We start from the raw sequence: 1,084,880 nt of genomic DNA, 5'->3' as shown, positions 1-1,084,880 counted from the left end.
AAGGGTTTGATCTCTGGCTATTTATAAGCAGTGTGGCTTTCTACAAGTGCCTGCTAGTTTCAGTCTGATCTGAAGTACACTGCCCTCTGCAGTGTCCTGTTTGTTCCTGTGGGTGTTTGCTTAAGCCCCCAGCAAATGTTCTTTTTGGCTATTTGTGCTTTTTCCAGGGAGTTGTAGCTGATCATGTGGTGAATCTGGAGCCTGAGTTACTTAGAAACGACAATGATTCTTTAATGAAATGCCCCCACCTCATCAAAAGTTGCCAGGGTTGCTGAGGTCCTGTGTCTCCTTCCACTCTCTGCTGAGCCTGCCAGCATAGATCAGCAAGGGTCACCTACAGTAGGAGGCCTGGTAATGCAGAAATCTGCAAGTTGGGAGCCACACTGATTTTCCTGGCAGTGGCTTGCTGGCATATGTACAGGAGCTTTTGTTAGCTGTCAGCCTGAATGGAATGTCAATCATTCCCTTGGAGCCTGATCTTCAGATCACTGCAGTCTGAGAGGGCTTTTGCCTTCATCTTCATACAGTAGTAACTCAGGTCTGTGGAAGCTGGAACCCTTATTTTTTGTTAAGAAGCCTTTGTGATATTTAGTCCCCATGTGATTTTCTTTTTCTAACTCTACAGAAAAGTTTGAACCCTTTGCAACTGATATGCTACTGGGTTTTTTAGGGGACAGTTTGGATCACTTACCATGCTCTGGGTCATCTGTCACTTTTGCTGGCCGTTGCCAGATTTCCAGAGTTGCTAGGGGATGTCTTGTGCTCTATATAATTTCTGTATTCACTGATGTGCAACAGATTTATCTGTGTAGTTCAAGGCCTCTCTCTACCAGATGAGCTTGTACTGAAATCTCAGACCATCCCACACGTTCTCCTGGAGAAGACGCTAAGATTATTGGTATTCTTTTTAAAATAGTCTTCTTCTTCATCAGCTAATGCTGATTTTCTTCCCCTCAGCATCAAAGAACAATTGCTAACTACATCTCTTTCTTGCAGAAATTTCAAAGCAGTGTTGCACAGCATGATTCAGGCATGCACACATGGTAGAACTAGATAGAATTAAAGACATTTGTGTTTATCCAGTTAAACTACTGGTTCCTTTTCCTTTGACTGTTTTTTAATATACTGGCCACTCATTTTCTCTAACCCTGCCATGCAGCCCTCCTTATCATCATCATGCTCAAGCTGCTGAGCCTTTTCTTCTCTTCTCTTAAGCCTCTCACTAAATTCTAGTTTTCCTTCTACTGTAAGGAGATGCCCTGGGCCTTGGTTCCTACCTGTGCAAGCAAGTAAAGCTGATGTGAAGCAGAAATGCAATGCAATGCAATGCAATGCAATGCAATGCAATGCAGTGCAATGCAATGCAATGCAATGCAATGCAATAAAATAAAATAAAATAAAATAAAATAAAATAAAATAAAATAAAATAAAATAAAATAAAATAAAATAAAATAAAATAAAATAAAATAAAATAAAATAAAATAAAATAAAATAAATTCACCCTGTAGACTGGAAAGGAGGCTAGAATCCAGCTTTCCCAACATCTCTCTGCTTCTTAGTGTTCCTAACACACCAGTGTATGCTCTATTCCTAACCAACCTTAGTAAAGTTTGCTTATCTGGTCCCTTTCCATTATGGACAGTTGTTTTCCTCTGTGGCAGCCTCTTCCTGATGCTCTTGTACAGTGTTTCCAGCTCCCCCTCCATCTCTCTCTGTGATTACCTCAAATACACGCTCTGCAGTAACCAAGTCCATAGGTGACCTCAGCCTTGATGTTATTTATAGCAGAGGTAGACACTGTCCTGCAGTGCAGCTGCTCATTGTCAGAGCTAAAGATCCTGAGTTATAGAGCTCTCTGGGAGCTTATGGTGGCAGCAGTATTCCCACATCAAGTGAGATCCAGGTTAGATATTGAAAGGTTTCCTTGGCAGTTAGGCTCTGCTCTTGTGTCACTATCCTATCTAGGCTGTCCTGAGCGATCCCTAGTAAAGGTGAGGGTATAGCCCTCTCACACAAATGCCTTCAAGAGCAGCACAGGGCTAGAAATCATCCCTTCAGTCAGAGATGTGACATAGTTGACCTCTCCAGGGTATAGAAATACCTGTTTCACACAGATTCTCTTCTTGCTGGCAGTTACCCCTTTCCTTATTACAGAACTTTCCCACACTGAAGCCATAAAGTCGACCACAGCATCTTGGGGTTTTTGTCTGCAGTTTGGTCATCCCCTTTCCTCTGCTGTTTCTCCATCAGTGAAGGTGAAAAGCAGAAGAGGACCTGCAGTCACTTGCATCTTGCAGGACTGGTGCAGGTCCATTTCATGTTTCTAGGTAACATTTCAGGCAAATGTTCGTGAGCTCAGCAGTGGTGTGACTCTGTGTGTGTGTGTGTGTGTGTGTGTATGTGTGTATTTGCAAATCACTCAGATACTCTCTGAGGGTTTTCAGGGGGCCAACACTAAAGATTTCAGAAGTCAGACCTCTTGCAAGATTCCTAAGCTGAGATGCCCAAAGCAACATATTGCAAATTTCTTCTCTGGTTTCAGATTCACAACTTTGTGTTTCCCACTTTCAGTCAGCAGACTTCAGTTGGGGAAATACTGAGGTTAACGTACGAAAACACTGATCACAAATGTTACATGAATCCAAGTGATTGATGGAATTTCAGCCATTGACCATCATAGCTTGTGTTAATCTCCAGATATTGTATTAACACTGAGCGATTTCCCAGTTCTCATTGGCAATATGCTTTCATGGGAGTAGGTGTTAGCTGTGTTTTCCCTTCAGTGAGCTGTTTAATCATTGGAGCTTACTAGCAGTGGGATCTGGGGGACTTAGGTGATCACAAAGTGAATTTAGAGTAAAACAATGCCCTGCCTCTGGCTTCTCTGGGATGGTGCACAGGGGAGGGAATGGGTTCAGAGCTGCTCCATTTCCCCTTTTAAGTGTCTCTGGTGTGCTCCAGTGAGGACTAAGCAGGAAGCTGCTGCCTTCTTAGCCAAGATCTTCCTGGTTTTCAGGAGCACACTCAGACCAGCTCTCCTGCAGGTCAGCACATGCCAGTGAACTTGTTGTATCATGTTTAGTTGCACGTTCTGGTTGGCTTACTGAGGTCTGATCCAAAGCCTACTGCACATACAGGGAAGATTCACATACTTCTTCAGTGGCCTTTGGTCTACTCTGTGGAGGCAAAAATACAACTGTGATAGATACATGGGTGAGTGAACCCTACATTACCACCACATTTCACTCTGAGGAGATGGCAAAAGGGATTCTGCAGCCCAACATTGTGCATCCCAGAGCAGTAAAAGCAACATGAATCCTGTTGCATCCTGGAGTTTGGGTTTAGATTAGGGTTTTTAATTTATGTTAAAATAAGTCAAGTTCTGTAATCCCGCGGACCCCCCATGTTGTTTCCCCCCCGCGGTTTCTGGCCCCATGCTGCCTGCTGCCAGATCTTCCCCCTGTAACCACCCCGCCGTCCGGCCCCGGGAAACCCCATGCCGGCCACCCCAAGCCACATGATCCCACTCAGCCCGAGGCTCGGTGCCCGCCCCTGCGGGGTTCTCTGGTTGGTCGCTGTTGCTGGCGTCACCGCCACAGCAGCCGCCCCTATTGGACGGCAGGCCGTGGATCCTCTCGCCCTGCCTCTCCATAAAATCCTACCCCGCCGGCGCCCAGGCGCCATTTTCTCCCATGCGAGTGCTGGGAGCGGTCGCGTCTTTCCATCGAACCGCGCCACGTGACCAATAAACCGTTCCTGCCAAGCACAGAGTAAATGGACAAATTCCTTACCTCTTTACCGGATCCCTAGCGCACGGTAACAGAGGCTAGCCAGCCCACGCACCCGAGACACGGAGCCGTGTCCGGGAACCCGCGGCAGCAAACCCCAGCAGCACGTGGAAGCTATGCCACAGCCGGGCTCCCAAGAGCCGCGTGCAGCCGGGGAGAGCGAAAACCCACGCCGCAGAATCCTACTTAATAAGTAATTCAAAAGCACTTTCTGGTTTGTGAATCATCTGCATCCCAGACTTTCTGAGGCTCTTGGGTAATGAGACAAGAACAGTGCAGCCTTCTGTAATCATTTCTACCTGCTCATGGGGCTGCTAGCCTGCTCTGGCCCTAATTTTGAGCTGTTCTTTTAAACTGCTCTCTGCCACTAAGCAATTCTCATCTAGAGATCTCAGACATTAAGTAATCCTCCCAGCTTTTCTATTAAAAAAGCAAACTACCATTAAACCTGTTTTACAGGTGGGTAGGCTGAGCTCCAATCTGCCTGAGATCACAAAGTGTTATTTAGGGCCAAACTGCCTGATCTGACACATTCCTGCAGCAGGGATGACCGCTTTTCTTAGAGGAAAACAGTGCCCAGGCAGAGGGAGGGCTGGCCTCTGTTTATGTACGTGCTTTACACTTGACTGTGAAGCATATAAACCTCTCTGGCTGCATGGCTGGAATTCCAGGTGTCCCTCGGATGAAGATGCACGTGTAGCATAAACTCAAATGCTGTGCTGTGCTCTGTGTGCTGAGCCATCCGGCAGGTGGGAATGCACAACTCTGCCTGGTTGCTTGTGCCTGAGTCACCTCCTTCAGCATTTGCCACTGCCTAGCATGTTAGCATGCTGCCTGCTGGATAATAAATGACTTCATCTGCTGCAGCAGTGAGGATACTATTAAAAATTAACTCTGGGAAATGCTCCTGCATATTTTTTTCATTCAGACCTAGACAAGGGGGAAGAGAAGAGGAATGCTGCTGAAATGGGATTTGCAGAAAAGGCAAGTGGAGAGTTTTTAGTAATGGAGATGGTTCAGGCTTCAGTTTAATCACTGCAGTTGTTGGCAATGATCAAAATTCAGAGGGCTTAAGGCACTTGATAAAGTTAAAAGCAGTGCAGGTAGAAAAGACTCAGTAGGCATATTGCAGAGGAGGTCAAAGAATGGGATAAACGGGGATTACTGTGCTGACATATCATTTATTACCTGTTTGCAGAAATATATGAATTTATCATGTGGATGATATTACCACTTGTAAGGAATGATGCCTGTAGATGAAACATTCTCAGTTTTGGTTTATGTATTGCATGCTTTTCTCATAGTATCACACTTAGAACCACACCTTACCTATAGCAGCATGCAGAGTGTATTTACAGAAGTGAAGGATTTGTATTAAATATCTTAGGAAACAGAGCAACTGATAAACATATATTTCATTTTCTTGGCTTCTCTTGCCTCCAGCACCCACACAGTATCCATCAAATTGTCTGGAGTCAAATCCTCAAAGGCTGCATTTGAGGCTTGGGCAAGGAGCCAGCCTGGTTTAGAGAGCAAAGTCCTGTCTGTCCACACGCACTTCCCACTGTCTGTGTGCTGCAGTCTGGAGCAGGGGAGCTCAGCCTTAGGTTCAACAAAAAAATACCCGTTTAACTCCCTTTGCATTGTTCCAAGAAAGGGATTTGGTCTGAAGCCTGCAGATGCATGTATTAATGATTCCATTGTTGACACAAAAGTTGCACCTTGTTCTGAGACGTCATTCAGCTGGCTTTGGTACAGCAGCAAGCAGCATGTCCCATCCTGAGGGATGTCCCAGCTCCTTGAGCTGTTCCCTTCATAGATGGTTGGTACCTATAGATGGTCTGGATTGCAACACAGGCTGTAATGCCAGGTGCACTGACTGCACAAGTAGATTTGCCCTCTGGCTGGCATGCTTTTTCCAGAAGCATACTGGGGCTGTTGATTTCACAAATGTACTGTGATATGACAGCACCTATCCAAGGGCCAAGATGAGGTCTGCATGTTTGTCCTCAGTCACCTGCTCCTCTCCATATGGTAGAGGTATTTTAAAATGTTTGTCTTAAGCAACATTTCCTGCTGCAGCAGGAAAAATTATATAAAGTTCCTTCATAAACAGTGTTATAAATTTGCTGGATGAAAAGTACTCAGATATTGCTATATCCAAATTGGAGACAATTCCTATTCTAAGATCTCTCCTTACCTGTGATATTTACGGAACCATGGTTGAAATATCCCTCAGGCTAATTCCTTTATTTATTGTCTCTCCTTTCTCTCTCCATCCAGACAGAGCTTTGTCATTAGCCCTAGTCCCTGCTACCTACATACAGCTCTTGCTGCAGCCAAGCACACTGCTGGAGCAAGGATCTTATTTGAATGATTACTGACCAGGAGTTATCACAATGGTTGTCATCAACACAACACCAATTTATAAACATGGTCTTTGTGGGGGGTTTGGAAAGCCCAATAGCTTAGAGTGAGTTTGGCACCTTTTTGCAGAGTAGATGGTGCATGTTGAAATCACTTCCTTTAACTTCAACAGATTTGAGCTCGCACCCATGGTGGGGTTATTTATTTCCCTCCCCTTCACCCCCACGCCCCCCACGTCTCTGTATTTCACTCTCCAGGTTGCCAAGGGCTGTATGTGTTACTCATGTGCTGTGAGGCAAGTATCTTAAAGAAGAAAGAAGTGACCTGTGCAAACAGCTGTAGGCATATGTCCAGCCGCCCAGTTCTCTAGAAAAGGAAACTGTGATCTATGCCTGGAAAATCTTCTTCCACAAGCCAGGAGTTAACCAGTAAACATTGAATATATAGTTGTGCTCTAGACACTTGTGTTTCCACTGGCTTTTAAGGAGAATGAGAAGGAAATGTATTTTTAACAGCAGCTCAACTTGTAACTTGATCTGCTACTGCAGGGAGAAATCAACTGATAATTTAGATATTAGCCAGCTGCCAGTGTTTGTACACAAGATTACGTGGAATGGTCTGTGTTAGTACATCCACAGCATGGCATAGGAAGTGGCCATTGTAGGGCAGGACAGGGGAAGCTTGTGTGTATTCCAAGGAAGATAGGTTCTGCAAGTGGTGATGTGTCAGGAGTTGTTGGGGGGATTTCACACATTTCACTATGTCAAAAGTCCATCTCCGTTTCTAACAGTGGGAAAGTCTGGGAATGAAAGGTCTCTGCTCAGACTGTGAATGAAGTGAATGAAGGTGAGTCACAGTACTACAGGAGCTTCATGGCTCCTACAAATAACAGTTGTTTGTGGACATAGGAGGATTCCCATTCTCTGGGAATTTCTGTCTTCTTCTGAAGGGAAATGCTCAGCCATATGCCCACCACCCAGCTCAGGCACTAGGAGTTTCTGTTCAACCAAAATAAGGGTTAATCTGGGCTCTCTTCTAAGGTGTTTCAAGAAAAGAGGATAGAGTGCTCAGACAAAAGTGCAGGCATTCAGGCCAAAGAGCAGTGATAAAGTGCAGGTTTTCATGGCCAAAGAGCTGGCCTACAAACATGACTGGAGTCCCCTGTGGAAAACAGCATGCCATGTCCACTGCCATGTACTGTCACCAGACAGTGGGGCTGCTGACAGATCCAGCCTTGAAAAGGCTGTTAAGCAAGGCTTTTGAGGTAGCTGTGAGGTTTCTGTGGACTGGGATGTGTTTTATGGTTTTCCATAATTGGAAACACTACCTGAACATCTGTCTGAGTCTCAGCCAGCCTGCTGAGTTAGGTAATGAAGCTGAATTTTTACTGAAACTTTCAGACAGTGCATAACACATACAGAGGCATACCAATAATACATCTTTTCTCATCAGTAATCTAACTTAACTGCTGGAATGTAAGTACACAGTCCTTTTTCTAAGCACACATTATGCAGAATCAGAGCTAAGGCTGTATAGAGAATGCCTGGAAATCAGGTCTCTCCTGTCATTTTGGGGACACGGAAACATTCTTCATTCAATATGAGGATGGGATTCCTTCTAGTAGTCTAGAGGAAGTTACACATGGCAGTAACTCAAATATAGGTGAATCCCAAGGCTTTCCAAAGAGGCTATCCATGGAAAAGGCAACCTGAACTGCTTAAATTCTAGGGAAAATCACAGTATGGTATAGTGGTGTGTTGCATCACTTTTCATTCCTGTATAATATTTGCTGAACTCCAGGCTGCCTGCAGCAGAAGCAGATGTGTAGGGTCAAAGGTTCCTTTGACAGAGCAGAGAGCACCATTTTTGCCTTCGCTCAGTTCATTCACTGATGCTGAGCCAGAGCTGCTGTCCGTAGCATGGCTCACAGCGGTGCTGTTGCTGTGATGGCTGAAAGCCCTGGTGTACATGAGTTGCATTCAGAGTAAGCTCTGAACTGTGCAAAGTACATGCAAAGTAGTGGTGTAATGGCATGCAAACTGGTGCTTTGACCTGATTAAATTTTTTAAAAGCCCCAATTTCTCCACTGCTTCACATCATATGTTGTCACACTGATGGGAAGTGAAAATAGCAAACCCTTTCTAATTCGGTAACATTTTATGGTGGCTTTGCATTGGCACAAAAAGCAAGTACACATTGGAAAGCTGCTGTTTTCCCTGTCTGAAGACAGCTAGATGAATTTCACAGCTAAATCCTGCTTGGAAAGACAAACCTAAAAAGCACAGTGAGGCCACAGGTTCCTTTACACTGCAGCAAGTGAGGAAAAAGAACAAATGTTGCTCCTGAAAAACTGTGGAGAAAGAGTCACTGACTGTAACTCCTTTCCAACATCAATTCATTTTCCCCTTTGTTTAAGGTTGAAAACAAAGTTGTAATTCAATCATTGTCCATGGAATTCATCCCAGAAGAAATGCAAGGACCACCAACAATGTGGTCCAGGTGTGGATTATAAATATCATCAAGAAGAGACATTCTGTGTCTTGGGGGCGTTAATCTTGCAGCCAGTGCTCTTCCGTTTATATTTTGATTTTAAGCCTGCCATTTTTAAGGCTTCTCAGCAAGACTTTCTCTTGCAGAGGATTCCTACCACAACAAGCACAGTGATACACACCTAAACTGAATGAAGCCCTATTGTGGTACTACAGTTGTAACACTGGGTTTTATACCTACCCATTCTTTGATAAAAATGACCATCTGGCAGCTGCAGAGAAGCTTTGGACTTGTCCCATACCGTGGGACAGGATACCATACACTGGAAAAGCACATGCATGTAGACAGCATCCTTGAGTTTTCCAAAACCAGGAAATAGTTTGATCCAAAAGAAACTGAGAAAGGTAGAGGGCCTTGAACAGAGGAACAAACCAATAATAATTTATACCCAGGCATTTCAAGTTACCATTTATTCATCTGGAGTCAAGAATTATATAAACAAGGGAGTATAAGTATACTTTTCTGGCTCTCAGTATTTTTTTCAGATAAGAAGAAGCTTTTGTTTCCTTTTTCCTGTAAAAATGTAAAGGGAGAAAAATATTACATTTACAAATGTATTTATTTACAACTATTCATTTTAATTAAGGCAGAAATAGGAAACAGCCCTTCTGGAATTAGGCAGTCCTGGCTCAGTGGCTCAAATATTAATACATCGTCCTATCTCACCTTTGCTACCCCATGTCTTTCATCCCAATCAATCATCTTGACTGCACAGTAATGCAACTATTTCTGAGTATAATCTCTTGGTCATGAACCAGAATCTGCTTTCCTAAAGCAATAGTACAAAGGAAGGAAAGATTCCTCTAGTGTGGCATCTGCACTGGGTATTGCTTTAAAGTAAGTGGGATTCCTCCAGAGTTTTTCCCTCCCAGCAGAGCTGAGTCAGGATTTAAGCTAAAGAGATATCCCAACACAATTGAAGCCTGTCTTAAGCTTACCTTTTCCCTAAGAGACTCTACACCATGACAAGGTACCATTTGCTGTTTTTATTGCCTTCTAGTACGCCAAAAATTTACCATGCCAAGGAGGGTGTTCACTTTCCTTGAGCAAGCATGCAGCAGTGAGAGGAGACAGGTTCTGTCATGCTGTGCAACTTTGGTGACATCAGTAGTTTTGTTCACTTGTTTATAAAACCAAGGGCAACATAAAACTATGAATGCCCATCTTTCAGTCTGAGTTAAAATACTCTATGAAAACTGTTATCAAAAGTTTTTCCAGGTCTAGTGGTCCTGGCTTTTGAGATAAGCATATATTCTATTTGCCATCTGTTGGAGCTGGGGCAGGTATCTTCTCTTAAATTGGGCAGTTTTCTTATCTCTTCCAAGAACAATGTCTCCCTCCGGGGAGATATCTTCTGTTAATGGGCCATTGAATGGCTCACTGCATGACTGATAAGTGACATCATCCCATTGTGAGATGCTCCACCCAGAGGGAGGAGCCAAGCATCCCTACCTGCATAAAATCAGCATTTTTTGAGACATCAGATCAGCCTCTTCACTGGATTCCCAGAGGAAGACCAGGCCCATCTACTCTATCACCAGACCTTCAGAGAAAACTACACCCTTCTACGGGATCACCGCTTCAGCTGCATTTCATCTGCCACTCCAGGAGAAGCAGCCACCATTTAACTGGACTATCACCAACACCCTGACTCCTCAGGGTGTCAGGTTTCTGACTCTATCAGTAGTTTTGTTTGTACTAATTACATTTTTTTATTACTATTATTTAGTTTTTTTCCTAATAAAGAACTGTTATTCCCATTCCCATATCTTTGCCTGAGAGCCTTTTTATTTTGAAATTGTGGTAGTTCGGAGGGAGGGGGTTTACCTTTTCCATTTCACGGGAGGCCCTTGCCTTCCTTCACAGACTCCTGTCTTTTCAAACCAAGACACTAGCTCAGAATGAAAAGATACAGCTTTGTACAAAATGCCAAATGTTTTCTGACAAAGCTTTCTTTTCTGATTGCAGTTTATGAATTCACATAAGCCTGTGAAAAGGAGCAAAAACAAATGCCCAGATTAATTGAATCAGAGATGCTTTATTAACTGGATTCTCTTATCGCCCTTTCTTTTAATGCCAGGTGCAGTAACAGAAAAATAAATTCAATTTGCAGACTCTTGTCATCCTCCAGATCTTTTGATCAGTCTCTCAGCCTCATTCATTGCTTCTGATTATGAACTTCTAAGCACCTGCTGTGGTCGAAACTGTTCTTACATCATCTCCTGAACACAGTGACTTCAATCACATGAAATCATGAGGTTAATGCCACAGTCGAGACTTCAAAGCTGTTTCTGCAGACCTGAGCTGATTTTTTTTTTTTGAAAATGCTACAGTAGCTCTTAGTTCTTAACCAATAGAAGAATTACCAAAGTTGTCAGTGTTCTGCTTATTGTGCAATACAAGAAGATGGGAAAAATTTCTAGCAGAACTGCAGTCTGGGTGGGGGTGGCAGTACTGTAGGATGAGTTCTCCACTTAATCTCAGATTAGTTTTGATTTTTGTCTTTTTGTATAAAGTGGAGATAAGTATTCTTGTTCTGTATTACCCACTTAAACCAGATGACCTTTAAAAGTTCCCTTCCAACCCAAACTATTCTATGAAATTGTTAGTTGCGCTAGAAAAGGGATTCTCACGAGAAAAAAGGTGATCACAGGGCTTACTAATGAGCGTAAGAGATCAGGCTGCAAGGGGAACTACCTTCAGAGAGACACTTAGAACAATCTTTCATAAGGGGGGAGACACTGATACATATCTAAATGAGTCTGATGGGTTATGTGCAATAGCAGAAAACTTTCCTCTGACCAGAAAGTCCCCTCTGGTTCTGTGTTTCTGAGTTGTAGGACAATCAAATCTTAAATGTTAATTATGCAAGTAGCAACAGTGATTATCTATTGATCAATAATATTAATTATAGACTGGGTTGATTGGATGGTGCTTGTGACTGAATAAAACCAGAAGAACAGAAAAATCTCTTCTTGTAAAATAAGATTCCCAAAGGAAAAGTATGTTTATCTAGGCTTGGCTTTCAGAGGAGGCTTCACCCAATTACTGTTCATTTGGGTAGCACCAATGGAATTAATCCAGAGTAACATATTTTGTGGAGTTCCTGTGAAGGTGAGATCAAAATCAGGCCCACTGTCTCCAGGTAGGTCCCAGGTACTCTAATTGTCAATACTAAGATTCTAAAACTTTCTTGGATAAACTGAAACATAACTTTTCTTTCCTATAAAGCTTTGTGAATGTACAGCATGGTTCCTGGATAGACATCACATCAGCTCCACAGTTATTAATTTAAGGATTTCTCACTGACCTTAGCTTAGCTCTGGGAATGGTGCCAGCACAATTACAGTAACTTTGAATAAAGAGACATAAAGCTTCTGTATCTACCCTGAAATTGTGCCAGAATTTTCTCTTCCTCAGTGATGGAAAGATACATTTCTTCGATTGGTTTCAAATAGTTCAGACTGCATTGGCCATCAGTAGATTATTTCCAGCAAAATAAGGAAAAGAAGAAAATTACCATGCAGATATGTGCATACACAATACATATCTGCTCCACAGATAACCTTTGGAAAGTGTGTCCCAAGAAGGTGTATGTTGGGAAACTGAGTCAAGGTGATCTGAGCTAGTTATCTGGGGAAAAAAAACGGCAGAGTTGGGAATAAAATTCCAGGGGCAGATGCTTGATTCAGTATTGTTTTTGCTGAATCACACTACCTTCCTGGAGCATGTCAAGGCCCATTGCCTTCCTTCCTGTGAAGATGGGCAGCTGGATTGCAATGACACCATGTGGAGCTCAGTGTGCTCATCACCTTGGAAAATCAGGTCCCTGGTGATTCTCTCTGATGTTAATTGACCATCAGACCCTAGAAGAGGGGAGTCAACACATTTCCTGACCCATGGTCTAAGTGTTTTCCAAACCCTAGAGTAAATTTGATGGAGTTCTAGAGGAAATGCTGATGCAATCCACCAGCAGCTGCTGCTCTCCCACATCCTCACAAAGATGGGGTGAGCTGCATGCAAGTAGTGTAGTCAAAACCCCAGCTGCTTCTACATGGCAGGCAGGACTCTGTGCCTTCCCTACAGACCTCTTGCCTTCCTGCCTTTGAGAGAAACACTGCTAAGGGCTGTTCCCAAGAAAATGCTGGGATCATCCTGAATGTAAACGCCTGAAAAAGCAGGCTTTTCATGTGGGACCACTGATCACCTAGGAGGATGTGATAGGAATCACATCTTCCTAGGTGCCTGATTTACAAATCCTATATTGAAATGTGGAAATGTAGATATCTTCTGTGAGTGAGCATGGTAAGAGCTGGACTAGAGCTGCACTCTTGCACTGAGATGTTTGATGATGTCACCAACAAAAGTTGAATCACATCTGTTGGATCCAGGTTATTACAAACTTCATTCTTAGATGTCTAATCTTTTGACAATTCTGGTCTGGAAATTTATTCTTTGAATCTGTTTGTGTTTTAGTTGGTTAGTTTGGGTGTTTTGTTTGTTTGCTTTTGTTTGGTTTTGTTTTGGTTTTTTTTAAATGCAAAATCATTTGGTGAAACCAGCCTTGTTATCTGCCACAAGCTGCATTTTTTGCACACACTGCAGGCGTGTGAGATCACCTTTGTGCATGATAATGTCGTTAGTTTTTCATCGGCCGGCAAAGGTTTTGGATGTGGTGTGGAACAGAGATGTCCCCAACCTCTCCTTCAGCCGTGTGAGCACCTGTCACCCAAATCCCACAGAGGGTCCTGCTGCCTTTCCCGTCCCATTCCTGTCCTCAATTCCGTGCCCACCCCTGCTCCCCCAGTTTGCTCCCGCTGTTTGCCTTGCCGCTTTTTCCACTGCAAGCACGCTGCTCTGCCACTCCGAGTCGTGAACCCTTCCTGCCTCGGGAGGCTCTCCAGCCTCTCCTCCTCCTCCTCCCGGCGCGGGCAGCGGGCGGGGCCGCTGCGATGGGAGGATGGATGGATGGATGGATGGATGAATGCGTGGGCGGGCCCGGGGGCCGCTCCAGGTGCCGGGGCCGCGGCCGCGGCGTTGCCGGGCGACGGGCGGCCGCTGTCGCTCCCGCCCCGCTGCTCTCCCGTTCTCCCCGCGGCCCCGGCACGGCCGGCAGGTACGAACAGGAACCGTCCCATGGGGAGAGAGGGTGGGAGCTCGGAGCTGTCTGTGTGTGTGTTTGGGGGCGGGCGTGGGGCTGGCACCCCTCCTTTCCCAGGGCTTGTGCACAGAGGTTAAGGGGCGTTGAAAAAGGCCGTTGTGGGGGCCACGGTGTCGGGGTGGGACACACTGCCCGGGGTGGAACACCTCCAATGCTTCCCAGAGTTTGAAGACCCCACCAAAGCATGTGCATCACTGTAGCAATCCAGCCTATGTGCAGGTGGAAAGCACCTGAGGTCTGAGACTGAAAGTCTTTGGTTATGTTCTGGTAGATGTAACAGTGTATTTAATTTTTATGTTTTGGTGGAGCGCTGAGGAGAACAAAGTTAATGAATAAAAAGTCCTGGGCTGGTGTAAGTTGTAGAAGTATTCCCAGGTGTTTCACACTGAGAGGATGTGCTCCTCCATGGTGCCTCCTCAGCTTCTCTTGAAGGGCTGAAGAGACTTGCTGGTGCCAAACTTAAGCTTCCTTCAGCTTCTTGAAGAAGGGGCTCAGGTGTGGTCCCTGCCCATGACCCCTCTGTGGTGTGGAAAATGTTTTCTGTCAGCAAGAAACTCTTCACCCCTCATAGTTTTTAGCAGTCAGTAATTAGTTAATTGGACACCTTCAGCTCTCCCTTTGTCTTGTCTGTGAGGCCTGTGCTCTCCCGGCTCTGCACCTGTCTTCTATAGCTATTGATTCCTGATATAAATGTTCCTGCTCACCTATTATTTTCCATTTTGACTGCTTTTACGTGGCAACGTTTTCTGACAACTGGTACAGTGAAAGTATGCTAAATATTGACATTAACCTTTTATGCCATGCTACCCCAATGGCAATGCTTTCTCTAACAAAGAATCAACTTATTCCTAGGAATAAGGAATATCAGTGTTCCTTTTGTTCAGTAAAAAACTTCTTTTTCCCCAACTATGTAGATCCTTCTCTAACAAGTCCTTCACATTCTCACGGTCTCTTTGGGAACTCTAATGAGTTACACTTTCATTAAGCTCTTCTAGGCTCTACTGCTTCATGTCCTATTCCACTTTTAAGCCCTATTAGCATGGACTTCTGCTGCTACAGTGAATAAAGTACTTCTCTTTATTAATTGCTAAGTGCTTAGAATCTCTTGGGTTTGTTTTGTTGTTTTGTTTTTTGTTCTCTTGAAGATTGTGTTCTTACTGTTGTTTTAGCAGGACGTGGTACAATTAAATAACACTATGAGCACCTGTCAGTCAAGATAAATGAAGATAAACAGCTGTGACTACTAAATTAAAATCTCTGTAGGAGAGGAATGGGAAATGATGCAGAACAGCAGTGACATTGGAAGAAAAGGTAAAGTAATGTCAAATGTACAAATTACTGAAAATGTTTCAGAACCTTTTAAAATTACTCTCCCATTTAATGGTATTACTTTTCTTCATGTTATTTTGTCTGGTTTCAACTTGCCTAAAATCATGGATTAAATGTACAGTGTTCAGGCATGTCAGATCTCAGAGCTGCTGGCATTAACAGGTTTCATTGTGAAGGTTGTGGTGATTTTTTTTTGGGCTTTGTGTTCTCTCTCTTGGCTTTAACACTGACAATGACTATGCTCCTGTAGGTCTGACCTCTCAGGGGGTTGATATATGGATACATCTACCTGTGGGCAGCTCAGTTTGTTAGTTGTACACTGCTCTCAGTAAAAGAAACGGCTCTGCCCATGGCCTGGGATGCCATCAGCCTGTTCTTACACAATTCAAAGGACCTGATCCCATATAAAGCAGGATACAGATTCCATGTGAAACCAGATGTGAGTTTAGCATTGGACTGGAATGGTGTTATTGATGATAATGCAGGTGCTTCTCTAACTGTATTTCCTTAGGGAACACCATTAAAGAAATCATGTTTATCCTCAGTGTTTGAAGTAGTATAAAAGTGCTGCAAAATAGTAACATTATATAAAATATCATAAATTTGGGCTTGCTACATTTGTCAGTAATGGGAATGGATTAATATTATTAATGAGGAACTATGAAGAGGTTATTTTTTTAAATAGGAAAATTAATAAGCTTTTCACAGAAATTTAGAGATAGCTGCATAATTTTAGTTTACTATTCTAATGGTTGGTGTTTTTATACCTTCTATGGAGTTACAGGTGGGCTTGAAAAAAAATTAGAAGCAAAACCTATTTTATATCAGTAGGGTCACAGGTACTTGCTCTAATACAAATCAGAAGACCAGATTTGCCATGGCAGATGCAGTAAATACTAACATGTCTGTATTAAAAGGAAAGACTGTGGACTCTGGCTAGTTCAAAGAAACATTATCTGATATTAAAAAAAAAAATTAGAGAGCACATGTTTCTTTGACTACAGCTTCTCACATCTGGAAGCAATATTCAAAGTATAGCAAGCTGGCTGGTTATCTTGCATATTTTACATCTTTAGTTTTAAATTATGTTTTAGAATGGAGTTCTAAAACTTTTTTCTAAAAAGTTTATTTTTTTCTTAAAACTGGTTTTCTTTTCTTTCTTTTTTTTTTTTTTTTTCAATGTTCCTAACATATGTGGTGATTGGACATGGTTTTGCTTTATTTTAATGTAGTATCCACCCACGTTCAAAGTGGGGAAAAGAAACATATTTAGAATGAAGTAGCTTAAGTAAATTATTGATACTTATGAAAGAGCATTCAGAAATTTTGCTTGTTATGTGAAAATATAATCTTGCACCTGGTCAAACAGACAAACAGTGTTAAAAACTTCTGAGAATAGGGGTTGAAAACAGTGGAGGTTCATGTACTGTCCTTATGGTCATATATTGTATTTTATGTGCAAAGCTGATCATCCTGGAGGGTAAATGGCAGAATTGAAATTCTTTCCATGAAATGCTTCAGAGAGAAGAGGAGATGAAATGACATGATGCAAAAGAAAGCTATAATTTAATGAATGGTGTGGACAGTTAGATGTATCCTCCATAATTCTAACTGCTGTTGACCTAATTTCTAATCTTGCCTCCAAGCAACCTATGCCTGTCTTCCACAATTTAAATAAATACAATGCAAGAATATACTTTCTCAGTTTTTAAAACTGCTTCCTGATGAATTTTCTGTGTCTTCTTTAGTCATTGGATGGCTATTTGTGATGTCCTGAGACATGACAAATAATTGCTTCCCTGTACACCTTCCCAGCTGTTGAACACAGCTCACCTTTTGGACTGGGAAGATGTTGATTGCCAGAAATTACAGCAGCACACCAGGGAAAGGATCACTTTGGACTATCTCTGCTTCTGATAGTGTTTTTAAAGGATCTGTTTCTGACTACAGTAGTAGCCTTGGTCCAGCAGGACAGTTGTAATGCCACCTTATCAGTAGCCCAAACTGATTTCTCAAGGTTTCATTTCACTGTCTTCTGCCCTTGCTAAAATTTTGGCAATGTCTGTTACTAAATTATCTCCTGTGGCATCATCCACTGTTCAGTGTTTCTCTACAAGTTCATCTAGAATCTATCTCTTTTTATACAATCTGTCCCATGTGAGCAACACATTGGAAATCAGAAACTTACCAGCCACTCTTCAAACAGCTTTGCAGGCCAGGAAGGAATCTCTTGCTTTAAATAGTTTAATTACCAAAAAAAAAAAAAAAAAAAAAGACTGAAAATTGTTTGAGGGCAGCCAGAGTATGTTGAAATTCAGAAATACCATATGTGATGCCTTTTCATCCTGTACAGAAGTTTGTGTTTCAAAGGGCTTATAAAAGCAATGCAGTAGTAGCTGGGGAAAAAAAAAATGTCTGTTTTTATTGTCCTTTTCTCAGCTGGAATCTGGAAATTCTTCTAATTGGTGGTTACTTAAAACTGCTGTGAAGACCAAAACCATAGAGTTTTTCTTCTCTGCAGCTTTGGACTGTCACTCAGTTCTGAGTCCATGGATTAAAATGAATCTTGAAATAAATCTTGAAAAAGTACTGATTCTGCAAAACCTTGCTTTGCTTTTGCTTTGCTTTTGCTTTGCTTTTGCTTTGCTTTTGCTTTGCTTTTGCTTTGCTTTTGCTTTGCTTTTGCTTTTGCTTTGCTTTTGCTTTGCTTTTGCTTTTGCTTTGCTTTTGCTTTTGCTTTGCTTTTGCTTTGCTGATGTCCTTTTTTAAGTATGTCTAACAACATGCCTAGCATCTGAATTTTTAAGTAATTGCTGTATTATGCCTTTTAAATGCAAGGAAGGTAAATACATCTTCTAGTGACATCTATATTTAAGGCAGAATCTGTGTGTGTGACAAGCACAGATATGTTGATTCCTGTGTACCTTGTAATTAGCTATCCATGAAATAAGGAAAAGAGGATTTTAACTAGACCAGCCTCATTTCTCCCTTATTTAACATCTGGACACTATTGGATAAAAGTTTGTGGCCATAAAGGGTCAAATTTGGTTTCCTGATCCTGGCTACCTTGATAGAATGGTGAGAGACTTACTGTTATCTAGTCCACTGAAACAATTTCAGTGCATTTGACAACCTTCTGAGAGTGAAGGCATTGGTACCTTGGAGCTCTGTTTTTCACCAGCTATCCCTACATCCTGCTCTCTGCTTTGCTTTTCTAGGGCTCATTGTGGGGACAGATAGCAGAAGAGAGTCCTGAGACATTTTTTTTGCAGCAGGAAGTTCACTTATAAATGAAAAAAACCCTCAATCTGTAGCTTCGTGCAGTATCTAAGGATTTACATAATCCATACTCATCCATAGCCACTGTCTGGAGACTTGCAGTACAGAGAGAATCAATAAACATTTGTAGGCAGACAGAAATTACCACTGACCACCTTCCTCCACAGGACTCGAAAAACTAAAACCAATTGATTAGACTTAGGTTTATTTTTTCTTTGAAATGTAGTCAAACATATAATAGAGGGTGATCTGCTTTTCTATCCTGCTATGAGGATGTTTTGTTGAGCAATACACTTAGAGCAGGTACTGGGTGTGCAACTGCAGTGGGAGCTGCAGGTTGTGCTTGGGTGGGAGCCCCAGGCAAGGGGCTGTGACCTGGTGCTGACCTTTCAGACAGCAAAAGGGCACAGGGACCTGTGGTGGCCAGATGACCGGACACTGGGACACAGCAGGAGCCAAGGGCTCATCAGGAAGACCCCAGACCATCACAGGCATGGAGGGTACAAAACCTGGGGATTCCTTTGTTGGGGTTCCCTCCCCAGAGGCACCAGCTCAAGCTGTTTCTGTGTTACTGCACCACAATTAATCGCTTTAGGATTCCAGACATCTGGGACTCTGCCATGGGAAACCCAGGGCTGAGCCAGTGAGGAAACCCTGTCTGGCTGTGTGACTGTGGGGTGTGCAGGGAGCCAAGAGGGACACCCCTGGGGTAACTGGAGCCATCTGTTGGGAAGGGACTTTGGTCCCAGCAGTGGAAGTTTAGGGTGGTGGGAACGTGAATGCCAGAGTGACTTCTGGATACTCGTACATGGAAGTTGCCTTAAAAATTTGGCAAGCTAGCTCCAGAATTATGTAATATGGGGGTATTGCCAGCTCATATGATAAAACATTTCATATCACCCTGCTCAGCGGGATCTCAGGGAAAAAAGTATTATATATGCAATTGTAATGATGAAATTATTTTTAATATATCTACATGGAATCTGTAGGTATATAAATGAGAAATTGGTAACTTTAAAGGCATTGCCTTTTTATTATTACTTACTTTTTAAAGACTATTAGACATCTTTTATCTCAACTGTGTCTGGGTTGTAGCATGCATTTTCTTCTCTGGGATCAGTGCTGCTTTGAGTGACAGCACAGTTTGAACTCGGCTCCATGCATGGGGGTGTTACAACGTCCACAAAGCTCCCAAGAGCTCTCCCTGAGGAGTCTGTGGGACACAGATCCCGAGGCTTACCTGCCATGGTTGTGGTAAGTGCGGAGCAGGATTTTTATTTAATAGCAAAGAACTATCAGAACACTCATATAGCTTTTAAAGCCATAAATAAGGAAGGTAAATAAATTAGATAAATCAGTACACTTGCTTTATATGCACATTTGGATGCTTGAACCAAGACCTCAAATTAACTGAACAGTTACACAAAAATATCATTCAACATTTGAGTCATCCAGTGTCATTAAAGTCAGTGAATTTTTAATTATATTAAATGGGATATTGTTATCTTAATATTTCATCTTTCCCTTAAAAGCTTTTTTTCTTTAATGGGGCACAGAAGGGGAATATTTATGAATGCTCTTTATAGTGTTTGCATGATCCCTTGATATTAAAGTAGCATTACTGAAGTAGTCATTACCTTGTTCTGCTTAACAAAACCAGAAGGTTTAAATCAAATTGTTTAGTCATACACAAAAAAACCCCCTCATATTAATAAAAAGCCTGATGTCTTATTTTTCAGCTATTTAGAAGCAGCACCTGCTAAAATAGACTGATGTGTTGCAGGATGCTTTATATTACATGAATGTTGCAGGGACTGTTTTTGCCATTATGGGTGGATTATTGTAACAGTAGTTTCCTGATGACATCATAGTAAATTCCAGCTGCCCAAATAGTTATTTTCCAGAAGAGGTTATCTGCAGTGCACTTGTGCAAAATTACACTTTAAAAGGGAACTCATAGTTCTCTTGGGACTTGTAAACCAAAAGTTTTGTCAAATCCGTAATACAGAATATATATATATAAATATATATATAAATACAGAATTCTTTGTTTTCATTCTGTGTCAGTGGCAACAGTATGGGCACTACTCTAATTTGTGATTCTGAATTATACAGACAAAAATTATATTATGCAAGACAAGAGAAATGGAAGTCTGCAGTGCAAACTTCCTGTCGTGAAGGGATAGATAGCACAATGGTTCTCAAATGGGTGTTTTTCCTAGAGAATGTTTTGGCTGGTGACCAAAAAATATAGATAAGGGCCCAGAGACTGCAGTGCCCCCACTGCAATGGCACACTTCGTGTCCAGTGAAGGCATGAGTAGCCACAGAGCAGGAGAGAATGCTGGTTGAAAAACTGGCCTGAGGCAGTAAAGATTCCTTTTTATATGGGATGTTAATACGCAGAGGTATATGCCTTTCCTAGAGTGAGTTTCGATTAATTACCATTGTTGGGGGTGTTTTGTTTTTAAAAAGTAACTGAATTGCTTGGACAAGCTGTTTAGGTAATGTCATGAAGGCTGCATTAGAACTTATCATGCCTAGTCACACAATTTAGAGCTTCCTTCCCAGTCTTAAGAAGCCGTAATTAATATTGAGTCAGACATTTCTGGCAATTGCTGAATTTTAAATGTGTATTAATATATATTTAATGAAGAATACACCATCTTATTGCTGACTCTTCGATAAATCTTATAGCAGGAAAATAAAATCTTGGAGTCTTACCAGATTGTCAGACCCTAAGAACATCAAATAACTATTCTCTGCCAATTTCTTTCTAGCAAATTACAGTATTCTGAGGGGATTTTAAATAATGTGTTGTTCCAAGGATCATTTAATTTTAATAATGGTTTTTATTACTGGTATTTATATATGTTGAAAATGTCCTGCAGTTTTTAATGAACTGTCACAACATGTCTGTGAATTGAATAACTTACCATGATTACACTTGCTCACTTGGGTAAGGAGAGGGGCAGTAGTAGAGAAGGTTGGCAGATTAACTCTTTGTAGAATTCAAAATCTTCCATCTCACTGCTCTGGTCATTGATTTCTCCTGCACTCAATGACTATTTGCTTCTAGTTATCCACACAAGTCACAACCTGCCAATTTAAGACTTTTGATGCAAATCCTGCAAAAACTAATTTATTGGTTTCTTTCAATCTTTTATTCTTCTTAGTGTTCACATGAAGTATAAAACCTCATTATTTTCCAGCCATTTGCTCTTCCCCGACACACTCATGTGCTTACCAGTACTGCTCTGCTGTCCCACTGGATTCACTGCAGGTTTGTGCTAGGTGCAGTTAGCTTCCATCCTTGTGTGTCCCACAAAGCACTGTGGGAATGGCTCTGTTCAGCACATGGATCCAACATACATCCAGTGCAACCACCTTGTCTGAGAAGGAAATCTTCAGGTTTGTGGCTTTTCAGACCTCTTTAGTGACAGCAGAAGTCTTTGCAGTCCCTGTAAACTGTCCCACTGAGGCTAACACTAGTTTGGGTCAGTGTTGGCTTGTCCTGTGTGTTTGGCAGAGCTGTAGGTTCATCAGATGGACCTGATGAAAACGAGCAATGTGACTCCTGTGTCTCTAGGAGAACAAATGTTGTGCCCCCTTCTTGCTGCTACACCGTGCTGGAGATTTCAGATGTTCATGGATTTTATGAAATATTGGCACCTCACCACTAGGATTTCTGCACTCTTAATTTTTCTACAATCTTATTTTGAGCGTGTTATTTTGATCCATGTTCAGAAGGAGATTCTTTTGTCTCTGGAGAAAGCTTTGAAATGATAGAAACATGTAAAAAATTAGTTTTGCTTGCTGATAATAATTCAACTTGATCACAAACAATTTATAACGAAAATACTTCTCACTAATCCAATGTTACAATAATTATAAGAGCAGATCAATAGCAGGAAGTATAAAACAAAGTATTACTTCAAATATTAAGCCACAAATTGATCTCCTTCTTGTCAAGCCTAAAGTAAATGCTGTACCAACATGTTTCAAAGATTTGAAGATGTTCTGAAATGTGATGGTGATGGCCCAACAGAGAGAGAACAGTAATTTGTTTTATGTGTGTGTGTTAACTCTTTGCAGCCTGCTGTTACCTCATTTTGCACTCACATATTACATCAGTGTTCTCTGACTACTGCTGCACTTGGCTCTGATAGCATACAAGATTATCTCTGGATAATAACAATCCTCATTTGAATTAGAAAGAGCCACCAGTACTCGCACACAATCCAACACAAGTCTTGTGCAATTGGCAAAGGATTCTAGAATTTATGTGACAAGAATATTCTACTTCAAATCAGTTATTGACCAAAATAGTTCCTTCTTAGGAAAATAATGACAACACCAGAAGGTGTTGTCACAGAACACCTTCATAGAAGATTGTTTAATTTTCTTGGACAACTGATGACTCTTACAAATCTGTTCTGACTAAATCATACTGACCTGTTCTAAAGAAAGTAGAGGATAAAAAGTCTGAGAAATTCCAGAATTCTTTAGAAAAAAAACAGATAATAGATATTTATGTATTGTAACTTTTCTTCTAAAATGCAAGACACAGTGATTTTGAGGTCTCCTAATCAACTGATGTATGAAAGTTGTCCTTACACTACTGTAGGCATACTGAGGTTTTAGAAGCTGCAAATATCACTTCTCAAGTCACTTCATGGTGGTTATTTTATAAGCCAGAAAGAAAGATTGAAAGAGGTTCTGTGACTCTGAAGAATTTGTTCCTGAACATGTTTTTAGACATTGAATATTGCTGTGGCTTAGCTGTAGCACATTTCAGCAGTCAGCTTCTCTTGTAGGAGTGCTTGCCACGTAGGTTCAGTGACCTGGAAAAAATAAGGTTTGCTTTCTCTGGACTTCTTCTGCCCTGATGAGTGTACAGAAGGAACACTTAGGAATAGGAAGGTTTGGCTCCTCCCTTCATAGTGTAGTAGATTCTGCAGGGAGAGGCTTGGTGTATCATCACTTTTTGTTTGAATAAGGGCTGCTGTTTTTTTTCTGACAGTACAGAGTCTTTTGATTTTTTTTTTTTTTTCTTGTGCAAGTGAAGAATTTTGACTGGACTTGAGTAGTCAAAAGAAGTCGTCTGTTTGATCCAAAGCTTGTACCAAGTCAGCCCTGTCGAGTAGAGATGATCAACTGAGCATTCAGAACTCCTATTTGTCCTAACAGAAGTTACTCCTGTGTTTAACTGTTTATTAGTATGAGGAGGAAGGAAAGTCGTAATTCTCAGGTCTTGGCCACCACTGATGCTTTGTCAGCCAGTTATGATTAGCTTGATCATTTAATTACTTTTCCAGCACTAATAATAAATATTGCTTTGCAGCGGAGAACAGAACAAAACGGCAGGTGTCCCTTCAGCAGAGCAAGACAGCTTTTCTCTAGTCTAGTCTTTGGTTGTTACAGCAGCATTTCCAGCTGTGATACTTCCTTGTTGCCAAGTAGTAGTAAATAGCTGTATAAATCACAGTAATGCTTGTACCATTTGGGTACAGCTGGTTGCTTTTTTACTCTAACGGGTGTACATATGCTTACTCTCATATTTCAAAGATAATTGTTAATATTTCTGTGAAAGTGATATCTTTGGGAATTGAAGAATGACCACATGTGAAATGCTTAATCTTCAAACTTTGTATTAATTTTTCACTTGAAGCAAACACAATTTTATTTAAATTGTGTTTTTAATTTATTTTCTCCGAGACTTTCTTTAGAACTAGAAATCAGTAGCCATTGCCTGCCTAACCTAGAGTCAATAACAGTGCTGGGATGTTTGATTTAGGCAGCAAACACAGACAGGTTTTGTCCATGCTACCTGCAGGCAGAGATCAAAATGCTTGAGAGGTTCTGTTGTGCCTTGGTTCTGGCACTTGCAGTCTGGAGTCCAGCAGAGTTTTGCTGGGTGTTGTTCATGTTTCTCAAGAGGAAATGGGTAAGTAGGGAGCCTGTGTGGATGGGAAGCTCACTAACACTGGAGAAGGATGAATGGAGTAGTGAGAAGGCTGGAAAGATGTCCTGAGTTGTTTGTTCTTAGCTTCCTTCTTTGTACAGAGCTGTAGGCATGCCTGGCTTCTTTCATAGCAAAGAATAGTTTGCTATGAAAGCTTACACTCAAAGCTGAATGAGGTGTGGGACTCTTCACTCTTGAGGGTGAAGAAAAGGAAAAACCTGTTACGTAATGCACAGCTTTAGGTTTGTGCTGATTAAAGAAACCTGTATCTCTATAGGCATTTTCTGTCTTGCAATGGGAGTCAAAATAGATTTTGCTGACAGGAAAATAATAAATACGGGTAGAAAAATCAGACTGCTTGTTATCCTTTTGTTCAAAGCATGTTGAAATGGACCTGAAGTGGAATCCTGACAGAGTTTCTCATCCAGGCTCATCTGAAGATCAGGAAACTGATTTGAATTGGCAAGGCAACCGAAATCCCAGTCTGCTGATTAAAGGTGACGGAGAGCTGCTTATGGATGAACATCTTTCCCCCAGGAAACTGGTGAGTAGACATCCAACTTTTTAATGAAGTGGAAGAGGCAAACTGGCACATACAGAGCTGTATTAACCTTCCAGCTGCTGTTGTAGTGATTGTGGATTGTTGCCTCTCTGACATTTAGATTTCTGCGTAAAGTAGATTCTGTCTTATGAAAGTATATCAAATGTTTGTCCTCCTTTCACCTCGTTTCATATCAAAAGTATTCCCAGCATGATTGTAGATGTGTTTATTGCCAGGGTTCTTGAAGCAGCGTGAAGAAAAGTACAGGTAGAATAATTATAGTCTACACAGATCTCATTAATGCCATCTGGAGTACCTTGAATCTTAGCATTAGAAAAGGAATTTACATTAATCTTGTTCTAGAGATTAGGAGTGTGACTTTAAAACACAAGTTTTTTTCCTCCAAGTTAGTGAAATCCTCTGTCCTGCTAAGAAGCCAATTAAAATATTCTGCAAATGATAGAAGTACTTTCTATACATGTCAAAGTGGGAGGAATTTCAAAGCATATTTGAAAGCCATGTTCCCTTTTAGGCTGGGGGAAATGATTTTGCTATGTAGCCTGTTGAAAGAGAGTCACATGCTGAAATCTTCATGAAGGAATTCGCTTTGTGAAAGAATACTTGGTTGCACACTGAATTGTACTTGCTCAGGACTAATTAAGGGTGAAATCTTGTGGGGTGTGTAGGATCTGACCAAACAACATCACTTTTCCATGCTAAAGTAAGGGAGAATTGAGAGCAGAGCTTGAGGAGAGAGGCTTTCTGTATTGCAGACCTATAGAAGAATCTCTCTTCTGCTGGGGAGCATTTGTGAAAGACAGATGGGGCTACCAAGGCTGTGGTTCAGGTGCTCCCAACAGCTAGGGTGGTGATTGCAAGCATCCACAATCCCCTGTGTATCCACTGCACCAGTGGAGAGACAAGAGCTTCCAGAGGAGCATATTCCAGCTGTGGGTTTACACCACTCCCCAGCCACATACCAGCCACCATTCTGACCACGTGCTGTAGATTAGGCAGAACTATTGTTCCCTAATTAGCCAAGTCTTTTAGTGTTTATAAAATGGTTGAAGGTGAAAAAACTCCTTTCTGCAGAGTGGATATTTTAAGCATTCTGGAGAAGAATTGCTGCATGGTTGTATGATCTGTGCCATTCACTTTCCTTGGGCTTGTGAGAACCTCTGACTACTTCTTGGTCTTTTTTTAAAACCTGGCATAGAATTGGACCAGTCTAATATGTTTGTGGCCTACAACAGCCTGTATAAATCTGATGGGAACCTCTTAGATTAGTCTGTATTGTTAGGGCACGAACCAAAGCCCATTAGAGTAACCAAAACAACTGTCCTCTGATTCAATCAATTCTGAATGAAACCCTCTGGAAGTTCTTTCATTGTCATGAAGTTCTCTTTCTGAACCTCTGCTGCTTTTAATTTACAGCAAACTGTATGCAGAAAAGTGTATGTAAGGCAATGTTACCTACATGCCATGAAGGTGCTGTTTATTGCTCTGTAACTTTTAAAAATGTAGATAAGAAGTTAAATAATTGAGTTTTGCATTTTTTGAGATTGTGGGTTTTAACATTTGTAAGGTATCTCATTTTAAAGATTCTTTTAAATGAAGTACACCGTCCTGCTAATTTTTCTGAACACAGTTATTTCCTGTCCTGGAACTCAACATTTGTGTTGGCCTAGCTAGGATACTTCCTGCTCAGAGGAAAAACTACATGACATTGTCAAGGAAACATTCACAGTGTTTATAGCTTGTTTTAATAACATACCTCATCTATCTATTCTCTGACCCTTATGTTGATCAAATGGAAACCACTGCTGCCATAAATTTACTTTCTCTGGATTTGCAAATGTTCAGAATGTTCAAACATTTAATACAAAACTAGTTTTCACATGCATAATTCTTTAAGGACCCACATGCCATTGACAGTCAAATGGTTTGAAAGGTTGTCTTGCTTAAATCAATACAATTGCAGTATCTTTTTGATTGTTTTATTTATGTGAATATTTTAGGAGTTATTGATTGTATCCACTGAAGTGCTTTGAGAAGGAAATGAATAGACTTTTAAAATACAGGCTCATTAAAGTAAAATTGTTTTACATTCAAATAAAGGCATGGGCCACACTTCTGTAGTGTTGTGTAGGCAAATTTTTGAACACATTATGGATGTTCCTGAGGAAGGTTTTTTCCCTGAGACACATACTCAGCTTTACTTCTTGTCCTCACAATGGTCTGTTGTGCATCAGTTTGGTTTGAGTTTCGGGAAGCTGCAAAGTCTAAATGTGCAGATTCTGTGTAGATTTGGCACCTTGAACTGCAGCCTGCAACCTGATTTCCGCCAGCACATTTGAGTCATTATGCCCTTTTTCCAGAGGGATGGCTGTCTATTTTGTAGTGAAACCATTAGCAGTCTGCATTATTAAGAACTCTCTAAAACTTGTGACACTTGTGTTCCTTCACTTTTTATCCACTTGCTACATTGTTTTCCTCCAAAGCCAGGAAAGTTTGGCTTAGACTGCTTTTTTTTTTTTTTCCCCCTTTCCTTTTTTTGCCTTCTTGGACCATGTAGAACAAAAGACAACTTCTACAAAACCACTGGACTGTTGCCCATTTTCTTCATCTCCATTGTTGATTCTATCACTTAGAGTTTATGCTTATTTACCACAGTTTCTGTACAGTCTTCTGTAGCCTTGTTTCAGCATAATGTTCACGTCAAAACCTGTATGATTCCATATTTCCATTATGTTAACCACATCTTCTAGTTTCTTCTTGCTGCCAGCTCTCTTGCTGCACTGTTGTGTAACATCTTTTTATATTTGAATGTCCTTCATCCAAGATACAGGTCAAAAGCTTTTGATGCAAGGGTTGGTATCATTAGATGTCATTTTTATTAGATGTAATTTTTATTCTTTCTGCTAGTATCAATATCAATTTTCTGGTGTACTCTTTAATCTTCCTCTATATTAATAGGCATTCTTGCTTTTACATTTGTACTTGTCCTATTAATATTTTCAGCTCTATATTTTCCTAGTTATTTTCTTATTAATATTTCCCTGCTCTGTCCATCCTTATGCATGGTTGTCAGATATTGTAGAATACCAGGGTGAACAAATTCTCACTTTGTTCTGAAAACTGGCTAACAATGGGCAATTAATTTTTAATTCTATTAGGGCTGTGACACAGATTTTTCATTAAATGTGGAGAAACTGAAATTAAGGGCGCCACCTGTCTTTAATCATATTTTTATTTTGTTCTCTCCCTGCTGTTTGCAAAGGATCTTTTCCTGACTTCCACTAAAAGCATTCCACTTCTCAGAAGATACTCATTTTACAAGGTCAAATGATCTTCCAGACATTGTCACATTATAAAACCCAATCACATTTGTGTGTGATCTTTAGAGAAGAAAGGAAGTATTCTCTAATTTTGCTTTTTATTGATCCTGTTCCAACTAATCGTGTTTTCCAAACTTAGGAACACGTGTTCGGATGTGGTGTTTAGTTTTGTTGCTCAGGAGGTTAGGGTGTATTTCATATGGTATGCACTCATCCTCATGGGAAAAAGAAAATGCTGGAGGGTCCTGGAACAACAGATTGGATTCTTGCTGAAGTGGCTCAATTGTTTCCTTTTTTCTTTTGCAGAAAGTTTTCCTCACAGTTGTAAGATAATTGGATTTGAGGAAAAAACTGGACATCAGGAAAGTGCAGAATCTTGATAAATTAGGAAGAGTAAGGGAATGGAAGTAACTGAATTTGACTGAATTTGGATCTGCTGCATCCTTCATTAGAAACGTATAATAATTTTTTGGGGGGTCCTCTGGAGGTCTGCAAGTTTGATCTTCTGCTCCAAGCATAGCTAGTTTCAAAGTTAGATCAGATTCCTCAAGGCAGCAGATAGTAGAGGTAATACTGTGAACTGGGAAAAAAATATTACAAAGCCTCCTTCAGTTTCAGAGCTTTCCTTTCATAAGTTCCTCTCCTAACACTAATACCTTTACAGTACTGAAGGCTTGTAGTTGTTATATTAGTGTTCAGCCTTCTACTTGGGCATCTCATGTTTTACATTCAAATTTTCACTTCAGGAATCTTTATATTTATATGCATGCACACACATATGCATGCTTTTATATGAAAAAACTCAGATAGTCATTTACTTATAGCCACCAGTGCCTAACATAAAATGACATTACAGTCTTGACTTTTCCATGTTCAGTAACACAATGTTGAACAATGATTGTAGCTGCTGTCTGTGTACCTAATTCCTAGATAGGAAAAATAATTAATGTTTCAGTATGACTTTTTTTATATCTCTGTGAAGGAAAGTAAATCCTTACAACAAATCTAAGCAAAAACTGTGGTAAGAATGTCTATCGACTTGCCTGTTAATTCAGCACATAGTTGAAACAGTTTTTATCCTCTTACAGAAGTCACACAGGCTTTTTCTGGGAGATCAGCAAACCTCCCATCTTGTGGTGCCCTTCATGCCTGCTGAAGTTTGCAATAGTTAGATTTCCCAGCAACTTGCCACATCAGATCTTTAGTACTGGTTAAAAAAAGGTGTCAGAACTGTGACTCCCCAGCATGAGTCAGTGAGGAGCTGAGCTGTAGATAGCAAGACAAGGCAAGGGCCTATCCATGTGGGTCTGCTGGCATGACTTGGGTCTTCAGCACAAGAATAAAGACCTCTTTACTAATGCATCCACCACTACTTAAATTTCGCATTTACTGCCCTCTTGTACACTTCCCATATAAGCCAAGAAAATCTTTTTGTAGCACCTAGCTAATCTCTTCATCTGAGCTGAGAGAAGAATGTATTTATGTGTATATGCAGGAAGTAGTGAAATACAGCTAAATATTTTAGTTTTGGGCATCTGCAGCATTTATCCCTTTTGAAAGGAAGTTTGCATGTGGGGCCACAGAGAAGTTCTGTTCCCTTGCATTGCATCACTTAAGGCCTTCTTAGAAGAAATATTTTGTCATACTTTTAGCACCTTTTTTTTTTTTTTTTTTTTTTTGGGAAGGAGAGATTATACTTGAGTTGGGAATTTGAAAAAAAAAGGCAATAAACACATGAATGGACATGAATTTAGTATTTGCATACAGGTGTAGTATTCAAAGAGAACAAGCTCACCACTCTGGAATTCCTGTCTTAGCCAAATTAACCAGGATCAGCAAAATACATGCACAGCTGGAAATATTTCTCTGACAGCTGCATGCAACTTGTTCTTCAGCAACATGCCTACTTTTCTTAGAGTATGTGAAAAATCTAGGGAAGAGAGAAGACATCAGTTGTGTATGTCAGTTTTGACTGAACAGATATTATTTGTCATTAAGGAATTTACAGATAGCTGCAAGTGGGATTTGAACTGGATTTCCCACCATCCCCAGGTGACTGCTCCACCAATTGGGAAGATCTGCAAGCACAGAAGTATTTCTCACTTGCAATTTTTTGCAGAATACTTACTGGCTTTTCTTGTCAGTCAGAAAAGAAGCTTTCCAAACCAGTGTGTAGTCTCCAGTTAGCTAGACATTTTGTTTGGTGGGAATGGTTTGTGAAACATCGTGGACCTGCTTCTTAAAATAATGGCTAAATTATTTACTAATAGATTCTTCATGAAAAATAGTTTTAATCCTATTTTAAAGAAGGCGGAAAAATGTAAAGTGAGCTTTATTCATCTTTGTTTTACTTACCCTGTATTCAAAGCATATTCAAAGACTTGTGCGGTGCTTTACCATGGAAATGTGTCCTTTTAAATAAACAAATTTACAGTGGAGTGTCAAACTGCTGCTCAGGATCAACCTTTCAGGCCACCTTCTTGAACATGACGTGCCAGAAAGATTTTGATGTTTGATTATTTTTTTTTTCAGAAAACATCTCTGTCTAACTGATACCTACCCTGCAGGGCTGCAGATGGGTGGCAAGCAGAGTCCTCTCTGAACACCAACACTCAGCTTAGGATTATATTGGTTTTTTCAAAGTATCTTTTTGATCCAAAATAGCTGTGAATATATCCCACTCTTTGCCTAGAACAGATCCTTGGTCCCTTTCTGTTTGCTCTACCTGGAGGCTAAGCAGCTGGAAACAGCCAAAGAAACACCTAGATGGCACATCACCTTCATGTCTGTAAGCATTCCTGGGGCACAGGCAGAGACATTCTGTCCCTGGCTGTCAGAACATCCCATTAAGCTAGGGGCAGGCAGTCAGTACCTGAAACCTCAGTGGGACACCTCTGAATTAGGGCAGGAGCCTCTCCTAGACCTAGGATGGCCCTAGGAATGAAGAGAGACAGAGCACTGAGCATCACTTCTATCCACATGATGTCAGACATCTCTCTGTCCAAGCTGATGACCCCTTCAGTATGTTGGGTCATGATTTTTTTTTTTTCTCTTGCAGCAAAATTCATCCAAAATATCCCTCCTCTCAAGTTTTGATGGAGGTTCCCATGCTTTGACATTAAACAACAGCACAAATAGAAGATCCTGCTAAATAGGTTTCATCTTTGCTTAAATGTTTCCCCATCCTTCCCTAAATGGCCCCCATTCCTGGTGTCAGAATTTTAGCTGTGACATGAGAAGTATCACACTTGCAGGTACACCAGCATGCCAAGAATGGTGTCTGGAGAATAGCAATGTCCTAACAATCTTCTACAGGAGCCATTCCCCATGTATCCTCCTCTTGAACTGCCACCCTGGACTTAGCTTGCTGACTCGCTTACAATCAACATCTGGGGTCTCAATGCTTTAGTGCCTTTAAATGAGCTCATGTCCTCCACCCAAGAGCATTTCCCATTTCCTTCATGTACTACACTAACTTGTGCATCCCACAGCAAACTGGTTTCAAGCTGTCCCAGCATCTCCTCACCATCAGCAGATGGAAGGGCAAAGATTGTCATAGAGACTCTTGGAAATGCAGAACAGGGAGGTGGGCACTGAGAATATATGGAGTTTGTCTCATCTGATTAGCACATGTTTCAAGGCAGCTATCTATAGTTCAAAGAGCTGGTGATGACAGCCAATAATCCTTTCCAGCACTGGAGTCAAAGTTCTGCCTATTGGAGTATAAAATACTGGTGCACTAAGCAGCTCATTTCTCAGGCAGTGGAAAAGGTACAAATAATGCATCAGGAAGAGGAAAAGGAGGGCAGGGAATGACACTGGTAATCCCTGGTATGAGAAAAAGGAATAGGGAACCCTAGACAAGGAGAGAATATAACTTCATGCAAATTTTATACTTGGATTTTGAAAAAAAAAAAGATCAGGGAGCAGAACTGTGAAGGGAGGCGGTCTGGAATACAGCAGGTGAAGGACAGCATGCGGGGAACTTGCAGACAGCAAAGGAGAAAAGAACAAAAAAAAGAGCAAAGACTCCTTGGGGTATCAGGCCCTTTTGCTACTTAACTGACAAAGTGTGTGACCCTAAGCTTATTACTTATTCTGAGACTTCTTCCTGTTCTGATGTAGGCTCTTAAAACTATTTTGATGGCGGGCAGGGAGGTATTTTTCAGAAGCTTCTTCCTTTAATGACAGTGAGCTTGTATCCAATTCCAGCTGTCTGAGTGCATGGTTTTATGCCAGGATATCAGCTAGCTCTCATTTCACACATAATCTCGTGCTACGTGACAGATAGTGTCATCTGCTGAAAAGGGTTACTGCAAAATGTGTCTTGCCATGAGAGATCTTGTGTTCACTTGGAGGGAGAAAGCTGTCTGTAGCTGTTAAGTTTGCTGCCTTTGCAAGAGCAAAACAAATTTTGTGGTGGCTGCATGTGGGGATAGTGTCTTAGAAGTTTTCTTATGTTCAGGCTCTTTAAAATCACAGTTTTAAAAAAAAAGATTAAAAATAAGATTAAAAAACAATTTTAAACATAATGCTTTAAAAATAGTTCAAAAGCAGTTGAAGATATTGGATAATTCTGTTTCTTAGGAGTGCAAGTCAAGACCTTATAAAGGGGGACAGCTTTTCAAGAAGGAATGCTCAGCTTTTTCTGGAAACCATGTGCTTTTGGATTGCCATCTCAGTTACATTCAGACTGGTTTAAGTCCTTTGCAAGAGGATGTGGAACATCAGCAGAAGTCGCAGTCACTTGTGCACAATAAAAATGTTACCTAATGAGCAGGAATGTTGTAACCACCATTTTTTCCTTGCAAAATTAACTGGATATTCTTGTGGGTTTTTTTCTTCCCAAAATTCATAAGCAGAGGTCGTCCTACACATTCCCTTCTAATGAATAAGTTCTCCCTTATTAAAAAAACCTAAAGAATGTTGTAGCTTTTTAATAATGAGAAAATTTGTCTCCTCTCTGTGGTGGTTACTGAATGGCTTTCTGCCTTCACCTTAAGTAAAGGCCCAAAAGGTTGGTGACAATATTTTCAACCCCTGCTCTTAGTTGCATCATTGAGGAGGAAACTGAATGCTAGGGTCAGACATTTCTTTGAACTGGACATGTTCAGCCCCACACCCTAGCTCCTTTGACATAGAAAGGTGAAAATTTAGAAGTTTCATCACTACGTATAGCATCAGCAATTTCAGGTAGTTAGCGTGACAAATAAACCTTGCTTCTCATTTCTCAAGGATTGTTTCAGACTCCTCCATGAACCATTAACCCATGAAGAACAAAGGATATGGTTCTTCTGGTCTGCTTTGTTGAATTCATGCAGCTAGGCTGATGCAAAGGAGGTGGTGGGATATGCACTGTGAATGAGGAAAAATGGGGAGAGTGAAGCTGGATCTTAGCAGGAAGAAAGAGGGGATGAGAGCAATGGTAATGCGAGATTGCTTCAGCTCCTTGTGGAGTTGCAGCTTGGCATCTTAGGATTTCACAGCCTTGCTGTGTGTTTCACTGGTAGTCTTAGCTTCCCTCTCTCCTCTGTCTATAGCTTCTGCTTGTTTTGTTCCTCCTGCTTACCTCTGCCATGACAAAATGTACATGTATGTATCAACACAGACTTTAAGCTGTTAGGGAAGATTAGGAAAGAGTCTGCATTCACATACACATCCTTGCATATATAAGTTTTGGAAGACTAGAATATTTTGGGGCTACGAGGAAGAAAGGGCTTTGAATACTACATTCATTTCAATGTGATTGCACATCTAGCCATGTTGACCTGAAATATATGTTGACAAAACACTGAAAAATCTTTCTACACCTTTTTGCTGCTGTGACATCTGGTTTATTGCATGAGAGTACACATATATTTCTGCTTATCTTTACAGAAAATTTTGGCAGGGGTAGATGATCTGCAGCAAGTGAAGGCCCTAGAGATGCAAGTGGACACCAGAGAGATCAGCTTGGGGAACTTTGGTAAGAAAACACTTTTTTTTCTGCTCATCATATTGAATTTTCCTTCATGGTGTCTTGACTGGGGATTCACTAACTAACAGCCAGTGAAAAGTATTGCCCTTCTCACGAGTTCTTGAAACAGGATCTCCTTGTACCTCACACTCTTTGATCTCTGTCTTCTTGTGTGAGGCTCTGAATAGGACTGGAAACTCTGGCAATGGAATGAGTGACATGACTTCTGTCTAAAGCAAATTAGTTTGGACAATTTTTTCTTGTATGATATGCTGGGCCCTAAATGAGCATTTACTCTTGTCTTTAGTGAAACAGGAGCCAAAGGTGAGCTTCTCTCCACTGTGAGATTTCCCTGTGACTGGGGAATTGCTAGTGGTATCAGGTGGCTTATGCTTCCAGCAGCTTGTCTTGGCACCCGGTCTCACTGAGCTGTGCTGGAAAATGAGCTGGAGGCAGGTCCTGTAGAGACATCATTTTGATAAAACCAAGCAGCCCTAACACTTGTCATTCTTTTTATGTCATCATCACTGAACCAGGGAAGTGAGAAGTACCAAAGGAATTCCCTCTGTAGCAGAGTTAACACTGAGAATGTAAAGCCTTAGTTTTTTTTTCCAGTACTAGCAGTCATTTTCTGTCATGCGGATTCCTACCACACCCAAGTCTGTCTTCTGCTACATTGAAACTGAGTAACTACTGCAGGGTAATATTTTCTGTGCTGAAAAGGAGTCATATCCCCAAAACTGTGTACTGGTGCTTTCAGACAAGCAGTTAATTTTTCATATGCAAATGACTACTGTAACAGCCGACTAGCTTTAATGGGTCGTTTGATGTCTGTTTGTCAAGAATGGTTGAGCAAGAATAGTGAAAGGGGCTTTTGTTTTTGTATATGTAGCCCCTTTGTATTGGTTATTCTGTTTATTTCATAAATAAGTCTCTTTCTCATAGGCACTTGATAATTTAAGGTAAGTTACATCCATTTCTTTCAGAGATCATAATCTATTCAATCATGTTTCAACTAATCCAGTTGATAAGGAAATCTCATTATGCCATTTCTATAATGCTCAAAAGTGGTGCTCCCATTCCTATGCCATTTTACATTAGCTGTGATAGGCTAGTAAAATGTTTCACCTTCATTACTCTCTACTTCCCTTTCCTTTCCATTACTGGAATAAATCCTTACTCCTACCCATGGTTAGGCTTTTGCAGCCTTTACAGAATACAGAACATTATGTCCATGATGCAAATAATTTCCATCTTGTTTATCTCCCACTGTTCACACCAAGAGTTGGCCCTTGAGGGCCGTAAAAACCAGCACCTGCAAGTCCCCACTGCTTTTGAGAATAACAGAACATTAAGACCATTCTGAATTTCCTTCTGTTCTTTAAGGTGCATGTCTGAGTTTTCTTCCTGTGAAAATCTCTTTGCAAATGTCAGCAGGTGGCTAGGGCAGAAAGTTTACTTTAGTTTCTTTCCATTTTTTTTCACATGGCAGATGATTTTTAGGCACATGGACTAAGGCCTAAATGTTTAGAAGTTTTGCAGAGCAGTTTGCACCTCCACTGTAAATGCTGCAAGCAAGACTGCTGTTGAACCTGTTGGGCTCATTGCTTGCTCCCTGCTGGCTGTCTGCCCCTGGAACTGTGCTGCTGACCTGGTCTGTGGTCACAGGGGTCTGGAGAAATAGCCTGAGGAAAACAGTAGGGTAAGAAGCAGACCAGCTGGAATGACAAATATTCTAGTGTGACAGGATGTAAAGTTTTCCCCCATTAGGATAGTTAAGCAATAGAGTATCCAGAGAGGTTTGGAGACTTCATCCTGGTATGTTTTCAAGTGGGTGAAGACCTGAGCACCCTGATCTCACAGACAACCTGGCTCTGAGCAGGATGCTGGGCTTGAGACCTCCAACTGATCCCACCAGCCTGGACTACTCTGTAATTTGGTGTTGCTTTTGCATTTCAAACCTGTCTAATAAGCTTTCTTTATACGCATATTAAACCACTTCACCTTGCTCTCACTGTATTCCTTAGTTGTGAAAGGTGGGTAAGAGCATCTTTATCATCAGTAAACTGTTTGAATGATCAGTCCACACTCAGTAAACAATGTTTTTTCGACTGGTTTTATGTGTAAAGATAAAATAGGCCAGGCAAGGTCTTAAGTGCCCAGGTGAAAATGTTAAAAGCTACGAGACTGCACATAACTCTGAGTCACCTGGAACTTGCAGCACTCAAATCCCAAATTTACACCACAGTTTTCACTTGAGAAACATTTCAAGGTTTACAGCCTGTGTAACAGACTGTAACACAAACACTCAGGGCCTAAAGATTTCCAGAGTGATTTAAAACTTGTTGCTTTATGTTTTTCTCGAGACCATTCCACTTTGGGATGTGCTGAACTTTAAAGCACCATCCTGTTAACCTTGGCCAGTTTGTCAGGTCTGCCTCTACAAAATGGCATGACATGGTGGGGAGGAAGAGTTACTTTTCTTAGGGACAAGGTGTGGACTAAAACATGAAAAGACTGATACTGAAATATTTTCATGTGATCAGTTTTAAAATTAAGGAAAGGCTTCATGCCAGAGCTTAAATCTGAATATTTGCAGGGCTTGGGGTAATTGCTGAATTCTCTAGCTGTTTTCAGTGCACCTTGCTGAGTGACAGATGAAACACTGAATGCCTTGGCAAGTCTTGTATCCAGCTTTGCATATCTTGGAGTTGATTTTTGTGCTCCTCAGCTGCATGTAAACCTCAATTTATGTTCAGAGGGACCATTTCCTTTTCATTAGCTTATCCCTTCAGTTTTGATTGCTGACAGGTATGGAATTGCATTTATGACGATCTCATAGAAATTCCTGTTGAAAATAATGGTGGGATAGAGTCATTTAAGACACTACATAGTCCTCTTATTTCTAAGTAATTTTAATAGCTCCAAATCAAGTTACCCACAGTGCTGTTCACTGGTCCTTATTGAATTGTTGCCTGCTGGTGGCCAGACTAAGTTGATTACATGTCTGGAGATTGCCACTTCCCTTGCAGGCATTTTATCAAGGCAAAGCTCTGCCAAGGGTTCAGAAGTAGCCATGTGCTATTTCTCACACAGGTTCATCATCTCTCTTTCCTCTTGCCCTGCTTGTTGGTACTCTGGCTGCAGAGCTGGGACACCTTTGCTGGCAGCCAGCATGGCAGCAGCAGGTGCTTGCATGGCCAGGGAGCAGCACAGAGGCTGGAGGAGCAAGTCTGGCGCAGGTGTTGCTGCCCAGGACACTCTTGGCTTAGCTGGTGCTGACAAACTCGCTGAGCAAGGCTTGGACAAGCCCCACAGCAGGGCTTGGACAGAGTCTCCAGGAGTCGCAAGTCAGTACTGGGACAGCGTGCTTATGTGAAGCCCTGCACTGATGTGTTTCCTGTGAGATCCCCATGTCAGGTAGCTTGACTGCAGCTGCCTTGGGTTTGCCTGAAAGGGCTGTGGTCTCACCTCCAGTTGTACTGCCCAGTTCATCCCAGAAATGTGCAAAATAATGCATGTGTAGAAACAGGATCAAAGTGATGTATCCTACTTGATCAAACACAGCTCAAATGAACTAAATAGACTCTTTAATTTGCATATCAGGTTGCTCTTGCTGGAAGAGTACAGCCTGTTTTCATATGCCTGTTTTGTGTTGTAGGATCAACAAAGCACAATGGTTGCCTGATGCCAATGCAAGCATTTGTCAGTAATTTCTTTTGTTTGTTTTTTCACTAGTCCATATTCCGAAACACACAAGTCAAACCATGATGACTTTTTGTTAATAATAGAAAAACAGAGATATATTATGCTACTTAAAGAATACTTCATACTGTAAACAGCAAGTGTTAGAAGTGTTGTAACTTGTAGAATATCATAAAACTGGCATTTGGGCTGCTTCCTCTTTGCTCCTACTCAGTTTTCTGAATGTCACCAGCTGTATCAAGGCACCTTGGAAAGACATCTACACTGCTACCCTGCCTGTGAAGCGCAGTACTTCAGGCAGTGTTGTTGAGTGTATGTGTCTATCACTTGTATTCACGCAATTTGCACTTTGATTTCTTTCTGCCCTTTCATTTAGTTTTGTTCCACTGCTAGAGTAGAATAGTTTAACACTAGTACATTGTTGGTGGTTAGTAATTTCAGAGCCATGTAATAAAACCGGTCTTTAGTGAAAGGGAATCGTAGACAGATGAGATAACACTGCTCGTCATTCTGAATTCTCAGCCTTGTCCTGCAATCATTAGCATTTCTGTAGACCATTCTTGTTTTTAAAAATCAAAATTACACAAAGGAAGGCAGTTTCAGGATAAGGAATCTACCACTTGTACTTCTAAAATTAATATTAGAAATTAATAGTGTTGTACTTCAGAGTATTTTTATATGTTAGTATCATGTGCCTTTGTTCTGAGGAAATATGCCATGAGGGTTAGAATTAAGAAAATTAGAAATACACTGTTACATTTGGATAAGTATCTTGTCCACCTTCATTTTATAATTTTCTCTTCCTAATTTAAACTTCTGGCCTCTAATCTATTTATAAGGATAAATAAAAACCAGCACAATCAATGGAACAATGAATTCTTAGCACCAAAGAACAATTACATATTGATATAAAACTTACAGGAGGGAAGAACCTGCAGACTTGCAGGAATACATTGCAGAATCTTGCACCACCTCACATTGTATACTTCTATTTCAAGCCAGTAAACCACACATTAAAGTGCAACACTGTACAACTTCCCAGGGATAGATTGCGCCAAAGTGCAAAAAAAATCTGAGATGGAGGATCAAGTTACAATAATGAATTAACCAGATGTGAAAATTGTATTATCAGCCTGTCACTTGGCCTCTTCAGATCGTTTAATAGTTGCTTCTTTCCTGAGCCAACCCTAAATGCATTCAGTGAAAAGCTTTTTCTTGAGCAAGTATCTCCATTTCTCTTGACTCCGCATTCAAATCTTGTGTTTAACACTAGTCCTTAAAACTCCTTTGCTTTGCAATGCTTTGCAATACCTTTTGCTTGGTAACCCTTTTACATCTCTGACTGAATCCCTGGCACTATCACTCCATTTTGAGCTGGGACTGGGGAGGCTACTGAATCCCTTTCATTTTTTCCTTTAACACTTCAGGGCATGACATTTAATCTCTCTATCCCTGTCAGAAAGAGGACAGAAATTTTTTAGAGTCTAGATTTTTTTTTGGGTGGGGGGGAGGAATTTCTTAGGCCATGATTTATATATTTATATCTGAGGGAGTCTTTGCTCAGTAGCTAGTGTGACTGCTGTGAGTAATTAACAGAGATCCTAATATTTCCTCTGTCAGGACTCCAAATTATTTTGTTGCCATATATACATATAAACATATAAAACTTTTTTGACATGAGAAAACATATCCTGCAGGACAAGGATTGCGTGTTCTAATTTGTTCTTAATTTTTGTGGATTGTGGAAAGTGCTTGAAAAAGAAGGTTAAAAAAATTCACAATGTGTTTTGAATTTTTTGTATATTCAAAAGTGCTTTGAAGAGACATGAACTTAAATACTTGCAGTACATAATGAAGATCAATATGTGCATTATGATCACTCCAAAATAACATGAGATGTAGATAATGCTTCTGTTAAAACATGATTTATTAAAATGTTTTTGATATAAATGCTCTTGTTCTCTTTGGGGAATGAGCAATATTACCTCCTTTCTTTGCTTTTGAACTCCCACTCCCCTTTCTATTTTTTTTATCATTTGCAAAGGACTCGACTGGTATCCTTCTGGACATTGGTAAATCACCCTTGCCAGACAGTGATTACTCAGAGAACTCATAAAAATATTTGCTGAGAACACATTTTAATGTTTCAGCAATCATGCAAATTGTCTAAAATTGATATTACTTCTACATGATTGCATGTTATACTGGAGGATGCTCACCAGTCTTGAATAAACTCAGCTAGTGGGAATAGGTAAACATTTGCTACTGTCCATAAGAAATGGTTACTGAGACTTGAGCTTGTGTCTAAATTATTCTGCAGCTCGGAGGGACTTGGTGTATGATTTTGGTTCAGAGATACCTTTAGAGTGAATCAAAAAGGCAAATGTCTCTCAGGGACACAAAAAAAAAAAGCATTAATTAAAGTAACAACAACAGAATACTGAGAGTTTTATAGGTATGAAACTCGTACAATTCAATGGTAAACAATTGTATCCAGAAAATTAAAAGAAGAAAGCAATGCTTTGCAAAATGTAGCATATGGGGGACCTGTGAAACATAAAAGAGGTTGTTGTGACAATGGATCATTATGTGTTTGCTGTTTGATTCAAAGTTATATTTTGAAGCAGTGTTTCTTGGCTATGTATCCAGTAAGTCCATCAGTACTTGCCATTAAACAGGTCATGGAATGCTATACTCTAAAGTATCCCTTAGCTCTGCAGAGTATCATTCAGTTAAAAGTCCATCAGGATGGAAATCAGACCAAAGAAAACAGTCACACATCAAGCCAGTTTATTTTGCTGTCTGTCTGGCAAGGTGCCATATCAGAATTTCTAGTGAGGGGTTCAAAAATTGTAATTGGGTAGTCATGCAGACAATACATATATGCTTCAAAAATGCAAAGGATGAAATAGTTTTTGAGTGAAATAATCTCATTGATTTTCTTAGAAGTCCAGCACAGGCCTGCTAGAAACAGCTAAGGAATACTTGTAAAACTAGATGCTTCAACTTGTAATTGTCAGAATTTTTCTTTACTCTAATCCCAGGTCCGCAAAGTGATTCTTTATTCTGTTCCCACAGGTGTGCATCTGCCTAATCTGAGAGAACTGAAGTTGAACAATAGCTCGCTTGTATCTGTGAGGTAAGAAATGAATGATTCTATGAAATAAATATCAAGAATAACAGCCCTCAATTTTAAGTGATAAAATCTTCATTTGTGCTGCTTTCATTCCTTCCATTTCTCTATGCTGTGATAATGGATTAGGTCATTAATATATGCTCCACTACCACAGAAGTTTAAGGATGGGACCTGATCTGGAATAAATCAATGTAGCTGAAATGGTGCCAATGAATTAGCCCTAGTTTGCCACCAGGGAAGTTCCTGCTGTGCTGAAGTCCACGGAAATTTGTTGCATATTTGAAAGGAGCTAAAAGTTCCCCTCTTATCTATGTCTAGGTGCTTGGATTTCAGTGTTTCAGCCTTTGGGCTTTTACTGTGCACAGTAGCCCGTTCTGTACAGGTCAGACCAGTTCCTCAGCTGATGAAAATCACTTTGGCTTTACTGAAGTCAATGCAATCAGGTTTATGAGAGCTGCTGTGAAGCCTGCATGTCCCTGGCTTGCTGAGCTCCATGAAAACATCATGTTTTCTCCCAGATAACTGGGGATAGTTGGTTGGTTGGAAAGGCAGAAGTGAAACCATCACATTGAGGAGGCAGAGCTGTCTTCTCTCTCCTGTGCTGATATCTGTATGACCCTTGCTAATTAATGCAAAGTAGAAAAATAGAGTTCATATCAGAAAAGGGCTGTGTAAAAGTCCCTGTTTTAAATAGGACTGCTCTCTGGCTTTGTATGGGTATCTCCTAAACTCATGGGGCAAAAAGTAGTGGGTTTGCCAGTTCTTTTTAAGAGAACATGTTCCATCTTAAGAAATGGCAATAAATTCTTCTTAGTCTCTCTAAAGTGTCTAATGAACACTTTCACTTTGATTTTATTTACCCTTGTTCTGGTGATGAGATGAAGTATCTGCAGTCTAAATTTTATTTTTCTTGCCTTCTAATCCTTAACATGTAAAACTGGTGACTCTACATTGCTGCAATTATTTTAATAGCAACCGACAGTTGTCATAAGCATTAAATTGCTCAATTATTGCAATGGAGGAGTAACTAGTGGGTGAAAAAAATTTAGATTTTGACAACATTAAGAGACATTAGATTAAAAAGAAAAAATATAAAAAGTGGTTTTGGGCTTGATCAAAACTCCATATTCTCTTAAAATGTGTCAGCAGAAAACCTTTTGATCAGCTCTATTGGTGCTGAATATGAGAATGCTGTTCAGGAAAACTAAACTGCTTGACTCATGGTTGTAGCAGTATTTTGCACCTCTGTATTCTGAGACTCTAATTTCTGTCATGAAAACCATTTTCTTTGACCTGACACCCTGGTGGACCTTGACGCAGGTAATGCTTGGTCTCAAGTTGAGTTTTGATTTGATCTACTCTAATGTAAATATGTTTGGGCTTGGATATCAAGTCTAATATTGTGATGATTCCCAGGCACTCCAGCCCTAGGAGAAGCTACCTGCTGCTCCTTCTGTGTGGCAGTTAAATGCAATTGTCAGGGAATAGGTAAAGGAGGAAGAAGATTTTTATTGGCTCTTCCAATTCAGTCTGTATAGTTACAGCAGTAGCTTTGCTTTATTAATTCCCATCTTTGACAATCTGTCATTCATAAACACAGATCATTTAAGGGCACATCCCATGCAAGCACAACCTTGAACTTGAACTTTATTTTTGGATGTCTGCATCATGTCAATTTAATGCCCATTAGAGCAGCATTGCTGCCACAGCAGCAGTGATGCCTGCTATACCTATTGTAACACAGCTGCTCCCATTCCAGAGGCTGCTGCCATTTACTCCAAAATTCAGAATCTTATTTCTGAATTAATCTTGTTGATATTTGAATTCTTCCAAAAAGTGATTATTTTGTTTTATTCAACCAAATCCTTGTAAATGGGGTTTTTGAGGATGACAGAAAAAAATGTTCTTCCTTCTTACTGGAAATAATTCCCTCAGATTTTGCCATCCATAAGGTCAGAATCATTATGGTTGTAATTTGAAAATGGGCAGCAGATAAAAGGAAATCTCTTGTGAGGACCAACTGGAAGGTTGGTTTTATTTACTGAAAAGAAGGCAAGGACAGAAAAGCAGAAAAAAGATAGAAGGTGTTTTGTATATACTTAGGATGCTAAAAGCAGACATTATTTTAATTCTATTTTATGCTATAAAAGCATATTCTCATGAATCATTATGAAGAAAAGGCTGTCAGTGTGCATACATGAGTGGGTAATAAGATGGGAGACTTTGTGTTTTGTCACTTTGTTTTTGTTTCATCTTGTATTGCAGAGTAGGATTACATTATTATTTTGGGATGAAATGGAATTAAAACTTTTTTTTCTTTTTTTCATTTTGAAAATGGAAGAAGATTTGGCTTGGTAGATGTCAAAATGAAGGTTTATCATCCTGACTTTAGTTACTGATTTTTTTTTTTTTTTTTTTTTTTTGAGGCATTTATTCCTGCCAACCTCACATAGGAACTTAAGATGTGAGGATGCTGAGGTGTGCACTGCCATGCACTGTTCAGTGGAAATCAAAGGAGTCCCATTCTGGCAGTGAGGAATCAAAGTGTTCTTCTATCACACTTTTCTATGGGAGTGCAAGGCTTGCTAGGTCAGTGAGTTTGGATATTGGCTTTTCCTGGTAGTTCCTCAAGACGTTGTGATTCCTTTGATAGAGAATGTGTTTGAGCTACCTTACTTGTAATTCATGGTCCTTCTCCAGTCCTCCTAAAGCTTGCATTACTTTTGAATACTTGAAACTTTGAAAGGATACCATTATCAACTATTTAATTTAATCCAAAAGGAAAATATATTCAAGTTTATTTGCACATTATTGATCTCAGTGGTTGAAGGGGAATTTCTTTCTTGGCTGTTTCTGGGTTTTGGTTTTCTACTGACCCTTTTCTAAAGGGAATGGCTCTGGAAAATCCAGTGTACTCTGAAAAGAAAATAATTCATATTGTTGTTAATTTTCTAAATCACAATAACTTAGTTATGTCTTTGGTGACCTTCACACACTTGCTAGCAACTGAGAAATTCTAGATTTATGAACTGATAATTGAGGATGAAAAGTCAAGCCTATTCTGAAGAGTGCCTGCTCAAATTTGCTGGTTTTAGGGGATTTTTTTTGGTTGTTTTTTCTGGTGGTTTTTGTTTGTTTGTTTGTCTTGGGTTTTGTTTTGTTTGGGTTTGGGAGTTTTTTTTGTTTGTTTGTGGTTTTTTTGTGATGGCCATGGTCCTCATTTTTGAAATGCTTCCAGTAGAAGAACTATATTCCAAGGCCCATGAATTACTACTTCTGCTTTGGCATGTAGCCTGTGTATTTTTTTTTTTTTAAATCAGATTGCTTTTATTCTCAATTCAGGGATGAATGAAAAGATCTGTTTAAAAATGTTTAGATAGATATCTTTATGAAAGGGCTTTTAAATCAGATAGAGGAATCTTGGGACCTGGTTCCCATAAGTTTCCAGAAGAAGCTGTTTCAGCAGCTGAAGTTCATTTCCTCCCATTCAGCACCAGACATTGTCACCAGCAGGAGAGTGACCTACTCTCAGGACTTCTCAAGCATGTGCTTCTAACAGAGAGAAGCTGTCATATTTTAAGTGAGATGAAATGCAGAGACTGCAAAGTGTGGGGACAAAAGTGGGTATGGAGGATATAGGGAAAGGAAAGCAGATTCTCTTCATCCAGATTGAGTTAAGATTTCATTGCTGCAGTTCTCCAACTGGTCTTGCATTATTATTGCAGAAGCACCCCCCAGAACGAGAGGGGAATAATCCTGGTCTGTTTCAGTCAGTAAAATCCTCAGGAGGTTCAAATGAACAAGGTGCAGAGTACATTCAAAGTCAACAATTCTTATGCTTTTATGAGCCTTAGGCTTTTGGTTTGTTTTTTAACCAGCTCCCAGAGACAAGACTAGCAATACAGGAGTCTCTGTATTCACATTTTGAAATGTTTTGAGCCCTCTTGGCTGTGGAAAAAAAGTAGCTGTAAATATGAGCCAAGTGATTTGAGTAAAGATTTTGCTGATCATTTTATGACTTTAAGAAACCACAATCAAACTAATTCTGTCTTAATTCAGGGTAAGGGCTCCAAAGTAATGTTCAAAAATATTTTTTGAGACCTCAGTCAGGATCTTTAGGTATTTTAACTTAGCAATAATCCTACTTTTACCCAAGAAAGAGTTTAAGGAAATAAAATATCTCGTGTTTTTAAAGCCACAAGAAGTTTGCCTTCAGTGGCATTGCTCACAAGCTAAAAACTAAACATTGGTCCAATTGCTTTGCTGGATCTGGATCAAGTTACACTATCTTGTATAAGACTGAGCCATGACACTGATCACCCCAAAATCTGATGTACTGTTGATAATGTGTCTAGGCACCAACTATTTTCTGGATAATTTTCACTCAAACAAGAGGAACATGGGGGCATCATTCCCCTAAATTTGCCTTTTTTCCTTGTCACTTTTACTTATTCTTTTCCTGTCTTTTTTTTTTTTTTTTAATCCTTGGTTTTTTCCCTCCTTTTTCTTTTGCTTGTCATTTCTAATCTTTGGCAATTACTGGATTACTATGTTTATTGTATAGTAATGTGTACAGAGGTACATAGATATCACATGTAAAAGCAACGGGGTTTGTGCAACAAGAATCAGCATTGCTGTTATGATATTTAAAATCTCCAAACCGTTTCTAAAATCAATTCAGTTTGCATTGCAGGTGCAAATGTTTGTCAACAGATGATGTATTTGTGTTATAGCAGTTTCTTACTGTGTTTAGTGAGGAATCAGGGTGCCCTTGCTTTAGGTTACTCTTACACATGCAGTCAGAGAACCACTGCTCTGATTTGGTCAGGATGAATCCCTTCATAGCCTTGTTCCAGCACCCAGAGCATCACTGTTTCCTTTCATATTCACATTTCAGGATGGGAAAAGCATTTCATTTCAGATGCGGGCTAGTTTCTGTGGGAAGTGTTCCTGTTAATTCTTTTGTGTAGCTGGACTGAAAGTCCTTCAGCAGTTAAAGCTGCTATGAAGTCTATCTTAAGAACATGTTCTTTGAGGACTTTTGAGTACTTTCCAGGAGCTAGGAAAGCATTTAAATGGAATCTTAATCTCTGTATTAATGAGTCTTCTCTGTATTACTGCCTGCAGATCCCTGGGAGTATTTACAAACCTGGGCAAAATTGCTGTGACCTCAAATTTTATTTAGCATTGATGGTTTTAATGATATTCATGTTGTTGATAAAAAGTAATGATTTTGGGACAGAAATATGGCATATTTTAGTTGAGTGGATTATTTTCAGAAAAGCACAATCAGCCTGTCTGCCTTTGGCCCTAGGGAAATCTGATTGCTTTGACCACTTATCTGTCCTTGGTAGACCTCTGGTTTAATTTCACCTGCTCAGGTGCCCAAAGAAGAAAATGTGTCTTTATGACCTTAGATATGAGGGAATCTGACAGGCTGATTCCCCAGCAAGGGAAGCTGAACTCTTTCTGTACAAATGCACAGATGGAGCTTGGGCTCCATTCTGCAGCAAGCACAGAGGACACCAAAACAAATTTGTGGCCTTGCAGTGACTTTCCATGGTTCTCAGTATCAGCACCTCATTTTCTGAAGCCTTCCCCAGCTGAAATTCCCCTGCCTTCTGTTTCAGACTGCCAGGGACAGGGTATACCTGTAAGGAAGGGGATGATGAGGCAGGGCCAGCCCTTGCTGCTCCAGGTTGGAGTCTCCTGCGTGTGGCAGGGTTGGTGAGGAGAGTGCAGTGCATCTCTCTTATAGAGCAGAGGATCTGCTCTCATTGTCATCTGAGCAGTTCCATGGCAGCAGGTTTCTTCCCTCAGGACACCTCTATCATGTTTCTATTTTGTGACTGCCATAAAATGCAGGGCATAAAAGCTATCAGAGGATCACCTAGATCACAGCAACACTTTTTGCATCGTGAGCATGGCTAGTGAAAAAGCAAAGTAAATAAGTAATAGCTAATGTGTGCAGGAAGGCTGCCAGTAAACTCCTGCAAGGTAAGACAAGCCCATTACATAATTGTGCTCCTTCTCTGCCCACTATCTGAATAGGCAGTCCACTTTGAGTTTATTTGGTAAAAAGTGGCCTTTCCTTTCAGGATGTTTTCTCATACCTTGCACCTATCCAGTTGAACCAGGTCTTAAAAAGAAATACAGCTCAGCTCCTGGGTTAGCTGTTGTTTCTATGGCATCCTGGGTTAGCTGTATAAATATGCCATATTTTCCATCTCAGTTGCTTATTTTATCCCAGGCAGACAGTCTTCTGAATGAGTTGTGTATAAGGCTTTGCCTAATGGTATCATGATCTTGCTTATATGCTCTGGATGGATATGATAAATAAGACTGTCAGTAATAACTAGTTGATTTCTGCCAGCAAATAAGTATTTACGTGCCTGGCTATTAGGCAGTTTGCAGCTGCTCTGTTTCAGCTGTCAGTGTCAGGGTTCATATATGAAAATTTACACCTAAATATTCATTTTAGGCAGTGATGAGAAAAAAATTGTTATAATCATGGTGTGACAAACACCAAAGAACAGGGCTGGGAAGCAACAGTAACTAGCCCATCAGTAATTAGCCCATTGCCAGTGGAACTGTTAGAGAAGCTTTCCTGTCTCACCACCCAGGAGCCACTCTGGCAGAAACACACCACCCGAGATTTTCACTGCTGGCACTGAAGCCCCTTCAGAGTGAGAGGTTCCAGTGACCCCAGGGGTATCCCTCTTGGCTCCCTGCACACCCCACACTCACACAGTCAGACAGGGTCTCCTTACTCGCTCAGACCTGGGTTTCCCACAGCAGAGTCCCAGATGTTTGGATCTGTAGAGGAATTCAATTGTGGCACAATAACACAAAAACAGCTCAAGCTGGGTGCCTCCTTCCTGAGTAGTATCCAGCTGTGAAAAGATTGTCTTTGTGGAAATAAGAAAATAATCAGCATTAGTTTAATGGGTTTGTAAGTTGTTCTGATTCTCTCCTACAAGGGAATTGCTTCTCTGCAGCTTGTTTGATATATTTTTTTTTGAAAATAATTATGTTCAGTGGGAAAATATGTTCTTGGAATGCAAGGTAAATGCTGATTTAAAAAAAAGGAAGGAATCAGGTTGGAGGGGAAATTATGCTAACGGTTGTATTTGTCAGTTGTAACTGCCAAATGAGAGGAATAAAAATGAATAAATAGATAGAGTTTCAGTGTACAATCAGTTTCATTATTTAATTTCTATAGGACATTCTCCACAAAGGAGTTGATATTGTTCTTATTTTCTGTAGACACACTGCTGCACCCAAAAGGCCTGTTGCTTTTTTTCCCTTAAAATACACGCACACTTCTTTTTCTCTAGCTATGTTCCTCATTTTCTGTGTGGCAAAATTTTATCCTTTTATCATGAGATGTTTAAAGGATGTATCAGATCTCTCAGATGCATCAATAGCTGCAAGAAATAAATACTGAAATGCCTTTGTGTTTTAGGAGGTGAAGTGATTTCATCAGCAGGTGTAATGCATGCACATTCTTCACCCTTTGCCATAAGCTGCACTGTGTGCTCTTCTTGTGGGGATAAGAACCTGAACACAAAGGTCTGATAATGAAACCTTCCACCTGCACTTTTGGTAACAGAAGTTCTATGAAAGATGATGTGTTTGAAAGACCATTTGCGGCATCTCCTGGTTTGAACTTCATCAACCTCTCAATCCTACCACTCCACTTTCTACTCTTTCATCTCATAGGCAAGAATTTAGGGAGGTTTGGTTTCCTTTGCTTAGTGTTGCAGCTACAGTTGCCTTAAGAGCAAGGTCAAGATGATCTACATCCAAATAACACACCTGCACCAGATTTGGGATGTCTACTGGTGCGCTTTGAAGGAAATGCTGAGGCTCTGTCTTGTAGTAACACCCTCAGTAGGGAAATCTATAAGGTCCTGTCTGTCTCAGTAATCCTGTGATGGACTTTGAGGTCCCCCAGGCTTCTCTTCTGCATCTTGTTTGTTTGTTGTAAAAGAACATCTGGAGGCCAGTACAAGTGCAGAAAATCTCACTTGAAGCTCATGTTTAAGGAAGAAGTCTTGACTCAGGACATATGGAGGCAAGTCTGTCAAGATCTGTAGTGAATATTAGAGGCTTAGAGAGGAAAGAAATTTGGAGGAAATCAACTGCTATTCACAGGTCCAAGTTGTACCTATATTTGTTTCTTGCAAGCTTCTTTATTTTTTGTTTTCTCATTAGAGGTATACACAGATAATAAAAAGAAAGAAAGGAAAAGTTACAAAGAAGAAATGGCCGTCAGCCTCAGAAGGAAGTTGTTAGTGTCACACAAACATGCTTGATCTAAAGAATTTCAAGAACCTGCATTTCCACCATTGTATATTCAGACTGAATCACTTTGAATTACATTTTCTCTATAGCCATTTCCATTACAAAAATTGAATAGCTACTCCAAGTTAATCCAATTCTCTAGTTGTATGTGGTCAGTTAACCTAGAATTCCAGTTTTTCTGATACACAGAAAAAGATGTTTCAGTCAGGGACTTTTTTTTTTTTCTTTTTTTTTTTTCTTTTTTTTTTTTTTTTTTTGGTGGTATGTGTCTTAACACCACTGAATCTGCCAGATGATTTGGATCTTTTACAGAATTACAGACTATTCCTTTTGCTTACCCTGAAGCATTAGAAGTTTTAACTGTTGATTTTGAAGGATGAGCTCTATATTAAAGCAAAGCTGGAATATATCTGTCTTACTTTGCCAAAGTTCAGACCTGGAACATACTGTGAAACAGGCACACAACATGTGGGAGACTGAAAAGTTATTTATGCAGGAAATTTCAAAGCACTGTGGGATTCAATTCTTCAATGTAAGTAACTCATTCTGTAACCACAGTTTCATTATCCTTTATTTTTTTATATGTAAGCTTTCAACAGTGAGAATGAACAATTGCCAAAATTATAGGAACTGTCAGTAGCTCTGGGGTTAAACTGAAGGGCAATGGATCTGTGGGTGTGAGAGTTTTATTTACTGTGTGTCTCAACTTGTTCCTATTTGAAAATCCATTTGGTCTTGTGGAAAATGAAGTGCACCCATTACAATGCAGTGTGCTGGGTCTCTACAGTTTGTCTGGGGTGCAGCTTTATGCAAGGATGGGAGCTGAAGTAGGGTGGAAAAATGAAGTCAAGGGCAAGACTTGTTCGACAGGACCACACCTTGGCAATCTCTATTCCTGTCAGATTGTGGGAGCTGAGTTAAAGCAACTGTTCTTTCATTGTGAGAATGCTACAGCAGTAACTAAGTTGGCAAGCAGTTTTAAGGATCAAAAGGAAATTGACACAAAATTACATTATCCTTCCCACACATGTTGTATATTCGTGTGTTAAGGAATTGCTGTTCCTGATTCCGTCAGTGTTGATCAAGCCCATTATTCTGCTCTAGGTTTTTGTTGGTTTTTTTTGGTTTGTTTTTTTTTTTTTTTTTTTTTTTTTTTTTTGACAGCAACTAAAAATGAGAGCACTGGAAATTAAAGCTACATTTCATGTGTATTAACTTTAACAGAAGTAAGCATCTCGGTTACCTTAGGCACAACTATGGTGAGTTACAAAAGTGGATGTATCAGCACTACCACTTATAAATATCTTTCTCCTGTTGGTCTCACAAAGCACTTTTTGTTTAAATGAGGTATAATCTGATATGGAAAATAAAGTTCTTGCAAGTAATATAGTGTTTGATGTAATATTGCAGTTGCTACAATGGTTTCAATGAGGCAATGAGAAGCAACAATGACAAGTGCAAAAGTTATAAATCAGGAATAGCCCGGAGATGTATATCATTAGGTTTGGGTTTTTCATCTGTTGTCATCTCCTGTATCCAGATGCCATCCTTGCCTGGCAGCAGTGGAGGGGGAGGCAGGGAGTGGTGGGCACTGGTGTTAATGCAACACGGATTTCTGTGCAGTGTCTCTGATTGAAGCATGGCCACAGATGTGTCCACGGCAGAGCTCAAGTACTCTTATCAGGATCATCAGAGTGTTCGTTGGCTCCTGTCCTGGAAAACAGCCAAACTGCCTTGGATAGTTTGTGGTTTTGGCTGCTATAGCCAGGTAGTCTCTTGTCCTTGTTTTCAGGTTTTTGCTTCAGTGAAAGTGCTGGCCAAAAGCACATGGCTCCTTTGTAATTGTAATTTTTCTTAGTAGGCCCACAAAAGCTGTGGCAGGTGTCTCTCCCTTTGGCATAACAAAGATGAAAAGGCAGAATCACAGGCTAGATGAAGTGTGACACCTTGAATGTTCTCCCTGATCTATTTACCCCTGGTGCAGCACCAGGCAGTTGCATTTCCTCCCAGACACCCATTTCACTGTCAGTGAAGTGTTCAGCAGAGATCCACAGCTAAAAAAAGCAATACACGAGATCTTTGCCCCTTTCCAAACTTGGAACTTAACACACAAGTAACCAACAAACAAAAGAAACCCCCACAACCCTAGAATAAAACAGTGAAATTTGTTGGGAGAAATATTGCCAGGGGCATTAGCACTGCAGCCCATTTTGAAAACAGCTTCTTAGTCGTAGTAAGGTTGCCTCAAAAATTTGGGACAGCAGAGACATGCTATTGCAAAGGCCTTTGGCAACGATAACTTTTTGTTCATTCAGAAATTCTTCATTGGCGTGTAAAAGGGAGTTATGAAAACAGAATTTCACAGACGCAATTTTTATTTAAGAAGACATTTGGTAAATGCGTGCTTACATTCAGCCTAAAACAAGCTAGCCTTCCTCTGATGTATTTAAAAATTGCCTGGCAAACTCACTTTTTGCTTAGTTTTTGAAGTCTCCAACAACATGTCTCAACAGGATTAGGAACTCTTTCTGTTGAAAATTTGCACAGATCAGAAGGCAGAATGAGACCAGATTATTGGGTGCTACATTTCCATGGTATTTCAGCCTAAAAGTGGCCTTCTGGCTGCAAAAGATGAGACCTGATCCCTTGTTATCTTGCACCTTGTGCCGTGGTTCACTCTGGCACAAAGGAGTAGAAGATGCTAAAGGCAACCTGTGTGTCATGGCGATGTAAGATGTGGGACAGAGGAGAACCAAGCCAACAGTTCTCAGCATATTGCTACTTGAATTTTGAAGAGTGAATACAAAACCAGTAAAGACTGCAATACTGCAAAGCAAGGCAGGTCATCACATTCACATGATATTTGTTCAACTGTAAAAGGACACTGCAGGGACAATAAGGATGTGGCCTTAGCACTGCTTGCAGAGCTGGGGGCTGTGTCATGGATTTGATCAAGTATGAGGAACACATGCATACAATCAGTTTTACAATTCTGAATACAGCTATTTGTGAACACAATGAAGTTTTTATGAAACCTTCCTATTAGAGCATATGTTACTGATTTAAATAACATTCAGGCTTTAAAAGTTTTTGTTTCAGATGTCATAATTATCTGTACAACTAAACCATTGTGTGCTGACATTGACCATATAGATGTTATCACAGTGAAGCTTGATAAATTCCACTTGATTTCTGTAGATCAGAGATGGGATTTTTTTATTCCTTTATTTTGTAAGACTGTAACTTGGTCACTCTCTTACAATCTAAATTTCTCTATTTACCAGTTCATTCATTTTCAGAGTGATCTTTAAAATAAAGAAAATCTGCATCAGTGGCTATTTTAGAAGTATTGCTTCTGAAGATTTATTCAGCAGATGCAGGTGTGCTTTGAGATACTTCTTGCAAGCTCCATGGATTTAGTGCTTTATTTCTAGGTAAATTATTCAAAACTGACTTCAAAAACAAACAATGGGGTTCAAACTGATGAATGTATTCAGGGTTTTGCTGTTGTGTTTACTGGGTAGCTTGAGCTCAGTGGAGCAATTCAGGATTTATTGTCGTGAAACCAAGAGTAGGATTTGGCTCTCTAGATCTGATATTCATCCAGTAAAAATTTGGCTAGAACAAATCAGTCCCTGAAGAACAAAAATGTTGGATTAATGGAAGAACACATTATTTCTCAAACTTGTTATTAGATACTGTGAGCCAAATTGTTCATTGCCCCTCTGCTCTCTCCCCAGCCTGTGGGAGTGATGACAAGATGGGAGCATCAGATTTCATGGGAAAAAATACTAAATGGTTGTGCACAAGTGGGGAGGGTGTTGCCAAGACCCTCACAGAAGCACTGGGCTGTTTGATGAGTTCCCATCCCTGCAGAAGTTATTTTGAGATTGTTGGAACCCAGGCTTCAAATCCTTTGGTTTATTAATATTATTTCCTCAAAAATCAATTATAAATGCAAATTTTGGGGTTAAAAGTGAAACTAGGGGAGTCTATGTTGATTTCTTGGTACTTTGGGATATTAAAAACATGATCTGATATTCAGTGTATGTTTTGCAGGCAAGCGTGTGTGCAGGAGCACGTGTGGAATAATTACTCAGGACGACTCTGGTTTGGCAGCTTCAGGGGCTGTAATCCTCTGTTTATCACAATCAAAGATTATCATATATACATCCCCACCCCATACTCCATCTCTGTGCCTCAAGCCTGTCTTGAATGAACCATGGCAGGAGTGAGCAGGATATATAATGTCTTTGGTTATTAATTCTTTGCCTTTCCTGTAAAGTTCCGAGCTTCCACGTCACTTGGGACAGGATGCTTTTCCACTGGATTGGGATTATTCATTGTATTAATGGGAGCTATGTTTCCTCTACAGTGTCTTCTCTTTCCTTTTATAAACTCTTTGTTGTTTGCACATCACTGGAGCACTCCTGTGCTGCATCTTATGACCATCTGCCATCAGCCTCGTATCGACTCTCATCTTTTTCCTTTGAGCCATCAAACTTTTCAATCCTACTTTCTGTTTTTGGGATAGGTGCTGTAATTTTCTGTATGTTTTTATCATGCCCAATACAGGGGAATCCTCTTCTCTGAGATGTGTCTCATTAATTTCAGCTTTGGTCAATGATTATTTTGGGGGGAGTGTTTTGTTACACTGCATGTATAAGTATAGTGGATTTTCTCTCTTACTACCCTGATAAATTGTTCAGGGTTTATTATTACATTAAAATAGTCTACCCGAGTAAATCATTATCAGAGTGCAGATTCCCATTAATTCCATTTCAATAAAAGTCAATAGTTGCATCTTCCCAGTTTGGGCTGATGTCACACTCTGCTCTTAGCATAAATGAAAACATGCCTGTGTGTACACTTGCACGCCCATGGTGGTCATGTGTGCTGAAACAACTCCTCACTTTGCTCTCACCCCCTCCAAGGTGGTGTGCCAGATGCTCTAGAGCTGATCCCAGAGGAGACACTCCCATCTCTTGCAAGCTCTTAAGTTCTCGTCTCATCAGCCAAAATATTTCAGAAGAATTTTCAGAAATGCAGGTGCGTGCAGTTGTGAGGAGCAGCTTGCTTTGAGCTACATGGCTGTTTCACCTTACAGCAGCCATGTTCTCAAGGGCAATTATCTCTATAGTAATTAACAAAGGAATTTTCTCTGATGCTGTAGCATGAGTCTTGCATCTTCCAAAAGATTCATTTGTTAGTTACTGAATAAAATGTTTGCAGATGTACTTTGCTATGATAACATCTTTGACTGGGGATGACTCATTACAGATGCAGGAGCAAAGACCTGCAGGGCCAAAATGTGACTGCATGATCCAGAATTTTAGGCTCCTCTAGCAGCTAGCATGACCCCAGTGTCAGCAAGAGGAATTTGGTTCTGCAGTAGAGCCCAAAGGGGAAAAAGTCCTTTTGCCTCTTCTCACTGCATTTTATTAGCAGGGAAGGAGAGGTGCCAGTCCTTTGCTCTTCATAAGAGCTGGAGTGCCTTTCTTGAGGGGCAGGAGAAGAGGTATCTTGGGCTGCTAAGTCTCTTCCCTGAAACAAGACAGTAAAACTGGGCCAAGTCATACCAAACAGTGCAACAAAGTTCATGCTTTCTTAGTATTTTGTTTCTTGAGTTAAAGATGAGCTTTGGGACAGCCAACTTCTGCCTTGTAAGAAACCACTTCCCCATTAGCTTCCATATTTTTTCTATTCTGAAGTGTTTGATCAAGCTTTTTTTTTTTTAATAACAAGACCCTGTTATCAAACACTGGGTTGCATCGCAAACATGCAGTGGCCTTCTGCAAGTACCCAAGACATGGGATGTACAACCTAATTCCTTTGTCTGGAATACAAATACTCATCAACTTTGATTAGTATGAACCTTGGAAGTGCTACTCCTGACTTGTGCCAGTTAGCTGTAGGAGAGTCAGAGCTGCAACCCGTGAATGAAACTGGAATGGGTTTGAGACTAAACTTAGCAGCACAAATTGTGAAGAGTAAGGTAAATAGGCTTTAGAAGTCATTTCAGTTAGGGTCTTCTGATGGTGTGCACAGCAGGAAAATGCTTTAAGGACTTGTTAGCTAATAATTCCTAGTGAGTGTGCGCCATGCCTGAACTAGCAGATAGTGTGAGTAGGGACTGACCCTGTCTTTGTGCACTGGGTTTAACCACAGCCAGCTCTGGAACAGAAAACTGTGACAAACAAAAAGAAATAGGACTTAACTCTGGAAGTCCTAGACTTCTGAGTGTGAGCAAGGAACTACTTCCACAAATGCATGGAGTGATCAAGGACTAGAGGGAATAACTGTTTGTTCTCGGGGCCCTGTGTAAAAATTGCGTGGGAGTTAATCCTCTGCTTTGCTTTGGCATTCTTTATATTGACAGAGAAACATTAGGAACAAGCATATTACTGCAATCTCCTTCTGTGGCAAAAACCCTTCAGTTAAAAATTCAAGACAAATTAAAAATGGAAATAAAGTCCATTCACCATATCTTACTCTACCATATGTAGAGTAATCAGGTTAGGATTGTCTTCAGTTTTGCTGGGCTAGTAAACACAGCATCTATCAGAAGCACTGTTTCAATGACACAAAAATGAGAGTGACTACTTCCCTTTATCTCTGTTCAGTAGTTTACAGAAGAGAAAATTCTGCACTAAAGTTAGCCCAAAATTTGAAAATCTCACCAGTGCTTGAAGAGGGTCATGAAATGAGCAGTGCAATCCCTTCACATTCTTCCTAATGCCATATTTGTGTTTATGGATGTGTTGGCCTTGCTTCATGGTAGCTTCTGTTTTTGTAATTTAATTTAATTTCTTTCTTATTATAGGCATGCAGCTTGCAAATCTAATAATAAATTTTCAGTAAATATTACTTTGGGAGGCATCTCTTCCTTAAGGAAGCCTTAGAACCAGTTTTTTTTTTTATTTAGAAAATATATACAATATAAATAGACCCTGGAAGATCTTGTGCAAGGCCAGGGATGTAGTGATATGAATTTGGCTTTCTTTATCCTTGTGTCACTAGAGGCAAGCTTCCTGGATGCACAAAATTCACTGCAGGTGTTGTGGTTCATATCAGTTGAGAATTTTCTCTTCAAGGGAAGAGTAGCCTTAGATGGAAAGAGATGTTCAATGAGACTGAGATTTTTCTTTTTTGCTTAGTTCTGGCCATTGAGTCAGCTGCACTCTGTACCTCAAAAGCTGTAAAATGTTACATAAAGACTTGGTGTGGTGTATCCATTGTGAGCTTATTTAAATGGGCAGCATCCAGGGAAGGAGTAATTAGATACACCAAGTGCCTGTGGCCCCTGCAGTGGTAGAGGATGGATGAAGTCGGATAGGTCTGGGTGATGCCCATGGACATACCAGTCCCTAAGAGGCAGAGGGCTGAAAACCCGCAATTACACCTAGAAATTTCCATTCAACCCTGTATTTGGCCCCTCACAGAAGAGAGGCACCTGGGGATATTTTTCCTTGTATTTATCCTTTATTCAGGCTTATGCAGGCTCCTTTCTCCTGACAAGGCCCTTCCCAAGTATTCAGATGGTAGAGAAACAACAAAAAATACAGATGAGAACATGTCTATCCCCACTTATAAAAGCACTCCTTCCTGACCTCTGGGACTGGCTGGATGCCCAGTATCCCTGAGGCAGGCAGCTTGACTACAGGGAATTGCTGCAAAGCTGTACCAAAGCTGCATGAGGCTCTCAGAGGGCAATGCAAAGCTAGTTTCATTCCTTGTCACCCACAGAGAGAAGACATGAGTACAACTGTTACCTTGATATTTCAAGATTACAAGGGCCCCCATTACTTCTATCTTCTGCAATTTTCTGTAGAAAACTTACTACTCTCTGTATTATAAGAATGAATATTGTGAGAGATGGCTAATCCAAAATATTGAGATCCAGTAATCTCTATTTAAGAACTATTTTAGCTTTTTATGTTGTCCTGAGAAACTTGCTTAGCTTGAGTATGGCTGTTGGACAAGATGACCTTCCGTCCAACTCAGCCATTACTGTGTTTCTGTGAACTCCATGCTAGTCTCTACTTCCTCTGATAAACTGTCTTTGAATTTAGTTACTCACTGTTTAGTTCTTTAGTATTCAGATACTCTGTTATCATGGCTACAGTCAAAACTTCTGAGCTTTGGTTGGTTTGGGATTTGATAAAGTCTTGTATTTTGTTTATGTTACACTACTGACTTTATGCAACTTAATGTTACCAAAGATGGCAGGTGATTATGCCCCCAGTTTGATTTGCCACCCTTTTTATGTTATCTTTGTATTGTGCAGCACTGTAATGGTCAGGGAGATATTACATGTGTGTGGACTTCAGCAGGTCAGTGTGTGATTTTCTGGGTTATGACCAGAAAGTTTAAAGTTCATATAAATGATCCCTTATTGATATTTTGCTACACCCAAACAGTGGGAAAAGGATGGAAAGGATTATGATTTTCTGCTAATTCAAAAAATGCTTTTGACAAAAGTTATTCCTTTCAACTGCAAAATCAGAAGAGAAGTAACTCTCTGTAAGAGGGGCAGAATGAGACTGACCATGCAGTCAGCTCAGATATGTTAATTTGGGTTAATTATATGTACAGCCAATGATGCCAGTGTAAGAAAACCCCACTTAATTCTTAGCAATTGCCTGTGATTTATGGCAGAATTTCCATGATGTAGCTCTTGGAATAATCCTAATCAAACAGGACTGGGGTGACATGTTGTCATACAAGAACAAAGCTGACAGTGGGATAAGTAAAGAGGAGTATACTTTTACTCCCCACTTTCAAGGGTGAACCTTTTTAATGGAATATCTTGTAAACAATGTGAGATTTGAAGGAGGTAGCAATGGCCTAGTCTTAGAAAAAAGAAAGCAAGTCTTGAATTTTTTTACTCATTCAAATAGAGCTTGAATTGTTTTTTATAAGGGATCTTGGAACCTCATTGTCCCATCTCTGTGTCCTGTGGATGGCTCGGTGTGGGCTCTCAGATTTAGACGGGATCTCTTCCTGCAGCTCTCTGAAAGTAAGTATAGATGTGCCCTGCCAAATGACAATCTCAGATCTACCTTCACTTGATATTCTTTACTTTTAGTCTTCATTCTCCTAACCCTTTGCTTTTCTTGCTGGCTTTGGTTTGATGCCTTGAATTGCGTGAGTTAGTTTAAAAGATGCTACAATATAACTTTTTAAAATGAGTAGTAGCATTCAGGTCTGATCCTGAGTATGCCAAAAGCAGTATGTAGCTAAATTAACACTTGTTATTTAAGGCTGCAACAGCCACACTTTATAAGATGTTCACTACCTAGCTAGTTTCATCTTGTGACATTTAGTATTTCAAGTATTAGAAAAGATTTTGCAAAGCTTTGGCGTTACTTGTGCAAGCCCATGGTTTACATGTTTATTCTGTTTACTTCTGCTGAGGAACTCTACATTGCTTACAACAATATCTCTGACCTGAGCCAGCTGACCTGGCTAGATCACCTTGAGGTTTTGGACCTGGAAGGGAACAATATTGAGGACATCAACCAGGTGCAGTACCTGCGACTTTGTTGCAAGCTAAGCCACCTGACAGTGGAAGGCAACCTTATTTGCCTGAAGCCAAATGCAGAATCTGCAGAGGTGAGGACTTGGTTTGCACATCTTGTGGGGTTTTGTTTTGGTTTTTTTTTCAGTACTTTTTAACTGTGAGTTGGAAATGAGAAATGTTTCTGCATCTTCCTATTGCATCATTCTAAATGATGACATGGGATGCATTTCCCATGTTGATTTTGTGGTCTCATCAGTATGGTCTCCAAGACGACCACAAGTGAAATACAAGACTGCTAGTAAAGACTCGGGCCTATTTCCCAGCAATATGAGGAAAAACTTCTTCTCTTGGAGTATGAGCACTGGAACAGGTGTCCCAGAGAGGCTGTGGAGTCTCCTTCCCTGGAGATACTCAAAACCCATCTGGATGTGATCCTATGCAACCTGCTCCAGGTGAACCTGCTTTAGCAGAGAGGCTGGACTAAGTGATCTTAAGAAGTCATTTCCAACCCCAACCATTCAGTGATTCTGTGGTGATCCAGTTTTTGAGGGTTTTGCATTTCTTTTGGAGGCTCTCCAGTCCAAAAGCAAGTCCTCCAATGCCACCATGCTCAGATGTTGAGCCCTCAGAAAAACAGTGCTTGAGGTAACTAGGAGAAGCTATAATGTTGGAACTGCTTGTTACCCCTACTGCTTGTTACCCCTGAAAGCTTAAAATCAAATGATCAAGAAGACCTTCAGAAAAAGCTGAAGATACAAAATAGAGTGATTCACCTCTTACATACTAAAATAATAGAATAATTTCTGTTGGGGTATTTTCTTGAAGGCATGAAAGAGCCTTTTGTCACAAAGATGAGAACACAGTAATACATGATCTGATATGGGTTTCAGGGCACTCAACAAGCAAAGCAAGGGAGATCTAATTCTACATGAACAGCCTCAGAGCTGTATTACTCTCTTTGACTTTCTCCTGCTTCATAAAAAAACATTGCTGGGATATTAAAACACCAACATATTGCCGTCCAGGTCTTTTGGAAGGTCTGTGGGCACACACAGAGTTATGTAAAACACAGGTCTCACTAAGGATGGTGCAATTCCCAATGGCACCACAAACAGCTGATAATGCAGGTCCAAAATCAGAGCTGATGCTGTTATCCCACTGTGACATATTCCATAGCTTTCCTGTGTATTTTAAAGAAGTCATGCCGATGCTGTTAATTTGCCTAAAAGGTTGAATTTGATATTTTTTCCTGGACTTAGACTTGAAAACAGATGCTAACACTAAAACTCAGTCATGCATAAGACATATATTTTAAATCTTGGCACTTATATATATTAGTTAATAGTTTTTCAGATGTAATTGTTGGCTTGATCTTATTGTTCAGTAAAAGGGGCCATGGATGGTAGCACTTTAGCTTTCATAATTTTCCTCTCTGGAATTAAAAAGAAAATATTATATACTTGCCTTTCTAGTTTGAACTGGTGGAATTATCCGTAAGGGACCACACTGTAACTGCTTGTAACCAAAAGAATTTCTCCATTTTGAAACATTTCTCCCTTATGGAAGATGCAATCATGAGAGGAAAAACATATTCCTGCAGTAAGGAAGCACTGCCTGCCTGTGATGGACAAGGCATGCCTGCTTACTCTTTCTACTCCCAGGGAGATAAATACAGCTACTGAGACTTCATATCATAGCTTCATCCTATGGAAATGGTGCAGTGTATCCTAACAAGGCAGAAGGTCTAATTCTACTCCCTTGTCTTTCCTGCTCAGTGAAAGTGGGATTTTTGGAGGATTTGGCATCTTCAGTCTTTAAGTGTACTTGTAATGGAGAAATGTCAGATTTCCCTTGGCTTGTTCAGGTGAAATGAGTCCTTGGGATGCTCTGCATGTTGTCCTGTAATGGAAGTACAAAGAGCCGTGGCATGTGGTGGTGTGCCCTCCTGCTCTTCTCCATGCAGAATGGCTGTCTCTACTCCTGTCCAAGTAGGTGCTAAGATCTGATCACTGAGAGATGCTTCTGCCTGAATTAAGGTGCAAACCTTATGCCAAAGTCAGTGATACAGATTTTATTGAACAGTAAATGTGAGGTAGCGAAATAAAAAGAAATAGAAAAGAGAGGAGAGAGAAGAATATTGTCACCACCTATGGATCCAGTGGCATCCCTGCTGATCATTCTTCAGCCTGGACTTCTTGGTGGTAGGGTCTCAGTGTAATTCAAAATTTTTCATTCTTTATAAATTTTATCAAACAAAGGAATTAATGCTCATTGGCTACACAGTTCTCTTTTGCTGTTGGTTAAATTGTTATCTCTTGCCTCTAATGCTAATTAGTCTACATGCTTAGTCTTTCTTTTCTTTTGAGCTGATGATCACAATCTTCCCCTGTTAAAATTACCTTTTACCCAGTGGGAACTGATTTCAGCAGAGTTGCTGATTTGTCTTTCCTTGTGGCCTGTACATTCTACTTTTTTTTTTTTGTTTGTTTGTTTCCATTATCAGTGATACATTCTTCCTGGCTTTGTTAACCTCCCCCTAAGAGTGAGATAACATCCAGACAATAGTACCACCTTTATCTTATCTACAGTCCAAGTTCCAGGTATCCACAGAAGAATATCTGGGAGAGCTTCAGTGACCATTGGTGGTCGCAGATGCAAAGTTGTCCAGGGAATCAGCACAATGGTGTATTTTACACTGAGTTGTAGCAGAGGCAGACTGTAAGTTCACTGTAGTCTCCTACCCAGTGTCTGTGTTGAGAAGATGCTTTGCTCTCAGGTGGTTACAAAGTGGGGCTTGCCCTTTGCTGCTGAGAGCTTCTCCATGGACTTTGTTGCTTTCTTGATTTCAATAGATGTTTGCATTTTTTTGGTGTATAGAAAAGCCATATGTGGGCTTACTTTGGTGTGCCCTTGATGGCCAATTCTAATTCCTCAAACTCCTTCTTGTAGTCTGGCCCTTGCTAAAGGTCTGCAAAAGCTCTCCTATTTATTTACTTTTAATCTACAGAATGGTCCAGCTAAATTTACTGCTCTTTCTTCAGATGGCCTGTTTGCTCCCTGTAATTTGATTTTCAGATGAGCTCATCTTCCCCTGTTATCTAAACCAAGAACAACAACTTGATGATAAATTCTGCAGCCTCTGTAGCTGTAACGTGAGTGTAACATGATTCTTCTCTCCAACAGGACATGGCTGGGAATTGTAGAAGATCTCAATTTCTAAATTAAGATTAAAGACTTAGTTTGAGAAAATTAGTGTCTGCCTCTTAACAACAACTAACACATTTTGTTTAGTGAGTTCCCTCTGCCAATGTCAGTGCTGCATCATGCAGAGAGAGGGAGCATCCAAGCAGCCAGGCCCCACAGAAAGATTACTGTTTATGACCACTCTTTATTGAATGAGGATTTGGCTTTGTGGGGGTTTCTAATATTTCATGCAATGTCCTGAAAAGCATAAGATTTGCCTGGGTGAAGCAATTGATTGGTGGGTAGCTGTCCATTTGTATTCTGCCACTATCAGTGCACTCTTGCTGTATACTTTTTTTCACTGTGTGCCTAAAAACACAGTCCATGGGAGTGCTCTTTCTTTCTCCATCAACAGGTGTAGCAACACTCAAAACATGTTTTCAAGCCTTTCTATCACCTGATTATTGAGAAGAAATACACCAGAGAATCACAAAAAGCAGGGAGACAGATTGGCTGAATGCTGAGGGAGTCCAGGCTTTCCGTGGACATCAGTGGCCTTCTATGCTTTTGCACATTACACATAATATAACAAAGACAAATGGCAAAGTCATCAGTGGGTAAACAACAAAGGAGCCTTTGGGTGAAGGCCATGTCTTTGCAGTCCTCAGGACATTTTCACGATCAATTCAAGTAGAAATCATGTGAGGAGCATTTCAAATTGTACGGCAGTCATACAAATTGAACAGTATTGTGCTACTGGAAGTCCACAGACTGTTAAATAAACTGACCACTTTCTCCATTTTCCAGGACCCAGACTATAATTACAGAGCAGAAGTTAAAAAACTCATTCCCCACTTGAAGTATTTGGACAGAATACCAGCAAGCCAGACTACTCTCCTTCTTCCCAGAAAGATGCATGAGGATTCTCTAATCATCAAGGAATCCATCAAGGAAGGTGGTTTATCCAAAGACATTTCATGGTTAGGTATGACAGGTTTCCTGTTGGGGTTCATTTTTCAAGTTATGATGTCTTAAAAAAGAAAAAGAGCAAGGTGACCTCTTCAAAACCGATCTTTACTTATAGAGAAAGGACAAAGGATGTTGTCTTTTTCACCTGGGAAGTAAGAAAGCTGGAATTCAGCAGATAACAGTGCAGATTTAAATGGAAGTTGTCCTAAACTGGGCATCAAGATCAAAAAATGCAGACAACTTCTAAAGCATCAAGCAAATATAGCAGTAGCTGGGAGTCTGTACTTAGGGTTTGTTCTGCATGACGGGAAGAAGCAAAGCTTGGAAAGGAATGTTTCAACAACAGCTGCTCACAGCTCTTTTCATGGTAACAGTCAGTCCATGTAGCATGGATGTAGTAGGATTTCCTATTCCAGTTTAATAATAGGAAAGTCAATCTGGTTACCACCCTTCAGTGGTAACACCCTTCCTGCAACATCACAGGAAGATTGCATGGTCTTTTAAGAAATCTGTTCCACTTTCTTTGTTACTAGATTAAGTTCATTACATTCATTAGCAGAGAATAAGTGGTTTGAAAGTAAATCTGTTGACCCCTTGCCTGCAGCTTTGGTAATAAGTTCAGATGTCCATGCTTTTACATGTCATGCTACATGCACTTTATCACATACTATTAAATATTGCAAAGTATTTCCTATAACTGCTCATGTTGCTTCCCATTAGTGTGGGCAATGCAGTTGGCTTCCCAGCCCCCTCCCCAGGTTGTGGTTTGCCTGCCAACTGCACTCCATTAAAAATTTAGTTTGTTTTGGAATAAGTGCATACATTTATCATTTATTGAATCCCTATGGGTCCAAATCATTAGTTGTAATAGTAGTCATGGTAGGGAAAAAATCCATTAAAATCTGATCCCTCAGTGATTGTGTTTTGGCAACATCACCTGAGGTTCAGAAAACTAGTTAACAAAGTTTGCTGACAGAAGTAGTAGGGGCAGAACACAAAATTGTGAATTCATGTCATTTTCTAGTGCAACCAGACTTATATTCTTGCTGGCAGCTCTAAACCAGTAAGTTCATGTGGTCAGGTTCAGACATCCCAGTACTTTTTTCTTTCCAGTAGCAATGTTGATTTGGGTACTTTTCACATAGAGTGTATTTCGTGGGTTCATATTAACAGCTGTGCCCAAGATATATTAAAAGTCCCTAACACTCAACTCTTAAGGAAATGGCCATATCATCACAGAGCTGATGCCTCACTTTGGAGCTGGTAGATGCTCAACACTTTAAAAAGCACATTATTCATCTGGGCACTGGAATGAAATTCTCTCTCCCATGGGTTGTTGGCTGCATATGCTGCTCTTAGAGCTATGCTGTGCTCCCAGGACAGGCAGCAGCTGGGCAGGTAGGAGAACAAGGCTGTCTGCCTTTGCTACTTTTTGTATAATCCTTTCTGTGCTGTAGCATTACAAAAACAGTTTTCACCTTTCTTTCTGTGGTAGAGAATTCTGTCTCTGAGGCAGTACTGGAAAAATCTATCACTGCCATTCCCAGGTTTCTGTAACTCCTAGTACAGTTTCCCCTGTTTGACTGGTGGCTCTGGTAAGGTGTCCATCACTATCTGCATTGTGCCAGGGCATTTAAACAATGTATTTTAGGACTGGGGCCTAGGTTGTGCCTGCAGCAAGTCTGTGGGCAGGTGGGCAGCAAATGAGAGGCAGCTTACAGTTATCCTGGGCAAGCAGGCAGGGAAAGTAGCAGAGCCCTGGATGTGTCCAGGCTCACCTGTGGGGCAGCCAGAGGTGGGTGGTGAGCAAAGAGCAGTTCCTGACCCATAACCCCAGCAGTCTGTCTCTGGTGCCCAGGAGCAGAAGAAGGGTGGGAAAGGATATCAGTTTAGTTAGGGATCCCGAGATTCTGCCATGAGTGTGCAGCACTGGAAGACCTCTTTCATATTTTTATATCCTCTATAGCTCCAGGTATGCAGCAGCAGTCACCATATTGGCAAGGCACAGTGATGGTGTGGTTTGAAGCCTTGTATAACTGTGCTTACACTAATGAAATCTCTCTTCTAGATCCGTATCTTGGGGAAGTAGCAAAGCAGTCTGGATGCAGCCCAAAACCCCCAGTGACTTCCAGACCTGGAGATGCACAGTGTTCTGCTAATGTAGGGACGTGTACTGATGCCAGCCTCTTGTCCAGTAGCTGTCCTCTTCCAGATCCCACTGTTTTTCCTGATAAGCTGTTCACAAAAGATGACTCCAGTGATTTGACACATGGTAATGTATGTTTTTTTTATCCCGTTCTTTCCCACACCTCCACCTCCTTCTGAATGTTATTGCTGATGAAAGCCAGGGTGCTTTGAATACCACCCACCCATGCCACTGCTAATCAGGTTTAGCATATGTTGTCTTCCATGAGACTCACCTGCTCTAGCGTATGCTTTCCTTTATTTCCCCCTGCAGCAGAAGGTGTAAGTCACCTGGGCTGCCCACTCTCAGCCCCCCACCCCCATGCACCATGTGCTGCTGTCCCTTTTCACAGCCCCATACCAGCTGTCCTGCTTGAGTAACATCAGGCCACGTCCTGTTCAGCCATGGGAACATGCTCCAAGGTAGTCCTCTAGAGAGGTGTGGTAATGCACATTCACTCGCCACTGGATCATGGGCTCGGACTGTGTGTACTGCAGTCTCATACTGCTGGCAATGAATACTTGGTTTTGGGTTTCCAGAAGCTGGTCCCTCAGCACGAGGAGTCAGTTCCTTGACTTCACATCCTGATCTATAGGCTAGCCCAAAACAGTGCCCTTCTTGCCCTAGTCACTTGGAAATACACCTATCCTTCCCTGACTCCTGGAAACACCGTGACAGTGTAACTCTACCAGCCCATGGACTGCAGATTAGATGGCATTTGTTTCCAGGCATTGTGGGCTGCTTTTCTCGGATGCCAGTCTCTCCTCAGTTCCCTGCCTATGGGTAGGACTCAGGATGATGGATTAATTGAAGCAATGCAGAGTCAACATATAGTTGACAGAGTGCACATTTGGAAATGTACATGGAAACCAAGTACAGCTCATCAGGGAATGAGACCATAATTCTACACACACTCTTAGGCAGCTAACACTACTGATAGAGACAGGTTCACTCAATGTTCACTGCTTCTTCTGACCCTTTGTTGCCTTATCTTTTTTTTAACCTGATTTTGATCAAGATCCAGCTGAAAAATAATCCAGCAGAACAAACAAAAAAGACCCTCAAAAATAATATTTTTTTTTTTAAATCTGAATTTGTTCCCTGATCTGACTGACCATGTGTCCACACAAATATTTGCACCAGCACAACTGGAAGCAGGGCAGGGTCAGAAGAAGACAGATTCTGGTGGAAGCAGAGAACCTGCCTCTTAGCATCAGTGTCAGGCCATGCCAGCTGATCCTGTGAACCTACACCATGAAATATTATAACTTCCTGTTTATGGGAAATTATATTGACTGACTTCAACAAAAGCACTGTTTGTTAGATGCTGGAGTAAAATGTTTTCTATTTTCCTGTTTTTCTTAGGATTCCGTCAGGTTATATGTGGGAACCCCGCCAAGGCCCTCCATGTGAGGAGGCAAAAGCTAGGTGTATGTTTTTCTTGTGTATTTCATGTTCTTGCATGCTGACCCCCATAACTTCTGGGATAAACTGAACTCCCACTGTGGCTTGTAGCAGCTCACTCTCTTCTGTAGCCCAAGAACCCCCAAGATGCAGTTGCTTTGAGGAGGACAGAGGGTCCCCTGCCATGATGTTGCATGTGCCCATGTGTTAACAGCAGTGGACCATCAGCTGCAAGGGAGCACATGAAAATCACGTAGCAGCTGCTGGGGGCAGACTTCCCATCCTCCTGCAATGACCAAAGTACAAGGCAGGATTGCAAAATTTGATGGTATTTCTACAACAGCTATTAAGAAAAAGACTTTTTTCAGCAGTATTTCTTTGGTGTTGGTGTAAACAGTCAGCTTGCTAATATGGCAAGGCCATTCCTATTGACTAAACAAACACAAAGCTGAAGTTTGTTCCTCTTGGCAGTGGGGTGGTGCCCCTGCCCTGCAGATCAGCCTGCTCCTTTTGGCAGTAATTCAGTGAGAGGGTACCCATGTGTGTAAAGGGGAGCAGCCTGGTTTATCATGGTCAGCTTTTGTTGGCCCTGAGGTTCAACACAGCACAGCTGCACGTGAGTAGATTTAAATAGGCTGGGGTAAATCAGGGAAATGCACAGGACACAGACTTAATGCTCACAACAGATGTTAAAGAACTGCAAGAAAAAGATATGTACTGCCCATATCTTTCTGCTACCGCAGCCTCAGCATAGGAAGCTTTTCTGAAACAGATTTGAACATTTTAGTGAATTATTGTGTGCTAAGAACTGGGATGTGGAATCGAAATGTGGTCATATACTGAGTGATGCAGTTTCTGTGGTACTGGTCTTAATATGCTTATTGGTATAGGTGCTATAGGCTTATATCCAGTGAAATAGAAACCAAAAAATTTGTAACTGCTACCCTGGGTTCCTCAGGCTGTAATAGTACATGACTGGGAAAGTGGGACTTCTTAAAACTGAGGAGTTAGAAAATGATAAGGGATGATCTAAAAACTCAGAAGCAACAGTGGGCTTTGATGTATTCTAAAATCCACATCTAGAAACGGAGCTGGGAAGAGTTCCCATGGATATCTAGATAACTTCTGCAATTTCCACAGCCACCTGCTGTGAGCCCTTTGAAATTGTCTGGTCTGACGACAGAAAACGTTTCTGTCTCTGGAGGAGGAAGAGATCTGCACCCAGAAAAGGTGTCCTCTGACCTGGGAGCATGGATGGAGCAGCACAAGGGGTGAGACCACCGGGGAAATCTTGCCATGCAATAAACTCTGCATTCATTTTCTGCTGCAAAAATAAAATCAGCTCTTTGGCCATCTGGTGGTGGTTTCGAGGGACAGTCTCGGTCTCTTGCCTTTCTGTCCCTGCGTTGGGCGGCTGTCCTCCCGCCTGGAGCCTCTGCGGGATGGCAAGGAAGAAGAATCCTCTTCCTTCTCTCTGGAGCACAGGCAGGATGGGCTTGCTTCCTTAGTAAGAGCAAAGAAATGACTTTTCATAACTGGTGAGCCGTTCTTGGCCCTGACAGTGTCTAGTAAAAGAACTGAAAGGGGATGAGCTTTTCTGCAAGGAAACAAAAGGCTGAAAGACAAATACCACCTTGCTGAGATCTCATAGATCTCACAGACAGGTAATGGTTATTTTGGAACTAAAAATGGTTTTATTTCTCTGAGATTACTTCACTGGGTAGTATTTTAAATCTGCCCCACTTCACCTGATTAACTTTAAGATGCTTGAGATAATCAGACACAGGCATCTTAGATGGCTGATCCAATTAAAATGATTTTTCATATCTCCTGGAAGGTGTGAAGTAACAGTGGGTAACTAAATCCACTGCCAGGGTGTTGCCTGAGTGGCTGCATTTGACCAGCTGCATAAACACACTCAAAAGCTAATTAAAGGTGTGATACTTGATGTTGTCCAGGTGCCTGCAAACAGGTCAGCAAGAACAAGCCAGCCAAGCACTGAAGGTGAATAAAGGTGAAGACTGGAGCCTGACTGACAGCTTAGAAAATGAGTTGAGGGAGGCCTGTGATGAGGACCTCATTGAAAGGATTTCACTTGACCCTTCTTCCCACTCCTCTGGTACTGGACCTAAACCCCTGGGGAAGGGTTGGCATTGGGCCAGACACGTGCTGTTTGTAGATAGGTGCATGGGTAACCCCAGTGTTTTATGGGATCTGGCATCTGCGCTCCAGAGCAGCAATTGGAAAATGCCATTGCAGAGCCAGACACTAAGCAATCCATTCCAGGTTTTAAGCAGGACATTGTGACCAGCTGTGTTGACCATCAGTTAATATATTTCAGCATGAATATGTAGAATTAAGAGGAGCAAAGATGATCTCACACTAGCTTAGCATCAAATGTTGTAGAAGGACAGGTTTCTGTCTTTTACCTTGTGTCATTCATTTATGACAGTGCCAGGTGAGTCTAAAATATTGTCATTCCTACTGAGCTGTACTTGAACCCAGTTGGCACTGATTAAATAATGACTGAGCTAATGATTAAGGTTTAACTGAGCAACTGGAAATTCTGGGAAGATATGCAACCAAAAGGATGCATTCAATAAAAGGTTTAGAACTGGAACATGCTCTTCTACTCAGGAATAAAGCCAAAGGCTTCTCTGAAATTGCATTTACATGAATGAAAGCACAATTCCCAGTCTTCACTACTTGTTGAATATTGTTTTTAAGAATATTAAAAACATTAATAATGGTTATTCCAAACACATATCAAATAGAGGACCATACATAATTACAACTTCGATCTTTTTTCTGTTGTTAATAAGAACAACTCTTATTTTCTCTATAAGTAAAAGCATGTGACTTTTCATTTTACATTTCTCTCAAAGGCAAAAATGGATCTACTAAAATTTAGAAAAATATAGTATATTTTGAAAAAAAAAAAAAACCCTGGAAATATCATTAAATTATTCAAATCCTCTATGTGTATTAACAGTACTATAAACAGTATCTCCCTAACAAGAATAAAAGCTGTTTGGAAAAATCTAAAGGAATGGCCTATTGTCCAGTGGCCACAGAAGTCTTAGATTATGATCTCATGGTCTTTTTAGATTTAATTTGATCTTTTTCAGATTTTATATGATTTCTTTACATTGAGTATGATGGTCTCATCATCCTTCTAGATTGACAAGACAACATCACAGACATCTCACAGTGTACCAGTGCCATGCCCTATTGCACTGTGAGAGTGAATGGTTGAGCATGGATCTGTCCATCTTCTAACTAAATCTGCTGGATGATGATGGAGTGGTTTGAAATGTAGAATTGTCTGAGGTGGTGGGGGGACTGACCAGGATCCTAATGACACGCAGAAGTGTGTCGGTCCAGTGTGAGTTTCTCACAGAAGAACGTGTTGCTGGAAGCAATCCTTCTGACCAGAAAAGGACAAGTCATCTGAGCAAAGCCACTCTTACACAAAAATGTTTGCAGCTTCAGATCCATATAAACTGCATTTTTTGGAAGGCGTTGAATGTTATTTCAGGCTGTTGAGTCAGACATACCAGTCTCTCAGAGTGGCTATACTTAAAAACAAATATGAAGTTTAGACATTTTAAAAGCATATTGTATGATACAAAGTGTTCCATGAAAACTTTTTATCAGCTTTACCTAGGCAGTAAAATACATCCCCATCAACTGGGAGCCACAGAGATGAACTTTCTGGGTCTGAGTTTTGGTGGCACATTCTTTAGATTACGTTCCTGCCCTGGACCCTGCACATCAGGCACTTAGGTACAGTTGGTTCTTTTAATAGACAAGAGCAATTGGATCCCTGCTATTTATAGAATGGTTGGTTCTTACAATAGACAAGTGCAATCAGATCCCTGCTATATTTAGAATGGTTCTGAGCATGTGTGCGTGCTGGTTATATTTATAAGTCAGCAACAAGTTTTTTCTTCTCCATGTGTTGCACATATTGCATGGAGAGAATTACGTGGCTGAAACACAAACAGCCAGAAAGTAGCCCTGCATGCAGTGTAATATTTTCCCCAGCAGTCAGGCACTTATTGTGAGATTCCATCACCTCTGCCTCTGATTTAAAAAGTGGATCCACTCATCTGTGATTATTCCTCTGCCTTGCACTTCAGATCACTGGAAGGAGTCCTAAGGTATTTAGAACAAGTCAGTGCAAACACTGGCAGGGAATGATGCAGGTGTGATCCTGCCTGAGAACAGGAGGGCAGGTGAGCTCATGTGTGCCCCGTGAGCTCTGCCTGTGAGCTGTTCCATGCTTGGCATGTCGCCAGCAGTGCTGACTGTGAACCAAACCGACTGTCAGAGAAGGCAATTCAACATGGCAAACATCAAGACACATCTGCCCACCCAGCTCCATCACACAGCATCTCCAAAACCTTTCACTCCCTGGGTTAGTCATTTAGCAGTCAGATGAACTGGTAAATCACTGTGCTTTCCACTTTGTTTCAGGTTCGTCACAGGCTCAGGAGGGTGCAGTGTTCTCCAACACAAAACATTATCTAATTCCATCTCCTCCAAAAAACCCTTCACCTGCCTCTGCAGTGGATGTTGCAGCAAAACCTTGGAAAACAAGGAACCACAGGGGCATAAAAATACCCAGCCAAGAGGAGGACAGACATTGTACACAGAAATATCAGTCAAAGGCTCATCAAGAGAATTCAGCCCAGCCTCTGGACAAAGAACCCGCTCTCCTGGGCCTGTACAGCACAATGGCTGCCTCTGGATCCCAAAGGCAGCGCCAGCCTGTGGCCTGCACCAGCCAGCCAAGGCCCTTTCCTGGACCAGCAGCTGTTGGGTTACCAAGGATCAGGTATGTGCACTGGAATGTGCCTGGGGAAAATGGAAGGGACTTCACAGCAGGAAAAGGCAGATTCCTCTGTTGTCTCTGGGGTCTCCTGCTTCTTCTGTAAAGAGAATTCCTTTTATTTGTGCTGACATTTACCTTTGACTGTCTAAAGCTAAGGAAACATTTTCCCATGTTCCTTATAGCTTGAGTATTGTAAATTTTGTGTTTTCTTGAATAATAGCCCAGAATTTTGCTGTGTTCTTACTGCTCTATTCTCATGTTCCCACCCAGAGCCAATGCTGTGTCTGTTGCAAAGATCTTGTGGCACTTGTTCAAAACTCTTCTCCAGTACACTCCAGGAAGGGTTCCTGACATCCCACTTGGGTTTTTTTTCCCTGACACAAATTCGTATTAGAATGAGCTCTGGAAAATAAAGTAGGCATTACAGAAGTGTCACATGTACCAAAACATGTTTATTTCTGAACCTGTTTGCTGTAAATTTACCATAATGTTGTTGCTTCTTTGAAGAAATACAACAGAGGACTTGTGACATGACAGCTTGGGTTTGGATTAATGTAGTCACTTTGGAGTCAGCATAGGCAGAGAGCATGTGCCTTGTGTGGGAAGCTCATGTGCCTGGGGCTTCTCCCAGGCCTGGCAGCTTTTGGTTCAGTTTTCAGAGCTGATGAGGAGAATGCAGATATTCAAATCCAGAGTGCAGTCTCACCACAGAGTTTTCCTCTTTTCCTCAGGCCTATCATGGATGAGAGCCCTTCTAAAGAGATCAACCACCAGCATCCAGCTGCCTGCTCATCCCCAAAAGCCTCGCAGAGGTTTAGGCCAATGAATTCTGCTTGGCCCCTGACTCCCAGGTCCATTCTGCAGTCATTGCCACACAAATCCACTGCCACAAAAACATCTCAGAACAGAACTCCTCGGTCCTAGAAGGTACCCAGTTGCCAGCATGTGTTGGAGCCATGTACACAGTGCAGCCGTGAAGGATCAATGCTATCTTGCAGCTTCTTCTGCAAGCTAAACACAGAGCAGTTCAAACATTTAATGTGATTTGCCTCAATTCCGGATACAGCTGGTCCAGAAATATTTTAAGAGCAACTACTGATCAACCAATGAGCTAATGAACGTCTTATTACAGAAAAATATGGTTATTTTTGCAGCCTATACATACTAAAACAGAACAAATTCTATCATACTTCCTCTCATCCACACCACGCCCAGCTCTGTGAGTCAGGCAGGGACACCAAACAAAGCAGATCATGGAGCCTACTGTCTGTGGGGTGGGCTGGAGGAGGTGACCTACCAGCAGCCAGCAATGTGTCTTTTGCAGTCCTGGATGTTAAATATGCAAGGGCCAAAACCAAGGGCTTGAGAGAAGTGTTGACCAGAGCAGGTTCTAAGAGAGGGGTGTGTTGCCTGAGGAAAAGCCCAGAAAGGCTGGATGGTTTCAGAGTTTATGCCCCCACAGGAGCTCACCCTATTCACAGGTGTTGGAGGTTCTTGTAGGATGCATTGCTATGGAAGCAAATGCTAAACAAGTGGCTTATCCCAATATTAACATGTTTGTTTGCTCCATAGCTACCTGGAAGGATTTGTCTCACTTCCTTTGCATAGACATTGCATTCCAGAATTTCTCTAGCAGAGCTGACTTCTGTCACCAGGTGTCAGAGCATCTTCTGCATCTGCCTTTCACCTCCATCCCCTTTTCTAATGTTCTCAGATCAAACAGACTTTCCAATTTATTATAATTTGATAATTTTAAGTGATGGTGCCGCAAAGCAGGGAAGTAAGGGAATAATCTCTTTTTTTTTCCAATAGGGCGTTTGCTCCATGTTTGGGTAAGGTCCAAAACATCTGTTTTAGTGACTGCAGCCTGTGCAATGCTGTTCCAAATGACTGTGCCTTTCAACTTTATTGATGTTGCAGTCTGAAACCAAGCATCATCACATTTTTTCCAGTTTAAATTACTATGTTAGATTACATTTTTAAAATCAGTTTATAAAACAGTAATTACACGATGAGGTAAGGAATTGGTTTATGCTTCCTTTCTGCTGGCCATCTTAACTTAGAGAAGCAGAATAGACAAAGCCTTGCACCACTTTATCTTACAAAACAGTCTGGAGCTTTAAGTAGGTTTGCCCAGTTCTGGTGTGTCCTAGCAGAAATCATCTATCAAAAATCATTTAAAACTATGTGGTAAGTGATTTTATGCAATACTATGGATGCAGGCAGGATTTCACCCAGCAACAGTGCCTGTATCCTTAAATAGGCTCCTAAATCTGACTTTTTGCCAGTGTCACTGATGATACCATCGCACACAAAAAAAAAAGCTGGCCTTGTAAAAGAAAGAAGACAGCACTGACCCTTCTCTATATCCAGGGTTGTACCGGGGGGGATGGATAGAACTGTCTTCTCCAGATATTCAGAGCCTCCCTCTCAATTGACATCTTTCATTTCAAAGAAGTGGAGGGGAAAAAAATCAATGGGTGTGTAAATGGGGCCTGGACTTGAGCATCTGCAGAGACAAAACTCTTGGTACAGATCTCTCAAAAGCATCTGTGGTCTCATGTCACAGCAAACTCCATGTGGCTCTGCATGTGCACAGAGCAAGAAGCTTCTCTGAGCTGGCAGAGAGGATGTGGAGCAATGCTCAGAAAAAAACAGCTCTGCCGTCGTGGGTGGGAAATCAGTGCCTGAGGGCTTCATCACAACCATTTTACTCAGGGTTTCCTGTTGTACCTTCCCATCAGGCACCCCAGTGATAACTCTCAGGGCTGCAGGCTGTGTGTGACCTTCAGAACAGCCACCCCACCCATCATTAAACAGCTCTGCCCCACTGGTGGCCTAACCAAGGCAGTCACATGCTGCATGGTGCTGTGATGTGTTCACAGGGGCAGGAGGAGGTGCTCAGTCTACCTATTGATCACTGCATCAGCTGGTGGCCCATCACCTGCTCAGGTGCATATCGGTAGGGATGGACATGTATGACAGGCTGGGTGCCATCTGCTCTTGTGTCTCTGGGGATTAGTCCAGAACTGAGTGGCCAGCCTGTCATGCATGGAACAGCAGAGAGGCTTGCTAAGAGAGCAAGTAAGTGATCACAGCCCAGTCTGATGGGGAAGAGGGGCTGGTAGCCTCCTCTCTTCTCTCTGCCAGTAGTTGGTGCACCTCATTTCCCAGGGCTACCACTCTGTTGTCTGTTGTAGTTTCCAGGACAAGGAAAATAAACAGGGCCATTGCTGTCTGGACAGCTATAACAGATCCACAGGGAAAATTATTGCCCTGGCTTAGCCTCTGCTTGTTCATCTTCCACCTTTTTCATTTAGAAAATGGAAAAGCCAGCCAGGTCTTTAATAGGCTAATTAGGAAATGTAAGGCGTGATGGGCTATTTGTGAATTCAGTTCTCTTGGCCCAAAAGGCAAAAGGGGGAGTTTCATTGTATAGGCTTTTTGTCACCGCTTCCTTTGTTAAAATCCCACATTGGTCCCTTGAATATAGACAAAGTCCTTTAATGAATGAGCTTATTCCCATCCCTGCCTCTGCAGACTCTTAATATTTGTCTCAGTAGGATCCTTGCTTCCAGTTGGATGTGACCAGTTTCAGATGTACATTACCGGAGTCCACCCCCTCATTCTTGTAATGGGCCAGGAGCTGCTGATGCCTTTAAGTATCTCACTGCCTTAATGGGATTTGCTGCTGGCTGCCAAATTGATATCTAGTGTGTAAGCTGGAGAGAGGGGTGAGAACTGCTCCTCTCACCTATTAATAAATCAGCACTGCAGGGAAGAGTTTTCTGCTGGGAGCCAAGTCTCACCAGTACATGCTGCTAAGGGAGGGGGTAGTTAGATGGGAACAGCTGCCCTGCAGGGAGCTGGGCTCAGAACAAAGAGATTTGGCCCAAAGTGACAATGCTGCAGCATTAGCAGAAGCATGATCTGTCCAGGGAGCCTCTCAGCATCACTTAACTGGTGTCCCACAAAGAGCCCTGCTAGAGTGACTGGTGCTGCCCTGCATACTGAAAGGCTCCATTCAGCTGGGACTTAAAAAAAAAAAAAAAACCAAAAACATGGGAGAAAGAAGTAGGGAGCTGTGTGCCAGCCAGTTATTTCAGTGACTAAGTATCATCCCTCCCCTTGAAGGGGAGCATGTCTGGGACAGCATCCCACCCAGACAAATGGGCCCTGACAAGCAAAGGTGGCTCCTGCTCAGTCTTGGATTGGGTTCTGCACCTCTCAGCTCTGCAGAGCCCAGCCCATTGTGGACACCTTAGCATCCCATTTAGGAACAGGCCAAAGGGGATACTCACCCTGTCCTGTGTCCCCATGGCAGCTGTGTGCACAGCCCCAGGGCTCATGGCTGTTGTGCTTGTTGCCAAGGCCATTACTCTCATTGAAGGCCTGGGATTGCTTTGCACTTGGAACAAATCTTCATTAAAGGATGAATAGAAGATGTTTTCTTTGGCTGTCAAGGAGGAGAAAACACAGGAGATGTTCAGGAAGGAAAATGTCATACGTGTCCTTTCAAATATACACAAATGGCAGGCCAACACGGGATCATTTCCTACCCGGTTCCTTGGCTTGCTCAGAGCCTGACAGGCTTGTCTCCTTGCCATGGGCAGTATCTGCACCCATAGTAGAACACAGGTACTTCTGGGGTATGATGAGTCAGATGGCTCATGCTCCAGTAGTGATAAAACAGGGTTTGTGATGGCTTAGATGTCTACTTGGTACCATCTGTTGCCAGGTGAGATGAATCCTGCTCTGCAATGGCTTTGTCATTACACCAGAGAATCCTGGCCCTGTTTTTATTGTTTTGTTCCTCTAAAATTACCCCAGGAGAGCTGCAAGTGTCCTGACTGAGACAAAGGGTCAGTCTTGGAGAGTGGAGACAGCGTGTGAGAGCTGGGACAGCATACCTCAGTGCTTGTGGCTCTTTGAGCCAGTCTGGGAAGCTTTTGTACCTTTCAGAGAGGCATAGGTGGGGCAGGACAGCTGCAGGACACCAAGGAGGGCTTGTCCAGGACTGAATTCAAGGTGCCAGAGCAGACCGTGAAGTGGTGGAGAGTTGGCCTGGTGCAGGTGCATCTGGGAGGGTGGATCTGCTGCCTGTCCCCAGAAAAGGAGGAGGTCTCTTCTCAAAGTGGAGGATTATGGCTGCACTTTTGGAAACCAGTTCAGCCAGCTGGGAGGTGATGCAGGTGACCTTCCTACCCTGGAGGTCTCTTGCTGTCACCAGAAATAAAACAACCTTTCAGGGACAGCCTTGATCCAGCCTTAGGGGCACTACAGTAATTTCTAATCTCTGCCCTGTTTTCCTACAGCCCAAGAAGAAATTATGTGATCTGAGAGGAAGTGTAGCATGATCTTACACAGGCAACAAGTGCAGGGGCTCACTCTGACCCATCCCTCAACAAGGTGTCCTCTCCACACTGCCATCAGAAACCTCATGGCTGTGTGTCCCCAACTGGAGTTCAGAGTGATCATGCTAAAATTAAGATAGTAATTGAGATATTTTTTTTAAGCTGCCAAGAGACAACAGCCTTGCAACAGAATCCTCCTGCATGGCACAGCGTAAACCAGAAAAAGAAAACGCCGGATTACTGGGTGGAGAGTTGTAGTATCATTTATAGATATAAAACCTGTGCCTGAGGAACCGAGTGAGTGCAAATGCAGCCAGGCAGGGGCCGCTTTTGCTGGGTTTGGAGAGCAGGAGGAATGCCTGGGAATGGACGCTAGAGGGAAGAAGAGAGTCTCACAAGTGCAACTTTCAAAAGCAAACCCAAGCAGCTCCAGGGCGCTCAGGAGGCGTTTGGCACTCAGTGGGCTCAACATTTCCTTTTGACCTATCCAGCATCCACTGTGCTGGCCTCGCGTGGTGCCCCAAATGCACTATGCTGGTAGTGGCTTGCTGTATCACACACCACTTTGATGTATTTGGAAATACTTTCTTAGGAAACCTGCAATGCCCACAAATTGTACTGGAGAACATCCCAGATCCACTTTGGTACTGGAAAGTTGAGGTGCTTTTGGGGTGTTATAGGGCATGTCCATATGATAATGCTGTATGTAACTCCAGTATGTCTTAAAGATTTGATCTTTGTCACAGCCTATAGCTACGAGCTGCAAACAGGCTCAGCAGGGATCTTGGCCCTCTTCCTGATGTCAGGATAGCACTGGAAGACCCTGGCAGATCACAAGAGCTAGTCCCAAGGCCTCAACATCTGCAACCACCCAGCCCACGTAGTTTCAATCCCAGCCCTTTCCCCATGTGGAAGCTGTCAAAAATCAACACCCACATTCTTACTGCTGCTTTGTGGGCAGGGTCAGACCCTTCTTCCCCAACGGACAGCACCAGCCCAGTCCCTTCTCCATCCCTGGGCCACTTTGCTGCTGCAGGCTCCTGTCACCTGCATCATCCACACCCCAGGGGACACTTAGAGCCATGACAGGGACCTGAAGGTGAGTACCACAGCAGTTGCTCTCTCTTCTGCAGCCAAACCCATCAGCCCTGGCCGTGCTGCCTGCAGGGACAGTGCTGAGCGTGTGCTGCGTCCTGGTCACACCCTGGACGGATCAAGGCTGCCCAGACCAGGGCTGTGCTGGGCATGTGCTGACCGAGAGTACAGCAAACATGGCTGTGGCGTCTGCCATGTAAAGGACACTCAGAGATGTCAGGTTCAGGGGAGAAAGAAGAGGTGGAAGCCTTTGGGAGGTGTGTCCCAGCAGGAAGGCACTTGGCAAGCAGCAGGGGAAGCATGCTTCAGGGGAGCACAGGGGAGATGGACACACCAGCAGCTGGGGTCAGGCTGGGAACACCAGCAGTCCCGTCACAGCAGGAGAGGTTTGTTCTGCTGCATCAGAGGTGGGGGCAGTAACCAAGCTAGGGTGATGCCTCCCCCTCCAGCCCCCTCAGGAGTGGAGGGATTAGAGCAGATCATGGTGAGCCCAGACCACCCAAATGACTGCTATGTCTTGCCAGGGCAAGCACCTTTCAGGGCCTGGGTATGGACCTGTCAGCCCTTACCAGAAAAATGCTGCACACCAGGAACAACAGTCAGGATCAGGACAGGTCATCTTGCCCAAGAGAAGGGGATTTCCTGGGATTAGTCACCAAATCTTCCCTCTTCAGAAGCTCAGCCCCAAAAGCTGCTAGGGTCTTCCAAGGAATGTTTCCTGCTACCTTCCCAGGTGGGGCTTCACAGTGACAGCAAGGGATTAAAAATATTTAGAGGTCTTGTAGGGTCAAAGCAAAAAGTACTTTTTTCCCATGGATGATCACTAACAAAATTAGTTTCTAAGTAAGGAAAGAAACCATCTCAAACCCTATATTTTCTCTGATTTCTCCTATCTCTTTTATCTAGTGACAATTTTGGTAGTTTTGAAGAAGAAAAAGAGAGGTATTACTTTTCCCTTTCAACTGCTGCTGCCCAATCCCTTTTTTTGTTTGTTTGTTTTGTTTTGTTTTTTGTTTTGTTTTTTTTTGTTTTGGTTTTTTTGGTTTTGTTTTGGTTTGGTTTTTTGTTTTGTTTTGGTTTTGGTGGCTTTTTTGGGGGGGGTTGTTTGTTTGTTTTGGGGTTTTTTGTTTGTTTGTGGTTTTGTTTTTGTTTGGTTTTTTGGGGTTTTTTTGGTGGTTTTTGGGGGTTTTTTGGGTTTTTTGGGGGGTTTTGTTTGTTTGTTTGTTTTTGTTGTTTTTTGTTTTTGTTTTTTTGTTAACAGTCCAGGGGAAGCAGGAATCCAAAGACAAACCTGTGGATTAGATTAGTGGCATGCAAAAACAAATGAGAGGCCCTTGCTGCTGTGAGAAAAGCAATTACATTAAGATCAAGCAACTTTGCAAGTGATGTACAGAAGAAAGGAAAGAGATGGACAGGGCTGCCATGTCATGCTGGCATTTGGGAAGGTGGCCAAAAATGCAAGAGGGAGATTGTGTGTGTGCAGCTCTGTGTGGGTGGGTGGGTGGATGGCTCTGGCATCACTGTCACCCTGGCCTAAGACCAGGGCAGAGGGCATGGGAGTTCAAACGAGAGCTGCAGGATTAGTTTGGGATGCAGGAGTGTTGCAGGCAGAATGGAAGTTTCAGACAAGGCTTGTTATGGATACCCTCCCATTGAGTCACAAGGGTCAGAAAGGATCCCCTTGATTTCTAAACTCCTTCTCAGAGAGGAGTCTGGATCCAATCCTTGGTCAATGGTTTATGTCTAAAGAATTAAATAGGTGCCTTTGTACAACTTTGTGCTACAGATTTAAGGATGACTAACCAAATATATTTATAAGAATTAAATAAGTGATTTATTTCAATTGATGATGATAATGGCTAGACTAAAAAAAACTTTAATCAGACTTGTTTACTACACAGTAGGTTTAACTACTAGTATAGTGCACCATTTTTTATAAATATTGAAGCAATTATATTGAAGTTGGCAAAATAATTATTAAGTAGAGATTGATGTTACCCATTTCAATGACCGTGGGCAAATCTCTTTTGCTCAGCATTGAGGGGTCTCTCCACTCAAGAGAGGAATCTGCACACAGACCCAAAAAGGGTAGTAGAGGACCCTGCCATTAAAAGGGAGGACTGGGTTTTTATAGTATGACATGATTGACTGTCAGCCATATGTTTGTAGGCCACCTGTGTCAGCTCTGCAGGCTTTAGCTCAGCACCATTAGGTAAGTCATCAGTACTAGCACTTGTTGGTTTCTTTATCAGAAGTTTTGTCTGCCACCTCCTCACCAGTGCCAGTTTCTGTCAGGAAACATTGTTCTTCACATCCTCAGAATGTTTAACTTTGGGCTTGATGAGTCAGCCTCCTCTCAGCATAATTCAGCACCAAAAAGCAGCCTGACCCCTCCACCTCCATTTGCCACTGATAGCCTGATAACTTGTGCAAAAAGTCTGAGCTGTTTAACCCCCACCTAGGCAGAGCATCCTGCTACAAGGAGGGCTTAGCCCCCAGAACCCTGATGGGGTCTGTAGCTCAACCACTGCCAATCCAGGGCGAGTGTGGAGATAGCAATGAACTGCAAACACACTCCTTCTTCATTTGCAGCTCTTGGCAGGCTTTTTGTCTCCTCCTGGATGCTTGAGCCAATACAGTCTCCCAGTGAGTCTCTGGCACAAAGACTGTGAGAATCCTTTTATTCTAGATCACAGAATGGTTTATGTTGGAAGGGACTTTAAGGATCACCTAATTCTAACCCCATGCCATGGGCAGGGATGCCCCAAGCTGTGTCCTACCCCAAGGCACATTCCCCATCTGCCCTGTCACTGCCCTTCCCTGGCCCAGGTCACTGCAGACAGAGGACACGAGGCCCAAGCAGCTCTGTAAATCTCAGCATTTCTGTTTCCCTCTGTTCTGAGGTGTTGGTGCAGTGGGGAACACCTCCAGGTTCAGTTGTGTGGTGGGGTCACCCCACACATGTGCAGTCAAGCAGCATTTCAGCCTCATGACAAAGGCAGCAGAAGTCCTTTTCTGCTCGCCATGGAGGTGTCACCCAGGCGAGCACTTGAGCAGCAGCACGGGTGCATGGGGCAGGGTCAGACCTTCTGGCAGGGCCAGTGGTTTATAAAGCATCAGGGCAGATTTCCATCTGGTGCAAACGGGTGTTGCCTCCCTGATTTTCACCCAGGCTAGCTTGCTTATGTGTGCTAGCTGCAGAGCTGGTCCTTCAATCTCCAAGCCTGTCTTGGTGAGGATCCTGGGGTGCTGGCAGGGTTTGGCTGGTTTATTTAATGGGTGCTGGGGCTGTTGTTTGCCACATGCAATTCACTCCTGTTCTGGATCACAGAGTTTGAACCATCTCCTGTTTCCAATGCTTCTGTCACAGCTTTGTTTGCAGTAGCATTGCCATTCAGCAGCTGCCTGTGCTACATGGCCAAGTGGGCTACCAGAACTTAAGGGCGTCTCCCAGGTTGCCATGAGACCAGCAGGCGCTCAGCACCCATCTGTATCTGTGTCCTGCTGACCTCTGGGAGGCACTGCTCCAAGCTCGTGGCTTAGGTCTGGGAGTGGCATGCTTTGGTCCTGACACATCAGCCCAGTGTGTCCAGGGTTCCCCATCTCCTGCTTGGACATATATTGGTGCTTTTCACTGGAGCCACAAGCTCTTCACAATGGGATCATTGGTTGGCTTGGGATGAGAGACCCAAGGATGAGCTAGAGTTCACTGAGGTGAATAGGCAGGTGCCAATTCACCTGCTCTGAGTAAATTAATGATGCTGCCAGGGAGAAGGCAGTAGCAGATAAATAAATATAGCTGAAAAGCAGGAGAGATGTGGGTATAAGAGAATATAAAAATATCTCTGTTAGAGTATATTCTAACCCCTTAACCCTTTGTCTGGTCCTGCATCATTTCCAATTGTAGCCACTAGCAGATGCCCAGAGAAAAGCCATCAGAGCATAGGAACAAACAGGACAAGTTAACGTCTCTTCCTCATTTTGCCTCACCTCTGTGGCTACATGCCTGTTGCACAGGACAAATAAACATCAAAATGGGCCCAAATGCTCTTTGGCTCTCAGGAAAATCTATAGCTCAGTGGCTGTAAATTTCATCAGTGAACTTAATTCTTTCCATTTAATACACAGCAGATATGGTTAGATTATTCTCCATTAAGTCTCCCAAGCTTTTTCCAGGGGTGTGAGCAGGGATGGCATCCCCTCAACAGTCCTTGTCCCTATACTGAGATGCAGCTGGTGAAACTGCTAATAGCTCCACATTTCCAAGGATTTATTGACATTTTTCTTTCTAATATTGAAAGCCCAGAATAACAACTGCTGTGAGGAGATACAATGTTTATTTTGCAAGTAGAGTAGAATTTAAGAGAGACTGTCACTGCTGCTCATTCACAGACTGTTACCAAAATTTCTCTATTCTCCCTCATGCTGCTGCACATCACCTCTTCCTTGCTCCATGTATTTCCAGGACCAGGCTCTCCCATGCAGGTCTTGTCTCTGAGGCTTTCCCCTTTGGTTACTGGAGCACTTTGTGCTCCAGCATTATCACTTGCTGTACATGGCCCTGCATCCTTCAAATTACAGAGCAAGCAGTAGGATTGTGCATGGAGAAAGGAGAGGGGGAGCATGCCAGGCTCCATTCCTCTGTCACACCCCGGCCACTGTCATCCTCTCCTCAGCATACCCATGCCCCTGAGTGGGCAGTGGGCACCCTGGGAGATGGGTGAGCCCCTGGCACTGCAGGTGCAAATATTTACACCCAAATTCCTGCCGGGGCTGTGGAGAGGAAGAGCTGTCCCCCGATGCCCTTGCCCACCTGCTGGGGACCCACCGCAGTGCTGCATGTCACTCTTCCCGTGGCTGAGCCCTGTGGCAGCCTGCCTTCTCCTTATTTGTTTTTCTCCCTTTGAGAGCTATTCTTTCCTTTCCATATGCTGTAATAATTACAAGTGATAACTTAACAGCTGCTCTGCTATTCCGGGCTCAGCAGAGCCATGCGCCTCCACCTTCCCTCCCTCCCATGGCTCTGGGTCAATGTCTTGGCTCCAGCAATCAGGGATTCCTGCAATTTTTGCCACTCAGGAAGATCTGGACTCTTTTCCTCTCCATTGCCATCTGTTTCCCACCCGCCCACCCCAGCATCATGAAGGGGGATGGGACTGTGACATCTATCTGTTACCATGGAGAAAGCTGAGCCAGTGAAGGGACGCACCCTGCATCCTGGGTGAAGGCCAGCGGGGAGGGGGTGAAAGGGATTTTCTTGTCTATTTGTTTTATTATCACGTGTCTGCTGTCACTCGTGGGGTCTGCTGCAGGTGACAACCACTACCCTTGGTCACGACAGACCTTAGGAACCCCCTAAGCCCTCTTGCTGGAGAAGGTGGTGGCCTTAGGCCTGGTGTGGCAGATGCCACCATCTGAGATGGTGGACCAAGTGCACATCGCTAAAATGAACCGTTTGCCATCCTTCCTCCTGTGCAAGAGTGGTGGTGGCTCCCAAGGAGATGATAGACCCCCAACAGCAGCCCTGGGGCCCAGGGCAGCACCCAGGCTTCCCGTTTTGGGTGTGAAAGGGTTTTTTCTCCTTTTACAAGAGAATTTTGCCTCCAGTTTATCTCATTGCTGAAAGCCCAGCATTAAAAAAGTCAGGATGAGGTGTTTCTGCCTGCTCCCTGCAAAGGAGATGCTGCATTTCTGAGCATTCCAGTCCTTCCCCAGTCAGCAAGGCTACCCAGGCCAGAAGTGCCTCTCCGGCACAGATGTTGATTCCCAGAAATGTGTGAAGACAGCCTGATCTCTGTTGATGGTAGCAAGAGACACACAAGTTTGTGTTGGGCAGTGTCATCCATCCAGCCTGCAAAAGGCTGCATTCTGCTTCCCAAGCACTGGAAATCTGACACCTGCCTGCTTGTTCCTGTGCAGTCCCATACTGGTCACTTCCCATATTCCAAAGGCAGCAGTCCCAGTACTTCTGGTTGCAGCAGACTCAAAATTGTAGTAGAGCCCCACACAGCAATCTGAGGCAAGTGTCTGCAGCATGGCCAGCACCTGAATTCATATTTAGCAATCTGCAGTGCAGGCAGGGTTTCTGTGCTTCCTCCCTTATGTGTGCTGGCCTTTATTGAAATAGTAAAATGCTGGGAATTCAAGACAGGATTTTGCCTAAGGATGGGATTTGCCAGAGCCATCAGCCCAGTGGTCTTGGCTCTCCTCACCCTGCACAAACGTGTCATCTGCACGTCTCATACATATCACAGCAGGTGACATATTCCCCTGCTACCTGCCAGCTGTCCTTGTAGGCAGTAGATCCCACAGGATGCCTAGGGCAGGTCTTTCTAAGGGACAGTCGTGGATAACCTTCCCTGTGGTCCTCCCAAAGTTATAAGTGGGAATAAAAATTGAGAGTGTGCAAGAAGGTTGGCCTTCCCAGGAATTTCACTTCCCAGGCTGGGAATTCTGCTGCTGGCACCACTTCAAAGCAGTGGTGGGCAAGGTCAGGGTCCATGGACAGGGGTTTTGTGCATGCAGATAATTTTCACACATCAGGGTGATCACAGAAATTGCAACCCTTGGCTTTTGGGTCACCAGCTGCAATGCTATGCCTTGAATTGTGTCCCACCCAGAGAGCCTTTGGAAGAGGTGATGTGGTGCTTATCTGAGCTGGCTTTGATGCTTGTCAGCTGTGAGGACCACCAAGCAAAGGGTTCAGTGCCTGCACTGGGGCACGCTGGAGGAAAGCACACCAGGGGAAGCAACACGTGCCTCACTTGCACCTCCCACACAGGAGTAGGCAGCCCCAGGAAGAGGCGGCTTGGAAAGCCTGTGCCATCTCATAGGGAGAGCTGGCAGCTCCATCTGGCTCTGCTTCAGAGGAGCTCTCTGAGGAGCTGTTGAGGGTGGCCAGAGCGGGACCTGTGGGTGGTGTGCCAGGAGCAGGAGAGGAGGAGGAGAAAGAGAAGGAGGAGGAATGGGTGGGATACATGTGCCCCACACTGCCAAGTTTCCCTTGCAGGGAGGTAATCCTTCGTTAAAGCAACTGCTCTGGTCCAGGAGAAGGGTGGTGCATTTAGGGGCTTATGTGTGGTGTGATGCTGGTGGTCAGGTGCAGGGGAGGTGCTACTGCACAGTGACCCCACAGCGACCTGGGGACACATAGGGCTTTGTGTGCAGGAACTTCAGCCCACAAGTGCTTGAAGCCACCACGTGCATTTGCCGCATGGCAAAGTCTCCTTGCAGCTCTGCTCATTTTCACGGGTCTCGCACCTTCCTTTTACTCTCCAGAAAGGCAGAATTTTTTTTCTTGATGCTAGCAATGTGCTAACAGAGTTCTCATTGAAACAGGGCAGCAGGGTATTTGTTAGGATAAAAACACATGGGGTTAGCACTGTGTTCCTCACTTCTCTGAGCCCAGGCTATTGCGCAGCAAAATTACAGTCCTTATCTGCACCAGGTTTTGCAGCAGTGTAACTGCAGCCATTTGGTTTTTAGTTTCTTCATTTCAATCTCTTTGATCATGTGCCACAATTAATCTGATCTCTATGAGGCGGGATGAGTAGGAGTCACAAGAAAAATTGTAATCATCTGTGCCTTTGGCATGTGGGAATGGAATAATTTTGTAGTCTCATCTCCACACTGGTAGCTCTAGGAAAAGCCTCCATCCCTTCATCAGCTAGCAACACCATGCAAGGCTAAGGGATACTGATCTAAATGGAAATATTCAGAGCTAGGTACCATCACCATTCCTGGTTCCCTAATTTTTCAGGCTGCAGTATCTCCATGATACAAACCACATGGTCAGTGACTGAAACACAGCTGGCTCCAACACATGAGCTCCAAACACAAAGATAAATTCATGATAAGCTCCTTGCTGTTGTTTGCTCTCACCTGCCTTGTCATGACACCAGGCAGCTAATTCCCTGTGTTGTTTCCTTGCCTGAGTCAAATGAAACATGAGGTTTTGTTGGGCTGGGAGGAAGGGAGCAAGGGGAAAGGGCATGGGGAGGTGATATCATGCTACCCAGCCCTGTCCTGTCTCTCCTAACAGTTTTTCCTTGCCAGTTCCCACCACCAGTGCAGCACTGGCACTGGTTTTTACATAGAGGTGTTTTCCCCCTCCTAGCCCAGAGTGCCCTTGTCCCCACTGCAGAGCATTGCTTTAATTCTGTCTGCACCAACCCTGGTGTCCATCACAGCCCTTTCTGTTTTGAAAGCCCTCCCTTTCCTAGGCAAAATGATCCAAATTCCTTTACCAGCACACCTCATCATTTTACTCCCCATCTGATTGTGTAACTCTCTTTGAGCATTGCTTACTTTTATTGAAAAGCATTACCAGCACAGAGCAGAGATAACCATGTAAGGGACTTGTTTTAAACTGTCCAACAAGGCATCTTTTCTATAGAAATTCTTCTTCTTGTCCAATGGACTATTCCATCAAAAACAACTCATTCTGTCCTCTACTTGCCCAAATGATTATCCCATGTCATGTCACCTGTACTTCTGTTGAATTCTGTTTTGCATTGGGTTTTTTTTCCCCTCCCCACACACCCTTAGGAAGTGAGCTTTCTTAAGCTCCATCAGAGGTCAACAGGTGCTAGCCATTTTTCTGCTCAAGTGCATCTGTCCACAGCACCAGGTTTAAAGAAAAGGCCTGAATGGGTTATCACTGTCCCCAAGTCCCCTGACAGATCCTGAGGGCTCCTTGGCTGCCCAGAGAGAAACTTTCAGGTGCTTTTGTTCTGGTGTAATTATGACAGGCAATTTAAAATCACCCAAGAGCTGTATTGACAGTGTCATTTGGAACATAATGGACCAATAGTCCATTCTATTTAATTAAGGATTTTTTTTCAAAGAATTACAAATTAACCTGAATTAAGATGAGAATATATACAGAAGGACTTAATGTGGTTCCACTAATTTAGGTTTGCAGTCTTAATTATTTGGATTAATTTTCCAAGAGGACACACAACATTTTTATGGGTGTAAAGACCCATAAGAAATGTAGCAGGTGTTTTGAAAGTGAAATACTTTTGCCTTTTCAGGGGTGCAACTCTTGGTAACACATCTTTTAAGAATCTGTATTAGTACCTCCTTCCCAGTCAAGAATAAGCTATGGCAATGTAAAAGATCATGCTTCAATTTTACAGGGGGGTGTGTGTGTGTCTATATATATATAGATATATATATATACACATATATATACATGGGGGTGGGTGGGTGTGTCTGTCTATGTGAAAAAACAATTACTTAGAAAGTTGTTCCATTTTGATTACTCCAACAGCTTTAAATCAATGTAAGATCTGAATGGTAGTAAGGCTTGAAGCAGTGGCCAGAAGGTGGTGACAGAATCATCTGTGGTGGTTTATGATTTGTTTTTCCTCCTGTTTCTTCCCATCTTCCTCCTTTCCAAGGTACTCAGTACTCTCTGGCTGCTCAGGATTGATGTGTCCACAGCAGAGGCAGTGGGAAGCATTGGGAAACTTCTTCTCATCCCCATGGCACACTTGACTGGGTTTAGCTTGGACAGCCATGGTTCTGAAGTTCCCTCACTGCCCAGCTGGATCCCTTTAGGAAAAAAAAAAAAAAAACAAATCACTTCTCTTTGCAGGAGAAACTGGAGCCCCGCATCCAGTTCAGCTGTTGGAACACTGCTCCAAAAGGTGTGTAGTAATTGAGTCATCCAACTGTGCCTTGCAAAAAGATCCTTAAGGTACCATATTTTGCTCTGCTGTCCTTAACGCCATTGATGAGAATGGGTGGTTTTGGGAGCAGGCCAGGGCAGCCTCCAGCCCTCTGCACAGCAAGATGGGGGGAAAGAAGCCACTCGTGGTGCTTGAGTTGTGGTACCACCCAGACGATCAAACAGAAACCACCGCTCCTTTGGGAATGCCACTATCTCAGCATACACCAGAGGATGATCAGGGGAGGGTGAAAACCTTGGCTTTGGAGAAGAGACACCAGAGCCATGACCTCGGTTACGCTTCCACAATACAAGGAAATCCAAGGGTGGCTGAGTCAGGCTGTGAGCAACACACCTGGCATCTCCCAGGAGATCAGCTGCAGAGTCAGGAGCTGAAACCTGCTTTTCTGCACACGGCTCAGGTGCCTGCAGACTCTTGCAGGTGCGTAGGAGTGAGCTCATCCTGGGAAAGGGAGACCAGTGGACTTCAGATGGGAGAAGAGCCATGCCTTGCCATTCCTCCCAAATCCTGAAAAAGGATGCTCATGGAAAAGCAGCATCCAGTCTGTCTTTCAAACTCAGGGCAGTTTCCTTGCAAGAAACGGAAAGAGACAGGGAAGAAAGGAGAATTGCCTTTTTAAAAATGTTTGCTTTAGGTTACCTTCCCACTTTGGGATCTCAGGACTGAAAGGCAGGAAAAAAGAGCTTGTTGACCTGAAGTTAACCTTCAGCAGTCAGCCATTCAGCTCCATGATCCTCACATGCCGCTGCTTAATCCAGGAGGAAAAAAAGCACAAAGCCTGCCCAGAGCCTGCGCCATCTCATTAACATTTGACTTAGGCAAGATTTCTATCCTCCACAGGGAGTGCAGCAGCTCCAGTTCAAACAGCTCTCCTCTGCTGTGTCCAGAGACAGAGGTTGGTCACAGCTTCTTGCAGTGCTGTACTTTGGGGTCGGGGTCCTTGAGCTGACAAAATATAATTCAGGCAGAGACGCTGGCACTTTTTGGCTTATTGAGAACTTGAACAGATGTCTCCATGAGGTCCTCCTCTGTGCCAGAATGAGGTGGTTCCCAACAGGCACAAGACACAGACCCAACATAGGTTTGGCTGGTACCTGGCACCTCTTCTTGGCGTTGGGGATCCCACAAGGCCATAAAAGCCAGACTGCAGCTTCTGGTTTGACATCACATCCCACATCCCCATCATGTGTACTCAGAGGAAGGTCATAGGGATGGTTGAGGAAGAAATAATATGGGAGGGACAAGGAGCACATGGGCATCTTGACCTACAGCCAGACATCTACTGCCGGCAGGTCCTTGCAGCTTTCACTTGATTAAACATGAAAGCTCTGTGGTTGCCTGAGCTGGCAAACATGGTTCAGCACACCTGAAGTTGGCAGGGAGTCCTGCTGCCCTGGGGTTGGCATGGGGCTGGCAAAGGTTTCCTCTTCCCATCTGGGAGCTGGCAAGAGTGTGTTCCCATCTGACAAGCAGGTGGGAGGAGGAAGGGGGGTGGCTTTATGCTGACTGATGTGAGCAGTGTGCTTTTGATGGTGGAGGAACACGGCCATAGCCATGGGCTGAGTGGGATCCCATGAGATTGAAGATGGAGCTTGAATCGTGTGAGAGATAGATGATTCTTTGAAGACATGGTGGGATTCTTCAGTGGGAGGACCTCTGTTCTAAGTATAACAAGTCACACTTTAGAAATAAGTTGGTTGAAGCTATGGCTGAGTTTCTTTGATGTAGGCTGAGGACACATACTGCAGGGAGAAATCACTCAGTGTTCTGCTTTCCTGTTGAGAAACAGCAGGACAGCTCTGATCCTGGAACAAAGCTGTGATCCATGGGACTGATTAGCCATGAGGAAGTAGAAACTCCTGCACTAAGCCAAAACAAGGGTCTGAATTGCTGAGCATCCTTAGGCTTCAGGGAGCAGTAGGTGCTCCCAGGGGCATGTTGATTAGCACTCCCTCGATTCTCACCCCTTGTCACTGCCTCCAGGAGTGAGGTCTACATGGGCAGAGTGTGGCCCATATGGCCCCTCACCATTTGCTACTAACACAGGTCAAGAGCACAGTCCCACAGGCTTTGTAAACAGCATTTGTCTGTGTTTATTAATCCAGATTATGTTTTCTCCATCTACTGGTTTAATCTTCTCTTGAACTCATGCAAATACTCACAGCTGAACAGCATCCTTGGGCAAGGAGTTCCCCAGGTGTGACCCTCACCACACAAGGACCTACATGCTATGAATTAGCTCCAGTTTTTGCACTGGGAAGAGGCAGCCAGGCCAATCCCTGTCAGCCTTTTTTGGGCCACTTTGTAGCCCTCTGCCATAACCTCTCCAGCCATGTCTTTTCCAGATTGAGAAGTCCTGGTGTGCACAAGTCCTTGCTTGCAGGAGGGCTCCTCCAGACCTTTGATCCTCTTTCATCCCCTTCTCCATGTTGCCCTATTACATTTTGTATTTGAGGCTTCAAAGAGGTGCCTTTTGGGGCACAGGTCAGCACAGTGGCTTGGCAGGCATGCCTGCCCCACAGCCCTGCTCTCTCCAGATGCTGCTGTTTCTTGGCCACAGGCTGTGCCAGCTCCTGTGATCCCATTTGCGTAAGTAATTGGCAGTGCATACCAGGCATAACCAGCTCTGAGTTTGTGTTGGGGTTTTTTTGATCCAGGACTCTTTCTCTCCTGGAAGGGTAGAGATGTCATCTGGGTGTTTCTACTAGTGTTGGGTCTCTCTCCTGACTGCAAATCCATCCTCTCACCATGAAATCTGCTTGGTTCTCCTGCAGAGGCCCATGGTGTGTAGGGGACTGAAGGTGAGAGCCTGGCATTGTCTGAGACTGGAAGGGAACATTTTCAGGGCTGTTCCGGCTCCTTTCCTTTGCTTTTATCCCAGGTAAAATGTATTTACATGATAACATAGAAAAGCATAATAAGCAACCAAACCTCACTGTGGTCAATTCACTCCCAGCCTATTTCATGTTGATAAGACCATGATGGACTCAAATTGTAACTTCAAACTTCTTTGAAGGCATTCAGCCAATTGCAAAGGTGAGAACCAGCTGCACGGTTTGGATCTTGAGATGAACTTTGCTGTAGGTGAGGCTGTAACATGAATCTGTCATGTGAATCTGTCTTGAGGAATAATAACTCTTCATTTTTTTTTTATTGTGTTTTTTTTTGGGGGGGGGGGGGTTGGGTTTTTTTGTTTGTTTGTTTGTTTGTTTTGTTTTGTTTTGTTTTTGTTACAAGTTTTCATTCCTCCTGGTCCCACCACAAATCTGCTCTCACTCTAATCTTTTCTTTGGCAGCTAAAACTATTATCTTTATTGTTTCAGGGCTTGGCTTCCTCCTGTTAGATCTCCTAATTGGATTTTCACTCTCCGATCCATTTAGTCTCTCCTGTGCTTTCACTAAAACCCTTTAACACTTTGGCACCAGCTTTGCTAACCAGTTACCCAGGAAGGTGCTCCTCTCCATGATTTGCACAGGAACAGCTTTCCTAAGCCATGGGTGTCACCTCCATTGCCACTGTCTGTACAGAGTGTCATCACATCTCCTTCACTCTGCAGACTGCAAAGGCTCGCTGGATTTTAACCAAGAATAATCAAAACAATCCACATCAGCCTTTAAAAGGAAGTCTGATGTCACCATAGAGCCAAAATCACCCAAAAATTATAACATTTCAGCTGTGGCTAGGAAAAGTCTGCAGCTTTGTCCAGATTCACCTCCCACCCAGACCAGGTGCCAGTCCTGTGTTCCTGGCTGTGTCTTAAACTGTATTAGCATCTACAAGAGAGTGAAACAGCAGTGGGGCTGTGACCACTTCTGACACTGGGGTCACTTAACCCTTGCTCTCCTCTTCATCCTCTTTGGAAAATGCTGTTCACAAAACATGCTTTCTTCCACCTCCCATCGATTTTGTTCCTTTGGCCTGCAAGCTCTGCTGGACAGGGCCTTGCCCATGCAGAGCCTTTCATAACAGTGCCAGAGTCTTCACTGAAGGCTTTGAGTGTGCCAGGAGTTACCTGATTGCATTGCAGGTGCTTTCTCTACAGCTGGAAGGACCTCTGTGCTCCACACCAGCAATGGTCTCTGTCCTCTCCATGAGTAAATCAGTGCTTTGGTTTCTCCAGTTGGCAGGTACAATCCAAGCTGTCCTAGGAGCACAGCAAGATGGTGATGGAATCTGGCATGGAGGGGGCTTGGGTACCCCATATCCCAAGAAGGGGCTGCTGGTTTCATGGCTTAAGCCAAGCAGCTTCTCTTACAGGAGGAGGGTGGAGCTGAGACAATGGCATCTTACCATGGATCTGTTTTTTCCATCAAACCATGCAGTAATGCATGTGTGATTTTTCAGGGAGCCAAGATCTTCACTTGTAACGCTTCTTTGTAACAACTCAGAGCACAAGGAAGGATGCTCCTCTCCAGGTCAGTCAAGCCCAGTGTGGGCAGAGGTGATGGAATAAGACCTCCACGTAGTACGATGTTAAGTACAAAAGGAGGTGTAAATACAAAAGGAGGAAAAATAGGGAGAAGAGGTACCAACCCTACTAACTGGCTGCTCAACCCTTAACAGGGTATCCAGCTGCCTGGCCCTTAACAGGCCTCAATGGACCCAGTCCCTCTCCTCCTTTCGTTCTTTTTTCCAGCCTTTTTACAACCTCAGTGCCTTTGTGTTTATGTTGCTGGAGTGCGTTGCCATGGTTAAAGTTGTTATTTTCAGCAGGGTTTGCATCTTACCTGTGAGACAGATAGATACGGAGATGGAGACGTACATGAATATGTGTGTTTACCTTCATTTCAGTTCCCACTGGCCATGTGGAAAAACAAATCTGATGGGAAAGGAGAACCCTTCAGAGGGAATGAGGAGAGAGGGAGAATACCACCTCAGAGGAGTTTCTCCAAGGAATACATAGGCTAAGCCAAAAACATGGGATAGAAGAGATGATCACTTGAGAACAGGGGAGGGCAGAGATGGACATAGGTTTGTTAAAGGTGTTACTGGACTGTGGAAAACACACAACTTCAAGTCAAGCCTATTGTAAGGGTGCAGTGTACATGTGGAAAGGTGGGGATCACAGTTCCCTCCCTGCACACTGTTCCCACACTGGCAGTGCAAACACAAACTTCCTCCTTAGCCTTTTCATTTTCCTTGGCTCTGGCTGCTCCAAGTGCTAAAAGGGGTTTGCAAGTGTTAATTTTTAATTATTATTATTATTGAATGTGCTTATCAGATATATATTTACTAAATTTTACTTTATTCCTCTTCTTTTTTTATAATATTATTTATTTGAGGTACAGGGAAGGTGGGGAACTGATTCTCTGGTACATTCCCATAGGTATTCTTGTCCAGAGGAAAACGATAACAAAACCTTTGGCTTTTCAACTTTTAGAATTTTTGGCTTTGGTGTATCAGGCCATGATAATTTTATTGTTGCTTCTCAGGGAACGATTCAGAATAATAGATCTGCTAGGAAAGATGGACCAAGTTCCTGAGTTTTTTGCCTAATGTTATTATGCAAGTCTGAATTGATGGAACTGTTCTGAATTGCTTCACTCAAACATGCATTGAATGAAGAATTGAATCAATATTTGCTGGGCCCTCTTCCAGCCCCTCCAGCTCACTTACACGATCCACCAGTGCTGCCCATGCCTGGACAAAATGTGTGGGGCTGGTCAGGGGTGGCTCCCAGCCAAGAAGTGAAGCCCAGGCCCTCTGGAGTATTTTGGTATCTCACATCCTTTGGTTCTGCCTGGAGGCAGGACTCCTCTCCCATCTAACATGAGGCACTTGACTATGCCTGGCTATACCTGGCTCCTGCCGAAGCAGAGGAGGAAGATGGCACCTCCAGGGGCTGAGTCAGTTGCCTGAGAGAGAAATCACTCTCAAGTAGGATTTTTCCATTGGCTGAGAATCTCCCCAGGTTACTGAGGCCCAAGATAGGCCTGCATTAAAGCCTGAGATAAGAGATGGTGAACTGGGGGGCTGGAAGTTCACTCCTGTCTCAGGTGAGGACCAAATGGGTTGGGGATAAAGGGGAGTACTTCTAAATCATGTGCAAGTTCAGAAATGGCTTTTTCTCCATGGGAGGAATGTTGGTAACAACCCCAGCTCAGTATTTCTGACAGCCTTATCCCCAAGCCCCACTACTGGCCAAGGCTGCTATTTGCCCTTCTCATGGGTGTTGCTACACCATGGCAGTGCCCAGTCAGCCAGGTCTTATTGCCTTGTTCAGCCCTTGTAACCTGCTGTTAAAAGCACTGACAGCACTGATAGGGATGTCCTTTCATATCTACCGGGCTCCATGCTGACACACACCTGATCTCCTGCCATTTTATCTGTTCCCTTTGGGAAGGCTGCCAGAAATGTCAATGTTTTCACCCTCCTGCTCTGTATGGCAGCAGAGCTGCAGCCCTGACTGACAGCTGACATCCTCCCCAAGCTTTGTAATTAGGGTGATGGAGCTAATGAGGGGGTGAAATCCATCCCATCACTTTCTGTGATTGTCATTCGCCTTCTCCTCCCTCATCAAGTCAATGGAGAAATCTGGTATCTGAGCCAAACAAGGGACATCTGTAACCATGGCCTAACCAGCACTGCTGGAGGCTTGGTCCTGAGGATGAGCAGAGCAACCTCAGAGCCACATGGACACCTCCCTGTGCGCTTGTCTGCTCTATAGTCACCACAAATTAACTGCAGGTGTGTCCTGAAAAATTAACGAGTTCAAGACCTTTACAGCCTCACACAGGCCATCTTCTGCAGAAATAATGTCCTTAATTAAATCATACCTCCTTCACGAGGAGCTGTATTGAGCCCAAAGACAAGGAAGGCAGTCAGGCTGCCTGGTGCTGTACTGGCAAGATGTGGGTGCACTGGGAAAAGGCAGCAGCAGCTCATCCACATCCTCCTGCAGGGCAGAGTGGGGTGAGGAGCCAGCCTGGATTCATTAATTGCTGCCGTGGGGTGGCAAGGAAACCAGCCCAAGTGGTCAGGAGTGGATAGCACCTCAGCAGCCTAGTTAATTAATGGAGTGAAATGGGTGTTTGTACGGTATAATGGGGAAGTGAGTCAGGCACAGCACCACATGTAGATCTATGGTTCCACCCTCCAGCATGCTCAGACCTCTCTTCAGGTCATCTTCTCTTGTGAGCTGGCAAAACTTCAGTGGTCTTCTTCTGGGGAGAATAAATGACATGGAGCAGGGTTAGCAGAAGCCAAATACACTTATCCCAGAGGGTCAGCATGGTTTGGGTGTGGAGGATGTTGTCCTACAACTATTTCCCGAGCAGGAAGGAGATCCACATAGATGCCTGGGTTGGAGGGTCTAGGGAGCTCAAGGGGAGAAGCTCTGCCAGAAGTCCTAGGTTGTGGTTATCTATCCCTCTACCATCATCACCAAGGTGATGTGGAGATCTCTCTTCAGAATCTACCCAGGCACCTGTACCTTGGGAAGGAGCCTGGTGGGTTGTGAAGAACCTTCTCCGGCTTTGGGGAGTCAAGATGCACCAGTTCCCACCTCCGGCACCGCAGGAAACAAGGTGATGGCTGCATCTTTCAGGTGTGCACCTTGGCAGCAGCTGCACATGTTTGAGCAGAGAAGCCAGCACCAAGGCGTTAAGGAAATTTTCCTGTCTGACCATTTGGGAGCGTGATGGCCAGAGTGCTTCCTGAATGGTCAGATAGGAAAGTTTCCCTAACAAAGGATGGACTGTTTGCATTGTGCACTTGAGTCCCCTGTGCTCATGAGGGAATTAAGGCTCCAGTTCTGGGCTCTATAAAAAACATCTTGCAGGAGCTGGGAGAAAAACATCTTGCATTTTTGCTGGGAGAAAAAAATGCCCCTGCGACTGCAGCCAAGCCTGAAAGCATCCCTGGAGGCATGGGTCTGCGGGGCCAGACCCACGCTGCACCCTCTGGGGCAGAGCTAGGCAGGTGGCAGCGGCGGCACTGGGGCACAAGGAGCACACTGCCGGTACTGGGGAAGTTCCTTCGCTCCGGGGCAGAGGTGACCTGGGCTCAGGCTCTCACTGGGAAGGTGACCAGCGGGATATGGGCTGGAGCCGGGACGAGGAAAAAGGGGACATGCAGAAGAACCCAGACTTGCTAACGCAGTCCTGGCAGTTGGGGAGAAGTACTCTTTTCCCTTCCCTTCCTCACGTCTCTTTTGTTTTCCGCAGTCCGACAGAAGAGGCTTCCAGTAAGCGGCAGGGGTGGGGGCAGAGCCCACCCGCACAAAGGCAGCTCCCCACGGGCTCTGTGACCGCTGTCACGCTTTTTCGCTCAAATAAACGCCAGCAGTGGATGACGTGGGGCTGGTGCTCCCCAGCCCCAGGGCTGATTGGTCCCAGCTCAGGTTTGAACGCCAAGGTGTCCTGGCAACGAGAAGCAGAGGAGCCAGACTTTCCCGTCCCCACTCGGCTCCGGGAGCACGGCGGGTGCAGGAAACGACAGGCATCGCGGCGAGGAGCAGCGCGCAGCGCCCCTGGCCCTCCTCCAGGTACCCTCTGTGCCCTCGGGCCGTGCCCCAGCCCATGCCCGGAGCCGGGATGAGTTCCACCCCGTGAGTGTCAGGTGGCCGCCGGCAGTGACTCCGCACGGTGGCTCGGGCGGCAGCTGTGCTCCCGCACAGACACGACAGCGGAGCTGGATTCGGCTGGGACTAGGGATGGGGAAATCACTGGTGTTTGGGGGGCCTTGAAAGTGACCGTTCAGTGGCTTTGGGGAGGGATGCCTGGGGAGAAGATGTGCAGGCACGGGGGAGTCAAGGAGCCTTCCAACAGTTGTGTGGTCAGCTCTTCTGCCCCAAGAGAACAGAGCAAGTGATTTTGGCTAGTTTTGGGTTCTCCTGATTAATCAAACTCACAAAAGCCCTGCAGGGCACCCGGGACTCTGAGACGTGCTAGAAGATGGCTTTACATTGAAATGAAGCAGCTTTTCCTGCTGATAGAGAGCTGCTCTGCTTTTGCCTCAGCGTAACCCTTCTGCATGTCCATCCCTCTGGAGCTTGGGGGTGAGGAGGGAAGGGCGCCTCAGGGCTCAGCTGTGTGCGGGAAAGCAAAGAGCATTGCAGGGGCATGCTGTAAAGAAAAGGCTTTTTCCTCCATCAGGAAGATGTGAGCAGAGATGCGAGGAGCTGGCTGGGGGAAGATGTTTGCCAGCACGGGGAGGCAGCACTCAGCACAGCCCGTTTTACACCTGTCAAAACTAGTAGAGACATACCCATGAAAAATGTGCCAGCCATTAATGACAGGGCACATCCAAGCTGTCCAAAGGTGGAGAAACCATCTCCACAAGGTAACAGCCATCTGAGAGGAGCTTCCTGGCTCAGTGGCAGGTGGTAAGCTTGTGGAAGGGCTGGTGTCCTTCCACTGCATGGATTCAGTGGCACACGTTGAAAAGCAGTGCCATGACTCAGGTCTCACTGCTGCAAGTGGGGGATGGAGAGGGATAACAATGCCAAGACCTTTTGGAGCACAGCTTGGGTTATTTATTAGAGCACAGGGCTAAGACCTGCCTGAACAATTCTTTCTTATAAGACCCAAAGGCATGATGAGACCTGGGGATCCCTCCTAGTATCATGCTCATAGTAGAATGGCAGTTCCTCAGCATCCCAGTGGCAGGGAAAGGCAGAGGGACATCACAAAATGAGCAGGGAATGTTCTGCTGGCAGCATTATTGCTGACCTGGATTCGTACTGATGACTTGGAGGGGCAAGATTAGCACAGTCAGCATGTCCCAGGGCTGTGGGGGGATTAGAGAGGGAAAGGGTCATGCCTGTTACAGACATCATTTTTCTCTGTTTAAGTGGGAATATGTAGCACAAGTTGTCAGTTAAAAAAAAAATATCCTGCATACTGAAATGTTGCCAAAGTTTACAATCTCAGAGTGGTGGGCTTACAGCAGTAGAGACTCTGCCTACAAAACCTAATTACTAGATCTGTGAGAATCAGTGATGCTTTTTGTATCTAAATGAAAGTTAAGAACAAATATCTGTCCCAAGTTGTAAGAGAAGGTTTGACCTAGATGAACCTGAAAACAAATAAACATGAAAATTCACTAAAGGTCAATTAAACAAACTGGATATTTTAATTATTTTTTCAACAGTCATGTTTTAAAATTGAGCAGCTTGGGACTGGATGATGTTCCTACTTGAACCAACAGCTCTCCCTGCTCCAATTAGTTCAAGTAAGACTTGTTTCTCTGAAGGGTTAAGGCCAGTACATTCTTCAGGCTTTATTAAACCCATGAACAATAATGTCAGTCTGAAACCCAAGAGAAGGGAAAACATACCCACACATTGCAGGCCATAAACAGGAACAAATTCAGCTCACTTTGTACCTCCCCAACAATTCAGCCAAGGCAGTTTATGAACTGGGAACATTAGCTCCAGTGAAGCAGGACTTTCCCAGATTAAATAACATGTCACTCATTGAATAACTCATCTTTCCTGGTATTTTATGGAATAAACAGTGTCTGTTGCTTGCTAATAGTGTCTGCTTTTATTTGAGTGGGATTGTATTTTATAACAATCCTTCTGTTCAGTTTGCATATTTGCAGTGACCCCAGCAAGCAAACACTCCAGAGCTGATAGTAAATTCACTCCCAGAGGTTTAATGATGGTATATACTGTAGGAGCTACCAGTTTTAAGGCTGTAGTGATTAGGGTGGGTTGATGGGACACAGGGCAGTTGGATAATTGCTAGTGATGAGCCAGTGAACTCCCAGGTAATTGCACCTTACCTGGAGAGGTGTGCTGGCATGAGCGGTGTTTTAAAGCTGTGAGGAGGATAAAGGACAGTCATTGTCTCCACATGACAGCGCTGAATCATGAACAGGAAATTATCCCTTCTCCTCAGCAAGAAAAAAAAAGCTTGGTCTGTTTTCTTTCCTGTTGCTTTCTTAAAGAAAAGACAGAACTCGTGTGCCTGTCAAGTCTGTGCCCCTTTCTTCCCTTCATACCATTTAAACACTGTTGAGAAGTAGAGATGCTCTACTTGAGGACATCTTCAAGTGTTGTGAAAATGGGTTTTGAGGGAAGGAAAGACAGACATAGTCACTGACTGACCCTGGGAAGGCCTGGCATAGACCAAACCTCAGACACCAGAGAGGCCTGGTAACAGAAGGACCCTGGCAAAGCTCACTCACCAGAAGACTTCAGCATAAGCTCAGATTTCCTCTATAGATGTGAGGTCTAAGCAATCCTGGTTCCTAGGACAGCAGACATCATTAATAATGTTATTAAAGGGAGACAGTAATTTTACTTTTAATGAATGTGGGATCTACATAAGTTGGTGCGGTCACTCACTAGAGCCCCACTGGCCCCTGGGCAAGATTTCTCAAGTCCCAGCCATTTCCATGTATGTTTGGGCTCCTCAGGACATTACTCAGCCTGCATGTATGTGGATTTGGTAGTCCATAAATGGCTACCAGTGTTTGAGGCTGTCTACAGTGCTGCTCCAGTGCTGCTTCAGGCTCCCCAACGCCTGCGGTCTCCAGGCTTGGCACTTTGTGTTTGTTTGCCCTGCATACTCAGCAGTGGAGAAGCCAAAATTGCTTTGCCCTCCCTCCTCATGAAGCAGAGGGCTGGAGACTTGATCCCTGTAATTGCCAGCCTCTCCTACCCCAGAAAGGAGTAATCCCCAAAGCAATGGTGACATTAGAGTCCTCTAATGCTTCTTGAGTCTTCAGCAGCAGGTCCTGGAGGGCTTTGGGAAAGATGCCATAGGCCTCACGTCTATTTTAGATCTGGGAGGGTTGAAGCAAAGCAAGGGGCAGAGACTTGACACACAATGACAGGAGTAGAGCAAATGGCAGGTTTAGGCAGGGGCAAAGGGTCTGACAGTGGTGCTCTCACCTCACCCCAGAGAGGTGCTTTTTGGTGGGTCTGGGACCAAGAAAGCTCTGGTTAGGTGGCTCTTTATCTGCTAGAACCTTTTCATTTTGCCTCATGATTAAAAGACAAAGATGGGGAGTGTGTCTTTTCTCTCTGTGTTAATGAACTTTCCTCTCCCTCTGTAGCAAGAGAGAAAGATTGCAGCAAAACCAGCAAAACAAACTCCATTACAAGACTGTTCCACTGACTGGGAGAAAATAAGTAGCTTGTGCACCCAGAACCTCCCAGGAGAGGGGCTGCTCTTGGTCCAGCAATGATTTAAGGGGCTTATCAAGTCAGAAGTGCTGACAATAAAGCTGTGGCAGGGTTATCAATACATTAAGAATTTTGGGCAATTGGACCAGGTGTTTCCAAGTACAGACTGATAGAAATGATAGTGCTGGTCCAGACTCCTGAAGCTCCATTGACATGCCTGGAGCTACTCTACTGTTATGGCTAGCAATGGGAAAAGGAGTTTAAGCTGTTCTCATTCCGCAGCCTGATCCAAGCATTCGCTGCGCCACCTTCTTTGCTGGCACGTACATTTCTCCAACTGCTTGATGCAGAGGCATTGGTCTGGCAGAAAAAAAAAATCAAACATTTTCTCCCCTGGGATTTTCTAGAGCTGGACAGTCCTTGATCAAGTCCTACTCACTGCACCAAGAGTAGTGCAGGTACAATGAAGAGGGGAGTGCAGGCTGTCAGTCCACCACTGCCTGCTTTAACCAGGCCAATATACAGCTTGGGTGAATGGAGGAATCCTTTCCTTCTCTTACATGTGGTGCTCTTAAGGGAAAGATGTGCTGATCATGGGTTTTCAAACCACTGCCAGATGTTTGAAATTACGTAGTTTAATTGTTGGTGCAGGACCACTCAGTCCAGTGGGTGTGACCTGAAGGAAATCCCTTGAAACCTACTGTCTGGTACGAAGATGAGCACCAGGCTTCACAATACTAGTTTTGAACCTGAAGGTAGTGAGGTACCAGCAAAGATCAGAGCATGAGATTCAGAGGCAGGAACTGCTGAGTGTTGATCCTGGATTTATTGCCAGCTCTTTCTGCTCTGAGGCAAATTATTTAGCTTTCCTTTCCCCTGATCCCCTTCCATCCCTTGTCCAAATCCTTTGTCACATGAGAGTTGGAAAGAAGCTTGCAAAACACCTGCTGAAGTGCTTTGAAGACAGAAAGCAGAATGCACAAATGGTAAGTTGTATGGGCAATATAAACAAACCTTGCTATATGTTTCCCAAGCTAAATGAGGAAGGAGGAGGGGTTAACTGGTGGGTGGCACCCATGTCCTATTTACAAGGTTTGTCTCTGGATCCCTTCGTGTGAAGCAGCCTCTTGGCTGAAAAACAGCTGATAAAGTCACACCTGAGCAGAGGTAGGGGAGGAAAAACTTGTCACAGGAGTGAACTAGGGTGGGTGGAAATTTCCTTTGGCAGGAAGCGGGTAAGTGGTGGTACCAGCAGTGGGTTGGAGATGACCTTCTGGACCACCTCCGGACTTACTGGTCCTGCTGTACCTCCTCTTTCTTGTCTGGTGCATTTTTCCAGGTGGTTGCTATATGGTCTTGAGGGTCCTATGAGATCCAGGAAAGTTCTTCCTGTAGTTGCCATTATCCTCTCTGACACCTTATTCAGGGGGATAACTTCTGGCATTTTAGTAGTCTCTTTGTCCCACACCAGTTTGCCAACGCAAAAAGCAGCACAGCCCCAAGGTTTAAGATTTAATAAGTAAATTGCAAGTGTGCTTTACTTTCTGAACCTTTCCAGCATTTCAGGGTCACATCTCTAACATGTCTTTGCAACAGTGGGAGTTCAAACCTGATGGTGCATGTGTGTGGGCTAAGAAAAGTGAGATATCCACACAAACAGCTACTGTTGAGGAGACAAGGAACACAGCAGATGCCATGAGGGCTGATAGACCTTCCAGGCTTAGCCCCAGACAGGTGTCTTGGGCCTCTTCCACAACACCTGCGGTTCCCTCCTTACTGCTGCTTTTTGCATTTCACTTGTGCTTATGACCTTGCCCTACATCTAGGTTATTCTTGCAGGTGTAACACACTCTGAAGAGCACCTGGAATAGGCTTGCATGTCTGGCCCCTTGTTTTGGCCAAGTGATTTATTCACGATCAGGGAAGTGCAGGTTTAGCAGCCTGGGACCAGGAAAATTCACGCTTTTGAAGCTTTGTAGCTTGGGCAAAAATCGGTCCAGTCGGGATCAGTTGCATAAGGACATATAAGTGCCTGAAGATGCAGGTTGATATCTGCATGCTGTGTATTTTACATTTAAGCTGCATCTGGGATTTTTGTTTCCTGTTTGGGAAATAGGAAGAAGTATTTTTTGTCTCTCCTTTTATTACTGTTTTCCAGCCTGAAAGCTGCTGGGGTTGAAATGTCCCCATATGTGTGCAAGTGTGTGCTGCAGGCCCTGATCTCAGCAGGAGGCTTGTGTTGAACTACACTAAGCCAGCCCTGGAGCTGAGATGCTCTCTAAGCTCTGCAGAGCTGCATGTAGGGGAGGGTATATTTTTCCCCAATGAGCATTTGATTCTCTGCAGTACTATGGGAAAAGGGACGTATCTGTGCCACCTGGGTGTTCCTCCATCGCTTGCTGGGGCCGAGCAGCACCTGCTTACAACCAGTGCTTTGCCTTGGAAGCCCCTGAGGGCTGCTGAATGTATCTGCTGTCTGGTTTATCCCTTAGTTAGTCTGCATGTGACAGCCTGGGAGATTATTGCCCCCACCATGCAGCTTGCCAGACAGATGTTAGAGATGGTGATGGATATATCTGCTCTCAGATTAAAAAACAGTTTAAAATGCATCCCCTGCCAGCTGTGGCCCCCTGCCCTGTTAGCTTTCAAGTGCTCTCTGGAAGAAATCCTTCCCTTTTTTTTTTTTTTTAACTCAGCCCTACCCTTTCCTGCAGCCTTCTTGTGCTGTTCTCTGCCTGGCAAAGCCCCAGCAGCAACCCCCGGGCAATGTGGCACGTGTAGTGGAAATGACTTTGGCTGACTGGGATGGTTTTGCAGGGAGTCCAGGTGCTGTACACAGTACAGTGGGGAGGAGAAGACGCCTCCGGATGGAAGTTAGAGATCTCTTCCTCCCTTTTTTCTCCCGAACCCAGCAATTCAGTGGTTGTGTCAGCATAACTTGATAGCATGGGGATAGAGAGAACCTGGAGCCTCCACAGCACAAAGCAAAAGCCTCAATTTGCTCTCATTGCCTGTTTCAGGAAACTGTCTCCTGGTGATAAAGGGAGAAAAAGAACTGCATGGGGAGGACACCACAGAACAACTCCTTCAGGGGGAGAGTGAACACTTTCTTCTCTGTGTTGGACATTTGTATACTAACTTGTCCTGCCCTGATGTCTCTACATGGGCAATCTTGCCCTTAGCATGGGTTTTCCCGACTTTTCTCAGGGACCTTGAGAGCTAGTCATCCCCATGCTGCCTTTCCAGGGCTTCTCATCATGCCAGAGCCTGTAACAGCAGGCTGTGCTGCAGGTTTAATTCCTTTCCTCAGTTTGCCCTGCAACAGTGGCAGGATGTGCTAGTCACCACAGTCAGATTAAAGGCGGTAAACTGCCCTTTTGCTGAAGTAGATGTAAAGGTCTAAGGGCAGCAATGCTGAAAAAAAAATACCTCCTCTCTTGGTAGGAAATGTGGGTGAAAAATTCTGTCTTGATGTTGATGCTGTTGGGACAGGGATGCTGGGATGGCAGCCTTAGTGGGAGATGGCTCTGCCTGCATTAGTCATGGTGGTGGAGGGGAAACCTGTAACATAAAAATATAAATTATATGTGTTCAATAGACAGATAAACATTACTTCTACCAGCACTGTAAATCAGGCCTATCTCCCTACCTCCTCCCAGATTTTACCAGACTAATATGGAATTTTCTGCGCAATACTTATTTATCATTACTACGTCTTGAAGGAATTGCATTTTCAAGCAGCCAGTGACTTCTTTTTGTCTAAAAACTGTTTTCCCCTGAAGTCAGCTCAGAGCACCTGTCTCTTGGAAAACCAGGCCCCTTTAAGATGTCTCAGGCTGCTTTGAATCACTAATTGCTTCTGAATAGGCAGGCCAAATGTTTTATCACTTCAAACTCCCATAGCAATGCAAATCTATACAGCTGAGAAGCCTCTTTCCATGCACGGGGGTGATGGGTAAAGATAAGGATTAAAAATAGAAACAAATTCAGCCCGGGGGTCCTCTTTGTTCCTCCCTGCCCTCGGTGGGGTTGCCAGGGCTACATTTGTTCCCCTGCATCGTTTTTGGATGAGATCCAGTGCCCCTTGAATGCAAAACTGAGAGGTACAGTGGCAGGAGAGGGCTGGATGAAGTCCTAGGTACATACATATTTCATTGCCCATGCCAGGCTCTGTGTTGTTTTCTCTCTCTGGTTTCACAAAGGTGGTGTTTTCTAAAACTCCCACTTGTTGAGGGCGACACAGTCCAGGCTTCATCCCGTCTAAAGTTTCTGGCTTTTCAGTTGTTTCCCACTCTGCATGGCAGCCAGGCATATTTCCCATGCCTGGGGGGAAAAGGGGGATGCTTGGTAGGTAAACAGGACTCGCCAGAGTGCTGTTTGGAGGGAACTACATGTGCTGTGACATGTCCCCCTCGGGGTTGCTGTGTGTGTTTTGGGCTGTGCTGGCTCACACACGCTGCAGGAGATGAGCAGCCCTTTGCAAAGCCTCACTGGCATAGGGGCTGGTGTGACTTCTTTAAGTAACCCACAGCCTGAAGGCAAATATTGACTATTAAGAGGTGGAAGATCTCAGTAATCAAGGGCAGTCTTAATCCCCCTTTTTGCTTAGGTCGCCTGTTATTAGAGCTGCCTGCTGTGTGCTGAGTACAGCTATGCTCAAAAATTGCCAAGAGCTCAGCATTATGGAAGCAAAAGCCAATTTACCGACTTTCCAATAGAAAGGAAGATACATGCTGAATGTGCATCTGTTGGATGATATTTCTGTTTCAGGCATGCCACTAACATACAAATGGAAAAGCGACTTTGCATGATTTATGTAGTTACTAGGAAAATCTGAGTTAAGTGATACTTTGTAGAGTATTGGGTACTATTTATTCTTAGCAGACTAGGTTTTAAAATCTATTTTCTATTTATCTCCCCAAATGAATTCCAGTTGACATTGCCTATCCTACTTGAGTACTCTGGACATGAAGAGCAGATAAATATCCTGACAAAAACATCTTCATGTAAAATCAATAGCTAATAAGAAATCAGTCCCTTGAAGATTATAGCAATTTATCTTTAAAATTAAAATAAAGACTGCAAAATTTTGTCAAAGATGAAAACAAAACAAAATAATTTCTGCTCTTCTTTGTTTAGGTATTATTTGTGTGTTTCAGGTACATATAGGACCCAGTTAGGACTTGATCAACTAAAGATAACTATTGTTATCTTCATTGTACTTTTAAAAGAGACAGCTGCTTTCCCACCAGACTGGGATTTCCAGGGAGGCACAGAGGAACTGGAATGGTTTTAGGCCTTCAATCCTGTTCTCCAAAGACCTTTAACTCAACAGGACTGAAACTCAGGCTTAAATCCTGCAGGGGTTTAAGTCTCCAGTGTTGGGTTCCAGCTCAGTTACTGAACTGGGGTCTTCATACATAACCCTGGTCTTCCTGGCAGGGAAAAAATATTTTAAAAGAAAGGTTTTTAATATAAAAGGACAATTAGAAACTAGAAAGTTTGCTTGTACTTTACGAACTTAAGTGTAGAGGTGGTCTTAGATGTCCAAGTCAGTACCAAAAGCAATCCAGGCTTTGGACTCTCTTTATTTCTGCCCAAGGTCCCCACTTGGGTACCAGCAAGGCACAGAGCTGGTGCAAGACTGTGCTCTGCTCTGACGCCTGGCACCAGCAAAGCAAGGTGTGGGAGAGGACCTCCAGTGCTGTGAAAGGGCTGTGAGGCTGAAGATGTGGGGCTGGCTGTGTAATGGGGGGGATTCTGAGAGCACAGCCTGGCAGGTGGCTTCTGAGGCATGGTGTTGGAAAAGCAATTAGAGGCCAAATGGGAATGGCACAGGTAGAGAGCAGGAAAGGGTGTCCTAAAGGGTGGAAGCTGTGCCAGGCTCAGGTGCCCTTCCAGCTCGAAACTGGGAGCCCAGGCAGGGAAGGAGGGGAAATAGCTGGAGCAAGAACCAGAAAAACCTGCTCACACCAGCCTGGGATTCACATTACTCATACTGCTTTAAAACAGGTCAGGTTTGCTTTGGTTTCCAGGTAAAAATGGCCAAACTGCCTAAGGACTGTTTTCAGCTCAGCTTAGAGCAGTTCTGAGCTCCCGTGTGCCTGCTCACCGTGTCACTGCTCCCATGCCCTCCTACCCATCACCACTGCAAGGCCTTTCCTGGGATTTAAGCCTTTCTAAGCAAAGGCTGGGCTACAGGCATGCACAAGGACATTTCTCAGCTCACCTGAGGGGTGGTAACCCTGAGTGGTGGGATCACATCTAGGCACTCTCGCCTCCTCACCTGCCACAAACTTTGGAGCTCACACAGCAAGTTTGCTGCTTGAATCTGGAGATGCTCCCCATTGCAAAGGAAGAGTGGTCTGCCTCCCCCAGATGCTATCAGATGTGAGTAGCTCTTGGCAGTTGTGTGAGCTGTCCTGCTGCAGGTCTCATCCACAGCACTAGGGTCAGCCTCACATGATTTATCAGGTGATTATAGTCAACTTCAACTAGGTGTGAGTAGCAAAGATGAAACCACATTTTTGTTGGGAAGGAGGGGAAAAGGAGCTAACAGAGTTAGAAATCAGATTGTCAGAGGCTAATGGCTGTGCCTGTTTATTAGGCAACAATAACAGTAATTTACCTCTGAATCGCAATAATTCATCATAACGCTTCCCACCTACCTCATGAACCCTTGCTGCATATCTCACCCCTCTTGTTCAGGGATCTGAAAGCATTTCATAAACATTAATTAATTATTCCTCCACACCCCTGGAAGCAAAGTAAACATTATGCAAATTTTGCAGCTCGAGAAGCTGAGCTCACCTAAAGAGATAATAACTGAGCAGGGGTGCAGGAGCCCAGAGTGCAAGCCCCTATCCCAGCTTCGACCAGAAGCACCTTTCTGCAGAGTGCTCTGCAACGTGGGCAGGCACTAGGGGCATGATCCAGGGTAGTTCAGTCCTTCATCCGTGCACGTTCCTGTGCTTGCCACCATTTTCAGATGGCAGGAGAGCTGTAAAATGGGTGAGTGCTGCTGCTGCCTTGGAGATGTCTCACACTCATCACTATCTCATCACCTTCAAGCCTCCACCACAGGGACCAGGCACCTGCCAGTGTGTGAAGCACCTGCCATTATTCACAGTAGGACTCTCCCTTTTTTTAATGACTACGTTAATGACCCTAATCTGTCGGTATGAATGTGGTTAATCCCACAGCTCTAGGGACGAGTAGTTCAGAGACGTTTCCTCTCCTGCCTTCCCTCACCTCACTTTGCATCCTAACCTAATGCTTCAGCACTGAGATGAGCTAGTGAGACCTGTGCTAAAGCAGAAGCCACTGCCCCTGAACTGGCTTGAAAATCAGGTTGCTGTGAGTAAATATCGAGGATACAACAGTTACAAATCTGGCCATCTCTCTCCAGTGTCTCAGCTAAGGGATGTGACATGTGAGAGACATCCTGAAACAAGATGCTTGACGTTAAACCTGTGCTCAAGTGCCTTGATGGATCTTGGCCCTTGAGGAGCCTGTCACCCTGGATGTGGTGACAAAGATGTAAATTAAGGGAAGGATGTCCCCTGCAAATAATGAGCCTTGGCACTGGAGGGAAGGATGAGACACCAAAGGTCCATGCCAGGCCAGCCTGTTGGGAAGGGGAATTTCTTTCTTCCCCTGAAAGCAGTTGACTTTTGGAAGCTAAATGGGTTCCAGCATGAGAGCAGGAGGAGGGTCATGTTTCATAGACAAGTCATGGTGGATTAAATGTAAATGAATCTGCAGTGTGATGGACAAATGGGATCAGTGCCGGGAACCCCAGCTCCTGGTGGGGGATGGATTAGTAATGGGTACTGGTGCATTTGCACGCAGGGAGGGAGTGAATGGCAAGGCAGAGAGGTTTCCAGCATTGCCCTGCCTGTAGCACTGAACGAAAGAGACATCTCTGGGCTCAAAGAAGAGAGGTCAAGCCTAGATAAACACCAGCTTGGTCCCCCATCAGAGAATCACTGAGGCATGAAGAAAAACTTTAACAGCTGCAATGCTGCTTTTGAACCTCCTAGTAAAAGGGAGGGTCAGGAGGTCAAAACTTTCAATGCCTCTGGAAAGAAGAGGACTTTTCTCCACAAGCCTTTGAAAAACCGAACTAAATTAGCATGACCACACTGCTAAATGCTTGGGAAACCTGAACTGCTCGGGTCACAGGCTACCCGAGCAGCAGAATGGCAAAGAGCTGTTGCATTCCCATACTCAACAGCCATAATTAATGAGGCTATTTCCTTGGTGAAAAGCAGGTCTTCTGCCCAGCACCTGGATGGGAAACAAAACCTTTCGGGATGTGCCCTGGGCATCTTTTCTTCTCCTGATACTGTTGCCTTTTCCCCTTTCTGTTTCTCCCATCCATTTTCTCTCTCTCACTTCCATCCACCATTGTTTCAGTTGTTTTTTCCTCCCCTGCTCCCAATGTCACACAGCTCAACTCACTGTTTGAAGTGGGGAATAGCAATGAAGTTGTAATGATCTAGCCGTGCTCTCCCCTGGGGTTGCTGAATGGGAATGCAGGAGCTCCAACCTAACTAGATCACATTTTTTTCCTACTTTTTATTGCAAAAGGGATATGTAAGAGCCCTCTTTCTCATTGTGAGTTATTCACTTCCACTTTGAAGGTAGATTTTGCATTTTTGGACCTTTTGCAGGAGCCATTTTAGCAAAGACCAGGCAATGCAGACTTCTGGAGGATGTAGAGACCTGGAATTTTTGTCTCTGACTCTATCATGGGTTTTATATTCATCTTGTACTGTGAGTGGGCTGGGCACCACTTTTCAGGAGACCCTTTGCAGGTCTCCCTTTACAGCTCCCACCACCAGAGGTATGGAAAGCAGAGAGGCATGTGCAGACATTGCAGTGGCTGTCAGTGCTTTTGGGAAAGGGCTGTCTGCCTACACAGGGCAATCCAAAGACATCAGACCAGTGCAGCCAAAAAGTTTACTGATTTGGACTGCAATCCTGCAGGCTGCTGGTGGGCATCCCCATTCCTTGCAGCCACAGGAGACAAGTGCCCAGCAACTTTTCCAGGCTTGCTGCAGAAGCAGAAAGAACACTCCCTTGAATAAAGCAGGAGAACAGGAAATACATCACATTTCAGAGGCCAGAAGGCCTGCTCTTGAAGGACAAGAGCTCATCTACCCACCAGACCAAGGTCTCTCCTTCCTGCAAGCCTGAGCCCAAGCAGGGTTGTGGGTGGAAATGAGGGAGTACAGTCTGTAGTACACTGGCAGTCAGCTGCAGGGCTCTGCAGTGCCAAGCCCCAATTTGGCTTTCCTGTGATGCTGCAGGATCTTTTCTTTCTTATGTCTCTTGTTGTCCTAGAAACAGAGGAAAAAATTCTTCCAGAGAAGTCCTTTTTGTTACACTTGAAGCAGCATCTTCTGTCTCTCACTAAAACAGTGTATGGTCACAAAATAAAACCCTTGCCAGAAAATATATAGCAAGTTCAAAATCTTCCTAAGAAACCTGGAAAAACTTAATACCCTCCAAACTTTCCCAAAGCCCTAAAAGTATAGCAAGGGTCAATGGGCAGTTTGTAACACTGCAACAAATGTATGTTGAGCAACAGAAGGCAGTACTCTTGTGTGTATATATATACATACATATATTTTTTTTAATAGATGTAATTATATGTATTATTTATACATATTGTTGAGAGAGAGAGAGAGGTCCTCACTTCTAGCTTTGGATTACAGCTTTTCAAGTAGAGGGTGTTTGCTGGAAGCGAAAGTCAACATGCCCTATGGTACTGGCCACTTTTCTCTCCTGGGGCCAGGGCTTTCCTGGAAATGCTGGGATTTTGGGGGCTATTGTCTTTATTTGAGAGAGAAGCTCATCTTCTGGGGAAAACCTGCCCTTCTGGGTGCTCAGCCAGACAAGAGATGCACTAGGTAATTTCTCTGAGGCACATGAAATGTTGTAGCTGTGTCAGGAAAGGATAGTGACTGACAAATTTCCTGAGGCTTGCAGGATCTGGAGGCACACTCCCAAGGCCTCAAGGAGTCCATGGCAAGGGGAGAAGGAGAGGAAAGCAGGCAAGAAGGTTTGACAGCCATGATGCTGACCCCATCCAGCTCCTGGGGGAGCAGAGGATGTGGGGCACCTCTGAAAATCTGGCTTCCCATTCTTTCCTTTTAGAAATGGGCCTGAAAAAGAAACTTTCCTCTACTTTCACCCCCACCAACCACAGCTCAGAGGGTTTTGGGTTTGTGCCAAAAGCCAAAACCCAACAGCTCTGCAGATTCGAGTGCCTCAAATACCCATTTTGCTCTCATGCCCCACACTGACCAGGGACCGTAGCACCAACTAACACTGCTGGGCTTGGGTGGCTGTTCCCGGGAAGATGTGCTCTGCTAAGAGAGGCTATAGCTGCTGACCTGCTGCTCACCCACAGTACATTTGTGCTCAGGAGGGGGTTTTTGTGCAAACATATTCTGTATCTTAAGAAGCCTCAGAACCAGGACACTTCTTGTTGTGCTCCTGAGCACAGCAGTGAGACAGCATCATCTTCTTTGGGGAAACTCAGATAGGATTACTATCTCATCTACTGCTGGAGAGACCAAAGGACCTGCTTGGTTATGATTCAACTGCTCAGGATGCTGAGACAGCACTGCTCTCCTCCCTAAAGCAGCCTGACTGCTCAGTGTACAATGAGGACATGACTTTTCAAAACTCTAAGGTAGAAATCCCTGCAAGGAACCAGTGGGCAAAAACCCAGAAATCAGCTCAGTCATTATTCCTGGTCAGTCCCTGAACATGGCCTCAGCATCACAGGAGCTTTAAGAATAAATCTGAGACAGAGCTATGGCTGGAGAAGATGGTCCATGAGCCAGTCTGGCAAAGCTCACCAGTGTGAAACTAAATGTTGGACATTTTTATCCATCTTAATTGATGAAAGGTGTGGAGAACTCTTCAAAGGGTGAGGAACCAAGAGACCGTGCAGACATGAGAGACAGAGTTAGTTTATTTCTTTTTCACGGTAATAATTTTACACAAGAAAAGAGATTTCTGAACTTTTTACAACCTACTAAAGGTAGAAAGATTTAAAACTCAAAATCTTTTCTTAAAAGAAAGGCAACCATCCTTGCTAGTGGCAAATGAGCCTCTGCTCAGCTTGTATCTGATTGGGATCTCAGAAGACTGTCCAACCTATTAAATAAGATATGTATCTCCTGAGAACAGGCTTTGTTGTTTTCTTTTATTGATCTTTGTTCCTCCTGTGCTGTAAGGTCTCCAGGGCATGGCCTGTGTTACGGAGCACCAGATGTACTATCTGATTTTAGGAGATCATAATTATGAGGAATATGTCAGAACAACAGAAAACTTCATTTAAAAACCCAATTAAAGCTGCCGAGTGACAGCTACGGACTTGTGTGTTGCATCACCTCCTAATCCCAGCAGCTTCCATGTGGAGAAGGGAGTAGTTAAAGATGTCATAAATCCTAGATAAGGATATAATAAGGTCTGCATGAGATGGGGATTTTTCCAACCATAAGTTAAAATTAGCACACATTTTGTGGTGGAGCAGCAAACCTAAGATTTGTTTTGGAGCAGTCACCTCGGGATCCAGGGTCTGATGGGTGGGTTATCCTTTCTTGTGAGTGGTGGGACATTTCACAAGACATTCTGCATAAAGAAATATAAAGGTAACTGCGTGTCTGGCACGGGTTGCACCAGCACAGGCTTTGCTGGAGCACCTTCACCAGTAGAGACCTTGAGGATGGGATTCTGATGCCACCACAGCCATCCCTGTTGCTTGGGGGACCATGGAGGAAGGACACTGGCATGCAGGGTGGGGGGAGCTTTCAGGTTGGTTTTTTGAGAGTTAGGATGGGAAAAGGTGACGGAGAGAGGAGGTGAGAAGTTTCCAAAGCCTCCAGCATGGCAACAGACACCTGCTTCTTCCAAAACTGGCTGAACCTGTCTCCCTGCCGTCATCTCTCTGCAGGTTTAGGGCGTTCTAAGCCCCCCGCTGGCTGAAGGGCACGGGGCTCGAGGGCTGCACCCTCCTCGTGCACCAGGCCAAGCTCTTCTCTCCAAAAAGGGGTTGTTTTCTCTGTTCTACTCAGGGACCTGCTGGGGCAGGTGGAGGTCTGGGCCCTGCTGTCGGACAGGCTGAGCACTTCCAGGCAGGAATGAGCCCGCACATGTGGCCCCACAGAGCCAGGAGTCAGGGATAGGGAAGTACAGGGTGGTTTTGCTTGGTTTCTTTTTAGGAAAGGAGATTTTAAGTCTTCTTTAAAAAGATTATAATGTTTTCAGATTTTTTAAAAGATAAATTAATAACCTTTTTAATTAAAAGGAGAATCAATACTTTTAAAAAGTTTTTTTTAAATATTTTTATTTTTATTGGAGAATTTAAGACTTTAGGGGGAAAATGTAGAATTTATGAGTTCTTAAGAAAACAACCAAAAAGGAGAATTTAAGGCTTTATTTTAAAATGAGAATTTTAATATCTTGGGTTTTTAGAGCAATTGTATGACTTTTTTTCAAATAGAAGATTTTAAGGTTGTTGGGGGAGGTTTTAAAATAATTTAAGATTTTTTTTTTTTTTTAAGGAGAATTTCAGACTTTTTTTGAACAGCCGAGGTGATGCAGGGGAGTTTCGTGTGTGGGGCGGGGCTTACCTGGTGGGGGCGGCGCACACCTGGCGGGGCGGGGCGGGGCTGGCGGCGCGCGGAGGGCGGGGCTGAGGCCGGCGCGGCTCCGCGGTGCGGAGCGGAACGGCCACTGCCGCCGCCCAGGAGAGGAGCCGGAGCCGCAGCTGCGCTGCCGTGGCCGGGCTGGCGGCAGGTGAGTGCGCACGGGCGCGGTACGGCAGGGCAGGGCCGCGCCCAGTGCTGCAAAGCAGCGGCAGTCGCAGCCGGACCGGTACCACCGGGAGCGGCCCCGAGCTCGGGGGCTGCGGCTGAGGCGGGGCCGCTGGCCGCGGGTGTCCGCGGAGAGAGCCGTCCCCGGGGCAGCCGGCGCCTCATCCGCCTGACAGGGCCCACCGGGGCGGGGGGCAGCCCCACGGAGCTGCAAAGTGGGGCAGGGGCGGCGAGCAGCTGGCTTGGGGCAGGGCGCCGCAGTAATCCCGGATCCCGTAAGGAGAGCCCGGGCTGGGGTGACTGGGAGCGGCGTTCGGCACTAGCGAGACTCCGAGCCCCGCTGCCACCTGCCCGGTGACGCCCCTGTCGCTCCCCGGTCGGTCGAGCAACCGGGTGGCTTTGCCTCCCGCCTGCCCGAGGCACCCCCAGCAGCACCGGCCACCAGCACGGTGCGGCCGGGCCCCGCTGGCAGGAGCAGCACCACGGCCCCACCGGCGTGGCAAACACTGTCCAGAGACCCCAGCGGAGGAGCCGAGGCGGCGTGGGGGTCTCAGGTGCCCGTGCCAGGAGCCTCCTCCCCTCGCATCCGTGGGGCAAAACCGCACGTCCTTTCTCCCTTCTGAGACGTCTCCGTCTCCCCGAGGAGAGGAGTTAAATTCCTCGATAAGAGCCAGGCTCCAGCCGCATACTTCTGATGCCTTCCGTGAACTCTGCCGGCAGGTTGGCAGGTTGTTTCGTAACTCCACTTGTGGCCTGCTGCGGGGAGGAGGAGGCGGGGGGAACGGGACACCAAGCTCCTCTCCTGGCTTTTTTTTCCCTGCCCTGCAACAGCACTTTGTAATTGCAGGTTAAAAACCCAAACGTGCGTTCACGGGTACCGTACAGAAGAAAGGGTCACAGCCGTGCACCTCTCACTCCGAGTGGCTGCCTCAGGCACAGCCCATGGCACTCCCCTTGGAATGGCTGATTTCAGGAGAAATTAGGCGGAAACTAGTGAGAAATGGTCGAAAGAGGTGAGACGGGATCTTTGGGTGCTCCTCGCCGTGAGCCGGGGCCAGCTCCCCGGGATGCCGGTGCTAACGGCGCGGGCCCGGGCCCCGCGCTCTGCCGGGACTTGCCAGGCAGGCACGGGCCCCGGGAGCGTGTGGGAGCACGAAAGAGCTCTGCTGTCAAATGCTGGGGCCCTGGTGCCTGCCGGAATTGAGCAGCAGTGCTGCACACACACCTGTCAGCTCACCTCGAAGGGCAGCTCTGTGGGGAGCTGCATTCCTCGTGAGGCAGGAATTGCAGCTCTTCTTATGGAGAAGAGAGCAAACCGTGAGCACATGCTGTATCTGCAGTGGGTAGGAGTGGGAATGCTGCTTGTTTTCCTTATCAGGCAGTACCAGTGGTGTCTTTTCAGGAAGGGGCTGTGGGGAAGGGGGGATGTTCTTACCTTCTGTTGATGCTGTTGGAATGCCTGGAATCCTCCCACATCCCTGTTATCTGCTGGGGGAGCCTGAGCACGATGCCTGGACTCCCTCTCCACATATCTCTTCTGGCTTCCCTATGCCCTCTTGAAAGAAATGGCATGGAAATCCAGAAGCTGCCACAAGTGCACACATCTTCCTGAAGCCTTTCTTCCACCCTGTCATACAAAGTTGTGAGGCCAGGGAGTGCTGCTTGCAGCACCTGCGGGTGCCCAGCACTCAAAGCATTGAGTACTGCAGTTCCCAGGATCCTGTACTATTTCCTAGCAAGGGCATGCCAGTTGCTCTGAAATACAAAACTCTTTGCAAATGAGTGTGAGAGGAACATGGAAATTAGTTTTACCCAGGTCTTAAAGAGGCAGACCTGAGCACTAATCTGGCAGCATGTGTGTGTTGTCTGCCTCCATAGTGGAGATGTGTCCTGTGGTTGCCTTCACTGTTGCCACGTGCTGCAGGGAAATATTGCTTGAGTGCATCTGCATGGTCCACACTGGATAATCCTTTCCATGTTTTTCAGCATTTCTCTGTCCTGTCTTGTTCATGTCATCTTCAATAGGAAAAACCTCCAGTGGTGGCACAGAATTGACCTTCACCCATGTTCTGTTGTTTCTCCATGTGCTGGGGAGGGAATGCTTTGGGAGCAATTCCAGACAAAGAGTTAATCCTTTCTGGCTGGGAGGCAGTGATGTGTGTGCCAAGGCTTCAGAGCAGAGTATTTTCTGGAGTCATGCGAGGTTGGGTGCTGTGGTGAGCTACGGAGAAATCCAGGTGCTGTTTGACAGTGGGTAGCTCTGTGCCCCAGATTAAACAAAGGCATGAGAACACTTTAGGTGTCAGCTCTGTGTGTATGCATTGTTTTCAAGAGCATCTTTTTAAAGGATGTTCTTCCATCTGCTCCAACTTGTCTATGCCCTTGCAAACCCGTGTATTCAAATTAAAGCTTAAGCGTGGCCCCACTGAAGGTTTTTAACAGAATCCTGTTGTTGTAAAGGACTGCTAACATTTTTGTCCTTCCATTTTTTTCGATGCCAAGTTCAGGAGCTCCTAAAAGTGGCTGATTGTCTGGCTTTTTGTGGGCTGGAGTCAGCACTTTCTTGAGGGTTGGGGTGCTTCCAGCTGCCCCAGGCTAGTCATCTAGAATAACTTGTTGCCTTAAAAAGAAAAAAAAAGGGGGGGGGTACGGTACAGGGGAGAAATAACCTGAAACACTTCTTAACCAAACACATAGGTGGAAACTTCAGGACAATTGAGCCATGAAGGCTTCTTTTGCTGCTACTTCCTAACCCTGCTACAGCACACAGAACCTGCTGGAGCTCATCTCTGGAGCCTCATGCTCAACCCTTCTTGTGTCCCCTCAGGTGCTTCCTGCATGACAGTGGCATGTCACAGTGCTCTCAACAGCCCTTTGGGGTCCAGAGCCTCCCATGGATGTCCTCCGTAGTGTTAGACCTAGCATTGCACTCCTGAACACAGCGGGGACTTTGGAGGCACCTAGAGCATCCTGCAGGAGAGTAGCTGTGTTGGCAGGGAAGCCCAGTGCGTGGCAGCCTCCCCTTTGCTCCCTGTTATTCCTGCCAGCCCGGGTAAACCATTGGCACCCAGGTGGTGTTGTGAAGCTGTCTGACAGGGAGAGCACTTGTAGGGTTCTTGCTGGTTTAATGGTTCCTGCTGTGAACAATACTTTCCCCAGGAAATATGAGTGTGCAGCAGGGAGCTGGTCTCTGCCTCTGGACGCTTGCCTGAGGCAGCTGGTGGTGTGCAGCAGGTTGGATAAACACCATAGGCATCTCTTCATAAGAATAAAGATGGGTTGTGTTGGGTTTTTTTGAGGCTTTGTGGTTGCTTTTTTCACTTGCCAGTTTTTATTTTCTTTTCCAAGTTCTGGCAACGTTTGGAGGTGTCAGCACTCCTTTCTGCTAAGAGCCAAACATACGTGCAGTGTGAATGCTGTGTGGACCTCTTTGCATGTTGTGATCAGTGCTGGCTGGTTCCTGCAACACAAACACATACACACTCTTCTCTGAGAACAGCTTAATTGTCAGAAAGCAGCTCGTGGTCTCCCTGGACTCTTGACCAGTATGCCCAGGTCTTTGCTTGATGGTTTGTGCCTACAGAAAGTTAGGTGTTTCCCAGGCTTGCTCTGAGGTCATCTCTCCTTCCTCTTCTCCCTGCCCTGATTCCTCTGGGAGGGGACTTTCTCAGGGCAGCTTGTCAAGTCCTTAGGGTCCCATCCCAAAGGAGTGCCTCTGCAAGGCTTTCCCAGGGCTAACCCAGCCTGGGCACAAGGTTGTACCACATCATACGTGATCCAAGGTATTTGGATCTCCCAGTCTGGGAGGGAAGCATCATTGGGACTCAGGAGTGGAGGTGCTAGAAACATGGCTTTGAATCTTTGAGATGCTGCATGCTGACAACTAGCTGTCCCTCAAAACTCCTTCTCAAGTATTTTTTTGACTGCCTTAATGCAGTTTGAGGATTGCCTAGACTGAGACATTGGATTTGGTATTGTCCTCTTTGAATTCATTAGGCTTTTTAACAACCTGCTGAGAGTATAAAGAAGTTGGGCTAGGAAGTTTAAAAGTACGTTATTTCCCCAAAGCGACCCCATGTGAGCATTAGCTGCATGAGGATTAAGTACCTAAATGCTTCAGGAGAAACAATGTATTTTTATTGAGTCTCCCACTCTGTGCAGGCAGAAATGCTGGTCCAGTCCCCAGCTCATGTTCCAATCCCATTTTGATCCTTCAGGTATCAGTAAGGGTTGGCCCTATATATGGAGCAAGAGATGGAGCCCTTTGCTGGCATCAAAACCCCTTCAGCCTAAAGTCCAGCAAGGCAGTTTGGGGGAGTGGAGTTGGTCATGCAGCTGTGATTTCCTTCACTTGTTGTAGGACTCTGATTTGTACCCCTGGATTGATGTCCCAGATGCACTTGCCTCTCCAGAGATATGCTGTGATTTTACTGCTTTAAAGAGCTTATTGTCTCTAGGTGGGTTCAGGCAGTGATTGATAGCACCTCCACCTAATTAGTCATGTGCCAGGTAGTGTGAAAGCAGAGACTTCTAAAATACCCAAGGGTCTTATCAAAGGTTTCAGCCAGGATTCATTCTGAGTCCCTTGTTTATTTGTCTTTGTGTCTGAGCATGTGAGAGAAATGAACCTATTCAGCTCTCTGCAAAGCGTCATTAAAATCCTTTTTAATCCTACAAAGTTATAAATAAATATCCATGACAGCATGTACCTGCATATTCATCTGTGCATCCTCTACTCTGGACACCCAGCAGTGTGTCCTTGACACATGGCTGCTTTCTGAAGCAGGGTAGGAAACTGCAAGTTATTCTGGAAATGGAGAATAAAATCTGGAAGGTTTATCCCTAGTTGTGCATTTGTGAATTTGTTAATTACCCTCTCCTGTAGGAGGAGAATTGGAATGGAAAGAGGATTGCTGGTGGCTGACACCAGCACTTCTAAAGGAGGCTGAAAGGCAGGTTGGAGGGACAATATTTGTAGGTCATTTGGCTTTTTTTATGTCCCTGGTCCTAGTTGCAGAGCCTGAATTTTCCTGTAATCCTATGGGGATGAAATTCTTGATTACTTCAACAGGAGACAGGGAGCATATCTGTCTCTGCTTGTATTCTAGGTGGTCAAGGCTCATCTCATCCTCTGGGCTGGACGGGGCAAGCATCTCAAGGAAGCTGCTCTTTGAGGCTTCTTTCTGGCTCTTCTGGAGGCATTGGGAGAGAGACGTCATTGGTTGGGTTTTCCCTGTTTTGGTTTTGCCCTTGAAGGTGGTGGGGAGTGGGGGGGAATGGAAGTTCTCTTCTTTGGCTGGGGAAGAGTATGTCCAAGGCTTGAGCAGGCTCTTGCCTCTCAAGATTCCCTTTTGTGTTCTGTGTGGTGAGAAATACAAGCTGTGTTCTGACGTGGGGGATGGACTATGTGTCATAACAGGGGAATACTCACAAATTGCATCGTGCTTTTGCTGATGACCGACTGCTGTGGAAGATGAACACAGCAGAAATTCTGGACCTGCTGGCATATTAGTGCCATGTTTGTGTTTGTGTGGATGCTTGGGTAAGTACTCCTCAGAGCTTGCCTTTTAGGAGCTGGATTGTGAGTCATGCCCTAAAGATGATGAACCTAATCTAGATCAGCCTAGAGCCCCAAGATGTGTAGACCTAGTCTTGCCCCTGGACTGGGGGCAGAGCTAGGTCCATCCTGGTCATGGCATCAGGGTGCACTCAATTGCAAAAGAAAGAAAAGAGCATGGCAGTGCAAAAGCCTTTCCTCTTTCCCCTCTAATCTACACACTGTTGCTAATTTTGCTTCTCCCCCTTGGGAAGAACCTACAGATTTATTTCCAGCTGCACATGTGATGTCACTCTTCACATGTGGGACCGGGGGTGATGGTCATGGTTACAAGAATAGCAGGTGCTGCTAATGGTTCCCTTGCAAACCTTCATGTTTAGGGCAGACTTTTTCCTAGCCTGTCCTGCCAGCTCTCTCCCCGTGAACAGTAGTCATTAGTGCTGCAAGGGAGAAACACGATGTGTGAAGGTGCGAAAGATGATCCTTCCGCTTCCAGGCTGAAACGCTGTAATGTGAGTGTGTGCAGTAGGTGGAGGGGTGTTTTTGCTGCTTTTAATTTATAATGAACTTTTGGTTGGTGGCTCATCTGTGGGGTGGACTGACTAGTAATCATCCCTAAAATGTCACTGGCTGTGATTCTTCATGTTTTCATATGACTCTCAGTGCTGACCTGGCACGGCCACAAATCTTAATCTTATCTAAGAGGGAGAAAAGGTCTCCCAGTTTCTTCACAGTGCTGTTTCCGTGTGGGTCTGATGCTGTAGCAGACCAAAAAGCTTGGGTTGAAAAGCAGAAATCCTGGCAGGTGAGGGTGGCATGGAGTGAGTGTCTTTGACATCAGCCATGATGTGAGCCTCCCTCCCCTAAATCCCTGCCAAAGGCCATCACCCTGAGGACTGTCCCCATTCTGCGTCACAGCTCTCGGCAAGATTTGTCCCTGACTCTTCCTGCCCTGCTCAACATTGGCCAGCCTCCCCAGGCATGTTAGCATGGGTCTGTAATTTTTGGGAGGAAGTGGAGCAGAAAATCTCTAAGCCTCTATTTTTCTCGTAATGGGAGGTTGCTGGTGGTGCTTATGGCTCTCCAGAAATGTCTCTTTGGACAGTTCCTGCAAGATTGCAAGATCCTTGTGTGGGACATGTGCCCTTTTGGATTGCTAGAGGATTTTCATGGTGGTCTGTGATTTCTGGCTCAAATAATGCTTTAGCTCTTGAGCATGCAAATGCCACAAGACATAGTTTTCCTTTGATCTCCTTTAGTGCAAAAAGCCCTTGAAACATGGATGTAACTTTTGCTGATGCCAAGTGTGTATTGTGTGCTGTAGGATGCCCCCAGCAGAAGCTGCTTGCTATTGAAAGGCAGCAGACCCTTGGGAGGTGTTTGGGCTCAGATCCATCCACACATCTCTGGTAAAAGTGCACCTTCAGGTTAAATTACCGATTTTGGTCATTTGCCAATTTTTAGGGCTTTCTGTCAGGCACAACATATCAGAGTAGGGAGGTGGATGAGGGATGATGGGTGAACTGAGGCTATGGTGCTATTATGGCCACCCCTAAATAAGTTGCCTGGGTGTGAATTAGAACCCCATCCTGGCTGCTTCCTTGCTCCTGGGTACTTGTGGCTGCCTTGTGTAAGGGCTGCTGGCTTTCCTAGGCCTGGGGTGTGAGGCACACCCTCCCTGTGATGGTGGAAGGATGAAGAGCTGCCTCTCTGGGCTGTGACCACTCTGGTAGGACTTGTTTGTCACCTCTTGAGCTTGTTTAACCCCTGTCAACTCTTTGTGCCAGGAGGAAGTAACCCATGTGCTGCTCCAGTTTGGAGCTCTGTGTGAGTGTCCCAGCTGCACACTGATGGCCCCCATGCTAAAGGACAGGACACTGCTGTCTTTGGTAGGTGACCCTCTTGGCTGCCTTGTACCAGGCCAGAGGATGTGTTCCTTCAGGATCCTGGAGCTGGCATTCCTGAGGACAAGCTGGAATAGTGGAAAGGTCATGCAGCAAGTGGCTGGGGCTTTGCCTGGTGCTCCCAGCTGTGGTGGCAGTGACCATGAGTGGTTGCCAGACTCTGCTGCATGGACAGCTTGTTCAGAGATGTGGATGGACATCTCTGCCCAGCAAGGGAGCTGGCAGCCTGGGATGTGCCACAACATCAAACCTTGCCATAGCTGATACACGCTTAGCGTTGGACTGGCCAGCAATCAACCCTGACCACGACATTGCCTTCTGTCCTGGGATGGACATGGCATGGAAAGCCCAGCAGAACTGCTCAGTTCCTGTAACAGCTCAGCCAAGGGCAGGTGATGTCACTCCAAAAGAGGGTCCCAAGGCAGGAAGACGCAATTTGTGGTCTGGAGGGAAACCTGGACCATGTCCCATCCCCTCCAACCTGCTGCAGGTGTTGTCAGGAGGCTTCAGTTATTTATGGATCTTCTTGGTGTTGGTCACCAGAGTAATAGGAAGGCTTCTGCCCCACCAGAGCTTTCAGTAGGTGGGCAAATACCATCTCTCCCCTTTGGTGCAGGAGCTGGCCCCAGTGCTTAGAGCAGGGAGAGACTTGAGGAAGTATTAAATAGCTTCTGGATGTAAGATCACTACAGCAGGGCAGTGAGTCACAACCAGCCTGCCAGCGCCCCAGCACAGACGATGGCAGCACAGGGCCACCCCTTTCCCTTCCCACTTGCTGCTTACTCATGTATTGGGTTGGGTTTTTTTTATTGGTGTGTCTGCACATGGCTGGGATAAGCATCCCCCAGCATTGGTTGGGAGAGGAGCCAGAGGGTCAGGTTCAAAGTAGAAATAAAACAACTGAGAGTACCCCAGCATTATCCTGGACTGCATCCAAAGGGATGCAAAGCTGCTGGTCCCTATGGACATCTTGGTGCTTCATGGATTGCAGGCTCATCACAGCCTGCTCTCAAGAACTAATGCAGTTTCTTAACTATGGGTCTTTATGACCCTACCCTCAGCCCAAACCCTGACACAAAAGGCTGGTCTTCTGGATTCCTTTCACTTTTAAGTACACTTTCTTGGAAGCCTTCCCTGTGGCACTCCTCTCCTGCCACCCGGCCCTGTACCCAGCTCCCTTCCAGGGGGTGGACATAGTGAGGGAGGTGAGTAAACCTGCAAAAATGGGTGAAGCCTTAGTGCTGGCAGGTTGCCCATCAAAATCTTTATGCTGGTCCCAGATGTCCTTTTTAGGAGCTGTGGTAGAGATGTTTGGGGTGCTTTGGTATTTGGGTTGCTAGGCCTTGCTGTTGGATGTAAAATGGGTGATTTTTTTCTGAAATGGATTTTAATTTTTTTTAATTATTATTATTGTGTGTGTCAAAACATAGTAGACTCTTGCAAAGTCCTTGCAGTCCTTGGCTAGAAGGTGCTTTCTCAGCTTCTGAGAGACTCTGTAGGGGACATGGCAGGTGGCCTCACAAATCAGGAGTGGGCCTCACTTCTGTGAGGAGGGTGACTGGCCAATTTTCTATTATTTCAAGTCTGTGGAGGTCACCAAACCCTTGTGAGTCCCAGTAGGCATCAGAATGGCAGTTTGCAGGAGCAAGAAATGAATCCTCCTGCACGTGCAGAAATACTCCTTAATCTCCACTCCCTTTAGCCTGACAGTTTCAGAGAGGCTGGGAGACAGCAGTGCCAGGAATCAAAATAAGGCTGAAGGATTTAAGATTTTTAATTTAAAAAAAAAAATTTTTTTTTTAGTGTCAGCATTTGAAAGTCTTATTTTCAGTCAGGAAATCTGTTGAAGTCATGGTATGAATCATCCCTCACCTCAATTTTAGGACCCATCACATGGGGAAAGGGAACAGAAAATTAGTAATTTTGTTAACCTGCTTCCAATAAAAATTATTTAGAAATCCATAGTGGGGAGGGTTAAGAATAAAATGAGCGGCCTTTGGGAGCAGCAATCATGTATCCTGGCACCCATAGTCACCTGCTGGCTTCCCTGGTGCTGTTTTGGGGCAGGGGCAGGGCCTGGCAGCTGCCTGCACTTCTGGTTCATGATCAAAGCAGCCTCCTGGGGCAAATACAAACAGAGGCAGCTGGAAACCTGCCTTCTGCTGAGAAGCTGCTCTTTCCCAGGAAAAGCAATTCTTGCCCAAAAAAAAGCCCATTATTTCTCCTACCTGGTGGTGTAATGAAGGCACCCACTATTAATGCAGGGGGTCAGCAGAGAACTCCATTAAGAGAGGGGTCTATTTGCAAGTGGGGCAATGAGACTCACCCCCAGCTGTGGTTTTGAGTGATGGTAAAGAACTGAGTGGGTTACAGCAAAGGCGATGCTTGGGGCAAGGTGAATGCTTTAAGGTTGATTGCCTGATGGGGTTTTAGGGTGTGTTTTTTTTTTTAACTGGAGTGATGCTGTCATGGTAGAGTATTGGGGATGAGATGCTGAGTTCAGCCTGTGATGTCCCTTCCTAGCAGGAACAGAGGGGATCAGGGAGCATTGCAGGTCCCCTCAGATAAGGATGAACCTTCATCCTGTCAGCTCCCTTGTGAAGCCAGGGATCTGGAGGAAGAGGGGCAGTGAGGCTGGTTTTGAGTGGGAGCTGATCCTCCCCAGAAGGCAGGGGGAGGACAGGCAGAGAAGGGAGCAGTCCTCTTCGAGGGAACAGATAACATCCTGTATTTGGCAGCAAGCTGGAGACAATTCCCAAAACCCCCAGAGGTTACAGCAAGGACCCCCTGTGCTTGCAAGGATCTAAGGAAGCAATAAAATCCATTGTATTTTGGGTTGCTGGAGAATGGGGTGGGGATTATGCCCTGGCTGCTTTTTGGGGGGTTTCTCTTGCTTGAGGAGCAAAGCTGGCTGCCCCTCTCCCAGGTTTTTGGCAGTGCTGTGCCACATGCTGGGCTGCTGGTAAATGATTGCCTGGAACGCCGGCCAGGGCGGGGCCAGAGGTTGGTGCCTGGTTTGAACCCGGACAGGTGCCCGGGACCCGTGTGTGGGCAGCCATCCTGCTCCCACAGAACTCGGCAGCCCCTAGATTTTGCCAGCAAGGTGAGACTGTTTGGTGTGACTGAACGAGCTGGGTTATTTTTCTTGTTTATTCTTAAGCTCCTGGCCCCCTTACTGGGTCGTGCCACAAGAAACCGGCTTTGAGACTAGCTTGGTCCCTGGTCAGGGAAGGAGGAGGGTACAGGGAGTGCTCTGTGGATTTGTTGCACTCCAGTTTTGGTGTTAGGGTGCTGCTGAGGGGGAGGTTGGGGGGTGGTGAACAACAGTGGTTTCAGGGTGATTTGGGTGGTGCCGCAGTGGCACCTGGACTTTGCTCCGTGCCGGGGGACAGTTGCAGCCTTGAATACACAGGATTGAGAAGTGGTGCCAAAACACAGCTTGAAATTTATATCTTGCAAATTTGAGTGGTTTGGGGCTCACAGGGAGGTGGGCCAAACCCAAGGTGTCCTTCAGCCCCACAGTTTTCCCCGGTCGGTCAGCCAAGGCAAACATGAGCTCAGCGCTGAGGTATTTGTGACGGCTGCTCTGTGCCCATGTTTTGGAGGTGGGCAGGGAGGTGGCACCAGCAGGACCCGGCACCTGCGCAGAATGTCCTCAAGAAGCCATGCCTTCCTTGGTTTCTCCTTGCCTTTCTCACACCATGATTAAAATTCCTCATCACTGGAGACAGGACCCTTCAAGCCCTCCCTTTGATTACTCAAGTAGGCAACAAAAATATGAAGCAGTGGAGTTTAACCTAAGGTCAAGCTTTCTCACAGCCTGGCTACAAACTTGGGATAGCTGGAGCGGGTTGGGGGGGGCGGGGGGGCTATGACCAGCCAGGTGAAGCTGGGAAAGCAGTTTGTGATCCCCCTGGATAGAGGGCCTGAAAATTTAGTGTATGTTGCTCCATCCAGGGCTTTCAGACAAGACTGATACTGTCAAAACCACTGTTATAGCAGGGAAAATAGATAGATCTTTGCACGGTGTTTGAAAACACTGTAAGCTCAAAAATTTGAGTTCTTTACAGCTTGTGCTTAATTTTTTTTTTTTTCTTTAATTTATGCCAGTTGCAGTTGTTGAGCTGCTGGAAGAGATAGGAGTTGGGTGTGCCCAGGTTAACAGGTGTTGTTTTATGGTAGTAGTACCCATGGATGGGAATTGAGCTGGGCCCAGTTTTGGTCAGAGCCTGGGCTTTGTCATGGGTGTTTGTGCCTGGCTACCCCTCCCAAACCCTACCTTTGGTCATGCTTTTGTTCAGAAGGAGGCATTATTTTAATTTCTTAATCTCTCTCTGATAAACTGAGATGGATGTAAATATGAAAAGATTAAAATGTGCATTATCTGAATCTTCCCTCTATATCATTGCAAAAGTGGGCAGCCAGCAGTTCATTTGCCTTTTCCAACATTGTTTAGAACATCCCTCAGTGCCACTCTGTCAAATTTTCAGAGAAATTGCAGTGAAAGTGCAGCAAACCCATTAAAAGTCTGTGCTTGCAGCAGAAATAACCTGGGCATCTTTTGAGCACCACACAGACACACAGACCTCATCATTTCCCACTACAGGAAGATTTGGACACACTGTCCAGACATGATGAAAAAAAAAATATTATTTGCCAATGAATATCAGCGTTTAGTAACATCAGCAAAAGTGCAATCTGTGCACAGGGTGGCAGCAAACAACTTCTTGGTCTGGGATTCACCCCATGGGATGATGATTTAATGACACTGTTTTTAAAGTGTCTTGTATTCCTTGTTAGTGGTGTGGGATGGAAACCTGGTTTCTTTTCTCCCCACAGGCAGCCCATCCTGCAATGACCTAGAGCACCTGAGGCTGGCAGCTGTGGGGATGGAGCTGAAGGTCTGGGTGGATGGGATCCAGAGGGTCGTGTGTGGAGTCTCGGAGCAAACCACCTGCCAAGAAGTGGTCATTGCCCTGGCGCGGGCCATTGGTGAGTTCTTTCTGGGAAGAGGAGTCCTTGGGTGGGTGGACATCTTGCTCTGTGGTGGTGGGGATGCTACCAGCACTGCCTATGGGGCAGCAGCCTCAGCACACCCCTGCTGGCCTCTGCTTTCCCAATCTGATGTGTGTGTTCACCTCCTCCTGGCAGGTCAGACGGGCCGCTATGTGCTGGTGCAGAAGCTGCGGGAGAAGGAGCGGCAGCTGCTGCCGCTGGAGTGTCCCTTGGAGTCTCTGGCCAAGTGTGGGCAGTATGCCAACGATGTGCAGTTCATCCTGCGGCGGACAGGCCCCAGCATGGCCGAGCGGCCCTCCTCAGAGGGTGCTCCCCAAGCTCCCGAGAGGATGTTCATCCGGGCCAGCTTGCCCATCAAGCCCAGGCTCACCAGCATAGATGGACCCCGTTCCAGGGAGCCAAAAAAATCCATGACCTTCAGCCTGGGTCCTACAGGCTCCAGTGACCTGTTTACCATGGGCCGGTGGAGGCACCAAACACGAGATGGGCTAGACTTGGAGGGTGGTGGTGTTGTCCAGCCCTCCAAGGAGGAGCTCTTTAGGAGAGTGCTGCAGCAGCAGGAGCAGCTGCATTCCTTGGAGGCCCATGGGGATACCCTAGAAATGGACCTACGGCTCTGGGAGCGCAGCCAGCTTGCTGGCCAGGAGAATGAAATCCTCTATCTGGAGCAAGTGGTGCGGAGGAATGAGATGGAGCTGGGTGAGGAGGAGTTTTGGCAGAGTGAGCTCCAGCTGGAAAAGGAGTATGAGCGGGAGCGACAGGAACGGGTTAGGAGCCTGCGGGCCAGCCTGGAGGAGTACACCCAGAGGATCTATGAACTAAGTGTCCGGACTGAAGCCCTGCAGGAGGAGATCCAATGGGAGATGGCCGAGAGGGCCAAGAGAGGGAAGGAGATCTCTATGCCCAGCCCCATAGAGCTGGAGGACATGGCCACCAAAATGAAAAGGGACCTGGAGGCCAAGGTCAAGCAAGGCACCCAGCTGGAGAGCAACCTGGCCAGTGTGGAGAAGGCCCTGGAGGAAGCTGAAAAGAACCTGCAGGTAGATAGGATTGGGTTGAGCCACCCCATGGGATGGTAAGACCTTCAGGAGAAGGTGGGACCAGCTTTCCAGACACATTAGATCAGTGGGTTGACTGGGGTTGGTTACTCCACCTGCCCAGTGAACTTGGGACTGGGTGCGCAACTCTCAGCAGCAGTGATCACTAACAGAGGGACACCACCACTCTTGCCCCACTGGCATAGGGTCCCACACCCATTGCGCTCTGTGCAAGCTACATCTGGACTAATGCTCCTTCTGACTGGTGCACCAGGAGCACAGCATCACCTCACTCCAGCACAGACAATGGTGCTGGAGCGAGTGGTCCGCATGTGGGGTTGGTGGCATTGGCACAAGGGTCGATGTCCTCTTGGATGAAGGAGTCACAAAGGGCATAGGCACAGGTCCCCACGGTGCCTGTGCACGAAGTCTTTTTGCCATGCAGGGCTTGGGCTCATGGTGGGGGGCTGCACAGTGTGGAGATAGCAGCTCTGGGGATGAGCTGTGATGCCCCCCCAGCTTGCCTGTTGCAGCCTACCAGCATCAGGGGTCAAGGGGCTGCGTGACTCCTGCCTCTTACCCACCATGTCCCCTTTGGAGCAAAATGGGAAAGCTTTTATCCAGCTAGGCCTTCCCCAGACTGCCCATGCTTTCAGCATCTTTCCTTGAGCATCTCATTCACATTTGGCATCTCCCAGCACGGCTGCAGCCACTGTTTGATGGCTGCTCGCACCCTCTTGTGGAGATGCAGCAGAGCAGGGCTGTTCCCAAACCAGCGTCTTCCTCGTCCCCATTGCCTCCCTTCCTGCAGGCCCTCAGAGAGGGGCAGCTGAGCCGCAGTACCCCTGAGGTTCCCTCTGCTGGCACCGGCAGGGTGAGCCCCAGCCCAGGAGTAGCCCCAGTGGATGATTGCCATCTGGCTTGGGGCATGGGGGGAACATGCGGCTCACCCTGTCCCCCCCTTGGTGTGTGTTTTGCAGGCCCAGACCCAAGAGCTGGAGGAGTTAAATAAGGAGCTGAGGCAGTGTAATTTGCAGCAGTTTATTCAGCAGACGGGGGCCACGGTGACCGTCCTGCAGGCCAGGTCGGAGGAGGACGCCCAGCCGGAGCCAAGCCCGTGCGAGCTGCCAGCCTACTGGAGAAACGGAGGTCAGCACGCTGCTGCTGGCTCAGCCACGGGTGCTGCTCCGCGGGACCCCTGCCCACTCCCTGCCTCCTTCTCCGAGGGGTCAGCCCCAAAGCTGACCAGTTCTCCCCTGGGCACTGAGATTAGGCAGGTGGGGGTTTGTGTGCTGACATGGCAGTCGCTGAGCACTCCATGGGGTTTCAGAGATTTGTCACTCCTGGGGCTCCTTCCTCCTCCCCACTGAAGCCTGGGGGCTGCTCGTAAACATGCATGGGAGTCGGATCCTGCATTGCTGCTTTCAGGGCCAAGGTGGCTGCAGGGAGCTTTCCTTCACAGCCTTGCTCATGTCACCACAGCAGCTGCAGCAAAAGGCAGGTGGCCAAAGGCCAGTGTCAGTCCCCAGGGGCTGTGGGCTGGTGGGGACATGCCATGGCCACAAATGACCTTTTTGTGTTTGGCGAGGGAAGGGTGGTGCCCAGGGCCTTGTCTGCATCCTCACAGGCATGAGAGGAGGTGGTGGGAGGTTCTCATGGAAAGGAACCTGGTCATTTCTCCTCTGGAGCACCCGGAGCAGGTGATGTGACTGCCCTGCAGCACTGCAGTGGCTGTGCCCAGAAAGCATGGGAGGCTCGAGCCCTGCCTGAGCTGGATGTTTTTCCCCATCCTGTAGGTTTTTCTCCCACCGCTGGTACAGACTTGCCTCCCCAGGTCAGCACCAAGCAGCTCCTCGGCCATCCCAGGACCCTGCCGGAGCCCCTGGTGTCCAGCCTGAACCCCGAGGGTGCGTATGTCCCAGTTGGGGCCCTGGGAGCGTGAGCTGCTCTGCAGAGGATGGGTGGGAAGAGGGGAGAGGCTTTTGCTGCCCAAAATGGGCTGCAGAGAGTTAGCGTGTGCTGGTGGTGGGAGGCCAGAGCTATTTATAGATGCCATTAGGAAGCGCAAAGCTCACACTCCAGCAGTCTCTGCTCTGCTGCCAGGGGCTCACACACTGTCAGCCTGGCTCTCTGCCCTGCCAGGAGCTGTGGAGAATGGTTCTCATCCCCTCTCCTGCCACTCTGTATCCCCCAGGGTTAAGACCTTGCTCAGTTAGGATGAGGAGAACTTGTCTCCTGTCTTTTACAGAAGCTACTTTTGTTCCATCGTAGTGACCAGTTCATCCCAAAACCCTTTCTATCTTCTGTGACTCTTTTGTCACCTTGCACCTGTTTTTTGGGTGCAGCAAAAGAGAGCTGTTGTAGGGACACCTACCTGCTGTGGTGATGCTGCCTCCACCCTGGCATTCTACTCCCATCCATGCCACCTTTGCTTCAGCAAAACCCTATTGCCATCCTCCACACAGCCCATACATCCACCCCCATCCTTCAGGACACTGCAGCAAACACATTCCCATCTCCCTGTCCAGGCTTTGTGTTCACGTAGATCCTGTTTTCCTTTTTACAAATGCTCACCCACCATGGTGGGATTGCTCAGGTGTTTTTTTCTCTTGTCTTGCAGTTGTATCAACCAGGCAGAGCATCTGGAGGTAGAAGGGCCCAGGCAGTGGAGGATCAATTGCCTTCAAAGTATAACTGTATAAATAAACCATATTTTATATATATATATATACACATATATATTTTATATTTTTTTTACTGCTTTATATTGTGAATGGATGTGGATGGCCAGACAGAATATTTTTACAGACTGTAAAGTAAAACTAGAGACTGATGTCACAAAGCAACCCTCTTCCCCTGAGGATGAAAGCAAGTCCCTTCTATTTTTTTTAAGCAGTTTCTATATTGAACAGAAGACAGCAGTGCACCCATTCTGCATAGCCTCCTCAAAAGATCTATCGTGCATTTGGAAAAGTCATTGTTCCTTTGACTAGGGAAGCCAAGCTGCAGTGGAGACCCTTGTGGAGGCTCACCTGGATGGAGCAAGTTAACAGATTTTACAGCAACTCGTCACTGCAAGTAGGGCCATGACAAACAGCCTCTTCACTGATGGCAGGGGAAGGCCCAAAAGCAAGTTTAAAACAAATTTCTGGCCCATCTTTTTTTAATGTATATTATAAGAAACCTGTAGGAGAAACTACTTTCTATGGTGCCACAGACCATGCTTCAAGGAAGCACACAGCAGGAGTTGTTTTTCTTAAATTAATTTCATCTTTTTAAAGTAAAAAATTGCAGAATGAGCCCTTCTCCGTGGTGGTGTGAGTGGAGAAAAGGACCAAAATACTCTTGGTGACACTTCCCTGATATTTTTAATTTTTTTTTTTAACTCGATGGCCAGTAGTTACCATTCTGTTCATCTGTTGCGGTGGGTTGCCTTGTATTTTAATTGCAAAACCGAAGTGGTTTGGGGAGGGGATGAGTTTGTCTGGGAGATTCCCTAAGCTTGTTTTCACCATGTCGTATGTGAAAAATGTGACTTGGGCACAGCGTTCCCGGTAAAACCCTGCTTCCCCCGTGCGAATGTAAATCCTGTGTGCCGCAGATCCAGTTTTCAATAAATCTTTGGGAAAGGATTTGAACAAAGTGGGTGTGAGTGTGCTGTTGTGGCCAGGGTGAGCCGTCCCTGCCAGTGCCTGACGGACACATCAGAGCGGTTTGCGCACTCCACAGCTGCTTTTTCCATTTCCCAGCTATCTCTTTCTATTTGCTGAATTAAAGCTGTGAGTATTTTATAACCAACTGACTCTTATGCACACAGTGCTCTTTTCTTTTTTTCCTTTTTTTTTTTTTTTTTAAATCGTGAAGTGCTTTACAACCAGGGGATGCAGCTTTTCTCCGGTGAGATGTGGCCATCTCTGGGATGAAACATGGCAACATTTTAATAATGTACAGCAGCAGCTCAGAGCATTTTAGGACAGGAGGCAAAGGGAGTGGCGCTCAGCTGCAGACAGGAGCAGGAAAGAGGAAATTTCCCATTTGCTTCCAAGCCCCTTTGTCTGCACCTGGATAACAGCAGCCAGGAATGTCAGCTCTTGCTGTCTATCACCATCTCCCCTGAGCTTCTGCTGGGCTCTTGTCCCTGTGGACATCTTCCCCTCTCAAAGCTGATTTTCAAGGTGCCACCACAGCCCAGCAGGCAAATCAAGTAATATTAAAGGATTAAAGTTTGCTTTTTTGGGAGATCCACTGGTACTGCTGTGTCTTAGGTTATGAGTGGAGAGCTGCCACAGTGGGGACATACAGTTTCAAAGTTGCCTTTTTTGAACTGGGGCTTTTGGGTTTTTTTGGGTGGGTTGCTTTTCAAGCTCCTCCTCACACTCCTCCTTAAATCATGTATCTCAAGGAAAATTGGTAAAAATGTGTTCGTTCCATGCAGCTGCATTTGGTTTCTCCCCTGCTTGTTTGCTTTTTGGGCTTCATGTGCTTTTTTTTTTTTTTTTTTTTTTTTTTTTGTACTCTTGCTTTTCTTCCTTTTAAAAATTCTGCCTTGCTAAGAAGTGGGTGATGGACGTTGTAAACAGCATTTCAGTGCTGCTTGGGGAGGGGTGGGAAAAGGAGGTTTAGAAAACCCACTTGCCTTGGATGTGGCCAAATTTTAATGTGTCACGGAACATCCTTTGCATATCCCAAAATACTGACCTCTGCAGGTTTAAAACTGGATCTTTCATTTTTTGGATTACATTTGTAGCTTTGCCTTCTGCAAAATAGACAGGAATAAAGAGAAAAGGGTCATCACCTATGGTACTTCCAAATGGGGGTAGAAAATTAATTTGAATGTCTGGGGGATTTTTTCTCCTCTGTTGCGATTATGTATTATTTATTGGCTTTGTAGGTTCAATCATAATCATAACAGGCCAAACCAGCACCAGTCTTTCCTAGAAGGAGGTGTGGGAGGGTGTGGAAAATAAGGATTTAAAATACATATATCACAGCAGATTTGGCCCTTCAGCTGATGCCCCTTGGCTGGCGTGCAGGATTTGGAACTATTGCATGGGTGGGAGACAGAGTAAATCAACTGCGTCCCCCACTGATAACCAGGCATGGGGCTAGCAAGAGGGCTGTGACCAGGGGCTAACTCTTTTCAGCTCGACTGTGTGTCTTTGCAGATTTTCTTCATTTTATGTCCTACCCACCATCACTCAGCTGCTGCCTAGGCCAGCAGTGTTTCAGGAGGTAATAAGTTACTTTGATTAACATCTCTATCGCTGCTGTGGTGCACGTGGGGGAGAGGTGGTAATCAAACTCATGTGTTACCTCGGGAGCTCCCCAGCCGAGGGTGACCTATATTCCTGTGGGCTTGGGGAGCCTGTGCTGGCCAGGAGAACGTGCGCATCCCGCCTGTTATTTAATGCAGTGAGGCTCAATACCCACTCCCCCGCCTTCCCGCTTTTAGCTGCTCTAAAGTCTGTGTCAATAATACATTTCTGCCATTGAATATTTTATTGATGGTTTGACTTTTTTGCTGCTCGCAATTCCCATTTCAAGGCTGCGTGATTGTTCCTAATTAAAATTTTATGCTCTGGGACAAGCCTTCTTGCTACAGTGGAGATGATGCTGTCCTTTTCTAGGCCACTACAGAGTGGTAGGAAGAAATTACCATTACCCATTGTTGTGAGATTAAAACAAAGCAAATAAATTATTGTTTTTTCCCTTAAAAAACAAACCAAAAGCCCTGCGTACGGTGTGTACTGGAGAGGGAACAACTGGCTCGCAGGCAAGGCAGGGATCCAAGCATGCAGGGTCGCTTGAGGATGCTGTGCCTGGCTGGGCAGGGACTCGTGTCCCCATGTCCCTCAGGCAGCTTCTTCCTTCCCTGGAGTGGGTGGGAATGGACTTCAGAGTTTCTCTCTCCTCAGATGCTTCTCTTGGCTAGCTCCAGTGCCACCCAAAAGTCACAAAATGAAAGACATACCTGTTTTTCACTGGTGAGCAGCCCTGCTTTTTTGTTGTGTTTTTTTTTTTTTTAATAAATCTGCAGGTTCTGCCAGCACAAGGCACCATTCAGAAGAGTATTTAAGCCACCTCCAGCCTCCCTGGCACCCTTTTCCTGGCTGCACTACCTGATTTTTTTTAGGATTTTTTTTTAATATTGCATAAGAAAATGGCCCCCAGCTCCTCGCCCCTCTATCCTGGACAGTCAGCTCCTCACCATCCTCATCAGATGGTGGTCTGGGTGCCAGCACTGCCCCAGGCCACTGCAGTTTCTTCAGAGCAACACTGCTGCAGATACTTGAACCATCCCCAAGTTGCAGTTATGTATTTGTACGAGTTCCTGGGTGTTTGGGTTTGGGTTTTTTTCCCCCCTCAATTTCATCTAGAGTGCTAGAAGCATTTCTGCTGCCTCCCAGCCCCTGGATTTGGCAAGGAGCTTTTAAAGCACACACTTCAGTACCAGTTACATAAGGAAAGGTGTGAATGTCTGGAGGAGAAAATGCCTGTTGGTTTTGCTCCCCAAGTGGTGTACAGATGCTCTGCTGCTTGCTCCTGGCTGCACAGCTTCTACCAGCATAGTTCACTGCAAGTGAAGAAGAGCTGCTTGAACCGGTGTGCGTGTCCATGTAGGGAGCATTGTCTGCTCTCCTATGATGATTTTTCTTTCTCCATCTCAGAGTGCAGACTGACTGCATTCTACCTTACCCTGGAAAAAAAAAAACAAACAAACAAACCATAAAGCACTAGAGGAGGCTGGGAAATTTTCTTGTTTATGGATGAGCAAGTTTCTCTCCCAATGGAACCTCCTGCCAGCAGAAATATTTTTTTTTCAGGATGTATTATATAAGTCTTTGCTTGCATTCAACTAACTGACTTCCTCTTAAACAATTAATGTACTCCTTCTATTCCTCACAGAGCAGCTTTCTCCTTCGGTGAGCTCACCTGACACTGGGACATGTTATGGACAGAACACAACAGGCGCTTCTTAGTGTGGTGCTTGAAGGGTAAAGCCTGTTCCCTTCCCTCCATGAAGAGCTAAAACAAGAACAAAATCTTTGAAGAGCACAAGGAGTGCCTTCAGCTCAACAGGCCTGAAATTCACCATCTTCCCCTCCTGTAAGGCACTCCCTTGCCTCTCACCAAAACTCTTACAGTTCTGAGCAAAAGCACACAACTACTCTTCTGATCAAGCTAAGTACCATCTTACAAATCTGTTTATTAGCTACTGAAAAACATGAAATCAAGGGGCATCACAGCCCTGGTGTATTTTCTCATCACTAAGGAGCACCCTCCAGCTAGGCCAGGACAGAAGGGCTCAGCTGGGCTTTCTGCTTGAGGGACAACCATGTCACACCCTTCTGCTCTCCTTTTCAAGCCACCTTCACTGGCCACAGAGGCAAAATAAGAGATGGGTGGAACCAGGCATGCAGTGCAATCAGACACATCACTGAGAAGGCACAGCTTTCCTCTTCACCTGGTCTGATGCCCTGGATTACAGTAATCAGCACTCAAACACTGGTTTTGCAGATTTATTGAAGACTTCGGGTGACAGCACAGCAGGTTAGTTTTGAATCATGCCAGACGAATATTAAAAACAGGAACTGAGCTGGATGTTCCCTCCACTTACTGGAGAAACACACAAAAAAGGCAAAACCAAACAAATTTCACTTCAACCCCTTCCTTTTGCTTACTGGAGCTGAACAGGATGGTTCCATTGGTAGCAGGAAGTTGGAAGCATTCATACCATAATGCTGCTCATGGGAAGTGGGACAGGTCTTGCCAGGAGATCTGCAGAGCTGCTTCTGCCAGCGGCATCTCCCCGGGTTAAGTCATCAGCCAGCACAGTCCCAAATGCAGGGCTGTTTATTCAAAGAGAAACAAAGCACCTTTATTTTCAGACACAGGTTAGTTATATGCATGGTCACCTATAAAATGGGGTGGCAGAGGGTCTGTGGCCTTCAGTTTCAGCTCTCAGACACACTTATACACGGATGGATTTTGCACCAGGTTTCCCTCTCTCTGTGTGGCTACACTGTGCTCCTGCCTGCTCAGGACCAGCAGTGGGAAGATGCTGTAGGTGCAGCTAGGGAAGAAAAAAACAATCTGGGGCTGAAACAGCTGCAAACTTGTCTGCCCCTCAACCCTGTCCCCCATTAAAAAAAAATAAAAAGGCCCATTTGGCTTCTGAACAAACATGAAAGCATCTTGGGTAACTTTGGTTGGTTTTCCCATCTTCCCAGGCTGTTTGAGTGCTACGGAAACACAGAGCACAGAAGGAGCTGAGTTTTCTTGTGAAGAGCAGATGTTCCTCTGGGACCCACAGGCAGAAATGATAAGAGCATGAAGGAGAGATAGGGACAGGCAAAACTTGTCAGAGAGACACTTTACCAACAGAGGACCTTGCTCTGCCTTGTGTGCAATTAACTACTTATTGACCAGAGCTGCCAATTCCTTCAGATCATGCCTTTACAACAGTCCAGGGCTACATGAGAGCAGCCCCAGGAGTAAGGGGAATACTTGAGCCCTTCCAGGGAACCTCAGCAGCTGTGGTGAATCCTAGCTGGTAATTAGGAACTTCAGCTGACAATGAAGCTGTGCTGCTTTTCAGAAAATACATTTTTCAACTACCCAGCTTCTTCACCGAAAAATCACAAGAGATAACTATGTAGGAAAAGCCAACTGCTTCATCACTTCCTCTGTTTTTAGTGACAGCCATCGTGGGTGGCTGGAAAAGTCCCTGCCTGGCTCGTCTTCCTGTTCCTCAGGGCCATGAAGTCAGAGTCCCCAGCGTGACATCATAGCACATTGGGCAAGGCAGCTCTGGAAATGCCCAGCCACGGCCGGGGCGCCAATAGAGCCCTGGCACAAGATGAAGAAAACAGCGAGCAAAGGTGAGGGGTGGGATGGAAAAAAAAACCAGCAACAAAAAAGGAAAGTGAGGCTCGTTTCTGCTTTTCCTTTAACAGACTAGAGAGTCTCTCTTTAAATGTGACTCATCCAGGGCAATACTAGGCAGAGTTTCTTCTATTAACACACCCTTGGCAATAGCAGTTCAGTTAGTCACTGACCGGGTCTCAAGATGTCACCGGCCGGGATGATGCGTCTCTAACTTGGTACGGAGTCCGCTAGCACTTATTTACTTTGGAAAAGAGCAAGAGGACAGGGGGCGCATGCCATACCTCCTGAACAACTTTACCACCAACTATTCGCACCCACATGCCGACACGTTCCCTCCATCTCCGCTCCCGCCGGACACACCGAGCCCCGCTGCAGGAGTGTTGAATCTTTTCGCGCTCCCCTGTGCAAGGGCATCCGATCCTGGGGCACTCCCGGCAGCGCATCGGGGGTCCGCAGAGCCGAGCATGGGGAACCGCCGCAGGCAGGACAGTGGCGACGGATGGGGAGCCGACTCCTTGGCACGCCGGAGCCCCTCACCTGGCTGGCCGAGGGGGCAGGAGGGCGTCGAGGCTTCGAGGCGCGGATCCGGGGAAGCGAGGCGGCCGCACAGTGATGTCCGAGGAGCAGGTTAGCCGCTGTCACACGCACAGTGGAGTCACCGAGAGCACAATGTGCGTTAGTCAGTGGCTCACCTGCTCCTGGAGGGTGATGGGGGGGCGGCGGGGCCCGTCTGCAGCAAAGGCGACACCGGGCAGCGCGAAGGATGGGGCGCGGGAGGGGGGAGCCGCGCCGTGCCCGGACTCCGCGGCGCGTGGAGCTGCAGCTCCGTTCTCCCACCCCCAGGACAGGCTGGCCCGTGCGGCCCCGGGGCCAGCGGCGCCCCGCAGCTCCGGAACGGAGGATCCCTCCCTGGCGCGGCCGCCCTCACCTGCGCTCCCGTCGCCGCCGCCGCCGCCGCCAACTTCTCGCTCTGCCCCGGCCCGGCCCACGCCGCGCGCCGCGGGCCCTCGCCCCGCCCCCCGCGCTGCTCCAGCCAATAGCGACGCCGCGCGCCCGCCCGCCGGCCCCGCCCCCGCACCGCTCCAGCCAATAGCGGCTCCGACACCGCCCGCCGACGGCCGCGGCGGGGCGAGGTCGGGCGGGCAGGCGGCCCCCCCCCCCCGCCCCCGGCGGTGACAGCGGCGGGCGCGGCGCGTTCGCTTCTGCACGTCGCTGCTGCTGCGGGGAGGAACCATTTGTACCTGTTGAGCCGCCGCCCGCCTCCCGCTCACCCCGCCCCGCCGACCCCCGCCCTCGCCGCCTCGCTCGGGCCGGCGGCGGCCGGGGGCGACCCCCTGCCCTGCCGCCGCCGCCGCCCGCGAGGAGCCCCCTCCCCATTGGACCCCCATGGCCCCGCCACTCGTCTCCCCCTTTCCCCTCCGTCCCCTTTCCGCCCCCGCCGGAGCCCGGCCCATGGTACGGCCCGCCGGGGCCGTGCCATCAGGGCAGTGGCGGGGCGCACGTAGGCGGTGCGGGAGGGACGGGGCGGGGGGAGAGTCGGGGTGTCCCCGGCCGCCCCTGCCACTGCCGCCTCTCCCTTCGCTGCATCAAATGTCACGGTGTCACATTAATTTTTTGTATGTTTTCCCCCCTCCGTTGTTCTCTCGCTGGGCCTGTGGCGAACCCGAGTGCCCCTCGCAGTGCCAGGGGGTGGAGATGGTCCCTCGGCCCCGGGAGTCTACTTCCAGCAACTTCCCCCCAAAAAAGGGACGTGCAGTTGGAGGTTTTCTGTACGTCCTCAGTATAACAGCGCTCACCTTCTGACGGGGCGAGCTCGCTCCCGCCCATCACCCTACAAGCCGCAGCCAAGCAAACAGCTGGAATGCTGAAAATTTTAGAGCACCTCAAGGAGGATTTGCCAAGCACCAGAGACAGAGCTTTACGGATGGGCGCAGCGCTGTCCCGTGGTGGGAAAAGTCTTGTCTGGAGACTCAGAGAGCCAGGCGTCGAGTCTTGCAGGCTGGCTCGCATCTGCCCGAAGTCACACATACGCCCTCCTCTAGCAGATCGGAACCAGAGCGCGTCTGGAGGAGCGGGCACGTTTGTTGTGACACCCCGGTTCATTCAGACTGCTGTCGGGCAAGAAAAAATACTTCGGGTGCAGATGTGGCCACTGACCAAACAGCAGCCGCACGCCTCATCCCTGGTGAACTGCTAATGCATGCTGTCCGGCAAAAGGCACGAGCTCTGCATCCCTTGTGAAAACTCCCTCGGCATTAGCTGCCCCGGTTCCGACGGGTGTTTTGCAACCTGGAGCAAGATTTGGAAGCAAAACCCAGCACGGGCTCCCTGATAGCTGGTGGCAATTCCACATCGAAAGGATTTCCTTGCATCTTTTGCTGGAGTGCTTCAACACTCATCCATGGCTCTGCTCTCCCATTGCCAGTGTGGAGGGGGGATGGGGGGACAGCCCCTCTTCTGCGTGACAGCCTGCACAATGACAGGCTGTCTCTGTTGTAATTTTGTGTGCATGCTATGTGGGGTTTTTTTGTTTTCACCCAGCAGCCTTAGTGGAAAAGTCACGTATTTTACATCTTCCCCAGCACAGGGATGGTGCCTGGATTGGAGAGAAATCGTCTGCAGAGCACACCGACCCCTACACCCTCCGGGCATGAGCCAACACAAAAGAAGGCACAGCCATGGAAAATACTCTTTTTTATAAAATAGGTATTTTAGTGGGAAGTAACATGGCTGGGTAGTGCCCTGACACCTCCCTACCAGCACTGCTGCTTCTGCCAGCTGCTCTACAGGGTACAGGACACACATGCTTGTTGGCTCCTCTGCTCCACCAAGTCCCTCTTCTTCCAGGCAGTACTATACATTCCAGGTTTTACTTAAAAAAAAAAAAAATCCTTCAATCCTTCTCCTGACTGTAAGCACAAAGGGATGGAGGGTGTTTTGAAGCGGTGCTTGCACAGCTGGCTGCCAAGCTCTGGATGTTGCTCGGACGTCCCTGACCGCTGTGTTAAACCATCCAGCATGGAGCAGGGCCGGCGCAGAGCCAGCTGAGCGCAGGGTGGGCAGAGGATGCGCTGCTGCGGCAGGCGAAGCACTCTCCTGCAGCCCAGGCCCTCGCGGCAGAGGTGCCAGCGTCCGAATCTCTAAAGGAACGGCAAGACTGCCTGGCTCATAGGATAATTACTATTGCCCTGGCAAGGCCCTGGGCCCAGGGGCTTCGCTACAGCACTGGTGGGTTTGCCCTCAGCCCCCGCTCCCCCTTCAGCTCCAAACAAGTTTGTGGCTCAGCCCTTAATCTCTGGGATGAAATGTCCTGCTGACACGGCCGGTACTGTCCCCGGGAGAGCTCCCGCTTATCCCAGCCCTGCAGCTCTTCCCTTTGTTCCCAGCTGGCTTCCAGTCCCCATGGCGGTGCCAGAGCCACGATGTGTGCAGTGACAGGGAAGTGCATTCGCGGATGGCGGGAGAGCATCACGGGCTGCTCTCCGTGCTCGCCTCGGTGCGGTGCCACTGCCGCTGTGCTGCACCCACGGACTCGGGGAGGAATCCAAACAGGGGAACATGCCCCCAGTCTTATCCCTGGAGGCTGGCAAACCCCGCATGGACTAAGGTGCAAATAAGAAGTTGCCTCTCTGCAGCGCAGATCTTGCCGTTTCTAATACGAGGCAGTGCGTGCTCACTGGCTGGGGCTTTGCCCTGGTCCTTCCCGCTTCGCCCCTCTTTCAGGCCTCGAGCAGGCAGACAGCAGCAAGGCTGGCACGGGTTTTGTCCCGCTCTGTGTTCTCTGGAAAAGGGCCATACTTTTCTCCCCGGTACCCGCCTGATTCCTGACAATGTCCCGTACGTTAGCTCTGGGTCACGTCCGCCTGCAAGCAGAGCCTGGGCTGCGCTCCTCTTGCCGGCGGACAGCCGAGGACAGCCCGGGCAAAGCCCCACGGCCGATGGAACAGTGCGAAACCAGCCCTTCCTTCTCTACGTGCGTGCGCTCAGCCAGAGCCACGGGAACATGTGGGTCGGGCCCAGCCGAGAGTAGTTAGAGGGGAAAAAAACCGCAGCGGTCTGCCAGCGGTATTTAGCACTGATCCGTGTCCTCACGGACCGCACGGGCCGGACCGGGCTGCGCGAGGATGCTCCCAGCCCCGAGAGACGGCGCCCGACGGAGCGGAACGGATCATCCCGCGAGCGCAGCCCCACGCTGGCCTCGCAGCACGGTGGCCTTTGCGCCCCGCTTTCCCCCCCACAAAGCTTGGAGACACCGGTGGAGGGATGCCGGTCACCCCTGCCAAGCCTGTTTCCATGGAGCAACCGGAAGCGGCCGGAGCGGGACCGGCGCTGCCCGCGGGGACCGAGCGGTGCGGCCCTGTCCTCCCGCGGCCCCGCAGTGGTACAGCCCGCGCGCCCCCTCCGCAATGGTTCATCCCCGCGGCCGCTTTCCCCCCCGTCACCCGAATGGTTCGCCCCGCCCCTCCCCCCGCCGCAGGCGCGGTGGTTCCGCCCGCTGCCGCCCCGTGACCCGCCAGTGTTTCCACAGCGCTTCCGGGGGCGCGGCGGCCGTGGGGTCCTGGATGTGAGCGAGCGCCGGGTGGCTCCGGACCGCGATGTGAGCGCGGGGGCTGATCCTCGGTGAGTGCCCGGGGCAGGCGGGGCCTGCGCGGGCGGGTGGGGGCCGAGCCGTGGGAGTTGGCGGAGCGGCCGACCCCCGCCCCGGCGGGGAACTGCCCCGGTCGCTCCTTTAGTGTCGCTCCTATAAACAGCAACGACGACAGCACGTTTATTGCGTTATTTTCCGATGGGAGACGCCTCCGCGGGAGGGCAGCCCCGTTTCGGGCTGTCCCCGGGTGCTCCCCGGATTCCTATGGGATGCAGAAAGGCCGATTGGGCTCGGGAGCACCTCGGCTTGGTAGCCATCCAGCTGCCCTTGCTGCGGCAAAGACCGAAAGAAATGTACCAAGCGCATGTATAAATATGGTCAGGGTACTAAACAAAACCCCGAATGGTTCCGGCGTGTTGTGTCCGCGCCTCTCCCTTTCCCCCGTCCCTTCCTCCCTCTTCCCACTCTTTGTGGAGCACACACGGCTGTCGGAGAAGTTATCAACTGTTTCAGCCAGCTCGGCTGACAAGTTCAAATAAGGAGCTGCGTGCAAACTTTTTTTTTTTTTTTTTTTAATCGTGTACTAGCTTATCACAAGGCCACGTTTAGTCTTAAAAACTTTGCCTTGAGGAACCTGTGCTTACGGAGAAGTTCTAAGTTGTGTCACTGGTGCCTTCCCTTGGCCACCCCACGTTTGGTGCCAGTGGATTTTTGTCGTTTCATTTACTGTTCTTCCTGCAGGTTGTTCCCACGTAGTGTGTTGCTGGTGTGTTTCAGGGGTGTCTTTTGTGTTATTTCTTTTCCTGTAGGTCGGTGGGTCTTTCTCCATAGGCCTGTGCACAGAATATAAAAGTGTGTGACCTTTTTGTTTGGGTTTTCTTGTTTGTTTGGGTTTGTTGGTTTTTGTTGTGGTTTTTTCTTTTCCCACAGTCATTCCCACAAACAGCAAGGGAAGCTGTAGCTAAAGATGGGACTGGTGTGAAAGGCTGATGCTGAAAGGGAACTCGCCAGTAAGAGTGACTCTTCCTAAGGAACGAAGCCTGTTAAAAAGAGGACGTGCAGAGTTGGAGGGCAGTTAATTTGTCGCTGGGAAGCACAGGCAGTGGCTGTAAGGAATTGGAGGCTGGGAATTCCATAGAGCTTGGCTGCTGCTTTGAATATAGAGGTACAAAATGCTTAGCTTCTCCTCTGAGTAAGATTCTGTACTTTCAAAATGCTTTTGCAAAGCCTGTGTGTTGCTTTGTTTGCATTACAAACTCCCTAAAGAGTCTAGTGTCAACTCCTGGGGAAGCTTTGGTGGACATTTTTCATCCTGGAATTGAGGGTGGCTAAATTTAGGGCAGGGCTAGGATGGGTAGCAGATAAGCATTTCCTTACTTACCTCAGGATTAATTTTCTGTGACTTATCTATTAGGTTCTCATGTGCTTCCACTTAAATTATTGCACAGGCAGTTCTGATTATTGTGGGGTTTTTTTTTTTTTTTGGTTTTTTTTTTGGTTTTTTTTTTTTTGTTTTGTTTTTGTTTTGTTTTGGTTTTTTTTGGTTTTTTTTGGGAATTTAAATAAGGATTTAAATTTAGATTTAGGGGACTTTTTTTAAAGTTCCCTGTGCATGCTAGATTGGCAGTGCACAACTCTGGGCTGTAGGAGTGTCTTGTTAATAAGAATTATTTCCCTGCCAAGTTGTCTTAATTTACCTTTGGAATGTGGCGATGGCAGATAGTAGTCACACCATAACCAGATTTTTTCCAGCTGGGTGCAACAATGATTTTGACAGCTCTTTCTTTTTGTTGAATGTAGCATATGAAATTGGAAACAAAGTTAAATGATTTCTGATGTGTGAAATTGCTTTTCCGGAGAGAACTGAATTATTTAGTTGACTGGGAAAAAAAAAAAACCAAAACACAAAACCAAGAAAAAGCACAACGAAAACCCCTCCCCCAACAAACCAATAAAGCAGATGTGCCAATGAGAACTGAAAGTCCATATGTTTGAAAATTTAGTAGGCTTAAATCTAGTTATAAGTGGTCTTTAGAACATGATGGCTCACTAGTGGCCCATGTAATTAGATCAGCATTCAAAACCACCCTGTGAGAAAATTCTGTGAGAAACTTTTCTTCACCTGTGAATAATTCTGAGTGTTACCCAAGCAGGTGAAAGTAAGTACTGTCTGTAGTAGCTTTTCTGTTTCTAAAAAATGTAGAAACTATATAAGAAGTTGGTGGAGGAGGAGATGGGCTTGTGCTAGGAGGGAAAGTACCGGTGGCACTCGCTGTTGTAGTGCCTTTGTGGGCTTTGTGTCGGGGGAGGTGGAGCTGCAGTGTCCTTTGCAGGCTGTGCCTCCTCTTGATGGCTGGAAACCTGCACTTGCCTTCTTGCTGGAACATACTCAAAGTACATTAAAATACTGATTTGTGGTAATGCATAAGGACTTCAGTTCAAAAGTTAAATGAAGTGCTTGTTGATAAACACTTGTTCTGGAGGAAGCACTTAATCTTCTCTGTTGTTGAAGCCAACAGAAAGCCCTGTTGCTAATACAGCTTGAAGAAGGTATTAGTAATTGCTCTTTGACTGTACTATTAAAATTACTTAAGGCATCTCTGTGTAAAAATGTAATCTGTCTTAACGGCAAAGCCTGGGCTTACAGCATGTCCTGCAGCAGAGCCTGTGCTGCCCTAGGGACACAGCACTGCGAGCAAACCTGGCTGGGCCTTACTGAGGCTGAGTCTTGGGGAAGGAAACCTAAGGCGGTGGAGAGCGCTGGTGCAAGTAAAGTGATCAAACACCTGCCATGCACTCGTTGCTTCTGTGGTTTAATATTTGTTTAGGGTACTCTAAATGAGAATTTGAGAACAAGGGGATGTTAGGAGGAGGACAGTGCCTGCCTTCAGCCAATCTTGTGTGCAAACTGTAATCCGGACCCTGGATTGATACGCCGTGTGAGTGGGTGAGGCACCTGCCCAAGGAACTGAAGTGGGGTTTGCTGTAAGCATCAGTGGTATCGAGTACAAGACAAGGGATCTCTGGCCAGATTACCCTGCATCTGTGTTCCATCCTAAATTCTTCTGAACAGACTTACTAAGTGGAATGCAGAAGGGAGGATTGGTGCATGTGACAGCTGCTGGCAGCTGAAGTGCAAGTGCTGTATGGAGAGTACTGCACACCATGGGATTTTCCAAGTGACCTAGTAGCAAGGATTGGGTGCCATGAGGGCATGTGCTTCACACCCCAAAACTAAAAGCTGCTCTAGTTGCCTGAGTCAAATGGCCGTCAGGGATAACTGGTTGCTTTTTAGCAGTCTGGCCTTTTGTGTTACAGAAGTGCAGAGTTAAGGTTTGCCTTGGAGGAATGACTGCCATCCCCTCCTTAACCAAACTTCTTGGTTAACATAATAATAAAAATGCTTTCCATCTATTTTGTACTTGTTAGTTCTGGCTCAGGGGGGTTAGAAAAATTCTGATCTGGTAAGTGCTGGAGAAAACAGGGCTTTTGTACCGGTGGGTGAACTCTCTGAAGTGTATCATGAATCTGTTTGTATTTCATAGTGGCAATTTGTTTGAAATGTCTCCCATAAAAAAACTCAACAACTTGGAAATGCTGCTTCTTGTTCTTAAAAAAAAGAAGGAGCCCTATGTATAAGGTATATAGTCAATGATTATTTCCTTTTTTTTTTTTTCTTAAGAGCAGCTGCCCAGTTTGGAAAACGTTGTTTGTAAAGCAATATTTGTGATGTGCTTGGAAATCTCAAATTCACTTCATCTCTTCATCACTTGGTTTCTCCTTGTCATTTTCCAGCTAGCCACAAACCAGACTTTTTTTACTGACAGGATTTGAAGACTTGATTGTTTGCTGCAATACTAGATTTTCTTTAACTCAGAGTTTTGCCTCTGAGCAAAGTACAAGCGTGCATTTGAGCATGAATATGTCCATTTAGATTGTCAAGTCACAAGTGCTGATTTGTTCGCCTCTGTGCCTAAAGGATAGCTTTCCATGGGGTAGCAAGGCAAAAATAACACGGGTAGTGGTTTTATTCCACTACAGTGAAGAAATGCATGCTGTTTGGAAATGTAGCTAGGTGTATGTTGGTCAGAACTGTGGCTTGTAGGAATCACTTTTTGAAACAACGATCTTTTCTGCCCTGTGCTTATTGGTTTGCTTTAAGGAAGACTGGAGAGCAGGGAAACGAAGGTAATAGCCATAGTTAAGTAGAGGCTTATCTGTGTTTTTTACTTGCCGTGGCTGTGCTTGGCCTTGGTCCTCCTCAGTGGCTCAGGAGTGCCGTGGCTGGCTGGGTGTGGCAGTGACAGGTAAACAGGAACCTGCTCTGTTCCTACAAGGTACCCATGGAGAAATAGCCCAGGTTCTGCACAGCGTCCAAGTACATGGGTGGAACACGTGCTTGCCACTGCCCTGCTGGGGGACTGGTGTTGCCAGTCCTTCCCTTTTTGTGTCCTGCCTGTGACATCACCACAAATTTTGCATTGCTGAAGCTGAGCTTTTGGGAGGATATTATATAATTGAGTTTCATTTGAATAATTCATACATACACACTGGTGAAACTTGAAAAATTCTGTATTTTTTTCAGTTACATCATGGAGTGACTGGCTTTTGATGAGTCTGTGTATTTTCAGCCAACATAAATTGTTTTTTAAACAGTTTTTTAAACACTCATGTTAACAACCACAAATTTAGCTAAAAATGTAAACCTGTCTTTAGGCAAGATTCTTACTGAAGTTAGGAGAAATCTTTACAGGAGCTTAGTTGTGTTGAAGCTCAGTGTTCTTTCTGTTGAATTTGTTGGATTTTTTTCCCTGAGCACTGAAGACTCACTTTTTAGTTTCGTCTAATTTAGTAGAACCTACATTTTTAAGGCTCTCTGGTGCAGAGCTATGCTGTGTGGCTTAAAGAGGGAGTGTGCAAAGGTATGGATTAAGAGCACTTGAATAAAACATAGTGTTTTGTTTCAAAAAATCTTTTAATATGCAAAATGTGTAATGGGGAGCAGGGAGAGTGGGAGAAGAGCACTTGATTGAAACTTCTTTACCACTCTTATAAAATAATTCTTTTTTTTTCATATTGAGATATGACACCCAGCTTTAAGCGTCTGTTAATTATATATTTTCATTACTTGCTTATAGAAGTTTGCCAGGGTCTGTCTGCCTTAATGCTTTGTAGCATTATGTGTTAAAAGCTCTGATTTAAATGTCATTATGAATTTGGATCATGCAACATCTCCCAGTATCTGTCAGTTTTACTGCCAGTGCACAGCAATTAATGTGATTGCATTAATATGCACTAAATCAGGTTTTATCTCTTCCATGGAATAATGGTTGTGGGGTCTTCAACTTCTCTGTTTCATGATGGAGCTGTGCAAAGGCCTTTTTTTTTTTTATAAAGTATCTAAACTACATAATCTTTATTCTTCTTTTCAATCAGACAAGATGGAGTATTTAGATTTAAAACACATATTGTCATCCTGTTAGGCTTTGTTCAAAGGGCCTCTAGTCCCTTCAGTTTTGCAGTGAATTGCTGGCCCATGGGATGGTTTTAGCGTTTGTAGGTTTTCTATTGCTATTTTCAGTGGAGAGTTCTGGTTATACCTTTTGCTGTCATCCAGGAGCCCAAGATAAAGCTGAATCTCTCACCTGCACTGATTTTCACAAGCAGCTGGTTTCATCCAGCTCAGCAGGGCTGTGAAACCTCATGGAGCAATAGCTGCTTACCTGTAGCCCCCTCTGAATTGAGGCTGGGAAAATGCTCAGTGGCATAGGAGAGCCATGTCCCTTCTTGCACTCAGGTCTCTGCGGATGCGCCACATGCTCTGTGCCGGCCTGGTGCCTGCCCTGCCGCTGTAGGTGCTGCACTACCGCCCTGCCTGTGCCGCCCTGCAGGGGTTCTGATGTCCCGCCATGGATGATGACAGCCAGGATGAGCTGATCAACAAGAACGCTGCTCTGGGAAAGGGCAAGAGGCAATGTCCCGTGCTCCTCAGCGAAACAGGTAAAAGCAGCCTCTCTGCATGTGCAGAGAAGTTCCAGGTTGCAGATTTACCCTCAGAAGGCTGGTAAAGATGTATTTGTGACCATTTGTCACCTTTTCCCTGACAATTTTTTTTGTTTTGCTTCACTTCGTTTCTTGTGTGTGTGTATCAGACCGCTGCTATGCTTCCCTGGAGCTGCCCTGCCAATGGGCAGCTTTGATACCACTGCGGAAATCTGGGAGTTCATTTTATCCATAATGGCCTTATTAGGGGCTCTGGTACCTGTTGTGCCTCTCTGTCCGCATCAAATAGTTATTTCCTCTCCTCTTTTTAAGAAAGCAATGGTGGAAATAGCTGGGATTCAGAAGATGATACTGGTAGTGAAGAGGAAGATAATGACACTGAGGAAGAGGGAGGTGGGGAGGATAAGGAAGAAAGTGAAGATGAAGAAACAGAAGGTAAGGTCTGTTCATGTGCCTTAACAGGCATTTTTTAATAAGTGAGGGAGAGCGAGATGAAGGCTGTTCTCCAGCAACTAACAATGAAATGTAAATCCACAGATGCTGCTCTGTCAGGCCGATGCCAAAATCCTACAGTAATAAGCAAACAAGCAAAAGTGCCCAATTTTTAAGCTTTTAAAGCATTTGCATGTTTAAAGACTATCTGCTGCTCAAAGTAGTGGAATTGTATTCAGCAGGAGTGAACTCTGCCCCAGCATGAGGAGGGAAAAAAGTCAAAGTTGCAGCAATGGCTCATGCTATTTTTTCACTTATGAAAAGCATGTTTGTTAGTTTGCTTTGGCATGGGGCTCTAAAGTGAATGCTGTGATGGAGAATTCTGGAAATAAATTATTATTGCTGTAATACCTAGGGAGGGTGGAAGAAGACATGACTAATTTTTCTTTGAAAAAGGAGTGTGAATATTATTTGAATTTGTTAATTTTACTGAAAACATACTCTGGAGATAAATGTACTTCTGAAACTGCTACACTCAAATTAATATTTGCATAGACAAAAATAGATTTTATTGGATCTAAAGCTCGTTGAGGTGGCAAGAGCACAGTTTTCCATGTTACTAGTTAGACTGATTTAAACACAGACTAAAAAATTGATGCCAGGTGCCAAAAAGCTTTATTAATCCATCATTCAGAGTATTGTCTGTTATGTCCAGACATAACAGAGAATTCAGTAGAATTCAGTGGAAAAGACAAAAGTCCCATTCTTATTTAAAAAAAAAAAAAAAAAAAGCAGCCCAACAACAACCATCCCCAGTCCTCACTCAAAGTAGGATTTTAGGTACTTTTCGTTGCTTCTTGAAAACATCAGCTTAATTCACAGGTTTTAAGGAAAGACTAACACATCTTTGTATTTGGTACTAAAAATAAAAATACCTTTCAACAATGTGTGCTGAGTGTTTAATTTTACTCAAAATCAAGTTTCTTTAAGCGGACTCTAAGGCACTTAGATCCCTTGGCTCACAAAATCATATTTTACTGGTGAAATCTTTCATTTGCTGTTCTGCAGTAGAGTGTGTTGCTGCTGCTTTTCCTCTGAAATATCTCTTAAACTAAAGTTGGGTACATGGTAACTTTATTTTAACTTTATTTTTTAACTTAATTTTTCAGTACTAGCCTGGCATATCTTAACTGTCTTGTTTAGATAATATTTTGTTTTTCTGGTGTCTGTGCTTTTAATCTCTTGCAAGACTACTTACATTATCAGGCTTTATTTTCCCCCAGAGTAATCCATTGCTTTTTAGTGAAGGGATTTAGGAAGCAAGAAAACAGCAAAAATTATTGCCTTAAACTGAGGAAACTCTGCTTGACCCCTGCAGCCTCATAAAATAAGCTTATTTGGAATTTTCTGTGAACTGGAACCCTGTCCTGCCCACCCCCTCTGTCCCTATTGCTGAAGCCCTGCAGCACACACAAGCTGTTTTTTATCTCTTGCTTCTTAAGATTGCGAAGATGATGAGGAGGAGGGAGAAGAGGAGGAAGAAAGTGAGGCCACTATGGAAGGAATGACTGATTCTTTGAAATCAGAGTCACACTTGAATGGAGTGAGCATCTCCTCTGATGAGGATGGTGAAAACTGCCCCATTTGCCTCAACACATTTAGGGATCAGGCTGTTGGGACTCCTGAGAACTGCTCCCATTACTTCTGCTTGGACTGCATCGTGGAGTGGTCTAAGGTGAGCTGTTTTGTCTGTGATGTCCTGTGGCCTTCTGGTGTGTTCTGCTCTATCCCCTGTGATCATGCTGTTGTGCTGTAATGAGAACAAAACACTGTAATATTGGTATTTCTTTTCTTAAGCTTTTTTTAAACAGGCTTGGGTTACTGCTCTGTTTGGTAGGATTCATATTTAAGTTTGGATCTGTTTTTCTTGTACCCATGCTGATTTGTTCTGTTGTCTACAAGCTGTAAGATCACAAGCAAGTGTGCTTGTAGGCATCTACAGTTCTTTTGTTTTTTTCAAGTTGAGATAGTAATTTTTCTTTATGCTTGGCTATATTTATATTTCTCTGTATATCTGTCTTTATATTTTCTTGAATTCTGTATTGTGACCATTGGATTGGGATCTGTTGCAACCCTGAACATATAAGCATAGAAAAGATGTAAAAGAATACTGACAATCAACTTGCTCTGAATTCAGCTTTAAGTCAGTTCCTTGCCACCTGTCTAGCTACCATAGTCATAATCCACGGTGAGAATTACAACAAACTTACAGAGCATGCAGCAGTAGCAGTGGTGATTACATTTTTTAAAAAGCAAATAAATTGCTCTCACTGAATATATTTGTAAACCATTTCTAGTTGCTCCTTTGTCCAAAGGAAAGTAAATGCCTTAAAACATGAGCACTATTTCCAGGCAATGTTTGGAAGAACTTTGATGTTGCTTTGGCAATTGAATAATAATTAAGTTGCTTCAGTAAAATAAATGCTTCTCTAAAAATGCATGTTTAATAGAACATGTTGTTTGTAAAACAGATAAGTCAGTTTTAAGTACTTAAAATGTCAAGATCAATAGCTGTTAAAATGACTACTACATTAATTTAATGCTTATTACATCAATAATTTAAGATTATTTTTTAAGAATTGAATAAATTGATGCACTTATTAACTGTATTGGGAACCTTTTTTTTTTCCTAGAATGCAAACTCCTGTCCAGTGGATCGAATCCTCTTTAATTACATTAACATTTGGGCGCGTTTTGGTGGTAAAATCTTAAAAAAGGTAAGCCTTTTACTGTAGCAAACCACCAGGCCATTTGGCACATCAGTGTTATTCAGAGGTTTACCCTGCTAGGGTGTTTATGTAATACTTGCCATCTGAATGAATTTTTTTCTTTTTCTTATTTTGAATTTGCCTTTTAAGGAGCTCTGATCATTTTTCTTCCTCCTTCACCTTACTTCCTGCAATATCGTGTTGTGGCATCATTCGTGGTGGCAGAAAAGGGGTGTTTTTTGTAACTGCCTGTTTTGTATAATGGACATTTGACTGAAATCTGTTCTGCGTGGATAAGCCTGTCTGCATGTGGAGAGTGTGGACATGTACTTCAAGTGCTGTTATAGGATGAATAGGAATAATCTAGACTATCCACGATCTCTTCCTTATGTCCTGCTGCCAGCAATGCTGTGTAGCAGTTGGGTCTGTAAGGGGAGAGAGGCACAAGGCAGTGGGAGAACCCTGAAAGGCACTGGTTGAGTGTGCCAGTAGTTGCTCACAAAAGAACATTAAAGAGTTGTCATTGCTCTTTATTGATATCAGAAAAGTGCTGATTTCCAGGGGACACTTCAGGGTTTGATGCTTTGTTTTCATAAACTGATGGTTTATTATTGTTTGCATTTTACAGAAGTGAGAGTTAACATTGAAGTAATATGGGAGGCAGCAGAGTTTGCTCTCTTCTTTAGTCTCGTTTTTGGCATCTTTTTGTTCGTTTGACTACTTTTCATCTTATTTGTGAATTCTTGTTTTGCCTATTCTTAAAATGCAGTTTTCTATAGTCATTGGTGCCTGACAGTAGACAAGTTAAGTAAATGTTGTCAGGCATTTGATCATGCCCTAGGTGTGCTGAAAGAGCTAAGTGAAGGTTAGTAACAGCCTGTATGTAACAGCCATTTGGGTTCCTTCACTTTTAGATTTTGCTGCAGGTACTACCATTAGCATGACAGTGGGTTTTGAAAAGTGCCACGTTCTGCATAAACTGAATCCCTGCTTTATTTAGATTCCTGTTGAGAACACGAAAACTCAAGGCACTGATGGAGAGGATGATCCAACCTTCTGTGAGGTGTGTGGCAGAAGTGACCGTGAGGATCGCCTGCTGCTCTGTGATGGCTGTGATGCAGGGTAAGAGGCTGAAATGAATGGAGCCCCTGCATGATTGCACATGGCCAGAGTTTGGTCCACAGGCACTGTCTGGTATGCAGGCTGCCCCTTGATGCTCTCTTCAGGCTCGCCATGTGGCCAGCCATGTATCCATGTGTTCTAGTGCAGACATCCATCCCCATGATGTGATGGATCCTTTTCTGGTCATTTAGCAATGTATGTGTGGAGAGTCCTTCACACATCAAGGCTGCGGGGCACCAAAACAGTTGGCCACACCTTCAAGTGATGAAGGTATTTGTGCTCATCCATGCAACATCTGTGTGTGTGAAGGGTAGAACCTTATATCCTATATGTCTCCTTGAGGAGAGGACGCATGACTTGTCCCAAGTGACTGGGCATTAGCGCTGTGCGGAAATACTTAAGATTTATGAAATGTTGAGGATTTTCTTTACAGCCACAGCTCTTAATTATTCTCTTACTCTTGCTTATTTCTGTTTCTGCCCCCTCCTTGATTAATAAAATGAATGTTTAAGTAGAGTCATGAATATACTTGAACACAACTTTGGCCCTACAGTTTTCTGCTAGAATTTAAAGCCCTTGGGTTGTTTAATCAGTCTTCCAGCATTGTCAGTTTGAAGATGTCAGAAGTTACCCACTGAACAAAGAGAGATGCTAGCAATGAGTATGTAAAATAACTTGTCAAAAATTACTTCTAGCAAGCTAACTAGACATCTGATAAGTCTAGTTTTTCCTTTGTGTTCTGTGTCCATACACACTGATACACTGTCCATATACACATATACACTGATTCATCTTCTGGGAAAAAGACAAAATCAGGAACACTAAAGATTGTTAAGACTATCATCAGAACACTGAGTTTAAAACATTAAGCCAAAACAGTGTTTCATAGATCTTATCTGAAGTCTCATATTTAAGTTCTTTCTGAATTTCCATAAGCCTGTCTCAATTCAGGGTATTGCTTCAGATTTTACATCATGATCTCCCAACAGTTACTATAATTTTTAAAATATGTTGTTACTTCTAGTTTGATACAATTGTTTGATTTTTGTTTCCTTTTCCTAAAGTAAGTTCCTTGCATATGCTTGATTTCTAGAGTTAGCACTTACAGAAGCACTTCCTGATAAAAAGAGCTTGCAGTCTTTACTAGCTCTCCATGGCTGAGATTAACTCTAGAAAAATGTAGAATATTTGCTTCAAATGCTCATAAGTACAAGTACTGTTAATACTGTGTTGGTTCTCAGGAAGCTGATGTTTTTTCTTGGTTGCCTGTCTTCCCAGCACCTCTATACTTCTCTTGCCACCATCAGTTTTGGCTCTGCCCATTTCTTGCAGCTCAGGTTCAAATGGCAAGTGATTAATTACACAGTGAGGGGAAAATGCTCAGTTTTCTGAGAATTTTTTGAGCCTAAAGTGATGATAATACCATCTAGAACTGAAGCCGCTTGTATAGCTATCAGGTAGCATCATTTCTCTGCAGATTGGTAGAAGTGGTTGCATGAATCATAGTTTCAGGCTTAAGAAAATGAGTCTGCCTTATGTAGCACTGGATAGAGATAAAATGCTGTCTTCCCTTGGTAAGGAGGACACTGTTTGAGTTTCTTTTTTTTTTTTTTTCCCTCGAGGTATCACATGGAATGCCTTAATCCTCCTCTGAGTGAAGTCCCTGTAGATGAATGGTTCTGCCCCGCCTGTGCCCCCATGGGTGCCAATGGTGCTGCAGGTAAGGGTTTCATGGTAGCCAGTCAAAGTAAATATTTTTCTCCCAAGTTAGATAATGTGAATCATGTGGTGTTCTGAAGACATGTTTAACCTCCTGGCTTTATCTGTTTCAAATAATTGTTTTGATAAGCATTCTCTCTTGAACCTTAAGATTAGACTTGAACTGTTGACTGGTAAGAGGATCTTGTTTATGAAGATTTTCATCTGCAGTTACAACCTGTGGAGCTGCTTCTTATAAGCATCCTTTAACCTTTCCAAGGCAATCCCAGCACCGTAGTGTTACACCGTAGTGTAACACAGCACTGCACTGTGTTACATTGGAAAGAATTTATTAGTGTCCTGACCTCAGATTGCCAAGGTAGCAGCAATTTCTGTTACCTAGAAAAGTGTTATACTGTGTAACAGTCGGAAGCAGTGGTATCTGTGCTAATTTTCTTTCGAGAGGGTAATGGCTGCCTGCAGAGGTGATTGGTTTAAGAAAGAGAATGCTGATTTTTTGTTTTGTCTGAAATTCTTTAAATTATTTCACCTGTAGAAAGACAAGTAATCTTAGCCTATTCTCGTTCAAGATGCAGATCATGTCAGTGAGGAGGAGGTGGCTGCTCTCATGGCTGATGTTGTCCCCACCACCAGTAGGCTCCGCCCTCACGTCCGAACCCGGGCCATAGCAAGGACTCGGCAGAGTGAGCGCGTCCGGGCCACAGTGAACAGGAACCGCATAACAACAGCGCAGCAAATTCAGGTATCCAGGGGGATTTCTGAGGGAGCCTCTGCAAGAACCCTGGGGAAGAGTTACTGAAATAAGCCCCCTTTCAGTAGCTCTGCTGTCTGTGTTGACTATCCATAGCACAGTGGTTAGTAGCTGTGGAGCTCTTTTAATCTGAGACATACAACATGTGCAAATGGAGTACAGCACATGACCAAGATGCTGTATTTTGAAATGCTGCAGGAACTTCCTCTCTTAACCTGCATTTTTATCACCTCCTGGTGTGAGCAAAATTATTTTTTTATTCCTACTGGCTATTAATACAAAGTCTGTGCACCACTTCTGTTTTTTTAGTATGTTTGTTTGACAGTCGTTTCTTTTCCTTTGCCCTCCTACCTCCTTGCCCATAGGAATAGAACATGTTGAGTGCCTTCAGCCCAATTGAAGAGAAAAATTTTGTATATTTAAGGTTTCTGTCTTTGTGAAAATCAGTCCCTTGTTGGAAGAGGAAAAAAACAGATGTTAGTGTCCTCAATAATGTGGCCGCATGAGTACTAACATATTAACAGTACCAGAGAATCTCTGCAGGACAGTATCCCAAATACACAGGGTCCCTGTCTTACTGTATTAAATATGTTTGAGATAGCTGTCATGAATGACAATCCAGCTCACCTTAAGTTTTTATCACATTTTCCCTTGATTTAAGGACTTCCCAGAATGCTTTAGCAGTTGTTAAATTCATTATGTCCTCCATAATGGAGATGATCTTATTTGACTGCCAAACCCCACTGTCTCCAAACCCAGATGTTTCAATTTTAACTTCAGAAGAATTAATAAAATAGGAGAAGTTGATTAATTATTCGATTCATTGTTGTTAGCAATTACAGCTGAGTAGTCAGGGCTATATGTTGAAAAAAAAAAGAGGAAAGTGTTTAAGTGAAAGACTCTGCAAGGTAACTGGTGTTATTTTTCTTTTTTTCCCTACTTGTTGTTTTAGAAGTAGTGTGGAGTCATCTCCTGTGGGTGAGAGGGGTGGTGCTGGGGGACTTTGCTATTCCATGGTACTGTAATCCTGGGAACCCAGCACTTCCCATTCAAGAGATAGTTCCACTTCAGGTTCCTAGCTCCACTTCTCAGTGTGCAGGAATGATTACAAACTATACATAAAGGCACTGTTATTTATTGCCTTTGTCTCTGAACAAAAGTGCATCTTATTTTGGCTCATACCTTGAGTTGACTGAAGTGTAGTTCCCCTGGTTGAGGGAGTGTAAGTTGTCCTCCAAGCACAGTGAGAAGCTGGGAGCATGCATGTAACTCTGAAGGAGGCTGAAGGACAAGGTCCTTAATATGCCAGTCAGTAGATTAAAAAAGTGACATAATTGCTTAACTGGCAGCTTGGTGATGTCACGGGTTCCCTCATTTGAATCTCAAATCCATTTTTTATCAAATGCTTTTATAAGTCAATGTTGCTGAGCTTTAGGTACCTGTATGGTGTAACTTCTAATCGTCCCCACAGCACGTGCCAGGGTACCTCATGTCCTCTCTTCTGGATGAAACAATTGAGGCAGTCGTAGCAGGCCTGAACACAGCGATCTACCAGCGTCCTCTGGCACCACGTGCTCCTACCAGGCAGAAGAGGAAAACTGGTAAGGACATCAGGCACCTTAGGGGAGCCTGGATCCTACAAAATACTCTACATCAGCTGTGTGCTGCCACACCTGCACAGCTGTGGAGGTATTCCATGTACATTTTCTTCTTTCCCTCTACCACCTCTGCCCAGAAGTGTCATGAAGGTTGTTTTTAAGTGAATCCTGATGATGTCATTTTTTCTGCGTGCTGCTGGTGGCATGCTGTATGTCTCTTTTAGCTACTTTGTGTATCGTGGGGGGATGAGAAGGGGAGTACAGTGTAAAATACAGTGCCAGCACTTAGCCAGATGATTGGTTTTTGTCCCATCAGGAAGGCGGAAGAAAGTAGGAGGCAAAAAAAGAACTCAGAAAAAGTCTGCTGCTGGGAAGAAGAGTTCAGGGGCACAGCTGAAGAGACGCAAGCGTCTGACAAAGAAGAGAAGGGGGAAAAAGATGAGAGTAAGATCACATGTGAGTGAGTTTCTGCCAGTCAGTGTCTGCCAGGCTGTTTTCAGCCTTCTGTAAAAGCACGATAACATGGGATTCAGCTGGAAGAAATGCCACCTTTCAATCATAGCAGGCACCTTTCTTTCTGGTGGGAGTCTGTGCAGGATGTGTCCAGGGTACTCCAGAAAGATGCTGTATGTGGAAGTGAATTGCAGCTTCCAGACAGGCTTGCTGGCTATGCTGACATATCCTGTTACCTGGACAGTAGGGATCAGATTGTAAAGCATGTCCTGCAGGCTTTGTGTCCTGCCTTGCCATTCATCTGTAGTGTTTACTTGGTACTGGTGCAAGCTCAGTTAAAATTGCCAGCACCTATTCTTTCTAATAGGCTGTGGGTGTTTGTGGCTGTGTTGTTGCAAACCCAGCTTACCAGCTGTAAGAGCTCTCAAACTCCCTTTCAGTTGTGGGTAGTGTTCTGTTGTAAATTACTTTGCAGAATACTCTGCACCAGCTTGATTCTTTTTGTCAGATACTTTAACTAGAGTCTACATCTTAGAGCCAGAACTCCAGCATTTAATAAGGGACCAACAATTTTGAATTGACATTATTAAAGATTTTTAGAAGCTTAATTTATCTGGTCACTTGCATCTGATACGTGCAGTCTGTGTTTGAAGTGACATACGGGCCATAGTTACAATTTTCATAAATGTATTAAACATAGACAATAAATGCACACTACTTGTGCTGCTGATGGTAGTAACCTGATGACTGTACACAGCTTAAGTGAAGAATCTGGGGCTTTAAACACGAATTTACCTGCCCTAACATAAAAATAACCCAATCTCTTTGGCTATGCAGGGAAAAAATGAGGCTACTACTCGCTCCCGTATTGCAAGAACCCTTGGTCTCAGTAAACCTGTGCGTGGGGCCTCCCTTCCTTCCATGTACAAACCAACAGAGCCCTCGCTTGGGCTGATGAGAGCAGATATTGGTGCAGCTTCTCTCTCTGTGTTTGGAGATCCATATGAGTTGGATCCTTATGAAAGGTGAGAGATGTCTGGATTATGATCAGGGACCTGATAATTTAAAAGCTGTTGGGTTGTTTGTACATATGTCTCCATGTAGAGTGTGAATCTCATGTCTGAAGGCAGCTTTGGGTACACAACCCATGATAATACACAGTGGCCTGTTCTTTCTTTCCTTCTAGGCTGAGTTGATAAACTTGTAAGGAATCAGCCTCCTCTAAAGGGCTTTTCTGAAATAATCAACCCCCTGAAAACTTGCAGTAAGATCTATGGGGTTCTTGAAACGTTAGAATCTGAAGGAGTCTGGTCCTAATCCATTGCTTTTTATTTATTTATTTTAAGTGAAGACAGCTGACATATTTGGTATACAGTAAACACAAAATTAAATGGACTTCTGGAACCTTCCATGTTTCTCCTTTCCTTCACTTTTCCAGACACTTCAAATTCAGGAGAAATCTTACTATGCTATAGTTCATATCACTCATAAACTTTGAATTTTTGGGGGGGGGCATCTGAAATTATTGTTGGTGAAATTTAGTTTTCCACTGAACACAATTTTTTGATCCTTTCATAAAAGAAAATTGTCCATTTAACATTTTAGATATGAAAATATACACTTGAGTCTCTGCTGTTTGAATCAAGCTGTTCTATTTAGGCAGAATAGAAAATAAGTATATTGCAAATATTACAAATATTTTTTAATATATCATAATAAAACACGCAGTGCTCTCTAACTCTATCTGTCGTAGCGGTGTCATCTCTTTGATGTGAAAAACATTTCAGACGATTTCAGGGTTCATGTTTTATCACAGTAATGAAGAGGTTCCAGCAAATCCAGATTCGCCAGTGAGTGCCAAAAGGAGAGTTCTCTCCCAGTCAGCCCTGAGGTCTCACCGTCCTGTAGCTAGACCCATTTCTGTGGGACTTCCCAGGTAAAAGTCCATTGTTTTTTTATTATTCTTAGTTGTATAATGACCCTGTCAGAAGAATAAACCTAGTGATCCTCTTTGTTTAACCCTTTTCTTACCCTTTGTTCTAAAGAGTGCATATGTGTGTGTACATGCATGCCTGCACAAGTGTAGATAAATAACTACATCAATTTGTGCAAGAATTATTTTTATGTTCAGCACATACACTCTTTCATCATGCCTTTAATGTTTCCATTGAAATTTAAAGTTGGTGTTTTCACCCTAATCTGACTCTTCTTACTTTCTGTTTTGTGACTATTTATTAACCCCATAAGTATGTTTTAAACTCCAGTGTCATTAACCTTTAAAAAACCACTTGCTTCTTTGAGAGGCCTGGGGAATCCAATTGCACATCCTGAGGAGGTGAGGGCTGTTCCCACCTCACCCAGCATCTGCTGCTGTTTGTTTGAGTTCAGAAAATTGAGGAGATCCTGTAGTTTAACAGTTGCTTTGCTCTGTGTGTGTGTGTTGCCAGCCTGCCAAGGCCAGGGAGCCCTGACCGCCCCCCACTGGCAGCCACAGTGAATTTTCAGGGCTGATAGGTATGACACAGGGAATTGGGAGCATGATGAGAAGAAAAGGGATGAGGAAAGTCACTGAGGCAGGTACCAGTAGAGTCACAGAAAACTGCAAGGCTGAGGAAGCTGAAGAGAAATTAAGGGAGCTCAGCTTAAGTGGTTAAAGATGTGAAAGGGTTACATAGCTGTCCTCTAATGCATCTGACTCATGGTGAAGGTTGGTTTCTCAGGATTAAGGTAGTCTATTTCTATGATAACTTGGATTTGTCTACCTTTCCCATTTCAATCCTGAAGGGAGCCTTTCAGGAAGCTTTCCATGTCCTCAGAGTTATTTGAGTAGCATGTTGATTAGAAGATAGAACTGTTTAGCTGATACTCAGCTCTTCTAAAGGCTCCATTGGCCTGGGCTACACTGAGTTTCCTGGTCTGGTCTTAGCAGCTGATTCCTTTAGTGTTCCCATTTTTTTCTCTCTGTTGTATGTTACTACAGGTGTTTTAGTGTACATTATGTCAATGAAGTTTCCTTTGTTGTCATACAGAAATGAAATCTAGCTCCCTCAAAGAGAGCTGTGTCCCTTTGGAAGTTTGTTTTCTAGCAAACTCAAACAAAACAACCCCCCAAATCCCATCAACACAAAAGCAAAGAGAGAAAAACTGAAACACCCAACAGCAGAAACACCTTATCAGTCCATATTTCAAGAACTGAGAACTTAAACAATCTTCGTAAGATCAAGCAAAGCATAAAGGGGAATGTGCTGTCCCACATGTGGGAGTATTGCAGCTATTTTTCAGTGTAATTTCTCTATGCCATGCCCTTAGCTACCTCTACCAGTGGCACCTTGTGGTTAAACACTGGTTCAAGCTCTGTCATTTTTTTTAGATAGAAGTGTAGGCCTGAGGAATACATTTGTGTTTGTGATTTGCTGGGGGCAAGAGAGGCAGCTAGGATAGAAATATCTCTGAAGTGGTAATTAGTGCTTTATCCTCCAAAAATGCATTTAAAATGCACTGGAAATTTAATCTTGATATACAACACAGTGAGCACCAGTATTTGCTAACCAAAAGTCTAAGGTATGATTACTTTCTTATCTTGTGTTATTCCTGTGGGAAGTCAGTAAAAGCTTCACCTTCTGTTTGTCAGAGAAAGATGGGGACTGAATGACTCTGGTGAAGCCAAAACTACAAGTGAACTTCCCTGGCTGATCTCTGTTTATGCCCTTGACTTTGGTTTCTTTTTAATGTAATGTGTGTGTATAGAACAAGTGCTGTAAGAGTAAAGGAAATGTAATCCTTCTGAAACATGCAGAAGCAGTGTGCCTGCCTTGAGTCCTGATCAAGAAGCAGAAGCTGCTCCTGTGCCTGATCTGTTGGGAAGTATCCTGTCTGGACAGAGCCTTCTCATGATGAGCAGTTCAGATGTGGTCATCAACAGAGATGGTTCACTGACAGCAAAAAAGGAAGGTAAGGACTTGGCACCTCATAGTGTTATTTGCCTCTTTGTTTCATCCACATCTGCCCTGATCCTACAGGCTGCATAGCTTTAAGCTTAGGGATACTCTTACTGAGCCTTGGAATATATAGGATAGATTCAGTAGCTGCCAACAGTAGTCCGTTTTATAAGATGGATGTTCTGAAATAGTGTTGCTTGTCTGTGTTTAAATGCAGACCTGAAATGATACTGGAGGATTTTAGTTTTAATACATAGTTTTCTTCTTTCAGAAGAACTGCACTGTGATTTCATTATTTGCTTTGTTATAAAAAATGTAAGACTGGATAGGCCAGAGTTAGCTTAGTACCCAATTTTTCTGGCATGTGTCATGCATTGCTGCCATGCCTGTGATCTGTACTTTAGTTGGAAAAGCAGGATGAAGGACCTTAGCAAGAAATTTCTTTGCAAAAGTAGAGTTCTAAATATGTGCTATCATCTCCAGCTGTGTCTTCCCTTGGCATGGCATTACTAGAAAAGAATCTGTTCAAATTGAAACTTAGAGCTTTATTCTTAAAATAAGTACCTCTAACGTCCTCTGTTACAGTCATTTCTGTCAATCCAGAACAGAATCATTTCTTTCCTAAACGTTAGTGTTTGCCTCAAAGATGTGGTTGTCTGGCACTAAACTGTGAGTATCTGGCCAAAAGAACTGTTGGACTTCCCTATTACTGTGTGGCATGTCTGCAAACCACAGTGGAACTTAAAATAATTAGCTTAGTACTTTTGTTAACATTGGCAGAAAATGTCCGGATATGTCCTGAAAAGCTGAATTGTCTGTTTGTGTGCCATAGCTCCATTTCACAGAAAATCAGCCAGTGACTCGAGAGTGGAGGATGGTTCAGGGCATAACATCCACCCAAGTACAGTGCTCTCAGGGACCACAGCAAGCAGCTCCACGGCCAGACCTTCCGTTTCCTCGGGACTGAGTACTCACTCCAGACCCTTGTTCTCATCACCTCCACCGTCATTGAGCAGGAGCGAGTCTGCAGCAAGCCCTGCACAGACTGCACCAGAAAAGGCAACTGTAAAATCAGAATATTCAATGACACCTAGGTCTGTCCAGACTCAGAATACAGCGACTTTGAGCAGGCATGGCTCAAAGTTAGATGAAATACCCAGATTTAATGGAAAATCTAAAAACTTTGTACCCACTGATTCGTCTTCAAAGCCCCTGGGCTGTAATTTGAATTCTGGCTCAAAAGCTGTAACTGTAAGGCAGCCAGTAAAACCACCTTCCCAGAGAATTGACATCTTTGAGCTTCCCAGGATACCAAAGATTAAAAAAGAAACCAGCAGCAAGCAGGTGGAGCCAGAACCTGCAGGAAGCCAAAGCTGTAATATCCCCAGCTCCTGTATAACCCAGCTGACTGGCAAGGAGAGCACTAATCAGCCAGGAAAGGGTAGCAGGGTGGAAAGTCAGAAGTCAAATTCCAAGGAACCACAGCAACAGATGCATCCAAGCGGATTGTCTTTATCCACCCATCGCAGCGGTTCTAGCGGTTCATCGCTGCTGGGCACTTCGAGGGGCAAAGGCCCAGGCTCTTTTGAGAGCTTTAAAATCAATATTCCTGGGAACACAGGACATCCCAGCAGGCTGTCTAACCCAGGATTTTGTAATACCTTCCACCCTGTGGACGATGAAGTGCAGCAGAAGGGGAGTCCTGCACCACTTTTCTCAGTAAAGAAGAAGCAGGTTAAAAGTGAAATCTATGATCCCTTTGAGCCTACAGGATCAGACTCGAGTTCAGCAAACAGCAGTCCTGAAAGGCTTGGCTCAGGGATCCCACTAACTAATATCACCAGGACTATTTCCATTGAAAATCCAAAAGTTCAAACATTTCAAACTGTCCGTCGTTTCACCCCTTATAGGGTAGAAAATATATTTGGATCTGGGACTGACTCTGATGTGCCATCTAGTAACACAGAGTCTTGTGATGACGTGACAGTAGCAAGCAGGATTGTAGAACAGATCTCTGATACAGAGGAACGAGACAATGTGGATGAGGAAGATGTCCTAAGCAGTCCTTGCACTTCATCTGCTGTTAAGGAAATTTCTAATACAAAGTGTTTAAAGGAGGAAAGCAGAGAAGGACCTAATGTATTCTTTAATGCTGAGGAATTGATTAGACCTAGTATTAATGTGAAAATAGCACCAGATAGTCCCTCAAAGAGTGATGAGCAGCAGAAAGTCCAAAAGGTAGAACAAGCAGAGAGGCGATCACATTCTAGATCCTGTTCAAACTCCAGCTCCCGAAGCAAGAAGAAGATGAAAAGGAAAAAAACACTTGTCAAAGAGCATAAGAGATCACGTTCAGAGTCAAGAGATAGAGCACACTCAAGGGACCGAAGCTCCAGATCTACCTCTTGGTCAGGTGGGGAAGAGCACAGCAAAACACACACGTTAAAATCCAAGAGCAGGAGGTCTTCTACTGACCGTTCTAGCAGTCACGAACGATCTAAAAAAAAGAAAACAAAGGATAAAATGGCAAAAACTTCTTGGTCTAGGGACAGAAGGAAATCTAGGTCACATTCGGGTAGTCCTGGAAGTACTTCTGATTTTTATGAAAATAGGAAAAAGAAAAGACGGTCTCGCTCAAGATCAAGGCGGAGGGACCGCTCCCGGTCGAACAGCGCTGAGAGGACTAAAAGGCGGAAGCACAGGAGGGACAAAAGCTATGAGAGGTATGATAAAGAAAGTAGTTTGAAGTCAAGGGACAGAAAGAGATCAAGATCCAGATCTCGGGAGAGGAGAAAGTGGAGATCTCGGTCTCGGTCTGCATCTCGATCTTGGGAGCACAAAAGTAGCAAATCAAAGGAAAAAAGAGTGCGATCCCGATCATGTTCCAAAGAAAGGAAACACAGATCAAAAGAGACCTTGCTTCCTCCTGCGCCAGAAAAGGATCAAAAGCTTCCAGCTGAAAATGTGATCAGGTGTCTGGAGCAACCCCATTCTCTGAAACAAGAGCCGAAAGAGGAGCTAGTAGTGGAAGGGCTTTCCATAACCATCCAACCAAATGTCAAACTCGAGGAAATACAGACTGAGACCCCAGTTCACCTGAGAGAGGTCCAAGAAACTGTAAAGGTAGAGCCCATCTGTCAGGAAGTGAGCAGTGAAACTGCATTCCCTGCGCCAGAGATCACGAACATTTGTGTCCCAATTGGTGATGTGGATTCTTTTGCTGAAACAGACCTAATGAATTGTACTGATGCAGCAGTGCTCGGTAACTGTAGCAATACAAACCTAGAGATTACAGTTAAAATAGAAAATACTGCATTATGTCCATCTCTGATGGAACAACCCCCAAAGAAGGAAGTTATCATGCACGTTCCAGCTGAGGCTGCACCGATTCAAAGCTCATCCAAAAGCAAAGTCGCAGATTGTGTGAGGGAGGTTAAGGACGAGTGCCTTGTCTCAAATGAAAATACAAGTAATTTCAGTAAGCCTGAACTGGAAGTGTTACCTCAGGGTCCTGCCTTGAAATCAAAAGCACTAGTAAAAAGAGTTACCTGGAATCTTCAAGAGAAGGAAAGTGGTACATTGTCTGCTGGAAAAGCTCCAAGTAAGTCTCTTTTGGAAAATAAACAGCAGTTGAAACAAGCTGTGTAAGGCTTAGGGTTTTGGTACCTGGCCAAACGTGGTTGTAGTGTAAGAGCTCTGTCATCTGAGCTGGGATGATGCTGTGGTTTGCAATCCTGAGAGCTGGCATTTTGCACTGGTTGAAATCACAAGGTGAGTTGTGTTAATGAATTGGAGAGGACGTGCTGTCAGCACAGCTCAGCCAGTGGCAGCTTATTTGCTTGTGAAGCGTGTGCAGCAACCCCATCTCTGTGCTGGCAGCCCATGTCCCACCCTTTCTGCACTTAACTAGAATGCTTGCTTTGCCTTTGGAATTTATAAATGTTTCTCAAAATCAAGGAGCATGACAAGTCTCTGTAGCTCACTTCTGTGAATGCTGCTAAACCAAAGCTGCCAGAAACAGTTTGGCTTGGGAACCTGTGCTGCTTGTGTTGACAGAGTTGCCTGTGTTGTTGGTTACTCTCAACAGATAAACCCAGTAGAAAGCAATTGCTCAAGGGGATGAGAAGTTCTCTATTATCAGAAGCTTTAAAACATGAATACTAAAAAAATCCTTTTATAGCTAGTTCTTTTGTTTGATGCTTTTTATTTTAATTCTTAAAATAGAATTGGGTTTGAATCTTTGACCGATTATTTTGTTCTTAAGATGTTTTCTTTTCCTTCTCTTGGGATACCTAGGGATGCCATTTTACAAACTGCAGCGAGCAAAAGAAGGGGCCTGGAAAGCAGAGGACTTGAACCAAATGTTAAATCAGGTGCAGTTAAATGAGCCTCCTCCAACCAATTATATGATTCCCGAGCCTATGTTTCCTGATCTAGATTCCTCTCAGGTTGGTTCCTATTCCAGCTCCCAAGTGTCATGGAAGGCATCCCATCTCATCTGTGCCCTTGTTGTGCAACACCCTCCTTTCATGGCAGTTTGCCTTCCTCTGCGTGTGGTACATTTCATGTAGCCTATACACCTCAGCAATCCTCCGATCATTTAATCTCTAAGGTGCTCCTTAAAATTGAAGAAACATATTATCTTTTAATTCTGCTCTGTACCTGCAGCTTCTGCTTTCATCACTAGCTTGCAGAAAGATGGTGCTGCCTGAGAAGCTGTGAGCTTCTTCCTGACTGTGATCAGGCTGTAAATGTTGGCTTGGTAGCCTTGGTCTGAGCCATCAGTCTGTGCTGTTCACCAGTTAAAAGGGGGTTGGAGCTGGTGGTAGCTCGTGGTGGATGAAGGTGCTCTGAACATCCTGCTCTGATGTTGTGTCTTGTCAGCACAAGCGTTGACAGAGTGGTGTCTGTTTCACAGGTGTACTGTCAGAACATCCCTCTGGCGCCGACTCTGCCCTCCAGCCTGCCCCCCTATGCCCCAGTGAGCCAGCCCACGGTTCAGTTCATCATGCAGGGCAGTCTTCCAGCTTTGGGCTGCGTGGCAGGACAGAGCCTCACCCCAGAGCCGGGCAGCCTGGCTACAGCTTCTGAGCCAGGAAACCAAGCTGCTTCTGTTGGAAGTGCGGAGGAAAAGATCAAAGCACCCAAACCTCCAGTGGATAAAAAAAAAAACGAGGAAGTGAGTGACTGCATAAAATTAAAGAGCTGTTTATTTGAACGTTTTCATTTGGGGGATATTTAAACTTGTATTGTACTGTACTGTATTTTCCCAGTCCTGCTGGTTTTGGTGACTGACTGTGCTAACCCAGGAGCAGCAGACCCAAATGAATTCTCTTTGAATTCATTTGGGTCTGCTGCTCCTGGGTTAGCACAGTCAGTGCTAACTGACTAATGAATTCTCTTTGAATTCATTTGGGATTTATTTCATTTGAGGGTTCTACTTTCTATTGGTTCATCACAATAGGACAGAGAGGGATTATAACATCTGAAATACATTCTTAAACTTCTGAAACTTTCTTGCATGAATGTTTGGAAGGGATTTTCCAGAAATCACAATGACCAAGTTTCTCTAAACACCTGTTTTTTTCATTTCCCCTCCAGCTTTGTAATTAATGTCAATTCTCATAACAGTCCTATAGATAGGTAGGACTGTATTTTGTTCCTTATCAGCACTGAAAATGCAAAGATAATAAAACACTTCGGAGATGTTTCAGTGCAAGTCTCTTGCTGCTGAGTTTTGGGTTTGCTGCACAGACCATCTGCTCTAGGCACAGTGGATGCTAACACAAGAATGAAAACAACTTAGCCCATTATTTTGCTTTATACCATAAAACCAAACCAAAAGGTGCATTTCCCACTGAGCCTCCATTTATGAGCAACAGTTTTTATAAACTTGTTTCGGTGGCACCTGTAATCATTACTTCTTAGGCAACTCTGCAGTTTTCAGATTGTCTTTAGAGCTATCTGAAGCCTCATATTCACAGTTGTGGTTTGCTGCTTTTAGAATCTGATGCCTTTTGTTGGGTGTGTGTTTACTTCAGAGCTGTTGGAAGGAAAGGAGGAGACCAAAATCAGGAAGTGTATGTTGTAGTCACTTGCTTAAAACACATTCTTTAAGATACATAATACATGTTCCATAAAGCAAGGGCTCCTCATAGTGAAAACTGATACTTGTTCCAAGACAGTAATTGACAGTAAAGGAAATAACTTTGAGGTGATTTGAGGTTGTTGAAATTGTGAAATGAGAATTTTCGTTATTTGAGCGTTTCTAAGAAAAACAGATGCAGAAACCATTCCCAAGACAGCACAAGGTAATGAAGTTCTCTTTCCTGTGCAGTACATGAAGAAGCTTCACATGCAAGAAAGGGCTGTAGAAGAAGTGAAACTTGCCATCAAACCTTTTTACCAGAAGAGGGAGATTACAAAGGAGGAGTACAAGAGCATCCTTCGGAAAGCAGTGCAAAAGGTGAGGGCCCAGTGAAAGGAAGTGGAGAGGAGGAGCTGGGCAAGTCATTACACAAGTGGCAGTACTTTAGACTGCATTTGCCATTTCAGCAATTACATGCCATAACTGGGCTAGCAGGTCTTTGGACCCTGACTCATATTCTGCAGTCCTGTGGTGAAGCAGTAGTTGCTTTAAGCCAGACTCTTTGGTGCCATTAATGAGAGCTGTCAGTCTGTTCCTTTTATGAGGTCATGTTTTCAGTGGACAAGAACATTGCTAAGCTTCAGTTGAGTGAGCTGAAATGTTACATGGTATCTGCCTGGGTGAGAATGGTCAGATCCCCCTCACTAGGACCTTCAGCCAGAATTCTGTTTCTGATAAAGTGAGAAAATACTTTGTGCATTAGGTCCTTGAGCATCTGTGGTGTCCCTGAACCTTGGAAGAGGGCCTTGCAATTTTGCTGATACTAACTTTTGTCTCAAATCTTAGTGCTGAGTAGATCATGGCTATGAAAGACGCAGTCAGCAAGTAAATGTTGTCTTGTGAGGGGAAGTAATGCTCCCGTGGTCAAGGCAGTTAATTGAGATAACTTGGAGAACTAATTTCTCCCTGCTCTGTATTCTTGCTATCACTGCGAAATTCCATCATAAATAAAAATCCCCACGGTAATGGCTGCAATTTCACATCTTCTGTGTGAGCCATATGTTTGCAAGAGAGCTGAGCAGTGCCAGTTGCTACTGAAGTCATTCTGAACTCCTCTCTGAAGAGAGATAGTAACTTGTGTAGGGTCTGTTCTTTCTCCCCTGTCTCAAAATGTGTTCTCAAAACTGCCAAATTCTTTTAATCTGAGCATTGCTTCCTCAAAAACATCCCAAAACTGGGATATCAGCGCTTCCTTGGTTACCACGTGTTGTGTAAAACTGGATGGATGGGTGGAAATCCTGTAGTAAAAATGAGTAATTTTGCTTTGAGATGCCTCTGCCTTCAGTTGGTGCTCTGAGATAAGCTCTGGGCCATTCCTGGAATGCTTGAAGGAAATACTGCTCTTGTCTTTGTTTTCTGCTTTATGTATCCTGCTATGAGCCTTGGGGGTCTGTGCAGGAATTGCCTTCCCTGGACAGCTTAGGGCCTCTCTGCCACTTGCAGAGCTGCTGTCATTGACCAAGTGCCCTTTCTGATCCCCTGCAGATCTGCCACAGCAAAAGTGGAGAGATCAACCCTATGAAGGTGGCTAACCTGGTGAAGGCATATGTGGAAAAATACAAACATATGAGGAAACATAAGAAAACTGATGGTGAAGACACACGTAAAGTGGAAAACTGAGAGCAAGCCACAGCCAGCATGACTTGGACTGAGCTTGTCCTAGCTGTGGACACTATGGGAATAACAGACCTGCAGTTGCATCCCATTGTAGGCAGAGTGCAGAGAAACAAGATGATAATAGACTTTATCTATGGAACCTTCTCTTGAATTGTTTCCATATGGGAATGAATTTAGGATTTTTTTGGATTTCTACAGCTGTAGAACTAAATAACAATCAAATGCCTCAGAACAGCAGAGTAATTTGAGGGGAAACACAGAAGAGATTCATGTTTGGAACTCACGGATTGCTGCAGTTTTCAGGGTTACTTGATCACATTTTTGGGCTGTGCACTTGTCTTGCTAAAGTTTGAAACTGGACACCACTTTTCATACAGTATATTGAGAGCTGTATACTGTTTCCTTTGTGTTTGTTTATCTAAATATGGATCGTCTTTAGAAACTTCTGATTTAATACTTGAAATGTTGTATTTTTAGCCCATTGGATGGTGAGCGAAGCTTTACTCGCCCTGACATTTGGGGATTGCAGAAATGAGCTAAGCTTTATAAACTGACTTCAGAAACACTGCTCAAGCTGTGGTGTTTATTTACATGCTGTTGGAAGTACCTTGTTAGTGAAAAAAATTAATTTGGGGGTGGGAGATTGTGTTGCACTTGTGTAAATAATGCACTGATGGCTGGTTTTGTGTCTGTGTTTCAGGAAAAAGCGAAACAAAAAGCAAGCATTGTCAATTTTCCGTAACAAGCCCGCAGGATAAGGTTGAACTGATGTACAAAGCAGAAATGTGACAGAGTTTATAAAGTTATTTTGAATGGTTTTTGTCCTGTAGCAGGTGTCATTTGTCTTGCATGTGCCTCTTGGCCTGGCTGTTCCGTGTAAACCTGCACACGTGGCTCTCGCGTAAGGAATACTGTGTTTGTGAAGAGGATTGGAGTTGGATTAGTAATTGTCCCTCCTTCTCTGCAGGAGAACTGCAGGTTCCTATCAAGAATCAAACCAGTCCAGCACACATTCTGTTTTCATCTTGATGGCTTTAGCAGACCTCCTTGCGTGCAGGTACTGCAGAGCAGCAGGTCTTTTAAGTGATTGTCTGAAATACAGGCCCTTAAATGATACAGCACCCTTAAACCTGACTTGAATCATTCCACATCAAATCCTGCTAGGGAGGAAATGTTTCACAGAGAAATTGAAGAGAAAACCAGTAAGTTACAACTCAGAAACCGGCTTTCCCTTCATGGGAACTGGTTTGGAGAGTTTATTTTTTTACTATTTAAACAAAACAAGCCTATATACCAGTAGTATATGGACTGGCACAATGCTTCACTCCCATCACTCACTGTGCTAGAGGAGTGTTTATGGATGAATCCTGAGCATTTTGGAGTTAATCTTCCTTGGTTCTGTATGCTTCCTCTATGGAAGTGCAGCCTGGATGGACCATTAGGAAGTGATAACTTTGGAGTTGCTTTGTAGATTTTTGAAAAAGACACAGTACTGACTGCAGAACAGCTGTCAGAGTAGTTACAGTTTTCAAGCTAAACTTGGAGCTAGAATACATACATGGAACATGGGTGTGGGGTTTTAAATACAAACACAGCTGATAGATTACAAAATAAAAATTCAGAAACTTTAATGGCACTGTTAGCACAAGAATGAGAGAATGTGATCTAGTTGTGCATACATTTAGGCTGGAAATTGGACACCTCTGAATGTCTCAGAGGTGCAGTTCTGCCATAACATGTCTGTAGACAGAATGAAAAAGGGTCGGTGGTATGAAAAATAAGGCTTGACCAAATAATAGAAGCAACTACACTATTTACCAAGAAGACAGTGTCAGCCTATTTCATTCCTCAGGCTGTTTCACTGCTTTAAATTATTGTTTAATGTTACCCTTGAACTGGCAGTATAGATAACAGCCTGTTGCAGGATGCATTAGGAATGCCTGCACTGTAAGGTCTGTTAAATTTGTTACCTCTGCAACTGTCATTGCCTAAGGAGTGCTGAGACTAACCTTCTGCATGAGCTTTCTGCTGGAGTTACATGAATAAGAATACTGGTTCTTTCATTCTGTCTGCCATTAAAATAAAATTATCAAATTGTAAGCTGCTTCCTGGGAGAGGCAATGAGAAACATACCTAAAAATACCTCTTTTGGTGTGTTCTAGAACAGTAGTTCTAGTATACTGTGTATACTAATTGCTTTTTTTCTTTTTCCCCTTTCTGGCTGGCCCTCTCAGATCAGATGCTGTTACCTGTTTAAGGGAAGAAATCTTATTTATGCAGTAGTTTGGTAACAGTATAACCTCTTTTTATTGTCCTTTCATTCCTGTGCAAGAGTGGTGGTGCCAAAAGCTTGTTCAGCACAGGCAGGGAGGGATGCTGCACCAGGCATTTGACTTGGGACCTACTCTGCCACCATGGTTGTCTCATAGATGACCTCCAGTACTGCTTTTGGGACATAACCCTGGCCCTGCCATCTGGCCAGAAATGTTCAGGTTCTTGAGAGCTGCTCTGAGGTTGGATGGAGAAAGAGAGGGTGGGGTTCTCTGGCGGAGCTTGGGGAGGCGGGAGCGGCACAAGAGGAGGAAATGAAAGGGGGAGGTGAGTGCCTGGAGGATCCAGCTGGTGCCATGCTGCAGGGTCATGGCCCAGCCCAGAGCCTGTGAGAGGCTGCCCTGGCTCTTCACTGCTCCGGCTCAGTGGTGGTGGGAGTTCTTTGGGTTGTCCCTGAGGGAGAGACTGGGCATTTGGGAGAGGGTGTGAAGGCTCGCTTTCCTGCCGGGCTTAGAGCATATCCCACGTTTCAGTGGTGATGCTGAGAAATGATGAGTCAGTCCTGAGCTGGGTGCATTGCATAAGGGGATGCTGTGCTTGGCGTCATGGGAGGAAGTGAAACAAGGGAGTGGAAAGCAAACGTAACCATGTTTTGCTCTGGTATCGTGTGATGCCCATCCCATTGATGCTCTCCTCACCTGCAAATCTCTCTTCTCTAAACACCCTCTGGGGACATTCTCAGCCGTCACTGAGTCCCTTCCTGTCTACCCGGTCCTTTGGGAAACCCCATCGTCCCTGCGTTATTTCCCCAGTTTCCCAGGGCTGGGAGCATCCCTGCCGGGAATCACAGCATCATCTGGAGGGAGGAGGATGTGAGAGAGGAAGTGTCTGAACTCGCTGGCCCTGGCCTCAGTGCATCCCCGTAGCTGTGGTCAAGAGCTGTGAGTGGGCTGGGTGAGTTATTTGGGGAGCAGCTGTCCTGGGGTGGGCTCTGCCCCCACAGCCCACTGCTGGGATTAGAAAGTTTTGGGGTAGATGCATCTGTGGCTGGAGCTCTTGCAGGGCTCAAAGCATGAGAGCAAATTTGTTAACGTGACACTTGGGCTGCAGGTCAACGTCTGATGGGAACTGTTCCTACATCTTCAGTCCCAGCCAAGATCCTCAGCTTCAGTTCCTCTCTTGAGAGGACACATGAGCTGTTCAAGCAGAAATTGTGGTTGCACTGTTCAACCAGCTCCTCTGCAATTCCAAAGGGTCAAAGTCTCTTTTAACCACCTTCCCTGTCCCATGTGTCCAGGTCAGGAGCAGGAGGACAGATTGTGTGAAGTGAATCTCTCTACCCAGAGGCTGCGTGTGCTCCCTCTCACAGTCCTGAGCAATTCCATGCTGGAGAGCCTTGACCTCGACAGGAACAAGCTCAGGAGGATCACTGGCATTTCTAAGCTTTGCAACCTCAAGAGGCTGCTACTGTCCAAGAATGAGTTTGTGGAGTTTCCCAATGAAATCCAGAGTCTGGTCTGTTTGGAGAGGCTTGAGCTGAATCAGAACCAAATCCGGATCATCCCAGAGGGGGTTTTCTCCCATCTCCCCTGGCTTAAGCACCTGCAGCTGAACAACAGCCGTCTCTGTGCCCTCCCCAGGGACCTGGCAGCTTGTCGAGGCAGCCTCCAGTACCTCAACATCTCCAACAACCTGTTCTGCACCTTCCCGCAGCCCGTCCTGCAGCTGGCACGTTTACAGGAGTTCCATGTGCAGAATAATGCCCTTCGCCAGCTCCCCAGGGAGCTCTTCCAGGGACAATCCCTGGAAATGTTTAAGGCCAGTGGGAACCCCCTCCAGGAGCCGTCCAGTGAAGTGTGTGCTGGTGGCATTCAGCAGATCCGGAATTACTTCAACCAACTTCAGCATGGTTTGGGGCAGGAGGACAAGAGGGTCAAGACCATGTTCCTGGGGGCCTTGCTGGCAGGGAAGTCCACCATCTGCAGAAGCCTGAAGCAAGGGCAATCCAAACTGGTGCCCAAGGAAGAGCGAACGGTTGGGATAGAGATTAGTGAGTTCCAGATCGAGGACTTCACATTTCTCTTCTGGAACTTTGCTGGCCAGCTGGAATACTACATGACTCACCATGTGTTCATCACCCCACAGGCTCTCGTCATCCTCGTCATCAATCTTCACATGTAAGTGCTGAGCTGGTTTGGATTCCAGGTAGAGTGGGGGAACCAAAAAATGCTGGGGAAACAGCGCTGCACAAATTCACACCATTTCCATTGGACCTTGAGGCCTGGTCTTCTCGCCATTGGCATAGTTGGCTCTCCCTCTAGCCCTTTTTGCAGATCAACCTTTTAATCCATCAGCTCTGTCATCACCTTGCCAAAGGCCTCTGTTTGGAAGGGTTTAAATAAGTATCAACTCCTTATGTGACAACTGAACCCCATCTAAGTGGACTTGCTTTCTGCAAGAAGCAAATCCCTGTGATCCCTCCTGTATCCTGTGGTGTTCCCTGAACATGGAGGGAGCATCAGGCTTGGGTTTGGTGCTACAGAGGGATGCTCTTGTCCACAGCAGGGTTTGACTCTGCTATACCCCATAGCATAAGGATGGGGAACTGAAGTATGAACTTGGATAGAACCCATGTCAGTGGGCTGTATCTCAGATTCTGAGATCTGAGCTCTTGTCCAGTGAGCTCCTGGGACAGCACAGAGTGTGTGGTCAAGCCTGTACTGGTAGAAGTTGGCTGGAGATCTAGAGAGTGAGATGTGAATTTGGGATTTTCTTTTTCTCCCTCCCCAGGTACCAAACTAATGACAAAACTTTCAAGGAGCTTGTTGGTTTCTGGATCAACAACCTGTCCATGCGAGTCTCAAACTCAGTGGTGCTTCCTGTGGGAACCCATGTGGACTGCTGCCAGGAGCAGGAGGTAGCAGAGAAGACACATGACATCACGGCCAGGATCACAGCCATGCTGGCAGAGAGAAAAAGCAACCTTGCTCACTTCATCGACAACCTGGAGGGCAGTGAGGAGCCCAAGTTTTACGTGGACCAGTGGGAGAGGCTGAAAGAGATGGAGAGCTGCACGTTAACCGTAGGGCTGAGATTATCCTGGGTTCTGGCTGGCTTAGGTCACCCTGTCTGGCAGCCCAATGTGCTACTGGCTAAAGTGACCTGGTGCAAATGCATCAGGCCACTGCTGGAGCCCCTCCCCAGGCTGGGGTGGATGTGGTAATTCCTGGCTGTGACCTGCAGCGTGCTTGCCCCTAGTAGGTGATGGGCATCTCCTCCTGTGGCTTGTAACTAGTGCCTGAGGAGGAGTGTGAGGGGTCATTTACCATCACCAGGTGATTTTCAGGAAGTGGTGTAGAATAGAGGTGTCAAGGAAGTGCCTCTGTAGCTGAGCCAGTGGCATGTCTCACCCTGAGTGACCTCATGGGCATTAGGTCCTTCCTTTACCTCACAGGCTAAAAAACTCCTCTGGATGTGCTTTTGTCAGGTATGTGCTTCCTCTTTTCTAGATCTTAAACTTAGTTGCTGTCAACTGCATGGATCACCATGACATCAGAAAGGTCAAGGCCATTTATTTTGAAGCATGTGAAGAACGAGGAGCTCTTCCCTGAGGTTGTCCGAGTGCTGCCACCCATCTACAGGCAGGTGGAAGCTGCCATCGTGGATATTGCACAGAGCGAGGGAATGGCAGACCATGGTGAGTGCTCTGTCACCTCTGCTACACCTTTCTGAGAGGAGCTTCTCTCCTGTGCCTGGGATAGGCTCTCTCCAGGGCTTTCCTGAATTGGGGATGGGCTCTCCAGTGCTTGCTGCACACTCTGGTCCTGTTTGTGTGGCAGTGGAGTCACTGCTGAAGACCTTGCAGTGTTAATGCTGAAGCATGCCTGAGCAGACCACATCTGGTTTCTTGCTTTCCAGTGATGTTTTTTGTTCTCTTCTCTTCCCTGTATAAGCAATTAAAAACATCTTGCAGGAAGGAGCTCCACAGCTTTAATGCAACTATATGGTTTTCAAATCTACATCCTGCTAATCTTATTTAATGGCCCCTACCTTTCCCTAGACCCTTTTTCCATGTGTCCTGTGACTTAGCAGAACCAGCAGGCAGCTCCAGCCCCTTGCTTGTATACCTAAAGCAGGTATGAATTCCACCAGTTCCCAGTGACATCTCTGGCCCCTCTGGCCAGTGTAGGATTAGAGAACAAGGAGCAAATGCTTTTCTTTTGTGGAGATAAGCCAGATCTTGTTGCCTGTCTCTCTACATTGCTGAACAGCAGTCTGAGGTTTAACTGGCAATCTGAGGTTTTCTGGCTGGAAACAAACCTGCTTCCTCAAACAATAATTAAAAAAAACCCAGCATTAGCCTTGTTTTTCAGAAAGTCCTGGCAAGCTGTTCCCACTGCTGAGGCAAGGCAAAGCTGTGGGGGCTTCAGGGTGGCAGTTGGACATCTGAGGAGAGGCAGAACATTTTTGGTCACAGTCACTGAGCACTCTGATCCCAGCTACTTCCCCAGGGATGGCATAGGTGACGTGGGTGTTTGCTGGCTCTCTGAAGCATCTGCCTTGAAATGCTGTGTCTGATAGATGCATGCTGAGCTCCTGCATCTCCCTCTAGGCATGATGGACCTCCAGTACCTACTCAGCAAACTCTCCCAGCGCAAGCATCTGGCCAGCCTGGACAGAGAGCTCCTCCAGGACATCTTGTGGTACCTCCACCGCATTGGGCTCGTCGTGTGGTATGAGGAAATCAAGCACTTGGAAAGCACCGTCTTCCTCCAGCCTACGTTTTTAATAACGATGTTCAAGGTGAGTGTGGGGATCAGGACCATCTCTGTAGAGCCCAAGTTCTGCAGCTTTGCTGGGCTCCTCTCACTGCCACCTCATCTCTCCCTCTCTTCCCATGCAGTTCCTGCAGCGGCACCACCTCGTTCAGCAGCTTGAGAGCATCTCTGTGGAGACGCTGATCGGGGAACATGCCACCATCAGAGACAGGGCCAACTGGGTGTGGACCTTCAAGTCAAAGGCAATGCTGTGCCACCAGGCTGTGCGTTCCTTGGTGAAGCACCAGCTCTTTTCGGAAGGGAGGTGGGATGTCTTTGAGGAAATCATGGGACACAGGCCTCACAGAGAGAGAGGGAAGCTCTTCAGCCTCCTGGAGTACTTTGAGCTCTGCCTGGAGTTGAAGCACACTGAAGCACTCAACCCGCAGGCCAGGGAGTTTTTGCCTGGGAAGCCGTGGGAGACAACACGGAATAAAGGCAAGTCCGGGTACTTGTTCCCAATCTATCTGAACCAGACAGAGGAAGTGACTGAGTTCTGGGGAGATCACCCTGAGGACCTCCACATCTGTGCCTACTTCTCACCCGAAATACCTGAGGGCTTCTTCCAGAGGTAAGCACTGGTTTCCAGCAGTCAGTGAGGTTTGAGTTTGTTCAGTGCAGTGCCAGGATGACTCTCAGCAAGCCCTTGGCTCTTAAGACTGTGTCTGCTGAGGCCTGAGGCTGGGAGTCAAGATACCAGGGTGGCTTCTCAGCTGCGCCACACACATGTAGGGCCCTGGGTGAACTCCTTGTGATGTTCACTGCCTGGATGTGAGCAAAGGCCACGCTCCTTCTGGTTCACCTTTCATCTGGAGGGGGTGTTTGGATAATCTGTGTCCATCCAGACAGGCAGAGGTGTCACAGTCTCACCCAAGAATGTTCTAGTTTCTATGGGTGTTGGAACTATACCCAACTATCCAGTTTTTGGAACTTCTCCTGGTTTTCTGGACTTGTGTCTAGAGTTTTATCTGATGGTGTTATGGTTAAACCCTAACCAGCAACCAAACACCACAGAGCCACTTGCTCACTCTCCCCAGCTGGATTGGGGAGAGAATCAGAAAAGGGAGAAAACTCATGGGTTGAGATAACGACAGTTTAATAGTTGAAATAAATTATAATAATAACAGTAATAGAGATAATAATATTGTAATGAAAAGGAAATCAGCAGAGACAGAAATAAAACTGAAGAACAGGTGTTACAAAAAAAAACCCAGTTCCTCAGCACTAACCAACTCATGCCCAGCCTGTTCCCAAGCAATGGTCCCCCAGCCAGCTCTCCCCCAGGTTTATATGCTGAGCATGATGCCACTGTGTATGGGATAACCCTTTGGTCATTTGGGGTCAGCTGTCCTGGCTGTCCCCTCCCAGCCCCCTCGCTGGCAGGGCAGCCTGAGAACCTGAAAATCCTTGACTTGAGGTAAGCCCTGCTCAGCAGCAACTAAAACATCAGTGCGCTATCCACATCATTCTCATCCTAAATCCAAAGCACAGCACTGTACCAGCTACTAGGAAGAAAATTAACTCCATCCCAGACAAAACCAGGACAAAATGGCCAACTCTGGAAGGATCTCTTGGTTTAAGAGGCTGCTCCTGGTGCTTGAGCTTTCAGTAGGGGAAGGTACTCATTTGGTGTCTGTTCTTACTGAAACTTGGTTCATATTTTCAACTTCATCCAGTTTCTCCAGCACTAGGGATAAGCCAGGGGCAATCTCCTTGCAGGTTGCTGGTGAAAGCTTGCTCCTTTTATTCCACGCACTGGGTGGCCAAGGTGACCTGCCTGCTTGTATGCAATGGCAAACCTCTGCTCATCAAAGAGAATAACCAGAGGGCCTACAGCTACCTGGAGCTCCGCAGCAGAAAGCCATCAGAAAGGACAGGTAAGATCCCTGATCCATATTTCATGACTCCCAACCCCATGTCTCTCCTTAGCTCTGCTCCTGCCACTTCCAACCCTATGGGAAGTGTCCCAAGAAGCCTTTGCCACATGGCCTGGGTCCACCAGCAGTCCACTTAAAGGTTTCCCATTTCTCCATGGAATTATGTTCAGGACTCCTCTAGAGGTATCACATGAATGTGGAAAGCCAAGTTTTCATTCTCATCATGAAACAAATGGGTCATCCTTCCCCAGAAGGCCCCAGCAGAGAACAGTCTAAAGCTGGGTCTTCAAGTGATAAGTAAAAGAGCCACCCAAGTTGGGGAGCTCTTCCAACATATTAAATTCCTTACGGAAGTTTGGTTAACTGTGGACGGAGCTGGTCTGACAGTTGAGGCTGTGTGCTGGAAATGATCTGCGGGTCACAACAGAATCTCCTGGGCTGCTGTGGCTGGAGGCTGTAAGAAAGAGACCTTCTCCTTTTGCCTGGAAGGGTTCCAGTTTGCCTGGGACTTCCTCGTGGCAGTTGTGCTCATCATCCAGAAGCTCGCTGAGGAGTGGCCGGGGCTGCACGTGTGTGTGAAGACTCCCTGCCGAACGTCTGGCTGTCCTGCAGAGCTCCTCTGGCCAGACATGGACGGCACAGGTGGCATGTATGTACACACTGTGCCCTCCAAGCAAGGGTGGCCACTGCTGCAATGCTCGTGCAGCTGGCTTCTAAAAGCCTCGTGAAATTAGTCATGAAACTCCCGACCATAGCAGCTCGTATCCCAAGTGGTGTTAACACTGGTGTGGGAAATTGGAGCATGGAGGGAAAGGTGAAGAAGCTGAGACTCTGGGGCTCAGGCACATAATGTTCTCTCTGGACATGTGCCCACATGTCCCTGTTTCATGAAGAGCTGAAAGTGCTCAGGCACCTGGGAGGGCAGCGGCTGTCCCACCAACAGCTGCACCTCAGGTCAGGGTGGGAAGAGCAAGCCTCTTCCATGGCCTCAGCATCATATTCCAAGGGAATTGCTGAGAGCAGCTCCTGCTCCTTCTTTCCTGGGCTTTTTCCTCCACAAGACAAAGGAAGACATTAAAACCTGCGGGACGTGTGGGCACTGTTTTGGTGCAGAGCTGCTCCTGCCCAAAGGTGAGCCCGATGTCCCAAGTTTGTGCCGCAGCTGTGCTCAGGGGAAGGAGGGCTGAGGGTTTCATGGAGTAGAGGGGCTAAGGGCGTCCCATTCCCACAGTACCCAGACCACTGGAGGAGCCCCCGGCACAGCCCTCTGCTCACTATTACGTGACAAGCTACGGGACCACCACCTTTGGGCCCAGCAGCATCCATGTCACTCGGCAGGTAAGGACACTGCTACCTCCCCTTGCCCAGGGACCAACAGTGATGGTCAGGCTCCTGAAATGAGGGGGTGCAGTTGCTTGCAGCCTGGGGAGAGCACACCCCATCTTCAGGCAGCCCTCTGGTTTCCACACTCCCCCCTGAGATACCACCCCTTCTGCACCTCTGAGCTGGTGCTCTGGGTGTTTCGTGTTGTACTTACTGCCTTATTTTTCCAGAACATCTCCAATGAGTAACTGGGCAGTGCTCAACGAAGAATTACTTTTGTTTAGCCCAAGCCAAGCTGTCCTCAACACATTCTGCTTGCGAGTCATGTTTGCAGCCTTAATGCATGGAAATAAATGCATTGATAAATGCATCCCTTCACACTGAGAAGTCACCTCACCCACTCAAATTTAAGGGGAAGAAGGTGCTGATAAAGCTCTCTGATACCAGCCCACCCCTGCCAGCAGGGACTTTGCTGAGACAAGGCTGGGCACGGATCCCCGTGGTTTTGTGGGTAGAAAGGGGTGGTAAAGATTTCAGACTGATAGAAGAGGCAGATATCCAGGCAAGAGAGAACTATGTTCCTATATATATATATATTTTAACTTGGAAAAATTAAGAAAATAAATCTGTAAATGACCACCCTCCACAAAAACACACAGTAGAAGCTGACAGAAAGGAAAAGCACAAGACGAAAAGCAGTGTGAGCTCTAGGACTGGTCAATTAAATTGTCCTCGGGTTGGGGGGTGCTGGTTTGCAGAGCCTGGGATGCCCAGTGGTCCTGCTGTCTGTGCCGGGGCCATGGGGAGCAGGGCAGGGGGGCTCAGCCCAGCTGCATGTTGTACTGCTCGATGAGCTCCATGAGGTCAAAGGAGTTGGAGAGCTGCAGGCTGATGGTGTGGCTGTCCAGGGAGGAGGCTCCCTCCTGCAGCACCTGCTCGTAGTAGTACTCACAGAACTTGGGCACTAGCTGCAGCAGCAAAACATCAGGGTTAGGGGCTGCTGCTTGATATAGCTGCAACAACCTGCATGGCCCTGTCCTCCTGGAATGCAGGGAGGAGATATCTGGGGTACCCTTTGTCTCCCCCAACCCCTGAGAGTCCCTGTCCCTGGGCATCTGCCTTCCATACCATCCCACCCAGACCCCTAGTGTTCTCTGGCCCATTTTCAACCCATGTTTTCCCTGGTCCCCAAGGGTTCCCTCCCTGGTCATGCAGCCCCCCCTGTCACCAAGGGTCCCCCTTCCTGTCACTCAATTCCCCCACCTCTCTCAGCCCACAAGGTACCCCCTCCTTGGGTATCCAGATATCCATCTGCCCCAGATCACCATCTCCACTGCACACTGAGGGCTTCCTTCCTTGTGCACCCAAGCACTCACCTCCCCAGCCCCTGAGGCTCCCCCTGCCCAGTCCCAGAGGAAACTCCATCTCCTATCCATCACCTAGAAGTTCCTATCCCTGGGCACTCAGAATCCAACCTGCCTCAGTCCCCAAGGGTCCTTCTTCCGGGCACCCAGACCCTCCATCTCCCACCCAACTCGACCTCAAGAGTCCCCCTCCTCAGGCACCCAGAGTCCCAGCTCCCCTGGCCTCCAAGAGTCTCTCCCCTTCCCTGGGCAGCAATGGGATAGTGGTGGGTTTTGGATACTGCACCTTGACCAGGATGAGCTTGGACTCCTTAGGTTTGGCCTTGGAGAAGGCCTGCCCAAAGCAGAGGTAGATGGTGAAGTCAGGGGATCGCTGCCTTTGACCGTTGCGGAAGTCCCTCAGCTCTGTGAGGCAAAACAGGGCTCAGTTTTGGGGTGAGCCTGGGGGCACAGAGGGGCTGAGAGGGTTTGGATGCTTGTAACATCCTGGAGCTGGCTCCCATGAGCCCCAAACCAGGCTGGGCAGGAAACAACACATGGGGAACTACATGACACCCCTTCCCACCTGTGCAAAACTCATGGAAGTCGAAGATGGGCGTTTCCTGGTCTCGGCAGAGCAGGTTGGGTGGGGGCTCCTCAACCCCCTCAAGCTGCTGGGACAAGGCCCAGAACACCTTGCACTTCTCCCGGCGGGTGGCAAAGACCTTGTAGGCGCGTTGCTCCAGCTGCAGCCCCGCGATTCCCAGCAGCTCCTCGGTGATGCGCCGTTGCTTGCCGTCAGCCAGGCTGGCGGGGCTGGGGAAGTGTACCACATGCCAGGGGCACGGGGCCCCCAGCAGACTGGGGGGCTGGTACGTCAGCAGGCAGTGGCTGCCCCCAACCACCTCGCGGTGGAACTCCTTCCCCCGGTAGTAGATGGTGACATCCAGGATGGAGACAATGCCATCTGCACCAGGAAGTGATCAGCAGCTGCATCCTCCAAACCGAAACATTCCCCCTCCCCAAAGCACCCCCCAAGCATATTTACTGTTAATAATTGTAATAATAATAATTTATAGCTATTAATAATTAATAACCCTCACCTGTGTTATCCAGCAGCAGCCGTGGCTGTGGCACGGGGCTGGCAGAGGGCACGAACAACGTCGCGCCCGGCACATACTGCACGGGGACTGTGCCCTCCGTCAGGTGGCACGGCGGTGGCATGGCCCCTGCAGCGGGAGATGAGCAGCATTGTATCACCATTCCAGATGCCACCCTGGCCTCTTCCCACCCCATTATGGCATTTCCACAGCCAGGGCCAGATCCTGTCCCATGGCACCCACCTGTCTCCTCTGGTGGCATGAGGCCCGTTGGCAGGTGGGTGTCCAAGGTGGGCTGCTCCACCGTGGGCACCCATTGTGGAAATGTCGTGAGAGGAAAGCAGCTGTTTTGGCTGGTGTCTGAGAAAGGCTGGAACAGGGGCTCCTGGTGAGGCTGGAGTACAATGTCCTGGTGGGAAGTGTCACTGGCAGGGAAACCATCTGTGGGAAGGTTCCAGGGTCACTCACCCAGGTAGTCACCAACTCTGCATCCCGCGAGCAGACCAACTCTCACCTGCGGGTACCCAGGATGGGGCCAGCGAGCCAAGGTTGCCAGAAGAGATGTCACACTGCTGCAGCAGCTCCTCCAGAAGCTCTGTGGGGTCTGTGCTTCCTAAGGGGGAGCACAGTGGGTATTATGTCTCATAGCCAAAAAATTACTCCCAGTTGAGCCTAGTGGGTATCCTCCCCCAAAAAAAAAAGATTGTGGGACTAGTGCTTACCTGGGACAGCAATGGCTGAGGCCATGTCTTGGGGGTGGAGCTCCAGCTGGAAAGGGAAGGAGAATGGGATCTTACTGCTGTGGTTGCCAGGCACCCAGCCTCCCTCAGCCCAACTTTTGGCCAGGTGCTGGGCTGCAGCTTGGGAGCAATACTTGTGGAGTGGCAGCAGGGAGCCCCCCTGGCCTGCTGTGCCCACCCAGCTACCTGCAGCTGCTGTTGTGCTGCCTGCTGGTCCACCACAGGGTTGGGGATGCTGGAATTTCCCTCTTTGCTGTCCTGGAGGGTGGCTGAAAGGAGAGCACCAGGAATGGGAGGCCCTGAGATTGCCCACCCCATCCAACACAGCCCCTCCATGGGGCAAGGCTCACCTGAGACAATGGAGAAGACCTTGTGGGGGTCATCACCACGCTTGGAATGGTCCTGTTCCAGCTTGAACAAGCGGGTGCTGCTCAGGGCACAGCGGAAGTTGGTCTTCCACTTGGCCGGGTCCTCGGAGCCTTCCTCATACCGCCCACTGACCTTTGCCCAGGCCTGGGGGTACAGGGAAGTGAACATGGGCTCCCTGGCTCCATGAGAATGGAGGTTTCCAGGGATGACTGGTCTTCCCCAACTCCCCAGCTCCCACCTTGAAGACCTCAGCTTGCTGCTGGTCACCATCCTATCCCACACACCTTGAAGATCCTGAAGCTGCTGCTGGCGACCCCCCACCCCGCCCACCTTGAGGATCTCCGCGTCGCTGCTGACGACACTCATCCCACCCACCTTGAAGACCTCCAGGTCACTGCTGGTGATGTCCTTCCTGGCGTTGTGCTTCCAGGGGACGCGGAAGATGGTGTGGGCAGAGTCGATCCAGCGCAGCCCCCGATAGCTCCCGCTGTTGATGGCGTCCAGCAGCCACTGTCCGAACCGCAGCTTCTGGGCTTCCCTGCGGGCGGGGAACGTCACCGGGGGGGACCGGGACCACCCGGAGACGGCGACCCGGGGCGGGCCGGGGGTGCTGGGCGCACTTACCCTTCCTTCTCCGGTGCTGCCATGGTGCCGGGTCCGCAGAGCCGCCGTGCCGTGCTGTGCCGTGCTGTGCCGTGCCGTGCCCTCGGCGCGGAGGCGACTGCCTCCTTCCCGATCCTTTATCCGGCCCTCTCGTTTTCCTGGAAATCACGTGTCCCTTCTGAAAGTGAAAGTGCCGCCGCTCCCGCGGCGGGGCGGTGTCGCCGCTCCCGGGGCTGCCCGCGAGATGCTCTGGCCCCGGCGACGCCGCTGCGCAGCCCCGCGCACACCCCTCCCCAGACTATCCGTAATTAAAATGAATAAACCGGACCTAAAGCTGAGCGTGGGAATCCCGGAGCGCAGGGGGTCAGCCACACCCGCTCCAGCTGGGGCTTCCCGCGGCTGGAAACCCCCGGGCCACGTCCAGATGTTTATTTTAATCCTTCTTCTCCCGGCTGCCTTGGCTTGCACGCCAAGGCCGTGCTGCCAAAAATGACAAACCAGTAAAGTGCGGCGGGCAGCGCTCGGCACCGAGGCAGAGGCGAACCAGCCCATGCCCCCGACAGGAGACGGGTCAAGGGCAGCAACAGTGACCACCCGGCTCTTCCCTGAGCCCTTTGATTTCTGTGGGGAGCAGTAAAAACAACCCAAACTCCCTGAGAGGTTTTTCGAGTTCCTTACCCAAGGACCAGGAAGGGGTGGGAGGGGTCAGTGAGACTGAAGCATGGGACTGCAGCCTTTTTCCCAATGTGCAGCTTGTTTTTGAGGAAATTTCTTCTTTGCAGGAACTGCCTACTAGGCACTCTACACGTTTTTTCAGAATACTGCCTGTTGTTTCCCAGGAAATTCCCCACTTCCTTCCTAAAAAAATCCCCCGTTGCTCTCCAGGAAATTTCCCAGTCACTTTACAGGCTATTTCCTCCTGGTTTCCTGGTAAATGTCTTTGTTGCTTTCTCGAGCCCTCCATCCCTGTCTATGATTTTTCCCTCTGCTTAGAGGATCTCCATTGCTTTCCTGGGAAATTTCCCCATGACTGTAACTCCCTGGTGAGAGGAAAGCTCATGTGTTTACAAACAATTTGCTGGGTGAAGGTGTGGGTGTTAAGGTCTTTGAAATGGGTCCCAGTGTCTCTACTGACTTTGGGCAGTGGGTTTGCTGCAGAGCCCAAGCAGTTCTGCTCCTGAAACAGCTGCTCTGCACAGCCTGAGTTTCTGAATTTTAGGGTAAAATAGTAGGTTCAAAGTGGGATATGTGGTAGGCAGTTCCGGAAGGCTGAACCTTCCTAGTGCCTCAGCCAATGGGGAAAGGAAGAGGGCAACATGCGGCCTGGAGTTTACGATAAAAGGAGGGTGCCCCCTCTGAAACTTCGAGAGAGAAAACGCCACAGGTGTCTGCCCTGGTGGACTTTCTCACTTTATTTGATTCTCACTTTATTTAAATAAAGTTGAAGAATTCCTCTGCCTCCTTTTTGGACATAAACCTCTGGCGTTTGTGGATCTTCCTCACACTGGGAAGCAACAAATTATTTCCCAAGAAGTACCATTCATCCCCTCCAGGCAATTCCCCTTTTGCTATTCACCAATTCCTCCTTTGCATTCTGGAAAATTTCCCCTCTTGGAAATATCACTGTTACTTTCTTAAACAGTGTCACTTCTGCTTTTCAGGAATTTACCAGGTAATTGAGGCAATTTTCTCCTTGCTTTCTAGAAATTCCCTGAATATTTCCCCCTTTGTTTTCAAGGACTTGCCCCTAGTTCTCACATGGAAATTCCTACATTGTCTTACAGAAATTGTCTTGTCCCCTTTGTTATCCAGGATATTCAGCTTTCCAGGATGGTTTCCTTTTGTGTTCCAGGAATTTTCCTCTTGGCTGCCAGGATTTTTCCTTTTGTTTTGCAGGAATTTCCCCCCAGTATTTTAGGAATTTTAATCCTTCTATTCCAGAAAACTCCACAAAGCCAAAACTGGCTGGAGCACCTGAACCCAGGACAGGGACATTCAGCAGATCCAGCAAAATGTATTTAAGGGCAGTGAACACCATGAAACTCAAAGAGGAGCCTGGAGAGCCAGGTCAGGTTGAGAGCAAGGGACAAGGCTGACATGGACAAGGTAAGGCTGGAAAGAGTGGAGGGAAGAAGAAGGAGTGGTGCTGGCTGCTGGCTCCTGCCCCAGGGACAAGCAACACCTGCAGGGAGGAGAGCAGAGGAGTGTTTATTTACTTTCATTCCTCAATGCTGCAATCAAATGCAGAGTGGTTTCAGTTAATAGGTGATTAATTAAATTGATGGGAATTCTCCCTTTTTTTTTTTTTTTCAAGCAGGACCCTACCTGCCTGGAGACGGGGTACCTGTCCTGCACAGCCACAGCTGTTATCCCCTGCCACCTCCCCAGGTCCTGCTGGCTCAGGGACATGTCCAGGAAGCTAAAAATCAGCCTCATTTACATCACCAGCTCCTGCACAGTGGAAGAAGAGCTGGAGATTTCAGGAGAAAGAGTCTGTTTTACAAAGAAGTTTTTTAAAGCATCCTGAAGGACAAGGAGAGCTTTCCCTGAACCTCAGGCCTTCACTGCACCAAATTTTCTTCCAAACTTAACCCCACCATACCAACTTGCACCCCACACACATCCCCACAGCCACAAGTCACCCAGTTTCTGGGGATGATCCTTGCAGGAAGAAAGGCAAGCTGAAACCCCACAAGTTTTATCAGCAAGGTCTCTTTTGGGGACCCTCCCTGTAAATCAAAAAGCAGCAAGGAATGGGGCACCTTAAAGAAAAAAATTAAAATAAACCTTTCTTTTTTAATTCACCCAAGGAAAATCCAGAGCAAGAGCAGCATCACAGCACTACACACAGCACAGACATCTATCATTGCCTTTGCACAGATTCCTTTCCAGATACATGGAGAAGTCATTAAGAAAAAAGAAAATTATTCACATATGCAAAGTGACAAGTAACAAATCAGCCACAGAACAACTCTTTCAAAGAGAAAAAGGATGCATCAAGGAAGAAGGCCCTCAACATACAGGTTTCATGAAAACCTAACCAAAGAACAGTGAAACAGAGGTGGTTTTCTTTTAAACATTAAAAACAAGGATATTTTAAAATTTAATTTAAATACACATTCAAAACACAAACACCAGGCAGGCACCTGGAGAATAAAGCAAAAAGAAGGAATGAAAATTGAATTCAACCAGTTTAATTTCAAGACCAAAGTTGGGTGGATCGCACCAAATGGAATAAATAACGGAGAAGATCACACTGGGTTGGCAGATCTCACACTTAAGATCATTTAAACTAGAATTAATTACACAGCCCAAGATAGTACTGAATGAGGAATTCCTCTGACAAGTGATATTAGCTGGGACAGTGTCCCTTTGACAGAGCAGGTTGTAGGTGTGAATTTGCCCCCTGCCACCCACCACCGATCCCCACCCAGGGAGCAAACAGGATTTTCTTGTGATGCACAGGACTCACCCCCTCAAGTGATGGACACACAGACAGCTCCCTGCTCAGAGAATGTGAACCCTCTGCCTCTTCCACACCCACTGGCTCCAGTCACACCTAAGGCAAACATCAGAACACAACCAGACCTTGTGTTCTCACCTGGCAGGGTGAGCCCACAGGTGCAGCATTTCTGCTGCAGATCCACGAGGTTGGGCAGTGCCAGAACTGGAGCCAGTGCCTCCTTCCATACACCTGGGATCAGGCTGGGAAAAAATCAGATCAGCTGATCTACACCTGCAGCCACAGCTTTATCACTCTAGGGGTGGGCAGGCTGAAGGAATGTAAGTGGGTTCTTTTTGTTTGGGTTTTCCTCCCCACAACCCTGAATAAAAAAACAAACAAACAAACCAACCAAAAAACAAAAACAAAAACAAAAAAAAAACCAGGAAAAAAAAATAGAACTAAAGAAAATCCCCACAAAAAAACCCAAAAAACCCCAAAAAACCAACACCCCCCAACAAACTAATAAAACAAAAACAAACCCCCCAAAAAAACCCCAGAAAAACTCACCCCAAAACAAAAATAACTTGATCCCAAGTTCCTCTCTGTTCCGTGCCTGTAGCCAAGCAGGGAAATACCTTTGGACATTCATGTGATCCCACAGACATGTTCCCTACAGAACAGACACCTTATTTCTGCACCTCACCCGGATGTGCCTGTGACACCTAGTTAGGAGGGACATCCCTTTGCTTTAAAACAAAAATAATTACAAAATCAATAGGAACAGTCAGAATTCATTTAAGTCCAACTAGTTTTCAAAAAGGGAGAAGGAAGGACTGAAGGTTTCCAGGCTAAGGAACTTGCCAGAGCCAGCATCCCCCCACCCCTGCCTCCAGCAGCAATGAGATAAGTCCCCTTTGTGCAGCTTTCACTTCTTGACCCGAGGTCAGCAGAGCCAAGGAGGTACTGAGGGGACACAGCTGCCCCTCCAGCTCCTCCTCAGATGGCTGGCAGCTCCAGGTAGAAAGGGAAACTGAGGTGGATGAGGGTTGAAGTTACTTCTTTCCCATCTCTCCTCCTCCGCAAGACTGAGAGAAGACTTCTGGGTCCGCAAGCCCAGTCTGTGCTTACCAGTGTCCTTAAGAATGACAATTTAAAACCAAAAAAATGGGAAATTAAAAGGAAAGAGATAGAGAGAGGAATAATTAAGTATTGTCCATGGAAGGAGCGGGAGGGGGCAGGTTCCAGACGTCGGCAGAGAAGGGACTCTCCCTCCCCACGTCTACCCATCTGGGCACCAGGTCCCTTCACGTCCCTGCGTGAACCCTTTGTGCTGTTGCTCTGACATCGATCGACACGGATGGCGAACACGGGGATGAATCCAGTGCTGCAGAGGGCGGGAGGGCACACGCAGCCACTCCAGGGCTAGGCCTGGTGCTTGGGGAGCATGTCCAGCAGGAATTCCGCAATGCCGACGAAGTAGACAACTTGTGCAATGCCGAAGAGAGGAGCAATGACCAGGGCTCGGCAGTAGGCCCCTTTGAAGAAGGCCGTGGGCCCTTCCTTCTGCCAGATCTTCCTGGGGAGAAATTGGGCAGACGGGTAAGTGTCCATCCCACCCCTCCACCGTGCCAGGAGAGCCCCTGGCCATGACCTGCCTTTCTGCCTCACTCCAGAGACTAAACCCAGGCAAGCACTGTTGCCTGGCACAGCCTCCACGGCAAATCACCCATCACTGCCCAAGTGCTCTGTAAGTGGCCACGCAGAAACTTGCCCCATCCCTGCATCTGGCTAGGTGCAGGAGTGGCTGCCTGTGTCCAGAAGTACAGCTAAGACAACCCCATGCTTGCAGCAAGAGGTCCTCCTACTCAAAAGCTCCCTCAGCATGGTACAGAGCCACATGGCAACAGATTCTGCTACCACTGAAATACAAAAGCATAGAAATCCCTTTGTGTTTTGAAGCAGCCAGACCATAGTTTAGCAAAGGATCAGAGGGTGATGAAGCTGGGGACAGCACACTCTGGCAGTGCTCCTGCAGACACTATGCAGAGCAGTCCCAGGAGGGATATGAGACTCAATACTGTAGGATTTTCCAGCAGTGGGGCCTCGGGAGAGAATACAACATCGCCTCCCTTTGCAGAAATAAAATCTCAGTGTTATGACTACTGGGATTTGGACAGAAGTATTTAAATATAAATGCTATATTTTTCTTGCTCAATATGGGAAGAAGTTCTCTTTTATAAAACTATATATATACATCTGCTCATATAGATCTCCAGACAGACAGATAGATTGATAAAAGCACAGGGATAGAGGGAACATGAAGCACAGCTGCTGGTTGGGTCCAGAAGCTGCACTGCCTGCCTGGCAGCAGGTAGAAGCAGCTGCCAAACACCTGATGTGGTGCCTCTGTCATGAGGAGTCTTACTTGGTGCAGTCCAGGATCCCCAAGTAGGTGTCCTCATTCACTCCTCTCTGCAAGGACTGCAGCCGTGTTTTGATCACTGGGGGAGGGAAAGAGAGGGGAGACACCGGTGAGCACTGGAGGCATAGCAGGCAGGAGCCACCCTAAGAGTAACATCTATTAAATGGTCAAAACAAAATTACCAAGAATACAGACCATTTTCATACATTTATCAGGGAAAACAAACCCATTTACAAATGGATAAAAGAAACACAAAGCCACCCAAAACCCAACCCCTCCCTCCCTCACTGTGATCAAGGTTTCAAAAGCTGACTTAAGTTTTAAACCTTCCAAATTCAGATATCTCTCTGCAAAGTGGGAACTTATTTTCAGCTGCTCATCTCCTTCAGGAAAAGGTATCTAAAATACACAATTCTGCTCACCACAATTTCTTCACACCTTGGAGTATGTGCAGTGTTGGGGAGGGAGCAGTTACTTTCTGGTGTTTTTCACAGCAGAGAAACCAAGGTGGTATTTAAGGCAGATGCTGTGGAGCAGGAGAAAAGGCCACAGATCTGAGGCTTCCCCTGTTTGTCCCAGACAATTTTAAGTCCACTTGGTCGGCATATTATCGCTCCACATGGAAATATGCCTTTCCTGCCAGGACTAACTGAAATGAATAACACTCTCTTCCTGATATACCTAGTAAGTACTGCAAACCTCTGTGTAAGCTGTGGCCAAAGTTGTAACTCAGCTGAATTCACACCATCAGAGCTGGAGGCAGCAGAGCTGTCCCTTTCTGTGTGCTCATGCTGCAAAAAGGCTGGCACAGTCACCCACCTCCTCACCTGCCCAGCCTGGGCCTCTGAGTCCTGTCACTTGGCACCAGGCCACCAGCACAGGCTGCTCAGGACTCACCATCACAAGGATTGACAGCCACTGCAGCCGTACTGCCGGCCACACATCCAGAGAGGAAGGACACGTAGAACGGAGCCTTGACATTGGGGTCTTTTTGGCCCAGCTTGTTCAGGTTTGCAAACAGCGGGAAGTAAACAATGGAGAATGGGACATCCCTGCAGTGGGACGGGAAGAAAAGGAAGAAAGAACAAGGATGAGCAAAGTCAGTATGGGACACCAACAAACGGAGCAAAGGAGGGGCTGCAAGCATCACACATTGTCAGCACAGCCATGAGTGCAATGCAGATATCCTGGCTCTGTGATTGCAGTACAGACAGAAGCTGAAACTCAGTAGGGCAAAAGTGACTGCACAAAGGACAACAGGCCCATGGGAGGCATGCAGCCCTGCAGAATCATTGGGCTCCCCCTTTTTTTTCAACACTCAAACCATGGACACCAGCACATTCAGAGGTCAATTGTTTTGACCACTTTTGTTAATTACGAGAGGTTCCATCCTGCCCTCCATCCCCGTGGGTGCTGCTTTAGCTCTACCTTTGTTAAAGCTAGAGGAGAGTCACACTGTGAAAGCCCAGGCAAAGAGTGTCAGAGCAGGCATTGGTCCTTGCATCCAACATGCTCTGTGGCTCAGCTCCCATTGCACACCCTGGGGTCTCAGGCTGATGGTTTTACTTTGCCAGCTCACAAGGACTTCTGCACAGTGTGAAAATACAGACTGTGGGGCAGACAAAAACCTTTCACAGAAAGCAGCAGAATTAAATCTTCCAGGAACAAAAAGATACCCTCCCTCACTTCTCTGACCATCCCTTCTTTAATGTACAAAACCTGTGCATGGAAAATGAACTAAACCAAGCCCACATCCACTGAAGCCAGCACCTCCTTTGCAGGCTCATCCCTGGGATGGGTGGTGCCTTAGGTCCAAGACTGGGAACGCCAGCCAAAGCCCTGTGCTCAAGCCCATGCCACCCTACCTTAGCAGCGTGGCTCCCAGGCCCTTGTAGAGTCCTGCGATGCCTTTGCTCCGCAGCAGCTCCCTGGTTATCTGGGTTGCTGTGGGGCGCCTTTCCACAGCCGGCTCGGCCGCCGCCGCATGGGAGGAGGAGAGCTGGGCCTGCGCCGCCATGAGCTTCTTCTGTGCCGCTGGGGAGCAGAGTGTAGCACCGGTCTGCAGGTGCCCCACAGCAGCTCCTGCTGCCCCGTGCTGCGGGACATGGAGCGAAAGGGGCAACGCAACTTGCAGACCAAGGCCAGGCAGGTGCCCTGCAAGCTTTTCCCCCCGTCTGCCCATCTCCCTCAGCCTGTCCCAGTCTCTGACAGTGCTGCCACACCAGAACACTGTCAGCTGCGCTCTCCCCCCATCTCGTTTGCCCAAGCCTGTCACACACCATCTCTGCAGTGCAGAGAACAGGAGCTGCTGTGAGCAGGCAGGGGACAGTCCCTGCTTCCAGGTGTGTCTCTGAGCTGCCAGTGTAACAAACAAGATGTTCATAAATGAGACAGTTTCCCCAAGTTCTGTTCTTTGCCTCCCTCCCCTGAAATCAAACATTAACCTGGGGAGTTTGTCTCAGTCACATTTATAAACACATCCTGGTTTCTCCCACTTTTCCAACTGATGCACTTCGGCCCTTTGGCCAGAAGATGGAGAGCACTGCACTCTGTAAGTAATCCCTGGCACACCACAGCTCTCCTGCCACACAGAGAACAGGCTGTTCACAGATCGAAAACCTCTCCTGAACCCACAGACCACGGCTTAAATCCTTCCAACATTTTAAAATAATACGCACAAAGAGGATAAAGTCTGCAGTAAAACCAGTGAAGAGAGAAAAGAAAATAAATCTGTGATTATTCAGGAATGCCACATCAAATGAGAGATTAAAGGACAAACTGGCCCATTTTCCAGGAAGAGCCATAAACATGGTATCTAACAGTGTCATGCAGGGCTCCGGGGAAGTGAGGCTGTAGTCCAGACTGACCTCTGGAAGAGACTAAGGAAAGAGCAAACAGCTTTTCCCCCCGGAGTCTCCATGCCAGACTCTGGTCTCTGTTCTCACCAGAAACACTCCACAGTGCTTCAGCCAAAAGGCTCACACTCCCTCCTGCCTCTGCCTGCCAGCTCACACCCACAGTCCCAAGAGCCTGATCCCAAATCTCATTCAAATCCAGTGCAGTGGGAGAATTTTATTTACTGTTTCAACCAAGACAACTGCTGTTTTTGTCAGAGAGGAAAAAAGAGTACAAGGGGAGACAAGTCATCTGGAAATAACACATCCCCTTGGGAAGCTGTTAGGGAGGTGCTACAGGGGGGTAGAAGAGAGAAAAAACAGACATCAGAAAACATGGAGATGGAGGAAGCAGCACAGGAAAGGCACTGGAGGATGTTAATCCCTTCTTGGGTGCACAGGATCTACCAGGTTTGAATCACCCACAAGCTGACCACCCAGTCATCTCTCCTGTCTCTCCATTCATCAACAGCATTTGCTGTTTTGCTTGCCAAGCCTACTGCTTTGAGCAAAAAACCCACCACCTTTTGTAACTGCAAGGGCCTCTGCAAAGCCAGCTGAGCCAAGTGTGGGGGGAAGTAAGCCGGGAAGAGGAGGAGAAACTTCTGCTATATCTGTGGTATCTCTGACATGGGAGAGCAGGGAGAGGGAAAAGGGTTTTCTCCACTCATTCTCTCAGCTCCGCCTTAGAAGCCCAGTCCCAGCTCCTTCCCCTCTCCCAGCTCAGGGCACAGGGAAGAAAAGCGCACGTACCAATGCGTCCTGCGTCCTGCAGCTGGATTTTGAGCATCTCCATGGGAGTGGTGACAATCACCTGGCAGGTACCTGCACCACAGCCTGCCAGCATCTCCCTCAGCAGTGTCAGCTTTTTCCTGCCCAAAGAAAAGAGAGAAAGAGTCCATCAGAGGAGGTGGCCAGCAATAACACTTGGGCAGCTGGGTGCAAGGCTCAGGGCACATCTCTGACCTTGGGGGTTAGAGGAAAGGCAGCCAAGGGGACAGCAGAACCTGCTAGGCCTGACAGTTCAGCACAACCCAGGCTTGGCATCTCTGCCAGCACCATCTGACCTGGAGAACAGACTCATTTTGTCCCCAGAAACAGAACATTCAGAAAAGCCACAAGCCCCATCAGAACAGCCCCAGACAGGAGCACACAGCCCCCTCCACCCATAGCCAGAGCACTGCAGCTCTCTTCCAGCCTGATGGTGCCCCTGGTCAGGGCACAGCTTTCAGAAAGGGTATCGCTTCAGAGGGCAGCAGAGGACCTGAGCATTAAGGGGAATAAGCAGCTTTCCTCCTGCCAGCCTAGTCCTTTAAAAATTGTCAACAAACACAAACCACAGGACAAGGAGCAAGGAGGGAAAGTATTCCACTAGCTGCTTTGGAGTTCTCTGAGAAAAGCAAAGTAAATAGTGAATATGAATCAGGGATGCAGTTACTCTGTGGTTAGGAACTGTTTCATGTTGCCAGGTTTTCCAAACCTGAACAATTAGCCTTTGCATTAAACTGGTCCTCCCTGAGAGACAAGGAATGGGATGGACCTCCAGCAATGAAGATTTGTGCATTCTCTGCACTACAGAGCAGGGACTATCAGCAACATGTTCTCATGCAGCAAAATGCAGCATTTCCTTATTCCCTCCATTCCAAATCTATGAAAGAGCCCAGCTAAGGCTAAAAAGAGGAATTCAGGATGCAAAACCTCATAAAATTTTCAGAAAGTGATATGTTTTTGCCCTGTAAAAAAACCTCACGCCTTGGCACCAGAAAACACAGACTTGATTAAAAAGTACACCTGACCTGCTCTTTTCTAAAAGGCTTTTAAAAGGAAGTCTATATAAATCACACAGCCAGAGAGAAACAGCCTCCTTTTTTATGTTTTAAATGCAAGTACCATTTTTACCTCCCCCAGCCCCGCTCTGCAGCAATACCTCATCTTAACCTGCTCAAGGCACATCCCCACACTGTGGAAGAAGGAGTCCCACAATGATATTCCCCATTTCCTTGCACAGCCCAGGCACACTCCTCTGCCAGTGGTTTCACAAGCATACATACAGCACAGCTGTGGGGCAGTGGGCCAGTAAAGCAGTTTCACTGCCAACCCTAGAGGAAAGGGAGGGCAGATGCACTGTAATCCTGCTAGCCCAGCACATAAGCTGCACTGATTTCCCCACCTCTCATCTTCTCCAGGGAGGATATGAGAGCAGGGGATTAAAGGCACAGAGCCACCACAGAGATTACCAGTGACTAAACATAGAGCTCTCCTATAAGGCTGAAAGAAAGAATATTTCAGTTTCCTCTTTCTGAATTTCCCCACAGCTGCAAAGAACAATCCCTCCCATGGAGTTACCCACACGGGTGCTGAAGTGTCCACAACAGACTTTCCTGGAGGTGTGGGGGAACTAGGGTGTGCAAATCCAGAGGTTTCCACTGCCACTTGTAGGTGGCCAACTTGTGCCTTTTGGGTGGCCTGAAGCACAGCACCAGTCTCTGAGTGGCTCGATACAGTCAGCAACAAGGCTGCACAATCCCCAGCCTGGCTGTGGGAGGAAGCACACCACCCAAAGGAGCTGGCTGTCAGAATCTCTCTTTGGCACAGCAGAGCATCTCCCACTTTAGCAAGAGCCCTGGAGCATCCCTGGTGTACATATCTTCTGGCTTTCATCCAGGGTGACTGCTTTGATAACCAGTTCAAAAGATCAGGAAGATTTGGCCTACATATTCATCTTGGACCATTATCCCAGCCAACTAAAGTCAGCCATGATTTGACTGAACTCCATGGAGTTATGCCAGTATGACCCAAGGAAGGATTTACACATGTGGGTGTATTTTAGAGACGTCAAACAAGTACATCAAAAGCATCTAGAACAAGGGCTTTCAGCTTTTGGTTTGCACATCCTGGGAACTGGGGCAAGTCCAAGAAAAAGAGTAGCTTAAGAGAAGCAAATCTTTTGACAGGAGGTTTAAAAGCTGCCACACAGGGGTCAAACTGCCTTTGCAAAACCTCACCAGTCTGCACATAAAAGGAAAGTTTGAAAACTGTTCCTCTCTATACAACAAAGGAGTTTAAATACTTAAGGCAGCACTGGCCTTATCCTCAGTGGTTTAAAAACTGGCACATCTCAACTAACTTCAAAAGCTGCAACACCAGCAGAGATCTGATCCTACAAATGCAGAAACCATCTTTTATCACAGCAAGAGAGTGTTAAATATAAAATATACACAATAGCCTCAAATTCTGCACTGGCAGAAATCAGTTGTTCTACATTTTTTACTGACATGCTATTAATTTGTGACAAATCAAAAATGTCAAATGGGAAGGGGAGGAGATTCATGCTTGATTTAAATTAGAGTTTCAAAGTAGAGCTGAAAATAAAGTAAAAAAACAGGAACTAGAGGTTTATGGAAGGCTTTTTGGGAGCAATCAGGATTTCTGACAGCATTGATATATTGATGTCACATGGGAGCAGTGTAGGATTTTTCCAAGTTTCTCAGAATCTTGACCATGTGGGAATTTACTGTGTTTGGGCAGGGACCAGAATCAGCATTCTGGAATCAGGATTACAACATTTCCAAAGAGAAAATCTCTGAGCTAAAGAAACATTCATACAAAGCAATCCATTTCTATCTCCTACCCAAAAGGCTACTGTCCCCATCTTGGACATCACCTTCGTCACTCATAAAATAACCTCTGCCTCTGTCTGTCAGCCCAAGAAGTTGCAGAAAGCTCCCCAGGAGTTTCAAAGCACACAAAGCTAGTTCCTTTCAAACAATTTAAATAGTGAGTCTTTGATATGGCTTAGAAGACCAGCACACAGGAGTTGTCCTTCAAAGGAAGAGCACACTCTCTGCCACAGTCACAGGGGGATGTGCACACAAACTACCAGTCACTCCCTTTAATCCAACCCCTGATTTTCCAAGAGGGAACAAGCTACTGCAACTGCACTTCAGAAATGCTGGAGCTATGATGCTGGAAATGTAAAAGCAATATAGTTCCCACTACAAGCTCCCTCTCACTTCTAGTGCCAGCTCAAAAATGCCTCAGACAAGCCAAATAAAGTACTGATGTGGAACAGATACATCTCAAAGTAACACTGCCAGATTAAATGTTGATCTGGAAGTCATTATTCCAGGTATGTGTTCTGTGGAGTTCTGTGTTGCATGTTTGGACTAAGTCAAGAGGAGGCTGACTCTGTACCTGCATTAGGTTTGCCCTGGCAGCAAATCTCAAGTGTTTTGTTCCAATGTGAACATTTGTGGAAGTGAACAATGGACAGGGTAACACGACTGAGCATGTTGAACACAGACACAACCCACGTTTCATCCCAAGACATGTGCCTGGAATGATGACAAGGACAATGCTCCTCCCATGGGTGCATTCTGTGATTAAACAGCATATCTCTATCTCCCTCCAGATTAACAGTTGAAAGTGCATTTACTTTTTGGCTGACCTTTGATGTCAACAGCTTCAACCCACTGCAACTGCCTGGCCTCTGTGTGCTAAATAAAAGAGCTCTCCCCAGACAGCTGTTCCTGAATTGGCACAGTGACACTACCAGCTCCTGTCTCCTTCTCAAGGGGAAGGGAGAGATTTCTCCACTTCCAAGTCTCAGTGAGTTGGATGAGGGCTACCTACATTAGAGAAGTGTCTGAGTATCCAGGGGATAACTGCAGGAGAGGCTGCCTGGGCACAAAAGTGCCAAAGAAAGACCAAGCACTGTGCTCAGGGTGATACAGCAGCTCAACATCAGGACTAGCAGCAGCACTCCTTCTTCCTAAATTGAGAGCCTCACTTTACAGCCTGACTAAGTGTGTTCTGCAGCTCAAGGCTCACCGAAGCCATGCAATTGATACTTAAACTCATGCCACAGAAGAGATGGTCCAAGTATTTTAGGAGAGCCTGAAAGAGCAGATGAAGGAAAAAGCCCTGGGAAGACATATTAGCTGGGAAGGCAATGGACAACAAGCTCCAGTCTCGACATCTGCATAAGACTGAAGGAAAAATACCTTGCTTGTCCCAGGATTACCAGTTGGCTATTTCTCTTCCCTGTGCAAAGGATACAAGACAAGAGGAAGCAGAATGGAAGAAAATTTGCTAGCATCAGCAGAAGCAGAATTAAGTCAGTCAAGCTGGTCTTCCTAGGAATTAAAGCTGCTAAGACAGCAGATTGCCAGCCTTTGCTTCAGAACAGCAAACAAAATAAAGGTCAAGATTAAAGAGGACAGGATAAACAAGGGATTAACACCTTGGAGAAGAGCAGCAGGAAACTCATCCAGGGACACTGGAAGGTTTTTATGAGCAACAAATTGCTTATGTAAGAAGGCATGAGACACTTTTTACTGCAGCCAAGGCAGAATATTTAAGCATGAACCTGAAAAATGAACAAAACCTGGCAAACGCATGCCCAAAAAAACAGCTATCTGGCACTCCACACTTTGGGAGATAAACACAAAACCTTATAGGATACTTTAAAGGAACTGATTTTTTAAAGTGTTTAACATCTAGATTCAAAGAGGATATAAAAAGCAGGTAATATTTAAATCAGAGAGACCTTGCACACTGAGCACCCAATAATCAATGATGTACTTTAAATGCTGGTGTACTATCAATCTAAGTTGCCTTCTCAGCCTCACACCCAAATGCTTCATAGTCAAGCACTTCACTTAGCCCTGGTGACTCCTCACGTCCTCTGTTCTGGACAATGAAGCCACTCCTATTTTAACAGCAGCCATGAGACTGAGTCTCTCAACACATGCAGCTTCAAAAAGCCAGAGTTTAAAAAAATCCCATCTGTTTCCAGCAGCCTGAGGACCTGGGGATTCCCCTCTCTCCACCTTCTGCCTTCCCCAGCCTAGTGAATGACACAGGATGACACAGAATGACACAGCAACAAAGACCTGCCTGGAGACTCTTCTTTGGGCCACCTTCTTCTTCTGGGAATTGCAGAGGTCAAAATCTCCTGGGATTCTTAGGTCAAAATCATCACAGGGAATAACGTGACCCTTATCGCCTTTGTCAGTCATGGCCATGGGGTGCCCTTCAGGCAGTATCTTGGTCTCTCTCCTCTCCTCTCCTCCATGGCATAGCAAGCATGTTTTAAGCACACACACAACTCACTCAGGCCTCCCTCATTCCTAAATGACCAGGACAGCTTGGAAGGACCAACTCAGTTTTGGTTTTGTTTGTTGAGAAAAAAAAAAAAAGCTGTAGCTGTAGGCTGTCATAATGGCCTTGACATCAAAATAGAAACTGGCAAAGAGGCAGAAATGACCTCCCCCAGCCTGTAAGCACACATGCTGCCTGCACCAAAAGGAGGGAAAAAGCATGGTATGGGCAGGAGTGCCTCCCTGAGTTAGTCTCAGCGTGGAGAGGGCTGCAGGAACACACACCTGCACACTCAGGGAGAGAGCTGCACCAACAAGAGCATGAGATCCCTTGTGAGGACCTGCTGCCCCAATGCTCTACTCCAGCAGTGTCCAAGAGCAGAGTCAGGGAAAAGGGAGTCTAGCACAAACCTGTAGTGATAACATCCCTAAAATACTCTTACAGCAATGCGCAGTCAGGAGCTTCCTACACTGCAGGTGCTGTTTTCAGTCTGGCCTTTCAAAAACAGGCTTTACGCCACTTTTTTATCCTAGCAGTTTAAAAGCAATTTCAACACTAAGTTTTTCAAAGGATAAAAATAAATACATTAATGCACACTGAAAGCTGTTTAACTTGAGGCTACTTTGAGTCATGGTAGATTTGTCATACTCTCTCTGGTCCACACATGCTTCCTCCTCTTGCACACTGAGGTCTATTTTAATACCACATATTTTAATCAGCAAATACTGGTAGAACATGCATATTTTATAAAAAAAGGATTACCAATATGTGCAACATATTTCAAGCAAGCGAAGTGCTAGATGCATAGCACAAAGGCATTCAATGTAAACAGGTCTAGAAGACTTCTGCAGCTTTGAGTCAGAGCATCCTTTGGGATACTGACCTAAGGGCACAGCATCTATGAATATACACAGCAGGCAAACTGGCTTGTGCAAAAAGGACTTTGATGGAGCTGAACCAAGATCTTGCTGATCAACCCTTACATTGATCCTAACCCCCCCCACTGTGCTTTGCCCAACATAACACCTTGACTTATGCAATTACATATCAAGAAATGAAATCACATTCATGTGCCAGGCAGGTCCAGGCTTCACCTTTCTAACCCCAAGCTATTTTGTTGTCCATATCTAGGCTTTGGCTGGAATTGTGAAATAGGTGGCTCAGTCTTGTGATGTGCTAGCATGTATGCACCCTGTTGGGCCCTGGGTAGGAGAGGCCTTTAAATTTCAGCACTGCTAATCCTGCTCCATCTTATGAAGGCAACTGGGGAGGATGGGACAGAAGCATGCCAAGGGAGAAAAGTGCCAGATCCCACATTCATAGCCTATACCAGCTACAGCAAACCTGTATGGCATTTTTCTTCCCATCATATTTTGGGGTGACATTTCTAGGTAGAAATACCTCAGATCATCTACCACAGTAGTATCAAGGCTCTGCCTCTCTGTCCAGCTCACAATGGCTACCCTCAAGAGCACAGCTGACCAGATTTCACTCATCCAAGCTCCCCATGGTGGTTAAATGAGATTAGTGACTCTGACTCCACATGCTGCCTAGCTCTTATCACCTAACTGTGGTCCAACATCTCTTTTCTCTAAAGGAACTAAAATGCTCTGTGTTGAGACACAAAGACCTCCCACTACCTGGGTGGTATGCTTCTGTTCTAGGTCACTGTAGTGCCAGACCCATCAGTGTGTAAGATTTAGGAGAACAGCTAGAATTCTCTAGCTCCTTTATTCTGAATTAAGTGCAGCATATCACCTTTGTCATATGTGCACCAGCCAGTGACCCAAAACTCAAACTGGAAGAGGTCTGAGTGAAAACTTCAGCTGTTCGTGTAAACAGCTGCATCCCACTTACCCAAAGACTTGTTCAAAGCTGGACTCAGCACTGAGGCAGACACACACACTTATCCTCTGAGGAAGCCTTTACCTCTCATGGTGCAGGACATCGACTGACAGGCATATCCCCTTTTAATGGCAGAAACATCACAGCAGTGATTGCTCTCCCAGAATGCCAAATATGTTGCAATGCTAGTCTGAACTGTCTAGAACTGTTCCTTTAGTGGCAGTACAAGATGTGGCAGCCTGGCACCCTGTAGGGCCTGTACAAGCTACTAAGCCCCCACTTTGTAGGTGGTGGCAAAGAGCTGTGCTGCTGTTTACTGCAGTACACCAAGGTGTGCTGGGCTGTCTGCTGCAGGGATGAGACACATCACTTGGTAGAGGACATCATTACCTCCCACTGTCTGAACAGAGCAGAGAAGAGACACTACTCAAAGACTTGAGTCAGAAAATCACGAAGAGCTGTGAGCCGATGAGTCATACGGACATATGTTAGCTGCTACTTAAAGGACTCCAGAACAAAAGAAAAAAAAAAAAAAAGAAAAGGTACAGGAAAAAAAATGGATTCTCAATCTGTGTCAGTCCACAATCTCCACTGAAGTTGTTGATACACTGATCTGCAGCAGCCAAGACTGACGTGATATGTTTTGGGAAGTTGTTAAGCCCAGTAATTGTGCTGGCGCTTTGCATTTTCACTGAGGTCCCACCCCATAATTGTTGATGGGAATTGCTGGGATCGTATCCCAAGCAGGCTGTCATTTTAGCTACTGTCACTGAGGACTGGAGACAATACCCTTGGTCTGCCTCTGGGGAAAGGCCTCTCTCTGATGGGAGACACAACTATTTCCCATGCAATTTGGAAAACATCTTGGGGAAAGCAGCATTAAATATTCATGACCCAGCTCCTCTCAACTGCTCCAGCTTATGCCTTTTACTCACATTTAATTCACATGAACCAAACTCCACTTGAAAGCTGAACAGGTAATTTTATTTCTTTAGCATTTATTTGAAGGTCAGCTGCTGCAAGTGCCCTTAGTCAATTCAGATTTACCACCTCTCCAAAACTATTTTCAAGGTGCAGAAGAAGAAGAGGGGTGCTAAGTTTGGTATCTACAGAACTTGATACCTTTTTGAGCCACAAGGAGCATAAGAGGATCCAATAGGATGCTGAGGACAAGAGTCTGCCCAGCAGCTGTTTGAGCAATGATCAGTGACATTGGGTTCCTCTCGAATACTTAGACTACACATTCTGGATCTGCTAACCTTGACTTAAATCTGGGACTATTTTTAGAAGCTTGAATAAAGAGCAGTCATCTAGTGGAGTGCTTTACGCTTCCCATTTTAGACATTGCATCCTTAGCCTGAACGTAATCACCAGCTGAGCTGTTCAAGGTCAACTCATATTTCAGTCATTGCACTATCCCATTCCACCTTTTCCTGATGTCTCACCAGACGTGTCGCAAAAGTCGGTGTCTTTTAAGTTGACTGCAGAAGGTCATTTCCCTACTCACCCGTCTTTGGAGAGGTGATGCCGGAAGAAGTCATTGGCTGCCAATTTGATAGCCTTTTCTGGTGTCACTAGAGTCAGGTTCACTGCAGCCCCTGGGCAAGGAAAAGAGAAAAAAGGCCATTGGATAATGAGAATCACGGAATTGTTAACTGGATCTTTCAGGAATGTATTGTAACTTCTGCACAAAATCACAGACAGAAGCAGGAGAGCTCCCAGTGCAACAAAGGGATTTAGAAAAACAAAACACCACTGAAAATTAACAAGTGTTTCTGCTTCCCAGCACCTTGAGTTTGTGTAAACATCCCCAGATGTGTTTCTACTCCATTTGCCATATGTATTTTGTAATTTCTTCAGCTTCACTACTACCTCCTACCATGTATACATACATCCTTGTCTCTCATCCAAGGATGCACCCCTATGAATTCAGAAGGATGTAGATCAAAACTTCAGAAAAGGAGTACAAGATGGTTTAACAACCAATCCCAACTCCTTTGCAAATATTTTGTGATACTGAGAAGCAAAAGACCCCCTGCCCTGCCTTCTCAATGGATCCCTTCCCTACTTCCTCCCCAAAAAACACCTGAGCAGCTTGAATTCTAAGCAGCTCAGAAAAGGCAGAGCCATTGAAAGACCTGGAGGCTGGCTGAAGTCACCTGGCTCATCTGCACAGAATCAGCTCTAGACCAGCCCTTAGAGCAAAGTGGTTTCCCCTGTGTGTCACCACTGTGTGTCACCCCCAGAACAGCCACCGCTGAAGTGCCTTTTTGCCCACCACAAGCTGCAGCACACAGAAATTCCCCTCTGAGCTCCATGGCAAGGCTTGGTGGGGGACCTGGGGTGTAAACAAGCCTTGGCTCCCTGCATCTCCCACCCGCTGGAGTGCTCTTTTGTCAGGAGCAACAAACAGCAAATCCATGTATTGTGCCTATCACAACGAAAGGCCTGCATGGTCCATCTGGCTGCTGTGGGCCTGAACACCGGTATTAGTGCAACATTAGTGCAACACAGTGGCTGGGAGCAGCTTTCAAGCTGCCCTGGGAGAATTGGGGTGAGGGAAAGGCTAGTCCCTTCCCAGCAAAGTGGGGTTTGCACCATTAGATTAACACTCCAGAACTTTCTCCTCCATTTAAATCCCAAGGCTTAAAGTCCTCCAGTGGATAGCCTCAAGCTCTCCCTACCTGCACTGAAATATATTGAGCTCCAAGCCCTCTAAAGGAGCTACACTTGAGACTAGTTAATAGCCTAGAACACCTTTGTAAGAACAAACACAAATACAGACATTTATGCTTGTCTTTGAGATTTAAACAATTTATCCCAAAGATTCATATTCCAAAGGGAACCAGCCAGAGAAGCCTGCACCCCCACTAGGCTCCAAAGACCTGGTGGGGTTCATTTTCAGGACTTTGAATCCAAGCTGACAGTAGCTATAAGGGCTAAACACACCTAGAGAAAGTCAGCTCAATCCTTTATTCCTTGGGATGGACTCTCCTCCCTTCAAAAATTGAAAGACATAGGTTTAAGGGGACTTTCCTCAGATTAGGAAGCAAAGTCACAATGTGATGGACTTCTGGGACCACTACAACGAGGAGTGGGACACAGGAATCCTTGGTTCCACATTCTCTACTCAGAAGACACACCTCCACCATTCAGAAAATTGCAGCAAGAAAAGACAGCCTTTGCGGCACAGGCAGCCCAACACATCTTCCCCCTTTCAACTCCCATATTCAGATTTTGCAGAAAATACAGAGTAGTGCTGCCTTGTAGCAAGCCAAAACAATGCTTCATTCCACACTGGCCATGACATCCAACAAATGCCATCTTCTTTCACAGTACACAAATCAACTAGCAGGGAGCAGGGCAGGCCTCTCACACTTCTGGTTCTTTGCAAACTTTTAAGGGCACCAGTGATTGTGCTGCTTCAGTTTGATATTCTTCCTGCACATCATGTCCCCTCTGCCATGGCTCCTGCACACAAAGAGAAGCCACACAGAAATGACCTTCATGCTCCACATCCACCTTTTAATGCCAATCATATCAGGATCTACAAAGCAAATCCACACATCCTAATTTTAAGTGGAAGTGGCTACCTATGAAGTGTCTCCTCAAACGCCAAGTTGACGACAACTTCAACGACACTCCCAATGGCTGTGAAGTGTAACACCTGTACACTGACACAGCATGAATAACCCTTTCCTTGGAAAAACAAGAAAAAGGAAAAAAGCATAAACCTGCTACTCTTAACACTAGTGCAAAGGGTTCACTGAAAGAAAGCAAACAAACTCCAAACTATCAAGCAAGAGAGGTACACAAGAAGTACACTTCCACACTCTGACCTCCCTCAGGAACCAAGAGGCTTTCACAAAGTTTCTCTTCAATTGCAAATAAAACAGAGGGTAAAACCACACAACATACAGGAAAAAAGTTAATGAACCTGAGTTTTCTCCTGCATCTTTGATATTTTCAGTAAAGCTGCTTAGCAGAGAATGGATAATCCCTGTCCTGAATAATCCATAACAGCTTCAGTTTACTGGAGGAGGAGAAATTAGATACTCCAGCTGCTGGCTGTATGCTTTCCACAGCATCTTCTTCTTTTTGTAAAATCTCCTCAATTCTGTCCACACCAATGGGTATTTCCCTAACTAAAACTAACCTTGGCCTACAGGCAATGCTACATGTACCACAAGCAAAGACAGACAAACAGAATGGAAAAATAAATAGGAATCATTAAAAAACAAAGCTTTTTGAAAATAAGTAAGGAAGCACTACAAAGAACAAAATCAACCAGAGCAAAACTAGCTGTTTGCCAACTAAACTTGTAGGTGCCCTCTTCTCACCAAGCCCTGTTTTTTTATTAAAACACATTTCTCACAGAAGTCCTTATACACCACCAGCAACCTACATAACAGGGAGATTGAGTCATCCCCAGTGCAGCACTGGGAGATATTATTAGCAGAGGCCAGGGAAGGCTGCCACACTACTGCAGCTGAAATGCAGCTACCCTCCAAACGTCACCAACAGCAAAGGGAACTTCCTCAGCCTGATCTGGGCCTTTGGTTCCTGCCAGCTTGGCTAAATGCTTGGTCTGCAAACAGCAGTGGGGTTGCTCAGAACATGTGCTGGTATCTTTTGGTGGCTTCTGGCTGGGCTGCATTAGGAAGCTGAGAGAGCATCTCTCCAAGGTCCCCTATCACTGATGCCCATGGGTACCAGGAGCCCACAGGCACTATGGATTTATTCACTTGGCATCATATTTTAAGGCTGCACACCATCACTTCCTTGAGCACAGACAGGGCTAGACAGCACCATCCAGCATCGAGGCACTGCTGTTATACAGATGTTATGGGAAAAAACACAAGAACTCCTCTTCTTCCTGTCCCAAACAAATCCAAAAATCCCTGTAACATTTGGGGAAGAACTTGAGAGAAATGTTGGGATTGCCTTATACATCACACAATTTGCTATGGGCTACTCATACAAAGCAAAGACTGTTTGCCCACACAAATATCTTAAGAGGTGATTTGCAGAAAAGCATCCTACAAACACAAGCCACTCTCCCGTCTGCACTGAGGAGATTTGCTTCACCCATGAAGAAGCCCTGAAGTCACACAGCAGGAATGTCTATGCCCAAACAAACTCCTTCTCTCCTCTGACAGAGGCCAAGGGATTTGCAGGGACAACTGACGTGCTTGTGACTCCTCCATGGGGAGCAGCAGCTGCTACTTTAGCACATTAACATATAATCCTCCCAATTTCAGCTTAAAGCCTGCAAATAAGAGCTTGTGAGTCATTCAGCAAATTCTGCTGGGGAACTAGGACAGCTGGAGGGAGCAGAAACAAATCCCACCATCTGATTTCCATCTTTCTCAGTCAGCAAGGCTCAGGCATCTCTTCACCTTCTTTCCAGAAAAGTACTCACACAATCTTCATGGACCTTGGATGTATTTTACCCATCAACCCTCTCCCTGAGAGGGAGGGAAGGGCTGCTCATGTCAGCTCACAGAACTGAGGCACACAGACCAGGATTGCTGCTCTTGGGAGTACTCACGTTGGCACCATGGCCATGCTGAAGTATCTATAATTTTCTGGAAGGAGCTGGAGCTATTCAAAAAAAGGCCTCTCCAACCCAGCTCCCGATTTAATAGTCAGAAATAATTTCAAGCAACTATCAGCACCTTGAATAGAGTTAGGGACATGGACCAAGTTGACCAGACTTGGGAAAGGTTGGGAAAAGAAAGAGGTATGCAAAACCCTCTGCACGCTTCTGCTTGGGGATGCAAAGTGGCCTGGAAATTCACATCCTCTCTACCATTCTAAGCCTTAAAGGACTAAGCTGTCTCTCCCAAAAGTCTTGATTCTCACAAAAACTCTTGATCCTATAGTCTCCCCTGTAAGTTTCCCCAAACAGCTTCTTCCTTCTGCCTCCTGCCAAGCAGCCTGCCAGGGCACATTCACAGCCAAAGTTAACACAAGCTCAAAATCCTGGCTAGGAACACAGAAGCAGTCAGATTCTGGAAAAAATCAAAGGGGAACACGTCACTGCTAGCATCAAAGATGGAGCTTGACAGGGTTCCTTGAGGTTATTTGTCTTGTTGCCTGCTCCCAGGAAAGCTGATGCAAAGCCCCAATCCATCCCTGCCATCCACCACACTCCCCTGAAACGCCTACCAGGAAGTTGGGTAAGAGACACTGCCTGAACATCCAGTGCCTGCTCCTGGGCGGCCAGCCACAATGCCTGTGTTTCCTTAGGAGCAGGGAAGAAGCAGCAAAAGACACTACACATGCCAAGAGCAAGGTACCAGCATCTCTGGACTTCCACTTGAAAAAACAAAGAGCAAGGACTCAACTTAATGATAGAAGCATAACTTTAATCAGGCTTTATCAGGGATTGAGTGCCACCAAGAACACTATCTGAGCACCCCAGATAAAAACTGCATATGCAGGCAAGTGACTATCAGGACACAAAATGAACCAGAGCTCAGGGTCAATGAAGCCAGTTGGAGCGTGCTGCAAGCCAAGGAGATATTCCACGTTTTCCTCTGCTACAAGTAAAGTCATGATTTGGCCTGCTGGCCTCTTCTCCTAAAAATCTTTAAAAACTTACAGGGATTTTGTGTTTAAACTATAAAAGGTATAATGTCAGCTGAGGAACTCACTGCTATAATAGACAGCCTGAGCCAAGGAGCCAAGAGATTTCTAGCAGGTCAGCACACAACAACCAAACAGCTCCACTCTGAGCCAACCTCTGATCTTCTTACCATCCCAAGGGAGTTTTTTTGGAGGGTAGGTTATTTTAATTATTTTTTTAATTGCAGCTTGTCTTAATGCTTGAACAAGGCACTTGGGCATGCTTGAGACAGCAGGCCTGACCAAGCTGGTGGAAGATTTTGACATAAATTCAATCATTAACCACAGAACTTTAAGAGCTGGTTTGCTACTGCCCCTCTGTCAAAAGTTACCATGCCCAAGCTGGGAAACATAATATACAGTCCTGAAACAAAGTCCAGCAGCTTCACTTAAACTGCTAGTAAAGATGAAGTTCACTAAGTGGTGAGTTTTAACACCAAAACAGTCATGAAGAGGACTCAAGTCCTCAGTGGTAGGTATCTGAATAGACATCTGCATTGAAGAGTTTATTTTAGAAACAGCTGCACTGTTCAACCTCCTAGGATATTGGTAGGTTATTGCTTTATATGCCAGAGAACAGAGCTTTTCCTCCTACTTACGCACCAGTGCTTCCAACGCAAAAGCTGTGCTGTGCCTGAGTCAGCTGTACTCACCTCTGTACATGCCAAAGTAGCCTTCCGACCGAATTGTTTTAATGAGGCAGTCAGACCTGCAAACAGAACAGAGGGAGATGAACCACAGGACCTCAAAGGTGGGTGAGTGCAGAGAAAAACAAAGCAAATTTCTTGGAGTGGTTTCCATTTACGTTCTGTCAGCGAAACCCTCAGCTGAGATGGGAACTGAGTCAGCCACTGAATGTGCCATTGTTGAGGCCTGAGTCCAAATTCAACGCCTAACTCACTGGGGCTTTGAAACCCCTGGCTCACCCTGCACAAGCTGTCTGCTTTCTAGAAACACAAAAGGGAGAAGTGTCACTGAAAGGCTGTTTATCCAGGATCCCCTGTGGCAAATGCACTTGAGATGCTCTAACAAGCAGATGCCCGTGTACGCATTTTTAAATCCAGCTCCGGAAGGTAAATGAAGGGAGCCAAACCCTCCATGCTGACTTGTTTGTCTTACTCTGTGAAATTTGACACAAGGCACACAAACATGAGATGACCTGAACAGTCAGTCATCTGTGGCCTCTCACGCAGATTAAAGCTAGCACTTTTAACACATCAAGTCCCACAGCAGGCAGCAAGCACTCAGGCTCTTGCCCTGAGGAGAGTGCGGCAGGGTGCCGTGCTCCAAGGGGAAAACTGTGCTCCAAAGGGAAAACTGTCACCTTCCTTATTGCAAACACATTTACTACAAATGGGAAAACCCTGCAGAGCACTGGAATGGCTCAAAGGCTTTGGAAGGCACAGACACACACACACAGAGCAAATCCAAAGTCACGGCTCAGGAAGGTGGCACAGATTCCCTGGCAGGGTTTCCCTCTCTGGACTACAGCTGCATGAAGCTGGGATGCTGCCTTTAGGATCTTTGGGAAGAGACAGGTACTTCCTCTAGCCATAGAGGAATGGAGAGGTGCACATGCATGAATGTGTACATAATTTAAGGAATAAAAGGCTCTTTTAAGCAGTAGTAAGAGAAGTGCAGCTGATGAAAACAGGAATACATTCTTAAGAGATTGGGCAACACAAGGAGTAAACTTCTTCTCAGTTCTGCAGTAGTGCTGAGGTGGAAGAGAAGGAAATAGAGAGCTCCCTTGAGGGCTTTATAGCCATACCTGGGCAAAGACTGTTCTAAAGTTATTTGCGAAGAGCCCATCCTGCATTGCTACCAGTCATGGCAACGAGTTTCCCCTCTGCCGGGACTCCCTGAATCCTTTGGCATCTCATCTTTCACACATTCCACCCCAGCCCCTGCAACTTGCACATACTTACCTCCTTCCAAGCAGCCCCTCCAACATATCTGCAAGCCCCAGAAATCTCAGTGCACCTTTCCCCTGTCCCTTCCATCAAGTTCTCACACTGCAGTGCTGGAGGCAACACATTTTTCCTGAGCCAGTGATGCTGCTTTGAACAAGTCGCAGCAGGGAGAGGAGTGAGAAGAGCTGCTCCCCACCATATTCATACAGCCCTGCTGCATCAGGATAGAGCTTGCATGTCACTTAAAGCCCCTCAAGCTGCAGCAGAATAAGATGCAGCCAAGGCCACATCAAACTTTCTTCTCTCCCTGGAAAAAGGGAGCCAACAGCCAACTAAAATGATACTAAAATTAAACCTCCACAATAACATAACTGGCCCAAAAGCCAAGGTCCCTCCATCCCTCAGAAGTCCTCCAGTGTCTTTGTCTTTTTCAAGTGAAAGGCTCCCCTGATGCCAAAGATCTCTTGAGCCAAGCAGAAGTAAGGCATTTTATCTTACAGTAAGAGAACCAACATTTTAAAGGAACTTGCTGCCTTTCCTGGGTGTTCAGCAGACACCAGGTAATTGGCGTAATCAGGAAATGTAGTATTGATGGGCACACAGCACTTCCAGAAAAATAAGCCTCCGTAACAGGGGAAACTTTCGTAGGAAAGCTCAGCCCTTCCTGTTCTTAGAAGCAGCCAGTTCAAATATACAGGGTAAATCTTATGTATTCCTTAACAGCTCCTCATATCACAGCAATTCCTGGCTATGGAGCTGACTTGCACTTGACTGCTGGAGGTTAAAAGCCTCTCTCCTACCAAGCTCCATTCCAGGCATGAGACATCCTGGCATGCAGCCCCAAGGGGTGCCTACAATTTCTTCAACCTGCCCAAACTCTCCTGCTGGCAGATCACAAGGATAAGTGATCCTCAGGGAGGTGAAGCAATCTACAGCAGGAGCAGGACACAACAAAAGGGAATGCAAAGCAATATGGGTGGCCACATCCTGCCAACAAGCCAGGGCACAATGACAGTGCAGGAAGCAGAAAGCACAGGAACTATCAAGGGAAGCACCACAGCCTAAGTTCGTGTCATCACCTAGAGCAAGGAGGCACAGAGACTAAAGCCATCAGCATAGAGAGCATTTCCTTCCTATTCCCACTCTGTTTCAAATTCTCCTGGGCAGGAAAGAGGAAAAGATGGTGTGGAGGAGCAGGGATCAGGTTACACTAGTTCTAAACAAAGTGGTAGGAGGATAGGACATACCTCATCAGGCCCAGTCCCTTCTTCTGCTCAATACCACGAGTTCTTTTGGAAAACTAAGGCCTGCCTCTGGTTCCCAGAACAAAGCATCTTGTGCTAAGTGTGGTACAGATTCCCACAGCAGATATGCAGCCCTAAGCACTCACACAACCTCCAAGTGAATTTGGTGGGCTGGATACACTCGTGCCTTCTTTTCCTACAGGTGCAGTACCTGAGGCTTTTCTGGACACTGGATGGCTGGTCTAACTATAGCATGTGTCAGCCTGTGATCCTTCAAAAGGCCCACATGCAATGCTCTAGACTGGGAATGAGCAACTGCTTCCTCTTTTTAAAACTAACACAGCAAAGGAAGGATCTCCAATATCAGAGCAGAGGAAAAAACTCCCTCAGGCACCTGACTAGCTCAGCAGACTCCTTGTGTTTGGGATCAGGTGATTTGGATTCCTTCTGTTTTGGTTCTGAGCCCTGGCAGTAGTGAACATGCAGCTCCCAAGCAAGGGATGCAAACAGATGTGCCCTCTGCAGAGGTCTCCTCTGCTTGGCTCAGCAGCCTCAATAGCTGCTTTATTTGCTTCATCTGCTCTAGCACAGCTTGGCTCCAGACTGTCCCCTGGCTTTCCTGAGGACAGTCCAGTTCCTAGAGATGCTGAGCTCACCTGAAAGAGGTAACAAAGTGGAAGGACTCCCCGTGGAAAGCCCCAAGGGATGGTGCCCGTGTGGGCAGTACTCACAGGCTGGTGTACATTCGTTGACCATTCTGCTGGTTCTGCAGGCGAGTTTTTGCCAGGTCAATTGGAAATACACAGGTGACCCCGATCAGCCCAGCTATCCCTCCATTGATCAGCTTGGCAGGTAAACTGTAAGGGGATGAAAGACAGAGAGAAACAAATGTCTTAGCACTGGGTAATATCAGGGAAGGGAAAGAGTAAAAAGCTGAGCTCTTTTGCATGACTAGAGTTAATGCATCACTGTGAGACAAAGCTGTCCCCTCCAGCACAAAGGAAGCTCTTCCACAAAGCAAAGCCTGGTTCCTGCTGTGTATATGGGGAGGCAGAGAAAGCAGCACATACCATCAGCACAAACCACTGATGAGTGGAGTGGAGCCAAACACCTAACCCACACATCACCAGGAGCAGGAAAAAATCCTATTGCCCAGGACCTGGGGATTTCTGTTGTCCCTAGACGAGAAAAGACTGAGTGCTGGACCATCTACCACGTGGACAGCCTTCAGTTAGGGCCTGATGGCATCCGAGCCAGTAGGTTTACTGACAAACGCTTTCCTGCGCCAACATCAGATCTGCAGCTAATGAGAGGTTCATGATACATCAGCTGCTACCGTCATGTGGAAATGGGCTGAGCAGAAGCACCCAGCTGGCAGCCACAGAGCAGATGGCCGCAGCCACGGGAAACTGCTTCCAGACCCATCTCCCAGGGCCAGCGGAACACACACAAAGCAGCAGCCCGGCAAAACCACCAGGCTGGCAGCCTGCATGGCCGCAGATGCGGAGACGTGGGCTCGTACCTCTGGGGGAAATCAAAACCTGGCTCACTGCACGTGCTTCCGAAGCATGGGGCTTTTTCCACTCCCCTTTGTGTTCCCACAGAGAATTCTTGCAAGTGGCACTGAGTAAAAGCCACATCAGCTAAACATGGGTTCCCAGAAAATTCAATTAAGAAAAATGTCCGGCACTTACATGCTCAATAAACCACTGCACACAGAGACAAAGAAAGCCTGTTTGAGTCAGCTCCCTCCAATAAAGCACAGGATATGGCTCCCTGAACACAGGATGTGTCAGATATTAAGCTGGTGGCTGACAGCAGCCCTAGACTGCAGCTGGGTGAGCCTGCAAGGCCTATCCTCCCACCGGGGGAACTGGTCCACTGCCTTTCATGGCGGTGACTTGCTGTTCTGGATGGGGGGACAGACTGCATTACCCTTTGGAAGCAGCAGTGCTGAGGCTGGCCGAGGCATGGTGGGGTGAAGCCCTGCAAACATCTTCCCCTCAACAGCACTCCAGAGCACTCTGCATCAAGGGGCAAATGCAGAGAGGATCAATAAGCAGCCATGCTTGAGGGAAAGGCAGGATATGGAGACTCAAGGTTTCAACTTGAAGGGTCCCTGAGGGAAGCAAACAAATGAGGGCTGGAAAAAATATAAAAGACTTTGTCCACAAGGGCTAAGCATGATCTTGACACCTCAGGACTCACATACTGACATACCTTGACACACTCATTTCAGTCTCTGCTGTCCTGCACCTTAAGCTCCTTCCTCCTCAACACCTGCCAATACAACACACACACAGCCCCAGGGCTGGCAGAGCTGGAAGAAGAGGTGCCAAGGACAGGAAGACAGATCTGAGCTCAGCCTACAGCTCCAAACTCGACAGTGCTGAGATTAAATCAGCCCAGTACTTCAGGAAGGCAGGCCCAAATCAGTGCACAAGCTCAGTGCAGAGCCAGGCTTTCAGACCTCACCAGTCCAGACTGTTGCCTCAGGGATCTTTGTGCCACAGTCTGAGAACAGAATAGATTTGCCTGCAAACTCCTACACTCAGCTTGTTCTCAGGACATGAGAAAATTTCAAACAGTAAGCTTCACATCATTGTGTTCTCTTTATTTAATCCAGTCACTCCTCACTGAAGGAGGAGGTTAGAGACCAGATAAAAGTGTGCCAAGATGGAGACACCACGGAGAAGGAAGATGTTGAAGACAGGATCACCTCAGCCTCCCCAAATTCAGTTCTGAAGTCACTGTTGGCAGGTCACAGACTGTGAGGCACCACCAGTGCCCCCTTCCAGCCTCAGCACTGTTATCGCTTCTCTAAGTGTCCCTGAAACACCTAGGACAAGCAAACACTTGCCTTTCTCAACCTGTTCCAACAGTGAAATCATGACAGGGTTTATATCAGGTGGGACTGAGACACAGACACAAAGGTCCTGCCTGCTGCTACTGTAAGTGCAAGAGATTCCCCAATTTCAGCCCAGACCCCAGCAGTAAAGGGGAATCATCTGATGTGCCTGGGCAAGCCAAAAATTTGGCTCTCCCCACAGCCTCTCCCTCTGCCTGTGGGGGAGAAACCCTTGCTCAATACTCCCACCACACCTGAATCTAACCATCCAGATCTCCCCATGAACACTGCAGGGGGACACTAGTAGGGATGGGCACGGGCCAGTATCCAGCAAGACACTGAGATTAAGTTCCACATGCACTGCTGCAGAAATGCAGTGCCCTGGATCTCACCATGCAGCAAAGCACTGCTGTTGATTTTAATCCTTTGCTATCAGTTTTGTTCTACTAAGGGGTGACAGAAACAAATCCCCTTGGCTTGGCTGCCTGTGACCACTGCAGACACATGGTCCCATCAACTGGAGAGATGAACAAAGCAGGAGAGGTGAGGGATTTGAGGCACAGAGAAGAACATGAGACAAAGACCATTACACCTGAATCAAAAGCTTTTTCCCCTGTGACTGAGTCATCCCACTTCACACATCAGTGCTTTCTGCTCTCTCAAGGGATAAGAATCCACTGTGCCTGGTCTCTCTGTCCTATTTAGCTTCTGCACAGCTACTGCCTCTTGCTACCTACGCGTGCAGGGCTTAGTGAAATGAGGACAACACTGGCTAGCATGCAAATAAAGCCATTTGCTCAAGAATGGATACAAACACATCCCAGTTCTCCTCTTCTAGTGCTCCTCCTCAGTCCTTTTAACTAGTCCCTGTAGCCACCAAGCTCCTGCTTACACTGCCAAGAGCACACTGGAGGAGCCAGGGCACATCTTGTAGGACACATCTCCTCTTGTAGGACATGTCTCCACTTCCTTCAAAATACCAAGCTTCAGTCACAGACGTCTGATCCTTTTGCTTTGCTGAGGTTATCGGGAGCATAGACCTGCCAGACTCCATGGAGGTGAATCTCAGCATGCCCTTCATGGGTGTGTTGGAAGAATTCCAAGTGTTCTCCAAACTGGGTAGTGAATGATGGCCAAATCTAGGCACACAAACACTCCACAATGCTGTATTTTTATCAGCACAGTTCAGGATTGTTTACATTTGCAGAAGACAGGCTTACAGGAAGATATCCTAATCATGGCAAATGCTAAGAAGGGGCAGCCCTCTTGCTTGCAGCATTCGGGCACTGCCAAGTCCTGTCTCTCTGTCTCTATGTTTCATTCACCCACTCACCCCACCTGTTCTGAGCTTGTAACCTGGAAAAGTAGATGTTAGAAAAGCAATGTGAAAAACCCCACAGGAATCCCACAGCATGCAGGAGTCATTTAGCTGGAGCAACTTCACAAGCAGCAAAAAGTTAAACCCACGTGGAGGACTGTGCAGATCCACAGTTCTTAGGAAGCAAAGGGCAGAACTGTGTCATTCCAGGAAATTAATCCCAGTTCATTTCCAGGGAAGACTCAAATGCAGCCTTCACCAAAACCAATACTCCTAAGTTTCCACTGTGCACATAAGTGTCCTTAATCATTGCTGGTACTTCATGTTCCTGCTATCACTCAAGCCTTGACTGTCTGTAGAGTAAGGGCACAAGGCTGCACAAGGCTATGTGGACTTTGTCATTACAAGTACTGCATCCTTGGCTATTCAAGGACCTGGCTTTGCTCCCTTGATGCCAGCAGCTGAAGTCAGCAGGTCAGGGTGACCTTTGAAAGAAGAAACAAAAAGGAACCAGACACATGCAGGGTAGAAAGCAGAGGGTAGAAAGAAAAAGGCAATGAGAAAAAAGAACTGAAGAAAGCAGAGATGTGACAACATGGCAGAGACACAAAATAAGAGAAGGTTCAAAAAAAGCAGGTAAGAAAGGAGAAGAGAAAGAATCAAAACTTTTAAGGATGGAAGAGATGATCAGGTGATTTCCTCCAACCTCCTGGATCCCAAATGGAAATAAGTTTGAAAGATTTTAAAAGAAAAACCTAAAGCACAATTTAAAAAAAAAAAAGTTACCTGATCTGTTTATCAGCCATTTAATTCAAACTTGATCTTGTTAAGAAATGAATCTGTTCCTTCCAATTGTTCTTTTTCAGTCACGTCTTTCGCACTTCAGTTTCTTCCTGGGAAAGGACACAAGGACACCAAGAACACAAAGTTGAGACACTTATGCTCTTCTTAAATCTCAGGGGCTACTTGGCAGGCAGGCTGTAGGGTTAGGACAGCTGAGGCACAAGTGACTTAAGGGAGCACCTGATCTCCTCAAACAGGAGACTGAGCTCCAGAGGGAGCCTTATAAATGTATGTGTGTAAATATAAATATACAAGGACATATGGAGGAAAGAGTTGCCAGGGTCATCAGGTTCTTGCAGCATACGAGGAAGGGCAGCAGCAGCCAGGCGGGGCACAAGCTCTGCCCAGAAGCCAGGACAGCCATGTCTGTCACTTCTCTCCAACTTCAGAGAGCATTTCACACCATGCCATGTGCATCCCCAACCCTCTGCAGGTCCACCCAGACAGCCCAAGAGAGTCAAGTGTCATCACAAGACTCTTTTAGCACTTCCCTTCAACACACACATGCTGTGTCCAAAGGACAGCCTTTGAAACACTGCTCTTCCAGAGGTTACTATCTTTCCCCTATTCCCAAGCTTAAATAGACAGCCCCTGTTCAATCTTATGCCAACATTGCTTTTTAAGCAATGCCTCTCCCTCCCCAAGTTAATGATGCCACTTTGCCCTTTGAACCGCTCCTTTCAGCTCAGTGCCAGACTGCAGGAATCAGTTCTCTCTAAGACTCTTAATTGTTACTGTTTAATGAGAGCTGTTAGAAGTCACCACACAAAGAAATCTGGACACCAGAGAAAATTTCAGAAGCAGCCACAACTTTCAGCTTTCTGGAGATGCCTTCATCTCCTCACCACCAGCCTGGGAACCAGATGCCCTCTGCTTTCTGCAGGTGTCTCAGCCATATTCAACCAACTTCCTCCCTCTTCCCTTTCACTTGCCACCTGGATGCTGAGCCAGAAGCAAAGTACCTTTGCCCTTTCCCTCTGGAATGAAATTTGCTCCTTTACTGCAGATTTCCTAAGCCACACAGAATCCAGAATCTCGCATCCAACAGAGGGGCTTACAGGCCGGCAGTTCTGCTCTGGAGATAACTCTGGCTCTCAGTGCATTCCTGAAAATAGAAGGTCCCTGAAAGTGTGAAGAGCTAGTGATGGTGCAAACAGGTATGGGAAGGAGTTCAGGTCCCCTCCTGTTATATCAAGTGCCAAGGATAGGAGAGCATGAAACCATTTGTACAGTCTCACTCTTGGACAACATGAGACTGAAACTGCCTTTTCTGCAGCCCCACATTCAGCTAGAGCTGGGAGAGACCAGCACATGGAGCTCCCTAAGGAAAGGCACTCCCCCTCAAAACACTGCACACAAACCTCACCCACTGCACTATGCTGTTATCCCTTCTGTGACTCCTCTTCAGACAGTTTACCTAATCCCAAATGATCTGTGGCTGCAGACCTTAAAAAGCTCCAGATCAGCTAAGTCTGCACTTTCCAAGTAAAAATCACTTATACATTCTTTCTAATTTTCTATCAAATTAACCAGAATAAGACAAAAATATTAAAATATAGGAAGACCAGTAGCTGAAAGCCTGTAACCCTGTCATAAACAAGTCCTAAATCGTGAAAACTCACTTGATAATGTCTACACCCTCAATAAACTTGTGTTATTGAGCCAGGCCTGACAAAATACATGCACCAAGTGGTTCTGATAGCCTGCTCCAAGTTCTGGCAAAACACCCGCCTTGTTGCCTCTGCTGCACCCTTCCATGCAGAGGAGCATTCAGGAGGACAGGCATCCACCACAAAGGGCAACAGCAAGAAAAGACAGCAAGTCTGCCAATATTCACCACAGGCAGGTAGCCAAAAGAGTGCGAGACCAAGATGGACATACAAATACATCATAGGGCTGTTTCTTACCTGCTGACACAAGTAGGGCAATGGAGTCTCTCTGCACCAAGAGGGACTTGGGACAGCTGAGTTTAGTTCTCTCTGATCTTTTTTTCTTTCGACTTTTGGCTTCAGCTCCCCGCCTGCCCAGTAACTACAGAGTCCTCCACAGCTGTCTGATCCAGCTGGAAAACTGCTGTTGCTTCCCAACAGGGAACAGACACTCCTGCTGCAGCTACACTGCAAGATAAGGTAAAAACAACCTTCTTGGGTTTAAAACTGGGCAAAGTTACAGGTTTCCGTGGTGCCAGCTGTACAGCCAGCAAATACCAGGACTAGTATCATCTCCCCTAACAAAAGCCACTCAACTCACGGATGAGCGACGGGAAGCGAACAATGTGATCATTTTACAGCAGACACCAGCACTCGATAACTGTTTAAACAGCACCTGGCACTGCGGAGGCCTGAATGTCTGTGGCCAGGGGATTTTAATGAATTAAGGGATTTTAATGCAATGAAGTGAAAAGCTTATTTGAGCTCTGTTTGTTTAAACAGAGCTCCAACGAATGATCATTTGCAAAACAAACCCTAAGTCACCCCAAGCTCTATCTGACCACTTTTCTGTAATCTACAGAACTCCCTGAGTCCCTTGAAAGAGGGTGAATGATGAAGGCTCTAGTGGCCTGGTCAGGGAGTTTCTGAGCTGAGTCAGACCCTAGTCACTTCCAGGGCAGGAAAATAGCTGCTACAGTTCAGCAGTCTAAGAGAGGGGGAAACTTGCTGTGAAGAGAATGCTGGGAATTTTATAGGACATTTAAAAAACAAATCCAGGACAACATTATACATTTAACCTAGAAATGAAAGAGATTAAATAAAGACCTAAGTATATCTTCCCAGGAACACAGTGCTCTCAGGAGCCAAAAACTGCGCATAAAAGCAGGCAAGCATCTGCAGCCAAGCAGGGTGTAGCTCCAAGGCTTCCTGTGGAAGTGTCAGGGAGCAGGGTTTGCATCTTCCTAGGAAATCTGCCATCAGGACCTGCATTGGGGCAGCAGACAAGCCAGCAGCACCGAAGAAATCCTATGCCTCAGAAAGTCTTTGTATGGTTCTACATCAGGACAATGGCACTGCTGGAACTGGGAACCTGCATGGTAAAAGGAGTTGAGGAACTGGGAAGAAACTGGTTTAAGAAGTGAAATAAGAATCACCAGAGAGACACCTGAAAGCCAAAGAGGCCTTGTGGAAGGGGCTCCTAAATTGAACATCCCATAATTAAGAGAGTGAGAACAGCATGGGAGTATTTCCTTCCTAGAGTGCTGTTAACACAGTTAAGGCATGGATTAATGCCCCATTACTTGCACACCAGGACATCCCTCTTCAATTTATTAAAGTGATCAGGCAAATTAGTTTCAGAGCCACATGCACACCGAAGCAGTGCAAATGGCCCGAAGCTCATGCTGACACATAAATGGCCCAGGAGCCTCCTCAATCCTGCCTTTCCCTTTTCTCACCTCCCAAAAGTCAGCTCCAGACAGTGACAGAACAGCCACACTAGAAGTACCACAATGCAATCTTGGATGTATCTGGTCCTCACAGCCTATGTCACCAGCAAAGTGGCGCTATTTTTCTCCTCTGCCTTGCCACACATCTCAGACAGTGAGGCTTTCTCCAGGAAGGCCAACCTTTGTATCTGCTCTCCTCATCCCATGGGGCTGAACTTTTAACCTTCAGTTTTTGCCTTATCACTTGAAGGAAAAGTGTTTACTAGAGAATCACAGCCCAGCTTGAGGCATGGAGGGGAGCACACAGACCTCATCATGTCTCATTAATGCATCACACCAGTAAGCTTGGACTGGAGATACAGGCACCCAACATCTCCACAAGCCAGGACATCACAAGAGAAGAAACAGGTTAAACTTACCCACACATCTCTGACTTTGCTTATTGTATTTAGTGCCACCACACTGCCCTATAGCTGTGGGCTGCCACCTCTGCTCCAAGATGCCACTGCTCTACCCCCAGTCTGAGCCGAGTACAGCACCCTCCTTCTCCCACTCTTCCCCTGCCAGGCTGCCAAAGCCACAGCTGCCATCTTCCAAGCCAGCTGCGGGCTCCCAGTCCACCAGCTCCCCCAATCCTGCCAGCAGCACTCCCACATCTCCCAGAGGCCAGCTCTTCACTTCTGCCCTCTGCCAGTATTCCCATTTCTAGATCCCCTCCCCAGCAGCCCCAGTGCAGCTGAGCACATCCTCTCAAGCTCAGACTGCTGCACAGGCTGATTTATCTGAGCACACACAGGCTGCTGGTTTGACAGAAAATCTTTAGCAAATGTCAGCTGGTGCTGTGGCCGAAGAAAGCAAACCTGTCTTCCCCCTATACCCAAACATGTCCCCATCCCTGATTTCATGCACAAGTATTTGTGCCAGGCAGTCGGACAGGAATGAGACAGAACTGGAGGCCAGCACATGCTGGAGCTGTCACTAAAAGCCAACTTCTAAACTACAACCTTGACTTAAGAATAAACAGCAGAATGGGAAGGCAGGACTCCCTTCCACATACTTCTATCTGTCTTGAGAGCAGACAAACTCAAGAGCAGGCTTTGAGTTTGACATCAGGAGAGAAGCTGATGTCAAGAAATAGGGCTCAGAAGGTGAGCAGAGGAAACAAAGCTGTGCCAGCATCCACTGTGTCAAGAGGACACTGCCATGCAACCATTCACAGTCAGGGATGGCAAGGGGAAGGAATCAGCAACGAGTACCTGCTGGGACAAGAGAAACCCTCTGGGATCAGCACACCTTCCTTCATAGCACAAATGCATCTGAAGGTGCAGACACTGCCAAATTTTGTTAATGACAGGAGCAAAGCTGTCATCACAATAAGGTTTAAGGAGTGCAAAATAAAACTGCAAATATTTCCTGAGAGAAGCTGCTTTCTAGATGCATGACACGCAAAACGTGTACAAGGGAGTTGGCACGAGGTAATGTCACCTGGGGAGAAGCTGTTAATTTGGCTCTTGCCTGTTCAGAACAGTTTGGGACAGAGAGTTTAGAGAAAATAAGAGGCAGTTTAATCTGCTGCCTTCTTGCCTTTAGGCCCTTGAAAGCAGGGACTGCCATGAATTTCCTTGCAGGACCTGGAAAGGCCTTAGTCCTCAGGAAAACAAAGCAGCTTTCAAACACATTGGTGAATGCTCTCCACCCTCACAGAGAGTCACCTCTCCAGCTGCACAAGGGACAGCACGGCCCCTTCACACCATTCTGCCACCAGACAGAAGCCTTGGGGCTGCACATGCAAACTCACCGGCCTCGTGGTCAGCAGCCAGTTGTACCTGTAGCACACTGGGCTGTGAAAGCACCAAGCCAAAGGCAGTCTTCCCCCTTGCCTCAGGTGATAAAAGGCCAAAGTACTAGTGCGGAGGTGCCATCCCAGCCGCCTGCACCATTGGCTGCTCACACTCCGGGGACAGGCTCAGTGGTACAGCGCTCACTCAGCTGGCAAGGCACTGGATGCAGAGCCTCAGCAGGCAGGGCACTCCTCCCTAATAGCCCCTGCAAGGACTCTCAGCTCCAGCAGTCCCTTCCCATCCTCCACAAGTGACCTCTGTCTCGTGCAGCTTCCCTCAGGCTGGTCGGCATGGGTGCCCCCCCACCCCCTCCTACGACTGTGAGAACAGTCAGGCTGACACCCTTGCAAAACTGCAGGCAAACTCTGCCCCATGTCCAGCCTCCACTCTCCCTGCGCACTGGGGAGCCTTAACGTCATGCTGAGAGACGCCGTGATGAGAGAACGCCTTGGAACATCTCCCATGTGCCACAAAGGAACAGCCAGTTCCCTGGCTGGGGGCGTGCTGTAGAAGTGTTTGGCTTTGCAACTGCAGCTGGTGCAGTACAGATTTACCTCAACGCCCACAGAGGGGAAAAAGAGGAACAAAACTCTCGATTAGCAATGAGGACTCCTGAGCTCGCATTCCAGCTTTATCACTGACTTGCCCTTCACCTACAGGATTTCAAACCACAGTTGGCAGCCTGAGGAACACCCCGTGTCTATGACAACATTCCAGCTTAGGAAAAAAACAAGCTTCGAACAAAAACAGTCCAACATCTTAGCAGACATACTTACTCACCACATCCCAACCAGTGCAGTCTCCCATAATGCTGCAACAGAAGAGAATTTGCAACAGGGCCATGTTGGAAGTGTCCCAGGGGACAATCCCGCAAGCCCCTGGGACTACAGCAATATCCTGCATTCTGATACTGCATGCACACTGTTGCAACTATCCTCTCCACCAGGATTCACTTGCGACTACAGGAGATTCACACAACAGTAGTCAAGATTTGCCTGCTGCCCTTAGTCACCAGGGTCACCTCCTTGCAATGCAAAAGAGTTACCAAAGACATCAGGCAAAGCCTGGAGTACTCCTGGCAGTTGCCATTCTGTCTGCCTGGTCTCAGGCACCCTAGGAAAAGCCAGCATAGCTACTGACTCCAAAGCAAGGATCAAAGTGAGTGGAGCAGCAGGTATCACTGGAAAGCAAGGGGACTAAACAGCAGGGAAGCAGGTGGGGAATTTCCTGCCTCCAGGCAGTAAGAGTAGGAGTAACACACCCAGTTTTCCTACTCCCTCCCCTTTGGGCTCTCCATCCTGCTGGAAGCAGAGGTCGGGCCCCCACTCCCAGTACAGCAGCATCATGCAACTTCGCCTGCTTTGTTGAGAAATCTTTTGCAGTAAGTAAAGACAAGAAGACAACAAGCACCTGCTGTTACCTCTATGAGCACTAAAGCTTGGAGCAAGGCCTCCAAAAGGCACTGTGAGCAGTAAGAGAAGTGCCTTCCTGACATGGAGAGCTTCTCCAGGCCAAAAAACCAGCAATTTACTTAGATTAGAGCAGAAGCCATTTGCCCTACTGCTTTAAAAAAGGAGTCCCATGGAGGCCTCTTCTTGCATCAGCATGGTCCCTTTAATGCTGAGATGCCAAGCCATCTGCCAAGACAGAAAGACTTGAGGAACAGGCCTGCACTGGTCTGGAAGAAACACCAGAAACATCCTTCAAATCTGCATGTCTTGTAACTGCCCTGGATCAAGAGACAGAAAGCTAACGCTCATCTTGAAGCTGGGCATGGTTATCAGTACTACAGCACACCAAAAGGCCCCATCACCTACCTGGGATCTGTCATTTTAGGGACTGCTCTGACCTTCAGTCAAAGAAAGTCCCTGTCCTGGAGATTTTGCAACTGAGCTGCAAGATAAAATGAGTAAGGACAGCCTTTAGGAAAAGTGACTCACGCAGGGCTCACGTGGCAAGTCTTGGTATCAAAGACATTGGAGATGATAAGTTGAAGGAACCGGAGGGAAGGTTTCAGCAGGACAAATGAGCTTGCAGTCATCTTATTGAGAACACACTGCTCCACTGAAGGACAAGACATTAAAACACTCTTAAGGCAGTATCTTCCCTCACAGGAGAGAGACAACAGGTCTAAAAGTGCTCACAGCCTCCCTGGCAAGATAGAGGGGAGCAAAGAAAACCCATGGGAGCTGCTGGCGCTCTTCCCATCTCAACCTGCCTCCTCTCAAAGTTCTCAAAAAGGCAATTGGGTCAAGTCTCAAAAGACCTGGCTCTTCTGCTCTGCACAAATGCCACATCTGCTGCCCTGTCACTCCTCTGAACACTTACAACACAAGTACCAAGCCTCTAAATTTAGGACAACTACTCATGCTCAAAGCAAACTGTCTTGGAGTAGGTGCCAGAGGGCTGAAAACCCTTTCCATGCATCTCATAAAATCTTCAGTGATGTGGTCATACGAGGCCAGGGCATGGCCATAGCAAAAATTCAGGCCCAGTACTTGCTTGAAAATAGTGCTGGATTCCAACCTTTGGTCTGTAGAAACCTGCAAGTCCCTCCACTAATTCAAAAGGATCTGTAAGAGGTAGCCACAGAACAGGTAATCCATATGCAAATACAATGAACTATACGTATACATACATACATACATACATATATATATATATGTATATATATATAATGTAGCAACTTTTACATAAAATGGTTATTTAAATTAAGATTATAATGGGCTAGGTTATTCTGCAGCTGCAGAGCCAGCAGTAGAAACACAAGCTAACTGACAGACAGTAAAATGGTCTGCACATGATCATACAAGCAAGTGCACCTTGGATGTTACTGGACAAACATTAAGTGGGTGCTTATTGCCAGTAATGCTCCTTTCCAAGTGCCACCTAAGAAATCATGTAGTCACATGCTGAATTGATGTAATTCTAAGTATTTTTAAATCCACCTTCCTCTGGATCTGTTCTTTATACCAGGTTTTATGAAATTATAGCTTCAGAGAACTGCAGCATTAGCTGGAGAGAGAAGACAACTTTGCTGAGCTTTTGGGAGTCTGGCAGATGGGAGAGAGAGCAAGGAGAACAATTAAGAACTTACATACAGCACTCCTTTTCAATAACCTGTGGGGGTCAACAAAAAGGCAGAGCCAGCTGACAGTGACAGACCGACCAACCCTTTGAATTGGGAGGACATACCATGGAGCAACTTGGTGCAAATCCTTCTCTTGGGTGCTCTGCCAAGAGGCTGAGTAGAAAGGAGTTCCCCCTCCCAGTTTAGAAAATAACCACCATGTACAAAGCAACCAATTATTAATTAAAGACAACCAACCAAGAAGTCCAAGGGAAAGATAAGGGTTGGATTCTGTTTCACTCAGTAGGAATGAGGTAGAGCACTGAGCTGAAGTCCTGGGGCCTGAAAGGGACCATTCATTCTCCACCAGCAATGAAACCAGAGCTATTGGCTTTCAGCTTTCTCTGCTGAAAGAAATGGGTGCCAGTGACCCTGCTGTGAGGAACAAGCATCTTTTCAGGCCAAATTGCAGCAGTACCTCACCAGAGCAACACTCAACCAACCACAGAGCTGTTCCTGTTGGATGTCTTAAAGTGTGTAGCCCTGTGATGGTGCTGGTTCACTGTGGCCAAACCAGAGGCTGCAGAGGGGAAGGACTGACAGCTCAGGTCACTGCTGTGCCCACAGTGGACTCCCAGCAGCCCTGCCCTGGGGCTAGCATGGCTAGCTTGGTGAGCAGCTCTGCCAGCTCCACCAGCGCCCTTGCCACTGACTACTTCCTCCTGGATTGCTGGGGATTTTTTCTGCTCTCCTCGATTGCAGGGGATCTTTTGCGCTCTCTGTCCCTGTCTACCAGCAAAGGGTGACAGCTGCCCTAAGTATATTCAGTTTTATTGGTAAAGACTGAGAAAAAGAAGGCATTAAGCACCCCAGTCTTTTCCTCAGCCTTTGTTGCAGTTTCCTCTGCATCCAATAAAGGATGGGGATTCTTTTTGGCTTTCTTTTCTGTTTTTAGTGTATTTATGAAAACACTTTTTACTACTTTTCACAGCACTGGCAAGATTGAGCTCTAGCTGAGCTTTTGCCTTTCTAATCTTCTCTCTATGTGACCTAACAATGTCCTTGTTAGGACAAGGACTAACAATGACTCTTCCTGAGTCACCTGCCCCTTCTTTCCTTCTTTTTTTACCGCCCTTGGTTCCTGCAAAAGCTCCCTGTTCTACTAGGCTGGTCTTTTCCCCTGCTGGCTCATTTTTTGGCACATAGGGACATCCTGCACCTCTAAAATTTCCTTCTTAATGTAAGTTTAGCCTTCCTGGACCCCCTTTGCTGACCTCCTTCCTTACTGTATCAAGAATTGAAAACTGTAATTTCATGGTCACTGTGCCCCAGACTGCCTCCAACAGTGATGACACCACCACATCTCCCACGGGCCCTTCTCTGCTTGTAAACAGCAGGTCTGGGAGGCAGCACCCCTGCTGGGCTCTCTGACTAGCTGTGTCAGAAGTTACCTTCCACACAGCCCAGGAATCTCCTAGACTGCCTTCTCTCTGCTGCGTCGAGCTTCCAGCAGACATCCAGCAAGTCTCCCACAAGAACAAGGGCTGGCAATCACAAAGCAGTTGCTCATAGAATAATTCACTGTCTCTTCATACTGGTTGGGTGGTCTGTAACATATTCCCCCCAGGTTGTCTGCCTTGTTAGCCTTCCCCCTGATTCTCACCCACAGGCACTCTCAACCTTATCAACACTACCCTTCAGCTCTCAACAGTCAAAACACTCCCTAATAGACAGTCACTGCCTCTCCTTCCTTGACTGTCCCTTCTGAAGAGCATACAGTCATCCACTGGAGCACTCGAGTCATGGCAGTCATCCCACCATGATTCCACCATGGTGCCTACATCATAGCTTTCCTGCTGCCACGCTCCCTCACAGCCTCTTGTGCACCTCCTCGCTGGCAGAGCATGGGAAACTGAAAAGTCCTTGATTTAGAGTGAGCAGTACTTAGCAGCAACTAAGATATCAGCGAGTTATCAACATTGTTCTCATACTAAATTCAAAACAGAGCACAGTACCAGCTGCTAGGAAGAAGATTAATTCTATCCCAGACAAAGCCACAACACTGGCTAAAAAAGCTGTCCTGGAAAAAGCCTCCTGTCTTGGTATGTACTAAGCATTCCACAACTTTGAGCCAGCATGAGCCAAGCAGTGTCCCTTCCTGCTCCTGAAACAAAGGAAAAAGGAGGAGGGGAGGGAAATCACCATCTCTGGGTACCATTGGAGGTACCCCAGCAGGTATTTATCTACCCCCAGACTTTCTTTGGTGTTTTTTCTCCCCCCTGCAATATACCTGTTAGGAACCACACATGGGCACCCCTGCAGATCACTCACGCACCACTCACAGAGCCTTCATTAAAACATTTAGCTCTCCTAAGAACAGGCTCTAAGAAAGTAAAAATTAAATTTATCTACTTCAATCTGCTGCAGCAAGACTTGTGTGCATCCCTGGTAACTCCATGGAGATCTCAGATTTGTTTTCCTTCTGTGCCTCCCAGGAAGTCCAGGTTTTCAGTAGAGATGCAAGCCAGAAGAACTCACCATCTCTGCTGGAGCCTGGGGACTTGGTCCCCTGCCAGATGAAACAAGAGGACACATTATTACAAGTACATACACACTTTGATCCCGTTTCATGGGGGTTTTGTTGCCCCTTTGACTGTAAGAACATCTTCTCAGTGATGCTCCTGCACAGGCTCATGATGGCCAAGAACAGTTCAGGCCTTGCAAGCCCAAGCTTATTAGGCAGAAACAGCAAACAGGTAAAATAAAAAGAGGGAGAAGGAGCAGGCAGGACACCTGCATCTCACCCTAATTTTTACTTGTAGGAAATCTGACCAAAACAGCACAAGCACATTTGCAAACAAAGCAAACACAAACAGCTTTCCAGTACCATTCTTCCTGCTCCTCCTCCCAGCTTATGCTCACCACAAAGAGCACAACCTGTGATTACTGAAGAAGGGGGAAGAAGAGAAGAAATGCAGGAAGTCTCCTGTGCATGCATGGTGGTCTTGGCTGAAAAAAGCCCCCCAAATGCTTAACTCACTAGTTTTAGAATCAGTGCAGGACTTTACTATCCCACATGCAGAACTACTGGAACAGAGATACATATAACCATCCTGGACTCAGTCTGCATCATTCCAGAGTGGTGGAGCACAAACCATAACCTGCAGCTTCTGTGAAAAAAGGAAGAAAAAAACCCAAAAACAACCAAACAACAAAACCAAAACAAACCCCCCAAACATCTGGTAGCAAGCATCTTGGAAGCATTTCATGGGACCTAGCTAAGTGCTGTGCATGGCAAGACCCAGAACAGTAAAAGGAACCAAGGACCACAGTGCTACAGTAAATGAAATTAGTTGCAACTATTTTTGTCCTTTTACAAGAACCTTGCTCTTTCGCAGTCTCAAACACGAGCAGCACCAGAATATACTAGCCACTTCCTCTGCCTCAAAATCACCAAGGGGAAATAGGGTAGACAATGAAGCAAAATTACTATCAGTACCTAGCATATAACCTGATTGGAGCAGAGCTCAAGCGTGGGTTGCTAAAGTTTATTTCTGTAAATTTCTGCCTCCCAGTTTGTGTCATATTTCGCTGATTCATTCTACAGATCCTTTTCTACCAACAGTGTAGAGCACAGGAAATAGACAGGGCTGGTTGTTTAGTAAACCTGCACTGAAAGTTCCCTTCCATCTACTGCGCCTGCTGCTAATTTCCTCACAGCTCTTCTCATTAATAAAAATACAACACAATAAAAGAGAACCACACACATACACACCTCGCCCAAATTTCCTCCATACTGGCTGGTCCTGAGTCACCACCAGTGACTAACTGTTGCCATGCACTAAGGAGGACACAGTTATTAAATTAATAGCAGCTGCTTAACCTGGCTACAAATACACACGAGTTCTTTGTGCCATAGTGAGCTAATAAGGCATGTGCTAATTATATTAATTCAAACAAGCCCAGCATGCCCCGAGGGCAAAGGGAGAGAAGGGTGCAGCAAAGCAGGCTTCTTCATAATAGCTGTGAGACACTGGAGAGTACTTGCCTTGTCACAGCTTTTGGAGAGGCACAGGACCGCTGCGGCTGGCACCCTACAGCTCACTCAGCCCAGCTGCTGCCTGGCTAATCCCTGCTCATTCACCCAGCCCTCGGTGCAATGACAGACAGAGGATGCTCTCTCCAAAGGGCCAGCCAGCTTGTCTGTTCCTATCTCTGTGGCCCAGAGCACATCACAAGCCTTGGGATGACACCCTGCTGCTTTGGGACTGTGAGCCTGGGACCCTGATGGCAGCCCCCTTCCCAAAGTACCACATGGTAGCAGCAGCCTCAAGCCCTGGAGCAGCACCAAGGGCTGCAAGTCACCCATCATCCAGCCATGTAATGCTCCTCATACAGCCCCATCTCCTCCCCAACCCCAAAGTCAGCCATGACAGCTCAGCGAGACAGGTGGCATGCAGAGCCTGCAGTGGGACTTTAACCAAGTTAGGTAACCCCAACACACTCCCTAAACCTATCTGGCAATGGAGGCAGGCAGAAGGGAGAGTTGCACCTCCCATGTCAAAATGGCAACAGAGCCTTCAGAAACAGGACAGGCTGCAGCAGGGAGAAGCAATAGGACAGCAGGAGAGAGACATACAATCCCAGCAAGGTTCAGATATGCTCAGAGAGAGGCCTCCCATCTCTCCAGCCCAAGGGTAAGCAGATCCCTTAACTCTGTCACCCCTGGAGAAGAAGGCACAGCATCAGCTATGTTTACACTGTGGTGTCTGCTAGGAACTGTCACCACTTCCTGGCATGCAAGAGAAGGAAAGGAAGACGAGAGGAAGTTGGTCATATTTCTTGGCACCTCCAAGGACACATGCTCACCAAGCACTTTCTGAAGGATGTGCTTTTCCTGTAAGCACTAGGGACTCTGCTAGAGCAAAGCAAAGGTCATGGGTTTTTCTTCCCTGTCTCTTATCACTTCTTCCTGTACTGGATGCATCTGGCAGCACATCTTAGGGCCATTCCTAACAGGTGTGAAAAGCCACCACCTTTCTCTGGCTGCTATGCTATGTGAATTTCAAGTGTTATAAATGCATGATGCTGTCTCTCCACAACAAAGAGAGAATCTACAACCAGGCACCAGGTGAGAGCCAGTGCCATGGAAGGGTACCACAACACAATTTTTTCTGCACAAAGAGGCATTGGTACAGGCTTGGTGCAGTCTTGACGGTGTGTTGGCGGAGAAGGTGCAAAGATTTTCATGAAGGGAACAGTATCAGGGATTTTTAGCTCCTGGAAAATGCCACATTATTTACTTTCCTAGCAGAGACTGTGGTTACTCAAACACTTGTCCAGCATAACTTCAGACTACTGCTCTTCCTTTCCCCAGCAACTCAAAGAACTCATTTTGGACCAGGCCTATTCCCAGGTCACGCACAGCTATGAACACACAAATGCTTGTGTTGACATAAGCAGAGAGAGGCAAGAGTAGAAGCAGGGCTGTTCCTCTTGGCAGCGGCCTGCAGCAGCTTGCTGAGTGCACCGATAGAGTAAACTAATATACAACAATAAAACAGAACAAGAATCCCTCCAGAGAAACCTGGGATATAAGGGCTTCTGGGCCCTTAACAAAATTATTTAAAAGGCCTATTAACCCAGAGCCCTGTGGGTCTGTATGTCAACTGATTGATAGCTGTCACTCAAGCATCCCAAAGATCCCAGCAGTTCTTTGGCTGGAACTGCAAAGCATCCCACAAACCCCGCATCCTGTCCCTGTAGCAAAGCCACAGTGCACTGAGAGCATCAGCCATGGGCATGGGAACCAACACTAAAATATCACAGGTGAATGAAGCAGGACCTCAGGGCATGAAAGGATGGATCCTTCCTGCATGACCCTTTGGACTTAGGAGCTAGGTTCCACCTAAGGCAAAGTGACAGAGAAGCATCAAGCAGGAGCCACCACGTAAGCATGCCCACAGTGGTGTACAGGCTGCAAGCTCAGCTGCCTACTAGAGCCAAGGTCTTTTGTACAAGGGACCAGACATGGAGAATTGACAGGATAACAAAAGGACATTTCCCAGCCTTCCAAACACTTTGCAACAGCAGATAGAAACCGCTCTGAAGAACAAAGCTTATTACTTCTCAGCACCAAAGGCAGAATTTCACTAGTGCTCCCAGTGCACTAGAAGAAATGCCACTATTCCTTGCCTCTCAGCCACAAGACACTGCTGCTGCCAGTCCCTTTGCTGTAGGGGTACGTGAACACAACTGCTCCTCTCCTGCATTGCCAACAGCCCTTCTCGCCTCCCACCTCAGCTGCTTTGCTTACGCCAAAAATGTTCAGATCACTGCAAAATGGTTCCTTGCTAGAACACACATCAGCAGCCCCACATGGGTCATGCTGCTTCTGAAGAGGTTAGCAGCTCCTACAGGGAAACTCATACACACTCTGTGACAAGCAGAAGAATTGTTAAGGGGACTGCAACCACCATCTGATGGCTCAGGAGTCTGTGGCATAATCCATTCACCAGCTCCCTGCTCACCCAGAGTGCTGTGAATCAGCAGGCTGCAAGGCAGGCAAGGCATTCCCAGCAGGAAGACAATGTATTTTGGAGGCTACAGACAAATGAAAACACATCTAGTCCTGCTCACCTAACAGAGTGCAGGGAGATGAGTAACACAAGAAAGGGAAAAGATGAAAAAGTGAAGTATATTAAACTTGGAAAGTCATTCTCTGAATATCAGATGTCTCATCTGGCTACTCCACATGCACAGGGCAGTGCTGCTACGTGACACATGCATCCAAAAGGATTTATCTGACATATCCTCAGGGAAGCAATTCATCTTGCACTGCTTGAGAATTAGACCTGTTTTCAAGAAGTTTCCAAATGAAAAACACTCCTGAAGGGTATCTCACAACTCTGCTCTAATTACCAACTCTGTCTCACAAAAAGCACATGGCAGCAACAGCAGGCAGCAGTAGACACACAGAATTGTCATGCCAGTGAGCAGTGGAACAGGCACCCTGTCTTGGAAGACTAGCAACAGTTTGGCAATGCAGGAATTAGACACACTGTTCTGCTCCAGAGGTCCTTGGACAAGGACTTCTGGGCTCCAATCCAAAACCCAACTGGAGTCAGCTGTGACAAGTGACATGGGAACCTGCATGCCCTAGCGCATAGCCCACTCAAGACGTGATGCAGCACTCTGGGGGAAACACGTTCTCCCTCCCCTTCAAGAGCAGTAATCTCATTGCAGAGAGGAAGAGGGGAGGCTGGCCACAGTAGCCAGCTCTGCCAGAGTTCATTAGGGTTCCCAGCCATGACATTTAAACCCTTTCCTATGCTCTTTCAAGCTGCCAGCAAGTTTGCCAGCTCACATGTATGCACAGGTGTGTCCAAACAGCACATGCCCTTTACCACAGCTGATCCATTTGTTTTCAGCTCCACACCACCTCAATTTGCATTGACACAGGTCCAGGACACTGCAGCAGCACTAGGGACAACCCAGTGTCAGATGACCCTACAGCCTTCCTACAATCTCAGCCGTGTGCCAAGCAAGATCTCACAAGCTGCACAGCAGTTATGCAGCTTCTCTCCCACAAGCTGACTCCGTGTGTCTGCAAACTGCCCATGGCTCACCTCCACCAGACCAGCCTGACGAGTGGGCACAGCTGAGCCTCACCATAGGGAAAACGGGACCTAGCTCTGCACGGCCCCGGCGGAGCCACAGAGACTGGGCAGCGATGTGCAGGTGCCTCTGAGCGCAGGGGGCCCTGTGAGCAGCCGGCTCAGCCTCCCCGAGCGTGCTGGCAGGGAACGCGCTGCACGGCGCATGCACGCACGCGCCCACATGCAGCTCAGCAGCGACCTAGCATTTCTTCCCCCTTTCCAAAGCCAAATTCAGACCATCTGTTGAAGTATTTCTGCAAATCATCCCTCTTTTGGGAAGGGCCGGGGGCTGAGTTTAGTTGTTTATATAGTGTCTGGCATTTCTGCAGTGCTTATCACTTCAGTATCCAAGCTACTTCCTTCAAGCTCTCCATTACTTTTGAAGAACCAGTGTGAGGCACCACAGAATCTACATTTTAAGTTCTGCAAAAAATAAAAAAGGGGCATCAAAAAGACAACAGCTGCTCAGGTCATGCACACATTTAGCTGCTAATAAAGCAAGTGGGATAGTTAAGGAGAAAGGGGAAGGGCCAACACAATGAATTTTATGTCCTTTAAAAAAACTACTATACTTACAAAATAGTCTTCGTAAACAACAAGTGCTTCTGTTGCCTTACAGAGAAGAGCTTGGCTTGCCCAGGGCATGGAAAAGGAAGCTAGTACTGCTATCCTTGAGAAAGACAACACAAACTGAAAAAGGGAGGTGAAATACCCAGAAGAAGAGACCATTTACTAGATCAGGTCATACTTTCTGCAACAGCTGCCATGGCAATTGTAAGTGGCAAACTCCTGGAGTGCTGCTGTTCCCATTGCATTGTAAGGGAAAGGATCAGAGACTTATTGCTTACCCCAGGTCACGCTCTAAATCTGTAGCAAAGGAGAAAGTAGGACCCAAATTCACAGTAAGCCCCCCACACAGCCTGTCCCTAAAACACAATTTCTTCTTTTTTATAAATCCCTATCACAGAGCAAAGAGAACAGCACTGAACAGGGCACCAAACATGTTCCAAATCCGCACATGGTGTTGAAGAAGGTGTTTCCATCCCACCAGACCCATCAGGCAACAGGGAACTGCCCTTTTCTCCACACCCATTAAGGGCAGCAAGGTGTCAGACGCCACAGTGACAAGAACAGAGATGCAGCAGCAGCAAAATGAAGATGGTCTGGCCAGACTAAGCACACCATATGCTACAGCTTCATTCCAGGCACTTATCCACACAGAAGCCAGCACTCGTCCGGCCTGGAGATCTCACAGCCCCTGGTCAAAGCAAAAAGGGTTCACTGAAATCTGCAGCTGAATTCAGAAAATAAGGATCATGGCTACTGGACTTCTTTCTGGCTTGATCCAAACCAATTGCTCACTTGCACAGCACCTCTTTCCTACTAATATAATTTGCTGGAAGTCCCCTATCCTTGTGCTCTAATTAAGAAAGAAAAGCACATAACTCTTCCCAAACACCTCCTCCAAGCCAGTTATTCACCCAGTGCAGAAGCATTGCTGTCATATATAAGAGGGGAATATTTCCTTCTCCTTCCCTCTCCCCACCCTGTCCACAAAGCTCCTCATAGCTGGGACAGCTTTTAAATTGAGAGTATGAGCCCCAAACATAAAGTCAAAACTCCAGGTGGGGCAGGCACAGTCTTTGATGTGACTTAGTCATCTCCAGCTCTTCAAATTCATATTATATGGGGAAACTTAGCTGGGTCAAAACCAGCCTCTCTCCTGCTGGCTTCTGGATAAATGCCTCAGACACAGGAAATTAAAAAAAATCCAGACAGCACTCCTGATATGCCATACACCAGCATCAGTGCCAAAGGAAGGAGCAGGGCACAGGAAGGTTTGACAAGATAAAGTCACCCACCCACAACAGGACTACCAAAATGAGAACAAGTAACAGTTACGAAAAGGTTTAACAAAATAGAATAAGAATGCATTCCTGTGAGCAGCTCACCACAGGCTGTACTAAATTATGATCAACAGAGATCCCATAAATTAAATAAACAGTAAGCCATCAATTCCTTCTGATACAGAACAAGCATTGCTGCCTGGGTGCCTCTCCCTTCCCCAAGCATATAATCTCCACGTAGACAGCCCACCTAAGACAGAAAATATTCAAAGTTTTTAAATTTGCAGATATGTAAGAGGAAACTGCCAGACAGAAATCCAAACCACCCAGAGTGACAAGGTCTTTTCATTAGGTTTGTCTGGGATTTTGCCTTGTTTTCTATAGCTTTTGTACCTCCTGTTACTTTATCTTCACAATAACTCAAGCTACCAGGCAATCAATACTGCAAGGTTAAAGCAACATCCAAGTTTGGCATTGGACAGCTCAATCCAACTCCTCCTTCCTGCTATCTCTGTGCTGGAAGGCAAATAAAAGAGGACAGGTAAAAATATTTATCTGCTTTAGGATTAGCTGGAGCAACACAGTGCTAGCTCTAGCAAGCTGCCACTGTTAGCTGGATATGGCCAAGTGACAGTCCCCAAACCAAGCAGGTACAGCCAGAGGATTCAGCCTTGTTGAAGGAGGATGGCTTCATTAGATCACGGTGCCAGAGAAGCTAAAACACACTGCCCTGTTAGACCTCAGACACCTCTCTGGCAGAGAACAGGCACTTGCAGTCACATTCCTGTTGTCTCACTGTAGACAGACAAGCCAACTGTCTCCAGCAAGGCTGGAGTCCATGCAGCCATTTATGAGGAATGCACCATGGAACACAGGCATGGTGTTCAACATGTTCAAGAGCAACAAATAAAAACAATGCACTGCCTACAACAGGCAGCATTTCCAGCTCATTTCCCATGATAACTAATTGACAATTCCATATTTCCCAACCTGTAGTACTGCAGATGTTCGGTCACTTCTAAGAGAGCCTGAATATACAAACACGGGCATTAAAGCAGGCTTTTGCATTTCCTGAAAACACAGTTAAGGATTTAGGAGAATGCATCGTGGATGTAAAAGGAATAATTACCAATCCTTATGTACCTGCAGTAGCAGAAGGCAGAATGCTATGACCAGGCAGATTCTTCCCCATTCTGCACCGTTGCTGTAGAAGGAGCAGTACAGACATTTGTCCTACACAGCACTGCAGATTTTAGCAGGACAGCAGAGGCAGCTGGGAGAAAGACAGGTCCAACTGGAAGCCTAACAGGACATTAACAAACTTGTAAGTGACAGGCTAAACAGGCTGTGGGACCAGACTCTTCCTGTTGCTCGAGGGCTCCCACATGATGCTCAAGCTCAGCTGGTGCAAACTAAATTTGCTCCACTGTCTGCCAGAGCTGTATCAACTTACTCCAGTAAAGGGTGAAGGTTCTCAGCTCTGGGACACCACTGATGGGCCATTGGGACACCACTGATGGGCCATCAGCTGTGTAGAAATTTCATTCTAGGGAAAAACAATGAAATAAAGCAAAAAAACCCAAACCAGACCAAAAAAACCAAATAAATTAAAACCCCAAACCAACAACAACAAAAACCAAAACAAACAAAACAAACAAACAACAAACACACAACAAAACAACAGGGAAAAAAACACTGTGAAAAAGGATGGCCAGGAAGAAGTCAGGCTTAGGAAGAAATATCTCTCTGTTCTGAAACAGCCTAGAAAAGGGGAAAATGTAGAAACTCCCTTCACAGTGCATTAGCATCCTATGATAACACACATGAACTGCAGCACTCAGGATCATTTGTCCCAGCCATTCCAAACCTGGTTTGGTTACATCAATTCCGCAGCCCAGGCTCTCCTAACAACAGAACAAAAATATTTTGCATTTTTCCAACCCTTTTCCAACCCTTTTCTTTTCCCCTTGGGGCCTAGATCAAATATCTTTTATGTCATTCTGACAGCACAATATGATTTTAGGCAGATAAACCCAGCTCATTAAGAGATACACTCTGTGCAAGACATCTTGCTGGCACTGGAAAGTTGGCAGTGCAAAAGATTTGCAGTTCCCTGCCTGCAAGTGAGACCAGCGATCAAGTGACAAAAGCAAGCATGTTGTGGAACAAGGCAGACCTGCTGCTAGTCAGCACCAGGGGACATGAGTCCCTCTGCAGTTATGGTCAATGATGCTAAACTTTTCTTCCCACCACAGAGTCCTTTCATCCCTCAGACTTCACAAGGACACCCCAACTTCCAGTAGCTACTGTGAATCTGGCAATTACCCTCCAGGAGCATTTTATTTCCACAGTGGGGTGAGAGTCCAGAGGCTTGCCAGCACCTGTAAAACAAGTAACTGCCAGCCCAGCAGCAAACACAAGGCCTGACCCTTTGGAGGATCGAAGATGGAGACCATGCATCCTTACTCCACACCCAGGTACTCCTTTCTGAGAATGAAGGAATAACTCATTGATCACCCATCTTACAGCCTACTGGCTGCAGATTATTCAGACATAACCCAGAATGTGTTAAAGAAACTCTCCTCTCTGACCACCCAGGAGCCACTCTGTCAGTCACACTCCCCCCATTCCAAGACTTTCACTGCTGGGACCAAAGTCCCTTCACAGCAGATGGCTCCAGTGACCCCATGGGTGGCCCTTTTGGCTCCCTGCACACCACACTCACAGTCAGACAGGGTTTCCTTACTGGCTCAGCCCTGGGTTTCCCACAGCAGTCTCAGATGTCTGGATCCTCTAAGTAATTTAATCGTGGTGCAGTGACACAAAACCAGCTTGACCTGGTGCCTCTGGGGAGGGACCCCTAACAAAAGCATTCCTGGGTTTTTATACTCTTACAGTTTGTGCACCCAGACAGTCTGTGGTCTTCTTGCTGAGTCATCAGCTCCTGCTGTATCCCTGTGCCCTTTGCTGTCCAAAGGGTCAGCACCAGGTCACAGCCCCTTTCCTGGCACTCCTGACATTTCCCCCATCCAGGGGACAAACTGTAGTTCACACTGCAGCTGCACATCCAGCTATCAACACTGGGTATATTCCTCAAGAAGTGCCAAAGATATTTAACTATTTTCACAGCATTGCATGATCATCACACACCCTCCAACAACGATGTTCCCTAGATTGGGCTTTAACCTTCAAGGAAAAGCTGTTCTCACGGGAATCTGTAGAATTGGGCCCTTGCTCAGGGATGTTGGCTCTACACAGAGATTTTATTCTAGCTAAACACAGCACAACATTTACATTTTGTGTTCACCTGGAAACACAACTGCCCTACTCTGGGAAATTTCTCCCTCCTAATATTTCACAATTCTCAGGATGACAACAGTTAGGCAAGAACAGCTGTATAGGAATATGAAATGCTTACAGCTTCTAAGCAAGACTTTCCCCAAATTTCCCTTATCAGACAGCTCCAAATCCTATGGCTCCCAGATTTCAAGGCACACCAACCACTAGTCACCGTGCCTCCATCACATCTTTGCCCTGGCAGAAACCTACAAGAAAAAACATGACACACAAGTGAGCAGGGAGCTGCTTCCACATGTTGCTGTCACCTTGGCCAGCCAGGTAGGTATTTCCCCCATCTTGCCCACTAATTTAAATCTTGGCAGTAAAAGGGGAGCAAACAGCCTTGACAGGCTGTCAGTGGCTTCTACCTTTTAGTAACTTAATACAGCACACTACTCCTTCCTAAAATGGCAGCAGGAAGATGCTCAATGGCTCTGGCATCCTAGTAAGATATTAACAAGATTGCTGGGCACCAAACAGGACTGCAGACTTTCCTTTAGAGCAGAGCAGGGCTTTAGTTTACAACACAGATTTGAGCCCTTTTCCATCTCAGCCATCCATCTGTGCCACAATCGCCAACACCCCCAAAACATAATGCTTCTTACTACGACAGGCACCCAGTGAACAGATGAGCCGAAGGGCACAGCACCAGGAGAAAAACTGCACCTGTATGAACAAGTACAAGTAGCGGCATGCAGTTAAAAATCCTACAGGCAAGACATTCAAAAGGGTAAACCCTCATTAAATCCCAGTGTTTATTTTCTGAGGAAAAGGTTAGAGGAACTCCTCTTATTAAACCTTGCCTACTCCTTTGTTTATAACAGTCTGCAAAGCAAAACAGAAGTAGAGGACAAGAAGACAACCACCACCCAAGTCCCACAGGATACATCCTTATCAGTACCACTCTAGTTCAGCTGCCTTTTGCTTGGCACTGCCAAGAAGCAAGTCTTTGAGAAGCAAAGCCACAGTTACTTGCAGTAATCAAAATCACTGCAGATATCATCCCAACAGCAGCAGCACCACAAAGTCAGACCCTAACAGCAGCGAGACTCTCAGAGATTAACATATTATGGTAAAAATAGCCACTATTTAACTGTAAACATCTAATAGCTAAAACACATCAGGCCAAAAAAATATAGCTGGGATCCTGCCCTGACACCTGGCAAGGTATATAAACTAAAAGCTAAGAAGCCTTGCAGGGAAAAGGCTGGGGCACTGGAAAATCCGATTTCCACAACTTCACCCTCACCCAACAGCTGCAGAGGGTGCAGCAAGAGAGAAGATGCTTGGGGTCCAATTCCCAGGGTGACCTTGAGGAAATCCCACAGTCTTTCCACATGTCCACTTTCCCCACCCACTGCGTGAAGAGCACAATAACCTTGACCTACCTCAAAGAGGCAGGGATCTGGCTTAGGAGAGTCTGGAAGGAGCTCAGAGGGGCTTAGATGCAGGACCCGCGCTGCCACCGGGGCGGTCAGGGAATCCTACGAATCGCCCCAGAATCAGAAGCCCGGAGAAACTGGGAAATCGCTTTCAATATAAAAAGCTGCAGCTCCGGGGCACTAAAGGGCTCGGTGGAGCCGCACACGTGTCACCCGCAATGTCCCTGGCGCGGGCAGGGGAGAGGAAGGCGCACCGCGGCTGCAACCCCCACGCCCGGCAGGGCAAGCCCCGCACCACGGCGAGCGGGGACGATCAGCCCCGGGACCCCCACGCAGGCACAGGGAGCCAGCCCGGGGAGGAGGGGAGGGGCTGGGAAGACCTAAAACCCCCAGGGTGAGGAGGGGAAGTGGCGGCGGGCAAGGGGAGCCCACAACTCCGGGGAGGGGTTGGGTACATGGGGAGCCTGCAGACCCCGGGGCGAGGAGACGCCCCTCCAGGGCCCGGGGGCGCAGGAAGGGCGGCCGGCACACCTCTGAGATGAGGGGCCGCGGTAAGCGGCGGCGAGGCCGGTGCAGCAGGAGCCAGGCCGGGGTGCATGGCCGAGCTGCATGCCGGCGGCAGGAGGGGTGTCGGGACCCCCGGCGGCGCCTCCGGAGGGCTTGGGAAGGGCCGTGCCCACGCTTACCGGGCGGCGGCGGCGGCGGCTCCCGCCGGGACCGGGGACGGTGCGGCGCGGCGCGGGGTGCGGAGCTCCTGCGCGGCGCGGCCCGGCCCGACTCGACTCAGCTCAGCTCTGCCCCCTACGGCCGCGTTGGGCGCAGGTACCGCCGTCGCCTGTCCCTCCCCGCCGGGGCGGCCGCCGCGTCCTCATGGCAACGCGGGCCGGGGCGCCCGGGGATCGCCACCGCCTCCCCCGGCCGGGCGCGGGATGCCGGGACTGCCCCGCCGTGCCCCGAGCAGCCCCGGGCCGCGCCCACAGCCGTCTTGCGAGGCGGCACACGGTACGACACGGGGCGAGCGACAGCTAAGAAGTCAGTCTGTACCCGAGTGAACGGCCTGAAGTTGTGTCAGGGAAGGTTTAGGTTGGGTATTAGAAAAAGGTTCTTCACCCATTGGGTGTTTGGGCCCTGGAACAGGATCCCCAGGGAAGCAGTTACAGCACCAAGCCTGACAGAGCACAAGAAGCGTTTGGACAATATTCTCGGGTACATGGTGTGACTCCTGGGGATGGTGCTGTGCAGGGACGGGAGTTGGATTTGATGATCCGTATGGGTCCTTTCCAACTCAGCATATTCTGTGATTCTGTTATTCTCTTCAGGATACCAGCCAGGCCCATTGTGCCCATTGGATCATCATGCTGTGCTGCCTGCTACCCCTCAGGAAAGCCACAATACCACTGGCAGGCATTGATTTTTGGGGTTGGCAGGCTCCACTGTGGACCTAGAGTTCTCAGGAACATTATGGGATCTGAATGCTTGCTGGCACAAAACATCCACAGAGATTGTTTCATCAGGCCTTAGAAATTAAGCATGAAGGCAAGGAGGACAGGAGCAGCCAAACAGATCTCTGTGCCTCTTGGGATGACCAAGTTATTTGTGGTGAGGGTGGAGAGGCACTGGAACAGGTTTCCCAGAGAAGCTGTGGATGTCCCATCCCCAGCAGTATTCAAGGCCAGGCTGGATGGGGCTCTGACTATCCTGGTCTAGTGGAAGGCGTTCACTAGAGGAGGATAGAGTGAGATGATCTTTAAGGTCTCTTCCAACCCAAACCATTCTGTGATTCTGTAACATCCACAGGTGTGATACCACCGGGGAAAGAGGTGAAGATCTCCAGGGGAATACATCTCTAAGAGCCTCCCTCATTGCTCACATACACCACACCCTGTGAGTGTGGGATTTCCAGCTCTGTACCAAGGGCCCATGGAAGCTGGCAGAGTACCAGTGCACAGTTGGAGGTGACTAGAAAAGAGTGCCTACAAGGATGCTCCCAGGAGCATGTAGAGCTAATGAGTACATTGTGTACCCAGGAGAAGTGACAATTATATTGAGTCGTGATGAACAGCCCAGAAACCTCACAGTTCTTCACACACATGAAAACAAGAGGAGCTTGTTATCACAGTCAGGGTGAACCCAAGGTGAGATGTAAACCAGAGGCCAGTGAAGCATCAGAAATCAATGGTAGTGAGTTGGATATAGGTGAAAAGGGGATCAGCTTTTCTCACGTGCTGTTCAACCTGGGCTGAGCAAAGCATGAGAAGATACAGCACTGGAGCTGGAAAGCTCCCTCCAGAAGGGTGGTGCCTGACCAAGGAAGGAGACCTGTGTGCTATGGCCATTTTATGGGCATATATTGGATGAGCATCCAGCACAAGAGAAAAATGCAAGTGTAGTGGGCAGGGACATGCCAGAGTAGTCTATCCAACCCCACAATCTTATCTCCACCATGTCCTTGGAAAAACAGGCAGCAAGGCTTGGGTTGCAGGCAGGCTGCTGTGGTGGGCACTGCTGCGGGAATTCCCAGGTTGGGGAACAGTGTGGGGGAGTTGAGGTCTTCTCACTCCCCAGCTGCAAAACTGCTTCTCCCCCCTTTCCTTCTTGGTGGCATATCCCCACTCTGCCCTGTTTTGTAAAGGCATCAGTGGGTTTCACTGTGCTGAATCCTCTCAGTCAAAAGCTGAACTAACTCAGTGTGGCTTGAGGTATAGATGTTACTGTTTATCACAGTGTAGATGTGCTGGCAGGACGTTACCATCCCCTGGCAAAGAAGAGGTTAACACTGTCCATCTTTGTGTTGCATCTCAGGAGGGCTGCAATCACACATTTTTATTTTTGGTTCTGCTGCATAAGAACAACTGCTCTTTGTAACCTGCATGGCACAAAGGACACGTTTCTTCCGGCAGCATTTAAGAGAGGGCATAAAAAAAGGAAGCAGAGGAAGAAAGTTCGTATTCAGTGAGTGCCAGGTTGTCAAGGTTTCCTCTGCTTTCAGACATAGTTTTTTTCTGCTGACAGACACAAAAGGGATTTAAAACTGTTTGGTGCAAAACAGAGCTTCAAAAGCAGCACTGTCTGTGTCTGACAGAAGGTGAAGAGCGCAGCTCGGGACCTCCTGTACAAGGCAACATTGTTATCGTGGTGTACACAGGAGCAGTAGACCAGGTCTGTGCTCGGCTTGTCACAAAGCTTGTCCTGTGTGAGTCTCGAAATCCTGCACTGCTTTCAGCCCACCTCCCAGAGGGGCTGTGGGCTGGTTCAACCCTACAAGGACATGGGTCAAGTTCAGTCTGCTGCAAAGAAAGAGGCTTTAATGAGGTCTTGCTTTTCAGTTTCCTTCCCCATTTGTATTGTTTTCTGTTTTAATAAATTGTGAACTGCCAGTGAAATCCCCAAGTGCCTGCTGCGTGTGGTTATTAAACCAACGCTTAAAAAAGTAAAATTGGGCAAGCTTGGTCACTGCTCCCTTGGCCTGGACATGATTCTCAGAGCACTGGTAGACAATTCAACTGATAAATATTGAAGAGGCAGTAATGTAATTAGCACCAGTCAACACTGTTTTCTGGAAAAATCAATCCCAACCAAGCCTGATCTTGTTCTCCATTGAGACCACAGGATGTGTTGCCAAAGGTAACAGCACAGAGGTGTTAGGGGAGGCATCCAGGGTATAGTCAAACAGAATGAGTAAAATGAACAGATTCACAGTTGGCTGTCGGCTGGGATGGCAGGAAGCACACAGAAATCACTGGTCTGGTTTAATTTTCTGTGCAGATACTCGACAGTATAGAAGCAAGAGAGGATGTGGATGCAGCTGGAGAGTGCAAGGGGACAGCTTAACCCCAAACCCAGCTCTGTTGTTCCCAAAAGCTCAAGCTGCAAGACCACACTGGTGAACCCAGTGTATGTGGTCTGTCTATTCTCTCTGCCTATTACTCCTTGAAAAGAGGCTGCAGACATCTTCTTAGTAGCTATTTGATTCAAATGCTGAACAATTACTGGGAATAAAGTCCCTGATGCTCAAAGCACACAAGTGTGTGTAAAAAAAAAATGGAGTAGAATTTTCTTCCTTTTTAAAGTGACTTTTAGAGTAGCTGGGTTGACCCTGGCATTCAAATGAGTAACATGTCATGAGCTGGCTTTAACAATGGCCCAGCTCCTGCAACACATCCTGCAGGGCTGGCAGCCTCCAGTAAGCACCAGCATCTCACAGTGCCCAGTACCCGTGAGGCTCCAGCCTCGGGGCTGCCTGACAGCAGCCCTGTTCCCTGCCTGTCCACAGCATGTGCCACAGCAGCAGTGCCTCAGCTCCTTTGGCAGCCAACACAGGCTCCCACGCTCAGCACAGACAACACAAGGGAAAGCAATCTCACGCCCGCCATGCTTATCTCCTGGATAAAACAGTGAGGCACTTTTGTTTATTGAGTGCCGATGAATGGTGCTGTCTTGGCTGTGAGATCGGCCTCCAGATCCCACTCTGGGCACAGCTGCTGGCAGGGAGCCTGCAGCTGCAGCCACCTATTGCCCTGGGAGCCTTTCAGCAGGGCATTCCCCCTCAACCCAGGAAGAAAACGACCAACAGCTTCCCACCATATGCATCTGTCCCCATGCAGAGGTGGCGTCAGATTTATGGGGCACTGATCACTCTTTTCCCCTGCAAGTATGGCCCAAGAGCACACATGGATGCCAAAGAATGCAGTTTGCTCCAGAATTTTTCAGTATTTCTAACCTTCCACAGCTCATTTGTTCATCTCCCCTTTCAGCAGCTGACAAACAACTGTGAGGAATCTGCATTGGCAGTAACCTGCATGGCTGTTTCTTGGGGGCCAGAAAGGTGAGATGGCTTTCTGGTGCCAGGATGAAGTCGATGCTGAGGACACTGTCACCCTGCCACGGGTGAAACAGCTGGACCTCATGGAGAGTTACAGGTCACAGGCTTGCCATCCCACCAAGAGCTGCAGCCAGCTCCTCCAGGGCCATGGTCTTTTAGGACCCCAAAAAGCTGATGGATCCATTTGTGACTGCCTCTGCCTTCCAGCCATCATTCCTGCACAGCCATTGTCACAAAATAGCCTGTTTAAGCAGCAGGATTTTCTTTACTCTGCCCAGACTGCAAAGAAATCATCTCTTCTAAGGGACTTCTGAGGAGGAGACACCATGTGTTCTTGCTCCTTTCAATGCATCAAGATGAAAGCCTCACCAAATCATCTGTTGTGGGGATTTTTGAGGGGGAGGCACAGTGTTTTCTTGCTCCTTTCAATGCACCAGGATGAAAGCCTCACCAGGACTTTCACTCAGCCTGATGCTCCTGCAACACATGAAGGCTGTGCAGACACCAGGACACAGAAACTTGCAATGTTGAGAGGGAGCAGCTGCAATCAATATCACAAGCCATGCTTGCTCTCAGCTCTGGCCTTGAGGAGATGCTAAGAATCACAATGATTTCCATTCTTCTCCAATCTGGAGGGAAAAAACCCAAAAACATTTGTCCTGAACCATTGCTGCTTCCAGAGGAAGTAAAATCTTCCAAGGACATGCCTGAAGAAGCAGCAAGGTGAAGGTTCATACCTAAGCTCATGTCCTCCCCTGGCTATCCTATTACTACCTCCCTCATTCAGCTTTCCTATCCTACTTCTTACTGTAATCTAAAGCTTCTCTCCATCAGCCCAACAAAGCAGAATTACAAGCCTAACCAGCCAGGCTCATCAGCCAGGTCTCTTCTTCATACAACAGGGAGAGATGGGTGACTCCATAGGGGCTGCAGCCACCCTCTGCCAAAGCCCACTCTCTTCGGGACATGCAGATTTGCTGTTTCTAAACCTGGTGATGCTAAACACCACCAGAAGACCAGGTCTGGCCTGTGGCAGAAACCTGGCAGAGACAGCATGGCTGGGACACATCTGGAGTTACTCAGATCACTGTGTGATCCTGTTCACACCCAAAGCTTTAAGTTCTTTCTGCTGCCTTGGAACTGTCCACAGGTGAGCCTGCCACACTCTGGTACCTCTTTTGATCAGGAAAAAGGTTTCCTGCATTAGGATGGAAAACTCAAATAATTTCTTAAGCTATTTGAGGGGTCTTTGAGAAATTCCAAGGTTTACCCTTGCTGCTTCAAGCAGAGGGCTGGCAGGGTGGTAGAAACACAGAAACTTAGCACAGCTTGGCAGCTAAGAGATGACGAATATTATCTTGCTGTTTTCCCAAGTCACTTACTAAATGTCTGCAGACAGCATCCCTTAAGCTCTCATGTCCTGTTAGCTTAATCAAAACTGCCCAACTTCATGGAATCACACAATGGGTTGGAAGGGACTTTAAAGATCCAACTCATCCGCCATGGGCAGGAGCACCTTCCAGGTGACTGTTCTGGGTTGTCTCTCTTCTCAGTCTCTTTTCCCTGGACTCCTTCAACCCAGCAGCTGATGATCATGCAGGGCCTGCCCCAAGATGTGGCCCCACCAGGTGACCCAGCACATGGGACTTTGTGTACTCAGCCTGTGAAAACAGAGCAGAGCAGATGTTTTCAAGCTTGACATGTCCAGAGTAGAAATCCTGTCTGCCCCTTTGAGCAGTGCTACCTGGTTTGCTTTGGGTCACCACCTGGAATTCTCAGTCCAGGAGTGAAGCTCAGCCACATGGCTTTGAGGACAGGTTCAAGCAACAGCCACCTCCTCCGACCCTTGCAAGTGTGATCTCCTCTTATCCACAGTGCCTCAGCAGAAACAAAATTTGCAGCCATCCTGCTTTTCTAGAGAAAGCAAGTAGAGATGCCTGATCAGCTTCCTCTGCCTGCTTTGTTTCTCCACATGCTCTGTTGCTGCTGTCTGATCCAACTCTTGCCTGAGATAGGCAGCCCCAAATCTCTTGCTCCTTCCACATGGGAATGTATTCAGCTTTGTGTATTGTTTGCTTTTTACAGGCTTTGTTTCCCCACCAATTTAATCAATCACTTTATGAACACAGCATTTATGTTTTGGCCTCAAACTTTCCACAGCAAGGAGTCAGCATTAGAACTACGCAGAGTGGGGAAAAAAAAGTACCCACTTTTGCTAATTTGCAGGTGATGCTGGACTATTTCGTTTGGTGCCACCTAGTTGAGAAACAGTGGATGGCAACCACGTATTCACAGTCTTCATCTCTTCCCAGGAGATGCAATACTTTGCTGTAAGAAGAGTTAAAAATGCTCTGTAGTACTCATCTCTGAGCACCCCTCCTGCCCCTCGCACATTTTCCTGTTCCACCATCTCCTGTCTGGAAAAGATAAGAACTGTACTGGTGTTCAATGACCAAACCAAGCAGAAGGATCTTAGCTCCAGCCCCCCAAAACAAACTTCTGGATGGGTTCAATCTAGAGACCTACTGTGAGATAAGGAGAATAAAGGCATGGTCATATTGCCTACCTGGTTTCTATATTTCCCAGTCACCGAATTCTTTCAAGGTACCTGGAAACTGGAACAAGGGTCAAACACCCTTCATGGATTTTCAAGACCCAGATGTACAGAAAATGGTGCTTTAAGAACACAGAGTTTATGTCTATGAAGTTCAGGAAATGAACACACACTTAAATGCAATGAATGCTGTTTTCTTCATTTTAACAGTACCAACTGATAAGCATGGTGAGCTCACTTTGATGCAGCCCTGGGCTGGGGTTCTGATGCACCAGTGACTGAAAGCCAGCCCCACTCCCTTTCCCAGTGAAAGCTAATCTTGCTTTAAGGGCTGAAAACATGGGGTGATCCTCCCTTGGGAGGAAAATAGTGAATTTAAGGACCATCAGATTTCATTTCCCTTTTAAAAAACCCAGAAGTATGACACTGTCAAGTATGGACATGAGTATGTACCAAGTAGAAGGAAATCTTATAGACTGGGTATCTTCTGATGCTCTTTTAGTTTTGGCATCAAGCTCAGTAGGTTCATGGTTGAACCATCAATTCCTCAGTGTAACACAGAGATCTCCTTTCCTTTTGTAGAGCAATCCTATGGATGTGCTGAGTTTTACAGCATTGCTGCCTGCCCCCAGTAAACAGAGAAACTGAACACAGCACCTGTGGGCTCACTCTCAATTTCGTATTTCAGTCAGGTCTTTTACTGGGAATTATACAGCATTATACTGACAGGACTCTGTAAACAGTTTAACCCCCTGCAGAACATAATCAGGCTTTCCCTTGTATTTTTTATGGAATTGATAAACTGATTTCAGCTTTGCCTGAGCTTTCATTTCTTTTTTTTTTTTTTTTCTTTTTTTTTTTTTTTTTTTTTTTTTTTTTAAATTAATATCTGTAGGAGCTGGAAGCATCTTACCTGGATCTGTCTCCTGGCAGCTAGAGGACTGTCATGGTTAGAAGAAACTTGAAGTGGCGTGTGGGAAACACCCAGGTCATTTTGCTGGAGATCTGCAAGTTTATGAAGTAGAAAAGGGTTTAATTATGACAGTTAAAGAGCTATAAATATTACAGCCAAAAAAGGAGAAAAAATGTTCCTACTCCCGAACAATTTCTTGCTTTACTTTTAAAAATTTTTATAAGTAGGCTTTTCCTGGTAAAAGTTTATTTGGGAGAATTTTGGACATATCAGGATCATGCACAGTAAAAACCATACAATCTCCTACATCATCTGTAGGACACTGTAAGGTGCATATTAGGCACCAGGAAAAGCCAGATAGCTGGAAAGGGAACGATACTACTCCAGTATGTGATGAATTCATGACAGAAGTCAGAAAGAATACTATATTTTGATTCAAAAGATAAATGCCAGGTTAGTTATTTCTTTTGCTGTTTCAACCATCCACTGCAACTGTTATCAGTCATAGCAGTTATAGGCTTATGAAAGACTTACTGTGCCTTAAAGAGATTATTGATAAAGATAACACACCTCAAAAGAATGTTTTCCATTGACTTTCTTCCCGGTCAAATATTTGCTGCCAAGTCAGCTGAGGAAAGAGGAGTTGAACAGTTGCTCTGATTTCCTGCCAGCACCTTGGTGTCCTCAGCTGGGTGCTTGCTTTGGTGTCACTCCAAGGAGAAAGCCAGATGCATGCAAGGAGGCCCAGCCCAGCAGCTATGTCTCAGCAGGAAGGACCGGAGATAATAATCCTTCTCTGGGGTACAGTACTTACCTTTCCTTAAGCTGTCAGCCCAAATCCTGGAGAACTGTTCTACTGATGGAACTGTCTAGGGTTTGGTATCTGCTGTCGCCTGGCCTGGCTGCAGCCCACTATGGGAGTAACCTGAACACCTGGCACTCTTCTCCTTCCTCTCTCTTGGCACCAAGCTGTTTTCCAGAAGAGCTGTAGCTCTGCTGATGCCTGGATGAGTCCTCCACAGAGTCCAGTCTACCTATCCTTTATTCCAGCATTGCCTAACTCAGCTCTGGTCTGACTATCACAAATGGAAAGCTAAGTGCAGCCAAGCTTCATTCTGTTGTAGCTGTGGATGCTACCTGTCGTGGGGACAGGACATTTCCCCTAATTTGTCCTAAACCAGGACACTACCTTGTGCTTCCTGTAGACTTCTCCTGCACCTTAACCAGAGGACAGGCTTATCCTACACACTGTCCCTTCTCAATTAGCATTGTTGCTCTCTAGACCTGCTCCACCTGAGCCTCAGCTCATTCCCTGAACATTGTGTTTCTTGATTTAGTCCCACTGCAGAAAAGCCACCCTCCAGGGACACCATAAACGCAGATGCAGTCTGTCTTGTGCTTTGCAACCAGCAGTATCCAAACAGGAGCTCTTCTCCCATTTTTGCACAGCACAGCCAAGCTCACCTGTGTTCTCCTGCCAGCAGGTTTAAAGGGACCAGTCTCCATCTAACCCAAGGCATTTAAGGAATAGCAGACCATGCTGTGGAAGAGTTAAATGCTGATTTTATTCCCAGTGAGAGCAATATGCTCAAATGCATCTCTCCAAAACTGGAGGAAAGAATACCTTGTTGGTAGCTATGAAAATTACAAACAATAACATATGACAGAGAATACAAGAGAAAATATACATTCAAAAGAGCACTGCTGACTTGAACCCAGCATGAGACTTGGGGCAGTACAACCTAAGAAACCAGATCTGTGGAAGTCCCTAGGCCCAAGGTGCCAACTCAAATCTGCAAGTCCTTGTCCAGTGCTCTGGACTGGACAGTAAGCACTCTGTAGCCTCAGATTTTAGAACAGCCTTAAATGAGAGAAAAAGCAGAATGATTTTATGCCTCTTTTTCAATAATCTTGGTGGCAGGTCTGAAGCAGCATCAGGGAAGCCACTGATGATTCTTCAGGAGGGGAAGAAAACGCCAGGATTTATCCAACCTGTGACAGCACATTGACTTTGGGTGGTGCAACCTGGCATTTTGAAACACAATTTTGTTTTTTCAGACTAAGAACAGCCCTTTAAGTAATGTTTAAAGAGTTATGCTGAATTCAAACCTGTCTTGAAAGACTTGAATTTACTTAAATGACAGTAGTCTTTCAAAAAGCTTGCATGTAATTTTCCACTGTCATTAGTGGGTCTTTAACTGAGGGCCATTATGAGATGGGGAAGAGGAAGAGAAGGCCACCTCAGTAATAAATCATTGAGCAGCTAAAAAGCAGCAAATGCTTCCAGCCTTATACAAGATATTCAGGCTGAAAAACTGGGAAGTTAGCTCAGCATTGTTCATACCAAACACACAACAGTGCCTTATTTCACAGCTGGTCAGACCAGTTTTTAAAATGCAAATTAAAGTCATGCTTTTCACCAAACTTCAGGAAGGGTCACACCTTCACCACTACACAGTCACATTTCACTGGGAAGATGTGACGACTACCCCTTGGAAACTGCAAGGGAAAATTTTAATTTCACTTAAATCAGTCTCCCAGAACAGGTCATGGATTTTGACTTTTTTTTTTTAATAAAATAAACCTGGAACTTTGTCAAAGACCAGCAGTATGTAGGTGTCATCTAAAAAGGTGCTTGCAGGTGCAGCAGGCTATTTGTTTCATGATAGCTTTTGGAGCAAAACCAAAAAAAAAGAGTAATTTTTCTAGAAATCAGTTTCTTCTTTCTTCCCCATAAATACTTAGGTTTTGTTTGGACTTAAGGGAACTGGAAGAGATTAGGAAAAAATAGAAAACATTTTGATGGGGAATACAGATCACATTTTCATGTGAGCAGAACACATCATTAAGAGAAATGGTTGAACAGTCCCCACCACATCACAGGCCTTCATAACATGACTGTGCCTTCACTCTCCTATCTGGAGTGGCACTGGAGCACAAATGGACCAAAATGCTCACACCCAGTGTTTCCAGTTTCAGGAATAAGTTATAAATAAATACATGTAACATGAGTGTTAACTCATCAAACACTACTTAAGCCACTACTCAGCTGACAGACAGACACTTCAGTCTCTAAATTTCTCCACATTTCTGAAAGCTAAAGTTCAAAGTTGCAAAGTGGAAGTAGAAAAAATGTTCATAAATGCACTCTAAACTTCCTGGGATTGGCAGAAGTGGCATGTGAATACAGACCCGAGAGAATCAATGCCCAGCTCCTCAGGAAGATGCTGGCCTTTAGGGAGGGAGCAGTCCCCAGGCACCATCACTCTGGGTACACAGAGGGGTTCCATTCAAACTCCATTTTTCTCTGCTAGGTGTTAAATCATAGCTATTGCAGAGTCCTCAGTGCTGCTCTCTTGCTCCAGGCCCAGCCGGCGGATGGACTCACTGTATTTCTGCTGCCCCAGCTCAATGATGGCTTCAACCTCATCAGCAATGTCCTGGCGGCCACTCTCTTTCATGGCTGTAATCAGCTTGCTCACACAGTCAGGATCCTCTGAGTTCTGCTGAGCCCATGAGAAAAGCATGTCCAGGATCTGCTTATTGAGGTCCTCTCTGAAGAAAGGACAAAAGACAGAAGTAACCAACATGCTCTCCTGAGTAGCAAACCAAAGAGACCTTACCTAAGTCCCAGCCATGGCTAGAGTCTTAAAGAAGCCATCCAAACACACAAAGCACTCAGTGGGCCTCCCTCTTTCCTACCCAGCATAGAGGAGTTGCATGAATGCTTCTCTATAAAATATTTTCCTAATAGAAGTATCAAATTAAGGCATTCTGCTCTTGAATATAATTTCCTCACAGGAACACCAGTTTGATCATAACAAGTCTAATTCTCTCCTACTGCTTTGGCTTTTTGGTCAGGCTGCATATCCCGTGATGTACCACAAGCTCTTTCTGAATAACAATGATATTCACTATTAAAGCCATAGATCATTTCTCTTTGTAAGAGATGGAGTCTGGCCAGGAATCCGATCACAGAACAAAACAGGAATGCAACTCAGCTGAACTACAAAGCTCATCAGGTTTGCTATTTCCCGATTTTGATTTTCAAACAAAAAACTTTATTTCATAATGGCAAGAGAACATAATCAGTTTCCCATTATAAAAGGTATTATTTTCAGAAGAACCATTAGTCAACCCATTTATAATCCAGTGAAACAATTACAGTGGAAGAACTTTCAACCAGCCAAGCACTGATTAATACTATTACACTGCAGATAGATGGACAGACATATATAATGCATCACTGTTGATTACTGTGTCCTATTCTCACCTGTTATTGTATCCTATGCGCTCAATCTGCTGGTAGGTCAGGCCCAGGTTGAGGCCGATGCTCTGCCAGTCAGCTCCCACACGCCTAGCAATGCTCAGCAGGTTTGCCTGTGTCAGGTACCCAGTCTCAGCATTGCCCAGGTTTAAGGGAGGGAAGGAGAAGCCATACAGGGGACCAGGGTTCTCATCCCGGAGTTTCAGTTGCTGTGTCACAAAGAAGAGAGAGAAAGAATATTCTTTCTTTACATAGAGGACAGTGTTTGGCCACTCAGTCTCCACAGTGAAATCTCCTTCCTTCTGCTGGGGAGAAAGGAAGTACTTGGGGCTGAAGGGTCAGGCTGTTTGAAGCAAGGAAGACTTACACTAGCAGCGACCAGCAGTGCTCACTGCCTCAGGAAAATATCAAATTGTAATGCTCACAGTCGTAGGTCACATCGGAAATTTCCTTTCCTGCATTTACAGAGCCATTTAAAATAAGCCACATCCCTGAAGCATATTTGCCTCAGCAGTAAGAGAGCACTTAGTCTAGGTTTGTAGTTGAGGCTGCGTGTATCAGAAAGGGTTGTGAGATCATCACACATGATCGGAAGGAAGTATTCAGCCTACCAAGGTATTTATTGTTTTAGGCTTCTCAAATATCACTTAAATTCCGTAAGCAAAAGTTGCATTTCTCACTGTAACATAGAGCCCAGCCTTTAAAGCTCACAGCAGAATACCTACACTCAGTGTCTATGTTCAAATCCAGCATAACTACCTCATTCTATTCCTTTCTTTTTTCCTGCTGCATGAGCTGTGTGACTAAGAAATTTATAAACAAAACAGACACTTCCCTTAATTACAGCAAGCTTCCTTGCGTACTACATTCTCATTTATTCACAGGATCCACCCTCTCTGACTCTCTGACTGCCCATCCAACAAGCCTGTGCTTGACAGGCAAGATGAGCAGGAGAGCTGAGACCACTCCCAGCTCTTCCTGTTCTCGTTTCAGAAGAGCACGCTCACAGGGAGTGCAAAATCTCCACCATGACATAGCTGGGCAGCTATTTCTTGTGGTCATTCATTGCATGCCTTCTCATGGAGGACACAATATTAGCTGAGCAGAAATGCCATGCTCTTGCCCCATCTAGATTAATTTTTCTGTAGGAGACAACTCACAGGCAGTTTGATGGGCAGAGTAGCAAGCCAGAGGGAGTCTGGACCTTTTCTCCTCTTGTTGGCATCTTCAGGGATGCTCTCTGGAATTGCCCCTCGGTAGAAAGAGACCTTTGCAAAGAGAAAGCATGCAGTAAGGCTCTGATTCAAACACAGTGGCCCAGCCTATTGGCACCATGTCTTTTCCATTTGGGAAAGAATGAATTCAGCATTCCCACTGAGGTTCTGCCACAAAGGCTGGACTTTCTGCCAGCACCCCAAAAATTAATGGCAGGAATGTAAGTCAGACAGTTAAGTGATGAGTGATCCTTCAAGATTACACTTCTTGATTATTCAGAGTTTAGTCAGTGAAATGCAAAGCCAGAGAAAGAGGGTAGGAAAAGAGTTATGTCTAGCACTCAGAGATTATTATGAGTATTGTAAAAGCAATGATGAAGGAGGAAACAAGAAGTCAGTGTAACTGGTTGTTCACCTGGCCTTTTACAGCTTGGCCTTTTCTGTCCACAGAGGAGGTCACATAGATTTCCTTCATGTTCTTCAAGTGGGAGTAAAAAATAAATGAGAGACGTCCATCCACGCAGTCAGGGCGATCTGTGCAGAGAAGGCAGGAAGCATTCAGCTTGTGGAGAAAAGTGTGCAGAAGCAGATCAGTCATAAAAATAAACCCACCTGGCTATTGCCCTCTGCAGATTTACAAGAGTATGAGAAGAAATGAAAGTCTGCAAACAGCACTTTCATAAGGAAAAGTAGACAGAAAGGTTATGTGACCAGAGAATGTGACAAGTTTAATGTCCAGGGGCTGGCTACTGTGAGTAGTGGGCGAGCTGGAGACAGAGGAATGCCATGGAGGAGTACAAACCACAGCAGAAACACATCTAGGGCCAGAGCAGGACAAGAGGGAGGTTGGTAGGAGCAGAATGAGCCCAGGACTGCCATACCCATATCAATGCTGATGCCTCGCTCAAAAGCTGCAAAAAATTGCTCTCCCTCAAACATCTCCACCATGTCAGATGGCTCAGGTCCTCGATAGCGGTCCTGCAGCTTCTTCAGCACTGGGTCAACCTGACAAGGAAGACAGTGTTTGGTCAGAAGCACATCTGACCAACCCATGTTTCTATACCCGTGATGTTGCTCTCACCTTTAACAGGGAAGACTATTTTACATGAAAAGGACGTAAACAAATGAACAAAGACCCATTAAAAAAGCATTTTTCAGCACTGTCTCTATCTTTTAAACAGGTCTTTTCAACATCAAAGACAAGGAGGGATTTACTTGCTACCATATCCCACTCACTGTTCAAATACATTTTCACTGCAAAAAGACACATGCTACAGCAGCACACAGCTGAGGACACCAGAAAGCTCATTTTGGATTTGTAGCCTGTGATCACAGTGGCAGTGCAAGAGTCAGGTTAGATTCTTCTTTCTATTTGTAACAGTAAACCTCTCTCACTCCATGACCGTTCTCAGCAGGATTACAGACAGACCCAAACCACCATCTCACTCTGAGTGTCATTGATGCCTCATCTGGAGTCAGTTTTAGCCCAGAACCCAATATAAAAAATCCTTGCAGATGTTTGTGTCCACAGGTCACTTCAATACAGGAGCACAGGTAAAGAGAAGGAGCAACCAGGGTAGAGAATTATGCAGAGCTGGATATGCAGCCCAGTAATGGCAGTCTGATAAAATAACCCTCACCTCACCAAGCTGCATTGCCTGCCAAGGGACACATTCTCCACAGCTGCATACTCATACTCACACTAATCTGAAACAACACTGCTGAGGGCTGATACGCCTAGGAAGAGGCAGCAGAAAAGAATGTGTGAGGACTTCCCATCTCCTCCTTGACAAAGTCAGCCAGAATAGCTCACACTTATCACATAAACTCACAGTGCTTGAACTGAGAACAGCAAGAACATAAGGAAAATTACCATTTCTAACCACTCCAGCTGCAAACAAAGCACTGCTGCTGCCTACACCACTAGCCCATGTCAGACAAGTGACGTGTGAACTTTGACTTAAATTTAAGGCAACATGTTTTACCTCCTGTTTGCTGGATTATAATAGCATATACATGGCCAGTATCTGTGGTTCAGCTGATTTTAGCAGCCCAGTCCTCAGGGTTTGCAGGGGAAGAAATCAATGCATAGCATTTACCACTGCTAGAATGAGTTTTTTTCTTCCCCGAGCTCCCTGTGAGTCAGTATCACAGCACCAACAGTGTGGTGACAGCATACCCCAGCCATGACTCTGGGGCGGTGAACAGGACTGTTTGGTGCACTGCTGCCTTTACATCCTACAAAGGGAAGTCTGGGAAGCTCAGGAAAAGGCAGTGCAACCCAGATCAGACCTTGTGCTTGGGGACACACTGTAGCAGGACTTGCTCGGGATCCCTCTTCTTCTGCAGCGCTATGAAGTTCACCTGGTACAGACGCAGCCGCTCATAGACCTTCTTGGCAATGCCTCCAATGTAGGTCTTGGTGGTGTACCACAGCCAGTACCTGGAGACAAGGAATTAAAAAAAAAAGGAGGGACACTACCCAGAGAAAGGTGGCAGTGTCATGCCCACATGATTGGAAAGAATGACAGGTAGAGACAAAGTGCTACAATGGGCCTGACTTGCAAAAGGAAAAGGGAACAGATAGAGTTAATGTCACGGGCTCTGGTCAGAGTGTTGGAAAAGCAAGGCAGAGGAACATCCCATCTTTTCCTCAGGACTAATCTTGCACTTACCAGGAGAAGTGAGTGACTTCAAACACTGCATAAAGATGGGTGAATTCCAGCACCACCTCACTGGTGATGTCATTCCAGATTTGGCCCTCCAGGTCACCATGGAGTATATGCAGCCTTGACCGATCCAAATTTAGCCCTAAGGAGACCAATGATCAAGAGATGCTATATGCAGCAGAAACCTTTATTCATGGCTTTATAAACCCAGCCACAGGTTTGGGTGATTTACTTTTTAAAGCCACCAAATAAAGGTTCACAGCCTTCTCTTCAGCATCCAGGACTGAACTTTGGTCAAAGAAGAGCAGCAATAAAAGGACCAAGCTATCCCATTGCTTTTGGGATATTCTGGCAAAATATTCAGAGTTAAAATGATAGTGTGCTCATTCCCACCAACAGATTCATTAGATAATTCTCATCACTAAAATCTAGGGTTATTAATTAAGTTCTACCTCTTTCTAATGTACATGTCACAGACTTTTCAATCCTGATGCACTTCAGGCATACAAATACCAGGTGATATAATAATGTAGGCCATGTATTTCTTCACAAGAAAACCGGGAGAGGTCTAAGAAAATATGAATAAGGAGACTGAGGGTACTCAGCAAACAGAGGAATCCCTGGCATGACTGAGGCTGTTTTTAGCAGTTTTCAGAGTGGGATGTGGCTCAGCATACAATCATACATTTTTAAATGCAGTGGCTCAGCAGCTGATTCCTGTGCAAGGAAAAGAGAAAGCAGACCCCTGGAGCAGCATGTTCATTTCCTGCTTCAAGCTATTCCCAATCATGAATCAAAGCCCTTTTACAATGCATCTCCTCAGTGCCTCTCCAATCCACCATAGTAAAACCAGCAGTTAAAATACACATGTCGTTTGGCAGAGAAATCCTTTTGCCAAGACCATTCTCCCAGCTTGTCTGATCTGATGGACCTGAACTACCTTCAGCTCCCACTGCTCTACACCACCACACAGTCAGCAGACACACCTTGCTGTTCCTGCAGGAAAAGCAGCAAGCTTTATTAACAACAGGAGAGGCAAATAAAATTCTCTCTTCCCCTTTGTGATTTTCCAAATATGGCATTTCCCTTTGTCAGTTTTGGGAATAAGCTGACCTGTGACCCTGGGTGGAAGAGGCAGTTGAATTCTCACTGGCTTGAGAAAATCCACCGTGGAGTCCTGGGAGAGGTAGAGCAGGGGACTGGCTCTACACCCTGCATGGGCTGTGATTTCCTCTATCTCTTCTGCAGAGACTGGCAGCACCTGGATGTGGCAGACAGCACAAAGAGCAGAGCAGTCAGGCACCAAATTCCCACACTGCTCACTCAGTTCCTCTTTTGCTGCAGGGCCCAGCAAGATTTATTTGCTGAGAAATAAAGCACAGTGAACCTTGGCTGAAGTCTGGCAACCTGTTGGGCTGGACTTAAAGTATTACAAGAGCATCTAGCAGCTCTACAGAACAATTCATTTTAGTGGGGTGATTTTAGAATTAGATCCACATTAGATTCCCTCACCACACCAAATTCTCATTGAGCTGTTTTCCTAGGGTTAGTTTTGCAAGGGAAAAAGAGGCAAAATCTTTTTGTGTTCCCTTCAACAGCTGGTCTGCTGGAGATCCCTTTCCCACACAGGGCAGCACAGAGCAAGGCCCACGTTGCAGGGAAGTGAAGAGAGAAGGTGATCTGAGATGGGTGAGTCCATGAAGCAACCACATCTAGACATGATTTACCCTAGGGCAGACATCTCTGCTTGGTTCTGTACTGAACACAAGAAAACAGCTGCACCAGAGCTCACCAAAAAGCATGCATACCTGCAGCTTGACACTACGAGGCTCTTTGGTGACTCCAGGAGGAAAGATCACTTTGATGTTTGGATCCACACTGGAAAAGAGCAATGTCCCCTCTGCTGGCACTTTGCATTCATTTTGCACAAGTCGAGACACAACAAGGAACCAAGAGAAGTGAAGGACACAACAGTGGGCCACACACTTCTATGACAGAGGACAAAGAAGAAAACATATAGGCACATAACTTAATACAATAAAGGCAGGAAAATGAGTACCAGCCAAGCAGAAGAAAGTACTAGATCAGAGATGAAGCATGGCAGGATGCAACTCATCAACTTCAGGAGACACACCTCCATGAGAGAGGAAACTTGGAGCTGAAATCCACTACATTTTATTGCAGCTGGTCAAAACACAACTCATGAGATATTTCAAATAGGTTCACTCTTGGCTGGACACAACCAAAGAGGGGAACAGGAGCAAAGTGTGTCACTGGTAATTTCAATCTGCTCACCTCTGATTTTCTCTTCTGCTTCACTCTTGCTTTCAGATCAGTCCAGCTCTGCCCACTGAAGGTCCGAACTACAACCTCATGCTGGTGAGGGGTTTGAGGTGAGACATATGGCATCCAGATCTGCACCTCCTGGCAAAAAAGCATTCCTGTGAGACACCAACTGAAAGGATAAAACCAAGGTCAGCTCTGCATTGTGGCTTCCTATGCAGACGAGGGAGGGCAGAGCATGGCCTGTATGCAGGGAATCAAAGAACCTGCTCTGCCCTGCAGTCTCTGGGGAGCCGACAGGAAATGTCAGGTCTGCTATGGACTGTGATGGCAGGAAAGGTTCAGCAGCTTCTGAGCACAAAAGGGCAAAGCAACTTTTGCAGTGAGCTACTGTCAGCCATGATGGAGCTGGTAGGTGGTGTGACTACTCCCCAGCTTGAATGCAAACCACACAATCAGACTTTTAGAGAAGGATGCAAACCATTCTCTTTTCAGGCTAAGGCCAGATGCTAGACTTATCCTCTGGTAGAGCAGAGGGGATGTGAGTGAGAAAGGTTATAGCTCAGCTCCATCAGGAGCAGTGGGGAAGGCAAAGGTGCCAGATCAGCACAGTATCAGAGGCTGTATCCTTTCTCTCTGCAGCAGTGCTTCTATGAGAGGCAGTCCTGCAGCTACTTAAAAGCACCAGGCATGGGGGTAACTGTCTCACAGGTCCCAAAAGGCGCTCTCAGAAGAATCTACTGAGCTACTGCAAAGGCAGATTCATCAGGAGGTGACCTGGGTGTATCCTCACCTGCTGGAATTGGACCCCATGAGGCTGCAGCTCCAGGACTCTACTGAGCAGGACATCATGGTGTCTCAGCTTTACCCACTGCGGATCTGGCGTGAAGGATCGGAAGTGGATCCGCAGAGGATCAGAGGCAGCCCCCGGCGGAAAGTAGAAATGGATGCCACAGGCCAGGACCACTCTGCAGCCTTCAGAGGTGACAGTAAAGCTTCCAGAAGACATGCATGAATTTATGACACTATGCAGTGACTTCTGCCCTCCAAAAATCAACAGAAGAATCTCATACTTGTGTTTTACTGGCCTACTGAGGCTATAGATTCCTATACATTCCTGCAATACCCACCATGCACCTTGTCTGTAATACAAATTCTTAATAACAGAGGCTTACCTGCCCTCTCCTGATGCAAGGAAGAATCTTTTTAGCCTTCCAGTACTGGATTTATCTGTGGCAATAAGAAGATTTGGGTAGGAGAAGGAGACAGACCTTACTTACCTTACTTAAACCAAGGTAGACAAAGAAAGGTTGAACAGTTTTGGCTTAATCCTAATCTGACAGAAGTCACTAATGGAATCCTGGTCACACTGCATTGGGCCCCAGAACACACTGCAGCAAGAGGATGGCATGTGGCCTCGAGGTCCCAGGACATACTGAAAATGCTGGCTCTCCCCCAGGGAAACTCAAAAGCAGAGGGAATTCGAAAATATTTCAGTTTTCCTCTGCAGCTCTCAGGGCCATGTTTGATTGCCTGGGGCCATCCTGGGAATCAGTGCTTGCTCTTGTGAACATGAGCACCACTGGGAAACCCTGCTCAGATTCCTGTTCATTTCATCACCTTCATCTTGGACAAAGAGCTGCTCCTCTGCAGCCTGTGAACCTCAGGAAAGCAGGAGGTGACTGCACAGCAGAATGACCTCTTGCTGTTCTCTGAGGTTCTAGCATGAGCCACCAAAGCCTTAGGGCCAAACAGCAAGTCCAGGAACTGGTGCTCACCTCTGCTAAAAAGGCTGGACCCCTTTAGGGACCTCTCCTGATCTGTTTCCTGTGAGTCCCATTTTCACTTCCACTGTGAAACCCTACCAGGAAATCCCAATTCCAGGGACCTCTGAGCCCTTCAGAATGGTATAGGCCTCATAAAACCATAACTAATACTGTCTGTATCCTTACAACTTAATAATTATTCCAGAGAAATAAATGCTGAACTGATTCCCCCCCTGCTTGTCTTCTCTAATCCAAACCCATCTACACCCTGCTGCGCTGAGTGAGGAAACAGCTGTGCAGAACACACAGCAGCAGAAGCCTTGCAATTACCAGCCTGCGGGGATGGTTCAGTTTCTCCCAAGGGATTGCCTCGGACATGCACAAACGGCAGGGTCTGGATCTCAGCAGGGATGGCACGGAGGCAGTTGTTCTGCAGATCAAGTCTGGACAAGTTGGGCAGGCTGGCAAGAGAGGCAGGGACTGTCACCAGGAGATTGCTGTGGAGATGCAGCCGACGCAGAGACTTCAAATTGGCTGCAGGTTGGAACAAGAAGTGACCCCCCATCCGTGCTGTTAATTGCACTGCATATCAGCTCTAACCCTCCCTCCCTCCTCAGCCCATGTAAACACACACATAATGAGGGAAAAGCACAAAAGCTTAACATCCCTTTAGCTCACAAAATAAAGGAGTGCAAGGAATTAGCTGAGAGGCAACACAGACTCCTCTGTCCTCTCCTTTTCAGCTTACTTGTGTAAGACACTTCTGTAACAGCATCAAAAACAGCCTCGGTCACAAAGTAATACAGGACCCAGGAAGCTGGGCAGTAGAAGTCAGAGCCCAGTTCTGTGGACTGGTCCACACTGAACAGTGTGATTTCAAGCCCAGATTCTCATCCCATCAAACCTCAACTCTTCTGCTACCCAAAACAAGCCAGGCCAGATCCTCAGTCATTGTAAATTGTAATGAAATCTCAGCAGTGTCGCTGATTCACAGAAACAGTTAAGTGTGATCCAGAGTTGTTAATGCTCAAAGGCACTGACTGAACCAAGCATGATCCTTCTGGATACCCCTTCCATTTGGCTCCAATATAAAATGGTTTATGCTAACAACTCTGGGGATAGAGACCAAGGGTCTCAGAGGTTGTACCAAAAGCTTGGCAAGCCCATGTCCTTCTCTTCCCCAGTAAAATACATACCTAGGGATTCTGGGATGCTTAATAAGCGATTCCCAGAGAGATCCAGCTCTGTGCAGTTGTGCAGATTCCCAACTTCTTCAGGGAGCAATTCCAAAGCATTTTCCGAAAGATCCAGATCCTGCAGCATTGACAGCTCCCCAATGCTCTGAGGTAAGTCTTTCAGCTGATTTTTCATTGCAGAGAAGAAAGTCAGTTTACTCAGACAGCCAAAGTCCTCAGGAAGTGTCACCAGGCTGTTGTGGCTCACCAGGAGCACACGGAGGCTGGGGAGGTGGAGAATGCAGCTCGGCAAGGTGGAGAGTCTATTGAAGCTGAGATCCAGATGGGTGAGACACCTGAGGTTCCCAAAGTCTGGTGGCAAGCTTGTCAGGGAGCCATGCTGATAGGAACCAAACTCATCTCTAGCAAGGCCACCTGGGTGGAGGGAAATGGAGGAGGTCAGTATGCTACCAGGAGAGCTCACCAGCCTCATGTGAGACTCAGCACAGAGATCCACAAGATTGGGAGTTACTGATAACAATGAGCAGCACTAATCACAAAGTACTCAGAGAAGTGACTTTTCTGCTCCATGCCTCAGTTTCCTGATCAGTGAAAGGGGTGTAACAGTGAAGAGCTGTTATGAAATCAGGAGATGCCACAGTGAACCAGTACAGCTCTGCTAAACACATCTGGAGTCAAAGCTCAGAATGAGCCAGGCCACCCCACGCATTTACCACACTTCAGCAGGGTGGCCCATATACCTCCAAGCCTCCCACTCTCCTTCCTCACTTCTTCCTCACTACCAGTGGCCAACACACATGGCTTTCTGGATCAAGGAAACAGTCCTTGCCCTCAAGGATTTATCCATTCTGTTGAGAAGCAAACAGCCCTGAGGACTGAAATCTGCCCTTGCAAGAGTGGAGGGCACATCTGAGGAAAGAGCAGTGAAAATGCGGGAGGAAAAAGTAGGTAATTCAGTATTTTCTAGGCAGACAGGAGAAAAGCAGTGAAAATGTGGGGAGAAAGGTAGGTAATTCAATATTTTGTAGGGCAGACAGCACAGAGAGCGAAGAATGAAAGTTCCGTATCCCAGCTTGTGACACTCAAATTAGAGAAGGGCTGCACCCCTGGAAAATAACTTGAGCAAACAAAAGGAAACTTCCAAACTTTTCCACTTGTTCATTGTTTCATATTCCTCCTCCTCTACTGTTTTCTATTTATATCCATATACAGCAGAGGGCACCAAACATTTTTTTATGCTGCATAATGGTACAAAATGAGAACAACCAAATAGGCACATTGCACTTTGTACATAAGATCTTACTGAACTACATTATGGCACTTCAGAATGCTCAGGGTGTGTGTACATCTCACAAAACAAGACTGATAAAAGGTACTGCTGTTATTGCCACCTTACTAAAGGGGGAAAAGACAAATCATTCACATGAGAAATTTATGACAGATATAGAAACAAACCTCAGACTTTTCAGTTTTCAGGTGAAACCCTGAATTCTGCCCTGAAACTCCCCCTTTTTGTTCTCAAATATTTATTTTTAAAATTCTACCTTCCAAAGAGCAAATCATTCAGTCTGATACAGAAACTATACTAATTGTATTGAGATCCTACCAAAATAAATAGATGAGACAGTCAAAGAATGATCTAATATTTATAGCTCTAACAGTTATTACACTTTGCCAAATTACATGCACACCCTGTGTCCTACTTTAGATAAAATGTTGAACAGCGTTTTCTGGTCTGTCTTGAACTTTGCTAAACCTACAGTCACCGACAGTAAGGAAGGATTAAGCACATATTGACTCAGACAGAAACACAACAAAGACAGCTTATTATACTTTCAAAAACTAAATAGGGGCTGAACATTCACCAAAAGATTCAACACCTTTCAATCCCCCTCTTCTTGCATAACTGCAAAAATGCTCTTCTAGAGAATGGCTATAGAAAATGCTGCAGCATCAACCCAACAAGACTCCAAAAACCCAGTCCCCAGGCAGCTGTAAAAACAAAGAGAGGAAATATGAATCCAGAGGCTGCATCATGTTGAAATCTGCATTCAGCTCTGAGCAAGGCTGAGCCAAAGCTGAGGTAAGCGGCACTGGAACAAAACACTTCCAAGGGCAGTTTGTCCTGCAGATATGGAGAGAAGGATTAACAAAAAATCTGAACCTAGAAAAGCTGGATGGTGATGGACCCCAGAATTTACCTTTAAGCACCAGGGATTTCAGGTGCTTCAGATGAGGAAGGCTGCCCAGTGTGGTGTCAAGGAGGCAATCATTGCTGCTGAGCCGGAGGAACTCAACCTGGACCACCTCTCCCTGTTGCTCCTTGAATAGCTGGAGGAAACGGTGGCAGCCGTCAGGATAAACATCCAGGTTCAGTCTGTTGTCAGCAAGGCAGGAGCCAGCGAGAGCAGGAGCCCCCACAGTCCCCTCCTCGCACTCATCCCTGAGCCCCAGCAGCTCTGCCATTTTCTGCATCTCATCCTCAGGGTCTAGACATGCTCTGACTTGCCAGGCAGGCAGGCACTGGCAGCACCACCAGGCAGCTGGGACAAGGAGAGGAGCAAAGATGGCTCTGAAAAAGAACACAGGTGCACAATGAAGGCTCCTGCCCCAGTCCAGAGTGGCTGGAAACAGTTCATACTCACAGCAAGATGGCAGGAAAGATTACATGCATGCTACTGAAAGCTTTAGAGGCAAAGAGCATGGAAATGCAGCATGACAGATGTCACAGGGGCTTCTCCTCTAGAGAAAACCTCTGAATTTTTCCAGCCAACATCTCAGCAGGGAATGGAGCAATTATGCACCATCAGAATAAGACCAATATTAACTTTAAAAGACATAAATGTAAATGCCTATGCCTAATGCAGATTTCAAGATGCCTTAGTAGGAAGCTTTACAAGTAAAGAAGAAAACTGGGGCAGGGAGAGCTGAGCCAGAAGCAGAGCCCAGAGGTGACTAACAGATTGTGACAGGTCCTCATCGAACCCGGTTGTGAAACCAGTGTCAATGGGATAAAAGCAAATGGACAAAGGGCAGAGAAAGCAGAGAAAACATGTCAGGGCCAGCAACAGGGTTAGAAAAGGCATGTTGGTGGTGCAGGAGTAACACCTCCTGAGCTTGGCAATTAAACTAGCTCATGGTGTGAATATCAGGAGCTCTTTGTTAACCCTGCCATGGATCGAACTGGTAAATAGAAGTTTCCTTTGAGTGATGCAGAATTAGAACAAACTTGGCTCTAAAGTCCGAGGCCAGCAGAAAGAAGATAATGCCCCAGCAACACCCTGAGGAGCAGTGCTTTTACTGTTAGCCTGTGGGACATGGCAGCACTGATGTTCCCAAGGCACAGTCTGGGGGAGGTGTCATCCCCTGAAAGGGCAGAAATGCTTCACTCTGAAAGGACATAAATGTAAAGGCAAGAAGAGGAAGCACAGCCCAGAGGCAGCTCACAAGTTGTACTGGGTCCTCGTTGAACCTGGTTTGTGAAACTGAGTGCCAATGGGATAAAATGAAACTACTGCTTTAGTATAAAGGTGAGCATTTCTTACAAAGACATTGTGCACAACATGTACACAGCCCCCTTACAGACACATATAAGAATAAAGTCCATCAGCTATAGCTTTGTAAAACTGTCAGTGGTGAAGGAACCAGAGGGCACCTCCAGAAGCCACAGAGGCAGCCTCAGAGGCAACAGACATGGATAGACATGGTGCCACAGACACTCTGAAACACACACCTTCACATGGACACACAGCGCTTCACACGGACACACACACAGACCTTCACATGGACACACACACAGACCTTCACATGGACACACAGCCCTGCACATGGACACACACACAACCCTTCACATGGACACACAGAGCTCCGTGCATGGACACACGCACCCCTGCACATGGACACACACACAGCCCTTCACACGGACACAGAGAGCTCCGTGCATGGACACACACAGCCCTTCACATGGACACACACATACCCCTGCACATGGACATACACCTCCGCACATGGACACACAGCCCCGCACATGGATATACACTCCTTCACATGGACACGCACCCCGCGCATGGACACACACACACCCCGCGCATGGGCACACACAGCCGGGCCGGGCTGTCCGCGGCACTCTGTGCCCCTGGCCCCGTCACCCCACGCCCGCTGTCCAGGCCCCGGCAGCAGCCGCAGCCGCAGCCGCGCCCCTTGCCCGGCTGAGCACGGCCCCGCTTGTCTCACCCCACCGCACCGGCCCCGGGCACTCGGCAGTCGCGGCTGGGCTGGGCCCGCCACTTCCTGAAAAGTTCTCGGGAGCTGCGCCGCGATCCGGGGCGGGACGGCACGGGGGAGGTGCCAGAGGCAGCGGGACATGGGCCGGATGCTATGGGGAACCTTATCCAGGCCTCCTGCTACCACAGCAAGGGCATGAAAGGAGATTTTCCCGACACGGCCACGGCCCCGGCACCGCAGCCCGTCCCGTTTCGGCTCCCCTAGGCTCCAAGGGAGCGCGAGGCACGAGCAGCTTCGGGTGTTGTGCTCATTCCATACAAATCCAGGGAGAGAAATGGAGCAGGGGCTACGAGCCTAAGAGGGCGCAGGGCTGGGGCTGCCCTGAAAGGAAGTTTGTAGCCAGGTGGGGTTCAGCCTCTTCTCCCAGGCAACAAGTGACAGGACAAGAGAACATGCTCTCCAGCTCGTGTCCAGGTTCAGACTGGACATCAGGAAGAATTTTTTCATATAAAGGGTGCTCAAACATTAAAATGAGATGCCCAGGGAAGTGATGGAGTCACCGTCTCTGGAAGTATTTAAGGAAAGACTGGACGTGGCACTTAGTGCCATGGTCTAGTTGACAGGGAGGTGTTTGGTCACAGGTTGGACTTGATGATCTCAGAAGACCTTCCCAACTGAATTCATTCTGGGACTCTGGATGCAAGCTGCACACGGCTGAGGGAAATTCTTCTTCCTACACATAGTAGACAGTAACCACTGACTACTGCTCCAAGCTCTGGCTCAGTTGTAACACTCTTAGCCTGGTTGTTTTCTGAGAGCACCTGAACTACCACAGAAGCCCCAACACTGGGGATCTTTGGGGCACCCCCAGGGCAGCAAGGAAGGGACAGCCACAGCCCACATGCAGCTCTGCTGCTGAACCAGCACTCCTGGTTTGTTTGGGTCGAATGGTTTTCAGCACAGTGTTAACTTTTACTTCTATTCATTTCCTCAGTGCAGGAAATCAAGTGAACAAGCACAGGTGGTGACCCCCATAATCCCATGGTGAGACCTTGCCACAGGATTACCACCTCCCAGCCTCCCAGCACAGGACAGCAGCCCTTTCCCTCCTGTGGAGTGCCTTGCCTCAGTGCGCTGTCCCACAAGTGGGTTCTGTCACCCAGTGTGCAAGAAGCCGATCCACATGGAGCTGAGGTATTTCACAGAACCACAAAGTCATTCAGATTGGAAAAGACCTCCAAGGGCATTCAGTCCAACCCATGACCAAACACCACCATGTCAACTAGACCATGGCACTAAGTAACACGTCCAGTCTTTCCTTAAACACCTCTAGGGAGAGTGACTCCACCATTGCCCTGGGCAGTCCATTCCAATGTCTAATCACCCCTTCTGTGAAGAAATTCTTCCAAATGTATAAGCTGAACCTTATGTGTAGCCTGACACAGTTGGAGGCTATATCCTCTTGCCCTGTTGCTAATTGCCTGGGAGAAGAGGTTAACCCCTGCCTTTCTAAAACCTCCTTTCAGGTGGCTCTACAGAGTGCTAGAGGTCATCCCTGAACCTCCTTTTCTCCAGGCTAAACAACCCCAGCTCCCTCAGCTACTCCTCACAAGACTTGTGCTCCAGACCCTTCACCAGCTCCATTGTCCTCCTCCAGACACATTCCAGTACCTCAATGTCTGTATTGAAGTGAGGGGCTCAGACCTGGACACAGGGCTTGAGGTGTGGCCTCACTTGTGCCAAGTACAGAGGGATGACCACATCCCTAATCATTAAGTTCCACCACTGACCAAACACCACCATGACAACTAGACCAAAGCTAACTGGTATGTCCAGTTGTTCCCAGAACACCTCCAGGGATAATGGCTCCACCACCTCCCTGGGGAGTTTTTTCCAATGCCTGACCACCCTTTCCATGAAGAAATGTGCAGAGCCAGGCACTGGCTCTCTGGATTCATCACCCACTGCCCATCTCTGCGAAATAAACAAATATGAGGACTCTGTGTGTGGATCTGCCTGACGTGCACCTGGTGGCAGAACCTAACTCATGGGACAAATGGAGGGGATTGTGCTGACCCTACCAGGCCAGGCCAGGCCAGGGCAGGATTCCAGAGTTGGAGGACAGTATTAAGATGTGCCAGGGGAGGTTTAGGTTGAACATCAGGAGTAGTTTCTCCATAGAAAGAGTGGTCAGTCATGGGAACAGGCTGCCCGGGGCTGGTGGTGCAGTCACCGTTCCTGGAGGTGTCCAAGGAAAGACTGAATGTGGCACTCAGTGCCATGTTCTAGTTGACAGAATGGTATTCGGTCAGAGGCTGTGAAGCGATACGCGGAATAAATAAATAGACTCCACAACCTGGGGTAGTTATGAAGTGGGTATGTATGTCAGCGCCCAGCACAAGTGAGATAGTTCTCCAAAACTTGTGCCCCGAGCCTCAGTCTGACCCACACTTTTATTCTCAAAGATGTTCCATATGCAATACATTGCACAACTTTTTCATGCATATTCAACCCCTGGCCCCGCCTGTCCTCGCCTCTCATGCTAAGTAAGTCCACGCCCTTCTGGGCACGCGTGGTTTGCTGTGGTGGTCGTACGGGGGTCTCTTGGTGGTCCTGAGGCTGAAGATTGTGGTCTTCCTCATGATTGAACTTTTGAACTTTTCCTCTCTGCGCGTGCGCTTTTGGTCCTTTGGTGCTTATCTGAGTACGTCTGTCAGTCTTGATAGGCTTGGAGACAGAGGAGCTTCTTTATCTGGGTTCTTTGCCTCTTCTAATATTGTTCTTTATGCAAGAAGCTTCAGAAATTTGCATTTTCCTATGCCCTTTGTACCAGGCAGAGGTTTCTTAAGTAAAAGGTTAAAATTCAACACATAACTCTACAAGCTAAATTATAAATGCTTAATTCATTTTGTTAACTTAACTCTAAAAATCTCTGTTTCAGCTGGACTCGATGATCGCAGAGGTGTTTTCCAATCTCATTCACTCTGTGACTCCGTGATTTTGGGGAACCACAACCAACGCCGCACAACACGCCCAGGACGGGCAGCCACGCTCTGCGCATGCGCCACCGGCCGCGCCGGCGGCGGCCGCACCCGCGGCTCCCCATTGGCCTGCGCGCTGCCCGCCGCTCCGATCCAATGGTAGCGCTCGATGTTGAGGGGTGGCAGGAAGAAGGCGTTGCCGAGGCCCCGCCCATTCCTTTTGCCGCCGCTCTGCCCTCGCGCGCGCACGTCCCAGGCCGCTGTCCCGCGCCGCCGCCGCCGCCCAGGTAAGCGCGCCGCGCGCCCCCCTCCGCGGCAGCAGTGCCGCCCGGCCCCCCCGCGCCAGCCCGCCGCCGCCGCGGGGCCCGGGCGAGATCACTCGGGGCGGGGGGTAGGAGCGGAGAACGGCGGCCATGTGCTCTCGCGGCCTGCGCCTGGCCGGGACTAGCGGAGGGACGGGACGGGCTGAGGCGGACACCAGGGGGACAACGCCGCCTTGCCGCTTCGTTCTCTCTTCGGGAGAGGTGTGCGGTGCCGGCGCGGGCCGGAACGTGTGCGGGGCGCCGCGTGCCGGCCCCGTGCGGGCACAGTCTGCGGAGCGCGGACTCGCGGGCCGCGGGTCCTCTGGGAGTGGAGCGAAAGGATTGTGGCCCGGAGGGAGAAGGGATGAGCTCCGAGCATACGGAACTCGGCCATGCCGAAACTCTACTCTCCTGTCTTGCAGGATGCGTTACGTCGCAGCTTATCTGCTCGCCGTGCTCGGGGGCAACGAGTCCCCCACGTCCAAGGACTTGAAAAAGATCCTCGACAGCGTCGGCATCGAGACGGACGATGAACGGATGAACAAGGTGGCGTTGCCTCTTAATTCCAGATGTCCCAGCCAGTGCCAGACATTGGAGCTGTTTCCTTGGCTTCAGTGTTCCTGTTGCCTCCTATTGGTCTACGCCTATGCTATTCAGACATTTCCTGACCCTTACCAGTGTGATTTGTAATCGCTGCTGAGCCAATCATAAGTTTTTACAACTTTTGTTGAAAGTCTGACTTTCTTATTCAATACCTCGGCAAAGATGGTGAATGTGTTCAATACCTATGCAAAGGTCTCTGTCAGTTCTTGCTGACTTCTGGTAGTTCAGTCTAATCATCCTCATTGAGATGGTGGCTGCATATAAGGATGCACTGAAAATGGTTCACTTCTTATTTTCGATCAGTATTGATTCAGAGCTAACACTTTTGAAGGTCTTATGCTCAGTAATACATTCTTATTTAGTGTACTGCAAAGGAGCGTTTGTTTCCTCACCAAGAAACACAGGCTAATCCTAACATGGAGATTAAAAGTATCTGAGGATAATGCATAGGAAGATTTTGGAAATTAATATGAAAGTGGTTGTGTTGAAAAACAGATTTCTAAAGATTATCTTATTTATAATGTTTCTTGTGATATAATAGATCTTCAGCATTGTGGACCTAAAAATAATTGGTGATGGGGAAAAAAAACCAAGAACCAATAAAATGATCTTATCACTTGTCACATACTCCTATGTGAAGTGTTTCCAGAGAGGTAAAGGTAAAAAGAAAGTATTTTCCCAGTATTTTACCATAAACCCAAGGAGACTGGGTTGGATGAGCTGACAGCATCCTTACTATGATTTGGAATGTTGGTTTGAACTCGGGGTGCTCCTGTTTAAATGCCAGGTCATTTGGTTTTGGCTCCTTTAGGTTTAATACCTTAATAAATGAATTGCTTTCTCTGATCCTCCAATATTTGGAAAGCTGTTCTGGAATCTGTTTTGGTTGTAATTAATTTTTGGATTGTATCTTAAGCCTGTATAAATGTAGTGAAGTCTTAGAAGCACCTTTCTCCTGGATGGAGCAGTCATGCAGGCACATAGTTTCACACATTCCATGCTCTGTATAAGCAGAAGCCTGTTAAAAAGCTCTTGGCTAAAGTCCTTTAGCTTTGGTCATTGACTCCTGATATTTGGGACTCACCAGTAAGGTCTGGAGCATTGTTTTTAAGTGCTTGCTTTAGCAGTTTTGGGGTTTGTGTTTTGCTTTTGTCATCCCTGGTTATACAACAATGGTCCTAAAATTAAACTTGGAGCTCTGTGTTCCAGGGCAAGGATACAATAGCTTGGCTTTTAACATTTGGTAGAGCAAGGAATGGGACCTTGTGGTTTTGGGTCCAGAACCCAGTGCTTCAGAGCCTCCCAGGGGACGTTGAGCAAGAAATGTAAACAGTCCCTCAGTGACTTACACTCTTGGTGGGGCTTCCTAATTGGTTGCACAGCTCTGTATCCTTTTTTTCAAGGTCATTGGATTAATTATGAATTCAGTAACAGATTTCATGAAAGTGCTTAAAGTATTAAAGATTTGGCTGAAGTTTTCATGTCAATGTTCTGTTCCTGGCACTGAGAAGTAAGGAAATTTGGGGCTAGATAAGCAGCAGGATGGAGGTACTGCATATGATGATTTATCACTACTCGTTTAAATGTAGTTTATTCTTATGCTGTTCGGAAACTCTAACATTCTAAACTTAACTTACAGGTTATTAGTGAGCTGAATGGAAAAAATATTGAAGATGTAATTGCCCAGGGTAAGTAGAGTCTCCGAGTGACCCAGGTAGTTGCCTCTGTTACTTTGATAGCCTAGACCTGAGAGTATGAAATTGCTACCAAGTCACAGACTCTTTGTTCAGCATCGTGGATCACAGCTGAATTGAGTGGAATCAGGTCCATTCTAATTCCCTGCAGGTCAGTGCTAGTACCTGCTGGGTTTCGCTTGTGGACCACATTAAACCGGAGAACTGAAGCATGTGTGAGCTTACTGGTAGTCTGCTCATGATGTAGTTTTCTGGACATCTTGATAAGAGACTGAGCTGTCCTTCGGGGTCTCTAGGAGATGTTTTGTGTTTTACCCACTTGTGTGTACCAGCAATGTAAAGCAAGAGGAACAGGCAGTTGGCATTGGGGTGCAGCTCCACCTCTGCAATGAGCACAAGCCTCTCCAGTGCACATCTCTTGTAGAGCTCTCAGAGTCCAGCATTTCCTTTTCCCTGAGACAGAACTCTGAGGGCTGATTTCCATAGAAATTTGTGCTCTTACTGAGGCTGGAACTTATTACATTAATTGATTGGGTCATAGGGCTGAAGTAAAGCAGAGCTGGGGTAGTGCAAAGGTTTCTGATTAATGAATGTAAGTGTATAGGCACAAGGGAATTTGCAGGCATGTTTTTGTTTAAAGGTAGCCAGGACTTTGCCTGGCCTTGCTGTCAGAGGTAGGCACTGGACACTTCTATCTATGTGGTTTGAAAGACCTAAGAGAGCTATTATACTCGTGGTTACAACACACTTACACTAAGAGAGCTATTATACTCGTGGTTACAACACACTTAACGCTGTCTCTTTCTGTAATACTTTAAATAAATTGTCTCTTAGAACATACATGCATATGAAACATGTTTGTTTACTTTACTAGTTTAATTAGATCTTGAAGTAACTGGGAATTATTTAGAAACTGATTCCCAGAAACTGGAATACAGGCAAACATAGTGTGTACGTGACCTTTGAATGCCAAGGGAGCCTTGGTATGTGAAAGACAAGAGGCCAGAGAACTAGCTGGCTTTCCAAATACGAGCAGAAATCAGAAATCTCAAAGGAGATGCAATAGGGTTCATAGGGTGCTGAGGAATTTGTTTAAAATACTGTACTCTTTGCCATAAATAAATCAGTCTTTTCCTTTATCTCCTTTAAGTGTGATCCAGTTATGCCCTCAGAGTTCTCTTTATCCTTAAAGGGGGGAAAAAAAAGGAGCAGGGGAAGCCAGTGCTGCCAATGTGTTACTTTTGAGGTACATTGTCACTGGGCTGCTGTGCTGCATTCAGAGAACAATGTGGATGTGTGAAATTGGATGTGTTTGCTGCTATTTTTATGACAGCTTTTGGAAAAAAGACTTTGTGAACAGAAGAAAACTTACTAATAATATGCTGCCAGTGTTCTTGGGATAAGCCTTTGTGAATCTTAAAATTCCTGAGTGTTTTTCACAGAACAGTTTATAGTTATCATGGATGCAGCCTCTTGTTCCTTTCAGCAGATAGTGACCGCTTCAGTCCATGAGACAGGATCTGTTTTTTTCCTGCACTCTTCCATTTCCCCTAACTTCTGTGCTTGGGATGAGCATGTAAATAAATACCTTCTCTTGTGTCCCATTCAGGTAATGGAAAACTTGCCAGCATGCCGGCTGGGGGAGCCGTGGCAGTCTCTGCTGGAGGGGGCTCTGCTGCTCCTGCCGCAGCTGCTGCCCCTGCTGCCGGTGAGTGTGGGTGGAGAGGCGTGGCTCCAAGGCAACTCCTTTTGTCTCTGGTAACAGCTTAACAACTGAATCAACATATTAGGGCTTCTCCACTTCAGCAGTTCAGTAGGTGATGGAAATGTCAACTGAACAGTTACTTTTCCTTTGGACAGTCAGAAGCATTTGCTCTTTGTCTGCCTTAGATTGGTCTTGCTAAAAACAGAATTAAAGAGACTTGGTGGTATAAAGCACATTCCTGCCACAATAGTGTCTGTATTTGTTCAGTGTTACTTGGTTGCTGAAAGGGAATGAGATTTTTTGGAACCTGCCTATTGGATTATTGGAGCCTGGAGGCTCCAATACCAGTAGGCAGGGGAGCTGAGACCACCAAAACTTGTATCTTGAAAATCTGTGGTGCAATGTTAATACTGACTATTCACTTGGTCTTTTTTGTTCTTCAGCTGAGGAGAAGAAAGAAGAGAAGAAGGAGGAATCAGAAGAATCTGATGATGACATGGGATTCGGCCTCTTTGATTAATTATTTGTTATAGAGAAGTTATTAAAATTCTTTGTTTTAAATGTTTTTGTGTTTATTATTATTACCATGCAAGTGCTCTTGGATTCAGCTATTCTTGAAATGGCTCTGACACAGCTTTGATTTTTATCTCTGCAATAGGTGTGTGAATTTCTGACAGACTATAGGACTCAGCTCTGTGAGTACTGAGGAAATGGCAAAGCTTGTGTGAACCTGGATGCTTGTTTTGACACTGCTGTTTCTTAAACAGTGTGTGGAAACTGAATCTCCCTGATGTTAGCCTTCTCCATTCTATTTTGCTCTCAGTTACTCAGTGAAGTGGCTTGCTCATCTATTCAGCAATAAGAGGACTTGGTTTTCCAGGATCTGTTTATTCAATTCCAAAATGTGAAACTGAATGAACAGCAGGCCTGAATTAGCCAGAAATATAATTTCAGAGCTAATTATAGTAATTTGGTTTTTAAATATTTAAAAGCACTGATTTCATTACTGTCAGATTTCCAAGATCTAGGGACAACACTGATAAAATGGTTGACTAGGATTTCCTGTAATATCCATATGCTTAACAGTCTTAACCAGAAAAAAAAAAAAACCCTAACTGCATTCTGCTGTCATAGGACACAGATCAATGCAGAGGTGCCCTTCATGTGGAATGGCTGTTCTGGGCTATCAGGACATAAATCTTACCTTCATCTGAGCAAAGGAACATGAGAATGGTGTTTCCGGAGAACTGAAACATCTCTGGCATGCCAAGAAGAACGTATCAGCTTGAGAGGAAGGTAAATTTTGCTTTATTTATAAAGCGTCTACTGCTAGAAGATGGTTTTGGCAGGCAACTTAACATGGCTTCTTGTGGAAATCCTCATCTGTCAGTGTAGGTAGGTAGAGTACAAATTGCATGTGTGATGATCTTCCCGTGATAAAGTCTGCACAGGTAGAGTTGAAAAGATACCCTGCAGCGTGTATAGGAGCTTTTCTAGTGCAGTTTTTGTAGAAAAGCAATCGCTGATACAGCTGTGTTCATATGAGTCATTGGACAAAGCATGGCAAGTACTTCTGGGAGTAGAGATGGGTGAAATCCAAGTAGGAAAAACTTATCTCTCTGATGTACTGAGAGAAAACCCAATATTTCACAGCAAAGCAAAAGAGCAGTTGGAAGTTAGAGCCTCAAAATGGCCATGATTTAAGCAACTAACCCTTACTGGCCTTCTCTCCTTGGTGCCAGAAAATGTACAGGAAGTAACAGTGCCAATACCTTTCATCTGTTTTGTCTCTTTAAGTGCCAGCCTGGTGCTCTGCTAGTAATGGAAACCATTCATTGTTCACGGTAGTTCTCTGTCAGACCTGTAATGACAGTGGTTCAGCCCTGGGAGCAGGGGGACTATTGCTTTTTTCTTGGTGATTTCTCCATTTCAGGTCACTGAAAAAGAGTGGGTTTTGGATGTTGTTTTACTGAGAGGTGCCTCCCCCCTCCCCAGTAGTGCCTTGCTTTGCTGCTTCAAGAGCACCGTCAGTGTTTACACAGGAAGGGATTGCCCTGGCACACCACTTAGTAGGGTTTTTCCATGCACAAAGGAATTTATTTGAACGGCACTGAGCTATTCGATGAGTTTGCTGTGCCCAGGCTCGTGGGACGAAACAAACCTGTGGTGCCAGTTGCTGCCTACTGTGATGAGGGTAGGAGTATAACCACATCTAGACTAACTTTTTTTTTCACCCTGGTTTTCCCTATCTTCATATGACCTTTTAACCTTGAATTGTGGGCCTGATCCTGCAGTGAGTATCCTCTTACAAACCTTTAAATTCCTTTGCGAAAGTGCATGATTTTCATGAAAACTGTCAGTTAACCTGCTCTGAGAACAAGGACAGCTCACTGGTAAACTGTTCTGAGAAGAAACTTCTAGGGGCAGCTGTCAGGGAAAGCACTGAAAATTGAGCTCTCACTACAGTGCCACAAGGAGTCAATGTAACATTACCACCTCGTAGGTTTTTCTTGAGAAAGTCAGGGCATGGCTTGGCTCTGCTCCAAGATTTCACACGCATTTTGCAGAATTTGCTAAAGCCTCTGCATAGTGACCATTCATTCTGAATACAAAATCAAACTTATTAAGTTTACTTTCCCCTTACCTATTTATGAAAATGTTGCCACCTGATGGCTTTGTACATGAGCAGTGATGTGCCTGGAAGTCTATTGCACACTTGTTTGGTGCTCTGCATGGAGTTCACTCTGTTCTTCTGATTTCAATGAGCTTCAGCTGTGAAGGAGATGGGATCCCTGCTTCTGCTCTGGAGTCACTGTTCTGAATTTTCAAGTCTCAGTGATGCCCTTTCAGACTTATTAAAGATAAGGGTACTGGTGGGGTGGGTGCATTGTATTCCATGATTCTCTCAGAGGAGACTAGTGCCTGCTAATACTTGCACTCGTGGCCTAGTTGTCCCCCTTACAGAATCAATTTTAGCTAGAGAAGATTTTTCCTGAATTTTTCATGAAAGATGGGCTCAAGGGCATTGAAGAGAAAGGGAGGGATAGTCTTGTGCCTGGAGATTACACTAGTAACTGATCATTACCAAATTGACAGCAGGGGAGAGTGATTTAGTCATAGGCTTGACATTGAAATGTGCAGGCTTTCCTCACTGGTACACAAATGCTGTGCTGTCTCAAATCAGCTCTCACTGAAAATCATTCCTTACAAACACCAGGGACCAGGGGGAGGGACGAGGCGCCTCCACTACTTGGAAAGCAGGGAGAATGTCCTGGACACTACTGTAAAGCAATAAGCAATGGCTCCCTGGGGCCACTCTCCACTGGTTTCACTCTTACTACCAAGGCCCAGTTTTGCAAGCTGCTATATGCAGGCTGGCCTGCTGAACTCAGTAGGTTTGACTTACATAGGTGCAGAGATGGCTGTAGTACCTTTCCTAGAAGAAAAATTCAGTCCCAAAAGAGCAGGACCGCTCCTCTGCCTCAGGATATGCTCCTATGAAGCAAGTGCCAAGAGTCTGCCATGGAATGACCTGATGTACAAAAACATCACAGTAAAGAAAAAGACATTTAACTCTGGCTTTCCTAGGATGTTGAGAGCACTAGGGTTGAGCTTCGTGACTGGTGTGCTTTTCTTGCTGACTACTGACAACAATACTAAAGTAACATTCTGAAGTCAACATTGTAACAGGCTGCCTTTGGTCTTCCCTTGAATTCCCAATGGCTGGCAAAAACACAAGGTCTTGCCTGAAAAAGCAGAGATTGTTAGCCTGTATGTTATTATCTAGTAGGTACTAACAGCTCACCATTCATTAGACTAGAAAATAAACACAACAACAAGAGATTGCATGTGAAGCTGTCTCCGTGGCATCTCAACTCGTAGGGGCACGAGTGGATTTGAAGAGTTTCAGTGGGAGTTTGACACACAGGAAAAGCTGCCTTGTAAATCTTGCTGATCTGGCTTATTGCTGCATCGTGAGCAATAGCAGAACTGTAGTACTTTCTAACTGGGGGGAAAGAGATTAGTTTTGAGGGTTAATTTATTTTTGAGAAAAGCACACTTGTTTGTCAGCTTGCTAGTGCCAGTGCCCAGGCAGCACTTCACAAGAGATTAGTGTTCACATGGCTCATTTCATCGACCTGTTTCAACAGGGCAGCATTAACCTCCTGAAATAAGTAACCTTGAGGGCCAAGGCAGAGTGATGTAAACAACTCAGGATAAGATTGCTGTTGGGAAATCAAGTGAAACTAACTCCAGCATTGTCGCAGCATTGTTGTTTCTATTTTCCAGACACGCTAGGAACATTAAGGCTTGTGAAATGCTGGAAAAAGAGGGAGCAATGCTGGCTCCAGAATGAAGATGTTCTTGTGGTTACAAGTGTTTGGGAGGTATCGGCAGACAAGGTTCAGCGATCAGTTTTGCCACAGACTTCTGCTCATGTCACAGCCCAGTGACCAGTTCTTCTGCAGAACAATCCCTGTTCTGGAAAAGGGGAGACACAATGTTTCCTTTGGGGTTGACTACATGAAAATACCTTTCTGTGTCACCAGAAGCACGGGGTGGAAACTCCATGATGGCCTTGGTGTTAAGGACCTGTAAGAGAGTCATGGCTCAGGTGTGCCAGGGCTCACGTCTCCAGGTGGAGATGAGGACTGACAAGGGTTACGTAACTACATCAAATGCAAGGGAGGAAGGAAGATACAAAAGCAACTAGGGGTATGAGAGGAAGGGCAAGAAGGTTATAGAGAGAGGATTAAGGTAAGCAGGGTTAATTCTTTATGTACTCCAGGATGTTAATATGTATAAAGGGAAGTTCCTGGCAGCTAGGTGAAGTGGTGGGCTTGGGGGCAGGACCTGAAAGAAAGATAAAGCTGTACACTTGCCTGTCTGATGAAAGCAAAGGGCAAGAGTGCTCTGTCTGTAGAGGCTGGAGTATGATGTCTAACTTGAACTCAAATATTGGACTTATGCAAGGGTTACCTGCTGAATTTAGTTTCCATCACGTGACTGTGAGACAGTAGACTGAGGCATTAAACAGCTGTTCTTGCAACCTGATGGCCACTCTTTAGGGAGGGTATTAGCTTCCCTCGTATCATTTGAAAGGATGTTTCAAGTGGAAGGAACAGGAAGAGGGGCTACTTGGATGACCTCCACTAGCATAAATGGTGAAAGAGTTGTTAAGTACACGTTTAACACTATCCCAAGTGAGAAACTTCTGACCAGTAATAAGAAAATTAATTCAAATTGCTTTATGCCACAATTAAAGAAGTAGTTTTTTAAACTTTGGTAGAAAGTACTTTTTGCCCTATGTTGGTTCCATTAAAAATGTATGCTTTTTGTTTTGGATCCCCCAAACCTCCCTCCTGCTGATTTTGCTTCCTAGCTTTGAGTAGAGCAGCTCATTCTCTTGCTATGCTGATCTTTTTGATGTCTCTGTAAATTTTCATACTTACCTAACGATTTGGATGACTGTAGTCTGTATTGTTTATGGTAAGGGGATCTTTACAGCTTCTGAAATCTATTTTGATGATCAACTAGCACTGGCCTCTCACCCAGTGCTGCTCTGTGGTGACCTTGTGCAGAAGTACTGCTGAAAATCACAGTTGCCCTGACTAAATTTTGTAAGCATTTTGGTGAGCTTAGAGGCATGTGGAGAAAAAAAATGTTGAGAAAAGGTAAGCAAAGGTAAGCAACTTTGTGTGTTTTGTTGATTAGTATACAACAGTTTACAACTTCCTCGTGAAGGGATGAGGCAGACACTGATCTCTTCTCTCCGGTGACCAGTGACAGGACTGGAGGGAATGGCCTGAAACTGTGTCAGGGCAGGTTTAGGTCAGATATTAGAAAAAGGTTCTTCCCCTAGAGGGTGGTTGAGGACTGGAACAGGTTCCCCAGGGAAGTGGTCACAACACAAGCCCTAACAAGAGTTTAAGAAGTGTTTGGACAATAGTCTTGGGCACATGGTGTACACTCCTGGGGATGTCCTGTGCAGGTCCAGGAGCTGGACTTGATGATTCTTGTGGGTCCCTTCCAATGATTCTATTAGTTTTGAAGGGGGACAAGGGGATTACCTCTTTCTCAGTTCTTGCCCTGTTGCTGTGACAAGACTTGCCTCCTGACTCCTCAGCTTTTTGTGAAAGGGGAAAGCATTTCCTGTTCTCTCACGTTTCTTGCCCGATCCCTGAAAAACAAAGGAAACCCCGAGGACTTGGAGTAGATGCTAAGAATCAGGATGTTCCGTGAGGGAAGGACAGCCTGCTGTCCCGGGACAGGGAGGAGCAGCCTTCTCCCTCCGAGAAGCTGGCTCGGCCCTTGCCGCTTCAGGGCGGCGCTGGCACGGCTGCCCTGGCTGGGCGGCCGGCGAGTGCCCGCAATGCCCCCGGGCCGGGAGAGGGGTTCACCGGAGGAAGGGTTGGCAGGAGGGGCCGGGCGATCGCGCCCGAGCTGGGGCTGCCGAGGGGCGGTGGCCATGTCGGGGGCGGGCCCGAGGGCCGGGCCGCCGCGTATAAAACTGGCAGCCGGCGTCGCTCTCCCAGCGGCAGACCCTGCCGTGTTCTGTGATCACTCCCTCAGCGGCAGCACTTCCCGGCTGTCCCGCCCGTCCCGAGGCGGTGCGGGAAGAGACCCGCGGCTTCACTTCTCCGCCGCGGCTGCTGCTGCTTCCCCGCAGTACCCTCCGCCTCCAGCGGGGCGCGGAGGCCATGTTCCCGCTGGACTCCACCTGGAATATCTCCTTCGCCGGCTGCGGCTTCCTGGGGGTCTACCACGTCGGCGTGGCCAGCTGTCTGCAGGAACATGCCCCGTTCCTGGTCGCCAACGCCAAGAAGGTGTACGGCGCCTCGGCCGGGGCGCTCACCGCCACCGCCCTCGTCAGCGGCGCCTGCCTCGGTAAGCGCGGGCCGAGCCCGGCGCTCCTTCGCCTCTTCCCTTCGTTACTGCTAATTTGTTAATTAGAGCAACAGCGAGGGGATGTGGGTGTATATATGTATGTGCGTGTAAATAGCGCTGCGCCCGCCTCCTCCCGAAGGGCGAGCGGCGCTTTGTTTTTAAGGCCTTTCCCCCCGCCCCGGTCCCTGACGGGTGGCTGAGGTCAGGGAGGTCAGCACAGGGATCCTGGTTCTGACACCCACCCACCCAGACGTGTATAGCGTGGACTTGTTGTGCTCCGTTTGTGGGTTTACCTTGCTAGGGTGTAGGTCTGCTGGGGCTCTGGATGAGGAGAGGAGCCTCTCGCCGTGTGGGCACTGGCCTTTGGGGGCTGTGAACGGGAGGTGAAGCGGCTGGAGATGGAGACGTGGAGTTTGTGTGTGCAGATGGGAGCCGGGCAGCATCTCTGAGTAGCACAGCCTTCAGTCTGCATGTTTATTTCTGGAAGAGTGTTATTCCTTGGGATCTTGGGCATTGAGGAATTCTCTTGCCCTTTGCATGAGCTAGATCTCCAGTTATTTAGATTTTATCTCTGTTTTCAAGTTATAGAATAACCTTAAAATGCTATCTCTGAAGCAAGCACACAGTGTAGGTTGTATGTCCCTATGCCTGGGGAACAGCTGAAGAAAATGGTCTGTGGTGCCTCCTGGATTTTTTTTTTAATTTTACATATGGGAGGGAGCTAACAAGCACGTGTTAAAGTCTGTACTTGTAAGCTTTTATGTTGAGAATAACAAATGCAGTAAAGTTTCTTAAGCTTGAAAGGGGATTGTGGTGTGAGACAATCAGGTGTATTTAGTCTCAGAGCTTCTCCTAGAGCTAAGGGCAGCCAGAGCTGTTTATTGCTTGAAGTTCTCTCACCTTGACAGGTGTTTTTCCATGGCACTCCATTTTGAGAAGTAGCCCTCATGCAGCAAAAGTTAGCATTTTCTGTGTAGTTAGGTTTGAAGTTTCCCTTCCTGAGCATTTTGTTTACAGAAATGCCCAGTGAAATGCAACCGTAACTTCTGGAACTCTTAACAGCTGTTCAGACCCCAGTCTGAGATCTCAAAGCCTGTAGTGATGCCTTGGTGCCAACTTTTACTGTTGCCAAGGAATAATAGTCCCTAATCCCTTCTTGTCTAGGGATCCATTTGCAGGTAGCTGCCAGGGATTTAGTTGTTTAATTTCTGTTACTTCTGTTGAAGAGGTGACTCCCCAATTAGTTCCCTAACTGGGTGATCCCTCTGCCACTTGCAGGTGTAGCACAACTGTGAGACAGGCTGATGGTAGTGCCCAAATTCTTTGCCTTGCTCAGATGCCATCCTGAGTGCTGAGCAATCCTGTTACCATGTTTACTTTGTCCTGGCTATTTATATGACCAGAGCATCCATGGTGTGCCAGGCACTGCCGTGAGGGAGGCATCCAGACTGGTAGAGCTTTCTGTGAATCAGAATAGGTTTTCCCACTCCCTGTGAGGTACAGGGGGAGTGTAAGAGGGTTAGGGGCCACCTTCTGGGAAGTATTCACCTACCCCGTGAAGGAGGGTAAACCATGCTCTTCAAAGCTAACCAAGACTTGGGTCTTGGGTGTTCCAGTTCTGTTTTCTGTTTGACTTCTCTGGAATTGTTTTCTTCTGACTCACCTGCATGACTGACATGTATCTTGGGTAGAGAGCAGCTCTAAAGCAACAGAGTTGACTTCTGAAAGTAAAAGCACATGGGGTGCATGGCTGTGCTGTGGTATCGCTGTACCTTGTCCGTGTCATAAACCCTTCTGACAGTGCAGCTTCCAGGCAGAGCTCCAGAGGTTAGAATGAAATCATGGGGGTAAAAGAGGACAGGGCAGAAGGTACAGCTAAGCCTGAACTAGGAGAGCAGTTCATTCTTATACAGGCTCTTATAGGGTCCTGAGTATCTATGTTTGCTGTGCTGCTGAGAGCAGGTGGTAGCCCATGGGCTTTGAACCCTATGGCAGCTGCTGCTCTGCATTGTCAGTTGCCCTGTCCATGACACTAGAATGCTAAATAGTGTCTCTTGATGAATGATGAATGGGGGAATTTTGCAGAAGCCTTGCTTATTTGACTGTGGGTAGATAGTGTCCTCAAGCCTGTGAACTCAAGAAGACTGTACTGTGCAGAGACAAATACTTGCAGGGGAGTGGAAAAACCTCTTCCTTTGGGGTTTTTCTTTGAGTCCAATCTTTTGAGACCCTGATCAGAGAGAGCAGAAATCTTCCTTGACTTCAGAGAATAAGATCCCATTTAATGGTTTCTTTTCCAGTTTTTTCCCTCTGGCCTTTGCATTTGTTCAGCTTGCCTGTGAACTCATTCTGCCTTCTCCTTCAGTTAAGACCTTACTGTCATCATTTGTGTAGGACAGGAAGGCTTTGCTATGGGGTGACACTGAACTGAAAGCCCTGACCAAGTGATCTGCAGCCTTTAGAGCACACTGTGGGCTTCAAAGGCATGCTTGAGAATACCAAAGAAAACACCATTGGTGCATATTACTTAGGCAGGGCACCTTATATTTATATAAGAGATCAGGAGGTATTTGCAGTCTGATATGACCTTGCCTAGCTCTGGTTAAGCACTTTACCATTAAGTTGTAGGGATCTTGGATTTGTTGTTCAAGGTTACAGCAGTGATGTTGCCCTGCATCTGAAGTGCTCTCTCCCCAGTTTTGAGGTTCTTCTGTTTGCTGGCATGAAAAAGCAGTGCAGTTTTTCCACTAGAATAATCTGTATGGCTATCAAGGTGCATTGGGCAGTCTCCTGTGTTTACAAGTTACTTGATAGTGCAGTTCTGTGGCATGAATAGCTTCTTGCCCCAAGGGTATTCTGGAAAATAGCCTCTGTAATGCCTGTACCATCTCTTGGGGCTCTTGGAGTCCAGCATGCCAGGAAATGCACCTTTATGTGCCAAGTGAAAAGTTCTCATACTGGCATTGCACTCTCCTCTTTGTGTTTATCTCCAAACCTGCAGCTTTTCACAAATTCTAGGTGTGGAGCCTTGAGGATGGTCACCTGGTATAAATCTGAAAGTCACCGGCCTGGATGAAAAAAACTGGCTTATGTGACATGGTGAGACCATCCTTTTTCAGTCAGGAGGAATGCTAAAGTGCAGCTACTGCAGGATTCTTTCATCCCTAATACTGAGTAGGGAGTGTATTTTTTGTAAGGTCTGGAATCATCTCACTTTGGTGAGCTGTATGGGGTTTGTTGTGCCCGCTTTGGGGGCATAGCAGGCTGAATAAATTATGGGATGTGAAGCTGTAATCACTGAAAAGCTGTCTTTGAGCTGGTACTAAGGGCCCTCTGACTCATAGTTAACCAACAGCATCTCAATTGTCTGTGTGGCATGTTAATATTGTCCTAGACAGCCCTGTCTGAGGGTGGGTTGGAACTGCTGAATTGCTTCTATTTTGGGGGGAAGGGGTGGATTCTGCTGTCAAATGCAAAGCTGGCTATCAAACCCCATCTGTTGAAGTTAGCTGTTCTCCTACAGCATGACAAGGTCAACAGAAAATGAAGAAACAAGCTGATGAGATGCTTTAGTACTAAGAATACAGAAAGGAAGCTGTGTGTTGCTAGATTGAGTAGCGTTGTTTGGGATGCTCTTTGGAGACCACTTCCTGGGTTGTTTACAGCATTTTAAAATTTAATTATTTTAAATTGTTATCTTAATCAGGGCTCTGTCTCAGGCTTGACGTGAGATGAAATAACAGTTATTTGACATTTGAATTTGCTTGTCAGCTGTCACCATGTGATCATAAGCAAATGTGCTGCTGAACTGTAGAGACGTTTTCCATTGGATAGCAGGAGAAAAAAAAAAGCCCAATGAACAAAACCTTTTGAAAGTGAGATAATTAGCAATATCAGCATCTTAAATGTTGTGCTTCTGCAATTTGATTATGTGCATGCAAAGGCTTAAGAACTGGTCATATGTTGTGCAAGCACAGTTATAGAGATTTATTTTCTCTGTGTTTGTGTAATCTTAACACCAAATCCGAGATTGACAGAGAGAAATAAACCAGTTTGGAGTCTGTGGAATCCTCAGAGCAATGCCAGTTTATGCTGGCCAAAGCATGAATCAGGATGCTTATCCTAGGGGAAGTATATGTGATGCTGTCTTTTTTGGTTGTGTGAAGAGAACTATGGATCTACACAGGGACATGAAAGAAAGTTTTGTAGCATCTGTGGTGTCTCAGTAGTCAGGTCCCTCTTTGTACTTGTACTTTCTGCAGAGGCACTCTCTGGAGAAAAAGTTCTTGAGGTCAATAGCCCCAGCCCAGGAAGGAGAGACACCTTTATGTACTTACATGGAAATACTGATATAATTAATGGGGAACCTTCTGGTGCTTCTTGGAAATGGTAAAGTTTTTTTCTGTGGTGGAAATAGAGGTGGAGGGGAGGGAGATGTTCTTTGCTGACATAAACGTAAATGTTCACTGGCGTGGTGGAGAAGCTGCTGAGCCTGGATCAGTGCCCTCAGCAGTCACAAGGCTGTGGGATCAGGTGTCCAGAGAAGTAAGCTGGCAGTCAGAGCACCCTGCAGGACCTCTTGATGGGGCGGAAGGAGCTTGTTCCTGCTGTCTGCCTGGCTCTAATAAGGAAGCTTCTGTAAGGAAAAGTGCTCTTGCAGGCATCTCGTTGGTGAGTGTAAGGGAAGCAAAGGAGCCACTTCTAGCAAAAACCAGTCCTAGCAAGGCATGTGTTTATTTTTTTGGCACCCCACGTAGACAGCAGGTGTGCAGAGCAGCTCGGTGCCCAGCCTTGCTGTTGGCCATGGCAGCAGCTGTGCAGTGTCACTGGCAACAGCACAAGAGGTCTTTGGTCATTCTTCTGACACGTAGGTTCAGCACATCTCTTGAACTTGCAGCATGTCTGAGCTGTTCCACTTCTTTCTGCCTCTTAGCTTCCCAAACTCTTCAAGGCAACTGCAAGTCCTCTGTGTAAAATAGGAGAAGCTGTTGTATGTTCTTCAGGGTCCTATGTCCACTTACTGATTGTGTTTGGAAGCTTAGTACTGATAAATCAAAAGGCCTTCCTCAAATTTCTTGCTGTGTTGTTCAGTTCCAAACTCCTGCTGCTGCAATGGTTACAGCACAGCTCTGCCTGCATGTCCAGTAGCTGGTGGTACTTGTTTCCTGTCTGTTGGGGGCGCTGTGTTACCTTCCAGTGCAGTGAGTTTGGAATTGTACTCAGATGTTGGGCCCCTGCTCACTGTGTTTCTTCATGTTTCTCTCTGTGTCCTCCATGAAGCACAGATTAAATGCTCCCTGGCTTGACTGGAGTGGATTTCCACCTCTTCTGTGCTTAGTTTCCACTGAACTTGAAGAGGACCATGGAAGGGCTGGAAATGGTAATTAGTCAGCATTCCTTCTTTCTGGAGATGGGAATGGGTGGGCCTTCTAATTACAGGACCTTTGCAAAAGCTCAGGAATCTTACTCCAAGGAGCAGTGTGAGTGGGTGACTCCTGTTCACCTTGCTCTTTGCAATATAAACCCTACTCGTGGCTGAATTCCAAAGTGGCCGCCACTTTTCCATTGAATTCTCTGCACTTCTACACTTTGTTGCCCAGCTCTAATACTTGTTCTGTTCCTTTCTGCTAAGTGTTCTTGGGACTGGAGGTGAAAGTCAGAATGTGTCTTCAGTTATGTGAGAGTCAGCAGAGCCTGTGTATATGTCTGTGCCTTGTCAAGAAAGCAGAGTGAGAGCTAGTGAAAAGGAGGGGTAGAGGAAATGATTCCATGTGGAAGGCCCTAAATAAGTCCATGTCCCTGGGAAAAGGCAAAATGTGTCCTTGAAGTGGTAAAGTCTGAGGCAGTAGAAAATCCCTTACAAGGAGCACATAGGAGAGAGGCAATTAGTGAGCCTGGGAGTGTAGAAATGTTGCTGGAGATTTTGTAGCCCTGCCATTTGTAGCCACAAAGGCCAGAGGATTGGAGGAGAGAGTTTTTGTCACTTGTGATACAGCTGCTTGTGGCAGGCCTGATTCTGTCCCTGAGGTTGTGCTGATCTGCAGTGCAGTGTGTTACATCAGGTGTGGGAGCTGGTAGCTTTATTTGAACCCAGGGCTTTGTGCTGCCCTCTGGCACTCTCCCAGAACTGAGCTGGTCGTGCTTTCTGGTACAGATAAAGCCAAATCCCTAATGATGACTTCTGCCTGAAAAGACCTTTGGAATCTGCAAGCTTCATGAAGTGTCTTCTGCCATTGTTTCCCAGGCTTTTAGCTATGCTGTGCCTGGAGGATTTCTTCTGAGAATAAACCATGCTCTTCCTCTTCATACACTAACGTTTGTTTGGATGGATATTGGTTTTGGAGGCCTTTTTTAGGCTTAGGATTTAAAGGATTGAATATCATTGTAGCATTGGAGGTTCTGGCAATCTCTGAGTTTGCCAGTCCTGTGGATTGTCTAGTTTAGCATCCTGAAATAGAGGAGGTGAACATCTGAGGGTGTAAATGAATCAGGAATTCCTTTACATATGTTAATTATAAGGACCAGTCTTGCTGGCTGCATTGAATGCAACTGATTCTGTGCTGGGCCTGTCAAAAAAAAAAAAAAAAAAAAAAAAAAAAAAAAAAAAAAAAAATTCCAGTGTATTATGGAGGCAGAGTGTGGATCCATGCCATAGTTATGCCATGCATGGAAAAACTTGGAGTCCTGTTTCAGAGTGGGCTGTCAGCACAAATTCAGAGATTTACATTGATTTATCTATCCTAGTGTTCTTACATAGCAGGATTGGTAAAATAATGTTTAAGGGAAGCATTTAACTACTAGCCATATTCTTGCACACAGAAGAGGTCGTGTCAAATGTTCATCTGAACATCCGTCTCTTGCTATTCCTGTGTGCTCAGCTCTGCAAGAAGGGTTGAGCAGAGGCTTTTCCCCTGCCAGGGTCCTTGCAACCCTCTGTGAGCAGCTCCTGTCCTGCTCACGCAGCTGTTTTCAGAACCTCAGTCATGTTTTGGCTGGGGGTCCCCTGCTGGTGTCTCTGGGAGAAAGGTAGCATCAGTTTCTAGATTTTCTTGCCTAACCTTGTGATCTGCCTGATGGTGCTCCAACAAAAGGAGAATCATTCTAGAGCAAAATGCCAACACCCCTTGCCAGAGGACTGCTTTGGAAACACAGCTGTTGATTCTCACTTCCCTGCTGGAGTCTGCCGTGCTTATGCCAGGGCCAGTGTGGAAGAGTTTGGGATGTAAGGTGACACTTGACCTGCCTGAGAAGGGAGCACAAAGCGGGCCCAGCAGGCAGTGCGCTCACAAGTGCACAGGGAGGGGCTTGGCGTGGATTGGAGCTGTTGATGAGTCTTGTGAGCATGAGAGCTGGCATGCAGGCTGAGAGCCAGTGGAGGGTGTCAGGGCTGTTCCTCTCATCTGTATTAGGGTTTTAACAGTCACACAAGTGTACAGTGGAAAGGACAGGGAGAAAGGCTGCTGTGCAACAGAGCATGTCTCTGGTATTGTCTCTGAGCATGAAACAATTGCCACCTGGAAGCCCACAGGAAAGCTTTCTGCAGGGCTTAGGCTGATAGCTACCAAAAGCCACCACTTCTGCCTCTGTTCAGACCAGAGAAGAAAGGTAATTTCTCATTACAACATGGGTTTTGGTCTGTTTCTCCCCTCCACTAGCTTTCTCTGGATGAGTACTTGTTTTTGAAAAAATTGCTTCAAACTCAGTATTACCTGGTCCAAAGTGAGCAGCAAGGATGTGAGCTGCACCTTGTTTAGTCTGTGAATACCCTTTTCATGTCATCCCATGCTGCCTGAATTGCACTATAGCATTGATGGGGATTGATGCATGGATGAAGATGGACCATGGCTTTCAGTTCAGCTTGCCTGGGGTCCTGAGCAGCTTTTCCTTTTCATGCACTGTAATGTAATTTAATTTCTCTAATGCTATGAACAGAAATGCAGCATTAAGCCTCATATTAGGGCATTACAGCGGAGAAAGATTAGGCTGGTGGGTATTGCTGTTGTGGTTGTGACAGAGCAATCCTGGCTGGCTGCTGAGCTGCCTCCTGGCCTTCCTACTGATTGTTTCACAGCGGCAGCTGTGCTGTTTTCGAGTTTGTGTTGCAAAAATAAGCGCTCCTGTCCTGACTGCAGAAACAAAGCAAGTCTCAGCTTGCAGAAGAGCAGTTCTAGTGAGGCTTTGGTGTGCCAGCACTTCATCAAGTCCAGTGCAAAAGTTTAGCTAGAGACATCATCAAGCCTGTGAGTTCTTATGCCTGCTCTCCCTGTTTGCTTCTGTAAAAAGCAGAACAATGGGCCTTAAGGTGAGGTATGAGTGGTGCATCTGCACATGGGCTTGCAGGAGGGTCCTACCCTGCAGGTACCAGCTGATGGATGGTCATGTGGCAGTCACTGTGGCTGCCTCGTGAGCTGCTCTGTGCAAGAGGTAAAAACCCTGGCAACTTAAAAGCAGATCTTCATCTTATGTTCCTCATATTTAGCATGTGGCAATAGTTCTGGTTCATCTGTTAACTGGTATCTGGAGCACACTAACCATATCTTTTGGCTCAAATGGGAAAAATGTCTCCTTTTGGTTTGGCTTTATTTAAACAGATAATATGATTGACAGCTTTTTCTTTTTTTCCCCAAGTTGAAATAGAAAAGCAAACATCTTGGGACAAACATGTTAAGAGGGAGGCTTCTGGTTCTGAAGCAATTGCATATGATCTGAATTTACGTAGCCCTCCTGCTGCACAATCTGTCTTGGGCCAAACATTTTGTGTATGGTCTAAGCAATGCTGAGCGTGAAGAATCTGAACCAGAAGGTAGTGTGGGCTGAGACCTTCTTTTAGCATCTGCCTCTGGCTGCAAGAGCTGGCCTTACTTGAAAAGCTGTCTCTTTCTCTTGGTGTTTGCACTTGCCCTACCTGTGAGGTCAGAATAGGTGTTGCTGACTCTAGTCTAACAGGGATCCCTAGGAGTTGCTCCAGTAGGGTGTCAGTGCCTCTTATTCCAGAGCAAAGGGGAAGAAACACCATTATGTACAGCTGGTGGCCAAGCTTTCCAAGAACTCAGCTTTACAAAATTGTTTGTTTGTTGAGCTCTGAGGTTAAATCCCTGCACAGAGCCCCTGATCTTGCCACAGGGAACAGCTGGTCAAGCAGTAGGACTGTCTGCAAACTGAGTGGGTGTGGTTGTGAGGGGAGTTGTGTTTACTTCCTAGGTATCACCAAAAATAAAAAGAAAAGTTTCCTTCCCGTATCTCTTATCTGGAGCCAAGTGAGCTGAACTGTTTCTTACCTGTTAGCAAAATAGTTGGAGAGGAGGATTGAGTGAAGACCTTAAATAAAATTAAAAATATACATCAGAATAACAAAAATTAGGGAAGTCGCAGAGAAACAGCTTGTTTTGGTACATGGTGTTTCTCAATCAAATGGGCTTACAGGAAGATGTGCACAGATGAGAAAAGAGTTGGTGCTTTTGAAGACTTCACTGCTAGCAGCCATCCCCTAGCCTTAAATGTTTGAAAATGGGTGTTTTTTATTTGTGTCAAATAGCAGCAGTTTTACAACTTCTGGCCAGTGAGGGATATGCTTTCCACAGCCAGTGCTTTTAGGTGTCTGTCCAGGATTTCAGATGGAAATTAAAGAGCTGTCACCAGTAATGGGGTACAGCTATCATCTGAACATGTCTAATAAGGGCCGGTTGTAAAACATCACTCTTTATTTCCTGCTGACATGGATTTGTCTTTGGAGCCCCCTTTGACATGTCTTCAGGCCTCTCAGATGGACCCTCAGGGAACATCTTGGGTTAAGTTCCCATTCAGGACAAGTTGGCCTTTGTTTAGCTTGGCTGAAATGTTGGTTGGTTTTTGCTCTCTTGGGAAAATAAGTGGAAATGAGGTTGCTTCAGCACGAGTGTGGAAAGTGGAACAGAAGTCTACCCAAGCAGTGGAATCTTTCACAAACTGAGGTCATTGCCCACAAGAATTGGGGCTGTTCTTGGGTCACTGGCACATTGCTGTGCACTGCTCCTTGGGATGAACAAACGGGTGTTTTATGATGATCTGAGCTACCCATGAGGAAACATCCAATAATGTTCTCTGTTAATTATTTTCTAGATGTCAGTTTGAAAACTTTTGTTTTGGTCCCTCTTGTTTATAGCTTTGTGGGTTTCTTTTGGGCTGGTGACAGGAGTGTGTTGCAATTAGGACTATATCATCTCCTGGGAGAGGCCAGGCAGGAAAACATGTGCATTGCTTATTCTCAGTACTTAGAAAAGAAGCAAGTACAGGAGCTGTGCATGCTGAGCTCGAGCAGCTTAAGGATTTGTGCCCTGGGAAGAACATGGAACAGCTCTCCTGAAACCTCTGCTCATTGTCAGAGACTGACTTTTAGCTCTTCCACATATGTGGCACAGAACAGCTGAAATAGCAAGAGACGGGCAACCGAGATAAATTAATGTTGGGGAAGATCATGCTAATAAATTCCTTATGACTCATCCTATTCCTAAATTTTCTTCCAGACTGGGATCTACCAGTAGGTTAATGACAATTCCAGCAGTGTTCAGCAACCAGCTGCATTGAAAACAAAGTGTGAAAATTTTAGCTGGGGACTCTTAAAAGGGACATCTGTGCTGAATATCACACAAACAGAGAACAGAGAGCTGAGCAGAACTTAAGAAGTTCTGGAATGAGGTCCCTGGTTATAGTACACAGGGCTGGCAGGACTCCTGTACTGAAAATCTTACATCAGAATAGCTTGGTCATGTGATCCCAAACTAACAAGGCATAGGGCTGTCCAGGGCCTGGGGGAATAGCAAAAGTACCTGTGCTTCCTTCTGATAGTTGGCTTCCTTTCAAAGCTGTTGGTGTGTTGGGCCAGTTGGAGCCTTAGCTGTGTAATGGCAATGAGGGAGGAGAGTTGCTGATGTGTAGGAAGGAGTCAATTTATTGGTGTTGAATGAGAAGCAGGTTTAGTGAGGATCTGCATTTTCCTGCCTGCCCCACTAGTCCAGGCAAGTTATGGCATCTGCACTCTGGGGTGTGACCTCTCTGTGCTTCCTGCCAGCAGGGACAGAGTGCTGCCCCTACATCCACAGCTTTCTGTGCTGTCCTTTGCTCTCCATCCCTGCTGGAGAACTTTTCCTTTAAGTTTCCATCCTATTTACTGTTGCACTAGGCATGGAGAGAGTGGGAATGTCCCTGGCACAGGTGATCTTTGTGCTGACACAGAGCTCTTCCAGAGGGACCTGCAGTGTCATGGGTGAGCTGCAGGCTTGAATATTCAGAATGCCCTTTCCCCTATTTAGCTTGCTCTGCTCCTATTTTTGTCTGTGTCTTAGGCACTTTTTTCCATTTTAAATACTTCATGGGTCATCTGTGATTTTACTGGCTGGCAAATAGATACCGATGTGGTCTAACAGGAGACCATCATGGCACCCTTGGTGCCAAAGCCCTGCTGCTGCAGATGTGGGTCTGAAGAAACTCTTCTTCTCCGCTTGTCACCCATCCTGTCGTGCAGTGTTTAAGCTTTGCGATGGTCCTCGTCCTCATGCACTGCACAGGTTTGGAGTAGCTTTTCTGTTTCACCCCAGAGCCCTTAGGAGCAGTTAAGGGTTTTCCCAACTGCCTGGCTAACAGTTTTAGGTGATCCATCTTCAGCTCTGCTGTCCCAGAGGCAGAGTAACAGCAGGCTGCTCTGCTGGGGTGTTTGTTATAAATAGCACATGCTGCTTGAATGCTTTTCAGGTTAGAGTTTATGGGATGCCAGGCACTACAGACTCAGTTACTGGGTTATTTTGGAGTTGAGCATGACTGATAGAGATGAAAGTCAGTTGTTAAAGGGAACACTCTAACCCTGTGTCAATAAGCTAATGTGAAGCTGGATTGATATAGCTTAAAAATGAAGTGTGAGCTAGCAGCTGCCTTCAGGCTTTTCCCATGGGTGCCACTACCTTGCCCCTTGTAGCCACTGTAGATGACAAATCAGCAGAGTAGGGAGCAGATGACCTCTCTTTTCTGGCAAGAGACATGTTAGGGTGTTTCAGGACGCAACTGTGTGATGCTCCTTTACGTCATCACAGCCGAAATTTAGATAAGGACAATAGCCCTGCAGTACTTGGGTTTATGTATAACAACACCCAGTGGGGCAATGATAGGGGTGAGGGTAAAGGGGAATGTTGGTTTTCCAATGAAAATGAAATATTCTGCATATATTAATACAACATTTTTGAGGAATATTGGCTTAGTAAATCTGTATAGGGAAAGGTGTTGAATTAATTGGTGTAAGAATGAAATGTTTTCACAGCAAATACTGCTAACTATTAGGGATTGCTTCTGCCCCGTGGTATGTACTTCAATAAGGAAATATAAATTTAATTCACCTTTTTCACATGACTCTGTGTTCTGTATCACTAGATCCATAAAAACAATGAGAAGCTTTCCTAAGGGCTGCATTTGGCACTGGACTAGTCCTAGAAATAATAAAGAGCTGTTGGCTGACGCCTGTAGGAGTTGTCTCTCTTGACCGCCTCTAATTCAGCTGCTTCCTCTGATGGACTGCAAACAGAATTTGAGCCGGTTTTCCTGGAATAGCACTTCTGGTAGTAACAGGATTAAAACACTGTCACTTCTTTTCTCTCCTCCCAAATATATTTCCAAGAGGACTTGCCATCTGTCATGGATCTTGCTACATAAATGTGGCTTCTTTGGCTGACCCCTCAGCAGGCCTTATTTCCCAGAAAGCTGCAGGTCACCCTGTGCCCATGCCTTCCCACAGAGCAATTCCACATCCAGCTTTGGTGCAAGTGATTCAGTGAGTCCAACAGAATCACAGATATCTTTAAACACAACTGCCTCAAAGCTCCTGTGTGTACGCACACGTGTATAAAAGGAACCCAAAACAAAACAGAACAGGCAGCTGCAGCTCGGGGTTCCCCTCAAGTGCTGTTTCCTGGCATAGTCAGGACTTTGCTCTCCTATTTTTCTTAAAAAAAAAAACTCAAACCCCTTCCAGCTCACATTTTTGTTCAAACAGTCATAAGCTCCATTTGGTTGCAGTTGTTTTCAGTATTGCTGTCACATCTTTCTGCAAACTGAGATGCCAAGCCTGAAAGCATCGTTCCCTAAGCAAGCACCATCTGGATAATCCACACTCTCCTTAGCACAGCTTTTGCATACAGGGGTCTCCCCTCAGCTGCATGCTCAACACTCATCCCCACAATGGGGGTTTCAACCAAGTCAACAATTCCCTGCAAGGCATTCAGTGCAGAGGATTTTCCTTTATGGGGCCATGTGACTAAGGTGCTGGGCTGGGATTCCTAAAGTTTTTGCTTGATTGCAGTTTCTTTCAGTGTTTTTCCTCCCCTTGACAGACATGAAGGTGTCTTAGGGAGTGTTTTGAGTGCTAATGTCTCAGTGATTATAAAGTGTTTCTCTGTGGGGCTGACTTCTTCCACGTTGGGAAAGATGTTGAACCATGTGGCTACTATCTGAAACAAGCTGGGCTCAATGGCTTACTGCTAATTGAGTAAGATCAGAATTAGACTGCTAAACATTGCTCTAGGACAGAAGACTGGGATTACAGGGCTAAAAATTGCTTCAGAGGGAGAACTTTGGCTTTTCTGCTAAGTTGCTGCCTCACAGTGCCTAAAATCCTGACCTCAGCATCTCTGGCCATGTTCAGGGGTCCAGTTCTCTGCATGCTTGAGCTACTGGTGTTGGTGGGTTTCCTAAGCCTAGAATCACGTTTCCAGGCTGCATTGATGGAAAACATGTTGCTGGCACACGTGTATTGCAAAAGATTGGGATGTGTCAACATAGCATTGAGGGTTGTTGCTCTTATCTCCATTGTATTTATTAACCTGGGTCTAACTTGAGTTCTTTCATTCTACTGCCTTGTTTTTGCAATTGAGAAACTGAGTGGGAGAGCAAAATGAGGGGACTTCCAGTTGGCTTGAACAGGTAGTCTTTCGTCCTTTTCCAGGAAATGACCTTTAGTTTGATTGGAGAGGAGTTTTCATTTGTAAAAGCATGTATGTTCCTGACACTCCTTGGAATGCAGTGATTAGCTAGTACTTAGAGGAAATATTGTATCTCATCATGGCTGGATGTCTGTGGAGGCAGCAGTCAGTCAGTGTAAAGGGCAACATGCTGGATGCTGTAGTTTTGTATTTTTGTTTCCTTCCATCCTTTTTTCTTATTGGAGAGCTCTGATGTGCTTGCCAGATGGAACTCCTAGTGACTGAGATAATGGGCTTAGCAGATACCTTCCTTTTTGTGCAGCTGGGATGTCTCCTCTTCTCAAACCCAGCTGGGTCACTGTGTGAAAGGGTAAAGCAAGCATTCCTTCACTAGTCCTGCTTGCCATCAGGGCCTAGTTTAGTGCTGTGGAATTGGATATGGAAGGGATGGGATGCCAGAGGCTCTGCAGGAGGAACTAAGTCTCTGATTCCCTAATAGAGCATTAGTCCCTCTTGCTCACTTGAGATGTGGCTGACATTCACAGCAGAGTTGAGATCACTTAGCTGAAAAGCACCAGCTTTCCTGTTCTGACACTTCTGCTTACTGGCTGACAATTAATTTCCCTGTCAGGAAAGAGATGCTTACTAGAAAAGTTTTAGTGTAATATGTTTTGAAGTAGATTTATCCATAAGCTCAAACTGTTGAAGTATCAGCCTTGTTTTCTTTCTCAGTCTGTTTTCACCAGCCCTGCATTGGCCAATGCAGCAGGATCTAAAAAACAGTGTGAGGCCTTAGTCAGATGCACATGATCTTCCTTGACTTCATAAAACATAAATAAGAGGAGGGTGGTTCTTTGTGATGGGGGTGTGTGAGGACCAAGACAGCAAACTTCCATGATGTCTATAACATGCCCTCTAAATAACCTCTTGGGTTGAGCTGTGGATTAGCCAGTGGGGAGAAACCTCTGAAGAAACTGGGAATGAGGCTTTTCTGTGCCTAGTTTTGTAAAGGAGAAGACTGGTTTTGGTAGCATTTAATGGTGCATTTGTCTTGTTGCAGGTGAGGCCGGCGCCAGCATTATTCGGGTATCAAAAGAAGCCCGGAAGAGGTTCTTGGGCCCTCTCCACCCCTCTTTCAACTTGGTGAAAACCATTCGGATGTCCCTGTCCAAGGTGGTGCCAGAGAATGGGCATGAGGTTGCAGCAGGACGTTTGGGTATTTCCCTGACACGGGTCTCTGATGGAGAAAATGTGATACTGTCAGACTTCAATTCCAAGGAGGAACTGATCCAGGTGAATGGACTCTTACTGCAGAGGGCTGGGCAGGAACTACACGCAGTTCTGTTTTGCCTTGGTCTCCAAATGTCCTTAGTACTGGAGTATAATTGTCAGCACATGCCAGCATGGTGTTCTGAGAACAGTAATAGTTTCAGTAGGCTTTGATCTGATTCTTAGATTCTGGATCTCTTTCTCCTTCAGGCCTGTATCTGCAGTACCTTTATCCCTGTCTACTGTGGGCTGATACCTCCAACCTTGCGTGGAGTGGTAAGTAAGATTCTAAGATGGTCCTTCATTAAATTACATACTAATGAGTAAGTTTTGACAATGTTATTGCATGCCTGCTGGCAGCATTTATCTGAAGAGACACAAGAAATTCCCAAATAAACAACTTCCAGCAGTGGATAGGCCTTCCTTCCACTGCTGCTCACAGTTGCCTATAAATATCCCGAAGACCAGTGGATTTAACATATAGTAATACATACAGTCTGGGGAAGGGCTGGCTGACTTAGAGTGTTCTCATGGCTGCATGGTACAACACTTTCCATCACTGAGGCTCCAGCTGTCTGCATGTGGAAAGAAGTTCGGCTCAGGATAAAAGTGATGAGTGTAGTCCCTCTCCCATGTGCCTGACACTTTCTGCAGGGTTTTAACTAGTGGTGTGGATACTGGCCTTCTTTTCCATGGAGTTCTTCCTGTACTTTCTCTGACAATAATGCTCTGCTGCACACCAGAGCTTTCTTTAAATTGTGTCCAAGAGCAATTATCCCTCTGTGTTGGCATGTTAGAAATGAAAGCTGTGCAGAGCTGCAGCATTTCTGGATATTGCAGTCATGCTTTAAGGGTCTCCTGGTTGAGCTTGGCCTCCCTTGTGCTACACAGGTTAATGAACACATTAAAAGACAGGGGTTTTGCAAACTACACAGTCAAAAGTGAGAGGAAGAACTGTTATAAAATATGTGCCCTGATTTACCATAAGTGATCTGTCCAAAGTGCCTCTGTCTGTCAGAGCACAGCATCAAATCTGCTCTGATTACTACCTGTGTCCTAAAAGTGAGGTCAGTTTTGCTCCTACATAATACACACCTGGGCTGGTTTTGTCTTGTGCAAGCATGTTGGTCAGGGAAATGACCTGGAGGAGATGTCCAGTGTTATCCAGCCCTTCAGAGAAGTGACAGAATCAGTAATGGTTTGGTATTTGCTCAGCAGCTGCAGCCAGGGCTTTTTCCCTTCAGCTGGTGGGACCATAGCAGTGGCTCTTGCCTTATACCTCTTTAGGGCTAATTAAGGTCAGTGTGCATCAGGAAAAAATCTCACAATTCCAAAACTGTGTACAACATCAGGGTTTCTGGAATGTGCAGCTGCCCTGGCACACTGAGGGATAACTTCTCATGGGAAAAGGTGGGGAAGAAATATGAGATGAGGAAATTTAATTCCTACCTCTTCCCCAGAAAAGCATGGCTCTGAAGGGGGATTGCAGATGAGGTAAGAGGTTAAATTGGGTTGGGTATGAGCTTGGGAAATGGTTTTGAAAATGAATGCATGCTTCCTAGCATGCCTGTGGTGACTGTATTTGCCACAGAATAAACTGACAGGCCTGGCACAAGGCAATGTCTTTTCAAGGCAATGTTTCTGTGTGCAAGGTGCAAAATCTATCTTTTGCCTTCCTCCTAAATTTTTTCCAGTGTTCACTTCTCTGAGATCTGGTAGTCTCATGGAGTGGATGATGGAGATGGGCAGGGGAATTTAAAAAACCCTAAACACTTAAACATTGAGAAATCAAAAAGTTGGTAACTGACCTGGCAACACAGACAATAGTTGTGAATTGTCTGCAGCATGTGGGTGAGATGAATCCCTGGCAAAGGTCACAAAGCTGATTGTCAAATCATGGTTGTGAGGGACCCTGTGCACAGGAGAACATGATAAAGGAGTGGAAGTGGTCACCCCAGTCTGAGCCATCCCCTAAAGTTGCTGCTGCTTGTGCCTGCAGGCAGCTGGTGGTTCCAGCCTGTGGCTTTGGGCTGTTCTGGGCTTTGCAGGAGGCTGGAGAGCGGTTACACTTAGGTTACTGGAGATTCAAGCAAATCCAAAGAAGTGGCAGCTGAGCTTTACTGAGGAATGTTAATCAGCATTGCTTGGAAGCAGTAGACCAGAGAGTGGGGTGTGCAGGTGTACTCCTGGATTTCTATGGAGTCAGAAGGCTTTGCCTGTCATCTCTGTTGCAGTTGAGCCTTTTTTTTTTAATGGCATTTGTGCAGTCATGCTGCCACCCTCAGGGAAATGTGTCTTCTGCATCCTTACTGCAAAACTAGTGTTGTCCAGTGCTAAAGCTTACCTCCTTTTTTTTTTTAAACAAAGTGCATGCTGCCTGCTTTGCTCTTCTGGTCCCACTCAGCATTCTGGAATCTCATCCTTGCAAAAGGAGTCAGGCAGATGTCTCCAACTCTAGCTGTGCCTAGTCTGGCTCTCAGTGGAGTAGCTTTGGGAAGAGGATGACAATGGCATTTTGCTGTGGTTGCTTTAGGCTTAGGGAACACTGATGCCCACTTTAAATGGGAGAGAGGGTTCCATTGATTGTTGGCATCTCTGTTATCAGAAAACATCTTGTGAGCAAGATGAGTTACTGATCTGAGAGGATGTACTTACCCTTGAGTTTAATCTATCCTGTCCTTACACTTCCTTCACTATCCAAATTCAGGTGGTGTAGGAGTCTCTAAGTGCCTCTCTTGACACAGTGTTTGGCGAGCAAGGGATGCCATGAGGGTAAAATGTCCTGTGCTCTGAGTTTGGGCTGCTGTACCTACAACTGTAATCACAAGCTGTCTCCTGTGAAGCTGTAGGCTCTATGCAAAGGTAGCCCTGAGGTTTAGTTCGCCTCCCAAGAAGGGAATGTGCAGTCCATGCTGACCCTGTTGCATCAATGGCATCTGGCTTGCTATAGCTGAATTCAATTTTTTTCAGCCCATGAACTGTTCAGGCTCAGAAAAGCTGCTTGAGGTCTCTCTCTTGTCTGTCATCCAGAGCAAGAGAGAACAAAGTGCAAAGCACCCTCCAGGCAACACATCCGATGTTTTCCTAGGCATTGTGCAACAAAAGAGCAATGGTGGCGGTCAGTCTGCCTGTGAGACAAGACAAAGCAAGATGCAGAATGGAGCACCTTCTCCTTCAATCAGTGTTTCTGTGCTCTGCCTCAGGGTTTAGCCTCTACTGGCTCAGCTTCTCACCCAGCAGAGCTCTGAAAGATGTTTAGAGCTGCTACTTGTGGGGCTGCATAGCCCCTGAATCATGATTTGTGTTCGGGTAGGAAGGAAACAGATCCAGGCTTGCAGGATCAACCCTGATATGAAACCAGCAGAATTCTTCTTTAACTGAGGTTCACAAGAGCTGGAATTGTTGTTCTGCAAAGACCCCCAGCTTCCTTCTCTTTTGGCATGACCGACATCCTTTTCCTGTTATCTTTTGCATGTTGCTTACTCTGCCAAAACCTGTGATAAGGGATTGTCTTGCTCAGCTCCTTATGCAATTACAGTATCCAGTGAATGTTTTGAGAACATATTATTGGGGTTGCCCTTCCTGCAAGGGTAAAAAATGTGTTTATGGTACAGAAGTACAGAACATTCTCTGATAAGAGGGTGCCTGTTAAGAGCAAAACCAGAAGTCCCTTGTGCTCTGTTATCACACCAGAGCAAGTGGATTCCCAATGTGTATGCATGTGTTGGGATTGCTGCTTGGTAAGCCCACTAGCGACAAATCAGCTGGTTTTACTCATAGGTAACAAACCTTCTGCCAGTGGGGACTTGTGTCTGAGCTTATTCATTTTGAACACAAGTGAAAAATGGCACAATGTCACAGTGTGACAGCTTAGATCAGTGCTAATTTACACTGCATGTGGTTGTTGGTGTGTATTACTGTTTAATTGGACAGCAGTCAGACTGCATAGGAGATGTCAGTCAGCAGTCACACAAGTGAATGTGCCTTTCTTACTGAACATTTGTAAGCAGCACACTCAAGCAATAAAAAACACATAGCAAAAGGAGTTGTTATAAACAACATAGCTGCACTATTACTGGATTTTATTCCTCCAATGCTGGGGTGCTGGGGTATGTGTTCCATTCTCTTCCCAAGTTGTTGGCACAAACAGGAAGAGGGACATGGAGTAAAATAGCTCCTTGATCAGTTGTGAGAATGAAGATTGCTGCATTTGTCTTGATTTCAGAGATATGTTGATGGAGGGATTTCTGACAATTTGCCCCAATATGAGCTGAAGAACACAATCACAGTGTCTCCTTTCTCGGGAGAGAGTGATATCTGCCCACGGGACAGTTCCACAAATATGCACGAGCTGAGAGTCACCAATACGAGCATCCAGTTCAACCTCCGCAACCTCTACCGCCTCTCAAAGGCCCTGTTTCCTCCGGAGCCACAGGTGAGTTTCCTGGTCACACCAAACTTGGGGACCACAGATCTTGGGCACTGGCTATACTGTGTGCACTTTGGCAGGAGAAGATTGCAGACACTGTTAGTTTTGTATCTCGTGCTTTGTCTTGAATCTTGACATTATCAGCCCAGTGAGTTGCTAAACCTTGAGCACCTGCACAAGGGTTTGTCTTCATTTTCTACTTGAATATCTGGAATTCAGGTGGTAGCAGTTGCTTGGACAGCATTCCTATGGTGCTCTCTCTAGAGTAGTCTTTGCCTGGAAATTAGGCTCACTGTAAACAAAGATGTATTGACCATCAGAACCAATGCGCACTTCAGTGTGTTAAGGTAAGGATGGAGCTGCCAGTATGAAGCCTTTCTACTATATCAGTGTAGCAAGTGACACTGCAAACGTTGTGTACTTCTGAGAAGATGCAAGTGCCAGATAGCCCTGACATTTGGACGTAATAAGCATGCATTCATGTGCTGAATGAGTTGGGCAAGTTTTTTCCCACCCCCTCTCTAGTCTTAGCTGGCTATATCTGCAAACACAATGGCCCTTCCTGGCACCTGCAGGGAAGTATTCTGGGCTGCTTGTCAGAGTGACTGCCTGAAGGATGCCCACAGCAGCATCAGCTGTTGTTGGGGCAGTGAGGTAGCTGCAACTCTGTGCCCCCACTTAAGTAGGATTCTAGGTGTCCCTTCCAATCTAAATTGTCCTGTGATTCCCATAGCCAATGTATTAATGCTATACCTCCCATTCCTGCTCAAAGCCTGAGCAAGGCTAGCAAGAATGAAACTTGTTCTTGGGATAGCTCAGGAGTCAGGAGAATTCCTCTGAAGCCAACATTGTGGTAGGTATTTGCTCAGCCAGTTTCACATGAAACTTTCCTTCCTCTGCCCACAGGTGCTGCGGGATATGTGCAAGCAGGGCTATCGAGATGCATTGCACTTCCTGAAGAAGAATGGTAAGGCACTGGCTATTTCTACGGTGCACTGATTTGTCTGTTCTGTGCCACAGTTGGTGCCTTGGCTTTGAGAGTAGTTGATGGTGCATATGAAAGGAGGAAAGGAAGAACTGAACTGTCCCTCATATACTAGGGTATGGAATAATCTTCAATGAGTCTTGCCCTTCAGGAAGGAGAGGTGGAGTGGTGACCTTTGCAGTTACCAACACAGTTGCTGGGCAGCAGTGCCATTTGGACCTCCTACAGACACCCTGCTGCTCTCCGTGCGCAGCTGAGTCTGTGTGGTGCTGCCCTCAGGGCCCCAGTGCCAGACACTTGGGCGCTGCTCTCCTGCGTCCAGCGGCTGCAGCGCTGGGTGTGCGCTTGCTGCCACCTCGTGTCCGGGATAACTGGGATTGCACCGCAGGTGGGAAATCTTGCCTGCAAGATGGGTGACTGGCAGATTATAGCAACAAAACTCTGCAAAACAGCAGCCTGCGGAACTTAAAAGGGACCTGAGGGGAGTTAGGCTGAAGCAAGGACTGACACTCTAAAGGCAGGGCAGCTGGTTCGTGTCATCCTTACAGTATAACTTCTCTTCTCAGGTCTCCTTCATCGTCCAAGTCCTGCCCGTCCTCTCCTTGCCATAGAAGCACCTCCAGGAGAGAAGAAAGAGGAAGAAACAGAAGCTGAGGACCAACTAGAGGACAACACTGCCCTTGCTGTTGTTGAAGAGCATATCTTTGAACACTTGCCTCCCAGACTGAACCAAGGTATGATTCAAAGGGAGAGATCAGAGGTAATCTTCCTGTGCTGCCTGGTCTGCCTCAGAAGATTACTGGGATGTGTGGTTATTGTGTATAGCTGGGGTTGGTCATGCCCAGGGACTGAAATGACACCTGCTGAAGGTTAGATGGATTGGAGGTCTCAGATAAAGTTGTGGCTCATACTGGACTGAGAGAAGTTGATTCATTTGACAGTGTTCTACGTGGTAAGGAGAGGGTCTTGCTGCTCACTCCTTTAGAGTCTGATAAAGGTGAAAGCTGCTGGTTTTAGCTGTGCTCAGGGAATTACTAACCTGAGCAAGATTTTCTTAGAAGTGGGGGGTAGCAGCCTCAGGCTGAGTAACTTCTGAAGTATGACAAGAAAAGAGTGTCCCACTGGGGATATTCAGCCATGTTTTCTTCTGCCTTCAGCTCTCCTGGAGGCTTGTGCTGAAAGAAGAAGTTTCTTGACTGGCCTGAGCAACATGCTGCCTGTGCGTGTGGCCATGGCCATGATGGTCCCATACATGCTGCCTCTGGAGTCTGCAGTTTCCTTCACTGTCAGGTGAGCCTTGGGCTGGTCCCTCAATGGTGCTCTTCCCAGTGCAGACAAGTATTTCATGTAGCTGTAGTGTTTGGCCAGAGTGGGATTCTCTCTAATTCTGCACTGCTGGTGTTCTGGGGAAGAAGCTCTTGACATTTACCAGATATGACTAAAACAACCAACCAAACCCCCACAAAACCAGAACCCCAAAACAAAACAAAAACAAAGAACCCCAAACTTTTCCTATCTTCCTATGTCATTTAGTTACAGCCACTACTTCCAGCTTGAAGGAAGATTGCTGTGTGCTAGAACTTGCCCCAGAATATGGTGATAAATTTTTGAGCCTTAGGAGAGACTTTGGAGCTGGTGCTCTTTTAATCATATTCCTTTGCGTGGCCCAGCTAATGGTTGTCTCCTGTCTCTTTACAGGTTGCTAGAATGGCTCCCAGATATCCCTGAGGATATAAGATGGATGAGGGAGCAGATGACAGAAATCTGCAACTATCTAGTGAAGAAAGCCAAGAAGAAACTGGGCAGCCATCTTTCAGCCAGGTATGGCTGCTTTTCTTTGCAGCACTGTTCTGGAGGGGCCCTTCATTTCCCCTTACATCTTTGAATTCTAGAGACTCTATTCCACTGGAGCAGAGCAAATAAGGCACAAATTGACCAGAAGGATTTAGCACTTAGGCTGAAATGCAAATCTGGTCCTTGGTTGCTTGGCTTCTTTAATTGTCAGATAGACTCCCATTATAGGAGACAAAGTCTAATTTTCCCCTGTTATGTCTGATTAAAACAGTATGCCAGCTTATTTCATGCTCCTCTACAAGACAGAGGTGCTTGTCTTTGTGACATTTGCTGGCCCAGAATCCCCTGAAAGTCCCTTCTGATCAAATGACCTCTTCTACCTCAATATCTCAGCCTGTTTTTGTGGGGAGGGAATATGGTGGCCAGGGAACACAAAAGAGTTTCCAAATGAGACTGAGTGCTTTGGACCTGTGTGTGTGCCTGTGCTTCTGGACTGAACTCCTGCAATAGTCCCTGGCTTGAGGCTGTGGCAAGACTGTTGTGTGGATGAGGGTAGGAAACTCTCACAGTAGATGTCAGGGGGCCCCAGGTGTGATTTGATCCTAATACAAAGGTATGATTCTTAACCAAAAGAGTTCATGGTCTGAATAACTGAGAGATGTGAGGGGGAAAAATGGGTACACAGAGACTTCTCACTAAAATCATGTAGTCAGTTTAGTACAAAACAGGACTGTGGTACTGGAGCTCTCTAGTCTGGTGGCCTGCTCAAGTCTTCCCATGTACTGAGTCTTTGAATGTGTTTACGTTTCAGGCTTTACTACCACCTCGAGCTCGGAGGGCCCCAGAAGCTGCCAATTTCTCCCCCGGCACCTTGTGGTGAAGCACTGCCCATGTGGATGAGGAGCAACCGCTCGGTTTCTGATGTCATGATGAAGTGGGAGGAGTACCAGCGCCAGCTCATGCTGGGCTTGCTCTGCATCAACGTGGACATGCAAGCCTCCCTCTTCCCTCGGGAAGGGTTTCAGTTAAAGCTTCCACCTCTAGACTGTGCAAAAGAGTGCCTGCCACTCTTCTGAGCCTGCTGCTGTTGAGGGGATGAGAGTGGGTGGGAAGGAGAATGGACATAGGGTAGGACCAGTCTCATCCCTCAGCAGTGGGCTGCCCCATGCTCCGAGTATGTTGCAAAGCGGAGACTGGTGGAATTGACTGTAGCCATTTGTTGCCCACTGGGCCAAGCAAGGGACCTTTGTGTTCACAGCCACACACAGGCTGATTCCTTGCTCTAGACTTGTGGTGAGGCCTGGCCATTGCCTGTGGCCAGGCTGATGCTGACCCAGCTGGGCTCTCCCAGATAGTGCACTTTGAATTGCCACTGGCTTTTTGCCACCAAATAACCAGGATGTAGATGACGCTCTCAAGTTCATACAGCTTTTATCACCTTTGGTTTTTCAGAGCACGTGTCTTGATTTCTCTCCTTAAATCACATTAGTTCTTCGTGCTACTGAAAGATGAAGTAGCCTCTTGCCAAACAAATTTTTCTCATGGCTTTCAAATCTCCTCCAGACTTTCTTCTTTGCTGAAACCATGTCCTTTCCTCTCTCCCTTAATTGCATCCACACCAGAAGCTGGAGCTGGTCCTGCAGAAGACTACACTGGAACTGCAGAAGTGTAGAATCAGTTTTCCCTGATTCATGTTGTCCTCATCTCTCCCTTTTTGATTGGGGTCCTCAGGGAACTACTGTGACTTGAACTCTGAGTGTTAAGTGATTGAGCTTATTTAAAGAAGTAATTTTGACTTTTTTTTTTTTTCAGGGAAACATGTTGAATTTGAGGCCCTGTTCCTGATTCTGTGAATGGAATTAGTGTGGGGTTGCCCTGAAAAAAGCTCAGCCTGGCTATCTCAGGATCAACTTAGCAGCTGAAGCAATATGAAGTGATTGTAGAAAGATGAGAATTGTGCGGGGCATGTTATTTTTGGGAGGCTTGTGGTGGAGTGTCACAGCAAGTGCTGGGGAAGTGGCTGCCTCTGACGGGGTCAGTTGGGCTTTGCTCCTTCTTAAGGGGCTGTACAACTGAGGCAAATTCCAAGTGGGTGATACAGAATGGATCTCCTGCCAAACTGAGACTTCTATCTCTCTTTTGCTCAGAAAGTTTGGTTGTTGAGGCTTTGGAGTGAGAAGGATTTAGGCTTGTAGCTACACCAGCATCACAGCCTGCCTGACTCGTATTGTGGCTCAGAGGTCCTGCTCTACAGCTAGCAATAGCAGGAGCATGAGAAGTGAAGACTGTTGATGCAGATGCAGCCACTTGGAACTGGCTCCTCTTTGTCTTGCCCCTTAAAAGACCAGAGCTGTAGCAGAGCAGGACTCTTGAGGCACTGCCTTCTCCACAGTGGTCTGGTTGTGGCTTGTGTGAGAAGTATGAACTCCCTGCTCTAAACAGGGTGAGATGTGGCTTCCTGTGGGGATTGCATGGACTTAAACTTAGGTCTTCACACTCTGACAAACCCAGCTCCTGGTATCTTTTTCTGCTGCTTGTCTTGCTACATGAGGCGTCTTCTGCCTCTCCTAGCACAAACAGTGTGCAATGGCCAAAGCAAACATATGCTGTCTTTGCTGGAGAGCAGGACAGGGTATTGGAAGCTGATTATGTAGCCTATACACAGAATAGTAATTTTTAATAGACTCTGTTTTGTACCTTAGATTTAGAGAGGGAAAATAAACCCAGAAGTTGTGCTAATCGCTGGAGAAAGTAGTAGATCTTTCATGAGCAGTGTGGGTGACAGGGTGGGTGCTGTTTCCTATGAGCACAGTTGTGCACTGGGCATGGGTTTGGTGTTTGTGTGGAGATGGATAAGCATCAGGCCTTTCCTGCAGTGGCTGTGCCAAGCTGGGAGGCAATAGAGTGGGCCTCTGCCCAGAAGGCAGTGCAAGAATGAACTTGTGACTTAGATTGTCACCTCACTGCCCTTGCTGGACGAAACTATGTAACACAAGGGCCTGTGTAGTTTACAAAGCAGGCCTGCACTTATGCAGTCAGATTTAGTCTTAAGCTTTGCATAATTAAGTCAGTTAGGGAACAGGGAAGTCACTACAGGAAGAGAAAAAAATGGAGGATTCTGAAATCATGATAGAACATTCAATTACCAAACAAGTCAATCTTGTGATTGTTTAAAGCCCACAGAAAAAAATGCTAGATGCTAGTGGAAGTGAACCAGCAACAAGCTACTGTGACTTAGTGGGAGCAAGATGAATTTGATGAAAACTGGAACTGAGAAAAGGTGTTCATTTTGTGGTTTGGTATGGGATTTCTTTTCTTTCACTGTTTTGGACTACCTTCTTGGGGGAATGGCACACACACAGCTACTTAGATTGCTACGTGCATATCTCTTGTCCCTAGTGCACACAGAGCAATTGGCAAGAACATAGAGATATTTAGTGGCAAGAAATTAAGGCATTTTGTCCAGAAACAAAACATCAGAGAGGGGCAAAACTGCATAAGAAAAATCTTGTGTTTAGGATGTTTAGGAGCTGCTGCCCTTTTGACTTTTTGAGTTAATAGATGGGTGGAGAAAATGATGCAAGTATTTTTTTATCCCTTCTTCCTGGACTGGTAAAACCACTGAGTGATTATGTAAACCACTAAACTATGAAATAAAATACTCTTGGCAACAGAGTGTGCTAAGAAGTTGCAGCTTGGCACCTTTATCCCTTGCCTTTTGCATCAGAACTGACTGGGCTGTTGCCACTGTCTTCCAGTGCTCTGATCCAGAAGGCTTGGGGATTTTGGTTCATACATTTCAAGAGACTACCAGCTGTGCCTGGTAAAAGGCCTGAGTTTTGTTCTGTGTTTCACCTCATCTGTAGTTTAAGTTAATATAATAACTTCTCCACAAGAAACTTTTGTACACTTCAAACTATAACCACAAATCAAAGACTGGCTTTAAAAATAAAGGTCTAACTCTTCACAAGGAAATTCCTGTTCTCCCTATGCTAATTTGCAGAGTGTGAAGGATACTGGGAAAGTACCACTCTGTATTAACCCTTTCTTTGCCTGTTTTTATTCCCTAAGTGTTACAATGGCTATTATAGGCTTTATAGATTTGAGCTCTGATAAAGGAATAGCAGATCTGTTAAAAATACCTGAAACTAGCCTCATTTTCCTTTTAAAAAGTTTTACCCATTTGCTTGAAATTCTTGCTGCTTGTCCATCACAGATTGCAAAGGATGAAGGAATTAGGGAAGATAACCTTTCCCACTGATGTAGAAAAAGGGCTGTGTCAGCTTGTGAATAGCTTTTTGTTATGCAGTGCTGCCTTGTCTAGATGAGACCCCACTCTTTTTGAAATCTCTGGAAACCTTGTGATAGGCTCTGGATTGGATATGGAGGGGTTTATTACAACAGTGCTCACTGGAACTGTTCAGCCCCTTGTTCTGTGTGTACCTCGTGGTGTGCAAAGTTGTCTTCTGGGCAGCCATTGGTGATTAACCCTCACTTGCCAAGTCTTTAGGAGCAAGGTCATCTGTGGCAGTCAGTCCTTTCTGCTCCAGATTGTGTCGCTGGGTGGCCCAGCCAGGCTCTCCAGTGTATGGTGAGTGAGAGGTCAGGTTCTTGGACAAAAATTCATCTTGTAGTCCACGTCCAGTGGTCCTTATAGCATTCACTAGATTCCTGCAGGAGTCCCAACTCTTGCCCTTTCCACTGTTTCACATAAAGGGTCTGTGCATTGAGGAATCCACTATTTTTTCCTCCTTCCTGTGTTAGTAATTGCTGCTTTTAACAAGTCTAATGGTGACTTTGTTGTGCATCTAACCAGCCCCTAACCTGTACAACACTGTAGAGTTGTTTTGTGTACAACAGTCCATGCCTATGGCATGCTCTGTAACCCACAAGTAGTGTGTAGTGTAATTGGTTTGGTTTGCTGCCTGCCCTACTGCTAATACTGTTGCAAGCTGATTTTCAAGGGGTAGGAGAAAATACTGACCACTATATATAGGACCTAGGAATTGTCCTCTCATGGCTTCTTGGAAGGCTGTGTACCTGCAACACTCAGAGGATAAAAGAGAATCTGCTGTCTGCCAGCACTGGTGTGTCTCTAGTACTTTTATATTCCCCAGTGGTTTTATTAATTTATAAAAATTATCTAGTAATTCACTACTTCCTTGAAGAAAAGAGCTCTCACTTCTGCCAAAGTGGTTGTGGGAGAAATACATGAAGCTCCCTGTGTTTATTCTTTATGGGAATAAAACAATAGTAAATTTCTAGTAAATATATGCCAGATGTGGTGGGTGGCAGGGCCGCCAAAGTCAGAGGGCCTTGCCAACACTTTTCTCAAGCTTTGTTTCTGTCTTCTCCTTAAATCAGTGAGAGAATGGACCACCTCACCTGGCTGCCATGTCAGCCAGATTGTTTGTGCCAAACACACACTGTGCCTTTACAGTGGGCCTCCTGTCCCTCTGGTGTCTGCCTTTCTGAGTGCAGCAGGACTCACTCCCCTCTCCTTTCCCTCCTTCCCCTTGCCTACTGGTGGGACATTGCTCCTTTTCCAACCTGCAGGCAGCTCCACTACGACAGCCCCTAACTGCATCCACCTCACTCTTTGGATCCACATCAGCCCTCCTGCACAGGGAGGATGAAACTCTAGTTCCAAACAGAGGACTTGGAAATGTAACTTTGAAATAAATACCTCTCACTTCTGGGGTTTTCTCTTGTTCTTGAAAACAGCATCTAAACCAGCTCTTTGAGCTTTGTGTGTCCTGGGACTCCACTGCTGCTACTGAGTTTGAGAAGACCCTTAAGCATGCAACATATGTGGAGGTCCTGTGGAAATTACTGGTGTCAGAGCAGCAACTAGACCAGCAATAGCATAACAAGTTATGTATTTATGTGACAATGTCACTAAATAGTGTTCACAGTCACTTTAAAAGTTCAGTATTAAATTGTTGATGCTTTTTTTTTTTCCTTCCTGTTTCTATTTTCTAATGTTTTGCTGAAGAAAATGTAACTATTTATTTTGGCAGAAATATATCTTCTAATAAAAACTTTCTCAATATATTTACTTGGCTCTGGTAGGCTGCTTCTCTGTTAAAGTTTTATTAAATATTTTTTGGATGTACTGTATGATGTGGGTTTGTTTTGCTGAGCCCAAGCCCATTCAAGTTCCTCTTGGGGTCAATATTTATCAGTACACAAAAAGGGGGCCTTGATCTAGAGGTGCATTTTGGTCCAGTTCTGATTTACTCAAGCCTAAATGCCCCAAGTGCTGTTAGCCTCTGTTGATTTGAGCTCTGTGGCAGACCCGGGTTTCCAGGAGGAATTAACCACCCTCTTGTGGGAATAGCAGGTGTTTGGCACCTATGAAAGGGTTAGTAAAACGTTATTCACAAATCTGAAACTTCTCAATTACGGGACCACCTCTTGAGGAAACTGACCCGTCTTTCTAGAGAGTCTGTTTCCTCGCTGGTGAAATAGATGGTACTGTCTGTTGTGTGTCTGCCTGTTATGACAGATACCGAGGTCTGCTCCGGTTACTTACTCTACAGCTGGAGTGCATGGAAACCACCTGCCCTTGGCTTGTGGGATGGTCGGGGCTTTCCTTGGTGCCAGCCCAGGGGTCTGGGCACAGCCGGGCTGCGCAGCTGGGGTCGCCCGGAGCAGGGACAAGAGCCTCGCACAGGCTGGGGCTTGGCGCTGCGCGGGTCTGCTGGACGCTGCAGGGCTCGGGCTCCTCTTTGTCCAGGCTTTTGACAGCCGGAAACTTTAGGAAGAGACTTTGTTATGTACTGTCACGTGACGAGGACAAGTGCTGTAATTAGCATTATAGGATACACCTGGTAAAGCAAACAGCTTTCCTAACTTCCAATGACTGCAAAATAACAAGGCCCCCAGCCCGGTGCTGTTAATCAGTGAAATGGATAAAGCCGTAAAGCCGCCCGGGCGCTGCCTGCGGCTCCGCCGGGGGATTGGCTGCGAGCGGGGCTGGCTGCGCGGCTGTCCTGGCCCTCAGGGGTGCTGGCTCTCGGGGTGGGGCCTGTGCCGCTTGTCCCGAGGGGGCCGGTCCGGCTCCCGCTGCCGCCTGCCCGCCGGGTTCGGCCCGGCCGCCCTCCCGCGGCCTCGCTCATTTCCGGCCGGGGCCGCCCCGGCGCCAGCGGCGGCTCCGCTCCCGCCAGGGCGGTCGCAGGTGCCGCTCGCTCCCGCCGGGCCGGGCCAGGTAAGCGCCGTGCGGGCAGTCCGGGGCGGCAGCGGCACCGGCGGCAGCGGGGCGGGGGTGCAGTGCTCCGGGGCCGGGCCTCTCCCCGGGGCAGCTACCAGCTGTGCCCGGCCGGGACCCGCAAACGAGCTGTTGGGGAGCGGCTGCCCCAGAGAAAGGCCCCGCCGGCGCCTTCACCCTCGCCTCGCCGGCGCCTTCACCCTCGCCTCGCCGGCCTCCCCGCGGCTCTCCTGCGGCTGTGGGGAGAGGACAGCGGAGGGCTGGGGGCTCTGCATGCTGCGGGGTCCTCGCCTGGCCACAGCCACACACCTGCCCCGTCCCCAGCTGTCGGAGGTCCCTCGCCGGTGACGGACGGGTACGGAGCATCCACGTTCCTGTGCAACGCTGCCTTCTCCCGCACACAGCGCTCCTGAGGCGGAGCTGCGGCCGTGCCACGGGATGGGGAGCGCTGCCCTGGTGGGGTCCGGCATGGGGAGCTGCTGCCTCTTTTGCCTTCTCTCCTCTTCTGTCGCTGTGAAGCCTGCAGGCTCCTTTGATAAGCGGTCACGGAGCTTTGGTCTTTCTTGTTGAACCTGAATGGAGACCTTGTTATTTTCTCTTTTTCGATTATCCTTTGTTCATGGAATATTCTTTCTTGCCATGGTCCAGATGCTGCAGGTTCCTACAGCAGCTGTGTTTGTGCTGCTTCTCCTTTTCTGGAAGGAAAAAAGTACCACAGCTTTCCCTCTCCTAAGACTGCGGTGTCTTTCTCTTTAATATCTTGCACTCATGGGATGCACTTCAGTGAATTTGTGTGTTGAACCCAAGTCCTTCCTGTAGGACTTCCTGAAAATAGCTGAGGGGAAAAGAGCCTCAGACACAGGGAGATGGCTGTGCTCAGGAATTATCCTGAGGAGGCAGGATAATCCAAACACAGCTTACTTGTTTAGTTGTGACTTGCTGAGTTCTTGCTTATTCTGATGGTTGTTCTGCATCAGAGGGGGCTCAGAATATCTTAATTTCTAGCTTTGCCTTTTGCAGGTTCAGAAGCAGTTGTATCTTATTTTTCATGCTCTAAAGCTACATTTATTTCTGAGGATCATCTAACCAGCTATATGTAGATGAATATATATACACATATACATCTCCTGAGGGCTATGGAAATTGCTTTTCTTGACCAAACAGATAATCAGTTTGGTCTGTCCTTTCAGTGTTCAGTTCAGGTGGTCCAGAGGAGGTTCTGAAAAGCTGCAGTGAGCTGGGGTGTCTCTTTGCCAGGACACCCTGCTCCACAGAGAGTGATGTGAGGCCTGAGATACAAAACTTTAGAATCCTTCATAAGAGGGTATAAAATGTCTTTGAAGCTACCTTGCTGGGCAAAAATTATTTTCATTCCCTGGAGCATCACTCTTCTCTTGGCCTCCTGTGGCAAGCTACAGTGGGAATATCAACTATACTCTGGAAAGTCTGCTTGGTTGTTTTGTCACCATCAGATAGGAAAATTTCTCCCCCACACTCCAATTTGATGCATCTGATGAATCAAGAGCCTCCTGTCTGCTCACCTGAAGGTGGTGCTGCAAAGGAGAGCTCCAAGTGGGGCTGTCTTTAGCAGCACACAGACAGTGCTGGGGAACTGCTGTTCCTCATGACTTTGCCAGGCAGCCTCAGAAAATGAACTAATGGGACGAGGACAATCGACAGCAACAGAAATCACATGGGCTCAGCTCTGTGCACAATGCTCTTCATGGTCAGAGAGCTTTAAGGAAATTGATTCCTATGTACAGCAAACTAGGTTTGGTTTCCATAATGCAGCTGCTCACTGTCTAAATATTTTTGATTTCATAAGGCTGCCCTGGGGACTGAATTATCCCTCCTCTCCTCCCCTGCTTGCAGGAGATTGTCTTGGATTTAAGGACAGTGATGAGAAACTTCATCTGTAGCAAATGTGTCATCTTCCACTGAGTGGAGCAGCATCTCCCTCCTTCCTGCCAGATGCCTTGGCTTGTCCTTGTAAAGTCTGGGGTGGAAAGACTTGGTTTACTTTGTACATCTGAATCTTTCATGATTCATTTGCTGTCCTTCCAGAACAGCAGAATTGCAACAATTAGCAAGAGCTTCTGTCCTTTGTCACTGTGTATCCTTGGAGGTACCCCGTAGCCCAGCAACTTGAAAGGGAGGTGCTGTGGATGTCCTGATTTACCGTCCTAATATTTTCCTAGCAATGTTCTCTTTTCCTCATCCTTCATCCCTAGCCTTTAATTTCTTGGCTGATGCTGAGAAGGATTTCCCTCTGCATGGCTCTAATGCACATTTTGCTAAGCAAACCTGAGCTCTGCAGCTGTGCAAGGAGCACTGGGGTGGATCTACTAAGTATTCCCATGGGCTTCTGCTGTGGCAAGGAGCACCAGGTGCTCCCCTCTGGCCACATGATCAAAAGATTTGCCAACCCTAAGCTTTTATATACCACCAGCCACACATTAAAAAAACCAAACCATAAAATGACATTTTTTTTCCTTTTAAATCCCGTTCTTAATTTGCTTTTTCCTGCTTATTTCTGATTGTCTTGAAGATTTCTGGGTGTCTGTATAAGCTGCCAGGAATGCTTGAATCTCTGTATTTCACTTGACTGCAGGACCTAGGTGCCTCAAGCGGAATAATAAATATTGTGAGCTTTGGGAGAAGACAACACCCAAACTAGAGCTGGGCTGTGGTACTGTGGACTTTCAAATGAAGGCTGGAGCCATGCTGGGCTTTCCTGTGCTTAGTTCAGGTTGGAGTAACATGGCTGGGAAGCCCTGTGGACTTTTTAACAAAATGTTTTTTGCTTAACCTTGTGTAACAGAGCACTAAAGCAGCAACAAATACTGTCTTGTGCTCTCAGAGACTGTGGCTTTAATCTAATCATAGGTTTGTTTTGGAGGAAATGAGATTTGGTGCAATGCTTTGGAAGATTACAGTGTTCTTATCTGCTTGGCATAACTAGGGGAAAATCTGTCAAGTAAAAAGAGTGAGAGCAAGGAGGCTTGTAACATCCCTGCTTTCTATCCAGTGAAGTGTGTGATTGCAGTTAATTTAGCAGAGATGTCATCTGAAGGAGGAGCTCTTGCCTCTGCTTCTGTACCTTCAGTCTCTGCTGGTACAAGACTTTGTATCACTGTTCCGCACCAGTTACTGCCCCATCTCTGTGGAGGAGACTGCTGGGTTCAGAAGGATTGTCTGAGGATTGAAAGCCCTGCAGGAAAGACTTGTGTTGTTCTGGGGATGGCAGGAGGGCTCTGAAAATGTGCCTCGGAGCCGTGAGCCTCCTAAGATTTGCTGTGGTGCTCCAGCACTGTGTGGGCTTGGGGCTGGCTTGAGTTTGTGTTGTTGGTAAGATCCTGGCAGGTGTAAAGGTGTCCCTGCTCACAGCAGGTGAGGTATCCTGGGCTGAGGCAACCTGTGTTTCTGGAGAGATGAGACTGTGAATAAGGGGAAAGCTATGAAGACCTATCCTACAGCTTTTTGAAAGAATTAGCCTTTAGCACATGTGCTGGATGAAAGTAAAGCAGTACAGTAAGGGCTTGAAAAAAAGCCTAATTTTTGTAACTGTGCAATAAAGGTAACAGATCTATCTGTTTATTGCTTCCTACTTCAAGCTCTTCCAATGAATAGCAGGCAGGATATCTGCAGACCTCTGGAGGAGTAGCTGTGTGGTGTTAAAAATAAAATTGCGGAATGTCTAAATATGTCATTTAGGCTATGGAAAGCAAACCTTGTGGGAAAACTTCAGCTATGTTTGGATATAGCTAGGTGTGTCAAGCCTCTGGAAAAGGAGACAGCAAACTTGCAGGCTAGCTGTAAACCCTTGGCTGAGCATGGTGGGAGCTGGGCAGAGGTTCAAGTGCAGGGAGGCAGATCTAACACATCCCACAGGAACTTGGTGGCCCTCACTGTTGCAGTAGCTGAATTCCTCTCCACTTTGTTCAGCGTAACATCTGTGAGTAAGAGTAATGCTTTTATCTGCCTCATTTTCCCCTCTTCTTCCCTCTGGAAAATGAAGAGGAGGAAACCAAGCTCATCTCCAGCTGGGAATTGAAGTGGTAGGTGACCTATAGGTTGACAGCATAACAGATGTTGAAGTCTTACCTCCAGACAAAACTTCTGCCTTCCTGTAAGCACTGCTTTGTCTCCTGGCAAGGAAATAGTGGGGCTGTATTGTGTCTAGGGAAGGTGAGCTGTGTGCCTGTGCCAGCACCTGAGCTGAAGGTGGGGCAAGAAGTGTACGTATTGCTGAGCCTTATTTTCCCCCCAGTCTCCAGTTTGTGGACTGAATGCCCATTTTTTGTGGGGTGGGACAGGCAGGCCAGTAGAGCCATCTGCTTTGGGGTGAATTGCTGCAGGCTGAAGCTCCTGCCCAGCTCCCCTCCTCAGCAGGTGCTGAGCTACTGAGCTTTGCCCAAGAAGAAAGACAAGTGCCATCATTGCTTAGATAAGATAAAACATGACCAAATCCCTTGGCAGGTGTGGCTAGATGCTGACTGGAATTTGTGCAGCTCAGAGGAATAGCCAGGCTCTTCAGCTGCAGGAAGGGTAGCAAAGCCTCTTTAAAACATGGAGACTTGATGCTGGAGCCCAACAGGGAAGGTGAGTGCAAGGGTGTGAGTGAAGGAGCAGCCACCCAGTGGCCCTGTGGGCAGAAGGACATCTGCTGTGTGTGCCTGTGCAGACTCTGGTGTGGATGTTGCTTCGTGGCAGCCCCATCAGCTTGGTGCCCTCCAAGCAGGTCTGTGTGGGTGACCTGGTGCCTAGTAGGGCTGAGAACTTCAGCAACAGTGTGTCTCTCTCTTCTCCTTTGGCTTTTGAAGTTTTGATATCTGTTGTCCTAAATGTCTGAAATCATGGAAACTCAGAAAAAAGTTCAGATTTATTGTAGGGAGAAAGGACATGTGGGCACTCTCACAAATGTCCATGTTTCTTCTGTTGCACACTTTGCTCCTGTGCTTGAGAGCTGCCTTCCTTCTTCCTTATCCTCTTTTCTTCTTTAAGGAGTTTGCAAGATGCCCGATCTACCTTTCCTTTCTCCCAGACATGTAGCCAGAGGGATAATCCTCTGCTCGGTAGAGGTGCTCAAACCCCTTTGATTTAATGGATTTCCTATGGCGCAAAGTCTTTCGCTTCCTATGCAAATCAGATAGCTCAGTCAAAGCCGCTAAATGCTAATGGACCACTTGTAGCTGTTCCCTCTCGAAGAGTGGTGTGGGCTTTATGCAAAGCATGGAGATGAGCCCTCGGGAGCTGGGAGAGCAGAGCAATACATGAATTTGTGCTGGAGAAAGGTCAGCATGGCTGTAGCTCACCTGTTCCTGGACTTGAGGTGGGATACCAGGCAGGATATTTCAGGCTGTCGGCATCAAAAAAGTGAGTGTTTGTAGGAATGGATTAACACCTGCTAGCTATGGGTGTGGGGGGCTTGGTTGGTTGTTGTCTCCCCTCTCTCCTTACCAAGTCCCTGCTGCATCGCAGTGCAGAATCTGTGCCGACTGTGATTTGATGACTCAAGCCACTCTGATGCCTGGATCCCTTTCCTGTATTCAGGTTGGGCAAATAATGTTCAGTCTGTAATCATGCTTGAGAGCTCTTGCTATTGCCCTAGATATGGGGAGCTGGAGTGATGCTTAGATTGGCTTAATCCAATTCAATCTGAAAATCCACTGCTCTGAACAATAAATGTTGCGTGTGGGGGGTAGTATTCAAGTGTCTTTACTAAATCAAAAACCTTTTAAGCATTGGTAGATGAAGCATTTTTCTTTTCAATGTGTACCACTAAATACACAGGATGTGCAGGATGGTTGAATTAGCATTACTATGGGAACCATAACTTTTTGTATTTCCTGGCCCTTATCCGTGTAACACTAAGGATTCATTAATGTGCCTCCAAAGTGTGGGGTTTGGGTTTTTTTGTGTGTGTTTTATAAGCTTTTTTGTTGTGGTCAGTACTTAGAGAATGTTTATAAAGAACCCCAGAAGGAGATTAGAGATAGGACAGGGTGCAAGGTGCAGGAAAGCAGTTTGCTCCCTTTTTTGTGCTGTTCTAGCAGCATCCCAGCCAAAACCATGGGTCACTGTCAAGCAGGACTTCTGCAGCAATGGTGAGTAAACTCTGCTGCTTGGAGGCAGATACCTCACTTCGTATGGGTTTGTTTGGTTTTATTGTTTTTTTTGCCACAGCTGCTCTGTTAGAGCCTGCCCCAGGGGATTTGGGGTCCTGTAGGTGAGGCAAAGCTGAGCCTGTGAGGAATGGAAAGGTGATCATGCCCTCTGCTAGCACAGATTCCTCCCAGATGACTCAGGGGAGCGCTCTGGCCCTGTTAAAACTCTAGTAAAGACAATTGTGGTTGTTTGTAGTAGGCTTCATGTCCATTTTTTAGTCTGGACTTTGAAAAAACCATCTTAAATTAAGAGGGAAGGACCAGTCTTTGCCTTCTGCAGGTCCTATTTGCTTGCTGCTGGGAGAATGGGGCTGTTTGGAGCTCCTCTCTTTGCAGATTGATGAGGTCTCTGCTGTTCAGATACCAGCTGGAGTCTTCTCAGTGGAAATTTGGTGGAAGTGGGGGTTTTCCTCTCTGTAGAGGGTAGGCTTGCTGCTCATGATTTGTACAGCAATGCTTGTTTCCTGGGCAAAAGAGGCATTTGGGGTAGGGGTGAGAAAAGGGCACAAAACTTTAACGCTTTCCTTTTTGTCTTTCCTTTGTCACCTTTCCTGAAAAGACCTCAGGCTTAACCAGTAGGACCTGACAGTCTTCGTGCTGCCTGGAGACTCTGGAGCTGCCACTGAGCGACAAATCCCCATGAGTATCTCCAGCTGTCAGCAGGCAGGGATGGCTTTGCTTCCTTTTGGGGATGTTGTGGGATAGAGTGGTGCTCTGTCAGTGGCAGGACAGAGGGTGTCATTTCTGGCTGCTTTTAGTGAGACAGTCCTGGGATGTGCACCCCACCCCTGGTGTGTGTTTTATGATGCTTTGGAAACGTGCTCCTTGTCCTGTCATTTTATGCTTTGCGTCTCTCTTTTCCTGAGTTCTCTGTGCTTCTCTTTGTGAAACAGGTTGCCAGCCTCGTAAAACTGGAGTTAAACTTGAGGCAGGATTCACAGGGGTAGTTTCCAGCTCTTGCCTGGTGGAAATTGGTTGGGGGCAAGGCAGCAAGCTAAGTAGAAACACAGCTAGAGTTTCTCAGGGAAGGTAAGTTCAATGAGAGATGAGGGATCATCTGCTTTCTTACCCCTTCTTGCCCTCTTGCCTAAGGCAGCCCAGAAAGCTCTTCTCCCTCGCAACTGTGCATAAGATGGGATTACAAGGAATTTACCTTGGAAGCTCAAGGGCAGGTTTTCTTGTGCTGCCCTCTGAACCGAGGACTACGAGGCTGTGTTGGAAAGGGGCTGAGATGCGTAGGGAGCGGTGCAGACCACACCTCCTGGCTTGGACGGGCTCTGATCCTCTATTTACAGTGGCAGTGTTCCTTCCCTGCTAGCTTTTTGTTGTGGAACATACTGCTGCTTCCAAGTAAGGGGAGCAACACTGTCCTGCTGCTCCAGGTATTTGGGGACACCTGCAGAGAGACAAAATGGGGTGCAGGGGAGGGAAGAACGTCTCTCATTTGGGCAAAGAATTGTTTTAGCAGGATGTCTGGACGAGTTTGTGAGTAGCTCTGTCTCAGCAGAGTTTCTCCCTAGGAATTTTCTGTTCTGACTTCCTGCTTTTGCTTTAAAGCAGCAGAGTGGAGCTCACTGAGTGCAGTGGCATTGTATGTCACTGCAAAAACCAGTTGTTAGTCCCGTGACAGAGGAAGGAAAATTTATTGATTGGTTTTCAAGAGCTGGAGGTGCTTAATTAATTAATGCTTCGGTTTGGATCACTTGAGGTCTTTGCAAATGTCGCATTGAAGAAACTTGCTCTCAGTTCTGATGTGGTTCTGAGAGATGCTTAACTGATTCTAGTGACTTACTGATTTGGGAAACTGCTGATTTGGAGTAATAGCTGAATATTAGAATGTGTGAGATTGTGGTATTTTTTAAAATTTTTTTTTTTAAAGAAATTGATATCTTGAGCTGGTCTGACTAAGGTTTTTCCACTGCATGCTTTGTGAAGACAACTAGAAATTTTTCTTTAAAAGCATTTGGCAGGAAATTTCCCACTATCTCTCATAAACATAGCTATTCCCCTATTCTCCTCCACCCTCTTTTGTAATACCACGTCATTGTTCCTACTGTGGGCTTCTGACTCAGTGACAGATTTTGTCAGACAGGAATATCCCCCCAACCCCACAGTGATTTTACTTTTTCTAGAACAGTTGTACATGCTGAACAAAAGCACCTCTCAAACAGCATCTGCTTCCAACTTTGTTACAAATGCTGTTGCTTGCTTTGATTGCTCTTTCCACTAGCTGTGCCTGGTATGCCAGGAACAGGTGCCCTTCATGTGCCAGTATTATCCTGCTTTGTGGAGGAGAAGCTCAAGGCTTGTGGCTGCTCAAAACATTCTCTAGTTTTCTGTCTTGTAAAAATCTGAGGCTTTTAGTATTTGTTGTGATTGTCCCCTCTGAATGAGAAAAGGAGAGGATATTTCTGGTATCTTGTACTAGATCCTGGAATTCTTGCACATTCAGACCCATCCTTTCTTCTTTTGGGAGGGGGACTGGTGGTATTTGGATTCAAGACTTTACCTGTGCTCCCCTCAGTGATCTGAGAGCCAGGCAGTGTCTCTACTCAGGGCATGGACTTCACCCTTTTCCAGTGCATAGGTTACACTGGTATTTCAGGAAAGGTGTTTTGCACAGCATAGCCAACACCTCCTGAGCTCACAGGAAGGAGTGAATTTTTACCTTTACCTTACTCTTGACAAGAGGTGAGAGGTAACCAAGTGTCACACACATGTGCATAGGGCAGTTTTCCTCTCTGGGAGGCAGAGAATGGGTTAATCATCTTCTTGGAAATTGGCTTCACCCACCTGCCTCAGCTCTGTTTGTTGTTCTAGCAACATTTGCAGAAAGGTCAAACTGTCCATGCATCCCTCCTGGGCAAAACCAATACGGCATCAGCTAGAGAGATACTTGTACAGGGAGCTGTGGTGCCTAGAAATCCTATCCATACTCATTCCTACTTGTTAATGTTTGCAAACCTTTTTTGTTTTTTAAGTGCATCTTGCAAGTTCAGAACAGTGAGGTAAAGTTTTTCCTGCTGATCCCATCGCTAACATGTAGCCTAGAAAATATTATGGGGGTGAGATAGTGGTGTCCAGCTATCAAAATATTGGACGAGAACTTCTTGGGATGAGGAAAGTATACTTGAATTTCTTGCATCCCCCCAGCAGTTGTATCCAGCCCTCTGGGTAAGGAGGTTTCAGGTTCTGCAGAGAACTTGCTGGCTCAGCTGGAAAAGAAATTACTGTTTACCACATGTATTCAGTAAACAATGTGAATGTTTTACCAAAAAGTTGTTTTTCCTTTGAAAGGGGAAAGGAGAAGAGGATTGGGCAGTCTGATGTTGTGGTTTGATATTGTATCTCTGCATGCTGGGGGAGCAATCTGAGGACAACATAAGGCTATGAATTTTTCTTTGTCTGAGGCTGGTTTCAAGACAAAGGATCTTGATCAACAAAGGTGAGGCTCTTGCGCACTTCTCTGAGCTCACACTGTGGTACTCCAGGTGAGATGGCATTGTCTCAGGATTTTTATCCTTTGTACAAAGAGGGCACTGAAGTGGCTGAGGAAAACTTGCAGCTGGCCAGGAGGGACCTGTGCTCAAGTCAGTTGGGGGCTGTTGAGAAATTTAACGAAGAAGTGGCAAAACAAAATTGGGAATCACCTGGAGGAAGCCATGAACACTTTTCTTGTTCAGCATCCTGAGGCTGGGTGGCAGAAAGCTCATCCTCCATGAATAAAACCAAATGTTTCTCTCTCTTACAACAGAGGTGAAAACTACTCAAAAGAAGCCTAGAAGAGTGTGACTGACTTAAACAGTGACTCTGCTGGGTGAGGGTGCATATGTAACAGCAGCCCAGGAGGGATCCTGCTGAGGCCAGACCAGGTGTGAGGTTGTCATGGAGAGATTCAGTTTCTTATTGAAAAGGAAAATCTTTGTTCTGGTATGACACAGGCAGCTAGAATCTGAGGACTCAAAGGAAGAGCCGAGTGGATTTCTGTACCCATGGTGGCCATGACAGTTGTGGGGAGAAGCCTGGCCTTTGGCTGTTGAAGTACCAAGTTCAGTTCATTAGACTTTTTGCTGGTGAAAATGCAGCAAATGCTGTGGTCCTTTGGGTCAAAGATTCCATGTACTTTGAGTGGGGTTTGTGCAGATGTGAGAGCAGCCTCTATTCATGCTGAGGAACAGGCTGAACCAGCCCTATGTCTCCTGCAGCAGCTAATGGCTGATACTTTTATCTTCCCAGCATAAAAATGGGATGATACTGTCCTAGGACACTCTTTTAGCTATTTGTGGAAAATAAAATTTTCCCCAAACCAGCTATTTTTTGTAATAGTCCTTCACAGACAAACTCAGAGCAGAACAAAATAGCCGCTTCTGCAGCTCATGAAATGCCTGTGACATACTCATCGTCTCATGTCAGTGAGATGACACACTCAAAGGCTTTGTAGAGAAGTGATTCCTCCTGTTTGATGTGCAAGTGCCATCACCAGCTTAATCTGAGGCTCCTGGATTCTCTTCTTAAAGGAAACAGTGACTGGATTTTTCACCATCTCTGCCATTCAGGAATTGGTTACATACACAACTCCACAATGCCCAAATTTTAGCATTTGAAGCTTTGTGTATCCTTTAGAATCTTTTATCCATTTATTAAACAAAAGGCTGTTTCTGCATATTTTTGCCTTAGACAACTTCAAGAACACTGATGAAATGTGTCTGGCCCTCCAGCAGCAGAGGACTGAGCTGTGCCTACTTTCATCCTGAATTTTTGTCTGCAGGACACCAGGTGTGGTTGCATTCCTGAGGGCTGCGGAAGAGCCTCATGTACCTGGTGCCTCTGCTGATTGCAGGGTGTGAAAGGAGTCTCCTCAGCAGCCTTTTTCCTGATGTGTCCCTGCTGAGCTGCCTACCTGTCTGGTCTGTAAGTATCCCCCACAGAGCACATATTCTGATTGCTGAACTCCAAGCAGCATCTACCTCCAACTTCACAGCACTGTTAGTGGTGTTCAGCTAATGCTGCAGTATATAAGATGAATCCTTATGTGATGTAATGATTTGTTCTGTCTCTTTAGAGAAAAGTTTCAGGAAACCTGTTAGTCTTTATAAGGTAAAGGAAGCTGTTGTTATTTGTCATGTCTTATTGCCAGCATGCTCTTTATTTTCTGAGAAATCAGCTGTGTGCTAGTTACACTGACAGATCCAAGACCATTAGCTGTTTATGGAAAAAATGTGGTTTGGATTTTGTTTTTAATTGCTGAGAATTAACTCTTGGCCCAAATATTATTAGAGGAAAAAATGATGCTTTCTCTCTCCATTCCCAAAACAAAACAACCCAGCAAAGCCAAAAGCCCAATTAGTAGGAGAGGTTCCAGTGCAAACACTCTCCCTCACTGTTTGCTGTACCAATGCTGTGCCAGTGTGAGGGAGCTGCAAAATGCCACTAGCTGGCGGTGCCAAAGCTAGGGAGCAGCACAAGGGTGTGATGGAGGATTTGTGGCAATTTCTGGGGTGAAGGGTGTTGTTTTGGGATGTTGTAGATACCTCTCTGTATTCCAGACTGCTTATGTTGATAGTTGTTGGCACAGTCGGTGGTTTCTGTTGTGCTGTGGAATCGGGAAGCATGAGTGAATGCAGATTTAACAAGTTTATTTGTTCACCTCTTGAAATGGAAAAAGAGAACCATTACCACTCTCAGGTTGCTTGGTGATAAGACATAGAGTTTGAATCAAACAACTTTCCCCATGGCAAGATTTTTTTAGCAAAGATCAAGAAGTTGATAATGAAGTTGATAATTGCTCTTTGGTGAGCTTTGGTAAGGGAAATAGTGAATTGCAGTAGAACCTCTTTTTAAGTTGCTCTTCACAATGATGAAGGCTCTTGAACCTGTCGGTGTTTCTGGGATATACCTCGGTATCCTATTGGCATATCCCACGATGAAGTCATCCAAGATATGGCAGCAGGGGTTAGATCAGGGCTATCAGGCTGGGCTAATCCCCTGCTGAATAAACAACACAAAGGTTCCTGGATTTGTTCCTGTTTCCTTAAAGGGATACAGTCAAGTGCAGGCAATTAAAAGAGAGAGAGTAAAGTGTAGCTCTAGGTATGAACACCTGATTTCAGGCTTTCTGCCCAGGGTGTGTATGGATTTCTTAGTTTTTTTATAAAGAAAAAAACTTTAACAAAACAATTGGTGTTTTTCTCATTTTTCTGCATATTTCTTTTCCTGCTATTCCCTTTGGGAAGGGAGAACCCAACAACCACCCAAACAAATTCCAAACAAGGGAAACAAATTTCCTAGAGAAGGGAAAGAGCAAAATTAATTTTGAACAAAGTACACTAGAGAAATAACTACTTTTTTTTTGCCCTTCTCCCAGCCTTTTCAGGCTGTGCCTTGGCAGAGCCTTTCAACAAGTGAGTACCCAGGTCCTTTGAGCAGCTTTTGGAAATTCAGCATCTGTGGAAGCCGGTTTGTCACAGCACTCAGTGTCTTTCCCTGGCAAGATCTCTGCTCTGCCTTCACCTAGTCAGTGTTGTATGGCTGGGATTTTTGTCAGTGCATATGTGCTTTTTGCCTGCAACTAGGACAATAACTGTAAATGCCTATATTTGATCACTGAATCTCACAATGCTGTAAAATCTGGGATTTGTAGATGTGACTGTGACCTACAATAAGCACTTTTTATAGCAATTGCTAGCTTTCAAAACCTTGGGAGCAAAAGGTAGGTAGAAGAAACAGAGCAAGTGGCATATGTTTCATATAAAATGGTATAAGGACCTGTAAAGTTTTTATTGCCCTTTGTAAAACTTACCAGTTGCTCACCTGCTCCTGAGTGATGCTTCCGTTCCATGACCAAGCAACAAATGCATGGCTGCATCTTGGCCTGCTTTTGTTGTGCATTTGTAATGTGCAGGAGCAACAGCCTTCTGCTGCAGTGATCCCTTATCCAGCCCTTCATCTCCTCTTTGTGTAGTATCTTCTCATGTATGGGATCAAACCTGTCTTGTCCAGCGTATGCACTAGGAGTGTGATCACTGTGCACCTAAACACCTGGTGAATTCCTTCCTTTGAAACTGTAAGACTTATTTTTCTGCATCAGGAGTAGAAAGGAAAGGGTGTGTGTTCTGGTTTGTTTAAATAAATGGCTTAAATATTTAGCTTTAGGATGGGGATGGTTTTGTTGTTTCTAATAATATTGTCTTAGGCCGCAATACAGGAGGATGTCTTTTGGGAAATCTCCCAGCAAGTAACTGAGCACTTTAGTTTGTGGTACATCTATAACGATTCTTCTTTGATTTTTCCCTTCTACCACTCTGTCACTCAAAAAATGAGTGGTACAGGAAAGCTTTCCCTTATAGGTTCCCTCTACAGGACCCAAACACTGGCCTCATTCAGTAATCCTGGGTAAGCCACTCAGCCAGTTGTGTTTAGTTTTTCCCTCCTTCATTAACTGTTGTTTTGTTGTCTTGCACTGGGGAGACTGCTAGGAATGCAGTGTAGTCAGTGCATGCACAATGCATTGCAGTGACTAGGGTCATCTAAGGACCAGCTGTGGAAATTTGGCTGTACTCCTCACTTTCCTCCTTCTCATCGGGCTGTGGAAAAAACAAAAAAAACCCAACGCCTGAAAGTTGTCATGTGCACATGGTGGTCAGGGTCACCAAGATAAGGGCTTGGCTGTTAATAGCATTTTATCCATTACTTTCCTGTACCTCTTTAACACTGCTTACAGCTACAAGAAGAGAAGTTTTTTGATGCAATAAATTGGGAATTATGACCTTGTAATGCTACCTTGAAAGCAGTATCTCTCTTTTCCAGGAAAAGCAGCTTGTGTCTGTTCTTTCTGTTTGTTGAAATTTGCAGTTTCTGTGTTCTAGTTTTTCATTCTTCAGCTTTGAGGCTTTGAAACTATTTGGATGCTTGAGTTTCATGTGTAATTCTCAGTCTTCAGATATTGAATCTTAAAGTGCCTGCTGTCACAAGCATCAGGAAACAAACTGGAGAAGCTGACAGTCTATAGGCATAGGCAGGTGATGTGACTTACCCACGGCCACATGGCCAGCTGAGTCAGGATTAAAATTCAAGTCTTATGATTTTTCCTAAACAATGCCAAGCCCATGGGAGCCAGCTAACTTTCTGCTACAGCTTTGCAGAGGACAAACCTCAGTTTATGCCTTAGGTAGTTAAAATAGTCATGTAAGACTGGTCTGAGTTTCCTCAGTGTAGAAATACAGGAGCTGGTGCATGCTGTCTTTATGACAGGCAATTTCCTCTTCTGTGCTGTGTCTGAGAAGACTTGTGTTTGCTTTCCAGGCTCTGGGAAAGTCGTCTTGCAGGAGCAAGTGAATTTTAGCTTGCTAAGCCCCAGCATATACTAAGGCAGGAGTTACCTGGTATAATCCAAAACTCTGGATCAGGTGTTGGACACTGCCCAAACCTGGACTGTGCAGTATCAGAGCTGACCTTGAGCATAGGCAGACAAACCCGTGGGGTGGGGGAAGACAGGGCTCAAGAAGAACATTGCTGACTAGGGCAATTGGAGCCTTCTGGATCCCTGGCACTCCCATCTTCCCATTATATCTCCCAGGTCCTGTGAGAAGAGTTTTTGGTCTCCAACACAGTTCCCAGAGGTTAAGGGCTGGTTTGAAGTTAGGACTCCATCTCTCATGGAGTTGATGCTGGTTGAACTGTGTACCCAGAAAACTGGCATAGTCCCATGAAGCTTTGTCAGCACCCACTGGCTGCAGCAGGCACCCCATTTCTATCAGCACATTCATGGCAACAGTGAATGCTTTCATACAGTTTCAAAGGGAGGCTGGACAAGTGTCTTGGAAGATAAGGAAGGGACCATGTGGCTCAGGAACTGCCCCAGGCCAACAGTGGCTATTAGTTGGCAGATGTCTTCAGGGAAGTCTTCTCTTTGCTTCCCTGCTGTAACTCTTCCTTCACCAGCCATTCACAGCTACTGTTGAAGGCAGGATGCTGGGCTAGACCAACTCTGCTGTGACCCATTGCACACCTTTTTATGATGGAAATCAACAGCTCAAGATGCAGAGATTGTTCTGGCTCCAGGTTAGGTGTGGAAATTGATTCTTCCTGGTGCTGACCTTTTCCTGCCAGAAGGGACCTGGAAAAACTAATCCTGATAAGTTTTGGTAACAACCACTGGCTTTGTCACTGGAGGTGGCTTGACTTCATCTCTCTGGCAGAGCCTGGCAGGTTTGCCTTCCCAAAAGCATTAGCTGCCTGTACATATCTTCTCTGCCTTTGCCCCTTGTGTTAGGAAAAAATGGTTCTTCCCAAGCTGATCTTTCTGCACTTAAGCCAGCTCTGCTTGCCTCACTTTTGGATACCAGTCCACAGTTCTGGTACTCCAATGACCTCAGTCTCTTTCAAAGTGGTTCTTCTGTGATGTTGTGCATCATGCTGATGAATCTGCTGCCCCAGTCCTTTGCAGTGATGATCTGTAACTAGGGAATGTATGACAGAACTTGTTAAACTGAGATCTGCTTTGTGCCCCACCTGCACCATGCAATACCCTTACAAACAGGGACAGAGAGGAAGAATTTCTCAGTCACAGCTTCTGGGAGAGAAGTCCATCAGGACTGCAACGCATTTTGCTTCCTGGGGCTCTCTCTTATTTGCTGCTTTGTTCCTCTGCAAGTGCTGTGTCACCATTGAAAAAGCCACATCTGGCTTGAAGCCACTTGAAGCAGGTTGGACAAGAGACTTCCTGCTCTGAACACTGAATTAATGGGCTTGGTCTTTTGCATGAGTGAAATCCTTTCAGACTTTTGTCCATGTCAGGCTCCCATGTCAGCTCTTCTAATTAAGAGGCTTTTAACTCAGCTTAACACTGAGCTACAGTGGGAGTACACTGAGTACTGGGAGCTACAGTGCAGCTGGGCTTTTGATAAAATGAGGAAATGCTAGAGGTAGGGATATAATGGGTTGGATTTCAGCTTAAAAAAAATGTCTCTGAGAGAGAACAGAACATCCTCCTTGCACCATCTTTTGTTTGCTGCAGCAAAGCTGGGGAGATGTCAACTGTGTGGGCTGCTCTAGAACTGATGAAGCTGATATTAAGAAAGTAAGGTCATCTTTACTTCTGGGGTCCTCAGTGTCTTTTAGGCAGCAAGAGGGATGTTTTAGAAAACTTTGCTTAGTTGTGCCTTTTCTTATTCTGGCTATTTTCTACAATCCTGTCACTGCTCTTGTTTTGAAATCCCTTTTGCTTTCTACCCCTGCTGTTGTCTGGAACAGGATGCTGCTTGTGCTGAGGCTGTATTTTTACAAAAGGAATGGGTCTGGAAAAAACCTTCAGGAAGGTGGCCTGTAGAAGCCAATAATTATCATTCACCAGTGTGGCTGTTATTCCTCACCATAATCACCTCTAAAATCTAGGAAGCATAAGATATTTGGGTCCTTTTTGTTTTTCTTTCAAGGCCAGCTTTACCACTTTTACTTGCCCATGAAAAGTAAGCTGGTGTTCTTTCTGACTTCTTTACTACTTACACACACAGATGTGCCATCACAAGCAAGCTGACTGTCCAGCTAATGTATAGAATCTAATTTTAGTCTCCAAATTTTGCTCTGTTGGCTCCACAAGACAAAAAAAAATGTTTGCTAGGAGGGTTTGTTCAAGAAAGAGCAAAAGAGAAAGATATGGTCTGCCTCCTTATTTTTTATGCTTTCTCCCTTTCCTTCCTCGGCTGTGTTCCCCAAAGCCTGGGTCCAACTCTGTGTCCATTGCTTGCCAAGAATGTTTATTTGACTAGAAACATATAATAGTACCCATTTATAGGTAGTCTTCTGCAGAGTTTAGTGTCACTTGAGCAGATATTTATTTGAAACAGAGGTACCCTGGAAAAACACCGATTTGAAAGGGGGAATGAAGCGTTCTGCTTGTTCTGTGAAGCAGAACCACCCGCTAGCTCAGGGACCAGCAGTAATAAACGGAGTCAAAGAGCGTGGGGTGTAATTGCCTTCTCCTTTTGTGTCAGCTTCATATCGTTCTTGCATGTGACATTCTTCCTGGCCATCATGCTCTTTATCCTCCCATTGTACCAAGAGTGCAAACAGAATTAGTTTGTTTGTTATCGTGGCATCTATACATGGCTTTTAATTTCTTGGAGGTTAAAAAAAAAACGCAAGCAACCCAACCCCCAAGCCCTCTTTGTCCAGCACTGTTTAAATCTGCTCTCAGCCTGCTTGCACAGCTCACTTCTGCCCTGCAATGCAGAAAACAAGTCTGCAGACAGAGAAATCTAAAGCAATCAGTGCAACAGGGCTTCAAAACTGTGGTGATGTTGCTGAAGAGGGGCTGTCTGGAGAAGGTGTCTGATTCCATGAGATCAGTAAGTCAGAAGGTGGCTTGGTGTAGGGATGCATTGTAGGCATTTTTACAGTCACAGTGCTAAGCTTAAATGGGTGGTCCCCTTCCTTTTTGCTTTAGGCACTTGTAAGTGATAGGAACTATTTTCTTTGGCCTCTGAAATGTCTCCATACTTTTGTGGTTTCCTTCCTATAAAGGTGAACGTTTCAGATTAAAATGCTGTTTGGCAGCTCATGAGTTCTCAAAACAGAAGCTTGAAGGCAAGAGGTCAGGAGTGCCCAGCTTATTAAATTTTTCCCAGTGTAGGAATTGTCTGACCTTTCTTTGTACTGTAATAGCATTAAAAAAAAAAATAAAAAAGATGGAGCTACTATTTGGAAAGTGTTAACAAGAAAATGTCAGAGGGGGAAGGCCAGACAGAGGGCCTGGCTGGGGAGAGGGCTGGGAGTGACATTCTTCTCTTTCTTCTGTCACTTGCACAGATCGTCCTCCTATCTGCTCTCATCCTCCTCTGGGTTTTTGCAGTTTTAATGCAGGTTTGGTGCTCGAAGGTGTAGTGCAGAAAAGCAACAAGAGAAGGAAAAGTACATGTTATTGCCAGAGGAACCAAGACCACAGAGGAGCATTTGAGCCCCATCTTAGCTGATGTGGGACTATCACTGTGCTCCCATACAGATTTACCTGTGTGCTTTAATGTTCCCACCCTCTTGTCTCCACTGAAACCTTCCCTTGGCAACTGGCTTTCACCAGCAAAGAACTCGGACTGCACTGTGGGTCTGAGGCAAAGGAGGAGTGATGACAACAGAGCAGCCCTGCTGGGTGCAAGGTGGAGGGTTACACATGTGCGGAAAGCTTACCACACCCATGTTGTGTACAGGGTTTACCTGCATGTGGTGTGTGCCTCAGTGTGGTGTGTCTCTGACACAAACTCCTTTCCTCCCTCTGCTCAGTTCATAGAACCATGGACTATTTTGGGTTGGAGGGGACTTCAAAGGTTATTTTGTCCAGATATGGATGCTGAATGTTGTTCTTTCAACCATCGAGGCATTTAACTATATCATGTGTGGGTTGGAAGTGGAGGGTCATGTTCGACTGGGTTGTCTCTGTTTCCTGCCCCACAGCTCTTCTGTTTGGCCCTGCCTGGGGGAAGAAGACTTTGAGAAGATGGAGAACCAGAGTGGAGTGCTCTTGGGATACGTCTGCTGGGAAGGAAAAGAGGAAGAGGGTGAGGAGGATGGGATGGCTCCTCGTGTTTCTCCTCCCAGCCAAATGAGCAGACTGGAAGATGTGCAGGTGGAGATGCTTGAGAAGGCAAGGGAGCTCTTCCAGCTGTGTGACAAGGATGAGAAGGGTTTTATCACCAAGGTGGACATGCAGGTGAGGAAAAAAAATTCTTCCTCTGTCCTGGGAGGATCTGTAAAGTCATGGGCAGTAAAACAGGGGACAATGTGGCACGCCTCGAGTCTTGGCAAGTGTAGGTGTGCAGTGGCCTCTGTCTTATTCAGATTTCTAGGAACCACACTCTGGCACAGCCAGCTGCTAGGAATTAAAGCTCCCAGGAGGGCCTCACACCTCCAGGGAATTCCTAAGACAAGTGGGCCAGCAATTCAAAATTTTTAAGGAATGCATAAAATAAAAAAAGTTATGACTGTTCTTCCAAACATCAAGCATGCAGTGTATGGGAAATCTGGAGGGGAAAAAAAATCTTTGTTCAAATTTAAAAAAAAACCCAAAACAAGCTGCCCAAAAAACCTATACAATGAACAATCCATCAACCTCTCAAAAAAAAGTTGAGACAACAAAGTTATACAATCACAGCTAAAGTCTAATCCAAAAATTCGCCTTAGAACTGAACTATAACTTTGCTCTACAATTATGTATTTTACTGCTTTCTGTTACAAAAGGACTTGTTAACAAATTCCCTGTAGTCCTTAGTGATTTTTGTTTTAAAGGTTTATCAGAAAGGTTACATGTGGGTTGTTTTTCTCCTGCCCCATCTGTCCCCACATCTGTAAATAACACTTGACAGGTTCATGCCACTTTAATATTGACTCACTTTGCTTTAGGTTGTGTGATGCTTAATTTTTATAAAATTTTATTAAGTTTTTATCTAAAGCTGCATGTTTAATGGACAGTTGTGAGGTTTTAGCCTACGCCCTTTTGTTATTTGTTTCTTTGGCTGCCCCTCCACACTAGGTGCTCTGGATGTGCATTATGAAGGGGAATTCTTTTGCTCCTTGTCCATGGGAGTAGTGATACAGTCCCAGCAGGCAGAAGGTGACAGAGGAAAGCTAACTCACTGTTATGGACTGAACATTTCCTTTAGGATCTGCAAGAGCTTGGAACTGAATCCAGATACCCACAAGTCTGACTTCCCTCCCTGGCCAAAGAGATGGAGCTGGTACCTGCTGTGCCCAGAGCTCTCCTGGGAGCAGCAGTGGTCACAGGAGGCTGGCAGTGCCACCTCTGAGCAGGAATGGACAGAGGCAGGCAGTGAGCTAGAGGCAGTGGTTCTGTAGTGGGAGAAGGGAGCAGGTTGAGCTTTCTGCAAACAAAATAACCTGAAATTCCCTCTCTGAAGTCCTGGTTGAATCATCCAGTAATAGAAACAATCAATGTATCAATGACTCCAGACAGGTGCTTGTGTCATCACTCAGCTCTACTGGCAGACTGTCGAACCCTGGGCAGGATGCAGTGCTGGAAGGGCACATTGCTGTGGGCCAGAGCTGAGGATGGCAGGGACAGTCACAAGGAAGACTTGAGCTATGCCTCAAGTTTGTTCGTTCTTTTGTCTTTGCAGCGGCTCCAGAGTGAACTCCCCTTAACCCCTGAGCAGCTGGAGACTGTTTTTGACAGCTTGGAACAGAATAATAAAGGATACCTGACACCTGTGGAGTTCAGCATGGGTCTAGGTAAGGACTGCACAGAGGCAGAGGAAGGAAAAAGCTCACCTGTGACAGGATTTTTTTTGTTGGTAAGAAAGAAAGTGCAGTGGTTCTGCTGAAGCTGCACCAGCTATGCAGGACAATGCCTGGTGCTCATGTGAGCATCATTGGAAAGGGTGGGTTTGTGCTGCCTGGAGGCTTTGTGCTGCCTTCTCTCACAGCTGTTACCTGCCTACCTGGTAGAGCCAGGCACAGAACATCTCCTGCTGGAGAGGGTACATGCTGAAAACTGTGCCTGGCTATCTGATTGGAAACTTGTTCATCTGCATGGAAATATGCTTCTTGGCAACTGTCGCCAGCTGGTAGCAGTGCTGGTCAAGGGCATTAGTAGGAGTCTTGATGGTAGGCTAGAACACTGGTAAATAAGCCTTTGTTGCCTTCTTACTGCTTTTCTTTTCCAAACACTAGAAGAATGCTAATCCTTGACCACAGTCCTCACCCAGCAGCACAGGTGCTCATCTGCTTTGTCATGTCAGAAAATCTGCACGTCTCAGTGCCTTCCTTGGAACATGCAGATGTGTTTAGTGGATCAGGTCAAAGCAGTGTACATAGGTAGTTCAGGCTTTTCAGAAGTGATAGAAGAGGCTCCTGAATTTTGCTGTCCTGATTGCTCAGATTGTGTTTGCTCCTGGCTTTCTCACAACTTGGGAGGGAGGGCTTTTTAATGCTGCAATTTGAATGCTCAGAAACAGCCACTGTGAGAGGAGAAGTTGCAAAGATTTCCTTTAAATAAACCCAGTAACCTGTGTCTTGAGCCAGCCTGTACAGGGACAGTTTTATTCCACTGAGTGCCTGCTGACTACACTTGTTCCTGCCCTTTGCCTCTGTCCTTCTTGTCTGGTTCCACTTCTTTGGCAGAAACAAGAGTCCTGTCAGGAGTGGGGGCTTTCCAGTCCAGCACTATATGTAGCAGGTGAATAGGCACCATTTGGGCACAATGGCATCCACAGTGTCCTCTGTGTTATGACTTGCTTACTCCCAAATCTGACATTGTATGAGGCATTTTTCTCATGGGCATCATGAGGGCATCTGCCTCAGTGCCATTGCTGGGAGAGGTAGGCAAGTTTTCTCTTTCTGTCAGGTACCACCCTGTGTTGGCAGCCTGGCTCCATGGCACTTGCTCCAGTCTAGGCAAAGCACTTAATTTCTGCATTTCTTTTCTTTATGGTTATTCTTTGTGTCTGGCATCACTGAAATCCTTTTCAGACTTTGCTCCTAACTCAAGAGTTTGGCCTGGCTGAATTTCTTATAGAGCGTGCAGGGGCAAATCAAGGGAAAGCAGTTCAAGCTGCAGTCAAGTCTGCTTCTTGAGAGGGCTCCTTGTTCCTTCTAGGATATTAAAAAAATCTTCAGATAATTTTCTACCTCAATTTTCCCATCTCCATCTCAATTTTCCCATCTGTAAAAGAGAAATAATGAGACATAATGATTCTTTCTCAAAAGCAGGCATCAAAAGTGCCTAATCTAAACTATTCTCCTTAATTAACTGTCTGATCATCAGGTTTTAACTAAATAGGGCCTGGATCTCCACATTGCAAGTTTTTTTTTTTACAGCACTTTTTTAAGAGTGGGAGAGAAGCAGCTAAATTCTGGATTTATGGAGGCAAGAAGAGGTAAAGTTGAGTCCTTGAAGTATAATGATGGATATTTTTCGCTTAGAGTAGCTTGATGTTCTCATCTGTGCTCTGTGAACATCCTTGACTCCTGGTCTTGTAGTTGGGATGTCATTGTTGCCTTTTGAATAAAGCAGATGTATTTTGGAAAGGAAGAGTAGCTTCTGCTGAAGGCCTGATCTCTGTATACAGATGAGGGGCTGTGTTTTGGATAGGATTGCTTGGTTTGTTTCTTTGAGAAGGATTTGTTCCTAGCACCCGTATTTGTCACATGCCTTGCATAGCAGGAGGTTCTCGTGGCATTCTCAGCACGAAACAGAATCCCGATTGCTGGAAGCCCATCTGGACGTGGGACGGGGCAGGAGGAGGTGCTTAGAGGGCGAGTTTCTTCTGCTCTACACAAACCTAGCAAGAGGCAGTCCTTGTTGTGCAGCGCTGGACTCAGATCAGAGGTAGCACATGAGGAGGGAGGGCTAATGAGCCCCTCCTCTCCTGTTTTTAAGCTGAGGAGCTGCAGCATGGTGCAGTTCGGGGCCGGGCACGCAGTCCGGAGAGCCGTGTGGTACCGCTGGCGGCTGAGCCCGGGGCGCCGCTCTGCGGAGCGCAGGGAGCTGAAGCCACGCTTCCCCTGCTGGCAGCCCAAGGCCGTGGGTTGTGGCTCATCTGCACACAGACGTGAACGGAGCCCTGGCAGCCTGGGCTGGGCTGGCAGCCACTTTCAGTCCCAGCACTGCAGAACTGCGGACACTGGCATCACTCGGGACGTCAGAACGGAGGCACTTCACTGACTGGGAGCTGTAACCTGCACCAGCAGCATGCACGAGGCTTCTCGTGGAGCTCTGTCAGGCTGCCATGTAAATAGCAGCTTATTCAATGACATCCAATTTGACTTCATTTATTCTTCTTCTCTTCACCTTCCGCCAGGAAAGTTAATAGGGATTGAATTGTGTCAAGGGGCTGGGAGAATGGATCACTCCAGACATGAGGAGACCTTCGAGTCAGGCTGGTCAGATGACTTGGACCCTGCAGATGATGATGAAGAGAAACGATTCTGTTCCATGATGGAGCAGCTTGGAGCAGCCCAGTTGTTTGAGGAGTAAGTAGGGGAGTTATGTGGAATTGCTTCTACCCTGTTTTGATCTTGCAGTACCAAAATGTCAAAGTACCAGAAAAGACCAAAGAGGTGAACTGAGCTGCTTGCTCTCTGAAGCACTGCTTGGGCTCTCTGCACTGCTGCCTTGGGTTTTCATATGCTTGGTAGCAAATGCAGTGCAGTGTGGGTTTTCTCATCGGGTACCAATTACTTTTAGCTCAGTGCTTTTCACAGTTTCCCAAATTCAAGTTCATAACACAGCTGTAAAATGGAACAGCTGGTGGCATACAAGTCCAGCACAGGCAGCAAATGAAAAGAAGCATGTGAGGGTTAGATGAGGTAAGGAGGATGAGTGTGCTCTCTGTTCCAAAATGGTGTGTGACTGTTCACATTTTCAGACAAATCAGTTCTAAGAGTCTCTGTGAAGGATCTGTGCTCAAGGAGCTGCTTGGGACTGTGCTGATCTTGAAGAGTGTGAAAGTCTAAACTGGGCAAAGGGGTGCTCCTGTGAGCCTTGGAGCTTAGTACTAATGCCCTTGCATGTAGCCCCAGTAGAGTCTGCAGGCCCTGGTATCATCCAGCCTTTTTTTTGGCTTTTCAACATGAGGCATTATGCATTAACTGGTTCTTACTGATGCACATCTGCAGGGCCTTGCGTGCCCAACTGCATCTGTGGCTGTCCTTCTTTTCAGGCTTTGTACTCCAACTGTGTTGTCATTTTGCAAGAAGCAGGCCAGGCTAAGGAAGGAGGTGGACAGGATTGGAGACAGAAGATGAAAGGGATGGAGTTTGCTGCTTTCAGAGGCACATCTGTCACAAAACAGACTCTTCCTTATTTTCATTGTTATGCAAAGCACCTGCGTGTTTTAGTGATAAACAACTTCTGTCTGGAAAAAAATCTGGAAAGCTGTTAGGCTTCAAACAACAGGATGACACTGTGAAAGGCCATATGTTCTCTCTGTTGTGGGAAAACAGTCTCTACTGTTTGTAACTCTGCTTTGAGAAGCAGAAGTCCAAAGTGGAATTACCTTGTGTTTTATTTTGACCATTTACTGGCAGTTTTTTGCAACGAGTTTAGTAGCTACTACATGTCACATCTTTGTGCCAAACCAGCTGTTGTAATGGAGTAATATCAAACAGAAGCTAATTGGGGTGAGAGCAGGAATCAGAAAAAAATTCACTGCTTTCTCTAGAAAGAAATAGTTTCATTTCCTAACAGGACTCAATATGTTCTTTTCTTTCAAATATTAAGATCTGATGAAGTGCTATAACTTTTTAAACTTCAGACAGAAAAAGAAGGCTGTCATGCAGTACTGGCAGAGGAAATCAAAAACTTTTTGGTTGGTTTGTTTTGCTTGTGTGTTTCCCCAAAGAATACTAAGGGAGACAAATACATAGGCAAAGAAAAATAACTATTTGGATAGTGACTATAGGTACATTATTCTGTATCTTTCAAGGCAGTGTTTCATGATTAAAAAAAAAAAATTAGAAAAGCTTTTCCCTAAAAAGAAAGATGAAGTGATGTCTGCAGGCTTACAAGGCACTGGGAATGAAGTTTGGAAGTGCTATGTTCAAGTTGTAATGAATTAAATGTCAAAACAGTGTAATTGTTATTGCAGGTTCAGAAAAAGACATCTTTGGTTTGCCAGGGCTTCCTCCGTTGTTATCCTGATGGGGCACTTGAGCAAATTTGCAACTTTTTTGTGTCTCGGTTTCCAAACCTGTAAAAAAAAATGAAGAGGACTGTAGCAGCCACCAGTACAGTCTGAGTGTAAGAAAAACACCAGTGATGTGTGCTATAACAGTTTGACCATAACACACAGCAAATCTGCTGAATATTTATTTCTCCAAGTCTTGATGTAGACACCAAATATGTTATCAATGAATACTTGGAAAAGCAATCATTCCATGTTTGCTTCCTAGATTCTTCTTCTTTCCTTCTTTCAGATGACTTCCTTTATTTTGACCTCACAATAGATCCCACTCCACATGCATGCTCTGTCACTGTCCAGTTTCCCTCTCTGCTGTAATGGTGTAACAAGAGATCATCACAGGAGAATGGCAGTCTGTCCTGAGTGCATGTTGGAGCTGGAATAACAGTCCATAAGAGGACACAGTAACTCTTTTGCTTTCCTTCTCTCCTGTATGCTTGCTCCAGCCCCCGTGAGATTCGGGAACTCTGGGCTCGCCTACGAAAGGAGCGTCCAGAGCTATTATCCAATTTTGAAGAGTTTCTGTTGCGTGTTTCATCATACATAAAGGAGGTGAATCATGAGAAGGAGTCTATGGAACAAGCATTGAAGAGGTAAGGAAAACATCATGCTGCCAGGAGCCAGCTGATGCTTGGATCCTGCCTCAGATGCAAGGAGAGAGAGGATGCTCTTGATGTAATAAAATGACTCTATCTTGGTCTGTTCCCATGGGTTTTCTCTGCAGCAATGCTCGCCCATAACATTCAGTCTGGTTAAAATCCCACTCAGTGCCACACAGCTGTTAGTAGGAATCTGTTTCCACCCTCCTCTTTCCTTTCTGTACTCTTTTTCTCTCCTGACCTGCAGTCACCTGTGTTTTGTAGGAAGGAATCAGATCATGATCGAGAAGTCAGGTGCCTTTACGAAGAAATGGAGCAACAGATCAAAGCAGAAAGGGAGAGGCTGGTCTGCCAGGTACTTTATCTGTCTCTTGGCTTGAAGGCAACCTTCCTTTGTTCTGAAGTAGAGGTGGTGGCTGGTCTGGCCGAGGAACAGCTCTGTGCTGGGTGTTGTGCACAGCTGTGTCTTTACCTCTGCAGGAAGCGCTGAGGCATGACAGGAGTAACCTGCTCCAGAAGGAACTGTACAACAAAGAGCAGGAGCTGGAGAAAATCCTCTACTGCCAGAAGAAGGTAATGGGATCCAAATCCTTAATAACAAAGCACACCCCCCTTTGCTGTCTCTCTTCTCAGGTGTTTTCTGATGGAAAATGGTGTTCAGCTGCTGAGGGTTTGACACTAAATAATTTGGCTGTAGCAAGTGAAGTCCTCTCCTGTCTCTGAAGGTGTTGAGATGGTTTGTCAATTAATTGGTTCATCTTCAGCTGTAATGCTGTTCTGTGAATGTTTTGTTCATGCATTTTCTTATCTGCTTTGTGTTTTCTTGGCACAATCTTCCTATCAATTGTACAATGCTGGCCAGGAAGATGGGGTAAAATTTTGAAAGCTGTGAGTTTGAAGCTTTTTGTGGTGTGTAAGGATGTGTATGGACATAAAAGAGCCAGATGTATAACTACATCTGGCTACTCCAAAATGACCTGGAGTGAGCAGTTCTGTGACACTTGGAGAGGTACATATTGTATACTTGCATTTGGGCACTTGATGACATTCTGATTAATCAGTCATATAAAAGATCAAAGCACAAGCTTCCCTTTAGCCTGCCATCCCTGGTATGGACATTTGTATGGGATGGTCCATTCCAGGTGTCTTTTTCCTTGGTGTCTCAAGAACTAAGATGTGACCCCCACAGAAACAAGTCATGGCAGGTACCTGCAAGATGCTGGAGACTGAGGGTATCTCAGTTGGATACCCAGCTGTGATGTGGATGAAACAGCACTTCTCTGAAATCACCAGCTCATTGTCCAGCAGCTGGAAAAGCCAGCACAACTGAGGTGCCATCAGGAAGGATATTGAGAATAAGATAGAGGATGTGGTTTTCCTGCTGCTCACATCTTTGATGTGCCTCAGTGTGTGCAGTTCTGGTCTCCTCTAACTCCACTGTGTCCTTCTCAAGTATGAAGATACAGAGTGATAATATTATTAAGAAAATGGAAAAGTTGCCTTAGGAAGAGAAATGAGAAAGTCTAGACTTTTAGGTTTTGGAGAGAAGGAGACTGAGGGAAGATAAACGTGAGCTTTATGAACTCAGAAAAGTGATGGATAAGGTCAATACAATACTGCTATTCCCCAAGTTCTGCAACTGCAAAGGTGAGGGACACTCAATGAGACTGGTATGAATTTGATTTAGAAGAACACACTTTATACAGAGATCAGTGCTGGACTTTTCGCCCCAAGAGGCAGGCAATATCAACAGTTCAAAAATGAATTGGACAAACAAATAGGCTTGTAAATATTCATTGAAAGGAACAATAGTCAGACATGTGGCCTCTAGCATCCCTAGTCCAGGATGGGGTGTGTAATGGGAATGGACCATAGCTAGGAACTCAGGCATGCTCTTCCTGGGTAGCATCTGCTCTTGCTGAGGGTCAGAGCAGAACACTTGGACTGCATGGACACTTATTCAAATGGTCAGTTTTGGTGCTCTTAACTGAGGCTTGTACTGAGATGTGTGGATAATCGGGTCCCTCTTGTGGCCGAAGACCAGTATTGTGATGGTGCTATTCCACAGCATCACTTCCAAGGACAGACCACATAAACGGGAGAGTTGAGCGTGATGGAGGCTTTTTAGGGAGGGGCGGGTGTGCTTTATTTAAAGCTGATTCCTTGGCTTATTGAAAGATCCGAAGGCTGTAAGCAGAGGTTGCTGGTTTTCAGTCTGAACTCCACTGCTCAGCGCATATAGTCTTGCTGAAATATTCCCCAGTGTCCATAGGACTGGAGGACTCCAGGCAAAGCTGGATGTGGCCTCAGTGAGGAGAGAGGTGAGGCTTGTGTTTCAAGGAACCTAGGAAATGTCAGATCTGTTCATTCCTGCTCTTGACAGTTGTACATGTGTGCTGGCAGAGAGGAGGGTAGTAAGAAAAAAAGCATTTTATCTTCTGCCATGGTGTGCTGCTTTATTTTTCTTTTGAGAGCGGGAGAAAGTAGGCTGAGAGAAAAGGCAAGCTGAAGGTGTAAATGTGGAGGCTGACTCTGCTACCTGCTACCCTGATCAGACCTGATTCCTGGTGTTTCTCTCTAGTTATAAACATGGATTGCATGCTTTTATTTTGGGCTGTAAGTTCTCAGATGGATACTGGAGTTTCTGTGTAGCAGCAGCTTCAGCAGAGGGCCCTGGTTAGCTGGTGTAGCTGCCTGGATACTGCAGTGTCACTATCATCCCTCTTGGAATGCCGTCCTTGTCATCTGAGATGGGCAGCTTTGGCTGCTAGATCTGTCTGTCTCTTTTCCAGACTATGCCAGCCATTTGTAAGGAATTGAGTCACTGGCTGAGTACATGGCAGCAGGCTTTGAACGTCCCAAATCAGGCTTGTTGGTTGTGCTGGGGGCTTGTGCTGCCTAGAGTGCAGCTGTGCCCCGGTGGCATTTAAATTACATCTCTAGCCCAAGGTCCTGTCTCTAGCAGGCCACCCAATCACTTCACTTTCCAGGTATAGTGTGAAATGCCCATAGCACCTCAATATATCCTCCTTTCAGCTGCCATGGGCTCAAGAAGCCCCTAAACTAGAGGATGCACTTCAACAACTCTGCTTAATAAGTCCCGACAGACACAACCCTGCTTCCACCCAAATTTTTCCAGTCCTCCTTTGACCCCCATTTGCACTCTGAGTCCTACAATGCCTGAAGCACTTCCTCAGCTGTGCCTAATTGCATTGCTTGGTTCCCCAGTGCTGACATGATGAGAGAGAATTCCTTACAGTTCACCTTCTCGATGCCACTGGTGGCTCTGTAGACTTAGGTTTTTTTTACCTCCTTCTGCCTCATTGTTTACATCTGCTTTTTCAGCTTGTTTTTACAGTTGTGATTGTAGCACAAAATACAGCCCTTCCTCTGTGTTTAACCCCTCCTCCTCCTCCCCCACTGCAGCTGGAACATCAGCTACAGTCACTGAACTCGGAGCAGCTGGAGACTCGTGTGCAGAACGAAAGGCTCCGGCACCTGAATGAAAACCTGCTGGAAGAGCTGGAGAAAAGCAAATGGGAACTAGAGGCAGTGAAGGGGCAATTACAGAAGCTCCAGAAAGAGGCTCAGATTGAGCAAGAGCAGAAGGACAGGTGGGAAAAAACAGGAAAGGGGGGGGGGGTGTTAGGGCAAAGACATGGACAGAGAAGGAAAGGTGGGCAAGCAGTTAAAGAATAAGTATCCCTAGTTAGGAGCCTTGGTCTCATTAGAAGGTTGCCTGTCAGTTTTGAGAAAGAGAAGAAACATCCCAATAGTCTTATGGGCCTAAATAGAGAGTGATATTGCTAACTCTTGCCTACCTTTTGTGGGAAACTAATATGTTCTAGGGAATCAGTACAAAAATACAGATGTTCCTCAGCCTAAAGGAGGCTTCGGTATGCATTTTCCAGTTTACTATCCCCTCTATAATATTCTCATTAAAGATCCTCTTCTAATCAATTCTGTTCCCATTTCTGAGTTAAATCTAGTAATATCTATATAAAACATTGAGAGGTTTCAGATTCAGATGGCAGGGAGCATCCTTCCCATTTCCAGCAGCTGAGGAGAGGATGAGTTGCCTGCTGTCATGTTGGAGGAGAGCAGAGAGCTCGGGTACAACCCAACCATCCCAGCTCCCAGAACAGTACTGCTTCCTCTGAATTCCCCTAAGCATAAGGCACACCCTTGTCTTTGAGAATACCATGAGTGCCCAAGAGAGGGATTTGTATTTTCTCTCCCATTAATTTCTTTCCCCTTATTTTAAAATGCCTTTTGCCCAGGGATGTGTTTAGGGTCTCCAAGAACATGCAGAAAGAGAAACAAAGCCTCCTTCGGCAGCTGGAGCTCCTCAGGTGAGAACTGGTGAAGGCTGGCGGGAAATGCTGAGCTCTTGTGCCTGTAAGGGGCTGAGGTTTCAGCACTGTGCTCATTTCTCCCATGGAAAGCTACAGGATTACATTCAAGCAGTGTTTAGACTCTGCTTGTTTTTCTAGGTCTAGACAGAGTTATGCAATTTGGCCAGCTCTGGCACATTACAGGCTATGTTATTTCACAAGGTAATCCCTCCTCTGGAGGAATTTAGTCTTTCCTGCTGGCTAAGGCAACATGTAGAGCCCATGACCTTGGCTGGGATACATGGAAATCCCAACATATCTGGCTATAAAAAACCTCTTTATCTCTTTTCCCAGAAAGCTTTCTTTCTGTTCTCACTTTCAAATGTTGGGGTTGACTTAATTTTTGACGAGCATCTCATTATGTCTTTCCTGTGTCTTCCTTTGGAGCAGAGAAATGAACAAGAAACTTCGAGATGAGCGAGATGCTTTTGAAGCCAAGAAGCCGGTTAGTCTAAGAAAGAAAACCTTCATTCCCAACCACCCTTCTCTCATCTGCTGCTGTTGCTGTCACCATTCAGGGGCCTGTCACTTCCACGGGGGACAATGACAAGAGCTCTTGGGGCCTGGTGTTGTGCTTAATACAGACTTTGCAGTGCCTCTGTGTCCGTGCTGGAGGCAAGCTCTGCTGGTTGCTGCTGCCAAACGGTCTGGGTTTAACCCAAGGCACGTTGGCTGGGGACTGTCACACAGCCCTGTGCAAGGCTGCAGTGGGTGCTGCCTGCTGCATGTGTGGGCTCTGTGTGTTGTGCCAGGCACTGGGCACATGCAAGGAGGGGAGAGAAGCTGGATGCATCCTGGAGCTGGGTGGTGAGGAAGAAGATGGATTCTCAGATGTGCTGCTGGCTGACTGGGTGTGGAATGGTACAGGAGGGTTTTGGAGTTTTTCTGACCCCCTGAGTTTGTAGCAGATGTTTTCAGAAGTTCCTCTGGGAAGCTTCCCATTCCTGTGAACTCTGCTGGGTGCAGCATGAGCCTTGTGTCAGAGAACTAGGAGAAAGCAGGATCTCTCTCTCATCTGGAACTGTCAATCTCTGGCTTTTCCCAGGCACCAAGATAAGCACAGATATCTGGTCTATTTTTAATTTTTTTTTTTTCTCATTAAAAAGCTTTTGTGTTCCCAAATGTTGCTTGCACAGCTGCTCTTCCCTCTTGGACCCATCCCTGCCACCATGTCTTTGCCTGCTCTGCCATCATGGCCCACCTGAAGATGTGGAAGTAGGTGACTTGCAGGGAGTGCAGTGATAGGCTACAAGAGCCTTTCTGACTGCTGGAAGAACTCTGGAAGGAAACACAGGGACTGTGCCCATATGGGAGACAAAATGCCCTACTCGATCCAGAGGTTGGAGTTCTCCAGGTGAAGAGCTGTATAAAATAATGTCAATAACAATTTTGGATAGAGGTGAGGTATGTGTGTTTCTAAAATGTGGAATTTTTTTTTTCTTCAATCTTCATTTTTAAAGCTGCTAACTATGTGGATGCATACCGGAGCTTCCTGCTCCCTCTTGGAAAAGCCATAAACGCAGTCACTCTGTAGCAGGATACAGTGCAAGCAGGCAAAGAAAATGGTTTCTTCTCCTCTTTCCATGTGTTGTACTTCATTAGCTTGTGGGTTCCTATGGGTGGGTGGGTGGCCTGTGGAGACCACAGCTCACGTCTGTACCACTGTGTGCAAAGCTTGTCTGTTTCTCCTCTGTTCTCTTCTCCTGCTCCCCTGCTAAGACCTGCTGCTGTAGGTGTACCCAAGAGAGAGTCACAGCACAGAGGGGCTGCTTTCTCCCTTCTCCCAGCACTGGCAATAGGGAATGAAGCACAGGGTGAACTCCACTGCTCATCTGGCAAGGGTCTGTCTTGCTGGGCAGTTGAAGCCTGTACTGGAATAAGGTTTTTTCCTTTGGCTGCTCTCTTGTTTCCACAGGGAAGCAGGGCTTCCTGCTTCCACAGGAAGCAGTCCACAGGGAAGCAGGGCTCCAAGGGCTTGCAGAGATGCTGCTGTCATCATATACCTGCAGAAGGTCTGCTCCCCAGCCTGTCTTACAGTAAGGGGGAGAAAACGGCAATTCTTCCCTGCAGAAGCAAAAAGGAGAGTCCAGCCTTCTGATGGGGATTCCTAGTGTGCAACACACTCTCTGCTAGAGACTATCAGTGCTTTTACAGACTAAAAAGAAACCCAAAGCCTTAATACCCTCTTTTAGTGCTGGGAAGAGTTATTTCTGTGAAATGAAGGTGTGATGAACAGAGGTTCTTTCATAGCAAAGATTTTGGTTGGAATGAGGAGTTGGGCTGTATGTGGCTGATAGCAACCCAGTCACTGCCTCTTTGCTCTTCTCAGTTCCCAGCTTAATACCTTGCTCTTCATATGAGTTTCTTGCCTTGCCAGGGTGGGCAGACCCTGGCCCTAGTGCACTGTGGGGCACTCTCTTGTCCCAGGCAAGAGAGGCTGGGTCACAGATAACAATATGTGGCTATTTCTGTTGATGTGCAAACCACTGATGGGTGTTTTTAAGACCCAGGGGTTGCAGGTTCAATTTCACACCCATGACCCATCTGGCTATGGAGTTATGCTTGTATGCTTTATGTTGACGGAGCAAAGTTCATGTCTGTTCATCATGAAGAGTGTTTTGGTACTTTGACTACTTTTGACATGTATTTTTATTTCACTGGTAAACCAGAATCTTTCCCATCCAAAGTGCTTGTACATGTGCTGTTGTGGAATCTTTGTTATCATGTATTACACAGCTGTGATGTTGCATCTGTTCCTTTATCATCCTGATGAAAAGCCAAATGTTACACAAACCTGGCAGGCCAATAAAGCATGGCAGAATCAACAGCATAACATGCCCCATTGTTCCTCCTTTCTTACCCAAGTCCGTGCTCTGCAGGCTGTTCCCTCTCCAGGTAAGGTGGCAGAGCAGATTGTGTTGGGAGTCCTTTTCCTCCATAGGTGACTTGAAGGTTGTGACTCAGTTCCAGTGGCCTGTAACACTATTTCCTCCTTCTGTGTGGCTAGAGGGTGCCGTCGAGTGAAGCTGCTCAAACACTGAAAACTTCCCCTCTGTCCGTGCTGGAGAACCACTGGTTCTCTGTACCACAGCCTGGCTGTGTTGACTGGAGTGTTGTAATGCACTTGGGGGTCATTTGCTTTGGAAGATTTGTGCTCCACAGTTGTGAGCCTCTCAGTACTGGATTGTTTCTGTGGCTGGAGGTTCTGTTGAACATCAGTTTTATATGTAAAAGATGTTTTGTTCTTTCCCTGCAAAGCTCCTAGTTGGGTCAAGCCCTCTGTGGAGTCTGGAGTGTCTCCCTTTGTTAGACTGCATTGCAGTGTTCTGGGAGTTCTGACCAACAGAACAGCTTCTTAATTTTTTTGCCTTTAAAAATAAGCCTTCAGTAAGGATTATTGAAGAAATTATCTTTGTAGTCCTCCAGGATGTGGGAAGCATGAAGGAAGGCCCGTCCAGAGCTGCCTGCAGGTGTTTGGTCAGCTCAAAACTGCTGAGAGAGGCAGATCTGGCAGACTGCAAACCCTTCTTCCTCCACCTTTCCCCCAGAAATAACTAGTAAGGACGTGTTAAAAATCTTCAGATTCAGAGACTGAATACCTCTCCATTTCCCTTAGTGCCCATGTTACAGGCGCTTTTCCACGCTGTCTCTCACTTCACATTTTGTATGTGTGGCCAGAGCAGTGACTCTGCTGGGAATGGCAAAGCTGCTGTATGGCGGGGAAGAGGGTTGGGGAGAGGTTGTCCTGCTTTCTCCTTCTTTGAGGAGCTGGTAAATACTGGCTGTAGGAACTGTTCATTCTGTGGTAAGTAGGAGGAAAGCATGGAGAGGGATGTTGGTGTAAGGCAGAGCACGTACATCACCCTTTGTAAAGCTGCCTTCCTTTCCTGCGGTTCACGTGCAGCTCTAGGTGAGTACAGGTCAAGGAAGGGTACTAGTGTCTTCTGAGGAAAGAGCAATTGGTCTGCCCCACAAAACATCAGCATAAGAAAGAGGTAGATGGGGAAAGAGAGATTCAGCTGTGAGACCAAGTGGAGAACAAGCCACAGAAATAAAAACTGTGCTGGCTAGAGGAAGAATTCAGTTTGGGACATCATCACTTTGATGGATTTTCAAGTGAAGGAGAAAGCAGCAACAGTGATGGCTTCTTGCAGGAATTAAATTATTTTAACTGAGAAGAGCAAGCCCTGTGCTCACCTCTTTCAGCCTTCCAGTGAGGCATTACCACTGCATGGTGTGGGGCTGCCAGGGCTCCAGCCTTGCCTCCCCAAAGTGCCCTACAGAGGTGGGGAGTGGTTGAACAGGGGCTGTAATCACATTCTTCATTCCTTCTCTTTTCAACTTCCAGGTGCCTCAGAACAAAAATCCCCTGTTGAAGAAAGGGTCAGTGCTAGGCAGTTACCTGCTGGAGGACAAGCCTGTCAAACGGTTAGATGGGTGTCTGTGTCGTGTCCATGGTGTCAGTCCGTGCCCACTGCAGTACCCTGTCAGTCAAGCTGTGTCCTGGGTCTGGTTCTCTCACCTTGGTGCTGGCTGGTTTTGGGAGCATGGTGGGGTGCAGCTTTTCTGTGGCTTTAGCTGTTTCTTGGCATCAGGTGGTGTTGGCTCAGCATGAAGCTGAGGATACTGTTCACTAATTTCCACAGGGAGGTGGCCCTGCTGCTGCTTATGCCTGCAGCAATGGGGGAGCAAATCTAAATATCACCAGAAGGTCTGGGACTGTTAATGGGATGGGAGTCTCAAAGGCTGCCTCTTTCTGAGTCAGACAGCTCTGTTGAAATGACTGGACCAACTCCCAAGTGTGCCAGTTTGTCCTCAGGCACAAATCCTGTCCACTGGTACCTCATGCCAGCGTCCATATCCCTGGAGCATGGGAGAGGGCAGAAATTGCACAAGGGTTGGGTTCTTTCTGGCAGCTGAAAGCCTCAAGGAGAGGGTCTGGCTCCAGGTGGGTTCATCCTGCTCATCTCCCTCTGCATCTATGCAGATGCTCACCTGGCACACCAGGCCTCCCTTCAGCCAGGGCAGGCAATTTATCTGTGTGGCCAAGGCCTTTTCTTTTTTTTTTCCCACTCTACATGTAGAATATACAATGACCTGGCTTGGAGCTGGATCTTGCCTGCAACTGCTGGCCCCAAAGAAGTTTTAAAGGCAGTGTGCTCCCCTGTTTCTTACCAGGTCTCTGCAGAAAGTTCCATTTCTCCCCAGTTTCTCCTGGTGCCAGCCAGAGACACAGGTCTAGGCTTAGTTTCTTCCCGCTTCAACTCACCTTTAATGCTTACAATTCTGGTAGTGGCATTTAAGGATTTAGCTCAAGGCTCCTTGGCTCATGGACTTACGGAAAACCAGGTAGACTCTGGAGAGGGCTGATTCTTGGGCTCAGGGTGGGAGGTTGCCTGGTGAGGTCTGAGGCAGAGCTCCTCCATGGTTGTATGACTGGCACATTCTATCCATTGGATCAGATAACCAAGTTCTCCCATCTTCCTCCCCAGTTATTTCTTGCAAAGATCCTTCTAGCTGCTACTGGAATAAACCTCCTGGAAAGGCTTAACAGCTGGAGAAGTTTGGCAGTGAAGATGATGAGAGAAAGGGAGAAGTAGTTGTTGGCCTTGTCTCTGTCCCAGTGCACCACATTGCTTGAGAAACATGAAAAGAAATCCATTAGATCTGAGGTCACTATTCAGAATTTTGTACTTGTCCCTTTACTCCCACTAAAGAGGGTCTTGAGACCCCTCATTGTGTGATTTTGCCAGCCCTGGGAGATAGACACCATTCCTCAGAGCCTGAGACTTTGTGTCCATTTTCAAGAGGGAGGCATTCCAGCTGACCTGGTTCTGGACTGGCATTTGGGGCAAATGCAGGGAGGGCAACCAGGAATGTGAGCTCTGTTTCATAGAAAAAAGTGTAGTGTTACGGTTTGATGCTGGCGCAATGCCAGCGCTCCTATGAAAATACTTTTTTAAATAAGTGCTGTGAGATGTGATTAGGAACAGAGCAGAGTAGGTTTAAGCTTAATAGAAAAAGCTAGTTTTTGGAAGACAGAAGACATCACTACACTTTCTTCTTCCTAAAGATAGAGGGCATCACCACACCCTCTTCAGCTTTTCTCTGTTCTCTCCATTCCTGTGCTGGTAGTTGCTAAAGCAGGTCACTTGGCTCACTATTGCTTCCCCTTAAAAATGCAGTCTCTGTTGCAGGAGAATCCGGTTCAGTCTATGGCTAGCAAGAAAAGTCTAGCTAAAAGCTACTCTATCATCTCCTCCCCACTTAAAAATTTCTTCTTCTAACATCTCAGGTCTCGGACTGTCTCTCTTCTACTTCAAATTGAGGAGGAGTAATATTTTACAAGGCCTTAATTTCCCAAGAAAAAGTTAAAAGTTCAAACTCCCCAGACGACTGAAATCTCTGCCCAAAACTCCAACTCCCATAGTTAAGCACCTCCCCCACCTTCTCCTTCTCCTCTGCCAGCAAATTCCAAGTGCCGTCAAACTCTCTGTCTCTTTCCCTCTAGGGGGGGAGAACCAGAAGCATCTCCGTTTCTCTCCACCCTTCCATCCGGAAGAACTAGCCCAATTCCAGACCCTTCACTCCTAGCCTACCTCAACTAAGCTACATGGCTTCCCCTCCCCCACCCAGCCTGTGGCTGGACAAGAGGGAGTCTACACTCTCTAACGACCAGAACTAAACAGACAGTTCTCCTAAAAGTTCTTACTTTTAACCCCCTGTGTTCTCAAAAGCGTGTCTATACTTTCAGTAATCAGTCCAAACACTAATATCCAACCCCGACCACTAATTAGTTTGATTACCAACTTCCTAGAAAAATTCACTTCCATGTCAAACCATAACATGTAGACATGGCAGCAGGTGGATTTTGCAACCCAGATGAAGTGTATTTGCTGGAGTGAGAAAGAATTGTCTGCACTAATAGAAAGAGAAAAATGTTGCAGAGCAGGGTGGGATGTCCTGGCTCTGAAGAGACTGACTGTAGTATGCTGTGGTCACTCTAATTTCCTTCCAAATTTAATCTGCTGGACAGTGAAAGCAACGGAGACATCTGTGGTGCATAAAATATCTTCAGCTCAATTCTAGGTCTTCTCATTCCTTGCCTAGTTCTTTAGCCATAGAAAACCAGTGATGTTGCCTTGCTCCTCAGTAGTGATTCCAGTAGTTTAAATTGGTTATTTTAGGTGTTCTTTTGAAGGTTGTTCCCCCAACTACCACATCAGCTCTACTTCCAGTGCATCAGCCTGCTCTTGTGTGGGTACATTCTGTTATTTCTTTTTGTATGGTATTTCGTAACAAAAATACAGGGGTAATTATTGTTGGGTTTTTTTTGTTGTTGTTGTTGTTTTGGTTTTTGTTTGTTTGTTTGTTTGTTTAAAGATACTTTCATTTTGTATGTTTTGCCTCATTTTTTCACTGCTGGGGGAAGAGATAGGCAAAGAATTCTTGAAAAATCCGAAGTGGCAATTTTTCTTAAAATTAATGAAATATTTGTCAGCACATGAGTGTACAGCACAGCTCTGGTGAGCTGTCTCTCTTTCCCTAGGGGAGCCACTAATGCCTTGGTCACAGGGAGTGTGGGGAGTGAGTATATAGAGTTCCTTTGAGAGCTTCATATACACTAATTAGATTGCATTGGTTTGTTGGGAATTTGCAACCTCCTTTCCCTATCTCCTCCCCCCCCCACACCCTATCTGTGCTGCCTGTGGGTTTTAATACAGACAACTGGCCTCTGCGGACCTTCCCTTCATCTTCCTAGTGGATGTGGCAGTGGAAGAACCCAACAGAAAGAACTGTAAATACTTCCCAGGCAGTGGGGTATGGATGAAGACAGAAGGAGGCAGCACAAACTTTGGAGAAAACAGCAGAGATGAGGAGAGATGGCCCTCGGCAGCAGATCCTAAGTGGTTTAAGATGACTTTGAAGGGTGACTCTGACTGCAGAAAAAATGCAGATGGCCTAGATGCTGCTCCGCTGCCTCCCCGAGCCCAGCCCGTTGGAACTGAAAGCAGGGTGAGTGCAGTTACCTGGCGTTATTCCTCAAACACCTGCTACCTGCTGGGGACTTGAGGGTGTCTGACTCTCTTCCCATCAAACTCCAGCTCCGCAGATTTACAGTGCAGGCATCCAATCCCAAAATCAAAGCACTGCTTCCAGCTGGGCTTTTCAAAACCTCATGCCTTTTTTCCATTGTAGCTCCAAGTACTGGAAGCAGCCAGCTGTTCCCCAGATCGCATCTTTAAAGTGGTGTTTGTTGGGAATTCCGGTGTTGGGAAGAGTTCCTTCATCCACCGCTTCTGCTATGACAGGTTCTTGGCTGAGCTCAATGCAACCATTGGTAAGTAATAGGGTGCCTGGCTCATCTGGATAAGGAAGGTAGGAAAGGCAGCCTGGGAAAATGCTTTTTTGCCTGTATTATAGCCCAGCTAGAGGGTAAAGATGGTCTCTCTCTCTCTCCCAGTATTGAATCAATCTTGCAATTTCCCTGAACTAAATGGAGTTTGTCTGGCCATTGTAATGGCAAGCTGTTCTCTCCCCATCCTACCTCATAATCATTGTCACCTTCCTGACAGGTATTGATTACCAGGTGAAGAGTCTAATGGTGGATAACACCCAGGTTGCCTTGCAGCTGTGGGATACAGCTGGACAAGAGAGGTAAGTGATTTCTGCCAGGTTCAGTGGAGGAAAGGGAAAGAGTACATACAGCTGGTTTCTGTTCCTGGGAAAACTATCAGCTTCAGAAGGACCGGACAGGTCATGACAGCTATTCCAGTGCTGAACCTGCAGCAAAGATCTGTTCCAGAGATTTCTAGAAGCTGTGACTGTGAAGCGGGGCCTGGGAAGATCACTCTGAGGGTTGACAGAAAAGTGGTTTTCCATGTGTCTGACCTGCATGCTTATGGCTCCAAGCAGTCTGTCCATAGATGTATGTCATGGGGTTCAAAGGGTGGAAAGGACTGTGACCCTTTCCAGATCTGATTTAGCTGTGAAAGCCAGCTGAATTAGCATGACCTGTGGGGAAGGTGATTTGAACTACCCTGATGGACTCTGTCAGTGAGGTTATTGGCCCCTTTCACTGTCCCTTCTGCTGACAGACTTGTGGAAGTGATAATCCTTGGTAGAGAGATTGTGCAGCTTTCTGTGACAGTGAACACTTGTTCCCCATTTGAAGCCCTCTAGTTTCAAAAGCATGGGATATCTCTAGATGTTACCAGCAGTGTTGGTGAGGACCAGAATAGTAGAGGACACATTTGACCCTCATCGGCTACTAGAGATGAAGGCCCACCACTGGCTCCATGTAAATTACATTTTATGTAGCATATAATTTGAAGCTTAAGATGAGAAGCTATTTCAAGAGGACCATGAACCTCAAGGGCCTGACAAAAATAAGCACTAGGTACTTTGAGCTAAATATGTTATAGGGGCAGGCCTTCAGGGGGCAGCCAAGGTCATGGGAATACTCTAATCCTAAACTGTGCCTGTGATGCTGTCTGTCTCAGTCAGCTAGACCATGCAGAGCTGGTGGGAATGTACTAAGTAGGAGTATCTACAGAAAAGCAACTCTCTCTTCCAAAATTAGGCTTCATGCTGAAGAAATAATTATTTCTGAGGGAACTCCTGTGGTTATTTTGATACTGAAACTGAGCAATAAGGGCAGCTGCTATGACAAAAAATGTGACATTTTATTGAGGCCAGATTGCAGCAGAGGCCAAATTCAAGATATTGTCTCTGCAGAAGGACCTTTACCACAGGCCCCTCCAGCACTAGTAGGTCTTGGATGTGTGCCCACAAGAGAGAGCTTGGCTCAGTGCTGATACCAAATAGGAGACCTGGGAAGAAGAAAAAGCCTTTTCTACTTCTGGAGGAATATTCATTACTTCTAACTAGAGTGTTCAACTGTAAATATCTAAGGAGGAGATGGAAGAACCCCTTGGAGCACGCAAGGAGAACTCCTTAGTGACTTCCCTGAGACTTATGCATGCTACCTTTGATGGTTCTTCTGGAGCATCTTGCCTGGCTGGCAGCTCCAGAGGTGCACCTTGATTGCCAAAGATACAGTCTGTGCTTTCTCAGTTGGGTAGGTGCCAGAATATTGTAGTGAGAAAGAACAGGCTTCAGGCAACTATCTGAAGAGTGCAGGAGGGTAACAGCTGTAGGTTTTCTTGGCTCATAAGAGGAGAATTTGTTATCCTGTGCAGGGCTGAAATACACAGCTCTCTAGTGAGATCTCAGGACTTTTGTTACATTTATTAATTCCCAAATTACATTGCTAATTCCCATCATAGTGGTTATATCATGGCTCTGTCACAAAGTGCTTACAGATTCTAAGGTTTGGGTTTGTTGTTTTGGTTGTTTGGTTTGGTTTGCTTTGGTTGGAATTTATTCACAAAATACAAGCCTGTGGTTTTAAGTGGTACAGACAACAAAAAGTAGATGTCTGGCAGGAGTTTTTCCTGGAAATGGTGTCTAGCATCTGATTTTTTTATGTATAGTGCCATTGGTTTATAGATTCAATAGTGGAAACAGACTGATGCTGAGTTCTTAATTGCTGTTTTGGCAGCCTTGGGGCAGGCATTATGCATGCCTAGTTTGTACTGTGGTACAACTTAGTCTGCAGATTCTTCCAGACTATAGAGAAAGATCATGTTTTCTCCACCAGTTTCTCTTTTAATAGGAAACTGCCTTTTCCTATCCCACCCAAATAGATTCTTCTGCTTCTTTCTTCCTGACCTGCAATGGTCCTCTTTCTTGCTTTCTCAGCACCATGCATTTGGCAAGATTCCTGCTTACCCATGGCTGCCTGGCCTGTCTCCAAGGTGCAGGGATCTGTCACCTGTGTGTAGACACCAGCCCTGAGGGACACATCATGCATGGGTGCTGCCAGGCCTTGCAGAGAGCATGCACTCGCAGACAGACAATCCCACTCCGTTACTTCCTGTGGCACAGCTGTGGTTCTGAGGGTGCCTTTGGTTTTTTCTGGGCTCAGGTTTCAGAGCATCACCAAGCAGTACTTCCGGAAGGCAGACGGGATCCTGGTGATGTATGACATCACGGCCGAGTGCTCCTTCCTGGCGGTGCGGAACTGGATGAGCAGCGTCCAGGTGAGAGCGGGACCTGGGCTCCAGTGCTGCTGGTGCTCCCTTGCTCCAACAGTCTGCCTGGAAGTGACATTTTTCAGTGCCCCAGGAAGTCCTACTGACCTTGTGAAGCTGAATTATCACAGCAGATGCCTGTGCTGGTCAGTTTGGAACCACAGGCTGTGTGTCGAAGGTAACAAAGCCAGTGGTAGCAAATTAAATCGGGGAGGGCTGTTTCTGTGGCAGAACGTGGTGGGATCTCCCAAAACAGTAGTGTTGGTTTGTAAGCAGCCCATGTGCAGTGGCTACATCTCCTAAACGTGGTCACATCTCGCCTGTGCTCAGGCAGGGAGATTTCCTGGTGTCTGGCCTATGCACAGGAAAGGGAGGTGGTTCTTTTTATTTCCTTTTTAAATTTAAAATTTGGTAGCAATGTATTAATACTGTTGGGTTTCCCCCATCTTTTATTTCCAAACACTCACTAAAAGCATTTATTTGTGGCTTATATCTTCTTGGAGATACAAAAATATCTCTCTGTATAATTTAAATTAGTTGTGCGTAGTTGATCAAGAGGTGAAGAGAAATTTTCAAGGGTGGTTTTGTTTTGATTATGCTGAGTCACAAAAAACCAAGATCTCAGTGGGATGAGTAAGTATAGATTGGAGAATTCTAGTATTTTTCATTTCCACAAGCCTGTTGGGGAAATAAAAACAAAAAAACACTTATGTCTTTGGACTCTAAAAGATCAAATGTTAAGATCTTCAAAACTAGCCAGCCTCTGAAAATCAGGTTCCTTTCGGGAGGAAGGTTAAACTGAGCACACAGAAAATCTGTGTATTTTAATCTCTGTCTTCTTTTCCTCTCCCCATCTTTGTATTTATTTCGTTTTGAAGCTGTTCAGGTTCTGTATGTCATCCAGAGCACTTGAGTGTGGAAATAACTTTGAGCCCTGTTCTTTCTCTGACCATGTTCTAGTGAGCCAGTGGAACTATAGACAGTTTGACCAGAGGTAAGGGGCTCCAGGAATTGCCTAGGAATAACAGTTCCTACAGAGACAATTCACAAGGGGTGAACTTGCTCAGCCAGAGGATTTTCAGCAAGGGATTGTTGAGTTTAGGACAGCACATTAGACACACTACTGCACATACAAAAATTACTGAGCTTATTAAGAAGAGCTGCCAGATCACAAATTCCAAAATGCCTATGGGGAAAGCTGTTTTTCTTTAGGCTTCTTATTTTCCTGAAAGGCACTTATGTCCTGTCTCCCCTCTGTCACCGTCCCAGCTCAACATACCAAACATTTGGAATGTTTCCCTGGTTCAAGCTTCCTTTCACAAATCCCTGGGGCTAGTGAAGGAATGGTCCTTTAATGGTCTAATGGGCCTGATCCTGCTGCCACTGAAGGTCTCATTTGCTTGAGCTGGAAGGATCTGCGCTGAGTGGCTAGGTCTCAAGGGGTCTTTATTTCTTTTGCAGGAAGGTATAGAGGATGGAGCTGTGGTCTTTCTGCTTGGAAATAAATTGGATGCTGTGCAGAGAGAGACCCGGAAAGTGCCCAAGGTGGAGGGGGAAAGGCTAGCAAAGGTGTGACTCGGTGCTCTGCTGTTTGACTTGCTCTGTAGCCACCCTGAGCAGGGCAGTCTGGCTGGCAGAAAGCCCTTCTTGGAGCCATTTTCCAGTATGGTACCTCCCACCCCCCGTTTCTTCAATGTGGACAGGTACCCAGGTCCCTCTGATACAAGGGAGGATGAGGTGGTAGCCTTTATGTGGCAGGCAATGGCCCTTGAGCAGGCTCGTGTATTTCTCGTGGGGCTTGATGCCTCATTTCAGTCTTTCTGAGGGGAATATGCATGTCTGATTTCCCATTTGAGAGCTCCCTAATGCAGCATCATCCTGCCTCTTTCCTCACTCCCTTGTCTGCCTGCCTGCTAGCACCTTGGCCCCTGGGTGGGGGGAGACAGGGTTTCAAAGGTGTTTCCTGCCTTCTGGACCTGCAACAAAAAGGTAAGGGAATCAAAGTACTCTGAACAGATGTTTTCTCTTCCCAAACAACTACCCCAGTGTTCCCTTTTGGACACTCTGGCTTGGCCCCCAATGCTGAAAAAGCATCTCCTCCTTCTGGGTTGGTGAGCAGGGTGTGCACCCCAGCAGGGTAGCAGCCACCCTCCTGGCTCCAGTGGCTCTTGGCAGGGTTCCTGGGGATGAGGGTGGGCCAGCTCCCAAGGCTGTGTGATGGTGGAGAGCTGGCAGTCACCGTGGGTGCTTGCTGTGCTCTCTGGCAGGAGTACAAGGCTGTGTTCTACGAGTGCAGTGCCATGACTGGCCACAACATCATGGAGCCCATGCTGCACATGGCCAGGTCAGTGAACAGGAGCAGTCACCCTGGGACACTTCCCCAGCTGGAGGTGATTGGTGTGGGCTCTCCTGGGGAATAGGCAAGAAGAGGGGGGTGTCAGAGACTGACTCTATGTCAAATCCCAAAAGAGTCCTGACTCCAGGTCCTTGTCTTTTGTGCCTGGAGAGCACCAAGTGTAGACTGGACTCTTTGCACACAAAGCTTCACCTGGTAGAACTGGCTGTTGCAACATTAGGAGTTCAATTTGAATATTTCATCACAAAAACCTTGCATGCTGTCCCAGATTTTAAGCTGGTGTTTTCAGTTTGAAGTCTTCATGCAGCTCTAAGGGTTCTTTCTCCCCTATCTTAATAAATACCATATAGACTGAGCTATTTCAGTGGCAATCATTTTAAAAGGAGGTAAGATACTGTTCAGCTGAAAGAAATTTGCTCCAAAATTTTTAGTTTAGAAAAGGGTAGTTTTTGGAAAAAAAAGTGTTTAAAATCTCACAAGAAAACTATCCTTTTGTTTTCTTTCATCTCTTCACCTCCTCCTGCATAATCTCTGTTAAAGCCACAGCAGGACTTAGCTGTTCATTAACTGGGCGGATTTACTTATCAGCTAGGTGAATCACATCTCCCATAGCACGTGCCTTCAGCATGCTTTATTACCATGGTGCTGCCCAAGATGGCCCAGCCTGGCAGAGCATACAACCCAGGATTCTGACATCCATGGGGGATCTTGGGAATAAGGCACAGGCCACTCACACTGGTGTTCAGATTACTAAGTCATGGTACCCCCTCTTGTATGTGTCCAGTTTCTTTCCCTGTTCCCTGGAAATTCATTCTCTGTGTGTGATTTATCTAGCCCAACTTCCAGAGAAGTCCAGTCTTTGGGCCTGTCATTTATTGCAATCTTAAATGTAATTCCTAAATGGCTGGTGGAGAGCAAAGGGCAGAGGCAAATGCCTTGGCAGGAAGACCTCAGTAACCAGGTTGTGTTCTTGATCTATGCTACTCTTTCCAGGTTGCTGACAGCACAAGAAGACAGGCAGAGGGAGAATGCCCTGCAGCTGGAGGATATCACCAGGAGGAAAGGATGTTGCACATAAAACACACCAATGTGTCAGCATGAGACATGTGTCAATGCTGTATCATGAAGCTGGGGGTTCCTTTCAAGCAAGCTGAATTTGATGGTATCAGCTCTCTAGAGACCTGGGGAAGGTGCAGCTTTTCCCAGACTGTGAATTTTGAGGCACAATTCAGGCCAAAATGTACATATTATCTTCACTGTACTACTTCCCAAGTCTGCATGCAGCCCTGGTCTCTAGAGACCTCTGCTTCTTTGGGAGCATTTGCATAGTCTTAGCTAGGTAGCACAGACTGGGCCTTCTGTCTGGAGAGGTTTGTTCCCTGCAAAGGGATGAAGTCTTGTTCCTGTTCTTTCTGCCAAAGAAGTGGCCTAGCAGCAGAGAGCAGAGGACACAGTGGGTCTGTATTAAATAGAATTTCCGTGTAAGAGAGAAAGAAAATATTTTAAATTTAGGCTAGCTCTAAGTAGTGATCCATCTGTCTCAGAGAGAAGCATCTCCTCTTGGTTCTGCAGCAGCAGTGCTCAGCTGAGAGCCCATTGTGGTGGGAACACTTCCACCACTTCCTTCAAGATCTGGATTGGGCCCTGGATTTTCTGCACGATTTGGTTGGACTTGTCAATATTGTAGTTAACAGATTCCATATGTGATTATAGTATGAACTGATAGGATGAGTCATCCCAATGGCTTTAATTGCTTTGTCACCCTTATGGACCTCTTCACTGTCCTAGTGTACGTTTACAGAACACAGAGCAGCTGCCCTGGGACCCGAAGGCACTGGCATGTGCTGCTGATTCATAGCCCTTTGAGGAGGGGCCCTTTGTGTTGTACAAACCAGGGGAGCCATATATAGCCTGTTTTAAGGCTGAACGCTGCCTGTTTCCTCCCATTCTCTTATCCTTTCCTGAAGAATCTCCAGAAACTTGGAACTGCCTTATCCTCTGTCCTGAAAGATCCCACTAGAGTGCTTTCAAATGCACCTGGGCTGGAAGCACGAGGCAGCTGCCTGTGTGAAATGTACCTTTTTCTCTTGCAGGGACCTTGAGCAATAGCCTCACTTTACTGGTGAAGGGCCTGAGAAATGAGCTGGACTGAATCTATTCCCATTGGGAAGGGGCCTTCTTGTCACTAAGGGTCTGGGCAAAGCAGGGCAGAGGTAGAAACTGTCCCCAGAAGTGCTCCTGTGGGCAAAGCTGCTGCAGTGCCTGGGAATGGAGCATCTGGGGTGTGATGCTTTCTGGTTTGCAGCTCAGCTCTCAAAGCCTTGGGATTAAGTGAGATTTTTGTTAGTGCCCTTTCCCCTTTTGTCTTTGAGGCTGTTTCTGTATGTGACTCTGACATTTTAGGCACAAGATGTGATACTGCAGCTGTGATGCAGCCCCCAAACCTTGTAGTATAGGGAAGGCCAGTACTTGTCCATGGTCTTTCCTCTCTTGGGATGAGGTGGGTGCTCTGAATGCCTATTTATTGCACAAATTTTGCTGGGAATATCCCAGGCAGGAAAAGTGCTCTGAGTCACCTACAGACATCAGTATTACAAAGAATTTCTGTGGTTCCTCTTGCTGCCATTTACTTCTGATAGGAAAGAGGAAGTTTTTCTCTCGATGAGCAGGATTTCTGAGTAAAAGGAAGAGCTAAAAGTAGTAAGATCCTGCTCAGTCCTTACTGTTGGCTAGCTGTGGCTCACACTGATTAACTGCATTAACACCTTCCAGAGACTGGGAATCGGAAAGTGACGAGAGGCCCTGAAGGAACCAGAGTAGCTGGTGTGGAGCCTGGAGTAAGACCTACAGTGCTTCCAGGGGAACCACTCATGTTTGCAAGGAGCGATTTTTGGGAAGGGGAATCCATGCTAATGTGTGCCTCCCATGCTCTGTACACTGCACACCCAAGACAAAGGTGTGAAACACGGCTGACACACAAATATGGGCCAGTTCTGTGTATTACCTTTATCAGTGCTGTCATACTGCAATGGCAAGAGCCAGCAGGTTCTTTCAATGTACAACCTTAAGTATGTTTTCTTAGTATGCAAACAGTACAGGCAATAAAGAAATGCTGTCTTAAAAGTGGTTGTGTTGAGAGATTTTTTTTCAGGTGCTGCAGGAGATTCAGCCTCCCATCTTCAATCACTGATCTTAGTGTGACCTTCCCTTCTCTCTGCTCAGGAAGTGGCCTGTCCCCATGGTGGTACAAGCAGGGAGAGAGTTAACCAGGAACCCATGTCTTGGGGGCAGCTCAGGAGAAACGAATCTCCAGTCTTTTTTTACCTCCTTTAAGCAGCCAGAGTCCATCCAGCTGATTAGGGAAGGCAGAGCACAGAGGAGAAAAAGGGGAGACACTTCCCCAATGTCTGGGGGTATAGTGCTTTCAGAGAGGGACTGGTTCTCACCTTGTCACCTGTACTCATAGAACTAAAACTTTATTAATGTCCCATGCATCCTTTTCACTAGAGTTAGGAATTTGGTTGCTTTTAATGTGCCCTGGCATGGCTCCAGCTGGATGTTCATGCATTACAGAACTAATCACTCTGCAGTTTTGACCAAACAAATTATTACTCATTTCCCCTGCTATAAACCGATAGCACAAGTAGTTCATTGTAACATATTTTTTTTGTAAGCAGGAAAGGGTGGATTTTTGTTTCAAGGATGACAAAATGGCACAGAATTTGAGCAGGCTGAGCTTGGACAACGGTAAGCAGCAGGGTGGGGTTTATTACTGTAAGGTCCTTTGTTGTCTCTCAGCACAAAGATTAAATGTCCTGTTGGAAGACCCAGCCACTTACAGTCTAAAGGGGTATGTTGCTAGTTTTTAAACCTGTCTGATATCAGACCTAAAGGAGACCAGAAGTTCCAAAAAGTTCGTCATTTTAATACATCCCCCTTTTTTGTCAGAATCTCTCCTGCCTCTAAATGGAAGCTCTGGGAGCAGCCACCCTTTGTAAGTGACTGCTGGAAACTGTAGCATAAATGCAAATAATGAGATATCCTGAGGGGGCATGAGATGAGGGGGGATGCAAAATAAGGCTGCCTGGGGACTTACACATTCACCATATTGGCTCCAGGCTCTTAGTGAACAAGTGACTTTTTGCACATAATCTGTAAGGTATTTTGGAATCATATTGCAAGAAAGACTCTTCTTGCAGCCTGGGAAGCCTTATCCTGGCACATGCAACAGTGCACCTGTGTACACAATCAAGTGTGGGGCAAAAGCAAAAAAGCCAGCTGCTCTGATAAGTAGCCATGGCCCCACAAGGGACCTCGCTCTGCTTTGCTTTCACTTATCTGTTTCATGTCAATATGCTAAGGGTAAGCATAGGAGGATTAGGTTGACAGCATCTCTTTGAAAAGCCAAAACAGGGCTGAAAAGAGAGCATTAAGCCACCGTGTTAAGTTTGAAGCTTTTCCACAGGATAAATGCAGAAATCGCAAATGTTTGATATGTTGTTTTCTAGTACCTTCTTTATTCCAGGTCCAAGGGACCTTTTCCATTTACATACAGTTAATGAGTTCCTGCTATGGGGATCATGCAGTCACTCACACATTATTTTATCCTGTCACCTTCTCTTTGTGTCTTTTCATGATCTTTTTACTTGTTGATTGCTTAGACTATAAACATATATATTTGTTGCATTAATAAGTAGACAGGACTCAGTTGCTTCATGCAGAAAAGTCAGTTCTTTATTCACAAAGCTCATATTGATAGGAGATATCAGAAGGCACTGTTAGACCTAATTGGCTAATAAAACACTGACACTCAGTTATTGGTCAGTAAAATGGCTAGGGTGTACGTCTGTCAAATTCGGTTAGTTTACATATTTTGTTCACTGATTCCTATGGGACAGATTTCTTGTTTATTACAGGTGCAACTTTTTTTTCTCTCTAATAATAGGCTGTTATGCAAACAGATTCTCATTCTCAAGATTTCTTCACCTGGTAACTTAGCTAGCTGTACTTAGGAGAAGTAACAGTCCAGCTGGTAATTCAGCAGAGCAAGGCCTGATTTCATAAGGCCTTTATTTTGTAATATCTTTACCTGTATGTAACATACATTGACCAAGTACTTAATCTCCAATTATAAATGTATCTCACAGCCCATTATTCACCTTCAAATGCTCTGTTTGGCAATCTCCCGTTCACTGCCAATAGACCCGGGGCCCTGCAGTTCAGAGCTTTGTTAGGAGGTGCTCATTACTAAACTGGCTGTTGACGAGTCACACGGAAATTTTGGTTGGGTGGCTACAATAACCCGGCTCCAGTCTCTGCAGCCTGCAGGGCATGTTTATATATGTATATATACGATGCTGCAGACACAAGTGTAGCTGTGTGCTACTTCTGAAAATACTAGTCCACAGGAGACCTGACCAAGTAAAATTAGTCTCCTCAAGGTAAACAAGTATCTGCAGTAAAAAAAAAAATATATATCTATTAATCCAGCAGTAAACTGAGGACGGGGAGGTGGGGGTCCTATGGTGTATCTCGCCTTTGCCTGCAGGCTCTCCCAAGCACAAAGAAGCACTTGTGCCTGGTCACGCTCATTTGCTGACCCAAATCTGCTGGGCTGGGGGGGGTTGTGTGGTTTCCTCTTTGGGCATGAAATCCCTGGACATGGCAAGAAGGCAGTGGCCCAGTGTGGCGGCTACCCAGGGCTCCACCAAGGAGGGCCAGGACCTGGGCAGGGGCCGGTGTCTCTTGTGGTTTCCAGGTTCTGCCACGTATCCCTTGTAACAAATCTGTCAGTGTGCAAGCAAGCTGACCCCCCAAGGCTCTATTTGATCACTTGGTTCTCCAGCAGCTCTGAGCTAAAGTGAGTTTACTCCTTGGGAAGGATGAAGTGATTTCTGAGTTGGGCACATGGAGAAATTAAAGCAAGAACCCAAGAGGTTCTAAACTGGCCTCTCCCTTCCCTGCCCAGATCTCCTCTCTTCATCCCACTCCTGAAAAACCATGAGAGGCCACTCAGCCGTGGAGAGGGCGCGGGTGTTTTCCTGGGAGCATCCCTCGAACAGGGCTTAGCACAGAAGTATGCGGGCTGTGGCTCAAGTGAGGTAATGGGAGGATGAGGCAATGTGCTAGTCAGGGCTTGATCTTGATTTACAGGGTTTCATGGGGAACACTTTTAACAAGCAGGTCTGACGCTTTAAAAAAAAAAATCAAAAAAAGCCGCTCATTCTGGAGTTCGCTGTACAGTGTTGCCTGCGGCAATGGAAACGGCAACGTGAGGCGCAGGAGCCGAGAGCCGGCGTTGCGGACGGCGCCGCAGAGCACGGGCAGCCAGCCCCGGCCGGAGGGCCGAGCCGCCCGAGAGCGGCCGGGTGGCGGGGGAGGTGGTCCGGGCTGCAGTGGGCCGGGCGGGCCGCGCCTCCCTCCCGCCCTCCCGAGGGTGTCTCCTGTCCCTCCCCGCCTGCCTCCCTCCCGCGCAGCGCGGCAGGTCGGGGCGTGCGGCGGCGCGGAGCGGCGGCCGACGGTGAGGCGGAGCGCCTGAAATGGCGGCACCGGTGGGACGGGGGAGGCGGGGGGCGCGGCGGCCCCGGGGGAGCGGGGCCGGGGCGGCAGCACGGGAGAGACGGGCAGAGCGCGGCCCCCGGCCCCCGTGTGCGGCAGCGGGACCCGGCGCTCCATCCGTCCCTGCCGGCACCCCGCGCCCGTGGGGACCTTGCCGCGGCCGCCCGACACCGGCTCTATCGCAGCACTGCTTTGCTTCCTCTCCAGCGCCCTGTGGCATTGCACAGCTTTGCAGGGGCTTGGCCCTTGTATGCTTCGTTGGGTTTTTTTTTTTTTGTGTGGGTTTTTTTTTTTTTTTTTTCCCTTAGAAAAGTGTATTAACCTGTTGCGGGTGATGTCATAAACTTTGCACAGCCCGCGGAACTAGTGAAGGTGTTCTGAATGTTGCTGTAAATCTTTTGAAACGATTATTACCCCCTTCCGCCTTTTGTTCAGTCAAATTTCCCTGTTGTACAAATAAAGAGTTGGCCTTTATACTGGGCTTGTAGGACCCTGGTAGGCGGAGGAGGGAGATAACGAGCACTTTACCACACAGTCCAGGCGATGTTCTGTTCCCTTCTTTTTCTGGGAACTGCATCAGATGGGGAGCTGATGGCAATGGGTTATTTCTGCACCGTGGTGTTGCTTGCCATGAGGAATCTTTACCAGTAGCTTCTTCTTCCTGTCCTCTCATGAAGAACGTGAACTGCGGTAATTTTTTTTAAAGTCTGACTTTTCCTGAGGGCTTTTGTAATCAACTTGTTGCAGTATCCTGTTGAATTTTAGCAGTGACACATATCTTTATTTCAGGCTACTCTATAGCATCCCTTAAATTCTGCACTGCTTCACTTCCTTTGTCCTCCTACAGCTCTTCCTGGCTTTCTCTGAGGGTTCATGAAAAAGGGTTGGCTGAAATAGCATCACCCATCAGAGGCCGTTTGTTCAAACAGTTTTGAAAGACGTCCCTTTTGAGAAAACACATTTCCTTTGCAACATTTATGTCCAATGCCAAGGTTCTTAGGGAAGCTTTTGGTGTGATGAGTGGTCTTACCAGCTGGTATTGTGGAGGCTGAAGAGACTCTTTTAACATCCCACCAGTAAGACAAAGGTCGGTCCCAGTCCTCCTGGTTGACTGTCATTGCTGCCAAAGGACTGTCTGTGGTGAAGGGAGCAGAGGGCCTGTCTTGGCTGAGCTGTGGCTGAGCTCATGGTAACTAGAAAAGTCAGTGCAAAAGTTTCAGTGCATTTATATTCTCTGAAGCATTTTGTGTGCGTAGGACAGGCAGTTCCCAGTCTGTGGATTGTTGGAAGCTGGGGTAGCATCACTTATGCTTTATATGATGCATCTGGTGACAGGTCCCTGTCAAAGGCACAGCACTGGCTTGCACAGGTGGGCCGGCTACAGCTGCTCTGTGTGCCAGCACTTCTGCGTCACATGCCCATGCTGGAAGCTTGAGCTGCGAGCTGGAGGAGGTGGCAGCTTTTCAGCTCCTCCATGTAATTCACCTCAGATCACATCCTTGCTCTACAGTTTGCTGTTGATGTCTTTGAGTTCTTGGCCTGTATTTACTTCTGGTCATATGCTGTATTTCTGCAAAAAGTGTGTTTCATTCCAAACTCTTGCTCGTGTTCATTGTCCTGTGGCTTCTGCAGTGGAGGAGAATGACTCCCCCAGTTGTCTGGTAAAAGTCTTGGCACTCCCTGCTGTATGCTGGCTTCAGGGACAAATAAGAAAACATCTTTTCTGAGTGCTTGAAATAATGTCCCATGTGTGACACTTCATTTTACTCTGGAGTCTGAGGTGGTTAATCTCCCTTGTACATTTTGTGAGAGTTTAACCAGTTTTATTTCTGCTGACTCAAAGCAGATGCATTAAAGGGGTTTTATTTGCTACTTGCAGCGCAGCGTCAGAAAGTTTCTCTCTTTGGGTGTGATGCATTCTTCAGTAAGGGGGTGGAAGAAAGCTGCTGGTATTCCCTTGTCAAGCAAAAATGCTCAGTGGGAGTAGCTGTGAAGGGCTCTCTTTCCCCTTAGGAACTTCCCAGCAGGCCTATCATTCCCAGCAAATAAAAGTTGTATCATGACTTGAACTGTTTCCTTCACACATGCAGACAAAGCAACAACTCCCTTGCTCTTGAGACAGCCCTGAGGAACAGGGTTGATTAGAGAGCTGTGTCTCTTCTAGCCAGGTTATCCCACAGGCAAATTCACTTGTTCCTTCTCCATAGTTTGGCTTCTTCGCTCAGGAATGCAGTGAACTATTGGCGGTGGATGGAAGGAAAATGTGTATTTACATGTGTTTGTTTGTGTAATATCTCTTATCACCATGTGTTCCCTCTTGTGGCAGACTATCCTGTCTGGCATTTCCAGGTAATTTGGTCGTTTATAAAGCAATCATACTGTCCCTCTGTTCTTCTTGTGCCTTCTAAGACAGAAGCTTAGAAAGAAAAAAATTGACAGCCTCTGAAAAACAAAAAGGGTAACTGTGCTTTTTCATGTCCCAGTTTACCATTACTATCCTCAGTGGCCTCATCGGCCTTGTTCCTTAAGCCTTGTGAGAGGATGTTCTGCCCCTCAACTCTACTGTATTCTGCTCTTGAGCTCAACACTGGGTCATCTCCAGCTCTCCCTGGGCATGTGCACTGACAGCTGAGGTCATGGAAAGTCTGAGGGAGGGGTGCTCCTAGAAGTGACAGCTCATCTCAGCTTCTCTGGCTTGGAGGAACAGAAGCCTTAGTCTCCCTGGTTGTTTAAAAACCTTCAGGATCCTAAGGATATAGACCAAGTCTCCTGTCTCACTCACTCATCCTGCCTTTCAGACCCTGAATGTCGTTTTTCTTTTGCCACAGCAAAGCTGAAATGAAATTAACAGTGTCACTGTAAAACCATCCCATTTCCCCATCCTTTTTTGTACATGCATTTTGACAGTGCTTTTCCCCAGGATGGTAACCATCCTCCTAGTCTGTGAGAAGTGTGCTTTTCCCTTCTACCCTGTGTCTGAAGCCAGGGTGTGGAGGGAGAAATGATGAATGGTAGGTGTGTGGAATGGAGATGAGGTCCCCACAGCACAGAAGCTGTTGGCTGCCAGGCCCTCTTGGCAGGGAGCTGGCCTGTAGTAGCAGCACTGCTGATGGGCATCTCTCTTCAGTGCTCCTTTCTGTCCTGCCAGCCATACTCCTCTGGTTGTGATCTCAACACCCTGGGATCTAGGGGAATGGATTCAGGGAGTCCTACTAAGTCCTGTGTCCTGGTTGCTGGCTGTAATAAAACTCTTGGCAAAATCAGCAGGAGGGTGATGACTATTTTCCACTCCTGCAATTTCATGGCTGAGTAAGAGATATGTTTTGGGGACTGGGCATTTGGGTGTGACCAGATTGTTCAGTGTTTCTAGCCTGAGTTTCTTGTGCTGGTCAGGTGGTTATGACCCCAATCCAAGCTGCTATGCAGCTCTGTATGGCCAGAGTGTAATAAGATCAACATGGGACTGAAAGTGTGTCCAGCTCCTTAGAAGGATGCAAGCAGGAACTGATGCCATGACGTGCCAGCTGGGCTTTTCATGGAGTTACGTGTGTGTGTGTGTGTTTATTTCATGCATGCTTTTGATCGCAGTAGTGGTGGACATTATTGAAGGCAGGATACTGGTTTAGTTGGATAAAGAAGGACATCAGGAATTCTGTTCTGCAGCAGCTGAGGGAGGGTCCTTGGCAGCTGTTTAAATTCATTTGGGTGCTGGTCTACAGGCACTGTCTGCAGGGTGCAGCCAAGCAAATGCACACTGTGCAGCTCTGATGGATGTTACATTGCCTGCTGCCATGGAGCTGCTTCTCTTGCCTGCTGAGGTGAGTGCATCCCAGAGAGGGAGCATGGAGGATGTGGGGTGTGGCATGGCCTCTTAAGAGAGGTGGAAGTGAGATGTGTGGGAGGTGCAGGAGAGGATGTTGCGCAGACCCACAGGTTGTTCCTGGCAGCAGTAATGAGGCTTCATAAAGAAAAGCTGAGGCAGAAGTCGGTGACATAAAATATTTGGCATTGAGCATTGTTTCTTCTCTGTGGCTGGTGCCAGACCTGAATACAAAAGGAGCAAAGTTCACTTGTTCAGCCCAGGTTTTCTTTACTGTTATAGGAAAGAAAGCTGCAGTGGGGAGCTGGGGCAGTGGAAGGGTTGTAAGGGTGAGTGCCTATGCTTTGGTGAAGTCTGTCCTTGTAGCTGTGATGTGGAAGATGGACACTATAGTAAAAAATGCGGTGCCCCGACTCAGGGAAGAAATGATGATGTCTCCAGATCAGAAGGCTGAAGGATCTGCTTTATTAAAACTATACTATATTACATTAATATACTATTTAAAGAGATAATATACTATTCTACATACTTACTTCTTTCTTACCTAACTAACAAAACCCGTGACTCTCTGCTGAGTCTGAGACGCAGCTGGATCCAATTGGTCATTGAACCCAAACAACCTTCACTAGAATCCAATCAAGCAACCACTTCAGGTAAACAATCTCTATACCACATTCCACATGGAGAAAACAAAGGAGCAAAGATAAAGATCCTCTCCTCTCCTCTCCTCTCCTCTCCTCTCCTCTCCTCTCCTCTCCTCTCCTCTCCGTGCTTTTCCTGAGAGACAGAATGATGTCTCTCTATCCAGTGAATGTGAATACCACAGGACACTCTTGAGACACGGTGGAATTGGGCTGAAATCTGCAGCATTTTTCCCAGATGTCTTTGCCACTGTAGGAGAGGGGTAGGTTTAAAGGAAGAAATACCTTTGGAGATGCTGTGGGAGAAAGATCTGCTGTGCTGTACAAATGGACGAGGTGAAAGCGTGTCTGATACCTCACCCTGAAATACTTCTGCTCCTTTGGACAGTGGAAGTGGACAAGAGAAGGATCAAGCAGATGATTACTGTTTTGCACTATTGGCATTGCATGGCAGAATAACAGGTGTGTTTTGGAGTCTGGGCTGCATTTGGATCTTGCTGGACTGTCCAGTCCCAGCCAGAAAAGTGCTGTACAACTCAGTAGGTACATCTCAGACAGGAGTGCAATCAGTTCAACACAGACTGAAAGTAGTCCTTGGCAGCTCTTTCAGTACAAGCATATGACTTAACAGCATAGCTGGAGGATGAACAATAGATTAATTGGCTCATTCACTAATGAAATTCAGTTAAAACTGGGACCAAGAGTGGTTTGAGGTAGGAATTACTGTGGGAGAGGTTTCTGTTTCATCTGGAGTGAGTCGCTGACCTGTTATCTGCTAGAGTAGCAGCCACAATTCCTCTGTGGTTTTTCGGGAGTACTCTGACCCTCATTGTCCACCAAGGTGCAACAATAAAGAAAATAAGGAGGAAGGATGGTTTTGATTAAATTTATCTACTATCAGAGCCAACTGGCAGATGGCAGCCATGCTGACGTTTCTGACATGGCAGCCAGTGAGCAGGACTTGTAGTGTCTGACAAGGCAGCTGTGAGTCATGGCTTGTGAATGTCAGTATTTCTTCTTAGCTTTGGTGGAATCCAGAAGGGAGGAATTCATATCCTACATCGCACCCTCACACTGCCCTGGGAACAAAGATGGTTGGCTCCTTTTCTCCATGGTCACTGCAGGCTGCATGCAGAGCTCGCAGGGGGGTGGTGGGGAGCTGTGTGTGCCATCCCAGGGGTATACAGTGAGTGTAGAAGCCAGGCACATGGACATGCGGGAGCAGGAGAGAGTCTCATGGTTCTGTTGGGTTCTGTGTGGATGGGAAAGCATTGGTCTTCGTGCTTGTGGTTTTGGCTGATGAAGCATAGAAAGGGTGGGTCCAGTCCTGTGTGGAAGTACCACTTGCTGAGGAATTGACCTGTGGTTGGTTGCTGGTTCCCCCTTGCTATGTGGAGTAGCCCTCTTCTGTATTTGCTGGGAGATTTGGCTAAAGGCAAGAGGTCTGCTGGACGTGAGGAGACATTTGGTATGGTCTCCAATGTGCCTTGTCCACTTGGAGGGTTTTTAAAAGGACATATTTCTTGTTACTGGGAGGACCTCTTCCTGTATTTGGGGTGGAAGAACTGTCAGGCTGGTTCCTGCACCTTTGAGTCCCAGTTGTCTGGGTTTTTTCCTTCTCCTGAGCAGGGAAAAGAGTGTAAGTGTCTGGCTGAGCTCATGTTTGAGGAATGAGGCTGTGCTCAGCCTCAGAAATGGGCTCTGGAGAGCCAAACAAAAGCCTTTTCTGTCCATTGTGCACTCCCCAGGGCTTACCTCTGGTGTATGCAGTGTGTTGGAGACAGGAAGAAAAAAGGGAATGTAAACCAGGACAAGATCGTGGTTGCTGACTTCACTGGGCTGTTTGCCCTCAGGCACTGTGGAACCGTGCATCCTGACTCACAGGTGTGCTGCTAGAAGCCTGGGAGGAGGGAAAAGCAGACAGTTGCAGAGAAAAACCTGTGCTTTCACTGGTGTCATGAACTTTACTTTGGCTGCAACTGTCTCCATGTGGAAGAGAACCCTCTTGTAGAAAAAAGGGTTTTATTGTTTGCTACTTCATTGAGAATTTTCACAATCTTTTAAGAAAAAAAGAAGGGAGGGGGAAGCCAACTTAGAGAGCAGTGAGAGCAGCCAAAACAAATTATTGTAGTTACATCAATGTGATTTTTATCAATAACACATTTATAAGGGGATAAGTGGGAAGCTGATTTCCCTGTGTATGAGGGCACAACTGGTGTGGATCATCAGTATCCTCATAATTTTTGACACTGATAACCACGTGTGGCCAGCTCTGGTCCCCTCTCCCTGCATTATCCTGCCCTGGTCAGAGCTAGAACACTCTTTTGGCTGAGGTGAGTAATAGGAGGAATATTTTCTGTGCTAGAATTGACCTGGTTATTTCCAGCATGGATTTCAGGGTTTTTCTAAATTCTTAAAAAGCAAGAGAGTAAGTTTTGTTTTCTGGGTTCCTCTATCCTAGAGGAACCTCATTTTCACAGTGAGCATTTAGTATTGAAGATAGTGACTGGGTTTCTTCAGAAACTGTTGACTGTGGTGTTCTTGCATTTTCTCTTGGGTATGTTTTGCTTTTAATACTAAAGGACTTAATGAGAGTCTTAACCTACAAGTGAGCTGTGCTGTGGACTGCTTTTCCCCTCCTGCTCACTAATAGCATTGGATTAATTTAAAGATGGATAATGAGTCTGTCCAGCAATGGAGAGCAAAGTGCTCTGCTGCTTTCTGCTGAGCTCAAAGAAGTCTGGATGCTGGGGATGTGCCAGTTGTGTTTTTAGAAGCTCCTGAGGGAACAAAGTATGCTTTCTCCCATCTCAGGATGTGTTCTTGAGCCTTGGTATTTGAGGGTTATTCCAGGCTAGAATGTGCTACTGTAGAATATAGAGTGGACTGCTTCTAGTCTTTAAATGTTAAGCTTTAAAATAACAGAGATCAGATGACATGATAATGGTTCCTCCTGACTTGAAAATTGACCTCTGAGGTGGATGGGGTGGTTGCGGGGAGGATGAAGTTTCAAAGTCATTTTAGCCTTTCCTTTATTGAAGCTTCTTCATAGAGTCCTAAGTTAGCAGGAGGGTGGTTTGGTGGAGAAATCCCCTTCAGCATTTTCCTGCTTCCTTTGAAGTCCAGCTGTTTTGTGCTGGCATCTGTTGGAACCCTTTCCCACTTTCTTTTCCTTGCCAGCTCTAAATGAAGTGGATGATTAGACTGTCATGGTTTAACCCCAGCCAGCAATTAGGTACCATGCAGCCACCCCTCACTTATGCCCCTGCTCTGGTGAAATGGGGTGAAGAATCAGTAAAATAATATAATTAAAAGTTATGGATTGTGATAAGAGCAATTTATCAATTGAACCAATGTAAAGTATAATGATAATAGTAATAATTTTAATAATAACAGTAGTAGTAATGAAAAGGAGAGCGAGAGGGGAATAAACCCCAAGAAACACAAATGATACACAACTCTGTAGCCTGTCCCCCAGCAGCTTCAGGCCAACTCCCCTCAGTTTATATCCTGAGCCTGACATTCTATGGCATGGAACATCCCTTTGGCCAGTTTGGATCAGCTGTCCTGGCCATGGTCCTTCCCTTCTTGTGCACCTCCTTAAAGGCAGAGCATGGGAAACGGACAAGTCCTTGATCTAGAGTAAGCACTGCTTAGCAACTACCAAAACATGTTTGTTATCAACATTGTTCTCATACTAAACCCAAACCACAGCACTGCACCAGCAACTAAAGGGAACACTGACTCTGTGCCAGCCAAAACCAGGACATACATTGAGACAGACTTGCCAAAGTTGCTCTACTGATTATGGCTCTGTACCCTTCATGGAGAGCTGCCCTTTGCCTGTGCCTTTGCTTGTAGCTGCAGAGAGGAACATAGCAAGCCCAACTCCCCGTGCCACTGGTGGATCCAGGTGTTTCAGGGAAGCCGTTGTTGGCATGGGGCTGGGGGGTTTCTTTGGAGCTTAGCAGTGCGGTGCGTGCTGTGGAACCAGGGACTTTCTTTGTATCTTGTGTACTGCTGCCAGCCTTGGTGAATGGCCAGCAAGTAATTGCCTGGAGGCAGCCCTTGCCTCCGGGTTGTTTATTCACACGCTGGTGCCTCCCAGTCAAGTTTACAGGCTGCTCCAAAAACAGCTACGTAAATGGTTTTGGTGGAGTCATTAAAACGTGCTACAGAAGGGCAGGGCTGAATGGGGAGGAATGTTTTATTTTTGGCTGGGACTTGTTTAATTTTACTGGAAGAACGATCCTTTTCAAGGCAGCCTTATGCAGCATGGATTGAGCATTGTTTCCAGCACTGCTCCTATAGCAACAGGAGTGAGACAGCTCCTATAAACTTCTACTTACAGCTCTGGGAAATTAAATGTCATTTAACTGCCCTTAACTGTGCTTGATATTTGATCTGACTCTAATAAAGTGATTTTAGCTGTGGAGAGGAATATAACTCCTCAAATCATTCAGTGACCACTTCAGAACATCTCCAGAGACAATGTTACTGGGGATATATATAAGGACTGATGGTCAGAAGAGATTTCTTGACCATTCCTGGTGCTGCTGTTAGGAACGTGGGTATTTCCAGATGTGAGTGCTCCCACAAGAGGATATTCTGTGTAGAAAGGGAGGCTCCTGAAGTTGTCACTGGCATCTGTGACTGCCATGATGAGGTGAGAGCTGCTGTTGCCCCGTTCTGTGTCTGCATGATGTTCCCTTTTCTGTCTGTGTGCCAGGGCACTGCAAAGTGCATCACCCCATTCCTGGTACTGTAGGTACCTGCTCCGCTGCTGGCACGCTCAGAGGTTTTATCTGGCATGGCTGGCACCGGTCCTGAGCTAATCAGCAACAGGTCTGAAGCAGTAAGAATGTCAACCTTGGTTTCCCCTGCCAAATCCCTTGTCAACTGCTTTTAAAATACGATTTTAGTGGCGTTCACATTGAGGCGGGCTGCCTGGGAAAGATGTGTGGGATGGCTCCAGAGACTTGCTTTCCTTGTTTGCACCACAGAAAGTGAAAACAGGAGCAACTCACTCAAAACAAAACAAGTTTTGTACAAAAGCTAAAGCTGGTGTGGGTTTTTGTGCACCTCTTGCTTTGTGCTGTTTGCAGTCAGATGTCTTGGGCACAGGCAAGGCAGTGACTGCTAACAAGTAAGGTGAAAACTTTGTGGTTTATAGCTTTGTGTTCTGCATTGGTCTTCCAGAAGACCAGACAGCTTGGCTGCTGGAGGACAGATGCTGAGGAGAGCAAATTCACTCCTCCTCTCTGCTGGGAGAGGCACTTAATCTCTCTGTGCTCCTGTTACAACCTGCTCTCTTTTTTCTTTATTGGGGTGCTTTGAGGAGGCAGAAGATCTTTCAGGCAGTGAGATTATAGAACACTGTGTGATTGAGAGGCTAGAAATGTACCTTGTGGTGGCACACAAATTGCCTGCCCTCTCTTCCAAGTACTGCTGCATAAGTTTTTAACAGTGGGATTTTAAGCCCCATGATTTGTTTGTGAGTTTGGTGCAGTGAAGATGACAGTTTGCCATGGGATATGCACCTGAAACTGTGGGGAGGTAGAAAATCTACTGGCTTTCAGCCGAGGACCTTTTCAATGTACAGATTTGTAAGGAACAAAACTGCACTGAGACTGCAGCCAAATTTTGAGTGACTGTGTAGTAGCTACAAGGCAGCACGTGTTCTTTGGTTAGTCTTTGCCCTCAGCTCAAACCACTGTGTAAAAACCCAGCTTTTAGCAGAGAGTGAAAAAATGGTTATCACTGCTACATTATTTGGAGAGTGCTTTGAATTCGTGTAGAGGGTTGCCTGAATAGGCTTTGTGAAGGCTGGGAGGATTTCTATCTTCCCAGGACTTTTAGTGCTTGTTGACTTGGTTCTAGTACTGGCATGGCTACAGGGCAGGGAGGCTTTGTGAGCACTCTCTGAAAACACTGAGAACCCAGTGGCTTTGCTTCTGAGCGCTGGGCTCAAAATGAATGGGATGAATAGGAAGATAATGAATAGGAAGGGATCAGGCAGAAAGCTGATTCGGCACAAAATGTTTTGTTTAGAAATGTGGTTTAATGCTACTGGTAAATTCTCCAGTGCAGACAAAGCCCTGCTTAAAAATTAAAAAAAAGGAAAAGAAAACGCCAAACAAAAAGAACCCCACAATGCCCATGAACAGAGTTGGGAAAATAGAATTTAAAATACCAATAGTAGGCTGCAGTGAAGAGTTTGCCTTGTCTGTTGGCTGACCCTGACCTATCTGAACTATTGCTCCTTGTTGTGTCAAACCCTCATTGCTGTGAGCTCTCTGCAAACACAGCCAGGCACTGATTTCTGCTGCTTCCAGTGAGAGAAAAGAGAAGGTTATTGTTCCTCTCCTCAGCTCAATGACTAGTGAAGTGGTTCCTGTGTATAAATAGCGTGAAGTGCTTTGGGATCCTTCAGGATAAAGGAGGCCTTATGGGATACAAGAGGAGGTTGTTTGAAGCAGAAGGAGTTTCCCTTGGTCACACAGTGGGTGCTGGTCTCTGCCTGCCTTCCAGCTCCCGATGGGGACTAGGTGCTTGGAGGGGCTGCTTGTTTCCCTGCTTAGCCACCTCTGGGAGCAGGAGACATGGGCTTTCTGCTCTCAGGTTGAGGTTGACTGTGAATGTTTTTTCAGGGAAGGGCTTTTTGTTTGCTTTGTAGTGAAACAGTGCTAGGGTACAGACACACATTCCCAGGCATGCTCAATCACTCTTATCTTTCTCTCATACGCTTTCTTCTCTTAATGGTTGTAAAATTTGTTTTATGCCAAGGTCCTTGTTATCCTCAAGGATCCTGCGGCCAGGCATTGCCTCACCCAGTTTGGCTAACCCACTCATAAAACACTTAATTTGCAGGTATGTGGGTGATGCTGAACATGTAAATCCTTGCTGAGTTTGAAATTTATGCTTATTGTTATTTATGCTTCAGTAAGCCTCTCCTCTGGGGAGTAAACAGTCTTGAAAATATGAGTGGAAGGTCTGAGTGCTCTTCTCTGGAGAGATAGTCTTGTCTCAAAGAGCAGGTGACTGCTCAGGTGTATTAGGCATGCAGCTGCTCTCCGGATACCTTATCAAAATTAGCAGGAGTCTGGGGGCTACAGCTCTCTTGAGGGGTCTATTTGAAATGTTGTAATTAATAAAAGGGCCAGGAGACCTTGTGCTCCTTTCTCGGTAAGGCCTTTATTTAAAAGATAGCCTAAGGGGGCGGGGGTACGGGGTTTGCGACGCCGCCGCTACTCCCAGGTGAGTCGACGTCTCAGAGGAGGGGTAGACAATCCTGTCGATTCCGGCAGGATCAGAGTCTCCACCCTCGGAGGATACGTCCAGAGACTCAATTATGGCTCGTTGGTCTAAGGTGGTGACTCCGTTCGGACCTTTCTCAAGTCACGGCGACTGGCTCCAGGGATGTTGAAGGCTTTCTCCGATTCTTTGAGACTTCTCTGTCTTGTAGATGTGGATTGTTGAGCAGTTCTTTGGTTTGTGGTTTGAGTTCAGTTTTAGTCCTCTGCTGGGGTCCGGCAATCAATATGCAGCACGCGCTAGGCCTCCTGGGAATCAGGAAGTCACCTCAGGGAGCAGCGGCTGAGTTACCCGACGCCATGAAGGGGACAAAGAGGGTTTAACTTACTAGGTAAAAGGGTTCTAACACTAGGGAAATATACTAAAACTTAGGGGAATACAACCGGAGTGTGAACCGGGGATAAGGGCAAATGCATCAGGTAGGGAAAATACAAACAGGGGTGGAATCAGTGAATGCACTCAAGTGAACTTTCAAACTGTGGAATAAACAGACAAAAGGTTAAATATACAAACAAATGATTAGACCTTAAATTTATTCATAACAATCCCCCCTCTCTTACTTTGACCGGGCGTGAGCCCGCATCAATTAGCAGTTTTTGGCTCCTGATAGTAGAACTTCCTCAGTCTTTGGTATTTGTCGTACACTTCCTTGGCTGTCATTCTTTCTGTGCCCTCTAGCCTCATTATTTTTGTTTTCTTTTTCCCTCTCTCTGAGGAGATTTCTAGAGAAGTGGGAATCATACTGCCTGATCGAATTGCAGATATAATTATCTTAATTACGCATGGTATAAGGCAGGGAAGGAATAGCAGTCCAGCTAACCCCGCTACTGCAATAAATGCTACCTTTTTCCACCAACTACTCTTCCATGACCAAAAATTATCCCACCAGTCTGTGTTAACAAGTGGAGTTCACTCTTGGGTTCCAACATAAGCAATTTTCCTAATTTCTTTAGATATGTTACGGATTACTTCACTTCTATCGTCTATCTCAAGGCAACACTCTGTGGTGTTAAACTTACCACATATTCCTCCTTCATCCACTAGCAGGTAGTCAACAGCTAGTCTTATCTGATATACAACAGTGCGGGTTTGGGAAAGTTGTTCACTAACGTGGTCTAGGGCTAAGGCAGTTCTATTTGAGATGGTTTCTATTACTGCTTGGAGTCTAATTATACGGTTTAACATGTATATAGGGGTCCGGTACTCCTACGAGCTATCTTGCGCCCAGGTGGCAGGTCCATAAGTCTTAATGATCTCCTCAGGAGTCCACCTTTTTCCTTTCCATTTCTGAGTTCCTCCCAATTCTACCAGGCTCCTTTTTTCCCTTTTTGAAGATGTTTTCAGATTATCATATAAAGGAACTCCTAACCCTGGACCTGCTTCTTTGGGAAGTAGGAAAAAGGATGGCTTTATGATCCCTATTGTGCAACTGCCTGCCCAATCCCCTGGTAGATGCGTGTAAGCGGCTTTCCCACAAATCCAAAAGAGATCTCCCGGAGCCTTCCAGAACCCTTCCCCAGTTTCATGTGGGAATTCCCAAAACTTTGATATGGACCTCGTTCCCCAAAAGGGGTTAATTCCTTTATCTGCACACTCAAACAAGTTGTAACCCTCATTGTATACACACCCGCTTTCTTTTTTACTCATACTCCAATACTGGTTGGGTTCCTGGGGATCCCAATGCATGATGAATGGTGTTCCTTTCATTATTAAATATCGTTTACAAGCCATCTTCCCCACTGGGGTGTGGAACTTGTTTCCTGTTTGTAAAATGCATTCCTCTCCAATCACACTGTTCTTTAATTCCCACCTCTCCTTTCTCCTATACTCTGGTGTCACTTGTCCCTCCTCTATTTGTTTGATTTCCAAAATTTCTCTTGGTTTGAGGCTTATGCCTTCCCAAGGCCACACATCTGACATTTGTGTGCTCCCACAAACCCAGCATCTGGTGATGTTTAACTCTTTGCTAATCTTTTCTACCAAATCAATGAATAGGTTCTTCCCACCTAGATCTTCCCATTCTTTGTTACTAGTTTCCATATTCACTTTCTTTTCCTTAATTATATCCACTCCCCCTTCATTTATATCTTTTTTCTCAAAGCATAACCAGTTCTCTTTCATGGGACAGTCCCCTAGGAGTCTTTGCCTAAAAGAGGCCGTATTCTTCGTGATCCAGTAGACCTTCCCTCCCTCTTTACAAGTTTCCAATTGGGACTGATTGTAACAGGAAGGACTCAAATTGGTATATACTCTTACTAAAGACTCCAAGTTCTCCCCGTCATACAAGGGGTGGTAACACTTGATACAGGAGTCTATTCCTCCTGTACTAGAGAGACCCATAACCATGATTATCATCACTTTTATAAAGGGTCAACTCATTTTCCTCAGGAGTCCGGTAGGCGTCATTCTCCCTTGACCTCCCCCGGTCTTGCCTCCTGGGATTATCTTTCGTGTCTTCACTGCACAGGGGAACTGAGTCTTAAGGTCTTTAAACCTTATCCTTCCTATCTCCCTCCCTTCTTCCCTGTTTTGGAATTTGTTATTCCTGAGGGGCAGTTGTCCAAGGAAAGATAGGTCTTTTAAGGAAGTGCAGCTATCCTTTAAGGGGGTTTGAGGTAACTGTTTCAATACATTCAGAAGACTTAAAACTTATCCACTTGTAATGGTTACAGCGTACAGAAGCTATGCAGACAACAAAACTGTTACTGGTGCAGTTTAACAACTGTATCAGTTCTTGGGAATTTTCTTTAATTTCACCTTTAAGGCTCCAGTGGGTATAGCAGTCCAGGCTGGGGTACTGTCTGTTGGCTCAGCCTCTTCCCTTGGGGGTTCTACAGGTCCTTTTACTCTTGAAATGTGCATCCACCCTTTTTCCCTGGTCCTGATGGCTGTGTGTGTAGTAAGTAGGACTTGAAATGGTCCTTCAAATTGTGGGGTAAGAGATGCAGTAGTCCAAGATCTAATTAGAACCCAATCTCCGGGACTGATGTTATGGGTGTTTATTTCTAACGGAGGAGTCTGGGGGAGATATCCCTTTTTCCTGAGTTCCCCTAGTGTTTTTATGATGGTTTCTAGGTATTTTCGGGATGCTTCCTCTCCCTCTACATATTGCGCAGTACTGTAAGGGGAGATTAGAAATGGAAGACCAAACAACATCTCATAAGGAGACACCCCCAGGTCTGCTCTGGGTTGAGTTCTGATCTGAAGTAATGCAAGGGGGAGACATTTCACCCAGTCCAAACCTGTTTCTAGAATGAATTTTGTGAGTGCTGTCTTGATGGTCTTGTTCATCTTCTCTACCCTGCCAGAGCTTTGGGGATGCCATGGAGTATGTAACTTCCATTTTATTCCCAGGGCTTCAGTGGTGTCATGCAGAATATGAGCTGTGAAATGGGGGCCCTGATCAGAATCAATATTATTGATTAGCCCATACCGGGGGATAACATTTTCTAATAAAATTTTTACTACTGTCCCTGAGGTCTCATTTCAGGTGGGGAAAGCTTCCGGCCAATGCGTTAGGTGATCTACGATCACCAGGAGATATTTATATCCCCTTGCCGGGGGCATTTCTGTGAAGTCAATTTGCACATTTTGGAATGGTCGCTCGGCCAATTTTCTTCCTCCCGGTATAGGTTTCCTCATCACCTTTTGGTTTACCGTCTGACATGTTATACAACCTTGTGTTATCGCCCTTGCTATGTCGTATATTCCCACACAGACGTAATCCCTCAAAAATTGATCACACAGTCCTTGTGTCCCCCAATGAGTAAGCTGATGTATCTCGGCTAGAACTCTCCGTGCTAGAGCTTTGCATATAAACTTTCTCCCATCTTGGAGAATCCACTCCCCTTGGGGTCCTGGTTGCAGTTTTAGTTCTTGTATAACTTTTTGTTCTCGTTCTGAGAATACCATGTGTTCCCTTAAGGTATCCTCTCCCCCATTTATGCTAGTAGCATCCATTAACTTTAGGACTCTGACAGGTTCTTTTGGGTCTTGGGCTGCTTCTTTCGCAACTAAATCAGCTGCCTGGTTCCCCCTTACTGGTATTACATTTTTGGTGCCCCCTCACATGTACTACTGCAATTTCTTCAGGTTTCAGTAATGCCTCCAAGATGGACTTAATCATTTCCCTATGGGCTAAGTCTTTGCCCTTAGAATTCAGGTAGCCCCTTTCCTCCCAGATTTTACCAAAGGTGTGGACAATACCAAAGGCATACCGAGAATCAGTGTAAATTGTTTCACACTTCTGGTCTAGAAGTTCTAATCCCCGCTTTAGAGCATACACTTCACATAATTGGGCAGACCAATGTGCTGGTAGTTTTCCCTTCTCCTTGACTTCTGGATCTTTCTCATCAGATACTTTTATCACTGCATATCCTGACATTCGCTTCCCATTCACTACTCTTGATGACCCATCACAAAAATATATTTCTCCCTGTCTTAGGGGTGTGTCACCTAAGTCTGCTCTGACCTTTCTGCAGGCTATTAGTCTGCAAACTAATAGTTTCTACACAACAATGTTCTAAACTAGGGGCTGGTCCTCCAGATAAAAATTGGGCTGGATTTACTGATCTGGTGGTGACTAATTCTAGGTGATCTGAGTTCATCAACATAATTTCATGCTTTAGTACTCGGGCATCGGAGAGCCACTTGTGTGCCCCCTGACTAAGAATGCCCTTAATATCATGTGGGGTATGTACCCTGATATTTCCTTGAAATGTCAATTTTTGAGCCTCCTCAACTATAAGAGCTGTTGCTGCTATGGCCTGGAAGCATGTTGGCCATCCTCTGGCCACAGGATCTAGGAGTTTTGATAAATAAGCGATAGGCTTCTTGTGACTGGCCCATTCTTGAGTTAAAACTCCGTGTGCTGCCCCTTCTTCTGCATTAACGAATAGATGGAATTCCTTCTTTAAATCTGGCAACCTCAGGACTGGTGCTGAGATAAGTGTTCCCTTGAGTCTCTCTAACCTCTCATCATCTTCTCTTGTCCATTCTATTGGGCCTGGAAGAACCAGCTTTTCATATAGAAATTTGACGTTCTGGGTGTAATTCTCCAACCATAATTTACAATAGCCAAATAAACCCAATAATTTCCTGATGTCTCTTTTTGTTTTTGGGGCCGAAGTTGATACAGTCCCTGAGATCCTCTCAGGATTCAATTTTTTGTACCCATGTCCAATCATGTGTCCCAGGTATATTACCTGAGGTTCCACAAACTGTAATTTGTCTTTTGATACTTTTAGTCCAACTATCCCTAAATAATTTAGTAATTTGATGCTGGTTCTCCGAACTAGTTCTTGGTCCTTCCCTGAAATTAAGAGATCATCTACATACTGGAGTATCTGTACTCCTTCTTTGGGGGTGAAGGTCTCCAGTACTTTTTCTAGAGCTTGCCCAAACAGGTTAGGAGACTCACAAAAGCCCTGTGGCAACCAGGTCCACCTTAACTGCATCCTTCTATTCCCCTCAAGGTTTTCCCACTGAAAAGCAAACCAGTCCCAACATTCCGGAGCTAATGGACAGGCCCAGAATGCATCTTTCAAATCTATGGTTGTGAACCATGCGTGGTGATGAGGGATTTTACTTAGAAGGGTATAGGGATCTGGTACAGTAGGGTGTCTTGCTATTGTTCTTTTGTTGACCTCTCAGAGATCTTGTACTAAGCGATATTTCCCTTCAGCCTTCTGGATTGCCAAAATCGGGGTATTATGCAGTGACATACACTGCTCTAGAATACCTTCGTTTAGCAGAGATTGGACAATGGGCTCTAAACCCCTTCTGTTCTCTTAACGACAATGGATATTGTTTGACCTGTATAGGAGGTCCCTCTGTCATCTGTACCTTTAAAGGGGAAATATCTAACTGCCCATATTTTCCCTTTCCAGCCCAAACCTCTTGACTTATTTCCCCTAAATCTATTTCAGTCAACCTCAGCATTTTAACCACCATCCTTCCCCGTTGAGGAATTATTCCTATCCTTAACTGGACCTGGAGGTCTCTACCTAACAAATTAGTATCTAAATCAGTGAGGTAGACCAAGTCCACCTGACTCGCCCGGGAATTTCCTTTTTTAGTATTTTTTTCAAAACTGGCGCTGAAAAGGGTCTGCCCTCTGCCCCCACGACTTCACAAGTCTCACCTCCCATTGTTACCCCCAATGGAACCTGATTAATACTAGAACGATGTGTGCCAGTATCAACTAAAAATTCAAACTCCTGAAAATAGGGACCTACTTCTAAAGTTATCAAGGGCTCAATAGAATGGTACATGAGGTCCCCTAACACATAGAGCCCCTGACATCCCTAGTCCTGCCCTCTTAATATTCTTTCAAGGGCCTCTTACTCTCTCATGATGGCTTCATCTCGAGAGGCTTTCTGACAATCCCTCTTAAAATGTCCTACCTCTCCACAATAATAACATTTTAAATCCTCAGGCCGCCAGGGCCTCACTTGCCACACTGCTACATGAGCTTTATTAAGAGGCGTTCTCCCACTAGGTGGATTGGGGTTCTCCTTCCCTTCAGCTATTTCTTTCCCTACCCCTACACTTTCTCTTGCCACTGCAATCATCATTCGTGCTTTGCTCTTGGCTTTCTCTTCTTCTCTACGCAAGTACACTCTTAAAGCCTCTCTTAAAAAATCATTGATTCCTTTTTCCTGCTAGTCTTCCAGCCTCTCTAGCTTTCTCCTAATGTCTGGTCATGCCTTGGATACAAACTGAACCTTTAGCAAAACTTGGCCCTCTTGGCTCTCAGGATCTATGTTTGAGTATTGCTGAAAGTTCTTTTTCAACCGGCCCAACCAAGCAGCGGGGGTCTCATCCTTCTCCTGACAACAATCAAATGCCAGCTTAGAGTTGGTTCCTTTGGGGACTGCCTCTCTTATTCCTCTGATTATCAGAGTCCAGTACTCCTCCATATTCCTCCTATCTTGCGCCTGGTTGGGGTTCCAACCTGGATCTTCTACAGATAATTTACGGCCTGCAGGAACCCCAGTTTGATTTTCCCTGTCCCAAATTCTTATGGCAGCGGCTCGAACCAACTTTATTTCCTCGGGACTAAATAGTATCTTTAAAATGGAGGTGAGCTCCCCTCAAATATAAGTATTAGGGCCAAGGGTTCTGCAGGAACCCCAGTTTGATTTTCCCTGTCCCAAATTCTTATGGCAGCGGCTCAAACCAACTTTATTTCCTCGGGACTAAATAGTATCTTTAAAATGGAGGTGAGCTCCCCTCAAGTATAATATTAGGGCCAAGAAACTGGTCAAGTTGTTGCGATACCCCTACTGGGTCCTCTACTAGATTACCCATTTCTTTCTTAAAGCCTCTTACCTCTGAGGAAGTAAGAGGTGCATTTACGTATCCTACCCCACCAAAAACTCCCCCCACAGGTACCTCTCTTAAGGGGAATAACCGATCTGCCCGCATAGTTCGGGATCTTATGTTACAATATAGACCCTCATCTAATCTCCCCCTTGGGGTCTCATTTCGGGGTTGGGGAGGTTGCAAATCCTCAGCTCCAATGGAATTATCTACTGAGGACTGAGATTCTCCCCACTGACAAGGGGGCTTAGGGACCACCTTTGGTGACGGAGACATGAACATAGGGGTAACAATTTTTGCTAATGGGTGTTCAGAATAAACGAAAGAGTATATGGGGAGGACGTAGGGGTAAAGAGGGGATCAGGGAGTTGAGATGGGGCAGGGATGGGAATCTGGGGCTGGGAGGCTTGAGGCGGGTTACTGGGGGCATTAGGGACAGGGGTCGGTAGGGATGACTGAGTAGGGGTTAAAGGAATTACAGACGATGACTGGGTAGTAAGTGGGGGAGACAAGGGAGAAGACACCTAAGAAGGAGGGGGAAGTACTGGGACAAGAGGTTGTGGAAGGGGAGTCTGAGGGGTGGGTGAAGTTGCTAAGGGCGATGAAACAGATGAGGAATTGGTAGTTCGGGACAGAGAGGCTTGCGACATGGGGATAGGGTCAGGAGAAGAAGATAAAGGAAGGAGGGTTGGAGGAGGGGGAAGAGGTTTAGGAGTAAAGTTCGGTGGAGGGGGTAATGGAATGAGAGTAGGTGGTGGTGGTAAGGGTTCTGGGGAACCTATAGGGTGAAGAGGGGGAGGCAGGTGATCTAGGGGATCCCATGGTTTGCTCTTTTCTTTCTGTTCCCTGTCTGGCTCCTCCTTGCATTCTTTTAACTTGCAGATCTTAACAGACTTCCTTCCAGTCTTTTCCTGCCCCCAACAAGCAGCATATACCAGTTGTTCTTCATCCGGCTTGTGTTGACTACGTAAATTCTGCATTAATTGAGCACACATCCATGCGTCCTCTGACCCAAACCACGGCCATTCGATATCTAGCTTTGGCCAGACTTCCATACAAAGGTGGATCATCTTTATCTTACCTAAATCCCAGGTTGCCTTATTCATTGCCCAGTCATCTAACATTCTCCCGAGGGGGCTGTTCGGGGGAATGCTCTTAACTCTCTTGGCCTTTCCACCACGGGAGCTTCTTTTGCTAGTACATTGACCCATCCTGAGGGTATTACAAGAAAAACTCTTAACGTGCCTTACCCAAGCACTAATCAACTGACGGACCACACAAATTAGGCTAGAACTTATCTCTCTCTCAACAACTGATTCACTCAACCAAACTTCTACCTAATCCACTAAAACAAAACAAAACTGCAGTCCCCCTCAATCCTTACTGCGCTCAACTCGCACTTCCCCAGGGTCCCAAGCGCCTGGGTTAGCCTGAGGCTTGCAGGTCAACACACTGACACGCTGTCCTTCACCTGCCCGAAGGAATACACTTCACGCACACACTTCCCCAGGTACCTAAACACTAACCTGAAGTCTGCAGGTCAACACACCACGATTTTAAAACCCTTCTACCTGCCCAGAGGGTTGGACTGCGCCCGACTCACACTCCCCAGGATCCCGAGAGCCCGGGTTAGCCTGGGGTCTGCAGGTCAACTCACCACCACTTAAAACCCTTCTACCTGCCCAGAGGGTTGGACAAACTAAACCAAACACACACATAAGAGGATAGGGGAACCACAGCAACTAAAATAAAACCTAGGGGTCCCTCCCCACACCTTCTCCTTCAGGTTGGGTTCCAACGGCCAACCCCTAGGGTGGGGAAGTTTTGGAGTGAGGTCCTAGCAGGCTAATCCCTCCCCCAGTCCTTAACTCCCGCTTTCCCAGAAACCCAGAGCCCGGTCCCAACGGGGTAGCGCTATCCCCTTCCAGCACTCCTGGGTCCTGACCTAGAGGTCAGGTCCTGGCGGAGATCTTGGGGGCCCTGCCTGGCCCCTACTCCCTCCCCGTACCTCCCGTGAGGCTTAGGTCTTAGCGGGGCCCAGGTCGTCCCTCCCTCCACCTCACAACTGAGTCAGGGGAGCTAATCACCTAACCCCTGCGGGAGGCGTCTCACTTGCTTCACTGGGCCCGAATCGGGCCTCTCTCACTTCCCCCCGTTCCCGGCCGGCCCCCTCGCGGGAGTCCAGAACCGCGGTACTAGGGGTCCTCACCCACCTCGGGGGTCCGAGCTGCCAGCCCCCGTCTCACTCGCACACACACTCACTCGCCTCCCGTATCCCACCGCCGGAGGTCTTACCAATCCGGCGCTCTTCAGCCGTCGACTCTCCCCGTAGGCTGTCTTTGCCGTCCGGATGTGGCCAGCTGTCCCCCGAGGGTCCGAGGTGGATAGCCAGTCCTCCTGGGTCCTCGTGGGCGTGGCCGATCCCGGACGAGCCCCCAAATTGTTGTAATTAATAAAAGGGCCAGGAGACCTTGTGCTCCTTTCTTGGTAAGGCCTTTATTTAAAAGATAGCCTAAGGGGGCGGGGGTACGGGGTTCGCGACGCCGCCGCTACTCCCAGGTGAGTCGACGTCCCAGAGGAGGGGTAGACGATCCTGTCGATTACGGCAGGGTCAGAGTCTCCACCCTCGGAGGATACATCCAGAGACTCAATTATGGCTCGTTGGTCTAAGGTGGTGACTCCGTTCGGACCTTTCTCAAGTCACGGCGACCGGCTCCAGGGATGTTGAAGGCTTTCTCCGATTCTTTGAGACTTCTCTGTCTTGTAGATGTGGATTGTTGAGCAGTTCTTACTTTGGTTTGTGGTTTGAGTTCAGTTTTAGTCCTCTGCTGGGGTCCGGCAATCAATATGCAGCACGCGCTAGGCCTCCTGGGAATCAGGAAGTCACCTCAGGGAGCGGCGGCTGAGTTACCCGACGCCATGAAGGGGACAAAGAGGGTTTAACTTACTAGGTAAAAGGGGTTCTAACACTAGGGAAATATACTAAAACTTAGGGGAATACAACCGGAGTGTGAACCGGGGATAAGGGCAAATGCATCAGGTAGGGAAAATACAAACAGGGGTGGAATCAGTGAATGCACTCAAGCGAACTTTCAAACTGTGGAATAAACAGACAAAAGGTTAAATATACAAACAAATGATTAGACCTTAAATTTATTCATAACAAAAACACAGCACCTTGAGCTCGGGCAGAAGAAAGGAGGGATTTGGCAGTCATTCTGAGGGGTGACAGCAGGGCTGTCATGTGCCCATGGAGATGTTGCATACACTGTTGATCAGAGACGGTTGATATGAGATCCTCCCTCCATTCCTCCCAGAATGGAAACAAACTTACCCTCTCTGTTCTTTGGAAAAGTGCTCTCCCAGTCAAGAGGTAGTGTCAAGCAGGGTCTGCCAGAGATGTCAAGGAGGAGGGATTTTGACCAAAATCTGTTCTGTGTGCCTGCCCTCCCACTCCCCCCTAAATTTAAATTACAATTCTTTAGAAGGAGCTTTTCCTCCTCGGTGGATGCCTGACTTGTGTTTTGCATTCTCTCCAGTCCAAGGCACAAGTACTTTGGCTTTGCAGCATGTTCCAAGATACTGAGATGGAAAGCAAAGCACTGAGCTTTGTGTCCTGGGTCAGCTTTCCCTTCTGAAAAGCCAGGAGCGTGGGAGCTGCATGAAGCAGACGAATAAAGGGCAGGGCACTGGGGCTGGTCTTGGAGAGTTTGGGCTCAGCCTCAGGAGGATTCTTAAGAACTATTGCTTACCTTCTAGGTGACTGTGCCTTTTCTTCTCTCCTTAGTTCCTCAGAAAGTTCTCTTGTATGACCTTTAATTAACAAACCCAAGAACTTTGTTTGGCCTTCTTTCCAGTGGTGCAAGAAATGGAATTTCCACTTGTTTCTCTGAAGAGATGTTTTTGTGGTCTAGAGGCTGTGTAGTAATGTGAATCAACACATTTCTGGCTCTTATTGGCATCATTTTTCATAGGGAATGGAAGCAGGGGTAATCTAAGCTGGTTATAAAAGAAGGTGTGTTGTCCATACTGTGCTAATTTGGGACCCTCTACCTGAGAAAAGCAGGGGAAAGAGGGAATGCTGGAGGCCATTTCTAGTACAGCAGACTTATGCAGCCTAGCTGCCTCCACAGAAATGACAAGCCCTGGGATGACACGCCAGCGTTAGAGGGATGGAGTGCTAGCAAGGGCCCTCAGCCTGTTGCTCTGCCATGTGCTGGGTACACTGGAGGATATTTCTAAAAAGGTGATGTGGCTGACAGCCCAGGTGAGGTGTCTCTGCACTGGTACACTCAGTATGGGCAACAAACGGGAGGAGTTGGAGGCCACTGTGCTGCTAGAAAGCCACAACCTACTTGCCATGACTGAATCTTGATGGGATGAATCCTGTGACTGGAGTGTGGCTATCAGTGACTACATGGCTTCATCAGAAGGGAGAGCTGAGGAAGGAGAGAGGGTGGGGTTGCCCATGACCAGATGGAAAACTTGGTCACTTCAAGGCGCTAACACCAAGAAGGACTTTGCACTGCACAGAAGGATCTTCTGAGCTCTCTCATGGAATTGCTTTCAGGCCTTTTGCACCAGAATGAGCTGTCATTTTATGTACACAGCCTTGACAGAATTGATAGCAGCATTTACAGGATGCAGCAGGAAATACAAACCTGTTCTGACAGCTTTCTACCAGCAGAAGATGTTCATGCAACCCCTGCTGCAGTTGAACTCTTTCCTGTTATCCAGTGCACACTTTGCAGTTTAATCAAATGCATTCACTCATAAGAGGTATTCTGAAATCATGTGCTCTCTACTTAAAGGGCTTGATGGCAAAGCATATAATCATATATTGATTTCAGAGTAGTCTTTGGCATAGTTCATGATTCTCTCCATCTCTCTTCTCTTTTCCTTCAGCTTTCTCCTTTCTTAAATCCATCAGCGGACTAGAGCCAGCAAGAAGAGAGGGGGTGGAAAAAAGCTTTTGAAGAGGACTGAACATTTGCACTGGTGCTGTCACCTGCTTTGGTGGTAAAAGGTCAGTGTCAAGACTGCTGATCCATGTTGGCTGTCACTTTGGGGTGGATAATGGCACAAGGTGTGAATTTGACCTCTTTACCTGCAAGCTATAGAATTCCTCTCCTGGGAAGGCTTTACTTAAATTACTTTTAGCTGCTTTCTGGCAGGTGAGAAGCAGCTGGAGACCCTTTCTGAGGATGTTCAGTGGGGTAGGTAAAGTGTCAGTGGTAATGTTTTCATCTTACAGAGAGGGAACTCAAGAGAGGTCATGCTTTCAAAGCCTAGAGTTTAGCCTTGACAAAGAATGTCAATGAGTTTGCTGAAGATTAAAGTTATTGGCCCACACCTGCATTGCACATACCAAGGGAAGGACGTCTGCTTTGTTTCCTGATGGCTGCCAGGGTTATCTGGCCCAGCTCAGATAGTCTCCAGTGGAACATTTCCCTCCCCAGATGCAGTGGGATTTCCTGCAGGAAGTCTTTCTTGTGTGCTTTGGTAAAGATGTTGGAAGTTATCTAAGTTATGGTGTATGAGTTATCTTGTGGAATAGTTGTCACTGATGTATTGGGTACCAATTTGCTTGCTATCACTCAAAAATCAATACTTTTAAATAATGATGCTTTTAATGGCCTGGGAGCTATTAATTTTCTTTGGCATTGTTTCTTCCCCATCTGTCACATGCTGCTTTAGGGCAGGTTATGCAGAAAAAGCCTGCAGGCCTGGCTTTCTTTGCTGTTTAATTAAGTGCTGTTACTGTGCAAGTTGAGGCAAATGTACCAAGCAGTGTCTGGGATGACTAAATGAATGTCTATCCAGCAGGAGAGTGTGTGTGTGTGCATGTCATTTACTTTCTGAGCTGGGCTATGTGTGCCTATGTGTGCCTTTGGGTCTGCAAAGAAAAATACACTGGCGTTGTGTGGAACACACAGAGCAAGTCCTGCCATTGAAATTTTAGGTCTCACAGTTGTCTGTGCAGTGCTTGTGTTCCCAGATGCTCAGCACCCAGAACTGGAGCCATACTGCTCAGCTTCTGGTGAGTTCTTGTAGTCCAGTTTGTCCTAAGGGTTCAGTAATGGTAGGATGAGAGCCCAAGAAAATCAGACCACAGAATGGTTTCATGTTTCATGTGATCCCAGCCTTGCCTGGCAGTCATGCACTGTATATTCTTACCCTCCTAGGAGGTTGTGGCTTGCAGTCACACAGGGCAGGATGAGCTCACGATGTTTGTATAGGTTCCTCCTTGCTTCACTGTTGTTCCACTGTTATTCACTGTTACTCATATACTTCATTGTTAGCATCTCTCAATCTCTGATGTATTTAAACCAGCAAGCTGCATAAATTATTGCCAAAATTGCTTTACCAGGCATTCCTCTCATTATACGTATGTATTCTACTAATCATAAAATAAGTTATTCCAGTTCACTGGCTGAAGTAGTCTTTGCTGTCGAAAGCACTTTTGATTCCGTAAAATTGTGTTTCTGTCGGGCTTTTGCCAATTTGCCAGTCACCTGGAGCCTGTCATGCCTCTCAGCTGGCATTCCTCCAGCAGCAGAGTTTCTCAGTGCAGATCCTCATAAAATCACTGGGTTTAGAGAAAGATGAGGGTCTTGCACTAGGAAGGAAGAGAGAGGCAAGGGTCAGACTGAGGGACTTGCCCAAGTCTATGCACAAAGTCTATGTCAGAGTGGGAAGCTGGATTCAAGCTGTTTGACTCTCAGCTTCTTGAATTAATCTTCAGACTGTTACCCCTCCTTTTCATCTACAGGTTCTGTCACTTGTTTTTCCTCTCAGCTTAATGCATTTTGTTTTCCCTAGAGTATTATTTCTCTCTGTCATTTCTGTTGTAGTGTGTGTGGGCATAGTAGGAACCTCTTGTTGATTCTTGTGACTTCCATAAAAACACTTCTTTCCATTGTGTGACTAAATTTCACAGCCTGTATTCCTTGATTGCTTGCTGAAATTTAACTTGCTGATGAAGCTACTGTCTCTTGGACCGGACCAAGTAAACTTCACTATGGAAGTACTTTTAGTCTTCTAACCACTTTTTCAGTTAGCAAAGTACTTCCCATTATGAAGCTCATGTTTAATTAATAATGTTTTTATGTAATTGTAAATATACCCCTGTGGCAGAGCTTTCCATTTCCTGTTAATCGGAGAGTTCATGTGTATTTATTGATAATGATTCAGAACAGGTTTTTTCCTCAATGTTTAAAATAGAACAGAATTATGTGTGTTAATTACTGTTGCTGCTTCTTGTCTGGTTTCAAGAGTGATTCATATCAGTTCTGAGGGTTTGTTATAAGGATGACTGAAGGCAAGAGACCCTGGCTATGTCAGTGAATTCAGGATGAGGCCCCCATATTCATCCTGGTGCTGTGACACTGATCAACACCTTTGTGCTTTTTGGGACCATGAGGCTCAGAGCCTGAAGGGACCCTAAGCCTGGGAAGCAGATTGTGGTTCCCCCCTCCCACTGCCAGGTCTCCTTGGGAAAAGCATTTCACTGTAGTCTCCTGCCCTCTCTTGCTTTCCCTGAAGACCAGGATAGCTCCCTGAAGCCTAACCCTGTCTTTGCAGGTGATGGGAGGCAGCAGATCACCCTGTGTGAGGCAAGGAGCACAAACAGGACTTCCAGAAAGAGGGTCTGGAGAGCTGCCTTTCCCCAAATAGTTGGCTTCATGAGTCATTAAGCATGCAGAGGCAGCCAGTGCCATCAGCTCTGCTCCTGGCTAGGAAGGATAGATCAAACAGGAGACAGCCCTGATTGCTTTCTGATTCATGGTCTGCCATCCCTGGTGATTCACCCTGCTTTATAAACCTGCAGCTGTTCCCTGCCAGCTTTCTGGAAACAGGAATATCCTCTCCTGCCAGCAGTGAAGCCAGGCTGCCTGAAAGGCCTGTACCCAGAGCTGGGTGGAGCAGGACCTGCAGTCTTGAGGGGGATTTCAGACTGTCTGTCATCTGATGCAAGTGCAGTCTCAGCTGTGCATCTGCCCAGTCCTCACCCTGGACTAGATGGAGCTGTGACTGGGATTTCTGAGCTCTTGGATGGATCAGGAGGGACAAGTTAGTATCCCTTGCTAGGGCCCAGCACCAGCTCTATGGTGATATGTAGGGGACAAACGGATAGATGGAAGGAAGGTTGGTTCCTAAAATCCTAGGGAGCAAGAGGGAAACTGGGCCAAGGAGCCTAAGGACAGAAAGCATGGTTATCATCCCCTGGTCAGTCTCTGCAAGCCTGCAGTGCACGTTCCTCTGCATACAGTCCTGATGTTAGAAGGGGTGGCCACAAGAACTGTTGCTGGAAGGCATCTCTCAGATCTGGGCTGAGGTACCTGTTCTGAGCTGTGCAGGTGTGTATGGCTGCCTTGCTGCTGCCATTCTTGTTCTGTGGCTTAATGAAGCCTCTGGGAACTGTAAATCTGTCACCTTCCATGAATGCTGTGTTCTTGGGGCGTCTTCTCATGGAGAATTTGCAAGCCTGGTCAGTGTATACAGTACCAGCAGCATCCATTCCTTCCCAAAGCCCGGGGCCCTTTTGTGCTGCAACATGGTAATTAATCTGAGCATTGCTGGAGGTTCTGATCTCTTCTGGAGATAACTCTGAAGAGTTGTTCTCCTTCATCTATGCCACCACCTCAGAGCTGCTCCCTTTGCCAGTGAAGCAGCATTCTGCTGCCAACTGCTGTTTCCAGATGTTATTCTGGAGAAAAATATTTTCTTGTGAAATGGTGACGGGGATGGGCATGGGTCGTACTGTTGGCATGTTCACACTCTTGCTTTCCTTGTTAGCTTTACTTGTTAGTTTCTAAAGCATGGGCCTGGCTGGGGCTTTTGAGTGGGCTGGCATGAAGCACAAGTAAATAGTTTCCTGCAAATAAAATACAATTATGCTGCAGAATGGGCAACTGCTGTTCCCAACCTTGGTTCATCTGGCTCTAAAGCCAGACATTAGAAGTGTGGTGGCAAAGACAATGCTGATAGTCACCTGATGTGCAGCCTGGCTGTGTGTACCTATTTCTCACTTTCTTTGCTGTCATGTGTTTTGCCAAGGTAGATGAGTCTGTACTGCATGGCTGGGTGTAGCTGCAGTGGGTCCCTGGAGGGAGTTTGCATCACTTGTGTGAAGAAGTTTTCTGTTTTAACTAAGCATGAACTCCATGCCTCTGGAAAAATGTAGAGGCTGTTTGTCTCCCTGCTTCTAGGGAAATTGCTGGTTTAGGAAAACATTGCACTCTGATGTTGGTGCACAATGTTTGCATCATTCCTTGCTGGCTGGTGTGGGAAGAAAGAGATGACTTTTTAATTGAATGCAAGTGGTGAGGATTTGGTTGCACTTCTGCATCCTGCCTCACACAGGTGAAGCTGGCAGCAATACTCTGTGCAGTGCTTTTGTCCTGTCTGCCTGGTCAGGCAGTGATGAGAATACTTTTTTGAAAGGTTCAGACTTTGAGGTCTGAACAACAGGCAGTGAAGTAACATGGAGATGTGCTTGCTGCAGACCCACTTCTGCAAAACGTGCTCCAGGGTGCAGCAGATATGTAACACTGCACTGGGACTGACTCACAACAAAATCCCATTCCTTACATATCTGCAGGGGCATTTTTATGCTGTCAGATCATATGAAGCCAAGGGTTGTGTGTCTTCCTCTTAGTAGCTGGGACAGTCTCTTAGTGCCCTGGGGGACAGCTAGGCAGTGAGAAGGGCCATGGAAAGTAAGCAGTGAAGAAGAGAATTAATTACTCCCAACAGACTGCAGGGATTCAAAAAGGATAGGACATCTGAACATGTAACAAGTGTGATCCCAGTTACAGTTGTAATGATCAAAAATAGCCCAAACTCAGAGAAGGATCTATTTAAGACAGTTGTAACTAATGCCAGTGAGAAAATAATATTATTTGGAGACAGATTATTCCATAAATATCAGAGACCAAGGTTTCTGTTGCCACCTTCAGAACAGCAGCTACAGGCTGCAGTCAGAAGCCAGACAGGGATTTTCTGGAGAACAGGCCTGGGACTGTGCAAGATCTTGAGTCACCCAAATGGACAGGAGAGCTCTTTATCCAGGCAAACACTGTCCTGTGTCCCTGAAGTTAGCTGAATGGCTTGTTCACCAGCTTACTTCAAAAGATTGCGAGTGTTAGATCTTGCAGGAGGAGGATGGTAATGCTGACCTTCTGGGAGAAGTGGTGTGATGACTGACTCACTCAAGCTTTCCTGGTGTTTTTTTTTTGTTGTTGTTTTTGTTTTTGTTTTTGTTTTTTGTGGTTTTTTTTTGTGGTTTTTTGTTTGTTTGTTTGTTTGGGTTTTTTGTTTTGGTTTTGGTTTTTTTGTTTTTATTTTTGTTTTTTAGGAACTTAGTGAACCAGAAAGATGCGTGAGTATACAGAAAAGAAGGAAACATGTGGGACCATCTGTCTGAAGTACCTTCTCTTCATCTTCAACTTCTTTTTCTGGGTAAGAAAACTCAGTCTGTGTCAGAGGCAATGAGGTGGCACTGCAATTTTGGTGTCAGGAGTGCAGAAATCTTGGGTGTAATGGAGTCTTGGGAAGAAGTGCTGATGTCATTAGGACACAGCCTTTGTCCTGTTGGTGAAATGTCACCCCTTGGGCTTGGCTGCTCAGGCTGCAGAAGTTATGGCTTGACACAGTAGCACGTGGCTGTTTCTAGGTCATGTTACCAAATAGAGAAAATTACAGGAAGCCTGAAAATAAGCCTTGATTTTTCACCTGGTTTACTTTTTCCAGGAGCCTGAGGGCTCCACTGTCTTTTCATTCCTCCTCTCAAAATGGCAAAGGGAGTGCTGGCAGATGACACACACCTTCTTAGATAGAGTGGATCTTCTTAGAGTCATACTTTCCACCACAGAAGTTACTGATGCCAAAGGATTGTGTTTCATTTCAGTGCATGGGACAGACCAATGGAGTGTCCAGATCAGACCTTTAAGAAAAACTATCTGAGTTTACCAGAAGCTGCCTAAAACCCTCTGGAAGCGGAAGGCTTACAAAGAGAGAGGGGACTGCTAGGGATGTGGTTGGGTTCTCTGTGTTCACTTGTCCCAAGGGTTAATTTAGCCAGTCAGGCTGGTCATACATATGTGACATGTTTTATTTGCCCAAAACCCAGCGTGGCTACATTTGGGAAGACTCTGTTCTGAGTATGAACTGGTGTACACAGGTGGATGGTTTAGGTAGCTTCCATCTCAGGCTACCTGGGGTGCTGAACTGGGTGTCTTGAAGCTTAAGACCTGCTCCAGTCCCAGTGAGTCCATCTTTTAATGTAGATCATCTTTGGCTAGCTGATGGAGCTGTGGTACATCCTGCTGCCCCTGTCCAGTTGTTCTGGGAGGTGAGGAAGTTCATGCCTCAGATGCCCTTCATTTGCTTGCTTCTCTCTCTCTCCCCAGCTGGCTGGAGGGGCTGTGATGGCAGTGGGCACCTGGACCCTGGCTGAGAAGAGTGACTACATCAGCCTTCTGTCCTCCAGCACATACTCTGCAACTGCTTATATCCTGGTGGTGGCTGGCGTGGTGGTCATGGTCACTGGCATCCTTGGGTGCTGTGCCACCTTCAAAGAGCGGCGGAATTTGCTACGAGTGGTGAGTTTTGCTTGATTGTTTTATTTGGGGGAAGCATCTTGGTTGTGTTGTGCACCAGCCTTATTTTTTGTCCTAGAACACGTATCACTAAGGTCTCCAGCTCCTGACAGCAGTGCTGTCCATGTCCCAAGGGACAGGAGCATTTTCTTTCATCCACACAAAGAGCGTGCTGCATGAGTCAAGAGTAAAAAGTGTAGTTGTAATACCTGTGCTTTTGTGAGAACATCCATTTGAAACTATTCAGTAGAAAATCTTGTGGCTTTTGTCTCTTCCTTTTTCCTTGCCCATTATATATTCTGTTTTGGAAAATGGGAAGAGGGAGGAAAATACAAGAGACCTGTAACAAAACTACCTTTTAATGATATTAGGTTCAAGCCAGATTAATACACTTTTTCACTTGGTTGTCAAAGATAAGAAAATTTCCAATATTTTCTTCAATTGCAAAAAAATTACTTTAGTCTTACTTCCACAAAAAAGAGCCATACTATTTTGATAATCTGCTGCTTCTTTTACAGCTTTCTCTGTGTTACTTCCTGAGCTTCCTGCTCACCCACCTACACTGAAGTTTTTTACCAGCCCTGAAGTTTCTATTTTGCTCACTCCCTCTCAAATCTCCCTTTCAGTCTGTAGTGTGGCAGCAGTCTGTTTTAGTGTCTGGGCTGCAGTGGTGAGTGCAGTGACTGAAATAACAATCCTTGGATCTTGGCTTTCACAGGTACAGAAAAAAATACTTCAGCCACCAGCTCCTCCCTTTGCAAATCCTCGTTCACCTGACCGACCCCATTTCTCCGCTATAGTTTGGCTAGAGGAACAGAAAGAAGAGTTGTGAGCAAGCCTGATGCTTCACTGCTATGCAGACCTGATAATCCCTGTGAGAGGCAGAGTGTAGGGCCAGGGAGGGAGAATAAAATATAGAGGGAGACACAGTGAGTGCATTGCTGATGCTTGTTCAGTGGGTTCCTGGTCTGTAGCAGTTGGTTTTGGCTTTGCTTCACTGACTCTTCATGCCAAAGAGATCTCCCTTTGTCTCTTTCCCTTAGCCAGAAGCTATGTATGAAAATCCAGTGGAGTTTTCTTTGTTATTCTGCCACAGAAAATTTATAATTGTCTCTTGGGAATACAAGGTCACTCTGTCTCCTTACACCACGCGTCCTTTTGGAGTGGCTGGTTGTGACAGACCTATTGTCTCCTCTTGCTTGAGCTCTGCTTTTGTTGGCCTGAGTAATCTGAGACAGGGCTGTGCTTGCCAGGGCTGGGTGAGCCTGGCTGGGGGCCTCTGCCAGCTCTGAGCTCAGACAGTAATCCTGACAGCTTCACAGTCACCCCAGGGGCTGTGCCAGCCTGTCCCATTTTCCCTCTGTACAAGAGACCCATGTAAATATCCGAGGGAGCAGTATAAGCAGCACAGAGCTGTGCTCTCCCTAGTGCTGCCTTGGTGCTTTTAAAAATCAATTACTGACAGCTTTGGATGCTGTTTGTAAAATACATATCTGGTTTTTAGAATGTTTTTTCTCTTGAAAAGTTGTGAAGCTGTGAAATTTTTTTCTGCCTTGTATGTAACTGAGTTTTATAAGCCCACTTCAAGGCTTTTCATAGTATTTCATTGCTCATCACTGACAGCTGTGCTACTTTTCTGTCATTTCTTACTGGCCTTCCTTAACCATGTGCTGTGCTGAGGCTTGGCAGCCAGCCTGAGAGGTGGAGTTTCTCTGGCTCCAGGAGCAGGCAAGGCAGTGGATCTACAGCCTGGCTGGCTGTGATGCTGCAGTCCAGCTCTTTACAAGGACACAAACCACTGCTATATCACACTTCAGTCAAAATGCAGCAGGAGTCCCTGGAAAGTCCGGGAAAGACCTGTCAAATAGGAGGCCTTGCTTATAAAGAGAGAAGGTGACTTTCTTCAGGCCTGGTCCCTGACACTGCCTTTTCTAGTCAGCTACCTTGGACAGGGAGAAGGCAACTCACATGGATTAGGATTTCTGTTCCTGCTGCATTTCAGCCTGGAACCCTCCCAATGAAGTGAGGTTGCTGATTTAGGAGTATCATTGCTATCTGTCTCCTTTCAGGTAGTAGAAAGATGTCTCCAGATAATTATTCAGAGAAGACACACTTAACACTTGGTACCTCACTGGATGGAATTTGGGCTCTTTAGATCTTGAGGAGATCTTGAGGAGCCCTGACTCAGTCTTGGCGCTAGAGCCAGGGTAAATTTTGCTGAGAGCCCACCCAGGTCCAGGCTTGTGTTTGCTAGAGAGCTTCTGGTGATCACACATTTCTGACTTGGGAAACAAGTAGGGCGTGTCCCTACAGTTCCAAGCCAGAGCTGGCGTACTCCCATAGCAGGTCTCTAGGAAAGCCTTGCAGCTACAGCTGAAGAGCAGGAAGAGCTGTGTGTGTCCAGAGTGAAAGCTGCTGCTCCTCTATATCATCATGATACCTGTAGGTGTCCCTGAGGGAACGATGAGAGTAAGATAATGGTGGAGTGTATGAGCAGAGACAGACTGCGTTCATGGGTGGGTAGATGCACTAACCTCCCTCACAAGGTTTTACTTGTGACTCAGATTTGTTAAGGTCTGCTGGATATGTGTTTGTTTCTATCCACTGTAAGCCAGCACAGTGAGCAGAGAGCTTGTGGTGACATAACTTTAGCTCTACCTGAAGGCATCTGACATCACACAGAGCAAAGAAAAATAAATAAGCTTTCCAGTCCATTGGTTGTTCTCGGCATCCTGCCATCCTCCTGCCCCTCCTTGGCAGAGAAATAATGTTGGGTCAGTTAAGGCGTAACAAGGTCCCAAAGAAAGAGAGCCAGCCGTTGTGTCAAGGGCTGCCAACCCTTTCTTGCCCTTTTTCAGCCTCCTGGGAGTGTTGGGAGCAGCCTTTAGCTATCCTGCACTCCAGTGTGTGACTCATTGCCCTGGGATGAATGGGTACCCTGTACAGCGGAGATGGTCGGGATCGCTGCGGGGGAGAGCCTGGGGCAGGGGAGTGAAAGGCCGAGATTGTGTGCTCAGATTAAAGCTCGGTCTGCAGATAAAACCCAGCTGTCCTTCCTTTGCAGCTGCTGAAGCCCAGCATGGGTGAAGGAGGAAGCCTGAGTGTTTGTGTCATTTTACTCCTGCAGAAGGGGTGGGGAAATACCTAGTGAAAAGAGTGCACAGTGGGGGTGTAACCCTTGTGCAACAGAAGGCATCCTTGCTGTGTCCAGATCTTCACCATCCTTTTTTGTGCAGGTTCGATGTGCAGTTACATTTGTAGGGAGCCATTTGCTTCGTCTCTTGGTAACAGACCTTTCTTAAGGTTGAGGGTAAAACAGAAAATGGGAGATATTTTATTTGTTCTGTCCTGGGGAAGCCAGTTCTTACAGGAACTTAGCTTGAGGTCCTTGTTATGGCTGGAACTGGGGTTTCTTCAGCTTTATCTACTAGAAGATTAATTTAATAGCAGTCACAGAACAGCCTGGATCTGTAAAGAAACTGTTCATTGCTGACCATGAGCAAGGCACGGGCTGTTTGTCAGGAGAGGGGTTCTCCCTGAAAAGCTGTCTTGGACCCTAAGCAGGAAGTGGGTGCATCACCCTGGCTCTTCAGGCCTGCCTAGTCCTTTTAATCTACTGCACATATTCCTCATGGGTTTGGCTTTCTTATTTGTTTGTGAATAGAACAGGGCTCCCAAACAGTTTTTTGTACTGCCCATTTGATTCTCCTTGTGGTAAGGAGGATTTACCCTTTTCACTTAATTGCCACTAAGCCGTTTTAGGAAATAGTCATGTTCTCCTATTAGTCTTCTAAGAGTTCTTCTCACTTTGGTTTTGAGATCCAGAGCTTTTCCATCTAGAGCCCATTGCAGGAGCACATACAGTCCCAGTGCTGAAGTCCATCCACTTCTACAGTGCCCCTCAGCCTGTGGCTGAGCCCTGCAGAAGTCACTGGGAGCACAAATGGTGCTTTATACTTAGCTGCTGTGCTGTATATTTGGTGAAATGGGCCCTCTGTGGCTTTATTGAGTCATCTTTATAACATACATTGCTCCTTAGTAACTTGGTGAAATGCCCTAAACAATGTCAAAAGAAGCAAAAGTTTAATTTTTTTTTGTGTTGATGTCAGAATCAGATGCTTTCTATGATACTGAGTGTAGTCATTAGGATATCTATCTAGGTTTCTTTTGTACAGTGATCTTACCTTGGTTGCCTGCACTTTTCCATTCTCTGTATCCCTCTGGCTCTGTGAGTTAAACTTACACTTGCTGCTGCTTGTCTTCAGTTATTCTGTGGTTTGGTGTTTTTATTAATCTGTGGGATTGTTCCTTTCCTACCCTATTGAAGTCTTAATCCCAGCCTCTGCTTTTGAACACTGCTGCAGAAAAGCATCAGTGAGGACAGAGTCAGGCATTTTACCAGGTAAAGGAAAGCTGTCTCCTGGCATCTCCTTATATTCTGTTCTAATGTCTTTTTCCTTTTATTTTACAGTACTTCATATTGTTGCTATGCATCTTTCTCCTGGAGATCATTGCAGGAATCCTGGCCTATATCTACTACCAGCAGGTGAGTGGACATTAGTCCTTGGAGACTGAAACAAGTGAGAGAGAACAGCTCGTTGTCATACCATCTCTCCAGCCAAAATTTTGCCTGGATGCTTGGGACATAGGTCTGTTCATGGTTCACCTACTCACTCCCCTTCATATACGAAAGATCTTGGATTATTTACTGGTTTTGACAAATGGTGGTCATTACTCCAAGGGGCTGCTCAGCCCTGCTGGTCAGCTCCTTCCTGTGGTGCACTTTGTGCCCTGTTTTTCTGCAGACCCTTGTAGAAGACAGTTTTTGAGGCTGTGTAGATATAGGGACTCTCCTGACAGCCTTCAAGGCATAGCACAAACAACTTGAAATCACGTTAGTGCCACTTTAGCGTGTTCAGGACACAGGAACAGTTCCTGCTGCATCCAGCGAAGGTAATGAATGGACCAGCTGAGAGGTCCTTTCAGGTCAAGAACTTTTTGAGAGCTTTACTTGAGCAGCACAGCTGAGGGGCTGGAGACACAGGACAGGCTCCCAACACCTGCAGGTCTGGCTTGGCACTTCTTGCAGTTGTCAAGAGCAGAGCTTAATTAATCACTTTGCTTTCAAAGGGAGTTTAATCACCAAGTCACAAACAGCCTGCAAAGTTGCTCTCATGTCTGGAAATCAATTGGAAATGGCAAATTAGGATTGTTTTCAAATGGCTGTCTGAAAAGGAGCTGAACATCCCATCTTGTTGACTTCAGTGCCAGGACTCCTTGCCATTCCATTTTCTCTATGCTTTGCCTTGGATGGGCACTGGTGGTTTGCAAGGACCCAAAGAACTATACTGGCTCCTGTCAGGAGGGATCTGGAGTATGAATGTGCATATTTAACAGGAAAAGATCAGTCCTGGCAGGCATGGCAGGAAGTCAGGATCTGTCCATCCATCTGTGCAAAGGCATGAGGTTCATATGTGACAATGGATGAAGTGGAGCTGATACCTGGGTTGAAATAAGGGACAGCATATTCAGAACTGTACCCTTGAGTGCTTTAGATCACTTCAGTGCATCTCTGATCAACAGCTGCACATCCCTTTGCCCTCTGGCTGATAAATCCCACTTCTCTCTTGGTTGCAGGCTGCTTGCTCTGTTTGCCACTCTTTTTATTTCAGCCCTTGCTTTGGTATCTAAGGCTTGCATGTGTGTGTCTAAACTGGTTCTTTATCTCTGTTCCATGCTGCAGTTCTTCCCTGTGGGCCCGCAGGTAACTGCTTTTCTCCCAAATAATAATTCTGCTAATGGACTCTCCTCTTTATTTGCCTCTGCCTTCCTTGCTGAACCTTTTCCTTTATTTCTATTATGCTAAATCCTTTGCATTTCCATAGAGCTTCCCAGCCCAAGATCTCCAAGCATTTTTCAAATATTAATGAATGATGCCTCATATCATCTCTGTGAGGTAGGTGTTGTCCCCATCTGACACCTGGGATTGGAGAAAGCAGTGTTTCAAAGGGAGAATAAACTCCAGAATGTATTTTGCACAGTTTAATATAACTAGATTTTGACCTCTCATTTACTACTTATTGTGTAGAATAAAAGGTATATAAAGAGGTTGCTCAGTGGTTTATTCCATTGACCCCATCTAAAATGCATGTTGGCATTATTTATATTGGTATAGGAACCTTGGAATTTCAAAGGTGTTGGACTAAAGCAGTGTTGCTGCATGAACCAGTATGGAGGAAAAAAAAAAAAAAAAAAAAGAATGTGGCTCTTTGGCACTTCTTGGCTGTCAGCAAAGGGTGAAAAGAATTCAGCTAGATTAAAAGAGTCTCCATAGAGATAAGTATTTGAATCCAGTCACTTGAACATGCCAGTGGTTTATGATGATGCTTTCAGAAATTCTGCTCTTGCAAAATCAGACTTTGTCTCTCTATTATCTAGAAAGGCCTTGCAGTGATTTTTGCAATCACGGATTTAATTCCCTCCTGTGGCATCTTTTTTCAAGATGATACAAGAGCTCTTTGGTCTATGTGGCTTTAGTCCGTCATGCTAAGAACTCTTGATTTCTTCCTGTTCATGGACAGAGTGATTTGTATTTTTTACAAAAAAATTTAGCATTTTTTTTTTACAGGCGTTAGAGGGAGAAGACTGCACATGGTCTCACAGGCATATTCACGTTTAAGCAGGCACGCTTTTGTATTCCCTTTCATTGCAGGCACGTCTTGGCAATCTTGCACATTCAAGGTGAGGAGCCATGTGGGGATGTAACACAGGTTGAAATTTGATCCCAAAGCACCTCCCTGCTGTTATTAAAACAGAGGTCTGATCTGTAATCATTTGGAAATAAGCCTGTCCAGTCCAGCCTTGGAGGACAATCTTGAAGGAAGCTGTAGCTTCCACAAGGTTCTCCATCCTCCTCTTGGAGCAAAAGCAATGGAATGTATGCAGGGTCGTTCTTTGGGTTGTTCTGAGGAGTGAGTTTGCCTTGTGATTTTATCCTTCATTCAGCTGAGCCTGGAGCTGAAACAAAATCTAAAGAACACCATGACCCAGAAGTACCGGAAGGAGGGAGAAGAGAGTGTTACCAGTGCAGTGGACAAACTGCAGCAGGAGGTGAGTGTCTCTGGAGGCAAAGAGAATTAATGCAACTTCAGGGCTTAAAACCAAGCACACAAAAGGCATCTCTTGACATCCACCCTGCAGGTATTTCTTCTATAAGCTGAGTGTATGTTCTGATTCAAGACAAAATTGGGTGAAGTGCAAGGCCTGAGCCATGCAACTGGCAGAATTGCATGGTGTGATCACTGAATTGCATGACCAGTAGCACTGGGGAAATGATATCTGAACTGCTCCCAGTGAACTGGAGCTGCCAAGTCACTCTGACAGCTGCTTCTGCTTTCCCAGTTCAAGGCTTTGGAGAAATTGCTGACATTTTTCATTAAGCTTTTCAGTACCCTGCAGAGCAAGATGTAATGAAAGAACTCTCCTGCCACTGTTGTTCGCTGTACCTGGCTCAGGGGTGGTTCAGGTTAGGGTGACCACAGTTCTGACAGGTTTTCCCACAGAAAAGGCCCTTGTGCATCGGCACTTCCAAAGCACAGGGACTGCTCTTTGCATAGTGCCATAGCAGGTGCATTTGTGATGGTAACTGGTAATTAAACTTACCCTGTTGCCATCATTAACATGCAGTTATGAGCTGAGGCAGCTGCAGGTGCACTCTGGTTACAGTTTGTCCCAGCAGTAAACAAAAGTCACAGTTGCTGAAGGATGGATGAACTTGATATTTAAATGGCCATTTGGGGAACTCTTAACACAAAAGTCACTAATAATGATAAAAAAAACAAACCCATGAGATAGCTGGAGTGTCAGCAAAGGAGGGTGAAACGCAGGGCTTGATGTGGGAGGCTGGAGGAGAAAAGGGTTGCAGTGCTTGCAGGCTCAGCCTTTGCTCTCTGTGTGTGCAGTTCAAGTGCTGTGGGAGCAACAACTACACGGACTGGGCCGACAGCCTGTGGATCAAATCTCCAGAGGCCAGTGGGAGGAAAGTCCCAGACAGCTGCTGTAAGACAATCACTGACCTCTGTGGCAGAAGAGACCATCCTTCCAACATCTACAAGGAGGTAAAGAGCAGAAGGGCTTCAGAGCCACCTGTCACAAAGTGTGTAAAGGAGGTGGGCAGGGAGTGACAGTGTTGGGTTATTACTGCAAACTGTCAGTAGGCTTCAAAGTCAGTAAGATTCCTTGGAATGTAGATTTCACTTCTTTAGCTGACTGTTCAGCTTTGTAGACTGTTATTTAATATATAGATATAGAGGAAAATAATTATGTTTGTTACCACTGGGTACATTAATTATGGGGGGAAGCAGGAGAGGTTGTTAGTTCTGACAAGAGATTTGGATGCAAGTCCTACATTTGACACAGCTTCCTGTGGTTAGAATTACTGCATGAGTTGCAAATGGAGATATTTCTGGTCCTTGATTGACAGTTGCAGGGCAGAGTCAGACAGAGCCTGGCTTTCCAGGTTCAAACCAAAACTCAATAACCAAACTGTAATAAATAGCAGTGGGAAGAATTTACTATTAAAAGGCTTCAGTTATGTTAAGGTTGTTGGTTCTGGATGCACTTAGCAGCATTTCCTTGGCCTTTTGGCCTCACAGGAATAAACATGCCCTCCAGGCAGGAGCTAGGCAGTGAGTGAGTGAATCTTTCTCCACATACCTGAGAGAAGAATGACACTCTGTGTGTGATGTGGTCAGTTCTTCTGCATTTCTCCTGCACTGCCAGCAGACACCTTGGGTTTGTTCAGAGGTTCCTGAGCTAGCTGGTCCTGAGCAATACCAGGAGTGATGCAGTTCACATCATCTGCTTAGCTTTTCCAGAGATATTGGGGGAAGAGATTGCTCACAGACACTACTTTTTAAAGTGCTGCCTTCAAGGGTCACAAACATTGGATTAAAATGAGCAAGAGTTTAAAATGAAGCTGATTTTCCATGTCCCTCCTTTCACCCTGCAGAGTGGTTGCATTACCAAGCTGGAAAACTTCATTCAAGAGCATCTGAAAATTATCGGGGCGGTGGGCATCAGCATTGCTTGTGTGCAGGTAAAAAGGGCTGAGGGGAGTTTTGGGGTACTGGGCAGAAGTTGAAGGAACTCCTGAGCTTAGGGATGGAAAAAAGACATTTTATTGCTCTTCCCTGCCTGGCACGAAGTTGCCAGGTACTTCGGGGACCTGAGGATTCACCAGGTTCAAAGCAAAAGTCTTTGTGCCAGTCTGGTGAATTCCCTGCAGGTGACATATCCAGCAGGGCCGGGGAAGGAAGGAGTTGTTCTCCGGGCCTGTGGGAGGCCATGGCTCGGCAGTCCAAGGAAGCCCTCCTGTGGCTGTGTCCCATAACTGCCTGCCCTGCAGCAGGGACCTTTGCACCCGGGATCCTAAGGATTATCTCGAGTTACCCAGAATTTTTCCTTCAGCTGTGTCATATTGAAGAACAGCCCTGTGGGTGTTCAGTGATTTATGAGTGGGTGTTAAATCAAGGTGTAGAATGTGAATGTCTTGCACTCTCATTTTAAGAGGTAATGGCACAGGATATTCTGTTTTCATGATGCAGATGTGTCTGGGAGTTCCTCATCTTCCCCTTTGTTCTGGCAAGCAGCCAAATTACACTCCAGGAAGCTACTGGTGGTTAATTACAAGGATTAGCACAGATTGTTTTTTCCTGCTGCCTATTGCAAGCTCTGGGGTGTGTTATCCCCAGGCAGGAGCTGCCTGACACTCCAGTGTGGGTCTGAACTGTTAATTTGCAAGTTGCTGATTCCACTGCATCCAGTCTGTGGTTTTCATGTATTTCTTTCTTCCCTTTACACTGTAGATCTTTGGGATGATTTTCACCTGCTGCTTGTACAAGAGTTTAAAGTCAGAACCGTATTAATAGCTGTGAGAGCTCTGTTGCTCCCCCTCTGCCACTTCCCTTAGCACCTGCCAAACCTGACCACTTTCCACCACCACCACCACCACCAAAGTGTCTGTAACTTGAGTACTTGGCTTTGCAATTGAATGCCTTTAGAACCATGCACTGCCTTACCTGCCCCTCTGGGGAAAGCCACCCTCCTTGTTGTGTACAAGGCAGCCGGGAGTTCAGCGGGTCCTCTTCAGTGTCAAGAAACAAAATGCTGTGGATCTTCTGCTAGAAGCTTTAGCACAACAGTCCCTTGATATAACTACAAAGCAAGATTTATCCAAGGCCATTTCCCTTGAGGCTTCTCCTGAGCCAACACAAAGCTATCAGGATGCTGTAGAAGAATCGTGGTTTGCTCTCCTGAGAAGCGGCTCAGCAGTACTGGGCACTGGCTGTGAGGACAGATGATGGTTCTGCACTGAGCTGGAGCCAGAGCTGAGCTTCTCATATGTGGAAGATTTCTCTCTCCCTCCTGCCAAGTGTGCACCAATATCCTAAGACAGCTGTTCTCCGCCAGAGAGGATGCCTGCCTGGTTACTGGGGGCAGGAGCTACTTGCCCAGCTGACTGGGAGCACAACTTGGTGCAGCTGAAATCTAGGTGTGACAATCATGTTTCCAAGATGTTGTGGGTGCCTTAGGATTTCTCAGCAATGCTTCCTTCTCTTCCTTGAAGCCTCCTCCAACACAGTGCCATTAGGAGCCACAAGAGGCCTTTTGCTTCCTAACAGTTCTGGAGCAAAGATGATGGACTGCCTTTTTTGGGTCTAGTCTGTTTTATTGACTGGTTTCCATCCTGAGTGAGGACTCATTTCCACCTCCTTATTCCCTGATGAGGTTTGGTGAATAACTGGTCTTTTTGTGAGGCTGCCATATCTTGCTACCATTTGGCCTGCTCAGTTAGTGGAAATACCTTTTTCATCTGTTACATGTTGAGAGGTTCCCTTGGTTTGATTTTTCTAACTAACACCTCCAGGTTTACCTCCCTTGGCAGGAAATGGATATACACCAATGTTTTTCAGCCTCCAAATAGCTTGTTAATCAGCTGAGGGTTTTCTGGCTTTGTCTGAAGCTCACTTTACTGGTTACTGCCAAGAAAGTCAGGAGAGTCAGTTTCAACTAGTTGCCCCAGTGTACTTGGTAAATTGGTAGTGCTGGGTTAGCTGTTTGCTGCTGAGGAATAGGTTTTAATTAAATATTGTCTCTGCCCTGGGGTCCTGGACACACACAGGACACAGACATTGCCATGGACTTGGTGCCAGCAGGATCATAGCCTGAATTCACAGGATCTTGTGTTCCTCTTGTCTTGTTCTCTCCTTCCTTGTATGCCTGTTACACTCATGAAGCAGCAGAAAGGGGAGTTTCTGAGCAGTGAAGACAAGCTCAGACCCTTCATAAATAAATTTCTTCCCTCTTCTGGCCTTTTAGCAGTGCTGGCTGAGCCCCTGACAGCAGATAGCCAACATAAGCAGAACATCCAGACCAGTAAAGGGTCTTGCAGCATTGTGGGGGTTTTGGTTCACACAGCAGAAATCGTGGACTGGCGCTAAAGGGTGACACATTAAAATTCAGAGCAGGTCAATCTGAAACTCCTCCATTATCAGTCCTATGAAATAATCCTCAACTAATGCAGAATGAGACTTAGAGGAACTGAGGTGTATCCTTGGTTCCACAACAGTAAGAAAGAGAGGAAAGAAATCTAAATTATTCTGTAATGATCTAAAGGAGAAATTTCTAAATTATTTCTTGTTTTATAGTAGAGTTCCTTAACAAGTATTGACTACTAACTAAGAGGAAAATATGGAGCATGTTGCTTGAAGCAATATTTCTGATTTCTTAAATATATCTTCATAGCTGCCTTTGCCCATTCCCTTCAAACACATTGTACAGGGTTGGGAGAGGCCAGGAAGAACGAGACATAAACAGTAAGTTGGCTTTTGTCCACTGAGTTGTTTTATACTTTTTCTCTGTGTAACAATATTCATCGCTTTTGTGTTTTTTCTAACCCAGTTTAAGTTGCTGGCCAATAGAAAAATAAAGCTTAAGACTCTGTACTGACTGTGTGTGGCACAACTGAAGGGCTTCCATGAGCCAGATGAGTTCTCTGGCTTGCTGCTGAGGAGCCAGCTCCTGGAGAAGATGAATGAAGGGACCAAGCAGGGAAGGAAGCTCGGGAGAATCTGCTTCACATCCCTGCCCCTGCCAGCCTGGTTATGATGTGTTGTGGGGTGCTGCAGGCTGCTCCCCCCTGAGAGCTCAGGGTGCAGAACTCAGGGGTTGCTCAAGGTCACAGGGGTTACTTGAGGTCATTTAGGCTTACTTGAGGTCATTGGAGTCCCTGTTGGGGGTTACTTGAGGTGATCGAGTGCCTGTTAGGGGTTACTTGAGGTCATTGAGTCCCTGAGAGGGGTTCTTGAGGTCACAGGGGTTACTTGAGGTCATTTGAGTCCCTGGTAGGGTTTACTTGAGGGCATTTGAGGTTCTTATAATTGATGAAGGGGTCAAATGAGAACACGGGGTTTAATTATTATGAGCTCGGGCCTAATGAGAAGGTGCAGTTTGGTGTAATGGATCAAAAGCTGCCAGTGCAGTCCAGGGGAGCCCAAGTCCTCAGGGTCACCCAGTGGCCTGCAGTGTCACCCATTATTTGCCCTCTGTCCTGTCAGGGTAGTGTCAGGGGTTGTTATTAGCTTTATTATTATTTATTATTAATTAGTAGTATTAGTTTATTTTATTAGTGTTTATTATAATCTGTAAGCATTAGCATTTATAGTATTGGTATTAGCTATTAATACAATTATTAATAATTCTACTATTGGGATCTGTTAAATTCTATTTACAATATTATGTTTTAGGATCCAGTAGTATAATCACCTATTGCAACCTTAAAACTATGATTATTTATTAGAATGAATAGCACATTTGTTAGTATTGATAGTTATTAGCGTATTATTAGCTGCCACAGGGGTATAAAAGTGTCCTGTTGGAACCTCCATGATTTTGACGCGACCAGGGGCAGGTCAAGAAGCGGGAGCAGACCGATGCCGTGTTCCATGGTCATCCTTCGGGCTGTAGGGGTGGGGATGCCCCGGGACGCGCTCCGCGCCGGCGGTGTCCCCGCCCGCAGTGCGGGGCGCGGCCGCGCGGTGGCGACGGGGACGCGGCGGTGTCCCAGCCCCGCAATACCGCACGGGAAGGGAAGGGAAGGGAAGGGAAGGGAAGGGAAGGGAAGGGAAGGGAAGGGAAGGGAAGGGAAGGGAAGGGAAGGGAAGGGAAGGGAAGGGAAGGGAAGGGAAGGGAAGGGAAGGGAAGGGAGCGCCGCGCCTTGCAGCCCAGCAAAGGGCCCGGCTCTCAGGCTGCAGCACCGCACTGCTCACGAAAGACAGGTTGACAGCTTGACCTGGCCTGCGCTGGGCTCTGAGCGGAGATTTCTGCCAAAAACACCCGCAAGCGTGTTTGCCTGTGCAGGGGAGACAGAGCCGGCTGGCTCGGGAGCGAGCAGCGTCCCGCTGCGGGACTGCTGTGCATTCCTGGGATGCGCTGGGAAAGACAGGAATGTGACTGTGTACACTTACGAGACTTCCTCCCAAGCCCCATTTCCAGGAGAAGTGAGTTGAAGGTGGAGCACAAAACGAGAAGGAAGGGTTGTCCTGGTGCCTTCTATGTCCTTAGGAGTGCAGTGTGGCCACAGCCACCCCTTCTCAACCCCAGAGGGAAATTAGCACCCTTCCTGCAGTATTGTCCTGGGGTGGTGTCTGGGACGTCTGGAGCACAGTGTTTCCAAGCATGAAGCTATTGCTTTAAAGTGATTTCTCTTTCTCTTTGAAAGGGCTTCTGCAGTGTTTGTGCTCAAGGTGTAGCTGCCATCTTACAGCATCCCCACAGCCTCAGGTCTCTTGGGTGCTTCCCCCTCTCTGGAGACAGGAGTACAGGCTTGTCTTGCTTTGGACCTGGAGATTTCAGCCGTGCTAATTGCCCTTTGCAGCAGTTAGCTCAGCCCAGGGCCTGTGCTCCTGGGTTGGCCAGGTGGTCAGCACAATTTGCTCAGGAATAAAGGGGAAAACAGCTGTAGTGGTAAGCAGTTTTTGCAAAGGTCCAACTTTGGGCAGTTACTCTGTTCCTGCTGTTTCAAACAAGATGAGTATTATGCTCCCCTGCAAGGCTGCTTTTAACCCTCAACCAGTTCACAGACATGCCATTTCTTCTCCTGCCGTTTAAATGGGGGAATTTTCCCCCTAGGGAGGCCTTGGTGCCCCTTTCTTTTGCCATTTATGAAGCCTCCCTTCAGTGGTGATTGCAATGTCCTTGTTTTCCTGATGGGCTGGGACTGAGCATGGCTGCAGCAGTGGAGAGAAAGTTGAGGCTCAGGCAGTGATACTCTCCTCCCTGGTGAGATAGGACAAATACAGCCTGCTTGGGAAATGGCAAAGGGGAATGCTCTCTCATTTCCCAGCTGGCCACGGAGGCAAAAGGGAGCAGATTCATGTGGTGCCTTCAAAGATGATAAATTCCTTGTGGGGAGGGAGCACAATGCTCTCAAACAAGCTGTAATCGTATGAGCATCAAAGATGCTGATACCCCCCCAAATGCATTCAGTGACTCATTCCAAGTGCACCATTCTGGGGATCTCAAGTCCTCTTAATGCTCTGCAAAGGAGGCTGCTCCTCCTGCGTGCCGGCATTAACAGAAAGGAAGCTGCAAGGGCTGAGGCCATCAGGATCAGCAGCTTTCCCTCTTCTGATTACGGCTCCTCTCTGCAAAAATGAGCTGCTGAGCATAAGGCATTTCCAGACTTCATTTTTCTGTGTAGTGAACTATGTTGCTGACAAGAGCAGAGCAGTTTCTACCCACATGGAGTGTTGGGACAGCCCTGTGCCCTGGCAGGGCCTGATCCTGCCACCCGCTGCTCTCTCCCAGCATTGGGACAGCAACAGCCAACCCTGCCCCCTTGCAGTCCCAGATGTGACTGACGGCTGTCACATGTGTCCCTGGCAGCCATGGGGGGACCGTGACGGTCCCACTGAGCCCTTTGCACCCCTGGGGTCAGAGACAACCAAAGCAGGCACTGACACCAGGGTGCAGAGGTGTGGGGTGATGCTTTATAGCTTTGGCCTTATGTGCGTGTATGTACATCTGTAGATTCCTGCCACGCTGGAGGATTTCCACTGCTCACAAAAACCCTTTCAGGTGAGGTTTGTATTTCTTTGCTCAGAAAGGCTGGAACCCCTTTACCCGAGAAGTCTGACACTAGAAAAATGTGCTTGATCCTTCCAGACTCATGGTTCCCCTCTCTCTCCTCCCCAGTTCCTGGGAGAGCTTCCTGTTTAATAACCTTTTTACCCTCCCAAGCAATCTTCAGTGGCTACTTGCTTTCCCATGTTGTTTTGCATACTTTGATTCTTTGCTGCCCATTTTGGGATGCAAAATTAAGCAATAATAACCTGAAATGTGAGGCACCAGGCTCAGGTTTTGGACTTCAGCTGCTATCTTTACTCCTGGAGGATGTCAGCTCAGTTCCCTCCAGACTGAAATAACAGCTAATCTCACTACAAAATGACATCTGAAGGCATGTTCCTCCACACCCAGCTCTTGTGGTTCTTCTCTTGCTTCCTCTTATATACTGAGCATCATCAGGACCTATTTTATATTCACCTAAATTAAATCTTGTCCCATTTAAATGTGCCCAACTGTCCAAGGTATCCCAGGCTAATTCACATTTTGTCCTTGTGTTTTCCATCCGTCTTCCATCATTGTTCCACAAACATGGTCAACATTATAATCTATTTCCTTTTCCTCCTTCCTCCCTCTCCCACTGCCCTTTTCCAGGGTTTTAATAGCAGCCAGTTAAAGGATGATGTGCTCTGTCCTCTGCTGAATGCCTTGTGCTCTGCAGAGGGGCTCATGAGTGATTCAGTTGTTTAGGCTCTAGCTGGCTGTTGTGGCAGGATTACTCAACAGAAACAGAGGTTTGTCTACAGTTCCAGATTGAAAAATCCTGAACCCCAAAACAGGGAGCAGAGCCCTAAATAATGAAACAGTGAAGAAGGTTGCATATGTATTAAATACATTTTTCATGTGTATTTCACAGTTCACTTACCACAGGTAATGTCACGGTATCAGGCTATTAAAATCATAGTTCCAACAAATATGGGCTCTTGGCCCCCTTTACACCAAAAAAAAGAACTCTGCCTTCAGGGAGTGAACTGAATTTAAACAAACGTGGGCGAGAAGAGGCAGCATTTCACAAGGAGAGCAGTGCATTGGTGGGGATGTGGTTACGGTTCTGACTGGAATACAGGAGTTGTGTCCCCTGTCTGCCTGGATGCTTGAGGACACCTCTTGTAGCAGGGTTTTTGGCAGAGCTCATGACCCCTTTGGTGAGATGAGCAGCTGCTCAGATTTTGCTGGGACTGGTGTTGGTGTTGAATGGAATGGCAGAGCAGACAGCAGTGCAGTAAAAGTCCATCCTGCACCTCCTGAGTGAGAGCTGAGCTCCTTCTCACCTTCGAGCCCCGCACCAGGGCCTGCTCAGCACGATGGACAAATTAATTCCTAACAGTTTTTCCGTTTCCTTGTCCTCTTAGATTGAAAATTTCCTTTTAGTGCCTATTCAAGCTGTGCCAAGCTCCACAGAGCCCCAGCTGCAACTGCACCTCCTCAGCTCTGTCTGCAATGTAAGTAACGATAAAAATACAGCTCCAAAGGAGTTATGACCCCACAAAACTGCTGAACTCTGGTGGCACTCCTCTTCTAAAACCATTCTGGTTTAGAATCACTCATTTTTTTCTGGTTTCACATAGCCTGGAGCTTGGAGTAAACTTGATTTTGTTCTTGCAGGCAGAGGTTTCTGGAACGTGGATGCCAATACCTTCTGCTCTCCACGCACTGCTACTCTTTTTTTCACTGCTTTAGGATTCAGAGTCTTTCTTAGAGACAGGGTCCAAGGATGATGCTTGTCTCCCTGGGGAGGACCAGGTGCTGCCAGCCTGTGGGTTAACTGGCAGCAGGAACTAGATTGGAGCAGAGAGGCTGTTTGGGATTTGGGGAGAGGGAGCCAGTTCCTGCTTCACCTGCTTAGAGCCAGTTCAGGGGAACAAGTTTTTAATACCACTTTTCCCCAGGAACTGATCTTGGAGGAGGCAGCAAGCCACAGTCCCCTCAGGTGCTCCCACCTGCCCCACACACAGACCCTGCAGGTAGGGTTAGCCTGGCTGACATCACCTTCTGGGCAGGGGTCAGGAGCAATGGGCTCTAATTAAAGCAATTATGATTTTAATAAGGCATAATTGAGCTAATAGCTTTTTTTTTTCCCCAGTCTACATCCTGGATAACCTGAAAACCAACCTGTGAGCTTGTTTTTGGGGCTTGTAGGAGGCAAACACTCACCCCTTGTTTCCTCCAGCTAATTAATCCTGTCTCCAGTCCTACTAGAGGTGGCAGGAGATGGCCCTGGTTGCTCTTAATGAAGTTAGTTCGTGCCTGAGGGTTATTTGAAGGCTTGAAGCTGCTCCCCAGCATCTCTTTGCAGGGCTGGGTCTTTCCTTCTGCTCCTCTAGTCTAGAAGGAGAGGGCTCTGGAACCAACCATGTGGTGGCAAATGGGGAACAACCATCCTTCCCAGCCACCAGGGTCCTGCCCCCGGGCCAGCCAGCAGGACGAGCTCTATGCTGATAGAGGCTGGGAAGCCTGGCAGGCTTAGTTTGGGGCTCCTGTTTGCAGCACTGACAAAGCTGAGGCTGGGGAATCACTGCAAATGAAGTCAACCTTAGACCTGGATCTGAGTTCTTTGTGGTGGCCCAGATCTTGGTGGGAATGCTTCTTCCCACTGGAAGGCTGGTGGTGGCCGCCCTCTCCCTCAAGCCTCCTTGCACCAGTTGCAGTGGCAGCTTGGTGGTGACCCTCTGGGAGGGGCATCTGCCAAAGGCTGGGGATGAGCAGCAGAGCCAGGACCAGGCACTTGGCACCTGGCCCAGCACCCTGTTCCCAAGCTGTCCCTGATGGTTGCTGAGGTCCACCGCAGCCACACTCTTCTGCCCTCACAGGCAGCTCTCAAAAGCATCTCAGCTCTCTCTAGACATCCAGCCCCAGTCATCTGGTGGGATTAAATCCAGCCTGTATTACATCTGCCTAAAAGTTTTCTGGGGACCTGGGGCTCAGCTGCTCCCTGGAGTACCATCTCATGGTGTCTCTGTAACACAGGTACCAACACGATTTTAATACAACTTTTTAAAGTATGCATTTGTATCTTGTAAGCCCTTGAATACAGCAGAGTCCCTTTTATATTGAAATTCAGGATTCTCAATAACATTTTATTATGAGGATTGCTATTTTTGGAATTGCTGTTACTGTGTTATGAACAAGGCACCTAACATCCTTCAATATGAAATCATTAAGGGCACAGCAGAGTTCATTACAGGGGCATTTCTCTGGATTAAGAACAAATCAATACCACACACTAATATCACAGCCTGCTACCTGACTTTGGTTGCAAATAGCACATCCAGAGGCAGATGCTCTTCTTTTGGCCTCTTGTGCTCTTCTTCCAATATCTTATTTACTGTTTTCCCCCAAGCTGTTGTGATGGATTTATGAGCAGACAAAATCCAAAGGTTGTTTTTCCTTGAGCTACCTGAATATTGTAGGTTTTAAAATAAAGAAGAAAGAAATAGCCAGCTTAAGTTTGTGATATTGCAGTAACCTCATATGTAATATGATTTCCCTGCTTCTGGAACTTGGCTGAGGGAGCTGGGGTTGTTTTGCCTGGAGAAAAGGAGCCTCAGGGGTGATCTTAATGCTCTTCACAACTGCCTGGAAGGAGGTGGTAGCCAGGTGGGGGTTGGTCTCTTCTCCCAGGCAACCAGTGACAGGACAAGAGGACACAGTCTAAAGCTGTGCCAGAAGAGATTCAGGTTGGACACAGGGAGGAATTTCTTCACAGAAGGTGATTAGACACTGGATTGGGCTGCCCAGGAAGGTGGTGGTGTCACTGTCCCTGGAGGTGTTTAAGGAAAGACTGGATGTTGCACTCAGTGTCACGATCTTGTTGACTTGGGGAGTTCAGTCACAGGTTGGACTTCATCCTCCTCACATATCTTCCAACCTAATTGATTCTGTGAAACCCCCTGGATGTATACAAGGGGGTGAAGGCTTGAAGTTCTCTCTGTTTATGTTTACTTGATCACATTTAGAGTTTACAATAAGTTTCAGATGGTTTGAGTTAGGAATGCACCTGTGGGAGGCGGGATGGGAAGGAAAATGGATGATAATTTATAAGAAGTCTCCAATAGAAGGAAGAGCTCTGCTGTCCAGGTATTGCCCTGGACAGGTATATGCCCTGGAGAATTTCCTTCTTTGTGGAGATGTGCCCTGTTTGAGATGTGAAAGCAATAGGAGTTTGTTGGCCTCTTGGACATGCTGCCCTGGCTGGGGGCAAGGGGGTGAGGGTAAACACCACTGTTGTGGTGAGTTTGGCCCCAGCCACCATGAAAGACCTTCAATCAGGCAGTGCATGACCTGGGTTGAAGGCTCCAGCTTTGTTCTGGACAACACAGATCCCAGTCCTGGACCTGTCCCAAAGCAAGTTTGCCCATTGGTGGTTTGAGATGAAAGCAGGTGTTTAACTGTGGGGATGCCAGGCTGGCAGGAGTCACCAGCTGCCCTGGCTATTGCTCAAACACCAGGAACCATATCCCAAGATGTCTCTGGCTCTAGCTGAAATGGAAATTTCTCCCTGGTGCTGCTCACAGCTCCTGCAGCACCACATCCATTTGGTTCAGTAGCAGCTCAGGTCGCTGACATGAAAGCTGCCATGGCCAATGGCATCTGTTTCTCTTTATTTATTAGAAGCAATTTTTCATCAGTGGAATTTAATTATTAGTATTTTGCTTTTAAAAATGTTGCTTAATGGAGGAAAGCAGCCATTTGTCTAGGCTGCATTTAATGCTGAGTGGATCCAAAGGGGCTTTTCTTTAAGCTGTTTTGACAATAATATTTAAAAAAAAATCAAATTGGTGAAGTGTGGAGCTGTAGGCCATCTTTGTAATGATCTGAAGCACTCAAGCCCTTATTAACTTAATGCTTTCATTTACTAGCTCATTCCTGGAGGAAGACCTCCTAGTCAAACTGCTATTGCTTTTTAAAAAAACTAAAGTTAGTAATTGCTTCAGTGGCATATCTCATTACAAGGAAAGGCCTACAGCCTAGAGCAGCACTCATCTGATTTTTGTTTCTAAATTTTCCAGGGGAATTTCAGCAAAACCTCTTTTATACCTCCAGCCCAAGTGTTAGCTATTGCATTGCTGCCTATACATTTCTAAACTCAACTAAAAGTTCTGAATTCCCACTCTCTTTGGAAATGGGAGGCTTGAGGGCTTGGCTCTACGTGTTATGGTATTGGGGAGGAGCTGGGCAGAGCCCATCAGCTGGTGGGTAGGGGCTGCTCAGTGCTGGGAGGAGCACATCCCATTTCATCAGGACTTTAGCCCCGAATAGGTGTCACTGCTCTGATTACCCTCTACCCCCTTGCCCTTGTTCCATAAAGTGGACGCTTCTCCTTCTCCCTCCTATCACTGCCTGGGAAGAAGCACACTTTCACACACACTGCTGGAAGGAAGACTTCATTAAAAAGGAAAAAAAGAAGGGGGGGGAGGCACTTTAAGGCAGCTTTCAATAAATAGCTGGGGATAATTGGGCTTTAGCTGTGTTCTTATAAACCTTCTGGATTGGTGGGTACAGTGATGCTTCTGATCTCTAAATTGCTGCAACAGCTCAGAGCAGCAGCTTTCCATCAGCAGTTCCCACAGTGGGCTCTGCTTAGTGTCAAAAAGTGATTTGAAAAAACTCTAATTAAAAATATTCCATTAGGATTTGAGGATATATGATAGGGGTTGCTGATACGAATGCAAGAAGACACCAGGGGTTGGGTGAGGTTAGGCTACTCCTTGTTGCTCATCTCTGATGGTTTCTGAAGAGTGGGATGTGCCATCCCAGAGGTTCTGAAAGGGAAACTGAGGCATTGCACTGGTTGCTCAAGGCTCACATTAACTAGCCTGTATGTTCTTGTCAAGGCCTGTCCCTGAACACACACCATGAGCTGGAGCCTTTTTCTGTCTTTGAAAGACACAAGCAAGGTGTTATGTAGAGATGGGCAAAGGGAGTCTCTGCTGCTGCTGTGGACCAGCCTGAAGAATGCAAATAGAGAGTGGAATAGGATGGACCCAAAGTACTTCAGGGAAGATTCCCATTGAGCTTCATGCACTTGGAACGAGTCTCTGAAGAGATGTTGGCAAGGAAAGTGACATTTAGGTAATCTCTGAAGAAATTCAAAGCTTGTAGATACAGCTGTGGTGAACCACTAGAAATTGTGGAAAGCAGCAGCTCACAAAAGGTCAGTATCTAAAAGTGGGTGTTGAGCACAGCTGTCCTACTTCTGGCACTGATTTATTCAAAGTTTTTTTAGAAGTATTTAATGTCTTGGAGTTCTCTGATGAGACTTGCTTTTAAAAGAAGGAGATGTGATTTCCAAAGAGAGAGTATTCAGTATTTATTCTTCCTTTCTCTAAATCCAGCTTGTGGGATGGGCAGTGTGTTAATTCAAAATCATTGGTGCCCACTGAATGGCTTGACCACAGCCTTTTCCATTTGCTTTGTTAACTGCCAGGGTTCTTGAGCTCCCTAAAGTCTGTGGGCTTTTAGCATTTTGTCAGCTGTTCCATGCTTTTCTTTGATATTTAGTTGTTCATCTTCTAAAGAGCAGGAAATAATGAGCCCATTTTATTAAAAAACTTGCATCGTATTTGGGAGGGATAAAGAAGGGCTTTCCTGCATGAATTTTCTGGCTTGGCTGTTACAAGACTCAGTGTTAAACACAGGAGCAGGTGTATCCTGAGAGTAATTGTGGAGAAACCTATGTGGTGCTTGGGATCTCAGTGGCTTCACCCCTGCTACCTGTGCCCTACAGCCAAAGACAAGGTGTAGCTCACCACAAAGGATGACCGACACACTCTGGAAGGTGTGTCTTCGTGGAAAAGGAGAAATTAGATTAGGGGTGCAAACCCTAACATTTTCTGCATGAATTGTCTCTACATTCCCTATATATTTTTGGAAGGGAATGTGAAGGAGAAAGCAATGAGGGTTTAAACAAGACTTATTCCCATGTGAATATTGTGCTGCTTCCAAACACCAGCCCGAAGAAAAGCCTTCCAACTGCCCCTGCGTGGCAGGAGTCACTGCAGCTGAAGGTACCTTACCTTTTATCTTCTTCTATGGCCTTATGTGCTAGAGGTGCACATGGCTGAAGTCTGCAGCAAGATCTGAAAGTTCTTTGAGTGCCTAATGCTTGGGCACCTCAAAGAGCTTTTCTTAGCAGAACTTAACAAAATGAATTAATCCTGGACACCTGAGTGGTGTAGGGCACCACAGGTTACCAGGTCATTTTAAGTCACATAAGTTAATGAAAAGACTCCAACAGACTTCAGTGGGCAACACATCAAACCATCCAGCACGGCAGAGTCAAAGGCTTGGCCACATGCTCCCTGCCCTGGGTTTTCAGACATCTTTATTGTACTGTCCCCACTGAGCAATTAAAAATGCTTTCTCACTGACTGGAGGACCTGAATAAAAATTGGGGCTGAAAGGAAAGCCACAATGTAAATCATGGTGCAAATTCACTGAAGGGGAAAGCAAATCTGTGTTCATATTCTGGGCAGTCAGAGCCAGGTGGAAGCAACATTATCATGGAGATGTTAGAAACTATTTGGAATTACACTGATTCTAGAGGAAGATAGGTTATTTGGTTCCAGTTTTGTTTGCTTTTTTTTTTTTTTTTTTTTTTTTTTTTGGCAGGGCAAGGATTAATTTTTCTTGTAGGGCCATTTGCAGGGAAAGACGTAGCTCCTGTTCTGGATTCTCAGAGATTGTTATCAAATGTTGTTATCAAATTGTTATGAAATGTAGCTTTGTAGCCACAGGGCTAGTTAGACATCTTGATGGAAATACACTGCTATGGGGGTTTGTGTAATGGTTTTAATCAGGATTTTGAGAGTTTTCATATTTCTTCATATAGACAAGAAACACATACAAGAAGTCAGACTTTAGTATCTAATTCCAGACTGCATTTAGGGAAAAGTCATGGGAAGAACAAAAGCCCAGCACACATCTCAGTAAATCACCTTGGGGCAAGACCCTCGCAAGAGGTGGTTTTTCAGAGCAAAATTCCTTTTGAGATATAAAACCTGAGGCTCATTACAGATCAGCACAAGAGCATTTCACTTCCTTCCTGCAGATGGACTCAGAATTATGATCAAGAGGGTTTTTTTGTTTAAAATTGCCATTTCAAGAAACATAAAGCTTTCCGAGCACACACAGCTTGGTGCTGATGCTCCAGGTTGAAGCAGGGCGCTGAGCTCCACAAGCAGTTCCTCTGTACTTCCATGACCTCAGCTCCCACCGTGTGTCACAAGCAGTGCTTCGTTATTTCGGGATGATTGTGATGTATGAAGGGAGGCTGTGGCTTGGGTGACAGAGGGTCTTCTGTCACACTTCTAATTTTGACTGCTCGCTTTCCCAATACCAGGTGTGCTGGCTTTGGCTGGGCTGGACCTAATTCTCTTCACAGAGGCTGGTATGGGCTGTGTTTTGGATTTGTGCTGAACACGGGGTTGGTAATACAGAGATGTTTTTGTTATTGCTGAGCAGGGCTCACACAGAGCCAAGGCCTTTTCTGCTTTTGGTACTGCCATGCTGGGGAGGAGGCTGGGGTGCCTGGGAAGGTGGGAGAAGACACAGGCAGGACAGGTGACCTCAACTGACCAAAGGGATATTCCAGGCCAAATTAAATCAGTATGTAAAGTGAGGGGTAAAAAGGGGGAAACATTTGAAGTGGTGCCATTTGTCTTCCCAAGAAACTGTTACATCTGATGGGGCCCTGCTCTCCTGGAGACATCCAAACACCTGCCTGCCCATGGGAAGCAGTGAATTAATTCCTTGTTTTGCTTTGCTTTGCTTGTGTGAGCAGCTTTTGCTTTCCCTATTAAACTGCCTTTATCTCCACCCACGAGTTTCCAGCTTTTACCCTTCTGATTCTCTCCCCAGAGAAAGTCGTTTCTGCTGGTGGGAAATGAGGGAATGGCTGTGTGGGGCTTGGTTGCTGCCTGGGGTTAAACCACGACCTGGGTTAGTGTGAGCCCTGCAACAGCTTTTCAAGACAGATTTGAAAAATTTCCAAAATGTTTTACATGTAAAGTGAATAAGTGACTGCAGAGGAGTGGTGGGATTTTTGTATTTTTCAAAAACTTTCAAACTGACAAAATTCTCCATGTAATTAAGGACTGCATATTCACTGCCATTTTTCTTCTTTTTTTCCCCACTGCTGCCTATGTGTTGATTTTGTTAAGGGCTTCTTTTTCTGGTTGAGGGAAAACTGAGGCTTTTTTATTTCTTTTGTGTATACACGTCTTTTACATTGTCTTGAAAAACTGTAGTTGTTGTGAGCATGTTTAATGGCTCTTCCCAAAGACATCTGGCAGGTTAGAAAGCAGATCCAATACTCTTATGTTATTAACCACTGCAGAAGGTAGCACAGGGGAAGTGACAGCAAAAAGGGAATTACTTTTCTAGTTACCAATGAGCAGGGGTGAAAGATGGGATTTATAGAAATCCATTGAAAATTTCAGACTCTCTACAAAAGGATTTAAGCTCTGCTCCTGCTCCTAACCCTCCCAAGGAACAAAATTCTTGAGATAATTTTTCACATGATCATGATTAACTGTAGTCTTTGCCACATTACAGAAATGGCTTTTTTTTGGTTAATGCTGCATTTGCAAACTCCTGGGGAAAAGCTGTGATGCACACAGGGTCTCAAGGGCTGCATGAGCTAATATTAGAGCCTGCTGTGACTTAGTCTTGCTGCTCAGGTGTTTTTGCGGCTCCATGAGTAGCATCTGTCTGAGGGAGTGATACCAGACTGCCATTGGCTTCCACTGCACCCTGGTTTTGAGAATAGTAATGAGAGCAACCAAGGTGGGTTTTTCTTATTCCTTCACATTTTTTGAACGAGGTCTGCTGTGTTTTTGCAGACTGCATTGTCATTATTAAGTATTTAGGAGCCATAACTTTTAATATCAGACAACTTGGCACCCGCTTTGAAAAGAAACATGTTATTCTAAAGCAGAAAATGAGATTAGAAATTTGCTTTTGCAGATAGAAACCAAGTCCTGTCAGCTCATCTAATCCAGTTCCTTGGCAGTGATGCAGGCCAGCTTTCTGCACGGCATTCCTGCATGGCTGCCTCTGCCAGACGTTCCCGTCTGGGCTGCTGCGCTCCCAGTGCGGCTCGCGGAGCGAGTGCGGGGCCTGCTGATGGATCTGTGAACAGGCTGGCACGCAGGGCTGTCACACCCCGCTCTGACAGGGAAAAGCATCCTACATGAGTTCACTTGGGAAACGTCATCCTCTAGTTCAGTGTCCCTTTTACAAAAAAGCCTGAGAGAGAAGGGAAGAGCTTTTTTTGGTTTGTTTTTATAAAGTGTGTTCAGCTTGCTAATACAGCAGGCATGCAGAACATAGCTACCCAACCAACTATGAAACAAATGCTAGAATTAATTGCTTAAATCTCTTTGCATTAGGGTAAAGCACAGGTTTTAAGATGTCTTCGGTGAAGAATTGCTGAATATGAGAAACATCTACTACTGTCTTGTAGTAAATTGAAAAGCAAGTTCAAGTGTAAGGATTGGTTGGGTGATAGCCAAAGGCAAGCAGCAGTCCTGCCTCTTGTTTTGTGAGACAATCTGGTTTTAAGCTTTGTGGGTACAAGTTTGACCCAGCACATTAAATAAGCACATTTAATAATGACTATTTCTGTAAACCCAGGGTTTGTTCAAACCAGATTCTTTGTACTACAAAAAAGAATCCACAGAGATACTTCTTACCCTGCAGCTGATACATGAGTGCCAAAAGTTTAATTGCACCAAAGAGCAACAGACTGCATCCTAAGGAATTATCACCTTTTCCAGCCCATTCTCTATTGGGCTGCTGTAATGATGAACTAATGCTGCATTTGCATGGATTCCCAAACCTGCACAGGTGTAGGAATGGCCCTCCTTCACTTTCAGGTAAGATGGGTGTGTCTGCCTGTGGACACACCATGCACCTTCATGCATGGCAAAAAACAGAGTGAAAACATGATCCAACTCATAAGCTGATAGTGCAAGCAAAAGGTGAGACCCTGGGGCATGGTCAGTGCCTGTCTTAGGCCCCAGGGCATGGTCAGTGCCTGTCTGGATGTAGGTGACCTTTCCCAGCCCTGCAGCTCCAGCTGCCCTCTCTCTGTTTCAGCCCTTCTCTGTCGGGCCAGGCAGCACCGCAGCACACGCGCAGCAACATGAAGTCACTGACACGATGAGCGGTGGAAAGCGTTTGTACCAGCCACAGAGGGGTGCAGGTGCTTGGCAGCAGCAGCACTTTGATCCTGTTCACACCAGCATGCCTCAATTCTCACATCTAGTGCTCTCCGTGGAGACACTCAGACATGTTTTGCTTAAATGAAGGCACTGCACCATCTGAATCACTGTTTTTGTGATACAGCAGCCCCAGTGTCTGGTAAGGATTGGGGTAGAGAACACAAGTTGACTTTAACTGCGGTGGGAAGCAATCTCTGCGGGCTCCAGCAGCTTTCTGGAGCAATGCCTCAGAAACTTACCCACTTCCATGTCACTGGAACCACAGTTCAGTCCTGTGTTTCTAACCCATGCCTGCCTAGTATAGGACACTGAACTGGGTATTGGTATTCAGCAGTACCTCTAACCTTAAGGTAACCAGCAAGATCCAAGCATACACTTTACTTTATCCAGAAACTGTAGGAAGGATACAAGGAAAAAACCTCCTTTATTTCAACATTTTAATGAAATATAATAGTTTTTCTACATGGACAAACATTTGGTTTTACTAGCAGAAGCATCTAGAAGTTCACAACTCCAAACATGGATTTAAGAAGAAGCATCCAAACTTTTAATCTCTAGATCTTGTTTAAGTGGACTTCATCATTCCTTTGTTTCCTTGAAAGAGGTTAGTGGCTTGGGGCAGTATTTTATCCAGAAGATAAACATCTCTTGATGGTTGCACTACAGTTGGCTTTCATCCTTTACTGCCTGAAGTCCAGTTTCAAGTTTAAATTAGAGATACGTTCCACATGGCTTGCAGCACAGTGCTTTTTCCATCTCATTTCTCCAGGGGTGCATAATTCAAAAGCTTCTCAATCAGATCCACATGGGCAAGGAGCATTCTGCGGCAGCAGTATCTCTTCAAGCCAAGGGCATCCAGGGCATCTCTATTAACAAACAACAATAAAAAAACATAACAGATGAAGTGAGTCAGAACCATGTGTAAGCGTTTCCTAAGCAACACACTGATTACTTTGAGCTCAGTCATGGAAGAAAATTTGTTTGCAGTTCAAAGACAGACAGAAATTCAGCATGTCCCGTTAATGCCCTTTTCCACGTAGTGCTGTTGAGTGTGTTTGCCTATTCTCCAGCTGGCCAGAGCACAGGATATGCTGCTGAGAAGGGTCCCCCCCAGCTGCCACCGCTTTCAGACGGCACTGTTTTAACATGTTTCTGTAAACTGAGGATGATTCTTGTCTATTTCACAAGATAAATTTAAGATCTGAGCCACGCTAAAAAGGTGAGATATACAGAAACTAAAATAACTCGGAACACAACCTCCCCCACACAGGGATGCTAATTCTGAGGACGGCTACAATCCTTCCCAGCTCCCATGGGAGAAGGCACTCAGTTATACAACCTGCCCCCCACATACATACAAGTAAGTAAGTGCAGACTGGTCAGAAATCAGTCTTTCCACTGAATTCCTTCAGAGTGACTGCTCCAGATTCTTATGTTTGGGTAGAGGATGTTGAGTCATCCTAGCCTGAACCACTGCAGGTGTTTTCCAAGGCTGTGGCTATCAGACCTCTTAAAGGTCACGATACTACCATGATATTTAGCTGCAACCTATGAACCATAAATCCAGTCTGATACTCCTTCAGAATGTGACATTTGTGAGACATGCCTGATCTCAGGTTTATATGATGATACTGATATAATGCAGTGCAATAAAGCGTTTGCTCAAAACAAACTTAATTTCCTGGAACTTGTAATTCTCCTGTAGGAATAGGCCAATGGATACTTTTCTAAAATACAAATGACTGAAAGGAAGCCTCTGCCTAAGCTGGACCATGGTAAAAGGTTGTTTGGCTTCAAGGAGTGCAGTCTAACTGCAGGAGCCAACTTCCAGCAGCTTCTCTGATGTCATTCAGTCCTTGCAACTGTTGATAGTGCAGCAGGGCTGCTCGCTCTAGGACAGCACCTGCAAAACTTGTTTTAGAGAAGTATAAGAACACTGTGGGCATTTTAAAGAATGTTTATAGATAACATCACACGATGCCTCAAGTTTCCAAAACACTTGAGAACAAAAGCATTTGATGTGTGTTGATAGGTAAATTTTAAAAGCTAGCTGGAGAGTTCTGAACTCTCATATGCAGTTATCAGAGATGCAAAATACTAACATTAATCACAATTTCCAAAGTCATACTATATACTTTAAGACAACTTTAGTTGCATTTGTCTTTTCCTCCAGCTTCCAAGGACTTGTGGAAAAAGAGCACAAAGGGACAAACAGAAAGGTGTGGGTGTATTTTTAACTACTGAGTCTTCAGACAAGTTTTCCCATTTTGTCCATCCACCATTAACAGTGATTCCAGTACTGCACTGTAAGATTTTAGCTGTTTGATATCTGTAAACTCTACTTCTTACAACACCATGATTGCATTAGTTTGAACAAGCACCCCAGAATCAAGCCAGTGACCACAACAATTGTTTTCAAGTGAGCATTTGTCAATGACAACACAAAACTCCTATACAAAAGCAGAGGAACAATAAAGATAGGGAAAATATTAAAATGTAATGCCTAGAATATATGTCAGAAGCTCTATCAAAAAAGTCCTGGTAAACTGTAGTATGAGTGAAAAATAATTAACAGCCCATGGTATTGAAATGCTTTTAACCCCATATATGAAATAAATAAACTTACATGTAAAAACTATTAGGATCCCCAACCACTTGAATGAAACCAAATTATTTGCTTTCTACTTAACATCTACTTTCTACTTCAACGTCACGTAAATTTCTCTTTCACCCCTCTGAGCTGCAAACATCCATGGTTATTTTTTTCTGTTTCATACTTAAACTTGATGAAAGTGTATTTCTCAAGTTTTCTTCTCAAAGCTTTTGAGGTAGTGTCACCATAGTTAAGGCTCTCGAACTATTAGCAGAAACTCTGGCTATGCAAAGGATGCACAAACTCCTTAACACAGAGTTGTCAGGACTATCAGTAGGGTATCTAAAGCAGTTAAAACTTCTTTCTCCACCAAATCAGTACTTAAAAATAAGGTTAGCAACCCTGGGTTAAAATGCTTAAAAAAAAAAAACCAAAAACCTAAAAATGCTAAACAGTTCTTACACGTGTAACTTTTTTTCCTTCTCTCCCTTTAAAAAACTGATCACGTTGGTGTCAAACTTGGGTATATGGAACGGGAAGGGAAGAAACAAGCAAATGCGTATAGAGTTACATATATGGGAACATTTTGGGTGCAAGGGCCATCACTTGGCAACTTCCACATTACTGCCCTGAAAGATTCAATGGGGAAATAAGTACTTTGTGCCTACTGCAATTTCAAACTTTTGGTTAAACGATCTCAGAATGTACCTGTAGTTTTTAGCCTCCTACGTCTCTTTTATGACGCCACGACCCTGCACTTGTGCCTCTGGCCCTGCCTTGCCAGGGAGGTTGGACGAGATGATCTCCAGAGCTTCCTTCCAACCCCAACAGGTCTGGGATCTTATGCACCGTGTACTTCACCCAAGGCGTGAGTCGAGCAACACAGAAACAAAACTCACCCTTCCGTGTACTCCGCCTGCAGAAGGCCAAGGTAGGCTTCCCACTTGTTCCCCACTATTTTGCCGCACGTGAAGCACCTGACCGGGATGATCATTTCTGCGCCGTGGCTACAACGACACAAACACCGCGTCAAAGCCCTGCGCAGCGACCGGACACCGCGCTCCGCCACCCGCGCTCAGGACTGCGCTGCCCCGCGCCGGCACGCACCACCCTGGCGGCGGCTGTGGGGTGCGGAAGCCCGGTCCCGAGAGCTCCCTGGAGGCGAACGACCGGCCCCAGCCCCGGCCCCGGCCCCGATCCCGCCCGGCACCTCTGCGGCCCCGCGAGCGGCTCCCACCGCGCGGCTCCTCCGCTGCCGATGGCCGCCGACCGCTGGCCGCCACCACCACGCCCGGTCGGGGGAAACCGCGCCGCCGCCGGCCGGCCCGACACAGCGGGCAAGCGGGTTGAGCGGCCCTACTCCCCTCTGTGTACTTGATGGTAGCAGCCCGCGGTACGGCGTCCCCGGCGGCCCAAGAGAGGGCGCGCGCCCGCGCGCGCGGGGGGGGTGGGCTCGCGACGGCGCTGGGCGCGCGGCGCGGTGAGTGGCAGCCGGGGCGCCCCGAGCGCTGAGCGGCAGCACCGCGACCGCCCCCGCGCCGCCTCCTCCCGCCGCGCCCGGGCGGGCACTTGTTGCATTGCGAGAGGGCTTCGGCAGCGGGTGGGCTTCTTATCCCATCCTGGCTGAGGTACCGCAGCGGGAAGCGCAACTGGTGGTTGCGGCGCGGCAGCCGCCCGCCCGCTCTGGCGGAGGGGTGAAGGGTGGGCATCCCGGCGGGCAGGGCTGAGGGATGAGCCGGGGCGCCCCGAGGCAGCCCCGCGTTCTTCCGCGCCGCGGGCAGGGGCGCCAGCGCGGTGTATCCTTCGCTCCCCCGGGGCAGGGGAACGGGGGGCGGTGGGACCCGCCGCTGTCGCCGTGTCGCGACCCTGTCAGCGCAGCTTCGCGGCGTCGCTCGGGGCTCTTTGCCCGCGGTTCGGCGGCTCCCTCGGGCGGGAGGCGGCGGCACAGCCCGGCGCACAGCCCGCTCCCGGCGCTGCGGGGCTGTGCCGCGGCTCCGTACAGCCTGGACAGGCGATGTCTCTCTGGTGGCACTCGCCCTCGAGCCCCGGCCGAGTTGCGGGCGCTGCGGTGGCTGCGGGTTTCCGAGAGTTTCCAAACTCCGGGGCCATCTGGGACGCGGCGCCGTCCCGTTAGCTCGCGGTGCTGCTCCGCCCTGCTGTGACCTGTGCGCGGCTGAGCTCCCAGAGGTGTGCGCTGCCCCCGGGTACCGCCTGCTGTCGCGGAGGTGCCCGCGCCGAGAGGAGCCTTTCGGCGGCGGCCGCGGCCCCTGCCCCGGCCCGGGGGACAGTCAGCGGCTGGCTGCGGGCAGCGCGACCGGTCCCGCTGGGCACCCGCGCCGGGGAGCTCTGGTGGCAGAGGATAATGCATCTTACTCGCATTTCCTTAATCTAAGGATTGGGGAAGCATTAGGCACGGGATGTGTGTGCTTAGCGGAGGGAAGCGTGCTGTGATGGGTACAAACTTTGGGGACAGGCACCGCTGTTCTGGAGACTCTGGGATGAAGCATTCCTCTGTCAGTCCTTATTGCTCTCTCGTTTCAGCGTTAGCGTTATGCTAATTGTCCTTAGGAGAGCAGAAATTCTCCCAAAGTGTTATTATTTTCCAGCTAAAGTATCTGTGAGTTGATACAGTGCACAGCGCAGAGCCATTAATGTCAGGCATATAAATAATTGTTTCTTAATGCACAGCTTATGTTAATACGTCTTTTGTGACTATTTTTTGAACGACTGGATTATTGACCCTCTGCACAGAAATGCCAGACCTAACATGAACCATAAAAAAGCAAATAGTTTTGTTTTAATAAATAAGGGCTTGAGGTTGAAAGCATTTTTACAATTCTATTGCTAGTGAAAAGACAGTAATTTTTGCAGTCGCAGGAATAATTATGCGCAGTTGTGAATGAAGCGAATTGACTTGGCATGGAGGGTTCATCGCAGGATGAACCTCCTGCGATCTCTAGATTATGATCATTATTGTTATTGTAGGCCAGTGGGAGCAAAACCATGTCTTTTTATCCTTTGATTTTCTTTCAGGGGTTGGAGGGGGTGGGGAGTTGTGAATTTGAAGATTGTGCTTTGATGCATTTTCAGTACCAGGGCTCCAAAGTAATTTTCTTACTGAACTATGTGGTAAAAGGCATTTGTGTTTGGAGATGGAAATTTGCAATTGAGAGTGAGAAAGAGGGGCTGGAGCTGGGCTTCATAGCTGAGCCACATCATTAGATATAGGTTAGCATTTTATAGCTGCCTTGTAGAAATGTGCTTGCTTATTTCTTAAAAACAAAACTGAACTTTAACTTTTGGACCTAGTTCACATATCTGACTTTGCTTAGTGTCTTTTTTTCAAAGCAAAATGTACTCGGCTTGTTTGCACGCCATTACTTTAACTTTGTCGTGTCTTTTCTGGGTAACCTGCTTTAGCTGGGTGATGGACCTAATGAACTAATAGGTCTTTCATGGCTGTAGCTGCTTTGATCCTAGAAATTGTAAAGATTTTTATGAACTTTGACCTGGAGAGACTGCTACATACCAAAAACATCTTCTGCTTAATCTGACCATTTGCCAAGCTGCAGAAGTCTGTTTAGAAGAGCTGTGGGAGAATGTGCACACATGTGACTGTTTGGGAATTAGTCAGTGTTTTATGGGCTGTTAGCTCACGCTGATTAGGAGGACTGCAGCTTGAGCCATTTGTGGCATTGTCAGCTTTCCACTCTTGTTCAGGTGAGCTGGGTACTGATGGCACTCAGCTGTTAGTGTTTAGTGAAATTTGATCCCTTCAGCCATCTTTTTGAAGAGGGCGGAAAGAATTCAAGAACTGTGTCTCTTTAAGCATCCTTTGAAGAAGAATTGCAAGAATTGAAGTCCCAGCTCTTAGAACTAGAAGTACAACTCTTTCTCACAGTAAGTTCTTACCACATTTCTGGTCTCTTGCCACCTTCAATAAGCAGCAGTCCTCAAACTGCTGATTCTTTGGACCTTCAGGCAGCCTGCTGGTCAGAAAACCCACTGGAGCCCTCATCAGCATTAAGCAGAAGAGACTGCCCTGGAATTAATCGAGTTGAAGAAAGCTTGAGAACTCTGGGCTGCTTTCTTGATGTGCAGCTGGAGCAGCTTGAGCAGCTTCTGTCACGTGGGTTTGTTGTGAGGCAGTGTAGATAACACACCCACCTTCTTCCTGTGATCTGAACAACTTCTGAAAGCTGACAGTGTTCTGACCCACTGTCACTGTTGGGATGAGGCTCCTTCTTGGTAGTTTGTGGTGGATTTAGATCTGTAAAATGCAGCTAGGCATCGCTGCTCCATGGCATTGTTAGTGATGTATACTGAAATCCGAGGCTGGTGATTAAGGAGTAGACTCTGCTTCCTGTTCTCCCATCCACAAAATGCAAGGGAAAATATTGCTGCTTGTTTAGAAAACAAACAGAAATGAAGTCAGTTAAGTGACCTGGCGGATTGAACTACTCCTAAAATACTTCTGTAGTGGCCGTATGACCTCCTGCAGCTCATGCTGGCAGATTGTATCTTTTCTGACCCTGTCCCTGTAATTAGGGCTGGAGGAAAGACTTGTGGGATCTCTGCACTTGCACTGGTAGCATGAGAAACTGGTAGCTAAAAGGTATTTTTTACTTTGTTGGCTGCAGTAGGTCCGGTTTAGGTGTGCACTGTCACGAGTCTGGAATATTTTGACCTTTCACTACTTTTCACCTCCTGTTGTTTTTCCCCTTTTTCTGACTTTGCTTATTCTGTATACACTTCGATAATGACCAGAACTAAACACGTGGGTCTTTTAATATCTGACTTGCCAATGGTATTCAAGGGTAGTGAATTGTTATTTAAATATAGGACTTTTTACAACAGCTTTTCTGTGAAGGATTGTTTTAGTGCTATTGATCATGATGCAGACTTCTATAAAGCTGTGGGTAGCCCTGTTGGCCCTGCTTGGAGTTGAAAGCTCTATTCCCTGTTGCTCCCTGTGGTTATTTAGAGAAAGAATGTTGACAATTTTCTCTCCATCTCCAACTAACACTCAGAATCCTGTGCACAATGGCAGAAGTACTATATTCAGTGTTTTACTCCTTGAGGACCCAACGAGGCCAGAGAGGGAAGAATCCTAAGGGGAAGACTCACATGAATTGTGAAATGAGTGGTTAAATAGGACATTAGTCAGGAACTGAAATGTGAAATGGAAAGTTTAATGTATATAAATAATTTACATAGCAGTAGAGAGTCAGAGCAAGAGGGAAACATACAAAAACAAACATGCAGAATGAAGATTGGCTGTTACTTTTTCAGGCACATTTTCCACTCCAAGTTTGCTAAATCCTGCAGACATACTCCTGGGCTTTCTCTAGTCCTGGTTAACTACTCAGAAGTGTGTCATTCTTCCTATTCCACAAAGGGTGAAGGAAAGCGGCTCCCTCTGGAAGTCCTTCTTTCCCCTCTAAGGCATGAAGGCTTAAGGAGCGAGGAGTGGGATGAAATATAGATTTGTTTTCCCCTTGATTATTTTTTTAAAGTACTTTTTAGTGAATGACTTTCTTCCCCCAGCTCCACAGTGCAATTGGGTGTAGTGATGTGATGGTGGGGAGGTGGAGAGGGCCAAGGAGAGGCAGGGATGATGGAAGCAGGAAAGACTTATCTGCTCTGTAGAGCTCTGTGTTGTTGGTTGCCCCACACACTATTTAAGAGCTGCTCAGGCCCTTGGATTTAGTGAAACAAATACTGAAGCTGCTAAGCAAGGAGGAAATGAGGAGAAATCTCTCTAAGCTGGGGATGTGACTGCAGCTCTACTGTAATACCACACAAGCCTGATGCTGCTGATTTCATTAAAAGCATCATTCAGGACCTCAAAGCAGGTTTTAATACTTTATGTTTTTTTAAATATGCTGACCTTATCTGGTAAGCCTGTAATATTCATTGCAATGAAGAACAGCTGCTGCATAAATACATATATAATATCAGTTGCCAATTCTGTAAGCTGTGCTGAGACTGTGACTTGCTTGAAGTGGGGTTGCTATTAAAAGGCAGGTGGCAAGATGTTTATTTTGCACCTTGTTAATTGCTTGTTTTTTCTGCTGTAATTGGCTTCCTAATGGGGGCAGAATACATTTGGTTTTGCACACAAAGCTTCATTAGTGACAACTGATGGAACGATTCAGAAGGTGGGATTTAGATGAAATATATATATATATATATATTGAGTAACAGATGTCTCTGCTAAATAGAGTATATGAGGAAGTCCTGTAGATGGAAATGTTTTCCCATAAAATGATTTAAGATGTTCTAGTGTTAGGTATAAAGATCGCTGCCTATTACTTGAGAAGGGGGCAGAGGTGTTGTTATTTATGTTATTTTTGTAGGGCAGAGATTTTATTCTGCTTCACTAAATAGGAGTTAGGATGCTGGGATGGTGCTCTCTGCTCAGGACTCTTGGCATCCAGGTATTCATAGAGAGATCTTTGAGGATCTCTGTGGCATGTTTAGAGATTGCGCCTGCTGACAGACTGGGAGATGGTGAGCAGTGCTGGAATTCTGTAACTTTCTAAGCTTTGTGGAGCCATCCCTGTCTCCTGTGTTCAAGAGCTGTTCCACTGGGCCCTTGGAGGCAGGACATGGCTGTGGAAAAGCATAGCTGGACCATCCATGATCCTGGCTGTGCTTACAAGTGAGAGCTGATGTGGTGTTCTAGCTATGGGTGGATGCTCCACAAAGACAGTTCTTGTTTCAATAATGACTTTTTTTTTTTTTTTAATGTGGTGTAAGAGAGTTGTCTGAGAGTCATCAGGGTGGTCATCTGACACCATTGTGTTGGAGACCATGAACAGATTTTTGTGCTGTTCAGTTTAATATGCTCTTGTACCTGCAGAGGTTTTATGAAAATTTTGCCTGCTGTAGGTGAAAGGTGAGTGTACTTGTGTGTATGTATGCATGTGTATATAAAATTAATAATGAAAGGGTAAGATGACTCTTCATGGATATGAAGCCCTCCTGTCCTCCCCTTTTATTTTTTTTTTAAGCTCTGTGATGGGATTGAAAAGTAGACCTGTCTATTCCCTACTTTTCTACTTCCTCAGATGTCAGTATTTAACTAGTTTAAGACTGGATTTATTTGTCATGTTTCTTCTTAGTAAGGTGACTTCAAGGCAAAAGTATTGCCAGTCTTGGATTGACATATTTTATAAGAAAAAGTATTTAGTACTTGAATATATCACAGCCTAATTGGCTGTTTTATGTTGGAGGGGGAGAGTAATATCCTGAGGCAGCATTTTAATCAGAAAGACTGCCCATCAGCTCTATTCTTCCATGTAAGTGTCCTCAGATGACAAAATAATCCCCTTTCTTGGGATAGTGCTTTTAATTTCTGCAAAAATCTTTTTTTCCCCCAGAGGGAAGAATGGACTGTGTAGTTGAGGTGAGGGCAGGACTTGTCAATTATTAATGCTTGAAGGGAAAAGCCCCAAGGTGGTGTTCTTCCATAGAGAGAAGACTGCATATTCCCACTGAGCTCATGGATGTGCTTTTGCCTCTGATATGCTTCCTGCCTTTGGCTGGGAACCCTTTTCTCTGGGTGTATTCATGGGCCCCCTCCCATCACGGTTTATCTCTAAAGGCACTGTAGGGAGCCATCCCTCTTGTAGTACTTTACCATGGCATGTATGAATTTCTGAATTCCAATGAAAAGGAGCAGGGTGGGAGATGTTCTAACTTATTTTTAAGTCTTATCTCTGAGGTTCTCATAAGTGGTGATGGATGTATTTGGACCCCCGGATTAAAGAGCAGGCTCTGCTGAAGGTTATCCTTTGGGGGATGTTTATGTCTGTAATCAAACTTGGTGCTCAGACTTTTTCTTCCATTTGTCTTCTGGCCAGTCTTGCACCTTGCAAGCCTTCATGGGAGTGGGAATAGAAAATGATTGCTATAAATAGGAGCAGAGATGCATCTTGCTGTGTACCTTATCTCTTGACAGTGGCCAGGAGTGTCTGCTTAAGGAAGCAGATAAACATAAAGCAAGTGTTCAGTAGTAATGAAGTGGGATGCTTGCATTTTGTGTTTCATGTCAGTCTGTGTCTGTAATCTTGTTCCAGGGCTGGGCAAATAGGGAAGAAAAGGTATTTTTTTCTGATTAAAGCAACTTCTTCAGCTTGGTCATGTCAGCCTGTTGTGTCCAGATTAAGGTGCTAGATGGAAGCTGGATGTCTTAAACCATTTTCAAAGCTGCCTCTGCTCTGCACTGTATTCTGGTGAAAGACGACTATTCCTGGAAAAGTCCCTGGTGGTGTGCAGAGCCCGAGACCTCCCAGTGTACAGCTCTTCCAGCATGGATGTGGGGAGGAGGACAGACTTGATGCATTGGGTACGATGTTACCACTCAGCAGAGTGAGTTGCTGTGCACCTATCATAGTGCCATCCACAGGGAATCTTCCATTGCTTTGTTTATTGAGATGCTGTTTTTAAAATTAAAAACAGCCAAATGTTTCATAAAATATTAATAGGTGCTGCTTTAGTGCCTCTCATCAGATTAAGGATGTCACTTTCTGTGTCCTTAGGGTGATGAAGCCCATCAGCTTGGTCGTTCTCTCACCTTAAGCATGCATTAAGGTGACATGCTTCATCTCACAAGGGATGCGGAAGCTGTCACACTGCAGAACTGGGAACCGTAGGGGTCCTGCACTTCAGCTGTGGATTCTCAAATGAAATTTTGCAGAAGTAATACAGTTTGCTTTGTATGAGTGAATTCCTTTTTGTTAGGGAAGTGCTTTTTTGAGCAAAAATATTGAGGTAATACAGTGGTAGACACACGCACAATGACTGCGCTGCAGGAAAGAAAGAAACTGTGGCATGTTTTATACGAAAGACCAAGGACTGTTGCGTTTCAATGGGTAAAAGAGAGAGGCCTCTACATTCCTCAAACACTTTTTATGAATATGGATTTTGAAGTTGTTTTGCTTGCAGGTAAATTTCTTTTTTATTCAAGAGCCAGTTCTAGCATTTTAATCATGACACAGTGGTGCTGGTGTGGCAGAACATTGGGAAGCTGTGGGGAGTGGTAGCCCCAGGACTGAGGGAGGGTCTCCAGCTTGCTGCAGAGAAGCCTTGAGGGCTGCACAGTGGTGCAACTGGGACTGAGCCATGGGGGGCTTGCTTTCACTGAGTTTTCCATCATCTCTTGCCTCTACCCAGCCGTTCAGCACTCTTTAGCATTTGTACAGTGTTTGGGAATGCTGCACCATTACTGGGTTAAATAGTCTAGAAGTTCTAATAAATTCAGGACACGAGACCAACTTGACTTCTGAATTTCCTGGGTTTGGGTTGCATTGCCTCTTTAAACTCAGTCAGTTGTGGTGCCCGTGGCGTGGTTACTCCGGCGTTCCTGCTGTGCACAGCAAAGTCACACTCATGTGCACATCAGGGAGCACTTACTCAGGAGCCTGCTCTGAAGGGCAGCAGCTCCTCTGTCTGATCTGATACCGCTGCTGCTGCTTCGCTTGGTCGTGGTGTGAGGGAATAATAAAGTACAGCCTTCAATCATATGACCTGATCAGAGGGGGTTGTCTGTGGTGATTGATAAGTCCTCCTGGAACAATAGGCAACTTGAGATGTGCCCAGGGACTGCTGGGTTTGGTTGGGGTTTTGCATTAATTTTTGGCCTAAGTAAAAAGAACTTTGAGATCAAGGTTGCAGTTTTGTTTGCAGCTTGCCTTCAAACCTAAAAATCTGGCCTGACCTAAAAGGGTACTTTACTGTGTATGTCTCTGCTCTCCCCAAAAATATCTGAAGAGCACTTTCCTCCTCTCCTCCAGGATATGCTGAGTATTTTGGGTGCCCCCAAATTATTTTGATTCCTTAAGTTTGCTCTCTTCAAAATAGGCATAAACAAAGATATCTTTTCATATTTCACCCGTGTGAAATGTGTTTCACCCACCTGGCCTGATGAGTGACATGCTGAGAGCATGGATGTGGGTTCTTTACCCTGGGATGTCACCCCAGACATGGCTTTTTCCTAAAAGCCCCCTGTATGACCTTGTCAAGGTGCTTTGCTTCTTTTCTTCATTTATCACATTTGCCATTCTCAGTAGAGAAGCTAAAAAGCTTAATATTAAGAAAGTGCCTGAATCCTGTGAAATATAGCTTTTTCTGTTGGTATTGAGAAACCTTGGAAGATGAATGTGTGTATAAATTCTGTTTAGGTCTGTAATAACTGAGTTGTTATCTGCAATGTGGGTGAATCTTAGCCATGGGCAGTGTTACACAAAGGATGCCACCTATCAGCAATGGGGCCAGAGGTGTGTTTGGATGTATTTGCATTTCTGCAAAGGAGAGGTGTTTTTCTGCTTCTCTGTTGAGTAACTTCCTCAGTATGTGGGGTCAGTTTAAAGCAGAAATAATTGGTCCTCCTAAAATACTTGCTGAGCAAATATATTTTTTCTTTTGTTCTGCAAAACAAAATGGTATGTGGGTAAAAGAATGGCTTTTCCCCCAGCATATGTGCAGCCACTTTATGGATCGAAGAACAGTCTTTGGAGCTCAGAAGAGCTATTGCTGCTGTAGAGAAGTGCCAGCATGGTGCCCTATTTCCAGTATTCTTAACTTCAGTCGTGGTGGTGGTGGGCTGGAGCTGTGCTGCAGCAGCTCTGCTTGTACTGTTGCTGTTGTTTGGGCATTCTGCCTTTGCCATGGAATCAGGACATCAGGAGGAAAGGGATTCTGGGATGATTAGGACTTCTTTGTCACACACAAGAGAATTTCTTACTTGGAGAATGGATAATAGAATGCCTTTATAGGAGAAAGCAAGAACTGCCCAGAACATCCTGGTCTCCTGCTAGAGGTGAGGACACAGAGTTATGCTCAGAAGTAGAAGAGAAGCTTTCTTCATCTAGATACAGTGTTAGGCTTTCTAAAATTTGTCTGTGATCTCTTACTGTTCTATTGAGGTTTTATGTTTCTTTGCTTTCTCTGTCAGTAAATGACCATTTCATTTTGGCAGTGCCCTACAGTTCAAATTATAGTTGGGGCCAATTTATTGAGGATCTGTTTTGCATCAGTTTTATTGTTTGCCTGCTTTCTTGCTCTGCTGTGGGATTGTCATTGCAGTGCCTTTTGGGTACCCTCGTTTTGCTGTCACTGGCCTGACCCTTGGGCTTGTAAAGCTGTTTGAGGATTCCTCTGGGAGCCTAAGGGCCTTATTGGAAAGAAGTCAAAATCTCATAAGTTCCTGAGAAAGCTGTCATAAGCCTTGTGGCTGCTGGGTTATTGCCAGGGCCTTGATTCATGGGACACATGATGAGCCATTGCTAGACAATATTGGTTTCAGGTTCTTTTGTACTGTATTACAAAAGGAGAACAATTTCTGGGCCATTGTTTTAGCCAGTGTAAGAACACACAAGATTTTCTGTAAGGAAGTATTTACAGTTTATTAAGCATTGTTTTCTGGCTTTTTTCTTTTCCTTGCTAGAGTTCTTTCTGTGTGCACCCAATTGACCTCTGCAGGTTTCAGTCCTAGCAAGGATTCATCAAAAGTCAGACTGCTTTTGCGCTCTGTGGCTTTTGGCAATGGAAGCCCCACTGACCATGCATGGGAGTCAATTTAAAGGGAACTGCTGCTATGGGTGAGCCAGCTGTCCTTTACTGCTGTCCAAGTTGTTTGTTACAGTGAGGAAAATGGTTTTGATGACCCCTCCTGATAGTATTTTCTTGTAGGTACGTAGTTTGTTCTTTTGGCAGGCTTTTGATTAAGTTGCAGAGTTGCTCTGGTCCTTCGTATTCTCTACATTCTCAAGACATTTGGTAGTTAGTTGTTCCCTTATCTGCCTCTGCAGTGAAAAGGGTGAAAGTCAGAACTACCTTATTTGCCTCATGGAGTCTCCTTTTGCTGCAGACTCATGGCTGTGTCCTGTTCATGGTGGATAGTATTTGGTACAACCAAATTTCGAATAGCTAGTAATGAGGTTTTAATTTCCCATGGGCAAACAGTACTGCACCCAAAGAGCTTGCATTCTGTCCTGGAGCAGTTTTCTGGTTTTAGTTTAGACCCACTGCCCTACACTCTACCCATGGGGTGAGAAATGGGTGGATTAAAAAGTTATCCAGTAGAGTATTGAAATGTCATGAATGTGCATTCAAAGTAATTTCAAATACTTAAATTCAAAATGAAATGTGTCAGTGTGTTGAAATTGTTTGATACATCTCTTCGTTTAGGACTGAGCTGGGATGGAATCCAAACCAAGCCATGAAAGATCCCTGGAGGGAAAAGTGCAATGCAAATTGGAGGTAGAAAAGTCAGTCTGAGCTTTGGTTTGGCTTTGTCTTTGTAGTCTCTGAATGTGTGCCAGCTATGGATGAACAGCAGTAGGACAAATATTTAGGTGCTGCTGTACAGCCTATGGAAGTTTTACTCACTGGCATGCATTACCAGATATGAAAAATTGTGTTTCTGTCACAGCCCATGCCACTTAATTTCAGCACAGTGTTCTGCCAGCCCTGAAACGTGTCTGTATTTGCTTCTAGAGAGCTTGTTCAGATGCAGGGCTTGGTTCCATATATTTCTTTGTTTTCTTGGCTTGCCTTCTGCAGATAATAATAAAAAACCCCAGAAAAATCGTCTCCAAAGTGCTGCTATTGCAGCTGATACACTGATGGTTTTAGCAGCCATTTAAGTTGTTTGCTTGGTGTCCCTCTCCTCTCTTCCTTTCCCTTGATATGGATCATCTCTTTTTGATTTGCCATATGTGAGGATTTACATATGACGGTTCTACCATAGAGCTCAGCATTTGGTGAGCTGCATGGATGTTGTGGCAAACAGGATCTGTTTCTGAGTACAGTTTGGAAGAGCTGGTGTGTAAGGGACTCACTGAAAGCTGGAAGTATTGTGGAGAAAGGTTTTCTGAAATCCAATATGCCAAGCTGCCTGGGTGTTAAGTCTTAAGGGTCAGAGTGGACACAACAAATTTGAGGGACTGGGAAGCAAAGAAGTCAATGAGATTGCAAAAAGCCTGGCGGGTGTTTTGTACCTGTGAGTGCAAGTGCATGCCTGTGTGCAGGTGATGATAGCAGAGTGTGACTGTTGGTATTTCTAGATTTGAACAGTTTGAATTGCCACAGATGCACAGCAAGTTGTTGCTCACTAGTCTGGCCTTGATTTGTCAGCAGGGGTTCATGGATTAGGACGAATCTGTTAGGTTCTACCCAGCACACAGCCTGCAGCTTGTCCAAGTGGCATGGACTGGACAGGGTGTGTAACAAGGAGGAAATGATGTCAGAGGGATGGGGAAATCCTCCTGTGACTTTATAGGGCAGACTGCTGTGGAAATGTAAGAGAGTGGGGAGATGATAGCCATGAAGGGAGTCAAAACAGGCTTTTATGTTGATGTAACAGCACATGGATGATGAGTATGGAAAGTTGCAAATTCTGACTGTAGATGCCTTGGTTCATCTTCTGAAGGCAGAGGTCTCTGTTGAACGGTTTCATTCTAAGGCAGGGTGTGTGCAATGACGGTATGAGGTGTCTGAGTGTGTTATGACTGTATGAGGTATATGTGCAAAATTGCCTTTCACAGTGTCCTGCTGCTGCAGGGTGGATCAGACTGGCACTCCTTCTCTGCTCATGCCAATGAAAATAAATTGCCCCATCATAACTTGTGAGGAAAGCAGCATTCTGTCATCCTGTGTATAAGGCCACCAGCCAGCAGTGTTGGAAACAAAGCCAGCCTTTCCTGTGGTTTTGGATGCTGCTTCTAGGCAGGTCAGAGAGCCAGCTGGGCAGGGAGGTAGCAAAGTTGTCACTTCTGCAGTCTTCTTACTCATGGCTGCTGAAAGTTCTTCTTCTCTGAACAGTGGGCAGTGTATGTTTTTCCTGACCCTTTTCTCTCCCTCCATCCCCTGATTACATAAGACTGCCCTGTTTCTCCTGCCAGAGAAGGTGCTGTTTACTTTTGCAGCTCATGGAGGAGAAGAGGCATTATGTGTACGGTATTTTGTACCAGATAGTTTTTACAACCCTCCCATTTAATTTCATTTCTGTTTTCTCTTTAAAAACTTCACAGAGAAAACAATGATACTTTAAAGACACAGGAGGAGGAAGGGAGGAGAAGGAGCCATCTCTCATAGTTTTTTGTTGCTTATGTGTGTCACTGATGAGTGTGTGTGTGTGAGTGTCTCTCTGCACAGTGGTGTGGAACAAGTCCCTCGAATCTGAGTTATACTGGGGGTAGCTGATGAGGGGTGTCATGGGCAGGGCTGAGGAAAGGCAAATACTGAAAGCTGGAGCTGGGAGCAACTGAGAAAAGGGGGCTGCAGCTGGCCTAGTTCTGTCCCCTGCCTGTTCTTATTTTATTTTTGCCAATTCAATAGCAGAGCACAGGAGCAGATACCAAGTGTGATTTAAGGGGGGTAGCTGCCTTCCCCTGGCAAGAGGACCTCAAGCCTTCTGGGCTTGTTTGTGCTCTCATTTCATGCTGGTCATGCTGTTCTCAGTGATCAGCCTTGCCTGCCCAGTTTGCTCAGGTTTATACAGCTGCTCTGTCTGAGTTTTCCTGCATTGCTGGTGATGTTTCCCTCACTTCCTCTCTGTGTGTTTAGGGCCAGGAATGTTGGAACATAAAATCTCCCTGTGTTGTTTTCTTTGTTGTTGTTATTCCACGATCGGTTTGTTCCGAGAACACCTATGGATATCAGTAATGTTCATGAGTAGGTCAAACCTCTGCTAAAAGAGGGGTTATTTTATGAGATGTGAGGCAGAAAGTGAGGTGCCAACAATTCAGCGTAAGGAGCTATGGCTCGAGTCCAGGTTGTGCTGCCATATTGCATCTGCTTGGCTGGTCCATGTCCTGTTTGATGCCTTTGTTGTTTCCCCTGAGCATCTGAGTTGACTGAACACAAGTGAGTCACTGTAGTGTTTCTGGGTTACTAGTGCTGCATCTCTGAGCTTTCTGCCAGGGAATAGAACTGTTCTGAAGTCTCTTAGATAGAATGATCACAGTAAGGTCACCCACTCATGCCCTTGACCTGTTACTTTTCCCTTGGTATGATATTATTGCTATTTCCAAAAAACACTGTTTTCTTAGAAAAATTGCAATTCAATTCTTAAAAAAAAAAAAAAGAAAAGTTGTCTTTGCTGGAAATTGGCATTTGGGTGAAGGTTACATTTATCCTTGTGCATGTGGTATGGGTTGTAAGCAAAGTTTATCCTTTTGTTTTTCAGAAGGAGCCACAAAGCAGCTTAAAACATGGATTTTTCTCTCTCTCTGGGGAATACATTTATCCAAATTGAGCATTGCTACTCAGATATAACAACAGTGCAGGCAAAGTAAGGGAGCATAATATTAATCCTGTCTAGTTGACCCTGTGTAGTTGTTCCTAGTACCTGCTACTTAGTTGATGGGTCTGAAATACAAGGTGCAGAGATGCTAATGTCTAGATGATGATTTCCATCTTGGTGGTAAGAGATGTCCATCCTTCTCCATTTCCATTAGAAAAAGCTGACTGTGGTGATCTGCTAAACTTGGGTATTTAATGACTGCCTAAAGCTGGGCTGGATAGAATCAAACCTAGTGTTGGAGAGCAGTGCATGGCAGGCCCATAGTGCATGTCACTTTCTGTAGTTCTGGTGCTACTTGGGCTAAGAAAACTCTGCTTGTACTTTTGTAGAGCTACTAAAAGCTGGCTTCAAGTTGGATCTATTTATCTTTTTTTTTTTTTTTTTCCAGTCCAGAGCCTGGTCCTATGCTCCTAGTGATGTGAAGGGAGATGCCTTTTATTTTGCATGTATACCTTGACAAGTTGTTGTTGGGCCATTAAATCTCCTTTAAGTCAGGAAGTATAGCTGCTGCTGGCAATGTTAGCAGATCAACAAGCAGCATTTAGCTGACATTTGACCCTCAGTGTGGCACAGCACTTGCTTCTATCTCAGACTGCTGGTAATGATTACCCAAACACAGCCAGAGACCTCAAATAAGGCAGAGTCTTGACCATAGGAACTTCCTTAGGAAAGGCCAGAGTAAGTTGGTAACATCTACAGCTGGAAAACAATGCATAGTGTGAAACCTTGCCAATTTCTCTTTTCCCTGCTCTTTCTGTTTGTCACTTGTTCAGAATCAGGCCTCTCCCCTAGATCTTCTTATCTATTCCCTCACCCAGTCTGAGAACTGGAGATGAGCAGATAAGCATCGCGCCAGCCCAAGGTTGTACTAAATAAATGAACTGAGGGGATGCTTTCCTTAACCTTTCCATGCATTGCATGTGCTTGTGATGTACCAGTCAACCACTGGGTGTCTCTGGGCCACGCACAGCTCCGGGCAACATCTAGTCCCTGGAAAGCTGGCACTGGTTACACTTGTTTTGGTTTGTGGCTGCAGTTTTTTTTGTTTCGAAGGGCATTGTGTTCCTTTCTAGGCTGTCTACCCAGAACGTGTCTTCCCCGCTCCTGGTCAGGAGCAGGGTGCATGCTGTGGTAAGCCAGCACCCTGGATTGCCAATAGTTCCTGTTCAGAGGCCAGTAATTTCTCCAACCTTCTTTTGCTCTATTGCTGTTTCTGAACACTGTACCTCTTACTGCACTGGGCTGTGTGGAGGTCTAGAAGAGGAGAATGTTAGCACAGCAGCTTTGCTACCTTTCCCTTTTCCCCTTAGTTGTGACAAGTTTACTCTTGCATGCGCACCCAAGTAGATAAATAATCTGTCTCTCGATAGGGCTCTGCTAGCCCCCAGTATTTTCTTCAATTCCATGGAACGAGTTAGTTTTTCATTATGATGCTGAAAGGTAAAAGACACACTATTCTCTACGTTAAGAATGCAGTGACAGAAGGTAAAGCTTTCATTAAACATGCCTGGCAGAATTTATATACGTAAGTATCTGGGCTGTAGCTAGTATCTTTTGAAAGACAAAGGAAGAACACAGCTTTGTAATAGCCAGCATTTTCTGTTTGGATGGTTAATCAGCAGTACAGAAAAATAATTGAATTAATTCTTCCATAGACTTAGTCCAGAAAAAAAATCCAAAATATTAATGTCTGTTGCTGTAGGGTAGTTCTCCTTTTTCCATCTTAGAGCCATCTTGGGTTGACATCTCTGTGGTTTGCAGGTGATGGTATCCATGTTGCAGTTTTTGTTGCTGGTGAAACAGCTGAGCTGTACCTGGAGCTCTTTCCTGCTGACTTGGCTTTGAGTTGGTACCTGATTATGCTGAATGGTGCTTTGTCATTAAATAGATAAATTCACCAGCAGTGGGATGCGTTGTTTGGCTACAGCACTTACTTACATGCTCTTTGCACAGATTTTGCTGTTCTCAAGATGAGATTTGAGCCTACCTGAGGTGGGTACTGGTAAGTTTTGGGGGTGGTCAGAATATTATTCAGTGCTTTGCTGTGGGATGTCTGGCAGAACAAGCGCTGGACCTGGGATTAACTGATTTTATGAGTTTTGAGCAGTGATAGAAGTAAGATGAGCAAAGGGTGCATATGTTGTGTTCAAGACTGAATAATAGGAGTCATAGTTTTTTTTCTGAATTGGTTTGATGGCAGCACTCAAGTACTGCAGTGGATAGAAAAAACACACTGCACATAAGCTGCTGGTAATAACTTGCTAGAGCATTCAGAGCAGCATGCTTTACAGTTGTATGGGAGCTGAAAGTTCTCACTGTACAGACATAAAATAATTCTGGTTGGCTGCTTGTGTACAGGGCTTAGCCTTGCAACAACATGAACTAGAGCTCTGTCTATAAATTAGGCACTTAGTTGCCAAAGATTCATTACCAGCTTCGTTAGAAGCTGCTGTGTAGAGACAGCCATAGTGTTTGGCTTGGATAAACACCCCAGTTCTGGATATGTCAGAGGGAGGGGTGGCTCTGTGCTTGCCCAGATCATTTGGTTGTAGCGGTTCAGAGTCTGTGGCAGAAGACCAGGAGCTGGGAATCAGGACAGTGCTCTAGTTTCCATACTATGGAGTCAAAAGAGGATGTCTGACCAAATAGGATAGGTTACCTAGGACTTTTGGAACAGTCAAGGTTGAAAACCATAAATCCACTAATTGTATTGCAAAAAAAAAAATGTTTATAAATATGCCCGTTGTCTTGCCTTGGAAATTGTCAACGCTCAACCACATGCAGGCACAAATATGAGTTACAAGACCTGACATTCGTTTCTGTTTATTCTTCCTTCCTTCCTATTTTCAGTCTATAGAAGTTAATTCACTTCCATGGAGGCAGAAGCTTATGTTTTATTGGCAACAATCAATCCATGTGGCTGTGTGCAGCTGTATTTGGGAATGGAGGGTTATGCTGCTGTATTTTTCTGTCACCAGTATGTCTCAAAGAAAGAAGCAATTTGATTTTGGAAGGTGCTATATAAACTTTTTTGTTTAAGTAATTGAAATTGCCATATAATGAGAGAGAATGTTTATTATAAAAACAAAACATTCCTTGTATCACTGGCCAGACACATGGTAACGGAGAAGGAGCTGATTGGAATAGGTCCACATGTATGTAACATAGATAAATTGCTGTTGCTGAGGCAATGAAAAATGGGAACTGAGCAGAACTTTTCAAAGAACAGAAAGTAAATATCCTGTATCGTTTATGCTCCTGTAGTCTGGATCTCTATTCAGCGAAGTACTGACAAATCCCTGTTCAGCTAAGCGTTCAGAGGTACATTTCCAAAGGTTTTCAAGTCTGTGAAGGCACTGAGAGTAGTACATCAAAGGACTTTCAAAGTCTATTTGTCCTAGATACCTTGTACCTAAAAGGTCCATGGAGAATTTCCTCCTTAGTCCTTCTTAGTCCCTTGGTCCCTTTCCTTGGTCTGAGATCTGTCTTGCATGGGTCTGCCTTAGTCAAGGCAGAGCAGCATGTGCCAAAGAATTTCTCTGAACTGAGACCTTTATGATATCACAGATCAAAAAAAAGGAACGATGGGGAGCAGAACCAACCAGAACAGGGTTGTTAGTAAGGCCAAGCACACAGGTAAGACAGGATGCCAAGCCCAGGGCTCCTGGGGGCAGGACTGCCCACATGGGCAGCAGCTCAGGAGCTTGCGCTGGGCTCGTGAGGCTGCTTTGCTTTGCGCATACATTCTGTGTGAAATACACTGCAGAGATTTGAAGGTGTCACAGCGATTAACTAAATGGGAACTTGAATGACAAAACGATCCCGTTACGCTGCTTATAAGCTTGGCAGAAGGAGAGGTGTCGGGATGCTGCTGCGGCGCGTTTCGGAGCTGTGGGAGTTTGTGACAGAGCGGAGCAGGTGTGAACACTCCAGATCATGACTAAATGACATCTCGGCTGATGAAAGAGTGCTGTTTTGTTCCTTTCCCTTCAATGTTTTCTTCCAAATATAATTTGCCTCCATTATGTATTTTTCTCTCTTATTTATGGTTACTGATGGCTTGCAGTTTTGTCAGCCTATTCCTGCTGCAGGCATGGAAAGGAGGGAAATAGTCTTTGCTCTGTTGGTTATCAGAGACCCTGTAAGCATTGAGGCACTGCACACTGCACTGCAGGCTCTTGGTGTGGGGAATATGTCCTCTGGATGGATGGAAGAAGATTGGCAGGGTCTGTCTCTAGCATATCTGGAGCTGGGAATGGAATCCATGTCTCCTGAGTGCTTAATCCAACTTCCCAGGTTCTAATAGGCACATAGTCTTGTGTGGCAGTCTTTGCTGGCCTGCTGGTTTTTATTTTTTTTATGTGTTATATATTTTAGCTGCTGCTCTCTGGAAATAACTATTATGTTGTGACAATTTCATCTGGGGCGTTTTACAACTTGGGTGTTGTGGCAATTTCAGCTGGGGCGTTTTAAAACTTGGGTGTGCAAGTAAACGGAATAAAAATCTTTAAGACCTGAGGTTCCTAGTAGAAGCTGGGATTCTCTTCCTGATGCTTGTGGATTGACACAAAGTCTGGAGGAGGTAGGCTTACAAATGTCTTACTTAGGTTCCCAGAATTGCCCCAGGCTGCAGATTTGACTGTTTTTAGAAAATGTGTTTCAGTATTGAATTCCCATACAGAGTGGCCATTAATGCAGCTGACTTCTATTTTCCTTATGCCAGGGAAAAGCAGAAAAGAGTAGGATGAGGAAGGTCAAGGACTTTTCTTGCCCTTTTGGCATGCAACCATTTCTTTTGTAAAGTAACAACTCATTTCTTATCTATGTAGGTTTACTGACTTGTTACTCAAGGCACTGGATCAGGGATTTGGAACAGCTGGCACAAGTCATAAAGAATATAAGCTCCTTCATTACACCTGCAATTGGGATTTCCCACTGCCTCTCAAAGGTATGTTTGTATACATTAATAGGAGATGTTTGACTTTTGGGTAAATAGAACTGTACTTATTAGGTGAGGCTTTTCAGTCATTCTTATTTTCCTCATCTGAAAATATCTGTATAAAACCAACCACTTGCTTTTTTGAATGTACTGAGTTTGTGGCAAGGTTTGGCTACTGGTGGGAAGTTACAGGGGTGACATCTGTGAGATGTTGCCAGAAGGTCAGGGCCAATACCAGCTTCAAGATGGACCAGCCAGAACCAGCTGTCCCAAACTGGCCAAAGGGGTATTCCAGACCATGTGATGGCTCAGCAATAAAAGCTAAGAGAAAGGAGAAGCAGGATGGCATTTGTTACTATTATAATTGTCTTCTGGAGAAACCTCTACACATACTGGAGCCCTGCTTCCTGGGAAGTGGCTGAATATTTCTTGCTGATGTGAAGGAGGGAATAACTCTTTTATTTTCCTTTGCTTCCATGCACAGCCTTTGGTTTTGCTTTATTAAACTACCTTTATTACCCATAATTTTTAAAAACCTTATTTTCTTCTCCCTGAGTCCTGTTGAGGAGGGAAGTGATAGGGTAACTTGATGGGCACCTGGTATCAACCCACCACACAGGGACTTTTAGGCTTTAAAAGACAGATGTTCTTATTCAGGTGTGCAATTTAAGAAGCACTCTGTATGCTACAAAGTATATTGTACAAAGTCTGTCCTGTAAACAGTGAAGACTCTTGAAAATGTGACCTTTAAACATGGAAATAAGAACCTGATTTTCGGTTAATTACACCTAATGCTATATGTGTGAGCACAAATCTGCTCACACACCCACATGCATATGTACCATATACTACTAACCTTAAGCTTTGGGAAGGAAAGTGTATATTAATGGTAATTTTTTTGTCTAGTCAGAGTGCACACAGAATGCACTAGCATTTGCCTTAATTCTTTTTTGGCAGAAATTCCTGTAAAGAACCCAAGCAATGTATCTGGCTGGAGGACAGGGCATTTTATATTACCATAAAATAAATTAGTAAATTAGCCAAAACACTGCCTGGTTCTGCAAATAAAGCAGTGGACTGGTGGCCAAAGATTTATCTTTATTCAGCCTAACTTCCACTTACTGTGCCTGCTTATTTCTAACCTGAATTTGTCCCCTAAATGTGTTGCAAAAGCAAGTACTTCTACGTCATAAAAGTAATGCAGATGTCACTTGTGTGAAACAGTTAAAATATACTACTTGGTATAACTTTTAAAGAAGCATTTTGGAAGTGATACCAAACTTTTTGTGTGTTGGGGGTTTTGAGTAGATACCTACATTGTGGAAATTGAGACAAGATTTCTTTGGGTTCAGGTTGGCTCACATTGCTTTCTGCAGAGCATCTTGCACCCTCCAGGTATGTAGTACTGGCCCTGTGTAACAAATGCAGTGTGAATTCGACTATGGGCTGCTGTGTGACCACCGGTGCTGGACAGTGAAATTGCATTATGAGTATATTTCTTGAAGCTAATTCTTGTTATCCCACCCTACTGCACTTGAATAATGGAGTAGCTTCAGAGTATTTGATTCATTTTTGGATAAAACTAAACTGGAAGCTCTGTTCCAGGAGCATATATGGGCACTAGTCTGGTCCAAGTGCCGCATCCCAAACTGTGAATGATGCGGATCATGGGGTCCTTGGGCGCAGCTTCTTTGCTTTACAGGTTTGTTCCTATAAAGCTTACTTCTCTTTCTGGTTGATGGGAATAACTTGTGTAAGATTGGTGGTGCTCAGATGGGCTGGGAGGACAATGCAGGTGCTGTGAACAAGCAATGTATGGAGCAAAAGTGCATTCTGCTTCCATACATACATAAAAACAAGGGAGGTTGAGGATGTGAAAGCTGAGTACAGCCTTGGTTGCAGTGGCTATGAGATGGAGCTCAGGATCTCGAGTGGAGGAAGTAAAACAAAAAGCAGGATCACATTCCTGGACTTGAAATGAAGCGCCACTAGATGCTTCTGGAGCTAAACAGGGTTTTGATTATATACACTGAGCAACCAGAGAAGATTACATTGAAAACCAAATTTGCAAAACCTTCTAATGTGTTCATATTAGTGTCTAGTTCATAGTTTTCTTGGGAGTGCTGTTCTTTTACTTCTTTCTGCTAGAAAATCCTGTTAGGGCTAGAAACAAAAGATGTGCTTTATTGGGGTCAGATGCATGTGAAAGAGGGTGCTGGCTCTGGTTGTTGCTAGGCTACACTTGTGTGCTCACATAGTAAAAGAAATTTTTATATGTTGGGAGTGTCAAAGTATTTCACTTGATGCACGATGTCAGTCAATGCTGTTGTGTAATGAGTAGATGTGGTTAATTTTTCCTGTGATTGGCAGTAGTTGAACTCGCTTCCAAGTTAGTCTAATGCCTGGTAATTGAAGGTAATGAAAATACTTTCTAGAAAAGGTATTTTTTAGTAATTAATAGATGTTTCTGAATCTGTGCTTTAAAGGGAGACCCTGCTTCTCACAAACCAAGAGAGTTTGCTGATATTCAAGGATTGTTTCCCTGAGGAATGCATTCTGATAAGCAAAAAATCAGGCAAAGGATGCAAGAAAACTGTGTATGGAAAAAAAAAAGAATAGTCATTACTCAAGCACAAGCAGGAAATACACAGGAGATGGAAGCAGGGTCATGCCACTTGGAAATAATGTAGAGACGCTGTCAGAGTAAGTAGAAATGAGATAAGGAAGGTCAAGGTCCATCTGGAATTAAATTTGGCCAAGGATGTCAAGGACAACAAGAAGGGCTTCTTCAAATACATCAATAACAAGAAAAACTAAGGATAACGTGGGCTTGTTACCAAATGGAGGAGGGACCGAGGACACAGAGAAGGCAGAGGTACTGAACACCTTCTTTGCAGTTTTCACTGACAAGATCAGCCCTCAGGAATCTCTGACCCAGAGACCAGAGTTAAGGGAATGCCAAAAGGAACACTTTCCTTTGGTCAAGGAGGATTGGGTTAGAGAACAGCTAGGCAAACTTGACATTCACAAGTCCATGGGCCCTGGTGGGATGCATCCACGAGTACTGAGAGAGCTGGAGGGTACCATAGCCAGGCTGCTCATGATCATCATTGAAAAGTCGTGGAGATCAGGAAAGGTGTCTGAGGACTGCGAGAAACCAATGTCATGCCCGGCCTTCAGAAAGGGCAAGGAGGACCCATGGAGCTACTGGCCAGTCAGCCTTACCTCAATCCCTGGAAGGGTGATGGAGCCTCTCATTCTGGAGGCCATTGCTGTCCACATGGATGGCAAGAATGTGATCAGAAGCAGACAGCATGGATTCACTTAGGCTAAATCATGCTTATCCAACCTGATTGCCTTTTACAATGAAGCAACTACCTGGATGGATGAGGGGAGGGCTGTGGATACTGTCTGCCTTGACTTCAGCAAGGCTTCCAACACTGTTTAGGAGGATGTTGTGAGAGACAAACTCAGGAAGTGTGGCCTGGATGAGTGCACACATCACTCACATCACAGTGAGGTGGGCTGAGAACTGGCTGAATGGCAGATCCCAGAGGATCATGATCTGCAGCACAGGTTGACCCCAAGGGTCAATGCTTGGTCCAGTATTGTTTAACTTAATTCACCAATGACTTGATGAAGGGGTAGAAGAGCCTCTTCATCAAGTTGCTTGTAGACACAAAGCTGGGATGGTGCAGCCCTTCAGAAGGACGCTGACAGGGACCTTCTGAAATTCAACAAAGGTAAGTGCAGTGTCCTGCCCGTGGGGAGGAATAACTCCCTGCACCAGCACAGGCTGGGGGCTGAGCTCTTGGAAAGCAACTCTGTCGAGAAGGACCTGGGGATCCTGGTGGACAACAAGCTGTCTGTGACCAGCAGTGCCCTTATGACCAAGAAGGCCAATGGTACCCTGGGGTGCATTAGAAGAGCATTGCCAGCAGGTCGAGGGAAATGATCCTGCCGCTCTATTCTACTTGTGATCCTGCCCCTGGTGAGGCACATCTGCAGTGCTGTGTCCGATTCTGGGCTCCTCAGTACAAGAGAGACATGGAACTCTTGGAATGGATCCAGAGGAAGGCAACAAAGATGACTGGGAGAGTGCACCATCTCTCTTAGGAAAGGCTGAGGGAGCTGGGGCTGTTCATCCTTAAGAACAGATGAGTGAGAGGAGACCTCATCAGTGTTTTATTAGTACCTGAAGGGAGGGTCTCGAGGATGGAGCCAGGCCCTTCTCAGTGGTGCCAACCAACAGGTCAAAGAACAATAGGCAGAAACTGATGCACAGGAATTTTCAACTGAACATGAAGAAGAACTTTACTGTATGAGTGACTGCATGGAAACAGGTTGCCTAGTGAGGTTGTAGAGTCTCTCTCACTAGAGATACTCAAGAACTGTCTGGATACAATCCTGTGCCACGTGCACTAGGGGCAGAGCTGCTTCAGCAGGGACATTGGACTAAATTGTTCACTTCCAACCTTGAGCCATTCTTTGCGATTCTATGCAAATATCTTCATTCACACTCTGAAAGTGAATAGTGCATTTTTTTTCTGTGAATTTGCATGTCTTATGAGCTCCAGGAATTTAGGAATAGCAGCAATTGTGAATAAAGCAGATCTATTTTTATTAAAAGAAAAATGAATTGGATGTCTCATTCAAAACTTTATAAGTGTTTTATATAGAATGTGTCATTGTCTGTCCTAGCTTCAGTATGAATCAGCATCAGATATGGGTTTTTTAGGGTATATATGTATTACTGCTATTTGTGTCTCTATTCAGGAATTCAGAGTAAGGTGAGGGCCAGCTTGCATCCTTTTACCCCTGACAAGAAAATGGAACAATGCATAGAATGCAAAAAGAGTTTCACTCTTGTCTCTGAATGTTCTTTCATCACATGTTATTGTCCTTGAACATCTATTCTGTGTAATCACTGGAATGCTTCTTAGGATATTGAGGGGTAACTGAACAGTCCTGCTTCCCCAATTCAAATGAGCTGCTCTGCTCTCAGTGCAAGTCTCTCGCTTACAGTGCATGGGGATAAATTGAATGTCTTCCAGATACTGTCCTTGTGTCTGTCCTGGGGGAAGTCCAAGTGATTTCTCTGAGCAGTCTTACAGCACTTTTGTTTTTTGTTTCAGTCCTGTGTTGATGGGATTGTGAAAGGTACTGCACATTTAAACTAAAAGCCACATTAAGGAATTCCTATGGGTTATGCCACTTATGGAACAGTATGGTTTGTCTTCTCTGGGACTTCTGGGCTTTTTTTCTGTTTGTAGGCTTGATGTCTGTCTGGAATCAGACAGAACTTGTTATGCTGTGAGGGCAATAATGCAGGAGGCACAAAACCATTATGTAACATGAATTTCTGAGTCACAGAATGTTAGGGTTGGAATGGACCTTAAAGATAATGTACTCCCAACCTGCCACTGCCATGGGCAGGGACACTTCCCACTAGACCAAGTTGTTCAGAGCTCCATCCAGCTTGGCTTTGAACACTGCCTGGGTTGGGGCATTCATTCTTTCTCTAGGCAACCTGTTCTAGTGCCTCACCATCCCTACAGTAAAGAATTTCTTCCTGATATCTAAGCTAAGTTTCCCCTTTCAATTTGTACCCATTACTTTGTGTCCTGTCACTACAGCTCCTGACAGAAAGTCCTTCTCTGGCTTCCCTGTAGGCTCCCTTCACATGCTGGAAGGTTGATGTGAGGTCTCCACACAGCCTTCCCTTCTCCATGCTGAACAGCCCCAACCTAGCTCCTTACAAGGGGTCTTGTCTTACAGGGGTGTGTTTTAGCTTCACCATAGGCTGCACATCTATTCCTTTCCTGCTGCTTCTAAATCAGGTGGTGTTTTCTTGCTCTCAGTAATATCATTTGGCTTTGAAAATCACCTGCTGCAAGGCTAAAGCTGTGAGTGTGTGGAAACTATGGTGTGTCTCTTGTTCTTGCTTAATGCATCTAGACAAAATAGGAAATAACACCCTCTCTATGGAGTTGTGTATTGCTGCTCTTGAGCATCAAGCTTCTGCTTTTGCTTTTGGACTTAGCTGAACCCAGAGGTGACATCTAGAAGATATTTCTCAAAGCTTTCATCTGAGCACTGCAGTGCTGCTGTGTTTGCCAATGAAAGCTCCTGGGGAGGTAATGAAAGGCTTTTAGAAGCATTAAGTGCTCTGTGGGATAACAGCAATACCTTGTGTGCTGATGAACATGTAAGCTAGAAGATCAAGTCTTTGTTTCCCCTGCATTTTAAAGGAGGGCATTGAGCAGGGAATCCCTGAGAAGTTCAGCATCATGAAGGAAAAAAATTCCAGTCATTTTCCAGTCACTGTTGTCTGTGTTTGTTTTGGGTTTTTGATTTAAAAAGACAGCAAGACCTTTTTAAGGACACAATTTCTAAACTATAAATATTCTTGATAAGTAAGAATTTTTGTCTTAAATTCAGTTTTGTCTAATTGCTGCCTTCTGGTATGGATAGAGGGAGAGTAAAATGACAGCTGTAGGAATTTTGCTAGAAGTGACATTTCAAGTGAATTTTGGCTGTGAGGGTGGCTAAGAGCTTATCCTCATGCATTGCTTGAGAGATAATGGGACTGTCACAACATTCATATCTACTGCCGTTTGTTTTCATTGTTTAATGTGCATGATCACTGGAGCTCATAATTAGAAAATAAGTTCATTTTAGGAATATGCCTTATAAAGCAGAACTCAAAATTAGTATCATTATGAATACCATGATGTGTATGACTCCAACAAATATGAGCACCTATCCATTGTTTGCTTTTTTCCTTTGCAGTCGTCATATTATTCCCCTTGTGGCCCTTAAATACTGGCCTGATTTTTACTTCTGTAGATAATTGTCTAATACAATTCTTTTGGAATGGAAGCTAACCTCCAAGTTAATTTTGCTCTCTGAAGTGTTCAGCTTCTTAGGCAGATGTATATTTAGAGGCTCGGGTTCTTGCTGTAATGATTAAACCATTGGAGAATACTGTACTCACAGAAGTGAACACATTCACTCGCTCACTCATTCTGACTAACCTCCTGTGGAAAGATGAATTTCAAGATGCACTGTTCTTGAGGCTTTTGTCCATCCTCTTTTGTTTAACATATCACAGTACTGATTTGTGCTTTGGTTAATGTTTGTGTAGGCCAGACCCCCTGGTAGTCTGATCTGTGCATGTGACTATGTTGGCTCACTGGTTTTGCGTGTGTATTTTGACTGCTGGAAATTCTCTTGGTACATGCATTCAACTCTACTCTGTCTTGCAATTATTGTGTTGGCTCTTTTGATGAGAACCAAAGGTGTCCCATGGGGGAAGTTTTGGCAGAGGGCAGATTTGGATGCCTGCAGCAGGCTGTTTGTAGCCTAATACCCCTCATTTCCATTTGATGGCACAGTACCAGGCTTGTTCTAAGACTTTGATGGTCAATTAATTTGTTCTTTTCTGTTCTTGAATTGGAAGCTAATTGAGTAATTGTGAAGGGTGCCAGATTAAACTCTGTTTTTGCTTGGAGTGCCAGTGAAAATGCTTTTCCCTCACCTATATCCTTGAGAAACTACTCTTGAAAAAATGAGCTTCCATGATCATGCGTTTTGTGAGGTTGTCAGGCATATGCAGACGGTTACCACATGCTGGTAAAGTTTGACTCTGTCAGCCAATTTTAATCAAATTTGTCAGAAGGTGGGGGTCCCATCTTTTCATCCAAGTTACCTCCTGGCATCCTTTAGCTTGGTGAAAGAGCTGACCTTACTGCAGTGGTGGTAGCATAGAAAATCTAACAGGTGTCAGTGTCCTTGTATGTTTTGGACATGAGAGACTCAGTGTTTGACTTTCCTTGTGAACATGTTTTGTGAGTGTATGATATTACTATTTTCCCCCTCTTCTTCTTCCTTTTTAAAAAACACAGTCTGGGCTATAAAGAAGAGATCTGAGGCTGCCTTTACTTGAAACTTTAAAGCAACATTTTTGTCAGCATTTTAACTGTGTTTTCTTGCTGCAGTGGTAAAGATGAGTAATTTTTGATTGTAGTCTGCCATAAAAGGGGGAAAACATTTTCTTATTCCAAACTCACAGCAGGATCAGTCTGTGTGCTTTAATTGAGGAAGCTTGTAACCTGTTTTGTTGAGTGGTGATGACTCTCTTGCACTGCCTGGAATAAATTTCTTCTCCTTGCCTCGTAATAAACAATGTTCTCTGATTTTCATGGAAGTCAGCCATCACTTTTTTTTTTTTTTTTTTCCCAGACCACTGGGCTTGTATGGCCATGGGACAACAGGCAACATGTGTAGTCCAGATCAGTGAGGCCAGTCAAACAGTTCAGGAATTGCAGGATTCACGTTTGCTCATATAGACTGGTCTGCCTCCCTTGCAAGCTTCATGGGACTACAGACTTGGTTATTCTTTGCTTTGGTGAAATGTGAGATTATGGTTTAGTTTTGGTGTTTTGGGATGAGGAAAGGCTAATAAACTGCAGGGTACATTACTGTGGAATTGGGATACAGTCCTGGACAGGGAAATGCAGCCTTGCTAGGAGGCAGTGGGGCTGTTGTAGTCTGCCCTCCCCCATGTTCCCCTTTGCATCACAGAGGGGAATGGTCATGGAGGGAGGGAAGGAAGACGGTGAGGCTTTCATAATCTGATAGGTTTTCAAGAAAAATCTTGTACTCTGTTAAGTATGCAATAGTTTTTCTTCTTTGCATTATGAGACATCCCATTTCTTGACCTCCCTCTCACCATCACACTTACATCCATTAATCTTTTTGCTGGGAAGTCTTGGCTGTTGGTTGAGTTTGTTTTGTTTTTTTCCTACCCATTTTATGTAAAATTTTTTCCTTATCTGATTTTTATTCCTATTACTTTAGGAAATGCTTGAAAAAGATCTTGTCACCTAAAGTACCTGTTCTTGTTTAGGATTAAATGAACAAAATGGAATAAAGAGGATACATGTTGCCTTCCTGCTTTCTGAAGAGCACTGATGTATTTTGGGACTTTGCCACTCCACCATCAATACATAAATTCTGTATCAGTTGTCCAAAGATAGTAATTGAAATTTTTTTGCACCAATATATTTCCTCAATTTCTAGACTGCTTTTTCTTTTGCTTGTGAGAAAATAAGGTCCTTTGTACAGTTTTATAAAGGAAAATGTAGCAGGGGAACCTGAGAACTTTGAGAAGAGGCAGATGTTAACTTCGGGGATAGCTGTGTGTTGCTGCTGACTTACAGACTTGCAGTTCCTCTTCAGATTTTCCAAGGAGCAGATGTGTATTTCCCCACTCCTGCTAATTGCAGACTCTTTCTTTAGGCCCTTTTCTGGGGAGTTCTGTTCTGGGGAAGATGCTGATTTTAAAAAAACAGGAACACGTGAACAGCCTTACAAGGGAGTGTTTCTGGGAGAGTGGGAGTGAGGCGCAAGAAGGGAAGGAAGAGTCTGTGCTTTGGACAGTGGTGGCTTGCACTGGTGCCTGGACTGTGCCACAGCCATGTCTTAGAATGTGCCTCTTAGGAGCAGGTGGTAGCAGTTGTCTAGTGCTAGTTATGCTAATCCTTTTCCATAGGATTGTCTGCAGGGACTTCTCAAATGAAGTTTGCTTCTGTTAGCTTTGAGATTGTCTGTGGGTGTCAAGGAAATAAACAAAGGTATTGCATATTGTTTTCATACTTATAGGAGGTTGAGAAGTAGAAGCTACTGTGGAGGTATTGCAATATGACCTTAAGAAAGAAGGTGCCAGGGAAGTTTGTAGTATCTCTTTCCATCCCCTCTTCTCTTGTGTTTCAGAGGTGATGTTTCTTGGGCTGCCTGCTGGGAAACTGGTATGGGATGGTGCAAGAGTAGAACAGAGCAAGTTCTGTGGAAGTACTGACAGCTGGTGTCAAACACAGCAAGAAAGCAGTGAATCAGGAAGAAGCCTTCTGTCTTAACCGTGCATTTCTCCCGAATTCTTGAGTGTTGCAATGCTGGTGCTGTTGGTTCCCAATTCATGTGATGTTCTACCAAACAACACAAGAGATGACAAATGAAGTAGTGGGATTTTTGTTGACCAGTGCTTATTGCAGTGACTAACATGGCCTTGTAAGCTCATTAACTGGCTGGCAGGTCTTGCTGTGTGGCTGCATTGACTGAATCTGTGGCCATGCAGAGTTGCACAGGCTAGTGCAGGGAGTAGGAGGACTGCAGTGCTGTAACTGAGGAGAGCCTGCTCCCATCTTGTCTTATCTGATGGTGGTTTAGCTTTGGTCAGTCATGACTGTGCTGAGGTCAGAGTGACAGCTGACTGATTGTTTTTTATAGACCTGTCATCCTGTTAGTTTTCTGGTTGTCCCCCAGGCAGACAGGGTGTTGGGTGTGCAGTCTGACTGCTTGTTCTTGGCCCGGTGTCACTTTTTAGTAACTGTGGTGAAAGTTTAGAGGAAGAAGAATCTGGTGGTTGATGTATGAAAAGTTGTCCCTAGGAAGGTAGATGTGAATTCCCAAGTGGAGGCTACGTGCTCCATACCTGCCTTATCACTAATACAGCAGACAGAATAATGAAACTGTAAGGCTATTTCAGTGGAGTAGTTAGAATATGAAGCAAGAGCTGATGAAATCTAATAAATAAAGCATCTTGATCCATTAAAGCCATTGCCTTCACTGAAAATATTCATATTCTTAAGTTCTTTGTCAGATTACGGTAATATCCTCTAAATAACCTGGCTGATAGAACAAAGGAAGAGAATTTTAGGGAAGTATAAGCAATCAGCAGTAATAGGAATTTTTTCCTTTTTTTCAATTTGCTTCTGAGGTTAAAATAACAGGAACCAGATGTAAAATAGCAGATATGTTTAGGACTTGCTGTCACATTGTCAATTACCATGTCATGTCTCTGAGAGAATGGAAGGCAGAAAGAGCTGTGTGCTCTGCCAAATGGGCAGGAATTTAAAATTCTCTTCTGTTTCTCACTTTTGAGAAGCCGAATCAAAAACACCTGTTGCTTGTGCAAGTATCTCTGGCTCATTGACTTGAAGATACTTTCCCAAAGGAAGAGTAGTGTTTATAATTATTCTCATTAGATAGTGTGCAGTCCTTGTTATCTACAAGTAATTGAAGTTGTACAAATGTTCTATAAAACATAACTTTAGAAAACCCCTTTTTTTCAACAGAAACCTTTAACAAAAGCTGTATTAGGCTACTGTTGTATTAATGATACTATAATTAGTTTGCTATTTCCTGCCTCTTATTTAGAAGCTGGAAGCTTGGCCCAAATACATTTGGAAGATGAACAAAAGGGTTTGATTTGCCAAGAGACATGACCTCTTTTGGGGCAAAGAGTGAACCATCACTTTCTGGAATTTCTCTTGAAAAACACTTCCTTCTAATTGCTATAGGTCTCACTCAAACTACTTTCCTGCCTCCTTCTGTTTTGCCAGAGGCTGAGTTTGCAAATTATGACAGTTAATAAATTATAGCAGGCTGGAAAGGGATGCTGATGGAATTGTACCTGTCAGTGGGATGTTGTGAAAGCATCTCTTTTGGGACTGTTTATCAAAATTTTTAAGGGATATCCCAAGAAAACAATGATGAATGTACCTTACACAAAGAGATCTTTTCCCATTAAAAATCTATGATGCCTGTCATTATTTGTATACCACAGCAAACTAGAGTTCAGAAAGGCACTGACAACATAACTGTGATGTGTTGTTTTTTTTTATATCAGCTTCCTTTCTTGGGAACCTCTGAGTTCTGATTAGACTGAGTCCTGCATGCACCTACCAGGTGCAGTGGGCATGGACTTGTCTGCAAGTGTTTGGCTGACCACACCATGGTGTCTCTCAGGAGCAGCTAACTCTGGTTGACTGAGAGCTTTGTTTCCTGGCTTCCTTGGGCTTCCACCAGCCCAACCAGAAAAATTACAAACCTGAGTCTTATTGAAGAACAAAATGATGCTGAGTGAAATGATTTAAGTACATGTGTTGCAGTTAGGCAATATCAGAGTATGAGGGAAGAGGGGAGCAAGAGTCAGTTCCTAAAGAGAGGTGCTTGCTCCAGCCTTAGAGATGATGTGAGAGAGGAATTCCTTTCCTAATGGAAAGAAAGGTTGTATTCATGAATCCTTTTAGCTGGAAGGCAGGTGCCGTGGAGAAACTCCTTGCATTTGATAAGTTTATGTTCTGTCTCTGCACAGAGCCCTTCCAGTCCTCTGTGTATGTGTGTTTGTGTGAGATGACTCTCAGGGGACCTTAATGTTGCAGTTACCATGGGAGCCAATTCAAAGTGGATTGTCATGGCATTCAGAGCTAAAAGATATGTGTAAATCTGTGCTAGCATTTTGCAGATATTTGGGATTTTGAATACTTCTTGCAAGAAAAGTATTTCTGTTATTTACACAGGGATGTTACTTTGTGTGTTAAGCATTTCTGAAATCAGCTTGGCTCTGTGGTGGGCAGGACAGATAGCCAGACAATCTGAAGTGAGTACAGTAGAAGAAATTTAACTTGAGATAGTTGTTTCCCCTGAGAATTTTTCTGTTTGGTTGTAGTGTTTCTGAGTTACTTCTATCCAATTCCTATAGTGCACTCATCAAAATCATAGCAGAATCTTTTCTCCTTGCATATCTTCATCCTTTCCACTGTCCTGTTTGTGTTGGCTGATGCTTTCACCTACCTCAATTCTCAAGAAAAATCCTCAGCTGGGACTTGGAGGTGCTCATTCTAGAGAAGACCACTGTGATAAGCACAACATGTTATGCACATTGGACTTGTGTTTTTATCCATGGAAATCAAATGGTTATTCATGCTGGACCCCTACAGTTTAAAACATCTGCTTGTCATCAGAACTTGCTCAGTGACTTTGAACTTAGCAGCTTTGGGGCTGAGTTCTGGACCTGCAGGACCTCTAGGTTCCTGTGCTGACAGTGCTTCTAGCACTCACAGCATCTCAGGCCACCAGCATAGCAGAGATGGCAGATGTGCTTCTTTGGAAGCTTCTTTGTGTGAAGTTATATCAAATCTCTAAATTTCAATTGCTAATTTATTTTAGAAAGAGCAGTTTTTCTCTGACCTACATGTGGGACTCAAATGTGAGTTTGTCTCTTAGACGACTTTTTACTGTTTAAAATCTGAAGTGGTATTAGGACTACAGGGATGCTGTTGTCTCTTTTTTTTTTGTAACTTTTTTTTTTTTCTTCTGCTGGTAGTGTGCACTCTTAATTCTTCATGGAGAAGAAAGCTGCATCAACAGGTGGAGAGTTAGGAACTGTTTTATCAGTTGCTCTTTGTAGGTCCACTGGGAAATTAGAATAGAGCTCTTTTTGAGCAGAACAGATTAGGGTTTTATTAATGCCCTCCCTGTAGGATTTTTTTAAATTGTGCTTGAGGTTTTTTTCTTTTTTCAATACAGAAAAAATCTGGTCTGTGAAAAGAATTTTTAGTATTAAGGGCTGTAGATTTTGATGACTTCTCAAAAAAGAATAACAAAAACCTCAGTCACCTCTGGAGACCATTCTTATCCTATGCAAAAGTTATGCATTGAAAAATCTATTTCTTTGTTCCAGAATTATTGATTTGTTTAATTTGGTTTTGCTTATTTCTTTGGAGGAAGTGTTTTCAGTGCACAAGCTATTAAGAAAACTTTACTGTATAATTCCCTAGACATATGGCATTTTCATAATAACATTACTATCCAGGCAATTTCATTCAGATTTTATCAAATACTCTAGGCAGGCCTGCTTCAGGAACTGGATGTAATGATAGAGATATGTACACCTCCTTGGTGAGGAAACCAAATTACAGTAAGAAGCAGAGTATTGCTAAGGAACTGGAAGAGTTGTTCTGCTTCAAGAAGAGTATAAGCTTTGTTGCCCATGACATGAAAATGAGGGAGTCTGCAAAACAGAGAGGAAACAAAGGCTGATATCCTATACTGGATAATAAACTGATAGTTTATCTCGTGCAGGAATTCCAAAATACTTCACATGCATCAGTGAAGGATCTGGTTGCAGTCATGGTGTAATTCAGCCCTTGTGAGTGTTGTAAAAGCTTCCAAGGACATTTATGGTAGGACAGCTGTTGATGAACAGTTCATGCCCAGGGTTGTGTCACCATCCCTGGAGGCATTTTAAAAACATGTAGATATGGCAATGCTGGGTTAATGGTTGGACTTGATCTTAGGTCTTTTCCAACCTAAACCGTTCTGTGATTTGGCGTTTAGTTCAGTAGAATATTCTTGCAAAAGGATAAAGCCGTTCTTTGCAGAAGAGACTGTTTTAATGGAAGGGAGAGTAGGATATTGGTCCTAGTCTGTGAAATGAACTTTTATTGAACATGACGTTCCTGAACACCTTTCATTCAGGGCACATGATTTCAGCTTCCAGCAGAAGCTGTTTGTACCTGTTTAAAAGCTGTTCCCTCAAAACAATGCATACTGCTGTGCATATGATTCTCCCTCAGGGAAGAGAGAATAAACAGAACATTGGATATTAGCTGCAGCACTTAGTGCACTGCTGGGAGGCACTGGGATATGACAGTGACACAGGCAGTGTCAGAAGCTCTGCAGCACAGCAAAGAAAGTGTCTGTGCCAGCAGATGTGTTTGATGTTCACCACAGTATTTCTCTAGAGCTATGGATAAGCACCTAAGCCAAAAGCATTTTTGCTCCACAGCCCCCAGCTACTCTGTAAATACATCTAGAGCACCTTGTGGCTCCAGCGAAGGCCAAAAAGCAGAGAGGTAGGTCTTTTTAAGACTGAGGCAAGCTATCTCTGCCAGGAAAATTCATTCACCTCAACATAGCTGACAAACTTCTGCCTTTCCTGTGCTGTTTGCTGCTCAAAGCAAGCTTGACTTCCTGAGCTAATACAAGACAATTTCTTGATTGATTTTTATGGACAGGATTTTTACAAAACTTGCTTTGGGATTTAGGAACCTACTTGTCACTGGCTTTCCTTGGGGCATAAGCATTGATTCACTGTGGCTATCTGGAGAGAGTCTGAATGCTGTTACAGCATCCTTCTGAAGATGCTGGCAGTGCTCTATAAGCAATTCATGAGGCCTTACAGGCAAGGGAGAAAAATGGTTTGCTTTTTTATCAACTGTGTGTCTGTGAGGGTAAAATAGGCTGCCTCCATAGTGCTGACAGAGTAGACTGCAGCAAGGGCTTGGGGTCTGCAGTGGCAAATGCTGCCAACTGAAGAATGATTGTTGATATTGTAAGGGGTGCTGGTGTCAAAGTACCTGCCTTATATACCAGATTTTTGGTCACTATTTCTATGTAAAATTCAAATGCTTACTCTAAAGTGAACTGTAGTTACACAGTTTTTTGGAGAACAGGAAAGATGTTAAAAGACTATGGGTTTCCATATTTTTTTCTTATTTTTCCTTTTTTTTTCCCTCCCCTTTCCCCATAATAAAGCTACTCTGTCCAACCAAGCTTTTGATTTTCAAATTAATTTCTGAAAGGATTTCCCAATAGAGAATTTCTATTCCTAGCCATGAAAGACTGGGCTTTAGAAGTAGTGTTTTCATTTAAGAAATTTGATCTGTAAAAATGCTACCTCCGCATGGGCACTGTATGTTAGCACTTTGGGCACGTTCCTGTGCTGATTTCTTGTAAATGATAGTCTTTTCCCTATGTCTTGTTCAAAGAGTCTTTTACTTATTTTTCAGGCCTGAAGTCAGTACTGTGTAAAATACGATAATGTCTTCAAACTGACAATTACCTGGAGATATTTTTTTCTTGGATAAATTTCTCTGCTGTGACTTTCCTGTTCTGTGTGCAGAAAAAAGGCAGCAGTACAATTCTTACCTGCTTTCTGTTTTTTTAACCCTGTTTTATGGAAACTCTTCTTCAAGGATCACAGTCATGCATTTGAATTGGGACATGTGATCTCAGCTGCACTGGAAGGGCAACATAATGACAGAAGCAAGACAAAGTGTAGTGTGAACAAGCTCCAGTAGCTTAGTTTTGAAAAGCTTTGTTCAACATATCACATAAATATGACAGAAGATAGTTTTATGGTTTAAAAAATAAAGAGAGAATTATGTAGGTAATCTTTGCAACCTAGTAAAAATATCATAGTATACAGAAATTGAAGTGCTACAGCTTCCTATGATCTAAATTGGCATCTAATCTTAGTAGGTGAAATGACACTTGAGCATTTTGTTTATAGTGATTGCTTTTTTTATCACTTAAGAACAAAGTGGTATTTTGAAAACCTTCATAATGTGAATCTGGCAAATAAGGCAATTCAGGTAATAAGTAAAATCTCTGAAGATCAAGGAGACTCAATCTTTGCATCATATTTATAATTGGCCCAGACCTTCATTTTGATGTTCTGGCTCTGACACCTGCTTTGCAGGGAGGACTTACTTGGACCGAAGTAATTTTCTGTTTAGAACCTAAACCTGTGTTTTGCCTTTTATCTGGAATTTTCTTTTATTTTCAAATCAAGAAGTTGCTTTTCTTTAAAAGATGCTTGACCTAACAGGGACTGTGGTATCTGTGGAGCAGTTTATTTTCTTGTCAGTGTAAAACCTTCAACTTACGTTAATTCCGTGTAACTAAAGCTGTCTAAGAACCTAAGTAGACATCTGACTAGTCTTTTAGTGCTTTCTTCTGCAGGTGACAGGGGAAACGAAAGGGAGAATCATCCTACCTCAAATAGAGCTGTTGAGGAGTACACAGAGAACAGGTAGCTGTATGTGCAGCTGCAGGTTGTGTCCTGGCTGGGGGATGTGGTGGGAGCCCCAGCAAAGGGGCTGGGAACTGGTGCCAGCCCTTTACATGACAAAGTGTGACATGTGGCCATGTGACTGGACTCAGCAGGATGACACCCTTACAGTCTGTGGGCTCAGTAGTTGGGTGAGTAGGGAATCAAGAGAGGGTCACTGGAGCTGCCTGCTGTGAAGAGACTTTGGTCCCATCAGCGAATGTCTGGGGTTGGTTGGGAGGGTGACTGCCAGAGTGGCTCCTAGGGGGTCAGACAGGGCAGTTTCCCTAACAGGTTATACTGGAGTTACTGCTTCTTTCCTTTGGCTGTACAGGGAACCCAGATGTCCCTCTGAGACTGACTGTATTAAGTGGCTCAAGTTGTGTAGAGATGTTTGTGCAATTTGAATCCCAAGCATTGTCCTTAGAGCAAGAACCTTTTGGGTTCCAGCTGACATTGCTCCTGGTAGCTTGTCATCCATTTGGAAGGTCAGCAATGTGAGTGAATGCTTATCTAGCAGTTCTGCCATTTTTCGTCAGTGTGGGTGGGTACATTCTCACTTCAAGTTTTGTGTCCTGGAGTGCATGAGGGGCCCTGCTATAAAGGTGCCAGCAAATTCAGTAGTGTTTTTTTAGCCTCTCATGTGTGGGGTTTTTTCCTCCGAATAATCTTCCATTTCTTCCTTCTCATCCAACTATTTATTTTTAAATGAATATATGTTTAAAAATTAATTTAAAAATTCCAAAACTGTTAGATACATAACATCAAAATTCAATCTCATGCAGCTCAATGCTGAGCTGCAGACTTGCTGTTTGATTTTGATAAAGCCAGATGATCTGTGGTATCGCTTACCTGTCAGTGAAAGACAGCTACCTCCAAGGGGCTTCTGAAGGTAAGCACAGTCAGGATTTTAAATTCATATACCGAGTGCTCATAGTAGGATGGAGAAAGGAGATTGTATTGCATGTTCCTGTGTAACCAAAATGTCCAGTGAAAGGTCACATAGAGTAAGTCCTGCTTTCTTTTTTTCCACTTCAGTGCTTTAGCTTGAAGATTCTGCAGAGATTTCACTGACAAATTATAACTTTGAATAGAGATGAAAACTCACTTGTTTTGCTTTTTCTGTTTAAATTTCAAAAAGCATCATGGTATCTATCATAGGCTACTAAGCTGACAAAAGAAAGGTCAGTAGGAGAGTGAGTTTTCTCTGGGCAAATTTTCTGACCCAAGACAAAGGCAGCAAAGAGCTGTCAGAATACGTTTTTGTCACAGGAACAGAAGAGGAAAACTGGACACTTACCAGTTGATCTTCACAAATGAGTTGCTCTGAAGAATCACAGAAACATTCTAGTTAAAGACTGGGATACTGTACTAGACCTGGAGTCATAGTGTGAAAGGATTGTTTTTGGGGCTGTCATATTATCCTTGCTGTTCTGGGTGCTGGCAACGCAAAATATCTTGATGGTGGACACAGAAACCTGATTTTTGCTCTGGAATGACCAACAAATGTGATCTTGTTTCTAAGAGAAGAGTGTCTTTCTCTTCTGAGTTTTTGATGGATTAATTGAATTTCTGCAGAGCCTTTCCACCCTCACCTGTGACTGTCCAAGCCAATCACTTGCTCATTCATGTAGCTATAGAGCTAATTCTGGTTCAGCTGTGGATAGGTTCTGCTGGACCTGTGCTTGATTACTAGCTCTGTTTACCACAAGAAAGCAGTTATTAATGTGCTCTCATTTTAAAACCTGTTATAACTCCTTCACTTTGATTAACTTCACTGTGGAGCTCTTTTAGCCTGTGTAAGATGTAATTCTGATTGTAGAATTGCTTCCGTTGTTTCCCTCCCAGCTGAAGGAGGAGGCAAAAGGGCTATTGATTTTTATATAAAGATGAGTTTAATGAGACCTGGGGGTTAGGCTTGATCCAAGGCTTACTGGAGTCGGTGGCCATCAGTCATAAGATTTCAGTGGATTTCAGGCGCTGGTATCTGACTTACTGCCATGATGTTCAGCTGCCTGTGTAGCAGGGGTTTTGTGGGTCTTCATAAATTGTTCAAAAGCAGCAAACTCTGATAGTGGGGGAGGGTAGGCACGCTGACCAGATACCTAACAGCTTTTATTCTTGTGATCTGTTTTCTCTTATTTCTGTACATTTCAACCTTGAATGTGTGGTTGTGCCGCATGTGATAGCAATTTGTAATGAAGCACACAACCCCAGATAAGACATCAGAGCTCTAACAAGTTGCTTTTAGAGAGAAAAGATTATCTTTAACTCTGAGCTGAGTTGTAATTTGGTGGGTATTAATGCATAGATTTTAAAAAATGAATAGTGTAATCGGAGATAGGAAGGGCATTAAAAGCATAGGCGTGAGCTATGAGTGATGTAACTCAGAGGTTCAACCTTGTTAGCAACTGGGCCAGATCTGACCTGCAGGCTGGTCGTGTTCTGTTTTTCTTGCACACACATGTGCACATGTTAATGCTTTGCCTATGAGTTTCTGCCTTTCCCTTTAAAAAGAAATTATTTCTGTTGCATGCACCAGAAGATGACCCACTGCACTGCCCCAAGCCAACTTGTGGCAGACATCCCCAAAATACCAGACCATTTTCTCAGCCATAATTCTCTCTGCAAATGACTGCAGCAGCTCAAGCTTCATTTTTCCTCCTCTCCCACTGCTTTTTCTCTACTGGCTTTTGATTGACTGGTACTCTAGGTCAACCAAATGCCGTCCATTTCCCCTGATATAAAAGTGTGCGAGCAGTGCATTGCTCTTACCTGTTCAACCCTCAGGAGCTTGTTCTGTACAGAAGCAGTCTCAGGCTTTCTCTATGCTTTGTTCCTGCAGATGTCATTTTCCAGGCTTCTTCATTCTACAGTGTTAAGTAATGTATTGTCAGCTGGAACAAATTGGTGTGGCTGTCCATTAAAAATAAGAATAAATGTATTATCACCACAAGATGCCACTCATAGAAATGGAGAGAGGAGAAAGTTTTCAATGCACCTGACTTTTAAGGAATGCAGCTATTGCTAAGGTCTTTGTAAAGACAGATTTAATCTGTATGTCTAAAATGTAGGAAACCTAAAGGAAACAATGAAATGGAGTATCCTTCTTGGAGCTCACTCTTTTTTTTTGTCAAGTACACAGAAGGAAGATAGTTTTTTTTTTTTTTAGGGGAAGGATCATGAACTATTGTTTATCTGCTGTGTTTACTCTTCACAACAGAGCTAGCTGCACAAATAAAAGGAACAGAATTCTTGTATCCCGTGAGTGCTAAATGGAAGTAGGATCTATGCAATAACTATTGTACAATCCATGTCTTGCCTTGGTTTAGAAAGCTGCTGGTCACCCTCTTAGATGTATCATTCAATTTAGTGATGCTGAGCATCTGTTTAAATAAATAGCTTTAAAACTTGTGACAGAACTAGTACTTTGTCCTTGACTCTGTCTTATCTGTAGCTGTAACACCCAATGAGTCTTTCTGGGCTCTTCTTTCTGTTGCCATCAGGTGCCACGTGCAGTGCCATCAATGGACAATGCAGCTGGCAGGTTTCTCTGAGACTTACCTGCCTTCCTGCAGAGGCTGTTGCTACTCTGCACCTTGGTTGGTTCAGCCTTCAGTGTCACTCATCTGCCCAGAAATGCACTGGCTGTTGTGCTTGTTATGGACCTGTTGAATCTCTTCAGGCAGCCTCATGGCTTGCACATGCTGACTTGTGTTTGGATGAAATAACAATAGGAAGAGACCTCCTTTTTTCATGAGAGTAAACTTAGTGAGGTGGGAATTTGAAAACCTTAGGCCCTGACAGTTTCAATTTTGTCATGCAGAATTCCTGTGTGGTACTATGTGCCTAATAGCTTTGTCTTGGCATTTGTTGTTCCCAGTTTACAGGTGCAGTAACTTGGAGGTCAAACTGAAGGAAGGGAGTGGTCTACCAAGGCCTTTCTCCATGCAGCTTGTGAAAGTGAGATGAACAAGGCATATTGAAACTTTTTTACTACCCCAGAGGATAGAGTATTTGTCTGCTTGTCATTTTGAGGCTTGCTTTAGAGTCATGCATTTTTGTGTAGAGGCTGTATGTACCTTACTGTAGGTTCACAGTTTGTGGCAGTTGGGAGTGGAACTGCGGCAGAGCCTCATCCCCAGTGGGTACAGCTGTAAGAAGCAGGTGAGCAGCATTGACAGCAATGAGCCATGGAGTGCCCAGGTGCACTGACCAACCACCAAAGGGAACAGAGGGCACACAGGTGCAGTGCATGAATATGAGGGGTATAAAAGCTTGGGCTAAAGAACAAAGAGGAGAAGATGCTTGTAGCCTTCTGAAGTGATGTGATGTTACTCTGTATGGGTTGAATCTTTCTGAAATTGTATGATGATACTCTGTGTATTGTGGCTGTCCCAACTGTGACATATGCTGCAACACCTTACCTTCTCTCCTCTGAAGGAAAAGGAGGTAAAAAGATTGTAGAACTGAAGAACAGAGAAAAAGGGGAGGATGAATGCTAGCTCAATACTTTTTTGGTTTGATTAGAATATCCTGACAAGGAGAAGTAGAGGGCACCTGTGGTCACAGAGGTTTTGTAAACATGCCTGGGAATGTGTGCAATGCTTTAACATGTTCAAGACCAACACACAGTGTATGTAGAAATAGTTGTGTGTTGGTCATTTGTATGAGGCATTTCTCTCCTCAGAACTGTGTGAGTGTTTGCAAGACTCTCTATTTTCTTGTGAATGTAAAAGGTAGCAAACCTGGACATGCCTTTGATTTGCTCTGGGTGCTGAGCCTTTGTTGAGAACTCAAGTTTCAGTTGTCTGTGAGAGAGAGTGGGAGGAGACTGTAAATGCTGTTGTGGTGTTTAACTGGGGAGGGGAGGACAGAAAGGAGGTCTGGGTGATTCCCAGTCTGTTCACAGCTTCCACATTACTGGAGGTGACCAGCTGTGTGTGTCCTGTAGAAGACCTGCTAGTGCTGCTGCTGTATAGTGCTGAAACCTTCAGAGAGAGAGGGCCTGTGGCTGCTCCAGCTGACTGAGCTGCCCAGACCTGCAGAATGGTGTCACAGGTACCTGAGGGCTTGCTGAGTGCTGGTAAAATCATGTCACTTCCAGCCTTGTGTGACTTTTTTACAGTAAAGGTATTGGAGAGTAGCTTCATTTTGCTTGTGGGATTTCCCTGCTTCCCATACATGACTCCTGCTGCCTCCCCTCAATACTGCCAAGGGCAGAACTCCTTGGTGGTGCTCAGTTCTGTGTGTGTGCAGTGATCCTTTGTCCTTGGATGGCCTTGAATTGTGGTGATTACAGAATGAAGGGAGTGATGTTGGGGTAGAAGCACCTGATTGTCTAGCAGCTAGCTTTTCTTCAGGGTGTGTGCTGAGTGTCTTATTGAGAAAGTCTATTTGCACTGTTGTGCAAAGCTTTCCTGGTGCCTGCTGGGAGCGGGGACAGCTGTGTGTGTTTTACTGTGTTTGGGTCCAGAAGTGCTATGTGGGTGGTGGAAAAACAGCAGAGATGCACATGTGCTTTTCTAGAACTTGCACTATTAATAACTGTGTACTTAATACTGATCTCGCAATTTATACCCCATTATGGATTTATTTATTAAATGCACTTGTGGCAAGAGGCCTCTGACGCATCATGCTTTTGATATCTTTTTACAAAGTTAGTAGAAGTAGAGATAAACTGACATCTGGAGGCACATGGGTAGTGATGGCATGGTAGAGCTGAAGCTCTTTCTTAATGGACTTGTGCTCTTTCTGCAATCAGAATTGGCACACATGGCAGTGCTGCTGCTGTGCTTTCTTTTGGCCTAGTTTTCTAGGTGCTTTTGCCCATACAAATTTCTGAAAATTGATTCTTCCAGGGCCTTCACAAGCTGTGCTGTGAGCTGTCACAGAGCATTTTGCTCATTTGTTCTAGGTGACTTTCCCAGGGTCAAGGTGAGTCGATAGCTGAGCCCTAAATAGAAGTGAGAATACCAGATTCCTGCTTGTTTGACCCCTGGAAGCTGCTATGATAGATTGCTTTTTCGGGTAGTGGAACTCTTGGCATTTTGGGTACATTTAGAAAACTTCCACCTGTGGCTTGTAGTACTAGCATGTAGATGGTTTTTTCTTTAGGATGAGAAAGGTGGGAGGAGGATGTATGATTGCACTGGGTGAGGTTTTTCAGGGGTTATTTTCCTTCCTCCAATTATTATTTACAATATGAATGGCCCTTCTTCCTAAGAACAATATTATGCTTTCAAAGCCTTATACTCTAGACATACAATAAAATACCCAATGCTAGGAAATCTTCCTCCTTCCTTCCTCTCCAACAATCGCCACATACATCTCTTTCCTTACCATTAATGGCTCAGTATTGAACAGTGGTATCAAGGCATTTATTATAATCTGAAAAGTATGAATTGAGAAGATGACGTAGATATCTGTGTAGTGTATTTTCTAGGTTATTCTTGAGAACAAGATTCGTGCTTTATTAGTTTTCTGTCTTTTGTGCCCTGATATTAACGAGATGAAAATATTAACAAAAACATATAAAAGAAATAATGTAAAAAAATTTTTAATAAGCAGAATTGCAGAATATCAGATGCGATTTCATAACTAAATGTGGGATGGAAATTAAAAGTCTGGAAACCATACTATAGCAAGCACAATCTCCAGCTATTTCCTTAACAAGATACTGTCAAAATTAAAGGTGGTGTTTTGAGAGTCTGCACCCAAGGACTCACATCTTTGGGTGAGTTTGAACTCATTAGTGCGTAAAGGCTACCTTTCTGGTATATGAAAACATTTTTAGAGCTATTATATTGTTTTGTATTTTGCTGTCTTCATACAATAAGTTTGGCTGCATAACATTCTCTGTGCTCCCACTATCTATGGTGTGCCCCCCTCCTCTCCCCCCATTATTATTTCACAGCTTTTCTTCACTTCACAATGATACTACTTTTCCAGTAATGGTGTAGCTCTTAGAACTACATTAAAAAATCCCACCAAAAAAACCCCAAAAAAAACCCCAAAAAAACCAAAACCACAAAAAAAAAAAAAAAAAAAACAACCCCAAAACAAAATAAACCTCTCTAAAACACCGCAATAATTTATTTCATTTGTGTCCAGAAAGAAGAGTGATTAAATGTGTGTGTTTAAAGGGAGAATGAAATGTCTCTTAGTGATTTGGGGTTGGAGTACTGTGATTGATATTGAGTTTTACTGATGTCTTTGAGTATGTAATAAGGGAGATAATGTTGCTTTTTATATTAAGGACAGATGTACTTGAAGGAAGTGAAGACTTTGGTTGAAGTTCCTGTTTCTGGGATTTCCCTATAATTGTACATTTAAAGGAGTTGCATGCTCTACCCATGTAAAGTCACAGGATTTAACATGCAGCTTTATGCAGTTTGTTCCCTTTTTCCTCTGCATGGGTTTTATTAACAACAAACAAGCGAACTGATCTTATGCCAAATGCCAGTGGTTGGCAATTCCTCTAAAATCAAATTGTCTTCTTGCAACTCATTGGGAAGCATTTGCTAATAGTGAAGCAGGGCTCTCGAGGGAGTAATATTAGCATTTCCAGTAAAGCAGTAGAGAAGTATGGAAGTGTATGTTATAAACATCAGGGATTATATTGTTTTCTCTTCTGTGTCTAGGACTGATTTGGCTTTTTTCCAGTTGATATATTTAAGAGGTTTTTTTGACCCAAGATGAAATGAGGGGTCAGTTGTTTAAGTGGTGTAAACACCCAGAGCTACAGAGAAGACAGACATTCCTGCTTTAGCCAAGCAGATAACTCCAATTTTTTTGTTAAGTGTTTATATTGCCATGTTGGCTCAAATGAGTGTGCTTCAATTTTTTGTTTTCACATGTGAGGATCTGGCACTGCAAATTCAATTTAAATTCTAATGGGAGCGTGACTAGAGCTGCATAAATGACATCTGCCTCCACATTAGAGTGGTCATCTATGGTAAAGATTTCAACATGGAATCTCACCTTGAAATGAACATCCTGATGACTGGCCATGAGTTCATGTTGGGTTTTTTTTTTTCCTGTTTCCTCTGGCTGCCAAGTATAGAGTTGTTTATGCCAAATAGCTCATTTTCTCTGGGAGCAATTTTGAACCTTGATCCAAACTGCCCACTTGCTAGTATCTGCTCTTCTAAATTGTGGCTCAGATCCCTGCTCTGTGTTGATATGGGAAGGATTTGACCTAGGTGTTATGACTCTCTTGGCTGTTGGAGAAGAATCAACTTCATCCCACTCTTTGGGACACTTAAGGATCAAACGATGAGGCCCAACAGGGACAGAGAGGGAGAGTCTGTTGCCCAGGGATCGTTTTCTTTCTAAGCCAACAAAGCTTGACAAATTTAACCTAAATGCATCAATAGCTTTGGGTTAGTCAGGTGTTCCTTCACCTTCTTTTGGCAAAAACATTGTTTGCCTGAAGCTTGGAGAGATTATGCAGGTTTTATACTTCTCTGTAGAGAGTTTCCAAGAGGACAAGCACAAGGGGAATAACAAGAATTCTCATCCTTAGCTTCTGACAAGGATACTCCAAGATAATTTTCTTTCTTCAGTAGAGGAAGTTCTGAGGTTAATTTTTCCAGGCAAGTAAGGTGACTGGCAAATCTGTACAGGGATGTGAAAGGTAAAAATGTAAATGTATGACTGTATGTTGTATATTATTACTGAGAAGTATGTAGTAGAAAATACCAGAGGAGGATTTTTATTTCTTTACAAATACTCTTTGAAAGGTGAAAGTAAACCTTTACAAAATTATATGAAACATAGCTGCGGGCTCTATTTATATGAGACTATATTGTCATCTTTTAAAAAAGTATTTATATATAAATATATCTATTCACACGATCTTTACATAGTAATATTGATACTCTCAGGAAGTGTTTATACTTTCAGGAATCAATGCCTGATAACAAAGTTCTGTAGTTTGGTCAGGCATACTGACTCACAGCTGAAGACTGACCTGGGCAGAGCACAGGGACTTCCTGTGTCTGTGTCCTTATCTGATGAACTAGCATGATAAACCATCTTCTTCCACTCCCTGTAAATCACAAGGTATTAATGTAGAGTTATATGGGTACACATGGTATGTTGGGAGATAAATTATTGCTGATCCTCTCCCTCTCCTGTTGTGGCATTTGAGGAATGGTAGGTCCTCAAATTTTGGATTTGGCTGTTGTCTCCTGTTGAGAAGAGGAGCAGATGTTGGTGTCTTGGCTACACACAGTTCAGTGAATTGCAGTGAATTCCTTCACCATGCTGAGGGATCTAATTGAATGAGGAGAGCTAATGAGAGGATGGAAGTGTTTACAGTACCTTGGGAAATGAGAGACTTCCCCTGCTGCCGTGTTGGTGTAAATTGGCAGATTCCTAATAAACTTAGTAACCCCCTAATAATTCATACACTAGAACCTGGCCTACACTGGACCTGTGCACAGGGTGTGCTGTGCCTCTCAGAGGTTATGTAGTTCCTCTTTGCAGAAACAGAGTTTTTAATTGCTTTAATTGGTCTGGACAGTAGATATCTGATTCTACCAGTATGTCTGCTGCTAATGAAATCTGTGGTACAGAATTGTTATTTATAAGTAGTCTCTTTTTAACGGTGATGCTGTAACAATTTAAGTGTTCTGAGCTCTGTGTACCCTGATGGGCTCTTTATGTATGTTTATTATATGGGAACAGCTGGGTGTTTGAGAACACAATTTGTTACCAGTGTTTCTCTAGGTGGTAAAACTATATGACTGTTCCCCTGACTCTGCTGAAGTTTGTTATGAAACCAGACCCTGTTGTATCCTATTCACAAGAAATTGTGAAAAGGGTATGTCATTCTCCTGGTTTAGTAGCCTTCTCAGCCATTGCTTCTCTACATGTTGGCCTGACATTGTGGTTGGAGAGATACCTGAAGCAGGTGGTTGTTTGTTGCTCTCTAATCTCTTCGTAGGTTATCTGTCAGATTTGTCAAAAGCAAAGACGTTTAAAACATAATTTCGTGCAGAATGATGAATTCTCTTCTGTCATAGTTGTCCTTTGCTCAGGGCTATTACCTTATTTTGTTCTCTTTCTGTGAACAACGTGCTTAAATTGCAAGGTTGGAAAGGCACTTTTGTAGATTCTCTTTTTGTCCTGATGCCAGTGCAGGGCACTGTCTCCTTGGGTCAGTTACAGATGTGGAGATAGCAACTGCATGAGAATTACTGCTGTGTAACAAGTTTGACTAAAAATTACAGCTTGTAGTGTGTGATTTATGGGGCATGGGGGCAATGGCAATGTCCTCTGACCTTTTCCACTGGGAACTGTGTAACCCTGTGTCCTTACTTTACTACCCTGAGAGTTGGTCTTCCTGCTGCCTGCCTGGTGGATGCAGATGCCATCACAGGATTTCTTTCCTGTGCAGAGTGTACAATAACCATGGGGCCTGAGTAGGCATGTAGAGCATCCTGATCCAGTTGGGATGCACATGTTAAGCATTGTCTTGAATTCAGTAAGCTTCACATGTCTCACCCTGCTGGTGTTTTGTTGCATGCTCACAGCAAGCACCCAGGAATGTAATGGTTGAAATTACTTTGGCCTTTGACAGGATTCTGGCTGTTTCATTGCCACAGGATTTCTGCTGTTGAGTTTTGTGCTAATGCACATCAGCATAGAGGTCCTGACTGAAAGGCTGTCATTGCTGTATGAAGGCCTGTACAGGCTAAATTACAAATGGTTATTCTTACACACAAGTTTTGGAATCGGAACAGCAGAAGCTTGGAAGCAGTAAACTACTCCCTACTTTTTTTTTTTTTTTCAAGTAATAATCCCCAACACAACAACTAACCCCTTCCCCCATGCCTCTGCAAACTTCTCTAAGTGAAAAGAGAAACAAAACATGTACAGTGCAGTTGATTTTTTTTTTCTGCCTTGCTTCAAGACTTATCTGATCATCATGTTCTCAAAGATATTTCAAAACTGCTGGCTGTTATTTAAGGATGATATTAAAGTCCTTGCTTTGGAGAGTTTGGATAAATGTAGAATTTAATTTAATTAACCTTCATCAGTCTTTCTTTCTGCATGAAAAGGTGACCTTTATAAAATGCCATTTACATACCCAAGAGCCTGGTGCTTGCATTTTTCTATGTCTATATATCTATATATAAAGGCATATTAAAACATGTTTACTTATGTTTTAGGCATTTAAGGACCATTTATTATGAACATTGATGTTATATATACAGACATATATTGAAGAATTGTACCTACCCAGTGGTAGGCTCAGGTTATTCTAAGTGTTATGTAGTTAACCAGTTCCCATCAGAAAATGGATCTAGAGCTGATGGATTCATCTAGGAATCAGCTTGTAGCAGAGTGTTTAGAGGCATTGCTAGAGGACATGAAAGCTATGGACTAGGTCCTGTATGGGTATACAGTAATAGAAATTCTCTGATCCAAAAAAAGCATGTAAGCTCAGCAGGCTGAAAAATGTGAGAAGACAGTGGCTCAGAGTGGGAAGATGACTGTCCAGGTCACATTGCTTCACTGCATTTCTTCTGAACCCCAGTAGGAAGGATGCTGTCCCCTAGATTGACCTGTCTTTTCTTGTTCTTACATTCATCACTCATTCACATGAACAATTTTCCCTGTTTTCTGATGCCAGGGAGTCTGGAAGAGAGACTTCTTAAAAGCTTTCTTCAACTAAGACAAGTGTAAATAAGCACAGTTTTTGGAGACTATGAAGTCTAGTATGCTTATTAAGTTCCTCAGATTGAATTTGCCTTTAATATGCTCTTGGGGTTAGATTTCAAATGTATTTAAGTTTCCAAAGATATGAACAGATGCTTAGTAAAATTGTCAAAGCTTTTAACTTGCTTAGGTGCTTTTGAAAATCCCTTTAAATTTCTCTGTGTCTTTAATCTCCTCAATAAATTTGCAAATCCTTAGAGCCTGTTGTTCAGCATTCAAGACTTGAACAAGGTCTGGAGTCTCTGCCTTCTGTCTGTCTTTCTGTAGCTGTATTTTATTGCAGCTGCAACACTTCCATGCTGACTGTAACTTTGTAAATGCAAATGGGTCTTAAATCTGACCCTCAATGGTGCAGGTGTAGGATGCTCTCTGAATAACTGTTTTAGACACATAGGGCTTGTGGATTTTGTAATCAACCTCTGTCCTGTTGCAAAGAAGATGTTCTGCTGTCACTTTTAAACAAAATCCCTTCCTTGAACAAAATTTGTATAAAAAAGTTCCTTGACTGTTAAAATATGCTTGCTCTGATTTATAGCACCACACAGCTCACACACAATCATAACCTCACTTTCTCCTGCCAGTGGATGACATATGATAGTAACCAGATATGTATATTAGAGGGAGGGAATTACCTTAGTGTTGGTATCTCTGTTTCTTGCCTGTTGAGTAACTTAACAGTGGAGATGAATGGCAGAGCTAGTGCAAAAATAGTGCACTAATTTATCCTTGAAATGTAACAGGTACACTGAGATTACTCAGAAATGTTCCCCCATGGTTTAGAGCTGGAATTAGTCCTGTTGTGATGATAGCTCAGGGGTAGAGGGAAAGAGCTCTTGAGTTTCAGGCAGAACAAAAGAGTTCATGGATTTAATTCCAATGTGTTTGCTTTGAATAACTTAAATTTGGGCTACTCATTACCCATCTCCCTTTTAGAACCTGATTTTGAAACCCATTAGCTCCAGTAAGCTTTGGAAGAGATTGCCAGAGTAAATATGCAAGACATACTGCTTGCCAAGCAGTGAGTATAATGAGGTTTGGTGTGATGGCTGGGAACTGGTCCATTGCTTTAAGGAAGCCGCATCTCATGTTAGAAACGGTCTCCAGTGTTTCTTATTGCCAAATAAGTGTTTTTTTTCTGTTGTTCTTTGGTAAATGAGTACAGGAATGATGTCACTAATGATCATGGAGGAAATTTTAGCAAACTTACTGGTTTAATAAATAGGGTAAAGGATTTCAACTTCTAGAATGCAATGTGAATTTCATTTTTGTGTCAAATGGAAGCAGAGTATGAATAAATTTTCTCAAGAAAGCTGATCTGCCAATTAAGCTTTAAGACCAGTTGCTGTTTTTTTCCCAGTGATTGTTTTTACATTTTGTAGAGCTCTGGTTATGTAATAAAATCACTATTAACCCACTGCAATAAAACCTTGCAAATATTAAAATTGTTGCTGGAAAAATAATTGTCTCTGAAATTTGTACCACACACTACTTACTTTGTTCCTGACATTTGCTCCATCATGTCTGATGGGTGCTCCTTATTGAGGGTAATGATATTACCCTCACCAGTTAGCAGTAAAAAGTAATGTATTCCTTGTCTGGGGCATGCGCTAGTTGATTAAAAGAGAGACCTTTGAAGGCTGAATTCAGTGATGCTCTAGCCTTTTTTACTTCTGATGCTCTCTGTGTCTGTCTGAGACATTATCTCATTTCTCCATTTCTATTATTGCCTAGTGTTTTTTATCTGTAGTATCTGCCCCTGAGACTTTTTGGGAGTTGGTAACAGTTTATTTTGAAAGCTTTGGAGAAAAAAGATGAGGGTGTCTGAACCACCTGGAACTTTCCACTGACCCCTGCCACTGCTGAACTGCACATTAGGCCCTGGAAGGGACCTGTGTGGGACCACTGCACTTGTTCCTGAACTGTGCAAGGTGGGATAAAATCCTGGCACTGTAAGTGTGCCACTTAGGCTTGTGGAGTCTCAGCAAGGTCTTGGAAGCTCTGCTGCTCTTAACTGTGAAGGCAGGTGACTGTTGTACATTGTGGTGAGGAGCCAGGCTGGAAAAATGTCTTGTCTGATTGCAAGGGCAATAAATGCAGGGAGAGAAGGGGTGGGAGAGAGGCTATGGGAATATTGAGCCAACTCAGTCAGAGCTGCTGGTTTGAGTGGGTATTTGTACTTTAGGGTGATGTGGTTTTTCAGTAAAGTCTCATCTGATTTCTGCATAATATCAGGTAGCTTGTAGCTATTTCTGTTTCTGGGACTTAGATAAGCACATTGCTCTGCATACACAAGAGAGAGATTTGTGTATCCTAATCGAGCTGCAGATCAGGGCTCTAGCTAAGATGGGAGTGTTTCATCCTAGCAGGGGTGACAGATTTACTGTTGGCAGTGTGATCAGTCACACTGATGGCAGAGGCTTTCCAGAGCTGGCAGAGGGCATGGGTCACTGCATGTTTTACTGCAAGACACACATAAAAGCCAAAATGCTTGTATTGTCATAAAAGCTGTCTGTTGAACTTTCTTGTTTTTCTCTTGTGCTAGGTTACATCCCAGAACACTTGGGAAACATGTGGTTCTCATTAAATGTTTCTCAATAGCGCAACAACAATCCCTAACCGGTGGAGGTCTGCGGTAACAAGCAGAGGTTGCCAAAGCACTCGTGGCTGACAAAGCCAAAGTGCTGGCAGGCTGGGAGCCAGCTCACCTATCAGAGTCCTCTGCACTGCCAGCCTTGGAAGCGTGGAGATATCATTTGCTCCCCATTATTTTGAGATGTTGCTTTTGTTTCCTCATGTCTTGGTGTCCAGCATGGGAATGGTGTCAGATGTTAGCAGCAACAGGGAAATCACGAGGGTGCAGGAGGTCCATTTGTGCCTGGTTATGCAACCATGGGATGAGTGCATTAGTAATCTCAGTGTACCTGTTACATTTCAAGGATAAATTAGTGCACTATTTTTACAGATTTTTAGAAGAGAACCGTGTCTGATCCTTCAAGGACACTTGGTTGTCCTTCATTTAATGTGAAACATGTGGCTTTAGTTTGAAACTGAGGACAACAATTCAAGCCAGAAACACAGAACCCTGATAGTGGCTGTGATCTCTGGTGACAAATAAAAAACTTCAGCACCGACTTTAAATCTTTCATTGTTGCTGTTTTCAAGTAACTTTGTCATTGGTTGCTATAGCTGAATTGATTAGTGGTGATTTGAACACATTTGAATAGAGACTGAACGACTTTAATTTTAGTTTTCACTTTAATTAATTTTCCCTGTGACCTTCTCCCCTACCCCACCTTTATTAGTTTGAATGCTGCTTAACCAAAAGGGGGCTGGGAGGAAGATGGATTTATCATATTGTGTCCTGTATGTAACATTATCTAATTTTTAAACAGAGTCATTACTAGATGGCTTGTTTTGGTCAGTGAGAGCTTTGACTTACAAAATGTATTTTAACACTAAAAGATGAAGCTAGGCCCTGTTTAAAGAAAAGACAGTTTCTGTGACGTTTTGGTTTATAGAACAGGTGTGTTTCTGACTTAGCCACTTTGTTTGCAGCTGTAGAGCAAGTAAGAGAAACAAACTATCCTGATTTTTCTACTCTGTTTTTCAAGTGAATTATTGACATTTGGGGAAAATGCAAATAGGAGCATTCACAATTTGTTACTTAATGAAAGCAGTATTTGACACTGCTATATTTGTAAAGCTTGAGTTAACCTCAAAAGTCAAAGATGCTTTATGTGTGCAACTTTAAAAAGAACCTTCTGTCACTGAAATTTGGGGGTGGAGGTTGTTCTCTGGAGTACTTGAAAGGTTACTTGAATGTCCTAAATAGAATAGGGAAGAATTAAGTTGTAATATGATTCCTTTTAAAAAATCCTCATAAATGTAAAACTAGGTTTCAATTCTAAAAATAAGTAGAGGTACTTCATGTTGCTTTAAGGAAATAAGCTAACAAGGAAATAAGCTAACTGCTTTTTACTGGTTTTATGGTGAAGGCCTTGTTTGTTTGTGTTTTGGTACAAGCTTGGAGGGGAAGGAATAACAAATGCCTCTGTCATGGCTTCAGTTCCACAGGATATATGAAATCAACATTAAAAGCCAGTACATCAGTGGCTGTCTCTGGCACACTGTTCTGTTCTCTGAGGAAACAGGTTTCTTCCCACACAGGGAAGATGAATTAGCTGTGTGAGGAAATGGGTTTCTAGGATATTTTTCTGCAGTCAGCAAAGTTAAGTGAGATGATAGCATTCAACTTGTGCTGTATTTAAGGTTTTGAGGTACCTAGAGCTTGAAATACTCAACATCCAAATGAGCTTGCAAGAAGCTGGTTTGTATTTTTCAGGCTTTGTTAAGGTGTGTAGGGGGAAATCAGAACCACACCAAGTAAAATATCTTCAGCAGGGACAAGTATTTCCTTTTAATATAATCAGAGCACTTCATGCACGATGACTGTAGCAGGATGTGATCTACAAAAGTATCTTTTACTGCTCCTCATCTGTAGGTCTCTTAAAAAATTGCTTGCTGCTTGGATCACAAAATCCTGCCCTTAATTCAGTGGTATGATTAGGGATTTTCTATAATTCTGAGCTGTTTGAGATGTTGGACCTAATTTCAGAAAAATCTCCATTGGAAATACCTTGTTTGCACCTTTGCATAACTGATGATGCTTAGTGAAAATTATTTTCCCTTTTTTTTCCTGCATATGTTGACTGGAGATTCTTAATCTACCTTTTGGTGTGTTTATTGGTGTCCTGGTTTCAGCTAGGGTAGAGTTAATTTCTTCTCAGTAGCTGTTACAGTGCTGTGTTGTGGACTTGGAATGAGAATGGTGTTGGTAACACACAGGGTTGTTTTGATTTTTGCTAAGTCTTGTTTATCCTAAGTCAAGGACTTTTTTCCTTTGCATGGATGAGGAGGTTTGCAAAATAAGCTGGGATGAGGGAGCACAGCTGGGACAGGTGACCCAAACTGACCAAAGGGATATTCCACACCATAGGATGTCATGCCTAGTGTATAAACTGGAGGATTTTGGCAGAAGGGGGGCTCCCTGAGCTCAGGAAGGGAGGCTGAGCGAGCGGTCTCTCGGAGAACGCTTCTGTTGTGGGATTGCTGAGGGTTGAAGAACAATGGGAACCAATTGCTACCACAACAGCGCACAGTTGCAATGGGAACCAATTGCTACCACAACAGCGCACAGTTGGCAGAATCACGCCAAGCGAGGCTCCGTGGTTCCTGTCCTTATGGAGATTTGGCATCTGGAGAGCCAAGGAGTGAGCAGCAGCACCTGCTCACACTTTAATAGCCCCACATGACCAGTGCAAGATCTAACAGAGAGTGGAGTCAGAAAGACTTAATCATAGCTTGAATGAAGTTACACTTCTGTGTAGGATGTAGAATCATGGAATGTTGGTCTTGGAAAATGATCGATGATGCACCTCATGGGGAGTAAGGCTAAAGCTGTGTGGATGTTGTCACAGAATCAGCCTGGCCACTTTGCAAGCTGGCTTGAAGTCTCCTTAGCGTTTGTAGGTATTAGAGAATAGACGTTATCCTTGGTATGTACTCCTATAATTCTGTGTATTCAACAGAAAAATGTCACTTGGTGGCTGTTCTGTGTAATGTGTGCCTCATGCTGTCAGCAGGGCTTGCAGATATATTTATAATGCAAGGGCAATCAGAGGAGTCACCCACACAACTGAAATGTTTTCAAGAGATAAAGGCTATTAAACTGCTTGAAAAGACCAGTTGGGTCTCTAGAGGGTGAAAAGCCAATTTTGACCTTACAGAAATTTTACTTGCTGATTAAACAAAGGAAGTGCTAGCAGAAGAAAAAGATAAATCTATAATGGAATTACTTTCTGCTCCACAAAATGTGCCCAGTAGCAAGATCCACAGAAGTTGCATGCCCCTTAAAAAGGAAGTGGGAACCAGAGGCTAAAGCATGCTTTCTTCTCTTCCCCAGTGGCTGGATTTTGTGGAATCCAGCTCCACGCTGGATGTGTGTTCAGCATTCCCTTGCCTGGCAGTGGAACTATGCCACAATATGTGAGGGTGATTACATCTATGATTGAGGGGGAGGGTGGATACTGTACTGTACAGACTATAACATTTGCTGTCTCAGAGTGTTATAGATGTGCTACTCTAACTTTCTCTTGTAGTACTAAAAACGATACCAGTTTCCAGCATTCTTATTCTGGGATAATAATACCAATGGCTATGAACTGAAAAGCTTTTTCAGTAAAATGTTATTTTGCTGTAGTTGGACTGATTCCATCAGTGCAAAATGACTACCTTGTTTAAACATGGCTTATTTTTTTATCTGAAGGAAAATACTGCAGTTTATTTGATCTAAGATAGTATCTTTATTTAAACATATTGATGCTTTTCTGAAAGGGCTGTTTCTCATACCCATTGCAATCTTTTTGCTTCATTCCTGTGATGGTTCTTACTGAAGAGAAAAGACTCCGTGTGCCTTTACTGGCACGGTGGTTAGATGGGTGCACCTAATAGGGCAACGGAAGTGTTTTTTTCAGGAATTATCATTGTTAATTGATAAATTGGCCAAAACAATGCCTGCTTTAGTATTAATTTCCTGATAGATGCTGCTAGCCAATGTAAATATAATTCTGTTTAGCAAGTGAGAGTTGACAGGAGCTTGATGAATTTGTTTGATGTTCTCTCTCTGCTTTGATTTCTAAACTGGAGTTGTTGACATGAGGGTAGAGCAGAGGCATGTGAAGCGTCTCCATGGGGTGTGTGTATGAGGATTGTTATTCTGACAAAGCCTCTGAAAAGGAAAATACTCTGAAGCAGTGCATTATGATTTTTATATTGTCTTATAGATGCTTACTTAGAGAAGTTGCTTGCTTACAGAAGTTGTCCTCAAGTTTGATCATCTGCTAACTTCATTCCCATTTCAAAACTGGCTAACATGTTCTCTGTATAAGTTCACATGTAATTATGGCCAGCTAGAGTTGCTGAGAAGGCTCCTGGGTATGGAGTTGAAGAATGTCCTACACTGCTTGGCTAGTCCAGAATATGAAGTGGGGTGGCTTTTGAGTACCATGGCAAAGGCATTACTGGTTAAGTAGATTCCTTCAATTTGAATTCTCTTGCAGACAGGAGCAAAGGGATGAGAGCTGTAATTAGAATCACTTCCTCTCCCCTGTAGCATGCTGCCTTGAGCCATAGCTCTGTAGCAAAGGATTTATGCCTTTAGTGTCTGTTGCTCTCACAGAGGGGGTCAGGATGTGTGGCACGAACCACTGCACAAGTCTTGTGAAGTAGTTTTTGAGCTATGAGAGCACAGGGTGAGAAGAGCTGTCCTGAGCTGCAAGAGCAGCTTCCTGCTGTGTTCATCTGCATGATAAAAAAGTGGCAGTGGGCTTCAGTGTCCTATTCTTTCACTGCTTGCTGCTTCTTTTCAAAAAGGTACCAGCCTTGGCTCCCTTCAGGTAGCCTCCATGAGGGGATAAAAGCAGGGCTTTCTCTGCTTGTTTTGCTGTGTACTTTTCCTACTTGCCCACCCTGTCTCCCTTGTTGGTTGGTGTTTTCTTCTCTATTGAACCTTTAGACTGTTAGTTTATTTTATCTTAATGGGTCTGAAGGATTTTTTTTTTTTTTTTTTTGCTATTTATCTTTCTTATATGTGCCTCTGTTTCCATGTATTGGTATATATTCAAATCCAGTAATTCAGGAGGCAGTCAGAGAAATGAGTCTGGGATGTTTTTGTGAGGCTATTTCTTAGAGTACCCAAGAGAGCTATTACCACAGGTATGAATAGGACATACTTGTTTGCTGCATTAACATTGTTTTGCTGTAACTGTTCCTGTATGTGCATTCAAGTAATGAAATCCAGGAAAACATCATCACTTCTCCTCAGGTCAGGGAGAATAAGGGAAAAATCTCTGTCTGCAGCTAAAGTCCTTCTTGACCTCACATGGTGGGAAATGACTGGACACAATCCTCTTGAAAGGAGAGATGTTACTGGAGTCATACTAATGAATTGAGATGTATGAGTTCAGCTCTTCTGTTATAAATTTCTGTGATCATGAGTAAGGTTCCTAGTCTCCTGAAAACCTATAAATGAGGTAAACAGTTTTTTTTCTCCCAACTTCATCTGTTTAAATTGTGATCTCTTTGAGGCAGGAACAATACACATTGTGCAAATGCACAGGAGGTGAAAGGGCCCGAGATATCCTGTCCTGTCTGCTGCCTTTTGCTACCTCTTTTGTGATAAGTACAGCAGCATGGATGTGGCAGAGACTGGAAGAAGCAGCCAGGTGAAATGACATTTTTGAGGTCTGTGAAGACGTACTTATATAGAGGGGCATAGCAGAATGTCTTTAAATATTTAGATTTTGAGAGATTTTAGAAGGTGTAGGAAAACATTTCTTTTCTCTTGTGAATTCAAGCTATGCCTTTGTTCACATGGTTTCTAAAAGTAAGAGAAATATAAACATTATAAATACAGAAAGGAGAGCTGAGGGGTTCATGGAGGAGGCAGGTAGGATACCACGCTTTACTTTGGGGAAATAAGGAGAGGGGAGAGTGTTTTTTGTGTCTGCTTTTACTGAAGGCACTCTATGTAGATTGGTGTTAGCAAAGGCTTTACACTGTGTGTGTCACTGCTTTGTAAATGCTGGCAAGTAACACTTACAGGCTGCTGGACCCTGTATAGAGTGCTGATCTACAGCTGGTTTTTCTTTTTCTGCAAAGGACATCTCCAATGCTAGCTGTATTTGAAGGCATAGAAAATAGATTTGAAAAGCTACACACAGCAGCTGTCATAATTTACTGTAATATCCTGCTGTTTAGGATAACTAATGAGTGCGTCAGTTCCTTGGATATGTTGCGCCACATCATTAATCAGTATCAACTGCCCTTGCTGCATGGAACTGGGGGACTTCCACATGAGTTGATATGCATCACCTACATCGGGAGATTAATGTCTGGAAAGGAGGGGATGTAAAACTGCTGTCTGGGTTTGTGTTCATTGGAGATGAAATCCTGTACCTGGCTTAGTGTTGGGAATATTCCAGTATTGGCATATCATGGAAAGCATGGACCAGTTACAAGAAAAAAGCTTGTATTTCTAAGTTCGGGTGTTGTTTCTTAAGCTGCTCTCTGCTCTGCAAACATGAGCAACTTGGATCATTTAATACTTCACAACCTGTCCTGTAATGAGAAATTATTTCCAGATAGGTCCAGAATTTGCTTGACTTCCTGTGGCTGACTTTTGGCTTTTGTTCCCATCCAGCTGTGAGGTATCATACTTCTGCTTTATCCTCCCATGAACTGCTTAATGTTAAAGCAGATCAGAAACGAGAGGCTGTTATCTTCATAGCAGGAGTTTACTTATATCTTAAGTGATAAAAGGTTTTGATACAACCACAGCATATTTCTTTAGTGTAGTCTCAGTGTAGATAGCAACAGCAGCACTTCTTATAGTTGCAAATTAAATCTATGTTTTCAATAGAGTAGTACATTCTAGTGTATTAATGGATGGGCATCAGCCAAGCATTGGGTGCAACACTAGCTGTACAAAGGAAATAACAACAGGCATATATGAAGTATAAACTAGAGAGTAGTTTTAGACTGTGCCAAGCTGAAGGTGAGTCAGAAGAGCAAAGGCAGATGGCAGAAGCTGCCTGGGAGAGGCAAAGACAAGACATCATCATTGTTACTGACTTGTGGGCCTGGTGTGATTCTAACAAGAAATATGCTGGTTAGCCATAATGCTGTGAGACTACTAGTGGCCAGTGAACAGCTGTTACCCCTGCAAGTTTAATTTCCACCTGTAGCATTTAATCCACTTTGCCAGCTCTTGTGTGATTGTAGCAAACCACAAGACAGAAGGACAACCAAAGCAAAGTGCTTTAAATTTCTCTTTTCTTGAGGGTGGATACTACTTTGTCTTCTATGAATTTCTGAAGTTTCATGTTTGGTTCTCTGTCTCATCATAGACTTGAAGCTTTGCTTTTTTTAAATACATATTTTTATGTATATATGATATATTGTGGTCTGCCACAATAATATATATATATTTTTTTCTATTTCCCCTCACTTTAAGTATATGCAGAAAACTACTTGTATGCTGTACTGGCCAGTCTGCCTCAAAAAACCCCAGAAATTTCCCAAGGTAAACCTAGTAAAGAGGTATTGTGATAGATGGATTTGAAGGGCAGATCTTGGTTACAAGATGCACCATTAAGTTGATGTGTGAGAACTGAGGGGCAGAGAAGTGAAGACTCGAGCTCTGTTGGTAACTGCTTTGCCTGTATAACAGGGATCGTGAGGTAAAGAACTGCATCTGCTGTCAAGTTTCTTTAACTAATATGGTGCAATGTGGCATTGCTGTAACTGATTCAGCACAAAACTTCTGAAAAGCATTAAATAATTTAAAGTTGTGGATTCCAAATCCAGGTAGGGTCTCCTGACAGAGTGTAAAATATTCCAATGTATTTGCAGTAGTTTATGTCAGCCTCCAGTGGAACTTAAAGCAAACACAGAAAGTAATGTTGATTTTTGATGAGGTGCATTAGGTTTTCCTGAGGCCTAGTGGTGGTAAGGATCCAATTAAATCTGTTTCTTGAATCCTTCTCCAAAGGGAAGATGTTTGGAGTACCAGCAATATGTATAGTTTTTTTGTATCTTTGGTATAGAAACTTAGTACCTGGTGTTGATTTAGAAGCTTTCTAAACTGTGCAGGTAAGTATGGGTTATAAACTGTAATTTATCCTGTCTGAAGGTGATAATTTGACTCCTGTGTAGATCAAATTTTCAATGTATTCTGTGCAGTTATTCTATAATAAGTCTTTCATCTTGTCACCGGTTCTGATACTGGTGTGCTTGAAGGTGTTCCTCTTTGGACAGTGTGCATGCTGCTGTTCTGGCTCAGACAGGCCTGCGCTGTGCTGCCCCCACTGAGTGGGTCACATCCGGCACTGTGGCCAAGCCCCAGCACTCTGAAATCGCTGCGCAGCAGCTCTCCCGGAGCAGCAGTGCCGGCCGTGGCCGTGCCCGGCCAGCAGCGTTACTTGTAATGGCTGGCTGATGGCTCACAGTGGTGCTGCGCTGCCAGCACGGGGGCCTGGGGCACTGCCAGCTACGCTGTGGCCAGATGGAAGAGCAGAGCAGAGGGAGTGCTGCAATCCGAGATGGAAACTCACTTGGATTGTGTGTTTTGGATGGGTGGTTTAGGAGAGCAAAAAGATCAAAACTTGCCTTAAAACTACAAATGTGCTTGTGGTAACTTAAAGTTACCGCAAAGGGCAAGGATAGGAGAGGTGTGTCTTCTCCCTGGAAGTACTGTGGTAAAATTTTTATTATGTTACTGTTTTGGAGATTTTCTGGGTGGAAAATATGTGTCTTGGTGTATCCATGGTGACAAAATTAAGGTAGCAGTTGTTTTAAATCACTAGCTTAAAAGAATGAACTGAAAAGCTTTAAAAATTCCCTCCCCCAACAAGTGAATACTTTGCAGATATTACAATATTAGAAAACTCAGACTGCTATGTCCTCAAGTGCTTTACTCATTGGTTGAGGTAGGAAATTAGGTGATGTGTAAACTGTTCTTGTTACCACCAAAATTTCCTTTGCCTTCACTGGCTGATTTTTCTGTCTACCTTGCTCCTGCACAGGTGCTTCTAAATGTTTGCTCAGGGCATGTCTGTGGGAGGACATTTACCTGTTGCTTCCTGTGGAGCTGGGTGCTCACTGGGAGCATGGTGGCACTTGGTTCAGCTCCCAGCTGTGCAGCAGACTCCTTGGGAAGGTCACTTCTGTCTTCCTGCACTATGTCAAGTGTTGTGGATGATCTCATGACAGCCTGAATGTTGCTGTGAGTCACTGTCATGCCACAAACACCTCTGAAAAGTCTAGTGTGACCCTGGACCTAGCTAGTAAATTATCAGCTCAGGCAATGCTGCACTACCCTGGCTCAGAGGGAGTTTGGAGAATGGGGAGGATCCTGCACTTGCTGGTTTTGCCATCCTAGTGGTGTCTCAGGTCCATACCCATAACAACATGGGAAGAATAGTCCTTAGGCTTATAAGGGTGACATAGGGACAAGTGTGTGTAATACTGGGATAATGTAAGAGATGTATCGGCTCTTTGGGAATTGGAACATTTCCTTTAGAAAATACCTTTGATCTCTATTTAAAGGCTTACAGTTGGCTATGTTCACTGGGAGTATATTTCAGGAGCTAAGTACCTGTCATATTTTAAAAACACCCTATGTTTCCCAAAGCCCTGGAACAGTTTTTAAAATTGCTGGATGAGTATTGGAATCAATGTATTTAAACAGTGCTGTGTCTGTATTTGTTTGTGTGTATAATCATAGACATGCAATTAAATGTATTCTCTGAAAAGAAACCTCTTCAATAGTGAATTTGAAATAATGATAAATCAGGTTGAGATTTAAATGTTCCCTAACCATATAATAGCATCTAAATTAAGAAATATTTGCTAGTGCAGGTTTGGCTAGGGCTTTAAAGGAAAATGAAAGTGCTCGAACCACAGGAAATCAATGGCCTAATCGTCTGGAAAAAGAGTTCATTGCAGTGCCAGGATAACCTGTGAGAGCAATAGCCTATTCTGCAGGTGTAGGGAGAATATTTGTCATTGAAGTTCTACAGCAGAAGCAATTCCATGACAGGTAACTTGTGAGGTTGTGAGACTGATTGGGAGTTGAGAATGTAATATATATAGCTTGTGTCAGGGAGGGATTTGAGAGAGACTAAATGAGGGATGGTGAGATATTTTCTTTATTTTGGTAGAAGCAGTCACATTTCCTTACTTTCTTTCATTATAGATAATACTGTTTTAGAAACAATTTAAAATGCAATTTTAAACCTGCTTTCTTCTCTTGTTAGGGTGTGTAGACACCCAGGTAGCTGGATGTGAAGTGCAGTGGGAAGAGCAGGTTGTGCTTTGGGTGGGGGACACGGTGGGAGCCACAGGCAAGGGGCTGTGCCCTGGTGCTGCCCCTTTGCACAGCTGCCCACTGTGAAGGGACTTTGGTCACAGCAGTGAAAGTCTGGAGTGGTGTAAGTGTGACTGACAGTGGCTTCTGGATGGTCAGACAGGAAAGTTCCCTTAACAAGGGTTTTTTCCCCAAGGACAGTAAAAGTTAAGCAAATAAAAAATCTCAGCAAAACAAAAGAAGTAACAAAAAACAACCCAACTTTAATAAAAAGCAAATCCACATCTAAAATGGGAAAAAATGGAACTTGAATAAATGTATCATTTATTGCATATCTTCTTAGTTAAGTATGGTGTTGTATCTTCCTTAAAAAATTTGCATGCTGAACTTCATTGTATGGGATATTTAAATCTGAACATCGTATGTTTTATAGTTACTAATCAGGGAGAATCAGCCCTTTTTTTAGGCATAGCAACTAAAACCAGAAACCAGGTTTAAAGCTGCAGACTTAATTATGGTTTCATGTTTTGAACTTACAATAATTTTGAGTTAATTATGAATTTTCAAAGTATTACTATTATGACCTGCACTAATAATTTATCTTCATTATGAATGAAGAGTCAGCATCAGGAAGCCTTTCCTTTTTGACAGGTTACAGAAGGTTGTCATGGGAGCTGCTCCTGTGCTCTCTGGTAAGATGTAGTGTGTCCTGCAGAGATCTTCTTGGGATCTAGAAACACTAGATACAAAGGCAGACCTTGAGAGTTATGTGACAGTGAAGGAAAGCAGCGATTGATGCAGAGAGACCTTCAGGGATCGACTGTGTTTACTCTTTTTTTTTACCTGCTTTGAGGAATAACTGCCTTAGACTTTACTGGGACATTCTCATCCTTCCCAAGGAATGGGTTGTTTGTGTTGCTGATTTTATCTAGAATGCCTAGGGTATGGAAGAATGTAAAGCCTCATCTTTTTGCTCTGTATTTGGGACTAAAAGTCATAAAAGTGAAAGCTGCTCTGCATGACTTTGTTACCAGTTAGACTGAGACTTAGGAGGAGCCAAAGCAGGATCACAGATCTTGCCACTATTAGTGCTAAGTGCTGAGCATAGATGACTTTGCAAGCAGAAACACAGGATGCAAATGTTTAACAAAGCCTTTTTCAAGCTCACAGGAGGGATGCAGAGTGCAAGTTGATGTTTGGAGCAGAGTGCCTGGGTGACAATCTGCTGTTTGCACTGACTTTAATAGAAGTTACATGTGCTCATTGGGTTAAGAGCTGATATGTAAATGGGCTGCAGTTCCATATCCTGGACTATGTCAAGAATAACTCCAGAAAGTAAAATCAAGCCAGTGGTTTCCAGAGACAAGAGTGAATTAATGTTGTGGGAATATGGTTGTCAGAGTTAATGCTGATCTAAGGAGGATAAGAATAGCGTAGAGTTCAGGAAATCCTGAAATAGGAGTGGGAAGGGAATAACTATTTATATATTCCCCCATGTTTTATATATATAAAATCTATATAAGATGCCAGTTGGAGATAGCTTATCTGGCAGATTTGCTGGGGCTTGAGTACATGATGATGGCTATGGGCATGGCAGGAGAGTAGTTTTTCCTGACAGTGTGAAGATGTCTTGCATCAAGCAATAGAAATGGAAGGAAGAGATTTCAAATGATTGCAAGTTGTCAAGTAGAGTTTTGTTTGAGGGGAGACCATGTGGGCAAAAAATACAATGTTACCTTAATTTAAAGAAATCATAAATAAAAAAGCAGAAGTGGGTAGGAGACTGAGAAGACTCTTGCTGACTTTTTTTTTTGTATTTTTCCTCTTAAAAACTAGAGCAAGCAGTCAAGCAGTACTCATATCTGCTTTAAAATATATTTAATATATTTTCCACAGCCTCTTGTGTTTAGTAGGACTTCAGAGAATAGCTTTATTTTTTTTTCTTATTGTTACAGGCACTGTGTGCCAATACAAAAGTTCAGTGTGTCAGTAAATTTCCTGAATTAGTTGCAGTAGTTGAAAACAGAGACTGAGAAAGGCCCCTTGCCACTGGTGAAGGTGACTGTGACTAATCTGTGTGGTGCTGGCAATTTCTGTGTGTTCTCTTCATGGCAGGGAAGTTGAGTTGTGCTACACATGTATGTCCTATGTGCTGTTATGACACAAATTGGAGCATTTCTCTGCTGTCCTTGTTAAAATCTAACCCTGGGTATCTGTGACTGCTGGCAAAAAGAGGTCACATAGTAAGGCCGCATGGGAAGACCCACACAGCAAAGCCTTTTTAGGATCAACATTGAATGCTGTTGATGATGTCTCTGTTGATAATGATTCTGTTTCTTAGGAATGCTGCCCAAATGACTGCAGTTTGGAATTTATCACAGTTTGGGTGTTGCTTCAAAATAGAAAAGAGGAAGCTGTTTTCTGGTTTAAGGGGAAGAAAAAAATTGTTGATTGAGCTCAGATGAATGAAAACCCAGGCAATATTAGCACATCATGGTACCAAGTATTTTCTGCCACGTCCACCCTTTGCCTTCAAAAAATCCAATAAGTCTCTCAACTTTGTGCTTTGCAAAATCATGGAGCAGATCCTCCTGGAAACTGTGATGGGCACATGGAAAATAAGGAGATGACTGGTGACAACCAACATGGCTTCACTAAGGGCAAATTGTGCCTGACAAATCTGGTGGACTTCTATGGCAGTGTTACAGAGGTGGTAGATGAGGGAAGGGCAGATGATGTCATGTGCCTGGACTTGTGCAAAGCATTTGGTAGTGTTTCACATAACATCCTTGTCTCTAAAATAGAGAGAATTTAATTTGGTGGCTGGACCACTCAGTGGACAAGGACCAGCTGGAGAGATGGGCCAACCTCATGAAGTTCAAGGCCAAGCACAAAGTCTTGCACGTGGGTGGGGGCAATCCCAAGCACAAATACTGACTGGGCAGCACTGTGTTGAGAGCAGGTCTAAGGAGAAGGGCTTGGCAGGGTATTAGTGAATGAAAAAAAGTAATATGACCCAACAATGTCTGCTTACACCCCAGAAAACCAAATGTGTCCTGGACTGCATCCAAAGCAGCATGGCCAGCATGTCAGGGAGGTGCATCTTCCCCTCTGCTTTGCTCTAATGAGACTCCACCTGCATCCAGCTCTGGGCCCACCAACGCAGAAAGATGTGGACCTGTTGGAATGGGTTCAGAGGAAGGCCACAAAAATGACCAGAGGCCTTGAGCATCTCTCCTTTGAGATGGCTGGGGGTGTTGGGGTAGTTCAGCCTGGAAGATTTTATAGCAGCTTTACAGTACTTAGCGGGTGAGCAGGAAAGATGAACAGGGAGTGTAGTGATAGAATGATGTGCAAAGGTTTTAAAGTGGACAAGGGTAGATTTCAATTAAGTATTTGGAAGAATGATGATGATTAGACAGTGGAACAGGTTGTCTAGAGAACCTATGGCTGCTTCATCCCTGGAAGTGTTCAAGGCCAGGATGGATGGGGCTGTGGGCAGGCTGGTCTAGTGGAAGTGAATCTATCTATGGCAGGGGGGTTGGACAAGATGATTTTTAAGGCCCATTCCAACCAAACTATTGTGTGATGCTCTGAAGTAGCAGCAAGCTCTAGAAAGTACTAGAGCACTGAGAGGTGTCCTGCATCTAGAAACTGGGTTCCTTGACCAGTGTGTGGATAAATACAAGCCCTAAGGAAAAACTGTCCTGTGTTACAGCAGGAAGTCACCTTGATCTCTATTTGACAGGAATGCCAAGGGAGGAATGGAAAAGTGAGTTTAGATATTTCAAAGCAAGAAAATTGGAGAGCAGGGCTTTCATCTAACTCAGAGTGTCCAAGTTCCTGGAAAGCTGAGCTGTCTATGACAGATTTTTGATCAGTTTGAATTTGACATTAGGACTCAATTCACCCGCTCTTGTTAAGCTATAGCTTCCTCCACTAAGAACTTGTTGAAATTAGTCTGAAAGAAAACAACCTTTTAAATGGTTGGGAGTTGTCAGGGAGTTTCTTAGATGGACTCCAGGTGGTGTGGGACATGCCAGAGAGCCTGGAAGCATTTGACACAAGCCAGGACAAAAAGATTGAAAACATGCCTCTGGTCTCTGGAGCAGGATGTCTGGAGTAGCTGGATTTGAGGGAGGTCTTGTAGCTATAATTGGAGTTCCACTGCAGCTGAGGTTTCTGTTACTAAACTTAAAACATAGAGGCCCCATTTTGCTCAGCAACGCGTGATAACTAGATATGGATAACTTGTAAAAGAAGAGACAGGAAAAAACCCAGCCTGAGAATAAAGACAGGACACAAGCAGACAAAATGTTTTGCCTGGGGTTATACAGCAGGTCATCTCTGGAGAGGGAAGTGGAGCCCTGGAACTCTCTGCTGGTGGTATCACCACCTTCTTTGCTGAAAATTTAGTTGCCTAGGCTCACATGTTGAATGGGTCAAGGGAAATCTGTGCAATGGCTATAATACTCCTCAAAGAGGAGGATTTTGGGTGTCTTCTAGACTTGAGTAGATTTAGATGCAGCCTACTGAGGTCATGTCCTCTCATGAGTATAGTACTGCCTCTTCTGACGGCAGTGAGCACCTCTGTTTCAGGAGGCAGGGCTACAGTCTGATCAGCCCAGCCTCTCATAACATTGTTTAATGGGCATGATGGTGATATAGTGGTACTGGGCTTGATGCCTTGAGAGGCTACCTAGAACAGAGGCTAGACAGTGGTAAAGGAATAAAGCAGGTATTTATTAAAAGGCCATCAAAGGATACACCTTGGGCAGTACAAGAGCCCGACCATGGCTACACCCAAGATGGATGATGGGTCACACATTTTCACACTTCTATAAGTTTTGGTCCATTTACATGTTGGGGTTAATTGTCCAATTACAGCTTCAGGTCATGAAGTCTAGTCCTCCCAGATTGCTCTCCTCAATTTGCTGTTGTTTATACTTTTTGGGCCTGAAGCTGCAACCATGTTCTTGGTTCTCGGGCTGGAAAATAATTATTTTGTCTGACAAAACTGTAAGGAGAACTTGCTAACGCTTTATATGAAGTTCAGAATTATATACTAATGCAGTACAGAATCTGGAAAATCTGAAAGCTAAAACATTAAGCATCAGGCTGTACATAACTACCCAGGCTTGCTGCAGCAGTGTTGTGTGCATACTCCTGCATCTTCTTTGCCTTATCTCTTGAGCTGCTCCTTAGCTCTGTTGAAAGCATGTGTGACTGCAGTGTAGATACAGACTTCCTCCTGCATTCCTATAGAAAAAATACGTGTGCAGTGTGTTCCTGTGCATCTGTGCTTGTGTTTACTGCACTCTCTAGGGATGCAAATGAATGGTAAGGCTGGGTCAGGCCAGTGGTCTGTCTAACTTGATTTCTTTTTTGTAGCTGCCAAGAGCACCTGCTTGAATCCGCCAATATCAGTCCACAGAAGTCATGGAGAAAAAAGGATTTGTTTGAATTGTTTTTACTAGAGCTTCTAGCTTGTTCTTACCTCATGATTGAGTTTGTTTTTATAGGAAGAATCTTTATATAACAATAAAATATCAGACAGTGACACTCCTGCATATAACAGGGATGTAGCCTGCTTGCTGGTGTGTCAGATTTCTAGACCATCTGGAAATTACTGTCATTAAACACCTGAAATAACAAGATTAAAAAACCCAGACAAACAACAGCAAAAAAGGTAGGAGTTAAACTATGACAAGCCAGGCACAGTTGATCTACAGACCTAGTGTCTTTCAAGTGGGTAGATAAAGCACAGTCTCAGCTGTGTGTGGTCACTAAGGATGGAACAGCTGTTCTTTAGAGGTTGGCTTTTTAACTCTACATAATTTATGGTTTGAATTCCACTGTGCTTAACTATAAAATCTATCTGTAGTTCCAAACTTAATGCTGAGGAAATGTATACACTAGCAAAAATCTTGTGGTACAAAACAGTGGTGTAATTCATTACCAACTATACAGCTGCCATGGAAAAGAAAGGGATTGTTCTTCTTGAAAGGTCTACAGCTCTGACCTTACTGCTGCTTTTGTAGGTAGAGATAACCTGTTATGCATTGGCTGATTGTGGATTCAAATGTTTCTATGGGTTTAAATATAGCTATATACTCACTTTTCCCTATGCAGCATCACCTGGTGAAGTTTTACCACTCCCAGCAGAAGATGCTTTTTATTTGTGGGTATTTATTGCATAAACTGCTTCCACAAACCTAAGCTTGTTTACTTGGCATTTGTCAGCCTCAGAAACTTGAAGGTTTAGAAGTATTTACCAATTTCACTTTTCCTTGCAGTGATCTTTTCCCACACTCTCTTCTGAATGCTTTCTGTGCATTGTTCCTTGGGACCCGCAAAACTTGTTTCTTGTGCTGATGGTGGACTGTAATTCACGGCCTGCTGTTCTGTAGACACTCTTTACCTGGACTTTTCTCTACATGCCCAATGTGCCTTATTTTCTTGGCATTGCACGTTCACTCTCACATTACTAGTTTGTAAGTTTAGTCAATGACAAAATCACCTCTTTTAAATGTTTCTTTTAAAATTCTGTATTGAAAATGTGCAAGAAGAGATTTTCTCCAGTAAGTTAATGTTTATTTGGTGACCCAAGTTTCATTTTAGTAATCGCCACTGAGGTTGAAGAGTGTGTGGAGAAGTACAGAGGTGAGGTGAAGGGGATTGTGAGAGCAGTAATACTGGATTGAAAAGTTTGTTCCTGAAGTGACTCCTGATGACCACCTGCCTGTTTTACTCATGAATCTGTTGTTTTCTGTCTTGCAGTGGCATCACTGAAGGAGCCAGCTGTTACTGCTGTGGGAGGTCAAGAGCTCCTTCCAATTGCATCGTCTGTGTCATCTGCAAAACCCCCAGTTACAGTGAGTTTCTCCTGCACGCACTCTGTTTTCTCCAGTGAGGATTTGTTAGCTGTAATCTGTGATAATTATGTGTTTCTCTATTTATACTTCGTCAGTTCACTTGCTACTGCAGAAAGCTTTGATTTATGAATCCCAGGCCAAAAGAATACATACACTTTTCATCCTCCCAAACCTCATACTGGAAGCTCATAGTTGCAAATTCTTCTGGCCAGCTGCATACCTTGTGAGGGAAATGATCAAAGACTATGTGCTTTGGGTGAGTGTTCTGATTATTCATCCAATAGCCAAAATGAGAATTGGACAAAATATTTTGTTCCTGAGAACAGCTTCAGAAAGAAAAACTTATTTAAATAAAAAATGGAAAAAGCAAAGAAAATTAAACTTGTTCAGAGTGCCAGGAACACATAAGACCTGTGTGACATCTAGTCATAGGCATGGCAGGTGAAAATAGAGCGTGACTCAGTGCTGGAGTGTTCCTGAGTCTGTACCTAGATATACTCTTAAAATGAGGTAATGGAATTTTCTCTGCAGTGCAAGAGAACTTCCTAATTCAGTGCTATTTGGAAACGGAATGAAAACTCTTGAAAATCCTCATTCCCCCTTTTAGTTTCCACCTAAAGGAAATTAAGAAAATGCTTCCCTAATTCTGTCAGCTGTCTGTGAATGTCCATGTAACATATAACTTGCCTGTGATTCTTTTGTCAATAATTCTCTTCTGCTAATAACTCAGTAGAACAGACTCAGGTGATTTCAGTATTTTGCATAACAATGATAACAGTTGCTTGCAAGGCCATCTCCAGTTTTCAGCCAATTGAGACAATATTTACCTGGCTGGAAGAGCTGAATTGTCTTCTGAATTGGAAGAGTTGAGTATGCCCTGTGTGGAATCCATCTGCAAGACTAGAACAGTGGGAGTTCATCTATGCATGTGGAAGTATTTATTTTGATGAAAACTTGAGGACTAAATGAACAACAAAAAAAAACCCCTCTGAGTGCTTAAGGGGCTGTTAGACACTTGTACAGTTAAATGGCATTGAATGTTGACATGGTCTGGTTTTTGGGTTGTGAGGTTGAGTGTACAGGAATTAATTGTACTCAGGTAATGGATTCTCCTGAGAACTAATAGGAGTAACAAGAGGAACAATGCCTAAAGAGGAAAATGCCCTCGAATCTGTTGAAAGCTTTTAGCAAATGATTTTGGCACAATGTATATTTCTATTCTATGTCAATATTGCAGATGCATAAATTATACATGACTTACAAAATAAGAAAATTTGCTTCTAGGGAGCTCTTGTGTTTTGCTGTAAGGATGGAGCCAGCTTGCAACATATGTAGAGAATATTACCTGTCAGAAATTGAATATTGAGTGAAAGTAATAGTTTTAATCAAGAGTAGTTAAAAGTGAGGCTGAGTTGAAGGAAAAAACAACTGCTCAGCTGGAGGACTTCTTCCAATGCTGCAGACATGCCCTGAGATGCATACTTTCTGTATTAGGAATATTGATCAGGGCCATGGTTGTACTTTGCATTACCACTGTTCTTCCTGATAATTGCAACCAAGGTTTCTTCATTCTTTGAATTCTGCTCCTTTCTCTGTACCCAACTTCAAAACACTTGGTGCTGGTGTATTGGATGAAGGAGAACACTGCTCAAAGGAGCAGCTTCTTGGTTCATGGATAGATAACTGGCAGAATCTACTGGCTGAGGCAAAGACATTCTGGTTTATATCAATTAGTATTTCTGAGAAATAATCTGTAGTGATTGTGGGTGTTTTCTTAAGAGAGTTGCTGTAAAGGGGTATGATTGAGGGCAGGGGCTGTATGCACAGTCTGAGATAGACTGAGCTGAGTGCTGTACCAGGAGCCTGAGACTTCTGAGACATTGTGTTTCTGCTAAGAAGCACCCTTGGCTGGTTTCTTTTAAGTGAAAAAACAGGATTGTTTCCGCACATGTTGCCTATTTTCTATTTATCTTGAGTCAGTGTCCATTTCCTTCTCATTCTTTACAGTGCCGTGGGAAAGCTGAATCCCTCTTGAAACCAGGGAAGCCACCTCCAGTTAAAACCAGCTGACAACAGAGGGATGAGGTTGCAGATGAGTGATGTGAAAGACATTTGTGTCCTACAACATTTGGCTACTGCATCTTTGAGAAGGCAGAACTCTGCAGCTGTAGCTGCTTGAGCAGGGCTCTGTGCAGAGCAGGTCAGCCCTGGTGCAGTGCTGGATGCAGAGTGGATGCTGGTAGCCCTGCTGAAGCATTTGTTTTCCTAACCCACATCACTCTGGACTTATTGCTCTCACTTCATTGTTCCTTTGTTGAGCCATCAGACTTTCTGAACAAGCTGCACAAGTCAATGCATGTTCCTCATGTGGCTTTGTCTTGTGTAGCCTCATCTGTTTAACTCCTCTGGCCTACCTGTTGTATGTTGACATTCAGTGTCTACTTTAGGGTCACAGTAAAGTCTTTCACCTTGCTTTCCAAATGTCACCGGACAAAGTCCTTTTCAGAACCTGGCTACTTCATGGCTGTACAGCCTACCTCAGAATAGTTGCTGTCCCTGATGTGTGAATGAATAAGATCTTTATAGGATTGACAGCTATAAAACATTCCCTCTGAACTCTGAGATGAAAGTGAGATGTTTCCTTTCTCCTTCCAGAGGGCTTGTCTGCTGTAAGAGGAGGGAGGTGGTTTCCTTTCCTAAGATGTAACTCCTATCAGGTATCGTAGCAGTGTCTGTAGCACTCCAGGGCAGCATGCTCTGATGCCTCATGCTATGGGAAACTGGGAATGAAAGGCAACTCTGCCAAGAGGCTTTTGTCTGCGTTGCTGGGATAGTACATGTGACTCCTATGCCATTACCTGGAGCTCGCTGGTGATACAGTGGAAGGGAAATAAGGGAAAATTAAGTTTGGGCTCAAATATTCAGATTGCAAGGATACTCTCTAGAGCTGATCAGCTTGCTTGCTAATGGCATAGCACAGGGAACAGAGAGTTTGTTTGGTTTTGCACTGCAAATATATAAGCCACCCTTGCTTTGGCTTCCAGCCCAGGGCGAAAAGGCTGGCTGATCACCCTGCTCTTTCAGTGTTGACAGCTGTTGTTGTCAGGGACAGATGTGACTTGGGTCCAAGATAGGAATAACAGTGTGAGTGCTTTTTCCTGGCAAGGTAGATTTTTAGGAGATAATGCAGTTTGTCTGTTGCACAGTTAAAGGGAAATGAGAAAGGCTTTTCTGTTCTCTTGGTGAACTTTTCCTCAATTTTTTTTCATGTTGATTCCTCTGATGCCAGGAGATTTGCTCAAATATTCTAGCACTTAATGGTCCTAGATTATATCTTTGGTTCATCCAGTCTCAAACCATTCCTCCTCATTCCAAAACCAGTTATCTTACTAGCAAGGAAGCAGGCAGTTCTGGGATACTACTAGCTCTGCACATCTAAGTCTCTGTTTGATCCTTAAAAAAATATTTTGGAAAGCAGAACAAGAAAACAGTGTAGGAATTTGGTGGGCAGATAAACTGCATTCCTATTTCAGGCTGTTTATTCAAAACTTTAACTTTAAGGCAAAAGTAGGCTATTTTTAACTTGCCTTTTTCTCCTGCATATTAACAAAAACAAATTTCCCTCTCGAAGGAGAGGGTGGAGTTGGGAGGAAGGACAGGTGGAATTGAAACCATTTCATTAAATCAGTTTAAATATCATTAATGCACAATTTTGTTTTTACATTACAGTTCTGAGCACAGAAGAGTCTTTTTACACTTTCCAAACAGGGGAAGCTTTGTGTACAGAGAGGGTGAGTGAGGGCGTTAGAGGCAATGAAGTGGTTATGGGAAGCTTATGACTTCTGCTTGGGGGGAACTGTCAGGAAGGTAATCCAGCTCTCCTGACTCCTGGTGTCTGTGTTTTGATGGTTTATGGTAAACTGCTTCTGAAGCAGAGAGAGCAAGAGCAGCTCCAACAATTTCCTTACTAGGTAGATGTGAATTTGGCTTTAACTTCCATGATTACTGACTTCACTGTGCTGCAGTAGGGATGGCTGAATCCAGGGCCTGTGGATCAGGTTTGTAGGAGGAAGGATAAATTCTTCATACTTTGAGACTGAATGATAACCCAGGAGCTGGTGCAGAGCATTGCTGCTCTTTGAATCTCTTGCACTTTGATGTTGATTCTTCAGTACCTTCTAGTTCTCCCTCCTTCTGTTGATAAGAGCTGAATGATCTTGACAGTGGAACGTGTGTGAAGTTCACCTCTGGTGTACAGCTACACCTCTGGTGTAGAGCTCCTCTTGCTGTCCTGTCTGACTGCACACTTTACTCAAGATTAAATCCTAAATTAAATCCTAAATTATCTCTTCTTGCAGTATTTTATTCCCACACTGTAGGAGAGCTGATGAAAACCAGAAGTTGTCTTTGTGTCTAAAGAAAATAAAACCTTTCCTGTTTCAGAAATACACAGGAAACCTGCCCCAAAACATGTAAACCGTTCTCATCCAGTGATAGCATGTTACCAAGTTACTGAACTATGTGTAAGCTTAGACCTAGAAAGACAACTTGATTTTCCAAGCCTGAGTCCCAGGTAAGACTCCCTGCTCCTGAGGGATCAACATGGGGCAGGAGCCCTTTCTGTGGAATCTTGGGCTCTCTATCTGCTTTCTTTTCCTCTTTGACTTCTCCCACTGGGAAGCTGCTCCAGATCACAGCTACTTCATACTTGGATTTCTCTGACCTCCAGCCAAGAAGAGTTTGTGGTTGGTTTATGTCATTTCTGCACCAAGATAATCCTGTGGTTTAAATGTCTCTTTGCATTTCTTGCAGCTCCCTCTCCTGAAGTGTGTTTGCAAGCAGTGATCCTGTCCTCTGTTGTGCTGTGTTTTGTCAAACAAGTCAAGCTTTCCTGAGATAGGCCTCTTAGTCTAACCAGCACTTCCATGCACCTGCTTACAATTGAGTAAATTGTCTTTGAATTGTGCTGTGACCAGAACAAGTGATAATAAATGTGTGAGAAAGGGCTGCTTGCATTAATGCTGATTTCAACATCTAACCATTAACTTTGGTTTAAGCATGATCATTTATATGTATATATATGTTTGAGCAGAATCCTCTGGTCTTGCTTTGAGGACATCAAGTAATGGTGACTTTCTGTATGAGGATAGTTCTTTCAATGACTGGTTACTTTGATGTTTAACTAGGTACCTTAATTTGAATATGCTGCCTTCAGTCACTGCATCCTGAAATGCCTTTCCTTGTTAGATTACAGAGGCTTTTGTTATCACAAATCTGATTCTGCTTAGAAGTGCTTAATATTAGTAGTCTATGTAAAGCAATTAGTAAATTACAGTAGTTTGTATTTCAGAAATCAAACACTCTTATTCCAAGAAAAAGTCCCTTTTAAGGTGTGTTTGAGTATCCAAAAATGGGTCTCTATCAGCTTGCATCTTCAGATGATACTAGGCACTGCATCAGCAAGAGTATATGCAAAGAATGAAAATAAAGTCCATTATTTATGACCGTCTCTCTGAGATTCCCTGGCTTATGTGAGAGAAGTGGAACTGCTTGGAAATACTTTGCTTCCCCCTGGATTTCTGGCTTCTTTGAAGGTTGTCTTGATCTTTGTGAATAATCTTGGGTTTATACGTTTGATTTCATGCCAGCAAACTAAATCTTTCTGTAATGTGCATTCCTTCAGGCTTTTATATCATGAAGTTTTGAGGGCTTGTTGTAGTGCTGTTTTCCTTCTGCTGGCACCAAAGAAAAGCAGGATATGGTTGTGAGCAAGGCACAGCCTGCTGTGCACAGCGTCAGAGTTTGTTACCTGGCTGTGCTGCCTGTCCGTGAGCGAACTGCGCAATTGCTCCCTGAGTCTGCCTTTAAACTGGGGGCAGTGACACTGTGCCTGGCCCTGCTGAGCTCTTGGACTTCCTAAACCCTTCCAAAGATCCTCTCTCTCACACCTTAGCCATTGGGCTTACAGGGATGGTAACATGGGGCTGCTAGTAGAGATTAGCTTGTGCTCCCAAAACCCACCTGATCTAGCAAGACAACGCTCTCACTGCTGGGAGTACTCCTTAGGATGCTGGTCAGGGGGCTGTGATTTTCTTTTTCCTTCTTTGTGCTCTCCCAATATCTGTTTTTTGTTCCACACTGTCTTTTGTAATATACTCTAAATTAGTGGCTTCTAACCCTTTTGGAACAACAAACACAAAGTTTCTGACAGGCTGAGCTCCTTGTTTGTCATACATCCCTGTTCTTGCATTCAGAGTGCACTAATTTTGCTTATTGGAGAGGCTACAAACATTTATCTTGCTCCTGTGAGCTTCTACTGGGGAACCATTGTGTTGCTCTCAGCATAAGGACTGTTTTTCTTTTGCTTCACAGTGCCTTCCTCTAAAGTCTTGATTAAAGGTGTAGTAATACAAATACATTTGTCCTAAAATCAATTGAGTGTATACCACGTGCCTTAAAAAAAAAAACCTCAAACCCCAATGGATATAAGTTGCCTGAATTTAAACTGAAATCCTACCATGAGAAAACTAATTGGTCTTTCCTTGACTGTTGGAGTTTTAGTCCAGAGCAAAATTATTTTGGCAAAATGCTTTCAGGCACTTAACTTCGATAATTGTGATTTCATTTATAATTATTAATAAATCCTTTCACAATGACAAGGTTTTGCCTTTAGAAAATGCCCATGAGCCACTCCTGCTAGATTACACTGCCAGTATGTGTATGTAATTTATCAGATATGTATGTTAAGAAGGGAGCTTTAACTTTGTAAGAAGGTGTCTTTAACTGGGTATACCTTCTCTTAGATGACTGCCATCCTTGTTCTCTGGGTATCCTTTACATCATTTAAAGAATATCATAAACTCAGCAATAGCATGCCATACATCCCATTGTCAATTATCATTGAATAATTTTTCACATATGCAATTATAGTGTCTTCTACTTTCTCTTTTCACATTTTTCTGGAGGGAGAGAGTGCTCTTCTGCTTTAAAAAGTATTCTTTTCCTGCTTTGTCACAAGTGGTGTTAGTTCATTCTGCATTACTTTTTTAGTTGTTTGCTCTAGTCCTTTAAAAGTGCAATTACATAATTCATATAAATTTAGAAAGGGAAAGATGAAGATCTCTGATGTCTATTTTTTTATCCTCCTTGGAAGCTAGGAAAAATTCAGGTTAGGATTCTGGCAAGTAATTAGCATTTGAAATGGAGGTTAAGGTTGGACAGTTTCTAACGTATGATGGAGGAGATGATTCTGGAGTTTATTTCTCCCAATGAAAGGCAAACAGTCTCTCAGTTTTAATAAATGACTGGTTTTGAATCCAAAAGCAGCTTCCCCATAGCTATGTTTTGTGCTGTTGTTTTTTTTTTTTTTTTTTTTTTTTTTCTTGTCAAAGAAGGTCAGTGTCTAGTTTGCTTTGAATTAAGAAGTTAATCAAGCCCTCTGTATTAACCTAGAATATGGGCAGGCAAACAGCCTCTGCTTTGGAATTTGGTCTGAATAAGGCTGATTTTATTTGTTTGAACACTGTGCAACTGCAGGACAAGAAATGGTTGCTGATCAGACAGGCTTCAGCCCATGTGGGATAACTGATCACTGTGTTAGTAAATGCTCCTGCCTAAACAGAGACTTCATCCTGGCTGTGCCCAGCCCTCCCAGATGGAGGGAACACAGTTCAGGGTGAGAGCTGTGCACACACAGTGCACTTGGTCTGTGTAGAGTAGCTGTCATTGTTTCCCAGGTGTGAAGCTTGGGAAACATCCTTGCCCACAGGCTGCTGCTTTCCCTGAGTAGTACCTGGAGAAAGACAGTGACCAGCAGTGGACTGCTCTGCTGGTGTCCTGGTGAAGGTGACACAGTCCTGCCTGTGCTTTTCCCAGAGAATCCCTTGCAATTGAACAGGGAGAGGAGCTCTGGGCTGTGTGGATTGTTCTTGCAACCTACTCCCACCCATCTGTGTTACAGGACAATTCAGTACCTGTCAGGAGAGAGATAAGGGAGCAGCTTAGTGTTCAACTTCTTTTAGGGGCTCATTAGTTTGGGCTTTATGAGCTCTTCTGCCAGGCCATATATTGGGACATTTGCAGTCTACATCATACATCATTAAGTTATATTTAAGGACTCATTTGCCTTGTTCACTTAAAAAAAAAAGGTTGTTTTAACAGAAATCTGGGACTTATCATCTTCGCCTCTGCTCCTGGAATCTGCATTTAAACTTAGGATTAGGAACTGATGGACAGCTCTGATGACATGAATCTAAGGGAGAATAATTCAAAACTGTCAGTCTCGTGACTTTTCCTACGATGCTCTTGAACATCGCTAAGATCTATTTGTATCAATCTGTAGGCTCAGGAATAATGTTGCTTCCACTTGTGTTTTCCTTGCATTTCAAAGGCTATATCTACAACTATATGGGCTGCATCTTGATCCATTTAACATAGATTGCATAGAAGTCTGAGACTTGTGTTTTTATTCTCCAGAGTAAGATTTCCAGTCGTCATAGTGAGAAGTGGATTAATTGCTGCAAACTCCACATGTCTACTTGAATCTCATCTCTGCAGTAATTTTGATTCTTTGAGTCCACCATTAGCTTCAGATGCCTATAGCCCAGCTGTCTGCCTCTGACTGACTTATATGAGCTCTCCTTCCAGACAGAAAAGAGAAAGAGATATTTTAGAACATAGTTCATCTGACCCTACTTTAGCCAACTGCTTTTGAAACAGATGAATCCTGTCCTGCAGGTGACTGTTTCTCTCCACTGACTGTCATGTCAGATGTTGATGTCAACATTTGCTGAAATGAATCCTGTATGAAATATATCCAGTTTTAAATTTAACTGATTAGGTATTTTCATTGAAGTGTAGTTCCCAGCCAGCAAACACATCCTGGTGCCCAGGGAGCTGGTTGTGTGCTATAACCTTCTCTACTTTTATTCTCCAGCTCTTTATCTAGAGAGTGAAAATTATTCCATCATGACAGGAACATTGGCCTTTAGAAAGCTCCTTTTATCTACAGAAATACTTTCTGTGGTATTTTTCCACTTCTGCTTATCCATCTTAGTGCTGGATTAACTTCAGAAAGACCTTGTATGGAACTCTGAGGCACATTTATTTCTTTGACCAGTAAATCAGTATTATAGTTTCCTGGGGACTGGAAAAGAGGGTATTATTATGAAGTTATACTAAGTCCACTTTCCTGAATGCTGAATTTCTGAGGAAAAGATATAAATCTCCCTTGTGCAGGAGAAGAAGCTATATGAAAAAGACTTCAGATGCCTTAGTCTCTTTCTGTTTATGCTTGCTTGCCATTCTTTTCTACCTTCCTCCCTTTCCTCAGGTGTGCTATATATTACTTAATCTCCTTTGAGGTAAGTATAGCTTCTTTGTTGCTGTGTGGAACACATTAGTATTCAGAAGAGCCTTTTTCTGTGTCAGAGCCAATATTTTGCTTCTTTGTAACCCTAACCTTCTTGGAACTCTCCAGCTAATATTTTTCTTTCCTTCTGTCTTTTATTGACTGTGGTACATTGAGTATTGCTTCCTTCCCCAGTAACTTTCTGGTTTTTGTTCATGACTAATACATCCATTTTATGAAGGCATGAAGCCTATTTACAGAGGAAAGCAAAGCTGGTTGCAGGGGCTTGATGGAAGTGACAATAGGAAGCACAGGCTCCCGAATCATGTGTAGATGAGGTCTAGCATGCAGCAGAGAGGCACAAATTCTGTGGCTCCACAGGACCCTTCTGGCTGTGTCTGGTCCATCTGGGAGGAGTTGTGCTCAGGCTTGCTGGCAACGGTTTAGGTGAGCAGAGAGGGTGACAGTGGGGTTCCATTCCCCCAGCTCATGCCAGAGGAAAGGAAATCCCAGCTGCTTTGCACCTCTGTGTCTCTTCCCCACCATTCTTTTTCTGCTTGCCCTGCAAACTGTGTCAGGAAGAAAATTTATTCTTCCAATGCCAATACAAAACCCAGCATGTGGAGCTTTGCATCCTGTACCTCACCCCCCCCCCCCTTTATTTTCTTTCCCTGTGTCATTCTTCTGTTTTACTGTTATTTTAGGAGACACTGAAGGAGTTCCAGTAACTGAAGCTTGTTTTCACATAACTTTTCTCCTCTTCCCTCCCCTCCTCACTGTAGTCATACAGCCTTGACACAATCTCATTGCATGCATGTTTTAGAAGGCTTGAAATTCTCATGGCATGCAAGGGAGGAGGGATGATTTACCTGCTTTGCAAATATTTAACATCATCTTCACATGTTGAAGCTCTCAAATTATTTCTGCCAGGATCTTCTCATCCACAGCAGATTTTTGGACCACAGAACTGACATATATGGGGCATAATAGGCTGTGCAGCAATACCTGGGAAGTTTTCTGGTGTGGAGAGGGGATCTCACCAGCTACTTTGGTTCTGGTTGGGATCCCCTGAAGTTCTAGGGAGATAATTCTTTGGGTTGCCAAGGTATTCTGGTAGAGAGGGATTAAGAAAAGTTGACAGCTGATTGTGGCTGTAAGGAAAAAAACTTTTTTATTTGTTTGGGAATATTATTCCAGATCACCCTTCCTTTTGTCATAGGTTAAATGTGGTTGTAGCTTCTCTGGTTTCATCTGACATGCACAGGGCCTGAAATGCAGACCTGTGATTCAGGGTTGCAGACCAGTGTTTTAAGCGTCTGTTCCGGCATCTCACTAGCAGAGTTGTCTTGTTCACAACTGGTCTCTTAAAAGATACAGTTAACTTGTCACATTTAGGCCACCTAGTCACTGGTTCAGTCAGTGTTGTTGGTTATTTGCAATGAAGTCCAAAACACACCTTCAAGTAACATTTATTTTTGGGCAATCCAAATTTTAATAACTCTCAGGCTGCTCTATAATTTGCAGATAATCTAGTCTCAGTTTTGTACCTTCCTTTTGGTGCTCTCCCAGCCTTACAGAAATGTTATCCAATCAAAACTGGTAATGGTCACCCATAAGCTGTTCAGAAACTTTTGATTTTCTGCTTTAAAAGTGCTGTAAACCTAGTTCATAGATGACAAATCTGGCCACCTAGGCAAATAAACAAAAACAATCAACACACCAGAATTTTTCAAGATGCGGTAAAGCTCTGACAGGAATAGAGCAGTTGGAGAGAGTTGGTGGTGGGGAAATCTGACAAGTTAATTTATTTTTGGTGTTTTAATTGGATCAGTTGGGAGACAGAAAGAAAAGATGGTGCAGGAGACAAGAGTCATGGAGTCCTGGGAAAGGGGAGCAGGAAAGGAACTGTAAACATGACCAGCAAAATAATCTACTTTGTGTGCAAATTCCATTTAAATGTAAATTACCCAAAGTGATTTTTAGTGGCATTTTTTACCAGCGCAGTGTAGAAAGACAGAATTATTTCCCCCCTTGTTTAAATATGTGATGCAGACAGCTGCAGAGAGCTATAAACATCCCTCATCTCTCTACCTCCTCACACCCACTTTCCTTTAGGCTCCTTGGAGCTGTTCCCTGCAGCAATGCTTCCAGGTAGTGACAGTGTGGATGTTCACTTCAGTCACCAGAGCCCTGTCAGGGCCAATTAGCATCCTAATGACTGGCATGTACCATCTTGGCAACATTCAGTCTGTGCTCTGTACCAGGGGACCTCTCCTCTTAAGAACCCATCTTGTCTCATCTGGACCATACTGGCCATAGAAACCTGTAAAAAAAAAAAAAAAAAAACAAAAAAAACAAAAAAAAAAAAAACAGAAGAAAATTTCCATTTCATCTTGTCTTCTGAGTCCCAGGGGCTTTAGCACTGAACAAATATACTGTCCCTTCTTTTTGCTGAAAATGATGAATCTTGGCTTCAGGGATGGGACTCAAATCAAACCACTGCTCTTACAGGTACGGAGGACTTTAGGCTGAAACTTCAGTGAGGCAAAGTAATGCAGTACTTGTTCTTCAGAGCTTTGTTGAATAAGAGCAATCAAAGACCAGCCACATAGTCTAAATATTGAGTACCTGGCCAGTATGAAGACTAAAGTGGTACTTTCCTGAAATTACTGCTACCTGTTGTTTGGTGGTCTGCTGCAAAATCCACTCCAATAGCTTCTGCTGTCAAAACTGTGCTTTTGTCATTCAATCAAACCAGAGCTGAATGCAGTGCAGAGATGTTTTGAGTAGCACAGACGAGGGCATGCAGGTGAGGAGATTTAGGGGAGGTTTCACAGCAACTCGGTGCATAGTGGGAGTCCAGGGTGCCCCTCAGCACACTTTGTCAGTGTGGAGATTGTCATGTCTTTGTACTCTGCTCTGCCAGACTGGAAGAGGAACATCTCTAGCAGCAACAGAGTTAAATGCTGCAGTATTAAATCACCCCATCCCTGTGCTGTGTTTTATTGTTCAGTGACAGCATGCTTTCAAGAGAAACTCATGCATCTATCCTGATTTTCAGCCTTAAAAGTCACTCTTTCTTCTTGTTAATATGGCATTGCTGTCCAATTCTGCCATGTCCTAGCTCTTAAGTAGCTGAAATGCAGCACTGTGATGCCAGGGCCAGCTGGTTGGCACAGCTGGCACAGCCACACTGGGTCATCTGGAGGGAGAGGTCAGCAGTTTAATGGCCCTTAAAAGGAGCCAAATCAGTGGTGATGCCAAAAAGCAGCTGAAGGGTAGTGTGTTACCATGGCTGGACTGAAGCTGCAGGAGAGAGGATTTCAGTTAGTGGGGCTGTGGAGGTGGCACCTTTCACTGGTAGCAGAACACTTTACTACTTGAAATGACATTGCTAACATTCTGAGGACAAAGAAATATTTTCTTCCCTGTAAGGGGCAGCAAATCATGAGTGTGAACTCTGGAGAGTAAGTGAGCAAGAATTATTATTTTTAAGGTCATAATTATCCTTAAAACCCACAAAACAAAATAGCCCTGCCATTCCCTAGCCCAGTGTGCAAGGCTGAAAGACAGCACATTAGCATATCCACATGGTGCATATGCTATTTTTAACATTGCTGTGAGAATTTTCCTGAATTTTTTGAATGGTGTTTGCATTTACTATCAGAATGCTGTCATAATTGCTATGATGACTTTTTAAATCCTAAACTTAATGTTTTCATTGATCTTCTGCAATGTCACAAGAACTTGATGGCCAGGAAGGCTGCAGCTACATAGATAGGAGCACTGTGTTTGTTCAAGTACTTGCCTGCACTTCTTCTCTCTTTTGGATATGTCCCTAGAAGACCTAAACCTGTGCCCTGGAGCCTTTTCTTGGGAGTGCCATCTTGAATGTCATGGTATCTGCTTCAATCTGGTTTGTAATGCATTGAGCCAGCTTTCATGAATAAGGTACAGTAAATCAGCAAGGCTGATTGACTGCATGCTCACAAAGTACCCAAACAGAAGCCCTCTTAAAATGGCCCAATGATTTGAATTCTTCCTTTTGTGATCTCTTATGTGCATGATTTAGTTTGTAGATACCTCTGAGATTGATGCCCTCTGTCCCTTTCTTGTGGGTCCCTGAGCATCCCCAAATCTGACATTTTAGGCATCACATAGTCACAATATGCTGCTTTCTCAGGGTATCTTGTATTAAACTCTACTGAAGGTCACACTTAATTTTTCTTTACAAACACAGAAGCCAAAAATTTAAAATAAAACAGCCTCTAATAAAAGTGTGACTATTGTATAATGATCTCTCTTGAGAAGCTTAGGTGCTTAGTGAAGTGTCAGGTATTAGATGAAATGGAGAAAGTTGGGAGAGCTGATGTAAAAAGGGATAACAACAGGGCAGATTTTTCCAGCATTAGTCTGTCTGTATTCCTAATCCTTACCTAGAGCTATTCTACCTCTCCCTTCAGAGTAAGGAAGTAACTAGGTTTCTGCGAACTGTTTAACAAGAGGAGAGTGCCCTGCTGCTCTCCAAAATGTGTATGGGAAGAGAGCATGTAAGCTCCAAGGCAAGGGTTCAAGGCCCTGACACAGATTTTCGGCAATTAAGCACGCATATCACCTGGAAGCCAGGGGCTGGGTAGTTGTCCCTGCTGCAGAGAGGGGCAGAGCCATAGCATGAGCCTGCCCTCCTGTCCCAGTGGAGCTTCTCAGCCTTCAGAGCCAGCTGGTTTCTTAGGGCTGGAGCCAGAGGCTGAGTTAGGGATTCAGGACTGAGGCTAGAGGGTGATCCCAAACTGCCCAGGAGAATGTAAATCTCATTGGTGTGACTATAGACATATCTATTGTGGCCAAATCTGCAAAAATCCTATAGATCTCTAACTCCCACTGATCTTGAGAGGGTTAGGTGCCTATGTGACTTTGTATATCAAAACTGCCTGCTTCAGTTCTTCTATTGCACAATCAATAGAATACCACATCATCTTTTTACCTCCCAGTCTGGCTTTGTAAAGATGCAAGGGATTTATCCTGAGGATTTGTTTCTAAATCAGCAGGAACATGCTCTCAGTTGGGACTCTCATCACAGGGTAATTATTGCTTTATGTCAGGGTACAGAGCTGTCACACACAGTTTTCTGCTCAAGCACATAGTCAAACGTCAGTCTGCAGCTCAAATATAGTGAAACCAATAATCTGAGTACTCAGTGGTTTTCTGTAGTGCAGGACAATTCCCAGCGAGTAATATAAATGTAAGAGCCTTTCTAATGGAAGCAAACTACAATCCTGTGATTACATTAGATGTTTCAAATGGCTCTGTAAAGACTTGGCAACTGTGTATTTTTGAAGCACACTTATTCTTGGTACAGCTTAGATCCTAGCTGAGTGATGAATTAATTTAAACTTTAAAATGAACTCCTTGTCCTGATGTCAGGATCTATTGTAATCTAAAGATGACTTGTAAGAGAAAACAAATATTTATTTGGCTTGTGAATTTTTTTTTCATCATGCAGTCAGTAAAAAGAGCACAAAGAGCAGACACTTCTTGAAAGCATCAGTGGTGGCTGAAGGAATACTAAAACAAAAAACATTCCAAATATGAGATCCATGTAGTTCTTTCAGACTTGCAAAATTTCTTTCAGATTGAAGTTCCTTTTCTTTCAAGTCCACTTAAATTAAACACTGGAGATAAACCTCTATATTTGTTTCAGAGTTTCAATGTCCTTTCCAGGTAAAGTGCAGGAGCTTGCAATGTCTATTCCCAGGGTGCTTGTGGAGGAAACTTGCAGTTGGCTATGCCAGTTACAAAAAGCTGGCTGCTAAAGAGCTAGGAAATTGAGAGCTTAGGGTTAAAATTTATCCAAATTCTTGGAAGGAAGAAAGCTGCCATCTTCTTGCTACTCACAAAATTCATCTTTTCCAATTGCTGAGACTGATTTTAATCCCAGTATTTAGTCTGTATTTGTCTGTACAAGTTTTTTTACCAAGTGACTGATAATGTCTTGTCTCAGCATCATACTGTAAATCAAAACCAACATGAATTGATATGATGGCTGATTTTTGTCTGGAAGCAAAATATCCACCCTAGCATTTACATTTTTTGAGTACAGACAATGGGGTTTTGTTTATTTCCCACTCCACCCTTATGCTTACTGCTTTTTTCACTCATTCTGTATATGTATTTAAGGGGTTTTGATGAGTCTCTGTGGAGTTAGCTGGTGTACCTTGTGTTTATTAGGATAAATGTTTTTTCAGCAATAATCTTGAATACCAATAATGGATTAATAACTTCTGCATGTGACTTACTGCATTTGTGGTCTGCATCTTTCCTAATGTGGCATCGTGGCATGGTATTTAGACAAAGCCTTTTCATGAGGGAAATTTGGTCTCTGTCTGCCTTTGAGTTTGGGCTTGTTGTGGGCAGAACTGTGGTAACAAATTCCTGGTCTGTCCAGCTGTAAGAGTCCTTAGAATGTCCATAGCTTAATTCTGTGGCTGCAGCCGTTTGAGGGAACATGTGAAAAACAACTGTGTCAGCATGCACACTGTAACCTTCTTCATTTACTGGAATCTGCTGGTGGATCTGACACCCTGACCAGTCACTTCTGTGTTGCATTTCAGGGTCTGGGACTACTGTGGAAATCAGCAGTTCTGCAGTGGGATTGCATGAAATAGAAAACAGAACTACATTAGGTGTGGCATAAGCTACAAGTTGTTTTTCTGTTAGAATATATTCATTCTCTGTTTTGAGTATTTTCGTTTGGCTGCAGATTTGTAGTGAAGCAGTATGATGTACTTACACATTATGGCCAGCAAAGAGCTGAGCTTCTGAGCTTGGTTTTGGGACCAGTGTATAAGGTCTTTGTGCTAGGGTTCTGGAATAGGATTGGTAGCAGGACTGCCATGCACTCTGTAGTTCTGCTGGATGAAAGGATGTCAAGATACAGTAGTTACCTCACAAGAAACTGCAGAAAAGATACTTCTGGTCTTCTGTTCTCAGGCTTTCTGAGCTGTGTCTCATTCTAACCAAAGAATCTGTAGAGCTGGATGGACTAATTTCTAAGCCTCACCCTGTGCAGCCCTGGGTGGCTTGAGAAACAAATGTGTAGTGTAGGGGAATAGTGGCCAGAACATGAGTTTTGAGGACCAGGCTCTATTGTTGCAAATTAGATGAAAGTAGGTTGATTTCATTTCTGTGCCTGGGAGGGCCAACAACTTAAATGCTGTCACTGACTGCCAGGAAGGCAGCTGTGCCCTTCTGGTCCATTGTGGCTGGCTGATTGCGAGCTCAGGCAGTACTTAAAATGCAGTCCTTCCAGGACTGCCAGCATTAAGGTGCCAGGGCACAGTTCTACAACAGTGGTCTGCAAAATGTCTGGTTGTGCAGTTCATTCTGGCCTCTGTGGCTCCTGAGACAGTTCATTGTCTGTTAGAGCTGTATGTTTTCTCCCTGTTCCATAAATTTGGTTACAAATACTGTTTCTGGCTTATTACTTTGAACATTTTTTCTGCCAATTCACAGGGCTTCCTTTTCCACCACCCAAGTGCAAAACACTCATCTTTGTTGTCAGCTCTTCATAGCCTACCCCTGTCCCATGTATCTTGTCCTGTGCAGCACTGAGACATCACCCCCATCTGCTCTGTCAGCCTTGAGTCCTCATTTGTCATGCAGTTCTGAAAAACCTCCTTCATGTTTTCTTCTGTGTCACATCTGGCAAGAGGAGCTCTACTTAAAGGTCACCAAAACTGACAACTTTTCTCATTCTCAGTCCTCCCATAGCACTCTCCTGTGCCAGCAGGAAGCTGGGAGATGGTGAGACAGCTGCTGCATGGGGAGTACCTGCAAAGCTCAAGGGAGAAGCTGCTGAGTGACAGAACTGCCTGTGTCCCCCTTTCTTCGCCCGTGTCAGTTCTCTGTTGCTGCCCAGGGAGGATTGGGCTGTGGAAGGAGGAGGAGCACTGCCTGCTGGGGCTGGCCTGGTCCCTGCTGAGCCACTCTGCTCCAGCTCCTCCAGTAGAGGCAAGGCTGCCTCTGTGCAGTGCTCCTCAGCCTTAAGTAAGGGGTGCCTTCCTAAGGAGCTTTGAGCTGGGGGGTGATGCCATCCTGACAGGCTCCTTCACATGTGTCCCTCACAGCTCTGTGAATTCCCCCAGGACAAGTCCTTTAGGGCAGGGACAATGTCCAGTAAATCTGTGTCCACTGGGTGCTTAGCAAAATAGGCAGGAATGCCCAACAATTCCTTCACTAGTACAATGCTGCTCACTATAAGCTTGTTTAAGGTCTGTCCTTTCTTGCCATGGAAAAGCACAGTGAAATTTGTATTTTGCTAAAGAGGGAGCGCATATTCCTTAATCAATGAGAGAAATAGTGCTGGCTGTAGGTTCAGTACTAACAGCAACCAAAGCACCCCACCAAAAGAGAATTTTTCTCCATTCCACTCCCTTGGTAGACAGTTTTATGGGCTTTTTGTCTCATTGTATTTTATTTGCCCCAGTTGTTTGTATATATAAAGAGACTAAAATAGAATTATTGAATGAAGTGCCCAGTGTTGAATCTTTCTGTTTCTCATGTATGGCTTCACACGGATTTTTTTTTTAATTTTTGTTTATAAGACACTGTGTATTGTACCCTCTCCCAATGGTTGCACTCTCCCAGAGGAGCTAGAGTATGCTTCTAATTCTTTTTCCTTAGCTGACTGTAATTCTGTTCTAACCTGGGAAATATTTCCTTTTTGTGTGGCCAAGTGCTACGTGCAGCTCTATTATTGATATATGTGCATCACAATTAAGGGTCTGATTGAGAATCTGCATGGGACTGTGAATCTTTCATTGATTTTTTTCTATAGGTTTTGACTGTACCTCTAATTACCTGTAGTTCTCGGTGAATCTGTGCTGCTCTGTTTACTTTGCTTGATGAGATAAGGATCATTTTTTTCCTAGGTGAGATGTATTCTCAGGAGCCTTCCTTTTTTTCACCTGTGCAGTGATCACTTTATATTTTAGCAGCCTGATGCTAATAAGTGCTTCAGCATTAGCTATGCCTTGGGGACAAAGCCACTGTAATACAGCCCTGATGTGCCCGTGGGTTTCACATGTTCCTCTCAGCCAGGGTGTAAGTGGATGAGTGTGGCTGCCCTTAATCTACATCAATGCTCCCCCTATACTATGTTTGTGAAGGGATGACATGGCACTCTGTACTTCACTTATCTTGCTCATCTCTTATGGTCCTTCCTTGTTGATCCCTAGTTGCTATAGTGAGTTTTCACTGTGCTCCTCTTTACCTTTTGTCCCACTGATATTTTTGCAGCTTCTTTTTGTGTATGTTTGGCTTTTCTATCCCCATTTTTACCAGTGGTTTCTATTCTTGCCTATATGGATGTCACTTTTTATCTTACTCCTTGGTGTTTTGTGGCTTTTTTTCATCTCATGTGGCACTGGACAGGCAGTTGGACCTCCTCTGTGGAGGTGAGTGGGTGCTTTGGATGTGCATCTAGCTAAACAAAGATCATCAACTCAGTCTTCCCTGACAGCTGGAAGGAAGATTAGGGGAGCAGGATTTGTATCAGGATGGTTCACGGATGTCACAGTTAAGGCATTTGGTTAAGTAAGTGTTCATGGGGATAGACTGTAGCCTGGTGAGCCTGAGGAACCAAGCAGCTAGACTAAAGGAAACATAGAACTGAGAGGCAGTGACATGTGCTTTGCAAAGATTGCAAAGTCCTTGCTCCTGTTTTGAACACAAGCACTCAGTTTCTGCAGAATCTGAATTTTATCTGTAGCCCACATTAATTTATTGCGTTCATGGATTGAGCTGGCTGCGTTCAGTGTGTTGATTGAATGGAGAGATGATTTAAAAACATGAAGTGTTCTGGAGAGAGATTAAACTGTTTCCTTGTTCAGTATTTCATATCTCTCTATCAGCCATGAAAATTGAAACTGCAAATATTAATAAATTAATTGACACATTTGCTACTCTCATTGTAATGATGCAGCCAATCCACAAGCAGTTATATGATGAGTCATATCTTCAGAAGCTGGAGATATTTTTTAAATCATGAGGTTAGTTTTGTTTTTAATTTGCCTTCTGCTTTATGAATATTTAGGCTTCTTAGTACCAGGCTTTCTTCTGCAGTCAGGAGGAGCAGAAACTTAGTTTGTCTTTTTTTTTTTTTTTTTTTTTTTAATGACAGGGCACTTATGCTCAAGAGGAGACTTACCATAATAGTAACAATTGACACTTCTACAGTTTTCTCTGTATTCTTATACTTATGATGTAAAGCATTTTAAAGATTCGGCTTTCTGTGACAAGCAGTGAATAATGTTAATTGAAGATTCTTGAAAAACTTTACAGTTGGCACTTCCCCCCTCCCCTGTTCTTTCTCTCCCCCTCTCCCCCCCCCACCCCCTTTTGCCAAATTTAGAAGTTGTTATAACATCATCAGCCATTGTTTTCTTGGTGTCAGTGCACCAGGACCATGGCGCTTTGGACAGGAAACCTTAGCAGGGTAAATTCCCAGAACTTCCTCAAAGATCTTGTTGCAATTTTTTCCCCCCTAGTTTAGCTATTTGTGTGGGAGGATTATTTTCCTAATGTTTTTGATGGCTGTGTTAGAGCTGTCTAGGGCCTGATACTAATAAATCACAATGGTGTTATTAAAAAAATTACAGTAGCCAGATTTTAAAGCATTTTGAAGTGTTGTAGTTACTTTGAATACTGAGTGGCCACACAGTTAAAATGAATCACCCCTGAATACAAAGTATTGCATGTAAAAAGAAAATAACCATCTTCCCTATCAAAAACCCCACAAAGTATGTGAAGGTAGTAATGATGAGTCATACCTCAACTAATGCTGCCTTGGAAAAATTGCTCCTAGTAAGTCTTTGGAAGAGTAAGCACCGTGTTCAGGGGTGATTAAAGAGGCAAATAAAATGAAAGATTTTTTTTCTGCTGTGTGTGAATTCATCTATTACTAGACTCGTCAGCCTGGAAAAGAGGTAAATTAGAGGTCGCAGGAAGAGGCTAATGAAATCATGAAGGAAAAAGAGAAGATAAATTGGGGAATGAATGTTCACCTTGCCATAAATAAGGCAAAGAAACTATCCAATTAAACGAGTAGTAGATATTAAGTAAATGAAAATATATTTTCCTGCGACATGGAACAGAACTGTGGAACTTATTGCTACATCGTGTTGTTGAGTATAAAAGCATACACAAACTGGAGAGAGTCATGGGCTGTAAAACAGAATAGATCAACCCCAGCCTCTAGCTGAGGAACCATAAGCTTCTAACAGTCAGCTGGAGCTCTTTAAGGAAGGGAGATATTAAGGATGTATCCCTGTTAAGGATGTACGGAGAGGAAGGTAATACTACCTTCTCTAAGCTTCTGACTCCTACCATCTTCACTTCCATGTTCCTGTGGGGCTTGTTTCTTGTGTTTGTGTGTGAATCTGTGTATCTGAAAAGCCTAGAGTCACAGGAGCACATTCCATTCCCCTTGTCTTCACACAGGCATGCACATTTTTCCTGGAAAGCTTTTCTCTGTAATTGGATTGCATCAGTGTTATTTCAGTGAAAAGGGATCTTGGTGCAGATTACATCGTGCAGAAAAATCCACGGCAATGCACTGAGGAAAATCTCCACTAGTTGTCACTCGATACCCATTTTAAAGCTGACTTCAAGACCAGTTCGAGCTTCTTACTCTAAGAATTATGTCCTGGGCCCCAAATAGCAAGTATGCTGGGACAGGTTTTGCCATGGAGTCTCTGTAAAATGTGGTGATAGGGATAAGTTTAGATGCAAGAGATGGCAGTACGTGCAACTGTTGTTCTGCGGGTTTTGGCTTTCTAAATAATTACCCTTAGCAGGGTGTTGTCCAGGGTTGGAGCTATTGAGGGGCATGGTGTGGGAACTGCTTTCCATATTCTGCATGCCAGCTCCTCCCTCTGGAGAGGTGATGATCCTGATGGACACATTCCCTCCAGGAGGACAAGTTACAGAAGAGTGAAAAGGGTATGGTGATGCCAGGGTTGACTTGTGATCAATGTTTTCTTGGGCTAGCAGGAAAAGGATTGTGGCAAAAGGGTGCCAGTAGTGATAAAGAGGAAGGGGCTCAGTTGAAGTATTTTGCAGCTTATTCTCAGGTTGGTTTTCCTTCTCTGGTTTTGCATTGAATGAGCACCTGGATTTTTAACCTGAAGAATGTAAACACTTTCATAACTCCATGTTTTGCCTGTTGGTATTTCTTTGGTACTTGTATACAAAGCCAGCATGAGTTTGAGAAAAATAGTAAATTTCATAAACTGGATAAACATATTTTTTCTTCTTCTATCTTTACCTCCCCCTGCCACAGATTTAGTTTTGAAGATCATGTGTTTTATTGTTTATATTGAAGTAGCATTGCGTTAAACAAATCATGTTCTGCACTGGTTGGTGCATGATGCTGTGAAGAAAGGAAGAAAGAGCTACTGGTTGTCTTGAGAAGTTTGCTGTCTGAGTGAATCACAAGAAAATGCAAACATGACATAATTCAGGCTTTTAAATCTTTGTTATGTTTGCAAGGTACTAGTCAGTGATGGAGCCTGGGAGTGAGAGCAGTTAGGATGTCCTGCACCCTCCTCCCACATGCTCACTCTGTAAAGGACCATCACGTGCTCTACCATGTGTACACTGGACAGAACACAGAGTAAAGCAGCCTGAGTTGCTGTGGCTGGAAAGGTCTGACATATTCTTGTTCCTACAAATCAGTTGCTGTTTCCAGTTGCTCAGTGCTTGAGTAGAAACAAAGCTAGTTTAAAAGGGAAGAAAACCCTAACAAACAACAACAAAAAACCAAACCAAAACCAAACCAACAACAATTAAAAATTGCACCCCAAGTCGACACACAAAATCAAACCCCCTCCCATTTTTCAGGATTTAAAGATATTTCCTTTTTAAAGTAGTGAAATGGAAATAATTTATTTTTCAAACTCTTGTTCACTGTAATGGCAAAGGTGTTATCCTTAGTTACTGCTATAAAATTTAATTGAAAATGTTCTGCAATCCATTCTCCTCTTCTCTTGAAAGCAGTAAAGACAATCATCTCAAACTGAATTGCTTTCAAGGCGTTTCTTCCAGGTTAGAGAATGTTTCCTGCTCCAGCTACCATTTCCTTTGAAATAATTGTATTTTAGAAATGCTGTGAGCCCAGGCCACCAAAATGAATGTCAAGGGAACAAAATTCTGTTTGAGACCAATGGGCATGGTGTTCATGCATTTGTATCCTAAGACTTACTATGTTATATTTTTATAATGAGAAAAGATGGGGATATTTATTTGCATGACAAATGAGTATCTTTTTATCTCTATTATATCAGCCGATAATTTGATTGCTTTGTTGAAACTTTTATTACGCATCTTTGTCTAATATTTACTTCCGCCTTTAATTTTCTAAAAGCCATTTGAAAACCATGGAGGTTAGGCAATCCCTTCCCCCACATCTTACATTGTAAATGTAGGGGAAAATAATCAGAAACTTCTCATTGCTCTTGATTGCCTTTTAATTATTTTATGCTTTAATTAAGTCTCACCATTCCTCATTAAGGCTATTGTTCAGGAACTGTTTTAGTAATCCTGCACAAGCAGCATCTGTGAAAGCTTTTGGTAGCTGTTGCCTTGGTAAGGAGAATTTTCACTTTTAAAAGCATGTAGTACATGATCAATTTTGGTGCCATGTGTCTCCTGGGGAAGCTGTGGTGCAAAAGACAGAACCCCAAATTTATAGAATGCCTAGGAAACAAGTTCCTGAGGCTGGAGGAGCCTTGCCTGGAAATAATGGTTGTACTAATAAAGTGACCATTTTCATGGTTTATGCAGCACAGTTCAGAATCTGTATTAGCCAATTTGATGGCATTCTTGATCTAAGCCTCTTTGTAATAAAATTAGAGGTGCCAGACAGTGACTTCTTAGGTGCTTACATCATTGTCTCCTGTGGTAGCAATAAGTCTGAAGCAGGGATCAATGTGTTGGGATGCATAGACAGCTCACACCTGCCTGCCTGCATGGTGTGAGAGGGGGGAGCTGCTGCCAAGGCCAGAGATGCCAGTGCTCCATGTGACACCAGTGTAATGACACCTGGAGGGTCTCTCTCTTTCAGCTCAGTCCCTGACTCTTCAACTGTTGCACTGAATTTCATTCCACCACTACTAGACCTGGAGCTCCAGGGAGAAATTCCTGGGTCACTGGATGTGCTAAATTGAACAACTACAGCTGAGAACAACTGCAGCTGCTTAACTAAATTTAAAGTTTAAGTATCACTTTGAAGAGAAGTTTGAGGAGCAGTAAAGTTTTCCATACAAGATCCATGCTGCAGCAGTGCCTAGATAACTGGTAGCAAGGTGAAAGAAGCCTGGGAAGTTGCAGTAGCATTGTGGGAGGTTTTACTAGCTTGTCCACTATACTGGATATGCATTTAGTCTGCAGATCTGTCAAATCAAAGTGCATCTTTGTCTGCTGTAGTTAAACTCTCAGTAGAATGAGCCTCCATCTCTTTGGCTGACACTTGTAGAACATCCTGTTTTTGCCATAAAACTCATGTAAGTAACTTAGCTCAAGGGATTGCCATGAGCATGGTATAATTTGGTTGAACACCTTATGGTGGTCAGTCTCATGTGGGGTCACTCCTCTCTCTTGCACAGAGAAGCAGAGATGATCTGCTGTCTTTGTATGTGTGTATGCAGAAATACCCAAGTAGTGTTGGTGTACACAACACTTCAGGGTTGAAGTTGTGTACAGGTATGTCTCAACCCTAGCTGACATTTTGGGTATTCAGCTGTGAATAAATGAGGGTCTGACTGTCAGTTCATCAGGGAATCTAGTAAATGAGGAACCATCCTAATTAAAATCTTGCTGGTGTGAAATCCTACTAAAAATACTTAGCATCTGCCATGCAGCAATCCTTAAATACTTAACAAGTTTTTGACTTTCTTATGAGGAGGTAAACAGCAGTATCTCCGTTGGCCCAGAGGCTGGTATGCAGAAGAGTCAAGTGACTTTTCTTTGTAATATGCAGTGAACCAAAGCAGAGTTCTTTGATTAGGATTTTGATTTAGTGTTGGAGATCCCCATACATGCAGTCACAGTTATTACAACTTGTGGAGCAAAGTTTTAGCTGTTGTACGTAGAATATGAGTTTTAGGAACTTGTCAATCAAGGAGAGATCAAGTGACTTTTTCTGGAAGAAATGAACAGTCTTAACACTGTTGTGGAAGAAAAGGAGCTCTGCCTGTAAATCCACTTCTTTCTTGCACAGATTTTTTTTTCGTCAGTGGAAGAGCAGAACTGCTTGGTTATTAAGGAAAGAAATTTTTCCTCAATCAAGAATATAAGGACACTTCGAAAAATACAGGTTAGAGCCTTATGTAGCATGTAAACTGTATCAACACTCTCTATGAACGGTTTATTGTATAAGCAGGATACTTGAAAACAGATCAGCAATAAAGTGTAGCCTGACCAAGATCTGTTTGAAAAAGGAGTTGAATAATTGCTGCACATTGTAAAATATTTCGTGGAACGTAAAAGACTCCTTCACCTTCATGGAAATGAAATTACATTTCACATAAACTCCTGGGCACTTACAGCCACAACCTGCCTTTAAGCTAGGAAGGGGTGACAGGGCAGAAATCTGAGGTGAATTTGGGGGTTGTATAGCCTAGGTACATGTTGTGAATAGACTCTGAGAGACTATAGGCAAACATTGATGAAATTCAAGAGAGAAGGAAAATTATGAAAAAACTGAAAGAAATTTAAATTTAATCTTAACAGAAGTTTCTGCTACTTTAGTGTATTCTGATAGGCTTTTTTTGTAGCATCCTGCTTACCAGGCTGTATCTGGAAAACCAGATCATGCTTAGAGAAGTCATCTGGAGTTCTGCTTTAATGAGTATATCTCTAATTCTGACTAAAACATTTAGTCAGAACAGCTGGCAAATACATGTATGGTATTCCTTATTCTTAGCTCTAGGTTTACAAACCTCCATTGCAACACCATTACAAGATTCATAGAATTGCCATATTTTCAACATGAAGCCTTTTTTTTTGACAAGAAAGCTGATTCTGAAGTCACTGAAATATGGGTTATTTCTAAGAGGGCATCTGACTATTCCTAATTCTGCAGATGAAATAACTGATTGCATACTGCAAGTATTAACTGAACAGGCAGCAAAATAAATACAAGGTAGTAAAATTTGCTTCCCTTCCAGCTGAAATGTAGCTGTGGAAGGTGACTGTGATACTCATTTTGGGTAATACAAGAAATGATATTGTATTTTTTATAGATATATATATTAAATAAATAATACAATAAAATTTGAAGGGTAGAAGGAGGAATTGATAAGACCCTTCTGTGAAACTTGAGGAAGACTGTAAGCACAACCCATATAGTACATTTGTTATTATTTATAGACTTTAATTTAAAGGTTTCTAGGTGGGTGAGTTCCAAGACTTCTGTTGTCCTTAAAGAGTTCAGTCTGGCAGTCAGCAAGTGTGTGGTGATCATTCATCAGGTGTAGTGACCTTGAATAAATTTTTGACAGATGCAATTAAGCTGTGTGTCTTAGCAACATTTTTCTTAGCTACAGGTCAGTGTACTCTCCATTTGTTCAGGGCTTTCTCTTAAGTGACAAATGGTGCAAGACAGCTGTTTTGGAAATAGGACTCATTCAGTGTCAGAGGTGAGAAAACACTTTTTATTGTGTGTAATGGAAAGGCTAACACCAGGGTCCACTCAGAGGGAGCTTTAGGTTGCACTACAGCTTCATTCTATGTGGGAGACCTATAGGAAACCTTTTATTGTGGGGGGAATAATAATTAATCCTTTTTCTCTTAGTCCTTGATCTCTGGTAATAGAGAATGAAAGAGGCATTCTTACAGCATGTGATAGTTTTTATCAGGAATTTATTTCCTCTTTTGCTTAGTCTGTATGTATGCTGCACACTGGGAGTTGTATAAAGCAGATGACTTCCTATCTCATGATGGATTTCAAGTAGTGTTCTGTGCTCTTTTGTAACAGTCCTGAAGGCCAATATAAGTATGCAGAAGATGGCAAGGTACAGAGGAATGCATGTCCTCTCAGAGCCTGTGTCTCAATAGACACATACAGGAGTTAGCAATTGATGGATTTTTTTTTTTTTTTTTAGGAATTCCTTTTGGAGCTATCTAAAGGCACAAAACAAATTTGGTGTTGATAATTGGAATTACTTAAAAGAACTGTCATTAAAATGCTAAGCCTGTAGGAACTGTATTCATTGGGAAGGAAAAAATGCCAGATGTTTCAGGTATAGTAGATGTTGAGGAGAGATTTATTAATAGTTTAAGTGTGTATTTTCTATGACTAAAGCTCACACACTGAGAAAAAGTGATTAAATCTGTTTATTAAGGATTAGTGTACAAAAGTTGTTGAAAAAGTGGTTAATGAGTTTTCACTGCACTGTTAATGAATCACATAAGCTTGGTAATAAGCATAGCGAGTTCCAGCTTTTAAGGTGTCTTTCACTGATTCCCACTATCTTGTCCTGGAGTCTTCAGGTATTTATCTAAAAATACATATGTATTTATATATATGTATATGTATTTTTATATGTATATATAAGAATAAGGTAGAGCTCATAGATCTGGATTTGTAGAACAAGACAGTGCTAAAGGACTCACAATATGCTGACCTGCACTGTCTGCTGAGACTGCTTGTCAGTCTGTGTGGCTATAACCTGTGTTTGAACAGGAGCAGTGACAGTGTAGGTGTGGTGTTTTCAGACAGGCACCTTGTGATAACACTGCCCTGTTTCTCTGGGGACATTTACACAAGGTGTATCTGGACAAAGAGAGTTGCTAATTCCTAGTGCAGTCCTTGTTAATCAACAGCTTATGCAAACAGCCATCTCTGAGACAGACCAATTGTATTTTAACACTGAACTGCACATTTAGATGCTTAACTTCACTGCTTTTGGGGTCTTTTGAGTTTTTCTTCTAGAATGTGAAGCGTCCTATTTCACAGTTGGCAGCGTAGTTTATTTTGTTAAATGTGGTATTTCCTCTTAGAGCTTTCACAGGCTGCTCAGCTGAAGGAACCTGCATGTTCTGCCTTCTGAGCCTTGGACGCTGCTCCTCATCAGTATGACTTGGCTGTGGTTTTGTCTGTGTGACTTCATTTATTCTGTTAGTTAAAAAGAATCAACTTTAGATTTTGATTTTCTGGAATTTATCCTTACTTCTGTTTAGAAATTGGCCCACCTTTCTCTTGATCCTTGTTTAAAATTAATTGATGCAAAGAGATGTGGAAATAGCCATGTGGAGGCTACCCTCCAGTTTTCTCCGGCATTAGGAAATTTCTTGAGGATACTGCTTCCTTCTCACTTGAAGCAAAATCTAAAATTGTTGAGACTCCACAAAGGAGAACTCCATTGCCTCACAAGTGTGTATAGGGAGATATTTGACTTCGTCTATTTTCTTGTTTCACATTTCAAAACTGAAGTATTTCATTTAGATTCTGTTATCTGAAGTGTAAATGTAATACCCATGGGGGAGGGAAAAAAGGATGCGATTTAAAATAAGGGAAAATAATTTAAAAATGAAAAGTTGAGCAAAACCCTTTTTCTTATGGAATCACTATGGGGTTCTATAACATCTATCCTGGGTTTTTTTTGGGTTTTTTTTCGATTATTGTCAGTGTTGCTTTGATTTTATGAACGCTAAGGTTTTGGTAGAATGCTTGTACTGAAGAACTGTGGATCTTTTGAAATACAGTGTTTTCCTGTTGTTGCTGTTGCATTACTGTGATGCACAGAGACAGAATTTAGATTAGCTCTTCATAGTGCTGGCTGGAATCCTCGAAATTGAGAATATTCCAATAGCGTTAGTGTATTTCAACACACAGAGCAGCTAATTCTGACCCTGTTAATGCCATTGACAAAACCACAGTGAACTTTGCCCAACTGATGATTTTATTTGAATGTTTTCAGGTTTTGCTTTCTCTGTAAAGCTGGAGCTCTTTATTTTTGGGGCAATTGATGAAGTGACTTTGTCTGTGTTTGTTTAGGCTTTGCTTCAAAAGCTGGTTTCTCACTTCTGTTACATATCTTTGGTTGACTTTCCCATTCTGTTTTTTCCCTCACTATTGAGTCCAAGTGTGTGTAAGTAGGGAGGAGGTAAGAAATGGTTCGCAAATGAAAATGAAATGAAAATGAGCACCCCACATAAGTCCACCAACTTCTTTCACTTTCACATCATGTCAGAGATAAGAGTCTGAAGCTTCTCCAAAGGGACTTCTCTCTACTATGGCAGCTTCCAGTCCCACGAGGCTATACTTAAAAAACTAAACCAAATAACAACAAGACCTCACCAAAAAACCCAACCAAGACACTCAAGCCCACAGCCTCTGGGTTTTGTTTCTGTATGGTCAAACACTCTGGACCTTTCCAGGAGTCGTCCCTTTTCCCAAATCTAACCATTTCAATGTCTTTAGAGTCTAAATGCAGGAAAAAATATAATTAATAAATCTGTTGTTTCTTATGGCTCATGTTGTATCTGGACTTAAATAATTTTAACGTTGTGGTGCCAATTGAGTAGGTTCTCCACTGTCCCAGAGTTTGCTTATAATAAATTACTTCAGTTTGCTTCTTGAGACTTTTAGAAAAAGTTTAGAAAACTTTTGTTAGAATGCTAAATGGCATTCAGTGAGTTAAATGCAGTTGTTGGCTCTTATTATCAGAGGCACAGGTATCTAGGAGCAATTGTGGGATGCCTGATTGTAACAGCATCTTGCACAATATCCATGTTTGCTCTCTGCAAATGACAGTTTCTTCCTGAAAAGTGCTATAACATTTCGTAGCACTCACATGTGATCTTAATGGGAGTACAGGACAAGTTGTCTTGGGGCAGTGCTTATAGTTAACCCTAAGATGTTTGGGCAAACACCTGGACTGTACAAATACCCTGTAAGCTGTAATTATGCACCTAGATATTTGTGAGAACTGAGTGACTCTGCTGTCACTTGGCTTGAAGGCATTGTCCTGCCTGCCATGACGTGGCTTGATGGCCTTGTGCCCAGTCAGGATCTCATTGCATTGTCCTCCCTAGAAACACACTGTAAATGATGCTGAAGGATCTTGGTAGGCAAGATGTAAAGGAACTATCACTATACTCCTTTCAGAAACAGGACTCTAAAAATTGGAGGCTCGAGTCAGGTCTAAGGGAAACTGGCAACTGGACCCAGCTCCAGGTCTCAGGCTGAGGGTCAAGGCTGCATGTCCCTTGCACAGAGCTCCTGCCCAGTTAAAATACGCATCTCTCCCATGTATTGTTTCATTAGTTATTTGCTTTTCCATCTTGTTACATAGCTTCTAAAAATACTCAGCCAGATGGGCTGTTTGATTTGCTGGATGTTTCACTCTTTTATGTTTGGTTAAGTCAATACATGTCAATTTTTCATCTGTAAAGGAGAGCTAAAACGTTCCTATTTAATACAGTGCTGTAAGGATGAATTAGGAGGTTCGTTTATTTTTTGCTGTGTCAGGAAGAGAGTTAGCATAGTTTAGAGAATGGAAAATAAGTATTTCGTATCCAATCTTTCCTTCCTCTCTCCCTGTATCAGATATACTGTGTATCTGAAGTTTTGGCTCATACCTACCCTTTTACGAGGTAAGTAACACATTTTAAATGCATTACCTCTTTTGGAAGTTATGAGGTTATTACCTGTTATGCAGGTTAACACCTGCATATTTCCACTTACCTTGTTTTGTAAGTGTAAGAATGTTGGTCTTTGTAGGCAACTTATTAATATGATTCCTTAATTATTATGAGAGCGTTGGGCATGGTGTGTGACTTGAGATCAGGAGCCAGGTTGTAGTTCTCAAAGGGAAAAAACACAGTCTTGTGATTAAGATCAAAGGCTGTAGATCTTGCATTCAGTCTTATTTTTGTACATCCTTCAGTATCCCAAAGTCATTTAAGTGAGGGAGCTTAAATTTCCCTGTCTAGCCTAGGTGTTGTAAGAATAAATTAATTGGTGGAGATGAGTCAGTCGAAAATACTCTGGGATTATGCGTTATTTAAAAGCCTGAATTTATTACTGAGGCCAGACTTTTCTAAAGGGCTCAGCTTGGCTTGTAAGCTCATGCCAGTAGTTGTCTTACCACAGTCATTTAGGATTTGTGTCACAGTTTTGCCTAGAAGCCCACATGGACATCAATAATGCATTGCACAAAGGCTTATTATCCAGGAGCTCTTGCCCTAAAATACTTGCAGTCAAGTCAGAGGCAATAAACGGATATGAAGAACATAAGAGACTGGAGAGAATGTGGCAGTGGAGTACACTCTCCCTCTGCCTGTCTGTCTGTCTGTCTGTCTATCTATCTATCTATCTATCTTTTTGACCTTTCTAGCTGATGAGATCCCTGATACCAGGAGGAGCCAGTGAGTATTTTTAACGTTGTGATTGTAGCTTTAAAGCGGAGAGGAATCTCTCCGGCATCATTTTAAACAAGTGGAAGTAGGAGAGGTAGAGGTTTCAGTTGCAAATTTCCTAGCAAGATCGTTGCCAGATTAGTGTGCAGAGACTGGCCTGTCTGTGCCCTGCAAGGTATATTTCTGCCCTAAATTGAATTATTTTAGCTGTCAGCAAATGCTTGATAATATAGTGTTCTGTGCTTGGGAGATTCACTCTTTATATTAGTGTTGTATTGCATTCAGTGTTGAGGCTAGACAGAGCCACTCATCTTTACCTCATGGTCCCACGTGGACTCACTTAGCTTAGTCATGAGTGGGCAATTAAATAACAAGAGAGACCTTGTCAGCTCCAGGCATTAATATAAATCTTGGTGCTTGTAATACATTTACATGGCTCCCCCAGGTCTATCTAGACTTATAATCATCTCTCTTATTCACAGATCTTCTGGGATATTGACTGCTCGCTTTTGCTTTGTAGTTCTCAGAATCAGGATTTGGCCCAGGAGATAACCAGCAGTAAGTTTTTCTGACAGGCACTCGGTGAGTATAAACACTTGCCCACTTTGGTGTGCACAGGCATTGCCTCAAGTAATACTAAACACTTTTCTGGGTAAACAGAGGCTCCTGCTTGGCAGGAAGCAGATTGATTTTACTCTCCAATTTCTCTTGTTCAGATGCATTTTACCTTTAAATGGCTTGGAGATTTCAGTGCCTTGTGGCTGATACGAGCCCTTAATAAACAGATCTGGTGATCTTTCTATTTAGAAAGTGCACATATCTGCATTATAAAGACCTGAATGAATGAGGGGTCAGTGTGTCTGTTTCTCACAGAGATTTCATTAAAAGCTTCTTCCTAGTTTCTTTACCTTAATCACCTGGAGATGCATTAAGGATATAAGTAGTAGTGTTGTGATCTTAAAGCAGGCCTGATCCACTAGTTAAGATGGATCTTGTTATGTAAAAGCCTTTGCTGATGATCTTGTGGAAGTTCCATGACCTGAATGAGGCTAGGATTTTGATTTACCCTGGAGGAACATCGTACAGAAGGAAGGACAATCTGCAGACATGCTGGAACAGAATAGCAAAAAGGTGTTGTGCTCTGTTTTTCTCAACAAACAGCAGTTTTCTGTATTCAGGGTGGGGGGCTTGCCTTGTAAACATCAGTAAAGTGTCTGTAAAATCACACAGAAGTAGAGAAGGGTGCATGGCTGGAGTCTGGTATTTGTTGGTTTTGGTTTTTTCTCATGCAGCCTTGGAAAGTGCTTTTTAGATCTCAAAGTTAGGCAGAACTCTTCCATTCATTGCTGTTTCAGCACTGTTGTATTACTATAAATAAATAAACACTGTGGCATAATTTTATAAGTAATCTGCACTGGGAGGTGGGGACTTGAGCCTTCATTCTGCCAAGCAGATGCACATTTTACTGGCTTTTACCAGAAAGATTGTCCAGCTGCTGCAGAGCGTTAAAGGAGGTGACTTCTGGGACTTCTTCCCTTCTTTCCTCCTTTCCCTCCCTAAGGTCATGTCCCCTAGAACAGCTGGTAATGTTGCCAGGTACTTGCAGCTCTAGTATAGATGTGTTGTGAAATCCAAAATAAACTTAAGAGATAATGTTAGCAGAATCAAATGTTGTTAGAGGCTGATGCCTCTTAAGCTATCTATAGGGAATTCAGACTTCAGTGTTTAGTTTGACAGCAAGAGACATGGATGCTGTGACAAAGTTTTGTTAAGGTGACTTTTTGTATTATACTAAATGATGGCTGTGTATTTCCTTGCTTCAGCTGATGAGTGTTGGTGCAGTGGCAGAAGCTTCCCACTCTGTATCTTTGATATTTTGCTTTTTGGTGTGTGTTAAGAACCAACTTATGTCAGACTGCAGTCAGTTACAGACCAGTTGATCATGACAGTAGAGGACTGGATGGGCGATGGCAGCCAGGGCTTGGCTGCCAATGTGCTTGTCAAATGCAGCTTTTGTCAGTATGTGGCTGGATATGTTCTTTGAGTGGCTGGCAGAACTATTCTGTATCCCTTTGGACTCAGTATTGACATTGTGTGTACGTGAACCATTCACAGTGAATGAAGGTGGTGCATTGTGTATATACACAACTGCAAAGGCAGAAAATAATTCAGTCTTGTGCTACAGCTGAGTAAGAGCTGTTGGTGAGAGAGTCAAATGGCCTCAATTGCTTTCTATTTTATTACCTAAACCACTGTAAACTTGCTGTGCTCCTTGCCGTCTTTCTCTCACCATCTTCACCTTCTGTTCATTCCAGGTGAGTGCTAATACAAGTGCCACACAATCTGTTAGAGCTTTGGGGTAACTCAGTGAGAAACTCCAATGTTAATTGAAGACAGAGCGTCAAAGGCTAGAAACACTCCCAATTTATGAAAGATTTATGTGGGTGCCTGTTTGTGTGTGTTAGCCTGCCTGGTTGATACTTTTTTTTTTTTAATTCAGTTTGGATGATGACCACAGAACACCTTCTATTTCTGCTACTGCAGAGACATATTTACTGCTGAAACTTTTATGGTGACAGTCACTCAGTAGTACACGTTTCAGAGTATTGCTTTGCTGTTGACTACAACCTCTCAAGTCTTTGTTGTAACAACCACAGTAATAATATTTTCCCTTTTTGTACTGGGTCCAGTGTGCTTGAGGTGAGCTGCAACCTTGCCATCAGGTCAGAAATACTCTGCCTTAGCTGAAGCATTAGATGGATGGGAGGTTCCCAACACTGTGAACAGTCTGCCTTTAGTAAATGGATGCAAATTAATGAAGCCTCTGCTTTTTTTCTTGCTCACACTTTTTGTCCTTTCCTAAAGGAAGGGTTATTGTCTGTATGCTGAATTGTCAGGCTCAGAGCTCTTTCTCGAGCACTGTTTTGTTCTTGCACAATTCTGAATCCCAGACAAGGGAGTTCTGCAGGGATCCATGCACTGCAGACATTGCTGCACAGGGGGGCTGTAGCCACTTGTTTCTCTCTGGAGGGGGAAGATTCAATACTCACCCTGCAGGTGGGAATCTGTATGAGATATTAATATTCAAGACTATACTTTGTATTTATTTTATCATGCAAGTGCTTGGCTCCTGCTCCCTGGGACTCATCTGTTTTCCCCCCTCATCTAAGCTTCAATATGATCCTTACTCACAGCTCTGGTTTCCTCTCATGAGCAGTCCTGTTAATGGCCATAGAGGGTCTTGGCATTAAACAAGCCCATGAATGTGTGGAGGGCAGGGACTTGCTGAAGCCCCAGTGTGAATGTGCTGCACCTTTTTGTAAGGGATGATCTCAAGTGAAGGTGCTGTCATGCTGATGCTGGGTAAATGGAATTTTTGTGGCTGACCCATAAGTGAGTTGTCCCCTAGTTCAACAGAGATGGAAATAAGTGATGTAAGTTATATTTAGAATGTGCAGGGGATATTTAATAGAATTAATTAATGTGTAATGTAATTTGAAGAGCTAAATATAGATTTCTGCCTTCATATTCCTTCTGAAAACTTACAGTGGAAGAGATTTGGTTACCTACTGTCCTCAGAGTGTTGGGCTTTGAATATTCATCCAGCCAATCTTCCTGATTGATTGACAATCCCAGGTGGCTGCATATACACTGACACCAATTCCTGCAGCAGGTTTCCTAAACTCTGATGCTACTGCCTTTACCTGCAGGTGAGTAGCCACTCGTCCTCCATCTCCACCAGAAGTGTGTAAATTAGTCATATTTGGGTGGTTCCTGGCTGCACACTGTTCCCTCTTAAAAATAAAAAATCTCAAATGCTTCATGTATGTAAGATGTGCTGCTGCTTTCTGAGGTCATGTGGCACTCTGGGGTGTTGTTAGCACATTGTCTTGTTAACTATGAAGTTCCTTCTCTCTCCCTGCCATTTGAAGACTGAGAATCTGATACAGAGTAACTGGTGCCTAAAACCATCTTTTCCTCCTTTTTCAAAATAAGATGATGACATGATAGCGATTCTTTGAACAAGAAGGAAGATAATGTAAGGCTGAATACTGAAATAAATTGATATTAGCCCAGTGGATGGAGAACTTTGAAAACTATCCTAAAAGAAGGAAAAAGCCCAGGAATCAACAAAAAGGCTGTTCCTAGAGAAAAAAAAAAATAGAGAATTGCTCTTACCTGTGGCAACAGTCAGGAATTTCCTGTGATCCCACCTTAGCCTATGCAAAAATGAAAGTTCAGAGATTCCAAGTAGAGATTTGCTAATGTCTAATATATGCCTTGGGAATGACAGTCAATTATCTAAGTTGCTGTTGGTCTGTGGACTTGTGTAAATTAAACATCTTTCTAGCACATTTTCTTTTGGAGTGAGATGTAAACAAAGAGGAAATAATGGAAGGGCAGTTGCAACCAACCTGTATCTTCTCTTAGTGGCTGTGCGCTGCAGTCAGGACTGCTGTCACCATGGATGTATCTTAGAAGAGCATCAAGCCATGACAGGGGTCTTAGAGATTAGAGGGCCTTCTCAGACCCAGCCAGTTTCTTGTTATTATAATCAAAAGTACCTTCCCCACTCTTTCCTCATCTAAGTGAATCAACAGTGACCCTTGCTGGTTAGAAAGGCTCAGTGCCTGCTGGTCTGTCATGCATAGTCTGGCCAACCTGAGTATATCTCCTGAGAATATGAGTAATGTGGGCATTGACTAAAGCATTGGGCATCTTATTTCACAACTGATCCTGCTGATGTTCTAGGACAAAAATCTCTAGCCAGCCCAGTTTGCATGGAATTTTAGTTTCTAAATGGAGGATTTGGGGAGGAAACTTAAATCCCACTCTTGGACTTTTGGGTGATCACTTTGATGTATGGATTACCCTACTGTTAATCTGACTGTAGATCCACAGTATTGTCCTGTTTGAAGGAAAGCACAGGCTTTCACTCCATGCAAAGTGTTTTGGGAAGACATACTCTTTAAGACCTGTTTGAATTCATAGAAACTGGCTTGATGAAATTTAGCATCAGGCCATAACCTGTCATTGGCCCTGATTTTCTTTATAGAAATCTCTCAGCTGAATCAGAGTTCTTTGTATCACTGTGCCTTGCTGTGGCTATAAGATGACTGTACACTCACAGTGAGCTGTTATTCTGTTGGTTATAACTGATGACAATGATGATGCTGTGTTTTTACAGTTCAGCAGTTGTTTCTATTTGTTCTTGAACCTGGGCTGTGCTTCAAAACAGAATTGAAGTAGAGTCACCACCTGTTCATTTTTCAGTCAGACAATCTGCTTTTAAAATATTTCAATAAAAAAACCCCCAACCCTCTTCAGGAGAAGTCAATTTGTTTTTCTGGCTGGCATCTGATTCCTGGCTCATTTTCTAGCCAAGTGGCATCTCCTCCTTCTCCTCCTCCTCTTTACAACTTCTCTTCCGGCTGTGCAGTGTAACACTTCGCACATGATGTGCTATCACTGGGAGCTGTGTTTAAACTATTTGAATTCAACCATAGTAGAGTGGGAGTGAAATTTGCAATTTGTTCCTACTCTTCAAAAATAAGTTGTTAGTTAATGTAGATAATACATCTGCATGTTGGTAGAGATTGTACTAAATTTGAGGCAGGGGAATGGTTAAAAAACCAAATTCTGTCTTTCAAACTGGTGGACAAGTGAATAATTTAGGAAAGCTTTCAAATAAGCTTGAAGAATAAGGACATTACTGCTTCATAATTTGGAGCTAGTTCTTGTTATTTTGTTTGCAACAGTTTTTTTGCACTTTGTTCTAAACTCTCTCTGCTGAATCTGGCTATGGATGTTGGATCATGAAATAAAATTAGGAGTTTGAGGACTTTGTTGTATAAGAGTTGAATTGCAAACTTCTGCTTGTGTTGTCCCATAAAATACAAGCATTTTTCCTGTGGGCCCATTACCGGTGTCTGCAGAGACCTCTGAGTGTGTCCTATATAATGTTTGAACTGGGATTTCCAAATGGTCATTTGGAATTTATAATTTTGTTTGCCTTATTTTTTACATGAATTATATTCTTAGAGTCATAGCTTCTATAGGGTTGGAAAAGACCTTCAGGATCATAAGAGTCCAACATTTGACCAATCACCACGTCATCAACTAAACCATAGCATGAAGTGCCACACCCAGTTGTTTGCTGAACACCTCCAGGAATGGTGACTCCACCACTTCCCTGGGAAGTCCATTGCAATGCTTGACCGTCCTTTCTGCAAAGAAATTCTTCCTGATGTCCAGCCTGAGCCTCCTCTGTCACAGCTTGAGGCTGTGTCCTCCTGCCGTGTTTTTGGTTGCCTGGGAGAAGAGGCTGACCCCATCTTGCTACAGTCTCCTTCTGGGCAGGTGTGCAGTGAGGAGGTCACCCCTGAGCCTCCTTTTCTCCAGGTGGAACAACCTCAGCTCCCTCAGCCACAGTGGTACGAGTAGGAGCTGCTTAATTTTCCAGTCTGTTCTATCTTAGAAATAATACTTAGGGCACAACTAAAATTGAACAGAGAACGGGTATTTTACTGGAAATTAAACAAGATAAAATTTTAAAAGCCTACAGTGATGTGAAAAGTTCTGTCCAGGTGCACTCTTTAGGCTTTTAGTGGTGTTTTTTTAGTGAAGTGTTTTCATAGAACAGTGCATATGTTAATTGTAGAATGAATCCTTCATATTGATGGTAATGCTTGTTGTCTAAAAACACTTCACAAAGGTGATCAAGTCTTTTGCTCTAATTTTGTTATAAATAGAGGCGAATAATTTGTTCAGCCTTTCAAGAGTCAATCAGAAATTTATTGATTACAGCAAGCGATGGCAAGCAAATAGCGCTGGGTGTAGCCAGGGAGTCCCCGCTCCGCAAACGGCTCACCCCCTTTCCCCCTTCCCGCAGTCTTTTTATACTCTCTTTCTTCTGTGTCTGTGGTATCTCTGGATGTACTCTGCGCTTGCTCCCTCTGTTGCTAGGGGGTCGTCTTCTACTCTCTGGTGGTCGTTTGACGAAGGCTCCTCTCTTCTTCCTTGGTGAAAGTCCACGGCCCTGTAATGGTCTTTTCCATATAAGGTTATATGTTATATGCACCTAAGTTCTAATTACACAACCAGCTTAAGTAATCAACATACTAGCTAGTTTCTGTCTGGCAGTTTTCTGTTATCTACACAAGGCTTCTCCTTTGGCTCTCTGTTATCTTACACAAGGCTTCTCCTTTGATTTTCTGTTATCTACACAAGGCTTCTCCTTTCTGTCTTGATGAACAAAGAGTCTTCTCTAACTTATCACAATTTTACAGAGAGATGTCTTACCCCAGATCACAAAGTATGTCAGCTGAAGTGGCTCTTCTCTTGAGGACATGAGGTCTATTCCCACCACAATTTATAACTCTAAGGCCTCTCTCTGAGTCTTACCTCCCTGCTGTGCCGAGGACAGATGACACGTACCAGCCCTGACATCCCAATGTGCTCCTGGCATCCTAATGTGCTGGAAAAGGAATTGCATGCTGCATCTGTGCAATAGCTTTCCATGGTGATCCCTACCAGCTAAAAAATATTAGAGCTCCCTAATCTCCTATACTGTGTGTGTAGTTGTGAAAAAGCTTAAATTTATTTTGAATGATCTCAAGAACTGGTGAACCATAATCCTATTCAGTTCAGGAGCTCAGGTCAGATGTGAGCTGGTGATGTGACGTCTGTCAAATGAGATATTTCACTTTCAGCCATTTGTGCTCTTGAAATCACTCAGTGAATTTTAGCTTTCAAAGAAATAGGTAAATTATGACACACACTAGCCTTGCAAGTCCACATACTGAGACAAGAACTTGTCATTTGGCCTCACATGGATAAGTTGATGTGTGGGCTTCCAGTAAATTGATGAGGTGCCCTTGTAAGACTGTTGTCCTTGAGGGAGTTCCTTTACTTTCTCACCATCTTCAAACAGAATGTGCCTGGAAGAAATGTCAGTTAAACTGAAGCCCCTCCAGGGCAATGCTTTTGTTTATTACAAAGCACTGATGCATGAAATAACTGTGCTATAATCATCTGTAAATGAACCACGAACAAGGGGAACATCCACGAACATTTTATAATGAGATGCATTCTCTAAAGTTGCAGTTGGCTGGAATAAATCAATAGCCCATGGAGTGCACTTCTATTTTAGCCCTAAATGTGCAAAAGGCAGTTTTAAGTGGCTCTGCTTTTGAGAGCACAGACTTCAAAACTTCCTGACTCCAGCCATTTTCAATGCCTGAAATTGTGCACTAAATAAGCAGTAATAAATTTCCTGAAAATGTAGGCCTTTCATCTTTATCTTCTGTGACTTATTCAAAGTGGGAAAATGATTACAGCTCCATTTTTCAGGAAGCATTGTTCTCTGTGCCAATGTTTAATGACTTTTTGGTTAAATACCATTCCTAGCTCATCACTTTTGAGCTATTTGTTGTTTGTCCAGGGTGCTTATGGAAGAAGGAAGAGAAGAATGAGATGAAGTAAAAGTAGCACCAAAGTGTATGTTGATGTTTCAGCACAAAGACTGGACAGCAGAGGAATTACTAGTTTTTGTGCCTTAGACATCTGCCAAGAAGTTGTTAAATCATAAAGATTGTGGAAGCAAAGAATCTCCCAGACTGTCTTGTGAACAGTATTCCTTTACCATTTCACTGTCTCTGCAGGATGGGTATCTCCTTGCAAGCCTTCACACTTCTCTGCTTATTGTGAGCTTCAGCTGCTCCTTTCCCCCATCCTGTGCCTTCACACCACAAATTGCTTCCCAAAGCTGCCTTGGTCTCTGTTGATTCATCTGTTCCTTTCCCCATCTCACTGGAATATGGTCTTTCCATTTTGCATCTCTTTATTGCAAGCCATCTTTGCCTAGGTCTGGTGAATCCTTTGTGTTTGATTGAAGCTACATAACACTACTTGCCCCACTCCAAATTCATCCAGGTTATTAAATGTTTTCTGTTCTAATGAGCACTGTTTCAAAAATATGTTGCTTTACTGTTTTTGGTTAAACTGTAAGGATCTCTTCTCATTTGCCTGCTTAGGATCTGCTGTTAATCCGTGGTGGTTCTCCCTTGATTGCTGAAGTCCTCTAGTCCTTTTAAGTTTAAGGGTGTATGAGGTTTATGGTAAAGGTTGTGGCAAGTTGCTTCTTGTCTAAACAGAATCCCCTGTTTGGGATAGATTTGTTACTGCTGTATTCTAGCTGGGAAATGTAAGTCAGAGCAAGGTTGCTGATGACAGAAAAAATCAATTGATGACAGAGGAATTTATGGTCCATCACAGAAAACAGAATGAGAGCAGTGATTTATATATTTAGCTGCTTTAATCAATATGAAAAAATAAAGTGTGGCATTATACATAAGAGCCCCTGGTAGTGAGTGATGATGGTGTAATCTGTACATATCTGCCTTGTAGATGAGTCTTTCCTGGGAGGAAACTTGTGGACAATGGGCAGCATTTTAATCATAAAGGTGGGTTTTAAAAATGTGTATGTGTGAATGGTGGTTCTAAGACAAAATACCTTGACAATAAATGTAAGCACATTTGAGTGGAAGATGGATTACCTGTTTCTTTCTCAGGTGATCCTGCTTTTGTTAGTTGTTGGCCATTGGTGAAAGCCACTGTGTGGTTCCTGGTTCATGCTAGTTTGTCACTTCTGTGGCGCGGGATGTTGCCACTGAGACAGCATACCTCGGTGTTTAAGCATGGATCAAAAAGCAGAGGAGGTGGAATTTTTTTCCCCAGCTTGCTGTAAGAAAATTAAATTGCTCTGATGTCAGATGGGAAACGTGTCAGCCCATGGACACAGAATACAAATGGACGGAGGGACTTGTTGGAATGGAGGTCTGTGTGAGGGTTGTCATCCTTTTGGGTCTGGGCTGTGCATACTGTGATGTGTTGTCACTGTGGAAGATTTTGGGACAAAACATTCCACTCTGGGGGAGAATTGCAGCATCACTTTCCATGTGCTTGGTTTCTGTTCTGGTACATAGGCATCATACCCGGCTATTGCAGAGCAAGGGTTTGGGGTGGGAGGGAGTAGGAAAGGAGGCTTATGTCCTCCTAGATCCCTGTCAACACCAAGCATACAATCTGCTGTCTAACTTGGTGTTTTTGCACTGTTACCGAGTTGCAAATGGAAAAGCATCTGTGATATTGTACCATACCAAGAATGGAGGGTATCAATTCATGTCTCCAGCTACATACTAGGCTTGATATAAGTTATCTTACACAGGTTTCTTGGGAAAATATAATATATTTAACCTGGCTTTTCCTAAATCTGAGAAAATTTGGTATTTTTTGGCTCATCCTTGTTTATGTCCTCATAAACTGAGAAGGAAGAGAAAGTAGGGAAAATTATTAGGTATGGTATTTGTAGATCACAATAAAATTGTATTCTGGGAGTCACTCTCAAGTGCTAGATAAAATCTAGATCTTATTTCCTCTATGTTTAAAAGAGATAAAGCATTTAAGCTTCACTGATACCTGCTGTAGTAGCAGTTGGTAGTGATCTGGTGTTTTATTTGGGAGAAAGAAGAGGAAATACAACAACCCCCTTCATTGAAAGGAAAAAGGAATATTTTTGTTAAAATGGAATGATCTCAAAGAATAAGGGACATTTCAGTTGATGTTTTAGCATAGTTTTGGGTTGTCTTCAATAGCTATTTTTAAGTAATAGTGGCATCAAATTCCCTGTGAGCTGAGTCTACAGTTTCTTGAGAGCTGCCCATGACAGATATTTATTCTTGAAGTGTCTTTAGCAGAGGCATTAAACAGGTTAACACATGTTGATACTTCACAGTCTTTCAGATGCTCTGCTGGTGTGGTTCAACAACAGGACTGATGTACTGCGTTGCCATGTCTCTCACTAGAGATCGGCAATGCTGAAACACCTTTACAAAGCAGCAAACAAAAGGCAGGGGCTGGTACTGGGAGAGCAAGCTGGGCCACAGGGCCAGTCAGTGCGTTTTAGTTGTGACAAGCTCTCAGCATGGTCTGCTGCAGCAGCCACAGCTTTGTCACACACACAAGACCAACACTTCTGGACCCTCCCCATGTATTCCTGTACTCCCTGTATTTCCTGTGGTGCCTTCTGGTATTCTTTGTCTTTGTATCCTACTGGATATAAAGATTTACTAGCTTGCTGTCTCCTGGGATTAGAGAGAAGAAGCATGCACTGCCCCTCTGGCATGAAATGGGACATTTAACAGGGACCATTTCTAGTACTCATGCATAGTTTTATCATCATCAGTACAACTGAAGGACAGCAAGTGCTGCTTTTAATTCTTGACTTGGAACCTGTTTGAAGGTTTAGGGCTTGTATGACAGATGTAAACATGTGGCTCTTGATAACAAAAATAGTGAGGACATGTACCTGTTCTTCTGTGTCCAGATTCCAGCTGGCTATGTATCCTCTTTCATGGAACACGTATTTCCTGAAGAGTGATTTCAGTTATTACCACTGTCAATTAGATAGCTGCTAATTGTGGATCAGTCCCATCCCTTTGCAAAAAGTGCCTTTTGTGTACTGCACCTGGAAAATATAGATGTGAGCTTGGAGATTTCAAAGGCTAACTCTGAGATGCCCCAAAAGAGCTAATATTCTCAGCTTTGGACCATAGCAAATGGCTGAAATACTGGAAAACTCTCTTATGCATTCAAAATCAACACAAATTTTATTAATACATTATATTTTGTGAAATTTAATCTTGCCCACACTAGAGCAGATATTACCCTTTCTATGTTTAATATGTCCCTGGACAGCGCTAGTAAGGAGAATGGGTTAACTTGTGGGTAGGCAAGCTGGAGTTCATATTTTACACTTCATACACTGTGTTGTATGGAAGGATGCTCCTCTGCTTGCTATACCAAAGCTTTAATACAGTGGAGGGGACTTGCCTAGCTTCTACTTTCTGTACTAGTTTAAGAGAGGCAGCTTCTGAATTGCCTTACCTTTTGCAATAATGTTTGTAAAGTACTTAATCAGCACATTTACAGTCACTATCTTCTTCAAATTTAAATATTTCCCACTCAGATAGTCACAGCTCAAAAGTCCTGCCTAAGGCAAAAGCATGCCCTAAAAGCCTAATGCAAGATAAATGGGCTCTCCTGGATGCTGAGTGATGAGAACTGGATGTATTTGAATAGTTCACAGAGACTGCAATTTTCATTGTCTTTAGGCACCTCTTGTAGATCTTTCATTCTCCTTCTTTGTGTTGTTCTTCTTCATAGTTACTGTAGTTCAAAAAAAGTTAACCTGCACTTGCATAAGGTGAAGAAACTACTGAACATAAAGATTTGAACTTCCCTAGGAGCTTTGACCGTGGTTCTTCTACACCTGCTCGTGTGCTTTAGTAGCTGGTTTTGCAGCTGACACCAGTTAGACTAACTTAGCTCCTGGGTGTAGGAGATAGGATAGCAAGGTAAGGATAGGTGTTGCATGCCTTTCTGTATAGTGAGAGTAGTCTTGGAGATAATTAATGGCAGTAGGCTGCCTGAGTCCATGTAGCTCCTCAAATCTGCTGGGATGGGAAGGTGACCAAGGTTAGTGTTGGGAAGAGCCAGCTAATCAGTGCCTTCCAAGCAGTGGACAACTCTGCATATACTTCATCTCTTTCTCCTCTTTAAATCTCAATTGATGCTAATACTATTGGGGAAAGATTTTTGAAATTTTTCATGAGTGGCTCCTTTACGTTTCTGTAAAAACTCTGAAGTTTCTAATTGCTAATCATTAGTGAAAAGCATGACCAGTAATTTTAAACCCTATTAATCTTGCTTTCCCCAGACTCCTATGTGCACAAAATAATCTATTACCAAACTGATGTGGTACCATTAACAGATATTTTTCATGCATTTTTGTTTTATGTATTTGTGGCCTTTCACACTGTTAGTGCACACGTGGGTGCTTTTGATGAAGCAGGAAGCTGTCTTTGAACTGTTTGAAATAATTGAGCAGATGTATGGCTCTGCCACACATCAGCTCAGTGCAAGGCATCCCTCCTGTGCAGTATAAATCAGGAGATTTGAGGAGCAAATATACAGTGCTAGACTTCATTTCCTCATTTGTCTTTGCCACCTTGTACTCCCCTGGGGGGGATAATATTTTGATGGATGCATAAAGTACCATTTACTTTAACATTATCATCAATCATCATGACAAAGGAGGGCAAGTAGTCTTTGTACCTGGCCTTGCCACTTGTTTAGTCATCAAACCCTTTGGAAAATGAGTGTAAACAACTTCTTTATTATGACTGTGGCTCTGTGATACAGTTTTTTTGACAGCAATACCTGTTTTAGGTACTGCTGCTCTACCTTGCACCTGTAAGGCATAGCAGCATCTCTATCTGATGTTCTGTGCAACTGCACATGCTGCCACCTTTCTCAGGGCTCCAGCTGGCTCACCTTTTTAGAGAAAATATATTTGCAGCGGGGCAAGTAGGTACGTAGGAAGGTTGGTTTTTTTGGTGTTTTGTTTTTGATTTTTTTTTTTAAGCTTCCTCAGTTCCTTGATTCCATTTGAAGAGCTGACCCAGCACGCCCTGGGAGGCGTGGGCCTGGCTGAGGGCAGATATAGCTGTGGGCTGGGAGAAGAGGTGGACTAGTTTAAGTCACCATTTTTCAAAAAGCAGTGAAATAAAAGCCTGTAAAAGAAAGCCTAAATGAGTAATCAGTATAAGTGTTGGTAGTGCTGCAGTACCATGGATGTAGTCAGGATTCTTTGTTGACAGCTTCTCTAAAAGTCCTTTAATTTTTCCCTTGTTAGGATGACTTCCTGAGGGGGGGGAAAAAAAAAGTAATCAGGAGAAGTGTGTTGCGTTGCACAGCAGCAGGGCATGATAAAGCTGTAGGCCAGCACTGTGAGAGGAGTGTCAAATTCAGGTTTGCACTCCAGGTCTGCTGCTCAGCTGAGAATTGAGGCAGCAGTAGCCAATTTTTATCAAGTGACTTTCTCAACATTATCCTTTCTTGATGACATAGGACAACATGTTCTTCCAATATATTTTCTTCTCTTTTTGCTTTTAGAAAGTCACTGCAGATGTGTCAGATTGTCTTTGCTTTTCCAAAGGATTCCTGTACCTCACAGAGTGATATTTGCTATCAGCATTAGGTTTTAATTTCTTTTTTTCATTTGGATTATAATCCTGCCTCTTCCTCAAGCATGGTCTTTCTCTCCATCGAAGTGGGGCAGCTGATGAGATTACTGAGAGTACTGCCTTGGTTTTTACTAAGTTGCTTCTTAGAGGCAATTTTCTTGCTCCTTGGGTGCCTATGGTATGATGACAATCTTTAGTAGGAAATCAATATGTCATGCATCACCAGATTCCTTTCTGGATAACATTATTTTGTGTTCACTTACGTTTTCAATATACACAAATGCTTAGAAACCCATTCAGCAGAAAAAAAGACGACCATAGAAAGAAATGTCAGGCTTATCATGCTGTTACTTTCTGCACACTTTTTCTTCCTCTCCCCTTTTTCCTTCCCTGTCCCTCCTCCCTATGCTAATCAACTAAGTTTATATTAATTCTTCAACAGTGAGTGTTGAAATACGTGGAATAGTTTCCTGCTGACTTGTGTGTCTGGACAGTGCGTGACAACAGCTGAACAGGTTTTGAAATCTGGAGCACTGGGAATTGAGTAGAACAACCTGGTTCAAGGAAATCTGCCAAGAAAGAACATAGTTTGTAATCTGATAGCTTTAAGCAGCATTTTCCATCTTGACTGATTGAGTCCTTAAAAATTTACCCCAAAGAGAGGAATGGATCTATGCCAATTCTAAAAAAAAAAAATCTGAGGGAGGGATTTGCATACTCAAATGTGGGTGTTTCAGGCACTAAAATTTCCACTTTGAAACTTATTATTTCTGACTTAACCTGTGTCAGACCTTATAGCCAGTGTCTGTCTGAGCACAAATTTAAAGCAAATTATTCAGCACATGCAGTTCCATCACGTGCTCTCAGCATAAGGCACAACAGCATTTTGCTGGTGCAAATCAGTATAATCAGTCCTCCAATACCCAGCCTCCTTCCTGTATAGCACAGTTTAATGCACAGCAGAGAGGCATTTTCTTCTCCATGAAGATTGGGAACCAAAACATTGGCCTTGCCAGAGGTGTATGGGCAGTGATCACAGGATGTGGGTGTCTCTCTAGTCCTCTGTGCATGTACACCAGGGGAAAGCCTGGCAAGCATTTGCCCACATTGAGATTCCAAACGAGACTTACAGCCATTGCAAATGGATGATCCCAGTCACTGGCTGAGCTGGCAATGATTAATTGAAACCCTTGAGATACAGACTGAGCAGATACAAGTGACCTTAGGTGACACAGAAATGAAGCCTTATCTGCATCAAAGAGAGGGTTCAGCTCATCATTGTCTGCTGTTACAAACAGCAGGAAAGGAGAAAGGCACAGAAACTAGCCCAGGTAAACTTTACCAAAAGAAGGCAGCTAGGAAGAAGCCCGCAATATATTTTTTATTTAAATCCAACAACTAGAATGCTGACAAACATTACAAACATTTAAGATATCATGAGGAGGTTTTTGACTATTTTTCCTTCAAATACCCTTTTTCAAGGATAATCTTTGTGCCTCTTAGTGTTTTGTCATTTTTCAGTTTTCTTACCATCCACTGTCAATGTTTCAGCTCCTGCTTTTACCTTCTCTTTATTTACCCTGATGTGTTCAGGGTCTGCACACACACAGTGGTTGTTACCCAAATTACTGGGCTAGTCAGTTAGCACTGGGCACTGCAGTCTGTCCTTCATTCACAAGCAAGGAAAGAAAAACTTCTGTGTCACTGACCTGCATACCTGGGCTTTACCTTACAGAAACTAGAGGGATTCTCACAAGTTTCCAGGTGTGGGAATTGTCTCTTACTGCGTGAGCTTATATTTGAGCTAGTGTGTTCAACTTGACTGGAGGTAGTGAGTGCAAGAATAAGGTAGAAAATATGAAGTGTCACTTTCCAGGCCAGAAATGTGTGGTACATGCACATGGACTCCTCCTCCAGTGGGCGAGCCTGGTTTGTGTCTTGGTTTGTGTGTGTGAAAGAAGCAGCTGTGTAGGAATCACTGCAATACCAGAGCTGGAATGCAGGTAATTATACATAACAGTAACTTTAGACTTCTTATTGCCTCGTAGAATCTTCCTGCAGGCAGAAAATTTGGCTCAGGCATAAGGATTTTCAGGAATGTTCTTCTTTTTAATGTGTGTGGTGGAAACTGTAATTTAATTTGTGTGGCCATCTTCCCTGTGGCTGTTGGAGATTGTTGCTTATTTCCCTGACAGTAGTGGCACAAGCAGTGCTTTACAGTGTTTCCTTGGATGATTGGATTCCTGGCAAAGGCTGTCTGGGATAGTAGGTCACAGTGAGTGAGGTCTCTCTTTTGCTCTAATCAGAAAAGGATGTGCCTAGAGGCTTGCTTCAAACAGCAAGAGAGGAAAGCAGAGGATAGAAATAAAATGTGAACATGACTGTGTTCAAAGTGGAAAATGTTAAAGGACAGGAGTGTCAGGAAAGCACCATTGTCGTCAATGGTTGATTGCTTTTCAGCTTGTGATCATGCAAAGCAAATCTCCCATAACTGTGGCACCGTGTGCTTTCCAGCACCCTTGATCTGGGGAACTCAGAGCACTGTGAACACAGATGAGTTAAATCTGCAGCGGTTCTGTGATGGAGGTGCAATCACCTCGGCTCTACAGATGGAAGAGAGGAAGAAAAGTTCAGGTGCTTACCCAGAATCAGTAAGACAGAGACAAAGGTAGGCTCTGAATGGGAGCTCTGGCTCCCAGTTGAGCATGCAGACAGCAATGAACCACACAGTGGCTATTAAGCTGGACTCTGCCTTTGCTTATGTAGTTGAACAAATGAAACTATTTTTTCCCTGAAGCATTGAGAACCCTGTAGCTCCTCTGGAAACCTGCTGGAGTAGTGATAGTTCAGCTGTTTTGCAAATCAGATTCTTGAGAAAAGAGTATTGCACAGAAGAAACAGCCTCAAGAGGGTAGAGTACTAGCAAGCTTTCTGAGGTCATTTGGAGTGCACAGAGCAGCACAGGATCAAAGTTGAGCAGAAGAGATAGGAGATAAGGAAATGACTGGGATGAGAGTAAGAAGGACAAATGAGAAATACTGGAGACTGGTGGCAGAAGACGACAGGTTTGATCTCAGAGAAGGAAATAATGGGAAAGTATGTATGGTAGCCTGGAAAAAAAAAAACAGCCTTTAAGGAAGTACAAAATTACGTAGTACAAGAAAGAAGAGATTTAGAGAGGCAGTATAAGCCTTAAGATAGGTGGGCTACTCAAGAACACAGAACCTTGCATTCCTCTTGTCTCCTCTCCTATTGATGTACTAAATGTTGTGCCCTTCCTGTGTGATCTTGTCCAAGCCCTCCGGGTACTGATCTAATAAAGTAAAAACAGTAATTTCTCTTAGTGTGCAATCAGCAGATTAAAAAAGGAGGGGAAAGAGTAAGAGGTGGGTGAAGACTGTGTAGTCTTGGTTATGGTCTTTATTCTTACAATCAAAATTTTACCCTGAAAGGATTCCAGAAATAAGTCCTTGTTGGCTGTTACAAACAAGAGTCTTATTCCTCATTCTTTCCGTTTTCCCCCTGTATCACTAATATGAAGCAGATATAAAAAGACGACAGCATCATAGGGTTTAATGTCTGACAGAGAAAATCAGGTATTGACTGATTTCAGATTCTGTTTTGCCATGACCTGGGTAGGGTTGCATAACTCCATCCTTTGTGAAGATTGGTGAAGAACTCTGGTTATGTTCTTTTTGCTACTACTACTATTATTATTATTACTCTTAAAAGTAAGTAAATGTATCTGTGTAAGAGAGACTGGATGAATGTGTGTGGGGGTGGAGGAGGAACTGAAACCTGTGTTGTTTGTTCCTGCTGGTGGGTCAGGGTTAGGCTCTTGGGCAGCAGTGGAAACCCTGAAGAAACCTCCTTTGAGGACTTCCTATTGGAGCGTGCACAGTATCGCTCTGTCACTGGAAATGTATCACTTGGGTGGAAGTCCTGTTCTTCTGCTGCACTTTCAATAGATCCTCTTTCTTACAGTGGAGCTTTACTACCTGGCAGCCCCTTTGTGAGAGTTACTTAACAGACAATATTCAAAAATGTGTTCTCAATAGAAGTGTTTGAAAAACATGTGGAAGTGGCATTTGGGGATATTGGTTTAAAGGTGGACAGTGGTGGCAGGTTAGCAGTTGGACTTGTTGATCTTAGAGGCCTTTTCCGATCTTAATGATTCTACAACTAAACAGCCTCAGGAGAACAATTGTAGTGCTGGTGATGCAAGAACACCAATCCAATATTTTTATGTTGCCATGGGTTTTCCCACACAGCCTTGAATAATTCAAATGGCCTCTCAATACCTCAGGTTGTCAGAAATGAGATGAGGAAAGTAGTACTACTTGGCTTTGTGGATGTAGGCTGATAAAGGTATTGAAGCTGTTGAGGTATCTAAAGGTAAAAGCTTTTATCTGAGACAGTAAATACGTCTGCCTGCTCCCAAGTTGCTTATGCTGTATGCCTTAAGTTAGGCATGGAGGCTTTTATAAATCAGTCCCTTGCAACTTACAGAAAATCCCAGCAAGGCAACAGAAAGCTGCTGAGTGGCTCCCCAGCATTCAGTACTAGTATTGGTAAAAAGCCAAGGGGATTTCCTGCAACACAATTTATTTTCTTGGCTCTTCACATGTGGTGGACATGCAGTTTACTATTCTGGTTAATCCTGCCTTTCTAGATGCACCTCAGAAAACATCTGCCAGCATCAGTGATGAATTACAAGGGAGCAGGAGGACCTGCTGGTCATGGGGATTAAAGATCAGAGGCTTCAAATGGCACTTTATCCATACTCCAGTGCTGAGAGTGAATCCCCCAGCATCCCCAGTACATAGAGATGTAATTGTAGGTGATCCTGAGTAACCCAGGGTGTGGGGAGCAGGCATTTCTTCAGATCATTACTGTCTGATTTTGTAATTTTATCATGGGGCTACCCTACTTCTGGCTTGCTTTAAGCCTGGATCTGAAAAGTGCTGTGATCTATTGTGATCTTTTAGAGAGCCAACAAGAATTCCAACCTAATATTTCAAAGCAATGAAAAAGTATCCTTTGCCGTCATGAAATTAATTCAGAACACAAATTACCTTTCAGTTGACTACTTCTTTGCACAGCTCTGCTAAGTAGTTTATCTTAAAGATGGGATTTTTAAAATTCTGTTTCTTCCTAAAGAAAGAACATGACCCTGATTAGGGTCATCCCTGGGGAATGAGCCAAGAAACTCTGGGCTAAAAGGAACAAATCTGTATTACCTGTGCTAGTTGTGTGTCTATGAATGTCTGTGTATTATCCAGAGGCTTACAAGTGTCTGTGTTCAGCCCACCCTCTGAAGAAGAATGAGGAGCCACAATGGGGGAGATCATTTGCATCTCCAACTTGATTTCATGTGCTTGTATCAAACCTTCATCATCCTGGGTGCCCCTACTTTGTTGGTGGAGCAGATGCTGACCTGAGCCCTTAGAGATGAAAGTCAGGAAGTGTTTTTGTCTAAGCCAAAGCATAGCTGGTGTGCTGACAGCTCCTTCCTTAGCCCTGACATGTGTGCTCTGACCACATGCAGAGGGTGCAGAAGAGGAGTGTTGGACTTGGGAATGATGGTAGGATCAAGGATCATTCCAAGGTAGCCTTGGAATAGCAGAGGACGCAGTGAAAAATCACAGTGCTTTCCAGCAGGGTCAGAGATGCTCGCGGCTTCTTAAGAACAGTTATGGATTAATAGAATGTTAACTGGGTAAAAAACTGGCTGGATGAGAGTGATGTTGAATGGAGTTATCTCCAGCTGGGGTTGGGCACTGAGGAATAGAGTGCATGACTCCTGTAAATGATAGTTGAGCCTGCCAAGTCATTTGGTTTTACAGGTGAATTGGGAAACATACCTGGACCTCGTAATGATACAGAGGGCATCTGTGTCCCTCACCACAGCTCGGATATTTGCTCTGTCAGCTCCTGCAGTGTTAACAGGAGCTCAGGCAGCTCTGGAGGTACTGTAGGAAAGCAGAGCAGCACTGAGGTGTATATATAGGAAGTCTGGATTTCCTGTGGCCAGGATTTCTGACTCTGCTGCAGATCTGTTATGTCACCTCGGGCAGATCTCTCTATTCCCCTGAATGTTTCTTTTCTCTCTTATTTATTCCTGTCATACTGCCAGGAGGGAACTGCATCGAGCCCTCTGTTGTACAGCACCAGGTTGTACAAGCAGCTGGGGTGTCCCAGCACATTCATCACACCTATAATGATAGGAAGGAGAGCACCCATCAGAAATATTTCCTTACCTTTTAGTTATTAGTACATTTTCTTTCTATTTTTTCTTTTCATTTTTTACTTGCTTGAAGAGGGAAAATAAATCAGCTATCTTTTATTCCTTTTACAGCAAATGACTCCTGAGAGGTCTGGAAATGTGTTTACTGCAATTACTCCATGCACAGAGGGGCCATGCTGGCTCATTTATACACCCACATACCACAGCTCAAACTTATCATTAGCTTGGCCTACGTCTTTTGTTTGTAGGGATAGGCATATGAAAGTACAACAGGAATAGGGCTAGGGAAAAGAAGAGGGGAAGAGGAGGCATTGCTGCCTGAAAATTGCTATCTCAGTGGTTTTATTTGTTGCATATGCAAAGCAATATTTTTATTCATTTTATTGTTTACCAGCAATGCAAGAACTGACGTGGACTCAGATGCACTGTGGCCTGGGTGGCTGCTTACGCCACTCAGATGAGGTTGGTTTATGGTCTTTGGCTGGCAGAGGAAGGGAGAAGGGTATGCAAGGGATTTTCCTATTGTTCAAGAGTAAGAGTGTACCCTGGAGAAAGGAACATGAAGTAGACACTGGGCCAGCCCTCTCCTCCTCACCAGCCTTGTCCCTGGTCACTTTTGCTTCTGGGAATCTCCTCCAGCAGGAGCTGCTGTGTGCTGGGACTGATGGCTGCAGGGTGACAGGCAGGAGGAGAAGGTGGGGGACATGCTGCTGTGTGATTTACATGCCCTCAGCAGGGGTTGTCCTTGGCCAAGCGCATCAGGGTGTTTGTGTGAGAGCTGAAATGCAGTCAAGGCTGGTTAGATCAGCATAAGGCTAATTTTAAATCCCAGATCTGCTGCCAGTCTTGTTCTGCATAGCTCCAGCCCTCCTGCTCCCTTTCATCTTGCCGCAGCTTCATCTTCCCCTTTCAGAGTTGTCCCCCTATTGCTCAGTGCAATTCCTGGGTGACTGGTTTTTTGTCCCTAAGCCTATTAGTGTGTTTGCAGCTCGTGTCCTGAAACTTTTTTTGCCCTTGTCAGATCTGTCCCTCTCACACAGCCAACTACAGAGTCTGGCAGCTCTAGGCCTCCTGCCAACACTTGTGTGGTGCTGTGGTCTCTCATGCAAAAAGCCACTCTTGTCTGTAGTGGTACAGGCTGACAGATGTTTTCACTTCTGCTTTTGCCCCACCCGGCTGTCCTGGAGACACAAAAAGCACACTGCCTTTTGGCAGATGGGAGAGATGTCTGCTGAGATCTACCAAAAGTCACACAAAAACTGTGGAATGAAGATATTAGTGCCATGTTTATTCCATCCCTGCCTCCCTCTGCAGTTTGAGATGCTGCAGGGGGCAGCCATTCCTGGTATGTCCGATCTTCATAATATCATCCAGCTTCCTTCTGTTCTGGCTCTTCCTTCTGTTGAAGGCTGTGTAAGAAAGCCTGGGGTTTCAGGGTTAGCAAGTAGCTCTGAGGAGCTGGGACTATTTATCACTGTCCACATGGCTGCCCCAGAGCTTGAACTCAGTCGCTTAGTAAGAGACTCTGACAATTTTAGTTGAAGGAAAAAACCCAAACTCCGAACATCCATTAACTAAAAGAGCTGTAATGACTTGTGTCTCCTGTGATTACAAGAGGACATAGAACACACCCCAGAGAGCAGGGATTCAGTGTTGTTCCAGAATCATTGCCACAACTCACGCTGTTTAAGTAATTCAAAGGCAGTTCGTTACCCAAAACCTTTGGTCTAGTGAATAGAGGTGAGGTATTTTGGATTCTTTTTCTGATATGTTAGATAGGATCTACTACGTAGACACATTTTTGTATTACTGTCTTTGACCAAAAAATTTCTGCCCAGAAAATCACCTTCATGATGTTGGGGTTTTTTGTTTGTTTTTGGTTTGTTTTATTGTTTTTTTGGAAGCTTCACCATGGTAAGAAAATTAATAACAGTGGTCTGTGTGCAATGCCATGGATTATTTAAGGTTCTAATGCCCATTCAAAGCTGTTGGTTAATTGAACATCACAGAGTTATAGGTCTGAGCTGCCAAATGTAAACAGGGTAATAGTTTATATTTATTTCACAAGATGAAATTCTGATCATCACTCATGTTTATTGACTGAATATCTCAGGGCTCAGTATTTTAACATTTTACAGTAAATTATTAATATTATGCTGAGGAAAAGGGGGATAGGTAGGCGTCTTAAAATTCTTTGTTGTGACCTAATCATCCTTTTGTACTAATGGCATTTACTTGTCATCCTTGCACGAAAAGGATGTATTTAGCAGATGTCTTGGCAGCATTGAATTGTATCAGGTCCATTGCTCTTTGCTGGTCTTTATTCTTTAAAGTGGGAGACAAACGATGCTTAAACCTTTGAATCAAGGAACAGTTTTCAGAAGTGCTTAAATGATTTAAGAGTGTGGTTCACTCTGGCTTCTAGTCAAACTTTGTGCTCTTTAATCTTCTTAAGTTCTTTCTTTCCCTCCTCCACGGGTTTGCTGAATCTGTGTCTCCTTAGCACTAACAGGGCCCCTGTAACTCATGTGTGAGTGGTGTCCAGCCTCCAGTACACTGCCTCGTCAGCCTGGTACAGGAGGAGATCAGTGTCTGCAGCTTACAGTGGGGAGTTAAGGCACTAGGGAGATGGAGTGAGTTGCCCCAAGCCACAAAGGGATTTTGAAGCATGGATACCCAAGTCCTACGCTGAACCCTGAGCCTGATTGCTCGGCTTCTCTACAGCAGGGGGTGCTGAGTGTTCCCTGCCAGGCTTTGCTAAGGGCTTAGGCTCTTCCTGACGTGGTCTGCTTGTCCACACGTGCAAGTACTTGCCAAAACTGCTGAGGTTTTGCTGTAAACTGAAGTGTTGGAATCGAAACCTCCCAGGACAGCACTCTGATGAATTACTCTGTGTAAATCTTGCTGAGAAAAGCAAGATAAGGAGCAGGCAGAGGAAAAGGCATTTAAGTACAGTGTCCCGCATGTATCATTTGTTATTTCCCTTATGATGTCTGACAGTGGAAGAGCATACAAAGTATAAATTTGCTGGTGTTGGGCTCTTTCCCCAGGTAGCCCTTCCATTAATGGTGTCATAAGCTTGTATTTGGTGAGCTTTGGACCACCTCTGTGGTATACATACAGGGCTCACCTGTAGGGTTTGGGACCTCTGAGCATGGATGGGGATTATAGGGGATTTAAGCAAGCAAAGATGTGAGCTTGAAAAGATGCTACTTTGAATTTTCTTAAGATGTTACTTCTTTGGAATAGACTGATGGCTTGTCTTTGGAACAGCTGTAGCCTTGCATTTAGGAGAAGTGGGGTTTCTGGGGTGAATGCCCTTTTGGGGCACAGTGGAAGCCTCAGCATTGGCCTAGGTTTTATGCCTGGTATTTTCTTTCTATAAACACTGTCTCTCTGCAGCCACTGCAGTTTGTGCTGTGAGGAGGTTTCCCATGGGGAAAAGGACTGGAGGGTGCATAGGAACATTTTTTTCAAATGAAAGCTTTTTCAAAAATGTTTAGAAAGAAATAATTCTGAGAGTTAGTTATTTCTTGGAAGTTTTTAACAATGAGGACAGTGTTCAGCATTTTGGCTGTTGGGCGTTTCTTTTTTTTCCTCCCCTAAGATATTGTTTGCTGCTGCTGCTGCTGTTTCTTTCCCTTTTTGTTGCTGGGTCCCTGGTTGTCCACAGTGTGTTGTGTGGGCTTAACAATGCTGTGTGTCTCAGGGATCATGCGTTTCAGTTATCTGGTCTGCGCCAATTGAACAGCTGTAGTCATCTGGCAGGTTGTGTTCCTGAAATGAAAAATACAGTTGTATTTTTTTTTTTTTTTGTTTATTTTCAAACCTTAATGGCAGTCAACACTATATATCTACCACATTCTAATTATGGAGAGTAGCAAAACCAATAAACCCCTAAAGTGTATATATATATATATACTTACATGTATAATTTTTTTTGTTGTTAAGGAAAATATTCTTACTGTCTTGAAATATTTTAGAATACCTTTTATCTATTTTAGGTTGCTTTATTTCAGATGATCTAATTTACTCTCCACAAATGATCAGGGAGCACTTGCATGCCAAATGTCAGCCCATCAGGTGAGTTGGTGGTGTCTCTGTTAAAATGGATTTGAGAAAGGAAAAAAACATACAGGCAGAGGAGGAGGGGAGAGAAAAAAGTGAGAAAGAACAGAACGAGCACCAGTGTCAGGGAAGAAGAAGGTATAGATGCTCCAGGCTAGACAGGAGCACCTACTTGCAGCCTGTGGAGGACTCATACAGGAGCTGGTGGATGTTCCCCTGGTATCAGTACAGACTGTGTGGGATGGAGGGGCTGAGGGCAACCTTGCTGAGAAGGACTTGGCAGATGAAAAACTGAATATGACCCAGCAATGTACTCTTGCAGCCCAGGAAGGCAGTCCTGTCCTGGGCTGCATCAAAAGAAGTGTGGCCAGATGAAGGAGGTGATTTTGGCCCTCTTCTCTTACAAAATCCCACCTGGAGTTCTGCATCCAGATCTGGAGTCCTCTGTCCAGGAGAGACATGGACCTGTTGGAGTGGGTCCAGAGAAGGGACACAAAAATGATCTGGGGACACCTTTTCTATGAAGACAGGCTGAGGGATTTTGGCCTGTTCAGCCTGAAGAAGAGAAGGCTCTGGGCAGACCTTACTGCAGCCTTTCAATACCTAAAGGGCTTATAAGGAAGATGGGAGTAGGCTACTTAGGGCATGTTATGATTACAGGAGTATTAGTATTTTTAATTATTTCTATTATCATTACAGGATTATCTTACCCCAGTAGGACAGGGACAAATGGTTTTAAACTAAAAGTGGATAGATGCAGACTAGATAAAAGGAAAAAGTTTTTGGTGATGAGGGTGCTAAAACACTGGAAGAAGTTGCTCAGAGAGGCAGTGGATGCCCCATTCCTGGAAACATTCAGTCAGGGTCTGGTTGGATGGAGCTCTGAGCAACCTAGTCTAGTTGAAGATGTCCTGTCTTATTGCAGGATGTTGGACTAGATGATCTTTCAAGTCCCCTTCTGACCCAAATCATTCTATGATTCTATGACAGCTTCTAACCGCTGTGCTGCTTGGGGTGAGGGGTAGAGTCTTGAGAAAAGCAGTGAAGTTGAACATGAGAGAGGGGAGAGGAAAGGTGATATTTTAATGTTTGTGGTTTTGTTTCTCTTTATCTGCATCTATTTTACTTTGCAATAAGTAATTTTCATCAAGGGATGTCTGTTTTGCCTGCTTTGCCTGCAACAGTAATTGATAAGCAATCTTCCTGTCTTTATCTCAACCCACAAGCTTTCTCATTCCTATTCTTACTATTTTTTCCATATTATTATTATTTCCATTTTTCCATTTTCCTGCTGAGAGGAGAGAGCGAGTGAGAGCCTGGGAAGGGCATTTGGCTCTTAGCCAAGGCTAACCCACCACAGTGAGCAGGAGGTTTAACGTCAAACTTAGCTGTTCTCGCACTTGAACAGTGCTGGGCACTGCAGCTGCAGCTAAGCTGCCTCATTTAAATGACCAGTGCAGCAGCTTGAGTCTCAGAGCTGGCTTCACATCTCCACCTGCTTGGGTGTCCAGCATGCTAAGAGGATTTTTAGTGAGAGCAGCCTGCCTCTTCAGCCTTTTCCTCCTCACCACTAATACAAAGTACTTCCAGAAATGTCTGAGTCTGCTCACTGTTCCTTATGGTATCCTATCCTGTATGTGCAGACATTGTATTTCTTCCAGGGGTCTTAAGCTTGATGCAGAGGGGAGACTTGCGGGCTTTTGCAAATAGGAGAGAGGACCTTGCTGGCTTAGTTGAAGTTAGAAGGGATGCATCTCTAAACTAGGTATTTTGGTAAGATGTTGTCTTTGATATAAAGGGGGTAGAAGCTGCCCTTGGTTACTTTGAAATGGGAGTTGGGTTCCATAAAACATTGCTTATCTCAAGAGATCAAATCAAACAAAATAATGAGGTTGTTAAAAAAAGAGAAAAATTGTTAGAAGAATATATCTGAGTTTAATTTCTCTTTTGACCTTTACACTTTTTTTGGCAGGAATAGGAGATCCACAGTGTGGTTGTGAGGGCACATAAAAATGCTTTCACCTTCATATGCTTTCCTGTGTGCTAAGACATTGGCTCCTCCATTGTTCCTCTTTCGCAGCTAAAGTAATCACCACCCACCTTCCTTTTGAGTTTTTCCTCTCAGCCTTTCCACTTTTTCTCCTGTATGGCCCTTTGGTATGCAGAATAAAAAATAATGCTGGAGGAAAACTGAGAACATTACAGAAGTTGAAGAGCAAGAAATGACAGAGCTTAAATGAAGTGAACACAGGTCTGTCTCAAGATGGAGGAAAATACCTTCACGAGTCCCTTGTGGAGAAAAAAATCTCCAAGTCAGATAATTAGGGAGTATTTTGCTTCAGGGTCCTACATAGAACTTTGATTAAATTAGCAGACCTAAAAATAATAGAGCTGGAGGAGCTGCTCACTTCACATCAAGGACTCTTGCACTGTCCTGCAAGAGCTAAATGCTGTGATTGGTGAATTTTTAGTGGGAGCTGGCAATGCTGTTACATCATTACATGAATAATGTTCTCTGAACTTCCTACTGTGCCTTCCAGCTGTGGCCCTGCAGGCAGGAGAAAGTAGCTATGCACGTGATCCATATCCAAATGGGCATATTTTTTTCCTGGTGAACTATATTGATTTTGTAAATATGCACTCAGTTAATTCAATGTGCAAATTCTGAAGATGTTTATTTAGCTGACTGCGTCCTTGTTGCTAACGTTTGCAGTATGGATTGTGCTAGGAATTGGGTGACTTCTGATTTTGTATGTAAACTATACATTAGGACCATTGTAGGCCAAGTCTTTATTTTCTGCATGTTTCTCTGTTTTCCTAATGAAGAGTACTGATTTATTTGCTACACTGCATTAATTCCCCAGACATCAGTTCCCTGACTCAGACTCGTGAATGGCTTCTAAGTTTGGTTTAGATGCCTGTGCCTGGCAGCATGGCATGTCTGGTTGTTCCTTGGTTGTCAGGAGTTTGGTGGATGCTGAACTCTGACCACAGCACTTGAAGTGACCAGATAGTTGCAAGCACCCCAAGTGTGTGAAAATTTGCTTGCCAAGTACTGCAGGTGCTTTTGCAAGCCCTTAACACCTAGCACATATCTTTGTTTTGTGAAGACAAAGATTAATACAAAGAGGTTAAAAGAAAAATCAAACCAAACCCAGCAAAAACTAAGATTTGTATCTGGTTAAAAGAGAGAAAGAGCATAGCTGTTCAGATAACCAAGTGTAGTCAGCAATCTCATTTACTGGGGTTAATTTTGCCTATAGTAGTGTTTGTGCCATTGGCAAAGTGACAGTTCTGTCACAAGAAACAGTTTTTGCTGAGTTCTCACCTGGGAGTGGGTGGGAGTCCAGAGGTACCAGATGTGTGAGAGCAGGAAGGGCTGAAGCAGTTCCAAACTCAGCATTTAGGCGTTCCCATGCTCTTCTGGAAAGGATGCTGTGCTTTTTAATGCTGTGCGATTAGCACATCATGAAGAGAGTAATTTGTGTGTTTGTGATTCTTTATTTGGTTTGGATTTTAAAAATTCTTTAATGCTTGCAAAATATAAAGAGGTGTACAAGTTGAGTAGCACTGAAATTGAGTTGAGTGTTGTAATGTGTTTGGGAAGGATACCTGAAGTCACTCAGTGGATGTACATATTCTGCTGCAGCCCTGAGTGCTGAATCCCATCACGGCAGGGCTCAGTTCATCAAATGGCATTCATCTCATCTGTCTCTAGCTGTCTAAAATTAAAGCATCTAGACCAGAAAGTGCTTCAGTCCAGCTATTCTGTGTGCCTATTTTAGGGTGGATAAGTCATGCTCAGATGAAGTGTGTCTGCACTGGCTGCAGGGTACATAGAGAACTAGTTTGGGTGCTGTATCTGAGTTCAGCCCTGAAGCAGCCCCACAGTCCAGGAGAGCTCGCAGCCTTATGGTATCATTTAAGACAGCAGTTGTGCTGATAAAGTTTCCACTCAGAACAGGACACGGGAACCTCCTTTTCCCCCTAAGCTTTTCTGGAATCAGGCTTCCAGCTCTTACCAGATGTCCCCTTCTGGCTCCAGCTGTGTCATCTAGGATGTCACTACCCATCAATGCTTTTCAGAGCTGGTGACAATCCCACAGAAATCTGACAGCAGGGCAGTCTGCAGGAAGCTGAATCTATCAATGTATTGTAAACAATTTGCAGCTTTTGGGTTGATCTGTCCTGATAGATTCTACCCAAAGCAAACCCAGAAGCACTTGCACAAATGCTTCTACCAGCAGAGTGACAGCAGCAACCCCTGGACAATAACTCCGGAATGTCTTGCTGCAGTTCCAACCGAGGACGCAGGGAATCTCAGCCTGGGTTCCATCCCCTGGACCATGCAGTTCTCTAGCTTGTGTCTCATCTCAAGCCTGCAGTGATGTTCAAGCACTGCTGTCTCTCAGCTGTGCATGTGATAGAGTGTTGACCTTGACACATTGTGCCAAGCTGAGTAAGGTGAACCATGAGGGAATGTGGTGTGTTTTGAGGGCAGGTGTAATGGATACCAAGGAGCACTTCAGACAGGGTAGCACTGAGAAGGACTGTGTCTCTCAGAGGCAGAGAGCACATACAAATAGCAAAGAGGTAGTTACACCAGGGGGGTTTGACAACAAATTAGTTTTCTGTAGGTGTTAGCAGATGATTTCTGTGCTTGCATGTATTCCTGCAGAGCCATTCTGTTTTCTCAGCCTTTACAGTCACAGATGTGGTGAGGCTATAAACAGGGTAATCTTGCTCATTCTTAATTCAGAATTTGGACTCTTCCTCGCTCCATTAAATCTCACATTTAACTTTTTTTGGAAGAGTTTTAGTCATAGGAACAGTGTTGGGGACAGAAATGGTACATTTAGTTCTGCTGAATGGATAGAGTATTAGATTGACAGTCTCTGTCAGTGTTTAATTGCAGATTAATAGGAGGTAATATGTCATTATGGCAGCTCGGTAGCGCAAGTTTTGGAGCTGCACACAAAGTCCAGGCTTTCATTTCTTGTTAGAGGAGGCTACTGTGACCCACTTTGCACAATTTCCTCTCTGTTCTCTTGTGACAGAGAATAGGAATATTTACAGTTCAGGTACTTAATGACTCCAGGAATATGATGCAAAGAGCAAAGGTATAATTTAAAGGGTATGAAGAGATAGGGAAGAACTGATACAATACAGGAATGACATAATTCCAACAATATGCTATAAGGAATGAAGTATCTATGAAAAGCTTTATGCTGTGAAATGAGCAACTTTCTGCACAACATCTGCCAGCAGATACAAAGGTATTATTTGTGTCCAAAATTAGTAGATCTCTTCAGCTTTACTAACCACACCATGAAGTCAAGGGAGGGACTATATTCATGGGGTGGAAAGTGAGAGCATTCCATAAATGGGTTATTGAAGTAACATTCCCAGTTATTGCCTAGTTGAGCCTCTAACAGCCAGTATTTTAATACTTCATGTCTTGCAGCAGATGCCTTATGCTGAGCAGGTTGATTTGAAGCTATTCTTACTGAGGACCACCTTGAAACGTTTACTTCCCTAAAAAGTACTTTACACTATAAGCAGCCCTCCTTATGTCTGCAGAAAAAAAATAATGCTATTTGGGAATGGAATAGATTGTGTTTTGGCCCTAGGGAAGGAGCTGAATAACGTGTTAGAAAGGACTTAATCACTTTAAGATGTAATAGATCTCCTTCAATTTGTCTTTCCTTGTAAGACAGCCTGTCAGTGTTGCTGTACAGGTACCAGGCACCTCCTCAAGAGTCACTTATTCTTGAACTCCGCAACTGACAGTCCTGCTTGTGCAGACTGTGCAGTGTGGAGTGTCATAAAGTAGAATGGATTTTTTTTTTTTTTTTTTGTGGGATAGGGAAAAGGTTCCTGTGTAGCAACAGGCAGAGGAGGTCTTTATCTCTTCCTGTCTGACTGGAGTCATATGGAGAAAATGTTAACCATCCCAGAATGAAAGATATGGCTTGGAAATATCTGTGGCAAGCACAGGACTGCTTTTTCTGTGACAGGTTTCAAGGCACCAGTTGTAATGCTAGTTAAAGGAGAAGAGGGAGCCTGTAGGTGAGGGGTTGTAGATGTGTGTGACAGATCTGCTGGGAATTTTGTCTCATGCTGTAGGAAGTATGGCTACCACCATGTTTGCTTGTGATGCACCATTTGTTTATGCTCCCGACACTGACATTTTACCTATTTAACTATTTTGCATGTCCAAGTTGTTCTCTGCTGCTGTAAAATTGGGAACTGGCAGAGCTTAGCAAAACTTTACTTGGAGCATAGCAAGTCTGTTGCTGAAGCTGCTGACCCAGATGGGCCAGGGATGCTTCTCTATATAAACGACATGTCTCTTAATAACCTGATGTAGTTTGGCCTTGAAGGCCCTTGCATGTGAGAATGTTTTGGACATGTGAAGTTCTGTGTGTTCCTGTGCAAAGAGCAACCCTACGATGCCCAAACCTCTGTGTCAGAGTAGCAGCCCAGAGAGAGCATTGCTGCAGCTGCTATTGCTCCCAATTCCTTACAGATAAGAGAGGATGCAGCTGCTAAGTTTGGGCAGTGGGGTAGCCAGGCTCTTCCTCCTCTCCCTGTTGGCCTGTGTGTCTGAATCACATCTGGGGAAAGAATCATGAGCAAGGCACCAGGGCTGAATGCAGTGCCACCATCTGGGAACAGAGATGCATCCTGCAGGGTCCATATGTGCTTCTTTGGGTCTAGCTGAGCTGGAAAGGAGGTGGCTGTGCACAGCCACCTGGCAAAGGTTGCTGCCTCCCTGACCTGTGGACAGAGCAGTGTGTGTGAGTACTTCTCTATCTCCTCTAGGCACAGTCAGGTTGCCTAGCTCAGGTCAATGATTTGTGTTGTTTCATATTAGCACTAATAATTTTTTTTTCCTAAGTGTAAATATATGGTTTTGACAAAAAGCAGCTCTTCAGGCAACACTGTTGGGAGCACCCAGGAAGGAGTTGCAGTGAGTAACTGAAAGGTGTGAAACTCTTTTAAAGGTACACAGGGATCTAGGAAAAAAAAAAGTCTCTGATGGCCTCAGATTCATAAGCCTCTGCCCTTTGCTCAGGGCTTATTTGACAGCAATGGGTGAACAAAATATTAGTGGATTGCTGGTAGAAGAGAAATTCTTAGACATAATAAATGTATGTAGCTAATACCACAGAAAGACCAGGCTGCTTCAGAAGAGCGGTAAGGTCCTAATAATGCCTTTGTTTAAAAGGACTGAGACGCTCTCTCACGTCTAGAACTGAGGAAAGTATTTATCATTAGTACCATGCTGCCAGATTTAGTAGTGTGAAAATAATGCAAACACTCATCTGTAATGCAAATGTTGACGTCTGATTAATATAGAAAATAACACAAGCAATTAATCCACAAGGGAGTAGTTCGTTATAAATGTAAATTAGATCATCAAAGGGTAAGCCACACACAAATAAAACTACCCTATAACATGATTAATTATTGAAATTCCAGTAAAAAAGGCATCTTTAACAATAGAGTCCTTGGAAGACATGTCATGTGGTTCATCAAGATTCTGGACTGGGTTATTTTACAATTCAAAAATTGATTAGCTTCATTATACATATGATGGGGACATTTATTCCATCTGAGATAGCATTCTGTTTTAGTAACAGATCACAGTCTTAGTACTAAATTGACTCATTTCTGATTTGTGTACACCCAATTTTTGCTATAGAACATCGTTTGCTTGGGTAACTCAGGAGATACCTGCTTGCATTGTTTTTCAGGGATAAGCATAGCCTTTACATAAATAAGAATGTTTGTACCTGCCTATGATCTTAATCACTCATATATTAATCACAAATAAAATGTTAGAGGAAAGGCTGTCCTTCTGGTCAGGTCATAGAGATTTCTTAAAAATTAGTCTCTCTTCTTGTCTCTCAGAAAAATTTTCAGGTGACCGTGAGCAGATAACTTTATCTTTGCTGTGCTTTGTTCTTTACCTTGGTTTTGAATGTTTCAGCTTAGTGATGTATAACATGAAATTATTTAAATGGTCTTCATTTCAAGTAATGCTAGGAATCTACCCTTGTAAAGTCTTGGTCACTTTTTAAAAGCTCAATTAAAGATGTTATTCTTTTCTAGCAAAGTAGAGCTTGCTGCTATTCAAATGCTGTTAAATGTTCAAGTGACTTCTACTTCGAAGATACACAGTATTTTAGCACTGTTTTGTAGCATTAAGGGCTAGGATCGTAATCTGCATCTTTCCTGAGGTTAAATTTTACATTTTCCTATTATTAGAGACCTACTTAGAAACTTGGCTGTTTCCCCCCCTTTCTATTCAAACTAGACTCAGTGTGCTTTACCACAGCAGTTTAAGTGCATTTTGCATGGCATCATGGTGGTGTGCTGAACACCCTGCAGAACTGGCCTTGTGAGACACCTTGCTCGTTATGCAAGGCCAGTTGGAGTTTAGATGCCAAAATTGGCCAGATAGAAACTTCCTAACACAGTTTGAGTGTTAGAAAACAGGCGTTCTTTATTGCAGAGTGTTATCACTCAGACGGTCCTTCCTCTAATTGAGTGCCCTGAATGTTGGCTAAGCAGAGATTTTATCATGTATACTGATTACATATTCATTAACTATTCCAGCTTACTTGATGTATGTAGATTACTTTATTTTACATGGTCACACCCCTTATTGGAAGTTCTTATATAGTTCTTTGGCATTCTCTTGACTTCTGTTTTATCAGTCTCATCTACTTTTCTCTATTTGATAAGAGTAAAATGTTGCTTTGTTCTACTGCGCTTATGAAGCCCCCCCTTTTCTTGAGATGAAGTTCCTTGTGGGAACTAGTCTCTTAATATCTGTTTTTCTTTTTATACCATAATACGTTACAACAAGCAAGCTAAAACACACATAGTAATTATTGTGGTGACAGTTATAAACTGATGTTTTAACCAAGTCCAGCTGGGTAAACCATGAAGTAAGTTTGCTCCAGATTTCTTCAGATCCCCAGGAGATGTTGTCTGGAGCTGTGTGTTGTAAAATCTAGGTTTGTTTCCAAATTTCCTGGATATCTGTAGACACTCTACCACTTTGACAGCAAAACAAGACTTAAACGTCTTGGATTTTTTGATTACCTGAAGGGATTTGGCCCTTTTAGTTCTGGCACAATGTTACCTGTGATTTTACTCTGCCCAGTTTAAATGCAGTCAAAGCTGTCAGTAGGAGTTGGAAAGGTCCCCTCCACTTTGACTGGAGCAGAGAGGTTCTCCAGTCTTTTAAGTAGACCCAATCTTCCGTTGGAACTCGTGTGGTGGTATGTCCAATCCCGTCAGTTTGGAGATCACCACTGCTTGCTGTAAATCCCATGAAGTTTTATGAAGAGAAATGAGGTAATTATTTAAGTAGACACCTCCTTTTAGGTGTGTGTCTCCTGGAGTGTGTGGTATGTGGTAGGGTTGACCATGTAGCAACTCATAGGGGCTTATTTTGCTGGTGGCCCACAGCTGAATTCTGACTTGCAGTACAGCAACAGGTAAGGCTTGGACTCCTGTCCTGGAGGTTTCCTGACATATTTTACCCAATTGCAATTTGTATAATTCATTCAGTCTACTTTGCCTCTAGCTTGGGGTATACTCCTGTAAGGACTATGAAGATCCCAAGCTATTCCTTCCAAGGCTTTCCTAACCTGTACCACTTCTGCATTAAAGTAGGAACTACTGACTGATGACATTCCCAAAGATACCTCGAATCTAGTTATTATTTGATTCAACAATATTTTAGTCACTTCCCTAGCCTGGTAGGTGTGAAAAGGAAAGGCTTCTGGCCACCCAGTAAAGTTATCCACCAGAGCTAGGAGGTGTTAACACCCCCCTTTTTTGGGTAATTCATTGAAATTAATCTGCCAATATTCACCCAGAACATTTCCAGATTTCATGGCTCCTAGCACTACTTTATAAGCTGTGTTAGAGTTGTTTCTTTTATAAACTATACATTTGTTGGATTTGTGATTGTACAATCTGAGCTGTTTTAAACCCAATTATAGATGTTTGCAAATGTTTCAAAAGTTTTTCAGTACTCTAATGAGTGGCTTTATTTTCACAATCCACTATTTCATGCAAGATTGGGTTCTGGGACTATTACTTGCCTAGTTGGAGTAACTGCCCAGGCTCGTGGATCAAATTTTTCTTCTAAGGTTTCAATTAATTGACAGTCCCAAGCACTGTACTGATTTTTCCACTGGGAGAGTTATCTCTAGCAGGGGTATTAATGATATGTTTTTTAACGTGCCTTTTTCTGCAGCCTCTTTGGCAGCCTTATCAGCTAAATGATTCCCCAGTTCCAGTTTGGTCTTGCCTCCTGGGTGTGCACTGGGTGTACATAATAGCAACCTCTGCTGGTTTCTGGATATTTTCGAGTAAATCTGAGATTTGTTTTTCATTTTTGATTGACATGCCTTGAGATGTCAAAAGGCCTCTTTTCTTTCCAGATGGCCCTGTATGCATGCAGCACTCCAAAATTTCTGTGTTTTGAATCAGTCCAAATGTTAACTCATTTTTCTACTCAATTCCAAAGCTTTAGTGAGTGCCATTACACATTGGAGGGAGTGTCCCTGATTTGATTACCTCATAGTGTGTAGTCACTGCATATCCAGATAGTCATTTCCAATTTTGGACAAAGCTGCTCCCATCAGTAAACATCTCTCAATCAGGACTTGCCAAGGGTCGGTCTCCCAAGTCAGGTCTGCTGGAATACACTTCTTCTGTACTTTGTAAGCAGACAAAGCAAAACATAGTCATACTCTGGGGTTCCTTCTACTTACTGGGCAGATAAGAACATAGCAGGGTTAATGATAGAAGTTGCTTTGATTGTCACATTGTCTCACTCCAGCAAGACTACCTGGTATTTCAGCATCTGGCTGGGCCAGTGGCCCTCTTTTTGCTTGAGTACTGACTGCAGCATGTGTGGCACAAAAATGACAATCCCAAAGTCAGTTTTCAAGCTTCCTGGATCAAAGAACAATAGCTGCTACTGCCTTCAGGCAATTAGACCAGCCTTGACTGACGTTTAGTTGCTTTGTAAAGTAGGCCACAACCCTCCTCTGCTTCCCAAGGAACTGCAGCAGCACTCACAGTGCTATGTAATGTCGTTCATAGGTAAATAATTCGAACAGGCACATGGGGTCCCACAAAGTAGGGCCTGCATAAGGGCTTGCTTGAATTGTACAAAGGCAGTCCATGAATCATCAGTGCAGGCTATAATGTCCTTCTGAGCTGTCTTCAAGACTCATATAGTGGCTTTACTAGCAGCCCACGATTGCTAATCCACAGGAGATACCATCCCACCATCCCACAAAATGTACATAACTCTCTTACCATTTGTGCCACTGGGTGTTGGTAAATTGCTGCTTTTCATTCCTGTCGCAGCCTCCTTTGTCGTTGGAGAATTTAGAATCCCAAGTGGGTTACTGTGGTCCGGAATATTTCTGCTTTGTCTTTGGATCCTCTATTTCCAGTTAGTTCCAGAAAATTCAGCAAGGCCACAGTCTTATCCGAGCATTGCTGTTTAGTTTCAGTGGCTATCAGGATGTCAACTGCACACTGTAACGAGACTCCAACAGGGTTCTGATTTTTCCATTCCTCCAGTTCTTTTGCCCATTGATTTCCAAATGTGGTGGGGCTATTTCTCTGTTTGGATTTTCCCATTCAAAAGCAAATAGCTCTTGACTCTCAGTACTCAAAGGGATACAGAAAAAGGCATCTTTGAAATCTAATACAGTAAACCATTTTAATTTTTCACTCAAGGTTGCTAGTAAGGTATAAGGATTTGCTGCTATTGGGTGTATATTTTCTACTATCTTTTTTATGGCTCTAAGGTCCTGTACCAGTTGGTAAGCCTTTCCTTCAGTTTACATTCTTAACTGGCAGAATAGGGGTATTAAATTTGGATTCACATTCCTTTAATAAGCCATATTTTATATATTTTTTGAAAAGGGGTTATAACCCCTTATGACCTCCTATTTTCAAAGGGTATTGCTTTTGCCTTAGTGGTACTGCTCTAGGTTTCAATTTCATTCTTACAGGCTGTACTGTTTTGGATCACCTGAGCACCTCTCCAGCTCACGCTATCAGGATCATTGCATCCTCAAGTGATACTGGCAAATGTATCACGTACAGTTTCAGAGGCTGTAATGCAAAAATAGAGGCTTCCACATAATTAGATTCTGGAATAATAACCAGTATTTCGCCATTTTTAAATTTGATTTCAGCATTTGGTTTTTTGCAAAAATTCTCTCTCAAGGAGAGGCTTTGGTGAATTGGGTAGATGCAAACACTGGTGAGTCGTCCACTATTTTCCTAATTTAAAATGAATGAGTTGAAAAATGGCTGAGTTTAGAATTCCCTGTTGCACCAACGATTGTTAGCGAATCATACTCAAGTTTCCTCTAACTGTATTTAGCACTATGTTACTAGCTCTTGTATCTACTAAAAATGCTACCTCCTCATTTTCCTCCTCGTTCCCCAGCTTAGCTGTAATCAGAGGTTCTGCCAGGGAACAATCCTCCAGTTCCCCTCAGTCAATGACAGTCACAGGCTGGCCATATCCTTGTCCTCTTCCTTTCCTTGGGGGCACCATTCCTCTGGAAATTCCTTCATTAACTCCAGCTACTTTTTGTTTAGTTATTTCTTGCTGGTTTTCGCTGTTCTGAAAAACTCCCCAAGCAACATCTAACAGCTTCCCTATATCATACTGGTCTTGTCCCTGAGCCTGTTGTAATTTCCTTCTAATATCATCTGAGGATTGCCTCACAAATATGGGAGCTAATTGAGTTTTTCCTTCCTCTGTTTCAGGAGCAATATTAGTATATTTTTGAGCTGTTTCTTTCAGGCAGTTTAAAAATTCACTAGGTGATTCCTTACCATCCTGCTTAATTTCAAATAATTTTGACATACTGATAGCCTTTGGTATGGCATTTCTAATTCCATATAGTATCCATTGTTGATATCTATTTAATCTCTCTCTAAACATGGGCACATTAGGGTCCCACTTGGGATCCACAGAGGGGAAATTAATGTCCAGTGTACCTGACAAGTTACCTATCAAAATCTGCTCTTCCACAAACCTTCTACTGGTTTTAACAATCATCTCTCTTTCTGTACTGTCAAACAACATTTCTAATATAGCATCTATATCCTTCCTTGTAAGGATCAGTCTGGATCCTGACGTTTTATCATAATTTCAAATGCTTTTGCCATTTTGTCTGGGTCATCTCGATCGGTGCCAGGCATCAACTTCCAATTATTAAGGTCTGTTATTGAAAATAAAACGTCTACTGTAATTGGACCTGATGGAAGGCAGCTGCTCTCAAATCTCTGTGTTTAGCTCTAGCTGTCTCTGCAGTCGGACCAAAACCCTCTGTTCCTTGATATATCCTCTCTAGCTCTTCTGTCTTCACCTCTGCTCCTCGATACATCCTCCCTGTCCTCTCTACCTTCTTTTCTAGACCTGATAAATTCACCTCTTTACATGCCAGTTCCCTCATAATATCAGTCTCAGCAGCCTGGTTTTCTGTTCCCCCATCCAACCTGCACTTAGGACTGACCATAACATTTAAATCATCCTTCATACTGGGGAGATGTTTAGAACAAATTTGTCCTGTGCTGCACATAGAACAACAATGTTTTAACCATTTTCCTTGATTCTCCCTTTCAATAGCCAGCACAAAAGGGTCTGAGGGGGCTGGATTCAAGCCACAATCTTTCTGCCATTCAGGATGATTCCGTAAAGTGAAAAACATATCAGCGTACATAACCTCATCCCATTTCTGTTCCCGTCTTAAAAACAACATTAACAGTGTATTATAATTCAAGGTTCCATTTTGTGGCCACTTTTCTCCAGAGTCTAGTTGGTACAATGGCCACCGCTGATTGCAGCACTTAATCAAATTCTCCCTGGTCGCTGCTCCCCCAGGGGGACCTCCAATCTTTTTCCAGTGTTGCAAAAGGCAACCAAATGGGGATTTTTTCACAATGCCCCTTTTAGATTATCCACTGCCCGTCTCTGAATAGTAGACTCAAAATGCTACAATACAGATAAAAATGCAAATACAAAGCAATTATGGATTGATAAAACCAAGTCAAAAAGCGAATTCTGGAGTATGAAATAACCCACCCAATGCCCTGGAAGAGCTACACGTCTTATATGGGCAGGATTCTCGAAAGAATGCGTTATTATCAAATAGGATCTTACCTGTGTCCCAGACTGGTCCGGGGATCTGTGGTCTTCTCCAGGAAAGTTCCGGTGCCGGCATGAAGTTCCAGAGATCACTCGGATCCATGGGAGATCAGGCAGAGTGCCCCATTAGGAGTTGCCAAAAATGATACCAAAATTGGCCAGACAGAAACGTTCTAACACACTTTTGAGTATTAGAAAGCAGGCATTCCTCACTGCAGCGCTGGGCACTTGGAGGCTCGAGTGCGCCAGGCGTTGGGTAAGCAGAGCTTTTATTGTGCACACTGATTACACATTCATTAGCTCTCCCTGCTTACTTGGTGTGTAGGGTTTACTTTATTTTACATAGTCACACCCCTTATCAGAAGTCCTTATATGGTTCTTTGGGGTCTGTCTTCAGTGTCTGGTGTGCTTTGTAGGGGGCTGTCCCATGACCCCCACTTCTGAGTAACAGCAGTACCATTGTTTTGCATAACTTCTGCTGTTCCAGCCTTGCAGAGCTGAGCTGGCATCCTGCTTGTATTTTGCATAACTTTTGTTTTGTTGGCCTTATCTACTTCTCCAAGGCTACCTTGTTCCCTTTATTTGATTAAACTGTTGTTCTGTTCTGCTGTTCGTATCATTTTGATATCTGTTGCTGGAATGAGTATTTGAAAGAGTGTCAGAGAGAAGAAAAATGCAAGAAGTATCTCTGGTACTGGTAGGCAGGCCTGTGAGCAGTCAGGACTTGTAGCAGGGGTCCAGAAAGGGCTGACAAGAAATGTTTGTATGCAGGACAGGTTGACAAGAATGTTGAAACTGAATTAGAATCTGAACAACTTTGTCTTGCTGTTTAGGTGTTTTTTTTTTTGGTGTTTTTTTTTTTGTTTTTTTTTTTTTTTTTTTAATTTGAGGAAACAAGATTTTCTAAGTATTATATTGTGAATAAATATTATCCGGGACATGCCATATCTTTCCTCACTTATCATAAGGAAGAGAGCCCCAGTCTAGTTTAGCCTCTGGGTTAGTAAGTGGCTCAGAGCAAATTTTGCGTACTGCTCTCCTTAGACATTTATATGCTGCTTTGTCTGTCCACATCTTTGTCTAACCTTCTGTATATTCCACCTAGGAGAGAGTCACAAGTCCTGGTTATGTCAGAAAATCACATCACCCCTCTTGAGCTCCAGTTTTTCTCTTGCTTTGGCACCTTACTTTTCAATTCAGTTTTGCTACAGTCCTTTTTTTTTTTCTCTCTGCTTTGAAAGTCAGGAGATTGTAAAAGATAGGCCTCCTTGGACCCTCTTGGCTGTTAACCAGCACTGAGTCTTGATTGGTCCCACACACGAATTGGTATCTCAACCATGGTTTGAAATTTTATCCAGAAATTTTTTTTTCACTATGAGCCAAAGTCAGTAGTTTTTATTGTTACTGAATATTATTTTTAGCCCTGGCAAGCTTAGCTTTTGCAAATAGCACTAGAGTGCTGATGCTTGTGATGCAAATTTCTGTAGCTGAGAAGGCCACCTGATGGTAAATGTTTCTGCTTCTTCCTTCAGTCAAATGACTTTGAGGCATTTCTTAGAGAAACTTGGTTAGAATATTGTATTAGGTACCTTTGTGGTTTTGAGGCTTCAACAGCTAGATTTAAATGCTGTAGAACATATACAGAAAACCCAGGAAATGAGAAACAAATATCTGCCAAGAAAAAGCACTTTTGCATTTTTATACTGTCATATCTTAAACCCCAAGCCTTCTGGCCTGATTCCTGTGTACAGCTCTCTTGTACAGGAAAAAAAACTTGGCTTTGACTACCTTTTCATTTTTTGCTTCTAAGCCTCTGGTGGTGCCAGCGAGTCACTTCTGTAAGCATCCAAGTTTAAATAGCAGCCTTTTTAGCCTGTAGTGGAAAGTGTCCCAACTGGTCCTCTTCTGCCTAAGGAGGGGTGAGTGCAGTGCCTTGCCCTGAGGAGCTGGGAACATAAACGGTAGAAAATGTATTTTCCTGAGTTCCCTTAGAGCTGTACAGAGAACCCTGGAGGGAGAAAGGCAGCTGAGAAGAAATGAATGTTGGTAAATGGTATTAAAAGCTAGTAGACAGGGAGACATATGAATGCAAAATACATAGGGCTGTTAAGTGAGGGAGACAGCAAACCTAGTTGATGCCAGTGGTATGAGGAATGCAACAAGAAAGGTGGCACTCAGTAGGGTCACTTGGCTCCTCATAAATTTTGAATTGTCTGCCTTTCTTTTTTAAATATCCTGTAAAATGAAAAGTTGGGATCATTAGAAGATGTGCTGATGAAGGTGATAGGAAGCGAAAGAAGAAATTTCCGTATTCTTGCCTTAATTTCTCTGATTGTCAGTAATTTGTTAGTCAGTTATCAGGGAGTCAGATATATCTCTAGTTTGTTAAAGTGTAGATTATGGTGTTCAATTTATCTTGCCTGCATCTTTAGAACCACAGTTGGCATGACAATATTTTGGACTCATTCCAGTGAAGAAAAAGATTTTAATTTTTCAGCACCCTCTGTGCAGAATGGCACTTAAGCTTCGTATATTTCCATAATTTTAGTTAGAATGTGAAGAAGTCACTGTTTAAAACAAACAGGTGATGGCCTGCTAATTCCTGGAAATCATTTTAATTAACGGGATGAAGAGAAAAAGAAGGAAAGGCAGCCCTTTGGTGTTGGGCTGGGACTTTTATGTGTGGTGCAAAATGCCCAAGTTCTCCCAGAGATCAAACACTCAGTGCTAATGAGAAATTACCAGTGAAGTATGAGCAGTTGCTTTGCAGAGCAAGACCCATGAACTGGTCTTTTAAACTTTGTCAGTCCCTTCTCATTTCATCCTCAGCTGATTTGCAGCCCTCTAAAAAATGAGGTCTAGGTGTATTTGCCATAGATTTCTCAGTCCCTCGGGAGGCCCATAGCAGCTCTGCACATTGTGTGCTGTGATCCATCCTTGTGGGAGGGTGTAGGAGCATCAGCATCACATGTGGATTTCTTCTGCTTGTAAATGGGTTAAGGCTGTGTCTTGTGATCTGGTTATAAATTCTCTGGAGGCCAGCAGAGGATTTTGGTAAATATCTTAGCCTTTTCCATGAGAACCTTCACATTTGAAATACATTTTTTTTGGACCAATCCTATGTTATCCCTAAGAATGACCATTCTCTTTGGTGGCAATCTGAATTCCAGCTGGATAAAGTCTCAGCTTTTCATTGTTGTCTCTGTTCTTCACATGAGGTAGCTGTTTTTCAAGAGGATGTTTTTAAACTGTGTCTGTCTCCATAAACTTTCCAGGCATAGTTGTCTTTAGAAGATGAGAGAAATGTATATTTAAAGGCATTAAAATAATATAACTTTAAAATAATATAACTTTAATTAATAATAATTAAAATAATAATTAAAATAATAAATAAATTATTATTAAATAATAATAATTAAGATAATATAACTTCATTAACTTTGGTGAAGTATCCTTAGGCAAGTACCTGAAGTGTCTTAAATTCAAAAATTCTTCCTCCTGTCTTTTGTGGATGCCATCCAGATGGCAGACTTGTTAAAATGCTGCATGTGCATGAGTATTCAGCTCTCAGTGAAGTGGGGTTCTCAGCCTGTCTCCTACAATGTACATATCAGTAGCAGTCACATATTAATATTAGTGGGAATGGTGGGGAATAATTTACTGATTTCTGAACCAGTTAAACTCATTTAATGGAAGGGTGAGTGTTTCAAAGCCGGATATGTCAACCATCTGAGTTTCATTCCTCTGGCATCAGAGCTTTTTGAAAACAAAGGCTACGTACTGTCTAGAGAGTTTTCTGTTGAACTTTAAATAACTTTGTGATCAGGTGCTGTGCAATTCAGCAGGTAATTGGTCTGTGTCCAACCCAAAATATTTCAACAGGAGTATGTACATGACCATCAGTTTGTACTAATTAAATAATTGCTTCCATTAAGCTGAATGTAATTAATGCAAATTGGATAATAGAGGAAGGTAAGTGGGCTATTTAAATGCAGTGGGTTTGTTGCAGAATTTTCAATTATTTACTTTGTGGCAAAGAAGAAAGCATTGGAAAATATTGCTACGGAACAGCTCAACTGAGAAGGGATCATCTTGCAGTATGCATGGCTGCATGTTAGACTTGTGCTGAATGCTTTTTATCCTTCTCTAAGTTTGTATGACAGGTTGTAGTTAGAGCTGGGAGGGAGGAGGCGCTTTTTTGTTTTGTTTTGGTTTGGTTTTTTTTTGTTTTGTTTTCCTCAAGGAGCTTTTAAGGCTTAGAAAACTTGAATATACAGACAAGGTTGTGTCATTGCCTGAAGTGACCCAGCAGTGTCCATGGCCCAAAGGGCAGTGATCCAGTGCTTGGAGATGAGGCAGGTCCAAGGTTGTGTCAGGGAGGTAGAGGGCCAGGCACAAGATTGTGTGAACAATGCAAGGCCCAAGGGTTTGAGATTCATTACAGCTCCATAGCACATAAATGTGTTATTCCTGAGATGAGTATCTTCTCACTTACCCGGACTTTGGTTCTTCTTGGCAGAAATTTTTTTTCCCCATTCTTTTTTTTTTTTTATTTTTTAGCACCTGAAATACCAGCTTGAAACTGGAAAAACTTTATGAAAGTCAGGAAAATTATGAAACCTTCTTTATTTGAATTTACTTCAGTGTTTTTGAGTGTTGTGTGTCTTCACATGAAAGAATGTGTTCATTTCTAGCATGGTACTGGAAGAGCATTGAAAAATATGCTTTCATCCCTGGGTTGAAATTTTCTGTGTTTTAAATGTCTTGTCCCAGAGCAAAGAAAGCCCAACTGAAGCAGGCATAGCTGGGACAGGATGAAGTCTTGATCACCAGTCTTGCTGAGCAGAGCCCAGCCAGAGGTGTCCCCAGCAGAAAGCATCAGAACTCTTCCATTTTAGTGCCTTTAATCTGAGGAATTCCCTGAAAGCTGCTGCCAGCAGCAGTGCTGGATACTGGGGGACTGACAGTCAGTGAATTCCTGGTAATTTTGTCCTTGCCACTGCTGCTGTTAGGGATGAACCACAATAGTTTAGTTGTTAGTGGAAGCTAGGGAGGAGGGCAGGTGTGATCCTACACTAATTTCCTCCTTATTCTCACCTGCATAACTGTCCCTGCTCTCTGAACTCATATGCTGGAGTACAGAATTTACCTTCCATGTCTTGTTATTTTAAATGTCTCCTAAGAATCAGATAAGATCAAAGCCCCTCAAGTGTGCTTTAGATAAATGGCTTGCTTTTTGTAAGCAAAAGCAAAAGATTGAATTGCCTTGACATTTTATAATCTTTCTGATTTAACGTGCTGAAGTTGAATGCGTTGTGAAAGGCCCTTGTAATTTTTCTGAAGTCTGCTGGGTCTCTGAGGACAGGAGTAATATCCTCACTTCCTTGCAGTCTCATTTCTGTATCTGCTCCTGCAGCCTTCAGAAGCCTGATGTAAGGTTGTTTTCCTCAGGACTGTGCTGGCTTCTGGACAGTTTAGGCATACTTGTTGCTAAATTATATCTAATGAGAAAATATGAGAAGATCAAATACAGATTTATTCTCTGGAATACCCTCAGCTACATGAGTTGCTTGAGGGTGAAGCTGAGTGACTTCTCGTCAGTCAGTACTGTCCTATTCTCCATGGAATAAGATCTCTGTTTGAGCTGCTGGAATTTATTATTTGGGGAATGAGCTTTCCCAGCCTTGGCTCTAATCTTATTTACTTGTGAACAATCTCTATACAGAAAAACAATCTGTACACAAAAAATTTCTGTGCCAAGCTAATATGCAGTGTAAGGGATAACATAATTAGATGTCTGTGTTGGATTTGGGAGGCTGTGAAGCTCATCATTCCTACCTTCTCTTATCAAATAGTTGACTGCAGCATTCTGCTACCATGCAGCCTGTCAGGAGTAGAGGTATTTCTGTCATGGGAAAGAAAGAAAGACAATTCAGTCCTTTTCTCTTTCTGCTCTGTTGCTTCAGGAGATGCAGAGCAGAGAAATGTGTTCCCTGAGGATCTCTGCAAATAGCGAGATGAGGATATACAGAGAAGGCAAAAATCAGCTACAGGAGGCCATGCATTGAGAAATTCCAGATTCAATTGATTTTGATATACCCCAGGCTTTAAGCTGCCTTTTGGTAGTAGGCATTATAGATGATGCTGTCTTAAGGCAGCAGACAGCACCATCAAGGCTCTTCCATGGACACAGCAGGGGTGGGGTGGGGTGTTGTCAATGAGCTGTCAAATTCTTACACCAAAATGACTCTTTTGATAGTCACTTTTTCCACATAAATGTCAGAATTAGTGATTCTTTATTGGTGGTAAAGCATTTTGTCAATCATTTCTCCCTTGAAATGAGAACAATGCAATTAATAATGCTGAAAATAAATGTTTCACAAAGGACTGGAAAATGTACTGATTTTGAGTCTTGGTGAAAAATAGAGCCTTCAGTTTTTGCCACTGTTTTTGAAAAAGTTGTTTTCTGACAAAGCTTCTTTTGGTAAGGAGTGTCACACATCAGGGGAGATGAGGAGGTAATGAATGACTGTTGTGTCAGATGTGTCTGTGAGTCTGATGTGATCCTCGTTGCTTAAAAACAGACTCACAGGTGAGACACACCTGCAAAGATTATGCTCATTAGAGTTTCTCTCCAGCTGCAAGGGCAAGGACTGTGGCTCACATGGCTGGCATTCAGGTATTTTCTAATCTGCATTTGGAGAGTTTACCACTCCTTTCAGTTGCCTGGCTGTCCTGGGTAGCTGATTCAGACCTCCTCTTAATCCCAAATTTCAGCCAAGGCAGGGAGGTCTTGAGCTAGGGATGTCTTCCCTCCCAGGAAACAGACTGTCCTGTTTGTTGCACTTAGGACATGATGAAAATATAATTTATTTAATCTAATCTGTTTAACATTGGCTGTACTGCCACTGCCCTTCAGATGTCTGTTTTGTGTTGGTGATACTTTTTTTCTTCCCACTGAAAACTGAGCTCCTTTGTATGAGTTGGAGTGGCTGCAGAAGAGCAAGGAATTTGCCTTTGTACAAGGCTTTCAAAGTTATTATTTATGATTCTAAGATGGTTGGATATATTTCAATGTCAGCACTGGGTATGCATTTTTAAAAATGCTATTGAAACTTTCATACAAAAAAAATCCACTATATATGTTCCTAAGATATTATTTTATTTGATTAAAGAAAGTATTGACTGCAGTGCTATTGAGTAAACTCTGATTTAATCTTTCAAAACATCTACAGCACTTTCATCCTTCCAGGACAGGCAGAATTTAAATGAACACCAAGCAAAGAAAGGGACAGAACCATTTTTTTTGACGTTACACCCCTTTTGCTTTAACTGGGACTCGTTAGGATGAATACATAATCACAAGCTCAGACACTTAATTTTTTGTTGAAGGGAGTTTCTGTAGCAAGAGTTTGAAACGTCACAGTGTAATTGATGTCAAGTAAGCCTGAAGTTGCACTGGCTTTGAGCTTGTTCTGTGCAATAATGTGAATTAACCTCAGTGAAAAATCAACAGCCACGGACTTGGGCTAGCAGAGCTTCCGGATTATGACAACAAAGAGACCTCAAGTTTTTTATTCTTTGAAAGTTAAATGAAAAAGTTAAAAAAAGAACTTTGTGATCAGTGTTTTGATGGGGTCATTATGGTTTTAGACACTTTCAACAACATGGATCTGACATTCCTTGTTATCTAGTTTTCTGGCAGACATGAAAAAATTAAGTTTATAAAACAAAAAGATAAATGAAAAGAGAGGAAATATATTTTAGATTTTAATAATGATTTCTATTCTATTAATTTATTTATCATAATTTTATAATTGTTTAAGTTTTACATTTTAGCATTGTTGCCCATAGATACATTTCATTAAGTGGGCAGCAGAACTTCTCCTCGGCTTCAGGCAAAAGTTCAGAATTTATTTCTGGGCTATGTGTCTGGTCAGTTGTATTTTTATATGTAGATCACGGTGCTAAAACAGGGAAGGATTTATAGCAAAAGAGTTAAAGTTGTGGTGATCTCTGAGAGTTCATTAGGTCAAGCAAATTCTCTCTCTACTGCTATAAATCAAGCTAGATCAAGAATACAGAAGACATACACGTACTGTCTTGGCTTGGAAGCAAAGCAGAAACATTGTAGAAACAATTCCTTCACCTATAAGTTTACTCAAATTTTTGTTTGTTTTGTTACTTTTGGTATTTGAGACTGGAACAAATATGGGATTCTCTTCTTTCTAATAAAAATAAAGACACATTTGTCCCAGTGACGTCCTTTTTATTACATAGCACTCTCCCAAGATGATCTCCATTCATGCCTCACTTCTATAAAGTTTTCTCTTAAAAGCTGCCGGAAAATAGACTTTGGATGCATTTTCCCAGTTGTGAATAATCTGTTCCTGTGGTATGAATGCAATTTGGATAAAAGACATTATGAGGGAGAGCAGATTTTGCACCTTGGATGGCACTTCAGGAGCCGTGCCTGACATAGTAATGCTGTTCTAGGCAGCAGAAGTGTTCAGAAGTGAGTAAGGACATATTGATGCAATCAGTAGTTCATAGTGTCCTTTCTCATCTAGAATCACTTCTTTCCTGAAAGATCTTCTAGTGCTGTACTTGAATTGTTTAATTTATGCAATAGATTTTTTTTTTCCTTCTTGGTATATCTCCTGTACTGAGTGTGTGCTTAAATGGGAAGGAATGGCCCGATTTCTTCTGACTGTCTAATCTAATTAATCTGTTCATTTATTCAGTAATTAGGCCATGCAGGTTTTTTTAAACTCATGAAGTAGAAGACAGGAGTGCTGAACATCTATGTTTGTTCCTATGGAGTCTGTCTGGTTGAATAAAGGGCATTCTCCAGTGTCATCCTCTTCACTTGAAACAGGTGTTTGAAGTTCACCCTTTTGGATGACTGTGAACCAAAAGGCAGGGAAAGCCTACTGGTAAAAGAAGCATCAAAAGCCTTGCAGGCCTTTTGAAAGAGTTGGATCTCTCTCTGATCTCATTGGTTTCAGTCAGGCTGTTAGGTCTTTAAGCATCTTGTATTTGAGGTTTAATCTGGACTCTTAATTGTACATTCCTGGTGGTTTCTGTTTACTCCAAGTATATTAATTTTGCCTTAGTAACTATGGAAGTAATTGCATTGGCATAAAACCACTTTTTACTCTGCTTATAACATTCTTCACTTAAAAGCCTGCCCTTCAAAGTCTTTCAGCCAGTCCATGATTGGGGTGGTGGGGGATGAGACGCATGAATAGAGCCATAGCACTTGGTTCATCATTTCTTCTCAAGTTCTCTGGGCTCCTGGAACAAGGGAAGTATGACCATGTCTCCTTTTTACTAAAACCTGCTGGTAGCAAGTTACTGGGGTGTTGATTCCCAGGAACTTTGCATTAGAAGGGGATCTAACATCTGCATTTGCCAAGTGTCCTGTGGGCTTTGATGACATTTCATGTGCAGTGGGGAAGCAGTGCGCATTTGTATGTGAGTCTTATCATGATGGAAGTGAAGTGCCACAGAGATGAGTTATGGAGAAGGGCTGAGATGAGAGAGCTGGGTCTATTCAGCTTTTAGAGGTGAAGACTCAGGGGGAATCTTATCATTCTATATAAATAGCTGAAGGGAGGATACAAAGAATGGAGTGAGATTCTTTTCAGTGGTGCCCAGTGACAGGAACAGAAGCACAGACTGAAACAGAGGAAGTTCTGTCTGAACATCAGGAAAATACTCCTGCTGTGAGGGTGACTGAGTGCTGGCACAGGCTGCCTGGAGAGGTGGTGCAGCCTTGTGGTTGGAGATATTTAGAAGCTGTCTGACACCATTCTGGGCAACCGGCTCTGAGTGTCTCTGCCTGAACCAGACAGTTGGATCAGATGTCCTCCAGGGCTCCCTTCCAACCCCAACCAGCCTGAGATTCTGTGAAGTTAAGTTTTAATACAGGGCATCATGTGGGCAATGACCTGATCTGAGATGGAGGTTTAATTTTACATCTGCCTTGTCTTGCCCAGTGCAATATGCAGTTACTTCATTCTTCTGTACAGTATAGTCCCACTAATGATGCCTTTTGCTGTTCTACTGATGGGGTTATTTTATTTTTTAATTTTTAAAATTTAATAAATTTAATAAAATCTTTTCAATTTCTGTATGTATGAGGTTTTGGGGAGAGCTGTGCTTTCTTTTAAAGCTATAAATGAAAAATTATTTTCTGTGGTTATACAAAAAAAAAATCGGAAGTATATAATGCTGCCCTGTTCTAATGAAGTGCTTGAACATAGGCCTAAGTGGAAACATGCTATGTGTGATGTTCAGAAGTGCCTATGGGACAAAGGAGCTTAAATCCCATCGAGAATGAAGAACATGATCCCACCAGCTTTCGAATGTGATGTCTCCCTCTTGCTCTGCTCCTGCTGCCATTGGTGGGTGTTGTCATTCTGATGACTTCAGGAGCCAAGCTGTGGTATCATGCACCATCCTTTACAGTCCCACCTTGCCAGGTATTTCTCTATTAGGTGTCAATACAGTGGGTTTAGCATAGTTAATGAGCAGGAGTCTCTTTTGTCCTTCTCAAAGGCACGGTTAGAAAGAGTTTTTTCCCTTGTATTTTGTAAAAGACATGCAACTTCTGACACACAGGCTCTTGTTTTGCAGGTCCCCAGTGTGCTGGTTGCAGAGGCCACCTTGTCAACTGGGATCACATCAAGTGCTCTAAGCTCCAGCTCCTCCATCAGGTGCGTGAGCAGTTGTGATCAGTTTATTGATTTGAAATAATGTTCTGAGTAGATAATTACATTTCAGCTGCAGGCCTCGGTGAATAGCTTTGTAGAGAGTAGAAATGACAATCTGCAGAAAGTAGTACAGTTAATATAATGGATCAGACTGGTACCAGGAGATGTTGCTTACTGCTGATGTGGGTTGTGTTTCCTTCTTTTCTCTGGGGTGTGGTGGCCTGGAAAGACCTTGTGCTGAGCTCTTTGTGTGAGGGGACTGAAGTGGGAATTGAATTATTAGGCCAGGATCCTCTGTTTTTTCTTACTGGCAAGCTAACTTCATATGATGTGGCTGTTGTTTACCTGAATACTGAGCACAGCTGTATTCTTTCATACTTAGATCACTTTTTTTTTTTAGTTTGTTTGATTTATGACAAATGCTGATATAGTATGAGAATTCACTGTTTAAGAAAAAAAAATTTGAAATAATAAATAAAACACAAAGTCATGCATGGAATCTGCCAGTCTTCATTCTTTCCCCCAAATCTGAATTTTTTATGCACAGCATATGTATTTTGAATAGGAAAAAAACCCAGGTCCAGTCCTTGAAATCATGTTATAAGAACAGCGAAGGTGTAGAAGAACACACTATGGGAAGGAAAGGACAGATAAACATATTAAAAAAAGAGATGCTGCAGCACCTGACAGAGTTGCTGTACCTATATAGTTGATCACCCAGCAACAAATGGCTGAGAGACTGAGATAAATTTGGGATAATCTCACAGAGTGCAGCTCCTGAAGTAGGCAGAAAGGAAGATGATGATGCATTGGTGTTTATGTTCAGTCCCTTCTAAAGCCCTGTTGGGAAAAATATTTCTGAATCTTCTGGAAGACTAAAGCTGGAAATAAAACACTGTAATAACTTCCAAGTGGATATATCTGAAGTGGTGAAGCTTTTCAGTAGAGACTCTGTCTTTCCCCTTTTTTTTATTTAAAATACTTCCTATTTTGGTTTCCTTTAAAGAGTGACCGGTGACAGAGTGACCAGTCCCAACCTGAGGAAAGTCAGATTTTGTCAGAAATCTAGAAAGAAAGATATTTTCTGGCTTGCAGTTTAAAAGAAAATACAGGTGATAGCAAATAGCAAGTACTCACTGTTTGCAAGCTACTGAAGACAGAGAAACAATCACCATTACATGGTGTCCCTTTTCACTGGGAGTTGCAGGTGATTATTTCAGTCCATGTAGGTTTGTGGACTTCTGCAGCACAGGTAAATTGAGGATTTTCAAGGTCCATAGTGTGAAGTGGAATTGAAGTCCCCTGATGTTAATTGATATCAACTTTTGACTTGGTTAATCTCACACCCTAAAAAGGGTGGTGTCTCTCAGGAGTTGTTACATTGCTTGATTTTCAGTAATTCTTCTCCTCCTGCTCTTAGGTCTCCAGCGCTTGGATTGCTTTGGTTTTATGGTGTTTGGGGTTTCTTTGTTTCTTTGTTTCCCCCCACTTTTTAAAATGTATTTTCTTTGTTTCTGATATGTATCTTTGAATCTATAACTTCCATGTTAAGTTACTAGTGGAATTAAGATCTGTTCTATATTGTTAACCTTACCCTGTGTCAATCGAATTGAATGAATAAAATCTCAGTGATTTATGCTAGAAAATAACTCTTCTTGTTACTTTTTCTCCCTTCATTTTGTCTGTGAAAACTAAAGTACCTGTTGTTACACGAGCCCCTCAAAAGGGCTGTTCTGTCCATATAGGTTTTGCAATTAAATGGAGCAGGTAGTGTAGTTGTTGGTAGTGTGCCCATAATTTGCCCACTAATATAGTGTTTAATTGGACTAGGTGTTATCTATTTATTTATTTGTTTATTTATTTATTTATTTGTTTATTTATTTATTGAATTACTGTGTCAAAACTTGAACAACTTTGTTTCAGCTCTCAAACTGAATTACAGGTTTAAGCCAAGGAGATGCAGCAAGCATAAAGTTCAGCAGTTGGACTGACCCAATTTTATTCATGATTAGTGATTTTGTTGATTTTGTATTGTTATATGTTTAACTCTGCAGAGCTTCCAGGCAAGGTTTGAAGAAGAGTGGGAGGCTTCTTTGTTTTCTTTGTTACTGTAAATATTCGCACAGGATGACTGTATGATTTGGAGGATACAACTCTTAAGACCATGTTTACTTGCTCATCCTTACAGCATTGTGCACAGTACTGCTGTATAAAGTGTGCAGGAAAAAAACATTAAGCCAAATCTGTTCCTCTGCAGAAATTTCTTATACTGAGTCTTCAAGGTGGTCTTTACACACTAAGGAGTGCTTTTTTTCTGGTGTAGGGCCTTTTGGGTAAATGTGATGAATAAGTGCTGGGGGCATCTGTTTGGGCTGACAGTGAATGTGTTTGATTATGCATATAGTAAATGTTTGTACTTCATACAATAGAAATGTGAGTCTCCCAGGTAGCATTTCACCATGGAAATCAGGTAGTGTGAATTGTTATCTCAAGTGTGCTGTCACAGGGAGGTGAGATTTAACCAGAATAGTCACTTCTGCTGTACAGACAAGGAGATGACCTTGTGGAGAAGTGGCACACTGTGGTGGTGCTCCTTTTCTGACACAAAGAGGGGGGAAAGGCTGCCTGTGTCAGTGTAGTACTTGCACACAGACAAGGAGTCTAGACCAGAAGCTGTCAGGTTGTAGATTCTGAGGGATTTAAAAGGATCTTTGTGCCATGAAACTGCTTTCTGCCTGCATGCCTGATGTTAGGAGTGGAGTTGTTGTGGAGAGGAATAATGCTTTGCTTTCCCTGCCAGCGTTTGTTTTTCTTTAGCTCTTCCTGCTTCTTGCCTCACTGCTGACAAGGAGGCTGGTTTGCCATACTAAACACCTTAGGGCTGACAGGATGGAGAAAACCTACAGGCTCCTTTGACAGCAGTAATCAATAAGAAGTGAAAAAATCTCTTTCTGAAAAGCCCTTTTCCAGCTATGAATGGCAGTGGAAGTCCTGAAGGTGAAACTCTGATTTTTAGCCCAAATAGTGAACGCAGAGGACCAGGAATCTGGGACCAGGGAAAAGATTTGCAAATCCAGAGATTCTCACTGCTTATCTGTCTGCACTTCAAGCAAGGGGAGAACTGCATTGTGCAAGACAGCCCTCAAAAATGCCTTCCTCAGCCTTCCTTTGCTTATTGCATCCCCCATTACTTAGACTCATAGAATTGTTAAGGTTGGAAACGACCTTCATGATCATCTAGTCCAACCAGTAACCTGGCACCACCGTGTTCACCACTAAACCATGTCATTTGGGGTGCCTCATCTACACATTTTTTGAGACTTCCAGGGATGATGATTGCAGCATTTTCCTAGGCAGCCTATTCCAATGCTTGACCACCCTTTGAGTGAAGAAGTTTTTCCTAATATCTAATCTAAACCTGTCCTGGTGCAGCTTTAGGCCATTTCCTCTCATCCTGTCACTTGTTGCCTACCACTCACCACCACCTCCGGGCCCAGCCATCCAGTCAGGATTTTACCCAGTGAGCGATGCACCCACCCAAAGCCATGAGCAGCCAGCTTCTCCAGGACAGTGCTGTGGGAAACAGTGTCAAAGGCTTTACTAAAGTCCATGTAGACACATCCACAGCCTTTCCATCATCCACTAAACAGATCACCTTGTCATAGAAGGAGATCAGGTTGGTCAAGCAGCCTACCAGCTGCTTTTCAGAAACCCATCCTGGCTGGGCCTGATCCCCTGGTTGTCCATTATGTGCCACATGCTGGCACTCAGGACAATCTGCTCCATGACCTTCCCTGGCACCAAGGTCAGGCTGAGAGGTCTGTCCTTCCCCAAATCCTCCTTCCCACCCTTCTGTAGATGGACATTACTGTTGCTGACTTCAGTCAGCTGGGAGGCCCCTGGTTCACCAGAACAGCTGACAAATGGTTGGAAGTGGCTTGGCAAACTCTTCAAGTGCCCTTGGGTGAATCCTATCAGGGCCTATAGCCTTGTGTATGTCTAGATGTGTAGCAGGTCACTGAGCTGTTCTCCTGAATTATGAGGGAATTCTGAATTCTGCTCCCCATCCCTGCCTTCCAGCTCAGAGGGCTGGGTACCTGGAGGATAACTGATATTATGAAAGACTTGCTGCAAGGGCTTTCATTATCATACTTCAAACTTCTCCAAAGTTCCCACTTGCCTTATGAGAAATGGTGAATTTCTCCAATTCTCTTCAGAGCCACTGGAAAATGAGGAAAACTTAATCAGAACTAGGCAGAAGGAAGGATCAGAATTAGGTTTTTAACCTTACAGGTCTGGCTTATTTTTAAAAAATAAGTCATTTCTATGGAAGAAAAAAAGTTTTTTTCTTTCCAAATACATTTCATTGCCAGCAAGCCACATTGAAAATGTCAATAAAAACTAGTAATTACAAATGGGGATAGACAGAAATTCCCAGAGCACCTGGTTAATCAAAAAATAGAAGCTGAAGAGTGCAGTATTTTTCATGCTGTATTATGATGATAATGGCAAGTCATTCAGAAAGCACAATAGGAAAAGTTAGGTCTAGCTGATATATTCTTTGTTTTGTGATGCCGAGTAATTGTTAATATGGGCTCTGACTGTTGTCTTTGTTTCACAGGAAGCAATGCAAGCAAATAAATATGTCTGTATCCCATATTGCTGTTTTACTCACAACGTAGCTGCTTATTTGGTTGATATGAAGTTTTTATTCCCTTTATGTTAGTTGTGCAGCTAGAGAATTTGGTAGTAATAAAAACACAGCTCTTGCAGCACGCTCTGTACAGATACATCTCAGTGTTTCGTGAAGTATGTGATAATCTCACGCTGCAGATATGTGACAGGGAAAGCAGTTTGTTCCCATAGTCACTTGGCTGGTAGGAGAACTGGGATAAGGATCCCTGGCCTTGAGTCTCAGCACAGGGCTCCCTCTGTCTGACCATCCAGCCTCTGCTTTGGTTTTTTCATAGAACTGTTAGTGGTATCATTCCTCCTAAGAATGTGGGGAAGGTTTTAGATATTAAGCAGGTATCTTTCTTACTAAAGCACTAAATTAATTTTAAAGGGGAGATACAAAAATAGTACATCCTTTTGTATTAGGTATCATATGTCCTCTGAAATCATCTTTGCCAAATGCTATTAATGGCTACTCAAGAGATTCATTCTATTATCTTGACTAGCTTATTTCTAAAGTAGTTTGACATTTTATTTTTCTGGCTCATCTGTTGTTGTAGGGAGATACTGGTTTATTACCCTTTAAAAGGCTGAAATGTTAACTAGGAAATATGGGAGCTCCTTTCATTACTTTTTTACTATGAAATGTGAAGTCTGACACTGGAGTGTCAGCTCTGCAGCAAAGGAGGATTCTGGCCTTGTGCTCAAGAGTTTTGGATTTGACTACAAACAGTATCCCAGACCCTCTGTGCTAAGCTGCTTATTTTTCCATGCTACAAAGCAGTTTTAAGCCCTGCACACCTTACCTCTCAAATGGGAGATGGAGGTTGAGCTTTGTCTTGCTCTGGCACTGCCAAGATCCCAGTGTCTGCAGTCAGTGTGAACAAGTCCTGCAGGAAGGGAGCAGCTGGAGTGTTGGGTTTCTGCTCCCAGAGCAGACCTAGCTGTGAACAGTAGGACAGATGTAATTTAAAATATTCACTGGCATTGCTGCTGGATGTGTACTGTTGGCAGTGTGAACTATAATGGTACTATAGTATGTTAACAAAAATCCCTTTTACCTGGAGGAATTAGAGCTGTTTCATATAGTCTTCTTTTAAACTGAACTTCTTCCTCAGCTAGTCCAGATATGCTTGACAGCAGCTGAAATCTCTTAAATTTAATGGCTTTGGGTGATTTTGTATGGCCCTTCTGGTGTCCAGTTCTCTCTGCTTCATGATTTCCTGATTCCATCTTCATGTGTGCACACTCCGTTCGGGAATGCAAGATAAATATTTAATTTTATTATGATCTTTGGGAGACACTGTGAATAGGAGGTATTTATTGAGAGGCTAGGAAAAAGCTTGGAGTCTGATAAGCAGGGAAAACCAGTTGAGATGGATTTTAAGTCTTCTGTGTGTGAGAGCACTATTTTACTTTGCATCACCCTTTTGAGTCAGAGAAGATAAAAAGCATCTGGTTAATAGAAGCCTGCATGAAGACATGTGCTGCTACACTTGTTTTTGGAGTCTGGCAAGTCCTGGGCTTGGCACATAAAAAATCTGTTCTTTTATGAAGGACCTTTCCTTGTATTAGAGAAAACTGTAAGGCGAATGAAACAAATAAGTAGAGCAGGCATGTATTATTAAGCAACTTTTGTGTCAGTGGACGAATACCCACATTTTTAAAAAGAGTCTAAAGCTAGAACCTGCAAAAGTAAATTGCTTTGTCTTAACAATACGTCTAAGAAAGCTTTTGCTTTTTGAGGGTAAAAGAATAGAAAAACTTTAGGCCTTCTTATAGCAAAGATAATTACATTCTTGCTTATTTTAATTACATTGTTTTAAGTAGGTCACCCACATGCTTAAACCTGTGGAAAATTTAGGAAAGCTTAGCAACCTGGCATATGGGCAGATTCAGGGGACTTTGTTTTACAGTTCCTGTATTGCTCCAGCATTTTAGCATGGACTGCCTGCAGTCAGAGAGAACGTCTACTTGTACTTGTTTTTTTAATCTAGACTGGTGTTAGCACTTCTTTCTGGGTCATCTGATTTCATTACAGACATGTTCTTTGCAATCAGCTGTCTTGTAGCAGCAGTGATAAAAAGATAAAATCAGGCTTCTGAAAGCAATGCTGAGAGGATTGGCTCAGAGTGGGTAAAGAGACTAAAAACAGGAACAACTTCATGTGATCAGAGATGGTACTGAATATTTGCTTTCTGATTTAGGGTATATTTAGTGGCTACAGAAGAATGAGGCAAAAGTTACCAACTCAGTTCCTGGTTTCTTAAATGCGTGGCTCTGTTTTTCAGGTGCTTAGGATGCTGTATCACTCTTTGGTACTGAAAAAAGTCTGACCTTTGGTGTCATCTCATGAGCAGCAGAGCTCCAAGCACATTTCTAACAGCTCTTCCCCTCTTCAGCTTCCTAAGTGGTGCACCAGAGCCCTTCTGAAAATTTGAGTAAAGGGCTCTTTTGAAAATATTTGGCTGCAAAGATACAATGTGGAGAGTACTAAAAGGAGCAATTGGGTCTGAGCTGGGTTTGTAGCCACTAATACAAATAGTGGTATAGCTACAAGCTAAACTCCTTGGAGACCCCCCAAGAAAACATGTCATAAAGGTGATGCTAGTGGGTATAATACATTTGGAAGCTGCTAGGATTTCTGACATGATGGTTTTTCAAGCATTACAAGTGTTACCAAAGGCAGTTAAGTGGGATTGCAGTACACAGAACATCTGTTTCAGAAAAAAATCTCTTACCTCTGCTTTTTGTGTGTCTTCTGTGGTGAATTGTGCCACGTTGTCAGTGTTATCACTGATATTTTTTTTTTCTGCTGAACTCCTCATGAATGGATGTGTAGCAAGCGGTCTGTGAGAGAATGGTTTAGATCAGCATTTGTTTGCCCTCTGGAGCTCTGCCAATGTAACCTGGGCAGATTACCATGGTGGGGAGTCTTTCCTGGAGTTCAGGAAAAGGGAAGGTAAAAAAGCTCTGTGCTCTGAACAGAGAGGTTTGCACAAGGCACACTCTATGATGGAAATAAATCAGGTGGAAAAACAAGTCTTGCAAGGTGGTTGGCAGTGCAACTAATTCTTCTTTTCTTCACTATGAAGCCCATCTTCTTTAAAAGAAAATTACAGTTATTGGCAGTTTGAACTTCTCAGTGGTGTTCAAATTAATAGGGTTTTATAAGCATGAGATGTGATGTTTTCCGTCTGTTACAATAGCAGGTAAGCTCTTCTCCCCCTCAGTTTGAGCAGGACTTCACCAGGCACAGAGAAGAGAGTGCAAGATAGTAAGGAGGCAGAACCTTTCTTTTTATTTCTTGGCTGTTGGGTGTAGTCTCACAGCGAGGGATAGGAGCCACATGAAAGCCCCGATCCACTGTCTTTTCAATTCAAAGACTTTCATCTATTTAAAGAGATTTGAAACAAACTTCAAACCTGTCTACTTTAGTTAAGCCCAGGTCAACTTGGAAAAAAGAGATTAATATGATCATGGAGCACACCCTCTCTTCTGCTTGCTTGGTGTTGAGTCCACTCTGTTACAGCTTCATACATTAGCTCCATGCCTGGTGTCATGAGATCTCCCTCTGGTTTCAACCACAGAGTGCTTTGTCTGATTGCTGGAGGTGGAAATGCTGTACTCTATAGCCCTGCCTATCCCTGTTTCTCCTCCATGCAGTGGATACTTTACCTTTTCTGGTTTCTTCTGTAAGATCACAGGTTGTAGTGGAAGTGACCTAAGTAGCCAGTAAAGACTTGAAATGAAGTTGAAACAAAATTAACAAAGCTGTAGGGAAAGTGAATTGGATTGGAAAGTTTTCACTGTGTGATCAGCCAGATCCTAAGATCTGTCTGCTCCTGGACTTTTTCTCAAATAAGCTACTTTAAATTAATTATATAGGTATAATCCCCTATGAGGACATTTGTTCTGGGGTAAGAGTGTCTATGTAGAAATTGAACTCTTGAAATCACTTGAAAGTATTCTGCAGTAACTTCTTTGATTAATTTCTAAGCATATCAGGACCTACAGCAATTACAGCTGATATTGCTTCTGTACCTCACTGCTTGCCTAAAGTAGCTCAGACTCTGCCCAGTAATGAGTCAGGTTCAGAGTTGTGGCCCTTCATTTCATTTAAACTAGCAGAAGCAAACAATCTTCTCGATGCTCCATCTAAAAATGTGTTAGCACAGATTGAAACTCTGCACTGTGTATCTGTGTGCTGACTCCACAAACTCCCACCCTTTGCCACTATCTCTTTCATAACTGTAGAGTTTAAATGTGGAAATATCTCTCAGTCAGACAAGGCTCAGAAGATGAGAGGAGGAGGTCAGTGCATGCCGTGAAGTGATACATGAGGGGATGAGATGTGTCGAATGGAAGAGACTGGAAAAAGGCAAGGTAAGAGTACTGAAGGAGAGAAAATTAGAAGTAAAGGGAGTGGAAACAGGGAGAGGCTGTAAGGTTCTGATGAAATGAAAATGAGTAGTTGTTAATATACAGGAATTGCTCTGTGACTTTGGATAGGCTGGGCTCCCTGCTTCCCTGGCTTTCCTGCCATGCTGTCCCTGTTCACTTCAGTAGAGAACTTGGCCTTCATCACTCAGAGGTTGCCATTTGTCATAGTTACCCACTGGCCTGTGAATTATTTGTGCTCGTCTAAAGGCATGAGCTGAATGCGTGAGCTCTGCTGTCACTCCAGGATTGATGCTGCAGCTCAGCTGGAGGCCAAATGGTAGAGTCTCAGCCCCCAAAAAAGCCCCAAAGCAGCTCTCGCCAAGGTTCCCAAAGAAAGAGTGCAGGCCTCAACTCTGCTGTAGCCAAGGCTGAGGGCAGAGTAGCAATATTTAAAACTGAAAAAAATATAAATGCTGCTCACCTCTGTGGACCTTATAGTTTCATTATTGTTTGGATGAAGTTCACAGAAATTTAGTGTGATAACTCTGCTATTTCTAATATGTTTAAAACTATCTGCAAACATGTGAGTTCATCCTCACCTTTCATTCATGCTAAGGGGGAAGTGTGATACGTATATTAGACTATAGCACTGACCAAAATAACCCTGACACTTTGCACCCAGTGAGCAGCTGATGAGTGTGATGGTCTGTTTCAATGTCACTGCCTCCCTGCAGTCAGTGTTTAGACACAAATGACAGAAACACAAATACATTCCCAAAATCAAGAAATAGTTACAGTTAATGAACAGCAGAGGGTTAGATTCAAAACTGGGGAAGTTACAGTAGCTTCATTAAAGTTTCATTTATTTGTGTTTACGTTATTTTATCAGTATGATTTCACAGCTCTAGTTCAGAGCGTGGTGTTGAGAGTAACTAAGTCAGCTTAAGTAAGGTGGAAGTGGACTCTGCTGTGAGGAGACTGGAGCTGGGAGGGAGAGTTAGCTCTCTTAAATCAGTGTACAGTGAGTAAACATAATTATGTGGAACTACAGCCTTAATAGAGTGCTGCAATTTTATACCAGCTCCTGATATGACTGGTAAATTGTAGCTGAAGTTTAATTTAAACACCACCCCCTGCTCTTCATGCTCTCTATCATAATTATGAAAGCTGCTCTCATCTGATCATGGCCCTAAGAGTTAACAGTATGAGGACACTAAAGGTAGGCTAAGAGTGAGTCATCTACTCCATATCATGAATTTATGAACTAGTTATGCCAGTGGAATTATCAAAGAAATTTGGTGTTCTGGAAGTACTTTTCATAGTCCAGGTGCATATTATGCTCCTATTAATTTAATAATTTAAGCTTAACTTTTCTGAAAGTGTGTTGATGCTGTTTGTAGTGGTTTTGGAAGATGAAAGGTCTGTTTACAGCCTCAGTCTCATCATATCTTTCTGTTGTTACAGAGGTGTTTGAAATTTTGTTTGAGGTTAAATCTATACAATTCCTTCATATCAACTGAATAATGCTTCTAGTGTGTTGAGAACAGGGGTGTTTTTTTTGTTAATTTTGCCAAATAATTGTATCTATTGCTATGTAGTTTAATAGAAACTTTCTGAAGGACTGAAGAGAGCATCACAGCATTTTTTAAAACTTTCATAATGTGCAAGTGGAAGATACTTGGGTTGTCCTGGGTTTTGGAGTTTAGGCAGCTCTTTAGTTAGTATTTCTGGACATCTCTGTGGCACAGATTTAGACATTCTTTGCCATTTTGAATTTCTTTCTTTTTACTTCAGCAGGTACTAACTCTAATAAGGGCAGACATGTCACTATCAAATTGAAGCAGAGACGGGAAATAGGCATTTGTCATATGGATGAATTTCAACAAGCTTGATTTCATACTGGCTTTTGAAAAGCAGCCTGATACGATAAATGACAGCAAATGAAATTCTGTTTAACAGTTACTGACCTCTTTTTTTTTGGTAGTATTCCTGCAGAAGTTGCAGTATTCAAGCCTAAATATAGAAAATAAGCTGCAAGCATGTTAGGAAGCTTTCCATAGGCATAAAGAGTGTTCTCTAAAGTGCTCTGAGTAATAAAGTCTTGTTAAGTATGAGTAATTTTGCTATTGTCTAGTTCTGTTACAAATGTGAAGGGATAGAAAAATGGAGATTCTCCTGACAGATGTTAGCCATGCCCCTTGATGTACATCTGGCAAGCCCTTGGACTTAAATTGCAACATCCTCACAGACATTAACATGCACTGGTTGATCAGTGCTTCTTTGCCCCTTGCCTTGGTAAACACATAATTAATAATGTTTATTGTCTGATCACAATGGGAAATCTCTTTATTGCCAGGGTCAACATGAGGTGGCATGACAGCAGAGCCCGAGGAGGGCAGTAGATCTTCTTGGAAATGACAGAAGAGGGTGGCCAGATTCTTTATTGTGGAGTCTTTAATTTCAGATATCCCTGCTGATAAGTCTCTCCAGGCATGGGAGATCTCTCTTATGGTGTCTGGGTAAGAGAGGATAAAGCACGTATAGGAGGGTATAGTTTTTCTCCTCTTACCTAGTGCATGTGGGCAAAGAAATCAGCCAAGGCCATGGAGCTGCCACCTCCTGCTGAACCACCTCCTTTAAAATCTTTGGGGCACATCATTAGATGTATGTTAGCAGAAATACATTTAGTAGTACAAGGATACAGAAAAACATGCTTGTGAAGATCAATCATTCTGAACAGAGAGAAATCCAAACATTCTCTCTGCCTCCTTGTTCTGTGGGAAATCTGTGACAGAGCTAATTGTGACAAAACCAATTTTTAACCAATTTGATATCACATCTGGAAAAATGTCAAGATACTTTACAGCCTTACTTGTAGTCGAGCAAACATTGAGCAGAACTTTGGATAAGACAGCTTACTTTCTTCATAATATATTTGTATTTATTATGTGTCTATACACATATCTCTATTCCTGTAGAAAAGCAGACTGTGGAAACACAATGTTCATTTCTTACAATCCTTGAGTACAGTGGTCCCTCATACTCCTAATAGTTTCTGGATGTATTATTTCTTTTTCTTTTTTTCCCCATTCTGTTTTTTGCCTCTAAGAAAGAGGAGCAAAGGCCAACTTTGGCAACAGCCGCTTTCCTTTTGAGAACCTCTGTTCTTTGCTGCATGTCAGATGGTGTTAAGAGAATAGTTTCTAAACCAGATTAATTGAGTTCAAACAAAGTTCCCAAGCTTTGCAGAAGCTGACAGTTTGCGTTTTTATTTTTATTTCTTTTTTTGACACAATCTAGTGTCAAAAAGAATTCAAAATCCGATATGACAGCATGATGAGAAGGTGTTGTGTCTTCTTTCCAATTTAGAAGAATTTCCTTCCAAGTGAGAAGATCTCCAGCATCTCCTAGTGCTGTGAAGAATTCAGCAAGTACAAAGATGCTCTGCAATAAATGTCTCCAGGAGGCTTGGTGAAGCCTGAATTTGGACATGGCTGAGCCAGTTGAGACCCTCCCCAGTATGAAATATCTCACAAGCTAGGACTGTGAGGAGCAAGTATTCGGCTTTTGTATCTAATTTGCTAACAAGAAAACTATGTTTGCTAATTTTTAATTACTTGTTGCATTACATTTCCTTGCAAATCCTTGTCTCCTGTCCAGTATTAACTTCCTCTTGAGAAAACCTTGAGAATGAAAGAAAATGCAATTCCAGATAGTATATTCTGGCTGATTAGTTCTCTATCTTTGACAAAGTTGCAGAGCTGCTGTATTCTGTTATAGTATTTATTCCTACCTGTTGCTTGGAGTGGGGTTTGGTTCCCTCCCAGGATGAATCTCCTGTTCATCCCTGTCCACCTACAGTTGTTGGCGTGGTGAGCCATTTGGGTATAGTCAGGTTCCCTGAAGGAGTAAATGAATGGCATCCTACAGGTTTTGTCAGTCTCTTGAGTACCCTCCACAAGCTAACTGCTCACTTAAGGTAGTGTTGTTCAGTCTGTAGACAATTTGAAATTCCTTTGGCTTCAGATCTGGGTTTCAGTGAAGCTTTGTATGCAATATCTTAACCTTAAACTGTTGTTTAAACTTGTACTTCCCTAACAGAGCACAAAACCAGGTACTTTATGAATATGCTTGTACGCTTGAATGCCTACAAAGCACCAGCAAGTGCCAGCTCTTGCACTTGCCCTGTTCAGTACTGCTCAGTATTCTGGATGGTGCAGAACCTACAGTGTAAATCTTAAATCTTTAACTTGGCAACAGAAATGCCATGCCGTTAACTTACTGCCTTTGCTATGCTTCATCTAGTTTTCTGATTTCATTTGAGATTTGGTAATACCAGGTGTGCAAGTGGCAATGACAGCCCCAGGTGTTTGTAGGCATATGGCCAGAGGTGTGTGTTTAAATGCATGGATGTATGTGTGCATACTGAATGCTTATGCAATTCCATTGCATTATGAGTTACCATCATCACTGCCAGTGGGCTGCCAGGGTTTTATTTCATTGCATTGACTCTCAAGGTGCCCTGCATGAAGGAAAGAACACCTCAACTCGAAGGCACACATTCTAGAGATTGCTCAGGAAGAAAGCGGTTGACTTGGAAAGTTCAATTTCGAAAGCAATCTTTTTCTGGGTACTGAAAGATAACAAGGGAGGAATCCTGCCCAAGAAATGAGACACAAAATTTACGAACTGTCAGACAAGTGACATTGACTTTGAACAAAATGAACACCAGACTCTCTGAGGCTTGAGGTGTCAGCGGAGCCCAAAAATCATATACACATATTTGAATGATGCAGACAAGTAGCCTTTGTATGGCAAGGTTACTTTTATCTCCTAAAGTAAAATAATGGCATCCATAAAGGTGACTTTGCTACAGGGAGGACTTCCATGCAATCTAGATGTTGAAACAAATATCTTGAAGATGTGTGGAGTAATGAATTTTAATTGGTTGCATTCCTCTTTCCATGGGAAAACTTCTTTCCATATTTTATAGCATGTTTCACTTCAAATGCTGATCCTGTTTGAGGGGGTTTCCAGTTTAGTTTGAGAAAATCAAAAGTGATGAGTGTTGAGAAACATATAATGTGTTGAGATAAGCTGTTCTTTTAGTCTTCATGTAGTGCTTTGAAGATTAGAATTAAAAACCACAAGTTCAGAAAGGTTGATTAAGTTGTTGAGCTAAAACAGGCAGAAATGGTGTCAAAGTTTGTAAACATGATAGCAGATGGGAATTTTTTTTTGTTTTGTTTTTAAAGCCTCAGCTGTCCTGCTGCTGTGTTAGATCTATATCAGTTTGGTTAAGCTGACGTCTTTATACTTCCCAGCTTGGAAGCTGGGTCTGTGCTGTTTCTGCCAGTTAGAGGATTTTGAAGGAAGTGCCAGGCAGGTGCTTTGCAGGGCCACGAGAGGCGAGAGCTGCAGGGGATAGCACACTGCAGGTAAGAAAGGCTGCAGAATGGCTCTATTCTCTCCCTGCCTGCTGTGTCCTCTGGACCTGTTGCTCTCACTTCAGCCCAGTGATGCTGCTCCCAGCATGTGCCAGGCTTGGGAGTGAACATTATTGCGTTAAGTGAAACCATGAGCTGAAGCTGAGTGAACAGTCACAATCTGCCTCAAAAATTTGATGTGTGCTAATTCTGCCTGCGACGTTCTTTGAAGATCAGATTTCTACAACAAAATGAGAAGCCAAACAAACCCCCAGATTTGCCACTGCATAGCTCCACCAAGGACAATGACATAGGTGTTTCCGGGGGATATCCCCATGTGTAGGAAAGGAATGGAACCTGGAAAGGGCTGTACTCAGGTGAAGGTTGGCCTCTTCTCTCAGGCAACCAGTGACCAGATGAGAGGGAATGGCCTCAAGCTGTGCCAGGGCAGGTTCAGGTGGGACATTAGGAAGAATTTACTCACTGAGGTGGTGGCCAGGCATTGGCATGGGCTCCGTGGAGAGGTGATGGAGTCACTATTCCTGGAAGTGTTCAAGGAATAGCTGGAGGCAGCACTTAGTGCTGTGGTTTAGTTGACACAGACTCATAGAATATTCAACCTAGAAGCATAGAATGTTGTGGAGTTGGAATGGACCTTAAAGATCATCTGGTCCCAACCCCCTGTCATGGATAGGAACACCTTCCACTAGATCAGATTGCTCAAGGTCTTATTCAGCCTGGCTTTGAACACTTCCAGGGTTGGGGCATCTATAAGCTCCCTAATCAACCTGGTCCAGTGTCTCACCACCCTCATGGTAAAAAATTTCTTCTAATACTTAACCTAAATTTTCCCTCTTTCAATTTTGAAATTATTTTATTATTACTCCTTGTCCTGTCACCACAGTTCCTGCTGAAGAGTCCCTCTCTGGCTGTTATGAGGCCAAAGGTTGCACTTGATGATCTTGGAGTTTTTTTTTTTCCAATCTTAACAATTCTATCTTTCATGATTTTAAATTACAATAATGCTTTAAAAATTACATTTTAGAAGATTAGCTTTTAATTACAAAGTCAAAACAAAGCTGACAAATCCAAGGGGAAAAACTGTGTTGTTCAGTGGAAATTTATATTACACTTTGATTTTGATACAGTCCTCTGCTTCCAGCAGGAAAAAACCTCCCACTCACTATGGAGGAAGGTGATTTTCAAACCCTGTCTTGCAAGTTGGAAATTGAAATGCAGTATCATCATGGGTGCAGGTGGCACTGAGAAAGTGAAATAGGGCTTAAAATATGGATGTAAAAGACCCCTTGTGAAGTAGATCTAGGTAAAAAGCGAGACTCCACTCCTGTTTGCTGCCACTTAGATTTTCCTTCTGATAGGGATTACACCCTAGCAAATTCAATGTTGAGATCAGATTATGATCTATGGCTTTAATTTGCTTTACTATTTCAATCTACAAAAAGGGCAGGAGGGAAAACCTGGGGGTCTACAGACCTGTTAGTCTAAACTTTTTCTGGAAGAAAAAGTTAGTTGCTTAGTTAGGGTTAGTTAGTCTATGGAGAAAATTATACTGGGTGGTATTGAAAGGCACTCAAAGAATAATGCAGTCATCAGGTACAGTGAACATGGTTTCACAAAGGGAAAGTCCTTTTTAATTAATTTCATCTCTTTGTATGGTAAGGTCACCTGCCTAGTGGATGAAGGAAAGGCAGGAGATGTGTAACTTTTCTGGATTTTAGTAAGACATTTGATACTGGTACCTTCCCAGGATCCTTCTGGACAAGCTGACCAGCTGTGGGATGAGGGGGTTCATGTTGTGCTGGCTGAAGAACTGGCTGAAGGGCAGAGCTCAAAGGGGTTGTAGTGAGTGGGGCTTCATCTGGCTGGCAGCTGTCCACCAGCAGCACTCCTCAGGGTTCAGTTCTAGGCTTGTTCAGTTTATTTATTCTGATCTGAATGCAGGATTTGACTGTATGTACCATTAGCAAATTCACTGGCAGTACCACAGTGGGAGGTGCTGTTAGCTCTCTGGAGGGACAGGAGGCCTTGCAAGAGGGATATAGATAGATTGGAGCATTGGGCTGTCATTATTGGGATGATATTTGGCAAACTGAAATTTAGCTGGATGCTGCACCTGGGATCGAGGAATGCTGAGCACAAGTATAAATTGGGAGAGGAGTGGCTGGAGAGCAGTAGGGATCTGGGGGTGCTGGTTGGCAGCAGCTCAGCAGAAGTCAGCAGTGTGCCCTGACAGCCCAGAGGTCAAATTCCATCCTGGGGTGCATCAAAAACAGCAAAAACAGACCATCAAAAAGGGTGATCATCCCTGTGTGTTCAGTGTTGGGGCTGCCTCACCTTGAGTAGAGCATGCAGTTCTGGGCCCCACAGTTTAAGAAAGATCCTTGAATGGATCCAGAGGATATGAAACCTGGTAAAAGGGCTGGAAGGCATGTCCTATGAGGAGCAGCTGAGGACTTTGTGTTTTTCTAGTTTGGAGAAAAAGAGGCTGAGGGGCAACCCTGTTGCTCTCTGCAGCTTCCTGAGAAGGGGAAGTGGAGAGGGAGGTGCTGATCCCTTCTCCCTAGTATCCAGTGATAGGATGCATGGGAATGGTTCAAAGCTACACCAGAGAACGCTTAGACAGGACATTGGGGAGCATTTCTTTACTGGGAGGATGGTCAAACACTGCAACAGGCTTCTAGAAAGGAGGTCAATGCCCCACAACTGCCAGTGTGTAAGAGGCGTTTGGACAATGCCTTTAGCAGCATGCTTTGACTTGGTCAGCTCTGAACTGGTCAGGCAGTTGGATGAGATGGTTGTTGTAGCTCCTTTCCAACTCAAATAATTTGTTCTATATCCTTCAGATGTTATCTCTCTGCTCTTAGAGGCAGTATCAAGAACAGGTAAATCTGAGAGGTGCTTGTTCTTCAGTGCTAACAAGGTCACTGGGAATAGTGTGGAAAAGCACGGGCTGGACATCAGAAGTTAGATGACAGGAGACTCACCCAGGAGTGATTGGGGATTGGATTTTTGCTTGTAGACCACAAAATCGTCTCTTTTTATTAAATGAATGTGTTTAGTGTGTGACGACTGTGACATTGTTTTGTGAAATATAGCCTTTAGACCTCCTTCTGAATGGGTAAAAAAAAATAGTTGTCTTGATTTATAGAGAAAAAAAGTCTTAAGCTGTAGGTGACAGTAGCAATGAAAATGTCAGGCTCTGTGTATGTAATACATAACACTGTGCTGTCTTTTCTCTATATTTGATTGTTATGTGAAAATACCAGGACTTTGGCTCTTCTGATTACTCATTTTGAATGCAGCCTTTCTCAAGATAGAGATAGTTTCAAATTCCTAGGGAGCAAAGTGCAGCCATCTAACGGCTGTAACCTTTGGCCTTCCTCCTCAGAAGTCAGTAGGATTTGGTCATGTTCTATGGGAGAATGATAAAACCTTAAGAAGATGTACAAAAGGGGAATTTTCAGCAGAGACTTGTTTTTTTCATCAGCTATCCCGAGCTATCTGCTGGAAAGCTCTTCTCTCTTTTTGATTGCAAGGGATGTCTTTAATTTTCATCTAAAATATATTTATGTTCTGCCCAAATATTTTGTTCTTCTGGTTTTACTCTTGAAAAAAAAATATCACAAGATTGAAAGCTTTCAACAGAGGGGCAACTGCAAGAATATTTTACTGAGGAAGGATAACTGTGACACTCCTAAGTGACTTGCATGGATGACTTCTGCAGAGCATGTCTTCACTCTTCAGCCCCTTCTTACATTATGACTGAGGGAAATACTGCTGAATGCCTTTCTTCTTTTTTTGCCCATTGCCCTGCTTTTAGCTGCAGTAGTTACTTTTCCTCATTGTACCTGGCACAGTGCTGTGTTTTGTGTTTAGTATGAGAATAATGGTGATAACACTGATAATTTAGTTGTCACTATGTAGTGCTTACTCTAAATAAAGAACTTTTCAGTTTCCCACACTCTGCCAGCAAGAAGGTGCACAAGAAACTGGGAAGGACCATGGCCAGGACAGCTGATCCAAACTGGCCAGAGGGATGTTCCATGCCATAGAATGTCAGGCTCAGGATATAACCTGGGGGGAGTTGGCCTGGAGCCACTGAATAGTGCTGAGGGATGGGCTGGGCATCGGTCAGTGGGGGGATGAAGTGCTATGCATCACTTGTGTTTCTTGTGGCTTTTAATTCCTCTTTCTCCTTTCCATTGCAATTATTGTTATTGCTATTATTATTTGCATTAGTATGATTATAATGTTTTGCTTTGTTTCAGTGATTGAAATGTTCTTTTCTCAGCCCAAGAGTTCTGATTTTTTTTCTGCTTCTCTTCCCAGTTGCATCAGGGTAGTGGGGTTGTGGGAGTGACAGGCAGCTGTGGGGTACATGGTTGCCAGCTAGGGTTGAACCATGGCACGTGTACATTGACAGATGATGAAAAACCCCAAATTTGTTTTCCCTGGGAAGAAGTCTCCCTGTTCTTCAACAAGGAGTGAGGTGGCTTATATTAATCAGGTCATTACAAGAAATTGCATTAGGCTAATAGAAGATCATGGAATTGGCTTAACACTTCAGTTTTATTACTGGAATTGCAGAGCTGAATGCTCAACAGAGGGATGAGATCATCCTGGTCTTGCATTCTGCCTCAGCATGCACTCAGAGATGGCAGAGCACTGTCAAGAACAGGGGAAACTGTAAATGGATGTACCAGAATATCATCATAGCCAAGACATGCTGCCTATGTAAGAACAGGCAAATGACAAAAATACCACCAGTAAGTAATAGTGATTTTTTTGGAGTCACTTCTGATTCTCATCTGCTGACATCCTGAAGGTTAAACCCATTGATGGATGGCAAGTTACATCCAGCTGACTACTGACATTGCTGCTTTAATTTGTGACTTTCCCTGGTTGTCTTACGTGGCTCTATAACTGCAGTAGGATGTCTGGTCCAGCTGTTCAGTATTTCTCTATAAGGTAGTGTACACAGTGTTACCATTAAATCTGATTTATTCAGTTTTTTATTTTTAATATTAAACACTGAAGCACAGGTACAGTTCTGCTTGTTTGTTAAACACTGTTACAATACAGGAGCTGAGTTCTAATGAGAAACTTGGCTGAGATAATTTGCGGGTACTTTTCACAGGAGTAAAATATTGGTTGGAAATAAAATTTCAGTCTCAGGCTGCCATGGGTCATTCATTGTAAAGACAGTTTAAAAATAATGAAAATGTTCTCACTGGATAAAAGTTTTGAATGAGGTATATGAATTATAAATGTTAATGATGGATTTCCAAAGTCACAATCAGATTTATGAAGATACTTTAGCATGTAAAGATGCAGGTAGATGTTTTATGGAAATAACAAACTTAAATGTCATTGAGGGCCTGAAAGATGAGATTTTTTTTAGCTATTTTGGCACTTTGCCTGAATCTTTTTAATGAGACCCAGTTTGCTAAGGGGAAAGGAAGTAGTGCTTTTGAAAGTTGAACTCTGCAAAGTGTTTGAAACTGTTCTTAAAGAATGGAGAGATATATTACTGCTGTACTTGTTTCTGAAAATTGTACATTTAAGGCACTTCTGTAAAAGGCAAAGTTGTATCCTGTTAGAATTGCAGGAGCAAATTTAAGACCAGTGGGAAAACTTGCTTTGAGGTAGTGAGGGGTAGTGATAAGATCTGCCAAGCTGGGAAATAGATAATATTTCCTTATTTCTTTGCCTAAAACAAATGTTTGGATTTATTATCATTTTATTGATTAGCTGAAAAATTGGAGACTTTTCTCTTTTGTAATTTCAACTCAAACTATGCAGTGCAGCCTCTGAATAGAAAGTAGAATAACAGAAAAGAGATTTAAAAATTAAGTAATTTCCAGATAGCTCTATATAAGCACTAAAAACAGAAATAAAAGTGATTTTATAGTTTCACAGTAGCATCAAGCAGTGAAAATCAATCAATATGAACCAGTTTTTTTAGTATTAAAACCCATCAGCTCATAGTTGGAAGTAAAACAGGTGCAGCATTCACAGTAAGGAAAGCAGATGGAAAAATTGAGCAGATTCATAGGAATATTTTAAATAGGTGTGTGTGTCCATGATCCTTTATCACAAGAGAGAATCCATTAAATTAAGCTTAATTTGTTCACCAAAGTCCAATTATATATGTTACACAGTGGGAATGTGTGCTAGATTGACCCTGGCCAGCAACTGAACACCCACTGGCCAATTGCTCACTGCCTGCAGCCCCTCTCCAGTGGGATAGGGGATTGAATTGGGAGAGAAAAAGTAGAAAACACCATTGTGAGTGAAGCAAAGCTTTGTGTGCAAGCAGAGAAACCAGGAGCTCCTTCCCATCAGCAGGCAGATGTTTAGTCCCTCCCTGTAGGCAGGCAAAATTCTTACTTGGGAAGGCAAATGCCGTAACAGCAAACAACCCTCCTTCTTCCTCCTTTCCCTGAGCTTTTATTGCTGACCACAACACCATGGGCTGTGGGATATCCCTTTGGTCACTTGGAGTCATCAGTCCTGGCTGTGTCCCCTCCTGACTTCCTGCCCAGCGCTCAGGGTGACGTTGCCATTGAAGAGCGATTTTGCCTGGTTTTCCTCCAGTGTTGATGCTGCTGGAATTACTGTGCCTAGTAGCAACTAGAAGAAGGTGCTGCTGGTGACTGGAGTTGCTGGAAGTTTCTGCAGTACCGTGGCATTTTTCACTTGGCCATTTTGCCAGAATTCACCATTTTCTTGGATCAACTGCGTTCCATAATAAGTCCATCAAGACATGTATCTCTCTGGTCACAAGCTGGAGTTGTGTTGCCATTTTCCACTGCTGGAGAGGCTTGGTTTTTGTTGCTAATTTATTTTTACTGACTGAAGTTTTGGATTTTAATTAGAAATCAGTTACCAGGGTGTACTTTGCTCGTATGGGATGGCATCTTCATCCCTTCAGCTATGGCCGAGGCCCTCTGTCTGACTTTAGTTGAACCCATTTCAATTGCACCTAAGGAATCTAAATCCTCAGCTTCTTTGTTGCCTTCATTTGGACATGATGAATTCCACATGCATGTGAATCTCATGTTTGGAATAGCTTAATTTTTGGAGTTGCAAAGTTGCCTTGTCTTTCCAACGGTGCTTAAATCAGAGGTGGACACTCAGTGGGCTGGGTAGTTTTGTTTCCATTGCACAGGCTGCGATTTCAGTCAAAGTGCATGAATTTAGGCTTTTGAATCAGTTTTGCAGATGTGCAGGAGGCAGCTCTGTGAGTTACATGTTGACATTGCATTTAAATGAGGCACTTGATAATTTTTCCAACCCTAATGGTTACTTTGGTTCTAAGTATTTTTATTTCTTTGAAATTAGTGACTCTGTTATATATCTCTGTTTTAACTTCTAAGTGGACATCTATGTCTCCCTTTAGTTTATTTTGTCCTGAAAATTCTTATTTTAGAATGATAAAAGCATGTAATAAAGAGTGATTATTTGTAACTGGTACAGAATATCTCTGAGAAGACCACAAATATGGAGCTCTTGAGAGTTGAGAACTATTTTATCCCATAAACTTACTAATCTCTTATCCCTGCCTTCGCTTTTAATGGAGGCAATCCATTTTTAAAGTTTTAGAGATGTATTTAAAGTTGCTATTTCAGTCTACATTTTCATATTTTCCTTTGCCTGAAGCAGCTGATATCCCCTGAATCCTGAACAGGCTATTTGTTTGTGAAGAAGCATTATGGCTCTGCCTGTGTAAACAGAATTTGAGTTGCTTCTGAATGCCTAAGCAGTGCCAGAGTTAGGTAAATAAACTAAGTACATTAATTGCTCCTACATCCCTTGAGTGCTTCCACTTTGTAGGTTTTACAGTAATGTTAATATATTGTAATCCATTATTATTTGCAAAATTAAAATTTTCTTTCTTTGCCTGCATCTGCCACTGTTAATTCAGAAGCTCTAATAAATGCATTAAAAGAGGGAAGTAATAAGCAAAAGAAAGCCCCTCTGGGAATGTATAATTTTACTCTTATGCTGTGTTGGAAGAAAATAAGCAGTGTAAACATGCAAAGTTAACACGCTGCTAAAGTGAGACTACAAAGGAAAGTTGTAAAACCCTTTTGTGGCTGTTGCACTTGCATTTGTTATAAAAATAGGATGAGACTCAGTCAGTGCAGGGATATGCTGAAAGCAGGTGTCAGACTTGCATCGAAGGATGGGCCTGTGGAGATAGAAGCTGTGAGCAATGTCGTGCATTGGGATGGGAAGCTACCCAGTGGTGCACACTGGATATGTCATTTTTATCAGGGAAAACAATAAACCATCAGAAAGCTGAGATTCTGATAAAGGAAAGAGGGAAAATCACAGAAGGACCTGTATGTGGACACAGCATATCAGTAAGAATAAAGGTGGCTGAATGGGGAGATGAAGCTTGTCAGAGTGAACTGTTTGATTTGAAAACAATTGCCTTACTGCCTTTTGGGAGCTTGCTGATACTAAACATGCAATTCTCCTATTAATTTGAAGTGCCAGAGGGCAGCAGGAGATGTCAGATATGGATGTTTTGTTTAGCCATTGTGTGACTTCAAAGGTGAGCATGAGATAGCCCATGACAAGCTGAGCAGCTGGGATAAGTCAGAGATTCACAGAGATTCAGGTAGACTAAAGGAAGAAATTAGGATTGGAACAAGATGGTGGAAAAGAGGAAAAGAAAGTGAACAGAGAGTGGATGTTTTGGGAAGCCTTTAAATTGAAAGGGTTTTTTGCAAAGCTGGGCTCAGGCAGAAATAGGAAAAGCTGAGCAGCGTGGAGGAGAATAAACATTTGTGTGTGGCAGAAGAAGCAAATGTGCTTAATTCCTTTTGGTAGCATTGTACTGTATCCTGCAGGGGCTTCCATGGAGCTTTGGGGGAGATGCTGGGTTCAGCACCTCTCTGCAGGTGACACACTTGGAGGCTGTGACCTCCTTCTCAGCCTGGCTTGCAGCAGCCAGGCCTCACAGGGATTCTGCTGTCCCCTCTGCCTGGGGAGCAGCTGCAGGAGCGCTTGCAGGCTGCAGTGCCAAAGCACAGGCTCTGTAGGGCAGCTAAATAGCAACCCTGGAGATAGGAAGTGAGCCTTTCCCAGTGGGTAGGATGTGACAAATGTCCTGTTGTTTCAATGAGATAATCTTCTCTCATTAGTCTAATCACTGTAATTAGTCAAGCTGTCCTCCCTGGTGATGTCCCCTGGGATGTGTGTTTTGAAATTTTCCTCCTGTTAGTGCCTGGAGGGTGCTGGATTTGGGAGTAAAGAAGAGCAGTGCTGTTGTTATCCACCCTAAGAAGAGAAATCTGAGCAAAAGGGGCACTTCGAGAGTATGACTTTGAATATTCACAATAAAAGGATGTGATGTGATGATTTTTGGCAAGGTGTGGGTGAAGGTTAGGAAAGGAATAAGCTCATTGTGGTGAATGAGATGTATGTAGTTGTACGGGAATAAGCTCATTGTGGTGAATGAGATGTATGTAGTTGTACGGTGGCAAGGAAGCCTCTGTTGGGATATTTGTCTCATAGTTTCTGCCCTAAGCATACTTTGTGGTGGAAAGATTGTCAGTCTACAGCTGTTAAGGTACTTCCAGTCCAGAAACAGGCATGTTCAGTAACATGGTTTTTATGCAGACATAAAGCAAGTGCAGTAAAATAAAGGACGTTCTTTAATTTCATGAGGCTTAAAAATGTGTATGTCCACAAGGCAGCACAAATCCCTCTTGATTTTCTAATGTGCAGCAGCATTGGGATTTGCAGAAAAAATGGAGCTAATAATTTCTAGGAGCTGGTCTGATCCATTGCTTGAGAAGCTGAGAGCTTGGGCTTGTTCCCCTGAGTCATTTATAACTCATTTCTTCTGTCTTAAAATGTTAATATGCAGAGCTGTGGAACTTCATGGCTTTTGTAAAGCTTTGTGAATTGCTGCAGTGAAAGATTGTCCTCCATAAAGTGTACAGTGTTATTCCTAGGCTCCTGTGGGGTAGAGTACCCTTCTTTTGTGTGTATTGGACTGAAGGGCTGAATAGCAATTGTTGAAGCTTTGAATATTTGCAATGAATTATGGAAGAACAGATAACATTCCATTAATGTAGGTAAGAAACAGACATGCATATAAGTGAACATAAACGTGTATTTGCTAGGCTTTCAAATTGCTATTAAAGTAGAACAAAACAGCTTTAACATTAAGTAGAGCTTCTGTGTAGGAATAGGATAGATATCAGACTGTAAGTAACTGCAAAGCCCCCCCAAAAAACAGGGCTATAGAAATACACACGTGCCTTTCAACTCATGTCCCACATTCATTCAAAAGCATCAAATGCAGTGAATCTGCTATCAGCAACATCTGTTTCCTGAGTTCTGTTTAGGAGATGCTGATCTACATTTACTTATGTTATTGTCTCACATCCAGAAACATCACATTTTGGCTGCTTTGAAGAGTGTACCAGCAATGCTTCTTGTTCCAGAGAGATACCTCATCCTTCTGTAGCTTCTATGCCCCTCCCACTGGCTTGCACATAATGATACAAAATGTTTTCTTCCAAGTTCAACAACTACGCTTCTTTATGTGCAGACTGAAAATTTTAGTAGGCAGAGGAAGTGCTTTTAAACTGAACCTCTGATTTTTAAAAGCAGCTGCAAAAATGTCTCCCAATGATTTCTTAGTTTAGCCAGGAAAAAAGAAATATATTCTCATCCTTTTAGTGTGTTATAAAAGTTTATACTAACATAATTCTAATGCAATCAGTAACAATGCAGAGCTGTAAAATAAGTATAACACGATGGAGACAAGCATAATGGTCCTACTTACCAACCCAGAGCTAAACTTTCAGTGTGGGCATGAAGTTTGCTATTTTTGGTCCATCAATAAGACTATTTTTTATTTAAAACTTTTAACATTAGAGTACTCTAAAATCACTGACTCCTTTGCATATCATTAGCATTGTAGAGATCTACTGCTGGTGTCTGGCTGATGGATTAGACACTTTCAGATCATCATTACATCTCTGCCGTCACTGGTGCTGTCTGTATCTGTAAGAGTAATTCTGGCAATAAGCATTAAGTGATATCATCACTCTTCCAGATAGTCTCTGGAGAAGCCACACAATGATCTCATGTCTAAGCAGTCCTTTAATCCCAGATGTATCTTTTAATGTCCTGATTTACATGTGTTTCTGCAGTAGTGTGAGAAATCACATTCTACACCGAAGCTTAATGGTTTTTTCCCTTGGGCTGTCAATTTTTCAAATTCAGCAGTAGAAGTCCGTACTTTTCAAGAAAAAAATTGTATTTTTTAGGTCAAAGTCTGTGTAAACACATACATATCATACACAAGTATGTTAGAATTGGATTTTGTAATTTGGCTGGTTTTCTCATACTCATGTCCCAGTCCTAAAAAAGCTTAGATGAGATTATGCCAGGAAGGATTCTTGGATTGAGTTTTGTTGTGATTTGTTTGCTTGCTTTTTTATTAGAACTTTTCTACGCTAGTAGCAGCCTTAATTCAGTTGCATTTCAATTGCCAGAAATGCTTTTGCTGAAATAATTGACTTCTTTTTTTAACTCAGCAGACTAATATAAATTATACCAACAAAAGACAATGTCATTGCTATAGGCTGTGCCTATGATAGCATTAACTGCTTCAGTTGTACTTGCATAATGATACCAGCAAGCCATTTCTGAAGCAGACCTTGCCTGAGGCACATGTTTAACTTTACATAATGCAAATAATTTCACTGATTTCTGAACTTATTTATAAAAAAATAAGACAAAATCTTGGTCCCCTCATTCCACAGACTTCAGTGGAGCTAAAAGCCACCCACGGGGCATATAACATTTTCAAACTCTGGACTAGAGCTGATAGAATCCCCGGGGCTGCAACAGAATTGATCTTTCGATATTGAAGAAGAGATGAGACTTGTGGATTAAGCGTGGAAAACTCAAAAACTGTAGATGTAACTTATTATTCATGTGAAAGAGAGAAGGGAATGAGCAGAGGCTTGCATACAAGTAATAACATTGCCAAAGGGAGATGGTCTAGGAAAATGGCCTTTAAAGCAGTATTTTGGATAAAAAACTGTGGAACAGGATTGAATCTGTCAAGAGAGTTTTATCTCTGCAGATGACAGGATGCTATGGATGGCCTATTAGCAACACTATGAGGAAAACATCTGCCAGGCTAAGGTAGAGCTTAGATACAAGATTCAAGAATCAAGAGCAAGCTCCAAGATGAAGATGATATTCAAATTATAGGCTAATGCAATAGGAAGATGTTTACTGCTCAGAAGTCATAAGGAAAGGAGATAATGGGCAGGAGAGTCCTTGGAAGAAAATTAAGATGTCTGCTTTAGTAATTATGACTTTGTGGTAATTGCTAAACACACACATAAAAATATGAGAAAAGAAGCTGAGATTTCCATTTGAACAGATGTGGTGTTCTGGAAGTCATCAGGCAAGCTGAAATTGTGTTTGCAAATGAGAAGAAATGTGGAAGGGAAAGAGAAGGAACAGAAAGGACAGAGGCTAGTGAAACTACAAAAGGAAACTGAGGTGTGAAGCATGAAGAGGGTCCAGCAGAGGACACACTGAGGTAGCACTCGGGAACCAGAAGGAGGATGCAGAGAATGCTGTCTCTGAAGATGTGGAAAGGAACAGCACAACATCAGGAGCTGTTGTGCAAAACTACTGAAGTGCCTAAGATGCTGTGGAGTTACTGTTAGAAGTATTTCCCACTGACTGTAAGAGCATAAAGCAGATGTTTATAGACTGGCTTTTTTTGGAAAGGAATTCTAAATTATTTCTGTGGTCATCTCAGAGTGGCTGATGTGTTTTGGCATGGGTTTTTCAAAATGGATGGGATCAAAGCAGATTTGAAATTTATTTGTATTGTGAAGGGAAGGATACAAGGAGAGAAGGCTGCAAGGGAGATCTGAGATCAAGATCACCTTCATAAACAGAGTTGGTTACAGCAGGAGACCTTTTATGTGCAATCATCAGTGAATGATCCCTTGAACAAGAAAATTAATAACCTCATCTGTGACTGAGACAGTCACACTGGACCAATCATGTAACTCTGTAGTCTACAATGTACATTTAAGAATTTGGCCCTTTAAGTTTGACTACTTTTCGTGATCTGTTTGACTCAATGTATGCCCAGCTCTGGGTGCATTTGAAAGTTGTTTATTCTGGCATTTGGAAGGCATGATGGACATGTATGTGAAACCCTGGGCTAAAGCAGGGTGAGAGCAGTGTCTTTCTGATGTCATGCATCAAATATTGCATGGGACAGACTGAGCTGCTACAAATGCCTCATGAAGCTCTTAACCATCCAGGAATTATTCCATGCTTTTCTGGTATGAGGCATGTGTTCGTGCCTCAGCTGAGAATGCTTGTCCTGTGCCCAGGAGACACAGGGCCCTGGTTTTCCTCAGCCAGTCTTGCACTCCCTTCTGCAGTATCACTGGTACAAGTTAGTGCACTTATTTTGCTGCTATGGTCCTTTTAAAAGTATGTTTTGAGTAGATTTAACTAAAATTTTCATCACCTCTTAATACAGTCAGCTGGCTGTGTTCAGATGGGCCAACTGAGGCATTACTTTGATACAGACATGGACAGTGGCTTGTTGAATGATGGTATAATGTGAGTGGATTCAGCTAATTAGCACCTGTGTTTCTGTTCCTTTTTACTTTGTCCAAGTGAATGCTTTAATGGGCTGTCCCCGAGGACAAGTAGATAGCAAGTTTTTCCTGCCCATAAACGCCTCTGGAAATGCAGTGACAACATTCAGCTCTTGCTCAGTACCTGTGAGCAGGAGTGGGACTTTCGCTTGTGCTTCGAGTGCAGTGTACTCTGGGTAGCAGAAACCCTTATCTTGCACTTCCATATTGCTGCATGGAACAAAAGCCAGTGTAAAAACAAATCCACCCCATCCCTCCATGGATATTTTGTTTTGCCTGTCTCTTCATGAGCACTAATTTACAGTGAGACAACCCAAGGCTGACAAAAGAGAGCTTTGTGGCTTTCTGCTAGCGTAAAGAGTGACTAGGAGAGACTTCTTGACACACTTGCCATCACTGTCCAGACCTTTTCTAAGTTTTATCTTCTCTGGCTGCAGAGTTTGTGAGGTGCAAATCGCCTCTTCTGAAAATGCCCTAAGATTTCCATAGGATGAAATCACTCACTGCAGGTTAGACTAAAACTCCTGATTTACAAAAGTGTCACTGTATTCAGGTGGCTTCAGACAACTTTGAATTCTAAAAGCTGTGGCAAATACCAGTATGGGCAAAGAGGCCAGCCTGAACACCCACCTGCCCTGTATTGGGGTTTGCTGCCCTCCCTGTTGTATCAGTGGGACTGTAAGTGGGGCTGCATCATGAAACTTGAGCATCAGAATGATGGAGAGTCAAAAACATGGCAGAAAGTGAAAGTATCTTTTGATCTTTAAGTGACCCAGTTCATCATACGGTCCCACAAAATCTTCACGTGTGTGGAGTTAAGGCGCTAAATTGCAGCACAGGGAAGTTAATGAAGGAGCAGGGGCTTAGGGTGCCCTTACACACAGCAGAACAACTGAGATCAATTTCCTACAGTGCTATTTAATTCCTCTAGGGGGTTTCTGCCAGCATCCAAAACCTTGTAAGCCACCTAATTCAGGAGTCAGTTTATTACAAATACTGAAGGATGCATTTTAAACCTAATCCCTGTACCTCTCTTATACCGAGGCTTGAAACCCAAACTATTTTTGTAACATTATAAGGTGTGAGTATCAGTAAATGAGATCTTTGAAAAAACCCCAGCTACCCCACAGAATCCCTTGGGACCAAACTTCTCTATTATGTGGGGGAAACTGCAGAAGTTGACAATGTCTGTAAAAATTCATGGAGGGAATTGCTTTGAAGAAAGTATTTTTTCCTTTATGAGGGGAAATCAGTCCTCCAGAAACCATACATTTGGTGCGGTTGTGACTTCTCTTTATTCTGAATGCTGACAATCTCTTGGGACTGAAGTGTACTGTTTGTTCACCCTTTTAGTATCAAGATGTGCATCACATTGATGGTTTTCAGAAAGAGGGGAAAGATGGGGAAGGCGAAGAAAATGTTTTCCTTGTAGGTGTCCCTGCAGAAAAAAGCCATTATATCTTTGTTCTTCCCTCGTACTTTCCACAGGCATCTTGTTTACATGGTATTTCTCAAAACATTTTTTTAGGTCAAATCAGTCTTTTTTTACCAGCTTTGACCTCACTCTTATTTATTTATGTGACCAGCTGTTCTCAAGATAAATGATACAGAGGAGGTAAGGAAAGGAGAGAAGGAGCAAAGGGAGGGAGCAATGACTTTTCTGTCTTCTCTGCCTCTGTGAAATATATATGCAGCAATTAACCTGAAGGATTGTTTTTACTTCTCTCGTTAACGAAGCTGCTACCAGGGATGAGGTTAGCTGACATCAGTAGTCACTCGTGACAACAACTAGCAGTATTTGTCTCCTTCCCATTGTAGGGACTTAGCTGTGCAGGGCCCTGAAGATACTCTCTGTGGGGCACACCCATTATATTCTTGCCACTGGAAAGGCATGGGATTATCTTGATGCTCTTCAAATGTTCCTTCTTAAATGTTCCTCACATGACATTGTCATCAGACACATCATACTTCGAGTTAAAGGAATGTGTTTGGAGTGCATGGTCTCTCATCCACATTGCAGAACTGTGTTCCTCCTCAGTAGCCTTGGGGAATGTATCTTGAAAGATTCAGCTTCGTCGTACAGAAGTTTCATGCAAGTTTGGTGGGGTTAGTAACAATGATAATTCTTAAGATTTGAGCCAGCCACTTGTGATGGTTATCTTAGCAGGTAAGGAGGGTGAGCATCACTAGACATCCACAAAAGCTCAGGCACCTTCAGAAAGTGTCAGTTACTCTTTGTGGATGGTGAAATTGATCTCCAGAGAACAATGTGCTGCCAAAGATAATTTCTGGTATCCAAGATACTCTACCCTATTCACAAAGTTTAAGAAAAAGAAGTAGGATTATACCAACTTTACAGATTAGATTGGAAGCAGAGTTAGTGTTAGTTAAATGTGTCAGATCCAGGGTTTGAATCATAATCATCTGAATCTCAGACTGATGCTTTAGTCTCTAAAAAGGACTGATGTTCTGGAGAGGAAAAGCTTGCAGCAGTCAACGTTACAGCTTTGGGGAAGTGACTGGCCAGAAAATGAATGTTAGCCAAATGTTTTTCATTTTTGGTGTTTGTGTGAGAGAAGCTGTCCATGCTAATTTGGTAAAAAATCAACTTCATCATTTAATTAAAAGTTGTTGTTATCTCAAAACTTTGCAGCACTCCCACATTTCTCCTGACAACTTGAGCTGTGTGGCACAGACAAGCTAGGATAGTTTAAATGTCAAAATATGCTTTACATTCTTGTGTGTGTATATATATCAGTGCATTATTGAGTAAAATAAAACTATGCAGTGTGACAGATTACGTTTCTCTAATTGTCATCATTCTTTAAATGAATTTCTGGCTGTCAAGAGAAATTTGCACTTCTAGAAGCATGGGGAACCTTGGAATCATCTATGCTGAAAATAAGGCCAAGCCTTGCTCTGTGTAGCTCTTTCTTGAACATTGCTGGAGGTGGCTGAGCTGATTTGAATACATTTGGTTTTGAGTGCTTTCCCTTGCTTTGCTAATTACATACTGGGCTGTATTTCATGTAGAACTCTGATCATTTTTCTCTATTTATCAATGTTTTTTACTGTTTGTGGGAATAAAGAAGTGGGAAGCTTGTATGCTGAGGGAGCTGGTTCTTCATGTGTTCCTGCTGGATGGCCCCTGCTTCTGTTATGTTTGTGGAGCAAGAAGCTGGTGCACCCCCATGAGTTAAAGAAGGTTTGTGTTTTCTTTTTGGAAGTGGATGTGAAGTTAGCAGTAGGCTGGAACAGGGAATCTGTTAGCTAAATTTTGCTTGAGCTGGAGAATCTGGACCAGCTTAGCAGAAGTTAAAGAAGCACTGGTTTCTCCTGGAGCATTGTTGCTGGTGGACAAGGGGCTGACACAACCCAGCAATGTGCACTTGCAGCCCAGAAAGCCAGCAGTGTTCTGGACTGCATCAAAAGCAGGGTGGCCAGCAGATCCAGGGAGGGGATGCTGCCCCTCTGCTCTGCTCTGCTGAGAGCCCATGTGGGGCTCCATCCATCCATCCAGCTCTGGGGTCCAGCACAGGAAGGACACAGACCTGTTGGAGCAAGTCCAGATGAGGCCACCAAGATGATTAGAGGGATGGAGCACCTCTCAAACAAGGAAAGGCTGAGAGAATTGGGATTGTTCAGCCTGGAAAAGAGAAGGCTTTGGGGTGGACCTAGTTGTGGCCTTCCAGAACCTGGAGGGAGCCCACAGGAAAGATGTAGAGGGACTATTTACAAGAGCATGTAGTGACAGGACAATGGATTCAAACTAAAAGGGAGTGGGTTTAGATTAGATAGAAGGAAGTTCTTTGCTCTGAGTGAGGGTGGTGAGGCACTAGAATAGGTTGCCCAGAGAAGCTGTGGATGCCCCATCTCTGTCAGTGTTCAAGGCCAGGTTGGATGGAGCTCTGAGCAACCTGGTCTAGTGAAAGGTGTCCCTACCTGTGGCAGGAGGCTGGAACTAGGTGATCTTTCAAGTCTTTTCCAATCCAAACCATTCTGTGAATCTAGGATTATTGCATTATGTGTGTGTAGGCAGGCTGAAGTGGTGTATGCATGCACATCACCCATGGATATACTATTATGAGGTTGTTAAAAGGCACCACTGAAGAACATGAGAAAGGGAATGAAGTAATTGAGGCAGATTGAAACAAAGATGACTCATCTGATACCTTAACCATAAATGTCACCAGTAATTTCTAGCTAGGCAGAAATCAACAACTGCTGTTCCACTTGGCTTTTCTATTTCCTCTAAAAATATTTAATTTTGAGTTTTGTTTACTATGCAGGAGCAGTCTTTTGTGTGCTGCATAGATCTAAAGCCATATATTGTCACTTAAGGGGACAGTATCCCCATCAGGGATACTGGAGGTGCCAACCTTGACCCTAAAGTGTCTACTATAATTAACAAGCTCAGACTCTGGAGACCATAAAACTGTGTGCTCTGGTTGCCAACTGGATCTCTGGGCTGAGAGACATGGTTCAAATGGCCAGTTGCACGTAGGAAGTTGGAGACAGACAGCAGCAGAGGCTTCAGCAGCACCTCAAGCTCCAGGTGGACACCTAGTGTTTTTTTTTGTTTGTTTGTTTTTTTTTTTTTTTTTTTTTTTTTTTTTTGTTGTTTTTTTTTTTTTTTTTTTTGTTGCAAAGGTATCACATGAGTCAAAGATTGCTGTATTCGTTTCCCCAGATTCCTTTACCTGGTTAAATACTCTGTTGCTTTGAGAGGAAATCTGGACTCAAACGCCACAGGCAGAATGCCCTTTCTTTGTCCTGCTTTTCTGGATGCAGATGGATGCCCTCTGTGCCCTTGCAGCAGCAGCAGCCAGACAGTCTGGTACATCACACCTCTTTCCTCCTGCCTAAAATGAAGGAGAGACTACTTCTGATTAAAATTCAGCCAGAGGTTCTAGTGCTGTAGTATTAATAGCAGTCCTGGCCTTGACAAAAATAGCTGTTGAATGGGGAGTAAAAAGCTTTCTATGTTTGCCAGAGTTATAATGAAAATGGTGGGGATGTCATAAATATGATGTTCGTAGTTAAAATTATTATGGCTTAACAATTTTCCAGTGCATTCCACTGGGTTATTTCCAGCACATTCAGATCTTGGAGTTGTAAAGGCTTAATAGAAGATCTTGACAGTGAGTCTTGATCAGTGCCAGAGGAAAAAGTAGGCAGTGTTTATGAAATATGCTCACGTTCTTTACTCACCACCTTGATGTTGCTGCTGTGGTCATTTGTTGTCATCTTTATATGTGTCAAACTCTCTCAAGAAACACTTGAACCAGTTTATGGCTCTGGGTTGCTAAATTCAGTTGCTGGTGTGATGCACACTATATGAGCCTAACAGTGCTCATGGGCTGTAAATACACAGGCTGACTCCTCCTGGTCCTTGGTGTTCCACAGAAGTGGCTGGAGCTGGGCCAATCTACAATTCCTGAAGCCTGAGCATAATGATGCATCATTGATGCAACTCACTACTTTTAGGAAAAACTAGTGTTTAGAAGGAATCAAGCATGCATGGATTAATGCTGAACTGTGAAGCATGACCAGAAGTTGCATTTTACAGATCTTTGTAGATGCCAAGGAACTCAGAACTCAGAACCAGCCTGTGTGATAATGGTAGAACAATAGTAGCTGAAAAACTGTACAGAAATATTTTATTCCAAGCAGTAAAGTGACTAATGCTGTTCATTTATGATCCATACAGTAGGGACGTGCATTTGCCTCTCTGTAGCTCCAGTTTCAGTTTGTAGCAGGAACTTGAACACTGGATGGCTCCAGCTTTCATTAATTGTCAATTCTGTCCAGAACAGAGGCTGAACCCTCCTATATATTTTTTCACTGATTCCTAGAGGGCTTTGTAAATGGAAGGAGACACATGTTTGGAAGCTCTTCTGCTGACCTGCAGGAATATTACTTTCTTCTCATTTTTGTGTCTTCTGAAGTAAAGGAAAAAGAACTATTAATTTATCCTGAAGCCAAAAACTGCACAAACCCTAGCGTGGCATTATGATCTTTGTAACTGTAGAGGGCATGTTGCTGAGTAAGGAGGACACCCCAGAAATACTGGACTGCTAATATTGATAGATATTGATTGAGGTTACTTGTTAATCTCATACTAAAGAGACCAACTAGGTCTAGAGGAGTATTTCCATTTGCAATTAGTCAGTGTACCAGGAAATACCCTGCTGTTTATCTCTGGGTATCTCAGTTGACAAAAGAATGCAGCACAGCCATATCAGACAGCAATAGAGACCTCCCTGAATTCTTACCTCTTGTTTTGCAGGGTTGTGTATGGGATGAGGCTATTCAGTTGCTTAGTTAAATATATCCTGAAGTGCCTTTCTGAATCCATAGCCTTCTGTGTAGATTAGTTTTATGAAGAAATAATAATAAGAATAGTCCTAATAAAATATTTTCTGCACTACTGTAAAAATAATGTATTTTTTGCAGAGAAGGTGAATGACTGCACAAGCAAAAGAAATTGGATGTGTGTTTTGTTGCTTGATAGTCAGTGGCTTTTCCAAAGCTTATAAGAAAGCTTGGTATATAATGTCTTTGGGATCTCTGTGTCAGTAATAGTGTTTGCTACTAACACCTTAGTCTTTGTGCTTTGGTAGCACTGGTGGTCTTAAGGTTTACAGGGAGGGCTGTATGCTTTACCAATCAACAGATACACCTACAGAGACTCTCTGAGAACCAGTAAACTTGAGGGGGGGGGGGGGGGGGAAAGCAGTGGAGAGTAATTATGATATGAGCACTTTGAGAAATGATGTCCTAAGAACACTTTGGTGCAGCTGGTAAACAGTTGGGAGACAAGAGCATGAATGTATGTACATGTCAGAATAAACAGCATTAAAATGCTGTTCTGCTGGTGGTTGTAGTGTGTGTCTAGGTGAGGCTGTCATGCCCTATGACTGTGTGGGCTGTGGGCAGTGTTGACAACCATCAGGTATTCCTTTCAATACCTGCCTCTCCTACCAACTGGTCTTTTCCAGCACCAGGTAGCAGCTGCCTGTTTGAATCACCTGAACTGTCTGCTGCTGACTCTGCCTTGAATCCCACCTCCAGGTGATCAGACTTCTGCAGAGTCTGCTGGATGCTGGATATGCCTCTCAGATTTCTTTCTTGGGTAGTAAGGTTGCATTTTGTGCTGCTGAGGAACTGGCAAGATCCAGTCTATCTTCTTAGAGAGATGCCCTTTCCAGATTTGATCTATCACGTAAAAGATAACCTGCTGTGATTAATCAAGGCTCAGCTGTCTCCTTTGATCAGGGCTTCAGTTATTGATCCTGTGTCTACACTGTGCATAAATCATTCAGCTTTCACAGAAAAGAACATTGTGCACCATTCTGGCACCCTTTGGTCAGAATGGAGGGTGTTGGCTGTCCTGGTTTTTAGCAGCATAGCTGAGAACCCACAAAAAAGCGGCAGCTGTGGGCTAACACAGCAACAGCTGTCTTCAGTCTTCTAGCCTGCTCTGAAAAATACAGGGTTAACTGGATGCTGCTGTTCTTGCTGTGCATGCTGGATATGGTTAGGACTTCCAGGTGTGTGGCAGCCTTGGGTAAATATGAAATATTCTGCTGGATTTACCTGGGGAACAGTTGAAACATGGAAGTGCTTGCACTGAAGCAATGGCTGACACTCACAAATTCAAAACATGTGTTGCTCTCTTAGTCTTCCTCTCCGGAAAGCCTGGAAGTGCTGAAAAATATTTTTGCATAGCTATTACAACTCACAAAGGGAGACTTTATTGTAAGGAAGGCACCTGCTATAAGTCACATAAGCTAAACAACATTTTAATATCCACTGTTCAAAAATGAATTACCTGAGGAAGAAGAGGGTTTTAATATTCCTTTTCTGTTGAATGATGTGTGATTCCATTTAAAGAAGTTTGAAAGCTCAACATTTGTGTTACTGTCTTGTTATGATTATATTTGGTCCTGTGTTTCCTCCCAATTTGTGTTCTGAGAAGCTAAGAAGAATTATGAATGTGGTAACACAGGAGATTATTACATTGTTCAGTAGGTGCTATGATATTTCTTATTTGTATATGTATTTTTACAGAGTTTGCTGACATTTTAGCTCCTGATCTGGGAATGTGAAATAAAAAGAGGGGATTGGAAAAGAAATTATAAAGATGGGAAAAAAAAATAAGGTTTGATCTAAGAAAGAATTTGAGGAGACTGTCTACAAGAATTTCTAAAAGAAACCCTTGATTTGATGCATTTCACATTATCTGATAAATAGCATATAATAAAAAAATAAGCCAAAATTAAAGGTAAATACAGGGAAGGTGGGCTGCAGTACTGAATTTAAAAGGTTGGCAATTTCTGTTATTGGTTTGACATTTGATTGTTGCAGGGGATTTGGTGTTTCTGTTGCAAGTAGAATTAAGCTTTCCTGTGAACAGCATATACAACACCACAACATGCCCTCCAACTTCATTGATGGACAATGTTTTATACCCAAAATGAGTGCCTTTAATATTACAAGCACCTGCAGTTTCAATAGCTGTACCTCTTTTTGGCAGAACATTCAGATGCAGATTAAATAGCTGTGTTGTAAGGTCTTAAATTCACGCAGGAAGGCAGTTGTGAGGCAGAGCAGCACTAGCTGCTTTTTCTTCATCCTTTTTCAGCAGCAGTTCAGAGCAAATGCTTAGGAAATAGTAGAAAAAATAAGACATACAGGGATAATTGAGTGTTCTGACTGCTTAGAAGCCAACAAGCAAATAACTACATTAGTGCAAGCCCAAAGCAGAGGCTCAGAGATACTGCTTTCAGTTCTCCTCTTTGGAACAGGATTAAGTACAAGTATCACACTTTGAGCTTTTCCACACGAGCAGTCTGGATTTGAATCAGTGCAGGTGGGTCAGTTCAAGGCCTCTGCCTCCCAAGTGGGGCTGATTCTGTAGGCATCCCTGTGAGGTAGGTAAGACTTCTGTTCTAGGCATGATGCTGCAATGACATGAACACAAATTAAACCTTAAGTTAGCAACTGTCCTGCACTGTGATTGCAAACCTGGCTCACGGTAGCTGCATGGGTGTTTGTCCTTCTCATGCCTCTGCATTTTGGATGAATAGCAATAATAAATATTTAGGATTACTAGCTTTTGAGGCTGCTGAAGAAGAGGAAAGAAATGTATGTTTGTGGATGTCTTTTTGAGTTTGGTTTCTGGCTGTGTGAGTGCAAAAGTGTGTCAGGCACTTAGCTTGGGATCTAAACTAGAAATACATCTCCTCTTTAGGAATCTCTCCCTTTCCCCTCCTTCTTCTACAGTCACACCAGAGCAGTGCTGCAAAGTGGCAGCAGCTATTTCAGCTGTCAGGTCATTCCTCTCACTTTCTGTTTAAGCAGGATCCACAGCCTGGCTGTACTTCTTGAAGAGTAACAGAAAGACCTGAAGATGCCTCTGAGTTTCTGCATTATAACTGCTATTTAAAGTAATTTGATGTTCTCTCTGAAAATTGAAACTATAAATTTGATGAATTGGTTTCAGATTCTTTTTTCTGTTGGTCTTCAGTTGCATGGACTGTTTAACACCAATGATGGATAGTTTCATTACAGTTCTTGTCTTATAAGCATATAGGAGCTTTATGAAAAAGTGATTTAGGACTTCTTCATGATGCCTGAAAATGTCATAAAAGATGCCTTGCATGTTGCTAATCCTTAAAAGTGAGATGAGTATTATGTTTTTTTCTGGAAGAACAAAAACTTAAAAACCTGTTGGAATTTGGCATCCTAAATGGCTACTTTTTAAATGTATATCCCCTCCATCCTCCTTTCTCATATATTAAAACCTCTCTGGTAATTGTGATGGAGACTGCTATAATCCTTTTTGTGATTTCCTTTTGATACTGAAAAATTGTTTCTGTGTTTCATGTAGGTTTTTTTTTTTTTCCTATTTGACCATCCAATCCAAGCCAGGCATAAAATTGAGTACAGAAGGGAAAAGCTTGTATTTCAAAGTAGCAAATATTTAAATAAATATTTTAAACTCTTAATTTAGAAACAAACTAGCAAATGTTGAGGCCCTCACAGATGGCCTCATATTGCTACTCTGTGTTTTAGGCACTCCTCTGGCCATCCCTCAACATTGCTGTATGAACCAGTGAGTTCATCTGGGAGAATGGTGAATAATTTCCTGTCTGGTGTTAGCAGTCTCCTAAGCAGCCAGATTAAAAATTCATGGAGGTTATCTTGACTCTTCACTCTCTGGTTTTCAAAAAGCTTGAAATTTGCTGAATAAGGTATTAAAAGCAGAAGTTATTATCAGGCAGTCTTGGGTTTGTATTAGTGTATGGTTTTTCCTTCCTTTTGAATTCTATTTGGTAGTATGAAAGGAGAACTTTAAATATTCTGCTGAAAAGGAGCGGGTTTTATACCAGTCTTTTTCACTTCCTTTTATTTGTGAGAGCCAATAATTTGAGGCACTGTCCTTGAACTGGTAGTAATTCAGCAGGTAGGAAATATGTACTTCCTAATTCCTAGGCAAAAAGTGATAAAAACTGTGAAGTTACTTGCACAGGGTTTTTGTTAGCTAGACTTATTCTCTCCTGGCTTTTTGTAGCTGATAGAGTTTCTGGTGCTCGCTGCAAATGAAAGGGACTTCTGGAGTCAGCTCATTGCGGAAAGAGCAGTAGGCTGTTCAGTGAGAATAATCTCTCACAGAGACGTTAATTCACAGCAACAGTGCTTCTTCTGCTTTATTTCCCCCAGTGCTATGTTAAAGTGGCTCAGCCTTCTGTATGTTACAAGCTTGTATTGCTCCATTAACATTCTTTGAGCTTTATGTTGTTGGTGTCAATTCTGGCCCACTTTAAGATATGTTTCATGTTCTTTTACACACTCTAATTGTAGCTTTCTTCTTCCCCAAGTGGTGTCCTTCATTTTTGTTTTCCTTGCACTCTCCACCTACACTGTCTCAATAGTCTCTCTGTAAGTATGAAACAGCAAAGGGTGGATTCCCTGTGCCAAGGCCTTGCTTAGAAGGGGCAGATTCTTCAGAATTGCAGAACAGTCTGTGTGATGCTAGGGGCAGCCAGTTGTGAGTGATGTGAAATAATCCTGTAATTATTCCATTATTTTTCCTAAATAGAATATCTCCAGAATGCCAAGTGCCCCAGCTTTGGGTGTATCTGGTCACAAAATTTGTCTTTAAGTTACGCATAGCATTAAGGTTACTCTAAGTGTATGTGTGTACTGTAGCTTCTATTGCAGCTGCCTTTTGAAGGGACCTTACAGAGGGGTTGCTGCCCCAAAACTTATTAGGAAGCTTGGTTGATTATGGCATTTGCTGCTTGTTGGTGACCATAATGGTCTTCCAATGTCCTTGGCCGTCTCACCCTTTGCATAATTTTTTTTATATTGTCCTTGAAACTCCAGATGGCAGGGACCATTTTCTATGATGTGATGCTGTTGATTCTTATCTCAACTTTCATGTGCTTCTGCAAGTTAAGTACTAATAATTGACTGTTGTCAGTAGGTCTGTCAGTTTTGCCTTGTTCCTCTTGTGGTTCAACCACATATTTCTGAGAAATGCTATAGTTTTTTTCATTGTCTAAAGCAAAATATGAACAAGTTAAGTGAGTGAGTCCGCTGATTCTCAGGTATTTGGACCTCTCATGTATGTCCAGTTATGTACTTGTAGACTGTTCTCTGCTTAAGTGATTATATAATGTGTTGATAAAAGTTGATTATGTTAAAAAAAAAGGTTTTTCATAGTTATTTATATCTCCAGTATTTTTTATTTCTGAAGTACACTTATAGAGTCCTGTAGGCTTGAGACATCAGAGTTGTGAAATTTCAGGTGGTCAGTATTCTCTGTATAATCTTGAAAAGTTAGTTCAGATGTCTGCCTTTGATTTATTGCTAATTTTTAATGTAAGATTTGGTATTTCTGAATGTTCTCTATAAAAAAAAGCCATTTTGGTCTGTTTTGTGAATTTTTTGGGATTACCTGACCTTGTGATTTTTCTTAAAGCACATTGTGATTCTGTTTGACATGTAATGATTCTTTTGTGCGTCTGCAGCCTGTCAGCTGAAAATGTGAGCATATATTTGTTAAATGCAGGCTGGGGTTGGTGGTGTACAAGACAACCATATAGACAGTCATTGCTCTGAGCTAATCTTATCTCCCAGAGCAAAGCATTTCTGAGGAATTTCTAATTTTGACAACTGGTATCAAATGTCTGACTTCTGAGGGCTGACAATAATGCCAGGGGCTGTGCTGCTTTGTCCTGTTGGTAAGCAACTGTGCAGTTAAAAACCCCACTAAATGCCAGGGAACCATGCATCTTAGCTGGTCAGGGTGGGGGGTGTGTGTGCAGGGTATGGCATCAGCTGCAGCAGTATTATGGGGCAGAAATGCTGTGGCTGCTCAGGGGTAAAAATAGTTCTGGGTTTTCAATGGCTGCATTCCATGGCTGGAGCCTGAAATCATGAATCAGGGCTGAGCTCTCGGTCTGTGCGAGACCAACTGTGAGAGCAGTGCAGACACCCGGAGGGGAGCAGCTGGCCGAGATGAGTCTGAGCCCAGCTCCGCTGATACTCTGGGAAGGACCTGTGCTGCTGGTACACTCCCAGCAAGGTATTGTACATTCATATTTTGATTTCCAGTGGGAGCATAGTTACTTGAGTGTGAATAAAGATCTACTGAGCCATGCAAAATTTGCCACTCAACTGAAGGCAACTTCTAAAAAGTGTTCTGTGTGAGTTCAGCTTCACAGAGACTTGTGGCTTCACACCTTACAAGCTTCCAGAGGTCTGAGATGATATATTGTGATTGGAAGGGTGTGCTGCTCATTCTCACCTGAACACTGTTTAGTGTGAGTGTTTGTCCTTGATTTTTCATAACAGTTTTTTTTTTTTTTTTCCCCCGAAATTTTCCAGTCTGGAAATTCCTGTGAATTTAAATATGTAAATAGTAGTCCTTTGAAACCCTTCTGCAAGAGTGCTTTTTAAAACTGTATGTAAAACATGTCTGCTTAACTCATAGATCTCTTTGAAGCTTCATGAGATCTATACAGGTTTAAATTGCATTTTGAAAGAATTCAAATTATTATTCTCAGCTGTTTAAAACATGGCTTAATTTCATGAGAGGTAATTTTGCATTTAAAGTCAGGACTTCATGTTGAAAGTGTTACTTTAAAACTACCAAACTTTTTGTGACTGACTTTAGCTTTGAACTGGGTAAACAAAACCCTGTTGTTTTGCGTTTCTTTTTGTCCATGAGACATTTCAAATATGTTTTGCTCCAGGCTATTGCTAGTAGGACCTTGAGAAATAGATGTTCCTGCAGATTTTGGCATGCCCTCTGAGTTGAATAACTGTGTGATCCTCCTTCCAGAGCAAGTTGTAAGATTTCGTGCTGCTGGAAGTGGCCACGCCAGCCGTGTGTGCAGATTGTCCATTCCATTAGTGCCTGGGGCAAAACAATGCAAATCCACACGTGGTAATCTCGCAGTCGGCCACAGCACTCAAGTGCATTCATCTGGTCACTTTCTGGGCCCTGAGGTGCAGCCACACACACTTGTGTGACCCTCTGTGTATCTGTTCTTGCTACCCCTGCATGCCTAGAGCAGTGGTAGGCACCTGCCTTCTGCTCTGCTGGCACTTTGCATGTGACATGGGCACCTTCAGCTGTGCTGTGCCCCTGTACTGCTGGGTAGGCTTCTGTTAGCTTAGCATGGAGCTGGGGGCTGGTGGTCTTGCTTTAGCAATCCAGCTGCCAAAACTAATGGTGACTCGTTTTCTTCATTTCTGGTGTGGTGGCACAGCTTATTTCCCTGAACATTGCTGATACTCAGAGCAGGGGATACTGTTTTCTCATGCACTCCCACATTGTGAGGCTGATCTGTAACATAACCATAGTGAATTTGGCAAATCTCACTTGGAATAACAGCTTTGGAAAGTGAGAAGCATATTGCTCTAAAATTGGGAGTAAAACTGAGTAAGTCAAAGTAGCTCCATGTTGTAAGCTAAGTTAATGAGGTGTTAGGTTCAGTTATAGGATGATTAGCAAACATAAGGAGTTTAAAAATCTATCTTGTTTTATTTTCCTTGACACATCTTAGTGTGGAAAGCACTGGGTTTGGGTGCAGGACCTAGATTCTGTTGCGGACTTGCTGGCGGAATTCAATCACCTAATCTTCTTGCTTTTTAGTTCCCAGTTTGTATAATGAGGATGAATTTATAACAGAGGTTTCATAGGAATAAAATCTATTTATCACAAACGTAACTGCTAATGCCTTCTTTGCCCCTTCAGAGCTGCCCAAATGAACAGCCAGTGCACCACTCTTGGGAGGCCTGTTCCACTTCTGAAACTGTTTTGTGTTTTTGTCAATAAAGACCTCTTGAAGAGGGTGAATATGGACTGTGGATGGTTAAAAGTATATTCCAGGAGTTGTATAAAGTCTGAGGACAAGAGCAAATGCTTTAGTGCTGGCTCCCCGTGTTCTGTGTGCTGGCCTCACTATATGCTCCCCTTTTGGGAGGTTCAGTAAGAGTTAGAAACACGTTGCAGGGCCTAGGTTAGCCATCAGCATTGCACAAATATAGGTGAATGGATATTTTAAAGAAGTGACACGGCAAAACTGTTGGTATAATTGTACCAATAGCAGAGCTGTCTAAAATAACAAGAACATGAGAAAGTATTTTCTATCTGCAGCACTTTATTTAATACTATTTTTGCCTACTGTGGATAAAGCAATGAGAGGTATCTCAAATATTCAGTCAGTGGTCCCAGATATTATGTGCTCTTTGTGTTAGGAATTACAAAACTTCCAAATATTTGCCAGAGTTGTTAAAAAAGGTGAATAACTGAAGATTTGGATGTTTGCCCAAGCTGTCTGCATTTAATTATTCTGTGAAACCTCATTAGAGATGAGCTGCACCTGTGATATTAAGAAGGAACTATTTTGAAGGTAGCTAAGACCTTGATTCATAGCTCAATTTAAAAAATACTCTTTTAGAATTTGAAATTTTTTTCATCCTTATGTACTTTGTTGCAGCTACTGTTAAGTCCTGATCTGATTTTTTGAGGGGACAGGAAAGAGCGAAGATGTATTTGGTAGTCAAAATGATGGTGACAAACAGGAGAGCCTGAAATAAGTGGATAAATGCAATATATTTCACTTGAAAAATAATCAACTGCACAAATACAAATAGACCTATGAAGAGAAGATCTGGAGTTTATTGTGGTCCACAAGGTGAAATTAAGTCCCAAATGCTGTGTTGCTTCAAAAGGCAAAGCCATCTTGCAATGCAAAACCAAAATATGCCACTTGTGAAACCTGTGAAATGATCTATCTCCTTTACACTACATATAGTCTCAGCTGGGGTATAGTTCAGATTTTGGGAGCTACAGTTGGAAGATGGGGATCAACTGGACAATTTGATCTGAGTGCAGTGGGAATGATCGAGGTAAAAATAAAATCTCAGGTGTAGATTTCGTGAATTGGAGTTCTTCAGTTAAAAAGAGACAGGTAAGAATATTTAACAACATTTTGCAAATGTGTAAATAGCTGCTGGAAAAAGGCAGGAAATAGCTCTTCTCTGTAGGTGTAGGGTAAGAAGTAATCGGCTTCAATCACAGAAGGTTCAGGTTTGTTAAATGATGAAGTCTTTGTCTGGGGTGATGTGGGTAAAAGCTGTTCTGCTGTCATCCATGTGGTCTTTCCAAGTCTCTCCCAGTTGTGTGATCCTATAATCCTGCATGATTACATGCTTTGAGTTGGAAACTAATGTCCTTAATCCTCTGCAGCAGACACTGAGCTCAGTGTCGCCCAGAAAACCTGTTCCTGCAACTGTGGCTGATGCTGTTGTAGATAGGAGTAGCTAGGCAGAAGGAAGGGTTGGGTGCACGTGTAGCCTTTTGGCAGTCACAGACAACATGGACATGTGAGTCAGGAATGTTTGGTTGCCTCCGTTTCTCACAATACAAAAGCTGTAGGACAACCCCTCAGACTGCCAGGTGGTAAATACAGAACAGGTAAGGACTTTTTCATGCAGTGTTTGGTTAACCTGAGGAACTTATTGCTGTTGGATGTGTTGGGTTCCAAAAGCAATTAGACAGTATTATGCCAGCAGATCTGTCAAAAGCATTTAAACATAAATATACCAGTTCTAGCTTGAGAATTTCTCAAGACACATGTTGCTGGAGGCTGGATACCATGGAGGCTATTTCTAAGTTTGTGCCCTGTTCTTATACTCTTGGCACTTGCAAGTGGTGTCTGTCAGAGTTTGAAGAGAGACCTGGGTCCAAAGTTTATTGAGGGAGGGTTTTCTCTTTCTTTAGTCTGTAGTGCACAGCCTGTGGCGGCCTCCACATGCCTGATAATCAGCACATTTAAAATAGCCTTTTGCCTGTCAGGCTCTGAGAAGAGCCCTGACCAGGATGACTTCTGTTTCCATCTGAGAATTATTCTGTCAACACTCCCACTTCAGTCTGAGAAGTGCAGTGGAGCAACTGAGATGGAATGGGAAGAGGCAGCAAAGATTCATTCCCGCTCGCTGGGCATTCTCATGTCTTCGCTGGGAATTTCAGGGCATTTGCTTCCTAGATTATTTCCAGCCAGACCTGTGCTGTGAAGTATCAAGTCTTTGCTTGTACAGATAGCTTAGGAAGCCCCATCATGAGACATTTCTGAGTACAAAGCTTGGCATGGCTTACAGGAGGAACTGCAAATAGTCATGAGGCATGGGAGCAAGGTCAGATAATAACTATATAAATGCTATGGGTCAATTTTTTTCACTCACAGAATTGCCCTGTCTTTAGCAGGGTGATACTATGAATGATCCTTAAATAATTTCACAGAGTCACTAGGGTTGGAAGGGACCTTGGGAGATCATCCAGTCTAACCCCCCTGCCAAGGCAGTGTCCCCCAGAGCAGATGACACAGGAACTTTCCAGGTGGGTTTTGAATATCTCTGTAGAGGGAGACTGCACAGTTGCTCTAGGCATCCTGTTCCAGTGCTCTGCCATACTGAGTGTAAAGATGCTCTTCCTCGTGTTGAGGTGAAACTTCTTGTGTTTTAGTTTATGGCCATTGCTCCTTATCCTGTTGCTGGGCAGCACCAAAAAGAGTCTGGCACCATCCACTTGGTACCCACCTTTGAGATACTTATATGTATTAATGAGGTCTCCTGCCAGTCTTCTTTTCTCTAAAGAGGCCCAGCTCCCTTTTCTCCCAAGAGAGGTGTTTCAGACCCCCAATTTCTGTGGCTGTTGTGCTACCATTCTGTTAGGATTATGTGTTGTGAGGACATGGCTGTGTGGGATTGATATGCCAGGAGGTGGCATGCAAGCAGCAAGCTCTTGGTGCTTTTCTGCCTTTCCTCTGTCAATGCTAAAGCCACTGTGTTGACAGGAATGAGCAATGAATTTTACCTGTGGGGCAAACAATTCAAAGTGTTGACTGAAGAATATTGAGTAATATACCAGAGGCTGTCTGATAAAAGAATGCAAGGGCAGAAAAGGCCATAATGAGAACTAAGGTCATGTTCGGCTTGTTACAGAAGAGGGTCTGATGGGTCAATGTTCTGGAGCACACTGCTAGTGGGAGTATTCCTGACAGACAGTGTGTAGATTGATAACAAAATGGAAATCAGGCAGGATAATGTCCACATAAATAGTCCTTAGAGCAACAAAATCCGTCTTCTGGACTGTCTTCTAGAGCACAATGACTTGAAAAATGAGCAAAAAAGACTAGTGTTGAGATTTGGAAAGGTGTTGTGTTACCTGGCTCTTTTATTAGGAGACTAAAAATACCTTTACAGGTCTGGAACAAGGCTACAGGAGGCAAGAGTCCTTGGAAGGTTGGCTGTGTTGTGGGGCAGTTGTACTTGACCTGGAGTAATGGTTGGAAATCATTATTTCAAGTAGAAAAATTGTATACTTGCCAAATCCTCAAAACATTGTTAATGCCGAGGTATCATTATGATCCTCTGCTCTGTTTTGCTAATGCCAAAGACAAAGCAAAAAGATCCCACGTATCTCTTGCAGATACCCATAATCTGCAGACTCTGAAAAAAGAGTCCTCAAATTAAACCTGAAAAAAGAAAGAAGGGCTTTAACATTTCTTCAGCAGATTTCACTGCAGCTGGGTCCCAAATAATTTCCTAAGTATTTTGAAATAAAAAGCTGTAACATTTTTAAAAGGGCTGTACTTTTTAGGCATGACAAAAATTACCAAAGCATTGACTCAACAAATATGGATATTGTCTAACACTGCACAAAGCATAAGGCTTTGATTTTGTGGTTGATTTCTTAAATACTGCAGAAATAAAATTTAAATCCTATTTAATATAAGCATGAATGTCCTTATGAGAAGTCCAGTTCTAGTGTACATCCTGCAGAAGATTTGGAAAGGAAGGCCCTTGAATGTGATCAAGTAGTGTTAACTATAGCCTGTACTGATGAAGCCAGAAGAGAATTTTTTCTCCTTTGCAGAACTTAGAGCAGCCTGTGAACTAATTTAAATTAATGCTTTCGGAATTAGTAACTGTAATGGATCTCATCACAGACTAATTGACTCAACACACCTGAACAGCACAACCTCCTGTACCTGACCTGGCTCTCCTTGCCCTATTCCTGCCCTTAGCAATATATATCCATTTTGGACCATCTATACCAGAATGATGCTGCCTGGAACAGAAAATGCCAGCTGATGAAAAATCACTATTTTGTTTTGGTAGTAGCTTTGCACTTGTTTTGTGTATTCTGAACAGCTGAAAAAATCAGACGAGGAACTGAATAGCTGACCTTTTATGGTGTTATCATGGGCCCACCTTAAAAAAAAATCAACCTGATGGTTAACAGTAATAATAATAATAGTAATAATAATAGTAACAATAATTGCATTTCTGTGCAGCCCATTTAGGTCCCTTTATAGTGCTTGTGGAAGTGATCACTATGCTCTCAGTGTTTGCAGTATAAACTGGGTGTTGGATCCTCCTTATAATAAATATTCTAGGGTCTATTCTACTGTAGTTATTTCTGAAGTCCAAAATGGAATGGGAGATTTTTCTGCTGGATCTTGTACTTGGTGGACATTAATTCCTTCTGAATTCTGATCTGCTTTGCTGGAACGGAATTTCCTGAATTTGCCTTCCGGATATTGAACTAGTAACATAAGTGTGTATGTGTTTCCATTAGAAAAGGCTGGTAGCCACAGAACAGAACTCAGCTGTAAGGATATTCAAGTTCTTACTACAAATTATATCAGGTTGTGTTTGTTTTTCGTCCCACCCCCCCCCGTTGCTGTATTTAATCATGTTTTAAATACACCAAATTTCCACTCAAAATGAAGCACAGCTTCTCTCAGTGGAACATAAAGAAATTCTTCCTTATGTTCTTGTTTTACTGCTAGGGTTTCTGCAAAGTTTGTTTGAAGTTGTTTGTCCCCCAAAGCTATTACATTGATGCCTTTGCCAAAGCTAAAATCATTGATCAGATGAGAGGAAAATACATATTTGTACAGTGACGTATGTGCAGTGATATCATCTGCTTCATGGAGAAATGCCTTTTAGTTCATCTTGTACATCTATATCCTTAGCAGCAGGTGCCACTGCCAGGCAATTCTTCAAAGTTAATGTGATTGCTGGGAAATGCTAAAGCCTTTCTTTTTTATTGCTGTGGGAGGTGATGTCAAGAGCTGTGTTCTCTGTGGGAGGGAGAAGAGGCTATGCTGACAAACAAGCTGGAAAGGTGGCCTTCTTAACTCTGCTTTTTTGGTGTATTTAGTGTAAGAAAACAGGAGCGTCCTGTGATGGAGAATGAATGTAGGACACCTTGTCTCAGCAGGAGATGGGAGCACAAGTTCAGCATGAAGGAGACCATCTGGCAGGTGATGCAGAATACACTTTCAGGAAGGACAGGGTTGAGAAGGCAAAGGGATTTTTTTCCAGTTGAAATGCTGCCAACTTAGTCATGCCATGAGCAGAGGCTGGACATTTGCATCCTTCCCTTGGCAGGCGGCTTTAAAAGCAGTGCACGCTGATTCACAGATTGTGCTGGGCAGCTGTACCAGCCCATCCCACCAAGTTTTTTGCTTTCCTACCTGTATCTGCTGGTGCCTACTAACTGGTAAGCAGCAAGATGTGCTGAGATTTGGCCTGTCTGAACTTCTGCCCCACTCTGACAAACCTAGTCTGGAGACCAGTGGAAATTGTGAATTTGTGTATTTGTGTAGCTGGGTAGGAAGGAGCCAGGTTGGGGAGGAGGGAGCCTGGAGCTGTAGTAAGCAAACCCAATGAGGAGCACATGTGCTAGTTCTAAAATGACAGATGACTCAGAAAGGATGCTCTATGACACAAGAATATGGAAACATTAGCACAGAGCTAATCTACAGGAAAAAAAAATGGCTCAGCACAGACAAGAATAGAATTAATGAAAGCAAATTGCTCGGAATAGATATGATCAGCAGGCATGGAAATGAGGAATGACCAAGCATGTATGAATGTAGGCATGCAATACACAGTCAGTCCCTTTGATCAGAAGTGTACAGTGCTCAAAACCAGGAGAGATCCTAATGCTAAGGAGGACACAATTTAGGAGCTGGAAGGCTATATCCTTCCCTCTCTCCATGCAGCCACACACCCTAAGAAGCATCTGTGTGATGTAAAGGACAGCTGAGGTGCCTTTTTCTTACATCCACTCTTTTATGCACAGAAGACAACAGCAGTGAAACATCTGAGAAACTGAGCATGAGCTACCACCTGTGATAGCAGAGTAGCAATGCTTGGTAGCTCAGAGGATGCCAAGCAGAGAACAACTCAAACTGAACAGTAGGACAAAAGTGACCCTGGAATGGTGAGATCTCAAAAGCATTCATGAGACAAAAAGCTCAGGTGTGTTTACAGTGATACAATTAAGACCCTGGGGCTTGCAGTATGATGGGATTAATAAACCACACGATTAATAGATTGGGCTTCACGGCAAATATGTGAGCAATATCACCTTGCAATTCTGCCACACTCTATGCAAGGCCACAACTGAGTTAGGAAACAAATTAGTCTCAGGGCATCAGATTTAAATCTTATAACCCATTTTAGTTGCTGTTCATAACCAAACTTTTTCTAAATTCTATGGTAATGCCAGTGAAATGTTCTTTCCTGTGTCCTTTGTATAACCTTTCCTGGTCCTATTTGAAATTGAGAAGTGTGTGTAATAGCTATGGAAATTGTTTGGTTTATGGATTTTTCTTTTCATACTCTAAAGCAATAGGGCTATCAAGACAGTAACTTGGATTTATGAAACAAAGATTTGAATTCTAATTTGTTCAATATATTAGAAAAGTTGTATTCTCCTTTTTGTGGCCAATTGCTGTCTGTGTTTGAAGCACAGAATCCCCTATAAAATAAACCTTGACTTCCCCATTTCTTTGTGATTTTTAAGTAGATTTGAGGTGCTTAATGGTATTTGTTATTTTGTCAGGTGTAAGTTTTGTTTTCTGAAATGGCCTGTAGCTGGGATTTTGTCCCCAGGAGTCCAAATTCAAACTTTTGTTTTACTTAAAGGACATGAGTGAGAGACCACCTTTCCTCTTTTTTTTTTTTTTTTGAGAAGGACCAAAAAGTGACAAATCACCATTTGCTGAAATTGGAACATTATTTATGAAGGCTGCTTAGGGCTTCAGACATTGGTCTTGTGTTGAGTAGCACTTGTTTGTGCATGTATATACCATTTCTCCCCCAAGTTCTATTAATGACTGGATTGAACTTAAAAAAATCAATGTCTTAATACCTTTTCACAAGTATCAAATGTTAGGGGTGTCTCATTAAGGCAGGTAACAGCATTCTTAATGGTAAATTCATCCACAAGGTAGGACAGGTTTTATCCATCCCCTAGTAGGATCTGACCTTTAAAGAAGTTCATCTTTTCATGTGTTATATATGCCACAAATTATTGATGAGATTCTCATCGAGTTTCATTTTTTCCCCCTCATTTTCCAAAATGAGATTGCATGTGAATACTGACAGATTTTGGAGAGCTTTCTTTTCTTTCTAAATGGAATCTTATGGCCAAATAATGTAGCATAAACAATTTGGAATGCAGGAAGCAAAGTGGGGGTAGGAGATGTAAATTCAGTTCCCTGGCATGATTTAAATAAACAACTCAACCAACAGAAGCCCCGTAATCTAGTTCACATGAGCATATGTTTGGCAGGATTCAGCGTGGTGGGTTTGCAGTCTCTGCTTATCACAGAACCAGGACTGTATGCATCTCTGCCACATGATTCTCTTTTCCTTCATCCCAGGCAAACTAATCTTGTCAGGAAAAGAAAGTGGAAGGAGGAAATGTATCATTCCAACACAGGCTGGATACAATTCTTTTGCTCCCTGTTAGCATAGGCTGGGAGATGCCTTGTATCTTACAGACAGCCTGTTGCAGATTGGAATTTCAGTGTCTGGTCTGACTTCTGGTGTAGATTTTTTTTTTAATGTGCATGAATTATAAAGCTATTTTCTTCAACAGACTCAGAGACTAAAAAGTTTGGTACTGCAGCATCTCTTGTTTGTGTGGCCTATATAAGTGGCTCACTAACTGTCCTGCTGTCATTTCTATTTTATCATAAGTAATGAACAAGACAGATATGTTGTCACCAGACTCTTCCTATAAAATTTACTTTAAATTTACTTTAAGATACCTAGAAATACTATTAGCTTTGGAAGCATTTCTCTTTTCCTGCAAGGGGAGAAAATCTCCTTTTTATTAAAGTTCCAACCCTGGTGGTAATATGATGAATATTAGTATAAATAGATTGACAGTTGTCATATAAAATAGTCTATCCTGTTAACCTCCTTGGACTGAATGTTCAGTCCTTACTATTTGAGCTGTAAAAAACCAGGAATTCCCACGAAGTGTCACAGTAGATTTTGATGCAGAAGCTTTCCACATAGGATAACCTGCAGAGAGTCTGAGGTGTGAGCAACTCTGAGAATGCTGAGGTGCTCTAAATACAGGATGGACAAGCAGAATGAGTTTTAATTTATGAAGGAAACGTCATGAATTGCAGTTAGGGGCTGAGTCGCACAGAAATTGTGGGTAGAAAATCAACATAACAAAATACAGTGGGAAGCCTTCTGGAAGGGGAAAGTAGTATTTATTTAAAAAAAAAATCTTCAATAAGCTGATTTTACCTGCTGATGCTAATTTTGTTATAGATTTTGTTCGTCTGCATGCTTGTACAGACATACCCATGTCCCAAAGCTCTAGGAGAGGGGATTTGGCAAGGATCAGCTGTATGTGATGCAGAGGACAAAGGATGTCAGAAGTTAAGTTTCCGGGGTTCTTCTTGATATAACAAGCATGTTTTTGGACAGATCTTTTGTGCCCTTTGGGATTCAGCAGCAGTTGCAGAGCTGTGCTTTCCTGCAGATCCTTGATTACATCATCTTCAGTAAATCCTAGGCTAGGCCCATTACTTGTTTTCCTCATGGGCTAAGGAAGATAAGGATGGGTGTGACACAGCCACAACCTTGGTGTGGTCTCATTAGCAATACAGGCCCTTTTTAACACTCTGTCCTTCTGCTTCTTCTGGTGCTTGCACCTGTGTATTTCAGTTCAGACTGCATTTATGCCAGTATTCATATTTCTGTAACAAATTTTTCCAGGTGGAATTCTTAAGGGCATCCATTGTTGTTGAAACTCTTTTTGTATTAAAGTTAGCAGTAAAGTTTCTGTCGATGTCAAAGAGAGACAGTAATTTCTGTCAGTGCTCAGTACTGTGAAAAATAAAGTCCTTAGAAATGCAGTTGTATAATACCACCTCTCCCTAAGTGGGGTAGCCATCCCCAGTGTCAAGTTTGGACTAGATAGACTATTGTTATGAGCCTGCTGTAGTTCTAAAAATACATCTTGCATGAGCACAGAGAAGCTGTTGGGCATTTGCCTGAAACTAAAAATATGTTCTTGTGTGACAGTTTCCATGTGGGACCTGCTTTAAAGATTTTGTCGTGTGAGAACAACTTTCTTTCTTCAGGCTTAAGCAGAAAGATTTGGACCTTCAGAAAAGTGAACTTTTATTTGTGGTTACTGTGCTGTCAGGGCTCAGCACCAAACTGCTTATTCATCCACACTGTTGTGCATGGTTGCTGCCTCTTGGCCACCTCTAGGTTTTGTACCCCTTGGCTAACCCCTGGAGGTGACCTCACTTATCTGAGGATGCAGAGAACAGCTGGAGGAGAGAGTACTTCTCAGGACAGCTATGCCAAGAAAAGCTACTCAAGGAGAAATCTTTTTTTTCCGAGAAATAATCCAGTCGTTCTCTCATGCCTACAGAGAATACAGAGAAGAGGCACTGACCTTGGGATTCTGGGAGATTTTCTGTATCACTCCTCTCTTCCCCCCCCTGCAATTTAGTGTCTCTTGTGATGAATTAGCATTATTAATAGTAAGTTTATCTGCACAGTATACTTAGCAGTCTTCTGGGGAGAGTACCTGGTGTTTGCATTGCATTACTACTCCAGCTTTGGCACAGCGTATGTGAGTTTCATACACCGCTGGCTTTTGTCACAAGAGTGCCTGGTTGTGGAAGCTGTCGAGTGGGTCTACCTGCAGTGATTTGAATGCTTGATTAAAACTTGATTTGATTCCCCCATCTGAACTATCAACAAAGAGTCCAAAGCACTCCAGTGGAATGAGACAAATGAAAGTGGGAAGGGAGATGTGGGTAATGAGGGTAGGGCCAGAAAGCAGCTGCTAAAATGTTCTGCAACCACTTAGAAGTACAATTTAAAATTTATATTAATTTCCAAGCTAAAAACTCTCAACTTAAGCTATGTGCTGTGGGTGGGTATAAAGAATACTACCTTTTAATAGTTGGCAGTGGGGTTTGCCAGAGAAGAGGATATAGGAAGCAAGTTGGTTTTGCATGCAAACTGAGGGTTGATGAGGTCTCTGTAGCAAAACTACCATGGACAGGATTAAAGGAATATTAAGGGTGATACCAACTTTGAGCTGGGGTGCTGTGATAGACTACTTGATTTGGGGGAACAAGAGTATGATTCCTTTTCCCCCAGAAGCTGAAGAAGATGCCAAACGTTGTGGAAAAACAAGGGAGAAAGAAGCCAGAAATGTTAGGAGTGTTAGTAGAAAACTTTCTACTCTTTTGCACAATATTCTTCAATATATAAACCAATCTGGAAAGAAATTTATTTGGTACTCAAGTGTCAACTATCTGGGAAGCAGCAAGTTTCCTAAGTAGTGAAGAATAATTTGGGCCTTAGCCTGTGGAAGCACGGGTGTGAGGACTCTGGCAAGTTCTAATGTGTCATTCTACCATCAGAGCCCACAGAGCAGATATCAACGAGCTCTTGTGTGAAATTTCAAGTGCAGTTTGTTATGTACTTGCAAATGTCTGGCTTTTTCACCCTCCTGCACCCTCTCCAGATGCTTTCCTCAGTGCAGCATCAAAGGAAAACACCATTAGAATATCACCCAGCAGTATTTGAATAAACCACTTTAGGGTGGTGAACAGCAGTGAAATATTATGACGTGGCTGGTAGTGAGCTTGGAGCATAATGGCCAAGCCATTGTGCTGTCAGCTCTTGAGGAGTCCTGGGAACAATCGTGGTAATTGTACTTCATCAGGTCTCCTACGGAATCTGACCCAACTTGGTCTGCCCTCTTTGCCTGAACTGGAAGATCACAGTCAGCAGTACCAAGGAGTTCTGGTTTCCTTGGGAGCTTAATGCTGCCTTGTTTACAGCACAGGATGGCTGCTTGGAGCAGCAGGGTAGAGAGAGCATGTTACCAGGCCAACCAGTGCCTTATTGCCAGCACTCAGAAGTGCACGACTGAGAGCTGATGGCAGAGACAAGCCAAAAAGCTATTTTCTTAACTCCTGCTGTGCCCCTGCTGCATCCTGCTCCATGTCCATCAAGTGGTGAAGGTAGCAGATGGGCTGCCCCAAGGTGCCCTGTTGGGAAGAGAGAGCAGCTCCTGCAGCATGTTCCCAGTGTAAGAGCTGCTGCTGGCAGGCAGGCAGCCGTGTTGCTTGGCAGCAGGCCTCAGAGAGGAGATTACTTTGTCCTTGTTCTAAGTAAAGTTTGCCAGGTTCCCTTCTGATTGCCAGGCTGGTAGTGCATGGGGGAGATAACCCTGGTTCAGTGAGCAGCAATTCAGTCTGTCATCAAACAGAAAATACTTGGGCAGAATCAACAGAGACATGTGCTAAGCTAATTTGGTATCAGCCTTATGGGTGTGGTTCTTTGGTACAAGTATTTTTGTGTTTGTCTTTCTGCAGAGAGGACCAAAATCTCCCATCAGAATCTCCCTCTGTCCCTCATGGGCCTGTTCACAACATGCACAGTCCCTCTTTGTTCTCTTTACCTGCCAACTAAGCTGCTGCCTCTTGTCTCTCTCCAACAGCAGCAGGTTTGTTCCCTTTTCCCCAGCACTCCCATCCCCAGTTCTGCAGACCAGGAGAATTTGTTTCTGCTCTCACTCTCTGTGGTTTACTGAATTTCCTGGACACTTCAGGTAGTCCTGCTAGTCTGGTCATGTCCCTCCCTGACCTCCCCCAGCAGAAGGAAACATGTCTTTTTGTTTTTTGGCCATCTTAAGAGAGCTTCCAAAGTTTTCTCTAGAGTTTCAATTTAATAAGAAAATTAGCTGGTTTGATGTTGTGAAGAAGTCACTCTGCCCTTGCCCTCTTCTGTAGGTATAAAGCAGCAGATGAAGGGATAAGACTGGATGTGGAGGAATGTGAAGGGTTCTGATGGCTGCATGGGGTGTGATGGACAGCAGCAGGGTTCAACAAGGACAGGGGTTTATAGCACCACAGCTGCTGCCTGCATCTTCCTGACACTCAGTCCTGGGTGAAAATCTCTTCATGCACTCTAAAGTCTGTTGCTGAACTTTGGGAGGGCATCATGTTCAGGGACACTTTATGTGCACATACCAGGCATATAGGGGGCATGAAATTGCTAATTGATCAAAGCAGATCTTGCTTCTTTACTTCTTCATGCTTTGGCCACCAAACAGTAGAGGGTTTTTTTGTTGTTGTTGTGTTTTCCTATACCAGTTTGTGGCTGAGCTATGATTTCCTTGTCTCTGTGGGAGAAGAATCCTCAGATGCACAAGGGCCAGGATTTTCACTCAAAACTGTCATGTAGGAGACACTAACCTAAGAACAGAGCTAGGGTCATAGGCAGTCACAATTCTCCTTGTTAAAATCTGCTCTGGAAAATAATTTTCTAATTTGACACAAAACCAAATGTGTAAAACCAGCCAGATTTCTTGTATAAGGCACTGGGTCCATTTGGCATGTTTTAATATACAACAATAATGGTGGCTGCTCAGAGCTGTGCTGGCTGGCCTATGCAATATGCTATTCTGTTTCACTGCAGCAGGCACTGAGGTAGTTTTAATGCTGTCCATTTGGTCAGTGTCTGCCTAAAATATCCCAAACCACTGGGATTGAAATATTTGAAAAATCAGGCATTTTCAACTTTGTGAAAGACAGTTTGCTTTCTCCTTTAGTAGCTTGCTGCTGTCTGCTCTCCCATACAGCCACTGCTTACTTGCTGTCTCTTCAGCTTATCCAGGGTGACATTGTCCAATTGTTTTGACAATTACCTTAATCTATTTGTGCAGTTCAAAGTGGCCAGAGATGGAAATGCATGGGCTTAGGCAGCTTGTAATGAAATACAGAGTCTTCAGCTGCTTTGAAGCCACTGCAAATCAGTTGTTGGATTTGATGTGTCTTCGAGGATGTGAAATGAATTTAGTGGCTTCTAGCTGGTTGTAGTGAATCAAGTGTTCACCTCATGAAATGCTCCAATATAATCAGGCTTTGTGTATGGCAGCTTTAGCAGGTGTGCCAGTGGCTATATCAAACTGGTTGAAGCTTACTCTACTGACAGGGATTTTTATAAATCAAGTTGTAGGCCATTTAACAGACAGATCATTGAGTAGGAGCTTCCTTCTGTGGTTGCCTGTACTTGCACATGTTGTAGACACAGAGGAATGCAGGACTTTGAGTAAATGGCACTGCAGTGCTGAGTTAGTGGCAGGATAAATAATTTCCTGTTTGCTGGGATCTCTTGGTACTGCTGGGGTGAGAGAACTGCCTCAGTACATTGTTAAAGTCAGGGCTATCGATATATTGCCTTTCAAGAGCAATAGATTCAAAGCAGCTGCACAGAGGAGCAAGATAGAAAGTTGTTTAAGAGAAACCAAACTGTTTCTGATGAATTTGAAAACACTGGATTTGTCCTTGCCAAGGAATGGGAGCATGTTGTCTGGCTGCAGCACCTTCCCAGTAAAATTTGTTCCCCCTGGGAACACTGGCTTAGGGGAAATGGCTGCAAACCCTCTCTTGATGCCACATGGAGAAATGTCTGTTGGGAAGAAAATGCTGGAGCAAAGCACACTGCCTACGTTATATGGATTTTTAGATCAATAGTGGCTCTAACATGTAGCCAGATGCATTATACTTTGGAACATGCTCCTGTGCAGTTCCCAGAACTTTCTTCGGCTTTTTAATGGAAGTAGCTGTGTGCCAAGTATTAGCACCGGAAAGCTCTTGTCATAGGCAGCACATACACAGTATTTCACCCTTGCCTGGCAGATCTGCTTCTTCACTTAGTGGCAGAAGTCAGAAATAGCACCGTATTAATTTCCTTTTGTCTTTTTGGGCATGAATTCTGTGTGACTCTGTAAACTAATATGTAACTCAGCATCTATTTCCAGAAGTCATACATTTCCCTTGATTTACATTCCTTAATCAGTGAGGATGCAGTAGATGCATAAGCTGTGAACAAGAAGATCTTTATTGCAATCACTGCAAATTCAGCTTTCAGTGCAATTTTAAGATGAGTTTACAGGTATGTTAAAATGCCTTCTGCTTGCTACAGTATTAGTCTTTGCTTAGGCTATTTTCTGTTATTCTCTGCTTGTGAAAGCATTTCCTGCTAGTAATTCCTGCTAGTTACAATCAACATAGCTGTATGAATTCCTCTCCTTCTCCTTCAGTTGCTGGGAGTCTAAGCCAAATGAAGAGGGATATTAAAGTTCTGTCTACAGATTAATGTGAATTGGGCATTGTGCGTGGAAGTGGTTCCTGTGTTACATAAACCCCACTAAAAATAAGGAATCGTTTATCTACTATGGAGCTTTTCAGTATCAGTGTAGAGGACAGAGCCCAGTCATATGGGAGATACCAGTATGCATTGGACAAAATATAAATGCAACTTTAGCAAGCTGAAAAGGTAAGCTGGTGTTGAACTGTCTTCAGTCTGGGTCCTTTGTGGATCAAGACTAATAACAAAAATATGAACAATAAAATGTGTGTTGATCTAATGAATAAGAAATGCTGCTGGGATACAGGGACTCATTCCGTTCATATCTTTCTCACCACTCTGCTGAGTAATCTTTTCTTATTTCTGCTTCAGTGCCTTTATCTGTCAGATGGCAATAGCAATAATAAACCCTGTTTTAAAGCTGGTTGGGCTATACCAGTGAAGGGCATACATGGGATCTGGACACACACTTTTGGTTTTTTTTTTTTTTTCCACAGGCCAGGAGTGAGGGAGGGGAAGGCATAGTTTCTACCTGAAAGATGAACATCAAGGATTTTTAAATGCCTTCTAAAGCATTTTAGAGCTGCCCTGTCCATGACACTTTCTTGAGGACTTGAGGTCAAAAAGTATGCCACTTTGTATTGTGCCACTGTGATATTTCTCCGGAAGATTTCAGTGCTTTGTAAGCATCTGTCATTGTGATTTTGGAATCGCATCTGATGGCCATTCCTTGTGTTTTGAATCACTTTATTCTCATCAAGTGGAAGAGGTGAATATGTGACAAAATGTTCTCTTTCTTCCATTTCTTATGGTCACTGTGTCTCGTCCTTTACAGATGCTTTGGGAGTGAAAATGACAGAAAATCCTGTGATACTTGTATTTTCTTTTCCTCTATGACTCTCTGATCTATGGTAGCTTCTCTCCTATTTAAGTGATACTTTTGCAGAGCTATCAGTGCACAATACTTTGTCAGTTTTGTGCTTTTATATACCTGTCAGGTCAACTAAAGTACATCCATTTGTAATCTGATCGATATCCTTTGGGCCTTATCCTGCATTCAGTGTGTTTGGCTTTTCTTCCATATATCTAATTTTTTTAGCTCAACCATGTAAATAACCTGTGCCTGTGTGGCTGTACTTAACTCTCTATGTCCCTTCTGTGACAAGCCACTTACAATTTGTAACCAAGTTTCCAATAATTTTTGTAAAAAGTCTCTATATGCCTTTTCACTTCTGGTTAGGTCTGCCAAAGTATCCCTTGTTCTCTGCCAGGTGACTTGCTCTCAGTAAAAATATACTCCTCATTTAGTGTTTGGAATGCAATCTGGGACACAGTAGGCTCATCTTCCATCTCTCAGGCAGCCTGTTGTCTTTTAACATTCTTCTTCCAAAATACTGTGATTCTTGTGGTGTTTTAACTCCTGTTTTCTCTCAATATGCAGCTTGTTTGAGTTCTCTTACTGTGTTATACAGCCCCAACTTCCCTCTAGGTCATGGAACTGGAGAAAATAAATGTTGAAAAAGACATGTAGAGGTCATCTGGTCTCATCCCTTGTGCTAAGCAGGGCCAGATTTGAGTTGTATTGAGTTGGTCATTCAGAGCCTTTTTAATCTTACATTTTGTCTTCATCTCCAGAGATGGAGATTCCCCATCTCAGAGACCCTGTTCCAGTGTTGAACTACCTCCCAGTGATTGCTCCTTTCCCCCTCTCCCTGATACCTAGTGAGAATTTTAATTACTATAAGTTGTGGCAATTGCCTCTCCCCATTACTGTGCAGCTCTGGAGAGACACTTTATGTAGTTGAAGCCAGAAATACCATCCCTTAACCTCTATTAAGACTACTCAAGCCCAAATCTCCGCCTTTAATTTATCACATGCTTCAGTTTCTTAATCATCCTGGTGCCCCTCTGTTAGTTTCCCTCCAGGAGCCCTAAAGTGATCCCACAAACTGCAGGCATGGTCTCGTATGTGCTGAGTGGAGCATGTTAATCTCTTCCATTGATCTTCCAGCTTCCTTTCTTTTAATACACAGTCCAATACACAGCTGATCTGCACTCTTGAAGGCAACTGCTGAGTTATTTTTAATGTGGTAGCCACCAGGACCCCAGGTCCTTCTCCACAAAGCCATGGAAAAGAATTTACTGTGGTAAATGATACAGATTTAAATAAGATAGTATTATATGTTCATTTTCTTAAACTGTATTTTTTGTTTCCAAGGGATTAATGTTAATTTTTTGTGTAATTTTTTTTCAATACTTTTTTACATCTTCATTTTTAACCCAAGGCTTAGTAAATACTTTTAATATCCAGCACAGTTGTGATTCTCTTATGAATTATTTTAGAGACATCATTTTCCAGGCAATAGTAATCGTTCTACAAAGCACAGTATCGGGACATACTTCACAAATGCTTCCCAATATTTGGAGTCCAATGAGAGACAGCTTACCAGGGCCTGTTCAGATTACGAAAAAATATCCTGAAGACACAGCATTGCATTTTAGTGTTAGGTTTTATTGGAGTGTTTTTTCCCCCATTTTGTTATTGCTGCAGAACAAAATGGAACTAAATGAGTCAGCTGCATTTTGATATAACTTATGCTTCATTTCTGTGTTTACTTCCTTAATTCTAATGTGCTATTTCTGTGTAAGTTCCTTGAAATCTGTTAGCCAGAAGGAGAGAACACAGCTGGCGTTTTGGGGCTCCCACAGTAAATTTACAGACTTTGGGGAGTAAGATACTCTTTCTAGCAAATTGAATCTGTTTGATTTGAAATTCCATGAAGAGCATCAGCATGAGAATACCATGGAGCTGCTTCAGAAGCCTCTCCCTGTGTTGCTTATAAAGATGTAAAGCTTGGAAAGCTCCAGGTATCCCCATGCTGGGAGGAAGGCAGCAGTGCAGCATCTTTGAGTAGAAAATGCTGTTTTCTAGGCTTTCTTAGAGGATGTTATTCTGCTTACCACAGGTGTATTTCCTGGAGTCTATTTTGTAAGTATCAAAATGAAGGTAAGCTGCTATTTGTATTTGAAGTGAAGCCCTTCCTTTCCTACTATCCCTTGCATCCTGTCATCTCCCATGTCAAAACCCAAATGTCTTTGTAGTATTGTGCTAATGATCATGGGCTCCACTTGACCAGAATGTGAAAATCGAGTTGATTTCGCCTCTGGAAGCAAGGCACCCTACCACTTTCTAGATCAAACAGAATTCTTTCCCTATCTCATCCAAAAAGCAATTAAGTGTAAATATGGCAAAGGATGACAAAATTAAAATCTGTCATGCATACAGGTGCTAAGTCAGTGCAAAGTCAAAAAGGCAGCCCTGTTGCTGTCTGTATTGCCAGGCCCATGTCATCAGCAGCTATTTTTGTGAGTTCCGCCGTGGAAATGCAGAATAATCTCATTCAGGAAGTCAGTGATCCCTCCCGGATATGTATTCCCAATCTGTATTGTTAATTGTTTGTCTGTTCTGATACATGGCTTAGTTGTTAAGGTGGAAGTGAAACATAACTTTGAAACATCATCAGATACAATCTGTGTGACAATCTATCACTTAAAGGTAATAGTAAAGGAATAGCAGTTCACAGCAGAATATCAAGGAACTGTAACCTGCCTTTTGTCTGTACCAGTTTCTAGTAACTGTTTCAAATTCTTAGTAGATGGCTAAGGGGCATATTGGAAATAAGGTGATCATTCCATCATGCTTGGAAATCCACTGCTTTGGGGGAAAATGGGTAAACGAACTCAAAACCCACCTGTCACTTTGTTCATGCTGTTACAGCTGTAACCCTGCAGTGTGCCCAGTGCTGGGGTGGATGTGGGAAGGGGCTGAGTGATGCCTGTGGTGCTCCCTGTGACAGCAGCGCTGGGTTTTGTGAGCCAGCACATCAGAGCTGGGGACTTAGCTGCTGGATGCCGTGGCAGGAGGACAGCTGGGTTCTGCAGCCTCTTAATGCTATCTGCAAACGCTAACCCTTCAGAATGAGCTTTGTAGTTTAGGAACGGGGTGGAATTGTTAGTAATACTGACAGGTGCCAGCAGAGGGCATTTGGAAACTTGGCTTTTCTGCTCATTTATCTTCCGACAGATTAGAGCCCCTGTGCAATTTCTGTGTGAGGATGATGGTGCCTTCTCTGTTGGTACAGACCTATGGGGAAGGCAAAACATCGGGGTTTACTGTTTGTTTTGGTTTGGGTTTAGTTAATATACAGAATATCAGCAATAAAATATGTATTTCAGAATAATTTCCAAGTCAGAAGAAAGTACTGAACCAGAAGGCCAGGAAGCTCCCACTTTTACCAGGAGGAGGTATTTCTGTGTGAGGTAGACAAAAGGCCAAGAGAAAGGAAGTGAAGAAACAGCATATTATTTATTTCCCCCCATATTTGTTATTTGTAAATTAGCAATCTAAACTGGAACCTTGTTGCTTGATATGAATTATCACATTCAGATAGTAATTACAGCTCTTCTGCCCTAAATCACCATCATAAGGCGATGATTTTAGAGCAATACTCTATTTTGAGTACCAAGAAAATTGCATGTGCAGGCTTAATAAAAAAAGACCCAATAGTGACTCTTTGTCTTCATGACCAAAAATCCAGTTCTATTGGTTAGGGCTTTTGTTACTTGCAGTGGGTGGGGTATGTGACATGGTCTAGTACACAAAAGGTCTCTTACCAGCAGCAAATTTGGAAAGAGCTGTTGTTAAAGCCCAGATCAATGAGTAAAAGTACAAAGACATTTAAGCATAAGATCATTTAATAAAAATGCTTTTCTGTTCTTGTGCTTTGATCAAGTAATTCATATCCGTCAGCTTTGATTGAGGCTCTGGCAGCATCTTTCTTGAAGAGACTTTTACAAGACTTCTTAAAAAGACTGTCTTATGTAGGGTGTGCTGGTGAAACCACCTGAAATGCCTTTCTCACCTTGGCGATATGATAAAAGGCTCTAGGACTGTGAGGCTATGAAGGCTTTCAGCTTTTTTACCTCTTTGGAAAAAAACTAATAAAAACTGGGGAGAAGTATATTTTAAGCTGTATAAAGGTACATTAAGTGGACTTGTGTGTGGTTCCTTTATTTGCTACCTTGCAGGCTAAAATATTACAGACGTGAATTTTAATATAAGGGATGGCTTATATTATAAGCCATATACTAAGCAACTACATTTGGAGATAATTTCCTCTAAATATAACTTGTTTAAAGGTATGATTTGTACTGCAAATAGGATTTATGAAGCATGTCTTGAAAAAGTGGTTGGAACAAGATCTTTCTGTGAGCCAAAAAGATACTGTTTTATAAGTGTCAGTAGCAAAGGAAGAGTAAGAGGAGCAGCTGGAGAGTATATTTATTAATACTTATTTCATATGTACTTTACTTGCTATAACATCCGCTGCCAAAATCCACCTGACATGTCCTTGTATTTTGTTGTATTCCTGTGGCAGAGCTGTCCTTTGGCCTTTGAAAAATGCTACCTTATTAGTGAATATTAGTTTGTACTGCAGTGCCTGCCTACACTGCATTGTGCTTCCACATGCACTTGTTATAAAATAATTCTTTGATTTCATTTGAAATAGCATGCTGAGCCCCTAAACTTGATTATTGACATTTGGGTGGTTGGCTTCAAAGGTATATGTTTGCACCTTTTCAACATATGTATCTATCAGCCATAAAGAGTGAACCCTTCCTTTGTGGAGACTTGTCATTGTGGCTGAACATCAACTTATTCCCTTCTTGCAAACATACTTGAATATGTTGAGAGAGGGGTTGTTGAGAGGGGAAAGGCAGAGCAGGGCTTGGATCAACTCTCTGCAGTTTACTCAGACCTTGGACAAGTGGCTCCAGGGCTGTAGTTTTGCATCAGCATGATAGGAATGCAGTAGCTGCCACTCTGGAAAAGCTGTATGTTTTGGAAATATGAAGCTGTTCTGTACTGCTTACCCAAATCCAATGAAATTCTTGGCTTTGACTGTGTGGCTAGCAGCTTCTTTTGGTATGTGATTTTTTTAAAGCAAAGCTAAAATACTCCCTATGTGATGACAGCATGTCTCACTCCTTCTCACTATAACTTCCTGTCCATACTGTGTTTTCCCATTTCTGTGGTGTTTCCTCTCACTTCTACTGAGTGCTATATGTTAGTGAACTACTTCAGGACAATGTCAAGATAATAGAAATATGGGAGACCTCCATTTTCAGACCGGTCTCACAGGAATCAAATCAACCCATGGGTTGTAATACTTGTTCTGGTTGAAGTGAGTTTTCATCCAGATGTGGTAATGATGGAACACAGAGTAAATAACATTGGAGTGACTAACTGTATGTAATTGCTCTTGCAGTAAAAGCAGAAAACACTTTAGTGAAGACTGGTAGTTGTTATAGTGGTAATTAACAGTAGAGTTAGAAAAGCTCTTTCTTGGTACCCATTAACACCATTAAAAAGCATCTTAGTATACATTATGTGTTAACGAGTTCATGTTCATGTCCCTGTTCTCATAATTATATGTCAGGTGTGAGCTGGGTGCCTCCTCTGTGTCATTATCATCATGCTGTTCTTGCTACTGTCATACAGCATGCCCATCTGTAGTAGTGGTGCACTGCTACCTAGAAACCTCAAGAAGCTGATGAGAGATAGTATTATAAACAAAGGGCTGGAGAGCAGAACTGAAGCACAGGGTTTGAATGATGTACCCAGCACTGGAAGATTGTGTAAGAAATTGAATGGCTGAAATGAAAGACTCTGTAACTTTTAGGGACAAAGTCTTAGTCCTTTTTGTTGTTTCATGTGCAAGGTAGACTGACTCCCAACTTTCCCTTGCTTATTTTCTCAAAAGGTCAGATCTAATCCTCTTGTTCAGCACATCGAGGGGCACATCAAAGTTTTTGAACACTAGAGGATCAGTATAGAAGGGGAGCTGTCAGTAAAGTAGCTGGAGATGTCTGATATTTAGCTCTTCCACATCTATAGGGAGATGACTTTGTTATTCTCTACATGAAAAAGTTTCTCTAAAATTTGCCTATGTGTCCTTCAGTCTCATAGGTAGATCTCCTGCTGACTTCAGCGTGCACTAGACTGGCCCACACAGGGAGAAGGAAAAGAACATTCGAATTTTGGAATAAGCACTAGCTGAGCTGATAAATCCTAGTAGCTTTCTTATTGCCATGGCTGTGTTAGTCCTTACCCTTCTTCCTCCTCTTATCTGTTTTGGGGAAATTTCCATGCAGTATTGCACCGTGCCACTGTCCTGGGCAGTCTTCATTCAGACCATGTGTCTTCCAAAACACTTTGAAAAACATAAAACAGAGCTGTGATGAACAGCCTAATATGGAATAAAATAAAAATAAAAATATTCAGCAGCAATGGGAAGCTATAACAAAACATACTTGGCAGCAGTGTTGTGCTACCCTTTTGCCTGGAAGGAAAATTTGATCTAAAAGACAGAGTCTCAGATTAAGCTGGCTCTGGTATGTGGATTGTCAGGTAGCAAATTAAGAGTGGGAAGTGACTTCTGGCTCTTTCTGGCTGCTTACCTTGAGAGGGAAAAGGGATGGCTGTGCTCCCAGATGGAGGAGCAAGAGGTAGTCCAGCATTGACATGTGAGGGTCCCCCACAGGTGCTGAGGCTGGGCTCGCAGCTCCTTCTCCAGTGAGGGTGGTGACAGCTTGTGGGGAGGGCATCTCACCTGTGCCCCAGCAATATCAACTCCGTGAGCTGAGCCTTGGCACACAAAGCTCAGCTGAAATAGGTAAGCCCATACTCAAAGAAAGGGAGAATTCTGAGCAAATCCCAGGGCATGGTTCAGAAATGCTACTGCAGATATTTCTTACTGCATTAACAGGAATGAAAAAGGCAGCATATCCATGGTGGAGAAATACTTCAGCATGGTGCTTACCTGAGTGGAAGCCTCTGCAATTTTAAGACGGTTGGCTGGGTTCTCAATTGGTGTAAACATCCAGTGCTTTTGATTTACTTGTAGTTAAGTTGTTTTGCAGTGTCTGAGAATCTTGCTTACACATCTGAATCATGACTGAAGAGCTTGAGCCACTGAGGGATTTGTTTCAAAACTCAAAGGTTAATTAGCATAGGGTGTTAAAAGCAGATGTAGTTTAAGTGACTAGTGCTTCAATGCTCTTATCTAGAGAGATGTTTGATCTTGATTCTAAAGAAGAAAAATGAGCTGGCAAGTTGCTGCTCAACTCTGACAAAGTCCAGCCCCAAAATAAGAAGTTTTAAAATAAATATAAAAACCTTTAAATTAACCATTCCTCAGGGGTATCAGTGAAATTCTTAAGAATCTAGCTTTTTGTGGAAGTGTATACACTGACACATACTTGTTAAAATATATTCAGTATAAGTGTATGTCTAGAACCATCTTTGAAAGGTCCAGGGAGTAAGCCAGTCAGGGAAAAGAAACTGCCAACCAGTGTATCACAGAAGAATAGCAAATTGTGAAGCAAATATTTGAAACAATGTTTTTTTTGTGGCTAAAATATGTTTCTACTATACTTGTGAGAGGCAGATTTTCCCATGCATAGAAGGAAAACAGGCACCCAGCTTCCACTGAAACCCATCTTCCCTATTTATTTAGTACATTCTCCAATTATTTTTTCATTAAAACTGAATCATCTCATAGATAATCTGTAAATGGTAGCATGAGACTTTTAGTCACCACAGCATGTACAGTAATTGGCTGCACTAAAAATCTGCCTTGTAAATACAAGATTGTAGTTGATTTGTTGTGTAATGAATTGTTTTTTTGCCTGCAATGCCAAAAGCTGTTGCCATGAACACTACAAAGTGATGATTTGCTTGCTGTCAAGTCACTCTGGGTATTTACTATTCTGAAATCCTTGCCTCTCAGTCCCTCTCCTTTGCACACAAGGTGAGAAATCTGAGAAGTGGGAGCATTGTTTTCTTACTCCAAAGAGGGGAGACCTGTGTGTGTGAAACTGATTTCCACAAGCCGCCATCAGAGGCATACACATGGGGTGCAGCTAAAGCCCTTTGCCAAAACTCTTCAGTGGTGGAGGAGCAGCAACCTTTGGGGTTGTTTGGAGTGGAAACATGGGCGGTTTTAGAGGCAGTCCACTTTTGGATCTAGAAAGTGCTGGGCCTGCTGACCTCTGTACAGAGACTGACCTGCCTATGACCTCTGATATGGTTTGACAGAGAACACCTCTTCCAGCTCCAGTGAGAGCAGACCCAAATCCTCCTGTGTTCCTGCCCTCTTGGAAAGGAATGATGTCCTGATGATGGATGTGAGGTACAGGTGCAATTAAATAGGTTCTTTCCCCCCAGGGTCTTTTCTTTCCTTTTCAGTCACAGTTGTGAAGCCTATATGGTTGTCTTGTTGGTCCTGTGGTTTCATGACAGTTCAGAATGTTATGACAATAGCAATGCCTGTTCCAGAGTTTCCCCCTTGTAAGATCCTTATTTAAAATCCTATCCATCAAGCAGTCTACTTAGCTAATTGTCAGAGCTTGTCATGCCATGTAATTAAGTTTTGGACAGCATTCAGATGCCTTTTCAGGAGTGTGTAAGGGTGTGTGTGTAACTGTATTTCTTCTTCCTTGTTACCACAAAAAATAAGTCACACTTCTGGCTGGCTCAGACAGAGCTGCAGTAGGTTGGGTGGAGGATTTAAGATTAGGAACTTCTGTAACCTGATCCCACAGAAAAGCCCTAGCCAGCCTTGCTATTGGTGTAGGGATTTGTTCATAACTGGCTGGGGATGACCAAGGGGATTCTTTTAATCTCATCAGCCTACTGTTAGGAGCTTGCTTACTATAGCCTAGTAACTCTGAAAGCGCAGGCAGCTTAATTTGAGCTTAATTTAATGCTCAAATTAAGATATCTGTGTTGGGTAGGAAGGATAAGGCTTCAGCATCATGGATTTGAGAGAGCCTTGCTGTTCACTACTTCTGATGCACACACACAGTTCAGGTAATCAAACTCCTTCTCAAATGTTCATGCACTGCACAGACCAGCCTGTCTCTGCCTCTGACTGAGGTGGGAATAATTCCCAGAGCTTCACTGATCTTGCAAAAAACCAAAAAAACCAAAAAACAAACAAAAAAAAGACACAAAAAACCCCTCCAAAAAACAAACAAAGAAAAAAACCCAAAAAACAACAAAAAAATTTTGTGTGCATACACAGATACACAGGTATATAATTTTTTTTCTGGGAAAAATGCCAATATACTGCTTCAAGTTTTGAGGCATTGCCATCCTGGGTACACTCTATTGAATTTTGGGGTTGTTTTGTTTTTAAAACCATGTTATAGAAATTAATGTCAACATGAAAAGTGATTTTTTTTTTTTTTTTTTTTTTTTTTTTTTTTTTTTGTTTAGATTGTAATAACAAAAAATAATCTTTGAGGTCCCTTGAATGCGCAAACATTATTGCAGCATCTGTGCTGTCCTGATTCATCCTAAGATGATTTTTTCAATAGCAACCTAGTAGAAGTAGAATAAAGCATGGCCCTCACTGAAACCTCTCTTCTGTCAGAACTCAGCATGGTCAAAAAATAAACTGAAATAATGGAAAGCTGTTGAAGCTAATTCCTTTGTGCTACTGTCAGACTGGGAGGAAACAGTCCTATAACATACACAAAAAAATCTTCATCTGCTTTTATGCTACTTCAAGAAGCATAGACATGCAGTGATCCAGGATTGAAATTTTTCTGTTAGAGGGATACAGGCTCCATCGACAAAGTCCTTGTGTGGATGATTAAAATGTGATTAAAGCATGTCAGGAGCAGGTTCCCTGTCCAGCCATTTCTGTTTGTTGTCTACCTCTCTTACTTACTAAACAGTGGTTCTGTGCCCATAACTGTGTGCCTTTCTCTGCAGCCCCTTTCAGGACTGGGGAGACCGAGGTGAGATGGCTGCTGGGTTACATACTCTGCCCATCATTTCTGGGAACCAGAGCTGCTGGTCTTGGAATTTCATTGTCTTTGTCTGTAGGAAGCGACCTCCTTTCTCTTGATTGCTCTCCAGCAACCTCTGGTTGATCATATCTCAGATATACCCAGGCGTTCTTGCAGTTGTCTCTTCTGCTTTTGATTTAAGAGAGCACTTGTAAGTGCAGCTCATCTTTCTAGGTGCTAAGTAAAAAGGGGAGACAGAAGCAGGCTCTGCCCTGAAAAGTGAAAAATCCGAATAGGAAAGGCAGCGGAAAAAAATGCTTTTCTTGTTGCTAAAAGCTTGGGGCCATGGAGAGATTTACAGCTATGCTCTGCAGTTACATGTGAAGTCTGGCAGAGGACTGGCTGGATTTCTACAGTAGCTCCCATTGATATGAGGCTCCAGGTCTATCTTCCAGCAACAGCCCGTTTTTGTTCCCAACAGGCAATGCTCTAGCCCTTCCTCACTGCTTAGTGGCTTTCAGTGGCTCCAGCCCCACGTAGATCACTTTCCAGCCAGATTTTCCTGCCATTTGTGATTCTCTGATATTTCTTAGGAGCTTGGGACATCATGGCCTCACATACTATTTTAGGTGTCAGTTGATAAGAACTGAAACAGAGTGTAAGTTTTGATGCAAAATAGCATCAGAACATTGATAGGTGGGGCCAGATGATCTTGACATAATCCCTTTGACAGGGTGGGTGAATCCCACCTGGTGTTTGGCAGAAGCAGAGGAAAGCTTGCAGCTTGGTATTTCCCTGCTGGGGAAAGCAGCCATAAGGGAACATTGCCAGGCTGTGCTCAAACCAGTTATCTTATTATTGAAAACCACTGGGAGTCCAGGAAGAAAAGAGGATGCTTTTGAAGTCAAGTCTGTCTGTTTATGAGCTTCACTAAGCAGCAGAGACCAGACTGTCCCAAGGGCCAGAGAAAGGGGAACCTCTTATGTAGTTCCTCTGATCTCTAGGTTTTGTCATGTGGATTTTGTGATCTGTAGTTTAGGATTAAAAAGACCAAAGACCATTTAAGTATGGATTTCATTCTACTGATTGTGTCATCATCCACAGATGTGGAGTCAGCCAGAGTGTATCAGACCCTTCATCAACTAATTAACTTGAGTTGTCAAGGTGCAATCAGTGAACTGCTCTCATACTAAAATAATAATGATAAATTCCTCTCATCTGAAGCTGTCAGCTTCCATCTGCAAGAGGCTTGAGTTTGGAGGGTCTGTAACTTACTCCATGAAGAAAAATCAGATTTGTACCTCTGTCTTGCCAAAGCCAGCTTTGGCTTGGTTCCCCTTCTAGCAGAGTTCACTGTTGGAGCGCACCTAAGGCCAGGCCAGGATTACGCTGGGCTTATAGCAGGACTGGGGCTGCCATCAGACTGCCACATGCAGCACTGTGAGTCCTACCCATTTTAAAGGGACATTTTCTAGTTTCAGTTGTTTATTGAGAAGCTGATTTGGTTTCTTTTTGGGTTGCATTTTAAAAAATTTGTAAGGGGTGTGTTTCTCTTGAAATTCTTCCCATTGTTTTGTTAGGCAAGAAAGGTGCTTCACATTTCACTGTAGGACAGGGTCTAAGACCTGTCTGAAGGAAAAGGTGTCCAGCATGCCTTTGGGACTGCTTGTCTGCCCCACAGAACTGGCAGGCCAGCAGGGAGCCCTTGCAGGCTCTGATGGGGATGTCAGCCCTTTTTTCCTCCCAGTTTTTGGAGCTTTAATGCCCTGTCACATCTGTCCTGTCATACTTGTCACGCCTATCCTGTCCTGAACAGACCAATAAAGAAATTCAATTCCACAGTGGCAAAGGGAGTCTTGGACTAAATCCTCCTGCCTCTGTCTTGCATAAAAAATTTAATGCCATCTCCTCTGACCACTCATAGAAATATTTTTTTATTTTTAGTGACTAACCACATAGGAATTCCAAGCAAAATGGAAGCAAACAAAAATAACTTGTTTGCTTTATCCAGATGGACTTGGACCAAGGAATTTGTGTAGCCTTCTAAGAAACAATAATTAGCTTTTACTGTAATGAATCTCTTTGCAGTGTAAACATCGCAAATAGAAATTAAAAATAGTTTACCCTACAGCATAGGTTTGGGTGACACTTATAAAAGGCTATAAAGCATCTTAATTAAAGTTCTACAGGCTCATAATCATGTATTAGTTGAGATAAATATCATTAGCAATACAAGAGCTATGCAGAAGCTAAATATGCTTTAGATACCTGGAAATATATGTAAAATAAATATTTTTCTAAGGAGGTCTTCTTTCCCCATCAAATAAGAGATCCTGTTTAAAGGCAGAATACAGAAATCAGGAGGCCTGGTTTTTCTTTGTACATTCCCTGTCATTTCTGAAAACCGTCATGGAACAGATATCCTTTTTCTGTGAAAAAGCTCCTTTTCAGATGACTTTTTGGTGATTTGATGCAGAATAATTTTTTAGTGTATAAATCTGCCTTCATAAACATACTCATAAATATAACACAGCAAACAAACTGCTTGGAGGTCAGGCTGCAGAAGAGGTTGACCTTGAATTTTTAGCAGTTTAGTGTATGCTAGAGCTTAGATTTAGCAGGATTAAATTTTGCAAAGGTCCTGTGACAAGTGTTTCTTACAGAGTGGGAATGTCTGAAAGCCTACTACAGACTAATAGGAAACACTGAGCATAAATGCTCAGGTGCGATTTAGGCACAAATTTGGTGTTGATTAAATGCAGAATGCAAAATAGGTGATGACTTTAAAGACTAAACAGGTACTTTGGTAGTACCTTTGCAATGAGCATCCTAATTCAGGCACCAATTATCTTTCATTCTGTATCATTAAAACTCTAAGTTATATCCTTATTTCTGTCCAAACAAAGCCTCTATGATGAAAGTTAAATAGCATTAAGCACCTTAATAAATAGGGGTGAGTTTCTTTTGGTTTTTTTTACACATCTTGAGTTTGCTGAACTAGAGCTTCTGTATTATGTTTTGGTAACTGAATTTAGGTGTGTTTTGCAGAAAGGATATGGCACGTGTTCTGCCTTAAAATTCAGGTGCCTCTTCATTTTGTCTAGATGTACTCTTAGGAACGTGAGTTTACTTACAGATTTTGACAGTGACATATAAAAAGAGCTGAATTGTGGTGATGTGAAGAAGTAAATACAAATACATGGTTTCTAGTGCAGGTGAGACTTTTTATTCCAAAAGAAAATTTTTATTTCAAGCATTAGCACTGTTGTACTCACTAATATACCTATTAGGACTGTAAATCCTAGACTATTGTTTTAAATTGTTTACTCGTATATGTTTTCTGTTCAAATATGTATTTAAATGTGTGTCTGCTGCTAGCAATCCTCAAGTTATTTTTGACTGTTCACTCTTACAGATACTCAGAATAGCAAACCAAAAAGCCAAAGCTTGTGCTCCTGCCAAGAATTATTATTTTTTTATTTTTTAATATCACAAGCTCCTTTATTTTTGCTTGAATGGTTACAGAGATGTCAAGGATAAGAGATCCACTGCTGTTTACTTTTACTATGTGGGGTGATACAACTCTGGCAATTCCATACAGTATTAGAAAATGAAACAATAGCTGTTAATCTTATGTGTAAGAAGATATATGGTCACTTGCATTTTCTTGATACAAGTTCATTACATTTTAATCTCGATATACAATTATCACATAGTGGTTTTATTTATTATTCCATTTCAAATACTCTTCTAATTTGTTGGAGGCTCTTTTATATTTCAGTTTTTTAATTTTAAGCTCTCTCCAACACACCTTTGGATTTTGGAAGGGGAGCCTAAGGGAGCTGTGAGCAAACTGAGGACTTTTGGCTATGAAGAGATGGATGCAGGCCCAGCAGTGCAGCAGCAGAGATCACTTCTCTGGCCAGCCCTGGGGTCTTGGCGTGCTCGCTCACATCCACTGACTGAGTTGTTGGTAGGAGAGCTCCTCACCCCATTTCAAACCCTGTCCTTTTGGCTGAAGGCACCTCCCAGCCAGCAGACCTGTAGATCAGCAGCCTCAAAGGTGCATGCTCGGGGGGAATTCCTTCTGCTGCAGCAGCACATGCAGACTTCAGTTTGATCTGAAGCCTTTGAAACACTGCATTCCTCCTGCTTATGTCCAATCACACTCATGAAAGCATTTAATGTATGCTTACTATTTTAGTACATGAATATCTCAAATCAGTGAAAACTGTGGTTGAGTACTCAGTTGGAATGGGCTCTCTGTGACCTGATTCTTAAATGTGCTGAGCGCTCGCTCGGGTGCCTGTGAGGTCAGTGAGCGCTTCTGGGCCTTCATTGCTTTGGAAATTGAGTTGAAATATGGTTATGTGAACTTTGCTTCGTGCTCATATGCGTGCAAAACCTTAGTCCTGTTTTTAAGGATGCACGACAAGAAGAGAATCCATTTTGAGTCTCCAAGGAAAAAATCCATAAAGATGTTAAAAGATAGATGTTAGTGAACATTATTGAATCCTTGAGTTTTTCTAAATCATTGTTTTGTTTTGTCTGTTTCTGCTTTCACAATAACTTTCTCCTTTCATCAGAACTGTGCAGTTTAAAGCTTTTCATGCCTGATTACTTTATACTTGACAGAAAGATCCTGAGTACCACATGTGTGTTTGAAATGGAGTTTCTTTGAAAATCAGCTGATCTCTCAGGTTAGAGAAAGTAACCTGATTTTAAGAAAACTAGTACATAAATTGCATCTGTGCTGCTAGGACCTGCTGACACTGCAAAGATAGGTCTTGACAAAAGTTTTATTTGGGCTACAACTCTTCTTGTATGGCATGTCAGATGGGTTCTTTATTTCTGGTCTTTCATTCTTTATTACTGAGGACATTAGTAGGGAAACAGGCTTTCTGCTTCTTCAGGAATTTGCAGACTGGCACTGCTTGTCTTTCATCTGCAGCAATAATCTTCTCTGTGTAGGGCTCAAATATGTGGAATTTCTGGGGAAACAAGGAATCTCCTTATCCTAAAAATTTTAGTATTTAGTATTTTAGTATTGGACAGAAGAAATCATTAGCAAAGAACATGATGACAAAAACCCAGAAAGCACAAATGGCGAGAGAGCTCTGTGGTGCATGGAGTTCTGGGGGCCAATACCAGATAATTTTTTAAGAGATCTTATTTGTTTAGTCTGACTTGGCACCAGCTATTCTGTGTGTACGTACACTTTCAGCACTGTTTGAACACACAGATGCTCCAGTGTGGGTGAAGGAAATGCCCTTAGCCTGAGTCATGCATGTAGGAATAGCAGTGAGTCTGAATCCACAGGCAGATGTGATGGCAGCAGTAATGCAGATGAGAGCATGTAAAAAGGAATGAGGTTTCTGCAAAGTTACTTTTGCACAGGCTTAAATAAAGAGCATTCCAAATCATACCTAGAATATTTTCTCTGTGTGTGTGATGATGTTATTTCCATAGCAACTAATTAGGTCATAAACCAAAGATCATGACTTCAGGTGACATGTGAGCAGAAGGAGATGAGCTATTAAGTATTGCAGATTTTTTAAAATGCAAATTTCCTCATTTATAAAGGAAAAAAAAAAAGGAAATAAAATGAAAGAAACCAAACAAACAACAAACCAACCAACCCTGAAGTCTGCTATATAAGTGAAATTGCTTGTGCCTGGAATGCGTTTTCAAAGTTTTGTTGGAGGCATCAGTAAATATTTGATAGGTACAACTGTGAATATTGACAGATTTTTGTATTAGCTGAGGAAATCTCTAGAATGTCTGACTGTGTTCTCCTGCCCATGCAATCCAAGGCTCAACCCTTTCCAGCAACTATAACCTTTTACAGATACTGAAATTGCTAATGGATGAGCAGGAACCCTGGAAATAAAAGGGAAGGTCTGGTTTCTTAGGTATGTGATAAGTTTGAGATTGCAGTGAAGCATACTATCTTTTGCTTCACTTATTAAAAACATTCCTATTTCTTTTGAAAACAAAAGATTCTAGAGATTTCCTTAGCTTACAGCCCCATGGTCATACTCTTTGAGCTGGACCTGCAGAAGGACCTGCAGCCGAGAGTAGAACTGATGCTGCTTGATTTACCTGTTTCTTAGGGGACTGCTTTAACATATCTGGCGTTTGGTTTGGGAGCTGGTTTTAATGGCTCCCCTCCTGACCCACTTGCATCTTGCTTAAAGTCTTTGGCAACATGTGCAGACTCATTGCACTATGTGAATTTTTAGGAGAGAGCAGGATTTAGGGAGGAAAGCTGTTGAATGCTGCTTGAATTGACCTTGAATGTTTCCATGGATGGGGCATCTACAACCTCTTTGGGCAACTTCCTCCAGTATTTCATCATCTCATTGTAAAAAAAAAAAATCCTTATATATATAGTCTGAATCTATTCTCTTTTAGTTTAAAAACATTACCTCTCATCCCATCGCTACAGGTCCTATTAAAAAGCCTGTCCCCATCTTTCTTTAAGCCCCATTTAGGTACTGAAAGGCTGCAATGAGGTCTCCCTGGAACCTCTTCTACTCCAGGTTGAACAACCTGAACTCTTTCAGTTTTTCCCATGAGGGAAAGTGTTCCAGCCCTCTGACTGCTTTTGTGGCCCTCCTGCGGACCCACTCCCAACAGGTCCATGTCCTTCCTTGAACTGAGGACTCCAGAGCTGGATGTACTATTCTACGTGGGCTCTCATCAGAGCAGAGGGGCAGAATCACCCCCCTCAACCTGCTGGCCATACTGGCCAGTACCCCCAAGTCCCTCTGGGTAGGGTTGCTCTCAATCCCTTCATCCCCCAGCCTGTGCTGATACTGGAGGTTGCCCCAACCCATGTGCAGCACCTTGCACTTGGCCTTGTTGAACCTCACGAGGTTTCCATGGACCCACTTTCAGAGCATATCCAGATCCCTGTGGATGGCATCCCATCCCTCAGGTGTGGTGACTGCACCACTCAGCTTGCTGGCATCTGCAAACTTGGTGAGGGTGTGCTGCATCCCACTATGTCGCTTATGAAGACACTAAACAGTCCTGGGCACGGTTGAGCAGAGACTGAAAACCTGTGGCAGCATGAGGCTGAAATCATATTCTCACTCTCTTTGCTTTGCTCTTTTAGCCATTTATATTCATACAAAATGAATATACAAAAGCAAACAAATCAAAGGCTCCATCACAAGGCTTTTTTTCCTCCTAGCTGAAACAGCCAGCTTGGCCCTGAACTTTGGTTCACCTTCCAGTCAGAAGAGCTGTTTCTCTTAGACTGTTGGAAGAGGTACAATTTTTATAAAACCTGCATCACTGAATCAAACATAACCAAACAGTAGCTGCAAAGTGTGCACTGGGTGAAGAAACAAGGGATTTCTCTCCAGGCATGTTGCTGAAGAAAAAGACAGGCAGGGCCAGACAGGTTTGATTAACACTTTTCTGTGGTGATCTCTGTATGTACATGAAATTAAAAAGTTGAGCATTTGGAGTGTATTCATTAGTTGACCACCCTTAGCTGATTTCAGTGCTGTGGTGTGAAGCAAATCTAGTAACTCACAAAAAGATGCCACTTTTGTAGTAATGTTTGATCTTGGTCATGTTGTTCGCTGAAGCTACTGGGACTGATGTCACCTGTCACGTGCATGCGTTTGCACACTCCTTTGTTGCAGAACGGGAGCAGTTGTCACATCGATACCCTGTTTTATATAGTGTAGTTCACTAATACCTTCTAGCAGGGTTCTTAAAAATTTTGTTTTGTGGATCACTTCTTAACAAAGTCTACTGAGGTTAATTCAAAGTGGGTTGTTTCATTAGGAGGATGGAGCAGGTATGCAGAATTTTGAAGACAGTGACAAGAGGCATTAGTAGGGGGAAAACTAGTGCAACTAGTGCAACCATGAGACTAAATTAATGAGGAGGTGAATTAGTGCTGCATTTTGTGTGAGCTGAAGGCACTGATGTCTTGTGGTTGTGAGTGTTAAATCATGGAGGAAGAAGAGAAAGTGGTATTCAAAATAATAAGGGAGGTGGTGCGGGGTCTGTGGTGGCTGCAGCTCAGGTGAGGTGCAAAGTGTGGGTTGAACAAGCAGCTGTGTATCTTTAGATGAAAGCTGAGGCTGCTCAGAGAAAGGGTGTGAGGGATAACGCAGTTAAGAGATCTGCTCCTGATGCCCAAACCTTTCACAGTTTATTGCCTGTAGTTCACCTGATGTGAACATTAGAGTGAGACTGCTGCCTCTTCTCTTTCAGGGCCAGGGTTTTGTCTGGAGACAGTGAAGGGTTACCAGCACTCCACTCAAAGTGGCAGGGACAGAGTTGTTATAACCTAAATGGTAGCGTGCCACCAGAATCAATACAAATTGAACCTCTGCTGGCCAGACTGCGCAGTGCTTGCTTTCTTGTATAGAGGAATCAATATGAATTGGCCACAGGATGGGAATATAGAGATGTAGCTGGGGAGAGAAAAAATAGATGTTAAGCACAGGTGAACAGAGGTCACTAGGTCCACGCTGTGATTTTAGGCTCAGTCATTAACAAAAAGTTTTGTGAAAGCTCTAATTTGCCTGTTTTGGGTCACCCTTTAGACACAATGGCCCAGTGATGCAATGCTTCCAAAGTTTATTCTTCTTGGTTCACACATTACTTTATTGTTAAACTGCTTAAATGTCAGCCCAGGCCCCAGCATGCCCTTTCCATTCACTTCACACCAGGGATGGGCAAGAGTAGAGTATACCAGCCCTTCTCCTTTTGTTGATTTCCCTCATGCAGGACATCACTCCCTCATGTAAGCATGTTATCCAAGCTGCAGTTAGGCTGTTGGTGCAACATTGCTTTCTCAAGGATTTCCCATTTAGGCTAGAGATTCTGACTGGGTTTCCTGGTGTTGAAGATTTAATAAAAAAAAATTGTAATGCCTGTTTACTAAATGACTCTGTTTCTAATTAGCTGTTGTTATTGTAATGAGAAAGAACAGCAACTACTTGAGAGCTACATTTTACACTTAAGTGCCTTAAAAAATTGTCATTTCCATGAGATGGGCTACAGGATGATGGTGAAAAGAGGCTGGAGAAAAAGTACCCTTTATTGTAAGAGTTGTGCAGGACCTCAGCCATCCTCACACATTTTCTGCATCTGTCTGAAATATATCCACTGTGTGTTGATGTTTATTGCTTTTTATTTAAAATAAACATTTAGAAACTCTTCCTTCTACCTTAGATCTTGGCTTTATGAATTATACCACTCTATTAAGGACTTAATTCTCTTAAGAATTGATGATTCTTGCCTTCAGGAAAGGGGAAGGCAAGTGATTTCTAACCCTTTTCTTATCCAGATAGCAATGAGCTGCCTTTGGGCTTCAGTTGTCTAGTTTACGGTAAATATGCCAAATTCTCCTCTGTTAAATGTGGTACCATGGACACCCTTGCTAAATAACAGTTATCCGACTTGTCACTGCTTCACCATAATTTGTGTGCTGAGCTATACCCAGTTTTTCTTTCACCATTTAATATGATGCTCTGTGCACAGGCATTTTTGTATACTGACAGAAAATGTAGAAAAAAATTGAATAATTTTTGGGTATCTATTACCAAACTGGACTCGTTGTAATACAGGTGAAGAGAAAGGTTGGAGGCAGAACTGTTTGGTACCACAAAAAAGATTAATAGTATATTGGGAACTCTGAGAACAGATCTGCTTCCATTGGACCATCTTTATGTGCTAGGGAAGGAAGACTCCTTTAAGGGGGCAGAGTTCATATTGTACAGGAAAGGGAGGGGAGTAGAAAATTAATTTTAGAGGTAGGGAAATCAAAAAGTGGAAAAATTTTAAGTCATCGAAGTTACTGAAAAGATGGTGCAGGAGTTATTACCCTTGTGTTTTGTGCTCGGGGTCTTTCTCTCTAAAGCTTGCACCAGGTATGGTCAGTGTATTTATAGTTTGTGGAGGAAATGAAGAGAAATAATTAGACTCTTAAGTTTGCAGTTTGTAAATTAACAGAATTAGAGGGTGGTTTTCAGGGGCAAACTGCTTAGGCTATGTGCAAAACCAGCTCGTTTTACTTTTACTAATTTGTTCTTTAATTAATTGCTGCCCGTGTCTCTTGATTTATGCTGAGACTGGCAAGATGCTTCATGAAGGAAACCTGTTTTCATCTTGATCAATTCTCTGCTGGACAGGCGTTCTTAAAAAATGTTAGCCAGCCATCTTTTGACGTGGTTTCAGTAGGTTACAGTCAAATTCAAAGGGCAGACAGAGGAGGAAGGCAGAGAGGAGGCAGACAGATAAGGAGGTGTCACACATGGAGACAAGTGAATTACTTGCACAGGGAATTTGGGGCAAAGATGGTAAATGAGTCTTGCTTTCCTGAGTGTTAATACTGTAATTGCCACAGTTTCAGTAAGATTTTTCCATCCCGAAAAAGTTGTGTGTGGCACATTTTAAACTCTTTAGTGCCTGTGGGAGCTGTCAGATTTTAGGGAAGTGCTCCCCAGGGTACGGAGCTTGATGCCGATCAGTGCCTTCTGACAGGGGGACAAATGATCTGGCCATACGTGGTGCTGAGTGATGGTTCCGTGGGACTGAGCGAATTAGGAACATCCCGGTGATGGATCTGCAGCGGAACAAACGAGCCTTCCGGCAAGGGGAGCACGGTCTGTCCTGACCCCGCTCCCCGCGGAGCATCCCCAGCGCTTTTGCGTACGGTACCTTCACAGCACTTACTTATTCCCGTTCCTTTCGGCAGCGCCGCCTGTGTATCCGGGAAGCCCCGCGAAAGCCACCGGGACTCAGGTTCGGGCTCCGCGCGGTTTCGCCGTGCTCAGAGTGTCGGGGCGGGGGAGCCCCGCGGTCCCGGGCGGGGCTGTGAGGGCGGGGTGGGCGCCGGGGCCGGGCCGGGGCGGGCGCGGCGCGGCCGGGCGGGCAGCGCCATTGGCGCGGCGCTCGGAGGAGGGGCGGCCGCGCCGGGAATGGAGCGGCGGGGCTGGCGTGCCACAGGCGCCCGCCGCGGGAACGGGATGCGGGGATGCGCCAAGTGAGCCCGGCGGCGCGGGGCACAGCGATGTGGCCGGCGGGAAAGGGCCACGGCAGCTGCTTGCCTTTCGGATAATTCCTGTCTCTGCCGCGGGTCTCGGGCAGCGGCACTCTCTTGTCTGTGTGTGGCATGTGGAGCCGGGGTTTTGTATGGCATTTACGAGCCGAGCGAAGTCACGGTTCCTTTTTTAAAAAATCTTTGCTCTGGGTACAGTATATCTCTCTCTGATTTTTCATTCCCGGTAGTGGGGTGGGTCGGGAGGGACGATCGTGACAGTGACGGGAATGTTTACTTGTGCAGAAGTCTTTCTCATGTGGAAGCACGCTGCTCCCTAACTTCTGGCTAAACAGACTTCAGTTCACCAACTTTGCTGCCGCACAGCGCGCGTAACTCCTTGGCAGGATGGCGGACGAAAGAACAGCTGGTGCAAAGCAATAGGGGATTTCTAGCGAGGAGGAGGAAGGAAGATCACCAACCTTTCATCCGACGGCTGTCAGAGCAGCAGGAACGGGACAGCTGAAGCCACCATGCGCAGATCCAGCACCGATGAGTCCACCTATCACAGGAGCCCTTCTCTGGACAGCAAGGATTACAGTTTCCCAAATGGCGCCTTCCATCGATACAGCAGCATGTATGGTGGCCAGTTTGGGGCTGCCAGCAACTCTTTTTTTGGATTTCATACAAACCCAGGCCCGAAGGCCACCAAAGCTAAGTACACGACCCCCAAGGGAAACAAGTACGTTGTCTTTTACCTGGATCTCTCATTTATTTTTCTCCTAGAACTGAAGAGGTGCAGCATGGCTCACAACTGCCTGCAGTGTATCAAGTACCTAATGTTTGTTTTCAACCTTCTCTTCTGGGTGAGTACACGTTTGGAACCATGAAACAGTTGCTTTTGTGTCTGTTTATTGAGATCAAAGGTGAACTTGTTGCTGCTTTTAAACCTGGGAGTTGAACAAAGTGGTGCCTAGGCTACTGTTTTTGTGGCCTCATTAGTTTGTGTAGATAACCTGCAGGGAGTTTCTTCATCCTCTCATTTCCTGGCCTCCAGCTGCATTTTAAAACTGTGGTAGAAGATAAAAGAGTGTGTTTATAGAGCTCAGTTTCATGAATGTCTTCATCACTTTGTTCCAGTGATAGCTGTACACTTTTTCATGTCCTGATCTTTCATTCTTATATGTGTTTGCCTCAAAAGTTATGCGTAGTCCTAGAGAAATCACTGAGGCCGTTCATGATTGTAAGGTTCAGCACGTGCTTACATCTGTTACTTTATTGCAGATGCCACACTTGGTACATCACAACATTAAAGCCTGTATCAGGAATCTCTAGGTTTCTGTTACTGTCAGTGGTGGGTCCTGGCATTGCCATTTCCTGTTGAAGATGTAAGTGGAGAGAGACCAGAGCGCTCCTCTCTGCTTCTGGGCTGCTACTCTGTGCTAGGAGCTTATCAAATCGCTGTGAGGCAAGCATGTGTCATCATCTTTTTAATAAACGAGGTGGCTGGGCACTTCACTCCCTGTGATGGAGATTAGGCTCTAGCTGGAGACTAGAGAAGCACGGTGGGGGGGACCCACATCACAAATGCTGTTAGTCCTGTAAAAAAGGGAGTAGCATGCTTGCTAGGGCAGCACGGGATTTCTAGTTCAGTGTTTCTTGTCCAGAATCCTGTCTGGGAAGGTCTGTTACACGATCCTCAGGAGGTGCTTTTAGAGGGCTTGTTCCTCCCAAGTGGCTTATTAGCATGTTGAGGGAAAAAGGAGTATTGTGAAGTGACACCCCTCCTGTCCCTGCTCTCAGGGAAGGGGTGTGTGTTTGCAGCTGGGTGTTACCGTGCTGTGTTACTGATTGTCTGTGCTCTCCCGAGTTGTTGGAGGCGCTTGGAGGGCTGTGGGTGAGATGGAGAGAGCTGTTCTCTAGTGTGCGCTGCTGTACAGCTGTTCAAAGGCAGGCATGCTGCAGTGCATCAGAAAACACAAAGTGCAGGCAACTCCTGCTGACCTGAGTCATACCGAGTCAGGATGTGACAAAGTAGTGCAAGTCCCCTGAATTGGCACAGCGCTAACCAGAGCTGTGAAACACAAGGAAGGTTCTCTCTTTGCATCCTACGTGAGTTGGTAGAAAGAGTGTTGTTAAGGCTGCATTCTATCTCTCAAGGCTAACTCTGGTTGCTTCTGCTTCCCTATAAATCATCTAATATTTATTGCAGCTTACTCCAGAGCTTTCTGAAAAAGACAAACACTATCTTTCTTGCATTTTTAAGTTCTGTGCCTCTACTGACTATCCTTGGTCAAGATTATAGATAGCACTGACAGTCGAAGTGTGAGCTAGAGAAAAGAAGTAGGGTGCTGGCATTAATAGCTCTTTTCAGGACTGTGCACAGCACTGCTTCAAAGGATACAGGCATTCTGATTTCTCTTGTAATATTCACCTTCTGCTGAAACATATCCATGTGATGAGAAGAGGTACTGCTGCAAGTAATGTGTGTGCATTTACAAAGGCAAGGTGTGTGTATTTACAAAGGCAAGGTTGCACATAATAATTTGTCTTTGGCATGCTTTTCAGTAGGAACACCTTAATGCTTTGGGAGAGAAAGAGAGGTTTCTGTCTCCCCCCTAAAACCATCAGAGCTGCTCCAAGCTATGCTTGGAGGGAGAGAAAAGGTGGGGATCCCAAAAAGAGAATTCCTGTGTGGCAACTGGGCTCTAGGTGAACTGAAGCATATGAGCAGGGGTGTGGGTGGTGTCAAATACTGCAGCACAATCTCTGTTTTGTTTCCCTTTCACATGCTACCTGCACAGCAGGAGTGATGGATGATGATCATGTCCAAATGAGGTTTGCACAGCATGTGGTTGTAATAGATGCAGCTCTTCACCTTCTCACAGTGAAGAAAGTAACTGAAAAGAGATGATTTTTAAAGGTACTGGCTAGCCTCTCCTTAGTAAAAGGAGAAAAAAAAATTCCATTTCTAGTGATGAGAAATCTTAGAATGATCGCAGGTTGACGATGTTATTGTTTTGTTTCTCGTGTTGTTTTCAGTTATCTGACATGTTTTACTTTGTGAAATTAAAGGAAAAGCATCTCTGCAAGAAGATAGGATTTCTCTTTGCATACATGCTCACGGAAGTTTTGCTGGCTCCACCTTTCCTCTCTACCCTTCTCTAGGTAGTTGGTTAGTAACAGGCAATAGTTTAGGTAGGAATTTATTTTTCATGTATTGAGAGCAGTCATTGCATTAAATGAATTAAATGCCTATTATATAGCCTGTTCTTGCTCTTGATTGTTTTGAGAAAATGCTTTGATTTCTGTCAGAAATAATACTTTCATCTTCTTCTTCCTGTTCCTGTTCATTAACTCCAGTACATTTTGTGCATCCCCTACAGCCTATTTCCCAGTACTTTCAGCTGTCTTTCCCACAGTGTGGCAGAAAACAGTCTTCAGCCCTGTGCAACTCCAGTGGGATTTGTGCTGCCTTTCTGAGGAAAAGATACTTTCTTTACAATACTGGTGAATTTATAGGAAGCAAATTCTCTGATACCTTGATTTTAAATGTTCTTGGCAGGCTTTGTTGGATTAGGTGCTGCGCTCATGCTGTAAAATTTTTAAAAGCTGTCATATAACTGAAAACAGCAAATTTCTCCTCCCCTTTCTGATGGTTAAAGGGAGCACAAAGCTCTTTCACAAGTGTCAGAGGCTGAAGTACCTTGTCAGTGTTGATACTGAATCAGTCCATTGGTACAGTAGACTAGCTGCTATTATTGTAGAGAAAAGAATTGGTTACTCCTAAAATAGCTAATTTCTCCATGAGGAGTCCTGCACAAATTGCTCTTGGTGCATTTGCAGCTACTCTGGGGTATTAAGGTCCTGAAGCGTGGGCAAAACAATATTAAAGACAGCACTGCTTCTCTAATGGGAATTGCCATTCAGAGGCCATTCCCTGAAACAGCACCAGATGCAGATGAGCCATCATTGTATCACTGCACTCGCTGATTTGTAAGCTCCCAAAATAACTTTTGTCACCTGATACAGAATACTTGCCTGGCTTCATTCATTTTTATTGACTTCGATTTTCATTTGTTGAATTGCTGAACCCTTGAGACTGAAGATCACCTCTGATGGTCGCAGAGCAGAATATTTTTATTTCATAATGAAATATTTTTATTTCTCTGTGACATACCCAGGGAAGAACATTTGTTTTCCACAGTCTCCTCCAGACATCCAGCATTTCTTCACGGTCAGTAAAACAAACTTTTCTCTTTCTGTGCTTTTAATCCAAGGCTCTGGTGCCTTCTCTTTTTTTTTTTTTTTTTCTTTTCTTTTTTCTTTTGTGAAAAGGGTGGGATATATCCTAAAGGCTGAGAGAATTCTGTAGAAAGAAAAACATCATTCCCTTAATCCCCTTGATTTATGCAGCATCCCTACTTGTTTCAACTTCTAGCTCCCAAACCTTCAAGACTCAAAAAAGGAAATTTATGAACTGCGCTTGTGTTGCCAGTGGCTTGTGCTTTCCTTAGATCCTGTGCTAGGGAAAACTACCTAGAGAGGTAGCAGTTTGCCCTTCAAATAACTGAATAGCTATAGCTGACTCTTCAGGTAAGGCTTTAACCAATAGAGAAATTTAACAGCAAAATGCTGTTGTTAGAAATCTAGTTATAAAGAGGAGATGGCAACAAAAAGAAAGGAGGCAAGGAAGTTTATTATTTGTCAAACTTCCCATTAGTTATTTCTGTGCATGTGTCTCCTTTCCATTGTTAAAACATACTACATTTGTATGTACTACAAAGCAGTCAAAGCTCTTAAAACTTTTTTTGTGAAAGCTCTAATTTCATCGAGTCGGTTCCCAATGACACAGAGTAATAGTCTCTGCTCTCTTGAAAACTTGGGAGTTGCCATCTGCTGGACACACTGTGGCTGAAATGAGCAGCTGGAGCTCTGCTTTCCACCTTCCTGGATGAAGAGGTGAGGCAAGGCACTTTGCTTTCTTTTGCCATTTGGTCCATGTTAAAATTCCCAGCTGATACAGCCCTGGAAATGCTTTATCTTGGCTTGTGGGACACAAAATGCAAATCTGAATTGTATGGAAACACAGAGCCAAGGAAGTGGCAGGTAGCCCTAGTGAATGAACCAGGATCTGTGTGGGAAAAACCCCAAGAACCTACTTAATCTGATTCTAGGGTCCAGCTCTGGGTCTCTTCCTCTGTCTTTGTTGCTGCCAAGAGTTTGTGGACTACAGTTTGAGAAGCTCTGCACCAATGAGTACTCCTGGCCTGGTGCGCTGGTAATACTGCCAACATTACTCACATTTAATTAGAAGGAGAGGAAGTAATGAAAATGAGACATCCCTCATTACTGGCATTGTTTTATTTCCTTGCACTCCAGCGGCACAGGTTGTCTTGAAAGAACTATGCAAATGTTTATAATATGTGGAAGACTGACTGCGCAGGACAGCTGGAGAAGGGAGCAGCTTGGTCTGAAAATGCACCATGGGGTACTGGATTGTGTTCAAGTGATCCTGGCCAAATTTGGCCAGAGGGTGAAGCTAGAGGGGTGTCTCTTCATTTCACTGTACCTTGTTGGGAAACCATCTGACATTATTAGCTTGAGAAGAGCTGTTGGCTGGAAGGTGGAGAATTATGTAAGAGAAACAGCTAATTTCATTGAAGTGGATTCCTTTTCCTTCATCTGCATCCTCCACCAGTCAGCTGAATAAGACGGATGGTTAAAACAGCCAGAAGCTCTACAGATTGTTAGTGGCTGAGGACAGCAATCATTTTGTGGTTATACTTGGCTGCAGTCTTAAGTTAGTGGAAAAAGAATTACCAATAGAGCAGTAAGCCATTTTGAAAGCAGGTCCCCCATTTCATTATCATTATGTGCAGATGTTCTTCTCTGATGGGTGAGGGCTGCAGATCATCCCATGGAGCTGAGCTTGCCAGTTGCAGCTGCTGGGTACCCTTCTGCACACCTCAGTCACATCCCCACCAGCTGGGTGCTGCTCTGAGAAGAAAGTTTGATTAGAAGTCAGGCTGTGTGTTTTCAAATGTGTGAAAGGTGGATAGTGACAAACAAAAGCCTGATTAATCAGCAAAGCAGACTTTGCTTCTGTGTAATTAAAACATGGGAAGTTTACTCCAGAATGTAATTTTCTCTAGCTGCCTCTGAGTTTCTGATTCTCCTTTGTTACTAGCCCCTTCCAGAAGCTGCTCAGTCTGATTGACATCTTTCTGAGGGTTCTCTGAGGATGTATTTTTGAGGAGCATAGCCTTTAAAGAAAAGAGAGTTATTTGATGTGGGAATTACAGACTTTAAAAAATGCCATTTTCAGGAGAAGCAGAACTATTGAGGGCTGATCTCAAGTGTGAGAGAGAGATGAATGTATTACCTGATGTCTGATTTGTATGGGCACTAATTAGAGCTTTTTCCACAGTGGCACTATTTGTACACTCCCTCTGCTGTGTGGGTCCTGATGTCTAATAGGGACTAAGGATCATGCTGGAGTCATATCTCCCAGGGAAGGGATTGCTAAGGGCTACATTTGCTATCTAAATGCATACCTTCTGAAAACTTTTAAGAAGTTAATGACTTTAGAAGAATGCATATTTGTCAGATCAGGCTAACAGTGGGAAATGGACTCATGAGTTATTCATGGGATACTAAGCTAACACAGTCCTTTTTCATAATCTTTTTCTTAGGAAACCGGGTTCAGAAGGCTGTTAGAGGAAAATAGAGGAAAAAAGTTACTTTAAAGTTGACCATATAATAGATACCATTTTCAAATTGCTTACTGCTTCTGTTGCTCAAGACAAGAGCAGTTTCATAGCATTAGGTATGTTTGCTATCATATTGATAAGTAGTGAGTAGACCCCACAGGATATGGCCATGTTGCAGGAGTGGACAAACTGGCCTCTTTAAAGCAGTGAGGCAAAAGGCTGCAAACATAATTCCCTCTTCTGGACAGTGACAGCTATTAAATCTATTGCAGCCAATACTTCGACCTACACAGAGAAAGAAAAGAGGCAGGTAATAATTTTTATCATTATTCCACTTCCTTCTTTTCTTGGCTTGAAGACTTCTGAAGGCTAGCCAGTTCTTTCTTACACAGGATTTCTCATCACTGGGGCTATGATCAAATAACTGCTACAACATATGCTGTCACCTCATAGTTCATTCTGCCCATGTGTTACATCCCTTTCACCCCCTTTGGGTCTTTATTTTAGAAGAAAAACCCTCTTACCTTTTGGCCAGGGTATTGTTTGCAACTCTGTATCTACAGAGTCTACAGGAGGATGAAATCCCAGTCTCATTTTCTCTCCAGACACTATTTTTAAATCATTATAGCTGTTATGACTACAGTGTGATTTATTTATTTTAGAATGTAATTTTTGGCTAAGGTTGCAAATCTGTACAAGTTTGAATAATATACACTATCTATATAAAATGTATAAAGACACTTTTTTTTTTCTGTTATGTTTAGTGTAAACTGAGCACCGCAGGGTCAGAAATGAAATGTGGTGTTGGGTGGAATGAATTCTGCATATTCATGAAGATTGGAGACAGTAAATTGTGTTCTTAGTACTGTCCTGTAATTGTTTCTATGGGAAATGTTAAGCCATCACGAGATGCAACATAAGTAAATGAAATTGAAATTGCAGCCTGTAATTAGACTGTCATACTGAAACACATCTTCAGTCTGTCTTCAGTATTAAACCCTCTTCTCCAAAAGACCCTTCCTGCCTGAGTAAAGTGTGAATGCATGCAGAGCCTTATAACATGTTTCAGCTGAGGCTTGTTCAAAGATAACACTGAACATTTGGAATAGTGGTTTGAATGAGGCACAAGGTTTGATATAAAATGACAAAGGACCAGAATGGCTTGGCCTTTTAAGTTTTTATACACAGACCTTCAAATCTTTCGGATGTTTGTTTTGTTGAGTTGGTTAGTTGTGGCTTTTCTTCCCCCTGCTTGCTTTTCCAGATTGCTCACATAGCCCTTTTTACTCTTTCCTTGACCATAGCAACTTTATTTGTTTGCAGGTACTTTAAACAGAGTGCAGTTGCAGCAGGTATTGATCTGTGTCATCTTAATGTTGGAGTCTCTCTGAGCCGTATGGTTTTGAGTGAGTCTTACACACACACAGAGTTGCACACTAGATAGCAGCCAGCAGCTGCTGTGGCAGAATTGGTGGCTCCAACTTGTTTTAGACTTCCTCCTTCTTTTTCAACTGCCAGTTGTTTTATCCTTGCTGTCTTACACAACTTTTAGAAGGGAGAGCACAGAGAAAATGTTATATTCTCAGTAAATGCATTTATTCACTATATGAGCACCAAGACTAAGTTCCTCTTTGTGCTGCTACACTTGGAAAGGCTCAATGGCCTCCTCTATAGGAGGCAGTCCTGGGCTTCAGAAGTTCTAAGGGTTTTTCCTCCCCTTCCATGCTGTGCTCTCCCATTAGTGGTACTTGCAATTTCCAGTCTTGTCACAGTTCCTGGGACAAGCTGGAAGTCACCTGTAGTAGTGGCAGGGCTGCACATCTCCTTGGCAAGCACCATACATGAGTGTGTTTGGTTTTGTTGAACATTTGGATTCTTCTCTAGGTCATCTTGCTATAGAGCATTTCTGTGACATTGCTGACATACTTTACTCCCTCAGTATTCACCACTGGCTGTTTTGAAGGTGTATAACTGGGGCAGATGGACTTATGGCTCTTCTATAAAACATAAAAGAGAGCTCCAGTTTGTTGTGAATTGATGAAGCATTCAAATAATTTCTTGGTTTTCTTTCAGTAACAATTTTTTAATATCCCTCTTTTTCCAGTAGAAGCCAGAACTTTAGATGTGGTTATTTGTGGCCAGTTTATTACACTGCTTTTGTCTTAAAGTCCCTCTATAAATTAAACTTCAGTTGTATGCTATCCACCACATTGCTCCTGACAAGTTTGTAAATGTTTGTAAACAGACTGCCTTCCTATTGGCCAGTTGAACATTTGTACTCTTGTTCTGTAAGTCACATTCATCCAAGGTTGTAGGATAAATTGGTTATTTATGTCTCAATAAATCTTTTCACTAATTCATCTGGAGCAGCCTGGAAAGGAGCTGAGGGTGACATATTCAATACCATTTTCTTGAACAAAATAACTGGAACTCTGGATATGAATTGAGTTCCACTGCCACTTTGCAGTCTGTTAAAAGTTCCAATCATTGAAGGTCAGAGTTTTAATACAGCTACCATCTGCTTTGTAGTTTTTAATGCAGAATACTTAGTAGTTTTAGAATGACTTTGTAAACTAAAATAAAGAAGACAGGAGTGGTCAATGCTGCCACTGCCAAAAAATACACTAAAGCATCTTTGGACATGAAAAAGCAGATATTATTTCATTGTTTATTCACAGGTCATTTCAGGACCTCTAACCACAAGACATTTTCACTTTTGCAGTGAACTAGTACTTTCCTTGTGTTTGCAAGCCCCAGAGTGTATAGTAATAAAAGTCTGATGTGAAAAAGGAGAGATCCTGAGAGCTTTATGGCTCCTCTTTCAGTGCAAAGAAAACCAATTTGAATGTGCATGAGTCCATTCATCAGCCATATGTATTATAACTAATAAGAGCTCATTTTCAGGTTTACATGGCTCCCTGTACTTTGTCAGTAGTGGGATTCAGTTTGTACCATGGAGAATGTGTTGCCTGTGTCTTGTGCTGCTTTGGTGCCCCTGCCCTCCCCTCCCTGGCAGATGTGGTGAGGGATGTCCATGTGCCTCTCGGTTGGGGTGTTAGAGCTCGGTGTCACAGCTGGAGCATGCAGCTGCACTGCTTCTCTTCAGTCAGGCTTTTCCTGGTACTCCTTACTAGGGAAAGCTGAACCTAGAGGTAAACACAATCGCAATGCTTTTGGTGGCCAAGCTGGGGAGTGTCTTTAATATTTCTGGCTAAACTCTTTCATCCCTTTTCCTTGTCAGCACTGTTGCATTCTGAAAAGCCATAATAACATGGCAGCAAACAATACGTGTTTCAGGGGGATCATAGAGCAGATAAAATTACTGCTCCAGTGCCACAGGGAGGTCTCAGATTCAACTCAGAGGCAAAGAAACAGTGTACTAAGTTAGGATCTATTTATATGAATAAGCATCATCAAAACCCTATGTGTAATTTATGATTACTTCCGTTTTTATTATTTGGGTAAATTTGCAGAACCTGAAACATTTTTACCATACTCTCAGCAGTCTGTCCCCTTGATTATGCTCTTGTGTGTTAATTACAACACTTATCCCTTCTTTCACTCCAATTTCCCTTTGTAAGTATGTTTTAGGTAGATAATTCTTGGCGAAACATCGACTAACAGTCACTGAGAAAAACATTCTGTACCTAAGGAGAGCATGTGTCTCTACTTATGGCACTGGTTAAATTTTAATCCTGAAAAAACACAGACTGGACAGTCCCATGGTGTTTTCCACTGCTGACACTAAAGGGATGCTTCAGTACTCCAGTAAAGCCTTAGATGAAATTCTTGCATTTTCTAAGTACTGAATTTCTTTCTGCCTTCATTTCTCAGCAAATACTAAGTAGGATTTCAAGATTAAGGCTCTGGTCTTTCATCAAACACAGGTTTTGTTTTTCTTTGATTTCTTAGCTACTGGTACCTTTCTCTTAAGTTCTACTTGCTCTACCCAGAAGTTATTATTTTCAGGCTGGAGCTTGGAAATACTTCATTTTTTGTCACTGCAGTTGAAATTTCTCTCTCTAGAACAATATCCAACCTATTCAGTTCCTAACTTATTATTTTTAGCACAAGCTGCTGACGGTTACACATGGGCTTCGCTGCAATAGCAGTGTGCATTTCCCTATGCATGTGTTGGGAGCTCTCCCTTTGCAACCAAATCCATTTTAGTAACTCCATAATTCTGATGTGAAATTATGAAAACAGCAGAAGGCCCTTCAGTATAAATCTTACCCCATCTAGCTGGAGGAGTATATATGTCTGTCTGTATATAGTACTTTGTTGTCCCCTGGGCTTGGCACTTGTACCCTATTTTCCATGGGCTCCAAATATAACTGGCCAAATAAGAAGTACAAAATTCTCTGGCACATTCTTCTTCAGCTGGTTGTACTTTCTCATGTCACTCTATTTCTTTCTGAAATAATATTATTTTAACAACTTCTTTATAGATTTCCACTTTTTAAATTTCTTACAGGGTTTAGCTTTGACTCAAGCTTCATTTGTATTATGAAATTGTTTGTGACACTGCAAGTACACCATGACATTTCTCTGTTCATGGCATGCTTTTGTTCAGGAAACATTCAAGTGATGATATTGCAGCTCCCTGGCATAGACATAAAATGAAAAGTTACTAAGCATAAGAAAGAAAATACAAGTTGAAAGCAATAAGGGGTGTCATACTGTAAACCATTTGGTGCAGCATGTGCACTCGTCCACATCACATGGCTGAGCCAGCTGCACAAATGCTCCGTATTGCTGGTGAGGTCCAAGCCAGGCCTTCATGCTTCAGAGTCACATTTGATGCCATCCGTACCTGTTTTTTCATTGCTTCCCTTTGCTTATTGTTTGTGAGTTAATCCTATTTGTGCATCATCTCATTTTGTCATAACTGGCAGCGCTTTGTTAATTTTTTTTATTTCAGCCACGTGTTGAGCTTTGGAGATCTTTCCCCCTCTTTTATTATGTCTATAAAAGTGTAAAGGCTCTGTGGACACACAGTGTCAATGGGTTGGGAGCTCTGTAGGATTCACATAGTCTTGGCACATGCTTTGCTGTCTGCTGATGTAACAGGAGCTGTTAGGTTGCACAGCAAGTTACAGGCTTCAGTTCCCAGTATGCCCAGTGAAACAGCCATCTTTTTCTCATCACAGACATCATTAGTGGCTATGGACTGTTTCAGTTGCTCGACAGAGTTGTCAAATCTTCCCTTTGTTTACCAAACAGGTCCATTTTCCCCAAGTATCAGTCCAGTTTAACTTGTATTCTGACTATGTGTCAGGTTTCTCACAGATGCAGTGCTGCACACAATAATTTTAGTTGCATTTTTTGTTTTGTCTCTGCAGCTTCACCAGCTCTGTTATGTTTCTGAATTAGGCTCTTGCCCCTATTGCCAAATGCTTTATCTTTTCTTTCTAAGCAGTATTTGTAACGTGGGGAAGCTGCAGGGGCACAGCTAGTCTCCCTACAGCTGTGCTGTGTTAATTAGCTCCAAACCTTTAAGCCTCAGCTACTCATGGACTATACTGCAAAGTTTATGTGGCTTCTGCTGCCAAAGACAAGGCAGGCAGTGCCAGAGGGCTCAGATGGTGCTCCAAAGCTGCACGGAGCTGTCCAGCCTGGAGCTTCTGAAGCCCGGGCGCGGGTACTGTACGGTTCCTCCTGCAGGAGGTGCGGTGGGGCAGCAGGGATGCCCATGCCAGCATTGCTTAAGGGAGGGGTTTCAGTGTCCTGGCTTGCAGGCTGGAGACACGTCCTTGTGCCAGTCCATACGTACCTCTACCTCTGCACAGGGAATGGTGAGAAGGAGAGGGAAAAGAGCCTCTCTGTGGGGTTGCGGTTACAGGATCAAGCACAGCCTTGCTCGTCTTGGCACTGCTGTGACCAATGGCATTTGCACGTGAGGCTTTGGTGGGAATGTGGAGGGGTGCACTGGTGTATGCCAGTACTGTGGAATGAGGCTGTTCTCCAGTATATGAAGAGGTAGATTTCATCAGGAAAAGCTGAGTTTTATAAAAAGGGACAGTAAGAAGACCTTACAAGTTTATCAAAGTCCTGGACACATTTTCTGAGATCTCCAGAGCCTTCCAAAAGGTTTGAAGAAGCTTTGTTTTGACAATTCAATGCTGCTGATGATTTTGTCCTGGCCTGGATGAGCAGATGCTTGAAAGAAACCCACACAGAGCTATAGGAAACAACAGCTGGATGTTCACCTCAGACATACTCTTGTTTTGTGTGAAATGTAGAATCATTTGTTTTATCTAAACCATTTCATCACTGCATGTGTGTGTGTGCATGTGTATGAGAGAGTGAGATAACTGAGTTTTTGTGAGTGGGTGTTCAGTTTTGGCTAACAAGATCCTGTTTCACTTAGAATTTGGAATAACAAGTGACAGCAGTGGAACTTAGAGATCCCTCAGGTTTGGAAGTTATAATGATTACACCAAAACAGTAAGTGCATATATTGGGACACGTGTATTTTGTTCTAGGGGGGAAATACACATTAAGTTATATCAATATTTAGGGATATTAAGAGAAGATCATATAAATTTTGATTAAATACATAGTACAAGTTAAGAGATGAGAGGCACTGTGTATATATAAGAGGGGTATAATACAAGGTAATTATTTTACCAAGATCCATAGATGATGGAATAGGAAGTCTCAGTAGACTTTTTTGGTAGGTTACATTTTAGGGAAGGAATTCACAAACCGGGCTATTTACTTACTGTTGCTTCTTTGAAACTCTTTTTGATAAAGTAGAAAATTAACACTAATGTTACTGGGGAAGTCTCAAAAGATTTAAAACAAACAATTTCCCTTTCTATCCAAATAAAAACAATACCTGAGGCATGAAAAGAAATGCTTTTGTTCTCAGAAAACCACTTGAGCAATATCATCAAAGCAAATCCTTGTTTCTATATAGAGCTCTGCGTAGGCCTCTGCAAAGCCACCATCACCATGTATGTGCTGCAGGACCCAGTGCACATCTCCCTCACTGGAGAGTCATTTTGCTTGTGTCAGCTTGACTGCAGGTCATTAACTGTACAGTTCTGTTGTCTAATACAGACACTGCTTTTAAAACTTTGAAGGAGATTAAATAAAAAACAGTAATATTTTAGACTGGCTTTGCTTACAGGGTTTTCTTAATTTAAATTTCTGCTTAAAAATAAATATATTATTTTAAAATAATTCTTATATATAAATTGGGAAAAGATTCAGGAGAGCAGAAGTTTTAGTCTTTTGAAAAACAATGTCCTTACAAAAGCAATTATCTAGCAGAAACCATTCCAGGCTATTAGGTGGTTAATAGCTGTGCCAGAAGAGAAAAAAATTGTCAGATGTTACAGCTGGAAGTGAAGGCATTCCAGAAGAGTTGTGCTTTGAGTCTGTGTCATTTAGAGTGTACAATTATATATGTACAGTAGGAGGAAGAAAAAAAGGGGATGTTTGAAGAGCCTGTGTGTTTCTTTAACTTCTTCAAGCTGTTGTCACTTTTGGTCATTGATTACTATATAATTTCTATGATTGGGAATGACTGAATCATCCACACTGGAGAGATTTTGTGATAGTGACAGTTTTGAGTCTGGTGTCTTCAAAAGGGCTAATAAGACTTAAATATCCATGTCCTGTTAAATTTCTATTATGGCTGAACATGGTTTGAGTCCTTTGAAGTTTTATTTCAAGTCTCTGTCCTTTGCCTGCAGAAGACAGGAGGAGCTTTGCCCTTGAACAAGGCAATAGTGGCATAAATTCGAGGAAGTGGGTCCTCACCTCTCTTGTTTCAGACTCGTGATTCTCTTAGCAAATGTCAAGCCTGAGCAGAAGTGTTAACCACGTTGTGTGTGGTGTCATATAATCCTGGATTTATGTGAAAGGCAGAAGGCTGAAGCAGTTTCAGTGGTCTTGGATGCTCTGCTTCTAATTGTCTGCTTAAATCTCTTTTTTCTAGTGAGAAAAGTCCTGAGAATGGCACAGCAAGACTAAGTTTTCTTTTAACACTGTGATAACCTTTTGTCAGATTGCATTTAATTTTCACCTCCTACTTCTGTGCCTACTGCTGCACCTCACACTGGGTTTGTTTTCATGAAAACTACAAAATAGGCTCTGCTTAAAAACAGCTGCAGAGGGCTTGGGCTTTTTGTGTCTTGAATAATTTTAGTAACTTTTGTAATCTGAGAAGAATGTATCTGCAATCTCACAAATTACCTACAGAGAAATACTGCTCCTGCACTGTCTCTATAGGTGCTGCTGGGCTGGCAGGCATCCTCTTACCCCTCCACAAGTCTCTGCTTTGGAACTTGCCCTTTCTGACCTCTGTTTTTGCTCTTTTGCTTCTGTTGGAGATTTACTCTGTCTCTGCAGGCACAAACTGGTGGGTTTGTTCTTTAGATGAATATTGCATGAATATTGTTGTGTAGACAATGTTAACAGGGATATTTTGGTATTATTTTTTCTTACTTCATTTGTATAGATTGTACCTTCCTGAGATTTGAGAAGAAGCACCTCGGACCATTGACTGGAGGACCTGTGTCTCCCTAAGAAGATTTTATCACCAAGGAAATATTAATGAGCTGTCTCTTAAGTTTTCTGCTCTGCTCTGGTTATTTGTCCCTAATTGTTAGGTGCTCTCTTCTGAGAAGCTGAAACTTGCTGTCTGCTTCTTTTGAAAATATTATTAATTGAGCAGGAAGTTTTATTACTAGCTTGAACTTTATAGTTGCCCTTGACACTCCAGAAGGTTTGTGCAGTGATCTAGTTATTGTTTATACATGACAATCTTTTTAATTACATTTGATTCTAAGTTCTTAACTGTTCCTTCTAATCTACTACCTGTAAGCCTGAAAGAAGGATCATACAACTGGGCGAGTTTAATTCTGCTGTCAGGCAGAGCTGAATAAGCTATTAAAAATGTTTACTCATGAGTTAGTTGACCAGGTTCATAAAATGTGAAAGCAGCTCTACAGAAACAATGTAAAATGTAGCATGAATTTGGAAACTTCTGCACTTACTGTGTTTTAGAGGAGCACATGCCTCTTAAAGAGCATAGCAGACTCAGAGGGACAGAGGCAGCAACACTGTTGTATTTTGAGTGAGACTCTAACAGGTTCTTAGTTTTGATCTCTTGGCAACATTTGGTATAAACAGAATTGAAGGTGCTTTTTATTTTTCTGCAAGTCAAAGTGGTTGGTAATGTGCCCAGGGCAGCTTCCATTCTGCCTCCTATGGGATTTGTGTAATTTTTAGAAGCTATGGATCATTTGGTTGAGAAAATTATTTGTCTTTGAAAGGTTACACATGCCATTTCCTGTGGAGCATTCTTCCCACTTCTTATAGTGGTATCATATCTGATGGAGGGGCTATGGACGGTGATACCAGACCACACTCCTGTAGTTGCACATATGATGCTGCTTTGATTACTGAGAAATTATGTCACCACCCAGGGCTGCTGGAGCCGTCACTCATTGTCTGAAGAAACTTGTGAGTAGCAGGAAGATCTCAAGCATGTCCAGGCTTAGGTGTTGAGGAAGTAAGGAAGGACAGGAATGCTGATGCCCAGATTTGGAATTTGCATGTGACATTCACACTTTAAAAGTGTAATTTTGATTTGTGTGTCTTACAAAGCACTCTTCTTATTTATCATTTTCAAACCTTTAATCAACAGTACTTAGCATAGTTTTTGCCTGCACTGTGATTTCCTCTCAGCACATTACTGAGGAGAACCAGTGCCACTGTTGTAATCTGCTAACTGCTCAGAACTGCCTTGATTCTGTGACTTCTACCCAGCATTTTTCCTACTGATTACAGCTTCTCCTTCTATTCTTCAGGGAAGAGATCCTAAAGAAGGTTTGCTACTGATTCTGCCTTTGCAGAAGTGGCCACTCCTCTGAATGTCTCCCTTCTCTTTGTTGCAGGAATTGAGCTAAACATTTCCTTTGGATGGTTTTATTGCAAGTGATTTTTAGCATTGTTATTATGATTGTTCTGCATCCACATCAGCTCTATCCTCAACCTATTCCCTTTTATTTTTGTGGCATTGATTTTTCATCACACAAGCATTACTGCATTTGATTGGACAAGTGTTGTCTTATCTGAACCCTGTGTCAGACATCTTGGAAGAAGATGCAGAAAGCCTAAAATGGGCAATTATTCCAGATTGTTGATGGGTATCCTAACTGGGAATGTTAAGAACATATGTATAAAGCCCAGAATGGTGTTTCAGTTCTCTTGAAACCAGTGTGACTAATTCCACAGTTTCCAGTAAGATCTGGGTTTCACTGGCATTTTCTGCTTGCTCTGAAGGTTAAGATAGTAATTTTCTCAAAGATATGTACTCCTACAGCTGTAGTTTTAAAGACACGGTTTCCTCTGATCACTCAATTTTATCTTTGTAGGTTACAGGGATCTTTCAGTAGACTAACTTCTCCAGTGGTTATGCCCTTATCTGTCCTTCCTGAATGGCACATCCCATTGATTTTTGTCACTCTGCCATGCTCAGGAAGTGACTCTTGTCAAAGCCCTCCATTATTGGCAGTTGTTCTGACTCATCTGTTTTAGCACTGGAGCTTCTCATACTGATGAACAGGCCTGTATTGCTTCTGGTTTTGGGCTTGTAAACTTTTTAGCCCCTCCCCATTTCCCCCTTTTTTCCTTAATATTTTTAAATTCAAGTCCTCTAATACCCTGAAAGTATGCAAGATGTACCTCTTCTGTTTTGGCCTATTTTTCCTGTAGTTCAATTGTGCATATTCTGTCCCTGTCTTCAGTTATCTCTTGATTATTTGCTTAGAATTCTAGAAATTGTCTTTTCCTTAACATTGCATGGTAGGTGTTCCGACAGAGAATGCTCTACCCATTCAAAATCTTACCAACTCAAACCTTAAAAGTGGGCCTGTGCTAGGGAGAGCCTGTTTTCCTGATTTACACAGGAACTAGTGAGTTATCTGATAGAAGCATCCCTCAGTTATTTTAATCAATTGCTACATTTCTCACCTTCAAACTAATTGGACCTGATTTGACATGAAGCCCATGTGTCTGGAACCTAAGTCCAGGATGCACAGGAGAGGTGGGCTGGGAGGATTGTCCACAGTGGGTCTGATTACCACATGCTTTTTAGCTTTATCAGGACTCCTGGTTTTATCACAGGGGTTGTGATCAATATGTTGTAGTTCCTTACGTGTAAGAGAGCAAGTCCATGCTGGCATTCGTCCATGCAGGCTTTTATTGTCAGACTTTCCCTGTTATCATCTGATATGGTTTCACTAAATGTGCTCAGTTGTAGAGAAATATGCTGGGTATTAAGATGTGTTCAATGATGAATGTGTAGAATCCAAAGACGGTTCCTTATGTTTCCGTCTTCCTTGCTCACATCTCTGCTTTCATTAAGTGTATCACTGATAGGCGTCTCTGCTGTAAATAGCAATTAGGCACATTCATCTGGTAAGGCAGCGAGCTCCTGATTATGCAAAATGTTGCAAGTCTATGAAATCCCAGGTCGTGCAAGGACTGCCAGGCTGGCAGAAGCAGCCCATTTTGTCAGGATCCTTCCATGGTGCTGTTTGCTGCCTGGCTGTGGGGGAGGATGTAAGGGCTTCTTTCCTTTGTCAGCTACCAGTCCTCCTTATATTTCAGTCTATAGCGAAACTGCAGTCAGAGTGCACTGGAGTGTTAAAGGTTCTCCAGAATTCTGCAGTATGTACAGCCCCAGGTGGCAGAGCTGCCTGTAGCCACAACAGGCTGCATAAAGGAGAAGGCTCAGACTCCTCCTTTCTTGCTGCTCTTTCATGCAAGTGATACCAGCTTGTAGGAAACCAAGGTGTTATCTTCAGCTGTTCCTTATATCTGTGTTTCCATTACAGTGAGACTGTGTCGCCCAACAGACTAAAATTCTGTAGCTTTATAATTGGATGTAGTTGGAGAAAAAAATGAACAATAAATTGCATAGCCAAAAATTAGTCCGTGAGTAGTTTTGGTTTTTTTTTTTTTAATTCTTATAGCAAACTTTATCAACCACTCTAATAAAGGCAGTTTTTTTCTTACATTCTTGCCCCAGTTGTCCCCTTGTATTATCATGACTATATTAACCTTTTTATTATAGCTATACTTCTGCTTCTGGATAGATAGGTAAATTGATGCAGAAGTTGCTCTGCAACATATTTTTCCTAAACTGAACATCTCACCCCAGGGACTCATCCAGTTTTCCAGAAACATGTTTGTCAGGGTCCTGGATAAGCAATCTCATTTTCTCTAGATTATACTGCCTAAAAGATAACGTAAGAAAAACTCTGCAGATGCTTTCTGCATTAAATAAAGAGCTTTCTCTATGAATTTAAATCTCCTACAGCTTATTTTCTGTGATTCAATAGTGAGTTATATTTAGTTTATATTTTGTAATTAGAGTGCAGAACAGATGGCAAACCCTTGGTTTAAAGTGAAGTGTATTGAATAACCTCTAGTGCCTGGTGCCTAACTGGAATTCAGAGAAGAGTTGCATTCTTTCATTTTTTCTGACCTTGCTCCCAGAGCTTTGTGTGAAAAGAATGTTAACAGAAACATTTACCAAATCTCACTTAATAGTAGCACCATGTCTGCTGCTGCTTAGGCCAGTGAACTTAATCCACTTTAGAATAGCTGGGAGGGGAAGAAATGAAACATGAAATACCATGAGCAGAGGCACCCTTATGAGATAGACACTGCCTGCTTGGGCAGCTGAGAGACAAACACTTCATCAGGACTGAAGGCTTTGGCAAAAATACAAGATGATCTTAGAACACTACAAAGATACTTAAGTGATAGACTTTCAAGAAAAGAGTCATCTTGATTGTTGGTGAATTTCTGTATGTGATACAGCTTGACCACTTCAGTATCCTTTTCCAACTGCATATAGAATTTCCCATTCTTTCTGTGGTGCTGTGTTGTTTGTTCGATGGAGTATGTGCAGGCAGGACTCTGTTCCAGCTGTAGGTAAGTGTGCACTTGCCCCTGCTACAGCAAACTGTTATGAAACTTCTATTAATGAAATATTTACTTTTACTTCTCCTACAGAGAAAGTGTATCAGGGCTGGTAGGGTATTGGGTGCTGTCACACCTTGGTGCTGCTTTATGGAAGTGGTGCCAGATGAACACATTCCAGAAATGTAGGCACTTTCCATTTTAGAGCAAGCAGAGGCAAAGGAATGGGAGAAGGCAATGTAAAAAGTATGAGATAGAGTTCATTGGTGTTAACTTCCTGAGATCCCTTTCCCTTACCACCTATTTAGAAGAGAATTTATATGATGTTGGCTGTAGGTCTAGACAAGTGTAGGCAATATCTGGCAGATAGGAATTACTACCAGAGATGCTCCTGCATTCAGAGTTTACCTATGGGATAAAATGAAGGCCAGTTCAAAGCTGTCCTTTCTCTGCCCCTTAGAATTCTTTTTTTTTTTTTTCCTCTCATCCTGACATTGATCTGGTAGTTTCACCACCATCCATCTATTTCCCTGACTGCACTTGGTCTCTTTTGAGCAGCAGTTGTGGTCTCTAAAGTCTGTATAGTATCACAATGAGAATTCAAAACAACAAAGTGTTATTCTGTACTTCCTTGCTCCCTTTCAATCTGCTACTTCTCCTTCATAAATTTCTTTTTCCTTTTCTTATGCCAGTCTTTATTTTGCATCCAGCTTTCCGTTTGGTATCTAAGCTGGTTCTACTTTGAGCTGGGAGTTGGACCTGGTGACAGTCTGTGTTGCTCTGCTCACTGAAAAGCATCCTTTAAATTGCAGAGTCCATCACCAGCATTGCTAAACATAATTATTTTATGGGGAAATAAAAGAATAGACTTTTCATGTCACTATACACTGGTCCTGTTAAAAGACAAAACTCCCCAAACTTGGACTTTGCCTCGCATCTAGGTGGCATTTTGTTTTAGCAACAGTATTTGTTTGATGCTATACATCAGTCTTGATATTGTAGTGGGTTTTGTATCAGCTGAGTGCTGCTGATGGTCTCTGTCTAGATTTATAATCCATGATCTATTCGTCTTGGTTTGGGAATGGTACTTCCAGTTCAGTGCTCCCACTGAGACTCTCCCAAAACCAGACACTGCTCTTCTTCTCTCCCTTCCCTTTCCCCTTCCTGCTCCAGGGATGGAGTTGAGAATTGGAGGCACAAAAAGTGAAAATCATGAGTTGAAAGAATAACAATTCACTGGAAACAGCAATGAGATAAGAAAAAGCCAGAGAGTCCCTTTCTCTGCCCTGGTAATGGCATAAGGTAGTATCAAATAGCACTAAGGTCCTGGCCCAAACTAGGACAATTTGAGGTAATCCTGCTAAGCTTCACTCATACTGAAAAATTAATATTTCTTGAGGTTACTCTTGCTGAAAGCACACAGTCATTATCACAGCAGATGAATTGACAAGTAGTAGCCATTTAAACCAAGGTCATTTTATTGTGGAATGAGATCTTGATTCAAACATGCTAGGATGTGTGTTTGGAGTTGAGCAATGTCTGGCTTTCAGCAACAGGATTTCTATGGATAGATACTGTGTTTCTTATTGGCATGGAGTAATGCTGTGTTCACTTTGTGACACTATTGATTTTTGCAATTTTGTTTCTAATGTGGTTTACTAATCCAGGTGCAAAGGCATTAGAACCTGGTATGACAAACAGAAAGCAGCAGTAGAGGCCTGCCTTCTTCTTCCAGCCCATCCTTGAGTTCAAGACTGATGCCACTTTCCTCTGAAAACAGAGTATTTGCTATGTTTAAGATCACAGTTCTTCCAGACGCCTTGCTCAAACCGCCTGGTTTTGTTACCTTAAAATCCTAAGCCACTGACTTAATCCACACTAATAAGTGAAAAATCTACCTCTGAACACCCTTAGCCTTGGACAGGAAGCCATAAGGAACTTGTCACAGTAAGCAGGCATGGCTTGGGAAGTTGATGCTCCATAATTCCATCCCATACAGCACTTCAGTAAAAGTGTCACCCTTGTGTGATTGTGCTCATGAATTGCACTGCTACTGCCAGGAAAATACACTTTTTCCCAGCTGCCTTGTGCTGCTTATCTTTTTTCCATGGTGGGGTGGAGGGGGCAGCAAAAGGAAGAGGTTGTAGATGCATCTCAGTCTGGCATTTGTGCAGCTGTAAGAACTGTGCTTTGCTAGCCGCTCTTTTTACATAACAGAATCACAAATTCTCAGAGAAACTGGGAAAACAGAGGAGTGTTTCAATGATTAATATCACTGCTGGGCACAAGGATGTCAGATTGCTTTGTAAAAGAGATTAAAAAAAAAAAAAGGAAGAAAAAAGAAAATATTAGGGATAGTTTTCTGCTGGATGCCTACAGGAGAAAAAGTCAGCTTTTCAAAGTTGTTGAGGAATCAGAATACAAACTAGGTGTCTTCATGTCTATGTGTATCTTTAGGTGCATAATTTTTTTCAAATTACCAATCCTTTTTCACTCTTGAAAGATGCTTATTATCCTATAGCGATTACAGAATTAAGTAATACTTTTGACTTCAAAGACTTCTGTTCCTTTTTTATGATGAGGACTCAGCAATAAGGAAATCCCTGTTATTCAAGAAGTAGGCATAAAATCCTCAGATCTGGACACAGACTGTGAGGAGCTGAATCCCTAGCAATATGTACAGCTGTAGTGATCTTCTTGAAAGCAGTGATACTCTGTTCCAGATTAGTTGTTCCCTCACATTTGGGGAAACAATACTATTTAAAGTGGTTTCATGTACAGGCACACTACCTGTATTTTCAGTGTGTGCATGTGAGAGTGCGTATGACTAAGGAATGAAACAGGACTTGCATGCTCAGACCTTCTTCCTCTAACAGGACATTTTCTGCAGCATGTACTGGTTAAAGAGGTTGGAAAGCAGTTTTATTGCTGTGTTCTATTTTTAGCAAGTAATCTGAGCCAATTTATTCTCCTTGATAAAGCAGTGTATTAAAAAGAGGAGAAGAGGCAGCCTAGGAGAATGTGAAGCATCTTACTAAGGATATAATTTATTTTTCTGGTGGTGTTTATTTTTGGTGGTGTTTCCATTGCCGTTCCTTCACTTCATTTCATTAAAGCCATGCTGCTAAATACTGCTGCTGATCAGTACAGGATGCAGTACTGCTGCATCCTGTTAGAATCAAAAGTATTGTAGGCTATAGGAGTGTGATTCCAACTGTAGCTTAGACGTTTTCAGTGGCAGACTGTAGTTTTGGGAAGTTGATCTAACTTCCAGGACAGAAAATCTCTGTAAAGGTGACAAGCTCTCAAATTACTCCTAAAGGTGTTTAGGATGTGGGATGTATGATGCCTTCCAAGTACATAATTAACCAGTGAACAACTGCAGACACCTTGGTATTTCCTGCCAGTTGGAAACTATTCAGGGATGAGAGAAAGAAAACTGCTTATACTGCAGTTATGAACGTACCTGGAAGGTGTGGGGCTGCTCAGCTCTCTAGAGAAAAGGCACTATTCTCTGCTTCATTACTTTCATTAAATTTTATTACAGACCTTAAGTGTCTGCAGGAATGCCAGGGAATCAATACGGCTCTGTTTCCTCTGCAAGAGGCATATTCTGACCTGTAGTGCACTCCACAGTACCACAGACGTAGTCCCAAAAGGTTAAGATTAAGTGTACTTAATCCAACAATTCTTTATCTTTGTTGCTTCCCACTAATCGTGAAGGCCACATTCACTCTCAGGTTAAAGACTGAGTTAAAAGATAATTTCTCTGGAAATCCAGCCATTTCAGAGAATTGATTTCACCTGCCCTTCCAGAACCGTGGGCTTTGCCTTGGCAGGGGCATCCTTCAACCCTGGCAGAATTCCTTCTACTTGTCTTCCTCCTCTTTCATTGCAAAGCTCTTGGTTTCTGTGATAAATAGCGCTGCTCCCAGGCCCGAGTTTCCCCTGCCTGTCTAATAAGCAACCACTTAGTGCTGGTGACAGAGCTGCCCGCGGTGGTCGATGGCTGACGCACGGCCCTTGCAGCCTCTCCGGGTGACCGCAGCTGCAAATACAGATGAGAGGAGCAAGTCCTTGCTGTGAAAGGGATTTGCAGCCTGTATTCATGTGGCCAGACAAGAAAACACTTAGGAAAGGGTGCTCTTTGGGGTGAAATGATGGGACTGTGGCTCTGAGAGCCAGTAGGTAAAACGGCTAAACAAATGACGCAGTGCAGATTTGAATGTGTAACCACCTAACATGTGAGACTTGATGGTCTATTTAGGAAATTGGTACACAGGGATTGGAATCAGTTTTCTAGGATATAAGTATGTTGAGGGTGTGAGTTTGGATAAAGAATCTGGGGCAAGCCTGGAATGAATTCAAGAATTGTTTTCTTTGCACAGCTGACAGGGTGTATATGGATGTGAACCTTGGAGAATACAACACTACATGTTCCTGGCATTCCTACAAATTCAGGTTCTAGGTGGCTGTAATGATCCATTATGACCTTTACAAATAAATCTCCATGCTCGCTGCTAGAACTGCTTATGATACTGGTCAGCTACTGTATGAGGAAGGGGAGCTAGAAAGCAGTGTTCCCTTCTGATGAAGTAGCTTTTATTGATACTTTGATGCCATTGGATTGTTTTCCTCTGGTTGAATACTTGCTGTGGAGGAAAAAAACTTTCAGTCTTCACACAAAGATGTGTTCAACACTGCTGCTTTTTTTAGCACATACACTAATTCCCTTATTCCTCCAGACTGATCCTATCATGTTTGATGTGCTTAGATTTTCTTTTCCCAATACATTTTCTCTCTTCTCTCTAAGCTGTTTCCTCTCTACTTACCCTGCTGTAAAACTTTATTGTTCCCTTAGGTTGTGATTGACTGTCTTGGAGCAAGGTGATTTACAACACTTCACAATGAGCATGTTATATAAAAATCAATTTTGTATTCTGTTCTGTGGTTTGGGTTGGGTGGGTTTTTTTTGGTTTGGTTCCGACTTTCCATTCTTCCTTTACCTTCTGACCTGTTCTGTTGTACAAAAATAAAAACTAGTGTGAGTGCATATTATCCACTATAGATAAGATCTTGTGCACTTTCTTGTGAACTCTAGCAAACTGGTTTTTTGTTCTGTGCAGTATGGATTCATTTTGTTCTTGTCTCCCAGATTTTTTTACTTGACTTGGGGATCAATCTAATCTCTACCTTTTCTTGTACTCTGTTCAGTTTTTCGTCAGTTCTTTGATTAGATCTGACTGGGTCACTGTTCTGCAGTTCATACTCTCTTGTTTTTTATTTTTTCCCCTCCTGAAATACAGAATAATTTTCTGTGAGGTCTTTGCAAGTGGCTGCCATGCTGTGAGCCAATAATGCAGCGGAAAATAAGAATGACCCAGAGCTTCTTTAATGCATGTTAATGCATATTTTAACCAACACAAGGTCTCATGACATATCAGGAATTCACTAGAATGTCATCAACTTTACCTTAGATTTTTTTCATTCTTGTTGGTTAGAGAGATTGGCATGTAAAAATTTTCAAGTCCCTTGAAAGCACTTTTCCTCTGTGATAATACCAAAGAATGCACTTTGTTTTTCTGTGCAGTAACTGAAGTAATTGGGACTGCTCTGCCAGATTGCACAGGCTCTTAAAAGACTGTGCTGAGTAGTTTAAATGCACAAGGTCTTATCCTTTACCTGGCTGTGCAGTTTCAGGGAATGGGGAAGATCACAATGACTGTATTTTACTTAATGTCCTGCACCATTCATTGCAGAGCTTTTCTGAGCAGCTCTCCAATAGCTTAAGGCAGCTAGAGCAGAAATACATATCCTCTTGCATTGGCCATGCCTGGATTTCAGGTGGCAAAACAGCAGATAACCGTAGAGATCACTGTAGATTATGTCCTCATCTTCTTTCTTTTTTTGATTATATACAAAGCTTTATCAAGAATATCTTGAGGGTTTGTTTGCATTGTGTTTCAACCAGTGGGGTTTTATTCTTGGTTGGTCCTCAAGGACCGCTGTAATGATCCCGATAACTAGGAATAGTAAGATCGAAAATTTAAGTCTCATCAAAAGCCAATTAAAAAAATTGGAAAGAATCCAACTTAATTGGATTTACAGCAGACCCTTCTCTAAGACTGCCTATGCACTAAATAAGAAGTGCTAGGGAATAACACTTACAGGTAATTTTGTTCTTTTCTCTCTTCTTTTTTGTTCTGGCCAACCATTGGCAAGTGGCTACCTGTCCCAAGTGGGTGTTTTGTCATTGCCACTTCCTTTCAGTAAGATTTATAAACCACACACAGACTTGCAGGAGGGGTTCTGCTTTGCTTTTCCCTCTGCTGAAACTCTGCAAGTAAGATAATGTAAACCACTGTTCTCCATCCTTTACATGGCCCTTCCAAAGTGCATAGTGAATACTTCAAAGACAATTTTAAAATTTCATTTAATGGATTTTTTCATATATTCTAGAGCTACTGGAACAAGTACATTAAGGTTTTGATGCTACAAGTCAGTTAAACTGGTTGTGTGCTTGCACACTCCTGTAGAACCCAGAACTGTCAGGGCTGGTGAGAGAGCATGTCCCCTGCCTGCCTGCAGGAAGGATTCTGTTTCTTACACTGGAGTCTCAAGGAATTTATTTTGGGGCCTAGTGTTACACCACTGAATTAAAGGATTTTTGTTCAAATGCTTCAGTGGGTGCACCATTATGCGTCACCTTTAGATTTTGTTTTCCTGCACTTTGGAAATCACACTTTCCAGTGCCTCCCATTTTCATAGTGTAGTCTCCTCCTAAATAGTGAAAAAGGGCATGAGTGGGCATTTGGGGTACTTTACCAACTCTTTAAGACCTTATGATCACATTTTAAATGAGGCAGATTACATTTTAATACCAGGCATTCACTTGAGTAGGATTATTACAGGAGTAGGCTCATTTCATGGAGGTACACGTTTTGATGATTCCAGTGGGATGACATTTTTGTCTGCTGTGACAGTTTTGCTTACAAAATTGTATTCCTAATGTCTTTGTCATCAAAATTCAGCTAAGGAGTTGTCAGAAATTTGTAAGGCAGAAAGAAGATCTGGTTGCTTTGAGAGCACTATATTTAGCTGTGCATTAATGCATGTAAGGAATGAAGACTTGTTTGTATCCATGAAGAAGCAGATACGCTTCAGAGATGTGCATGAAGCAAGCATATGGAATTGCTTGTTGAAAGTTAAGTCTTGCTATTTTCAATAGCTCATGCAATAAATTACCTGACAGTATAAAGCAGTTTTTTTGATCCTCCAAAAGCATGCTATGTGTCTTTTTAGGTATGAGAGTAGATAAATAGAGCTCCAAGTGAACATTTTCCACACAAAACCAGAGACTGGGAAGTTTCTATTGCTGATAGCAAATTGACTCTTCTCATATTTTTCTCTATCAGAGGAAAGACATATTTCCAATATTTCATGTTCTGGAGTTGTAGTGGATGTATGTGCAATCTCTGTGTGTTTGAATTGTCATCACTGACTCGATCCTAAAACACAGGAAAAGTCCTTGAATTAGAGAGAGCAGTATGTAACAATGACTAAAATATCGATTTCTTATCAACATTGTTCTCATCCTAAATCCAAAACACAGCACTGCACCAGCTTCTTTGAATAAAAGTAACTCTATGCCAGTCAAAACAAGGACACAGCTGAATGAAAACACAACTCTCTAGAAATTTATCTATTAGGTCACCCAAGATCTGCTTCACCTTAGTGTCTGCAGAAAGGACATCCCTAACAGAAATGGGGGGAAAAAAGCCTTCTAAGTTTTTGGAATAGCAGGTTCAACAGCATTGATTTGTAGAAAGTGATGTTGATACTCAGCCCTGGAAGGCATTGCCCAAGAGGAAGGTTGTGCCAGGGCAGTGTAAAGAGCACTGTCTAGTACTTCAGAAAGAGGTAGGATGGCCAAGACTGTTTTCACATGAAGACAGCAAACCTCATCTAACTGCTTTACTGCTTTAAGAAAATAAATTATGGTCCTTTCAGAGACTTATTGGTGGAATCTAATTAAAGTACTGCAGAAAAGGAAATAAAAAATTTCCCATAAGTGGATTTGTTTGCTAGCAATTTGATATGAAATCAGGGGATCAGGGGACTAGATGATTAGCCTTTTTTTTTTTTTTTTTTTTTGCGGGGGGTGTGTGTGTTTAGTTTTAAGAGATTAGGAACTACAAAATGCATATTACAGACTTCTGGCATGATTGGCAATTCCTCCAGATTTATTTTCCCTGTCACTCTGTAATGAGTAATGAGCTAAGTTGGCACTAAAGCCAGCTTAACAAGCTACTGCTTTTTAAATTGCAAGTCTCCTGACATGTCCTTCTCCTTTTTATTAATTTTAAGTAACTCTTATTTTTGTTGTTGTATTTCTGTTCCTTGTGAATTTTGCATAACGTTTGCATTCACCATACCTTCAGTCCTCCAAGTAAAGATGCAGTGGTTAGATGCAGCTTTTTCTCACCAGCTGCCAAGGCATAAGAACAAAGGATGATCCTAGGCAATGAAAAGTCAGAAAAACTATGGTCAAAGTCAGAAAGCTACTTTAGGGGCAAGAAAATCTCAGAGATTCACTACTACATTGAAGCTGCTGAAATTCCTGAAAGGCATTTCATGTCTATTAACATCATTTATAATTGAGCTGCTGAAAGTAGTGATGAGAGCGAGCCAGAAATTTATCTTCCTTGAAAGCTATCTCTGGCCACTTGGCTATAAGGAGGATGAGGTTGAATCACTGGTCCTGTTCAACTCAAGTGCTCAAAGAGAGCATTATTGATGAATTATGAAGATTATTGAGATCAAAATACATTCTGATATGTAAGGAATTTAACGTAGTTTAATCAAAGTGTGTTGTAACTGTAGGGCAGAATGATGAATGCAATATCACATGCTCAGCTTTGCCATTTCCCATAAAGTAAGAATAGATGATGTCCAGCAAATGTGAAAGTTCATTTTTTTCAATGACAAAGGAAAATACTTGGAAATTAACCTGCTTGTCCTTCTTATCTTAATGAAGATAGAAAACCAATTTGTAAATATGAATTTTGGGTTCTTGTGTTCCTCTTCTTTTTCCAAAGGCTTTGACATTGAGGTGAGTTGGGTTTCTTGAGCCTTCTTCAATTCCTGGACATAATAAAAATCATATTAGTTTGTTAAGAATTAAAACTTATCAGTTTTGGAAGATGTTTTCTAAATTATATTGTAGCACTGTGTGCTCTACAATTTATATTGCCTTGTCTGAAGTGTTTGACCCTGTCAGAGATAAGAATAGGTGAATTACGGTCTAATTTGAAGATTCCATTTCTACATACATAGTGAAGCTAACAGTGAAAAAAAAGTGTCTTTCTATAAATACAGCTGGATTAAAGGTCAAGACTTTAAAAAACACAGTTATTTTTGGATGCTTCTTTTTTTTTGTGCTTAACCATGAGCCTCCTTTGACGGTCACTGATGTCTCAAAAATAAGATGCTTGTATCTTGAATGTTGCATAAAGTTCTGGTGCTTTTCACCTCAAAAAACCCTCAGACAACAAAGGTAAAATGTGCAGAGAAGGGATTCAGAGGATCAGAGACAGGGAATGAATTCCTCATGCAGGGTAGTTAAGTAGACTGGATCTCTTCAGTCTAAGGAACAGGTGACTTGAGGAGGGACTTGGCTAATTCTGTAAGCATAAGACTGGGGTTGATGGAAAAGGGTGATTAAGGAATGCTTTCTTGAAGAAAGAAAGCCTGTGGTGTTGTTGTCACAGAACACAGTGGGCAGCCAGAGCTCAAAAAAGAGAAAATCAGGACTAAAATCTATAAAAGTCTGTGAAATAAGAAGACACTTAGGATGTGCCCAAGAACAGAAGTGTGAGGCAAGGCTCTGGGGAAGCGTTTCTGTGTGTTGCCTGTGTCTTTGCTTCTTCTCTTTCCTGTGGTGTGGTTAAAGATTCACTGTTGCTCTTGATAGAAGATTGCTCTGACTTGCAGTCATTTCTGAGTAAAATATCAGCCTCCTGCCTCTTGAGAAAAAGACTGTGTAAAAACATCACCATTTAGGCACAAAAAGTTGGTTTCAAATCCCTTTCTGCACTTCAGGACCTAAAATGCCAGTTTTTAGAACATTAATTATAAAGAATGCAAAGAATATCACCTTGCTTTGTGTCTGACCTCAGGAATATGGCATAGCTTGTAGATTAAGGTATTATTTGCTGCAGGAAGAAGGATTGAAATTTATACGTTATTTGCAAAAAGAGAATACTTCATACCAAGTGACAGTGTTAGGTGAGTGATGCCATCTTATTGTTATGAGTGTAAGTGTAATCCCATCTAAATATGGTTCTGCAGGATGGAGCGTAAGGATTTTGGAGAGGAGTCATTACAGACAATCAAGTAAATAGAATGTATTTAGAAAGAAAAAAGCTCACCAGCTTGAAGAGTTATTTACCCAATGGCTTAGTGCATGTAGGCAGAAGCGTGGTTATTCTGTCAGGCTTCTGTGTACCTGTCAGAGTGTTTTCTGCTTCGCACTATGCATATTTATACTGTATGATTGAAGACTCGTATGCGAAGGAGCTCTTGCCAGCTGTGATATGTATGTGCTCTCTCATGACAGGAATATCTTTTTAAATAGGAAAGGCAACTCCTTTAAAATATGTGAGGCACAGACTTACCTTTCATACCTGTGGTGGTTTGACCTTGGCTGGATTCCAGGTGCCCACCAAGCTGCTCTGTTACCCCCCTCCACAGCTGGACAGGGGAAAGAAAATATACTGAAAGGCTGGTGCATCGAGATAAGGACAGAGAGAGATCACTCACCAACTGCAGTCATTGACAAAACAGGCTAGACTTGGGGAAATTAGTTTCATTTACTGCTAATCAAACTAGAGTAGAATAATGAGGAATAAACCCAGATCATCAAACCCCCTTTCCCCTTGCCTTCCCTTCTTCCTGAGCTTAACTTTATTCACAATTTTCTCTCTCTCCTCCCTCCAGTGGCACAGGGGTACGGGCAGTGGGGGCTGTGGTCAGTTCATCACATATTGTCTCTGCTACTCCTTCCTCCTCAGGGAGAGGACTCTTCTTACTCTTCCCTTGCTCCAGTGTGGGTCCCCTCTGGGGTCAGAAGTCCTGCCAGCAAACCTATTCCAGTATGGGTTCCTCTTTCCATGGAACCACAGGTCCTGCCAGCAGCCTGCTGAAGTGTGGGTTTTTCATAGGGTCACAGCCTCCTTCAGGCATCCACCTGCTCCAGCATGGAGTCCTCCAGAGGCTACTGGTGGATCTCTGCTCCTCCATGGGCTGCCGGGGCAGAGCTGCCTTACCATGGCTTGCACCACAGGCTGCAGGGGAATCTCTGCTCCTGTGCCTGGAGCATCTCCTCCCCTCCTTCTTCACTGATCTGGGTGTCTGCAGGGCAGTTCCTCTCACATATTCTCCCTCTGGCCCCCATTGCACAGGGTTTTGCCCCCTCTTCTTAAATCTGCTATTCCAAAGGGACTACCATCATCACTGATGGTTTCAGCCTTGTCCAGTAGCAGGTCCATCTTGGAGCTGGCTGGCATTGCCTCTAGGGGACATGGAGGAAGCTTCCAGCAGCTTCTCACAGAAGTCACCCCTGTAGGCCCCTGGCTACCAAAACCTTACCACACAAACTCAATACAACACCTTTAGGCAAACATGAAAAAGGAGGATGGGAATCAGAGAGGGAGGGTTACTTAAGCAGTTCTTGGGTGAGTTCCCAGCTCTGTTCACTCTTGTTTGCCCTCAGGCTAACAGAGCTTTCCCTGTACAGCACCCAACAACCAAAATTCTTGGGGGGGGGGGGGGGGGGGGGTCAATCGGCTAGCGGCACCTCCTCAGGAGAAGGACCCTTGGACTGATGTCCTGTGTCGCCCTGATTTTTTTAATATTTTTCTAAAGCCTTCTGAGTTTACATTCTTGTAGAAAACCTCACGCAACTTCCTGTAAACAACCTATTGTTTTGCATTCCTTCATAGAGGTGGAGAAATTTGATGTACTGGTAGTTTGTCCAGTGTCGTTGGAGAGGTGGCATGTTCACCCTCCAATCCACTGGCACCTTTTGAAAACTATAAATGATTGGAGTCAGAAGAAATAAATTAGTCTCTTCATCGTGACCGTAGCTGTGGTGCGTCGTTTTTCCTTGTGTCCTCTAGTGACAGTCCTGCTCAAAGATTCTGGTTCTCAACCAGCCCTGTGAGGTAAAGTAACTTGCCTAAGTATCAAAAGGCAGCATGTTCCAAAGACAGCTTTCATATAGAATTTGAACATGATGAACAGGCAAGTGCTTGTTTCACGTTTGCTGTTGGATGTAAGCAAAGTAACCTCAGCACAGCAGAACTGCTGACATTGGAGATCTAAGTACTGACATTGATCCCAAAGGCTCGAAAGAGTGCTTGGCCTGGCACCTCTCCTTGCATCATTTTTCTGCACTTTACTGAGGTCATTTGACAGGTTGATCTGAGTCACAGTCTCTGCTACAAAGAACCTGAAGTGGTAGGAAGAGTTATGAATCTGCACGGAGTGTTGTCAGCAGGGTTGTACTTACAGACCTGCATAATCACTTCTCCCTCTGTTTCCTGGGTACAGACACTCTCTTTGGTCTCAGACTTTGCAGAGAACTTAAATTCATTCCCATGGAGAAAAATACACAAATGGGAAAAATAGAAAAGTATCTACTTATCCATAAGACAAATCAATAGGTGTCATTAGTAATAACAATTCAGTTTTGCTGTGATGCTGGCAATCTTTTTATCTCCAACCTGGATCAGAGTGAATTCAGAGGCACGGGGCTGCACTGTGGGTGGCAGTGACAGCATTCTGCTGCCTGGGCAGCCTGGTTGAAAAAGCAGCCTCAGAGATGTACATGCTGTGTCCAGACTGGCTCTGGCCAGTTTTTCCACCTGCCACTGCTTCCTGTTTTTGCAGGGTTGTGTTAATATTTGTATTTACTGACTTTCTGTCCAGATATTTAGATACTGGTACAGACTCCCTTCAGTGCTGCTCTTTCTGATGAGTTACCTGCTATATTTCAAAGACTTTTAGAGCCAGAGAATATATATTTTAAAATGTGCTTTTGATCAGGGAAGCAACTAAGTAAAAATAACTCCATTCTGATTTCAGAATGGTTCCCTAGTGGATTTTCAAGACACTTGATTATTTTGACAAATAGCAATCTTTATGCTGCTTCTCCCTGCAGACCTTATAAAAACTATGGAAGGGTGGCCTGCAGTCTTTTCTGCCTAAAGCATCTGATTCTTTAACTCCTAGACACAGTCCTGAATATGCAATTTGGAGTCTTTATTACCTGTGCTGCTTTTAGAGACAGGAGAAATGTAACGTGATTTTCCCAGTCTCAAAACGATATTTCTGAACTGTCAGGCAAGGAAGAGCCCATCACTGAGTTGTAAACTAAGCAATAACAGAATGAGTGCAGTCTCTCTGCTGTCACTTCTCTGTAAGCTGACTGCTCTGGTGGTGAGCTCCTACTGACAGCAGAGCAGGAGGGTCTGTGCTGTGCTTTTTTTCACTCCTGCCACATAGTGCTTAGGCATGCTGAGGCTTAGCTGCTGCACTGCTGTTTTGAGATGGAACTGAAATGTAAAATCTCAGTTTCAGCCTGGATTTCAAGCCCTGTGAACTTGAGACTTCTTTGATATGAAGGGTTTTGTTTGAAATCCTAGCACAAGTGAAACAGAGCTGTGATGTCCAAGGGCCTTCTCAGTCTGAGTCTTGGTGTGACCCTTCTGGCTCTCTATGAGCAGAGAGGCACTTGTGTCTTGTTGGCAGCAAATCTGAATCCAAGACTTCCTGAAACTATTAATAAGTGCTCATTTAATGTGTCTCTGCTAACAGAAGCTGGGGGCTTTTTTCCCCTCTACTGATTGAGCAAATTGTTTCTGAGAATTTTGCAGGAGCTGGGGGAAAGGCAGGAATGTGAATCCTACTGTGGATTGACCCAACTCAGCACTGTAACTGAAAGTGCAAACCAGGGCAAAATGATGTGAAGAAGATGTGGAGAGGAACTGTTTGCTTTAATTTTACCTTTTGTGTTGCCCCTAAACTCTGAACTCAGAAGCTGGTTGGCAGCTTGTTCAACATTTGGACATAACAGAGGATCCATGCCTCTTGGACAATCCAGACTCCTTAAGAAGCATTTCCTACAGCTGGTCAAAAATGGTTTTTTGTTCTCATGTGCAGCCTCAATATAGGTCAAATTAATTTTCATTTACATTTTATATCCTAGGGGTTTTTTTTTTGGAAAAGGTGTGGGCATAGGGATTTTTGTTACACTAAATCGAAATGCTTCCTTTTGTAACTGTGGCTTCATGCTTTGCTGTATTCAGTGCAAACCAGTAATGAAATCTCCTGTACAATTTTGCCACCTTCCTCTAACAGAGGAACACTACTGCCCCGGTACTCTTGCATCTATGTGGTTGTGAACATAAATCCACTTCAGACCATTATAGATACAGAAGGTCCATCAAGCTGAGATGTGTGCTTATTACTTAATGAGTATTTAGTCTTTAGGGATTCTGACTGTCCTGATGCAGGGATTTGGAATCTTTTTCTGGGAGGAGGCTTCCAGGTCTCGGCATTTGGATGACACTTGGTCCCCTGATGTAATTAGTGCTACTTCAGGAAAGTGGCCTTGCTCATTTAAGGTGTATTCAGGGAGCAGACTTATGAAAGGAAAAAGATCAAAATAGAAGCCACTATTTTTCTAAAGGAGCCTCTGATTTGGGGTTTTTATTTTGCCATGATCATAACAGCCTATGTATCTGCTTCTCAGTGGTTCTTTAAATTTTAGGAATTGTTGGATTTTCAGAGAAATCAAACAGAAGACAGGTTTTCACTCATATCACTATATAAATATCTGAAAGGAAAGGGAGAGGAAGAGTTAAAGGAAATGGAGATGACATTATAGATTTGGTTCTGTCACTGCTATTCACTAGTATATTTTTCCTGAAATTATAGAGAGTCCTTTTCAGTTTAGTACCACTTGTTTCAAGGTGAAAGTTAATTTAACAGCAAAACAAAAATAATCTGAGATCCATTTGATGCCAGCTAATTAGTTTAGGTGAAAATCCCAGTCAGAGACTGAGACCTCCTCAGACCAGGCTTTCTATACCTTTAATAGAAAATCAGTCCTTAACTCAAAAGAGTTTGCAGTAAAAGTGTCAGAGGAGAAAAAACCAACAAAAATGACAGATGGAAGAGTGTGCAAAGAAACAGCAAGCTAATTAAGATTAGCATAATAAGCAATGCAATGAGGTTATTGTAATGCTCAGTAATTACAGACAAGTAAGAAACTGATGGGTGGTGAATTTCTTATTTTCTGCTTGAAAGTAATTGAATTCTTTCCTGCTGTTCTCTCTGTGTGCAGGAGTGTATTTTCAAAGCCCTTCCTGCTTTTTGGTGTGGTAACTTCACTACCTGAGCATGTTTCCTTGGGCTGCCAGATACCTGGTTTGATGGAAGCTGTACCTAGAACCATGAGTGCTCTAAGTGTGTAGAAAGCATTTCCCAGTATGATTTCATGCATCCTTTTGAGGTTCTGTTTCAGCTTTTGCATATTTTGCCTACTTACAAGTCAGTGTTTGTAAAGATACGCAGAACCTGTTACTATTGGGAGAGAAGTACCTGGCATGATGATGCAGAGATCAATGCTGCCTACTCTGAATGCAGCCCTCCTTTCCTAGTTGCATTTGGTGGTGTGATCTGCCAGAGTAGTGTTCTGCTCAGAAGGCAGCAGGTCCAAGAAGGGAGGCCTGTCCAGTAAATGAGGCCAGGCTTGTGAGCGACTGCAATCAAAACATGTTCTTTACTCCACAGACAGGAGGACAGATGGCTCTGGAGTTTATGAAATAGGTAATAGTCTCTTGTTGAGAGAAGCACATTAAATGTGTCAATCAACTACAGCTTAGAAAGCCCCCATTTGACTACTTGAATAATCAGAGCAGGTTCTCCCAGGGCTGACAAGTTGAAAATCTGTCATTGTTGTCTCTAGGGAGTTTGAAGTACATGGTAGTAACAAACTAAGAGGGCATGTTTTTAGGAAGAAAATGCAAGTATGGTGATAGTCTGTGGGTTCTCTGTTTGATTTTTCTACCTTTGTCGAGGTTGGGATTGAAGGCATTTGGGATGATGTTTCATGTTTGGACTTAGATGTTTATTATTTCTTATTAGTGAAGCAGCCTCACAGCTGTGAGTTCTGCAGTCTTTCATTAGCAAGGCACAAAATGGCCAACTATCTTTTGTTACAAGGTCTTTTGAAACTAAACTATCTAATTCAGAAATGACACTTAGATTATTTTCCTTTTTAACTCAATAACTGATCCTTCGAAGCTCACAATGCGGACCTTTTTGTCTAATTACAAAACATCACCCAAACCCATGAAGAAGAAGGTGAAGAAGAACAACCTACTTCCACCCTAAAACTTCCATCTTGCTTCATATTTATTTCTATATTCTAAAACCCTAAACTCTAACTTTTCTACTTTGTGATATTACACACTTTTAACCAACTACACACTCATAATCTCAGTGCTATTAATCAATTTTGGAAGTCTTCTCTATAGCCTTAGGTCAAGTGCAGTGCTCTCTTGCGAGTCTGTGCCTTTCAGCATAGAGAGTTTAAAATTCTTAGCATCTAGGATTCCAACAATAGTCCTTTCAGTATGTATGGCTCTGGGATGAATGTTCTTATGTCTATATGCTCTGCTGTTATCCTAGCAAAGCCTGACCCCTGGAATCTCAAGTTCCTGCATTCAGGTTTTAAGTTGACCTTAGTTCCTTTGAAGTAAAATTGGCCTGCACTGGTTTAGTGTTTTCCTAGTCTCCATGACTATGCAAACTGTGCAATTTTTGGCTGTGCGCTGGAAGAGCTTTTTTCTTATTTCCTTTTCCGTTTCCTCTTCCTCTTCTTCCTTTTTCCATTTCCTTTTCCTTTTTCCATTTCCTTTTCCTTTTTCCATTTCCTTTTCCTTTTTCCCTTTTCTGTTTCCTTTTCCTTTCCTTTTTTTTTTTTTTAGAGAAAGAGGGAAGGCTGTTATCCTCTATTTTTGGTTGTATTTTTGTACATCTAGCTGATAAGTTCTAGCTCATTCCATTATTACATCAGAGACTTCCACAGCTGGAACCTCTGTCAGCTGCTAAGCTGCTGCTCTTCACAAAAAGGAACATTTTCTGAAGTTCAGCAAAGTTATAGATAGGAGTTCTCAAAGGAAGCCCTATTGTCTCCAAGACAGGAGTAATTTTCTTTTCTCTGGCAGCAGACTGTGTCTTGGCTTCAGGTACCTGCCTGCCTGCCTACCAGCTCCCTGCAAGTCAGAGCTACATGAGACACACAGCATGCAAACTTCACAGGTCAGAGTCATTTGAGAATTTCCTGCTACTGTAAAAATCACATCTATACTAGAGGTTTTCTTTCTCACCTTCTGCCATGTGAATGTCTATTTTATGTAGTTCTTTTTTAGGACACAGTTTGGCTTGTTTCATTCATGACATGAGTGTTGGGGTGCAGTGAAGGCACCTGAGTGCCTTCACACAGCAGGCTGGGCAGGGGTCTGGCTGGGCAGGGTGTATCTCCCCCTTATCCCAGCAGGGCAAGCAGGACCAGGTTGGGGAAGGTCATCAGGGTCAGCTGGGAGTCCATATCACTGGACACATCTGTTGTGATGAGAGTTGTTTGAAGTCCAGCTGAGAACACAGGTCAGGTCAGGACCACATCCAGTGACACTGTGCAGGTCTGTAGTGGTGAGTGAAGCAGTTCTGGGGTCCAGTTAGGAAAATAGGATGCAGGGCAAGGTCCAGATCAACATAGTCTATTGCCTGGCACAGACACGGCTGGAGCTGGAGACAGGCACATCTCCACAGCAGCTGAGGCAGTGACTGGGGGCTCAGGGCTGAGCCTGTTGGGCAGGGGCTTGGGGAAGGTCCTAGAGGAGGCAGGGTGACTCAGACCTTGGCCTTGTACTTACATTGCAGCACTTTGTGTTGGTAATAGCTCAATTTCATGCTTTCTCTGCTTCAGAGGCAGGAAGAGAAAAGATTCAAAGCAAATTGTGGGGCCTTTGCAGTTGGTACAAACTCCATAGTTGTCCAGGGGACAGGCAAATGCTGCTCTCACACTGGGGAGGGGATCATTCCTCTACAGGGACTGCCAGCTGGCCACATCAGGGTGTTGGCAGAGCTCTGCTCTCTGAGATGGACCTCAAGATTGTCAACTGGAAATTTATGGAAGTGAGCTGCTGCTCCTTTCATATAAAACAAACCTCCCAACAACAAAACACCTTCCAATCTCTTCTCTTGCCACAGCTGGGATAGTGTGACTGACAGAGCTCTTTTTCAGCCAGCTGTGGTTTGAGCATTGCTTTGAAGTGCCTTCATGTGCTGCTGCAGCAGCAGCTAAAGTTGTTCCTCTGTTTCCATTTATCCTTCCTTCAGATGTAGGAATGAAGCAGCATTTCTGTGGCTTGCTGCAGGGGAAGTAGAAAGAGAGTGTGTGTGTGTGTGATGCCTTGTTGGGGATCCCTGGTAGCTTCATGCTGCTGTAGGTGTTGGCTGTTTTGGCTGACTCTGAAGGCTGATGGCTTTAGCTTTATTTATTTTTTTTTTTTTTAAGAACCATTCAATATCTTCTTCCTGTTCAATCTCTTAAGAAAGAGAAAACACACTCCAGATGTGTGGTCTGTGGCAGAGAAGAATCAGCTATAAATGGCTTGATTTCCTTTCAGAGTACCTGCTTATGCATAATTTTTCAAAGAATTTTGCAGGGGCATGAGGAGGCAGGGGGCATACCCACACTGTTTCTCTAGCACAGAGACATATTGGTCTTCTTCAAGAGTGAAGTGCTGACCTGCATTTTGTTGTGTCTCGTTTGGGAGCTGTTTGCACAGGTTTTACAAGCCTGAGGTGAAAGGAAGCAAACTATTGTCAGATAACCTTGAAAGAGACAAGGTTACAAGCCCAAGGCCGGACTGCATTCACTACTCTTCATTTTGAAAACATTACTTTTTCAGGGTCCCCAACAAATCTCACTTGTCTTCAGCATTGTTTTTCATGTGAATCAAGGGGTGGGGGACAAATAGAGGAGTTGAGGGGAAAGTAACAGTCTGTTGCCTGTGAACCTCTGCTCTTCAGTGCTTTTGCTGGATCCATCCTCAGGGTTACCAAAGAAAATCACCTTTATTTTGTTTTTTTGAAAGTAAAGACTTGTCAGGTAGAAATGTGATCTAAACCAACAGTTCATTCACACAATAAGCACTGCACAGCAGTTGGTGTGTGATGAGCTGTCTGAGCCCAGTGTCAGAAGCCAAAAACAGGAAGTAATCCTCCATCTGCCAAGAGTTCAAGGCGGGGAGGATCCCAAACATGGCTATCTCCTGATATGTGCTGCAGAGATGGAGAAGAAAACTGGGCAGGATCCATGGGTGGATCTGAAAGATGTTTTCTTGTCTTTTACAGGGTTTTCTTTTGTTAAAGGAATTGTGCAATGAAGTCTTCCTTGTGTTAGCTCTAACCTGATTATGAATAATGCTTGGTAATGCAGTCTTGTTACAGGTACAGTCACAGGTCAGGCTGCATTAGTCATAAGAATCTCCATTCCAAGCCTAATTTAGCTATTCATTGGGAATAAAGAGCTTAAAAACCTCCATCCATTGCTACAATTTAAAATAAAAATGTCTGTTAAAGAGTAATGATGTTGAATAAGAACTGTACTTTCACCATCCCTGTTGCTTCAGGGTCTTGAAATCATGCTGGTTTAACTGAATAATGCTATTGTGGTCCAGTGTTTTTATCATCATTCAGTGCTTTTAGATGGTTAACCCATGCATGCCTGTTGGGCTTAAATTGCCCAGTTCAGGATGCCAGGCAACCTCAGACCATCATGGGTAAATTTGTCTGTCTCTGTAACACAAAGTGGAATCAGCATGTTTTCATTTTGTTGACTACCTCAGATAGGACTGGGTATCCTAAAATGCAAAAGGTTATACAGTGATGTTCTTTCAGTTTCTAAAACATGAGGTAATGTTAAAATTATTTGCACAGAACATGGTCTGAGTGGTTTCAGAAGGAGGTGCTACTTGCTTTTGCAAAGTGCAAGATGCCCTGTCCTTGTGGAGAGCTACAGTGGTACAGAATCTAATAGGCAGGTCTGGTGTTTTTGAAAGGAAAATTAAGTTTATCAACAGAAATACCATTGGGAGAGGTCCTTTATGCTTCAGAGGCAACCCAAAGCACATGTCAGATACTACCTGCTGCATTTGGCTTTTCCTGCTTTGTAGCACCTGTCATTTGGACTGGATGCTGGATCTTTGGCTAGATTTATGGGAGTATTTTTCTACCTTTTATACAGCAGCAATGTTGCTTTCCCTTGTGAAAATAACTTCTCCTTCAAACATTTGCTCCTAAGAAGTATGCTTGAGGCACTTAACACCTACCTCATATTTGGGAATGGCATTTATAATGCTCTGTTATTTTCTTTGGAGTGTGGAACTATTTTTTAAAAGGAGAAACTATAGGTGTGACCACTTCTAGTTGCAGTGCCTGAGAGATGAGAAGTGTGTGCTTGTGTGTGATGGTATGCCAGAGGGAAGAGCTTCAGCCCAGAGGCATCTTGAGAAACCAGAAGATAGTGCCAGGGAGAGACCTCAACAAGAGATGCAAAATTCTGCTTTTTTGGGAGGTTAACTCTGGTACAGGCTGGGAACCAAGTGTCTGAGTAGCTATGCTGCTGTGAGGGCCTTGCAAGCTGTGAGGGACATTACACTGAATGTTGGCCAACATGTGACCTAAATGTGAATAGGTGAACCAAATGATGGGCTGCGTTTGACTGTGGCTACCAGATTCAAGGGAAAATATCCCTCTCCATTTGAGACTGGTGATGCTTTGCCTGGCATGTTGGGTCTTTTTTTGGCTCTCTCTTGAAAAAAGGATGTTAAGATACTGAAGCAAGACCCATAGAGACCTGCTGGGATGGGCAGGGGCTGAACATATGAATTGTGGGTAGAGTTTGAGAGGAATGGGTTTGTGTACTCTGCTGAGATCAAGCAGAGGACAAATCAAATAACAACCCACAACTATTTAAAGGGAATAAGAAAAATGCCACAGCCAAACCCTTCCCATTAATTGCAGGTGGTGGGTCAAGGGTGCAGTGGCCAGAAGTGGCAGCTTGGAAGCTTCAGCTACTTAAGATAAACTTTTTCATTTGTTTGGTACTGCAGCTCTGTAATAGCACCAAACTGCAGTTAGGTGCTGAGCTCTGGAGATCATGGATCTCCATTCTTGGACGTTTTCAAAACTAAGATACAGCAAGCCATGGCTGAGCTTATCTAGTGTTGGCAGTAGTCCTTCTTGGAAAACGACATTGGCCCAGAGACCTGCAGACTGCCAGCCAGCACCTCTGCAGGTTGTGCAGCCCCCAGTTCCCAGACAGCCCCGAATCTAGAGAGCTGTGGTGAAGTGGGGAGGAGTGACATGGGAATCGTGCTCAGCTTGGGCCCAGAGCACTGAAGTACTCAGAGTGGGTCATGGATTCGGTTGGTAAAAGGGTGAAGGTTTCTGTTTATCTCTTGGCATTTCCCCCGTTTTTTTGACGTGAGCCATGCTTGTTGCTGCCTCTGGATGAGACTTCATTAAAAAACACTCAGCTAAAAATAGACTATACTGATCTAGAGTTCCTTGATTCACCTGAGAGTGTGCCCTGCTTCCACTTCTTGCCATCAGTTGTCCTCTTGCTTTTAATTAAATTTGGGGTTTATATTTTTAAATATTTTTTCTCTCCCCTGCTCCCTTCCCTGAGAATTTCATGTCTGTATTAGAGGGCTGTTTCTTCTGGGCTTTAAAAAGCACAAAGTTATTAGCTGATACATAGTGTTTTCCACTGGCTATGATAAACTGTGGTTTCTGTTACTCAATCTCTAAAAGTTTTCTGGACTTCAGTGCTTCTTGAAACTTCCAAGAGACTGTCTGGTTCAGTGATAGAGTTTAGAGAGTGCCTTGCCTTGCTTTAGTGTGGCTGTGCTCAAGTGTTTAATGGTGCTTGTGACCAGCAATTTCAGGTGAAGCAAAAATCAGTTTTTCTGGTTATCCTGACTGGTTCTCAGTTGGTTAGATTACTAATGTACTGTAAGAAAAATTGTATCTTCAACAAAAATAAATAGGACCTTATTCTCTGCTTGGTTAAACTGCCACAGCATGGTTGATTTCAGTGAGGTCATGATGGTACAAATTACATCATCCTTTTAGGTCTTTTTAGGTTTGTGTTGCATGTGGGATGGCATGGTGGGGAACAGATAAATATCTTTATTATCGTGGAGCAGTTGCTAGAGTCTGTCAGGCAGAACAATTTGCTGCATTGTTATAAGCTGGATTAAAAATTGCTGAGAGAAATGCAGGTAAGTGCTAATAAGAAGAAACTTGGTATGACTTCGGTCTGTTATTTTCCATTAAATTTCTCTATTTTCTTAATAAATAATTGGTATTATTTGATATCTGGAAGAGTATTATTTGTCAGTTCCATTAAGTATTTGGAAGAAGTGATAATGAAAACAGAAGTTCTGAGATCCATTCAATAGTAAGGAAGATAAATATTTTAAAGAAACTTGGAAGGGTGAATAGGAGTAAGAATGAGAAAGAAATTAATCATGGCAGAATCCAAGTGACTATGTTTGATAAAGTAATTTGCACTGATGTTTGAAGGAAATGAGTAATTTCAAAAGTGGTAAACAGGATAAATCAGATGGTACATGTCTACAGCATATTATGGCAATAGAAAGCACAAGGAGCAGTGCAGGCAGGTTTTGTTGAATCAATAATGATTATTTTGTTATTTATAATAACAAATATATTACATTTTTATTTATGATAATTGTTTTGTTGAAATAATAATAATAGTAATAATAGTAGTAGTAATAATAATAATAAATCCCATAATAAAGTGGTCAGGACTTCTCCTTTATCTGCCTTTCAAGTAAGATCTATCAAATCTGGTGCTGAAGTCTCTGATACCACTGGGCTTTCACATACTGCATGTAAAAATATGGGAGAGGAACTGGAGGGTCTGAAAAATCATTTCAGTTGTGAGCAGCATGGTTTAAGAATCTGGTAGAATATGGTGAAGGAGAACAAGTATGGCAACATGAAGGGTAAAGTTAGAGAAGAGGGAAAGGAATTCTTTAGGCATAAATGAATGAGTTTTAGAAAGCATGAGTTACTGGGGTAAAAAAATATCCTTTTCATCTGCAAAAGTCTTGGTGGTGTCATCCTGGTAAAATAAAGCTGGATGACTGAGAGGTAAAGTGTATTTAACAATTCTGCAGCACCTGGGAAGTTACTTAAGGTGAATTAAATAGTTTGTGCAAAGTGAGTTCAACGGCAGAGTTCAAAATGAAGGCAGTAGTTAAGCCTCAGAGAAGAGTAAGCAAATGTAAGATGTGTACCTTACCATCTCCACATAGGAATTAGTTCAAAATTGAGTCTTTGTTTCTGACTTTTGCCTTGAGGGCACTGGGTCTTGCCTTTTCCATGAAGAGGCAAAAATAATTGCAGATCATTTTCCAGTCTGGAACACTGTGACCTACCTTCTATAGATTTGGTAACTTAAAATAACTCCTAGCTCATTACATGCACTTTAGTGCTGTCCCAGTCTGTTAACACTTCTTGGTCTCCACAAACTCCAAAGAGGTACTTGCTGCTGTATTAAAAATATCACATTGGCACTTGGCATTTATCCTGAGTTCTCATGAATTTTCACGCACTGAAAATTGTCTAGGAGATGTCAGTCTACTAAAAGTATAAATATTTTCTTCTGAAAGAGATGATGTGTTACAGCTTTGCTTCATATGAAGTCTTTCTCTACATTCGTTTTGCAGTGTGGTTCAGAATGACTTTGAAAGGGACTAAGAGAATTAACCACCTATTCTTCACGGTTTCTGCATTTAATCTTTCGGTTTATAATATTAATCAGCAAGTTTCTTGCGCATACAGAAGGTTCAGAATACTACAGTTTTTTGCTCTCTCAGACAAAAAGTATATGTAAGCAGCCTGAAGTTTAGAGTCATAATTTAGGCACTCTACATAAATGATTTAATTTCACATGTTACACTTCATTCTGCCTTATGCCTGTGAAATTTTTGTATTGCTGTTTTTTATTTGTCCACCCAACTTTTCAAAAATTGTTTTGTCATTTCATTCAGCATTTGTCATTTTCATTTCAGCACATTTCATAATCTTTCCTATTCAGGGAAGCTACATCTGTGTCCAACTGAATTCTGTGTGAGGCGCTGAATGACTCCAGCAGAATCTAACTTAAAAGAATGGAGGCAACCTCAGGGCCTCCATTGGTAGAAATGACGTTCCCCTGCCAAAATAGTTGCATTGCCAGTCTGAAGCTGATTGCTTGCGGAAGAAGTGCTCTCAGCTGCCTTGGACTGCAGAAGAACAGTGTAAGATAATCAGTTACAGAATTTCAGCTGGATTCAGAAGGATCTCTGGTGACTTTATAGGTGAGCTGAAAGGAGGTTTGAGTAGATGAGGTTATTCCTATGCTTGTTCAGTCAAATTTTAAGTATCTTCAAAGATGGAGCTCAGGCTCTCTGTGGGCCTCTTCCTGTGTTGACCACTCTCCAACAAATTCATTTGTCTTTATTCTGTAAATACATGACTGCAAAAGAATGTATTGTGCAGAGGAAAAGCTTGATCTCAGGCACTTGAAAATCTAATGAAAACAGAATGACTTTCTTGCTCTTATCATTCCCTGCTGTAAACCAGTAGTAACAAGCTGGCTATGAGGCAGTGGGAAATGTCACAATATTCACAGTATCTTAAATAATTCATTGCTGCAAAATGGTCTTCTTGTTCCATCACCATTTATCTGGATGAAGGAGTTGAGAAAAGGTCTTTGATAATTTTTACAGTCAATATATTTTTTCCCATCCATTCTACAGAATCACATAAGGGTTTAGAGAGGGGGAGAAAGCTCTTGCAGCTTATACCTGTTGAGGCAGAATCAGCAAAACCAAAGTATTCTCCACACTATGAGAACCTTCCCCATGATTATGGGCAAATCTTGAATTTGACGTCTTAGACTTTTCATGCATGTCACACAGCTTGGAATTAATTTGAAGTAGTTGTTGTTGTCTTTATATCTACTGATGTTAAAAATAAACAGTGGACCACCTAATCTGATCGTCTGTATATCCCATCTTGAAGAATTTCACCAAAAAGCTCATGCTTCTGTAAGTTAGCTGTGAAGTGCCTGAGGCAACATGGTAAGAGGCCTTCTAGGTGTCTTGCATTTGCAGTTCCTCAGTGGCCCACAGGAGCAGGGGGTGCCTGATCTAATGCTCTCAGTCACTTGAATTTTTTTTATTGTTCTTGTTCAGCCATTTCAGCAGCTTGCTTTCTCCTCCTTTGCAGACTCTCAGGCAAATCCTGAAGTCTCTGGCTTTTGCTTACATCTCCACTGTACATTAAATGGCCTTTCTTTTTATACAACTTAGAAAAGATCTGCTTGCAAACCTGTTTAATGATATTACTCGTTAAGCCTGATTAACGGTATCTTTAGCTTGTGGAATTATTGGGTTTTTGGTCTCATGTACATTAATTCATTAACATTCACCATTTTGTCTGAAAAGTGTTAAGCCTGCATTATTATGGAGAAAAATCCAGTGTTGATTTCATGTGTGATCCTGTACAGGATAAAATATTCCTGGTAAGATGGAGACTTGAAACCCACAGCTAGAGATGAGAGAGAAAAACTGAGGATGTATCTTATCAATACTTAAAAAAAGCACTTAGGGGCCAGGTTTCTTCCTGGGGGAAAGGAACCATGTGAGTAAAAAAAAAGAAAAATCTTTAATTAAAGCCAAATAACAAAAACAAACAAGCAAAAATCCTTGATCTATTATCTCTGGTTTCTTTGTATGCTTTCTCTCTATTCTGTTTATAGAATTTCCCTACTGCCCTTACTGTGCTGCAAGATTTCTTTCTTCCTGAGATTTGCATTTAGAATTAAATTTTCCTTCCTTCTCCCATGTGCATGCAGGAAAGCAAACATTTTTATTGCTATAGCTGGTGATATCTGCTCATCAGTAGGATGTGAAAGGCCTTTCATATTTGGTTTGCTATTTTTTGTTTCCCCTGCTACCTCTCCTCTGTGAATGTCAGATTTTCACCTGCCAGAATGGGCTGGTGGAAGAGAGCCTGCTTGAGGGAATTGTGACGTGGATTGGGATTGAATTCTGCATGCTAAAAACTATCCTGCAACCCTGGAAAAAATCACTCCAGGTCATTTCCAGTGCTGGAGTCCCTTCCCTTCTCTAATGCCAAGAGTAGCACTGGAGGAGATGGCATAGTCAATAAATGTGTTCTCCAACTCAGAGAGGATTTTGAAATTTTATTTCTGTTCAGGAAAATAGCTGTGTAAAAGGTACATGACTGTTATTTCTTGGACTGTGTTGCTTGTGGCATCAGAATTTGAGGTGCTGAATATAAAGAGACATTCTTTTCTTATGCATCTTAGGAGCCCAATGTAGCAAAATGACAGTGTTGTCCTCATGGAATTTTCCTGCAGTACTTGCAGTATTAGCTATTTTTCATAAAATCACAATTTTTACATGTTAATATTTCAGAATATTAGTTTTTATTTTTTCTGTGAGCACTTTTTAAATTTTGTTTTCAAGAGGAAAAGGTGTCACTCAAATATCACACTTTCTAGAGTCGCTCAAAAGTTCTGGAATATTCAGACTCCCAACATTCCACAAAAGAAATGAATCTTGAATTTTAATCCAGCCTCACAGTTTTAGGAGTGTGATTCCTGATTTCTCTATGTATAAGGGAAAAAGTATTTAATTGAGCTGAATTTTATTCCTTTTGTATCTACAACAGACTAGAAATCTAGTGAGCTGACTCAACCAAAGTCAGTTATAAATCAGAAGAGAGACTGTGGGAGGTGGTGAGGTTGCCCAAAGATCATTTCAGGTATAATGGGAAGTTGTCAGGGCTGCCCGTTACCACTTTGGGTCAGCTACATGACTGATAATGTGAAGGATTGGAAGGTGCTGTATATTCTTAAACCTTCAAGGAGAAAATGTTCAATCTTCCAGAATCAATTACCAACTGTCCTCTCAATTAAGAGAAGTTGAGACAAGTGAGGGTAATGTTGTGTCACTTTTGTGACATTGTATTTCTTGACACAGTAGCAGGATGACAAATCCCAGTGGTCAGTTCCATCTTCAGCTGTGACCTGCTCCAGGCAGGGTGATGGTTGGAGTCAGGAGACAATAAATTCAAGGAAGCTTTTAGTTGACCCTGAACTTTAATATGAATAAATATTTTAAGCAGAGGACCCGGGTCTGAAGTGAAGTGACCAGATGCTTTGCTGACTATTTGTACACACTGGTTTTATCTTTCTGTGGCCACCTTGCATAGAATAATATAATTCTTGGCCTGCTTATTTTCTTTTACTATGTGATCCCTGGCTTAGACTCAACTGTTTCAGAGATTTGTTTGATCTCCACTACAGTGGTTGGGATCCCTGAAAGTCATTAGGACAAATTCATCTCTTGGATTACCCACATGCCTTGTTGCCTTTGTCCTGCCTTGACTAACAAGTCTTGACAAGTAAATTATCAGATCAATAGCCCTTATCAGACAAGGCTGACGGAGAAAACGGGAAGCAGCTTCAAAGCATAAATGGTTTATTGTCTCAAGAAACATAGCAGATCTTCAGGGATGTTGAACCCAATTATCCATATCCTCCTTGGATAATGCTAAGCTGTTTCAAGCTAATTACCCAGAGTTTACACCAATCTGGATATGAATTTCATCTGGTTCTAATGAACTTCTATTCTTTGCTGTGCTGATCTCAACTGAAGTGAATTTCACTTTTGAGTTAATGTTGGTTTTGTTTTAATTACATCGCAGCAGACTAATTGGATGGCTCGAGACTAGATGCTTAATAACTTGATATTGCATATTATTGGTGCTGTCATTTAATATTAGAGGATGAAAGAAAGTTCTGACTAAGTACAGAGGTTTTGGAGCTTATTCTTCCAGGAGAAGCATCCTGGATTTTTCCACTACTTGGCTTGCTCTCCTTTGACTTAGTAGCTGATGGAGCTCTTAGTAAGGTCTATAAAAAGATTCACATTGATTTGAACGAAGCTTTTATAGATGCTGATTTAGGTCTCAATTTATAAAAGTACTTTAGCAGGTGAATAAATAAGTTTTCCTATCAACAAAACTTAAGTACATGTTCAAAAAAAAGCACTGAAGCATGAATCAAGACTTAAAAGGGTAATTTATTCATAAATGCTTACCTTCCAACTTACCAGAAGAAAATACAAAATCAATTTAAGGGTGGGCTAACCTTTCTCTTTTAATTTTTACCTTGTAGTCATGACTGATTTAGCTTTCATATTTTTGCTTTGAGAAATTAGGGAGAAACCTCAATACTTATTTCCAGCCTGTCTGCTTCTTCATTCACTAACAGCTTGTATTTTTCAAGTCTGCTTCTGTTCTCCTTTACTTCTTTTAATGTTGGTTGAGTGGCATTTGATCTATCTAAACTGAGTGGGAGTATTACTGCTTAATTCACCAATTAAGAGATTTGTACCCACCAACTTCAGAGAGATGGCTCATGTTACACAGTTTGATGTGAGATCAGAATCAGGTCTTTGGGCTACTGGGCCTCTGTTTGAGCTCAGTCTTGCATTTAGCAAAGCCCTGGCAGTGAAGTTTACTTTTGAGAACTACCAGGGAAGTCCGTGGGACTGCTCATCTCCATCAAATTTAACATGCAGAGATGTTTTTAAATGTGATATTATCTTCACAGAAGAGGACTATATTCAGTGCCTGATTTTTGCAACTTACAGATAATTTCATGTCTTCTAATGATATTCCAGTGTTTACTGCCTCTGGCAAAGCACGTAATTATGTTCCTAACTGTTCCAGTTGCTACTTCAGCATCTCTGTGCAAAGTGCAGATGGTCTGAAGGGAAGGAAGCAAGTGAGAAGACTAAGAGCGGCACATTGCTATGCTCTCATCTTTGTTTCTTTACATTTTAGGTGGAACTTTTAATGGTTTACATGGAAGGTCTTATAGTAAATCCTTTTTATTATTATAAAGTAGTTAGTTATAGTTATTTTGTTTAAACTCACTTAGGTTTTGGAATGACTGCATTACTAGCAGTTATTAAGCTATTGTTGGAAAAAATGACAATAAAAAAATTGCCCTACTGCTTTGCTTTCTGCACTTCTCTTAGTCTAAACTAATAATACCTAATGGGTCAGTTATGATTTTTGAGACTCACTAGATCAGCACAGTGCAATTTATTTAGAGTCTGGAAATAAACTATATTTAAAAAAAAATCTATTCTCATCTGGAGGGAAAAAAGTAATGTTTTTAGTCATGTGAACTTTAATAACCTTTCTCTTAAATTCTCATCTGCAGCTTAAAACTTACAATGCATGTTGAAACATGAAGATACAGTTAAGTGGAACTTCAAGTCCTTCTATACTTCTCAGCTTAATGGAGTTTACATTTTGCCAAGGCTGATCACAAGCTTATGTTGCAGTTTTTTAACTTAGTGTCGTGGTTTGACATAAAAGTGAATTTTTTCCAGGAAGTTGGGTCAAACCAATCAGTGGTCAGGTTTAGATATTAGCACCTAGAGTGACCACTGAAAGTACAGACACGCCTCTGAGAACACAGGGGGTTAAAAGCAAGAACTCCCAAGAGAACTCTCTCTTTTAGTTCCGATCATCAGAGAGTGCAGACTCCCCCCCTGCCCAGCCTTAGGCTGGGTGAGGGAGGGGAAGCCACGCGGCCTTGCCCAGGTAGGCCGAGGGGGGCTGAGGGTCTAGAACCAAGCCAGCTCCTATAGACAGAAGGGTGGAGAGAAGCAGAAATACCTTTGCCTCCCCGCAAGAGGGAAAGAGACAGAGAGCCTAGCGGCACCTGGAAATTTGCCAACAGAGGAGAAAGAGAAAGGGGGGGGAATACCCAGCATGGGAGGCGGAACGCCAGACAGAGATATCAGCCGTCCAGGGAATCTAAACTTTTAACCCTTTCCAAGAAATTAGGGCTTTTTAAAAGTATTACTCCTCCTTAATTTGTAGTAGAAGAGAGATAGTCCAAGAACTGAGATGTTAGAAAAAAAAATATTTAAGTAAGAAGAAATGATAGAGTAACTTTTAGCTAGACTTTTCTTATTAGCCATAGACTGAACCAAACTCTCCTACAATAGAGACTGCATTTTAAAGAGATGCAGTGGTGACCCAAGGAGACCTGTTTCAGCTTCGAGCAGCACAAGAATAGCGAGAAACAAAGAAAGCTAAAGAAGGAATGGTGATACCCTCTGTCTTCGGGAAGAAGATGAGTCCTGTTTTTAGACCCCTCGGCCCCAGGGGAAAAATGGGGGGGACTGTAGTCCCAAGATGAAAAACTGAACTGTTATATCTTTAAGTCCGTGGCAAAGCATCCTTAAAGGAGCCCTATAAGCAGTCTGTCCATACACAGTAGTGAGAGCACTGTGACATAGAATAGAGAGTGTCACACTAGCAAATTTTTTTCTTCCGGGCAGTAGCCATGTGTGACAAAGAAACACAAGGTAGCAGCTGTGTTTCCTAGGGGGCCTGTGGTGCAAGAGAGACTTCTCTCTCCCTTAATAGTTTGAGTATAAATTACCTAAAGGGTAGTGATTTAATCAAGAATCCCAGGTAATGTTTCATGGCTAAGTATCTTTAGAATTGAGAGGAGGAGGGGTGCTCTAAAAGGTCTTCATCCTAGATTTAGTTTATGTGTTTTCTATATTAGTAGTAGTTTAATAAAGCTTTTTCCTTTGTTATTAAGCTTAAGCCTACTCTACTCTGTTCCTAATAACATCTCACAACATTTATTTAAAAAAAGTGCATTTTCATAAAGACACTTGCATTGCGCCAGTGTCCAACCATAACACTTAGATTGAAGAGCAAAAGCTCAGCTTATTTGGCAAGTGAAACATTCCAGTCTCCAGCTAGAAAACAATGAGACTTTAAACAGACATCTAAATGCTTTTGTTCTTATTTTGTTAGATCTTTTTTAGCTGTGCTTTGAAACCATCAACTATGAGTAATTTTTGTTAGCAGAGACTCTGCTGTTACCTATGGTTCCAGGAGCTAGAACTGCAAGAGAAACACTAAACAGATTGCAGATAATACTCTGAGTTTTTGACAATCTAATTGCAGTTAATAATGCTGATAAGCTGCAAGTCTTACAAATTATTAGAAACAGTGGAATTTGTAGTTTTACACAGATAGTGCTATGCCAGCCATACATCATCTTTTCACTGGAGTGACTTTATTACGTATGACTCTGTTGCTGCTGTATTGTTTTCTGCTTGCCATGTCATCTGTACCTAAGAGAGAATCTGAATCTGTATTTCTAGGCTTCCTTAAAATTGTTGTTGTTTGGATGCACTAACACAATGGGAATGGGAATAAAACATCATGCAGATGCATTTTCAAGTTTAGGCAATTAGAGTAAGAAAGATTTGCATGTAGTGCCACAGGGCTGTGACTGAATAGCTATTTAAATGTTCTGGAAAAAATGTTCTGCTATTTAAATGTTCTGGAAAAAATGTTAAAACTCACAGGCATAAGCTAACTAGTTTAAATGAGATAAAATGCTGCACTGCAAAGTTATTTCAAATAGCAGGAAATATGAAATGCAGTAGCACACCTCCAGAATGTTCTCTCTTAGAGATTATTGGCAGGTAACACACTGAATAGAATGCAAATGAATATGGTTGTAATAGTAATCAATAGATTATTGTGTGGGTGTAGAACAAATTTACTGTTTGGATCACACATGGTGATTCTGCACCATGTACCTATTGCTCTTCTTCTGCAAGGTCCCATTTCAGTGGGAAGCCACAAGATCTGCACACAAATGTGTGTTGAAGTCACACCCAACATACAGCTCAACATATGGATGTGTTTCAAACAGTGTTTTTCACCACTGTCTCCTCAGTTATAGCTGATGTTGGAAAAATCTTTGCTTTTTGAAATTATGGAAATTACTGAACATTATCCCAGCCCTGTATGAAAGCAGTGTTGATCTGTGAGCTGTTGTGGAAACACTGTTGTGCCGGGGAGAGGCTGTGTCCCACATGAGGTCTCACGAAAGCCACAAGGTTGTGCCTGTGCCTTTTGACCCGAGTGCACCAGTGCTGGGAACGTGCACTTGGCAGAGACCTGAACACGTTTCCCTGAATTGTCATTTTGTAGGTGAGGTCTTTGGTGAAGGTAGGCAGAGAGCGAGTTTGGTTAGCGTTCATATGTATGCAGCTATATGGCTGCTCAGTAAGGATGAAAGAGGAATTAGGTAGAAGCTAAATAATTAGGAAATTAACAACAAAGCACAAGAAATGCATGACAATCATGTATTGAGCCCTAGTTTTAATTTTCTGAGTCCCCAGGCCAGTTCTTTTTAACCACAAAATAATATTAATGTCTATTTTTTTACAAAACATCTGTTTTTTTACAAGATAGACAGTATTAGAAATTACTCTTGTGTGGCACATTGTAGCATGAGTAATAGTGAAGCCTCTAAGACCTTCTTTAATATGTCTTTCAAAGCATAATGGGAGCAAGAGTAATTTTCCAAGAAATTGTATATTCACTGCTGTTACTTTACTTTTCTTTCAACTGTTATTACTACTGAATTGAGGGAGATCAAGCCTGTTCTCTACCTTTTTTTCTTTTTACATTATAAAGCAGCAGTAGCTATAAAATATGTGCACTAGTATGAAAAAACACCCCAATGTTTAAAACAGCCAGCAAGGAATCATAAACTGGAATGCAAGATTTGTATTTCTGAGAAAGGAGCTATTGTGAATTAAGTCAGTTTTATTTATGAGACTTATTAATTTGAAATATAGACTCGGTCAGTGTACTGTGGTTTTCATGGATGGCTACTCTCTTAAGAGACAGGGTAATTATGGTCATAAATATTGTGTGTAATCCTGATGGTTAGAAAGGGGAGGAAAGGTTAGAAAGGAAAGGCTGTGAAAGGATTTTGAGGGGGTGTGCTGTTGCCAGCAGGGGTTTAACACTCTGTTTGGAAACCTGATTAGAAGTATGAATGCAAAAAAATCTGCATCACCAGCAATTCATTACTACAGATTTCTTCTTACTAAGTGTTTGGGGGAGAAAATGCTGTTTGAAATGGGTCTGCCTCAAATGAAGGCAAGGTAAAATTATGCTGTTTTTCAGAGGTTCCCAGTGGAGACTGGCAGAGCCCTCGTGGGGATCGCCCAGCGGGAGCCTGAGGAGCACTGTGGGCTCCTTGAGGGGCCACAGCAAGTGCTGGCTGAGGCCTGGTGCCCTGCAAATGTAATACGGTTTTCAGAGAGGCAGATAAGTTTGTTCAGACCTGGCTGAAGGCAGTAAGGCGAATTGGTGAGTCCCTAATCCAATAACTTCAGCTCTGGATTCAGTCCCACTGCTGCTCTTCTTGCCGGCTCTAAACAGGCCACTCTCAATCTGTGTGCAAAACACGGAGGGAAGCTTTTGAAATAACTCCCTGCCACATGATGGAGATGCCTTTCAGAACAAAGCTGCTCCTCCTGCACGCAAGGCATTTTGGTGGGCCCAGGGCACCAGGAGGCCCTGATGGCCCTGCCCACCCCGCTGCTGCAGTGGGAGCACTGCAAACCACCTTTGCTGTGCTCAGTAACTGTCATACTCAAGAAACAGGTGAGAATGAAGCTCGGCAGGAGTTCTATCTGTGAGTGCATATGTATCTTTTTATCCCTGAGCTGTGACCTTTCTGTGATCTCCAGGTATGGAGATAGCTGCTGTGTTCAGCTGTTGCCTCAGGTACCTGTCAGCAATCAGTGTCGCTGTTGCAGCATCAAAAGTGCTCATTGCTGAAAGCCTCCTTTTGTGGCTGTCATGTTTACCCCTACTGCCTGCTACACAACCATAGCACAGATGTTTTCCAGATGCATTTTTCCAAGTGTTTGTCAGAAAAGACTGTGTACTGGGGAGGAGTGGGGGCTACAAATACATCAGAATAAACCTATGCAGGAGAAGGGGCATTGTAAAAATAAAAGTCTGTCTATGAGAAGGTAGTCACACAGGAGGTGCTGTAAATCTGACTTGTAAAAACAAAAAAAAAAAAAAAAGAAAAAAAAAAAAAAAAAAGGGGAAATTTTAGCAACCCTTGAAGCTCCCTACAGTAATGCTGCCTCTTCCAGAGGGAGGTTGTTTTTTCCCTTGTTCTGCTGGTGGGATGGCTTTAGTATAGTTGGACCATGATGGTATGATGCTCCCCATGTGCTTTATCCTTGCATTAGTGCTGCTTTTGGATGGGTGTTTATTTGGCACTAAGTAAATGCTTCTTAGAATATGATTTATTTATACAGCATGTTACTTAAAAACTTACCAAATAACCTTCAGGGGATAACAAAGACTTGCTGCTGCTTTAGACTTAGGATTTGGTTTGAACTGGTAACCTGCAGGTGAGTGGCTCCTGTGTTTATCAGCCTTTTTCATGCCTTTTCCCTGGCTTTTCAAAAAGGTAGGAGAGAGAGCCATGGTGGGCTCTTGCTAGTTGACTATCTCCAGTTTCAGTTTGTTGCTTCTTCAGTCTTCTCTTGGCCCCTGTGATACCATTTCATGCCAGATGTTTTCTCTCAAAACGAACATTGGTCAGTGTGGTGCAGCTAGGTTGTGATGCACAAGGAAATGGAGATAGGGGAGTAGTACTGGTTCTTGAGGTGCTTCCTGAGCAGAGCCTGTCAACAGAAACCTGCAGTGAGGAACCTGCCACACAGCCTTTAAAATCCCAAAGGGGAAGCAGCTTCAGTCAGAAGAAAAATCCTCCCTAACCTGCTGAGTGTGTGACAGGTTGTTAATGGCACTGTCCTCCGATGATGCAAACGCGTACGAAAGTGCAAACTGTAGCACAATAAATACTTCAAATACAATCTGATTAACTGCTGGGATCAAGCTGAGCTTTCTCACACAGGTTAGTATTACAAAGGGCTGTTTGACATAAGAGAGTACAACAGTTGCTGACTCAGCATGCTGACAATGGTGTGGGTAGGATAGGGATGCAAGAATAAGGATGACTGAAGCTCATACACCTGATGGATGGAGGCAGAAAGCTGGGTTAGTGCTTATGGCAGTCCTGATGGGGTGATCTTGTTGGCTTTTTGCTCTGGCAGTTCTTACAGATGTTAGCAAGGGAATTCTTGGAAAGAGGAGATGGGTAGCAGATGCAAGGCTAATACTCATTAGCCTTACCTTGCCTTGTGTTCTGCCAAATACATGCAACAATGGCAAAATCTTCTCAGCTTGCCTATATGTTATACAGGTAGCATATCCATGTGGAACTGAATGGGCCTGGAGTGACCCTGTGATGGTATTTGGGGAATGGACTCTGAGACCATCAGTTATCTTTGCTCCTTTTCACCTCCCTTTTCTATACCTACCAAGGTGAGATTAAAATGCCACATCACATCCAAAGCCACCTAGGACAGCAATTTCAAGGTGAAGCATGACTTCATGAGGATAGAGAGCTTTATACAACATGGGACTAAACACTGCAAAACTGAAAGTTATATGAGCATCTAAACAACAGCTTCACTTCCAAGCATCACTGAAGGTACTCACATTTCAGAAATGTGAGGCTTTTATAATGAATAAACAAAGTAATAGGAGAAGGGCAAACTACTATCCTTATACACCACTTACTTTTGCCTTTGAAATTAGAGGAGGGAATTAGCTGTGGTTATAGCTAGGCAAAAATTGAAGTTTCCATCACAGTGGGAATGCTTGCATTTCAATATTTGAGTTTGTTCCAGGTTGGTACTAAAATGTGAAATAGGACATTTTAACATAGTGGGAATTCCAAAATTCTCCATTTGATTTTTCTTTCATTAAAATGAAATACTTGGACACCTTTCAGGTTGAAAATGCTTAATTTCTATTATTGCTTGGCTCTGCAGTATTTCACTTTGAGCCTGTTTAGTATTTCAGCTACATACAAGATGAGGGTTGCAGTTAAGAGGTATGATGTGTTTTCCATTCTCCCTTTTGGGTTGACCTGCTTTTCTGGATTGCGTCTCCAGGGATTATTCAAAATTATGCAGTTTCTATAGTATATCATTCACATCTCTCAGAGGAAGAGCTGCATTGCATTATAGGAAATGTAATCTTTTGAGCCATTCAGTTTATGTTAGAAAATGTGGGCCCATACATCAATTCACAAAAATCAACATGCTGTTAGGAAAAGGCAGTTTAGTAATTCCTTAATGCAAGTTCAAAGAAAGATTTTTGGTTAGATCACACTAAAAATAAAACTAAAACACCTTTTGGGGTAAGGAACTCTGAATGAAGTATTTTACCTGAAGTTTCCTTTGATGGCTGTAGTAATAATGATTAATGGTTTTCAGTAGTAAATACTGGGTTTGTGAAGTTGCATATTTGATTAGCAAGCTCTAGTATTCCTAAAATTTGTATTTCTAGAAGTTTTGTTCACTGACTGAATGAATAAACCCAGAGGTCTTCCCTCTGCTGATGACTGTACAGATATACCAGTCATACTATGAAATTTTGCCATAGAGATTCTCTAAGTGCTTTTCTGCACTTTGCTATTGCCTTCCAAGATGTACGAGGTCACTAAGATTCAATACTGATTCAGGTTACAACTGTCAAACCGAGGAAGACAAAATCTAAAATACCTGCTGAAAAGGGTGCAGGGATAGTGAGGGTAGTGGTAACCTGCACTGGTCAAGGTTTTAAAGTAGTGAGTGCCCATGAGATTGGTTAGGGAGAAGTGTGGAGAGAACAGCTGCCATCTGATTAGGTATCTGGTTATCTACCTCATGTTAGCCTTGTTAAGCAGCTTATCTTAGGTATTAGTGTAGTCAATTCAGTGAATGTATAATGAGAAGCATTTGGTGATGTCTTTAAATTTTTTTCACTTAATTTCTTTGAGGGTTTTTTTGTTTTGTTTTGTTTTGTTTTGTTTTTTTTTTTGTTGTTTTGGGTTTTTTTGGGTTTTTTTTTGTCTGGTTTTTGTTTGTTTGTTTGTTTTTGGGGGTTTTTTTTAGTTCTTTTGTTTTGCCTGTGAGTTGTCTTTAAACAAGACAACTGGCTGACAGACACAGGGGATGATGGTGGATAAAATAATCCTTACAGCTTTTCAGAGTGGCAAAAGTAATTGGGATGAGGTTTCCCTTAACTAACTCAGTCCAGTATTCTTTGTTTCAAGTTGTCTTTGAGTGTTGTGCTGACACCAGTTTTCAGATGAGATTAAAGAGGGCTTTAATTTGAAATGAAATGGGTTTGTCACTGCCTGTGTTGTCAGAGGATTTCCTTCTCATTGAGTTTTTTCTATCTTTTAAAAGCGTAAGTCTGAGGAATTTCTTTCCACCACCGTTATGTCGCAGATATGCTTATGCTTGTACTTGTATATGGTAATTTTTTCTGAAGGTTGTCCAAGGTCATTGCTTTCACAAGGCAAACAAAAACCTACTGCTTCCCTCTCCATGTTTTGGGAAGGATGAGGGATGCTTTGCAAGCTTCCTTATGTTCGGATAATAATAGGAAACAAAAGTCCGTTAATGCAGGCTTTGCCATATTGAATTAGCTCATTGTGTCCTGTGGTGTATTAGCACACCGCCTGCAACAGTGATGGAGCTGGCTCAAGGTGACCCACAGCTCCTTCCAGTAATTTATCTAATCAACTGTGCAGTAATTTACTTAAGGTTGAAAAGGCAGAGGAGTTACTTCATGACCTTTGTATCTGTCAGTTCATACTCCAAAGTGTGATATTTTTTTTTACTACCTGTTTTATGTGAAGTTGCATAATGATAACGCTGGGTCCCTCTTATAATTAATGCCCCGCACCCGTCCTTTACAAATTCTAGCAATTTTGTATTCCATGAAATCCCTCTGTGGTGCCTTAAGAAGTCTGCCTTTGTATTGATTTTAAATTCACTGCCCTTTAGCTTTATTGATGAACCTAAATATTTCAAAATACAGAAATGCAGATTGTACCATCCAAGCATACATAAACCTTATGCAGTGCCTGAGAGCATTCTTGTGTCAAATTTATTCAGACACAATAAACAAGTGTAACTCTCGTGACTACAAAGGCTGGGCCTGGCAATTGCATTAAAGTAATCAAAATGTGTGGGAATGTTCTGAATAAAAGACCTATTTAACTATTTCTTCACCTTCAAATTAGCAAAGTAATAATTTTCCAGACTTCATTAAGATCCTAGATGCCACCACTCATACAAGTGTCATTAATCAGCTAGTGTAGCTACCTGGGCAAATTTTGAGGCTTAGTTTATTAAAATAAGAGCAGTTCATGGATGGAATAAAAAGTTGGTGTGATAATGAAACATAGATTAGAAATACAGACACAAAGGCAATATTGTTATACTTAATTAAGTATTTTGTACTTAACAGCCTACTTCATAGTGTACACTTACCTATGGTCTAGGCACATCTCAAATTGCATCTGGCAGGAGTTCTGTGAGTACCCCCATCAGAGAAATCCAACACCACCCAATGCTGGTGGTGCCTCCCCCAAGGGCTCAGTGGCCACAGCTCCTGCCCAGACTGCTGAAGTTCAGTTCTCTTCCAAATCTCAAGGGCTTTGGGTGTGCCAGTCCCTGTGCAGTGGTGTGCTGTGTCTAATGAGAAAGGGCTGTTAGAAACTCACCTTTAGGGTGCTAGTTGCTTCACTGCAACTTCAAAACTCTGACTTCTAATATAATTTCAGCCTCACTTAACATTTCTCATTGATAAGGTTGCATCCTTTCTCAATGGCATCTAGTCCCATTGTGAGGTGGGTGGGTGTCATGGTGAGTAGGTGAGCAGCAAATGGCAAGTGAACTCAGCAAGTGCCTAAGAACCAGTAGCCCTTGGGACTGTGTGTTAGATAACAGGATACACCATGGGTGCATGCTTGGAGAAAATGTATTCCTCACAGTGCAGAGGACTAATGCTGGGTGTTATCTATCTCTCCTCACAAGCATAAAAACATGCTAATGAGACAAAATAGCCTAATTTGGACACAACACATAATCCCTTGCAAGATGTTATGGGTACTGTCCCAGTACACTGCACCATCTGAGAAAAGAAAGAACTGGCTCTTGGCAATACTTTATCCTGTAAAGAGTCATATGCACTCGCTGGAGGGGGCAAAGCAAAACTGCATGGATTCAGAGATCTGGTGTTCCCTCAGAAGTACAGCTCTTAAAAGTTTTTCAGTTCTTCAAAAGCACAGAGAGGCCCTTTCTGGTGCAGATATGCCGGGTCAGGTCCTCTGTGGCCTGGCAGACGGGCTATAAGTTAGATTTTGCCCCCTTAATCAGTTCAGGATAATAAAAATGATAGGCTAGTCTAGACAGAAACAGAAGTTAGCCAGTGAAGAGTAATCACTGCCCAAGCTTTTATAGAGCCATTCTACTTAATCAGAATGTTTTAAGAGTGTTATTGTTCCTCTTTAATCTCTCCTTACCCCCTTGTCCAAAGGGCAATGGCTGTGGATCTGTGTGTAAATACAGATGATGGGGACACTTAAAAACAAGTGGTGGGAGAGGAGAGAGCGTACATCTCGGTTCTGTATTACTGAAGAAGGCTGAGTCACTTGAGGCTTGGGAAGTGCGGTGTTAACCCCAGCTCCTGGCTTTTCATTACCTTTGTGCCCTCCAATGTATTCATATTAAATGAAAATGGGAAACAAAGTTGGCAAGTGAAGGAATGTGTTTGTTACATAGTGTGTCTGTCTTCTGGCTGTATTTCCCACAACCTTGCCACTGAAGTGTTTCATTAATATGAAAGCTTTTGCTTTATAATTTTTGAGAGGATGCAGACAGCTGCCAAAACCACAAGGAACTGTGCCTGGGCAGTTGTGCTATGTGTCTATGTCTGAGCTGCTCAGAGGCACCAGGCAGTCTCTGACATTGATGTAGAGTAGTGCATCACTTAACACCTTCATTTTCACTTCAGACACGCTCCCACTCTCCCATTATGGCTGGGTCCAGCAGTTTTTGTTATGATCAGCATTAGCACCTCATTTCCTCCTGGCCTCTCCACCTCCCTTCAAAGCTCCATAAAATCCATCTCATGTCTGGTACCTGACAGATATTTCTGGGCACCTTGAAGCACTCTGTTGTGAGAGGAGAGCAAGGCTCAGGTGTGTCTGCCTCTGTAAAGCAGCTAAGGGCAGCATTAACTCAATTTAAAACCTGTGAATGTGGTATCCCTCTGTCCCTCCCTCCAATTCTCTGTCTTCTTCAGTCATTTCTTCCTTTTCTCTTATTGCTGATGGTTTTTACTTTGATTACGGAGCCTCTTAAGAGGTTTCTCCTTTATGCAGTCAGCAGGTGCTGCAGAACTTTCTAGCACTTTTCCTGCACATCTATCTCAGCTTATTCCTTTTCTGCTGTTCCAAAAACTTCTGTATTATTACTGTAATTACTTATTTTTATGGTGTTAGTGCCTGGAGATGTGCAGATAGTGTCAAATCAGGCTGCAAATGTGGGCTTGTAGAGTAGGTGTTTATTTCTACCCAAACAGGCTTGCAAGCTGATATATATTAAGACTCATTTTACAATATCTCAGCTTAGGAAGTTGCTTTTTACTTAGGATGTGCTTCCTTTTGCTCACTGTAAGACCCATCAGGAACAATAAGGGTCATATATTTATGGCTTTAGTTATTCTCTCCAACATTATACAAGTGTAGATAGCAAGTAAAATCCCATCAGTGGCTTTATCCTCTTGTGTACGATGCTGTTGACAGAGTTAATTTTCTGCTGAAACAGGATAGTATGCCTGGTCGAGAGAAGGGACAGATATGAAAGCAAAGGTGGGGGGGGGGAATGGTCTGGAGCCTATGCCCTGTTATTTTAATGATTTAGTTCCTCCATATGGGAGAGGAGGTAGCAAATAGGCAATAGAGGTAGCAAAAAAGAATAGAGAGAAGGGAGCAAGCAGGCTGCCATGAAATATTATGGCTTGTGTCCCGGGGGGTCCATCTGGCCCCCGGGGCGGCAGCTGCTGTAGGTGTCCCGGGTAGCGCTGTGCTGATGAGGCGCAGCCTGTCTGGGCCCCCCAGCTAGCTCCGAGCCGCAGGCTACTTTAGCGAGCACTTGTGGAGTGATTTCAGCTCTAGTGATTTCAGCTCTGTGCTTGCAAAGTGCCTCGGCTGACGCAGGGAAGGAGAGAGGTGAAGGCTGTATGGAGTTCTGCGGAGATGTCTTTATAGGCAGCTTCTGCAAAGGGTTCCAGTGACAGCTCTTCCACTGAACTGGGCAATGGTATGGGTTTATATAGGCTGTTGAGGGATCAGGATTTGTCCTATGGCTGAGGTCGAGGAGCATACGACCTATAGCCTTACAGAGAGATAACAGGGGTCTGATGTGCAGAAGAGGGGCAGCTCTGGTCCACTCATCCTGACTCTGCATTTCTTATCTTAGGCTAGTGACCGCCATGGAGGCCTTGCAGGGCCTCTGACTGCTACAATGAAAGATTAAGTAATACAAGAAAATGATGCCTGGACTTCTGCTTCTACTGTCAGCATGTTGATTTCACTGCTGTTCAGGATAGTGACAGCTCATCCACTGCTCAGCACGTGCTCCTGGCTAGTGCTGCAGAGACCTTGGCTGTTTTGGGGAAAGTGCATTACTCCATTACACTAAGGGGGCAGGAAAGACCCCTCCAGACCCAGCCTCTGGTGAGAGGGACAGTTGCTTTCACAGATATCTCTCTTTACTGAGCTCTGATATGAGGGGAAAGAGGTCTTTTCTTACCCCAGCTTCTTTCTGTTTGAGAGAGTATGGTAAACTCTTCAAATTCCATTAAGTCTTAGGGTGCAAATTGGATTCTTACCTATTTTGTTGAACTGTTTTAGCAAGCAGATTTACATTTTGTGTTTCCAGTTCCAGAGGAAGAAGAGGAATAATCTATTTATGAAATGGTGGGCCTGTGTTAAATATTTGAATAAGTTGCTATGTACAGGTATCCTCTGGATTTCATAGTGGGAGAAGGTTGAGGAGATTCTGTGATTCTAAATTAGATCTGAAAATGTGTAAATGCTGATTAAAGTATGATCAGGCTGACTGACTTTCATCCATAGTCTGGATCACTCAAAGTCAGGAGCCTCCAGCAGCCAATTTAGAGTAGTAAATCAAAATATGTTTGGAGATCTGAAATTTGCTATTGTCTGCTGTTAGGTATGTCTGGTTAAAAGTAAAATATGTCCATGGTCAAGAGACATGGTTTTGTGTAAATTGAGAAAATTTCCACCCTTTAGTTATCCTAGTATTTTAGCTACCTTGCATGGGAGATAATGTGACTTTCTCGTAGGCTGTTGCTTTAGATCCAGCTTTGTCAACTAATCTCATGAAAATGAAAAGTGTGCAGCTCTTACAGAACATCAATAACATTTGGACACTTGGTTCTCTTCATCCACCTTGGAAATCTCTGTTGATTGCAAAGGCATTTTACCGAGTCTTCACGCTATGCTGTGAAGGGTGTAAATTAGTACCCTTTGTGGATTTTGGTTGGTGGTTTCATTTGTAGAGATTCAGGTAATTGTGCATTCTGTGAGCTACGTTTGCTGTAAACTGAACTTCAGAAGTAGGATAGCTTTTAGGGGAGTAGATTTGGTTCATGCCCTTCTATGCATGACCTTTTAAAAAGCAACCAAGCGTCCAACCACCCTTCTAGTGCCACACATTAATTATGAAGAATATATTTTTCAATTCTTTAATGCTGTAAACTCATTTATCTTCTCTGTCCTTAATCAGACCTACAGAAAAAGAGATATAACTTAAGTAATTTATTTTGCAGAATGAGGTACTGGCAATTTATTTGATTAATGACATGTACTAGCTTTTGCTCTGAATTTGAAATCCCACAAAAGTAATTTGACCTATTTTTTAAAATTTGCTCTATTGTGACAAAGGAAGCCAAGCCAAAAAAAAAAAAAAAAAAAAAAAAAAAAAAAAAAAAAAAAAAAAGTGTTCAGGGTTTCTGAGAGTGCCAAGGGTTTCAAGGTAGCTTCCTGTTTCTGTCCAAAATAGCTGATGGGTCCTGTTGGGCCAGGCATATTTCTGCTCAGTGGTTGCCTTTCATACTGTGGTTTCTTTTTAAGACTGCAATCATCTTAGCCATTAAAAACCAAAGTGGAGATGTTGTTTGAATTTGTCTTCATTTGTTAGGTCTATGACAAAGCAATGCCTGAAAGAGCAGTATTTTATCTGTTACTAAGCTCCTATTTTAGCATGCTGTTTTGTGCTAGAAACTTCATAATCTAATTAATTGAATACAAACAGAGCAAAAGTATTATTTAAAATTAATTAATGGGAAGCTTAAAATAAATGCAAATGAAAAATGCTCCAGGATGTTTGGGCAGAGAGAGTTCTTGCTTGTAGAGGTTTTCAAGGATTCACAGTTACTGGTTTGGATCAGCAGATTGGCTGCTGGGCTGAGATGCAATATGGGACTGATGGTACCATGTTGTGTTCTGCTCTTTTCCTCACTTAAGGAATATGCAGGTCCTGAATTGAAGGAGACTGCTCAAAAAGAAAATAGCTTCAGTTTATGGAAACTGACATTGTGAAAACAATAAAGCTATCTCTGTTTTTCACAGGAAACTTTGTTAGAGCCATTGTGCACCACAGCCAGAGAGGAAGATCTCTAAGGCCCAGTGCTTCTGGCCAGGGAAAGAAGTTTTCAGATCTTTCTGCTTTTTTCCCTCTAATTCTTGCCTATATCTTGCCTATATCTGCCTTAGGATTACCTCTGATTGTTCCTAGCATGAATATTTCCCCCTTCATATTTGTTCATTTCAGCCTATGGGCTCTAACTTAAGTAATTAAGTTAAAGAGGTTAAATTTCTTATTCATTGTCCCACATCTAATTGGGGCGGGCAGGTCAGGAATAAAGATACCAGAACACTAGTTTTAGAAATTGAGTAGATTTAGTTGTCTTTGAAGGCTAGAGTATCTTCCAGGTTGGAAGTCTTTCAGGCCTTGTGCTCTGCCTAATTTTTAAGTATCAATGAAAATTGCTAAGGAAACTCCTGTAAAAGTAGTAGTCAATAAGGGAGGACTTTTAAAACCAGGTAACTACATATTTCCCAAAACTTCAATTGTGACTGAGGTTTGTTGGGTTGGATTTTTTGTGTCACTCATTTTAATGACAAAATCATTTATGTAAAGAAGGAGAACTAAGTGCCTCCGCTTGGACAATGAATAGCAAATCAGCAAGCACACAAGAGGCTGCTGTAGCTCAAATCCCTTTTATTTTCACCTTTAATGAGGTAGAAAGTTGTTCACTTGATATTTTGTGCCCTGGCCTTTTCCCTGTAATTGACCTGGACTGCTGGGCCATGCTTTAATAAATGTGTTGTATAAAAAGAGAGAGAGATCAGGAGAGGAGCAGTGAGTTTTGTCTAGGTGTGTCTTAGAGCTCTGGGTTTCCTCATTAGTTATTTCAAGGATACTTCTGCTCTGAACAGGTTTGCTGTCATAGCATAAAACTGATCTGATTTGACTTCTGGAATGTAGTTTTGCTTCTGCCAAAATTGCTTTGTGTTCAGGGCAGTGAACACAGTGAGGACACAGTGAAGATCCTTGTCCTTTCTAATGGCTGCTGTTTGTGACAAAGGACTACTGTCTGACTGCTCTGAAAGCTCACATTATCAGTAGGGGAAGAAAGAGTCACAGGGCGTTTTCCATGTTTGTAGATACCCAGATGTCAGGATTTTTTGTTTCAGGACTGTTTGCAGGAAAGGTGATATTTGTCCATACCCCTTTAACCAACTGCCTGATGGGACTGGCAGTGGATACACTACTGCCTTCCTTCCTAAGCTTAGGTGCCTCCATGGTTCCAGCTGTGATCTCAAGTTCCCTGGCTCAAACCATAATGGCTTCAGTTTCCAGATTTTTCCTGGTTAACATTGTCCATTGGGTGGCATCAAAAAGCAGAATCTTTCCTGTCCTTTAACAGCAAGAAATGTTTTGTCCCAGGAGCTTGGCCAATAGTCAGCTGTAGGTATGTTTCCACAGTAAAAAAAACCCAAAAAAACCTCAAAACAAATCCTGCTTTAAAACCACTGGGTTTGGTGGGATGTTTTAGATGTTGATTCCATTTGAAAATCAAGTCAGCTGTATTTACATACAAGTGCAGAGACTAGAAAAGAGTGTAACTTAGGCACACCAGGTGTTTTCAAAAGCTTGTCTGTAACGGAGCCACTTTAATAATTTATATTCCTTTGAATATGATGTGCTCTGGGAGATCTTTGTTAAAGCATGCTTCTTTGAGCACAAGTGATACATAGGAACATTTAACCCAGCCTCTCTGTTTCAAGATAAGCAATGTCTACATTATGAAATATTAGTCAGTATCTGTATAGAGACATTCAAGTGCTGAATTGTCAGTGTATTGCAGGTATTTATATGCACATGTGTAACCATAGCTACTTAAAACTGCTAAGAACTGTCCTAAGACTGACTGTGGTGCAGAGGGGACTTCAAGCCTCTCTACAAGTTAGTGAGTTGGTTTTTTAATTTTTTTTTTTAAGTCATGCATAAAAATCAATTTCAGAATGTGACATTGTTATTGTTTCACACCTTCTGCTCTTACAGCTTTCAGCCGCTGCATCTTTCACATTGGCTCAAGGTGTAAAAACTGTAAATGCTCAAGTACCTGTGGCTAGCATACTTAAGGACTTGGGTGTCAGATATCAGGAGATGAGCTGGAGATAAGTCAGATTAGCCAGTTTTCCCATTTTATAAATATTTGAGTAAAACTCTGAGCTACATAATTTTGGTTTGACTGCTGGATTAGTTCATCTCTCTAGCTGGTTCATTTCTCACTCTTTGTATTGGAATGACACAATTTATTTCTGGTAAATATTCCCTGTCTCAGAATAAAGGCAAACAGGATGCTTTCATACTGTCATAAAACTGTGCATAAATACCATCAGTCTCCATGCCTTTTTATGTGCCAAAAGAACCCCAAAGGAATCTTAATAAAACTGCAAAGTGCTGTAAAATTAGGAGAGACTAGAACTGGAGTAACTTGACATCTTCTGTGTTAAATGACTTATGGTAAAGATTTAGTAGTTACATCCTCTAATAGTGGCAATCCTGTTGTGTCTTACTGAGGAAGATGCTTCACATTCATTGATTTTCTACCAATTTTGTTAATGGAGTAACTGAAGTATCAGTAGCTTGGGGTTTTTAATGGAAATAGGAATAAGACACACATCTTCTAATATGTTGGAAAGCTATTTACTAACAGGAAGGGTATTTCTGAAATGCTGAGATTCAAAATTTAGATTCCATTCCAAGGTCCATAGCTTTTTTTAGCATATACAAAAGTTTCCTTATCTCATCTTCATAAATTTGGATACTTCTTTCTGTTTTGACCACCTTCCTGTGCCATTTTTCCTACCCAGCCAGAGCCTGAGGAGAAACAAGAAACTGTTTATGTGCTTTTGATGCTGAGGCTGAGAGAGGAATCTGCATTTGTAGGAAAACCTTGGCTGCCCTCACACAGCCCTGGCTGCAGCCTGCTCAGGGGAAATGGAGTTTTCAGCAAAGTCAGCTGCAGCAAACTTCAATATCTTTGCTAAGGAGCACTTGGCTCCAGCTCGTCTGATGGCTTGTGTGTTGTTATTCTTCCTTGCCAAGTTGCACTTCCACACTGTATGTATAGAGCTTCTTAAAGAAAATATTATTTTTCTTTGGTTTTTAAACATGAGCAAAACAGCATGAATTTCTCTAACCTGCTCCTGGGAAATGGCTGAACTGTCAAGTCTGAAATTGTCCAAAACGGCATAGCTAGAGGCATGCTCCTGGTATGGCAAAGTCTCTAGGATTTGAAGGGTTTCTCCTTTGGTCCTAGGAACAGTCCTGTCCTGTGCAGGGTACCCTTTAAAAGTATTTCAGCATCAGCTTGCTGCTGCTGACTTTGTCAGAAATCAACTTGTCAGAGCACATTCTGTTCAGTTAAAGTTGTTACTGATGTATACCTTTCTAAATATGTACAGCTAATTGGCACACTGGCCTTTTACAGGAAACTATCTTTTTGACCTTAATGGGTTCTTTATTCCCCAAGACATTTATTTTCCCAACAGACCAAAGGTCTTGCAGAGGACTTAAGCAATCAGTCTGAAATTAAAAAGTAGCTTCCTGACCAGAGTACACAATCCACAGTGAAATCAACAGATGTTATTAGATAAAGAATCTCCAAGTTAGAGAGGACAGTCATAACTATTCAGAAATAATTTCATGTTTCCATCTTCCTTACATATATTTGTTCTACTTCCTGATTTCTCTATTGCAGTGTGTTTCTTTTGTAGAGATTCTCCTCTGTGTCTTTTCTGCTTGAATTCTTCAGCTTTACCATTACTGGAATCTGATAGTTCTTCCAGCTTGCAGAGTGACAATGCTTATTTTTAGCTTAGGATTCATAGTTCTGTTGTTTTGTTTTTTTTTTATTATATCAGTACTGATTCTCATATGTGAGCTACAAAATTTACTTTTTCTTTTAATAAAGTAAGGCTTTCCTTTGAAAGGAGCTACTGGAGTGTAAGTGAGCATTCAGAAGGAGAAATTGTGGGAGCATTCAGAAGGAGAAATTATTAATGATGAGTATGTTTCAGGAAGACAGTCCATTTTTGTTCTCATCTTCCTAAGAGAGTCCTGTGTATCTCTCTGTGTGGCATTATTACCCAAGGTAGAGAGTGTCATTAAAGTTTTCTTCTACACATCTCTGATTATGTGGTTGTATTTTTTTGCATTTTGTGGAACACATCAGAAAAGTAAAATAACAGTACAGATTCATCCTGCTAGCCTTTAACCAGTTAGTGAAACAAATTGTAAGGTCAGTAAATCAGTTTCAATAGTAAATCCATTAAATTCAGCTGAGTAAAATATTTTTTTTAATAGCAATTACAGATCTGCCCTCAAATTTTATCTATTCAATGAAAACCTACATAGAAAAAGAATTTGTATGAACACCTATAAAGATACTTAATTTGTTCTATAAATGCATTTTGAAATACGTTACTCTGAAGCTTCAGTGGAGCAGTGTCAAGTAAAGTCAAATTTAATTGTGTTCCACAGACAGGAATGGATTCACAGAAGGACAGATTGCTTGTAAGATGTGCCTGCTGTAGTGGCCTTAATGCTTACTCTGCTACATGTTTTTCTCACGTCAGCCTTTCTGAGCTTTTCCTAAGTGTAACATATCAATTCTGTGCAGGGTTAATTTTTTTCGCTCTTCAGGAGAGGCTTTTATCCTTCATCAGCAGGTACAGACATTTGCTGAAAAGTGATGTTACAAATTGCACATGTGTAGAGTGATAGCAACAAAAACGTCTGTCCATTAAAAAAGTAGGTTAATAAATTGGTACTAGCTTACTAAATTTTGTTAAGTATAAGAAGCTGTCCTGGGATATTGGAACATGTTGGCAGTTATTAGGTTTGTTTTTATTAATTGATTCTGTAGAACTGGTGTGGCTGGTGTGCTCTAGTGACGAGTGGGTTTTTTAGTATAGATCTCGTTTATAATATGTGAAGTGTTTATAAATTGCTATTTGTCTAGTTTCTCCAGTTTTTATTACTTTAATGACACTTTCTACAAGCAATTTACTTGCTTAGATTAACCCTCATATTTTTTTGTTTAATTAAATATATTTTCTTTACAAATGCGTGCATCCAGAGATCACAAGTATGCCATTAAACTGAAGAAGGATGTTGGCAGTTGCATTTGGCTTTGACCTCATTTTCCAAGGTGATGAATAAGCAGTTTCTTTGAAAATGGAAACAGTAGAATTGCCTATTTCAAGCTGTTCATTCTTCAAAAGGAGAGTTGCAGTCTTTAGAAAAGCTGATCAATTCCTAACATCTCTGAGGCTCTATAAAGGCCATCTCATAAGAGCCATGTTTGTAGTATAGCATCTTGTGCCTGGCTGTCTCTCTAATCCCCACTGGTGGTTAAAACAGTGTGCTAGATTATAGGAAGCTTTATTCTCAAATCTATACATCTTTTGTAACAGAGGAATGGGTGGACCAATGTGTGTCACACCAGTTGGAGTCCTTGGTAGTCTTTCTCAAGACTACCAACATAGTTACCTCAGCATTTGTCCCTCCTCTCCTTCATCTGCCAGGATACTTTGTTCTCTGTTTCTCTCACCCTGCCTCTTTGGCAAGAAACACATCATCATTTCTGAATCACCATGATGTTGTCTGACTGATGAGGACAGAACAGCTTAATATTTTCTCCTCTTTGGTATGCTCCAGCCTGACATTTACTGAAAGCATAGCTCATGGGGGAGAAAACCAGGGTGCTTCTATGGTGAGGAAATCTTGCTCTAATGGGGCTGCATCAGCACTTCTAGTGCATTAATATTTTTATTAGACTGTATAGCAAATACTGGAAGTACACGCATTAGTGTGGATCAGCATATCTGAGCTATGGGTGTGTTTTATAGAGGCTATCAACAAGACAGTGCATTTGAAAAGCTTTGTTGATCTGGATCAACAATTCAGTGTTGTGAATCAGTGATTCATGCAAATGCTTAGGCCCTATGGCCCAGGGAGAACAGAGATGTGTTGCTGTGTGTCACTAATTCAAGGATTATTAACCTTTGACTTGAAGCTGAAGTTCAGAATTTGATAGATATTGATTGTCATGTGAAAACTTTCTTGTTGATGAATTTATTTCACAGTGAAAATGGGGAATGTGCATGGCACTGAGTGATTTTTTTTGCCTTTGAAATTTAATTTATTAAATCTTTTTGGAGGAAGATAAAATTCAATTCTAATAGCAGCTATAAAAATCCACTCAGCTCTTAATGACTGTATATGACATATTATCAAATGGAGGCAGAACCAAAAATTAAAAAAGAAATGTTTCCATTACATTGAAACAGCCATATAGACCCGATATAATCTCTATTGTTCTGTGTCTTGTCCCTGAACCCCACATTTTGGTTGTCTGTCTGAAAGCACTTGAGGCAGCTCAGACCTTTCCTTGTGCTTGCTTTCTGAGCTTTTTGGTCTCCCAACCTGATGGATTTTCCCTATCTCCCTGGTCATCATTCCCTTTGGATTGTAATTACGTTGGAACTAGAAGAACAGCAGCAGTGGAAATCAGGTGAAGTTGGTCTTGAAAGGGAAGAAAAGTAACAAAGCAGCACAGTTAATGTGGGTGGAAGGAGGTACTGAAGTGAGACAGGTAATTGTTAAGGTCCGAAATTGAGGGGCAGGGCCCTTGAGTTTTGTTTGTCTCGGAGAGAAAGATGCAGAAAGGAGCAAAACCTCAGTAAACAACAGGGTATAGGGGAGGAGACAGAGGTGAATCCTGATCAAAAAGAGACTGCTTTAATTCACAGTATTTATTTATTATACAGTATAATTGTTTACATTGTGTAACAAGTATATTAGAAACTAGATATACAATCTTTTTTTCTTCCATTACCAAGAAATGTGGTCATAGAGGAGTGGGTACTTGAGACCAAGAGAAAGTCGTCATTTCTCTTTCCTGAGGTAAGAGATGTGGTGCACTCCTAGGGATTCAGGGATGCATTGCACTGTTCTGTCCCTGGACATAGATGTAAAGGCCCCAGTAATGGGAACATTTTTGTTCATATCCAAAATTACTTACTGATTTTCAATAAGTGCAGCATTTTCTTCTGCTTTTCCTAATGGCTTTGACATATTCAGTCCCTGTGAGCATCATGCTGGCAGAATGTGATGTGAAAGAGAATAAAGTCCACTGAGAGTGACTACTAAAGATCCCTCACTCTTTACCTACCCAGATGAGATTTGCACCTGAATTTTCAGTACAGATTTTCAGCACAGGAGAAAAAGTAGGGAAAATAATTTCCATTTCATTATTTTCCTCCTTCAGTCAGTTCTAAAGGTAACGTTGCTGTATTCCATGATTTCTTCAGAATTGCAATAGAGTTTCACCTAAACCCCATTTCACCTTGTGTTAAGTCCTGGTAGTGTCACAGGATATCAGTATGAGTTGTAATTTAAACGTGCTCACATTGTCTGCTCTGGCTCCCTTTATCAACTCTATTATTTAATACCCGCCTATTACATTATTTCTACCTTTTCTTTCAACACACTGGTGAAAAACAAGAGTAAGTTGGCTTGTACTTTGTCCATATTCTGGTAGCAGAAGCAAGTGCATGAACATTACATTATTTTAAAACTTTTAAGTTCTTATCATGCAAGGGAAATGAAAATGTGTCAGTGCTGTAAAGAAGACATCTGGGCAGTCAGGTTGAAGTGTCTCCATGAGTATTGCTGATTTCACACATAATCTGATCCTGCTGGGTACAGATTACCTTTGTGGGTAATGACCTAAAGAGGTGCCTAGCACAGGTTACTGGTGGAGGATTTGGAAAGCACTCTCTCAGGTGCCCATTCTGGGGTACAGAAATTTAGATGTTTTGCTGCTTTATGGAAAACAGAGTTGATCTGATGGTCTTGGCTCTAAAGCAGCTGTCATCTGCTTGTGCTTTTTCATATCACCAGTCAGATTAAGCAGCAGAAATGGCAGTAGCAGCAGCAACACTGTCACTCAGTCTATTTATTTCTCTTGAGCTCTTTTTACTGTGCTTTTGGGATGTAATTTTCAGATACATATTGGATATCCAGAGAAAGATATTCAGAAACAGCATGTTTGTTGGCATGCTGTTCAAAGCCATAGGATGAACTCATGCACTTGCTCCCAGGTGTCTGTATGAGCACATTGCCTGCCTCTGTGTTATTAAGTCCTGAACAAAATCAGGAGTATTGTTCTCTGGTTGTGCTTTGCAGCCCCATGGAAGGGTCTGGTTGTGATGTTGATCATTTTAATGTGCTCACAGATTGCTCCTGCAGGCTGAGACTGTGCACCCCTCCCTCTGGTCACTTCTGTTTGGGCATCTTTGTGTGCAGAGAGACTGGGCAAGCAGGACACATGCAATTTAAGGGTACACAGTGGTTGTTTATTGCCTAATGAATGTAGTAGTCAACTAGGGTCAAAGTGCTACTCTGGTATCAATCTGCCCTCCATTGCAGATGCAGAGACTTAATGGGTGATGGGTTAATTGGCAGACTGGCATAGGTCAGTGGGAAAGGGCTCTCCTCTGCTGCTCAAGCTTATTCAATGTGCTAAATTGCTGTCTTTTAATTCTCCTTTTTTTTTTTTTTTTTTTTTTTTTTTTTTTTTTTTTTTTTCCTTAGGGCTTTAGAGCTTCTTTTGTTACTATTTTTGTCTTGAACCACTGACTGGAACCATCTGAATAATTTAATTTCTGTCTGCATTTTTTTCTTGCTTGTCTTTAGCTTATGGATTGTCTCACGACTCAATAACCATTTCTGTACAACAAAGCTGAGCCAGATTCTCATGGCTGTTCTGCAGCATGCCAGGTGTCAGACAACTGAACCCCAGGGATGTGGTTGGTCTTTGGAGAAATGCCAATAATCTTCTGTGATGGTGCAACTTTTATTTAGAAAGGGGAGACACAAGTGGGGTAGAACAAATTTTCTCCCTGGCTCAATTTTAATGCTTTTGTAGAATGGAGGCAAAACTCTTTTCTGATACCAGGGATGTGGATGAAGTGAGCTTCTGGTGTTGTACCTGCCTGTGCAAGACACAGCTTCTGCTCTCTAACCTGACTAAGAAAACTGTCTGACTGTCTACTTCCTGCTGCTATCTCAAAGCATTGAAATGTTATAAATGTCCTTTTTTTTGAGTGAGGGTGTGGCTGTTTGTTTTGGGTTTTTTCGGTTGTTCCCCTCCCCCTCTCCCCTCCCCCCCATGATCTGTTTGGCAATATTTGGGTAATAGAGTGTTCTTTTAGTCATTGAGGTTATTTCCTGGTGTCTTCTTGTTCTCATTCTAAGTGAACTAAATCATCAAACCTCTGCTGGTCTGTGTGGGAGATCTGGGCTCAGTCTCTAGAAGGAACAAACAGGTGGAGATATAAATGCCATGAATATCAATAAAGAGAATGAAAGAGTAAAGTTTAGCAGATCATGGGCACACATAAAAAGGGGTGCTTTAAAATATGCCTAGAGCAGTGGGACTGGAGAGAGCCTTTGAGCATCTCAGCAAGAATCCATTAGAAGTGCTCAAAGACTTGAAAAGGGAAAAACACTTGAGGTCCTGTGCTTGCAGGAGAGAATCTGTTCTGTGTGAAAAGTCTGAGTGAAGGGCCTCCAAATACAGAAATCAAAATCAAACCTTACTTGTGTCTTCTGTGTTTTGCCTCTCATATCTACTGTTGTATTTTAAGAATGAAAAAATACAGTATCTTTTGAGGCTGGAGGTGACCCTGAATACTTAAGCTCTTTAGCATTCTAGTTTATCTTTGCCATCACCCACACCTTGAAATTAATCTCCCAGATTAATTTTTTATTGAAGCAGGATTTGCATCTTTTGAGCCAGGATTCCCTGAAAAGCTGCCCATCTTTTAATGTGTTTTCTTTTTAGTCCCTGTACTGTGACAGTGATGAGTGCAGCCTGCTCTTCCACACTCTGGAAATGTCAGTTTTTCAAAGGCAGCTGTCTGGGGTCTGCAAAAGTGAGAGCATTCCTGATGCTGATTAACTTAGGGGAAATGTTGCCAGTCAGTCACAAGGGAAATGATGTCATAGAATCCCAGAATGGTTTGGGTTGGAAGGGAGGTTGAAAATCCTCTAGTTCCAACCCCCCCTGCTATGGGCAGGGGCACCTTCCACTAGACCAGGGTACTCAGAGACCACTCCCATCCAACCTGGCCTGGAACACTTCTAGAGATGGGGCTTCCTTGTAGGCTTCCTGTAGATACTAGAAGGGGCTCTGAGGTCTCCCTGGAGCCTTTCTGTCCTCAGACTGAACAACCTCAGCTCTCTCAGCCTGTCCTCATAGGAGAGATGCTGATCATCTTCAAGTCTCTCTTCTTGGCCCACTTGAGCAGGTCCATGTCTTTCCTGCGCTGAGGGCTCCAGAGTTGGATGTAATACTGCAGGCAGGGTCTCACCAGAGTGGAGTAGAGGGGGAGAATCTCCTCTGACACTCTGCTGGCCATGCTTCCCTTGATGCAGTCCAGGATATGATTGTCTTTCTGGGCTGCAAGTGCATATTGCTGGGTCATGTTAAGCTTCTCATCCTCCAGCATCCCCAATTCTCCTCAGGATTGCTCTCAATCAATTTTCTGCCCAGTCTGTGTCTGTATTTGGGGCTACCACAACCCAAATGCAGGATGTTACACTTGGCTTTGTTGATCTTAAGATTCTCTTGGGCCCATGTCTCCAGCCTGTCCAGGCCCCTCTGGATGGCACCCCAGCATGTTGGCTGCCCCATACAGCTTGGTGTTGTCTGCAGTCTTGCTGAGGGTGACTCAATCCCACTGCCCACATTGCTGACAAAGACGTTCAACTGCGCCAGTCCCAAGAACTCACATCACAACAGTGTGACAGCTCTAGGAAGTGTGTGTGAAAGAGGCACCAAAATCCTGAATGAAAAACAAACAAACAAAAAAATAGGGCCTTTAATTGGTACTGCCTGGTTTTGGCTGCACTTAACCCATCAATGACAGCTTTGAGCTGATTGTTTGGCTTGGTGTGAATGAGAAAGCTGTAGGCAAGAGCCACGTAGGCACAGGCACAAACACTATTGTGAAATGATTTTATATGGGCAGGCAGGAGTTAATAATGGTGGATATACATGATTGCAAGACTCAACTTTCTTGCATGCCTAAAGCCAGACAGTGTGAACAATCCTGCAGGTAGACCACAAAGGTCACAGGGTTTCAGACCATAGACTGGGAGTATGGTTTAGGAGAGAAAAGGGACTGGCATCCCAACAGAAGCAGATGCACTTCCTGGGCTTGTTTGATTGGTATATCAGATCTGAGTAACTGCTCCTTGCTCTTCCCACTTTGTTAATACAGAGAACAAATAAAGTACCCAAAAGGAGCTAGATAAGTTGAATCATGAAACAGAGATTCTATTCAGCCCTGTCTTTTATGCTGTCTGTATAGTAAATTGAGTGTTTATTCATTATCAAAAGCACAAAAGAAAAGATGAGACAATAAATATCATGGTAAATCATCTTGTACTCAGATGCTCAATCAGGGTTCCTTATATGAAGCCTAAAGTCCAGGTAGATTGAGGAGTTGCTTTTCTCAGGACATTAAACTGTGCTCCTGGCAGCGAGCAGCAGACATGAGAACTGTATTAATTAAAATATGTCTACATGATTATAACAGGCAAGCTGTACATTGTGCAAGGGACATAGGCAAAAGAACTATCCCCTGAGGCTCTTGGAAATTTCCTTTTCAATATCACATCAAATGATCTGCATGCTTCTGGGCATCCAAGTAATGCTCTCCAGCTAGCCCTCTAGAGGACTCCTCTACAGGAGAAGGAGGACTCTCCTGCAGAGCACAACAGTGACTCTCCATACAGTGCCCACAATTCCAGCTGCAGCTGCTCTGATGTCTCAGACTAGCAAGAACTATCAGCAAAGGAAAAGCCACAGTGTGCCTGGTCAAACATGCAGATGATGGAAAAATCTTTCCTGCTTCCCTCCACTGAGCATTCAAAGCTGTGCAGTGAGTTTTGACTTTACCCATGCTGCAAATAAAGAAATACAAGATCAGGATGTGGAGTAAATTTGATCCACTTTTGGGAGAGTCGAGGTCAGGAGGGTTCTTCTGGAGCACTTAGACTTTCTTTCTTCTTTCCTAGCTGTGTAGACCATAAAATCTCTTCTAGAAGCAGCATTAAAATACATATTTTAAAGTCTTCAGATCCAGGCATGTCTATCACCTCTTCTGGTAACCAGTTTTGATACTTAATTATACTTTCCTTGAGAAATTTTCCCTTGAGATTCAATCTGTCTCAAGTTAGCTTTCAGTCAGTGGATCTTGCTATGCTATTGACAGCAGGATTAGAAAGGCCACATTATTTGATCTCTTTCCTATGAAAAAAGCACTGTTTCATGTTGCTCACATCAACTCCAGGTTTACTGTTTAGTACACTAAATATATCAAAAATTCCTTAGTCCTCGCATTGTCAGCATGGTTTTGTCTGTTCCTGGGACACTTCTATGATCCTCCTTTGCACTTGTTTTAAGATACCCACAGCCATATTGTTACGTATAGGTCAGAACTGCACACTCCGGTCTAAAAATGTTCTTTCCAGTGCTGCTCACACAGGGCCAGGAATTGCTTCTCTAGGTGTTGTTAGGGCTGAAGTTACCCTTTTAATAAGTTTGCTGTTCTCACAAGTTGTTGGCTAATAATTATCTATTAAAACCAGCAATTTTTTTTGGTAGTTACTCTTCCTGCAGAGTCTGTCCTGATGCAGGTGTGGTTGTATTTGTTGTTCCCATATGCACAGTGTTCCTTGAGGTTATGCTGAATGGTGACATTTATTTAGGTTAGCAGGTACTCAAGGTCCTCTGCAGTCTGGGAAAGTTACTGGCCCAAGAAGACAGCCTGTGCTGAGCTAAGAGTGAGGCTCAAAGAATTGTCTGCTTTCCTCTATGCCTAGAGCAGGGCTCCTTAGCAGCTGGCTTAGGTGAGGCTTAACTGGTTGTCCTCTGTTTCTTCTGTGACAAATGTAGAGATTAAAGGATAGAAAAATAAAGCAACACACAGAAGTCAATAAAGAGAAACTGCACTTGCATGATGCTTGGTAAGCCGATCTTCAAGGATATATATGTACCTTTTCAAAAAATATATGAAATAATGGGGAAGTAGTTGGGATGAAAGTCAAACTCATTTGCAAATCAAATATTTAAAGGTTTAACAGATAGGAAAATTAATCACTCCTCAAATTGACTTACTGAAAGCTGTAAGCATCATTTATGCGGTGATGATACATGGGTGGAATCAGTGATGAAGCAGAGATGTAGTCTGCCAAATTTAATGTAAACACTGAGGGGAAAAAAAAATCTGTGCTAAGAATTTTTTGATGTGCTCATTATGTTACAGTAAGATAAAATGGTCACAGGTGTAGTGTAAAGCACTGTCTGGCTGAGCTAGATCATACTTATCTCAGAATTTTTAAACAAGGAACAGGAGGCATATAGGTTTTGCCAAACCCCCACATCCTCTTGTGTTTACCATGCCATCCAGTCTTTGTGAGTTTCTAAAGAATTGTAAGAAACTGTAGGATAGTCCTTTTGTGAATCTAGTGAGGATGTTTCTTACATTATTACCTAGGAAAATACACTTAACTTCACTTTTTTTGAAAGTGGCAATCATATAAGAAGTTGATGGGTGAAATGCACCTGTGTAGTAGACACAGGAATTTTGATTCATTGTCTTTGCAGTCTTAACTCACCCTCTCTCTGCTCATGCAGTATGCCAGAGTCTTGAATTAGTTGCTGATATTGTTTTGCTCCTCATACACCATGTGTGCTAGGCCAGATTTGCATAAATGCTGAGCATTCCCAGCTGCAAACATGAGGCTTGGACCTGTGCTCTGCACATGTGGGGTGCCATAAATGTGGTAAGTACTTTGGAAACATCACACTCCAGGGGGCTCAAGTTTTTTCCTTAAATGTAGAGTTTTGGCTGCTTTGGCTTTACTAATGGCTAATGGCTTTAGTTTCATGTCTGCCAGAAAAAGATTGTAATAATGCCAAATGTTTTAAGAATATTGAGGCAAAACAAATTTTTTTCTGCTGCTAGCTAGTGTAAAAAAATAAAGGCTGATAGTGTAATGCAGTTGTTCAGGGTTTATGGGTGTACAGAAATAAGATGTGATGCAATGAACTGAATGTGGAGGTTAAGAAGAACTGCCAAATAACTGTAAAGTCACAAAATGAGCTATAATTCCTATAGAAACATGGGGGTTTTGCAGTGCATCCTAGTGCATGTGCACTGCAGAGGAACCTGAAGTGCAACAGGCAGCTTGTTATTGTCTGGCATTGCAGTCCTAGCTCTGATGTGCTGGAGGGCTTTTTGGTTTGTTCTTCACATTTAATAAAAATATGTCACTGCACTTCAGCAGCTCTGTGTTTGATGGGAAGTGAAGACATCTGAGCCATCAATGCCTGAGGCAGGCCAGGTGTGGCAGTGGAAGGAGGTCCTTCTCTGTGAGCCTAATGAGTCATTCAGGGAGATGACTGCATACTGTGTCACTCTACATCACTGCTGACGCCTGATGGAATTAATCATACTATTTGTATCAATAAAATTAACAGCATATAGGTTCAGGATTATTAATGATATAATTAGCAACTATGAATTTGTATCAGTGGTGTGTAGTACCTTCTACATTAGCATGTCGTAAAAGCTATCACTGATAGTAAGGAGATGTCAGCTGCTGAGTCAATGAAAGGCCTGCTTGCACATAATTGTAATTTAAACAGCCACATTTACCTTGGTGAGTGTAATCTTTTCTTTCTCTAGGGCTTACCATAATGCCATGGATAGCAAAAACAGCACCAGAAATTGGAAGTGTCTAGTAAAGCTCCAGGGGCTGTGCAGGTCTTCTCAATGCATCTTACCCACTAGTATTGATTTTACCGGTTCTTGAATGTTTACAGTAATTGTTCCTAGCCAACATCCCTGGAGATGCTATTCACTTACTAGTTATTCTTTTCCTTACACTGCCAACTTACCTACCAACTTCTGAGGCAGAACAATTCCCATCTTTCATTTATACATTTATGCTGTTGCCTTGAAGATATTTATAGATTATGTCTTCCCCATGAGTCATCTCTTTTCTGAACTATTAGTTCCTCCAGTATTTCTGACCTGTTATGTGTGTGACCAGGTATGTGTGACCTGTTTTTCTAATTTTCTGGGGCACTGATGGAGAAGGGGAACTGCCAACAGTTTGTAAATAGGGTGTGGGTCAAAGGAGGAAAGACCGTATCAGAATTCATACCTGAACTGCCTGTCCCAAACCTTTTTATTCAGTTCCTGCTGAAATTATTGTAAAGTTAGCTTGGTGTCTGCTGGTTCACACTCCTGGTTCTCAATATAGGAAAGTCAAACATTAAATGAACTTCAGTCATTTAAGTTCATCTGTATTGAAATAGTTGCCCACAGCCACATTGAATTCAATGAAATGGGGTACTGAAGATAAACCACCATAAAATCAGCCCATCACCTGCTCAGGACTCTTAATTCAAGTGTTAACTTTGAACATCTGCCTGTTGGGCTGAGAGTGTTTTATACTTTGCAGAAATAATGTAGTATAGGTGGTAGGTAACGGATCAGGTTTCTTATTACTTAGCTTGTATGCCAGCTGCAGTGGATCTCAGCACAATTGAATTTGTCTAGAGTGGAGGTACACTGAACATACATATATGTACACACACATTACACTATAGCTGACTTGATGTCACCACAGAATGTTTTGCTGAAAATAAATGCTAGCTATCCTATGTAAATAAAATATGCAGAGGAGAGAGTAAGATCTAGTTGCCTTGGAAAACTCAGATTTTAACGGCACGTTTTAATGTTACAGGATATAGTAATTTACCCTGGCATCCTGTCATTGTGTCTTCACTGTATGCATTCACCATGTTCCAAATAAGATCAAAGAAAAACAAATCCTTATCCTCCAGTAAAATAAATTTTTAGTTTGAGAAGAATAGAACAAACAGTGCATTGAGCATGTCATTCAGCCTGAATCTGATGACCTGACCTAGTTCCTTGTTTGCACAAAGTTCTATTTATGGAGCATCCTAAATTACAAATGTTCTTCACTTGAGAAAGCTCTTCAGTGCAGTATCATGTTAAATACAACAAAATAACGCAGCTCATATGAGATGAAAGTGTCTTCAGAGACACATAGAACAATGTCTGCCATAACATTGATGTATTTTATAGACTCTCTGACCTTCCTTTAGTTCTAATCTGCTCTTGCAAATGGCTTGCAGGAAGTTCGAGTGTTTGTGTACCAGCCAAGTAAGTTACAACCTCTATTTACAGCTGGCCCTTTCAAAATGCTTGCTTCAGCTCATGCATCTTTATCTTAGAAGATTCTCCAAGTGATATTTTCTTCATATTTATAGCAGAATATAAAGTAACTTTTCCAGCTGTGGCTGTATAAAATATTTCATGTGTGGTAGAAAAGCTGTCTCACTTGTGCAATAATCGGCGTTGGGCATTACAGAGTGTCATAATCCTGGTACTTGCAGTGTCTCTCAAGCAGTAATAGCCATTGCTGTCAAAACCATTCTGAATCCACAGTATGTACATAGAAAACCAAATGACTGGTAACTGCCCCTTAAATTTTATGTTGATTGTCTTTATGTTACCGTTAACATAAAGGGAAAAGCTCAAAATACTGGAATGAACAGTTCTGTGTTTTGTCAGTTACTTATTCTAGCACTTAGTAGAGCCTCCACATTGTTTCTATAAAAGCTTTTTCTTCATCTGGTGTCCAGTAGAAATCAGACCTGGTGTGGATTCTAGCTTCTGTATAGACCTTACAGTTGACATTTCTTAAGGACTGGTGGAAGAGAGAGGAAAGAGCCCAGTGAGAACAATGTCACTGTAGCAACACTGTTTGGGAATTACTGAGGGGACCTTTGGGAATCATCAGAAGGGAGTAAAGAGAAGTGCTTGGTTAAACAGCAGTGTAACTGGAGAAACTTCCGATTCATTCATCAATGTACAAGCAATGTCCACTTTCACATAGGTGAGATAGTAAAATACAGAGCCAAGAAATTCAAACTGCATCATCAGAATGCTTTCATAAAATATTGCAAAGAAAAATAGCTTTAAAGTCTCCTGGAAAATCTGTTATTAGGGTTTACTTTTAACTGCAACATTGATCTTCATTTCTTTGGGGATGAATTGTCACAGCCTAAAAGTACATGTAAGTGTGCAGTGCGTATAAGTATAATGAGAGATACAAAACATACATCAAAAACAAGGGTGTATCCACCCTCTAGATCTTAACTGTTTTCTATTAACTTCTTTTGTCTGTTAATGCTGTTTGTGTCCTCATTATGGGTGCAACCTCATAATGATTCTTACATAGGTTAGGATCAGTCAGTGAGGAAACTCCATGGAAAAACTGCATGCACCACCAAAAAAAAATAAAATTATAACAAGCTTCCACTTGCTTCCACTACGCTCAGAGGCAGAGTAACATCATAAAGTACAGCCTGCTTCTCTGAATGTTATTAATAGAAAAATATCTCAAGTCTTTACACTGTGTTATTTTCTGTGTATGAAAACATACCTGTTTTATTTTAGATTTTCTCCTCCTTCCTCCATCAAAGGAAAACTAGATTTTTGACAGCCTCTTCTTTTTACCTACTCATTAAAATACTTTAGCAAACTTGAACACTGTTGTAAACAAACTCATTTAAGCCTGTCTTCCCCTGATAAGGATTAACACAAGCCAGACATTCATTCTCTGTTTGCAGCTTCCTGAGAAAGTCATCTTTGTGGCAGACCTGTAAACCAGTGATTCAGGCTGCAGTGTGCTGCATCTCCCACTACATTCTCTGGGATTCAAGTCTGTAAACCCACTCCTGCTTCTGCAAAACTATATAGAGTATTACCTTTATATTTTTTGAGAACAAAGTGGATCTATTGGCAGCCCAAGCCAATAGAAAAAAATATTGAACAAATTAATCCAAGCAGAGCATAATTATCTGGAAGGCAGCATAAATCCAGGGATCTGAAGGAGGAGTGTGTGTATGTATCCATGCATTCATCCAACTATCTGTCTGTCTATCTATCTATCTATCTATCTATCTATCTATCTATCTATCTATCTCTAAAGAAACATTCACAGGTGACTCCCTTCTGAATGAGCTGAAACTGTTGAATGGCCTTCATCTAAAGCACATTGCAGTGCTCAGGCTGAGGAAGTTGGGGCTCTTCTCGAAGAAGAGAAGGTTGAGTGGAGACCTCACAGCAATATTCCAGTATCTGAAGGGGACCTGCAAGGCAGCTGGAGAGGGATCCTTTATTAGGAACTGTAGTGATAGGACAAGGAGTAATGGGTTCAAACTGAAAGAGGGGAAATTTAGGCCAGGTAAGGGTGGTGAGGCACTGGAACAGGTTGTCTGTGAGAAGTTTTGGATGCTTTATCTTTGGCAGTGTTCAAGTCCAGGTTGGATAAGGCATTGAGCAACCTGGTCATAGCAGCGGGGGTGGAACTGAATGATGTTTAAGGTCCATTCCAACCTTTAATATTCTGTGATTATTACAGTCAATCATTGACCTTGTCAGTTCTGCAAAGGCATTGGGGATGCAGGATAGCAGCGGGTGAGAAGGCTGATAGGAGTACCTGGGCATCTCACAGTACCTGGGTATCCCTTGTTTCACATAAACTAAGCCATGATGTTAGTCACCTGGTGCAGTGTGTTTCCATATTGTGGTGCAAGTTCCATTATCCCTCAGCAGCAGCTGAGGGAAAGTTCAGAAGCATTCTGAACATAGACAACAAACAGTGAGGTGGGCTAAGTCATCTTTCTGATATCAGTGATGTAGTAGATTGGCTACTCCAGGGAGCTAGAGCTCCTCCATCACTCCTGTTGTCCTGGGAAACAATCCTGCTGAGAAATAATATGGGTAAGGGGAAGGCAAGGAAATAGCCAGGAAATTTTACCAAGTGCAGTTCATTCTGTGTTGCTTGATCCTAGCAGTGCAATGGCCTGGAACTCCCACCCAGAAGTTAACTGTGAGCAAGAAAACTGTGTTGTATTTGTATTTGTTTGCTGGTATGCTGGCAGATCCACATGTCTTCAGTACCAACCTTTTTTTTTTTTTTTTGGTGCCTTTGTGGAACTTTTCAATACTTTCGAGTCTCTAACATGCTCTTCAAGCCACTCTAGAGATGCATCAGTGAAAGTACAAAACCAGTAAAATAAGGGAGAAAAAATCAGGATGTAATTAGAAGTTGTAGTGAGAAGGTAACAGGCTTACATTACATTCTGTAAATAATTGTTTTTATCTAGAGCAGTCATCCTCTTAGGACGTGGGAATTCCAGAGATGAATTGTACAGGACAGGCTGAAGCAAAAGTTTTCTTGCTGTTTTACACTTTCAAGAAGTGTGTGATAAGTTGTTGATCTGAGAAGAGAGTGAAATGGTTAGAATCAAACTCTCAAAGCCTAATTCAAACTTTCTGACCACTGCTTTCTTTTGGTGCAGCAGAGCAGCACCTTCTCTGGGGTGAGTTGCAAAGGGGCTAGAGCAAGTCAAAACAGCCTAGAAGCCTCATGCATAGACTGAGGGACAAGGAGCACGGAGGCCACCAAAGGGAAGCACTGGTAAGCAGCATTCTGCAACATGGCCCCTTACAAATGTCGGGAAGATTCCTTACTCACTGCTGACAGCAGAAGGCATAAATTGAGGCATGAAAGACTCTTTGTTCACTGAGCAGATGGAAACGTTTGGCTGCTTTGTGGATCTCTTCTTGCAGTCTGGACTGGAATTACCCTTGTTTTTGTACCATCCAGCATTAATGTTTCCCAGAGTTGCCCCTTAAACAAAGCAACAATACTCTACAGCATATTAACAGTGTGAGCATATCTCAGTAAATGGTTTTATACATAATACAACACAGTCATTAGCCAGCTGTGCACATAAAACACCAAGTGGAGGCAGCAGGATGTGAACCAGGTTCTTCAGCTCCGAAGGCATTAGGTACAGGGGGCTAAGGGAGCTCTCCCAGCCTGTGTGTTGCAATGGAGAGTGCTTTTCCATCTGCAGTAGTCATCCTTCTCCAGGGTGTTTTACAACACTGCAAAATGCCTGTATGCCTTGGGCTAGCTCAGTGAGAACAAACTAATTACACAGCAGGCAATAACTCCTCTATGATAATCATAGATCTGTTGGCCATGATAAGTTTTAAGCCTTCCTAAATTACTGCCAGTCAGATTTGGACAGGTTTGTATCTTGTGATGTACCACAGTTAGAAACATCTCACACTGGCCTAGCCTAATGTCTGATTCTACCTGCTCATCATATTACTGTATTTCTATATAATTAGAGAAAGAGAAAATATTTGACAGTATAGCATAGAAGGACTTCATTAGCAAAAGTTTATGGCCACAAGTTTCATTGGCTAAAGTTTATATCCACACCAAGTTACATATGTCATCCTTAACAAGGGCAAATAAAACTTGTATATTGTGCCACACACACTGTCATGTATTCAGAACATGCCTCAGGACATGTGTTTTAGTGTCTGAATTGCCTCTTTGACAGTGGAAACACAAAGACATGGGCCTGATGGTCCTGAAAGCTCTGCTGGTGAAAGCCAGAGCAAGACACTGATGTGGGCTCACCATTCTCTTTGCTGCCCAAGTATTTGGTAGGTCTAGGAGTACCTGGTAAGAACTAGCGTATGCCATGGTGGCTGGCTGGTTTCTGAAAAGTGAAGTTGTATTTTCTGTTGTCCTGTAGGAGGATAGAATTAGGCAAAAGTGGGTAAGTTGATGATATTTGACAGACAGATTTTCCAGCACTATTTTGTCTTGGTCAATTATTGCTTGCAGTTGAATTGCAAAGAGTCAAGGAGATTTTTTTGTTGTTGTTGTAAGCTCAGTGTAAATTCAGGGAGGAGTTAAATAGCATAAGCAGATTAACATCTTCTCAGGGGCAAAACCATTTCCTGATAAATACCTGTAAGCAATTAAGAGTGAATCAGTTTTCTGTAAGGCCTAACTATAGCTACTGTGAATGAAATGAAGCAAAGGCTTTTGTGCTTCTTTCTTTTAAGGAATACAAATTATTTGCCTTTCCCAATTTACACTGTCAGAGCTTGTGCAGTGCAAGTGAAAGTGGAGAACTCCAATTTTCTGGAATAATTGAATCCTAGACTTCACCCTAGTATGAAACAAAGATGGACTTTCCTAACCCTCTGCCATGCAAGTGCACTTGCTTTCACACCTGAACTGCAGTGGAGTTGAGGTGGGTGGAATATTTAAGTTTATCTCAAGCAAATACCCCTCTTTCTCTTGAGGGGAAAAAACAAACCCTTGGAACTGCAGTTTCATGTCAGTCTCTGAGATATCTATGCTGTATGGGATCACTGTAAGAGGGAGCAGAAAACAAAGCAGGAGCTGGCTCAGAGAGAGAGAGAGAGAGAGATTCAGCAAACATCAGCAAGCTGCCAAGTGGTCATTTTAGTACTGCAGTTGTTTGCCTCTGCAACATTTCAAGGACACCCATCAGATAAAGCTTAATGGGGAAAAATCCTTTTAAAAAGGGGAATTCTGTGGTGGCAGTTTCATTTGGAAGAGAGAGACAATGCAGTATTTCTTTCATAGGAGAGAGAAAAATATTTGATAGTAAACAGTTCTTATATTTACTCTGTTACTATTACATTACATTTTATAAAGTACTCCCATTTAATGTTATCTCCTATCAGTATGTGCCTAAAAATTCTTTAGGAGCCTGAGATGGAGTTTACTGTGTATTCACTGTATTTTTGTATCCATTCTCTCTTCCCTTGAAAAGATACTGACAACAGTGAGCAACTTTACAGTAGGAAAGCTGTTGTGCTTTCTCATTGTAATGGCAATATAGGAGAAGCATTCAAGAAGGGTAAAACAAATGGTGGCCTTTTTTATTTAAAGGGTAGTGAATACATTCCCCTTTATCAGTGATAACAGGTACTGCTTAGAGAGATTTCCTAGTTGAATGGAATGTTTCCAAAGGACATGAATATGACTAAGTTGTAACCCAGTGTTCCCTGAAAACTTTCACCCCCCAGGGCTTGCATTATTCTCTCTTTTTTTTCCTATAATACCTCTCCTTTTCCTAGAATTGATGAACCGTTATATTCTTATATAACAATGTCTCTTTAAAGCATGTAATCTTCTGACCAACCAAATATTTCTGTCAGAACCATTTAATTTCAAAGAACTTGTACACAGTGTCATAATTCAGCCCTGGTTCACTTGTCTTTTGGCTGAGGCAAGGGCTTTTCTCAAAGCACCAAGTGATATGAACTTGCTTCCCTCAGTCCTCCTCTCTTCAGATATTTGTTCTGATGCTGTCACCTCTGCATTAGCTGCTGAGTGCTGAAATAGAGCAGAAATAATGTGGTGCTTTACTGTGGCAACTTTACATATAAATAACTCACAATTGGAGAGGCTATTACCTGACATTATACATTCAGTTGTACTGTAAGTATATGCTCTTGGACATTTTTCCACAGCAGTTCTGATGGGAGTGGAGTAATGGTACTTCTGTTCTATTTTTTCATGCAGATATGGAATTTACACAATGGAGCTACTACAAAGAGTAGTTTTTCAGATGGCAAAGCTACACATTCTTGGGTTTGCTTGCACTTACGGGAAGGGAGTTGCAAATCTGCAAACTCCCTTCCCAGAAGTGGAGTCTTGGGGCCAAGGACTATAAAAAATTTCATGTGTTTTGTAGCAGTCTTTGCTATTGATCTTGGTTCAATGTCCTTGTTGACAAACCAAGAGAGCATAAAATCCCTGCTTTCTTAAAGAAGGGAGGGGGCTGGGTTACGTCTGCTTAGGATCACTGGATGATAATTCACAATCAATTGTCTTGTAAACCCCTTTTTGTAGAGTACAGGCATTGGCTTCCTACTTCTAGTAAGAATCTGGGCAAGTAAGCTTCCAGAGGACACTGACATCCTATTTTATACAGCTACTGATGTCTCCTGATGCTGGAGAAGGAACAAAGACTCCTTTCAGAGCAGCAGAGGAATCAGCTGCTTTATCTATAAATTCTGGGACTTCTCTTATTCAGACCTTGTCTATGCTCCATCACAGTACACTCATTTTTGTGTATCACATTTGCCTGGGGAGCTACTTCAGCGTGCCGTAGCTGTCTCCATCCTGCTGTTCATCTCTGTCAAAACAACCAACCTTCTCCTCAAATCTAATTCTGCCTTTCAAGGGTCAGGAGCTGCTGCTGAAATATCCTTTCATAATCTTCAATATCCTCTTATTGCATCTCACTATACTAACAATTTAGCCTGGGGTTTTGCATACTGAGCTTGCTGAGATACAGAAAGCAGAGATTATGGGGTACCATGTGGCAGTGATAGCAGCAGTGACTGCAAATAGCTTTTGACTCCATATTAGGCCCTGTGAAGAGGCAGATGGTTAGGAGTAGTCCAGGCACTATTCAGTTTTCTCAAGAGGAAAAGATGGTCATCTTGATTCCTGTTTGTGTTCCATGGTTTGGGAACAGTTCATATAGCCACAAGCACACAAATACCTCATCACAGATCCTAGAAACTTGGATTGGCAGTGCTAGAGTTTGTAAAAGGAGAATTACAATTTGTCCCCAAAAATATTTCCTTGGTAAGTCAGTCTGCTAAATTTCACAGAAGTTTTCCTTGCTGCTGCAATGCTGTATTATTGAAAATAACCCAGAACAGCTTTATTTTATGTCTTTGCACCCCAGCTCTCAGCTTCAGTTTGGTACAGGCATAGACTGCTAATTCAAAGTTTTATTGCCAGATCTGTGAAGGCCCAGAGTCATCAGTGATGAGGGTGTAAAACAAAGCAATCAGGCAAATTTCAAATTCTGTTTTGGGGGAGGAATTAAAAAGGGAAGCATGTGGTTTTTTTCTTTCTTCCATTATAATATTTTACATTAATTTTAATTACTCTCTTCTTTTTCTATATCCATTTCAATAATGTAGTAGGGATGAGTGACAAGGCCCAGTGTGCTATGCTGGAAAGGGATGGGGTTATTAAGGAAACAGATTAATTGAAGCTTCTGGTCATTGGAACAGCTGCTATTGTAGCCAGACTGAAAACCCTGAAGTACCATCTTTTTAAATAATCAGAAAACTTACTGGAGTGCTAAAAAATGTCCTGTGCCTGGAGATGAAGTTCTTTGTATTTGATATAAGACTGGATTGAGTTGGACTGTGATGGTGTCTTACTTAGTTCCTTTGCTTGCTTTAAGAGTAAACTTTAATCTCATTTATCCAGATCATTTATACTTTGCTTAAGAGTGTGTTTGGCTGACCCCTCACACTGCCTTGTACTAAAGCAATGCTTATTAGATCAAGTGTGATTTTATTAGAACAAGAATATTTAGACAGAATAGCCCTTGACAATAATGTTCCTTATCATATGAAGCCTGTTTATTAATTTTGATTGAATGTGTAAATACTCTTACTAAATTTTTTTTCTCTATTCTTCTCCTGATATAGGGCTAATGAGGAGAGAAAGAACATTATTTTCTTTGCTGTACAAGACGAGTATTTTTAAAGATGTAGAGAAAACGGTGCAATTACTGTTTTTAACATGAGCTGTCAGAAATGAGAGGCCTTATCCACACACTTTTGAACAGTCACAAAATACTTGGATGCTTTTCCTCAATAGTGAATTAAACATTGGTAGTATCTGTCTCAAGAGCAGATTTTCATCTGCAGATAAGACCTGAAGGAGCAGTTAATGCCAAATGCACCTTTAAATCTTATTATACAAGACTGAGGAGGGTAGAAACATAGAGACTGAGACCAAAGAGGTAGTCAGCTGTTTCTGAAATCTTGCTGGTTGTGGATTCTCTCAATTTAAAATGTTTCTTTTTTGTAATCATTGTTTTTTGTTTTTGTTTTTTTTTCTGATAAGTTACTGATTTTATTAACACATCTTTATGAAGAACAAGAATTATCTGATATTAAGAATACAAATTGAGAAGAAATGACTTCAGTATAGTTGAAGAGGTTTCATATAGTTTCATAGAGTATATGAAACAGGTTGCTAGATTTTTTTGTTCTGTATTTTGTGCACAGACAGTTCAGTAAAATGTTTCCATGTATTACATTGCATGGGCTGTTTCCTCCCCCCGGCATCTCACTGATTAACAGAGTCTTGTAATATCATGAGACAGACTTCATTGGGCTTCAGATCAGGCCACAGAGAATGACCAGACCTGGTAGAAAAGAAATCAGCAGCAAAATCGTAAAGACGTGTCAAAATGAAATAAAAATTTTAAACCTCAGACATATAAGGCTGTGAATCTTTGGCCTGAAGTAGTTTTTGGACAGCTGTCACCTAGCAGCTGGTCCAGTGCACAACAGAAGATCCAAATCATTGTTCCTAGGTGACATCCTGTTGAATTTTCTGTCTCCTTTCTGTGTGTTCCTACTGTGATGTAAGGAAAATGTTTTTTGAAAAACATCTAAAGATGTGGCTGCCTTTTTTCATATTTCAGGATACATCTCTTGTCTAGTTCAAGTTGATGTAATTTACTCAATGCAGCACAGCGATATCTGTTACTGTCAGGCTGAGAACATGTAATTCTGTCCACAAGGGAGATACTTTTCTCTCCACAGCAAGGCACGAGAGATAAGATGCAGGACAATGTTGACATTTTCAGCTCTCAGCAGAAAATGAAGACTTGACAAAATAAGTCTTGTTAGGAGTCAGGGAATATGTTTGCAGGGTTTTTTTTTTTGATGTGATGCACAAAAGGGGAGATGGTGTTAAAATTATGCTGTTTGAAAAGGTGCTTCAGGGAAGAGAATAACAGAGGTCTGATTTCCACTTAGCTCTAGGAGAAGGGAGTTCAACAGTGTGTGTGTTGTTGTGTTAGTAGCATGAAGATTATTCCTTTGAATGATGTTTAATGTTGCAAGCAGCAGTATATGCTGTCACTGCAGCACAGAGGTGAATGCTTACATGCAAGAGTACAGTTTTTGAAGAGGAGTAGCCTAGAAAGCCCAAACTTGTCCTTGTAGGTTTGCTGGGACACATGGTTGATGAACACTGCATGAATATTTAAAATTAATTTATGAGAGCCTTTATAAGCTTCACTGAATCTGCAGATGAGGAGAAATGTGGTTTTGGATTATTTATGCTAACCTACCCAAAGTATTACATACCGATCTAACATGAAGAAAATATAATTCCTAAAGTAAACAGATTCTCTTGCCCGGTCAGACAGTAGGGTTTCCTGGTGTCACTGAGCCTAGCACTGTGCTTGACAGTCCTCCTTTCCTCCCCTGGCAATTTGGAATAAATATACTGCTGATATTGAAGCATTCTCACTTGTTTGTCTTAGCACTTCAGTCGGGACCCTTGCCTCTGCTTTAATGCTTTTTTGAATCAAAGGTGCCATGTAGCTCATAAAAGCAATCACATTGCAGAAATGGCATCATTTTCACAGAAAAGGCTTCTCAGCTTTTTTTTTTTTTTTTTGACTCATTTAATGCTTCTTGCATGGTGAGACACACAGCAAAGGCAGATTGTACCTCTCTCCTCCTTGGCCTTGTAAGAAGAGAAAGGTTTCAATGTGAGGTTGTGTTTTGAGTTCCATGAAGTTGCTGGCTGTGACTGTCACAGTCTGTGACCTCTGTGTGCTGGACAGAGCTAGTTAGCAGAGTCCCTCAGTAACTCTGGGTGAGGATGTCTGGTAGCAGGGCTCAGCACTGGGCTTCTAAGTTTTGTGCTGCTAGTTGCCAGCAGCACAACCTGTTTCTGCCATAAATTGTTGAGTTATTAAACTAGAGGAGAAGGTCATGGAGGCGAAGCCCAAGCAGTGCTCATTCAGGAATAGAATTGTCATATGCTATAAACATCATTGAAAATGAAGGTATCAGATGGCAATGTATTTGGATCCCATGGATGACATTTGGACTTTCACTCTATTTCTGCTCGCAAAAAAACCCACCCCTGAGTGCTGTCTGCTGCATAGCAGACTTTTGACAGTCATTTGAATGAAGCAGTCAAGACTTTCCCTTAATTTCTCAGGATACCAGTCTATAATCATGCTTTATGACAGGCTGTGTGTTTGACCTGTTTAGTCTCAATTATTTCACTCATGTTCCTGTAAATGGTGTGGTTGAGTCAGGGGAAACCCTTGAGCATGGAAGAGAAATCACACATTCCCTGGACACCAGTGAGAAGGAGCAAGGGGAGGGGCTTTGAGAAACACTGAGTATGGGATGCCAGAGAGGCATTGCAAGGAACTGAGAGCAGCATCTCAGGGAACTGAGAAAACTTCCTAAAGACCATGTTCCTTAAGGACTCCTTACCAAGTTTGCTGCAGAAAGTGACTGATGGCAGGAATATAGTTTGAGGAGAAGGACATGCTTCTAGGGAGACCATGGGTGAAGAGAACATTGGTTTTAACCCATCTTCATTTCTTTTCCATTTACAGTAGTCTTTTTAAAATGTTTTCTGTTGGTCAAATGCTAACTATTCTATTTTACATTTTTAACAAAGCCTGACTTTTTTTTTTTTTTTTTTTTTTTTTTTTTTTTGTATTTTGAAAGTCCTTTGGTCTGTTTTGCAGAACTGTCTATAAAAAGAAGGTTTGGGACCTTTTCACACATTAAATATCACATTAAATAAAGTTAATCCTTATCTCCATCCCTGCCTTCTGCCACATGGAAGTACTAAAGGGCAAGGTGGAAAGGGATAAAGCGCCTTATACTGCAAATGTGAAACAGCTTTGACCTTACACTCAGTAATTCCCCCAGCAACTCAAGCACAAAAATCAGCAAAATTAATACAAGTGTGCAGGGTTAAGTATCGAGCAAATCCTGTGAGGACAGAGAAATTCAAAATGGTATTCAGTGCTCAAGGACCAGTTAAGCCCTAGTAGCTCAGTGCTTGCAGTGGGCCTCACAGGAGGGCTGGGCAGGGTGCCCTGGTCTAAATGCCATCCATCCCATTTGCTTCAGGACCCTCCACTCAACATGGGGTATGCACAAGATTGCATATGGAGATATAGACATATATATATCTATAACTGCAAATACATTACATGTGAAATCCATTCAGTTAGTTTTTGCATTTGCTTGCAAATTTTGAGAGTTTAGCAAAAGACAAGAACAGTGTTACCAAAGCTTTGCATTTTCCTTTTTTGTTACCTTTGTCACCTCTAGAGGCTGCATGCCCTAAGTTTGTGTTCTTTTAGATTTCAGGAGGGTGTAAGTGTTTGCAATGGATTCCTAGAGACAGGGCAAAGCAGTAGGGTTGTAAAGTTGTGCTGTACTGATATGAAGAGGCAGAAAGCCAAGTTACAGTGACAGGGTAAGTACCAACAAAATAATAAACTAAATGCAGATTCTGTGTCCAAACCTCTTCTGCTTTCACTTCCCCCTGGGACACTGTTCCAGTGCCCTTGTTCTATTTGAAACTATTTGTTCTATTTTCTTGCAGAGAAATTGGACAGTATCCAGTTTTAAAATTATCTCAGTTTTAATTTATTCTGGTTTTGATGTTTATTGCACTGTATAACTAGTGGTCCCAGATTTTTTCCTTAGTCTATGAGTCTATAATTTACCTGCCTAGTGTCTGAAAGGCAGATACCACTTACTATAAGTTGCGTATAATTTTAATATCCATATGTTTATATAATATATGAGATTTGTGGGGTCAGTGATGAAGGGAGATGATTTATGCTTCATTAACATTTCCAGACATTCAAAAGACAAGTGAATTTCAGTTTTACAGAGGCATCTTAGCAGAAACCTGCACAGGTCCAGCATATTTAATGTAACTTACACTCAGCAAAAAAATGAACAAGCTATTCTCCCTTAGGATTTAGTACCAAACTCACAGAACTAGGCATGATCCAGCTAAATGTATTCCTTTTCCATGTTAGGGTTTTTTAAAGAAAAACGCAGAGATGGAGGATTCTGGGAAAAAAAGCACATGAATTATGAAGCATTGAATTTTTTATGTCAGGACTTAGGAGTACTAGATTACAGTTTCCACTGAGGCACCTTTGTGTAAACCTGGAAATGCAATGGGAAATCAGTGAAACAAACCTGTAGTGCTTGCTAGGGCCCCTTTCCAGAACAGGTTAAAGTTAGATAAAGCTCAGATCCTAAGCTGTGTTTCTGCCATGATTGCAGGGCTCTAGGAATGGGAGTTTATATATATAAGTAGAGGAGAATGATGGTGAAAATGATACTCAGAAGTCTGGGCATTTAAGGGCACAGAACAGATCAGGAAAGTAAATCTGAGCAAGGTGTCCCATGATTGCAGAGCAGCTGGTGGAAGTGAGCTCTGGTCCAAGGGGAGTGCTGATTCCAGAGCCCTGTGGACCTGGCTGCCGCATCGCCTCTCATGGCTCCCCGTGGCTGGCCAGGACAGAACATGGACATTGATTTCCTCCTGCATCTAAGCCTGGTATGATCTCTGTGTGCTCTTGCTGTTCTCCTGGCATTAAGGGGTTTAGACACGGTGGAAAAGGAACTTGGCCAATTTGCTGCAAAGCAAGTTAATGCATCTTTTGTCACACATCTTCCCGTTTCAGATGTACCATCTCTTCATGTTTTCTCTTGCACATACGTGCTCAGGCAGAGCCAGAGGTGTTGTAACTTTCTTAAAGTCTGGTAGAGGCAAAAAGAGCTATAGAGATCTGGAACCTAGTCTGATGTTAAGAATTCTGATCTGATTAGAGACACAATGTAACTTAGTATACACGAGCAACAGAAACAAAACTCCTCTTAAGAATCAGACATGTATCTCTATTTCAGTCTGTGCTTGAAAGAACTAGTAACATTTTACTGTTCAAAAATGATAGTTCTTTTAAGGGGAAAGAGGGGATGCAAAGACATTGCTTACCTCATACCTGATGAACACTGTATGAATATTTAAATACCTGCACTGCCCAACAGGTTATCCTAAACAACGTGAAATGTTCTTTTGTGTGTTTCTAACAAGCTTCTTCTTGCTCCTTTTCTTTTATCCTTCGTAGGTGATGAGATTGACTCCAACTCTCCCCTCCTGGCATGCCATATGTGCAGTGTGATACCCTTCTTTCTAGCTTGTTCCAGCTTTTGGGGAGGTGGGAATTTATTCCTGGAATCATTCCAGTGTCCAGATCACTTTCATTGTCTTTATTAGTATGGACTGTTGCCCATCCTCATTGAGGAGAGCAGTTGGTAGGGAGCACATGAGATAATTGCCTGAAATGAACTCTGCCTCCACGGGGCACAAAATCACTCAGTGGCACTGAAGAATTCTTAGTCTGGCTTAAGTCACCTTTCTCCCTGTAGTCAGTATCTGGTTCTAACATATGTAATGGGTACCATATGCTCAGCCTAGACCCAGTCCCAGGCTTAGACCATCTGCCTATAAAGCAGTATACTTTTTCTTTCCTGTGGACCTTTCTAGGTGGCATCTCCATCCTTCAGGTGCAGGATGGCTGGCAGCAAAGAAATAAGCTTGCTCAGGATTGAGCAAAGCTCAGTGGGTCCAAAGGGTCAAACTCTTCCCAAGTGCTCATTCCCATGCCTGGAACAGCTCTATGCACTAGGGCCAGCCTTTCAAATATTGCTATGCTTCATGTAAGTGTATATGGTTTTCATAGGATCATTTAGATTGGAAAAGACCCTTTAGATCATCAAGTCCACCACTAAACCATGTACCTAAGCACCAGGTCTTATAAATATCTTCAGGGATGGTTACTCACCCACTTCCTGGGCAGTGCTTGATAACTCTCAGTGAAGAAATTTTTCCTAATGTCCAATCTAAATTTCCCCTGGTGCCACATGAGGCCATTTCCTCTTGTTCTGTCTTGTCACTTGTGGTAATTCACATGACTTCACTGTTTTAAAAATCTCTTGTCAAGTGGAGTTTTCACTTGAGGTTCCTTCTTGAAACATGTGTGGTTTAAGCAAAGATAAGAAGGAAAAGCTATCTTCTCACGAGAAGCACAACCCTGCAGCACTTGTGTGCCTTGGGGCAGCTGTGTCCCATCATAGTTCACTATAGCAGCTGGAGGACCTCTCTCAACCCTTTGAAGGCAAGAGAGCTTGGGGAAGAGTTGGGCTGTTTGTTAGGCTCTTGTCTGGCCTCCCTCCAGTTGAATTTGTTAGGTTACTGAGGAGGAAAGAAGGCAGTAAGCTCTTGCATTCTGGACAAAAAACTGAACTGTAACCATGGCCTGAATTAGAAGTATCTGGACGAGGGCAAAACCTCATAAACCAGTGAGCTCTTTTACAATCTACTGTAAATGTTTGTTCTAGCCTTCCAAAGCCACACATCTCTTTGCCACTTGAGTGAGCAGAAAGCTTTATTAGAAAATGTTACCCTGCATTTGCATCATGCTTGGTTTGCTTGGTTCCGATTAGTTAGTAATTGTTTCATTAGTGTAGAAATAGGTGTCATTTTACTTTTTCATGTTGGTTTTTGTCCCACCATGTTGTTGTGTGAACATTTCTTACAGTTACTTGCTGCAGAGAAAATGTGAAACAGGCTGTACAACAAGAGGCAGAAACAGAAAAATTGCCTTAGCTTGGGAAGAGCCTTGCTTCTTGTCCTCATCTAGCATCAACAGCCTATCAATATTAAAGTCAAGTGCAAGCCAAAACAACCCAGCTTTACAATTATAAAGGAAAGGGTGAGGGGAGGTTGAACCAGGGCAGATTAAGAGACTGAAGAAGAGTAATTTGGAGGTTTGCACTGCTGAAAGCACACCAGTTTCTAGTCATTACTGGTTGAATCAGGAAGGAGTAGCAACACTGGTCTCTTTTAGAGGGTCCTTTGTCTGTTTATACATTCACTCTCTCAACTGCCAGTGCTTTCTGATCCATGGATCTCCAGGAGGAGTCTCCTTTAACTTGGCCCTGCCTCAGCAACAGGATGGCACAAGAAGACAGTGTCTGTGGGTCTGTGTGATCTAAGGTTTACAGAGTGGTGCTGGTGTTAGTAGTTTCTGTGTCTGGAAGAGCTCCTGTATTAACCACTAGTCTGTCCAGTTCGGCACCAGAGGACAGAGATCCTAGCCAGATATGACTTTCTGACAGCAGCTGGTAAGAGATGTAGTATTATTTATGGTGAATAAATACTGAATAGAGTAATATATTGTGTGCTCATCCTGGAGTGATGGAAATTTAAGGTGTGATGTAGGGGTGAGAGAGAACTTAGCAAAGCTCCCCTTTTCTCATCACCCCATAACCTAAAATTATCTGCTGCAGCTGGGAGGAAAGAGATGGAATATATAGGGCTTTTGGAGAAAATGCATTTGAAGAAGAGATGTTAAAGAGGGGTTGAATGAAGAACAGGAGGAAGCTCCACGCTTTTGCAGTTGAAGAGAAAGGGAAGACTCTGTGCATGTAGGCATAAAGATCGTGTGCTATTTGGCTGGGGAGGAACAGGCAGGTAGAAAATAGCAGTTAGCAAATGTCCAAAAGCAATCTGAGGCTTTACAAAAGGCTAAAAATAGTTCAAAAATCATGATGATCTTTATGTGTGCAGGACAGTCATGCAGTAACTCTGCATGATCCCATTGTTCCTTTGGAAAAACACAGACCATGCTGCTGGAAGTGCATTTCTCTCTCCTTTGCCCTGTGTATCTTGACAGCAAAGACTTTGAGGCTTAGGGCTTTTAGGGAGGATTTTGGTTTTTTAGCGGAATTAAGTGGCAGGCAGTATAACCACAGCTTTCCTATGAGACAGCTTGGCCTAATATCCCTGTGACCTGCTGTGGCTCTGTTCCCTCCAGGACCTTGCGGTCATGGGGACACTGCTGATGCTTTTGTTTTCATGGTAAATTGAAGAAGCCAACCGACACATTGAAATTCAGGTACAGTTTTGATATTTCAAGCAGAGGTTGTACAGACACATTTTTTCCCCACAGATAACTTTAATGCAGAGAAAAGAGCTGCAGCTGAGAGGTCTGGTATTGGCAGTGCCTGCTTTGTGAGAGAAAAGGAGTGATAGTAACAGCCTATGCCGTACGTTCGTTGTAGTTTTTCTTACTGGGGCAGTAATGGGAGCTGCTGGGCTGGGAGTGAACAACATGGCTCCTCCTTGAGCCATGGAGGCAGGAAAGGTTGTTGGGCAGCAGGGACAGAAGACTTGTTTTGAGCAAAGCAGGAAGAAATGCAAGAGAAGGCAGGGAGGACACATCAGCTCTTGGCAGGGGTGTGCTGAAGAGCAGTGGAGTTGCTGATGGTTTGGCAGACCCAGCACAGGCACAGTAAACTCTGCTATGTAATGGAACAGTAGGACCAACACCTAAAGCATCATGTCAGGCAATCCATGCTACCCAGGTTTGCTTGTTCTGCAAAGCAAAGGTGGAAGGAGAAGGAGAAGGCAGTGGTTAAAAAAAATCTTGTTAAAGGTGAAGTTGACTGCAGAAAAGGAAAGGGGTAATACTCTGCAGTGCTTTAATGTGAGGTCTGTAGCTCTGTGTGACAGCAGACTTGTGGAGTTCCTACATGTCAGAAGCTGTGAGGTAATGCTCTATAAGTGACTGTTTCAAGTGATTTGCCAGGAAATTAAATGTCCTAGAAGTTGTCCAAGCCTTTGTGATTCAGCAGCAAAAAGAAATTACTACGCTTGCTGACAAGTTGCCACTGCATACTTCTAAGGCAGTTACGTTTTCACAGTGGCAGTAGTAAGACCTTGGGTTTCCTTGTAACTGTGGCTCTCTCTAAACCAAACCAGCAAGCTTTTATCCTTCATGGTGCGAGGAGAGTATTTTCATTCTCAATTTGCATTTGGAGAGACTGGCATGAAGAGAAGAACAGTCCAGCATTTTCAGAAGTGTCTTGTATTAGGAGGAAAACATTTCCCAAGATTTTCAGAGATGCTGATCGTGTGAGGCATCTCTGGACATCAGCTAAACTGCTTGGTATTTATGAAACTGGAAAGCATTGATACTGCACAAAACTTGAGGCTACTGTGGAAAACATTGGCCTAGGAGACTTCCTTGGGCTAAAGGGCTCAAAGGAATCCTGGAAGTTGCTGTGATTAGTACTTTTCTGCTCTTGTACCACAGATTGTTCTTTATACTTTTTATTCTTTAGATGGTAACTGTGTTTGCCTTGGACCCTGTCTTCCCAGGCTCTGTCAGAAAACTTTATATGATAAAGTTGTGTATTTGAATCTTGCATTTTGGAGTTGTTCTTCTGTCTAACCTTGACCATGGGCAGCACAAACAGATGCTGTTTTATTTGAGCCTCTCACTGGACACTTGGGTGTGGAAGAGAGGAGAAATGCCAGCACTCTCAGAGAGAGTTTTTGCCCATGTCTGGGGTTCCTCCTGAATTTCAACTCACAGCTTTTCTCAATGTTAAATGTGTTGATTAAACAGTTTTAACAAAATGGTTGAAGAACACTGATCAAATTGGGAGCTCTCTTGCCAATGAATTGGCAAAGCTTGGGTTCTGACTCTGCAGTGTCTCCAGTGTACATGTGACATGTGACATCTCATTACTGTATTTTCAAGCAGTGTTCATTGAATTGTTTTGTTTTACATTTATTGGTGTGGGTATGCATGAAAAATCAAACCACCCTTCTTAACTGTAAGCAGGAAAAAATAAAGGTATTGTGCTTCAATTGTTTTTATTTTTGGCAGAGCCACTTTCTAATGCAATTATGCTTGTGCCTAGGGGCATGTGGGATTGGCAGATCATGTGTCCACCTTCCTGCACTCTTTCAGACATCCTATACTTAAATTATGTGAACCCTTTGGGAACCACACTGTTGTGTAAGTGTTAGCTAGCAAAAATCATCATTGTTGCAAACAAACGTACTTCTCTTCAGAACCATTTAGTAAGTAACTTTTTATTAGTCTAAGTGCTTTGAATATGGACTTTCAAGTAACTTCTTATGGTGATGTACTTCTGTGTGTGGGGACAAGAAACAGCTGGGGAAAATATGAATCACCTATTCTGGCCGAGCATGAAAAGAGGAAAAGGGAAAAAATAAGTCTTTTGGGAAAAATAAGTCTATTAGTTAAAGTGCGAGCACTGGTAATCCTTTTTCAGACAAGGCTTTTATTATAACAAGGTTAATTTTCCACAAATAATTTCCTTTGTTTGCAGTGGCTTTTTGTGTTTTCTATTTAGGTTTTTTCAACACTTTATAGAAGATGAGGTGTGTCCGATGTTTTTGTAAAGATGCCTAGACGGGAGCTACTTGTTGCAGGGAAGAAATTAAGGCTGGTATCATATACTGCTCATGTCAGTTTGGCTAAGATTTTTTTTTTAAATATTCATGATTAAGGAAAAGGAAAATTTTCCATTCTTATCCTGGCTTGTCCCTATTTCTCACAGGATCTAAAGTATTATAAACTGTTTAGAAGTGCATGCACAAAGTTGTTTAAAATCAGTTAAGCATAGCAGCTTTAAGCCAGATTAACATGAATTTACTCTGTAGATTTGCAGTAGTAACTTGTAAACAGGGGCAATACAAAATGGTTTGATCGAAATTCTGGGAGTCTCTCTAAGCTGAGGGATGCAGATGTTATGCCATGCAAAGACTTGATGTGAAATCTGGTTTAAACCATGGCAGTCCCACCTTCTTTAATGTTGCAATTAGTGCAAGGCAAGTGAATGCATATCCAAATTTCTCCAGTATGTGTCTGTATCTCCACATATAGATCTGTAGCTATAGAGATCCCTCCTGCTTTAACCAAACAGAGATGTGGGCACTGATCCATTTTGTGTGACTGTCTAGTAGGTTATTCCTTCATTGTTTCTTAACAGCTTTCAAAGATCTTGGTTCCTCTGTTATAAATGTAAAACACTCTTACTATGTATATTTGGTGTATGCTCATGGTTACTAAAAGGTATCTCTTTCTTTGTAAGCCAGGCTGATGATCAGTGTCAAAATTAATTTTTTTCTTGGGCAGAAATTTTCCCTTCTGGTGCTGGTCCAAATGGAGTTTTTATGGCTGGATCTTTGCTTATACACAGAAGTGTTCTTGTGATTGCTGAAATTATATTAGATTATTTACCAAAGGATGATAATATGCACTGTGTGTAACCTCTTCCCTTGGCTTTTATTTGAATACTAAAAGGAGAGAAATGATCTGCCTAAAGAGGCTTCCTTTGTGTTTCCCTTCTCATAGTCTCTCAGAGGTGAAAAAAACCATAAAAAGCCCAACTGCCGTGATCTCTAGCTAAAACCCATTCAAATAAAAGAAGCCTTAAATCCATATTAATCACCACCACCTTTAATCTTTCAATCACTGCTTGATTAAATTGCTGCCTAGATTTGTCCTTTCACTCATAAGACCTAGTGAGTGCTCTGCAGTGAACTCAAACAGAGAAGTAATAAAGTCCTTTCTGTCACAGGCACTCCCCAAAGTGCCAGACACAACACAAGTTATTAAAAAAAAAATCAAAGAGTGAGCTCCTATGAACTGTGCATAGAGGAAAAAAATTATTGTCCAGGGAACGGGAAGAAGATTTTAATTTTGCATCTGCAATTGTGAAGGCAAATACATCTGTATAGAGGATATTTCAAAGTCAAAAAGAAATGTGCAAACTTGAACGGCTAGGCCTGTGTCAAAACACAGGTTTGTAATGGTTTTACCACTGTCAGAATGCAAGTGCCTGTTTTTTTTCCTTTCAGTAGAAATTTCAGCACAGAGCATGCCTATCAGTTAGTAAACTCACACTGATCCACAATCACAGAGTCACAGAATGGGTCAGGTTGGAAGGAACCTCAGTGGGGCCTCTGGCCCAACCTCTCTGCTCAAGCAGGGCCATCCCAGAGCACATGGCACAGCACTGTGTCCAGACAGATCCTGAATATCTCCAGTGAGGGAGACTCCACACCTTCTCTGGGCAGCCTCTTCCAGTGCTTGGTCACCCGCACAGTAAAGATGTTCTTCCTTACCTTAACCTGCCTTTAAATCTTCCCTCTGAGAGTGCAGATATTCCAGCTCTGATTCCAGTGAAGGCAAGCAGGGTTCTGCACAGCCGTTTTCCATTGCCCTACAACCATTACAAAAATGATTTATGTCGCTCTGGGATGCAGCAGTAGCCCTGTGGGTCGTGAGCCACCTTCCCACTACTGAGCAGTCAAGGTGCCATTCCCGTGCTGGGCCATTTGTTGGAGTCCAGTGCTGAAACAGAGGTTACTTTGTAGCCTGATGTGAGCTAGCAGGTCTTCTGTGGTGACTGCCCTCACTTTGGAAGTGAGCTATAAAGTTGGTTTTAGTGTTATGTTCTGATAGAAGTGGACTTTGTCCATTACAGCACAACTACCAGTCAAAGCACGTTAAGTCAGCATTAGTGTGTCCTGGTGTCTCAGCAATTGGAATAGTTAGAATATGGCATTGTACAAAGCCCTGTCCTTCATCTGAGTGTGTTAGCTGTCAGCACAAGCACTGATTATCCAGTAAATACAGAATAAAGTGGACAAAATGAAGCAAATAGCTGGGGCTAAGAGTGCATGTTTGGCTTCCCGGCTCTAGTTTAGGAGAAGTAACATGCGGATGAAATGGGTGATTTTCTTTAAAATAAAACTGAGTTTTTTGGATATGAGCATCCACTTCGCTTTATCTCGTCTTTTAATCTTCAAACCTTGATGTTGTTAAGGGCATATATTGAACAACCTTGTTCTTCATGTCATGATGTTTTATGGGATGTGTTGCTATGTTCTGACACAAATACTTTTTCTTTTTTTTTTCTCTGCTGTGGCCACAACCCTGAGTCAATAGAGACTGAACATATGCTCAATCATTATAAGTCAATTTTAAACCAATTCAAGAATGTCCTTACTAGGGCTTATGTGAACAACAATTTAGTGAAAAAATCAATGTTTGGCATCATCTGTGTCAGTTTAACTAGCTTACTGCCCATTCAGCTTCCAGCCAGTTGATAGCTGGCAAACCTTTGCAACATGATGTTGTCTTGGGCTTACATAATCTTCACTGGTAAAAGGATTTTAGAGGTTGATTTTCCTCCCTTAAGTTTATATTGTGCAAATCTTTACCCAGCTCAGGGTGTGCTGGAGACAGCCTGTTTCATGCTGAGAAAGCCTGTAGCTACAGCTTTTTGAAAGCAGAAGATGTTTATAGACAAGATACCAGAGTAGGATTCAAGAGAGCTCATTTCTTCAATTTCTACTTTATCTTTCTATCTTTTCCCTCCCCCAAATAGGTACAATGATACAAATCTCACACGTGGTGTATGTGCTTCTTAAAATAATTTGAGATTGTGAAGTTTTTTAAGAGACAGTGATTACAAAGGTAGTGAGATGACTGGTGACTGTGCTCAGTGAGTATTTGGAGTGGTGTTGGCCTGTTGGTGGTATTCTGCAGCCATGCCTGCTTTTATTGATATGCTGTGATGTAAACCTGGGGCTGCTGTTACAGCGATGAGGCTGGTCTAAAGAAACCTATCATCACACAAAGCTTCCTAATTATTTAGCAAGTGCCTTTGGAACATCAGAGCTAAATATGGATTCTTTTTAGATAATAAGGACGTGATTTCTGTGGAAGATACATTTCTTCCCTTAGTTTTCTTGTACTGTTAAGCGTGGAATTCTGCTAGTGTGGTGGTTTTGATGTAGAAGCAGCATTGTCTCCATAAGAGTTGTAGACTTGAAACAGGGTTACAACATTAAAATTCATGTTTCTTTTGCTAACCTATAGAAAGATTGAGGAGTGAGATGTATTTCTATTTTGTGGTATGGTTACATATTCATTGGTTGCCCTACATCAGGTTTCATGGCCCTCAGCTTAAGTTACTGCCAGTGTCTGTAATGTAGAGACAGGGAGCTTGGTAATTGCTGTGGTCTTTTATTGCATGGCAATGTATGTACCCTGTGCGTCAATGAACAAACACATCTCATACAGCTCTGCAGTAAAATGCAGTCATCCCACAATGAGCAATAACAATTCAAAAGTGTTTCATAAGCATTCTGTTTAAACAACAACAACCCCCTTCCCAAAATCACAAGACAACAGTGGTATTTCATTTTCACAAAATTACTTGGAGAGCTCTTTGTGGCCTGTACTAGAAATGTTATTGGAGCAGTGGGCTGGAGGCTTTCCTTCCCTGCTGTCTTTTCTATTTAGGATCAAAATATGTTTAGACTTCCCTCTCTAATATGATGCTATTGTTTGAAATCTGTGTTTCATGTTGGTACTCTGAAATCCTTACTGAAACATCTTGTGCTGTTAGCTGATTGAGAAAAGGATCCAGGGTTGAACCCTTCCCAAAGGTGGTAGGTTGGATGTAGAAGATGTCAGCAGGATACCTTTGTGCTTACCACTCTTTCTCAGAAAGTACAATCACAGTTTTTTATTTCTGCCTGTCCCTGAGCAAATACTACCAGAAAAAGCTGATGAGGGAAATTGTTTCTAATCCTGCAGCATGCTCTATCCCTTCACTTGTCTAGTTATTATTGTATTGTGCCAACAGTTGGATGCCACATGTTCATCACTCCTTTGTCCCATCATGTGCCACAATCACTTTAGTCCTTCCACTAGAATAACACAACCACAACCATAATTTCCTGAAGATCTTTCCAGTATCTGGGGATACTGAAGTCATTAGGCAGGCATGGGGTTAACCTTTGCATCCACTGTAATTTTATCAGCTAGTGGAAATTATTAAATGACCTGAAACGTGAATTTCATAACAGACAATAACTGTAGACAGGTAACCTCTTGGGCTTACCTCAAGTAATTAAGTCTTAGAACTGAATGGCAGATGCCCACTTTATTAGTGAGTCATTAGTTTAGCAAGGAGATGGTGTTACAGCATATACGATTGCTTTACTCCATGAGCTGAGTAACTTCTAATTTAGACAGATGAATAATTAATAGAAAAGGAGCTTTAATAGAAGTAAGGTCATCTGTTTTCAATTATAAAAGCTGCAGTTATTGCATAGATTGAGAAGGGCACAGCATGCAGGATGTGTTGATCCTTCAGGCTTTGATGGATTTGCCTCTTCAGATGAAACCATTAGAAGTAGAGAAACTTGAAGAGCAAGAAAAGAGGGATGTGAGGATTTTCATCATGAGCACTCTCACCCATCAAATGACAAAAAAAGCAAGTTGTGTGAGCATGACCAGACTATTGGTAGAACATCTCTGCTGTGATATTTGATTTATGCATCTGTCAGCAGGTGGCCTTTTGGGCAGAGCAAGGAAGTCTGGAGAAGTGCTTTGTCAAAATATACCATTGACCAGCTACAGTGGACTGGTTGCTCTCAACTCCCAAAAATTAGTATTTCAGGGATAACAGTCCCTTACATCATGTGTGATCACTATGAAGGGCAAGAGCTTAATCTTTTGCATTTGCTTGACAGCCTTGTGATTGATAGCAGCTGTTGTTAGGCTTTGATTGTCTTCCTTTGTAATTTTGACAGACAATGTTTCCTAAATGTATGATGTGAAGGATTACTTGGTGAAGATTGTTACATACCAGGACAAAGGGATTTTAAGAAGTACAGCAACAAGTAAACATCCATCTTTGGCAGACCATCGCTATAAATCCTTTGAGAAGAGATAAAAAAACTGTAATCAGAGTTTTAAGGATTGATGTTGTCCAGAATGAGGAATGTGATTTTAACTAAGGCAATTAAATAAAATGCAAAGTTTTGGATTATTTTGCCTTCCTCCTCCATTCCCCGCCCTTTTTTTTTTTTTTTTTTTTTAGTGCTTTCCCCACAGATAAGGGGGAGCTGAGCGATGCTCTAAGGAAGATGCAGGTAAGGATGAAAGAATCAGACAGGATGCAGAATATCCAAGAGGTGGCAGTTGTATCTGCAGATGGTAGGGAAACAACCAAGAAGATGAGACAGGGAAAGCTCATTTGTACAACTGGGAACTGCTGATATAGATGGACACGGAAAAAGATACAGGCCTGGAACAGAAACTTTTAGTGAAAAGCAGCTTATAAACATCAGTGCCAGACCTAAATTTGATGATTCCATGGAGCTGCATGATTTATGCCTGTGAAACATCTTGCCAATTAGGTATATCTTTTTTCTTTTGCTCATATGCACACACATGAAGATCAGGTTCATGTTCTATGGTTTTCTCTTGCTTGTTGTCCCCTCTCTGCTGGATTTTTTTATTTGTATGTTAAATATTACAGGATATCAGAGTTATTTCAGGTTTGTTGGTTTCCATACTATACCATCAGAGTTTTTTGAGAGCGTGGCATTTACTGAATGGCAGAGAGATTTTCCAAGTCTGTGAAAGGACCTTTGACTCATTCTGCTTTAGATCTTTCTTCATGTAAAGCCTCAGTCTTTGGAGTTCACAGCTCAGTGACACTAGTGTCTGTCCTTGGACACTCTAGGTGGCTAAACTTGGGCATGCAGAGAAAAGCTGCACATCAGCTCTAATTTTGGGTGAATTCTGTTCCTGTTTTATTTTCATGCAGTAGTCTGTGAGAGTTTTTTCATTATTTTTTAAATGCCATTTTTGTGGCAACAAAATGAAGAACCCTTGTGCCCTCCCTTACTGAATTGTTCTTTTTCTAGAAGGAACATGAAATAAGAAGTAGAATCAACAATAGTGAAAAATCAAGATAGGAATAAAACCACATTATTGTTTCCTTCTTTCTCTCTTCCTCAATTAAAAGAGAAAGTGGACCAAGGCTGAACAGACTCTGCCCTGCTGTGGGGAAGCAGAGCAGATATTATGGGCCTGTCCACTTTTATAGCAAGCAGTAAATAGTCATGAAGCACTTGAACATAGTGTATTTATTTGCAGGTAGGTTCTGTATTCAAAAGTGACAAGAATTTGTGTGGTGGTAGGAGTATTTGTTATAAAATCTTCAGAGTAGCCTGTCTCAATTCAGTTATCTGGACCCATTTCTACAGCTGAAAAACAACCCTATCAGCTGAAAATATTTGCAGTGACAGGAGGAAGAAAAAAAAGTGTTCTAGAAGTTTTCTTCAGAACTAAGAAATCTGTCTTCAATGTCACCCTTTTATTTTTATAATAGTTGCTTTGAAAATACTACTTAGTGTTGTTTGGACCATAAAGCATTACTAAGGTTAAACTGCTGGGAACCTGAGCCAGAACTCTAAAATCCAAGGAAGCTTGGGAATAGCTCATGGCCAAAGAGAGGGTAGGGAGTATGGCATTGAGTAAGAAAGATACATAATTATGCACAAAAAGTCTTTTTCTTAGCAGTCATCTTTAAAAACTATATGTTTAATCTCAGTAATAAAATTTTACAGTCAGAATTTCTGTAGGCATGTCACTGTTACCATGCCAGTCAAAGCTAAGGCCTCAGCTACAAGGTTTTGCCACATGATACAAAAGAGAAAGGACAGTGTGGGCTTTTCCTCCCTTCCTCTCGTTGTGATTCCGTAATTCAACGAGAGGCACGCTTAGCAAAAAGCACCAAAAAGGTTAATTCCTCGTACTTGCTCTCCCTGGCCGGCTCTGATATGCTATTTGTGTGTTTGTCAGTTTTTCACACCTGCTTTGAAACAGCAAGGGAAGATAACGTGAGAAAAGAGAGAGAACTGCCTTATTTTTTCCTTTTGTACCAGGCTAATCCAGGCAGGATTCTTTCAAAAGACACAACTCCTATCAATAGCCAGGCGTGCTGTGGCTTTTACACTTGGCATTATGAATTGGTCCTCTGGTTTGGATTGATACTCTTCACCAACAAACGCAGAAAGTGGAATTTAAAAACAAAAAGAAGGAATTCAATTATTTTAGCTTCATTACACTTCATGTTGCTGCTGCTCCTCCCCATGGAGAGGCTCTCTGGCTGTTTCAGATTCTTCTCATTTACAGAGTGTGATTGTATGAATTGACCAAATTTTCCAAACCATTGATCTTGTTGCACATGCTCTGCTGACTTGTTTCTGGCTTATGTGCAGAAAGTTCATGAGTTGATTGGAATTTTAATTGAAGACAGTTGAGGGGCCTATATTTTGCTTTTCTGCATTACCAGATGCTATATTCCCTACGCATTGGGTGAAAAGGGGACTTAAACCATATAGGAAAGGTTCTGCATGTTTGCATAATTGCTTAGAAGTCAGTGCTATTTGTAGGAGCTAGGTTTGGCTATGTCATGTGACTCATGGCTGTAGGAAGTAGAAGCATTTTAAATGACATCAGGGGTTTAGAGATTGAATACCCTGTTAGGGGTATGCGTTATACACCATGCACCTGTGAATGGGCATGTATGAGGGCACACAGCTTTTTCTTTTTGTTCTTTTTTCTTTTGCTTCTTTTAGCAATTCTTTTCCCTTTCCCTTAAGTCCTATTGTATCATAAGTGGCTTTATCTGATATTTTCTGCAGCCCAGACAGATTTGAACTAGTTTATTTCTTTCTCATCTGCACTGCCTGGCTGCAGGTTTACCCTGTTATTACACAGACAGCAGAGGCCATCAGTAGCAAATTAGGATTGAATAAACTTTTCTGTGCATGTTCAAATCCTATCACATTCTCATTATAGAGCAGCTGCCCATCTGGGCAAGGGAATTTAATTGACCAAAGTCCACCTAGTGAGCTCTGAACTTTATGGTCTGTATCTATATTAATCCTGCCTGACTGGCAGCTTTTCTAAGTGGAGAACAGAGTGTGTGAATGTAAAAGTCTTTCACAAACTCTTCACCTGCCATTGCCACAGAAGACACCATGGGGGTGGGAGGCATGAGCAACACATGTTTATAATTTAGCTGTGAAAAGCATCCTTGAAAAAACTGCTCTGATATCAGAAAGGTGGATGACAAGTCTTGGTGCAGGATATTATGTATAAAGTGGTTCTTCCATCTCACTCTGCCCATCCGGCATCACATAGAAATCGTGTCCTCAGAACTAAACATGTTGAAGTGTCTCAGATGGGCCAGATGAGGCTGGAATTGCTGCAAATCCCTCTATCTCTTGCTTGGCTTGTATTTTTTTCCAAGTTTATGCTAGAAGGACTTTGGCTGGCTTTGCATCAATCTGTTTGCTGTGGGACAAGTGGTGGTAAACCATTGTGGCCCCCAGGTGTCAGCCAGTGCCATCAGGAACAGACTGTAGTGAGCATTTGTGGAGGTACAGTTTAATGGTTGGGGCTGAATACTGCAGAGGATGCAGTGAAACAGTCTTTTAATGTGCCAGAGCATAATAACCCTCAGGTCTGGGGGCAGGCAATGAGTGCTCTTTGATCAGCACTCCAGCTGCAGAGCTGGAGCAGCCTCCCACTTCCCTGTGGCCATTGTTCTGCAAAAGGCAGTGCCTTGGGTTTGCAGAAGGGTTTCACTTCTGTTTAACCCTACATCCAAGTGCTTCTGCTCTAGCTTCTGTGGAAAGCTGTTGAATATGTCAATATGTTGAGAGGCACCTGGAGAAGCGTTGATCTCTCTTTTCCTGCTAGAACCTTTGAGGGTCCATTTTACAAAGGAGGGCATTTGGAGGGTGATGTAAAGAGAGGGAAACTCTTCCTCATTGGCAGCTGAGCATTGCTCCTTTTCATACAAATATTGCCACTATTTAATTCTGCAGTTCAAGATGGCAACAGCAATAAAATCAGCAAGCAGATGCTTTGCCGAGAGAAATTATTTCTCTGCCATTGGTTTTCTTGCCCTGTAGCAAAGTTCTATTGTGAGTAGATTGTGTCTGCAATAAACCTGGCTTTCTGGGAGCTGCTCTTGGGTAGGAGACATGAAAGTTTCCCTATGATCATCTTGTCCCCTTTGCCAGAGCTATTTTCCCATTTTTAGCTGGATTTAAGGTAAGGATATGCTTGTTTTGTCAATTCAACAGTGAGGGAAGCCAGAAGTTTTACTTGTCAAAAGTCCTTTTAGGGGAACGCCCCAAAGTGTGTTCAGTATGCTAAGTACCGTGTACTGTTGTGCCATCAGCAGCCCTGGAGTTTTGAGGGTATTTTAGCTGCTTGTGGCAGCTGGCTTGTTTTGATTAAAAGAGAAATAACCTGATTTTTAATCTATTTCTAGTAATACAAAGCAGTAGGATTCCTGCCTTGGCCGAGGTTGTTCTTCAGTCCGAAAAGTGTTACATTGCCTGAAAGGCTGTACTGGACTTTTGTAGCACGTGTGACAGACTCAGGCCTGTCCCAAATGATACCATCTTTCAATGGCAGCAGTGGCTAGGAAGGCACTTCTGCAGAAGTGGTCTCACTGTGCAGCAAACTGTTTCCTCTTTCCCTCTAAAATCTCTTCTTCTCTGTCTCTTTTAATGTGTGAGTTTGTGTAAGCATATAGAACATGCATAATTGTACTCACAAAGCTGTTGGGGAAGATAGACTGTGCTTTCCTTGGGCTTGGCAGAGCAGGGAGATGTTTTCCACAGAAAGCCTGAAGAGAGCTGACCTTGATGCAGCATTGAGCTCACTGAGAACAGTATCATACTTTGAACACAGCTCCTTGGAGGTCCTGACAGAAGTATTTATTTAAGTATTTCAGAAACTAGCTCTAGCTGCTTGCACCAGACATAGCTATTAAAGATTACAACTGAGGATAATTATTCTTTATAAGAACTAGTTTTTATTAGAGAGGACTAATACAGAGCTCTGATAGTGCCATGAATGTCTTGGTGGTGCTTTAGCACTTCCTCATAATCATTCACCCTAATGCTGCTTAACTGAGCAAATCCCATGGCCATTTTATCCAGATAAAATGGAGAAAATAGATGAGCTTTTCACTGCCTCTGGAAGGCTGACAACAAATCTCAGGTTCATTAGACCAAAAAGGAAGCAATTACCCATAAAGCAGCTTGCCAATAGCAACGTTTCCCCTTAAAATAAAGGGGGTACAATGGCATCATATTTTCATCAGCTCTCCCTGTGCTGCTGCAGTGAAGGGAAGGCAGATGCTGGGTCTGAGAATGCTGCCTTTTCCTCCAGAGCTTTCCTCTAGGGAAGTGTTTCCAATCCCCAGTGTTCTCCCTGTGACTGCAGGCCTCTCTGGCTGCAGGCCTCTCAAGGCTGTGCCTTGGCTTCTCTACTGCAATCCTCTTGGTATGCTCTTAGCCCACCAGTTCTTTCTTTCCCCCTCCATAGGCAAGTCAGAGACCATAGTCATTGAACAGAGAGCAGACTTGGTTCAGTGAACACAGGAAGTCTTACAATTAGGGATAAATGCAGAATTTCTGTAGAATAACAAAAACTGCTGAGATAGCATATATCAGGATGAAGGTCAGGGTTGGAGAGGGAATATTCATGCACATCACTGAGTTTAGAGGGTAGTATAGTTAAGTAGTATTAGACTGTTTACTCAAAGGATTTTCCTTCATGTTTTTCTGCTTTATTTTTCCACTTTTGTTAGAGGACTCTCATTCATCCTACTATCCTTTCCTCCCTTTTCAGCTGTCTACTTTTGATACCTGCCTCTGGTGAGAGAATATCTTCTTACTGGAGAGTCATACCCTTTGAGGGATGAGGGAAAGAGAGGAGGTGGACTGAAAACTGGGTGGTTTCTTCTTGTTGTTTTTGTCCCAGCAAACTTGTCCTGCTCTTACTTGTGAGGTAAAGCTCTCTCCATCTTGTGAGAGTGGGAAAGGCCAGGAATAATATTGAAGTAAATTCTTCTTGGGGAGTCACTTAATCATCTGAAGATGAGAGCTCTCTGCCCCTTTGATTGTGTTTTGCCTGTGAAATTGTTGATGGAATGGAAATGAAGGTGGCTGAAATAATCTTGAGACGTTTTCTTCATACAGAGCTGCTTATTTACTATTTGAAATCAGTCATTTAGCATTAAGTGGCTACAGGTCATTAATTGTGGGCAGGTTCTCTACAGCACAGCTGCAGACTCCTAGTGGCCTCATGATGAGTTACTAAATAAGACTTTTCCTTTGATTGACAAATATGATTTTTAGCCTGAACTTCACTGAGAGATTTGATACTGAGAGTCCCACTGCTGCCTTCCACTTTCCTATCCAAAAATCTAATTTTGTAGTTAACACAAGAATATAATTTGCTATCCAAAATATCTTCTTGTTCTTCTTTGCATAAAGTTATGCTTCTCAATGTTTGCCTTTCTTTTCTATCCTGCTCCCATGTCTGTCTCTCGTTTTATTCTCTTGTCAGACCTGTCCCACCCAGCACAGACACATTCCATCATCTCTGCCCCGAAGCTCATTTATTCTCTTGCCTACTAAATTTGTATGAAATTTCAGTGTTTTGTTTTGGGGGACATCCTAGAATTAGTAAGCACCCTGGTGTCACAAGGCCATTCTCTACATTCCCTCCCTTTGCTGAAGGCAGGAACATTTACATTTCAAAGCTTTTTCTTATTTCACCTGTGGAATTTGATTTGCAGTGCACCCTGTGGACATTTCAGCTTTGTCAGCTTGACTGTTATTAAGCTGTAATAATTTATCATCATTGCCAATGATTTTATGTCTAGGGTTTTTTTTTTTTTTTAGCAGGTATTGCAGAACCTTTATTGGTAAACTGCTGTGAGCGTGCAAAAACTTAAGATAAATAATTTATGAAGTCATATTTACGTAGTTGTGCTTTATGGTAGAAGGATGTGCTGAGAAAGTTTTGAGATGAATGTTTATTTTTACATGAGCCAGAAGACTTTGTTTCCATCTCATTCAGGCCCTGGCACAGAATGATTGAGGATCTGCAGAAACCCAAAAGCTTTTTCCCATCTAATGGCAAGAAAGAATGTGTGAATAAAGCTGACAAACATAAAAATGCAATAAACTACAACTGTTTAATGAATTTATAACCTGAAGGGGCAAAGTAATAAAAAACCTATAAATTCATGTCAGCCATATGCCTTTGTTAAGAGCTAATAAGCAATAATACACGTAAGGGGCAGTGCAAGAACGAGAGTGTATGTGAATTCTTTCCATGAGCATTGGCTGGGACTTGCTAAACTGAGATAATTTGATTCTTCATGCTCTGTGTGTGTGTTTGACCGCACATGGGGGTTCAATATCTATGCCCTGGCATGTTTTTATAATAAGGAATAAAAAAAGCAATTTGTACTTTTAATTAATAAGTATAGATGAGTTAATTTCCAAATAACATCATGGGTGGATTGTAAAGCTTCACAGCCTGACCTTTGGAAAGAGAACCATCTTTTCTCTCATTCAGGTAACAGGGTAAGGATTTTTTGCTGTCCATGGTGTTCATTCCAGCTACCGCTCAGAGTAGGTTACCCAAAGAGTCATTTGGACTGGATGGATATTCTAAATAGGCTGGAGTGAACTTTGAAGAAGATGCCTATTTCCTTCCAGCGACAAGTGAAAGAGAGTCTGGGCAGGTGAATTTGAGCTGAGATATGAGTTGCCCTAACTCCAGGTATGTGGGCTGCCCTTGTGGTCAGGGGAATTCTGATCAATGCCGTTAATGGTGTCCAGGGAGCTGTTCAGCTGATCAAAGGCAGGCTTAGACCATGGTGAGCCATGGTTGATTTCTAGACACCCCTAACAGCATTGGCATCAAAAGTCAGGTGACCTGAATGCCATCCTAGATGTCTAAATGCTGACGGTATAGACCAGAGGTCAGAAGAAATATTTGCAGTCGTCCTGTGTTGTATCCTGTAGCATTTGACAAAGAAAGATGAGGTTTAATCCAGAAATCTTCTGCAGTTCAGAAGTGTCAACAGTACTTATGTGACCAGAGGCATACTTGGAGGAAGTGCTTAGTGTAAACTGGTTGTTTGGACAGTCCCAGAGGGAATGTTTACATTCATTTTTGTGTCATAGTCTCATTTCCTCAGATCCACAAAATAGAAAAAAACAAATGAAATGTGCAAGCAGGGTAATCTGTGGTCTCTCCTGTCTGTATGTTGAAGTAAAGCTGCTGATCAGAGATCTGTTTAATTTGTTTGTTCCAAAGGAACTGAAATGCTTCCATAGCAGATATCCGGTTGGTGATAAGAAGGGACTGTAATGTATCCTTTGGGGATAACTAGTGCAGAAAAAAAGATTATTTGAGGTGGCATTCATTACTGATGGCATACTGCCCATGCTTGCAAGTGGCTTGGGATGCAAGTAATTGTGTATAAATAGCCTCAGATGTGCAATTGCATAGCAAAGCCTAATATAAATAAACAATCATTAAAAATTGCTAACATAAAACAAGGGAATAGTCTTTGCTTTCTCTTGTACTCCCACCCAATTAGAATAGCTTTCTTGACAAGGCATTTGAGCTATTGAAGTGAGATATGCTATTCCAGACGTAATGCTGGTTTTGTTACAAGGGACTGCTTACATGGAATTTAGGCAGTTGAGATGGTAGTAAATACTTTTTTGCTTGTACAAATATTATTAACCATCCATTAAAAAGAATCCATAAAAGATTCAGAATGTGTTTTGACTCGCTTTCTGATGGAGTTCAGTGAAAGAAGATGTGCTTTGTGATGTGAAGCTATTAGGGAGATTAGCTTGTGATTATTGCTCACAAGCCTGTTATTGATAAGGGGATCAATACTGAACATGTCAGAAATCCTATGACCATGTGAGCTGCTAATTGATGGGACTGTTTAAAAAATACTTCTCATTATAAGCTGGCTGTGTATACAAGTTTGATCATTTTCCCCATCCCCTTGAAAAGTTAAACCTCAGGAAATGAGATACTGTGTCTAAGTCCTACTGCTTCCCAAAACCTTTCTGTCCCTGCACACAATTGGCTCAATTCCCGAGCAGGGCTTGAGCTCCTCAAAACGAATTGGGCCGGCCAGAAATCAGCCTGAGAGTCCTGTGCTTTTTAGAGAGAGACAATGTTGGAAAGGGCTTCCTGTGATACATAATATTTGTCTGTCCTCAGGTGTTTGTCAGTACCTGGAAAAAGAGCAGGTTTCAGAAAGAGCAGGACAGTAACAATGGTTACGGAGGAGGGGAGTGCTGCAGTGCTGATGTTCCCACTGACCCTCACCTCCAGCCCTCTGCTGTCAGCTGTGGGGTGGAGAGCAGTGCTTGATAGTGACCCTGTATGTATATACATCTTGACACTGTCAGTGGCTGCTGAGTACCCTTCAGAAAGCTGAATGGGAGCAGAGAACATGGTATAGCTCATTGCTACCAGAGGAATTGGAGAAGACCTGTTGTGCAGACTGTGTTTGCAGAGGTCTCCATCAGGAAAATCAGCCATAAACACAATGGAATACATCAGCACAATTTGGAACCTGGGAAAAGTTGCTCAAAGTCAGCCTCTGTATGTAAAAAGCCAGATGTGTTGGGAAATAGTACCTGCCCTCAAATCCAGACTGAAACCAGAGGCTGTTTTTGTGGTCTGGCTCAGCTTCCAGAACTTAGCTTCTGCCACTGGGCACCATAGGAGATTCTTTGTTCGGGATATTTAATCAAATATTAGTTTATAGAGTGGAGACTTATTTTTTGAAAGCTTTTGTGAGGGAGGGCATCAGCTTTAGCTGTTATCTAGTTGGGTTTTTTTTACAGTATCAGCACTTCTTTAAAAATTCACAACTTATTTTGCATTTAAGCTATAGTATCTATGTTCACTACAGATGTTTCTATAGCAACCAGTCTTGCATTATCTACATACCTCTATGGATGGATTAAACATGCAATATAAAATTTGGTTTCATTTTATTTTTCTGCAGATTGTGCTTGTTACAACATGTTTTAAAAACTTCTAACTAATATGAAATAGAATGGTCACCTCTGCCATCTCTGTGTTCTGTAAGGAGCCTGTTTCTTTATCTTTGGTTTTCTATGGGATTCATATAATCGTATTTCACTACCATTTATTCTAAATCCATCCAGTATCTCCAGGGGAGAGAAAAGCACTAAAGATACTGAATAATCTGGATTTTATCTAACACAGGAAATCTGTGCTAAACCAAAGAACTAAGATATGGGCTCTGGAGTCACTGTTTATTATTCTCAGTTTCTTTCAATATGTCGCCAAATAGCTCAGGTAAAATTCTCTGTCAGCAATCGCCTTTACAACATCACAGGGTTTGTGTTGTATAACTCCCCCAAACTTTACAATTATATTTGCTTCTATTGCTTTCAGTATTTAGTGCTAGGTATATGAAAACAGGTGACTAGAACTGCATCTCGAGCTCTAGATCTGGTCTTTTCCCAGGTTACGCTACAAAGGAATTTTAGAAGTTATTTATTGCTGTAGGGATGGAACAGAACACAGACTCCTCGTCCCACCCGCTTTTCTTCCACTTCCGCTTCTTTGTTAAATTATTGTCTTCGTTTGATGGATTCTGATTCCAGACCTCATGCATGTATTCCTCATTACAACTGTATCTATTTCATTACAGTAATCCCAGGTGGATTTAGAAATTATATTTGAGGATCAGATGAAAAAGCTTTAACACTTTTGGTTTGGCAGCAGTTAAAGCTAGAACCTGGAAAGAATAGTGGTAGTGTATTCATCCCTTTTCCTTTTCGAACTCATGCATTTGCTCTGTTTCAGTAAGTTGTCATTAACTCACTGCTTTCCTCATAATCTTTAATTTGAATTACAATTTAGGCAAGTTACCAGATTAGATGCTTGTGACACTGATAATCACCACTTTTTAATATTCTTTTATTATGTTTAATCAGCAGTGCTGCCTTAATAGGTCATTCTCAACTGTTCTATTTCTGTAAGTTTTTACATCCTCGGTGACAGAGCTTTGCAGCACAGGGCAATTCAATGCACTACAAAAAGAGCCTAATTAAGGTCAGTGGCAGTTAAGCACATTCTTTTATTGCATTGCTGAATAAGGATGCAATTGAGCACACATTTAAGTGTTTCAGTGAATTTTGAGCCCGTGAAGGGAAACCATCACATTTTAGGTTGGTATAAATGTGGCAATTGTTCTTCTATACCTGTAGTTGATAGCTAGCTATGATTTGGAGGAACAAGTGTGTAGGAGAAAGCTGCTCATAAAACAGCAGGGATTACCTGAATGACTCTTTATTCACTTTTCCACTGGTGGGGTGTCAGCATGAGATTCTGTCTTTTGGCATCTTCAATTGTCCCCAAATTTACTTTAGTTGTATGATACTGCAATTTAGTGATGGAACTCAACTGAGAAGGAATATTGAATTTCTTGGGGCTTAAGTTCCTGAGGCTCAATCTGCATCAGGATAACTGAAAATGCAGCATTTTGAATGTTTGCATTATTGACAGTATGAAAAGGAATGCCATTCTTGTGATGTTTCTTTGCCCACATAGTTTACAAACAGGACTTCAGAGCTCCTTTTAAGCTTGACAAAATCACTTGGCATTTGTCAGGCTCATGCACTGGGAGGAATATCCAATATAGTATCCCACTATAAATAGAACAAAGCCTGTTTGTAGGAGAGAAGGCTCTAAAGGGAAGGAAAACAGCAATGTGAGCTATTGATATGTGTTTCTTCTAACCTTTGACAAGACACAGTGGAGTTAGAGGGCAGTGAGGGCATGAATGTCATGCTGGCAGAGCACAGATTGGGATTGTAGCACACAGATACCTGTGCTCCTGTAACAGTTGCTTGCCTGACATGAAGGATATCAAGTTCAGGCTCATGGAAGATGGCATGCCACACCTACTTTGAGTGCTACATGCTGTGTTACACTACTGACAGGACACTGGCTTGTAAAGGAGAGGCAGTCAGGATATTAATTCAGAAGAAAATGTCCAGTGGGACAATCAGGCTGGATCCTTGGCTGTTGTTGCTCAGAGTGGTGACCCATCAGCTGTGCTGCTGACACCAGCTGGGGATGGAGGCCTGCAGCTCTTGGAGGTTTTTGGCTGCTGCTTTTCTACATAATGGCCCATATAGCAATGTGAGATTTTTGTATTCAGAAATAATTTCTAAGGAAATTGAAAAGGATGTGGGATGGCAGGGCCAAACAATTAGTTTCATACAGCTTTTAAATTTTTACTGCTTATATGTAAAGCTGAAGCAAATGGCATTTGAAATGCTTTGTGCTTTACTCAGTTATGCACTTACCTTTCCCTTTCCCCTTCCTGAGAAGCAGCTGTAACGCTGTTGAGCAGGACGGGAACAAAGAACTCCAGATCAGAAGGCTAAGAAAATGAACTCTCCTTTATTTCAAATGTACCGCTCTATATATAGAGAACTTTGAGAAGACTAATTTCATTGGTCTTAGAGTAAAAAAACATCCCACACCATTGGTGGGCAGTGAATGACGCACAGTGGCAGGACATATGTATAAACAATGTGAATAACAAGATAGATTAGAGAATTATTTACATTCTTTCCCAACTGTTTCCCAGGCTCTTGCCTGGTTAGAAAACCTTTCTCTTTCTCTCTGACTGAGCTGAGAATATCCACACAGCTGAATGGGATCTGCATGCTGACAGGAAAAGAAATACAGCATTTTTAGGTCCAGTGGATCTGAGGGAGATAAGGATTTTGAATTTGTTTCTAAATAAGATAAATTCAATGAATGAAACAATCTTGAAATTTTACATTGAAATGAGCTATGTATTCATTGATATAAATGAAGGATATGATATGTAGGTAAGGAGAAACAGGGATTTAACTCCTTGATTGGTATCTATATCTATAACCCTGTCTCTGAAAGTAGGCTGATGCCAAGTCAAATAAGCAAGCAAAAAGAAAAAGTCGAATTCAAACTTTAAGTGAACATTTAAACTAGTGGCAGAAGAGGGTGAGGTAAGGAGAACAAACAAATGCCCGTAATGTTGAAAAGGTTTTATCTAGCTGATTACCCTGTTTTTGGTCATGGTCAGGGATGCTTAGAGAGAATATAAGAAAAAAGGAGGAACAAGACAGGATACTTTAATCAGTTCCTCCAATTAATAGTTTAAGGTCTTCCCCTGTAAATGCTCCAAGTAAAATATCATTTATAAGAAATGCTGGGATATCTTGCTCTCATTTGATTGTGTAATCCCTTTTTGAACCTGCATATATTTCAACATCCACAAAACTCTGTGGCAATGAATTCCAGAATTTAATTAAATGTTTTGTGGAAAAGTACTTTATTGGTTTTCAATCTGCAGACCAAATAACCTCTAACTTTTTTAATCTTAAGAAAAATGAATAACGATCCTCTATTCACCTTTCCTATCCCATACTGGTGTTTAGGGAGTGCTATTGTTCCACTCTCTTCACTCCCAGGAGTGTGGTCCCTACTAACTGATCTTTTTTTCAAGTGTTTTGTTTTTGGTTTTTTTTTTTTTTTTCTCCTAGTTATTTTTAAATTCTGGCTAAAAGGACACAACTCAGATCATGGCCATTTTGGATGGAATTTTGTGTATATCCTTTAGTTTTACACTACAGAGTTCTATACTACAGAGCCTCAATACTCTAAGGGCAGAAATGTGCTTCTACCATCCCATATATGTTAAATTTCAGACCTCTGGCTAGTGAAGGAAGTGCAGCTTGTGCCACACTGAGGTGACACACCTACTTTATGTCTCATGAGCTCTGCCAAAGAGTTGATCCACATTGGGGGACACCACCTGCAATTTCAGTTGTGCTGCACACTGGCAGTCGGTTATGATGGTGTGGTGCAGATGGATGGCTACGAGGGCTTCAGTAGTCCAGTGGCCATGAACTGCCTCTGGAAGGTGTTTTCCACAAGTAGCCAATGTGTTTGAAGGTGTATTCCAGAAGTGGCCACTCCCTCCTGGATGGGTAACAGCTGCACAGACAGGTCATTCACAGGGATTTATGTGGGGTGCTGCAGCCTCTGCACTTACACCCTGCTTCTCCATATAAGAATCTTGATTCATTTGATCCTGTCAATATACACATGTATTCCGTTCCCACCCCCTCTCTGTGTCTAGCTGAAAGCAGCAGTAATTTCAGTGTGCCTGACATTACAAGAACATTTGCAGGATAATGTTCACATCACTACTGTTGATACTTACATGCTAGTTTTTTCACTGTATACTTTAACTCTGGACTTAGCAGGGGAGGCATATTCATGCAAGGGGGATTGAGAGACCCCTTCTAGTTTAAATATGTAGAGACTGGGGGAGAAAAACTCTCCAAGGGAACTGGTCATATCTTCCACTCCGATTCTGTTATCAGTGTATTTCTTAACACACAAGGATTTTTTTTTTTAAATTTGTTTTGGGGGGACTAAAAGAGGAAGTGTGATGAGTAGATCCTAATCAGATACAATACAAGAAACCTCAATTAGATGTATTTTCCATGTAATAAAACCAATAAAAAACCCCACTTAAAGACGCCAGCACCATTATTATGAACAATGAGTCGATTTCTCATGCAGTATTTTAAGTGTGTAGCTGTAACTTCAGAATAATTTTCTCCACCAACAAGCATATATCCAGGGCTGTTTGGGATTACTTTGATTATCATACTGTAAGATCAATTTTAAATGTAGGCACTGAAGCCTGAATAATTTATTTTCTAGCCCATTAGAACAATTTGGAGGATCTAATTCCATAGGCAGTTTTTTTGCCAAGAGAGCAAGTACATGCCTCTGTGTATCTCTTGGGGAAGAAGAGACAGATAATCTTTGCTTTTAGAGTAAGACACCTGCTGTACTGCTTGACTCTGATCTATAAATTTGCGAGAAATTTGTATTGAGCAGAATATTCTGCTACTTCCACAGCCAATTGCAAAGTCCAGGGCTTGCAAAGAACCCACTGCTTCTGTCTTTTCCTCACAGTTTTGCAGCTCAGGCACAGATTCACCAAACACTCCTTTCAAGATTTATACTGAGGTCTTTCCTAGAGCAAACACCTAACTCAAATATCCCATGTCTTAGGGCTGGGACAATATTCCTTCTGGTGTCTCACTGTTTTCACCTTAGAATAAAAGACTTTGCAAAAAATATGCAACGTTTATTGGAAAAAAAAGTTAGAGAGAACTGCATTTTGTTTCATGTTTTGCCATGAGCTGCCTTGCTTGCAAAAGAGTAGATTATCATGAAAAATTAGGCAAATAATGTGTTAAACATTTCACAAGGGAATTTTAAAAAACACTATTGTCAGTAGCCTGGCATCTCTGAAGGGGACCTTTTTTTTTTAATTTAAAGTCAACTCTGCACTCACCAAATGGAGTTAATACAGACTCTCATTTGGCTGCCAGTAGATCAGGTTCAAGCTGTAGACTTCTCTATAATTTTTTTTATCTTAATGGTTTCTCTTTTAACCGTGACAGTATCACTGTTTGTGCAGAAGCCCCCAGATTGTCAAAACAAGCCTTGTTAATGGTTTTGGTTTTGTTTAATTTCACATATCAGCAAGCCCAGAAAACTGTCAAAACTTTTCATTTCCTCACTATGCTTCTGACACTCTTTGACACACAAAAAGGGCTGGGTGTTGGGGATGGCGGTAAGGAGAGAAAAAGTGGAGGAGAGGGAACATCGTAAATAACCATTTAAAATTATCTATGCCTTAGATACCAAGAGGAGGAAGTAAAAACAGACATGCAGCCTAGAACCAACTATGACTGTTTGCTCTTGCCTGTGATCCAGAATAAGTAAATGTGATGTCTCTAATGCCAGCATCTCAGACTGGGAATTACATTGCAATTCAGTTCAGGATGGAGGGCAGAGGGGATGAGGATCAAGCTTTTTGAATGTTCTGGAATAGAAAACATTTGGCTATTGTTGGAAAGTCTCCTGTGGCTGTCTTGGTGGGTCTGGTTCTTTAAGCATTTCCCTAACCAGATGCTTGAGTGTTAAAAGGCCACTGGATGGAGATTTGCATCAGTGTGCTTTGCTCCTTGGGGAAAGGGGGGGCTTTAAAGAGCAGTTTAGACTAGAGCTAAGAACAGCCTCTGTTTCCTGGGTGTGCCTGGTGTGACAGCTTAGTAAATTTATTTGGGACCATGAGTAGATATTCTGGTGTGGGAAAAGGAGCAGAGCTGAACAAAGGTGGAGCAGTCTTCAGTAATGTGCACTGACATTATGAAATCCAATTTGAGCCAGGTGGTTTCATGTTCAAACGTTTCCTTTGTGCATTTCAAGTTTGGTCAGTCATCCTAAGGAAGAGCTGTGCATTATCTCTTCAAAAATAGGAATGTAATGGGCTGCTGGAGAGCAAAGTATCTTTGAATCTCTGAATCCTGTTGAACAGCTGACCTGAAATATTAATCTCTGATCTAAATGGCTGCAGCCCCAGTCATAGCATTTTGCATGAACTGTGTCCTGGTTTCCTGATGTTTCATGCCACTGGTGAATTTCCAGTTTTTGCAAACAAGAATGACTTTAGAGTCAGAAGATGCTGAATTCAAACATCCAGGCAACAATGTCTCAAGCATTAAGCATTGTGCATCAATAAGAATTTAGTGGATGATGGAGGAGCAGGCAAGCAGGTCTTGCCTTTACAGCATCCTCAGTGAGACCCAACTCCTGCAATACAAGTGATGATTGTAGGTGTTGGTACCACTCAAAGCAGCGTAGAAGCAGGGGGAGCATGAAAGGTGACAAAATAAGCTGCCTCTTATTGGTGCTGTTGAGTTGCTTCACAACAAATAACTGAAGATAAGAGCTAAATGTATTGCAAGGTCATGGCTCTGCTGCTCTTGGGCATCTGCCTTCATTAGGCTTAATTGGGCTGTTTGAGCAGCCTCCCCCTGCCTGCAGCTCTGAGGCTGATCTTGAGGCAAACATCCACCAAGCTGAAGAGGCAGAAGTGCACTTCTGCTTTTCATCCCATTCCTCAGCCAGTTTAGTGCTATTCCTGTCTATTTCAGCACTCTGACCAGTTTGGTTTTAGCTTAGATGTTTGTGACATCTCCTTCAATGCTGTTCTGTTCAGTAGACCTTCAGAGTTTTATTTCCTCTTTACAGAATTTGTTCCTATATGATTCCTATATGATTCCTTTTTTTTTTTTTTTTTCCCTTTGGGCCATGATGATAGCTTTTCTTTATATCCCCTCCCTTAGTCTAAATTATTTTCTGTGGGTTACCTTCTCTAGGTATTCTTCCCCCTCCACTCCTTGGTTATTTTTTAATCATTTTGGACAATGTTAACGATCATGCTCTGTAAGTGGGAATAGAGGGGAAGTATTTCCAGTGCTCCAGGTCAGGGCATGGACATCTCTCCATGGCACTTCTAAGAGGATACTTGTGAAAGGTTGAATACAGTGATGTGGGGATGCCTGGAATACGCAAAGACTCCTAAATGAGAGGATTTGAGTCCCTGTGTCTTGGAGTTTGCTTTCTCTCAGTGGAGACACACAGGTTGTGCAGCTGAGGTACACTGGTGTGAGGTATAGTTTGGGTCCTTAGCTCTGAACAAAACAGACTGTTTTGCAGCTGGAGTGAGGAATGCTGCCTTAAAACACAGTTGCCTTTATTGCCTGTTATTTGGGGAGGAATTCAGTGGCATTAAAAGACAACCTTAGTAATTAGTATAAGAAATTGCTTTGGCTTTTGTGTTTCTCCTCTGTGTTTCATTTCTGAGGTTTAGCTCTGCCCCAGGATTAACTCTATCTTTTTCCTTCCCTGGTTCATGAGCTGCCTTATGTTCATCCACTTTATGCAGGTACTTAGTGGATATACTCCTGCATATGTCTGGCTTACTACTCTATGAACACAATTTCATTCCAAGCCTTTAATTGATTTGGATAATAAAGTGCAATTATAAACTCAATAAAAATTAGTTATTTTAAAGGGAGAGCAGGAAAGAAAGAAACCTAAGTGATGCTGTGCTGTGTGACTAGATAATGATGCAAAATCCTCTTTGCTTTACATTCTAAATGCTCTCTTGCTTCCAGGAGAGGCTTGACCTTAGATAGGAGCTAACTAAGAAGTATGATGTGTTCTACTAGGGGTATGCTCTGGCAAGGTTTGCTTATGGCATGGGTCAGGGATGAGAGACAGTGTATTGGGATGGGAAGAATGAGGAATCAAAAATGCTTCAGCTATTCTGGGCAGCTCTCTAGGGTACCTAAATAGGACACGGATTTTTTCAATCTCTTCAAGAGCTGACCCTTTGGGAATTTATCCTTTACTCAGTGTCTGATTTTTCACTAGAGGGCAAAAGACCTGGTATCTGATTTAGGTGTCCTGGTGTCTTGGATTTAGGAAATCTGTGACTTTTTGAGTGTTGCATCTTACTGATGACTTCTCTATATTTTTTTTTCTCCTTTGTTTTTCCTACTGAAAATGTCATAAGGAGAAATAATTTCTTATTAGGTGTGACTGCTGGTTTGCTCCACTGCCATATTGGCATGGTTTCATATCTGGGGTTGCTTGGATACAATAACTGAGTTTCTTTGTTTCTCTTTGTTTTCCCAGTTGGGAGGCTGTGGAATCCTTGGTGTAGGCATCTGGCTGGCTGTTACCCAAGGGAACTTTGCCACCCTCTCCTCTTCTTTCCCATCCCTGTCTGCTGCCAACCTACTGATCGTCACAGGGACGTTTGTCATGATCATTGGCTTCGTGGGCTGCATAGGTGCCATCAAAGAAAACAAGTGCTTCCTGCTGAGTGTGAGTATTTCACAAGTATCACTGTCTTGTGATGCTGGTGCTACTGCAATGCATGCTGCAGTGACCTGTATCTCAACAGAAGTTGCCCACTTGACACAGCTGAGACGTGAGTCGTGTGTGAAACAGGCTTTGATAATTGCTCTGAGGAGCTGCAGGTCATTCCTGACCATGGAGGTTGAGACCTGCAGGGAGGGAATTGTTAGTAGTGGGGTAGGTTTCCTTGCACTCCTCAGAGAAGAGGAAGAGTTTTGTGAAGGCATCTTTTGTAGTGTATCTTTAAATTATTTTTCACTCAATTTTGATAGCAATCCACTAATGTTTGCCCTAGTGGCACCAGTTATCTGAAGTCCAGGGCAGAGACATCAATGCAGGCAATAAACAGGTTGGTTCTGAAGTGGTTGATTCTGGTTTAAATTGAAAATTAAGACCGTCAGGTTTGACAATGCTGGTTTTTCCAACCATTAATTCTCCAAAAGCTGAGATTTTGGGAAGCAAAGGTGCCAGCATAAGGAGACTGCTGTGAAAGCAAAGATTAATAAGGTGCCAGCGGTCCATGATTTCACAGAAGCTTGAGCCACATCCCTGGTGTATTTTATCAAAATGCAGTTTGATGCCACTCAAAGGTGAAATTAAGGAGTAGTGAATACCTTCTGTAGTTGGTGTTAGTGTGTATTTTGCATCCTGTTCAGCTGAGGACCAGGAAGTGAGGTGATCTTGCTGCTCAAGTCTAGGACTTCACCATGGAGTTTGGCAAACCTCAGAGTGAAGAGGAGCTGTGGTTCAGCTGGTCATCTGGTGATGCCTCTGTAAAAGGCTGTTCCTTACTGTGCTTCACATAACAATTTTTTCCCTGGGAACTACAGAATGCGTTAAGGCACACAAGCCCCCAAATCTCTTAAGTGACTGAGATTCCAAGCCTCAATAGAGGACTTTTTCCAGGCCCTTGCCTTAATCAGTTGTTTCTGCTGATTTTTAGGTAGTCAGAACTAGTCGGTCTAGGCTAGTAAAGGCCATGCATGTGTCTTGAAACTAAAATGAACAATATAAATGGAAATTAAGGCAGTTATGTGAGTGAAAATCTAAACTAGCAAGGCTGAAGTCAGAATGTGAAAGTCCTTGACATTTTTAACAGTCCTATAAATACACACTTTGTGGAGGAAGCGTGTACCCAGACAGATGTAATGGATTACAGCTTCAATGTCAATATAGCAGGAACCCACAGGGTGCGAAGTCTAATGGTATAGCTTATATGTGCAAAATTAATCACCTACTTTGTGCTTTCCTGAAGGCCTAGCCCAGCAGTGAGCAGTGCCTGCTTGTGTGTCAGGATCAGGTCGGGATCTGGCAGTCAGTCCTCAGTTCTGGAGGAGTTTAAGGATTTTATCTCTTATGGTTCTTTGTCCTTCATCTGTCCTTCTGGCAAGGGTAGAGACTCCCTTGATCAGCCATCATTGCCCAAGTAGGGTGACTGCATTCAGCCACCCCCAGCTGGGCATCCATGGGAGATGGAAATGCTTGCAGGTACTGCTCCTCCTGACACACTGCACAGCACTCAGAATCCAGTGTCCCTCAGTGTCTGACGTAAGGACTGTACTTGATGGATGAAGCTAAGTAATGCAAAGGAATCCAAATTCATTTAGGAGCTCTCTGCACAGGAGAATAGGGAAGTTTGATCTGATCAGGTACCTGCATTTCACTTTGTCTTCCTGTCCTTACCTTTCTGTACTGTAGCTATTCAGTGTGGCCTCTATTTTACTCAATTTTCTTCAAAATTGAGTTGTGTTAGACTTGATTATAGCTACTTTAATTCTGAATAAGCCCGACTGTAGAGGGTTGAAATACAGCCACATTAGTCCACATTGAATTCAGTTTTTATTTGGTCTAGCGTAACTTTCTACATTGCATTGCATTGGTACTTTCTCACCGTCAGTAAATACCAGGGAAATTTCAGAGTTGTTTTTGTTGTGCCTATGTCTTTGGAAGAGAAATGGATGATGGTAGCAGATCTTGTTTCTGTGAGCAAAGCCTTACCATGCAGGTTTGTCCTTTGTCTTCCTTTCCCCAGATTGCTGGTTTGATTTGACCTGTATTTGAAAGTGTTTTCAAGTTTAGGGCTGAGGCATTTGGTTTTGGCCAGGTCCCGTTTTTCTAGGTAACACAGACAGCAAAACAAATTCTTGAATGAAAGAAATTGCTGAATTGCTGAACCAGGGCTGCTCTTAGGGTGTGTGGTTGCTACATTCCTTCATCCATTTCTTATTCTACAGGTGTTCCCAGCCCAGTGTTCTGCCACAATGAAAACGATGTCTTCCTAGAATATCTCTGGGTTTTTAAAACAGCCCTGAAAATGCCCTGTCTGCTTTTTAAAGAGGATTGTTTTGTTGCAGCTAGCTTGCATTTACCACCTAAATTGCTTGGATTTACCATCTAAATTGTAAAGGGAAAGCTCCTAAGTATTCCCAGCCTTGTGTCTGTGACACACACGGTGTTTAACAATTGCTCCCAGATCAAGTCCTTACACTCCTTTCAACATCTCCTGGCTGACAACTTAACATCTGGCCTTGGTCCTGGTAGTAGCTAAGGTTACTTTTGGAACTGAATTTATATCTCCAGAAGGCATTGCCACAAATGTGACAGCCACTCATATAGAGTAAGTTGTCTAGCTCGTGTGTGATGCAGCTGCCATATCTTTCTGTGAAGCATTTGCTTTAGCTAACTTCTTGTAATGTTTTATTCCATTTGGAAATAGGAGCTTTGGAAGTAGAAATGGAGCAACTGAAGTCTGTTTGCATAGGTGTTTAAGAAGGGAAGATGGAGGCTGTTTGGCTGTGTTGCACTAGTCCCTAGATAATGCATTTGAGTGATTCGCCCTCACCTCCTGATATTTGTCGAGCCCCAGCACTAGAATCCCAGAATGGTTTGAGTTGGAAAGGACCTTAAAGATCATCTAATTCCAACTCCCCTGACATAAGCAGGGACGGACACCTTTCACTAGACCAGGTTCACTCAGAGCACTAAACAAACTTAGAGAACTGGGATAGACAAACTTAGGGAACAAAGTCTGCAGGCAGTTGTAACAGATTTGTGGTGGGCTTAAAAACATGGAAATGCAAAGAAAAGGAAAGCAAGAAGTAGAAGCTAGAATGTTGCATACGTTGTGTGTTTCAGCAGTCTGTATACAATAGTCTGATGAAGTGAGGCTTGGAGTGAACAAAAAAAAAAAAAGAGCAAGTGGATTAAACCAAGCTGGGGAAACAGCTAGGGATGTTATAATGGTGGGTTGGCAGATACTTATGTTATATCCTACATATGTGAGATCAGACATCGCTCCACTGAGCAAAACATTGCTGTGTATCTCTGAGTGAGTAGCAGGTTTCACTGACCTGCCCTTTTCCTTGGCTCCACACAGCATGACAGAAAGCTTGGGATGTTAAGTATGACTACAGACAGTAGTAAAGATGATGTGAATGCTCTGCCTGTACTGTATTCTGTTGCAACCCACTCTGAAATCACATCCTTAAGATCTCCTTGAAGAGACTTGTGGTCATGCTGAGTTTGACCAAGAGCGATTTGGGCCTCAGCTTGCTCATGTCTCCCATAGTGCACCTCATCCTCATGTGGGGTTGTTGGGAGTCTGATCTGCAAGGACTGGAAAGATACATTTCCCATACAACGGGAGCACTTCTTGCTCTGCTTCCTAAAAGCAGCAGAAAGAGGAAAGCCTTGGCAGTTACTAGCTGAGGACATGTGCTGCTGTTAATGGGGTGGGCAGTTTGGAGAAAGACGTCTGAGATACTGCAGGAGGCATGGAGCACTGTGGGGACCCTAAAATGAACTGGGGGAAAACAGGACTAGCTCAGCCCACCTGCACTGGAGGAGGAGAAGTTTATGCGGTGGTAGACACAGGATATTTGTGGAAGGTCTTGCCTTAGGAATAGTGCTCCTGTTTGATGATGTGACAAGGGATGAGATTTCCCACAGAGTTTGATTGAGTGAATGAAAAGTGAGCAGTATCAGAGAGACATTTCAGCATGTTTACATTTCATACACTAAGATGCAGAGCAGATGAGACTCTGATCATGTATCTTTGTGTTCTGCACATATGACATTTGTATTGGTTTGTCAGAGCACACCTGTAAGCTCTTTGGTATTAGGCTGCAGCGGTGTTAGGTATGAATGTTAGTAATTAGTTACCTCTGGCATTTGCCAATGACCTTTGAAAGAAGTGAGAGCAGACCAAGTGGTTTGAGAAGTAGAGCACAGGTGGGAAAAAGAGATCAAAAGCAGAAGTCAAAGTTCAGTTTGTAAATGAGATTTTAGCACAGCTGTGTGCAGTAGTCAGGAGGATCCACATTAAGTCTCTGAATTGAGAGTTTAGATAGTCTAAAGCTTCAAGATTTACTGACTTAAAAGAAATTACCTGGTGTCAACTGCAGATATTCTTTACTCAGTAGCAATGTATAGTCAGGAAAATGTACAGTGCTTCCTTAGTCTCTTAAGAAACAGGCCCATTCCTATTTCTTTGCATTCAGAGGAATAGAATAATATGAAAATCTAAGAGTGTAAAGAAAAAAAAATAAAAGGAAACATCAACCATTTTATGCATTCTGCAAAAATCCATAGATGGGTGAATTTTACAGCTGTCATTCTAAGATGTCAGTGAACAAAAAATGGGTATTTACACTGATTCTTACTTGCTACAGTGTGAAAGAAGATAAACTTTTCCATTATTAGATTTCCCTAGGGAAATCAAAGCAACAGGACTTCTTGAGATAAGTATGCAACCTGGTATATATAATCTTACATCTGAATATAGATGCAAATTGTTGAATGAAGTAGGCAAACAGTGTTTCCTGCTTCAGTAAGACTTGTTTAACATTTCTGTGAGCATTGTTGCTCAAGACTGTATGAGTGAGGTCCCTCTGTTACAAGCTCAGCTGTAGTTAGAAAATGGCAGCTTTGTTCTGATGGGTTGTCAGTGGCTTGAACCAGTGACAAAGAAAATAAGCCAGGAGTCTGACTTGAGAAGGTTAATTTATGGACTTCCATTGGTGTTTTGTGTAGGTATTTTGTCCTGCATTGCTGGATCATGGAGCTGTACTGCAAATCTCTATGGGTTATCTTGATACAAAATTAGGAGTCCATCTTTGCTGGTTTTCCCTTTGGAATTGCCATACAGTTCTGATGTGCATCAGAGCTGTTAGCCATATCCATCATCTTTGTGAATTTTAACAAAATGTTTGGCTTGTGTGCTCTTAACCCCACTGCACTGCTTGTGCTTTCCTGCTGAGGGCAGGTCCTTGCAGGAGCTGAGGCACCACTTTGCTCTGCCACTCAAACTCATCAGTTGTGCTGGCTTGATCATGGTTCTGACTTCAGGCAGCTTCTGTGGGTACACCTGAACAGACCATTTCTCTATGCTAAAGAGATTTATGTCTGATTAAGTACTTCAATGCTCAAATGTTGACCCAGCTGATCCTTAAGGGTCTAATCCTAATTATCTTTTAGGTTAATTGCTTAAGATCTATATTTGAGGAGCTAAATTGCCTGAATTCTCTGCCTTTTGGACATGTTTAGCAGGTATCTATATTTGTATGCTTGCCCTGAAAAAGGTCATTCATTATTCCATGGATAGTTGAGGTTAAAAGTCTCAGTGCCAGATACTAAATCACAATGGGTTATATAATTTATTATACCTGTATTACAGTATCCCCTGCAGGCAGCCCATGAGGATGTTCATTCTGTATAAAACTCCTGCTAAGCAGAGGTTGCTGACCAGTAGAGCTTACTATCTAATTAGATAAGACAAATGGAAAATATTATTATTCTTGTTAGACTAGGGAGCTGCAGCAAAGTGAAACTAAGTGCCTTGCCTAGGTTGCACTGGGAGATTGTGAGAGAGCCATGAAGCAAATCCAAATTATCTAAATCTCAACTCAGTGCCTTCATCATCTTTCTGTGATTATATCAGAACATATCTAGCCATCCTGTGTACTTCAGTGACCTTTAAAAAGCATTTAGTCCATGTTTCCATAATAGTAATGACAATTCTTTTATCATATGTATTGTGTCCAAATGAAAAATAAATATCCCAAAGCAAAATTATCACTCCTTTTTTTTTTTTTTGTTTTGTTGAAAATGATAATTGGCAGCCTTAGCTGTTTTCCATGGGCAACACTGTAGGCTGTCCCAGCTGAGCTGATCAGCTTAATTGCAACACTGCCTTCAGTTAAATGTGAAACAGAACATTTAGAGAAGCTGCTGGAAAGGATCTGTGAACATGGTCTAGTGCTTATGTTTTTGCAAATAGGGACTTACTTTTGGTCCAGGAGATCATAGGAATACTGGTAAAAAACAGTATGGGGCCCTGTGTGAAGGAAATATTTAAATCCCTATTTGGTTGTTACAGCACACATGTATAGATATGTTTCCAGACACTTGAAACTTAAATAATAACCAGTGTCCTAAGAGGAAATAAGATTCATGGGTAGTTCTTTATTTCACCCTCAGATTTGGTGGCACTTTTTTTTTCTCTCCAATGATTTGGTTCCAAGAACACATTCTTTTGCACTGGTTGGGATGCAGCATGGCCAATACCAGATACCATGTAGGTATCTAGTCAAAAGAGGTAGAGTACGAGGGGATCCTTCTCCACACATTACTTAAACAAGAATAAATTAGAAAGGGGAAAGGGCTTGAAACAAACAAAATGCTGATTCCTCTCTGATTATCTAAAGCCAGCTGCCTTCTTATAAAGCACCAAGGTTGGGTATGTTCCATCACATCAAGCATTAACAAAATTGTGTTAATTAACAAGATTAACAAAATGGCTTAGATACACCCACTTCCCCTTATTCTGATATATCCTAATTTGTGGATAACCCTGATTTTTATTGTAGAAAAGCTGAAACAATGGTTAATGAGAAGGGGAAAGAAAATAATCATTAACAGATGTGTGTTCAGTTTAATTTAAATGACAACTGTGTGTCAATAAGCAAGTAAATCATCACAGCTGCTGGAATGAATAAAATCAGAACTAAAACTTGATATTAGGTCAGGACCAGCTGTGGAATGCACTGATGCTATATACATATCTGTGTGACTATCCAGGTATCAAAAGATTCTTATTTATGGAATAGTCCAAGGGGAAAATGAGTGCCCATGGTGTTTTGTACTGTGCTGTTGAGAGTTTTCTGAACTCCAGCCAGCTCATCTGTAAGTGAAACAGTCAGAAAGAAAAGAAGGAAAAAGTTAATGAGTAGGAAGAAAAGGAAACTAAAATACCCTACTGTTTTCAATAGTATCACTGGATCCAGAGAGCTGACAGTTGAAACTTCATTGGTAACAGGGAATTTATTTCAAAGCAACTAAACAGGAAAGAAACAGCCTGTAAATGACTTCATCTCAGTAATTTAATGCTACAGATCAAGCAGTAGATTCTCATTCCAGTTTAGTACATGAGCTGGTATTTTAGCAATCAAACTAGCAAAATCAGGGAAATGCTGGCTGCAGCCACAGCAGCGAGCAAGTGATGCAGAGACCAGACAGATGTCATACATACAGCCTGAGAACATTATACATGATGTATATCACTTCTCTATGTACTGCTGTGTTGCATGTGAAATTCCAACTTGCTGCCTGCTTGGACTGGAGGTACTGAGCACCAGTCTCTCCTAGTTTGGTTGTCTCTATTATGAAGAATCTGCTCCTCTTTGTCTTTCAGTTTTTAGCTGCTTCTGCTTGGCTGGTACTAAAACTTGTGAGGGGAAGGAACCTGTCTGAGTCCTCCCCTTCCTCCCTTCTTTTCTTCAGCTCTGGGAGCACTTAATCACAGGATCTGGGAACTGAGGAGAGAAAGAATAAAGTTTCCTTCCCTCCTGGTTTTACACTTGATCCTAGGGTCAATGTGTAGGAAGGGCTTACCTCATAAGGTATATTTAATTTTCTGATACAGACTGATGCAATACCACTAATGCCTGATGTGCTTTGTGCACAGTATTGAGTTGGAAGGGACCCATAAGAATCATTGAGTCCTACTACCAGCTCCTTGCAGGACTGCTTAACTAAACTAAACCATACAACTAAGAGTGTCATCCAGAAACTCTGAATGGCTTGGAGACCCACTTCCCTGAGGAGATTCTTCCCTGTTAGGTCAGGGAAGAACACTTTCCTAATGCTCCCATTTCTTTTCGTAGTGCCAAGACACTGCTTTAGCCATCATAGAGCGTGGCAGCACCACATTCTGCAGGAGTCAGGGGAGCTGTATTAATTTAGATCAGCTGAAGGTTTAATCTGTTTGTCTAAATGGCTATCAGTGTGTGACTTCCTAACTCCTTGTTGATTGAAGTCTACTAGCAATATCAGCTTCTCTGTCAGTCTGTACAGGCTCAAGTTCTCCTGTCACGTACAAAGTGTCCCTTCTCCCATCTTTTGTCTCAGCATTCAACCAACTCTCATGTGCTAGAGGTTCTTCAAAAGAAACCTGCCTCTGAGCCATTTCCAGATCCAAACCTAGGATCACCTGCAAGAGCTGAAAGACAACAGAATTACTCCCATTTTGAAAGTAAATGACAGGTAACCTGTGTGTTCCTTGCCAGCCCAGACATTCATGTCATTTTTGAGTATAACATTTGCTATTTTTTTCTCCCTAATAATAAGATTATCTCCTTGTATAGAAGGCAATAGGCTTAGTAAAGCAGCATGTGTGCTTTTATTCCCAGTCATTCTTTTGTTATTTTTAGCCACCTTAGTAATGCAACCTAAAATGAAGAACAGCATTGATTTCTTTCTCTATAAGGAGCAAAATTACCTGAACCTCGGAAAAATGTAACTCAGGAGTTAAAGAAATGGGAGCTATATTTTGTAAATCACTGATGCCACACAAGGTACAGGGTTTATTTGATGTTATAGATATTTCAGACCCTCAGTATTACCAGCTAAAAGGCAGAATTAGATAGGCCACACTGCCTGCTTCTCTATTTTTTAATCTACTGCAAGACTGACATACGTGCATCTGATGCATCTGCTTCTGTGTAGCACATTTGAGAACCCCAAACAGGGAGTAAAACCAGCAGTAGAATTTAAATACAGACAAAATGCTCTACCTTGTCCTTTATTTTCTCCTTGCCCATTTTCTTCTCACCATCTCCTTCACTTTCACATACATCACAGTTTCTAGGCACTGTTTTTGACACTCCTAGAAATAAGAACATTGCATGACATTACCATAGATGGAGTAGGTTGGATTAAACCCAAGCCAGAGCCTTTTAGTTGTATTGGCTGTATCCCTTACCTGTGTCAGATGGACTCAAGCAGCTGCTTTGTCATGACTGGAGTGGCACAGGGACTTGAAAGAGCTACTGTGATGTTTTATTTTCTTCTTCATCCACTTACACTGCACAAATAAGATGAGTTTCTCTCCTGACTGGTATAAGATCACACTAGATCATGTCACACCTCTGCATTATGTTTGCAGAAGAAATGAAGCAACATATAAAAGTCAAAGGCCAGCAAGACCTTTTTTAGTGCTGAGGATCTGCTAAAGGGCCAACACCCATCCTCTGTAGGATAGGAGAGTGATACCTGGCTACTATTTGATGTCATTTCATTGATTTTGAGTCAGTTTTTGTAGAATATGAAAAAATACTAGAGATGTCATAAAATACCACTTAAAATCCTTTGATGCATAGTATGGGAATATCAGGTCTCATCTCTCACTCATTAATGCAGTAAGACTGAATGATTCCAACTGAAAGCAGTAATGAGACTAAAATGAAACACTGTTAATGTGTTAAGGCTGCATGTGTTGTATATTTTCCCAGAAATAATTACTGCAGATTTCTCTGAGTTTTATTGATCAGCAGGAGTTTTTGCACATTCATAAAATACATAGTCCAAACATAAACAGAGCTGTACTATATATCCAGCAGGCATAAGGCATGAAAGGCTTTGTCACAATCAGAATGAATTAGCCATTAAGGCTTTCAGAGAATAATAGCTGATAAACCAAATTTAGATACATGATGTTTTCATAATGGAGTTTCTGTTCATGAATTTGCTCATATATATTACTGCCTTTTTACAGTTTATGAGCAAACTTATCATTTTTATGCTGAAAAAAAATGATTGTGAGGCTAAAGAGATTTACTTCCAAGGAAGTACTTAAAGAGCTAAATATGCCCAACATGGGGGAGAGAGGGCTCAGATGGGACCATAAATCCTCAAATATTCAAGGAGTATAAATGCTGTGGACAGAAAGGAAGCATTTGTGGTGCTGCAAAGGGCGGTAAGTAGGAGCAAGTGCATGGAACAAACGAAAGGAGCGTTCAGACCAAGTGTCAGCAAAACCTTTGGTACTGGGATGTGTAATCAGAATCCACTATTTTGGAAATTGGTAGAAGCAAACTGCCCTTTCCCTTTGGCTCTGAAGTTCATGTAGTAGATTAATACACTGGGATTTTGTTGACTGTAATTCCAGTTATTGTTGAAGTCTGGGCACTGTCCTGTCATTTCTCATTCACTGCTCTGTCTTTTTCTGTACAAGTCTTCCAGGCTGCAGAAGAAGTCACTTCTAAGTACAATTCCCACTGCACTTTCTCTTCTGTTCTCCTCTCCTTGCTCAGTACCTTGGAAAAGAAAATCAAAGGAAATTTAAAAAGAAAAAAAGAGAATCTTTTGTAATGTTCCTAGTCCCTATTAATATATCAGATCAAGATGCCTTCAGGGAATTATGTTAAATCAAACTTCTTGTGAGAACTACTGATTCATTGAACACTTTTGCTTTCAAAAGTGGCTGTTTTTTTTTTTTTTTTTTTGAGTGCTGACAAAATCTGTACCATATGAGTTTTTATTCTGTAAAAGTCAAGTACCAATATGTTATTAAAAAGCTATTCTGGGGAGTCTGAAAATGCTTGAGGATGAACTTCATATTGCTCTGCTTACAAAGCCAGATCCAACAATGGCAAAAATACAGGACCTATATAAAGAGTGGGTGGTTCTCCAGTACCTGGAGTTCTTTTTTTCAGTATCTCAGTGGCAATTGTGGCATTGATTCAGACTTTTTTTAAAGTAGCTTGAATTTTTCCAGAGTGGGGAATATGCAGTAAATTTGGCAATAGTTTATAGCATTCAGAACCTCTGACAGTGTTACCCTTTTTGGTGCTCGACTAATGCATCAAAGTTTGTTGATGCATCTGTTGTCATAATTAGGTTGGGCATGGAGATGCTACACTTCTGCAGGAAGATAAAAGACTTTAACAATGCCAACCATAGTAATGACACATCTTCACTCAGTCCATTAAATAATATTTAAATATAAATAATATAATCCATTATAAAATTATAGAAAAATTACAAAGCATATTAAATTTGAGGAAAACTTTAAATTTTCAGCAGCATAGTAAAGTGTGGCTCTAAGTGTTTATAATCTAAAAGTGTTTATAATCTAAAAACCAAGCAGAGATCTTTCAAATATACCTTTGTCTCAAATCAGAATAAAATTATAAATGTAGTAATTGGGTCTTTCTGGACCATACCAAGCCCCACATTCCTTTACATTTCTTGACACGGAGAAGCAATGACTCCTTCTTCCAGAATAAGAAAAGGCTACACCTAAAGTGCTTAACTCAATTTAAAGCTCCCCAGTAGAAGAGACAAATGAATACCAGAAGGGAAGGGATCCAGTGGAGAGCCAATGTGATGATTGTGGGGCACATAATGTGCGAGGACAGACTGAGAGAGCTGGGCTTGTTCTGTCTTAAGAAATTAAAGCAGGGAGTGTATTTTCTTCATGTCTTCAACTACCCTGTAGTACATTATAAGGAAAATAGAGCTTTTGGAAGGATTCACAGAGATGGTACAAGAGATAACAAACACAGGTTAAAACCAAAAGAAATTAGAGATACAGCATATTTTTGTTATGTTTTTATCATTAATATAGTCAAGTATTGGAAAAAGGTATCCAGGGAGTCTGTGGGTAACTGCCCATCTTCATCCTTGGAGATGCTCCTAAGCTGACTGGGCACAGCTCTGTACAACTTTGTGTAGCTGACTGTGCTTTTAGGAAGGGGTTGAACCAGGCACTGCCCAGAGGTCACTGACACCCTGTGTGTTTCTGTGATTCTAAGAGATTCTGTCTTCTAGCAGCCAGAGCTGGTTCATTCTTGAGCACCAAAGTTACATATATACACATCAGGACCACGCAGACTAATTAATAATCCTTCCAGGCTATAAAGACCAACTATCTTACCCCAAAGAATTGTCTGTAATTTCTTCTACTGGGGTGTATATTCATTAGGAAGTGAAATGTAGTACGGAAATTAAAGATGATCAGTGAGTATTTGGTAATCCAGCCTCCCTAAAAGGCAAAATGCTTGTATCATTTGTATCATCACTGTACCAAACTTGCAGTTAATGTTACAGAGGAAGGACTGGCTGTAAATTTTCCTTCTTATTTTTGTCTCTTCATCCTGGGAGCTGGTGCAGGTGGAGGGCAGTTGTCTTGCTGGAGCATTTTCCAGGAGCAACCTCCCTGCTCATGTGTTGTACTTCATAGTGTCTGTCAGAAAAGCAGCCAACTGTCCACCTTGCAGGCTATTCAAATGTGATGGAAAATAGCACAGGCTGTCTGTTGAAGTTATTTGTTCAGTTTCATAGGAAGGTTATGCTAATTTGTATGCAGTTTGGTGTAAGCAATACATTTGCTAGGGCATGAACTTTAAAATTGTTTTGGAATGTATCACTGTTCAAAAGAAACAGCTGGCTCTCAGGTCTTCCTACTACTTTCATGTTTGTTGAAGAGGATTTGAATAATTCTTTGCAAGAACCTTCTGTCTCCTGTCATGAGCTAAGTTGAGAAATGGGTCTGGCACACTGAGATCCTACTGTCCCCTTCTGAGACAGCCCCCCATCAAACTAAAATCATTACTGCAGCAAGCAGTGGAAACAGAGCAGTCTGGAGTTTGCCATCACTTGTATCACATTTAATCTCACAGCAAAATGTTAGGAGGCTGGCAAGACAATCACACCTTGGTTTTCATTGTAATGGGTCACTTTTGCCTTTGGGAGACTGAGAGCAGGTCAGCTACTCCTGGCATGGAGAGGTGGGCAATTTGAGCAACATGATCCTGCTATTGAGAAAATTTGGGAAGGAGAGGCAGTGGGGAAGAAGATGATCCAATCCTGTGTATTAGTGTATGATGTCAGTCATCATGCACAGAGACAAGTGTCTGGAGCATCTGAGAAACCAGGGAATCCTGGTTTTTTTGGGAGGGAAATGTTATTTACTTGTTGTTCTCTCTCTGTATGAGCAGCAATGGAAATGTGCTTTAAGTGACATACACAGGGTACAGATCTTGATTCTCCAACTGGTATCAACAACCTGAATGAACAAAACTGGAAGCAGTGAGTCAAAAGCCTGGTACAGATCCAGTGGGGACGGAGTTGAAAGTTGAGACCTCCTCTCGTCCTTCTCTCCTCTAGCAGACTTTTCTCTCTGACAGCAGGAGGGTGGTACATATCCATGATGTAGGTTTGGTACCAGTTGCATACTTCCTTTTCCATACACCTTTAATGAGAATCTCTGGGAAAGTCAAAGGCTTTGTAAAATATAAAGGTAGCTGCTGAGAAACTGGCTTTAGTTTTCTTAGGGGTTGGAAATTAGCAGTGGTAGACAGAAGGGTGTTACCTTACCTCCCTCCTCATCAAAGCTTCTATGGGGTTATTTCAGGTGTAATTTATGAAAAGCTGAGCAGTAGGGACCTCTCCACTGAACCTCTTCTGGGTTGCATCCCACTGTTTGACAAGTAGTATGGTAAAGCATTTCTCTGTACAAGGTCAGATTAATCTTTTTTTACGGAGTTTCACATGAATGCTTTGCTTTAGGATTGTTGTTTCTCCATGCATAAATCTTTATTATACCAATAGCCTACAGCCCCAGTGAACCAAACAAAACTCAATTTTTATTCTTCTCAGTATTTATCACCACGGTGAGAGAACTCCATTGAAAAGCAACTGTGAGAGTTTCCAGCAGGTGTGGTGGGGGTTTAGGTGCTGTGAGCCTTCAATGGGTTCATGTTTCTTCCTTCTAAATTTGAATGGTATATGCCAAGCTGGGTCTGGCCCTGGACTGGGTATCATTCCCTTTGAGATGATCCTGAGGATGGAAGTGAAAATGACCTGCTGTTGGGAGGTGCTGTGGACTAGAGGAGCAGGCTGTGAGGGTGTCCCTGCCTGCCTGTCAGATGAATCACAGGATGTGCTGCAGTGTGCCTTGATTGCTGCTTTCCAAGGTGTTGGTTTGGGTTCAGGTACAGCTCTTCTTTAGAAGGGGGATGACAGATGAGCTGACATGCAAGTGCTTGTAGTTTTTTGCAGGTGATAAGTGTGAAGCCTCTGCCTTGAGGTTGATCTCACTGAATTAATGTTTGTAATGAAAGATACAGCACAGGTCTCTACTGTCTGCACATGTGGGGATTCATAATACTTTTTAGTTATCTGTGATATAGCCATGAGGGCTCTGTCAATGCTTCCAAATGTAGAAAAAAATAGAATTAGCTACTTTATGCTTTTATATAAAACTGAAATATTTTTCTATGGAGATAAAGGATAATCCTTATCTAGGTTTTGACTCTCTGAACAATGCGCATTAGTTTTGGTTTACTGTATGGCTTCCAAGATTTGCAGTGCATGAAACCAAATTCCCAGCTTGGAGGATCCTCTCAGTCTGTGTAGGGAAAGATTTAGACATAATACATAGCTGTCACTGAGAGGATTTTTATTCTGATATTTCCTAAATTTTGAGTGCTTGACTCCACAATTTTAGCATCTTTTTTGACGTCAGTGTCATGCCTATTTCTCTAGTATGACCTGAGGAAGGCAGGAGCACTGTCATGGGCTCGCCAGAAAGTCCAGCCTCCTTCATTGGACACAATGGCACAGCTGGCAAGAGCAGCTCTCTGCTCCAGTCTGAAGCTGGTAGCTTTTAGCAGAGTTTGTGTTGTAGGGGGAAATACTCTTGAGATGTGAAATTTCACTGCATTTGTTACCAATTAAGATAAAATTTTAATTACTGATCCTAGTATTAAGAAATAATTACATACTTGAGAAAACACCTCTTCTTGAGAAATTTCACTCCAGACACATTTCCTCCCCCCTTGCCAGTCTCCAGTTCATTCCCTGCACATTTTACTTAGTCATGGGGATCAGTGCAAGATGCTTTTCTTTTATGGCCACTCTTTATTTCTTGCCCTGTTTTTTTCCATGGCTCCAGCATGAGGCCCTCCCCAGGCTAACATCCTCTTAAAGGCCTCATTCCTCCTGGGTATCTATGTAAACAAGTGTCTCCTGCCTGGATTGTCTGCTGCTTGTAGGTCCAGTTTTTCTAAAACTTCTAGCCAGATAATATCCAAAGTCAAACCATTCCCCATCTGCTGTTAAAAATGTTCTTAATTGATGTAGCCTTTCTCCTGCAGTCACTCCCTGGCTTCATCTGTACTCTCTCCATGCTGCATGTAGAGTAGGGAGGGAAAACTTTCTTGAGAGCACAGGAAAAACAGATCCCTAAGTTTTATTCCAGTTCCTGGACATATCCCCTGTTCCAGGCCATGTCCTGTGACGTGGGGCTAGAGGTTATTGGCTTTGGAGAGATGGCAGAAAGGCACCACAGGAGCAGAAAAGATCTGTGGGATAGTTTGTGGCTTGTATGGTCATGAGTGAGCGTGTGGGTGTACGATTTGCAGGCTTTAGCTGCTGAGCCCTATCATCTCTGTGATGTGTGAAATGCACACTCTTGAAAGCGAATAACTTTCCCACAACATCCACTCGTAGCTGGGTAAGACAAAAGGCTGAAATTTCTGTGCCTGAAATTGAGCTGCACTGTGTCAGGTCCCTGCAATAAACACTGCGGTATGAGAGGACTTCAAATTAAAGCAACAGAAATTTAACCTGGGAAGAATAGCATACTTTGCCCCTACCTTGCCCTTCTTCATTCTTAGAAGTAATTGGCGTGCTATTTTTGACATTCTTCCTAAAGCTTTTATCCTTTCAACAGAAACAAGCACAGAATATATCAGCACAAACAATTAAGGTTTGGCAAAATGATGAGCTGATGAAACTGAGGTCCTGGGGTAGGAAATGCTGATCACAGTATATAATGGGTAACAGTCTTTCTCCTTTGTTCTAGAAATTGTCTCATGCAATCCTCTCTATGCCAGGGAATTTCACCGGGAGAAAATGGTGTTCACATGCACATTTTGGATAAGTGATGCTTTTATGGATGAGCACAGAAGTGCTCTGCAGCCAAATAGATACAGCAAAGTGTCTGTGCATCTTTGCAAAGAGGGATAATCTTTGTCCTGTTTCACTTAATGCTATGCAGCAGGCTAGAATTGTAAGAAATAAGCAAGCTGCACCAAGACAGGTTTGCAAAGCCATACAGAAGGTCAGTGTTGGATGGTAATGATATGGAAATCAGTTTGGATCATGGGCATAAATGAAGTCTGTGATTCAAAACTGGGCAGTAATAGGATCCAGTATTAGGGTCAGGCAGGTGTAAAAATACTGGTGATAAAAATCTGAAAATAAATAATTTAAGATTCATGGGGAAAAATGCAATGATTTCTGTAGACACAGTAATTGTACCAGGGCAGAAAAGTATTTTCCCCTTTGTGACTTTTTGCCCTCCATTCAGTCACATAAATCCATGGGTTCAAAGGTTTGGTTTTGGCTTACCAGGCAGTACAGAAATTCTGATAAAGGCTTAGTAGCTATTAAACTTTTATAGGTTTGCAGCCTTGTGGTTGAAGAGACAGTAATTGCATTTTCCTCTTAGGGATGGGATTCCAATTAAGTTGGTGCTGCTCAGTATTAGAATTCCAGCCTTACAGGTTGCTAAGTGTGTGAATTTTGTGTTATAGGGAGCTGGACCTTTGCCTCAGCCTAAAAAGTTTCCAAAATTATTCTCTCCTTTACCTATCTATGCAAAACTCAGTTTCATTTAATGCTCTGATAGCTCTTGCTGTAAAGTTTGCAAGTGTGTTGATGCTGCTGCAGACTCATCCAGTGTGGTAACAAAATGCAGAGGATGTGGTTTCCCTGAAGTGTTTGGCATTGCCAGCAATTCCTCTCACTGAAGTCAATCAAAAAAGAGCTTAGGGCTGTAGAGAACCTACCTGAAATCCCTGTGTAAAAAGTTTTTATCCAGTCCTTTGAGCTTTTGACTCCTGGATTTTTAAGCAGTTCCCTGGCTTACGAGAAGAGAGGTGGCCCAACTTTGCTTTGATGCCTTCAGTACAAATCAGCCCCTTGCACCTGAAACTCGTGGGTGATTTGTGTAGCTCCCTGAAACTGCTCATAAAGCTACTTTGGTACACCTTTCACTTCCCCCTTGATCCCACAATTGCCCTTGAAAGGTGCTGTGACTTTATGGCCCAGGTTACCTTCTCTTGCCGTGGGAAGTTAAGCTATGGATTTCATGGATATCATTGGATAGCATCACTAATATCCAGTGGGAAAAAAAAAAAAAAAAAAAGAAAACCTAGCATGGGAAGACTCCTGAAGGTCTGCTGTCAAAGAGAGCACTGGCTTGGTCTTGGTGTGGTCTTAGGCTGTTCTACTGAAACCAGTGCTATAAATGAGCCATGCTTATGCCCAGACACTGTGGTGTTTCCTCACTAGTCCTTTATCTGCTTTTTCAGTTGCACCAGCTTTGTATCCTGCTGCCTGTATGACTCTCACTCACCATTTTTCATGATCTGCTGAATGTACTTGCTGTGCATCCAGAAAAAGCTGAAATAGATGTTGATGGCTTTTGCTTTTGTTTTATCCCCTGTCCTTTCTTCTCTTGACAGTTTTTTATCATGCTGTTAATTATATTTCTGTTGGAGCTCACTGTTGTGATTCTGTTCTTCGTCTACACCGACAAGGTAAGTCAAATTCTTCATTTTTCTTTCCCCTTCAGCAAATTTATATGCCCCTTTTCCCTATAAATAAATCATGAAGCACTTGGCTTGGTATGCACATCATGCTTCTGTCTTCCTTGAGACACTCCTCTCAGAAGGAGCTCTCTCAGAATGCATAAGCAGCCTGGCAGGACTGGGCTGTCTTGCTTGCTCAAGTGTACAACTCAAGGTCACAGATACTGCCAAGTGCATCTGTCATTAACAAAAGAAAAGGAAACGAAAAACTTCACAAAAATGCCCACAAACAAGTACCAAAACACCCCACAAAAAAACAAAGAAGCCAACAAACCTTACTAGGAGCATGTAGGAAGATACACCCATCAGAGTGAGTAGGATTTTTAAAAATATGTTTATGGTTTAAGAACCACATTGATACTGTTAAAAAGGAAGTGTTCTGAGCACAGGCAAAGACATAAAATTCATTATCTTTCCACGCTGCTCCTTGCAGCACATGTGTACTTAGAGCCTAGTGGAAAGCCAGGGTAAATGCATAAAAGTTCAATAAACACAGCTTTTGTTTGCACTTTCACATTTTCCTTATTTTTGACCATTGTTCCTTTAGTTATATAGGCAATATTGCCTATCAGAATTATCTTTATGCTTTTCTTTGAAAAAAATCTTATATAAATAAATCCAAAACAAGGGCATAATTGTGTGCCACCTGCTTATTCAATCAAAATCAAAAGTCCCTTACAATTGAAGACTAAGTGAACTTAATAATCACAGGGAATGTGACAAAATTTTGCCATGAATTAACATTCATCAGATACATCAGTGGTAAACACTTTCTTTAGGAATAGAAAGACAATAGTAAAAAAAACCAACCCAAAAACAACACTATGTTCATTAATACATAAATTATTAATATAATTAGTAGTATATTAGTGATATGAGTGATTATATATTAGTCATATCAATGAGAGATTGTCAGATGCACTTCTCAAGGACTTCAAAGAGCTAGGTTCTATAGCATTCTGTAGCTGGAACATGGAATTAACTTGCCAGGTAATTACAGTAGAAGGGACAATTTAAAATTTCTTGTATGCATTATTGGATTCTGAATGACTTGTCAGCTCTTGGCAGAAAGATCTGCACATCGTACAGCAGTAAAGGCATCTACTTAATATGCAATGGGTCTCCAAAACCCAAACACAACACTTGGTTATGTTTAGAAAGAAAATCAGTTAGAAAATATTATCATATCATTGTATAACAGACTTGCCTCACTGTGAATATAATGCTGATTTTTGGTTACAGAAATGATTAGAAGTGCAAGAAAGGTGGAAGAGAGCTGTCATGAAAAGCGATTATGGAGACAACCTAGATTCAGTTTGGGAAAGGAAAAAGATCCTCTGCTTAGGAGATCTTACAAAGAGTAATTATAGTAATTTCTAAAATAATGGCAGACCTAAAATAAAGACCTGTCCTGAACCCAGAAGAAATAAATGAAAATGTTTTGGATTAGGTTAATAAAATAAATATTTCTTATATTCCAAGTCATTATCTGGTAGAACTCCAGTTGTTGGCTGGTGTTGAGGCTGATAGGTAATAAATGTGGGGGTATGGAGGAAAGAAAAGAAACCAATGAAGTATTTTTATTCATAAAGCAGTCAGTGATGCTAGGTTGACAGATGTGTCACAGAGAATGTTCGTCCTCACTCTTCAGAGGTTAAAACAATGAAAAAGTATCAGGAGGGATTCCCTCCCTCCTTCAGCCTGTTGGTTTGCAGTGGGTTTTATTGATTGTTAATAAAGAAATCAGGAAATTAACTTTCCTCTGACTCACATACTGCAGAAGGTAGTACCCTGCAGTTGTCTGTAAGGTCAAAACAGAGTCTAAAATACGGTCTCCAATTCAAGTGCAGTTTTACTGAGTTAACAAATTGCTGTAGTGTGGGTATTGCAGATGATCAAATTTGAGGCTCTTAATGTTCCCGTATGACTTTAAATCTTATACTGAGGAAATCAATAGTTTGTGTTACACTTGCAGTCCTGCCTACTGCAGAATAAATAAACCAGCAGCAGCCTAAAACTAATATTTTCATACAGCATCTTTAGAGTTTGTGTGCTGGCTTTCCTGGTGTGAAAAACAATATTGCCAGTTGTTTTGTACACAATTGTATATGGGGAAGTAACGAACCCAGACAAGTCCACCACAGTGATTCAGTTAATGTAGATCCTTGGAAAATCAGTGAAAGAACATTCTACACTGACTCTTGGCCATCAGAAGAAAGTAAGGTTAATTTTGTGTGCAGGAGAAAAGGACTCTGCAGATGATCACTTCGAGCAACACCAGCCACAGGGAGGGTGTACATCCATATGTATGTGGACACAGTGCATAGGCTCCTGGGCGGTGAAGCAGCCTCTCTGTATCCATTGCTGGGGCTGTTGCTTTAGTGCTGTGTTAGTTACTGAAAAGCATCATGGCAAAAGTTCTTTACAGCCATTCACAGGTAGTTTTTTGGCACAGGGCTTTTATTCATTTGCTGTGGAAGGGTGTGCAGCTGTGGAGGTGAACTAGGATTCAACAACAGTCTCAAGTGACCTGTTCTCAACTGTTCTCATTTGTCAGCTTGGGAGAAGCCCAAAAATTGCCTCTGCCTCTCATTCTAGTGACTTGGTTTTCTCTGAGTTTTTAAGCAGCCAACTTGATCTTATGCCCTAGGATGTCATGTTTTCTTTTCTTGATAGATAAAGGTTCATCTTGACCTAATGAGATAAATGCTGCTCTGAAGCTGAAAACTCTTTCTCTGAGCTGGCTGTCCAGTGTGATATTGTGAAGAGAGGGGGACTTGGAGAAAGCTCAGGAATCCCCAGTGTAGAAAGATAAAGGGGTAGTGCCTTGTCCCTTGTAACTGCACTGTAGATCTCGTGGGCAGGGCCTGAGCTCAAACCTTGTTCAATATTCTTCCAACTGTCCTGACTAGTTGGGTTACAAAATACGAATCTCGTGACTTCTGCAGAAGTGAATATGGCCTGTGATAGATTGCGTTCCTATAGGATGGTTGTCAGAAAAAACCCATAGCCCTTTTGTTTTGTCCTGGCTGTTCCCAAAGCAGCAGAGGGACTGGTTCATAGGCTGTCTTCAGCTCAATGTGAGCACCTGAGGCACCTGGAAACTGCTGTTGACATTTGCACACATTCATATAAAAGTTCCTAAAGTATGGCTTTTAATTTTTAGAGGTCAGAAGTACCAGCCTAAGAGATTGGGTATTGAATGGAGTTGGTGTGATTATGAGAACTAAGGCAGCAGGTTGTTATCATTACTGAGTGCAGTATTTTTTCAGGCTGCATTCAGACCCCCATTTGAAGCAGTCCAAACTCCAGTGACATTTCTGGAGTCATGTGATGGTTATGTGCATGGCTACCTATCTATAGACAGAATATACTCTTTAGTATGTTTTATTTTGATTCCATCAATGGAGGGCAGCATTTGGCATTTATAGATGTTTGACATTTCTATATGAGGCTCTCTGTGTATTTATAACAGATCCAGAGAATACTGAGAGGGTTAACCTTAATTTTATTGTGATAAGGAGAAAGCAGCAGAGCCCTATCCTATCAGAGGCTGGATACTAATATTTCTCAACACCATATTGGATCCTGCTAGAATGTAAATTATGCTAATAAAATGCACAGTCTGGTACCAGTTCTAACTTGTATAATCCTCCTGGTTTTAGTGTCTGTATTTATTTTTACTGCGGTGGCTCTCCTGGTAGCATAGAAAAAGAAAAGTCCGTATTTACTTTTTTGCAGCTGTAATAGGTGATTTTTTTCAGTAGATGTCTGCATTTTATATGATTTACAGGCAGAGCTATGCAACACCCACAAATGAAAGAACATAGCTAAACCACCATAATGTGAGGTTGGCTTTTGTGTGTGTTGTGTTTGGTGGGGGAGGACAGGAGGCTTAAGTTGTTGAGTTTTTGTTTTGTTTTGTTTTTCTTATTTTTAAATGTCAAACATAACATGCAACATAAGTAACATAAGTCAGGAAAGAACAAAAGCACTGAAGAATCCCTGACTATGATATTTGATTATGGGAGCAGTTACTGCTATTGGCAACTTGAAGTTAAGATAAGAATTTTCAGTAAAGATTACGCCATTAACTCACTTGGGTCCCTGTGAAAATTACAGCCTAAATTCCATGCCTGCTTAGCTGTGTTGGAAATGGCCCACAGAATAGCCCACAGAGGACTGAAAAATAATGGCTACTTCTGCTTTTCATGAAATGTGTGAAAATGTTCTTGCTTTCCATGCTGCTCCAATATAGCTTTTGCTGCTATCTTATAAAAATATGTATTCTGTAGATTGATGCATTTCTTGCTTTGTTTCTGAAAAGAAATTGAAAATTGTTTTAATTTCTGATTGATATTTTGCCTCGTCCCATACAAAGACAGCAGGTTGGAATTTAGTGGATATGATTTCAAATACAGCTCAGTCCTCACAACCTCTTACATATTTGTCTTTAGAAAATGGAAAACCAGAATCTCTTCCACTTACTGCACTCATGTGCAGTTGCTCACAGAAATGATCTGATCCTGCTGAGCTGCTCAGTGGTGTGAGGGAGGGATTCACAAAAACCTGATAGAATTATTCATATAGAAAGTTTAGTTCAAGTCTATTGCAGAAACTTGTTCTCATTGGGCTTCTGTCAAGACAGCTTAAAAGTTTTCCATGTTTGCCTTTGACAGTGCAGCATAAATGTCTCCTTGGGTAATGAAGTGCCTCATGTACCCAGTCAGCACAGCCCACAGGACTGTCCAAAATGCACACAAAGGGCCTGTTAATGTTGCTGAAAGTGGAGAAATGGAGCCTAAAGTGAAGAGACAAGATCACCCAAACTGTATGCAGTTTAGAGATGGTCTTAAGGTATTGGAAAACAACAGGCTGTGGAAAATCATGCAAAACTGGCAGAATGGTCACTGTACCACTATTCAGTCAGATGGCCCTTTTCTAGCAATGTTTCTCCATCAGCATTTGACTTTGCCTACACCATCCCCTTCTTACTGCTGGAACTCTTGAGTGGTGGTAGAATTATTGGGTGTCTGTATCCTCCTTTGCCACAGTGAACAGGGCTGTTCCTGCTGCTGTGCAGGGTTGAGATAATTTCAGAACAGAATCTGTGTGCATAGTGCAGAGATAATTTCAGAACAGAATCTGTGTGCACTTGTCAGCATGCAGAGAAGGCTCTCTAGAGGACAAGGGCAATTTGAACTCTCTCTGGTATTTCTGTGAGGATGTGCAAGTCCTGGAATATGTATGCAATGGTTTCTGAGCAGTCTGTGTGTTAATGCATCATTTTTCACTTAAAGTTCCATTTGGTTTGTTTGTAAAGGACCTTTACAATTATCAAGTCCACCAATCAAGCAGTTCCTGGCATATACCTTCTCTCTGGCAGTGTTCTGGAATTTGGATTTTGCAGAGAGTGCTGATGTAGCTAAAAACTGTTTTTCAGGATCAACAGCAGTAGGAGTGCAAGCAGATGTGGAGGAATCTATAGCTTGCCTCCTGGATGGTCATGCACTGCAATTACTGCTCTGTGAGTCAGATGCTTTAGCTCTGGTCAAGTATTTATTTCTCTAATGCAAAATAATGTTATATAAATGATGGTATAAAGTAAGAAAAGACTGAAGTGTCTTTGAGGCTTATTTTACTTGGTAATAAGCTTAATTTAAACTAGTTTATTAGCATTTCAGTACTGGTGTCCCACAATAGGGAGTTGCAGAAATTTCATCAAAAGAATTTAATTATAGCCAATTTACTTTGGCTTCTTTTCAGCAAAGCAGTCAGGCATAGGTTTAAATCTCTCCCTGTTCAGCACATAACCTAAGTGCGTGCTTGAAGCCATGTGACTGATTTAATCATATGCTCAAGTCTTGTTAAAGTTGATTTGCACCTTATGGGTCTTAAAAGAAATATTGCTAGGAAAACATTAAAGACAGTGAAGAATTCTGGAGTGTGTAAAGAGCCATCACATCTTTCATTCCATAAGGAATTTTGTGAAAAATAATGCTTGCTTTAAAACATTATTGGTTAGCTTTTTCCATTTGTTCTGAACAGCTTTCCATTTGAACTCCAACACCATCACTTTAACCTTTTTTAGGCAGGAGGGGATGAGGTACATGGAATCTATTTGCCTGCGCAACTGAAAAAAACACACCAGAGGAAATCCCAGTAGTTTCACTAATTCATTTGTCTAACTAGGATTTCACTGAAAGTGCACTTCCAAAATGTTATTAACAGGCTTGTTGAAGGTTAGCTCAGTATTGATGAAAAAAATTAAGTGCGTGCTCAGAAATAGGTGTATTTAGGAACAATAGCTGCAGATAAAATGCATTAGGGCTCCCCATTGGGAACTCTTGATCAATGGTTGATCAAGGCATAATTGATTTCTTGAATAAAATGTTAGCAGGGGAATAGGTGCAGGGAAAGGAATATCAAACTCTCCTAAATTAAGCTCCATGCCTAACACAAATACCCTTTGTAAAGATCAGATAATGCAGCTGCCTGACAACTCTTTATGCCTTCTGTCTTCCTACTTTGGCTGAGTTCAGAAATGAAGATGAAGGTGGATGTCTCATCCTTGACAGTGTGGATTTTTGCTCATACTGCAGTAAGTTCAGTATTTTCCACAGTGTCCCACTGCACAGGAATAGTGCTTTTTTCTCAGGAGAAATCCAGTCCTGACCTCCACCCTGCATAATTGGGATATTAATTCCCCTGTCAGTATGGATGAATCAGACACAGCTGTTGCTGCCATTGTGCCTGACTTAAAGCCAGCCGGATCTATCTTTTATTTCCTGACATCACTAAATCCATCTAAGGGTTTCCTGATAAGTATTTGGTAATATATCAGTCTACAGCAGGAAGAGATGTAATTGGGCCTCCTTCTTGCTAGTTTTCAATCTTTAATTGCAGGTAAACTCATGATCACAGGAGCATGTCAAATTATGTCTTTGTTGTGGAGTACTTTTTACAATTATCTGTTTCCCACAGCTCAAGTTTCAGATTTCATAGTAGACAAAATATAAATGGTGCAGATCTTCAAGCAGCCTTTCCCAGGGAAGACCCTGGCATACAGTAGTGGTGGTTTTTAAATACTTTGCACATCTATGTGCTTTTCATCAATCCCTTAAAGGGCATTACAAGACGTGAGTAGTTCAGTTCTGCTTTTGCTGACTGGGAGAAGTGATGTTACAGGCCAAATCCTGAGGGTGCAGTGTATCCTGGGGAATGTATAGTGCTCTCATGTCTGAATGAATGGAAGGGGACCTTACTGTTCCACAAGACAGGTTTTCATTCAGTTTTGACTCAGATGTGGTCGCATAAGAAGCCATTTCAGCATCTGGGTGGATTTGAGCACTGACAGAGTTGGAGTGAGCGGCACTGGGTTACACACACCTCATCAACATCAGCTTTAGCTGGTGACTAACCCCAGCTTGCTTCTCTTCTGGCACTGATTTTATACAATTTTATTTGACAAAGGGAAGAATAGCAGAAGGAGAACAGAATGGTTTAGAAAAGCAATAAAATAAATAATTAAGGCAGCTATGGTGTTTAAATACAGGCAACATCAAATGCTGAGGGAAGACTGAGGTAGTATATTGAAACAGCACATTTTTTATTCATTCTATGAACATTTTTGATGTGTCACAATGTATATCAGGCTACATTAGAACATGACAGTAAACTAAATGCTTAACATTTTTACATATTAGAAAAAGAGAGGGGAAGATGACTTTTTGTGATGACCGTAAGCAGGCCAATAGCATATAGTCCTTGTCTTGGATTTGTCAGCTGCAGTTGAAGAGTGATGAGCTAATTTGACCACTTTATTAGACATAATTTGCAGCTGAGGTTTCTTCAACTCCTTCCTTTGATTTAACTCCGCAATGGTAGGCAGTGAACTAGTTGCGACAGGGATATGTTGATCAGTAGTTCTGGGTTCTCTTAAGGCTGGAGTGCATTGACTCCAAGGCCACAAATCATGCTCTGAGACTTTGTTTTACCCAAACTCCCTGATACGTCCGAGGCTTCTCATTGGAAATATTGCTGCGCTGCAAGGTGGTGAAGTCTTTTCCACTGATAGTTTTGTGTGTTGAATTCTTGCTGTGAAGTTCAGGCATAAGGAAGGAGGTTTAGCAACTTTCTGGACACCAGCCATCGTACCTTTTGAAATACATTCCCTAGACAAAACCAGCATAATCAATAGTGATTACCAATCCGTGGTCATTGATGCCTGCTTGCTGAAATCATGTTTAATATGAACTAATAATCTTTAATCATTTGGGATCTTGGGCTCCCTGAATCTGTGTGCAACAAAGTCCCTGATTGACTTGATGGTAGGAAGTGACTGATTTGGAAGATAGAGTAGATTTTGTGTAAAGGGATATGTCTTGACAGGGAGCAGAGTAAGAGCTTTATTTTACATTTTCTGAGTGCACACATTTCTTACTTGACATATACAGTGCCTCTGATAATTTGGATGATGGTAAAAAACAATTCTGCTGCAGTGTCCTGGCATTAGCAATGAATGAGGCTTGCAAAAATTGTTTTAACCATGGCACAATCTTAATTCACTTTATTGTACTGCAGTCATTTTGTGTACCCTCTTCTATGCCTTTAAATTGCAGGGAAGGCAGCCCTGAGAAAACAGAATTTTCAGAGAGGCTGCTCTTGTCAAAACCCAAATATTCCCCTGCTCCTGCTACTAATTGCCTTTGATACAATTTCTTAATGAGTTGATTTCTGTGTAGAAAATGGAACAGCTTATAGAATTATTATACAACAATATATGTTTTTACTTTCTTGCTTTCTCCATTTTGCGCTTTACTGCCATAATCCAAGGGTGATGTTGTTCTCCCAGACGTTTTTGCCATCTGCACCTTGTCTCTGAACCACAGGAAAGCAGAACAATACATGTCATCTCCTTCGGCAGTGCTGATGTTGCCTCTGTTGACAAAGTCCTGACCTCAGCATTTAGGAAACCTTTTCAGAGGTCACCTTGAAGGGCATATTGTAGTGCAAACTGAATTGCATGGTAAATTGGTAAATTATGTAAATTAAGCAAAATGGAAAAGATACAAAAGAGCATTGAAGATATTTGAGGAACTACTAAAAGTCTTTATCCAGAGATATAATGAAAGCGGAAATTCACAAAGCATGTAAGATTTTGATTAAGAACCAGATGTTTGTCAGATTTATCACACAAGACATCTAGTTTTTCTTTTAAAAATTCATGACCAAAGGAGATGCAACAAGATTTGAATTAATCAAAATGGTTGCAGGGATATTAAAGAGCTGTGAAGAGAATCAACATTAGTCTCCTTGCAGCAAGCATGCCCAAGGAAATGTCCTATAGATTTCTTTCAGGTCCCCCTTTTTCTCTGTGAATAGGAAATGCATTGTAGTTGGCACAAAAGCAGCTGGATCTGTGCAAACAAAGAGAAGAAATGGTTTTTTTCAAGGTTGGTCAGCTTGGGAGGAAAAAAAAAAAGAAAAATTCTTTTCTTTTGAGGACTGAAGAAAATGGGGAGAATGTGCTGCATACCTTGAAGTGGGACTGATATTTAAGTAAATGTCAGCAGAGTGCCCTTGCTGCTGACTGCAGGTGACCATTCAGCAGCTAGGTGTGGTGTCCTGGGGCTGAGTGTTCTGCTGGAAGCCTGGTTGGTGCTGGCTTTGACACTGATTTATGTACAGATGGCAGGGGCAGCTCTTTTATAATGACTGTTGTCACTGAGAGCTGTAAGGATTGCTTCTCCCACTGCCTGCCCTAAGTGTTCTCTCTTTCAGCTCTGTTCATGGAGGTGTCAGTTTGCATGTGAGAGCTGCAGTGAGAGGTGTTTAGATGAGTAAGACTAGGACACTGGAACTGCTGCTGGATATCACAGTTTTGCCATATCCATTTAAAGCCTTTTGGGAGTTTATCTGCATGGTGCAGTATTACGTGTCAGCACAGAATGAATGCACACATCACCACTTTATATATGGTACAATCCTGCCCCAAGTAAAGTCAGTGGGAGCTGCCTGTTTTCTTTCATGAAGCTATTATCCTCAATTTTAGTATTTTTAAATCTCCTTCCCATTTCCCAAGTTAGTGATCCAAATAATGCTCACTTGAGTGTGTGGAATAATGTATTCCAGTGCTGTAGGAGATCCCACTGCCTGGAAGCTGCAACGATCAAGGAGTTTTGTTCTCAAACATAATGTCTTAATCTTGTGATGCAGGATATGTGAGATACTGTTGTCTGCTAAGAATTTGGTTAAATTTTGGCTACAGAAAGATCACACATTTCCAAAAGAAATGTAATGAAATGTAGAATCCCTGCATGTTAATTTCCTAATCTCTGCTGCGGCAACTTGGCTTTTCCATCCATGTTCTCAATGCCTGTGCAGCAATCATGCTAGGGTATGGAATTGCAGAATTGTTTTGTTTAGAAGGGACTTCTTGAGATGTGGTAGTCCAAGCCCCTCTTCAAGCAGGAAGAGTGAGAACAGGCTGTCCAGGGCTGTGTCCAGTTGGGTTTTGACTATCTCAATAGATGGAGGCTCCACAATCTCTCTGGGCAACCTGTTGCAGTGTTGGAGAACTGTCAGAGTGGCCTTGTTTGCTACAAGAGTGCATTTCTGGCTCATGGTCAATTTAATGTCCACAAATTCCCCAAGGTCTTTGCAGAGCTACAGGTTGTCAAAAGCTGTATAAGGGCAAGAGAAACAACATCCACTGCTCTCCCCTCACCCACAGAGCTGGTTGCCCTATTTTGGAAAACCGTCATGTTAGTTAAGCGAGATTTCCCCTTTGTAAACCCATTCTGACTGCTCCCAGTCATCCTCCTATCCTTCATGAGTTTGGAAAGAGTCTCCAGGATCAGATGCTCTATCCCCTTCCCAGGGATGGAGGTCAGAATTCCAAGCCCGTAGCTCCTGGATCTTCTTGATTGCCCATGTTGAAGATAGGAGTGGCATTTGCTCTCTTTCAATGGTCAAGAACTCCCCAGCCTGTCGTGGGACAGAGTCCTCTCTTGTCGTGTATGATATTGGCATTTCTTGTTCAGAACTTTCCATCATTGTGCTGGCAAAACAGCCAGGGCACTACATATCCTGGAGCAGATGAAATATTTATCTGTTAACACTCCTATTTCAGCCTTTTTGTCTCATTCTGGGTATTAATTTTGGGCATCTGCTGAAACTAGTCATCACTTTTCACAGAAATTATGGAAATTAAGTGTATCTGAAATCTGCATATCTACCAACAATTTGACTTCATTTTTTTGTTTTATGGTAATTTGTTGAAGGCATATAATGGCAAAAGCTTTCCAATAACAAAATGTTCCCAGTGGTGCATACCATAAGTTTGAAGTGATTAAACAAAAGAAGAACATTTGAGTTAAAATTGAACATGGACTTAAAGCTTTTCCTACTTACTGAAATGACTGTTTTTCCAATTAGGCTTTGACTGTCAATTAATTGGAATTGCTTTTTTAAAATACTTTGAATACCTGGAATATGCTTGATATCAAACTGCTAAGGGGGCAGCAGGGAGAGACTTTATTCCACATCAAGCTGGAATTTTTGAGGAATTAATATATGCTTTTTCCACATATTTGTTTATTAGATTTTATGATTGGTTTTGTTTATATTTCTGTATTCGTCTTTTAGTATCAGCTAGTGCTATTTATGGTAAAATGGAGAATTTGGGTTTTTGCTTTCCCATAATTAGTAGGACCATGCAAATTTCATAGGAGTTGGATTCTGGAATCCTCAGTTCCTTGCTTCTGATCCAGGGCAGCTCCCAGCACACTCCTTAGACACCTGAGAACTGTCAACATTACTGTGTAGCTCTTTGAGGAGATTGGATCAGGCTCTGAGATGCACAGCTCTGCTCCCTGCTTGATCTAGAAATAGGTATGAGAGACTCTTCTGATCCAAAGGCATTCCTCTACCCATTCCAGGCATGTTTTGAGCAATGTTCTGCTGGAGTAGCTGGCCATCTGGGGTAAACCTGTTTGCTGTGTGCCTGGGGCAGCTTTATTCTTCCCTGTGAGGCTGGAGTGACACTCTCAAGTGACCTGTGGTATGTCCTGGTGTGAATTTGCCTATGTGGTCCGTGCTATGTTCTGTGTATCAGGTAGATGCCAACAGCCAGGCTTGGAGGTGGACATATGAACTTTTTTCACATGTCTTTATGAAGAAGTTTCAGTGCAGATGAATAACATATTTTAAATCACCAGCTGTGTGTGGAGCTTTTTTCTGGCCTCAGCAGGATGCTATGCAGTGGTATCATGTATAAGGGTCACTTGGTAAGTCATCATCTATTCCACAGCTTTTATGTTTAGAGTTGATGCATCTCATTAATATTTTTTTTAATAGCACATTAAATTCAAGTATTCCAGTATTACTCTTTCTAAGTATTTTTCCATATAAACTCTTCTAGGAGAGATTAATTTATCAGAGAAGTGTTGAGTAGTCCTGTTCTATATAGATTTTCTTTTGAAAAGTGGCACATTTAGGGATTGAGAAACAGAGCTGATGAGATGAAATTCTTGAAGCATGTTTCTTCAGTCACAGAATTATTCTCTTTCTCCTCAAAGACTGTTTGCCTTGTTCAGCTTAGCACCATGAATCCACAATTTAAATAGTGTGAATTAAGAGGATCAAGTTTCTGATCTCTGAAAGCTTCCAATGTCCTGGTTGTCTAACCTTCCAAGAGAAGAGGACACTGAGAAGTCCCTATGTCAATTCTGGCTTGCCCATCACTTCACCTTCAATCCTTGAAACAATTTCCCAGTGGGAATTTTAGGTTGCATGCTGATAACTTTTGTTCTGATTGAACAGATTTAAGTGGAGTCAAGAAAACAAGCATTTGACACTTGTTACAGAGGTTGTTTTTAAGCAATTTTTAGGTGCTCTTCGAAGTGGTGGTGGAGTCTGATAAAGAGAAAAATTAATGCTATTTGGAAGATGCTTAAGTACATCCTACATAATAAAAAATGTGTTTTTAAGCTGAGAGTGATTTGAGTGTCTCTCCCTTGTTGACCTGCTTGGAGATAATTCACAGGCTTAAATTTTGAGAAATTTATTCTGAAATTCTGGGAAATTCTGAAAATGCTGGGATATGGAGTGCCCAGAATCCCTCTCATGTCTGCAAGTCATCTCTGAGGTGGAGTGACCCTGAACAGCAGCACAGTGGTGGCACGTGCTTCAGGGCATTGCCCACTGCAGCAACTTGCTTCACAAGGGAAGAATTCCCTGGGTAAGAATGAATCTTAACATTCTCCTTTTTGTGTCCTGTGACCACAGTGCTGAGCCTCTCATATTCCCCCTGGAATAGGGCTGTACATGCAGAGTAAAAATGCCTTCATGTTATTAAGAGTGTAGGTTTGGATCACTTCCTTTGTTTTATCAGCAACTGCCAGCTTAACTGGTCATCCATTTCAAGCTGAAATGGGAGAATAAATTAAACAAGGCTTTTGTCTCAGCAGATTTTTATAAAAGTGAGTGGGGAATGGAAGATGGATTGCATTTTATGAAGTAGGAAATTAAATTGTCCTTCCACTCTAACTTAAAAATCCAGGAAAACTCAGGAAATGCTCATTGCTTTCTGGATGTACCAGTATCCCTCCTCAGACCTGGATTGTGTCAGAACGTACAGGAAGGGCTTTAGGAATTGGGAAGGGTGGCTGTATCGGTCTTTTCCTGCAAATAAAGCTATTTCTCATAAGTGTACTCAGCACCTGCAAGTGAGCTGGTTGATCTGCACCAGATAGACCCTGCAGTGCTCTGTGGCTCCACCTCACCCACCCAGGCTTTGTTAAAGGTCCTGGTGAGGGATGAGTCCCCTTTTCTGACCTCTCCAGTCAGCAGCTCTGGGCACTGGGATTAGGTGGGGAGAAAGGGAAGGTTTTATGCTGCTGCCTTTTCTCAGGGAACACAGACTGTTTAGCCTTTCCTGCATCGTGCCTAGGTCGAAGATTGGAGTAGCAGTTGAAGGGATTGAATGAGGGGCTTTACACTTTGCTGGAGATGAATATGAATATGAATATGAATATAAATATGAATATGAATATGAATATGATGGTCCCCAAACTGGGAGTAATGTTTCTTAGTAGACATTACACAAATTGTGGCAGAAATGGCTGTTCAGGATTTTCCTGGCTGCATTTTTTCTGTCCCTCTATCCTAAGGAATGCAATCCCATGGCCCCAAGTTATTTAAAGCGATTAAAAACTTGCCCCTAGTGAAAGGAGTGATGAGGGGGATTCTTTACTTATTCTCCATTAATTCTGAGCAGGCTTGACTCATGAATCCTGTAACCTTGGCAGCAAGAGAATCCCCTTTTGCTTCACTATCTGCAAGGAAATGAATTATACAAGCATAGAAATTCATGAACAGTGAATGCTGCAATTAATTTTGTTCAACTCTCATTATATATTTAGTTTGAGAAGAGGAAAGAAGGAGAAGCTTATCACCAGCTATGAGTCTGAAGCCACAAATCTCACACAGCTTTCACTTTGAGATAAAAATGAATCTAAAAGTATCCAAAACCTTTTGTTTATTTTATATATTGGAAGAATGAGAAATGATGAAGGCAGTAATGCAAAGTAGTGTTAACATCACAATCCCCATATTGAATTGATTAGCATGGAGGTAATACATTAATAGCTTTTTTATTACTAGTCTGAAAACTTTATAATAGCATTTATTGAAAGAGGATAGAAATATGAATGGCAGAACTTTATAAATCTCAGTTCATATGTGGTGGTCTAAACAGTGTCTGAAAATGTTTTTCTTTAAAAGTCCAGACTTTGAAGCTTTCCAGTTTTCCCCATTTAATCTTTCATTTGTACGTATTAAGCAGGCAGTCATGGCAGAGGAGAGGCTGGATGTAAAGCTGAATGTATTGAATGTGCACATTTTTTCTCTTTATGGCCAAAACAGGTGCATGTAAATGTTTAATCAGCACACCCATTAACTTCCAAGTGGTAAATTTAGCCACAAGCATTTGAGAGGTGCTTACTTTGCATTTAATTTAGAGCTAAAAAAAGAAAAAGTAGGTTTATTTAAAATGCATTACAGTCAGCTTATTTAATATTCTTACTCTCACATATTCTTATTCATTATTTATATATGAAAAATAAATGAGAAAGTCACAGAAATACCCACGCAGCTCAAAATGATGAGGGTAGTTATTCTAAAATAGGTAAAATCTGGCTTAGCAACCAGCCAGTCATTTCTTGATCATGAGTGAAACAACCTCACTGAAGTCAGAGAGCATCTCCCAGACAGAGTAACCCTGTTATCCTCTATTTTTAAATTGTACCAAATATTCCTAATTTGTCATGTTGTTGCATAGTGTTGTGCTGTAGGGAGTTCTAGCTCTGTTTCATCCCATTTTGTTATTTTTTTTCTGTGGGTAGGGAGTGTTAATTCTTGTGGCACAACCCCACTTTGCCACAGGTAAGAAGATGCAGGCACTTCTGCTTGTGCATCACCCACCTTTCCCTGACAACAGCATCTCATTTGGAGTTGTGTTTCCTTTGGGAGCTGCACTGATGTCACTTGTGTGTGAAATGCTTTATTTACCACATCATTTCAAAGTGGGTGGCCAGAAATAGTAATTGCTGGACAAGGGGGACAATGGTATGGTAAATAAAGTGCAGTAAAAAGAACTGCTCTCTGGAATAGAAAAAGAAATAAAACCCTGTCTGTGTGGAAAGCTGCACTGAAGGGAGAGGGCTACAAAGCATGAAGGAGATTCTTTGTAGTAGAATCAGATAGATACAGACCCCTGAAAAGGGTGCTTGGATGCTGTTTGTTTGGAAACTATCTACTTGGTGAAGTTTGAAATAACTACACGCTAAATCCTTAAATATGAATCAAAATAGAGTCATCATCTTTATACTGTTTCAACATGTCCTTAGCCAGAATCATGGGATTCCGTTTGGTGAGGGATTAAATATCTGGGCTTCTCTGTTGTGTTTTACTTGCTTTGGCATGCTTTTGGTTATTCCCTTGTCTTTCATAGGATGGAGTTCTACTGCACCCCATCCTTAAAATATCTCTGTAAACAAGAAGAAAACAGAAAGCTTTCTCCTTACACTTCTTCTTGAGATTGGCTGTATTGTCTTACCCAAGTTTTAGAGGATAATTTTAACAACTTAAAAAACTCTTCATGGATCATTCAAAGTGACAGGAGATAGGAAAACTAATTTTTTCCCTCTCTGATTTTTTCCTCCAGACGAAGCAGTCTTTTGTAGCAAAAAGGAGCACTTGTTTCCATTCTAAGCCGTTCCTATCTTGTTTCATCACAAGTCACACTGCATTAGAGTCTTAATGTTTCTATCAATAAATGATGGATTTGCCAATGGTGATTTTAGTTTAAAATTACTTGCGAAAACTTAATGAAGCCTGCAAATCACGAATTAGATCTCAAAGAAATCATCTCTGACAGTTAAAAACTACAGGGCCAACATAATTTCAAGGGTGGCATTTTTCTCCCCTCTATAAATTATGTATCAGGGCAAAACAGAGGTGGCTCTGTAGGCATTATTATGAGAGTAATAGCAAATAGCAATTTGTCTCTTGCTGCCAGAGCTTTCTCTTACTGGTGTGTAGTGGGGTGGGTGATATGCTCCTGCAGAAAAAAATTAATCTCTGTTGTACCTCATTTTTCTGAGTGCCAGTCTGCTGCTTGTCTGTTTGGGTTTTTCTGGTTTTTTTTTTTTTTTTTTCCATTGGTTTGAATGATGGTTTCTAATCCCACTTCCCAATCTTGTGTCCTCATTACCAAACTGCTCAGACTGCTTGTCTGCGGTGGACAAAAATGATACCCTGAAGCTCTCAGCTATTGTATTTTTAAATTAGGTTATATTTTTATAGGCCCAAGTCTCCTTTGCAGACTTAAAATGTCCCTTTTGGCCCCCACTTTGCCTGTGTAGGAGAGAATGCCTGGCGCTGTTTGCAGTTTCATGAGAATCGCTTTTCTCAAAAATGCATGTGGGGGATTTGCTATTGCTTGGAGCATATTCATTTAGTTAATTAGATTTGTGAAAGAAAATTAAAAGTTTCCTGTCCTAAATTCTGGATGTTTAATGCAATTTGCAAACGGTTATAAATCTATCTAAAATAGCCAGAAGAGCCATAGTTATCCTATTGATTCTGTCCTTTCTTTTCCCTCAAATCCAAGGAGATAAGAGTCGTTAAAGCCTTTCCCAAAAAGGGGGATGGGTGAGCAGAGTGCTTCATAATCTTGCCTACAGACTTCTTCTCCTATCTGTTAACTTTGTTTTAATTGACCCTGCAGATGAACCCCTATTTCATCAAAAATTGGGTTCATCTTTTCTAGTATTAACATTACTTTGAGTGTTAAAATTACATTGAGTGTTTCAGAAATTGTGTGTGGTTTTGTGCCCTCACATATTTGCTGTGGAACAGTACTCCAGTGAACACACAGCTTTCTCAGTTTAGCACTATATTTTTCTAATTTGTTAAATGATTGTATTTTTCTTCCCCATGTGTCTGCATAAATTTTCTTAGTGGGAACAAATTCAGCCCTGGCTGATTAATCTGAGCATTTCTGTTGTCCTTGTTTATATTGTAGAAGGAATGGTGAGCACAATGAGGTTAGTAATTGAAGCTTGTTTCAGTGCTCTCATTTACTCCATGTATGCTGGGTGTCATTTTTCATCTGCAAAGCTGCTTTATGCAAAAGCTGAATATCTGTTACTTCTGATTTGCATGGCTTCAGCTCTATTTCCAAGATTAGATTGTCTGTGGCACATTTATCTATCAACAAATTGTTTGTCTACGTGATGAGACATTCCATTTGGCAAGATGAATGTGGTTCTTCATTGCTCAGCCTCCAGGTTACAGCGCTTGTGACTCTTGACTGAATGTTTCTTTCACAGACTTCTGTGTGCATTTGGCTCTAAGGCCAGAGGTACCACTAATTTGAAGTTAGCAAAGAAATGATTGGTGCTCAGTGAAGTCTGTGCATGGGGATGTGCTTTGCAGCTTCAGAACAATTGGAATCCTGTCCCAGGACTTTCTGTAGTGCTGTTGGTGCCCTCCATGTTTTAGTTGTGTGAATCTCTTGGTGGTGCTGATGAGCTTTGGCTGTGCTGGCAGCAGAGAGCACTGGCACATTTCTCCTTCAGTGGAAATGTCTGCACTGGCATGTTTGCCTGTAGTGTCACACAGCCAGTTTCCCAACGATTTTCATCCAACAGGGGCACTCTGACTCCTGTGACATTTACATCCCACATTCTGTCTTGGTGATTTCTGAGTCTTTCCTCCTGTCAGAGTTGATGCCACTCCATCTTTTGACACAATAGAGTTTGAGAGTTGTGGTTTTCCTTTTTACTGTTAATATACTGCAGCACTTCCAAGTGATACTGATGGGTTTCACCATTGCTAATTCTCTTGATGACTTCCAAATTTTCCAAAATTCAGAGATAAAGATGCCGACACCACTGACCTGACCAGCACTCAGAGGAGTATGTCAGGTTTTTATATCCCAAAGCAACACTAGACTGAATTAGAGTCTTCTGAAATTACAGTCAACATGTTTTCTGTGTTGATTAGAAAGGTAATTGGAGCCACTGTTTTTTTGTTGTTGTGATTTTCTTCTTCTTGTTTTGGTGGTGGTGGTTTTTTGGGGGTTTTGTTGTTTTTTTTTTTTTTTTCTCCATTTGTCTTCACAGATGTGATGGCAAAAATTTCAGCAGCACTATGTCAAAAACTATAGGAATAGGGAAAAAACACCTGATCCTTTATAGTTCTTTTCTGTTTTGGAAAAGCTATCATAGATAAAGAGATTCTAACAATTTTTTGACTATTGCATTTTCCAGCAGTCAAACCCAAGAAAGGTGAAAGTTGGCATAGCAAAGACTTCCCCATCTGTTGTCAGATTGTTGCACAGTGAAGCAGTTCTTGTGTGACCACTTGAGAGCTCCTGCTTGTCACTGGTACACAGCTGAAGGGATTGGTCACTGCCTCTTGTTAAAGTGGTTATGCTTTTTGGAAAAAAAAAAATTATATTTAAATAGAATTTAAATATGATTGGGGAAAAAAAAACAACAACCAAAAAAAAAAACCCAAAAAAAAAAACAAAAACCCAAAAAAAAAAAAACCCAGGCATATCATAAGAAGGAAATGGTATTTTGTAATTTTTTAATGCATTTTGATGCTCTGGTGATGGCACTGTATGTCCAGTACTTGTTATTTTGTGAGATTCTGAACAAGGATAAATAGTCTACATGGAAACAGCATCTGTTAAATAGTCCTATCATCAGCCCATGGACCCATGGAGCTGTGCCAGAGTTTCACCAGAGCTGGGAAGCTGCCAGCCTTCACTGGATGAAATAATGTGAGATAAGAATGGCAGCAAGGCAGAATGACAAATACAACTCTTTCTTCTTACTAAGCTGGGGGGAGGGGACTTGCCTTTTGTTTTTTAATATTTTAAAACTTTTAGCATAAACCACAAGCCCTCAACATCTTATAATAAAACGTTTTTTAGTAAAAGCCAAAATTCTCAATTACAGTTGCTGGATTCAATATCTGAAGTATTTTACAAACTCCCATGCCAGTATTATGGGGCTTCTCAAAGTACCCCAAAAGCTGGTAGCATTGGTAGAAGTAAAAGGTTGCTCCTTTGGACTTAGTGACTTGTGCAGACTAATCCCAGCCTGCAATTTTTTTCATGCTGCTGGGTTAATTTGGGGGTTTTCTGGGGTTTTATTTGTTACTTACAGGTTTTCCAGAAAGCATTCTCTGACTCTTTACCATTTAATATTTAGGTTCTGCTGTTTGTCATCCCAAACCAAACAGGCTGCTTTGCACTCCCCTGACAGAAGGAAGAAAATGTGTTAAATAAAAGTGATTAATGATGAATAAACAGCAGAACTGCTCTCAGACAGATTTTAATTCCTGCTAAAACTGCCTTTTCCAGCATTTATATGCCTGACTTTATGAGCATTAATTGGGTATGGTCTGGAGAGAGTCCTGGTGATCCCACACCCTGCCAAGCCAGTGCTGCAAATTCTCAGGGAAGTAGCTGGCAGGACAGGTAAAGGACAAAGGACAGGTAAGATACAGAGTGTTCCTATGAAATTAAAAGAGTCAAAAGAACTCAATTGTTTCGACTATAAAAGAATCATAAGTTTCATTGCTGAAACTTAAATTGAAGGCACCTTTTGCTGTTTATCTTGGAGTCCTGTCTTTATATAAGAGGGACTAAAATGTGCTTGCTTGTACCAGGGGGGTCAAGACAACACATCTTGGAGCTGCTCACCTGTGACTCCTCAGGCTTGGCCTGTCCCTGCAGGGTCCCTGTCCCCCACTGTCCTGGGAGCTGAGGGGGTGCAGGCTCCCATGCTGTAACCAGGGAAGCCACACGAAAGCAGCCTCTAAGATAAATGCCATGAATGTGCTGCAGGGCACATGAGCCTGCTGCAGATGGTGGCTCTGGAGCAGCTGGCCACTGTGTCTTGGATGACATGGCTCTCAGAGGACAGTCAGTGTTGACATGGACAAGGGAAATGTGGATTTGGAAGATACAGAGCTCAGTGAGATAACTCAGGCTGTGACTGAGGAGAATTTGTGCCCTAGATCACAAGTGCCAGTTTAAAAGGAGCAGTGCCTGAGTCCCAGGATAGGATGTGTTTGCTGTCAGCTGTTCTTTCAGGATGGATTTGAAGCAAAGCTCAAAGTGCAGGGCATAGGTGACATAATCTGTCATGAATAACCCAGTCCCTACCATGGAAAACTTGTGGCCTGCTGGGAAGATTTGTAAATTTTAAGACCAGATGAGACAGTTACAGTCTACTGTGGTCCATAGTGCTTTAATCAGTATGCTTGTCATCAAAGTAATTACATTTGAATTACAATTTTTTAAAATTCTTGAGTCTTTGGTTAAAGGCATCATTGACTGCATCTCATTCCTCAATGATTTGTTCCAAGGATTTATTTTTGCTTCATGGATAAAATTATGCCTTGTGTCTGTCTTGTATTTGTCTGTCTTAAAAGCGCTAACCACTAACTCTCATTATGTCATTTTGTGATAGAATTAAGTGCTGTCTGCTGTTGAGAACTGCTGCTGCATGTGGGTACCTGAAGATTGCAATTACACTGCTTTTAGACCTTGTCACTCTATTAATTTTTCCAAGAATGTTAGACATGTGAAGAAAAGCACACTTCTCAGTGATGGCTTTTTATTATAGGTCTTCTCTGGAATCCTTTCAAATATTCAGTAGATTTTTGAAAACATGGCTATCAGTTCTGCAGTGTAGAGGTAATGACAATAATCTGCCTTTATGCAGCTGATGTTGAATAAGCCCATGACTGTTGCCTCTGTGAGCTGGGAGTATTGCCCTCAGAGCATGTCCATCTCCATTTCCTCAATCCTTCCACAGGTTTCCTGCTTTCCAGAATATAGTTTCCAGTCTTGTAGTGTGACCTCACATGTTTTTTCTTAGATGTCTTTTCTGGTATTTGTCTGGATAAGCCCTGAGGCTCTGTAACCAAGCAGGACAAGTGATATCAGCAGATTCTTTAATGCATGGCAAGTTTTGTGTGGTATCTGCAAAATTTCATTAGCAGTGATTTTTATGCTTCCTTGCATAGCATCAGAAAAATACCAAACAACTTTGTATCAAAAACCCACTAAAAACCCCTCTGAATGAATCCCCTGTTCTTAATAATGGGAGATTTTTTTTGTAAATTTTACTTTTTAAAATATATTCAATGTGGCTACAGTGACTTCTTTTTTCCTCTTGTGCCCCCATAACCTTTGACACTGATTGAAAATTTCAGTCAAATTTGAGCCCTTCAGAGGTGTCAAAACTACCAAATTTAGGTAGATATAGAGACACAAATTAATGCCCTATGGAAAAAAATGTCTTGGAGCTATTGCAGGCAGTGTTATTGACCATCAGAGAATCCAAGGGGAATGAGAGGGAACAGACAATTTTCACTTTTAAGGAGATAACTGGGATTAATGCTTCTCTTTTGCAAAAGGTCAGTCTCTTAATTAGGAAAGAGGGGCTCATTTTGAAAGGTAGAAAGATGAACAATAAATTCAAAATAAGCCAGAAGCAGCTGAGGAGCATACTCACAGGTGTTCTTGGGACTGTTGTTACATGTAGCAGTTTTAATCTTTTACTTTGGTTTCTGCTCAACTCCAAGAGATAACTCGCCCCTCTGACAGAGCTGTTCCAGAACAAAGCAGACCACCATGGACAGTGGTTCAGTCTGCCTGGTTTGCTTTGAGCACCTGGTGCCATTCCTAGAAGGGGCTCTGGCACATGGCAGAAGCTCATTTGAGGTGTAAGCTCAAACACTGCCTGTTTGAAAATACAGCACCTTTGGTACCACTTAGCAGGGTGGCTCCTGCTCCTTTGGTAAAAGCCACTTTTTCTGTGCAAAACCAGCATGTGCGATTCTGTTCTGTGTAGAACATCCAGTCCCTCACTTGGTGAAGGCACTGTCACTTACCTCTGTTTAACAGACACGGTATCAACCATATTTCCTTCTCCGTTCTACTCATTCTCCATCTCGTTCTCCAGTGAGAAATGTGGCTTTGTTCTGACATTATTGGAAGTAGAGAGTGTTGGAAACCTGCATTTGGTGCCATATAATTGTGACTGGCAGTTTGTTTGTTTGCTTGTTTTCTGTTGTTATGGAAAGCAATCTCCATGTAGTTTATTCATTTGCAGTGACTGAGTCCCAAATCATTTCATTCATGATTAAATCTGCTTTCAGTGAAGTGCATTGAAGAGCTGCAATTGTTGATTTTGTTAAAACAAGGGAGGCGTTTAATAGCAGTTATTCACTTCTATTGCTTTGGTTATTTACCAGCTTTCTAAGACATTTTGTTTTCCAGTTTATGACATCATCACTGAGAAGCTTACCTGGAGATTAAACCAAATAATTCCAGTTGCTGAAGGTAGAACACCCATGGTATCAGGGTTGTGGGTTTGGAGAGGGAATGGTTTCCATGCTGCCATGCACCCTCATAGAAACAGGGGTCTGAGCCACTGGAAACACCACATGAGGATGCCACGTTGCATAAAAGTGAGCAACTCCATTGTCAGGAAGATTCCTGCCAGCTGATGAGCTGGCATTTAGCAGATCCTTTGTTCTTCCAAGTACACATCCATGTGATTGGAAGAAAAGAACGTTTTTTCAAGGAAGAATATATAGATAAGGGGGTCATCACCTTTTCTGCTCTTTAGCCAGTCAACTCTGTCACTGGTTTTGTTGAGTTTCTGCCAGCTGTTCCTCCAAAGCCCAATGTTTTTCCTGGATTCTGGATTTGTGCTGCCCTCTCTCTCAAGGGGTGCATTCTGCACTTTTCCTACTTCCAGGCTGAGCAGAGACCGTGCTGCCACAGGACTGAGGTCCACTGGAGAGTACTTGACTTCGCCTGGTGCTCTGTTCCCTCCAAGGATGATGGTAGTTCTCCTCACAGCATTATTTATTTAAAGTAAGTTAATTTCAGAGAAAGCTTATCTTAAGAATAATAAAGCAGGCTGTGTGCAAACCTCACTTTCCCCTAAGGATTAATGTTTCCTGGATCTAGGAAGACACAGCTTTCAATCTGTTTCCACAGAATCAGTTTTTTCAGACAAGTTTCTCCAGGCAGAGTAGCAGATTTTAACCCTTCAGTGGATTTGGTTTGGTTTGTAAATGGGTCTTTTAGTTCCAGCTCAGAGAAAGATGGCTTATCAGCAGACATTTGATTTCCTTGTTCTAAGGAATCAGAAAAATTTCTACCCCTGAGGAAATTAGCCAGCCCTGTCACCCAGCAGCTTTGCAGCTTGCCCAGTTGTTACTGGTGCCGGTGGAGCTGAGGTCTGTGTTCAGCAGAGCAGCTGTGACACCAAGAGGTGGCAATGCCCATGCCTGTGAATAACCAGAGGAGCTTAGAGCCTTCCTCATGGCCCCAGCAAGGCTCAGGTGACACCAGAGGCCCAATACAGAGAGGGTGTAATTGTTTTGAAGTTTGCAGAGTTGTTTTTACCTTCCAGCAGTGGACAAATCTGTATTTTGGCTTGTATTTTTCTACCAAAGTCATAAATGTATGAGGAAATTAGGTTAACTGGACAAATGGATTTGCAGATAGCCCACATTTACACAGTGTGGGGGCCTCATTCATCTTCTTTTACCACAGTGGGAGCACGGGGCATGATTTGCCTTAGTTCTCCCTCCTTCTCTGTTATTTTAGTAGTGCTCTCTCTTATTTGAATGCTCTCTCATTCACCTTTAAGCTAAATAAATGAGTATGGTAAATAATTGAAGCCAAGTTTGATCCCATGGGACAGCTGCAGTAAATGGCTCAGTGGGCAAATGGCCAAGTTCTTCATCTCTGTGAGCAAAGTGCTGCCTTCCCCTTTTCCAGCCCACAGCGTCTGCAAATTATTATGTGTCCAGTGTCACTGGTCCTGGTACCTAATCACACAGAGGTCATTCATTCCTACAAGGGAAGTGCTTTGTCTCCCTGCTTTCACTTGCCTCTGCAGTCCTGAAGCCTTTGTGGCAGCTAATTGGATCTAAGGCTCTATTGACATGTGCATCCCTAGGTGGATTGGAGGGGGGTGGGGAGGGGGGGTTGGTGCTCTTTTTCGGGTCTGAGTAGTTGGAGATAACAGGGTGTTAGCACTTGAAACAAAAATGCAACCCACCTTTCATGTCTCTTGGCAAACAAAGGCTCAACAGCATGTATCATGTTAATTAGCATCCTTCCCATTTTGCTTATCTGAGGTGATACTGATGACTGTTGAAGACAAATGAAAGTGATTATCTATTTTAAAATTTAAAAAGAAAGCAAAAGGTAAGGAGGCTGAATACAGATAACCTAGGAATATTAAGCATAGGTTTTGAAAAGAGTGTTTCCCTTTTCCACTGGCTTGGACTCAGTGTGCATGGGATTTCAATACATGAGCATAGTTCAGAGGAGTCTTTACACCCTGGCACAGGTGTGCTCCTGAGGCCACTAGAGATCAAGCAAAAATTACCATTTGCTGGGACAGGAGGGAAAGGAGTGAATCAGGCCCATGTGTGGGGTAAGACGATTGAAGTGAGTTGGAGGGGTGGCACAGCAGTGAGAAGAGGGCTTTGAAGGTAGGTTGGGAGATCTGTGGAACACGAGGCTGATGTGTGAACGCAGGGGAGGCTTGCTGAGAGCAACAGTTAGAGGGAAATGTAACTGGAGAAAGGGAACAGAAGCTCTTTTGTACCAGTCAGCTTTGGAGCAAGTATATGAAGAAAACCTGCTGCAAAGGGAGTTTCATTCTGAAAAAGAAATGGCACAGTTGGACCACGATGACTCACAGCTTTGCCAGTGTCACTGCTGTTGAGGATGGGTTTTCCCAGCCAGTTTAATAATATGAAGAAGAACCTATCTATATGTAAACAAAAGTTTCCTTCTACAGAATCAGCATCAAATGTATCTTGAATGCTCTATAATTAGGTATGTCACAAAACCATGCACTTCAGTGTTCATTCACCTGAAATTCCTCCAACACACTGGTGAGGCTTTTGTCACCAAAATCCATAATTGTTAAGAAGAATTGACTTAATAACATGGTAGTTACTTTGCAATGTCAGGCTTTTGAGTAAGCAATAGATTTGATTTACCTGCCTAGTTTGATCCAGCCCTTTCCCCATGTCTGCTGCAGCATTCAAACTCCTTTAAAACAAGAAGCAGCAAAACAAGAATTCATATTTAAAGCTTCTACCCCTAGTTTCACTAAAAATAAAGAAGATTGGGGTTTTTTTTAAGGAGGTCTTGGACTATCTCATTGGGCAGTACCTGTGCTCAGGTGCCATACAAACAGCTGAAATAAGGTGTTGGCTCTGCTATTTGCTTCATTCTCTAAATGAGCCAAGAAACTGCACAGCTTCAGCTTAACGTTTTGAGCCTGTGCATCTGAGTTTGTTATGATGTGCTTTATTTAAACAAACCTGGCGACCTGACACACAAGTATTTCAGCTGTTGCTGTGCCTAAGAGCAGGTTACATGGCAGTGGCCTCTGGCTACAGGGCAGTGTATTTCCCCTAACACCAGCAATAATAGGAAGCTAAACAATGATAAAATGCCTGTCTCTCCCTTGGAGCTTTAAAGGCATTTGGACAAAATCAGGTGCAGTTTGCTGGAAATATTTGAATTTGCTCTTGCATGAAAAATTTTGAGTTGCAGACTCTAGTGACTTGCCATCCTTGTGATCTCCTGTTTAAAACAGAGGAACTAAAGCTGCTGTGGCATTCATTGGCATTTCAATAGTACAAAAAGTACAGGGATGTTTCAGTGGCTGGTTTCCTGCAGCCTCAGCTGGTTGCTGCTGCCTGCTCTCAAGCACAAGGAGGTAATGGTGGGCAGAAGACAGTGACTGAAATTGCAATTAATTATATGCACAAACTGTGGCCCTGGAAACACTGGTTTGAAAAACCCAAGTTTTTTAACTTTATTACTTTCTTATGAAACACTATTGCAACTTCTTGGTTCTTACCAGAGCATGCCATTCATCATTAATTGTCTCAGATTATGTACAAGTGCTTCATCTTCCACACTGGGTTTGGTATTCAAATGCCTACTGCAAATTATTTATTATTATTATTAACTTTATGGCATGACTAGAGTCAGGTTATTCCTGTTTACGAATAGCTGAACAAGAGAAGCAGTGCTTTCCAAGACTCTGTAGAGAGCCTATGGCACAGCTGACCTAAGCCAGTAGATTTCAGAAACATTCATTCTTTCTGCTCCCAGACCATTTCCTTTGATCTTCAGTTCCTGTATTCTTTACTCTTCTGAAGTTACACAGCCAGTGCCAGTGCATCTCTCTTGATATCAAACACTGCTAGAGCAATAAGTATTTCAAATAAATTATTGAAGTTTAGAAGATCTGTAAGGTGATGCCTGATGTTGGCTTTTGCAGTCAAGTTAGGAGAAAAGAATTCACTAGCTAGTGGGTTTCTGTGTTAAAGGAAGCAATTACAAAAAAAAAAAAAAAAAAAAAAACACAAAACAAGTAAACATTAAGTCCTGAAGTTGTTTCACATCTGGGGAAAAAGCAAGGAAAGGAATCCCACAGTGCTGAGCGAAGTGTTCTGGAGATGTGTGACATTGATGATAGTGGCAAGAAATTAGCATATTGTTCCTTAACTGCCACATATCACCAAAAATCATGCAGTTTCTCTTATTTATTAAATTCTTAAAAGATTTCTATTTATAGGCAGAGGGTGTACAGAAGATTTCAGTGGTGAGGAGAGCATTTATGGCTCTCAGCTTCTTATAGACAGGCTTGGGGACATCTAATTTCAAACAAGTCTTACCAATCAATCTCATCTCTTCTTAGCAGGGAAAAGCTCCCACAAATGACCTTATAGATTAGGCACTTTCTGTTTACATTCGATTTCCCACTGCCTGCTATTTGTAGAGAATGATTATCAAGGCATTAAATTAAAAGTTTTGCCTGGTAGGAAACTATTGGATATTTTGTCATTTCCTTAGAGCCTCTCCTGTTCTGCTGGAGAGACACAGAGGTAGGGGAAGCAATCACCAGAAAGGTCAGGAATATTTGCTTACCTATATTGGAACACTGCTTAGAGGCTTTCTCCAGTTTAGGGGACTTTTTGGGGAGAGGTTTTGTTCAGGTTGTGGTAGGAAAGCATTGAGGCTTGAAATTAAAAGTCTCCAGTTGCCTGCCGGTCAGAAAGCTGGGGATGCTGCTGTCATCCTCTGGCCTTTTCCTAAAGGCTATACCCAATCTAAGTGACATCTCATGCTTTCAACAAGTTCAGAAGGAGTTAGGATCTCCCCAAAGCCTTCTTTTGACCTTTATTCCAGAGAAGATTCCAGCAAAGCCACCTTCCCTCTGTACTGGAACAGGGAAGGACTTTGTGCCTTCAGTGTTGCTTTAATTTGATCAAGGTTGTGCCTCATATTAGCTGTAAATACTGATAATACCTGTGTTCTGCACAGACACAATTCTCTTGTTTGCCCAAGGCATTTTGCTCAAAGCACTTCCTTCTGCTTATCAGCAGCAAAATTACAGGACTGGGCTTCTCAGGGAACAGTATTTGTCTTCTGTTTCATACCTTAACACTAAGTACATAAACTCCAAAGCCTCTCATTTAGACAGAGTGAGAGGTCTGTAAAATCACCCCCAGGAACTGAGAAGGCCCCTACAGTCCCCCATCTGTAAAATAGAGATGGAATTAATGATGAACCTGGGTGTTTGCAGTGCAGAAGGTTCATGCAGTGCTTTCAGCTTGTCTCTGCTAAGCAGGAGTTTGTTGTTGCTGTTGTTACATAGTTTTTATCTCATCCTCAATTATTCTTAGCTTGTCTTATTCAAGGAGACAAGGTGGAGTCTGACAGCCCCAGGTCCTCTTGAAGTGTGCTGGCTTCTCCAGCTGGGCTTGTCAGCCAGCCAGCTCTGGATTTCTGAGGCAATGACAGGACAAGGCTGACAGTAAAAGCAGCCTTCCGTGTGCTACAGCTTAAGTAGCTGCCTCAAGGTAATACAGATTAAGAAGGAAACACTTTAATTTGGCCTGAATTTATATGCAGGCTGGATTTTTTTAAGCAATGTTTTGTCCCAGCTGTAGTTTAGGTGAGGCTCAGATAGATCCCTGCCCATTCTCTCTAACTGCATCCAGCTTCCAGCCACTTTTCCTAGCCTCTGTGGCAGGTTCTCTCCAGTCCTGCCACATCTCTTGTAGCTTTCTCTTCTGCAGTTCAAATACTGAGTTTCCTTGAAACTGAAAATCTCTGCACATGACTTGTCCACCTTAGATCAGTGTATATTTTTTAGAAAGTCTTTGTAATACAACAGTGAGAGATTTAAGAGCCCTATTAGGGCCTAATGGATGTCAGTGAGAAAATATTGCTGCTCTTTGCAGTAGGAACAGGATCTTAGCTTAGGTAAAGTGCAGCAATATGCATGCTCTGCTCTAAGAAATTATTCTTTGAAGGCATGGATTGCAGTGGATCACCACACTGGGACACATTTAACCTACCAGAAACACCACTGGAACCTGATGGGGTGATAAGCATGGGCAAGGCTCCAGTGTGTCCAGTATGTCTGTGAACCCAGGGCTCACAGGAATTTACATGGATGGCATGGATGGCATGCCAGCTTCAAGCTTTCACCTCTCATCTGTTGACCAATGGATCCCAAGGAGGAAAATAATTTTTCTCTTCTTTACTAACAGATTGATAAAAGGTTCTTGCTGCCAAATCTTTAAGATAAACTCTTTTGTCTGAAGAAATCTCTGGTATTCCACATGTCTAAAAACAGGCACCTCATTTAGAGCAACAGTTTGTCTGCAGAGTTTTTGTTATTCTTTGTGCTACTTCACTAAAACTGCATTTTGTGAAGGGCCTGGCTTGTGTATGGAAGAATGCAGCAGATTCAAATTGCAGAATATTAAATATAATACTTGGATCCTGATTTGAGATAGACATTTTGCCTGGCTGAGGACTGGTAGCTCAGAGACAAACAAGGGAAGCTGACAGATTGGTGAATATTGGGTAGGATCATTTGTCAGGAGATGTGATGAATCACTGCAGCATTTCATTTTCAGAAAGATCATTTTCTGAAAAAATTAAATTAATGGCAGAAGAGACAGCTGGGAGTGTTTTGGGAGTTTTCATTTAAATTGAAGTTACAATTAGAATAAAGGCATATTGAAAAGTTCCTGTTATTCTAAAAATATTTTGAGGAAGGAAAAGAATTGAGGTTAGAAGGAAACAGGAGGACCTGGAAGAGCACTTGCCAGCTGTGCCCCACAAATAGGCCTTGAATTTTACTTACCCCTCTCTAGTCAAAGCCAGGAGGAATGTCTAGAGCTTCAAGCAGTGCTTCAACTGGGGGAAAAATATCCTTGTTATAACCTTGCACACAGGTTATTTGAGCAGAGGTCAATGTGCTTTTAATAGGATTGCACATAGAGACTGAGCTCCTCACAGTGGGAACGAGAGCAGCCCTCCTGTTGCATTTCGTCTGGGCTCTTAGGAAGTCCAAGGCTACGTCACCACTGATTAATTCATGCAAGGTAGCACATTAATAACAAAGGGAAACAGGGGAGACACAGAGGCTGGGGGGCTTCCTGCTGGTGCCTCAGCTGCAGACACAAGTGCCAGGAGGCCAAGGGCTGATCCCTGTTCCCCCTTTATCCTGGAGCCCAGTCGCCACCCACAAACTCAGTCCTTCTGTACAAGGTTATTCCTAGGGTTTGATCAACACCTTTCTGACCCTAGTGTAAGCAAACAAAAGAGTGTGAATGCTTCAGGGAGTAGCTCTGTGACAAAGAGATTTTAAAGCAGCTGCTCTTCAGAGAGCAGCATACTGTTGTATGTACAGCACACTTAATTAGAAGGTCAGATGGAAACTTTAGTACAACAGAACTGTGTAAAATCCTACCTTCACCATCACTTAATATGAAGTTCTCACTGTGTGTATATGTGTAAAACTGGTATTTCCAGATGCCTTCCCTGTCAGTGGACATGAAATAAAAAGGTAAACCAGTCTGGCAGTACTGTTCTACAACATGTGTTTGCCTCTTTCAAAGTTGTAGCCTGCATAGAGATGAGAGAGAGAGATAAGGAAATGAGACACACGCGTGGTGTGGGATTCTAAAAAGCATTACATCCTCTTCCAAGCAAGATTCAAGCAGGCACTTTATTTTTAAAACAACAAATAATGATGGGTCATACCATGTGCAGGACTTGATGTTAAGGCTTTCTGAAATAGCAGTGGGAGAACTGGTTACATAGTGCCTGCTTTCTTGACTAATGCTCTGCTGGATACTCAGTTTCCAAAATATGGAACTCTGATGCCAGCTGTGTTCCCAGTATAAAGGCCTTGCACACTTTGTGCAGGAAAAGTGGTTAATTTCATGAGAAAGCCTCAGCAAGCTGCTTGCTAGTGAGGCTTCTCCAGGTAGAAGGAAGATCAGGAATGCTTGGTGACACAATCTCTTGAGACCATGGTAAAGCACACATGGACTAACAAAACTTTTCTCTTGATCTTCTATGAATGTTAAGTTAATAAATTATCATGATGTTAGTATCCATCTCAAATAGGATGTCAAGATTGCAGAGCAAAACTTGAGTAAGGAAGTGCAAACTTTGCATTTTGCATCCTTTTAACAATGGCATTTACCCTTCAGATAAGAATCACTGTTCTCTCCCTTGTTCCATATTAGTGCTGATATGAACCTAAGGCTGGTGTGTACCTCTCTCCCTCTACAGGGCAGATATTCTCAGGTGAGATAAATTAATATTCAAAATAAACCTTTCCCTTTCATCTTCAAGGTAACAGATCACCTTGCTGGATTTCTGTCCCCACCTGCCCTTTGTTACCCTGTTTCTCTTCACCTCTGTCAGTTTTTGAATAAGAATTAGTTTTTCAACAATTAATTTACCTCACTGCCTCTGTAGGACATTAACTAAATTTCCAAGCCTCTCTGAGACTGGCATCACAACCATGCCCTTCCATCCTAATTGATGGCTCTGCTGGAGATCACAGCAGGTCCAGTTGAGACACAGGGAGCTGAGGGTAAGTGCAGAGCTGAAACACAGTTCAATCTAATTCTTAAATGAATGCTAGGAATCCCCAGCACATATAAGTTTATAGTTTATTGCCTGTAATTTTCTCAACTAATTCCAAATTTAATGACAGCTTTCAGCTTTGGTGTTCTCTTCTAATTAACGTACCAGTGACTCTAATCTCTGTGTAAAGCCAAAAGCAGCTTACATGATAATTACAGAGGGATCACAGCACCTACTGTTTAAGGAAGGCATCCATGAGAAAGGCCTTGCATGATAGTTAAGGTGCTGAGATTAAGTGGTAATTAATCTTAACTTGTGCTATTTCGTTTACTGCGTCAAAGCTTTTTTATTACTGGCTCAACATAATGCTGGTAAACTTTCAGGAAGGAAACAAAAGAACTGGACAGATCAAGCACAATCTTCTGCACATACAGCAGAGCTGTATGTATATATTTCTGGACATGCTGAGCTTTTGAGGACATTGTATTTTTCTAGAGTCATACTGTTGTGTAACTTTATATTTTTCCCATAATAATTATGATGTAGTGGGTTGAAAATTCCTCTTTTACACTGTGCAAGATTCTTTGCATCCACCTTTTTTGCAGCTGCAGTCAGAAAACAATTCTGACTGCACAAATCAGAAGCAAAGCCCAAGTGTATGGCAGAAGCAGAGTTAGCATTGGTTACATCATTTTAGACATGCACCATGTCTGTCTGTTTTCCAGTATAGAGGAGTACACAATAATGCTCTTGGTCACAATTAAATATACTAAACTAAAAGGAAACACTATGTGTAGATGAATATTTTCATAGATAGGCTTATTTGCAAAAATGTGGTTAAACTGCAAAGTACCCTGTGGTACTTTGGTAGTTATGTGAGAAGGGAAAAGATGTATTAAAGGTCTCTGTGATGAGAAACAGGAACATAAACTCAGAAGAGGAACTCCTCATGTTATTTACAAACTGTTGGCTAAACTTTTATTCATTTCAGTACAGGACCATTGTCCAACAGCTCTATGCTCCATGCTCTTTGATTCTGAAATGTGATACTCAGCAAATTTTGAGTTCTGTGTCTTTTGTTGTTGGTTTTAGATCGACAAGTATGCTCAGCGGGATCTGAAGAAAGGACTTCACTTGTATGGGACAGATGGAAATATTGGCCTCACTAATGCATGGAGCATCATTCAAACAGATGTAAGTCTGAGCTCTCAGACTTTTACCTCTTCCTCTTTACCTTCTGGGTTCTGTAACAGTATGTTCTGGGCATGAACCTAATTAAATCTCCAAATCCCAAGTCACTCTCTGCCACCCAGTCAGCATATTAGCAACTAAGCTTTCTGCTTTTTGTAACAAGCAGTAATTTTTATTTATTGCTTTTTTGACAGAAAATATCTTCTTCCTCTTAGAAGAATGCTATACTAATGTTATACTAAGTTAATGCCTAAATATCATACAGTTCTGTGCTATGTGGAGTGTGAAGGAGCTGGTCAGACAGGAAACACGCAGTATCTTTTCTTTAAAGTCAAAGGGGTGGCTTATGTTGGGGTGAAGAGCAATAGCGTAATAGCAAAGAACCTCTTCAACCACTTTTTAATTTCTCTCCTGTGTCCTTTCACTGCTAATATTGCTCCCACTAGTGAGTCAAAATGAAAACAGAGCATGGTGTTTGTAACCTCCTCCTACAGTCAGTACGTTTTCCCCAGCAGAATTCAATCATCCTCCATTACAGGTGGAGTGGGAATGCTGTTTGCTGTGTTGTCACTGCTGTTCCTTTGTCCTGATTCTCTGACAGCCCTCTGCCAGTGTTCATCTGCTAAGGACTGGTGAACATTGTAGCTGGCTTCCTCTTCTGTCCTTGTCTGAGGAAACAACATCACTGACAGTTCAGGTTTATTAGCTCTGTACTTGTTTCATATTCAGTTCAGTCAGTTCTCCTGGGGAGTGCTCTTTGTGATTTCATGTTCTCTGCTTCTTGAATGGAAAAGTGCTCTAGCTTTTCTCCTGCTTTAGGCAGAAGCACTTTCACTGCCTTGGCTTTACTCAAAAATCTTGCATAGCCTTCTCAGTTTCTCCTCCAGAGCTGCAAGTGTGGTACAGACCAGGAGGGGTTTAGTCTTGCCTGATGTCTTAAATGCATCAAAGAGAGTAATCTCTCCCAGTGCTCCCAAAGTCTCCTCTTATGGACAATACAAGGTAACAGGAGCAACAGGCTGCTAAGAAATTATCTGAGCAATGAATATCTGGAGAAATTATCTGAGCAATTATCTGAGCAATTATCTGAGCAATGAATATCTGGAGATCACGAACAGAACAAAAGAACTGATTGGCCAAACTCCTTGCGCATCTTTGGGTCTGCAGGACCTGTGTTGAGGGCAGTAGGTTGCCTACAACACTCCTGTGTGTGAAAGACAAACAGCTCAGGTCCAGGAAACAAGCCAATTTCAGTCCTGCATCCCAACAACTTCACGTGAAAAGTTCTCTCAGTTACCTTTAGAAGGCCTCAGCATCTCGCAATATTGTTAATAATTTCCTCTTCCAGTACTTCTTCCTTTTTCCAGTATATCAGATATGAGAAGGCATCAGTTACTGACAAGACAAATGCATTTGGTGGTGCTAGCTTGAGAGTAAGCCATGTGAAATACAGATAAAATTTTTAATATCGTTGCTTATATCCAACAATATCAGAAAGTTTACTCTTTTACAGTAACTTAATTATGTGTAGTAAAAATGTAGCAAAAACTACTAATATTGAAATATTTGTACTAAGTATTAATCTGCTTTCAGTGACACCCCAAGAAGCATATAGCAAAGGTGGGGAGAAAGGCAGTTTTTGGAGGTGTCATGGAACAGAAACACCATACTTCTTCTCCCCTTTGCATAAAATAGGTGTAACAATATATGCAATGTCTAGTTCAAATAGTCACATTTTTTCAAAATCTTCATGAGTGGATTGGATTCAGAAAAGATGAAAAAAAAATAATTTTGGAAAGCAACATTATGGTGAGAAATTTTAAATACCTTATATAAACAGGCAAAGATCAAGTAGTGATGTGATTGCAGTCCTTAAAAAGAGAGCAGGAAGGAAAAAGGGTTGTGAGACAAAAGGGCTCTGTAATTGATCCAAGAGCTAAAAATTCAAGTTAGACGTATCTGGTGGTCAGATGTTGTTGTACAGCAGCACAATAGATTCCTTTTCTCTAAAGAATAAGACCTGGCTTTTGGCTTAAAGGAAATGGTCACGTTCAGTGACCAGCTTGGGTTTGAGGCAGGACTCAATAGTTTGGTTTGTGTAGTGCTGCAGATCACGCTCATTTGTCCTGGTAATTCCTTTGGTCTTTAAACCATTATAATTTAAAGAGTGCCTTACAAGTTTTAGATGAAACTCACGTTAGCTAACTCCTAGGAGCAAAAAAGATGACAAGAAAATGCCATCCCACGGGCTGTGTACAGCCAGGGGACATCACCCTCTCATGTCCACTGTGAAATTACCACCAGCCAGCTTGGCAGTACCACAGTGTCGAAGTCATTGTGCTCCCCATGCTGGGCACTGAGGGGAACAGCAAAGACCTCCCACAGATCCATTTTTGCCACTCTGCAAATCGGTTCTCACATGTATCTTTCAAAATTATGTGGGAATAGACTATTGCAGAGGTGCAGCAAAGACAATCCCATCATGGTTAATTATGTAAAACACTTGGCAGTTGAATAGAGCTATCTAAATGCCATCTTGGGGGGTTTTTGTGTAATAATCATTATCTCTTACATCCCTAATCAGTAGAGTGTAATCACTGATTGGAGAATTAGGGTGATGCAGGGGATTTTCTGCAAGGGAAGTCCCAGCTCAGGCTTGCTGTTTGCATTCTGTCTCTTAAGGCTCACAACAAAACCCACAGTAGGACAACCACAATGCCATATAGGACATAGTTTTTCCTGATGGAAAACATCAGTAATTGGCTGAGCCATGGGCTGTGTCTGTATGTGGATGGAAAACAGCATTCTCACAAAAAAAAAAAAGTGCTGTGTAAAAAACATGACAGTAACAGAAATCATGATGAGCCCTTGTCCCCTCTGCATTTGCACTCCTTTCTTTGTAAAAGTATTTTTCGCAACCTGAGCAGTGGTTAAAGCAGTAACTTTGACACTCCGGCATAGTTCTAAATTTCTCTCAAGATTTAAGATAGAGACCATCCCCATTCTGCTTTCATTAGGTACTACTGTGTATGACAGCTTTGGCTGAAAAAAGGAGGAAAAAGTTCTTCTAAGGAATCACATTTAGACGGCATTTGACTTTTGTGGGACTGGCCAGTCACAAATCAGAGGGGAGTTTTGACAGCGAGTGTGGATGCCCAGTACACACAGCGACTTGTGAGGGGTGATTGTCAAAGGCCTGAGCACCTTTTGAGGAAGGTTTTCTTTTCCAAAGCCTTTGTGCCTTGAGAAATGGTTTTCCTCTTTTTAACAGAAGCCTACCATTTTCAAGAAACTGGAAACAAGGGAAAAACAGGGCCTGTCTTTTAAGAGGAAGTTGCAGTTTTGGCTGATGCCTGAGCTGCTCACATTACCAATAAAGGAGTTGGGTTAAGCTGCAAACCTGCAAAGTGTATGAGAGGAAAGGCAGTGGAATCATTCTGCAGTCTTAGTAAGCCTCTAGGTCAGGGAGTTGTTTCAAATCAGAACATTCTATTGATTTCTTTTTAATACCTTCAGCTAACCAAACTCTCAGCCTTTCTCAATAGCATTTCAAACCTTAAAAGGATCAGAAACACAAGCAGATGAATTCTGTGTGTCATGACTGAAGACTACGAAAGCTTACAAAGTGATTTTCAAACATGACTAAAATTCTGAGAGTTCAGGAGGTAAGTTAGCCTGAACTGCATTAAACTCCCTACCCACCAGGACTGTTTAAAGTCACAGGTGGAGATCATTAGAAAATGAGAAATAGGCATTCATTTTTAAAATGTTGCTCCATCCCCAACATCTTTGTAAGCAATATTTGAACACTTCTACTTTTAACTAACCGGGCAGTAATTCGAGAGGCATGCAGAAAACCTATAATCTTCACTAAAGTGAGCAAATTCAGCTCACTTGTGCTGCTGTGTAATGCCTTTTCATGTCTGTTTAGACCACTGTAACTGAGAAGAAATTTGACCCATCTCCCTATTCCCAGTCATTGATTCTATTGGATCAAACTGTACTTCAAAATTACTTCCGAAGTAATCTGAACCACCCATTAAACATGATTTTTAGAACAAAGCTGTATTATTCACCATTTTTTACAGTGATGGAGGAGAAAGGTGTATAGAAGGCCCCCTACCTTGTCTCTAGTTCTTTGCCCCATTCACAAAACCAGAAAACAAGGCTTTGCTAAAAAACTGTCTGCAACAAGGATTGAATATCTGTTTATTTTCATGAACCCTATCCCAGCCTGAGCAAGTCCGCAGGAATTTGGCAAAGAAGATCAGGCCTACTTAGCCTTCAATATTGGGAGTAATGTAAAATATGTACAAGTGTCCAATTCCTTATCAGGAGTTGCACTGAGATATAAACTTTTTAAGTAGATTACTCCCTTTTAAAGTGTGTTAGTCTGGGTCCTCCAAAATAAGCACTGTTAGTTTGTAAGTATTTCTAAAAAATTTAAATGTTGAAAGTAGGAACAGAACTAAGCAATTAGGCAAACTTATATAATTTTATCACTTAACTTGTGAAGGGAACAAGACAGGAGTTTAAATGTGACCAAAAAATGAATGTGGTTGTAGCAAGAATCGACTCTTCAATGCTTTCATGCCTGGCATTGGCAGAACATCAACCTTTGTGGTAGAACTGGCTACAACAAACTGCTGGTGACAGACATTGTCCTTCATGTGCCCTGAGCTTTCTCCATCCTCCAGGTGTAGGCCTGTCTCCAACTATCCCTGCTTAGAGACCTTGCCAGTTTTCAAATTGCTGCAATTTGAAAAAAAGAGCAATTCACACTGCTCTCAAATCTAAAAGGACTGTATAAAAAGTCCTTCATATTCCCCTTTCTTCTAATGGTCCCTCATCTCCCTCAATAATTTGGCTGCTTACTGTTCAGCTGCATCAACCTGGGATAAATCAGTTGCTTGTCACATGATCCAAAATCACTCCTGCACTCTCTCTTTTCTACTTGGACATCCATAGTGAAGTCTCTGAGTTTATTGAGTCTCAGCTTACCTGCCTTTCTGGCTTCTAGTGGACCGCTTTGCTGGATCTGAACTGGTGACCAATTCAATCTCGTTGCTGCTTGTTTCCTCGTTCCTGCATCTTAGAGCATGGATCAATGCCCCTGCTCCCTAGAGATGCCAGTCACAGGACTTGGCCTTCACTGAGCAGTGCTCCTTCCCTTGCTTCTGCACTCTCAGGTCTCTGTGGTGTTAGAACTCTGCTGTATTCATCACCTCCTCTTGATTAGGACTATGGATCATCCGCTGCTTAATCCCATTGCTCATCCTTCCTTTGTCTTCCAAAGATATTTCTTCCATTTATAGTTACAGACATTATTTCTTCCAGTCCCAAGACCATTGATCCTGTGTTATGTCCTTTATTTATACCTTGAACTTCTCTTAGCCCATTCTTCCATTGCTGTGTCTGCTGTGCTCTTGTACAGAGAATCTCTGTGGGCAAGCAGTTTGTGTCCAACTGCAGCTCATCCTTGCAACTGCATCCCTTCCTATTCTCACCTTGTGGTTTACCAGGAATTTTTATTCTTTGGAGTCCCAATCCTAGCTCATGGCCTAGCCACCTCCTGCTTCGCAGGCCCCATAGGAGCAGCTGTCCTCAACCTGTTAGTGAACACTTGGCTACAAAACCTGTGCTTCATCTTCATCTCCTTAGTCTGTCAGACTGACACCGTCAGCCATGCATTATTATGGGAAGAAGGAGTCTAGTTCTGATTTATGCAAACTTGTGTCACTTGTGTTTGGCCAGAACATCACTCAAATGTCTCAGCCTTTACCGCTGCACACTCTACATCACAGATGAGCCACACTTCTAAGGCTCGCTGTTTACAAGCTGTCACTTCTTGCTGTCTATCAAAGAGCTGCCTCCTGACTCTAATGATGACAGCCTGCAAGACCTTCTTCTTGCTAGATTTCCAAATAAACCAGCCTTCCTCAAATGCATGCCATGTATTCCAGGCTGCTCCTACTCGCTTTTGGGACCTGTTATACATGGACATCCTGTTTTCTGTGCAGGAACATAGAGGAAAAAAAAGAAAAGCACAAACTTTTTTTCTAGTTTCATGTCAGTTTGTAGAAAATGAAGCCTGTAAACTTAAAAATCAAACATTTGCAAGTGGAGGATTGAGTCCTGCCACAGACCAAATCAAAATTCGGAGCAGAAACTAGGAAGGATAGATGTTAGTCCAGGAAAGTTTTCTGACTTCTCCTTGACAGAAGAAAAACTCTGCTGTGAGCATTGAAATATCTCTATCAAGGAGTACTTTCTGAGTGCTTGAAGCATCATAAGATGCATGAGGCAGCATGTGACACCTCTGCCCTCTATAGGTCTGGAGTGGCACATTTTGTGTGTGCAACAAGACCTGAACACTAGAACTCTACTACAGCCTGAACTCTACAAGTTAGAAAACAAAGGAAAACTCTCCCTCATGCCAGTGTAAACATCAGGATCTCAATTAGATCTTTGGCCCTGGTGATGCAGATACCTGCATGATTATGAGTCTCCCAGAAACAAGAAAACTGGTCTCTACAGGGATGCGAAAAATACTCTTCAGGCTTATCTAAAATCACATTTAAAAAAATAAGATCTTGGCAAGTAATTTTGGGACTAGGTAGGTGGCTGGCATAGCCCCGAAAAAGTGTGAGGTACTGTGAATAGCAGAGAGCAGTTCTGCAGCCCAGTGTTGTCTTGTTTTACTCATTGGTGCTGAAGTGTCTAAATCCCAACAAATTCATGCTTTTGCATAAGAGCGACAGATGGTGTATACATCTATATGGTAATGAGTCCTAGCTTACTTCCTATCACAGGAATATACGAGTTCCCAAGGGGAAGATGGCCACAGAGCCATTCCCTCTACCATTGTGTGTTTCTGTACCTTTCATCCCACTACCAAAGTCAAACAGACCTTCCAATTTCACAGTGTTGTGATCTCTGCACACACTGTGTCACTGTAGGCAGACACTTAACTATCAGAGCACACAACTATTAGAGCAGTATTAGATGATGACATTAAAGAACTGCACCACAGAGAGAAGAGGAGGAAATATACCTTTTGCTGACTGGCAAAGACTTTCAAAGGTGATTAGTAATTAACAGCTTACTCTTCATTCGCCTTGTTTACTCCAAGCGTGATCTCAGAAGTAGTGTGCTGTAGAGATCCCAGTGTCTTCATCTCCTGGGTGCTGTACCTGTATCCTTTTTCTTGACAAGCTGCAAACAACTGTTATAATGCTGGTCAGTCAATAACTCAATCTCAGTATTTGTCTGAGGTTGTCCAGTTTCAGCACCTGCAGTATCTTCCCACTGCAAATAGGGGCCTTTGCTTCTTGCATCAACATTAGCTGCATACAAGGCCATATTTAAAACTAATACAGAAGAGTGGAGAACAGGGTCGGTTTGGGTAAAGCTGGGGAAGTACTCCTTTAAGTATTTAAAGTATTCCTTTAAAATTTAAAGCCTCTGCTGGTATAATCAAAATGCACTGAATGTCAGGCTCCAGGAGGCAAGTCAGAACAGGCAGAAGTTAGTGACAGATCACACTTATGGTATCACCTCGGTTCATCTTTTTCCAGTTCAGATGCTGTGGAGTCTCCAACTACACGGACTGGTTCGAAGTGTACAACACAACCCGGGTGCCAGACTCCTGCTGCTTAGAATTCAGTGAGAATTGTGGGCTCCATTCCCCAGGGACCTGGTGGAAAGCGGTGAGTAGCTCTGCAGCACAGGACAGCAGCTACCTTACAGCCCAGGTGAAGGGCAGGCAGTAGTCATCTGCAGGGCTGCACAGATGATAAGCTGTGCACTTCATTCTATCCTAATTCACCTTTCATCAGGTGCTTTCAGAATGCTCCTGTTTAGCTGTGGCCTTTGACCCCCCAGTGAAACCCCCTATTTAGTTATTTTTATGAGCTGGTTTCCTTTCAGTAGGCTCTAAGTTGTTGTTTCACGCTGCAGAGAGGTCCATTCCAACACTGATCTGCAGCACAGACTAGTGACATCAAGCTAGGACATGGCAGGAATGTCCTTTTTAGTGTCCCACCTACTGGGGTCAGGTAGCAATAAAGGCAAATGGTTCATGCACACACCTGCCCTGGAGCAGCAGCTGTAGCTTATCACATCCCAGGCAGGCCTGAGGCAAGAGGACAATAAGGGTCTTGAGCACTCTTCTCCCACCAGGAGCTCTTGTTCAGGGGCCTCCACTGCACAGAAGAGTGGGAACTGTTGCGCTGATTTGCCAGCAGCATTTTTTTTTTTTTTGTATTGAGTTTCTGCACTTGCCTGTAATCAAATTCAAAACTCCATGGGATAATTTCCCTACAATGGCCTCAGCAAGATCTTTCTGGAACAGATAGTCAGAGCCTAAATATGTCTCTGAAATTAGCTCAGCAATTCTTTATGCTAATTACAGGTAGTGCAATTACACAGGAGGGGTGTGGAGTAAGGCCACCTGATGAAGTGGAATTATAACTAAGTTCTGCTGGTTTTAATGGTTTGGGAAGACAATGAGTAAAGCTCTCCTGGCCACTTTCTATTGAGATTTCATATGCATGGATTGGTACTCACAGAGGCTGAGTTCACATCAAACACAGCTTCCTTATACTTCTTGAGTAGCTCCAGGTAATTTTTTTAATTTAAGGACTGAAAAGTTCTTCTCTTTTATTCAGGGTAGTAAGATAATCAATGCAGGTTAACCCTCTGGCTTCTGATGGGCATTAACAGTTCTTCCTTTATACATATGTAAAAACCCCTTACTGAAGGCTGAATGATTCTTGGCCATGAACATTTACAAGACAGGGGGCCCCTGTTTTTGCACAAGGTTGTCTTACAAACATTATTATTTAAAGAAAGGTTTCACTTGGGCCAATTCCACCTCCCCAAAACTGGACTAGTAAAACAGGGTGGCAGCTACTGCAGAATTCAAAGCATGAAGAAAATAATGGAAGAGTGCCCATACCGCAGTTTGAAATGATGGAAAATGGTATGAAATGGGCCCTTGTGCAGCAGGAGCAGCTACTGAGCCACTTGCACTGGGACTGTTTGGTTTCATGTGTCTCTATGTATTATAAGAAATGTTTACTTCCCTGTAACGTGGAGAAAATGAAGGCCTCATTGTAAGGTTCTAACTGCTTCTGGTTGGGTTTTAGAGGGCAAAGAGGACCCAAACCCAGTGCTTGTTTATTTGTGGTAGTTTAACCCCAGCTGGCTACTAAGCCTCACACAGCTACCTGCTTATTTTCCCACCAGTGGGATCAGGGGGAGAAGCAGAAAAGTAAAGTGAGAAATGAGTGGGTTGAGATAAAGACAGTTCAATAGGGAAACCAAAAAACCATGCTCTGTGTAACCCCTGCTCAATGATAACAAAAATATCTCCAGATTATCAACCCTGTGTTCAGGACAAATCCAAAACACAGCCCCATACCCACCACTGTGAAGAAAATTAACACTATCCCAGCCAAAAGCAGCACACTATTTTTAGTTACTGGCTGAATTTATATGGAGCAGTGCTCATGCAGCATTTTGGAGGTGCACTTTTTTGGGTCACTGGGATTAGTACTCCACATTCAAGCTTCAACCCAAAAACACATTGTAGTTGCTCCAGCACTGAAATGATAATCCAGGCTACCTAGCAGCTAGGTCAGATCCATTTTTTTTCTCTGACTGTATATTCCTGGGAGAGTAGAGCTATATTTATGGCCAATACAATATTCTTGGTTTGTTTTTCTTTTTAGCCTTGCTATGAAACTGTGAAAGTATGGCTCCAGGAAAACTTACTGGCAGTGGGAATCTTTGGATTGTGCACAGCTATGGTGCAGGTACAGTTGAATATCAATTTTCAAATCCTAACTAATTGTAACTAAGTAAGTAACCTCAGATTCAGATATATACTCTGCTCAAGCAGGTTTTAAATCCTGCAGACTTTTCCTCTACCATCATGCAAAATTATTAAGTACTTCAAGTTTTATTTTAGTTCAAATACTGTGTACAACACACAGAACTAGGAATGCTGCACAGTGTTTTATGATGCACTGCAAAGAGCTGGCACTATATCAAATGGTTTATCTAAGACTGAAACTGTACTTGGGAGGGGAGACTGGACTCCAGACACCCAATCAGGGTAGGATGAACTCCCTTTATGGTGCCTGTATTTGTCCAGTTATTCTCCAGAGGGGGCTTAGCCAACTTCAGCATAGTCTAGAGGCAGCTTAAGTCTTCAACCTCATCCCTCAGGGCCAGGGTATATTACAAATCAGGATGGGGTACCCATTAGTCAACCCTGCCATAAACCTATGCTCCCTTACTATGATTGGCATAGACTTGCCTATCAGATTTTTGAGTTGCAGCCGTTTCCACTGTGACTTTGGTCAGAGAAGAATCTGTTGTCCACCACTGTGTCTCTTATGTGCCTGTGCCAACCACAGCCTGCTGTGGTTGTGCCAGTCTAAGCACCAGTAGGACAGGTTAAAGTTGTGCTGGAGCTCAGGCTGGTTCAAAATCCCTTTCCTAAATTCAGTGAAGATCTAGCTTTAGTTTCCAGCTGTCCCTCTCTCACACTCAACATGCAAACACAAAGGATGGCATTGCTAAGCTAATTTACACCATGTAACTGCAAATTAACAATTAACTCATGGTTGTTTGGTCTGGTTGTTTGGGTTTTTTTGTTTGGTTTTTTTTTTTTTTTTTTTTTTTTTTTTTTTTTTAATTTGCCTGGTATGCCACTAGCAGCAGCAGGAGAGAGATCAGTATTCCACTCACATTCCCAATAATGACAGATTAGGCAGAATGTCACATAGCTAAGTCTTTGATATGTCATTTATTGGCTGCAACTTATTAATGCAAATGCCTGACGTTTCACAGGCCCAAATTCAATAGAGTTTTGGGGTTTGTTCCAGTATAATAAGCAGATATGCTTAGAGGAAAAAGCAGAAGATCATATGGCAGACAGGCAATTTATGACTCTTGTTAATATATTACTATGATTAAAAAACCAAACCAGCTTTTGAGCATCCATTCAGCATTTAGGGTATCTTTAAAGGATACACTAAAAATCCCCAGCAGCCCATGGTCAGAGTCCTTCTCATAAATACCCTAAATATATTACATTTCCAAGACAATGCTATCTTTCTGACAGAAAGACATTGCTAGTTTGCATGGGAGGAAGCACTTCAGACAATTTAAAAATGCAAATTCATATTCCTAGTAAATGCTATGCAATGCAGGGAAAAGACCTCAGAAGACAACAGATTTTCAGTCTGCCTTCCAGCTGCCTGGTGTGATTGAATCTACCTGATGACAGAAGTTTCTGTGTACTGTCACCTAAAATGAACTGGGCCCCCTCTCTTGCTGCTGTTTCAGTTGTGTTCTGGCCCATAGCATGTGGCAGTTTTTCCATGTTAAGCATCTTAGAGAATCATACAGTGACATAATTTGAAGGACATAACAGCACATGCAATAGAAGAATCTTTCTCAGTTGTGCATGCTTGAAAATATAAACCAAGTTTAGCCACCACTGTTTCATTACGTACCTGTACCCGAAGGTGGATACTTCCAAAAGGCCAGTGCTTGCTATAAACAGCACACCAAAACCTAATAATCTGATGTTAATGCAGAAGAGTGAGACTTGAGAAAGATTAACAACTTTATAACCATTTTTTATTCATAAATATAATTGTGTGTGTGTGTATTCATATATTCTTTCAAAGTACTCATTAACAGGAACTATTACTCATGTCAAGACTAAATTTGAAGTGGTCAAATTAAGTGCTTAAAACAGAATTCATACCCTAAAATTTTCTACCTGGCAGACCTTCATTTCAGTGACAACTCTTACAGTGGTGTTGGAAAGGGAAAGTAACAAGCACTTAGTACATTCATATAGGTACTTCAGCTGGAAGGAAAATAAGACTCTCTCCCCCATTCCCTTTTGATGAAGTAATCCCCCAGAGGCAGCACAACAGGTCAGTGCTTAGCTGGGAGAAGAGCCCCCACCTCCCTGCTGCTTCTTTTGAATAGGCTGAGTAGAAAAACACATCCATTGTTGATGAGGCATTGATGGCCATGATTAATGCATATTCAGTCTCCAGTGATTCCCCCACAGGGACCTGTGCACACATACACTTGGAAAAGTAAAGTACAGTCAAGTAAACCACAGCATCCACAGGGCCAGGGATTAACCCAATGTCTTTCAAAACAACAGCTACAGGGACACCCACAGAGTACCCACATAGCTGTGGATTGCTACTGTAAAATATTTTCAAGCAAAAGGCATCCAAATTTTTTTCAATATACCTCTTCCCAGTATCTGGTGCTGATGGAGAAATCAACTCTCCCCTGCTCTCACTGTTCATTCCGTAAGACAGCAATATGGATAAGGACAAAAGGCAGACAGACTAGGAATAGAAAAAGGACATGAACAGACAGGAAAAGCACTGACATGTCCTCCTGTGTGTGAACAAAAGTGGTGTAAATGCTTTTCTCCTTTTTTTTCTTGTTGTTTCAATAAATAGGGTTTTTTTACTTACTGAAAAATGACTGTTTGTTGTTTCTTTTCTCTTAGATTCTCGGACTCACCTTTGCAATGACCATGTATTGTCAGGTAGTCAAGGCAGACACCTACTGTGCATAGATACCATTCCCAATCTTTCTGCTTCTCCTCCAAAGGACACAGGAGAAATCTCCTTCATGCGCATTCATCTGACCTTTTTCCTCCCCACTTTGTACTATAAACTGTGTATAATGCTATCTTTCTGAAGATTTTGTGAATCACCCCACTGTACTGAAGGAGGAAGAAAAGAAAAAAGTCAGTACTTGAACTGGCACAGGTAAGAAGCAGCCTTGTCTTTAAGCAGAGGAAAACCAAAAAAGCAATGGCTCCTTTTCCATAGCCTGTGGCAAGGCAAGAGAGGCTGCTTACAAGGGGCTGACTGCAAACCCATGTTAGGAAAAGATGGCACTGAAGCAACCTCTGCCAAAGCTGCCAGGCTGCCTTCCCGCATTTCCCAGCCTGGAAGAGAGGACATAGAAAACAAATGTTCTTCAGCAAGTAGCTAGGACTGAATGCAATTCTAATTTTACTACAGTTTGCACACAACTAAAATGTCAAGATCAAGCAGCCCTGCCTCCAAGTGTCTCAAGATGATTTTGTAGCCAGGAGAGGATCATCTTCAGAAATACATTGTTTTAAAGGAGTATTTTTAATCTTACATGCCGCAAAGTCAGGCTTTTAATCAGAATCTGTACAGCGAGATCCTGGCTGTTAATAGAAAACAATATTGGACATTGCCTCACTTCCTAATTGCCAGTGGCATAGAGATGGTTGACTGCATATGTTATATATATTACATTCATAAACACATACTTTTCTGAAAGGAGGTGAAAATACCCAGCATCTAACTTCAGAAAGAGGAAACCTTTCTATCCTATTTTACATTCCAACTGAAATAACCAAGTATTATTTCTTGTACAAAGCACTATCACTTATACCTCTGGGAAACAAGTAATTACTTTCAGCTGTATCTTCATTTCAGTAAACAACTTGTAAGTGGGCTCTCTCTGTCAGTCTACTATGGTTTTATTTATCATCCTTGTTTCAAGTAAGTTTGCCAAAAAATATCACTAATTTCCATGCTTGAAGATGTGTACAAAGCTGTCAGTTGTTCCTTCCCTGAATGTCACCATTTCATTAATTTACTTTGGGATAACATCATCTGCAGGTATGATAGGGTTTGCCTTGCTGAGGAAAAATCTTTTGCACATTGCTCATTTTTCTGAGAGTTATTAAGACTTCAGATGCTTTTATGCTTACCTTTTTTTTTCCTCCCAGCTGCACACTGACAACAGCCAAGACACATCAGTCTCTGTTAGAACTGGAGTCACTTCTCAGTGCTCTTTTTCAGATGCATTTTCCTTCACCTAGCTGCTGGATAGAATAGAATCCACACTTTCTAGAATATCGTGGAATCACAGAAATATGCAAGAAATCAAAACCATTACTTTCCTTAACCAGGGAACAGCCACTCATTGATAACTGAAGTAATTGATGTAGTACCCTCCTATGCACATCTTCTGATGAGGAGATTAAAAATCAGATGTGTTCAAACAAATAATTCCATGCCAGCAAACAGCTCCAGGTAGTGCTTGTGTGCCAATGAGAAGCTGAAGCACCCAGGGAAAGGACACAGCAGGGAACAGGCAAACAGAGCAATGCAGATGGCCTGCTCCCTTCAGCCAGCATTTGAGGAGCTCTCAGCCACTGTCACTTCGAGCAGAGAGCTGACCATGGAGCTGTGTTTTCCCAGGAAGCTGAGTGCAGCCATTCCTGCAGACTGGAAGCATGCATCAAGCTCATAGAGAAAGTTACCTTGCTTACAATAGCAGTTCTCAGCTCTGAGTGACATTTGAGTGCTTTGATTTAAAGGCAATTGCCAAATCACAGCCTATTGAACAATCTCCTTTACACCCATAACTAACCCTTTCCTGGACCTGCATTATTTGACAGATTCACTCTCACTCATTAGATTTGGGGGATTTTTTTGTCCCTGCTGATTTCCTGCAGTCTTCTCACTCTCAGGCATGAGCTACTCCATATTTTCTGGGAAATTGCTTAAGACAGTCTGGTGTTTAAAAGAGCAATTATCTTCCAAAATTTCACCCCCATAGGGCATTTAGCTGTGCAGACTAAGATAAAAGTAATGTATTACTTGTGTGCATTTTATGTGGCTTCCCAATCACTATCACAGCAACCTCCCCACCACTAAAGGATTTTACTGTCATGCAAACAAGCCCAAAGATACCCAAACTGAGCAAGTAGCCCACATACAGGTGCCCTGTACTCCAGAGCAAGAGGCTCACTTGCATTGCAAGCACTACAGTCTCCCTGCTCTCTGCTTCTTGAGCCCAGGCTGACCTGCAGACTGTCCTGCTCGGCAAAAGATGGTGTAAGATTGTTCCTTCCCTCTCTCTACTCTGTTCTTTTCTTAACCTGCATAGATACAATTCCAGGTTAGCTGTACCATTAGTTCTTGCCTTGGTTTATAGTTTGTACACAGGGGTGCTTCTGCTGACAACTCTGAGTTTCTACTGCTGAAAAGCAGCATGTCACAGTGATGAATACATTCATAAAACATTGATTTTTTTTTTTTTTGAGACAGATGAAAGGTAGACAAATCTATTTGTAGTGATCCCTGCCATTAAAAATTAACACAGAGACAGCAGGCTGATGATGGTTCAGTTGATGGGAGCAAACCATTTTGCAGAACTCCCACAGAGAGCAACTTTCTTCAATTTGCTTGATGGTGGCATAGGGAAAAGAAAGATCACAAACCCTTCTCCTGTGAGTCTCACAGTAATATGTGCTGAGCTCTTAGAGAATGCTTCTAGATTTCAGCTGAAGCTTCAGTGGAAACAAAGTATGAGAAGCAGACTGGAGACAAGTCACATTTTGTGGTTTCCTCTAATCATTTTCCACAGTTTAGGTGTCTTCACATGATAAACTTCCTCGGTTTTCAAAAATAAGTACCTAAAGAGAGTATAAGCAACACTCACTTTGTAAATCCCAGTCACTGCAACAAAAACATACGGTTAGGGGAAAAAACAAAACAAAACAAAAAACCACAAACAAACAAACAAAAAAACCCCAGATCACATATTGCTGCTAATAATTATTTTTAAAATACTCTTCTTCCACTACCAACTGAGATGCTACTGCAACTTGTTCATAATTTGAACTGGACTATTTTGTATATTTGATGTTATTAACTCTCTCCACACAGACCAAACAGCTGTTACAGTGCTTACAGCATTACCAGCACAATCCAATTTCATACCTCTGAACACACTGCATATAACAAGCCTCAGACTTACCATATTTTCTTAAGATCACTGCATCCTTTTTCTGCTGACAAGGTGAGAAGATTTTGTGATGTGTAACAGCAACAATCTTTAAAAAAAAGCCAAAACCAAAAAAAGCCAGTTCCATTTTACACATTAAACTAGTTGATTATATATAAGTAACCTGTAGTACATAATATCCATTTGAAAGGCTGCTGATACTGAATGCAGGCAGAGCAATACAGAAGTCATTCCAATTGTTTCTATTACTGTCTTGTCACTTTTAGTAAAGCCTTTTATATTATTGTGACTTCTTATCTTTAAACATGAACGAGGACTCAATACATTTAAATTAAAGACAGAACCAAAGGCAATAAAGGAGCACTCCTAATTTATTCTCACAGCTGTTTCTGCTTAATAACAAGACATGAATACACAGGGCATATGACTGAACCTACTGAATTCAGCAGCATCAGGATTTAGCTTTTTAGATTCAGTCCAATATACTTTTGGCTTTTCATTTTCACAATTATTTAAAAAAAACCCAAAAACACATATTTAATAGAATATGGTTTATTTTCCTGTACTGTCTCTAGCAGCCAAATATTATTACTTGTACAAGAGAATTAGCTCCTCATCATACAGTTCACAATCACTGAAATTCACTTCAGTTTCTGTTGTATGAATAGTTCTTTGGTCTCCCCCCACAAATTAAACAAACTCATAAAGGTTTATTCTTTGATCAAGAATTAGCATTTAAATGCAGCATTGTAGGATTTATAATATGGGGAGGAAGGAACTGCACAGAAGTTGTAAAAATCCTCTGTCTTGCATCAGCAGTAGGGCTGCTAAAGGAATCCACCCAAACTCTCACTTCTGACAAACTGATGAGAACTGGTCACACTAAGTACACGTGACTGGGCTGCCTCTTACAGCTTCCCAGGGTAGAACAGGAGGTTGTCAGCATGGACAAAGTCACAGCCTTTCATCTACCCCTTGGCTTCGGTGTTGTGCTGTAAATGTGGCACCAAAGGTAAGCAACAGAAACCAGCGGTTGATTGTGGCATTTATTTTAAACCCAGACTCTTTATTTACTCTAATTTATCTGCAAGAATTTGCTATGTGTAAATGATCTGCATAGATACTGAGTTAGACAGTTAGAAAACACGTTGGGACTTGCCATGGGAAATCTGGTTTGGATTCCATTGTGAATTCTCGTCCCTTGTCACTGGTATCTTACCACAGTGGGCAGTCTCCTCTGTTCTTTGGATTTTGTTGCTGCAATTACAATGGTACATTTTTGTGCATTCATATAAAGAACAAAATTTAAAATATACATTTTATTTTTTAAAAGTTATTAAATATTCTTTAAAGTTTACAACAGAATGTCTTTTGTATTTTTTATAAGCAACTGCACTACAAGCTGAACAGTGATTGTATACAGACCCAGAGATGTGTGTGTGGGCAAGTACACACACACATACTGTATGCAATTTAACAAAACCCTACAGTGTTCTACTTCTTTGTCATTTCTCATTACCTTTGATTTGACCTACCCTTCCTTACAAATTTATTATTATTATTTACGTGGCTTACCTATTCCCAGGTGAATGTACACCTCTCTTTCCTTTTAAGGGCAGGCAACCTGAAATTATGTGGTAGTCAATAACAATTCAGAAACTACTGGGAGATGAGGTTTAGTGTTAAAAAAATACTCAGACCTAAACCAAATTATTTTGTGTTCACAACTTGTCTGTTACTGATAACTTTGAAATAGAAGGACTTCTCTTTTTTTCCGAGGTAGTTGCTTACATTCAGAAATTACATAGTAAAACTTAAAAAATTAACACCGGACTGCTTTTAAATTGAACAACTAGGAACTTGTACTGTGTCAGATCACAAGAATGTCTGGTTAGCCAGGTAGGTTATCTGCAGTCATGTCTAACACTGCCTTTTTTATACAATTTTTTGTACCCAATTTTTTGTCAAACACCTTTGCAAATGAAATTCACTCTAAACTGTGCATTCTGAACAACAACACAAGTGTACTTTTGAAATTGTAATGGGAGAAGTAGAGACTCAGAGGTTTTAGAGGTTATTGCAGGAAGCATCATAAGGGATAACCCACATATTTGATGGAAGTTTCTTACAGCTCCCTCACTTTAGGAGAGATGTTTACATTACTTGAATTGTCTCAACCCCTTTAAGTGCACCACTAGATGGTCTCATCAACCACATCTATCTTTAATCCCTTTCTGACTTCATGAAACTTTACACTTTAGTCTTGCAGTATAGCAGTGAATTTCACAATTTCTTCATGTTGCATTTAAAAGAATCCTTCTTACATGGATTTTTACGTTGCCTTTCTATTTCATTTACTGACCATTGGTTCTGTACTCCAAGAATGATAACTTAATGATGCTTACAGAAATACATGGGCTCAGAGCAGCAGTATTACCTTTACAGCTTAATTTGCCTTTCCAGTAGAGCTTAACCCTGGGTAATTAAGTACCCTATTGATTTTTAAGATCCTGTTGTTTCAAACAACTAAGCCCAGTGTACCTTCCCCCAGTAGTTATCCCATTTGTCTTTGCTTTCATACTACATGTTGGCATAGACAGAGCTGTTCCTACTTTAATCAACAACTAGATGAGCATTTCACCCCACAATATGTTATTTTTCCAAAGTACACTTAACACAACCTGGAAATATTAGGCTTAGCTGATTATTCTGGCTGCGTAAAACAAAGTACTTTCTGTCTGCATGACAATAATTTTCAAAGAAATTTAAGGGCAGCTTATGAAGCTTCATCCAAAGTTTTGTCTTGACACATTAAAAGTGCAAAACACAGAGCCCTATGTTTCTTACCTTACCATGCTAAAAACCCAAACAAATAAGAAATCTGTCATTAATAACTCATCTGGCAAATGCCATTTGAAAGGCTGTTTTTCTGAAATCCTATTAGTTGTCTACGGTAGGTCACTTTCCCCTAGGCCTTGCTTCCTTATCTCCCTCTGTAATAAACTGTTTCCCTGTGGAAATACTGTCTGTTCACTAGAAATCCTAGGGTTTGTTGACCTGCAAGAAGAGCTCAGTTTACATTCTTCCCTCCAAGAGCTAGAAAACATTCACTACCAAATATACACCAGTGTGTGTTAGACAGCTAAACAGAGGTTCTATGTCTTAGGATGGGGGTTTTTAATGAGGAAATAGCTGATCATTGAACTGATTTCTCAAACAAGCCCCAGGTATCTTTTATGCAGAAATCATTTAGGCAGAGCAGAATATTTTGTTACTACAGAATTGCTTAACAGAGACTTCCCTGTACTTGCAATTAAAGAATAATTTGAAAGGATGGGATAATTATCCACTATAAACTTCCCCCCTTATATCCCCATGGCACTGCTCTTACAGAGTATAGTTCAAATCACAGGCAACAAAATAAAACATGGAACTGTATATAATTAAAGACATAGAAAAAAATCTATAGAAAGGAAAGTACAGCATAAAAACCTCCCAACTGTTAATGTATATTGCATAAGTCTGTGTCTCATATGGACAGTGACAAGAGTTTCAGGTGTAAAGCATTCATCCTAAAGATTAACTAAATATTACTGGAGAAATACAGGGATTTTGGGAATTGGTTTCTCAAAGTCTATTCAGTTGCACCTCATCATCTCCCTCCTCCACAAATGCCTTTCTTTGGCCCTTAAGTTTAAGTCCATCACTGCTCCAGCCCTTCCACCTCTACCATTTAAATCTGTTTTTCTGCACACAAAAATATGTCATCAGTCACAGTCCCAGTCTGTCAAATGTGGAGGGGATTCAGTTATTTGACTGTATAAATTTTAGTGCCATGTTACGTGGCTTTATGAAATTCAGGTTTCATACTGATTTAGGAGACCACAGTCTCTACAGAATAGAGCAGAATAAGTACTGTGACAGACATTCATGCATTCTGGTTCTGGACCTATGTAGTGACTGAATCTGAATTGCTCTTAATGTCCTTAGTTCCTTGATGCAAGCCTGCAAATGGCTAGACAAGCACTGTTATCAAGCAGAACTGTCACTGGCTGTTTAGCATGCTTCAGACAGACTAATGCTGCAGGGATTCTTTTTCCATTTTTTTTAATCCAGTTTACCTTGGAAACTTGTTCAGTGTTATTGTACCAGCCACAGATGCAATTAACGGATTCTGATATTATATCTCAGCTTGAATAATAGGCACCCAGGATACTGAGGTAAAAAATGCCTCATTTTAGAAATTATGCATTTTTTGTTCTTTTGAAATGCTCACCTGCACCCATGCACTCTTAAGGTGACTGGGGCAGCATATACATCCCCACAGTTTGTACTGTGGCAGCCCAACTGTCCAAGATAACTTCTATTCTAAAAAAAAAAAAAAAAAAGTGTAAAAGTGTGTTTTTGTAATTCTCAGATCTCTCATTTTCAGGCTGTCATTTCTCAAGGAACAAACCCTCTCCCACCCTTAAGGGAGTTAGAGCTGTTTGCAAGCTCAATTAGGATGAAGCATTTGCAAATACTCCAGGTAAAGAGCATTCTTGCATGGAGCTGATTCTAATGCTTTTTTGGAACTCCACCTCTCAGTCTGTAATCCAATCCCAGGTCTCTTATCACAGTCAAAGCCACCAAAAGCTTTGTTGTAATCTCGGAACACCACACAGCCTCCCTCCCTCCCCAGCGATGGCCCCCTGAGTTAATGTCATTTGAAAGCAAGCTGCCATTAGTTGAACAGGGAGGCTGTATGGAAGTACAGGGTTAAGCTCTTTGGGTAAATTCTTCATGCTGTAAACTCAGCTGCAGGAACTGGACACACAAATTTGTTAGAAACAGTAATATATCCCCTTAGAAGCCAGAGGTGCTTTGACTATTCTGGTGAGCAGTTAAGTTATGGTTTCTCAAGGGCAGAGTTGCCTCAAAACCTCATGATTGAAAACACTCCTACTTTTGGGGGAAGGACAGAAATTTTGAACTCAGACCTGTGCACAACAGAAGGAATTATGGATTTGCAAATGCAAACACAAGAGAGTATATAGACTGAATTCATATGTCATATAATTACTAACTCACTTTCCCTAGACAAAGTAATTCACCAGCTTGGAAGTACAGCTTGTTGTCATGGAACTTGCTTGATATTTGGTGCTAATAAAAATTGAAGTTTTAAATCTCCCTGTGAAGTCCGTGCAATGAAGTTCTTCCCTATTAAACACCTTCTTAGTCCTGACTGTGCACCACAGCTGGTTACCCTGACACAAAACATCTTCATTATCAAAAGGTCCTTTGAAATAAGTGCTCACAGGTTTCAAAGAAGAATTATCACAGGAAAAACTGGCACAATTACAAGCTTGCTGCAAATCACACTCTCTTGTTTCTGATGGAATCAAGACTTAATGTACATTCAAAAAATCTATGTGCATGTGTTTTTCTCCAAACCCAGATATTCCAATGCAAGCAGTCTTTACTATGGGTGGCACAGGACTCCAATTTGTCCAAATATCTGCACCAGGAAAGGTGAGGAAGAAAAGGGAAAATAAAAATGACAAACATGAAAAAAATATAAATTAAGATTAATAGAAAAGGTTGGAAATGGACAAGAGACCTGAGCAGACTGGTTTTCCCCACTGTAAGGTACAAAGATAGAGCAGCATCCCATGAAACCTGTGGTGAACCCGTTCAGAACATGCCCTGTGTCTTGCTCCAACTGCTTTCCTGTTCTCTTCAGACTGCAATCCCATCTATTCCCCTCCTAGGTGCAGGAGGTTCACCAAGCTAGTGAAGGGCACAGGAATACTCACATCAACAGCTATAAAGGGTACAGACACTGATTTCTCTTACATCCTCCAAATTTCAGTTCTTCCAGCCTAGCAGGAGATCAATCCTGGGAGCAGTGGCATTGAATTTATATATAATTTAGACATTATTGAAAAATGTTGAGAATGATGGGATACATCTGCAGGTCCTGAGGGAACTGCTGGATGAAGTAGCTGAGCCACTATCCATCATATTTGAGATATATAGCAGTGCAGTAAAGTTCTCAGTGACTGGAAAAGGGGGAACATAACCCCCATTTTTATAAAGGGAAAAGTGGGATACCTGGAGAACTACAGGCCCATCAGTCTTACCTCACTGCTTAGCAAAATCATGGAGCAGATCCTCCTGGAAATATGCTAAGGTACATGGAAAATAAGGATATGTCTGGGGGACAGCAACCATGGCTTCACTAAGGGAAAATTGTGCCTGATAAATCCGGAGGCCTTCTCTGATGGGCTTACAGAGGTGGATAAGGGAAGAGTGACTGACATGACCTACCCAGATTTGTACAAAGCTTGACACTGTCCTGCACAACAGCCTTGTCTCTAAATTGGAGAGACACTGGTTTGATGGATGGACCACTCAGTGGATAAGCAACCAGCTAGATAGTGACTCTCCAAGTCCAAAAGGAGACCAGTGAAGAGTGGTGTTCCTTGGGGGTCCAGGAGGACTGTTGGGACCAGCACTGTTCAACGTCTTTGTCAGCAATGTGGGCAGTGGGATCGAGTCACCCTCAGCAAGACTACAGACAACAGACTGGAGAGAAGAGATGCCATCCTGAGGGGCCTGGACAGGCTGGAGACACGGGCCCATGGGAACCTCAGGAAGTTCAACAAAGCCAAGCACAATTGAGTCAGGGAAATCCTGACAGGCTGGGCACAAATCCTGACAGGCTGGGCACAAACCCTGACAGGCTGGGCAAACACAAATACAAATACAGGACTGAGAGCAGTCTTGAGGAGAAGGAGTTCAATGCTGTTGACAAGAAGCTCAACAGAACCTGGCAAGGTACTTTTGCATCCCAGAAAGAAAAGCAGGGCAGTCAGCAGGTCGAGACAGCTGATTCTCTCTCTACTCCACTCTAGTGAGATCCCACCTGCAAGAGTGCATCCAGATCTGGGGCTTCTGACATAAAAAGGACATGGACCTGCCGCAACGGGTCCAGACGAGGCCACAAAGATGCTCAGAGGGCTCAAGCACATCTCCTATAAGGACAAGGCTGAGAGAGTTGGGATTTTCAGGCTGAGAAAGAAATAGGTATTAGAAATAAATTCTTGAGGGTGCTGAGGCCACTGACGGTGGTGAGGCACTGAAACATATTGCTCAGAGGAGTTAATGGATATCCCATCCCTGGAAAGCCAGACTGAATGGGACTGTGAGCAACCTGATCCAGAGGAAGGTGTCCCTGGCTCATGGTCAAGGGGTTGGAATTAGATAATCTTGAAGGTCCTTTCCAACCCAAACCATTCTATGATTTAAAAGAACTGGTGATCATGTCACAGGTGATCTGTCACAGCTGTTCTGTCACTGTTACATGGAGCACAATATCCTGCAACTGAAAAAGCTTTCTTAGTATCAATGCAACTACACAGAACACAAGAGTATTCAGCTACACAGACCTAGTGCTGAACAACTGACTACCCTGGTGCCTTACATGCACAACCAGCTCTGGTGAAGTATTAAGAGACATTCAGGATAACACTGCCACTCTCACTGCTGATGATGCAAGCTTATTTCATTTTCATTTTAATTTAGTGAGCTCTCACTGAAATGAAAGATTCCCTGAAAGCTTTATAGCATGAAGTGAAATGGCAAATGAAATTGAAATGGAGATAATCCCCAGAAATGTATACAAAACTAAAGCAACTCAAAGTCTAGACACCTTTCAGACTGGAAAGTTCTTATAAGAATGAGAAAAAGCAATCTCCTATAATTCTCAAGCTTTTCAATCTGTCTGAGGACATCCCAGAATGCACCACATTGTGTCTACACTATCATTGCAGTGGGACTACACAGATCTCTATCAGAGAATGAAGTATTATTGAAATGGGTTACATGAACCCAAAACACCAGAGAATTTCACATACGGGAGTTTAAAAAAAAAACTATTTCCTCTGTCTACTTTATTGAGATCACATATCACAAGTGTCCATATAGTTTTCACTTCAGTGTTTTCAAATAGCAATATTTGCTTGTTTGAAAGCCTAAGCAAGGTCTCTGTTCAAGTAGGAAAGTTGCTCAACTCTACAATTTTAGTTTTTCAAGTCTGTGTAAAACTGTTTCTGCAGCAAAAATATGATAAGTGAAAACCCACAAGGAATCACTCTCTCAGTGTACAGATGTACACAGAAGGAATATAAGCCCCAGGAATGAAAGTAGATTTCCCAGTAGGCAAAGTTGAGCTGTAGTTTCAGTTAAGTCTTCAGTGAAATTTTTGAAGCAGAGAATATGATGATTCCCCAGGGAAACCGCACAACCACAATACCAACGCATATTTAAAGATTATCATTCAGGGCTTTTAAATCGAGCTCTATGTTTCCATTAATCCACTGAGCTGCCAGCCCAATCTCACACTGGCAGGCTCACTGCTCTCTAACAATTGAGAGCTTATTAAATATTAAGGTCTTAATCTTAAGTACTTCTGTTTGAGAAATTCTAAACAGCACGCAGAAGATAAACATTTTCTCACTAAACAAGATAAACATTTTCTCACATATATATACAGAGACAGAGCAGTATTAGATAAAGGCAAATGTCCCCAAACTAGCAGGAGAATTGTGTAATAAATCCATTAATTTTAAAGCAGCCCATGTATCCCCACAGTCAAACCCCCTTCCAGTTTTCTAGACCCAGCTTTCACAGATTTACCTCTGAAGGACAAAAGCTCACCTCTCTCCTGGCCTTGAAATGCCAGCTTAGGAATTACAATGATCACAGTAGGATTCACACTATTCTAATAATGCTACACTACAAAACAAACAGTTCTAAATGTAGCAGGACCAGAAGCATGTCTGGTACTTGATCTCTCTGACTTTCCATTTCATTATTTTTAAAAGCATTCAGCTAAGATAGTTTTTGCTTAAACATTAGGCTAAAATGCATAAGCTGAATGTGTATCCAGTACAAGATTTTCTGAAAAATAATTTTCCACCTAACAGGCACAGGGGTCATCTAGTCAGATGCTTTACTTTCCTCTTGTATTTCAGAAGATCCAGAACAACTTGGGGTGGGTTGGGAGAAACCAGGAAAGCTTTTAGCTGGTATTTTTAGATTTTCATACTATTAAGGCTTTCCACTAGACCCAGCAGTAGAAGAGATGGTGACTGGGAAAACGGTCAGCAGCAAACGAGGGTCCTGTTTCAGGATCTCTCTTCTGAAAAGGAGCCAGGGAGTACCCACGGGGTGCTGAAATGCCACTTGCCTCTTACACAGAAGATCTGTAGTGCAAGCACTGCTGCCCCCTGAAGCAGGCCTGTGCTATCACAGCAGTGTGGCTGGTTACACTGACTCTGGAGACAAGACTTTCCCAGATCTCAGAATTCTTTTGCCTTCTTTCTCTGCACCCTTCTCTTCAACCCAAGTTTTCTGTTGGAACCAGACCTGCTCCTCTCTTCACAGCATCATCATTCCCCTGAGGACTGGCATGCTGAAACCTCTCTGCCAGGAATCAGAGTCACATCAGATTCTCCACAAACTTCAACTTCCCTTTCTAGATGAGCTCAGATATCAAACAATGGTCAGGCATTGCACCACAGGAGCAAAATATAGATCTTGCCAAGACATGAAAGAAACACTGTGCTTAGAGTCTGTGTGTACACTTACAAATCTAGAAATGAATCAAAACTAGAATAGTGGAATTAGTGTTGAGGTAAAACACAATAAACAAGACATCAAGCAGCTGCCTGAGGCTTTTCAGCAGGGACTTCAGCACAGGCTGGTGGATACCCTGTCCTGCTCTATGCCAGTGGACACCACTCTGACATGGCTAGCACATGGGCCCAAGAAAGTAGTTGCAAAACCAATATACTCACAAAAATGTTCCATTATTTTGTCAGATCTCGAAATGCAAACTATCATTTGGATCCATTTTGGCCAGAGGTTTAGCTGAGACTCAGCCTCATATTTCCCTGACCCATGGCATCTACAGGGCCATCAGTATGGAACAAAGTACTTTCAATTCCTGATATTCACAAATAACATTTCAGAAAAGCAATTTCTGCCGTTAAAGTGCAATAAAGAAATGAGGTACTGAGGGCTAGAAAACACATAAGGCTTCAAACCCCCTGGAACAGATAATACAGCATGCAGAATTATGTGAGTAATTTTGTACTGCAAGTCAATCCCTTTATTAAAAGGGGATTACAACAACCACAGCATTTGGTGTCATTCACACACACACAACCCATGTATTAATTCTTGAACATGCAAAACTCAGTTTGGTGATATGCAGCTGCAGTCTGCTTGTCCTGTCTCCCATTCTCCTCCCCCAAGCTTTTTACCAACAAGAATGTCAGTAGCTCAGATTTAAATTTCTAAAGGAATGGGGGTTTAACATTGACCCAGAACTCTGTGAATGTTTGTCCTTCCTTTATTAGTGGCTCATATGGCTAGAAAATTGTAAGGTCTGCAGTGAGACAAAGTTTAAAATAAATAAATTATATTCAAACTCCTTGTAAGACCTACAGGCCAATCCTTGAAACAATACAGATTTGATAATGAAATGTTCTTCCATTTATCAAGAGGGGATTTCTTTCTGTCAGCTACTTTGGAGTGTTCATGCTCTATTCCATACTTGAATACCTATTTTATAAAGACAGTCTTTAGAAATACCAACTACAAATGCTTACAAATGGTTCTTTATGTAAAAACACAGAATCATTTTAATGAACAAAACACTTGAGGTGAAAAATAGCTTGAAGAAAAATAATGGGTTATTTAGGAAAGCACAGGAAGGAATTATTCTGATAATCTGCAGAACAATCCATGACTCATTAAATAAAAATAAGCTTTTCAGCTTCTTTCTAAATTAATTATTTTATAATCTTGTCTCTTCATAAGTAAGCCAAGTTTTCCTTGCCATAAATTCTATTCCAATAATAATGGCAAACGATTGAGACATTTATCAGGACACAGGTAATCTGGAAGCTATGCCAAACATACTTCCTCAGGGTGATGCACATTTGATGGGCTATTAATGGAATCCTTTCAGCTGAACATTACAGGTTTACTGTCAGGCAGAAAGCAAAGTTTTACAGTGAAAGAAAAGCACTGTATAGAGAGATACTCCAAGGTGTACACCAGGTGCTGGTGCTTTCAATGCTGCACTTCCAGACCACTCCAGTACAACCAGAAATTCAAAACCAGTTTCATGGGCAGTGGGACAAGCCGTTCTCCTCCTGCTCTGTTAGTGGGTGCAGTCAGTCTGAGGAACACATCCCCATCACCAGGAAGAAACTGCCCACATTTAAGTGCCTGACACCTGCACTGTAGAATGCTTCACAGTAAGCAAAGCTTTCATTATTTTGGGGCTGCCCTGAAATTAGAAGTAAATTCTTTCAGATGCTACTATTTACTTCTAGAAAAGCCCCAAGTGAGTTATTTAATGCTGCCTGTGCAAATAACCTTAAAACCCTTTTTTATTACAAAAAATAGCATTATTAATAAAAAAAGGCTAAGCTACACAACTTCATGGCATAGCTCTGTTCTCAGAAGTGCTTTTATTGTGCAGAACCAACATCTACTCTTCCATTCCAAAAAATGATTTTAAACTTCCTGCAGGATGGGAGAAAGTCATTACTACTTTTTTTATTCTTCCTATTCTTGCTGAGTCTACACAAGATGAAGCAGAATTATGTTTTCATTTGAGATTCATGAAAAGAGCTGCAGTCAAGCTGAGCTGTACTGTTAAATTCTGTTTTAATTAGAAACAACAAAAATCCTTGAAAACAAATGAGCTCCCAGATATGCAAGTCAATGGCAAAATGGGGCCTGTGGAATCTTTAAGCAGCAATTGTCCCTGAACACCAGCAGTGACTGAATGGCAGCAGAGGGAAAAAAAAATATCTTTCACTTACAGAGAAAACAGCTTGAAAATAAAAGCTGACCAGCAGTTTTACTCAGACATCAAACACAGAGACCAAAAAGTCAGTCTTGAAAGAGAGAAGTATATCCCCTGAAGCATATACACAAGCAAGTTTAAAAAGCACAAGGTTAGCTTTGCAAACATGATCCACTACAGACCCTGCTCCTTTTTGTCTTTTCAGCTTACCCAGACAACCTGCAGAAAGACCAGGTCAGGATGGAGAGAAGATGCCTCAGAGTAACAATTCACCTTATGACAGGAGGACTAACACACCATTATGCTCCCTTTGAAATGTATAATCAGTGACATCATGACTAGGAAAATATTCAGGCCTTTTAAAGATCAAGCTACCCTCTGTGGCTCTGTGACTTATTGCAGTAGTTATTTCCTCCACCTGATTGCATGCTGTACAAATTACTATTTCCATTTATGCTTTGCATAACAACTTGTCTCTGTATCTACAAGCAAAGCCATTTTTCCTCAGTGTGTGGTGCTGAGGGGAAGAACTCATCAGTTCTCACAGAACCACTCAGAATGACAGTGTGCTCTGTTCAACTCGGACATGCACACAACCCCAGCTTGTTGCCAACAGACTGTTCTGCAGTGAGTGATTTTGAGAAGACCCTCACAGTGTCAGTGATGAAGGGACCCTACTTTGCTCTGGCTTGCTCAGCTCAGCAGCAGGCTCTAGCCAGCATGTAGTGGATGACAGAATCATAGAATATCCACAGCTGAAAGGGACCCACAAGGATAATTAAAGCCCAGCTCCTGTCCTGCACAGCACAGTCCCAAGAGTCACATCATGTGCCTGAGGGTTTTGCCTAAATGCTTCTTGAACTCTGTCAGGCTTGCTGCTGTTATCACTTCCCTGGGGAGCCTGTTCCAGTGCCTTAACATGCTCTGGGTTGATTTATTAAAGAAATATGGATATTGATCTAGCACCGATATCCAACTGTGATGGACAAAAACTCTCTAACAGTTTAAAGTTAGAAAGTGTATGTTTATTGCGACACCGGGCAGCGTGTGGGATAGCTCCCAAATACACACCGCCCCTTTCAAATGATTACAGAGTCCTTTTATCCACACAAGAATTGAATATGCAAAATACAAATACATATTCATCATTTTGGTACATCCCATTCCTTGCTTCATATGCTAATCATTTCAAAAGCTATTAAGCATGCATAGTTTGTTCCTTGAAATGGGTCCGTGGTCCCTTTCATGGGGAGGGGTCCCGAAATGAGGAAGTAAATGAAGTCTTCCTCATTCTGACCTTTCTACCTTTTCAATGCTAATATGACAAATGAACCTTGGTAGAACTTCCATTCCTTGTCTTCAATTGGTTTCAGAACAGAGGAGGCCCACAATTGTCTTATGTTCCTAAAAGCTATTTGTCAGTTTCTATATTCTTCATTATAAACCCAGCTAACTAAACATTGTGTTGACAAGCAATCAATTATTAGTTAACTACTAACTCTTAACTTCATCAAGGCCTACTTACAGAATCCCTTTATTTTAATTAACTCTAGTAAGGCTTATCTCTAACTAAAATCTTAGCTCCGCTAAAATCTCTAAATCTCTTAAAGTTTATGTTTCAGGGTGAAGAAACTTTTCCTAATATCCAACCTAAACCTCCTCTGACACAGCTTCAGGCCATTCCCTTGGGTCCTATCACTGGGCACCAGAGAGAGGAGATCAGTGCCCGCTCCTCCTCTTCCCCTCACAAGAAAGCTGTAACTGCAATGAGGTTTCCCCTCAGTCTTCTCAGGCTGAACAGACCAAGTGACCTCAGCTGCTTCTTGTATGGCTTGCCCACTAGACCCTTCACCTTCTTTAGATGCTTTCTAATACCTTTATATCTTTCTTACATTGTGGCACCCAAAACTGCCCCCAGCCCTCAAGGTGAGGCTGCCCCAGTGCAGAGTAGAGCAGGACAATCCCCTCCCTTGCCTGGCTGGCCATGCTGGGCCTGATGCTCCGCAGGACACCCAGGGTCAAAACCCCTGGCTCCCATTTGACTTGAGACAGATTTACTATCTGGCACTGCAAAAATAATTTTCTCTTTTCTTTCCACTTTGTTCTTTGTCCGCTAGGTCTGTTTAAGGCTGTGTGCTCTTTGGAACACTGTCCACTGTGCCTTTATTCCCAATGCAGTTACCCCTAACAACCAAGGGCCCCGAGAAGGATAAGGTTTCTCATACAACTCTGATGATTTCTTCTCATATCCATGATGAGTTTAATACTGTACACATTGAAGCTCAGATTATACACTAATATGTGTACCTGGGAAGGCAACAAGTATTTACAATATTCATGTTGTCATCTGCAAAATTCACTCAACAACTTTCAATGCTCTGCTAAAAAGCACTGAGGAAAGCCATCAGAAAAGTCACCTCAGTTTTGACAAATATATATATATGCCAAGGACAGAGCACAGACTGCCAAAATATTTCACAGTCCTAGGCTCCAAGACAGACAATGCTCAAAAATGCACAGGGATCATTGTGGAACACAGGGGTTTGGGTTTCATCTTGCTAAGTCTATCTCTCTGCAGGTCCTACAAAAGGAAGAAAGGAAGAAGTGCATTTTTTCTATAAGCAATTGTTCTGCACCATTCCCTCCCTTCTCAAGCAGCCACAAACACTCTGTTTCTCTACTCTACCCTGCCCACCACCTTAAGAGACATGGGTAGATAAGCTCACTTGCTGCAGCCAAGGGAGAAGATGAAATCTGAACACAAAACTGGACCTTGCTCAGAGATCAGAAGTTTAAGCACTCTGTACTAGACACAACAGGAAAGTTTTCATTCTGGGGAAGATGATTATTCTCTCTGCCATTTTATATATTTATTTAACTCTTACTAAAGCAACTAAAAAACCTGGTACAATTTAAAAAAAAAAAAAACCTCTTAAAAATTACTGATCATTCCCTCTTGTACCAAAGGCAGTAATTCCAAATCTTGGAGCAAATGTTAGAGGCACAATTTAACCATAAGTGCTTTAAAATAGTTAATAAACTGCTAAACCAGGCTTTCAGGATACGTGCTCAGCCAATCTCCTGTGTGCAATTGCATCCTCACACCAACCACAATTTCAGGGTTGATGTGAATAGAGAAAGGAGGAATTAGATGGAATTTAAAATCCTGACCCACTGTTTGACTCAGAAAGTCCATCTAAAACACTTCTCAGCTAACAGCAAATGCAATTTCATTTTAACAGAAAGTTCTGAGCTATAAAGCAGAAGTGGTATGCAAAGGCCTCATACTGCAGACAGCAATTTAGTGCTGTGATTCTAAAAGCATCATAAAATAAAACTTTGTAGTGTTAATTCCAGCTAATTATATCAGCAATATATCCAGACTCAAAAAACCAAGGACTCATTTTAATTTGGATCTACAATTGCAAGACATGATACAATATATTTGTTAAGGGAGACTGCTAGTCATTTATCTAGCAGAAGTGGTCTGCGTGAACTGTGCCTAACACCTTCACTTGTTTCCTCAGTAGCTCCAGCTCTAGTGCAAAACAAAGACACTTTGGCTTTCACTTAGCCAGGATGATCAGTTGTTTTAATGAAAGGAAAATGAAAAATATTATTGGCACAAAGGATTTCTACATTAAGACATGAAACAGCAGAGCAAAAATAACATAACCACTTGTTTTTACACAAAAGCGCCCAGCACAGCAACTGAAACAGCACCTATAAACAAGGGGAAATCAGCCCAGAGACAGCTGCCATGAGCAGAGCTGAGCTTTCTCACCCTTCCTCCTACAGTATCACTCTAATAACTGTAGGGATTAGGGAGCCAGCTTTACAAATGGCATCAATTATTCTCTCCTCCTCTCTCTCAGTGTGGTCACACAACACTCCCAGGCATGTTTTCCCTAACTTCCACAGCACAAGGATGCCAATTCTGCTACTTCTGGGCCTTCATATACTCATGATATACAAACATGTCTGCTCACAGAATTTGTTTTGTTCAGCCCCCAAAGGAGACAAGGAAAACACAAAAAGATTGCAAAACCTGTAATAATAGCCAAATGATCTATAGCAACTTCTCTGCCCCACTTGAGTTCACCTGAAAAATCAGAGAAGAAGCTGAAAAGATTGGGTGAAAATGGACACACAGTCCTAAATAATTTCCTACCCTGGGCAGTAATTCTGTCTATTGGCTATTTTTTAGTAACTGTCCCATCCTCCACAACTGCAAGCAAACACAGAATATAATGGAGTATATGCTTTCCACCAGTGCACTAGAAGAAAACTGACTGGAATATATTAAAAGTCCTACCTAGACCATTCCTAAATGAGATTGTAAGGAAGAATAGAAAAGTAAAGTTTGCTGAAAATTAGCAGTGTTTGTATGGAGGGTTTTTTAAACTGCTTTAACACTTGAAAATAAAGGAAAACAAAATTCAGTATTACCTTTTGGAGTAGGATGAGCAGCAGAGGTAACCATAATGTGTAGACTTTACATACTGGGGGAAACTGTTGAAATCCCATAATCTTCTACTCCATCTGCACTAACCTTTGAGGAAGGTGAGGCAGATGACTCAGCCAGTCCCTGCTGCAGCCATACACAGAGCAGGAACTTAACAGCAAAAGATGACAAAGGTGGAAAATTAGATAACCCAGCTCTGAGAAAGTGCTCATGGATTTGTAGAAAAAAGATTCTGGAAAGCCTTACAGCAAGTCACTTATGCAAAAAAACCCATGGTGTGCAATCTATACATGAGAGGGTCTGTACCCTTCTGCCACTATGTGTATGTCTGCGGAGATTAGTGGCTTCTGGTAAATGAAATAAGGAAAGTTAGGAGGTCTCTAGAAAGACAATATGCTGCTTATTTAGACTAAACATTTCCACATGATCTTCATTACTGCTCTCAAAAAATCAGGTGGGCAAGGTAATGAATGCACTGTGATTAAACTCTGCTCCCACTTGCTCCCAGCTGCAAATTCACACACAGAGGGACAAGGTTTTAGTTTATGTTCTGCCTTCCCATACTAGATAATTGCTAAATTTTACTTTATCTGAACTCCACACAATGATGGAATAGAATATGATAATCTATGTGCCACATGAAGGCAGCTCGAAAGTGCCCATCTGCTTTGGTCTCAGCAGTTAAATGGAGAATAAGTTCTAATGTGCTGGAAATCAAAGTAAAAGCTTATTTCATTAAGAGTTTGTAAGAAACTTGCTTGTTTGTTTCTAAGAAAAATAGCATACAAGTTTTTCTACAGTATTTTTACTAAGCCAATTGTCAGTTACACTGTAACCAATTAAACATTGAAATATATCTATAAATGGTAACTGATATAAGTAAGAAAGTGAAACAACAAGCTGTTTCAAATTTCGAGTCTTAGATTCCATTAATACACTTTTTTTTTTTGCAAAATAACATTTTGTTGTAATGTTCTCATTCCAATAGAATATATTTGAAAACACATTTTGTTTTTAATTTAATATACTAACAAGATAAGTGATGTTAATTATTTTTGCAACTGTTTGAGTAAATAGCATTAATCCAGTTCTATTCCAGTTATTTTTCATATTATGCTGGTTTTTTTTTCTAAAGAGATATGTTTTTCCCCAATGCAGACTATCAAAGTGATTGCCTGGCAGGCTACAAAACACCAATTCATGCTTACTTAATTTGCACTTATTACATATAAAAGCGATCACTGAAAAAATGTTATTTTCAGGAAATAGCTGCATACAACCTCTTCAAGCTGCAGAGGTAGAATCCATCTGCTTTGTGCTGCCATTTGTTTAACCAAAGTCACAGAGTTCTGTGTATTAATCAAAACAGTACACTTCAAAAGACATGTCACAAATTCAGGAAAGACTGTAATTACAGTTCCTGTGAACATCCATTAGCTTTGCAGTCTCCACAGATGAGCATACACAAAACACTTCCCCCACTCTTACAAATAATTACCACTGGTAGCTCACAGCAGAAATGAAAAAAGCATTTCATATTTTTGCTTGAGCCCATAAACACTAAATTGTTACAACTCACCCAACAGTTCTTTATAACTAAGAAGTGGTTAGAGAACCTGTTTTACTATCGTCATCCTTTGGTCTACCTTATCACATTATCTCTTCTCTTTCTCTCCCAACTTTCTTACCTGGAAGCTACACTTGGTTCTGCAGTTTCACACCTATATATGACAAAAAAAGAAACTATAACATGAAATGCTATAGCAATTTTTCTTGAAGAGTAGCACCTCACAATGAGACAAGCAAAACAACTTATATTCCACAATTCTCTGTTAAATCTGCTTCTCATTACAAAGATGCTATGGCAGGTCAAGTTTTCAAGATACACTTACCACAGGAGATAAGATGGGATGCTGTTATCCCAGAAGAATGGTCCATGTGGTCCTACGAGCACCCAGGTAAGTCCTTTTTTCTGTCTGGGTAAGATTATTTAGATGTACACAGATACAAACCCTGCCCAATACCTGTTAAAATGACATGTGTGATGATAATTGACAATAAAAATACCAGCTTCATATCAAAGGCCAGCTGCAACAGAATCAGCTGCTATTTCTTTTTCTCAGTGAATGCAATAAAAATTGTGCAGAAAAATGTATTTAGCTTAACCCTGTGTAAGTCTCACCCCAAAAAGAAAATCAGCCAGAAATACAAGAGCAAATGTCAGTTGGAAAAAATCTCCATTTGACATCAGGCAGAGAATGTAAAGATACCTTTACATTCATAGTGCTCAAGATCTTACACAAATACAAGGAATTTTTTTCTTGCAAGAGAGGAAATTTTGTGCAACAAAGAAATTTTTCTTGCAACAGAGCCCATATACAGGAAACTTTCTTTTTAAATGTATCTTAGAAAACTTAATGATACTATACTGTGTTCAAATAAACACTTCCATTTCACTGCTTGCTATACTAGGTGTAATTTGTTTTAATAAAAACACTAAATATTTCTCTCCAGTCATATCTTTGATCCTTTATGTCCAGTATCTTTGGCCTTGCTCTGCCAAGTGCCTCATTTTAGGAACACTTGCTTTTTTAATTTAGGAATAAATAATGAATTGCTGCTTCAGCACTCCCTCCCACCTTCTGCCCCTCATGCAGTTTTCCGCACTTGTCATAAAAGGAGATGCTCCGCAGGACCCCCTTTCATACCAGCATCTCTCTCCTGTGTCATCTTTTCATAAATGTGTTGAGGTGCAAATTTCAAAAGAAAGCTGTTTTCCTTGTGGCTCAGTGATTTCTCTGTTCTCTGTTATTACAAGACAGCCTGACATTCCCACATATTGAAAAATTAGGGAAATGCAAGACCAACCCATCAGAAGCTGTTCTGCATTCATTCTGGAGCTCACAGCCCTTCTAATGCTAATTTCTTCTTTTCTTCTTTCTTTTTTTTTTTTTTTTTAACAGAGAGTTTAATCATTAAGAATAATTTCAACTTTGTTTCTTTTAGAATATTATTTCAAATTCAAATTATTTTGCCTTTAGAGATAAAGGCAACATTCTTGGCTTTAAGCACCAATATGCCACGGATGGCTCAAAATACCATCTGGTACTTCTTACCTAGTATTTATTTTTCAGGAAACAGCAAGGATTATTTTTATCTTTTTGAAACACAGAGGTATTTTTTCTACCTCTAAGGATGGAAAAGACATTTCTTTCTAACACAGCTGTACTCAGAGACAAACAGGAATCATGTACCTCACAAAAAATCATCACAGAATATAAACAAAATGAAAATTGTGATAAATTATGTATATCTTTTCTAGAGAAGAAACAAGCTAAAATGAAATATCATTTTCTTCCCCACATCCACTTTGGGAAGCTACCTACTAGCTAATATAAAAATGGATGCCATTTCAGAACATAACCCCTTTTCTGAGTATTTTTTTCTGAAACATTGTGGTTCAATAGTGCCACTGTAAGTAGAAAAAACAGTGTAATAGAATTTAATTCTTGTGCTATTCTAGATAGCATTGCCAGAGCGACTTTAAATTGCTTTTGAACAAACTAAAAAGTTCAAGTTAATTGAACACAAGGATTCATGTAGCAAATTATCTTACTACTAATGGTATGGAAGAAAGAAACCTGATTAGTTATCCCAGCTGGATGCTCGCAATGTGAGAAGTCAAGAGATGCCAGAACTAAATCAGAAAGGTGAAGATCAATAGTTCTTTAATCAATAGTGGATTACAGTGGGATTTATTCTACTGAAAACAGCAGGGGCAGATAAATTCCCCGCTGAGATTAATTACTGGGAAGGGTGGATGTGAACAGAGGAGTGCAGTCATCTTTGTGACAACTCTAAGTGGCAAGAAGAACACCAGTGGGAGTAGAGAGCTCTTTGCCTGAGTCTCTGCTGGTGACCAATGACACCCTCATCAAATTCCCAGCACCTCTTAGTTCCTTAGAAGAAATTGCCTTGAAGCCCGTGGATTTCTACAAACACAAATACTATAAAACAAAAGGCAGGGACACAATTTCTTGGCTTTGCTTTTAAACTGATGGGTTTTTACAGCTGTTGGGTTCCTAAAAAATCCATATTACGGAGACAGAAGTACCAATGTGTGCAGCTGAAGAATGACAGCTTCATGTACAAAGGCGCTGATGACATTCACAGCGCCTGCTTAAAGTCAAGGGGTTGTCAGAGCTGCTGGGGCTCTGTCTGCTGGGGACACGGAATCCATCATGTCCATGGAATCCATGATTACCATTAGAGTCTTTGTTGCTGAATGTTACAGTTAGCACAAACTGGCCACTAATGCAGCACGCTCTAGGGCCAGCTTGGTGGCTATGCAGGGTAGAGAAATCACAGAGCATCTCTTGTACTAGAACTGATTTAGAAACAGGTCATAAATTGAAATTATTGTGACTTTGAACTACTTAAGGAATGGAACTACTATCATGACAAAACAAACAGAGCCAACAGCTTAGCTTGTCAATGCTTGATTTTCTACCAGCTTGAGGGAAAGTCTTCTAATTGGTCTCCCCTCCTGACATTTTATGTTCACTTACCTTACCAGAAGACAGCAAGATGCAGAGAGTCCAGCAGATTTTAAATTTGCTGGGTGTAATATGATGGATTTATTTGTTCTCTTACTTTGGTTATTACCAGTAGCTCTTTGAAAGGTCTCCATCTTAAACTCTGATCAGATGGCATCAACTCTCCCTTTTATTTCTTTTAAAAAACATTTCAGAAAATATTCTCAACTCTGACTCCATCCAGCTATGTTAGTCTGTTTTCAATTACTTGGAATTCCGGTGCTTTAAGAGAAATGACTGTGGGCTTTTTACTCTGAATTTTATCAGATACCAAGAATCATGTCTGTGTGGCAAATCAAAAATAATTCTTTATTGGGAAAAAAATGCAAGTTTGATACAGATATGATATAAATTACAAAAAAATGTTTTAAAAATCACCTCTCCAGGATACCCAGATTAATTGAAGGTGGAGCCTCAGTGAAGCAAATAAAGTCTTTCTAAGATCATCTCTCATTTTAAAGCAGATCATAAAAATAGTCCAGGCCTTGTCCCAGTTCCCAGATGGATATTCCAGTGCCCAATTCTTTTGCAAGCTCCAAGCGCATCTGGATGGACTAAGAGAAAGACACATAAAGCAATCATGTCTCAGTCAGAGATATCAGACACTCCATACTGCCATCTCTTCGTGCCATTATCAGACCTTTTAAAAACATCTACTCTTGAACCAGCTACTGAAAAACCTTGTCTATATTTCAAATACTCTCTGGTTAGCAAGCAATCATTCAGTCAAAGACACTTAATCATACCAGTTAATTCAATGACCTAATAAAAGATTACCAGCTAAACGGACAAAATGTCACAGAAATAAATCAGATTTATGAACTATGCAAAGGACTATTCTAATTTAGACTATTATTTCACAATGTACAGAAATTCTAACTCTTCTCAGAAATATCTCAGGGGTAAAATAAAACTTTATCACTGAAGACGATCAGAACAATTTGTCAAATACCATCAAGATCTCTTGCCTACCCTTGCCTTTTCCCAGGACAGAGTCACAATTTACATTACAAAAATTCTATTTTAAAGAGATTCTTGGAGATAATAATTAAAAGTATCTCTATTTGAGCTCCAGCCATTGATTTAGAAGAGTTAGTTTAGCCATTGATTAACAAGGGAAGCAATGCCACAATTCATGTTCTGCCCTTTATTTGAGTGGAAACAAAAATAATTATTTTTCAATCTTTTGCTCTCAGGTTTTCCTACCTTGAACTACAGTGCTGCAGTGTTTAAACTATTCATACTAAGGATGTGTTTAAAAATGATTTCCATGGGAAACAGAATAAAGTATCACAGCCTCATTAACAAATCCACTGGGCCTGGCATTCATGACTACTTTTAACTAGTCATGAACAAACTAATTTTGAGCAACCTGTCAGTGAGTATAACATTAAAAGGGGAAAGAAATACATTTTTCATGAGGTAATAACATTCAGTGTTTACCGACCATCTTGACCAGGAAACAAATCTCAAACTATTTCATTACAAGAATGTTGAAAATGGAAAGAAACCCATTCCCATGCATTCACCAATCACCACAGTTTAGTGGTGATCTGTTAGAGAAGAAATAATAAAAGACATGTACAGGAATGAGTTTTCTTAATTTGGTTAGTACTGACAATGGCAGGGTGAAATCCTTCCCCCAGGCTGAAGAAAACAGCATAACAGCACAAGCTATCTTTTCTCTGATACATTCACAATGAAACTTTCTAACACTCTCAGACAGGCAGCACTAGCAAGAACAGAGATGTAGTAGTTAATACCCCATATGTGATAGTATTTCCACCCATATTGGATTAATCAGGGGAAATATCCTTTTATTCATGGTGCTTAAGATAACAATCCAGGAAAACAGAGCCTTAGATAATTTCATACTAGTTTAACCATAAAAAAAGTCTCTGGTCTCTGTAAATACAATGCAATTTCACTACAGAAGCAATTTCCTTCCAATATTAAAAGCCAGCAGAGGTTTAACATGCTGGCTTTTTCAGGTTTTTTTCAGTTTAATTTGAGAAAGTCTAAAGAGAACTTCCTAGGAACTAAGGCTGTAATTAACCACTTTATCCTGTATCCTGCTCTACTGCAGGCTATTGTGTAGAAGTTTTCAAAACACTAAAGTATGTTCCACATACTGAAGTTCTGTTCCACAGAACTGAAGAAAACAGGGTGATGCAGGCTGACAGGGAGAATCAGGACCCTGTTACAAAGGCAAAAGTTCTCCAAGCTTCCAGCCACCATGATGAGAAGGAAAATGTCTTTGGTATCTTGTCTGAGAATCTGCTAACAACATAGTATGTAAGCTGTGCACTTGAACAGGTCCTCTACAGCACCGGTTTGTCCTGGTGTGTCTTATCTCTAGACATACTTTATCTTCAGAGATCACAAAACCCCATTATGCATGAGAGAAAAAAACAACCTTCTTGCACAAGCAGCTGAATCTTTGAATCATAACAATTTACATAACATTTACAGGAGGGCAAACTTCTTTCACAAAAGCCTAAACCCAGTTCAACATTTTCTGAAATATCTCAATAATGAAACAGGTCAAGTAAACATCTCTGTCCTCTTACAGCCCTCTGACCTGAGAAAGTGGCACCTACCTTCAGTGTTGGGTAGAAGACTGCATGTTTTCCTCCCTTATTTCTGCAAAACAAGAAAACCAAATAGTCACAGTAGCTTTGATAGATAACAGGATTTTAAACTAAGGTTAAAATTGAAACCAGGTTTGTCCCTTCCAAACTTAACCATTCTGAGATTCTGTGATACTGTGAAAAGGCTGACAGTGAAAACAGGATCCAAGAAGAGATCTCACAACACAGATGGTTTGATACCATAACTTAGTAAACACTGAGATATTTTGTGGCAACTGGATGACAAAACGGTCAGATTATAACAGGCAGTTGTGCCAGCTAAATGCACATCTGAAAAAGATGAAGACGTTTGGTTTTCTGATGCAAACTGTGAAATATTTTCTCCAATTCCCTGAATTATTATCTTTTAGGCTAAATTAACTGCCAGCAGTATAAAATAAACAGACAGGGCAAGCTATACTGGGCACAAATACCAAGGTAGCATTTTAAACCCCTAGTAATGAGAAGGATGAGTTACAAGGGGTCTCACAGCATCACTTTACCACTTAGGCCAGGAGAAAAAGTAGAGTGCATGGACAGACCAAGAAGGAATTGCTCCTATAGTCTCACAACTTACATAAGTGAATACTTGCCTGTGCACTGGGACAAGCACTCAGATTTTTGCAACAATTTGTAATAGACAGTCTCTGCCTGCTACATGAAATCATGAGCTGTGCTTTGCTTAAAAGATTCATGATTTCATTTCTCAGCCACTGCAGACGTGCAAGATTTCCAGGTGAGAGGCTTCACCAGGGAAGCAGCATACATATTTCAGGCCTGGCTGCCATCCCTGTCCAAGATAATTGAACCTTTGCAAAACGAAGTGGTAACTGAAAAAGAGTTCCTTAAATAACCCTCCCCTGCAGCCAGCTGAACCACAGAGCTGACTGCCAAGCACAGCATAAGTGAAGTTTACAGTGATTTTTAGACAGAGTGGGCTTCATGCATCAAAAATTCCTCCAGGAAGCCCCACACAAAACCTCCCAAGGCTGGCTTCAAAAAAAAAAAGAGGAAGTACTACTGACAAGCTATCCCTCTGCCACAAGTTCATTTTGCCATGTAAGAAATGTGATTCAGACAAGAATCCCAGAAGTGTGCCATTCAAACAGAGTCCTCAGAGTTACACTTTTGAGAGCAAGTTTTCATCTAGTGTTCATTGTGTCTCCAACAGGACTGGACATTAAAGATCATTAAAACAGAGCTTCTGATATTCCTTTTTAGTTAACACAAAAAACTGTAATTGCTTGGTATAAAGTAATTTTGCAACAGGATACCAAATAATTAAAAATGAAAGCATACAGATCCCAATCCTTTCATACAATCGCAGAAAACAAATTTAAACACTGCTGAACAACAGATTTTTCTCCTGATAAATAAAAGTCAGAAGAAAATTAAACTAAATAAACTAAATACCTTGAAAATTAAACTAAAAATACAAAGGTAGGTGATTTGTAGGTTTATGTTTAGTTTTTGTTTTTTGGTTGGCTTTTTTAATAATTAAAAATATTTTAAACAAGGTTGTTTTGGAAATAAAAAGTTTTGATTGTTTTTATTAAAAGCTTCTAAAATGTGCTTTACTCTTCCTTTCAGTTGTTTATCATTAACAATGCATCGAGTAATATACAAGACACAGCTTTGCAGAAGTAGTAGGATTTGTTTGTATCATTTTGCATATTTTGATATATTTGCATTAAAATAGCAAATTATCATAGGATTAAAAAGATGTTGCTGGTTTTATTTAAATCTATTTTAAATAGATGCTTCTAGATCAGGAATCCTCTTGTCATTTCATGATGAACAAGGGAGGACAAAGAACATTATTATCCTTAATGTTCTCAGTTCTTTCAAAACCTTTATCTGGAAATCACTTAGTTTTACTTCTATTACATTACTCTACAGTCCATTCCATCTAGTGGAAGTTTGTCACTTAAACAATCTTAGCAGTAGAACTTGTTAAACCAGGCTCTTGTACCATAGATTTTTCTCAGAACTATTTTTGGCTGAGTTATTATACAGCTCCCAGTACTCATCTCAGAGCCTCTGATTAACTGACACTCAGTAGATAACTTGGATGGATAATTTCTAAAGATACAACTCATCAGACTTCTCTTCTAAAGATTGTTCTAGTTTATGTAATTTCATGAATCCTTCTTTGATTTTCCCCTCTCACACAAAACACTCTTTTATGCTGCAGTTCAATGTTGACAAACAGATCACAATCAGCAGAATTTCCATTTGCTGAATTCAGCTGCCTACTACAGTCATTGGCCCATGCCCAAAAATATTTGCAGAATGGTAAGTTAATAAATGTAACCCACTTTTTGTATTCGAAGTAGTGTTCAGAAATTTTTTCATCCCAGACAATTTTTGGCTTGTGTTCCTTCAAGGTTTCAATGTACCTACAAATTAAAAGCATAGATAAGGAATTAACTTTTCTAAGAAGCAGTTATGAAATCACATTGCAGAAATTTCTGAAAGGGCAGTTTTACCATGTTTAGATGTTGAACATGATATCAAAAATATCTTCTTGTTGACAACTCATTTCCTTAACCATTTTATAATTTCATGTTCACATTTTTAGGCTATTTTTTTCTAAAGCATTGCATACAAATATCTGAAGGGAGGGTGTCAGGAGGTGGTGCCAAGCAATAGGACAAGAGGCAATGGGCAGAAACTGATGCACAGAAACTTCCACCTGAATATGAGGAAACACTTTACTATGTTGGTGACCAAGCACTAGAACAGATTGCCCAGAGAGGCTGTGGAGTCTCCTTCCCTGGAGATATTCAAAAGGTATCAGGGCACCATCCTCAGTAATATGGTCCCTGGAGCAGGGAACTTGGGCCAGATGGCCTCCAGTGGCCCCTTTTTCATTCTCTGATTGTGTGTAGCTCTGTGAATGAATTAATATTCATCGACTGACAAATCTGCAAGGACACATGAAGGCACTGTTTTAATATTTCTACAGTCTGAAATCCATATGCCAAAGCACAGGAAGTGAAGTCATTCCTAGGCTGCACACAGCTGTGTCCTCCACTATGAGGCTTATGTCATTGGGAAAGTTCTAGATAAGGGGCTTAGCTAATCTTCTAAAAATGAAATTGTCAAGAAAAGTTCACTGATAAGTAATTCTGCATATGAATTTTCCCCATCACTGGCTTCTTGGTATCATTTTCTTGCAAGGACATTTTGAACATGGCATGACCTATCTCCCTTGATGCAAAGTGAGGATAGAGTACTACTGGGACCCAAAACTCTGTAAGGGGAATGGGGGTGGAAGAACTGGTATGCTGTAAATTTATAACTCATAGTATCCTCTCAGTGCAGAGACAGTGTCTGCATTTCTGACAGCAAAACAGAAACAAAGCTGCTGTCTGCCACATGTCAGAGGACCAGATGATGGCAAGCTACTGCCAGTGATAGAGGCCACACAGGTGTCACACAAAAACAAGAAGTCTCATTCCCCTGTCTCTTCTGCATTTTTTAACCTGCATCTTTGGCCATCTCTTTTTGAAAGGTCTATCAAAGCCGTCTCCCACCACAATAGGTCTCATTCTTGCAATAATTTCTCTGCTTATGATAGGATTTGGATGGAAACATTTCCTTTAAATCATCCTATTTCTTATTAAAAAATTTCCATCAGCCACTATCCTGACTGCATCAGTGCTGAAAACCCACCTCACTATTATACATCAAGAAATAGAGAAAAATTTTATATTGCTCAGTTTGAAAAAGATTTGTTCTCTCATCTGGTACTATTCTAAATGTAATTAAAATGTTCAGCATTGCCAGGATCATCTTCTGTCTTTTGCTGTGGCTTGCTTATTCATATATTGGTAAATTGTTTCTTACTAATAGCAGGTTTAGAAAAGATTTTCTTTTGTGTTTATGTCAAATGAACCCATGCCAGGCATGGATTTATCTGCATAAAAAAACACATGGGAACACGTGAGCACGTGGAAACATGAAGAGCTCTTGCACTCTCCCTCACACACACATGCCCTGGAATAATGGACATTTTCAAATAGGGTAAGTTAGACCTTTGGAACCTGCCCATCCCTTTTTAAGACATACAAAATTTTAAGTTGCCCTACTAGAAACATATGCAAAGAAACCTAGTTTTGGACACTTAAAATTTAAGGACAGATTTTAACAAACTGTCCCATTCCACTAATGACAGGAGACCACACTCATTTAGAATATGGTACCAAGATGTTCCAGAGCAGAAAACAAAAAATACCAGCCAAGACATCCTGGCACAAAACTTTGTTCCTGAATGTAGGACTTTAATTTCACTTGCTAAAATTCCCAATGCAATTAAAGAGTGCTCAAAATACTTACGAACAAGCTTTAAAATTAGAAATGCAAGTGGAACCAATTATTATACCCTTTTCTATAAAAGGTATATTATTATTATTTTAAAACTGTTAAGGCATATACCACATTTAATGAGCACTCATCCTGACCATGCACAGAGAATTTATTTCCTTTTCCTCTGTCTCTAGGCATTTAAACCACAGTGTGTAACAGCAAAAATTAACAAGTTCACCTTGAAATAGTCTCATCTACAGTGATGAGACTAGCTACAAGCTTCAATTGGGGAAAAAAGAAGTATTAGCCTCCAAATTGTCACTGCTATCCATTAATCTTAGGGATCCTACTTGGAACATATGAACTTGGTTTTTATGTTTCTCTGTTAAGGACAACAAAAATTCCAAGTACAATGTTCAAAACAATAAACTCTCATTTACCTCAGTTGCAACTGCATACTCAATGACTATGAAAATCAAGCTTTATCTTTTTTAACCAGACACAAAGTTGCTATGAAGAGTTGGGAAGAGGCGCATCACCAAACCACATCTGTTTCCCATGGGTTTTCAATTGCTCTAACTTGGGATTAACCTGTTCCCTTCTTGTAGCCATGGGTTTTCTATTGCCCTAACTTGGGAATAACCTGTTCCCTTCATGTAGTCATTTCCCCTTTACTTGATTCCTTTTCTTTCAGTAAAAGAAACAAGGTAAGAACTCCAAGATATGCCATATTATCCTATTATCTGTCTAGAATCCTACCATGTCATAAGTGGAAAGGTTCCTGTGTAAAACTGCAGCAGCTCTGTCACAACACACTTGCTTGACTCAAACTAATGCCTGCCAGGCACCCTTAATATATGATCTCCTTGCTGGGGCAGTACTTGACTTAATAAATATTTGACATGCACTGGTTAAAACAAACAAACAAACAAATAGAAAAGCAAAATTTGCCATCACACTGAACAAGACAAGGGATGTCAATTTCTCTGGTATAGCAGAATTCTAGATAAATTTTCGGGTTCTTACAGAGGAAAAGAAAGAGGCAAGAAGCTCACCACAGCCAGCTTTCCTTTTTTTCACCCCTCATTTCACTCTATACCTTTCAACTCGTATTTATTGCTATTTTTTCATCCTCTCTTTCTAATTTATCCCTCTTTCTACTGCCTCTGTGCCAGTTCATTTCTGCTTTTATACTACTATCCAGACTAATTCCTCATCCATCAGTTCCTAACTTACTACCTTTCTTCTTTTACCAAGCTGCCTCAGCAGTTAAGAGAATGAAAAACACTGGAAACTCAGTTTCACAGCTTTGCACTACATATTTCCTGGGAAGTTTGTGACCATTTGCAGAGCAAGTCATGCTGTTTCTATGGTGCTAGCCTGAAACAAGGTCAGCATGGATGAAGTATCTGGATTATTGATGCCAGCCTTTACTGAAGCACCAATGCAAATGATAGATCTGCATGGATAATTAGGAATAGTAACAAAAGGCCAATGTCACCTGCATGTCCACCTTGCAAATACATGTTCTGACATGGACAAGTGCCATTCTGGCTCATTTAAATGGCCATGCCTCTGTCAAAATGGGCATTTCCTGGTATTCAGAGAAGAACTATTATTTGTGTGACAGAGACTCCTGGTTGCAAACACTCTGGGTTAAAACAATAAAACAAACACTCCCTTCTGCATACATATGCAAAACATACATATTATGGAGTTGCTGTAAAATCAGTGCTGCTGAAGACAGCCCTATGAACAACCCTAAAGTGACTACACCTACACACTACTGCACTTTACTTTATTCAATGAATAAATAAAGGAACCAGATGAAAGGTTCTCAGGATTTATGCCTGGTATTCCTTTTCTTAGATGTTTTTCTTCCAAAACATGAAAAATGGCTTGGCCCTGGAATATGTTAAGGTAAAACCCACAATCTTTAGTCCTCCTGAAGAAGGTATTTATCTTCAGGGATAATGCTTTTTTCACTGAAAATATAAAGAAACCAGTCTCTAGTATATCTTTTGCAACAAAAAATTTACATTCTAGGAAGAGATAGCTTCATATTTAATTCTTAAACTAGGATTTATTTATGAAGTTAAACTTTTTAATCTTTGGGTGTTTTGCTTTACTAGTCCTGAATCACTCTTCAACAAAAAACTTTAGTGAAAAGAAAACCACTACTGAGCATGCATTGCATTTTAATGCTCTTTTCTAACACTTTATATTTTCTCCCCAGTTCTCACATGAACAAAGCTCTGATTAGAAGCAATAGTTCTCCAATCAGGATGAAGGACCATTTTCTCCTGCTACAGAAAATTGAGTTTATCTTCCACTGTACCAAATTTGAGAGATTCAGTCAAAGAACCAAAATACTACTCAGCTTGAAAATCTATACCAAACATTTTCTTTTCAGTTTTCTTCAGTTACAATAGGCTTAGTTATTAAAATGTGAACCTACCAGAAATTGTATCTCCATACCTATCAACAGTGCCTATGCATGGCAAGTTTTAGACTCAGCTGGACAGGGCCCATCTTCCCCCTTTATAGGGAGCTTTATCTCTTAATAAAAAAAAGTAAGAGAAGTCACAAAAAAGGCTATACAGCCTTCTAGAGCTCAAGAGTTCTGATTTCTCATGCAAAACAAATAGACAGAAATAGCTCCAAAACAGTTTTCACAGCAGTACTCCTAAGAACATTCTCAGAACATACCTTCCAAAAAAGTACCAGTCTGTTTCCCCACTACTCTGTGTACATCAGGACACACTGTGAATGGGAAGATTCCCATCTTCAAAACAAGATTTTTCAGAGGGGTTGTACATATAACCTGTAAGTCAAACCCCCTTTTATTTAATGTTTAATTTTAGCTACCTTGACATTTTACCACTTAAGGTTTTTCTTAAATTACTTCTTTTAGGTGAGACAAAATGTCAAGAAACAATACAATCTGGAGACATTTTTTAAAAAAGGTTTTAAAAGTGGGAATTTTTTGGCCTTCTCTTCTTCTTAGAAGATAATTTCTAAAAAACAAATGCAAAAATTCTGAATATCCTATAAGCTATTGAATGATTTAGTCATGAAACTAACAGTTTTGATAAAAGATGCATTCAATGGTACTAAATAAAAACACAAAAGGAATAAAATTGAAAAAGAAAAAAGATTTTATACAGATTTTGAGTTCTCAATCACTCAGTCCCTAAAATTTGCAACTTGCAAAAGGCAGAGATGCCCTGCAATTTAACCATCTTTATCTATTAGCCTTTAAAATAGTTTTGAAAGTATGCATAAATTTATGAAAAACCTAGCAGAGTCATTAACAGCATAATGTTATTTATGTGTGTGTGTATATATATACACAGCATTACAAAAAAGGTCAACAACAGACTGAACAATTAACCACCACACTGGTTCCATCAGAATAACTTAAAAACCTTTTTACTCATTTCCTCTCTCCACTCAGTAACACAATATTTACAATTTATATGCTTCTAGCTTTAAAAGGTGGTAATGTTGCATAGCACTGTATCCCTTGCTTGCACATTAAAGAATTCAGATTAACACAAATCCCACAGGTTCTTTCAAATACATATAGGTTATCCAGGAAAAAGACAGCTACTATGTATGATCTAGAGAATCAGAAGTATGAACTAGCTTTGAAATAATTTTTACTCCGATTTATGCATCTGAGAGGAGTGGAGAGCACACTATAAGCCTGTCTATGGGGTATATTATTCAAAAATAATTCTGTTAAGTCTTAGATTATTTAATGTAAAAGAACTTATAAACAGAGTTTGAAGAGCGAAATCATCAGTTAGCTGTTAAAATATCCAAGTAGCAGCCTAGAAATGAAAATCTATAATCAAGCATCATCTTTCTCTAGTAATCTCTCTGTTGCTGCCTGAACCTTGCTCTGTCAATTTTGAAAGTCAATAAGAATATTTTTACTATTTTAATAGTAACAGGTTTCCAACATAGTAGTTTTTCTGTGTGTATTGCTTTCAGTAAGTTTTATAAAATCATTCTCACTGATTTCTTCACAATACTTCATTACTAACTTGATAGATAATGCTTTTCAGCACTTCCACACCAACCTCACACAAGCCCACTGACCTTGTACCTTCTGCCATGATGCACCAGCCCAATGAAAACAAGCAGAACCTCAGTGACATTTCTATCATTACTCTGGGCTCTTCAAAAGAGCATCTTGTTCAGCATTCCCAAAGTAATTTGTAAACAATAATACTTTGCTGAACACAACTGCAAAGAGAGAAAATTATTCCTAATTTACAGATCTCAGGAGACACAGCAGGCAATGTCAAGCTTTTCAGAAGCATTCCTGTCTCAAGAAACAATGAGCATCAAAATCTTCTGGTGCTTTACTGTGGCTACAGAAAAAAACCCATAAAAAATACATATTTCTGTGTATAGAGCTTAACATGTTAGTAGTGCCCCTTATTATCAACTTCACAGAGGTTTTATAGGGAGACCCACCTGAGAGTTGACACAGTGGTACACTGGCAAATTATCCACAGGAATGTCAAGTACAGCTGAAAGCAATACATACATGCTATATTCCTCAATATAACCAAAATGGTGGTTCTTTACAAAAAAAAGACCCCACAAAGTTACAGTTAGATATTGATCTATGAATAGAATTAATCATACAAAAGGCAGAAAGGTGTGAACATTTATCTATATATTTAAGATTTTAACTCAGACTGAAGGATATGAGAGGAACATACGAAAATCTCCTTAAAGAAAACAAGATCTTGATTTTTAAGTCAAAAACTATTTCTTAGACAATGAAGACATAACTAGATTGAGGCAGAAAGTTTGCATATCTGTTTGTGTGCCTTCAGTAACACACTGCTGTTCAGCAGCATGACTGTTTTTAAAGGAAAATTGAAAATATGCATTGTTGAGAAGCCAATGTGATTCTTTCCTCAGTCAGGGTCAAACCACTGCACTGACATTACAGAAGCTTAATGCCCATCCTTCATAGAAGAAGCACAGGTCCTGATAGATTCCTATAAGGCAATGTATCATCAAGAAACAGTGAAAGTATTAGTGCTTCCTAGACCATACATAAAAACTTACATCCTGCTCCAGCTCACCCAATAATCTGGCTTAGTTTCTGTCTCAGAATCTGAGACATGACAGAGTGTTTCTGCTTAAAAATACTTCTCAACGTGATGAAAACTAATGTTTGTTTCTCCCTACAGGCTTGTTTCAAGAACCAGCAGGTTCACCCTAAAAATAAAATCTCTGAAGATAAACCTGCTAGTTTAAGGGCCCATTTCGTGAAATGTTTAAGTAACACTCAATTGAGGTTGAAGCATTTTCAGATTCATTACTCCAAATAAAATACTGTGCTCTATTCTTCTAAGAACTGACACAATAAGCACTGTATCTGAAAAAGTGGGGCTATTTATCTTTGGATGTGAGGCTGAACAAAGTTCAGATCCACTAATGTATCTGCTACTTGGCTTCAGCTGTAAATAACAAAAACTAAAAAACCACGCTACTTCTGTTGTCTGTCAGATTGGGTTTGTTGGGATTTCTTTTACTCACATCATAACAACTTCACAGATTTTCTTCTTGCTCAAAGTATACAAATCAGCTCTATTTACACAGTGCTACACAGATTAGCAATGAAAACTGTTATACTGGATTTGGAGCCTGGTCAGATTCAGTTAATCTTAATTCAGTGTATAGAAGATGAAGTCTGATCCAATCCAGTATGAAAATGAATTTTGAGTGCAAATTCACCTACTTTGATATTTTTAATTCTTCTATACCTCCTTCATTAAAAAAGGTACATATTAAAAAATTACATTTCTTTTCCATCCTTTTCTAACAGGTCAGATGATCTTAATGCAAATAAATACCACTCTTAGCTTTTCCAGTTTCTTCTTGTATCTCTCTTCAACCATTCCTGAATTTAAATCATCCCAACACAACCCAAGGTCAATAGCAATGTCATCCAGCAGATTTATGAAACACAAAAGCCAGCAGAAACATCTTTTCCTCACCCTGTGTCAGGAAAGGAGCAATGCAGTTCTTCCTCCAAGCCTTCACCTCAGCCAGGCAGGTGCTCATGCCCTGTTTCCAGGGTTGCTAAGATGCCCTGGTTGAGCCCCATGCAGGTGCAGCCCCACACCTGGTAGCAAAGGAGAAATGAAGGGAATATGCATTGGGGTGCAAGCAGCAGAAGGCACCAAGGCTGGGACACGAGTGAAGAGGAAGATCTGCTCCCAAGTGAATTAAGTCAGGCAGAACACAAAATTTGCAGGCTGCAGGACTCTGGGGGTGTAAAACTGACCTGACCCAGGTCAGTAACTGCCTTAGGAATGAAATGCTGCCTCTGTTGTCTCTCCAAAAATAGGATGTCAGATAGAAGCAGAGCTGTCTGCAAGGAATCAGAAGTTCAGACAATGACATAAACAAACTACAGTAGGAGACTGTGCCCTGAAAAAGTTGGATTGGATTCCCTTTGCTTCACAAGATGCCGAGAACAAGACACAGAAAAGTATCTGCACTTCCAAGTAGCCTCAGAAGAATGTTCAGGTTCCTTAGCTGACAATCACATCAGGCCTACAATTTCCACTACATTCATGAATGAGTGGTTTGGCTGCTTAAAGAAACACCATCGAAGGTATTGGCAAAAGGAGGAAGTAAACACCAAACACCTATAAAATAAAAGAAACACAGCTCAGGTATAGTTTTTTGGCATGTAGTAGTTATAGAAGAACAGTAATAAATTTAAGTTATCAAGCCAAATATAGCAGATAGTTTCATATGAAAGAAATCATAAATTCCATCCTTGGCAGGGAGGATTGTAACATGAGAAGTTAACTATGCTAAAGGAAAACCTATGGCAGAGCAGTAAATTCTCCAAACCTCCAGTGTCCCATAAAGATATGAACTATATACTCTTTTCCACCTATTGGGACCAAGGTAAGTGAAGAACAAAGAACACTGCTGCTGACGTTTGAGTTAATTTTTTATTCTTGGCAGAGGAATCTTTCTCCTCTCAATTGACTGTGTACACCAACAGAACTAATGTAAGACTTTCAGACTTTGTTTTTTGAAAAGACAGAATGATGACAAATTCATGCAAATGAGTATTAATCTCTCTTAAAAAATGCAAATCTCAGAAGGTTAATACATTTTTAACATGCCTTAAAACAATCTAGATATCATATAATTCCTCAATTTTTGGCATGACTTGAATTGAAGACAGGCTATGAAGTCATAAACTATCTTTTAACCAATGAGAGTGGAAGCTTATGCCCTTTTAAGCAACTATCTTCCTCACGGAAAATAAGTAAATATTTGAGAACATGAATTTTAAATCTCTTGATATTTAGTTAAACTAATGCATATTCATGCGACAGTGCTCAGTTTTAAAGAAAAGCCTGGGCATTTTTCATCATGAAAAAACAGCAGAACATCTTCCATATCTTTATCGTAATTTAAAAAAAAATTGTATATTCTTATCTATTTAGTTTCTGTTGAACAAACATCACTTCCTTCTGATAAAATTTGCTAAGATTAAGACTAAATTTTAAAGCAAAAAGAAATACACATTAACTTATTTATAATTATTTCCAAATGAGCTGTTACTTAAATCAAACAGTAACACTTGGATTGCAAATCAAGGGAACAAAATGATGGCCACCACATTTTTGCCCCCTTTAAATTTCAAAATGCAATACTATTTACCTCTAACAGGCATGTATATATAATTTTTTTAAAATCTTTAATTAAACGGCACTTATAGCATTAATCCTCTCAAAAGATCTTTGGTTGGCTCAAGAAATTGTTGGTTTAAAGGAAGAATGAAAAGGGCATTATACTCAGCATATGTGGGATCTGCGTACATCTAAATTTTGTTAACATCTGGGGAAGTTAGAAATTATTTTGCTGTGCTTGTATGACAGAGGTTTGCTTTTTGCAGCTATTTGAACAAGTTCAGACAGTAAGTGTTGACAAATTGTCCTAGTACACTGCTAAACTTAAAACAGTCAGGCATTTCTGTCTCCAAAGTTGTTCCATATGCAACCATATTAAATTGCAATAACACTTTCAAAACACTATCACTTTGCACTACCTACACAAGTTATCCAACACATGGAGCAATCACCAGTACAGCTGTGTAATCAATAAAAGAAGAATGTCCTTTAAGCACTTACTAACTGAAAAGCTAAGCAAATTAAATATTAACATTATGATATGCATGTAAGAAAGGCAAATCCAGAAAGTCGAAAGGAAGATTAAAGAGTGAAAAATACTGCAATCAATTATTAAAAGCATAGTGGCTGAGACATGGATACAATGTGGAATTAAGAAATGTCTTTTTTTCTTTTTTTAAAAAACACAATTCAGAAACAACTGTTGGGGAAAGAAGCTTTCATTTTCCTCTTTTCTTCTGATTTCATCAGTGAATATTTTTTCTTTCAGAGGCCCAGAAAAAGCATTTGATTGCTTTAATTAAAAAAAAAAAAATTCTGGTGAATTATGTCTGACAAGATTCTGAAAGGCTCATAGCACAAACAAGTCAACTTTTCTACCTTAAGGCAGGCCTGAGGAGAGAAGTAAAGCTCTGCTTTTCAATGCAAAGAGCTATTTCAAAACCATATGGCAGATTTGCCACCTGGGAACAACTCCCTGTGCCCTACATACCTAATTAAGAGGAACTCTTGCTACAGTGGCATGCACAGAGAAGAAGAATGAATGACCTTGTTTGGTGAAGACACATAAAAAGAAGATAAGAGTAAGGCTCAGAGATGAAGAGAAACAGATGGGACTGTCAGCTGTAGAGCTGTGAAGCCCTATAATGCACAAGCACAGATAACATGAGGAATATTGCTTGGATTAGACGAAACGGTTCCAACTGCAGTCACAGGAAGACTTACTGACCTACATTTGGGATTGGTAAGGCTTTTGCTGGGTGATATTTTACTTGTATTTACTTTTACATGAAGTGGAGGGCTGTAATCTGTTCCTCTCTCACTCTGCATTGCAGCTGCTCCTGTAAGTGCCTGCCAGTACTGCTTTACACACTTTGTAGTCTACACACAACTACTGCACCACTTCAGAAGCTCTTTAATTTCAATCCCCCACCCTCTCAGGATGGCACAGTTTTCTCTTTAAGTAAAGAACCATTACTGCCAGATAATGGATTCTGTACTCATCATAAAAAATGCTTGATGATCAGTTCCAGAAGTCCTGAAGAGAAATAAAAATTACCTTCTCACACCATGAAAAAAGTGAAGGTTCTTGTCTTAACAATAGGCTCTAATTTCATAACTGAGATTGTTTGAACTTGTTTGGCTGACTGATTTGGGCACTTGCTGATTTGAAATCCCAAATATTATATTGTTAGAAATCTTTTCTCTCCCACAAAGCTCTATATTTGTGGATTATGATGGCTGCTGAGTTTGATCAGATGCTCAGAAAGTTTTCATGCAGAAGGCCAAACTTGGAGGAAAAGAACCTGCTGCAACACATGACTGACAGCCAGAATACAGAGAAATGCCCTGAGAAGTCCAAAATACATTTTATTGGGCCATTTGTCTATATGGACAGGGCTATCCCATACATCACACATGTTACAGATTTCCTAAGAGGATGAGAACAAAAGAAAAAAAATTATTGAGGACAAGAGGTAATTTTTATCCATTAATATTTCCAAGCAAGGAACAGCAATTCAAGTACGCTAGATACTTTTTTTGGATCCTGAGGAATGAAGAGATAGATTACTAGATCTATTAATTTATATTCACAAAACATATTCCAATTACAAGTAGTTTCTGACCCTTTCTGGCCCCACAGCCATTGCAAGAACCTCTTTAATTACTTGCTTTTTTTGCAATAAAATACAATTAAGCAGCACTAATTATTTAACACAAGATATTTTAAGTATGGAAGAGGCTAACCAGTTGCTATAACAACGTAATTTAATGAACTTGACTAGCAGGTACTACATATTCTTCTCCTATGGAAGAACAGTTTTGTTCTGCACCTTCACTTTCAAATGTATAATCTTTGTTCTAATTTGTACCTACAATAAAATAAGAACATTTTGAATAGAAGAGCGCTGAAAGAATTTACAAAACCATTGACTTCCACACTGTTACAGGATTTCACACTATGAGACAATGCATAAATATTAAGCAATTATGACAAAAGTGGGAAGACCACAGATTAAAATAAAAACCTATGTGGAAACAAGGTCTTCTTCTGAGGAGAGAAGTCTGGGATAATGTTATAAATTAAACTAGATAGAAACAATACCAATCCAGTCAATAATGATGGGGATTTTTTTATTATAAAACAGTGACTTATCCCTACATGGGCAACTAAAGATGTATAATTATTTCTTCAAAAATACTGCAACATCATTTAAAAAAATTGATTAAAAAATCAAGTCAGATATCCAAAAATTATAACAACTGTCTACATTTCTTTATGTGATTCCAGATAATCTTCACTGTGCTCCCCAAAAGGTCACAGAGGGAAAGGGAGGCTAAGAAATTACCAAGTTGCCATAACTATATTACATGACAGGAGCACTTCAGGAGCATTTCAGGAGCACTTCTCTCAATGTTCAGAACTCAGGATAGATTAATGAAAGAGAACTGTACATAAGATGTAAGGACAAACACAGAAACATTAGGATTAAAAAATAATTAAAATAGCAATAAGCCTGGTTACTAAAATATCAGTACTGAAAAAATCAGTATACTTACCCACATATATTAAAAATGGAATAGAAAACAACATCATTCAGTATATCAGATGTGAACAAAAATGACTCAATTTACATCACGGATTACATTTGTAGAGACAGAAGAATAAAACATCTTTTCCATTACCCTAGTCATAAGAAATATGTAGATTGTGTGCTAAAACTTGCTGAAGTTCTTAATGATTTTACAAGGCTGAAGTAGATGCTGAGAGCAAGTTTTGCTCCAATCAGTTTAGTAAATCTAAGTGATTTAGTAATGATGGAGCAGGACCTAGGGGTTAACTCATAGAACAGTTATGAGTTAAACGTTCTGTTGCTGGTTTGCTACTCCTACCTCTCTTTTATGGTCACAGGCAAGTAATTTATCAACACGGAATATCCCCAACATAAAACAAGGCTGTACTTGCTTTTACTAGACACACTGAAGCTTCACACTGGATATCATGCCCACATTAATTACTTCCAACATTATTTTAAAGCCTTATATAAAGAGACTCAGGTCTAATTTGTATGTACTGTTCATAAAGAAATTCTGAAATTTTAGTTAACATAGGAAAGGGCCATGAAGGATTCAGCAACAATCTTTGCTTGGTGGAAGCCTGGTTTCACTGTGTTCCTTTGTGTGAGCCAAATAATTTAAAACTCCTTGCATTATGTAAATGACAAGCTAGCAACCTCTAGAAAACACACTCAGCTAAGCAATGAAGCTGGGGAAGGATCTGGAGCACAGGTCCGATGAGGAGCAGCTGAGGGAGCCAGGGATGTTTAGCCCACAGAAAAAGGAGGCTCAGGGAGAACCTTATAGTGGTTTATGAGTTAAATTTCTGAAACAGAATGCCAGTACAGAAGGTTGAGCAGAAAACAGAAATTAGACATAACAATTTATCTGCTTGCTCTCTGCTACTTCCTTTTTTTCTTTTCTTAAAGCATTAGGAATCACAGAATGGCTAAAGTTGGAAGGAACCACTGGAGGTTATCTTGTCCAACCTCCCTTCTCAAACTCTACAGCACATTACTCAGGGTTGTGTCCAGGCAGCTTTTGAATAGGTTAAATACCCCACTAAGAAAGGGTAATGCTTAATGCCTAAGGTAATGCTTTATGGTAAGATACTTGATGGTCGTAAAGCTTTTTCACTTTTTCTTTGGCCACAATTAGCTAACTAGAGAATCTCTAAAATTAGCATTCAAGAAAAAGCTACCAGTTGCTGATCAAGCCTTTCGCAGCTGGAGTTGAACAGTAAAGGGATCTGGTTTAGTGCACTTGCACAGCAGAGGGAAAGAAGTCGGATCATCAGCCCCAGATGATGCAAAACAGAATCAGACAGCAAGACCCTTCTTACAGTACCTCAGAGTGGCCTCCCAGATATTCAATATGCACTGCATGTGAAAATCAGCTTTAGTTCACTAACAGAAAATTAAATACATCAAAGAAAATGCTGATGAGTGACATTCTGGTATTGGCTGTCCCAGTGAGGCATGTCAGCAAAGAGAATTAAGTAATTTGTGGAACGCTCCCTGCTAAACCAGCAGAAGAGGATCTTGTAAAGGGAAGTATGTGGTCTGTTAAGACTGATGTATCAGACAGGACAATGGTTGAATTTAAATGTAATTTCAGGAGAAATAAGACATTTCTTGGGAGGGCATACCGTAGTCTAGTGGTTACACTGTGTTAAACACTCATTCTGTGACAGAATCAGTTGCTGCATTCGAAGTATCTGTAAATCACAATACTGGGTAGTTTCCTTGCTACAATGAGAGTATAGTGACTGAAAGGAATATTACTAGCGTTTTTAAAAACAAAACAAAAAAGTTTTTCTAATTTATGTCATAAAATTAGATGTACAGGAGTAAGTGAACAACCACATCTACAACTGTAAAATTCTCAAAGCCCAGAGAGAGCAGTTTAATGCAGGAGAGAATAGCACTGGAAGAACCCTGGTAATTGAAGGAGTGTATAGTTCACAACTTTGAATCAGAGAAGAATATAACCATGTTAAAAGCAATAAGTAATAAAGTTAGAAAGTTACACCTGTAAATCCAGCAAAACGTCTTGCTGAATTATTTCAGGCAAATCATCATGGTAAGTCTCAAATGGGCAGTGGTTGAAGTGTACACATGGTCAACATAATTCATGTTAGGAAAAACAGAGCAGTTGGAAGTTGCTGCAATGACAACTCAGCAAGCTAAAAGAGCTGCATCTTGAGGTTTGCAACTGACTGTTTAAAAACCATGGGCACAGTATTCAAAGAACTGACAAAATACCAAGTTTTCCAAATAGCAGCATTTAGGAAACAGCATCTGAAAGACATACTTGAGGAGTTCTCACAGGGAAAACCTGAAAACCTACCAAAACCAAATATTCATTTCACTTTTTGATTACTCAAAATAGTACCCAGTAAAAATCTTCTCCTAGTGTCCTGTTTATCAACAAATGTAATAGTAAAGCATATAAATTTCACAAAACGAAGTTAGAAAACCTAGAGCTTTGCTCATACAAGAGACATGAATGAAAGTCAAAAGCAGTACACAGCTGGTCTTGTTTGCCATTTGGATATAACAAACCAGACCTGACAAAGTATGATTTATTACTGGTGTTTCTTAAGTCTAAGTTTCTATTCCTTCATGTCAATTACAAAGATAAATGTTCTTTTTAAAAAATCCTGACTATAAATGTAAATACACAAGGCCATAAAACACAGATTGAATGCTTCCATCTCCAATTTGCACATAGCACAGTAACACAAAACTTGCATGCTAGGTCTCACACTCTAACCCACTGATCACTGCCTTGCAGGTGGTCAAGCACAGAGCCTCAAACATTTTCACACATTTTCTTTCCATTAAGATCCTTTGCTACAGAAGACTTCAGGAAGAACAAAGTGGTCAAATGCTTTGGGCAACCTGGGTTGCAGACTGCAGAGATCATATCTAAACTGATGGGCAAAAGAGAAGGCTCAGACCTTAGAAGCTCCAAATCATATTTTCTTTCAAGAGCTGGTAAGGGACAGAGTGGTCATCTGTCATGTCACTTAAATATATCTACAATCTTTAAAAGGCATTGAAATGAATAATTAAGAAGATCATAAATTTTGCACTACCCACAAAATGAATATACTTTATATTTTCAAATATAGAAGAAATGCATATTTAATTATAAAACAACATGGATTGTTGGTGGCAGTAAGAGCTGGATTTATGCATTATTCATTCCTGAAAATATACATTAATTCAAAGACTGTCTATGGTGTTCACGCCCTTCTGCAACACTAAGCCCAAAGGGGAGTGAAGGTATTTCAAACCCAAAACTTGCGTGTCATGTGGTTTTGCTGGCAGTGGAACTCTGGGAAGTACCTGCACAGCATCCAGTCACTGCAAGTGACACATTGACCTGCAGCCTACAGAGGGATCAACTGATAGAATATGGCAAAGCCACAACTGCAAACAGTGTTTCTCCAAGCTTTCCAGCCCAGTCCATACATGGGGAAGGGCTGCACAAGCATTTGGCACGACCTGAGCATTCCCAGGTGCAGCCCCAGGCAGGGTCACTTCCAGAGAATGGCAGTGCACGGGTGCACCAGCACACAGGTTTCTGTTATCCACCTTCTGTCAGTGGGTGAATGGGAGCAGAGCGTGGCTGCAGATTAAAGTGTGAGCAAGTGAAATGACATAATTGGAACACAACTGCTCTGGTGTAAGGGCACTAATCTGCGTGACCAAAGGATGTAGGCATGTATCTCCTACCAAGGGCAGGGCAAAGGCAGACTGGAAGTAAATTGGGCATACAGATGCATCCCTTAAAGAGAGAACAGCTGTTACATGAATTTTTTCCATCATTTTCTATTTCTGATGTCTCAGAAGCCTGGCTTTCTCTGACTTCAAACCCCCTCAAGAGGGAAAGAAGATACTAGTAGGAATCCATAGTTCTGCACTGAAAAAGCCTTTTTCATCAAATTACAAGACATATGGACTGTTTATCTGGCAACAGTAAGTGGTTGTTTTCACAACAGAAAGAAGGCACAGTATTTTACAAATATTTGTGTTGTGACCTCTGCAGTTCACTCCATATACAGAAAAATCTGTAAAAATTAGCAATGCTGCAAAATTTGCTGATGATATGAAAATGCTCAGAGCCAATTAAAAACCAAACTTGACTGAAATGAGTTGCAGAAGCTCGGGGAAACAAGTTATATCGCAATAAAATGGCAACTAAAGCCAGATGCCAATAAACACAAAATAATAACTATGAGAAAAATATATAGGTTCTGAATGAGTTTCCATCACTCAGAAAAATGACCATGGTGTTTATATAAGTTGTTCTCTCTCAGCATCAATCTAGCACTCAAAAATTGCCAAGAAGTCAAACAAAATATTAGAAATTAATAACGAAGGACCACAGAAACAGGAACTACAAGTGATGAACTATTTAACTAAGTCCATAAAGTATTCTGAATGCAGTTCCCAGTTCTGGTATCATGAACATTTCAACTAATCATACAGCAACATGGTATCAAGAACATTTCAACTAATCATACAGCAACATTCAGCTAGGGGTCACATTTAACCAGCCTTTGCCAATTTCCAGCCAACACCACTGTCTGCTACACATTCCTTTGAACCAGAAAATAAATACCAAACCAGAAATCATTTGTATTACTTTGCCCATAAGTACTAATCAGTCAGGTTAATGTAAAACTTATCGTGGCTTTAGCACCTATTTCAATTTTGTTTTTCCACAGGGCAAGTACGTGCAATTGCAGTAGATGAGGGAGAAATCTAGGTAAATGAAAAAGTCTGGGACAGTTCCATCAGTCATGCTTTAATCTCCATACAGGAACAAGCATTAACAGAATGTGTCAATCACCAGCAAAGTTTGTGGCTCAGGAGAAATCAGAAAAGAGCAGATGAGATACTGAATCATAGTCCAACAAGTGCTGATTTGGTGCATAAGGCTTGCCTGGGAACATACAAAACTCCAAGGTGAATCTAAGTAAGTGTATTCATTTTACAGTGTTTAGAAAAGCATTAGAAATAGAACCAGGTTATTAATGTTAATTGCAGCAGATCTGGCATCTTACTGCTCCAATTTGCTCAGATAATTGTACAACGTACTTAAAGGATCACAGGTTCTGAAATTTGGTATAACATTAGTTTTTTTTAAAATATACACCATGAATGTATACTGAGAAATGCCTTAAAAAGAGAGTAAACCATGATTTATCATTTATATATGGTTTCTGTAATACTAACTAGCCATTAAATATGATCATATTTTTTTCTGAATTCAAGTCTGTTAAACCTTGGAATTTAAGAACATTGATAAAATGGCTGTTATTTTTAATCACTGTTATGATATTTCAGCAAGTCAACAGAGATAAACTACATTTTCTAGTAATTAGTTATTTTTTCACTTGTCCTATTGAGAGCATATTAACTTTCAAAACAGACTGTGTACCAACTGGCTCTAAAAAAGTCACTATAAATGTAATGTCAGTTAATACATAAATGGATTTGTTACAATGATTTTAACTTCTCTTAAAAAAAACAATTACATCAGAATTATTTTCCAATCACTGATAAAAAGGCAGCAAACACATTATATGCAAAACACTAATCATGACTTGAAAAATGTACTAACACACTATGACATTCTAAAACTTTACTCAAGCAACCCAATATCATAAATGTAGGCAGTGCTACAATGGTAGCATGGTTGAATATTATGGCTGGAAGTTCATTGAGATTTGCTTCAGAGATTTCATAACTGCAAGTCATGAGCATGAGAGATAACACTTGGTGCTGTGAAAGAAGTGCAGACTGATAAAAATTCTGGAAACTTGCAAGTGAAAGTGAAAGATCATTATTTTTTACTTTTGTAATGAAAATAACAAAAACTCCATAAACAACAAGTAGTTCAGACATCACAAAGCACACATATGTCTTGCCAGTTTGCAGTTTTAGGCTATAACACAGGATAACCTTGGTCTTCCTGTAAGTGCACTTCCTCTAAGTTTCATCTTACAGTAATAATTAACAAAGAAATATTTCAGGACAAAACATAAACCAATAAAATAATAAAACTGTTTTCCCTGTCAAGAAGACCAGGCTAATCTGTGAAATAGCTCATATTTAAATAGTCAACTGGTACATCATAATTTAACCCCACTTTGTGATCCCCCCAGAATGAAAACATACCTATAGGACTGACCAAGATTTTATTGGCAGCACCTGAATCAGCTACTTCATCAAAATAAGTTAAATGGACAAAAAGATAAATGAATCTGCACTAGGGTTTTGTCAGCATAAAGCTTTGCTGGTTAAGAAAACTTTTATCAGTCCTCTAGTATTTAAGGCAACTACCAACCAAAAGATTCTACATCTTCATGTCCCCTGGAGTAACAATTTTTGCATCAGTAATATCTAATCTATGTAAATGATGCAATTTAGATAGAATAGGAAAAGGATCAAAATCAAACTGTGTCCTAAGTGTAAAACTGAAATACTTCAATGCTATTCTCTTTCTACATTTCACTACAGAGGTGTAAAAAAAGCCCAGTGCTTTGAAGCCCCTTTACATTTTGTGCAAGTGAGAAGAGTAACAAAATAATTAACTATGTAAATATAGAAAATAAAAATTTTCAAAATAGAGAAATAGAATTTACAAATGAAATCCAAATGAAAACCTGAACTTGGGCACCTAATTTCTTTTCTGCTTACAGCAACTTTAAAAAAAGATGTATGCAATCTGTCTCTTCATAACTTTTAAAGACTTAAGCAAAAACAGATTCTAGAATCCCAGCATTGGCCAACTACATTTTGTAAAACTCACAAAATCTTTGTTTTTTCCACATCCATGTCTTAGCAAATACAGTGTCACTGTCACTTCCATTAAAAAGCCTTTGCATTGCCATTCCATCCATGTTCTATCCAAAAGCAACATCACAATGAGCTTTTCACAACCTTTTCTGCAGTACAGATCATACAATGCAGTCCTCAATAAATCTTTTCAGTATCATTTCTTCTAGATGCATTTCCATCAACTACCTCTGACAATTCTGAGAATGTCACTAAATTATGAATTTTGCTTAAGGTTATAAAAAGGTGGCAGCAGTTATGGCCTCAGGGCACACACACTCTGCAGTTCTCTCTGAGAGCAGCATCTGCTCTCCAAGGCCAGCTGCAATAAACAACCATTTGCTGGCCAACTATTCAGAGGGAGCAACCTTGCACAAGGGCTTGCTACATAAGACAAAATTCACTTCAGTTTTAACTCTAAACGTACTACTGAACTGCGATCCTCAGACAAGGCTGCCTGGAAAGAGAGACAAAGGATTATAAAAGGAGGTGTTACACAATGGCTCTTTGGTGAGAAAATAGCAAGCAGACAATATTTTGTTTCCTAAGCAGAAGGGCAAAAATTTTGTGCAGGAGGGGAATAATGAACTTCTAGAGGCTCTGACATTATCTTCAAACAATACTTTACTGAGGAAAATAAACCCATAAGAAATACACGCACATTTATTATTATGCTCTTTGTATATGTTTCCTTTTCTAGCTAAAGTGGAAGGGTGTTTGTTTTCTTGGACCCATTAGCAAAACCCAGTGGGTGGTTATTTGTTCATTTTTCCTCTAAAACACAAATATCCGACAAGACAAAATGGAAAATGAAACTGCACAGCAGGGGCTCAGGAAGAGTCTGTGTTAACAATGAATTTGCAGGATTCATGCATATCTAGGAACTTAGAAAGTTGCAAAGTGCAATCCATTAAGGATCTGCCTTCACAAAAACTATCAGGGAAGCAAGGAAAGTGACAGCACTGTAACTAACCAAGACCCAGCAAAGGCATGAGTACAAGGATGATGGTGAACTTCAAACCCAGCAACCTGCACGTGCAGCAACAGAACCAAGTGGTGCTTGTGCCACACTTTCATTGCTTGCCTAGCCTTTTTGTCTGCAGCTCCTGCAAAGACTGTCTAGGTAGGACTCAATTACAGTAACTTATTTTTTCTGTGAGATCCCTGGAGAAATCTCAGCACATTAATTAGAAGTGCTGCAAGTTGAAAGTAAACATATCGACTGATCTCAGAAAGTTGGGTGAGCTGTTCTGGAGAACTTACCTGTGTACTGATTCTATACCATAGGAACAGGATATTACAGATGTATTTTGGTGATACTTCATAGACCCCCATACCCCTGATAAAATATTTGATTACAGCCCACATGAATAAGTTATTGACTGCAGAGCAGATGCAATCAAATGACTACGAAGTGGCATTTTACACACTGTACTGTTTTGAATTTATATTGTTTTGTAGTGGCTCTGGAACAAGAAAGACCTGCTGAAGTCAGCTGCAGCCAACATTTTACTGGTTTACCTACAGTCTTTGTATTGGTTCTTGTTTATTTACCTGTTGCCGATAAATCTTACGTTGGTTGCAGTAACAGATTTCACTTAAAATGTTAGTTACTAGAGTGGCTTTTATTTATTATTTACTTATAGTCTCAATTAACTCACAGCCAAGAAACCAAAGGTAATTTTCAAGCAACAACTGCAGTGTAACTGAAGTTTTTGTTGGGACAGCCATGATGGTTACAGGCCTGATTCTTGTTGCAATGTATCTCATCTATTAAGAGAGGGGTTTTTTTGTGCTACAGTTTCTTTCACACACTTTACACTGGGAATGTTTTCTCTGGTAGCTATAACTGCAAATATTTTTATTGCCAAATCCAAACATTTGCAAACTGTAACAGATGCTTATAAAGTGCTCAAGCAAACATTTACAAAAAAACTCTGAGGTCATTAGTTACTTTAGGTGCAGAAAATTTCCTTTACAATGATGTACCAAATAGGAAGATAGAGAAAAACACTCCAGGACATGAAATGATTCTTTTTTAGAGAATTGAAGCCTATATTTTTTGTGCAAAAATTTAGTATTTGAAATCGTAATGTATGGACTTTATGTTACACCGAGGTGCTTTTCATGCATGGAGCTAGAAAGAGGACCTATCTTAGGCAATATTATTTTCTGTCTTTAAGTGCACAATTTGATGCATATGCATGGATCATGGCAATTTCCCTGAACAACAATCTGAATCTTCAGCTGCACTGATATTTTGATAATAGTATGATGGAAATAACAGTACTGGACTAACCACAAGAAAATGTGACATCAGAAATTAAAAAATGCAAACTACTAACATTGACACTGCTTTGAAATTTGGTTAGAACTTCCCATAAATTCACAGTTCCAGCTTACATCAGTCACTCACTCGAAATCCTAGGAAGCCCAATGAATTTATTCTGTAACAGTAATACTGATTAAATGCTTCTTGAGTTCTTTACTATGTTTGGTATTTTAAAACTTTTAGGAATATCTTATCTGTCAACATTTTACTTTCTACAACTTCTTAATTCTTAACTAACTCCCTATTAGCCTTCTATGTTTTATCTTAAAAAAAAAAACCCAAGCTGCAAGTGTGTAAGATTAAATAACCATTTTGGTTAAGAAAAATAACATTCAGCCAATCAGATAAACAATACAGTACCAGGCAAGTAGTTACTATAGTTACTTAAGCCCTGTGTTTAGGAACAGCTATTCCCTAGAGATGGTTTTGTATTACATAGAACTATAAAAAAATCCCTAATCCCCTCAAACCTTCCCGGTTTTCTTTATCAGCTTTTCTGTGATTGTGCTATAGTCTGATGGCTGGAAGTTTCATCCTAGACTTAATGACATGGAAACCTAAAAAGATGCCCCCAGGCCTTCCTTTTTAAAATGCTTGTTTTATCTGCCAAAGTAAATTATAAATATTCCTTAAACTATCAGAATTTATTTGGAATGCTATCTCCACTTTTACATTTGGCATATAGTCCACTTACTCCTTCCAGATCCCAACAATAAGGCTAGTTAGAATTAACAAGTATTGGTTATGATCCAGCATGTTAATAGCAAGATTGATCCATGGGATGTTTTATAGCTTGTTAAAAGTTTATTAGCCATTGCAGATCATCAATAAAACCTGTTTAATTGGCCAATTGCTACAGCTGCTGCAGTGAGTGATGCTTGCAATTCTTCCCATGTTTAGAGCAGTGTGTTCTCCCAAATTCTGCCTGTCTGATATTCCCTCTACAGGAGACTCTTATTGCAGTTTCGTACCCAGTGATAACACACCAGTTTTTAACATCTTAACAGTTCCTATGAGGAGCACTAGATTAAGTTACAGCTGCAGTCAGAAGAATCTTTTTAAAGTGTGTGGAAAATCAACAAATTAAAGCCTTTCAAGTGTCCTGGTTTGATAGGTAGTAACTCCATAAAGTCAGTGCTCTGATGGGCTGACTAAGGATTTTATTCAAGCCATTTCACCATCTCATGTGGCTCAGCAAGTATTTGCACTGAAAAACATTCAGCAACCAAACATTTGGCCAGCTGGAATTAGAAGAATGATGCTATTTCACAATTATTATTAAATACAGTGTAATTTTATATGAATTCTATTTCAAGGGATAAAATTATATATTTAATGTGCAGAAACTTTTCATTTTCTCCATAAACCACTTATTCTAATTGCTTGTAATATGAAAATTGTGTTTAAATACATCATGGGTGCTCCCTAAAACAGCTCTTAGCTGCTGTCTGTGAACAGCTGACTACCATGCTGTACTACAGCTATCCATACGACATTACCAGCTCTTCTTCTGTGTTGTTCTCAGAGCAACCCAGAAAGTCACTGTGACATAAGGAATATCTGAATTTTGCTTGTTAGAATCTGTTGAATGCTGTGTATATTTCAGGGTTTCAAACCTACACTAACCAAGGACAGACATTTATTAATATGCATTTGGGGCAGCTGCGCTCAGGCTTTCACCAGCGAAGAGCACAGGCCAAGGGGCTATACTTGCAGAAATTCCTAAGAAGCAAATGCATACAGTGTTTACTTATTTGTTCATTCATTCACTCATTCATTCATAAATTCCTTCTGTAGATATTCAAACACTATGCCTGAATAGACAGAAGCCCTTCAACACTGCTCTAAAGTATTTCTAAAGGACACCTCTGTATAGTTCTGAATGGAGAGCAGTAGTACAATAGCTGAGAACAGCTTGTTATGCCTGGGAATTTCTTTACTTACAACTGTGCAAGCTCAGTAAAGGCAGGGAGGGTGTTCTTAGCAACAAGTCCCTCTAGACCTTCCAATTACCCTGCTGTCTAAGAGCAATGTAAGATACCAAAACATACAAACACACACAGAATAGGGATTTAATTCCAGTTATTGCTATAGTCATCCTAGGTTAATTTTAAAACTGTATGTCCCTTATAATAGAATTTTTAAGGTTCCATAAGACCTTTAAGATCATCAAGTCCAACTGCTAACCTAAAGCTGCCATCTTCAGCCCTACACCATAACCCCAAGTGCCACGTGTAGATGTCTTCTGAACACTCATAGGGATTGTGATTCCAACCCTTCTCTGGGCAACTTGTTCCAATGCCTGACCACCCTTTCAGTGAAGAAATTTTTCATTATAAACTTCCCCTGGTGCAACTTGAGGTCATTTTCTCTCATTCTGTCTCTTGTTACCTCGGAGAAGAGACCAACCCCACCTCACTACAACTTTAGGCAGCACAGCTATGCATTCCTGACATTCAAATTCTAAAGCCAGTGTTAGACATCACATATTCCATCTTACTTTGCCTTCCAGTACCAACCCAATGTTAATACAACACACAAATATTACACTCTGAAATGCAGCAACACACGACGTATTATCTTTGCTTGTTGAACACCAACAGTGCTGCTGTAAAAACTGTTCTCTTGCAGCCTCTCTCTGCCCCGGATTTCATGAGATATTTTATGAGCACAATGGTTATGTAGCAGAGAGTATCATCCTAGCAGATTGTTAAATCTGCTCACTAATTATACATTAAGCATTGATCAATGCTGAAAGCGAATTAATTCATTACAAATACATGACATGTATCTTAAGCTACTATTAAGGCTAGTCTTCTGAATAATGAATGAAGTTACAATGAGTTCTAACCACAGTTCAACAGGATAATCGCATTTCAGAATAATAGTTTATGCTACAAAAGCTTAAGTACCTTCAAAGCCAGTATGAGCTCATCATGTCACAAAAAACTAGGTCAACTGCAATTCATACTGCTGCTTTAGAGTTTTACACCTATTATTTTAGATCATCTTTATAGATAAACTTAGGTATTCAATTTTTAATCATGTTTCAGTATTTCTTAGCCTTCAAAAAGGCATCTGTTAAACCGATGTACATAGAAAAGAAAGGGAAGAGGAAGAAAGATGTACATATCTGATAGATATCTGATTAGCACTGCCACCTGTAAGTTTTAGATAAAAACTCATTCATTTGTCTGTGCTGAGCTGCTGCTTCTACTCCAGACCCTCTTATACACTCAATTGCTTTCTGATAATTTCCTATAATTCCATCAGTTCAGTGTTTAAATTCACAAAGATCCTTACAATATTAAATCCACATAGAGGCAATGTATGAGAACCTGGGAAGAGAATATTGTCTACAGTTCCGCCTCTCAGTCTGAGAAAATTCTGCATCTCAGTCATGTTTGAGGTAAGCAGAAACTCTGGAAGCTCCAAGAAGCTTTGATGGTGGCTAGACGGAATTCATCCTGCGCATGGTACCAATGTTATGGAGCACTTTTTGGGATTTTTGGGATGCCAAACAGCATCCTCTGTTCTATGCAACCAAAATAACTGAAAAGGGTATGTTGTACAAAAAAAAAAAAAAAAAAAAAAAAAAAAAAAAAAAAAAAAAAAAAATTAAACTAGTCTAGAAAATAAATACTAAGATAAAACATATAACTTCCTTTCCCCTTATTCTTTGTTCCCAAACCTCATAGTCTTCTTGATATTCACAGACATGCAAAAGTTCTAAAAAACAATTTGAATGTTAGCTCCTGACTATAGCACGTCAGTACTGGGATGCAAATAATAAATAAATTCTGAACCAATATGATGAACAACATAATTTTACTTAAGTCAAATAAATGTCACAGAATATTTAGAGATAAATGATAAGGCTGAATTAAAAAAAATATGTAATGGTTTATGGGGATATCTGAGGAACAAAAATTGAGAAAAAAGGAGGTAATTTCCATTGACAGTTTCTCTTCTAAAATAGAGTTGAGAGGACATGCCTGCTATGCATCAAAGACTGGGGATAAACTCAGGTCAGTACACACAACCACTCACTCACTGTGTGGATTACACTGCAGTTTGTCCTCTTAGGGCAGAAACTCCTAGAGCTTTATGATTTCCAAAATCTTTTACTAGGGAACAGGAGCCTAAAAACAAGGATCTGACAGATGGCATCTTGAGATGGAACAATCAGCCTTATGGGAGGTGTCAGAACCATGGTTTTGTCAAACTTCAACTTTTAAATCAAATTTCTTAAGCACAAGTGGTGCCAAATAGGAAAGAACACATAAAATTTTCTCCTGAAGTAGCAATCAGTAAGTCATTTGAAAAAGGACACCAAACTTCTTCTAATACCATCTGTTAATAAAAGATGAAGATGTGACTACTGGGTTTATGCTGGCAGTGTTTAGTATGGCTTCATCTGTACCTTGGTAAACCCCACATGCTGGTTAAAGACACAGCCTATCTACAGAACACTGAGTAAGTCCAACTGGGCTGATTAAAAAAACCAAAACAGAAGAAAAACTTTTTGTGCTACTGTAGGTTTTACAAGGCTACTACTGTTTTCCTTTAGTGCAAAGACCTAAAAGATCTAACAAGATTGGACACGTGAACAAAACCACACAACAGTCTGGAGCAAAGATGCAATGAAATGCAACAAGGTTTTGTTTTGATTGAAAGATAGTTCTCATGCCAAGCAATACATGTTTCACACAAAAGATGGCTGTTCATACAATCCTCTAATCCTCTGGTAATACACACCAGCTCTTCCTGGTGACTACCAGAAACTGGAAATAGTATCTTTCACAGATTTAAAGAAATTAGCACTGCTGGCTGCTACAATAGCTAGTGCTGCATTCAGTATTACTACAGGAAGGTTTTGGAATAGATTTTTTAGCTATTAACTCCTAATAGTAGGAGTTATCTGCTAGTAACAACATTTATCTAGGGAAAGAGAATAAATCAAGCATCTTCCACTCTGGGATTGTCAATGTTCTTCTTTTAAAATGTTGATAATCGTTAAACTCACTGGCACCTTTACAACTTTACAACACCATAACAAACATAACCCAGGAAACATAATTCATTCAACCCCTTCTGAACAACCCTTTTGGCAATCACTGCAGGTATGATATTAACTGTTTGATTAGAAACATTACTACAACATAGAAACTGAATATAGATACAATGAATACTGATTTTATTAGCATGTTACAGAAGATTTCCCATCTACCAGTCTAATAGCATTTAGAACAAGAGCCTAAAGTGTGATATTTGGGTGCTAAGTACTACCAAATTGTACTTCAGTGTGAGAAAGATCATTGTCATCCTTGGTTATGAACATAAAATGTGTATGTATTCAAAAAACGACAAGTCTGATGTATAAACATCCAAATAACTTGGAAGTTTATCATACAGTGTCAGGACAGAATCAGCACAAATCATTAAATCATTTTGTCTAAAACACAGATTAACTTGCATGATCTGTTCATAAAATCAACCAAACTCTCAGGAATCAAGTTTCAATCAGTATTTATTAGTCTGTAGCACTACAATAGGTTTTTGTTAGAGTGCAAAACTACAAAACGATACTTTTACTTGACTGAAATAGTCAAGCTGGTATTTTTCAGTTTATCAGAGAAGTATTACACCAGTTAACAAAATGAATTAAATTATACCAGTCATTATGTGTGCCCTAAGTATTTTTATTTGCCATATTCTAATTTTTTGTATTACTGAAACTCTTTTTCACCTGAGAAAGCCTTGGTGTCCTACATAGTAGGATGGTCCCACCAGCACTAAATGATCACTATGCAATAGTGCTGCCATCAGCATTGTAATATCCCTCCATGTTAGAATGTCAAAATTTTCACATCTAAACAAACATTTCAGGGCACTGACATGTTTCACAATTTTTGCACTGAGGGAGGGATAGGGAACCCAACTTCATGTTCAGATGTCAGGTTCATAGCTAGAGCATGAATTTCACAAATTAAAGTAATTTGAGTTGGTTACAATTCCCTGTGCAAGCTTATAATTAATAAAATGGGAATAAACCTTGCTGTACAATTTGTGCCAGCACTTGCTCTAATTTTCCAGACAACCACAGCCTCATTACCTCCAGATTTGTGCATCTCATTATGATTCTGACACTCACACTTGTGCGATTAGTGATGAAATTACAGATTCATCCTGATTTAGTGTGGCCTTTATTGCTGTTAATTAGGCAATGAAATGTGAAAACTTTGACGGCATTTTAATTATCTGAATGCAATGAGATTTGTGTACTGAAAAAAAAAAACCACAAAACAACAACCCGAAACCTGGAGAATGCTATATTTTCTTAGAAATGGCAGCTGGTTTTGATAGAACAGCTGATTGAGGATGTTTGAGAATTTATTTTGCTGCTAAATGAGGTGATGGCTCCTGTCTATATCAGCCATGTACAGTTTTATTTTTTGCTGGATGATAAATATGCCTTCTTAACAGAGGGCATCAAATTGTGCAGTAACAAAAACCTGAATGAAATACAGACAGATGAATTGCTTAATCTCAGTAAAATTTTTGTATTTTTTTGGCCAAGATACTTCAAAAAACCGCAGAGGAACAGCCACCAACAGGCACAACTTATGTGCAGAAACAAAACCTCAAAGGAGGCAGCACAAAAATCCAACGGAAAAAAAGCACTGAAATCTCAACCTTGTTGCTGGACCTACGTTGAAGTAATTTTATAATTACTGATTGTTTTATAACAATTTATGCTGAACCGTCAGAACAACCCCATTCTCATCAGATGGGTGCCCTCCTGCAGTCAGCTGGAATGGAAGGTGCATGGAAATTCAACTTCTCTGGTGTAGCCACAACATGGGTTAAACACAGCACATATCTGTAATTATCCACGTATGAGTGACAAATGTCTGTCTCTCCTACTATTTGATCCTCTCACTGTTGAAATTAATGTCTCATTAAGCATTATTGCTTTGCTTCACTAATAAACTAGTTATAACTAGTTTGTTAGATTTTGCTAACATATAGCAATTAATCAATTGTCATAGCACATTTTGAAGAAATTTTTTTTCCACATTTTTGAAGAAATTTTTTTTCACATTTTTTGGAATTTGGTTCATGGGCAGAAGGCAGCTTTAGAGAGATGGAGAGCCAAACATCCTTGCATGCTGGCACCATGTCTGCCTCAGGACAGCTTGCAAGAGAAGGAAGGCAGTCAGAGGTCTACTAATCTCACCAGAAGTCCTGCAGTGGCTGTGCACCTCTGGGCTTCCCTTACTGAAGTGGCACATCAGGCAGGAAGGTCATGTGTAGGCACTTACAAGTGCTCACAAACACTCAAGTCTGAGTCCTGAGTTGCACCACACTTAGTGTGTTTGTATTTCTGTAAAAACTTCGCTGTAGCAGCCTGTCTTTACAAGCCCCCATGAGAATGCAGAAGCTGGCAAGCCTTCAGACGGCTGCTCGTAACACTCGGGTGGAATTTGTAGAAAAGAAATTCCTCACTTTTTACTACAGACTCAAATTTGCAGGACATTATTCTCATTGTACCCCTTTAAGTCTTTCTTAAACAGTATAAACTATGTGTCACTTTACTTGATTATAAATAGCTTTCTATACAAGATACTTTTATTTTGGTAATTCTGATTAAGCTACATTAAACCTCTTCACTCCTTTCATCATATAGTGGATAGAATTTTGTTGGGTTTTTTTTACAAGATCAGGCACACAAAAAAATTAATATAACGTTTCTTTGCAAAAATGAAAATAAACTGGTGTCACAGTTTCTCAATAGGCATAAGATTTTAAATAGATTTTAAACAGACAAGCATCAGGAAATTTTAAAAGGAAGGCTCTCAAAGAAATGTCAAATTTAGTAGATTTTATATATTTTATGCATGTATATATAGCTCATATATATGCATATGCATATATATATAGCTCATATATATGTTTCCATCAGTAGTTCAGAAATTAAAATATAATTGGCATTATCCTGCACTGGGAATTTCTCTGATCTCTCATTTACATCCTCATCTTAATTTAAGTACATTACACTTTCTTTTTTTAAATGAAATAGCTAAGGAAAATATTCTCAAGTAAGACTATTTTTTACTGTTCTGTATACCTCCAGTGAAACAAAATTCAAAACATTGAGGAGAAAACACTGAGAAGTAGTAGCATTATTGCTACTACAGACCCACTAATTTTCATGATATAAAAATACATCATTTATCCACATATTTAGTGCAGAAAGTATGAAAAAACCTGAGTGTTTCTCTCACACCTTCTCCATCCTCTGTACTTTTAACACCACAATCAGTTCCTTGAAAATAATTTTGGGAATTGTACCAGAAAGAAAATATTGTTGAATGGAACATGTGCCAGAGGAACTAAATATAGAAGAAATCCTAGAGTGATGGGCTTAATATATAGAAATAAACATTAATTTATTCAGCAATTTTTCACTCTAAAGCAAGCTTCTCTGAGAAGCAGTGTACAAAAATAAGTACCAACAATTTTCAAATACTAGAAATGCAAATATTAGGCATTTTGCCAAAGGCAACAGAAGTCAATAAGAGAATTATGAGTAGAGTCTAGTTTCTGTCTGAATTCTGAAATTAAACTGCTTGTTAGTAAAGTCCTTAAAGTCAGGGCAAACAACACATATTACTAATAGAAGCTCAGAAATTATGGTGACAAAATATATATAAATATGTGCATACACTCAGTGTGATAGTACTGCAGTCCCTTAAGCTTCTTGAAAAAGCAGACATCAAAATCTGTAAAAGTAGAAGCAACGTTATTTTATCTTCTATTTACAGACACTGCACAGTTACCTGTTCTGCTTCAGCATGTTCTTAAGATCACCCCTTTTTGCATTATAGGATCCTACCATCTAAACCCCAGACAGCACATTAATTTAGTGTGTGCATTCTTAATAAATATCCTATCACCTTGGAATTATTTTACTTGCCAGACAACCTTTCCATTTTTTTACCATTTGTTTGAATGCAAAGAAATACCAAAAATCTCCAGCTGGATACACACACTTGAGGGAAAATTTTACAGCTATCTACAGAAAAGTAGAAAGTATGGTACTGGCTCCACCAGGCCAGCTGAGTGCCCCAGCTCAGTGTGTTTGTTCCCAGTGAAATGAATACATCTTCCTGTGAATATGGTCCTTTTGGCACACAAGGTTAAGTGCAGCCAATTAATGCAAAGCAGTAAGACAGACTCCCATTTGACATCAAATGTATTGGAAGGTTTAACCAGACCAGCTTCATTAAACCATCTCAGAATAAGGAATATCTTAAAAGTGAAAAATTAATTAATCCTAAATAATTAATAAAGTATATTTTATCCATAACTTTGTACAGCCTTTTTCAAAGGCAACTAAGCAGAAAAGCAATTAAGTTATTCCTGCTGATTCCCTTATTTTTTGTCTCTGTGTGGAAAATGAGACAGTAAACTGTTATTTCTCTAGCTTAAAAGCAAAAGGTTGATGTGTAACACTGAAGTCTAGAAGATGCTTCTGCCAATAAATTTGCAAGTTAATGACTTATGCATTCATAATCTAGCAAACTGCTATACAAGTAGATTTTCCATACAACAGTATCTAATCAGTACAAAGATTATGCATTTCATTAAATGTTTTCAAGTGACGTGAAAATGGGGGCACTCACATGAAAACTAAAATAAGCACACTGAAATACCAAAGAATTGTTGAAAAACCCTACTGTACTACCTCCCTAAACATCACTCTTCCTTTAATCCTGACCCATAAGCTCTCTGCTTCTCATTTATCCCCAGGCAGAGGTCCAGCTCCATGCACTCCAGCTGCTCATTAACAGAGGGTGACATCTAGTCCTCACCTCCACTGCCTGTGCTTCCTAAAGAACCCCTGTCCTTCCATTCCAACACTTCAGTCATCTTGATGGCAAGAAGATTATAGCCCTGCAGGCATGCACACCTCTGTACCTCCTCTTGCTTATTCCCCATGTTATGTTTGTTTGCACAGAGGCATTTAAACTGGGCCTCCAGTGATGCTGACTTACTGGCTGAAGTGTCTGGAATTCCTTTGTACAGCCTAGCAGATGCTCTTCTGCCCACCTGCAATCCCTCTCCAGGCTCAGGGCATTTGTTGGTGGCACTGGCACCAAACTAATAGGAGTGAAATGAACCGAGGTTCCCATTCCTCACCAATCTTATTTTGAAATCAATCATATGATGCATAACACAAGTTTATCATTAAACACTCCCTCCCCCTTGTATTTCTTGTCTTATTAGACATGAGGTGTACTCCATATTCTTTGTTTGCTGAAACTGACTGGTAATGACAGTGCTTAGAATTAAGGAAGGTGGACAAGAGAGATATTGTATAAGAAACCTGTATAATGGAAGAAGACAAATTTGCTGAAGAGATGTCAAAAGTTTTACTACAGTTTTCTGCTTAGTAATCAGGACTGTGTCAGCCTCTTGCAATAGCTCACAGAGCCAGACAGTGCAACACTAACTTGACCCAAGGTTACAAAAAGCTGTCCACAAAGCTGCAGTACAGCAACATCACAGCACTGCAAAAGAAGTATTAAAAAACCAGAAAGAAGCTATGTGCTCTTACCCAGCACTGATATTGTAATTGAACAGTGAAAAAGCTCAAATTAAGTGTAAAACAGTCCAATTTTAATAATGGTTGTAAATGATGTTTTTTTAGCCCTTCAATATTATGTGTCAGCATCATCAATACAGTACAGCACACTGATTCTATGCATGGCTGATAGAATCCATATCTTTCTATCATCCAGCACCCCATACTCAGCCTATGTTTCCCCAGCAAGGAAGGCTACTTAAGACTATTTTAAATTCTAGGCGTACTTGTTCTACCACTTGTCCTCAGCTCCAAAATCACTGCTACATCTTTCATTGAATCTATTAAATTTGTACACAAAAAGAGAGAGGAAAAAAAGCCCATGATTTAAAAAGAAAAGACTCAGAAGAGGTGGGAAGGCTGGTGAATAGTAGTCAAGCATCAGCTCATTGTGCAAATGTTGTCAAAGCAGCCAAGAGGGCACTGAGAATATAGATAGATAGCAGCAACTACAGGAATGGAGTACATGGGAATTCTTTGCGGTAGTAAGCATCATAAAGCAAGGGGAAATTTTCTCCTGATTCTTTTTATGAACACATTAAGCTACAAAGATTAACTCTACAAAAAACACCGCATGACTTAGAATACATCGAACAAGCATCCCAGATACATGAACAAAGAAAGTCAAAATGTCCTAACACATACTGTGTTTACATACAATTTATGGCCAGTGTTATTCAAGAGAGTAATTCAGGTACTAGAACTTGCTCTCTCTGGTAAACCATTTATTACCTGAAAGACACCTAACTCTCATTTTACAGAAGTCAAAATATTATGCCTTAATAATATCTTTTGGATCTTGAAATACTTCCTTGATATAAGACATTTATGCTTCCGTTGGTCCATCACAAGAATTATGCCTTTCTATCAAGTACTGGCTCTTTGACACCACCCAAGGTACATCTGCTCAACATAATTTAAGAAATATGGAACCTCCTTTCCCTGGATATCACTTCCAAAATTACGTCATCTTAAAAGAATACATAAAATATGAATCATACCCTCTGCTAATAGCCACTGTTAAGGAAAGTATACTTATTATCCAGGATAATTAGCTACAAGCTTCTGAATGTCAATTCACCACACAGAGGTGAACGACAGCAGAACAGTCAGCTTGACCACTGAGGTCTTTATGAATTGCAAACATTAGCAAATCTCAGTAAGAAAATACTCTGAAGTATGTACTTGCAATTTCCCTGCTATTAGAGAGTATTAAATGTTATTCATATGCCACAGCTAGCATGAGATAAAAATAGGAAGCTTACATAAGCTCCTATTATGAATAATGACTATTGAACATAAAAGGAATTGAAAAGGAGATTGTAGGCAGACACTGGAAGGCTAACTTGCCTTAGCTCTAAAAACACACAATAATGTAAGGGACATAAAGCTGATCCATATCCATTTATAAACACTGCATGTGATGTCCTTACTGAGATAATTACTGTATGCATATATGAATGTGGTTTAGTAAAAGAGCTGTTCAGAAACTGTACGCAATCATTGGATTAGCAAAAATTGCCAGGTTATGGATGATTCAACCAGAAAACATCACTAATGGAAATACTGGATGTCTTAAAGCTCAAAGCTGCAACAATTACTTTGCCAAAGTCACAGACCTAAAGGACAGTAAAGAACTAGGAAGTAATTTGCAACTTGCACCTAGGCAAGTCACATTGCAGAGGTCTGCTGTGCAATCACAGTTTATATACAAGTAGATCACCCAGCACACACTTTAGAAGCAAATTCTCCAGCAGGAAGATTATATTTAGAAGGATCACTCAGTAAGACTAGAAATGGCAACAGAAAAACAACTAACACATAAGTCCTGACCAAGATACCTTTAAAGAAGTTCTCATTTCAGGTAGAATGTGTATTTCAGGAAGTGTGCTAAAATTTACCTTAGGAAACATCTACCATTCTCTAGCATTAAGCATTTTCAATGTTCAATGTTTTATATGGATTCATTAGTATGGATTGGTCATAGAGGGACTTAAAGTTTTTTGTAACGAGCTTAAACTCTATGCCTGTTAACATCAATAGGTTCTAAGCTTGTCTAATACTTCCAAGAATATGTGTGTAAAGAAAACACTGGTCTAACAATTACTTAAAACTAAAAAAAACATTTCCAAAGGAAAACTCTTTTTTTCTCCAGCCTTCCCAAATACTTGCTGTAGAGAGGGTCATGAGGCCCACTCACATGTATGTAAAGCAGACATAGCTCTCATAGCAATCATAATGTATGATCAACATCCCAGGCTTTCACCAAATTACAGTGCTTGTTGTTTCACTAACACCCGTTAAAGAACCTCCCTAACTGCAAAAAAGTGCCATTAAAATAATGAGGAGCTAGAAGAAGAAAGAAAATTGTGTGGCCCATTGAAAGGTCATGGCAAATTTAATCAGCAAGTGTTGCCAATAGTGCTATATCCCAGAGTTCAACCAATCTGGAGATAAAAGAATATAAAATGAAAGCTAAACTGTGACTGAACAGAGAGATTGGAAACAACCTCCTTTCATTTTCAACTGGCCTCTAAGCAAAATATACTGTGTGCAATGGTGACCTTACCCCCTGAAGACAATGCATTAGAAAACTGGCAATTTTTTTTACAGCATACATTAAGGAACCCTTTTTACTGCATCTTTCCAAGTGTATCAGTAGAAGACGCTGGCCCTCGTGAGAATACTCACTGCCATTTCAGAAAACATTTATTCATCTCTGATACAGTGGATTGTTTCATATGAAACAGGAAAAAAACCCTAAACCTCTAAAACACAACAGAGAATCCCATCATCTTCCAAAGAATTCTTCAGTTCCAAAAATACAGAAGTAGAGCATCAGCAGGTATTTACAGTTAAAGACCTTTGAGACTTAAGGCCCTTAAAATCATATTAGCAATAATACCATTCTATATCGAATCTCAAGAAGCTTTACAAAAAAAACCACTCTGAAATGCAGCACATCTGTGTCAGTGCAAAAAAGCACATTAAATAATACAAAATCATGCCAATCCTGGGAAAAAAACACTGCTCACATAATATCCCAGGATAATCTATGTGAGTGGAGAGTGACTTTGCTTTTCAGGTTTGATGGAAGCTCCTGGTAAACCACATTCTCTAGAAACTTCCAAAGTGAACTCAAGTTTCTACTTGTACAGGAAGCAGACAAGAATTACTACCTTGTGAACACGTATGATTTTATATGTCATTGTTTTTAAGCAATATGGTGTATTACCTCCAGTATTTAGCACCAGAGAAAGCAAAATCCTCTTGAATTAAAACCCCTCACATTTCTTATGGCATCTCCAAATGGTTGTACAAAGGCATATCTTATAGCAGACTTTCAAATTGTGCAGATCAGGAATTTCACATACTGAATAGCATAAATGCAACTAAGAATCACCAGCACACAGAAGTGATCTGTTCCCTTGTAGTTATTCTACTGAACAGCTGCTCTTCAGTTTAATATTCTAGGGAAAAGTTTCTTTGATTTTTGCAAAGAATAATACAAAGCTATCCTTAAGAAAAAAAAAACTCTAACAAACCTGAAAATGACCCTCCCTACAAATACCAAACTACTGAACAAGGAATTGTCTAGGTTGTACACAATAGAACCCAAATGTGTCTCAACAAACAAGGCAACTGAGAGGTATTTTCATACTTGCTTTGTCAAGACATGTACAACTTGTTGTTGCAGAAGTCAACTCTGTGTTACTTCACTAAATCTGTAAAACAAACTAATTTCCTGGCAGGAATTTTCTTTGAAGAAAGCTATTCTAATATCTTAACTTTAATCATAGCCCAAACCTTTATTATTCTCATATCCAACTCTTCAAAATAAAACATTTAAATTGACAACAAGACCCTGAAATTATACTGACAATAGTGTATAACTGGAAAATATACAGATAGACTATTTCTTCTCTACTGAGTGTGATTCTGGAATTACTCAAGCATTTTTTTGAAAAAGCACTTTAAAAATTCATGCTGTTGTTAACTACTTATTTTGTGCACTGACTGCTTAGTTCTTACTTCCTCAGTGACTACCATTACACATAACAAGGACTGTTTAACTTCTCTACAGCTGCATTTCTATATTGATTTTTTGAGGCAATTTTTCAGGTGCTTTCTAAAAGGAGAAAAAAACCCCAAATCTAAATGAAATTATTACTTGTAACATAGCTCCTCCAAACATCCTGGAGCAAAAGGTCACCGTTTACTCTCACAGAAACCATAGTGGCTATCTTTCTTTATTGAAAAAAAATATTTTTTCTAGTGATGCTGATACATTTAGTTCCTGTGGAAAACACTGCTGTAAATCCATTACTTCTGTGTTTTTCATTCAGGTGGTAGATTCAGGCTTGCCCTTCCAAAGACACTCCACTCAGTAATTTCACCAAAATATATCTTCCAGACTGTTCCAGTGGGTGAAGATAAAACTTCCTCAGGGGAGACTGCAGTGGTCTTGTTCTGACATGATGAAAACCCACACAATTGCAGGACTGACATTCAGAAGGAGACTGGTGCAACCTCTGGAACCAGGTCCCAGTGGCCAAAGGACTTACTGCCAAATAGTGATGCAGCACACGACAAGGTACCAAGTGTGCCATGGGCTGTAGAAATGCTTGTACACAGCATTCCATGAGCTTTTCCTAATGGATGCCGAAGTACCGACATCATCTCACACCATTCCCTTTTGTTGCCTGCCAATACTGCTGCCCACAGCTGAGACCTGAATTCCCTTACAAACTATGACATCTCTTTTGATTGCCCTTGGACACCATGTTGCAGCTTTGTCATTGCCCACATGGAGGAGCAATAAAGGGTAATAGTCTGGGGGCTGCACTAGCCTAAGAGCTTTCCTAGTGATGTCCTTAGCCTAGGTGGCAGGGAGGCAGCAGCCTTCCCTATGAGGAGGGTCTGTCCAGCACACTGGACCTTCTGTTCCACTCAGGAGGGAGTCATCTACCATTATAGCCCATCTTTCTTCCTTTGGGAGGTGGTCATCATACAGGTGCCAGTCCTTTTTGTTCAGCAGTATCTCTGATGTAGATGGGCCATCATCCATATCACCCTCTGACTTACCTTTCACATCCAGAGCATCATCACTGCTGTGTACAAGCATATGGGAAGGCAAAGTGGGCAAAGAGGGAGTTTGCCTGCTGCTCCAAAGAGGGACTTGTCCTTGTTCACTCTTTATAAGTTACTGCCTTCTGCATGGCAGGGGAGGAATACAGGACCCCCATCCTGTGTTTTTTCTTGTAGCTGTTCTTGTTACTGTCTCAGGGAGAGCAGAGCATGGGCTTACCAGTTGAATTCTTTCTCATCTCCCTACTAATGACCCTGTGTTCCACTCTTGTACTTTGAAATAGCAGCCAAATGTCCTAATAATGGTGGCTGATAAGCATGGCTCTGAATAACAAAGTGCAATGTCTTTGAAAATACTGTTTTCCATTTCAAGTAATGACATTAGGTGATTCAAAAGCATTATTTCATGCTTCTTATAATAGCCACACAAAATGGAAATTTATTTTTTTGTTCAGAGTAGCAGATGAATACACACAAAAATATATTGCTGGTAAAGGGTCATTTACTTCTTGTTTTATGGATTTTAACCAGCTTGAGCAGAAGCCATGTAATATGACTGATGTAGAATGAATTCTATCTTACTCAAATTATTTTGCAGTCTTTATTCTCATTAGAAAAGAAAACTCCTGGGGTCAAAAGACAATGGAAATTACATTTCATTTTACCTTAGACTATGAACTCTGGAACTAAACCCAGTGCTTGAATATCTGGATGCATTTAGACCTCCTCAAATAGGATTTAATATTCTTCTATAAATAGCAAACTCTGTGTAAGTTATCACTAGTACAGAGATAACTCTCAAAAGCGTTATTTATAGCCAAAAAGTATACCATATTCTATACATGCAGTGCTCTCCACCCACATATATAGAAAATGTTACAAAAAAGTAAGCATTTTTAAACTGCAAGTGCTTCTATTTCCACAATGATAAAAGATTTTTTATCAAACAATTTTTTTTGGATAAATAACATTTTTGCTAATTCTAAAGGGAAAAGCACCTAAGAAGTTACCGCATCAATGAAATGGAATGGAGCCAAATGGGGAATCTACTATTAACTTCTAGAATACAAAATGTTAATTCTTTAATGTTAACTGGCCTTTTGGGATTTCTAATACGCTGAGTCTAGCATGCTGTGGGATTTTAGCATTGACATGTTTCTAATGAGAGGTTAATGAATCTAATCTCTCAAACCATGGTAAAACACAAGACTGGGAATCAGAGAGCCAGTTCTGACAGTGTTTGGCTGTATTCAAGTGGGGTTCACTTATTCATGAAGAAGCTTCCATCAGATATTCTACTTCTTACTGAAACATGAAGTGAGCTGGAAAATAAAGGTCTCTGTGGTGTAGAAGGAACTGTCAACAACCCAAGGAAAAGGCCAAATTAAAATTAAAATTCATTAACCTTAGCATCTGTCAAAGAGTTTTGAAAGGAAGAAGGAAAAAAGAAAAAAAGAAGCGTGAATACAGTAGTCTGAGAGAAAAAAATTACAACTTTTTAACTGTTTACCAGAAAACTGCCTTTTACATCAATAGCCTTAGTTCTCCAAGAACAGTATCTTTGATAAATAGAAATTATGTAACATAGCTAAGCACCATTCTTCCCCAACAACTCATCTACCTGAATGTGACACATTTGAAAGTGGCAATACCTTTTTTGGTCCCAGATTTACATATGGTCAAGGAGAAAGCATCCCACTAGATAAGTCCACTCATCAAAAAGCTACTGCAACATTCCCAGCACTCCACATCCAAAGAATCAAAGGAAGAAAGGTATAGGCTTAAGTTACTCTGAACAAAATAAGTACACAATACACAGCAGACAGGAGAAGTGAAGCCTCCTGCACCTTGAGCAGATGAAGTTTCCTACAACTTAAGCTTTACATGGATTCTCTGGCAACCAGCAACCAGCTTATAGTAGGTTCTCTTCACAAACCTAACTTAGCTTTGCTATATTCAGAATAGTTTTCATATCCTTGAGAGCTTCATCAAACATGGTTTAAAGTAGTTCATATATGCAAAAGCCACCAAAAGGCTGTAGAGAACAACTGCATGAACAAGCAGACCAACAGAGGCAGTAAAAATTTATATTCTCAAGCAATTTAGAAAAAAAATAAAAACCTAGATGACCAAGTGTAGAATATTCAGGATATGAAATTTATCAAATAAAACCAAACCATGCATTTAGACACTAACATATATGAAACATGCATAAGCTTCTCAAAAGCAAATAGAACTCAATGAAAATTCATACACTTCATGAAGAGCTACTATTTTTCACTGGTAGTTCAAAAATCACTCCTTAGCATCTCAATACGTAATTTACTTAAACTCTGTCCTCAGAACAGCCTTTTACTTTTTTTCAGACTACTCTAATAAGTACTGGGATTTTGTCTTCCTACATTTTACGTTTCCTAGCAATTGAAAGCACAATTCTGCATTTTAACAGTGCCATAGCATGGGTAAATAAATAAATACATTTCATGCAATTTCTTCAGCCAGTCTCACTACTTTTCGAATACTGCAATATTTCTCTGCAACTGTGAATGATTCATCCCTCTCTGTTTAGCTCCCTTTTATGTTTGTTCCTACAATACCTTTTTTCAATACAAGCAAGTCAGGATGATCAAAAGTCCAGTAACAGTCCCAATATTTTATCTATATTTCCAATTTATTTTAAGATTAACACGCTCATCTTCCCCCCAACAGATCTTGGATTCAATACTGGATGTTAATCTAATTCACTTTCTTTGGGAACTCTGTTTCCTTATTCGGATTAGATAAATTCCAACTCTGGCACCAGGAATGTTCCTTTTTGATGCTGGAACAGTGGGAGAAGATTTAAGTGGCTCTGAAGGCAACACACTCACTACCTGCTTGAAGCATTCTTATTCAAGAACTTTCTATTTCAATGTTTCAGAGTTAAAAATATACAGAAATTAGAATTATAAATAGAATAACTTCTTTAAACTATGTTTTAGCTCAAAGGAGGATAAGAGACATGGCATGGGTATGGCAAACTTTCCATGATATGAACATATAAATTAAAATATGTAGTAGAAGTATTAGAGACTGAATAAATTGCTGAAAAATCACAGATCAAATAGCTAGCCTAAATAGAAGAACTTGTAATGAGATTTACAGCACTGGCAATGATATTGGACTGTTATTTGCTTCCAGAATACAAGAAACCCAGTAAAATGGACCTTCAGTATTGGTAAAAGACAGTATCATGCATCCTTCTCCAATAAAGATTATTCTTTCATGGATGGACAACATTCAAAACTATTACTCTATAAAGTAAGATAGAAAAGAGGGAAAAAAGACAAATAACTTTTAATCTCCTCAAAATAATTTCAAAGTAGGTGAAAATATTATAATATAATAATATCTCAGATTATCTTTGAACACATAGTTTTGAGATAACCAGCTCCTTCTACTACAACAAGGAAACTGTAAAATTACTTTAGTTATAATGGAGGAAGATGCTGCCAACTAATATCGTGAAGGAAGATAAAATATCAAATGCCAACATTTTCAGAAACACATTTTCCAAATCCAAACCAAGATCCCTTGTTGCACAGTATTACAGGATTGTTCTTAATAAAAGCCAAAAAACCCACCCTACAATAAAGCAACTCACTTGACAAACTCTAAACTTATTTCATTCTTTTCAAGGCTCTAAAAGGTCATAAAATCTCTCTTTTGGTAAGCTATCAAGTAAGGCAGAATATTCTGATTTCCCTTTATTTATTCTCTGCCAGTAACTCTGGCAACATAAAGAGAAGGGGACAGAATTACTATCCACTGGAAGGCTAGAGAAAGGCTGAGTTCTCTGGCTCATTTAATGAGATGAATCTTGCATTGTCACTTGCATGATAAAATTTTTTTACCTGAACCACTGTTAGTATGAAACATGTTTAGAAGGCAAAAGTTCAGTTTACTTCCCAAGAGGGTGAATTATTTTTTTTTCCCAGCAATTCTGGTAGAGGTTTTGCTTGTTTAACGGGCTCCGTATTTGCCTTTTTTTCTCCCTGTCAAAAATCTAACCTCCACACAAATTTTCTGGAGAGAAAAGGCAAAGTGGCTCCATTCATGAAGACTATTTTATGGCTAAATATCAACAACTAGCAAGGTTTTGGAGCTGCACGACACAAGGCAGGAAGCGAGGTTAATAGAGAAAACCTTTAAGAGAAATCAGAGTCAGAAATCAGAAAGAATGAGAAAAAGTTAATTAATTAACTAACTAAATGTATGTGATAAAAATAATTCAAGAAACTGGAAATCATTGAAAGCTATAACTGGGTAAGGTGAAACACATTTTTTTACTTTAGTGGAAAAATCAGATATTCCTTCCTTAAAACCAGCGAAACAAAACAAAAGCACAGCCCAGCTCAGGTCCCCAAGATGACAGCCAAATATTTATTATCCTGTTACTGCAGAGCGTTCTTGAATTTTGCATTACTTATATTTGCCATAGCTCAGAAAAATGCACCACAGTTTTTTTAATTTTAAGTGGTATCTTTTCAATTTTAGGTACAGAATCACTACAAAAGCACAAGCTGCATATTGAAATTAATGTCAAGCTGTCCCATCTGTGTTAAAAATCTCAACAGTTGCTGAAGTTCAAATGTAGATCTCTTACCAGTAATACTCCTGGAAGTAAAATACATACATGTTTGGTTTTCTAACAGCTCAAATAAAGAGAAAGAGGTTAAATAAGCTGCTAAGGTTTCACAGTGAAATCAACAGCATTGAGAAAAGAAATGAAAAAGAGCAGATTTGTATCTGTTAAAAATTCTGCCTTTTCACCATTAAACTCCTTTCCTTTCCCTTTAGAAACATAACCTTGATTTTTTTAATCTCACTAGCAAAAAGAACAGGGGTCTCTCTCCAGGGATGCCTCTTCTGAATAGGTTTTCCTACCATTTGCTTTCCAAACTCTAGAACAGTTCTAGTCTCGTACAAAGTTTTGCTCTGGAGGTGATGGGAGGCTTTGCTGCCCCTGACATAGCACCATTAGTTATCAGGCATACTGAGGCATATTCAATACAGATTTAATAAAAATACTGTCAAAGGAAAGGGAAATATTTGCACAGCATTGCTCTCCTCAGATACCATGTTGGCAGTAGCCAGTAGTGAAAGACTGCAGGCCTTAGTCTGACTGTGCCAGCAAAAAACATTTTGAAGGTGGAAAGTCCCATGTCCCAAGGTCAGGTTATTGAAAGAACAGCTTCAATTTGGAATAATTAAAGCTGCATTTAAACATAAATAGACATTGCTTGAAGGAGGCAGAAAAGGCAAGCAGATCATTTAGTTAAAAGCATAGGTACAGGCAATGAGATTCAGAAGTTCTGGTCAAAGTTCTCAAATCTATCCCTTTAATTCAACAAACTGAGCATCTGGTGTTGTTCCTTTTTGTTATAATAGTGGAACAATAATTCCAGATAAGGATTCCATTGATAAAGTATTGCTTTATTATTCTATTAAACTTGGAGACACAACTACAGAAAAGTAGTCACTACACTACAACTATTAAAGTGGCAAAAATATAAAGGAAAGAAAAGAAGGGAAAATGAGATTTAGTGTGATTGCACTAGAGCATTATAACATGGTCACCCACAATGTACCTCACACCCAGCACCTTAATACTACAACCACCTGGGGTTTAGGCATCCTTAAAAAGATAAATGTATTAAATGGCAAGATGCTCCAAAATTTAACAGCTGTGAAAGATTACATGCAGAGAATCACTGTGCCACCTACTAGAATGAGCAGCTGTATAAGGAAGTTAAATTCAGAATTTGAGCATTTTGCAGTAAATAAGTATGTAATTCTATCACTTATGCCACTATTTCATGTTTGGGTTTTTTCTTCCTTAATAGCCCTGAACCTGTGTAGTAACTGTCAACCTTTTTTTTTTTTTTTTTTTTTTTTTTTTTTTCTTTTTTTAAATCAAATACAACTCAGACTTATTTCTGCAAGGATTTTTTCCCCATATTTCTACAAATACTGGTTGTTAAACTTCGCCTTAGATGGCTGCGAGAAAATACAATTAGACTGTGGAAAGCAAAATCAGCTTTAAAACTGACATAATAGTACTGAATAAATAAATAAATATACCTGCATTTTTCAAATTATACATTTATATAAATGAGGGAAGGTTAACTTCAAAGGCCTTCTGTCCCCTGATCACTCTTCTTGTCATTATGTGTGATTTTGTGCTAGCTGAGGACTCATTTTCATGAACAAGTAGCTTTTCATTGGATGCAAGCTTTATGTGTAAAATATGCTAAAATAGGTAAATATCAAATGTGTTTCTCATTCCTAATAACAATCAAAATTAATGATTCTAAGTTGAACCTTTAATGTGAAAATAAGCTCTGGAATAAATTCATTATCCTGTGAACAAAGAGTTTAACTGTATAAATCAGCATCTTAAAAAAAAAATCAGCTTAAGAAACAATCTATTACAAAAATTCAGATACACAAAAATTAAAGCTGCCAAAATACTTCAATTGCAGAGATTTCCAATCTCATGAAGGGAAGAAGAGAAACATTTAAACAGCAGGTAATTTAACGTCAGAATGCAAAAAATATTCAGAACAGTGGCCAAAATATAACAATCAAGCAGCAAATATGCCCTAGATTAGCTAATACTACTCTAGTGGTCTATGAACACATTCTGGAATTTGGACACTAAGGAGATGGAACAAACAATTTTGGAAATAACTCATTCTTAAAATTTTAAACCTTCCGTAAGTATCAGAGTGAATTACACTGGGCTGCTTCGGTGGTTTTTCTACACAGAATGTACATAAATGATAGCAACACAATTCTAAGGACAACTTCTCATCAAATCCATGTGAACAGAAACATTCCAATTTCAAATGGTAGCTGTCAACATGTAGCAGAGCAGAAGAGGTGACTGTAAATTGTGTCCAATGCAAAGAAGGGAATTCCAGCAACTAAATGCAGAGAACTTAGAGAAAGTGAATGGAAATTGTTTAGAATGCAAATCTGAGCAGCACATGTGAAAATATGCATACTAATGTCACTTGAAACAAATGGCTCCAGGTAATTTTCTCCATGTCATTTTTTTTCCATGCTCTAAAACTACAACTATTTCTGATGACATTTATTCTTCCTTACTGCAATTAAAAAACACATCTTTTCCTGCTCAAGTACAAGATTTCTGAGTTCTTCAGAACAAATTGTTTCATCTGTTGCCACAGACTCCCTACTGTTTAAACCTATCTACTAATGCACTTGAAGATTTTATGTTCCTAATCCACTCCTATTTAAACATCTCTTTCTCATAGTACTATAAAACAGATTCTAATAAAATACTATTCATCCTGGAAGACACTCCTGTATATAGCAAAGGATGCCATCAGTCCTTTATTATGCAGCTTGATAATCACCATTTCACAAAAGACTAATGGCAAACAGTTTCTTTGCAAATTAACAGTGGTTTACTTTAGGTAAACTCATGATTCAGTATCAGATTTTTGCTTTAAAAACCCACAGATTTTCAACTATTCTTAATACATCTGCTAAATAAATGCTGCCAGTCAGCTAGAGAGTTCCAGGCACATCTTACTCTTAATATTCCCTTTATGGATAGTCTCAAGGAATACTCTAGGGGTAAGAAGCAAGATGAAAACTCTTCATTTTTGGAAAGCGGTTTTCAGATCACATTGAAATGTATTGGTGGAGTTCCCTGTAAGCTTGACAAATTGCCATCAATGGTACAGGGCTTTTTTTTTTTTTAATTTGGGAAAAGACTAAATTTACATTATATTTAGCAAGCACCTTAGTTTCTCCTGACTTAAACTTAACTTGGTTTTCTTAAGACTATGCTGCTTTTGGTGGATAGTTTTCATCACCACATTCATCAGATTTCTTTAATGATGACATTTGTGAGGAAGAATAAAAAAAACAGCTAAAATACTCCTGAATATAAAACAGAAAAAGTGTCCCACAGATACTGCCATACTGGCTATGCCTTTAAATGGAAGCCCTGTGTTTGTTGCCCTTATCAACTCATAGTTCTAGAAATCCTAAAAATGGCATCTTCAATCAAGGCTTACAGAAACACTGACACTTAAGATTTAAACAGCTGCAACATGATACCTACTTTACACGTAGAGATGCTTATAGTACTGGTTTTCAGGGTCAACTGTAAGAGAAATTACACAAGACAATTTCCCATTCATCTCTAACTATTCTACCCATTCTCCTGTCTCCTAATTCATGTTCCCAAGGATGCCTGCATCAACAAAAAAAGAATTGTCCAGGAGTCCTTCAATATGCAAACTCAATTACAGAAACAAAGCCAGGATAAACCAAACAAGAATGCCTGGACTCGCTAAGACTTTGTGTAAAATTCTGAGGAAAGTAAGACTTCTAATTTTTAAGTGAGCAGCAATCAAGGCGATATGAAACCCTCACATCATATTTATAACTCAAAATTTCAGTGGTGACTGCAGAGACACCATGCTCCCCTAATGCTTTCCTCATGTATTCAGTGGGTAATGAGGGTTTGCAAGGCAGTTTGCAATGACCAGACTGGTTTCCCAGGTTTGGTACATAAAGGGCTCCCTAAAGTTGCGGGACCCATTGATTTCTCTCCATATGCTTACAATCCACAAATGCTAAAACCTAAGAACAATTCAATAGATTTTTATTATCAATAGGCACCTTCACTTCTACTGTCAATACTAAAATACATTCCACTTCTATATTGAGTTTGCTCAAACTGTCCAGTGTCTTTTCATTATAAAATGCAGAATCCAATGAAATGTAACTACACATTTATCCATTAAAATGCATTCAAAGAGGTGCATGAATATGGAAAGCAACAGCTTCATTGACTTTTACATTTCTGGATTTATGGCTCCAAGTGAACAGTGTATGAAGCAGTGTACAGATCTCTAACCCACAACTCCTTCTCAGCTGGAAACACCTTATTTTCTTAACTTACTGGGGCTCAAAGCCCAGGACTCAGGGACATTTGCTTTCAACTCACAGGGAAAAAAAAATTATTTAATACTAATGTCTCTAAAATTGGTAAATACAAAGAAACCCTAAAAATAAGACAATCTCCTTTATGTTTTAACCATTGTAGAAAATAATTTTATATTCAAAATTGCAGGCATCATCTGGCATCTACACCCCCATCTTGTATGAGGGGCTGGCAGTAGGACTATCCCCAGTGTCACCCAAACTGGGTCACTGCACTTAAAATCTCCTCTTTAACCCTCTTGCCGGCTCAATATCCTCACTCACAAGCAGTGAAGAGGATGTACCTGCTCTAAGCCAGGCAGTGCAGTTACCTTGAACTTTACAGGGAATACCACTCTAGAGGCATTTTCTTTTTCCTCCCAAACCTTAAGGACAGGTAAATAACAAAAGACAGAAGCTACTTGCAAAAGGTTCACAAAGATGTAGTATATGGAGAGATTTTTACTTTTTTCAAATACAGTTTCTTTCTAAAATAGTGTAACAAAACCAACACTTGGTTTAAACACAAAAATACATACATAAAACTGTAAGAAATGGTTAACTATATGGGTATACATGGTAACTAAGGTATATATTTAAGATACATAGATATATTGCTGGCATATTCTAAATTTCAATGAATTTCCAAATAACTAATTTGTAATAATTTTCATTATAATGTATTTTTAGTAGACCTAGTATCAAAGTCTGCCTCGATTTCCATTTCAGCCATGAACAACCCTGCATTCCAGCAACATTCTGAAATGCAACTGTCCTATTTTTAGAGCCCAAAATCTTATTTTAGGTAAGATTTATTGCTCAACATTTTTAGATCCATTCTCCTAATGTGGGCATTAATTAATTTAGGGTGGAAAAAACCCACTCTGTTTGCTGGTACTACTGATATACTGAAATAGCTCATAGAATCATAAAGAAAAAATTTATTGGACATTGTACCACTACTGAATGTTATCACCAGAAGCCTTATTCAATCATCTGCTGTATAACACCAAGTATAAGCAAGCTGTTTGCACAAATCAAAAGCTGTTAATGTTGCGGAACACACTTGCACTTCTATTACTTCAAAGACTGTATAGCTATATGCTCCATTACTGTTTCCTGTAAGTATTACTTCAAGGCTTCAAAGCTATTCCAAAATCTTATATATTTCCATACTGGCTCTTCACTTGGTTATTGAGTCCTTCTGTTGGTAATTTGATCACTCTGAATACTTTGCTGCTGTGATTGCTACTTTTCACTGGAATTGCAATAAACATGCACATATATTCTTGCCCTCTGAAAGAACTGTGTACAAAAAAAAAAAATCTTGAGAAATGTAGTATTATTTTTAGAGAAATTTTTTCACTGCCATATGCAAAGAATAATGTTTTGTAACTTTACCTTATTTTCTTTTTTCACTGTACTGCTTAAAAGCATTGTGTCAAAATTAAAGGAAGCACTTAGGTTGTTTGATTCTGTCTATATCAAACTCCGAGCTCATATCAGGATGGAACTTTTACAATAAAAACTAGCACCAGGCTTTAGTTTGCACCGTGGAGAAGTCTCAGAGTGCATAAAATGGATGCTTTATTTGGATGAAACAACTGGAGCGGCACTCAAACTGCTAATGAGTTCCAGCTCACAGCACCAGACCAGAGTCACCACCAAGGAAAAAGCCCCAAAGACTCACTGGGTCCCCAGCACCACTTTTGTGGCAGTCAGCTCGACAGCAAAGACATAGCTAGGTAATAAAGATATAACTTCACACAAAAAAAAAGAAAAGCAAAGAGCTTTGCTTTATCAGGGATTACTTTATGTTTCAGAGCTTGCTAAATAAAGCTTTGGAAAGGGTGTTTTTTAGCAAATGAAAGAGTATATATTTGTCTTCCTATAAATTCAACCAACTGAAATTACATTTGAGTTACCAAGAAAGTTAATTTCAACTTTTAGATTGATGCTGATAATATTCAGATCAGTTTCAAAAGGCCTATCGAAATTTATATAGAAACTTGATTTTAATTGTGACTGCTTCCCCAACAATCATGGCAATTCAATTCACTGAATAGATTTATGTTAAAATCATAAATCTTCAGATAATGAGGTCTGAAAAATGAGTTTTAGATCAGAAAAACTCCAAGGTACTTGCTTTTTAAAGAAAAGCTTATCAGCTAAAAAACCCCAAGGATATACTACACATTAAACAATGCATCGCCTTGAACAAAACACAAATTATGTCACTACTGCCAGTTTTCTAATAAAGACAATAGGCAATCAATCTAAAACATCAGGATCTGTATTTTTTTTTTTTTTTCCTTTGGGAAAAGGTCCAAAACTCTCTCTGTTTAGAAATAAGAGGGAAAATATATCCAGATGTCTGGATCCAATACCTTAGGCCATGCATCCATGTCAGTTGTGGGTAGGTCCCAGTGTAGCTGGTAAGTTTCACCCAGGCTGCTGTCTTCTGGCTCCAAAAGAGGATGCTATGCCTTCAGAATCCATAAATTCCCACAAGAATCTATCCTGCACACAGTCCAACAGGTGAGCACAGTGCATTGGCCCAGCTCTAGATATAAAGTCACTCAGCATTTTCAGGAGGTCCTTTTCACGCTCATTCCCAACTTAATTGCAATGGAACTGAACACGAGGAGTATCTTGTGAGGGACAGCCAACACCAGGCAAAATTAATGATTACCCTTTCAGCACATGAGAGAGGATGGGGCAACGTGAGCAAAAGGATTCATAGTGGAATGATCTGGATACACACATGGTGTCATCTGTTTTATGTTCTTTGTTAATCATCATGTATCTGAAGAGATTCAATCTGAGTTAGGACTGCCTTTAGGTCCACCATTAGTGATCTCACAAACCCAAAGAAGGTACCAAAGCAACGAGTTTCTTTCACTTTACACTGGGCACAAACATGCAATTCTAAGGGCATAAGTAAATTTAGCTTACATTTAAGGTTTCTGGCTCTTAGTTTTAAAACACTGAAGTATTTTTCCTAATTTTATCATGCTATCTTCTAATGGTTGGAGTACAACAACAAGACAGTAAAGAACGACATCCTTATTATTTTGTCAATATTTAACTGCCTAAATATTGCCTGTAGCAAATTTACTATTAAAAAACACCATGGCAGATGGAGAAGAGCATATTTCACAGTAACATGCCCACCATTTAAAATGTACATCACAACTGACTAGTTTTTTAAAGCAGATTCACTGAGATATACACACTCGCCTGCAGCCAATGCCATTGTACAACCGAACCTGGGAACCAATCATTTGCCTAACAAACAAAAGCCACCTTTACCTCATTTCAAAAGAAATAAAAATGTGTTTTACATAAAAACAATTATGACATCTTTTTTTATTTATCATCACAAGGTAAATTTGGATAAGCTGAAATATGACCCATAATTTTACTTTGTAAGATGTTCTATCTACCTTACATGAATTAACTAGTTTTACACTTTCAGCTAACATCTCAATCTCACCTTCCATTCCTAAAGGGAGGGAGGGACAGATATACCATGGAAGAGACACATACCAGAATATTCCAGAGGGAATTTAATAGAATAAAACTTTTCAAACACTCCTGAAATATTTAGACATCTGTAATACAGAAATAACTTCTGATTCCAGGCCCAATTGTTACTTCCACCTATCATTGCCATGATTTTACCATCTGACCCAGCAGTACAATTTAAGAAGAAACAGCTTAGCAGTTTCTTCAGTAAAGAGAAGAGGTGGACAAAAGGTCAAGCTGTTCAGTCCTACAAAGCTAATGAGTACATTGGTTTATTTGAAACATTAGTATCTCCCCAAAATCCCATGAACTATGTACAAAATAATTTAAACTAGGATACAGAATCCTGGCATACAGGCAAGTAATAGAAATCCTGAGAGAATTACAGCACGAAGAGAAATGTTGTAAAACCTTTGCAGCTTCAAGAGTATAAGAGTTCCTGGCACAAGCTTTTTGCTAACTTCCATAGGACAAAATAATGAGTCACAGTTGGCCCAAATCTTAAACTGCTGCTTATAAAGACACTGCCATGATAATTCAGAGAAAAAGTTCACCTCTAACTGTTTCTAGGTACCATATTTTATGTGGTATTTACAGAATGGCAGGCAGCCAATGAAATTCTCAGTAGAACTCTACATCCTCACATAGCTTGCAAGTCATCTTATTTTCTATCTCTGAACAGCACAATGCATTGTAAAATTAGTTTCTCCCTTGCTTCAGCTGGCAATTTACTATATCAATCTTCTTAAATGTTTAAAATTAACATAAAAGTCCTTATTCAGATTACTTTAAATAAAAGATAAGCAGATAGAGCATAACTTAAAATAATAGAGTTATTCACATATCTATTTTCAATGGCTACATTTGGAACAAAAGCAGCTTGAAGGCAGAATATATTCAAAAGTTACACAGAGCCAGGTGGAACATTAGAGATTCTATCTTCCCTCTTTCAACACTATTAAAAAAAAAAAAAAGGACAAAAATTACATTATCACATGAAACTTAGCAGAGAGGAGCTCAGTAAAGAATTTTGTGACACCATTGGCACATGACAGCCTTTGATTTATATTTTTTTTAATTCACAGCTAGCAATGAAGTTTATCTGTTCCCTTTTGGCCCAGGTCATAATGGACATAGATTCTAGATGACATGGAATAAAAAGCACTGTTACACTGCTGTGCAACCTTCTATGAGAAGGCAAAACAAAACTGCAACTGAAATGTAATGTCTCAATGAGTAAGAGAGATTCTGTACAACAAAGGCAGAAAAAGTACATTGGAAGTCAGAAGCTCGTGAGATTGAGAGGCCTGATGACCTACTGCAGGTCTCAAAAAGGACTAACCCATTTCTTCAACTTCAAAGTATACTGAAAAATTATTTACCCAAGACATACACTTGTGAGGTGAAGAAGAAATACTGTCAGGTCACAGTATCAACAGAGGACATGCTGGAACAAGGTAATCACTAGGAAAGCAAGGAAGCAGCACCAGATGGTTATGTTCACACAGGATTTTAACATAGTAGAAAGTTAGAATGACTGCATCTCTGCATCTTAACAATTCAGACACCTGATTCTTGACAGCCAGAGGGCAGAAAACATTGCCAGAAGCACTACAGGTGATTTGAAGAATCACAAACAGAACACCTTTATTTCCAGCTTAGGATTTCATAAAAATTATGTCACAATGAAATATACACAGGAATGCAGCTTCCCTGCAGCTAACCAAACAGTACCTGGTTGATTAAAGCACCAGAAAGTGCTGTAATCTCTGTGATTGACTGATTGTATTAATAAATAATAGTTGTGACTGAGCTTTAAGAAACAAATTGATGCTGCAAATATAAATTGTAGGTCCTATTATAACAACACCCAAGGACAAACTACATTGTGCTGCTGTAAGAGAGGAATTGTTTTCATTTAATTTAATCTTGAGATATATCTATGTAGATATATATGTATATGCAAGCATATACATATATACCTATTACTTCTTATTGTGCGTATGAAGGAAACAGGATATTACATGGAAAGCCTGTGTATCTTTACAAGTATACCTTCTACCTCCTACCCTTATATTCTGCAATAAAAGAACACTGCCAAATAATATGTTATGCAAATAGGAGTTCTATTGTAAGTTATTTTATTAATTTCTGGACTGAAGAAAATATGTTGTGAATGAAATCTACCTATGTTCATCATCTCTTTCCATCACGTAATTCCTATCCTAAAGAAAAACATGAACACAAGAGCAGCATAGATTTCTGCATTCTGCATGGAATTCTTTACACTTTACTAATAACCAATTAACATTCATAATACACTGACCTCAAACAACTTGAGAATACACAGTTTGCCACTGAATCTTGCAATTTTCCATCTCTTCTTAAAGAGGATCAGATTCCAATAAATATGTTTCAACAAGAAATGATGCACCTTACTGTGTGCCACACAGACATGCTGGAGACTTGTACATGAAATAGATTTCATATGCAAAAACTTGAGCAGAAATCTACAATAAAGTTGACACACACCAGACTGCACTTAACTGAGTAGACTTCAAATTAATTTTAATACCAGTACTTTAACTCAGCTTCACTACCACTACAACATATGGGCAGTGCCTTAAAGGTGAAATGCATCAATCCTTCAGCACTTTTTGCAGGTCAAAGGATTTCCTTACAAATGGCCTGATACCAAATAAGTGACAGAAAGCTTATTTTACACTAAAACCCCCTTTTTTCCTCCTCTTTGCGTCAGAAGTTTGGCCTATTTTGAAGCTATTTTACTTTGAGTCTATTCTACTTCTGCATTACTACATGACATACACAACTGTGGATGCTTAGAGCTATATTTCTGGAAAAATAAACACAACCACTGACCAACAGGTAACACAGCAAAAGGAAAATTGATGTATTTTATGTATAAATTCAAAGCCTCTTAAAGACTTTGTCCAGAACCTTGCTTCTGGTAAATACCTGGAAAACTACAATCTCATTATCTATCCGTGAATAATATGTTAACAGAACCATACTGTACACCAGTGTCCTACATACAGGTAAATAGCCCCTTTCAGTAAAACTTAAAAAAACTTTAAAAAAAAGAGCAAAATTTATAAAGCTTAAAGTTTTATACATGACTCTTGGCTAGGGTATTTTTGCCATTAATTAAAAAGCAACATGAATTAATACTATAACATAGTTCAGAAGAACCTATGAAAAGTAGATGCCATCCTAGTGCACAGTGTTTTTCAAGTGGAAACTTAATTTCAAAAGCTGCAGTTCAGAAAAAGGCAAGAACCTTTTATTCTGCTAGATAGTGCTACACCCCACTTGCAAAAGGAGCTGTAAATATTACAGTGAAGCTACATAATTTTGATGAGCTCGTATAATTAGGTCTGTGAATCAACAATGCTTTGACTATTTAGTATTCTTCCTGCCTAATCATCACCACTAACTTTTCAGAAGTCATTCTGGAATACTTGCTAAATACCTTTCTCTGTAAACAATGGCTTTATTTTCCCCTTTTCTGTTATTCAGTCAGATTCAGAGATCAGCACTGGAAGATTGCTGTTGGAAACCAGTATCAAATTTCAAAGTAACAGGTAACAACTTCAGAAGCTGACAGGAAGAATCATTAGGACAACTGCAGGAACCCCCAAAATTATGCCAAGCGTAAGAGAATACTGCAGAACATTTTTAACATAAAGATGGCAACCTATAAGCATGAATAGAGGAAAGAGGGAAAACTACACAAACCATTTTCGCATATGAGTTCTGACAGGATAACTGTGCCATCTATCTGCATTTCTGTACAGGAAAGAGAAGTTGCAGGTCTTTCCCTAACTGGTGAGCTACTATTTCATGTGCAGATTTATCACTTTTGACATTTCTGTGTTACTAACTCATCCATATTTCTAAACAAGAATACTTGTGAATTTCTAATTTTTGTGAGAATATATCATACAGAAGTACTAACTATCCAGAGAAGTCATACCTGCTGCCAAGGATTGGCTCCCCAGAGGTTCCCAAAGCAGAATAGTCCATGCCATAGAAATTCAGTCCTAAAAGTATTTTATTCCTCCATTTTGAATCAGGATCCAGTACTTCAACACAAGCTCGTACCCAGGGAAGGGGGGAATTTGGGCCAGGTCTGTCAAGTTAGCAAAAATCAAACAGGCTGTCAGAAAAAGTACATGTTCACACTCAGACTTCTCTTTTTGGCCAGTGTAATTGTAAAAAGAAAATTTTGGCACACAATAATCAGTGAAGATGAACCTATAATTCTATCAATGTTAAATGCACATTCTTCTGTAGCTTGAAGTGCTGATACACAAAACATGATTGCCCCACTCTTGACTTTTTGATTCAACTCTAAGGTGAAGGGACACCGAATTCCTTCCTAGGGGTAAGAAAAGGTTTCCCTCTAGCACATTGCTACTGGGTCTTGCACAATGCATATGCTATAATTCAAAACTCTGTATGACTTCAGGTTTTTTTCCTCAATGTTTTTACAGCAATCTGGCAAAACATACTGGGACAAAATCAACCATTTACTTGCAGAAGGAACTATAAAAATTAGTGCCTGGTAAGCAAGACAAGTTTCAATGATTGTGTAACACTTATTTACGGGAAAAAACCTACAAAGTACCTAAGAAAAACCTACAGGAAGAAAAAGAGTATAGCCTTAATACACGGAGAAATTGAATTGTCATGTACGTAACATCAGGATATTATGCTCATTCCATTCCTACCTCGCTGGAGAGGAGAGTAGGCTGTCCCTCAAATATTAACATGACAAAAGGCACTCACTAGCATGGTAACAGGAAGAGTATATCCCAGTCTTACAAATACCAACATCTGCTACTCCCTACTAATTATCTGCCTCAAAGCCTTCATGATACCTGTGCCATTAAAACTCAACATACTAATACAGCAGAACAGAGTTGCTGGGAAATGAAGTATCAATTGTTTAAAGCTAATTTGTTTGACAATGTTATTATTAGTGTACCTATCCTGCAGAACTGTGCTAAATAACTCAAAAAGAGTTATTTAGCCTGGAAAAGAGTAAGTTATCCTTTTAAAAGAATGCCTTTTTAGCTGGAGTACATAGTCTTTCATAATATCCAAACCCCAGATACACATTGCTGTTAAAAATACACTGAGTTAGCTTATAGAAAAATAATCTATTTCAATTACTAATCCAGAACTTTAGTATCATACAAGTACAAAGCACTATCCACTTTACTAGAAAAAAGATGAACTTGTACTGTAGATTTAACAGACCTCAGTAGGAATCAGCTCCTTCAATGATCTTTCTGATGTCAGATTTAATCAGGAATCTTACCGATGTGGTGCCGAATAGTCGTACGTCATGAGACTGAAGCTGTCTATTGCTGAGGCCAATTGATCAAATTCTTTCTTTGCGAACATTCCTGGCTGGTTGGTCCTTTCAAAACAAAGCAAAACAGAAACAGGAGGAGATAAATTACAGCAATGACCAGGCTTATTCTCTCCTTTGGGTTTCATACCATTTGATCACATAAGAAAAATATGTATTACAGTGCCATTTTTGTAATAAATAGCTAAGGAGGAAAAGGAAAAAAAAACAAAAAAAAAAACCAAAAAAAAACCAAAAAAAACCCAAACAAACAAAAAAAAAACAACCAAAAAAAAAAAAAAAAAAACCAACAAAAAAAAAAAAAAAAACAAAAAAACAAACCCACAATGCTATGGAGGTAGCCAGTGGGAAGAATCATATTTCCACAGCATACTTACCAAATAAGCATTTCCAGCATGGTTACAATAGTGATTATAAGGGCTACAGACGAATCAAATTGCCTTAGGTAGCAATCAATTGAACTCTAAAAGCTTTTACGAAACCTTTAATTGCTTGGGCTGTTGAACTGGTTTTGACACTTACAAAGCTAAATTCTCTGAGACATACTTAAATAAATGGATGGGTGCAGCTGTTAATAGAAAAATATAAACCAAAGGTATTTTTTTTTTATTGACCTCAAAAAGAACAATTTCAGTTTATACCATACTTAAGAAAGAAAACTTATTTTCTTTAGACAAGAACAGGTCAATTTCTTTCTTTAGGCAGGGGAGAAGAAAGAAGAAATCCATTCTGTGACCTTTTCTAGACAAAAGTCTAGTTATGCCTTCAGCATATCTTGGTATGAAATATGGAAAACCATTCTTCCCTCCTTTTCTTGCTTACTCTTGATTTACAAAATATAGACCTGGATTAATATGTACCTTATCTTCATGGGCAAAGGGGTGTGCATTTTGTCTGTTTTGGACTCAGAGAACTTGAGTGACTTCCTCCAGTCATTCAAGATGGAAATTAATTCACACAAGTTGCCTGAAAGCATTGAATTTGTTTCAAAGAGAATTTGCAATTTCAAAATAGCAGCACAAATAGCACAGCAGGCAACATAAGGCAACCTTAATCACATTGCAAAGATGGGACTGGACTAAAATAGAGAAGCTAATGCCAGAAGAACCCTGCCCTCAACCAGAGGGCTCTGAAGCATGCTAACATGAGACAAACAGGTAGAGAAGTAGGATATCGTCGCAAATAATCTGGGACGGCAGTGTACATAGGGGGACATTGCAAAATAAGAGAAAAGGGTAAAAAATGTAATTTAACAGCTAAAAACTCTGTGGTGCATCTCTGCCATTTAAGAGGCAGACTTATAGGATTGTACAAGATTCCTCTAGAGAGCAGAGGAGAGAGACTGGAGAATCCAGACTTTCCCAATAATATCAGGAACTGCTACCTGAGCTAGAAAGTGGAAGCCAAGCCTTGTCTAGGCAAGGTATGCTTTTAAAACCACTCACGTTCCATCTTAAATGTAAAAATGAAAAAGATGTTCAGTGACAGATGCAAGTAATAAACAGAAAAATCACATATTTTGACCTTTATCCCTTTTGGATCAGTGTGCAAATTCTACATCCAACAATATGTGCTGCATGGAACACCAGAGCATAACAGTGCTCATTTATCAGTTCACAAGGACACTTTGTGTTCCACTGCATAAGAAAAGAGGTGAACAAAATGCAGGTTACAAAGTCACATAAATCACATAACATGCTTGGCAGATTTTCAGAACCAGTGATAGACTAGTCATAGGAAGGAGAAATCCCATTCTTTTCCTTCAAAGGTTGTAAAAACTTTTTTAAAAATCTTCACTTCTAGAACCTACTGGTGGACCTCAGGCCTTTTTTACAGTCATCTGCTTGTGATGTACTGCAGTTGCAAACTACAGTTGTTCTACAAGAATTAAAATAATAAATACATCTTTGAAGCAATGTTATAGCAACTCAGATGTCTGTAGGCAAAGCAATTTCCCAATGCAAACTCCAGCAAAACACATTTTCAGTAAATTGATTGTGATTACTCCTGAAGGGAAAAAACATAAAAAGTAATTATAATGCGTATTAGATATTAGGGCAAGTTGGATTGCTTTATCAATTTAGCCAGGTAGTACTTTAATGAAATTTGCATGTGTAACTTAAGAAGAAACCCACAGGTTAAAATGGATATTGCCATAATTTTGTCCAAAGCAATTTTGCAACTCAACTACTCCTGTTACAAAGAAATGCCATCTAAGTGGCAAGGTTACAGATTCCAACTTGGAACAAACCTAGCAGCAATGAATATACTTTGCCCGTTAATGTATAATGTTAAAACAGCAGCACTCTTCAAAAAAACAAGCACCAGTCACCAGTTCAATGAATAGCCAACTCTGCTCTAGTCAAGCACTTTGGGAAACTCCACTGGAACAAAACCAGGACTATTTGATTCGTGTCTTTAGTATTGCTCTGAGTCAAGAAAATGGGCACTCAGAATAAAACCCAAATATTTTTTCGACAGCTATTATACTTCAAATTGGAGGTTTTTCAATCATTCTGATATTTATGTAAACTTAACTCAAGGGCAGGTATGTTCTAGTGACTACTTTGTTGAGAAATCCAGCATGGAAAGTCAGGAGACTTGGCACAGAATACGCAAAGTCCATGAAAGTAGTACTTTCCAAGTCTAAGTCAAAAGCTTGTCATTCTTCTAAACTTTTAATACCATTTCCAAAATAGTCAGTAAAGTGACAGAAGCTTCATCATCCTTTATTAGCTCTGTACAATATACACAGAATCATAAAATATGCCAAGTTGAAAGGAACCCACAAGGATCAAGTCCAACTCCTGGCCCTGCACAGGACAGCTCTGACAATCTCCCCATATACCCGAGAGCATTGTCCAAACGTGTCTTGAACTCTGTCAGGCTTGGTGCAGGCTTGGTGACCTGCACCTGCCGCTCTGGGGAGTCTGTTCCCAACCACCCTCGTGGGTGGGTGAGTGAAAAAGCTGAGTGAAAAAGCTTCTCCTAAGGTTCCAACCTAAATCTCCATAAAAACAAAAAAAAGAGCTTGTATTTACAGTTACCCTAGTTTGCTAAAACATTCAAGCCAAAATCCCTCTGTCTTGGAGAGAATTTGGCATAACTTACCCAGTTTGCTGAACATTTCCACTCTGCTGAACTGGGACAGACTCCACTTTCGCTTGGGATTATTTTTTAAACATGGCTTGTTTAATTTTAAAACTTTATAAAGAAGATTAAGAGACACTGCAGAATGAGAGGCGAGAGTAACAACTGAGTTTGCTCTGCAAATCTGCTTTTAAAACTTCCACTGGTCTAGAGTAGGCAAGGGCTCCTCTCAGCCTGTTTGCAAAACCAGACCCAAATTCTTCACCCAAGATCCTGAAACCCTCCCACATCTGGGAGAAAGATAATGATACAGGAGGGGAGGAGAAGGAATGAAGACAGGATGGAGAAAGGATGCCCCAGGTGGCACAGCTGGTATCCCCAGCCCCTCAATCCCCAGCCCTGGAGCTCCAGCCCCCCAGATCATCCCATGCTAGGACTCGCTCCCGGGGGCAGCACTGTTCCATGGTGCAGGGGGACTGGGGAGGCCACACGAGTGATGGGCCTGGTGACATTGCCCTGACCCTATTGGAGCACAGGGCACTGGGATGAAACCAGATTCAGCTATGGATATCCTCAGAGGGCTGAAATTCCCCAGCACTCTTGCTAGTATCAACTGCTATTCAGCATCCATGGAGGTTTTCAGTAATCTGGATTGAACAAAATACATGAATGTGAATTATAATCAACTGAAAAACTGAACTATATAAGTTGAATCTACAAGCAAGCCTGCTACTCAGTGCATACCCCAATGAAACAAACACTGGGAAGAAAGGAAAGACAAAAGGACAAGACTGATTTTTCTGGGATTGCTGAAAACCATTGCCTTACACTATTAACAAGAGTCATATTTTTTTAAAAAATCTGAGATACTTGACAGTTTTTTACCATTAAAGAGGCCTTAAACTTACTCAGGCAATGCCTCATAGTCACAGGTTTGGTTTGCACTATTATTGAGAAAGCACTGGGGTTTTTAGCTCCTTTCAAAGCAGTTTCAATGTGGCACTGCAATATTATGTCTCAACCTATGCAACCAGGCATTATATTGTATTTTTACATCTTCTTTACCCAATATGCTCCCAGTGTTTTGATCAAGGAGCTTCTGTGGCAATGATAAATGCTCTGGTGAAAAGCAGATGCAAAGCTAAGAAGTGCTCAGACTTGAGTCATCACTCAACCTACTCTTCTGATTGACAATTCAGGATCCAAAAATTCATCTTACACTTCATGGTCTACTTTCAGTACAAGGTATGTTGTTTATTTACCTCACAAGCATATTTCAGGCAGGGGAAATATCTAAGCAAGACTACACCAATGCAAAGTATGAAGTGCATAAATAAATCTCCGTAAGAAAAGACATCAAAAGTGTGACAGGTATCAGTTCTGTCACTTACAGAGTGACTTGAAAATGCTCAGATACTGGTAATGAGGATGATATAAAATTCCACTGTAAAAGGAAAATCAAATTGTATCCTCTATCTTATATAATTAATATTTTAAACTAACACTTTGTGGTGAATGTGTTTTCATTGCTTTTGAAAAGGAAAAGCATCTCTCAAAGAAATTATGCTTTATTTTTTCTTCTTTCTGGTTTGAAACAACTGTTAATATGGAATTATATTTATCCCATATATTTCAATTTTCTGTTTTCTAGAAAAATCTGTTGGATTCTATTTCTAAAATACCAGCCAAATGTAAACAATCACTTAAATTCCTTGGACCAGCAAGATTTTCTAATGGATACAATATCTGTTCTTTATGGTATTTTTAAATATTTATTAAAATGTGTAAGTAATATGGACATAGCCCTGTAAAAATACATATCTGGAATTAATCTAAAAAGTGTCTTCCACTCCTGCTCAATGTTTAAAGGATAAGGCACCATACATCAGAATTCAGAGAGGTGGCTTTCTACAAAATCTCTACAAAAATTTCTACAAATAGAAATTAACAATGCAGGGAAATTAATAACACTAAGGATAGGAAACAGAGCATGGGACTGCTGGGTGTGTAGAAAGGGAGTGGAAGAACAAAAACACACTGCAAAGAGAAAATGATAGTTTTCTGTCGGAATCTCCCCCAGATTGGGGTGACTCTGGGTGGTGGTAAAGTCTCTCCTCCAACCTGTGCTTTCAAAGAAAGACTCAGTAGTCTTCAGTTGTCTGGTCTCAAGGCAGTTTATTGCATGTTATCTCAAGGCACACAGACTTCTTGGTATTCTCCTTGACTCCTTCTCCCTCTGCGTCTCTTTTTGTCTCTCTTCGTCTTTGTCTCTCTTCATCTTCGTCTCCCCCGCCCAAGGGGCTGGCGCCATCTTTTATATCACACATTACGTATTAAATGTTTATAGTTTTTCCCCAATGCCTATTACCTATATTGAACAGTGGCTTTCTACTCTAAACCAATCTGTGAGTGCCAACATCACTAAGAACATAGGGAATAAGAAAGAAGAAGAAGGAAGACAAGGTACGCTCAAATCTCTCCATTTTAGAACTTCTGACCCCCATGTACAAAACTCAGACCCCTCTGTACAAGACCTAAAACCCCCCTATACAGCACTCAAAAATCCTACCTTTTACTTTGTGATTACTTCTATTATAATATCTAAACTTTTATGATTTCTTGTTCTTCCTACAAAGTTAGTAAATTGTTCCATGAGTCAAACTCAAAACCACAGGGGTTTCTGGCTGCCTACCAGGGTCTCAGAGGCTTCTGCCCTAGACCCAGAACATCCAAGAGTGTCTGAGGGACACCTTAGGTTCCGACAGGTTTCCTTTCCAGTTCACTGCTGTTTTAACCTTAAGTGGACGCTTTTTAATCTGTTAGGTATTTTCCTTTTCACAAACAGTAAAGAAGCTGCCTTACACAACATCCATGGAAATCCTTCCCATAAAAAGCCTCAGGAACACAACAAGTTTACAAGTTCTTCCTTCAAGTAAGAGAACAACGGCAACCTGGCAGAACTCACAGATGATTCCCCTGAGAGCATAAGTCTTATTTGCACACATTCCTGAGAATTTGCCAACATTTCCCAATGGCACACTGCCACATGCACATACAAAATCCCAATTATTGGGACAACATCACCAATCTAGAAAAAAACACTTGTTTTCCTTGGTATTTCCATATACACAGCCTAGAATTCCACAGTCTCTATTTAGTATTCCATCTTTTCATATCTAAAATAACTGCAGGCAGGTTTGTTTCACAGCCTAGAAGGTTTATTACCTGAATCTTCCAAATTACATACACTCATATGTCTCAAAATTCCCAGTAATGCTTTACTGATAAGTATTTTTGTAAGGTTTTGAGTATGTAGTCTTTCATATTGAAAGACTGGAAAAAAATACTTTAACAATGAAAGCTGCTTTCATTTACTTTCAAATGAATCTACATTCTCAATTATTTCTTGTCTCACTACAATGACTCTCAAAATGAAATAAGGAATAAAAAGGTCTTTTAACTGACTTCTATTCCATGCAAGTTCAAACTGCATTCTTGTAGGGCTACCTCACCTTCACCCTGCTTTATAAAAGAGAGGTTTCCTGTATCCTCATCTTTGAATAGCCTTCATAATGGAAAACTGATTGATTTTCTGTTTCCACTATGATTCTATTTCAGAAGTCAGCCTCTCAGTAATGACTTGATTTTCTTGTCATGTATAATTTTCTGTAGAGCAACTGTTTGCAAATCTTTCTTCATCTTGAGATATTATTGGTTGTCATAGCTCATTGCAGTTAGGAGCACTACAATATAATGCTACTGCATTTTATGAACACAGACCACTGAATTCAGTTAATGCACAATCACTGAATAAAAATTCTCTGTTTCTTCCTGCATGAAGTCTGTTCTACAGAAAATAGAAGAAAGAGGTAAATGACTACCCTGTTCATCACACAATTATAGGTATTGATAATGAAACAGTCAAATGTGTAACCAAGTTCAATCTGAAACCATTTCCTTCTCCGAAAAAATCCTCTTGACAGTTTTGTAACTACTGTTTCTCATATTAGGTTTTTCAAAACTCTCAGGATGACAGCTCACTGAAGTAATTTTCCACTATCACTACTTAGAAAACAATTCAACATGGATCCCAGTTAGCATGGATGTTTTGCAACTACATTTCTGGTGTCCAATAGATGTTTCACTTACAATGCCCTCCTACAGCAGGGTCTAGGGGGAAAAAATTATTTTTTATCTTCATCTGTCCAGCCACATATTTTCATGAAGTAACAGGAACCTACTATTAAAATTCCACGCCTATCTCAGTTTCGCTTGAAATTGGTCAAATGCCAAAGCAGCTCTAGCAGAGAGATGAAAAATGTAAGAAAGAAAGCTTACAGACACCTTGTTACCTCAGAAACCAGGCTAAAAACAGAATTAAGGTCTGTCTACAACAGCACTGTTGAAGAAGCCAAGTCAGCAACAGGACCTTGAAACAATACTGCACTGCAAAGCCATGAACAACAATTACAGATCTAATCCCTGCTGTCAAAAGAACATGACCATACTGAATGTTTAACCAACAAAAGAGAGATCCTCAGGTAGACAAAAGCAGATTTCTACATAGTGGGGGATGAATTCCATGCAGCTGAATGGAGACTGTAAAAAGCACAGCATGTTCTCCATCTCTGACCTCTCTCCCTCAATAAGGACATCCTCCCAGACAACAGATAAAGGCTTTTGCAGACATGCGTGTTACTCAGGCATTTCAGAAAATGCACATGCTTACTGTAAATTCAAGTATCTTCAAAATACAATTTTTTAATTTTCTCTAATTTCTTTCTAAGGACAAAATGTTGCAAGAGGTGAAGCATGATATAAACACAGTATCTCATCCTGGGGCCTACAAACCCTGATCAATATGACAAATCAGGGACTGTACATTTCAAACCCAAAAATGTCCATTGAACCACAGTGTTAAGGTCAGTCCATTTCAGGAGAAACAAATAACATAAATGCCAAGTTAGTATAAATTTCTCCTCCCAACTTTGTTATGTATTTAACAATCTCTGTACAAAAGTCTTATTCCTCTTAAAATAGAATTAAAAATCAAACTTAAAGGTTATTCCATAAAACCAGTGCAATCAGCTCTGGTCACATACATACTTCCAGTCATAGTTATTCATCTGGTTCTACTCAGAGAACACTCTCCCAGTTTCACACACTAAAGTGCTGGAACAGATGAGGGCAGAAACAAAAGCAGGAGGTTCCCTCCTCTCCAATCTAAAGCCCATTTTAGCATCTCCAAATCTCATTCTGCTTACATAGTATGAAAGGACATCTTATTGTTAATAAGTCAGAGAAACATCATCCTAAGAGACAAAAACTATAAAAGAATAAGCAAATGAGAAAGGAGAATTTTAATGAAAGCACAACAGTTTAGCAGTTCATTTGTAATGAGTTGGAGCAGTCTGAATATGCCAAGATAATTGCTTTAGAAAACCTGGGCTAGACATTAGGGAGAACCTTCTAACGGTGTAGGTAGTCTGAGAGTTCTGACATCCATTCATTTGTAGATTTTAAGAGTTTGCTAGATAAACTTCTAGTAAAAGTAATTCCATTATAGTTTATTTTGCCTCTTAAAAAATTCTTTGCACCTTTCAATACTATACTCTACTACTATTCTGAATAGTAACTTAAATTCAGAAGTAAAAACCTGCAACCCTATTTGTGCATTGTCTTTGTCTGGTGCACTTATTTCATGATAGTAATGTTTACACTCAGATGCCTTCAGAGCAAAAGGGTTCTTTTCTGCCTTCAGAGCAAAAGGTCCCTTGTCCACAGAAAATATCACAATATAAAATAAACATCTCTACTGAAAACCATAAATCACATTACTGACTGTGTTCAAATTTTCTGGCAAAAATCTCTTTATCAAATTCTCAAATAGGGAAGATTAACATAAGTATTTTAAAATGAACAAAACCTAGACAGCTTGACGAGCAAGAAAAGTGTAACTGAGTACTACAGATTCACAACACAAAAGACCTGGGTGTGGTTCCTTCATAAATCCCAAGTGCTTCATATCACTGGGGGACTGTGAATTTTAACAGACTGACAAGTGAAAACTTGCTATATTTTTATCAGGAAGCAGAATGGTATCTCTGTACCTAATGAATTTTTTTGCAGAACATTAAGGGCCGGCACTCTTCTTTAATACACACATCCCATCCCAGCCGTTGTTTTTGCAGTCCTTGCTCTCCAAACAGGGAGAAGCATGGGATCTGTTCTTGCCATGGAGTAGCCTACACAGTTTTCATGAAGCCAAACTAATTACCTGTGGCCCATCTGGTTTAAACCAGTAACAGAAGTCAGTAAGGGGAAACATTCCAAGCAATATATGTCCTGAAAAGAAAGCATGAAATCTCAGCAGACTGCTAGGGACAAATAAGCCTGAAAACTGCTGTCCTCAGATCTGAGGCACTCCAGCAGACCAGTCACTTACAAATTGTTAAATTACAGTGTAACTTAAAAAAATACAGTATATCTAAAATTCTGAAGTCAACATAAGATATACATTTGACAAAACCAGACAATCTGACTACCAAAGAAGAAAAAAATTAATTTGACACTTGTTGTATTTACCAGTTCCATTTTTAGGAAGGTCAACTCTTCTCCTTTTATGCTGTTACCATTACATTGCTTCAGTCTCTTCATAGGAGCCATTTAAGAAGGACTATGCACAAATGAACATCCATTGTGTCACCATTTGCTTCTCCTCATTTCCAAACTATTCTAGTGCCTTTCATGCCAGGGCTTAATGCCCAGGCAAGCGATGCTCCAATAGCAGAACATCATGCAAAACAAGCTTGCACTCTGGAACATATGAGCCTAATTTAAAAACTCTAACACACCAAATGTAGCCTTAATTCCTCCTTGCATAAAATGCTCACAATTTTTCTTCTCTTTGTTTTCTGGAAAGTTTTCCAACTTAATACTGAAACTTATGTAGTAATTGCTCTACACCAGCTGGCTCAAAATTGGTAGAGCTACAAATGACAGATATGCAGAGGAATACATTCCACCTTTTCTTCTCTTTGGCTGTTGTTAGCTGACCTACAGATTATTTCAATTATTCTCCCCAGAGGGAATTCAAAACCAGATGTGTGCACTTGCTTCAGAAGATGTCAGCAGAGTCAGACCTTCATTGCATTGATTTTATATTGTAAGCTGTAATCTTTAAAAGAGCCAGTTCTAAGAATAGATTTGTTCCTCTTGAGTCCTTTATGAATCTATACCAAATGCATGGAATAACTCATGGCTGCAGTCAGAGCCACGCTGTACTGAGCTGGCAGCCCAACAAACAGCAGCAAAACCAGGGAAGTCATCAGGAAGGGAAACAGATGTAGTTTAGAGCCATTAACAAGCATCCAGATTTACTGTCACTAACAGAATTCACTTTTAAAAGAGATGTGACTGACAGCCTTTATACAGGGAAAAAACATGAGCCCAGTAGCATGACTGAGTAGGATTTAATAGTATTACCATAATTTGAAGACATTATTAAACTTGCTCCAGTAACTGTTACTCAGTATCAGTAATAATTTCCTACTGAGTTTTCTGTTCCCCTCAGTAAAAACTCACATCTCAAGCTGTATCTTGTGATCCAAATCAAACATATTATACAGGTTCTCTAAAATGCAATAAAAATTACTACACCAGTCAGTTAGCCTAGACAGCCCTCTTAATAGTAATTTCTGTGCCTTCTTGAGTGCTGAATTTTATGCACAGGGTCCGATTACAAAATTTCTTGTAACTGTGCTCCCCGTATTCCTGACAGTCCCTTTTTTTTACGATACTCACAGGAAGATGGATAACTATGGGAACAATAGAGGGCAAAGTGTTATTACCAACTAGGCACAACAAATACGAAACTCTGCATACTTAGCTTTCAGATTTTCCCTCCCAAGTCCCATTTTCTGTATACTGATTGTCCAATGCAGAGCATATTGGTATATACTTAGTAGCTCTACAATAAATAAACACCATTTTTACAATTGCTTGCTTTTCTGTGACCTCATTTGTCAAATTGGAAAGAAAAGTCAGAAAGATGAGACATGTGGAAAGCTCAGAAAAATTCAGCAATGGTATTAGTGATCCAACAAAATAAGATTATTATGACCAGGTTTCTCACAAATATTTTAACCTTTCATAATTTTATGTTTTGGTAAAGAAAAATGCTACTTAATAAACAGTATTCCACAAAGTTGGCTTTCTAATATACTGTTATTTGACATAATCTGGTGATTGGAAACTTCATCTGAAACAAGCAATATGTTTCCTTCTGGTTTGATCCAGCATTATTTACTTACCAAAATTTCAATGCTTTACATTCTGTCCCATATAGTCTTTCCTGAGAATGATGTTAAAAGTAAGTGACAGTTCTCATTTCACTCCAAAACATACACATGTTAGAAGCTGCTTATAATTTCATTGATTTTGTTTACCATACATTATCATAAAAATTGCCCTGCTGTTTACTTGTATATTCTACATCAGAATTGCTACTTGCCAGAAATACATCTAAGGGAAACAGTGTGTATATATACACTGGAATAGTAAACCAACAAACATATCATTCTGTATACACAAAGTTATGGCAAGGCAATTGAATCTGCAGCAACTTCTAAGGATGACAGATTACCGATATAAAACAAAAATGTAATTACAAGTATCTGTTCATAATCAGTTTCTAAAAGACCAAAGCACCTATTTTCTCTATGCAAAACACTGGTCAATTGTGGCACCCATTAGGCTGAGGAAGTGTGAGGTCGATGAGCAGCTATTCTTTGTGTGCTCTTCCTTCTTTTCAGTCAAATAGGTATGTATTTGTATAGGAAAGGCAGAAAAGAGCATGACAGCACTAAGAGAAGGGACAACATGTCTACCCTCCTGCCAATCTTTCCAAGAGGCAGAGTAGCAAAACTAAGCTGGTATCAACTGCTAGTGGATAGGAGTAATGAAGACTGCATAGATTCTGGTAATTTTCACTGCACAGCAGTTCTACAAAAAAAGGCTAAAGATACTTAAGACAGTACTTCACATCCACAAGAATAAAGAATAAACTGAGTAGCTAAAATGTTAATTTTGAAGAAGTGGCAGTTTAGTGCTGGAAAATACTGATAATACATACCTATACAAGTTTTAAGTAATAGGAAGATGCGCTGTAATTTTTTTTCCTTACATATGCAAATATGAAATCCAAAGTAGGGGATGCTTGCTGTATTTTGATGAGACAAGAACATACATTATGTTCAAATACTTGAAGACAGAAAGTGGTTTGGGTTCCTGTAGCTTTAAAATGAAAGCAGCTGCACTACAGCTGTGCATCTCAAGAAGTCAATAAAGACAGAAATTTTTCTAGAAGCTGTGAGGTTAACTGCACCTTTTATCAGGAAGAAACATGTTTGGTTTTAATTTAAATACTGCTTTGATATATGCTGTCAGAAACTAGTCAGGAGATAACAAATTATTCTAGCTAAACTGTATGCAATTTGCCAATAGTAGCATTTTTTGAGAATGTCATGAGGACAGTGACAGCTCTAGTGGTTTGTTTATAATGTGCTTCACTCTTACTAATAATCCCTAACACTGAGTCCCACAAGACTGTATGAAACCATCTTCCTCACTGACCTCTGCTTTGTACTGGCAAGCATGTTATTAAAACACACTAAGAACAGCAGCTATTTTACATACAATTACTGAAATCAAGGATCAAGGTGTGACATATTTGGCTATTATTATGCTAGACTTGATAAAATTATTAAAAGTATAAAGCTACTTTGTGTTACCTGAGGCTTCTTAAACAATTGAAACAATCTCCTTCTAACACCGTCTTCCATGCATTTTAATTATGATTGCTACATACAAAGCTCCAAAGTTTTAGAGATTTTTCAGCAGATGTTTGATTTTTTTTTCTCGGAAATGCAGCAGTAGCTTCATCTGTAACTGTAAAACTCTTAATAGTGATAAAATGGGGAAGGTGGGGAAATGACAGAGGAGATGCAACTGCTGCAACAGGCAGGAACTTGTCACCATTGCCACCTATCCCTTAAGTCACATGTTCAGTCAGGTGGAAAGACGACAGGGAATCTTTTGTGTAATGTGCCCTGTCATGTGCCTAAAAGGCTTCTACCAGGGAAGGTAGAGTGTGATTCCTGTAATCCATTTCTCTCTTGGACTCCTGGATACTCCTCAACCAGTTCACCTCCTTGTGGAGTTCCCTGAGGGCTTTCCAGTTAAGGAAACCCCCTGGGCAGCACACTACAGTGCCCCACCACAGATCATGCTGGCAGGGCAGCTTCTCTCCTCAGCACCTGAGTTTACTTGTTTACTTCACAGATTACTTTCTCTCATTTACAGATTCTGTGCAACATCAAGAGTTAAAGAATCATCTGTTATTCAAGAAGCAGCTACTGTCTTGTAGCCTGAAGAGAGGTGTGTTAAAAGGATATCCATCACACAGGGCAAACTGCCTAGTGCATACCCTAACCATCAAAATGTCAATAAAGAGTATAGCATATTATATTATGAAGTGACACAACCAATGCCATTTTTACTTCTACTTTGCCCAAAGGATTATACTTCAGGGGATGATAAAAGCCAAAGGAAGGCAATCACTAACAATCTAAATACAGGGTTATTTAACACTGTGTTTAACAAAATGAACAGCTTTTAATGAGTGTATACTGAGACTTAACATATTTATATCATATGTCTAAAGTCTGTAATAAACTCCAAATGCCAGGAAGGCAATGGTTATGCAGCCATGGATAGATTGAGAACCCCTGTGAAGAAAACCTACAGCTTCCAGGAACTTTTTGTCTTTGTTCTTTCTCACGACAGCAAGAAACAGGAAAATTACTGATGCTCCCTCCAATGATATCTTATGTCAATAAACGTTATTTTTTTACTCATTGTTTTCTTGATAGTAATCGGGAAACACTGATGTAAATTAAGGGCCAGGAGACCAGCTCCTTTAAAAAGGCCTTTATTAGGTGATCAGCTCTGGGTGGGGGCCCGAGGGGTTGCGCACACCGCCGCTGCTCCCTTCGGCAACGCAGAAGAGGAGGTGGTCAGTTTTGCTTCACAGCAGAACTGGGGCCTCCGTCCTCAAGGGTGTGCCTAGGAAGACGGCTCCTGGCTCGTAGACTAGGGTCCTCATCTCGGTCTGGCTACCTTCAGGTGGTGGTGACCTCCAGAACTCGATTGATGGTATGGGGGGACTCTTCCCACTAGGTCTAGTTACTTGGTTCCTCGAATTTCCACGTTGGTTTGGTGTTTTTAGGCCTTTTTGGTGGATTCTGTTCTGCTTTACCTCATTTGCATACTGCCGAGGTTGTTTCCGGCCGCCATTTTGGGAGCAGCGGAGGCAACACCCGAGGGACTGAATAAGGATACTAGTAAAGGGATTTAACAAGGGGTAACAGGGGGGTATTATAATAAAGGGTACAACCTTAGTGAACATGGGGGAGCATATAACAAACGGGGGGCAGTATTACAACAAGGGTACAACTGGAGTGAACAGGGGGAGGCATCCACAGTGGGAGAAGTAACAAGGGGGGGTATTATAACAAGGGTACAATTGGAATGAACATGGGGGCACAACAAATATGTAACTTTTACTGAATTCATTCATGACAACACGGTGAAAAAATGTTTGCTGAACCCGGACAAAACATGCATCAGTCATCAACATCTAGTCAGATAAAATTCAATTTACTTGCAGACAGAAAAGAGTTACTATACAAAGTCTCACTTTTTGCTTTGAGAATACATTCCTAACATTGTACTTGAATCCTTTATAAAGAAACCAAATAACCAACCCAATGCCTATGACTTATGAGAACAGGTGCAACCAGATTTCAAGGTCCATTTGCCATATTTATTTTTTCCCCCAACATAGTTATGCAAGTGCATATTTAGGCATAAAGGTAGTTCACTCCAGCACAGTTATCCTATTTGGAAAGAGGCCTGTGAAATCAGTATAAAAACATTCACACATCTTTTCCCAGTATAATTTCTGCAGAACAATAAAACACTGAACTGCATATATTTAAGGCAGGAATTTAATCAAGCCCAGGATTAGTAGGACCAATGGAGTTACCATCAGCAATGGACAGAATATGCCTGGCTACCCACTGACATTAAAGAAATGATACCCATAGTTTATACGTGCATCAATGCCCATGCATGTTTAAAGCAGTAAAATTCTAACTTTTTGAGACATTCTGTTGAAAGACAGAGTGGGAGTCTTCAGCAAATCATCTGCTCTAGCAACCACTTACACACCACTGCAATCCCTGCATGCCTCTTCAGACATCTGCAACTGCAAGACTCCAATCCACAAGGGAGAATTACACACATACATACTTCATAAATAATAGCTTTGGCTCCTGCTGTTCCTCTCTCTTGTAAATCATTTACATTTGCAGGAAAATCATGCAATTCCTAGACATCAGGTGGATGAAAATACTATCTCAATCTCAGTTTTCCACCATGGGAACTCCAAAAGCATTCTCTGTAACAGTAAAGCTTGCTAGAGAGATTCCTGCTTCCTAATCAACATCCAAACACGCTTTTAACTCTTGATTAGTCCTGCTTATGCCAGCTCAACTGCCTCTAGTTAATGTTGTGAAAAGCTATAAAATGTGTGGATTTAAAAAGAGTGATGTTTTCTTTTAGTCCAGAACATTTTACAAGGAAACCAAAATCCAAATGCACCACTTCAGTTACTAAAGCAAGGTTCAGTAGAGGATTGGTCTTACATAATTTTTGTTGCAAAAGTTGAATTTGAGAAGTTAAACAGATGATCCAACATGTTTTCTTCCTGCATCCCACACTTGATCTCATGTGCAGTGCTGCATTTTCCAGATGGGTTTTCCCTCAGCAAACTGGTATTTTTAGCTCTTAAGTGTCTCCTTTCAGATAGCATTTGCTGACAGACTGCTTTGATCTTAATGCATATCAAGAGAGTCTAAATTACAAATTCCTAAATAAACTGCTTACATTTGACTATGCTCTCTTTAAATTTTAATCAGGGTAGAACACAAAAGGGACAATGTTTCAGCTCCTAACATCCAAATTGGGTAGGATATTCCATATACTGCTCATGTCTCCTTTATCAGTCTATTGCCAGCTGCTGAACTCTGATACATTATTTGATTCTTGATGGTACCTATTTCCATACCTTTTGCTGTATTTTTGATTAACGGTCTACAGTGATTCTACAAACTAAAGAATGTAAGATGCATTAAAGCACACTTTCAACCATGTGGAAGTGTTACAATCCAAAGTGAATTTCAAGTCACGAGATATTCAACACACAGTAGGAGGTGCTTTTCAGTTCAAGACTTGTATCCTATAAATCAAATATTTTCAAGTACAGCTGCTATCCAAAAAGTCAAATAAGGTAGAAAGAAAATTTCAGAATTCTGATTGTTGATATCATTAAATGAAATCTATTTCTAAGTTTTAAAGTATACATGGACATTGTGAGCGTTTTAGGATGTTTCTGTAAGTTATGAATCTATTTGCAACAACCTATTTGCTCAAAAACTTTGTGTTTTTCTAGTTAATGCAGTAAGAACACACGCAGAAGACACAGACAGGTGGCTTATGTAAGATTATTGATGGAAAAGAATGTGGTTAATGAATTCTTGTGGGCCATAAAGGTTTATGGATAAATCCCAAAAACTTTAGGAACGGATAAAGATATATACAATTAGTTTAGAGGAATGAGACTTTCAGATTCTTTTATATAAACTACAGCTGTTCTCACAGTTCCTCTATAAACAGGCCATTTAGGAACAGGCATGTAAAACTTGTTTCAGGTTAAAAATTGCACTTTAAATAGGCATCTCTTTCCAGCTCTAATAGTGCATCCCTAAATCCCAGTTCAGAAAGGTTTCAGAAATGTGACCTGACTATTGTATCAATATGCAGGACAGCAGGAGGCAGCAATGGCAACACAAGATCCAAACTTCAGCGTAGTGTTCAACCCAGAAACAGTCTTGAAAGAAAGGTATCTTAAAAATGCAAATTCTGGTCCAGGCAAAACATGTTTAAGAATACAGATGTTTTACAGAGGCTCTAACTCTTGTTTCGGGACTTAGAAAAAATAAACTGTAGAGCCCCACATGAAACAAAACAGACTCAGGTCCCTCTGGCTGACCTTGGTAACGTCAATAGGTATCACAATGAACAGGAATGTTGAGGTTTATGCTATTCTTCACTTTTTCCCTACCACCCAAAGCACAAATGCACTTCAAACGTGAACAGTGTTTATAGCAATTACTTAAATTCTACCAGAGCATGCATTAGCATTTTAAAAAGCATCTGTGTGATGCAGTGACTGATATGGCATTTTAGAAAAATGTTTTGAAATGTTCTCTTTTGCTTTACCTATAATAGACTAAAATTAATAGCAACAAAAAATTACTTTTTAAAGTAACTATCACTTGGGATAAGATATAGGACATAAGAGGGCAGCATGAAAGATTGGAATAAATGACAGACAGGAGATAAGACATACTAATTTTGCATTATTTTTGATTTAACCATATCAGAAGAAACTCAAAGTACCTGTTAGCACCACTGAAAAGTAATGTGATGCAAAGGCATACCAGCACACAATTTTCCAAAGAAATCTGCAAGAATTTAGAGGATTAGTGATCCAGACCCAAGGTAAAAGCATAGGTGCTTGAGGGATATGAAGGAATCTCCTCAAAATGCAGCTAAGCCTTCAGTCCTTTAAGTAAAGGATTCTGCACAGGTAATATTTTACAAAACTGTCTACTTTACCAATTTACATCGAATTTATTGTTTTCTTTTGCCACAGTCTTCAACACATTGTTTCTCTCTCGCTGCCTATCAAAACTGGGTGGCCAGCCCCACACAGGAAGCAAAGGGATTTTTGTATTGAACTAGCTACTTGTTGTAAGCATATAAATCAGTTATAGCATGCAACAGAGGAAAATATAAAGAAACAAGAAGTACCCTCAGAAGTACATACTTTACAGAAAATAAACTGCAATCAGATTTCAGGCAGCTATTGAAGAACAAAATTGGGTAGATATTGTTCTGGGCTTAGAGTCTTAAGATGGTAGGGAGTACCTATATTCAGGAGTTGGTTTGGATGGGGTTACATTACTAACCTACAGAAGAGGTGACACCACAGTTATAGGGCAGATGCTAACTGACCTCAGCACACAGACAACCTGCAACAGGATCCCTGAATCTTTTCAGCCAGATGCATTTAAATCTGCACAGACAGCTGTAAGCAGAAATACTTTATTTCCCCAACATGCTATAGGACCTCCTCATAAAACTCAAAGAAAACTTGAGGTCATTGCAGAGAAAAGTCCAGCCACAGAAGCAACATTTGTCAGACTGCTCAGGCATTCAATTTTCTCAACCTATTTGGCACTTTGAAAATAATGTACACTGAAAGACATGACAGGCTACAAGAAGTTTAGGAGGCTGTACAACACAGTCCTGAAACTGTGCTGTTGAACTGTCATAATCTGTACTGGCTGTGAGCCTATCCATACTGCTGTACAGCCCAAAGTGACAAAAATAAGAAATTGTCATATTTTTTGTTTGCTGTCTACTGACACTCATTGGAAAAAGTACTTAACAATGCTTCTCTGTTTGACTTACATTACTGAGTTTTCATATGCAGGCAATAGGGTTGCTGAACATCTTAAAGGAAGAAAGAAAACTTGGGGGGAAAAAAATAATCTTGCATTGCCAACTATGCAATTGTCAGTCAGCTGTGCACTTGCAGCTGGGAAAGCCAACCACATCCAGGGCTGCACCAAGGGAAGTGTGGCCAGCAGGTCAAGGGAGGGAATTCTGCCAGTCTCCTCTGTTCTCATGACACCCCAGCTGGAGTGTGGGGGAGAACAAGGTCCAGCATAGCACCTCTCCTTGTTGGCTCCTCTATCACATCAAAAATTAAGAGGTATGTATGAATGCACATAGTTACCAAGACTATTCAGTGCAACATGCATGGAGAAAGGACTACAAATCAAACCCAAATAATTTCTTCTTCTTTTAAACCACACAGCTTTGAACTTACTGTTTATCAGACAATAAAGTATTTCTCACATGAAAACTGCCATCTAAAGAGGAATACTCACCCTGCTGCAACTGCAGGAGGGATGACCAGTATGAGTTTAAGTTGTGCTTCATGCAAAGCTTCAGAAAGGTGAGTGAGCAAGTGAATCAACTCCCTGAAATAGAAATATATTATTAGAGGGAAAGGCAGGAAAACTGCTGCTATATACTGACAAGAACAAGTAACAGTAATAATAATTGAAAAGATGCAGCTGGCAAGAGAGACAAACACAAGTTGTTGCCAATTATCATAGCAGAAAAAAACAATTAGGAAGACTGATTAAGTTTACTCTTTTTAAGGACTATGAACACTGCACTGCATGAGACAGTCTTAGTTTTATTGGAACCTGGGGTTTCAAGTGTTTCTTAGTTTTATTTTATTTTTCTAACGATGCATTGTTAGCATGTAAAACAAGACAGCATACTTTATCAGAGCAGGTCATTTCTTGAGGTCATTTTTGGTGAAAAGAATTAGATCAATACAAGAACCAAACACTGTTCTGAAGAAGCAAATTTTGAAGAAAATAAAGTTGCCACTGTGTTGTTGCACACAAGAATTTGAGAAGACACTTTCACAGCAGAACATGCACTCTTCAAGGGATATTTCTGAGGCCTGTGTTTAGAAACATTTCTTCTGCTGTTTTTTTTCCTGTATAAGTAATCCTTTTGTTTCTCTATACTTCACTGTATACCTACAAAATACACTTCTGACAATGTTGTATTTGGAAATAGCATCTTCTGTCTGCATCATTTAAATAAAGACTTCCACAAAAGCTGATTTTCATATCCATATTCTTGGTATTTCAATAGCAAAATAAACTTTCAAATTCTTATGCAAACTGGTTTTAGCACTCCTAAGTGGAAGGTTGATGTTAATAGAAAAACCTTCAATTTGCAGAAACTAAGTTTAATGTCACCTTACGAGGAATTCAAGATTACCTTAAATTTGCACTACAAACATGGCTCTTCTGAGTGCCTTTCTTAAGTCATTTGATTCTTCATAACAAAGTTAACTTTCCTATTTTTCACCTGGCCACAAGGATCCACAAACACAGTCAGATGATGTTAGCACAGAACTCTAGATCTGTTTAGGACTACACTTGAACCAGAACCAAATGGAAAGCAACTTCACCAGCCATTTCAGGAGGCTAAAAGTGCTTAAGCAGGAAAGGCAGAATAGAAAAAAGCCACTATCCAAGTTCTTTGCTCCACTTAAACTGGATTAGACCTGAACTCTCAGAAACAATATCTTGGTACTGTCGTGTCTTTCAAGACAGTATAATCCCAGAGATACTCTCCTGAAGCTATTGCTCTTCCTATATAATTATCCATCACAGTGATTATGCTTGAAACACTATCCAAAGATAACCAAGTATTTCCATTTTCCCTGAAATGGTTTGATGCCTGATGAAAACTTCCTAGGGCCTACAAAAGCTATTACTCTCAAAATCCTGGCAAGCAAATAAAGCATGTTTTATCACCTTTCCAATACTAGCAATATTTTGTGCTTACAATTTGAGAGCTGACTGTGCTGAACAGCCCTTAACAATGAACTATCACACTGCCACCTATATTTCTCTTCTGGGGGAAGACATGGGATTACAGCAATCAGCTTTTGGTCTGTCTGCAGCATGTATTTCTACCATTCTTGCTCTGGGAAGCCAACAGCTTTCCCCCCTGCTATTTTACCACATGCATTCCATGTTAGGAGTGTCACTATTCAGACACAACAATTATAGCATAGAAGAATCCTTTTCCATAGGAGCACATTAAAAACTTACAACAGTAAGCTAAACAGACATTTATTGACACAAGCATATACATCTATCACTACTCCCACATGACATAATCCTATCAAAATCTATAATCAGTATAAAAACTAGGTAAGCAAGCTTTCCCATTGATTTGTATCTTGTGGCTTAGTCACCTTTTAAACTAATTATGCCTGAACTACAGTACAACTCAACCTTTATTAGATGTCAGACATGCTATATATAAGATATATTTGACCAAAGAATCAATTCCTCTCGCCTTGAGATTATTCTACAGTGTTCATCAGCAGGGATCTCTCTTCTCTGCCTGGCTACCTTTGTTAGCTGTAGGAGCTTTGAGAACTCTATTCCATGCAAAACATTTGCTGACTTTAACTCTTTAGAATATGAAAAGATAAAAAGAAGGGCAGGATAGGACAAAAAAAAAAAACCCTAGCATAGGTACAGAACAAGGTAACAACTTTTCCATTTAGAAACAAGGTTAACATCATCGCTCCTATTCTGCACATGCAAAAACTGATCCACAAAGGCAGTGACATACTCTCAAAAACAGTGACTGCAAAAAAAAAAAAAATTAGTATTTTGAAACATGTAAGTGTAGACCCATAACCTACAATTGTAAACACAGGACAGAGATTTGTGGCCTGAAAAGGGGATGGGAATGCAGTTTGGATTGTGGGTGCACTCAGGACTCTAGAACAGGCTACATCTAAACAGCCACTTCCTACCCTCCCCCCACAAAATTCAATCAGTATTGATCTGGCTGAAAAATAATTACCTTCAACTTGAAATAGGTCAAGAAGAAAAAGGACAGCTGGACAATTGCAGATTTTTGCTCAAGAAACCCAAATTAGTATCTATTCACTAACCTGTCAAGCCAGGGTTCTGGGTCCTGAAAGCTTTCTGGCAAATCAGGCAGGATTAATGGCTAAAGATTGAATGTAGGCACACTTCCATGTGCTGGCCAAGACAGATGAAATAAATCAAATATGCACTTTTCCCTCTCCTCCAAAGAGCAATAGCAGAACGTTCATTTATTGTGCTATAAATTAAAACTTTACTGTGTCCCAACAATGTTTTCCAGTGTTTTAAATGTAATGTTCTCCAATGTTACCATTGGCAATTTTGAAAGAAAAGCTACTGACATTTTAAACATTATAATGAGGTACAGGAAAGTAGGAATAGAAGCAATTTTTCTAAAAAAGCTTCATTAAATATTTACCAGACACTTCACTATAGTCAAGTTTAACTTCAGAGTAGCTACTGAAATATTGGCAGCTTTAAGATTCTATCTTGAGCGAACACGGTCTACTTCATTCATACTATTTCAGGCCTTCTCTTATCACTACTATTTGGTAGGTCAATTTTCCAAGTGTTTATGATTTCAAAGTACTTTGTTCCCTATAAAGTATTCAGGCCTCCAAATTTTCATCATCCATAGTTTGTGGCGAGCTTATTTTTCCAAAAATCACTTTTTCCAGCATTGCTGGTCTACTGTGTTTTGAACACCTTTTAGAACAGTTTTCTTCAGTGCATAAGAGTAGGATGTCAATGCATTTGAAAGGCCTTGCAGAAGATATGAAAGGTTTTCATACCTTCCCCTCAGTTACACCACCTTTCAGAGCTCTGCAGGTTTCAAACTTCAGCCACCTCTCTGCATAAATTGGGAGTCACCGCTCCCTAAAATTTATGCCTTGTCAAGAAAATTGGACAAAATAAAGCTGTCTACTTGAAAAAGAAATTGCCCTTTTCTGCCATTTCACTGCCTAATTAATACCAAGAAACTAGAGTGAATTATGGCAAATCTTTGATTAATAGATTAATTTTTCAGGGACTAACATGAAGGATACAACTACCAGAAGAGTTTTTCCTCCTATACTCCAACCAACATTAATAAGATGCCTGAAGGTCATCTTCTGCATAGAGTGACAAAAAAATCACGTTTTTCAGATTGATTCTGTGTGATGGCAGTGCCATCTGTCAAGTAATGCTGGACTGATCAGAATATTGTGTGCATTTTTATGTAACCTGTGAGAGTATTATGAGTATATTATGCCTTTTTCACAACATATCCTGGTCTCTGGAGAAAAATAAACCCACCCAGTAAACCCACAATTGAGATTAGTAAGTGAGACATGGTCTTGTCTAGCTGTTAACTAAATAAGCAGGAGAACCTTTGCCTGCTCACATCTCTCAATATTTCTGCCATGTACATTTCTAAACTTAAATGCCAGGAGATTAATAACTTGGAATATTTTATTGCAAAATCAGGCAAGAAAGTTTTAGAAAAAAAAGAGAGTTATTTAAGAAGTAGGTTTAAACTATAAGAAGCCACAAAACAGATTAGAATTAAGGTATCATTTGCATAGGATATCTCATCTCATTTAGATTTCTATTAGGAGACTACTTTCCTATGTGTTAGGGTAAGAGGTGGGCAGTTGAACCCTTTTTCACAGTGCAATGATTACTAGCATGAAAGGAAGAAGCATCAGTTAGATGCAGTCTTTCACCTCCCATTAAATTTGATGCCACTGTGATTTGTATATTAATGATTCTATTCCCAGAAAATACAGGGAAGAAGTAGGTACCAGTGCTACAGAGGGTACTTCAAAGTGTCTGTATTAGACATCTGCAAGAGCCTGAAGTGGTCACTATAAAACCCCCAAAACAGGCCCACTCACACATATCAAAGCAATTCAGATTCTTCAGATGGAACAGGTGTTATTTCTAAAATTAAGAACCTAAACAGAAGATTCTAATGCCATTTTAAACATGTCAAAATATACACAGCATGCATTGCTGTGTAAGACTCGAGACACCAAGGCTCCTACGGGAACAGCCAGAGAAGAGGCTGCTCAGGATATCTAACATGAAAACAGGCAGATGCATTTAGGCACATAATTCTCTTTAAAAATTGATAATGTTGATAAATCAACATTTAATGAATATGCAAAATAAAGCAGCACAAAGGACTTATATAATTTAAGACTTTAGTCTGCTAAGCATTACAGAACAATTCTATAACCCCAAACCAGAATGATTGAAAAAATTTTTGTTCTAGAAAAAACCCAAACCAGTTTGAGTTAGTTCTGCTTAAGAAGACATAAAACAGAAGATATGTAGTGAGCCTGAAACCACAGAATTTCATGTTTTAGTGGATGCCAGCAACTTAATTTCTAAGCAACATTTCACCTCATCTGTGATGCCAGCTAGAATAAAGAGGAAACTGAAGACTCTTAGATAACTCCTTGGGCCTCGAAGGAAAAATTTTCACTCATTTCTAAAGTTGACTTAAGTACCACAAAAGAGAAAGGTTTTCTAGAAACATGCAAAGGGCTGAGAGAGAAGTCTCTAAGTTTACCTAAATTTAAAAGTGCTCAGTGATCACAGGTTCTTAAAGAGGCTGGTCACAGGATTTATGTGTTACTGAAGAGCTAGCACTGTTACCCTTTTAGATGAAGATTCTTACATAATTTAATCATCACAAAGTTTTTAGGCAATTCTTAAGCCCCAATATCAAGGGACAGCATATGTTATGAAAACGCCCATCCAATATTTAGGTTCAGCTATTGAAAAGTGGTATCTCATGGGACACTTGCTCACCTGAAGTCAACTGAGAAGAGACCTTCAGCTGCAATTAATCCAGCTTTCTGATATATGAAGTAGTTTTAAATCATAGCCCAGTATCTTGGTGAGTTAGGACACTAATTATCAGGTTTTCAGATTCTTTTACAGACTCACCTGCTTCTGGGGGCGCTCTGCTAGAAAGTATCACTGCACATTGTCTTCAGAGAGTGGATGCTGATTTCATAGCTGGAAGACTGTATCAGGCACAAATGTTCCAGAAGCAAATCCCCCCGTTGTCATTTTAAGCTGGATAAAGAAACCTGTGCTGTATCAAGTGTTCCTGCACCACTTAGGCAGCACATTGGATGGGATCTCAGATCTTTTCCATAACACAGTTAAAAACATCACAGGAATAATTTCCATAGCTTTCCCCTCAACATAGATATATGAAATATATATAATAATTGAGTGCCATTTATTAATTTAATGGCTAGGTACACACTTAATTTAGGTTCTGAAAAATGAAAACCATAATGATTATCTCTGTAATATTTTTCCTAGATCGACACCACTGCTCTAACATTGGATAAAGCAAGATGACAGCTGCAGTGTATACCATACATTTTTATGCACCTGTGTTGAGTTTCAATAACCTGTTGCTAACTGCTTATGTGAGATTATTCCTTGTATGTCAGGGAAAAAAGGGATTTTTTTAAATTTGATTTTAAACTAAAACATGTTCACATTAAATAACATGAAAAACTGTATTAGCTAGGCAGGTCTCCTTGTATTGTCACACAGCTCTGAAAGTAGTTTGAAGGCAAAATAGCTGTTCCCAGGAGCATCATTATGATCTTTTGTCCCTTTAACTAGAAGAAGGTTAAGCTACTTCCAGGCATTTGACCTTGAAGGATCTGAATCAGGAAAGCCTACACTTCACCTAACAGTTACAACAGATGCTTTATTTGGAGCATGCACAAATACCATCCTACAAGCATTTCACCTCTCCAAAGGATTAGGGTTCGCCTCTGTGCTGATATCTCCTGCGAACTAATCCCCACCTTTCCATGGTTAAGAACTTGCTTTACTACCGGGGTTTGCCACTTTCGAAAGACACAAGCTGAGGGAAGATCAGGTGTGACTCGCGTTACAATATTGCCACGCTGTGGGCTAAATGAGGCATTGCGCTGCTTCAACTCTTTCGGCAACTCAAGCGAAGCAAAATACCACCCATGCTTACCCAGAAAAAACTCTGCTCTGCTACTCAAAATGAAATGAACTGACCCCAAAGTAACAGCACTCAAAGTGCAATAAAAATACAGGCTTGCCAACGGAATAAATTCACTTAATTTGGCCCCTTAAGATCTGTTCTAAGAAGTTCCATTATTAGGGAAAACTGGGCACTGGATAGCCAAGCCATTGAGTTTCAAAGCTAGTGATAGGAAAACACAATCTCAAAGTGAAGACAACGGTCCTATAACTTACAAGCATCATAAGACAAAATTACCATGTAATGATGTGAGTTTCCTGCATTCACAAAACAGCTGTAACTGCACACTGAGCCCAGCTTCAGCTCTCTGTCTCAATTGGCATAATTCAGAATGCAGCGAGCCCAACCCAAGGCACTGTTCAACTAAAACACCCTAACCATTTCTAGGGACACAGCAATAAAAGGAGGAAAAACCCACTGATGAGTTTCCAATGAAGCCCTTAGATCAGGTCTTGAAATGGAAGAAAATCTGCAGTTCCTAATTTGTTTCCCTTTATGATTGCTTTTGTGACAAACAATCTCATATTTAAATTAGGATAAGCCTTAAGTGTTATTCACAGTGGCCATATATGATTACGCATTACCAACTCAGAGAAAAGGATCCAGTCACCATTATATGGCATGAGAATAACCCTTTCCTTTTCAGAAATTATGGAAGATACTTCCCACTCCTTTCTATGAATAACAGACAAATAGTGAATGAAAGTGGTGCTTCACCTAAGTAACACTCAGGTCTGTTCAGCATGGAGGAGACTGAGGGGAGACCTCATTCCACTTACCACTTTCTCCTGAGGGGAAGAGGAGGGGCAGACACTGATCTCTTTTCTCTGGTAACAGTTGTTACCAGAGAACATCAGGGGAGGTTTAGATTGGATATTAAAAAAAGGTTTTCCACCCAGAGGGTGCTTGGGTAGTGGAACAGGCTCCCCAGAGAAGTGCTCACAGCACCAGCCTGACAGAGTTCAGAAGCCTTTGGACAACACACTGGGGCACATGGTGTGACTCCTGGGGATGGTGCTGTGCAGGGACAGGAGCTGGACCCAATGATCCTTGTGGATCCCTTCCAACTCAGCTTATTCTGTGATTCTGTGAAACAACACTGTTTTAAACCAACATTAGTCCTGGCAGAGAGCAGTATTTTTATCATGACACAAATAAACTCACCCTGGGGCTAACACAAAAGTATGCTTTGCTCATGTGTTTCATTTGCAATACAGGACTTTCATGCCAGTGTGTTGAAAATGATCTTCAGTAAGTGTTACAATGACAGTTACACAGTCTGTCTTATATCCATGTTAACTAATAGGAAAATTATTGATTTACTTAAATACAGTAAGCACAGTAAATAAAATGACCACTACCACCCACTTCTGACTGGAAGTTACTAATTGCTTCAGTCACCTTCTTGGCTGCTTTATTAAGACACTGCACTAGGTTCAGAACTCAGGATACAGATAAGCTCTTAAGAACAACCTGGAAAATTACCTAATTATAAGCAAGAGCATATAGCTGAAGGATTACTCATTGCAGGGCAATTGATGGAGCCCTTTACAAAGCTAAAAGATTCTGCAGTTTCCATTTTTTGTACCCAAGTGTTAATTTTATAGGAAAAAGGTAGGACTGCTAATGGCACACTCAGTTCGAGAAGAAACTAATATATGCCATCAGTCAGCAGCATTTGCCCTAACCAGAATAACCTGAAGTAACCATTTTTTGAAAGGTGAAAGCCTTCCATAATGAAGTCTGCATTTTCTGCAGCTTTCTTGAAGCTATTTTCCCCCAGACATTTCAGGCAACAGAGATCTCTAAGAAACACTGTGCTTTAGAGAAATGGATGCCAGAATTTCCTGAGAAACTAACCTAAAATCTTCAGGTTCCTGCACTGAACCATAATTTCACCACCATGTTTTGTCTTTCCCTCGTGAAGCAGAAGTTTGGTATTTGCCTTAGGTCTTGAAGTATCACACTGTTCCAAGCATCACCCAGTAACCCAAACCAAACACTGTTATGATAAAGACCAGTGCCAACATGGGAGTGAGTGTGCAACCAAGGTACCCTCTACATCCTCATACAAGTTACATCATGCAAAACTCAAGAATGAAAGACTAACACGGCCTGCTAAACCCACTGTGAAGATTATGATGTAGTCTTTGATCTCATGTAGAGTGAGGTGAATCCCTCTACTTCACTGTAAGATAAGCAGAACAACCTTTAGTTGTTCTAGAATTAAGTGTATTTATTTATAAAGACATATTCAAATCAACATGGACAAATTAAAAGGATGCTTTAAAGGAGCTGATTTTTAGGATTTGCTTCCTATAGATTTATACTTACGTTTGCTTTTGATTTTCCAGTTGACTCCACACTTCAACTACAAAACCATCAAAATTTTCATTCTAAATAAAGAGAATTGTCAACAACACACAGTTAACAACCATGCAGTTATTTTTCTTGTACTATTACAGATTGAACATGCTTTGTATCCTTACACCAGATTCATCTTTAACACAGCATTTCATGGAGAAGTCCAAGAGAAATTTAAATCATTTAACAAACACAAACATGCAAAAGTTTAAAATCTCTATTAGTTACCCATTTTATCTACTTTTACAGAAAAAGCCAATATTATATTAGGAAAATTCAGACACTAATGAAAGGTGGTTGTTAAGCAAATAATTTGACACACTTTTACTTGTATATCAGGGAAAAAACTCATTATCTTTTGAGTCTGAAGATGTAAATGCTAATTCGGCATAGATATGATTCCAAGTATTTCCCACAATTAGTCTCTCTTTTGATAATTTATTCTTCGCATGATCAAGGATACTGTTCTACTTGAGTTGACATCCTTAAGAGGTCAAGTGTTACTGAGGACCTAAAATTGACATATTGGTTACAAATTTTAAGAAATTATTCAGTTTAACTCTACATCCAACTTCCTCTAGAGCACTGTAAGATTTCTTTATGTCATGTAGCAAGTGAGAACTCTTATTCTGACAATAAATAAATAGGCTGCTATGAATCAACCACTAATGCTGAATCTCTTTTGGGTGCAACTTGTCTATTCTCACATATGGGATAGCTCTAAAGCCATTAGCAAAAGGGTTGGCCAGAAATCTTAGCAAAATTCCTCTTCTCCTCTCCCTAGTCTCTTAACATTTTGAGGACACTGGTTGATCAGACCTGAGCAAAACTGTTCAGTAATACATATCCAGTGAGTGATTCTTGGTATTAAAAGTAGCTCCTTAGCTTTACCACACTGAGCCTGAATGCATTCCTGTACAGAAAACAGTACTCATTGCACCCAAGACCCTTTTTCTGCCTATCAGAAAATACCACTAAGCAGTTTAGCCACAGCTCAATAATTATATTTCGAATAGAAATATAAAAGTAATTTAAAACAGGCAAAAATCATGAGTGCAGCTGCCAATGACAAGAAGTTTATGTTGATCAGACTGATGTAGTCTCACGTTAGACTCGTAGTCACTTGCACTTAAGTGTTGTTACATTTCATATTTACAGGAACTGGACACATACTAAGACACACTATTAAGAACCCTACCTCAATATTGTTTTGAGTAAATTTTATTTTGTAGAATGCAAAATCACGAGATATGAGAAAACAATTATTACAAAAGGAATCAAGTACCATCTCACACTATTTTATAAGCATCATAAATAGCTTTTTTACCTTGGCTAGCAGAACCATGTTCTTGGAAAGCTCCTCTATCTCATCTTCACTGCCAAAAACACTCTCAAAGTCTTGGTAAGTCCAGCCATCAAACAAAATTCGAGGCACTATCAGGCAAAGTTGTCAATCAGTAGAGAAAATAAGGAATTTATTATCTACACTGGAATGTTTCTGCAGAAACAGAATACAGCAGATACAAGCAGAGATGCCACTAAAAATCACATCCCATGACTGAGATCATTGCTTTTTCACTCTGACCAGCTTCAGCAGCATAGATATATTGACACTGTAGAACATTCCTCTTCATTTTAAGTTTAGTTAATGATCAGCACTGATGCAAGTTTTAAGAGATGATACCTTAATTTGATTGAATGATCTTAACTAAACTACCACTCAAGGCCTCAAGTAGAGTCTTAAACCAGCAGCAACACAAGACATAATCTTTAAGTTGTGCATCTCTTCTACCACAATAATGAGGTAGAAAAGTTCACCTCAAACTCTAATTTACTCCATACACAGCTCTACATTACTTCACTCTTTTACTCAACTCAATGCCCTAAGACAAATTTTTACTTTTGGAAAGCACTTGAGCTTGTGTAATTTGTTTTTCTAAAAACACAAAACATTAAATAAATAGACAGGAAAACTGCTGTTGGAATAGTTGACAATCATGCCTTCAGCAAGGATTTTATGGCAATGGATTTTATGGAGCTATGTCTAAGCCCCTACTAACTACCATGGTTGTAAAATTATGTTTTAGAAAAGTGTAGAAAGATTTCAAAAGCTTTATCCTCTGGCAGCTGAAGTACATTAAAATATCTGACTGAGCATTCAATTTTTCTAATACATTTCAAATTTCATACTCCCTTCTGAATCAAGAAGCGTTTCACAGTTCCACAGAATTCTTGCTACAGACAAATGTAAGAAGTCTAGCACAGCAGAATCTCTACACCAATGCTTGCAATTTTCCCTAAAGACACACACTGCAGCACATCCCATGAGTTCCCAGCTTTAAGGGGAGAAGAGACAAAACAGGACTTTTCTATCATGCAGGAAAGTCTGAATCACTGACTCAGATTTGGTTGTTTTTTTTTTTTCTTTTTAACTACACAGAACCCCAAGCAACAAGATTGAAGACTTCTTTACCCAGGGAGGCACACAGTGTTATATACTAGTATCCCTCCATGGAGGGCACTGTAACCCAGGATTTATTGTGAGACAAGAAGCTAAGGCTTCAAGGCATCAAGACAAAGGCATCAAGAGGGCCAACACTTCAGTTACTTAACTATCTACAGTTAACTGCTTTAAGTTTTCTTCTCAGACATCTTCTTCATACAGCTGTGCTAAGGTAATCTTCCTTCCTCCCATGAAGACCTAGAAGAAAACCTTACTTTCCTCTCCTAGAAGCTAAATAAGATAAAAAGCAAGCAAACAAACATAAACCAGAGGCTCACCTATTTTTATGTTTTTGGAGGTTTTTCTCACATCTTTCATCCAACCTGTCAAACAGTATCAAGTAAGACAGCTGATAAAATATAAATGATGTTGACAATGATAACATATTTTCAAGCATTCTTCAAATGATGTAGCATAGCTTCATTATACACATTTTCCTGCCACAGACTAGCAGTTCATAATCCACCCAGACAGAACATCCTGTGATGCACAGAATCTGAAGCCATGAACCTGCACCACAGCATTCACTACAGCCTTACAATAGTCCCCACCCAGCCCCTCCCTGCTTAGTTCTGCCTCACTATGGAAGCTGCCCTAGTGCCTACTCAGAATAACATTTCTGCAGCCACCAGGCATCACCTGGGAGGAATGTTTGATTTTTTCAGATGGTACTTTAAAGTGTCCCATCCACTCCTCTTGGCAGTCTTTGCACTAGGATGAATTTGTTAGTAGGCACTAACACGGTAAGAATTATAGCTATTTCAAATGAAATATCACATTCAATGAACTTCAAAACCATGAACTAGTACACACTAGCTGAAATTTAATCTTGCTGCCACTTCCCTCATAATGAAGGAAAATAATTCTCTTCAAATTAAATTTTAATTAAATTTTAATTAAATTTTAATTAAATTTAAATTAAATTAAATCTTCCCTTTCTAAAACAAATTCGCCTAAAGCTTTTTGCAAAAAAAAAAAAAAAACCAAAACCCACAACGGGTAAACAACTGCACAGTGCAACACCAAACACTGTTTTTCCCTGTACAGGATCTTTGCCTTTTCATTTTTTTAAGAGGGGTTTTGTGGACAGCATGGTGGAAAAGCCAATCTTCCCACTTACATTTTCTGACAAATAAACTATGTACACATGTGGAAGCAGATGAGGACAGAAGGAAGTTCAATCTGAAGAAAACACAAAAAAATGGAATGGATGAAAGTACTTCACCATGTGGCAGAGCCAGCAAAACCCACTTAGTATGCCAAATCTACTCAGTCTGCAACAATATTGCAATTCATATTCAAAGAAAAAAAAAAAAAAAACAAACAAAAACCACCTTGATCAGCATCATGGAGCCCAGTGAACTGGAACCTTTCCTTCCCTCTCCTCTTCACTTGTAACCAAACCGGTGAGATTAGCGTAAATTTGTTTCCAAATATTTTAGCAATGTTATAGCCATGGTTGTTCCACTTGAAAAACAAAGGAGAGGAAAAAAGTGAGAGACTCAGAAGTAAGATATACAATTCACTTCACTTTTGACCAACATAAAACTCTTTAACAGAAATTTAATCATCTGCTAGATCCCTATTCATTCATTTGAGGAAACCTGCTGGGATATTGCTTTCATTTAAATAAGATAGTACTCTGGAAGCTCTGCTTAGCTACATGAAAGGCAATCTTCAAATTGTGCTAATTCACCTGAACTACAGCAACTGGCTTGTAGATTCCCACACAGTTTTGAATTTATAGACTCTGAATTTAGGTTCAAGAGAACTTGAGAATGGTGAAATTTATAGGGCACCTATTTGTCTTTTGAGCAGTGTAAGACAAAAACAAGTGAAAAGTATCCTCTAAAAAAAAAGGATGAAACATTTATTATTCAAGAAAGAATGCTTTGAAGGAGACAGGATAGCAAAAGACATCAATTTGATATCAGTTTGGCAGCATACAATTATTACTGTTGATTTAGCAGGTTTGAGTTGCAGCCCTCCTGTTCTGACTACACTGCAACTTCCCCTGACTCACCACTGACAGGAGAATACTCTTATCCCTGTCAAAACCAGCATTTTAAAGAAGCTTCCCTGCCTGACCATCTAGGAGCCACTCTGGCAGTCACTCCGACCACTCCAAACTTTCACTGCTGAGGGCAACTCCAGTGGCCCCAGGGGTGTCCCTCTTGGCTCCCTGCAAACCCCACAGTCACACAGCCAGACAGGGTTTCCTCACTGGCTCAGCCCTGGGTTTCCCATGGCAGAGTCCCAGATGTCTGGAATCCTAAAGCAATTTAATTGTGGTGCAGTAACACAGAAACAGCTTGAGCTGGTGCCTCTGGGGAGGGAACCCCAACAAAGGAATCCCCAGGTTTTTTACCCTCCATGCCTGTGATGGTCTGGGGTCTTCCTGATGAGCCCTTGGCTCCTGCTGTGTCCCAGTGTCCAGTCACCTGGCCACCACAGGTCCCTGTGCCCTTTTGCTGTCTGAAAGGTCAGCACCAGGTCACAGCCCCTTGCCTGGGGCTCCCACCCAGGCACAACCTGCAGCTCCCACTGCAGTTGCACACCCAGTACCTGCTCTAAGTGTATTGCTCAACACCAGCAAGAGGAAAAACAATATACATCCTCCTAGAGGACCTAGACATCCTCCAAGAGACAGATGGGAGAACAAGGGTTTGAGACCACCTGAACCCCAAGACAAGTCTCAAATACTTCTCTGGCTCTTTGATTGTATTTGACTAGCAGCCCCCATTACTATAAAAATACTTTTAAAACAGGGATGCAAACTTGCAGGTTAGCACAGTCTGCTGCATATTCATTCAAAGCACAAATTTTATTCATTGTATCAACTTACAGGAGTAATATATCCCAGAACATCTCCTGAGAAATGTCGTTCCTTCATCTTCTTGGAGCCATAACTTTCATGTTCCAGTATAATATCCTTTGCTTTTGGATCCAAAACTACTAATCCCCGGTCCTGAACATTTTTATCAGAATGCAGCTTCTGTGGAGAGAAGACAGTTATTAGAACCAGTTATATGAAACAGCCACTTTCACTGGCAACAGACTTTAAAAACAACAGCAAAACAAATCACTTCATTAAACTCTGAGCACTCCTTTTAAATTATGCAGAGCACTTTGATTTAGAACTGAAATATACAAGTCCTCAGAAATGACTTGTCATCGTCAGTAAACGTATTTTGTTTGGAAGGTAGAAAGCATATAAACAAAAACCAAAACCCAAGACATTATCAGAGTAAAGAACATAATTTATGACAGCTGATGGTGCTCTGTTTTCTAGTCAATGCTTTCTGTCATGTTACCCCCAAAATAATAAAAATGGGTTAGGAGTTCTTAACCAAGAATTTGAAGAGAGCTTGTAAACTGGATATATTTTAGTCTGAGAATGCTGCATTGTGAAAGTCAAGATTTTAAACACTCTTCTTTAGGGAAGATGCTTCAATTGACCCAGCAGATAAAAACAGAACGAGAAGATCAAATGAGATGTTCATGGTGGGTATGCAGAAGCCATCTATTGATTAATTGTAAGGAATTTAGACATATGGCCTGCCTTAACACCTTGCATTACCCTCACTACCTGCAAATAAGATTTGCTTCCTGGTAGATGTTGAGCAAGTAATACAAATAGTGACAGATGTACATGCATAAAACAATAACAAACAAGGAAACAATAACATGCTCAGCAAGTGAAGAGAGACTTCGGCATGCTGGCTCTGCTTGCTCTGATTATTGTGGGACTCTGAATAATTTCTGCCTGCAAAAGAACAACTGATTAGAAGGCTCTTCAAAATATTTCATCACAATACAGCCTTCCCATTGGCAAGGCTCCATTGCACCAGTAAATGACCTAGAGCTCTTGGCCCAAACTACTGTTCCCCACCCTGGTTTCCAAAGGGATGGAAGTGTGTTCCCTGAGGGGACAAAAACTTCCTGCTTCTGCAACTTGCAGAGAGGATAAAGCTCCAGAAGTCTAGATCATATGTTTCAAGAAGTAAACCATTTGTGACACACAGAAAAGCTGAAGGAAAGGACAGTTTCAAGTTTTATCTGTGAGTATCAGCTTCAGAGGAAATGCATTAACACTTTTTTAACAGAGGTAGAGGCCATTTACCAAAGTTCAATTAATTCACTACACATGTTAGATAAGACAAGAATTTCAGTTATTTCCCTTACCTTTTCCTCCAGTTTTTTTGTAGCACCTTTCTTTGCATCTGTTTTTGACAGGGTACCTTCAGCTACCCAGCATACTATGGCAAGAGAAAGGAAAGCACAGAGAAGCCTCATGGTGTTTTTCCCCATGTCAAGTTTCTCTCCTCCTGAAAACATAAGGGTTCAAATCTCTGTGAACAGAGGAATCTAACAGTTTCATTCAGTTTTCTTGTCTAAAAAAAGTAAAGAAATTTTCTTATCTTCTCCCTTTTTATCTCCCTATCTCTTCTCATCTTCTGATTATCTTAGAATCAGACTTATTAAGGCAGTACTGTTTTAACAGTGCTTCTGCTCTGGCAACAAAACCAGTGCATTATGAGAGATTACTTCTAGTCTCAAGCACCTTTTTTGTCCCTTGTTTTAATAGGTGTATCACAGATGAAGTGGGTTGGACCCTTGCAGCTTCCTTTTTAAGGAATCCCCCTAAAGAAGTACAACTGTTCACAGCTGAAACTGAGATAAATGTCTGCTGCACATAACAATTATTGTGCCACCTTACCTTTTCTATAGAAAATAAGAGATAATATTTTTTTCTGCTCCTACCTAGCCTGGTCAGTGTGTCATAAATTAATTAACAGATATAAAGAATTATAGCTATATGCTTACAGCTATGTGCCTTTACTGCAACAGATGAGACCTTTACTTTCAATTCCTTGCCAAGCCACTGATACAGAAATTGAAGGGAAAAAAAAAAAAAAGGAGAGGGTAGGCATGTCCTTTTTGTCTAGAAGAATAACTTTGACAGTTTGCCCTAGCTCCAAATAAAGAAACTGAGAATTAGTAGACAACAGTTCTGTTGTGTGTTCATCTATCACTGCTTGTATCTGTAGGAAGACTTTTTAAAAAAGTCAAATACAGCCAGAGTTTGTTTTCCAATCTTTCCCCAATCAAAAGTTGCACTGGTTTCCCAGCCTAGCTCCCAGTAGTGAAGAAGAAAACAGAAAAAAAAAAAATGGCATTTGGGGAACAAGGGCTCTAGATCTGTATCAAGCTGCTTCTCATAAATATGAGATCCTGATGGAGAAGAAAATAGGTTCTTTCCAATATTCTGAATTTTTGTTGAACTTAAAAAACTGTCTTGCTTTCTATATTACTCTACCACTCATTTTGAAGACCTACAAGCTCATTTCTACAAATCATATTTATAAGACTTGTTCTACTGGCACTGATAACAAGTGCTGCTCAAAGTTTCAGTACAAAACATCAGGTGCAGGATCCCACAACACGAGACTGAGTCTCTGAGTACTGTGGTAGAAGGAACCTTAAAGCTTCAATGGAAATGTACTCAATGAAACAGATATGAAATCAACAACCTAACAAACTTGCTAGTATTTAGATGTGTCTGGCTTAGGATTTTAAAAAACAGAGGTATTTATTATAGGATTTTGGGGTTCTTCAGGAAAAGAGAGGTATATATGATTAGGCAACTAAGTAGAAGGATGATGGCAGAAGTGCTTGAAAAAAACAATGCCAGTATCACCAAAGAACATCAAAAACCTCCTGTACAAAATTGTTTGAAAATTTTAGTCAAGTCTTTTATAAACTGCAAAATAAAAGCAGAAAGCCTTCTAATATTTCTTGGTTCCAGGGAGTGTTGTAAAAGCTGAATTGCTATACGGCTCAAAATTCCTGTTATGAATAATTAATGTCTTACGCTTCTACTATGATTTCAATGTCACAGGTAACCCCCTTGTTTTCCATATTCTAAAAAATGAGACAAAACATGTTGCTTTTGATAGTATCTTCTATGTTCCATCTAGCTTGGCAAGATCTATAAACTACTGCAGAGAGGAACAATCAAGAGCCTGAACAGTCACTACAAGTCTTAACTATTTGGACAGGATCTCAATTCTCCCAGAAGCTTGTATCTATCGATTTAGAGGTGTTTGATTTCACTTTCAGAAACAATTAGCAACAGCATCCACTTCCCTGAAAAGAAGATAATATCTAACAGCTGAAGAACAGAAGCTTAAAAAACCATCCGTGAACTCTAATTAGCCATCAAAATGTGCTCATTTCCTTGACAGGATCGTATCCGTCTGTCAATTATTGTTAAGCCAACATCCACTCCTAGATTTATAGGAAGCACTGAGCCTGTGGCAAATTGGTTTCTGCTACTGACAGTCCAGTATAAACTCTTGGTTGGAAACTTATTTTAATAGTTTGTTCTTTAACAACATCAATGAAAATCAAGTAGATGGCATCACTGTAACAAAGAAGATGAATTGGTCAAACTTTAAATACTCTCTATGGAAAATACAAGCATCCATTTTGCAAGCTTTACAAAACTAAATCCTCATCAAACTTTTCTTCTACAAACACTCTGCCATTTTTTTAACACCTCTCAAATTAGCTGAACTCAGTAGAACTGTCTGAGCTTTGCACTCTTTGTTTATCTCCTCTGTCACTGCAAAATGCAAACAGAATTGAAAACTGCCTCTATGTCCTTGTCCAGCTGGTACTATGGACAATTTAAAGCTTAAAACATAATTTGACAAACTGATCTGAAGGCCAGGTTTCTCTCCTAGCCAGGTCATGAATGTTGCTTAACCCTGCCTCCACATAAGGTAACATACTTTTGGAAAGCTGTTTTAAATTTATCTTAATTTTTAAAATCGAGTAAAGCTAGCACAGATTTAGGCTGTCCAAAATAAGCAAGCAAAGAAACTAAATGGATGGTACACAACAGTGAGTTAATGTTTATAGTTTATTTATAAAGAAGAAACTAGATTCTAACTACATTTGCAGAAAGAACCTGCATCACTTTGTAAAGGAAGGCCTGGAAGCATACTGCTGATGCGTTTTTATATGAAAGCAATAAAAGCTATAGTGGGGAGTGAAGAGTCAGAATAAATCCTATTTACTAACCTGTGTAAACATTAAACCCTCCCCTCTTGTAAAGTGCACCACTTTTACGTTCAGAATTCCCTCCCACACTCGCCCGACTTTCGAGATACCAGGGAGCCCGCACGCCTGCTATGGCATCAGCGCCTCAGCGCCAGGGCCGCTGCGGCCGCCCCGAGCTCGGACCCGGCGAGGCAGCCCCGGGCTGCCGCGTCACCCCCACCGCGGCATGGCCAGGCCCCCGCCCCGCCGGAGCGCGGCCTCACCCCCGCCCTTTCCGCTCTCCTCCATCCCTTCCCAGCCCTGCCGGGCTGCCGGGCCCAGCCCTGCGGACACCACGTACCGCCGGCCGCCGCCGCGGAAGTGCGGGCGAGCGGCAGCGCCCCGCCCCGCCGGCTCCGGGCAGCGCCGGGGCGGTGGGAGGGCCACGGGCTGCGCCAACATGGCAGGGTGGCAGGCGAGAGGCAGCGGCTGCGGCTCCCCGGCGCTTCGGGCCGGCCCAGCGCCGGCACATCCCGGCCGGGCCCCACCGACAGAGCTGCTACTGGCCTGGCCTGGTCCGGCCCGACCCGACCCGGCCCGGCCCGACCCGGGACGTGGTGCTTTGGGGCGCATCAGTAGCTGAAGAAAGGAAATACTAATAATGGTGTAATTCTAAATTCCTATAAAGAGCCTCTTGGTTTAGCCCAAGCTATAGCAAGTTGATACAGCTCCAGGTCTAGCCTGGAGAGGAGGAAGTTCAGGGGTGATAGGCTGTAGCCAGGTTGGGATCAGCCTCCTCTCACAGGCTACCAGCATCTCAAAAAGAAATGGCCTTAACTATGCCGGGGGAGGTCCAACCGGGAGGAATTCCTTCACAGAAGGTGAGGAAACATTGGGAGGGGCTGTCCAGGTAGGTGGCGGAGACCATCCCAGGAAGTGTCTAAGAAAAACTTAGAGCCATGGTCTAGTTGATATAGTGATGTTTAATCACAGGTTAGACTCTATTATCTCTGAGATCTTTTCAAAACAAATTGTTTCTGTTATTCTGAGAAAAAGTGTAATTAAATCAGGAGCTTGGGCTAAAATGCACACACGGACCTGGAGGCAAAATGATCATATAGGTAAGGCTGCAGAGAGTCTGCTGGCAGTACTGCTGACTCTGGGTGTGCAGAAAGGAGGGGTCAAATCTCAGATGGCTTTTAACAGGCTCTAAAATAAAAGATTGTGGTTTTAACTGAGTTTTTTATTTTCTTCTGCTTTGACCTTCTACAGTTTGTGTTCTTGCGTGCAGCATGGCTTGTGTTACTGCTATTTTTACTGCAGCAGAAGTTTTGGTATAACTCTGTTATTTCACAGGCTGCTTGCAGGGACTAAATACCCTATCAAAAGACTTGATAAAAAAACCAGATGTGTTATATCATGATGTAGAGGCAAAGCCAGCATATCCTAGCAGTGCAGTTCCCAACAGAAGCCATCCTGTGACCTTCTTTCTCTCTTGGTTACAGTTTAGTACAACCTTCTAGAAGCTGGACTGGAAGGTTGCCTTATTCTGCTGAACTGCCCTCTTCTTTCATTCCCTCTTGGGTAATGAAGGTCTTCATGAGCATTCTTCAGCACTGAAAAGAAAAATGGAGATATTTTTCCTCTGAACAAAAGTCTTGTCTGTGAAGCCGATGCATAGTCTTCTATGCCCAGATCCATCCCAAATTTCTGTAAATTTAGAGTTTCATGATAGTGATATTAGCCTAACTTTGTGTTTTCTAGTGTTGAAAGCAGCCCATCTGACACTCTGGCATGGCAGAAGGCATTGTGCTCTTGGTTAAGGGATAATGAATGTTTGATGTCAAGTACAGAAACATGGTTGTGTATGCATGGTGGAGCCATGGATTCTGTTTAGTCCTGAGTTCTTTTTGGTTCCAGTAATGGCTGGAATGATCATGAGGAGCAGAAGAAAACAATAACTGGCGAGACAAATGTGAGAGAAGTAATAAAGGGAAAGGAACAATTCCCTTTTTGTAGTTCCCACAACTGGATCCTCACCAGCTGAAAACACTGAGATGAATGGTAATAGTTTTATGAAGGTCAGTGCAATTATTAAAGCCTTTGTACCAGTGCAATGAAATTCTGAAAAAAAATTTAAAATAACTCCCATATAAAATGGAAACTAGGGGACAAACATTGTGGATCTATTAAAAAACAAATGTGATGCCAATTGTTTTATGTAATAGGAAAATGTTTCTTGGTACTATCTCCCCTTTAATGCTGATTTTACAGTAATTATAAATATCTTGAATAATCATAACATCTTGGGATGGATAGAAACACTTATGTTTGTTTTTAGGCAGCCTGGTGTTTTATAGATGTTAGGCTCAAACAAAAATATTTTACAGAATTACCAACTCAGTGTGTTTGCAAAGGGTTGTGCCTGGTGCAAGCTCTGTGCTGAGTAACAGCTGAGTTTACATTACAATGTTTCTTTCAGCCAGGATGCATATAGAGACCATTACAGACTCTCTTTCCTCTAGATACCTATTATTCACATAAAATTTCTACCTTATCCTTACCAAGACATCTGAAATGCACTACTAAGTTCTAAGTTATGAGGCAGTAAGGACAGACATGCCTACGCATTTGTCCTGATTGCACAAGCCTTTGTTGAGGTAAAAAGATTGAATGTAGTGAAGCCTCAACAGCCAGTCAAAAGAGGTTGACATAAAATAATCAGGGTATGTGTACTGCATACTGAGCCCCTTCAAATGAAACATTTAGCTGTATGAGGCAAAACTAGAGTCATCCACATGTGTTAACCACGTGGATATTTTCCCAGCTCTCAAGAAGAATTTGCAGCTCATGCTTAGCTTGGTACTGCTACAGCTATCCTGCTGGCAGTACTTAAGCCAGTTGGATACCTGCATGACTTGCAGTATTGACAAGAATACAGCCAGACAGGGCTGATAGACTGAGCCTTTAGGTGTCACTGTGCTCTTAGGAGTAGAAATCAGCTCAAAAAAGATTTCTCTTTTTTCTGATCACAGAAAAAGCCTCATTTGGTGACATGGGAAGTTTTCACATTCAAAGGTGCACGGAAATTATTATTAAGCGTAAACCTATTTGTAAAGCTGTGGAAAAGGAGAGTGTTCTTCATGAAAGCCTACAAATAATCTGAGTTGAACAGCAGACTAATTGTGCATGACTGCCTGTAGTTGCACTTGGTCTACAAAATGGATCCAGGGGCAAAGGGACTTTGCGAGACTACCCCATGCTGTCATCCTGCCTTGCTCATAGATACTTGCACAGCTAAAAAGCACTCATGTAACAATGTATCCTGAAAACACCTGGAATAGACCCTTCAGGTGTGACCTGAGGTATACAGCCATTGTCAGACAGAGGGTATCAAGTATTATATAGATCTTTATGAAAGAAAAATGTATCACGAAATTAAATGTACTGGAGCTTGCTGAATCTAAACAAGATGCAAGTTCTAAACAAGGAGAATTAACCATGGGAGCAAACTATCCAGGGAAACAGTGAATTTGATTGTATCAGAGCAAGACTCAGTGCCTTTCTGGAAGATAGCCTGTAGCTAAAAGCTAGATATTGGGCTAAGTTCACTGGGGGGTAAAAAAACAAAAAAAACAAAAAAAAACAAAAAAAAAACAAAAAAAAAGAAAAGAAAACAAACAACAACAACAACAACAACAACAACAAAAACAAACCAAAAAAAAAAAAAAAAAAGAAAAAAAAAAAACAAAAAAACCAAAACTCCCAAAAAAATGAAATTAAATGCCTTGAAGTATGCTGAAATAGAGGTGAAATGACTGGTTGATCTCCAGTAGCCCTAAGCCCTATGATTCTGTGAGTCATTATTCTTCACTAAGCATACTAATCCCTTGCATCATGACTGAAGCCCCCAGCACACTTTTGGTTAGGCAGCCTCGGCCAGTTTTGAGACCATTTGAACCGATTTTCAGCTGAAGATATTAAATGCTCTGCACAGTCCCACCTCTTCAGCATGTTTAAGACAGTTTAACCTTGAAATGTTTTCAGGCTCGTGAGTAGATGTGGTGTGGGACTGTGTCACTCTGCATGTTTACAGCCATCGGGAGGAACATGTGGCCCTGGGTTTGCACACCTGCATGCCCAGGGAGTCAGGGAGTGGGACTCTCTACATGAACATGGAGCAACTGTGCCACTCACACAACCGATGGTGGACTCAAAAGGGGGATGTGCCTAAGGATGGAGCTGCACACAGTCGCCTCCGGGCTTGTCAATGCTCACAGAGACTATGCAGGGTACGTGCAGGAGAACCCGTGCACTGTTTTGGGGTCCCTTTTGAGGAGGAGGACCAAGGCACAGACTCCTGCAGTCCACCCTGTGGAAAGCATGTTCTTACTGACTATACCACTGAGAGTCCGTACCTTGCTCTTCACATTTAAAAAATAAGATTCCAGATCAATAATCTGCTCAAAACTTAAGTGATGAAGTGAAATTTTCCAGTATCTTGATCGGCCATCTCTCTCCTTCTCCCTCAGCAGTTACATCCTCTGAAGTGCCTGAGAAGCCCGGTATTTCACCTTCGAAAATCATCAAACTTCTCGGCCATTAGGGTCACGAGGAGAGGAAGGGATTAGGCTGTTCTCGACCAGGGAGCGTGCAGTCAATTCACCCACGGACACAACGGCTAACGCTGCCCTGCCGGCCCTCACCTCGGCCCGGGCCCGTTTGCCCTAACGGCCGGTGACTGGAAATCGCGTCCCAGTAGCGGCACGGCCGATCCCCAGGGCCCAGCCTCCAGCTAGCCAGACTTTGTGGGCCGCAGGGTTGCACGGGCGATGCCCGGGAACGGGGGCAGATCTCGGGGCACATCCCGGGGGACGGGCGGGGTCCGCGCCCGCCGCGGCTGCGGCACCGGGAGGCGCAGGGGGCCCGGTGCCCCCGCGGCGCTCCCGCCTCCGCACGGCAGGTGGCGCCCGAGCAGCGCCCGCCCAGCGGCTGCGGGGGCGCGGGAGCCCCGGCGGCGCCTGCGCGCTGCGGAGGCGGCGGCGGCGGAGCGGCCTGAAGCAGCCCGCGGGGAGAGCGGGCGGCGGCGGCGGGGGTTCGGCGTCCCAGGGCGGCCGTGATCGTGCGCCACGATGCCTGCGGTGTCGAAGGGCGATGGCATGCGAGGCCTGGCGGTCTTCATCTCCGATATCCGCAACTGTGAGTGGCGCCGGAGCCGGGGCCTGGGCTGGGCCGTGCCGGCCGTGGCCATGGGCTGGTGTCCCGTGGGGCCGGGGCTTCACCCCTCGATCCCCTTCCTAGTGCTTCCCTCTTCCCTCTGATCCCCGCAGCGGGCAGCTCGGAGCGCTCCTGTCTCACGAAATGGCGACGCGCTCGGAGGGGCGGCGGGGAGGGGGGAGCTGCATAAATCATTTGCCTGTGGGCTTGAGCGTTTTGGGTGGGTGGGTTGGGGTGTTCCCCCCCCCCACTCCTGTCACCGCCCTCCCCCGTCCTTGAGTGTCGCGGTGGCCGCCCCGGCCGAGGGGGTGCCGGGGGTCGGTGCCGCCGTTGTTCGCGATGCGCCGGAGCGCTGCCGGGGCGCGGGTGGGTGTGCGGCGGGGCAGGGAGAGGCGTCCCTGGGCTCCTTCCAGATCCCTGAGCGGCTCTCGGTTCATCACGTCACTGATGGAAAACAGGCCTCTGTAGGCGCCTGAGAGCAGGGCCCTCAGTGCGTATGCCTAGGCTTGGCTTAAATTGGCTTTAAGATTCTGCTTTGATGGAAATCAGCGCTTGGGATAGGTGTAATTAAAAATGGGATGGAGGGGGGTGCGAGTAAGTGCCCCCCCGAGAGAAGTGGGGGGAGCGTGTCTGTGAGTGTGCAGCAGGAGAGGAGGAATACAAATCTGCTGCTGCTTGGTATGGGGGGAAGGAGTATGTGTGGGGGCACACCTCAGTGCTCAGTCTTCCTTTTTGTCCGAGAATTGCATACAATAGTTTAATATTAATCACAGTTAGAGATCTAAGTGTATGATGTGGCAGGAATTGCCTGGGGAAGGGCTAAGGTCGCTGTGGTTGGTGTGATGAAACAGCTCTATTTTGTTCACCTGTGAGTCTCTGTAGATCACTTGAGGCTATTTTAAAAACAGTGGAGGAATAGCAGTAAGCTCTTCTCTCTAAAGATATAAACAGATTTGGAGAATTTAGCAGTAAGCTCTTCTCTCTAAAGATATAAACAGATTTGGAGAATTTTTAATGCAAATTATGTTGTTCTGACTGGGAATTATTATTGCGTTGGAATTATTTAATCACACTGGCTTGAAAAACTTCACATTGATGACTTCTAATAAAAAAACCTGGCAAAGAAATTATACTGGTAAAATGAGACCATTTAAATGCAGTGTCTTTATAATCAGGTGAATTGGACATTGAGACATGTGAACAAATTCAAGGTTGATAATCTTCCTTAAAGCAGAAGCTGTTTGAATGAGGTGGCTTTTCTTTTTCAAAACAGTTGCAGATCCTTAGGTTGCTTTAGACTTCACCCTGGTCTGTGTAGAAGATGGCTTATAAAATGTGTAGTGTAGCAGTTCCAGGTTACACAAATGCTCTTGTGCTTTGTCTAGTTGGCTTTGCTATTTAGTGAACATTTTGCAGTGTCCTGGTGTTCTGTGCAAGCTACGATTTCCGCTTGGTGTCATAGCAGTTAAGACTTGTTAAGCTGTTTTATCTACCCAATACAATTCACAATGATTTTTTTAATCATTGTTTTTTTTAATGATTTTTTAAATAATTGTTTTCATTGATTTAGCTAGAAACAGTATTACTTGATTCATCAGTGTTTCATGTCTTGCAGTTGGTTAACTTTGTTCACGCTTGTTTTCAGTGGAATTCACTAGAAATAAATACAAGAGAAACATTTGGGCTCTTAGGTTTGTAACCTGTGTTCAGGGATGTGAAATAACAAAATTTAAGGTTGTAGGATATAACAAATTAGGTACTTATTTCCCCACGAGGCAATGTGGGAACAGAGCTGAAGCTACCTTGGTCCAGATGGGACAACAAACCTCTCATGCTCTAGTTATCTGCAGGAGACAACAAAGATGTAACTTACTGTGATACAAATAAGATGTTAACACTTTGACTCTTTAAACAAATAGTGGTATATCTCAAATGTTTTGTCTCTGTCCAGAAAGATTTGTGGAAGCTGTAATTACTCGTGTATTTTTCTTGTCTTCATAATGAAAAAAGTAGCAGCATCTTCTAAACAGCTGCAGAAGAGCTGGTATTGCCGCTAGTAGGTGATGTTTGAAGCTTCCAAATAGCTGTGAATGGCATTTGAGCCTTTCCTTTAGTGGAGCTCTGAGTGCTGCTAGCTAACCCTGGGCTAGTGTACACAGACTAAGATTCACAAAAGTGCTTCCTGGAATATTCACAGAAGTACTCTCTGGAGACTCTGGGCTTTGTAGGTACTGCTATTGGCTAAACTCCCTCTTTGCCTCTTCAGTGAGGAGCTAGATGTTGTGAAGAACAAAAAGTAGCAGTTGTTAAGGTGAACAGCATCTTTTGAGTAAGCAAAGAAAGCAAGTGTTCCTTTTCTGAGAAGGGAGGGAAGCTAGACACCATGTGCAGCTCTTGACCTCTATTTCTATTCTTAGAATTGGACTAAATATCTGATAGTTGCCGTAACATGGAAAGTTATGCTGGCATTTTTAATTTCAATCCAAATTTTGGCTTTGCTGGACTCTTGTATCTATTTTTAATACTGCCACAAAGGCTTGGCACTTTTAGTTTGCCAATAGCCTTTCCAGATTATGAGTAATAGTGAAACATGGTGTGGATGGGGGGGTATTCTGAAAGATTCTGCACAAATAAGGATTGTACATTATAGATCTTGCTGAAAAATGAAAGTGCAGTTGTGTGCTGACTGTGCTCGGATGGATGCACAGCATGTGATTTCAAGTAATTCAAGTAACCTAAACTTCTCGGGGGTACTCATATAAATTTTGACTGTTTACCTTTGGAAATGCTTGATCTCCTTACATCAAGATTTATTTTTTTGACATTTGTATCTACAATGTCTGCAGCACTAAATAATGCAGGATGCTCTTACAGGTTGGATATGTTACTGATTTGGGAGTGATGCCTGTCTTGCCTATCTTTATACCAGTCTGTTACAGGCTTCACATAAGTCATACTTGATAGCAGTTTTCAGTGTTTACAACTGTAGCTGATTGTGAACAAGGAGCTCGCACTACCAGCCTGTCTTTAATACTTCAAAGCTTGGTTGTCATTTCTGTGTTGTTTAGACATATTTTTTTATCTATTAAACTTCTTGATTTTTGTCTTAAATATTTCTATGTCAGATGTATTTTTTAAAGCAGACTATTTTAAAGTACACTGATTTCTCAGAAGTCTGTGATGTTTTTCGCTAAAAACAGTTAGAATACTACTTGCAGCAGCAATTGTAAAATATTTCAAGGCTAAGAGAAGCTCTTAGCACTTCGCTCTAGTCTCTGTGAAGCTGTCACATTGAGTGTCTTCTTTCAAAATGAAATGTTCTTTATTCATACAAAGATCAAGTGAATTTTCAAAGTATGATAATACAAGAAAATGAATTATCCTTTAGTTCCTTGTAGCTGTCCAGAATTTTGTTTCAGGGCAGCTTCTTATTTTAGGCTCTGCATTTTGCATATGGAGGTCCTAGTGCAGATGGCAGATAAAAATATCTTTTAGAAAATAACCCTTTTAGATGTCTGTCAATTTGCCAGCAGATGCATGAACTTTCCTAGTGACTTGTTCATTTGGATTGTTTGTAACACATATTAATTACTACAGTAAGTAGGTTTTTAGCTTATCTTTCACAGACACCAGAGAAGAGACAAGAAAACTACAGGTTGAAAGCCAAACTGCAGTACTTGATTAGGATAGCCCAGTTAATGAGGGCTTGGTTGGTGTGACTGAGAAAATAGGTGTGGCTATGCTGTACAAAAGATTGTGGTGGAGTGGAGCTGAAAGTTCTGAACCCTGTGGTTTGGTGAAGTGCTATCCAGGTCAGGAGGAGTCCTTGTCACTGCATGGGTTATGTGCCTCGTGAACTAAAACCTAACATGATCTGCATGTGTTATAAGCATATGGACTCCTGCAAGAAATATTTATTCTTAAATAGTATGTTAAGTCTTCTCTTGTGCATGTACTGCAGAGCTGCTGAAGCAATTGGCTTATGCAAGAAGGTGCTTTATAAACTCTCCAGCTGTCTTAGCTGACAGACACATCATCAGGAGTCTGTTTTCATTGAGTACAGCTTTATGCTTATCTCACAATGAAATACTTTGAAGTAATTTGTCACTCAACCAATTCTGCTGCAGCACAGTGCTATCTGCTATTCACCCTGAAAACCAGGAAAGCTTGCTTTGCAGCCTGTAATGTAGAGATAGTTTCTATTATAGTGTTAAGTGTATTGCTAGTAACCCCCTGCTCAACTTAAAATTGGGAAGCCAGTTCCTCTTAGGTTGATGGGATGTGTCTACACAGAGGCAAAAGCTGTTTTTTTTACAGGTTTGGAGTTGAAGACCGTTCTTAATTTCCTTGCTAGGTAACTGTCTTACCTTTTCAGTTTTGCCCCAGAAGTTGGACAGACGGAGGAGGGATTCCTGGGTTGGTTCTCCAAATGTTTCTTTGTATGTTTTCTTCCAAGTTACTGTTTCTTTTTCCTCAGGCCAAATTTTTTCCTTAAATAAAATCCAACAAATATAATAAACAAAGGTCTATCTCTTCTCATAGAATTTAATGCAAAATTTAATGCATTACATTTTCATTGTACAGGACAAGAGATAGTATTCTGAAGCTGAACCTCCCAAAATGTGTCTTTGCTTCACTGCATTGGGACTGGTGCATTAGGTTACAGATCAGCAAGTGGGGATTGAAAAAAGATGGTTCATTAAATTCATCATATGATGATCATCTGTTTGAATGGATGATAGGTTATGAAGTGCATTGCAGGTGTAGGTAGGAGGGGCGTGTACATGAATTAAATGACTACATGGGTATGTATAGAGTTATTTTTCTCTGTGAGAACACCCACCCAGTGAAACAAACTTCACATGGAGCAAGTTGAGCACATGCAGCTTGATTTAGTTACCTGTAAGTATTATATGTCAGTAATAAGCTGTCACTGTGTAGGCTAAAGCTACTACAATGCTTCTCTGAGCTGTGGGTTCTTGTTTGCATTGCATGTAGTGTTAAAGCAGGACTTGAAATACTTCTCTAGACAGTCAGAGACTTTTTTTACATGTATTCTTAGATTACTTACCTTTTTGAAGAAACTGAAGGCAAGGCATCTCAGTTAGCTCTCCTATTGCTTCTTCAAGGCTGTGGCAGCACATCTAATATGGTCAGTTTCTGGCCTGAAAAAAACCAGCCCTAAGAACGTGCTATAATAAGCACTAAGTCTTGCATCACTTGCTGCTATTTGCAGGAGAGTGCTTTAAGGAAAACACAATTAGCATGAGATTAGTCTGAGGAGGATCTCTAAAACAAAACCGCTGTTCTTCCCCTGTGTGCTCTGTCTTGGCTTGCTCCTGGTCATTTCAAAGAGCTCTGAGGGGCTGGGATTTTTTTGTTTGGGGTTTTTTGTTTTTACGCTTGTTTCATTTGTGCATGTTTGTCTTAGAGGAGAGTAATGGAGGAGAAATAGTAAAGAGTTAGAATCTTTCATGTGACATCCAACCTCTCTATTAGATACCCTGGACTGCTTAATTTGAAATCCTTTGGATAAAGACTGCCTGTCAGGACTGATAAGAGGAAATTAAGGACTATTGCAGAGGCTATTACGTATCTGCATTAATTAATGAGCTCAAAAGTATTTTAAGGTCCCTGAAACAGTAGTTTAGAAGTGATAGCTAAACTAGGATAGGCCTCAAACTGTTCTTCTATTTGAATGTGAACTAAGGTAGAAGAGAGTCCACAGTGACTTGTAGGAAATCAGTGCAAATACTGCCTTATCTTGTTGAAGGGAGTGTAGCTCTACAGTATGAAAAGACTGGTCAAGGAAATGACTACTTGGATGCTGCTCAGTCAAGGAAAGAGGAAGACTTTATGTACAAGCCTAACCCTGCACTTACTGTTTGCATATCTTCTTGGCTTAAAGCTTCTCTTTTGATAGCAGTCAATGTCGTTTTGCTACCTAAACTGCCAGATGGATGTTCTGTGTGTCACATAGTCACTTGGATATGAACTTCCAGTACACTTTCGGTTATTCTAGGGAAAGCTCTGGTTTTAAGCTAGACACTGGTTACCTGGTTACTTCTCAAATTTTCTCTTAACTTGTGGTGCTTAGAAAAAAATAGCCATGGTAAACATCTAAAATCATTAAACTTGTATTAAATTGTTGCAGTTTATTACATCTGGATTGGAAAGCTGCTTTTGTGCTCTTATTTCTCTTCTCTTATGAGGACAAGGAGTTAATGGATTAATGGATTACAGTAAAGCCTGTGACTCCCTTCTGTTTCCTGAGAAGTGTTGTTACAGGAGCAAATCTCTAGTGGCATAGTGGAGGAAGAAGTCAGTTCTGTGGAGAGTAGCTCACTTACTGTGCAGAATATTAGAAAATGTGCTCTACGTAAAGTTCTAAAATATCAGTAGGTCACTGGTCTCTGTCTTAAGATATCTAATCATAGCAAGATGTCCCAAGGCACAACACTCCTAAACTGCCTTTGTGCCATTTGTGATCTTCAACGTGACAGGCACTTCTTTTCTTCTGGTCAAACAGATCTTGTGGAAGGACAGCATGCGCTCCTGTTTTTCTTCATAACAGGATTTTAGCACATCAATAAACAAAAAGCATCTTGTTCTTCAGACTTGAACAGGTTGATTTGTGAACAAAAGTGAAGCCATACTAACTTTATTTTTTTTTTAAAGGTGTTCAGTATTTTATTGTCTCTCTGGATTAGCTGTGCAGTGAGTTTGTAAACAATTGCACCACAAGCTCCTTCAGACTCGGGTGGAACTGGAGCTTGCACCTCTTTTGTAGTACCCTAGATAGTTTAACCAAATGAAGGAATTTATGTAGACAGACAATGTGAGGATGGGCAAGCAGACCACTCTAAATGTATTGCTATGCAACGTGTCTGCCTTTTTTTTGCCCTCTTCCCTGCTGTGCTAAAGAGCCAGCTGAGAGATTAGAGAGAGCTGGAGGATGGATTTGGTGTTTTACTTCATGAAGATCGTGATCTGCATAGCAAATGTCTAGTCTGTCCTCTAGTGCGGTAACATGAGTATCTGTCCCGCTGGCAGGTAGAAGTAATGGTTTAATTTACTGATATGAGCAAGTAAAAAAGCTCTTTCACAAAGGCAAAAATGGAGGCACTGATTACCTTTATGTGCATATTTTCCTCTATCTCTACAATTTTTATAGTGGAGATACTATTATTTGTTCTGGTTTTCCCTGTCTTTCAACCAGTTTCTTCCTCTGTTCCCTGATAGCAGGGTTCAAGAATGCAGTGTAGTCTTTGCATCATGCTCGCAGGCTGTTTTAGCAATAGAAAAGGCAAGTGGGTCATTTGATTGCTTTATGCCAACTGAAGTGTCTAGACAGTGAATGGGTGAACTTGTTCTATACCTGGTCATATCTTCTGCTGGCACTATCACTTGTGGTAAAGCTGGCATGACTTAGCCTTAGCCTAGACTTTGCCATCTTGCTTTTGGTTGTTAGGTTCCCAAACTGACCTGCAGCAGTACAAGGTAGTAGCAGGGATGTGTGTGCCAGGATGAGAGCAGTGTTTAGGAACCATCTGTAGTTGTCTCTTAAGAAGCATAGCCTTGAATCAAACTGACTCTCAGAGTATCAATGTTTTGCTCAAGGGAAGCTGGGTAGCAGTTTGGCTGTGCTCTCTCTCCCACTGAAGTGGTCAGTCAGCTTGGATGCTCCTAATGTAGAGGCTAAGGAAAACATAACCAGAAACATTCTTATGTTTGGAAAACAGTGACTCTCAGCTCTCAGGGAAGATGTCTAACATCACCTTTAAAATTGAGAATTTATCTTTTGTGTAAGAACTGTGTTCTTCCTATGTAAGTGTTCCTAGCCATTAAGGAATTCAGAGAAGTTCCTGGTCTTAACCTTGGTAGTATTTGTGTTCTCTCTCCTAAGCAGAAAAGTAGGCTTGTCCTCTATCTTCAAGGCCTGTTTGGTAATTGAATGTGAATAGAGTTCATGTTGTATTAGACCTATGATTTTGTGGCAGGCTTTTTCCTTGTGCTAACAGAGCCTCCTATCCTCTGCTTTATAGTTCATGCCAGCAGTTGTGCATCTGTAATCGTAAATTGTCAGATGACCATAGGGCAGGTAAGGCTGAGAGGTAGCACAGTGTAGCAGTTCTCAGCTGTCTGTAAATTCAAAATTAATTACTGGCTGGGCTCAATTACACTGAAGGCTGGCATTAAGCAGATTGGAGCCAGATGAGTACTGGGAACATCTAAACTTTTGTGATTTATTTATTTGTTGCTTTAAATGTTGACAGTATGCCTGTGTCTCAAGGCCTTGCCTGCAGAAACGAACTCTGCTCGGTATTTGTGTAGCTGCTGATAGAAAAAAATGCTTCTCTCTTCCTTTGGGAAATAAATGTGTAGGCTTGGTCAGAAATATATCAAGTAGTTTGTATGAAAGTTAAAAACTAGTAGCAGTTCTAGTTAGTACAGGTGGGTTGTATGCCTCAAACTTGCCTTTAACAGTCTGCAGTTGGTATAGCAACAAGTTAATCCTGATGAAGCAGGTCACTGTCTGAGTGAGCCAAAGCAACCCACTAATTCTAACCTTGAAGCACGCACTTAACCTTGCAACCCGGCTGCCAGGTTACTATTAAGATATGTCAGGTGTTCTTTTCAAATGAATGGACTCAACAAACCCCTTTCCTGTAACCTCTATTTTCTCATTCTTTAGGTTGTAATACAGAGCTCCAAACAGAGGAATGGAGGTGTATTTATGCAGTCCTGAAGTGGTGACTGTAGCCTGGATTACTGGGAAATACAAGAATAGTAGTTGGTTCTTTGATGAGCTGCATGACTTACAATGTTCCCTACTGTATCTTTGTTAAACAAGATGGTAATTAAGGATAACACTGCTCTGCAGACTAAATTTACCTTCTCTAATGAAGGCAGTAGGCAGCATGATGGAGTCTGAAGCCTGACAAACTGCCAGATGTGTAGTAATCACCCATAAGCACCTTGGACTGTGTTGTGGCTGGGTACCTGTGTGCTCAGTACCCATCTTGGAGACGATGAGCAGCACTCCTACAGTAGGGCTGTAAGGCTACAAACACTACATGTCTTTGCAGCAAAACAGCAACCAAAGCTTACTGACTTGCAGTCACCTCTTTTAATAACTTATTACAGATTTTAATGATAGTCTGTTAAAATGGTAAAAGTCTGAGTAAGTGAAAGTGAGAAGGATATGGCCTGAACTCATATGCAACATAATCTTCTTGTGCTCTGGCTTAACTACCGTCCTACCCAGTAGTCTGTATACATGACATGACCTTTATTAAAGCCTCTCCAAGCTGAATGGTGTGGTTACAGAACATTTTGTTGGTGTACAGCTCTGATAATTTCATGAGACTGGGAGCTGTGTAACAGCCTGAAACTGTGGCAGAGCAATTGCCTTTGTTAGCTCTGAAATGTAAGCCTTTATTCCTGCAGCATAGCACTCCTTTAGCTGTCATCATCTTCCTTTTTACTGTCCTAAAGATTACTTGAGTGTTTCTAGTGATGGTAAAAATAGAATATGCATATAGAAATTATTCAGTGTGTGCTGACAAGTCAGAGTAACGTGAACTTAGATAAACTTCTCAGTTAATCAAACACATTTTAACAGTGCCTTTCCACACTTGGTGGGACAGAAGATTTAGCTAAAAATTGGTCCTTAGTTTATGATACTTCTGTTTTCTTTTGTCCTTTATAATGGAAGCTGCCTTCCACTGTGAGATTTTGTTTTGCTTTGTTATCCTCTAATAAAAGCAGTTAATCATGTTTTAATGAGGTTACTATACAATATAAACTGCTGGAGTTGAGGAAATTTGGGGTTAGATACTTCAGCCTGGTTTTAACTTGTGAGTTGTCCTCATCATTGTGTGATTGCCCTCAGTGACATTTAACACTTGGTGTGCTGGTACTGCTCTTTAAAACTACAATTGCAGGCTTGCTTAGATTGTCATTAGTAATAAGGTGAAAACTTAATTGTTCAATGTGATCTCCAGTACATGGAGTTAAACTTTTTATCACCTGTGGATTGCTATGCTGTTTATGTTTGGTCATAGTCTGGATGAGATCATATACTGCCTTCAAAATAGGACAGCCTGAAGGAATTCGAAAAAGACTTTGGTTCGTATGCTAAGCAAGATTTAAAATTTGAGATAATAAACCTTCAGATGTGACTCTGGGTGTTCCTGTCATCTCACTGCTACAGCTGTGTGCATGGGGGTGGGATTTCCATGTTTGTGTTGCTGAGCCTGCAGACTATTTCTACAAAAGGTGCTGACTTCACAAATTCCTGAAGTATTTTAGTCAGGCTTTGCTTAATGCTCTGTTGCTTGCTTAGGACACAAAGAATCCAATTTCTAGCAGTAACTGATAATCTGTGAATGTAGCAGGTAAATAATGATTCTTGAAAGGTTTGCCAGGAGGTTTTGGTGGTTATAAAAAAATAAAAGATGGCCTTGATTTCATCTTGTGTTAAAAAAAGCTAGCTGATATGTTACTGTTTCCCTTTCCTCATCCTATTTTTAACATTTTAAAATTGTGATTATTACCACACTTCCTGAGGTTAGAGAAACAATTGCTATAAATTTGAAGTAAATATTGCAATTCACTTTCCTTTCAAACATAGAGTAAAGATACAGAGCAAAGACCTAGTTTCTAAATTTAAAAACTAAATATTCTACTCAGGCTAGCAGTGTCCCAGACTGAGTTCTATATTCTCTGCCCTATTAATGTAAAGGAAATACAAAATCTCCAGACTCTGTGGTTATGTCTTAATGAGATGTGCTCTTCCCGTGGTAAAAGGGAAAATAAAAGAAAAGCTTTAGGAGATTAAATTTTTCATCAGAAGCAGATGAATGGCTGAAAATAAAGGAAGTATTTTCAAGTAGCTTTCAAGATTGGAGTGTTGTTTATTTACATAAACATTTGCACCCTTTTGGGGTATGTTACTGTGGCCCCTTTTCTCAGAGGGTGGGTCCCTGGAGCAAACTACTTGCTTCAGTGTAGTAATGAACTCCTAATGCTGGCAAGTGCCCTAGAAGCAAACATTTGAGTATCTCTGCTGTATGCTCAGGACAAATAATCCAATTAAGACAAATCTAAAATCTATAAAGGAATACACTTCAGGTCTTAGATTGTATGACTTGCTGCCCATTTAAACAATAAATAGTGTTACTACTTTAAAACCATCTTTCTTTAGGTTGACAAGTTAAATTAGAACAAAACTCATTATGTGTTGCATGATATATTAGTGAAAACTGGTTAGACTTTGTGACTCCAACAGATGCATCTTTATAAACAGAGTGTTTATAAAGATGTTGAACATCTTTGACCTTTGAACAGTGTTCTCTAGCTTTGTCATTCTAGAAGTTAATTGGAATTTCTAGGTCAAATTAAAACTGTGGACATTATCTTCTACTTTATCTGGAAATCAAGGTGCATAAAGATAGCAACTACAATTTGTTTCAGAACAGGTATTGTAAATTATTGAGCTCTGAAGTTGTGGGTTGTTTTTTGCCCTGTGGGGGTGCCTGCCAAGGCACCCTGCACTTAAGTCTTTTTACCAGTAGCCCTTACAAAACACTGTTGTAGAATGGAAAATTCTATTTGAAGTGAATATGTGGGGTCTGGAGGTATTTTCTTAAAAGGACAAGGCAAACTGAAGTAGTTGCTCCTATTTTGGGCCTAACATTTCTGATTGTACAGTGTGCTGTGGCTGCTCTTTGTCTGTTCTCTTGTGGCCATTGTTAGAGGCAGATTAATACAAGCCTGTTTTCTGCATCTTATGCAAGAGCTGGTTTCAGAAGTGCCTAACTTCAGTTTATTTTTTTTGAATCTAAGTCAAGAAATTACAAAATCTAGATTCATTAGTACTTGGCAGGGGATTCCTTTATACTTGGCTCTTAAACTATCCTAAGGCATTTGTCTCCTTGAGTTACTTAGTCACCTTTTATTAAGATCCCCAAAAGAGTAGTAAAGGGAGGATTAACAATCCTAAGGTGACACAGGCTTTTGGATATGCAAATGTAGTGTGATCTTTAAATACTGTGAGATGTTTCTATTGAAGAAAGGGGTGAGATTGGAGGTGCTTTGGAATGCTGGTCATGATCTGCTCTTCAAGCCTTGTCACCTCCCCAATTTGCACATTCATGGCTGTAGCTGTGATCCCAGTGGTGTGGGGAAATGTGTGGTGTGAACACAGGGCATGTGATTGCGACAACTCATAAGGCTGGACCATTTGGAACCAAAGCATGGAGACTTTTGCTCATAACCTTGTAGCAAATATATGTGATGAAGAGGGAAGGAAGCTGTCATTTTCTGCTACTAGTTAGTTGGTGCTTGGAACACTTGAAACTTTTGGAAAATGTACAAAAGTTTTAGACTTGTTGAAATTTTGAGTAGGTACAGGTCTGAATTAACAACAGAACTAAATGGCCAATTCTCCATTGCTGAAATGTACTTCACTTGCTTCCCTCAAATGACAGGCAGCTGATAATAATGCCTGAGCTGGCTGTTTTACCCTTCTGTGCTTCTACTCATGTAGGAGACAGTGGACCCACATGTCTGTAGAATCTCAGTCACCAAAAATGAAAATGCTAAAGAGTAATAGGCTGGTTTGGATAGTGCAAATATTACTTAAATAAGTTTGCATTATCAGAACTTAAACTGCAGCTGTTTCTCTGTGTAACTTGAATTGGTACTACAAATCCCAATACCTATTCTTGGAATCAAAGGTTGATATGAAATACTGATGGTGCTGAGAACCATAAGATTGCCAAGTCATGTAATAAAGTGTGAATTTTAAATATTTCTGGTTTTCAAATGACTTTCATGTGGTACATTGAAAGTCTGAACTTGTATCCTAACTGTGTGAAGTCTTGAGTCTTTGGACTCCTTGTGTTCCTCTTCAGTCTGTTAAGAATGTTTTTAAAGCTGTTGAACTGAATGACTGTTCAACAGAGAAATAATAAATTGGCTTGTCCTTAAGGTGAGGAATAACCTGAGCTGCTTGTCTATAAGATTGTGCTTAGGAGATTGACTCTTTCAAAGCACTGTCAACTTAGTAATCACATAGGAAGTAGAATTCACTTTTCTCTGGGCAGTTTCAGGAACAAAAAAACTGGAGCATTTGTGAAAGTCAGTAGCAGTGGCATCTCAGGTTATATGCAAGTGATACTGTCTAAAGTCTGCAAAGCCTCTTGAAACAGGGAGGTCCTTAGAGCTTCTCAAATTCCTGTCTAAAGTGATGCTTAAGTTACCTCTGTTTGCCTTTAGTTCCAGTGATGGAAATGGAGAGTAATAACTCCTCCTGTTGTTTGTATGTTCACAAATGTATGTTTCTGTTTGGGTGAAAAGATGCTTCGGGTGGCAGAGGGATGTCCAAAGCACTGTGTCATGATACATGTTCTTTTCATTTCAGGCAAAAGTAAAGAGGCAGAGATAAAGAGGATAAATAAAGAGCTAGCAAACATTCGGTCAAAATTTAAAGGTAAGTGTCTTGATCATACTATATTGTATATATTTCCATATGACATTCTTTTGTGGGGTTTTGTTTTTTACATGCTTGGACATCTTTAGTCAACTGCTGACTAAAGCAAAATGCTAGAGCAGTCTGTTAGAATCACTTTTGAAAATGTTCTCTTACCTATAGAACAGTTCTGATAGTCCTGTGATGCTTGACCATAATAGAAGCAAACTCCCTCCTCTATCAAAAATTGGGCTACAAACTGTTTCTAATACTTGGCCTCCTAACCATGTGACTGCTCAGCCTGTTTGCTTCCAGAAAGCTGTGAGTCTGTGAATAGTTTGAAGTAACATGGGTGGATGTGATTTTTTTCCAGTAAAACAGCATCTATTTAAACTTTTCTTCCTTCCCCCCTCTTCAGCCCTGAGCCCTTTATGGAAGTAATGGGTTAGGCTGTCTTAGAGCAGAATTAAATTAAAATGTGTAGTTGCTGAAGCTGAAGCATACATCTTGACCACAAGCAACAGCAGTACAAATATTCATATGAAAAGAATATGTAGTAACTAATTTCAAGAGGCAGCAATTAACTTTTAAACAACACAAGGTAAAACTCATGCTGTTAGTTGTACTCAAGTTGTGTATGTGGTTTCAAAGTTTCAAGATTCTGAGGAGCAGTTGGGACGTTTTTAAATGGAATTGTAACAGTAGTAGCTGTGGCAAGTTTTGTTTAAATAGTTGTGGGGCAGTGCGTGTAGTTAGATAAGGTATTGCAATGTGGACATCCTATATGTGCTTTCAGAATCTGCTGGATTTGTAGTAAATTTACCACCAATGAATTTGCTATCCTCGCTTAGACTAGCATATCTCTTTGGAATACTTGATGCATTAACAAATAACTTTCCTGAACTTTGTATGATCTGTGCTACATTTTAAGTAGTATATCTCTTAAAGGTGTACAAAGACCTTTAGAAACCTGAGTGTCATCAACAGCTTAGAAGGGAAGAGTTAACCACAGTGCAAGACGCTCAAGAAATTCTTCTAAATTAGAATTCTTCTAAATCACATGCCTCTTTGTTTACATTTTTCTCTTGGGAAAATAGGTAAAAGTACATGAACATTTAATTCTTCCCTGCTTACTTGTGAAGCAGCAGAGAAATTGTAGATTCATAGGAATCTCTGGCTATGTAGAACCATAAATCAGGCAGTGATCAGAGAACAGAGGTGCTTTCAGCAAAGTAGTGTCGTAATTTTAGACTGCATGCCTTGTATAGCATCCTTTAAGCACTATTTAAATAGTTTTGAATAAAGGTCAGTATATGCTCATTCAGTAGCTTGAGTGGAAGATGGCTGAACCTTCTTGTAGCAGATCTTCATTATGGCTTCTTACTAAATCTGTATGGATTTTGGATGGAAAATTTTAATTACCTGAAGACAATACCTTGATGAAGCCTGAGCAAAAACATAAATGTCACCATTTGGAAAAAGTTGTGTTTAGACAACTTGTTGTGTAACTGCTTGAGGCCTTGAGAGTGTGAGGAGCTGATAGCTGTTATCTTTCTGCTGCAGGAGTCCCACATGGACTTCATGCTGTGTGGTTCTTCCTTGCAGAAGGGCTATATAAAAATTAAGAGACCTTCATATGCATTTCATTATTGGTTTAAGTGGAGATTATTCAGTTTAGCTTAGTTTCTTTTCATGTAACTCTGACCTTAAAATGTTTTTAAATAGTTTGGATTAAAACAAATGTGTGATTGTGAACTTAAGATGAAGCCCCTTGCTAAATAACTGTGGTGAATAGTGGTGCCCTGAGTTATTATTTGGCCGTACCTGGCCAAAGATGCAGCTTTTGGACTGGCTGCATGGCTGTAATCAGGGAAAGGTCTGAGAAACAAGACCTCTTGACAGAGAAGTTCTTGCTTGACACTAGTCTGGTCTACCTCTGGGCTTTTGTATGCTTCAGCATGTGCTGTTGCAGTATCTGGATGCCCATCCCATGTAACTTGCAAGGTGTATTCTTACACTTTTGCAGACAGAGCCTCAATATTTCTACTTTTGTTCTAGCATGCAATTAGCTGTCAAGCCTGATACCTGCCTTATGTTTGGGTAACTTGGTGTTGGAAGTACCCTTGTATTTAACAGGTTGGGATAAGGTTTCACATCTCTGGACGAGCAATACTTTCCTTGAACTGATGGAACTTGTGCTATGACTTTGGGTTCTGATCCAGCTTTTGTGCAGCAAGCTCAGCAGGAATTTAGAATCTCTGTACTTAAGGTGACTGTGTCTCTTGTCTAAGCATGAGGAAGCTCCATTACTGTGTCCTTGACGGTTGCTTTAAATGCTTCTGCATTAACTGAGATAAGAAGAATGTAGTAGAGAGAAGCTACACCAGTGTGATAAAGAAGTTGTAGGAGTAAAGTGTGGAGAGATGCTATGCCTTTTGTCTTACATGTTCAGACTGTAAGCTGATTTTGCTCCCATGCTTGAACCAAACTGGAAGTTTCAGTGTCAGAGCAGTAACTGCTTTGGGAGTGAAAAAATGCACAGTTTATTAAATTGTTGTATCACTTTGATCTCTCAAACCAGAATTTGTGTATTAATGAAACGGCCCACAAATCTGTAAACTGTTTCCATGATCAGAGGAACTTTGTTCTCTGCCTGATTCAGACTTGTTCTTTTTTTCCTGCTCTGGCATTAGAATTTAGTTTTGTTCTGATTGCTTAGTAGGGTTTGGGTTACAAGAGTGGCTGCTAGATTTCAGACATGCTTCTGTATCTTCTTTTTGGCTCATGCAGAAGTGCCTCAATGTGTTAATTGTTGCCTTTTTTTTTCCTTTTTTTTTTTTTTTTTCTTCTGCTGACTTGGTTTTCCATATTTGAGCTAATTATCTCTATTTTCCCAAAATACATGGTAACCCTTTGGAGGAAGTTAAGATAAGGCTCTAAATACCCGTTTTAAACTGAAGCTGTGTAACAGCTCAGTAAATTAATTGCTTTCCTGGCAGGCTGTGAAAGCATCGGCTTTATTTTTAAGATGGGCCTGCTTAGTCACACTGTCTTCTGACCATGTGTAACGGCAGTCACACAATAAAATCATAAAGTGTCTTCAGTGACAAACTGAATTGTTGGAAGTAAAATCAGGCTTCAAATATGATCTGAGTTGTAGGGCCGATCTTTGTTCTGGTGCTAGTAGTATGGTAAATAAATACTAGTTTATGGATTTGTATGGGTTGTTTGGCACAAATATTCAGCATTTGATGTAGAGGGCTTAGACTGTTATCCCTCCAGAAATACAGATCTTGCCTCAAAGTGTAGTTACATTCATAAAAATCAAATTCAGTTTTCTTAGCCTCTAAGATAGAGTAGTGGCCTTCTGATACAGTATATCTGTGGATTGCTGCCAACTGCATGAACAGAGGTCAGTGTAGGAAGGAAGCGAAGAAAAGTGTTGTCCATTCTGTTTTGCAAAAGCCATTATTGTGGTTTTAAAAGCTAAGATTTTAAGGTAGCAATCAGCCATGTGAAAGCTAGTGAGATTTAGACTTGTCAGGCTTCCTTATCTACCCCCAGTGAACATCCCAAGGACTAAACCATTTTCCTGACCTCTCTCACTGGTTGCAGGCTTAGTAACAGTGCAGCACACTGGCTTTTAAGTACACTGAGTTAGATTGAAAAGCAGGTCTTTAACTTATGTTAAGCTATTCTTTAACTTATGTTCCAAACTAGAGCTGGAAGCTGCTGCCTTAGAACCAAAAGGTCTTAAAATACTTTCTTGCCTTATTTCTTTTCAGAGGGCTGTGTGGAAGATAATGTATGAGCAAGGAAAATCAAATTTCTCTGTTCAAATGCTGAGGAGGTGATACACAGAAATTTGGAAGTAGTAATTATTTCTTAATAGTACTCATTGTTAATCAGCTGTTAATAATTTCTTTCTTAGCCAAATAAATAATAAATTTTTCAGGAAAAGCAAGTAGCCTTTGAAATGCCCACTGTGCTCAAAACCTGCTGACTTGTATTGTGAATCCTTCCTGTTTCTGCTGACTTGATTTGCAGCACTTGCAAATGTTCCCGAAAGCATTTGGAAATGAGCTGAGTTAAAAGAAATGATTGTGTATTGCAATAAAGATAACAGAGCATGTGACATTTCCTTCTGCTCTTGTTTGGATGTTTGCTTGGGACTGGGGGAAGCTGTACTATTTTGGCACATACTTAAGCAATGAGACTTGTTAGTAATGTTTGAAATAGAACCTTCAGAACTCTTCATAAATGCGACATGGAAAGGAGTGGAATAGGTAAAATTTCAATAAGAATCAGTCACAGACTTCTTCAAAAGACAGTTAGAGTTAGACAACTCTTGTGAGACCTTTGACTGAAGTCCTCTTTTTTTCAAATTGCTCAGATAATCAAATAATAAAAATTTTTAAAACCCCTGATATTCTGTTATTGCTGGGAAGTAATAAGACTTTGAAGAAGGGCTGTAGGAACTCTAATTTCTCCTAGTTTATAAACTTCTTTTTGCCTGAGAACTCTTGCATTGCCTTCACTTCTGTATACAAGAAACAGGAGCTTTTGAAAGCAGTCAGTGTAGCATTTTTTCTGTCTTCAGAAAAGGTGTTTCAGGTACTGATTTTACAATATTTTTCTTTGATACCACATGGTGGAGAAGGAAGCTGCTTGTTAGTAGGACGGTGATATGTTTTGTGCTTGATTCCATGGTGTAGCTTCTGTCAAAAATTCTTCAAATACCCTGAGATCCAAGGACCTTGCTAATCTGAGCTCTTAAAGTATTGGCATCTTGGAAGGATATAATGTTTTAAATAGCTGGGTCCTAAACCTAAAAAAGGAATTGCCAATCTCTGATAAATAGTTTGTTGTGAAAGTTGATGTGGTTCAAAGTAGACATATTTTCATGCCTCATGTTCTTCGTTCAGCAATTGGGTTGCAGCATTCTATACTCCCTCTTCCCTTCTGGTATCACAGAGTCAACACCAGTCATTTAAGAATATAAGAGATTAGATTTAATACTTTTGTATATTGCTGATGGATTGTACACTAACAGGCAGCTGCAGTTCAGCCTCTTGGCCTGCTGGGAATTCGGTTTTGGAGATTGGCTGGGTTGTCTTCACTTGTGGTGAAGTCCATGTGAAAGCTACTTTTTGATGTCTGTTGCTATATCTGAATCTCAGAGAAGCAACTAATGACATTAATGCTATCCAATACCATAGTAAGTCCTCAGTTATGTAGAGCTTGGCCAATAGAGTTAGACTGACTAAAATGGATTCAGCTTATTTAGTGCCCCCTTCTGTGAGTCGCAGTAGTATCTGTTAATGGTATTGCACATCACCTGTTCCTTACATTGGTCCCCTAGAATAGCTGGATTGTCAGGAGTTGGAGTGGTTTTTGTTGCTAGGTAATGTAAAGACCCACTGGTTTATTCACTGATTATTTCTTTTCCTTCTGGGTCTCATGTAGATGATCAATTAAAATCAAATCTTAAGAGTTTCTAGAAACTCTTCCTAAGCAGCTGAAAAAATACTAGAAAACTAAAGCTGATGCTGCCTTTTCCTGTGTTTTGTTTTTGGGTTTTTTCCCTTGCCTCTCCTAAGGAAAGTTATCTTTGATCTGCATCTCTCTGCCATGGTGGGATAGGAAGAAGCTTCTGCTCTTGAATGCCATTTCATTGGGAAAATAGCATAACAGGAAGTATTTATGCAGAATACTCTACTGTTGCTAATGGGACAGTTTGGAGGTCACAGCAGATAAGCAGACATGGTTGAGTATCTTCTCTTTTCTCTGGCCATATTGCTTCCAAAGAAGGGGAAAAATATTTCTCACTGGATGTTTCACTCTGGTTCTTCTGACAGTAATTCCAAATCTAGGAGAGCAAAATTCCCTATATTTGTTTGTTGACTCAGCAGGAAAAGAGCCTTATAGCAGCAAACTGTAAAAGTGGCTTGAAGAAAACATGTCTTTAGATAGCTTTCTGCAGAGCTGGCTGTTTCAGAGGATGCTTACAGGATTTAATACAGCAGAATTTCACTGCCATGGGTATCTTTAGTAGTGCTGCCTCCTATATTGAAGCAAAATGTGACCTATATTGGCTTCTGTAGTATGGACCTGAAGACAACTCCTCTTTTCACAACATAAAAATAGCTTTAAGATGAAGCTTTTTGTTGGTAATTGATGCACTCTGTGCCAGTTAAAAAAAATCAACGGGTGCCTAAAAACCCAAATTAGAAGGGTATAATTGTCTGCATTAAAATAGCAGTGGTTTGTTTAAATTTATCTCAGTGGAAATAAGATTGAATAGAAGAATTTTTTAGGGTCGAAATAGAAAGTAACCCCCAAAACGCATAGTTGCAGCCTGTAGACATAACCTTTTATCATCGGGTACTTCAGTGGGCTGGTATGCTTTCTGTTGGTTCACTGTTACATGTCCTCACACAGAGCTGGTAGTCTTCATTCCTTCACTAACTGTAAGTTTAGTAGTGGTAATGTTTCCTTGTTTTTTATCCAGTCTGTGAATGTAGTGTGAAATCCAGTGGAGCTGTAGATTCATGTGGCCTGGCAAATTTAATATGCTTCTGTATCACTTCATGAGAAGGAAGAAGGAGCAACATCTGTACTATTAAGATTCTTTTTTAACTTCAGATTTATGTAATAGGCAGCTAAATATAAAATAAAAAGGAAGCTTAGAGCTCTTATTGGCAAGGGCAATGAGTAAGGGATATCTTATTGAAGCTTTAGTGTATGCAGCGCTGTTCTGGCTGAATTTGCCCATCGCTAAGGAATACACACTTGATGTATTCCAGGCCCAGAATGCTGAGGTGAAGGAGCTTATATATAGTCTCTTAGGCAGCAGTATATATCAGAATTTTGCTACCCAGCAGTCAGTCATGCCTGATTTACTGGATACCCCTTTATATTTCCTGATTTACTGGATACCCCTTTATTTCCCGATTTGATGTAGGGAGAGGATGTAACACAGAAAGTGTTATGTTCATGTGTAGCTCTTCCCTTCAGGAAAAGCAATGGTCTCCCGATGAACTGGAAGCTGCACTGCTCCATGTTGCTTCTGCAAGCTTCTAAAATCAGCAGTATTGCAACATATGGCCTAATCTATTTAGAGTGCATTTTTCTTCTGAAACTGGAACACCTGTGAATACTTTCATTTTACAAAAACTTTAAAATTCTCATGGTAATCTCATTTCATATGTTTCTTTGAGTCTTTGGGATAGACCATTGTGACCTGATCTTTGTAAAACAACTTGCTGGGTGTTTTGTTTTTTGTGGGGTTTTTTTGTGATTTTTTTTTTGGTTGTTGTTTTGTTTTGGTTTTTTTGGGTTTTTTTTTTTTTTTTTTTGTTTTTGTTTTTTTGGGGTTTTTTGGGGGTTTTTTTGCTATTGAGTTCTCTACAGTGGTGCACTTGGAAAAGTATGTTAACACTTTCACTGAGATAAAGGTTTGATAATTGGTTTAAGAAGAGAATGTATATAGAAGACATAAATGTCCTTAACCTAAGCAGGAAAATCAAAAGCAGACATGGATGTGCTGCCTCTTACTAAGAACATACTCCAAGGACACTGCAGGATACTTCACGGACTAGATGATAGCATTATTTCTTGACTATCCTTTCATCACCATCCTTTAGGATATAGATAATGGTAGATGGAATTATCACTAAGTAACCAAGGTAAAAGCTCAACATAGACTTAATTGTTGTTTGTTTCATTGCTTTTCAGGTGACAAGGCTCTGGATGGTTACAGTAAGAAAAAATATGTCTGCAAACTGCTCTTCATCTTTCTGCTGGGGCATGACATTGACTTTGGTCACATGGAGGCTGTAAACCTGCTCAGTTCCAATAGATATACAGAGAAACAAATTGTGAGTAACTTGAGCTCTAAAAAAGATAAACTGATCTATCTAATATCCTGCCTCAGCTGTGGAGTCTGTAAAGAATTTTCCTTAATTCCCCCTGCCCTGGCTTAAAGCCTTATTTTAGCGCTAGGGATAATTCTGAAATCTAAACACCTTTGTGCACAGGGAGTCTTGAATTAGTTGCAAAAAATATGCGTTCTGCATAAAATCATTACCCTTGTTAAGAAACTGCCTTGAGTCTTGCATTAAAATGTAAGTAACCTTTTAATTTTCTGAATGTCTCTTTCCATCTCTCTAGGTAAGGCTGTGTTTATCAGGTGCATGTAGCTTATTAGTATTTGAATAATAAGCCAAAATCTTGATTAGTCCCCATTCATCTAAAACAATCTTTTGAGTATATGCCAGAATAGACTGAGAAAACACTTAAAACCAGATAGTCAGGGTAACACTGAACTTATTAATTTTTGTTTAATTCACTTAATCTTTCTAGCCTTCACTCTGTCTAAATACCCATTTCTGCCCATATGGTATTGGAGAAAAGTGTATCTGTCAAAGAAATCGTATTTCCTGTTAATGCCACAATAAATGAAGTCAGCTAAAATAGATTTTCCATGTTGTGACTCACAGGGCTATCTGTTTATCTCCGTGCTGGTGAACTCCAACAGCGAGCTCATTCGCCTGATAAACAATGCCATCAAGAATGACCTGGCCAGCCGGAACCCCACCTTCATGGGCCTTGCTCTGCACTGCATTGCCAATGTGGGCAGCCGGGAGATGGCAGAAGCTTTTGCTGGAGAAATTCCCAAAATTCTTGTGGCTGGGTAGGTGTGACATGCCTCTTTCAAATACAAGACCAATATACTTTTTGGCAAATTGCATCTTACTTTTTGGTTCCATTGCAGCACCTTAATCCGTGTTTGGGCTCTACAGCCCTGGGCTTGCAGTATAATGACAGTTCCAATACCTGCAGGTGCTTTTACTTGCCTGAGTGTGGAGTTGCTTGTAGGAGTGTAAGACTACATGGAAATTAAGACTTTTGGTGTCTTGAATAGGCTTTTACAGCCTTGTTGTGAACTGGTTTTTATTTTGTTTTGTGGTACTGAATACCCCTGAAATACATACGTTTTACTTTCCTTACCTCTCCTGATGAAAAAAGAAATAAATTGACCTAAATAGATGTTTATACTACAAAGTTTGTTATAAACTGAAGTTCTTATGTAAATGTACTGACTTCATAAGGAACATGATAATACTGATTTGTGAGTTTTCTTACTTCCTCTACTAACCATGTAAAGAGCAATTAATGTAAATGGCAAATAGTGACCACCAACTTTCTTACTTTGGTATAGCTGAAAGTTTCTAAACAAACCTGGCAAATGTCTGAAACTGTAGTTAAGTCAATGTAAAGTTGGACCTATGATTGTAGGGCTAATTTATTTTAAAACTTAAAATGTCCAAGTGCAAACAGTGCATTTAAGCTCTTATGGATATGAAATGTTTTAGAATATGCATGGATCTTTTTATAACAAGTAACTGTCTTACATTAATACAAAAAGTGATATGTGGCATAAGAAATGTATTAATACTCTAAGTGTCAGGCCACTGCCATTGCCAGGTGCTGTTCTCCATGTAGCATGGTGGGGACAATACTGCAGTGATGAGTCATGAGGTTTTAATAAGATAGCCTTAAAAAATTCCAGAAGTTTCACTTGGGGTCACTAATTGCAAACAGAGCACAGCACCTTCAGGTCAGTTGTTTAAACTTAGAGCTGTGTTTATGTTTTCTGAGATCACTCTTCAGGGTCTCATGCCTTCTGCATTTCTAAGATAATATATATGAAACATGTTTGTGTGCCTGTCCTGTCTAAGTGACCTGGGCAGAGTGAGCATTGTCAGTTACATTTGCCAATTCAGCATAGCTCTCTTGGCTTAAATATAATTAGAGACAGGAGGAATAGTTTGTGGTTTTTAACTGAGGTACAACTTGATTTCATGGAAAACTGATAAATTTATGAAGAATATCTGGGCTGAACTTCTACTGGGGATATAGAGGTTTCTGAACATTTAACCAGGATTAACCACATTATAAACTGCCTCTTAATACTCTTACTGGTAGTGCTCTGTACATTTTATAGCTGTTGTCTGTGCATCACACAAAATGCTTAATCAACAGCTTTGTGAAAAGGAGTTCACTGAACTAGAATAGTTGCTTGCCACTCTTAAAATAGTCCATTTCTGTGCCAGCAGCAGGGATGGCAAGGTGAATAGATTTGTGGGTTGTGTGCTTGTTGACAGCCACCTTACATTCTAGTTGTAGGTTCTGAAGCTGTTGAGTAGTTCGTGATTTCTATCTGACATGCAGGACCTATCAGTAGATCCAGCTTTGATCACATTCATAAGGTAGTATATCTGAACTGTCTGATTTCAGTCAGCCTGGAAGAAGCTTGTTCTTGTGATCAGATGAGAAACTTTCAGTTCTCATAAAAGATGTAAAATGCTACTCCAGTTTGTAAAGAATCATTACATATGTCTTGTCGCCTCTATAATAGTTGAAAACTTGACTAAGTAAACTTACTGGAAAAATTAAGAAGAACAAATACTTCAACATAAGAAGACTTCAGTGAACTTCTGTTGAAAAGATGCGGCCTGGCAGGGATGCTGAGTCAGTGTGAAATCTGGCATAAAGCTGTCCTGCAGGTATTGCTGTGCCTTAATGACAGTATTTTAAATCAGTATGTATGTCTTGCAGAGACACTATGGATAGTGTGAAGCAAAGTGCTGCTTTATGCTTGCTGCGTTTATACAGAACTTCTCCTGACCTTGTTCCCATGGGAGACTGGACATCTCGAGTGGTGCATCTCCTCAATGACCAGCACTTGGTAAATCAGCCTCATTATGCTTCTTGGGTCTAGTGTATAGAGAATGATGTGACTTCTGCTGTTAAAAACAGCATTTATTTCTGCTTGAGTCTTTCAAGCAAGTGGCTTGCTGTTGTCTTCAGGCTTTGGGAAGAAAATGGAAGGAGTTTCCCTTTTTTATTTGCTGTATTTATTAATTTTTAATAAAGCTTTGTTTACCTTTTCATTGTAGGTACAGGAATAGTATGTACAAGTTTGTCTTTTCCTCTGGCTGTAAATTAATTAATCTTATGCCTTGTTACACTAAATCACATTGCATAGGTGTAATATTAATCGTCCTAGGCCTTTTAAGATTAGATCTGCACTAAGGATTCAAGGCTTGATTTGTCATTGCTTAGACTTCTGTGTCCTGTGGTGTCTATGTCATTCTTACTTTGATGCTTAAAAAACCCTCTTGCTTTGGAAAGGAGACCCTGTTTTTTCCCACAGTCCAGTTACGTTATGAAAAGGCTATTAATACCTGTGCCTCAACAGTAATGAATGCTTTAGTCTGCAGTAGTAATATCCAGTGCTTGTGTTATACAAAGCCCTCTCCTCATGTTGGGTTGTAAGCATTCTTTCCTGGATGATCTGCTGCATTGAATTTCTTCTGCTCATGCTTCTCTTGTATAATAAGACAATTTGTGTCCAGGCTTAATTTTAATACCGCTCTCTTACTTTAGATGTACTATCCAAACATGAGACAAAGCTAATACAAAAAATAGCATAAAATGCTCTGCAAGCATGGCAGTATCATGCTGTTGAAAATTCTGTTGGATTCTGCAGGTGTGTAATTAGTCTAGCTGCTAGCCAAATGAGAGTTTTTTTAATGTAGGACTCTGTAATGGGGATAACCATATTTTTTGTATATTAAAAAACTGTTGAATTGAAAGGTGTTAATGGGCAGTGTCATAAACTGATCCAAAATTGAACATGGTTTTTTTTGTGTTGTGTTTTGTTTTTTCCTAGGGTGTGGTTACTGCCGCTACAAGTCTGATCACCACTTTGGCGCAGAAGAACCCAGAAGAATTTAAGACTTCAGTCTCCTTGGCAGTGTCTAGATTAAGCAGAGTGAGTCCAATGATGACCCTGATAATACTTCACTGTTGATTAATTTACTCAGCTTTCTAGATCAGGTTAGCTTCCTGTTCAGCTTTCTAGGGTCAGATTAGTTTACTGTACCATGAAATGTGAAGATGATTCAGTGTCACTTCATGTGGGTGCTTCAGGTAACCTCTTTAAATGCTTGTTGCGTACCAGGACAGAAAGCTGTATTGGCTTGCCCAAACTTTCTTGGTTTAATCCCTCCTGTGCTCTAAATAGTAATCCTCACTTTGTTGCTGTAATAGCAAAGAATAGTTGGATCAAAGACTGATTCTACAGGCTTCACACAAACCCCTCAAAAATAGAGTCTGTAGCTTTAACTTTATCTAAGCTTCTTACAAGACTGCATTCCTATTCCTTCTTTTGAGCTGCTGCTAAGTTAATAATCATAAGCATCTGATATTCTGTAAATGATGTAGGGGGTTAAGCAGGGGCAGGGAGGAGTGGAGAGACATGTCTGTAAGTTAACATTTCTGTGCTGGAAAACTGATGTCACTGTTTTGATTTTGTTTTCCCCCTCCTTTTGGAAGGGGGAAAGAGACTAGGGAGACGGTTACTTCACAAATGTATTTGACACTCAGTTTTATGCAGTCTTATACCCAAATTACTTGTTTACTTTCTTTTCAAATATGAAATAATGGAGCAGTAAGAATTAGGTAGAATTATTTTGAGCAAAGATAGTGCCGAACTCATTGTTACCCTAGAATAAAAGGAGTAAAATAAATCTATGAAGAGGGGGGGTAATCTAATCTAATTCTTATCACATTTCATTATGCATATAAACCTCCTCTATGAGTGCTACCCTCTTTTTTGCTTTGCTATATGGATGTTACTATAGGTGTTAGTTGATCCTTCTGCTTTAGGTCAGTCTGTCATAGCATCTTGTACTTGAATTGCAGGCTCACCTGTCAGCAGCCACCAGACTTGACTGAATCTCTGAATTGCTAGAACAGAGAAAGTCAAACTTCTGGTTAAATGTTTGATGTTACAAGATGGTTGTCTTCATTCTTTAAAAAAGCGAGTAGGCTTTCAGAAGAGACTTTCTAGACTACTGTATCTACAAAACTGGATTTCCATTACTAGCATTTACTGTGGTATACTCATAGCATGGCAGTTTACACCTAATCAATCTACTGAACTAGACTTTGCTAGTGACACAGTTTTTTAAGCTTCTGTCAGAGGTGACCTACAGTGTTCTTTGGGTCATTTTCATGCTTGTGACTCAATTAACTGTGGGAGCTGACGTGCTGGCTGTTTGTTTTACAGATTGTAACTTCTGCATCAACAGACCTTCAGGACTACACATACTACTTTGTTCCTGCTCCCTGGCTATCTGTGAAACTTCTGAGGCTGTTACAGTGCTATCCACCTCCAGGTAATGCACACATCACAGCACTGGTCATCTATTATGCAGTACATTGGCTCCAAAGATGCAATTGGCTACTGCATTGCGGTGTTACCATAGCTTGGAGTGCAAGCACATTGTCTTAAGGCAAAGATACTGAAGTTTGTACTCCTGAATGTCTCTGGTAGCTCTAAGCTACTTGGCCTTTTGAGTTATGTTCTGTTTAATTTTAACAAAATGTCTAACCAGTGTGCATCTTAGAAATCATTGGCAGCTGCCATTTTAAACATCCATTAATACTATCAACTGTATTAAAGCCTCCAAGTATGTTGTAGTACACATTGTGTTTGGCTTTTGTTCTCACCCAGATAGAACTGTGACTTGGAAGTCTTTTCCCACATGTATGTTGGGGAGTGTAAATGTTTTTAATGTCTCAGAATAATTTAATTAATTTAGATTTAGCCAGGGGAAAACCTGAAGTAGGGCTTAGGGTTTGGAGCAAAATGAAGTTGTCCAATGGCTCATTCTTCTCCAGAAGACCCTGCGGTACGTGGCCGTCTGACAGAATGCCTGGAAACCATCCTCAACAAAGCACAGGAGCCACCAAAGTCAAAGAAAGTACAACACTCGAATGCGAAGAATGCTGTCCTGTTTGAGGCAATAAGCTTAATTATACATCATGACAGGTGAGCTGGGACAACACTTCTGTTATCAAAGGGGCTATGTCTTGAACAGTTCATCAGATTTTATTGGGGGAGGGAGTGAAGGGGAAAAGAACACAAAGTTGCTTGCTACATTGGAACACAACCACAGCAATGTAACTGAACAGTGTTAATGAACTGTGTAGCTTTGGGTTTTGCTGCTTCTTTATTTGATGTTTTGTATTGACCCCACTGCTCTCATCCAACAGATATTATTTGCTCACAGTATCTGAATTTGCATTTCACTAGCAAAGCACTCTAGCAGACATTTTGAAGCATTTTAAGAAATCTCTGCTGCAGAAATAGTATTCTGAATTGAGTGTTCTCAAACCTGTTGCTTTTAACCCTTTCACTTTCTCTCCTGTTCTGTGCAGTGAGCCAAACCTACTAGTCCGTGCCTGTAACCAGCTAGGTCAGTTCTTGCAGCACCGAGAAACTAATTTGCGTTACCTAGCACTGGAAAGCATGTGCACGCTTGCCAGCTCTGAGTTCTCACATGAGGCTGTGAAAACACACATAGAAACAGTTATCAATGCATTGAAGGTAAATATTGAAGTGTGGGGTCTGTTTTTGAGTGTTGTCTTCTTCTCCCCCGCCTCAATGCCCTCTCCCCCACTGCCCCAAGCTCCCTGTCCCCAATTAAGTTAATAATACTTAGGGACCAAATGAGTTATTCTTTGAAGTCTACCTCAGTTTTTTTACCTCAATCCAGCAAATTCTTGCTGTGCTGGCAATTACAGAGGTCAGATTTTGTTGATTTTTGCACCTTGCTGGTAAATCTGATACCTGGAGTTTTGTCCCCTGTAACACTGTTATCTGCTGAAGTGTAGGCTGAAGATGTATAACTGTTTAAAAATGTGAAAATTTGAAATTGAGAATGCTGGGTATTGGGCACTGTTTCTTTGCTGTAATAGCTAATGGGGAGTGGTAGAGCAGATCAGCTTGCACTGCAGAATTGTAAAGACCAGAAACCAGAAAGATGGAATCCTAGGTCTTGTTTATGTGACAAAGCAGAAATCAAAAGAGTAAGATTGATTTGCATGTAAATTTACTTGCATACTTGGATGTTTAAATGCTTTGTTTCCTTCCAAGTTTGTGCTGTAGCATATTTATACATTTGTCTAAGTTCAAACTATGTATTTGTTCTAGCTGGACTTCAGTTGTTACAGGCATGGGTGACACTAAACCTGCAGATAGCTAAATGCTCCTTGGCCTGGTAACAATTTAACAATTTCAGCCAGTTATTGGTGCATTTATAGCCACTGGTACCAGTTACTCAGTGCATAGTGGACCACAAATTCACCCACCCTATTCTACCTAGTACTGAGGTGTTCTGTACAAACTCCTCCATTCTTTCAGCACCTGCACAGATTTGAATAAGTATGCTACAGAAACAAAACCTGATGATTTGAATTTTTGTGATAGTATTTAAAAGAAGGAAGCTGTCTGAGTCTCCTCCACTGAGCTTTTCTTAGGTGACTGAAAGTGAGAATTGGTATAAAAAACTCACAGCTTCTATAAAGGGTATATCTGAATTAATTCTGCATCTGACAAATTATGCAAATTCATTTGTTTTAAATTTGACTGTGTATAATACTAAGTTTCATCTCTTAAGCTGCATGTACTTTCCAAACAAAAATGAAATCATCTTGACCTTTGACTCTGTGTCTTTTTGCAGACTGAAAGAGATGTAAGTGTACGACAAAGAGCTGTAGATCTCCTGTATGCAATGTGTGACCGAAGCAATGCCCAGCAGATTGTGGCTGAAATGCTCAATTACCTGGAGACTGCTGATTATTCCATTAGAGAAGAAATTGTAAGCTATTGATGTTTTTCTTAAATACTTGTTTCATAGCTGGATTTGGTACCCTAAGTATCATTTATTGATTAGGATGCTTCATAGTCTGTGATAGAGATTGCTTTTCATGGTGTCTTTAAAAAACCCCAGAGAAAACTACTAAAACAAACAAACAAAAAAGTCCTAACTTTGTAGTCTAATAGTGAAGAATTTAATTTAAGCTAATCCAGGGAGCAGGGGGGAACTTCGGAAACTTAAGAATTTTAAAAGCTGATCTTGTTCTTGGTACAGCACATATAGAAAGCAAAGTGAATTTTATATGTGAGCCACCAACACATTCTCTATATCTGAGGGTTAGGTCCCACTCTAGTAAATTGTCCAGTAGCTTCAAAAATTAGTGGTAAATGCTTATTTGTAGGTAGAACTTTGTATGCTCTGAGAATGTTCAGTCTAAGGGTTCCCAAAACCAATACCTTCTAATCAGCTAAGAGGCCTGATATCTTTCCCCTTCCTACCAGTAGGATAAAAGTTGAAATGCTCAACTTCAACCTTTTAGGACAGTAAACAAAACTTGTACTTAGTTATTTAGTTAGGTGCTGATGTTCCTTGGTTGGAGAAGTGAATGTGGAATACATTGTTTGTTGATTTACCTCTTGTGCTGTCTGGTTGCTGTTGGCAATGTCCCCTGACTTGGCAGAGAGAGAATTTCATTCTGTTCCCTTATACTGACCTATTTTTTTAAGACTAGTAAATGCAACTGATAATAAATTGTGAGGGGTCTCCCCTGAAGCTGATTGTTTGCTTCAGGATGCAGGAATCTGAGTATGACCTGAAGAAGTCAGCTGTGCTTTGGTGACTCTATTTGCCTCTGCTATCTTGAGTTTGCTTTTGCCTTTTTTTGAGAGGTTTCCAATTTCCTATTTGATCCTGTCTCAATGGTAGTTTAGATGGTGTTTTTATAGCAAACAAAAATGTTCTATAAATTGCTCTTAATCACTTAGGTACACAATTGGAAAGTCACAAAGATACAACATATTTGAATGCATTATGGGCAAAGCAATATGTGCCTGGCAACTGCTGTATTCTGGCACAGCATTTCAATGTTCACCTTTCACCTTGGCTGTGGGAACAAATGAACAAGCTCATGCACTTGAAACTGAGGCTTCTGGGCCAGTGTGGGGCATCACCAGGTGTATACAGCTCATAGTAAAAGCTAGTCAGCCTTCTGTGTTCTCTTTTGTGTGCTCAGGTTCTGAAGGTTGCAATTCTAGCTGAGAAGTATGCAGTGGATTACACGTGGTATGTGGATACAATCCTGAATCTGATTCGCATTGCTGGTGACTATGTCAGTGAAGAAGTGTGGTACCGAGTTATTCAGATTGTCATCAACAGGGATGATGTGCAAGGATATGCAGCAAAGACTGTTTTTGAGGTGAGAGTAACTGTTTTCAATTCCCATTCAAAATGAGCTGAGAATTAAGGAAGCAACACATGATGCAACAAGGGAAACTTAAGGAGCTCTATCTGTCATCAAAAGTCCAGAGTACTGCTAGATGGGCCTAAGAATGCTCTTAATCAACTAATACTCACATTAGAGTCTTCTCTGAAATTATACCACCCATCATGTTTTTCTCATAAGTACTCTATAGTGCCTAGATCTGTAGTCTGCTCTTGCAGGAAAGTAGATGAGAAAACTGGGAATGGAAGTGACAGAAAAGAGATTCTTTTTGTACATTGCATATCAATGATTATTAATGTGTTACAGGCCCTTCAAGCTCCAGCATGCCACGAGAATCTTGTAAAAGTAGGTGGCTACATCTTGGGAGAATTTGGAAATCTGATAGCAGGTGATCCAAGATCAAGGTAAAACACCTTCTAAAATACTGAATTGGAGTAGTAATGCTTTCTGTGAACAATTTAATTCCTAGCATTTCTAAAGGCTAGTTAACAAATTATTCAGCTCTTGCTAATAGTGCAGTAATAAGGATTATCATATCTACAAAAACTGAACAAATTTTTTTTCCTTCTTTTAAGTCCCCTCATCCAGTTCAACTTGCTTCATTCCAAGTTTCATCTGTGTAGTGTTCCTACCCGAGCTTTGCTTCTGTCTACCTACATCAAGTTTGTGAACCTGTTTCCAGAAATCAAAACTACAATTCAAGATGTGCTGCGCAGTGACAGTCAGCTAAAGAATGCTGATGTTGAGCTGCAGCAGAGAGCTGTTGAGTATTTGAGGCTCAGTACTATTGCTAGTACTGATATATTGGTAGGTATAAAGATTTATTTTCTTATGCAGTACCCTGCTGTCAGCAAGTTAAATTCAACTAAACCTTACCTGATTGCTCAGAAATCTCAGGATTACAATGTGGGTGCTGGTTCTTTAAGTCTCCTTAATTCTGCTCTAGTCATCTTTAATTTAGACCTAAATTCCCAGTTGTTATTGCTGTAGTGGGACATATGACCATTAAGACATGGTAATCTGGAGCAGAGAAGCCAGGGGAAGCTGGCACAATACAGGGTCCTAGAGGATTTAGGTATCAAAAGACTGGGACTTTCTTTTGAGGACTTACTTGATGGTGGATAGGAAAAGTGTAATTTTTTGTCTCTTGAAATTCAGTGGTTTAACCTGGTGCTCTCAGATCTGAGCATTGCACATTTGGTTCTGACATCTAATAAACGCTTAGGTCAGGGTAGAAACGTGAGTATTCTCTGTGGTTTAAGTCTAGGTCTGCCTGACTTAAGGACCCTTAGGTCTGCTATGATCTAATTATTTAAATTTTCTTTTTCTAAATTTAATATCATTGTTTCAGAGAAGTGTTACGCCTCTGTTTTCTTAGCCACATGCTTTGGAAGGACTTCAGGAAGTTTTAAAGCATTTTTCTTTCAAAAAAGTGATCAATCCCTCACTACAGTAAACTGCATAATAATTTTCTGTGCGGGTAACTACTTCTGCTTTTGCTAAATGCAGTCTATAAGGGTGTGTCTCTTCAAAGACTCAGAAGCTGGTTTGGCTTTTTCTCTGAAGTTTAACTAATATTTTTTTTTTTTTTCTATGGTAAGGCTACAGTATTGGAAGAAATGCCTCCCTTTCCAGAGAGGGAATCTTCCATTTTGGCTAAACTGAAGAAGAAGAAAGGCCCAGGCACAGTTACTGACCTGGAAGAGACCAAAAAGGAGAGGAGCTCTGATATGAATGGAAGTGCTGAACCTGCCTCTGTCAATGCCAGTGCTGTTGTGAGTTTAAAAGCTGTTATTTCACTAATTTAGATGGTGTGCAAGTGAGAAAAGACTGGTTTCCTTAAGTGGCTTTTTGGGGATTTAAAACATCCCATCTGAAACTTAAGGCTTTGGATGTTTGCTATAAAGCAGGGGACATATAGCTGCTTTCCCCTTGTCATGCTTGGATGCAGTTTTCCTTTGGAAATCTTATGTAAGTGGGGACAAACTGTCTGCAGCCTAAAAAAATCCCTTTTACATTGTTATTTGAAAAATGTTGCTGTTACTTTAGAGATGTGAATTTCCTTGTTGATGAAATTGCACTGAGGGTGAGATTGTAAAATTATTTAAATATTTAAGAGAAGTTAACTTGAATTTCAGAGTATCAGCTGTTTTTTCTGCTTTGTCTAACCTGTTATTTTGCATCTTGGTTTGGGCTTTTTTTTTTAACAGAAGTGGACAACACTCTACCTTCACGGGATGTCCTTAAGTCAATATAAACTTGTTACTTTTTATTTGTCAGTACTATTTGAGTACAGTTATGCTAGACAAGTCCGCAGGTTTTTTTTTCTTCTGAGCTGAAGCTTCTCATTTTATTGTCAGTTAAAGCTGGTAGCATCAATTTTCCCATAATGTAATACTTCTTTCTGGTTTTAATAACTTGTAATTAGATTTATGATGCTGTAGAATATTACCTAGAGAAGGAAATATTGTAGCGTGCTCCCTGCCCAGTTTGTTAAAGCATAATAATTTACTGCTTAGTCACTGCAGTGTATAAGAGTAGCTACTCCAAGTGGAACAGTTTTGACTGGACAGAAGTATCTTTCCAGCAGAAAAGTTGCAAAATTTTCTTTGAATGCCAAATTGACGTGACTGGCAGTTAATATTGCATTGTGCTTTATGAGCTTCACTTTATGGGTTGCAGCCATGTAACAAACTGCACAGTGTTACCTTCACTAGTGGCTTTTTCTGGTTTAGATTCCAAAAATGTTAGAAATTTGAGGTCCAACCTTTGTTTTCAGTTGGTCCTAATGATTGGCTTCTTAAAAGTCTTTTGCCAGGGAATTTTTCATTATACTGTATGGAGTATATGATAACTTGGGGTTGGCTTAGAAAAACAAGATTTCAGATTCATCCAGACGCATCTCATGACTCATCCTCAGATTATCTGGCACAGTGGAAGCTCCTAATATCTAATACATGGCCATTTTGATTAACAGTCTGTGCTCTGATCTTGCATGCGACTTGGGTATATGTAGCCTCTGTTGCATGATTCTGTGTCCTGGCTGCTTGATTTGTTCTATTTGAGGAAAAAACAGTTTAAACATCTTGTCTCTTCTTCTAGTGCTTGCAGCTTGAACTGGCTACAGTCTCTGCTTTTTTTGCTGGTTGGGTTTACATTCTTTCTAAGATTTGCTAGGCTTCAGAAACCCAGGATTAAACTGACAGTCAATTTTAAAGATGCTGTGATGACTTGTGATTTAGCTTTGTGTAAAAGCCACTTGCTTTGTTGATGGATTCTTCATGAAAGACAAGCAACATGGGAATTTTATTCCCTACAGTACTTACTTTCCCTTGAAACTAACAGGAAAAGAGGGTGGGGGAAAACTGACATCTTTGTAATCTTTCTTCTGCAGAACCAGATCTTAGATTAATTTTGGTTTTGCTTTTATTTAATGGTTAGATGGACATAACTCTCTTCAAAGGAAGAAAAAGAAAACCACACCTGTAAATGACCTTAAGTTGAAATTCAGCGTGGTAACTGCTGTGTGTGTGAACCCTTTATCAATTCAAACCTTGATTTGGGGTGGGGAGAGGCACTTTGCCATAGCTTAGTTGTCTGTGCAAACAAGACAGCTTTGTTGTAGTTTTGTTGCAGTGTAACACCGAAGTGTCTTGTCTTCCTTAGTCTACTCCTTCTCCATCGGCGGATCTGCTGGGTCTGGGTGCTGCCCCTGTCACCAATTCAGCTCCCCCACCTTCCTCTGGTGGTAGCCTGCTCGTGGATGTATTTTCAGATTCAGCTTCTGCAGTTGCACCTCTTGCTCCTGGTTCTGATGACAACTTTGCGAGGTAATTAATCCACCCTGAAAGGAATTTGAAGGAGAATTTGTCTGTTGAAACAGGATTGAAGGAAAAACACACATAACTTTTGGTTTTGTTCCAGCATATTGAGTGCATTCCTGGGTGGCAGTTTTGCAGCAAGAGAGGTGTTATTAGACACTCTGCTGGATGTGCTGTCTTTATTGAATATTGCTTCTAATGGAAAAACTGAGTCTGTAGTACTCAACCTGAGGATATTTGCCACACAATAGTGTCTGGTTTTCTTGCTGGTTTTGCTTCTTTGTTAAATTAAGCTGCTTGTGCATCTCTGTACATCTTGAAGTGGGGGTTATCTGTCCTGATATGAATACATTTATTCTTATTTTCTTTTCATAAAATATTCTTATCTCTCCACTTACTGAAACAGTGAGATGGATTGTATCCAGAGATACTGCTTCCCAGATTTTAATGCTACACTTCAGTTGTTCTGCTACTGTCTGACAAAGAGGTGTGAAAAGGGGGATAAAGAACAAGTGGTTTTCTTTTTTTTTTTTTTTTAAGGGGATTTGATACTATAATTACATTAGCAAGTGTAGTGTAGGTACAATGTATTAACCCCATTATTATTAAAAGTCCCTGTGGCTACTCTCAAATGTTATTTGGCTACATTTTTGGGAATTAATGGCATAAAATCACAGAATGTCTTTAAAATCAGTTGTCTTACTGGACAAGAACATATTACTGTTGTCTTGGACCAAATTTTGAATGTTGGCACAACAAATTTTCAATGTATCTTAATATAAAAGACATAATTAGGGAAACTGATCTGCCTGGATCATTGGCACTTCCATCAAAATTTTATATCAGGCAATGCATTGTTGCAGGTTTGCAATGATTAATTCTTGATTCCTTCCTGTGTTTCTACAGGAAGGTCAGAAGTGATACTTGATCATGCATCACAAAACCAGGGCTTTAGGAAGCTACACAAGCTTGTTCATGCCTTTTTTTTTTTTTTTTAACAGGGTAAAAAAAGGAACCCATGCTAGTAGCTTCATAAGCAAATGTTACATAAAAAGAGTACTTTCTCTCTGCAGGAGAAAGTATAGCAATGCCCAGCTCCTTGGTCTGTCTGTAGATTATTGAATGCTTCTGTAATGATACTGAGAAGTTGCTTTTTATAGTTTCCTGCCTTTTCTTAGTGCTGTTGTCACTTTTGTTCTAATTTGTTGCTTGGGTAAGTCATTCTCTGTGTGCCTGTGTATTCTTGCCTACGCTTAATACTTGTGTGTTTTTAGGAACTAATTGTGCACCTGTAATTAGAAGGGTTTCTAAGGTTGATGAGGCCTCTGCTTTTAAGCAAACCTTTGTAGTAGTTAATATGCAGCTACCTTTTTGATTTTGAACTTAAACACCTTTGCTGTCACAGTTAAACATCTAAAAGGACTTGGTTCTGTAAAAGGTTTACATTTACTGAACACCTTCAGCTGTCTTCATGAAGGATTGCTGTTTTCTAACAGTCGGGATGGGATGGGGGAGAGAAGTGGGGGAAAACATTGCCTAATGCCTAAAACCTTTCTAGGGTACTGAGCTAGGGCAGCTAATCAATTTCTCGTGCATTAAGCTCAGCAGTGCCATTTTTGAGGAAGGAGATAAAAGAAGTAACAAAGCTCTAAGCTGTCTTTACTAACTGCTGCTGTCTCTGTCGCTACTGCCTTTCTTCCTTTGTGCTGCCTGAACTAGCCCTGACCTGGCTTCATCTGAGGTAGTTTCTGAGGAACCAGCTGATACTGTGCATGATGCTGATGAGCTTTTTCACAAGTAAGCAATACTAAAACCTTGCAAGGCTGGGCAATTTCCAGAATACAGTTATAAAGCAAAACTATAATGTTCATTAACTTAATACCAGCAAAACTAGAGAAACGTGTACTGTCAGACCTGTGACTAGAACACCTTTGTGGATGCTGTGGATTTTGTGACAGGCTCGTGAATACACAGGTTAGAGTCGTCTTTACAAGTCAGTGCTATCACACACTGCTCTAAAATGAGGCAATGCCAGTTGTATGTTAAGTTTTTGGAACTAAATAAAAAAGAGTACTTGTCAAAAGTACTTGGTATTTGGGAGTGTTTTAAGTGCCTGGGATGCAAAAGGCAGATGGTTGCTGACCACCTCTTCTAATTTTAAGTGAAGGGTGATAGAAAGGACTGAGATGACTGGAGAATGGGCTTCCTCTCTCAAAATGGAAAAAGTACATCTCTCAGTTGGCTTAGGTGATACAGAAATGATAAAACAAGGAGGGTCTTTTTCTTTCAGGTTTAAACCTTTCAGTCAAAGCTTCAAACTTTTCAATTCTGCACCAACCTAATGAATTCCATAAGTTCTCAAGACTAAAAAGAAAAATCCTTATCTGTTGCCTGGTCCTTTATTAGACAGTGTGTGTGCATATAGCGTATTGTGGTTTCCTTCATAGTTTCTCAGACAGCCTATCAAATAAAAATGTCAGTTCTTTTAGTGTCTTATTAGTGGTGGTTCTGGATGTAAAATTGTCTTTTCTAACTCTGCAGCTTTCTGCAAAGGCCTCTCTCACAGATTGATGCATTCTAGGTTAACCGCAATCTTCATCCTCTGTGTAAACCCTGAATTTTGTGGTTCTAAATATTGTTTATTGTGGCTCAATTTAAAACATGTTTTCCCTCTCTTCCCCTAGGTTTGTGTGTAAAAATAATGGAGTCTTATTTGAAAATCAGTTGCTACAAATTGGCTTGAAATCTGAGTTTCGACAGAACCTGGGTAAGATCTGTGGTTGGCTGTTTGCATTATCAATCACAATGCCAGCATGATATTCCAGACAGGACTCACTTTTCAGCTATTGAAGAGGGAAATAGCATTATAGGCCTAAGCTGTTTTACAACTCTCACTGTGGTGCATCCTTAGCTTTTGTGTGGGCTCTTGCTTCCTTAAATTTTTTGATTGTTTTGGTAGCTGATATGAAATGGGAGTGTTGAGCTCCAGCACTCCAGCTCAAGCTGCCTGGTTGTATGGCTGGGGTAGCCAGGTTTATAAAGGACCATTCTTCTCAAAATTTATATCTTGCAGTGTAATGATATGAAACACAATACATTTCAGATCAGATTGAATGACAAGATACTGGATCCATCTAGGAAAGAGATGGAGTTTGAACACAGGCTAGCAATAGAATTTCTTACTTCTCCCTTTCTGTAAAACTCTAGGTGGCATGGTAGCATCTTAACAAAATTCTCCAGCAACTGAAAGACTTCACTGATGATTTAACTGTCTGTGTGACAGCTACTATAGGAGAGATCTAATGGCTTGGTTATATTGCTGCATTTTAAACTGTGAATGTCTTGGTGAGATAAACCATGTAAACTGTATTTTGTTCTTAAAAGTGGTTTTAAAGAATGTGTTGGGGAATTGAAGCAGAAGTAATTCCATGCAATTACATGACCTAAAAATTTTGATGTCTCATTCTTCTCTTTCCAGGACGTATGTTCATATTCTATGGTAATAAGACATCAACACAGTTCTTGAATTTTACTCCAACAGTAATCTGCTCAGATGACCTTCAGTCAAATATCCTTAAATGTAGTAGCAGTTGTCTGTTCTTATTAGGTTTCTGTGGTTTGTTGCTGCAGAATATCATAAATCTGTTGGATCAAGGCACGGTGTCCTTGCACATGAAAGAAATGAGAAACTTCCTGATAGCTCTCTAAAGTTCTTGTAGAAAGAACAAGTCTAGAGCAGGGATGAAAGAGTCTTTCCTTAAAGCCCTGGTTGTAAACACAGATTTTACTTCTGAAATAACAAGAAATTAAGCTGGAATAAATATGTACTGGAACTGTAGCTTTCACCACTGACATGAAGTAGCAATGGTAGAAATGTGTCCTTAGAGTACTGCATTAGCAGATAACCTAAAACTTGACATGGAGATGGAATACATGTATGCCAAGATGATGGTACTTTAAAATAAGCTCTTTATTCATGGCTGGTCCCTAATGCTTGGTATTGCAAATTTAGGATTTCTGGGAGATTAAGTAATCAGACTTGTTTGACTCAACACATCTCTGTCATGTTCATAATAGTCCTGTGGCTTTTATTGTGAAGTCTCTGTGCATTCACACCTTTATAAGGACATCTTTCTTTAAGAATATCCAATTAACTGAGAATTTTCAGAGTTATTGCTTGTATATGTGTCAATATGAAAAACCCAAACAAAAAAAACCCACAAACTCTTTTCTTGCACATAAAACTGAGCTTTAAATGTTCAGTAGCACACAGAGAATGAGTGGAAATATGATATTAATTTCTCATAGAGTTTCTTGGGAGATTTGCATTTTTTAAGTTATCAATTCATTGATCTGTTTCCTTAACTACTTTCTACGCCTGAATCTTCAGACAAAACCTGTTGACCCCACAGTGGATGGAGGTGCACAGGTTCAGCAGGTTGTGAACATCGAATGTGTGTCAGACTTCATGGAAGCTCCAATCCTGAACATTCAGTTCAGGTAAAACAAAGGATTCAAATGTTAGTGAATTAATTAGATGAAAGATGTTAAATTTGGCATGGCCCTGTGACTGAAGTGCAAAATATGGACATAAAAAGCTCCCTTGGGCAAATAACTTGAAAGTTTGATCTAATTAAGCTTTAAGGTGCTAGGGAGAATCCACTTGGAACAATGTGGTTTAAAACCTCAGCCAAACCAAACAGTCAAGAAGCAGCTACTGATAAAATGTCTCCATGACTTCTGTCTCTGCCATCTATATAAAACAGCAGTCTTCCTGTTTGCTTAAGAAATCTTGACAGGAATATATGCAGTAACTTCTCCCTTCTGGAAACCAAGAACATTTCTCCAAATAACTTGGCCTGGAAGTGTATACAACCAGAAATAGAATCTTGTTCTGTCCACTCAACATCAGCTCAGCTTTATAAAATTCTGAGTTTTGGGCTACATGCTGCTTTTCTAGTCTAAACTGGTTTTTATTGGTATGTTTTCAGAAGGACATATTTTTGCCCCTTAGGGTGCTATCTAGAAGGATGAACCTATGCTAAAACTGAGAGAACCTTATAAGCAGTTCTGCCAATTCATCTATTGCTATCTAAGGAGAGAAAATAAATTTATTTAACAGTGGATTGAAACTGTATATTAGAAATGTCATGTGCAGTTGATGGATTTTGATCATAAACAGTTCCTCAGTTGCTTGGTTGATTTCTGCTGAGACACTGCTGAGGCTGCCACATGCACTGTGGTTTTTCTATTCCATCTGCAGATATGGCGGAACATTTCAAAATCTTTCAGTAAAATTACCCATCACTCTGAATAAATTTTTCCAGCCAACAGAGATGTCTTCTCAAGACTTCTTTCAGCGTTGGAAGCAGCTGAGCAAGTAAGAGTTTGTACTTGGGCCTCTTGTGGTGGGCAAGGGAAGAGAAAGGTATATTGTGAATGTAGCTGGTGCAGTGCTTCATCCCATACTCAATCCTTTAAGCCATGAGCTCACTCAGTACAATTAATTGCTATTGGAAATGCTGTTCATAATGTATTTGTCTTGCCTTGTCTTGCAGTCCAAAACAGGAAGTACAGAATATCTTTAAAGCAAAGCACCCGATGGATGCAGAGATCACGAAAGCAAAGGTGGGTGGTGGTGTGGTATTTTTAATTCATAGTGTCCAGGGCAGTGGCAGGTCATGTTTTAACCCCAGCTGGCACCTAAGCACCACACAGCCATTTGCTGACTCTCCCCCAGTGGGGTGGGACAGAGAATAAGGGTAAAAGTGAGAAAACATGTGGGTTGAGGTAAAGAGAGTTCAGTAGGTAAAGGAAAAGCCATGCACACAAGCAAAGCAAAGAATTATTTCAGTGCTTCCTATTGGCAGGGAGGTGTCTGGCCATCCCCAGGGCAGCAGGGCTCCATCAGGTGTAACAGTTACTTGGGAAGGCAAAACAACGTCACTGTGAACATCCTCCTTTCTTTTCCCAGCCTTGTATGCTGAGCCAGGACATCTTACAGTATGGGATATCCCATTGTTCAGGTGTCCTGGCTGTGTCCTGTCCCAGCTCCTTGTGCATCCCCAGCTTCCTCACTCATGGTGTGAGGAGTAGAAAAGACCGTGGCTCTGTGTAACCCCTGCTCAGTGATAACTAAAACATCCCTGTGTTATGAACTCTTTTGAGCAGAAATGTAAAGTGCAGCCCATACCAGCTGCTATGAAGAAAATGCTATGAAGAAAACTCTATCCCAGCCTGAATTAGCACATGGTATAAGTAAACTTTATGCATTTTTGTTTATATGGCAGTTGGATCATCCAGTGAAAGTGTAACTCCATGCTATGTGGTAGATTGTGGCAGTGCTGAGTTGAATGGACAGTTTCTAGCTGTGGTTTGAATTAGATGCAGTCTTCAGTAGCAGCTGGCAACTTGAAGCTGTTTAAGAAAGCACAGATTCACTGCTTAAAACTGAATTGGAAGATAGTTCAAGCCTTAATTTATACTTGAGGTACTGGTTAGAAAAGGAAGTGACATTTTGACTGCCTTAGGCAAAACAGAAGTGACTGTGTAACAGGAATGTATAACAGGAACAGTGACTGTGTACAGGAATGGCTGTATCAAAACTGGGGGAGACTGATGATAAATCTTAACTTGCTTCTCAGTTGCTTTTGAAAAGAGCCTTATTTACAAAAGAGCTCATTTATCAGGGTCAGCCTTCAAAAATTTGTAGTAATGAAGTAGTCTTGAAGATTTCAGAATTAGTTTCCTCCTTGTTTTGCTATTTGATGGTGTCTGTTTGGGTATACTTGGTATTTGTGACATCTTCTCCCCACATCTAAATCTTCTTGGTTTCTTTCACAGATAATTGGATTTGGATCAGCCCTGCTTGAGGAGGTAGATCCCAATCCTGCTAACTTTGTTGGTGCTGGTATCATACACACAAAAACCACTCAGATTGGATGCTTGCTGCGCCTTGAACCCAACCTCCAGGCACAGGTATCTGTGTAATTATTAGCAGCTTAGATACAAGTTCTCATTTGAACTAAAATTTTCTGTGTATCTGAAACTCCTTTAAGATATTTAAAAATAACTATTGCAATAGCTGCTTGTGACTGCAGACTCCAACAAGAAATTAAATTGTAGCAGCTGGTCATGGCCCAGCTGGGTAAGCTGCTTCTTCAGAGCAATTCTCTTTTCCTCTTGGAAGAGATTGTTGTAATATTCCAGACTGTCTTCTGCACTTTGGACCAGGTTAAGCATGCTTCCTTTTGCTATTTTAAATGAATAAAAGAGTAATTGGCTAAAAGAGAAAGCATAAGCAAGCGAGTACAATGTTAAGAGTATTTTTACTAAAGCTTTTTTGACAAAGGTGTTACCAAAATTAACTGGGGATTAAAAATAGGATTTGGGTGGTTGTGTCTTCTGTTTCCTGAAGAAGTGGTTGTACAGGGTCTTTAGACTTTTCCACAGCATTTGCTCCTCTTTAACAGATACTCCAGACAGCACCTTTCTGTTAAAGCCCAAAAATACTTGAGTAACAGTAATTCTCAACAAGGGTTTGAAGATAGGGTTGGTTCAGCCAGTGGTTTGAAAAAGCTGTGTTGCTCAGTGGCTTGCTGCCTCTCAGTGTTTTGAGATCTTTTTCCTAACAAAGCTTACAAAACAAGTAAGAGGTAACTTAGTTTTCCCTGTTGAATGTGCATTCCTTTAATGCCAAACTGTTTAAATAGTATTATTTTATGTTCTTTTGCAGATGTATAGGCTCACACTACGAACAAGTAAAGAAGCTGTATCTCAGAGATTATGTGAATTGCTGTCAGAACAGTTTTAATATTAACCATGTCAGTTTTGGTTTTTCCACTTATATCACTGTCATCATACTGCAAATAAATGTCTTGTACATCACTGTCTGAGTACTGCAATGTTAACCAATACCAGCTCCCCGCCTTAATAGGACTTGACCCTTGTTTGAAATTAAGACTATAAAAATGTACAGTACAGGGAAGTGACTTTTTCCATTAAAAATGGCTTTTAGTGTGTTACATAAAGGGTGGGAGGGCTGTCTTTTGCTCATTTTTTTGCAGAGGTCAGGCTTTTAAACTTGTTGAAGGGAAATGGTTTTAGTTGTGGCAATCAAGAATTTCAGCTGAAAATAGCTCAAAAAACCTTCTGCTTCAGTACCTTTAAGAGCTACTTCCTCTGCTCTGAGCTGAAAGAAACCAATGTACTGCTGCTCAGGAAGGTTAATTCCCATGCTAATGTAGGGTCAAAACTTTGTAAAGTCGAACATTGCCACAAGTTGTCTACTGGATGGAAGGGCAGATTTGAAGATGTGTTTGAATGATTAAAGTGAACATTTATGTTGTGTCGCCAATCTTTGTATTTGAAAAATGCCACAGGACCAGAGTCTTAAAAGTATTAATCTTGTAATATTTTACATCCTGATGTTTTCTGATCTTTGGATTCAACACAAAAGCTATTCTTAATCCTCCTGCTTATCTCCATTAATGAGGTGAACTTCTCTGGCAGGGGGTGAATGAGTATATACTTGTTCGCTGTTTCTCAATGAAGTTAAATATTCTGTTCTATGTTTTTGCTGTTTGCTATCAGACTTGACAAGTAATAGTCCTAATGTGATACAATTAACTGCAGAAACTAGTATTGTATAAAAGAAGTGGGAAGAAATGGGCCCTTGAAGGGCTGTAAGGCATGCACTCTTAGGTGAAAATGTAATTTTAATCAGTATCTTTTCCCCAGTGTACATTAATGTTCAGACTCAAGAGGTTGAATAACCGATACATAAGCAGTTTCCTTCCTGACAGTGGTAAAAATGTCCAACATGGTATAGAAAACGAAAGTAGAAGACCCAAAAACGTTCAGCTTTTCTAGAGGTTTTTACAGCTGAAGTCTTTGTACCTTGTTTCACATCAAACTCTTTGCAGCCTCTCTGCAGAAGTCACTGGACAGAAACTTTGGCTTACGCTCCTCAAGCCTTGAGATGCAACAGAAGCTGCTAAACCAAAGCAGGTGAGGTGGCCCAGTTAGAAACCCTGGGCTGGTGTCAACAAGAGATACAGATCATGGTGAACAAAATCAGCTCCTGCTGACAGGAGAAGGGAACCTGAGGTCAAGATTTCCTCATGGTCATTGAAAGGAAGCCTGGGACTGCTGTGTCACAACACATACACAGACAAATATGCCCAGGAAAGAATGTGTTGAGTGATGGTGGTGATACTGAAAATACATTTAAATGAGGCTACTTTCATGCTGCCCATGCTCAGCAGGGGACGGGATTCTCCATGATTGAGTATGCCTTGCTTTTTGTCTTCAGTGCTTTGAGCTTAAATGATGGAACTGGGAGATTATCACTTGGTTTGGCTGATCATACTTGAGTAAAAGTGAAAAATGAGGAACAAAGGTTTGGCTGTGATGTGTGGATTTGGGGGATGTGTTTTGTTTTTCCAGAAACGGCTAGTAACTATGGATATTAAGGCTGAAAACTAGGCTAAAGGCCTGGTCTTTCTGCAAAAGTTCTCTTGAACAATTGGCCCCTTTAAGGCCTTTAAAATTCTTCTTACTTAAGACTCTTTAATCATAAATATTGTATTGAAAATCTTGGTGCCTGCGGTCAGGTTGGGCAGTTGACAAATACTGATGGAATACCTTTTGTTTTGGCTTCACAATGTTCTGTGTCTCATTATTAGTCCTGTTATGTTAACCATGCTTTTGGCTGCTCTGTTAAAATCTGATGTGCTGAACTAAAGGGAGTCTTAGCAAAGACAGAGGAGGAGGTTCTCTTTTGTATTTTCCAAATCCTGTTGTATATCTGTCCCTCTGAAAAATGTTCTGTGCCCTCATTAAAGGACACCTTGAGACACTGCACTACTTTATTTCACTTTGCTTTGGTTCAAGCTGTGCTCAAATGTGCATTAAAATGTGGGAAGGAGGGGGGGTAAGGGAAAGTGTCTTTTCAGTGGTGACTGTGTTAAGCTTATGACTGTTCACTCTTTGTATTAAATGTCAGCTCAATGAAGCCATGAGCAGAAAAGTGAACAAATTAAAGACAAATACTTGATTTTTTTTTTGTGAATGATGGTTAACTTACCAGTGATGTATCCTGTTAAGCAGACAAAGTAATTTCTGCAGTAAACAGTGTTATTGTTTTTAAGTGCAGTATTTTCAGGCATTGACATGTGAAAATAACTGAATAGCAAAACAGGTAGCATATGTTCATTCTTGACCTACACTCCAGTATGTAACATTTATGGTGATTGTCTTATTTGTATAAAACAAAGTTCTGTCAAATTAAGTGGAGAATTTTCATATAGAAGACTATATATTAGACTATATTCATCAGAAGAACATATTAAGATTAAATAAATGATTAGAACAGTGATGAAACTGTCCTTTTTTTGTCTGGGGCATGAAGGTATAAAAAGTATTCTCATGGAATTGTTGTGGAACACAATTGCTGTGATTCTTTTATGAGAAGTGCTTGTGGGTTTGTTCACTGAAATCTTACCTGGTCTACAGATTTCTGCTCCCCCAGTGAGTGAGTTTGATTTTGTTCTTGTTTGGTTGCAAGTTATAAATACTCTGTTTTATTTTAAAACAGATGCTCTAGATGTAAAATCTTTCTCCCTAGAGTGTTTAACAGCAGTAAGTACATGACCAGTACTTGCTGCAGTAAACTGCTCTAATAGTGGGGTAGGGTTGAGGCTAAGCAGCACACACCTGTATGGCATGCACAGTTGATGGCACTGTAGAAGAAGAGTAATCTACACTTGCTAAAAGGGAAAAAGGGCGCTCTGAGCTTTTCTGCACTCATACAGCTCTTTCTTAAATGACTTGCAAACAAAGTAAAGATTGTCTAGATTCGCAGCAAGTAGAAATCGCTTGTGAGTGAACAACTTGTATCCTCTTAGATGCCTGTGGGCTTTGATTTCTTGTAAAGAAATGCCTTCAGCTTCCTGCTTTATCCCAAAGCTGCTCTGTGTGTGTGTTAGTTATGTTTCTAGAAATGTCCCACCACACTAAGGGTGCTTGTGGAAACTTCACCATTCACCTTTGGGTCGTGTAGCACCTTGCTTTCCAAACCTGTCATCTGTGACTGATGAGCACATGTGCTGTGTCCACCTTCAAAGGCAGGGAACAGGTCACTTCCCTTCTCCCACTCAGGCAGTGGGCTCTTCCACAGGGCCAAGTTGACTGTAGTGAATCTAATATTTTTCAGTTAAAACACTTGGTCAAATAAGGAGAAAGAAGTTAGCAAATTCAGTTCCTTCTGCTTTATTTGAACATTGAATTTCTGTTACTGCCCAGTGCATGGGCCAGGTTTTAACCTCTGGTTGAATAAATCACCCTGAGCAAGGCCAGTTTCTTGACTTCCCTCCTGATCCCCACCCTGAGCCTGTTCTTTCTGTGCCTGTTTTTCTTTCCTCCTCTGCACCTCACCCTGGTTCTGATTAGGAATAATTTATCTGGTAATTCCATTGGTAGTCCAGGCAGCTGCTCAGGCAGCCTTACAGCAAGGTTGTCCTGTGTAATCAGTACAAGAGAACCCAGCAATGAGCTGTGGAAGGATTAACTTGTGATCAGGGTTTAATTACAAAAGATGGTATCTGCAGCCACCGGGTCTGGTTAGTGTGTGCAACTGTCAATGTTACACACACAGCCACTAAATGCAATTATTTCTGTGGTGAGCCTTCTTCCAGGGTTATCTGGGTCTTGGCATGGTAATTGGAATTGCTTCTTAAGCAGTTCAAGTGGCCTACAGCAGCCACATGCTGTGGTGACCGTCATCTTCTCAACATCCAGCCTGTGTGGAAGGGAGGGATAATCAGTTGGCATTTGTTTACAGCATTTTAGGCTCACTGACTTTCAAAGTATATGAACTTCTTTCTTTCTTATGATGAGAGGTTTAGAGGAAAGAACACAGCCCTCAGATGAATGGATCTGTCAACTTCAGGACTACAAATAATGTGGGAAATTACTCCACTTTAAGTTCTCTTGAGGCAGAAACTCTGGTGTACTCAGCTGCTGCCTTCCATTTTAGAACAGGACAGACTTGATCCTTGTGGGTCCTTTCCAGCTCAGGATGGTCTGTGATTCTATGATCTCATCATCTGTTAGACCTCAGACCTCACTGGAAAACTAATAGAATTTGATTCCCCTGGTATCTTTTTGGCCTTCTGAATATTTGTAAAGTACCTAGGGATTAAATTTGTTAAGGCTGCACACTGGACTACTTAGAGTTTACAAAAGGTCTCTTTTGCAGATGCTGAATTGTGTGTGTTCCTTTTGCAGTTCACAGAGGAAGGAAAACCCCTTTCTTCCTCTGAACAGTTAGTGCTGGAATCTGAGGTGGTGGCTGTATGATGCCAGTTCTGGGTGTGAGGTCAGCTAACAAGGTAGAAGACTTGCACATAATTTCTGAATTCACAGCACAGGTAGGTGAAGTGAGAGCTTGAATAGGCAGGTAAGGATTTGAGTCTGTCCTTATAGTACTGCAGTTCTTAGGCTGTTGATTCCTGACCATGTTCAGCCTCCTGATGACCTTGGTTCTGCCTTTCTCTTTGTGAGTGGGAAGCTGTATCGATAACAGGCCAGAACTCAGGTGTGGGAAAAAGAGAGTTTAGGAAAAAAATAAGTTTTGGAAAAACCTCTTTTGAAGCACAGAAAAGTTTTCTTGGTTTCAGTTAAAACTGGGTTTTAACCACAACTTTCTTAGCAATTGAGATAAACCTTCACTCTAAAAGTCTTCCTCGAGGTTTCACAGACCTTTTGTCAACTCTCAGGATACAAGGTCAGTCACTCAGTTTTCAAAATGATGGGGGGCACTTGAATGTGCTTTGAAGGGGACAACTTTTAGCATAAGGATTAATTTAAATTAGTTCCTGCAAAAGCAAAACCCTTCATTGTTTTCCATTCTTGAACATCATATTGGCTTGGATTGTTGGGAATGTAACTTTTTGTTTTTTTCCCTGGTAACTGAACTCTTAATACTGCTGCACTGTTTACACTTGTATTGAAGCCTTGATTTCCTGTCAGATTCTCCTAATGGGCAGTAGAACTGCACAGGCTCCTTGTAATTATAACATATACCTGAATTACACTATTAGGAGCATGTTATGAGACAACTGAAGTGGCATTAATTACCTTAGATGAAATTTCTTATTTTACTGTCTTAGCTATTTGAAATAGGTATTTATAGTCTAAACCACTTTTTCAGTATTTAAAAAACAAACAAACAAACAAAACCACAACCCCAACCATCAAAATAACAAAATAGCCCTCCAAACCTGGAGCACTGATGGCTTTTCTTAAAGACAAAACAACAAAAACTTAAGGAAGTGAGATGATCTTCCTTGATTAGATGTAAATCCCTGCGTAATTAATGACCTTATTGTTGCTATTAACCAGTTTATACAGCAACATTGTACATTGCTGGGTGGATGCTAACCACATTTTCCTCCCTGAATTATAAAGGCACAGTTGTTCATAAATTTCCCTATTTACAGATGACCAAATAAGGAAAACAACTTTAGTACTGTACAGCCTCAGTTATCCTTACTTTGTTGAAGAGGGACATGATCCTTCACATCGGCTCAAAGTGACATTTGTGGAACAGCCTTTGTAAGTTACTTCTTCTTCATATTCAACTTCTCTACAATTCTCTGTCAAATGTAAAAAGAAAAAAATTCTGCTATAATTCATCTTGGTCTTCTTGAGTGACCTTTGTTAGATGCCCAAAGCCTCCATATTTGGTTTCCTTGAAAACCATTCTTATTGCATGAGATAATTAACAAGTCACAAGTGAGTTACATAGCAAGAGAAGGTTTTAAACTGGTCACTAAAGTTTCAAGTGAGGCTTACCCTGGAGGACAACAAAAGAAAAGAATAAAATTATTTTTTAAGAAAAGAGAAGTTGTTGGAATTACAAATGAGCAAAAAAATCCTGTTAAGAATATAGTACACATTCAGTCCAGCATGGAAAAACTAATCCTCTGCTGAGAACACAAAGATGCAAAGAGAACAACCAGTTGGCTCATTTTGGTAGAATTATTTCTGGTTCACAGACTGCACTTATTTGAAAATTGCTTAATTTACTCATTTTAAGGATATATTTATAGGTAGCCAGAAGTTCACAATTTGCCTTGCTAGGGAGAATGTGTAATGCTATGTTAGGTTCTATGTGTCAGTGTTACATTTTCTCCTGCCTTGAAGCACCACACTAAGCACTTTATGAAGCAGAAAGCTGACTGAAAACACAAGTTTTCCAAGGAGTTCAAAGATAGTGTTTGAAGCTTATATTAAGGAGACAGAGATGTTGAAAACTATGAAGGCAATTCATACACCGCTCACACCTGGTCCTGCACAATGATCTTTTAAGCACAGTCAGGTCCCCTGCTGAGAGAAAGGTTATAGATTATTGAACATTATTGCAGGGGAGGCTCAGTTAATGCTGTAGTATGGCTTTGGGTTTTTTTTATTGGAGAATAAGACAACTACTAACTGGGCAGTAGACTAAGAGGCTGTATCTATATGCCCAAGTGTGCAAAGCATGTGAGAGCTAATAGGAAGGCTGCAGGGTAATGAGGGATAGCCCGTTCCAGTAAGAGGTTTCTTACACTGCTTTTTAAGATGACAGAATAAAGGTTCTGTGGTTCTCCTGAAGTGCATCCTGTCAGACTCTAACTCACACTTCTTAATTTTAAAATATTGAATAGCAGGGAACCTGTATTAAATCTGTCAGACAATAGCTTTAGAAAAATAACTGCAGAAAGAAAAGATGGAGTCAATGGGTACAAACAGGATCATAGCCAAAGGATATGTAAAGAAAATTCATACACTCATGAAAAAATGAGGCATTAAAAGCAAATCCATGAAAAAGGAAATTATATGGAGATACATTACCGTGTGGCACTGTTGATGGTACAACAGAGGACAAGGATGTTGAAAGTCTAGAGGTGAGAGAAGGAGATGATGTCGTGCGGGCAGTGGTCAGTGTTGTTGTTTGCAGGGAACTCTGTTCAACTGACTGTGTAGAAGCCATCGTGATAACATGGGGAGCAAAGGTAGTAGTTGTAGACAAAGCAGTTGGGATCAACGCTGGCCTAGACTGGGCAGAGATAGTGGTAGGGACAGCTAATGAAGATGTCTTGCCATGTGGAGTCAGTGTGGTGTTTTCAAAGTAAGAATGTGTAGTGCTGCCAGCAGACCTAAATGCGGAAGTAGTCAGGGATGTAGGCACAGACATTGTGCTGATGGTTAAGGCCGAAGCAGAAGAGAATGGAGACGTGGCAGTAAATGGCAGCCGGGTGCTGAGCGGGCTGCTGGGGACAGGTAGAGAGCTGGGATTTGGAGAGGTTTCCAGAGGCACTTCTGTGGAGACAGAGGTCCTGGAGGTGCTGCTGATGGAGGTGGTGGTTGTGGTCTTGTTCGTGGTCACAGGTGGCCCAGTGTGTACCACAGTTGACTGTTCAGGGGTGAAGGCTACCAGGAGGGAAGCACAGGTCAGTTGTGGATGAGGACAGAAGGGGAAAGCAAAGAAGGTTGTTTGAAGCTTGAGACTGCAAACATAAGGAAAATCAGAATTCCAGTACAGCAGTGAGTATTCCCAAGTTTGAGGGAGGACTAGGCCTATGTCCATTCCACAAGCGGCTGCTTACATCCCCCTTGAACAGGATGAAATGGACAGGGTGTCCTCATAGGGGCAAGGTCTCTCTTCCTCTTACAGAAACAAGGTCCTTTCTGAACGTTCATGTCCTCTGAAGGAACGGAAGTGCCTAAGGACTGCCCCTCCAAGACTGGCAGGCCAGGCTACATGGGACTGACCTTTTTGCAGGGCCATAATGAAGAATGGTCATACCACTGTGCTGATGCAAAAACAAATGGGAATTGAGAGCAAAGAATAAAACAACTGTGCAAGCAACCTGCTCTGATAGAAATGAAGAAGAGAAAAGGAAGAGCAGCAGGAAGCACCAGGATTGGGTAGGAAGGAGACTTACGAGGCTGTGAGGAGCTAAGCCATGTTGAGGACGCAGTTGAGGGAAAAGAAGCAGGCAATGGCATCGTGCTGGTTTTGGCCGTGGTGGGTGCAGAGGACTCTGTTACAGGAGATTCCTTTGCAGCACTGGTTGTTGGGGAAGAGGTCTTGGGCCTCAGGGTTGTAGGTGTGGGCCTGAGGCTGGTGCTGGGAGCTGCTGTGGAGGAGGCTGTGGAAGTGGTGGCAGTGGACGGCAACCGGGTGCTGAGCGGGCTGCTGGGGACAGGTGGAGAGCTGGGATGTGGAGAGGCTGTTTCCAGAGGCACTTCTGTGGAGGCAGAGGTCCTGGAGGTGCTGCTGATGGAGGTGGCGGCCGTGGTCTTCTCTGTGGTCACACGTGTCACTGCATGTGGCATGGTCAACATTTTATGGGTGAAGGCTGTCCGGAAGGAAGTACAGGTCAGTTGAGAGTGAGGATAGAAGGGGAAGAGAAGGAGATGGGCACAATCTTTTTTATTAAGGGGAGAAGTTAAGCCTGGGATTACACTGAATATGTCTGGGAAGAGGAAAGACCAGACATTTTGCTCATCCATTTAGTTTTGTCATCATTCAGGGCCAGTCAGGGCCAATACTTGTCAGGTGATGATGGGGTGACTCTGTCTGGATGTGAAGTGCCTACTCTGGCAATCACTCATTTGCTACCACTCAACAGGTATGGGGAGAGAATTGGAAAAAGCAAGAACAACCACATATATTCTGGATGGAAAAAGTTTTCAGAAGTAAAGAAACTAAAGGAAAATCAAACCAAGACCCACCCACAAGATGGCCATGACTTATAACTTCTTGCCACTAGCCAATATCCCACCAGTCTCCAAGCAAAGGCTGCTTGGAAATAACTGTCCCACCCAGTCCACCCCCACTGTACAGCTGAGCATGATATTCTGTGGTATGTAGTGTCTCCTTGGACACTGGCTTTGGGCCAGCTATGCTGGCTGTGTCCCTGATGGACTTGTGCCTACCCCATGGCCACTCCCTGGCTGGCAGAAGTGCAGAGGGGGCCCAGAGGCGGAGCTGGCACTCCTGAGCAACCACCAAAGCAGTTGTGTGCCATCAACACAGCTGGGACGCACATCTAAAACACACTACCAGGAAACCTGCTCTGTCCCAAGCAGAACCAGTGCACAGGCCCAAGAATACACCAAGAACAAAGCTGAGCAAAAGCAGTGGGAATGGTGGGGTAGACAGACAAAGATCCACAAGTACTGTATCACTCATGGAGGGAATGCTGATGGGAGGGCAGGAAGAGCTGGGCAGAGCAGGAAAGCCATGAAGAATTATTACCAGGCTGCGAGGAGCTGAGCCATATTGAAGACACAGTTGAGGAAGGAGAAGAAGCAGATGATGGCAGCGTGCTGGTTTTGGCCGTGGTGGATGCAGTGGACTCTGTTACAGGAGATTCCTTTGCAGCACTGGTTGTTGGAGAAGAAGCCTTGGGCCTCAGGGTTGTAGGTGTGGGTCTGGGGCTGGTGCTGGGAGCTGCTGTGGAGGAGGCTGTGGAAGTGGTGGCAGTGGATGGCAGCCGGGTGCTGAGTGGGCTGCTGGGGACAGGTGGAGAGCTGGGATGTGGAGAGGCTGTTTCCAGAGGCACTTCTGTGCTGCTTGGTGGGCTAGCCCCTGTGGAGACAGAGGTCCTGGAGGTGCTGCTGATGGAGGTGGCGGCTGAGGTTTTGTTTGTGGTTACAGGTGGCCCGATGTGTACCACAGTTGACTGTTCATTGGTGAAGGCTGCTGGAAGTAAAGCACAGAGCTTTTGAGGATGAGGGCAGCAAAAGTCGGAAATGGAGGTGGTCAGGCACCTCAGATTTAGGATATAAACAAAACTAGCAGGGCTGTGCTGCACTGAGTATTCCCTGGGAAAAAGGGAGCACTGAGACTGTGGGTCCTGTCTACAAGCTGTCTGGCTTCTGTCTTCAAAAGGGAGGAAATGGATACAGTGCCTTCCAACAGGCAACATCCTGCTCTTGGAAGAGGACCCTGTGTGAATATGCATGTGTCCTTTCAGGGAATAGGGAGAGCTTAAGGACATTCCCCTCTGAGACTGGCAGTTCAAGCTCCACAGGAGATATCAGTGTCCCAGAGCCCTAAGTAAGTAAGGTCATACCAGTGTTCCAATGCAAAACAAAGGGGATAGAGAGCCAACACTAAAACAACTCTGCAAGGAAGTTGTGTAGCTGGTAAGGATGAGTGGAAAAAGGGAGAGCAGCAGGAAGTACCAGGATGGGAAGGGGGGAGCCTTACCTGGCTGTGAGGAGCTGAGCCATATTGAAGACACAGTTGAGGAAGGAGAAGAAGCAGGCAATGGCATCGTGCTGGTTTTGGCCATGGTGGGTGCAGAGGACTCTGTTAAAGGAGACTCCTTTGCAGCACTGGTTGTTGGAGAAGAAGCCTTGGGCCTCAGAGTTGTAGGTATGGACCTGGGGCTGGTGCTGGGAGCTGCTGTGGAGGAGGCTGTGGAAGTGGTGGCAGTGGATGGCAGCCGGGTGCTGAGCGGGCTGCTGGGGACAGGTGGAGAGCTGGGATGTGGAGAGGCTGTTTCCGGAGGCAATTCTGTGCTGCTTGCTAGGCTGGCTCTTGTGGAGACAGAGGTCCTGGAGGTGCTGCTGATGGAGGTGGCGGTTGTGGTCTTGTTCGTGGTCACAGGTGGCCCTATGTGTACCACAGTTGACTGTTCGGGGGTGAAGGCTGTCCGAAGGGAAGCACAGGTCAGTTGCGGGTGAGGGCATAAGGAGAAGGCAAATGTGGTCGCTGAAGCCCCGGACTGGGAGCACCAACATCAACAACTTCAGCATGCTGCACTGAGTATTTATTAGAAAGAAGGAGGTGGGAGTAAGGGCTCTGCCCTATACCTGCCCTCTTTTTTTTTCCCATAAAAGGGGAGGAAAACAACATGCTGCTTTCCATCGGGCAAGATGCTTCTTGCTCTTTCTGGAAGCAGATCCTGTGTGGATGTGCAGGTCTCCCAAGGAAAAGGAGCACATTAAAGTTTGCCCACTTCAGAACTGACATGGTGGCCAGTGTGGGACAACTGGACCCCCAGGGTGATACCAAATGACAACCACATTACACTGCTGATTCAAAAAGAAGTGGGAATGGAGAGCAAATTTAAAGAAAACATGCAAGTGGTTTGCACTGCATATTTCCCCACTGCAGTGGTGGAAATGAAAAAGAGAAGAGGCAGAGCAGGCAGAAGCAGCAGGACATGTAAGAGAGAGCCTTACTAGGCTGTGAGGAGCTGAGCCGTATTGAGGAGACAGATGAGGAGGGAAAAGAAGCAGGCAATGGCATCGTGCTGGTTTTGGCCGTGGTGGGTGCAGAGGACTCTGTTACAGGAGATTCCTTTGCAGCACTGGTTGTTGGGGAAGAGGTCTTGGGCCTCAGGGTTGTAGGTGTGGGCCTGAGGCTGGTGCTGGGAGCTGCTGTGGAGGAGGCTGTGGAAGTGGTGGCAGTGGACGGCAACCGGGTGCTGAGCGGGCTGCTGGGGACAGGTGGAGAGCTGGGATGTGGAGAGGCTGTTTCCAGAGGCACTTCTGTGGAGGCAGAGGTCCTGGAGGTGCTGCTGATGGAGGTGGCGGCCGTGGTCTTGTGTGTGGTCACAGGTGGCCAGATGTGTGGCACAGTTGACTGTTCATAGGTGAAGGCTGCCAGGAGGGAAGCACAGGTCAGTTGTATGTTGCTGGCTTATGGGAAGTTGGGTGATATTGACTTCTCTATTTTTTGAGGTTTTGTGGTCATTTATGGGCCAGGATGGGAAGCTTATTTCCAACTAAATGTGGTTGGTTTTGGGTTTGTTTTTTTTTTTTTCCCCAGTTAATAAAGGTGTCCATTATCCTAAATATGTTCCATCCTCTCCTGCTTCTCTTTCATAAGTGCTTGCTGTTGACTATTTTGAAAGTTGACATCTAGCAATTTGTCTCATATCCTTCTTCCTGGAACTATTGAGTGGGGAAGAGGTATCACTTGTTTACTCATTGTTTAGAACTGGCTTGCTGCAGAGTCCTCTGGGAGGGATCCATGGGAGGGCCATGGCTACTGAAGGGATATGGATGCATTGGCCAGGGACAATTCTTATCTATTTCATGACCAGAGCACTCACCTGTTACTACTTTAGTAGTTGGTGTCTTAGCTCTGGTTGGCTCCCTTGCTACAAAGAAAGGGATGAGAGAAAAGAATAATTGAGTCTTGGGAAGGATTCTAGGCAAAGCATGTTGTGGCATCTCCCCAAAGGAGGATCAACGCTAAGACAACTCTGGCACGTGGGTCTAAGTGAAAGAACTTCAGCCTGGAGTTGAGCGTACACTTTCCTGCCCACCCTCCACTGGTGACTCTTGCACTCGGGGTCAGCATTGGTCCATGAGATCATATTTGTTGAACAGCACTTTTCTTGGATGTGCCAGGGCCTAGTCATCCTTTGGCTGGAGATGATGCCTTGGGTTATGCCTCTCACTCAAAACTGTCCTGAGCTGTAAATTGGAGATGTGTTTCCAGTTTCCCTGCCTTTTGTTCACCCTTGTCCCACTGTGCATTCTCAGGGCAGCACTGTAAGAAGAGAGAGGTGTTTTAGCTTGTATCTGATTGGTAGCTATAGGGCAGGAATTAATGGATGCCTGAACTCTCATAGAAGCCTGTGCCCCAGAGCCAAAGCTCTGAAGTTGCAGGGAGAAGGACACAGTCAGGGTCATGTGTGGGTCAGGCCCAGGACCTGCTGGTGTCCTGTGGCAATAGCAGGGGGAATTGAGACGAGTACCAAAACTGAAGCCTTTGTGGGATGTGCTGCTTAGAAGAGAAGGGTGGGAGCTGGAAGAAGCAGGCAGAGCAGCAAGAAGGGCAGGAGGGAGCCTTACCAGGATATGATGTTCCCAGCTGGGTTGAGGAGAGGGAAGAAGCAGATGAGGTTGAAGTGACAGGCAAAGAGCTGGAGCTCGGAAATGTCCTTGTTAGCGGAACTCCTGGGCTAGTGGCAGGGCTGGTCTCTCTCAGGACAGAGGTGCTGCTGGTGGATCTGCCAGGGATGGTCTGTGTCTGTGTGACGAGGTGCTGCACAGGCTGTGTCAATGTTGTTCTTATGTGGGTGACAACTGCAGAGAGAAAAGCACAAGTTGAGTGAGGGTGGGTCTGAAGGGTGCCTCTGACAATTTGACACTCTCTGCCTTTTTCTGAAGCTCCTGAGGAAAGAAGAGCCTAGTTGGATATACATGTTTCCCCTGCCAAGTATTCCAAACTGGGCAAGACCATCATCTGGAAAAGCTGAGGTAAATGAAGCAGAGTCTTAGGCCAAGGGCCTCTCTCTAGTCCCATTTACTCACCTTCTGGGTAGTGCAGAGTGGTTGCTTTGGTTCCCTCACTCTCTGTGGCGAAAGAATGAATATTAGTAATGGGTGGGAGCTGGTGAGCTTCCTAGAGGAAGCTGTAATTGCTTGCACAAGAAGACCTAGATATATGTACCCCAACAGTACTTTGTGGGAGAGACCTGGATTTGGAAAAGAGTGTACAGTTGCCCTCCCACTACAGTGGACTTCCCACCACACACTGTCCCAGCCTGTCAGTTGCTAATGTAGTAATTCATGTTGTCATACAACCTCAGAGGAGACTGTCCTTGTTTGTATATTGAGTGTCATACATTCAGAAAGGTTAATATTTCTGGGGGGAGTATTTCTTACAATGGGTAGGGGGAATCTATATTCTGTGATCTGTGAGTTTTGAAGAACTTGCTTTGAGGCATAGAGAGATTTTGTCTATATTTGGAGGAAGTGTTGGAAGAGATGCTAGCTAGCTAATGATAGCTTTGAGATCATATTTGGATGTCAGATGCTTGCTCTGTTGGCAAGATAAATTTCCATTTTAATCACACTTCTTATCCATGTCCTTTCCTTTCTGTTTGCAATGTTAAGACCTCTAGTAAGAATGCCTGGGTTTTTTAATAAGGAGTATGTTGACATATGACTTGTGAGTGATGGTTTCACCTGACAGATGTAAAAAAGTGCTATTTACCTGCTGTTGTTAGTTCAGGCTGGCTGAAAGTTGTGCTCCAACTTGTGGTTTGAGTAGGTATCGAGGAGGTTGCTATTTCCCTTTTGGTGGTGGTCTTGAAAGATGGTGAGGTGACCCCTACTTGTTCTGTCTCTGTTGAAGCAGCGATTGATGAGGCAGAAGGTGATGAGGGAACAGACTTTGGTGTAGTGGCCATGATTCTTTTCACTGAGGTAGTTATGGAAGGGGTAGTGATGGTTGTAGTCATGTTTGGTGTGGTAAAAATGGATGTTATATGTTCTTTTGGAGTAAAGGTAAAAATATAATGTAAGTAACCAATTCATAGAAAAATTAAAACCAGATAAATTATAAAGAAGATATTTGTATTTTAGAGATAATTTTTTATTTTTCAAATATTTTCACTATGACTGTTGTATTCATGTTCTCATACACTTACCAAATATTTCTGAGTTTATATTTGTTTTCTATTGTCTCATGTCTGTCTTTGTTCTCATTTTCTGTATTTTTCTGTATTAGATTTGTTTAATATTTAAGTAGTTAGCTTTGTAGTCACTTTGGCTAAAGTCTATGTGGACTTTGTCCATTGGCTTTTATTATGTTCCAAATCAGCCACACTTGCAGCTTATGCAATTTGTATTGAAAAGCTAGATAACATCATACTGTAGACTCTCCTTGCCTGAGTGCACAAATCATCTGTCACAATGTCAGCTTTCATGTCTTTTGACTTCTTTGGGATCTATTTTTACCTCTGCTTTCCCTGACAGTCATGGTCCAAGACGCTTTATTAGTTGAAGTGCATGCTGGTATGAGGCTAAATCAGGCTCTACAAACCACAGAATCAGAAAGTAATTTATGCTGGCAGAGTCATCCTCCAGAGAACAGGACTTTAGAAGCCTAGACAAAGCTGCTACACTGCTACCTGTGTGACTCTGCTTTGGGGCTTGCTTACATTATTCAGAGTCAATAGATTGGGTGCTCCTTGAACTCCATAAATGAACCAGTGGAAAAGAGGCTGAAGCTGAGCTAATAAACCCAACTAGAGCTGGGCTTGCTCACTGCTTATAGAAATTCTAATTGTGTTTCTCAGATTACTCACTTTTTGGTTGCATTTTTAACCTAATGCCTATATCCTATATCTTTTTATGCACTTTCAATCTACACTTCTGAACATTTCTGGTTTACAAACTCCTTTCTGGAAGCCTGCTTTGCCTGCTTCATGATTTGGAGTCTAATGCTTGGATGGTGTGTGAATTTGAAATGCCTTCCTAGGAATGGTATCTCAATGATACAGAGGTTTAGAACAAGTTTATAATAATTTATTTTAGACAATAACACTAAAAACCTACCAGTAGTTGACTTTATTGTGACAAGAGGTTGTGAGGGTGAAGTTCTTGGAACTGTAATTTTTGCAGTTATTGTTGGATTTGTAGTCTCAGATAATACAGTTGTTGCAGAAGAAGTACTAGGTACTGTTGGAAGTGTGCTTGTGGTAGAACTCCTAGTTACTTTAGGCTGCACTGTTGTTACTAAGAAAAAAATGAAAATGAAAAGATGAGAATTAGTCCTCAGTAGGACAACATATCTATATTAATGGAATTTTTTCTAAAGTAAAACAAGTGGTTTTATAGCTATTAGCAGTAGCTACTATTAAAACCCATTACCTTTTAGATTAAACCTTGAACTGTTATTCATTACTTCCTTTGCTATTATATGCAGTGAATACATTAAACAGGTATTCTTGGAGATGCTTTATACCATTTTCTTCACTTTAAAGTGAATTTGGCATAAACAGTTGTTCATATCAGCAGAGATGGAACAATATTCCAATCCTATATCAAATAGTATTCATAATTTTATTATTCATATGACCCACAGTATAAAGTTTTCCAATATCATGTCTTTAGGGAAATTAATGGAATTTCTAACAAATTTAAGATCAAGATATGTAGATTCCTTTCCTGTATCAGGCTATAGGGATTTGGTGTAGTCAGTCACACATTTCCATCAAGACTTCCTTCAACTGTTGAAGTGTTATATGGCCAGTCCCTAGTAAGATGTGGCATAAATTTCTGTGAGATCCTTTTCATCATAGAATCATAGAATGACTTGGGTTGGCTTAGACCATTAATGATAATCTAATCCACTCCCTCTGCAATGAGCAGACATGAGTTCAACTAGATCAGGTTGCTCAAATGCCTCTCCAGCCTTAACTGGAGAGGTAAGGGGATTCAACAGTCTCTGCGGGCAACATCTTCCAGTGTTTTACCAGCTTCATCATAAACAATTTCTTCCTTATATCTAGTCTGAATTTACTCTCTTCTGATTTAAAACCATTTCCCCTTCTCCCATTACAACAGGCCCTATTTAAAAAGTCTATCTCCATCTTTCTTATAAGCCCCATTCTAGTACTGAAAAGCCACAAAGAGGTCTCCATGGACCCTTCTCCTCCCCATGCTGAACAACCCCAGATCTCAGCCTTTTCTCACAGGAGAGGTGTTCCAACCCTCTGGTCATTTTTGTGGCCCTACTCTGTCTTTCTTGAATTAAAGACTGCAGAGCTGGGCAGAGCATTCCAGGTGGGCTCTCATCAGAGCAGAGGGGCACAGTGCCCTCCCTTGACCTGCTGTCCAAGCAGCTTTTGACGCAGCCCAGGATATTATGGTACCAGGGTATTTTTCATCATTTCACCTTATGCATGTGAAACTGATAATGCTGTTATATCACACAGAAAAGGGCATTATTCATGTCATAAACACTTATCAGGACATAATATCAGTGTGTAAGTTACACAGCTGGTCAACTGTGTAAACTAACCTGGTGAAGGTGAAGATGGTCCGGGTGTGGTGGTAACGTTTACTTGTCCTGTTACATAAAGATAAAACAGGTTATATTTGTGAATAAAAACATATTATAATATCCCAGATAAGGCAAATCTCATTGGATTGGATTGCAAGAACTGTGCTAATTACTGAGGTATTCCTGAAAGTATTTAATCTTACATATTTCCGTGGTCAAATTCACATCAAAGGACTTAATTACAAAGAAATCAATACATCTCATTATTATAATGAACACTAGTAAGTTTTTCCTATCTTTGTTATGACTTTTATGGCTAAGGGCACCTCAGTTTTCAGGGATAGTGGAACATGGTTTTGTATGTAAGGGAGATCACTGGCTGAGATCCTGGTTACACAAGATAGAATTTTATAATGAAAATTTCGTTCTTAGGGTTTGTTTATGTCTGCATGAAAATCCAAACTGTCCAGCTAGAGTCTATCCAAAACCTTATTTAATAAAATAGGTTGTCATGGAAATAAGCCTTATGGTAATGAACCTCAAGTTAATTAAAAAAAAATCTAGAAAGATATTTATTGAGTCCAGTAGCTAAATCTGCTCTTTTGCTACATGTTTCCCTTTTTCTGTGAAATGTGTTAAATACCTCTGAGACTCAGAGCTCTGCTGGGCCCGTGCCTCACACAGATTAGAACACCAATACTTTATTGTACAAGCAGTATAAAATGGGTTTATTTTGAAAGGAAGCTATGTTTAGATGAACACTCATTTATGGAGAGATACTATAAAAATATTTTCTCTGAGTCTGTGCAAATGTTGTAGTATAGTTTTCAAGTTACTGTGGAGAAAGAACTGCTGCTTACCACACGGCATGCACCTTTCTTCTTCATGGTCAAAGTACTCATCATGAGAGCAGTTGTAACAGCCTGAAGAAAGGGGAAGAGAAGTCTGTTTTAAATTTCTTAGAGAAAAGCATTTAATTTACACTATTTATAATTGAATATATTATATATCTGTTATTAAAAATAGTATCAATTTCAACATTATCTATTCAGGTAAGTATTTCCAGTGTTAGCCTCAGAAGGAGGTTTTGTCTATGTAGGAATTTGTTTAGTTTGTCCAGCTATATCCATTTGTTTAATAAAAATATTTATTTCTCTCTCCATGTTTTCTTTCCTAAGTACAGTGCATTCTTTTGATTTGGTGCAAGTCAGAATTTCTCTTCCAGACAGGCTGAACTTGATATAAAGCTAAATATAGTACATCTACTGAGTTGATTATGTATTTAAAACACTACTAGTAAGGGAAATATTAGCAAAACTTCTTCAAAAAATAACATCAATTAGATTATCATTATTTAATGTGGTATGACTGATCTAAAAAAAAAAAACTAGCACTGAAAACAATTATGTTACTGTTTCCTGGTTTACAGTAGTAGAGGTTATTACCTTCAATATTGACATATTTGTAGTTTTGATTTGGACAGTTACAAGGCCTGTAGTGCCAGGTGCATTTGTCATCATTGTAGCCATGGGAAAAAGCATCATCAATTCCTTTTCTTTTATGAGAATTGTAATACTCACAATAGACAGCTAAAGAAAGGACAAGCAAGAGAGAAGATGTTTCTTTTTCAAATTAATGGCATGATACTTCCAAAGTACTAGAAGGAAAACAAAATTAATTAACAGTTGGAATAAAAATCAATTCACTGAAGTGATTAGCTTCTGATGTAAATATATATTTTAACTCATGGAAGTCAGTTTCTTTTTTGCAAGTACAGTATGCAGACACTTCCACAACCTTTCATACACAAATATATTGAATATGTTGAATATATTGAAATGTAGAAGGAAATCCATCAAAGATGACAACTCTAACATTGATTTATAGCATGTTCATCATCTTTTTTCCATTGTATTTGCTGTTTTGGAACACCTTGATGTCATTTTCCTGTTTTACAGTGTTCCAGCCAACACAGCTGTCTACATTCCCTTGACATCCACACAGAAATTGATTTCATCATAGCTCAAATGAAACATTTTTTTACAATTTCATGCTTTCTCTGCTGGCAAACTCACAGTGTACTATACACTGATAGGAGAAGAAACAATCTGCTTTCTGGGACCCCATTATTTTCTCTCTCATGAGTTCATGATAAAAAGAGTTAAAATATTTTGGTTAATTTAGCAGAAAAGTACAGATTTCAAAACCCAGGTGACTGAGGTTAATTCTTTGCCCACAGAGAAAATGCAAACATTGAGGTGGTTATTACTAAGTTTCCTATGTTGCCAAATGAATATACTGACCATAAAAATCTCTTAAACCTGTGTAAGGAGAGCTTAAAGAAACTCACGACAGAACTCAGGGGTCCTCCAGTCAATGCAGATGCCTTTTTCCAAGCATGCCATGGCATAGACTGCGATGGCGTCACACATGCACTGACAGTCCCCTCCAATATCACACCCACAGGAGTCTCGGACACAGGCCTCATAGTAGGGCATCCGATTCACCTGCATGGCAAAAAGGGATTCATTTTCCAAGATGATTTTGTGCCTATTATACTCTATGTATATGCATAGCCACTGCAGCATTATCCACATTTCTCACTGGTTTTTGCCACCCGAAAATGCATTAATCAATATCAGGAATCACCAATTCCTGATTCTTAAGCCTTCATTATTTTTTTCACTCTCTTAGTTTTAACTAATCAGTTAATGGCATACTTAGCATTTGTGTTCACAAAAGGGCTGGTGAATTGCAAATTAAAAAAAAAATAAAATTAACATAAATGTGAGCCAAAAACATTTTAAAATGTATTTTATTGAAACAGTTTGCCAAACAGAAAATCACCTGTTGGAGCATGAGCATTTGGAAGAATACGGATTATGCCTATAAATAAAAAAAAGAGCAAATAAATTCTTACCTTATTGTGACAGGCAGAAAAAACATGGCTGTTGATGATGGAACATGTCTTTTCTGCCCATGCTTTACGATAAGGGTTTTTGCTACAGGGGTCCACTACAAAGTACACATCCCCACAGAGAGGATTCTCTTTCCAAGAGTTGACAAATTCCAGCTCGTTTGATGCCACGTACTTGCTTCGAGTTTCAAAGTCATCCTTCATGTTGCCATTATAGTTACCACACAAACCACAGATCGTTTCCTAGATTCAATGAAAGCATCAATATCAGTTCAGCAAGTTACAATTCTCACCTTCCCTTTTGATCACTGACTGTTTCCTGTGCTTTAGGAGTGAATGTCATCTACAAATACACTCTCATAACATACTTGTGCATGGGTTTCTCCTCTAAACTGTAAATTGTCACCATTTAGAGATCAAATTAAAATGTGCAGTTGCATAAATTACAAACACTTAGCTCAAAAATTCCCTGAATGCAGTATAGAAATACCTTAAAATTAGCCTCTTGTGGAGATATCTGTTGTTTTGGAGATAATGATAAAAATTAATTGCTTTGCCATCACAGAGACTCAGGGTAACTGTGATCAAATGTGCAGTTCAATCTGAATGGAGGGACACTTTAAGGAAATTATTCTGCAATACCTGTGTTTCTCTGGAGATCTTGATGAAGAAGTTCATATGCTTATTCCAAATAAGGGTCATGTTGTATTTTCCTGGGATAATGATATCAAACGTCAGGTGAAGGGCATTCTTTTTCACTTTGTATCTTATACCAGGATTTCCCCCAGAAATAGCAAAGGTTTCATCTCTCAGTATGATTGTCAGATTCTGGAAGAAAATTTATCTGCAAGTTACAACTTGTCAAGTTTCAGTATTTTTGTTGCTGAAGTTCAGCTGCTGTAACACTGCAGCAGGAAAACAGTATTTTTTGATTGAGCAATTCACTGCAGAGTAAACTTCAAAATTTCCTGGCTTCTACATAGACAAGATTCTTGGAGAATGAAACACAACATGAGAATTAAAAAAACCCAAACAAACAGCTATGACATTTCCTACTAAAACCAAGGCTCTAGGTTTAGCACATAATTTCACTTACAAGACCTTTCTCTTAAGATACAGCTAAAGCTTCCAAAAAATGAAGAAAATCTGGTTTTAAAATCTATTCAGCTGGATAATGGCAGAAAGAAGAGCTTACCCCAAGGTAAATGCTGATGGATCTGGAGCACGTAACTCCTGATTTCCCACAGATGACATTCTCAGTAACAATTTTGAAAGAAGAAATGGGTCTGTTAACACTGCAGCCATCCTAAAAAAAACCCAAAACAAACCACAAGAAGCACAGAGGCTCAATAGACTATGCCTGAAGTCTTCCAGCTTAAAACACAGAAGTATAAGAAAATACAGGATGTTTAAAATGTCATTATTAATTTTGTTTTGGGAGGTGATGACCTCTGCTTTGCTAGTCAAACTGATGTAACTTCCCTAAAGACATATTTCTCTGGTACAGAATACAATGACTATTTAAACTTATTTTTAAAAAAATCTAAAATTGGTTATAATTGCATGAAAATTACGGTTTTTTTGAAGTAAAATATTTTCATTCTAAGCATTGTAATAAACATAATATGTAGAAACTCAGTAAGTGGTTATAAACATTCAAAGTGCTGTAGTGTTTATTGATGCATCCTAGCATATTTTTATTAGTCTCTTAAATCCAGCTATTTCTTGATGCTGAAATGCTGCTGAAACAACCAGAAGGAAGCAGGTTACCGTAGCTAATATGTATTCACAGTTGCCATCAAACACAAAACGCTGTCCATCAAAGGTGGTGATGTGGCCTTCTCCATACAGATTACAGGTGGAGGAACACCTTGTTTTCTGAACACATTTCCATTTGCCTTTTGTGCAAGTGCTGGGAGTGAGAAGAGAAACCACACTCAGATTTCAAAGAAATGCCATCTTCACCTGCTTATTTTTATATACATCCACTTTTATCGATAACATGTTCAACATGTTTAATTGACTTATGTATATTGAGACCAAGTTACAGTTAATATAAGAACCATAATTAAAATTTATGGACTGCCCAGAAAATGAATTAATAATAAAGAAGAAACATTAAATAATTTTTGTGCTTTTTTAAATTAAAGAAATAGTGAAACCCATTTATTTTTGCTCTTAATGAGATCAGAAATCACTGCTCTGTGTAGTTTGGGGAGTAGTTTTTTTTTAAATAATAATAGACTAGAAAGGGAATAAAGTGCATTGAGAATGCTGCTAATGAAATGGGAATCTATTTGGGGCTGGTTGCTTTTATCTACAGAAAAGAAGAAAGATTTTGCCCTCATCTTTATTTGAGCTGTTAATAATACTTGACTATACAATTTACAGTCACAGGCCCTACTGGATGCCTTTATTCCTGAACATACATAAAGCAGAAATTATCCCTGAAGCTGGTATAATGACTCTTATCCATACATATATTGTCAAATGTTAATATTCTCTCTGTTAATCCCTGTAATGTGTCATGGTATTTCTGCCTTACAGCTATTGCCATTTCCTACTCCCCAGTCAGTTAAACACTTATTTTTATGTGACTGTACACTTCAGTGAAACAGAGGATCTGCAATGAAAAACTCTGTCATTCTTACCAGATCTCACATTCTGTCTGGATATATTCACCTCTTCCATAAGCAAGGCCACCATATTCACATGGACACTCCTCAGCTGGCACACACCTGCCATCGAGATTTTCATAGAGGCCATCAGCACAGACACAGCCTGATTCACACTTTGTGGGTATCTGGGAAAGGCCAACAGATTGCAAAACAAAAATAAAAGAACGTGAGATGCATTTTATCCTGAACGTGAACAGTGTCAAGAGTGAACCTGTGCTAAGTTCTGTTTGGGCTTGATTTTAGTTTTGTGCTGTTCCTTGTTGTCAGTTGAACTAGTTTCACTGAAGCTGTAACATAGATTTGTGGTCTGAGATAATAAACATACCTGAAGACTCTGAAAAATTTATCTTCTGTCACTACCAGTCTTTCAGAAACAGTACAACAGAATATTCTCCATATCAAGGAAGCTTATTACAATTCTTCCAATTAGTCTGTTTCCTTAATATAAGAAAACCCTATCAGGACAGCACAGATCTTCACCTAGCCCAGGTCTCCTGCATTCTGTGATCAACAGCAACAAAAAGTTGAGAAAAAATAGAACAGGAAGCATAAATCCCATATTTCCACTGACATGGAGTCACAGCTTATGGAGTACCTGAGCCAGAGATTATAGCCATGTAGTTAAGAATCCTTAATGGATTTTTATTCTAGTAGAATTTCATTCACAAATTCATGCAATTAATTTATTTAATCACTTCTTAAATATATGGGCAGTTTTTGTGTCCACAGCCTGATATTTAACTGCATCATATAAGAAAAAATAATTCCTTTAATTTCACTAGAAGCAATGTAGTCTAGTTCTAAGTAAAAACTAGAACATTCTACCTCTCTCAAAAGGATAAATATCCCAGAGCTGTGAAACTCACACATTCAATTCCAGTAGCCAGCATCTGACAGGTAGGGGCACATGCAGCTCCATACTTGTTTTCTAAGTTGTCAGAACATGATATGTATTTCTTAGGAGCTTTGCAGTTTTCTAGGAAAAAGGAAGAAAAATTAACATTGAGGAGAAATTAACATAGAAGAGAACAGCGAAGTAGTAATTTTCCAACATAAAGGACAAAAAATGTTTCTAAGCAAACAATATCAGACTCATACCTGCAGGATTTTGAGGTTTGCCTGTGCAACTTAGCCTCCCATTAACACAGTAGCTAGGAAGAAAAATAAAAATAAATGGAAATCTCTTCTAAAAAAGAAATTCTGATTTTTTTGTAAAATTGTTTTATTAAAAATGTTTCACTCATGTTATTACCTCCTTCCCAGCCTTTGAAGTGGAATATGAGTCAACTCGTCTCTTCACTTTTTGTATTATACAGTAACATCAATTTTGAAAGTGAATAGTAGCCTATTATGACTCATAAGCAATTGTCACTATGGGGATGGCTTATCAAGTTATTCCAGAAGTTTGTATATAGCTAAGTGCTGTTGACAAAATCTCTAGTAGGAATAATCAGATTTCAGCTATTATTTTTTATTTTTCTCTGTAATATTTCCAAGTTGAAGGTAAGTAAAATGTTTTCTGTTCAGTTAAGAATATTTGTAGTTTAGAAAAGGGAAAAAAAAGATGTCTTGAAAAATAAATTTATGCTATTAAAAATAAAGGAGACTGTATTGGTTTGGGCTGGAATGGAGTTAATTTTCTTTGTAGCAGCTCAGTGGTGCTGTGTTTTGGATTTGTGACCAAAACACTATTGACAACACAATGTTGTTTTAGCTGGTGCTGAACAATGTCCCAGCATTCCTGCTCCTCAGGCTGCCCTGCCAGGGAGGAGGCTGAGAAGCAAGTATTTTCATTCTAAGTGAAAGCTGGGAGGGGATGCAGCCAGGACAGCTGACCCCACTGACCAAAGAAAGATTCCATACTATAGCACATCAAGCTCAGCAATAAAAGCTCAGGTAAAGAAGGAAGGAGGGATGTTCTGAGTTACAGCACTCGTCTTCCCAACAAACCATTATGCATGGCAAATTCATGCTTTCCTGGAAATGTCTGAATGGCTGCCTGCTGACAGGAAGTTCTGAATCAATTCCTTACTTAGCTTTGATTGTTCATGCTGCTTTGCTTATTAAATAAGCTTTTTGCTTATTATTAATAAAGAAATCTAGTAAACTGTCTATATCTCTACCCATAAGGTTTCTTGCTGTTGTCCTTCTGATTCTCCTCCACATCCTGCTGGAGTAAGTAGCTGTGTGGTGTTTGTCTGCTTACTGCAGTTGACCCTTGACAGAGACATGAAGACCCCTCATCTCCATTTTCAGTTTGTTCACCTTTAAACTTGACACACTTACCAGGTGATCCCACCAGTCATTGTTGACTGGTCAGGCAGGATGTACTTTCTGTCCTCTAAGTAGCAGGGACAATGAGATTTACGAACACACTCATTCTTGTGGTTCAGGTACATTCCTTTAGGACACTGGCAGCCTTCAATAGGAATATCAGTTGGATGGCATTCCAGGGCTCGGTTGGAGAGCGATAAGCATGTCCTGTCACATGCCTGAGTGTTGTAGCTGAATGTTTGATTGCCAGTGCAAGTAATGGCTATAAGACAAGACCAGAGTGTATGTTAAACTTCATTTACTGATCATCTTCGTTGTGAAAGATAATGTCCTTTTGCTTATTATGTGCTGCTTATTTTGTGTCAACAGTTTCAATGCTTCCTGTTGCTCCTCTTCCTGTAGATGTGGAGCTCTAGCAAAACATGTTGCAGACCAAGACTTAATAGCAAACTATGCAGCTGTTCAGACGTTTCATGCAGGTAAAACACCTTACAGCTTTTTTGTGAATCTTGGAATTTAATAATACAAAGGGAAGCTCAGCAGAAATATCAATAAATTTTTGAGTAACAGTGAAATCACTGCCTATGTCTGAGTTGCAAAATAATAAAATCTGTAGTCAGTTTTCCCTAGTTCTTTCTCATTTTACAGGATAGCTTTATTTTTCTGGCTATTCTGTACCTTAATTATCAAGTCCTGGAAGCATCCCCATACTCACCTTAAAGCATATGAACAATCTTTTTCATATAGTCTTGAAGTAACAACCCTGTTGAAACAGACACTAAAAGGGTATCCAACAGTTGGTTATTTGTTACCCAATTACAGCTCTTCTTTCTGATCACTATTTCCTCATTACTCATCTGATGGCAGACTACTAAGAGTTGGCTCAGGTACTCACTGCAATTGTCCACACTGCTCCTCCAGTTCTCAAGGATTAAACCCATGGAGCTGCATGCTCGTGCATATGATCCCAGAGCAGAACAAATATAAGGAAAAGTCTCTTCATAATTACAGGCCTGGTAGACACATCTCTGAAACCCAACAGACAGAGAGTACTTTGTTACTGGGGACCAGACATTTGGAAGTGCTAAACCCTGAAGGTATTTGAAAGACATGGGGACGTGACATTTAGGGACATGGTGTAGTGGTGGACTTGGCATTGTTGTATTTATGGTTGCACTCAATGATCTCAAAAATCTTTCCCAACCAATATGATACTATGCTGAATTAGCAAGAACTAAGTCATACAAGATACATACTACTGCATAACTAAAACGGATAGAAAATGTCTGAGTAAGTGCATTGCTGATGTAAATAAAATATTCTTAGTACCCTAAGAAATGCCTTTGTTTATTTGCTGCTTCTCATTTTTAATATTCAAAATGTTTTGTGTAGATTAGCATGTATATTAAACTCAATTATGCACATGGTAAAATCAACACTTTGCACAGTTAAAGTTGTTGTCATGGACAACTGCAGCATGAGCAAAAATATTTTCTGATTCACAGGGATGGGACTGGTGCCTGTGACCAAACAGACTTTCAATGTGGTGGAGGAACCACATTGAACCACACCTGTTCCTAAGCTTCTCTGCATTGCTGATTGAATGCGTGGGACACTGTATATGTGTCCAATCTGGTTTATATTTGGACTCCCTCTGTACAACATCCATCATAATAACGTCATACCTTGTAGAAAGGAATAGGGTTCACCACAGCATGGCATTTCTCAAACACTGTACCCTTCTTGGTCAGAATGGAGCAATGAGTCTCAGCAGATATTTCTAACGAAAGTAAACAAACATTAAAATGGGAAAATTAGGGGGAAAAATTAAAAAGGAAATTTTCAAAAAAATTGGTATTTTAGGTGAACTTCTGGCAATAATGCACTGAACAATAGGACAACTTCTTAGCTTGTTAGTTTTCACACTCTATTCTTGTACAAGTGGAGTTTTTTTTCTTTTTCACTTTTTTTTTTTCCCCCGAGACCAATGGCAATAGAGACTCGTGAAGACAAAACTTGGATTTCAATCTCGGCACTGCTGAGCAAGCCTAAGACATTCATGGACATTGCATAGACAGATCAAACCCCTCTCATTCATCATCTCAATCCCATATCTCTAGAACAGAATTTGATAAGCTCTCACTTGATATGTATTCTAGAAAGCAAAAATGGCTTGTTGGTGACAGAATTTGTGACGTTCAATCCTCTCTGTTTCTGTCCATCTCTCTTATTTCCCTGGTATGGGCTTATGGAAGTGTCAAAGACAGCTGGAGAGATCGGTTACCACGGCATCATCTACTTACTGTTCAGTTGGCTCAAAGCGCAAGGGTCAGTCTCTCTCTCTAAGGCAGGATGGCAATTTCCTGCCCTCCAGGAATCTACAAACAGGGAGGCTGTCCCTTCTGTGATATCCATGCTAGTCATGAAGTCATCTGTAGTGTCTCCATTGTAATTGCCACACAAACCTGACAACATCAGAAATGCAAGGGATGGCAGAAATTAAAGAATGTGTGCACAATGGCTTATGCTTCATTCTATAACAGTGAGACAATTGATTCAAAAGCTCTACATAGAGTGTCAATAACTACTCAGGTCAAGTAGCCAGAGAATCTTGATTATGTACACATTCAGTCACTGAGTCTCTGCCTCCTCAATTTAAGAGTGTCAGCTTCTAATCAATGACAAAATCATAGAGAAGTTTTTGTCTTTTTTTTTAGAAAAAAGTGGTTTAAAATAATGTAAAAGAGAAAGGCCATGAAACACTTTCAAAGTTGCACCTTTTTTATGTATATTAAATGCATAATGACAAAGAATATGCATTTAGGCTTTTGTAAAGGCCAAAATCTCTCTGTAATTCCCCATAATCAGAATGCAAAATATGCTTGTGTGGCTAAGGTTGCTGTACAATAAACATCTCCATCTGGTGATTACTAGCTCAGAAGCTTGTAGATTTTTAGGTTCATTGTGTTTACAGTGGTCGTGCACTACATTCAAAGAACTTTGTGCTCGAAGATGCAGAGACCACACAGACTTATTTGTTGCTCCTTCATTGTGTAGTATAGCACATATTGAAAAAGGCACACAAAAAATACAGAACAGCATTGTGTTATGTATGAAAAATGTGACACCTCTGGTTTCTTTGATTCATTTTAAAGTTATTAGTGAAAAATCAATTCAGTTTCCAATGCATTTTTTTTTTTGAATCTGCAGAAGAAAATTTATTTCCTAGAAGATGAATACTAAGTTACCAAAATTATACTCCCTACATTTTCTCCTTTGTAAGGGGACTTGTTTACTTACCTAGTGTTCTGCCTTTGAATTGTGATCCAACTTTCACATAGGCCTGGAACACAGGTGATGTTTGAACTGTAACTTCCAGCCCAAAGTTTGTATGCATCTGAACATACATGGAGGACTGTCTGAAAACAGTGACGTCTCCTGAAGGAACAAGCACATTTAAAATAGAGATGTTGGTGATACTGCAAGGTAACGATTTCAATACATATATAAATGTTCTAGCACTCTGTCTACAACTCTTCTCCCACACACAACTCTCCACAGAGGAACAGATGCAGCAGGAGAGACTTTAACCTTCCTCTAAAACCCCTAATATTAGCAATTGAAAGATTGTGAAAGATGCTGGGTTGTGTAAAAACAGTCATTTAATATAATTTGGATATAACTTATGTTCCCCCTTTTTTTTACCTGATCTGTAAGGCAGCCGCTTGAGTTCATCACCATCAGTAAGGAGATCATTCTGAGAAATCACAATTTTGTCCTGTAAGAAGAAGACATGGAACCAGAAGTAACTATCTTTACAGAAGGTATTTATATGTGAAGTTAAACAACTATACTGTTGATGATCTATGTAAAAGAAAAAAAATTAATTCAAGCATTTTCTCACACTATAACATGCTGCTTTTAGCTTTCACTTTGAAAATACCTTCCTGAGTTGATGTAACTGAGATCTTTACTATGTATACATGAGCAGAAACATATCTTCACTATTTAACCCATAATTTTTAAGTTCAAGCTACCAGCAATGACTTTGAACACCTATTTTGCTAATCTAGTGATAAAGTGCTGGATGGAACCTGTGGAGGGAATACCTACCTTTGTAGATTGGTAAATTATAGCACTAAATGATGTCTCAGAATGAGAATAACCAGTCTTTTCATAAACAGCCATTAGGGTTCCATTGTGTGGCAGGCTAGAACTCTGGAGGGAAACGGAAAAGAGAGGTAAAAAGGGAAGCCTATGTCAGTATAACAATGATTTGTAGAATAAAAGTGCATCTTATTAAGTCCTCAGTTTGTGTTCCAATAGGAAACCAAAGACTGACTAAAATATATCCATTTGATATTCTGTTGAAATTACCTTCATAAGAACATAAGTGCAAACCCCATGGAATCGATATTGCCTTGAATCAAATGTGGTAACAAAGGAGCCTCCTTCCAGTGAACACCTTCCAGGACAGGGCAAGTCTTTGCAGTTCCACTGACCCATCACACATTTACTGTAGAAAATGAAATTCTGTGCAAGGTTATTCTTTTCTTCATGCTCTAAAAACTCAGCTACTTCCTAGCAATGAAATATGTAGTTTTTATCACTTTTCTCCTTATGTTGTCTATGCTTTGATTTTCTTTGTCTACATATATCAGTTGAAGTTGCTCATCTTAATTCAAAGTTGCTGAACTCTTGTATGGATTGTCAGTAAACTTTCCTGAATTGTGAAAGGTGCTGCCCTTCAAAAGGTTAGGCAAAATTTTCCAATTGTCTGATAAAGGTACTTTTTATTCTCTCATGGAAGTACCTGTTGCTACTCACCAGGTCCTACAAGCTGCTTTCATTGTCTCACCAGGAGTATATGTTTTCCCATTCAGTGTACATGGACACTGGCTAATGTGAACACACGTCCGATTCTTTGAGATATCATCAAGAACAGTTCCTGCCAAAGAAGATAAACAAAACATTTTTTCCCCATCCTCACTTAGCACTACAGTTATTATGGCTTGAGTGCTTTCTGAAATTAGCCTGAGAATGCTATTCTTGCACAGTCAGTGTCCATACTTGGAGATGTAACATGCAGGAAATTTTCTCCTAATTAAAATGAAACTGAATATTCACAAGTGACAACAGCTTTTGACTACTTTGTCATATGAAAGTGCAGCCAATTGTCCTGTTTTGAAATGCAAATGATAGTAATAATCACAATTTCTGTAATGAGTTCATCTTCAATTATTTTAAAGGGAATTTACAAAATTCCCATAATACTGCAGGAATCCTCTGAGGTATGCTACCTCTTTGTGGTGCCTGATCAATGTATATTTAAGTAAAGAACTTTAAGCAGATGGCATATCTTTATCCCATCACAAACCATGGTCTTGTGAGGAAAATGTATTCTTGTGTTCTTGTGAAGAGTGACCAGCCATCTTTAAGGACCACAATTACTCAAGATTGCAGGTACATTATGTTACCTGAGAAAGAGCAGTTCTAGCAGCACAACGCCCTGAAATGCACAGCTAGTTCATTATTAAGCAGTCCATTCCACTTGACTGGATATGTGCAAAAAACATTTGTGTGATCCATTAAGAATATGATGAAATGATACCTTCTGGACAAAAGCAGCCATAGGTACAGTGACTGGAACAGCTGTACTCTGGGTTGGAACAGGTTTTAACACACGGAGCACCACATTCCTCATAGATTTGGTTTGCAGAACATTTTCCCACAGCTGCAACAAACAGTGGGAGTGTTAAGATTTTTAAAGTGTAAACATAGAATATTTCATCTGCTACCTAGCAAGGAAAAGACCTTCTGATTTCTGATACTAACATTCTTTTATCCTGCCTCAATATTCATTACATTTTTTGAGTATTCTTTGTTACCATCATATATTCACTCTCACTTTCTTTCATATTTCTTGCCCAAAAAATTGGAAACATTTTTTTCAGAAGCTTGGAGAATGGCAAACAGGCCACAGTGCAGCCTAATGAAGTACCAAAAATCAGATTTTTTGTAGTACTTAAAGGTTTTACTTCCAATCAGTCATTGTAAATAAGAAGGTTGAACATCCAAAAAAGGACTATTGAAAATGATCTTTGAATAAAGGGAGCTATGGCAATTATTAGCAAAAAGGTTCAAAGACTTCAGGGGCTATCTAAAAGTGCTCTCTCTTTACTGGCTAATTTTCCAAGTACAGTAATAAGAAAACTGTTCTTAGAGCAAGCAGCCTCCTGTAGGAAACTTGAGACATTAAACAGTTTTCACTTGGTGGATGTTTATCTGTTTTATTGTCACTGATCTAGACACAGGAGCTATGTTTTGAGCTTCTTTCTTTGAGGTTTCCCTGCTCTCCTTACAGCTTTATCAAAGACCACTGTTCTCTGCAAAAAATAATTTGTTTGATTAAAGACAGTAGAGACTTTTTAAAATATTCCAGTTATTATCATTATCCCTCTGTTCAAGACACAGAAAAGTTAAGCACAGTCTTTCATGAATAAACCATTTGAACTTACAGCAGAAATTTTCAGTTCTCCAGTTGAACACCATTTGGTGGGACATAGCACATTGCCTGGAATACTCTGACAGTGTAGAGCAAGTGCAGTTGTTTTGTCCTGGCTCACTGCAGTCCTGCATATCAAGCTGGCAACGAATGACAAACCTATCCTTGGGCACACTGCAGGTTGGTGACACCAAATTAAGTAACTGAGAGCAGATCATGGCCTAAATAAAAAGAGAAAGAAAACTGTTCTTTGTGGTGTTTCCTTCATGTGAAAACCACAGTGGAATAAACTACTAGCTGTGGTTTTCTTATTGGTTTGTTTGCTTTTCGCCCTAGAGTTTAATAATGTGTATTTGAATTCAAATGTGTGAGAAATTCACAGATAGAAGGAAATATAAATACATTGTACAATAGAAAGAACTTGATGAAATAATTCCACTTCTCATATTGAAAATTAAGTCACTTTCTGTGCCATCAACCCCCCTAAAAATGGATGAGAGCATTACACACAGGAAATGTGTTGTCTCATGGCAAACATGAGACAACATGTTCCATGAAAAACATCCCAGATGTGAAGATAACAAAATTCATTCCTCTTTGAGCACATACGTAGTGCATTTCTGTTACCTGCAGGTTTGTGTTGCCTATCATGGTACCTATTGCAGTGTAAGGTCTCAAAGGTTGCCAGGCACACTGATTTTCTTTTCATTTAGAACTGTAAGTGATAGCAGTTGATGGTGGTTGTCCCTGTTATCAGTGCTGTTATCTGGCAATATGTTTTAGGCATTGTGAATATCTTCAAATCTGTGCAGCTTATAGTGTCAAGTGCAGCTTATAGTGTCAAGTTAGATAAAAAGTTCTTAAAGCTTCACTGGTTTCCATGAATTTCCTGTGATGACCTGCATGGAATTCCAGAAAGCTCTGAGCTAAATGCTGGTTGATTTTTATGAGTGATATAAATCTAACCTTAAAAACACCTGTGGGATTTTATTTAAATGTATTTTAATGCAAAGAACTCCTTTTCTTTCTCATATCATGCTATACAGATGTTGACTTTATCAATTTTCATGGAAGTAATTTTTATGAAATCACTGCCTCTCTGCTGTTTATTTCTATCTGTCTTGCCCCCTGCTAAGAATATTGCTGCAGAGAAGCCAAGAAGATCTTTCTTACATATTTTTTGTGAGGAACAGCAGAAATTGGTATCTCCTCGGACAGGCAGATCTCTGATGGATCATCCATTTTTTGTAGGGCAGCAAATTTATATGTATCCAGCAATTTACCTGGAAATTAAAGGGTTATAATTTGTCAGGAAAAAGACTGCATTGATTTGTTTACTTGTTGCTGTGATGTAGCAAAACTCAGATTTTACTCTTTGACTGTTAAATGTCCTACTAGTTAATTTTCCCAATGATAAAAACTGCCTCTTGTGGAAGTCAGGAGAGTGTGAACCTTACCACATGTTTCTAAAAGATAAGAGTCCTTATCACTTGTTTGAGGAACCCATTATATTATGCTCATAGCAGATAACAGAGTGTAGCATAATCATATGCGGTATGTTGGTGCCCCATGGGACTGTTTTACTCAATTCTGGAAAACAGCAATGCTATCACAGTATTCAGTTTTCACCTTGACTCACTTTAACTTGTTCTCCTCCTGTCTGAAATGTCTCTTACCTTCACGCACAAATTCATTCAATTCATAACCATCATAGTTCCCACACATTCCACACGTTTTCCCCATGTATTTTTTTTCAGCCAAAACCTAAAATAAAATACAACAAAACATTTTAAAGGATCACCCTAAGTAAAATTATCTATACAGCAATAACTTTCTCAAACAAGTTCAGTTCAAGCACCCAATTAAAAGTGATTCTTCTCATTAATTTCAGTGAGTTTTTTGGAGGAAGAATTTTGTAAGCAGTGAAGTCTTTTCCCAATAGGCAAATAACAATTCTTAAAAATAGTATTTAATAAAAAGGATAAGATCTGAAGACACAGGGAATTAAGGGGGGATAACATTCTAAGGAGCCAGGGAAAAAAAAGAAAATAATTCTGAAGCCTTCCTAATATCTTTGTTGACAGAGTACAAATTTCAAGTTTCTTAAGAAACTTAAGGTTACAGGAAGAAAATCTATTTTCAGAAGAAGGTTATTCAATTCTCTATTATTCTGGAGACTAAAATGGTAATATTACTACTGACTACAAAAAATGAATTATCATGAAAATCTTAGATCAGAGAAATAAAACCATATTCTTTGTATAGTCAGATTAACCCATCGGAGTAGCATTTTCTCTGATATATGTGATGATAATGCTGATACATCTCCCAGACAATTTACTACATCTTCTTGTTTTACCAAACAATCAATTTAGAATTCAGTGTCTTTTGTGGCAATAATATCACAGGTCTCACTGAGAAAATGTATTGGGGATTTTGAAGGGAAAACCTGAAAAGATTCAGTAATAAGAAAGAAAAAATAAACTGGTAGAAGGACTCAATATTTGAAACCAAAAGATGGCCCAGGGAAGATCAATAAAAAAGACTAAACTGTGCCATACAATATTGAGTTCGACACAACTTTAAATAACATCTCTTAAGCAAAACATTGCAGCTGCTGGAATACCCCTAGGAAAGATTAAAATGTGTGAAAGTATCCACGAATCTCAGCACTGGTCCCTTTAGCTAAATACCAATGCTGCTAACTACCAAGTGAAAGTAACATGCAAAGCTGTTTATTTCAAGAGGAATAGATAAAACAGGAAAAGAATAAATACTAAAATAGTAAATACATGCAAAAGCACCCATTAAGTTCAGAGAGTTCTTGCCATTCCAGTAAATCAGTGAGAATTTTCTTCTCTGCTGTAGAACATTTTACTAACCATGAGGTAGTCATCATTGTTCCACATGACCACCAGTTCCATCTCCATCAGCTTGGCTACCAGGCGGATGTTGCATCCGTAAGGTGCTATTTGGATTCCACTGCTGGTGTAAGGTAACTGAATGACACTGAAATAAGGTGAGAAGAGAAGCCAACCTCATAGCAAGATTATGCAGGTATTAGTTATTTATTTTGGATATGATACACACCCAGTCTGAGTACTTGCAGCAACATGAAACAGAATTTTTTCCCTTATAACTGTGACATTTCAAAATGTGTGAAAGTTTCTGTTGATTGAAAATCTACATGAGCAGTTTCATAGAAGGATCACAAAAAAATGGTTTGCATAGTGATTCTACTACTGACAATGTTTGCACAGGACTTGGCATATTCACTTAGTTTAGTTTTATTAGAGCATAGTTATATATTTCAAGAACCATGAAGTTGGTGTGAAATTAACGTTGATTATCCCAATGAGAGTCTATGGAGTTTTAATATAAGAATTATGACTGAAAACTGACAAGATCAGAGAAACCTATAAAGAAAATGTTCTAGAGTGCGAGTGCTTGATGGGAAGCAAAGGAAGTAAAGTCCAGTTAGGTGTGTTACCTTTAGTAATTTGTTAATTTATTTTTGACATAAGCAGTCATCAGTGCACCTACTACATAAGTCCCTGCTCCTGCTATATAGCTCCCTGCCTTCTCTAAACACTCCACACCCCATTCATGGCAGAATCTTACCCAACACTCCTGATGGAAATGCTTCCTTTCTCAACAATGACAACAGAAGGCCCAAGCTCAATAATGATCCTTGCAATTTTTTTGTCTAGCCCACGACGGAACTGGATGTTGAAGTCTGGGCTGGTCTCATCACATACAGTTGCAAAGATGTAGTTGCAAGTCCCAGTGAAGTCATATTGGTATTTATCAAAGGTTGAAAAATGCCCTCCTCCCCAGGTAGAACAGGAATCTTTGCTCAAAACTATAAAAGAGAAAGAAACATGGATTTAGCATATTTGCTCATTCTTCTGATTAGCATTTCAATTATAAATACTAGGACAAGCTATTAAGCTTCTGCTCAGATTAATTCTGTAAACAACATTCTAGCCCTCTGTTTGGTTTTTCTATTCTTTTGTAATCTCAAAATTTTATCTCAAGTCAGAAAATGAAACAATACTAGGAGTGAGAGCAATATTCTCATTTACTGTAAGCAGAAGAGAATTCCCTAACTTTCTAGCTTGGGAAAAGCCTTTTCAACTCCTATGGGTAATATAGAGATTTAATTTCTTATTTCAGGCTGCTAGGTCTGTTTGCAAAGGTGACAGCTTGCTACTGGGCAGAGCTTTAACATCTCAGGCACAGCATTTACCAAGCTGTACTTGGCATTACTGTATCATGATTAACCGCACAGTCAAATGACTAGGTACCCAAAGATAGTCTTCAAAGCCCAACTTGTAATTCCACACTTCATGTGACAAAGTTCCAGCCATTTTTATAAATATACAGATTGTTTTAATCAATTTTCATCTTTAAGAAGTAGTCTGGAAAGTTCATCTAAATAGACAGATTTTCAGATGTGGAAATGAGTCAAAAAAAAAGAGATACAACTCCAGCACCTGCTGTTAAGATAGTTCTGCACCTGGTTATAGCATTTGAACAGTCCCTCTGAAGCTGATCATTTTATTGAAGTACCTAAAATTATGTCCTCAGTTCTGTATTTCCAGACATAGTTGTTACTTTCATTTTTAAATTATTTTTGCTTATGGTATCATATGAAGCTCAGGTATCTTAGTATATATATCTTAGAGTTACAAAGTATCAGATAAGCTTATCAAAGTCTACATGCAATTTACATTTATTGTTTTAAAGCCAAAATATCTCTTAACTGTAAAGGAGAGATCAAATTACTGCAGAATGCTACTGGTTTTATTCAAGTCATGCAGAAAATACTGTTTCCCAGTGAGCGGTTACCTGCTGGCAAAAAGTACTCCTCTTCCACACTTCTGTTCTGTCCTGAAGGTCTGACTGGAAAATAAGAATTGGCTGATTGTTATCATTGATCCTTCATGCCCAACTCCAGCTAGTTTAATATACTGTGCCTGAGTGATACTGACCACCAAACCCCAGAGTGTGCCAAGGAATGATTACCCAGGGCTGCACAATGTTCAGAGTGCAAGAGGTGCCCCTTTCAATAAATACAGGAGCACAGTCACTGTAATTGTTTTTATTTAATTCTTATCAAAGAAAAATAACAAATGGGAATGTCAACAACTCAAGGAAGTTTAAATACAGATTATGTGTTTGTCTTTTGAGTTCAGCTTTTACTAAATAATATCTAGGGATTTTCTTTTAATTAGTCTATATCCATGCTCTACTGTTTCTCTTGTTGTAAGAACAGACAGCAGACAGACATGAGTTCCTGAATATTTGAGAATTTTTTGTCAGATTAAAAGTCTTTCAACTATTTTTACTTTAAGGATGAACTTCATGTAGCTTCTCTATGCTTATACTGAATGAGAATTCTCCTAATTCAAGCTACTCTCAGTTTCTTCTGCCTAAATAAATGCTTATTATAATAAATTTTCATTTCATATAATTATTTTTGTTATACACCTCCACATTTTCCCCAAACTGGATAAAGAATTTCATTCAGCCACTGGAATGCAACAAGCTTTGGAGTACAGAGAATGGAATTCTAATGGTATGCAGAAGCAAAGCATAATATTTTAGTGTAAAAACATTAAAAATATGAATTACCAAGAAATTGGCTGTAAATAGAATAGGATAGAAAAAAAAATTGGAACATTAGGACTGATGTCCTTACTTATTTTAGAAAGGATATTGTGAAAATTTTGTGTTTTCAGAAGGGCTATAACCTTTTGTATCCCATAGCAGAGGAACATCATGTCCTGTAAAATATATCATGTTAGCATGATGACATTCATTCCTTCCTGCCATGAACATGGCAAACTAAATGACTATTGAATGAACTTCAAATTTAGAAGTCAGTGTCTCACATTTCTTCAGATAGGGACATGTGAAAAAGTGTGTTGGTTCTGCCTAAGGGTTGTTGTAGCTCTGTATTTTATTTCCAGCAGTGACCATTAACAGCCTGCCCAAGGGAAGACTACCATCAGATCAGGCATATATACTTCCACAGATACTTCTCAGCCTCCAATTATTTTCAGTTCAGGGAATTCTGTGAGGCTATTGAGGTTTTTCTGCTTACCCCTCCCTTGTGCTTCCAAGTCCTTGTCAACCATCATTTTGAACAGAGCCAAAATTTCTTTATAGCAGGAAATTCCACAATAACTACAGTCAAAATTTACCATTAAATTTTAATAATGAGTTAATGTTTTAAGGATACCTGCCTTTCCAACCATACTTCTGATATCTAATATTTTAAATATTTTAAAGCTATAATATGCAATCTTTTTTTTGTTCTGGCATTGTTTTACACAAGTCAGATAGTAGTAGTAACTCACTATTTATATTTCTCAGACTCAGAAGGACTAGCACAAATTTACAGTAAGTAGGTGGCTGGAGTTAATTTTGCATACAGATTTGGATGGATGCACACAAGTCATTCTTTGGAGTTAAGGGAAAACTGCTGGTAAACTACCAGAAGTGTGGCAGCAGCTGGCACACATTCAGCTGAATGCTGAAGCAGAGATCTGTCCTAGTCTGACCCCACTCTAGCAACTGGCTATAAAGGTGAAGAAGAAATATTCCACACTCTGATTGCCTATTTGCATATAAGTTTGTTTTAACCTGAAATCTTATCTATATGAAGAATATAGATAGATCTTATCTATATGAGGAATATAGATAGATCTTATAGATAAGATCTTCATATAGATCTTATCTATATGAATCTATATCTATATATATATCTATATCTATCTATATATATATCTATATACATAGATCTTATCTATATGAAGAATTTATTTTCCTGCATTTTGCAATATCAAAAAAATCCATATCCTAAATTTTTAGATGGCATTAGGCAGTAATATGTAGGAATGAAAATCAAACATACCACGAAAATTACCCCAATAGCATATTTCTAAGTGTGGAAGGCTATTAAACTGCTCACAGTTTCTATCCCTGGGTATCAAAACCTCAGCATGGCACGCTAAAGCACTTTCCATTTAGTTTAAAACTTACCACAGTGAGACAACGCATTTGACAATCTTTTTACATGCAAAGTCTTCTTTCGGAATTTCTAAAATTTAATGCTTCAAAACATATGGTCCTTGAGGCAAAGACTTATTTTTATTATGTGGTTTGTACAGTGCCTTCTGCAATATGGACTTGATACTGAATAGAGTTGTCACTCACACTTAAATGCAAACATTATCAACTAGGTCAGACACTTACTTCTTTGCAGAGATTCTGTCTGTTTTTGGAGAAGAATGGGAGACCAATAATTTCCTTCAAAAGCTGTGAAAGGAAAAAGACAACACAATTAAGTTATTCTCTGAGCAAAAGAAGTTGGATATTTGCATATTTATTTTGTTTTTAAGCATGCTTCAAGTCAAAGCAGGGTCAGCACATATGAATTGTGCTCTGTCACACAAATATGAATGACAATTATCATGGAAAATCACATAATTCCTGTTACATAATTAGGTAATAGAAAATTCTTCTGTACTGGACAAATGTTTCCAAAATTTGCCAGAAATCCTATGCAATATGGCAGCTCCTATACTTCATACTAAAATCCTATGTTCCTGTTTAAAAAAGTGGGATAAATCTTTACTCATGTTTTTGAGTTCTTGTTTCACCACCTGGGTAGACGTAGTGGAAGAAATAGCCAAAAGTGTGAAAATATGGGGAAAGTATTGTCCGGTGTGTTCTTCACAAGAACTGTGGGATCAGGAGCTGAAAAGCAGGAAATCCCCAGGCGTAGCTGTTGCTTTTGCTGCTCACGTTAAGGCAGAATGATGCAAGCTGCTCCCTTCCACATACCTCTTCACAAAGCTGGGTTTGCTTAGGAGAAGCCAAGGAATGTTTAGCAAATGCTGAGTGCAGTGTGGTTCCTTTTCCATGTCAAACACAGACCTGCTGCATGAGCACAACTGTTCCATGTTTTCACACATACCCAAAGGCTCTTTCACCCAGGGTTTTCCTCCAGCACTGCTGAAGTGAGCTCTCAGAGTCAATAGCTGGGTGGTAAAAACTTAAACAAGATACAGGAATAAAAGACCTAAGGTGCTCCAGAAATGTGCTACTCAAATTTAAATTTTCTCATATCTGCTCTTTCTTACATAGCAGGAGCAAGTATCTTGTAGAACCCATATAATCCTCAATTACATGTTTAGGATATTTTGCAACATAGAAAATGTTGTGGCAGAAGGTTTCTTTTATCAAGTAAGCCAGGCCAAATCCACATAAATATCTGTATATACACTACAGCTCTGCAGGGTGCTGTTGCTTCCTTGGATACTGCAGCGAGTGGGAGCCTCCAGGGAGCTCACCAGCTGTAGCAGATTCTCAGCCAATTACATGCTGTGCCGCTGAAGGTGAAGTACTATTTGCCATGTGCTACCTCAAGGGCTGCAGGAAAACAGGTGAGGCTCTGCCTTTTATGTAAGGCTAGGTTAAAGCAGAAGAGGGAATTTTGGAACTGAGTGTTTCAGCACATCCTTTTGCTTTGGAGCTCAGATGCAGACATCTCCAATATTCCCATCAGTCTATACCTCAATTCTGCTATGAAACAGTACTTGCTGAAAGAAGATGTTATCTGGATAAACTAATCTAAGTTTTTAAGAGCTAAAATACTATCCTGGTAGAATTGTATACAATGAATATTTTGGCATAAGGGAAAGAAATCAAGGATATAAATTCAGTGACAGAAGTGCTCCCATCCTAATTGTTCTAATAGCTTAAAATGGCATTTATCTCAGCCACTCCCAAGTCGTCTGACACACTCATCACAAAATCATTCTAATCCTATTCACGCTGCCTTGCTGTCTAGAACTGGTCAGCACTGGTCAATAATTGAGATTTTGCCAATGTTTTAAAAAACCTCCACAGTTGGCCTGCAACTCAGCAGGCATTTCCAAAATCCAGCATGCTCCTTCCAAGTTCCTAGTGAACCGTGCATCACAGTAAATACACCACAAAAGGAACAGTCAGTTTGTGGCTTTCAAACCAACACTCTTCATGCCCAGAGTTGCTGGTGCCTTTTTTGAATGCCTGGATTTTGATACCTGCATTTGTTCAATAATCTATTATTGCTGGCTTTGCAGTTTTCCAATCATTACAGTTTAATCCTAAACTTCAGACACTACATGAATGGGATTTAGAAGTGTGTAAAAGCTGCCTTCCAAGCATATTAGATTTCCAGGGATTGAATATATGCCTAAAACATAACTTCAGGTCAGATCTATCTATAGAGCTTGATGTAAAGCAAAATGTCTAATGAACAAATATTTTAGGTTAGAACAGACAAATCAGTTTACAAAGCTTGTTTGGTAGCTTTTCAAACTCAAGAATCTAAGCACTGCAAACAAAATTGAACATGTACTTCAGGTTTGGTGAAGATTGAAAATGACTATGGATATGAAATCCATTTTAACTTTTTGCCCAAAGACTAGCTAATAAAACAAATACAGAGCCATCTGCTATCTGCCAATCAGTCTGTATCCTGTCAGATCAAACTATTATACTAATAACACTACAGTAATTATTCTCAGCATGTGCCGCCTTTTCTCACACTTAACTCTGAAAAGGATAGTTAAATCTTCCTGGCAACACTATCAACTAGAAGCACACAAAATGGCAGATTGTACAGATGTAGCAAGTATTATGGCTATGCAGAAGTTGTATTTTGCATTCATTTAAGATATTTTCATTAAAAAGGCTGTCCTAGTGTTAAATGAGATTTCTAAAATACTGAAATCTTCCTTTCTGACATTTTACCATTACTGCAAGTATTCTGTTTTCCTTTGAGAAATTATATTAAATACTTATTTTGAATTATCTCAACAGAAATACTTATTTTGAATTATCTCAGTAGAACTTTAACTAGAGTTTCACTTCTCTTGGATAAAGGAAGGTTTTACTTCCAATTCCCACTCTTCTCCATCTGGCCAACTTCCTTGAGATTGATATCTGTGGAAGTGCAGTTTCTGTGAGGCCAGCCTGTCTAGTTCATGGCAGCAGTACAAACCAGGGAACATGACTTACTATGAAGAAATAAGTAATTTTGTTCCTATACTCTGGTTACTATGAAACATCCCTATGGGAAAATACAATTTCATGTTGTAATGGCTTCAATCAAAGTATTTCACATCAGATAAACAAATGAAAACAAAACATTGAAATGAAATCTTTGTACTTCCAACTTGCAGAAATAATTTAAAATCTCTGTTTTGTAAAAGGTTCAGTTTTTCTATTCTAATTGGAGCCAAACAGAAATGTTGAAATGTGAGATGTTCTGGAAAGGACCAGAACTTTCAAACAAATGATAGAAGCCTAAAATTAAACTTAACACTGAGGGTACTGGTAGAGCTGTAGCTGTAATACGAGTTATCATTTGCACATGTTCATGATGATTTCTCTTCAGTATGAAATTTTTACCTCCTTTTGTCTCTTGCAAACAGATATGTGAACAGCATAAATCAAGGTGCCTTTCTCATTACATACTTCATAAGAAAAAGTATGACTATACACAAACCTCTCAAAAGGATCCATGCAGTTTTGATTATTGAAATAGCTAAATGGGTGAAGGCTGAATTTAATCAATGAATCAGCATCTCTTATTAAGAAAAGGCTGCAACTAACACTTTTAATCAGGTTTCAAACTTCTGTAGATTTTTTTTTACTCAAGCATGTTTACCAATTTTCTTTTTTTAATCACTTTCCATCATATTACACATCAAATATATGTCCTTACAATCAATATTTACATTTCTACCTAGAGACAGACTCAGCTACAGAATTTGGATGCAGATCCATGAAGAAGAGCATTAAATCCCGGCTTTGGTCTGACTCATTCTAAGGAAACAACACTTGGATCTAAAGTTCAAAACAATGAGCACCCTGCATGTTGTCCAATTTAAGAATGTACAAATCAACATCCAGAAATTGCCTGATTTCAGATCTTTCCTTGACAGAATGAAATCTGTTTGCTTTCACAGTCTCAATCTTGTGAGGCATTCCAAGGACCTGAAATATTGACACATCCCAAAGGAGAAAACTGCTCTGTAAGAATTTTCTAGATCCTGATTCTAGTGTTTTTATCTTTAAAATCAGTTTACTACTTTGTAGAAAAAGTTCTGATTTGGGATTACCAAGTTTACATGTAAAGCCTGTGGCTGTGTAAGTATCTACAGCAATTTTGTATTTGATTGCATTTATATGAATACATCTATTATCTGAAATAGGAAGTCATGTAGATGAAGATTTTGCTCTTGCAGGCAGCAAAACCTGGGGTTAGGACCCACGTTCAGGTACTTGACTTGATATTGGTTACAATGGTGCTAATACAGTGAATGGAGTTACACCTGATTTATAACAATACAGCTGAGGTTAGAAATTGGCTCTGAGGATTTACTAAAGGGTTGAGTTACTTATATTTTAATTATTTTCATGCTACAGTTTAAGTAATTGATTTAAGAGCAATAAACGTTCCCATGCAATTTGAACTACATGATTCATTAAATGTAGTAAACACAATACAGAAGAAATAAATTTAACTTTGTTTAACCAAAAGCAAGTGAGTATGCTTTTTAGCAGCTTGAAATCTTTTATTGAAATTCTAACTGTAATAACTGGTAATTAAAGAGAATATACAGAAGAGATTAAAAAAAAAGTCTTAAGCCATGCCAAACCATGGCAAAAAAGGCTTATTCTCAAGAAACACACTGATAACAGCACAGGAAGAATAATGAGTAAGGCGGCTGAGCAGCTACAGAGACAATGAACTTACCTATGAAATCTTTCAGAAATTACACATTCATCTGGTATACAGGTGGGTTGGATCAAAAAAGACTTCTTAGAAAGACTGAAGGATTGTACAGAATAATACATGGAGGAATACATCAAGAGTCATGTAAATTTTTTAGACTAGAACCATTTGCCTGTTTTCCAGCACAGGATTCTTTCTACCACATCATTCTTCAAAAAAGAAATGCCATCACATAGCTCATACTTAATGGTTTTTGCTGTTTACATAACAAAGAAAAATTATTTTGATTATCACTCCACACAGAATATATACAATATATATCTGCAATGACATCGCTAGGACACCAGATCATGAACACCTGAAAGATGAAGGCACTTGGCAACTCAGAAACACAACAAAAGTCCATTAAAAATATTCCCTGTAACTAGGGAATAAGTTTTAGGGAAGGATCCAACAAATCAATGATCAACTTTCTGAAATAGTGAAGAATGAATTATTTTATTTCAGTCATGTATTTATAAAATAACCTGTCGTGTTTTAAGATGAAGCAAAAAAGAAGAAAATGTGTAAACTGAATTCTGCAGTTTGTGGGAAAGGAGAACAAAACCCGAACCTCTCGTGATGTCATACTGCAATTTTCTTTCAAGTCATGTACCAAGAGGAGCCCAGGCACCTTGGACTTACCAGCAGAGTGCAGGAAACTGCAGAAGATGAGCAGTACCAGAGTTGGGAGCATGATGCACACCCTGCCTGGGCAGTGTTCTCAGTACTCCCCTCTGTTCCAAGCAGGTAGTGCCAATGCTGCCACTTTCTAGGCTGCCCTCTTCAAGCTTGGATGCCTTATATATAGAATTGCAATGCCCTCCCTCATTCCCACAGCTTGCAGAAATTGTAACAGCAGAGTACCCGTCCAACAGGATCTCCTCTTTATCAAGTTCAACACACCTAAAAGCCACTTAGAAAAAGAAGAAAAAAGAAAATGCAAACCTCCCCCAGTTAATTATCATTCTTACAAGGTTTTTATAATGGCTTCTATTTGTAGCAGCTCAAACACTTTTACCTGCCTTCACTGAACAAATTTCGTATTATAACCAAAAGCAAAAAGACAAATAACACACAAATTATGATCACTAGCTGATAAGAAAAGGAATAATATTGGACCAGCACACAAAGTGGAAGAATGAAGAGCAGGAGTTTTGGAAGTGCTGAAAAGACTGTGTGAATAAAAGATGGTAAGACATGAATGAACCGAGATACAGAACTCAGATTTTTGTATTAACTCTTCTTTCATTAACTTCCATTCACTCTCCTGGGTGATTGTGTCCATCTCTCCCTTGTGTGACTTTTTAAGCAAACTGATAAACTTTGGCTGGGTAAAGAGGTCCATGGCACAACTGATTTCCTGATTATGCAAGGGAACTAAGTACGCCCTTGCCCACCACCTTAGCACTGCCAAGGGCAGAGGGCAAACTCTGTTCCAAAATGGGGTGGACTATTGCACTGTGGTACTTTGGAAACTTCCACAAGTTAATCTCCACCTTCCTGCCCACATCACACATCAATTCCACTTCTGTTACACTTGAATCTCTCCACATTAGAGGTGAAATGTTGAGTGCACTGGATATGTTCAAAACATCACTGCCACCACTGATTTGACAGTAAAACAAGAATTTTCTTGATCCTGTCATTTTTCATTAGCAAAATAATTGCTTGTGGAAAATACAGTCTCGATACAAGAAAACTTTCCCTATAAAATATAAAATGCACGGGTTATCTCTCTATAGGAATTTCTTCAGCCTTTCCTGTTTTCACCTATGCAATACTGAGTTGAGCAGGTGAGCCTCTGAAGAAAGTGGGAATAGATGGGGCCTTTTCCTTGGCAATCTGCCTGCACAAGAGGTGCCTGCCCTGTCATCCCCACCAATATCACAACAACCAGATCATAAACCATGCCCACAGCTGCCAACACTGTGCATGCCCTGGTGCTTCCCTGTGCTTCCAGCATCCAGGGGCAGTGCTTTAAGGGTCAGAGAAGGGAAGGTAAGGAAAGGTGAGGGAAGGTCAGGCCAGGGGAGTGAAGGGGAAGGGAAATTCTGTTACCTCTTCTGAGTGGTGGGAAGAAGCCCGGGAAAGACAGCAACTTAACATAATTTCAGCCATAGCTCAATGTGCTCATAATTAAAATGAGAACATTAAATTTTAATTGACATGAAGGTCTGCCTTTTTGGTTTTCACGGTTGTTTTTTTCCCCCTTACAACTCCCCTATCCTCTCCCCAGCAACAGAAGGTGGATGAAGCATATGGCTGTTGGTAGAACAGCAACACTAAATTAATAGAACCAAGACCCTAAATTTAAAAATTTCTGTTGAAAATTTTCTGCATCTGCCTTATGAAAGCCCTAAAGTAAACAAACAAAATCACTTGTCACTTCTGAAAATCATGATCCAGGTGAAAAATAGTAAGTTCTCAATACAGCCTCAAACCAGACTGATACTACGATAAATATATAATTAAGATTTCACAACTGTAGATATTACATTAATCTAAAACTTAGAGCTGATTTGCCAGAAATAAAGAAATCTAAAACATAATTTCATTTTTTCCACTTCTAAGAAGCATCTTCTTTATGAAGATAACGGACTACAGTGCTCCCTAGCAACTCAAACTTGGTAACTGATAGTGTCAGACAGAAATTTACCTTTCTCTGACAGAAGAGAAAAAAAATTCATCACTGTTGTCAAATAGGATTTTTTTTTGTAATACATTTTCATAGTCTTTCTGTCAAGCAGTAATAAATTAAAACAGCTGACATCAATGAGTATTTCATGACTTCCTCATTTGAAGAGCTGGGCACTTGCGAGCATCACTTTTACTATCAAAGGTGGCAGACTGAGACCATGGCATTAAGATTACTGGTAACAGTTAATTTTCCTCTTCCATTATCATGGCTTCAAGCTTTTTTCTGTAGCCTTTATGTTTACTGAAACCTTTTATGTCTTTACTATATGAAGCTTACAAAATTCTCAAGAAATGCACATATTGACAAAAGTTATTACAAATATTTACCCAAAATATTGTTGTTTTCAGTTCCCTGTATTTGTAGCAACATTCTGAGCTGAACTCATTCTGTCTGAGAAGTCAGAATAAAGTTATTACCTTCAGCTTTCCTGGAAGGAATTTCAGTCACTCAGTCTAAATACTTATGATTCAGCAAGTTATTATTTTATGGAGACATCCAATGATGGTGTGAACACAGTTAATCAAAAGCATCCATCCACAACTGCAATTAAGTCAGGACTCCAGACCAAGAAAAAAGCATTTGCTTGAGGACTGTGAGAAGTGACTGAGTTCACAGTACATAGATAATTATTTTACATGGAAGAGCTTTGTGAAAAACTGCATGCCCAGCTGTAGTGAGATAATGATGCCTCTAACTAATATGGGTTTTTTTTTCCATTTAATAATTATAATTGGTTTAGAAATTTGTTAGAAACTGCTGTTGTACAGGAGAGCAGGGATTGTTGTGGCCATATTTAGTATCCATTAACAGTTTCTCAATATTGAAATACAGTTTAGTTTCCAGCATCATGTACACTTCTGAAAGATTTTTAAAATGTCAAAGGAATTTATGTAAGACAGATATTATGCAAATTGAGACAGTTATAACACTTTAAGTAATAGACTATCTTGTCTACAGTTTAATTACTCTAGGAATTTTTAGGTATATCAATTACAGAATATTTTGATGCTTTTATGCAGATTGCCAAGAAAACATTCTACTTCCTGTAATATACTCATTGTATATTATTTTAGCAGCCTCACATATTTCTTGAACAAATAGCTACATATCTTTATAAAGAGTCAGACCAAAATATAGCATTTGATTACCCCTAGTCCCTGTGGGTGTACAAGTCATTTCCAGCTTTGGAAGCCTGTAAATTTCCATTGCTCTTAGTGGAATGTAAAGATACAGGCTTTATAGATATAGCAATCTGACACAACAGCTGAGCTGGTGGGTTTTGTCTTTGAGCTCTGAAATTTGATTTCGTGTCTCATTCAAATTTTGAATAATTTTAAGATAAATTGTTTTAATATGACACTATTAATCATCTGTACTTTAACTTCCAAAATATTTTGGATGCCCAGCCTTCAAGTAATTGTTTTAAAATATGAATGATTGAATAATATATGTATGATGAACATAACATTTATTGTCTCATAAATGCTGTATCAGAATGACATAAAATAAGGCTCTTGAAATCAACTGGGTTATCTTTTATCCTTTATGACTGAGACATTCACTAAAACTGGCAGGGCAACCTTGGTTTCTATCTACAATCCAATGAGCTGTAAAATTTCAGTTTGGAAATTTTGGGGTTTTTTTGGTATAGATTGTCTCAAGGTAACACTATTTATTTTCTGTTAGTGGTGCTTACCTTACACGAAGCAATTCCATTACCATTCCAATTTTAAAAATAAACCAAAAGCACAACCTAACTGGCATTAATGTGCTAAACAGAAGAAAACAAGCTCCCATTTTTTCTTGCTGTTTCTCATCCTTGTCTTTCAGGCAATGTAGCCAGGGAGCAGAAGATCACATTGAGTGCAGCTTCCCTGGGCTACGCTTATGGCACCCACCAGGGGCTCCTGTCTAGTTGTGTGAGTAGCTGGCAGGTACCACATGGCCAGCTGGTTGTCTCTTTTGCCAAGATGCTTTCCAAAGAAACCGGCAGTAAAACAGATACATATTCTGAGAATGTTCCAATTATGGTAAATAAGAAATTTTTGGCTGAGAAGTATGCACAAAAAAATCATGACCAGCTTATCCCTCATCCTCAGCCTATGTCCCAGCTTTAGAACTTCCTGGTATTTAATGCTGTGTGCCTTTCCAGCTGCTCTTCTTCCTACATTTTGTACACTTAAACTCCTTCCCCAAACAGTACCTAAAAGAAGCCCAGGGTGATTTTGCTACCAGACACTAAATAATCCACCTTATTGTTTTAATAGAAATCCACACTATCTGCTTTCCTTTTGGTCACCAGAATCAAGAAAACTTATTTTCTTCATACCTTTGAAGTAGATACCTCACACACAACCAGAAAAAAATGCTACTGAATAGACTGTCAGGGCTGCCATTCAGTTGGAACAATCTCTGCTGTCCTCAGGTAGCTGCCTACAGATATTTAAATGCAAAATTCCATTTATCATTGTAAATTATGGTTGGTTGCAATATGCAAATACATGCTGACCATAGGTGCTAGAGAGTATGTAATTTCTGGCTTTAAGATGAAAGTGAATACAAACTAAGAAATAACTAACTGCACTCTTTCACTGTTCCAAAAGTACTTTTGAACTTAAATGACTGTACAGTCAAGTCTTTCCCATAACCTGTTAGGAAAAAAAAATGCAGAAAATAATTTCAAACTCATGTCTCTAAAAGTGGTAAAGACTTCATTGGTTGGTACTTAACTTCTAATTATAATTTGCTGGGGACAATGGCCTGAGACCTCCTCGCATTGGCTTCATGCCTCTGGCACTACCTGTGATGAATATCCGATACTGTAGCTGTGGGGACCTGGGTTGCTGCAGTTCACTCCTTATGTCCTGCCAACACCAGAGGCTGACAAAGCCACCACTCCCACAGTTCCCTGAAGCGTATCCGCTGCCCTGAGGACAGGGACAAAATATTTCAAGTGTTTCTGGAGTAAAACCATTTTGGGGGAAAAAATAAACCACACAAAACAAAACAAGGTCTGCTACTGTGATACCGTGTTCCCCTTCCCTGTCTGGGAAGACAAACTCGACTTGCTCTCAACTCCCACACTCTTCTCCTGCTTCTGAATCCTCTGTTGTTAATGCTGGACTCAAATTGGTTTGCATTCTGATCTCTGGAGTGGTCTGGGCTGCACACTTTGTTCTATAAGAATCCTGAATTCTGGTCATTTTAGCTACAGAGCTGACAGGAGAGAACAGAATAATAGGACTGTGGAAAGAAACCATAGGAGGACTGTCACCTCTATTCATGTTTGTCTCCCTTTGACTTTTTAACTAAAATTTCTCTCCAACACTATGATCATGAACAAAATTCTGTGCAGATTCTCTTATGGCCTATCTTATCTCCTAGTGATTAAGGAATCTGCAGAGGAAGACTGATTCTCTCATTTTCATTTGCTTCTAGTAGAGAGAAAAAAGATTAATGATGACCTCATATAAAGTCTAGAGTTAGATCAGACTCTGTGCTGAACTAAATCCAGACTTGGAGGGCTCCTTTTTTTCCCCCTTAATAGAAAATGTTGAAACCAATTTGATTTTACTTTTATAATTACTAACCTATATTTTTCTTCTGAGTTACATTAACATGGAGAACATTTATCTGATGGACAAAAATTGGTAAAAGCACAGGTCAGTTGTTTTTTTGAGTGTGGTGTTTTTTTTTTTTTTGCGCATTTAGGCTTTACCAATGAGTCAGTATTCCTTCTATAAGGGAAGATCAGGGAGTATCCTACATCAGCTCTTCTCCTGGGCACAATTCACTTTGACTCCATACTAACCAGAAAAAGAATGGAAAGCATTACACATGAAAGCAGCTGTGGCTCAAATGTTTCTAGCTTAGTTAGAACTCAGTTCAGTAAGTTATTTAAAACATCCTAAGTTTTCTTAATTGCTGTACTCATAATTGCCACACAACTAAGCTAAACTTGTAATTTGTAATTAATGTTCAAACCAGGCTTGGAAAATATAAAATTATTTGCTTCTTTTTACATCACAGCTCTGTTAATTTAATAATCAGATAGATTTTGTTACCAGATACAGCATGAAAAGCAAATACATTGTGTGAAGCAGGAATTCATTAAGTACAAGCTTTCACCTCTACTGGTAAGGAAGTAAAATAGAACCTGTATTTACACAAATATTAAGAGCTGGGAACAGGACGTCAGTAGCAATCCATGTTTAACTTGTTCTTTAATGTGTGTGCATTTTAGAACAGGTAAGTCTCCAACTGATGCTAATATAACATATCTGCTAAGATAATAAAGTCAAGCATAAACTTGTGTTTACCTTTTACTTTATATATTCTGATGCTTTTTCTTTTATGCATTTTGGTTGACTTGGATTTAAAAAAAAAAAACAAAAAAAAAACTCAAACAAACATAAACAGCCACTGTAGTCACTTTTCCAAAGTTCGGAATCTCACAGATGTTTGAATTGTGGTAGAATAGATTTGAAAATCATGACTTACATCTTATTCTCAAATTTGAAAACCTCTTTCCATTTCTAAAGAAATTAAGTTATTGGAAGAATGAACCAAAGGTAAGTGTGGAGGGATTGATGGAGGCAGTTTCCATTCACAGTTTCAGATACAAGGGACAGTGTGGCTATTTTCCCCATGGGCAGAAAGCACTCTGTAGGGAGAATCATAACAAGAATGCACTGATAGAAATCATACAAGAACAACGATTAACAGCTTACATCACTTTTGCGTGTCTTTACATTTGATTATTCAAACGTTACAGAATTGCAGCTGCAACTTGCAACTCTACATCTTCTTGGTCTCTGAGGGCAGACAGCTGTGTTTGTGTCATGTCTCTCTCTGTCAGCTGACTATTTAATATATTAAGACCTCATTGCATGGAGAGACTGGCAGCCAGTTAATGTTTATCTTAATGTAGAATAAAGATGTCAGCACTCTTACTTTCTCACAAAGATTTGCCCTCATTTTTCACGTAAATAAATGCTACATATTCTGTCCTGAAAGCTCTTTGCTTCTGTGCATGTAATGAAATCTCCATATTATTATCAGTCACACTGGTACAGAAAGAACAGTTTTTGCTCATGATAAAATCCCCCACTATTTGAAAGTTCTGTGTAATTAAGTTAACATGCACTTTTAATACTATGATGTTCCTAAGGAACATTAAACATAATAAACTATGGATCACTTGGAATCACTTGGAAAATGAAAACTAAACATTAAATCACTTTTATTTGGCAGTTTCAATTTGACAAATACACTGCCCAGTTTTTAAACTCAGCACAATATAGCACTGAATTGCTGCACTGTGCCACGCAGTTATATTTTTATTATCTCAAGCTTGGATTTTCTTCCCTTGGGTCAGGTGGTCATTGTCTCATATACAAATTTATAGGACAAATATAAAGGACTATTTCATAGAGCTTCAGTAGGATCCAGACTTTAGTCCTTACACTTGTGATTAGGGCTACTCCCTTGTGTTTTTCTTCAAAGTAACACTTAGTAGTAGATACTCTCTATGAGTTGTTCTCCAGGTTTTTTTTTAGTTTTAGACTCTCCTTTCAGGTAAATGTCCCATTCCATTAATTGCTGACTTGAAATCTCTAGTATCTCATTGTTCAGTTTAAGAACAAGCAGAGGGGCTAATCACAAAACATGCACACGTGTTACCTATCTACAATCCAATATAAGCAAGATATTTGCCAGATGTGTTTTCTAAGATGCAATGTCCTGATTACTAAGAAAATCAAAATATACATTGTTAAATCAATCTAAGATCTTATCCAAATAAATTAGATGACTTAAATGCTGTAACAACTCCAGTTGTAACAACTCCACCTGTTAATATTTACTGTGTGTATAAATGTATATATGTATGGTATGCATACACATATTATATGTATATACCTATACATCCTGTTCTTTTGACTAGTTTTTAGTGAATTCAGAGAACTGTGCTGCTATCAGACTGACAGCTTTAAACAGAACTGAAAACTTTGACCAATCAAAGTACTTAGTATGGGCCAAAGCATGGGAAAAAAAAGGCAGGGGCAGGTTTTGTTCCACTGACACAATTCTGGTATGAGGTTAGTAATTCCATTTGAGTTAACCTCACAGTAGTTCCAAGGTCTGTGGCTGCTGAGCTCTATATTGAGTACTTTCCTTAATTTTTCAACCAAGTATCAGCAGAATATTTGCTTGAGAATACAAGAACTCAAAACTGCCTGTGGGGAATCTGGCAACCTGAACTACGCCTCTGTTTACATGTTTTCAATTAAATAAAAAATGAATACACCCATGAATGCTGGCTGTTGCTGAATTCTACGATAAAACTCGCATGTACTTTTAAGGTAATATTTTCTAAGCCTCAAAAGCAGTGGAATATTCATATCTGAGAAGTACCAGAATGTAAAGACAATAAAGAAAATAAAAAAATAAATAATGTGGAACTTTAGGTATTCTTTTATCGTATATATCAATGTTCCACACATTTCCAGAAAGAATTTAATGTAATTGTGTTTCATTGATCTCACCTGGAAAGTTAGAGCTTACAATGTTTACATATGCTCTTACCAATTACTTTACTACACTCTCTCACGATGTGGTGAAGTGGTGCCTATATAAATGTGCAGGAAATGTCATGTATTCCTTGCCCTCACTGATAAGCATGTTTCTGGTTACCCTAGGGTTTGGCAGACTATGGATTTTTCAGTAAGAAGCAGACATCACAATGTGAGATGTTTCATACAGTCAGAAAAGAATGGGAGAACCTTTGTGCTGTCCCTTATCCTGCAAGAACTGAAAATATAGGTGCAAGGAAATTTAATTCCTAGAGCATCCTCATTGACTTCTGCTAAGCTTGATATAAAAAGTGGGCTTCCCACACACTCAATTTTAAGAATTGAGTTTCCAACATCATATTGAATTCCTACTAACTGCTACTGCATCATACTTATGATCTTGCTTTCTTACAGTAATGTGCTACAAAAAAAGACGATGCATCTGCCAGGTTCAATCTCTCATTCTTCCCCAAGGTGAGAAAGATGTAGCAGTGGGGCTCTTGTTTAAAGAGCTGGTGTTTAATAAACACCTTAGGAAAGCTGAGGTCAGTGCTGGCACATGATGCGCGGCAAGCAGCAGGCATCAGAGCAGTCCTCTCTTGCTCTCAGGTAAGCTCATTGAGGTATAATGTCAGCTTATTGAAAATGCTGCCAATTTGGTAGGAGAGCATTGCTGAGGATTACAGCCTTTTGCCAGAGCTTTCTGAACAGTGAATTCAGACAAGAGAATCTGCTGAAAGGCAGGTTCTGGATTTGAAACTGTATGGGAAGGCAGCACAGGTAACAAAGGATATGTGATATACTTGTAGTTGACTGATGAGGTGCTCTGCAGCATTTTTCATTGGCTATCATTTCCCATACCACAAAAAATTTGTGTTCAGTTTATTATCCTCTATTTCAGTCAAGCAATGAAAAGACCATGCCATTTGTTGGAAAGATATTTAGCAGCCTTATATCCAATGGGAGACAACAGAAAGAACTGTTTGTAGCCACTCATTGCTATCTGAGAATTTATATAAATTATACATTATAAATAAATATATTTATTACAGCCTATACTGATAGAGGCAGGTTTTCTGCAGAGGGCTGCAAGCTACAAAGTGTTATACTCAGCAGAAGTACATTAATAACTGTGAAAATATTTCTGCTGGTTTTGTCAGCCCTAATTGTCTCTTCCTCTATTTTCTTCTGTTTGCAATGATGATAAACACAGGTGAGAGAAAATGGTGTTTTCCAGCAGTTTTTTATAATGGCTAAACCTGAATGACCTTTCTCCTCACAAATGAGAGCAGGGGGGTGGCTGCTGTTGGGAAATAGAGGCTTCTACTGTTTTCTACAATGGCATGTGGCAACTCCATGATACACCAAGAAACTCGGCTAAGGCAACCTGCATCATGGGTGTCATGGTTTTGGCTGGGATAGAGCTAGTTGCCTCCTTAGTAGCTGGTACAGTGCTGTGTTTTGGAGTTAGCATGAGAACAATGTTGAAAACAAACTGATGTTTTGGATGTTGCTAAGCAGCACTTACGCTTGGTCAAGGACTTTTCAATTTCTCACACTCTGCCAGTGAGGAGGTGCACAAGAAGCTGGAGGGAACATGGCTGGGACAGCTGACCTGAAGTGGCCAAGGGGATGTTCCACACCATAGAACATCATATTCAGCATATAAACTGAAGTGAGTTATACGGATGGGTACAGTCACCATTTGAGGACAGGGTGGGTATTGGATAGTGAGCAACTATATTCTGTATCACTTGTTTGGTTGGGTACTTCCCAAATTTTATTATTAATGTAACATAGCATCAGTATTAATTTTTAGAATTAGCACACTTATATTTTGTTTCATTTATTAAATTACTATTGTCTCAACCCAAGAGTTTGCAGGGTTTTTTCTTTTCCCTGACTCTCCTACCCATCCCGTGGCAGAGCAGAGGCAGGGGGAAGTTAGTGAGCAGCTTTGTGGTACTTGATTAGCAGCTGGGGATAAACCCTGACAATGGATCCTTACTTGGAAAGAACTTTGTCTTGGATCAAACAAGATAACAATTGTGACCATAGTCCTGACAATCTGGGTTGAGGACACTAATAACTTACACGATCATTCTTCCACAATTGGTTTCCTAACAATAAGTCCAACAGGGGATCCACTGGACTGCTGAAGGCACACTTATGTTATAAACCTGTCCCTGCATGCAAGTTTTTTTCCAGAGTTACAGATAAAAGCAGCAAAATGCTTCAGACACTGTCTACATTGCTACACTGTGTTGTATTGCTAAGGTTATAATTCTCAATTTTTTTTAACTAGATGTGAACATAATATTGTGTGTTGTTCAAGATTTAGCACTTGAATAGTGCTAAACTATTGCCTATTTGCAATAGTTGCAAGTGCCTACTTGCTAAATTAAATCCTAAAGGATCAGCAGAAAGTAGTTCAATTACCATGGTTAAATTCTCATCAGCAAGCACCAAACTCAATAGATATCTCAACAATGACATAAGCATGATTTACCACATCAGGATTTCCTTGAGCATTTGAGGTTTTGAAATATTTACAACAATGTTCTTTAGTGAAGTCAAATATAAAAGAATACACAAATGGAAGGTGACTCTGGGTTTTTGATTGCTTGTTTTTACTGAAGATGCAACATCTATCCTTTTCATGTATTTGGCCTATTTTGAAGCATCTGGATTTAGAGAAGTCATGCTATTGGTTCTGCCAAAGGCAATGTCCATTCATGGCTACTAACAAAGAAGGAAAGATAAGAAACTCTCATCATTGCTAAAGCATGTACTGCTAAGTATCAGCATCTAAAATGTCCATATTATGAAAGAAAATAGATTTAAAAATAAACATAATGGTTTCCCCAGCTGTCTTCTGCAGACCTGGGAGACATAGAAGATCATCAACGTAACTCTTTCTGGATCTGACAGTAGTAATGATCCACATAAAGACCAGTAATGTACCATGAGACTCGTGGCTAAAAATTGTTACTGAGTAGAAATCTCACTGATTCAGGGGACTTTTGCCTGATACCCCACACAAACTGTTCTTATTGTATCTAATGTAGATAAAACCAAAGCAGCAGCATAAGAATTTGTGGAAATTACAAAGAGCTCTATTAACAAGGCAGTTATGAAGCCTCTGTGACTTGTGATCTTATATACAGCACCATGCTTTGTTGATAACCTTACTTTAGGATCATATAAGGAAAAAAAACTCCTGAGCAACTTTAAGATTTGACCTATATGACATGCTCTATATGAGAGCAGATCAGGTAAACTCAACTCCCAATGCCCTAGAGTCAAAATCCAAACATTAGGCTTGTACAGTTTTCTTGATTCCCTAATTTTTAACAGGCTCTACTTCAGATTTGGAAAAAAAGCTGAATTTTTTCCCTACCTCTGTGACACTGAAGTTCTGTGAATACCCCCATCCGTAAGTAGGAAGAAGCATCCAAAAATAGTAAGCTCCTGAGATGTGATTCTATTCTTTCTAATGTGACAAATCAGGACTTTTGATGGTCCTATCAGCAATATTTTCATGTGTGACATCCCTACCTAGATGGACCTGAAGCATTAAAATCTGCTACTCAATAGTATTGCCTCTAACTCAAAAAAATATGCATGTGCATACTCAGAACAATTCCTCAGTGGAATAAAAAACACAAACCCAAAATGCAACCCCACCTCAACTCCCCAAACCAAACCCAGCTGTAAGTACAGCTGTAGCAGCTTGTTTGTGGTTGGTATGGAGTAAAATACACTGCTAAAGAGCATCTCTTTCTCCAATGACTACTAAACTCTTCCTTTTGGAACCTCCCATGCTACTGAACATTATACTGAACATTGATCATTCATTACCCATGAAAATCTATTATGACTATGCTATTCTGGCATATTCAGACAGATTCAAGTCTTGAGGATGAATCTCAAAGTTCCAGCAGCAATATAGGTTTATGTAGGCATGAAGGGGATGCCTGATTAAGAAACCATCTGGTGAGTTCAGACTATTTTAACCCATTAATTGAAAATGAAATGCCTTTAGGGCAGGTTCTCCTGAAAGAGAATGGCTGATCACTTCAGCTGTGTGAAATGCAGCAGACCCAGCTACCACACAAAACAGTGCTGTTAGCCAGAAGTTGTGTCCAGCAACTCAGAACTACTGCAAAAACACAGCAAATGATAAACTACAGAATCAGTTCTCAAGATGCAATGACTCACATAATTTTTCAGCATTTCCCTGGAAAATTATCCAAACACCATACTCAGTCTATTCTAGACAATTCATAGGACCCTTTTAGCAGAAAAAAAAAAGTGTCTCAACTTCCTGGTAGCGTAGTCTTATTTGAAGACGACTTACGAATTTAGTGTCATTGAAAACATCAGCTATAACATTCCCCATCCTACAGGAATTGTCTGTGACTCAGGATCGCTAAGGAGCTCCGGTGACCGCATGGGCACCCTGCACACCCCACACTCTGTACACAGTCAGACAAGGTTTCCTTACCAGCTCATCCCTGCTTCCCCCACAGCAGAGTCCCAGGTGTCTGGATCCTTACAAGAATTTAATCGCAGCACAGCAACACAACTACCATCCCGAGCTGGTGTCCGCCAGAAGATTTCCCGAGGTTTTACCCTCACAGTCTGTGCACCCAGACAGTCTGAGGTCTTCCAGCAGAGTCATCACACCTGTTGTGTCTCTGAGTGCCCTCACCTGGGCCGCACGTCCCCGGGCCCTTTGTTGTGCAAAGCCTCGGCACTTCACGGCCCCTTGCCCGGGCTCACTTCACATAGAGCCCAGCCCTCACTGCAGCTGCTCACCGAGCTACCAGCGCTGAATGTGCTCCTCAGCAGAGGGGCATATTCGGCAATTGGAGTGCTTTCACCTGCCGGCCTCAGGATTTAACCAAAACCAGCTGCACCTCAGCCTTCAACACTGCGCTGGGGCAAGCGGAGCCCGACTATGTGAAGAATTTAAAGTGACCTTCTCAATAAAAGTGAGTTTTTCTGGAAAACAGACTAGAAAAATTACCATTTTAAAAGATAAGACGCAGAATGGTTTTGATTTAGAAATAAAATTGAAAGAATGGGAGAAAACTGTAAACACAAACCCAGAACATCTTCACAGCACAGCCTTTTAACTCGGGGCGCACCTTCCCCTCAGCAAACCCCTGTGGCCTGAGCCATCCTGGGCACAGCCCCCTGTGGGTGCTCAGGACTCTGACCTCATTAATCCTACAGGCTCCCTCACTTTTCATGGAGCTCAGCTAAAATCCTCTTCCCACCAACTTCCAAAACCTTCCCTTCCCTGTGGATGCCCAGAGGCTTGCATGGAAGTGCCCTAGTGCAAGAGGCAGCTGGTGAAAAGAAGGAGGCAGTTTTCTCCTTTACTACTCAGCTGCTCTTTTTTTGAGACAGAATACTGTCAAATACACATTAAATTGCAGGCAATTCGACAGACTGTGTACTGAGTCTTGTACTTTGAAAAAATTCAGTAGGGAGGTGAGCTGATGTGATCTGACAGGTAGTGTATCCCCCAGACACCTCTTTGGGGGTCAGTGATCTGTCATCCACAATGCCTGTGCTCAGTCTGTCAGAGCCCCCTGAACACATCACTCTCAGGGGCCCCTTACTGAAAGTGGGTCAAAGAATGTGTGGTGGGACTGGGTACACCCAGGGCGTGTCTGCAGCAAGGTGGGAATGGCAGGTATTGAGCAATGCCAGGATTTTTTTAATACCAAAATATAGATGTCTGTCAGTGATGCTGGCCTGTGTAGACGTAATGGAGTTTGTTTCAAAACTGTGTCTGTTTTCTGTCTCAGTACTAATAAAACACAATGGGCATTTATGTACATGCAGTGTATTAGACTGAACGTGTTGATTTGATTTATTTTGATTACTGAAACTTTGATCTTCATGTTCTTCAATTCTTTGGATGTAGTTTATTCAAAATTATATATGCTCTGCTTTAAAATCCAGTTACTAGTGAGGTATCAAAAACATAATCTTTTTGATGCAATTTAAATATAACGTGCTGGAAGGATCAGTTAATGAGTTTTAGGCCATAACTAAGAAGTTAAATAAAGGGATTTTTTAAAAGGTTTTAAAAGAAAAAAGAGGGGAAAACATGCTTGTTTGTTTTTTAATTTTTCTTGACTATAAGTATTATTGTTTCAAATCAAAGAGAGTCAACGAGGACTTTGGTATCTCTGAAAAACAGGATTCTGAGTAGGTTAATAATCTCCAGAACAATAATTTTTTATATCAAGAAATCCAGTAAAATTTAAAATGTTTACTCTTAACTGATTTTCCAGGACCTTAACTATGCAATCAACAGATAGAGTATGTTTACATATTGGTAGCAGTCAGTGAGTCACTATTTAGTATTTACATTCAGTGATGATGTTGATACCAGATTGTGATATCTCTGCAAGTTCCATATGGGCTTTTTTTTGCACTTTTGGTCTCACAGACAAGTTTATCTCATCTTGTACCTAGGTATCTAAAGGATATTTCTATAGATTTTGTTTGAAGGACAAAATTGTATTGTCTGAAGCAAAGCATATGTGGAGAAAATGGTTACATGACATGTTTTGGCAGTATTTCTTTGTGGCAAATGCTGAAATTATTGGAGAGTTTTTCAGAGCAAAGTGTTGCCCATCTGAAATAAGAACTTGTGGCAGGTTGACCTTGGCTGGATGTCAGGTGCTCTATCACTCCCTCCTCAACTGGACAACATAGAGAAAATATAGTTAAAGGCTCATGGGTTGAGATAAGGATGGGGAGAGATCAATCATCAGTTGCTGTCACAGGCAAAACAGACTTGAGTTGGATCTGTTACTGAAGAGTTACCCACTAGTAAATCAGTGCTGGCTACTCCTGATTGAGCTTCCTTGTTCTTCATGTCCCTTAAAATGTATTCCAGGATTGGGTGCTCCATCTATTTCCCAAGTATTGAGGCAGACCAGTCTCTACTTTCCTGTGACCTTCCCTTAGAGGAAATACTAGGATCTCACCTTGTCTATCAATTGTTCCAAATAATTTGAACCAATTACTTGCAAAAAAATCTTGCTAACTGTCAGTTTGATACTGCAAAATCCTAAAAATCTCTTTCTGTGGCTTAGCAGACTGTTTTGGTTTGTTATGTATTGCTTAAAATACCAGCATCTCCAAAACTAAAAAAATGTCTGGAATTATTTGGACTTGCTCAGAATTGTTTGCATGCATCCTGTCAATTATCTCTATATTCTCCAGTAAGTATTACAAAAGCAGTTCCTTAAATAGAATCATTACTCTTAGTTAGTAACCATTAGTTATTCAAAGAGCCAAAGCTAATTACTTTGTATTCTGGTGATCTTTCCTTCCTGCTCTCTGACTACACGACTTCTGGCAAGCTCCCAGCAAAACTCCCCCAGATGTCTCCTCTCCTCATTGCTTTCCTGTGCCAGGGCCTCCCTTAGTTCTGGACCATGCTCTCTGCTACTGCCTGCTGTGTAATCTCCAGGCAGAAAGACTGGAATCACTGGGGAGATGATGAGGAGAAATGTTGGTGTCTCGAGCCCAAGGCAGAGAATCTTTCAAGGCACTCTGAAATGGTAAACAGCATTCTGTAGGAAGTTCAGAGCTGAAGGTCTCCTACAGACCCTAGGTGGATTCCATGACTGAAATCACGGGATGCACAGGCTGTTTCTCTTTTAAGGTGAGCTATTCCTGCAAGGCCTAAAATGCAATCATTAATCTGCAAGATCTGGTTTCTCTGCCTTTCCCTGAGTTGCAGAGCAAGGTGACTTCTGCTTTAGGGTAGGAAGCTGTTGTTCAATCTCTACTATTCCCCACTTCCATTATTAATGCCTACTACCACTGGTACTGATCCTTTATACTTCCTAAACAGGGTATGGTGAACACTGTTCTGCCAGGCAGCAAGAAAATGATTTGTGCCAGTCCAAAGATGAGGATAGTGTGAGAGATAGAGATAGCATTGGAGCTGGATCTGCCTTTACTGATTGTTTGGCTGACAAGGGTTTATAGCAGGACCTGTGTCTCTTAGGGTACCCGTAACAACCATTCACCAGCACAAACTGACACATCCTTTGTACCAGTCTGTGCTACAGAAAATTAGATATGGGTTTATGGTTGTTTTATTCACCTTCAGAATCTGTCAGTCTGAGAGACTGGCTGCTTTATCAAAGCCAAAGACAAACCTTGATCAAGAAGACATCTTCTCTGAGTGCTCTGCTTCTGTCACCTATTCCATGAGACTTTGCAGTGTAGACCATTGTGCAGGCTGAGCAGGTGCCACAGAACTGCAGCCATTTCTCCTGAGAACAGCTCTATGCTCCTGGAAGGTAATTGCTACATCTTCCTCTGTGGCAACAACTTTGAGGAAGTGCTGGCCATGTTGAGCTTTGGCCCCTTTGAAGATAAGGAGGATGGCAGCCATTCTGAGCAACAACATTTATGAGTGTTTATTGTGTTTCTTTGGGGCTGGTTTATAACAAAAGGTTGGCATCATTAGAGCAGTACACAATTTAGAAACCCCTACAGTATATGAAGGCAAAGGTGGAAAGAAACCAATTTGGTGTGCACTGCCCCTTCTGAAAAGCATCTCCTCTGAGGAGAATGTAATACTGTGCACTTGCTTCTCCTCTGTGAAAGGAAACTCCTAAAACTGCAGGTATAGGAAGTCTGATATGACAAACAAGGAGATAATTTAGAAAGAAAATCTTTGCATTAAGCATAGCAAGTACATGAAATATAAAAGGGCAAGATGTGTTTTTCTAGTCTATTTGCTACTAGATAAATAGATAATTGAAATGGTACTAGAGACTCTTCAGATTCACTTTAGCTTGTGTGTTTGGGGGTCTCCATTTCTGTTTGGGAGGCTTGGACAGGACTCTCCCCAAGCAGCCTATGAGAGGGATATCACTCCATGTCTTGATATTTCATATGAAAATGCTACCTTCAGAAATTCAAAGTGGAAATGTGTGGATGATCTCCCTAATACCTAATCACAGAAATCTATTTGAGCAGCAAAATGGTATAATAGCATATAATAGATTAGTGGTGTAACAGCAAAATTGACTTGTCTGTCCGTGGGCAAAAGCCTCTGGGCTTCCCTCAGCGTGTGACCGGAAATCCGCTATATCATACAGAGAATCCGTGTGCCTTGGCAGTTCTGCAGTTTAAACTTGATTGCCCACCCAGAACTCCCTATTGTAATCCTCGGGGAGACTTGGCTGCTTCTGCATGCACTCCACTGTCCCTTAATTGATTAATATTGCTTCATTTATAAAGTTCCACTGGAAAGAGGTGACATTTGTATGGTTGCATTTGGATGGTGTTTGATATATTGCTGAGTACAGAATGGCTGTCAGATTTGACAGCACAGTAACAGCACTGCCCATATTTTATATGCAATTGTGCAAAGTGATTTGGGCATTTCTGAGTTTGAAAGCTGAAAGATTCTTCTTTGATCTGCACACAAATTAATTATTTAGAAAAACACCTTCACAGGTTTTCCCCTTTGGCTTTACATAGAACAGGAAAAAATTGGACCTGACATACATAGGCAAAATCTATTGCTCTATAGAAATCCTTCCCTGGATTTACTCAGGTGCCACACAATAACATTTATCTATTTGTAAAAATAAATCTATTCATATTGATATTTATATTTGTTGACGTAAGAACTGCACGAATATGACTGGTACAGTCCTGATAAGTAGTAAGCAAGAGGTTTTGTGTATACTATTAGCAGGAGCAGGTGTGTCTAGTGATAGGCGCTTGGATTTTTCTGAATGCCTGCTTATACATGAGGAAGGAAGTTATTTGTAGAAATCTCAGCACAAAATAATTGAGTTTGCCTCATTTAATTTAAAAGTATCAATTGTTAATCATGTGGAAAAGGAAATAAATAGCTGTGAGGGAGAGCAAATAAATTCTTTTTTCTTTTTGCTTTAATTATTTTTAAGAAAAGCAAATACACAATTTCAGTGAAAGGCTCTATTTTTCTTCTTTTTTTTTTGTAACATCTTTTTTATATTTAGTGTGATCTTTAATTATAATTTTACTGAAAGCATTCTTAATATCATCATGTTTCTTTATATGAGACAATGGTGGTCATAAATGAGGAAGTAGCAAGTATAAGAAACAAAGGATCCAAATTTGCCAAAGGTATTGGTAAGAGAATGACCTTACTACTAAAACTTCTTCTTCAGTTCACATCTTGGATATTTCTATTTTTGAAATGTTTAGCAAACACCTTTAAAATGCTGTCATGAATGAGACAAGTGACTTCAAAAAGTAATGAGAAATCTTCCAACCATACAGAAAAACCCAGTAAATAACAATCCAAAATTACATGCCATCAGAAATACAAGATGCTGAGGCTAGAATGCCAATAAACAATAAGAAAATACTTCAGAATATAAGTATAAATTGTGTACTTTGTTATCTAGTAATGCTAAAAAGATACACAGGAGTGTACCTGTGTACTACCAACATCTGATTGAATTTAAAATAAATATCTTTATCTATTTTTATCATTAAAATAATAGTGTTATATTTATTGGGGACCTGCCTGTTCATATATTAAGGGACTTTTTACATGACTGCATGAAGCATGTCAGCTACAAATACTGCTTGGGATCTTTGTTTTAAATATGCTAGTAGTCTCATGGGTGAGTAATTTCTATTTGACATTTCAAGAGCTTAAGAACAGCACTACGTATCTGGAGCTGATATTGAGACAGGGTTTTAACCTCTTCCTCATGTGTTTATTTCTGTTGCTTTTACAGATAGTAAACATTCAGTAATCTTGGAATCCAATGTGATAAGATTCTTTAATTTTCTCTCAACAGCCAGGCCATCTAGCCAACAAGGTCTGATTTAATGTACAGGAAAAAAATAAAGAGGAAAATAAAAGAACTGGATTTGTTTTCATAGTGATAAAGTTTTATGGACAAACTCTTGCTGTGTGTAGAGTTGGAGTGAGCTCTATGTGGCTCACTTTTTTTTTTTTTTTTTTTTTTTTTTTTTAGCTCTATGTGGCTCACTCTTTTTCCTTTTTGTGGAAAAAAGGAATGGGCTCTCCCCTGCCAGGCAGTACAACAGAGCAACAAATAATCTGCTCATTTATCAGAGCTGGGAATGCAGGGGAAGGCATTCACAGCAAGGAACTGTTGCATCCTGGTTGAATGAGCAGTCTTACTGCACCTAGAAGACAGATCACAGATGGGTGTTAACACTTTTCTCAGTCTGTTGCATGTCCATGGATTAAATGGGGGACGTTTAGTTTGAATCAAGCAAAATACTCTACATTTTTAGAATATTTTGAAAAGGTAGTTTACAGCATCTGGAAAATGTAGACTGTAGATTTCTGTCAGCTAAGAACTGTGCTATTGCCTATTGCCAACAAACCATCTTGATGTTAACTTCAGCTCAGCTGAACAAGATTTTAATTCCAAATAATAGAAGTAACATTCTTCTATGCCTGTTTGTTGCTTAATAGGGTCAGTAATCCACATCATATCTTATTTTTTATTTGATGGAAATTTAGGAATAATGAAAAGAATGCAGGAACAGACAGAAAAGATAATTTTCTCCAGTTACTTTAACTACCCCAATAAATGAGAATGACTATTCATAGTGTCAAGAAATGCCAGGCAATCCGCTCTGGGGCATAGAATAACTCTGTTGTTTTTTTTTACTGATGGGAACATTTGTAATTTGCAATTGCCAGACTGTACATATGTTGGCATTAGATAAATTCTCAGTATGCTTCTTGAATATTTTCTGCTTACCAAATGATCTGTGGCTGAAAACAAATCTGAGGAACTCCTGTCTTCTCTAATAAGCTAATCAGACAGTTCTGTTCCCTCCTCAGTCTGTGGGAGTACAAACCCATGTCTCTTATGGTTCATCGGAGTGCACTGATCATCATTAAACTGTCTCCTAGTCTGGGCAGAAATGCTCCTTTTTACAGTCTTATTGATGCTATGACACAGTGCAGCAAGATTCATGGAAGGGAAATAAAGCAAATGAGAAAGATCACGGCCCTCTAGCTTCTGGGATAGGGCATTCATCTGGGAGGTTGAAATATATCTCTGTTAGGCCCTGCAAAAACTCTAGCTCAGTAATTTTATGTTATGCTGTCATTTAAACCCAGGAGTAATTCTGGAATTACCTGTGTTACTGTAATAATATACATAGTATTATAATATAATATTATAATATATATAGTATTATATAATATATAATACTATAATAATACTGTCACCAGCATTATTACAATTTCACACATACTTGGGTGCAGTTTAAAAAGGATTAAATTGTCTGTCCTAGTGTACTTAGTGATGCACCAAACTAGGGAGGTTCGTTAGCAGGGTTCAAGGGAGGCTCATGGCTGAAATGCTGTGTTCATTACAGGCCTTTGCAAAAACAGCAGTGCTAAATGCTTACAGATCTCAGTGATAAAATCCTGAAGCCAATTGCTTGAAAGATATATTTGCACGCATTTTTTTTCTACAATGAACTGATGTAAATGGAGGCAGTGTTTACTCCTGTGTGCATTTTCCCCCCAAATCCAAACCTCAGAAAACTGAAATGTCAGGTTGCATTTTAAAAAAATGGCTTGTGTAATCAAATCAGTGCAATTCGGTGTCATGGCAGATTTTACTAGCTGACAAAAAGAAAGGAAAAACTGATTCCAAATAGTTGTATGTAATACATTATCTTGTTCTGTTGTATTTAAATAGTCCTGGTATCTGTGGCTTCCACCTGTTACATACCAGGGGAAGCAGCACATGCTAAAATGTGGTAGAAAATTGTCTTTGTGTCATTTTCTTTCCATCTTCATCCAAGATCAGCTGTGTGACTGCCTTCTACACTGACTCTCTGAGTTAGTTTTGTGTGCTCACATTGCTTCTAATTTTCTCATGGTATTAGTTGTAACTTCATTGGCTGGAAGTAGAGTTCCTGCCCTTTCAGAATTGTCATTCCAATTCCATTCGGAATTGTGTTGCTGTCATGATTCCAGAGAGCAAACACTGTGCTTGCTTCCCTCTGGGAGTAGCGGTTCTTTCCTGTTTTGGAGTAAAGTCAGTCTCACCTTTAACTACTATGGTAGCATCACAAGATTTTCACAACCAGGATTATTAGCTTTTCAAGTCTGATGACTCTTTTTTTTTCTTTTTTCCCCTGAGATGTATTTGCCTCTCCAGGGAAACAGTTATTCTGTATTTCTGCCTGCTGTGTCAGGTAGAAGGAGAAATTTAAAGTCTTCTATTCATCATTATCCTTCCATAATTCTAGTGCAAAAATGCACTGGATTTACTTAAATACTGCAGTTTTAAAAAAACCAAATCAGATTGTGAATTCTCAGTGAACACCAATGAGGTATCTCATGACACTGAAAATGAAAGATAAATCATTATATGGAGAAGTGTCTGCAAAGCTTAATTTTGGACCAGTAATGGGCCACATTTGAACCCCATTCTGTTATTAGTAATTTCAAGGAACTCTGCATGAACCAGCTTTCTCTCCTGGTAGTACCCATGAGTAACTTCCTGAGATAGGCTGGTTGCAGGGGATTGCGACAGGCTCCTGGCAGTTCTGTCTGTGGATGCAAGGACTGTGAACAATGCCAGGAGAGGAAGTTGGTTAATAAGTTACAGTGCCCTCAGGTTGGTTTATTGTGAGTGACCTGGATCATGGTGCATGCTTTACAATGAAGTAGTTCGCAGTGTCTTGTTTGGAGTGCCCACTTTGAAGTGTTAGAATATATGCAGCAGTCAAAAGCCAGTGGGAAACCAGCAGCTCATGTAGAAGAGCACATTACTGCAGGAAAGTAAATAGCAAACTTTCAGAGGTCACAGATTGGTCTATTGCTTTTTTTTTTTTTTTCTTTTTTTTTTTTTTTTTTTTTTTTCTTTTTTTTTTTTTTTCCTGTATTCTGGAATTTGGACAGCACAGTTGGCTGACAGAGGATCTAATTAGAGGTCACACAGGGCATGAGACTGGCAACTGTCACCCTCCTGTGGGAACAAGTTTGGGTCTGTATTCTTTGGGCTTGCCTGGGAATAAAGGGAGCAAACATGATAATGAAGAGAGACTGGTATTACTGTTTGCAGGCTTCATGTCTTTTCCCCTTTTCTTTGATCAATAAATTCCTGCCATTTCCTGTGCAATGTCTTTATTTTTTCAGCCCCACCATATGTTGCCAGTGAATTATGACAGAATACTACTGCTTGATGTTTATTCAAATAGTTTCATCTTTGGAACACAGTATAAAGGTCGTCTGCTGCTTGCAAATTCTCACAAGGCTGGGATGGCAAATGGTGTTAGTTTTGCTGCAGCAGAAAATGGAGAAGTGAGTCATCCATGATTGCAAAGTTTGTTGGCATAACTGCTAGAGAGAAAGAGCTCTGTACTAAACTGTCTCTAGAAATGGTTCCTAGGAAAGGAATTTCCCTTTTCTTCAGAAAAATGGAGGTCAGAGTCATTAGAATAATCTTTTCAAGCTCCTTCTCTTCTGACTACCCAGCTTCATCCCCAGATGGGTGACATAGCTGTTGTGTGACTTCTGCCTATGGTGACGCTTTTGCTATTTGTCTTCTTCCAGTCAGCCTTTTTAATCCATCTTCATTCGCTCCATGTGCTCACTTTCTTCATATCTATTGAGACAGAAATGTACAAAGCAAAGTAGGTATCTGCCAGCACTGAGTCCTGAAGTGCATTAGGTGATGCTGCTGCTTGACCTGTGTTCTTGGAGGCTGGCTGCCAAGCTGAGAAGGACAATTTCCTTCTAAGTTTTACAGTTTAGAAATAAGATTATAATTATAGCAACAGTGCATTTGCCAGCATCAGGTGATCTTTGAAAATCATGTTCCTAGGTAATGCAATATGAAACAGATCAGCATAAAATGACAGATAAATTGTAGGATTTACTGTATAAATTACAATACTGTATAAATTACGGTGTTCTGCCTGCCCTTCCCATCATTCAGCTACCACAGCTTCACTAATTCAATTTATCCTGCCATCTATGATCTGTACTTTGCCAATGGCGTGGGGGGGAGAAGTGAGAGAGCACAATGGAGAAGTCGTGACTGGAGAGCTGCGTGTGGAGCGGTCCCTGTCGCAGAGGGAGCTGGAAGCGGCTGCAGCAGCAGAGCCGGTGCCGCAGTGAGTCAGGGAGCCGAGCGCAGCCCGGCCCGGTGAATCACCGTGGGTATGGGCTACGCCTGGAGATCCCTGCGCTCAGCGCCGCCGCTGAGGGATTTCGAGTTCCTATTCAGCAGAACTGGAAGCCCCAGCTCCCGTCCCCACCTGCACAGTGGGTCCTCTCCGTTTGCCGAGAGAAATCAGGGCTGGCTGCGGGAAGCTCGGACGGGGAGTCTGGGAGGGTCTCTACAGCCGGGAGTCTGGAGAGCTGCAGATCTCCTCTCCTGGTATGTGGAGACAGACGGAACTGATTGCTCAAGCATCTTTGGCCTGCGATGATCTTTAAACATCACAAATAGCATGTTTTCTCTCTGAGCAGTAAATTTGTGCCACAGTGTAGTGAAGGAAAAAAAAAAAGAGCCTGATAGGGTTCCATCTTCTAGGGCATTATGTTCTTCAGTCAGGCTAATTTTCTGCATATGTAGATTTTCATGTTATTGCCAGACTTGTTTTGTATTGTTGCAATATTGTTGCTTATACACTTCACACCAGGTCTAACTGTGCTTCAATGGTGGGTAAATAATAACTTTAGAGTGCAAGAATTATTCCTGATAGTTACCTGATATGCCAAAGTGAAAGGAGTGGATGTAGTACTATTGGAAAAATTCCAGATATATGGATAAAAGTATGTAAATGGCTTTTGTTGAACACCTCTGCATGAATATGTGTGCATATACATATACATACACATTTTTAAAGGAAAAAAAAGGTAATTAAGAAGCTAATCTAAAAAAAAGTATGATTTCCCTGGTATTAGCCTAATTTATTGGCCCCACCCAATGTTGAGACATAGTAAACAAAAAGCTTCATTGCAGCTGTGTGCATCCAGCTGTGGAAGCACAGTACTTCAGCTGCAATGCATGAATGTGACTTCTTATGTATTGTACAGTTGGAAAAATATTTCAGTGCTAAAAAACAGAACTCTCTGTTAGTTTGTATCAGATCAAATTAGATCTAACACAAGCATTATTATGAAATGCTTTTCTGAAGAGTGTAGCATGAAATCAAAATTCTCCCACATCCTTTTTGTTGGCTTAATAGTTTGTTTTTATTCTGTCTTTCAGAGAATTGTTAAGGCTGAGACCTTAGCACCTCTTCACCAAGCATTTGAAAAAATTCAGAACAGTGTTGGTAATCAGTCATGTATTTTCGCAGGCTTGGTTGCAATAATTTCTCTCATCAGTCTATGATAGAGAGAAATTAAACATTAGGTAGTAAAAGGGGTGTTAATCTCCACTGGATTCTGTTCTTGGAAATGGGGGTGACTAAGAAGCAGAAATGTATGTTTGGTATTTAAGCAATGCTGTAGAACAGCTCTTGGGTATTGCAGCAATATTGTGAGGCTACATCCCTAGCAAGACATCAGTTATTGCCAGTGTTTGGCTTGGTAAAGCTATGTTGTCATTACTGAGATATAGGATAAAGCATTGAAACTCTAAGGAAAAAATGTCAGCTGATGGTCTGTAGATGTGAGAGTTGCTGAAAATAAATAAAGCAGTTGAGAGACTGGATTTTAAAATCTGGATGCAAAATCTGTGGAGATATGAGCAGAAAAAAAAGGGACCTTAATTTTTTTTCAATGGATGCTAACTTGCAGATAATTTGTTTTTCCCTAACCACTGGTTACAAGGATAATAGTATATATCTTACTCTTTCTCTGTCATTAAGGGGAATCTGTTCCAGCGCCCATCTACCCTCTGGGTGAAGAACCTTTTCCTAATGTCCATCCAATCTGAATGTCCCTTGACACATTTTCATACCATTATGTATTATCAGGAGTTGTAGTTACATTTAATAGGATTATTCATTAATTTTTTCATCACTTGCCATCTATTTGCAGAAATAGAAGAACTGTTTACAAATATTGTGATTCAAGGCCTGAGTCCATCTGCACAGGGGAATTTAAAGAAAAAAAGTATTCAAAATAGTTTCTGTATGCAAAAGCATTATTAATAATTAATTAGTATCTATCAGTTTATATGGGGTCTGAATTAGATGCACATGTCTTTCTGTACATTCTGTCTATGAACCTTTTTCCCAGGCATAAGCTTCCAGATCTGTAGTGTGCTATTACAGTGAGTTTCAGTATTTTCTGTCTCTTTCTCTCAGCCTCTGGTGTGGTCAGAGGGTTACTTTTATCGGCCGCTGTCCACTGGAACAGTAACATGGCACCTTAGGCAAAGCATTCTATTTTTATGCGAAAATAAAAGAGCAAAAATATCTGCACAGTGGCCACAGCTTTTGTTGATGACATAGATCTTTTCCCTTGATCCCTTTCCCTAATAAGAAGTAATGTTGCCATCTGCTGGCAGAGGACAAGGACAGGCTGCTTCTGGTGCTTTCTTCACGAACCTGATGTGTTCCCTTGATGAGTTACAAATCCTTTCTTCCTCTCCGTGTTTGATTCATTGAGCTTGGCCATATCTTTAACACACTGAGGCAATTATTTCTGTGTAAGGTCCATAAGTTATTTATGAAATTTTGAATCAGAAAACCATCTACACAGAAAGTTTTCCTTTCAAGTATCCATTGGCCTTGTCTTAATAAAGCAATTTAATAAAACATGGATGATGTGATCCTCATTATGATTTAATTAATCGGTGAAACAATTTTTTCCCTATGAAACAGGGAATAAATTTATGCCTCTGACTTTTCATTGCCACCTTCACAATAAAAAAAAAAAAATTAAGGTCCTCTAATCTCAGTCAGAGGTCTCAACAGCAGAGCCAACAGGAAGAGACAGCTGGTCCCTCAGACCCCGCTCATCTGTCTTTTAATGCCTAGTTCATGAATGAATGCCTTAAAATATTGTCTAGGAATGTTGGGTCTATGTTGCTGCTTTGCAAGGGTGGGGATAACAGAACAAGATACTGATTCAGCGCCAGTTGACACATTCTTCTTTGCTCTTGAAATGTGTACTCCGTAGATACCCCTGACCTGGGCCATTGTCTCGAAAGATCCAGAAAAAACACTAATGTCTCTCTGACACTTTTAATGGTCTGATGCCATATCTAGCAGGTTATTCCTAGGACTTCTCTTAGTTTAGCTTGGAAGAGCAATTCATATTCCTCTTCTCAGTTTGAGGGTAACTTCTCAAGACTGGCTTCACTGTAGTTCACAAGACTCAGTTTTTAAATCTTTTCCTTCAAGCCACTGCCCCTTTGTAAAATAACATTAACTCATTTGTTGGATAAGTTTTATAACCCCATTTAGCTTATTTCCCCAGATATTAAGTGTTATCTCAATGCAACTCCTGGAAATGTAGGAAAAGTAAAAAAAAACCCCAAAACTCCAAACCAAAACAAACAAACAAACAAACAAACCCCCAAAAAACAAAAAAACCCCAAACAGTCCCCAAATCTCCGCCACCAATTGTGAATGCACTAGAGAACTGTTTCACCTGAGAACATCTGAAATTCTGTTCATAGATGACTAGCAGATGCTGAGAAACATTAAAAGGAAAATGTATAATACCTGTATTCAAAAGAAAAGGATATATTTGATCAAACAGTCTTTTCTCCTTATCTGAAACATATTTTGCTTTAATACAGCACCATTTGGCTTTGTTGCTTTTTGTCTTCTGAACACAACATAATGATATTCTTCTTCCTCTTTTCATAAAACTGCTGAGGAGACAGATGGAGAAAATTTCCTGGTTTGACCTTGCTTAATTTGCAGACTTCATGTATGTTGCAGGAAGCTGATGGTTAAAAGACCAGGCCTTTTGAAGGCTATGGGAATGCTTTTTCATGAGTAACCACAGAGGGGCTCTGCAGGGTGTGTGATACTACACCATTCGCTCAGAAAAAGAGAACAGTATTTCTGATGTTCATCATCTTCACCAGCTGCTGGATAAAAATGGTGCATTTTGGCTGGAAATGGAATATTATAAATTTCTTCTCTGCGTAAACAAATGCTATGTCTGATGCCCAGACACAGGTTAAGTGTTGGATATCAAATGCTGTGGACTAGAGGAAGTTGTAGCTTTTCATTAATGTACAAATCTCATCCACATGATAAGGTGGTGAATGTAAATTGCACCAGTGTCTAGAGAGAAATCATTCTGACTTTCCGTGGTTTTGGCAATTAAAGGCAAAGTTGTAGTAAATTCTACTTAAATTCAAGGAGGGATGAGGAAGGAAACACGGCAAGAATTTGCAAAGAACCCTCCCTAGTTCAGGCCTACACTGATGGCAGTGTGAACAGATCTTGAGAGATCTCAGATCGCAGCTGTTGCATGACGTTGTTTGAATTGAAAGTTTCCTCCTTCCTTGTTTCCCGTGAGAAGCAACTGGTTGGGGTTGCTGCACATGACAGGGCATACCTGACATGCTTCTAACAGACTGGTCTTTAGGCAGGTGTATACTGCAGGTGTCAAACTGCCTGCAGAAGAAAAGAGGATTAATGCAGAAAATGAAAGCTAATCCTCCCTGCCCCACATGGTTGAAACTGGATCAGAATTTCCTTTGCTTGTCCATATGCTTAGTTTTGTAATAGCAGGAAAGGAAAGAGGAAGAGGAGATTCCTTGGATGTAGCTGAGGGACAAATCTGTCTCCCACCATTTCATCCCTAGGCCCTGCAGGATGGTCTTTAAGGTTGGAGGACCATAATAGGAGCATGCATTGGAGTTGAAGCAGGAAGCTAAAGCATATATAGTTAATTTGGGGAGATGAAGGAGTGGGGTAAAGCGAACAGAAAAGTAAGGAACTAGGATTTGAGAGGGAGGGGACTAGGAAATGACAGAGAGGGGGGATTAACGAACTTGGATGCCCTGAATTCTTGGGCAGACTTTTCTACAACCTAGGTTACTTCCTTTAACCTAATTTTATTTGCTCTTTTATTAAATTACAAATTCCCTTATTTCTCTGTGTTTTGGAGAGTCTTTTGTTCTGCCACATCACGTTTGAGTACTTGGGACTTGGGCAAATTAAAGATAGACCAAAAGAGATACTAAAAACCCTATCCACAAATGTTCTGTGATTTAGGTTTTCAATAGATCAGCTGACAATACCCTGTACTTCTGTGAACTGACACTGAAAATAAAATCCTTGCATAGCCAATACTCCTGTTTTCTGCTGCAGCCTGAGAAGGTTTAAACATAAACCTGAGAGTGTCACCACCAAAATTGTGGGAATGTGGTGGTGTAAATCCCTCCATTCCTGCTGAGGCTAAATAACTTGGAGGAAGTCAGCAAGACTTCCTAGAGAGAGGTCTGATAGGAAAGAGGGATCCCAGTTAGCTTGGAAGTGAGAAACCCTGACCACAAGGTTTATTTTGTTTGTTGTATCTAACGCCTTCTGATTATTGTGCCTGTGAACCCATCAACATTGTGATTGATGACAACTAATCTGAAATAACTTTCTGAGTATCTATGCAAACTTAGTTTCTATGCAAATAACTTTGAATGCATTTCTTAATCATATTAAATCTCTGTTTACCATTAGATTTTCAGATGATTAAAAACAACTGTGTTCCACCTTACTGGGACTTCAACAGAGCTATAGCTGTGGAACAGTAGATTTTAATTTACTCTGGCCCTTTTTGATGGGTATTTAATTATATTGCATGCAAATACTCAGGATTTGAATTCTCTATTATGCTATCTCAAGCCAAGTTCTACTGAAGAATGATTTGAAATGGACACAAACAGTTTTGATTGTTTTGAAAGTGGTGAAACAAAATGGTAGAACCAGTGTATGGCTTGTCAAGAAAATCTGTTGTTGCCGAAAAAAGTTACAACCCAAATGCCAAATCCTCTTTTTGTATAAAATGTGAGAAGTTTCAAAATATGCTATATTTTTGTTATGGAGATTTCTACCACAGCTTCTTACATGGCCTCAGATTTCCAGTTTTCTTCTCTTGCTGTATTCATCTTGAATATTCTATGGAATTTCTCAGTTGTCAGTCTTGGCCACAACAACTAAACTGCATTAGCTAGATCTAACCAAAATACATCATTCACTCCAATTTGGGTAAGATAGTTTTTTCTAAAAAGATAAAATTTTTGCTCCATTATTTGGAATGTACAAAGCAATTTTTTACACAATGGTGATAGTTGCCATTGGGTTAACAAATTCACATGTATAATGAAAATGTTACCCCTGTGTGAATGCCATTGACTTTAACACTGAGTTAAAAAATCTTTGAGTTGAAGAATATAATTGAAGGAGAGGTTCTTCATTGCTTAGCACAACAGGTTCATGTGTGGGTGGAATCTTCTATGCTACTGCTACAGAATGGGAGAACTGGATCTTTGAATGTTCTTTGAAGGAAAATAAATATACTTAGGCATTAAAGTGAGATATATTTAAGTGGCCAATGCATTATACTATTGAACATAAGCTAAGCAATACTGTTTGGGCTTTTTTTTCCCCTTCATGTTTTAAAATTCTGTTTGTAGCCATTCAATCCAGATGCTTTAACAGTCACTTCATTTCAGTGTGATAGTCATAACAAAATACCCTGTGCAACAGAGTAAGTGGTATTTTACCCACAGTCACAGTCAAAATTCATTGACCTGCTCTGCTGCATACAAACATCACATATTAGCATGTGTGAGGACTGTCTTTATTTAAGTTACAGGCAGAGGCTGCTTTTCTTAGGAAATGGTTAGTACAATCATATAGTCATAGCATTTTAAAAGGAGCATTTCTTTAGAAAACCGGAACTTCCTTTACTTGAACCAGGAACTTGCCATAAGTCAAGTCACAAACATAAAGATGGGTGCAAACTCCACATATAGGCATTCTCATAATTGTTATTATTTTATCAACTGTGGCATGCAGCTGTTGTTAATTCTTCAGCTCCCCCTGGAACATGTATTGTTTGTTCCTTTTGGAAACTGGGCGGAGATTAAATAATGTGTCTTTACTGGCTGTTTATCTTGGGCCAGGCAGCTCTTTAATGACTGCTGTTCTTTCTCTGTTGCAAAAAGAGTTTTCATTTTCAGAATCTCAGGATTACAGCACATCTGCAGCATCTGTAGAATTTAAAACTTCTTCGAAACATTCAGCTTCTCCTCACTATTGTTCCCAAAAACTAGTCTGAGTTTTCTGTACCAAAGTGATCTAATTTAGAGATGCTTTACTCCACAGATCCAGTAAATGAAAAATGAGCATGTCCAATAAACTGAAAGTATGTATCTATGTTGTGATGAATAACATATCATTCCCTTGAGCTGCATGCTCAAGCAGCTAATTACAATGCAGTTCTAAAAGGCAGAAATCCTTTGTTTAGGATAGAGTTACAGTGTTTGGTGAGATAGTTTTACAAGCAGCAGTCTGTATTTGTGAGATTAAAAGAACACAGTGAACAGAGCTGGTAATTATTTTCTAGTTTTCACTGTTCTGAAAATAAGGGTATGCACTGAAACATGCTGTGGTGTATGCATTTTTTATTTGAAAAATTACTTCAGTACTTAAGGAGTAGGATCAATGTTGATGCTTGGAGGTATTTAATATAACCAATAGCTGATACAACACAGTGCCTGTTTGTGCTTCAACACTCCGTCTCATCTCAAGTTTGCTAATGCAGAATGAGCACTGACCCTAATGAAAAAATATATGAATTATTGATGCATTTGATTATGATTTGAGTCAGATGAATGCCTGCCTATAGACGCTAGAAAGGACACAGTACTTTTTATTTCATTCATAAAACAGAATACAGATACTGCCAAAGCTGTAGTGATTTAACCTCAGTACCATTAAATCAGTTTCTTTTGAATTGCTGGCCAAGATACAAAAAAAGGATCCAAATACCATTAACAATTAAGAATATTAGTGGTCTAAAGTGTATGGTACTGTTCAAATCATGACACTTCTTTCAGTTTTCATGCTTTTGTTTCTTATGTATTTATATTTTACCCTTTTCCCCTTCTCAGTATTAGAGTTTAACCCTTTTCCCAATCATTCTTACTTTGTCTGATCACTAGGAAATATGCAGTTATTTGTGAGGGTTTCTTTTCAAATTGGGTGTGTGATGAATTAACTATGACTTTAAGATGGCATGTAAGAGGACAAGACTAAGCTGTAATGACAAGTTCTTATTTATTACCTCAAACTCAGCTTCCCACTCAATTATTGCTTTAAAAATTGAGGTCAGTATGAAGTGCTAGAAGACACCTGGTATTAATGGTTCCAAATGAGCCCATCTATACGTCGTATATTTTCCTGATCATAATAATTATCCTGTTGTAGTTCATTCATTATCACATTTCCTCTTCCAGGGAAGAGGGATGTTTGTCCCGCGCTGGACGCAAAACTTGAGCCACGTACCATTGACAGATGGTTGGAGAATTTTTGAGGCCCTGTTGAAGAATGGTCCAATGGTACCTTTGCAGGGGTTCCTCCTTGTTGATGCTTGGGACGGAAAATGCAAAACGTGGAGCATCATCTGGATGGAGTGGAATGCTGAAAAAGCAGTCCTTGAGATCGATGATCACAAGCGACCAATCTCTCGGAATCATTGAGAGGGATGGAAGTCCCAGCTGGAGTGGTGGACAATCTAATATTCCCCATCAAAGGGAAGAGGATTGTGACAATCTATTGCACTGCAGGTATTAACAATATATGTTATTTGCTACTGTCAAAATGTGTGTGTTTATTACACCCTAAAGATGGCCATGCATATAAGAAAGGCATAACATTCATTGTATCACCATGAGTAACTTATGAATAAGGAAAAATTAGAACTGTAGATTTTTACCAAGGGAAATTTAATACTTTCCCAAAGCCTACAGATGTCATAAAATTGAATACAAATTTTCTCTGGAGTCCAAAAATAAGAGAAGGTGACTATGCAGTGAAAGCTCCTGGAAATGCCATCATTTGAGCAACTCATGCCTAGATTTAAGAAAATAAAAAGTATACTTCAGAAAGTAATCCTGTTTGCAAAAGCAGAGATGATAAAAAGAGCTATGTGCATCCACATTCAGACAAATTACAGAATACCTTTTAATCACCTATGTCTCTATTTTTTGACAGGAAATATCAATATGTGCTTAATTGATCAAATATAGTTTTATAGTCAGTCTGTATGTGGTTTTTATTTGTCAAAGAGTCTTTTTTTCTAACAGTTTGAAGTAACTCTTATGTAAGAAGGATCTAGCACCAGTGTCTATAAAATGATTGTGTACATTAGCAGTCTAGTTTGTAAAAAGGATGCATTTAAATAAAGTAGGTAAATAGAGGTGAGAGAACAAATCTTGTCTAAGAAATGAACCCTGTCAAAGAAGGCTACCAAGTACCCATGTCTTACATAACATCTCTCTGCAAAGTGGAAGAGACACAATTAAGTAGTCAAGCCCTCAGAGTGAGAGGATTAGTTATTGTTCAAATTGTGGGGCTAACTGGGACTTGGATTTCACAAGTCCAATTCTGTGAGAAAGTGCTGAATATTGATGTATTTTTCCTTTCCTACAAATACATTGTTTTTCTTTAAATCTGAAAGAACAATTCTGATTGTATTTTTCTCTGCACTGAGCTGTGTCTACAACTGACCAGAAATCACTGTGCTAACAGAAATCACTGTAGTAGCTATAGACTCAAAATCCCATCCTACTTTAGGGAAAATGTTGCTTGCATGTTAAGAGGAGGTCTTAGTGCACTTTTGATTATTTATGCAACATAGGAAAAGTAGGAAGAGGAGGAAGTAGTCAGGAAAAGGAGAGAAAGAAGACACGGCAGTGAGAACAGAGTATGTGTCTGCCTAGCAGTATCCATGCACAGCAGGATTTTCAAAATTTTCAAAAGAACTGCTTCTTTATTTTCTCATAATTTTTTTCAAAGATGCTGAAATGGACTCTTGAAAGCACACACCTGAGAAGAAAAACCATCCCCACCCCCAAAATGCAAAAAAATTTTAAGGTCTTTTGAAAAAATGATTTGCTGACAAGACATTTTTTCTGGAAAGTATTCACCTTGTCTATGAGTTCTCAAGCCAGTCAGACAACTGTGGGACTGGACTGCACTCATCTGATAGCAGCCTTCCAATAGATAAGGAGGCCTTAGAAGAAGACTGGAGTGGGACTTTTCATAAAGGCATGTAGTGATAGAACAAGGTGGAATGGCCTTAAGCTGAAGGAGGGTAGGTTTAAATTAGATAATAGAAAATAATTTTTTACTGGGAGGATAGTGAGGCACTGGAACAGGTTGCCCAGACACATTGTGGACTTCCCATCACTAGAGGTGTTGAAGGCGAGACTGGATGGGGGTCTAAATAACCTTGTCTAGTGAAAGATATTCCTGTCTATGGCAGGGGGATTAGAAGTACATGAAGTCCCTTCCAACCCACCCATTCTATGAGTTCATGATTTGCCCAAGTACGTGTTTGTGTTCAGCACCATGGCCAGGGCAAAGGCTGGGGACGTGTACAAGGGCAACGAGAATGTATAAATACTTGTAATAACAAGGAAACTTTCTGTGGATATGTCGCTGGTTGTATATTCAGATGTATGTAGGTGATCAGTAGCATATGATTAACGAGGTTCATCAGGCATAAAACTGCTTGATTTCCTCCTTCTCTTGATAGTCAGTCATTAACTGTATGTTTGCTTCTCCTGTAAGTCAGAGCTGACAGTCAGTAAGGTAAATTGCACCATAATTATAAACTCTTAATCAGAAGTGAAAGATAATAATGTCTGAAAGGAACTATGGCCATGTCCCCTTCAATAGTGTCTTACTTAGCTTCCTCTTTAGTACCTCAAGTAAGGGGTTTAAATATTTATTCTAGGAAGTCTATTCCATGTATGAGAAAAAACACAGGAAGCGTAAGAAACTCAAAACTGAATCTGAAGGTGTAGTTTAGCTTTAGGTAGTGAATAAATAATATTAAGGATGTGCACAATTATGCTTCTCTTTCTGCCTCTGTATCAAATATAAAAATGATCTGCATAACTCATGCCCTTCCCCACCCTGCCCCATCATTTAGTACTCAAACATTTAGTAGCATATCCCCTGCAAGAAACCATTTGTAATAAAACTATGTGTGGAATCTTCTGGAAAAGGAGAGAGATTCTTATTTACAAAACTTCTAAATGAGTTTATTTTATCATCTTCATTCCTTCTCTCCCGAATTTCACTCAGTTGCCCTTTCACACCCACATTTTGCAAGTATTGATCTTGGGTTGCCAAGTTTTGCCAGGTCTGGCCAGGATTGGTGATGTGCAAAGAAGAAGACAAGAGACATTATTGTCAATGCTCATTTCATTTATTATTTTTCCTTGATTGGTGGTGACAAACTACTTTGTACAGATCTGTATATCCTTTTGTTGTCCCTGGCTGTTAAGACATGATCATTTGCCACAGAATATAGCTTATTTCAGCTTTCTGAAATCTTAGATCTGATTACTGTTTATTGTTTGTTTTCCCCTATTTAAGTTATATGTCTTTAGTCTGTTTTCTTGGTGAACTAATGGAAAAGGAATGGAATATGTGACATGATGCTACTTATTTCCATCCAGCTCTCAGTCTTCCACTGTCAAGTCATCTGTGCTGTGGTCTTAGCAGAGTGCAGGCCTTTTTTTTTCTGGATGCAAACAACACAATTCCACTTTATCTGTGGTAGCAGTGTCTTGGAAACAGTGTCCTTAATTATAATTTTGGGCTGTTCTTTCCATACTGGTTCTGCCACTTCTTCCAGTGCTTACACACATAAACATTCTTTTTCATATACATTCACATTCCTACCACCATCATCTAGTTCTGGGTCTAATTCTGAAAATCACTGATTTTTAATGGTGCAACCCACACTCAGTGGCACTTCATATAGAAGATATACACTTAGCAATGGAAAAAGTGGTGTAGGAAAATATAGGCAGTCACAGTCATCCAGGGTCCACAGTTGTTTATATTCAATCAATGAGAGGCATCTGAAGACAACCAAGGTCCTTATAAGTGGTTAACAGAACTAGAACTTTACAGGTGAGCATTCTGACCTTTTATAGTAAGAAAATGTGCTTCTTGGAATGGAATGACCAGAATAAGAATTTTGGGGTTTTTTGCCCTCCATTAATGCAATATAGAATATTACAATGTTATTTAGTGCTTTGTTCTCTATACTTTAATAACACTATATGAACATTTTGAATGTCACTGTTCACTTTGATGGTATTACTTGGTACTTGTCACGTTGGTTTCAAGGTATTTTTCCTGACAGCTGGTAAATATCATTGTGCCCTTTAGGTGTCTGTAGGAAAGAAGACAGTCTATAAGAAAGGATTGGAAAACAGTGTGGACACACTGGAATTCTTCTTTTGAATTCACACTTTATAGAATAGTCACTGAATTTTTACTACTGTTTTTACCCCTCTCAGCATTGTAGGCTAGTTTTGCAGTTGTCTTTTGGTTTTGTTTTGGCTTTCTTGGATAATCTTGGATCTTTACAAATGGTGTGGCTTCACAGTTCACTGCTCTTAAACCTTGACAGAGCCCATCAGTCAGAACTGACTTTCCTACAGCTTGTTTAAATATCTAGAAAATTTGATGATCCGGGAGGTGACTACCCATGGGAGCTTGCCCTCCAACTATTGTTGAAATGTGGCAGTTTTGTACTTGAACTTCTTTAGAACATATAGGGAATGGCATCCTGTCTTAGAAGTTTATTTACTGTTCAGTTTATCAATTTATTCTAAAATCTCCTTTTTCTTTATTTTGGACTAATATGTTATTTTATCTCTATTACTGCTATGCTTGGCCATGCTGGTTTTTGTTTTCATTCCTAGTCTTTTTAGGTGTGTTTTGGTTTGTACTATTCACCTATTTGAGCCTTTAATATGGTGCCTGTAAACAGCTACGAGATCACTCCTTATTTTGATTGATTCATTCATGGTCATTTCTCACTTTTAAAGTTAAATATTAATCTGCTATTAATGGCTTTATTACTCCCACAGGTATAGAATTATGTACATTAAAGCATTATTAAAGCATTTCGTATCTCCATTCCTACATGTAGCAGACAAGTCTCCACAAAAACACATTGCAGGCCCAGCTATCTGTGCTTGATACTCAGATTTCCAACACTGTAGCTCTGGTAGTCACTGCCTTATTGTAAATTTTGTTCTTAGCTAATGTCCATGGGCAAGAAAAACAAAACAAAACAATCTCCCCAAACAACCCCAAACCCTATCAATTAAAGAAAAATAAATTGTCATTGCTATAAATGTATTGCTGTAGAACTTGAGAATCTACCCAGCAAGAAACGTAACTTCTAAAATAATGTTGATAATTTAGCTAAAAACACCTCCTTGACCCTGCTGACCCTACCTGTTTCAGTAGCTGAACAATTTACACCACACAAGGATAAGCCTTTCTTGTAACAGAAAGCTGTGTCAGCTTCCTGAAGTTGGTGTGTAACATATGGGTAGATACAGTACTGAACTTTTTTTCTTTTTTTTTTTTTTAAATAGCTTTTGGTTTTTTACTGTTCTTTTGCAAATTTTACTCATGTTGTGCCTGTAGGTGCTTTAGGTCTAATTGTCCTTTCTAGCACTGTGTCTATGTCTGGTATTACAGAGATATTATGAACTCAGTCATGGAACTGGGGAGGTACAGAGAGATCATGTTCTGTTTCACATAAATATGTTTGTAACTAGCAATGCTCATGATCTTGTGAGTGTTTTTATTAGGTTTTTCACTGAATCAAGATAAAGATTGCCAGGAAACTGTGCTTGTTTTGACTGGGATAGACTGAATTTTCTTTGTAGTATCTGGTCTGGGGGTGTGTTTAGCATCTGTGCTGAAAATAGTTGATAACACAGGGATGTTTTAGTTACCCCTGAGCAGAGATTACACAGAGTCCAGGTCTTTTCTGCTTCTCACCCCATCAGCATGGAGGCTGGGGTGCACAAGGAGTTGTGAGGGGCCACAGCCAGGACAGCTGACCCCAGCTGACCGAAGGGATATTCCAGACTACATGGCTTCGTGCTCAGCAATGTAAAGTTGGAGGAAGAAGAAGACCAGAGGGACCAAGTGACCGTTGCATGTAATGTAGTCCTGCTTTCCTGTTGGTTCACGGCATTTTACAGTACTTAACTTTTTTTTTTTTTTTTTTTTTTTTTTTTTTTTTGAAATAGCTATTGCTTTTTTACTCTTCTTTTGCAAATTTTACTCACGGTATTTAGTGATTTTTGTATTGACAGTTCCAGATAGGAAATAGTTTTTGTGAGATGCATTTGATTACTACATGGAGTCATAATAAATGAGAATATAAATGGTGGCAATGAAAGATACAAAGTGCTTTTTTTTTTTCTTTTTTTTTAAATGCAAATGACAGTATTTAGGCAGTTCTTTTTTTGACATACAAGTCTTGGATTGAATGCAAATATCTGACATGGATTGTGTAGAGAGTTAGAAATTGAAGTCTTCTATTCTTTTAATTTTAACTATGTATTCTTGTCACTATTTTGCTCTCTTACAGGTAATCAAATTAGAAAGTTTTTTCTTAAGTCTCATGTAGACTGTGCATGTAGTCTTACCTAACTCATGCTCATGACTTAGTAGCATATGCTAATCTTCTGTTCACATCAGACTCTTTTTATATTTTTTACATTTACTTTGTGAAATGGGAGTTGCCAGGTTGTATGGGAGTTTCTCAGAAATCACACAAAGAGGATACACCTCCTTAGTCAATTAGAAAATTTATTATGAAGGTAAATGCCGTAAGCTAAGCATCAATCACTTCCAAGTTCATCCAAGTGTGCTTTGTTTGCTGGCCTACTTCAATATTATTTATATAATCAGAGTTGAGATAACATACAGGATTGTATAAATACTGTTTAGCTTCATAAAATCAAATTCTTTTAGTTCAAAATTACTGAATTATGGCCTGCACCTTTCATGAAAATGTCATCTAGTCATCCCAATATAAGATGAGGTGAATTGTTCTTTTCAAATACACTGTCTCTTCAGTTAAAAATTATTCTTTTTGTGCTTGCAGTTTATTTTGGCTCAGTTCTACATACTAGCTTACATGAGAGAGACCCAACAGCTCCAGGGTCACGGCATGAAAATGGTATTTTCAACCAAAGAGGCAGTTTTTCCTAGGACAGCTACAAAGTAGCTCCTATTAAAACTCAGATAATCCATGTTTTGTAATCTGTATTTCCGTTCATATTCTGTGTGTTTGACATAGGTCTGTTTATAATAAATACTGTCATTTGTATAAGTAGTAGCAAAATAAAATCTAGTACAACATCAGTAAATTCAGAAGTATTTTTTGCTTTGCTTTGGATGACTCAATATAAACATTCCTGTGATGACAAAACAAAACAAAAAAATCCCAAATTTAGGAAATGAAACAAAAGAGTTGAAAAACAGGCTTTTCTTTGTCATAATAAATTTTTTTTGTCACGATAAATTTCTTACAAAGAAAGGGTAAAGTCCACTCCCAAATGTAACATTGACAGAAAACATTAATTTTTCAGGTGAAGCCTAGAAGTATGATTTACATTTTATTTTATTATAATACTCTTCTTCAGGAACTCACGTGTCTGTCTCAGTCTTTCAATGTCTGTAATATCCTAAGATATGTTGAGCACTTTGTGATAAATCTGCATTAAAGTCTGACCATTGTTTAATCTTTTTTTGTTTGTTTGTTTTAAACACCTGTTCTGAATGATGGGTCATTTACAGAAGAATGTTCCCCTCTTGTCAGAGAGTGCTTGGATTCAATACCTTCAGAGTAAATGCCTAATTGCATTGTTATGTTCAGTCTGCCCTAAAATACCAGAAAAAGATCTTTTGTTAATCATATGGTCCTCTGAGATGGTGAAGAGATGTTTCTGTTATAATTTATGTACAGGTACGTGGTACATGGTAAGATTTTGGTAGAAGGGGAGCTGCAGGGTGGCCTCTGTAGGAAGAGACTTGGACAGCCCTGTGCCAGACACACACTGGCCAGCTGGCTCCAGACCTAGCACAGCACACAGCTGTGCCACACTGCATCATCAGCCCCACTGGTGGCATGGGAATATATTTATGTGTTTGGAAGTATATTTAAGAAAGTTTGGAAATATATTTAAGAAAGGCTAAAATGCTGTGTAGCAATTAGAGAGAGGAGGGAGAAATGTTCTGTTGAGGAGAGGGAGTGAGAGAGCTGCTGGCTGAAGGTTTGCAGTTAGCCAAGCTGAACCCATCACAGCTGGAAAAATGAAGTTTCTTTGTGTCTAATTACAGATTTACCAGACTGCAGCAACACTTAATGCAACATTGGTGAAGCACTGTTCTGAAGTGGAAACTTTTCTCCAGTCTCGGTCTTGGGAAAGTACAGATAAGATATTATCACTTATCTCATGGACTTGCTTTTGATTTAACATTTTTATTAAGCTATTTGCCTTCAGCAAACATCTCTTACAGAGTTTTATGAAATACTTTTCATCTATAATGTTTCTAACCTACGTAAGCATTGCCAGAAAAATAGCTGTTCTTCAGACTGGGCAGAGAAAGGGGATTGTACTCTGTTGTCCCTGTTCTTCATGCTAGTTCACATCAGCAATATTCTGTTGTGTTATGTTCAGCTAAGTCTTACTTTCCAGGTCAAGTTAAGAATTCAGCTTTATTTTTTATTATCTTTTTATTTCCATAAACTGAGAAACCTCTTTGAAGGTAGATAGCCTTAAAAAATTTAGGCTTGCATCCATACCAAAGTTTCTATTCCCATGAACTATATCAAATGTTTGGATTAAATGCAGTCACATCTCTCCTCCCTTTTCTCATCAGTGAAATTTGATTCCCTCTAATTTCTGCAGTGTAGAGTCATGCTCATTCCCGCTTACCTGGTCTTTGGAAAAGTGAAAAAAGAAAGTATTCTGTGTAGAACTGAAGTGTTTCAGAATTCGTAGAGCCTTAGAGCCCAGGAATTCAGGTATTAAAATAGAATTGATAGTTATAAGGGACCTAAAACAAACATCTGGTCCAACTGTATTCTCACAGGAAATTATAGAATCATAGAAGAGTTTGGGTACGAAGAGACTTTAGAGATCATTTTCTTACAACCCCCTTACCATGGGCAGGGACAACTCCCACTAGACCAGGTTGCTCAAAGTTTGCCATTTAACCTGGCTTTGAACACATACAGAGATGGGGCATCCACAGATTATCTGGGCAACCTGCCCCAGTTTCTCACCTAGTTTCTCACACCCCTTAAATTAATTAATTTCTTTCCAATATCTAATCTAAATCTACCCTCCTTCAGCTTTAAGTCATTCCCTTTTGTCCTATCACTACATTCTGTTGTAAAAAGTCACTCTCAGCTTTCTTGTAGGGCCCTTTGTAGGAAGGTGCTTTAAGGTGTCTCCAGAGTTTTCTCCCAGCTGTTTTTTTTTTGGTTTTTTTTTTAAGGTTTTTCTTTTGCCTGGTGCAGTCATCTCCTTGTTTAGAATGCTGGATGTGTTATACATATTGGAACAGGAGTTTCGTGGATGTGCATATATCAAAACTCTGAGATATTCTGTTACTCTGGGTACCAGGTCTTTTGAACATTAATTTTGCACTATTTGAAGTTATAATAATATTTTTTTATTCCAAACATTTTTTATCCAGGCCTTACAAAATTTGAATGTAGGTAGACCCAGTAGATTTAATGGACTGAATGGCATGGACTGTCAGTCTCACTACTGGCATTTTATAGTGCGGATAATTGATTTGTGAGAATTGACATTTGAAAAAGCAGCAACTGCAAAGGAGAAGGATGAAGGAATGCTCAAAAGTATTTTTTAGTTTTGCTTTCCTTTTCTCCCCTTTCAAAAGACACCTTGAGAGTAATTCAAATTTTGAAAGTGCATGGAAAATAAACATATAGTGCAAAATACCATGGAAGTGTATAAAGAAAAAATTTTCTCAGGTTGCCTAATTCACCAGCTCACAAAGTGTTCTTCTATATACATTGTTATATTCACAATGTTGCTCAAATAATGTGCTGTATTGACAATGTTGTCTTTTTGATGACTCAAGTGTCAATTATAAAGTAACATTGTTAGGAAATGTGCATGGCAGCTGGAAGACTTGCATATGAGTCAGATGTATTCTCATGTTTGACGCAGTTATTCCCCATCCTACAATACAGAAGGCACTATTAACTACGTAACTGCTGATTTGCATAACAGAAAAAAGTTAACCTTTACCATAACTCTGGTGAGTTTTGCATGCACAGCAAATTATACCATCAGAATTCTAGTATTTGGTGGTAAGAAGAGGAAGACCAAAGATTCTTAGCAGTTTTTACTTCAAATGAACTCAACTGTTCATAATGACCTGTGGAACCATCACCATACCTTTACCACACCTCAGAATATTGTTTATCTCAGCTACTTGATATTAAATCTTAAACTTATGAAAATCTGTCCCTTCAGTAGATCTGTTGACTACAGGCCATAAAATAAGCCATTCCATTAAGAGTTGGGGAAAAATGGGAAAAGTTTAATCTATCAGCCAAGTGACTAGGCTGGCCATGCTGGAAAATACAAGAATATACTGTGTTGAGCAGTAATATTTGAAGTGTCTTTCATAAATTCTTGATTGAAAACTAAAAAATAACTCAGCTAATGTTGACTTGGAGGCAATATTGATAAGCTGCTGCAAAAAGGAAAGAGAGAGTGAAGGGTTTGCTCTCCAATTTTTTGTGACAGTGAATCTATTTCCCATATAAAAATATTAAGTAAATGCAAAATTACTTCAGTTCCACCTTCAGTGTCAATAGGAATTTTGAGACAATGTGGTGGTAGAAAATATTAGCAGAGGAAATCTGCAATTAAAACAAATATGCTCACTTCGTTTCTTGTTCAAATTCTTGATATGTGAGCTCCATTGAGAGAGAATGCGTTTAGGCACTCAGGTTTTGTCTGGAATATTTTCTAGCATGTAAATGAACTGTATTTTCAGAAAAAATCCTCTCCAGAGGACAGAGGAAAAAAAAAGCACATTTTGCCAATATTTTTTCCCCTACCTTTTCCTAAACAGAAAATAAAAGCTTTGGAAAATCCCACTCCCCTGGGGTAAAATTACCAGAGTACGGTTTGTGTATTACCAGAGTAAAGTATGTGAAGTGTAATTCCCTTGGTGCCTTTTCCATGCCATCTCTTCTTGACTCAGTCCATTTCCCTGTAGTAAATCCCACAGATGCTTAAGCAAAGAGAACTGCTCTAATATTTTAAATTGTCAAGCATTTCCCCGTGTGTATTGATGTAGAAGCTGCTGTGCAGAGGCTTTTTGCAGATTAAAGTTTTCCAGAAGCTAAGTGTAAGTAGGAAAGCGTACTAATTGAAATTATTTTCTACGTCCCTTCCTAATCTTCATTAATTGTGTGTCATGTGTTTATCCCCACTTGTACCTAACTGGAAGAGAAGGAAATGTTTTGCAACTGTAATCTGAGGGGATGAGCTGCTGACTTCCAAAGAAGGACGGACTGTGAGTGGAAAATGGATGCTATTCTTAAAATTTCTATGCCAAACCACTTAAGGAAGGGCATGTAAGAACATTATACTGCAGCCAGCATCAGCAGATACCTTACAGTATTGTATTTGTTGGAATGAAAAGTAATGCCCATAACCCAAAGGCTGCTCAAGGTTGTTGTAGATGCTGGCGAACCAAATGGGAAGAATGATGATGTCTGTCTCCAGTTCAGAAGGCTGAATGATTTCTTTATTATAATTATGCTATAATTCATTAATATACTATATAAAAGAGGATACTAAAAACTACATGCTACTTTCTCTGTCATATCTAACTCCTTTACAACTCGTGATCTTG

The 1,084,880-nt window shown here is 42.2% G+C and overlaps 17 protein-coding genes, 4 long non-coding RNA genes and 1 other non-coding gene across 83 annotated transcripts; 12 read left to right on the top strand and 10 right to left on the bottom strand.

Moving 5' to 3' along the window:
- Positions 1 to 9,102: 9,102 nt before the first annotated feature.
- Positions 9,103 to 12,289, bottom strand: LOC128809471 (uncharacterized). The gene is made up of 3 exons (XR_008437728.1): positions 12,016 to 12,289; positions 10,533 to 10,692; positions 9,103 to 9,218 (listed from the first exon to the last, which is right to left on the bottom strand). It is a non-coding gene; the product is annotated as an uncharacterized LOC128809471 (long non-coding RNA).
- A 1,423-nt stretch (positions 12,290 to 13,712) lies between these two features.
- On the top strand, positions 13,713 to 72,667 carry LRRC56 (leucine rich repeat containing 56). 11 transcript variants are annotated; one of them, XM_053981474.1, is made up of 14 exons: positions 13,713 to 13,821; positions 15,036 to 15,177; positions 24,867 to 24,982; positions 34,195 to 34,282; positions 41,057 to 41,117; positions 58,344 to 58,440; positions 58,839 to 59,036; positions 62,935 to 63,112; positions 65,165 to 65,368; positions 66,647 to 66,711; positions 67,826 to 67,956; positions 68,644 to 68,804; positions 71,165 to 71,525; positions 72,254 to 72,667. In XM_053981474.1, exons 2-14 carry the CDS (start codon positions 15,144 to 15,146, stop codon positions 72,444 to 72,446), a joined length of 1,887 nt encoding a protein of 628 aa, XP_053837449.1. In that variant the 5' UTR covers positions 13,713 to 13,821; positions 15,036 to 15,143; the 3' UTR covers positions 72,447 to 72,667. The 11 variants fall into 11 exon arrangements, with proteins under 11 accessions (XP_053837449.1, XP_053837450.1, XP_053837444.1 ...); XM_053981475.1 differs by having other exon boundaries at positions 24,818 to 24,982; positions 58,881 to 59,036; XM_053981469.1 differs by having other exon boundaries at positions 24,818 to 24,982.
- Positions 72,668 to 95,089: 22,422 nt separating this feature from the next.
- On the top strand, positions 95,090 to 129,733 carry LOC128809465 (ras association domain-containing protein 8-like). Its single transcript, XM_053981480.1, has 7 exons — positions 95,090 to 95,193; positions 95,833 to 96,152; positions 124,880 to 125,032; positions 125,192 to 126,096; positions 127,074 to 127,242; positions 127,890 to 128,000; positions 128,714 to 129,733. The coding sequence occupies exons 1-7, from the start codon at positions 95,156 to 95,158 to the stop codon at positions 128,743 to 128,745; spliced, it is 1,728 nt and encodes a 575-aa protein (XP_053837455.1). The 5' UTR covers positions 95,090 to 95,155; the 3' UTR covers positions 128,746 to 129,733.
- Positions 129,734 to 133,599: 3,866 nt separating this feature from the next.
- LOC128809006 (translation initiation factor IF-2-like) lies at positions 133,600 to 137,010 on the bottom strand. The gene is made up of 6 exons (XM_053980698.1): positions 136,905 to 137,010; positions 135,911 to 136,200; positions 135,520 to 135,617; positions 135,264 to 135,351; positions 133,829 to 133,943; positions 133,600 to 133,710 (listed from the first exon to the last, which is right to left on the bottom strand). The coding sequence occupies exons 1-5, from the start codon at positions 137,008 to 137,010 to the stop codon at positions 133,917 to 133,919; spliced, it is 609 nt and encodes a 202-aa protein (XP_053836673.1). The 3' UTR covers positions 133,600 to 133,710; positions 133,829 to 133,916.
- Positions 137,011 to 139,498: 2,488 nt separating this feature from the next.
- On the top strand, positions 139,499 to 166,937 carry PHRF1 (PHD and ring finger domains 1). Of its 4 annotated transcripts, none has more exons than XM_053981461.1 (18): positions 139,499 to 139,602; positions 145,368 to 145,570; positions 145,886 to 146,008; positions 147,508 to 147,740; positions 148,699 to 148,782; positions 149,774 to 149,895; positions 151,518 to 151,615; positions 152,190 to 152,356; positions 153,837 to 153,966; positions 154,280 to 154,419; positions 155,254 to 155,441; positions 156,233 to 156,352; positions 158,213 to 158,367; positions 159,187 to 161,955; positions 162,651 to 162,802; positions 163,273 to 163,533; positions 164,692 to 164,820; positions 165,988 to 166,937. In XM_053981461.1, exons 2-18 carry the CDS (start codon positions 145,480 to 145,482, stop codon positions 166,120 to 166,122), a joined length of 5,097 nt encoding a protein of 1,698 aa, XP_053837436.1. In that variant the 5' UTR covers positions 139,499 to 139,602; positions 145,368 to 145,479; the 3' UTR covers positions 166,123 to 166,937. The 4 variants fall into 4 exon arrangements, with proteins under 4 accessions (XP_053837436.1, XP_053837437.1, XP_053837434.1 ...); XM_053981462.1 differs by having other exon boundaries at positions 152,184 to 152,356; positions 162,651 to 162,727; XM_053981459.1 differs by having other exon boundaries at positions 152,184 to 152,356.
- A 2,058-nt stretch (positions 166,938 to 168,995) lies between these two features.
- LOC128809005 (malignant fibrous histiocytoma-amplified sequence 1-like) lies at positions 168,996 to 176,747 on the top strand. The gene is given in 12 exon segments (XM_053980697.1): positions 168,996 to 169,050; positions 169,688 to 170,567; positions 171,181 to 171,472; positions 171,900 to 171,962; positions 171,964 to 172,087; positions 173,003 to 173,193; positions 173,294 to 173,778; positions 174,927 to 175,084; positions 175,574 to 175,737; positions 176,146 to 176,215; positions 176,316 to 176,422; positions 176,638 to 176,747. Coding segments are annotated over 12 exon segments (2,607 nt in total). The 3' UTR covers positions 176,656 to 176,747.
- A 234-nt stretch (positions 176,748 to 176,981) lies between these two features.
- IRF7 (interferon regulatory factor 7) lies at positions 176,982 to 180,926 on the bottom strand. Its single transcript, XM_053981481.1, has 11 exons — positions 180,584 to 180,926; positions 180,335 to 180,497; positions 179,941 to 180,103; positions 179,777 to 179,859; positions 179,573 to 179,618; positions 179,365 to 179,463; positions 179,094 to 179,291; positions 178,854 to 178,979; positions 178,337 to 178,717; positions 178,058 to 178,176; positions 176,982 to 177,375 (listed from the first exon to the last, which is right to left on the bottom strand). The coding sequence occupies exons 1-11, from the start codon at positions 180,604 to 180,606 to the stop codon at positions 177,229 to 177,231; spliced, it is 1,548 nt and encodes a 515-aa protein (XP_053837456.1). The 5' UTR covers positions 180,607 to 180,926; the 3' UTR covers positions 176,982 to 177,228.
- Positions 180,927 to 184,423: 3,497 nt separating this feature from the next.
- Positions 184,424 to 235,526, bottom strand: SLC25A22 (solute carrier family 25 member 22). 4 transcript variants are annotated; one of them, XM_053981485.1, is made up of 11 exons: positions 231,315 to 231,385; positions 231,005 to 231,163; positions 212,010 to 212,116; positions 207,789 to 207,914; positions 204,554 to 204,609; positions 198,778 to 198,868; positions 190,077 to 190,195; positions 188,295 to 188,463; positions 187,327 to 187,481; positions 186,433 to 186,508; positions 184,424 to 185,583 (listed from the first exon to the last, which is right to left on the bottom strand). In XM_053981485.1, exons 3-11 carry the CDS (start codon positions 212,027 to 212,029, stop codon positions 185,430 to 185,432), a joined length of 966 nt encoding a protein of 321 aa, XP_053837460.1. In that variant the 5' UTR covers positions 212,030 to 212,116; positions 231,005 to 231,163; positions 231,315 to 231,385; the 3' UTR covers positions 184,424 to 185,429. The 4 variants fall into 4 exon arrangements, with proteins under 4 accessions (XP_053837460.1, XP_053837459.1, XP_053837461.1 ...); XM_053981484.1 differs by lacking the exons at positions 231,005 to 231,163; positions 231,315 to 231,385 and adding an exon at positions 235,269 to 235,516; XM_053981486.1 differs by lacking the exons at positions 231,005 to 231,163; positions 231,315 to 231,385 and adding an exon at positions 234,589 to 234,670.
- On the top strand, positions 234,877 to 268,336 carry RPLP2 (ribosomal protein lateral stalk subunit P2). 3 transcript variants are annotated; one of them, XM_053981493.1, is made up of 6 exons: positions 234,877 to 234,880; positions 263,743 to 263,758; positions 264,196 to 264,319; positions 266,016 to 266,064; positions 267,680 to 267,778; positions 268,219 to 268,336. In XM_053981493.1, the coding sequence occupies exons 3-6, from the start codon at positions 264,197 to 264,199 to the stop codon at positions 268,293 to 268,295; spliced, it is 348 nt and encodes a 115-aa protein (XP_053837468.1). In that variant the 5' UTR covers positions 234,877 to 234,880; positions 263,743 to 263,758; position 264,196; the 3' UTR covers positions 268,296 to 268,336. The 3 variants fall into 3 exon arrangements, with proteins under 3 accessions (XP_053837468.1, XP_053837465.1, XP_053837467.1); XM_053981490.1 differs by lacking the exon at positions 234,877 to 234,880 and having other exon boundaries at positions 263,679 to 263,758; XM_053981492.1 differs by lacking the exons at positions 234,877 to 234,880; positions 263,743 to 263,758 and adding an exon at positions 263,897 to 263,995.
- On the bottom strand, positions 244,420 to 258,898 carry PIDD1 (p53-induced death domain protein 1). Its single transcript, XM_053981463.1, has 15 exons — positions 258,468 to 258,898; positions 256,267 to 256,680; positions 255,401 to 255,604; positions 254,480 to 254,534; positions 254,098 to 254,299; positions 253,317 to 253,445; positions 252,830 to 253,009; positions 252,135 to 252,282; positions 251,028 to 251,163; positions 250,645 to 250,795; positions 249,234 to 249,357; positions 248,768 to 248,886; positions 248,299 to 248,406; positions 247,145 to 247,347; positions 244,420 to 246,426 (listed from the first exon to the last, which is right to left on the bottom strand). Exons 1-15 carry the CDS (start codon positions 258,739 to 258,741, stop codon positions 246,189 to 246,191), a joined length of 2,685 nt encoding a protein of 894 aa, XP_053837438.1. The 5' UTR covers positions 258,742 to 258,898; the 3' UTR covers positions 244,420 to 246,188.
- Positions 266,199 to 266,331, top strand: LOC128809612 (small nucleolar RNA SNORA52). The gene has a single exon (XR_008437792.1). It is a non-coding gene; the product is annotated as a small nucleolar RNA SNORA52 (small nucleolar RNA).
- A 3,561-nt stretch (positions 268,337 to 271,897) lies between the features above and the next one.
- Positions 271,898 to 275,030, bottom strand: LOC128809473 (uncharacterized). The gene is made up of 3 exons (XR_008437730.1): positions 274,957 to 275,030; positions 273,847 to 273,956; positions 271,898 to 272,257 (listed from the first exon to the last, which is right to left on the bottom strand). It is a non-coding gene; the product is annotated as an uncharacterized LOC128809473 (long non-coding RNA).
- On the top strand, positions 274,329 to 303,134 carry PNPLA2 (patatin like phospholipase domain containing 2). The gene is made up of 9 exons (XM_053981483.1): positions 274,329 to 274,663; positions 289,664 to 289,896; positions 290,083 to 290,148; positions 294,098 to 294,307; positions 295,208 to 295,268; positions 295,853 to 296,020; positions 296,444 to 296,576; positions 296,985 to 297,107; positions 297,892 to 303,134. The coding sequence occupies exons 1-9, from the start codon at positions 274,477 to 274,479 to the stop codon at positions 298,154 to 298,156; spliced, it is 1,446 nt and encodes a 481-aa protein (XP_053837458.1). The 5' UTR covers positions 274,329 to 274,476; the 3' UTR covers positions 298,157 to 303,134.
- A 17,322-nt stretch (positions 303,135 to 320,456) lies between these two features.
- On the top strand, positions 320,457 to 348,689 carry CRACR2B (calcium release activated channel regulator 2B). Its single transcript, XM_053981290.1, has 18 exons — positions 320,457 to 320,535; positions 322,902 to 323,157; positions 324,581 to 324,692; positions 327,263 to 327,434; positions 329,590 to 329,736; positions 330,007 to 330,097; positions 330,223 to 330,315; positions 333,169 to 333,356; positions 334,023 to 334,094; positions 334,527 to 334,581; positions 338,485 to 338,564; positions 341,861 to 342,152; positions 342,336 to 342,477; positions 342,713 to 342,794; positions 345,127 to 345,241; positions 346,694 to 346,801; positions 347,500 to 347,576; positions 348,582 to 348,689. The coding sequence occupies exons 1-18, from the start codon at positions 320,486 to 320,488 to the stop codon at positions 348,664 to 348,666; spliced, it is 2,217 nt and encodes a 738-aa protein (XP_053837265.1). The 5' UTR covers positions 320,457 to 320,485; the 3' UTR covers positions 348,667 to 348,689.
- Positions 348,690 to 354,018: 5,329 nt separating this feature from the next.
- Positions 354,019 to 396,852, top strand: CD151 (CD151 molecule (Raph blood group)). The gene is made up of 9 exons (XM_053981287.1): positions 354,019 to 354,108; positions 378,150 to 378,270; positions 383,605 to 383,708; positions 384,659 to 384,850; positions 389,319 to 389,393; positions 391,853 to 391,957; positions 392,809 to 392,964; positions 393,858 to 393,944; positions 394,714 to 396,852. Exons 3-9 carry the CDS (start codon positions 383,625 to 383,627, stop codon positions 394,771 to 394,773), a joined length of 759 nt encoding a protein of 252 aa, XP_053837262.1. The 5' UTR covers positions 354,019 to 354,108; positions 378,150 to 378,270; positions 383,605 to 383,624; the 3' UTR covers positions 394,774 to 396,852.
- Positions 396,853 to 408,356: 11,504 nt separating this feature from the next.
- Positions 408,357 to 411,359, top strand: LOC128809366 (uncharacterized). The gene is made up of 4 exons (XR_008437702.1): positions 408,357 to 408,419; positions 409,711 to 409,816; positions 409,997 to 410,907; positions 411,131 to 411,359. It is a non-coding gene; the product is annotated as an uncharacterized LOC128809366 (long non-coding RNA).
- Positions 411,360 to 411,660: 301 nt separating this feature from the next.
- Positions 411,661 to 415,167, bottom strand: POLR2L (RNA polymerase II, I and III subunit L). 2 transcript variants are annotated; one of them, XM_053981288.1, is made up of 3 exons: positions 415,059 to 415,167; positions 414,748 to 414,855; positions 411,661 to 412,121 (listed from the first exon to the last, which is right to left on the bottom strand). In XM_053981288.1, the coding sequence occupies exons 2-3, from the start codon at positions 414,840 to 414,842 to the stop codon at positions 412,013 to 412,015; spliced, it is 204 nt and encodes a 67-aa protein (XP_053837263.1). In that variant the 5' UTR covers positions 414,843 to 414,855; positions 415,059 to 415,167; the 3' UTR covers positions 411,661 to 412,012. The 2 variants fall into 2 exon arrangements, with proteins under 2 accessions (XP_053837263.1, XP_053837264.1); XM_053981289.1 differs by lacking the exon at positions 415,059 to 415,167 and adding an exon at positions 414,956 to 415,042.
- On the top strand, positions 415,065 to 828,428 carry TSPAN4 (tetraspanin 4). Of its 35 annotated transcripts, XR_008437696.1 has the most exons (12): positions 432,817 to 433,079; positions 433,991 to 434,109; positions 435,453 to 435,495; positions 482,217 to 482,311; positions 562,342 to 562,421; positions 763,960 to 764,151; positions 781,998 to 782,072; positions 814,765 to 814,866; positions 822,441 to 822,572; positions 824,598 to 824,681; positions 825,724 to 825,811; positions 827,423 to 828,428. XR_008437696.1 is itself a non-coding variant. In XM_053981277.1 (11 exons), exons 6-11 carry the CDS (start codon positions 764,089 to 764,091, stop codon positions 827,489 to 827,491), a joined length of 525 nt encoding a protein of 174 aa, XP_053837252.1. In that variant the 5' UTR covers positions 415,065 to 415,241; positions 433,991 to 434,109; positions 435,453 to 435,495; positions 482,217 to 482,311; positions 562,342 to 562,421; positions 763,960 to 764,088; the 3' UTR covers positions 827,492 to 828,428. The 35 variants fall into 35 exon arrangements, 33 of the variants coding, with proteins under 33 accessions (XP_053837252.1, XP_053837234.1, XP_053837228.1 ...); XM_053981277.1 differs by lacking the exons at positions 432,817 to 433,079; positions 825,724 to 825,811 and adding an exon at positions 415,065 to 415,241; XM_053981253.1 differs by lacking the exons at positions 432,817 to 433,079; positions 435,453 to 435,495; positions 825,724 to 825,811 and adding exons at positions 415,171 to 415,241; positions 468,474 to 468,556.
- Positions 614,645 to 616,062, bottom strand: LOC128809365 (uncharacterized). The gene is made up of 3 exons (XR_008437701.1): positions 615,747 to 616,062; positions 615,050 to 615,159; positions 614,645 to 614,884 (listed from the first exon to the last, which is right to left on the bottom strand). It is a non-coding gene; the product is annotated as an uncharacterized LOC128809365 (long non-coding RNA).
- A 23,500-nt stretch (positions 828,429 to 851,928) lies between the features above and the next one.
- Positions 851,929 to 950,336, bottom strand: CHID1 (chitinase domain containing 1). 6 transcript variants are annotated; one of them, XM_053980283.1, is made up of 13 exons: positions 950,284 to 950,336; positions 947,061 to 947,203; positions 945,721 to 945,870; positions 944,210 to 944,342; positions 943,154 to 943,198; positions 941,700 to 941,806; positions 940,343 to 940,404; positions 931,423 to 931,515; positions 912,137 to 912,238; positions 910,787 to 910,942; positions 856,593 to 856,673; positions 854,245 to 854,287; positions 851,929 to 852,198 (listed from the first exon to the last, which is right to left on the bottom strand). In XM_053980283.1, the coding sequence occupies exons 2-13, from the start codon at positions 947,184 to 947,186 to the stop codon at positions 852,100 to 852,102; spliced, it is 1,197 nt and encodes a 398-aa protein (XP_053836258.1). In that variant the 5' UTR covers positions 947,187 to 947,203; positions 950,284 to 950,336; the 3' UTR covers positions 851,929 to 852,099. The 6 variants fall into 6 exon arrangements, with proteins under 6 accessions (XP_053836258.1, XP_053836257.1, XP_053836261.1 ...); XM_053980282.1 differs by lacking the exon at positions 950,284 to 950,336 and adding an exon at positions 949,965 to 950,161; XM_053980286.1 differs by lacking the exons at positions 910,787 to 910,942; positions 950,284 to 950,336 and adding an exon at positions 949,965 to 950,164.
- Positions 950,337 to 954,965: 4,629 nt separating this feature from the next.
- On the top strand, positions 954,966 to 999,993 carry AP2A2 (adaptor related protein complex 2 subunit alpha 2). 4 transcript variants are annotated; one of them, XM_053979925.1, is made up of 23 exons: positions 954,966 to 955,121; positions 968,569 to 968,637; positions 976,354 to 976,496; positions 977,118 to 977,311; positions 979,240 to 979,369; positions 980,357 to 980,458; positions 981,758 to 981,866; positions 982,375 to 982,522; positions 982,912 to 983,080; positions 984,216 to 984,353; positions 985,585 to 985,767; positions 986,101 to 986,198; positions 986,370 to 986,601; positions 987,396 to 987,569; positions 989,461 to 989,624; positions 991,335 to 991,412; positions 992,300 to 992,382; positions 993,094 to 993,183; positions 993,992 to 994,115; positions 994,879 to 994,995; positions 995,174 to 995,243; positions 996,459 to 996,593; positions 997,351 to 999,993. In XM_053979925.1, the coding sequence occupies exons 1-23, from the start codon at positions 955,055 to 955,057 to the stop codon at positions 997,426 to 997,428; spliced, it is 2,895 nt and encodes a 964-aa protein (XP_053835900.1). In that variant the 5' UTR covers positions 954,966 to 955,054; the 3' UTR covers positions 997,429 to 999,993. The 4 variants fall into 4 exon arrangements, with proteins under 4 accessions (XP_053835900.1, XP_053835899.1, XP_053835902.1 ...); XM_053979924.1 differs by having other exon boundaries at positions 982,372 to 982,522; XM_053979927.1 differs by lacking the exon at positions 991,335 to 991,412.
- An 869-nt stretch (positions 999,994 to 1,000,862) lies between these two features.
- MUC6 (mucin 6, oligomeric mucus/gel-forming) lies at positions 1,000,863 to 1,056,819 on the bottom strand. Its single transcript, XM_053980696.1, has 40 exons — positions 1,056,768 to 1,056,819; positions 1,055,027 to 1,055,068; positions 1,036,067 to 1,036,129; positions 1,033,655 to 1,033,708; positions 1,032,425 to 1,032,665; positions 1,031,686 to 1,031,812; positions 1,030,480 to 1,030,567; positions 1,029,977 to 1,030,086; positions 1,028,817 to 1,029,024; positions 1,027,910 to 1,028,032; positions 1,027,126 to 1,027,246; positions 1,026,676 to 1,026,814; positions 1,026,412 to 1,026,516; positions 1,026,004 to 1,026,076; positions 1,025,599 to 1,025,736; positions 1,024,602 to 1,024,763; positions 1,023,984 to 1,024,078; positions 1,023,194 to 1,023,326; positions 1,022,311 to 1,022,560; positions 1,021,123 to 1,021,175; positions 1,020,891 to 1,021,000; positions 1,019,998 to 1,020,149; positions 1,019,117 to 1,019,258; positions 1,018,542 to 1,018,652; positions 1,017,989 to 1,018,174; positions 1,017,350 to 1,017,589; positions 1,016,780 to 1,016,936; positions 1,015,875 to 1,016,018; positions 1,015,290 to 1,015,352; positions 1,014,448 to 1,014,495; positions 1,012,980 to 1,013,159; positions 1,011,634 to 1,011,765; positions 1,010,487 to 1,010,720; positions 1,009,739 to 1,009,786; positions 1,008,864 to 1,009,283; positions 1,007,884 to 1,008,327; positions 1,006,927 to 1,007,373; positions 1,005,608 to 1,006,024; positions 1,003,171 to 1,003,273; positions 1,000,863 to 1,001,415 (listed from the first exon to the last, which is right to left on the bottom strand). The coding sequence occupies exons 1-40, from the start codon at positions 1,056,817 to 1,056,819 to the stop codon at positions 1,001,238 to 1,001,240; spliced, it is 6,333 nt and encodes a 2,110-aa protein (XP_053836671.1). The 3' UTR covers positions 1,000,863 to 1,001,237.
- Between the last annotated feature and the right edge of the window lie 28,061 nt (positions 1,056,820 to 1,084,880).

Source organism: Vidua macroura, chromosome 6, assembly GCF_024509145.1.
Source record: "Vidua macroura isolate BioBank_ID:100142 chromosome 6, ASM2450914v1, whole genome shotgun sequence".
Lineage (NCBI taxonomy): Eukaryota > Metazoa > Chordata > Aves > Passeriformes > Viduidae > Vidua > Vidua macroura.
This window is presented reverse-complemented; position numbering and strand designations above follow the sequence as displayed.

Bases quoted from the DNA above. Each gene is read 5' to 3' on its own strand.
- CRACR2B (XM_053981290.1), top strand. From the start codon at position 320,486: ATGTCAACTGTGTGGGCTGCTCTAGAACTGATGAAGCTGATATTAAGA. The intron at 330,316-333,168 runs GTAATGGGATCC...CCCCCACTGCAG, and splicing joins TCCTCTACTGCCAGAAGAAG to CTGGAACATCAGCTACAGTC. The intron at 333,357-334,022 runs GTGGGAAAAAAC...CCTTTTGCCCAG, and splicing joins GAGCAAGAGCAGAAGGACAG to GGATGTGTTTAGGGTCTCCA.
- IRF7 (XM_053981481.1), bottom strand. From the start codon at position 180,606: ATGGCAGCACCGGAGAAGGAAGG. The intron at 180,498-180,583 runs GTAAGTGCGCCC...CCCCGCCCGCAG, and splicing joins GCAGCACCGGAGAAGGAAGG to GGAAGCCCAGAAGCTGCGGT. The intron at 178,177-178,336 runs GTGGGAAGGGGT...TTTGCCTCACAG, and splicing joins CTTCCATGAGTTTTGCACAG to AGCTGAGGGACTTCCGCAAC.
- SLC25A22 (XM_053981484.1), bottom strand. From the start codon at position 212,029: ATGGCTGATAAACAGATCAG. The intron at 187,482-188,294 runs GTAGGGTGGCAT...GTCCCACTGCAG, and splicing joins CTGGGAGCCACGCTGCTAAG to GGATGTCCCATTCTCCATTG. The intron at 185,584-186,432 runs GTAAGACTCCTC...ATTTCTCCCCAG, and splicing joins GGGATCCTGGACTGCACCAA to GAAGATCTGGCAGAAGGAAG.
- POLR2L (XM_053981288.1), bottom strand. From the start codon at position 414,842: ATGATCATCCCGGTCAGGTGCTTCACGTGCGGCAAAATAGTGGGGAAC. The intron at 412,122-414,747 runs GTGAGTTTTGTT...GTTTGTTAATAG, and splicing joins CAGGCGGAGTACACGGAAGG to AGATGCCCTGGATGCCCTTG.
- MUC6 (XM_053980696.1), bottom strand. From the start codon at position 1,056,819: ATGAAGAACAAGGAAGCTCAATCAGGAGTAGCCAGCACTGATTTACTA. The intron at 1,026,517-1,026,675 runs GTAATTTCAACA...GTTTCCCTCCAG, and splicing joins GCACTTATGTTCTTATGAAG to AGTTCTAGCCTGCCACACAA. The intron at 1,007,374-1,007,883 runs GTAAGGCTCCCC...CTTTACTTCCAG, and splicing joins GCTCAGCTCCTCACAGCCAG to CAGCCTTCACCAATGAACAG.
- PNPLA2 (XM_053981483.1), top strand. From the start codon at position 274,477: ATGTTCCCGCTGGACTCCACCTGGAATATCTCCTTCGCCGGCTGCGGC. The intron at 289,897-290,082 runs GTGAATGGACTC...TTTCTCCTTCAG, and splicing joins CCAAGGAGGAACTGATCCAG to GCCTGTATCTGCAGTACCTT. The intron at 296,577-296,984 runs GTGAGCCTTGGG...GTCTCTTTACAG, and splicing joins GCAGTTTCCTTCACTGTCAG to GTTGCTAGAATGGCTCCCAG.
- RPLP2 (XM_053981493.1), top strand. From the start codon at position 264,197: ATGCGTTACGTCGCAGCTTATCTGCTCGCCGTGCTCGGGGGCAACGAG. The intron at 264,320-266,015 runs GTGGCGTTGCCT...CTTAACTTACAG, and splicing joins ACGATGAACGGATGAACAAG to GTTATTAGTGAGCTGAATGG. The intron at 267,779-268,218 runs GTGAGTGTGGGT...TTTGTTCTTCAG, and splicing joins AGCTGCTGCCCCTGCTGCCG to CTGAGGAGAAGAAAGAAGAG.
- PIDD1 (XM_053981463.1), bottom strand. From the start codon at position 258,741: ATGCAGAAAATGGCAGAGCTGCTGGGGCTCAGGGATGAGTGCGAGGAG. The intron at 251,164-252,134 runs GTCAGCTTATTC...TGGTCTCCTTAG, and splicing joins TCTTCCACCCAGGGTCACAG to GGCTAAATTTGGATCGGTCA. The intron at 246,427-247,144 runs GTGAGAATAGGA...TCCTTTCTTCAG, and splicing joins CGCATAGGATACAATAACAG to AGAGGACCTCAATAAGCAGA.
- LOC128809006 (XM_053980698.1), bottom strand. From the start codon at position 137,010: ATGTGTGACTTCGGGCAGATGCGAGCCAGCCTGCAAGACTCGACGCCT. The intron at 135,618-135,910 runs GTGAGGGCGGCC...TGCGTGTGACAG, and splicing joins CGGCGGCGACGGGAGCGCAG to CGGCTAACCTGCTCCTCGGA. The intron at 135,352-135,519 runs GTGAGGGGCTCC...ACACTCCTGCAG, and splicing joins CTGCCCCCTCGGCCAGCCAG to CGGGGCTCGGTGTGTCCGGC.
- CD151 (XM_053981287.1), top strand. From the start codon at position 383,625: ATGCGTGAGTATACAGAAAAGAAGGAAACATGTGGGACCATCTGTCTG. The intron at 384,851-389,318 runs GTGAGTTTTGCT...TTTATTTTACAG, and splicing joins GGCGGAATTTGCTACGAGTG to TACTTCATATTGTTGCTATG. The intron at 392,965-393,857 runs GTAAAGAGCAGA...TTCACCCTGCAG, and splicing joins CTTCCAACATCTACAAGGAG to AGTGGTTGCATTACCAAGCT.
- TSPAN4 (XM_053981252.1), top strand. From the start codon at position 432,970: ATGACAAAACGATCCCGTTACGCTGCTTATAAGCTTGGCAGAAGGAGA. The intron at 562,422-763,959 runs GTGCGTGAGCAG...TTGTTTTCCCAG, and splicing joins AGCTCCAGCTCCTCCATCAG to TTGGGAGGCTGTGGAATCCT. The intron at 824,682-827,422 runs GTACAGTTGAAT...CTTTTCTCTTAG, and splicing joins TGTGCACAGCTATGGTGCAG to ATTCTCGGACTCACCTTTGC.
- LOC128809465 (XM_053981480.1), top strand. From the start codon at position 95,156: ATGCACCAGTTCCCACCTCCGGCACCGCAGGAAACAAG. The intron at 95,194-95,832 runs GTGATGGCTGCA...TGTTTTCCGCAG, and splicing joins CCGGCACCGCAGGAAACAAG to TCCGACAGAAGAGGCTTCCA. The intron at 125,033-125,191 runs GTGAGTTCTTTC...TCCTCCTGGCAG, and splicing joins TGCCCTGGCGCGGGCCATTG to GTCAGACGGGCCGCTATGTG.
- AP2A2 (XM_053979924.1), top strand. From the start codon at position 955,055: ATGCCTGCGGTGTCGAAGGGCGATGGCATGCGAGGCCTGGCGGTCTTC. The intron at 984,354-985,584 runs GTAAGCTATTGA...TTGTGTGCTCAG, and splicing joins ATTCCATTAGAGAAGAAATT to GTTCTGAAGGTTGCAATTCT. The intron at 986,602-987,395 runs GTAGGTATAAAG...TTCTATGGTAAG, and splicing joins TTGCTAGTACTGATATATTG to GCTACAGTATTGGAAGAAAT.
- CHID1 (XM_053980281.1), bottom strand. From the start codon at position 947,213: ATGTTTTCAGGAGGAGAGAAACTTGACATGGGGAAAAACACCATGAGG. The intron at 944,343-945,720 runs GTAAGTTGATAC...TTGTTTTTCAAG, and splicing joins TTCTGGGATATATTACTCCT to TGGAACAACCATGGCTATAA. The intron at 941,807-943,153 runs GTGAGCCTCTGG...TTTGCCTGATAG, and splicing joins CTCCAAAAACATAAAAATAG to TGCCTCGAATTTTGTTTGAT.
- LRRC56 (XM_053981469.1), top strand. From the start codon at position 24,827: ATGGACCTGAAGTGGAATCCTGACAGAGTTTCTCATCCAGGCTCATCT. The intron at 24,983-34,194 runs GTGAGTAGACAT...TTATCTTTACAG, and splicing joins ATCTTTCCCCCAGGAAACTG to AAAATTTTGGCAGGGGTAGA. The intron at 58,441-58,838 runs GTAAGTATAGAT...ACTTCTGCTGAG, and splicing joins CTTCCTGCAGCTCTCTGAAA to GAACTCTACATTGCTTACAA.
- PHRF1 (XM_053981459.1), top strand. From the start codon at position 145,480: ATGGATGATGACAGCCAGGATGAGCTGATCAACAAGAACGCTGCTCTG. The intron at 148,783-149,773 runs GTAAGCCTTTTA...TGCTTTATTTAG, and splicing joins GTGGTAAAATCTTAAAAAAG to ATTCCTGTTGAGAACACGAA. The intron at 153,967-154,279 runs GTAAGGACATCA...TTGTCCCATCAG, and splicing joins CAGGCAGAAGAGGAAAACTG to GAAGGCGGAAGAAAGTAGGA.